The following is a 1,034,886-nucleotide window of genomic DNA, read 5'->3' as shown; positions in this document are numbered from 1 at the left end:
TAGTTAATAAGAATTGTAATTACAGAGATGTCAAACAACCTTCGTTGTTTCTGGTCCTTACGTTGGATTACCACCTTCAAGAAGGAAAACAGTTTTAAAGAGAGGGTAACAAATCAGCGTTAACTAGTTTTTAATCTTAACGATGATTACACATATATTATCAGTAATATAATTACTTTTTAAAAGTAGGACGGAATATCTTAGTGAGCTAAAGAGAGGAAATATTCAAAGGGAGGAAACCTTTGAAGAAATTAGTTTTATATATTTAAATATTAGGTGAAAAGTATCTGACTTTGGCGAAATGATTGATGAAGGAAGCTAGAAAACATTTTACTTTTAATTATAAAATTAATATCTCCACCACAACTTAAAGCTTTGGAAAATATACTGTGTTTGTCAAATTGTATTTCCATTGGCTTTTAAGGCTCTCCCCAATAAATTTCTGCCCCTCTTTGGCACACAGATCAAGAATGTCTACTCTGGAGGTCCCGTGTGGCACAGTGGTTAACGAATCTGACTACCGTGTGGCACAGTGGTTAACGAATCTGACTAGGAACCATGAGGTTGCAGGTTCGATCCCTGCCCTTGCTCAGTGGGTTTACGATCCGGCATTGCGGTGAGCTGTGGTGTAGGTCGCAGACGCGACTCGGATCCCGCATTTCTGTGGCTCTGGTGTAGGCCGGCAGCTACAGCTCCAATTAGACCCCTGGCCTGGGAACCTCCATATGCCGCGGGAGCAGCTCTAGAAAAGGCAAAAAGACAAAAAAAAAAAAAAAAAAAAAAGTCTACTCTGACGAATATACTCTTAACAAAAGGCACTACAAAATAAGCAGATAAAAAGCCATGTTGGCATAGGACTATTGCTCTAAGTTTTTGGTAAAGTCAATCAGCCAACATGTTTGACTAATTCCTGACGCACTGACCAAATAGCAGATTAACTGAAATACATGGTCAGTAAAAAGTTATGCAAATAATGCACTCTAATAAGTTAAGAAGATGGGTCCTTTAAGTAGTATCAAGAAAAGTAGGGTTGCGTTTCCCTAACGTTCCTCTCATAGAAATGCTAAATCTTTCTGAGTCTTAATAAAATTTTCAAACACTGGGTTGGTGATGTGCCCTCTCTTATGGTTGTAGTTATCTGATCATCCGAGAATTGAGGGGAAATCTTCAGATTCAAGATCATTTGCATGAACTTTTTTCCTTAGCAATACACCTTTCATTTAGAAAAGCATCCTGGGAGTTCCCATTGTGGTCAGTGGAAACGAACCCAACGAGTATCCTTGAGGACGTGGGTTCAATCCCTAGCCCTGCTCAGTGGGTTAAGGATCCAGCGTTGCCCCAAGCTGTGGTGCAGATGCGGCTCAGATCCTGTGTTGCTGTGGCTGTGGTATAGGCCAACAGCTATAGCTCAGATTCATCCCCTAGCCTGGGAACTTCCATATGCCACAGGTGTGGCTCTAAAAAGGAAAAAAGAAAAGAAAGAAAAGAAAAGCATCCTGACTTGGTCCAGAATGTATTTCCCCTTCACTCAGCAAGACACCCCCCTTCCCCCACCAAATATCCATTATAGCAAGAAAATAGGATGTGGGCTGTGGAAAAATAAATGTGCAGCATAGAAAGCATGTTGGTTAATATTATAGGCGATCCTGGGTGTCCACTCTCCTAGGCATCCTTTCAGCTTCATTTGATCTAAAGTATTCAGAGGAGTATTTTTGAACACCCCACTGTTCAGAACTAAGGCAGATGCAGTCACATCTTCTAGTTGTGTTCTGAATCTGCTGAGGGTGTTTCTCTTTCCAGTATGCAAAACCGACCTCTCTTCATTGCTGCTGTTGCTGCTATAGATCCATTCCTCCAATTCCCCATGATGTTCCAAAGGCAGTGGATGGCTGCTTGTATCCCGCTGACACAAGGATAAGAGGCCCCCTTAGAGTTCTGTTTGGAGACCCCTGAGTATCAGCTGATGGTTCCAGCTTCCAAGTGGGAGGAACTTCCTTGGATGATCAAGGAACCTGATTAGTTGCTTTAACCAAAGCTCAAAGCATGATGTCTCTGACAACATCAAACAAAGCTTATGCACAAGGGTGAGCGTGGCAATGCCTTAATAGAACTGTTCTGTTTTCAAAATGTTGAATTTTACATATTGAGGACTCTCTCTGAACCTCCCAGCTGATTTTTATGGGAGGTTCCAATCTTCCTCACCTTTGACACCGTCTGCAAGAAAATGGCTTGGAAACACTGCCTGTAAGGGTATAAACTGTATGACTTTTACTTTGGAGAATGCAAGGATTTCTGATAAATGGATGGTGAAAGTTCACTCCAAGTTTTTATTAAAAAGAATAAATGAAGGAGTTCCCAGGTGGTGCAGTGGGTTAAGGATCTGGCATTGTCACTGTATCAACCCAGGGTCACTGCTGTGGTGATCTCTGGCCCGGGAACCTCCACATGCCACAGGTATGACAAAAATAAAAAAGAATAAATGAAAACCTAGGAATATTGAAGCCCTTGGACTTTTAACTGTGTGATTATCATCATTTTCCCTGAGAGCAGTTCTATGGGAAGTAAGGAGAGAAAAACAGACAAGGAAAATAATTCACTGGCTCCAACTTTAGAAGCATTACTTCATCTGGTAGTGTTTCCCCTGTTTGGTTTTGGGCAACAGTCAGCTCACACTTTGTAACAACCCACTGAGTGCCAAGCAAGCTAGGAAGCCGGCCTGAATGTGAGGCAGACTCTGCAGCCGCACCAATACCTCCCTAAATTTTCCTGGGCTGCAAAACCCTCTTTCTTTGCCTAATTTTGTTTGTGTTTGTTCGCAGCACCTCAGAGTAGAAGACTGTGCAATTCAATAGTGTTTATGAAGAACGCACTGAAATCCTGTTACTTTTGTTAGTCTGGTGTTGGAGCCAGTGTAGGCCTCCTCTGCACCTCCTCCCCACCCCCCGCAAAACCCAAGGGTCAAATTTCTACAGGTGTGATTTTTCAAACCTGGCATAATTTTCTTTTCTCCTTAAAAAAAAAGTTTTAAAATGTCTCGTTCTTTAAGCTAGCATAAGTTTCAATGTGTCTAGGAATGAGTATTGAGAAAAAAGTTAAATGAATCATCCAATCTTTTTCTACTTTTGAAAAATACATGTGATTTTTCTTGAAACTATCACCGTTGCCCAATTGTATTATTTGTGCCAGTTTCTTTAAAATAACATGGTGTGTTAGCAGCCTACAAGTAGTTAAGTATCTCTTTACTTTGAGTAAAAGTATAGAGACTTTTATTTTCATCAGCAAATTCTGTAATTCCTCCATAGGAGAACAATTACTGTAGCTGAATCTCAGATGCCTAAGGTATGTCTTTCATAAATTCAAAACATTTGGGGGACATTTTATTGAAGAATTTAACAAAAGCGTTAAATGCAATGTTTATAAATATTTGTTGAGCATCGACTAGATACCAGGCACTGCAAGGGCTATAACATGGTCTCCTCTGCACAGAATCTTACAATCAACTGGAAAGATGAGAGAACTTCCAGATCAAAGGCAGTACAAGGCAATGTGGTGAGTCCCTTTGTCCCCACCCTCAGCCCGTGGATCTCAAATGGAACCAGCATTTTTAGTCAACTCGCTTTGGGGTTTGCGCATCGTTGTTCCATTTGAAGCTGCACGTAGGTCTCCCTACTGCATCCTATGGCCTTTGGGAAGCCGCTCTGAAGGTTTCCCTAGACTTAGGACAGTATTTGATGGGTTAGAAGTGGCAACAGTGGATGCCTTACTGGACAATATAAATGGCAACTGTAATCCCTTAAATCTGGAATAGAATTTTGCTAGTTTGTTCATTCCCAAAGAAGAGACTATTAGAATAAGTGAATGTCCCTCAACCAGCATTGTGTCTATACACCCCCAACACAATGGGGGAAAGAGATGGAATTCAGTGTTATAAAAGGCTTGGCATGTTTGATTGAAGAGATTCTTCTATGCTAAATGTCCCCAATGGTCCTTCCTATGACTACTGCCCCTAATCGACTATTCCAGGGTGCATGTGAGTCCATAGGATCCAGTCTTAGAATGACCCACTCAGAAATGCAATGAGTTGAATATTCACTCATCTGACTGCACTTCATGTTGACTTACTTCACTCCCTCATTGTGGTGAAGAATATTTTCATGGTGTGCTATTTAGCCCGTCCTGTGAAAACACTGTTTGCATGAGGTTGGATCACACCTATTCACATATCATAGACACCTGTTTATTCTACCAAGGAAAGTTTTGATTACCTGAATCTAGGAAATGCTTGTTTTTCTTCACCCAGTCTAGACACGCTTGGTGTTTAGACACCTAAAAGTCCTTACTTTTCACTGAGTACTTTCCTATTTCAGCCTTTGCCCACAATGCTTTCTCTACTGGAATGGCTTCCTCAACCCTCCCCTTTCTGAATTATCAAAATTACAGGCAGCCTTCAGGGTTCAGTTTGAGCATCACCAGAAAATGTTCCCTACTCTTAATTGGAAGAAATGTCTCTTCTTCAAATGAATACCATCATGCTATTTTTTGAATACTTTATAGTACTTCTCACTTTCCACCGAAGGTCATATAGAGGCTTGATATACATTTGTTCTTTCTCTCCTGTCACCTGCACAGTCCTTGAAAGGATCAGACAAAACTTAAAAGAGGCACTCTAGACAGAAGAACTTTCAGAGAGCACGTCTGGTTTTGCTTGCTTTGTATCACTTGTGCCTGTCATAGAGTCAGAAGCATAGTAGGTGCTCAATAAATATCTGTACAATGATCCAGTAGATAGGTCTGGCACATAAACACACCTAATAAATACTGAATTAATCAGGAAGATGATGTTCAATTTGCATAGTAACCTTAAATCATGAAATATGCACATCCTCAGTTCCTTCCTAATTTTCCCTTTTTTAATTCTGCCTTGTAACCCAATCCTCCTCCTGTCCTCGGCAGTTCTTCTAAGACCTTTTAGGTTCTTGTGCTGTGCTGCAACAGTTGCATTTAATTTCTCTTTCATGTGTTGTATGGACCTTAATACTGTCCAAAAAGTTTAAGAAGTGGCTTTTGTTCATTTAATCGGAGTACATCATGTCTAGCCTTTTGATTTGCTTGGGTTTTATTTCTCTTCTTGGAAGAAGTCCTGCCTATTGATGCCAGGAATCTCTTAGAGAAATGACTGCATAAGATTGAACTTACAGAGCCATGGTTTTGGTCTTATAGGCATCATAGAGAGACTCAAGACTCCTTTATTTTACCAGAGGCCCAAGGCCTGGAGAGGTACAGTGACTCTGTGAACTAAGGAGACAAAAGGACATGGTTAGATCTGGTTTTAGTTTAGGTGTTCTAGCTGTACACTGTGACTTGGGAGATTACTTTGCCAGAGCTATTTTTAAAATTTGGAGGTATGGGAGCTGTGATAGGTGATGGGGTCAGGGAAAGGCCGTTGTGAAGAGGGCATCCTCAACTTCAATTTAGCTCTAAAATTTAATGTAACTACTGCCTCATGCTGTCTGTTCTAGAATAAAGAAAAGTCTATCCTCAAGCCCGTGGCCATAGTTCTGCATGACCATATTTTCACACTGCATTTTGGATCATTTCATGGACAGATTCCACTAGCTGCATCCCTAAAGTGAAAATGACATATACTCTGGGCAGAATTTATGGGCCACTGCAAAAATTAACATGATTAACTATTTACAAAGATCACAGAAAATCCGGCAACCTTGATAAAAACCACGGTCCCCCTCCTAAACTATTATAGAGGTCAGATTCTAGCCTGTTGATCTCGAAGTAGAAAGAAAATTATTTACACTGCCATTGGCATTGCCTTCATTAGATACTTCTCTTGTAGGGGGGAAAAAATGGAATCCAGCCCCTGAAAAAAAAGTGTCTAAGTGGAGAAAACACTGGGTTAGTAAGCTTCTAACCAAAGTTCTCTGATTACTTCATAGGATCTTACTTTCTTTACAAATAAAGCATTTCCTTCTTAGCTTTCTTTCAACAATTTTTCCCAATTTTTTCTATTTGGATTTCATAGCAAACTGACTACAGAATTGAGTAAGACAGTCTCAAACATTAAATCCATTTATCATTTACTATTTTGCTTGTACTAATAATTCTAATTACCCCAACTGCCTCCTCCGCCTTTTAATTTCTTTGTTTGATGCAAATTTGATGTCTCCTCTTTATAAGAGAATTTGCTAAAAGGCTGATTATGGCTTCTTTTCATTAAATTTTATGTCTAGAAACCCTAAGTATATCTTGAAGGAAACTTCCATCATTTTCTTTGATAGTATGGTGCCTCAAACTGTTCAGATGCCTACACTTTGGTCTTATAGTTCAATGTCTATATATTTACATGAGGAAAACAATGCCAATTTCTGTTTGAACAAAAATGAAGTGAAAATGAAAAGCGTAGGAATTCCCTGGTGGTTTAGTGGGTTAAGGATCCCGCACTGTCACTGCTCTGGCTCATGTCGCTGCTGTGGTGCAGGTTTGATCCCTGGCCCAGTAACTTCTCCATGTCATGGGTGCGGCCAAAAAAAAAAAAAAAAAAAAAAGAAGAAGAAGAAAAAAGAAAAAGGAAATGAAAAGTGTAATATTAATTGCAATGAGAGAGTAACATTATTTAGAGTAGTAAGTGGGTAAGAGTATTGTAAAACTAAGAGTACTTTAAGTATTTTAAGTAAGAGTATTTTAGAAAAGTGAGTAAGAGTAAGAATAGCTGGATGAAGGAGAGAAATTAATAAGTTATTAAGGGAATAAGAATGAGAAAGGGAAAATAATAGAGAAAAAGGACTGGTAGAGAAGAACAGAAACTGGATTACAGCGATCAGACCCAAATTCAGATGCACCCTCCAGTCCCCTCGTGGCCATGCCCCTCCTTCAGACAGCCCCAGAATTCCTTCTCTCTCCCTCCCATCTCTTCTGGCCAAAAGAGTGATCTTTCAGCTCTTCTGGTAGCTTTCCTCCCTGATACTCTTCCAGTGGTGGAAAGAATTCAAAATGAAAAATAAGGCATATATTAGAAATACGTTTCATGTAATTGCCATTCATTACGAGAAACTACTTTGGTAACATAGTGGGTCATTTTTAGTCCAGTAACTTCTCAGTAAAGGAAGAATTACTAAAACTTATTTAAAAATATTGCCAGAGCACCTCTCTGTAATAAAGGTTATTATCAAACAATATAGCAGAGGTAAAGGTTCTGCCAGGAAATGAAAATGATTGTTCTATCATAAGACAGAAAAGGACCTTGAGAGGATCTGGTTCACCTATCAGCCTTCAGGGAAGAATTAAATTCCTCCAAAGAACAGGCTACTGCTTTCTTCAGTAACCCACCCTGGTAAACAATAAATCATCTGTTTCAGCCCAGTGAGACCTTCCTTTTAAATTACCAGATTCAAGTCTGACATATACTATCCTCATACACGGAACAGTTCCACATTTTTCAAGAACATGTCTGCCATTTGGAAGAACTGCCACTAGAGGGAGCCCTATATCTTATTATGTATCAAAGTCGCAGCAAGTCTGTGGCTTGCATAGCCACATTATCTCAACAGTCCTTGTTTATGCTTGCGATGGTATGTATAACTGTTACTAAAATAACTGTCTATAAACTGTTGACAAAACTCTTAACACCCCTTTCCATACTTTTTTGAGAGAATCAATTTTAAATAATGCTCTAAATTTAAACAATGCTATTAAACAATAATAGAAAAAATATTAAAAGCTTTGAGCTTGTTTTAAACAGTTCTGTCTTTTTTGACTAAACCTCCCAGGTTGTATCAACCACCCAGGACCCGTTACAGAGAGACTCTGCTCTCTCTCTGAGCCTCAAGTGAACGTGTGATTTCAAGTTTTGATATTCTAGTTGTTCGGCTTAATGATTATATCTACCAGTTTAATAGTTCTCTAACTTGCTTCTGTTTTCCAAATATTTTGTGCCTACCTATCATTATTTTAACAAACTTCCTTCAGATATGCTCATTCCAAATATGTGGAAGGATATTTGCTACAAATTATTTAAAATATGTATTTTTGAATGAGCTCTCCATAGCTTAAACATCAGGAGTTACATGAGCCTAGCATAGCCTTGGCTCTGTAATTCTAATACTAGTCCAGTATGAATGTATGTATCTGACACGTGGCAGTAACAAGGTATCTAGTATAAACTCCTAATTTTTCATTTTATCTATGTGTACAAGTAATTAGCATATTATAATCAGAATTTACTTTATTATAAAGTGAATAAGGAATATATTTCAAAATGTATCCCATAAAGTGATCATCAGATTCAAAGGGGAGTTTCCAATCTCCCCCAGTCTCCCTTCTTTCAGCCAGAATATCTGGGCGTTGCAGGCACAGAGCCCCTGGCAGCCTTGGTGGCATGTGTCTTCAAGCTATTTTGGTTCTTGGGCATTTGGAAGTCAGGGCCTCTAATGGCTAGATCACCGTTTTTAAAACCAAATGTTTCTGTTTATTCTTCTAGGTGAATTATATCCTCATCCTCAGAGCTTAGCCAGCATCCTTGTTTGGGCCTCCCCTTTGCCAAGTCCATCAAAAGCTTACTTATTTGTGAGTTCATGGCACTTCTCTGCTAACCATTTAATCTTTGTTTCTTCTAAACCCAAGCAAAAGTAGAAAGAAAACATGGGTGTTCCTTCCCAAAGTCTATGTAAAGCTATTTCAATCCTCTAGTTTGCTCCAAAGGAAACAGTTTCCTTCTGGCCACATGCTCGCCAAGTGTTCATAGCAAATTCGGTCAAACCTTCTTTGGGGGTTAGTGCTTTACACCTTCTCTATGACCTCGAGCCGGCCAATTTTAGTGCAGCATCTTGGGTTTGCTTACTAAGTATGCTTCCTCTCTTTTCAGAAAAGAAACTGATCTCCTAAACAAATTTAAATTGTACGCAGCATGGCCACACATTTTTAAGCAAATCTAGGAGGTGTCCGCAAAGAATGGTTGCATTCTTTTGAATACAACTTTTGGCTTTTTTTAGTTACCTCCCCCCCCCCCCCCATCCTTTCTCAGACTTTCAAAAGCCTTTCATGATAGGTTTGGTTATAGAATCTGGAACTAAATATTAGAATGAAAATTAGGAAGAATTTGTACTGACAATGATGAGAAAGTGAATTGAAAGCTATACTTGTCCAAGAGTGGGGTTTTTTGTTTGGTTTTGTTAAGGTGGGTGGTACTGCACTGCCTCTAGATTTTTGGCATCAGCTAGCACCTAGAATACTTTCTCGGTCACGTATGGAGAATTTTAATTTTGCATTCCTGGGAGCAATCTCAGCGGCAGCGCTTTCTATCCAGCAGTCAGCTTAGTTCTCCCAAGAACTGAGATCGCCTCAGAGCACAGGGACCTGTGGTTAATTGCTTTCACCTGGGGCTTGGAGAGACCATCTCTGTTTTACTCACCTGTACCCCCTGCTGCAGCACAAACATGGTCGTTTTCTATCTGTGCCATAAAGTAAAGAGGTTGGGAAGCTGTTTGGAGGTACAACAAATGAGAAAATCACCCAGTTTGGATTGCGGTGAGGAGCCCTAAGCAGCTGAGGGATGAAAAGAAAGCAGGGAGGGGAGTTCCCACTGTGGCTCAGAGGTTAAGAACCTGACATATGTCTGTGAGGCTGTGGCCTGGATCCCTGGCCTCGCTCAGTGGGGTAAGGACCTGGCATTGCTGCAAGTATGGTGTAGGTCACAGATGCGGCTGGGAACCCACATTGCTCCAATTCGACCCCTGGCCTGGGAACTTCCATGTGCCACGTGTGTGGCTGTCCGTAAATTTAAAAAAGGAAAAACAGAAAGCAGTGAGGAACCATTGTTTAAAATGCCTGCATCACTCCTCACAGGCTTCCCCCCTCCCACCTAGATGCTGATTGTCCAACTGTGTCACCTCCCAGCAAAATAAGTGAATGATGGACACATTCAAGACTTACTTCTATTGTCCATTAAGCCAGAAATCACCTGTAAGATGTTGTTAGTTCGTGGGCAAGTCTCATTCTCCTAATTTGATTTTTCCTCTATGTTATCATTATACAAACTGTTCTTAACTAGTAACCCTTGTCCTTACGTGTTGTCCTTCTGTTTGTTTTAAACTACCCATCTCTGAGAGCCAGCCTCTGGACCTAATTTTCAGCCACACTTGTGGTGTCATCCAACTCAGCAGGAAGTATTTTGTATTTGACAGAATCACACAGTGTGCTGATCAGGACAGATTCTCGAGCAGAGGCCGTCACTTTGCTATGCTCTTTATGAAACTATGAATGTTGCTAGCAAACGTTACAGATCTGTTGTGACCATTTTCTCAGAGAAATTCAAACTGAAGACTCTCTCCACATACACACACACACAATCAGGCACTTTTTTTTTCAGGTTTTCCCATGTTTCCCAAAAATGATAGCTAGCTGTTCTCCCTGTGACCTCAATCATTATAAAATACCAAAGACATTATAAAATGTCTTCTTTTTTTTTTTTTTTTGTCCTTCTGTCTTTTCTAGGGCCACACACCCAAAGCATATGGAGGTTCCCAGGCTCGGGATCGAATCGGAGCTGTAGCCACCGGCCTACGCCAGAGCCACAGCAACATGGGATCCGAGCCGCATCTGTGACCTACACCACAGCTCACAGCAATGCCAGATCCTTAACCCACTGAGCAAGGCCAGGGATCAAACCCGCAACCTCGTGGTTCCTAGTCAGATTTGTTAACCACTGAACCATGACAGGAACTCCTTCTTCTTTTCTTTTTAAACTTACCATAAATATGCCCAGCACATTTACCTACACCCCTACAGCAATATATACTCAGAATATTCTCCCAGGCTTGTACGTGGGTTTGAATAGATGGATAGCTTAGAGAGGTGGTTAAGGAATTCTTTTCTAAGTAAGATTTGTCCTTTAGCCACTCTGTGTTTATCCTTTAAGAACAATTATCCCTGATTAAAACAATTTATGTTATTCTTGCTGTACATTCAATTTAATAAACATACGTAAATGAGCAAAGGATTTTGAGAACAGTGGGAGATATAAATAATACAAATAAGCCATGGTCCCTCTGCTAAGAAGCAGTCTAATGGGGAGGCAGACACATAAAAGGTTTAAAAAATGCTACTCTGTGGGTACAAAATATGAGGGGAGAGTGTATTATCATTTCTTTCCAGTGCAATAAAATAGCAAATGCTTCCTTTAGGCTTTGTTGTTTTTCTAATGCGTATGAGGAGTCCTTTTCTATTCCCTTGGGAAGAGAGGCTCCTGTCCCTTATACATAGTCTTTTCCAAAAAGAACAAAGTCTCAGGTGACAGTGAGAATGTAAGTAACTACAGTAGCATCTAGAACGAACAATATCTGGGAAGGACAGTCACTGGGCTAAGGTCTCATCTTCCTCTTTCATTTAGTTTTGTCCTTCCAAAGGGTTGCCCTAGGGGTCAAAGTCGGAAATCAAGGGCAGCTCTTTTTTCCTGGAGAGAGAGCGCCAAAGCCTGATAACAAAGGTCTATGGTTCCACTACCGTCAATCGCAGGAAAACGAGAGAACAGATAGTTAATCTTTAGTGTTTCTTGAAATCTTTGCTTTAAATTAATTTGAGGTTTAAACACCTTAAAAGCGTAGATACTTCTGGTGGATTTGCATGTTCTAAATACTTATGTACCTATATATAAGGAAAAGATCACACTCTTTGCTATTCATAAACACCTCCCTATTAGGAAGATTCTTTGTGTTTAAGAACAGGAGCCGTTTGAGTTCAGTAAGAATTGCAACTTGAGTAATTTTTATTTTTTTGTCTTTTTAGGGCCCACCCACAGCGTATGGAGGTTCCCGGGCTAGAGGTTGAATTGGTTCCACTGGCCTATGGTACAGCCACAGCAGCGCCAAGTCTGAGCCATACCTGCAGCCTATGCCACAGCTCAGCTCATGGCAATGCTGGATCCTTAACCCACTGAGCGATGCCAGGGATTGAACCGGCATCCTCACGGATACTAGTTGGGTTCGTTAACCACAGAGCCACAACAATGGGAAGTCCTTGTAGAGTATTTGTGATAAAATTTTCTAGGAAGTAGAAAGCTAAAGAGTGCCCAGAACTATGCAGATACAGACCAAGAATCACATGTGCCATTGAGATGGGTGGCTGAAATGCCTACGTGGCCAATCCACACAGCTTTCTCTAAGGACCCTCTGGTGTTGACCATTTCAGTGGCCCTGACAACATCTCTTAGGCACTAAGAGGTTGAAGGCATCTAAATTCCCCCAAGTTCTTTGGAGGGAAGAATCTTCTCAGAGATTATACTAGCAAGAGAAATAGCAGAGACAGTTTTACATGCAACAAAATCCCATAATTTTTGTTTGCTCTTTGAGGGTAAAATCAAGAATTTTCACACTCAGTTTAGGATTAACCTAGAGGTGGGCTAGCAACTATCTAATTAAGGGGGGATTAAAGAAGTATATGAGGTCCAAAAAAAAAAAAAAAAGACACATGAGGTCAACCATGTTCTGGAGAATTAGCTGCCATTTGGTGAGATGTGGTGGGTTTTACTCTGGAGCAACTTCGTGTCTTTGTGCATCAACTTAGAAAGTAGGATTTAATTAAAACAATTTGCGATGGACTGTGCAGCATGCTCGCATCTGGAAATGAGACCGTGCTTTTTAAATTCTTACTCACAGGGATTCTGACTCTCAGATATTACTTTGGGCATATTACTGAAGACCAAGGTTGAAAGGTATTGGAAAAATCCCAGCATCTACGAGGTATAGTCAGTGGTCAATATAGAAAGGCAATTTTTAAGGTGTGCTATTAAAGTGAATTATTTAGTCAAAATGTCACCTTCATCCAGAAAGAACAGCTAGAGTGTGATGCCAGTTTTTTTTTTTTTTCAGTTTTTTAATTAGAATTATATACATTTAAGGCCTACGGCATGCTTATTTGATATACAAAAACCTAGGGAAATGATTACTACAGTCAATCTAAATAACCTCTCATCTCCTCATTTGGTTGCTATTTTGGGTGTGGTGAGAGCACCTGAAATCTACTCTCTGAGCACGTTTCCAGTACTCAAACAATATTGTTACCTATTTATAACAGTCTTCATCCTGTACATGAGCTCTCTATAGAGACTTACTCATCGTATGCCTTCTATGCAGACATCATCATTCCACTCACAAATCAACTGTTTTAATTTCCAAACATCTGTGGCAGTTGAAAGCAATAAATGTCCTAATATTGCAAGATTGGCTTTTTTGTGAACTAGATGCTGAACTAGTATGATAAACTAGAGAAAACTATGTAGACGTTTTGTCTATGACTCTTTAAGGTGTATGATAGAGCAGGGAATCGCTTACACAACCTCAAAAAACTGGGAGGAGAAATCAAATTGTTTAAAAAACAGAGTCAAATTTAAATTCTCAGTACATCAAGAGATGTGTTATAACAGCTTTACCTTCTTAAATATAAATTCTTTAAATTCTATTAAATACAATAACATCAGATGGCCTCTCAGCCTGAAGGAGCTCATGTTTGTCCAAGGTATGATGTGCCAATCAGAGAATCAGTATTAGAGTTCCTGTCATGGCTCAGCCGTAATCAATCTGACTAGTATCCTTGAGGACATGGGTTCGATCCCTGGCCTTGCTCAATGGCCTAAGGATCTGGTGTTGCCTCAAGCTGCCGTGTAGATGGCAGACATGACTCGGATCTGGCGTTGCTGTGGCTCTGGTGTAGGCCAGCAGCGGCAGCTCCAATTTAACCCCTAGCATGGGAACTTCCATATGCTACAGGTACGGCCCTAAAAAAAGATACACACACACAAAGAGAATCAGTATTAAAACATACACAGAAAAAGCTAATCATTCTTTAGTTTAATGCAGACAAGTTAGTCTTCCTCCAGGCATCTGCTGCCTGATTTTAGAGACCATAAGATAAATCAAAAGAAGCAGTTTCTTATCGTACATCAAATTCACAGGCATAACTGCTAGTGAAAACCCCATTTATTATATTTACTTCCCTATCTCAAAAAGAGATCTGCTTAACTGTCCTTGGTATAAAGCAGTGCTTCAGGTAGCTTTAAAGATTAGTCCTGCATCAGGTTACTCTAATGCTTTCTACCTGGAAAAATCACGCATAGATGTCTCACATCCTGAAACTCATTGAAATACTGATATAAGAAGATATTTTAGCATAAGCAAGGGCACTATGGTCAAATTTCTATTTATTATCAAGTTTGCTTCCAAACGCTCAGCGGGTTGCAGAAAAATAAGGCATTTTATTGGATTTCAGAACTGTATGCACTCTTGGAAAAAAACAAAAATGTAATGGGCCTCTGGCATTTTAAGAACTCATTGCTGAGAGTGTCAAAGGAGTCAGTAAGGAATTCTTACCAGTAGAACAGCAAGTCATTAGTGAGAAAGAAAAAAGCATTTCCAGTGAAATCTATGTCCAGTGTCCTTCATTTTATTCAGACCATTTGAAGTCAAATGTACCCTAAAGACACTATACAATAATGGCTTGTCTCCTACTTCCTGGGTGATATTGTTTCTAGTTTTTAATTCGTGTGTGTTGGGAGCATGGTTCAGGTGAAGGATGTCACTACTGCTTGGAAAGTAGCTCTCTAGGAAGGGTAAAGTCATTTACAGTGAGACCTTCCCTCATCTCCTCAGGGTAATTGCATTTAAATACGGGCCAAAGGCTGACATCACAGGAATGAGGCATTAATCATGGCATTTCAGAAAGTAGCCTTTTGGAAAGCTTTGTGGACCAGACAGGTGTCTCCCTGGAGCCTCTGAAAGTACAGTAAGTAGGTCTGCTTTCACAGATTAGGCTGAAACTCAAGTCCTTGTTATAGATTGTCCTGGAATCCTGGTCTGGTTTGATCAGTTTATTATTAACTCCAGGATGACAAAGAAGGACTTATCAGGTAAAGTGAAATAACAGTTTTCTAAATAAAACTCATTTAAATTCTAGCTTACTTACAATAGCTGCCTGGTGGAGGTGGCGGGGGTGCAGGGGGACTGCAGATTTGAAAGCTGTGCTTTTTGGTTTTTTTGTTTTGTAGTACTTGGGAAGATGTTTCAAGCAGTAAGTAACACTTTAGGTGTGCAGTACTCTGGTCAGGCAGTGTGTGCGGGCTTTGAAAATGTGAGCACTGTTACAACAGGCTGCTTTCACTCATCAAGCTAAGTAAGCATGGACATGCCTGTGAAGGGCATCTTTGATCATATGGCTAATTTAACATTTGGGACGAAGAGTTCAACATCACCAGGGTACAGAGTCCCCCCTTATGCAAAGTACAGCATGCTTACTGCTTTCTTCCTGCATTCCCCACGTAGCCTCCATGACTGGCAAGTCATTTTGTCCATTTTCATTGTTCTGGCCACACAAAGAATAGCCTGTTTCTTTAAATCTCAGATGTTCAAATTGTAGAAATCAACTCTCTATCAAATATTTTCTCTACATTTAATTCTCAGCTTCTTGTCATGTTTTCATTTTTCTGCATTGGTTCCCATGGTAACAAGTCCGTTGGCAGAGAAATTGTGACTCTGCTTTTAGCCTTCTGCACAATACAAAATCCTTCTAGTGATCCTCAGGCAAGTGTCACGTAAAAAGGCAGCAAGAGACTACAGTTCCCAGGCTAATGCCTGTAACCCCTTCCTCTACCACATGCATTTTCCGCCCTTTCTCCAAACCAGGCCTGCTGACCGAGAGGAAACTCGGGATTCGAGGGCACTGTTCAGAATCCCTTCACCTGTTAGTGCAGGTATGCAAAGGCACTTATATCCAATACAGATGCAAGGATTGAACCATTTGGTTCAGAAGGCTTCCCCTTCCTTCTAAGTGTCAGAGCTGACATAAAGGTGTAATTAGTGACAATGCCATCTGGGGGCAGCATGGGGAGAAGCAACTTGCACTCATTTTCTTATAAAATGTACTCAGTGTGCGTCTGAAATGTGTACAGCCCAGGGAATAAGTATGTCTTGAATTAGCCTTAAATCGGTGTCTAATGATAAGACAGTGGGGCGTTTAAAAGGATTTTCTGACAATAAATAGTAAAGTGGCACCTGAGAGAAGATCAGGGAGTCATCTCAGAAAACTGAGCTCCTAAAGAGGAAGAGTTAACAAAGAATGTAGATAAGTGAAGAGGACACTAACTGGTGGCTGAATGTGAACTAGCTTCAGCTGGCACAATTCAGGGTTCAAGTGTGGAAAGCAAAGGAAATGAAATAAAATGAAAGCCAAGGAAACGGAATGTAGAGAAAAGAGTTTTTAAGAGTTAATAATAGTCTGCAGAAAGGGGGCCTGCAAACAAGAATAGTTTCATGCAGACTTTGACTCAACTCTATCCACAAAATATTATTCCAGGTAATGTCCTTTAAAAATAGGTTATACATTTTCTTTTGAATTTTAGAATTCCTTTGTGGCTTGACATTAAGTTATATGCCTAGCAACCCCAAACCTCCTATGTCCTCAATATTTAGAAAAAAGCAGGAACTGTTCATGAGAAATTAAACAGTCCTCGTATTTGAATGTGCTTTTTTTTTTTTTCATAAAAGTTCATGAATTCAGGGGAATGAAAATAGATGTTAGAAATTAAAATATGGGTATGTAAGTTATAGTTAATAAAATTGTAAATGATTCCTTTTGTTGGTTGGATCTTATAAAATATGTGATGCTTTAGCACATCGAGGTTTTAAAGTTAGCAAATTATATTGTACAAAGGTATTTTTGGCCCTTTAAGAGTTATTTTCCTACATTAAAAAAGTTTTCTTATATTAAAAACTTTTTATTGTGACTCAGGTTTTATGTCTCTGTATAGACACACATAGGTGTTTTTCTTTGCACGCTTGTTTTGCACAGATAAAATAATGAGGTGAAATAATGCCCAGGTATGCAGGTCAACTGACCCTTATAATAGCTAGATTAGGGGAAGTATCTGATGAATGGAAAAAAATCACATATTTCTTTGTATCTTTCTCTTCCTCTTCCCCTTCCCTTATTTAGTCAGGAAATCTTAGGTAATTTTTTGAATAGTTCACAGGAAAACCAAGATGAAATTCTCAGGCGGATGAACTGAAAGCAGTTCCCATATTTGCTATGGTCATTTATTTTCAGAATGTACTGATTAACTATATTTTATTTTCAATACTTGCAGTCTTTCCACTCAGAGGACTCTTATTGGTCTTGAATGTGGGAAAGGCATCTGTTCAGGGCAGAAAGGAATGTTTTAAGTTTTACTCTGGAACATTTGGTTTTAGCTTTGATGACACCTAGTGTCAATGGAATGCAATAAATGTTTAATACTGCTTTATAGTGTTTAGGCATTTCCCTTTAGCATCCCCAACCCTGTTTTCCTCCTCAGAAATGCAAGTCTTAGTTTTTCTGTTTGGAATGAAGAGAAAGATAACTGATAGGTAAACCAGATATTTTTGTCTCAAAATAGTGTATAGAAGGGGCTAAAGGAAGCTTAAGGACAGTGACATTGTCTTCATGTGAAGGAGGAATTCTTTCCTAGGTGAAAATCAGAGGTTAAAAACAATTGTTGAATTCTGTTTGTAAATTTCAAAGACCATCAAAAGTGACTTTGCAAAAGTCGGGTTTGCAAGTACTGTAGTTTCATTTTTCCCACTTCATAACCACCCAAGGGCACGCCCCCACCCAGCTGTATATAAGTAAACCATAGGAACTACTGTCTCTTTCTATTCAGAATAGAAATATTAAATTAACAACATCAATTCTAAACAAAGATAGTGATAGGATTTTCATTGGCTAAGAATTAAAAAGATACTGTTTTTAGAATTTTTCAAGTATTCATGAAAATTCTTTCATCTCTAAACTATGTGATAATTGATTTCTTTTGGCCTCAGTTATTTTGGGGCATAATCCTTTACTGCATAATGAAGCTCTAATTCTACCTATTTATACTAATACTTTCCATATGCTAAACACATGCACACGCACAAATTTTCCATTTTCCTTTTGAGGTCACAGAACTTCATCAGTGAAATATTTCACTCTTCTGTAAGTTTAAAAACAAATCTAAGCAGTGATGCAACATTGGGCCATTATTTTAGTAAAATGAAGACAGACTCTAGACTCATATTCCTTTATGACATCTGACTTCACTACCATATGTGCAGCACAACAGTGACATCTTGAGGCCAGAGCTCCTTTAGCCAGAAAGAACTTGAATTGGGATCTGTTTTCAAAGACACTCCGTGATACTATCAAGTAATTTTCAAGTTTACAATTTGCCATTGGTAGATCTTTATAAGTGCTTCTTTACTTACGACTTATTTTGCAGTCTTTGTGAACATTTTAATGTGCACTAGAGGAAACACATCTCATGTAGACATATTGTATATTAATGCATGCATCTCACTGCATCGTTTACTGACACTCCCCTTGTAAAGCTTTTATGGAAAAAACAAGCCACAGCAGTATAGCAAAAGAGGCTTAATCTTTATAAATTGGGGCCTTTTCTGTCTCTTTGCTAGCCTAGGTGGCTGTATTCAAATTTGGGTGGGAGGGGGCCGGAAACACCTCTTACCATTTAAGGTTTTCTACATGGGTGAACTCTATCTAGCCAATTCAAAACAAATTGCTTACTTTAATAAAAAAATTTTACCATTTTATAAAAAATTAAATCATGACATGTTTAATTGAAATGGCTGTATTGTAATTAATATTTTGAGATAATTGTGATTTTGAGCTTAAATTATATATAAAAATTGTCATTTTTGTATGTGTTAAAAATACTACTGTATCACAATTAACAGTACTTTTTAGTTGAACTACATATAGATGTAAATAAAAACTGAATGAAGACATATTTACTACTTTATTAACATAGATTGTGAATGTAGTTAATGGTTTTTTTGCAGTATGAGATCATGACAACCTTGAAAGCTGCTTCATTTTATGTGCAAAGAAGTCCTATGAATCTACATTTTAAATTTACTGAATCAGTGAAATTACTTTGTCAGTTAATTTGCAAATGCAAGCTGTATTCTCCAGTTTTATTTTACGTATTGACACTAATCAGTAAAGGTGTACAATGTGATTAGAATGCATTTTGAAGATGCTTTCTGTACAGATACAAAATACAGGGACTAAAATAATGCTGTGCAGTGTATAGCAGAGCCATTTTTCGGCTTTGGTGTACTCAACTTTTTCAGTATTTAAAAAAGTGTTTTGAATAATATAAGAAGTCTCTTTATTGTATAAATAATAAAATGTCACCTTATTGTAAAGTGTCTTTTGTTTAATATCAGATTTCTTAGGCAGCCAGAGTCCTTGTATGAAAAGGGCATGTTTCTTTTAAAACAAAAACATAAACACTGTAATCAATATTTGAAAAACAGGAGTTCCCGTCGTGGCGCAGTGGTTAACGAATCCGACTAGGAACCATGAGGTTGCGGGTTCGATCCCTGTCCTTGCTCAGTGGGTTACCGATCCGGTGTTGCCGTGAGCTGTGGTGTAAGTTGCAGACGCAGCTCGGATCCTGCGTTGCTGTGGCTCTGGCATAGGCCGGCAGCTACAGCTCCGATTAGACCCCTGGCCTGGGAACCTCCACATGCCGCAGGAGTGGCCCAAGAAATGGCAAAAAGGCAAAAAAAAAAAAAAAAAAAGAAAAAATTAAAAAACATAACTTTTTAATGAACATGTAGTATTTGTCTTTATTAGCAATAATTTTTTTTTCATAATATGAGCATGCCTCAATCATCCAAAGGCTATTTAATTATCTACCTACATACGTACCTACTCATCTATTTATATAAACTAATCTACGTTCTATTGATTGGTTACTTAATAGAATCACATGGTAAGTTTTATAATGACTCATTAGCCTACTTCTGATATTTCTGAAATAAATACAAATGTTTATATTTAATTTTTATTAAATCAAGTTCACCTATCACAGATTCCCTTTAGAAAATTACCACATGACTACAATTTAGTTACTGAGATTACAAGCAAATTTAAAAATTAAGGCCATGGAAATTAAGAAAATGCACAAGGATGGATTAGAACAGATCAACAGAGTAGATTATATATACAAATACCTGCTTAGTAAGTATTTAAAAAAAATACAGTTCAAGATTTTCATGCAGTATATGCCATTAGTTATTCTCTGTTGCTGTTATACATAGAATTAATAAAATTTCAGTACTTATTTTTTAAAGAACAAAGGTATTTTTTTAAATGCTCACACTCTATGGGAAAAATATGCAGATTCAATTTCTTCAAATTTCTTGAATCCAGAAGTAGTAGATTATTGTATGGAAACTTAATACTAAGACATCTTTAAAACAGTTGGTAAAGTTTTAAATTCAAAATTGTGAGGGCGATTATAGCAACACTTTTACTATTTTCTCTACCAATAGTGATATCTTGTGTAGCATTTCTGTGACATTAGAAACCCTGACAAAATGAATTCATAAAACATGGGAAAAAGGCTAGGAAAAAATTTCAACTACTTTAAAACAAAAACAAGACAGTAAATATTCATTTAAAACTTATACTGACACTAACCGCATCAAAAAAAGTCCTATCATGGGTAATGAAAAGCCTTGTTTTTGTAAATCTCAACAAACAGTATTAAATAAAATTCAATTTTATATCCAATAAAAAGGTAGAAATTGGATGGTCATATTCAAGTCAGTTGGTCATAACATATATAACACAAATAGAAATAGGAAAAAAAATCCCACCTCTACAAAAATTATTTGTCATTATAAAAGTATTAAACAATGATAAATAAAAATTCACTTTTGAAGAAATTATTATAAGGGAATGAAAGTGAGTTGGGTAAATCTTATGCAAAACATTCAGAGCAAATTAGGAACACTATATGTGGTTACACCATTATAAATGTACGTGATACCCTAGAAAAATGTTATCAATTTAAGAATTCTAAATATTAACATGACAAAGATGATATAACAATTCCAATTTAACTAGGGATTCGGTCTCTCAAATATTCCAGAATAGCAGCTGTTCCTTTCATTAATATGGCTGCTCGTGGAACCCGGAATGGATTTCCATCTAGTAGTAGTGTTCTAAACAAAAGAGAGAAATTAAGAATTTTAACATTTTTCCATTAGGAAGCTTTTCTACTAACTTCATTTGCTATTTCATAAAAATGTACGTGTTTTTAAAGTTTTGTCCATTTTCAAATCTAAGGATTTAAACAGTTGGAATAATAACTACAGTTATAGCAACACTGATTGAATACTTATTATGCGCAAGGTACTGTTCTAATTTACATTCACTGATTCTCTTAACAACTCTATCATGTAGTCACCATTAATACTTCTATTTTATAGATAAGGAAACAGAAGTTCAGGAAGGTAAGAAAGACTTGACCAGGAGTTCCCATTGTGGCACAGTGGAAATCAATCTGACTAGTAACCATGAGGTTGTGGGTTTGATCCCTGGCTTTGCTCTGTGGGTTAAGGATCTAGTGTTGCCGTGAGCTGTGGTGTAGTTTGCAGATGCTGTTCAGATCCCTAGTTGCTGTGGCTGTGATATAGGCCAGCAGCTGTAGTTCCGAATGGACCCCTAGCCTGGGGAATTCCATATGCTGCAGGTGTGGCCCTAAAAAGCAAAAAAAAAAAAAAAAAAAAAAACCAAGATTGCACAGCTATTAAATAGAAGAGCTGTGATATGAACCATCATTTTACTCATCACCTTCTCAATCCTATGATGATCATGTACTAAATGGCTGAATTATATTTGCACAAGTGTTAGAATGAGCAAACTGACAAACACTCAAATCAAAGACTATAACACAGTCAGTGTATCCTTCTCCACACTGGGAAATGTTAACACTTGTCTGACCTCTCACTCCCTCCTTGACTAGAGAAGCATATAAAATCTAAAATGCTCTGAAATATGGTTCAGTTTAAGATTTAAGGCCTGGTTGATTTGTTTCTTTACATAACTAATGACATAAATTATAAGGTAGAGATTTTAGGATTCACAACATGTTATACAGAAAATCTAAATTATATCTTAAAATATTTCTATGTGCCTTGGGAATTCTTTTAAAGAGCGATTTTCTTAATTTACAGAAAAAAGTTCATTACAGTCAATCTTTATTACTCACGGACTCCACTGCTAGTTTGCCTACTCACTAAAATTTATTTGTAACTCACAGATCAATACATGTGGAACTTTGAAGGTCACTTTTGGACATGCATAGAGCAGCAAAAAATTTGAGTCACTTAGGTACATTCCTAGCTGAGATCAAAGCGACACTGCCTTTTTTGCCTCAGCTCTCGTACTGTAAACAAGTGTCCTTTCCACTGTGTATTTATTGTGACATTTTTGTATGTTTGTACTTTTTGTGGTGATTTTGTAGTTTAATATGGCCTACAAGTATAATGCTGAAGCGTCTAGTTTTTCTAAGCATAAGAAGGATGTCATGTACCTTACAGAGAAAATATATATATTAAAAAAGCTTCATTCAGGCATAAGTCACAGTGCTATTTGGCATAGTTCAATATTGATGAATCGATAGTATTAAATAAGGTGTCATAATACAGAAACACACATAACACAAGGTTATATACTGACTGATTGATGAAAATGTGACCAGAGCTTGAAAGAGCCTAATTCACACAGAGAGTAATAATGGTTCAGTATTTACTAATTTGGTGTTCACAGAGACTTAATAGAATACAACTACCGCACATAACAAGAATTAATTTACTTGCCTTCTATAATTCAGTAATATGGGGTACAGAGCAGATACCAGTGCTGTCCTAGTAAAATATGCTAAATTATCATATGCATTTTTCAATAATTAAACTATTCTGGGAGTTCCTGTCATGGTGCAGCAGAAACGAATCCACCTAGGAACCATGAGGTTGCAGGTTGGATCCCTGGCCTCACTCAGTGGGTTAAGGATCCGGCGTTGCCGTGAGCTGTGGTGTAGGTTGCAGATGCTGCTTGGATCTGCCGTTGCTGTGGCTGCAACTGGACCCCTAGCCTGGGAACCTCCATATGACGTGGGGGTGGCCCTAAAAACACAAAAAGACACCCCCCCCAAATTACACTATTCTGACACATTCTGTTTAGACACAGGGCTTTCTGTTCACATCTCCAGTTCCCTTTATAGTCACTTAACAAGCACTTATTAGGTGCTTTCTAGGCACTGGGATAACTTCTTTCTAAAGGAGGACAAAGAGGAGTTCGCTGATGGTGCAGCGGGTTAAGGATCTGGTTTTGTCACTGCAGTGGCTTGGGTGATGCTGTGGCGTGGGTTTAATCCCTGGAATGGGAACTTCCACATGCTGTGAGTGGCCAAAAATAAAATAAAATAAGGTAGGACAAAGAAACAAAGCAGGATGGGAAATTAGAGGAGGGACTAACTCTGCCTGGAGTATAGGAAATATTTTCAAAGGTGATACTTAAACCAATGAAAGCAGGATAAAGGCTGGAGTTCCTATGTGGCTTACAACATAAAAGCAGGATAAAGGCACTTGGGGAGTTCCCGTCGTGGCACAGTGGTTAACGAATCCGACTAGGAACCATGAGGTTGCGGGTTCGGTCCCTGCCCTTGCTCAGTGGGTTACCTATCCGGCGTTGCCGTGAGCTGTGGTGTAGGTTGCAGACGCGGCTCGGATCCCGCGTTGCTGTGGCTCTGGCGTAGGCCGGTGGCTACAGCTCCCATTCGACCCCTAGCCTGGGAACCTCCATATGCCGGGAGTGGCCCAAGAAATAGCAACAACAACAACAACAACAACAACAACAAAAGACAAAAAGACAAAAAAAAAAAAAAAAAAGGCACTTGGGACTGGGATAACAGGAGAGTAACAAAAACCCTTCTGGAGTTGAAATAAATGGTGGTAATCTATAATATAATCAAATTCTGAAAAACCCTATATGCACAGCTAAGGAATTTATATTTCCAGTGGTTTCAGGTTATACACATGCACAGTGCTAAGTATCATGAAAAACAATCAGTTATTACTGATTTATAGTATTTATATAAATACTATAAATATATAGTATTTGTTTATACTATTTAAACAAAACTAAAAAATATATTTGGTAAAATTTGAAAAACAGAATTGGGATTCTGAGTTTTGTTACCTGTTATTTCAATAGGACATTAAATTTTTTATTTCAAATTGCCTGCAAGATTACCACAAAAAAACAAAACAAAATAAACAACGCTTCAACAAATTAAAAAAACGGAAAAACTTAGTAGAATGGTGCATTTACCTTAAGTTCACACAATTACCAAGCTCTGGTGGAATCTGTAGGAGGTCATTATTTTGAAGGTCCAATGTGATCAGATTTTCCATTGTCTTCATTTTCTGAGGGTCCACAGATCCAACCTGATTGTTACTAATCAAAATTGTTTCAAGTGTGGGAATTCGATACAGAACTTCAGGTAGTATTTTGAACCTATTAAAATATGAACAGTACACCTAAATATATAGGAATCAGAGGCACAATCATTCCTTTGAATAGATGATCCTAAGTTTGATATCATGAGATAAAGCCTTCTTAACATAAACTTTTTATACTTGGTTTAAATTCTGCACTCAATTTCACAGAATATTTTAGAATATAGACTAACTTTGGAAATGTTGAAATATATGGTAAGTGGACAGACTTGTAACCATTTCTATTTAATGTATAAGATAAAACAAAAGTTTGGAGTAAATTCTCCCATGTTTTTCTTTTCTCATTCAGAAGACAAGGAAATCTTCCTGAAATGCTCTATATAAAATGTCTCAATGTAGGGTTTTTTTTTAGCTTACTTTTACTTCTTACAAAACAGAATCACTGCCAATATCGTAAGTAAAAATTAGAGATTTATACTTTGCTTTGACTTAAGCCTCAAAAGTGACTAGTTTTGTCATTTTTTTCAACAACCAAAAACGCACTCATAGGCTGCTAGCTTCCTCATCAAAAGAAACCCTAAAGATGCTACAAAAGAGATGGGAAAGCTGATGGCTCTCAGAACAATACTCAAAAATTAACACGAAATTCTCGATCTCTTCGGGGACAGAGGCTTGTATGTTTTAATGTGAGGTGACCTGCAGCCTCAACTAGAAAAGACAAGGATGGGCTGAAGGAAAGTTTTATAGCTGTGGCCTTTTTACTTCCCCATACTTCCCTTCCTATGCTGCCAGGACATTAAAAAAAAAAAAAAAAAAAAAAAAAAAAAAGCAACAATGAAGTGTAAACTCAAGGCAGCTCTGAAGTTCCAGAGGGACCAGAGAGTCAATAATCAGGAGTGCAGGTGGATAAAACCACCCCTACGCAGTCCCTCCTCTTCTTCCCCCACAACCTATGAACAAGGTAATTTAAAAAGATGTAGCTCACCACTTAATACACAAAAGTTAGGTGTAGCTTAGAGAACAGATAGTTCAATTCCACAAATAAAAACTAGAATAAATATGAGAAGTGCATACATTTTTAAATAACGACAACGGTAATAACCTACCCATAAGAAAACAAAAAATAGAGGAGTCAGAACAAAATCCTAAATAGGAAGTATTTTAACATCACTGTGCCTTAGATTTCTCATCTATAAATGAGGAATAATAGTTCTAAACTTATATACTTGTTACAAGGATTGAATTAATATATATGAAGACCTTGGGACAATATCTGTTATAATAAATGTTAGTTATTAATATTTATATTAAGTTGTTAACCAGAATCAACTTTCATCATAGGAAACAGTATGACATAGCTGTTAAGAGCTCAACTTCTGGAATCAAAACACCTTGACTCAAATCCTTGCTCTATAATCAATGTGGACATTAGGTAAATTACTTAAATCCTATTCCTGGATTTCTATGGCATGCTCATGACGTGCGGAAGTTCCCAGGCCAGGGATGGAATCCAAGCCATAGCAATGACACACATCAAATCCTTAACCACTAGGCTACCAGGGAACTCCAACAATTCTCAATTCTAAATGAACACAATAACAGAACCAACCATGTAGGGCTTTTGTGAGGATTAAATGAGGTAATATGTGTAAAACATTTAGTCCAATGTCAGTATATAATAAATATCAATAAATAACCTCTCAATAAATACTATCTTTTTTTTCTTTTTTGCTTTTTAGGGCTGTACCTGCAGCATACAGGGGTTCCCAGGCTAGGGGTCGAATGGAAGCTATAGCTGCGGCCTACACCACAGCCACAGCAATGTGGGATCCAAGCCACGTCTGTGACCTATACCACAGCTCGCGGCAACACTGGATCCTTAACCCACTGAGCAAGGCCAGGGATTGAACCTGCAACCTCATGGTTTCTAATCGGATTCATTTCTGCTGCACCACGATGGGAACTTCAAATATTAGTTATTCTTAATTACTAGTAGTATCTTCGTAGTGTTTTCAAAATAAAATCTAAACTTCATCAGGTATAAAAAGGTTTTAAAAGGCTGACCACTGCTTATATGCCCAATTTCATTTGTTATTTCGACTCTTCCACTTCTTCACTTTGTGGTCCGAGCCATACTGAACTTCCTCAAGTGTTCCAAACACAGCATTTTCTTCATATCTTGTACCGTAGTAGATGCAATTTGCTCCAAGTGGGATGTCCTGTCCCTGTATGTCTGGCAAATATCTATTTTTCAAGTCTTAGTTTCAAACTTACCTCCTCTATACCTTCAAATGATCTCTTGAAACACCTGTGTCTTTGTGCTTCTACTTTGGCAATTATACTTATTTATTTGCATATTTGTCTTCCTACTAGGCTACAAATTTCTCAAAATGGTTAAAAGGAACAAAAAATCTACTAGACATCAGTTGCGAAAATTCTTAGCAAGCAACATCACCTTTAATTCTAAGTAGAACTAAGTGAAAATAAACCTGGATATTTAAATAAAGAAAAAACATTGCACCTTTTTGTTTATTTGGTTCTTTTAGTTGTATTCTATAAGACCTAGAAATTTTCCACAGAATTATTATTATTCAGATCTGTCAGTTCTGTTTCTTACCTATTAAAAGAAAGATTGATTGTTTGTAGTCTTACCAATGATTCCATTTCTTCAGGCAAAGAATTTAAAAAATTATTCCTAAAATAGAAAGAAAACGATGATTTACAAAGTTTGAAAATTTGTACTTTAACTTATAATTAAACTGTTAATCAGACAAAAAAAATTATGAGCTCGGAGTTCCCGTCGTGGCGCAGTGGTTAACGAATCTGACTAGGAACCATGAGGTTGCGGGTTTGGTCCCTGCCCTTGCTCAGTGGTTTAACGATCCGGCGTTGCCGTGAGCTGTGGTGTAGGTTGCAGACGCGGCTCGGATCCCGAGTTGCTGTGGCTCTGGCGTAGGCCGGTGGCTATAGCTCCAATTAGACCCCTGGCCTGGGAACCTCCACATGCCGCGGGAGCGGCCTAAAGAAATAGCAAAAAGACAATAAATAAATAAATAAATAAATAAATAAATAAAAGAATTACTTCAAAAAAAAAATTATGAGCTCAGTTTGTCAATTCTTGATTTCATTAAGGCTGCATCCTGAGAATTCTGAGTTAGTCAGCTGCCTCAAGTATTTGATTAATGTGCCAAATCCTAATACCAATGTGCAACCAACTGATACTGCAAACAACTCCTTAATAAAAGATTTAACAGGGTAAACACTGTAAACTAATCCCTTATTTCTTTCAAATTGCAATCAACAATATTTCCACAATCAGGAGTTCCTGTCGTGGCTCAGCAGTTAACGAACCCGACTAGTATCCATAAGGATGCGGGATCAATCCCTGGCCTAACTCAGTGGTTTAGGGATCTGGTGTTGCTGTGGCTGGTGGCTACAGCTCCAATTCAACCCCTAGCCTGAGAACTTCCGTATGCCGTGGGAGCAGCCCTCAAAAGACAACCCCCCCCCACACACACACACATTTCCACAATCACAGCCCTTTAGGTCATGCTTGTAAATACTACCTTATTTGGAGTTCCCACTGTGGCACAGCGGAAACAAATCTGACTGGTATCCATGAGGATGTGGGTTCAATCCCTGGCCTCACTCAGTGGGTTAAGGGTCTGGTATTGCCAGGAGCTGTGGTGCAGGTTGCGGACACAGCTCGGATCTGGCATTGCTGTGGCTGTGGCGTAGGCCAGCAGCTGTAGCTAATTTGACCCCAGCCGGGGAACATCCATATGCCTTAAAAAGCAAAAAAAAACCCACAACAACAACAACAACAAAAAACTATATTATTTGATAGCACAAGTATATGATAAGTATTTGATTAAAATACACATATATCACATATAGTCATGAAATTCTACTTCAAGAAGAATTGAAAAATTAATGAAAAAATGAAACAGAAAAGTAAAGAGATTCTGTATATTTAGAAACTTGGAGGCTTCTACTACATAGGTATTAAGTGAGTTCACTTCTACTCTTAAATTTAGAATTTCAATTTGCACAATGTGTAGTTTTTTAGTTTTTACAATGAAACAGTAGTAAAGGGAATCTCATTTACTACTGGAAGGATCTGGGAACGATGTTAAAAGAACGTTTAACAAGGTAGAAGCATTTCAGAGGCAAGATAAATATTAGCAATAGAAAATATTTGTGAGTAAATTATATGCAACTAGATGGCTATCTATCACAACTGAATAATTTTCTCTAACCTACTTTTTTGCATTCAGAAGACAAGCCTAACATAAGAGTCATACTTTCTACAACGCAACATATGTTTATTTTTCTTTTCTCTGTACTTTTTTCCAGTTGTCTTTATTAATTTGTGCTGAATAACCCCCTTCTGGTTTCTATCTTTTCCTAGAGTCTTATATCTACTGATATCAAACATAGAAGTGTATTTTAGTCACTTAATTAGAAACTGCCAGGTACAGTTGTAGACAGAAGCATACACGCACACACACACACACACACAGACACACACACACACACACACACACACTCTCTCTCTCTCTCTCTCAGGATAATGTGATGAAAGAAATAAAGACAGCAACAATAGGGGCATGAATTCATTCTCACTGCTCCATTAATACTGAACTAAAATGTGGTTTTAAACTGTTTTGCCAATGTAACTGCCTCTGGAAAACAGAAGTAATTCCACATTTAGTAGGAGCAGAGGATTAGTATATTTGCTTTAATCTCACGAGAAAAAAAAATTTGGTCTCTACAGAAAGAATAAATCCTCAAACAGGTATAACTAGCTTATTATAATTTAACCATTGTTTGAAGAAAGCAAGAGCAGCTGTACTTTAAATAAACTAAAAACATACCTAGTAACAACATATGGTCAGTAAGAGGCCCAGGTAGTAGAGATACATTCTAAAAATCAAGTTTTAAAGCCCAAGCAAATAAATGACTATCTAACCATGAAATACCTATTCTTATCTTCAAAAATTATGACTCTTCTGATACTGTCACTTCAACTTAGGACATATTCCTGCTCCTCCCCATCCCCCAGCATGCAGCGCCTTCAGGTAGGATCTCAGTTTCCAAACCAGTGATTGAACCTAGGCACAGTGGTGAAAGCGCTGAATCCCAATAACTAGACCACCAGGGAACTCCCAGGACATACTTAAATTAAATTTCCTATAACCTCTGCAGAGCCTTAAATAGTTTATATTCTTTTTGTTGCTGTTCATAGTGTTCCTTTTCTTTATTTCTTGCCTTATATGATTAATGCAATATTTTGGAACCAAAAAGGTTCTTTTTAAGAGAAATCATGCTAGCTGCTGTGCCAGCTTAGGGTTTTGATAGTTTCATGCTAAAGAGGAAAGAAACATTGTGAAGCAAACACTTTCCATGCATTATCTGTAATTTTGCTTAAGCTTGGATCTAAAGACTGTGTTAATATTTTCTAACATTTTGAATAATTCTGTCTTATCACATAACTTGTAAATTGCTTTCCAGTGACATCTGATTAAAATATCTCCTAAATGCTTAATTTTAAATTTTTCCTAAAATATTGCTAGTAACTAAAGACTATTTTCTTATAAAAACATGAGATAAAAGGCAAAAGTTAGGTAAAACACAAAGACAGGTTATTGTTAAAAGTGAAACAATATTTTCAATAAATACCTGAGATCTAAAAAAGTCAATTTTTGAAGCATACATAATTCCAAGGATATAAAGGAAAGCTTATTAAAACTGAGATTGACATCAGAAACCATTTCTTTCATTTCCACAATCCTGAAACAAAAATAATTTTTAAATGTTAATACTTGATTACTGTCAAAACTTTAAAACTATAAACAGACCACAGAGAAAAAAAAATCTGATATTATTTTTAAAAATTAAGCTTTTCTGTAACTTTTACTTTTTCACAAAAATTTCAGTTTGGATGTTTAAGTGATAAAAACATATTTTTAAAGAGGTGTAATATTATCTGTCCAAGAATTTCTATTTGACCTTAAATGTATGTTGAAGTTTAAGAAAATATTCAGTTTATATTAAACCAATTATGGGCAAAAAAAAGATCAAGCCTAGGCAATGTTTACACTATATTCTGTTAATGATTTGAATCCATAAAATAAATTATTAGACATATATTCTGTAATATAGTTTTTGCTTTAGACTCCATAATATAACAACTTCTAAGTAGCAGAATTATGTAGTACTGTAAAATGTTTTTTAAATATGACATGTCAACATCTTAAAAGTGTAGTATCTGTTATCCAAAGTATCATTTAATCATGACTGCAAGAAAACACGAAGTTAATTCCTAGGTTTGCTAAGTGTTACTACTAAGCAACTTAAGCCAAATACTTAGGAAGAATTAAATATTTCTAAGTAAGCCTCGTCAAGGTTAGCAGTTTGAAAGTATGGTATTAATTATAGAACAGAAAATGGTATATATGATTTGCCAAAAAGCAAAAGTTAAACTAAAAATTATTGGAGTTCCCACTGTGGCTCACCAGTAACAAACCTAACTAGTATCCATGAGGATGCAGGTTCTATCCCTGGACTTGCTCCAGTGTTGCTGTGAGCTATGGTATAGGTTGCATATGCGGCTTGGATCCTGCATTGCTGTGGCTGTGATATAGGCCAGCAGCTAAAGCTCCAATTCGACTGCTAGCCTGGGAACTTCCATATGCTGTGGGTGTGGTCCCAGGAAGACAAAATCAGGTGAAATAAAATAATATGGTGAAAAAGCGTGACTTGTGAAAAAAAAATTTTTTTTAAAGGGAAAGTGGTTCAAAAATTCTCTGGAGCAAAGTATGTCTTTATTATCTTTCTTTCTTGGCCTTCAGAATTACTAAAGCATGATGAAATAACCAGTAACAGAAAAGCATATTGTTTTCCATAAAAATAATCAGACTGTGGGATAAAAAGATAAAATGAGAAAGTAATTAATATTTTTTAATTCTTTCCATTTTCATCCCCAATTAGCTTGTTTGATCCAGGATCTCCAAGGCAAACCTATCCAATTTGAGAGCAAATCTACCTGCTCAACTATTCTATTAAATATCTTCTGAGTGCTTTAAATAAAAGAGAAAGGTGGACTAGATGGCCTTTCACAGTGGAATTCCTTTTTTTCTTTTTTCTTTTGCTTTTTAGGGCTACACCCACAGCATGTGGAAGTTCCCATGCTAGGGGTTGAACCGGAACTACAGCTGCTGGCCTACACCACAGCCACAGCAACGTAGGATCCGAGCCACATCTGTGACCTACACCACAGCACACAGCAATGCTAGATCCTTAACCCACTGAGTGAGGCCAGGGATCAAACCCGCATCCTCAAGGTTCCTAAGTCAGGTTCCTTAACCACTGAGCCACCAAAGGAACTCCACTTTTTTTCTTTTCTTTTTCACTCTTTCCTCTCCTCTTCTTTTTTTGTTGTTGTTGTTGTTGCTTCTATGGAAGTTCCCAGGCCATGGATCTGACTCTCACCACAGCAGTGACAACATCAGATCCTTAAGCTACCAAACCACCAGGGAATTCTCTTTCAAGATCTATATTCCTCAAATTATTCTCTGTAAATGGAGAGCAAATAATAGTTTGACTTTTTAAAAATTTTCATTATCTAAAAAAATTTGGCAGTCAGATGAAAGCCATTTTATTTTCCCAATACATCTTTTTTTCTTAAGTACTAAGTACTTACTAAGTGCTAGGCACTGGTTAAATGCTTTACGTGGATTATATGATTTAATTTGTATTTTGTAAATAGGTCTATTATTTGTAGCTAGTTAACCTGTCCAAAGCCACAAACTTCGTATATCTGGGATACAGATACAAGCAAATGAGTTTATGCCTAAGTTCTTTATCATTACCCTATCCTATTTCCCACACTGCTGTTTTAATTGCAAGGTTATTTGTCAGCTTTCTTTGTGTATATAGTTAATGACAAAATAACATGCATTTTTAGAAGTTCAATATTATATTAATTTTCTCTCATAAACTAAAGATTTTGCTATAATTGCCTGATGGGAGGGGGAGGGTGTGGGAGGGATTGGGAGCTTGGGCTTATCAGACACAACTAGAATAGATTTACAAGGAGATCCTGCTGAATAGCATTGAGAACTTTGTCTAGATACTCATGTTGCAACAGAAGAAAGGGTGGGGGGAAAATGTAATTGTAATGTATACATGTAAGGATAACTTGATCCCCTTGCTGTACAGTGGGAAAATAAAATTAAAAAAAAAAAGATTTTGCTATAATTAACATTCATAGAGATGTATTAAACAATACAAAATACAATGCAAACGACTCCTAATATTTGTAAATGAAAAATCCTTTTCTGGAGGAAAACATTAACAGGGTTCAGTCAATTCTGCCTTTACTATCAGTGGGAAAAGTCAATGGCTTGGCAATTCATTAACATAAAGCCCCAAGTTCCTATTAATCTACATGGACCTGACTTCAGATGGTCTCTTAGAACTTTTCCTCTGCTACGAAAAAGTAATTTAATACTTTTAATAATCCTAATACCTATTTTCCAAGTTTAAAATGTAAAAGAAAAAGGTTTTAATCTATATTGCTCTTAGAACAAATATTCTAAGTAACTATCTCAGGGAATACTTAAGCAAAGTTTAGCGTATCCCTCAAATATTAAAATGAAAAATATCACATATACCTTCTAATTTAAAAACTATGAAAAATAATTATTCATGAAACTAAGATGCAAGCAAAACTGAGAATGAGTCAAAACTTAACAGAAATAGCAGTATGAACAGTTCTTACCTTTTGGGAATTTCACACAGCTGATTCTTACTGAAGTTAACTGAAGTGATAACATTACTTTTTACTGCATCAAACACTTCATCAGGAATCAAAGCTGTTTGTTTATCACTAAATGAAAAATGGTTGAGACATGTATCATTCTTAGCAGTTTGGAAAGATATGATTATTGCTTTTAATTTGTAAAGGCTTTTAAAGATTTCATAAGGAGGTTTTTTCAAAGTAGCTGATTATAAAGTTCAGTAAAGAATGACACAAAATCCTTCCAACCCACAAAATGTTAACTGTTAGGAATCAGGCAACATATTGGGCCATACACATTGTGCCACATGTTCTGGGATTTAACAATTTGAGGTTATAATTAGCTGTTATGCTTATGTTCTTTTACAAATTTTTATGCCTAACACTGTCCACTTAAAAGAATCTTCTGGAGTTCCCATTATGGCTCAGCAGGTTAAGAACCTGGTGCAGTGTCCATGATGATGCGGGTTCGATCCCTGGCCTCCATCAGTGGGTTAAAGATCCAGCACTGCTGAGTTGCAGCATAGGTCACAGACACAGCTCAGATCCAGCACTGCTGTGGCCATGGTGTAGGCTGACCACTGCAGATCCAATTCAACCCTTAGCCCAGGAACTTCTATATGCTCTAAAAAGAAAAAAATAAAAATAATCTCTAATGGAATGCCAAATGAATGACTGTATGAACAAGAAAACAATATTACATATAATGTGGGACATGGAAGAATTTTATAAGAAAAACACTATAATAGAGAAAGATAAAGGCTAAATTTCACAGTTATCATGTCTTCTGCTGCTTTGGGGCCTCATTTTCTGCTGTGCAAATGCAGCATTTTTATCTTTTGAATCAGAAATGCGCAAGTCACGGGGAACAGATTTACTCTAATCAAACTTTGAAGATTTATGCTATTTTAAAAACTTTAGTTGAAGGCATTTATGCCTTAAGATTGGTAAATAATTTAAATTTTAAATAGGATACACTGGAGTTCTCCTGTGGTGCAGCGGGTTAAGGACACCGCCCTGTCACTGCAATGGCTTGGGTGGATCCCTGGCCCAGGAACTTTCACATGCCATGCACACGGCCAAAAAAAAAAAAAAAAAAAAAAATGGATACTCCTTTCCAATTAAAGTCATTGACAAATTACAATAAATTACAATCAAAACAACCTAAGATATATGATCTTAAGTGCTATCCTTACTATGCTTTTGTGATACCTATGCCTTTAAAGAATGGGAATGGTTATCCCTCCCTGCAAAAAAACTGTATCAATACTACTTAATAGACTGTTTAGACAATTAAAAGCAAAATACATATGTAAAGTGCCTAGTACAGTGTCCATCATAGTATAAGAAACTCAGTATATGGATCCATTTAGCGTAGGGGGAATAAAAGCCAAAAATAAAAGAAACTCTAAGCTAAGAAATTCTAAGGCAAGAATCAAGTCTGAGGAATTCCCATCATGGCTCAGTGGTTAACGAATATGGCTAGGAACCATGAGGTTGCGGGTTCAACCCCTGGCCTTGCTCAGTGGGTTAAGGATCTGGTGTTGCCGTGAGCTGTGGTGTAGGTCACAGATGCGGCTTGGACCTGGCTTTGCTGTGTCTCTGGCATAGGCTGGCGGCTACAGCTCCAATTAGACCCCTAGCCTGGGAACCTCCATATGCTGCAGGTGTGGCCCTAGAAAAGACAAAAAGACAAAAAGACAAAAAAAAAAAAAAAAAAAAAAGAATCAAGTCTGACCATTCAGTGTATTACAACACCTAGCATAGAATTTGATACCTAGTAGGCTCCAAAAATATCTACTGAAGAAATGGTTAAATTATGTGGAAAATAAGCACATGCTAAATTGCTATGTTATGCCATGAGAAGAGGGACACAACTACAAATATGGAAGACTACTACCTTGTGTTACAGTGTCAAAGAAGGAAGTTGGCTTAGAGTAGTGACTTCTACGTAAATGAAACACAACAAATCTGAAACAAAGACTTTATCTTGACTGTTGAGAAGGCAGTTCAGTTACCAATATAGGACTCCCTCTCCAATATAAAATTCTCTCTGGATTCCAGTTACTGAGTCAAGAAATTTTATCACCAATCAATAGTTATTCTTTTTTATAATAATAAAATGTTCATTATGAAAGTTTTATTATTAATAACCATATATCTATCTCAAGCATAATAAATAAAAATTACCTAAGGATGGGCATTTAAATTCACTGTACTTTTAATATGCTTTTATCTCTTCACAGTTTTTGAATTGCTATTATTCTAAGTACTAATGAATACTGATGAATTCTTCATCAATTGTCATTTTTCTAAAGGACCATTTCTGAAAGTTTCCTTGCAACATTAAAAAAAAGAATTACATACCTATAGTCTAATGTTTTTAGTGTGATGATGGCATGTATATTGACTCTAGATTCACTTGGTAATGTCATGGCAGTCTCAGTAACACAGTCACTTTGGCTCAGTCCGTCATCTGGCAAAATAAAAGTTATTTAAAACCAATATTTATACTACAAAGTCATTTTTAAAATTCTTGAAAATACTTAAAAGTAGTATCCATGATCTTGAGATATTATTGGTGAAAATGTCTTTTCATATGTTTTATTTCCGATAACTCAAATGACAAGTAGATTCAATGTAATTGCTATCAGAATCCCAGCTGACTTCTTTGTAGAAATTAACAAGCTGATTGTAAAAGTTGTGTTGTATTACAAGAAGCCCAACATAGCCAAAACAAACCTGAGAAAGAAGGATAAAGTAGGAAGACTTAAATTTCCTGATTTCAAAACTTACCACAAAGTAATGGCAATTAAGATGGTGTAGTACTGGCATGGGATGGACACAGAGATCAATGTAATAAAACTGAGAGCCCAGAATGAATCCTACATTTATGGTCAACTGATATTTAACAAAAAATGCCAAGACCATTCAGTGAGAAGAGAAGTTTTTTTAACAAATGATGCCCAGAAACTACAGCAAATGCAAAAGAATGAAATTGGAGCCGATGTCACATCATATATAAAAATCAATGAAAAGATCAAAGACTTGAATGTAAGAGCAAAAGTATAAAAGTCTTAGAAGAAAATGTAGGGGAAAAATCTTCATAAAACGGGATTTTGCGAAGGATGTTTATATATGAAACCAAAGGCATAAGCAAAAAGAGAAAGACAATGACTTCATCAAAATTTTTTAAAAAACTTGTGTTTCAAAAGACACTATCAAGAAAATGGAGGAGTTCCTTTGTGGTCCAGTGAGTTAAGGATCTGGCATTGTCACTACAGCCAGCCTTGGGTTGCTGCTGTGGTTTGAGTTCAATCCCTGGACCAGAAACTTGGCGAGTGCAGCCAAAAAAAAAAAAGAAAAGAAAAGAAAATGAAAAGACAACTCACAGAAGATTGGAAAATATTTGCAAATCGTATATATGATAAGAGATATATCTATAATACATAAAAAACTAACCCAACTAAAAACTGAGCAAAAGATCTCAAGAGGCATTTCTCCAAAGATGTGTAAATGGCTAATAAGCACATGATGCTCAACATCATTAGTCATCAGGAAAAAGCAAATCAAATCTACAGTGAAACACTACTTTATATCTGCTAGAATGGCTAGATTCAGAAAGGCAGAAAGCAAGTGTTAGTGAGAATGTAGAACTAGATACGATGCTGATTAGAATGTAAACTGGTCAGCTGCTTTGTAAAACAGTCTGGCAGTTCTTAAGTGACCTAACACAAAATCACCATATGACCCAACAATTCCACTTCTAGATATATATGCAAGAGAAATAAAAACATAACTTCACACTGAAACTTATAAATAAATGCTTATCACAGCATTATTCATAATCACCTTTTTGAGGTGGTGAAAATGTTTAAAACTGATTGTGGCAATGGTTGCATTTATCATAACATAGCAAAAAACATTTAATTGTATAGTTTTAATGACAGAATTGTATGGCACATGAATTACATGACAATAAAGTTGCCTTTTTATTAAAAAAAAAAAGGTCTATTTCCTAGCTCCCTTTATATAAGTGGCCATAATGTAAGTCCTGACCAATGGGTGAGAAGTCATTTACAATACAACAGTATAAATCCTAATATATTTAATCAATCTTGTACATTAAAATGACAGAAAACATACCTTTAAAAATTTTAAAGTATATATATCAAAGTCTGCTCATAGACCACAATGGAATTAAACTAGAAATCGATAGCAGAAAGACAACTGGAAATTTCCAAAATATATGGAGATTATACAACATGTTTCTAAATAACACATAGTTCAAACAAGAAATCTAAAAAGAAATTTTAAAAATTTTGAACATTTTAAAAATAAAAACACATCTTATTAAAATTTGTTGGGTTCAGTGAAAGCAGTGTTTTAGAGGGAAAGTTATAGCACTAAATACATGTACTAGAAAAGAAGAACGATCTACCATCAATAATCTAAGTTTACACATTAGGAAATTAGAAAAAGAAAAGAAAATCAAAAGTAAGAACAAAAGAAATAAGAATTAGAGCAGAAACTGATGAAATTGAAAAAAGGAAATCAATAGAGAAAAATCAATAAGACCAATAAAATCAATATGCCTCTAATGCCAGGATAAATAAAAAAAGGAGAGAGGACACAAATTACTAATATCAGAAATGAAAGAGAGGACATCATGGATATGAAAAGGATAATGAGACGATAGTAAGAACAAATCTGTGTCCAAAATTTTGATAACCTAGATGAAATGGACCAATTTCTTGAAATACACGATCTTCCAAAACGTATACAAGAAAAAAGTTAAACTGAATAGGCCTATACTTATTAAAGAAATTAAATCAATAATTAATAATCTTCAAAACAGAAAGCACCAGGCTCAGGTAGGTTGACTGGTGAATTCTTCCAAACATTTAAGGAAGAAATTATACCAACCACCTATAATCTTTTTTTTTTGAAGATAGACACAGAGGGAATACTTCCTAACTCATTCTGTGAGGCTGGTATTACCCTAATACCAAAGAAAAGACATTACAAGGAAAAAAAAAGTAGAAAGCAGCATCTCTCATGAACATACATGTAAAAATCTTCAACAAAAATACTTGCAAACCTAATATTAAAAAGTATAAAAAGGAGTTCCTTAGGAACCATGAGGTTGCGGGTTCGGTCCCTGTCCTTGCTCAGTGGGTTAACGATCCGGCATTGCCGTGAGCTGTGGTGTAGGTTGCAGACGCGGCTCGGATCCCGCGTTGCTGTGGCTCTGGCGTAGGCTGGTGGCTACAGCTCCGATTCAACCCCTAGCCTGGGAACCTCCATATGCCGCGGGAGCGGCCCAAGAAATAGCAACAACAACAACAACAATAACAAAAAAAAAGACAAAAGACAAAAAAAAAAAAAAAAAAAGGAGTTCCTGTGTTTCTCAATGCATTAAGGATCTGGTCTTGTCACTGCAGTGGCTTGGGTCACTGCTGTGGCAAGGGTTTGATCCCTGGCCTGGAAATTTCCACATGCCATAGGCACAGCCAAAAAAAAAAAAAAATTCAGCTAATGTAATCCTTCACATCAACAGGCTAAAAAAAAATATATATATATATATGGTCATATTGGTCATATCAATAGATGCATAAAATGAAGTCTCCATTATGGCTCAGTGGGTTAAGAACTCACCTAGTATCCATGAGGATACAGATCCCATCCCTGGCCTCACTCAGTGGGTTAAGGATCTGGTGTTGTCGTGAGCTGTGGCATAGAGTGCAGATGCAGCTTGGATCTGGTGGCGTTGTGGCTGTGGTTGTGGCTGTGGCAAAGGGTAGCAGCTACAGCTCTGATTCGACCCCTAGCCTGGGAGCCTCCATATGTTGCAGGTGCAGCCCTAAAAAGAAAAAAAAAAAAAAATGCATAAAATGTGTTTGATAAAATCCAACAACCATTCATGATAAGAACTCAGTAAACTTTCTCAACTCGATAAAACTTATAACAACCCTAAAACTAACATCATAAGTAATGTTGAGAAACTTGAAACTGCCACCCTAAGATCAGGTACAAGGCAAGGACATCCCTTTTCATCACTCTTCTTCAATATTACACTGGAGGAAGTTCTTCATAATGTAATAAAGCAAGAAATGAGGTAAAAGGTACATAGATTGAAAAGGAGGACATAAAACTGTCTTTGTTCACTGATGACATGATCATTTTGTTAGAAGATCCAAAAACAACATCCTAGAACTAATAGGTGATTATAGTAAGGTTGCAGGATACAAGGTCTATAAATGAAAGTGAAGTTTTTCCTCTATATCAATGAGAAACAAGCAGAGCTTGAAATAAAAACAAATTACCATTTACATTAGCATCAAAAATGAAATACACAGGTATAAATCTAATAAAATATGAATAAGAACAACAAAGGAAAACTCAAAACTTTGATGAATGAAATCAAAGCTCTAAATAAATGGAGTGATATCCCGTGTTTATGGATAGAAAGATGCAGCACTGTCAAGATGTCAGTTCTTTCCCACTTTATATATGCAAGGCAATCCCAACCCAATTCCCAGCAAGTTATTTTGTCAGTATTAATATACTTATCCTAACGTTTATATGGAGAGGCAAGAGAGGCAGAATAGTCAACACGATATTGAAGGAAAAGAACAAAATTGGAAGACCGATGTTGTCCAACTTCAAGACTTACTTTAAGTAGTCAAGATATTGGCAAAAGAAAAGAGATCAATGAATAAAATAGAGAATCCATAAATAGACCCTCATAAGTGTAGTCAACTGATCTTTGACAAAAGAGCAAAGGTAGAGCAATGGAACAAAGACAGTCTTTTCCACAAATGATGCTGAAACAATAGAACATCCATATGCAAAATATAGTAGCTTTATTCATAACTGTCAAAATTTGGAAGCAACTGAAATGTCTTTCAGTAGGTGAACAGATAAACTTTGGTACATCCAAACAATAAAATATCATTCAACCCCCAAAATAAATGAATTATCAAGCCTTGAAAAGACATGGGAGAAGCTTAAAAGCATATTACTACGTGAAAGAAGCCAATCTGAAAAGGTTACAGACTGATTCCAATTATGTGACATTCTGGAAAATGTGTAACTACAGAGAGAAGAAAAAGATCAGTGGTTGCCAGGGATGGCAGGATCACGGGGTGAGGGAGGATGAACAGACAGAACACAGAGGATTTTTAGGGCAGTGACAATACTTTGTATGATATCATAAGGATGAATGTATGTCATTATATATTTGCCCAAACCCACAGAATGTTTAACACCAAGAGTTAATCCTAAGAAAACTAAGCACTTGGGGTGATTAAGATTTGTCAATAAAGGCTCTTCCTTTGTAAAAAAAAAAAACAAAAAAAAAAACCAATGTACTATTCTGGTGAATGATGCTGATATTGGAGGAGGCTATGCATGTGTGCAGGGAGACGATATACGGGAAATCTCTGTACCTTCCTCCCAATTTTGTCCTAAACCTAAAACTAGTCCTAAAAAATTCCCTCAAAAACTTTTATTATTCTGACAGGACCTCTGATTTATGTCAAAATAATCAAATTTTTCTCTAGGAGAAAGTACACCTGGAGACAAAAGGAAATTCTCTAATTGGCAAAAAGTGAGTCTTTGGAAAATTATGTTAAAGGTTGTTTGAAAGGCAGAGTGGAAAATGTAAATTGCTGAAGTTAACAATTATCTTCTTTATTTATCATACACTGACTAGCAATATGGTGCTAGGCTAGGCTGCACATAACCAATAGAGTTGTGAGGTAAATTAATACCTACTGTATTTTACCACTAATTGTTGGAGTGGTTTGTTATGCAGCATTACACTGGTACAAAAATTTTTTTCTTAATGTTCTAGTGTGTGCTATAACAACACACATGAAATAAAAATTGGGATATATCACAATTTTTGTGAAGTATTAAAAATTAAATTTATGGGCGTTCCCGTCATGGCTCAGTGGTAACAAATTTTACTAGTATCCTTGAGGACACAGGTTCAATCTTTGGCCCAGCTCAGTGGTTTAAGGATCTGGTGTTGCTGTGAGCTGTAGTGTAGGCTGCAGACTCAGCTTGGACGTAATGTCTCTGTGCCTATGGTGTAGGTGGGCAGCTGCAGCTCGAATTCTACCCCTAGCCCAGCAACTTCCATATGCTGTGGGTGCAGCCCTAGAAAGACAAAAAAAAATTAAATTTATGGTGTCATTTTCTCTTTTGGTGCATGTTTATGCTAAATTAGCATATCCTAAAAAAATGTGTTTTGTCATTATTTTTGTCAGAACATACCAAAATTATAAATGTTAAGATATGCAAATATGTTACTATGCCTCCCAGTCAACAGAACTTATAATATTATACCATAATATTTATTTTGCTCTTTTTTCAAATATAAAGCATTCGGTGCTTATAGAATCTTTGTTATATTTTCTGATTGGTACACTATAACAGAAATCAAAGAGATTAAGGATAGTGCATTATTACTATGAATTTAAGGATGTTTTTATAATTTCAGCATATTTATGGCCTAAATGGATTCAGAATTAGAGCCACACCTGCCAGGGATCATTTTCTCTAAATGTTTATTCATGAAATACATATAAATTTACATACTATTAACCAACACTTCATCACATTTCATGTTATCCTTCAAAATACAGGAGAAAATAGAAAAGTACCTTTAATCTTGCTTCGTAGATATTTTAAGACTTCTTGAGTTCCTTTCTGAAAAGGTGAAGAGAAAGACACATACTCACCAAGACACACACTGCAGTTTTATAGATAAACACATATTTTTAAATATAAAATTTAAAGACCAGAGCTTGAATTCTAAATATGCTTACATTTATAATTTCTCTTCGAATTGTTCTTAAAGGATTTCCTTCCAGTGCCAGGAATTTCAAATGAAGTTTTCCTAATGAACAGGGCAGACTACAAAAAATTAAATTGAATTTAAGGAAAACATTAAGGGTAAGTATTCAACCAAAGAGCTGACTATAAACTAAAAATACATGACATACTCTATAAACCAACTATAATAGAAAACATAAAAATCACTTAAAAATGGAAAAAAAAATATGACAAACTGTATATTACAAAACAATGTCAAAGAAAGCCCAAGAAATGTAGGCCTAAAATAGATGCCAAAAATGTAAGAAAAATTTTTGTTTCTGGGAGTTCTCTTCATGGCTCAGTGGTTAATGAACCCAACTAGGATCTATGAGGATATGGGTGGGTTCAATCCCTGGCCTTGCTCAGTGGGTTAAGGATCCAGTGTTGTCGTAAGCTGTGGTATAGGTTGAAGATGCAGCTCAGATCCCACGTTGCTCTGTGGCTGTGGTTGGCAGCTGTAGTTCTGATTTGACCCCTGGCCTGGAAACTTCCATATGTTGTGAGTGCAGCTCTAAAAAGGGGAAAAAAAAAAAAATTTTGTTTCTGTAGTCATACTGTGATTGCTAAAAAAGAATGTGAAATATAAAACATTTGCTAAATTGTATCCAGTAATAAAAAGTAAATACAAGCAAATAAAACTCTTCCTAAATGAAAAAAAAATGACAAAAAAGAATAAATTTTCATGACAGTTCATATTTTCATTCAATAGGGAAGGTCATTTTTAATCTTTGGTACACAAAAAGAAAGCACATAAATATTCAATTGCAAAATTTATTAAGCATCTATAATATATTAGGCATGGTTATAGGGATATCAATATTCCTTCTCTTAAGAAGTTTTTAGTCGAACAAAGGAAAAACACACATATTTGGCTAATTAAAATATAGGAAATATGGTGCTGATGAGCATATAAAGTAGTAGAGCTACTCTGGAAAGTGGAATTTTTTTTTAAATTAAACATACACTTACCATACAATTAAGCAATCCCACTCCTACATATTTACCCAGGAAAAATGAAAATAATGTCCAACCAAAGACTTACATGAATGTTCACAATAGTTAGAAAATTGAAAGTAATCCAAATAGCCATCAACTAACTAGTGAAGAGATGAATAAATTGTGGTATATATGTGTAATGCAATAACACTCAGCAATAAAAATGAATGAACTACCGATAAACAAAGCACAAGAATAAATCGCAAAAGCTTTATGACATGAAGAAAGACAAAAACTATAAACTGTGATTTCATTTGTATGATGTTTTTTAAAAGGCAAAACTACAGTGATACGGTATATCAGTGGTTGCTAGGGACTGGGGGTATGAAAAGGGAATTGACTGAGAAGTGTATGAAGAAAACTTAGGGAAACAAAAATGTTCTTCATGACTGTGACAACAGTTACACAAACATACACAGTTGGCATAAATCATCAGATTATACACTTTAATTGGTAAAATTTTACTGTATGTAAATTATATACAACAAATTAACATGAGACTATATACATATATCTCATATGTATATAAAATATGATAAATGTCAAACAAGTTGGAGTTGCTTTGAGAGTAGCGAAGTAGAATTACCAAGGGAACTATGGGGAGAAGAGAGTAGCAAAGCCTGGATTTGGACCTAAAAAGAATGGAATTCAATCAGGCAGTCAGGCAGGAAAGTGGCACTCTAAGGTAAAGAAACAAAATGAAGAATAGTCAGTGTATTTCCAGTTCAGTGTAGTCAGAGACTGAGATACCTATAGCAGTGAAAGATGACAAAGAGAGAATGACTGAAGTCCTACTATGAGAGTCACTTGACTGTTAAGATAAAAAGTTTGAGCTTTTTCTTGTAAGACTGGTTACCAAGGAAACCAGAGACATCAAAATCTCCTAAGAATTTTTTAAAACAAAAAACAAACAAGTCTAAGGTCCCATTGTCAAAAGATTTTGATTCATTGTTGCCTCAATGTTTGCATTTTTTTTCTTAAAGCTTCTCACATGGGTCTGATACACAGCCATATTCGGGAAACAGTGCTATAACAATGGAGAACCATCAAAGTTTTTTAGTAGAATGACATGATAATTTAAAGTTTATAAAAACTACTCTGGTAGCATTGTGAGGAATCCATATTTTGGTAAAGGATATTCTGGAGAGATACAAAATGAACAATAGAATGGTCTTATATCTAGGAAGTATCAGATTAGAGGAAAGAAAAGAAACTAATATTATTAGCTTCATTATGTTCATGGCCCTGTGATATATACACACGTTATATCTAGAGCTCTGAAGAAAGAAAAACATATATATCAGAACATATATTTGTACCGAATATTTTACTTAATATTATTTGTCACTATTTTGGTTTTTTTTTTGTCTTTTTAGGGCTGCACCAGCGGCATATGGAGCTGCCCAGGCTAGGGGTCGAATTGAGGTTGTAGCTGCTGGCCTTTGCCACAGCTACAGCAACACAGGATCCAAGCTGTGTCTGCAACCTACACTACAGCTCACGGCAACGCCGGATCCCCAACCCATTGAGTGAGGCCAGGGATCGAACCCACATCCTCATGGATACTAGTTGGGTTCATTAACCACTGAGTCACAATGGGAACTCCACTATTTTGTTTTAAATATTTGCTTTCTACTGCTTTTATGTAGTAACCAAAATAAAACTGCTATGGGGAAAAATGAATGCATCAGTATTTATGAGGCAAGCGATAATTTCATTCATTAGTTATAAGTATATCTAGGTCACTTATTAATTCTGTCATTAAACTGAAGTGAGTAGAACAAATGGTCAATGTCCAAGCTTTCAAATCTATGGTCAAGACATACCATAAGCCATGGTACTGTGAAAGTAATTTCGATTTTTAAAATTTATTGAAATATACACATGGAAGAAGGTCTGCCTTGATTAACCTTTTCCCTGTGAATAGCAAACCATGTTTCTGACAGAGAAACACAAAACCTCAGACACATAACTGGTGTACAATCCTAGGTAAGTCTGAGTCTTTTTACAAAATATTTGTAAAATAACTCCATCTCTAAAAATTATGGTTCTATAACTTTTTACGATTCTTTGCTCACTGCCCTCTTCCACTGCATCTCCAACACAGGCAATCAATTGCTAAATACTACTTACTCTAACTCATCACACCTCTCACATATTTCCTTTTCTTTCCATTCCCATTGTCATTACAGTTTAGGTCCTTATGACATAGGAGGGAAACCTACAAAGCTATCAGTAGAGTAAACTGGATATAGCAAGTACTCTTTAGTGATAAATATTTTAAGATTCATCTAATAAAATTTATTTAGAATTCCCATCTACAAAACCACACCTATCCAAAGGATCCAAGCCACTATAAATTAATTTCTTTAATGAGATTACAATTAAGTTGATTTTGTCCTTAAGCTCCTCACCTCTTAACTCATGAAAACTGGCTCTTCACAGCACTTCAAGGATCTCTTCCACAAGGCCTCAACTTACCTTTCAAGACCTACATTCTTACAATCTCCCTCCTTGCACCCTGTTTACCAATTCAATTTGATTCTCTGCTGTTCTCTGAATATATCCCAAGTTTCTGAACTTTCAAAGCTTTGTTGGTACAATTTCCTGTCACCAAGTGAGTCATTCTGACCACCTTATACGAGCACCTGAAAATCATGGTCATCCTTCAAAGATTACTTGGTGGCCTGGAGTGAGGCATGACCCTGTGAGTGTATTTTAAAATTTTGTGCTCTAGGCAATTGACTTGCTTCACTCGAGTCCTGGTCCTAAATATCATCTAAAACTTTTACTTTTTCCACAAAGTCTACCGTGATTTCTTCTCAGTAAATTGTGATTCCTGCTATCTTCTTTAAGCCCTCAAAGCATTTCATATTTCTTCCATGGTTATACATTCATTTAATAAATTCAATAAATATTTAAGGCAGCTTTTATGTACTCAGGCATTGATTTATGAGTTTAGAGATATAGCAGTAAATGAAAGAAATAAAAATCTACCCTTCCTAGAATTTTGTGTTCTAGGAGAATGGAGTAACTTGTAAATAAAATTGATTGTTAGCATATTTAAGCTTGATGCCAAGGAAAAATTCTTTTTTTTTGGTCATTTTAGGGCTGCATCCTCAGCACATGGAGGTTCCCAGGCTAGGGATCAAATTTGAGCTACAGCTGCCAGCCTATACCACAGCCTCAGCAAGGCAGGATCCAAGCCGCATCTGCAACCTACACCACAGCTCACGGCAACGCTGGATCCTTAACCCACTAAGCAAGGCCATGGATGGAACCTGTGTCCTCATAGACACCAGTTGGGTTTGTTAACTGCTGAGCCACAACCAGAACTCCGGAAAAATTCTAATTACTCTTTGTAGGTCTGCACATATACCTACTCAATGACATATATTGAATTCAAGTTACCAAAAAGATTTCTACAACATTTTTTAAATTTATCAATTAAAACCAATACAGACATGATTTCTTATTCATTCCACCTTTAAACTTACCTACTAATGTCATTGTTGCTTAGGTCAAGCCTTTCCAAAGACTGTAGGAGTGTGATTTCATCTGGAACAGATTTTAATTTGTTATCCCGCAGGTCTAGCACAAGGATAGAATTCAGATGCTTAAGATGTTCTGCTCCTAACATTTCAATCTGGTTTTCACCTACATGTAATTCCTACAAAACCAAAGATCAAGATCAATCATGTATATTTTTCTATAAAATTGAAATCTTAATTTTAAGTCACTCAAAAACACATGGAAAACACATAATTTTCTAATTATAAACAAGCTTAAATTCTTTTTTTCTTTTTTTTTTTTTTGTCTTTTGTTGTCTTTTGTTGTTGCTATTTCTTGGGCCGCTCTCGCGGCATATGGAGGTTCCCAGGCTAGGGGTTGAATTGGGGCTGTAGCCACCAGCCTACGCCAGAGCCACAGCAACGTGGGATCCGAGCCGCGTCTGCAACCTACACCACAGCTCACGGCAACGCCGGATCATTAACCCACTGAGCAAGGGCAGGGACTGAACCCGCAACCTCATGGTTCCTAGTCGGATTCGTTAACCACTGCGCCACGACGGGAACTCCTAAATTCTTAATTATACTTAAGCTATCTTATGGTTAAAGAAAAATGGCAAGAAAGAGAATTTTCAAGAATTTTCTAGTAATTTAAAAATAATCAAAAGTTTAATCTGGTAGAAAGTTCAAAGTTTAGAAACCAAAGCAGAGAAATGACTTAGTTAATTTATAGAATTAGTAAAAATACAAATCCAAGAACTGATGGATTCTTGGATACTCATGAAAAATTAAAATTTTTAAACAAATGAGTATAAGTTTTAAAACTTATTTATAAGTTTATTGTTCAACATTATTATTATTATTATATATACTGATTTCCCATTAACACAATCTGATTGTCAGATAGATAATTAATCTTATTAAATAACTTTTTCAGTCCTTTCCATCTCTGTCACTATTCTATTTAAAATAAATTAATACTAAGGCATAAAAGTATACACAAAGGAAAGCAAAGCATGGCAAATTTAAATATCATGGTAATATTATATACTTAACATCAAAAAAGTAATTAACTTTAAACAGACTTTATGATCAGGTAAACTTAAGTTGGCAGTTTATAGAACAGGATATATATTCCTTTCTGTTATTTCAGGTTACATATACTATGGCCCAATTCATTTTGTTAGCCTCATTATCTATACTTCTCCAGTTATAAACTACCTTCCAGATTAAATGGGAAAACTCTTATTTTAAAGCTGATATTAATGTTTAAAAAATCTATTATTAACAGTATCATTAATATACTTAGTCATATTAAAATTCTGAACATTATAAATACAGGAAAAAGCAGCACATAGTATATATTCCCAAAGTAAAATAAGTTTAAAATCTCATTTTCATGATTAACTTTCAGAAAATGAACATTTATTTAATAATCAACTAAATAGTACCTTTAACAATTTACAAGAAGGAAATTCTGGTAGAAAACGTAATTTATTCCTCCGCAAATAAAGCAACTCTAGTGATTCCATGCTAGCCAATTCAGGAGGTATAGTTTCCAAGAGATTTGAATTACAATCCAAATGCTTTAATCCTGTAATATACATTCAGTGAAACACAAAAATAGCTTAATAGAGAAAAAAATACTGGCTTATAGTTGTATATACATTCAAAAAATATGTACGTAATCATGTGCACTTACAAACCTATGAGGTTCTATACCGCCACAATAATCAAAAATCCTAGAATACCACTGAATTATATAAATGTAAGGTACAGATTTTTTACATTTAATTATAATTAAAGGGAAATAATGACATTAAAGTTAATGTTTAATAGTCCAGGTCATCTTTGTAAAGACTTAAAAAACAGGTATTCTAGAGTCTTTAAGGTATTAGCCCCTGAGGCCTCCTTTGCCTAGCAAAACAATGAAGCTATTTTTTCTCCTTCGCCGCCCGCCCCCCGCCCCCAAAGAAAACACACAAAGTATTCTAGTACTCTTATAAAGTACTCTAAAATAGGCAGTTCCCTAGTAGTCTTGGTTAGGATTTGGCACTTTCATCAGTGCAGCCCAGGTTCAAGCCTTGATTGGGAACTGAGATCTCACATCAAGCCACTGCACTCCTGCCGTGGCAAAAACAAAAAACAAAAAAAAACAATGACAACTCTAAAGTATATACACTATATATTCAGAGATATTATTTCCCTCAATAATTATACATATTTAAAAAGAAAAAGCTTGGAGTTCTCAGGGGTAACAAACTCAACTAGTATTCATGAGGATGCGGGTTTGATCCCTGGCCTGGCTCAGTGGGTTAAGTATCTGGTATTGCTGTGAGCTGTGTGTGGTGTAGGTCACAGATACAGTTCGGATCCTGCTGTTACTGTGGCTGTGGCACAGGCTGGTGGCGGCAGCTCTAATTCAACCCCTATCTGGGAACTTCCATATGCTTTGGTTGAGGGCCTAAAAAGCATAATAAATAAATAAATAAATAAAAAGAAAAGGTTTAAGGTATTTAAAGACAAATATATATGCATTCTAGTTGTATGAATGAATGTCAAGTAACTGGCCAGTAGTAGCTTAGACACATCTGTAGTTAAAATAGGCACGCTGATGTTCTATCAAACACCTTTGGATTTCTATGTATTCCCTCTTATTTTGTACTGCCTCTCTCCCTTTCTTCTTCTAATTTCTTTTAAATGACATGTTTTTTCTAACCCCTTAGCTAGCCCTCTTGACAAGAAGATATACTATAGCTCAAGGAGAATGTTCTCACTTGTAGCATCTCTCTCTTACCTCCTGGATCTTTCTTTCTTAAAAAGCAGTACAGAAAACAAAAATGGAAAAAAATAAAGGTCTTCTTTCTCTTAAGAATTCAATAAGTAGTTTTCTCTCTAATCAATATTAAGACTCTTCCACTTATAATGGCCAACATGTATTTTCCACAATTTACTCTCAACCCTATAGTTTGAATAGACAATATTTTACGATCTTTTTTTCCTGTACTTTGAGCCTGTCAACTTTAACATAATTCAAGACTGAACTGATCCACTGCCTTAGACTTCTTCAGTGTTTAAAGAAGTTAACCGTTTCCAGAACAAATGTAAAGTACTGCTTGCAACTTATAATAGGAAAATGTATGTATTATTTGGCTAGAGCACTGAGAAAAATGTCACAACCCGATCTACCCCAGATTCAGTAAATTCTATCAAACAAGTTCATTTTAAATTTAGAAACTAGCTTTTAAGAGCATCAACTGAGAATACAAGCAGCATGGTGCAGAAAGAGCAATGGGGTTGGAGTTAGAAGATGCAAACCCTAGTTCTATATTTGCTAGTTTCTAAGCCCATGTTTCTGAATATTTAAAATGTAAATTCTATGCATCCCACTAACCTGTAGAACTATTATGATGGCAAAATAATATATTTGAAAGCACTTTTAGTTACAAAGAGCTATTCAAATGTTAGATATTGTTCTTGGAATTTGGTCATGAAAAGTGAAATAACAAAATAACTAAATGTCTCACTCATGATAGCGTAAAAGTTTCACTGTCATGATGAAGGACAGAAAGCATCTGAGCATACTTATATAGTATATTAGAAAAACTGCTCTAAGTTCAATGTATTTTTCTATTGATTTTACTATCTCTTCCTATCTCTCAATATTTCTACTCAATTTGGGAAAAAAACAAGAACCTATGCTTCTTATATACTTACTCCAGATATCATATTTAATGTTTAGCTCTATTTTCTAATTCTTTTATTGAAAAATGAAAAAAGCAGAGCCAACTACTGGTATCACATGTCTATTCTATTTATGGCAGATTTAATTTATGCATTCCTATTACAAATGACAAATAACCATTAATCTAAAGTAAAACAGCACAACAGTGATCATTTTGTAATGTATAAAAATATCACTATGTAGTACACCTGAAACTAATATAATATTGTTAGTCAATTATACATTAAAGAAAAACAGCACCATTTTACAAATTTACCTCAAAATGATCTATAATCATTATATGAAATCACATCTATGACCTCCTCCACAAAAGGGAGATTTGAAAAAATGAAAAGGCTCATTATAGTTGACACAATGTGGTTATTAATTATAGTTTGCCTTTACACATAAATTCACTATAATGAATCTGGACTCTAAACCAAGAATTCCAACACAACTAAGTGTACTTATTTAAAAGGTATTGAAATGTAACTTCAATTTTTTTATCCTTTAATATTAGTTCTATAGTGCTTCAAATATAATAGTTCAGGAGTTCCCACTGTGGCTCAGTCGAAATGAATCTGACTAGCATCCATGAGGACACAGGTGTGATCCCTGCCTCAGGGATTAAGGATCTGGCATTGCCGTGAACTGTGGTGTAGGTCACAGGTGCAGCTCGGATCCACATGCTGTGGCTGTGGTGTAGGCCGGCAGCTACAGCTCCAATTAGACCCCTAGCCTGGGAACATCCATATGCCTTGGACATAGCCCTGCCAAAAAAGACCAAAAAAAAAAAAAAAAAAAGACAGAAAAAAAATGGCAATGGTAAAACTTTAATAGAACTACCAAAAAAAAATTTTGGGGGGCTGTACCCATAGCATATGGAAATCCCCAGGCAGGATTTCCCCAAACAGTGCCACAGCAGCAACCTGAGCTGTTACAGTGACAACACCAGATCTTTAACCCACTATACCATAAGGGAACTCCTAGAACCACTAAATTTTAACATCTTTTTTTAAAAAAGGATTGACAGTGTTCCTGTCGTGGCTCAATGGTAACAAACCCCACTAGTATCCATGAAGATGCAGGTTCAATCCCTGGCCTTGCACAGAGGGTTAAGGATCTGGCGCCACCATGAACTGTGGTATAGGTGACAGATATGCCTCAGATCTGGCATTTCTCTGGCTGTGGTGTAGGCCAGCAGCTACAGCTCTGACTTGACCCCTAGCCTGGAAACTTCTTTGATATGTTGCAGGTGGAGCTCTAGAAAGGCCAAAAAAAAAAAAAAAAAAAAAAAAGGATTGACAATTTGGGCAAAACTAAACCATCTCTGCACATTTTAACTTATGAACCTCAAGGAGGATACAGCTATGACAGAACCACATTTCATAGGTGGTAACACCTATGAGAGGGGAATAACCTCACAGTGAATGTTGAGTAAACAAATGAAGAGAGAGCATGGCTCAAAATCTAATCAATTCCTCAGATATATAATTTTACTACAATTTATAATCTTATTTTTCTTTTTCTCTTTTTGATATGCCAAAGTATCCTTTTAGTGGCAATTCTTTAGGAACTTGCCAGACAATGGCTTGAAGAAAATCTGACTAGTTGTTATTGTTTGCATTTACCACCATAAAATTACATAATTCTTTATAACTAAGTATATTAAAATTTATTTTTCTAAATGTAAGTAGCATCAACTTCAAATTAATTTATTTTTAAAATAGAGATTTACTTTTCATTCCACTTATTTCTGCTGGTAAACTCTTCAGTTGATTACTGGAAATATTGAGTCGCACCACACTGGATAGAGAAGAAAAGCTAGCAGGAATACTTGAAAGGCGATTGTTTGAAAGATCCTTTAAAAAGAAAAAGACAAAACAAATGAACAAGTAAATTTAAAAAAATAAGTAAATGATCCCTAAAAAGGATTTCAGAATTTAGAAGACATTGCAACATTAAAAGGAACAAAAACAAAAAAGCTGATTTAGAGGTAATATCATTTGTAACCCTGATTCACTGACAATTTCACAAATCATCACTTATTACCTTAATACATTCTGTGGGCCTGCTATATGCCTAATAATGTAGCAGAGAAATTAAAATGAATTATCAATCAAAAACATTTTACATAAAGGTTTCTGTTAATACTAAGCCATACTATATCATGCAGCATCTTTTTAAAAAAAACCCTTTGTTCATCTAATATTTATTCAGTACCTATAATAAATCAGGCAAACGGTATGGCTAAATTGTAATATGAAATGAAAAACATCTTTGCAAGAAATAAAATTCATGAAAGAACAAAAATAAGTCTGAAAAAAACCCAGCCATTTTAACTTTGGAAGGGAAAAAACATTCCCTCTTGGTTCTTCTGCTGACCTCAGCAACTCTGCTTTAACTAAGAACAAAAGTCTACTCTACTCTCTAGTTTCCACTCAAGCTTGCCTAATTAATCTCCAATCTTGATGTTGCTTTAAGTTTTCTTTCTGTTTTTTCTTTACATAGTTACAAGAGAATTTTTTTAACTCCTTTCAAAAGACAATGTTATGAATCATATATTTGACATTTAAATTAGGTATAAGTATTCCACCAGCTATCATCAAACCGTTAGGTAAGGCCAGTGGTAACGATAAATTAGAAAAAAGTGACTTAAAGGAACTGTTCGCTGAAGACTATGATTGAGTCTAATATTAAACTGCATTCTGTATCACTAAGTTAAGAAGAAAGAAAGAGGAAAACTGCTAGATCAGCATTTTCACAAAATATACTATTATTATAACAAAATAATTTATTATTATCATAATCTATGACATACAACATATTAATCTACAACTCAAATACTCTAAGGTCTAAGAATCAACAGATTACTAATACATAAATATTTTGTAATATCAAAAGTTACTGACACTAAGTGCAATGTAGTATTCTGGACTGGATCCTGGAACAAAAAAAAAGGACATTAGTGGAAAAATGGGAAAATACTATAAAATCGGTAGTTTAGTTAGTAATATTGTACCAATGTTAATTTCTTAGTTTTTACAAATGTCCCATGGTTATATAAAATGTTCACCCATTAAGGTGGGTGAAGGCTATATGTGAACTCTCTGTACTACCTTTATAACTTTTCTGTAAAATCTAAAATTATTTCAAAATCGGAGTTCCCGTCATGGCGCAGTGGTTAACGAATCCGACTAGGAACCATGAGGTTGAGGGTTCGATCCCTGGCCTTGCTCAGTGGGTTAAGATTCGGCGTTGCCATGAGCTGTGCTGTAGGTTGCAAACGCGGCTCGGATTCAGCATTGCTGTGGCTCTGGCGTAGGCCGGTGGCTGCAGCTCCAATTCAACCACTAGCCTGGGAACCTCCATATGCTGCAGGAGCGGCCCAAGAAACAGCAAAAAAAAAAAAAAAAAAGACAAAAAAATAAAAAATAAATAAATAAAATTATTTCAAAATCAAAAGCTAAAAACAAAACAAGTTTCTGATAAGGGAAAAATTAATTCACAAATTCTTAAGAAATTTTAAAGAATCCAAAATAACAGAATTACTAATAGTTAAATATCTAATTATTATAGTTAATAATTAAATTAGATAGAAAATAAGTACAGTATATATCACTTAGTACCATTATACTAATCAGTTTTTATGTAACTAAGAAATATTACTTGTGGAGTTCCTGACATGGCTCAGTGGTTAATGAATCTGACTAGGAACCATGAAGTTGCGGTTTGATCCCTGGCCCTGCTCAGTGGGTTAAGGATCTGGTGTTGCCGTGAGCTGTGGTGCAGGTTGCAGATGCGGCTCAGATCCCTCTTTGCTATGGCTCTGGCATAGGCTGACAGCTACAGCTCCGATTCGACCCCTAGCCTGGGAACTTCCATATGCGGCGAGAGCGGCCCTAGAAAAGGCAAAAAGACAAAAAAAAAAAAAAGAAATATTACTTGCTTAAATGATTACAGATATTATGCTTTTAATGTCTTAATATACTGTTGCTCACTTTTATGATTTATTTGATATTGCATCCTTAAGAACACAATTTTCAACTAAAACATCCTTTCATTATTCAAATGACTATCTTGGAACTCATAAGAAAACAACTGGGAACTGCTACAGTTCATTAGGTTTCCTTTCAGCTTCTACCAGACTCTTTAAATTTAAATCAACTGCTGTGTTTTACCGCTAAATTTTATAAGAAAATCTGACAATTCCCTCCTTTCCCTACCTATGCCTTACTTTTCAAACCTTATCCCAATCTGATCAGATTGAAAAACAAAGAGATAATGAAGAAATGCTTGGGGAGAGCATCTATTTTGATTTCAAACACTAGAACAGATGGGGAAAATATCAAGAGAAAAGTAAAAGAAGCAATTTTTTCCTTTAATAAAAAATAAACTTTAAGGCTAATGAGTTTTTCAAAACACGTAGTAGTGAAAAGAAGAAGAATGTAATATGAAATAACTATGTAGAGAGATTTATTATTAGAACATCTAATCCAATACAGCTAAAGTCTTTCAGACAGGATACCTTACTATAGTGTCTTACTTCCCTCTGCAGTAAAGTGGGAGAAAAAAAATACACTTTGAAGTCAAATGGTCTTACATTAAAATTCTGAATTCCTTACTTATTAGTTGCATGATTTCAAATAGGTTACTTTTTTTATGAGCCTTAGTTTCTTATCTATAACGGGATAAAACCATCTACTTTTCTATATATAAAGCGAAGTGTCTATTGTTTGTATTATTCTTAATATGATTAAAATAATATTTGTAGTCCTCTAAAGTAATCTCTATTTAAAATGTGAAATGGATGGAATGAAAATTTTACCAGGAAATGTATCCATTTTGAAAAAGAGGAAAGAAAAGGCAGGCCCTGATGGCATTATCTAGACACTCAGAGGACAGAGGCCATAAGGGCAATAGAGGAGGAGACAGGAATGGATATAAAAAGGGGGATTGGTAGATGCTAAAAACACCTTTCCTTTATTTTACTAAGCTGTAAAAGCTTCTAAATAACAAAGTCGTCTTTATCAGCCCCTTTCTCAAACTCTATTCCTAAATTAAAGTGATTTCCTTCATAAGAATAACATAGGAAAAATAAATTTACAATTATTAATTTAGCAATCTAATTGTAATGCACAGTTTATAATAATCTATAGTCATACAATCAGCTGTCCATGTACCCATGATTTCATCATACATCCAATTTTTCAGTCTGTTGAAAAAATCCCATTGGCCTCAAATTAATTAAATATTGTAAAATTAAAACTTACTAAATCTTCTAAGTTGAAAAGTTGTTCAAATCCCTCTGGTATGCAAGTTAGTTCATTATGCTGGAGATACAGGCCCTTCAAGTTTCTTAGATTTGTAATTTCTTCAGGGAGTATTTTCAGCTTGTTATGGCTATTGATTGATAAAAACAAATGCTGAATAATTTAGTGACAACACAATAAATATTTATAAAAGCATTTCTGCTAACCAACTACATGGGCTCATTTTAAAAAATGAAGTAAGGTTGCTAATTTTAAGTATTTATCCAATTTTATGTCCTAAAAGCATATGCTCATTAAAATGAGTAATCTGAATATAATCAAATTGAGAGTTTCAAAGAAGTAAGTTATATATTTTAACCAAACATATAATTTGTGAAATTTTGATTGGCTCCTTTTAATCAACTTGATTTGACATATAATGTAAAAGAATACACTGACTCTAAATTTTTATACTGGGAGTTCCCATCATGGCACAGTGGAAAGGAATCCAACTAGGAATCATGAGGTTGTGGGTTCAATCCCTGGCCTCAATCAGTGGGTTAAGGATCCAGCGTTGCCATGAACTGCGGTGTAGGCTGCAGATGTGGCTTGGATCTGGCATTGCTGCAGCTGTGGTATAGGTCGGCAGGTGTATCTCCAATGAGACCCCTAGCCTGGGAACCTCCGTATGCCAAGGGTGCAGCCCTAAAAAGCCAAAAAAAAAAAAAAAAAAAAAAAAAAAAAAAATTATATTGTGCCTGAGTTTTAGAATTTTGACAAAGATATGCACATACTAAACACTACAATGAAATCATATTTTACAAGGGGATTAGGTTTCGATTTAGCACTCAAGACAAAAATAGCTATTTCTGTTTCAAGGACCTGACCTGCCTAGTTGAATGAAATATGCTACTCCAATCTTATTTGAATTTGGTCTTAACTTTCAGTTCAATCATTCTGTAGAGATATTCAGCTTATTGGACATTCAGTCCCAAGTCACTGATGATTAAGAGATGCCTTGACTTGTTCCTAGATTCATGACAAATTAACTACTCCTTTGAGAATTTGACTCTACTGTCATTCCATATACAATTACTTCACAAGTAACAGACAGGAAATGGGAAATAAAAGGGTGTAACAATGACCTTAAATGACATTAAAATAAAACTAGCTGGAACAAAAATGCCAAAAGATGTCTTCTAAAATATGAACAAAGAATTGTTAAAAACTGGTTGGGAGTTCCTGTCCTGGCGCAGCGGAAACGAATCCAACTACAAACCATGAGGTTGTGGGTTAGATCCCTGGCCTCGCTCAGTGGGTTAAGGATCTGGCATTGCTGTGAGCTGTGGTGTAGGTCGCAGATGGAGCTCGGATCTGGTGTTGCTGAGGCTCTGGCATAGGCCAGCGGCTGTAGCTCCAATTGGACCCCTAGCCTGGAAGCCTCCATATGCCGTGGGTGGGGCCCTAAAATACAACAGAAAACAAACAAACAAACAAAAATTGGTTGGTATTGTTGGTTATTTAATTGAAATCTTTGTATATTTGACAGAGACCTAGTTGGGCAAAGATGTAATTCTAATTCTTTTCCTCTCCTCATCTATTTCCTCCATCCTATTGCTCATACTCTTGTAGAAACTAAAGCCACACCAGCTCCATACTCTCCCCTTTTCCTTTCAACCCTCCCCTCTCTTACTTTTCAAGCCACATCTATGCCTTTGGCTTGTATGGGAAGACGTTCTGATGCAGGTCTAAATAATTAGCAAAAAAATGCTAAAACAATATTTTGTATAGATAATTTTGATAATTTATGGTAATTTTAAGTTTTTCACCAGATAAGGACTATTATTTAAAGAGCAGTTCTCCCTCAAACCATTAAATTCCAGCTAACTGAGACTTGATCATGTTATGTTAGGTAGATCTATAACAATATAAATTTTATAAGCCACTTTTCAAACTATATTTTGAACACTTAATTCTTTTTCTTTTCTTCTGAAGTAAATCTTCCCTAATCCCTTTCCCCTGTGTATATACAACACATTAGGCAGTTATTCTTTCTTGAAAGTCTAGACAAATTGAAGGGCAAAAAGAATTAGCTAGAACCTTAGCCATCTTGGCCTCTCCAGTACCTATAAATGAGTACCAGAAGCATATCCAGGGAATCCAGGAATCTCCAGAAAAGTTTAAAAACTACTCATATCAAAAACATGAAATTTTCCTCACTAATGAAAGAATTATTTTAAATTTCTTTTTATTGCTTAACACCTAGATATGTTTTAGAATATCAAAGTAACTTAAAACTTGAGATGTCAACAAAGAAGATTTTGAATATAAACACTAAGAATTATTTCAAAAAAATAAAAAGTATTAAAAAAAAAATCAACTGGCCTTATATTTGTAAAACCAGAAAATACGTAGGCAATTCTAAGACCAAAAAATAAAATAATCTGAGAATTTTAACTTAAAATTCTTGGAGTTCCCATATGGCACAGCAAGTTAAGGATCCAGCAGTCAGTGCAGCAGTTCGGGTTGCTGCTGTGGTAAAGATTAGATCCCTGGCCTAGGAATTTCCACAGCCCACAGGAGGAGCCAAAGAAAAAAAAACTTAAAATTTTTATTCTGTTTAACCGCTTTCTGGGATAATACAAAACATTTTTTGGATGTTACAAAAAATTTTTAAAGAATATTAGATTTATACCTTTATACTAGCAATAGTAACATAAATAAGCTTAAATTTTACCTGACATTAAGTTTCTGAAGATTTTCTAACTCTCTTATAGCGGAAGGAAGGGATGTCAGCTGATTATCGTGTATCTAAAAGTTATCAAAAGACACAGTCAATATCTTGGTCTTATAATTAACAATGAGCTTTGCCATTGTACAAAACTGATGATAAACTTCATTCTTTTAATTCAATAACATCATTGGGCCATTAGTAATTTGACTGAGTATAGAAGAAAAAAAGGAGGTTGAAATCAACCAAACTGCTATTCAGAAATAATGAAGTGATAAAACATCAATTTTAACTACTATGATTAAAAAAAACAAAATCTCTTCACCCAACTGAGTGGAATTCAATCTCAAGTGAGAGATGAAAGGGGTAGAGATGAACAGCCCTATGATGATATGATTTATGTCAACATTATGAAAAATAAATGAGGGGGAATTTCTCATGTTCTTACAGAATCACACTGTTTTCAAGACACAAGGAATCTTACTCCAATCCATTCACTTACAAGTGAAGAAAATGAAAACTTCCCTAGAAACATGACTATATCCAACTCTTTCTGACATAAATTGGAAGATTTTTGATGAACCTAGGTAAAGCATAAAAGAAGTCTGTAGATTGTGAAACAGACTACTCATGCTTTATTGTACCACATGATGTGCAACTACCTAAAACCACAGTCCCTGAATAAAGACACAAAAATTTAAACCCAATAATTTAAGTCACTGTTAGAGGTATGTTCAAAAAAAATCAGTCTTAAGAACTTGCTTTAACATCTGGAATAATAATAATGATAAAAATAACAGCAATTTTAAAAAGATGAGCAGCAGTAACCACTTGTTAAATACCGATTCTGTTTGCATGCATTAATCATTTAATTCAAAGAACAATTTTGAAAAAGAGGTGTAGTATCATTCCTGGTTTACAGATATGAAAACTGAAGGACAGAGAGGTAACTTTCCCAAGTTCACACAGTTACCATGTGGAAGAATCAGAATTGCAAGCCTGATGTTCTGACTGCACTCTAACATTGTGCTATGCCTAACAAAATAATTTGTTATTCTTCCTTGCACTCTACCAAGAAAACATGAGTTTTCTGCTTCTCAAAGCCTAAATTTAGCTTTAAAGTCTCTTCAACTAAAGTCCCATATTTATAATTAGTCAACTTACATCAAGAACAGTCAATGCAGGCAGGAGGCGGAGATCATCACTAAGCGACTGAAGTTTATTGTTTGATATGATTAGTTTGGTCAAATCTGTTTGTTCCCACCATCGTTCAGTAGCACTGAATGAAAGATTCTGATTAGCTTCCTCAGGGATATCCACATTTATTCTCCAAACACACTGAGGCACTATTTCCACACCAAAAAAAAAAAAAAAAAAAAAAGAAAAAAAAGAAATTAGAGATATTAGGAAGTACATGTTTATAATAGTAATTCAGCTTATCTACTGAAAGAAAATTTCTCGAACATTAAAAAAAAAACCCTTTCAAATAAATGAAACAGGAGTTCCCGTCGTGGCGCAGTGGTTAATGAATCTGACTAGGAACCATGAGGTTGCGGGTTCGGTCCCTGCCCTTGCTCAGTGGGTTAAGGATCCGGTGTTGCCGTAGGCTGTGGTGTGGGTCGCAGACGCGGCTCGGATCCCGCGTTGCTGTGGCTCTGGCGTAGGCCAGTGGCTACAGCTCCGATCCGACCCCTAGCCTGGGAACCTCCATATGCCGCGGGAGAGGCCCAAAGACATAGCAAAAAGACCAAATAAATAAATAAATAAATAAATAAACAAATGAAACAAATACCAATGAAGTACGACTTACATTAGCATGAACACTGATTTTATTCCAAAACAGAATATGGAGAATGTATTTTACATATTAGACATCACTCTTACCTCCATTCAACTATATATTTACTACATACATTCTCTGCACAACAGTCTTTATCTTTTACGGCTGCACCTGCGGCATATGGAAGTTTCCAGGCTAGGAGTAGAATCTGAGCTGCAGCTGCCAGTCTATGCCAGAGCCACAGCAATTCGGGATCCAAGCTGCGCCTGTGACCTAATCACAGCTCATGGCAATGCTGGATCCTTAAGTCACTGAGCGAGGCCAGGGATCCAACCCGAGTCCTCATAGATACTGAGCCACAATGGGAACTCCCACATAGTCTTTTCAACAAATGTTTAGATAGATAAAAAATTAACCTCAACCTTTACCTTGTGACACACTTTAAAATTTATACCAGTGGAGTTCCCATCATGGCGCAGTGGAAACGAATCCGACTAGGAACCAGGAGGTTTTGAGTTCGATCCCTGGCCTTGCTCAGTGGGTTAAGGATCCAGCGTTGCTGTGAGCTGTGGTGTAGGTCGCAGACACGGCTCGGAACTGGCATTGCTATGGCTCTGGTATAGGCTGGCGCTTACAGCTCCAATTAGACGCCTAGCCCGGAAACCTCCATATGCCGCAGGTGCAGCTCTAAAAAAGACAAAAAGACCAAAATAAATAAAATTAATTAATTAAGTTAAGTAAAACTAATGCCAAGTAGATCCCAGGGATCAAAACCGCATCATAGCAGTGATGAACTTCAAAAAAAATTATACAATGCCAAAGAAGTCTAAAACAAACAAATTGAATGAAATTCTACAAGGGGCTAATCTATATTGACAAAAAGAAGATCTCTGGTTCCATGGAGCTAGCAGTGGGTATGGACTGACAGCAAGGAGAACTTTTCGAGCGCTGGAAACGTTCTTTGTCTTGATCTTGATGATGGTTACATAATTGTACATGTTTGTCAAAACTCATTAACTATATACTTAAAATGAATGCATGTTTGCAAATTATGCCCTAATAAAAATAAAAAGTGTCGAATTTTAAAATACAGATGATGCAATATATTAAGGTAATTTCATGTATATGTACATATATATGAATGAATAAAAAAACTGAAGTATGTGTGTATATATATTTCTCACAAGATAGATAATACCTTTAAGTAGTACTACCCAACAGAATTTTCTGCAATGATGGAAATATCCTGTCTGCCTTAGTCTATACTGTAGACATTAGCTGCATACAGCCAATGAGCACTTATAATATGGCTAGTGATAGAAGAACTTGATTTTTAATTTCTTTAAATTTTGGTTAATTAAAAATTAAAGAGATATATGTGACTGAGATTTCCATAATAGACAGCATGACACTTAACAAAAACTCAAAAAAGATTTCTTACATGTTTTTTGGCATATCATTCTTTCCTCCACTGACAACAACTAATTACAGAAATAAGGACTCACAAATGGGTTGATGGCAGAGAACTGTCTAATTTGAGGAAGATACTTACAAGTGGGTAGGTAAAGAAACAGAGAAGAAATAAAAAACACGTCTAAAATGGTGTTTACATGGATGAATAAATGTATAGTTGGTAAACTACAGGACCAACAATGAGACTTAAAAATCTTTTCTAAAAAAAAAAAAAAAAAGCTGTAATACATTAAAAAAAAAAAAAAAGGAGTTCCCGTCGTGGCTCAGTGGTTAATGAATCAGACTAGGAACCATGAGGTTGCGGGTTCGTCCCTGCCCTTGCTCAGTGGGTTAAGGACCCGGTGTTGCCGTGAGCTGTGGTAGGTCGCAGACATGGCTCAGATCTGGCGTTGCTGTGGCTCTGGCATAGGCCGGTGGCTACAGCTCCGATTAGACCCCTAGCCTGGGAACCTCCATATGCCACAGGTGTGGCCCTCTAAAAGACAAAAAAAAAAAAAGTAATAAACCAATAAATCAAGTCACTGTGTAAAGGATCAGGGAAGCTCATTGATAAACACTCCAATTTTATCCAAGTATTTTTTTCATGGCCATCGATGGCCTCATTACATTAAAAGAATTAAATAATGACAAACCAAAGTATTATAGTGTCACTTTCAAGCTATCATTAGTTCAATGAGAAACACACACATACCCCCAGAATAAAAATAAAACGTTATATGGAAGGCATTAACTCAATTGCAGTTTTAGGTTGATTTAATGGGATATATCTTTATGGTTTAGAACAAGTGAACCACTGTTATTTTACAATGCATGAAAAAAACTGTTCTTTTCTGAAGTGGTAGATATTGTAAGAAAAAAAATGAAACCATGTTAAACATAAAAAAGAAACATGTTTACTAATCTATTTAAGAGAAAAACATGCTTGAATTTATTAACTTGAGGGTACATTCAGTTTTATAGTGATGATAAGCCTCACTGAAACTATAACTATAGTTTCATTCTTCCATTCTTCCCTGTCTGTATTTTTTCTCTCCTACTCAAATGAGTAAACATGGTATTAATACAGAGGTAAGTTTAAATTTGCACTAATTTATTAAACAAACTTTGGCATTGGTAATAACTTGAGATACACATCTCAAGAGATTGAAATATTAACTGTTAAAAGTATTTCAACAGATCAAGAAATAGGAATGGGGTTTTCAACTAACTATCTAGTTCCTTGTTTTATAATCCAAGCAGATTTCCCTGTATTTCAGTAAATCAAAAATTAAACGTTCATCTCAAGATTCTGCCATCACATATGGATTAAGGCACTTTCTTTGTGCTTTCATATCTAAGGACTGTTTAAGAATTAGCTTGTTTTGGAGTTCTCTCGCAGCACAGCAGATTAAGGATCTGGTGTTATTACTGTAGTAGCTTGGGTCACTGCTGTGGCTCAGGTTCAATCCCTGGATCCATGGCCCAGGAACTTCCACATGCCCCAAGAGCAGCCTAAAAAGGAAAAAAAAAAAAAAAAAAAAAAAAAAGAATTAGTTCTTTTTATAAGCAAAAACGTGGTAATAGAATATATCACTGTTTGTTCAATATAGATATTGCTGCTCTTTTTCATTGTACCAGATAAAATTAAAATAGAACTGAATATGAGGTATTGATTGTTGTCTTGTGCTTGCATGGTCATGGCAGAATATTAGTTTAGGAGTGTTTTGGGATGACTCATCAAAAACTGAATGAAAGAAAGAGGTGCCAAGAGTTTAGAACAAAAGAATGCTATAAATTCTAAGGGAAACCACACTATTGAACTGACAGAAAGATTGCTAAGTGGATAGCTTATTAAAAAAGGCAATAAGTTTGGAAACAATATTATTTGAAAGAGAAATTTGAGTGTAAGGATTTCCTTCCTTATCTTGAAGTAAGCAGTTTGGTCAGTTTCCATTTGTAGAATTAAGAAAATAGGTCTAGGGCACCTAGGCTTCAAGAAGTCATGTTGTCTGTTTTAGGGTAATGAAAATTTGCCATACTCAGCATGTAATTTGTTGTGACATGATAAAAAAGTGTAACACGAATCATACATTTACAAGGTTTTAAATAATATCCTTAAATCTATATTATCCATGTTCTGCTATACTATTTAGCTTGACCCTATTTCAATACTGACGGTTTTAATGGAATTTGCTGTCATCTTCTAAACAGCTAATAAGAATTAACCAAAACATTCATATTTTAATAACAAATAATTCCAGAAAGAAACTATGCTTCCAGGTGAGTAGATATTCTATAAGACATTATAATAGGGGATACGTGACATTGTGCATTTGTCAAAACTCATAGAATTGGAGTTCCCATTGTGGCTCAGCAGAAACAAACCCAACTAGTATCCAGAACAATGTGGATTCGCTCCCTGGTCTTGTTCAGTGGATTAAAGATCTGGAGTTGTCTCAAGCTGCGGTGTAGGTCGAAGATGTGGCATGAATCTGGCAATTCTGTGGCTATGGCATAGGCTGGCAGCTGTAGCTCTGATTAGACCCTTAGCCGGGGAACTTCTATATGCTGCAGCTACAGCCCTAAAAACAAAACAAAACAAAACTCATAGTATTATATAAGACTAAGAGTGAAAAGTAATACAAACAATAGACTTTAATAATGATATATCAATATTGGTTGATCAATTGTGACAAATGTATCATAAATGTAAGGTGTTAATAATAGGGGAAACTATGAGCTGGGAAGAGAAGATATATGAGAACTCTCTGTACTACCTGTTTAATTTTCTGGAAACCTAAAACAGCTCTAAATTTTTTTCTTAAATTATGGTTGTTTAAGGAAAAGACAATTTTTTGTTGTCATTTTTAAAGTATAGGATTCTGAAAAGAGACAAGAGGCCTTATTGTAAATACTTAGGAGCAAAATTTCAAAAGGCTTTTGAGGAGTTCCCATTGTGGTTTGGTGGAAATGAATCTGACTAGCATCCATGAGGATGCAGGTTTGATCCCTGGCCTCACTCAGTGGGTTAAGGGTCCCGCATTGCTGTGAGCTGTGGTGTAGGTCACAAATGTGGCTTGGATCCAGCATTGCTGTGGCTTAGCACCTACAGCTCCAATTCAACCCCAACCTGGGAACCTCCATGTGCCACAGGTGTGGCCCTAAAAAGACCAAAAAAAAAAAAAAAAAAAAAAAAAGGCTATTGAGGAATTCTCTTGTGCTGTAGTATTGTCACTGCAGCAGCTCAGGTCACTGCTGTGACTCAGGTTCAGTCCCTGACCTGGGAACTTCCACATACTGTGGGCTTGGCCAAAACAAAACAAATAAAAGGCTTTTGAATGTTGTACTAAGAACTTTACACTGAATCTTGTGGGCTGTGGAGTCATTAAATATGAATGACACAATAAGAACTTTGTTTTGGAAAGATAATTCTTGGTCATAACACTGATTTAGAGGGTGAGATTTAAAACAGGAAATCTGGAAAAACCACAAGAGCCAATTTTTACTGTGTATTTTATTTACCAGGCACTTTATATTATCTCATTTAAACCTCAGTAAGTCCTATTATTACACCACATTGTAAATGAGAAAGCACAAGGAGAGAAGCATCTCAAAGTTACATGAGCAAAGATATGGAGATAAGAAAGATGGCCCCACAGTTAATTATGAACTATAAATAATTCACAATTACAGCAGCTTGACTATTAAAGGCTGAGTGACAAGAGATGAAGTTGAAGTCTACAATTAGATAAAGAAAAACCTTTTATATTATGGTAACAAAGATTCCTTTTTGATATATAAGCTACAAAAACCATGTGCCTCTCTTATTTATATCTTTTGTCTCCTATGAAATACTCTACCTTCAACATCATTTCCTAGGATTACAATAATGACCTAAATGGCCTTGATTCCTATCATCATAGAGTTAACAGTCAAAACTTATTTGCTGCCTGAAATGTTAACAGACTAAACCATCTGGGTCCAATCATTAAGTACATCCCGGCACACACATAGTATTTAAGAATATTAGTTTATTTACTTATTCCTTCTAATAAGAACCGACTAAGTACCAAGTATTCTCTGAGTACTAGGGACACAACAATGAACAAAACAAAGCTCCTTGACCACATGGAACTAATAGTGCAGTGGAGGGCAGAGAAGACAATAAGTAAATAATATAAATTCTGATAGTGATAAATACTATTACAAAGCAGGTTAGAGAATACAATGTTAGCAATGTTATTTAGATAGAGTAGTTAGGAAGGGCCTATCTGAGCAGACTCCTGCAGGAAGCAAAGGAGTGAATCCTAGTCAGGTATTAAGTAAAAAGTTCCAGGCTTTGGGAAAATCAAGTGTATCTGCACATCTGTCATTTTAAAATATTTGTGTTCCCAGTGATTAAAACCTTTTCTAGGAGTTCCCTTCGTGGCTCAGCGGTTAAAGAACCTGACTAGTAACCATGAGGAATTGGGTTCAATCCCTGGCCTTGTTCAGTGGGTTAAGGATCCCGCATTACTGTGGCTGTGGCACAGGCCAGCAGCTGTAGATCCATTCGACTGCTAGCCTTGGAACCTCCATATGCCGCGGGTGGGGGCCTAAAAAGCAAAAAACAAAAACAAAAAAAATCCTTTCTAGATAGCAGAGATTTCTGTCATATATCCTTTCATTTACATGGTTAATTCTATACACGGCACAATAAAAAAGTAATCATTAGAAGGAAAGGAAAGGTTTTAATCCCACATAGCCTAAAACCTGAATATACGTAGAGGAAAACATTACAGGAGGAATGCCATATTCTCTTTCCCCCCTTCCCACTCTCTCCCTTACAGAACAGAAAATCAGAAGAGCAGCTGGCTATTATTCATTCATGGTATCCAGATTTGTGCTTATCTTCACTAGATTTTTCAGGATACACCAAATTCACTCTGTATGGCATCTATTTGATCCTCAATTTAGGAAATATGCTCATTACTCCTTGTAGGAGTTGCACACAGAAAAGGGTCTTGACAAGGAACAGTAGCATTCACTCTAAGTTCACAAGTTCATAAATGCTGTATTTTATATAGAGAATTTTAGCGTTGGTAAGTGCCCTAAGCGACTAAATTAAGATAAACAGAGCACCAAAGAAACAAATCATTTGCCTGTCATTTGATTCCTAATTCAGTCGCGTTTATCCCATAAAATGTGAGAATCCCAGAAAGAACCCAGTTTAAATTCTGACCATATTCCCAGCACAATCCCTGCAACAGACATATCTGGAGCGAAAAGCAGGAACCGAACAGGCTATGCGAAAAGCAGGAACCGAACCAGTGGAAATGTGATTAGTGCCGGATTTCGAGGACAGAGATCCTGGCTAAGCGTCTGGGGAAAAGATGGCCAAAGCCAGGCCAGAGAGAGGAAAGGGAGGATACGTGGGGCAAACGACTTTCTGCCAGGCTCCCAAATCGGGTCTTCCATTTGGATCTTACCTTCACTGAGGTTGCGGCCCGACAGGTTTAACTGGCCGCTCTTCCTTGCCGCCTTTAGTAGTCCCTGGGGTACTGAGGCAGCGCAGTCTCTCCTCTCATTTCGGAAACCCGCTCGGGGATCCCGCCCAGCTACTCCCTTCAGCCGCGACATGTTCAAACCCCGAAATCCAGAAGCAAAGCCCCGCCCGTGACGCTTAAAGGTGGCGCCGCTGGGCTGCCCCGCCCCTGCCGGGAGCGCGCGCTCCGTGCGCCGGGCCTTCGCTCTCGGCGGCGCGGTTCTGATGTCGTCATCGCGAGCGCCTGAGGCAGGAGGACAGAGGAGCCCTTCCCGTTGCCGGTGCCGGCCTTGTGTCTTGGAATTACTTTGCTCAAGTAAGTGCGTTTAACGGGCTGAAGAAGGGGTTTGAGTTTATCTTGTGCACTGTTACTGCACCTCCAACCTTCTCTTCTGCGCTCCCGCCTCGGCGAGGGGTCAGGAAAGGATAACCTTCTCTTCTCCCCTCGCCTGGCCGGACGTGGGCCTTGACTAAAACTTGAGACCTGGGCGCGGTCTGTAGTCTCTGGACCCCTGCCTGTGTTTGTCGCTGGTGGTGCTGGCCAAACCTCCTTTCCGCGTAGAAAGTAAAACCAGTTTCTTTTCTTCGGGCCTATACTCTGGCTTCTAGAATTAGTGCACCTTTGCCCGTTGTCGTATGGAGTTTATGGCCAGCATACGAGATAGTTTGAAATGGAAGAGTCGGCAACAGAAAAGGGGAGGGAAAGCTTCATAATGAATGTTCTCTATACCGGGCGGTTTAGGAAGACAAGTGGAAGCTCGAGCTTCAGTGTAGCGAAAAAAGCTTGGACTTCGGAGCACAAGAGAAACGAGTTCGAATCCCAGCTGCTTTTGTAGCTTACACGCTGTATAAAGTTTACTTGACAACTTGTAAAGCTGTCTTTTTTCTTCAATTTAGGGATGATCATGCCTATCTAATTTTTTTAAAAATAATTAGGTGAAGATAAAAATATTGAACTTAAAATATTGAGCATTTTGTGAAGAAAGGGACTCCCTCTAATTCAAAATAGAACATGAAAAATTTTGTTCAAAAGTCCCTTGTCTTGGAAAGTGTCTGAAATGTACAAGTTTAACGAGTCATTCAATAAGTAATTAATAACTAGTCACCTTTAGTATTGTCCAGGGTGCTACACTTTTCTTTCTCCTGAAGTGATTTTGTTTTGAAAACAACAGCAGGAAATAGCCTCCTAAGCCCCTGTCAACTCGACTGGGATCGTTAGGGTTTAAAAGGTAAGACGACAGCCCATTGACAAATTCACACACACAGTTTTGCTTGAGTCCAGGTGTTTGCCAACCATAACATTTCGTGTTTAAACTATCTTCCCCCCCCCCGCTTGATTTTTTTTTTTTTTCCCCTTAATTCTGTGGAGTTCTTTGCATTGAAAGGGAACAGAAAAGTATCAGGAATTACACTACCAAGCAAGCAAAGAGTGCGTTTTAAAGCAAGGACCATAGCAGTTTTTGTAGGGTCACCAGTAAACACCACCGCTACCCTAAGTTTGTCTTTACAGTAATCATTGTAGTTATTGAGCCCTCAGTGTCAGGCTCAGTGCTGACAATACCTTACTATCTGATATTTAGCACAATGACCAGAAGGAATTGCAGCTGCGAGGAATTTAAAAACTTGCCAAAGTTCAAATTTCTACGTGGGTATGACCAGGCATTTGAACCTGGATATCTCTAAAACCTTTCTTATTAATCATTATGATTTGCCTAATTGCTTTTATTTCATCATTTACAACTTGCTTTTGTCCTAGAACCATTTTAAGGGACACTTCAATTATGTTTTAAAAGATACTTATTTATTAGAGAAAACTATTTTTCTCTGTTGCAGGATGTTAACAGCCTACCTTTGGAGGATTAACTGTTGAAGTATAAAATTTTACAGTAGCCACCTCTCCCCCCTACAATAGATTCTTTTTTAGTGCAATGTTCTTGAAAAATTAGAGGCAAGGTGTAGTTTTTGATTTATTGTACTTGAAGTGAAATATTACATTATTGACATTTAATTATTATATTGAAATATTGTTGCATTTTGTATGAGAAACATATCCTGATTAATGGCAGAGTAATTCTGAAAAGTCCAAGTGACTGTACACTTGTGGTAAACTTCAATAGATATAAAATAATGTGTGTAAAATTTTTACTAGAATATATCTATAATACACTGTGTATTGTACCTGTGTAGCAAGTACGGATTGAGCAGTTTCGGTGAAATTATTATTTCATGGACTCAGGAAAATTATGTGTTTTATTTTAAATTGATGGAAGTTGAAAGCTTATCAATTGAGGTTTTTTATGAGAAAGTGTAATTGTATATAGTTATATTCATGGGAATTAGCACTTTGTATCATTTGTATTACTTTGGAAAGAATGCTTAAAACAAAAAATCCAACTTTTTTTCAACATGAGCATGTAAGCTAAAGTATTTGCTTTTATTTATTTATTTATTTGTATTAAAGTATAGTTGGTTTACAGTGTTGTGCCAATTTCTGTTGTACAGCAAAGTGACACATTCATACATATATATATTTATATATAATTTTTTTCTTTTTTTTTTAATATCATTTTCCATCACAGGTCCGTATGTTTTTGAATCAGTACCACTATCCCGGGAGATTAGATATAGTTCCCTGTGCTATACTGTAGGACAGTATTGTCTATCCATTCTAAATGTAGTAGTTTGCATTTGTTAACCTCAAACTCCTAGCCAATCCCACTCCTTCACCCCTCCCTCGGCAACAAGTCTATTCTCCATGTCTTCAAGTCAGTTTCTGTTTTGTAGATAGGTTCATTTGTGCAGTATTTTAGTTTCCACATATAAGTGTTATCATATGGTATTTGTCCTTCTCTTTCTGACTTCACTTAGTATGAGAATCTCTAGTTGCATCCATGCTGCCGTGATGGCATTATTTCATTCTTTTTTATGGCTGAGTAGTATTCCATTGTGTATATGTACCACATCTTCTTAATTCAGTCATCTGTCAATGGACATTTAGGCTGTATCCATGTCTCGTCTATTGTGAATAGTGCTGCAGTGAACATACGGGTGCAGATATCTTTTTGAATTGTAGTTTTGTCCAGATATATGCCCAAGAGGGGATTGTTAGATCATATGGTAGTTCTACATTTAGTTTTCTGAGGAAACTCTATATTGTTTTCCATAGTGGTTGTACCAATTTACATTCCTACCAGCAGTGTAGGAGGGTTCCCTATTCTCCACACCCTCTCCAGTGTTTGTTATTTGTAGACTTATTAATGATGGCCATTCTTACTGGTGTGAGGTGGTACCTCATTGTAGTTTTGATTTGCATTTCTCTAATAATTAGTGATGTTGAGCATTTTTTCATGTGCCTGCTGGCTATCTATATGTCTTCTTTGGAAAAAATGTCTGTTTAGGTCTTCTGCCTATTTTTAGATCAGGTTCCTTGTTTTTTAGATGTTTGAACCACATGAGTTATTTTGTATATTTTGGTGATTAGGCCCTTGTCAGTTGCATAGTTTGTGGCTATTTTCCTCCCATTCCATAGGTTATCTTTTCATTTTTCTTATGGTTTTCTTTGCTATACAAAAGCTTGTAAGTTTGATTAGGTCCCATTTGTTTATTTGTATTGCTTTGGGAGACTGAGCTAAGAAAACATTTGTACGAGTTGATGTCAGAATGTTTTGCCTCTGTTCTCTTCTAGGAGTTTTATGGTGTCATGTCTTATGTTCAAGTCTTTAAGCCATTTTGAGTTTAATTGTGTGCATGGTGTGAGGCTGTGTTCCGGTTTTATTGGTCTACATGCAGCTGTCCAGTTTTCCTAGCACCACTTGCTAAAGAGACTTCTTCCCATTTTATGTTCTTGCCTCCTTTGTCTAAGGTTAATTGACATTAAGTGTCTGGGTTTATATCTGGGCCTGCTTTTATGTTCTGTTGGTCCGTATGTCTGTTTTTGAATCAGTACCACACTGTCTTGATTACTGTAGCTTTGTAATATTGTCTCTTGCGGGAGTTATGCCTCCTGCTTCATTTTTTTCCCCTCAGGATTGCTTTGGCAATTCTGGGTCTTTTATGGTTCCATATCAATTTTTGTATTACTCTTGTTCTGTGGAGAATGTAATGGGTAATTTGATAGGGATTGCATTAAATCGGTAGATTGCTTTGGGCAGTATGGCCATTTTAGCAATTCTTCCAATCCAGGAGCATGGCATATCTTTCCATTTCTTTGAGTCCTCTTTAATTTCCTTTATTAATGTTTTATAGTTCTCAGCATATAAGTCCTTCACCTCCTTAGATTTATTCCTAGGTATTTTATTTTGGGGGGTATGATTTTAAAAGGTATTGGGTTTTTTATATTTCTTTTTAAATATTTCCTTGTTAGTAAACAGAAATGCAGCCAATTTCTGAATGTTAATCGTGTGTCCTGCTACTTTGCTGAATTCTTTTATCAGATGGAGTAGTTTTTGTGTGGAGTCTTTAGGATTTCTGTATGTAGTATCACGTCATCCTCACATAAGGACAATTTTACCTCTTTTCTTCCAACTTGGACACCTTTTCTTTCTTTTTCTTGTCTTTTTTTTTTTTTTGTATGATTGCTATGGCTAGGACTTCTAATACTACATTGAAGAAAATTGGCTATACTGGGCAGTATTTGCTTTTTTAAAAAAATGTGTTATTAAAATAATGTGGAACAGGTACCGCCTATGTGGGGGCTGGAGACAATTTTTGTAACATAATTGCCTAGCTACAATTTATTTTACTCATTTTATTAAAGTATAGAAGTTTTCACTCTTCTGCCTTCGCTAAATGAAAACAAAAAGTGAAGAAACCAAAAAATTTTGAGCCTAAGAATTATATTGGCCAAAGAATGCTGTTCAGTTCCATAATGGAGATGGAGACGACTTATTCAAGTAATATAGAATTGCTTATCACTGTCATTAAAATGTAATAAGACATTTTCAAAAATGGCTGTGTTATGAACATTGATACGTGTTAGACATTTTTAGAGCTGAAAGGTGCAATTGATAAGATGAATTTATTGAGGCAAATTGAGAAATCGTGGTAAAGGAAATGACATAGTTTCAAATGTGGCTTTGAATTGTATTTTGTTGTTATTGGAGCTAGGTGTGGTAATTTTTTCCAGAGTGCATTTTATTTTAGATTATTCATTTGTATATCCTTTGTATGTTCCTTGTGCTTCTCTTTCTTACTTTTGAATCAGGAAGCAATGGGCTTGCTCTAAGGTGTTTAATATTTAATATAAATGTTGTCTTCTGTTTTTGTCTACTTTCAGTGCAAAAGAATTTTAGTACACTAGCTTTAGGAAAATATCATTTTCATTGTCTTCTTATAAAAAGGCTTTTACATTGCTAGTGTTTTTCATATGAAAAAAGTAGAAAAGATTTTTTTTTTATCTTAATTGCTTTAGCTTTGCTTTTTTTTGGTAAATTTTCTATCTGTTGAAAAAGGGAATCTAAAACGGGTGGGGGTTGTAAAGTGGTATTGCTTAGGTCATTAAATAAAAAGCATTTATGGTATTTGTTTTTCTAAAATCAGCTGAGAGTGTTTCCTATTTATCCATAGTGATTCTTACTCCTACTATTTAATAGCTGTTTTCTTTCTCATTTTTCCAAGATTAATGTGTTCTTTGATTTAAAGTCTTAATTTTAACAATTGTGTAGGTTTTATAAATGTTTAAAGTAGTGAAGTAATATAGAGATAAAATTAGGACACCAAACCAGAGAATGTACTGCATAATACTATTCTGTCTTTAATTTTATAAACAAATACAAAACCACTGCCAAATAAATCTGTTTAAAAATTAGTTTTAATCAAAATCCACTATTTTAAAATTTGACTTCATATCACCCTTGCCTTTTGGATGTGACTTGCAACTCTATTTGCTCAATGCTTCAAAAACAGAGAAATTAAGTATGTATGGCAAATACCATTTGTATGAATAAACATCCCCAACAGATTTAATAAGACAAGATATGGCCCCTGAGGCTATATTTTTAATACCAACTTAAGTTGATGAGAGAGAAAATGTTAATAATTTTAATGGTTTGTTGACATTCATAGTTGACAGATTTTTATTTAAAAATTTGATTTGTCAAATTTGGAGGTGGAATATTTATACTCAACAATTGCAATTAAAATAAATGTTAGCTTAACTTTCAGAATACCTTCAAGACTGCCCACTACTTTTTTTCTACATCAGGTTTTTTCCCCCATCCTTTAAAATATCACAGTTACATATACTTAAATGATTTGATGGTACTATTATTGGAAGTGGGGGTTTGAAATATAGTAAACATTGATACCCACAGTGAAAATCTATCAACTCAGCTTTTGCTTTTCTTCTTTCTAGAGATACATGTTTTGCACTCATCACTAAATTTATTTACTGTTAATATAGCTTTTTTTTTTTTCCATTTTAGAAATGCTGGCCTTTTATTTCTCTTTTGTTCCTCATTTCCTAAAAAGCTATCTTTCCATCATCTCTTCATTCCTTAAAAATAATTATTTGATCAATGTCTTCACATGTTTTTTTTTTAATTTTTAAATAATTTTCATTTTCTCCTTTATAGCTGGTTTACAGTATTCTGTCAATTTTCTACTGTACAGTAAGTTGATCCAGTCACACATACACAATATACATTCCTTTTTCTCACATTATCATGCTCCATCATAAGTGACCAGACACAGTTCCCAGTGCTATATAGCAGGATCTCATTGTCTATCCATTCCAAAGGCAATTATTTGCATCTATTAACCCAAATTCCCAGTCCATCCCATCCCTCCCCTCCCCCTTGGCAGCCACAAGTCTAGTCTTCAAGTGCATGAGTTTCTTTTCTATGGAAAGGTTTGTTTGTGCCATATATTAGATTCCAGATGTAAATGATGTCTTACACTATTTGTCTTTCTCTTTCTGACTTACTTCACTTAGTATGAGAGTCTCTACTTCAACACGAGCTAATTGTGGCTTGAAACCAACTGCAATTCATAATTTCAAGTAGCTAAGATGGCGGTTGAAGGAAAAAACCATTAGGGCCTTCAGATTTAGTACATGTCAGGAAATTGGATTGTTTCATGTGCTTACTGATATAGATATATTTTTTATTTAATGATTTTTATTTTTTTCCATCATTGCTGGTTTACAGTGTTCTGTCAATTTTCTACTGTACAGCAAGGTTTCCCAGTCACACATACATATAAACATTCCTTTTTCTCACGTTATAATGCTCCATCATAAGTGACTAGATATAGTTCCTAGTGCTATACAGCAGGATCTCTTTGCTTATACTTACAGATATTTTGCTTTTTTTTTTTTTTCCCCACTTGTAGCTTTGGTCATTTGGTAGTTGTTGCTCTAACCCACGTCATTGTAGTTTTAAGATTGATCAAGCATATGTAGAGTTGTTTTGTATCTTTTTAAAATTAGAATAACATTCTTGCTCTAAAAATATAGAAAAGTAATTGAAGCCTTCCTAGAAAGAGTTTTCCATGAAGCGTTTATGTTTTATCAAAAAAGAAATGTTTTGTTTATCATCTGTCTACACATACTATTGGTAAAGTGCTGCTTTAGGAACAAAATGAATGTGAAAATCTGAAATCTGTTGTCATGTTTCCTTTATAGCAGCCTCTTAAAGAAGAAAGGGCATCTAATAATAGTATATTTCACATGTTTACCACCGCTTAACAGTTTACAGAGTAAACTTTCACATTTGACAGTAATGCTCTAAGGTTACACTCAAGCGTTATTGTTATTCATCTGTTGAAAAGAAGTTGTTGAACACAGACTTGTAAAGGTATACACCATTACTATATACCATTTGTTGAGTACTTATGTGCTGGGCACTTGTTAGGTGCTTCATATCCATTATATTTCTAATCTTAACCTTAAATGGTATCATTATCCCCATTCACATAAGGAAACTGAGGCTCACATTTGCCTGTTATAGTAGTGAGAACATAGGAGAATCATATGGGGAACTTCTACTTTTCTACACTCATCGTTTGAATGTTTAACATTTATATTATTTTATAATCTTTTTTTAGAAATGCTGCAAAAGGAGTTCCCATTGTGGCTCAGTGGTAACAAACCCTGCTAGTAACCATGAGGATGCAGGTTCAATCTTGGCTTCACTCAGTGGGTTGAGGATCTGGTGTTGCCCTGAGCTGTGGTGTAGGTCACAGACAAGGTTCGGATCCTGAGTTGCTGTGGCTGTGGCGTAGGCCAGCAGCTGCAGCTCTGATCGATCCCTAGCCTGGAAACTTCCCTATGCAGCAGATGAGGCCCTAAAAAGAAAAAAAAAAAAAAAAAAAAAAGAATATGCCACAAAAAAACTATATTAAAATGTGTAAGATGTGGGATTTTAACTTAGAAATACTTCATACTATATAAAGTAACTCTTTTCTCTTGTTTGTTTTGTCTTTTTACGGCCGCACCCTTGGCATATGGAGGTTCCCAGGCTAGGGGTTGAATCAGAGCTGTAGCCGCCAGCCAACACCAGATCTGAGCCGCGTGTGTGACCTACACCACAGCTCACGGCAATGCCAGATCCTTAACCCACTGAGTGAGGCCAGGGATTGAACCTGCAACCTCATGTTTCTAGTGGGATTGGTTTCCCATGCGCCATGACGGGAACTCCTAAAGTAACTCTTCTGATTAATTATATGAATGATGAAGTACAAGTATTGCAAGGTACGAGCCTAAAATAGAGCGATGGTATAAAACGGAACCCAGTTGAGGAAACAATTTTTCAAAAGAAAAGATTTTTAAATTGTAGAGTAGGGATAATAATAGTACTTATTTATGTTTTCTAAGCATTTGTAGTAGTTCTCTCACTTTATCCTAAAAACAACTCAGCAAGGTAGGCATTATTACCCTATTTTCAGATAAGGAGGTTGAAGCACAAATAAGCCAAAGATCACAAATATCTTAATTGGTGGAAGAGCCCCTTTGGTTTGACTTGAGGCTTATATTTTTGCACACTCCCGCAGCTTTTAAGTGTTGTGAAGATTAAAGGGCATTTTAAAAGCATTCAATTAATGTAGATCCTCAAATTACTAAGTTGAGTACACTTTCGATTTTATCGGGTATGAGACACTTTAGAAATAAATTTCCTTCATGAAGAGAAAGTTTTTTAGCTTAAGGGGGAAAAGAGCTCAAATGGTACAAATGTTTAATTCCTTGATTGGGGAAAACTCTTTAATATTAAAATGCTTGAAACTATTACTTAAAGACACATATAGCTACTGGATTTTTTTTCCTCAAATGTTGTTTTCTTAGTTGCTACTTTAAAAGAATCTTAGGAAGTTCCCATTGTGGCGCAGCAGAAACAAATCTGACCAGTAACCATGAGGTTGCCAGTTCGATCCCTGGCCTCACTCAGTGGGTTAAGGATCTGGCATTGCTGTGAGCTGTGGTGTAGGTTGCAGGCGTGACTTGGATCCCATGTTGCTTTGGCTGTGGCGTAGGCCAGCAGCTGTAGCAGCTGTAGCTCCAGTTGGACCCCTAGCCTGGAAACTTCCATATGCCATGGGTGCAGCCCTAAAAAGCTAAATAAATAAATAATAAATAAATAAATAAATTAAAAAAAAAATAAAAGAATCTTATGTAACATAGATGATAGTAGTGGGTAGTCAATACCTGGAGCTTGCCCCCTCCAGATATTTCTCTTGACCCCATTCAATCCAAAAGCCAAAAAAATCTGTTACAAATGAATTGATTTTCCAAGCCATACATATGGACAATAACTGAGGGTGCTATGCATATGGATATACACAACAATATCTAATGCCTGAACTACTTTTTAAAAACAAAGCTTTGAAAAATGGGCACAATTTCAAAATATTCACAGACCCAGAGTGTCAATTTTAAAATGTAGATATAGAACTCTGATGTCAACAGGCAATATAAGTTAACAAAATAAGTATTTGGAATAAACTTAAGTAGACTTTTTCTGTCCCTTATGTCTCTGTCCTTCTGTCCATCAGTTCCCTAATGCTTTCTCAACCTTTGGTCTTTCCCCTTCATTTAGATAGAGCAGAAAGGGGAGCATGGGCTTTAGAGTTTTGATTTTTAAATAGATATTAATATTTATATAATTTCTAATTTATAGAACTAGAAGCAAAATACAGTTATCTAACTTGTAGAAGTAGAAGAACGAAATAGATCTGCAGGTAAGTTTTTTTAAAAATTACAATTTGTAAGCAGCAGTATTTCCTAGTTTTTCTTACTGCTTCCATAGCTATGGGGGAAATATATAGCTAAATACTTTGAGGGTTTCTCAACCAACCTTCCTTGTACATCTAACAAAACAATTCCTGTCTTCATTCACCAAGCCTTTGTTGAGAGGATTGGGTTAGGCATTTGTAAAATTTTGAGCATATAGGTGATACTCAGTAAGTTTTGTCAAATGCTTACTTTGTTCCAGTAAAATGTTCTTGTGTATCAGAAACACAGAGATCAGTACATACATGGTCTTCCCTGTCCTCAAAATGTGTATTGCTAGAGGGAAAGAGCTGCTAAACAACTGATTTTATAAAAGACCTGTTGCTTGTGCAGATTTACAAAATTGTGTCAATTTGGAAGACTATACAATCTTTCCAATAGTATGAACACAATTAGCTAACAATAATGGATTTGACCTATCCTATTGGGAGCATGATGTTCAGTGAGTAGAGTTATTATACATACCTATGTTTACAATGTCTTTAATTGAAGAACTTCCATCTAGATATGTGAGATCTTTTCTTAGAAATATCTTTAACTGTTCTTTTTCCAGTTTTGTTGAGGTATAATGACATATAGCACTGTATTATAAGTTTAAGCATACAGCATAACAATTTACTTATATGTATCTCGAAATGATACTACAAGGTTAATATTCATCGTCTCTTATAGATAGTAGTGTAAGTATAGATATGGTGTACATTACGTCCCTAGTACTCATTATAACTGGAAGTTTGTACCATTTGACTGTTGCCTGAGGCTGGCTCCGGGGGCCAGGAGTATACACTTTTTGCCAAAGGAGAGGGATGGATGTCGGGCTTTTGCAACGGAGACAGCCTCTTTGTCCCTTCTTTCAGGCTCTGGACTGCTCAAATTTTATTGGCAAAAGTGGTAGATTACATAGACAGTTTTTCACTACAGATTACATCATAGTGTTAAAAGTACATTGGTTAACTTCACGTGGTACAGCAGCTATACATCACGTTCTAACATCTTTGTCTTAAATTAAATTTAGTGAGTACAATTTAAGGGCAATTAGGTACAATACATCATGTGGAAAGAAGGAGACTCAGTACAAACCATCCCATGGCCAGCAAGTCTCCACAAGTTGAAGAGTCATGGACACAAGAATTTGGCATCACAAATCTGTTTTAGACTGGTGCTTATCTTAAAGCGTTATGGCAGGGAACAGTGTAAGAAAATATAAACCAACTTAACTACTATCACTTAAAAGTTTCTATAACTCATAGCTAGATGTCTTTGGTCAAGAATAATATATGTCTAACTTCTATGAAACTCATTAAAATCCTAACTCTGAGGTTACTGATAACTAATTAGTAGATAAACACTAAGTTTTAATTAAGTTGGATTAAATAGGGGAAAGTCTTTAGGATGAAATTCTTATTATATTATTGTTGTAACTTGTTAAGAATGGGAAATAAGAATAATAAGTAAATAATTAGGAAAGACTGAGGAAAACTGAATAACAATTAAAACAACAGAAAGACTAGTCACCCAAGAAACAATCCATGTTCTCCAGCGCAAACATGGAAATTGTTTTCCCAGGAAAGCCCCAGTTCTTCCTCATCAACATCAAAATGAGAGCTGGTAACTTGAGGCCTGCTCTTGGCTGTCCCTGCAGGCAGGCTTTTATCCTGACCAGAAGCCCACCTCAGCAGCTTTATCCGTCCAGAGGCCCACCTTCAGCTGAACGTTCAGGTGACTTTTATCCTGACCAGGAGCCCACCTTCAGCTGGTTACATCAGTGACTCCCTTCCTTGGTTAGAAACCTGCCTCAGGTTTTCTGCTGTCAGGCCAAGTCCTTGTTTGAGTCCCTGCATTTCTGGCTCCCCACATTTGACCACCTTTCAGTTCTCCCCTTATCCCCACCCCACCTCTGAAAACCACAAATCTAATCTTTTTTTTTATGAGTTTGGTTTGTTTCTTTGTTTTTAGAGACGCATACAAATGAGATCATACAGTATTTGTGTGCTCTGTCTGACTTATTTAACTTAGCATAATGCCCTAAAGCCCATCATGTTGTCACAGGATGGCAGGATTTCCTCTTTTTATGGGCTGAAAATACTCCATTATATGCATATACATATGTATATATACCACAACTTCTTTTCTGTTCATGCGTTGATGGACACTTAGGTTGTTCCATGTCTTAGCTATTGTGTATGATGCAATTATGAACATGGGGATACAGTATCTTGGCATAGTGTTTCTGTTTCCATAGTGGCTGAACAGTTTACATTCCCACCAGTAGTGTACAAGGTCCCCTTTCTCCACATACTTCTCAGCATTTATCTACTCAATTTGATGCTAGTCATCTAAGATGTGAGGTGTTTTGGAGGTCCCTGTATATTTTAGTTATTAACCCCTTATCAGATAATATGGTTTGGAAATATTTTCTCCCATTCCATAGGTTGTCTTTTAATTTTATTGATGGTTTCTTGCTGTACAGCAGCTTTTTAGTTTGATGTAGTCCTACTTGTTTTTCATTTGTTGGCTATGCTTTAGATGTCTAAGATGTCTTCCTAAATCCTACATCACGAACTTTTTTCCTGTGTAGGAGTTTTATAATTTCAGGTGTTACACTGAAGTCTTTATCCACTTCAAGTTAATTTGTGAGTAGTGTAAGATAGGAGGCTTGTTTCATTCTTTTATACATAGATCTTTTAGAACCTTGATACTGGAAAGAACTAAAACATGTTCATTATGACTGAGAGGATGGTATGTCTTGAGATTTGCATAAGTATTATTTTCTAATATTCCTTACAGACTTTCCTTCCAATATCAAGCACTGCTTAGGTTTTCTTAGCTGTGTGGTGTAGTGGCAGGTCCCCACCTGTGACAATAAAGCCCTACTATCAGTAGTCTTAATTTCTATATTTCAAAAGCCTGTCGGAAATCATGGACTATAAAGTGTATGTCTAAGCTAAGTAATGATTAATAGGCCGTAAATGACTACAAGCCAAAATGGCAGGTTACTTTTTATTTTGGATTAGAAAATAGCATTAACTTGTAGTAAACTGGTAATATTCTTCATTCGAATATAACTGGAAACCTTCCCAGACTCGCTCTTAAAAATGAGCTGTGGCTCTTGTTGTGCATTCTTCTTTCACTTCACTTCCACATGAACTGACAGGATCATCTTATAAGTTCTCTGAAATATAAACTGGAAAGCATTTGGTCAACAAAGAATGGTCTTCCTGCTTTCCTGAAAGCTTCAAACTTGTTACTACCCTCAGAACCTTTCTGAGTGGCTATCTCCACTGCCTGGATTATTCTTCCCCCAGAAATTCAAATGGCTTGCTTGTTCCTTTTAATAAAGTCTCTTCTGTGATAACCCTTTCTCCCCCATCTCCTATCCTCTTTTATCTTCATAACAGTATGTACTCCCTTACATCTTTGTTTTTGTTTATGAGAGTTTGCCCTATTGGACCTAGAATTTCATGAGATCAAGAACATGCCTTTCTTTTTTCTCTGCAGTATTTATAGTGGCTAGGAAAATCCTGAAACATAGTTAGTGCATAATATTTGAAGGAATTTTGGAGTTTGTTTTAACATTTTCATGATCCTGGGATTAAGGTAAATAAGACAGGTGTGGTACTTGTTTACAGGTTTTGCACTTTTTATAATCTTGTTTAATTTGGAGCCTAAATAAATCTAAAGTGATATAAAGCTGATAGATTGAATATATTTGCTGTTTCTTTGATATATTTGTTACTTGCCTTTAGGTATTCATTCCTATGGGAGAAGACAATGATAATACAAGGTGGTTATTTAGTTATTTGATCTGTTTATTGACCTAAAAGATCTTCAAAATTATGATTCAGCTCCTTATCAGCTTCTGCCTGAAGTAGCTTTTTAAAAGTGAAGTGAATCTCCTCAAATCACAGTTAATGACAAGATAGTATTTTAAGCTGGTCTTCTGACTTTTAAGTCCAATATTTTTTTAGCTGCTAGATGGTTTCCAAATGAAATATTCAGAAATCCTCCTTATTAGAATAGATTATTTTTCTTCTCTGTTTCTACATATGGAAGCACCATCTATTGTATGTTAAGTTATACTAACGGGCTTCTGATGATGTAAAAGATGATCATGGAAACTATTTTTCTTTGGCTGAATTTGTAATTTTAGTTATGTAATATAAAAACATATAGAAAAGTGTAGAATAAAAGATTTCTGCATATCCACCACAGAGAATAAAAAAATGTTAACATTAAAAAAAAATGACAGCCATGTATCTTGCCCTTGTGTTATTTGTCCTTTTATCAAAGAACATTGTAGTATGCTTGGCACATAATAGCCACTTCTAATAAGTGTTAAACTTGTAAAGTGACAAAACTAAAACAATTTAGTAAGGAGTTTGATGTCACTTATTCAAAGGAAAACAACCACGGATTAGGGGAGTGTAGCACCTGACAAGCAAGAGAGCACAAAAGAGTTTTATAGAGGATTAGAAAAGCTTGGCCAGGAGATGGAGAATCTCCTTATAAGGCTGTGTGTCTTGTTTTTAGGGAAGGTAAGCTAGGTAAAGCTCAGGTGGAAGACTGCCATTTGTTTATATTAGGTTTCCTTGACAGATGTTTCCTATAAGTGCATGTTGATTTAGGTTTAGATTTGTTCTGTGGGCCCAGCCACTGTGCTGGCCTCCATTTTGTGGGTCCTATAAACCAATTAATTCTATCAAACACTCAAGAATCTGTAATTAGTAGTTATAGATGTCTGATTCAAAATAAGAAACTTAATTATCTGACATGTTTTATAGTCACAGGTACGCATTTATGAATGACATTCAATTAGTTGTAATTTTGCTAGGCTTACATTCAACCAACCCATCCCTTCATATAGAACTAGCAGAAATGGAGTTCCCGTCGTGGCACAGTGGAAACGAATCCGACTAGAACCACGAGTTTGCAGGTTGCATCTCTGGCCTCGCTTAGTGGGTTAAGGATCCGGGTGCCAGTGAGTGGTGTAGTCACAGACTCGGCTTGGATCTGGCCTTGTTGTGGCTGTGGTGTAGGCCGGCAGCTATAGCTCCAATTAGACCCCTAGCTTGGGAACCAACATGTGCCGTGAGTGCGACCCTAAAAAAAAAAAAAAAAAGAAAAAAAAAAAACTAGCATAATGACTTAACTAGTAAGTAAACCTAGCAGATTGGCTCTACATCCAAATCTCAGTAACTTCGGTTTCTAATATCTCAAAAATTACACTCTCAGCTGCGTTATTCCACAGAGGTATTTACAAATGAAAGTGTTCTAGAAGCCTCAGGTTTCATCTCTACAATATCTAGCATCAAGTAAATTATTTAACACTTGCCTTAGGATAAATGACACTGTCATTAAGGCGTGTGTTCAACATATTTGTTGGACATTGACTAGTGATAGACATTTTGCTAGGTCCTAAATTGACCCAGAAAACTCAGAGCTTTGTCGGGATACACGTCAATATAACAATACATACAAGCTTTTGTTGAGTGGAAAGAAACCCTAACTCTCCTTGTGGAAGTTGTGCAGTGAGGCAAGGAAGGCCCTTATGGAGGACTGCAGTTAGATAAAACGAGGCAAGTCATTAATAATTTGTGTAAAGCACAGTGAAAAGATTTGGCATGTTTTGAGGAACTGCAAGTCCCTGGATAACAACACTGGGTGGAAGTGGAGAATAGTTCACATGAGATGAAAAATTAGGCAGAATAGCTACATAGTCAAAAGCTTCAAAATTACCTTAAGCAAGGATATGCATGTAAATTAGAAATTTCATCATAAATATATTTAGGTTTATAAACTGCTCTTTAAAGGAACTTGTGCAATTAGCTATAAAGCTGTATGAACATTAAAATATCTTTTCTGACTTTACTGACAAAGCAAATTCGTTACACATTTAATGTTACCAAGATTTGTATACAGTAAAGTTTCAGAAAATTTATAGGGGTGGGGAGGAAATCTTGAAAGCTAGGAGGTAAATTTCTTACTAACTGGACGATCTGCAGATACTCTATAAGAAATATATCGGGACTTTTTAATAATGGTTGTAAGTTGCAGTTTTTGTGAGGAGTACATGCTTTTTTCAAAAAAAGGGGCGCTGAGACGTTAGACGTATCCTCGCGTTTCACTAGCTGGAGTGAGGCTTGCTGGGCGAGGGGCGGGCCGAGGGTGACGCGCCTGCCCGAGGCATTCTGGGGACTCGGCAGCAATTGAGGTGGTTGGGGCGGGGGGGGGCGTTGTTTCCGTGTCGAACTCGCGCCTCTTTTCTCCCTCTCCCCCCGCTCCCCGGCGAGCGGCAGGGGAGAAACGGCGGCGACGGAGCGCGTGTAGTCGACACCGTTGTCTTCTCTCAGCGAACCGGTTCCTCTTCCCCTCCCTCTCATGTTTTTGTGTTTGATGTGTTAGCAGGACGAGAACGCGAGCAGCGCCATGAGCAACACTACCGTCGTCCCCAGCACTGCGGCCCGGGCCCCGCGGCGGGCCGGGGGCGGAGCGGCGGCGGCGGAGGCGGCGGCACCGAGGTAATCCAGTGACTAATGTCTCCCCGAGCGCTAGCTCTGAGCAGATGCGGACCTCTTCGGTTTCCTAGGCAAGATCGACGAACTGCGCTCTTCCCGCCTGAGTGAGTATGGTCCACCATCACCGTTTCTGCTTAACTCCTCCCCAGCCTGGGCCTAACCCGCACCATTTCCTGGGGCCTTTCAGTGCTCCTAGACTAGGTTCCTTTAGCTTAACGGAGGCAGGCTGTTGGGTTTACTTACGGAAGTAAGGCCTACTAATACAGAGCCGAGCTTCGGGGGATTAGGGAACACTGGCTAGTCTTGGAATCTTTTTTTTTTTTTTTCCCCTTAAATTGTGCCGGCGTGGTCCTCCTTTAGGCACTTAAAGCAAGACAAACTGCACATTTTATGTGTTTTGTATATAGGTTCGTGTCTTTTTAAAATTAAGTGTTTAACAATCATTCTTCTCTATGAGAATTTGATATTGAACTTTGTAGGCTGTTGTTCGCTTATTGCTAAATATTGTTTAGTAACTCTGGTCCAGTGATATAATTCAGAGTTAATACTCTTTGACAGTTAATTCAGAGAGCTTGAGTGCTTTTATGACAAAATGAGTTATAGCTGAAATCTAGCTTTTCCTTGTTTAAATAATGGATACATTTATGATATTTAAGAATTGTTCTCCGGAAGGAATTTTATAGAATGTTAATTTTTTTAAGTATATGCTTTTGTTTTTATTCTGTTGTCTCACATTTCTTATTTTTATCACAAATATTAAATGAGTGCAATAACTGTGAAGAAAAATAATTTATGGATGCTATGATAGATGTATAAATATTAGAAAAAACAACACAGTACTGTGCTCTGGGGAAGAGTGAAAGTTCTGATTTTATGGTCAGTGTGTACTCAGTACCCCCTCGCTGTACAATGAGAGTTCTATGATGTTGGAATTCTCCAGGGATCCACTTTGCGGCTGCAATAAACCATTACCCTCTGTATGCTCTCTAAATAGCTAGTTAAGTTGCTTATACTGTGTATTCGTTAAGTATTTTCATATTTTATCACTTAAAGTTTTTCAATGAGTTCCCATCATGGCTCGCGGAAACGAATCTGACTAGCATCCATGAGGACACAGGTTCATCCTGGCCTTGCTCAGTGGGTTAAAGGATCCAGTGTTGCCCTGAGCGGTGGGTAGGTCACAGGCCAGCCGATCTGGCGTTGCTGTAGCTGTGGGTAGGCCGCAGCTTACAGCTCCTGATTCAACCCTAGCTGGAACGCGGGTGCCGCCTAAAAAGAAAAAAGAAAAAAAATTTTTAGTGTTTTTAGTGATATTGATGTTTTCAATTTGTATTAATTTGGAGGATGTATCTGTGGAGGGATGTTTCAAAGTTATTACATGAAGTGTAGAATTCTGGAAACAGCATGTTTCGTATAGTTATTTTCGGCAGAATTTGCTTAACAATGAAGACAAATACTTCATAGTAGACATTCTGCTGTTATTTTATACAACATACTCTTTATTAAATCATTAGTAAAACTAACAGTAAAATGGAGTAAATAAATGAACATCTGAGTATTTTGATTACTTGATTGTAATATGTTATTACTAAAACTATGTGGATATGGATTTATGAAGAATTATTTCCAGTCCACAAGTCACTGAGAATTTTTATAGTTGTTATATACATGCTTTGTTATTTTGAAATGTTGTTTTTAATGATGTTTTATAAAAGATGACAAAGAGGTTTTTTTGCCTAAATATCCCTATCTTAGAGGAGTCAGGATGGAAAGATTCTGAATTTTTGCTTTGTAGCACTTGGGGTGCCACGCATTAAGAGGATTCCTTCCCTGTACTGGAGGAGAGAAAAATGTTGACGCATTTTTGCTCTTTGACTCTTTCTGTATGTTGGGCATACAGATCATTTTCTCTTCTGAAAATGTACAGGAAGGTATTTATACATTATCTTGGCCTTTCCAATATGAATAGCATGAATGTAGATGCTTGCTTTTGTTCATTTAATGATTTTTTTTTTTAATAATTTAAGTCCAGTAGTTATTCTGACTTGCACAATTTATAAAAGCTTTATTGGCAGTTTCTTTAACCTTACTATAGTTCTCAACAGTAGTTTGCCAGGCATAATGTGCTATGGGGTCCTAGTAGTCTAAGGGGGTTCATTCATTCCAAAAAATTCCAAAAATTTACTCTATTCATAGAATAAGTTTGAATGGCTCAGATTATATAAAATTCTATTGATTTTAAACAGATTTACTGTTTTTTTTGTTTTGTTTGTTTTGTTTTTTTAATTGGGTGTGTGTATGTTCTCCCAAAAGGAATCATATCCACCTGGGAACTCTTATTCTAGACATTGACGCATGACATTGCTTGCTTTCTTTTGTTGCCCAGATGGTCACCTAATCACCTTATATAAAAATACCTCACCCCTGTTCCCTGCCTCCTCTGTTCAGTTGAACAGCTTTTTCTCTGTAGAACCATTCACCAACTGACAAGTCTGACTTCCTCACTCTTTAAGATATGAGAGCCCTTGGTTCATTGGCATTACTGGAGGGGGCATTTTAAGTACTTACATGATGAAGCCCTACCCACACCTGCAGAAACTCTAATTTTAGTTATAAACGCCTGTGTGAGGGAAAAATTCCTGAGACTGTGGTTATGCAACACTTCACCGGCAGCCTCCTCAGAAGGTTTCTCCTTTGCTCCATTATTGACTTATTTCTTTGGTTCTTTTAAGCCAGAAATGCTGGCCTATAATTTCACCCAGTGGTAATATGCTCTGTCTTCACCAGAATAGTATTCACTTTTCAGTGTGTAGCTTAGCTATAGATAATCTTAAAGCATCTGTCAGTATTTCTTATTCTTCCTTTTAGAAGAAAAGGTCATTTTGATTCTAGTTTTTCCTAAATAACGTATTTGAAATCAACATTGTTTGTTACATGCTAGATGCTTTCGTGTTTTTATCTTGCTCATTCCTTACATATTCGAGGAAGGAGGTATCTTACCTTGTTTTACAAATGAGTGAACTGAAATTCACATAGCTTGTTTTTGTTTACCAGGCTCCTCTACTGGTGTCAGAACTAGTATTTGAACCCTATGTTATGATTCTTTTTACCTCTTGATCAGGATTCCCTTGATTAGCCAACAACTTGTGAGTGAAATCATTTTAACCTAGCAGGTATTCTTTAAATGTTTGGTTTAGTGGAATTTCAGAATGGAGACATATTTATGAAATATCCCTGGGAAGCATATGTCAGTCATGTAGTAATTGAATGCTACTTTAACACTGCAGATTCATTACTGACTTTGAAGTGACCAAAGTAGATACTTTAATGATCACTAAGTATTTAATATAGTTAGGGAGGGGAGAGAACATGATTTACCTTTAAGTTTTAGATTTTGTTTTAATAAATGCAGCATTTTACTGTGTTTCTTACGATTAGGAAGGGCATGGGAGGTCAACACAGTCCATACCTTGCTCTTGGTGGGGGTGGTGCTAGGAGATGCTTTGTTTATAGCTCAAATTCTCTGCTCAGAAATCTCTTAGCTCAGTAACAACACCAAAAGTTTACTTTAGTAAGCATGAACAGTAGTGGGGGTCTTGTTAGTAGCATGAACAGTAGTGGGGTCTTGTTAGATCAAAGCCTTCTTATAAAAGGGATTCTCAGATTCAGTGGGCTTGAGATGGAAAGCAGAATCTGATTTATGTGTGAATCCCAGAAGATTCTGAACAATTCTTAGAGACACTTTTAAGAAACGTAGAACAGTACCACCGTACTCTTAAGGAGGAAAGCATCACAGAAGCTTACTTATCTTGCTCCTCAGTTCTTTTTTCAACTGCATTGCTCTTCTATGTTAATTCCTAAAGTGAGTAGATATCATATTTTTGGAAGTGATTCTTGCGCAAAATTCTAGAGTATGAAAAGAATTCCTGTATCAGTTCTCTATTGTAACGTGTTTTTTTTATCAATTTTAACTGAGAAAATGTAACAGTTTAATTGTGGGGCCAAATAGCAATGGTTTTAAACAAGACCATCTAAATGGGGAGAGGTCAATATTTGCCATTTTGTTGTCTTTCTGTGACTGTCTTTTCCATATTAATTGTTCATATTTATCTTTAAGAGTCCATTGTTGACAGTCATTTTTTTTTCTTATAGTTAGTTGACAGTAGATGGTGTCAAAAAAATGTAGCTGTCACGAAGTGCTTGCTACTTCCCGAGCATCGTGTTAGGTGTAAGAGCATAACATTTGAAGCACTTTGAATTTAGTGGTAAAAGTGCAGATGTCCGAAAAAATGCAAAGGGCTATGTGTAACTTTAGTACCAAAACTAATAAGCAGCATTCTTTCACTATACTAGGTACAACATTGTTAATTTTAGACAGCTAAGACTTCACATTAAAAGAAACACTGTATCCTCTCAAAAACACTTGGCAGTATCTTCTGTAACAAATTGCTTAAATCCATTGGATTTACATATTGACAGCTTTGCTTTGAACCTCGATAAGGATCCATGCCTAATGTGGACAGTGCGGTTTAGGAATTAATCTACATTAGACATTTTAACAGATTCTCAGGTTATTGGCTTCAGGTTGGTCTTCACATTATAAGTTTTAATTTTCATATTGCACCCAAGTTATAAGAAACTTCTTTTTAAATACTTATATCTGAAATACTTAGTGTGACCAAATATGATTCATTACATTTTTTATAAATGAAATCTCATTACTCAGAAAGTTAACATAACTCCATTCTAATAATTGAAAAATATTAAGAGAATTCCCTTTCATTATTGAATCTCAAGATGTATTGGCTTGTTAAAGCAGTGGTTCTGTACTCTGTGTGCATATTAAAATTGTCAGGTAGAATTTAAAAAAGAGACTGCAGTACTTCATTCATGAGAGATCTTGATTTAATTTTTTTTCCCCACCACCGTTAATTCTGTTGTAACAAGGAAGGATGACATGATTATTACTGTTTTAGGGCATTGATTTTCAAATAGCTTTTGGTTTGCTGTTAGAGGGCAACCCTGTCTTTATTTAATCTTTTCCTTTCACAGAGTTTAGGGCAGAAATTTCACAACCTTTTATTTAGGAAACAACAGCCCTGCTCCCCACTCTTACTTTGAGTTATCACTACTTGCATCTTAGCAACTTGTTTTTGTTTACATAAGAAGCAATTGCTGAGAAGTGACTTTGCTTATTGAAATTTTGCCTAATGTATTGGGTAGGGGTGGAGTATTTCCCCATGTGTGATTTTGTGAAAGTCCTCTGAGTGAGAGAGCCTTAATTATTTATAATGTCTAGGAGTTCTAATATTCTGTAGGTGAAAGGTCAGGGCATTTAATAGGCAGGTCAAGAAAACTCAGTTGTCAAATAGATGTGCTTCCACGACATTCTTTTGTCCCTGAAGTGGAAAGAAATTTTTTTAACTCTGGAAAGTTAGCCATAATGGAAATTTTCTAAGCTAAACTATTATATTACTTGTTACCTGTGTTTTTAAAGGCTAGTGTTGTATTATGAAATAGATGTTGACATTTTGCAGTCGTTTCTGAGACTTTTTCAACTGTTTTAGCTTGATACAGTGTTTTTGTCTAGGTGCAATTTGCTACAGTCATTTCTGTGGGTAGTACTTAATTAGAATGTCATTTTTTTAAATCTGGTTAGTATGTGCAGTACATAATTTTTATCTGCCTTTCACTTCGTGACTACAAGTATTTGTGAATCATTTGTTTGTGTTTTAGCTGATAATTTTCTCTTTTATCTATTTTTTTTTTGTGTTTTTTTTTTTTTGTTTTGTTTTGTTTTTTTTTTTAGTGATTCGCCTTTGCCAGTCTCATCCGTGTCTGCTTTGTTAATTCCATGATCCAGACTCAGCAGTTGTGCACAGCATCTGACAAACACTGTATTCGTGACAGAGCTTTGATAGTCGTACCATATGCAGAGGTTGTGCTTTGTTTAACTATCTTGTGGGCATCCTATGATGACCATCTACCTCAGTGTAGTTTTAGAGTGAGCATTAGTAGCATGTTAAAATATAAGCTGTTACATTTGAAACCCTTGTTATACTGTGGTCCATATTTTTACTTGAAGACAGTTTTTTAATTTCAAAATTCAAATCAGATGTTTTATATAGATGTTTAAATTTTGCATTCTTTTGAACATTTTAAAGTTCATTAAAATTGTATCCCTGATGGTAATTCCTTAAGATACATCTGCTTAGTTAATTTAACATTGCATTTTATGAAAAGTCCTGAAGGTGAATGGTTCACTCCATGCACATTACAGATCCTTCAAATAATGCATGATATTATTTTGTTTGAATAAATATGACTAGGTTGGTTTTATTTCTTAGTGATTCCTCTCACTGATAACTTTAAAAATATATCCCACATCGAATTCCAGTATACCAAGGTCACAATGATTTTGGTTTTTATGAAAGTTTAAGATTTCCTATAGTTAGGTGCCAGATGGGCACTGGGTGTTTTGTTTTATGCCAGATTTTCTTGTTCATTCTTGCTATATTTTCTAGAATATCTCTAATAATAAATTTCTCTCTTGTTATTTGTGTGTGTGATTTTTATAGTGGAGAAGGCAAATGCAAACTCTTCCAGATGACTGAAAACAGTGGGTCCTCTGCATACAGGGATTCTAGACTTAACTAAAGGCAGCAAGCACTCAAGTCCCCAAGTGTTTTCCCGGTGTAACATTTGTTAACTACATTTTCTTTCTTTTACATTTTAGGCTGTTAAGTAATTTGACAGAAATAATGAGCGGGTTTTTGGATCTAAAAAGCCACTGTGACAAGACAGCACTGTCCTAATTCATTTGTAAACTTTCTAAGGCATATTTTACAATTAGTTTGTTCCCAATGTACTGCTACTTTATTTGCTTTTTGGTAACTATAAATTCAAAGAAGTCACTGAAATATGTTAAAACTGAATTTTATTGACATACATGCTGACCAGGATTTAAATGCTTTCCCCTTCCCTTAGTGTAACTGGTCAGTGGAATCAGAATCTTGATGTTGTTAACTTTAGATGCTATCTTAGATCTTTGCATACCAATGTGAACATTTACACCATTCCTTGTAAAAGTTGTGAAGTGTCTGGTCCTTAAAACTTAGAAAAATTGCCTCTGTGGTATTCTAAAGAAGTAAGTTGCATTCATAGATGGGTTAAGGCATGCTATATAATAACCGATCTATCTCCATTATATTAAAGTGTATGAGCCCAATTTTAAGGGTTTTTTAAAATATATATATATATATATATGTGTGTGTGTGCTGAAACAAGTTAGTTTGTTTTTATTAAGCAATTTCTTTTTTATCAGTGTGCCTGTTGTAAGATAAGACTTATCCCAAGAGAAAATTTACAGAATTCCAATTTAGGATAAGTAAAATGTAGAACATAACTTTTGGAACAAGGGTCAAGTCATGTGAGTAAATTGCAAAACATTAGTTAGCCTTTAAATTTAAAGAATTTTTATTGGCTCAGTATCCCAAGCCTGAACATAATACAGTATATCATATAAATCTGACTTTCATAAGTATTTTTAGACTTTAGTAATTTTTTTGGATCTGTTTAGCAAGTGAAATATTTAGGGAAAATATATATATATAGAATTGTAGAAATGTTAGTTCTGGAATCTTTTTTTTAGTGTATTTAATTACTAGTATGGTATGCTGTATTAATGTCACCTCCACTAAATAACTGAGGTCCTCAATCCCTTTGTCACCCTTCACCCTGGTTTTAGCTCTTACACTTTGGTGTTGGTTCTTCTTGGTCAGTGTTTTAAAACAATAGGTGCAAAGTCTATTTGGGGGGAAAAAAAAAGCCTCTACGGTAAGGAGTAGTCTTAATTGGTAAAATTGAGATAGCTGGATTTGGAAGGAACTCTTAATAGTAATGGATTTGGGATTATTTAGGTTCCTTGGTTAATGTTTGTTTCTTTTGTCTGTTTCTTTTCTTTCGTTTCTACACATTCATGCAGTATTTCATGGTTCTATCAAAGCAGCAGTAAAAAAAATACTCTTGACGCATGAAAATTAACTGGTGAGGGCCTCATGCTATTTTTAAATTGTAGTTTTATTTTTAATAGTCTTTTTTTAATCAGAGGATCAGATGCATGACTTTTTTTTAATGGATGCAGATCTTCTACCAGGTGTCTCTCAGTAAATTCAAGAGGAATTTAGTTTGCCAGAAATGTTGCAAATGCACTAATTTAGTAAGATGTTAACTTAATATCCTCTTGAGACATAATTTTGCATGCAAAATTATCCCATAATCTTTGTAGGTTTGTTAATAATGATGCATTAATGCCTGTATCTAAATGATCTTCTCCCCTCTCCCCCCTTCATAACTCTTGGTATCTAAATTGATGACAGCTCTGACACAAGCAAGATAACAGTGCTGTGTAGTATACATTTGTTTATATTATCGGCACTTCTCAGTTTAGGTGGAAGGAACCATTACCTTTATTTAACAGTGGTTTTTCTTTTTGTTGTTGTGTTTTACAGTTCTTTTCCCTGGTTCAGCCTGAACTATATACCAGGCCCTGCTGAAAATACCACCCAACAGTTTTCTTCTGCAGCTTATCCAGTTTCTCTTAAGTGCCCTGTACATATTGTATGTTTTATGATGAGATGCAGTTTCTTAATATGTATTACAGAAATACTACTGGTATTTGCAAATATGTAGTTTAATTGTATTATTGAACTCTCATTTTGGGGGCTTGGGCACATTAACAGATTAATCCATCTGTATAGGGCTTTTGCTGTTGGATAGAATTTAAATTGTCTACTTAAATATTTGTCTTAGGACCTTAGATTTTATCTGAATACACAGATTAGGCTTTAAAAACAGACATACATGTCATTTTTTGGCTTTAGGTGTTTGGCTAAGTTAGTTTTTGAACTGACACTTTATAGAAGCATTTTTTGGTATGGTTAGCATGGCACATGTTGGAACATAAAGCATTTTACTGTACAGGTAAGGAATGTGCCATGTTGTTTTACCTATTCTCTCTCTTTCTCTCACTCCCACACACACATCCTGTGTGTATTCAGAGACCTTCAGAAACATTCATATTCATTTTCATGAGTCAGCAAAAGCCCTACGCTTGATTCCAACAGAATATTTCCTTTACATACTTTTCTTCTCTTAATTTTTACAAATTTGTATGGTAGGTGTAAAAGAAATCATAGTAACTGTACCATATTATTAACCCTAAATCAAACTTTTTTTGTCTTGTGTATCTTGATTTTTCTGTGTGCTTTATAGTGAAGCAGCCGACACGAGTCGTTGTTCATAAACAGCTTTTGAAAGTTGAGAGCACACCCTGGAGAACCGACTGTGCTTGCTTACGTTTGGTTCATGACTTAAAAATCGAGTACAGGTGATGAAATCTTGGCAGTGTTAACAAAAAGTAGTGTGTATTGTGCTATTTTTTTTTACTCTAGAAACTTAACCATTTGTAGAGAAAAGGAAACAAATTTTCACACATTGAAGTTTCATTCTGACATAAATTAATGATAAATAATCATAGAAATCAAGTTTTATATTTAGCGAACATAAGTACTTTCAACAAACTCAGGTGGTGTATCAGGGAGACATTTTCTGGGTGTTTTTGTGTGTTTTCTGTCTTGCAAAAGAGTGTGTTCTAATGCGAGGATGTTTCTCTGCAGGAGTTATTCCTGATGAGACTAAGGCTTTGTCTCTGTTGGCACCAGCTAATGCAGTGGCAGGTCTTCTGCCTGGTGGTGGACTCCTGCCTACCCCTAACCCACTTACCCAGGTATTAGTTCTATTGAATTCTTTAAGTATGGAAAACAATACAGAATTGTGGAAAAAGCTAAACATAATTTGAGCTTCTCAGTGCTATTGTGATTATGGTTCACAGAGTGTTATCACATGGTTAAAGCATTGTGAAAGGCTGTATTTATAATCATAAATATTAAAGAGAATGTCTTGGAAGTTTGCATTTTAAGAACATTCTGAAATTGTACATATCTTTTATTGATTTTGTCACCCAGCTCTTAAAATAGCCTATAAGTAACTCTATGGGGGTGGGGAATCTCATGAGGTATAAGACTTCTGTTGAACATGTTGTTTAAAATACTTTGTTAATTTGGACCAGGAAAGAAAATTAAGGTGAAGTTCAGACTTTTTTTTTTCTTTCTTCACACCCTTTGATCTTTTGCTCTTGGGGTTTGCATTAAGTAACTGGCTTAAAATAAAGATGAATTCAAGGATCTGGGAAATGTGTAGATACCTTTGATGTATAAAACTGGATAATAGTTATGCCATTTTTATAATAGTACAATTGATGAACAACATGAATTTGAACTGCTTGTTATACTTAACATGAGGATTTTTTTCAGTTAATATATACTACGGTACTACATGGCCCTAGGGTTGGTTGAATCCAGGTATGCAAAACATCAGCTATGAAGAGCTGACTGAAAAGTTCCAGGTGGATTTTCATTTCATGGGGAGTTAGGACCCCTAGAACTTGGGGTGTTCAAGGATCAACTGCATTATCAATATTTTAACTGTACTCAGTAAACAGTTAAATTATAGGAAGTTTGGTACCTTTTATTTACTTAATAATAATGAAACTAGGAGAGGTTTTAGCACAGTGCTTGTAGAAAAGGTCAGACTACTCCCAAAGCTGTAGGATTTTGCATGGTTCGTGTGCACTAAATTGATTAATCAGAATTATGTCTGGCAGATGACTGAATCATACCATAATTTGAAGAGGAAGAGTTTAAGGAATTACTGACTAGTAAGAGGAGATTACTAAGGGAACTGTAATGAGTACAGGAATTGCAAGAATAGGAAACAACCGCTGCTTCTAGGGCTGAGGAAGAAAATACAAGAAACACATTTAGATGAAGGGGCTCCTCTTCCTCCTTGAAGCTAAGACTCAGACCTCCTTCCAAAGAGTAGATAATAGAGAAGTTCTCTGGGATGCCATGAACTTGCTGGGAAGCTCCCTAAGAGGATAGCACTGAAACTTGCTGAGGTGAAGGCCACTGTGTATCCCTTGTATTATTGCAGTAACAGAAAGGGGATATAGGAACTAGAAAGTGAAACCTCTTCCACAGTTAGTGTCCTTCCAGCTCCCCCTACAGCTTAACATCATGCTAGCCGTCAGATTAGTGTTTATAAGGCTGTTGCATTCACTATCACAACAGGGCAAAAAACAGTGGATTTGGAGCTAAGAAACAATAAATATAAATAGCATGAGAATGTATCAAAAACTTTAATTTTTTTATGAATTCTGATTTTAAGAATAATTGTGCTGTGATGAATAAAAAATAAAGCCATTACATATAGCCAGATTAGGCAAACTATAGCTCTTGGGCCAGGGACACCCCTCCCCCATTTTTGGTTAATTTTTATTGGAATGCAGCAGTGGACATTTGTTTATGTATTGCCTATGACTGTTTTTGATCTATGGTGGCATAGTTAAATTAGCTGTAACAGAGCCACGTAGCCTGTAGTCTTAAACTAGTTATTATCTGACCCTATAATGGGGGAAGAAGAAAAGTTGACTAGCCCTCCAGTTGTGAGGAACAGAAACAAAATTTTAAACAAATAAAATTTGAAATTTCACAGATCGGCGCTGTTCCACTGGCTGCTTTGGGAGCTCCTACTCTTGATCCTGCCCTTGCTGCACTTGGGCTTCCTGGAGCAAACTTGAATTCTCAGGTATAACTTAATGCCCTTCACCTCTGAGCTCATTTTTGTAATTAACAAATTTGTTGCATTGAATGTTTGCATTTCAAGAACAGGAGATAACTAATTGTTATAGAAATAATTTTTTCATATGTAAACTTGTTAATGAAAGATTTTAGAGGTCATTGCATTATTAGCCCCTTGCCCATTAAAGATTTTGTCATTTTATAAAATTCAAAGTAGAGAAGGAAGCCAACACCTCATCAGTGTTGTTAAAAGTCAGAACAAAAGTCGTGTAAGGATGAGAATGTGTTCAAAATTTGTTTTATCACACTTGGAAGTTTTTTGTTTGCTCTCACTGTAATTTGGCTTAATTTTTTTCTAAAGTCTTTATGGAAATCTTTTGATTACTGAGTACTTTCAGTTTTATTTTACATATTTCTTTAAAATGTTACTTTCCCTCAGAAAGTCTTAAAATAAGCAAGAAGTAACCCGGTAAAATCTAGACTATAGAGCTTCATAATCTTCATATTTAACCTGATAAAACAGCTATGGATATTCAGTACTGTAGTCACTAATGTCACCTTTTAGAAATTTTTCTAATGTGGCTACTAGAATACTTTATATAACGTATTGGCTAGCATTATATTTCTGTTGGTCATTTGTCGTGCCTGGAATATGTTAGTTTTTATAGGTTTGCCAGATTGTCCCAAGGACATTGAAACATACCAAAAAAATAAAATAGCAATCATTTATCGTTTTATGTGTTCTCACTGTTACATTTTTGTTTTTGTAGTCTCTTGCTGCAGACCAGTTGCTGAAGCTTATGAGTACTGTTGATCCCAAGTAAGGGTTTTTTCTTTGTTTCTGTTGGTGATACAGATGCAGTATGTGAATGTCTAGAGAACAGTTATTTTTTGATAGCTAAAATAAAATTAAGGCATGAGTACGTAATTATGTTTTCTACAAACAAGGAGAAAAATCCAGAGGTGAGCTCATGTATAAAGGCTTTTGTTTTGGTGTAATTTCTTAGTGTAAGTCTTGAGAATCATTGTAAATAGCTTAAACTAAGATGATAAGAAAAGAGCTAGGTTTTATCTTTAGTTAATTCATTTTAAAAATTATATTGAGTATCTACTATAAGGTTCATAGTAGATACTTTTCATAGCATTTATATTCTAGTTATTAATTATAGCAAAACATGTGCATCCAACTGGAAGTACAGGAGTGCAGTGGGAACTTACTGCAAGGAGAATTTAGTTCAAAGATCAGAGAAGCTAACTAAGCCCTAGGGGATGAATTAGAGGAAGATAGAAATGAGGGAAAAGGAGTAAAAGCCCAGGCTAAAAGAGTAGTAATATCACATTTAGTCAACATCTAATAGTCAACATCTTTTAGGTGCTTTGAAAAGTTCTCTTCATGCTATAACTGTTGTATCTCCTACTTGTTAGCTATCACAAATTCATTATTTAGTAATTTCTTAGTATATTAAACTTAATGCTTTTTCTTTCTAACCTTGTGAAAGTCACTATAGTGGGAGAATATGGGGGGAGGCGAGAAAGAATGATTTGATTATAGTAGTTAGTGGCATTTTTTTTCCTTAAAAATTATCAGGTAAAAAGCCCAGCTTATAAAATATTACCAATACAGTTAAAACCCCCTGGGTACCCATTCTTTATTATAGTTCCCACTCTACCCACAAATAACTACCATCCTTGTTTTGGTGTCTGCAGTATTTTTACTTCTGTAAACCCTTAAGGGGTGCATCTTTAGCCTTTTCAGGGAGAAATTTCATTAGTAATTTCTGTGTGCTCTTGTTGGCTTCTGTCTCATTTTCTCCTCATTTGCAAACGTGTAATGCTCTTCCCCAACAAATTATGATGATGTAGAAAGTTTTTACATAATATGATTGGAAAGTTCTGTTAATCAAAAATCTTCAGCATCAGCATATTCCCATATACTAACACTTCTCAAAATGTGTATGGAAAGTTAATGGATGTTCAGCAAAATTAAATAGATTTTTTTTTTTAATTCAACATGTTTCTGAGTCTTTTAAAATGCAGGTGCCATTGTAAATATTCAAAAGGCTAGTATGCTATATATGATTTTACTATAAAATTATTGTGGAACACTCTTTAAGGCAAATCCTACCAAAATTTTGAAATGCTAGTACGTTTTAAGATATTCCACAAACAGTTCTTGGTTCTGATCCAGGTTGAATCATGTAGCTGCTGGTCTTGTTTCACCAAGTCTGAAATCAGATACCTCTAGTAAAGAAATAGAGGAAGCCATGAAGAGAGTACGAGAAGCACAGTCCTTAATTTCTGCTGCTATAGAACCAGGTAAAATGGCTTTATGCAATTATGCTTGGAAATTTGTTGAATAATACTCTAGTTTTTTTGTTTGTTTGTTTTAACTTTCCGTATTTTGGTAAAAGATCATATAGTACTATGATTCTCATTTGGAATGTGGCGGGTGGTATGGGTAGGGTCGTCACCCAGACGTATTTGGAGGTATCAGGAGACAGGTAGTTGTCATACTGGTACCAACTGCTTTTAGTGGGTACAGGGCCAGGGATGTTACTAAATCCTACCAGGGTACAACACAGACAATGCCCACTCCCTAAACAGGGAATGATTCCTTCAAAAATATTACTGCCTGGGATTATTTAATACGTGGTGTGATGTTTTGGTGGTTTTTTGATTGTTTTTTAATCATTTATATTCGTGTAAGTTGGGGCAGGCTCTTTGGTTTTTAGTCTTTCATTTGACCAAGAAAACCTACTAAAGATGTGTCTGCCATTTGTTTAAAGAAAAGCAAATGTGTTATTCTTGCAGATGGTCGTTTGCTTTTTAGGGCCACACCCGCAGCATATCAAAGTTCCCAGGCTAGGAGTCAAATCAGGGCTACAGCTGCCTGCCTATACCACAGCTCACAGCAACACCAGATCCTTAACCCACTGAGTGAGGTCAGGGATTGAACCCGCATCCTTGTGGATAGTAGTCAGATTCGTTTCTGCTGAGCCATGACAGGAACTCCTACAGATTATCTTTTTGAGATGAAATGAATGGTTATCCCATTGTCTACCTATATGTATTTGGATCTTTGGTCCTGAAATTTTTTTTTCCTATTAAAAATGTTCTATTTATATTTTTCACTCCACTAATAAATGGTATTTTATATATATATAGTATTAGGAAAATAATTTTTAAAGTATCATGCGTAAGTTAATACCAAATGCTTTGTGTGTATTATTTAATCACCAAAATATTAACTAATTAGCCCAAGGTCACATGGCAAAAGTAGGAACTTTAGATAGACAACTCTGGACCTGTGTGACTCCAAAACAAGAACACTTGCTTCTGTTTTCATTGAAAACTCATAACTGAAATGACTAAACATGGTTTCTTTATTAATTTTTGCCCCAAGATTTTTGTAAATTTATTAATAATGACATATTGAATTCTATTAATGAAATGATCTAAATGTAAGGGAGGAACTCGGTTTCACTTAGCTAATAGTCTGTGTATAAAGAATGGTGTGGCTTTATTTATCTTTTTAGGTCCTAAGTTAAAGGAATTTATGTGTTATTTAAAAACAGATCATTCTAGCTCTATTCCCTAACTTACCCAATTAAAAATTTGTAAGGAAGAAGAGAGATTGAGAAGAGAGCTAGCTTACTAAAAATCCAGTTCTCTCACAGAAATAGAGTGAAAAGTGCACATGAATCATTACTTTCTGGATATGGGGGCCAAACGTTGTGCCTGTTTATTAGACTATTATTTAGGAAAGGAGCCTAGAGCTAAGTGATGAATGAAAGAAGGAACTTTTTGCTGGACTAAGAATTTTAACTTCTGTATTTTTATTTATTATAAATGTATTTTTTTTTTTTTTTGTCTTTTTTTGTTGTTGTTGTTGTTGTTGTTGCTATTTCTTGGGCCGCTCCCGCGGCATATGGAGATACCCAGGCTAGGGGTTGAATCGGAGCTGTAGCCACCGGCCTACGCCAGAGCCACAGCAACGCGGGATCTGAGCCGTCTGCAACCTACACCACAGCTCACGGCAACGCCGGATCGTTAACCCACTGAGCAAGGGCAGGGACCGAACCCGCAACCTCATGGTTCCTAGTCGGATTCGTTAACCACTGCGCCACGACGGGAACTCCTATAAATGTATTTTTAAGTATATTTTTTACACAAGTACTTTTGCGGGAGGTACTATTAATACATAAACATGTGAAGATTAAAGTTTTAATCTGGGATAATTGTAGCTGTGTTTAGATAAAAGTAGAGTCTGGGAATGGAAAAAGGGACTCGTCTGATTTAGAAACCTCTAAAGAGTAAAGAATAAGAAAGGTAATTCTTTTCATAAATGGTTTTATGGATGACACCTTACAGCGTCCTAATAAGTCTGGCAGATGAAATAGTCAAAGGAACCTTTGGCAACCTGAATTTAAAGAGCATGTGTAAAAGACAAAAATTAAGGTATTAGGTTTTTAGAATACTTCCTGAATGGGAACAATCTTCCTACTTAATGACTTCTAATTCAAATTCCTTTCCTTTTAAATCCAGATAAGAAAGAAGAAAAACGAAGGCACTCAAGGTCAAGATCACGTTCTAGGAGGAGGAGGACGCCCTCATCTTCTAGGCACAGGTTAGAGTGATTGCTTTTGGTAGTGGGTTGTACCTTAGACAAAAACGATTTCTGCATGTCACATTCTTTTTTTTTTTTTTTTTTTAATCTAAGTGCAGTTGATTTGCAGTGTTGTGCCAGTTTCTGCTGTACAGCATAGTGACACAGTCATACATATATACACATTTTCTCATACTCTTTTCCATCCTGTTCTATCCCAGAAGATACAGTTCCCTGTGCTATAAAGTAGGACCTCATTGCTTATCCATTCTAAATGTAATAGCTTAATCTGCTACTTGATAACCTAATTAGCTCCTGGCGAAAGTGCGGTTACAGAGTGTAAGTGTTGACATACATACAAATGAAGAAAAGATATGGGCTGAAAAGGTGATTGATACTTTAAACAACCCCCCCCCCAAAAAGAAATCCAGAGATAGGAAGAAGCCACTGAGATTTGAGCACTGAAATCAGTTAGTACTATGGAAGGTACTAATGGACTTGAAACTTGACTTGAATTCTAGTTCTGACTTTCCACTAGACTCCTGAGACACTTAAAATCTATTAATCTTTCTTATATTTTGGATCTTTTTCCCGGGCATGCTTTTGTAACATTAGACATTTGTGAATTGGAAAATAATTTAGTTCATTATTCAAGTTTTCAAATATTAACATATCTTGTTTTATGTTAGGAGGCTGTCAGGTTCACAATAGTGGGTTCAGGTTCTCCAAAATTTAATTTTCTCTTAAAAGCTCAGCTTTTACCATTGTTAACAAATGTGTTTTCCTTGAAATGATAAACATTATTCATTCTTTTATGAAAATGTCTGCCAAATACCCAAGTTTGAAAAACTGATATGTCAGTTTGTTCTTTTAAGTAAAGGTGATGTTTTACTGGCAAAAGCCTGTTAGATAAACTCACACTCAAATTACAGGAGTGTCTTCCTTGACACAGTCATTGAACTTGAATAAGTATCAGAAATGATTTGTGTGTACTTTCCATTTCATTGCACAGAATATTCCCAAAGCCACTAGATGGTTTTGTTTTTGTTTTTGTTTTTGTCTTTTTTTAGGGCCGCACACATGGCATGTGGAGGATCCCAGGCTAGGGGTCTAATCAGAGCTGTAGCCACTGGCCTACACCACAGCCACAGCAAGATCCAAGCAGCGTCAACGACCTACACCACAGCTCATGGCAACGCTGGATCTTTAACCCATTGAGCAAGGCCAGGGATCGAACCTGTAACCTCATGGCTCCTAGTCGGATTTGCTTTTACTGTGCCATGGCGGGAACTCCTCCAAGTGACTAGGTTTAATATAACAGTATTAAATCTATATAATAGTATTTTACTAGTACTCAGGGGACTAGATTTAATAAAATTAATGGTTTTTACTGCTTTATCAAGAACATTCTTAGTGAAAATGTCAGGAGTGGGGTTTTTCCTTTTTTTTTTTTTTTTTTTTTTTTTTTTTCTTTCTCTGTTTACTGCAAATGCATGCTGCCAGTGAAGAAGAATACAGTAACTAATAGGGAAGTTTAGTTGCCACTATCTTGATTTGTAAGAAGGAGATGCCAGTACTTTTACACCACCATTGCTTTTGCAACATTAGTGCAAATGTTGACAGTGGGAAAGGTAAATCATATCTTATTATTTTGAAATGGACCCTATAACATTGTTAAGTCAGTTCTTGGACTGTGTCTTAGTCAGTTCAGCTGCTATAACAGAATACCATAGATCAGGTGACTTATATAAACAAAAGAAATTTATTTCTCACAGTTCTGAAACCTGAGAAGTCCAAGATCAAGGTGCCAGCAAATTTGGTATCTGGTGAGGACCTTCTTCCTCATTTATAATCCACTGTCTCTTTGCTATGTCCTCACGTAATGGAATGGATCAGGGGGTCACTGAGACTTTTTTCATATAGGCGTTAATCCTGTTCATGAAAGTTGTGCCTTTATAACCTAGTATCATCACACTGGCTATTTGGATTCACATAAGAATTTTGGGAAGATACAAACATTTAGTCTGTAGCAGCATGTTACAGGATTGTTTCATGTGGTGTTTCTCTCATCCCCCTTTCTCTAGCCATCTCATTCTTAAAGATATCTTTCAGAAAAGAAAAGGGAGTTCCATTCGTGGTTCAGCGGTTCAACGAACCTGACTGGGATCCATGATGATGCGGGTTCAGTCTCTGGCCTCGCTCAGTGGGTTAAGGATCTGGCATTGTCTTGAGCTGTGGTATAGGTCGCAGACGTGGCTTAGATCCGGTGTTGCTGTGATTGTGGCATTGACCAGCAGCTGTAGTCTGATTCGACTTCCATATGCCATGGGTGCAGCCCTAAAAAGCAAATAAAATGAAGATGTCTTTCAAAAACCCAAATCTAGAATATGTCACCTCTTTTTATAGCCACAGCTGTGGCGTATGGAAATTCCTGAGCTAGGGGTTGAATTGTAGCTACAGCTGCATGCCTACACCACAGCCACAGGAACACTGGATCCAGGCTGCATATGCAACCCATTCCTCACTTTGCAGCAACGCTAGATCCTTAACCCGTTGAGCAAGGCCAAGGATTGAACCTTTCATCCTCACGAAGACTACACTTGGGTTTAACCCACTGAGCCACAATAGAAACTCCATTTTTAAAACTTTTTACAATATTTAAAAATTATGGCATGTGCACTGATTTTTAGGTATAATACAATTGCACATTTCATAGACTATGGTATAGTATAAATAAAACTTTTAGTGGGAGAGATTGGGAGCTTGGGGTTAATGGATGCAAGCTATTGCTCTTGGAATGGATTTACAATGAGATCCTGCTGTGTAACACTAGAAATATGTCTAGATACTTACAACACGACAGTGGAAAAATTATGTATACGTGTATGTGTAACTTGGTCCCCATGCTGTACAGTGGAAATAAATAAAATTTTAAAATGCTAAATAAATAAAACTTTTTACATTTTTATGGCCGCACCTGCTTTTTATGAAATATGGAAGTTCCCTGGTTAGGGGTTGAATTGAAGCTGTGGCTACCAGCACATGCCACAGCAATAGCAATGCTAGATTCAAGCCACATCTGTGACCTGCCTGCAATCTACACGGCAGCTTGTAGCAACACCAGATCCTCAACCCACTGAGCAAGGCCAGGGATCAAACCCGCATCCTCATGGACACTATGTCGGGTCCTTAACCCAGGGAGCCACACCAGGAACTTCAAACAACTTTTATATGAACTAGGAAACCGAAAAGTGATTGTGACTCCCTTTATTATGTTACTCCATTTATTGCAGTAGTCTAGGAGCAAACCTCCAACATCTTTTGAGTTGTGCATATGCTTAGAATCTTGACCTTGCAGGACAAGTGCTTTTATAGCTTAGTTTAACTCCTAAAAAGGAGACCTATTTTAATTAGGATCAATGGGAAATATCAGTGAAACATTTATTTTCCTGAACAAAGTGCTTTTAGACACTCGTAGTAACACATCATAACAAAGAAATTTTTTGAGTTGTAGTATTTTAAGCATCGTGGAATATAAAATGACCATTATTTTGAATTAGAATATATGATAATCTCTATACTTTTCTAATCTTCAAAAGCTTATATAAACTCTGTCAAAATGGCTCTGTAGTGCAGTGCTCCTGAAAGTAGCAGTTTCAGGACCTTATAGTAAATAAATTGATACACTACCTTTGCTTATTAGATTTTCTAAAACTATATTATCAGTCACTTTATTTAAATGGGAACCTGCAATAATGGACTTACTTTTTCTAGTTTTTTTTTCTTGTATACATTAGAGAGAGAATATATGTGTATGTTACAGCGGTTTAGCTAAAATGACTGTTCACTTAAAATTTTCTTAAAGCCAAAATCCTCAAAAGATGAGCAATATTAATTAATTTTAATAGCATCAATTTTGGTTTTCCAGAATTTCTTTATAATTCTTAATAAGAAAGTGATGGTTTGGATTTTTTTTTTTTTTCCCCTTTTTTGGTCTTCATAGAGCTTTATATGGAGGTTCCCAGGCAAGGGGTCAGATTGGTGCTGTAGCTGCTGGCCTATACCACAGCCACATCAACACGGGATCTGAGCCATGTCTGTGACCTACACCACAGCTCATGGCAACGCCAGATCCTTTAACCCACCGAGTGAGGCCAGGGATCAAACCTGCATCCTAATGGATGCTAGTCAGATTTATTTCCACTGAGCCATGACAGGAACTCCATTGGTTTTGATATTTTAAGGGTATTTCACTCAAAATATATTGGTAGTACCTTTTCTTGAAGTCCGGCACCATAATAATTGCTCAAGGGTACAGTGTTGAATAAGATAGAAATATATATATATTTATGTACACACACACACACACACACACACACCCGTCCTTTATGGAACATAGAGAAAGGTAGACAAGCATTATATGAAAATTTCCATAGGATATAGACATGTTAGTGAGAGTGATTGTTTTAGTAAATAGTTTCAGATATCGTCAAAAATAAGAGATGAGTAAAATAAAAATGTATTGAATTTGATCTGACAGTACTACTGATGGGTTTTGAAACAGCTGTTTTAGAAAATGGTGGTAACAGATGCTATATTTATTAGCACATCAGGAAGAAAAGAAAAGGGAGTCAGTATTTCATATATGTCTATACTAAGGCACTGAGCTAGACTTTATAATTTCATTTAAATTACTCCTATACTGCAATTCCCATCTGGCTCAGCAGAAACAAATCTGACTAGGATCCATGAGGATGCAGGTTCGATCCCTGGCCTCATGCCAATGCTGGATTTCTGACCCATTGATCGAGGCCAGGGATCAAACCCACATCCTCATGGATACTAGTCGGATTTGTTCCTGCTGAGCCATGATGGGAATTACAGAATAGTTTTAATAATGGCACCTGTGCTTTATGAGGTTTACTATTAGTTAAATAAGTTAGGGTTAATTTTTACAGAGCATGTCCTGGGCATAAATAAGTATTTGATAAGTAGTAAATGGATTTAGTTTGCTATAGTAAGGAATCAAATAAGACATACCTGCTAAAATGCTGTGTAATTGTGAAATGATAGAAATGAGTCAGATTTTTTTTTATTTTTCTTCATTCTCTAGTAGTATTTTTAAGTTTGTAGTTGTAGTTTCAACTACATGGGCATAGGAGGACTGGTTTGATGAGCTGAGCATAAGATTAAAGGGTTAGCAATTACAGATGTTAAACGGTATTACTAATTCCTTGGGTATCAAAAGTGTTTATTGTGTAGAGTAAATAAATAATGGCAGGAAGTTACCCGCACTTACTGATGGTTAGCCCGTATATCTGAATCTATTATCTGATGTTTATGTGAAATGGTCAAAACATCTAGTCTTTTTGCATGTATATATGTGTATTTGCTTTCTTTTACGTTATTAGGCGATCAAGAAGCAGATCAAGAAGGCGATCACACTCTAAGTCAAGGAGTAGGCGACGATCCAAAAGTCCAAGACGGAGAAGATCTCATTCCAGAGAGAGGGGTAGGAGGTCAAGGAGCACATCAAAAAACAGGTACAGAAAAAAATTCTTACCTCTTAGTGGGAAGACACTTTTTAGAGTTCCTAACGCCCCTGGATACTGCTGCTCTAATGACAAAAGAGGAAGTAACCAAAGTCTTAGGAGACTGGCGAGATATCTTTGTGGTAAAAATTCTTTGCCGCTCCACTACCTCCTTTCCTTTCAACTATTGCTAAGGATTTAGTGTTACGAGGCATTCCTCTGGATAAGCCAAAGAATTTTATGGCAAACAATCATGCCTTAATTCATCTTTGTATATCTTACCCTGAGCACCTTATAAATGTGAACTAAGTATTGCTGTGTAACAGACACTGAACCATGCTTAAGGGTCTTTTATCCAATGATATGGGGACAGTAGAGAGTTAAAGTGAGAATTCCTTAAAAGACAGGCATCCTCACCTTAACATTTTGTTTCAGCTTAAAATACACATTCAATAATCTTTATATATTTTTATATGTGTGTGTGTGTGTGTGTGTGTCTGTGTATAGCCAAACCCTCTGAAATTAATAAGCCTCATCTTGATACCAAATCACTGTCTTTTCATTTGAACTGTCCGTAAAAGTATCCAGAGAACTCTGTTACTTGAAAATACCTAGATTTTTTTTCCCATTTATAAATTGTCACACAGCACAATTTCACTTTTTTTAACACCTGTCCTTTATATCTTTCTAAAATATTTGCCTCAATTTTTAGAAGCAGCTCTTTATTTTTTACTACTTTACCCTTTTATATATTATGTTATTAAAATAATAAGGACTACGGGGTAGGGGAAGCAACAACATTTATTCTTCGTAATTGTGTAACTCAACTGGGAACAGAAGTTAATGGGAGCTTTACCGAGTGTTCAGCCTCTGGTGAGGCTTTTAGTTATGTTTTAGAGTTAGTCATCCCTTAATTCAGTCAATCGAACAAGCTGATTTAGTGAAACATCTATTATATAAAGAACAATTAGGCATTCCTTCCCTGAAGGAACTTTCTTTATACTAAGAGAAAGAAAAATGTATTACAAAGGCATGGCCATTGCAGTCAGTTTAACTGCACTCAGGAAGAGGAGTGGGTCATGGTTTCAGGTAGAGAATGTTTACAAAATTAGCATGAATTTTTGAAACAGCAAGTATTTTGATGTGAAAGGAACAGTAAATAAGGTGAGGAATGTTAGAGAAACAGATCACACATGTATAAGGCTTTGTTGTTCACAGTAAGGAATTTGCAGCTGATCCAAGAAGCAATCGAAACAAATTGAAAAGTGATGAATGGGGAATTAATATTTTCAAGTTTGTACTTTGAAAGATTTCTTGTAAAGGATATAAGCATCAATTTGTAGAAAACATGACCAGGACCACCTAAGGACTGTTCAAGTTATCTAGGAATTAGATAGTAACTCTTGAATGAATAGAGCAGGTAACTGATGGAGCAGGTTAACAGAGATGGAAAGGAAAGAAATAGAGAATGTACGGGGGTGGGGGGTGGGGTGGTTAGTTTAGAACAAACAGAGAGAGACTTTAAAACTATGAATAGTTGAAAATAGGTATGTGTTTATGGGTATAAGGGACATATGTGTATATATTGATTATCTTCCGCATAGAATTTTGGGAAGAAAAAAATGTGGAGAATAAAAATTTAAAAGAATCTGTGAAAAGATTTAGAGTCTAGGCATGCTTGTATTACCAGCCGGTCCATTATGATATTTTTTTCTAATAGCTTTGAATAGCCCAGAAAATACAGTAGCAGGAAAAAAGTTAGAAGGTTGGCTTCATCCATGATAGAGGTTAATGTGGGGTGTGTGCTTTGAAAGAATAACCGATAATATGGATGACAAATTTTAGTAGTACTGTATAAGTTTTGGCCTGACAGTAGAGAACTTAGAGTCAGGGTAGGTTGGAAAACTGTTAATCTTCTGTTGAAGAGCCTACAGAAAATTATTTAATAAAACTGTTAGTGTTTATCTCTAGATAAACCAAGAAACTGGCCAATATACTTGTTTTCTTGCCAGATAGACTGCTTTGCTCCTGGAGAGAAGTTTTATATGGAATAAGACTGGGAAATTAGGATTTTTTTTAAAGTTGTTTATGATATGCCACTTGAGTTAGTATTTTTTTATAGTTCTTATCAGGAAAACATTTTAAGAATGGAGTTAGATTTCATTGTACTTTTGTTTGGATCTCTAGTGAGATAGAATTATGTATTAGCTGATTCTTTAACCTATTCATGAATTGTGTTCATTTATTAGAGACAAAAAGAAAGAAGACAAAGAAAAGAAACGTTCCAAAACACCACCAAAAAGTTACAGCACAGCCAGACGTTCCAGAAGTGCAAGCAGGTAGAGTAGTATTATGAATTCTTGGTATTTTTTAAAACTTTGTTTGCAAGACTATCAATAGCCTGTGAACATGAAATGTTTTCCAGTGCATAGCTGAATGTTTCAGTGGTGAAGTTCCTTTTTAAAGATAGTTTTTGAAGAACAACCCGAAGTTTTTCTTTTCACTTAAAATTTATGGTATAGGGTATACTTTTAAAAATAGGGAATTCAACAGAGGTCAGTTTTTATGTTTGCTATATGCATTTCACATCCTTAATTCATTTGTTTTTGTGGTTCCCCCCAACACTTAAGTTTTAATGGCAAAAGTATACCGCATTATTACATTAAATTCATTTTATTATACTTAGTTATACTTAAAATATGCACGTGTTAATACTCAAAATATTTTTTCCCATATGTAGTGGTTCATTGATAAAATAATCAGAGGCAAGCAGGTAATTTGTGTCATTAGAGGACTAATCTGTCTTTAACCTGCTGTAGTGAAAATTCAGTATTGCAAATGTTATCCTCAGAAAATATTTTTTCATACTTAATGTGGAATTCATATGATAGTAAGGGCTGGCCATACTTAATTCCATTTTCTCTTAATCTCATTTACATGTTTTACCTCAATGTTTGTTTTCTTAATTTTGATTATTTAAATTCACTTGGAGGATCACACTGTACATAAACATTAACTAAAAGTAGATAAAAGACTTAAATGTAAAAGGTAAAACTAAAAGCTTCTTAGAAGGAAACATATAAGTAAACCTTCATAACCTTGAACTTGGCAGTGATACCCTAGATATGAGCAACAGAAGAGAAATAGGGAGTTCCCGTCATGGCTCAGTGGTTAACGAATCCAACTAGGAACCATGAGGTTGCGGGTTCCATCCCTGGCCTCGATCAGTGGGTTGAGGATCCAGCATTGCCTTGAGCTGTGGTGTAGATCGCAGACCCATCTGGGATCCCGAATTGCTGTGGCTGTGGTATAGGCTCCTCTGCGGCCTTAAAAAAGACAAAAGACAAAAGTATATATATTTATACCCCTGTCCTGGAAACACCGCACACAACTTTTACTTCATCAGGAGACATTTTTCACTTTGCATAATGCTTTCCAAATCCGTCTGTGTTACTGCAAATGGCAAAATTTCATTCTTTTCTTTGACTCAGTAGTAATCTATTATGTATATGTACTACATCCTCTTTATCCATCTGTTTTTTGTTGTTGCTGTTTTCTTTTTTTTTTTAGGGCTGCACCCATGGCATATGGAGGTTCCCAGGCCAGGGGTCAAATTGGAGCTACAGCTGCCAGCCTACACCACAGCAAGAGCAACGGTGGATCCAAGCCATGTCTGCGACCTGCACCACAGCTTGCAGCAACGCCAGGTCCTTAACCCACTGAGTGAGGCCAGGGATCGAACCTGGAACGTCATGGTTCCTGTTTGGATTCATTTCCGCTGTGCCACAACGGGAACTCCTATCCATCCATCTGTTGGTGAACATTCAAGTTGCTTCCATATCTTGGCAATTGTAAATAATGCTGCTGTGAACATTGGGGTGCATGTTATCTTTTCAAGTTAAGTGTTTTTGTTTTTTTCAGATGTGTTTCTGGGAGTAGAATTTAAGTTATATTATAGTTCCATTTTTAGTGTTTTCATAAACCTCCATACTGTTTTGCACAGTGGCTGTGCCAACTTACATTCCCACCAACAGTATATGAGGGTTCCCCTTTCTCCACGTCCTTGCCAACATTTATTTGTGTTCTTTTTGGTAATAGCCATTCTGACAGGTGTGAGGTGATGACTTAAGGTGGTTTGATTTTCATTTCCCTGAGTGTTTGTTGAGCATCATTTCGTGTGCTTGTCAGCCATCTGCATTTCCTCTTTGGAAAAATGTCTATTCAGTTCTTCTGCCCATTTTTTAATGTAATTGGTTTTTTGATGTTGAGTTGTATGAGCTGTTCATACATGTTGGATATTTTTCTCCGTTTATATTCTATTCTTGCTTTCTGGTTGTGGATTAATTGACCATAGCTGCATGGGTTTATTTCTGGGCTTTCTATACTGTTCCATTGGTCTGTATTTCTTTTTTTCGTGCCCAGTACCATACTGTTTTGACGGCTGTAGCTTTATATAATATAGTCTGAGGCCAAGGAGTGTGATTCCTCTGGCTCTGTTTTTCTTTCTCAAATTTATTTTGTCTATTTAGGGTCTTTCATGTTTCCATACAGTTTTTTAAATTATTTGTTCTAGTTCTATGGAAAATGCCATTGTTTTTTGTTTTTTGTGGGGGGTTGTTTTTGCTTTTTAGGGCCACATGTGTAACATATGGAAGTTGCCAGGCTAGGAGTTGAATCAAGCAATAGCTGTGGGCCACAGCCACAGCAACGTGGGATCCAAGCCAAGTCTACAACCTATACCACAGCTCATGGCAACATGGCATCCTTAACCCAGTGAGTGAGGCCAGGAATTAAACCCACATCCTCATGGTTATTAGTCAGATTCATCTCTACTCCCTCACAACAGGAACTCTCCACCATTAGTATTTGCTAGGAGTGGCATTGAATCTGAAGATTGCCTTAAAGTCAAAAAAAAAGTTTAGAGAGGGTTTTTGTTTGTTTGTTTTTGCCTTTTAGGGCCATACTTATGGCAAATGGAGGTTCCCAGGCTAGGGTTCTAAATAGAGATACAGTCCCTGGCCTACACCACAGCTGCAGCAACACCAGATCCAAGCCACGTCTGCAACCTACACTGTAGCTCACAGCAATGCCAGATCCTTAACCCACTGAGCAAGGCCAAGGATCAAACCCGAAACTTCATGGTTCCTAGCTGTACTCGTTTCTGCTGCACCACGACAGAAACTCCGTGAGAGGGAACATCTTAAAGCTAATTGTTGAAAGCAGGGAGTGGAGTGTAGGGCATGGATTGCTGGAGGTCACTTTGATCTCTCTGTTGCCACTAACTCTATAGTTTTCTAAATTTTACCTAATGATTTAGAAGTAATTGTAGATTTTATTAGCAGCTGCCTTTCATAACATATTATCCAAACATGTTCTAGCCACTGAATGAATCTAAAATTGATTCCTTAAATAATGTATTTCAGACTGTTTTTCCTTGAATGAAGACTTTGTTAGTTTTTTCCTCAAGTGTAATATTTCTAATGTTTTGTTGATAGAATGTCTCTAAGAAGAATTTCTTGAAATTAGGTTTTTTCTTCAGGGCATTAAAGGAAAGGTACATAGTTTACAAAAAGAATTGCAATTTTTATTACTCATTTGATTCTTCAGCTTGAAAGAGTATTTACAAATGGTTTTGCATGATCAGAATCCTGTTTTTAATGGAGCTCCATTGTAGATACATCTGCAATGATGTGTCTGCATCTTTGGGATAATACTGTATTTTAAAATCTAGTTGGCACATTTGTGGTTCTAGAGAGAGACGACGACGAAGAAGCAGAAGTGGCACAAGATCTCCTAAAAAGCCTAGGTCTCCCAAGAGAAAGTTGTCTCGCTCACCATCCCCTAGGAGGTAAGAATATTAATCTTTTAGATCTATTTTTCAGAAAATGTTCTAGAGTTTTTCTTCCTTTTCAGGAGTAAAAATGCTTAAGAGTGTGCTGATAGGTTCCCTTCTGTCTTAGAGTAAACACTGTTTAGGATTGGGCTTTTTAGACCTATAACCAGGTTACATTCTTCTTGCCTATCTTACTTGTGTACAGCTTTGTATCCAGTGATTTAATTGGATCTTTGCCGTCCCCTTTGTAGCAAATGAACTTGGGTCATGTTTGCCATCTAAAACAAGTGTAAACTTATTGCTGTTTAATTAATGGTGAAACTTCTTGAGCAGTTCATATCAAGCTTCTTGTGAGCATTTTACTGTCATCCTAGACACAAAAAGGAGAAGAAGAAAGATAAAGACAAAGAAAGAAGCAGAGATGAAAGAGAACGATCCACAAGCAAGAAGAAGAAAAGTAAAGAGAAGGAAAAGGAACGGGAACGAAAATCAGAGAGTGATAAAGATGTAAAAGTATGTTTACAAACTAATTTATTTTGGTGTTTGGGGTGGTGCTATTACTTTAAAGAATTGATTTTCCTGTGAAGACGTTTACTTTTACTATTCTCCTTGGCAAAGCAGGTTACACGGGATTACGATGAAGAGGAACAGGGGTATGACAGTGAGAAAGAAAAAAAGGAGGAAAGGAAACCAACAGAACCAGGTTCCCCTAAAACAAAAGAATGTTCTGTGGAAAAGGGAACTGGTGATTCACTAAGAGAGTCCAAAGTGAATGGGGATGATCATCATGAAGAAGACATGGATATGAGTGACTGAATGTTGCCTCTGTGGGAATCCAACTGTATACGTGCATCAGTGTCATTCCTCTGTGTGATTTCTTAATGCTGTGTTTGTTCATCTCAAACCTAGATGTATACAGCTCTGAGTTATAGATGGTTATAAAGCTCCTGATGTTGATATTATTACATCCAAAAGCTTTTAGAAGGTGATACATGGGTAACCAATTTATGACAGGGTGAAATCGATCAAGTAACCAAGCAGTTTTACTATCCTGGTGCTGCTTCATGACAAAAATGAAAAGCTGCATGCATCTACAGCAGGCATGGATTGTTTATGTTGTATGATCTCCTTTATTAAGTAAGTTCACTTATAGTATTTCTAGAATTTGATTCATTGCCGTAATAGAGCCATGTAGGGAATGCACTGATTGCATGTTAATTGTGGCAGGAATACCCTAAATGTCATTAAAATCCTCCAACATGATGGATCTACTTATGGTCTTGTTTGTTGACATGACAAATTAACATTCTTATAGTTACATCTGGAAATGAGCATTTGAAATAGATAATCTTTTAAGCCTTGTGGCTAAATTTTTGTGGTTTTTGTTTAACTTCAAAAGGTTATATATGCACTAACCTTTTTTGATGGCTATAATTAGGCTTTAATTACAGAAACAAGATTTCAAGTGAAACTGTCTTTGGCAGTTAAGTAAATAGCATATTTTGAAGTAGAGTTGTATACTTTTTCATAAGGTATTTAGGATTTTTTTCCTAAAATAATTTATTCCACATTTACATCAGTGAAAACTATCTGCCTATCCTGAAGTCCATCTGTAAAAGCAAGTTATTCCTCATCCTCATTTTCAGTTTTCACTTTTATTAATTTGTTTTAATCTCGTTGGAAAAAGGGATAGTGCATTTTAAATTGACCTTCATATGCTTAAAAAAAAAAAAAAAGACAAATCTACTTGATAATGTACTTTTTATTTGATCTCAAGTTGTATACAACCAATAAATTTTGTGTTACTGTTACCGCAGTAGTAATCTTATGCACACAGTGATTCCATGTTAAATGCAAAGTAGTTAGGCAACTGTTTTCTTACAGGAGTTTCCAGGCTTCACTTTTGTGCAGTAAAAACAAAAGTAGGCTACAGTCTGTGCCATGTTGATGTACAGTTTCTGAAATTGTTTTACAAGACTTTGATAATAAAACCCTTAAACTTATGTTTATGTTCCTATAAAACTGTATTTGTATTTATTTACACTGTTGAATGTATGACACTTACCTCATTCATTTTACAAATCAAGTTCTTTCCCCCTTTCAATCTACATATTTTACTTTAGTAAGATGAAATCCATCACTGTAGTGATTAGTTGTCATCAGAATTGTTAAAATTAGTTTAATTTCTATCTAAAACAGTCTTTTTCTAAGTGTAATTTTATTTCTTATATTTTGTGTGTAGGGTTGAGAAAAGCAATGAACTTTAGGATGAACAGATGATCCCACCTATATCTAGTAAAATTATATTTTTGGTGAATATAAACATACTTTTCTGGAATAGTGTAGAAACTCAATGGTATGTATCTACTGTACAATACTAAATAGTATATTTATTCACTTATGATATGAGTAGTGTTTGAGTGGTTAGGATTAAGGGGGAAATGAGACTTGGAATTGTAGCTTTTATCCAAGTTGGAGTATTTTTTTTTTTTTTTAACTTTTAAAATTGAAATGCCGTATAGACAAGCAGCATTGTTTTTACAGTTTGTAGTAACTTTTTAAAGATTTTATGAAAAGGAATTTTGTCTATAGTAAGAAGTTCTAGTATCTGTCCTAATAATCATTGCATTTTTAAACACACTTTAAACTTAAAAAATACCAAAAAATTTAAAGGTTGAACCGTATGACATTATCATTTTTTGTAAATTAAGAACAAATTATTGGCAGTTTCACTTGGTTAAGCCTAATACTACTAAAATTCTACTCCCTCACTTCTGATCTCTGAATACAAATAAGTTAACTTTAAAGGGATTATGAAATTTTTGGCTTTACAATAGTGACATTGACTTAACATGCTACACTGAAGGGAGTCCATATTTAGGTTATTTTTCAGTGAACATTTATGCACAAAGGTAGCGTGGCACTGGGACATGAGCCTTTAATACAGATAAACCAGTCGAAATCAAGTGAACACTGCCTCCACACCAAGTTTTGTTCTGTATTTGGTAGTGAAAATGATTAAAAAAATAAAAGTGGTTTTGTTAGAAAAATGTTTGTGCTATTTTTTTGCTTAAATTCTTAAAAGAGTGAATGAGGTAGTGGCTATATAAAGGAGTCCGACAGTCATGAATTTCAGCTTCATTTACATCTGGAGAGACCTGTTTTAACTTACCCTCATTTTCCTATCTGTAAAATGGGAATGTTAGCTACTTTGCAAAGTAGTTGGTAGGAAAATATCTGTAGTCCTGTGTGCCTGGGTTAGTAAATGGTACCTGTTAATTAATAATGGAGCTTTTCAAAACTATATAGTTTGAGGTAATAATGTTTTAGCAAAAGCACTAAGATACATTTCATGCCGGTAAGGCTTTGGAGAAGTCTGTATTTGCCATTTCATTTTTGTGAAGATAGGATTTGGATAATAAGCTTCTTGGTAGTGATTACATGTGGAAGGTGGAAAAATGTTATTTAAGGAAAACAAGAAAAACTGGGTAACAGTGTAAACTAATTTTACATTAACGTTGGAATTGCATCCTAAAACTGAGGTTCTAGTGTTGGTTATCGTATAGCCTGCATAACTTTTTCAGAACAGTACCACTTCAGTTGGGCACTAGCTGTTTGAAAATTGATAGGCCTCTTTTTTTTAAATGTACCTTTTAAAGATTTTATTTTAGGGAGTTCCCATCATGGTGCAGTGGTTAACGAATCCGACTAGGAACCACGAGGTGGGTTGGATCCCTGGCCTCGATCAGTGGGTTAAGGATCCCATCGGTGGGTTAAGGATCCAGCGTTGCTGAGAACTGTGGTGTAGGTCACAGATGCAGCTCGGATCTCGCGTTGCTGTGGCTGTGGCATAGGCCAGCAGCAACAGCCCTGACTGGACCCCCTAGCCTGGGAACCTATGCCGCAGGTGTGGCCCTAGAAAAGACCAAAAAAAAAAAAAGATTTTATTATTTTAATTCCTTTACAATGTTCTGTCAAGTCTCTGCTGTACAGTGGAGTGACCCAGTTAGACATATGTATACATTATTTTTCTCATTCTATTATGTTCTGTCACAAGTGATTGGATGTAGTTCCTATATAGCAGGATCTCATTGCTTATCTGGTAGACATCTAAACTGGAATTGAGATTTCTGTTCCTTTTGTCTCTAACTTAGCTAATCCATTTCACTCTTGTGCTGTCTAAAATACTTTTCTAATCAAGTACACATAGCTGTGTTTAAACATGGTTGTAATGGAAATGCTACTAGTACTTTCAACAGCATCCAGAATATGTATCTATTACTGAGGTGTTTTTTAGCAGAAGCAGTTTTGTTTGTTTGTTTGTTTGTTTGTTTTCTTTGTGGCTGCACCTGGGATATGTGGAAGTTTCCAGGCCAGGCCAGGGATTGAAATGGAGCCTCAATAGTGACAATAACTGATCCTTAACCTGCCGAGCCACAAGAAAGTTCCTTTTTCTTTTTATTTATTTTCTTTTTACAACTGCAGCTGTGGCATATGCAAGTTCCCAGGCTAGAGGTCAAATTGGAGCTGCAGCTGAAGTCTACTCTGCAGCCACCAAAACACCAGGTCCGAGCTGCATTTGTGTCCTATGCTGCAGCTTGTGACAATACCATATCCCTAAATCACTCTGAGCAAGGCCAAGGATCAAACCCACATGCTTAGAGACTACATTGGGTCCTTAACCTAGTGAGCCATAAGAGAAACTCCCAAGAGCTCTTTTTTTGTCTTTAAGGCTGTACCTGCAGCATATTTAAGTTCCCAGGCTAGGGGTCAAATCAAAGCTAATATACACCACAGCTCACAGCAATGCCATATCCTTAACCCACTGAGCAAGGCCAGGGATTGAAGCTGCAGTCTCATGGTTACTAGTAGGATTCGTTACTGCTGAGCCACAACGGGGACTCCAAGAGGTACTTTTTAAATGAGAGTAAATCAGGAGTTGATTTTTTGAAGTCTGTTTTAGTTTTATTTTTGTTGCATTTTCATTTTATAATGCCAAAGTATATGTAAAACTTATACATTCTTTAGCAAAATAGCACATGTGAACCATGCTAATTCTTTACCAGTGGAATATTCTTAAGAATATACTTACAGATTATAGTAGGCATGACTAATCATCTAAGATGATCCAGAGAAAGGATCTTATATAATCTTTTAAATTTTTTTTTTTTTTTGTCTTTTGTCTTTTTTGTCTTTTGTTGTTTTTGTCTTTTGTTGTTGTTGTTGTTGCTATTTCTTGGGCCGCTCCCGCGGCATATGGAGGTTCCCAGGCTAGGGGTTGAATCGGAGCTGTAGCCACCGGCCTACGCCAGAGCCACAGCAACGCGGGATCCGTTGCTGGATCCGAGCCGCGTCTTCAACCTACACCACAGCTCGCGGCAACGCCGGATCGTTAACCCACTGAGCAAGGGCAGGGACCGAACCCGCAACCTCATGGTTCCTAGTCGGATTCGTTAACCACTGCGCCACGACGGGAACTCCTAATCTTTTAAATTTGAATTAAAAAAAAATTTTAAGTTAAAATACAGTTGATTTAGTAATTTATTTGTTTATTGCTTTTTAGGGTCACCCCCATGGCATATGGAGGTTTCCAAGCCAGAGGTCCAATCAGAGCTACAGCTTGCAGCCTACACCACAGCCACATCAGATCTGAGCCTCATCTGCAACCTACACCACAGCTCACGACAACACTGGATCCTTAACCTACTGAGCGAGGCCAGGGATTGAACCTGCATCTTTATGGTTCCTAGTTGGATTAGTTTCTGCTACACCACGATGGGAACTCCTGATTTAGTAATTTTTTTTAAACAATGTCCTTTCAAAAATAATTGAAGTGGAGTTTTCACATTCTTTTTTAAAAGTCTCACTTTGTAAAGATTTTTTTCCCTGGTGCATTGTCAATTACTCGTGTCAATATATGATTTTTTTTTAAAGCTAAAGTATGATTTGTGCATAAGAAATTGAAGGTCTAGGGTCAAAAATTTATTGATACACTAAATGCAAAAACTACCTTCTGATTCACTGTGAAAAAGTTAAATTTTACTTGTTTTGGACAGCAAGCATCAATTTGGTCTTATCAGTCAGCATTCATTCAAAGGAGCACAACAGTTTGAAAAGATTGGTTACAGAGATTTGACCTTAATTGTGGAAGCCAGTTTAATAGTCTCTTAGTTATTCTCCATGCTGTGCATCTGATGCTGGAGATTAAAGCCCCCGGGCAGTCAGGAAATGAATAGTTGGAAGGGTAAGAGTAAGTTGGAACCACAAGCTGGATGAACCTACAAGGATGGGCTGAAACTCAGGTCAGGTCTTAAAGCAACTGCAGTAAGACATAACACATACAGACTACATAATTCCTCCTTCACTTCTAGCCTTCAAAACTACCCATACTCATTATTTAAAACTCACCAGCCATTCACTGTCAGCCATTTTCAATGACCAAGAAAATCTGATACCTACAGGTGGGTCTTATTATTTTTTTTTTATATCACACAGTTTCTACTTTAGGGTAGTCATTTTCATCTGCAAAATATCAAATTCAGAAATGATTGCCAAGTACTTTTTTTTTTAAACCCTTAGGAAATTTGCTTTATTTTTTAGGTGTTGAGGTAAACAGATAATTAGAATTCTATGTACCTTAGGTGCCATTATGGCTACAAGCACTAAAATGAGCTATGACAATTTTAAAGGTTTATCATTAAGTAGTACTATAAGGATGGTCACATGATCTAAAAATGTATTATTCAAGATGACATTTTTAAGTGGCAATTTAAGGTACTACTGTCCAAATTTCTGACAAAATGCTTTGCAGTAATTTTTGCTAATTCATAATGTACAAATGATGGCCTTTTACCAAGTTTTGTTTTACTGTCTTTACAAGTGATTTAATATCTCCTATCCATCTATCTCTGAGGTAAGTTTCAATGTCAGTTGTCTTTGAAAGTTTCCAAATATAGCAACTTTGGAGGGAATGCATTTTGTTAATTTTAGAAAACATGGTTGAGATGTCTTTTGCTGGAGTTATATCGTGTCCATACTAATCCGTCTTGCTCAGTGTTAAAGGCTAGCACACTAGAAGTAGTTCACCTAGTTTTTTACAACTTTTTCTCAACCATGTTTGTGGTTTACAAATAAAAGTGTAACAAATGTCTGCTGTGAACTTAGTTCTAGGGAGAAGCCTTGATTACACACTCATTATTCACCACCCTCCCCCAAGATCTGGATGATGAGCTATGCATGTACAACACCATGAAAACACATTGTTAATTAGTGTGAGTGGGGCTCAAAACCAGTTCCAAGCAGGAGAAACTGAGAGCTTCTGTCAGCTATCAGCATCCCTGAAATGTGTCTGTGTCCAGACCACTGTTTGTAACTATACTCAAAATAATCAGCAGCTGCTTTACGCCTCCCTTTCGTGAAGTTTGATCATTCTGTGTACATGAATGTCTGCAAACAGGTAAATTGTCTCTAGGAATAATTTTTTTAAGGATAAGTATCCTACATACTGAAACCTACATATTTCTGGTGGCAGAAATAATAAGCATTTCTAAATGGCCATAAAGGGTAACCTTTTTTTTTTTTTTTTTTGCTTTTGTCAGCCACACCCATGGCATATGGAGGTTCCCAGGTTAGGGGGTCTAATCGGAGCTGGAGCTGCCAGCCCACACCATAGCCAGAGCAATGCCAGATTCAGAGCTGCATCTGCGACATACACCATAGCTCACAGCAATGCCAGATCCTTAACCCACTGAGCGAAGCCAGGGATGGAACCGCAACCTCATGGTTCTCATGAAATGAGATTCATTTCCGCTGCGCCATGATGGGAACTCCGAGGATAACCATTTTATCATCCCCCAAGTTTAAGCAACTTCTTCAATTCTCTGTGGAAAGCATAAAGAATTTTACACACCTACATTACGAAAAATCTAGATTTTCAGGTAAGAGTATCAAAATATATATTGTTTTTATCTACTTACTTACTTGAAACAGCACATAGTTTCAGTCCTTAGTTGGAGTAAAAGGCACATTTTGAAAAGTCTAATATTGTGAAAAGTTTATTTGCATTAAATAACTCCTTATTTTCACCATCATAAGAGATACTGACATTTGCTTGTCCTCTGTGATCAGATAAAAGACATTTTGGAATGGATAATCTCTACTATTCTTGAGGAAAGAAGTTAAAAACAAATTCCAAATAACCGCAAAAGTTTTCAGTAGTCTTCCTATCTCCAGTGTAACCCAGCAAAATTGATAAATCCCAAGCTTCAATTTACCATTTTTTCCCCCACTGAAAATCTGCAATATATTCCTGAAAGTATACCATGTTCCCACAAAGTAAGGGAGCCTAAAAGCAACAGTGCTATTGCCTTTCAGTGTCTCAAAACCTCATATGATCAGACAGGATAATAGAATCTCTAGGTCACTTGATCAACAAACATTCCCAAAATAATAGGGATCAATTTCTATTCAATAAACCTTTACCCACTCTTTCCACAAAATTCAATAGACCTACATAAGGTAGTAATTGGTCTTTGAATTTTTAACTATGATTATTTTCTTCATTATAAAAAGTATTTACTAAAATCTCAACATATGCAATGTAGTATATGTATCAGCATGGAAGATGCAGCTTTAAAGATGTTTATTATAAAATTTTCCTTATGGTTGATGCTTTGGAATTTTAAATAAATCATCTCTTCAATAAAGGTCTCTAAACTCATTCAAATTATTTAAAATCCTGGAAAAAGTTTAAAATACTGGTCACTCTAAAAAACTTGACAGATGCATTCTGAGACATTTATCAGGATACATTTAAAAAAACATTTCTTTAGCTAAGCTCTAATACAACATAACATTTTATGACTGTTAAACGTTATTCTCCCTAATTTATTTTCATTCTTGGACCTTCAAACCATCTTGGAATAAGTATGAAAAGTTTTAAGTGCAAAAATGAGTAATGCATGATGTTAACATTTTGGAGATAATTAAAATCAAATAAATATTTTCTTGTGACTTAAAAAAACAGTAGGAATTGTGAATCTTGTGTATGTTTCTGGAATTTAACTTTTAACAAATATAGTCTGTTTGCATATAAAATGTTTTTACCTTATTTTAAAAGCATTAAATATGTAGGGATGTCCAAAATATGTGATAATATGTGATTTTTTTAATTGCATCCATTTTCCACTAAAAACAAATGAAAAATCAGAATGATGTGCACTTAACGTGAAGCAAGTCTAAAAATTTGGAATCTTTTTTAAAGTGCTCAGATTTAGAAGAATATCTTTTGCTAACCATACCTTATTAGGAACACAAAAAGGACTTTTAAACTCAAGTATAGAAAAACAAAAAAATTAGAGGTTCTGTGAAAGGAAGATCAGTACCAAACATTTTCCATTGAAGAAAGAATTCAAGTAAAAACAAATAGCACCACAATGAATTGCACTAAGGTGCTAAAGGAGGTACCTTATTCCCTGCAGAGTGAATGCTCCTTCTGAAATGTATTGCAACATATAAATGCAACTGTTTAATGGTTACCATTTGGTTCATTCATCTACAGAAAACTGCATTCCTTCTAGTTCATTATATTGAACAAACATTCAAATTACTGAACTATACATAATGTTACATACTTTACATTTTATGAAAACAAAACTTGAAGGAATATTTATAAAGGTCACCTTGAATATAAGATGACAAGTTTAAAAGGGCTTCTTATCTCTTAAGACATTTAATTTATGTTAATGGTCCAGGAGTGTTTTAGATATAGATAAGATATATTTATATGCATATATATTTCAACAAGAAGTGTAAAAATTTTTAAAAACAAATCACAGCACTCATAGCTGTTTTTACATAAGAAGGACTTGGGGTCATTAAGGTGTCAAACTATTACACTTATAATATATATATTTTTAAAAAGACTGAAAATGGCACATCAGGAAACCTGCTGAAATTCTTATTTGAGGCCCATTTCATTATTATCACTGATGTGTTGATTCAACATGATTCCCTTTTCTTCAATGAAAGCATTTGTCCCTTCTATCTGGATTCACTTCTGGGGTCTCTGCATTCTCTTATTTTCCTTGGTTTTAGATGACATCATTTTCCGTGTCAGTTAAAGATCAGGAAAACGGCTTGGGTCTTCCTTGTAGTCATCAGGTATTGTAAAGATGGAGCCATCAAATTCATCATATCGAAACTCCTGAAAAGTCACAGTGGCTGTGATCGTAGGAAACACGGGTATATCTAGAAAGGACAATCAATGATAACACTGTAAAATGAAATGGTAACCTCTTTATAGACTGTAACATACTATTAGAGATATCCATACTCCTTAAAATGTGCATTATTCAAGGATCAGACAAATCCTAATAATTGTCTAATATGAAGTATGTGTTTGCGGGAAGAGTCTGGCTACTGGTGAGGAGAGAAAGACACCAAGGCATTAAGAATTACATCAGAAACTCAACGTCCGGAGTTCCCGGAGTTCCCGTCGTGGCGCAGTGGTTAACGAATCCAACTAGGAACCATGAGGTTGCGGGTTCGGTCCCTGCCCTTGCTCAGTGGGTTAACGATCCGGCGTTGCCGCAAGCTGTGGTGTAGGTTGCAGACGCGGCTCGGATCCTGCGTTGCTGTGCCTCTGGCGTAGGCCGGTGGCTACAGCTCCGATTCAACCCCTAGCCTGGGAATCTCCATATGCCGCGGAGCGGCCCAAGTAATAGCAACAACAACAACAGACAAAAAGACAAAAAAAAAAAAAAAAACTCAACGTCCCATTGCTCCCCAATCTTAGAATTATAATGGCAGGTTCCACTAGGTTTTTTTTTTTTCCTTTTTCTTGGGGGCAAAGGGATGGCTACATTTGTACTTAGTGCATTCTGATATCTTCAAATTACAGTGCATATATTCTGAATCTGAGCTGAATTTTTCATTCTAACAAATGAAATACATCCTCTTGTTTTAAGACACTAAAAATTCATTACTTAAATACATGGGATAAAAAATATTATCATCAGAGTTGCAGTAATATACCACCAGAGCCTAATATTCTTCTAAAGAAAATATATTTTTAGCTGAAATTATGAGTGAAACGACACTGAAAGTGGCCAAATACTTTAATCACTCTGCTTAGTTTTGTTCCTAATATGATTTACTGGAAAAAACACAAATTATAAAACTTAAGTTCTGAGTCCGACAAATGATTTAATTTATGGGCCCCAGGGATTTCATCAACAAAAAAAAAACTCTAAAGCTTCCTTAAAACTGAAATGATTCTATGAATGTGAAATTGAGTATTCAGCATTTAAGATTCAAAAAAATTAAACACAAATCAACATAAGGATTACAGTGTTTCCAGTTATTTCTGGAAAAAAAAAAAAAGATCATTCATTTGTGCCTATTAAGTGAAGATGCTGTTTTAATTCAGAGACCAGTAAACTAAGGCCCGTTGCCTGGCCTGTTTTCGTAAGGCCTGTGAGCTGAGAAAAGATTTCACATTTTTAAATGGTTTTTAAAAAACACGAAAGAATAATGTTTCATGCAGATAAAATTACATGACATTCAAGCTTCACTGTCCATAGTAAGGTTTTATGGGAACATATTGTTTATTGTCTATGGCTGTTTTCATTCTCCAACAAGAGTTGAACAGTTGTGACAGAAACCATACGGCCTGCGAAGTCTAAGATATTTATTATCTTTCAGAAAAAGTGTGATGACCCTTGTTTTAGGCATTGGATATGCAGTAGTAAACAGGAGAAAACAAATCATTTATGGAGATTATATCCTGGTTGGGAGATACAATCAACAAACCAATAAAAAGTAATTATGACTAAGTATCTAGACAAAAATAAAGCAAGCAGGGAGATAGGGAATTTCAACACTGAGGATAAGAGAGTTCTTGATTAGGGTTCAAAGGAAAACTTCAATAAAGTGACAATTCAGCAAAGACTGGGGATAAAAACTATACAGCACCCTAGGGAAAGAAAATTCCAAGTAGCGGGAATAAGTACAAAAGCCCTAAAATGAAAATGTCTGGTTTACTCTGTGAAGAGCTGGGAGATGAGTGTGGCTGCAGCCAAATGGGTAAGGGAATGACTGGCAGAAGATGAGGTCAGAGGAGAAACGGGCAGCCGAATCAAGGGAAAAGGGGTTAGGGGGTTTAAGACAAGGAAAAGTCTTTGGCTTTTACTCTGGATGAGACGGAAATCAGTGGATGGTTGTGAGCATAGTGGTAACATGTTTTGGCTTAAGTTAAGGCAGATGTAATGAGGATATAATGTAGGGTGACAAAAGTAAAAGGAGAGATGTGCTCTAGAAGGAGCAAACAGAGGCAAGAAGAAAATCAAGAGAACTATATTAAAGAAGTGGGAGGAGGCGTTCCCGTCGTGGCTCAGTGGTTAACGAATCCGACTAGGAACCATGAGGTTGCGGGTTCGATCCCTGGCCTTGTCGATGGGTTAAGGATCTGGCGTTGCCGTGAGCTGTGGTGTAGGTTGCAGACACGACTCGGATGCCACATTGCTGTGGCTCTGGCGTAGGCTGGTAGCTACACCTCTAACTCGACCCCTAGCCTGGGAACCTCCATGTGCCACAGAAGCAGCCCAAGAAATGGCAAAAAGCAAGCAAACAAAAAAACAGAGTGGCTGTTCCATTTCACATAATCACCAGCAACTGTGAGTGATACAGTTGCTCCACATCTGCACAAAAATTTGGAGTTGTCACAATTTTTTATTTTAGCCATTCTGTTAGGTGTATATAGTGACATCTCATTGTGGTTTTAATCTGCATTTCCCTAATGGTTAATGATACTGAACCCTGTTCTTTTTTTCTTTTTTGGCCATGCCTGAGGCTTGCAGAAGTTCCCAGGCCAGAGAGCAAACCCAAGCCGCAGCTGTAACCAGAGCCCCAGCAGTGACAACACCAGAACCTTAACGCACTGTGCCACCAGCGAATTCCAGAACTTTGTTCCTGTGCTTATTTTCCACTTACATATCCTTATTGGGTGAAATGTCTCTTTTAAGTCTTCTGCTCTTTTCTAATTGACTTGTTTATTTTGTTACTGATGAGTTTTAAGAGTTCTTGTGTTTTTTTACTCTTAACTGGGTCTTTCACAGAGCTTATTTTGTTACTGATGAGTTTTAAGAGTTCTTGTGTTTTTTTACTCTTAACTGGGTATTTCACAGAGCAAAGAGTTTTTACCTTTAAAGAAGTCCAATTTATTGATTTTTTTTTCTTTTGTGGGTCATGCCTGTGGTGTTAAGTCTAAGAACTCTTTGTTTAAAACAATCCAAAAATTTATATGGAACAACAAAAGACCCAGAATCACCAAAGCAATCCTGAGAAACAAAAACCAAGCAGGAGGCATAACTCACCCAGACTTCAAAAAATATTACAAACCACAGTCATCAAAACAGTGTGGTACTGGTATCAATGGAACAGAATAGAGAATCCGGAAATTAACCCTGACACCTATGGTCAATTAATCTTTGACAAGGGAGGCAAGAACATAAAATGGGAAAAAGAAAGTCTATTCAGTAGGCATTGCTGGAAAACCTGGACAGCTGCATGCCAAGCAATGAAATTAGAACACACCCTCACACTATGCACAAAAATAAACTCAAAATGGCTGAAAGACTTCAATATAAGACAGGACACCATCAAACTCCTAGAAGAGAACATAGGCAAAACACTCTCTGACATCAACGTCATGAATATTTTCTCAGGTCAGTCTCCCAAAGCAATAGAAATTAGAGCAAAAATAAACCCATGGGACCTCATCAAACTGAAAAGCTTTTGCACAGCAAAGGAAATCCAAAAGAAAACAAAAGGACAACTTACAGAATGGGAGAAAATAGTTTCAAATGATGCAACCACAAGGGCTTAATCTCTAGAATATATAAACAACTTATACAACCCAACAGCAAAAAAGCTAATCAATCAATGGAAAAATGGGCAAAAGACCTGAATAGACTGTTCTCCAAAGAAGATATACAGATGGCCAACAAACACATGAAAAAATGCTCAACATCGCTGATTATAAGAGAAATGCAAATCAAAACTACCATGAGATACCACCTCACACCAGTCAGAATGGCCATCATTAATAAATCCACAAATAACAAGTGCTGGAGGGGCTGTGGAGAAAAGGGAAGCCTCCTGCACTGCTGGTAGGAATGTAAACTGGTACAGCCACTATGGAGAACAGTTTGGAGATACCTTAGAAATCTATACATAGAACTTCCATATGACCCCGCAATCCCACTCTTGGGCATCTATCCGGACAAAGCTCTACTTAAAAGAGACACATGCACCCGCATGTTCACTGCAGCACTATTCACAATAGCCAGGACATGGAAACAACCCAAATGTCCATCAACAGATGATTGGATTCGGAAGATGTGGTATATATACACAATGGAATACTACTCAGCCATAAAAAAGAATGCCATAATGCCATTTGCAGCAACATGGATGGAACTAGAGAATCTCATCCTGAGTCAAATGAGCCAGAAAGACAAACACCATATGATATCACTTATAACTGGAATCTAATATCCAGCACAAATGAACATCTCCTCAGAAAAGAAAATCATGGACTTGGAAAATAGACTTGTGGCTGCCTGATGGGAGAGGGAGGGAACGGGAGGGATCAGAAGCTTGGGATTATCAGACACAACTTAGAATAGATTTACAAGGAGATCCTGCTGAGTAGCAATAAGAAGTATGTCTAGATACTCATGCTGCAACAGAACAAAGGGTAGGGGGAAAAAAAATGTATACCTGTAAGGATAACTTGATCCCCTTGCTGTACAGTGGGAAAATAAAATAAAATATATATATATAAAAAAAGAACTCTTTGTTTAAACATAGATCCCAAAGAATTTCTTCTATGTTTACTTCCTAAGCTTTAACTTTTATTTTACATTTAAGTCCATGACTCATTTCCAGTTATTTTTTGTATCAAGTGTAGGATTTACGTGGAGATTCATTATTTTGCTTTTGCATGTCCAATCGTCCAGCATCATTTATTGAAAAGGCTATCCATTCCTCCATTAAACTGCTTTTCTACCTTTATCAAAATTCAGTTGAGAAGTTCCCGTTGTGGCTTAGTGGGTATTGCCACAGCTGTGGCACAACGAAGCTATAACTCAGATTCAGTCCCTGGCCTGGGAACTTCCATATGCCACTGGTGCAGCCATAAACAAATATATGTATCAGTTGAGCATATTTATGAGAACCTGTTTCTGGATTTTTTGTTCTCTTATGTTGATTTATATATTTTTATCTTGGCCAATACCATACAGTCTTAATTTATTATAGCTATATAATATATAATGAAATTGAACAGACTGATTATTCACACTTTATTCTTTTTCAAAATTGTTTTGGCTACTATGGTAATGAGTTGAATTCTTTCCTCTCCAAAAATGACCTATTCCCAGAACCTAAGAATGTGACTATTTTTGAGAGAAGGTCTTTGCAGACGTAATCAAGTTAAAAATCATTACAGTAGTCCCTAACTCAATGGCTAGTGTCCTTACAAAAAGGGGAAACTTGGAGGCACACACACACACAGGAAAAGAATACCAAGTGAAGGTGAAAACAAAGCCTGAGGTGATGTTTCTACAAGCCAAGAAAATTCATCACAAGTTAGAAGAGAGGCATGAAACAGATTTTCTCTCATACTCTGCAAAAGGAACCAATCTGCTGATACCTTAACTGCAGATTTCTAATCTCCAGAACTATGCAGCAAAACATGTCTATTGTTTAGGCCATTCACAGTTTCTGGTGTCTGTTACGCAGTCATAGAAAACTAGTATAGACATTCTAGTTTCTTTGCCTTCCCTGTAAATTTTAAAATAATCTTATCTATATCTACAAAAAATATAGATAGATAGGATTGTGATAAAAATTATGTTAAACCCATATTTCTCTCAGAGGAGAATTAACACCTCTCCTATGTTGAGTCTTCCAATCCAAGAGCATGGTACATCTCTACATTTGTTTAGATCTTCTTTGATTTCTTTCATCGGTGTTGTATAATTTTCTGCATACAAGTATTGTAAATGTTTTATTAAATTTATATCTAAGTATTTCCTTTTTTGCAATAGTAAAAAAATATTTAATTTTGGTGTCTGTGTGTTCAATGCTAATACACAGAAATACTACTAATTTTTGTATGTTTAATTCATACCCTACCATCTTGCAAAACATATCATTTCTAGTTTGTTTTAAGAATCTTTGGAATTTCAACTCATAGTATCATGTCATTTCCAAATAGGGAAGATTTTATTTCTTCCTTTCTGCTCTGAATGCCTTTTTTCCCCTTTCATTCCTTATTACAATTTTTTTTTTTTTGTCTTTTTGCCTTTTCTAGGGCTCCCAGGGCATATCGAGGCTCCCAGGCTAGGGTCTAATGGGAGCTGTAGCCGCAGGCCTACACCAGAGCCACAGCAACACGGGATCCAAGCCGTGTTTGCAACCTACACCACAGCTCAGGGCAACGCTGGATCCTTAACCCACTGAGCAAGGCCAGGGACTGAACCCGCAACCTCATGGTTCCTAGTCAGATTCGTTAACCACTGTGCCAAGACGGGAACTCCCCTTATTACACTTATTCTTTTGATTTCTGCAGGGTCTGTTGTGTTTTCCTGTTTGATTCTTTTTTATCAGTTTTGCTACAAATTTGTTGATTTTTATCAATCTTTTCAAAGGACCAGCCCTCTGTTACAATGACTTTATTTTTTCTTTCTCTTTCATTTATTTCTATTTCATTCCTTTCTTCTGCTTGCCGTGGGTTTATATGCTCTTCTTTTTTTTTTTTTTTTTTTTTTTTTTTTTTTTTTTTTTGGCTTTTCAGGGTCACACCTGAGACATATGGAGGTTCCCAGGCTAGGGGTCTAATTGGAGCTGTAGCCACCGGCCTACACCACAGCCACAGCAATGCCAGATCCGAGCCACGTCTGCGACCTACACTACAGCTCACGGCAATGCTGGATCCTTAACCCATTGATCAAGGCCAGGGACCTAACCCACCAACTCATGGTTCCTAGTTGGGTTTGTTTCTTTTGCGCCACAACAGGAACTCTGTATATGCTCTTCTAAGTTCTTGAAGCAAGAGCTCAAATTATTGTTGAGACTTTCTCTTTTTTTAATGTTATAAATTTAGTGTTATAAATTTCCCAGTCAGCACTGCTTTAGCTATATTCCACAAACTTTGATTCTTGTAATTTCATTTTCATCCAGTTCCATATATTATTTTCCCTTGAGATTTCCCCATTGACCTGTATATTACTTAGAAGAGTGAATAACAGAATACCACAAAAATGGATATTCACCTGTTATCTTTCTATTACATTAATTTCTACTTTGATTCTACTGTGACTGGTTTTCAACTCTTTTTTTCAATTATTGAGGTTTGTTCTATGGCCCAAAATATGGCCTATCTTGCTATATGTTCCATGAGTACTTTGAAAAAAAATGTGTATTCTGATGTTGGGTAAACTATAAATGCCAATTAGGTACCTTGGTTTATAGTGTTCTAGAGCTATCTATAGTATCCTTACTGATTTTCTTTCTAGTTGTTTCTTGACTGTTGTGAAAAGGGTGCAGAAGACTCCAGTTATAAATGAAAATCTATTTTTCTTTTCATTCAGTTTTTGCTTCACCTATCTTGTAGCTCTGTTTTTTGGTGTTTATATTTAAGATTGCTATTCTTCTTCATGGGTTGACTCCTATATCATTATATATGTCCTCCCCCCCAATAATTTTCTTTGCTCTGAAATCTACTGTATCTAGTATTAATATGGCTAGTCCTGTAATCCTTTCATTAATGTTTACATGATATATCTTTTTCTATCTTTTCACTTTCAACGTGCCAATACCATATTTGAAGCAAGTTTCTTTTCTTTTTTTCTTTTGTCTTTTTGCTATTTCTTTGGGCCACTCCCGTGGCATATGGAGATTCTCAGGCTATTGGTCTAATTGGAGCTGTAGCCGCTGGCCTATGCCAGAGCCACAGCAACACGGGATCCAAGCCGAGTCTGCAACCTACACCACAGCTCACGGCAACGCCGGATCCTTAACCCACTGAGCAGGGGCAGGGATCGAACCCACAACCTCATGGTTCCTAGTCGGATTCATTAACAGCTGCGCCACGACAGGAACTCCGAGAAGTGAGTTTCTTAAAGATAGCATATAGTTGGGTCATGTTTTTTTTTTTTTAAGCCATTTTTCTATATCTTCTAAATGGTCTACTTAGACTGTTTACATTTAATGAAATTATTTATATACTAAGACCTAAGTCCACTGTTTCATTTTTTGTTTGTTGTCTCTCCTTTTATTTTTCTTGCCTTCCTGTAGGTTACAAGACTACTTTTTAGAATTTCATCTTTTTTTTTTTTTTTTGCCTTTTGTCATTTTAGGGCTGCACCCGCGGCATATGAAGTTCCCAGGCTAGGGGTCAAATCAGAGCTGCAACCGCTGGCCTAAACCACTGCCACAGTAAGGCAGGATTCAATCTGTGTCTGCAACCTACACCACAGCTCAAGGCAATGCCAGATTCTTAACCCACTGAGCAAGGCCAGGGATCAAACCCAGGCCAGGGATTAAACCTGCATCCTCATGGAAACTAGTGGGATTGTTACCTGCTGAGCCATAACAGGAACTCCCTATTTATAGTGTTTTTGAGTATATCTCTTTGTACACCTTCTTTAGCAGTTGCTTTAGGTATATATCATATATAACTAACTTATCACAGATTCCTGGTGTCATTTTAATAATTCAAGTGAAGTAGAAAAACTTTGCCTCCCTTTATCATCATCTTCCCCCATTTATAATATAATATTAGGTAAACAGAAAAAATGAAGAGCTAAAAGTAAATTTTCAAGCAGCTTGAATATTAAAAGATTAAAGGCAAGTGTTGGATAGGGTGGACCTAAAAGGATTATTTTATTAGGTTTATTCAATTTTAAAAGGAGAAAGACCTGAACAAAGCCTAATAGCTAAGAGGAAAAAGGTGGTACAGAAGGAGTTGGAAGGTAAAGGACAAATATGGGGAGAATGATAGAGTAAATGTTTTAATGAAGTGAGGAGAAAAATAGATCCACAGTACAAATAGATTATTCAAGCTAAAAAAAGTGTCACCACTTTCACTGAGATAGGAAAATTAGAGGAAAAGATAAGACTTGGGGCAAATACATGTGTATAAGGGGTGGGAGTAATGAGGGAGGTCTCCTTTCTGATGGCCTTTCTTTGTAACCAAGGAAACAAAAATCATCTGCCTAGACTGTGGGAGGAAGGAGTGGTTGGGGTGGTGAGGTGGTGATGGGTGAAAGAGGCTTAAATTTAGCCTTTGAAAGCACAATGAGAGAAATAGCAAATCAGAGAAAAGATGATTCATAATCAGCATTTAAGCTGTGGCTGATTTTGAAAACAAGTAATTGTATTAACAATTTCTAAATTTTTCCCCTCAATTGTAACTTCTACCCTAAATATAGAAACAGAAATGATGGAAGATTAAACTGACCTAGGACTCGAGTTTTATAGGGTCACTTCAAAAGGAGGATGAAGAAACAAGACAGATTGGTAAGCAAACCCCCAATAAGTATACAAGCAAAAAACTACAAATCCCTTGTTAAGCATATGCTCTACATCAAAAGATATGTGTAAAAAAAGTCTTGTAGACTTTTTTTCCTTTCCATATACTCAAAGTATTTCTTCTGCATTGTTTTGTCAGGTTTGATTTGGATGTGGGACTTTAAAAATGTGATATTAGAGTTCTGTGATGGCCTAGTGGTTGGGGATTCAGCATTGTCACTGCTATGGTTCAGGTTCCATCCCTGGCCTAGGAACTTCTGAATGCTGTAGATGCAGACAAAACAATAATAATAATAATTTAAAATTTTTTACTTATAAAGAAATTCTTAAAATGTGGATACTGTAGTAATTTCTTATATTTAATCTCTGCCCTTTATTCTAGTTTATCACTGTGTCTCTTAAACACAGTACATAGAAGAGAGTCAATGCTTGAACTATTTTCTGTCTACACATAACTGCAGTGGGATTTTAAGCCTCTGAGGATATGCTCCTGTGAAGATCACTATTCAGAATCCAAACACTCAGCTCTTGTTTGCTGTAGTTTTCTAACCATTTCTGCCTAGAATCTTATTACTAGTTTATTCAAGTAGACATTGGGTTCCCAGTGCTTTTTCATCTCAAAGATAATCTAGAATGACATATTGAGAACATGTTTTAAAATCCATTTTAATCCACAAAATGTTTTCCAACATTTGGAAAGTTGAGAAGATTGGGTTTAATTTTTAGCAACAAAAGCATTTTGGCCTAATTATTCTGAGACGCAGTTTCAGTAATATTGAGTGTAACAAGCAAAAGATATATCTGAGGAATTACATATAAAGGTTATATTTACTATCTAATACCCCTGCACCTCACCCAGAATGTAAACACCAAAAGGACAGAGATTTTTGTTGTCCCTCATCCCTAAAAAAGAGTCTAGTAAACAGCAAGCACTGATTAAATATTTGGTGGTTGGATTGATGTATGGTATTGAAGGCCATCCTTAAATTAATGCTATATCTAAGCCTCAACTTTTTTCTTTTTTTTTTTTTTTTGGTCATTTTCTTTTAGGGCTACACCCATGGCATATGGAGGTTCCCAGGCTAGGGGTCTAATTGGAGCTGTAGCCGCCGGCCTACGCCAGAGCCACAGCAACGTGGGGTCCAAGCCACATCTGCAACCTACACCATAGCTCGCTGCAACACCAGATCCTTAACCCACTGAGCAAGGCCAGGGATCAAAACCACGTTCTCATGGATACTAGTCAGGTTCGTTAACTGCTGAGCCACGCCTCAACTTCTAAAAGACCTTTAAAACAGTGTCTTGTTCCCAATTTTCTGATACAGTTAGAAAGATAAATATGTACAAAAATAAGAGTTTACTGTCTTGAAAGATTATTGTTTAAAATGAAATTAAGTTTAAACACTTAAGACTAAAAAATAAGTAAAAAAAAAACATAAAATAAAAATTTTTTTAATTAAAAAAGACTGAAAAATAAAATGTAGTAAGTATGACTTTAAACCAGAATAATGACTGCTGATTCCAGAAACATCCCCGTTATTTAGAAACTCAGAGTCTGCTGAAAATTTGGGCTAAAATCCAATCTTCCTATTTCACATGAAAACATTATTAGAGAGCATCCTAAGTTCACCCACACCCTCTTGAATGAAATATTTGTATATCGCATATATTTGATTTAAACCAAGTAGAATTAGAATTTTCATAAGGTACTTTATATATTTGACAAAATATGAATATCAATGCATGCTATTATATAAAAACTGTATAAAAATAAAAACCATGAAATCCATTTTCCTTCAACGCATATTTCTTATTAAATGTTAATAAACAGCTCCATATTTCTAATAGACACTGAACTTACATGTACATTTTTCTCTTACCTAGTTTTACAGGAAAGCCTGGAGGAAGTTTCATCTGAACAAATTCTCTAAGCTTATTAAAGTGCTTGAAGGGAGCTATGACTTCCAAAACATTCAATAATCTGAAAAAGGGAAGGAGAAAAATAATTTTTAAATTGATTTCATTGTCTCTTATGCTATTTTAAAACTACATGCTTCACACTTACACAATATTATTGACTTTCAAATATTAACTATGAGGAAATGACACCTTCTACGGCCTGATTTTTTTTATTATTCTTTTTACTGTGGCAAAGTTATAACTTCAAAAGTTTATTGTACAACAGTAATTTCCACAGTTGTTTGATTTTTTTTTTTTTTTTTTTTGTCGTTTTGGGGCTGCTCCTGCAGCATATGGAGGTTCTCAGGCTAGGAGTCCAATCAGAGCTATAGCTTCCAGCCTATGCCAGAGCCACAGCAATGTAGGATCCGAGCCATGTGTGCAACCTATGACCTACACCACAGCTCATGGCAATGCTGGATCCTTAACCCGCTGAGCAAGGCCAGGGATCAAACCCATGTCCTCATGGATGATAGTTGGGTTCATTAACCGCTGAGCCATAACAGGAACTGCCAATTGTTTGATTTTAGATCTATATTTCAGTAGATTCAAGCCTTACAATGGTATTTTTCCTGAAGTCTACATATTCCTGAGTTCTTTAGTCTCACTGTTTAGATGCCTGAATTTCACTGGCAATTTTTTGAGTATGAAAGGCACTTATGTGCTTAGTATTCCTCAATTTCTTATAGATCTGATAAATGAATGTTTGCAAAATGAAGGGAAATCTGAGTGGCATAAAATTTCAGTTTCTGGGGTTCCCTTCGTGGCTCAGTGGTTAACAAATCTGACTAGGATCCATGAGGATCTGGGTTTGATCCCTGGCCTCACTCAGTGGGTGCGGGATCCAGTGTTGCCATGAGCTGTGGTGTAGGTTGCAGAGGTGGCTTGGATCTGGGGTTGCTTTGGCTGGGGCGTAGGCAGGCAGCAACAGCTCCAATTTGACTCCTTGCCTGGGAATTTCCAGGAGCTGTGGGTGCGGACCTAAAAAAGAAAAAGAAAAAAAAAAAAAAAACAATTCAGTTTATACTCTTTCCCTCAACTACAATTTCTCAAGATTTCCTAGCATTCAGTATTACACTAGTCATTATACTATAATTTCTCCTTTCTTCTTTTGGTTGGATGAATCTCATTTTCAAGAATTAACTATTTTTCTTTCAAAAAGGACTCTTGTCTGCTATATTTACTGAATTCTTCTGTGTCCTTTTCAACTGATATGTAAGGGACGTTTTATCTAGATATATTATCAGATCACACCTTCTTTGCCTCAGAATGTCCTGATGGATTTCCCATCGTGGCTCAACTGAAACAATCTGACTAGAATCAACGAGGACACAGGTTCGATCTCTGGCCTCGCTCAGTGGGTTAAGGATCCAGCATTGCCATGAGCTTCGGTGTAGATCACAGATGCAGCTGGGATCTGGCATTGCTGTGAGTGTGGCATAGGCTAGCGGCTACAGCTCCAATTCAATCCCTAGCCTGGGAGCCTCCATATGCCACAGATGTGGCCCTAAAAATTAAAAAAAAAAAAATTCTGGAAATATGCAAAGGTCACTATAACCCAGCCTGATTAACAAAGATATTGATCAAAATAACATCATTTAAAAAAAAACGAAATGTCATAATGTGAAAAAAATGTAAGGCCAGGCTTACATTTTACCCCTTTTCTGCCTGAATGCCTTTAGAGTTCCCTATTAACAACTGAAACCCAATAATTTAATAAAGATAATCACTGTTATTTTCCCTATCAATTTTTTCTTTCATCAGATTCACTATAAGCTTGAGTTCCCATTGCGGCGCAGTGGTTAACGAATCCAACTAGGAACCATGAGGTTGAGGGTTCGATCCCTGGCCTTGCTCAGTGGGTTAAGGATCCAGCGTTGCCGTGAGCTGTGGTGTAGGTCGCAGACGCAGCTCGGATCCCACATTGCTGTGCCTCTGGCCTAGGCTGGCAGCTACCGCTCCCATTAGACCCCTAGCCTGGGAACCTCCATGTGCCGTGGGAGCGGCCCTAGAAAAGGCAAAAGACAAAAAAAAAAAAAAAAAAAAAAAAAAGATTCACTATAAGCTATCAAAATTTAATTTTTGGCTACATCTATTCTGTTCATTGTTGTTTCTAATGTATTTGTTTCATGTCACTGCTATTTAGTGCTTATTTCCTTAGCTTTACAATTTCCGTTCCATTCTCTTGTATTAACATCTCAGAGTGATCTAGTTTACCAATTTCACGTTCTTTTTATGGTTTTCTATAGTATTTACAAAGAATCTTCTTCTGTTCTTTGACTGAGTTCTTTGACTTTTACATTCTTTGTTCCTTATTTTACTTTTTTCAAAGGAATGGTTACAATTTCCACATTTTATAAATTCTAAGATACTCATTTTTTTTAACATACTAACATCCTCTGAAATTGTGATAACTCCTAAAATTGACAGCATCTTATAATTTGCCAGTTTTTGTCTTCATTAGAATATATGTAAAATATAATATATAAATACAATATATACATACATATATATACATATATATATATATATATATATATATATATAAAGTCATATCTTGGAGTCATTTGGGACCAAGATATGATAAATTAGGCACATAGATTTGTATGTATGGCTAACTCCCTTCCCACATCTTCTGAGAACTGTTTATCTATTTCCCTCTACAATCAATAGCTTAAGGACTGTATACTGAATTCTGTCAACTCTTCTAAAGCTTGGCTCTTGGAGAGTATGTAATGTGAACAGAATCTGTAGAAAAATAAGGGTCCTGCTCTCTTCCATGAGAATTTTTCTTATTGTATTAGGCCAGACTGGACGTAGAAGGATCTAGGAAGGAAAGCCTAGAGCTTCAATTCTTTTCCTACTTTAGTGAGAAGCATGAAGTTAACAGTTCAGAATTGGCTCTAACTAACCACCTCCCATTCCACCCATCCCTCCAAATTGATTTTTTTTTTTAATGAGCATCTTATGTATACATGTTTAAAAGGATATATTCAAGATGGTCACTGGAGTATTGTTTATAATGGTGACAAACTACAAATAATTAAATGTTTATCAGTTGGGGAGATGATAAAATAAGTAACAGTACATCAATGCTACAAAATACCAAGGAAAGAAGAAAAAGATAGATAATGTAATTATTGTAAGAACTCCAAGATACACCTTTAAAAGAAAAAAAAAAAAGGAACAGAACAAAATGTAGACTATTCCCCCATTTTTTTTTTTTAGGGCTACACCTGTGGCATATGGAGGTTCCCAGGCTAGGGGTCAAATCGGAGCTGCAGCTGCCAGCCTACACCATAGCCATAGCCATGCCAGTCAGATCCGAGCTATATCTGCAACCTATACCACAGCTCAAGGTAACACCGGATCCTTAACCCACAGAGTGGGGCCAAGTATCGAACCCACATCCTCATGGATACTGGTCAGGTTTGTTACCACTGAGCCAAGACAGGAACGCCTCTCTCTGTGCAAAAACACAGAGAAAAATCTAGATAAAAAATACACCAGTTATTTACCTGTTAACTGATTAGTGAGGTGAAAGAAAATTGCCATTTTTATTCAATAAACTTCTGTTAGATTTTTTTCACAGTAAACATGTATTCATGTATTATTTTTATGATATTTAAAAAAACTTCAAAAATTTATCTGGAAAAATGATTAAAATATTAATATTTTGTGAGTCAGAAAACTTCTAGAAAGAGCAATGGCTATTTGCTTTTACAGTTCAAAGGTTTCAAATGCACCATTCAGACAGAAATATTATTAGAGCCATTAGAATTTAATAGCTTCTTTCATAACTTGTATTAGTAATAAACTTACGATTCAATTCCCAAGGGAAATTCCTGGCTCATAGCTATTGTGGCTTTAAAAGTTTTCTTACTTTCTTTGCACACCAGTTCTCTACCCAGATGAGGAGCTCTAAAATAAGAAGAAAATAAAAATTAGGAAACTTTTTCCATATGCTATCCACTTCCTAAGAAGATCTGTCATCCTCCAATGATATTCATTAATATTTTTTCTTACTCTGAGCATAGAAATAAAATTATGCTAAAAGGAAATGAGACATGTATAATAAATGAGACAAGGGTTGCAAGAAAAATAGCAAAGTGTAAAAGTTCATAAAAAATTATCAAAACCCTGAACACTGAAAAATCACTATTTTTAGAAACAAAGCAAGTCACTAGAAAAAAATAAACTTTAAAAATTACATTGTAGGAGTTCCCGTCATGGCTCAGCAGTTAACGAATCTGACTAACAACTATGAGGGCACAGGTTCGATCCCTGGCTTTGCTCAGTGGGTTAAGGACCCGGTGTTGCCATGAGCTGTGGTGTAGGTCACAGACGCACTTGGATCCTGCATTGCTGTGACTGTAGTATAGGCCGGCAGCTGTAACTCCAATTTGACTCCTAGCCTGGGAACCTCCATACGCTGTGGGTGCCACCCTAAAAAGGGAAAAAAAAATATATCACATTGTATATCTTTAAAATCACTTATTCAATTTCAAACTCTTTCATTGTCAATATTTCTCAGCACTGATCAAAAAATGATGTAAAGAATAAAGAATTTTATATTCATTTTAGAATAAGATGTAACCATTTTAGAGAAGTTATAAAAGTATAACAATTAACCTTTCAACATCAAAAGAAAAAGATAACTTCTTCCTAAGCATGAAGGTGGGTAACATTTTATTCTCCACCAAAAGAATATTTTCTATAAAGGACTGTACTTTCTTTGACGTGAATGGCAAGAAAAAAAACTTGATTTATTTATTCATTCAAAATAAACTATTCATTCATCACTTTTTTATTCAATAAACATTAACTAGATACAAGCTACATGCTAGGTACTCTACTAAGTATTAGCAATACAACATTAAGCAAACATCTTGTGTAAGGATAGTAAGAAGTAATCTGGCATAGGCTGAAACAAAGGAATGATGACAGGAGATGAGCTTGGAAAGGTAAAAACGTAGATAAACAGTGAATGGCCTTGAACACCTTGCTAAAGACTCAGGATAATAACAGAATATAGAGCTCATCCTATAATGAAAAACTGAGATAAGCAACTACATTGGGACGTTCCTCATATTTCCCTAGAAGAGTGTTCTGTAGGTTTTTTTGTTGTATATAAACTGGCAAGAGTAATGTAAAAAGAAGGATCTACAACTTATTCAAAGAGAGAATGTAAGTGGGGCTACTTCTCCCTCATCATGTTCCACCCATATTTTAAGAAGTAAAAGATCTGCTTCAGACAAAACTCTATTAATAATTCTCTGTAAAATAAATTTTACACCTAAATATTTACATATGAATGTTTTTACAATTGCTTTTTTTCTAAAAAGCAAAGAGTAGGAGTTCCCTTGTGGCTCAGCAGGTTTAGGATCTAGTGTTGTCACTGCAATGGCTTGGGTAGCTGCTGTGGTTTAGCTTCCCTGGCCCAGGAACTTCCAAATGCCACAAGCATGGGCAAAAATAAATGAAATAAAGTAAATTTTAAATCATAAACAGAACAATACTTACTTTCCATTTTCAGCAGATATATATTCTTCCCATGTAATAGTGTTCTGTGGAGGCGGGGTAAGGGACTGTCTTCGACTCGGCTGCCAAAAAATAAGAAAGAAAGAGGGAGGAGCAAGAAGAAAAAAAAAAGAGACAGAGACCAAGAGGATGGGGAAAAGAAAATATTTTTTAAAATATAAATTGAAACATACAATAAACTACAATCTACTTAATCTCTTCAATACAGTTCTTCAAGAGGTTACTTCTGAGATAGTTCCATGGTGATTTAAGCCCCATCAGTAACATTTACTATCATTTTTTAATCTCAAAAAAAATAAAATCCATTCGTTCAATATTTTAATCACCTTAAATGTCCCTGGTTTTATGCTAGGTGAACATGGGAACTAAAAAGAAGTATAAAACTAACCCTGATTTCAAGGAGTTTACAATTCAGAGTTGGAACGAAAAAACACATATAAACATGGATAGTTAATCAGGAATACAAAATATTAAATGATTAAAGACCAAATGAGTTTTTAAAAAACTGAGTAGTATAGGAGTTCAGAAAAGAGAACTAAAGAATATTTTGGACAGGGAGAATTGCAAAAACACTAGACTGAGGAGTTCCTGTCGTGGCTCAGTGTTTAATGAATCCAACTAGGAACCATGAGTTTGCAGGTTCAATCCCTGGCCTTGCTCAGCAGGTTAAGGATCCGGCGTTGCCATGAGCTGTGGTGTAGGTTGCAGATGAGGCTCAGATCCCACGTTGCTGTGGCTATGGCATAGGCCAGCGGCTGCAGCTCTGATTTGACCCCTAGCCTGGGAACCTCCATATGCCACGGGAGAGTGGCCCAAGAAATGGCAAAAAGACAAAAAAACAAACAAACAAACAAACAAAAAACCCACTAGACTGATTTGAACTAAGGAGGGATATTCAAAAGGGAGACCATCAACACTGGTAAAGGTCAAGTCAGATTTTAAAACTTACACCTTTTCTTCATTAACTAAGAATCTGGATCACTACAGGATGAACTGGCAATAAAGAACTAAGGGAGTGGCATTAGAAGTCAAAACAAAAAGCTGGAGTTCCCGTCGTGGCGCAGTGGTTAACGAATCCGACTAGGAACCATGAGGTTGCGGGTTCGGTCCCTGCCCTTGCTCAGTGGGTTAACGATCCGGCGTTGCCGTGAGCTGTGGTGCAGGTTGCAGACGTGGCTCGGATCCAGCGTTGCTGTGGCTCTGGCGTAGGCCAGTGGCTACAGCTCCGATTGGACCCCTAGCCTGGGAACCTCCATATGCCTCGGGAGCGGCCCAAGAAATAGCAACAACAACAACAACAAAAGACAAAAAGACAAAAGACAAAAAAAAAAAAGCTAACAAGACAAACTGTAGAGCAAAAGGGCAATAAATGAAAGACTGATATAAATAAGATATAAAATAGTATCACTGGGAGAAGGTCCCATTCAGAGAAGTACAGTTTGGGACATAATGAGTTTAAGATGTTAATAGGCAGCATATTAAGTTTGTTAATATCAAAGATGCTGAAAACACAAAAGTGAATTGGCTCAATATATGCCCAGGAGTGGGACTGCTGGATCATATGGTATCAAGTTTTCTGAGGAAGCTCCATTCTCTTATCCATAGTGGTTATACCAATTTACATTCCCACCAATGGTGTAGAAGGGTACCCTTTTCTCCACACCCTCTCCAGCATTTGTTATTTGTAGACTTATTAACGATGGCCATTCTGACCAGTGTGAGGTGATAACTCATTGTAGCTTTGATTTGCATTTCTCTAATAATTAGTGATGCTGCACATTTTTTTCATGTGCCTGCCAGCCATCCATATGTCTTCTTTGGAGAAATGTCTATTGATGTCTTCTGCCCATTTTTCAATTGAGTTGTTTGTTTTTTTGGTGTTGAGTTGTATGAGTTCATAAACAGCACTATTCACAATAGCCAAGATTTGGAAACAATCTAAATATCCATCAACAGATGAATGGATTAGGAAGATGTGGTACCTATACACAATAGAATACCACTCAGTCATAAAGAATGAAATAATGCCGTTCGCAGCAACATGGATGCAACTAGAGATTCTCATACTAAGTAAAGTAAGTCAGAAAGAGAAACACAAATAACTATATATCACTTATACAGGAAATGTAAAATATGGCATAATGAACCCACCTACAGAACAGAAAAAGACTCACAGACATAAAGAACAGACTAATGGTTGCCAAGGGGGATGGGGAGGGAGAGGGATGGACAGGGAGTTTGGGGTTAGTAGATGCAAGCTGTTACATTTAGAATGGATATGCAATGAGGTCCTACTGTATACCACAAGGAATTATATCCAATCTCTGGTGATAGAACATGATAGAAGATAATATGAGAAGAAGAATGTGTATGTTTAAATATCACAATACAAAGAAAGACATTATAGAAAAAGAAGCCTGGAAAAAAAGGCCATAAATTTTGTTGGTTAGAAACCATCGATGATCTCTGAGTAGCAGCAAAAGAATACAGGAAGAAAGGAAACTAACAGCTTTTGCGCATCAGGCAAAATGAAAGATGACAGGCTGCTGAGAAGCTTACAAAGAAACACAAAGAAAGTAGATAATTATAATCCAGGGAGTTGGGTGCCATGGTAGGGGGATCAGAAGGATGGCATATAAGCACAGAGAAGAGTTTCTCTGACCCAGACTGTGGTGGCCAAAAAGATGTGCCAGCAATGATGTTTCCTAATGGAGAAGTCTAAAAGAAAGAGAACAAAACAACTGGTTAAGGGAGACTGAGGAGAGCACAATGGTGAGGAAAGGTATGCTGTATTAGGGAACTACAAGTGTGGTGTGTTCAGTTGGTATACGTAGCATACATGAAGGGAATATAGCTAGACACGAGGGTAGGCGGGCAAGACACAGAAGAGAAAAGTAGTTCGAAAAGGTTTGTGCACTAAGTAGATTGTATTTTACACAGAAAGCAATAGACAAATATTGTGAGCAATATAATGTAGTTTTTAAAACAAATACTGGGAGTTCCCATTGTGGCGCAGCGGAAACGAATCCGACTAGGAACCATGAGGTTGCAGGTTCGATCCCTGGCCTCGCACAGTAGGTTATGGTTCTAGCATTGCCGTGAGCTGTGGTGTAATTTGCAGACATGGCTCGGATCCTGTGTTGCTATGGCTATGGCTGTGGCTGGCACCTTAGCTCTGATTTGACCCCTAGCCTGGGAACTTCCATATACAGCAAGTGCGGACCTAAAAAGAAAAAAAAAGAAAAAACGTTGGAGCCAGACTGATCAAATCCTGTCTTTACCAATTACTAGCTGACTTCGGACAAATTTTTCAACTTCCTTTGTCTCAGTTTAGTCAACTATATAACCTTACAGGGCCACTGCAAGGATAAAAATGGCTTGTTGGGCACAATATACTTAAAGCAATGCCCTACACATAGTAAATACTCTACATTTTAGTTACTGAGCATAGGCTTTACATAGTTCAACCTATTTCAGACAGATCATTCTGATAACAATGCATAAATTAAGAAGCTATCTCAGTAATTCAAATGGGAAATAATAAAGGTGGCCATTTCAAACTGGAGGATGAGAAATAGATTTAAAAGATCTTTAGGATTTTTGTGATCAATCACATGCAAAGGTAAGGAAAGCCAAGAAGTCCAAGGACAAATTTCAGGCTTCTGGCTTGGGTAATGGTAGCAGAAAATGGTGCTGCTACTCAAGGCAGAGAAGACAGGAAGAAGGAAAAAAATTTAACTAGATTTAAACATACTATATCTTAGATAGCTATGTTTATCCAAGTGGAGATAGGCAACAGCACTACAGACCTGGTGATCAGGAGTAAGGTCGGAAGTGAAGGTATATATTAGGTGAGAGTTACTAGTGTTTATGTGGTAACTGAAGCATCATGTACATATCTAACAATGAGACATTAGAGAATACTAGTTATCTATTCAATAAATATTCTCCTGTTCTTTGTTGTAAAGGAGCTTCCCTTCCAGTTCCCAGACACATGACTTCTTAAAGACTTACTAGCCATTTTTACAGCTAGCTAAGTGTTACCATGTAACTAAGTTCTAACCAATGGGATTTTAGCAGAGTGATGTATGCAATTTCTGATTGGGTTCTCAGAACAACCATACCCACTCCTTCCTAACTGCTATTAGGAACAATTTACTCCTAATAGCTAGAATACTAGACAGGTAATAAACCACCATATACCACGTAGACAAGGGCCAGATCCTAGAAATGGTAAGAAATAAAACCAAAAAGGCTAGGTCTGAGATTAACTCACAGAGCAAAGAAACCACGTAAACTCAGATTTTTTTACAAGAGAGAAAAACTCCTACCTTAGGTTACTGTTATTTTGGAATCTCTTATAATGAGCCAAACTTTCATCATAACCAATTCCAAATATGATACATAAAATAGGATATTACACACAGTAGTATGGCATGTGGCAATAGCTATCAGAAGGACAAGTGGGCTTAAAAGGTAGTTAGTGACTGTCAAATATTTTAACAAAACATTAGGTAGGACAGTGTCTTGTGATACTGCAGAAGGTAGACAGATATATGCTAAAAGAACCTGTAACAAACCTGTGTGCATGTAATAGAACCTGTGGAAATGACTGAAAACATTTACAACAGATGTTCCAATCCAGAACCACAGCAAAGACTAATCACACCTCCACTCAAGTACATCATGATCAATTTCTCTTTCAGAACACTGCTTAAAATTTGTCTATTCTTACTTCCACTAAATTTATTACCTGTATATATTTGGCTGTATTACACACACATATCCATTATAATATATATATATATATATATATATATATATATATATAAAATCGTAGTAAAGAGTCATTTTCCTGGCATAGTCAGATAATGTGGCGTGTCATATATTTTTTCCAGGTAATAAACTTCTCTAGGCAGTTTCTTCTATTTCCAATAGAAATCTTTCTAAACTATACATTAAACATTCCCCATCGTAGTAGAGACTGTACTGAAAATAATGATGAGTACTTTACCTCATCATTATGAATATCAGTTATTACATTTTAATAAGGTCCTTCTGGGTTTATGTTTACTCTAATTGATCCTTTTGTTATACACTGACACCTCTAGTTCACCCTTCAGTGTTCCCTCTATACTGTTCCCATAGCTACCATCTAATGAAACAGGAAGACATGAAGGCTGCTGTAGGAAATCAGATGGCTTTCTAATGTTATTTCTCCATGTCAATAAGCTCTGGAATGGAAATGACGTCAAATCTTTCCTACATAATTAAGTGTAAACATCTAATGTCTGTTTTCCTTAAAGTAGATAAGAAATAATTTTTATTTATTGCTAGATTTGTTATATTCTAATATTCTGTATGGCAAAAGCTTCTAGAAGTTTAAGACATTCATGTATTTTATATCTGTTATTGATTTTATATATTAAAAAAATACATAATCATTAATAGAGTTTAACTTGATATTCTGTATATATAGGCTGGCACACAACACTTTTATAGTGACAGCCTAAGGTGTAAATGGGGCACTGCTCCCTTCTCCAACAATAATTGGTTAGGACAAAGATGAAAAAAGCACCAAAAATACAGGAGTGAGTATCCCTGACTTAAGGATTTCTGAGCACTTATTTTTTTTTTTTTTTTTTTTTCCATTTCTTGGGCCGCTTCAGCGGCATATGGAGGTTCCCAGGCTAGGGGTCGAATCGGAGCTGTAGCCACCGGCCTACACCACAGCCACAGCAACGCGGGATCCGTGCCGCATCTGCGACCTACACCACAGCTCTCGGCAACACCAGATACTTAACCCACTGAGCAAGGGCAGGGAGTGAACCTGCAACCTCATGGTTCCTAGTCGGATTCGTTAACTACCACGCCACAACGGGAACTCCATGAGCACTTACATTTTACTATAAAAAATATTATAGGAGTTCTCTTGTGGCACAGTGGGTTAAGGCTCTGGCAACTGCAGTGGCTTGGGTTGCTGCTATGGCACAGGTTCAATTCTTGGCCTAGGAACTTCCAGATGCTGCAGGCATGGCCAAAAAATATTGTCAAAAATATATACTAAATATTTGAACTATGTCTGGAAAGGAAAGGGGAGAGAAAGAGTAAGCATGGCAAAACTAGTTAAATGAAAAATAATTTCCCCTAAATGGTACCAATAAGCTATCTCTAATAGGAATTTTAAAAAGTATTTGGCTGGAGGAAAAGAAAAAACTCAAAAGCTATTCATTTAGAATAAAAAAGATAAATTCATTCTGAAAAGGACTAGACATTTATTTCTAAGAACTGAAATTCCATTAAAATGTGGCTTTAAAACATAACATTTTCATGTCTTTTGAAAACAATCATAATAGTCATACATATTTTCTAGTTCTTGAAGTTTTCAATAATGCTCCAAAGCAAAAAACATATTTTTTAACTAGTATGTTCTAGACACATCGCTGAAAAAAAAAACTGCAATACTGATTTTTACTACATTTACAAATAGCAAGGTCCCCTCATTACTTTTACAATTTCAACTTCACAATATTTTGAAAGAATTGCTAAGACTTGTAACACATAAAGAAGAGACTATAACAAAAGCAGACAGGGAGCAGGAACTTAGAGCAAGAACAAGAAAAATTTAGGGTAAGAGGACCAAAAGCAAAACCCATCTTTGTTATAGCTTTGTGACTTTAGGTATATTAATTTCTTTAAATCTCTCCTTCAGACAAAATTGGGCAATGATAGTCATCTCATTAGTCATTATAATAATTAATAATTAAATGAGATAATATGTGAAAAAGCTAATTAACAGAATGCTCAGGAACTACTTCCTTTGATTTCTGATCAGAAGTTAAAAGTTGAATTATTGGAGTTCCCGTCATGGCACAGTGGAAACAAATCTGACTAGGAACCATGAAGTTGCGGGTTCAATACCTGGCCTCGCTCAGTGGGTTAAGGATCTGGCGTTGCCATGAGCTGCAGTGTAGGTCGAAGACGTGGCTCAGATCTGGTGTTGCTGTGGCTCTGGTGTAGGCCAGCAGCAACAACTTGGATTAGAACCCCTAGCCTGGGAACCTCCATATACCACAGGTGCGGCCCTAAAACGGCAAAAAAAAAAAAAAAAAAAAAAAAAGGTGAATTATTTAATTCATATTCTTTTGTTCTATTATGTAGGTATTTGGAATTAAACTATGCTTTAATTTTAATGTAAAAAATTATACTTGATTAAAATGTCATTTTAGGGAGACAGGATTAAGATGATGGAATAGAAGGACTGGACCTCAACTTCTCTCCTAAAAACAACAAAATTCACAACTAAAGACTGAGCAATCTCCACCTAAATGGAGCAGAAACTCACACCCTACTCCAGAAGAAAAAGAGGAGGCCACATCCACAGGTAGGAGGGGTGATTTCGTGATATAAACAACCCCATACCTCCCGGGTGGGAAGCTCCACAGACTGAAAACTAACTGGCTCACAGAGACTCACCTACAGGAGTGAGAGTTCTGAGCCCCACATCAAACCCTCACATGCTGGGATCTGGCACTGGGAGAAAGAGCCCCTGGAGCATCTGGCATTGAAGGCCAGTGGGGCTTGTGCACAGGAGCTCCACAGGACTGGGGGAAACCGAGACTCCATTCTTTTTTTTTTTTTTTCTTGGGCCGCTCCTGCGGCATATGGAGGTTCCCAGGCTAGAGGTCCAATCGGAGCTGTAGCCACCGGCCTACGCCAGGGCCACAGCAACTTGGATCCGAGCCGCGTCTGCAACCTACACGACAGCTCACGGCAACGCCAGATCCTTAACCCACTGAGCAAGGGCAGGGACCGAACCCGCAACCTCATGGTTCCTAGTCAGATTCGTTAACCACTGCGCCACGACAGGAACTCCAAGACTCCATTCTTAAAAGGCACACACAGACTTTCACGTGCACTAGGTCCCAGGGCACAGCGAGGTCTCCACAGGAATCTGGGTGCAGATTCCTGTGCACCCAGAACTGCAGATATGACTGCAGTTCTTGGAGGACATCCTGGGAAAACAGGGGTGAATGTGGCTTATTGTAAGGGAAGGACATTGAAGGCAAAGCTCTCGGGAATATTCAGCAGCTGCCTTTCTCTGGAGGTGGCCATTTTGGGAAAATCTGGCCCCACCCGTCAGTCAGTGCTGAGAAGCCCCAGGGCAAACAACAATCCAGGTGGGATCACAGCCCCACCCCTCAGTAAACAGGCTACCTAAAGAGCCTCAGGCACACAGCAGCCCCTAATCCCATCCAGAGACAAAGCCCCACCCACCAGAGGGATTAGAATCGGCTCTACTACCAGTGGGCAGGCATCAGCCCCTCCCATCAGGGAGCCTACAGCAAGCCCCCCATACTGACTTCAGCCACAAGGGGGGCAGACACCAGAAATAAGAGAGGCTACAGCTCTATTATCTATAAAAAGGTCACCACACCAAACACCTATAAAAATGAAAAGACAGAGAACTATAACTCAGATGAGGGAGAAAGGAAAAACCCCAGAAAATCAGCTAAGCAATGAGGAGATTCTCAGCCTCCAGGAAAAAGACTTTAGACTGTTGATGCTGAAGACGATGCAAGACATTGGAAATAAACTGGAGGCAAAGATGGATAACTTACAGGAAACACTAACCAATGAGATACAAGATATAAAGCTTAAACAAGAAGAGATGCAAAAGACAATAACTGAAATAAAAAACTCACTAGAAGCAGCTAACAGAAGAACACAGGAGTCAGAAGAATGAATAAGTAAGGTGGAGGACAGATTTGTGGGAATTACGGATGCAGAACAGAAAAGAGAAAAAAGATTGAAAAGAAATGAAGAGAGTCTCAGGGAACTCTGGGACAACATTAAATGCACCAACATCCGTATTATAGGGGTGCCAGAAGGAGAAGAGAGAGAGAAGGGCACAGAAAAATTATTCCAAGAGATAATAGCCAAACATTTCCCTAACATGGGAAAGGAACCACTCACTCAAACCCAGGAGGCACAACAAGTACCATATAAAATAAACCCAAAGAGGAACACACCAAGACACATAATAATCAAACTGACCAAAATTAAAGACAAAGAGAAAATCTTGAAAGCAGCTAGGGAAAAGAAACAAGTAACATACAAGGGAACCCCAATAAGGTTATCAGCAGATTTTTCAGCAGAAACTCTGCAGGCCAGAAGGGAGTGGCATGATATACTTAACGTGATGAAAGGAAAAAACCTCTAACCAAGAATACTCTACCCAGCAAGGCTCTCATTCAGATTTGAAGGAGAAATAAAAACCTTCTCAGATAAGCAAAAGCTGAGAGAATTCAGCAACACTAAACCAGCCTTACAACAAATACTAAAGGAACTTCTCTAGGCAGGAAAGAAAAGACAGCAACAGGAAACAAAAATTTCACAAATGACAAGGCTCACCAGTAAAGGTATATATACAGTAAAGATACAACATCATCCATGCACAATTATACCATCAAAATCAGAAATCATGAGAAGAGGTGGGTACAAATGCGGGACACTGGAGATGAACTTGCAATTAAGAGAACAACAACATAAAACACTCTCATATACATATAGACTCTTACATCAAAACTTCAGAATAACTGCAAACCAAAAATCTACAATTGATACACAAACAAGGAATCTCTGGAGAAGAAATATATCTCATAGTGAATAACTGCATAATCCACCATGAAGGGGGTCATTTGACATCATTCTTGGAATGCTGAAGTCTTAGATCTGATTCTGATTTCCTCTCCATCAAAGAAATTATGGTAATTATAATTAAATAATGCCACTGTACAATTAAATAATACGGTTCTGCAATTGTATTATTAATAACCATTTCTCTCCGTGGTACAATGTAAAGTCTATAATGCCTTGTTTATCACATCACCTAGAATGGTTTAATGCCTGTATTGAAGACTCAATGAGATGTAACAAATTGTGAGGACATATTTATATAGTTACACTGTTTTTTAACCAACTTATGCATTTTATATTTTACTTCTTTTCAGAGGGTATATTATTTTTGTTATGCTTACCAGTTAAGTTATTCTTTTTATTATGCTACATAAAATATTTAATGGTATATAAGGCTTTCTTCTTTATAAATTTTAGTTGCATAATATAACAATTTAATATAATGCTAATTTTTAAAGAAAAATTGAAATGTAATAAATAAAACTAAGTAGTAAAGATGAAGGCCATAAAATTGGGATAAAGTATAGAATAAATTTAAAAAAATAAAAATAAAAAATAAAATGTCATTTTAAAACCTCTTTAACAATTCAAGTGCATCAAAGTTACAATGTCTTCCCTAAAGGAAAGTAAATTTGAGTACTTGTCCTCAAAGTAGTCTGCTACAAAATTAAACAAAGGCAGCAATAAGTACCACCACAAAAAAAAAATCATTTCTGGGCTTCCCTTTGTGGCTCAGCAGTTAACAAATCCGACTAGGGAGGATGTGGGTTCAATCCCTGGCCTCACTCAGTGGATTAAGTATCCGGCACTTCCGTGAGCTGTGGTATAGGTCACAGACGCAGCTCAGATCCAGGTGTTGCTGTAGCTGTGGCATAGGCTTGAAACTGTGGCTTGGATTTGACCACTGCCTGGGAACTTCCATACGCTGTGGTGCAGCCCTGAAAAGCCATTTTTTTTATGGTCACACCCATGGCACCTGGAAGTTCCCAGGCCAGGGACAGAATCCAGGCTGCAGCTGCGACCTACTGCACTGGGCCAAAGATAAAACCCTCACCTCCACAACAACCCACGCTGCTGCAGTCAGATTCTTAACCCACTGTGCCACAGTAGGAACTCCTACTGTGGATTCTTATACACTTTACATTCTGTACTCATTTAACTAAACTATGGCTGATTCACTCAACATATGAACTTACTACACGTTAAAATAATTTTCCTGGCGCACAGAGTAATACCACGAATTAGGTGAAACCTGGCATGTTATTATAAAAATTTTGGGTATCCCTAAAATGTAATCTGGCACAATATCATAGAGGAAAGACTGAACATTTAAGAAATTCAAGCCTCCTCATAACAGCCTTTAATCTTTTTATGACTATGGAGTTCCTGTTGTGGCTCAGTGGTTAACGAATCCAACTAGTAACCATGAGGTTGCAGGTTCGATCCCTGGCCTTGCTCAGTGAGTTAAGGATCCGGCGTTGCCATGAGCTGTGGTGTAGGTCGAAGACGCGGCTCGGATCCCATGTTACTGTGGTTCTGGCATAGGCCAGTGGCTACAGCTCCGATTCGACGCCTAGCCTGGGAACCTCCATATGCTGCGGGAAGCAGCCCTAGTAAAGGCAAAAGACAAAAAAAAAAAAATCCTTTTATGACTGTAACTCACATTTTACGCTATAACCCAGCACTCACACATATATGGCACATATACACAACATACACCGCTGACACTACTGTTTCATAAAGTAATAAGGACCCACACTATGTGCTCTAGTTTTTCTCTATTATCTGAATTTAGAGAATGAAAAAGAAAAGAAAAAAATGTGGTCACAGCCCACTAAATTGAATTCATAATCTACCAAGAAGACCCCATCCTACAATCTGAAAAATACTGCTATAAAAAAAATGTAGTAAAATGTTAACATTTGGGATTTTTTTTTTTTTTTAGTTTTATTGAACATTTGGAGAATCTTGATGAAGGAATTCTTTATATCATTTTAGTACTTTTTTATACAAGTCTAAAATTGTTAAAAAAAAAAAAAAAAACAACTTAAGAACCCATCCAATTCATCTTAGGGAATAAAACTGCAGAGGCAGTTACCATGTCTCATATACGTATGTATTTCCTTGTTTCCCCTCCCCTTTCCCTAATGTCACACAATTCTTTGCATGTAACATGCTTTTAATAAATACAAACTGAATAAAAAATTTATGAGAAGATATAGGCTTCTTAGAAATAACTTCATAAAATAAATAGATTTTTAGCTACTAGGCCTTCAAAGAAACAGAAGATTTCAGTTCCTGAAGTAGGAAAGAGGATATATGTAAACGGATGTTATTTAAAAATTAACACTAGGTTTCATGCTTATAAATTTTTAAGTTCATTAGTAAAGACTCAAAGACAAAGCACAGATTCACAAAAAAAAATCACCAAAGGCCATATCACAGAAAAACAAAAGCTGATACATGGTAAACAGAATCTGAGTGTACTATATAAACTCACTGAAAGCCAGGAATGAAGTCTACCTCCTCTCTCCTTAGAACACTGAGAAAAGTAAGTTATACCTCAAAATTCTGTTCCATTATGTTTCCACCTTTACTCAAACTCTCCATAATAGCCTTATTTCGAAGAATATCTTCTTCACTGAGATGTTCTCTTCTTTTTCTTGATTCTAAAACAAGTCCATTCACCAGGTAAAAGTCTGCCAGAAAGTTTCCTACCCTTTCCTAAAACAAAATCAAATATTTCAAAATAATACAACAAATTAAGTTTACCTTAAATTTTTAAAATTTTCAAAGTAATATATAATTTTTCCATAAATATGTAACATTTAGGTAAAAATATTCCCTTGGTATTTGAAATTATCAAATTATCTTATACAGTCTATTAAGTTAAAAATACAGAAAACTACACATTTCAAATTTGTAAAGGAAAATTTATAATACACATGTACAGTAGTTGATCTGTAAATGAATTAAATCTTAAAAAACACCATATCATATTCCTTCAGAATCTACTCCCAAATAGCAGAAAGCTATCTGAAAACTTAATTTAGCTGACAGTCAAATATCATGAGTAACAAGGAGGGGTCAGGGATAATTAATGTTCCCATTTTATAGATAGAAAAAAAGTGAAATAAAAAGAAATAGTCTAAGTGACATAAAAATTTCTAATACTACTAAAATTAAGTACCTGTTCCAATATTCTCTAATGGACCAAACAAGTTACAATTGCTTGCTTCCTTCAACAAAGAGAGAACAACCAAGTATTCCTGCTCACCAATACAATTATGTGCTTACATTATGGGTCGGGGCTAGTGAAACTCAAATGGAATAAAAGGACATCAAGAAAAGAGTCCTCCTTCAACACTTACCTTCACCTTTTTTAACCCACAGGTGTGGTCAGAGTTTGAAATACCTTACCTGAAAAAACAGGATCAATAACTTACTGAAAACAAGTGCCAATCACTTGTTCTCCATCTTGCTGCAGTGTTCTGGCATTCCAAAACTATGTGTTTAGAGTTGTTCTATTTCCACCTTCCTTTTGGTGGCTTCCTTACCAGTCACTAGAAAGCAAAACATTCTGTACCTATTTCTACCTACAAAATGGGAACCATAAGCATTACTGACTCCCTCCTTACCTGTCAAAGATTTAAGAAGATCACCTAGACACTCTTCAAGAGCTTTAAGCTGCTTAGCAGTAGCACTAGATGAGCAGCAGCTTCAATTTTTATCTTCTCTTGAAGTTATCCTTCTAATGCTGTCCAGAAGAACAGAGTACAAACAAATAAGACTTTAAGCCCACAAATGGACTGCAGTGTAGCATCTCACAACTGGGAATCCTATAGGGCTACTTGTTACCAAAGAGGCTTAGAGAGGAAAACTGATGAACCTAGATCTCACAGTGAGAATTTTTCTGTGTTTGACAAATACTCAGGTGATAATGAACAAATTTTGAAATCTTAAAATATAAAAGCATTTATTAAAAATAAACCAGGAGGAGTTCCCGTCGTGGCGCAGTGGTTAACGAATCTGACTAGGAACCATGAGGTTGCGGGTTCGGTCCCTGCCCTTGCTCAGTGGGTTAAGGATCCGGCGTTGCCATGAGCTGTGGTGTAGGTTGCAGACGTGCTCGGATCCCGCGTTGCTGTGGCTCTGGCATAGGCCGGTGGCTACAGCTCCGATCCAACCCCTAGCCTGGGAACCTCCATATGCCGAGGGAGCAGCCCAAGAAATAGCAAAAAGACAAAAAATAAATAAATAAATAAAAAATAAAGGAGGAGCTCCTGCATTGGCACAGTGGGTTAAGACTCCATCTGCAGCAGCTCATGTTGCTGTGGAGGTGCAGATTCCATCTCCACTCTGACGCAGCGGGTTAAAGGATCTGGCATTGCTGCAGCTGCTGCTAGGTCAAAGCTATGGCTTGGATTCAAAGCCTGGCCCAAGAACTTCCATATGCTGTGGGTACAGCCATATAACAAAACAACAACAAAAAAAAACCCTCATATCAGGGAGTTGTCTTGTGGCACAGTAGGTTAAGGATCTGGCATTGTCACTGCAGCAGCTCAAGTTGCTGCTGCAGAGGGGTTCAATCCCTGGCCTGGGGACTTCCAAATGTCCTGGGTGCAACCAAAAAAAAAAATTTAAATGTAGAGTCCCAATAATCCAGCTACTTCACTTCTTGCTATCTATAACAGACAATGCAAAGGCTTTTGAAGGATAGTAAATGTTACAACATTTATAGTGGGAGAAAACTGGACACAAACATGTGTCCATCTAGATGTCCAAAAATAAGACTCCATAAGTAAATTACAACATATCTATATTATGGAATACTATGGAGTTGCTGAAAAGAATGTAGTAACTACTGAAAACACTTCTAAGACATTCTAAAGACTGAAAAAAAAAAGCTGCAATACAACAGATACAGTATGACACTTTATGAAAAATAACATATCAATAATGAAAGCTACATATTATTATGGATATATATTTATGTAGATTAAGCATTAAAAAAAGGTTTGGAGGATATACAGCTGAAAAACCTTCTGCAAAGGACTTTGGGATTGTGAGCAGTAGTCAACAGGATTTTTCAGCTTCAAGTATTAAGATTGTGTGGTGATTAATTTTAAATGTCAATTTGGCTAGACTATGACACCTGATTATTCAGTCAAATGTAAATCTAAGATGCTGCTGAGAAGGCATTTTTTAGATTAATTAACACTTAAATCAGTAGACCTGAGGTAAAGCAGATTACTTTCCATAATGTGGGAAAGCCGTAACCAATCAATCACAGGCCTTAAGAGCAAAGACTAAGGTCTCTCAAAAGAAAAGCAATTCTGCCTCAAGACTGCAGCATAGAAACCCTGCCTACTGTTCTAGCCTATAGACTTCAAACTCAAGACCGTATCAACTCTTCTCTGAATTTCCAACCTATTAAACTACTCCACAAATTTCAGACTCACGAGCTCCTACATTCATACAAACCAATTCCTTAAAATAAATCCTCTTCCTCACCCATCTCTTATCTCTATATGTACAAACACATCTATATGCAAATATAAACATATACACAGATAGAGATATAAACCTCCTACTGATTTTGTTTCAGAGGACCGTGACTAATAGAAGCTATTTTTATATGTCATTTCTACCATGTGTATAAAAGATAAATATAATTCTTAAAATCTTGACCCTTACCTGATATGTTACTCATTCCTTATTTTAAAATTTTATAACATGCTTCTTCATACACCCATTTTAAAACATTTGAGCATACTTTGAGCAGTCTTATATAGCCTCTTGCTCACAGATGAAATGGGAATTATGGAAAGAATTTACAATTTGCTAATGGGGAAAGCTCCACCAAGATTTAATTTAATAACAGTGTGTTGCAGAAATGTAAGTTTATTTAATTTTAGTCATATGTATGGGATAATGAGAGACAGATATTGGGTAAATAAATAGCTTAAAAGTCTAAAAATAGAAAGAAAAAACGGTCCAGGGAAATGAATTTAAGAGTGTATCTCTCTGTGATCTTCTTAAGAAATAACGGATTAGAAATAAAATGGAACCATGTGAAGACACTATTCCCTGTGTAATAACAAGGCAGCTGACAACAAGAATATTTTTCCGGAGTTCCCGTTGTGGCGCAGTGGTTAACGAATCCAACTAGGAACCATGAGGTTGCGGGTTCGGTCCCTGCCCCTGCTCAGTGGGTTAACGATCCGGCGTTGCCGTGAGCTGTGGTGTAGGTTGCAGACGCGGCTCGGATCCCACGTTGCTGTGGCTCTGGCGTAGGCCGGTGGCTACAGCTCCTATTCGACCCCTAGCCTGGGAACCTCCATATGCCGCGGGAGCGGCCCAAGAAATAGCAACAACAACAACAACAACAACAACAACAACAACAAAAGACAAAAGACAAAAAAAAAAAAAAAAAAAAGAATATTTTTCCACATAAAATTCAAATGAGCTAAACTTTCTCTCCTGGTTTCTGTAATATCTTCCAATTCTGTAACCATTATAACTCTCTCTTGGGATTCAGGTAGAAGAGAATAAACTATTTGAAGACATTTCCATCATATTATTTTGACACATTAAATACTAGACAATTTTTAAAGTGTAAAAATCTAGATTTGTACATACTGTTTTATCTTCTCGAAAAAGCCATCCTGTTTGGGCACGTGTGAAAGAAATTGATTTGGTTGATAAAGTTGCAGAGTAAATATCACTACTCATTAAAATGTCAACCTCTTCTTCTGTCTCCATCTCTGATTCCTGGGGTGAGGACAAAAGTTAAATATAAGAATCTAAGTTTTCAAAGGTTATTAATGCCATATATGAAAATATCCACAATTAAAGTATTACAGATTTCAAAAAACAAAAACACACACACAAAAAAGGACTGATTCTAAAAAATGTGAAGTGCTACTTACTCTAAAAACAATTATAAAAGTTTTAACTTCGTATATCTCAATAAGTTAGAATTAGGAGTAATTAAGAATGTAAAAATACAGGACACATGAAACATAGTAGTGTTAACCTCTTTCAGATATGTAATGGAAACAATTCTCAGAGTATGTAGAGTAATTATAAAAGACTAAGTAGATAGGACTGAGACAAAATGCCTATAGGAAGGTTTTGTTTTCATTAAGTGAATAATTTTATTCAGTTCTTTTTAATCTAAAGACCCACCACTATCATTTAAGCCTTTCTTTCCCAATAGTTCTAAGGGGAAGAAAGGAAGGGAAGAAGGGTACGAAAGAGGGGGAAGGGAGGAAAGAAAGGAAAGGAGGCCACATGGGATCTTCTTCAGAAATATCAACCCATGATTTCTAAACTCAATTGTTAGTCTTGCTTCATCAAATTCCCCAGTGCCTACATATAATAATTGATCAATAATTATTTTCTAAAAGAGAAAGCTTTGTTCTTGCTTCAGAGATGGAAGACTAAGTGATCAGGTACAAAGGGGTAAATGAGAAGGTATTAGATGAGGTTTTATTCTATAATAGGCCAAGAGAGATTCTCTGATACTTAGGACTACAGAATCCTAAGAAAAAAAGGCAGAACCTAGACAGCTGACTGAAGAATGAGAACCATCCATAAGGTTTACAATGACTAGACTCTATTTTCCACACCTCCTGATTTCTAGATTCCTAAGAAGCCCACTTTCTACCCTTAGCCACCAAACTTTCACCCAGATATAGTCCATTTCTGAATCTACAAGTCTATAGAAGAAACCAGTAATACTTTGGAACTGAGATAGTACCATTTCCTTCACCCTTACAAGTGAGGGATGGAAAGTCTTGACGTTAATGATAAGGCTGTAACAGGTGAAAATGTATTCCTGGTAACCCAAACTAATTCTTTTTTTTATGATTTTTATTTTTTCCGTTATAGTTGATTTACAGTGTTCTGTCAATTCCAAACTAATTCTGAACACAATTTCCTAAAGAAAAATTTGGGCTGGCATAGATTGTACAGAACTATTAAACACCATGCTGCAAATATGTTATAAATCAATTAGGATTTTATTTATTAGCTTGGGAATAAAACTATATACAACATTACCTATGAAGAAATTTGTTTTAAGTTTCAAATATCCCATTTTCAAAAAAAATTTTTTTAATTTAAAAAAAATTTTTTATGGCCATACCCACTGCATATGGAAGTTCCAGGCCAAGGAATGAATCTGAGCTTCAGCTGAGGCAACAATGGATCCTTTAAGCCACTGTGCCAGGTTAGGGATCGAACCTATGCCTCTACAGAGATCCAAGCCGCTACAGTTGGATTCTTAATCCACTGTGCCACAGCAGGAACTCCCCAATTTTCAAATAAACATTTGAAACAGAACTCTTCTATAAATCATAGGGAAGTTCCCATCATGGCGCAGCAGAAACGAATTCAACTAGGAACCATGAAGTTGTGGGTTCAATCCCTGGCCTTGCTCAGTGGGTTAGGGATCCGGCATTGCTGTTAACTGTGGTGTAGGTCGCAGATGCGGCTCAGATCTGGCATTGCTGAGGCTCTGGCGTAGGCTGGCAGCAACAGCTCCAATTGGACTCCTGGCCTGGGAACCTCCATGTGTTGCGGATGCGGCCCTAAAAAGGACAAAAGACAAAAAAAAAAAAAAAAAAAAAAATCATAGATTATCTCCTAACCATATGACTGAAAAATACCTGTTGCTCAATTACACTCATTCAACAAATACTTAATGAACAGTTGTTACTTATGTACACATATTAGGATAAAAAAACAAGTATTCCCTGCCTTGAGTGTTAATGCTCAAAATCTAGCTTTTAGTATTCTTTTAGATATAAAATATGCACACATATACCCTAGATATTAGGTTGTTAGTGATTTCATTGATACCATAAAATCAGCTAATATTTATGCTACTGGCATTAATCTCTGGCTTCTCTTTTAATACCATCTTTCTAACTCATCTATTGCCTAGTTAGCTACCCTGTTATCATTCAATACAGAAGAAACCAAATTATTTAGTAATATCTAAGGGTCCAGAATAATGATCAGTAAACTATGGCCAGCGGTCAAATCCATTCCACCACCAGTGTTTATAAGTAAAAACAAATTTTCATTAGAATACAGCCATACTCATTCATTTATATATTATCTATGGTGGCTTTAACACTATTAACAACAGAGTTGAGTAGTTGTTACAAAGACCATATGACCTGCAAATAAATTTAAATATCTAAAATATTTACTCTCTCTCCCTTTACAGAAAGTGTCTGCCAAACCCTAGGAAGCACTCATGCTGTATTACATACCAGAGGACACAACTAAAACATCTCCATAACCTTGGGGAACTTAGCCCAAAAGAGGAAGAAAGTCTATACACAGAAAAAAAAGTATTAGAAGCTCCTTGGTGCCAGATTTAGTGGGAACATAAAGAAAACAGTGGTCACCTAGCAGGGGAAGAAGTAACACTAAGTAGGTGGCCCATGTGAGGGTGCAACAAGAAGGGTATTTCAGGAAGTGGAAACAACATGATCAAAAGAATGAAACACTAAACAGCTTAGAAAAAACTGCAAAGAACTCAGCATGAGGATATCTATGATAAGGTAAGGAAAAGGATGGAAAAGTGAGCAAAAGCCAGGTCACAGAAGGAACCATGACATGCTGAAGAAGTGTCTTTAAGGAAGACAAGTTTCATGAATTTGTTTTCAATGTTTAATCCATCTCCAATATTTGAGATAATTTAAAAGCAGAGAAGAGGGCTAGGAAAATTATTTATGAGACTTTTGTAACAGTCCAATTGATATAATGAATATCTAAATTATGGCAGTATGAATAAAAAAGGGATAATTATAATACAATAGGGAGACAAAAATGACCACACATGTTTTCTAATTAAGAAACATAGACAAAAAAAAAAAAAAGAGGAGTTCCCATCGTGGCGCAGTGGTTAACGAATCCGACTAGAAACCATGAGGTTGCGGTTCGGTCCCTGGCCTTGCTCAGCGGGTTAATGATCCAGCGTTGCCGTGAGCTGTGGTGTAGGTTGCAGACACGGCTGGGATCCCGCGTTGCTGTGGCTCTGGTGTAGGCCAGTGGCTACAGCTCCGATTCGACCCTCTAGCCTGGGAACCTCCATATGCCGCAGGAGCGGCCCAAAGAAATAGTGAAAGGACAAAAAAAAAAAAAAAAAAGAAAAAAAAGAAACATGACAGTGGGAGAAAAGATGTACAAAAAACTCCCAGTTTTCTTGCTTAACACAGAATGGTAAAAATTACCAAAATAAAGAAAATGGAAGACAGGGCATTTCCCCTTTATGGAGGGAAAATAATTAGTTGTCTTAAATAAGCTGAATTTGAGGTATCTGGGAGACATAATGATATCCACTAGGCATTTAAATAGACAAGTTCCTACTCAGAAGATCTACCTAAGATGCAAATACATACTTGTGAATTATCAACTGATAAGAAGTAGTGAGAGCTATGGGAATGGAAGAGATTATTCTGGCAGTTTGTAAAAATAAGAAACACATTAAGGGCATATCAATGTTAAAGAAATGAACAGAGAAAAAGGAACAGGCAGAAAAAAGAGTAAGAAGGAGATGTGGGGAAAAAAATTTATCGACCAAGAGCAAATCACAAAGAAATAAAAATTTTAAGAACTGAGTTACCGGAATTCCCGTCGTGGCTCAGTGGTTAACGAATCTGACTAGGAACCATGAGGTTGCGGGTTCGGTCCCTGCCCTTGCTCAGTGGGTTAAGGATTCAGCGTTGCCGGGAGCTGTGGTGTAGGTTGCAGATGTGGCTCGGATCCCGAGTTGTTGTGGCTCTGGTGTAGACCAGCGGCTACAGCTCCGATTAGACCCCTAGCCTGGGAACCTCCATATGCCGCAAGAGCAGCCCAAGAAAATGGCAAAAAGACAATAAAAAAAAAAAAAAAAAAAAAAAAAGAATTGAGTTACCAATAATGCAAATACTTCAGAAAAGTCTAATAAAGACAGGGCTGAAACATGTTCACTGATTTTAGCAACCAATTCAATATGAACATCACCTAAAACCCCAAACCTGTTTCCTTTCCCAAATGCCCATTTCTATCAGTGGCATGACCATCACATGCACTAGACTGCAGTCTACTCATTGAGCAGTAGCATCATGTTTTAAAAAAAACATGGTATATACCTTTATTTAAAAATACTTTATTGCTAAAAAATGCTAACCATCATCTAAACCTTCAGAAGATTATAATCTGTTGGCTGGTGGAGGGTTCAAAATATTTGAAGAATTACCAAAATGTGACATGGGGACATAAAATAAGCATAGACTGTATGCAAATACTACACCATTTTATATAATGGACTTGAGCGTCGGTTGGATTTTTATATCCTTGGGGGTTCCTAGAACCAATTCCCCACAGATACCAAGAGACAACTATATACTATTAATACAATTGGTCTGTCTATAGCACCTTGCAGTATCCAGCATTAGGTCCTTGATAAATGTTTGGGAAGGAAGAGAGGTTAGGAGGAAAAGTCAAAGAACTATATAAGATTTATTCACTTAAACTACTTTTTGATCATATCAATACCTTGTTTAAGAATCCATGATTCTCTGTTACCACCTAGAGCATATCTTAAACTATTTTATCTGGCTGTTAAGGCCTTCCTTAAACCATGTTCCAATGCTCAATAAGAGAAATCTTCACTGCAGATAGATTGCTTTTCTGTTTCCCAAGTAAACTTATTCCTACTTCCCTGATTTTACTCATCTTGTTTCCCCCATAAGGAATGTCTTTTTTTCTTCTCTAAATTTTATATCTTCCTTGCTCAGTGCCAATTAGGAATTTTATTTTTTAATTTTATTTGTCTTTTTAGGGCCGCACCTGTGGCATATGGAAAAGTTCCCAGGTTACTGGTCTAATTGGAGCTGCAGCCGCCGGCCTACACCACAGTCACAGCAACACCAGATCCAAGCCACATCTGCGACCTACACCACAACTCACAGCAACGCTAGATCCTTAACCCACTGAGTGAGGCCAGGGATCAAACCCACATCTTTAAGGATACTAGTCAGGTTCATTACTGCTGAGCCATGATGGGAACACCAGGAAACTATTTATTTTAATAGTATACTTACAAGATAACTAAAGTTTCATCAACAGATATGGCATAAGAAGGTCTAATTTAAGAGATGTCGAGGAAGGAGCTACAAGATATGATTGAATGACAATATGAGGAAAGGAAGTGGTGAAAAATAAAACAAAATGCAAAGTGACAAAACAAAATATTGACTTCAAAACATTTGTAGGGCTATCAATGATATACAGACACTAGAAAAGCTTTTTCTTTGGCTTATAGCAGGGAAAGGGGCATTCAGGGAACAAGAGATAAGGATAATGGTGCGTATGGAAGCAATACCAACATGGAGGTATATTTTTAAAAGGAGTATAATTTTGCACTTTAAGAGCGAAAAGACAGAGAAAAGAAAAGTAGCCAAAGAGTTAGGAAAAGTAAAAGGGTACAGACAGAGAGCCAAAAGAGGCATTCATATTAAAGAGATAGAGATGGCTCACAACAATAAAAGAAACTAAGGCAGCTAGATAATAATTGATGAAAGGGCCAGTATAGGTTTAACAAATGAGAACCAAGAGACGTTGGAGTTTGTTTAACTAGGAGATCATCAGTGAATTAAGAATAGATAGACTCAGTCGATTGGTCAGGATACAGAACAGATGAGGGAAAATTTTTTTTTAAAGCTAGAGGTAAGAAAATGAAAGCTTTAGGAATGAATCATCTCAACACTGCCTTAAACTTTTAAGACAATTACACTGAGGTTTGGTTGCATACATAGATATATTTTAAACCATTTACAGTAATACCGGTAAGACAACATGCTCACCTCATGGTGTATTCGCTGATAAACTTTTTGTTCATTGTCTAACACTACAAAAGATTCAGAGGGTGCCGCATCCCCATTGAAAATGAAGCTTAAATCCCCTCGTTGGCACTTCATGTCAGTAAAGTCTATGAGAGTAGTGTCAAGCCTGTGAAAGATGGGGGGATGAGAAATTCTGACAAATAAAATTCCAATAAAACTCCAAATTAATTAAAAAAGTTTTGTTCCTTCCAAACTCAAACCAAGCTATTAATACCATATTTCAAAGTCAAATTTATATATGAAAGCTAAATTAAAAAAAAAACTCATTAAAAAACACCAACAGAATTTTGAATATATATCATTTCACTTACTGTGGCTACTGCATAAAAGTTACTTAAATTGAGAAGGGTGGAAAAGGAAAGCAGACCTGTCTAACATTGTTTGATCGCTTTAGGATCATGTTGCTAGCTCAGCAGAGTACAGCTGACCCTTGAACACATGGCTTTGGGGCACTGACACCCATCCCCACCCACATATAATTTTACAGTCTCCATATCCACAGTTCCACATCCTCAGATTCAACCAACCCTGGATCATGCAGTACTATAGTACATATTTGTTGAAAAAGATCTGTCTGTAATGGGCCCACACAGTTCAAACTGGTGTCTTCAAAGGTCAATTGCATATAAGGGGGGTATAGCAATGGATGGACCACATTCTTAGATTAAAGACTGAATGTCCACAGTCTTATCCTTATGCTCTATATCTATGCATATACTTAATGATAGGATGCCAAACCTTGCTTCATCTTTCAACTTGACAAATCATTTAACTTACTACAAATTCTTGGCTTTTCTGTTTGACAAATCATTTAACTTACTACAAATTCTTGGCTTTTCTGTTTGACTTCCCAAATTAAGATCAGAATTCTCTTTCCTAGCATTTTCTTTTCATCTCCACAGCTTGAGAACAGTATAGATCATCCCTGTGGCAAATACTCATAGATTCACACACTTGTATATTTGTTGTGCTCACTGTAACTAAGACCCTGGCATGATCTACCTGATAAATTACACAAATCACTACTTGCAGAAAATGGGAAGAATACTGGAGTAGAAAAGTTCACAAGTACCCTGAAGTGCCTCAATCTTTTTTTTTTTTTTTTTTTTTTTTTTTTGCTTTTTAGGATCATACCTGCAGCATATAGAAGTTCCCAGGCTAGGAGTCAAATCACAGCTGTAGCTGTCAGTCACAGCCACAAGCCATAGCAACTCAGGATTCTAACAGTGTCTGTAATCTATACTACAGCTCACCACAAAGCCAGATCCCCAACCCACTGATCAAGGCTGGGGATTGAACCTACATCCCCATGGATACTAGTCATATTCATTTCTGTTGCACCACAACAGTAACTCCCATGAAGTGCTTCAATCTTGCACAAGGCTTTGTAGATCACCACATCAGGATCTCTGACTGGCTGCTCAAAATAGTCCTTAATCTAAGAAATAGGTTCACACAGCTATTAAGAGATGCTGGTCACACCCAAGGAAACTCCTTTAAGTTTTTGTGAGAGATCCACCCTGGCTACTAAGTTTCTAATGCAATATAAGAATTCATTACTTTGTATATTTTTCAGTTTTCACCATAGACAAGGTAAAGTGAGTGGTCATTACTGTTCCCTGTATAGCAAAAGCCAAAGAATGAAACATACTTTGCATGTTGCATTGAAAGAATAACTAGGGTTATATATAATTTATCATCAAAACTAGTAACTTTTAAAAGTGAAGGTGATACTATTAATAATTTTACCAGGACAACAGGGATGAATAGGGAAGTATGGTTACCCTATATATAAGGGGCTCTTTTCTGAGCCATATAAACTATACATATCCCTTAGAATCGAATCAAGAAGTCATCAACTCCTGTCAGAGTGAACTCTTTCTGCTGCTTTATAGCTGAATTCTAGCTCCTGGTCCACTTCCAGGGGGCTACTTGCTGCCACCTGCTGCCACTGGCCGCCTGTATTGCCAAGCATATATTGTTGTTGCTTGTACGTGTGGCATAAGAAAAAAATAATGCCAGTATAAGGGGCTTATTCCCTACCTTTGTAAGATGTGGGCTAAGGAACAGATCACTTTATGAGTGGCCTATGGATTCCAAGCTTCAGCTACCAGGGAACTCTATGCCCAAAAAAAAAAAAAAAAAAAGAAGAAGAAGAAATGGGCCAGAACAGTCTTTTGTCTCCATTTCCTTCTTGCCTTTCCTGGGTAAACACAGTCGGAATACTAGTGGGATACAAGGGGTGGGAATGGGAATAGTGAGAGAAAAGGTAAACAGAGAGACAGACAGACACAAAGACAGACCGATGTGGCGACATTTGAGCTCTTAAATCTAGCCATACCTAAAATCAGTCATAGTCAATCTTTATATATGTTTTAAAATCTGCAGCTGAAAGAAGACTATCTAATATATCTTAGATATTAGACAAATTAGGTAGCCAAGTAAACTATCATTCCTATCTCATAATGATATAATTTATCATGATGGTATTTTAATGTATTAACTATCCTTGGCTTGAAGCCTATGGTCCTAAATATTTTTAATTTTTGTCATGTAATTCACCACAAAGAACAAAAAATTCTTTATACAGATGAAAGATTTGAATAGAAAATGTTCTTTTTCAGGAGTTTCCGTTGTGGCACAGCAGAAATGAATCTGACCAGTATCCATAAGGACGTAGGTTTGATCCCTGGCCTCACTCAGTGGGTTAAGGATTGGGCCTTGCTGTGAGCTGTGGTGTAGGTTGCAGAACCAGCTCAGATCCCACATTGCTGTGGGTGGCAGCTATAGCTCCGATTTGATCCCTAGCCTGGGAACTTTCATATGCCGTGTGGGCAGCCCTAAAAAGCAAATAAAAAAGTAAGTAAATAAATAAATAAGAAAAAGAGCAATGTTCTTCTTCAGATAAAACCTTTAAAAATGCCCAAGTAGTATTAAAAAAGGAAATAGGGCCTGCCCTTAAGAGAGAAATAGCCCAAATAGGCAATCTTCAATGATCATTTCAGTCAGTGGTTATAGATTACTTCATAATTATTAATAGTGAAAATATGAAAATATTTGTTAGTATTCTTAACAATAAAGTTGCTCACTTTCCTACTTCTACTATTTCTTTCCTATTTCTCCTTGAAACCAAAGAAGATACTTTAAATAATCACATGGCTGTCATGAGATTCAAGTAAAATTCATTTGAAGTGATGTTTAAAAAAACTAATTATGGGAGTTCCTGTCGTGGTGCAGTGGCTAACGAATCTGACTAGGAACCATGAGGTTGCGGGTTCGGTCCCTGCCCTTGCTCAGTGGGTTAACGATCTGGCGTTGCCGTGAGCTGTGGTGTAGGTTGCAGACGCGGCTCAGATCCTGCGTTGCTGTGGCTCTGGCGTAGGCCGGTGGCTACAGCTCCAATTCGACCCCTAGCCTGGGAACCTCCATATGCCGCGGGATCGGCCCAAAGAAATAGCAAAAAGACAAAAAAAAAAAAAAAAAAAAAAAAAAAAAAAGATTAAAAAAAAAAACTAATTATGATAATCTGAAAGTTGTTACTTAATGTTAACAGACTTTTCTTCTTTAAAATAATTCTTTATCTATGCAAAAAACCTTTGCCATACATCCTACAACCCATCTTCTCCATTAATCTAGTAAAGTTTGATAACAGCACTCTTGAAACTATCACATTTCCCCCTCAATCTCAGTGGCTAGCAAACTCAGGTTTCAGTGTCTTGCTTAATTACAGCAGCTTCCCCTTAACCTACATTCTTGACATAGTTATTCTCCCTCAGATTCTTATTCTTATGTCTCTATTTTAGCAATTTTGTGGTTTTATCATCTGTATTTATTATGTAATATGTGTCATGTCATTTAATTTTAAAAGTCATATATAAATGTGAAACAATTTTTTTTTCTTTTTTTGCCCCCCCCCCCCCGCAAGGCGTATTGAGTTCCCGGGGCAGGGAACAGATCCGAGCTGCAGTTGCCACCCAGGCTGCAGCTGCAGCAATGCCGGTTCCTTAACCCACTGTGCCTGGCCAGGGATTGAACCTGCATTCCAATGCTCCCAAAATACCAATCCCAATGCTCCCACTGGGTCACAGCAGGAACTCCATAACAGAATTTTTTAAAAGAAAGAAACTCCTTTTCTCCTATAATAATCAAAGAGAACTAATACTAAACTTTAGTTAGTTGCACATGGATGGTAATACTATTCTCCCAAGTTATCTACCTACTACCTTTGGCAAGTACCTATATTAAACATTTTTTTTTTTTTTTTTGCCTTTTTTTGTTGTTGTTGTTGTTGTTGCTATTTCTTGGGCCGCTCCCGCGGCATATGGAGGTTCCCAGGCTAGGGGTCGAATCGGAGCTGTAGCCACCGGCCTACGCCAGAGCCACAGCAACGCGGGATCCGAGCCGCGTCTGCAACCTACACCACAGCTCACGGCAACGCCGGATCGTTAACCCACTGAGCAAGGGCAGGGATCGAACCCGCCACCTCATGGTTCCTAGTCAGATTCGTTAACCACTGCGCCACGATGGGAACTCCAAACATTTTTAAACTGATAATTTTTGACAACCATAATATATTGCTAACAACAGGCTACTAAATTAAATCTACATCATCAAATCCTTTCTTAATATTTCTTCTATATTTTTCTGTATTTTCCAAGTTTTTTTAATGAGTATGAATTTAATGTGCATGAGCATGTTCATAATCAGAAACATCTGAGGAGTTTTTTTTTTTGTCTTTTTGCCTTTTCTAGGGCCACACCTGCGGCATACGGAGGTTCCCAGGCTAGGGGTCTAATGGGAGCGGTAGCTGCCAGCCTACGCCAGAGCCATAGAAACGCCAGATCCAGCTACCCCAAATGCCGGATCCTTAACCCATTGAGCAAGGCCAGGGATCAAAGCCGCAACCTCATGGTTCCTAGTCAGATTCATCAACCACTGAGCCATGACAGGAACTCCTGAGGAGGATATTTTTAAAAGCAAAAACCCAGAAACTTCTACCTTAATCAAATTCTATTGCTTGAGAATAATTACCCTAGAACTTACTTCCAACTAAAGATTCTCTTAACTATAATTCAACATATTGTATAATAAATATCATAAAGAGTTGATTTTTTTTAAATTTCTGCCTTGTGATATGATAAGAACTGAGAGAAAGTCAGAGAGGTCTTGACTCGGTCATTAATTTGTAAAACGTTCATAAAAATCACTCCATGTGTCTGAACTTTCTAATCTACAAAATGAAGAGTTTATATAAGATAACCTTTTAAGACATCTCTAGTTCTACACCATTACATACTCAAATTAACATTCTAGATAGATGAAGACATACAACATTTTATACATATAAAAATATATTAATACATATGAATATATTAAAAAGTTGGCATATTCACTAGCATTACATATAGCTTAGATGTATAACTTATTAATATACCTATACTAATATAAAGCTAAAGAAATATTGATAAAAGTAAAATTCTGGGAGTTCCCGTCGTGGCGCAGTGGTTAACGAATCCGACTAGGAACCATGAGGTTGCAGGTTCGGTCCCTGCCCTTGCTCAGTGGGTTAACGATCCGGCGTTGCCGTGAGCTGTGGTGTAGGTTGCAGACGCGGCTCGGATCCCGCGTTGCTGTGGCTCTGGCGTAGGCCGGTGGCTACAGCTCCGATTCAACCCCTAGCTTGGGAACCTCCATATGCCGCGGGAGCGGCCCAAGAAATAGCAACAACAACAACAACAACAAAAAAAAAAAAGACAAAAAAAAAACATTCTGAAATAAGTAAAATAAATAGATTCCCCCTAAGATCCAAAAATTAATCCTAGTTTTAAATGGGAATAGAAAAAAATTAAAATTAGCCTTCAAGTGTTCACTAGAATGAATAGATGACTGAATAGATGGACAAAAGCATAGATGGGTAGACAGAGGAGGGAGGGGTAGGTAGAGGAATGAATAAAAAAGGACAAGAGTTGGGTCTTCATTTTATGTCCCCTTTTTCCTAAAAAGCTAGGAAGAGGGAGATGACCATCTTAAATCTTCTTAGTATTATATCATAATCTTCACTCCACTTGCCTTCTATATAGTCTGTAGTTGAATAAACCTTTGTTTTAGTCAAGATTTTATGTCTTTGTTCTTTATCTGTAGCATATCAAATGAGATAAAATAGTTTTATATTTATATTACAACATGTTTAAGTTATAAAGTACTACATCTTACTGTAAACTACTACTAGAGATAAAAAAGCTTCCTCTAGATTAAATTATCTGTTACTCAGAAAAAAATCACAATCACCTTACCTGATAGTGATACCTTGTTTGTATATTTTACATGCATCAGAAGGCAGAATTCGGGAAAGTAAAGGCACTGCATTTTTAAAAAGAAAAGGTAAAAAATTATCACCTAAAGTACTACAGACTTTTTTAATTAGAAGAGTAATGTAAACATTTTACTACTTCACCAAAATTGTGTACTTCCCTTTAAAATAGTATTTTTCCACGTAAAAATAATATATAAAGCCATTTTGAGCAACTTCAAATATCTATTTAACTGTAATTACTCATATAGTTCACTACCCCCCAAATAATACAAGAGTAGCAGAGCTGATACAATGCCACTCTTTGGTATATACTGAAGGATACTACAAGTGGGAAAACAATGCCCTATGGTAACTAAACCCTCCTGAATGGGTAACCAAATAAACCTGGATTCCATCTGATGCTCTAAATATAATTTAATTAAATACCAGAAAGTAACATGTATAATAGAAAAAGAAATATTTAGAGCTAGATAGTTGAATTTGAGTTTGAATCCAAAATATGTGACCTTGGTTACTTAAGCTCACTGTACCTCAGTTTCAAAATTTATAAAATGAAAACATACTACTGATTTATAGACATCTACATTCCAGTGTTGCTCACATTCATATCACAAAGCTATATTCTAACAGTTTATTATTCATTATCTGCTATATTTTGGGGAAATACGAGTATTCTATGGATGAATAAATCTGCTTATAGCTACATAATAAACTACCAAATACCAAATACCAAAATAAGAAAAAACGTGCAACTTAAAATTCTTGAAATTAAATACCATATCACAAGTACATGTGTATGTAAGTGTGTGTTTGTGTGTGTGTGTGTGTGTGTGTGTGTGTGTAAGATACATTACATGTATATTTTACAAAATTCAGTGTTTTGAAAATGGATGATAAATCAGCCTGAGTTACAAAGAAATAAAGACACTGAAGAAAATTAAAGACTAGTTTTTAGTTATCTTTCCCAAAGAGATCAGTATTTTCTAATTAACATTAAAGGAATACCAAATAAAACAATCTCTTTTTAAATTCTTACAGGTCATTTAATCCAAAATGATTTCCGGCATTGCAAACAATTCACCAGACTTTTTATTTTACAAAAATAAGAAAATTTTACTGCTCAAAGGGAATATCAACTAAGAGTTACCCTGGTCAAGGAGCATAAGAAATCATTTTCTGATAAAATTTTTCCTTATACAAAACAACTTAAGTTGAGAAGAAGAATAATAGCATAAATCTATAGAAATGATCAAAGTTCTTCTTTCATTAACTGAGATTCAGTTTTCCTGTCCTTAAATATTTTGTATAGCACAAAAAAGATTAGAAGAAGACAGCACTCTAACTTAATTTAAATTTATTACATCTTTTGAAGTAGTACAGTAACCTACCAAAACAAAATTTAGACTCGCATACCAATACCCATTTATCAAAAATCAGAAAAAGAGGAAGATCTTGCTGTGGCATAGTGGGTTAAGGATCCAGCACTGCTGCAGTCATGGCAGAGGATTTGATCCCTGGCTCAGCAACTTCCATATGCTGTGAGTGCAGCCATTAAAAAAAAAAAAAAAAAAAAAAAAAAATTAAGAATTCATTGAAATGATGCTTGAAAAAAAATCAGAAAAGGAGGAAGGAAATGTAGAGAGAAAATTCTATGATGACTTTCTTTCCCCATGTAAATTGAAAATTTAAGCTCTCTATATATTAAATTATCTCAGCATAATCTGAGAGCCTAACACAGTCCTACAAAGGTATCACAGGCCACTGAACTGAAAAATGAAAAGTCTCTAAATTTTAATTTTGGTTTTGCTATTACTTACTCCCCGATTTTAAGAAGAGTTTCTAAGCCTAATGTTTTCCATCTATAGTATGCAAATAATAGTCCCAAATGCAGGATGGATATTCTGTAGATAATGAGATAAAGAAAAAACTATTAGTTTTTCTGTTGAAACATGCTATATACATAATGCTAAATTTGTAGTGATTATAAGGCTATAAATTATTTAACACTTTACAGTATCTAAGGGGCTTCCTTTAAAAATATGATTTCATTTCATCTACACCAAAACAAAAGCTTGAAAGAGGTGAAGCAGTTATTATTATCTATCCCCATTTCATAAATGAAGAAGTTGAGGCTCAGGAAAGATATCTGATTTGCCATGTCAAAACAGTTAGGAGCCAGTACTTCTGATTCTATACCTAAAAATTCACATTAGAATAATTTAGTTGGGGGGCAGAGCTTCCGTGCCTGCCCACTTGCATCTCTCACAAGGACCTATCTTAATAAATCTATTTCTTGCCTATCAAAAAAAAAAAGAATAATTTAGTTGCCTTCAGACTTGCTATTGATCAAGCCTGAGGTTATTTTTAGCCACACACAAAAGGAGAAAAAGTAGAGCTTGCATGCTCCAGTACCTATAAATTAAATTTAACCCTGAATCTCAATTATTTCTTAACTTCCCCTTATTTTGGGGTTGCTTTAAAAAAAAATGAGGTATCTTGAAAGGGGAGGGAACATGCCTAAACTCTAGGGGAAAAGCTTGGTAATCAAACCTAATAAAAGAGATTATCCAATATGTTTTAATCCCAAGTGTCTAAACTAAAAATCTGGCCAATGACTTTAGTTTTTTAAATTACAGATGCATCTTACAATCAGGTACTAGTAACTTTGACATGAAATCAGTAAAATCCTTCATAAATAATGAAACAGATATGTTGACTTTTTTATAAAGTAAAAGTCAAGTTCTTAAAGAGGCAACAACACTTTAAACAAGCAAGTCAGTGGTTGCATAATGAACTTGACCATGCAATATTTATAATGTGTTTATAACTATAGATACTATACACAACTTCAGGAGTAATTACATCCATTTCTATTTCTTCATATAATTGAAATGTCAAATTTTATTTATTTATTTATTTATTTATTTAGTCTGTTCTTTTAGGGCCACACGTGAGGCATATGGAAGTTCCCAGGCAAGGGGTCAAATCTGAGCTGCAGCTGCTAGCCTACACCACAGCTACAGCCACACCAGATCCAAGCTGCATCTGCAATCTACACTGCAGCTTGCAGCAACACTGGATCCTTAACTCATTGAGCAAGGCCAGGGATTGAACCCGCATCCTCATGGATACTAGTCGGGTTCTTAACCCACTGAGCCACAACTTCTGAAATGTCAATTTTAAAACATTTTTCTCAGCAAGATAAACTGACTTTTAGAATTCAAACCACTAACAATTACTAAGACAATCAGTTAAAGAGCCAATATTTTCAAAGAACAGCCTCAGTTTAGGATCACCAAGAATGACTAGGGTCTTTACAGGTGGAAAAAACACAGTGAAAAAAATATTCAGTCTTTAGGCCAATCTAATTTGGAGAATTTTTATTATACTGTGCTATTACAAAACTTTTTTTTTTCTCTCAGTGTTCTATGACACTGGAACTTCTGAATAATATATAGAGCAGAAAGGACCTATCAGAGTTAAACAAAATCATGTATAATTTTGATGTACACAAAACTAGCCTGATGAGCTTAAAGTTGCAACAATGTTGGAAAAAATTGATTGTATTTAGGGATTAAAATTTTACATTTAGAAATTACACTAGGAAAACTTCAACCAACCATGCTGTAAGGTATTATGCAGCTGTTAAAAATATGAAGTACTGGAGTTCCCGTCGTGGCTCAGTGGTTAACAAATCCGACTAGGAACCATGAAGTTGTGGGTTCGATCCCTGGCCTTGCTCAGTGGGTTAAGGATCCGGCGTTGCTGTGAGCTATAGTGGTGGGTCACAGACGTGGCTCGGATCCTGTGTTGCTATGGCTCTGGAACAGGCGGGTGGCTACAGCTCCAATTTGACCCCTAGCCTGGGAACCTCCATATGCCGCAAGAGCAGCCCTAGAAAAGGCAAAAAGACAAAAAAAAAAAAATATATATATATATATATATATATATATGTATGTATGTATATATATATATATATATATATATATATATATATATGAAGTACTTCTGGAATTCCCATCATGGCTCAGTGGAAACAAATCCTACTAGTGTCCATGAGGATGCGGGTTTGATCCCTGGTCTCACTCAGTGGGTTGGGGATCTGGCGTTGCCATGAGCTATGGTATAGGTCATAGATGCGGCTGGGATCTCATGTTGCTGTGGCTGTGGTATAGACCAGCAGCACCAGCTCCAACTGAAACCCTAGCCTGGGTACTTCCACATGCCACAGGTGCACCCCTAAAAAGAAAAGGAAAAAAAAAAATACACACACACACACACACACACACACACACACACACAAATATATGCAAAATACTTCCTCATGGACTGAAATATAAGATACCCATGATATATGAAGTAAAAATGACAAAATGCATGATGACATAATAGTATGATTCTATTTTTAAAAAACCAATGCTGAATATATATATATTTATATATGTGTACACACACACACATTTGTAAGAATTGAAAAGATTGAAAGTATTCATGTGAAACATTGAGTGGTTTCTATAGTTGTCAATTTGATTCATTTTTATGACTATTTTATGATTACTTTGGCAATAATAAGCATTCAATTATCTTTACGTCTTAAAAATTAATTCAGATGCTTTAAAAATCATGTTAAGCACATTATACCCAAACCTATATATACATTACATTTAAAAGTTGTGGGTTTTTTTGGGTTTTTTTTGCCACACTTATGGCATGTGAAAGTTCCTGGGCCAAGGATCAATCCCACAGCACAGTTGAAGCCTGCCCCACAGCTGCAGCAAGCCTGGATCCTTACCCCACTGCGCCACAAGGAAACTTCCTATTAAAAAGTTTTTTAACTCAAAATTTAGTTGTTTGGATAGCTGTTTACTTAGTAAAGGTCATTACGAAGAAACTTCGTATTCAGACATGAAAGTTTTCTCCCTAAGTAGACTCATGTTTAAAATGGAGAGGAGAGAAAACTTACCTTGCCAAAGGTAAATCAATAAATGACTGTAAAATACATAGGAATTAACATCTTTCATAAATAAGTGAAAGAGTGTGCAACCAAATAATATGTTAAGACAGTAGCTATAAAGCATGCAATAAAAGCAGAAAAGTGATTGAAAGATGTCAAAATATAATAAATCAAATGTTAACCAAATTCTTCACATTCAGGGATCTAAAGACTAAATTTCAAACTTCCCTAAATTCAATAACCTAGTAATCCCACAGTTATTCTTCTCTTCCCTCTGAAAATTCCTTATATTAAATTAGAGTAATATTTGAACACGCATTTTGTTTAAAAAAATAAAAAATAAAAGACAAGACAATTTTCAATAATTTTTCTGGGTTTTTTTGTTTGTTTGTTTTTGCTTTTTAGGGGCGCACCCGCAGTATATGGAGATTCCCAGGCTAGGGGTTGAATCAGAGCTATAGCTGCTGGCCTACACCAGAGCCACAGCAATGCAGGATCCGAGCCACATCTGTGACCTACACCACAGCTCCCGGCAATGCTGGATCCTTAACCCACTGAGTAAGGCCAGGGATCAAACCCACATCCTCATGGATGCTACTTGTGTTCACTAAGCACTGAGCCATGATGGGAGCTTCTCAATCCTTTTTCTGGAGCAACTATTTTTTTTCTCTTTTCAGCCTCACTCACAGTATATGGAAGTTCCCAAGTCAGGAATCTAATCAGAGCCCCAATATGTGGCAATGCTGGATCCCCTTAACCCACTGCGCCAGACCAAGGATCAAACTGGCAACCCTAAACAGAGACAAGGTGGAATATTAACCCACCACACTACAGTGGGAATTCCCAAATCTTAAAAGTAATAATTATGAAAGTTACTGATCAAGTTGGGATAATAGGGATTTATAACTATTATATTCAACGTGATGAAAAGTATTTAAATTTCCCTCAGGCAAGTATTAGTTAACATTTCTATATAAGTTATTTTTGCACTTGCATTTCTGCATATATATGTATTTTAGAGTAAAACATAGCACACTCTTACCCCAGCTTTGAAAATCCCAGTGAAGCTCTAGATAAAAGTCACCTAGCTGAGAAATGAAATACAAATAATTATTGAATGCACACCTTTGTTAGCAGTTCTTATACCTACTTGATATTTTGCTTTTAAAAAATCTATTATCATTAATGGTCTATAGATAGGAAGAGGAAATAATTTCAATGTTTGGCGTTGGAAACTCAAAAAATATATATGTTTATCTCTTTTTTTATATATTTTATTACGTAAAATGAATCATTACAATAGCAGACATCGCTACACTTATCTACAACGGAAAATACATATGACTCTAGATTTTACATTTTAATCACATAAGAACATATCTGAAATTGATAGGCATTTAAATTTGCATCAGTGGAGTTCCCGTCATGGCTCAATGGTTAACCAACCCGACTAGCATCCATGAGAATGCAGGTTCAATCCCTGGCCTTGTTCAGTGGGTTAAGGATGTGGCATTGCCATGAGCTGTGGTGTAGGTCATAGACGTGGCTCTGATCTGGCGTTGCTATTGCTGTGGTGTAGACTGGCAGCTGTAGCTCCAATTCAACCCCTAGTCTGGGAACCTCCATTTGTCATGGGTGGGGCCCTAAAAAGAAAAAAAAATAGATAAAAACTTTAAAAATAAAATTTTGAAAAAAAATTTAAAAATAAATAAATTTGCATCAGTAAATATTCCGTTTCTCAATATAACCAAAATAACATTGTCATACTATAAAAATAGTTAATAATTTTATTTTTTTTGGTCATACCCATGGCATGTGGAAGTTCCCATGCCAGGGACTGAACCCATGCCAGAGCAATGACCACTACAGTGACAATGCCAGATCCTTAACCTGCTGTCCCACAAGATAACTCAAAATCTTTAATATCTTTAACTTTTGGGGAGGGGGCCACACCCTCAGCATGGGGAAGTTACCAGGCCAGGTAGTTAATAACTTTAGAAGTGTTATAAAAAATGACTTCTAAAATGATTATTTGTATAGCTCCTAACAAAATCACCCACTGTGACAGAAACTTTTTTCTATAAAGTGATAACAATAGGAGTTCCTATTGTGGCACAGCAGAAACAAATCTGACTAGTATCCATGAGGATGCAGGTTCCATTCCTGGCCTCGATCAGTGGGTCGGGAATCTGGCGTTGCAGTGAGCTATGGCATAGGTCATACTCGGCTTGGATCCTACATTGCTGTGGCTATGGTGTAGGATGCCAGCTGTAGCTCCAATTTGACCCCTAGCCTGGTAACTTCCACATGCTGAGGATATGGCCCTTTAAAAAGCAAAAATAATAATAATAAAGTGTAACACTAAATCTGAAGTATATCGTCATATGTGATTTATAGAGAAAATTTTTATTTCACAAATTAGAAGCTAAACACCTAAAACTGTAACTATTTGGGGAACTACTGTATCAAATATTCTCAAAAAATTTAGATTTAAAAAAAAAGCATACCTAAAAGACGACTCAGTCATGACAACAGATCTTTCTCCCGCAGTTCTTTCAGGCATCAAATATACAGAGGAAAAAAGTAACAGAAACAAACCTCTCTCCCTTTCTGTGCCAGCACACCCAGCTCTCACCATCATAAAGTAAGAGTTTTGTTATGTAAAGAAAATGCAAACTGTTTGTACTAGCAGCAGCAGCTTCAGCCTGTAGAAAATCTTCTCATCCAAAGGACAAAGGAAAATTACTTCCATTGATTGACTTACCTCCTTTTTTCTTACAGCTCTTCTCTAATTTATTGAAAGCAATAATTCTTTATCTACCTTCCTAGTTCAAAGTAAATAACGCTTCCCATAAGATTACATTTATACATTATAGTCAGAGTATTTTGTGATGTCATTATTTCTTAATTGAAGGAGAATTTTTACCACTTCTTAACGCTTAATAATTAGTGAGAAATTAAACTGTATTTTAAAAAATGCTTAAAAGTACACTTACTATTTAGATGCAAAAACAGCAAAGAAATTTACCCTACCTCTTTCAGGGCTTTTAATAATCGAGGTCGTTTTTCTTCAACACTTTCCCTGGATTGCTGCTTAAGCTTCCTTAAAAGAGCTGTAACTAAAATTTAAATTAAAAATTTTTAATTTAATATAAATTTCCCCATACTACATTGCCAATTATACCTCAAAATGAAATAAGCCTAGCAAAAGATAAGATGAAAAAATGTACAGAGAAGAAAAAACATATACATCAATACATGCTGATTTCCTCCTGGTCCCATTTCCGTGTGTACACACACACACACACACACACACGAGAGCGTGCGTGCACGCACACACGTATACATACCAAATACTGTAATTTTTACTATTTTACAGTATGTATTCTTATAAACTACTTAATGCCCTATGTGGGATACAGAAGTATAAGGTGGGGTAGGGTGGGGAGTAGACACAGAAAAAAGCAGTAAAATTTAAACCAGATTTGTTTTGTCCACATAGGCCAAATTAGGAAAAGCTCAAGGAATAATATGGAAAATAGCAGAATCTATACTTATTTTTAACCACAAGTCTATCTATAATTCCAATATATCTTTAAAAGCCAAAATTCAAAGAGTAATGCTTAAATTACTAAACATCTCTCTTTCAGGAAAGAAGGAGATAAGACCTAGAAGTCAGGGAACATAGGACCTAGTTTCAGGTATACACTAGCTCTGTGACCTAGGTCAGCAGGTCCCAAACACAAGTCTAGATTTCAGTGCCCAACTATTCAAGTTTCCAGTGATATGCAGACAAATGATAAAACTGGGTGGAATTTTTTTTTTTTATAAATTATACTTTTTTCAATTTAAGGACTATTCTTTCTACTATTTTTGGTTTCAAAATATCTTTTTTTTAAATGCAATGATAACAGAGGAAAGCACTTTTTTTAAGTTCTTATATGCTACAATTAAACTCAGCTACTTTACATCAATCTTCAAATAAAATTCTTTTCTGGTCTATAAAATCCAAATAAATTATGAGAATAACCTAGATAAACATTAAGGTTCATTACAGATTCAATTTATATGAATCTGACTAACATTCATGTTCATTATAAATTAACTTTAATACCACAGCTATATTACCTAAATGTTATAGAATTCTTTTTATATTTCTTCTCCACTATAATCTCGAATACTCTAATAAGTGTTTTTTCAATCTACATCACCTTCAAATTCAAACAGACCCTTGTTGATATAAAGAATGAATTAATTTCCTAAATAGAAAAATGGTATCTTAATGAAAAGCAAAAGCCATATAGTTTCTATCAGCTAAATATACTTTAACTGATGGAAGACATTCAGTAAATAATAGAAAATTATGTTAAAATAACCAAACATTATTAAAAATGTAATGACAACCACTATATATAGCATAATAATACAGGAAAAGAGATTCTTGTTCTATCATGAGTTCTTGTTGTGGCTCAACAGGTTACAAACCCAACTAAGCATCCCTGAGGATGCGGGTTCAATCCCTGGCCTCACTCAGTGGGTTAAGGATCCAGCATTGCTGCGAGTTGTGGTGTAGTTTGCAGACACAGCTCAGATCTGGCGTTGCTCTGGCTGTGGTATAGGCCAGCAGCTATACCTCCGACTCAACCCCTAGCCTGGGAACTTCCATATTGTTGCCAAAGCAGTCCTAAAAAACCCAAACAGGGAGTTCCCATCGTGGTGCAGTGGAAACTAATCCAACTAGGAATGATGAGGTTGTGGGTATGATCCCTGGCCTCGCTCAGTGGGTTAAGGATCTGGCATTGCCCTGAGCTGTGGCGTAGGTCACAGACAGGGCTTGGATCTGGCGTTGCTGTGGCTGTGGTGTAGGCTGGCAGAAACAGCTGCAATTAGACCCCTAGCCTGGGAACCTCCATACACCAAGAGTGATGCCCCAAAAAGCCAAAAAGCCAAAAAAAAAAAAAAAAAACCCAAACAAAAAACAAAAAACATCAACTCAAGCTTCCTTATGGAAGCAGAAACAAACACTCAGATCACAATTAGACAAAACTACCAGAATATTTTGGGAGAATCAATATTTGTACCCCCATATTGTAAGAATCTTATTTACACTAATTAATAATGAAGATTAAAATTAGCTTTAGAGAATGTGGATGGTATTAGACAGAATTCATAAAAAACTCAAATAAAGAACTCCAGTAAACCACAACTTACTTAACTTTCTCTTCCTTCTTCTCCCATATAAGTACTTTTAAAGTTTTCAGTTTGTTGTGCTTAAGGCTTTTGAAGCTACTGCTTCAAGCGCTATTTAAATGTGTATTTTCTGCCTTCCACTTCCTTCTATGCTCCAGTCTAATTATTTCCTACTTCTTACTTGGATAATTCTACCTGGATCACACTACAGAAAATTCAAACTCAACAAACCTAACAATGAATTAAAACCCCTACTGTCCTTTCTCTTATACTCTGTATATCAATTATTTAATAAGATTCCCATTAATGCATGATAGATTCCTTGGAGTTACTCTGGATCCTTCCATTACTACCCATATCCAAGAGATAATCCACCACAGTTGATTCTTTCATTTATCTTTCTAATCTATCCCTTATATTTCTAAATACATTATCTTTTATTTAAGTCAAGTTTACCACATTTGTTCTAAAGAATTTTTTTCTAGGAGTTCCCACCGTAGCTCAGTGGAAATGAATCTGACTAGTAGTCATGAGGATGTAGGTTCAATCCCTGGCTTTGCTCAGTGGGTTAAGGATCTGGCGTTGCCATGAGCTATGGTGTAGGTCATAGACATGGCTCAAATCCCGAACTGCTGTGGCTGTGGTCTAGGCCAGCAGCTACAGCTCTGATTGGACCCTAGCCTGGGAACCTCCATATGCCATGGGTGTGGCTCTAAAGAGAAAAAAAAAAATCTTTTTTTTTTTTTCCCTCTAAAACTCTCTTGCCTCCCTACTCATTTTAAAAGTCTTCAGGCTTAGAGTTTCTGCTGTGGGACAGTGGGTTAAGAATCCAACTGCAGCAGCTCGGGTTCAGTCCCCAGCCTGGGATCCCTACAGGTCGCAGCTATGGCTCAGATTCAATCCCTGGCCCGGGAACTTCCATATGCCATGGATGTGGCCATAAAAAAAAGTCTTTAGGCTTATCTAATAATATCAATTCCTGCTATAAAGTCATCTGATGTTTTGCAGATCTCTGTAAATTTTTTTTTTTCTATTTAGGGCCACACCCATGGCATATAGAAGTTCCTAGGCGAGGGGTCAAATCAGAGCTGTAGCCACTGGTCTACACCACAGCCATAGCAACGCCAGATCCGAGCCTTGTCTGTAACCTACACCACAGCTCATGGCAACACTGGATCCTTAACCCATTAAGTGAGGCCTGGGATCAAACATGCATCCTCATGGATACTAGTCGGATTTATTTCCGCTAAGCCAAGATGGGAACTCCTCTGCAAATCTCTCGTGATAGAACATGATGGAGGATAATGTGAGAAAAAGAATGTGTATATATATATATATATATATATATATGACTGGGTTACTCTGCTGTACAGCAGAAACTGGCACAACACTGTAAATCAGCTAGAATGTCCTTACCCACCTCATTAACTGCTAAAATCCTTTGAGACTCAGCTCAAATAAACCAAACGCTGTGCCAAAATGAGATTTATTTTCTCCCTCAGCTGCTTCCCCTTAGTACTTTGTAAATATTTCAGAATCCTGCAGAATATTCACTGGTCTCTCTCACCCAACTAAAATGGGTTCCTCAACATCAAAGTTAATTGCACGCTCCTACTATGTTTCCGATGCACCTGGTAGGTACTTAAGAAACAAAGAGACAATCCCTGCCCTAATGAAGCCTACTGCCTAATGGAAGTGACGGGTAGCATTCTGGCTTCGTATACGGTCAGAGAAGACTTCCCTATACTTGAACTGAGATCTGAAGGGAAAGGATGTGTGAGTATAAGCAACTGAAAAGCCAGAAGAGCTGACACATCAAAATCATGTGGAAACTCATCATAAGATAAGGATGTAGATAAAAGACATTATCATACTGGATCTCAGAAATCAAGTTAGAGATTCTGGTCTTCATCCCACAAATAGGAATTTTTAAAAGGTTTAAATAGAAAAGTAACATGACCAGAAAAAGAAACTAGAAGAAAATATAACAACATATTAACAATGTTCATCTCTTAGTGAAATTACCTCCTTTTTTTCTCAATAATTTCCTATAGTAACTGTCACTTTCTTTTTTGGTGTTTTTGTTTTTTGCTTGTTTGCCTTTTTTTTTTTTGGCCGTGCCCATGGCATGTGGAAGCTCCTGGGTCAAGGATCAAACCCACACCACAGCAGTGACCCAAGCCTCTGCAGTAACAACACCAGATCCTTAACCCACTGTACCACAAGGGAAATCCTGTCTTATAAGAAAAAATATTATAAAGTTTTTAACAACGTAGGAGAATTTTGGTAAGTAAAAACCCAATAGGGACCTAACAAAACTTAAAAGCTTTTGCATAGCAAAGGATACCGTAAACAAAACAAAAAGACAACCCACAGAATAGGAGAAAATATTTGTAAATGAAGCAACCAACAAGGGATTAATCTACAAAATATACAAACAACTCATACAGCTCAATATCTAAAAAACAAACAATTCAATCAATCTACCCAATGTTCTGTGATACTCTACACGGGAAAAGAATCTCAAAAAGAATAGATGTGTGTGTATATATATAAATGAATCACTGTTGTACAGCAGAAATTATCACAACATCATAAATCAACTATACTTCAGTACAACTTAAAAAAATTTTAATGAAAATCCTAATCTAATACTTTTCAGAAAAAACTTCTTTCTAGTCTCAGCTTTTCTTTGCAGTTTTTATTTTCTTCATTAATTAACTAAACAAATACCTGTGCTAATCATTGTTTTAGGACCCAGAAATGAAAGGATGAATAACATATTCATGACTTGAGTTCTCACAAAGCTTATATTGTCAGGATAGAGTAGGGAAGAGACACTGGACAATTATTTAGAAGCGTGCTGAATACTGCAAAGGTAAAGAGGGGACCACTTTGAAAGTGTATAAGGAAGAGAAGTTAATCTACTTAAGGAGTTGGGGAAAGAAATGTAAAGTTGAGATGCAAATGAAAAAGACTGACAGTTCCCATTAAGACTGCAAACCAACATGGACTGCTGTCTCTTTCCCCCAAACTAACTTTTGATATGCTACAAAAATAAAACAGAGGCTGATGGAATTCCTAAAACTACCATTAGATAAATATACCATAATAAATCTATATAAACCATAAGTAACTCCCAGAGAGACAGAAGACAGCTAGGTCTCAATATAGATAAGAAATTGGAACTACCTACAGTTGGGGATGGGGTGCAAGAAAAAATGGATAAGGGAGTCAAAAGGTATAAACGTCCAGCTCTAAAATAAATAAGTCATGGGCGTATAATGTACAGCATGTTGACTACAGTTAACAATACTGTACTGCATATATGAAAGTTGCTAAAAGAGCAGATCTTAAAAGTTCTCATCACAAGAAAAACAGAAATACTCTAACTATATATGGTGACAGAGGTTAACTAGATTTATTGTGGTGATCACAGTACATACAAATAATCAATATGTTGTCAATTGATTAATATAATGTTGTATGTCTATCTATATTTTTATCTAGGTATATTTATACATATAATAATGGTAATTATATATATAAAATCATGAATAATTCATATGTAAGTTTATAAGTAATTGCAAACTTTTCATAGTATAGAAAGTTACAGTAAATGGAAAATATTTCAAGTGCATCACTTCATCTTTCAATAATATATATCAACAAGAATCATTTATTTTGCTTACTCATCTGTCTATCTCCATAACTGATGGCTTCTGCCAGCGGGCTCCATCCCTGAGCATTTTTCACCTTTACTGGAGCATTGTGAGCCAAAAGTAAGTGGGCACATTCTGAAACATAAAGAGGTAATAACATCAAATATCATGCAATTTTTTTTTTTGTCTTTTTTGTCTTTTTGCCTTTTCTAGGGCCACTCCTACAGCATGTGGAGGTTCCCAGGCTAGGGGTCTAATCGGAGCTGTAGCCGCTGGCCTACACCACAGCCACAGCAACGCCAGATTCGAGCCACGTCTGTGACCTACACCACAGCTCACGGCAACGCCAGATCCTTAACCCACTGAGCAAGGCCAGGGATCGAACCCACAACTTCATGGTTCCTAGTCAGATTCGTTAACCACTGTGCCACCACAGGAACTCCCAATCATGCAACTTTTAAAATCTCTAAATTTAAAAATCATGTAAAAACTGAAGAAATCAAATTATTATAAATAGATATATGAAATAAGTACTGTACTATAAATAATTAATTATTAAAATTCCTATGTACATAAGCAGGATTGTTTCAGATTTTTAGATTCAAGAAGTATCTATTTTATCACCTAAAAATAAATTGAAAAGAAACTATTATGTTCCCTAATCGAAAGGGTATTTTTTTTTTTTTTGTCTTTTGTCTTTTTAGGGCCGCACCCGCAGCATATGGTGGTTCCCAGGCTAGGGGTCCAATCAGAGCTGTAGTTGCTGGCTTATGCCACAGCCACAGCAACGCAGGATCTGAGCTGCGTCTGTGACCTATACCACAGATCATGGCAATGCTGGATCCTTAACCCACTGAGCAAGGCCAGGGATTGAACCCACATCCCCATGAATACTAGTCAGGTTCATTAACCACTGAGCCATGATAGGAACTCCCCCAAGGGTATTTTGAGAATGTTTCCATACTCTCAAAGATAACCCAAGAACCTCAAGAATAATTTACATTAAAATTCCTACTATCTCAGATTAAGAGGATGAGGTATATATACACAATGGAATACTACTCAGCCATAAAAAGAATAAAATAATGCCATTTGCAGCAACATGGAAGGGACTAGAGACTCTCATACTAAGTAAGTCAGAAAGAGAAAGACAAATACCATATGATATCACTCATATCTGGAATCTAATATACAGCACAAATGAACCTTTCCACAGAAAAGAAACTCATGGTCATGGAGAACAGACTTGTGGTTGCCAAGGGGAGGGGGAGGGAGAGGGATGGACTGGGAACTTGGGGTTAACAGATGCAAACTATTGCCTTTGGAATGCATAAGCAATGAGATCCTGCTGTATAGCACTGGGAACTATATCTAGTCACTTATGATGGAACATGATAATGTGAGAAAAAAGAATGTATACATGTACGTGTGACTGGGTCACTTTGCTGTACAGTAGAAAATTGACAGAACACTGTAAACCAGCTATAATGGAAAAAATAAAAATCATTATTAAAAAAAATTCCTACTATAAGACCCAAAAGAGGATTTGTATGTCTGTAAGGTCAAATGGAAAGCTCATTATTTATTTCAGGGGGAAAAAAAAAGTTATTTTTAAAAAGGATCACTAATGTTTCCATAAACTCTTATTTTTCAAATTTTACAATTTTGTTTAGTTCATAAAAAAACCAAAAAGGGCAAAAACTTGTTTATGGTTACAAGACATATGTGGACGTCTTCTAATCAAAAAAAGGTCTAAGGTATACTTGGCTCACCACCTAGCCCAGGCACAGTCACCCAGAGAAATTTAAGGAGAATACTGAAGACTACGCCACAGAGACAGAATAATTACATTTAAGAAAAAAAATCTATGCTCAGAACAAGTTCCCAAAACAAGGGATATCTCAGGATGCAATGAGGGATCTCAGGCCTCTTGGATCCTGGCTAATAAGTTCAGGAGTAGTGGGTATAAAACACTGCTCTCAACATTTCCAGTTATTCAAGGAAAACTTACGTAGTACTTCATCAATGGATTTTGTGGTTTCAATTGTTTTGTTTATATAATATTTACTCTTCCCAGCTCCAGTGGCTGGGACATTTCCAACATTTAACATTGGGGATACTTGTAATCTGAACTGAGTCTTAAAATAAGAACTAACATGATACATCATGACATGGATAAAAGTTTTCTACAAAAGAAAAAAAAAGTCTAAGGTAAAAACCCTTATAGGTTGAGGAATTTTTTTCATTATTTTTTTAGGGCCACATCTGCAGCATATGGAGGTTCCCAGGCTAGGGGTGGAATTGCTACACCACAGCAATGCGGAATCCGAGCCACATCTGAGACCTACACCACAGCTCATGGCAATGCCAGATCCTTAATCTACTGAGCGAGGTCAGGGATCGAACCTGTGTCTTCATGGATCCTAGTCAGTTTCGTTTTTGCCGTGCCATGACGGGAACTCCTAGAAATTTTTCTTTTAATTAAAAATAAAAAGCTGGAGTTCTGTCGTGGCTCAGTGGTTAATGAACCTGAATAGTATCCATAAGGACTTGGGTTCGATCCCTGGCCTCTCTCAGTGGGTTAAGGATCCAGTGTTGCTATGAGCTGTGCTGTAGGTCACAGATTCAGCTTGGATCCTGAGTTGCTGTGGCTGTGGCGTAGGCCAGCAACTACAGCTCCAATTTGACCCCTAGCCTGGGAACCTCCACATGCCATGGGTGAGGCCCTAAAAAGGCAAAAAAAAAAAAAGGAGTTCCTGTTGTGGCTCAGCAGTAACAAATCCAACTAGTATCCAGGAGAATGTGGGTTCGATCCACGGCCTTGTTCAGTTGGTTAAGTATCTGGCATTGCCATGAACTGTGGTGTAGGTCTCAGACGCAGCTGGGATCTTTTGTTACTGTGGCTGTAGGGTAGGCCAGTGGCTGTGGGGTAAGCCAGCAGCTGTAGCTGTGATTCAGCTCCTAGCCTGGGAACTTGCATATGCTGCACATGTGGCCCTTAAAAAAAGCAAAAAAAAAAAAAAAAAAATTAAACAAAATAAAAAGCATAATAAAAGGCAGAAAAACATTTGAAACTGAGGGCTCATGGGAAATTTACAATGACTATCCAATTTAAATTCCCTAGATGGGAGTTCCCCTCGTGGCGCAGTGGTTAACGAATCCGACTAGGAACCATGAGGTTGCGAGTTCGGTCCCTGCCCTTGCTCAGTGGGTTAACAATCCGGCATTGCAGTGAGCTGTGGTGTAGGTTGCAGATGCAGCTCGGATCTTGCGTTGCTATGGCACTGGCGTAGGCCGGCAGCTACAGCTCCAATTTGACCCCTAGCCTGGGAACCTCCATGTGCCACGGGAGCGGCCCAAGAAATAGCAAAAAGACAAAAAAAATAAAAAAATAAAAAAAAATAAATTCCCTAGATGAATGATTCACTCATTCAGTCTTATACCAAATATTTACCTAGTACCCATTATTTGCCATTTCTAAGTACTAGGTCCTAGATATCAGTGAGAAGATGAGATCTTGCTATCAGATAACTCACATCTTACGTTAAAATATAATAAGTAAAAAGCCAAAACAAAACAAATAATGATAAGTACTCTGAAGGAAACAAGGTTGTTATGACAGTTGTAATATAAAGCAAGTGAGCTGAGGTGGAGTAAGAATGGCACTATTTTAGTACTATTACTAGTAATAGAAGGAGTATCTATCCTACTAGGAAATTATATTAGAATAAAGTAAAATAAATACAGAAATTTTACAAAGAGGTTTAAGAAAGTACGCTGGTTGTATACAAGAATATATATACAAGAGTGTTTATTTTAGCATTATTTATAATGTAAATATGAATATCCATAATGGGGTAATGACTGACTAAAGTATAATGCTTCTACACTCCTGGAGTAATATGTAGGCATTTTTTTTAAAAGAGAGTCAGAAGGACAAAGGATTCACTTGAATGACCAGCCACTGGCCAAATCTGAGAAACTGAGCATCGAAAAGAAAAAAAAAAAAAATTAAACAAAAAATAATTGATAGACTCAGAATGACATCAAAAAATAAGAAGGCAAAAAAATAAAAAATAAAAAAATAAGAAGGCAATGAGTTCCTTACAGAAGAATGATAGCTAATATAGAATATATGATAAAACTATAAAATCAGCAGAACATAACCCCAATGTAATCACTGATATAGGTAAAGTCCTCAATGAAAGCTAAAGCCACTAGGTAAAAAGCTAGGAAAGAGAATATATATACGTGTGTGTGTGTGTGTGTGTGTGTGTGTGTGTATGACTAAGTATCATCACAGGCTGATGTAATAAAGAGAAAACTATTCCTTTACATGGAGAAAACTGGAGATTATCATCTCAAAACATGTGATCAAAATTTAGTGACAGTAGTAGTGGGATAACTTAAAATTACATATATGTTTACTAATATGATGCAATACAAAGTTCTTAACTTCACCTATGCAGTATTCTTTCAGAAATGTTTAATCTGAATCTAATCAAGCTTCTATAGCTAATTTTTGATTTATAGAAAAGATATATGAAACAAATTAGATAACATCATGAGAAAATAATCAGGCAAAACTAAGATGGGAGACATACAAATTAACTGGGCAAGATACTTCAAAAAGTTGGGTCTATACAAAAAAAAAAATTGTTTAAAGCCTTTCACATACAAAAAAAAAATGTCAGGTTCAAAAGACAGGGGGAAAGGTAGGTAATCTTTTCTAGATTATCTGAGACATAATAACCAAATATAATGAATGAACTTCAATCAGATCTTGATTCAATATGAATAACCCGTAAAAGACATTTTGGAACAAATGAAAAAAAATCAAATATGATTAGATATTATAACGAAATTACTATTTTTCTGAGGTGTGATAATGATATGGTGGTTATAAAGGAAAATATCCTTATTAGAAATACATGATGAAGTATTTGGTGTAAAATGTCATGATGGCTACATATAGTTTTCAAATGGTACAGTAAAAATATTAAATATATAATACACTAAGATAAAGCAAATATGATAAAATAACAACTATTAAAGGTAGGTAGAGAGTATCTGAATGTTGTGGTAATCTCTCAGTGTCTCTGCATATTTAAAATTATTCATAAGAAAGCATTGAAAGAAAAAATGACAAATGTTAAAAATAGAAATAGGGAGTTCCCGCTGTGGCTAAGTGGTTAATGAATCTGACTAGGAACCATGAGGTTGTGGGTTTGATCCCTGGCCTTGCTCAGTGGGTTAAGGATCCAGCTTAGCCGTGAGCTGTGGTGTAGGTCACAGATGCGGCTCAGGTCACGCGTTGCTGTGGCTCTGGTATAGATTGGCAGCTACAGCTACAACTAGACTCCTAGCCTGGGAACCTCCATGTGCCACAGGTGAGGCCCTAGAAAAGCCAAAAAAAAAGAGAAAAAAATAGAAATAAATTTAAGCCATTTCAACAGACTGAAAGAAATGTCTACATTGTACTGATAAATGATATAATATTTATGCTCAATGCAGAAGTGTATTAGCACCACATTTTTACAAAAGGAATAGTTAAAAAACCATGAGTGTGTGTTCAGATATAGACACATATTGTATAAAATAATAAGCATGAAGAAAACTATGGAAGAATATCTAGCAGGCCTGTTAACATGGGTTACTAGGTTTAATGGTAGAAGGGAGTTAATAAGGAGAGAAGATGACAGACCATCTAAAAAGAATTTTTTAAAATAAATAAAATGGATCTACTCCTAAGGAAACCAACCATAGGGTTTTATATAAATATGTGTATGTGTGCATAAATAAAGAAGTTGGGGAACATAAACATGGATAGATAGCTAAAGACTTTTAAGTATTTCATGATATGGAGTTCCCATCGTAGAGCAGCGGAAACGAATCCTACTAGGAACCATGAGGTTTTGGGTTCCACCCTGGCCTCGCTCAGTGGGTTAAGGATCCAGCGTTGCCGTGAGCTCTGGTGTAGGTCACAGATGCGGCTCAGATCCCGCATTGCTGTGGCTGTGGCATAGGCCAGCAGCAACACTCTGATTAGACCCCTAGCCTGGGAACCTCCATATGCCGCAAGTACGGCCCTAAAAAGACAAAAAAGACACACAAAAAAATAAAGTCCCCTTCAACAATGATATCATTAAAGGTTTAAATCTCTAAAAGAGAAGACAAAAGAGAATAAATGGAAGAGGCCAAACAATGGTATAATGTAAAAGTTATTTATTTATTTATTTATTTGGTCTTTTTGTCTTTTCTAGAGCCGCACCCATGGCATGTGGAGGTTCCCAGGCTAGGGGTCGAATCGGAGCTATTGCTGCTGGCCTAAGCCAGAGCCACAGCAATGTGGAAACCAAGCCTCGCCTGCAACCTACACCGCAGCTCAGGGTAATACCAGATCTTTAACCCACTGAGTGAGGCCAGGGATCCAACCCTCAACTTCATGGTTCCTAGTCGGATTCATTAACTACTTAGCGACAACGGGAACTCCTAAAAGTAATTTATAGATTTAAATATAAGGTAGATATTTTATCTTCCACTACATATATCAATCTCACTCTTGAATAATCAAATATCAAAATATTAAAAGGCCAAAAATAAAAAAGCAAAAAAGAACACATGGAAAAATGTAAATGGAAAATTACCAATTGATCAGTATATTAATAGCTATATCTACTCCACATGAAAAGGACACAGGAAGAGCAAATACTGGTATTGTTTGCAGATGGTGAATCATCTAAGTGTTTCAGAAAATATGTTCCATAGAACTCTAGTCTCTCAAGATACTTGTGAAAAAGAGGAGTTCCTGTTGTGGCTCAGTGGTACAAACCCAACTAATATCCAAGAGGATGCGGGTTCGATCCCTGGCCTCACTCAGTGGGTTAAAGATCCGTCACTGCCATGAGCTGTGGTGTAGGTCGCAGACGTGGCTTGGATCTAGTGTTGCTATGGCTGTGGCAGCCAGCTACAGCTCTGATTCAACCCCTAGCCTGGGAACTTCCATATGCCCCAGGTGCAGCCATAAAAAGAAGAAAAAAAAAAAAAAAAACACAAGAAAGATACTTGTGAAAAAGAGATAATATCAAATAATTGTTGGGAACAGTAACTGTATATCCAACAGAAGGCTCCAATTCAGAAAGAATGAATATTAGTATAACAAAGTTCTAGAGAAGGCCCACAATAAAGAAAACTGCTTAATACTTATTACCCTGCTATTTTCCAAACCAAGTTGACCTGGAAACACTATTTTCCTCTAAACACTTATCAACATCCCACGAAATTAATGTTCTGTGAAACACATTTTGGATAGGCTGATATAATCCTGTGATGAAGCATAAAAATACCTCCACCTAAAATTAGAACAAAGAGACCTAAGATGGTAAATATGTTCATTCCATAGTCAAATCCTCTTAAATCCATATTTACTATTAAAATACTAAATATAGAACAGCAATCAGACTTGGCATCCAATTAACTATGTCTGCCATGAAAACAGAAGGGAAGCATGTTGCATATTAGCTAACTTTGATTTAGATCATTTCCTTTTTGAATGGTTCACAGTGAAAAGAGCAAGGCAGTTCAGCATTATAAATAGGAATCCAAGGTCTGAAATAAGATACTCCAAGTTCAAGTCAAAACGGCCACTTTACGGAGTTCCCGTCGTGGCACAGTGGTTAACGAATCCAACTAGGAACCATGAGGTTGAGGGTTGGATCCCTGGCCTTGCTCAGTGGGTTAAGGATCCGGCGTTGCTGTGGGCGTGGGCTGTGGTGTAGGTCGCAGACGTGGCTCGGATCCTGCATTGCTATGGCTCCGGTGGCTACAGCTCCAATTAGACCCCTAGCCTGGGAATTTCCATATGCTGCGGGAGCAGCCCTAGAAAAGGCAAAAAGATAAAAAAATTTTAAAAACTGCCACTTTACTCTGGAAAAGTTGCTTAACTTCTCAGAGCTTTTTTCATCTGTAAAGTGGGGATAATGATAGTAACTGCCTCACATGATTGTTGAGTTAAATTAATAAATATGTATAAAGCACTAAAAAAAAAAAAAAAAAAAAAAATCTACCAGGAGTTCCCGTCGTGGCGCAGTGGTTAACGAATCTGACTAGGAACCATGAGGTTGCGGGTTCGGTCCCTGCCCTTGCTCAGTGGGTAAACGATCCGGCGTTGCCGTGAGCTGTGGTGTAGGTTGCAGACGCGGCTCGGATCCCGCGTTGCTGTGGCTCTGGCGTAGGCTGGCGGCTACAGCTCTGATTGTACCCCTAGCCTGGGAACCTCCATATGCCGTGGGAGCGGCCCAAAGAAATAGCAAAAAGACAAAAAAAGAAAAAAGAAAAGAAAAAAAAGAAAGCATAAGTTTTTAGTGATCAAATTTAAAATTTAGCCAACTACATCTGATATCTTTTTACCAAGGTAGCTATTCTAGAGAAGACTATCATGGTCTGCCTTGCCCATATTCCTGCTAAATTAAATATTCTTCCTCTGTATTCCTTTTTTTTCTTTTTTTATATATATATAAAACTTGAAAGGTTGTCAGTCAGCTGTCTGGAATCCTCACTTTCCAGGATTACTAGGAATCCAGATAACTAAGATTTTATTGCATCTAGAAATAGCCTTAAAAAGTAGATCTTTTAGGGAGTTCCCGTCGTGGCGCAGTGGTTAACGAATCCGACTAGGAACCATGAGGTTGCAGGTTCGGTCCCTGCCCTTGCTCAGTGGGTTAACGATCCGGCGTTGCCGTGAGCTGTGGTGTAGGTTGCAGACCGGCTCGGATCCCGCGTTGCTGTGGCTCTGGCGTAGGCGGGTGGCTACAGCTCTGATTCAACTCCTAGCCTGGGAACCTCCATATGCCGCGGGAGCGGCCCAAGAAATGGCAACAACAACAACAAAAGACAAAAAAAAAAAAAAAAAAGTAGATCTTTTAAATCCCCTGTATATAAGTTGGTTTTCTTTCTTTACCTATTTTGAAAAATAAACAAGTACTAAGTTTTTATAATTATCTACAATAAAAAGCCTAGACTTAGGAGTTTAGATATACAAAACAGTCCATATTAAAGAAATCCTGAATTTTAAAAGTATTACAATAATTAATAAAACTTAATATTTGGAAGTAAGAATCTCCTGAAATTATGAACACTTGCTTGATAAAATGTTCAAAAAAGAAAAAAAAAGTTTTGGAGTTCCCATAGTGGCTCAGTGGTAACGAATCCAACTAATATCCATGAGGACGCGGGTCCAATTCCTGGCCTCGCTCAATGGGTTAAGAATCTGACGTTGTCATGAGTTATGGTGTAGACTGCAGACACAGCTCAGATCTGGCACTGCTATGGCTGTGGTGTAGGCCAGCAGCTACAGCTCTGACTTGACCCCTAGCCTGGGAACTTCCATATGCCTCACACAAGGCCCTAAAAAAAAAAAGGAAAAAAAAGTTTCAAAAGGCATAAGGTTAGTACAAGACTTCCAATAACTCTTTGAAAAAAAGTGCTATGGAAAAAGACAAAGGATTTGTGATTCTTAATATACTGAATCCTAAACTCAATTAGCACATCAAATAATCAGGTGATTTTTTTTTTTAACTCAAAACATAAAACTCATCTTAAAATTTTTAAACTGATAATCCATGGGTGAAATTAAACAAAAAAAGAAAATATTTACTAACCTTTATTTCCTAGCATCACAGCAAGATGTAAAGGAGTGTTTCCTAAAATTAAAAAAAGTTTTTTAATTAGTGTAAAAACATTGGAAAAATCATTTAAAAGTGGTTTTAGCTCCTTCAAATTTCAGAATGATTTTAAGCAAAAATAATGTAACTATAAAATGAACCTGCTTATGTGGCCAAGTCAAAGTTAGAAGATGCTATGGTTTCTAAACACAATGTATCCTACTCCTCTCCCCCAAATGCCAACCCCCATAAAAGATAATCCATTTTGCTTTTGGAATTTCTTCTCCAAACAGATTTCAGATTCCTTTGCTTCTAATTTTTCTATTATACTATTCTTTGTTCATTCAGCACACAACTTAAATACCTCCTATATACCCATACTTGCTCACAAATATCAATAGGATCCAACCCCAGTCTTCAAGTTTTAATAAATAAAAGAAAATGAAAACACTAACTGGAAAAAATATATGCACTTCCATGTTCATTACAGCATTATTTACAATAGCCAAGATATGGAAACAACCTAAGTGAATATCGACAAATTAATGAATAAATAAAATGTGGTGTGTGTAGATATATATAAAATATTCCGCTGTTTGTGTATATATATTACCAAAATATAATTATTTATATATAATATAAAAATGTATATATTCTTATTGCAAATGCCCCTTTTATTAAAAATAACTGCAATTCATATTAAGGGTTCCCCAATCCTGTGAATTCTGCCAAGTCCCCAGGCCTACCCATCAGGACTAGAGACCAATCCCTAGCTGTTGGCAGGGCAGCTAGATGGCAAGATTTCATTCTTTTTAATGGCTGAATAATGCTTTCTGATTGCCTAGAAGCAATCTACAGTGGCCCCTAGCTCTGAGCTTTCATTAGGTCAGAGCAGCAGCAGAGCCACCTGAGGCCAGCATGCACCATGGTGACTGTAGAGAGGCAGACCTTCCAGTAAATATTCCAAACACAGAGCACCCCCCAGGGCACTGACCTGACTGGGATCAGGGCAGAAGCCTTAGATGAGCCACCAGGCCAGAGACCAGGAAGCAGACTCACAAGCAGATATATTATACATGTATATGTTTTATGTATTTATATACATACAGTGGAATATTATTCAGCCATTAAAAAAGAATGAAATCTTACCATGTACAATATGGATGGATCTTGAACACATTATACTAAATGAAGAGAGTCAGATAAAGACCAGTATCATATAATCTAATGCAAATGTGGAATCTTTAAAAATATATATATATAAAATATAAATAATATATAATATCATACACACACACTGAGATCAGATTGTTGGATGCCAAAGGTGGAAAGTGCATGATGGGTGAAAAGGGTGAAGGCAATCAAAAGCTACAAACTTTCAGTTAAAAAAATAAGTCATGGGGATATAAAGTACAGCATGGCTACTACAGTTAGCAGTATTATATGTTGCATATTTGAAAGTTGCTAAGAGTAGATCTTAAAAGTTCTCATCACAACCAAAAAAAAGTATTTTGAACTATGTATGATGATGGATGTTAACCAGACATCTTGTGGTGATCATTTCACCGTATACAAATATAAAATCACTGTATTATACACCTGAAACTAATAAAACATTGTTATGTCAATTATACCTCAATTTAAAAAAATACAGTATGTTGCAATGATAATTTCTTATGTCTCAAAATGCACAGTACCTTGTTATTCTAAACAAAATACATTTTGTTTCTGATAAAGCTAGAGAAAACAAGAAATCCACGTATATAAATTTCAATTTCCTTTGTTGTTGCTGCTGTTCTTGTTGGTTATCTTTTTTCATTTTTTGAAGGTTTACTCAAGTATAGTTGATTTACAATGTTGTGATAACTCCTACTGTACAACAATTTAGTTACACATAAACACACACCCACTCATTTTCAGATTCTTTTCCCATATACATTATCACAGAATATTGGTAGAGTTCCCTGTGCTATACAGCAGGTTCCCCTTGGCCAGTCAGCATGTGCCAATCCCAAGCCGCCAGTCCACTCTTCCCTGCCATCTGTTCCCTCTGGTAACCATAAGTTTGTTTTCAACGTTTGCAAGACTGTTTCTGTTCTGCAAATAAATTCATTTGTATCCTTTTTTAGATTCCATACATAATTGTTATCAAATGATGTTTGTCTGTCACTGTTTGACTTAGTTCATTTAGCATGATAATCTCCAAATCCATCCATGCTGCTGCAAATAGCATTATTTCATTTCTTTTTTTATGGCTGAGTAATATTCATTGTATATATGTACCACATCTTCTTTATCCATTCCTCTGTTAAGGGACATTTACATTGTTTCCATGGCTTGGCTATTATAAACAGTGCAGAAATGAACATTGGGAAGCATATATCTTTTTGAATTATGGTTTTCTCTGGATAGATGCCTAAGAGTGGGATTGCAGGATCATAGGGTAGTTCCATTTTTAGTTCTTTGAGGACCCTCCACACTGTTTTGCATAGTGGCTGTACCAATTAACACTCCAACAAACACTGCAGGAGGGTTCTGTTTTGACTTTTTGATGATGGTCATTCTGGCTGGTGTAAGTGGTACCTCAGAGTAGTTTTGATTTGTATTTTTTTAATAATTAGCAATGTTGAGCATCTATTCTTGTGGGCTGGGGTGGCCATCTGTCTGTCCTCTCTGGAGAAATGTCGATTTGGATCTTTGGCCCATGGTTTGACTGGGTTTGTTTGTTTTTCATATATCGAGCAGCATGAGTTGTTTGTATATTTGGAGATTAACCCCTTGTTTACTGCTTCATTTGCAAATATTTTCTCCCATTCTGGGGGCTGTCTTTTCATTTTGTTTATGCATTCTTTTGCTGTGCAACAACATTAAGTTTAATTAGGTCCCATTTGTGTGTGTGTGTATATATATATATATATATACTTTTAATTTTCATTACTCTAGGAAGTGGATCTATTTTTTGATCGTTTATTTTGGGTTTGTTTGTTTGTTTGTTTGTTTTTTGCTTTGTTTGCTTGTTTGTGTTTGTTTTGTCTTTATAGCATTGCTTCAGCAACAAAGTTCCCAGGCTAGGGGTCGAATTGGAGCAGTAGCCACAGGCCTACACCACCACAGCCACAGTAATGCTAGATCCAAGCCACGTCTGTGACCTACACCACAGCTCATGGCAATGCCAGATCCTTAACCCACTGAGAAAGGCTAGGGATCAAACCTGTGTCCTCATGGATACTAATCAAGTTTGTTACCACTGAGCAACAAGAACTCCAGGAAGTGGATCTGAAAAGCTATTGCTGCAATTTATGTCAGACTGTTCTCTCTACATTTTCTTCTAGGAGTTTTATAGTATCCATCCTTAATACATTTTGACTGTATTTTTGTGTATAATGTTAGACAATGTTCTAATTTCATCATTTTAAATGTAGCTGTCCAGTTTTCTGATCACCACTTATTGAAGAGACTATCTTTTTCTCCATTGTATATTTTTACCTACTTCAACACAGATTAATTGACCTTAAATGTGTGGGTTTATTTCTAGACTTTCTATCCTATTTCATTGATAGACATTTTTGTTTTTGTGCCAGGACCATACTGTTTTGACAATTAAAGCTTTGCAGTATATTCTGAAGACAAGAAGCCTGATACCTCCAGCTCCATTTTCATTTCTTAGGATTGCTTTGGCTATTCAGGATCTTTTGTGTTTCCATACACATTTTTTTAATTTTTTGTTCTATTTCTGTGAAAAATGCCATTAGTAATTTGATAGAGATTGCACTGAAACTGTAGACTGGCTTGAGTAGCAAAGTCACTTGGAGAGTATGGATTCTTCCAATTCAAGAATATGGTATATATTTCCATCTGTTTGTGTCATCTTCAATTTCTTTCAATAGCATCTTATAGTATTTTCAGAGTACAAGTCTTCTGCCTCCTTAGGTTTATTCCTAGATATTTTTGATTTTTTTTTCTGTTTGATGCAATGGTAAATGGAATTATTTCCTTAATTTCTCTTTCTGAACTTTCACTGTTAGAATACAGAAACACAAGAGATTTCTGTGTATTAACTTTGTATCCTACAACTTTACTGACTGTATAGATGAACTCTAGTTTTCTGATAGCGTTTTTAGATTATCTATGCTGTCATCTGCAAACAGGGACAGTTTTACTTTGTCTTTTACAATCTGGATTTCTTTTATTTCCTTTTTGTTCTCAGACTGCCATGGCTAGGACTTCCAAAACTATGTTGAATAAAATTAGTGAGAGTGGACATTCTTGTCTTTTTCCTGATGTTAGCAGAAATTACATCAGCTTTTCACCATTGAGAATGATTTTAGTTTAGGTTTACCATATATGGCTTTTTTGTGTATGAGTGTGTCTTTTTGTCTTTTTAGGGCTGCGCCTGTGGCATATGGAGGTTCCCAGGCTAGGGCCGAGACAAGTCTGTGACCTGCACCACAGCTCATGGCAATGCCAGATTCTGAACCCACTGAGCGAGGCCAGGGATGGAACCTGAATCCTCATGGATACTAGTCAGGTTCGTTAACCACTGAGCCACAATGGGAACTCCCGTAAATGGAGTTTATTATGTTGAGGTAGACTTCCTCTATGCCCACTTTCTGGAGGGTTTTTTTTTCTTTTTTCATAAATGAGTGTTGGAATTTGTCAAAAGTTTTTCCTCCATCTATTAAGATGATCACATGATTTTCATTCTTCAATCTGTTCATGCGGTGAATCATACTGATTGATTTGCAGATACTAAAAAATCCTTGCATCTCTGGGATAAATCCCACTTGATTATGGTGTATGACCCTTTTAATATTCTGTTGGATTCAGTTTGCTAGTATTTTGTTGAGGATTTCTGCATCATCAGTGATACTGGCCTGCAAATTTTTTTGTGCTTTGTCTGGTTTTGGCATCAGGGTGATAGTGGCCTTGTAGAGTAAGTTTGAGAGTGTTCCTTAGTCTGCAATTTTTTGGAATAGTCTCAGAAGGATAGGTGTTAAATCTTCTCTAAGTATCTGGTAGAATTTACCTGTGTGTCATACGATCCTGGACTTTGGTTTGTTGGAATTTTTTAAATCACATTTTCAATTTTAATACTTCTGATTTGTCTGATTTCTATTTCTCCCTGGTTCATTCAGTCTTTGGAAGATTTTACCTTTCTATTTGTCTGTTTCTTCTAGGTAGTTCATTTTAGTGACATACAGTTGCCTGCAGTTGTCTCCTACAATCGTTGTATTTCTGTGATGTTCACTGTAACTTTCCCCTTTTCATTTCTATTTTTTTTTATTTATTTTTATTTTTAGGGCTGCACCCAAGGCATACAGAAATTCCCAGGCTACTGGTTAAATGAGAACTGCAGCTGCCAGCCTATGCCACAGCCACAGCAACACCAGACCTGAGCCATGTCTGCAACCTACATTGCAGGTCACAGCAACGCTGGATCCTTAACCCCCCAAGTGGGGTCAGGGATCAAACCCACTTCCTCGTGGATACTAGTTGGGTTTGTTATTGCTGAGCAACAATGGGAACTCCCTAATTTTATTGATTTGAGTCCTTTCCTTTTGTTCCTTGATGATTCTGGCTAAGGATTAATCACTTTTGTTGACTTTATCAAAGTATAGGCTTTTAGTTTCATTTACTTTTTATATTGTTTTCTTCATCTCTATTTATTTCTGCTCTGATCTTTATTATTTCTTTCCTTCTATTCACTTTGAGTTATGTTTGTTCTTCTTTTTCTAGTTGCTTTAGGTGTAAGGTTAGGTTGAGATTTTTCTTGTTTCTTGTGGTAAGCTTGTATTGCTACAAATTTCCTGCTTGGAACCGCTTTTGCTGCATCCCACAGGTTTTGGATCACAGTATTTTTGTTTTAATTTGTCTCTATGTATTGTTTTATTCTTTGATTTCTTCAGTGATCCATTGGTTGTTCAGTAACATATTATTTAGTATCCACGTTTTTGCTTTATGAGTTTTCCTTACAGTTGATTTTTAGCTAGTCTTATCATGCTGTGATAAGAAAAGTTACTTGATATATCAGATTTCAATTTTTGGAAATTTACCAAGTCTTGATTTGTGGCCCAGAATGTGATCTATCCTGGAAAATGTTCCATGTACGCTTGAGAAGAATGTGTATCATGCTGCTTTTGAATGCAATGTTCAATAAATATCAATTAGGGCCATCTGGTCAAGTGCATCATTTAAGGCCAATGTTTCCTTATTGATTTTCTGTCTGTCTGATCTGTCTACTGCTTTAAGTGGGGTGTTAGAAGTCTCCCACTATTATTGTGTTATTGTTGATTTCTCCTTTTATGGCTGTTAGCAGTTGCCTTACATACTGAGGTGTTGCTATGTTGGGTGCATATATATTTATAACTATTACATCTTCTTCTTGGATTGATCCTTTTATCATTATGTAATGTCTTTCTCTTGTAACTGTCTAAAGTCTATTTTGTCTGATATGAGATGGCTTTGATTTCTGTTTGCATGGAATATCTTTTTCCATCCTCCTACTGTCAATCTATATATAGTGTCCCTAGAACTGAAATGGGTCTCTTGTAGACAGCATATATTTGTGTCTTGTTTTTATATCCATTCTGCCAGTCTGTGTCTTTGGGTTGGAGCATTTAATCCATTTACATTTAAAATAATTATTGATAGGTAATTTCTTACTGCCATTTTGTTAATTATTTTGCATTTGTTTTTGTTGTTCTTTTTTCCTTTCTTTGTTCTTCGATTCACTTCTCTTGTGGTTTGACGACTACCTGTAGTCTTGTATTTGGATTGCTTTTGTGTGTGTGTGTGTGTGTGTGTGTGTCTGTTGCAGATTTTTGGTTCACAGTACCATGAGGTTTTTATATAGCAGTCTATACACACAAGATTAAGTTGCTAGTCTCTTAATTGCAAATGCTTTTCCAGTATCCTGCATTTGTACTCTCCTTTTCTCTTAATTGCTGGTTTTGACATCATATTTGTGTGTGCTTAACTACATGTTTGCCTGTACTAGTAGGCCTCATTTTATTTTGGATTCATTGTCTTTAATAATAAGAGTACTTACATTTTCTATTTCCTTTCTGTGTGAGTTTTGACAAGTTAAGTTTCTCTAGGATTCTGTCCATGTCATCTAAATTGTCATTTATTATCATGCATTTTGTTCATAATAATCTTCTGCAATTTACTAATGACATTAGAGTTTATAAAATGCCCCACTTTCCATTCACATTTGTTACTTATGTTCTTTTTCTTTGATCAGTCTTAAGTTTTTTAATTTTGTGCATATTTTTAAAGAATAAGGTTTTGGCATGTTGCTACTTAATATCTATTTTTTCTAATTCAATAAATCTTTTATTTCTTTTCTTCTATGGTATTTTGGTAAAACAGACTCAAATTAGGAAACCGAACAAATTGAGTTATTCTTTTTCTAATTTCTTGAAATGGATTCTTAGATGCTTGATTTTTTTCATATTTTCCTAATATACATTTGTATTTTTATTAATAATTTATAGTTTAATTGCACTCTGATCAGTATAACTTTAATCTGAAACATGCTGAGAGTTGCTTTATTCTCATATTTGTCGTATTTGGTCAATTTTTGTAAATGCTTTCTGTATCCTTGAAAAGAATATGTATCCTGCATGGTTTGCATGCAGAATTTCATATAAACCTGCTAAATCCAGTGTGTTCAAATCTTTTATATCCTTACTGTTTTTCTATCAGTTTGTTGTTTAAAAAAAGAGGAATGTTAAAATCTCCCACTAAAATTGAGAGTTTCTATGTCATCTAGTAGTTCTACCAATTTTTAATTGATATATTTTCAGGCTTACGTTCAGTACAAATCAAATCCTTATACTTTCCTGGTTCAATGAATGATTTTTCATTTTGAAGCACCTCTCTTAATCTTAGTTGTTTCTGCTTTAAAACCAACATAGGGAGTTCCCTATTGGTCTAGTGGCTAAAGATCTGACATTTTCACTTCTGTGGCTCAGATCACCACTGTGGAATAGGTTCAATCCCTGGTCCAGAAAAAAAAAAAACAACTAATTTTTTTTTGAGGGGGCCAGGTATGGCCCAAAAAAACCTAATTCAACTACACCAAAATTTTTAATTAATATTTACATGGAATATATTTTTCACTTTTTATTTTGGCCAGGCCTACAGCAAGTAGAAGTTTCCAGGTCAGGGACTAAACCACCACAGCACCAACCCAAGCTGCTGCAGTAAAAATACCGGATCCTAAACCTGCTGCACCAGAGAAGAACTTCTCACTTTCAAGCTTTATATATTGTTAAACTTCAACTGTGTTTCCAACTTCACGTGGTTCGGTGTATTTTCACTAAGATCATATTTGTCTTTGAACTGGAGCATTTAATCCAGTCTCATATATTCTACTTAATGAGAGACTGCAATTTAAGTTTATCATCAAGCTTGGTGTTTTCTATTTGTCCTGCCAGTTCATGTCTTTTTTAATCACTTTTCTCACCTTCTTCAAGATTATTTTCATTATTCCATTTTGTTCTTTCATCTATGAATGGAAGCACGTTTTTTTTTTGTTGTTTTTTTTTTTGGTTTTTTTTTTTTTTTTTTTTTTTTGTCTTTTCTAGGGCCACACCCACGGCATATGGAGGTTCCCAGGCTAGGGGTCGAATCAGAGCTGTAGCCACCGGCCTACACCAGAGCCACAGCAATGCCAGATTTGAGCCGCGTCTGTGACCTACACCACAGCTCACGGCAATGCCCGAGCCTTAACCCACTGAGCAAGGCCAGGGATCGAACCTGCAACCTCATGGTTCCTAGTCAGATTTGTTAACCACTGTGCCACGACGGGAACTCCTGGAAGCACGTTTTTTAAATTTTACTATTCTTTTATCCTAGAGTTATTCTAGAGATGTACTACCCCAATAGAGTAGTTACATATGGTTATTGCACATTTGAAATGTGGCTAGTCTGAAGTGAAATGTGCCATTCAAATCCTACTTGGATTTGAAGACTTAATATGAAAAAACAAGAGTGCAAAATATCTCAGTAATGTTTTATATTCTCATCATGTTAATATTCTGGATAATTCAGGTTAAATAAAATGCAGTATTAAAATTAATCTCACCTACTTTTTATGTGGCTATTAGAAAATTTAGTTATAAATGTGACTTGCATTGTATTTCTATTAGCACAATTCTAGAGTTTGCAATATGCATCTTTGGTTTATCAAAGTCTAATGATAAAAGGCACATTACCCTTCTTGAGAGCAAGTCAATGACCTTAGAAGACTAACGTCGTTCCAGACTTGTATACTGTAATCTAGTCCCATGAGCTTTTATTTTTACCTGATGGAGTCAATATTCATTTAGTTTTACTTATCATTTTCATCACTCTTTATTTCTTCCTACCTCTCTAATCTTCTATCAGAATCACTTTTCTTCTATATGAAACAATCTTTCAGTATTTCTTTTATTGATATTTCAGTAAGCGAATTCTCTCAGGTTTTGTTTCTAAATGTTCAACTTCAATCTTGAAAGATATTGTACTGGGTATATAATTCTTGATTGGTTATTTTCTTCAGTATTCTATGTGGTCTTAAGGTTTCCTTTTTTGTTGAGAAGCTATAGGAATTTCTACTGCTCCCTTGAAAGTAATGTAACTTTTCTAGCCGCACTTAATTGTTTCATTTTTCTCCAGCCATTTCACTCCAATGTGGAATCCTTTTTTTAATTCTGTTTGGGTTGGACTTCTTAAATCCAAATTAGTGTCTTTCATCAAAATTATCAGCAATTATCTCTTCAGATATTGCTTTAGCCCCATTTTCTCTCTTTTCTCCTGGGATTCAACTAACATAAAACTCTGTTTTACCCTTTCTAATTAAATTTAAAAAAAAAACTTTCTCTTTCCGTTTTTCTTTTTTTTTTTTAACTTATTTTTTGGCTGCTCCCACAGCATATGAGGTTACCTGGGAAAGGGATCAAACCCATGCCACAGCAGTGACAATGCTAGATCCTCAACCCACTGATCCACTAGGGAACTTCATCCCTTTCCATTTTTCACTGTGGATATTTTCTTTTGAACGATTTCCAAGATAACAGATTCTGTCTTCAGGAGTTCCCATCTTGGCATGGCGGAAACAAATCCGACTAGGAACCATAAGGTTGCAGATTCAATCCCTGGCCTCGCTCAGTGGGTTAAGGATAGGGTGTTGCCGTGAGCTGTGGTGTAGGTTGAAGATGCAGCTCGGATCCCATGTTGCTGTGGCTCTGGCATAGGCCAGCAGCAACAGCTCCAATTAGACCCCTAGCCTGGGAACCTCCATATGCTGCAGGTGCAGCCCTAAAAAGATAAAAGAAATTCTGTCTTCAGCATCTAAAGTGTTAGAAAGTCCATTTACTTGGTTTTTAATTCAGTTGTTATATTTTTCGATTTGAGAATTTCTGCTTATTTTCCAAACATGTGATTTCAATTTTCAGTTTCCAGCCCTCTCTGCTAAAATATTTAGCCTTGTTTTTTATCCCCCCAAAACATAAATATTGTTACTTAAAATCTGTCAATGCACATTACCACATATAAAATAGAAAAACAACAAGATCCTACTGTATAGCACAAGGAATTATATTCAATATCTTGTAATAAACTATAATAGAAAAATTTCAGAGTTCCCTCAGGGCTCAGCAGACTGAGAATCACCCTGCATTGTCACTGCTGCAGCTCTGGTTACAGCTGTGGCCTGGGTACAATCCCTGGGCCAGGAACTTCCACAATCTATGGAATAGGAGAAAATAGTTGCAAACAATGCAACCAACAAGGGCTTAATCTCCAAAATATACAATCAACTCATGCCACTACACAACAAAAAAAACAAACAAACAATTGAAAAATGGCCAGAAGACTTCTAAACAGACATTTTTCCAAAGAAAACATATGAACAGCCAGTAGGCACATGAAAAGATGCTCAATATCACTAATTATTAGAGAAACATAAATCAAAAACACCATGAGGTACCACCTCACACCAGTCAAATGGCCATCATTAATAAATCTACAAATAACAAATATGGAGAAAAGGGAACCCTTCTACACTGTCAGTAGGAAAGCAAATTGGTAAAAACCACTAAGTAAACAGTATGGAGGTTCTACAGAAAACCAAAAATCAAACTGCCATATGATCCAGTAATCCCACTCCTGGGCATATATGTGGACAAAACTATAATTCAAAAAGATACATGCACACCTGGAGCTCCCACTATGGTGCAGTAGGTTAAGGACCCAGTGGCTTGGGTCACACTGGGGCACAGGTTCCATCCCTGCCCCAGAGTAGTGGGTTAAGGATCCAGTGTTGCCACAACTTTAGCAGAGGTCACAGCTGTGGCTTGGATTCAACCCCTGGCCTAGAAACTTCCATATGCTGTACATACGACCAAAAAAGAAAAAAAAAAAAAAAAAAGATACATGCACCCCTACATTCATAGCAGCACTATTCACAATAGCTAAGACATGGAAACAATCTAGGTGTCCATAACAGATGAATGGATTAAGATGTGATACATATATATAATGGAATACTACTCAGCCATAAAACAGAATGAAATAATGCCATTTGCAGCAACATGGATGCAACTAGAGATTATCATACTAAGTGAAGTAAATCTGAAAGAGAAAGACAAACATCATATGATATCACTTATATGTGGAATCTAAAATATTGCACAAATGACCCTATCTACAAAACAGAAACAGACTTACAGACATAGAAAACAGACTTGTGGTTGCCAAGGGCAAGAGGGGAGGGAGTAAGATGGACTGGGAGTTTGGGGTTAGTAGATGTAAACCATTATGTTTCAAATGGATAAGCAATGAGATCCTACTGTATAGCACAGGGAACTATATCCAATCTCCCAGGATACACTGTGATGGGAAAAAAAAAAAAAGGAATGTATATATATATATATACATATATATATATACATGTATACATGTATATATATATATATATGAATGAGTCACTTTGCTATGCAACAGAAACTGGCACAACCTTGTAAATTGACTATAATTAAAACAAAACAAAACAAAAAAATCACTGTTCTTACCAGAGAATAGAATGGTGAGGGACATAGGGGGACTAGTTATGAGTCTAGCACAGTATTATAGAGGAAAAAATAATAAAAATTGGTTGGTCTCAAAGTGGTAGCAGTGGAGACAGAAAGTAGACAGATTCAATATAACCTGTTGGATGTATATGGGTAAAATGAGGGGGTGATCTAAAGGATGATCCCAATGTTGAAGCCTGAGAACTGGACAGCTAAATGATGTGATTTACTGGATGGCCAGGTAGGAGGTGGTGGAATAAGATAAACCCATTTTGGACAAGTAAATTCTGAAACATCTCTGAGATTTCCAAGCAGAGATAATTACAAAATCTGGAACTCCAAGGAGAAGTCTAGGCTGGAGATAGAAATTTGACAGTTAAAAAAAAAATTAAAATCAAACATATGTATTTCTAAATATCCATTTTTGTCCCAATAGTAAAAAAGGTAATAATAGTTTTTTTTAATTCACTTCTCTATCTTTCAGGAGGGAAAGAAATTACCATGTTCTAAATGGTAGCAGAAAAAGAAAACAAGGCACTGATAAGAGTAGTTGTTGCCAAAGAGGATAACTAGGTGGGTAAAAACGCGTGGGAGGGAATTTTATTTTTACAATGCATTCTTCTATATCTTTTTATAGTTTTGTAGCATGTAAACTACACAAATTAAGGAGACTCACTAGAGTTTAGACACAGCACATACATGAAGAAATCAAGGCATATATGCACCTAGATAATTACTCTATGTTTTCTTAAATCCTCCAGGAACATATAGATGAAGGGGTAAAACCATCAGTACCTACTGAAGTTACAAATGAAACTTCCCATTACAAGTCCAAATGAATCACAATTTCAAAAGATTTATAAACTAGAAATGACTTTGAGTTCAACAATCCAATCCCTCTCACTTTACAGGTAAGACATAATCAGAAATACATACTACAATCAAGAAGGCCAAATGTCGGTACATTGAAACTACCACAACATTGTACGTGAACTACACTCCAAAAAAAATTTTTTTAAAGGTTGCCAAATGTCACACTATGATTTCAACATTTTATTTATTTATTTACTTATTGTCTTTGTCTTTTTAGGGCCTCATCCATGGCATATGGAAGTCCCCAGGCTAGAGGATGAACTGTAGCTGTAGCTGCTGGCCTATACCACAGCCACCACAACACAGTATCTGAGCCACATCTGTGACCTACACCATAGCTCACAGCAACACTGGATCCTTAACCCACTGTGCAGGCACAGGGATCGAACTCACGTCCTCATGGATGCTAATCAGGTTCATTAACTGCTGAGCCACGATGGGAAATTCTGATTTCAATATTTTAAATGCAAAATAATCATCATCAACATTACTATCTACCAAACACCACATTTATTTTACTGACCAAATGTACCATGAAAGGAAATGCTCAAGCATCCAGGTTTTGAACCTTCATCTACTACCCCCTTAGTTTTTTCAGTCCTCAGCCTGCTGCTTAAGCTAACTGGCTACACAAAGGACACTAAAGACTTAAAATAACCTTCTGGTAATTTTTCAAAATATACTTTTAATCTGAAATTAGATACTTTGGTTGTCTACCTTACTAAACAAAACTGAGCTCTGTTTTGTTAAATTAGTGCAAGACAGTCCAATATTATTAAGACCACAATAGTGTTAAAGTATGCAAATTATCAATCAAATGGCTGGCATTTACATGCCCTCTTTTATACAGTATGTGCTCAGCACTATGCTGTGTACTTCAGTAATTTCCTACAATTACATATCTAGGAATTGTGGAAATCATGGCTCTAAAATTAGCATTCTTTTTACTGTCCCAACAGATTTCAAACTTTGTGGTCTCAAGTCTCCATTTTACTCTTAAGAATTACTAAAGATCAGAGAAAGGCAAAGCATTAATTATAAGGGAACCCCCATAAGGCTATCAGTGGATTTCTCTACAGAAACACTACAGGCCAGAAGGGAATGGCAAGATACATTAAAGTGCTGAAAGGAAAAAAATTGCAACCTAGAATACTCTATCCAGCAAGAATATCATTTAAATTAGAAGGGAAAATAAAGAATTTCTCCAACAAACAAAAGCTAAAAGAATACAGCAATACTAAACCCATTCTAAAAGAAATACTGAAAGAGCTTCTCTAAATCAAAAAAAGAGAGAGAGAAAAAAAAGAGAAAAAGAAGTATTAGGATGGAGGAAACCACAATTGGAAAGCAATCAGTTAAATAAGCCAGCATACAGATCTAAACATGAAGATCTTAAAAAAAAAAAAAAAAAAAAAAGACATCAAAATCATACAATGTGGGGAAGGAAAGTAAGAAAATATAGATTCTTTTTCTTATTTTAATGATGTGTCTGAGCCTATATGACTATCAGGCAAAAGCAAGCAGATATAGGAAGGGGTTAAATTGCTTAAAAAAAAAAGGGCAATCACAAACCAAAACCAAACATTACATTCACGAAAACTGAAAATTACTCAAGCATAAAATAAATGGAAACCATCCAACCCAAAAAAGAAGAAAAGAGAAACATAGAGTCAACTGGAAAACAAGGTTTAAAATGGCAATAAATATGTATCTATCAATAATCACCTTAAATGTCAATGGACTAAATGCTCCAATCAAAAGACACAGAGTGACAGATTGGATAAAAAAGCAAAAACCTTCGATCTGCTGCCTACAAGAAACTCACCTTAGAGCAAAGGACACATATAGATTGAAAGTGAGGGGATGGGAAAAGATATTTCATGCCAATGGACAAGACAGGAAAGCAGGAGTTGCAATACTCATATCAGACAAAATAGACTTTAAAACCAAGGCCATAAAGAAAGACAAAGAAGGACACTATTTAATGGTTAAAGGATCCATTCAAGAAGAGGATATTACAATCGTCAATATATATGCCCCTAATATAGAGGCACTCAGATATCTACAACAAATACTAACAGACATAAAAGGAGAAATTGAGGGGAATACAATCATAGTAGGAGACTTTAACACCCCACTCACAACAGTGGACAGATCCTCTAGACAGAAAATCAATAAGGCAACAGAGATCCTAAAGGACACAACAGAAAAGTTAGACTTAATTGACATTTTCAGAACATTACATCCAAAAAAATCAGAATATACATTCTTCTCAAGTGCACAAGCAGGAGTTCCTGTTGTGGCTCAGTGGTTAATGAATCTGACTAGGAACCACGGGGTTGTGGGTTCGATCCCTGGCCTTGCTCAGTGGGTTAAGGATCCGGCGTTGCCGTGAGCTGTGGTGTAGGTTGCAGACACGGCTCGGATCCCGAGTTGCTGTGGCTCTGGTGTAGGCTGGGGGCTACAGCTCCAATTAGACCCCTAGCCTGGGAACCTCCATATGCTGAGGGAGCGGCCCAAGAAATGGCAAAAAGACAAAAAGTGCACAAGGAACATTCTCAAGAATTGATCACATACTGGGGCACAAAGCTAACCTCAACAAATTTAAGAATATAGAAATTATTTCAAGTATCTTCTCTGACCACAATGGCATGAAACTATTAAAAAAAAAAAAAGAATTACTAAAAGATCAAAAAATCTTTTTTTTTGTTATTTTTTAGCCACACCCACGGCATGTGGAAGTTCCCAGGCCAGGGATCAAACCCCTTACCACAGCAGCAAGCTGAGCTGCTGAGGTGACAACACAAGTTCCTTAACTCGCTCCACCACAACAGAACTCTCCAAAAATCTTTTATATGGATAAACCTTACCTATTGACATTTACCATTTTAGAAAGCAAAATTGTTTTAAAATTTTCCTTATTAATTTTAAAATTACAAGTCCCATTACATGTTAATATAAATTTTTTATAAAAAACATAATTGCCAATTTTCCAAAACAAAACAAAAAATGACAAGACCGGTACTATTTTAAATTCTTTAATTAAAAATTAAAATGTGGGAGTTCCTGTTATGGTGCAGTGGAAATAAATCGAACTAGGAACCATGAGTTGTGGGTTCGATCCCTGGCCTCGATCAGTGGGTTAAGGATCCGGCGTTGTGGTGAGTTGTGGTGTAGGTCGCAAACACAACTCGGATCTGACGTTGCTGTGGCTGTGGTGTAGTTTAGTGGCTACAGCTCTGATTAGACCCCCTAGCCTGGGAACCTCCTTATGCTGCCAGTGCGGCCCTAAAAAGACAAAAAAAAAATTAAAATGTACTAAATGTCTTTAATGTCTGGCTTAATAGAAGACAGCTGGGTTTTCACAACTGTTTCTGCATTCTGTCAAGTGTAAATGTTGTTTTGGATTGAAGTACATGAAGAAAATCCAGATTCAGACAATAAGGAGTTGAAAAAAGGAGGAGTATTTTAATAGCCTTTTCAAATAATTGGGGGTATTTTTTGATACTACACCAAAACTCAGTAAGTGGTCATTTCGTAAAGGTTTGTTGCCATATGAAACCTCAAAGCATATTAATAAACTTTTTGTTCTGTAATACATTGAAATTCACTGGTGTCTCTTGCACTCTAAATGGATCTTTTACTGATGCATGATTTTGTAACATCATGCATTGATCAGTCTGAAAAATACTGGTTGACTGAGTGCAGATCATCCAAATGTCAACACCTATCATTTTATAAAATTTTTAAAATCATATTTGGTAATAACACCAATCTGACCAGAACCATCTTTAAACACTAGGAAGCTGTCAAGCTTAGAGTGATAGAGACAAGTTTTCCAAATTCTAACTTGCATTTCAAAGCTTGAATTTTTTTTAATTGGCAACAAATATGATCAACTGTCATCCTTGAGGTCAAGAGGTTCACCTCATTCAGTTTCCAGAAAATGTATAACAGATACCCAAATTGGAATAACCATAGTTTGTGTGTAAGCTGATCTTCCAAGAAAAAACAGTGTTCCATGAAAAAAGCAGCTAGTCTGGCTCACAACTCAAACAACTGCACAAATGTTTCCCCTTATTGTTCCTTCAGCATAAAGCAGAAAAGCATTATGCATAATCCACATTATGTCACAAAGAATATAAAAAGTATGTACTCGAGATTAAGACTTAAAAAATCAGGAGTTCCCATCGTGGCACAGTGGAAATGAATCTGACTGGGAACCATTGTGTGTTCAATCCCTGGCCTTGCTCTCAGCAGGTTAAGGATCCCGTGTTGCTGTGAGCTGTGGTGCAGGCCGGCAGCTATAGCTCCGATTAGACCTCTAGCCTGGGAACTTCCATATGCCTCAGGTGCAGCTCTAAAAAGCAAAAAAAAAAAGAGAGAGACTTCAAAAAATCAAAGACATTGTTAAACTGGCTTTTTTTTTTTTCCTGCTTGAAGTATATGGCAGTGATTAACACAATGACTACTAGCAGTCTGATGCCTTGATTCATGTTAATAAGGTTCCAACAATTTTACCAACCACTTTTCTCCATCAGTAAAAATGTTAGCCCAGTGAAAAAGGCAAACAGTGACTTTGTATTATTACAAAAGTAGTTTTGACTTCATGTGTCCCTTAACTAGGGAGCAAAGCAAGAAATAACAATTATTAGAACCAATATAGCTCCAGCTCCTACAGATACCTTTAAGTCTCATCCAAGCAAGCACTAAAAAGGGAGAATTTTTGTTTTCTCTAATGAATGGTACCATACTACTAAAATTCACATACACATCCATATTATTTCCAATCCATCATCAACTCCGAACTAGCTCTACCTTCTCATTATTTCCACTTATCTCCAATTATTATAATAACTTGATAAGCTGACCCATTCCTATCCAAGTTTCTTTTCTGCTTCATAAGGCAGCCAGAAAAAGGTTTTTGTTTTTTTTTTTTTTTGTCTTTTTGCTATTTCTTTGGGCCGCTCCGCGGCATATGGAGGTTCCCAGGCTAGGGGTAGAATTGGAGCTGTAGCCACTGGCCTACGCCAGAGCCACAGCAACGCGGGATCCGAACCGTGTCTGCAACCTACACCACGGCTCACGGCAACGCCGGATCGTTAACCCACTGAGCAAGGGCAGGGACCGAACCCGCAACCTTATGGTTCCTAGTCGGATTCGTTAACCACCGAGCCAGGACGGGAACTCCCAGAAAAAGTCTTTTAAAATCAGATATTGGAGTTCCCGTCACGGCTCAGTGGTTAACGAATCTGACTAGGAACCATGAGGTTGTGGGTTCGATCCCTGCCCTTGCTCAGTGGGTTAAGGATCCAGCATGGTCGTGAGCTGTGGTGTAGGTCACAGACACTCCTCGGATCTGGCATTGCTGTGGCTCTGGCGTAGGCCGGCTGCTACAGCTCCAATTAGATCCCTAGCCTGGGAACCTCCCTATGCCGCTGGTGCAGCCCTAGAAAAGGCAAAAAGACAAAAAAATAAAATAAAATAAATAAAATCAGATATTGGAGTTCCCGTTGTGGCACAGCAGAAATAAATCTAACTAGGAACCATGAGATTTCAGGTTCGATCTCTGGCTTCGCTCAGTGGGTTAAGGGTCCGGCATTGCTGTGAGCTATGGTGTAGGTCAGACATGGCTTGGATCCTGCAAGGCCTGGAGCTGCAGCTCCAATTCAATACCTAGCCTAGAAACTTCCATATGCTGCAGGTACAGCCCTAAGAGCCAAAAAAAATAAAAATAAAAATAAACAAACAGAAATGTATTGCTGGTCTTTCCAGCCCCCATCTAATTTTTGAGAAACTACACTCATTTTCTAGAACCCAAAGCATCCTAACAATTACCTCATACTCTTATCTCTTTGATTTAAGAATGACATTATTTGGAGGCAGACATAAATTCTCAAACACATCCTCCAGAATGTTCCTGTTGCATTGACGATGCCTAGGACACATCATCAGTAATTGCTCATTTCTGCTTCCTTTTTTTGTCAAAGTTGGAAGTTAAAGATTCCTCTTTCTTAACTTCCAAAGGAAGTTAAGTGAAGGTAGCTCTGCAGATGCATTCATAACACAATTTCAAGTAGTAGTTCACGTTCTATAGTGCTAATGATGATGGCATCAGGAAACACAGCCCCTTAACCCTAGGACAGTCCTATTTTTTTTGGAGATGTACATGCACGGAGAGGTGAAAGGAGGAAGGTCATAATATAGTCATGAAGATCAACTGAATTAACCCCGCAGATCAGTGGAGTGACAGATTTCACAGCCAAGTCATCCTTGTACCCAGTAACTGTACAGAAGACTTTAATGGAGTATCTTGGGCCTCCAGAAACCACCTTTTTCTATGAGGAAATGAGGAATACCTCTCAAAACAAAATTCAGAAAAGGAGTTCCTGTCGTGGCGCAGTGGTTAAGGAATCCGACTGGGAACCATAAGGTTGCAGGTTCAGTCCCTGCCCTTGCTCAGTGGGTTAACGATCCGGTGTTGCCGTGAGCTGTGGTGCAGGTTGCAGACGTGGCTCGGATCCCGCGTTGCTGTGGGTCTGGCGTAGGCCGGCGGCTGCAGCTCCGATTAGACACCTAGCCTGGGAACCTCCATATGCCGCGGGAGCGGCCCAAGAAATAGCAAAAAAGACAAAAAAAAAGAAAAAAAATTCAGAAAAGACTACAAAACATGAGAAGAATAGATAGATACAAAATTACTAGCTATCTTTTAAAGATATTGCCACATCAGGAGTTCCCGTCGTGGCGCAGTGGTTAACGAATCCGACTAGGAACCATGAGGTTGCGGGTTCGGTCCGTGCCCTTGCTCAGTGGGTTGGCAATCCGGCGTTGCCGTGAGCTGTGGTGTAGGTTGCAGATGCAGCTCGGATCCAGCGTTGCTGTGGCTCTGGGGTAGGCCGGTGGCTGCAGCTCCGATTCGACCCCTAGCCTGGGAATCTCCATATGCCGCAGGAGCAGCCCAAGAAATAGCAGAAAGACCAAAAATAAATAAATAAATAAAGATATGCCACATCAGATGTACCTCTTGACTACAACTGTTCACCTAATTCTTCTTTTTTTTTTTTTTTTTGGTCTTTTCTAGGGCCGCACCCGCGGCATATGGAGGTTCCCAGGCTAGGGGTCTAATGGGAGCTGTAGCTGCCAGGCTACACCACAGCCACAGCAATGAGTGATCTGAGCCACATCTGCGACCTACACCACAGCTCACGGCAACGCCGGATCCTTAACCCACTGAGCGAAGCTAGGCATTGAACCCGCAACCTCAATGGTTCCTAGTCGGGTTCATTAACCACTGCGCCACGACGGGATTGAATCCTCACCTGATTCTTAACTCAAGATTTTTTTTTTTTTTTTTTTTGATTTTCTGTTGTGGTGCAGAGTTCCCTTCCTGGTGCACAGTTCCCATTGTGGTACGGCGGACACGAATCTGACTAGGAGCCATGAGGTTTCGGGTTCGATCCCTGGCCTCGTTCCATGGGTTAAGGATCTGGCGTTGCCATGAGCTGTGGTGTAGGTCGAAGATGAGGCTTGGATCTGGCCTTGCTGTGGCTGTGGTGTAGGCTGGCAGCTACAGCTCCGATTTGACCCCTAGCCTGGGAACCTCCATGTACTTCGGGTGCGGCTCTAAAAAGCAAAAAAAAAAAAAAAAAGAGAGAGAGAGAGATTTTTTATTTTTGCCATGCAATGTTTACCTTCACAAGTCACCTATTCTCAGACACATACTGTGTATTATTCTCTTACGAAACTTACATCATGAATGTTAGTGACAAAAACAAAGCAGAGAAAATAATAACAAAAGGAAGATTTATATGCAACAAGCCAAAATAAACATACTGCATGGGCAACAAATAGATTATCCTATTGTCTCCATTCTCAAATGTACATTTTTAAACTTTCTGAAAGTGCGGATTTTCTTTCCTTCCTTTCTTTCTTTCAATGACCACTCTCGAGACATATCCATGTTCCCTGGCCAATGCCAGGGATTGAATCCAAGTCGCGACCTATGCCGCAACTGCAGCAGTGCCAGATCCTTTATCCCACTGAGCCAGGCCAGGGATCAAACACACACCTCCACGGTGAACACAACCACTGCAGTCAGATTCTTAACCCACTGTGCCACAGCAGGAACTCCTGAATATATGACATTTTTAAATCTCTGAGGAAATCTGCTAGCTACCAGACACAAGTTAGCCATTTCTTGATCACTTCACTTGTTACCTGCATTGGCAGAAATACTCTCAAACCGAATTATATCTTAAATTTAAAATCTCTAATCATGTGGGAAATACCTTCAAGAAGATTACACTACAACTCAGTAAAAATGAAATTAACTGTGTATAGAAAAGATGGCTTGTCACATGTCAGACAATGTAATTAAACGCAGAAGAAACAGACAAATCTCTCAGAAGAGATAAAAAATTTTTCACATCTATGAAAGGCTGGTTTAAGCAATTTATGTATCAAGGGCTTTCATCACTCTGGCACCTAAAAGCTTCTAACTAATATCCAAGACAAGGTGCTTAATTTCCAAGGATATTTAACTTAATAAAGGGAAAAAAACCAATAGAAAATGCAGTCAAAATCAAGAAAGTTTTCTGTATACTTCAGAAATATTCTCAATTTTAAAGGTCTTCAAAGAAGTGAAAATTATTAGCACCAACCATAAGGAAAATATATATATTTTACTTATAAAATAGAAAAATCTTTACACTCAATGTGAAAAAAAGCTTAGGCTTAAAGTTTAATTCTACACTGAAAAAAGGGAAAGGGAGGGGGTACATAACTAAAGCTATACTAATAATATGAGGTTTAATCAATCTGTACACATTTAATGTAACGTTCCTTTTTTCCCCACCCCACAAAAAAAGCTGTTACTAAATATACTATGAGTCAAAATCATTGACATATCACAGTATATATATATGATATTATGACTATTATTGTATTTAACTTATATTTCAAGAGATATATTTAGATCCAAATATTCCTCAAAATACAATATTCCTCAAAATAATTGATGGCTCAGAAAAAACAATTCAAACTTAACCAATGTTTTTCCATAAAAGAAAAAGTTCTACCCTTGCTCCTATTTAATTTGACAATAATTTGTTAATATACCTATACACACACACCAAAAAAGTTCTTCAATTCAGAGATCACTGAAAGAAACGGCTATTGAATAGCGAGCTAAATAGCAACCAAACTGGGATTCAATAAGCTTTCCAGACAAAAAGAATAAAGGGTCAAAACTCACAAGATAAAAATTAGTAAAAGTCCTGTTTTAAAGTTTAAAAAAAAAAGTGCAAGAAAGGGATAGAACAGAAAGACAGCCACTTACTTGAGAAAAAACATTATTAAAAAATATACATATTCTTGCACTGCATTATTTAATGTGTGCTCTTTAGTAACAGACATTACTAAATGAGTATTAGAGATAAATACAGTCTCTTTGCCTTTGCTTACGAGGCTACTATAGCTTCAACACTAAGTTTACGTCTGGGCACCATCCTCAAAGTGAAGAATTAACAACTAGAGCTTCACTAAAAAAACATGACTAAGATCTTCATTTACTTATTTAACACACTTATATAGTATTTACTATATTTCAGTAATATAGTAAATATATACTATATTATCACTTTATAAACCATGTCATATAAAGAATGGATAGAGAAGTTAGGAACATTTAACTAGAAGATAAGGAGAACATAACAGCTCTTGTCAAATATCTAAAGGGCTATCGTGTGGATGAGGCAACCCATTTATCTGTGCCATCACATAAAAAGGAAACAACAAATAACAGTGAGAGATTTGGGCTCTAAAAAAATCTGTAAGAGCTGTAGTGTGTGTGTGTGTGTGTGTAAGAGCTGTAGTGTGTGTGTGTGTGTATTTTTTTTTTTTTTTTTTTTTTTTTTTGCTTTTTAGGGCCGCACCCGAGGCATATGGAGGTTCCCAGACTAGGGGTCTAATTGGAGCTACAGCTGCCAGCCTACACCACAGCTCATGGCAATGCAAGATCCTTAACCACTGAGTGGCCAGGGATCAAACCTGCAACCTCATGGTTCCTAGTCAGACTCGTTTCCGCTGCACCATGATGGGAACTCCTCAAACAGGCAGTATATTAAAACAATTTAAAAAGAGAATAATAGTGGGCTAAAGAAAAGAGTTTAAGGGTATTTAGGATTCTAATTACTTTGAACAAAATCTGTACTTCAACAAATCAACTAGTAAATGCTGTATTACAGGTATGCAAACCCAATAATCCTATAATTCAGCATCTTCTGTGATCAACCATAACATCAGTTCTAATATACTATACTATCATACTTGTCAGTTGTAGTCCTCTCTCTCTTCTTTCAAACGGCATCGACTCTCAAAAACAAAGTTTTGACTCTCAAAAACAAAGTTTTATCTCTTTTCATGTATATTTCAAGGTAACAGAATCCTATAAAGTCAGTGGACTGCACAGCAAAGGGAACCCTAAACAAAATGAAAAAACAACCCACAGAATGGGAGAAAATCTTTGCAAGTGAATCAACTGACACGGGATTAATCTCTAAAACTTATAAACACCTTCTGCAGCTCAATACCAAAAAAAAAAACAAACAACCCCATCAAAAAATGGGCAGAAGATCTAAACAGACAAGTCTCCAAAGAAGACATACAGATGGCCAAAAAACACATGAAAAGATGTTCAACATCACTCATCATTAGAGAAATGCAAATCAAAACCACTCTGAGGTACCACCTTACACAAGCCAGAATGGCCATCATCCAAAAGTCTATAAACAATAAGTGCTGGAGAGGGTGTGGAGAAAAAGGAACCCTATTGCACTGTTGGTGGGATGGTAAATTGGTGCAACCACTGTGGAAAACAGTATGGAGATTCCTCAGAAAACTAAAAATAAAATTACCATTTGATCCAGCAATCCCACTCCTGGGCATCTATCCAGAGAAAACCATGAGAAAACCATGCCTCACAAAGACACACGTACCCTGATGTTCACTGCAGCACTATTTTCAACTGCCAAAACATGGAAACGACCTAAACGTCCATCAACAGGAGTGGATCAAGAAGATGTGGTACATATACACAATGGAATATCACAGCCATTAAAAGGAACGAAATACCAGCATTTTTAGCAACATGGATAGACCTAGAAATTATCATGCTCAGTGAAATCAGTCAGACAAAGAGACACCAACATCAAATGCTTTCACTGACATGTGGAAGCTGAAAAAAGAACAGAATGAAATTCTTTGCAGAACAGATACTGACTCACAGACTTTTGAAAAACTTATGGTCTCCAAAGGAGACAGTTTGGGGGGTGGGGGGGTGTGCTGGGGTTGTGGAGTAGAAATCCTATAAAATTGGATTGTGATGATCACTGTACAACTATAAATGTAATAAATTCATTGGGTAATAAAAAAATAAAAATTAAAAAAAAATCAGTTATAGGAGTTCCCGTCGTGGCACAGTGGTTAACGAATCCGACTAGGAACCATGAGGTTGCGGGTTCGATCCCTGCCCTTGCTTAGCGGGTTAACAATCCGGCATTGCCGTGAGCTGCGGTGTAGGTTGCAGACGCAGCTCGGATCCTGTGTCGCTGTGGCTCTGGCATAGGCTAGTGGCTACAGCTCCGATTCGACCCCTAGCCTGCGAACCTCCATATGCCGCAGGAGCGGCCCAAGAAATAACAAAAAGACCCCAAAAAAAAAAAAAAAATCAGTTATAGTAAGAAATAAAGTCAGAGGACAAAAGATAAACCATATAGCTATTGTGAAGACCAAATCTGAAAAATGTCCTAGTAGCTAAACAACCCAAAGCTACAACACATCTCCCACTAAAAACTGTTCTGCAAAGGGTTACCATTCAGTTATCATCAACAAACAATATTATGTTCGTTGCAGCAACAGTAAAGTAAGTGTAGGAATGAAATAAATTAAATCTTAGGGAGTTCCCTTTGTGGCTCAGGGGTTAACGATCCCGACTAGGATCCACGAGAATGTGGGTTCGATCCCTGGCCTCACTCAGTGGGTTAAGGATCTGGAGTTGCAGTGAGCTGTGGTTGCAGGTCGAAGACATGGCTTGGATCCTGCGTTGCTGTGGCTGTGGCGTAGGCCAGCAGCTGCAACTCTTGATTTGACTCCTAGCCTGGGAACTTCCATATGCGACAAGTGTGGCCCTAAAAAACAAAAACGAAAACAAATTAAATGTTGAAATGAAAAATGGGTGTAGCTTTCAGAAACATTTTGGGGGATTTGATTTTTGATAAATGACAATAATATTATAACAATATTGTAAATTCAGAATACAAACGTACTTGTTAGAAAATTATTCAACCGAAAGAAATCTTACTTTTTTTTTCCTTTTAATTTCTATTGTTGCCCTAATTTTAGATTAGAAGCCTAGAGTCCAGTGGAATTAAGGAAGCTTATTCCACAGGCAAGAATTCCATTAATGTTATATTATCTTGAGCAGAGTTGAGTGTGTTCTAACTGAATGTATACAATAGTAATGTTCAGTTAAAAGCAGGACTATCAACAATATTTGCCAATTGCCCAGTTTAAAACTGTCTACCTATTAAAGTTGAAATATCAGTGTTTACATTAGTTTTCATTAATAAATTCACTGTTGCTTAAATGTCAACTCAATCACATTAAGTTTTTTAGAAGAAACAGAAAATTCAGCTAATAAGGAAAAAAGTACTAGTACAAAATAACAAATGACACTATATTTTGTCATGTAGGATATGATAAAGTTACTATGAGAAATCACACTACTATTTTTAGTCACAGGTCGTCAAGATGAAACATTACTGCTAGCAATTATCTGTGTAAAACAAGGGGAAAACTAAAAGCTCTACTTCAACAAAATCCTAGCTACTCAGAAGTCACCTTACTTGCTCTAAATATCAAATACCAACAAATTTGCACTGTGGCTTTCAGAAATCAAAGCATTTTCAGAGTGTAAACACTTTTTATCAAAGTTTCCTAAAAGAAAAAAAAAAAAAAGAAAGAAAGAAAAGAAACAGACTACCTGGTGGCATATAGAAATTACAACCAGTTGCAGTCAGGTTGGGATTTGAACCTGAATAATGAGGGAGGTGGGAATTTACATGCTGAAAATTCAAGCACCCAAGGAGAGAGGAGGGTAGAAAAAGGAAAGATAAAGTTCCCAAAAGAAAGGATGAAGCCCAGGCTGAATGAAAGGCAACCTAAAATTTCTTATAGTCAAGGACCAACACACTGAAGCCATGTCCCAAATATAAATCAATAGCCATCATCAAAAAGTCTACAAACAATAATTCTGGAAAGGCTGTGGAGAAAAAGGAAGCCTCCTACACTGTTGATGGGAATGTAAATTGGTGAAACCATTATGAGGACAGTTATGGAGGGTCCTTAAAAAACTAAATATAGACTGACTGTATGTCCAGCAATCCCACTCGTGGTCATATACACAGAGAAAACTATAATTCAAAAAGATACACACATACCAATGTTCACTGCAGCACAATTTACAATAGCCAAGACATGGACACAACCTAAACATCCATCCACAGAAGAATGTACAAAGATGTGGTACAGATATACAGTGGAATACTATTCAGCCATCAAAAAGAATGAAATAATCCCATTTGCAGCAACATGGATGGACAAAGATTATCGTACCGAGTGAAGTCTGACAGAGAAAGACAAATATCACAGGATTATCACTTATATGTGAAATCTAATAAAAAATGATACAAAAAACTTATTTATAAAACAGAAACAAACTCACAGTTTTCAAAACCAATCTTATGGTTACCAAAGGTGAAACTGTTGGGAGGAGGGAGGAATTGGGTGGGTGGAAATAGCATATACACACTACTGTATAAAACAAATGATTAACAAGAACCTATTGTATAGGAAAGGAAAAGCTACTCAATAGTTTGCAATAACCTATATGGGGAAAATAACAGATATATTTATATGTATAACTGATTCACTTTGCTGTACACCTGAAACTAATACAACATTGTAAGTCAACTATACACCAGTAAATTAAAAAAAAAAAAAAAAAAGATAAACAGTTTCTCACAGTTTGAAGTAGGCAAGAAGAGACATTCCTTTGCACCACAAGAACCAATCCCCGAGACCACTGGCATGTTATTACTGAACCGGTCATGATTTACGGGCATTTGGCTCGGATCATGGGCAAAGGAGAGGAAAGAAGGTTCTGTTGGAGAGAAGCCTACGATTTCAGAACCCTGGGGAGATCCAACCTAGGCTCTGGGAAGGAAAGGTGGAGAGGGGCGAGCACTCCTCACCGTGATTATCTTTCTGCCCGATATTGTGCGTGCGGATGAGAGAGGACAGTCTCCTCACATCCCCCTTGAAGACGCACTCGTGCACCGGGTAGTGTGCGGGGCAACTGCCTCTATCTGCGACAACAGCAATGGAGTTGGTGCCGGCTAAAAGAGCCGGGGACTGGGAGGTGGTAGTCACGGAGGAATTGTGCAGCGGCAGGGCCGGGGCGCTGGGGGGATTGGAGGAGGCCGAAGCTGTCTTCAGTTGTAGTCGGTGGTGATGGTTACTGAAGATCTTATGACAGGCTCTGCTGCCTTTGCCGCCGCCACCTGTGCCAATCCTGCCTCCGGTAAGGGTTCCGCCGAGGGCAGCCGCCGCTTCCTCATCCCCGGGCTCCAGCAAGTCCCCCTCTTCTTTGCTGGGCTTGTGGTCCCTCCGCAGTGAGCGGATCTTCTCCCCAGTCATCGCCGCCGAGGGCAGAGAGGGGATCCAGGAGGCTCACCGCTGGCGACGAAGCTGGCGCTGCGGTGGCACAAGGCGATTAGAGCGGTGGCCAGGAGCCTCCAGCGCAGCATGAACTCCCAGAGCGCCCCCGAGCCCGGGACAAACGCATCTCCCGGAGCAAGAGCCGGCTCTCGCCTAGGCACGAAGGGACGCGCGTTCGCTGGGGGGAGCTAGAGCTCAGGTGCCCACCACGCCAGGATGCCAGTCCCCACCGACGCAGCCGCCGCCACTGCCTCACACCGAAAATCGGGGCACGGCCATCTTCCTCCGGCTTCTCTCGCGAGAACTCCCCCGGGAGGGACGTGGGAGGAAACACCGCGATAAGTGAGCTGCCGGCTCCCTCCCTCGCGCGTTCTATTCCCAGAGTTGCTGAATGCTGGCGCCTTCCGGGCAATGTGTCTCCGTCTCAAACGAGAGTGTGAACTAGAAGACCGAGCCCTAGACCTCCCAGTGGACGCGCTTCTTGTGAACTGTCTGAACCCTTAGTCAGCGTTTGAGATACTCAGTGCACATTGTAAACGACGACTCTAGGCCTCCCGCAAAGGGTTACAGACTGACGCCGAGGCACGCGGGATATGATGTCACTGAAGTTCACAGGACACTCGTGTGGTGAACATTTGCTAAACATTTACTTCATACCATGCATTGAATTAGGAGACTTATAAAACTTCACCTTTGACTCAAGGGGCTCATTAGAGGAGGAAAGATACAGGCAGTCGAGTACAAAATATAACTTAAAATGAAATCGGTATAGTGCTGGGTGGCACCAAAAAAAAAAAAAAAAAAGGCAAATTTTAGTGTTGGAGTGTCCGAAAAAGCACCACCGAACAGTTTAGGGGCTGACCTTGGAAAACAGGCTGTTCAGCAGACTGGGAAAGGGGAGGTCACTTAAATATTTGTTGGGTGAATGAATTGCAGGCAGACGTCAGAGTTAAAGCAATGGGGAGTGGACGCTGAAGGATGGCAAACAATATTTGTGTAACTGGAATATCACTGGACTAGTTCATGGCCAACCTCGACCTAGTGCCAAATTTGAAAGAACGTAAATCTGACCACAACACCTTGACAAAATAACTAAGGCTGTGGGGAACCAAAGGGGAGGGGAGTTAGGAAAGTCCTAAAGACCTTAAACCTGTTTATCTCTCCAAAGTCCCATTTACTCTGACAACTGCTTCTCTCAAATCTCTTCTTTTTTTTTTTTTTTTTTTTTTTTTTTTTTTGCTTTTTAGGACAGCACTCGGAGCATATGGAGGTTCCCAGAGGAGGGGTCAAATCCAAGCTACAGCTGCAGGCCTACACCACAGCCACGCAGGATCTGAGCCACATCTGCGACCTACACCACAACTCACTGCAACCAGATCCTTAAAGCAGTGCGTCCTCACCGACGTTAGTCAGATTTGTTAACCGCTGAGCCAGGGTGGGAACTCCTCAAATCTTTCCTAAACCAACTTTATCAACACTTTCATTACATGGCCAACCCACCTCCCGCCAAAAATAACTCTGTGGGAATTGTCCTCTCTCTTTCCCTGCCACTCAGTTTTCACCTCCCATCTTCTTTCAGATCTATTCAAATCAGAATCATTTTTCCCTTCTTACTTTTCTTTCTTTGGGGTAGGGGGAATGAAGTGTCGAGGGTTGTTCCAATTATGTTCAAGCATTTTGCCGGCAATCTGCACCTCAAGGATCCTTCTACGCAGAAAGCAAGCAAGACTGAACACAAATATACAAAACTATTGTATTCTTCCACAATAGCCAGTATTTATTGTTAACTCTAAACCAGACTGTAGGTTTGGCACTTTATATGCTATTTCCTTATGATAAGTATTATTTTTAATCTTGCTTTGACAGTTGAAAAAATTTGCCCAGTGCATCAAAGTAGGAATGTAGCACCTGTCAAGTCTAACTGCAGGGCTAGAGAAACAGAAAGGGGTCAGGTCATGCAGGATTTTCTATGTCATCTCAAAAGTTCAGACATTATCCTACAAGAAATGGATAGACTTTTAGGGAATATTAAAAAGGGGAATAGAAAAAAAAGAAAAAGTAGGGGAATAGCATGATGCAGTTTGCCTTTTAGAAAAAAGTCACCCACTCATTCATACTTTAGAAAAGTATATATCAAGAATAGACATTGAGCATCTGGAGTTCCCATCTTGGCTCAGTGGTTAACGAATCCGACTAGGAACCATGAGGTTGTGGGTTTGATCCCTGGCCTTGCTCAGTGGGTTAAGGATCTGGCGTTGCCATGAGCTGTGGTGTAGGTTGCAGACGTGGCTCGGATCCAGTGTTGCTGTGGCTGTGGTGTAGGCCAGTGGCTACAGCTCCAATTAGACCCCTAGCCTGGGAACCTCCATATGCCGCAGGTGCGGCCCTAGAAAAGAAAAAAGAAGAATAGATTACATGAGTTCCTGCTATGGTGTGGTTAGTTAAGAATCTGACTGCATCGGCTTTGGTCACTGTCGAGGCACATGTTCAATCTTCGGCCCTGCACAGTGGGTTAAAGGATCTGCTATTGCCACAGCTGTGGCATAGGTCACAGCTGCAGCTCAGTTTCCGTCCCTGGCCCCGAAACTTCCATACGCCACTGGTATGGCCATATAAAAAAGATTAAAAAAAATATATTAAGTGGGCTACTCTAGAGACAAGAAAACTGAGAGACTGCATAAATCAAATAAAAATGTGTGTTAACATATGCATGTAAAAGTTGGATAGAATCTATGTCACACGGGGAATAGCACTTATCTCTGGAAGATAGGATTGCTAATTCACATATTCCTTGCATTGCCTGAAGTACCTTTTACAAAAAGAAAGTATCACTTTTTATCAGAAAAAAAATAAGTAATGTTTAAAAGAAGTATGTAGTAATTCAGGTAGCAAGAGATTATGAATGCATAAACCAAGTTAGTAAGAGTGAGGCTGGGAGTTCCCTTATGGCACAGCAGGTTAAGAATCCAGCATTGTCACTGCTGTAGCTCTGGTTGCTGCTGTGGTGTGGCTTTCATCCCTGACCTGGCAACAAGTTGTGGGTGAGGCCAAAAGAAAAAAATGAGGCTGGAGAAAGTTTGAGTGTAAAAAAACTAGTTCAATTTTGGCATATTGAATTGAAGGCTTTTGTTGTCCACCCATAGAACATATATACATGCAAATGTATATATTATATATGTACATATAATATATATATATTGCTTTTTATGGCTACACCTATGTCATATAGAAGTTCCCAGAAGGAGTTAAATGGGAGCTGCAGCTGGCGGCCACAGCCAAAGCAACACCAGATATGAGCTACATCTGCCACCTGTACCACAGCTCATGGCAATGTCGGATCCTTAACCCACTGAATGAGGCCAAGGATCAAACCTGCATCCTCACAGATACTAGTCATGTTCGCTACGACTGTGCCACAACAAGAACTCCTGGACGGCATATATTTTTGACATTTGGAACCGAACCTTAGGAAACAGAAATCTGGGCTAAAATTCAGGAGTTATCATTACATAGTAATTGATGCCACAGAAGTAATAGAACCCCCCAAGAAAGATTGTGTGGAGTGAGAGGTTAACATCCAGTCTATAACAAAACCTTGAAAACACATGCGCACACACATATAACACACATACATAAACACACATTGGAGTTCCCTTCATGGCGCAGCAGAAATGAATCCAAATAGGAACCATGAAGTTACAGGTTCGAACCTTGTCCTTGCTCAGTAGGTTAAGGATCTGGCATTGCCATGAACTGTGGTGTAGGCCGCAGATGTGGCTCGCATTTGGCGTTGCTGTGGCTCTGGCATAGGCTGACAGCTACAGCTCTGATTAGACTCCTGGCCTGGGAACCTCCATACACCATAGGTGCAGCCCTAAAAAGCAGTAAATAAATAAATAAATATGAAACACACAGATAATTTAACACATATATATAAAACGCAATTTAAAGCGCGCGCGCGCGCGCACACACACACACACACACACATATATGTGATGAGTACAGGAAGAATAGCCAGAACCATATTAATATCAAAAACTTAATACCAAATAGTCTTCCAATATATCTGTTTTATCACTGGATCCAGAATCTAAAAGTACCTTATTAGTGGCTGCCCCCCATGGACAGATGTGGAAACTCCTCAGGGTCCCCTCAGTAAAATCAAACACTATAGACATCAAAAATAATATCCTCGGGAGTTGCCGTTGTGGCTCAGTGGTTAACGAATCCGACTAGGAACCATGAGGTTGCGGATTCGGTCCCTGGCCTCGCTCAGTGGGTTAATGATCCGGCGTTGCCATGAGCTGTGGTGTAGGTTGCAGACACGGCTCGGATCCCACGTTGCTGTGGCTCTGGCGTAGGCTGGCGGCTACAGCTCCGATTCAGCCCCTAGCCTGGGAACCTCCATATGCCGTGGGAGCGGCCCAAGAAATGGCAAAAAGACAAAATAAATAAATAAATAAATAAATGGGAAGGGAAAATAATAATAATAATAATAATATCCAGTCTTTACTTTTAACAGCTCCATAGTGTAATAGGGAAAAATGATGTAGAAATATGTTTATAATATCTTGTGAAAAATACAAGAATTGTAATTATATGAGATCCTGATATTATTTAGAAGTTATAATTTTATCAGGAGGGAAGATAAGTTGAGTGATCAGAAAATCTTTCTAGAGGAAGTAAAGAATGTATATGAGTTGGCCGATTGAGCAAGGGGAAAAAGATATTATAATATTATATAATAATAATGATGACTGTCATTTATTGAGAGCTTACCACATGTGAGGCATTGTTCCAAGTAAGTTTTATGTGACTATATTATTTAATCCCCACAACAACTCTATCTATGACCTACTTTCTGTCCCTATTTTACAGGTAAGACAACTGAGGCACAGGAAGTGATGCCCATTCATCCAAATGATGAATAGAGATAAAGAGAATAATATGGGAGTTCCCGTCATGGCTCAGCAGTTAACGAACCCTACTAGCATCCATGAGTACACAGGTTCGATCCCTGGCCTAGCTCAGTGGGTTAAGGGTAAGGATCCTGTGTTGCCATGAGCTGTGGTATAAGTTATAGATGTGGCTCGGCTCCTGCTGCATTGCTGTGGCTCTGGTGTAGGCTGGCAGCTACAGGTCCAATTGGAACCATATGCCGCAGGTGCAGCCCTAAAAATAAATAAATAAATAAAAATAAAAGAGCGTTCCCGTTGTGGCGCAGTGGTTAACACATCACATTTAACACTATAATGTACAAACAACCAGTATCCCAAAGTTAGGAGATTTTGCCACTATCTTGCTTAACCTCCTAGCACAATGCCAAATTCACTTTTCACTCTAGCCAAAGCATTCTGTTCACATTCCCTTATTCTCTCTCATGCCTCTGTGCCCTCGTATATACTGTTCCCTATGTCCTGAATTCATTTCTGTTTCACTTGCGTACATACCTCCTTCAATCTCTCAAGATTTAGTTTAAATTTTATCTCTTCACACACATTATTTTTAACTTGGCATAAAATTCAGGGGTCCAGGAAATTACATTGAAAGAAAATTCTAAATAAAATTTAACTCATCCTTCTATTATGAATAAAGCCACAAACTACAATAGTATTAGAGGTACCTGTGCCTTTGCAATGAAAAGAACCACAGATATTTTCATATGACATTATAGTTGCTGTAGAGAATTCAAAATAATATTTACATTCATCACTTCCCTAAAATTATGTTAATAATTATTCCCACTGATAAATCTTGTTCTTCGATGACCTAATAAAGAAGCACATATATTACTAGATCACAAATTTATTTTTTAAAATATTTTATTTTATTTTATTTTTTATTTTTTGTTTTTTTGCCTTTTCTAGGGCCGCTCCCGCAGCATCTGGAGATTCCCAGGCTAGGGGTCTTATTGGAGCTGTAGCTGCCATCCTATGCCAGAGCCACAGCAATGAGTGATCTGAGCCGCATCTGCAATCTACACCACAGCTCATGGCAACATCAGATCCTTAACCCACTGAGCAAGGCCTGATCGAACCCACAACCTCATGGTTCCTAGTCGGATTCATTAACCACTGAGCCATGAAGGGAACTCTTTTAAAATATTTTGATAGCTATTTCAATACTCTGTAAATTTCCTTTGTAATCCAAAGTATTTTACACACTTAAAAGCATTGTTCTGGGAGTTCCCATTGTGCTGTAGCAGAAATGAATTCGATTAGTATCCATGAGGATGCGGGTTTGATGTCTGTCCTTGCTCAGTGGGTTAAGGATCCTCTGTTGCCATGAGCTACAGTGTAGGTCACAGATGCAGCTCGGGCCCCACGTTGCCATGGCTGTGGCATAGGCCAGCAGCTGTTGTTTGGATTAGACACCTAGCCTGGGAATTTCCATATGCCATGGATGCGGCCCTAAAAAAGAAAATGAGGAGTTCCCGTCGTGGCGCAGTGGTTAACGAATCCGACTAGGAACCATGAGGTTGCGGTTCGGTCCCTGCCCTTGCTCAGTGGGTTAACGATCTGGCATTGCCGTGAGCTGTGGTGTAGGTTGCAGACTCGGCTCGGATCCCGCGTTGCTGTGGCTCTGGCGTAGGCCGGTGGCTACAGCTCCGATGTGACCCCTAGCCTGAGAACCTCCATATGCCGTGGGAGCGGCCCAAGAAATAGCAACAACAACAACAACAAAAGACAAAAAGACAAAAAAATAAATAAATAAATACAATAAAAAGAAAATGGATCCATAGGCCTCATCAAACTGCCAAAAAGGTCCATGGCACAAAAACAGAAGTTAGTAACTCCTCACGAGTCTTTAATGACACTCTCCCTTCCTTCTCCTTCTCTCCTATGCAACAGCACCATTCTGAATAGGAGTCTCTCCTTTGCTTTTTTCTGATTTTCCATTTTAACTTCTGAACACTTCTTCATTATTCCTGTTCAGCTCTTCAATTAGTCCTTTGAGCTTTCCCAGTATTGGAACTATGTTTATCACTGTTATATGCACAGCACCTCACAGGGTGAAATAGTGAAGGCTTAATGTTAATAATAAACAGTTGTTGAATCAATCAATTAGAATATAAAACCTCAAAGTAACTAAAATGTACCAAGAGAACTGTAAACTAAGTGATGAGATGCTAAATAAATTCATTAGATAATCCCAGTCTGACTACACTTTAGCTGACAACTAGTGTCTTGGATACTTATGTAAGGTCCAAGAGTAAATATATCACTGTGGCATTTTTTTTAACAACAGCAAATTCAAGTGAAACCAGCTTAAATTAAAGAGATTTTTTGACTTGCATAACAGAAAGATGCCTCCAAGAGTGGTCCCTCCAAACTGCATGTCAGTTTCTCAGTGACTCACTCAGGTACCGCTCCCTATTTGGAGCATCCTCCGAAGACCAGCTTCCCTCAAGGACACAACATGGCTGCTGAGAGTAACAGGGGCCTCATGCTTCCTCCTTCAGGTCTGGAAGGAGGGCCCAAGATTGCCCAGGTCTGGTGCCTGACATTCATGAGATGACCCTGTCCAATCTCCATGTCCTAGAGTGTGTTGTTTGGCTCAGGCTGGGTTATCTCAACAAATCCCTGTACCTGGCAAGATTACCTTGATCAGCATTGCCCAATCTGAACTCATGTCTGGGCAGGGTGAGGAGGGGCCGAGGGCTCCAAACTACAAAACTATTTCATAATGAGGATGAGATGGAAAAGATGATGAGACAAATGCAAGAGCAGACCTGGAAAGTACTACATCCAGGGACTTAAAGTGGGATTTTCCTTTGGGAGGATAACAAACAAACAAAAAACTGGCCTGTTATCATAGTGTTTTGGACTAAATATAACGAACTATGTTGATTATCATTTACATCAATAAGTAATGAATAAATAACTTCATCAAACAACACATTTACATTTTATTCAGATGTTACAGAAATAGAATTCAACCCAACAACTCAACAATGTAACTCAGCTAAATTTCCTAGACTTACTCTGGTTTTACAGACTAACAGTTCTTCCTTTCCCTCCTAAGAATGCAAGCAATGATCCATTTGTCTTGAATAGCAGGAAGAAGTACCTTCTGATAAGTGGGTGTCTCAACTTTTCTAATGAGAATTTTGTTAAATGCCTTACTGGTCACTAAAACCCAATACTGACTGGAGGATTAAGCTGGGTTCGCAGAATGAATATTTCTAAATAAATATTTGTATCTGTATCAGCTTTAGACACTTAATCCCCATCCTGGTATCTTTATTTAGTAAAAGCAGTCGTATCACAGTGTGCAATATAGAATGTACCATATAAAATAATAAAATTCCACTGTTATACTTTGCAAATGCTTTAACAGACCTACAATTAAGATAGCAATTACTAATCTCATGGATTCCTATTTGCTCTGTATACTGATAGATTTTGAAGTTAGACACTAAAGCAAGTTTGATCATCTTTTTTTTTCTCCTTCTTTGAAGATCTGTATTTCATATTTTCACAATATGACCTCCTACACTCCATATTGGTTGAAGGAGGCCCAGCAGAATTTGGCTTGGGTAGATGGTACAGCTGCCTAGCTAATGAGGTTATTGTCTTGATCATCCCTGACAATACTGCCAACAGTGCACTGACTAATGAAAGTAACAAACCTGGTAAATCAATACCTTCACGTGTTTTACGTCCATCTCCCTAGGTCTCGGTATTTTTATTTCCTCTAAATTGCCTATTTCCTTTCTCAGAGACCATGCTGAGCACTTTTCTTTCCTTCTACTATTTATGATCAGTGATTAGTGAGTTAGTCAGATTTCTCTTAAGTAATCAGAAAAGAAAATAAGAGAGGCAGGGGTTGCCAAGGAAACCAGAGCCAAGAGCTGTGGAAGTTCCTGAAGGAAGCAATTCCCCTGAGACAGATAACACACACACACACACACACACACACACACACACACACACACACACACACACTCTCTCTCTCTCTCTCTCTCTCTCTCTCTCTCTCTCTCTCTCTCTCTCTCTCTCTCTCTCAAAAGATGCCAGGACTTTAATGAAAGGACAAGTCAATGTGAAATGAAAAGGAAAAGATAAAGGGCAACATGTGTAAATGAAATTACTTTTTTTGGATCAACAAAAATATAGAACAAGAGAACAAGGCTATGAATAGGGATTTTAGTAAAAGAAGAGGTTAAGACACAATAGGTAGATAAGTAAGAAATTAAATAGAATAGATCAGCTATGTCCGTGGCTTCTTGGTCCTGCTTTATTTTATTTATTTATTTATTTAATGTTGCTTTTAGGTCTGAACCTGCAGGATATGGAAGTTTCCAGGCTAGGAGTCAATTCGGAGCTGCAACTGCCTGCCTACGCCGCAGCCACAGCAAAGCTGGATCTGACAGTATCTTTGACCTACACCACAGCTCCTGGCAATGCCAGATCCCCAACCGCTGAGTGAGGCCAGGGATTGAACCTCATGGATATTAGTTGAATTCGCTTCTGCTACACCACAATGGGAATTCCTGCTTTTATTTTAAATTACTTAACTGCCCCAGAATACATCCAACTACATGCTTTGTCAGTTAGCCTGAATATTCCTCAAAAGAACATCTAACTCAACATGTCCTATACAGAATTTATCTCCATCAGCAATCCCACTAGCCAAACCTGTATATCACTTTTATTATTCTAAACTCCTCCCTCTCTCATTTAGCTACACATACAACCAATCACCAAATCTTTTTTTTTTGTCTTTTGAGGGTCACACTCTCAGCATATGAAGGTTCCCAGGCTATGGGTCTAATCGGAGCTGTAGCTGCCGACCTACGCCAGAGCCACAGCAATGCCAGATCTGAGCTGTGTCTGCAACCTACACTACAGCTCATGGTAATGCTAGATCCTTAACCCACTGAGTGAGGCCAGGGATCAAACCCGCAACCTCATGGTTCCTAGTCGGATTCGTTTCCACTGCGCCACAACGGCAACTCCCAACCAGTCACCAAATCTTGATCTTTCTATCATCTCCCTTATAGCTCTAAAATTGAACTATTTTACTCAATTTTACACTGGCCAACTTGAGTTTAAGCTACTGTCACTTGACACTATCCCCAAACTGTTGTGTCTCTGGCTCCCAGTTCCCACTCTTTCATGCATGCATATGCAGAACCCCACATCCACTTACCTCTTAGACTGCCAGGTTTAGCAAATAAAATTATGACACCCAGTTAAATTTGAATTTCAGATAATTTTAATATAAGTATGTCCCAAATATTGCATGGGACAATATAGCAAGTATTAGAAATATTCATTCAATATTTGGGATATACTTACAATAAAAAAATTTGTTTTTTGATCTGAAATTCAAATTTAACTAGTCAACTTGTATTTTATCTGGCGACTTTACTCATCCCTCAACCATTTGTTTGTGTTATTTAGAGTTACACATATAAAGTAAAAAACTAAATATTTAGAAATAATAACACCAAATTCAGGATAGCAGTTTTCATGTGATTTGAAGGGGTAAATACTATCAGTTAAGGATACAGTAGGAGGATTTCCTATCGTGGCTCAGAGGAAGTGAATCTGAATAGTATCTATGAAGACACAGGTTTGATCCCTGATCTTGCTCAGTGAGTTAAGGATCTGGCGTTGCCATGTGGTGTACTTTGCAGAAAAGGCTAGGATCTGGTGTGGCTGTGGCTGTGGCCAGCAGCTGTAACTCCAATTCAGCCCCTTGCCTGAGACGCTCCATTTGCCTTGGGTGCAGCCTAAAAAGCAGGAAAAAAAGAAAAGAAAAGAAAAAAAGAAAAGCCCAAGCCTTTTTCCATGAACTTATTAACAAAACAGCAATAGACCCACAGATAGAAAAATAAGTTATGGTTACCAAAGGGGGAAAGGGGAGGATAAATTAGGAGGATTGGCTTACTTCACTTAGTCTGATAATCTCTAGGTCCATTTTGCTGAAAATAGCATTATTTCATTCTTTTGTATGCCTGAATAATATTCCATCTCACTGTATATATAGACTACATCTTCTTTATCCATTCATCTGCACATGGGCATTTAGGTTGCTATTTAACCTTCTTTTTTTTTTTTTTTTTTTTTTTTTTGTCTTTTGTTGTTGTTGTTGCTGTTGTTGCTATTTCTTGGGCCGCTCCCGCGGCATATGGAGGTTCCCAGGCTAGGGGTCTAATCGGAGCTGTAGCCACTGGCCTACGCCAGAGCCACAGCAACGCGGGATCCAAGCCGAGTCTGCAACCTACACCACAGCTCACGGCAACGCCGGATCGTTAACCCACTGAGCAAGGGCAGGGACCGAACCCGCAACCTCATGGTTCCTAGTCGGATTCGTTAACCACTGCGCCACGATGGGAACTCCTATTTAACCTTCTTGATGCATGTTGTAATTTTACTTTTTAAATGAACCCTGATTTATGATCAGTATTTAGATGAAATCATAAAATCTTACTACTTCATAGTGTGTAGATTGAAAATCATTACGTGGAATAAAGTTCGCTTCTGTCATTCACATTACAAAGTTTGGTTTCACTATCATCTGTCACCTAAACTAAGTCTTGTTTTTGTTGTTTAGAATTAGCACATCATAAATGCTAATCAACTTGTACAATTGGGTTATGGATGTTTTTGTATTTCTGTATTCAAATTTGATGAATATTGTGCGAATTATTCTATTACATGGTAAGTATTATGTATTGATAACTACCACTTGCATTTATAGAATTGAACACAAATTTTATTGTTTCATGTATCTTCTGCTCAGTCTGCTCCTTTCCTTCATTTCCCATAAAATCTGTGTGATAACCAGAATTGTGATTTACTAACAGCTCCTAAATCCATATGTAAAAACCAATGTAATATTACCTTAATAAAATAATACAACTTTCCTTTACTATATAGATTTGCTTCCTTGAGTTTTTTTTCTCCCGTTTATCTTTTTTCTGGATACTACTTTTTTTTTTTTTTTAAATGGCCACTCCTGTGACATATGGATGTTCCTGGGCTAGGGGTTGAATTGGAACTGCAGATGCCAGCCATTGCCACAGCCACAACAATGCCAGATTGGAGGCTCATCTGTGACCTACAACGCAGCTTGTAGAAATGCTGGATCCTTAACTCAATGAGCCAGGCCAGGGATTGAATCCGAATCCTCAAGCACACTATGTCAGGTTCTTAACAAACTGAACCACAATGGGAATTTCTGGATAGCATTATTAATTTTAGTAGCACTGCTTCAATTCTGATTTTAAGATGCTTCTTGGATCTTTACTCCTTAGAATTTCCTCATTCTCATTAATAAAAGAAAAGGGGAGTTCTCTTGTGGTGCAGTGGGTTAAGGATCCAGTGCTGTCACTGCAGCAGCTCAAGTTCAATCCCTGGCCCAGGAACTTTTATTTGCCACAGGCACAGCCAAAAAAAAAAAAAAAAAAAAAAAAGGGGGGGAGAGAGAGACAGAAGGAGAAAAGAAAAAGAAAGTATTAGTGTGGAGCAGTTGACACAGGGAAAAACAGTTTATGAAACAGGCATTGAGAAGATGCTATTTTTACTTCAACTACACTCAATTTTATTTCCACTTCTCAAACTTTATAATTTTAGCTCTGAGTTGTCTTAACTTTGTATTCTATTTTTGCAACCTCTAAAATAACATCATCTGGAGTTCCCGTTGTGGCGCAGTGGTTAACGAATCCGACTAGGAACCATGAGGTTGCAGGTTCGATCCCTGGCCTTGCTAAGTGGGTTAAGGATTCAGTGTTGCCGTGAGCTGTAGTGTAGGTTGGGGACACGGCTCAGATCCCGTGTTGATGTAGCTCTGGCGTAGGCCGGTGGCTACAGCTTTGATTGTACCCCTAGCCTGGGAACCTCTATATGCTGTGGGAAACGGCCCTAGAAAAGGCAAAAAGACAATAATAATAATAATAATAATAATAATAAAATCATCTGGTTCATTTTGTGATGATATCAAGAGTAGAAAAATAAGTCAAGCAATCATATAATTACTGAGGACTCCCTATTGCTAAAATCTAACTCACCGTGGTTCCCTGACTGTTATGAACATTTGGCCCAGGGAATGCAAAGAGCTGCCATTTGGAAAATGTTGGCTGACAGTCCAGAGCTTTCTACAGTGGAATTGCTGTGATAGATTCACTACGGTCCCTGAGCTTGTCCCCAGTACAAGTGAAGAAATCTAATTTTGCCAGCTTCTTCAGAGTCAGTCAGTTTTCCAGGGGTGAACTTCAGAGAGTCAGGGATAAAAGACTGATATATCAAAATTCCAATCTAAAATTAATGATGGAGTGGGTTTAGAATTACTTATCAGCACAGCCCCCTGTAGATAAATGGCATACAAAGCCAATGAAACAGAAGGCTGCTTGGTGAGCATGGAATCAAAGTAAGAGGAGTTAGTTATTTGATTCTAATGTTTAATGGCATTGTATTTTGTGAGCTGATGTGTCCTGTTCCACAGGAATGAAATTTCTGTCTGTGAGGCAGATGGAGATTTATAAGACCTGAGGAGCACCAACCCACGCCTCACCAGCACGCCATGCTTGGATGGCCAGGGCCAAATTGTGCCTCTGCAACTCTTTTTTCTTTGAATTCCTGAGTGATAAATACCCTATCCCCTAATTCATGTGCACCTACTTGTCATTTTTTTCTTTAGATATATTAAAACATTCCATGTGGTCATTGTCAAGTATGACCCGGAAGCCACTATGGTTTTTTTGACATTGACATTTATTTATATGTTTGTTATTTATTGTCTTTTTAAGGCCTCACCTGTGGCATATGGAAGTTCCCAGGCTAGGGGTCGAATCAGAGATGTAGCTGCTGGCCTACACCACAGCCACAGCAATGTGGGATCCAAGCTGCACCTACACCACAGTTCAAGGCAATGCCAGATCCTTAACCCACTGAGCAAGGCCGGGGATCAAACCCGAGTCCTCATGGATGCTAGTCGGGTTCGTTAACCAATGAGGCATGACAGGAACTCCCGTTGGGCTTTTTAAACTGCCCTTCTGCATGTGTGTACACACAGGCAGACAATATAGGACAATTATTCTTAGTTTAAGAACTTTAACTTAGTTCTTAGTTTAAGCTTTTCTAATTAGGTTTTTGGGGTTTTTTTGCTTGTTTGTTTATTTTTTGTATTTTCAGGACCATACCTGCGGCATATGGAGGTTCCCAGGTTAGGAGTCTAATTGGAGCTGTAGCCATCAGCCTATGCCAGAGCCGCAGCAACAACACCGGATCTGAGCAGAGTCTGCAACCTACTCCACAGCTCACAGCAACGTCAGATCCTTAACCCACCGAGCAAGGCCAGGGATCGAACAGCAAACTCATGGGTGCTATTTGGGTTTGTTAACCACTGAGCCGCAATGGGGACACCCTCTGTGCTTAAATTCTGTTATAATATTCTTACTCACTCAAATACAAATTTTATTAAATACTTGGAGTAACAAACTTTATTCTTTACATACATTTTTAACACATTCTTCAATCAAAAGCACTTAAAAGTATTAGAATGAATATATTGCTGGAGTTCCGGTTGTGGCTCAGCGGTAATGAACATGACTAGTACCCATGAGGACAAGGGTTCAATCCAGGCCTCACTCAGTAGGTTAAGGATCCAGTGTTGCCATAAGCTGTGGTGTAGGTCGCAGACACAGCTTGGATCCCGTGTTGCTGTGGCAGTGGTGTAGGTTGGCAGCTGCACCTCCGATTTGACCCCTAGCCTGGGAAACTCCATATATCCTGGGTGTAGCCCTAAAAAGAAAAAGAAAAAAAAAGATTATATTTCTATTAACTCAAAGTGACTAACATATTGTGCCTTATGGCTGTTTGAAGAAACAGACTTATGTGCCTGGACATAGTTAGCTAGTCATAGAATCATCCAATGAGATTCTATTCTGAGCAATTTAAAGGAGAAATTCTTTCTATTACCTTAGAGACTGAGAAATTATAAGACTGACATTCATAATAATAGCCATTCATCAATTGTTTGCTATATAAACAGATAACATTCTAGACCCTTTCCCTCCACCTTTATGGTGAATCTCTGACAGTACTTCTCAAACCACAAAGTACAAGCTTTATTTCCAATCTGTTTAAGATTAATATTTTGTAAAATGCAAAACAAAACAAACAAACACACAAAAAAACAACCTACAACTAGCTATGGAGTTCCTGCTGTGGCTCAGTGGAATCAGCAGAATCTCTGGAAAACTGGGACGCAGGTTCCATCCCTGGCCCACCACAGTGGGTTAAGGATCTGATGTTGCATGGCTGTAGCATAGGTCACAGCTTCAGCTGCTCAGGAAGTCTATATGCTGTGGGACAGCCAAAAAAGGAAGAAAAGGAAAAAGAAAAAAAAGAAAACTGGTTAGAGAAATGAAAATTTTAAAGGAGTTCCCTTGTGGGGCAGTAGGTTAAGGATCCAGTGTTGTCACTGCAGTGGCTCAGGTCACTGCTGTGGTGTGGATTCCACATGCCACAGGCACACCCCCCCCAATTTAAATGTCATACAAAATTGTATTAAAGTCAAAAGATATAAAATTACTGCCAACTTTTTATAAAAGTTTCTATTGCTTACTCAATTTCTGATCTGTAGTAAATAGTCCACAGATGGACATTGATATGAAGACAGCACTTTGAGTAAAACTATCCTACACAAAATAGGAATTATTTCCACTTTTCTATTGAAAAAGAAATTGAGTCTTGGATAAATAAAATAACTTACTTAAATTTATTCAGATAATGGCAAAGACCAAATTTGTAACCAAGATTGATTACAAATTCTGAAGTCTTAAGTATGATACATGGTTTCACTGAAAATTCTAAAATTGTGCTATCTAATACAATAGATAGCATGTGGATATTTAAATTTAAATTAACTTGGAGTCCTGGCTGTCGTGAAGTGGGTTAAGAATCCAAATGCAGTGGCTCAGGTCTCAGCAGAGGTACAGGTTTGATCCCTGGCCCAGCGGAGCAGGTTAAAAGATCCAGTGTTGTCACCTGCAGTTTAGGTTGCAGCTGTGGCTTGGATTTGATCTCTGGCTCAGGAACTTCCATATGCTGCTAGTGTGCCCATAAAAATAAATAAGTTTAAATTAACTTTAACTATATAAAATTAATTCTATCTCTTCAATTCTTCAGTTGACTAGTGACATTGCAAGTACCGAAAAGCCAGGTATGGCTAATGGCTACATGTTGAAAAGTACAAATAAAAAGAATGTGCATCCTTACAGAAAATTCTATTGAACTGTTCTGCTCTAGAATATCAATAATTCCTCTTAGGGATCATTTATTTCATTTATAAGTTAGTAATAGATACTTTGAGGCTGCCTGCTTGGCACAAAATGACCCCTCTTCAAGAAATTGCCTTCTATGCCCTAAACCACAAAACAAGGCAGTTTTTTTTTTTTGGTCTTTTTTAGGGCCACATCCGTGGCATAAGGAGGTTTCCAGGCTAGGGGTCTAATCCGCGCTATAGCTGCCAGCCTACACCAGAGCCAGAGCAACGCAGGATCCAAGTTCACCACAGCTCACAGCAACGCCGGATCCTGAACCCACTGAGCAAGGCCAGGGACTGAACCCAAAACCTCATGGTTCCCAGTTGGATTCATTAGCCACTGAACCACGACAGAAACTCCAAAACAAGGCAGTTTTTATCCTCCATGACCACTCCACCTCTCCAGTCATGGCTGACTGAACCAGCCGTGTACAGCTTACAAACTCAGATAAATGTGTCTTCTATCTTTAGAAGAAAGTACCTATAGACATTAAAGTGATTTACGTTGGTGAAAACGGAACATTTATAAACTACTAATTTCAATCATTTCTCAAGGAAAAAGAAAATATTAATTAAGGCCTGTAAAGGGGAATTTGACCTAGGCTCCCTCATAATACCAGCTCCAGATCAAACAAGGATTGAAGTTGAGTTATACTAACCTGGCAGCTTGAAGCACAGCCTGTGGATCAGGGGAAAGGTAATTGCCAAGGAAGGGGAAATAATTATGAGTTTTGTATCTATAGCCAAAGCCAATGTTGGGTATGTGTCTACTCTCTACCAAAAATTTAGAAATTTTCATGCCTATTTGTCCAAACAATCCTTTGAACATACCAATTCTGCAAATAAGAGAATAGAAAAACTGAGGATTGTAGAGTGCCGGGATATAGTTGAAAGCCTTGGTGGTTGTTGAAATTCATACAGTAAGAAAAGTACTCTACCACAACACAAAATTTTGAGTTGGAAAAAATGTGAATTCATAAACTTACAAATAGGGAGTTCCACCCTTGCTCAGTGGGTTAACGATCCAGTGTTGCCGTGAGCTGTGGTGTAGGTTGCAGACGTGGCTCGGATCCCGCGTTGCTGTGGCTCTGGCATAGGCTGGTGGCTACAGCTCCGATTGGACCCCTAGCCTGGGAACCTCCATACGCCACAGGAGCGGCCCAAGAAATAGCAAAAAGACAAAAAAAAAAAAAAAAAATTAAAAACAAAACAAAACAAACAAAAAAACCCAACAAATAGGGAGTTCCTGCCATGGCTCAGTGGAAACAAATCTGACTAGCATCCGTGAGGACGCAGGTTCAATCCTGGCCTTGCTTAGCGGGTTAAGGATCTGGCGTTGCTGTGTCTGTGCAGCTGACAGCTGCAGCTCCGTTTCAACCCCTAGCCTGGGAACCTCCACATGCCATGGCTGCAGGCCACCCCCCCCAAAAAAAAGACATAAACTTACAAATAAATATTTTTTCTATTTCTATACTAAAAATGATCTAGCACTGATAGTAGTAGCAGCACTTTTGCCCACCACCAAAAGTCATGTGCAACCCTAGCAGCCCAGATTTTTGTCCCTAATGCTACTTCATGAAAAAAATAATGAGATCGAATGGAGTGGCTAGAAGAAAATGTTAATGTCTATTCGTTTATTTATCTTTTGTTATTAATTTCAAAAATGTAGGGACATGGTTTAAGAGCAAAGAAGCCTTCATAAAGGGATTCCCACCCACCAACTTGTAGCAATTTATTAGAATTTTTATCATAATGATTTTGTTAATTGAAACAGTTAATAAAGCCTATTAACTCAATAATGACATTTTTAAAATGTACAAAAAGGTATTTTTAGGAGTTTCTGCTGTGGCACAGTGGGATTGGCAGAGTCTTGGGAACATTGGGACGCAGCTTCGATCCCTGGCTCAACACAGTGTGTTAAGGTTCCAGCGTTGCCACAAGCCGTGGTGTAAGCCAGCAGCTGCAGCACTAATTGGACCCCTAGCCTAGGAACTTTCATATGCCATGGGTGTGGCTCTAAAAGGAAAAAAAAATAAGTGAAAAAAGTAAAAAGAATACAACAATTTGTTACAAAATAATGAAATGACAAGTATCCCAAATATAAGAGTTAATTGAGGGAGTTCCTGTTGTGGCACGGCGGAAATGAATCCAACCAGTGCCCATGAGGACGGAGGTTCCATCCCTGGTCTTGCTCAGTGGGTTAAGGATCCGGTGTTGCTGTGAGCTGTGATGTAGTTCCCAAATGTGGCTCAAATCTTGTGTTGTGCCACAGCAGAAACTCCTTTTCATCCCCACTTCCTACCCCAAAGGAAGCTGAGGCAACCTGGATGACAAAACTCTTGCATTTCTTTCCCCACTAAAAATAGGAAATGCCCTGGCCCAAGATAACCCTTCCTTTTCTTTTACTAATGACATCATCCCTACCCCATCTTTTTTCATTTTTTAATAAAAACCTTACATTTTGCACTATTCCTTGGCATGCCCTCCTGCTTGCCAGTTGGGGAGCTGCCCAATATTAGTTCATGAATAACCTAATAAAGCCAATTAGAATTTCCCCTTGTGGCTCAGTGGATATGACGCCCACTAGTATCCATGAAGACCAGGGTTGGATCCCTGACCCCACTCAGTGGGTTCAGGATCCACTGTTGCTGGGAGCTGTGGTGTAAGTCACAGATGCAGTTGGATCTGGTGTTGCTGTGGCTGTGATGTAGGCCAGCAGCTGTAGCTCTGATTCGACCTCTAGCCTGGGAACTTCCATATGCCATGGGTGCGGACCTAAATAAATAAATAAATAAATAAATAAATAAAGCCAATTACATCCTGGAGTTGCCTTGTGCAGCGGGTTAAGTATCCAGCCTTGTCATTGAAGCAGCTTGGGTCACTGCTGCGGTGTAAGTTCAATCACAGGCCTAGTAACTTTCAGCTGCTGTGAGTACAGCCAAAAAAAGAAAAAAATTTACTCAGTTGAATTTTGTTTTTTAGCACACTAAAACTGTTACAACAAGTTTTAATAAAATTATTTTAAGGCTTAACTACTTATGAGAATAATATAAATTTTAGTAAAATGAGGTTAGATCACAAGATAATATTTAAGTCTGGTTTTGGATATACTCATTATTACATTTGAGTAATTTCATTATGTTACCATTTTACTTAGAAGTTTTTTGGGGTCTTTTTTGTTTGTTTGTTTTTTTGCTTTTGCTTTTTAGGGGTGCTCTCGTGGCCTATGGAGGTTCCCAGGCCAGGGGTCTAATTGGAGCTACAGCCATAGCAACGCCAGATCCGCAACCTACATCACAGCTCATGGCAAAGCCAGATCTTTAACTCACTGAGTGAGGCCAGGGATCAAACCCACAACCTCATGGTTCCTAGTCGGATCCGTTTCTGTCGCACTGTGACTACTACTTAGAAGTTTTATTAGTGAAACTGAGGAGGGCCCTGTGGATTCCTGGGCACACAAACCATTCTATGTCCCCCATTTCTTGTCTTTAGGAAATGGGCTTCATGCAGTTTCCATGACTTTCCCTGAGTTCCAAAGGGCAGGATCAAACACTTGCTAATTAGGGAAGGAGAGGATACAGAGACCAGGGAGGAGCAGTCAAGAGACCATTGTGCAGCTTTGGGGCAGGGTCCTGGTTTCTCCTCAAGGAATGTACATAACAACATTTTTGAATTCTTTTGCACAACTAAACCCCCAACAAATGAAAGATGTTGTGAAGCATTACTCATTCCAGAAAGGAGGACCTCCAGAACCAGGCCTGGGGCCACTAAACACTATCTTTGAAGAAGAATGAAAGTTTTCATCGGGAGTTCCCTTCGTGGCTCAGTGGTTAAGTAACCCGATAGGAGCCATGAGATTGCAGGTTCGATTCCTGGCCTCGCTCAGTGGTTTAAAGGATCCAGCGTTGCCTCGAGCTGTGGTGTAAGTCGAAGATGCGGCTCGGATCCTGCATTGCCGTGGCTGTGGTGTACGCCGGCAGCTGTAGCTCCGATTTGACCCCCAGCCTGGGAACTTCCATATGCCGTGGGTGCAGACCTAAAAAGCGAAAAATAAAAATAAAATAAATAAAAAGAAAGTTTGCATCTACTCTGATCCTTAACTGTAGCCCTATTTTCCACTCCAAAGCTGTAAGACCATCTCCTACTCTCTCTCAGTGAATGATCCAATCTTTAGGGCATTAGCCTGCTGTGGCCTTTTTGTCCAGCGAAGCAATAAAAGTTATTTTGTTTCTCCTTTGTCCAAAACTCTGTCTCCGCATCTCTATTTGGCAGTGGTGGACAGAGGCTGAGTTTCAGAAACATTAGGAATAATGGCTATATTTTTATCAATTGTTTCTTAGCACATGTTGTTATAATCATATGATTTTATTTGTTGCTTTAATGGATTCAATTAATAGATTTTCTGATCTTAAACCACACTCATTCCTTACTCATAGTTTCTCTTTTATTTAATATATTGCTGAAGTCTATTTCTAATTCAGCAATATTGTTCTAAGCTTTACTTCTCCCTCCTTCCTCCCTATCTCTCTCCCTCCTTTATTTCCTTCTTTTTATGGTATTGTTGTCATGTTTCCACATTAAAGTTATATTGGCATCATAAAATAAAACAAATAATTTTTTGGAGTTTCCACTGTGGTTCAGCAGTAATAAACCTGACTAGTATCCATGAGGATTCGGATTCAATTACTGGTCTTGCTCAGTGGCTTAAAGGACCCAGCATTTCTGAGAGCTATGGTGTAGGCCGGCAGCTACAGCGGACCCCCTAGGCTAGGAACTTCCATATCCATGGGTGTTGCCCTAAAAATAAATAAATAAATAAATGTTCATATTTTCCTATGACTGGAAGCGTTCAAATTTTTGCTATTCAAAGTGTGGGTAGTGTATTAGCATCACAGGAAGCTTCCTAGAAATTCATAATTTTAGATATAACATCAGATCTAGTAATGAGTTTCCTATGAACATTAATATTTTGGAAGAATTGTTTAAAGTAACACTGAGGGGAGTTTCCATCGTGGCTCAGTGAAAACGAATCTGACTAGTACCCATGAGGATACAGGTTCAACCTTTGGCTTCGCTCAGTGGTTTAATGATCCAGCACTGCCGTGAGCTGTGGTGTAGGTGGCAGATGTGTCTCAGATCCCGCGTTGCTGTGGCTGTGGCCTAGGCTGGTGGCTACAGCTCTAATTGGACCCCTAGCCTGGGAACCTCCATAAGCTGTGGGTATAGACCTAAAAAGACAAAAATAAAATAAAATAAAGTAGCACTGAAATGATCTGCACTGTTAAGTATGTGATCATTTTTCATTGGTAGAATTTTGGTCACTTTACTAATCTCTATTTTTGGTGCATTCAAGTTGTCCCTTTCTTAAGTCAACTTTGGTGATGCTCATTTTGCTAGAACATTATCCATTTCCTGTCTCATCAAATCTGTTGCCATAGTTACTGTTAGTATTCTCATAATTTGTTTTTAACATGATTTATATTTACATTTAAGTTGATGTCTGGCTTCTCTAATACTGTTTTTCACTGTTTATTCTATTTGACCAGATTAATCTGGCTGTCTTTTACTCTGTCAACTGAAAAAAAATACAACCTGAAAATTGAGTTAAGTTTCACTTGGGGTGAAATTAGGACTTAAACCTGGAGACAGCATCACAGGTAGCCCTGAGAAACCCCTCTGGGGAGGTGAGGGGAGAAGCTAAGGATGTGTGGGTTTTTGCAATAAAGGGGAAGCAGTAGGAACAAAAGATTTACAGATTACTAGATTTATAGAAGATTTACAGAAAACCAGTTTATGGGGAGGTGTAAAGGTCTGGACTTACTGGAATCACTCCTTTGATATGCTTTCCTGAATTCCCTCAGGGCTCATTAGCCACCCTTGTGAGGGGCTATTCTCACAGATGACATCTTTTGTTTTGTCAACTAATTGCAGATAGCTCTGAAATACTGCCCCAAAGCGGAAAGGGGAAATATTAAGATATGTCTTAAAGGTGAGGGGGGAGGTGTGTGCAGGCATGCACACATTTTATAGAAGTTTGCTACTGATCTCGTGAAGGTTACTACTGGTCATGGACATCAGTCGTCACTGACGCATTTTAGTGTTTTTTCTAGATATGAGGAGATGCAAGATTTGGGCTCAAAAAAATCTCCTAAAAATATCTAAATATCTGAAGACCTGTTCTTCCAGTTTTCCCAGAGCACAGAGTGCCTCACTCCTGGTCTCCACCCTGAGCTTCACTCATGGGGTTCTGCGGGTTGGCAGCTGCAGTAGGGGCTGATGACAAGTGTTAACTCCCAGGCCCTAGGTGGATGCTGTAGTGGCCACCTGGACCCCCAAGACTCAGGCACTCATTCTGCCAGCTGCTTGCTTTTTTGTGTGTTTTTGCTTTTTAAGGCCCCGTCCACGGCATATGCAAGTTCCCAGGCTAGGGGTCAAATCAGAGCTGTAACCTGCCAGCCTACATCACATCCATAGCAACCTGGGATTTGAGCCATGCCTGCAACCTACACCATAGCTCATGGCAGTGTTGGATCCTTAACCCACTGAGCAAGGCCAGAGATCAAATCTGCATCCCCATGGATACTACTTGGGTTCATTACCACCAAGCCACAGAGGGAACTCCTCTCCCAGATGCTCTGAGTGCTGTGACTGATGACTCAGAATTCACTCTCTGGGAATTGCCTTTAGGAAAAGAGAATCATCTGACCCAAAGACATACCCCCCCCACTCCATTTGGGATAGCCCCCATCCTCACTGCTTATCCCCCCTTACTTACAGGACAATCTGAAGGGCCATTCCAGGTCCTGAATGCTCTGTAGTTCCTGCCAAACCTCTATTACAATTGCACAGCAATTCAGTTTCTCCTTCTGCCCAATTCTCTTTACCCATTATAAATATTATTCCCAAGAATACTCCCCAACAACCCCCCTGCACACAAATCTTAGAACTGCAAAGATTGTTTCCAGGGGAACCTGACATACCATGGTCCCCTGAATGAGCTGTATTTTCCTTTGTCAGCTGTGAGTCTTAAGTCTTGTTGTTATGGTAGCCTGAGATAGGACAGGGCTGTAGGTGGAGGAAGGCAATTCTATTTTTTCCTGCCAGTCCCTGGTGATGTAGGCAGATAGGGTTGGGGTGGGGGTGGGGGTCCCTGGAGAAAGAGAACAAGGCATGGCTTTCTTGACATAGGAGAAACCATTTTTAGTGTAAGTCATTTTGTGATCTAAGCCTAGCCACAAACCTTGCCCCTGAAGAGGTCTCAGTAATTAGAGATCTTAAGGGAAGAGAGGAAATGCAGGAATGAAGGGAAAGCAGTCAATAAAGTAGTCCTAGTTCCCCCTCAAGGGATATGCATAACAATCTCATAGTCTTTGAGTTCTGTGGGAACTGAGTTTCCCCACCCAGGTGGAAGATGAAAAAATGCTGTTGCTCCTCCTGGCATCAGTCAACTAAAGCTTGGACTTTGTTAACTTTTGCCCCAATTCTATGCTAATTACTCTCTGCTCTAGTCCCTTCTTGAATATGCATGTACCCTTAGCTTAAAACTTCCCCAGTGTTGCTATTTGGGGAGACACTGCTTTGGGAAAGATCTCTGGTGTTCTCCTTACTTGCTGCAGATAATATTCCTTCCTTTTCCCACTCTTTGCTACATCTATGTGTTTTTGCTGGACACCACCAAGGGGCAAACCCAGTTTTTCAGGTAACAATGAGACCTCGCTGCCTCCATAATCCCCAACCTCCATACTTTCCTCTCATACGACAGGGAGATCAGATGGACCAGACATTCCTAGTAGGGGCTGAAGTTGACTCCTGTCTTGTTTCCAGCTTCCATAGGCCTCATGTCACCATTTGGCTCAGCAGAGGCATATAAATGAGAATTAAGAGGAGTTCCCATGGTGGCTCAGTGGTTAACAAATCTGACTAGGAACCATGAGGTTGCAGGTTCGATCCCTGGCCTGGCTCAGTGGGTTAAGGATCTGGTGCTGCTGTGAGCTGTGGTGTAAGTTGCAGACGAGGCTTGGATCTGGCATTGCTGTGGCTCTGGCATAGGCCAGTGGCTACAGCTCCGATTCGACCCCTAGCCTGGGAACCTCCATATGCTGTGGGGCAGCCCTCGAAAAGGCAAAAAGACAAAAAAAAGAGAGAGAGAGAGAGAATTAAGAGTGGAAGTCAGGGTATTCTTGTCGTGGCTCAGTGGAAGCGAACCTCACCAGGATCCCTGAGGATGTGGGTTCAATCCCTGGACTCGTTCTGTGGGTTAAGTGTCCGGTGTTGCTGTGAGCTGTGGTGTAGGTTGCAGACACAACTCAGATCTGGCATTGCTGTGGCTGTGGCTGTGGCTATGGTGTAAACCAGCGGCTACAGATCCAATTCGACCCCTAGCCTGGGAACATCCAAATGTCCCAAGTGTGGTCCTAAAAAGCCAAAAAAAAAAAAAAAAAAAAAGTGAAGATCAAGAAATCTCTATCAAGTCATCAGATTTCTGGGATCTTACTCTTGAAATAAAGCAAGACCCTGTGGAGCCCTTGCAGGTACAAGCCCTTCCATGTTCATTTCCTGTTTGTAGGAAATAGGCTTCATTCAGCATCCTTGACCTTCCCTGAGTTCCAAAGGGCAGATTCAAACAGTTGCTTATTAGGGAAGGGAGGGGACGCAGAAGAAAAAGGAGGAAGAGTCAAGAAACAATAGTTTGGTCTTGGGTCAAGATCCTGGTTTCTCCTCCAGGAATACACAGAACAATATCTTTAAGTTCTTCTGTAGGACTATGGCCCCCACCTAGGTGGAGGGTGGTAATATCAGGCTGAGGACAAGGTTCCCAGAACACCACCCTGTCCCCTCATCACCAACCAATCAGAAGAAAGTCTACACTCAATGAAAGATAACAAAGACTCTGACCCCCTCTTCCAAGGATTTTCCATTTAATGGTCCAGCAGAATCTTTGGAGATAGTTTTTGGACACGAGCCCAGCTTCTCGCTAGATTGTCCACCTCCTGAAAAAAGCAACTATTCCTTTCTTACTGAAACTCATCTCTTGAGTATTGGTTTTTGAGTGAATGGGGCAGCTGAACTGAGTTCAATAGCAATATTTTAATATTTAAAATTCTTTCAATTTAAGTATCAAAAAACTTTAGAGATGGTCACATATTTTAATTAAATTATGACCTTTATCATAAAATTTTCATATAAAAGTTTGCTGAAATTTAGGAAAGGGGGTGAATGCATGGAAAGAGGAAGGGGAGAGTGAAGAGTTGAATTTTTTTTTTTTTTTTTTTTTTGCTTTTTAGGGCCACAATCATGGCATATGGAAGTTCCCAGGCTAGGGGTCAAATCCAAGCTACAGCTGCCTGCCTACACCACAGCCACAGCAATGCAGGATCTGAGCCACATCTTTTATACACAATAGCTCACCGCAAAGCCAGAGCCCCAGCCTACTTACTGAGCAAGGCCAGGGATCAAACCTACATCCTCACAGATACTAGTCAGATTTGTTTCTACTGTAGCACAATGAGAACTCCCAGTTGATTTTTTTTTAAAAAACATGGATGTACATATTGTTGCAGGCCTTTTTTTTTTGTTGTTATTATTGCAACTGCTATTCTAGCATGCTGATTCTTACCAGATCTTTCCACAGATTTCTCAGACAGTTCCCCAAGGAAATAGTGGAGAAATTAGGAGTCAACTATGAAATTAATAATAGCTATTTATAAACTTAAAAATGGAAATTTTACGTTCTCAAAATCTTATGTTCTGAAGTTGTATACTTTTAACATTATGGTACTTAGTACATAAAACAATCCATAAAATAAATATCTTCCAGAACTCAACATCTAGAATAAAGGCTGTCTTTCTTTTTCCTTTTTGTTCTCATTTTTAATTTTCTGGAATTAAGCTTTTCTATCTAAAGAAATACACGTTTCATTTCAACTGATTTAAGGAGTTACTTGGCCTTTTATATTAATCTTTATTTTCTCTGGCTTCCAGGAAATCTGGAAGTAAAATATAATATTCCTGAATTCCTGCCGTGGATCAGTGGGTCAAGAACATGACATAGTGGAGTTCCTGTCATGGCTCAGTGCTTAATGAATCTGACTAGGAACCATGAGGTTGCGGGTTTGATCCCTGGCCTTGCTCAGTGGGTTAAGGATCCGGTGTTGCTGTGAACTGTGGTGTAGGTTGCAGACATGGCTTGGGTCTGGCGTTGCTGTAGCTCTGGAATAGGCCGGTGGCTCTAGCTCCAATTAGGCTGGGAACCTCCATACACTGCGGGAGCGGCCCAAAGAAATAGCAAAAAGACAAAAAAAAAAAAAAAAAGTTTTTCCTAAATAACTTGCTTAACTGCCATTTAATTTAATTAATTAATTAATTAATTTTTAATTTTTGTCCATGTCCTATAGAAGTTCCCCATCCAAACAGTTGAAGGCCTGGAGTTCCCACTGTGGCACAGCAGCTTAAGGACCTGGCAGTGTATCTACAGTGGCTCCAGCCACTTTTTTTAAAATTACTCAACGAATTTTATTACATTTATAGTTGTACAATGATCATCACAATCCAGCCGCTTCTAAGTCACTGGTTCAATACCTGACCCAGCATGGTGGGTTAAGGATCCAGTGTTGCCACAGCTGTGGTATAGGTCACAGCTGCAATTCAGATTTGATCCCTGGCCTGGGAACTTCTGGCCAAAAAACCCTCAAAGCAAAAACCAAAACACAGTTGAAGGCCTGAATAGAACAAAAAACTGATCTTGCCCAGAATAAGAGAGAATTCTTCCTGTCTAATGGTCTTTGAGCTGGGACTTGAGTCTGTTCCTACCTTAGGCAATTCAAAATGAAATACTGTTTCTTCCTGGATCTTGAGCCTCCTGGCCTTAGGACTAAATCTATATCAGCCAACTCATTACAATAACACTCTTTCCCTTTTCCTTTTTCTTCTTTTTCTCTGTCTCTTGCTCCTATTGGTTCTTTCTCTGGAGAACCCTAATATAGTATACCAGTATGCTCTTAAATACTTTATTTTATTTATATTTTGGCTTTACCCACAGCATGTGTAAGTTCCTGGGCCAGGGATCAAACCTGTGCCATATCAGTGATCCAAACCACAGCACTGACAACACTGGATCCTTAACCACTGAGCCACCAGGGAAATCCTTAACTGCTCTTTTAAAATCGGTATTGGTGGAGTTCCTGCTGTGGCACAATGGGATTGACAGCCACTTGGGAGCGCTGGGACACAGGTTCTATCCCTGGCCTCAGCATTGTTGCACCTGTGGCTTAGGTCACAACTGTGGCTTGGACCAGATACCTGGTCTGGGAACTCCATATTCTGCAGGGCAGCCTAAAAGAAAAAAAAAAAAATCAGGATTGCTGGTATTATTTTTATTATTAAAAGTTAGCAAAGCAATGTCTTAAATAAAACTACTTAAAATTGGCACCACACAAAAAAAGTTAACATATACCTATGGTATAAAACTTGAACACAAAAGCAAATAAAATGTAAAGAAAGTTATCCTTCTACTGCAGAGTTATGGTTTTTACAACTAGAATGAATTTTATACACATTAAATCATATATGTCTGTCTAAAAATAATGTGATATGGAGTCCCCTGGTGGCCTACTGGTTAAGCATTTGGCGTTGTCATTGCTTTGGCTTCTCTGCTTACTCTACCCATCACAGAATTGTACCAAAAACAGACTAACTACGCATTTCCCCCTTATCTTGCTATTAAAAATAGCCAAATTTGGTATAAAGAGCATCTTTAGTTGTCTTCACACACACATAAGAATATATTTGGAGAATAAATTCCTACAAGTTGCTAAGTCATAGGAGTCTATGATGCATAATACTAGTAACATTTTCTCAATTTATGAGAGTGAAAAAGCCTTGATTTAGAGCATTTATATTGGTGTCATTTCTAAAGAATCTCTTTTCATGGTAATGCTAAAAAAAATCCATATGTACCCAATTCAGTGCTTGTTAACAAATATTAGGAGGTAAACTAATTAGGACTGTTTTAGGCCCTCCTGGTCCCTAAGCATCATATCTCATAAAAGCATACCATGTAAAACTGTATATAACTCTTTTTTTTTTTTTTGTCTTTTTTGTCTTTTTTTTTGTTGTTGTTGTTGTTGCTATTTCTTGGGCCGCGGCTCCCGCGGCATATGGAGGTTCCCAGGCTAGGGGTTGAATCGGAGCTGTAGCCACCAGCCTACGCCAGAGTCACAGCAACGCGGGATCCAAGCCGAGTCTGCAACCTACACCACAGCTCACGGCAACGCCGGATCGTTAACCCACTGAGCAAGGGCAGGGACCGAACCTGCAACCTCATGGTTCCTAGTCGGATTCGTTAACCACTGCGCCACGACGGGAACTCCTTTTTTTTTTTTTTTTTTTTGTCTTTTTTGTCTTTTTTTGTTGTTGTTGTTGTTGCTATTTCTTGTAAACTGTATATAACTCTTGAGATGAGTTGCAGTTGATCTATTTTTAACAGAAAAATATTAATTAAATATACCTTAATATCTATCAGTGTTTTGGAGTCCATCCATTTTTTCCCCCAGGGCTAAACATTTTGTAAGGTCTCTAAAATCTTGCAGATCCTTAGGCACTGCTCGCTATGTCCTGGTAGTTAATTTGAAAAGCAAATTGCCCCAGTCCTTTCAGCAAAAATTTAAGAGCTCTATATTCTCTTCTTTCTTAATCAGCTTAATAAAGGTTCAGATATTTAGCTAATACTTTGCAGGAACAGAAGTATTCCTAAATTCCCTAGTCCTAAAAAATAATCACAATAGTAAATAGGTCAAGTCTGTATTGTTTAGGGAACAAAGAGATTTTTGTTGTTTGTATTAAAGTGATGCTTGTGAGAGTAGGGTTCTGGTTGCAGGTGAGTATATTGTGATATAAGATTGCTTCTTTTTTTCCTGTAAGAATGTTCACAACGAAGGCACTTTGTGTAGGATTTGAGGCTCCAGTAAGTTTTTCAAAGCCATGCTTTGAAATATATATATATATATATATTTTGTCTTTTTGTTGTTGTTGTTGTTGTTGTCATTGTTGCTATTTCTTGGGCCGCTCCCGCGGCATATGGAGGTTCCCAGGCTAGGGGTCCAATCAGAGCTGTAGCAACCGGCCTACGCCAGAGCCACAGCAACGCGGGATCCGAGCCGCGTCTGCAACCTACACCACAGCTCACGGCAACGCCAGATCGTTAACCCACTGAGCAAGGGCAGGGATCGAACCCGCAACCTCATGGTTCCTAGTCGGATTCGTTAACCACTGCGCCACGACGGGAACTCCCTGAAAAAAAAAAAAAAAAAAAAAAAATATATATATATATATATATATATATATATATATATTTTTTTTTCCATCAGGGAGAGTTTCTCTGGGTGCTTCAAAAGAAGATAATGATGGTGGAAAAAAGCTCAAGTTTGAATAGCTCTTAGGAAGCAGACAGCTTGCTTAGAGATCTTCACTACAGTAGCTTAACTACTATTTAAGAAAAATATGACCCTCACTCTTGTTTCAGTCAACTGCAAGTACTGGGTCGTTATAAGTTCAGCGTTCCTTCAAAGGCAGGCTGCCCCTGTTAGTGAGAATCCAGGCTGCGCATTTGGCACTTTGGACCCTCGTTTTCGTTAACCAATCTCCACTGGGTCGCATGTTTCCGTCATAGCCACCCTCAGGACAAAGGGTATTGGTGATGGAGGGGAGGGGTCGGGCAACAGGAAGAGAAGGTTATTTGTGTGGTCTGTACAGGTTACTCAATTTCAATGTCTTGACAGTTTTTCTCCTCATCTCCGGCAAACCTCCGTTCTGAGGTCACACAGACGCCCGGGTGGCTCACAGGGGCCAGCCAGGCAGTTTCCTCAAGGGCCAGGACTAAGGAAATTCACCCGCAGTGACCATCACCAAAAGAACACGGACTCGGACTTCACTCCGCAGCCTGTACGAGAAAGGGCGTTGGAGGTGACCCTCCAGGCAACGCCTCCGCTGCCGGCCAATGAGGAGCTGGGACCGCCTCGGGGCCTGTGCTCATTGGGTAGCGTTGGTTCCGCCCAGAGGTGAAATCTGCCCGCTAATAAAGTCTCGGATCAGAGTTGCAGAGTCCAGCTTTTGTGCGCTCGCCGCCGCTCGCCCGGCATACTTTTACCTCTCTTTCTCCTGATTTTTCTGTGTCTTTTCAAGTGCTGACGCAATTTCTTAGTTATGTCTTCCTCGTCCTTTAACTCTGTCCTTCCTTCGAAGCTCAACATGCAGGAAAAAGACGTCTCTTCACACGGTTTCCTTCCTAGGTTCCAACATTTCGCCACGCAGGCCATCCATGCCGGCCAGGAGCCGGAGCAGTGGGCCTCCAAAGCTGTAGTGCCCCCCATCTCACTGTCCACCACGTTCAAACAAGAGGCTCCTGGACAGCACTCGGTGAGCTGGGTGTGTTTGGGGCGGTGCAGTGTTGGGCGATTAAAAAGGAGATGGCTTATAAATTTAAAAGGTACACAAGTAATTTGTAAAACGTAATTTGTGCATATCAGGAAGGATGTTTACTACCCTCTAGCAAAGCTTTGTATTGGATGGTTCAGTGATATTTCTTTTGATAAGCAGGACTGGAAGGAACAATTTGTCCAACTTGCCATGTAGATTTGGACTGATATTCACGTACTTTTTTGGCAAAGTTGCTGTTCAAAACTGTCAACTTCCTTGAGTTATCCTTAGTGACAAAAATTATGAAGTTATAATAAGGACTAAGCCAAAAGAAAATTAAGAGCCTTATAACTCACCTGGAATCAAGATCATTCCCTAAAGCTATTAATTCTCAATATTGTTCCAATAGTTATTAATAGTTATTGAGTACTTGCTGTGTGCCATATACATACTTACATGTATTATATCGTGTGTTACATATATTGCCTCAAGTAATCCTTAACAGCAGTTCTAGTATGAGCTGAGTTCTCATTTATCTCATGAAAAACCTCAGATTTAGGGATGTTTGTATCCATTTAAAGTGGTAGAACTGGGATTCCAAGACTGCTCTAGAAGCCCACCCATTCTTGGGTATTAGGCTACGCTGTGCTATACTACAATAATGCTAGCAATAATCTAACCCATTGCATCAGTGTGACTTAGTGATTAAGAGCATAAACCATGTAGTCAGAGGACCTAGTTTTGAATTCTGACACCACCTCTTCTGAGCTGGGTGATCTAGAGCAAGTTACTTATCTAAGCTTCAGGTTGATCCTGTATAAATGCGTTAATAATAGTTCCCACCACATAAATTGTTGATATGTATACTAAGCTGTATGGTACATTTTAATTGCTCAATAGTTTGGTATTTCACAGTCTGGTATTTCATATGTACACTTTACACTTTTCCCATTTGATCCTCACAACAATGAGGTCAGAGGGCAAGACAGGTAACATCCTTTTTATAGAAAAGAAACCTACCCAGAGTCATAGATGAGAGAGCCTCTGTGTTAATCAATGAGCGTTTTTCTTTTTTGGTAGCGCACTTGATGGATCTTGGAGTATTTAAAATTTGCTGAGGTTTGAAAGAAATTACAGTTGACCATTGAACAACAGGGATTTACACTGTGCAGGTTCATTTATACATGGATTTTTTTCAATAGTAAATATTGTAGGAGTTCCCGTCATGGCACAGTGGTTAACGAATCTGGCTAGGAACCAAGAGGTTGCGGGTTTGGTCCCTGCCCTTGCTCAGTGGGTTAACGATCCGGCGTTGCCGTGAGCTGTGGTGTAGGTTGCAGACATGGCTCAGATCCCATGTTGCTGTGGCTCTGGTGTAGGCCGGTGGCTATAGCTCTGATTAGACCCCTAGCCTGGGAACCTCCATATGCTGCGGGAGCAGCCCTAGAAAAGGCAAAAAGACAAAAAGACTAAAAAAAAAAAAAAAAAAAAAAAGTAAGTATTGTAATGGGAGTTCCCGTCTTGGCACAGCGGAAACAAATACGACTAGGAACCATGAGGTTGCGGGTTTGATCCCTGGCCTCGCTCAGTGGGTTAAGGATCTGGTGTTATGTGATCTGTGGTGTAGGCTGGCAGCAACAGCTCCGATTAGACCCCTAGCCTGGGAACCTCCATATGCTGCAGGTGCGGCCCTAAAAAAAAAGACAAAAGACAAAAAAAAAATTTTTGTAGTGCTGCACACACCCAAGTTTGGTTAAATCTGGGGATGCAGAACCACGGATACTGAGGGACCTCAGATATGGAGGGTCCCTTATAAATAGTACATGGATTTTTCACTATCAGAGAGTTGTGGTTGACACACCTAACCCCTGAGTCAAGTGTCAACCATAACTGAATGAAATTTGTAGATCCAAAACCTTGATTATACTTCAAACACCTCTTTAGTGTGTTATAAATTCAGGAAAATTCTTTTAGGTGTAGCCTTTTGTTTTGTGAGTTCTTTTTTTTTTTCCTTTTCTAGGGCCGCTCCCGCGGCATATGGAGGTTCCCAGGCTAGGGGTCTAATCAGAGCTGTAGCCACTGGCCTATGCCAGAGCCACAGCCACGCCAGATCCGAGCCATGTCTGTGACCTACACCACAGCTCATGGCAATGCTGGATCCTTAACCCACCGAGCAAGGCCAGGGGTCGAACCTGCAACCTCATGGTTCCTAGTCGGATTCATTAACCACTGAGCCACGACGGGAACTCCTGTGAGTTCTAAGGGCATTTCTACAACTGGTTTAGGATTCTTCTAGCTGCTGTACTTTGTAATCAAAATGTGTACACAGCCTGTCTTCCAAGCACACAGTTTCTTCCTGATGTAGGGCTTTGTGAATGTGCAGCTGTTCAAGCTTCAGCATTTTGTGCAGAAGTTAATAATTTAGCTATGATATTAACAGCTGATTGTTTTCAGAGAGCCAACGGAGTGGTAAAAATCCACAGACTCCTTTTGATGCTTTTAAAAAATCAGTTAAGAGCACTAAAGAGAATTTTTTTTTTTTGTCTTTTGTCTTTTTTTTTTAGGGCTGCACCCATGGCATGTGGAAGTTCCCAGTCTAGAGGTCGAACTGGAGCTGCAGCTGCTGGCCTATGTCAGAGCCACAGAAACTCGAGTCATGTTTGCAATCTACACCACAGCTCACAGCAATGCTGGATCCCTAACCCACTGAGCAGGGCCAGGAATCGAACCTGCATCCTCCTGGATACTAGCTGGGTTCGTTAACTGCTGAGCCACCACGGGAATGCCAAAAAGCATCATCATTTCAATGGAATTTCCCACTTCTGTTTGGAAAGCCATCGAATGAGTGAGAGTGTAGGAATTTGCCACTGAAATATGCTTCCTATCCCCACAAAAAGTTAAATCTCTGCAGTGAATATTTATGGAGACATGGGCCACTTTCCATGGCAGTTTAACCACCTGAGTCCAGTTTTTTCTGTCTGGGGTATAGCTGCAGGTCAATCAACGAGGAGATATGGGGTGTGATGAGGATATCCTGGAGTCCTATAAAATATGCCTACTCAGTTTGTCAAAAACAGGGAAACAAGGCAACACAGCTTAAAAAATATATGTCACTAGTACTGGTAGCCCCTAGATCAGAAACAAAGAGGTAAAGAGTGGTTGTGTTTTTGTTTTTTTTTTGTCTTTTTGCTATTTCTTGGGCCGCTTCCGCGGCATATGGAGGTTCCCAGGCTAGGGGTCCAATCAGAGCTGTAGCAACCGGCCTACGCCAGAGCCACAGCAGCGCGGGATCCGAGCCGTGTCTGCAACCTACACCACAGCTCACGGCAACGCCGGATCCTTAACCCACTGAGCAAGGGCTGGGACCGAACCGGCAACCTCATGGTTCCTAGTCGGATTCGTTAACCACTGCGCCACGACGGGAACTCCGTGGTTGTGTTTGTTATGTGCTATATGAGGTGAGAGGAAACATTATGTATAGGATTTGTAGTCAGTGTTTAAATCCTGGCTTTGAATTCTGGCTCTGACACTCCCTATAACATTTGGCTTTACTCTCTTCAGAGCAGGTTATGAACATTAAATAAAATGACTGGATACGGACAGAATGACAAATACTAAATGATATCACTTATATGTGAAATCTAAAAAATAAAACTTAACTAGTGAATATAAGAGGAAAAAAAAAGACTCAGAGACAGAGAACAAACTAGGGGTTATCAGTGGGCAAAGGGAAGTGGAGAGAGGGAGGATTGGGGTAGGAGATTAAGAGGTACCAACTACCATATATGAAACAAATGAATTGGAAGAATATGTAGTAAGAATGCATAGTACAGGGAATATAGGCAGTGGTGTGTAATGACTATAAATGGAACATGACTTTAAAAATTTGTGAATCACTATGTTGTACACCTATGAAAATATTGTACATCAACTATACTTCAATAAAATATATCAGTAAAACAAAATGACTGGATGAATTCAGCATTTGTAGGATCCGTTCACAGCTTCCTGTTGGGTACTAAACAGAACAGGCATCACTTATGTTTTAGGAAACAAAAAGTAAGTTAGAAATAGGGTTACTGGGAGTTCCCGGCGTGGCTCAAGGGTTAACAAATCCGATTAGGAACCATTAGGTTGCGGGTTTGATCCCTGGCCTTGCTCAGTGGGTTAAGGATCCGGCATTGCCATGAGCTGTGGTGTGGGTTGCAGACGCGGCTTGGGTCCTGAGTTGCTATGGCTGTGGTGTAGGCTGATGGCTACAGCTCCGATTAGACCCTTAGCCTGGGAACCTTCATATGCCGCAGGAGCGGCCCTAGAAAAGGCAAAAAGACAAAAAAAAAAAAAAAAAAAAAAAAAAAAAGAACGAAATAGGGTTACTTTGTTGGTTCAGGTGGTTGCTATTTCCTAATATCCCTAGATTAATGGGTTGAGGTGAATCTAACATAATAATAATGCTAATAATAAAATGCACCACTAATTTAGTGGTTAACACAGAGTTTTGCTTAGGCATCACACAGGGAAGTTATTTTTTATTTTTTATTTATTAGGGCTGCAGGTGTGGCATATGGAAGTCACCAGACTAGACATCAGAACTATAGCTGCCTGCCTATGCCACAGCCACAGCATGGCCAGATTTGAGCTGGCCTACACCACAGCTCAAGGCAACACCTGATCCTTAACCCACGGAGCAGGGCCGGGGAACGGGGCCAGGGATTGAACCTGCAGGTTCATTTCTGCTGAGCCACAATGGGAACTCTGAGAACTTATTATACATGATCTAATATTATCTTCACATCAGTTTTATGAACTCTAGATATCTATATCTTATTCCCATTTTATAAGTATGGAGATTGGTTCTGGGAAATGTTAAGTAACTTACCTGTTGGCATGTATTTCGTGAGTGGCAGACACAGCATTTAAATCCAGTTTGGCTGACTTCAGAGCTTCTCCGTACCACTCTGGCCACGACACTGTTTTGCTTCTGTCCGATGGCCAGACATCATAAATAACAGAAAGTCATTATGGTAGGATGGACCCATACTTGTGGAGATGTCTAATACTCTGATAATAAATTTAAATCTCTAATAATGAACTCTAACTTTCCTTCAGGGTTTTGAGTACAGCCGTTCTGGAAATCCCACCAGGAACTGCTTGGAAAAAGCAGTGGCAGTGCTGGATGGGGCTAAGTACAGTAAGTAATTTTCATTTCAAAACTTTTAAAAAAATCTAGGATCTATTCTTATATGTATGGAGAAAAATCATAGAGGCACAGAATGTAAAAGTGGAAAGAAACAAGGATTAGCTAGTTCAACAACACTCTTATTTTTCTAAGACATTGAATTATTTGCCCAAGGTCCCGCAGATGGCTTACTATGCATATATGTAAAGATAAGGTGAAAATAAATATGAATAGAAGCAAAATGTCAGAATTTGTCTCTCTCTCTCTTTTTTTTTTTTTCCTTTTCTAGGGCCGCTCCCGTGGCATATGGAGGTTCCCAGGCTAAGGGTCAAATCAGAGATATAGCTGCTGGCCTACACCACAGCCACAGCAATGCCAGATCCAAGTCGCATCCGCAACCTATACCACAGCTCAGGGCAACGCCGGATCCTTAACCCACTGAGGGAGGCCAGGGATAGAACCCTAAACCTCATGGTTCCTAGTCGGATTCGTTTCCGCTGCGCCACAGTGGGAACTCCAAAATGTCAGAATTGGACATTTCTTTTTTTTTTTTTTTTTTTTTGTCTTTTGCCATTTGTTGGGCTGCTCCTGCGGCATATGGAGGTTCCCAGGCTAGGGGTCTAATCGGAGCTGTGACACCAGCCTATGCCAGAGCCACAGCAACTCGGGATCGAGCCGCATCTGCGACCTACACCACAGCTCACGGCAACGCCGGATCGTTAACCCACTGACCAAGGGCAGGGACTGAACCCGCAACCTCATGGTTCCTAGTCGGATTCGTTAACCACTGCGCCACGACGGGAACTCCAGAATTTGACATTTCTTATTCATGTGAATGTACTCTTCATTGGAAGCTGTCCATATAAATAGATAACAGGTAACTCATTTTTATAATACTACCTATAAGAATATAAGCTTTCTTATACTCTGGTTCATTCACCTGCTATTTTGTGTCTGAGAATAGGGCCAGGGAACATTTGTAGGAGTCAGGTTTCCTTGATAAGGTGCTCTCAGAGATTAGGGATTAACTCTCTTGAATCTTGTGTTTTTTGCCCTGAAGGGAGTAAACTGCTATTAAATCATCTTTGTATTTGTTGGACAAATGATGCTAAATAAGGGAAGAACAGTGAATAGAAAATAAAAGTCTTAGGAGTTTTCTCCCAGCAGGAGTGTAGGAATTGGAGTGTCAGTGTGAGTTTTGGGGGTTTCCTTGGGATTTTTGGTCACTGTCTTTCCATATAGTTAATGGATGAATCATATCTTAGCTCTCTTTCTCAACTTTGAAATTTCTTTAGAGTTGGATACTTTTAAACTGTAATTGAATTGGTAAGTGATCTTTTATCTCAGAATTTTGTAAATAATTATTTCATTAAAGCTTGTCAGAGAAATGTTATAATCAAAATGAAATTATGTATTTTTTATCTTTTTTTTTTTTTTTTTTTGGTCTATTTGCCTTTTTCTAGGGCCACACCTGCGGCATATGGACGTTCCCAGGCCAGGGGTCTAATCGGAGCTGTAGCCACCGGCCTACGCCACAGCCGCAGAAACAGCAAAATGGGATCTGAGCCGTGTCTGCCACCTACAGCACAGCTCATAGCATTGCCGGATCCTTGACCCACTGAGCGAGGCCAGGGATCGAACCCAAAACCTCATGGTTCTTATCGGATTCGTTAACCACTGAGTCATGACGGAAACTCCCTGTATTTTTTTTATCTTAAAGAGATTTTATCTTTGAAGTAGAAAGGGGGACTTTGTGATGGAGTTAAGCAGGGGATTTCTGGTGACTTAATAGTGATGGTGTCCTCTTCTCAACAGAGATAGGGATGCCAAGTGATGCAAGTGAATACTCTAGGTGTTTTTAACCTATAGGTCTGACTTTTTGGCTTACTCTAATTTGGTTTTTATTTTAGGTTTGGCCTTTGCTTCAGGTTTAGCAGCCACTGTGACTATTACCCATCTGTTAAAAGCAGGAGACCAGATTATTTCTATGGATGATGTATACGGAGGTACGTGAGCTCACGTTCATGCTGTGCCAGCTGATATTTTAAGGACAATAAAATGGGTCCTGAAGTATATTAACAATGCTACCAGGATTATTGATTCTCTTTTCAAGGTGTGATAAACACCTCCATGCTGGCTCAGACTTGGTAAAAGAGGAACATAAACACTTAGGGTCTATGCTCTAGAACTACTTGTAAGAGAGATTGTTTAATAACAATTTTATTAAACAATCTCTCTTAAGCTGCTGGAATGAAGATGTTGGATTGATTAACTATCAGACATATTCTACTATGGTGTTTAAAGAGAGGTTTCTAGGGAGTTCCTATGGTGGCTCAGCAGAAACGAATCCAACTAGTAACCATGACGCAGGTTTGATCTCTGGCCTCACTCAGTGGGTTGGGGATCCAGCGTTGCCATGAGCTGTGGTGTAGGTCTCAGATATGGCTCGGATCCCATGCTGCTGTGCCTATGGAGTAGGTTGGCAGCTGTAGCTCCAGTTTGATCCTAGCCTAGGAACTTCCATATGCTACGAGTGCAGGCCCCACCCCCCACCCCTGCCTCCGCCAAAAGAAGAATGTTCTATTACAAATTAAAATTTTTACCTGCAGTGAAGATGGACTATAACCCAGGTCATTCTCAAAGGGCTTAACTCTACCCAACCCTTTACCTTTATTCCTTGCTGCCCCCAACCCTTGTTCCTTCTTTTTTTTTTTTTTTTTTTTTTAGGGAAAATTTTGAAAATCTGTTCATAGCTGTGGACTCTTTTTTCCAAAAATATATTTAAGACCACATCCAATGTTTATCATTCTAATTTTAAGGTCAAGGAATCTTACTCCTTGAAGCCATCTATGGATACAAGTTTAAGGACTTTAATTCCAAAATGTTTAAATGCTAGTTATATAAAGTGGCAGGTAGGAAGGTAAGGAAGACAGATGGCCTTAACTTTTTTTTTTTCTTTTTAGGGCTGCAGCCACAGCATATGGGGGTTCCCAGGCTATAGTTCCAAATCAGAGCTATAGCCACTGGCCTACACCACAGCCAAAGCAATGCCAGATCTGTGCCGCATCTGCAACCTATAGCACAGCTCACGTGAGTGCCAGGTCCTTAACCCACTGAGCAAGGCCAGGGATCAAACCTGCATCCTCAGGGATGCTAGTCAGATTCGTTTCCACTGAGCCACAGTGGGAACTCCCTGAAAAAAAAATTTTTTTTTAACAATTCCTTATATTCTTTTTCAACCTTATATTACCTAGGGTCTGTCTACCAAAAATCCAGTTCATCTTTTTTTTTTTAAATGGCTGCAGCTGAGGCATATGGAAGTTCCCAGGCCAGGGATAGAATCTGAGCCGAAGCTGTAATCAATGCTGCAGCTGCAACAATGCCAGATCTTTTAACCCACTGTACTGGTCAGGGATCGAACCTGGCCCTGCAGTGACCTGAGCTGCTGGAGTCTTAACCCACTGTGTGAACCCACTGCACCACAGCGGGAAGTCCTCCGGTTTATCTTTTTTTTCTTTTCCTTTTTAGGGTCTCGCCTGCAGCATATGGAGGTGGCTTGGGGTCTAATCGGAGCTGCAGCTGCTGGCCACAGCAACACTGGATCAAGCCGTGTCTGCGACCTGCACCACAGCTCATGGCAACATCGGATCCTTAACCCACTGAAAGAAGCAAGGGATCGAAGCCGAAACCTCATGGTTCTGAGTCAGATTCATTTCCGATGTGCCATGATGGGAACTTCTTCCAGTTTATCTTTGATAAAGTTTTTTTCCTTTTTTGGTTCACTATTAGTAGCAGAAAATTTTTCTTTAAATTTACATAAATAAACATCGAATCCAGAACAGTATTTATAAAAGAAACTATTTTAAGTTGAATGATTTATCTTCTTTTGCTGTAAAACTCTAGTAGTTTGATTTACATTGTCTCATTTGTTAGAGCATTTAGAACCACATAACAAAAAGATTGAAGAAGTACAAAGGATGATAACCAACTGTTTTCTGTTACCAACGTATAATCAGTTTAAAATTTTATTTTGAACATTTCGTTGACATTGGTTCATTTATTTTAGATTTGAATCCTAGAAAGGAATTATTCAAAAAAAGATTGATGTTTCAGGGAGTATGCCACTTAATGTTTGAAGAGTAGAGATTGTGTATTCTAAGAAACATTTTCTGCTTCATGCTCCTTGATGTGGGTATTAAGTATGTTCTATTTGACTACTCAACTTTTAGTTTAAAATTTAAGCCTCATATTCTTTTTTTTTTTTTTTTTGTCTTTTGTCTTTTTAGGGCCACACCTGCATCATATAGAAGTTCCCAGGCTAGGGGTCTAATCAGAGCTGTTGCTGCCAGCCTACGCCAGAGCCACACAGCAACACCAGATCCGAGCCAGTCTGTGACCTACACCACAGCTCAGGGCAATGCCGGATCCTCAACCTACTGAGCGAGGCCAGGGATTGAACACCCATGGTTTCTAGTCAGATTCGTTTCTGCTGCTCCATGACAGGAACTCCCAAAACCTTATATTCTTAATACAAGATGATGAAACTACTCTAGCAGTGTAGATTTCATTGTTTCTTTATTGGTGATTGACACTTCCTTATATTTTTAGTGTTTATAACTGTAAGGAATGAATATTTCTTAATACCATGTTCTTTTCATTTTATCTGATTCCCTTCTACCTCAGGTACAAATAGGTACTTTAGGCAGGTTGCAGCTGAATTTGGTCTAAAGATTTCTTTTGTCGATTGTTCCAAAAGCAAATTGCTAGAGGCAGCTATTACACCAGAAACCAAGGTAACTCAATTTTCAGTTTGTCTGTTTTTCTTGTGATGTTTTATTTTCATCATTTCTGTTTACGTGAGGACATAATTTAAATCTGAATAACACAGTTTACTAGAAGCCACTGGAAACCATCAAGATTAAGACAGGTCTGACTTTTCCTGTTTACATGCATTCTGTAACGGGATTCAAATTCTAATTCTGTATCATAATTGGTGTATTATCATGGGCAAGTTATTTAACCAACATCTCATTTTTTTCATTTGCAAAATGTGGATATTTGTACCTGCTTGATAGAAAGGTGGCTGTGTGAATTAAATAAGGCATGTGAAACGCTTACTATAATACCCAATACATGCTGACTGTTGAAGACTTCATTAGCAAGAGCAGACAATTCCTTTTTTTTGGTCTTTTTGTCTTTTTAGGGCCACATCTGCCACATATGGAGGTTCCCAGGGTAGGGGTCCAATTGAAGCTGTAGCTGCCGGCCTACACCAGAGCCATAGCAACGAGGGATCCCAACCAAGTCTGCAACCTAAACCACAGCTCATGGCAATGCCGGATCCTTAACCCAGTGAGTGAGGCCAGGGATTGAACACACAACCTCATGTTCCTAGTCAGATTCGTTTCTTCTGCACCACAATGGGAACTCCTTCTCTCCCTCACTCTTAAACCCATTCTCCTATTGTGGCTCAGCAGGTTAAGAACTCAACTCGTATCCACAAGGATGCAGGTTCGATCCCTGGCCTTGCTCAGTGGGTTAAGGATCTGGCATTGCCACAAGCCTTGGTGTAGGTCACAGATGTGGCTCGGATCTGGTGTTGCTGTTGCTGTGACTGTAGAGTAGGCCAGCAGCTGTGGCTCCAATTCAACCCTAGCCTGGGAGCTTCCATGTGCCTTGGTTGCAGCCCTAAAAAGAAAAAAACGTACTCTTCAAGTTCTGGGGACTTATTTTGTAGTTTCTTGGGCACCTGGTGTCATTTAAGTTGCTATTCAGGGTATTTTTGGCGTAATAGGGGGAGTTCTCTTTATTTAGATTTCTTTTTCTTGGTCACACTCAAGGCATGTGATTCTCGAGCCAGGGATCAAACTTGAGCCACTGCAGTGGTAAGCTGTATCCTTAACCCACTGTCACCCAGGAACTCCTGGGATAGTTCCCTTTATTGAAAATTCAAGAATGTAACCTTAGACAACCTATGTTATTTATTTTTGAGGACAAAATTCCCAGGCATCGAACCATCCATGTCTTTGGAATTCATCCTTTTTTAATGGAAAGTAATTACGATAATTAAATTGAATGCTTTTCTGCCCATATGTACATTATCTCATTTGGTCCTTATAACAACTGTATAAGGTACATATTGTCAATCATTGTATAGATGAAAACTTAGGGGTATATAGAGGGTTAGTTACTTAGCTATGACCCCAGAAATTCATGGGGTGAGAATTCAGATTCAGACCTTCAAACTTTGTCATCCATTGTCTTCCAACATAGTTACAGTATATGAGAGTATTATGTTTGTGCAGTTTATTTTTATGAACTTTTGTCATTTGCTGAATTATTTTAGCTTGTTTGGATTGAAACACCCACAAACCCTATCTTGAAGATGATTGACATTGAAGCCTGTGCACAGATAGTCCATAAACATGGAGATATTATTTTGGTTGTGGATAACACTTTTATGTCTGCATATTTCCAGGTAAATGAACATTATATTTTTTGCATGATTAGTAGACTAAACAGATACCTGTAACTAGGAGAGAAAGGATTTGTTTACTTCATTAATTAGACAAAGAATTAAAATTGGATCTTTTCTACCTTTAGTTAATGGCTTTTCAGCCCTAGGTTAATGTGCTGTAGGTGACTTTGTATATATATATATATTTTTGTCTTTTCTTGCTATTTCTTTTTTTTTGGTCTTTTTGCCATTTCTTGGGCCGCTCCTGTGGCATATGGAGGTTCCCAGGCTAGGGGTCAATCGGAGCTGTAGCCATTGGCCTACACCAGAGCCACAGCAACGCAGTATCCAAGCCATGTCTTCGACTTACACCACAGCTCATGGCAATGCTGGATCTTTAACCCACTGAGCAAGGGCAGGGACTGAACCCGCAACCTCATGGTTCCTAGTCGGATTCGTTAACCACTGTGCCACGACGGGAACTCCCCAGCTCATTTTCTCCAGCTCTTCAATTACACAGATGTTTAAAAGCTCAGTTGTTTACATTCCCCATTCTGTACTGGGTCCCTGAATTTGACCCAGGCTACTGCCTCTCTTGTGAGTGGCTGACTCCCTGGGAGTTTGCATAAACCTGTTCTTCATTGTCCTCTGTTTTATTCAGAAGGCACTACTGTATTTTATCTGCTTTTCATGAAGCACATTTCCTGGCTACATGGCATTTAGACAGCTTCATGGGCCATCTACCTTTGGCTCATGATGTATCTTTGACTGATAGTTACATTGGCTAGTCAGTTTCCAAGTGAAAATCTTCTGGCATCATTGATTTGTCCCAAGTGATTTTCACTCTTGGGAGTCTTTATCCCAGCTCTTTACCCATGTATCTCTTACAGTAGGCCGGTTAACACAGTGTAGGATTGCTCTAGCTGAGTCATAGTGACTCCTGTGTATTCTCAAGGATATTGTATGAATTGTTTTAGCCTGGGCCTGCCCAGGTTACTCACCATGCTTGGCCCTTTTTCTTCTACTACTCTCACTAAAATAGGTCCAGTTTTTCTACCTTTCTGAAGCCCACATCACATTCCTCATGGTGGAGGCTGCAGTTTGCTTCATTTCAATCTGGATTCATTCCAGTCGAATGAATCACAATCACATTGTCCCCAGGCAACCACATGCATCCGTTTCAGAAAGCATATCTTCTGAAAAGGTCCTCCCATTGTTTTCCCCTCATAGAAAACTGGATATATTCTTTCTTCCCTGCCTTTTGTCTTCTGGATCTTCTATAAATCCCACAAGACAAAATGGTTATATTAGCATAAAGTTGGAGCATAGAACCTCTGAATTCAGGTAGTTTGGGTGTGAGCCATGACTCTACCAGTTTTTTAATCTGAATGATCTATTTTTTCTTAGTCTCTTTTCACCATCTGTGCATTAGAGTCATAAACGTCCAATAAAGTATTTTGAAAAATACTTCACTGAGTTACGTATTTACCATAGTCTTGGTGCACAACAAGATCAACGTATGTTAGTTACTGGTTTTTGTTTTTCCTTTTGACCACAGAGTTTATAGAATGTTAACACTGGAAGAGACCTTGTTGCTGAAACTTAGCCTCTATCCACTGGTGCCAAATAGAAACACAGAGACAGAGTTTTGGGTGAAGTAGAAATGAGTAGCTTTAGGAGTTCCATTGTGGCTCAGTGGTAACAATCCCCACGAGTATCCATGAGGACGTGGGTTCGATCCCTGGCCTTGCTCAGTGGGTTAAGGATCCGGCGTTGCTGTGAGCTGTGGTGTAGGTCACAGATGCTGCTCGGATCTGGCATTACATGTAAGGAAGGATCAGAGTAGGGGCAAGCTTCATAAAGCTGGCGTTTTAGTTGTCTTTGAGATGATCACACCATGACCTTTCTGGAATGAAGAATGTTTCTTCAAGTAATTAACATCTTCCATTTATTGGGGGTTTCAGTTCTACAGAAGAGCTCAAAGATGATGCTATGTGTATCTCTTGAGGAGAAACCAGGACCCTGCCCCAAGCCTGCACCATTGTTTCTTGACTGCTCCTCCTTTGTCTCTGCAGCCTCTCCCTTTCCTGAGTAGCAACTGCTTGAACCTACCCATTAGAATTCAAGGAAGGTCTTGGAGGCTGAATGAGGCCTATTTCCTAAAAATAAGAAGTGGGAGAAATAGGCTTTTGGGCCCAGGAGCCACACAGGGCCCTGCTTGTTTTCAGCATTGCGCCCATCACTTTAGAGATGAGCAAATACCTGTGTAAATAGTGCTTTGAGTACTTAAATCATCCCCTTTTTTTTTCTTCTTTGATGCACCTGTGGCATATGGAATTTCCAGGCCAAGGATGGAATCCAAGCTATAGCTGTGATGTATGCCATAACTGCAGTAATGCCTGGCTGCATTAACCCTCTGCCATGGGCCAGGGATTGAAACCTTGATGCCACAGAAACAACACTGGATCTTACCCCACTGTGTCACAGTGGGAACTCTGATCTTATTTTTGAAACCCTAAATGAAAAGTCTCATAGCCCCTGCCTAGTGAGGTTAAACACACACGCGCACACACACACACACACACACAATTTTAAAGAAAATATAAATGGAAAGATGTTGATGTTATATTTTTCAGTGAACAAATTGACTATAAATAACCCTCACTGTAAACAGACATTTAAAAAGGATTACTTTGCCAGGAAAATTGAGTGAGGGAAAACAATCCAAACAAATTTCTTCATAAGTTATTTTACACTTGACACAACTAGTAAAATAAAAGTAATGAAGAGTCAATAAAAGCAAGGTCAAAGGTTACAATGATTAAAAATCTAAGCAGATTAATTTTATACTTCTTGACATAACAATTGCTGAATGTTTGTCAGCTATTCTCTGAGTTTACTAAGTCATAAAATGCAAACATCTCTCCTCCAGGAAATCAGTTTAGGTTAGCAATTGCTCTAAAGAAACAAGTTCAGAAAACCTGCTCACCTGGGTTTACCTGTCATTTCCAGGGAATTTGTGCCTTTGGATTGAATACTGGGTCCAATACATGGTATTTGTATTTGGTGGGAATGAGAAAAGGGAAAGAAAATATCGGAGATCCTGGAAAATTTTAAGATGTATGTATTTTTGAAAAGTTAGAATAGGAGTGGAATTTACAATAGCAAATAGACAAGTAATGGAGCATATTTTCAAGCAATTTCTCATTTAAAACAAAACCCTTTTATTTATTTCAGCGGCCTTTGGCTCTGGGAGCTGATATTTGTATGTATTCAGCAACAAAATATATGAATGGTAAGACGTGCACAGCCTACACTTGAGTGCTGTTTTCCATGGATAGGTGAAAAGAACATCAGCTTTGATATTTTGATCCCTTTTCTATTATTATTCAGATTTTCTCTGACATGTAGAAAGTAAGAAAATTATGTTTTCAGTAAATACGGGATTCCATTTAAAACAGACAAAAACTATGCTCATGGTTTTTCAGCAGAGGGTTAAAATTTACTATAAAGGTTATAATTTTACACTGTTGATAGCCTAAAAAGAAACATTTAATATGATTTTAATTTTATTGTTTAGGTATAGCTTTTGCTACTATTAAATTGAATAAAGTATATTTAAACTTATTGTATAGGGCTTTTTCCCAGAGAGCTTTTCCAAGTCATGTTTAGAAATTATAAAACAAGGAACAAACATACATTGTTTGTAACTTTTTTTAACAAGATTTTTGTTGTTGTTGTTGTTGCTTTTGGTTTTGTTGTTTTAGGCCACAGTGATGTTGTAATGGGCTTAGTGTCACTTAATTCTGAGACTCTTCATAGTAGGCTCCGTTTCTTGCAAAATTGTAAGTATTAAAAGCCTGGATTTCTCCTATGTTTGATATTTGTATTTCCATTAAATATTGTGAAGGAATAGCGTTCTACTAATTTAGGAAGAAATGAGAGCTATAGGGGGAAAATAATTTTTTTTAGAGGAAAATAGAAAAACTGGGTTTTAAAAATAAAAGTTATGGCATGATAGGGCTTTACAACATGACCAAGGGATTAGTTTTGTTATTTTTAAAATTCACGTTAATTTTGGGATTTTCTTGTAGCACAGCAGTTTAAGGATCTGGCATTGTCACTTCAGCAGCTCTAGTTACTACTGTGCCATGGGTACCATCCCTGGGTGGGAACTTCCACATGCTGCAAGCACAGGAAAAAAAAAAACCCTCCAAAAAACCAACAACAAAATCCATATTAATTTTGATTATAAATTGGTAAAGCTTAAGTGAATTTTTAGTTTTAAGACTTGATTTTTTTTTTTTTTTTTAAGCATTTGGAACAATGGCTTTCTTATACCTTTTATATCTGGAATGGTGATTAATTTTAAATGGCATTTAAGATATAAACTGATATTTTTCAACAGATCTTCAAACATCTGTTTTCTGTTTAGATTGTTTAGTTAGCTCAGGTTTGGTTAAGAGTTTACTGAAAGAGACTTGATTTTACAACTGCAATTTGACTGAAAGATAAGATACAGACATAATTAGAAGTAAAAAATCCCTTCGAGGGAATAAGTAGTAGAGCCACAAAAGGGGATGCTGGGGAAGGAAACCAAAATACGTTGCTTGCTAAATTCCTTTCATTTATAAAAAGAAAGAACTGAGGCAGGTATCCTGGAGGCGAGGGAGATCACAATCTGCTTGATTCCAAAGCTAATTAGGGGAATTCCTGTCGTGGCTCAGTGGATAATGGACCCAACTGGTATCCATGAGGATGAGGGTTCGATCCCTGACCTGGCCTCTCTTCAGTGGGTTAAGGATCCAGTGTTGTGGTGAACTGTGGTGTAGGTCACAGACACCGCTCGGATCCGCCTTGTGGTGTAGGCTGTCAGTCATAGCTCCGATTCGAGTCGACCCCTAGCCTGGGAACCTCCGTATGCCGCAGGCGCGGCCATAAAAAGACAAAAGACCAAGGGGAAAAAAAAAGCTAATTAGAACACTGCAAGAACACTCAGTATTCTAGGAGTTGAACTGCTTTTTTCCTCGGTATGTTATAATACTTTTTCAAAGAAATACAAGATTAAACTATGCGCAGTGTCCTTTCCTTAAAATCATTGAAAGGACTACTGATGCTTATATTTGAAAAGTTCATATCATTGTGTTGTACTTAGTTTTCAGGATATTCATTTATCCTCATTTTAAAGCCCATTTCTCTAAGCATCTTTGATGCCTCCTTCTCATGCTTCTAATTTGATATATTATTATTATTATTTTGTCTTTTTGCCTTTTCTAGGGCCGTTTCCCACGGCATATGGGGGTTCCCAGGCTTGGGGTCGAATCGGAGCTGTAGCCACTGGCCTACACCAGAGCCACAGCAACGCGGGATCTGAGCCGTGTCTGCGACCTACGCCACAGTTCATGGCAACGCCCTTAACCCACTGAGCAGGGCCAGGGATCAAACCTGCAACCTCATGGTTCCTAGTCAGATTCGTTAACCACTGCACCACGACGGGAACTCCAAATTTTTCCTACTAAAACTCAAACATTGGGCTTTGTAGCTGGCCTCTTAGTCACTATAATGCAAAAGATCAGTGAGAGACTTTTCTGTGTCCCTTCTCAACTTCAGTCCAACCCAGGACATGTTCATTTTGCAGCTCTTGGAGCAGTTCCGTCTCCTATTGACTGCTACCTCTGCAATCGAGGTCTGAAGACTCTACAGGTCCGCATGGAGAAGCATTTTGAAAATGGAATGGCAGTTGCTCAGTTTTTGGAATCGCATCCTCTGGTAGAAAAAGTTATTTATCCTGGTATGTTATTCTGCTTTCTAAGCACATGTGGTTATACTAGGATTTTAAGTGTTATTCTAAACATCCTGTTTATGTAACATTATTTATAAATGTTAAGTACTTTCTTATATTTTTATGTTGTTCACTTATCATAAACTTCCATATGCCGCAAGCAAAAAAAAAAAAAAAAATTAGTCTTATATATTAGATGTTCCTCTGATGGCCTTTAGCTTAAAGGTCTGTCTATACCTATTCCAGGATTGTGACCTTTTACGTTCGAGTTTATTTGCTTATGATTTTGTGTGTGTGTGTGTTCACTTACTTTAACACTACATTTACGGTGTTATCACCATGGAATGTAAATTCAGATGAGAAAAGAGAATTTCACAGGTGCAACAAAGCATTCTATAGTCTCCCAAAGTTTGCGTATAACGTCTGACCAAACCAGCCTGCTCATAAATCAATAACCTCCATTATAGATAATTTATTTAGTTTAACATTTATGATGCTTACAGAGAAAATAAACTTACTGCACATGTTTAAACAGTATTTTTCATTTACTTTTGCATTAGCACTTCAAATACTTCTATTTCTAGATGAAATTTAAATATTATTCTAACATAACAGCAGCAAAACATAGCTCTGCAATTATAAAAGTGCTAAATGGGGATCCGTAATTAAATTATTCTCCTGTTTACAAGTATGATTCTGTAATAAATACTACTTCTATGTAGCTCTGTTACCAGCTTTTTATGTTTGGCTTAAAAACACACCAAACATACTGTCAATTGTAGAAGGCTTATAATGTTATATTGTATGCACTGTTCTGAAAGGGTACCTCAAGAGCCAAGCAGCCCTTAAAACTGAATACTTAGTCCACAGGGCAGTCAGAAAAGAGTTAAATTAACTGGAGTAAATAGGATTTCTACATTACATCAAAAAGCATGTGATATTCTGCAGCAGCTGGGAGTATTTCAGGATTGGCATGTTGTCTTTAGAACTAATTTCAACAGAGACGTTTAGGAAGGTGGATATTTTACCACTACCAAATACATTTAAAGGTGACCTGTTTCTTTTGTGCTAATGTGACTCCCCTGAATAACCTAGCTACTAAACTGGTCACCAGTAACTTGGTCGACAGGCAAATCACACCAAGAAAGAAAACCAGTATTCAAATTACTGTGTTAATGTCTGATCCACTTAATTTATTTTCAACATAAATATATAACCTCAATATGAGATGTCTAACTAAAGCAAGCACCACCAAGACCAAGACAGCATCTCTTCTTCTAGGTTTAGGTTGTGCCCAGAATTCCTGATACATGGAATAACCCATACCAAGAGTCATTGCTCCCACAGCAAAGCCTTGGGCAGCCACATGAATGTATTTTAGTATTTCCCCTGCTCTTCAATTTATATAATCCATATGCAGTGATTGCAGCAAAACCTGCCATTGCAGTGGGGACAAATGGTGCCTCTTTTGCTTTTTGAATAAGTTTAGATCCCTGATCCTCATCATGTGAAGAAAGAGAAACATCTGTGTCAGCTGACATAGTGATTGAAGAATCTTCCCACTACAGCAAGATCTCCCAAGTGCCAAATTGCTTTTGGTCCCATGCTCACACTCACCATCCGGCCGGCTTCTATTTGCTTATAATTTTATCAGCCTGCTGTTCTGCACTAGTTTTAACTTTTACCTACTATAGATTGAGAATTGATACTTATCAAGTTGAAACTTGATGCCTATGTACGAAGTTTCCCCAAAGTTCTCTTACTTTTTAAAAAAATTCCTGCACCTCTCATAGCATCTAGAAATGCTCATGTGGAGTTTGCAGACTTAAGTACTACCTTTTGGATTTATGTTACCATTCTTTTAATTTGGTCTTAAGTAAGTAGTTATTTTAAACCCCTTTGAGATATGTGGCCATGTAGTCTTGGGTGCACAGGAGAATTAGACTTGATCCCTGCCCTCAAGAAATTTAGATAAGCCAAGGCAGAAATACACATGAGACTAAATACCCTAATATGTATGCTAGATTGATTGGTGTATGTTTTGATGGAGGGAGGGAGAAAAGTTTTGGGCAGTGTCCTGAATGGGTAGCATTTGTCCAAAGGGCATGTACAAGGGATTTAAGGCTTTTTCAATAATTGTTTATTGGGAGTTCCCAATGTGGCTCAGCGGTAACAAACCCAGCTGGTATCCATGAGGATGCAGGATTGATCCTGGCCTTGCTCCGTGGGTTAAAGGATCTGGCAATGCCTCGAGCTGTGGTGTAGGTCACAGCTGAAGCTTGGATCTGGCGTGGCTGTGGCTGTGGTGTATGTAGGCTGGTAGTTGTAGCTCCGATTCAACCCCTAGCCTGGGAATTTCCATATGCCACAGCTGCTACCCTAAAAAAGACAAAAACAAAATAAAATAACTGCTTATTAATTGCCAACCATTGGCCAGGCTTTGTATTAGGAATTAAAATCCAATTATTACCCAAAGAAATTTCTTTCTCCTCATGGAGCTAGTCTGGTGGATAAAACAGATATTAAGCAAGAAATCAGAGGATATAATTAACAGAGGGAAGGGGGCAGTCCGTAGGGAGAATGTTCCAACTTAAAGGGACAGCTTGTGCAAAAGTCCTGAGATGAAAAAGGGTGTGGTACCACTGGTGTAAAGAAAGCTGGTATGGCTAGAGCATGGACAAGCTAGAGAAGATATGTGAAAATGAAGCTAGAGAGATAGACAGGGGCCAGAACAAGAGGCCTGATGTGAATGTGGCATACAGCTCCTTACGAGGCTTATTCGCAGTTTAGCTAAGCAAACAGTGACTTTTTTGTTGTTGTTCTGAAATTACATGTTTGACTCTAAAATAAGACTTTGATTACAGGGTTGCCCTCTCATCCCCAGCATGAGTTGGCAAAGCGTCAGTGCACAGGTTGCCCTGGGATGATCTCCTTTTATATCAAGGGCTCCCTTCATCATGCTGAGACCTTCCTCAAGAGCCTGAAGGTAAACTCTCGGAACAGGTTTTTCAATTGTAGACAAGTTAAGACCTTCTAGCATTATTATATTCATTATTTCTTACTTCCACCCAGCTTAGATTAATGTTTTTGTACCTATAGGTCACACCCACAAGCCTCTTTGTTGTGAAATGTGTAAGGTTGGAACATCAGTGAAAATAAGTGATAACACGAGTTTCCTGGAGGCCTAGCAGTATCAATAGCCACATGGAAGAACCAGATGGCTCTGTGTGTGTGTGTGTTTAGGGCCTCACTTGCCACATATGGAAGTTCCCAGGCTAGGGGTCAAATTGAAGTTGCATCTGCTGGCCTATGCCACAGCCACAGCAATTCAGGATTTGAGTCGCATCTGCAACCTACACCACAGCTCATGGCAATGCTGGATCCTTAACCCACTGAGCAAGGCCAGGGATCACACCAGCATCCTCATGGATACTAGTCAGTTTGTTACCTCTGAGCCACAACAGGAACTCCAAGGCACTGGTTTTTAAATTTAAAGTGAACCACCTTTTCAAGTGAGTTTTTCTTTTTTCTTTTTATCTTTTTTGGCTGCCCCAAGGCATATGGAGTTCCCAGGCCAGGGATCAGGTTCAAGTTGCAGTTGTGACCTACACCACAGCTGCCACTATGCTGGATCCTTTAAACCACTGTGCTAGGCGAGGGATCAAACCTTCGTCCTGGCATTGCATAGATATCACCAATCCCATCACACTACAGTGGGAACTCCTCAAATGAAATATTATGTGAAACTTCAGTAGTTTGGGGGCAGTGCACTGCCAAAAGTCTGTTCTGAAATCCAGCCTAGTAATGACTATCCAAACCTTGTGCGTCTTAGGCTGCACCTGCCTAGAGTGAGAGAAGGGAGGCCTTTGTCAAACAGTCACAGAGGCAGGAGCCTCTCAGGGGCCCTGGGAAAGAGCCTGTGTAACTCCATACATACCTTGGGCTTACACTGAGCTCATGTGTAAGCTCATGTGTAATGTATTTAAGACTCTGAGTTTTAAATTCTATAGATCTAAAGAAAAGGATGCTGCCAGATTAGTCAAAATGCTACTGGTTCTAAAATATGTCCACTTCTAAAATCAGAAATATAGTAGGGTATGGAGAAAGGAGTTAAATGCATGTGTTAACTTCATAAGTGATAACCTATTAACAATTAAGTGTGTATGACATTAGATTTCTTTTTTTTTTTTTTTTTTTTTTTTGGTCTTTTGCTATTTCTTTGGGCCGCTTCCGCGGCATATGGAGGTTCCCAGGCTAGGGGTCTAATCGGAGCTGTAGCCACTGGCCTATGCCAGAGCCACAGCAACTCGGGATCCGAGCTGCGTCTGCAACCTACACCACAGCTCACGGTAATGCCGGATCCTTACCCACTGAGCAAGGGCAGGGACCAAACCCGCAACCTCATGGTTCCTAGTCGGATTCGTTAACCACTGCGCCACGACGGGAACTCCCTAGATTTCTTTATTTAAAGGATAACCACAGAGATAGGTCTCAAATGTAATACTTCTGAGGTTTTAGAGCTCATGTTCAGTATTACTTAAGTATGAGGTCAAATAAGGAAGATTAAAGATTAAAGATTCACCTTAATCAACTTTTAGTATTTTAAAAATTAATACATAATATTGGTGAAATAATTATTATGGATTTTATTCTCATTTTTCCCCAAGTTGTTTTTTTTTTTTTAACTCAATTTACAGTTTATTCATAATCATTATTATATTCTATCCCCTGCCCAGGCCATTTTATTAAAACCATTAATTTTAGATTTCAGTATTTTTGTTTTAGTGGAAGATCTAAATTAATGTTTTCTTTGTCATAGTTATTTACTCTGGCTGAGAGTTTGGGAGGATATGAAAGTCTTGCTGAGCTTCCGTAAGTATATTTCTGTTTTTCTGTTTTTTTTTTTTTTTTTTTGGTTGCACCTCCGGCATGCAGAAATTCTGAGGCCAGGAATCCAAACCGTGCCATAGCAGTGACCTGAGCTGCTTCAGTGACAATGCTGGATCCTTAACCCACTATGCTGCCAGGGACTCCTATTTTTCTCAGTATTTTAATTTTGATTTCAGCTCCAATGATTGTTTGGAAAAGGAGTAGGATAAAATTGGGGATAATTCAAGATATTTAGCAGCAGGGCAGCATGGCACTGTCTAGTTGGAATGGGCTCTAACTCAGTAGAATGGAGACAAATAAAAATCTAATGGGACTACTAATCAGTAAGCTATGTCCTCCCAAATATTGCTTTTTTCCTGTTTGCCTAAAGGAGATTCCAGCAGTAATTCTCAGGCCTCTGACCCAGGAGACTTTGTACCAGAAGCGCTAATTTCAAGGTTCCCAGGGAGGTGGAGAATGTGTTTCTGATAACCTCTACATTCTTATTTGTCAGAGGAGGGCACTTGTTACCATCCAGCCCATTTATTTTCTGTTCTCTCTGGAGTAAACCTTGAATGGCTCATGTTGTCTCTAAGATAAACCCAATTCCTGGCCCTTCACTCACTGACAGAAACAATTCATCTACTTTCATCAAGGCATCAGAGGATATTAGGACACAAAACAGCCTCCGATCAGAGAGTCCAACAACTTACATTACAGACAAAGAAACAAAGATTCAGGAAGTTTTGCTGCTTATTCAAATGTCACTCAGGAGTATGTTAGCAATTTCACCTTGAGACTTTGCATCAGAAACCATGAGTGAGGAGGTTAAAGCAGGCTAGATCTGAATTTAAGACCACCAATCACTTAACCTTTGAGCTTCAATCTTTCATCTATAAAATGGTCTTAATAGTTAAAATAATGATTATTATTGAGTACCTGTCCCAGCAAGCATTTCTGAGCTACATCCTGATATATATATATATTTTTTTTAATGGATGCACCTGTGGCCAATGAAATTTCGCAGGCCAGGGACTCAATCCAAGTCACAGCTGTGACCTATATCACAGCTGCAGCCACACTGGATCCTTTACCCCACTGCACTGCATGGGATTAAACCCATGCCTCTACAACAACCTGAGCTACTGCTATCAGATTCTTTTTTTTTTTTTTTTTTTGAAATTTTTATTTTTTTTACAGAATAAAATACACACATTTAAACATACAGATTATTATAACATGGATCTTAAGAAACAGATTGACTCCCTCTGCTGAAGTGGAGTGGAAAATATGCTGAGACAAATAGGAAATTTATTCTATACTTTATCCCATTTTGTATGGCTTTCATCCTTACTATTTAGTATTATCTATTACATTTCAATTTTTCTTTAACAATTAGCATTATATTAAAATTGTTATATTATGCAAATAAAATTTATAAAGAAGAAAGCCTTATATACCATTAAATATTTTATATAGCATAGTAAAAAGAATAACTTAACTGGTAAGCATAACAAAAATAATACACCCTCTGAAAACAAGTAAAATATAAAATGCATAAACTGGTTAAAAAACAGTGTAACTATATAAATATGTCCTCACAATTTGTTACATCTTATTGATTCTTCGATATAGGTATTACACCATTGTAGGTGATGTTATAAATAAGACATTATAGATCTTACCTTGTATCATGTAGAGAAATGGTTATTAATAATACAATCGTAAAACTGAATTATTTAATTGTACAGTTGCATTATTTAATTATAATTATCATAAATTCTTTGATGGAGAGGAAATCAGAATCAGATCTAAGAAGACTTCAGCATTCTGAGAATGATGTCAAATGACCCCCTTTATGGTGGATTATGCAATTACTTACTATGAGATATATTTCTTCTCCAGAGATTTCCTTGTTTGTGTATCAATTGTAGATTTTTGGTTTGCAGTTATTCTGAAGTTTTGATATAAGAGTCTATGTGTATATGAGATTGTTTTAAGTTGTTCTCTTAATTGCAAGTACATCTCCAGTGTCCTGCATTTGTACCCACCTCTTTTCATGATTTCTGATTTTGGTGGTATAATTGTGCATGGATGATTTTGTATCTTTACTGTATATATACCTTTACTGTTAAGCCTTGTCATTTGTGGAATTTTTGTTTTCTGTTGCTGTCTTTTCTTTTCTGCCTAGAGAAGTTCCTTTAGTATTTGTTGTAAGGCTGGTTTAGTGTTGCTGAATTCTCTCAACTTTTGCTTATCTGTGAAGGTTTTGATTTCTCCTTCAAATCTGAATGAGAGCCTTGCCGGGTAAAGTAATCTTGGCTGGAGGTTTTTTCCTTTCATCACGTTAAGTATATCATGCCACTCCCTTCTGGCCTGTAGAGTTTCTGCTGAAAAATCTGCTGATAACCTTATTGGGGTTCCCTTGTATGTTACTTGTTTCTTTTCCCTAGCTGCTTTCAAGATTTTCTCTTTGTCTTTAATTTTGGTCAGTTTGATTATTATGTGTCTCGGTGTGTTCCTCCTTGGGTTTATTTTTTATGGTACTTGTGCTTCCTGGATTTGAGTGAGTGGTTCCTTTCCCATGTTAGGGAATTATTCAGCTATTATCTCTTGGAATATTTTTTCTGTGCCCTTCTCTCTCTCTTCTCCTTCCGGCACCCCTAATAATACGGCTGTTGGTGCGTTTAACGTCGTCCCAGAGTTCTCTGAGACCCTCTTCATTTCTTTTCAATCTTTTTTCTCTTTTCTGTTCTGCATCCATAATTCCCACAAATCTGTCCTCCACCTTACTTATTCATTCTTCTGACTCCTGTGTTCTTCTGTTAGCTGCTTCTAGTGAGTTTTTTATTTCAGTTATTGTCTTTTGCATCTCTTCTTGTTTAAGCTTTATATCTTGTATCTCATTGGTTAGTGTTTCCTGTAAGTTATCCATCTTTGCCTCCAGTTTATTTCCAATGTCTTGCATCGTCTTCAGCATCTAAAAGACTTTAGACAGTCTAAAGTCTTTTTCCTGGAGGCTGAGAATCTCCTCATTGCTTAGCTGATTTTCTGGGGTTTTTCCTTTCTCCCTCATCTGAGTTATAGTTCTCTGTCTTTTCATTTTTATAGGTGTTTGGTGTGGTGACCTTTTTATAGATAATAGAGCTGTAGCCTCTCTTACTTCTGGTGTCTGCCCCCCTTGTGGCTGAAGTCAGTATGGGGGGCTTGCTGTAGGCTCCCTGATGGGAGGGGCTGATGCCTGCCCACTGGTAGGTGGAGCCGATTCTAATCCCTCTGGTGGGTGGGGCTTTGTCTCTGGATGGGATTAGGGGCTGCTGTGTGCCTGAGGCTCTTTAGGTAGCCTGTTTACTGAGGGGTGGGGCTGTGATCCCACCTGATTGTTGTTTGCCCTGGGGCTTCTCAGCACTGACTGATGGGTGGGGCCAGATTTTCCCAAAATGGCCACCTCCAGAGAAAGGCAACTGCTGAATATTCCCGAGAGCTTTGCCTTCAATGTCCTTCCCTCACAACAAGCCACATTCACCCCTGTTTTCCCAGGATGCCCTCCAAGAACTGCAGTCATGTTTGACCCAGATTCCTATGGAGACCTCACTCTGCCCTGGGACCCAGTGCACGTGAAAGTCCATGTGCGCCTTTTAAGAATGGGGTCTCGGTTTCCCCCAGTCCTGTGGAGCTCCTGTGCACAAGCCCCACTGGCCTTCAATGCCAGATGCTCCAGGGGCTCTTTCTCCCAGTGTCAGACCCCTGCACGTGAGGGTTTGATGTGGGGCTCAGAACTCTCACTCCTGTAGGTGAGTCTATGTGAACCAGTTAGTTTTCAGTCTGTGGAGCTTCCACCCGGGAGGTATGGGGTTGTGTTGAAATCGCCCCTCCTGCCTCTTGATATGGCCTCCTCTTATTTCTTCTGGAGTAGGGTATTTTTAAGGTTTGCGGTCCATTTGGGTGGAGATTGCTCAGTCTTTAGTTGTGAATTTTGTTGTTTTTTAGGAGAGAAGTTGAGCTCCAGTCCTTCTATTCCTCCATCTTAATCCTGTCTTGCTGTCAGATTCTTAAACTACTATACCATAGTGGGAACTCCTGTTTTTAAAAATGTTTCTATGATCATGTTATTATAATTATTACAGGGATAAATCAATGTCATTGCCTATTCATTTTCAACTGTATTAAATGAATGGTATGTTTCTATGTTCTAATTTTCATAAACATTTCTGGAGTAACTATGTTCTGAGGAATGTCAGGGCTTACCAAAATTTCCTCCCCTTTTATAGTAAATAGTTTATTGAGAGAGTCAGGCAATTTCATAATCTTAAAAAAAATAATAATAATTATGCCCAAATAATGATTCAGATAATTAAGATAACCCAGGGAGGTTTTTGTTAGTTTTTCAGGAAGATGCTTGCTAGTAAGTCTGGATGCACAAGAGGGCACACTCAGCATATGAAATTGGTTTATTTTTCATAGTGATGAAATATGTATTACCTTAAGGCTCTCTTAAAAATAGACCTTACCTGGAGTTCTCTAGTGATGGCAGTGAGTTAAGGATCCAGCATTGTCAGTGCAGTGGCTTGGGTTGCTGCTGTGGTGCTGGTTCAATTCCTGGCCTGGTAACTTTCACATGTGGGTGTGCTCCCCACCCCCCCAAAAAAAGATAGACCTTTCCTGATTTAGTTAGGGATTTCATTTAAAGTTATTTGGCCCTCAGGCACTGCAGCTAGGCTCTAAGCCCAGTGCCAGTGTCAGGGCTTGTCTGTTCTATCACCCTTATTGTCTCCCAACAATACAACAACCAGCGCAGCACTGAAGTCAGGGAGGAGAAAGTAGAGCTAGTGTATACTGGGTTGGTCTCTGAGCCTAATAACATGTGTTAACTTGGTGACCCTGGGAAAATTACTTATCTTCTTTCAATTTCAGTTTCCTCAACTGTAAAAATGTAGATAACAGTGTACCCAGCTCTTAGGATTGTTGTGAGAACATAGGGGAAAGAAATCCCCAAGCTAATGCCTTACTAATCCATACTAAGTACCCAATAAATGTTAATTGCTATTATGGATTATTATTTTTTATTAGGCACAAATATTCTAGGTACTTGTAAGTGCTTCGTATATGTTTCTTCCATTCATAACTGTGACAGACTTTTGAGATAGTTTTTTGTTGTGGTTGTTTTTAGGGCCTCACCTGCAGCACATAGAAGTTCCCAGGCTAGGGGTCAAATCTGAGCTATCTATGGCTGCTGGCCTACACCACAGCCACAGCAATGTGGGATCCAAGCCTCATCTTGGACCTTCACCACAGCTTCACCCGGCAGTGCCAGATCCTTAACCCACTGAGCAGGGCCTGGGATTGAACTCTTGTTCTCATGGATACTAGTTGGGTTCATTACCACTGAGCCATGACAGTAACTCCTGAGATAGGTTTTATATCCAATTTTTATCCATTTAAGAATATGAAGTAATGCACATAAATGATTTAGTTGAAGGAGTTCCATTCGTGGCTTAGTGGGTTAAGGATCTGACATAGTGTCTGTGAGGATACGGGTTCCATCCCTGGCCTTGCTCAGGGGGTTAAGGAGCCAATGTTGCCCCAAGCTGCAGCCTATAGGTTGCAGATGCAGCTCGGATCTGTCGTTGCTTTGACAGTGATGTAGGCCAGCAGCTGCAGCTCCTATTTGACTCTTAGCCCAGGAGCTTGCATATGCCATAGGTGTCGCCCTAAAAAAACCCAAAAACAATAGCAAAAAAAAAGATTTAGTTGAGTACCTGTCTGATGGTAAGCAATAAAATGTGATAGCTACTGTTGTTTTAGATAATGGACATCTGACTTTGAGGATAGGTAACTTTTCAAGCCCTTACACCCAGTAGGAGGGGCTGAGATTTACACCCAACTCTATTGGTTCCAGAGGCCTAAGTTCTTATTTCTATGCTTTTACTTTCTTTTAAGGAACTAAGAGCCTAAAAAGGCAGAACATTTTAAGGAGGATGTTTGCATGTACAACTTCATTATAGTGATAGAAGATATTCATTTACTTTGAGCACAACTAAGATTTGTTTCTCTGGACCTGAAGCAGATAGGAGAAAGCGATTCCTTCTGGTGGTGGGGGGGACAGGGGTGAGTGCTGGCGTCAGTGTACATCTTAGTGCTTCTTAAGACTGTAAGCCTCTCCTCCATGATGGCTCGTCCCCTAGATTCTCGCTCCTCTGAGCTCTGGCAATCCTCCATGCTTGTTCAGCATTCGCTGTAGACTACTTTATTTTTTGAATTTTCTTTCTTCTTTTTTTTTTTTTTTTTTTTTGGTCTTTTTGCCATTTCTCGAGCCACGTCTGCAACCTTACACCACAGCTCACGCCAACGCCAGATCCTTAACCCGCTGAGCAAGGCCAGGGATCGAACTCGCAACCTCATGGTTCGTAGTCAGATTCGTTAACCACTGAGCCACCAAGGGAACTCCTGAATTTTCAAGTCTTTAGCTCCTGCTTTGTTATCTAGGGTAGAGAAAATATCTCACTCTTGGTTTCCCCGTTCTTGCTCCAGCACCTGACCCATAAGAGGTGCTTTACCCTTACGCATGCTGACGATGATCATGCATTGCTAGATGGTTTTGAACCTCTACTGAGGCCTCTATGTCATGAGCCTCATGCTGGACTTCCTAATGCTTAGCGATCGGTACTAGTGATCCTAGGCTGTCTTTCCCTAATCTGCCTCCAAAGTCCAGTTCTGGATTGATCTTTTGACCCAGAGGAATTAATGCTGGCCAGCTCTTGTCCAAGAGTCCTCTTGTAGGTCCAGCTGGATGGTCACGGTGTGTATGACTTCTGGCCAAGGATTCATTCAGGCTGGTGTTAAAATCCACACATCGGATACTGTGTCTTTCCCTCCTGTCTGGAGGTGCTCAACTGGTCCTTCAGTGTCTGATTGAGTATACCTTACTGATGGTGTAAAAACAATAAAAGATCTTGGTTTTCTTTTTCTTTTTTTTTTAGGGCTGCAATTGAGGCATATGGAAGTTCTCAGGCTAGGGGTCTAATTGGAGCTGTAGCCGCTGGCCTACACCACAGCCACAGCAACGCCAGATCCAAGCCGCATCTGTGACCTACACCACAGCTCAGGGCAACTCCAGATCCTTAACCCACTGAGCAAGGCCAGGGACTGAACCTCCATCCTAATGGATACTAGTCAGATTTGTTTCCACTGAGCCATGACGGGAGCTCCTTGGTTTCCTTTTAAAATCATAACTAGAAGAGATATTTTTCACAATTTCTTAATTTTTTGCCTTTGAAACATTGTAGGTATATGAAGCATTTGATATCTAGGGTAGAAAAATTTTAGAGATCCTGCTGTATGGCACTGGGAACTCTAGTCACTTGTGATGGAGCCTGATGGAGGATAATGTGAGAAAAAGAATGTATACATGTATGTGTGACTGGGTCACTTTGCTGTACGGTAGAAAATTGACAGAACACTGTAAACCAACTATAATGGAAAAAATAAAAATCATTTAAAAAGCTCTAAAAAAAAGGAAAAATTTTGAAGATAATTGCAATTTGTGAAATAGAAACTCCACTGCTACAATATAGTGATCAAAAATTTGCTCCCTCTTTTTTCCAGGGCAATCATGACCCATTCATCTGTGCCTAAGAGTGACAGAGAAGTCCTTGGAATTAGAGACACACTGATTCGACTCTCTGTGGGCTTAGAGGATAAACAAGACCTAATGGACGATCTAGATCAAGCTTTGAAGGCAGCGGTAAGTTTTAATATTTCAATGTGTGTGTGTGCTTAATTTTGGGGCACAGCAGAGGGCGGGAGTGGTTTCCCTGTATTTATGGAATGGCCTTACTGTGAATTGTAAAGATTTTCACTTCTCTTACTACAATAAACATGGTATGTAAATGTTCAGGGAACTCAGCCGAACTGCAGTTTTTTTCTTTGTTTTGTTTTTGGTCTTTTTAGGACTGCACCCAAGGCATATGGAAGTTCCCAGGCTAGGGGTCGAATTGGAGCTATAGCTGTCAGCCTATGCCACAGCTGCAGCAAGGTGGGATCCAAGCTATGTCTGAGACCTAAAACCACAGCTTGAGGCAACGCAGGATCCTTAATCCACTGAGCAGGGCTGGGGATCTAACCATGTCCTCATGGATACTTGTGGGGTTTGTTACCACTGAGCCATGATAGGGACTCCTGAACTGTAGATTTAAAAGATGAGAGTCTCCAGAAAAGAATTCTTGGAGAAGGTGAAGTCATTCCCTGAAGGTTTAATAATGTATTTTTCTTGTGCACCATTAATGCAGCATCCTACAAATGCAAGTCACAACTAGCATTCCAGAATTGCTGTTAGAAGTTGCTTCCTGAGAAGACCAAAACTTCTGAATAATTGAATGGACCATTAAAGAGCCTTTGCACAATTTTCAGGTGAAAATTCCAAGGCACCTCATAACCTTTCACAACTATAATCTTCTAGAGATCATCCCTGATAAAAAGTTTCCCTTTTGTAATTGACAGATAATTCTGTTAATGTCTTTTTGTTAATTTGTGTCTGAAGTAGGTGATATTTGTGCTGCTGTTGGAGATTGTGTTCTTTTTTCAAGCTTAAGGTTTATATTGATCATGTTTACAGTATAGTGGTAATTCATTTTGATGTTTTCTGAGGAGTTTAAATTATTAAATGAATATTCTTAAATCTAGTGTGATTTTTGTATATTGTTGGAAACAGCACTCAAAGTGATGGTTTACACTTAATTACCATAAGCCAAAAATTAAATATCTGAAAAGTCTGTGAAATTCTACTGATTCAAGTTTGTACAATTAAAAAAAATAAATATAATTATCAAATGCATCCCACTGTGATACTTCTGTATTATGTTTATATATTATGCATTAACTTGCATTCCTGGGCTCTTTTAATTCCTAACTCTTAGAGGTTTCAACCACTTAAGTTCATTTTTATAAATTCAGTTGTATAACTATCATGCTCATCTATTAGTGTTTGCAGACTAGTTATAAAATCTGTACATGGCAGGTTAAAAATCCCCCTTTTTTTTTTGGCTGCTCCCATGGCATGTGGAGGTTCCTGGGCCAGGGAACAAATCAGAGCCACAGCAGTGACAATGCCAAATCCTTCACTGTTGGGCCACTGGGGAACTCCAAAAGCCACTTTTATAGAGGGAAATATAAAACAGTATTATTTGAAACAGTAAATTTGTTGAGGCTACAGGAAGAAATACTTTAAATAAAATCTTTTATAGTTAGGTGCATATTCAACGAGTTATTGTCAGTAAGTCATGAGTAAATACGTGGATTTTCAAAAATTGTTTGTACTAAAAGCTTTCAGTTATGTTTGCTATCACCATTTGTTTCAGTTATAAAAGCCTATCATTGGAGTTCCCTTGTGGTGCAGCAAGTTAAGGATCTGGTGTTGTTGGTACGGTGGCTTGGGTCACTGTTGTGGCACGGGTTCAATACCTGGCCTGGGAGCTTCCACATGTCACAGGTGTGGCAAAAAAAAAAACAAACAAAAGCCTCTCACTGAGGTTGATTAATAATAGTGCTGGGTAGGAAGAGAATACATAAAAATACATGTTCTTATATATTGTGCATATTCTGAATTGTGTGTATAGGGTGGAAGCATTTTGACGTCAATTATACCCCACTATGGTTTCTGGCAGATGATTTCTTGCCATTTCAGTACCTTAAGGCTGTGGGGATAAACAAAAGATCTTTAGAATGAGAAAAGTGATAGCTATTCTAAACTTACTAGAGAGTCAGCTACTGTCATTTGGGTTTTGGCAGACTCAAAGGAAAGCAGAACATAAGGAATGTAGAAATTTTAAGATCTTAATATGGATGAGAACCAAAAATTTCCATATTTAAAACTGTTAGATGGCTTGTTTTGTTTTGTTTTGTTTTTTAGGGCCGTACTTGTGGCGTAGGAAGTTCCCAGGCTAGGGGTCAAATCAGAGCTACGGCTTCCAGCCTACGCCACAGCCACAGCAACGAGGGATCTGAGCCATTTCTGCAACTTACACCACAACCAGCTCACAGCAACACTGTATCCTTAACTCACTGAGCAAGGCCAGGGATCAAACCTGCCGCCTGATGAATCCTAGCTGTGTTGTTAACCACGGAGTGAGGAAGGGAACTCCCAAACTGTTAGATGACTTTTAAATGAATAACATTAAGTAGCTGTGATAAATGTTTTTTAAAAAGCTAAGGTAAATAAAAACAGACAGGAATGGAAGAGCTCTGTAGTGTAAAAAGGGAAGGCTTCAAATATGAGAGGCTGCTAAGAGGCTGTTGGCCTAAGGAAGCAGTGGGCCAGCTAACTTGAAGGGGGCATTCCCTGTGATTGGCTTGGGGAGCATATATGACAGATTCATAGGGTCTGTCCTCTATCAAAAGCAGGGACAAAAATTAGGGAAGCTGTCAGTTATTAATCAAATCCTGAACATTTGGGGCCAACTATTATAAAAGTTATTGTTTAGTTTCCTGGATTGTCACTAGAGGTGGCAATCAGGTTTCCTGCAAGTCTGACTCAAAGCAGCGGGCTTCCTGGATTGTTGACTGTAGATAAGGGTGTTGGTTTTCTGGGGAGGTTGCTGCATAGTGTAGGTCAAAATTCCATTTTTCTAGGTGCTCTATCCATTGCTTATTTGTATATTCAGTCTCTCGGAGCTTCTGGTGAGCAATTACTAACTACCATTCTGTTAATCAGGCTTCTTCACAGAAGCAGAACTAATAGGATGTATGTGTGTGTGTGTGTGTGTGTGTAGAGTGAGAGGGATTTCTTTCAAAGATCTGGGTCTCCTGATGGTGGGGGCTGATAAGCCTGAATTGTGTGGGGCAGGCTGGAGATTCATCTAAGAGCAGTTGCCATCTTGTGTCCAACATCTGCAGGGCCCGGAATCCCAGATAGGGTTTCTATGTTGCTGTTGTGAAGCAGAGTTGGTTAGCCTTCAACTGATCAAATGAGGGCTACCCACATTACAGAGACTGGTCTCCTTTACTTAAAGGGTACAGATTTCAGTGTTCATCACATCTAAAAAACATCATCCTGGCAACCTTTGGACTAGTATATAGTTGACCAAACAGCTGGCATTATAGCTCAGCCAAGTCGATGCTTAAAATTATCTGTTACAGGAGTTCCCGTCGTGGTGCAGTGGTTAACGAATCCGACTAGGAACCATGAGGCTGTGGGTTCGGTCCGTGCCCTTGCTCAGTGGGTTAAGGATCCGGCGTTGCCGTGAGCTGTGGTGTAGGTTGCAGATGCGGCTTGGATCCCGCGTTGCTGTGGCTCTGGCGTAGGCCGGTGGCTACAGCTTCGATTAGACCCCTAGCCTGGGAACCTCCATATGCCGCGGGAGTGGCCCAAAGAAATAGCAAAAAGACCAAAAAAAAAAAAAAAAAAAATTATCTGTTACACCCATGTTCTAGGCACCCTTCCTTACTGCCTGAGAAGGCACCGTTATGTTTGAGAAGCTTATCTATGCTTTTGGTTATCTGCAAACATGTCTCTCTAGTAATGTAGTTCACACCAAAAGGATGATTCAGAATTTAAACACTGCACCTACACCCACTCCTGCTTCTCACAGTACATCTAACTTTGTAGAAGGTGCTGACTTGAAAAAAATGCACAACATGAAAGTTGAGAGTTAAGTTTTATCTGGGGCAAAATTAGGCCTTGGAGACAGCATCTCAGGTAGCCCTGAGAAACTGCTCTGAGACAGTGAGGGAGGAGCTAGGATATATAGGAATTTTTGCAACAAAGGGCAGGAAGGAGGAGTTCCCATCGCGGCTCAGTGGTAATCGAATCCCACTAGGAACCATGAGGTTTTGGATTCGATCCCTGGCCTTGCTCAGTGGGTTAAGGATCGATCTGGTGTTGACCATGAGCTGTAGTGTAGTTTGCAGACGCGGCTCTGATCCTGCGTTGCTGTGTCTCTTGCGTAGGCTGCTGGCTACAGTTCCGTGGGAGCGGCCCAAGAAATGGCAAAAAGACAAAGCAAACAAAGGGCAGGAACTAAAGAGGCCTGGGCTCAAATAGTTCCTTTGATATGCACCTCCTGCTGTCAGGGCCAGTATCCTGAGTTTTCACAGCCTGCAGGGTTCTCACTCTTGGAGGTGACTGCATTAAGAGATGACTGACATTTTTTGTTTTATCTTTTTTTTTTGGTCTTTTTGTCTTTTCTAGGGCTGCACTCACTCATGGTATATGGAGGTTCCCAGGCTGTGGGTCCACAGCCACAGCAATGCAGGATCCGAACCACCTCTGACCTACACCACAGCTCACAGCAATGCTAGATCCTTAACCTACTGAGCAAGGCCAGGGATCGAACCCGAAACCTCATGGTTCCTAGTCAGATTCCCTAACCACTGAGCCATGACAGGAACTCCTCTTTGTTTTATCTTTAACTACTGACCAGGCTGAAATACCACCCTAGGAGGAGAAGGGGGAATATCAGGATATGGTAAAGGTGAGGGGGAGGTGCATGCAGCATACATACATTTTACAAAAGTTTGTTGCTGATCTCTTGAAGGTTACTACCAGGCACAAAGAGCAGACATCACCAGGAAGGATTTAGTGTTTTTCTAGTTATGAGGAGATGCAAGAATTGGGCACATAAAATCTTCTAAAAATATCTGACTGTCTGAAGATCTGTTCTTCCAGTTTTCCCAGAATGCAGAGTGCCTCACTCCTGATTTACACCCTGAGCTCTGCTCAGGGGGTGTTGCAGGTCAGCAGCTGCAGTGGCTCAAAATTTAATCCATGTAGAGGTTGATGGTAACTGCCAAACTTCAGTTCGAGAGGGGAACATAAGTGGACAGCTATGTACTGGTCAGGTTTAGGTGAGGTCAGGCTTCCAGGACACTGTTTTCACTGAGTTGCTTTATAGGGCACATTACTTAAAATTCAATCCAATGTATGTATTTATTACATTCACTGTTGAAATTCAAACAGTGAAGTTAGTGTCTTATACCAAAGCCAGTGGATACTATCTTAAGAAGACTATCTTAGCATCGTGTCTACTTTGTTCAGCTAGATGACATTTAAAATAAAACTTTAGTGTGGAGATGATCAAGAATCATGATCTCATTTATTTTGCTTGTGACTCAGTTTACTCTTATATGTGTAACGGAGCTTATTCATGGCTGATTTCTGGCTGCTTTCAATTTGCATGATGAAGAGAAATGGGACTTATTATTCTGCTCAGTGTCCTTGTACATTTTCTGTTAGTTTTTTGGCCATGCCCACAGCATGTGGGAATTTATGGGCCAGGGATTGAACCTTTGCCACAGCAGAGACCCAAGCTTCTGCAGTGACAATGCCAGATCCCCAACCTGCTGTGCCATGAGGGAAACCCCTTATTTTAGTTTTTTAGTGAATTCTTTTATAGATAAGTTGCATAAAGTGGTCCATTATCTTGGAATTACTGCTAGCTCTGACATGTGAGCGGTAAATAAGAAAATAACAATGAAATGTGAATATTTTTCTAAAAATTAAGATATCCTTTTTAGCAATAGAAAGCTTTAAATGACCTGAATTCCATATAGAGGCCAGGACATAGCTGGGAATTACAAATTGATTTTACACAAAGATGGAAATCTATTTTTTGTAAATAAATATTTTATAAAGTAATTATAATATGATTACTTAATTACTCAGGTATACCTAAAGAAAATTTAAAGAAAAAGGAAATAAAGCTTGTAATGCACTTTAGAAAAACACAAATGCTTCACGAGAAACCTTTCTTAGGAGGCCAATATCAAAAGAAAAAAAATGTGGTAAACTTGATTAAAACAAAAGTCATCAAGGGATAAGAAAAGTACTCAAATAAGGAAACTTAGGAATCATCTAGACAAGTAAGTATTTAAAAAAAAAAAACTCTGCAACAAAACAGACTTATTTCCTTTGCTTATTAATAAAACTACAATCTCAGAAAATACAAGTGCAGTAAAAAATGTAATTGCTCTGGGATATGAATTAAAGGTTCGTTGAAGAAAGAATTGCTATATACCTTTTTCTTAATAACCACATTTGATTAAATGTTGATTTACTGTTCGCAAAATCAATTTAAATTTGCTCCAGTGAGAACAGTCAGATGCTGCAAACATTCCTTCCTCAACAAGACACACATAACATAACGCTGGAGAATTAGAGATTTCTGTGTTCATTACTAATTTTACAATACTTTATTTATTTTGCATTTTGTATTTTTTTGCTTTTTAGGGCCACACTTGCAGCATATGGAGGTTCCCAGGCTAGGGGTCAAATCGAAGCTACAGCTGCCAGCCTATGCTACAGCCAAAGCAACTCAGGATCTGAATTGTGTCTGCGACCTACACCACACCTCACGGCAATGCCGGATCCTTAATCCACTGAGCAAGGCCAGGGATCAAAGCCACAACCTCAGGGTTCCTAGTCGGGATTTATTTCTGCTGTGTGACAGGAACTCCTAATTTTACAATACTTTATATATCTCAGTTTCTTCAATTAGAAAAAAGCCCATACCTATTTTTGTTTGTTCCTGTTTTATTTCTTTCACTTATTAGCTCAATTGTTCTCACACTGACCTACAGAATTAGAAGGTACAAGTATAATTCATCTACAGAGGAGGAAAGGAAGATTCATAATGGTTATGTGACTGCCCCATATCACATGGCTAATATAAATAACTGGCTGAACCAGGGCTAGAACTCTGGTTTTCTGACCTCTCATTTCATTGCTCCAGTGCACCATTCTTAGTCCAGCGTAGAGAATAATTTTTTTGTTGTTGATTTTCTGGCTATGCCCACAGCATGCAGAAGTTCCCAGACTAGGGATCAAACCTGCACCATAGCCATAGTGACCCAAGCCGCTGCAGTGACGCATTGTCACTTAACTGACTTGACTTAACTGAACTTAACTGGATCCTTAACTGAGCATAAAAGAACTCCCAGCATAGAGAATTCTCAAGCAGATTAGGAAACTATTCTCTTGATATTGCAAGAGTTGTTATTATGTGATCAAGACAAAATGAAAACCTTGGTCTTTAGTTGGGAAAGAGACTAGGATAGTGACTCTCTAAGATGAATGTGTATTTTATTCACATAACTTATTTTGAATAAGAGTTTGGCAAAGTCTAGACTTGGCCTGCTTCTCAAAGGGTGGTGTCTGAAATAAATGCCCTATAGATGTAGGGAAAAGGGGGCTGGACTTCTATAGTCCTGTACGATTCAATCACAAGTTATGAATGGGGGCTGAGGAAGGGCAGGAAGGTGGTGGGGGTCAGGTAAACTCCCTGGTAAAGTGGCTCCACACAGCTGAGGGCAGTTCTCTAGAGAAGGGTGTATAGGAGCCTGGCCTGGTAATGGGAATCCCAAGGGTCCTATAGCATCCACTGCCAGTAGTGTGCCTTGGCCATTTACATTGTCAATGCAGGTAATCAATAACCAAACTAGAACAGGAATAAAAAAGAGATCTCTTTGACCCAAACTGAAGACTATAGCCCAGGAGACAGCCTGTTAGATAATTCTGAGGAACTGCTCCACAGAAACAGGGTCTCTGCACAGATTTATACCTTGTCAAAGAACATCAAACAAGTTAGGGATACAGTCCTTCAAGATTTTCAAAACAAACAGCAAACAAATCAGCATGTACCCAGCCAGTCAGTATGGCTTTGACACCTGGGAAGGAGGTATTATCATTGAGGGACCATGGGTGTCCCAGGACTGGAGACATTCAATCTTTCTTTTTCTTTTTTCTTTTTTTTGGCCACCCTGCATCAAATGGAGTTCCCAGGCCAGGGATCACATCCAAGCCATAGTTGCAACCTATGCTGCAGCTGCAGGAATGCCAGATCCCTCTAACCCACTATTGGGGATTGAAGCTGTGTTCTGGCTCTGCAGAGACACCACAGATCCTATTGTACCACATCGGAAACTCCTCAATCTTTATTTTTATTTTTATTTTGCTTTTTAGGGCCACACTTACGGCACGTGGAGGTTTCCAAGCTAGAGGTCCAATCAGAGCTACAGCTGCCAGCCTATACCACAGCCACAGCAAAGCCAGATCCAAGCCTCTCTGTGACCTACACCAGAGCTCACGGCAATGCTGGATCCTTAACCCACTGAGTGAGGCCAGGGATCGAACCTGCAACCTCATGGTTCCTAGTCGGATTTGTTTCTGCTGCACCATGACAGGAACTCCTTTTTTTGCTTTTTTTAGGGTCCTACCTGTGGTATATGGAAGTTCCCATGCTAGGGGTCAAATTGGAGTTACAGCTGCCTGGCTATACCACAGCCATAGCAACATGAGACATGTCTGCGACCTATACCACAGCTCATGGCCACACTGGATCCCTGACCCACTGAATGAGTCCAGGAGTTGAACCTACATCCTCATGAATACTATTCGGATTAGTTTCCTCTGTGCCTCAATGAGAACACCCTCAATCATTTTTAACAGGGACATTCTTCTGGTCAGTGGACACTTTTCCTTAATGATTAAAGCAGATGTACAATGTATGTTTGATAGACCACAAACAGGCTGCTTTAGTTAGAATAAAATTCAAGTTAAATCATGTGTAAGCCAGAATTTCCTTGTATCTCAAAATATGTGAAAAAATTTTCCATTAATTTCCAACAATCTCCAAGTTAGTCTAAAAAAGTTATTCTGGCTTTAATGTGGTTATTACAATATGATGAAATTGTTGCCTGACTTCCTTCCTTTGTTTCTTCCTCCTTCCTTCTATAAGATTTTTTTCTTTTTTGGTAAAATGACTTTGTTATAGTGAATTTAATATTTAAAGGGAAAAGGAAATTTTTAAAAATAGGCTTCCATGGTAGAAAAGTAAAAAATCAGCTCCCCCAGACCCAAATGAATTTTATCATATTTATAGTTGTACAGCCATCATTACAACCTAATTTTAGTACATTTCCATCCCTTCCCCCCCAAGCCCCAACAAACTGTCTCCTTTGGTAACCATAAGTTTTTCAAAGTCTGTAAGTCAATTTGTTCTTCAGATAAGTTCAGTGTATTTTTTTTAGATTACACATACAAGTGATAGCATATGATGTTTATGTCTGACTAATTTCACTTAGCATGATAATTTCTAGGTCCATCCATGTTGCTGCAAATGCCATTATTCCATTCCTTTTTTATGGCCAAGTAATATTTCATTGTGTATATGCACCACATCTTCTTTATCCACTTCACTGTCAGTGGACATTTAGGTTGCTTCCATGTCTTGGCTATTGTAAACAGTACTACAATGGACACTAGGGTACATGTATCTTTTTGAGTCATGATTTTCTCTGGATAGATGCTCAGGAGTGGGATTGTTGGATTATATGCAAATTCTATTTTTAGTTTTTTGAGGAATCTCCATTCTGTTTTCCACAGTGATTATGCCAATTTACATTCCCACCAACAGTGTAAGAGGGTTCCCTTTTCTCCATACCCTCTCCAGCATTTATTGTTTGTAGACTTTTTGATAATGGCCATTCTGGCTGGTGTAAGGTGGTGCTTCATAGTAGTTTTTTATTTTTATTTTTACATTTTTTTTTTTTTGCTTTTTATGGCCACACCCACAGCACATGGAGATTCCCAGGTCAAACTGGAGCTACAGCTGCCAGCCTATGTCACAGCCTCAGCAACGTGGGATCTGAGCCACATCTGCAACTTATACTACAGCTCATGGCAACACCAGATCTCTGACCCACTGAGCAAGGCTAAGGATCAAACCTGCCATCCTAGTGCATACTAGTTGGATTTGTTTAGGCTGCACCATGATGGGAATTCCTCTCATAGCAGTTTTGAATTGCACTTCCCTAAACATTAGTGATGTTGAACATCTTGTCATGTGTTTTTTGGCCATCTGTATGTCTTCTTTGGAGAATTGCCTATTTAGTTCTTCTGTCCATTTTTTGATGGGGTTTTTTTTTGGTATTGAGCTGCAGGAGGTGTTTATAAATTTTGGAGATTAATCCCTTGTTAGTCATTTCATTTGCAAAGATTTTCTCCCATTCTGTGGCTTGTCTTTTCATTTTGTTTCAGATTTCCTTTGCTGTGAAAAAACTTTTAAGGTTAATTAGGTCCCATTTGTTTATTTTATTTTTTTGTCTTTTTGCCTTTTCTGGGGCTGCTCCTGTGGCATATGGAGGTTCCCAGGCTACGGGTCTAATCAGAGCTGTATCTGCCGGTCTATGCCAGAGCCACAGCAACGTGGGATCTGAGCTGCGTCCATGACCCACACCACAGCTCATAGCAACACCGGATCCTCAACCCACTGAGCAAGGCCAGGGATCGAACCCACAACCTCATGATTCCTAGTTGGATTCGTTAACCACTGAGCCATGATGGGAACTCCTGTTTATTTTTGTTTTTATTGCCATTACTCTAGGACGTGTATCTGAGAAGATATTGCTGTGGTTGATATAAGAGAGTGTTCAGCCTAGGTTTTTCTCTAAGAGTTTTAGTATCTAAGAGTTTATAGTATCAGGTCTTATATTTAGGTCTTTAATCCATTTTGAGTTTATTTTTGCATATGGTGTTAGGGAGTGTTGTAATCTCACTCTTTTACACATGGCTGTCCAGTTTTCTCAGCACTACTTATTGAAGGGACTGTCTTTTCTCCATTGTATATTCTTGCCAGTGTCATAGATTAGTTGACCATAAGTGCATAGGTTTAATTCTGGGCTTTCCATCCTGTTCCACTGATCTATATTTCTGTTATTGTGCCAGTACTATACTGTTTTGATGACTATAACTTTGTAGTATAGTCTAAAGTCAAGAAGCCTGATTCCTCCAGCTCTGTTTTTTCTTTCTCAGGATTGCTTTGCCTATTCGGGTCTTTTGTGCTTCCAAACAAACCTTAAAATATTTTGTTCTAGTTCTGTGAAAAATGCCATTGGTAATTTGATGGGGATTGCATTGAATCTGTAGATTGCCTTCAGTAATACAGTTATTTTGGCAATATTGATTCTTCCTATCCAAGAGCATGGTATGTCTTTCCATCTGTGTCATCTTCGATTTCTTTCATCAGTGTCTTATAGTTTTCAGAGTACAGGGTTTTTTTCTTTCTTTTTTTTTTTTTTTTTTTTTTTTTTTTGGTCTATTTACATAGGTTTATTCCTAGGTGTTTTATTATTGTTATTTTTCCTGATGCAATGGTAAATGGGATTGTTTCCCTAATTTCTCTTTCTGATCTTTCATTGCTAGTATATAGAAATGCAGTTGATTTCTGTGAGTTAATTTCATATCCTGCAAATTTACCAAATTCATTGATGAGCTCTAACACTTTTCTGGTATTGTCTTCTGGATTCTCTAGTTATAGTATCATGCCATCTGCAAAGAGTGATAGTTTTACTTCTTCCTTTCCAATTTGAATTTTTAAAATTTCTTTTTCTTCTCTTATTGTTGTGGCAACCTAAAAAACTATGTGGAATCATAGTTTGACAGTAGACATCCTTGTCTTGTTCCTGATCTCAGTGGGAATTCTTTCAGCTTTTCACCATTGAGAATGATGTTAGTCGTGGGTTTGTCATATATGGTCTTTATTATGTTGAGGTAGATTCCTTCTATGCCCACTTTCTGAAGGGTTTTTATCAGAAATGGGTGTTGGATTTTGTCAAAGTCTTTTTCCATGTCTACTGGGAGGATCATATGGGTTTTTTTTTTCGTTTTTTGTTTTGTCTTTTTGCCATTTCTAGGGCCGCTCCCACAGCGTATGGAGGTTCCCAGGCTAGGGGTCGAATTGGAGCTGTAGCCTCCGGCCTATGCCAGAGCCACAGCAACACGGGATCCGAGCCTCGCCTGCGACCTACACCACAGCTCACAGCAACGCTGGATCGTTAACCCACTGAGCAAGGGCAGGGACCGAACCCGCAACCTCATGGTTCCTAGTCAGATTCGTTAACCACTGTGCCACGACGGGAACTCCATCATATGGTTTTTATTCTTCAGTTTGTTAACGTGGTGTATCATACTGATTGCTTTGGGGATATTGAAAAATCCTTGCATCCTTGGGATAAATCCCACTTGATCATGGTGTAGGATCCTTTTAATGTATTGCTGGATTCAGTTTGCTAGTATTTTGTTAAAGATTTTTACATCTATGTTCATCAGTGTTATTGGCCTGTAATTTTCTTTTTTTGTGGTATCTTTGTCTGGTTTTGGTATCAGGGTGATACCAGAATGAGTTTGGGAGTGTTTTTTCTTCTGCAATTTTTTGAAATAGTTTCAGAAGGATAGGTTAACTCTTATCTAAATGTTTGATAGAATTCTCCTGTGAAGCCATCTGGTCCTGGACTTTTTTTTTTTTTTTTATTTTCCCACTGTACAGCAAGGGGGTCAGGTTATCCTTACATGTATACATTACAATTACAGTTTTTCCCCCACCATTTCTTCTGTTGCAACATGAGTATCTAGACATAGTTTGGTCCTGGACTTTTGTTTATTGGAAGCTTTTAAATCACAGTTTCAATTTGAGGACTTTTGATTTTAAGTACTCAAAAAAAACTCTGCGATTGATTCATTCATCTTTTTTATTTCCTCTTGGTTTATTTTTGGAAGATTGTACTTTTCTAAGAATTTGTCCATTTCTTCTAGGGTGTCCGTTTTATTAGCATATAGTTGCTTGTAGAAGTCTCTTATGACCCTTTGTATTTCTCTGATGTCCATTGTAACTTCCCCTTTTTCATTTTTAATTTTATTGATTTGAGTCTTTTTTCCATGATGAGTCTGGCTAAGGGTGTGTCAATTTTGTTGATCTTTTCAAAGAACCAGCTTTTAGTTTCACTGATCTTTTCTATGGTTTTCTTCATTTCTATTTCATTTATTTCCGCTCTTATCTTTATAATTTCTTTCCTTCTGCTAACTTTGGATTTTGTCTATTCTTCTTTCTATAATTGCTTTACGTGTAAAGTTAGGTTGTTTATTTGAGATTTTTCTTGTTTCCTGAGGTAGGCTTGTATTGGTATAAACTTCTGCTTAGAACTGCTTTTGGTGCATCCCATATGTTTTGGATTGTTGTGTCTTTGTTGTCATTTGCTTCTAGATATGTTTTAACTTCCTCTTTGATTTCTTCAGTGATCCTTTCATTGTTTAGTAGCATGTTGTTTAGTCTCCACATGTTTGTGGACTTTTTTTTTTTTCTTCTTCTTCTTGATTTCTAATCTTACAGAATTGTGTTTGGAAAAGATGGTTGATATGATTTCAATTTTCTTAAATTTACTGAGGCTTGATTTGTGGCCCAGAATGGGATCTATCCTAGAAAATGTTCCATGTGCATTTGAGAAGAATGCACATTCTGCTGCTTTTGGATGGAATATTCAATAAATATCTATTAAGTCCATCTGGTCTAATGCATCATTTAATGCCTCTATTTCCTTGTTGATTTTTTTTTTTTTTGTCTTTTTTGCTATTTCTTGGGCCGCTCCCGTGGCATATGGAGGTTCCCAGGCTAGGGGTCGAATTGGAGCTGTAGCTGCTGGCCTACGCCAGAGCCACAGCAATGCAGGATCCGAGCCTCGTCTGCGACCTACACCACAGCTCACAGCAATGCCAGATTGTTAACCCACTGAGCAAGGGCGGGGACCGAACCCACAACCTCATGGTTCCTAGTCGGATTCGTTAACCACTGCGCCACGACAAGAACTCTTCCTTGTTGATTTTCTGTTTGGATGATCTGTCCATTGCTGTAAGTGGGGTGTTAAAATCTCCTGCTATTATTTTGTTATTGTCAGTTTCTCCTTTTATGCTGTTAGCAATTGTCTTCTATATTGAGATGATCCTATGTTGGGTGAATATATATTTAAAATTTTTATATCTTTTTCTTGGATTGATCATTTGATCATTATGTAATGTCCTTTGTCTCTTTTAACTTTTTTTTTTTGCTTCTTAGGCCCATGCCCATGCCACATGGAGGTTCCCAGGCTAGGGGTTGAATTGGAGCTACTGCTGCCTACCTACACCACAGCCACACCAACATCAGATCCTTAAGCCACTGAGCAAGGCCAGGGATCCCAACATTGTTCCTAGTTGGCTTAGTTCCTGCTGTGCCACGATGGGAACTCCTTTTTTAATGTTCGTTACTTTAAGGTCTATTTTGTCTGATATGAGTGTTGCTACTCTAGCTGTCTTTTGATTTCCATTTGCATGGAATATTTTCTTCCATCCTCTAGGTTTCGGTTTGTATATGTCTCTAGAATTGAAGTGGTTCTCTTAAAGACAGTATATATATGGGTCTTGTTTTTGTATTCATTCAACCAGTGTATGTCTTTTGGATGGGGCATTTAATCCACTTATATCTAGATAATTATTGATATGTATGTTCTTATTGCCACTTTGCTAATTGTTTTGGATTTGTTTTTGTTGGCCTTTTTTTCCCCTTCTTCTCTTCTCTTGTGGTTTGATGACTGTTTTTAGCATTGTATTTGGATTGCTTTTTCTTATTTGCATGTGTATCTATTGCACATTTTTGTTTCCAGCTACCGTTAAGTTTTGATGTAGGAGTCTATATATATACAAGATTGTTTTAAGTTGCTGGTCTCTTACTTGTGAATGCATCTCCAGTATCCTGCATTTGTACCCTCCTTTTCTCACAATTTCTGGTTTTGCTAATATATTTTCGTGTGGATCATTTCCTACCTTTACTATATGTATGCCTTTACTGGTGAGCCTTGACATTTGTAATATTTTTGTTTCTAGTTGTGGCCTTTTCTTCTCCACTTAGAGAAGTTCCTTTAATATTTGTTGTAAAGCTGGTTTAGTGTTGCTGAATTCTCTTAGCTTTTGCCTGTCTGTAAAGCTATTGATTTCTCTTCCAAATCCTAATGAGAGCCTTGCTGGGTAGATTAATCTTGGTTGGAGCTTTTTTCCTTTCATCACTTTAAGTATATTGTGCCCTTCCCTTTTCGCTTACAGTTTCTGCTGAAAAATCAGCTGATAAATTTATTGGGGTTACCTTGTTTGTTATTTGTTTATTTTCCCTAGCTGCTTTCAATATTTTCTCTGTCTTTCATTTTGGTCAGTTTGATTAATATGTGTCTTGGGGGGTTCCTCCCTTGATTTAGTTTATATGGTACTCCTTGTACTTCCCAGATTTGAGGGTTAGATTCCTTCTCCCTGTTAGGGAAGTTTTCAGCTATTATCTATTTCAAATATTTTCTCTGGCCCCTTCTCTCTCTCCTCTCCTTCTGACATCCCTAAATATAGATGTTGGTGCCTTTAAAATTGTCCCAGAGTTCACTTAGACTGTCTTCATTTCTTCTTAAACTTTTTTCTCTTTTCTGCCCCACCTCAGTGATTTCCACCTGTCTGTCTTCCACTTCATTTATTTGTTCTGCTTCTTGTATTCTGCTGTTGGTTCCTTCTAGTGAATTTTTTAAAATGTATGTATTGGAGGACAGATGAGCTTTATTTATTTATGTTGTCTTTTTAGGGCCACGCCAGCAGCATATGGAGTTTCCCAGGCTAGCAGTCAAATTGGAGCTGTAGCTTCTGGCCTATGCCATGGCCACAGCAATGCCAGATCCAAGCTGCATCTGTGACCTACACCACAGCTCATGGCAATGATGGATCTTTAATCCACTGAGTGAGGCCAAGGATTGGACCTGCATCTTAATGGATCCTAGTCAGATTTGTTTCCACTGAGCCATGACTGAAACTCACCTTCTAGTGAATTTTTTATTTCAGTTATTGTATTTTGCATATCTGCTCTCTTAATCTTTAAATCTTTTATTTCTGTATTCAATGTTTCTTATAATTTATCAATCTTTGCCTCCAGTTTATTTCCAAGATCTTGAATCATCTTGACTATCATTAGTCTAAAGTCTTTTTTCATGGAGGTTAGTAATCTCCAGATCACTTAGCTGTTTTTCCATTTTTTTTTCTTGTTCCTTTATCTGAGTCATAATTCTCTGCCTTTTCATTTTGTGTGGATTTTTTTGTGTGGTCTCCTTTTTGTAGACAACAGGGTGGTAGCTTCTCTTACTTCTAACGTCTGCCCCCCTCATGGCTGAAGTTTGACAGGAGCTTGCTGCAGGCTTCCTGATGAGACAGACTGGTAGAAAATCACACTTTTCGAGTTCAAAATCCAGGTTGGGTGCTTACCAGCTTTTTGACCATGTTTTAAGCAACTTATTTGAAAACTCTTAGATTCAGTATCTCCCTCGTCAGTAAAAGGGAGATAGAAGTACTGTTTGCTTTATACAGTGGTTATGAAAATTAGGTTACACAATACTTGTGAAGCATACATGCAATAGGTTCTCAGTCATTGTTAGCTGTCCTTTGGCTCAGTAATAAGTGTTGTCAAATTTCTGTGTGTATGCCTTTGGGTTCTTTCTCTAAGTTACATAGACAGTGTTTAGAATATCGGAATAATGGCACACCAAAACTGTCCATCCACCTCCTGTTATGGTTTAGATTTAGAACATTCCACTGTTGTTACTAAGTAACAGACTGGGTATCCTGATTGGAGGGAGGAGAGGAGGTGGTTTTCATTTTAGCCCAAACACAACCTACTTCAACCAACTGATGTGAGGATTTATTTTTTGTTTTTGTCTTTGTTTTTTAAATTGAATATTGCAGAAATAAATGCCAGAGGATCTGGCTAGCCCATATGTGATAGCTAATACAAGTGATAACAGACTATTATGAAAATATAAGCTTAAAAGTTTAATTATCACCAAGTGGCAACAATGATGGAAAGGTTTGAAATTGTTCTTGTTTTTTCGTTTGTTTGTTTTGGCATGGGGAGGTTCCCAGGCCAGGGACTGAACCTGAGCCACAGCAGTGACAACACTGCATCCTTATCCTTCTGAACTACCAGGGAACTCTGAAATTGTTCTTGTTTTAATGGAGCCAAGAAAGGAAATTCACTGTTATGAATTTTCCATGCTTATAGCATGGAATGTTTAGAAAATATTTAATGCCAGGTATCCTCTTGTGTTTTTGATTCTCAAAATCAAATAGCTTTTGTAAAAAGCAAAATAATCTATAAATTGCAAAGAGTGATTTTGTTAAGCAGTTAGAGTGACCATGACCATCTCTTATTTTTGACTACCTGATTATCCATATAATCTTCTGGCAGTATATACCCTGTGGAAAGCTTCTCTGTCCCTATAATTCTTTACAGTGGTGGTTCCAAATGAATATCTGTTCTAGGGTAGACCACTTAGAATGAATCTCAGAACCTTTATGGGAATTATCAGAAAAGATGCATTCTTATCTCTTGTGATTTGAGCCTGAAATTGTGTAATGTGGAGCTGCTGTAGCCATTCACCCTGTGAGGATAACATCTATCTGAGAATGAAACCCTATGGAGAAGGACAGTAAACCAGGCCCTGGTGATATATATATATATATATATATTTTTTTTTTTTTAGGGCCATACTTATGGCATGTGAAAGTTCACAGGCTAGGGGTCAAATCGGAGCTACAGCTGCTGGCCTACACCACAGCCACAGTAACACCAGATCCAAGCCATATCTGTGACCTACACCACAGTTCACGGCAACACTGGATCCTTAACCCACTGAGTGGGACCAGGAATTGAACCTGTATCCTCATGGATATTAGTCGGGTTTGTTACCACTTAGCCACAAGGTGATATTTTTGAAACATGAATCCAGTTATCTAGAGGCTAGACCTATAGCAGTATGTGTCAATCCCAGGAGCTAAGACATTTCTTCTTCTTCCCCTCTTCTTTCTTCTTCTTCCTTTTTTTTTTCTTTTTTTGTCCTCTTCTGCTACTATTCTTTTTCTTTTCTGCACCTGCAGCATGTGGAAGTTTCTAGGCCAGGGATCATATGGAGGCATAGCAGTAACCAGAGCCACAGAAATGACAATGCAGGACCCTTAACCTGCTTAGCCACTGGGAAACTCTGCTGCTACTCTTCATTACTGAAAAAGTCTCATCTGATATTGAAATGGAGGGAAATTTATTTATAATTAGTAATGTGAATCTTACCTATCTTCACATTTTTATTTTTATACATTGTACATAGTAATATTACCTTATTTGTAGATTACGTATTTGCTGTTGTATTAGCCAGGGATCCCCAAAGAAGCAGAACAATGGGTGTGCGTGTGTGTTTGTCTGTGTGTATATATGTGTGTGTGTGTGTGTGTGTGTGTGTCTGTGTGTGTGTGTGTGTGTGTCTGTGTATAAGAATAACCCAGGGAAAGCTGATATTACTGTTTAAGTCTGAAGGCTATCTGTTGGAGAATTCTTTCTTTTTGGAGGAAGTCAGTCTTTTGTTCTTGGGTTTTCAAATGATTGGGTGAGGCCTTCCCCACCCACATTATAAAGAGCAAACTTTATTCAAAGTACATGACTTTAAGTCCAAAGCACCCTCACTGGAACATTCAAAACAATGTTTGATCAAATATTTAGACAGTGGGGCCCAACCAATTTGCACATAAAATTAACCATCACAGATATCTAATAATAATAATCACCAATCTTTATTTAGCTCTTCCTATGTAGTAGGCACCTGGCTAAGCTTTTAACAAGTATCAGTTCAATGAATTCTTATACAATTGTTTGAGCAGCTGTTGTTACTCTCCTTATTACTATCATTTTAATAAGGAACAAACAGTAAAGGAAAGTAAACTTCAAAGAAACTAAGGTTACACAGCTAATAGATGTTAGAACTAGGGCATGAAGCCATACTGCCCTTCAAAATTATCAATTTGTTTGCCACACTTTGGTCATTTTTAGCAGAATACTCTAGCAGCATGGGGGAAAGAATCTGGAACTGGTAGTTAGGAGAATTCTTTTATTATTTTCATTAAGGGCTTTTGAATTATGGAGTTCCCATCATGGCTCAGAGGAAACGAATTGGCCTAGCATCCATGAGGATGCAGGTCCATGAGGATGCCTGGATACTAGTCATGTTCATTACTGCTGAGCCGCAATGGGATCTCCTCTTGTGCTTTTTTTTGTCTTTTTAGGGCTGCACCTGTGGCATACAGAAGTTCCCACGCTAGGGGTGGAATCAGAGCTTCAGCTCTGGCCTATGCCACATTCATAGCAATGCCAGATCTGAGCTGTATCTTCTACCTACACCATAGCTCACGACAATGTTGGATCCTTAACTCACTGAGTGAGGCTAGAGATCTAACCCACATCGTCATGGATACTAGTCAGATTCATTTCCACAGAGCCACGATGGGAACTTCTCCTCTTGTGCTTTCTTTATCCTGAAAAAATATCGTTAAACATTTCTTATAGTTATAGGAGGAAAAAAATCCACCCAACTTGTCTTATATAATTCCATAATCAAGACTGCATTTATTTCCTCTGAACATGTTTTGTAGTTTTGTCTCCCTCTGCTTTGTATTCCAGAGTTATCTGGGGTGATTGACAGTGGGAAGCCCAAAGAGACCACTTGTCCTGGGGGTTTCATTTTAAAAGAGTCTTAAATTTAGTCTTTTGAATGTTATCTCAAAATGAAACAGAAACACATACATGAGTGAATATTTAAAATATGCTGTTTTTACAACCTTACATTTTTTTCACATTTTTACTTTCTAGTATTTTGAGAGCCTCAAAATTGAAATGTTCCTTAAACTGTCAGCATTGCTTTTCTTTGAATCAGAATTTCCATCCCTTGTTTTTACTACCATCTGTCAAAATCTAATCCATCCTTTACAAGCTGGCTCAAATCATCTCCCCATAAAGCTATCCTTGTTCTTTTTAGCCAGAAATAATTTTCTCCTTTGTGATCCCATATTTCTGATCTGTGTATCTTTGTCTGTTTACTAGGCTGTAGGTTGCTTTTTTTTTTTTTTTTTTTTTTTTTTTTTTTTTTTTTTTTTTTTTTTTTTTTTTTTTTTTTTTTTTTTTTTTTTTTTTTTTTTTTTTTTTTTAGTGAGGTTTTTTAGTCTTTTTTTGTTTTTTATGGCTTCTTTTTTAAAAAAAAAAAAAAAAAAAATAAAAAAAACAAAATCTATACTAGTGATGGCCTAGAAATTAAAAAAACTTAGAAAAAAATCATGGACTTGGAGAGATGTGGTGCCTGATGGGGGGGAGGGAGTGGAGGAGGAGTGGCTTATCAAAAAAAAAAAAAAAAAAAAAAAAAAAAAAAAAAAAAAAAAAAAAAAAAAAAAAAAAAAAAAAAAAAAAAAAAAAAAAAAAAAAAAAAAAAAAAAAAAAAAAAAAAAAAAAAAAATAGGAGTTCCCTCATGGCTCAGTGGAAAAGAAGCTAACTGGCATCCATGAGGGTACAGGTTTGATCCCTGGTCTTGCTCAGTGGGTTAAGATACTGGCATTGTCATGAACTGTGGTTTAGGTCACCAATGTGGCTCAGATCTCACATTGCTGTGGCTGTGGTGTAGGCCAGCAGCTACAGCTCCAATTCGACACTTAGCCTGGGAACTTCTGTATGCTGAAAATGTGGCCCTAAAAAGACAAAAAAAAAAAAAAAAAAAAATTACTGAGTGTCTGTTCCACACTGGGCACATACACTGATAATAAAAGTATAACATCTGTTAATCAAGCACAGGATACAATAAAAAAGAATAGTCATATTATGAAAGAATTCCACTAAATTAAATCTATAATAGTTGAATAAAAAAAAAATTCAAAAGAAGAGTCAACAGATAAAGTTAAGAAAGTCCTGAAGTTCTCCTGTGGATTAAGGATCCTGCTTTGTCACTATAGTCACTTCTGAGATGCAGATATATTCCCTGGCCTGGGAACACCAATATGCCTTGGGGGTGTGGCCAGAAAAAAAAAAAAAAAGGGAAAGAAAGATAATCTTATTTCGGAAGGTTCAACATTATACAAACATAAATTCCAAATTCCAACAGAAGAGAATAAATAGAAAGGAAGAAATTATTAATTCGATATTATTAAAAAATTCCCCAGAATTGAAACACTTGTGACTCTAGATTGAAAAAGCCAGGAGTTCCTGTCGTGGTTCAGCAGTTAATGAACCTGACTAGTATCCATGGCCGATTTGACCCTTAGACTGGGAACCTCCATATGCTGTGGGTGTGGCCCTAAAAAGACAGTAAAAAAGAAAAAAATGAAAAAGCCAACTAAATTTCCAGCACTCACACACAAAAATAATGACAAACTCTTTCCAAGGCATCTCAATACCAGGAAAAAAATTTAAAAACCTCCAAAAATTGTCTAGAGAGAAAAATTTACTTACAATGAATAGCATCAGAAAATAGAATAACATCAGCTATCTCAATGAGAATTTAAAAGCTAAAAGACGTATTTTATATATAATGAATTATCAATCAGGCATTATAGTGGAACAAAGCTATTACAGATAAGTAAGTTCCCAAACCTTTATCTCCTACACATTTTTCCTCAGAAAGATACTAAAAAATGTATCTCCAAAAAAATAATGGAGTAAACTAAGAAAAAAATATTTTGGATTTAGGAAATAGCAGGTCCAAAGCAAGAGAGGTGAAGGGAATTTTCCAGACACCAGCAAAAAGAATTTCCAGGATAAAGATGGCCCAAAGAGCCGTCAGTCCAGACTATAGCAGGAGATCAGGGGACAGCAACAGTGAGTTAACTGAGAACTTATCTGGCAGGTTTGATTGAACTGAAAATTGTATTGCAAGGTATTTTATAGCGCTGTTGGAGTGTGTTAGAAATAAAACAAATGAGGAGTTCCCACTGTGGCAAAGTGGGTTAAGACCCAGCTTGTCTCTGCTGGTGTTATACCAGCGTGGCACAGGGTAGATTGCAGATGTGGCTTTTGGCCACACATGTGGCATACAGAAGTTCCCAGGTGAGGGGTCAAATTGGAGCTGCAGCTGCAGCCTACAGCACAGCCATGGTAACACCAGAAATTTAACCCACTAAGTGAGGCCAGGGATAGAAACTGCATCCTCACAGAGGGTGTGTTGGGTTCTTAACCCACTGAGCCACAGCAGGAACTCAGGACATAGCTCTTTGGGAAATTTTTCATTGGAGGTACTCCCCTTCCTCTCTCAGCCTCTTGGCTGAATCAGGACATTTCTAGTACTAGAAACTGAAGTGCTGTCCAGTGTCCAAATCCAGATGGCTTGATGTCTGAAGGGGATTGTGTGATCTGTGAAAAGACTGTGTATGATGCTCTGCAAATTGGAGATAATTACTCTTGACAGGAAAGGGCTTTGAAGTTGCCATGTGAAGTCAATGAAAAGCATTATGAAGCAGCTGTAGCTGCTGGCCATTAATGCGGTGTAGGCCAGCAGTTGCAACTCCAATTCAACTCCTGGCCTGGGAACTTCCATATGCCACAGGTGCAGCCCTAAAAAGAAAAAAAAAAAAAAAAAAAAAAGGAAAGAAAAGGAAAGTAAGAAAGAAATTGGTTTAAAAAATTGAAACTCCCATTGAGGAATGTAGTCTTTTTTTTTTTTTTTTTTTTTTGTCTTTTTGCTATTTCTTTGGGCCGCTCTTGCGGCATATGGAGGTTCCCAGGCTTGGGGTCCAATCGGAGCTGTAGTCCCCCGCTTACGCCAGAGCCACAGCAACGCGGGCTCCGAGCCGCGTCTGCAACCTACACCACAGCTCATGGCAACGCCAGATCCTTAACCCGCTGAGCAAGGGCAGGAACCGAACCCGCAACCTCATGGTTCCTAGTCGGATTCGTTAACCACTGTGCCACGAGGGGAACTCCGAGGAATATAGTCTTGGTTCCCTTGAAGGTTGCTGGCCAGAGGCAGTCGTGTCCATGTGTACCCTTTTTCCACTCAAGGACACAGGGATTCAGGTTTGGGTTCTAGGTATCAGTTTATCCATCTACCTTCCCTAACACCTCTAGTGCCTTCTATCCTGTGTCCTGGCTGCTTTCTTCTGCAATTTATTTACTATACTAGACTTTAAACTTAAACTAGAAAACATTTTATTATTATTATTATTATTTTGTCTTTTTGCCATTTCTTGGGCCGCTCTGGCAGCATATGGAGGTTCCCAGGCTAGGGGTCTAATCAGAGCTGTGGCCACCAGCCTACGCCAGAGCCACAGCAACGCGGGATCCGAGCTGCGACTGCAACCTACACCACAGCTCACAGCAATGCCGGATCCTTAACCCACTGAGCAAGGCCAGGGATGGAACCTGCAACCTCATGGTTCCTAGTCGGATTCGCTACCCACTTAGCCACCAGGGGAACTCCTGAAAACATTTTATTTGTTTTCAAATTGTTTCAGACATACTGGTCTTGTCTCTATAATGAGATTGCTGGCAAGACACATGATATATTAAAAAAAATTGTTAGTCCTTAGTAGAGCCGGCCCATGGTCAGTGTTCAATAAATGGGGGTCTACATATAATTTATTATCCAAATTGAAGCATTTTGAGATTAAAAGTAGATACTATTAGTTGTTTTGCTGACATCAATTATAAATTTGGACATAAAGTCAGTCTATCAATCTGTATTTGTAAAGTAGAATTTCTCCAATGATCTCCTACTCATGATTTTTTTTTTCTTTTTTTGGCCCTCCTTCCCTCTTTTCCCCATGGGCCAGGGATCAGGTCCTAGCAACACCACCAGATCCTTTAAATCACTGTATCAGGCCAGGGATTGAACCTGTGTCTCAGCGTTCCAGAGACGCTGCTGATCCTGTTTGGCCACAACAGGAACTCCCTACCCGTAATTCCTAACTTTTATTCCTTTTCTTATCTCAGAAAACTACTGGAGCTTGAACAGCCTCTTTCCCTTTAAAGTCTTTTTTGCTGAGATTGAGCTTTCTAGAACCACATTAGATGTTTCATGCTTTGTTTCCATTTTATGAGCCATTACATTTTCCATATTCTTTCCATGTGTTTAGCAATATAATTCAGCAGTATTGCTCCCTGACTAAACTTTGATAGACTCCTTAAGAAGTCATTCTAGCCAAGATGTTTCAAATCACACTCCTGTTGTGGATTTTAGGTATTAATTTAGTAGGTTTATAATTTTGGGGGGGAGAAAATAGTCTCTGTCTATGGGGTCTGGTTACATTCTAGGTGTCTCATCCTTATCTCTAATTATCACAAAGTAGTGAATCTTCAGTGTGTTTAATGAAAGCGTGTTCCATGAAATAGTAGAATTTCTGTGTGTTTAATGTTATATGAAAAGCTTTCCTTGATCAAGTATATTTGAGAAATGCTATGTTAAACCAGTTTCTTTATTGTGGCCATTCTTTATCTTTAGTAACCAAAGTACTTTATTGATTTCCGAGTCACTTTTGAACCATGGAACTCACATTCCATCTTCTTCTTTGACCCTTCTCCCTTTACCTCTAAAACCAGAGTATCAGCCATGTTTAATTTTTCAAAGAAAACACTCTGGGAAAAATCTAAATTAGTATTACATATAGCCTTTCAATATTGGAATAGCTTCATTATAAAAGAATTCTGCAAGAAAGGCTATTCCCTGACTATAACTACATAGCCAGAAGTCTTCCATTGCTTTGATATTTCCAACTGGGGACTTCAGGATAGTAAACTGAGTTGGTGGGAATAAATCCATACTTTGTAACAAGAAGTGTTTTACTTCACATATTTATGTAAAACAGATAATAATAATCCCCAATTCCCTTTGCTAAGAATCTAGTGACATCCATTATCTATTTTAACAGAGAAATAGTTTCCACTGTGGCCCTGTCTTGATTTTGTTTTTGTGTCTGGTGTGATTCTTGTCCAGCATAATATGATATGTCAGTTTCCTCCCGTAGGGCTCTTATTACAAAGCCAGTCTTTTTTTTTTTTTTTTTTTTGGCTTTTTGCCATTTCTTGGGCCGCTCCGGGGCATATGGAGGTTCCCAGGCTAGGGGTCTAATCGGAGCTGTAGATGCCAACCTACGCCAGAGCCACAGCAACGCAGGATCCGACCTCGTCTGCGACGTACACCACAGCTCACGGCAACGCCGGATCATTAACCCGCTGAGCAAGGGCAGAGATCGAACCCACAACCTCATTGTTCCTAGTCGGATTCGTTAACCACTGCACCATGATGGGAACTCCCAAAGACAGTCTTTGATTATGCATTTACTCAAAGTGCAGACTTTAAGTATCAAGCCCTTATTAATAGCATTTTACAAAAGATGTGCTTTTTTTTTTTTTTTTTTTTTTTTTTTTTTGTCTTTTTAGTGTCACACCAGTGCACATGGAGCTTCCCAGGCTAGGGGTCCAATCAGAGCTGTAGCTGCCGGCCTACGCCAGAGCCACAGCAACCTGGGATCTGAGCTGCATCTGCGACCTATATCACAGCTCAAGGCAACGCCAGATCCTTAACCCACTGAGTGAGGCCAGGGATTGAACCTGTGTCTGCCTGGATGCTGGTTGGGTTCGTTAATGCTGAGCCACATGGGAACTCCGTGTGTTCTTTTAATACGTTCAACAAACCACTGGTTGCCTATTTATTTGTGTTATATATTAAAATGACTTCCTGATGTTACAGTTCTCTGCTCCATATGCTGTGTTTGTGAGTGGCTTATTTTAAATTTGCTTTGGCATATTCTGCTTGGACTCTGAATCAAAAATAGGGCCCTCTTGCCTCATGTAAAATCACCAACGTCATGATATTAAAAATTCCTTGCCATCAGTAGCAGTTCTTTAGTGTTTCTTAGATTCCTGCAGTGTCCAGATTAATTTAACAAACATGTAATGAAATCCTCAAATGTGTTATGCCCGAGCAAAGTACAGAAAGAATAAAGACAAATAAGACTTTTTTTTTTTTTTTTTTTTTGTCTTTTTAGGGCCACACCTGCAGTGTACAGAGGTTCCGAGGCTAGGGGTTGAATGGGAGCTATATCTGCTGTCTTATACCACAGCCACAGCAGCAAAACTGGATCCAAGCTCCGTCTTCGACTTACACCACAGGTCACGGCAATGCCGGATCCTGGCCACTGAGCAAGGCCAGGGATCGAACCTGTATCCTCATGGATACTAGTCAGATTCATTTCCACTGAGCCACAAAGGGAACTCTGAGACAAGATATTTTGGGCCCAATACTGTGTAGCTATGCATAGGTATTATCTGTTTTTCGGATAGGGTTGCTAGGGCGTTTAAGAAGAAAAAATAGGAGTTCCCGTCGTGGCGCAGTGGTTAACGAATCCGACTAGGAACCATGAGGTTGCGGATTCGGTCCCTGCCCTTGCTCATTGGGTTAACGATCCGGCGTTGCCATGAGCTGTGTGTAGCCGTGAGCTGTGGTGTAGGTTGCAGACGCGGCTCGGATCCCGCGTTGCTGTGGCTCTGGCGTAGGCCAGCAGCTACAGCTCCGATTGGACCCCAAGCCTGGGAACCTCCATATGCCGCGGGAGCGGCCCAAGAAATAGCAAAAAAAGACAAAAAAAGAAAAAATAATGGACACACTTGATGAAAATTTATAGAACAAATGAGAAAAATATGAGGTGAAAATCTGTTACAATTTAAATTTAATATTAGATATTCTCTTGTATATTCATGCAGTTACATTAATAGAAAACAATGTGTTAAAGAGGACATTTGCACGACTGGCATTTATTCCCAGTTAACGTCAATTTGAAGTATTATGCTGAGCAGGCTATGTTAGTTGGGCTAAATTATATGTACTTTAAAATTTTTTTTTTGGCTGTGCCCATGGCATATGGAAGTTTCCTGGGCCAGGGGTTCCCCTGAGCCACAGCAGTGACAATGCCAGATCCTTAACCTGATGGGCCACTAGGGAACTCCTTGTTTTTGTGTGTGTTTTAATTTTGAGACTTATTACCCAATTGTCTTCTATGGATGTTGTGTGTAAGTCTGCATTTTCACTGGAAAAGAATATAAGTGCTTCTTTCCCCAACACTTGCCAACACAGGAAGTTATCCAATTTTTTTGGTCTTTGCCAATCTTAGGGATGAAAAATGGTATCTCATTATAGTTTTAACTTATATTTAGTGAGCAGCTTTCACATGTTTAAGAGTCATTTGTATTTCCTCTTCTACCAACTTTCTGTGTTTCTCCTTTTCTTGTTGGATGAGGAATGACTTGGCAGAGATTTTCTGTCCAACTAATGGCATTATTATTATTCTATATTCAGATCTAACAATAGCAGTAGATATAGACTTCTAGAGTGAGGTGATTTTTTTTTTTTTCATTTTAGGGCTGCACCCATAGCATATGGAAGTTCTCAGGCTAGGGGTTGAATAGGAGCTGCAGCTGCCGGCCTACACCACAGCCACAGCATGCCAGATCTGAGCCACGTCTGATCTGAGCCAAATCTGTGACTTACACCACAGCTCATGGCAATGCCGGATCCTTAACTCCCTGAGGCCAGAGATAGAACCTGCATCATTGGATACTATTTGGGTCCATTACTGCTAAGCCACAATGTGAGCTACCTGTCCCCCTTTTTTTCCCCAGAGGTGATTTTTTTTTTTTAAGATGGAGGTGTCAGGAGTTCCCATTGTGGCACATTGGAAACGAATTTGACTGGGAACCTTGAGGTTTTGGGTTTGATCCCTGGCCTCGCTCAGTGGGTTAAGGATCTGGCGTTGCTATGTGCTATGGTGTGGGTCGCAGACTCAGCTCGGATCCCACCATTGCTGTGGCAGTGGTGTAGGCCAGCAGCTGCAGCTTCGATTCGACCCCTACCCTGGGAACTTCCATATGCTGCAGGTGTGGCCCTAAAATACAAACAAAACAAAACAATAACAAAAGAGTGGGTCAAAAGGGCAATGAACACCTGCAGCTAACTACAGAAAATAATATACTAAAGTGTTACCCAAAGAATTATAGCGATATGTATGATATTAAATCCTTTATAGACTTTTTTTTTTTTGGCTGCTCCTGCCGCATGTGGAAGTTCCTGGGCCAGGGATTGAAACCAAGCCACAGTAGCAACCTTAGCTGCTGCAGTGATGATGCAGGATCATTAACCCCCTGTACCACTACATTTATTAAAAACTGAAAGTATTCCCATGACTCAGTTTTCAGCATAACTCTTATGCAGCCACTTACAGAAACTGAGATATGATGGATTTATTTGTCCAAAGTCAATCTATGTGACCACAGGAGTTGGACACCATCCTCTTACCTTATTTCCCAACTGCTACTTCTTGCCATGTTGTTGTATACTTACAGTGTACCAGGGCATCATCCAGAACTCAGGGATAAAAATATGATTGATATTTGGTCCCTATCCTTATAGAGATATATTAACAGCTCTATTGAGGCATAATTGAGCTTACATTAAACCACATATATCTTTTTTACTTTTTTTGTCTTTTTAGGGCTGCACTCATGGCACATGGAGGTTCCCAGACTAGGGGTTGAATTGGATCTGTAGCTGCCAGCCACAGCCACAGCAATGCCAGATCCAAGCCACAACTGCTACTTACACCACAGCTCAAAGCAACACTGGCTCCTTAACCCACTGAGTGAGGCCAGGGATCGAACCTGCGTCCTCATGGATACTAGTCAGATTCATTTCCATTGAACCATGGCAGGAACTCCTAAACCACACATATCTGAGTGTACAATTTTGCACATTTTGACATGTTTTGACAGCCATAAAACCATCACTGCAATTAGCATAATTATGTACCTATCATTCCCTTGAATTTTCTTTGCAATCCCTCCCCTCTCCTCTTCTCTTCCTCGTCTTCAAAATAGCTGCTGGTCTGCTTTCTGTTACTACCATTTACTTTGCTTTTTTTAGATTTTTATATAAGTAGACATACAGAGTGTTCTTTTTGTTTGGTGTCTTTTCCTTAGCATAATTATTTTGAGATTAACTCGTATTTCATTGAGTATCAATATGAGCTATTATATATAAAACTGTTGAAATTAAGCTTTTTTTTTTTTTTTTGTAAATGCTTTGCTGTGGAATGGCTGGGTCATATGGCAAGTGTATGTTAATTGTTTTCCAAAATGATTGTATTATTTTGCTTCCCTACCACTAACATATGGGAGTTCCACTCATTCTGAATCCTTGCCAATATTTCACATGGTAAGTCATTTAATTTAGATAATCTAATAGGTAATAGTGGTACCTCGTTATAAGTATTAATTTTCATTTCCTAATTATTATTGATGACGCACATCTATTCACCTGCTTATTGCCATCTTTATATCTTTTTTGGTGAAGTATTGATTCAAATATCTTTTTTATTGAGTTGTTTTCTTATTATTGAATTTGAAGAGTTCTTCATATATTCTGGATATAGGTCTATTATATAATAGATATACGTATATTATGTAATTGAGAATATTTTTCCCACTTTATGGCTTGCTATTCATTCTCCTAATGAGATTTTTTTGTTGTTGTTGTCTTTTTGCCTTTTCTAGGGCCGCTTCCTGCAGAGGTTCCCAGGCTAGGGGTCGAATCAGAGCTGTAGCCACCGGCCTACACCACCGCCACAGCAACACCAGATCCTTAACCCACTGAGTGGGGCCAGGAATCAAACCCACATCCTCATGGTTCCTAGTCGGATTCGTTAACCACTGTGCCACGACGGAACTCCGTAATGAGATGCTTTTAATTCTAGTGAGAAGGGGGCATTTTTTCAGTCATGAGTAGTTCAGAGAAATGATTATAGAGCTCAGAATTGAAGGATGAATTGGAAGTCCCCTGGTTAAAAAAAAAAAAAAAGGTATATACATGCACATGTGTGTGTAGAATAAAGTAGGATGTCATGAAAAGTTTGGCATGAGTTTGATTACAAGACTGTTTTACTCTAGGACAAAACAGAGGACAAAACACAATTAAACAATATCAAGACTTGAAGTATTCTAGGGAAGAAGGCTACTGAAAGGAGGGCGGAAAGAGTACAGGCAGGGGGTTAACAGAAATCTCACATACTTCATTCTTAATAATTTTGTTCCCCCACTACTCTGTATGTCCCTTGTTTCAGTCTGCCAAGTGCCAATAACTGACAGCTAAATATCTGGATATGATGAAAACTTGGCAATTTTTCTTGCAAGTTAAGAATATTTGCCTTTTTAAAAGTTAAATAGATGATCTGCCTTTGAGTACCTGTTTTAAGTTAATATCAGGATGACGGAGACCAGTAGAGTTCATTAGAGGCCTCTGACTCAATTGCCCAAAGCTTACTGACAACCAAACAATTATAAAATAATATCTCCAGGTCCGAGTAAATCGAACCTGTGCTCTGAGCCAAGGATAAGTAGAATATAATTTCCACCTCTTTAAATTAAAATTTCCAGTCTGTCTACCTCCTGTATGCTCTCCCTTCCAGTTCTGGGTAATGGATCCAGTTCCCCTGAAGGAAGGAATAAGAAAACTCTGTTGAGTCACCATTCACATAAAGATCAGAAATAACCTATGCCTTTAGATCTGGCAACCAAAGGCACTGAAATTTAGTTTACACTGAAATTCCTAGTGGGTTATAGGTTCTTAGGCATTCCTTTAGGCAATATATAGCATATACTTCTGAGAGGAATACATCCTGGTTTGAAAACAAATGACACATGTTTATAAAATTTTTGATTTATCAAAAATTTGTGATAATAGGTAATTAAAAATGTTAATGAGGTTGATTTTAGGGCCGCACTTGTGGCCTATGGAAGTTCTCATGCTAGGGGTTGGATCTGAGCTGCAGCTGCAGGCCTACACCACAGCCACAGCAATGCCAGATCCTTAACCCACTGAGTGGGGCCAGGAATCAAACCCACATCCTCATGGTTACTAGTCAGGTTGGTTACCACTGAGCCACAAAGGGAATTGCTAGAAATATTTTAACTTAAGAAATCACATTCAACTAATCAATCTTTTGGAAAGGTAAAGGCCTTTTCTACATTCATTTCAATAAATATTTATTTATTAACCTTTTATTAGGCACTATTCCAGATGCTAGAGGTAGAACAATATTGAGAAGAGACAAGCATCCCTGTACCTAATGTTTCCTTTGGAGTGGGGTAAGGGCAGGCAGGGCCATAGGAATGCTCTAGTGGACTTCCTATCTCTGGAGCATCACCAAGGCCCTGCTTCTTTTGTCCTCCCTCTCTTTCTTCTTCTTTTCCTTAAATACTTAACGAACTCCTTTCATGACCAGGAACTCTGGAAGTTGAGTTTACCGTGAAATAAATGAGGCTCAATTACTGACTTAAGGAATGCCTATATTTGTAAATAAGGACAACTAAATAAATAATTAAAATATATAATATTTGGAGTCATGCTAGATGATGTATTGGAAGAACCCTCAAGAAAAAGTGATTAATTGTGCTTGGAAGAAGTAGGGACATTTTCATTAAAGGAGATAATATTGTACTGAGTTTTGAGCAGTTTAGAGAATTTGTTGGAAGGAGAGGTGAGATTGAATATTACCTTTTCAAAATTAAAATTCCGGGAAGTTTAGTAGTTCAGGAGATAGTGATTGGGTACTTCCATGTGCCAGGTGCTATGTAATAGAAGGGAGGCTTAGGAAACAAATCACGATTAAATAAAACAATTGCTTTTAATTTTTATTGTGATAGTGCAGTTATGGTTATGTGTTTTTAAATGAAGTTTTAGGGGATCCATACAAAAATTTTTACAGATAAAATATTATGGTATTTGGGATTGTCTTTGAAATATGAACAAGGAGGCAGAGTATAGATGGCCAGACTGGGCATAAATTGATAATGAGCTATGGGGTGGGTTGAAGACGTGGCTCAGATCCTATGTTACTGTAGTTACTGTAGCTGTGGCATAGGCCAGTGGCTACAGCTCTGATTCGACCCATAGCCTGGGACCCTCCGTATGCCATGGGTGTGGCCCTAAACTAGCAAAAAAAAAAAAAAAAAAGTAATAATAATAATAAAATAAAATAAAAATGAACTGTAGCCCATTCTACAGTGTAGAGAGTGTGACGTAGTTCATTTCATTGAGTAAATAAATCTCCATTCACTTCCTTGCCTTTAGAGACTGGAGAAGTGGAGAGAAAAATTAGATTCAGGCAAAAAGACCAATGTTTAATTAGAGCATATATATAAGTCTTTGGGATATAAAAGGAGGAAACCAGAGGTAGTATTTTTGTGTTTTTTTTTTTTCTTTTGCATGTAATGGTTTTTGCATTTAGATGTCTACTTAACATTAGTCAACAACATTTACTATGTGTTGGCCAATTTCTTAGGCATTGGGGGTGAAACCACACACCTCTCGATCCAATTGCACCTCAGATGAAATTCAGATTGGCACTGGAACGCATGGGCTTGGATTCAAACCCACTGTCTTGTGATAGAAATTGCACACCTGGTGTTAGGACTTAGTGAAGCTCAGATTCTCTATGTCTCAGCACAGAAGGAATCTGAGAGGCAAAATGATAGGTAAGAAGTAGATTTGTTGAAAGAGATACACATTCCGGAGTTCCCGTCGTGGCACAGTGGTTAACGAATGCGACTGAGAACCATGAGGTTGCGGGTTCGATCCCTGCCCTTGCTCAGTGGGTTAAGGATCCGGCGTTGCCGTGAGCTGTGGTGTAGGTTGCAGACTCGGCTTGGATCCCACGTTGCTGTGGCTGTGGCTTAGGCCGGTGTCTACAGCCCCGATTCAACCCCTAGCCTGGGAACCTCCATAAGCCTCGGGAGCGGCCCAAGAAATGGCAAAAAGACAAAAAAAAAAAAAAGAAAGAGATAACACATTCCATAGACAAGAGTTCAGGCCATCTCAGAAGGCAAGAGGCCCAGAGGAGGTATTTTTGAAATGCTGTTTGTAAAGAAGGAAAGAGAGAGCTCAGCAATATTAGAAGATGTGTCTCTCAAAGTTGGGGGACATAATATTGAACTCGTTGTGCATGTAGCTGCTATACAACCTCATCTCTTGTCTCCAGACCTTCACAAAAGGCTACCACACAAATTATTTGTCTTTTTTTTTTTTTTTTTCTTTCTTTCTATATTCCCTTTTGCAGAAAACAAGGAGATAAACCCAAGTTTCACATGATGGTACACTTCAGTCACGGGAGGTGATATTGAAGAAGTCTTGGGAAAAAAATTCAAGGCCCATTAGTGATATGAGAGAGTTAACTGTAGAAATGCACAGAAATCTGGGGAGGGGGGAATCCAGGATTAGGCCGGAGGTGGATATGCTGACAGGTGGGTTAAAATCAGAATCGGCTGAGTCAAAAGGAGGATGAAGTTAAAATAGAGTTAAGTCACTAATATTTTGCTGGGGATAGTTTATTGGTACTTTGTCCTGGTAAGCGGTAAGTGTTCCCGGCAAGATCAATGTGCCAGATGTCCTTGAGGAAGAAAAGCCTCAGAAAAGGGCATGGGCATTTTTGAGGAGAGAGCAGAAAATGCTTGAAAGAAGGTGATAAAAGAGAGCCCTTCTTTCAAACATGGTGCTCCCTGGGCTTGTCGCCTCCACCTTATTTCATTCTAGAAAGAGACAAACAATTGACTCTGAGAGCCTAGCAATGACTTCTGCAGAAAACTGAAATTATCATCCAGTAGAAATATTTGCTTTCAATGCCTGTTTTCTTTAAGTAAAATGAAATCAATATGGAATCCCTTCGGAAATTTCGATCCTCTTCCATCTACTGTAATCATTTAAATTGTGTAGATGGAATTCCCGTTGTGGTGCAGTGGTTAACGAATCCGACTAGGAACCATGAGGTTGCGGGTTCATCCCTGCCCTTGCTTGGTGGGTTAACGATCCGGCGTTGCCGTGAGCTGTGGTGTAGATTGCAGACGTGGCTCGGATCCCGTGTTGCTGTGGCTCTGGCGTAGGCTGGCGCTACAGCTCCAATTAGACCCCTAGCCTGGGAACTTCCATACACCGCGGGAGCGGCCCAAAGAAATAGCAAAAAGACAAAAAAAAAAAAAAAAAAAAAATTAAATTGTGTAGATTAGCTTTGTGCGATTGTTTGAACTGGCTCTTAAGCTAACATTGTGGTGATCAATAACATTTCTGAATCCATCACTTGGCAATATGATCATTTATGAAAAATATTTTTACACCAAAAAATTGGCAGCCAAAACAGGGTTTGAATAACATTACTAAATTATAGTAAACAACTCTCAGCTATTAAGTGAAAATTCAGCTTCTATCCGAATAATTTTTATATGTCTAGTGTGCCCTACAGCCACTACTAAATCTCCACTACACCCAGGTTTTAGAAGAAAAAAAAAAAAAACAAAAAACGATTGCAGACGTTTATACTCTCAAGCCCATTTGAAGAGTCAACTAAAGGTATTAATTACCTGGCCTTGATACTAAAAGTACCGTACAAGTCCCTGACTACTGAGCTTCAAGTAAGATGTTCTTTTGAGGTGAGTCAACATATTTTTGTTTTGAATATACACCAAAGATTAGAGCTTGCTCTTACCTCATGACTCTTACCATTCTGAATCATAGCAGCAGGCATGCAGGAAGAAAATCATATTAACAGAGGTCAAATGGGGGGAATTGTTCTGAGCAGTATTCATAGCAAAATTAAAAAAAAATTTTTTTGGCCACACCCACATCATGTGGAAGTTACCAGGCTAGGGATTGAACCCATGGCACAGCAGCCACTTGAGCCACAGCAGTGACAACACCCGATCCTTAACCTGCTGAGCCACCAGGGAAACCCTTTCACGGTACAATTAGAGTTTATTTTAATTAATTAATTTATTTTTTGCTTTTTTAGGGCAACACCTGTGGCATATGCAAGTTCCCAGGCTAGGGGTCAAATCGGAGCTGTAGCTGCTGGCCTCTGCCACAGTCACAGCAACACGAGGCCGAGCCAGGTCTGTGACTTACACCACAGTTCACGGCAACTCCGGATCCTTAACCTGCCGAGCGAAGCCAGGGACCAAACCCACGTCCTCATGGATACTAGTCAGATTCGTTAACAGCTGAGCCAGGGGGAACTCCTGGTAATTTAGTTTGTTTCATTGTTCTATTTATATATTACAACACAAATTTAATTTTCTTTTTGTATTATAAATTTATAGCATATTTTTATGTCCAGAAGAACGATTCCCTTGAAACTTTTTAAAAATGTAGACAATTTCTTGGCTATTATGTATCGTCTTTTTTCCAGATGAACTTATTCCATTATTTATACATAAAATAAAGCTTTATTGTATTTACATAAACAGCATTTGCATACTATAAAATCAGGTATTATAAAAAGTTACAAAGATGGGAAAAAAACACCAAATATCTCATTAAGTAGAAATATTCATTATTTTTTTAGGTGAACATAAAGGCAGAAATCTTGTATGCAGAAATTTCCAAGGATGGATGGATAAGTAGATAATAGCAAATTCTTATATAGCTTATGATTTGTCGAGAATGTTTTGAAAGCTTAGCACATGTTAACTCATTTAATTCTCACAATAACCCTAGAAAGAAGGTACTATTTCTATTCTCATTTTACATATTTAAAAAACTGAGATATATAGAAGTGAAACAACTTTCTTAAAGTCCCACAACCAGTCAGTCTGAAGCTAGGATTTGAAACTAAGCTGTCTGCCTTCATAATCTGAGACCTTAATCACTATGCCACTTGAGAGAGTGATAGACCTAATTTTTTAAATTTTGAAGGATGAAATTAAAGGTAATGAAAGTAGAAGACTGAAGTTTCAAGTTGAATTTGGATTAGTACTGTCCAGTGGTACTTTTTAACTTTTTTTTTCTTTTTAAGACCCCACCTGAGGCATATGGAGGTTCCCCGGCTAGGAGGCAAATCAGAGTTGCAGCTGCTGGCCTACACCACAGCCACAGCAACACCAGATCTGAGGTACATCTGTGACCTATGCCGCAGCTTGCAGCAGTGGTGGATCCTTAACCCACAGAGCAACTCCAGGGATCGAACCTGCATGTTCATAGACACTATGTCGGATTCTTAACCCACTGAGCCACAATTGGAACTTACCTTGAAGTGGGTTACAGGAAGAAAGTAAGGTATATGCAGTCATGTATTTTCCATTTTCAAGGCAATTCACGGAATGGGTATAAAACGGTGAATTAACACAAGACTGCGTATAAATTAAGAGAATTTGATTTTCTATAATAAACATTTATTATGAAACCAATGAAGTAAATATATCTTACAGGCAGGGTGTGGTGAGGGTTGGGGGGGGCGGTACTGGAGGGAAGGGACCAATTTGTGGTGATTGCCAGTCTCTGTGGTGTAAAAACTCTCATCACGGCCAATTTCAAGCTCCCAAAGTGATGTCACTGAATGTGGATTTGGAAGAGATGCTAACAATCAGCTTTCACAAGATAACATGCAGTAGCTCTGAAATGACTGTTCCCATAGTAACTGTATGGAGGAGAGAACATGGCTCAAGAAAGCAGGAAATTTTGGACAAACAAATCAATGTGTCTACAGGGGCTACATTGTACGATGAGTACGGTTGTTATTTTTTTCCAATATATGAGGCTTTTTTACTCTTTTTTGTTTGTTTGTTTTTGTCTTTTTGCCATTTCTTGGGCCGCTCCCGCGTATATGGAGGTTCCCAGGCTAGGGGTCCAATTGAGCTGTAGCTGCTGGCCTACACCAGAGCCACAGCAAGGAGGGATCCGAGCTGCGTCTGCAACCTACACCACAGCTCACGGCAACGCCGGATCTTTAACCCACTGACCAAGGCCAGGGATCAAACCTGCAACATCATGGTTCCTAGTTGGATTCATTAACCACTGAGCCACAACGGGAACTCCTTTCCTCATTTTTTAAACATAACATAGCATTGTGTCATTTTAGCTTTCTGTATGTATCTATTCAGCAAGATATATAATGCTAAGTGTGATAATTAGGACTTTGATGATTTCCTGTCAAATTAAACCGATGTCAACAAGTTAGAACTTATTGCTTGTATGTGAAATAAGACCGAGAAAATGTGGCTTCCTTCATTCCAGGAGTGATGAGGAAGCACAAAATATGGCAAAACTGATCTCCAAAAGAGAATTAATTAGAACTTGGTCAAAAGAGATGACCAGGTGAGTTCTTGCTGTGGTACAGTGGGTCGATGATCCAGCTTGCTTTGTGAAGGCCCAGGTTGGATCCCCAGTCGCTGAAGTTGTGGTGTGTAGGTTGCAGCTCTAGTTTGGATTCAGTCCCTGGCCCAGGAACTTCCATATGGTGTGCATGCACTTGAAAAAGGAAAAAAAAAAAAAAAAAAAAAAAAAAGAGAGAGAGAGAGAGAGAGATGACCAGATTACATTCCTCAGGTTATTACAAGTCATGAGCAAGGGCACATTTTGGGAATCCTGGCTTTTGGAAGGAAGAAAAATGTGAGGGGTGGAACTCGTAAGCAGTCCAAAGACTGTGTAACATATAAAATTTTTCTTCCAGCAATATAATTTTTAATAAAAATTCCAAACTTTTAAGCATTAGGAAAATATAAATTTCACGTGCCATTGAACTTCTTGTGATAAAAAACAAACGACAACAACAAAAAACAACTGTCTGTACATATTGCTTGTATTGAACTAAGACTGGGCCATGGTCATGGGTGCAAGAGTGGTACATGGTACGAGGCTATGAGCAAGTAAAAATAGAGAACACTGATTTGAGAGGAGGGGTGTGTGTGTATGTGTGTGTGTGTGTTAGTAAAACTGCTGTGTATTATGCAATGTCTCACATATGAAAATTTTAGCAAAATTTTTAAATGTTCACCGATGCCTTGTGAAAGGAACTCTTGTTTTTTTTTTTTTAAGTGGGGAAAGTCAATGAAGTGCTGAATCCTACTGTCATGTCAGAATGAAGTGAAATCAAAGATAGTCCATGGAAAGATAACGACATATATTATCTCAAAATAACACTGGGGAAAAAATCCCTATTTTCTTAAAACTTAATAAAATTAAAAGACAGTGTTAACAAGAAACTAAAGAGAAAAATTTAGATCTCTTGCTATGAATAATATTTTAACTTTTATTTTATTTGTCTTTATAGGGCCACACCCGCAGCATATGGCGGTATCCAGGCCAGGGGTCTAATTGGAGCTGCAGCTGCCAGCCTATGCCAGAGCCACAGAAACTCGGGATCCAAGCCGAGTCTGCGACCTACACCACAGCTCACAGCATCGCAGGATCCTTAACCCACTGAGCAAGGCCAGGGATAGAACCCAAAACCGCATGGTTCTTAGTCAGATTCATTAACCACTGAGCCACGACCAGAACTCCATATTTTAACTATTTAAATAACATTGTATTTGGACATGATTGTAGACTCATGGGAAGTTACCAAATAGTACAGAGCCTCATGTACCCTTAGCTTCCCTCACTGATGTCATCTTTTATTGCTGTGATACAACATCAAACCCAGGACATTGGTACATTACTGTTAACCTGACTTTATTTAGCTATCGCCAATTTTTAACATTTTAAACTTGCATTCTTGGATGTGTGTGTATGCACACCTATTTATAGTTCTGTGCAATTAATCCCATGTATAGATTCCTGTAACCACCACCACAATTAAGATATAGAACTGTTCCATCACCACAGAAAACTCAATCATGCTACTTCCTTGGATTTGCAACCTCTGACCCACACGCCTGCTCCTGAGACACTGTTAATCTGTTCTCCATTGTCATAGTTTGGTTATTTCAAGAATTTTATATAAACGGTAACATACAGAATACAACTTTGAAACTGACTCTGTGTGTGTGTGTGTTTTAGGGCCACACTTGCAGCATATGGAAGTTCCCAGGCTAGGGGTCGAATTGGAGCTGTGGCTGCTGGCTTACGCCATAGCCACAGCAACGCCAAATCTGAGCTGCATCTTCGAACTACACCACAGCTCACGGCAACATGGAATCTTTAACCCACTGATTGAGGGCAGGGATCGAAACCATATCCTCATGGATACTAGTCGGGTTTGTAATTCACTGAGCCACAATGGGAATGCCCCAAACTTTTTTTTCAGCACAATGCTCTTAAGGATTTTCTAGGTCGTTACTTATATCAATATTTAGTTCATTCTTTTTATTGTTGAGTAGTATTCCACTGCATGCATGTACCAAAGTTTACTCAAACATTTGCTCCACTGAAGGACATTTGGGTTTCTAATATTTAGTTATTACAAATAAAGATCTTATGAACGTTCAGGTTTGTGTTTTCCTGTGAACATCCATTTACATTTCTAACTTTATTTTAAGCCTTATAATATTAAAAAAAAAGATTGTCCATTAAACTTTTTTTTTTTTTTTTAAAAAAAACCACTTAAATTACTTTTACTCATAAAATTTCTGACGCCACAGTGGTTAACGAATCCGACTAGGAACCATGAGGTTGCGGGTTCGGTCCCTGCCCTTGCTCAGCGGGTTAACGATCTGGCGTTGCCGTGAGCTGTGGTGTAGGTCGCAGACGCGGCTCGGATCCAAGTTGCTGTGGCTCTGGCGTAGGCCGGTGGCTACAGCTCCGATTCAACCCCTAGCCTGGGAACCTCCATATGCCGCGGGAGCGGCCCAAGAAATAACAGCAGCAAAAGACAAAAGAAAAAAAAAAAAAAAAATTTCTGACGCCAAATGTGTGGGTTTTTTTTTTTTTTCCTCACACCATTAAGTTCTCCAAATCTCCAGACTCTAACTTGGCGTCTAACAATTTAATCCTGACACTACCTACCTGGAGTTAGGATCAGATCCTACAAGGAAAGGGCTCAGTCCCACAAGACTGCTCCCCCCTTTAGACACTATTTGCAAGTCCCAAACCACCTCTGCTTCTGAGTTGACAAGCTGTATGACCATCTCCTCAGAGCTAATCATTTGCTAGAACTGCTCACAGAACTCAGAAAGGCACTTACCATTGCGAGTTTATTATAAAAGGATACAACCCAGAAGAGCCAAATGGAAGAGATGCATAGGCAAGGTGTGGAGAGGGCCATTGGCTGCCCACTTTGGACATCCGCTCTCCCAGCACCTCTGTGTGCTCACCAACCTGGATGGCCTCTGAACCCTGTTCTTTAGGGGTTTTTATGGAGATTTCACTACAAACATGTGATTGATTAAATCACTGGTGATTGACAATGAACGCAATTTCCAGTTCCTCCCCTTTCCCAGGAGGTTGAGAGATAAGGCTGAAAGTTCCCTGCTTCTAATCAAGGCTGGTCTTTCTGGCAACCAGCCTCACTTCTGATGCTATCCAGAGCCAAGAGTCACTTCATTAGAGCAAAAGCCACACCTATCACTCTTGTCATGTAGGAAATTTCAGGGTTTTAGTCTCTACCAGGAACCAGGGCCCAAGATCAAATGTATTTCTATGATACCTCACCATTATATAGATTCTGTATTCTGAAATGTCAAATAATTTTATCAGAGTTGCACTTGGCAACTTGGACCACTGCATCTATACAATCTATACAATACATTTTACTGAATACGTGTGGCACTGTTCTGTGTGAATCAAGCTTTTTTTTAATAAATGATTTTTTTTTTTTTTTTTTGTCTTTTCTAGGGCTGCTCCAGTGGCATATGGAGATTCCCAGGCCAGGGGTCCAATTGGATCTGTAGCTGCCAGCCTATGCCAGAGCCATGGCAACTCGGGATCTGAGCAGAGTCTGCAACCTACAGCACAGCTCACGGCAATGCCGGATCCCCAACCTACTGAGCGAGGCCAGGGATCGAAGCCGCAACCACATTGTTCCCAGTCGGATTTGTTAACTACTGAGCCACGACGGGAACTCTAATGATTTGTACTTTATGCCTTACCATTCATCAATAATGAAAATTGTATTAAAAAAAGAGGTATCTTGTGACATTCCTTTTCCTTAAAGTTTATCAGTAGTAAATTGAACTCATGCTTATAGAAAGCCTTCTATAAAGGGATAACTGTTATTTGAAAATTGATCTTTGGATGCTGGTACAAATCTGGGAACATTTGAAAATGATGAGTGTTATATATTTCAATGGATAGCTTTGTAGTTTCTCACAGTGGAGAAGAGGCATCCCCAGATCTTACTGAGGAGAGAAATTGCTCATGCTCAGAGGTCTTTAGTTTGCTCTGAATCTATCCTTAGACTGATGTCACCAGGAATAACTGAATCATATTTGCTCATTGCAAGAGGTTAAGCAAACTGAATAAATGAGAGTTTTCAGAGCTTAACACTTCTGTTCTTTTTCTTTCTTTCTTTTCCCTTTTTTGCTTTTTAGGGCTGTACCTGAGGCATACGGAAGCTCCCAGGCTAGGGGTTAAATTGGAGCTACAGCTGCCGGCCTATGCCATAACCACAGCAATGTGGGATCTGAGCTGCATCTGCAACCTACACCACAGCTCACCGCACTGCTGGATCCGTAACCCACTGATCCAGGTGAGGATTGCATCCTCATGAATACTAGTCAGGTTCTTAACCCGCAGAGCCACAACAGGAACTCCCATAACCTTTTAGTTCTTGCATTTTCACACCAACAACACATATTATTGTATTGGCAGTTGAAGTGTCAGACTTGATAATTTACATTAGAACTTAGTGTTTTTTTCCCCCACACCCATGGCATAGGATAGAATCTTAGCCAAGGCAGTGGAACTTCACTACAGCTGCAGCAATGCTAGACCCTTAACCCACTATGCCACAGTGGGAACTCCCAGTGTGAGATGGGTTTGAGGGAGAAAATAGATTTACTCCTGTCTACTTCATTGGCTCCGTTTCAAAATAGCGGACCTGGCAGGGTGTTTCCTGTCATTGTCAAAATGGGTATACATACATAACTTTTCCAAAATCAAATATAATTATTATTATAAATAAATTTTACAAATAACAAGAATTTTAAATGCCTTTCAACATGATTACATGTATTAGTGCACTGAAGTTTGAAGGAACAAGTATAGCTGTTCTGTTTTTGACACATTATCTAATGTAAAGGTCTAAGAGTTTCCACTCTGAGTGATGGATGTGACTAGAGGACGAGGTTTATGGCATTTTGAAGAAATTTATAAGCCAGTTTTCAGGAATGCACACCCGATGGCATGTATTTTGAATAGAAAGCCCAGATCTTCATTTATCTTATTCCTTCTGGACAAACACTGGGTCTTTGGGACTTTTGTTGCCAGAATATTTGACCTTTTCTTGGGCACATTAGTTAGACTTGTGACTGAATCCAGTTGTTGTTTTTTTTTTTCTTTGTCCTCCAAAAAGGAAGGTTGTTGTCAAAAAGCTATTTTGCCTAAAGCATTTGGTGCAGTCTATGATTCCTCAATGAACAACTACTTTTTGGGTATTTATTCTAAGATTACAAGTTTTGGCTGTTATTAGTATTCCCTTTTCTGACTCACGCGACAGTCCCGTGAAGTAGCTTTCCCCATTATTACTACTTTAGGATGATAAGTTCATAGAATGACTTGCCCGAGTGGCAGAACTTGAACACATGCCTTATGGACTTTCCGACTCTCAACAACCAAAGGACACAGATTTCCCTGTCATTCAGGAGACCAACATCCAGTCCAGAGTGGGGATTATATAGTCCATTCTCTCCAAACAACACAAGGCAGGGAGTGAAATAAAATGACATTTAAATCTGCCTGTTTATGCCTCTTAGTAAAGATATGAGTGAAACCAAATAAGGAGTTTATTTTATGCTGTTTTACTTTTTCTGGGTTTCTACTAGACGAACTGTTGAAAAGAACTTGATGAAGGGATGTTTCATATCAACAGAAGTCAAGTCCCAATCACTCACATTCTTCACTCTCTTTTCTCCCCTACTCCGTCTGGTTCTTGTCTAGTTTGGCTGCCAGGCTGCCTGGAAGCCAGCACAAGAGGCAGGAAGCTGGGCTATGTTCCAGTGGGAGAATCTTTTCTGGGTCACTTTCACACATTTTATGCACTGAAAGCTGGGATTTTTCTGGCCGAGCAAGAAGACTGGTTACTGTCTTGTTTTCCTTTAGTATCTCTTCAGATAGACTCAGCATTTTTCATCCAACAAGACATAGATAGGGTCGTTAATAATATTTTCTCTTTATATTTAACCACAGTTCATTCTCTGAGACGTTAAAAAAAAAATTGTTCATTGTCAAATTCCTTTTTCCTAGGGAGATCAGATTTTATCACTTCTGCTTAGAATGTCTCTAAAAATACCTAAATTCCCCAAATCCAATAATAGATAACCTGCTGAGATTCAAAGGAAACACAATTATATTTTACCTCATGAAGCTGCCAGTGTGTGATAATTTGCATGCCAGTGACTGTAATTTGTATGCCAGACCTTTCAAAGTTGTTTAATTTTTTGAATACTGTAGCAACTTTATGAGTGTTTCCTCTGCTTCCTCTTATAAAAATACACATCCTTGAGATACGCATTAGTGATACAGGTGAGGGTTTGAAGGGAAAACCCCAGATGAAAACTCATGTATTTTAAGAGACCCCATGACATTTTAGAAGACAGGAAGCAATCACGTAAACTGCCTCTTATGGAAGATCCAAGTCTGACCATCTCCACCATTCCAGAAATCATGTTGTTTCCTGCTCAGTTCCACCCTTATTAACTAGTGTTATTTTGTATAATACACTTCATAAGTTAGCTGACTTGCTGACTTCTTACTAAAAAGAATGAACGTTACAGGATTCTAATTAATTAAGCCCCTGTATTGCTTTTCAAGTGAAAAGCTAACTAGATCTCCATTGTGCCACTATAGAAATGGCTTCATAGAAATAGGATATAGAAATGCTTACAACACAGCTTCACTCTTCGAGGATGGTATAATGCACAGAGAGATAATTCTAAGTGTGGTAAGTGCCATGTGAGTGGCATGCGTAGCTCTGATTTAGCTTAGGATTAGAGGATTTGGTAAAGACTTATCAGAGGCAATGAACCAGGGGCTGATTCTTAAAGGATGAATGAAATTTAGACACGTGGGAAAATTTTGAAGCCAAATCTTTAGGATATCCTCTCAAATAAGAAAAAAGAAATCCTCTGATGATCAATGAGATATTGATTTGCATATTATTTAAACTTGTAAGAATACTTTTTTTTTTAAGGCCGCACCTGAGGCATATGGAGGTTCCCAGGTTAGGGGTCAAATTGGAGCTAGAGCTGCCGGCCTATGCCACAGCCGCAGCCACAGCCATAGCAACACAGGATCCCAGCTGTGTCTGTGATCTACAATACAGCTCATGACAACGCCAGATCCTTAACCCTCTGAGTGAGGCCAGGGATCAAACTGGCAACCTCATGGTTACTAGTTGGGTCTGTTTCCAACATGCCATAACGGGAACTCTAAGAATAAAATTTTTTATAAAACTCAGAAGATCATCGTTCTTGCTCTCTGTAGGGGACTTGAAGAATTTATTTGTAGGAACCATCTTTAACTTGTGAAGTTCATTGCAAAGGCGGAAAATATCCTCAGAGTGATAGGGTTAGTAATGTTTGACTGTAACACTAGACTGAGACAACTGTGATGTATTTTGTTGAATTTGGAATTTAGTATTCAGATTTCCTTCTGGGCAAAGTAAAAATAGGTGCAACCTGTGACAGAGTAGTGAGCAGTTGTAAGGCGTTATTCAATTTTACTAATACAGAAAAACTAATTGAATGAGTCACCAAAGACTAATTGAGTCACCAAAGACTAATCAAGTCACTGAAGTGTAGCTATTCTCTCGAAGATCTTGAGGAGGTGCCAAAAGAGGCCAAAGGAACCCCATTATTGATTTGTCCCAAAGGAAAGGGGTCAACAGTGATTATAAACAGAGCAGAAAGTGCCACCCAGTGGTCTTTGAGGGAAATTTTCTTTCTAAAGTGAAGAGCTGGAAATATTTTGTTGTTTTCCAAAATTTGTGCATACTTTCTTGGTTTTTTGAGTTGCAAGTAATTAAATAGTGCATATCATGACAAAATGCTTGTAATTTCAAAAATTGTATTTTTCAGATTCTTTTAGGTGGTAAGAGAAAAGACACTCTTAGGCAACCTCAGGTGATGAGAGTGCATGGAAATGATACATGTCTAAGAAAGGCGATACAGAAGACTTAATTACTGTCCCAGTTAGCCAAGTCTCTTAAAGAGTTGGAACGAGGGCTCCATGTTCAAAAATCGCAGCAGTTTCTAGTAATCTAAGAGCCACTTTGTTGATTTTGTCATCCTATCAGAGGCGTGGGTCACTGTCTCCCATTCTTGACCATCCAGGAGAGCACTAGTTATCTACCCTCTGGGCACGAGACCCAAGATTTCTTCCCTGAAGAAATGAAATCGTCCCATAGAAATGATCTCCCTGTGTAAATGCTCACTCCCTTCCCAGGTAACCCCAGAGCAGTGGGTGCCATCCTTGGCCCTACCTATGTGATTCTCAGCTTTTAGGATCACTTTGAATGTTTATGAAAAGACAGATTTCTTGGTGTCATCTTCTGAATTTCTGATCCACCATGTCTGGGATGAAGCCAGGGAATTTGCCTTTTTAACAGACTCCTAGACGATGCTGAGAACCACATTTTGAGAACCATTCACATGGATAATACCCTCTATCAGCTTTTCGGGGGATGGAGTCTCTCTTTAACATGTGAATAGACAAAAGACGATCACTATATATTTTGGGTTGGGGGGATTAAGAGCCATGAAAGACAAAAGCAGAGACAGAAATATGGCGGGAAAAAAAAAGAGAATTAAAAAGTTTTGGAAAGTATTATATTCACCCATTCCTGCATTCAACACACACTGAGTGCAAAAGAGGTGCCAGGGATATAGGTGATAGAGTCTTCAGAGATTTAAGAAAAAGATGACTTTTAACTAAGTACTCTATGTTCGGTCTTATTGTAATTCAAGCGGAGGGTGGAGCAAATGCATTTTTAGGTATGCAAAAGTGTGTCTTCCCTGCATGACTTTTATTCCTCAGTGAAATTTGATGAGCCTATACTCTTAGTAAAATAAGGAAATAAGCTAGAGGAGGAAAGATGGCCTCCAGAAGTGCAGTCAGAGAAAATCCTTCAGATGATAGTCATGGAATAAGCCTGAGAAATAGCCTGGCTTGCAGCAGGACGAAGACACCAAGAGGGAGGTCTCTGGAAAAAACAGAGATTTCATAGAGGATCTGCTCTATTGAATAGAACAAAAAGGAGGATTATTATAAAAAAATAAATTTTATGAAGGAAAGAAAAATAATGAGATACTCAGGAAATCTGTACTGGAAAGGAAATATAATCACTGTAGAATTCTCGGCTTTGCAAATTGCCAAATGTGTAAACAGCTGTTAACAATTGTGCCAAAACCTTATATAACAGTGTTGGGAGAAAGATGAAGAATAGATGGGGCTAGAAGAAGCAGCTCTAAATACCCATACATCATAGCAGTGAAAAAACCATACTGAAAATAAATAAAATAAAAAAATAGAAAATTAAAAAATACCAGCACGCAAATATTATTTTGAGATTTGATGTGAACTGCCAATGTAAATAGTGAAAAGACTTCCCCTTAAAGAGGAAGATGAATATGTGGAGAGATAAAACAAAAGGTAACTGCTCTTCCCTTTTTTTTCTTTCTCTTTTTTCTTTTTAGGGCCCCACCCATGGAATATGGAAGTTCCCAGGCTAGGGATTAAATCAGAGCTGCACCTGCTGGCCTACACCACAGCCATAGCAACGTGGGATCTTGAGCCTCAACTGCGGCCTACACTGTAGCTCATGGCAATGCCAGATCCTTAACCCACTGAGCGAGGCCTGGGATTGAACCGGTACCTTCATGGTTCCTAGTTGGATTTGTTTCTGCTGCACCACAACGGGAACTCATTTTCATCCTATTTTATTTTGAACTATATTCATGTATTATTTTGACAAAAATAAAAAATTTGAAAAAAAGCTGTTAAGGATAGAATTAATAAATATTGCTTTAGGGCTTTTCTTGTGTTAGGAAAATCTGTTCTTCATTCTTTTTTTGGCTGTGCCTAAGGCATTCAGAAGTTTCCAGGCCAGGGACCGGACCCATACCACAGCAGTAACAAGGTTGAATCCTTAACCGCTAGGCCACCAGGGGTGTATATTTCTTTTTTTTTTTCTTTTTCTTTTTGCTTTTTAGGGCCATATCCATGGAATATGGAAGTTCCCTGGCTAGGGGTTGAATCAGAGCTGCAGCTGCTGGCCTACACCACAGCCATGGCAATGCCAGATCCTTAACCCACTGAGCAAGGCCAGGGATTGCTTATGGATACTAGCTGGATTTGTTTCTGCTGCATCATGATGGGAACTCCCTAGTTCATTCTTATTTTTATTAATAGAAAGTGGAGAGTTCTTTTGTTCAGAAAGGAGATTATACATTTATAAACTTAGTTTAATTATGCTCTCTTTAATTGGATTAGACTTGGAAAAATAAGCTTAGGAAGACAATATTAGGACCCATTAGATTCCACCAGAATCTGGAATTTAATACTATATGTGTGCATCTAAGGGTTTTTCTAACCCTTCATTCAACACATTTATTATGAATGTGTTGTGTATCTAATTTTGTAAAACAATGAATTATTATTATTATTATTATTGAAATGGTATCCTACCCATGTCATGTATTTTCAGGCAGGAAGTAAAAAACTGAGGAGAACTGGAATCCTCTGGGTGGGATTTCAGGGTCCTCAGCAGGAGAAGGGAGATGGGAGGAAGGTCTGCTGTCACTGGCAAGAGAAGCATGGTGGGTTTGGGGCTTTAAGTTTCTCAGATTCATCTGAATTATTTAAAACCCCCACTCCAATTCTGAGAGACAGTGATTTCAATTTATATTGCAATTCTGTAATCCAAAGGGTGAATGTGGGACTGAGCACCACAAATCAGAATCCATCAAACAGCCTGGAATATGATCCTTGAAGCAGATCCTCAAGGACATCAGTGTAGCAAGCTTTGTGTTAAGAAAATGTTCAAAATGCTTGGCCAAATTTGCTTGTCCCGTAGAATGGCTCTTTGAAAGGTAATTGGCAGTCATCTTCTCTCCCTTGTAACTGGAATAACTACCTTCTTTGTCTGCTTAAGCCATGGCCAAAATTAAGCATATCTTCCTTCAATCACTCCTTTATCATCCCCATTCCATCTAGAATCTGCTTCCCTCATTGCAAATAATAATAACTGGAGATGCAAATTCAAATAAGTAAGTGGAATGAGATGCTACTCTTTTATTGAATGTAGAGGAGGCAGCATAATATGGTTTATTTAACCTGTAAACTCTGGACCCAGATGCCTGGGTTTATTGCCTGGCTCCTCCACCTGCTACTAAGTGAACTCTGGGCCTAAATTCCTTATCTGTAAATGATGAAATTAATAGGACCTACCTCAAATGTTTGTTGTGAGGATCAAGTGTGTTAAAAGATATAGCAAACTTGTAAATGTTAGCCATTGTTATTTACATATGTTTACAAACCAAATAATTTTTATTGCTGTATATTTAAAAAAGTCATTCAATCTAATTGCGGAGGATTTCAGAGGAAACATTTTTAAAAGACAGTATGCAGGTGTAATAGTCCTGCAAAAAAAAAAAAAAAAAAAAAAAAAAAGGAGTTCCCTTCGTGGCTCAGTGGTTAATGAATCTGACTAGGAACCATAAGGTTGCAGGTTCGATCCCTGCCCTTGCTCAGTGGGTTAACGATCCTGCGTTGATGTGAGCTGTGGTGTAGATCGCAGACTCGGCTCGGATCCCGCGTTGCTGTGGCCCTGGTGTAGGCTGGCGGCTACAGCTCCGATTCGACCCCTAGCCTGGGAACCTCCATATACTGTGGGAGCAGCCCAAGAAATGGCAAAAAGACAAAAAAAAAAAAAAAAAAAAAAAAAAATTCTGCAAACAGTGATATTTATTTTCTGAAATCCTGGAATATTCTAATAAAACAACTTGTAAGGCATTTTTAAGCTTTTAATGTCAGGATAACTTTTTTTTATTTTTAAATTATAAATATCTAACTGGTTATAAAATACATGTAAAATAACTTCTCTGGTTTCGCTATCAATATCTATTTTTTTCTCTGCTTACTGAGAATTACTGAATTGGGGATTTTTTTTTTTTTAAATAGTTTTTTATTTTTTTTTATTTTTATTTTTTGCCATTTCTTGGGCTGCTCCCGCAGTATATAGAGGTTCCCAGGCTAGGGGTCGAATCGAAGCTGTAGCCGCCAGCCTACACCAGGGCCACAGCAACGCGGGATCCGAGCCGAGTCTGCGATCTACACCACAGCTCACATCAACGCAGGATCGTTAACCCACTGAGCAAGGGCAGGGATCGAACCCGCAACCTCATGGTTCCTAGTCGGATTCGTTAACCACTGCGCCACGATGGGAACTCCTGAGGTGGGGATTTTGATTTAATTTTCTAGTCAGTTCATTTAATTAATTAATTTAGTTGAAGTGTAGTTGATTTACAATGTGTCAGTTTCTGGTGTATAGCAAAGTGATTCAGTTATATATATATATATATATATATGTATATACACACACACATATTCTTTTTCATATTCTTTTTCGTTTTGGTTTATTACAGGAACTTGAATATAGTTCCCTGTGCAGTTCCCTATATGGTAGGACTTTGTTGTTTATCTATTTTACATGTAGTGGTTTGTATCTGCTAATCCCAAATTCCTAATTTATCCCTCCCCCATGCCCTTTCCCTGATGGTAACCACAAGTTTGTTTTCTATGTCTGTGAGTCTGTTTTTGTTTTAAGATAGGTTCATTTGTGCGACATTTTAGATTCCACATATAAGTAATATCATATGGTATGTGTCTTTCTCTCTCTGACTCGTCAATTTATTTAGATGGTTATTTGAGTCCGCCTTCTGCCATGTCACTGGTTGAACTGACTGGGTGTTTGTTTGTTGTTAGCTACTTTATCTTTTAAATTTTATGTAGACATAGCATTATTTAACAAGGCTTGGTTCAAACCATCCATTCAGTGTCCTCTTGCCAGGATTTAGAGATACTAAAATAAGTAAGATTAAATTCTCTGTCACCAAGATCCTCACAGCACCTCCATGTAAGTAATGTTTTATATTTCAGAATGAACGATGGTTTGTCTTCTAGTTGAAGGGTTAGGAACTTTGCCATTTATTAGTACTAAATCTTGCTAATCCTCTGTTTTTCCCGTTGTAAAATAAGAATAATAATAGTACCTACCTCATAGGATGATCTTAGGCAGTGTTTCCCAAGCTTGGCTGATTATAAGAATCACATGAAGCACTTTAAAAAAACACAGATCCCTGCACACCTTCTTTGAAACTTCTAATTCAGAGGCAATCAAACGTGGGGCTTGGGACTCTTTATTTTTAATAAGTACTCTAAGTGATTTTTATAACCAGTGTTTTGGAAACATTGTTTTTTTTTTTTTTTTTTTTTTTGTCTTTTTGCCATTTCTTGGGCCGCTCCCTCGGCATGTGGAGGTTCCCAGGCTAGGGGTCTAATCGGAGCTGTAGCCACCAGCCTACGCCAGAGCCACAGCAAGAGGGATCCGAGCCGCATCTGCAACCTACACCACAGCTCACGGCAACGCCGGATCGTTAACCCACTGAGCAAGGGCAGGGACCGAACCCGCAACCTCATGGTTCCTAGTCGGATTCGTTAACCACTGCGCCACGATGGGAACTCTGGAAACATTGTTTTAAGACAGTGTTTCTCAAAGTTATTTCTTGGATTCCATCCTAAGAAACTTGATCAGAAACTCTGAGCCTAGGATTCTTTTTTTTTTTTTTTTTTCTCCATTCAGTGTGACAGCAGCAACCCAAGCTGTTGAAGTTATGCTCAATCCTTAACCCACTGTGCCACAGGGGAACTCCCTTAGCAGTCTTATTTTAAAAAAGCCCTCCAAGTGATATGGATACCATTAAAGTCTGAGAACAGCTTCAATGCCTTAAATTAGATAATTTAAGTTTGGTTTAAATTAAATAAGCTTAATCAGTACCCAACCAAATTAACTCTAATGATTATTCATAACATAGGGAAGGAGCAAGTGAGCATATCACCTTCCAAACTGTGTGAATTGGTATTCCAGTTTCCAGGCATCTGTGCAATTTTTGTCAGTGTTTCTTTACTTGCAAACCTGGAAAAACTGGCTAAAACTGTTTCACAATTCAGGTTCTAGATTTCAATAAGAGAATTCCTTATAGACAAGGCTTGTGACAGACAACATGGCAGATTTATTGATTCTTTGCTGGTTAATTGAACACATTTTCTGGGCAGTAAAATGTGTATAAAAACATTTGAAATAGTTCCTGATATTAAAAAATACACAATCAAGTTGATGAGGCAAGAAACATGCATGTGATAGTTGACCTTAAGCATCTTATTTAATTTTCCTGCTTTTCTTACCCTACAGTATATTCAAATAATCATCAAATTCTGTTGATTCTACCTCTGCAGCGTTTTCTTCTACTTCTCTCCACCTGCATATTAATTTCTAACATTATGTTTTTTCCTCAGTCACTTTGAGCCTTCCTGTCCTTCAGGTTTTTCCTTCCTTTCGTAATTGGTTTGCTGTTTATAGTAAAAAGATATTATCCAGATATCTTCACATTGCTCTCAGAGCAATCTTCCTAAAAGGCAAATCTTATCACATTACTTCCATTTTCAAAATTCTCATTATGATAAAGTATAAACTGTGTTCCTCTCCTTAAAGGTCTGTATAATCTCGATTCTTCTGGTCACAATCTCTGCTCAGGCTGAAGGCTTGGTCTCACATGTGCTCATGGGAAAGTTAAATAGGTAGGACCCAAAGGTAATGATAATGCAATAGCAGGACACTGATATCAAGGGAGGTCCAATCTGGAGAACGGTTATGACAAAGAGAATTTAAAAACCAAGGAAAGTCCCCCTTTTTAGGGCTACACCTGTGGCATATGGACGTTCCCAGGCTAGGGGTCAAATTGGAGCTACAGCTGCTGGCCTATACCACAACTACAGCAATGCAGGATTGGAGCTGCATCTGCAACCTACACCACAGCACATGGCAATGCCAGATCCTTAACCCACCGAGTGAGGCTTGGGATTGAAACTGCATCCTCATGGATCCTAGTTGGATTCATTAACTGCTGAGCCACAAAGGGAACTCTGATACCACGGAAAGTTTGACTAATCAATTGCTAGGATATATATTCTTTTTAAAAATTATTTTTAATTGAAATATAGTTAATTTCTATTGTGTGAATTTTTGCTGAACAGAAAAATGATTCAGTTATACACATAAACACGCACATATATACATATATATATATATATATACACACACACACACATATATTCTTTTCCCATTATGGTTTATCACAGGATATTGAATATATTTTCCTGTGCTATACAGCAAGACCTTATTATTTATCCATTCTATATACAAAAGTTTGCCTGTGCTAATCCCAAACCCCCAATCCATCCCCCCTCCGCCTCCCCTCCCCTTTGGCAACCACAAGTCTGTTCTCTGTTTCTGTGAGTCTATTTCTGTTTGGTAAATAAGTTCATTTGTCTCATATTTTAATTCCACATGTAAGTGATAACATATGGTATTTGTCTTTCTCTTTCTGGCTTACTTCACTTAGTATGAAAATAAGATATATATTCTTATCTTAAGTTATCACTACATTTGTGACATAATCCTTACCTGTGACAGAGGGGTGGGGCAGGAAGCAGGAATAACCTCATTTCTTTGGATGCACAAGGCTGGCAGGAGACAGTGAGAGAGGCAAACCAAGAAGGCTGGGTTCAGGGAAAGATGCTGGGATCTGGACACCTGGGTTTTTTTGCAAAGAAACTGAGGCCTGAACCTCAAGCGAATCTGCTTAGTGGAGAAGGAAGTTGGATGGATGGAGCTCACCCATTTATAGAAAGTATAGAACATAGAATGACTCCAGACCATAGGAGCTGTTGGATTGCAGTGTATACTTATTCTACTTTGGTCAAAATTAGGGCAAGATATGAGATGCTGTAGGCACAAGGTCTCCTCTTGAGAGAACATGGGAGAACTAGGAATGACTTAGGAAACAGGGTATAATTATATTCTCAAATAATATAGATCATGTCTTAAAGACAGATTGCTTAGACTACCTTATGGGGTGATGGTTCCATTGTGAAAGCTGGACAAGAAATGTAGGAGTCTTGAAAAATGGATAAGATTTTAATTATATAACATACTATGTAATATATATTACAACAAAAAAATATATTAGTGGTTACTATGCACAAAGCACTAATGAAGCACGATTTTTTTTTTTTTTTTGGTCTTTTTAGGGCTGCACCTGTGGTGTATGGAAATTCCCAGGCTGGGGTTGAATCAGAGCTACAGCTCCGCCCTATGCCACAGCCATAGCAATGCCAGATCCGAGCTGCATCTGCCACCTACACTAGAGCTCACAGCAATGCTCTTTCCTTAAACCACTGAATGAGGCCAGGGATTGAACCCGCATCCTCATGGATACTAGTCAGGTTCGTTACCAGGTCAGGAACTCTGAAACACGTTCCTTCTTAATTTTCACAATGGCACCTGTTTTACTGATGAGGAAACTGAGGGCCAATGATGTTAAATAAGTTGTTAAAGACGACAGACCTCTTGAGTTGAGAGGCTAGTATTCAGACTATTATTAGAGTGACAACATAACTAGCTTTGGTTCATGTAACAAATTGCATTTTTTTCCTAATTTTTTTTTTTGACCTTGCCCTTGACATATGGAATTTCCTGGGCCAGGGATTGAACCCTCACCATAGCAGTGACAACACTGGATCCTTAACTGGATGTGCTACAAGAGAAATCCACAAAGTGCATTTTTTCATGAATTAGACACAATCCCACAGGTGGAGAAAAGAATGAAGGGAAAATTAAATGGCAGTTTTCTGCCTGTTTCTATTTACAAGGAATGACTCTGAACCTTACCCTAGGGGCTGGAAAGTAGCCTGGGTAAATGCCTGTTCCCTTCATCATTGCTAGGAATTGAGAGGAAGTCCAGATTGGTAATTAAAGGGTTGTATATTAACTTTTAAGAAAATTACATGTGAAAAATTACTTTCTTGAGTTCTTTGAAGACCAGGAATGAAGAAAAATCTGTCACTCAAAATTAAATACCATTTTTTTTCTTTTGAACTTTAAGTGCTTTTTTACTATTAATGTTAGTACGTCTAGCCTACACATTAAAAAATAACTTCATTAAAATCTTCAGTATATCATGCAATTTAATCATAACAATCATTTTAGTTTAGGGAAGAGTGAAGATATATTTCTATCTCAAGCACTGACCTTTCTGTTTTTTTTTTTTCCCAAATCTGGCAAACTTTTTTTACTCTATAAATGAATTGAATTCTTAAAAATTATATTCATCTCTATGGTAAAAAAGGATAATATTCTAGGGTAGAATAGAATATGTAAGCAAAATTTGAAAATAACAGTAAGTACTGAAAAGTTTATTGTAAGTTGATTTTTCTCTTCTGACCCTCATTTTTCTCTTCTGACCCCCATTTTTCTCTTCTGACCCAATATTTTCTCCTTCTGGGAAGACCAAGCTAGGAATGATTTTTAGCAGTTGTAATAGATATTTGTAATTAGATGTTTGGAAATACACAGCTTACCTAAATGCATTAAATAAAGTTCTTAGAGATTCAGCATTATGCTAAGATAACCCGTAATTTTTGTGTTCCCAGGGGTTTAGAACATACAGCTCATTTTCCATGAGAAGAAACTAGTAAGTGGTCTGTGCTAAAAATAAAACTTGAGAAGATGATTCAAAATACTGAGAATCACAGAGCAAAGGAGACTTACTGATTTTGAAAGCGATTTATGATTTCCTTGATTAATTAATCTTGCTGCAGAATGGAAACAGACATAATTCATTTTTAACAAAATTCAATACACAGTTATAGGAAAAATTCAGATCACACAAAAAAACAGAGATAAAAATAATCCAGTTACAGATGCCACCACTGTCACGACTTGGTAAATGTATGACTGGTTGCCCATTTTGCTTTCTACGTTTCCCCTTTCTCCGTGCCTAGAACACAGGCCTGAGGCCATAGGGTGCCCAGGCATCTATATTCTGAGGTGATAAGGATGAGGAAAATAGCCTGCTGAGTAATGACAGTGGAGTGAAGAGAGAAAAAACCTGGGTCTTGAATGACATTGTTGAGCTGTCGTCAGTACTGAACTGCTCTCCCCAGAGTTCTTGTTGGGGAGCTATATAAATCCCCAATTTATTTAAGCAACTGTGAGTTGGGACTTCTGCTATTTGCAGATGAAGTTATTCCTAAATTATATCAAGTCTCACGTTATTATTTTCCAAAAGATTAGTCAATTGTTCCCAAGCAATTTATTTGGAATTTTAAATACATATTTATCCTCCTTTAATTTTAAATATATATTTATCACATACTAACTCCTAACTTTAGTTCCTCTCTAGTTGTAAATACATGTATATCATGTATTAGTCCTATGTACACCTGTACCTGGTCCAGGCGCATCTTCTTTTCTCTTCATTTGTCCCTCAGTCTTACGACACTATTACACTATTTCCGTTGTCACTGACACCTCTTGCCTCCTTCCTTCTCCTACCCCTTGCTTTGGTTGGACTTTCATTTGTTTTTTGCCAAATTACTATTTTTACTTTGTGTAGCCTTTCTTTAAAGAATTACAGACTCTGCAATCTGTTTTGTAACCACAGTTACTACAGTCATTTGAATTGCACTCTATATGCTCAATACTCCCCATCTGACCTCCTCTATGACTAACCCATTTACATGTTACTTTGGATGATATTTCTGGGGATATGGTTCAGCAGTATTATTTTTATTATCATTATTATTATTATTTTCTTTTTACTGTAGTACTTAACGGCGTATGGAAGTTCCTGGGCTAGGGGTCAAATTGGAGCCACAGCTGAGGACTACGCCACAGCCATAGCAAAGCGGGATTCAAGATGCATCTGCAATCTAAGCTGAAGCTTGGGGCAATACTAGATCCTTAACTCACTGAGCCAGGCCAGGGATGGAACCCGCATCCTCATGGATACTAGTCAGGTTCTTAGCCCACTGAACCACAATGGGGGTAGCCCCCACTGTTACTAGAATCTCTATTGCTTCTTTTTTTTTTTTTTTTTTTTTTTTTTTGTCTTTTGTCTTTTTTTTTTGTTGTTGTTGATATTCTTGGCCGCTCCCGCAGCATATGCAGGTTCCCAGGCTAGGGGTTGAATCGGAGCTGTAGCCACCGCCTACGCCAGAGCCACAGCAACGCTGGATCCGAGCCTCGTCTGCGACCTACACCACAGCTCACGGCAACGCCGGATCGTTAACCCACTGAGCAAGGACAGGGACCGAACCCGAAACCTCTTGGTTCCTAGTCGGATTCGTTAACCACTGCGCCACGACGGGAACTTCTCTATTGCTTCTAAAGAAAAAGATAGAATGAACTTAATTTCAAGAGCAAAATTCCATTACCAGTCCCTGGAGGTCCCAAGTTAAAAAGGAAAGTTCTTACAAATTCCAACTCATTCAAACTGCCTCATAGATTTTTCTCAGTGGTTTCTTTTAATATCCTGCAAAAATGTTTAGAAATCAAAATAAAGTCACAAGGAGATGTAATGGAGGAAGATTTCCTGAGCCTCTCCAAGGGGCAATGGAGAAATATTGAATACTTTTAAAGCATTCTGAAATCTTCATAATAGCTTCATGATGTGCTGACTCACAGTGACTTCCCTTTGCAGTAAATCCTGTGAGATAAATTGAGACTATACATTTCATTTTAAAGTTTGCTTTGGAGGAAAGAAGTGGTGTCCACCTAGTGATATACAAAGTACTAAAGCTAACCTGAGAAAGTTCTGTAAACAATTAAAATATTAATTTTGTTGTAGGCAGTATGGTATGTGTTTTCGGAGATACAGTTAATGACGTATTTTTCTTATCTTCAAAGACCTCAGCGAGTAATGAACCCTACTAGTATCCATGAAGATGCAGGTTCAATACCTGGCCTTGCTCAGTGGGTTAAGGATCTGGTGTTGTTGTGAGCTGTGTTGTAGGTCGCAGACGTGGCTCAGATCCTGAGTTGCTATGGCTGTGGTGTAGGCCTGCAGCTGCAGCTCCAATTCAACCCTTAGTCTGGGAACTTCCATATGCTGTGGGTGTGGCCTTAAAAAGGAAAAAAAAAAAGACCTCATAGTCCAATGGTAATGATGGACATGTGGGCTGGGTGGTGGCAATGGTGGAAGTGGATACACATCTGTTTGTCAGGAGACAAGGTAAGGTGAGTACTCCTCAATTAAAATGAATCCAGGCTTCCAGTCATGGTGCAGTGGAAACAAATCTGATTAGTATCCATGAGGATGCAGGTTTGACCTCTGGCCCCGCTCAGTGGGTTAAGGATCTGGCGTTGCTGTGCACTGTGGTGCAGATTGCAGAGGTGGCTCAGATCTGGCATTGCTGGGCTGTGGTGGAGGCCCGCATCTACAGCTCGGATTTGACCCCTAGCCTGAGAATTTCCATATGCCACAGATGCAGTCCTTTAAAAAGAAAAAAAAAGGTGTAAAACAAATTTTCCTTGTTCTTACAGAGATTAGTATACAGAAACAAACTTTAAACCGATAATTGAAAAATGAAAGGAATGGAAGTCGTGATGTTGCTCCAAAGAAGTAAGGTTGCCTTGAAGGCTCCCATCCAATCAGAAAAAATTAGAGGTGGGAAGGGGAAATGCATTCTCTGGAGTTGAGAAGAGAATGGGATGAAAGGAAATAAGACTTGGTCATGTGATTTCCTGAAGGTTACTTTGCCACTATCTACTCCATCCAAAAGTTCTCAGCTGTGTTAACTAAAAAGTCAAAGCTGTTTTATGGAGTTCCCGTCGTGGCTCAGTGGTTAATGAATCCGACTAGGAACCATGAGGTTGTGGGTTCAATCCCTGGCCTCGCTCAGTGGGTTAAGGATCCGGCGTTGCTGTGAGCTGTGGTGTAGGTCGCAGACGCGGCTCGGATCCTTAGTTGCGGTGCCTTTGGTGTAGACCGGTGGCTACAGCTCTGATTAGACCCCTAGCCTGGGAAACTCCATATGCAGCGGGAACGGCCCTAGAAAAGGTTAAAAAAAAAAAAAAAAGGCAAAAGTCAAAGCTGTTTTAATAAAAGGTAATGTTGGACAAAGTAATTTAAAAAAATGGTTTATTAATTCCATTTTTATATAAAACACTTGGGAGAAACCTAGCCGACCAATACACAACTGTTGCCACATGAAAAGGAACTTCTTTCTAATCAGAGACTTGTGCATTTGAGGATCATACCACCTCCAGCTATGGTAGCCTGAACTTTGAAATCCTAGGAAACTTTACCTGTGGGTTCCAGCGCCTCCAGGTTCAAGGCACTGTGCACCGCAGCAGTGGTATCCATCCTTAAAATGTCTGTGGATGCGGCTTGTGAGAAACTGCAGCCCAGCTCTCTGTGCGCGAGACTTACCTTAGTCTTGACCCTCCCACTGGCCTTTCCAGCTCTGCTTCCAGCCACTGCCTCTGCCGCTCCTGCCCTAGTCCCGCCTCTGCGTGCAGGCCCCGCCCACTGGCCCGCCCCGCCCTGACGCCAGCCCCGCCCCGCCCCGCCTTGCCCTCCCCCCCCCCCGCCCCCGAACCCCCCAGCTGCGTCGACCGCCGCAGCCGCTGCCACAGGAGCCCCTGGAAAGGGTAATTTTAACATGACAGTTGTACCCTTTAGCTCAACGAGTCTCTAATTTGGTGTGAGAGTTTCTTAATGTGCAGAGTTTATTAAATATGTCTGTTCCAAGGTCTCCTAGGGGTTCTGATAGGGTCGAGAATGCATTTCTGTCAAACACTCCAGATGATTCTGAGGTAGGCAGTCCGAGAGCCACACTTTCGGTAAATACTACTCCAGACGGAAGGCAAAGGCGTTATGACGGTCTTTGTTCCCTCATCCTCCCAAGAAGGAATGCAACAGCTATCTTTAAGACAGCTAAAGGGAGCTAAACTCACCTGAGAGCTTTGTTAAAGAATCTTGGTCTTACTTGCTTCCAGCTTTCATGCATCCCGTCACTCCTCCCTCCTATCCTTATCTTCTGAGGTCTGCTTGGGTTTCTTGTCATTACTTTCCTACCTTGATTTATGTTTTTTTTTTTTTTTTTTTCTTAGTCATGATTTTTGTTGAATGCTGGCTACCCCAAAATACCTCCCGAACAACTCATGAGAAGACAAAGCCGAATTTATTCTTACCATGGTAAGGGGGGGGCACTGCATTGACAGTGTCTTAGCATCTTAGAGGAAGAGGACAAGGTTGGGATATTTATAAGAGTCTTGAAGTCCTGTTTAAGCCTGGTCTTCCAGTCCCGGGGCTTAATCAGAATTGGATAAGAGCCATGGGTTTCTGTCTGTAGACAGTGGGTTTCTTTCCTTTAAGTAGTTTAAAATTGTTAGATATTGAGGTGATGGGTTCAGAGTCTGGGGATGTCAGTTGTCATTTATATTTTTTTATTAACAAATTTATGAATCTTTCATAACATTCTTGGAATGAGCAAAAAAATTATTTGCAACTTTTATCTTCCTGGGCAAGAGTTTCCTGGAATAGTAGAGTTATATTGATGACGACAGTGGAATAATAAAGTCATGTGAATATAGACTGTAAGCTGTGCGGTGAAGATGGTTTCAGCTCCCACTATTTTAAAATAAAAATAATTCTAATTACACATCTTTTTCATTCATTTCTTTATTGGTTTAATTTTACTGGCACAAATTAAACTTTTTTAAAGTTCCTCAGAAAGGAGCCAGAAAAGTTTCATGTTTGCTGTATTCCTTGGATTCTTTCATGTTTGAGAATGTTTGTTACTATTTTAATATGGAAAACAATTTGGTGGGATATAATGTCCTTAGGACAAACTTTATTTTTCTCAGGCATATAAAAAATGTTTTCCAACATTTTCCTATGTACACTTGAATGTAGACGTTAGAAATAATTTTTTATTTATTGTTTATTATTATTATTTTGTCTTTTTAGGCCACACCCACCACATATGGAAGTTCCCAGGCTAGGGGTTGAATTGGAACTGCAGCTGCCAGCCTACACCACAGCAACACCCTATCCCAGCCATGTCTGCGACCTGCACCACAGCTCAAGGCAATGACAGATTTTTAACCCACTGAGAGGCCAGGGATTAAACCCGTGTCCTCATGGATACTAGACGGATTTGTTACTGCTGAGCCACAATGGAAACTCCCAGAAATATTTTTTTAATAATAAGATTACAACTACTGCTTTTTATATTAAAATTTTTAAATTTAAGTTTATATTAAGTTCATATCATTTTAAAGGAAGAAAAAAATGGGTGAGATTGAAGGAATTGCTAAATTGAAATGACTGTTTATCCATGAAAAGAGATACTATTTTGGAAAAAATCCTTTTAAGGTTAACAACAAGAGGTTATGAAAAAAGTAGTCTTTGGAGTAATTTTTTCCATTTTTTAAGTGTTATTTATTATTTTGCTATTATGATAAATGAAAATATTTGTGCCTTTATGTTTACTCCTTTCCCTTCTTCCTCCTGCTGATTTCTTAGGTAAGTTGTCATTTTCATGTTTTCAAGCTCATAACATTTCAGTGCTGTTCTGGAACCACAAGTCTTGCCATCATTTGTTTCACCACAGCTTTTCTATTTAAGAAAATCTTTTTGTTTATTCATCTCTTGGTTGGTTGGATTTCACTGTCAGGTAGATTTTATATTCAAAAAAGGCTCATAGCTATGTGTACCTGAGATCTTGCCTATGTGAAGATCTTGCTTTTATATTTGAAGTATACTCTGGCAGTGGATGAAATTCTTTGGTTACCTTTCTCAAGATTCTGTAGACACTGGGTTTCTTTCCTTTGGAAACTTGATCATTATTTTTTTAAGCACTGAACATCTTGGAGCTCTCTGAGGACAGCTTGATTTTTTTTTTTCTTTGTAGGTGGCTTGTATTAGTCAGGGACTGCCAGAGGAACAGCCATCAGGATATATATATCTATGTCTCATATGAACATGGAGACTGACAAGTCCCAAGGTCTACAGTTGGCAAGCTGGAGACCCAAGAGAGTGAGTAGTGTAGTTTCAGTCTGAGTTCAGAGGCCTGAAAACCAGGCGAGCCAATTGGTGCAAGTTCTCGTCTGAGGGCGGAAGACTGATGTCTCAGCTCAATTAGTTAGGCAGGTAAAGTTCCCTCTTAAGTCAATTTTTTTTGTTCTATTCAAGTCTTCAGTTGAGTAGGTGAGGCCTAGCCACATTAGAGAGGACAGTCTGCTGTACTCAGTCTACCTTTTAAAATGTTAATCTGACTCAGGGATACTCTCACAGATCCACCCAGGGTAATATTTGACCAAGTATCTTGGTACCCTGTGGCCCAGTTCACTTGACGCTTCTAATTAACTATCACATGTGTTTTCTCCCTTGAGTGGCTGAAACAGTATTTCTTTGTTCTTGAAATTCAATAACTTAACTAGATAATATATATTTTTTAAAATTTATTTTTTAATTGACCTATAGTTGATTTACAATGATGTGTTAGTTTCTAGTGTATAGCAGAGTGATTCAGTTTTACATATGTGTGTGTGTGTGTATGTATTAAACCATTTCCACTATGCTTGTCTTTTTTTTTTTTTTTAGGGCCACACCCGTGGCATGTGGAGGTTCCCAGGCTAGGGTCCAATTGGAGCTGTAGCCACCAGCCTACGCAGAGCTGCAGCAACGCAGGATCCGAGCCATGTTTGTGACCTTCACCACAGCTCAATGCTAGATCCTTAACCCACTGAGTGAGGCCAGGGATCGAACCTGTGTCCTCATGGATGCTAGTTGGGTTTATTAACCACTGAGCTACGATGGGAACTCCCCATTATGCTTTATTACAGGATACTGAATATAGTTCCCAGTGCAATGTAGTAGGACCTATTGTTTATCAATTCTGTATGTAATAGTTTGCATCTACTAATCCCAGACTCCCAATCCATCCCTCCCCTACCCCATTCCCCCTTGGCAACCACTCTGTTTTCTATGTCTGTGAGTCTTTAGGTTATATTAATTATTATATGTCCATTTTCACATCAACAATTTCTTTAATAAATCCCAGAAGCTGTTATTACTTCTACTTCCCTCATCTCCATCTTTAAAATAATAGTCATCAAAAAGAAAAAAAATATATAGGAAACTCTTTGTTCTCAACATGAAAGATATATTATCTGTTGAAAAGAGAGATGTTGAAAATGTGATCAGCTTTTCACAATTTTGTTATTTGTTTAGCAAATAGTGACTACTATGCATTGGCTAAATTCTTTTCAGATATCTCAGGAGTTCCCATCATGGTGCAGTGGAAATGAATCCGACTAGGAACCATGAGGTGGCAGGTTTGGGCCCTGGCCTTGCTCTGTGGGTTAAGGATCTGGCATGCCGTGAGCTGTGGTTGTGGTGTAGGTTGCAGACACGGCTTGGATCTGATGTTGCTGTGGCTGTGGTGTAGGCTGGCAGCTGTAGCTCCGATTGGACCCCTAGCCTGGGAACCTCCACATGCCACGGATGTGGCTCTTAAAAAAAAAAAAAAAAGCAGATATCTCTGAACTCAGTAGATAAAGTCCCTGTTCTCAGGTAGCATCTAAATTTATTGCATGATCTATGGTTAATGGCTCACATTTCCATATCATGGCTATTTGGTATGTGTAGTGCTCATCTGACTTAGTCATGCTTGCCTTTACCTTTCCATATATTAGAGCATTTCCATGTTATTTCCTATCCCCTAATGGAGAAGTCAGGGTACAGTTTGGTGGACCTCCTTATTGCTCCCATAGGCACATGACATAGGCTTCAGTAATCATATTTATCAGTGTGAGACTTTGATGTGGAAATGAAAAAGGAAGCATAGCTTAAACAATAATTATTCACATATTTCCCATTATAGGCAGGGCAGAATGGGGATGGTTTGTCTCAGCTGGGTATCCTTCAGCTGGGTTGCCTAGAGTGCTTGGGGACTAGAATACTGGGAATCACTTCCTCACTCACATCTTTGGCATTTGTGTTTCTTCATGTGGCCTTTGTTCCACATTGCCTTGCATTCTTCAAGGCTGCTCCACAGCGCATCTCTCTTTAGTGACTTAACTTCTTACCTACCAGCTTAGGGTCCAAAGAACCAAAGCAGAAGTTGACAGGCCTTCTTAAAGCCTAGACTGAGGAGTCCTGGATCATCATTTGCTCTATGTTCTCTAAGTCAAAGTAGTTTTTCTTCAAATGGATTTAATTTGTAAGTGGTTTTGACTTGGAAAATGTAGTTTTTTTGGTTTTTGTATATTCTTTTTTTAAATAATGATTTTTATTTTTTCCATTATAGCTGGTTTACAGTGTTCTATCAATTTTCTACTGTACAGTGAGGTGTCCCAGTCACACATACATGTATACATTCTTTGTTCTCACATTATCATGCTCCATCATAAGTGACTAGATAGAGTTCCCAGTGCTATACAACAGGATCTCATTGCTTATCTATTTCAAAGGCAATAGTTTGCATCTATTAGCCCCTAATTCCCAGTCATCCCTCTCCCTCCCCCTTGGCAACCATAGTCTGTTGTCCATGTCCATGATTTTCTTTTCTAGAGAAAGGTTCATTTGTGCCTTATATTAGATTCCAGATATAGGTGATATCATATGGTGTTTGTCTTTCTCTTACTTCACTTAGTATGAGAGTCTCTAGTTCCATCCATGTTGCTGCAAATGGCATTATTTTGTTCTTTTTTATGGCTGAGTAGTATTCCATTGCGTATATATACAACATCTGCTTAATTCAGTCCATCTGCCGATGGACATTTGCGTTGTTTCCATGTCTTGGCTATTGTGAATAGTGCTGCAGTGAACATGTGGGTTCATGTGTCTTTTTCAAGAAAAGTATTGTCAGACTATGTGCCCAAGAGTGGGATTGCTGGGTCATATGGTATTTCCACATATAGTTTTCTGAGGTACCTCCATACTGTTTTCCATAATAGTTGTACCAATTTACATTCCCGCCAACAGTGCAGGAGGGTCCCCTTTTCTTCACACCCTCTCCAGCATTTGTTATTTGTGGACTCATTAATGATGGCCATTCTGACTGGTGTGAGGTGGTAGGTACCTCCTAGTAGCTTTGATTTGTGTTTCTCTAATAATCAGTGATGCTGAACATTTTTTTCATGTGTTTATTGGCCATCTGCAGAAATGTCTATTCAGGTATTCTGCCCATTTTTCAATGGGGTTGTTGGGTTTTTTGCTGTTGAGTTGTATAAATTGTTTGTATATTTTAGAGATTAAGCCCTTGTCAGCTGCATCATTTGAAACTATTTTCTCCCATTCTGTAAGTTGTCTTTTTGTTTTTGTTTTTTTATGGTTTCCTTTGCTGTGCAAAAGCTTGTCAGTTTGATTAGGTCCCATTGGTTTATTTTTGCTTTTATTTCTTTTGCTTTGGGAGGAAAATGCAGTTTAAAAGAATCACAGGCCATATATTGATTTTCTTCCTCTACTCTTTTTTTTTTTTTTTTTTTTTTTTTTTAGGGCCATACCCACGGTATATGGATGTTCCCAGGCTAGGGGTCAAATTGGAGCTACAGATGCCAGCCACAGCCACAGCCACAGCCACAGCAATAGCAATGTAGGATCCCAGCCTTGTCTGTGACCTACATCACAACTCATGGCAATGCCAGATCCTTAACCCACTGAGTGAGGCCAGGGATCAAACCCACGACTTCACGGTTCCTAATTGGATTCTTTTCTGCTGCGCCACAACGGGAACTCCTGCTCCTCAGTTTTAAGCAATGAATAGAAGAGTAACATTATAGTAGTTTTTCAAAAAATTTGTGCCTATTTTCCATTGTTAATGTTAGACTTTCTATAATGTTCATAGTTTGAAAAATTCTTATAGATGTAAGTGTAAATCTTTTCTGAAACCAAAAAATCATTTAAAAATCATTGTTGGAGTTCCCATTATGTCTCATTGGGTTAAGAATCTGACTAGTGTCTCTGAGGATGCAGGTTCAACCCCTAGCCTTGCTCAGTGGGTTAAGGATCCTGCATTGCTGCAAGATGTGGTATAGATAACAGATGCGACTTGGATCTATTGTTGCTGTGGCTGTGGTGTAGACCTGCAGCTGCAGCTCTGATTTGACCCCTAACCTGGGAACTCCTGTATACTGCAGGTATGGCCTTAAAAAAAGAAAAAGAAAAAAAAGATATCGTAAAAGATACCTTAGGAAGAGTACAATGTGGTGATTAAGAATTCTATTTCTGGAACTAGATAAGTTCAGATCTAACAGCATCTCTTATAAGCTGCCTCAAGTTCCTCAAATGCAAATGGGGATATTAATAGTCCTTCCCTTATAGAGCTGTTGTGAAGGTTAAATGAATTTGTCCATGTAAAGCCCTTATACGCTGTACTAAATTTTAGTTATTATTATTATTATTATATAATACTATCAATACAATAGCAAAAGAGAAAAAATGAAAACAAAAAAGAAAATGTTAGAAATATAACCAGTGTGATAGTACATTCAGTAAAAGTGTATTGATTAATTTTCACTATTAAAAGACATAATTAGATTGGATAAACATTACAAAATCCAGCTATGTGATATATTTGAGAGCCAAATCTGAAATAAAACCACAAAGAAAGGTAGAAAATAAAGGGATAGAAGTTCCCATCATGGCCCAGCAGAAACAAATCTGACTAACATCCATGAGGACACAGGTTTGATCCCTGGCCTAGCTCAGTGGGTTAAGGATCCAGTGTTGCTGTGAGCTGTGGTATAGGTCAGAGATGCGGCTCAGATCCCACATTGCTGTGGCTGTAGTGTAGGCCAGCAGCTGTAGCTCCAATGTGACCCCTAGCCTGAGAACCTCCTCTATATGCTCTGGGGGTGGCCCTAAAAAGCCAAAAAAAAAAAAAAAAAAGAAAATGAATGAAAGGCTAACTAAAATATATATCAAAAAATTATAACTTAAAAAAGTTGGAAAAACAAAATAATACAAAGTAAAAAACTAAGGCAAAAAGCATAATCAGAAATAAGAATTATTACATAATAAAAAGGAAGAATCAACTAAGAAGATATAAAGTTATGAACTTCTGTGTGCCCAATATTGTCTCAAAATGTAAAACTAACATAATTATAAGGTAAATTTGACAACTTCACAAAGATATTGGGAGATTTTTAGTAAACTTTTTATCAGAAATTCATAGATCAAGTGGATAAAAAGTAATGATCCTGAGCAAAAGTAATAACTTGATCTGTATTCCAAAAGAGAAAATATACATTTTATACATTCTTTTTAAGGATACATGAAACAGTTATAAACATTGGTGTTAGACACAGATATTAGTCCTCAAAAGATTATTTTTTAGTCTTTCAGTCAAGGTCAGGGCATGTCCTCTGAACACATACATTAAATTAAAAATCAAGAATAGAAAAATATTGAGAAGACTCCATAGAGTAAACTAAAAGAGTAGTATATATGAGACAAAAGGGAAGTTACCATGAAAATGACAATAAACTTAGAATTGAATGACAATGAAAATTCTGCTCACTGAAATTGCCCCCAAATAGGAGTTCCTCTTGTGGTTCAGTGGTTAATGAATCCGACTAGGAACCATGAGGTTGTGGGTTCCATCCCTGGCCTCGCTCAGTGGGTTAAGGATCTGGCGTTGCTGTGAGCTGTGGTGTAAGCCAGCGGTTACAGCTCCGATTTGACCCCTAGCCTGGGAACCTCCATATGCCACAGGTGTGGCCCTAGAAAAGGCAAAAAGACCAAAAAAAAAAAAAAAAAAGGAATTGCCCAAAAATGTACATAGAGGTTCATTTATAGCTCATTTATAATTCATTGAAATTGCCCAAAATTGTACATAAAGGTTCACTTATATAATTTGAACAATAATTCAAATTATTTAAGTATCATCTCAAAAATCCAAAAAAAAAAAAATGATGAAAGGAAGCAAAAATGAGAAATGAATGAAATTGAAACACAGAGAAGATCAATAGAAGCAAAATCTCATTCTTTATTAAGAGATTGTTTTTATTTATCACCTTTGGTATATGTGAAATATTACTTCATGATTGCTGCGTCGTAGAGACAAGGAAGGGAGGAGTTCCATGGTGGTGCGGCGGGTTAAGGATCTGGCGTTGTCACTGCAGTAGCTTGGGTCACTGCTGTGGCATGGGTTTGAGCCCTGGTCTGGGAACTTACATGTGCCTTGGTTGCAGTGCACATGAGAAAGAGAGACCAAGGGACACAGAGAGAAACAGAGAGAGAGAGAGGACGAGAAAGGGAGAGAGAGAGGGACAAGGAAAGGAGAGATGTATGTTCAAAGAGGAGGATTGCTGTGAATTTTTGGGGTCTGTTACCATGTTATCTAATCACACAGATGTCTTCCTTTCTTCATTTTCTAATGTTACTTTACATTCTAAGAAATAAGACAATATTTTCCCTTTTGGAATTCACATGGTTAAGGAAGTAAATACATTTCCTAATAATGTGTTTTCTCAAGTGTGCTAGTCCCATTGTAAATTCAAAGCAAAATATTTAAGACAATTTAAATATAAATGTAAATATACATATTTAAGGCAAATATGATTATACATTCCTCCCAGAGAAGTGAAGTAGAAAACATATGTGTCAAAACCATGTTCCTACTCAGTGTTACTGGAAGCATATGTGGGATGTTATCGATATACATATATGAATTTGTGGGAGGTACTTTATGAATCAACAAATTGTCCTAAAATTTCAGAGTTTGGGTTTTGTTTAGTTGTACTTTAGTATTTTGGGGCTACATCTGTTCTTTTTAGAGTCAGGCCTTTTTCATTATCCAGAATGATGCCATCTGATTTATTACTGGAAAGGTTACTAATGGGAACTGTCTGTGTATAGACTTATTTCATCTAGTTGATATGTTAATAAATTCTGGGGGAAAAATTGTATTTTATTGAATTAGTTACATTTATGTAACTGGGATTGCTGTCATTTTCTCCTCTATGAAACCTTAACTCCCTTGTTCACATTGCTCAAACTAGGTCACCATTGAATGCTGTAGTAGGTAACCAAATGAGTTTTGCAGTCATAGAATATCCTGATATCCTTATTTAACACAATCATTTTGGACTTTAAACCAGATGGGCTCATTATCTTCTCTCTTCAGTATGTAATCTATATTAACTGAGAACTTTGTAAGAATAAAAATGCCAAATGCTTCTGCTGAGACACAATGGGAACTCCCTTGCTTCTCTTTAATATCTAGCCTTGGAGACTTGTAGCTCAAAAGTTAAGACCTAGTACTTTGTCTGCAAAACAGTTATTGACACTCATTAGCATTTACTGGTACCAACAACACTAGCCAGTCCTGTTTTTATTGAAGTGCTTTGATTACTATCATTTTTTTAATGGGAAAATGATCACATTTATTAATGTTAGTAAACAGAAAAACTATAGAGCGCATTTATAGAGGGTAATTTGGACTGTTCTGAATTTTAGGTGCCTTTTTTTTTCCTTTTATTTTCCCACTGTACAGCAAGGGGATTAAGTTATCCTTACAGGTATACATTTTTCCCCACCCTTTGTTCTGTTGCAGCATGAGTATCTAGACATAGTTCTCAATACTACTCAGCAGGATCTCCTTGTAAATCTATTCTAAATTGTATCTGATAAGCCCAAGCTCCCGATCCCTCCCACTCCCTCCCTCTCCCATCAGGCAGCCACAAGTCTATTTTCCAAGTCCATGATTTTCTTTTCTGTGAAGATGTTCATTTGTGCTGGATATTAGATTCCAGTTATAAGTGATATCATATGGTATTTGTCTTTCTGGCTCATTTCACTCAGTATGAGATTCTCTAGTTCCATCCATGTTGCTGCAAATGGCATTATGTCATTCTTTTTTATGGCTGAGTAGTATTCCATTGTGTATATATACCACATCTTCCTAATCCAATCATCTGTCGATGGACATTTGGGTTGTTTCCATGTCCTGGCTATTGTGAATAGTGCTGCAATGAACACGTTGGGTGCATGTGTCTCTTTTAAGTAGAGTTTTGTCCGGATATATGCCCAAGAGTGGGATTGCAGGGTCCTATGGAAGTTCTATGTATAGATTTCTAAGGTATCTCCAAACTGTTCTCCATAGTGGCTGTACCAGTTTACATTCCCACCAGCAGTGCAGGAGGGTTCCCTTTTCTCCACAGCCCCTCCGGCACTTGTTATTTGTGGATTTATGAATGATGGCCATTCTGACTGGTGTGAGGTGGTATCTCATGGTAGTTTTGATTTGCATTTCTCTTATAATCAGCGATGTTGAGCGTTTTTTCATGTGTTTGCTGGCAATCTGTATATCTTCTGATTACTATCATTTTTTGAAAAGAATTTAAAATGGCTCTGAGGTCTGTACAAAGAGTCTTGGCAAAATATAATTAAAGTGCCTATTATACTTTTATGATATCAGGGCATATCATGTGTGGTCTCCATTTTCCTCCTCCCTCAAATCTGGTCTATTGGTTTTATTTTATCTCTGTTCCAGGTCTCAACATCCGGTGTTCTTGTACTGCTTTCCAATGACCTGACATTTTGAAAAATTTCTGGGTTTTTCTGTAGAGTGGAAGTATCCAGCCGATGGATCATAATCCAGATCTGACTTATAGATGTGATATATTTACTTTGTATATTGTTTTTAAGCCAATAATTAAAACTGAGGAAATTTCATATAAAATATAGGATCCTAAACATAATCTTGCAGCACTAGATCTGAACTTCTGCATGGTAGTAAATGCCTAACTCTAGGTAGTAGGAGCACGTTTCCTTAGAATGAGTCCCTCCTATTTACTGCACACACAAACAGTCCCAATTGCCTTTACAATTCTAGTTGCTAGTGCAAGTTGCCATTTATTATTGTGCTTGCACTCTTAGTTTTCTTATAGTAGAGAACTACTGCTTTATACCTTGTCTTAAAAGTGGGAAAATGAAAAATGTACCCAAAGGTTAATGTACTTAAAAAAATGGAAGAAAACATATTTCTCTCTAGATGTGAAAAAATAGTCAGCAATCTTTAATATGTAATCAAAATATGTGTCTTCTGCCAATATTTTCCACTAATTTGTTATTTCTCAAGTGAGAGGGTCTATGACCTTGGCTTTGTGCAAGCTTAAGTAGTCATAGACACTGAAGAATTATCAAAAAGGACCAAAAACCAGAGTTACCAAAATTCTCTTTGATTCAGTCTAATTCCTTTAGAATCATCCACATTTCCTTGAAATTTAAATCATAAATTTAATCAAATCATGGAGAAAATTCATTTGTGAGGAGCTTTGTGTAAAAGTAGGTCCTTCAGTATTACTTTTTAAAAAGTTTATATATATATATTCTTTCAAATTCAATAAAATAAATTTTAGCCATATTACATAGCATTCAATTACAAATTAGTTAGTTACCCAATCAGCATCCTTCCCTCCCTTCTCCTTTACTAACAGGAGCCGTATTCTTTAGAGGCATCAATGAAACCATAAAAAATACTCATTCCATACTCCTTTGCAACTTGGAGTAGCTATATGACTGAGACAATGAGATGTCTGTGGAATTCTATTGGATGGGGCTCCAGAGAAAGTAATTTTTTTTGGTTAATATTGGTTACAGCCTCAGTTGGCATACACCTTTTTATGTACTTTACCCTAAACTTTCTTCCTGCCTAAAATGCAAATGCAGTTCCTGAAGATGGAGTAGTCATTTTGCGACCATAAAGAAAACAGCCAAATGCTCAAGGCAAGTAGAAGAAAGTTTTATGGAACCTGAGTCCTTTCTGCTTTTACAGAGTTACCATGCCAGACTTGGGCTATCTACTTTCATACTTCTAAAACCTGAAAAAAATTCCTCGATTTAGTTAAGCTTCTCTGATCAGGTTTATGATGTATGCATTCAAATGCAATCCATAGCAAACAGAGCATCTAAAACCTGCAAGTAGGTTGTTACAATAACAAATCCCAAAATGTAGTGGGGATGGAACTTTGGAAAACAAAATTCTGAGTAAGAGAACCTAAGTCTAGACCAGACCTGTCTGCAGACTAGTGTGCCAAACCCATCCTTGTTTGCCTGAGACTATTCCAGTCTTAAAATGGACAGTTGTAGGAGTTCCCATTGTGGCTCAGTGGTTAATGAACCCGGCTAGCATTCATGAGGACTTGGGTTCGATCCCTGGCCTCTCTCAGTGGGTTAAGGATCTGGCATTGCAGTGACCTGTGGGGTAGGTCACAGATGTGGCTCGGATACCATGTTGCTGTGGTTGTGGCTTAGGCTGGTGGCTACCGCTCCAATTCGACCCCTAGCCTGGGAACCTTCATATGCTGAGGGTGTGGCCCTAAAAAAAAAAACCCCAAAAAAGGACAATTCTACATCCTGGGAACCCTCTTAGTCCTGGCTTACCATGTGGTTAGCTATGTTACTGCAATCGAGGGCAGAAATAAGTACATCTTTGATATGGAGACATTCTTTTTATTTATTTATTTATTTATTTTTTTAGGGCCATACCTGTGGCATATGGAAGTTCCCAGGCTAGGGGTTGAATCAGAGCTAGAGCTGCTGGTCTATGCCACAGCCACAGCAATGCTGGATATGAGCCACGTCTACAGCTTACACTACAGTTCACAGCAACGCTGGCTCCTTAACCCACTGAGCGATGCCAGGGATTGAACCCGTGCCCTCATAGTTGGGTTCGTTAACAGCTGAGCTGCAAAGAGAATGCCAAAGGGAGACATTCTTTACTTCAGCCTGCAATCTATATTAACTGAGAACTTTGCAGGAATAAAAATGCCAACTGCTTCTGTATTTATCACCAAAACTAATGCAAACAGAGTTGTGCCCTTAGCAAGAGATCATATTGAGGTCCTTGGTCTTTCCTAAATTTAGGTCACTCCTAAAACATCCTAAGAGAATGTCTACATAAAAATATTTGACTGTGATTGCTCTACGAGGAATGAAGCAGAAGCAATATATATTTTTTGAAGGAATTCTATTGCCAAAGATACACAAACTTAGAAAGCAAAGCTCTGTGGTTTTTCAACCTTTGAGTTTACTAGTAGATCGTCCAAATGTACACTGAGTATGGATGGGCTATGAAAACTGTACAGCTCCAGGAAAGATATTTTCCATAATGTCAACCTCACTTATAGCCCAGAGGGTAACAGACAAAGAGAATCTCCCTGGGAGCAGAATTAATACCTCTGGAGGGCAATGGATGGGGAGAAGATCTAGAGCTGCACTGTATAAAGTGACTGTAGCCATTCGCTACATGTGGCTATTGAGCACTTGAAATGTGGCTATTCCACATTGAGATCTACTGTAAATGTAAAATACACACTAGATTCCGTAGACTCAGATTGTAAAAAAGCATATAAAACATCTAATTAATACTTTTGCCGTATTGGTTGTGAGTTGAAACAAGATTTTGGATATATTGGATTAAATAAAATGTATCATTAAAATGAATTTCACCTGAGTTTTCTGAGTGATGTCAGAAAAATGGTGGAATAGCCAGACTCAGCGTATCTTTATGAGAAATCCAGAATCCAGCTAAAAAGTTGCAGTATCCCAAACACAGAACTGAAAACAGCAGATTGAAATGGGTAAGAAGAGGGATGCACTTTGTCTGCATCAGCCCTTTCCCCAGACTGGTGCAGCTTAGTGCCAGGAAAGATCAGCTCAGCCTGTGACTTCTACAGTTGTATGTGATGGGAGGGGGGAGTGGAGCACTGGCCACCCTCTCCACCTTTCACTATGCACCCCAAGGGGCTGGTTTTTGCTCTGCCACACATAGAGTGCTGAAGGAATCATCATTGTATGGATGCCTTGAACAGGTAGGAACAAAGGAAGAGGAGAAGGAGAGTCCCCGAAGCCAGCATAGATCTCCAAGATTGGGAAAAGGCACAGACCTAACGTTTGTCCTCTAGTAGGGAAGGAGAGGCGTGCAACAGGTCTCCAACATTGTTGGTTTTCAATGCATTCCCTGAAAGACCAGTCTGTCTCACTTCACATCGAATGCCAAAGAAACCAGCATAGTCAGACACCAGAGGGAGCAAGAGACTACAGGATCTTAAAAAAAAAAAAAAAAAAAAAAAACAAGAGAAAAAAGAAAAGAAGAAACCCAAAAAACAAAAAAACATGGATGCTTGGGGCAACTAGGCACCAAGACTCAAAATCTAGCCAGGTTGCTGATCTTTCCCAGTCAAAGCTGGTCCAAAAATTCTGCAGGAGATTTTTCTTTTGTTTTTTTAATGCACGGATGTTAACACATAACTACAGGAAAACATGACACAACCAAAGTAATAAAATAAATCTCCAGATACTGACCCTAAAGAAATGGAAATGTGTGAATTACCTGACAGGAAGTCAAAACAGTCATCATAGAGACGCTATTTAGACTGTTCAGGCTGCTATAGCAAAATATCACAGACTGGGTAGCTTACAACAGAAATTTGTTTCTTAACAGTTCTATATGTTAGAAGTTCAAGATCAGGGTGCTGATGTATTTGGGTTAGAGCTTTTGTCTGGGGTGCAGACTTCTCATTGTGTCATGACATGATGGTAGTGAGTTCTGTGAAACATCTTTTACTAGAGGACTAATTTTATTCATGAAGACTCCACCATCATGAGTATTCACTTCCCCAAATCCTCAACTACTAAAACCTTTAGGGGTTAGGATTTCAGCATATAATTTTTTTTTGGGGGGGGACACAAACACTCATTCAAAAGACATATAGTGGCTAATGAATAAAAAAGAAAAATAAACAAAGAGCCAATTATATGCTGTCTATAATATGCTCACTATAGATATAAGGATACTTATAGGCTGTAAGTAAAAAGATGGAAAAAGATACACCAGGCAAATGGTAACTAAAAGAAAGCAGAGGTGGCTATACTTATATTAGAGAAAATAAATTTCAATTAAAAACTATCACAAGAAGTTGATTATATACTGGTAAAAGGATCAATTCATCAGTAAGATATGACAGTTGTAAACATATATGTACCCTAAAGCAGATCACCTAAATATATAAAACAAATATTGACAGATCCAAAGGGAGAAATGAGAGCAATACAATAATGGTAGGAGACTCCAATATTCAACTTTCAATGGTAGGTAGAAAACATCCAGACAGAAAATCAACCTAAGGAAACACAGACTTGAACAACACTAGAGACCAAGTGGACCTAACAGACATACATAGCAAATTCCAACCAACAGCAGAATATACATTCTTTTCCAGCACACACAGAACATACTCCAGGATAGATGGCATTTTTGGTTACAAAATGAGTCTTAGCAAAATCAAGAAGATTGAAATTTTATTTAATATTTTTTCTGACCACAATGGAATGAAACTAGAAATCAACAAAGAAAGAAAACTGAGGAGTTCTTGTTGTGGCTTAGCGGTTAATGAATCTGACTATCATCCTTGAGAATGCAGGTTTGATCCCCGGCCCTGCTCAGTGGGTTAAGGATCTGGCATTGCCATGAGCTGTGGTGTAGTTGCAGACGCAGCTTAGGTCTGGCATTGTTGTGGCTGTGGCATAGGCCAACAGCTACAGCTCTGATTCAACCCCTAGCCTGGGAATTGCCATATGCTGCAACTGCAGCCCTAAAAAGCAAAAAAAGAAAAAAGAAAACTGAAAATCCACAAATAGGTGGAAATTAAACAATTCATTCTTGCATATCCATTGGATCAAAGAATTTGAAAGGGAAATTAGATATTAGAAAATATCTTAAGACACATGAAAATCAAAAATATACCAAAACTTATGGGATGCAGCAAAAGCAGTACTAAGAGGGAAGTTTATAGTGATAAATGCCTATGTTAATGAGAAGAAAGATCTCAAAAAAAAAACAAAAAAACAAAACACTTTAAACTTTAAGGAAGTAAAAAAATAAGCCCAAAGTTGTAAGAAGGAAGGAAATAATAAAGATTAGAGTGGAAATAAATGAAGTAGAGAATGGAAAAATAGAAAAATTGATGAAACTAAGAGTTGATTTTTGGAAGAGATAAAATTGGCATACCCTTAGCCATACTAATTAAGAAAAAAAAAAGAGAGAAGACTCAAAGTCAGAAATGAAAGTGGATGTCTCAAATATAAAAAGGATCATAAGCAACTATTATGTACAATTATATACCAACAAAATGAATAACCTAGAAGAAACAAATTCCTAGAAACATACAACCTACCAAGACTGAATTGTGAAGAAATAGAAAACTTGAACAGAGTAATAACAAATGAGGAGGGTGAAATCAGTAATTAAAAACATCCTACAAAGAAAAGTACAGGACCAGTGAAGACTGGTGAATTACAACCAAACATTTAAAGAATTAACATCAATTCTTCTTAACTCTTCTAAAAAATTGAAGAAGAGTACACTTTCAAACTTGAGAGTGTTTTTATGAGACCATCATTACCCTGATACTAAGCCAGAAAAGGACACCACAAGAAAACTATAAGCCAGTCTCCTTGGTGAATATAGATGCAAAAATTCTTTTTTTTTATTTTTATTTTAAAGACACAGTGCAAATAGTATTTATTTTTATTTATTTTTGCTCTTTAGGGCTGCACCCATGGCATATGGATGTTCCCAGGCTAGAGGGTGGAATTAAAGCTATAGCTGTCAGCCTATATCACAGCTCATGGCAGTGCCAGATCCCTGACTCACTGAGCAAGGCTGGTGATTGAACCTACATCCTCATGGATACCAGTCAAATTTGTTTCTGCTTGGCCACAACTGGAAGTCCTAGGTGCAAAAATTCTCAACAAAATACTAGAAAATTGAATTCAGCGGTATAAAAGGACCAAAATGCCATGATCAAGTAGGATTTATTCCTGGGATAAAAGAATGGTTCAACATAGGAAAATTGATTAAAATCATACACCACATTAACAGAATGAAGGGTAAATATGGTTATGGTCATCTCAATAGATGCATAAAAATCATTTGACATTGTTCAACACCTTTTCATTATAAAAACTCTCACTAGTGTTCTTATGGAAGAATTTTACTTTAATATAATGAAAGTCAACTGTGGAAAGCCCACAGCTAACATCATGCTCAACATACAAAACTGAAAGTTTTCCTCTAAAATCAGAAAGAGACAAGGATGTCCACTTTCACCACCTCTATTCAATATAGTATTGGAAGTACTAGCCAGAGCCATTAGGCAAGAATAAAATGTGAAAAGCACCCAAATCAGAAGGGAAGAAGTGGAGTTCCCATCGTGACTCAGTGGAAACGTATCTGACTAGCATCCGTGAGGACACAGGTTTGATCCCTGGCCTTGCTCAGTGGGTTAAAAAATCTGGCATTGCCATGAACTATGGTGTAGGCCCACGGTTACAGGTCCTGAATCAACCCCTAGATTGGGAACCTCCATATAGTGCCAGTGCTGCCCTAAAAGAAAAAAAAAATGTGTTATTATTTCTGTTTGCAGATAACATTATCTTATATTTAGAAAACCTTAAAGACTCCATAATAAAAGTTGTTAACAAATAAGTGAATACAGTAAAACAACAGGGCACAAAATCAACATAAAAATGTTTCATTTCTAAAATAAACAAGGATTTACTGTATAGCACAGGGAACTATATTCAATATATTTTAATAAACAATAATGTAAAAGAATAGAAAAAAGGTTATAGATATATACATATAAATATGTATAACCGAATCACTTTGCTGTACACCTGAAAGTAACACAATATTGTAAAGCAAATGTACTCCAATTTTAAAAAATGTTTCATTTCTATACACCAGCAGCAAACTATCAAAAAAGAAATTAAGAAAATAATCCACTTATAAAAACATCAAAAAGGATAAAATCCTTAGAAATAAACTTAACTAAGCAAGTGTAAGACATGTACACTGAAAACTATGAAACATTGCTAAATGAGATTAAAGGCACAAATAAATGGAAAAGCATCCTGTGTTCATAAACTGAAAGACTTAATATTGTTAAAATGTTCATGCTACCCGAAGTGATCTACAGATTCAGTGTAATCAATATCAAAATCCCAATGTTATTTTTAATAAAAATAGGAAAAAACAATCCTAAAATTCATAAGGAATCACAGATGACCTCAAATAGCTAAATCAATGTTGTGAAGATAAAAACTAGAGGCACCAGACCTCCTCATTTCAAAATATATTACAAAGCTACAGTAGCTAAAACAGTATGGTACTGGCATAAAGACAACATATAGACCAATAGAACAGAATAGAGTCTAGAATTAAATCCATTCATTTATGGTTAACTGACCTTTGATAAGAGTGTCAAGAATATGCAGTGTAGAAATGATGTTATCTTCAACAAATTAGTGCTGAAAGAACTGGATATCCACATCTAAAAGAATAAGATTGGACCCTTCTCTTACACAACACAAAAATCAAATCAGAACTGATTAAAGATTTAAATATAAGATCTGAAATTATAAAGAAAACATAAGAGACAATGTCCTAATATTGGTCTTGGCAAAGATTTTTTGGATGTGATATCAAAACCACAGGTCACAGAAACAAAAATAAAGTGGAACTACATCAAACTAAAGTGCTTCTGCATAGCAAAAGAAAAAGTCAACAAAGTAAAAAGCCAAACTATGGAATGGGAGAAAATGCTTATAGACCATATATCTGATGAATATACATATATACATCAATTATACAAGGAACTCCTACAACTCAATATCAAAAAATCAAAAAAAAACCTCACAAATAACCAGATTAAAAATCGGCAAAGGAATTAAATTGCCATTTTTCCAAAGAAGATAATGTAACTGTCCAACAGGTATTTTTTTTTTTTTTTTTTTTTTTGCTATTTCAGGGCCCCACTCATAGAATATGGGAGGTTCCCAGGCTAGGGGTCTCATTGGAGCTGTAACTGCTGGCCTATGCCACAGCCACAGCTACAGGCACAGTTACGTGAGATCCAAGCTGTGTCTGTGATCTATCCCACAGCTCACAGCAACACCAGATCCTTATCCCACTGAATGAGGCCAGGGATTGAACCTGTTAACCCCTTTATAACTCTCCAACAGGTGTCCTTAACAAGCACTAATCGTGAGGGAATATGCAAAGCAAAACCACAGTAAAATATCTCCTCCTGTTTGAAGGGCTGTTATACTAAAAAAAAAAAAAAAACCCTAGAAAACAAAGATAGTGTTAGTGAGGGTTTGAAGAAACTAGAACGCTTGCGCACTGTTGGTGTGAATGTAAGTTGGTGTAGCCTCTATGGAAAACAGTATGGAGGTTCCTCAAGAAACTAAAAATAGAACTACTGTATAGTCTGACAATCCCACTTCTGGCTATAAATTCAAAAGAATTGATCCAACTACATTATCTACAAGAAACACACTTTAAAAATTAAGACACAACGAGATTAAAAGTAAAGGGATAGAAAAAGATATATGTTGCTAACATGAATTCAAATTGTCTGGAAGTAGAGCAGTCATCTTGTGACTCTAAGGATGAAGATCTTTACTAAAATGGGTAGATCCACAAGGAGCCTGTGTCTTGGATGTCTTCCTTAAGCACTGCACTTTATGCCTTTATAACAAGTCTTCTTGTTATGTGATAAAAATAAACCCCTACTTGGGTAAACAGTGATAATTGTAGCATATGATGGTAAGAAATTTCTGAGCTGGTATTCATTGATGATTCTGTATTGGGATCTTCACACATAACTATTTTATTTAATCCTTATAACAACATTTTTATTTTATTTTATTTTTGGCCACACTCACGGCATACAGAAGCTTCCAGGTCTGGAATGGAACCTGTGCCACAGCAGTGACCATGCCAAAACCTTAATCACTAAACCTCTAGGGAACTTCATAATAGCATTTTAAAGATGAAGAAACTGAGACTCAGAATTTGAGTAACTAGCCTAGGGTTACACATATTGTGTATACAGGAGCTTGGATATGAAATCTGGTCTTTAACATCCTATGTAATCATCATCATCATTATGAAGGGTTAGTGATTTTTTTGTTTGTTTCATTAACATGTTTGCATGAGAATAATAATTTTTTTATTGACATATAGTTGATTTGCAGCATTGTATCAGAATTATGGTGTACAGCAAAGTGATTTAGTTATGTATATGTATATATTATTTTCACATTTTTAAATTATAGTTCACTATAAGGTATTAAATAGAGTTCCCTGTGCTATAGATCCCTGTGTAGGACCATATTGTTTATCTATTTTATATAAAGTAGTTTGTATTTGCTAATCCAAAACTCCTATTTTATCCCTTCCACCTCTTCCCCTTTGGTAACTATAAGTTTTTGTGTCTGTGAGTTTGTTTCTGTTTTGCAAATAAATTCATTGTGTCATATTTTAGATTACACATATAAGTGATATATATTTTGTCTTTCTCTGACTTACTTCACTTAGTATGATAATATCTAGGTCCATTCATGTTGCTGCAAAAAATGATATTATTTCATTCCTTTTTTATGGCCGAGTAATATTCCATTGTATGTATATAACACATTTCCTTATCCATTCATCTGTATGTGGACATTTATGTTGTTTTGTTGTCTTGGCTATTGTAAATAGTGCAGCAGTGAATGCTGGGGTGCAAGTATCTTTAAGATGAGAATAATTCTTAACATAATTTTCAGTGAATATAAATAGTGGTTGTTACTTGTAATTGATATTTTTAAAAATGTTAGGGAACAAATAAACAAAATGTTAGGGAACAAAAAATGTTAGGGAACAAAAAAACAAATACGTTTTTTTACCTGAAGGCTGGAATCAGAATAAGGTTAGGTGTATTGATTTAAACTTCATGCATAGTTTTTGGTGGAGAATTCTGATTGAAATTAAATTTTGAAGCAAGAAAAAATGGTTTTTAAAAAAACATTTATTTGGGAATTCCCGTCATGGCTCAGCAGGAACGAATCTGACTAGTATCCATGAGGATGCAGGTTCAGTCCCTAGCCTCACTCAGTGGGTTAAGGATCTGGTGTTGCCATGAGCTGTGGTATATGTTGCAGACAAGGCCTGGATCTGGCATTGCTGTGGCTATGGTGTAGGCCTGCAGTTCTGATTTGACCCCTAAACTGGGATCAAATCAGAACTGTGGGTGCGGCCCTAAAAAGACAAAAAGAAAAAAAATTTGTTTGCTCTGTAAAACTACTTACCAAGATGTCATGACGCTAATCAGCAGAGGAGTTACTGTCATGGAGCAGTGGAAACGAATCCGACTAGGAACTATGAGGTTGGAGGTTGGATCCCTGGCCTCGCTCAGCAGATTAAGAATCTGGCCTTTCTATGAGCTGTGGTGTGGGATTGCAGACATGGCTCAGATCCTGCGTTGCTGTGGCTGTGGTGTAGGCTGGTAGCCATAGCTCTGATTTGACCCCTAGTCTGGGAAACTCCATGTGCCACAGGTGCAGCCCTAAAAACCAAAAAAAAAAAAAAAAAAAAGCTAAGCACCAGAAATGTACAGTTGCGGAAAAAAATTGGAGAGATTAAGTTAGAAGGGATGTGTATTTACTGAAGGAGGAACATATCTTGAAGCCTAATAAAGAAGACAGATACTACAGGCTGTTTATGTACTGTTTGTCAGAGATGGATGGATGAATCTAAATGATTTTGTACTGTCAAGATATCTTGTACAAGTTTCCAGAAAGTGTTATACTCAAAGTGATTTTTTTTTTTTTTTTTTTTTTTTTGCCAATTGCCTTTGTCTTAAACTTTTAAGGTCATGTCTGATTTGAGGGAGATACTGTCCATCTACTTCTGGTTCATTTCTACTTTAGCATCAGTTTCCTATTTTATTTGTAACATGATCTCTGAAATAGAGGGTTTCAGGAAGAGCTAACTTCAGTTTTCCTATGAAAAACTTCGAAATCAGAGCACAAAATCCCGAAACAAAAAGTTGCAATTGGTATCTATGGGTATCTTAGGTTAGCTACTATGTAAAGTTCCCAGAGTCAACAACTTCAACTAGAGTCATTCTTCTGGTAAATTCTTCTTTGTGGAAGATTGCAAGATAGGTTCTTGGCAGAGTCAAGGAATGTAATTTTTATCCTCTGGAAGATTTTTCAGAGTTGTTTCAATTCAGTAAGTGGTTTATTGAGTACTAACAGGGCTCTGGGCTCTTTTGGGAGTAAGAAACTTATGTTAGTCACATTTTCAACCCTCAAATAATATCGAGGTCCATTGGATAAATCAGACACAGCTGACAGATAGGAAGATCAAAAAGGTGTTACTGGTCTAGCAATGAGAGCTATAGAAGTCTTGAGTTTATAGTGGGGAGATACACAATTAGGATTTAGGAGTTACTGTGGTGGCACAGAAGAAATGAATACAACTAGTAATCATGAGGTTGCAGGTTCAATCCCTGGCCTTGCTCAGTGGGTTAAGGATTCGGCGTTGCCTTGAGCTGTGGTGTAGTCGGCAGACATGGCTCAGATCTGGTTGTGGTGTAGACCGGCAGCTGTAGCTCCAATTAGACCCCTAGCCTGGGAACCTCCATGTGCCACGAGTACAATCCTAAAAAGCAAAAAACAAAAAACAAAAACAAAACAATTAGGACTTAGATGTGTGTTCGCGTGTGCATAAAAGAGAAAGAGAGGTATTTGGATTAGACCTTAAGAGATTATTAAGATTTATACATGTATGAAAAAAAGGCCAGAGTTGGGGGGCATCACAAGTTAGGGAACATTTCATGGAGAATTACAACATCAGTGTGAAGCAGGAATATCATAGATGCTGGGGCAAGAGGTGCATGTACAAAGCAGGTCTGTGGAAGATTTGTGTTGGGAAGTCCAATTTTATTCTCTCTCTATTTTTGTCTCAAACATAACCTTGACCTGGGATTGATGACTGCTTTCTGACAGGGGCCCTTGTTAAATCATACAACTTTCTCTTGCTCTTGTCACCTTGAGTTCCTTTGTGGACATAACTAAATAAGTAACCTCTTGAGCATTTCTTGGCTTGGTAGAGACTTTAAAAATAATTTAACCTTTGGAATTGCTGTTTGTTATAAAAACTGATTAAATTTTTCTAGAAGAAAAAGCTATACAGAAGATTACAAATTTATCTAGTTTTCCAATTTCATTTAATGTTATTCTTTACAAAATGTATTAAGATAAAAATGGGTCCCTTAAGGTACAATTTTGAGGGAATGCAGAGAGATTTGGAAAATACACAGGAGCTAAAGTTTCTCTAGGCTCTGAGTAATACAGTATAGGTATACATTTTACATGTGAAATGAGATTCTTGTAAATAAAATTTCATTTATCTTCTTACTTATATAGAAGAAATGTGTGTCAAGCTGAAATCTCCAGTTCTCTGTGTCTAAAAAGTAGTAGTATTCAGAGGACAGGTTGGGGTTAGGAATATTTTTTGTTATTTATATGACTCTTAGTTGTTTAGCTAGAGGTAGGGTTTAAAAATCCCTCTGCAGTAGAAATAATGTCAGGTGGACTGCATCATGGTTTCTCACTGCAGTTCTGGGAATCCATAAATATCAAGAGCTGGACAATTCAGGAGACTCTGGCCAAGAACATAAAAGAAGACATAGTCCCCCCCCCTTTTTTTTTTCCTAAATGATGAATCACAGTCCTTGTATTCTTAAAATGGATTGTTTTAAGAACACAGATCTAGAAAGTGCAGATTTCAGGCCACAATGTACAAAACAAATACATAAATAAAAAATAACTCTTTTTTTATAACAGTTTTTATTTTGAACCCTTATTCTGCCTGCTGGTAAAGATGAAATATTAGTCAATTCAATCATTTCAGGGGTAGCTGCCCTCTTTCACGTTTCCCCATGTATCTGAGTTCCAGAGGCTTCTGGGGGCTCTGAGAGGGTTTCTTCTCATTCCTGGTTATGGTCATCTATCCACTGCGATGTTAGCTGAGATATACATTATTTTTCCCACTTTCAGTAATTGGTCCATGTGTGTCACTACTATACTGTCTCAATCATGTGGCCTCTGTTCCCCACTTGGTACATAAAAACTTTTGGCTGGGCTCCTGAACCCCAATGACATAGGGGAAATCTCTCCATTTAGACAAGCCCCACAGGCATCTCTCCACTATCCTCCTACTGTGCTGCAGATGGAGGACACAGCTATCAAGTTCCTATCTGTTTTACGTGAAAACAAAGGACAGAGATCCTCTCTCCCCTCAGATTCCAGTATTCCTCTGCCTCCCAATCCCCAGCCCCTAGGGGCTCTTTCTTAGGGATTCACCAGCGTACAGCCTTCTCTGTCTCACTCTCCCCTGTCTTCCTGCTCCTGCCCCACATCCCCACAGTCAAAGGGAGGCTTTGTCTAGGCCACAAATGATGTAACGTGACTTTTCCTTCGTAATTTCCAGTCTATTTTATAAAGCATACATTTTATATTTTTAAGAGCTAGATTTTGGGACCTCAGAAGCTCAAAACCTTGAAAATTAAGTGTCTTGGGTTTTGAAACTCAAAAGCCATCTCTGCTTTTCCCCTAATTCATCACCCTCCCTTAGACAAGGCATCATTATGCTCACTCTGTTTTAGTAAGAAAGAATCACAGAGTAATAGAATTAATGTGGCAATACTTTATGGAAAGATCAAAAGAAACACTTCTTTTATTCAACATTTCATTTTCAAGAACTGCAAAGAGTGTGGTTTTATCCTGTTTACAACTAACAAGTTAGCCTGCCATACTGTCACGTGGATGAAGAGAATAGGAAGGTGATTGAGGGAAGTTGTGTTAACTTTTCCTTAAACTAAGATGATTTTTTTTTTGTTTAGATCCAGTTTTTCTGTATTGAAAGGACAACTTCTAGAGTAAATGCATGAGCCAAGTAAATAGATAACAGTGAAAAAAATGTAGTTAATTTATATGTAAAAGCAATTGAATTTTCTTCCTTCTGTAGAGATGTTTAATCTTATGGAGCTAAATGCAGAAGAGTAAACCTGCGGAAATTCCTCCTTTTGGAAGTAGATTCTTTTAATTTCTCTTTGATTATTATTAAAAAAATTAGTTTCTGGTATCTGCATTATTTAGTTACTGGTAATGAAGAAGCAAGTTAAAGTGTGCTGGTTGTATTCTTTGTACACAACCACAAAGGAGAATTCTTATGAAATATTTATGGAAGCTGGTAATATTATTTCACATTCATAGTATTTTAATAATAAGATAATAGCCATTCCATTTAAACTACTTAGCATTAGAATGATAAAGCTTGTGTTTTTAAACTAATTAAATTAAGTCTCAGTGGGGTGCTTTTGGCTCATAATGTATATTGGTGTCTGGAGTGAACTCCACTGATATACCTGATAGCTTTGTTCACAGCCAGTAGGATGTGAGGTCTGTGTTCCCTGACACCTGCTAAATTGTAAGTTCCACTTGGTTCAGCAGCACTAAAAATGAGGGCCTCAGACAAGCCATCCTGGTCACTGTGACTTGCACAGTTGGTGGTCTGTTGTTTCATATACTGGGGCAGCTTATACAGGATGAATGTTCTTTGCTGTGTAGAAATAGTACAGTGGTTTTGTAGAGGGTACTTATTATCTAGAAAATTGACCTGAGATGCAATGTTGCTTTGAGGGGAGGGTTTATGTAGTCTTTAGGCTAACTTTGTCTTTATTGCAAAAATGCTGGATATTTTGCCATCGGTTGAGAATTGTTGTGGTAATTAGTACTGATGCATCTTGGAAAAGTAGTCTAGACCCTTCTCAATGCATTCAGCTGCTAGCCTGAATGCTTTCATCTACTGACATTTCATCCTCTATAACTCAGGCCTCTGAGGAGACCCTTGAGGATCCTTGTCAAAGGACCAATAGTTTTTTTAGTTTCATCACAATGACAGCATCCAGACAGGAATGTTTGCAGAGTGCAGCCAGGGCAGTGGAATCACAGTCCAACTTCACACAATGTTCTCATGCTCTCAGTGAGGTATAGAGGCAGCAAAGAGCGGACAGATTTCAAGCTTGGACTCTGAAGAAGGCAATAGCTATCATGATGGTGAGTGAGAGAACCCTGGTAAGACTGGGATAATATTCTTGATAGTCCAACAACTAGGAAGCTCAGACCTGAGACTAAATTAAATTGGAGGAAATAATGTGCTTATGATTGTGAACAAAAAGATTCATACTTGTTAAAATTGCTTATTAGCTGAGGATAGAATTTTACCATGGTGATCCCTATGATTGTCAGTTAGCATGTATTTCTATTCATTTATTCATTCAACAAATATTTATTGTGCTTCTGTGATGTGACAAATCATGTGCTAGGAGCTAGGAATAGAATAATGAGCAGTGTAATCATAATCTTAGTTCTCTGAAAGTCTATTGTCAGTAGAGAATACAGATACCAAAACAAGCAAGTAATTGTTAAGTGTGCAGGGTTTAAAATTTACAAGCGCAACTCAAGAATTCATAAATATAAATTTTACTTCTCTATAATTGAACTCAGTTTTGCTCTGGAATCTCCCCATTTTTGCAAACAGTGGGAAATTCCCAATGTTGCCATTTTGCAAGTAACTCAGTCACTCTCAGTATAAACCATAGAGTATTTATAATAAATATTTATTTAATTTAAAGATGTATACTTAGTTCAAAATTCACATTTCGATCAAGATTATTTTCCACTTTTAAGAACTTTTGCTTTTATTTCCTAAGGATGTCATCTGGTTATAGCTTATACAAATGACATCATAGCACCAGGGGAGAAGTGTCTGGTCCACATGCTGTCTAATTTCCTGGGTAACCCTTACTGAGATATCTTGTTGTCCCTGGTCTTGAGTACCACCTTCTGATCCCATTGCAACTTTTGTTGATGTAATCTTCTCCAGTTACTATTGCTGCATAACATGACGCCCCAAACTTAGTGGAATGAAGTGACAAACATTTTATTATAGTCACAAATTCCATGAATCAAGAATTTGGAAAGGACAAAATAAATTCTTATCTCTGCTCTGTGATATGGGACTCTGCTCTATGGGAAGACGACTCTGTGTTTGGGAGTAACTTGAAAACTGGGGTCTAGAATCATGAGAAATCTTTCTCATTCCCCTTCATGCTAGGAATGGAATAGTTCATGCTGGAACCTTAGCTGGGGCTGTCAGCAGAACACTTCTAAATACCCTCTTGTGCGGCTCTTGGGTTTCCTCATAGCATGATGGCTAGTGGTATACATTCTGTTTTTCACAGAACTGCAGGTGACAGTGTTGCTAAGTTTTCTGACTCTCTATAACAGGAATCCTCCTTCTAGTTTCTGCACTTTGTTTTGAACCCTCACTGGCAGCATTTTCAAAATACAGATTTCTGTTAACAGCCTGTTCAAAGCAACTTAGAATTTCTCAGTAATGCTATTCAAAATCCTTTCAGTCTAGTTCCAAAGCAACTACTGCATTTCCAGGTATTTGTATGGTAACCTGACACTTATAGGTACAAAATTTGTATTAGTTTTCTATTGCTTCTACAACTCACCCCAAAGCTTTTTAGCTTAAAACAACAAAATTTATTATTTCAGAGTGTCCATGGGTCAGCAATCTGGGCACAGGATAACACAAGGACCCTTACAAGATTGCAATCAAAGTGTCAGCTGAGGTTGTAGTCTTATATGAAACTTAACTGGGGAAGGATCTGCTTCTAAGCTCACAGAAATGGTTATTAATAGGATTAAGTTCTTTCTGGGTTGTTGAACTGAGGCTGTCTTTAGTTCCTAGGCAGCCTGGTTCATCAGAGTGAGCCAGCAAAAAGAGCAAAAGAGCACCAGCAAGAGAGAAAGTGGCAAGGACAGAAGTCCCAGATTTTCTTAATCTATTCTTGGAAGTGACATCCCATCAATTTAATTGCATTTTATTCACGGGTTTTATTCACGAGAAGCAAGTCATTAGGTTCCAGACCACACACACGGGGAGAGGATTACAATTCCAGGAGCCGAGAGATCACTGGGGACCATTTTAGAAGCAGCCTGTCATAGATCATTTATGGATTTGCTTATAAAGATATAGCAATAAAGGAGCGTTTGTGAGGCACTGAAACAACACTTGACTGTCAGACTAGAGATTTGGTTTCTCATTTGACTTCTGTTATGAATTGAGAAGTCTCCTTAAATTTCATGGGTCTCAGTTACCTGAGCTCTAAAACGAGGATACTGATAAAGATATTTTGAAAGGTTTCTTCTTATTTTTAAAAAAGATTGCTAAAATTAGTATGTCAGATGTGTCTAGGAAATAATGGAATGATAAAATTAGGGAGTAATAATAATACCTTTACACAGGTTACAAAAATGAATAAAACATGGTGGTCTGCTTTTAAGATGTTTTTAGTCTAATGGAGAAAATAAATACATAAATATATGATTAAAAATCAGTGTAGTAAGTTTATTAAAGAAGGTATGAAACAGGAGGGAAGGGGGCAGGGCACAACCTTTACAACCTTTAAAGGAACGATGTAACCGTTGAGGATGGGACAGAAAATTTTTGGAACCTATTGGGCCCAAGATGGCGGAAAATTGGACTTCCACGAGACCTTGAGCCTCATTATACGCTCTTTGTAATACACTGGCGTGCTAAATGACACACACACAGGTGTCGTGACAGTTCCAAGGCTGACCTTAAAAGGGCAAAAAGTGGATGGTGGTCCAATTCCTGAAAATTATAGCCGCTTTCCTGAAATAATTGGAATAATCCTCCCACTTATTAGCCTATGAAACTACCCAGCCCATAACAACTCACCACCCCATATTTGGGGCTGCTCTTCTTTTGAGATGGACTGCATTCTGTCTATGGCATGTGTATTTTCAAGGCTGCTCTTGCCTTCTAAGATGGCTACACTCTACCTTTCTCGCTAAATCTACTTCTTACTTATCACTTTGCCTCTTGCTGAATTCCTTCTGTGCTGAGACATAAAGAACTTCAGTAAAGTCCTGACACCAGGTGTGTGTGACTTTAATTACAAGATAGTGTGTTCAAGTCCCAGTCTGTGTTTTGGCTGGGTTAGAGTACCAGTACATGGGTTCAAGTCCCAGTCTGGGTTTTGGCAGGGTTTGAGTCCCAATCTGAGTTGTGTGGATTCAGGTATGCATCAAGTGTTATAGAAGCATGAAGGAAGAAGACTTAATTCAATCTTTTTTTTTTTTTAAACTTAATTCAGTCTTGTGGTGGAGTCAGGTGTCACAGACTACTTCTCATAGGTGGTACTGAAGGTAAACTTTAAGTGATGAATTTTAAGTGAGTTTTTTGAATTAGTGAGGAGGATGAGACAGGGAGATGAGGAGTCTAGGACTGACATGGATACCAAGGTCTTTTTCTTGTTCTTTTCTTGTTTCTTTTCTTTTCTTTTCTCTTCCTCTCCTTGGCCTGGGTCTCACCCGCAGGACTCTGTCAGATGGGGGTCATATCACAAAGGTTCAGGTGGCCCTGCCCCTAGCGCCCAAGGTACCTTGTCTCCATGTCTCTGAAGAGGCTGCTGTCTGGCCTGTTGATAGCAATCCACTCCCTGCCCCCATCCCCTTTGCTTTGAAACCAAAGAAACAGCCTTGACCATCTCTGAATTGCCTTCAGGGTCATTTCTTGTGGTTCTGAAGCATACCACACAATGGCAGCTGTGGAGCTCTGTGATCTGTAGCATCTAAGAAGTCCTTCATTTCATCCTGCCTCTGTCTTTTTCAGTTCAAACTGAAAGTGCTTCTGTTGGGGTGCCTGATTAGGGAAGGGGCTTATACCCATAATGATTGCCTTATTAAATGGCTGTTTGACTATACCATTAGTGGTTCTTTTCTGAATACATTTTCTCATTTTCTGGAATATGGGAAGGCCAAGGATTTTCCAAATCCTTAAGCTCTGATTCTTTCTGGTTTAACATTTGCTTTTCTTTTTTTTAAATTTATTTTTTCTTTTCTCACATTTTACTATAAGCAGTCAGGAGGAACCAAGCAACTCATTTAACACTGCTTTGAAATCTCAACTAGATACCCGATTTCATTCTTTGCAAGTTCTCCTTCCATAAAAAGTGAGAATATGAACAAAATTTGGCCAAGTTCTTTGCCTCTTTACTATACGGATTACCTTTCCTCCAGTTTCTACTAACAGGTTTCTTATTTTTATTGGAGACCTCACCAGAATGGCCCTTACTGTCCATATTTCTAACCACATTCTGCTCATGATTTTTTGTGTATTCTCTAAGAACATGTAAGTGTAAGCAGATAGGTTAGGGGGTTCCTGGAGAAAGAAAACCAGGAACGTCTTTCTTGATACAAGAGAACTCACTTTGGCTTGAGCCATTTTGTTATCTAACCTGGCTAAAATGCTTGTCAGTAATCAGTGATCTTAAAGGAAGTAAAGGAATGCAGGAACAAAGGAAAAGCAGTTAAGAAACAACAGCTCAGCAATAAAACTGAGTCCTTGTTCCCCCTCAAGGGATATACCTAACAATCTGATACTCTCTTTGAGTTCTGCAGGAACTAAGGGCCCCACCCAGGTGGAGGATGGAATGATGATGTTGACCCTTGTTGACTTTGGTCAACTAAAGCCTAGACTTTGTCCACCTTTGCCCCAATTCTGCGTTGAACTCTCCTCTGCTCAAGCCCTTTCATGTATACGTATAGCTTAAAACTTCCTCAGTTTTGGAGTTCCCATTGTGGCCCAGTGGAAACAAATCTGACTAGGAACCATGAGGTTGCAGGTTCAATCCCTGGCCTTGCTCAGTGGGTTGAGGATCCAGTGTTTCCATGAGCTGGTGTAGGTTGCAGATGTAGCTCGGATCTGGTGTTGCTGTAGCTGTGGCTCTGGCCAGCAGCTGTAGCTCTGATTAGACCCCTAGCCTGGGAACCTCCACATGTCCTAAAAAGACCAAAAAAAACCCACAAAAAAACAAACAAAATTCCTCAGTTTTACTGGAGACACTCCTTTGGGAAATATCCCCAGTGTTCTGCTTAATTGATACAAGCATAGTAAATACTTCCTTCTTCCGATCTTTGGCTTTGTTGTATCTTTTAGATTAACACCCACCAAGAGGTGAACCTAGTTTTCTGGTATCTTCTATAGGTTCCTTTTTTCTTCTGAGGCCTCCTCACAAACACCTTTAGCCATCTTTTCATGGCAATATTGGCTTTTTCTAGCATGTACCTTAAAATTCTGCTAGCCTCTACACATTACCAGGTTCCGAAGCTGCTCCCACATTTTTAGGTATTTGTTACAGTAGGACCCCCACTCTTGGCACCAATTTCTTATATTTGTCAACCTGGGATATTACAACAAAATACAAAAGACTAGTTAGCTTGAACAACAGACATTATTTCTCATAGTTATGGAGACTGGAAAGATTCTGTTCCTGGTGAAGACCTGCTTCTAAGCTTATAGATGGACACCTTTTTGCTGTGTTCTCACATGCAACCAGGTTGAGAGCTCTGGTTTCTTTTTTTTATAAGGACACTAATCCCATCATGGAATTCATCTAAACATAATTATCTCTCAAACGCTCCACTCCAAATACCATCACACTGGGGATTAGGGCTTCAACATATGAATTTTGGAGAAATGTCAACATTCAGTCTTTAACAGATGGCTTTCATGGGAAAGAGAGCAGAGAATGAAGGGCTCAGATCTTATCTTCTTTTTTTTTTTTTTTTTTTTTTTTTTTTTTTGTCTTTTTGTTGTTGTTGTTGTTGCTATTTCTTGGGCCGCTCCTGCGGCATATGGAGGTTCCCAGGCTAGGGGTCGAATCGGAGCTGTAGCCACCGGCCTACGCCAGAGCCACAGCAACATGGGATCCGAGCCGCATCTGCAACCTACACCACAGCTCACGGCAACGCCGGATCGTTAACCCACTGAGCAAGGTCAGGGACCAAACCCGCAACCTCATGGTTCCTAGTCGGATTCGTTAACCACTGCGCCACGACGGGAACTCCTTTTTTTTTTTTCTTATCTTCTAAATACTGTTCTCCACAGAAAAGAAACAGGGCTCTTTGAGGAAATGGCTGATGCCAGGTTTGAGACAGAAAAAGAACAATTATGTGCCAGAAATTGAGGAATTACCTAAAGCATGAGGAGGACATGTTGAAAAGACAACATCAGATTCAGAACTAGGTCTCTTTGCTATGAGGGACATTATTGGGACATTTGGCTAAGCTTGAACATTAAACATTATTGGTTAATGGCTCAATATAGATTTTCTGATTTTGATGATTATAATATGGCTTTATAAAAGTATTTGTATAAAGTATACACTAAAGGAGTTCCTTGGTGGCCTAGTGGTTAAGGATTTATTGTTGTAACTGCTGTGGCTCTGGTGTGACCCTTGGCCCAGAAACTTCCATATGCCATGGGTGTGGCAAAAAAAAAAAAAAAAATCCGCAAAACCCCCCAAAAATCAGAATTCCTTGCTGCCTCAGTGGGTAAAGGATCTGGTGTTGTCACTGCAGTGATTTGGGTTGCTGCTGTGGCATGGGTTCCTTCCCTGGCCCTGGAACTTCCATGTACTGCAGGTATGGCCAAAAAACCCCCACTAAAGTATTTGTAGAGGATGGGACGTTACATTTTTAAAACATCCTCAAATAGTTTAGGGAAAAAATGTTTCGTAATATTCTCAAGATATTTCTGTAAGTCTGTGATTGCCTCAAATAAAAATATATCTTAAAAAGTGTCAACCAAAAATCAATAGTTCATCCAAGAAAGAAATGGAAAATTTTATTTGAGCCAAATTTGAGGATTATAACCTAGGAGGAGCATCTCAGAAAGCTCTGGAACTGTTCCATCCATTAGAAGTCAAGGCACAGTTATATAAGTTTTTTGAGACAGAAGGCTATGCATTAAATGATGCACTATTGACAGTTTACATAATTCACACGTAAGCCACTTACAAGATCAAGAAGGAATGGTATCTTTTAAGGAGTCATTTTGTTGATGCCAGGGGAATGTTGCTGTTTTTGGTTGAGAAGGGATTTCTGCTGACAGGGGAGATTTGGTCTATGCATGATGGAGGTATACAGTGCACAGTAGAGGGAAGATAGGAGGCCAAAGGACAGAAACAAATTTTATGTTTAAATTTTTTCTTGTTTTGCCATAAAATATGAGTTTTATTTCACAAAAGAATTAAGTCAATGTGTAGAGAGAAGAAGACATGGAGTCTTAGGCACATATGAGTGAGTCAGGGTTTAGTCAGGAAAGCAGTCTCTATGAGCTTACAAGATAAGGGACTTATAAGAATTGAACCTTACACATTTGTAGGAGGAGCTTAGGAAGTCTGGAAAGAATTGGAGGTTCAGAGAAAACATTCCTAATCAACCCCATGGCACTGGTTCTAACCAGTGCAGCAATGCAAGAAAAGGAAATAAAAGGCAAATAGATCGGAAAAGAAGAAATAAAACTGTCCCTATTTGCAGATGACATGATTGTCTTCATAGACTATACTTCCAAATCTACAAAGAGTCTTCTAGAACTCAAAATTGGTTTCAGCAAGGCAGCAGGATAAAAGATAAACATAGATAAAATTGTATTGTATTCCTTTATATTAAAATTGAGCTCATGGACACCTAAATTAAAAATACAATACCATTTACAATAAAAAATAAATACATAGAGCTAAATATTACAAAGCATGTATAGAAACTACACACTGGAAACTATAATGCTGATGAAAGAAATCGAACATGATCTATATAAATGGAGTGATTCACCATGTTCCTGGATTGAAAGGCTCAACATAATAAAGATATCCGATTCTTCTTAAATTGCTATATAGGTTTAGCACAATTCTATTAAAATCTCAGCAAGATTTTTTTGAAGCTATTAATAAAATTATTTTAAACTTTATATAAAAGGTAAAAACTAGAATAGCTGAAGCAATTTTGTTAAAAAAATACAATATGAGAGGAACCAGTCCACCCATTTCAACTTATCCTATAGATACAGTAATCAAGGCTACATGGTAAAGGGGTAGGCATATACATCAATGTAACAGAACAGAAAATGCGTAAATCAGCATATGAATATCCTTACTTAATTTTGGACAAAGGCTATGGCTATAGAAGGGCGTAATGATGGGTCCTTGTGGTGATGAAAATGTTCTGTATATTGACTATACCAGCACCTGTAACTCAGTGATGATATTGAGCTCCAGTTTTGCAGGATATCACCAATGGGGAAAACTGTGTAAAAGGTACATGGGTTCTCTCTGTATTATATCTTACAACCACATCTGAATGTGCTTTTGCCTTAAAATAGAAATTTTAATTTAAAAATAAATTATATGTTCTGTTTCCCTGTAACCACATCCAGTACCAATAATCATATCAGGGTTTAATAAAAGTAGCAGAGCCACTGTGAATGTCATGGGATAAGGGATTTATTATAGGAATAAGACTGTACACAATTTTGGGAGGCCTTAGGGAAATAAGGCCTTAGGGAAATAAAATTCCAAAATGAGAAATTGGTGGATGAGGAAACACATCACTACTCAGTCTTCCTGAAGCAGTGGTAAGGTAGACCAGACAGAGCTTGAAGGGGAATCTGAAAAGCCCAGCATGCACATCTGCTGACATGGGACTGTGAAGACTGAGTGAACAGAGAGGTTTAGGAGAAGCTCTTACCTCTTTGTGGCTTTCATCTCTGTGTGTCAAAGCCAAGTGTCTGGTCTTAGCCCTGGGGCTGTTGATGGTCATCAGTTCCATCAGCTGGGAAGAAGAGCTGGACATTGAATAGAGGAGAGAAAAGGCGATGTGGTACCTATTGGGTTTTCTTGTCTTTCTATCTGATTTTGAAGACTCATAAGCATGATAGTCACTGTTCATTTCTACCTCCCAAGTCTCATCGTAAGTTCCTTTTCTTTGGCCAAATCCAATTTAGAACCTTACAGGAAGGGGATTCTGGGAAACATAGTTCCTAACAAGTCCCTGGCTCTAGTTATTAATAATAACAACTAAAAGTTGTTTATAAAATGCTTACTTTGTTCTACTTTGGCTACTGTTTCATGTGTGTTACATGTATTATTGTATTTTATCAAAATCCTTGATAGGCACATGGATAAGATAGAAGAGCCAGGTGCAAAACACAAGCAAGCAGTCTAGATCCAAAGTTTGTGCTTAGTCTTCCTGATATTGCCTCCCCAGCTGGTCCTGGAGCCCAAGAGGATCTCTGCCCATTTAGCTGAAGTTGTTCAAAATATATTCCAAATGAATGGAACAACCGAGAGTTCTCCCAATAAACTTCCCCGTTTTACCAGTTTTATTTTACCTAAGTTTCTGTCAGTTGAAATCTAGAAAGAACTGACAGAATAGATCTTCTGTCTTGACTCCTTGGTTTTTTAATCAATTAAAAGAGAGGAAAGGAATCTTGGGAACTCTCTAGCGTGGCAACTAGGATTTAGTGCCTACTTGGCTTTCTGTGTCCAATCCTGCTCATCACATTTTATGAAAAACACATTCCGTAATACCCCAAGCATCTTGTTGGGAGAAGTTGCCAGGATGATAGTCTCAGAATAGATGCAGAAAGACTATTGATAGAGAGGGAGAAAGCTGACTATGACTCATGGCTATCAGGTTTCTGAATTCCCAGTCTCCTGGTTTGAAGAGAATCAGTGATTCTGAGTTGTGGGAAGCAGTGAGAAACAATAGAGCTGGTTTTTTACCTACTTCCTGGGTGGTAGAGCTTGTTTCAGAGGTCAAAATGTACATGGTCTAATGGATTAACTTCTAAATCCAATGTTATCCAAAATGAAATTTCTCCCAGACTTTTCCAGTTTTTTTGCCCATTATTTTTGTCTTTAGAGCTCTTTTAACTTTTGTTAATTGTGTGATTTGAAGATGATTTTTTAAAAATTGACGTGTAATTTATATATAGAAAATTGCACATAAGTGATTATCATAAATAATCAGTGAATTTTCAAAAATTGAACATACTCATATGACCAGCATTCAGATTAAGAAATAGAATTCTACTAATATCTGAAAGGTTTCTGTTGTTCTTTCTCCTAGAAGTCTATGTGGACTTTTTTTTTTTTTTTTTTTTCCTTTTTTGGGCCATACCTGCAACATATGGAAGCTTCCAGACTAGGGGCTGAATTGGAGCTACAGCTGTTGGCCTACACCACAGCTAACAGCAATGCTGGATCCTTAATCCACTGAGTGAGGCCAGGGATTGAACCCATATCCTCATGGATACTAGTTGGGTTTGTTACTGCTGAGCCACGATGGAAACTCCCTATGTTGACTATTTATCAGCATATTTCCCAATTTTTATACTTTATCTAAAAGCAACCTTATAGTATGTTCTTTTTGTGTCTTTGAATTCTCTTGTTTGATATTGTTTGAATTTCATCTATACAGTTGCATGTAGTTGTAGATTTTATTCTTCTGCTATGTTCCTTTGTGTGAATATACCACAATTTATTCATTATCCATTCTCAGTGGGTACTTGGATAGTTTCCAGTGTTTGACTATTATGAACAGTGTTGCTATGAACATTCTAGAACTTGTCTTTTTGCAATTATAAATATGCATATATTTTTGCTGTATATCCGTGAGTGTAATTATTGAGTCACAGGACGGTCATATGTTCACCTTTGTAAATACTGCCAATTATTTTACAAGTGGTTGTACTGACTTATTTATTTATTTGGTCTTTTTGCCATTTCTTGGGCCGCTCCAGCGGCTGTACTGATTTATAAGACGGCTAACAATGTACTCCATTTGTTCCATATCCTTTCCAACACTTAGCACTTTTGCTCAAAGAGGTTTTTTTAAAAAATTATTTTTAAATTAAATTTATGTATATTTAAAGTACTCAAGGGGATTGTAAAGGAAAGCTGGGAAATGGATTATGAGAAAATATTACCCAGTTGATATATAAACTAGAGTTTTTAACTAGAAATTTTGGTCAATATTTTTCTTCACTACCACTCTTTCTGTTTCCTCTATTCTTTCCTATTTTCTTATGAATTTCTTTTCTGCTATTGAAGAAATGGAAAAAAGTCTGCATTGAGTTCAGACAGATTTAAACAAAAGATAGTATCTGTGATTCTCCGTCATTACAAGCATAAGAATCACTGTGGAGCTTTTTCTCAATTTAAAGTGCCAGCCCTCAGTCCAAGTGTCCCAATTCAGAGTCTGAGGATGGAGCTGAAGCTCCTAAGTTTTGGAAATTCACTATAGAGTGAATCTCATGTACCTTAAAGGTTGAAAATCAACAAATGAGATCACTGATTAATCAACCCCAGTTGGGCTAAATGTCTCTTTTCTTTTCTTTTTCTTTTTTTGTCACACCTGAAGCCACGTGGAAGTTCTTGGGCCAGGGATAGAACCTGCACCACTGCAGCCATTGCAGTGACAATGTGGATACTCAGCCGGCTGTACCAGAAGGGAACTCCCTAAATGTCTTTCTCTCTAGATAAATTGATTTAGTCTATTTAGAGTTGGATCTGCTCAACTAAATAACACTTCTGGCAATGTTGAAACCGGAAAGAGAATCAATCACAAATCACGTGATTAAGTTATGTTGTATATACATGATCAAATTTCAAGTAAGTTCATTAAACATTTTTGAGTACTTACTATGTGTCAAGTATTGGACCAAGTGTTGGATATATAGTAATGCAAAAAATAAAATGTCACAATAAGCTAGATTATACTGTAGTACAAAACCCTCCAAATCTCAGTGATTTAAAGCAAGGTTTATTTCTTCCTCATATTACATTTCTGCTGTGATTTATCTTGGAGCCATGCTCCATATAGTTCTGACCCTAAGACCCAGGCCAGTGTAATATTGGAGTATCGTCGGTCACCATGGCAGAGGGAAACAGTATGTGGCAACTGTGTACTACCTCTGAAAGCATCTGCCTGGAAGCAATACAAATCACATTCACCTATATTTCATTTGCCTGAAGCAAGTGACATGATCACAGCTACCTTTGAGGGGATGGGGAAGTATAACTTAACCAAATACTCGGAAAAAGGAAAACCAAATATTTGAGGAATAGAATGAATGACTTCAACAATGATTAACACACTTGAGGATTTCACAGTTTTTTGTATGGGGTAGTAGGGTCCATAGAAACATCTGCAATAGAATTAATTTGTCAGGTGTTGTAATAAACTATATGTAAAGCATAAAAATGAACAAGAAAGATACAGTTCCTGCCCTGTTGAGCCTATATTCTGGAAGAGTGTATAGACATTAAATATATATGTAGAGGATTAGTAATTTACTAAGTCTGGATGAGTGCTTTAAAAAGGAAGTACGTGTTGGAGGGCTAAATTATGGGAATGTCACCTAGTCAGAGAGGTTAGGGAAGAAAGTTCATAGGCAAAGAATTTGGGGGGGAGCCTTGGACCTGGGGAAATACTCCAGAGAGAAGAAACAATATGTGTGAAAGATCCAAGGTTGGAAGGAATACTGTACTTTGGAGAACTGAAGGAAGTGGGGCTACCATGCAGAGAGTGATAGAGAACATGGCATAATGTGGAAACTGGAGAGAAGCTAGGGCAGGTCATGAGAGCCTCGTAGATCATGTTTAGTACTTTGTATTTTAATCTATGATAAATGGAAGCCATTAACATGCTTCATGAAAAAGAGTAACAGATATTTTGTAAAGCTCACCCTGCTTGCAGTATAAAAAATGAATTAGAAGATGTGATACTGTGATTTATAATAAGAAATGTGTATATTTGGTATTTTGGTAACCATTTATGGCACAGAGCTCTTAAAACTCTTGGAATGTTCTTTCTTTCTTTTCTTTTTACGGCCTTGCATGCTACATGTGGAAGTTCCTGGGCCCTGGGTTGAACTGGAGCTGCAGCTGTCAGCCTACACCACAGCCACAGCAACACCAGATCTGAGCCAAGTCTGCAACCTACACTGCTGCTTGTGGTAATGCAGGATCCTCAACCCACCGAACGAAGCCAGGGATCCTCATGAAGGATCCACATCCTCATGGAGACAACAATGTTGGGTAAGGACCTGCTGAGCCACAAGGAATTTTCTAAGTGAAGAGAGCAATAAAATGCCTTTTGTTATGTTAACAAGGTGAATTTTGGACAGCGCCCTAGGAGGAGGACCGATTGCCAGGAAAGCCAGTCATGTGATGAGAAGCTTGGAATTTTTAGTCCCCACTTCCTGACCTCTAAGGAGAGGAGAGGGTCTGGAGGGCCCATCAACTGCCAGTTATCAATGATTTAATCAATCATGCCTATATAATGATGCTTCCATAAAAACCCATAGGAGGGGCTTTGGAGAGCGTCTGGGTTGATGGACATGGGAAGATTTGGGGAGAGTGGCCTGTCCAGAGAGGGCATGGAAGCTCCTCACTCCTTACCCACACTTTGCCCTGTGCATCTCTTCCATCTAGATGTTCCTGAGTTATACTCTTTTATATTAAACAAGTAATCTAGTAAGTAAAATGTCTTTCAGATCTGTGAGCCATTCTAGCAGATTAATCAGACCCAAGCAGGAGCTGTTAGAACCTCCAATCTATAGCCAGCTGCACAAATGACAACCTAGATTTGCAATTGGCATCTGAAGTTGGTGGGGCAGCAGGTAGAGGAGCAGTCTTGTGGGACTGAGTCCTTAACCTGTAGGACTGTCTCCAGGTATGTGACTGAACTGAGTTGAATTGTAGGACACTTGGCTGGTGTTAGGGAATTGGTTGATGTTTGGACAAAAACACACAGGGTAACTGATGTCAGAATTAGAAAGGGCTTCAAGAGCTATAAGGTCAGTTTGGAGAGAGGGTCCAGGTAAGAAGTAAGGATCGCTAGGAAGAAAATTAGAGTTTGACGAAGGGATGCATCTCCTGTGCAGGTTCCCAAAATGTCAGTCACTAAAAGAGAGTAAAATATGAATGTGAGTGCATTAACATGAATAAAACTGTATTTAAAACCACCTAAGGAAGAGTATTCATGTGGTTTGAAGAAATATTCAGTAATCTACTTGGGATAAGACTAAATTACCCTCACCTACCTTCCGACAAGGAAAATGTACCAGTCTTAATAGATAGTAGCCTTATAAGAGGGATGAGCCTTTTTGTTTTACTGGGCGGAGCTAAAAATGAATAACATGGGGAAAAAATGGAGAGGTTCCATTGTCTTCCATTTACCCTGAAGGACCTTGCCTTCTAAACAAATATTGAGAACAGTTGACTTGGTGATGAATTAAGAGGGAGGCTAGATGGAAAGAAGAGGTCAGTGTCTAGGTAGACGCCTAGATTTCTCTATTAAAATGTGAGACATACTGCTGTTAAAAGATAAACTGAGGCATATTAAACATGTTGAGTTTGAGCAAAAAATTGATTTGATTTGAATCAAGCAGCACCAAATTGGAAGTGGTTAGGAGTGCTCCACTGACAGGAGCTAGGGGCAAGACTTTCATAAGGACACATGAAAGCAAAGCACGGAAATTATTTCATTGGTTAAAAGTTAAGCAGTTTCCTCCTTTGGGAAAGCCTAGTTGGCTGTTTGTGATTGGTCATTCTCAGGTTTTGTTTCTTAATTTTGAGGCATTACAAGCTTCTCGATTTGCTTATATAGGCTGCCAAGGCGTTAGAACCACCTTGGTCTAATGACCTCCTTGTTTAATTAGTGTAGCACTGCAGAATATGGAGGGTTTTTTAAAAAAGATAACTTGATAGAAAATTTACACCCAGTAAGTTTTAACTTCTGGAAGTCTTCACAGAATATCAATTAGAAAGTCCTTTTAGTAGTTCCCGTCGTGGCTCAGTGATTAACGAATCTGACTAGGAACCATGAGGTTGTGGGTTTGATCCCTGGCCTTGCTCAGTGGGTTAAGGATCCGGCATTGCCGTGAGTTGTGGTGTAGGTTGAAGACATGGCTTGGATCCCGAATTCCTGTGGCTCTTTGCATAGGCCGGCAACTACAGCTCCGATTTGACGCCTAGCCTGGGAACCTCCATATGCCACAGGTGCGGCTCTAGAAAATACAGGAAAAAAAAAAAAGTCCTTTTGTTCAAATCCACTGTAATAATTTTAAAAAGATAGGACTATGACTCTAATTAACATACAGTGATATCTTAATTAATTACACTTTCTAGTTGCTTAGGTTCTTGAATGTCAAATAGCATAAGGAAGATGTGGGTATTGTAATTAGTATTTGCCCCATAGTAGTTAAATGGGTTATTAGTAAATACATTATGCCCCCTATTTTTTAGAACCAACCTGTGGGGTAGCGAGGGCAGATACTATCCAGTTTTGAAGATGAGGAAACTGAGGTTGGTTGTATGTTAAGTAACTCCCAGTTCACATAAAATTCACATAGATAATTAGTGATGGGTCCAGAATCAAAATCCAGACATTATGATTCCTGGTCCAGAGCTCTTTGCCGTTATAACATACGGGAGAATATAAGAAGTGATATCAGTGGTGATGAGAAAGAAAATTGTTGGCTGAGAAAAGTTTGAGGATCCCTGCATTGTTTCATTGCCAGACATGGCTCTTTTTTGTTTGTTTGTTTGTTTATTTGTCGAATGTATGGTACAAAATATTTGTTTTGAATTGATCAAAGAAGGACACATACTGTCAAGGGTCCTCAAGGGAAAATATGGTACTAAATACTTGTTATAGGACCAGGACTAATTATCAATTTGTTGTTGTTGTTGTTAAGACATTTGCCAGTACGTTCTTTTTGTAAAAATTAGCTTTTATTGGGGTATAGTTGGTTTACAGTGTTGTGTTAGTTTCAGATGTATAACAAAGTGAATCAGTTATACATGTATATATCTTTCAGGTTCTTTTCACTTAGAAGTTATTACAGAATATTGAGTAGAGTTCCCTGTACTATGCAGTAGGTTATCTATTTTATATATAGTAATGTGTATATGTTATCCCTACCCCCCACATTTCCCCTTTCATTCGCCAGTATTTTTTTTTTTTTTTTGTCTTTTTTCAATTTCTTGGGCTGCTTCCTCGGCATACGGAGGTTCCCAGGCTAGGGGTCAAATCGGAGCTGTAGCCACTGGCCTATGCCAGAGCCACAGCATGCGGGATCCGAGCCGAGTCTGCAAGCTACACCACAGCTCATGCCAACGCCAGATCCTTAACCCACTGAGCAAGGCCAGGGATCGAACCCGCAACCTCATGGTTTCTAGTCAGATTCGTTAACCACTGAGGCACGACGGGAACTCCTTGCCAGTACTTTTAATACTAATTTGATTCATTTTTTCTCTGAATCATTTTTATTTGATTTAGGGACAAGATTGCAGGCTCTAATTTTGCCTTAAGCCATATACCCTCTTTCCTGTTTCTTTGCTTATGCTTTTGGATTGTTTGGATTTTTTTCTTTTTTGGCCGTCCCACAGCATATGGAACTCCCAGGCCAGGAATCAGATCCATGCTGCAGTCTCAACCTAAGCTGCAGCTGAGGCAATGCCAGATCCTTAACCCAGTATGCTGGGCTGGGCATCAAACCCGAGTCCCTGTGCTTCCAAGATGTTACTGACCTGGTTGAGCCACAGTGGAAAGTCCTGGAATTTATATATCTGACTATTCTTTAAGAAATAGATGACCAGGAGACTTGTTCACCACAGCACATATTACATATTATTATATGTACATTATATGTAAAAGGGTGTTCCCGTCATGGCTTAGCAGAAATGAAGTATTCATGAGGACTTGGGTTCAATACCTGGTCTCACTCAGTGGGTTAAGGATCTGGCATTACCGTGAACCATGGTGCAGGTCACAGACACAGCTTGGATCTGGCGTTGCTGTGGCTGTGGTGTAGGCAGGCAACTGTAATTCCAGTTAGACCCCTAGCCTGGGAACTTCCTTATGCTGCGGGTGAGGCTCTAAAAAGACCAAAAAAAAAAAAAAAAAAAAAAAAGTAATAATAATACATAGGAGGAACTAAGTAAATATTTGAATAAATAAAAAGGTTGTAAGCCAGTTTTGTAAATTCCAATTTTGTTTGTTGAAACCTCAATGTTTTTATATTAAATCTTTGCATTTGGTTTTAGGCATTGTACCTTCGTTGTTTGAATTCAATTTCTATTTGCAGTCATTCTAAATAATATATTTGACTTAAGCCACTTTCCCTGTCCCAGTCCTCTAAAAGCAATAACCCAAACCATGGGGCATTATCAATCTTTATAATCTAATCATTAGTAATAAGTAAGAACTGACAGAGTCACAGAGCCCAGTTTGTTACAAATGATTTTCAAGTTCTTGAGAGCAGGCCTTTTGAGATTGCTAAGTCAAAAAGCATGTTGTTGGAAGCTTAACCATGCCCATGTCATTGCCTTCTTTTTTGTTTCTTTTAGGGTGTTATGATATTGCCAGTTCTATTATATTAATGTTATGATTAGGTTATCCAAACAATTTATACCCAGTATAATTTGGAAAAATGTTAGACTTAGTTTTTTTGAGAAAGAAGGACCAGCCTATGAAATACTCTGCTCTTGTCTAATTGTGAATAATGTTTTATTGTTGTGTTGTTTAGTATAAGATTTTGGCTAACTTAACCATCATTTTCTTTGTTCTAAGAAAACCTATTTATAGATAAAGCAGAAGCAAATTCTCTGATAATATGAGCCTAAGTTCACTAGTATCTGTGCTGCTTGCCTCTAGAGTTTGTATGGAAGATCCAGTTCATTTTTGGGGTTTGTATCATTTAGCAGCAAAGTTTCTATTACACAGCAGTCTGTCTGTTATGTATTTAAATGTCTTCTGGAAGAGAGTTCTTTTTTTTTTTTCCACTCATTCATTCATTCATTCATTTAACAAACAGTTATTGAACACTCACTGTATGCTGGATATTCTTCTGAGTTCTTAGGATACAAAAGTGAACACAAAATTCCTATTCTCAGAGAACTTACATTCTAGTGAAACTGACACTGGTGATAAATAAGTAAAATATTTAGTAAATTTTTAGAACATGATACAGGCTATGAAGGAAAATACAGCAGGAATGGGAGATTGTGTCTGCTTTGGGTTAAGGGATTCAGTATTTAAATACTGTACACAGGAAAGGACTCACTGAAAAGGTCACATTTGAGTAAAGACTTTAAATAGGTGAGAGAGTGAGCCATTGTGTTAATTTTTAATAATTCAAATTAATATTTAAATACTAATTTGATAATTTTAATTTAAATTAGGTAGTTACTACTTTGGAAAAAATCAGTTGGATTTTAGTCAATTTGGAATATGTCTACCACATTTTTTGCAATGACAAAAATTTATAGGTAAATTTGTCAGATGTAGCTAAAAGCCTTAGTACTATGTGGAGATTAAAACTGTGAAAGAGGGAAGTTTCCATCATGGCAGAGTGGAAACAAATATGACTAGGAACCATGAGGTTGCAGGTTCAATCCCTGGCCTCACTAAGTGGGTTAAGGATCCGGCATTGCTGTGGTGTAGATCGCAGATGCAGCTTGGATCTGGCATTGCTGTGGCTGTGGTGCAGGCCAGGGGCTACAGCTCCGATTAGATCCTTAGCCTGGGAACCTCCATATGCTGTGGGAGCGGCCCTAGAAATGGCAAAAAGACAAAAAGACAGAAAAAAAAAAAAAAACTTGAGAAAGAGGCTTCTGAAAAATACCTTTCCATGCAAAGCACATTAGGAGGAAGCTATCTCACTGGCCTCACATTGAAGCATAGATAGAATGCCTTTAGCTGAGCTAGATGCGGTAATTTTTTTCCCCTAAAGCTTTTTACTAGTGATGTAATTCTAGGGGAGTCAATAGTTTTAAGATGAGTTATTTTATAAATTATGTTAGTATTAATTTTTTTAATCCAAAGACCAGTATTTTGTCCAATTATTTTATGTGAAGGACACAAATAAGATTTCTGACATTGGAAAGCTTTAACCTCTTTATTGAGACATTCTTATTTTATAGGAATAAAAAAGATCTTCAATTTACAGATATAAAACTTTGTTATTGTAGAACTGATACAAATAATTTAATAAAAATGACTTGTCAGTAGTCACCTTCCAACCTTCCAACTGATTCCTTTTTTTTTTTTTTTTTGGAAATGGTATTTAAAAAGGAGATAGAAATGATGATTTGGTTCATTTTCCTGTGATCCCAGGAGCAGTAAGCATATAAGGATGATGCTTTAAGACAAATACAGCATATGTTAAGTGGTAAGATAGATATGTACAAGGTGCTAGGGAGGTTCAGGGGCACTCAGTGTCTACTGAAGACTTCTGCCAGAGATGTGCTCAAGAGGAGTCTTGAGGGGTAAATAAGCATGAGCTAGTTGAGAAGAGATGGGAAAGAAAACTAGGCATCAAGGTGTGAAACAGATGGTATTCAAGCTCCATCATGGTACTTCTTCCCCCATTTTTTTTTTCTTTCTTTTTCACAACCTCTTACTTCAAGTCAGAGTACTGCGTGATAGAAATGATGGTCTGTTTCATTCTCCTGAGATCCCGGGAGCAGTGAGCATAAATGCGGTTTCTCAAGTCAAGGCTTTTATAGGATGTTGCTTCCACATAAGAAATCTGCTAAAGCTAGAAAGCTCAGTGACTCGGCCCCATGCCTCTCTGATCTTCTTGCTTTATGATTAGAAATTCTTGTTATGTAATCTCCATCCTGGGCAGCAGCAGGATTACTGTGGAGCTTTGGGCCTTCAGAACATCTGAAGTGGTATTTAAAAACAAAGTCCTTTTCCTGGAATCTTAGGATGTAAAAATTTTTAATAATGTTTATGTATATTTTCTAATAGCAAAATGACTGCAGTTCTCTTTTGAATTCTGTGGAAATGTCCTCTTCAATAAAAATAATTGTTGATATTATCTGTGTCTTTTTTAAAGGCTGTAGTCATATTTCTATGAACACTACAGTTTTTCTTTGGAAAGAAGGAGCAGTTTTGGAAACAATATCAAATATAGTAAGCTGATTATATGGCAGTCTAGAAAGTTGGTGTCTTTTTTGTGTGTGTGTCTTTACTTTGATAGGCATTGAGGATCCAAAATTTTTTTCAAGGCTTTCTCAGAACTTACTGGCAGACAAGATGGCTGTACAATATTTGTAAAGAATAGTCTCTTTGTCCTACCATAACAGATACCAAAGACTGGGTAGCTTATAAACAGCATAAATTTATTCCTCACAGTTCTGAGGGCAGTGGAGTCCAAGAACAAGGCTCTGGCATATTTTATACCAAATATGCCATAGACATATTTGATATGTCTATGGTGACACCAAATATGCCATAGACAGCTGGTTCATAGATAGCTGTCTTTTTGCTCTGTCTGCACATAGTAGAAGAGGCAAGGGACCATTTGGGGGCCTCATTTATAAGGGCACTAATCTTATTTATGGGGGCTCTCTCCTCCTGACTCAATCATAACCCAAAGGCCCTACATCCAAATACCATCACATTGGAGATTTGTTTCCAACATATGAATTTTGGGGGACACAAACATTCAGTTTATAGCAGCCACTTTTCAAGTTTTTGGTTGGGGGTAGGTGGCAGACTAGAAGGTTATATAATATCCATTATAGTTCTTTGCATATAGTATATTCCCACTAAATGTTTATAAAATTAGAAAAGGAACACATGATGAAACTCCTATAAGTAGACTGGAGTGTGTGTGTGTATTTTCTTTTTTCTTTTTTTTTGCTTTTTAGGGCCACACTTGTGGCATATGGAGGTTCCCAGGCTAGAGGTCGAATTGGAGCTACAGCCACAGCAATGCCAGATCTGAGCCATGTCTGTGACCCACACCACAGCTCACAGCAACACCAGATCCTTTACCCACTGAGTGAGGCCAGGTATCAAACCTGTGACCTCATGGTTTCTAGTCGGATTTGTTTCTGCTGTGCCATGACAGGCACTCCATGTGTGTGTATTTTCAATGGCTTCTTAATTGGTCTTTCTACTTCTATCTTTGTCCTCCAACAAGAGGATCACTCTGCCATTCAAAATAAGCAGAGTGATCCTATTAAAAAGAAGTCAGATCAAACCCTGCAGGATGTGCTCCCCCATACTGAGCAGCAGAGACCACCACTCCTAGAAAGGCATACACCAGATCCCCTTTTCCCAAACCCAAGGAGCTGGCACCCCTGCCCTATAGGGTTATAACTCATTTATTAAAAGGGACTTTTCCAAATAGTTTGCACTTCTGATTGCATATTATGGATAAGAGGAGGAGAAGAAGGAATATAAAGTCATTTTTCTTGATATTTAGAGCTAGAAATTACCTTAAAAACTATTTCAGCTCTAGTCACCAGTGGGCAGGCATCAGTCTCTCCCAGCAGGAAGCCTACACAAGCCCCTGGACCAACCTCACCCACTGGGGGCAGACAGAAGGAGCAAGATGAACCACAACCCTGCAGTCTTCAGAAAGGGGACCTTTGTAAACACAGAAAGTTAGACAAAAATGAGATGGCAGAGAAATATGTTCTAGATGAAGTAACAGGATTAAAAACCCCAGAAGAACAACCAAGTGAAGTGCAGATGAGCAGTCTACCTGAAAAAGAATTCAGAGAATGATAGTAAAGATTTCCAAGATATTGGAAAAAGAATGGAGATACAGATTGAGAAGACATAGAAATGTTTAACAAAGAGATAGAAGATTTAAAGAACAAACAGAAATGAACAATACAATAACTGAAATGAAAAATACTGGAAGGAATTAATAGCAGAATAAATGAGGCAGAACAAATAAGTGAGCTGACACAGTGGTGGAAATCACTATTGCAGAACAGAATAAAGAAAAAAGAATGAAAAGAAATAAGAGCAGTCTCAGAGACCTCTGGGACAACATCAGATGTACCAACATTCCCACTTTAGGGATCCCAGAAAGAGAAGAGAGATAAAGGGCCTGAAAAAATATTTGAAGAGATCATAGCCAAAAGCTTCTCTAACATGGGAAAGGAAATACTCATGCAAGTCCAAGAAAGGCAGAGAGTCCTATACAGGATAGATCCACAGAGGAACATGCTGAGACACATAGTAATCGAATTAAGAAAAATTGAAGACAAAGAAAAAAGATTAAAAGCAACAAACCAGGAACTTAAAACAATCTTGTATATATGTAGACTGCTGTATCAGAACATCATGGGAACCACAAACCAAAAAACTGCAAGAGATACACACACACAAAAGAAAAAGCAAACACAGCACTAAAGATAGTCATCAAATCACAGGGGAACAAAAGAAAAAGGGAAGAAAAAAGACCTATAAAACCCATTTCAAAACATTAAGAAAATGGCAATAAGTACATACATACCAGTAATTACATTGAATGTAAGTGGATTAAATGCTCCAACCAGAAGACATAGACTGACTGAATACATACAAAAATAAGACTTGTATATGTGCTGTCTACGAGAAACCCACTTCAGATCTAGGGCACATACAGAATGAAAGTGAGAGAATGGAAAAATCATTCCACACAAATGGAAATAAAAAGAAAACTGGAGTGGCAGGATACGTATCAGATAATATAGACTTAAAGATGTTTATGAGACAAAGATACCACATAATGATCAAGAGATCAATCTAAGAAGATAAAACAATTATAAATATATATGTACCCAGCATTGGGGCACCTCCATATGTAAGATGCTAACAGCCATAAAAGAAGAAATCGACAGTAACACAATAATAGTGGGGGATTTTAATGGACAGGTTATCCAGACAGAAAACCAATAGGAAAATATGGCTCTTAAATGACACATTATATCAGATGGATGAATTGATATATATAGAACATTCCATCTGAAAGCAGCAGAATACACATTCTTCTCAAGTGCACATGGAACATTCTCCAGGATAGATCTCATGCTGGGCCACATATCAAACCTTGGTAAATTTAAGAAAATGGAAATCATGTCAAGTATCTTTTCTGACCACAATGCTGTGAAACTAGAAATCAATTACAAGAAAAAAAAACTATAAAAAAAAGCACATGGAGGCTAAACAGTATATTACTGAACAACCAATGAATTACTGCAGAAATCAAGGAGGAAATAAAAAAAATAGACAAATGACAATGAATACATGACAATCCAAAACCTATGGGACACAGCAAAAGCAGTTCTAAGAGGGAAGTTCACAGCAATAAAACTTTACCTAAAGAAACAAGAAAAATCTCAAATAAATAACATAACATTACACCTAAAGCAACTAAAGAAAGAAGAACAAATAAAACCCAAAGTTAGGAGATGGGAAGAAATTGTAAAGATCAGAGCAGAAATAAACTAAAGTGACAAGGAAAGCAATAAAAAGATCAATTAAACTAAAAGTTGGTTCTTCTGAAAAGATAAATAAAATTGGTAAAACTTTAACCAGACTCATGAAGCAAAAAAGGGAGAAGGCACAAATCAATAAAATTAGAAGTGAAAAAGGAGAAGTTACAACTGACACCATAGAAATACAAAAGATCATAAGAGACTACAACAAGCAACTATATGCCAATAAAGTGGAAAACCTAGAAGAAATGGACAAATTTTTAGAAAGCTACCAACCTTCCAAGACTGAACCAGGAAGAAACAGAAAATATAAATAGACCAGTCACAAGTTCTGAAATTAAACTGTGATTATAAAAACTTCTAACAAACAGAAGTCCAGGATGAGATGGCTTCACATGAGTTCTTTCAAACATTTAGAGAAGAGTTAACACCTATCCTTCTGAAATTATTCCAAAAAATTGCAGAGGAGGGAGCAATCCCAAACTCATTTTATGAGGCCAACATCACCCTGATACTAAATCTAGTCAAAGATACCACAAAAAAGAAAGAAAATTAGAGGCCAATATCACTGATCCATACAGACACAAAAATCCTCAACAAAATGCTAGCAAACTGTCTCCAACAATACATTGGAAAGATCATACACCATGATAAAGTAGGATTTATTTCAAGGATTCAAGGATTTTTCAATATCTGCAAACCAATCGATGTGATTCAACCACATTAACAAACTGAAGAATGGAAACCATATGATCATCTCAGTAGGTGCATAAAAAACTTTTGACAAAATTCAACACCCATTTATGATAAAAACTCTGCAGAAAGTGGGCGTAGAGGGAACCTACCTCAACATAATAAAGACTGTATATGACAAACCCATAGCAAACATTATTCTCAATAGTGAAAAGCTGAAAGTATTTCCTCTAAGATCAGGAATAAGACAAGGATGTTCACTCTTGCCACTTTTACTCAACATAGTATTGGATGTCCTAGCCATGGCAATTAGAGAAGAAAAAGAAATAACAGGAATCCAGGTGGGAAAAGAAGAAGTAAAACTATCCCTGTTTGCAGATGACATGATACTATACATAGAAAATCCTAAAGATGCTACCAGAAAAATACTATAGCTCATCAATAAATTTGGTAAATTTTCAGTATACAAAATTAATAAACAGAAATTTCTTGCATTTCTATATTACTAACAATGAAAAATTAGAAGGGGAAATTAAGGAAATAATCTCATTTATCACTGCATCGAAAATAATAAAATATCTAGGAATAAACTTACGTAAGGTGGCAAAAGACCTGTACTCTGAAACCCATAAGATGTTGATGAAGGAAATCTAAGATGATACAAACAGATGGAACAATATACCATGTCCTTGAATTAGAAGAATTAATATTGTCAAAATGACTCTATTACCAATGTAGTCTATAGATTCAATGCAATCTCTGTCAAATTACCAATTTTTCACAGAAGTAGACAAAAATTTTATATTTTTTTTGGAAACACAAATGACCCTGAATAGCCAAAGCAATCCTGAGAAATAAAAATGGAGCTGGAGGAATCATATTCTCTGGCTTCAGACTACAGTACAGAGCTACAGTCATCAAAACATAACAAACAAAACAAACATACGGATCAGTGGAACAGGATAGAAAGCCCAGAAATAACCCACCTATATAGTCAACTAATCTATGACAGTGGCAAGGATATACAATGAAGAAAAAATAGTCTTTTCAATAAGTGGTGCTGGGAGAAACTGGCCAGCTAAATGTAAAAGAATGAAATTAGAACATTCTCTAACATCACACACAAAAATAAACTCAAAACGGATTAAAAACTTACTATAAAACTTGTAGAGGAAAATATAGGCAGAAAACTTTTTGACATAAATTGTAGAAATATCTTTTCAGATCTATCTCTTAAAGGAATAAAAATCAAAACAAAAATAAAAAAAGAGTCCAAATTAAACTTAAATTTTTTTTGCACATAAAGGAAGCCATAAACAAAATGAAAAACACCACAGAACAGGAAAAATATTTGCAAATGAAGTGACCAACAAGGGATTAATCTCCAAAATATACAAATAGCTCATGCTGTTCCAGATCAAAAAAAAACAAACAACCCAATTAAAAAAGATTGGCAAAAGGGAAGTTCCCTGGTGGTCTAGTGGTTAGAGTTTGGTGCTTTCACTGCTGTGGCCCAGATTCAATCTTTAGTCTGGGAACTAAGATCCCACATCAGGCTACTGCATACCCTGGACAAAAATAAAAAAATAAGGTGAAGAAAAAAAATGGGCAGAATATCTAAATAGACATTTCTTAAAGAAGATATACAGATGGCCAAAGAGCACATGAAAACGTGCTAAACATCACAATTCTTAGAGAAATGCAAATCAAAACTACAATGAAGTATCATCACACACTCGGCAGAATGGCTATCATCAAAATGTCTGCAAATAACAAATGCTGGAGAGGATGTGGAGCAAAGAGATCACTGCTACACTGTTGGTGGAAATGCAAATTAGGACTTCTGCTGTGAAGAACTGTATGGAAGTTCCTTAAAAAACTAAACATAGAACTACCATATATCCAGCAATCACACTCCTGGGCCTATATCTGGACAAAACCATTAATTTGAAAAGATATATGCATCCCAGTGTTCACTGCAGCACTATTCACAATAGCCAAGACATGGAAGCAACCTAAATGTCCATTGACAGAGGAATGGATAAAGAAGATGTGGTACATATATATGATGAAATTTACTCAGCCATAAAAAAAGAATGAAATAATGCCATTTGCAGCCACATGGATGGATCTAGAGATTATTATACTAAGTGAAGTAAGTCAAACAGAAGACAAATATCATATGATATCATATATGTGGAATCTAGGAAATGATACAAATGAACTTATTCATAAAACAGAAACAGGTTCACAGATTTTGAAAAATATAATTACCAAAGGGAAAATGAGGTGAGGAGGGATAAATTAGGAGTTTGCCATTAATATATACACACTACTATACATAAAATAGACAGCCAGAAAGGAACTACTGTATAGCACAGGGATCTCTACTCAGTATTCTGTAATAACCTATATGGGAAAAGAATCTGTAAGAGAATGTTTTTACTTATATGTATAACTGAATTACTTTGCTGTACACCCAAAACTAACAGTACATTGTAAATTAACTGTACTTCAATAAAATTAAATAAACAAACAAAACAAAACAAAACAACATCAGAAAACAAAAACAAAAGCAGTCATATCATAGTCTTCTTTGGTTTCAACTCTTCAGGGCTGCCTATCTCACTCAGAGTGAAATCAAACTCTTAAAGCCATTAAGGCATCGCACAGTCTGGCCTTTATTAACTCTTTGACTTCATGCCATAAGACCCTTACTTGAGTCACTATTTTCTAGTTACCCTGGTCTCCTTACTGTATCTCATAGATGCCCGGCATGCTCCCTCCTCAGGGCCTTTGCACTTGCTGTTCCATCTGCTTGAAATGCTCTTCCCATCTAAACAAATAAAAATTCTCTCCTTTCTTCCAATCTTTGTGAAACATCACTTTCCCAATGGGGCCTCCCCTGACTATTCTATTTAAAGTCACAGCTGCCCTTCTCACCCTCCACCCATGACCTTTTTTTCTTATCACTACCTAACATTCTGTTGTTTGTGTTTATTTTATTTATTGTCTGCTTCTTCCCTAACATCTCTTTCAAATAACAGACTATAAACTCTATGGGAGCAGGAATTTTAATATATTTTATTCACTAATTCTTTGCCCGAAACATACATGGCAATAGTAAGACCTCAAGAAATATTGGTTTGATAAATGACAAAATAAATTGTGTGGGTGTGTATGTGTGGTTTTCAATAAGATTGTTAGATGTGATATCAATAAGACTTTAATTTTTAATTTTTGGTCCATACCAGCAGCATGTGGAATATCTCAGGCCAGAGATCAAATCTGAGCCACAGCTACAACCTATGCTACAGCTGCTGCAATGCTGGCTCCTTAACCCACTGTGCAGGGCTGGGGATCTAGCCTGCTCCACCATAGAGACAATGTGGGATCATTAACCCACTATGCCACAGCAGGAACTCCATTAATCACATTTTTAGTTGTTCATAAACAAAGCCTCCATCTGAGGTGTTTATTTTCTGTGTCTCCTTCAGAGCCTAGGCCAAGGCAGAATACTAACTGAATGGAGTGGAATTGAGGTGTCAGTGTTTAGCTGGGTGGTTTAAATTGGACCAACTAAATAATGGGAGAAGGGTCAGAAAAGGAACCAGATAGGGAAAATAACGGAGAGGGAGTGGGTCTGTGCCAGGAAGGAGGATTCTAGAACACTTCTGGTGTGGTATGAGGCAAGGGAAAGCACAGGGTCTGGGCTGTCAGAAATGCCTGGACTCATGTTCTGACTTTTTCCTACTGTGTGCCTTTGGGCAAGCTTCTTGACTCTCTGAGGCTCCCACTTACAAAATAATGATGCCTACTTTGTAAGTGTTTTAAGGGTTGTACAAGGCAATATAAATAGTGGGCCTGGCATATGGTAGTTTTCAATAAGTGTTCTTGTCCTTCCCTGAGACCTTTCCCTCCCATTATCCACCTTCTTTTTCTTTTTTTTGTCATTTTAGGGCCACACCTGTGGCATATGGAGGTTCCCAGGCTAGGGGTCCAATCAGAGCTGTAACTGATGGCCTACTCCAGAGCCACAGCAACACAGGATCCAAGTCGCATCTGTGACCTACACCATAGTTCACGGCAATGTTGGATCCTTAACCCACTGAGCAAGGCCAGGGATTGAACCTGCAACCTCATGGTTCCTAGTTGGATTCGTTACCCACTGAACCATGACAGGAACTGCCACCCACCTTCTTTGATCGTATTTTTATTCATTCCTTGTTGCTTTCTTTCAACGTGTCCACAGCTTTATCTCTTTAATTCTCCTTTGTTTAGCTTGGTTGTGCTTTGACTGATAAAGTGACTGATAAAGTAATTGCATCTAGAATGGCCCTAGAATTTACACTTCTAAAGTAAGATTCTGAGATTGGATATTCACAGATAAACTTCTTGTCAAGGGAAGGAGAAAAGGGAACAATGAAATACTTGAACCTTGAAACGAGTGGAAAATCAGAAAGACTCAGTGGCCACATTGAAGAGTTCCTCCTCTCCTGTAGTCACGGGGCAGATATGGTTCAGGGCTGTGGCTGAAGTCTAATAGGAGATGTGGGAGAGGGGTATGTGATGCCCCTCTCACAGTGGGCACCAGAGGGGGTACACTTGTGCCTCATTTCCATGCCCGACAGAGGATATCCACAGTGGAGGAGATACTCGGTAACCAGCTCGGCCTGATAGTTGCCATCCACCTCTTTCTCCAGCTTGTGTTTGATGGATCAGTGCACAAATACAACTGTGGCCTCAGTGTTGGAAGCTCTGCATGAGCTCAGAAACATGGCCTTTCCCTCCCCAGCACTGATCTCTGACATGGTATTATTCCTCAGGGAACCTGACAGCCATGTGGTGATAACTGATTATGTCAGTCCTCTTTCAGCACTGAGGAGGCAGTGTTTTGATCCCATCAGAGTGGACACATATTCTGGGACAGATTGGCAACCCTGCCCTCAGAGCTTCTGCCTGCACTACCAGTTATAGATCTACAGAGTTCATCACCATGCTGTTCCACAAAGCATTTCCTCCACCACTGCGGCAGGCATTACAGCAAAGAAGTCAGTGATGGGTGTGTGCCCAGAGCATTCACTGATTTTTCACTGCTTACCCCCCATGACCATGGAGCAGCCTCAGTACCAGCTCTGATACAACACCCTATGATGTTCGATGCTGCTATACAGATTGTTGTGTATGCCTTAAACCATGAGCCCACATAGGCCAATCTTCCCCTTAGTCAGAATATGGGGCTCTGTAATTCAAAAGTTGGAGGTTGGAGTGGCATTTCTCACTTTTACACCAAACAACATGCTGAAGTTGTTTTTGCTACCTGTATCCACAGTCTTGGGCTTGATGGATTTGGAAGCCAAGAGGAGATATAACTGAGAGAGAAGTGCTATAGTTGGAGATCCAGTCCTAGTTTTGAAGGAGTGAAAGCTAAGACTCTCCCTGGATACCCTTGGATTGAACTAACAGGGAGAAAGGGGTCACTGTATCTGCCAGAGTGAGCAAACTCAAATACCAAGGAAGAAGTGGGCTGCTGTTCCAACATCAGGGCAAAGAGGGTTATAAGATAAGGGGTTTGCTAGGACATTCTTTAGTGCTCTTTTGCCCAATAGTCCCAGTCAATGGAAAACTGTAGCAACTCAGTAAATTCTGGACCAGTAAGGACTCTTAAATGAAGGTTTGATTGAGTCACACCTTCTATCCTTGGGTGTTGCAAAGTAAACAAAATTTGTGGTGGGAAAGGAAGTGGTGATTATTAACTGAGATTATTTATTTATTTATTTAACTTTATTAACTGAGATTAATTAATTAATTTTAATTAATTAAATTTATTTATTTAATTAATTTATTTATTTTTAGGGCTGCACCTGTGGCATATGGAGGTTCCCAGGCTAGGGGTCAAATCAGACCTGTAGCTGCTGGCCTACGCCACAGCCTCAGCAACACTGGATCCTTAACCCATTGAATGAGGCCAGTGATTGAACCTGTGTCTTCACAGAGCCAGTGTTGGGCCCTTAACCCACTGAGCCATAACAGGAACTCCTGCTTTTTTATGTTTAGAGTGATAGTAATAGCTAATATTTTATGCTTTAAATGTTGTTGGGTATGGCCTCATTCTGTAATAATGTAATAGTTAATGGGTTTTTTTTTGTCATTTGTGTTAGATTATTTTCACCCAGATAAATGGTCAGAATGGATGCTGAGGAGCGAAATGTGTACTTTGATGGATATATTCTGTTGCCCCTCCATATCCACTCCTCACCCTTTATCTCCTGCTTGGGTGCTCCAGGAGGCTGACTTTTATAGACAGTTTCTGTTGGGTTGTCTTGCTGTCTGGCTTCCAGTTGAGTTCAGTTAATGGGATATACTGGTGGGATCTGGGAGAAGGGAAGAGAGTGGTGTCGGTGTACTTACTTCCCAGCTCTCTGCCTGCCCAGCTCTTACACTGGGTTGACTGCTTTCCTCTGCCAAGGTCTCTCTGAGCTCTCTGGTTTTATGTTGCCATCTTCTGCCTCTTGGGCCCAGAGATCGTAAGTCTTAATAACTCTGGGTACTGCATCTTTCCTTGTTGCATTCCTAAGTTCTGCCTACACATTTATAAGTAGTTCTCTTGTTAAACATTGTTGGACCCACAAAATCTACAGTTGTTGTTTCCGTTTTAGCTTGGGAAACAAAGTCTAAGAACACCTAAGTAACTTGCAGAAGTTCTCACAGCTAGTGAACTCTGCCACTAAGTGACTGTGAAACTAGGACTTGTATCCTGGTGACTCCAAGTCAATGCTAAGTAAATGGTATCGAATCCTGATTACTGCAGCACATATTGTTAGCCAGGAGAAAAATTTGAGGAGATAATTTATTGACATTCAAAATCTCAGTTTTCAGATATAATGATAAAAGTGGGGAGACTTGGGATATAGCTGAAAAAAATAGCCAAATTTGGATATTATCAAGTCAGAGGGTCTGTTTCTGATATGACTTATAGACCTCAGCCTTATCTACCTATTCCAAATAAGCTTCTGCTTGTTCAGTAATCTGTGATCCTTACTTTTTCCCTGGTCTGAGGTTTTTAATCTTTAATTAAGTAAAAGTGACACGGGTCACAGGTGGTAGTGGTGGTATAGACAGAGGTCTTTAACCTAAGGCTTTTGTTGTAGTTGCATTATGTCCTAAGGTAGAAAATAATGCCACCTAAAATGATGTTGGCAGTGGGAAGTAGGGGTCTGGAATGGGGGCAACATCAGGCAGCTGGATCCACCTGGAAGCCAGAGGAGAGGGAAAAGGGAACAATGAAAACCATGAAAACCAACCTGACACCCTTTATATCTGTCTGTGGGTCCTTTGTGAAAAGATGATCAAGAGTTAATAGGAAATGGAGACCCCATAGGTATAAGACAAAAGGAAGTGAATTAAGTTCAGATAGATTCAGAAGTGAAAACAGCAAGGAAATGTAAAAGGATCCACTAAATCAGTATCAGTCGGTGCTTTCTATTGGAGAAAAGGGGCTTTGGGGTGGAATTTGCAGTGATGGAGTTAGTACAAGACTGTAAAGGGGAGGACTTAATGTGTGGACATGCTTTGAGAAAAATGCATGGGTGCCGGATTGTGGCACATAAGGGAGTGAATGGTAGACCTGGATATATTTACATCTGGTCAGATTAATGTGGCAGTTAAGCTGACAGCATCTCTTGTTTACAGATGAAAGAATTATTTATTTATTTATTTATTTATTTATTTTTATTTTTTGTCCTTTTGGGGCCGTACCCGTGGAATATGGAGGTTCCCAGGCTAGAGGTCTAATTGGAGCTGTAGTTGCCGGCCTACACCGCAGCCCGCAGCAACACCAGATCCGAGTCACATCTATGACCTACACCACAGTTCACAGCAACGCCATATCCTTAACCCACTGAGTGAGGCCAGGGATTGAACCCACAACTCATGGTTCCTAGTCGGATTCTTTCCACTGCGCCATGACGGAAACTCCGTACAAATGAAATAATTCTACAATCACAAACAAGAAATGGCTCTAAGTAGAAATTGAATGTATGATTATATATTGCCAACAACAAAACGGCATTAATTCCACTCAAATCAATATTTGGGATGTATGTTCCAACATTTACATAGGCAAATATAAATGCTTTCACTCAAAGGATCATCTCACTTAACCAGCAATTTACTCATCTTGTCAGCTTGTTATAGTTTTATCCATTTGTCCTAAAATCTGTTCACATAGCCCAGGCCACTTACCATGATGAAACCAAAGGTATTTCTCCTATAGTCGCCATGTATTCCTGGTTTCAAACTGGAATACATTTGACGCATGTGGATAATAAGAGTTAAATAGATATGCCCAAGGCCATGGTAAGGTTCCTTTGTGGTTTAGATGTCAGAATATCTAGTCTTAAAATTTGATAATTTAACATTTTATAACTCAGAAGTTTGGGAGATATTTGTTTAAATATTCAAAGTTTTTTTAAAAAATAAAATCGTTGTACCCTTTTTTTCTTTTCCCCAAGTACTCACCAGTTTTCATTGATCTTGATCTTTTGTACTGCATGTGTTTGCTCATATATTCATCTCTGGGTGTTTTATAGAGTGAAAAAGTTAGAAAATACTTCCCTTTAACTTCTTTTTCTGTACCATGGACTTCGGCTCATGGTACCTTGAGAGTTTTCAAAAATTCATTATACCATATTCTCTCTATGTTAATAATAATACAGCCAGGAAGAAACTGAAATGATACATACTTTATAAATATGGTCATTCAACAATTATGCCTCCATTCATTCAAGAAATAGTTATAGAAAATTTACTGTGTGCTAGGCACAATTCTGAGTGCTTAGATTCAGCAGAACAAAACAAAGATCTTATATGCTTCATCATAAATTATTGTAGAATTTTGAAATTTTATAGCTGTAAGGGGATGTAGAAGATATAGTAAAATATACTATGTTTACAACCAGATAGACATATGCTAGAAAGCTTAATTAACTTCCCACAGGGCCACCCAATTAATGTTATAACATGAACTAAAGGTTGTTTGATGATTCGTACTACACTGTCTGATCACCAGTCCTTGCTGTAAATATTGGAGAAGAAACTAAACATCTTCATATATGTATCTTGGGATCTTCTGCCTTTCATAGGCCATAACAAAAAGGTTAAATTTCAGATGTTTATGTTTAGGGTAACTTTGCAGTTTATGATTATTTTTGTTATGGTTTTTATCCATTTGTCCTAAACTCTGTTCACCCAGGCCAGGCCAATTACCATGATGAAAATACCTTTGTTGATAATACATGTGATGCAGAGAGTGACTTCTGAGTCATAATGGCTGTCTCCTATCTGATTTACATGGAGCCTAATTTATTCTAGGATTTAGTTGGCTGCCCCTTGAAAAGTTGGTAATTTCTTTGGAGTCAATAATTTACATCACCATTAAAATGCCCAGGTTGTGAGATAGGCTTTCAGCCTTTAGAATGAGGCAATTCAGTGTTAAGATAGTCAAAGAGTAGCCTTTATCAGCTATTATGGACTATCCTTCTGGAAACTGAATGTAAAAAACGCTAGGTGGCTTAATTTTTAATAATCTAAAGCATTAATAATCAACTCAGGCACATTCTTTCAGCCCTTCCAGAAACTCAAAGATGAATTTGGCAGAAGAAAGGAGCAGACTAAGTGATACAGTGCTTCGTCATTACATTGTAGGAAGCAAGTGAAAGCTAAAAGAACTAATATTTCACCATTTAATGTGATTTCATCGGTAAATATGAGGTGCTAGAAAATTGATGTTTATGTTCCTTGAAGGCAGTGGATGATTTAACTTTACTGCCTACTTAGGTTCACTCTTAGTCATATTTTGTCAGGAAAAAGTCTAGACCATTAACCTTTATTAATATACAATGAAACAATAAGTGCCCCATTATAGCAAATTAGTAAATGTTACACCAAAAGACCTGTGTGTGCAAATATATTCTCACTGGAAGTGAATTGAAGACATCAGAATAGTCTTTTGCAAAATATTAATTGGTATTATAGGCTAAGTCAAATGACAGAAAATTTTGTCAAGCACCAACCTCCAGATTCTCATTTTTCCATTGCCGTTGTAAACTCTTGTATGAACTTGAAGGCTGTACATGAGTAAATACAGCTTAGCAGAGGGATGGGGCTAACCACTGGAAGTTGTATTTCAGTGAGATCTAAGAGCGTTATCTTTTGACTGAGGTCCTCCTTGGATTTTATTATATTTCTCTTTGGGAACAGACATCTCTTTCTGTGACTTTTTTTCTTTTTCTTTTTTTTTTTTTTTTTTTTGCTTTGTAGGGTCATACCTGCAGCATATGAAAGTTCCCAGGCTAGGGGTTGAATTTGAGCTGTAGCTGCCGGCCCACACCACAGTCACAGCAATGCAGGACCTGAGCTGCATCTGCACCTACACCACAGCTCATGGCAACCCAACCCACTGAGCGAGGCCAGGGATCAAACCTGCATCCTCATGGATACTAGTCAGGTTCATTACTACTGAGCCACAATAGAAACTCTTGTGATTTTCTTATTAAAAAAATTAAAAGGTGTTTATAAGTCAGAAGGTAGCTATTTAATCCATGACCTTTAATGATGCAAAAAAGAGTATTAGTTATTTGATATTAATTTTTTAAAAGTGTATTTTTCTTTTCCTTACATAACTTAGTTTAGGAAAATAACAGTAACCATAAAATAAGTGGCTAGTGTATAAGTCTTTGGAAGACAATTTTCCCTTGCTGAGCTCTCCCTTTAGGGCAAAATTTCAGAGTGAAGTTCATGCTAGTGCCCTAAGGACATCATGTTTATTTCCTTGCTGTAGAAATGATGGAGCAAAAGTTAATCACTAATGTGATGATGCTGGAGAATGCCAAAAGGGAACCCTCCTGCACTGTTGGTGGGAATGTAAGCTGGTACAGCCACTGTGGAGAACAGTATGGAGTTATCTTAGAAAACTATACATAGAACTACCACATGATCCAACAATCCCACTCTTGGGCGTATAACTGGACAAAACTTTACTTAAAAAGGACACATGCCCCTGCATGTTCATTGCAGCACTATTCACAATAGCCAAGACATGGAATCAGCCCAAATGTCCACTGATAGATGATTGGATTAGGAAGATGTGGTATATACACAATCAAATAGTACTCAGCCATAAAAAAGAACAAAGTAATGCCATTTGCAGAAACATGGATGTAACTAGAGACTCTCATCCTGAGTGAAGTAAGTCAGAAAGAGAAAGACAAATACCATATGATATCACATATCTGGAATCTAATATACGGCACAAAGGAACCTTTCCACAGAAAAGAAAATCATGGACTTCGAGAATAGACTTATGGTTGCCAAGGAGGAAGGGGAGGGAGTGGGAGAGACTGGGAGCTTGGGGTAAATAGATGCAGAATGTTGCCTTCGGGGTTTATTAGCAATGGGATCCTGCTGTGTAGCACTGGGAACTCTGTCTAGTCATTTATGATGGAACATGTAATGTGAGAAAAAAGAACATATACATGTATGTGTAACTGGGTCACCATGCTGTACAGTAGAAAACAATATATATATAAATTTATATATATACAATATATATAATATATTATATATAATTTATTATATATACAATATATAATATATTATATAATATATTATATATATTTTATATATATTTATATATATTATATATATAAATGATAAAACAAAGCGAAACCAAAAAAAGCATTCTTAGAATGAGAAAGTCAGCATTTCTAAGCAGATGAATTCTTTTATATGTATTTGTTATCTAATAGCTTTTGTTTGTCACCCCGCCAATTCTCTTTAATGTATATATGTGGAGTGGGGAAGGCTGGCATGAGATTTAGGTAGCAATTAGTTCTAAGAAGACCTGAGTGGAAAAGCAGCCTTGGGGTTTGAACAGGTATTCAAATTTTTTCTCTTGCATTTTGTATGTCTGGGCAAGTTAATCTCTTTAAACCTCCTTTTTTGTTAGTCACCTAATGGAAATAATAACTACTTTTTCAGGTTTTTTTTTTAGAATAATGTGCAAATATCAATAGTAAATATAAAGTGTTTGGCATAAATTCTAGCTGTAGCTAAACTAGCCAATGGATGTTCTAGACTTGTTCTTGAGGAAACAAAGTTTTATCATTGTATTCCAACTAATTTCAGTGGATAAATATTTCTTTTTTTGCTTACTATGTGCCAAGCATTATATTGAATCTCAGAATACGACAGTAGACAATACAGAAAAGAGAGCTCTTGGACAAGATGGCAACAGTGGCAAAGACTGAAGGAAGAATGCTTATGAGAACTGTCCTGATTTTGACTGTTCCTGAAGGACTCGGTCTCTTTCTCATTTCAAGAAGGACTCAGGAGAAATGGCTTTTATTGACTTCATGGCTGAAGTAATTGTATGCACCCAGACTAAGGCTGGGTTTGATATCCTTGTAACCAAGTTAGTACTGAGATTCCATGATGCTTTGATATCTAACTCAATGTTGTGAAATTTATCCCCCAGCTTGTATACTTAATGTATCAGGGCTTACTTAGAATTTCTAGGTAATCATTTTGTGGCAAGTTGACACCCCTGGATCACTATGGAAATTTGAAATACAGACTGAACCTCACGACAGAATGATACTAATAAATTTAATTACTATTTAACGAGACCTTGCCATTCATATATAAAACTAGTTTACTCCAAGACACCACATTCCTGATCTTCTGAATCTGACTCCAAAGCTGAATTTGTGGTGATTTCTTTTCTCTTTTCTTTTCTTTTTTTCTTTTAAGGCTGCGCCTGTAGCATATGGAAATTTCCAGGCTAGGGTTTGAATTGGAGCTGCAGCTGCAGGCTTATGCCACAGCTACAGCAACACCAGATCTGAGCCATGTCTGTGACCTATGCTGTAGCTTGTGGCAACACTGGATCCTTAAACCACTGAGCGAGGCCAGGGATCAAACCTGCATCCTCGTAGATAGTAGTAGGATTCCTAACCCACCGAACCATAACGGGAACTCCCTGACATATTTTCTATTAGATTTGTTTTTTATCTCACAGGCTGTCTTCCCGAGATTCACACAGCAGTCTTCCTAGGGTGTTCTACTTACACCTACTGCCAGTATGTTGCCAGTAATGGGGGTCGTTTCAAGGCTTTGGCCCTGACTTGGGCCAAATAAGAGGCAATAGTATTAAACATAAAACAAATATGAAGAAACACTGCTTTCATTTTTATTAAACTAAGAAATTACTTTGCATTTACTTTGTTCTAAGCATGAATACTTGGAAGTGATAGCAAGAACTTCCTTTGATTTCATCCATATAATATGCATGTAACTTTCATCTTGCTCTGTGCATTAGAACAACATTTATTCTTTAAACCACATAATTCTTTTCTCATTAAAAAACAACATAGCTTCTAATAATATATATATCATATATATATATTTATCATACTATCCTGAAATTCTAGTAGAACATAAAGAAATTGGAAGTTTCAGTTAATTTGTGAGATCACCTTAAGGAGCTTTGTTACTGCTTCTTATGAATTTTTAGTTGTTTCTCAATTGATTTATCTAAAACAATGTTAAGTTAGGATCTCATTTTATCGAGTTGTTTTTTTTTTTTAATCAGGAATATATGCTGAATTTTATTAATGCCTTTTTGGCATCTATAGAGATGATCACATAATTTTTCTCCTTAAATCTATTAATATGGTGAATTATATTAAATATTTTAAATATTATATTAAATATTTAAATATTTTTGCTATTCATGCATTTATGCATCAACTTAGTACATATTTATTCAAAGTGCAAAGCTCTATTCTGGTAGTGAGGATACTGAGGTATTTAGGAAATCTAGATACTGGATTTATTGTGGCATGAATCTCACTGGATTATGGAAAATTGTTCATTAATATATTGCTGTATTTTATTGCCAATGTTTCATTTAGGATTTGAGGGGTGATTTCCCAGATGATAGTGGTTTGTAGTTTTTTTGTTTTTGTACTGTCTCTCTTTCTTGGGTTTTTGTGTCAATGTTAATCTGGCTTTGGAAACATAATTTGAAAACATCATTCGATTTTCCAAGGGGTCCTTCCTGCTTTCCTCTCTGAATTTCTGCTTGTCTATCTGTATTTTTTTCTTTTCCTCCCCTTATTCCATTCTTCCCTTCCTCCCTCTTTCACATTTTAATTTTTAAATTAAAAAAATTTATTTTTACTTTTTAGGGCTGCACCCATGGCATATGAGTTTCCCAGGCTAGGGGTCCAATTGGAGCTACAGCTCCTGGCCTACACCACAGCCACAGCAACGCCAGATCCGAGCCATGTCTGCAACCTACACCACAGCTCATAGCAACACTGGATCCTTACCCACTGAGCAAGGCCAGGGATTGAACCTGCAACCTCGTGGTTCCTAATCCATTGTTTCCGCTGTACCATGATGGGAACTCCCTCTTTCACTTTTTTAAACTGATTTTTTTTCTCCTTCTCTATCATTCTCCTTTTCCTTACAGCCTTTGCTTTCATTTCTACTTCTAGACCTGACATTTGCTATGAACATCTTAGCTGCCAAGGTACATAATAGTTTCTTATTATAAAATACTGCACAAAAAGACGATGAAAGTTAAACAATTAGGGCAGAACAAAACCAGTTAGAAAATACGTAACATCATCTTGGTTGAGTTAATGATCCCTGCAATGTACTAACATTAACTTTTGGCTTTTGAACCCAACAATTCTGTTTGCCTCTAGGAATCTGTATTACCTATATATAACTACATATGTATTTAAAGATGTACTTATTTAAGTATGTCCTCTGGAAGCAACCTGACTTAATAGGGAAGTGCAGTGAATAACTATTAAAATGATTGAGATAGTTCTGTACTATGTGCATACATAGATATAGATGTAGGACAGCCTTTAAGATGCATTATTTCATGGAAAAATCAGATATGTTTTTCCTTGAATAAAAGAAATATTGTTGAGTGAAGGTATGTGTGGATGAAAAGGGAGGATAAGTATATAAGTGTGAATCAATACATTGCTTCTCTTACCTTTTTAGGCTCTAGGAAAATCATTGGGAAATCAATTTCCAAGTCTTTTCAGTTAGAAAAACTTTAACAATAAGTCTCATAGAGTTGTGCTTTTGAGATTTCATGTTTCTTCTTGGGACTAAGGCTTATAGTGGGTATCAGTGACAGTGCTACATAATTTTCTCTTTCTGGACCCACTTTAGAGCTATATTTTTTGGTCTCCCCTGCAGTGAAGCTGAAGCTGTGGAATGTGGGTAGAAATGATTCATCTCCTTTCAAAAGGCCATGTCCTCTAGCCTACTAAGCACAACACCTAGTCTTCCCTTTCTCCCTGAGCCCTCTCTGAGCTCTCCTCTAGCATGTAAGCCTGTCCCATCACTCCTGACCTGGCTGTGGGCTTCCCTCTTGCACCGCCAATTACTGACTTGCACTCCAAGTGATACATTCATGCCTTATCTCTAGGAGAAACCAGGGGAAGATGGAGGAATATAGTTATTCCCTTACCATTCCCAAGACTAGCACATTCAATTGGGCAAATATATAATAATTAGTCTACTGAGGGATTAGGGCCATTTCCAATAGGGACTAAATTGTAGGAGCAAAACTATTAGATTCCTAGATAATTTGGTTTATCCCTGGAGTCTTAAAAGGTGTCTAGACTTGGGCCTTTCAAAAGGAGATGGGTATGGGGAGTACCCTACTTTTTTTTTTTTTTAAATAACTGTTGATATACAATTCCTTGTGCTCTGTATCTGAAAAGGCTTTTAGAATCTTGAAAGTGCTACATTGAGCTTTAATGTTGGCTGATTATGCAACAACTGCAATAACCACCTCCCCACCAGAACAAAGAAATAATCATGGCCCAAGTAACTCATCTGATTACCATTAGGGGCACACAGATTTACTGTCTCTTACCAGTGGACAGTCATCTAACTTTACCTCAGGCTTTCCCAAGTAGTTTATGTTTTTTCAAAGAAATGTAATTAAGAAATTACAGTTAAGACAAAATAAATCAGAATTTCAGCTCAATTTCAGGTTATCGAGCTCTGTGTGTCACATTATCTTGATTATAACTCAATAAATTCCCTTCCAAAGTAAAGTTAAAATGAACTAGAAGAACACATACTGATTATCTGGTCTAACCGCATAATTGTATACATGGGGAAACTGAAACCAAGAAGCATAAAGGCCTTGCTTAAGGTCATGCAGACAATGGTAGGTTCAGGTCTGAAATGCAGATATGCTTTTTTTTTTTTTTTTTTGCTTTTTAGGGCCACACCTATAGCATATGGAAGTTCCCAGGCTAGGGGTCTAATCAGAGCCATAGCTGCTGGCCTAAGCCACAGCCATCGCAATGTGGGATCCCAGCCAAATCTTCGACCTACATCAGAGCTCATAGCAAGGCCAGATCCTTAACCCACTGAGCGAGGCCAGGGATCAAATCCGAATCCTCATGGATCCTAGTTGGGCTCGTTGACCGCTGAGCCATGAAGGAAACTCCAGAAATGCAGATAGGCTGATGTGAATTCTGTCTGCCTGCATACGTCAAATAGGCAGATGTATACCCTGACTGCTAGATCACTTTCTAATCCCCAGGTCCTCAAACAGTATACCTGATCTGATTTGGTTTGTTCTGTAATATCATGTCCTTTTTAAAAGTGAATGAATTGGTTAATTACTACATTCAAAATGTATTATTTTGTATGTCTGTGTGCCAGGAAGTATGCTAGGCATTGCTGTACTTGCTAGGACAAAAATTAACAAAACAAAACAACAAAACCTAGGTTTTTCAAGGACATGGAAAAGGATAGTCACTTCCTTAATAAAGATAACTAATTAATTCAGCAAAAATTATAGTATCTTTGCTTTGTGCCAGACACTGTTCCAGGTTCTGAGGGATATATCTGTGAACAAAGTAAAGCCTCTGGTGGCAGGTACATGTAATCTGGAGATGAGGCGAACATGAAGAAGCAATTATGAAACAGTTAGTGCCATAAAAAGTAAAAGTAAAGAGGCCCCAGAAGGCACTCAGGAAGGAACATAACCCCAGCCTTGGGGTAGTGGGGAGGTGAGGGAAGTTCCCTGGAGCAAGGGATGCAAAACAAATGTCTAACAGGTTCATATCTATGACTTAAAAGGCAGAGATTCTTCTGTGAAATTAAATTTGAGCAGATGACGTAAGATAGTATTTGCTTTCAGTTTGAAGTGGTTCTCATTACCTACTGAAATGATTTGCTAAAAGTCTTTTAAGGAACAGATAATAGTAGTTTTAATCTAATATTCCATTGTTTTGAGTGTGCCATAAGAAAATAATCTAAAAAAGAAAAGAATTTATAGTCCCGAATGTCTTTATGATAGTATTCGTTATAATGAAGAAATATTGAAAACAAAGTGAATGTTTACTAATAGAGAAATATTAAATTTTGTTATACTTATACTGTTATTATAAATGATAGGAAAATGGTATGAAAATAGCTTTTCTGCCTGTCACTGGAGGTAGAAATGGGGGAAGGAGACTACAGAAGGGCAAGAAAAAGACAGGAAGGCCCAGGACAAAGCAACTATTTTTATTTATTTATTTATTTATTTATCTATTGCTTTTTAGGACCACACTCATGGCATATGGAGGTTCCCAGGCTAGGGGTCGAATTGTAGCTCTGGCAGCTGGCCTACGCCACAGCCACAGCAACATCAGATCTGAGCCGTGTCTGCAACCCACAGTAACACCAGATCCTTAACCCACTGAGCAAGGCCAGGGATTGAACCTGCAACCTCATGGTTCCTAATCGGATTCATTTCTACTGTGCCACAAGGGTAACTCCCAAAGCAAACTATTTGGGCCAGAGTAGGTCTAATGTTGAACATTGAAGCTTTATGTTCATCTTAAATGGTAGTTTTCAAAATAATTTTTGGAAGGGAACTATCTTTAATAAAAAATGATACAGGAGTTCTGCTGTGGTGCAATGGGATTGGTGGTGCCTCTGCAGCGCCAGAACACAGTTATGATCACTGGCCTGGCACAATGGATTAAGGTATCCGGTCTTGCCACAGGATCTTATCCCTGGCCCAGGAACTCCGTATGCCATCTGGAGGCCAAAAAAAAAAGGTGTCATCCTTGGACATGTAATATATAAAACTTATAAAAGCAATATTTTATTTGTTAAAAAATTTTAATTATAATCGATTTACATTATTCTGTCAATTTCTGCTGTACAGAAAATGACCCAGTACACATGTTTTTCTTATATTATCTTCTATCATGTTCTATCACAAATGATAGATATAGTTCCCTGTGCCATACAGCAGGACCTCATTGCTTATCCACTCCAAATGCAAATACTAACCCCAAACTCCCAGTCCATCCCACTCCTTCCTCCTACCCTTTGGCAACCACAAGTCTGTTCTCCATGTCCATGTGTTTGTTTCTTTTCTGTAAATAGGTTCATTTGTGCCATATATTAGATTCCACATGTAAGTGATATCATATGGTGTTTGTCTTTCTTTTTCTGACTTTACTTAGTGTGAACTCTCTAGTTCCATATTTTATTAATGGTTGGTTCAAACAATTGAAAATTCTAGAACTTACTTGAAATAAGCCAATTAATGGGATAAATGAGAGGGTCTTGATGGATTCAATAACCTGACATTGGGTTTTAAGGATGGCAGTCGTCATAGTCTGTTAGTCTCAGCTTCCGTTTAATTTCTTTAGTTTTGCTTCAGCTGTAGTATATGAAGAAACTTCTGATTCATCCCAGTGAGTAACAGTGACTTGCTTGTAAAGTTTTATAGAAGCAAATATACACAATTTGTAAAAAGAACAATACAAAGACTAGTTAGTTACATACTTAGAAGACAATAAGTACATAGAGTTGGCAGGAGGATCTGTATTCTGACAGTAAACAAAGGCACGTTAGTTTGGCAGCCCTTAATTAGTTGGTATCCTCTGATACATCAGAAATTTGGTGCATAACACATTTGACTAAGTATGTTGGAGTTTATTTCAGAGTTTAATATAGTTTAAAAATACATGCATATACTGTATATATAAATTAGACCTCATTTATATATACAGTATATGCATGGGATCTAAATATATAAATGTTTATATGAAAGTGGATGTTATTACATATATTGCACCTGATTTGAATGGTAATTTTCATAGGTGTTATAGCATGTGTTTTCTTTGCCAGGGAATGATATTTATTATAAGATTTAGATAATTTGAGGAAAAGTTTTGGAGAAGATGATTCTAAAAAATTGTAGTACTATAAACTATAGTATTTTCTTCCCAGATTCCTGCTTCCAGTACATGTGATAAATGTCAAGTGAGGTGATAAACCTGTAAATGTTTATGGAGAGAGCAAATGTTTATATCAAAGAACAGAAAAAAATAGAGTTAGACTTTGAAGGTGAAGAGGAGGTTGGGAAAGTGATCTCAGGCTGGAGGATGGCTCATAAAAAAATGGAATGATTTGATGTGAGTGGAATAATGGGATGGGTCTTGTCCTATAACAAATAACTGTAAAATTGGACAAAATATAAAAAGCGATTGTTTTCACACACGGGCAACCTGCAGAGCAGAGTAGGCATCCTCTACAGGAGGGAAATACTAGAAGTGAACTTGACATTTATCCAGGTTTTCCACCTTTCTGCCTTTCCAAGGCATGGCACAAAGGAGTAGAGCCTAAAAAGCGGTGGTCTTGCTGGGCAGAGGAAACAGAGATCCCAGTAAGGGAATGTTGATGTGTTTAGAATTTGTGGAGCTGAAACTTTTTTCTCATCCTTCACCTTGAATAATTTCTGTCGCTATGTTTTTAAAAATCACTTATCTTTCCTTCTGCAGTGTCTAATCTGCTCTTAAACCCATCCAATGAATTTTTCCTTTTGGGTATTGTATTCATAGCTCTATGAGTACCATTCAGTTCTTTGGTATTTCTACCATTTCTCATTCTGTTCATGTGTTCTTTGCTCAAGGATTTAGGGAATACCTGAACATAATGAGGACATATAGGTGTGTGTATATGTATATACTGTTTTTTAAGTCCTTGTCTAACAATTTTATTATCTCTTGTCATTTCCTCATCTGTCTTTATTAACAGACTTTTCTATTTATCCTAAGTCACATTTTGCTGAACATTGTGAAAGTATCCATTTTACTATGAACTTGGACTTGAAAATGGCAAAGCATCAGAAGTATAATGCTTTTGCTGCTGTTGCATTGAGTCACATTAACTCTAAATGATCTCTGTCAGTGCTGGTTTAGGAAGCTTATGGAGAATACCTAGTGGACATAGCAAAAAAGAGGTGAAGAAATAGCTTGGATTTGGATTTTCCTTAGGAGATGATGTTATAATGGCAGGGAGATGTTAACCACTGCGCCACGACAGGAACTCCGCTAGTCTGTTTTTATGCCCTGAGATAGGATTTATTGTGACTGTATGTTTTATATACATATTCAAAAAGTGTTGTATCTCAAACAACTTGTTAAGACGGTAGGATGGTTAATTTTGTCAACTTGACTGGACCATAGTGTGCACAAATATTTGGTCAAACATTTTTTGGGGTGTTTGGTGAGAGTGTTTTTGGATGAGATGGACATTTAATTGATAGACTTTGACAGTATATTGTAGTAACAGTTTAATCAGTAGAAAAAGGCAGATTATCCTTCATAATGTAGGTGGCCTCATCCAATCAGTTGAAAGTCTGACTATGACAAAAAGACTGATCTGGAGTTCCCGTCATGGCTCAGTGGAAAGGAATCTGACTGGTATCCATGAGGATGCAGGTTCGATTCCTGGCCTCACTCAGTGGGTTAAGGATCTGACATTTCTGTGAGCTGTGCTGTGGCTGGCAGCTGTAGTTCTGATTTGTCACAGATGTGGCTCGGATCTGGCATTGCTGTGGCTGTGGCTGTGGCTGGCAACTGTAGCTCTGATTCATCCCCTAACCTGGGAACTTCCATATGCTACAGGTGCACCCCTAAAAAGACAAAAAAAAAAAAAAAAAAAAAAAGACTGATCCTTCCCCGGGTTGAGAGTAGCCAGCTGCCTACTGATTTCATCTTCCTCTTCCTCCCTGATGGCTTGCAACTGAAACAGCTGCTCTCCCTGGGTCTCCCATACCATCGACCTATACTGCAGATTTTGGATTTACCCAAATAATCACGTGAGCCAGTTCCTTATGATAAATCTCTATCTATCTATCTATCTATCTATCTATCTATCCATCCATCCATCCATCCATCCATCCATCTATCATCTAAATATATCTAACTCCTATTTGTTCTCTGGGGAACTTTCATATGAATGTTGTTTCTGGAAAACTGTTACTTGTCTCAGAAGAGTGTTCTAGGAGTTCCTGTGATGGCTCAGTGGTTAACGAATCTGACTAGGAACCATGAGGTTGCAGGTTTGATCCCTGGCCTCCCTCAGTGGGTTAAGGATCCGGCGTTGCCGTGAGCTGTGGTGTAGGTTGCAGATGTGGCTCGGATCCCCTATTGCTGTGGCTCTGGTATAGGCTGGCAGCTGTTGCTCTTATTAGACCCCTAGCCTGGGAACCTCCATAAGCTGCAGGTGTGGCCCTAGAAAATAAAAAAGAAAAATGTTCTAGTGATATATGAGATTTTGATGTTAAGAGTTTAAATGAAATTTTATCATGACATCTGAGGGTGGAAAATAATATTTTTAATATAATGCATTAATTTACAGGGTATGTGATTTAAAATAAATATGTAAAAATAAATCAAATATGCACATATTTGACTTTTAAAGTTTACCTTCTTGTCAGTATACATATATTCAGTCCAGCTCTTATCCTCATTTTTAGTGTGTTTGTATTCTAATTTGGTTATTGAAAGGTTATCTTATATAATGACATTCTGGGTTGTCTTATGTTCAGGCCGGCATATGTAGTAATTTCATTGAGCTTTAGTTTTCTTACATGTAATATACTCAGGCAGGCATATGTAGTAATTTCATTGAGCTTTAGTTTTCTTACATATAATAGGGAATTAAAATAGTACCTACCCCTTTATGGTATTTTGGGAATGAAATAAGATAATGGACATGAAGTATTTAGTGTGGTGCCTGATACATAGTTATTGTTCAGTATTTGTATGTATAGTTCTTTAAAAGCCTGTCTAAAGATGGAGTTGAAGAAAGAATTGGCAGAGATAAATTAATTTTTTTTGTAAGGGTTGGAAAATTGTTAGCATTCAGATAATTGAAGCCAGGTTCTATTAGTCTCGCATGTAAACACAAAGGTGCATTCTTCATTGTGTATTATTTTTGGGAAAATGTGATTGTTTTTTTGGCCAGAAAAAGCAGTTAGAGTAATGAGCTTATTGCTTTGTGAAGAAGAGACTATTAATCTTACTGTAAGCCTGAGAGAAAGGGTATATATAAGTTACATCAGTTTGGGGGGAATATATTAAATATTGTGTAACTGTAATTGATTTTAGGAACAATTTATCTTCTTTATCAGCAAGATAAGCCTCCCCTAAAAGGCTCTAACAGAGACTTCTCAGACACAAAACATCATTTCTTCATCTGTTAACGAAAAAATTATAACTGCCTATGTATTATTAACAGTTGCATTAAATTATATAATGTAGAATTATACTAACTATATTAATTATTTAATTATATTAACAATTTATCTTTATAAATTAACAATTTATTCAGATTTTAACATAATCTTTTAAAGTTGCCATCAAGATGACTTTTAAAAGTCATAGGAAATCTTTTGTATAAAAACCAGTCAAGGTACATTCTCTGCAGTAACACGGTATCTTATCTATTCATTCATTCGCTCACTGATTTTCAGTGTCAATAATGTCAGAAAAATATTGTACGTATCACAAAAATGCATAATTATGGTCCCTTTCCTCAAAGAGGGTGGAGATCTTTTTAAAGACTGCGTCTTCAAAACCCCATTGCCCTCTATCACACTGCTCAGTATTTCCCTTCATAACATATCTGAAAATATGTAAGTTCCTTGGGTGCAAGCAGTCTTTTCCCTAGTACTAGAAGGTTTTCCATAGTATCTATCTATGGTAAATTGCTGGGATTTGATCCCTATTATGTGAAGAAGCACAAATAGTGCTGCAAAGACACAAAAAGATTAGGAATGGTGGCCAATTTTTTTGGTTGCATTATAGGTGACTACTAGGAAATAATGTTTAAGATGTAAGTTGCGTCACATACTAGAAGGTGTTAAACATCAAGTTAAAGAGTTTGGACTCGATTCAGAAAGAAGAGAGATATTTTTAGAGCATACTCTGTTTTATTGCTTTGTCTTTGCACATTTTGCTCTCATTGCCCAGTTTCCTTCTGTCCACTTCTTCATCTCCTTTAGTGAGTACAGAAACCAAAATTTCATATTCCTGTGGTAAACAGTACTAGGACTGGACTTATTTCCTTGTCCCTATATTAAATAATACTGAGAACAAGCAAAAATAACTTAGCCACTTTCTCTAGGAAATACACGCTCCTGGAAGACAAGACTATGAACTAGCTACAATGATTTACTTACCAAGACAAACATCTTCGTCATCTAGACTGGCTTCAAAGCCAATCCACAATAATATCATAAACTCTACCCTTTTCCATCTAATCCCCTACCTTCCTAAAACCACCTCAAAGGCACTGAACCCGGGTCTCAAACTCCTCTGTCTTTCCCTGCCTTCACTTTTCTGAGATATTACTAAACTGTTGTCAAGGTGGTGTTATCCCTTGTTGTGCTAAATCTAATAAGTTTAGCTTTGTTTCCTCTTTAGGTTTTACTGATGGACTTTTAGGGAGCTGACAGTTGACAATTCATGACCACTTTTTCACTTTTTATAATACTCAGCTGAAGCATCATCTACCTTGATAAGCCTGAGATGCCCCCTTTGGTTCCTTGCCCAGGTACAGTTAATGCTCCTTTCCTGAGTCCTCATTCCTGCCTGTTCATACCTCTATAGTCTATCAGAGTGGAAGTCCCTCAGGACCAGGAGTCCCTAAGGGCAGTCACTGTGACTTCATCATTGTCTGTTCTTAGCACTGACTTGAACACAGAGTTAGTGCTCAGTGGTGTTGAATTGTTGACTGCTGTACTGAATGAATGAATAAATGTATAATCAAGTACAGGTAGAGAGACTTACCACGAGAAGATGAGATGAAAAGTGATTGTAATATTTTGAAAAATTCACAACTAAAGACTGAGCAATCTCCACCCAAATGGACCGGAAACCCATACCCTACTCCAGAAGAAAAAGAGGAGGCCACATCCACAGGTAGGAGGGGTGATTTCGTGATATAAACAACCCATACCTCCCAGGTGGGAAGCTCCACAGACTGAAAACTAACTGGTTCACAGAGACTCACCTACAGGAGTGAGAGTTCTGAGCCCCACATCAAACCCTCACGTGCAGGGATCTGTCACTGGGAGAAAGAGCCCCTGGAGCATCTGGCATTGAAGGCCAGTGGGGCTTGTGCACAGGAGCTCCACAGGACTGGGGGAAACTGAGACCCCATTCTTAAAAGGCACACACAGACTTTCACATGCACTAGGTCCCAGGGCACAGCGAGGTCTCCACAGGAACCTAGGTCAAACATGATTGCAGTTCTTGGAGGACATCCTGGGAAAACAGGAGTGAATGTGGCTTGTTGTGAGGGAAGGACATTGAAGGCAAAGCTCTCGGGAATATTCAGCAGTTGCCTTTCTCTGGAGGTGGCCATTTTGGGAAAATCTGGCCCCACCCGTCAGTCAGTGCTGAGAAGCCCCAGGGCAAACAACAATCCAGGTGGGATCACAGCCCCACCCCTCAGTAAACAGGCTACCTAAAGAGCCTCAGGCACACAGCAGCCCCTAATCCCATCCAGAGACAAAGCCCAAATCCCACCAGAGGGATTAGAATCAGCTCCACCTACCAGTGGGCAGGCATCAGCCCCTCCCATCAGGGAGCCTACAGCAAGCCCCCCATACCGACTTCAGCCACAAGGGGGGCAGACACCAGAAGTAAGAGAGGCTGCAACTCTATTATCTGGAAAAAGGTCACTACACCAAACACCTATAAAAATGCAAAGACAGAGAACTATAACTCAGAAGAGGGAGAAAGAAAAAACTCCAGATAATCAGCTAAGTGATGAGGAGATTCTCAGCCTCCAGGAAAAAGACTTTAGACTGTCTAGATGCTGAAGACAATGCTGAAGATGATGCAAGACATTGGAAATAAACTGGAGGCAAAGATGGATAACTTATAGGAAACACTAACCAAAGAGATACAAGATATAAAGCTTAAACAAGAAGAGATGCAAAAGACAATAACTGAAATAAAAAACTCACTAGAAGCAGCTAACAGCAGAATACAGGAGGCAGAAGAACGAATAAGCGAGGTGGAGGACAGATTAGAAGAAATTTCGGATGCAGAACAGAAAAGAGAAAAAAGATTGAAAAGAAATGAAGAGAGTCTCAGGGAACTCTGGGACAATGTTAAATGCATCAACATCTGTATTATAGGGGTGCCAGAAGGAGAAGAGAGAGAGAAGGGCACAGAAAAAATATTCCAAGAGATAATAGCCGAACATTTCCCTAATATGGGAAAGGAACCACTCACTCAAATCCAGGAAGCACAACGAGTACCATATAAAATAAGCCCAAGGAGGAACATACCGAGACACCCTAATAATCAAACTGACCAAAATTAAAGACAAAGAGAAATCTTGAAAGCAGCTAGGGAAAAGAAACAAATAACATACAAGGGAACCCCAATAAGGTTATCAGCAGATTTTTCAGCAGAAACTCTACAGGCCAGAAGGGAGTGGCATGATATACTTAACGTGATGAAAGGAAAAAACCTCCAACCAAGAATACTCTACCCAGCAAGGCTCTCATTCAGATTTGAAGGAGAAATAAAAACCTTCTCAGATAAGCAAAATCTGAGAGAATTCAGCAACACTAAACCAGCCTTACAACAAATACTAAAGGAACTTCTCTAGGCAGGAAAGAAAAGATCAGCAACAGGAAACAAAAATTCCACAAATGACAAGGCTCACCAGTAAAGGTATATATATGTAAAGATATGAAATCATCCATGCACAATTATACCATCAAAATCAGAAATCATGAGAAGAGGTGAGTACAAATGCGGGACACTGGAGATGAACTTGCAATTAAGAGAACAACAACTTAAAACAATCTCATATACATATAGACTCTTACATCAAAACTTCAGAATAACTGCAAACCAAAAATCTACAATTGATACACAAACAAGGAATCTCTGGAGAAGAAATATATCTCATAGTAAATAATTGCATAATCCACCATGAAGGGGGTCATTTGACATCATTCTTGGAATGCTGAAGTCTTAGATCTGATTCTGATTTCCCTCCATCAAAGAAATTATGGTAATTATAATTAAATAATGCAACTGTACAATTAAATAATACAGTTCTACAATTGTATTATTAATAACCATTTCTCTACATGGTACAAGGTAAGATCTATAATGCCTTGTTTATCACATCACCTAGAATGGTTTAATGCCTGTATTGAAGAATCAATAAGATGTAACAAATTGTGAGGACATATTTATATAGTTACACTTTTTTAACCAATTTATGCATTTCATATTTTACTTATTTTCAGAGGGTGTATTATTTTTGTTATTCTTACCAGTTAAGTTATTCTTTTTATTATGCTATATAAAATATTTAATGGTATATAAGGCTTCCTTCTTTATAAATTTTAGTTGCATAATATAACAATTTAAGATAGTGCTAATTTTTAAAGAAAAATTGAAATGTAATAGATAATACTAAATAGTAAAGATGAAAGCCACACAAAATGGGATAACGTATAGAATAAATTTCCTATTTGTCAAAAAAAAAAGTGATTGTAATATTTTATCAATGAGTGCTGGTGAATAGAAATGAGTAGCCTTCCTCAGCATGAATTGATGCAGTAAAGTCCAAGTACCATTGGGAAAATTCCATGGACTAACTGAAGAGAGAAAAAAAAAAGCCTTATATTTCTTTCAGTGGGTTTCAACCCTTGCTGTATATTGAAGTAAGCAAGTATGTTAAAAAAAAAAAAGCATGCCTTCTCCCTGAATGCTACTCTCACCCCACCATCCTGATATAATTTGGTCTGTGGTGAGGCAGGACATTAGAATGTTTTAAATGTGCTCCTGAAAACTCTAAAGAGGGAAGTTGAGAATCATTGGTCTAAATACTCAGTGTTGCTATTTCTTCTCTTATTTCTTTGACATTGTCTAAAATATATTTAAATACACTTAATATCAACATTTAAAATATATCTAATATGATCAACATTTTTTTACTTTTGAAAAAGAAAAAATTTCTATTATTTGTATAGTTTAAATTACGGAAAATAAATGCTGGTAAGGAAAAAAAATACTGCAATTCTTTTTTTCCCCCACTTTTTTTAAAGCCACACCTGTGACATATGGAAGTTCCCAGGCTAGGGATTAAATTGGAGTTATAGGAGCTGCAGCTGCTGGCCTTTGCCACAGCCATAGCCATAGCCGCAGCAATGCCAGATCCAAGCTGTGACCTACACTGCAGCTCACAGCAACACTGGATCCTTTAATCCACTGAGCAAGGCCAGGGATCAGACACATATCCTCATAGATACTAGTCATATTCTTAACCTGCTGAGCCACAACAGGGACTCCAAATATCGCAGTTCTTGATAGAGGCATGCTCCTTCAGGAGTATATTAGAACTTTTTTTTTGGGGGGGATTTGAAATATGAACGCGTATCAAAAGACAATTTGTTTAAACTTATGGTTGCCAAAGGGGAAAGGTGAAGGGAGGGATGGATTGGTGGATGGAACTTTGGGACTGGCGTGTGCACACACTATGGTATGTGGAATGGATGGTCAGTGGGGACCTGCCTTGTAGCACAGGGAAGTCTACTCAATAGTTTGTGATAACCTATGTGGGAAAAGAATCTGAAAAAGAATGGATATGTGTATATGTGTAACTGAATCACTTTGCTGTACAGAATCACTATACTTCAATACATTTTTAAAAATGAAAAAAAAAATAAATTGACTCCACGGTAAAAAAAAGATATTTGTTTAAAAGACTGTAAAACTCTGTCTTTGCCCCTAAAGTTAGAATATTGTATACATCCTTCTTTTTGTGCTCATGTAGCAACCTTTCGTTACCTTTAACTGCACTTCTCATCGTGTTTGGCCTGGAAACTTCTGTTTAGTTTTCTCTTCCCTTATTAATTTGTAAGTGCTTGAAGGGAGAAGGATTATAAATCTATCTTTTTATTCCCAGATTTAGTGCCTAATTACAATCAATAGGGGTTGATCGATTAGAAAGAATGAGAGCCAATAAGGAATGCAACATCCATCATTTGGCTGGATTTAGCTAGAGCATGATGTAAATGAGGGCACAGATGTGAGTTTATATTGGATTAGGACCAGATGGTTACTGGAAGATATTCTCCTATGACCTCGTAACCGTCTCTTAAACCTAGGCAGCTGCTTTGCATATGTTGGTGCATCAGAGAAAAATCTTGCCACTGTTAACTCAGGGGACAAGTCCTAGAGATGGTGATTACTATCACCATTGTGTCAAGGTCAACCCCATTTGTTTTATCCTTTATAAATGAGAGAACATTACGTTTTTGGGGTAGTTGTGAGGATTGAAGGATTAATGTGTGAGAAAGTATCTAAAATAGTAATTTAAGAGTTTTCACTAACTGCCCTTTCTATTTCATTTCAAAAAGAAAGTAAGGTATAGAAAGATAAAAATGGTTTACCAAATGGCCATCTCTTACTTGTCTTTTGGGATTCAGTCAAAACATCATTACTTCAAAGAGGATTCCTCAGGTACCACTTCTAATCCAGTGTTCTCTCTGCTAGCATTCTAGGCTTTTACCACAACTTGGTACTCTGTTTAATTACTTATGTGATTGTTTACGTGTCTTTATTCCAAACTAGATTACTTACCTGAGGGTAGAAAGGGTAGAAACCAAGTATTTCCCACTCTATAATATACAACCACCCAGAAACTAGCACAGTTCTTGGCTCACAAAAACCTCTCAAGTATTTGTTAAATGAATAGATAACAAATTAATTATTAACAAAATTAATTAATTAATTTTAATCTGTTTGCACATGTAAACTTACAAAAAGGATTTGAAATGTGTAAAGAGTAATGCATTATCCATTAATTTACTCACTTATATTTTATTTTTATTGAAAAGATTAATTAATACAAGGTTTTCACATCTGGCTGATAGTTTTCTTTTTTCTTTTATTTGTTTGTTTGTTTCTTTCTTTCTTTTCTTTTTTTACTGCTAATTCTGTCATTATTCTTGGTGATTGCAATAGCAGTTCAACACTCTAGACCCTGAGGTCCATACTTTCTTCAATTCTATAATTTTATTCTATCCTACCTTAGTTACCCCAATTGAACCTATCCTAGACCAGTGTTTGAACAGACTGCAGGTTGTGATGCCTCAGTGAGGCTGAAAAAATTTGCTATCTAGAATGTTTAAATGAAATGGAGTAGAATTTAAAATTGAGTATATTTTAAGGATCAGCATTTTTTTAAATAAAAAATGTATGTGTACTACATATCTGTGTAAAATTCCTTTCTTTCTAAGGACTTTGATCAAAAGAGCTTGTAAAATATTACTCCATCATCATCATCAGTAAGTGTAGCACCTTTGAAGACTCGATTATAAGCAGTCTACTTTGTTCTCTACTGCTTTCCTTCCTAGCTTCTTTGCTCCAGGAGCTCCACCTGAACATTTTATTATCTCATGCAGACTCCCAATGCATTGACTCCAACACTTTTTTACTCTGCAGTGTGTCCTTATCCTCACTTTTCTCTTTGCCCAGGAGAGACTCCGTGGTCTATCACATTCATTGTCATCGGCCTCAACTCCTTTGTTATACTTCCCCTCCATCTCACTTAACTGGCAGGACAATTATTTACCCTCTTCAGACTGTACCTGAATTGTGGCTGCAGTTCTGGGGACAAACTGTTGTGAGCTGGTCCTGCTTTGCATTTATGATCACAAATCTCTGGCCTCAGAACTATCCAGCCATCTTCCTGGAGCTCCCTACTACATCTGCTTTCCAACTCTGAGATCCCTTCCCAGCTTCTCTCTCCATTGACCCCCCAGGGGCCCTCATTTCCCAAAGAAATAAGAAGCATCATAATACAACTAAGTCATCTGTCCACTATCAAATTTTCACAGCCCTTTCATTCATAACCATGCTTCTTTGTTCCTTCCAGTGATAATAGACTTCTTCCACTGGTACCTAAAGCCGAACCTCCCACTTGCCACCTGAAGTATCCCCTGTGAATTCCCCATACTTATCTTTTGTTTCTGTTTTTTTTTTTTTTTTTTTTTAGTCTCAAACAGATCATAGTACTCTAGCTGGGACAAACACTGTTTATTTCGTTTTTTGATTTTAGGGTTTTTGTTGTTGCTGTTCTTTATGCTTCATGCCTTGCTGAATGTAATAGCAAAGGACCGAGTAAATTGTGGAAGCTGTTGAGTGGAGCTGATGGGGCAATCACAATGTTGCCTTGAGCAGCCAGGAGTAACCAATGTCATTCTGTGCCTATTGAGGCTCCAGAAAGGGAGAAGGAAATATTCAAGAATGGAGGGGGAGTAAGAACACAGTCTACTTTAAAAATGTTCAGAGAACTGGCCCTGCATCTATATTAGTAAAATTGTCTAGCATTTGTGGGAAAGTACAACAAGATTCTTCTCCTTGCTTCTACAGCCCCAATTGCTTCTTAAAATATGATCTGCACTTCCCATCCTTCCCACAGTTATTATCCTGATGTGGAAGATGGGGAGAGTTTAAAGGTCTTTTCTCACTGGGACCTTGAAGTACTCATTTGTAGAGTTTATGAGAAAGAAGATCCTCTTTTTCAGTCTTTTCTGATGCATGTATTTCCATTTCCTGACCTTTCCAAAAATGACCTTTTGTAAGCAATAGTTGTTGGGAATGAGAAATAATGTGGACAAATCAAATTTTGTGCCATGTTCTGTCTCAAAATTGACCTCAGGGTTATCCCTTAAGAGACTCTTCTTAGGACAGGTCCATCCACCTAGGGGAATTCATGGATGCCAGAATTCCTTGCAAAGCATTGCTTGGAAAGATCTGTGTTTTATTTTATCTCCCCCTGTATGTGTTAGTGATATTTTAGTTCATATTTTAAAAATATTTAAAAGTGCTTTCTTATCTATGATTGAATTTTATTCTGGAAATGACTTCATAAGTCAGATAAGGGGGTAAGTGATAACAGATAAGTGGGTTAAGTGGTTGAAGTTACTGGATTATGATTAGTCACCTTTCAAATTACAGCAGGACCTGGTGGTAGAACCTCAATTTTGCTACAACTAACTTTGAGTTTTATTTGTTACATAATTACATTACCTTATTGTAGAGGTGTTTATCAGTGTTCATCTTTTGCCTTTTTAAGGACCCTTGTGACCCCAAGAGCAGCCGTAAGTCAAAAATGTATGTCATTAGATAATACTGGATGGGTTGAGTGAGGAGGGAGAGGGCCCAGAGTGTTTCCTGGTAAGGCTACAGTGTGGGAGTACTGGGAAACAAAGAGAGCTTATGGGCAATCATGAACTGAAATAGATTCACTCAGGCTGAAGTGATGAAGGGAGGCCTTGAGAGTAGCAGATGTGGCCCAAGGCACTGAAGAGGATAGGGAGTCTTTAAGGTGTGTTAAGATGTATATGATGTACCTTTAGAAAAAACTGTTTATTAAATGATTTAATTCAGTTCTTTTGCTTTAACTTTGAGGAAAGTAAGGATCTCAGAGGTTAGGTAACTTACTGAAGGCCACAAATCAAATCCATAGCAGATGGTTCAATACCTGACGTCACTCAGTGGGTTAGGGATCTGGTGTTGCCTTGAGCTGTGGTGTAGGTTGTAGATGTGGCTCAGATCTGACGTGGCTCTGGTGTAGGCCGGCAGCTGTAGCTCCAATTCGACCCCTAGCCTGGGAACCTCCATATGCCGTGGGTGTGGCCCTAAAAAACAAAATTAAATCTCTGGCCCCAGTTCCGAATATTCTTATCGATGCCAACATTTATGGCCCTTCCATTTTCCAGCGTAATTTGAAAGAAGACAAAAATCAACGTGTTTTGCAAGAGCTACATATGATAAGGCCAATGTGATGTTTTAAACCTGCATCAAAAGTGTGCATTTAAAAAATAAAAAAAATTAAATAAACTCTTGCATGACAAGATATTTTCCAATCTTCAGCTTTCTCCAAACAATATGATTGTTACTTACAATTTTTGGGCAGTGGTTTAGAGAACAGTTTAGAAGAGACAGGGTAGATCACAGTGCCTCTGTAAACTTCATTCTTTGTCCTGAGGGGTTCCATTGTGAGATGTTATGATCCTCTACCCATAAACACTTGTGGCTCCCAGAATGTTGATTACATGTCTAAGAGACATATACAGATAAAACATTTATATATATGTCTTGATTTGGAAATAATTTAAAAACTCTAAATTTGAGGCCTTTTAACCCAGAGTGCTGACCCTCTCGCAGCTCTCCTTTGATAATAGATTCTTTCCTAAAGTACTGGGAACAAGGGTTTTACTCTATGCATTGGCACTTGCGTCTCTCACCTCTGTCCACATGCACATCAAGATGAGATATGTTCTGTCACCTGCCAGAAAGACGAAGATCATTCTAGGACAATAGATGTGGGGCAGGTTACACTTGATAGGCAGACACATGTAAACTCTGTAGGTATAACATTCTTAATTTTGGGACAGCCATAATTCCAGAGATCTGGCACTTCAGTGGGAACCCAAGAACTTATTAGTCAGATTGAAACTATCTGATTTCTTTGGCATAACTACAAATAATGCTTTGTATCTTTTATATTTATGTTTTCAAGGTACTCCAAAATTTATTAGATCATTATTTGACTTTAAGATATCAAGGAGAAAAGTAAAAATCTGGGAATTCCTCTCTTCTCTTTGCTAGGTCTGAAGTAACTGTCAGCATACCAAAGGACAGAGAACAAGTAAAGTTGTTTCTATTGTTTTCTTTCTACAACCCAATAAAGCATTATGTAATATTTATTTATTTATTTATTTTTTGTCTTTTTGCTATTTCTTGGGCCACTCCTACGGCATATGGAGGTTCCCAGGCTAGGGGTCGAATCGGAGATGTAGCTGCCAGCCTATGCCAGAGCCACAGCAACGCAAGATCTGAGCCGCGTCTGCGACCTACACCACAGCTCACGGCAATGCTGGATCCTTAACCCCCTGAGCAAGGGCAGGGATCGAACCTGCAACCTCATGGTTCCTAGTTAGATTCGTTAACCACTGCGCCACGATGGGAACTCCGCATTATGTAATATTTAGATATCATCTGCCCCACTTCTCAGCCTTCTGGTGGTGAGCTTTTTTTTTTTTATTAATCAAAAAATTTATTACATTTATAGTTGTGCAATAATCATTACAATCCAATTTTATAGGATTTCCATCCCACAACCCCAGTGCATCCTCCTGCCCCCAAACTGTCTCATTTGGAAACCCTAAGTTTTTCAAAGTCTGTGAATCAGCATCTGTTCTGCAAAGAAGTTCATTGTGTCCTTTTTTTTAGATTCCACATATCAGTGAAAGCATTGGATGTTGGTGTCTCTTTGTCTGACTGACTTCACTTAGTGTGATAATTTCTAGGTCCATCCATGTTGCTAAAAATGCCGGTATTTCGTTCTTTTTAATGGCTGAGTAATATTCCATTGTGTATATGTACCACATCATCTTGATCCACACCTCTGTCAATGGACATTTAGGTTGTTTCCATGTCTTGGCTATTGAAAATAGTGCTGCAATGAACATCAGAGTATATGGGTTTTTGCAAGTCATGGAGTTCTCTGGATAGATGCCCAGGAGTGGGATTGCTGGATCCAATGGTAGTTCTGTTTTTAGTTTTCTGAGGAATCTCCATATTGTTTTCCATAGCGGTTGCACCAATTTACAATCCCACCAGTGGTGTACTAGGGTTCCTTTTTCTCCACCCCCTCTCCAGCACGTCTTGTTTGTAGACTTTTGGATGATGGCCGTTCTGGCTGGTGTAAGGTGGTAGGTACCTCATTGTGGTTTTGCATTTCTCTAATGATGAGTGATGTTGAACATCTTTTCATGTGTTTTTTGGCCATCTGAATGTCTTCTTTGGAGAACTGTCTGTTTAGATCTTCTGCCCATTTTTCGATGGGGTTGTTTGGTTTTTTGGTATGGAGGTGCAGAAGGTGTTTATAAAGTTTGGAGATTAATCCCTTGTCAGTTGATTCACTTGCAAAGATGTTCTCCCATTCTGTGGGTTGTGTTTTCGTGTTGTTTAGGGTTTCCTTTGCTGTGCAGAAACTTTGAAGTTTGAGTAGATCCCATTTGTTTATTTTTGTTTTTCTTGTCAATACTCTAAGAGGTGGATCTGAGAAGATGTTGCTGTCGTTTATGTCAGAGAGTGTTTGGCCTATGTTTTCCTCTAGGAGTTTGATAGTGTCTGGCCTTATATTGAGGTCCTTAATCCATTTGGAGTTTATTTTTGTGTATGGTGTTAGGGAGTGTTCTAATTTCATTCTTTTACATGTGGCCATCCAGTTTTACCAGCCGTCCAGTTTTCACTTATTGAACAAGCTGTCTTTTCTCCATTGTATGTTCTTGCCTCCTTTGTCATGGATTAGTTGGCTGTAGGTGCATGGATTTAATTCTGGGCTTTCTGTCCTGTTCCACTGATCTATATGTCTGTCTTTGTGCCAGTACCATATGGTTTTGATGATTGTTGCTTTGTAGTGTAGTCTGAAGTCTGGGATCCTGATTCCTCCAGCTCCATTTTTCTTTTTCAGGATGTCTTTGGCTATCTGGGTCTTTTGTGATTCCAAACAAACTTTGAAATATTTTGTTTGAGTTCTGTGAAAAATGTCCTTGGTAATTTGCTAGGGATTGCATTGAATCTGTAGATTGCCTTAGGTAGTATATTCATTTTGATAATATTAACTCTTCCAATCCAAGAGCATGGTATATCTTTCCATCTATTTGTGTCATCTTTGATTTCTTTCATCAGTGTCTTATAGTTTTCAGAGTACAGGTCTTTTGTCTCTTAGGTAGGTTTACTCCTAGGTATTTTATTCTTTTGGATGTGATGGTAAATGGGATTGCTTCCCTAATTTCCTTTTTGCTCTTTCATTGTTAGTTTATAGAAATGCCATCGATTTCTGTGTATTAATTTTGTGTCCTGTGACTTTGCCAAATTCGTGGATGAGCTCTAACAGTTTTCTGGTAGAGTCTTTAAGGGTCTCTAGGTATAGTATCATGTCATCTGCAAATAGTGATAGTTTTATTTCTTCCTTTCCAATCCAGATTCCTTTTGTCTCTTTCACTTCTCTGACTGCTGTGGCTAGGAATTCCAAAACTATGTTGAAGAGTAGTGGGGAGAGTGGACATCCTTGTCTTGTTCCTGATCTCAGTAGGAATTCTTTCAGCTTTTCACCATTGAGAATGATGTTCACTGTGGGTTTGTAATATATGGCCTTTATTATGTTGAGATATGTTCCCTCTATGCCCACTTTCTGAAAGGTTTTTATCAGAAATGGGTGTTGGATTTTGTCAAAGGCTTTTTCTGCATCAAATGAGAGGATCATATGGTTTTTATTCTTCAGTTTGTCAATGTGGTGTATCACACTGATGGATTTGCGGATATTGAAGAACCCTTGCATCCCTGGGATAAATCCCACCTGATCATGATGTACAATCCTTTGAATGTAATGTTGGATATGGTTTGCTAGTATTTTGTTAGGATTTTTGCATTTGTGTTCATCAGTGAAATTGGCCTGTAGTTTTCTTTTTTTGTGGTATCTTTGTCTGGTTTTTGTATCAGGGTGATGGTGGCCTCATAGAATGAGTTTGGGAGTATCCTTCCTCTGCAATTTTTTGGAATAGTTTCAGAAGGACAGGTGTTAGCTCTTCTCTAAATGTTTGGTAGAATTCGCCTGTGAAGCCATCTGGTCCTGGACTTTTGTTTGTTGGAAGTTTTTTAATCACAGTTTCAATTTCAGTTCTTGTGATTAGTCCATTCATCTTTTCTATTTCCTCTTAGTTTAGTTTTGGAAGATTGTAGTTTTCTAAGAATTTGTCCATTTCTTCTAGGTTTTCCATTTTATTGGCGTATAGTTGCATATAGTAATCTCTTATGATCCTTTATATTTCTGTGATGTCCATTGTTACTTCTCCTTTTTCATTTCTAATGTTATTGATTTGAGTCTTCTTTTTTTCTTGATAAGTCTGGCTAAGGGTTTATCAATTTTGTTGATCTTTTCAAAGAACCATCTTTTCATTTCATTGATCTTTTCTATGGTTTCCCTCATTTCTATTTCATTGATTTCTGTTCTGATCTTTATGATTTCTTTCCTTCTATTAACTTTAGGTCTTGTCTGTTCTTCTCTCTTGAGCTGCTTTAGATGTAAAGTTAGCTTGTTTATTTGAGCTTTTTCTTGTTTCCTGAGGTGGGCTTGTATTGCTATAAACTTTCCTCTTAGAAGGGCTTTTGCTGCATCCCATAGTTTTTGGAGTGTGGTATCTTTGTTGTCATTTGCTTCTAGGTATTTTTTAATTTCCTCTTTGATTTCTTCAGTGATCCATTAGTTGTTTAGTAGCCTGTTGTTTAGTATCCATGTGTTTGTGTTTTCTGCAGTTTTTTTTTCTTGTTGTTGATATCCATTTGTATAGCGTTATGGTTGGAAAAGATGCTTGATATGATTTATTTTTCTTAAAGTTACCAAGAATTGATTTGTAGCCCAGGATGTGATCAGTCTTCGAGAATGTTCCATGTGCACTTGAGAAGAATGTGTATTCTGTTGCTTTTAGATGGACTGTCCTATAAATATCTATTAAGTCCATCTGGTCTAATGCTTCATTCAGGGCCTGTGTTTTCTTTTTTCTTTTCTTTTTTTTTTTTGGTCTTTTTGCTATTTCTTGGTCTTGGGCCACTCCCGCAGCATATGGAGATTCCCAGGCTAGGTGTCCAATCGGAGCTGTAGCCACTGGCCTACACCAGAGCCACAGCAATGCGGGATCCGAGCCACGTCTGCAACCTACACCACAGCTCACGGCAACGCCGGATCGTTAACCCACTGAGCAAGGGCAGGGACCGAACCCGCAACCTCATGGTTTCTAGTCGGATTCATTAACCACTGCGCCACGACGGGAACTCCCCTGTGTTTTCTTATTGATTTTCTGTCTGGATGATCTGTCCATTGCTATAGGTGGGGTGTTAAAGTCCTCCACTATGATTGTGTTATTGTTGATTTGTCCTTTTAAGGTTGTTAGCAGTTGCCTTATATATTGTGGTGAATATATGTTGGGTGCATAGATATTTAAAATTGTTATATCTTCTTCTTAGATTGATCCTTTGATCATTATGTAGTGATCTTCCTTGTCCCTTAAAATATTCTTCAATTTAAAGTCTATTTTGTCTAACATGGATGGACCTAGAAACTATCACGCTAAGTGAAATCAGCCATACATGAGACACAAACATCAACTGCTTTCACTGACATGTGGAATCTGAAAAAAGGACAGACTGAACTTCTTTGAAGAACAGATGCTGACTCACAGACATTGAAAAACTTATGGTCTCCAGAAGAGACAGTTTGGGGGGTGGGGGGATGTGCTTGGGCTGTGGGATGGAAATCCTGTAAAATCAGATTGTTATGATCATTATACAACTACAGATATGATAAATTCATTTGAGTAATAAAAAATAAAAAAATAAAGTCTATTTCGTCTGATATGAGTATTGCTACCAGCTTTCTTTTGATTCCCATTTGCATGGAATATTTTCTTCCATCCTCTCACTTTCAATTTGTATGTGTCCCTAGAAGTGAAGTGGGTCTCTTGAAGAGAGCATATATGTGGATCTTGTTTTTGTATCCATTCAGCCAGTCTATGTCTTTTGGTTGGGGTGTTTAGTCCATTAACATTTAAGGTAATTATCGATATGTATGTTCTTATTGCCATTTTATTAATTGCTTTGGATTTGTTTTTGTTGCTCTTTTTTCCTCTTTCTTCTCTTGTTCTCTCCTCTTCTGGTTTGATAACTATCTTTAGTGCTGTATTTGAATTGATTTTTCTTTGTGTATCAATTGTAGATTTTTGGTTTGCAGTTATTCTGAAGTTTTGATATAAGAGTCTATGTATATATGAGATTGTTTTAAGTTGTTGGTCTTAATTGCAAGTTCATCTCCATTGTCCTGCGTTTGTACCCTTTTCTTCACACGATTTCTGATTTTGGTGGCATAATTGTGCATGGATGATTTTGTACCTTTACTGTATATATACCTTTACTGGTGAGCCTTGTCATTTGTGGAATTTTTGTTTCCTGTTGCTGATCTTTTCTTTCCTGCCTAGAGAAGTTCCTTTAGTATTTGTTGTAAAGCTGGTTTAGTGTTGCTGAATTCTCTTAACTTTTTCTTATCTGTGAAGCTTTTGATTTCTCCTTCAAATCTGAATGAGAGCCTTGCTGGGTAGGATAATCTTGGTTGGAAGTTTTTTCCTTCATCACGTTAAGTATATCATGCCACTCCCTTCTGGCCTGTAGAGTTTCTGCTGAAAAATCTGCTGATAACCTTATTGGGGTTCCCTTGTATGTTATTGTTTCTTTTCCCTAGCTGCTTTCAAGATTTTCTCTTTGTCTTTAATTTTGGTCAGTTTGATTAATATGTGTTTTGGTGTATTCCTCCTTGGGTTTATTTTATATGGTACTTGTTGTACTTCCTGGATTTGAGTGAGTGTTTCCTTTCCCAAGTAAGGGAAGTTTTTGGCTATTATCTCTTGGATATTTTTCTGTGCCCTTCTCTCTCTCTTCTCCTTCTGGCACCCCTATAATACGGATGTTGGTGCATTTAACATTGTCCCAGAGTTTCTGAGATTCTCTTCATTTGTTTTCAATCTTTTTTCTCTTTTCTGTTGCATCCGTAATTTCAAGTAATTTGTCCTCCACCTCACTTATTCATTCTTCTGCCTCCTGTATTCTGCTGTTGGCTGCTTCTAGTGAATTTTTTATTTCAGTTATTATATTTTGCATCTCGTCTTGCTTAAATTTTATATCTTGTATTTCTTTGCTCAGTGTTTCCTGTAAGTTATGTATCTTTGCCTCCAGTTTATTTCCAATGTCCTGCATCATCTTCAGCATCAACAGTCTAAAGTCTTTTTCCTGGAGGCTGAGAATCTCCTCATCACTTAGCTGATTATCTGGAGTTTTTTCTTTCTCCCTCTTCTGAGTTATAGTTCTCTGTCTTTGCATTTTTATAGGTGTTTGGTGTAGTGACCTTTTTATAGATAATAGAGCTGTAGCCTCTCTTACTTTTGGTGTCTGCCCCCCTTGTGGCTGAAGTCGGTATGGGGGCTTGCTGTAGGCTCCCTGATGGAGGGGCTGATGCTTGCCCACTGGTAGGTTAAGCTGATTCTTATCCCTCTGGTGGGTGGGGCTTTGTCTCTGGGGGAGATTAGAGGCAGCTGTGTGCCAGGGGGGGGGGGGTGGTCTTTAGGCAGCCTGTTTTCTGATCTGCAGGGCTGTGATCCCACCTGGATTGTTTTTTGGCCTGGGGCTTCTCAGTGCTGATGGGTAGGGCCAGATTTTCCTAAAATGGCACTTCCAGAGAAATGCATGTTGATGAATATTCCCAAGAGTTTTGCTTCCAATGTCCTTCCCCCTCAACAAACCACATTCACCCCTGTTTCCCAGGGGTCCTCCAAGAACCATGGTCAGGTTTGACCCAGATTCTATGGAGACTTTGCTTTGCTCTGGGACCCAGTGAACGTGAAAGTCTGTGTGTGCCTTTTAAGAATGGGGTCTCCGTTTCCCCCAGTCCTGTGGAGCTCCTGTGCATAGCCCCACTGGCCTTCAATGCCAGATGCTCCAGGGGCTCTTTCTCCCAGTGCCAGATCCCCACACTTGGGAGTTTGATGTGGGGCTCAGAACTCTCACCCCTGTAGGTGAGTCTCTGTGAACCAGTTACCTTCCAGTCTGTGGGGCTTCCCACCTGGGAGGTATGGGGTTGCTTATATCGAATAATCGCCCCTCCTAACTCTTGATGTGGCCTCTTTGTCTTCTGGAGTAGGATATCTTTTTGAAGGTTTCTGGTCCATTTGGTTGAAGATTGCTCAGCATTTAGTTGTAAATTTTGTTGTTTTTAGCAGAGAAGTTGAGCTCCAGTCCTTCTATTCCACCATCCTGGTGGTGAGCTTTTTGTACCAATGCCTGTGAAACTGTGGAATCCCTAAGATGAAGAAATAGCTGTGGATTTGCCTGCAGCTAATTACCAAGCCTCATGGGCTTGACATTGCAGTGCTTCAGAGTGGGAGGTGTTCTGTGTTCTTTAATAACTTTCTCAGTGCTTGAAATGAATAGCCATTATGTTATCTCTGGCAGAGAACACTGATTTTCCTCATATTCCTTTTGGTGATGGATTCTCTGTAGTCAACTTGGCAGTACAGCCACACACTAAATTTCTCAAACTCTCCTTTACCTGTGTTTGGCCACATGACTGCATTATATCCAGTGGGATATGAATATGGGTAGAACTCCCGCACCATATTTAAAAAAATTTTTAAGTAAAAAACTTATGCAATTTTAAAGGTTTCTTTTCATTTACAGTTATTATAAAGTGTTGGCTGTATTCTTTATGTTGTACAGTACATCCTTGAGCATATCTTACACCCAGTAGTTTGTACCTCCCACTCTCCCACTACTACACCCCCCCACTGGTAACCACTGGTTTGTTCTCTATATCTGTGAGTTTGCTTCTTTTTTGTTATATTTATTAATTTTTTTTTTTTGTCTTTTGTTGTTGTCGTTGCTATTTCTTGGGCCGCTCCCGCGGCATATGGAGGTTCCCAGGCCAGGGGTTGAATCGGAGCTGTAGCCACCGGCCTACGCCAGAGCCACAGCAACGTGGGATCCAAGCCGCGTCTGCAACCTACACCACAGCTTGCGGCAACGCCGGATCCTTAACCCACTGAGCAAGGGCAGGGATCGAACCCGCAACCTCATGGTTCCTAGTCGATTCGTTAACCACTTCGCCATGACGGGAACTCCCTGTTGTATTTTTTAGATTGTACATATAAGTGAAATTATAGATAAAGAGTATTTATCTTTCTCTGACTATTTCACATAGCATAATGCCCTCCTATTTCATCCATGTTGCTGTAAATGGCAGAATTTCATTTGTTTTTATGGCTGATTTGTATTCTATTGTAGCCACACCATATTTTTTGAAGAAAGATGCTTTCCATCTACTTCTCTTTTCCTGTTTTATGGGCTGGAACACAGATGGGATGGTGGTGAGCCAGCCATGACCATGCAGGTGAGACAACCAACCTATAAGAACATAGAAAAGCAATAAATGGAGTGGACAATAAGAATGAGTGAACCTGAGTCATGAGTGGTTTTGAAAGCAGAATTACTACTTAGATCAACAGAAAGATAGGTGATGATGGTGATGATGATGATGTTGATGGTGATGTTCTCTCTTGGATCACCTACTCTGGATTGTTATATTTTATTTTGTTTAAGTTATTATATTTTGGGGTCTCTTTGTTGCTGTAGTTTAGCAATAAAAACTTATGTAAACATCATTGAAATTTCTTTACATTGCTCAAGATTCCAGGGGACAGATTTTTTTTTTCCCATTCATCTTCCTTATTAAAATGACAAGCAAGTAAAATTTTGGACATAGAAGTTTCATTATATTTTGGTGTGTTACATATTCCTTACCTTCTTTTACTTTGTTGCAATATGTATAGATATATTTCTTTTGGAAAAATATGTTTGGAGTGAGAAATTGAGTATACAAAGTGAACAGTGGCCACGCTGTATATAAAATGACCCACAACCTGCAGCAAACTTTCCAGGTTATCCCCCTTTATCTACAATAAACAGCCTAGCTAGCCAGTCTGCTCTAAGTCAGGTTTGTAGGAAGTCACACTAATGTCTCTACTGATAATACAGGAAGCTAAACAATAAATTGTTTAACAGTTGCCCTACATTGGCTAGGACTTGATTAGTAACTGACAGATTCTCTGATTTTTGTTCCCACTTCCAATTTAGAATCAACCAGAGAAGGCTCAATATGCTTCCCTAGCCAATCACATAGGGATGCCCTGTTTCTAGTTAGCCCACCTCCAGCTTCCCCAAGCCAACAGAACACCCATCAGGACATACCTGTACCCTTCTCTTTTTTCCCACTGTAAAGCTTTCCAATTGTGCCTGTCTTTAAGTCTTTACCAAAACCTAAGTGACAGTGGCTGATTCCTTTTCTATAGCAAGCTCTGAACAAATAGCTATTGCTTAGTCTCACTTGATTGGTATTCATCTACTTCCTCAAGAAGCTTACAGAATTACACTCTTAGAACATCTTTTATAAGCAACTCCATCTTTTTCCCAAGACAGAAAATTTTGTATCCAAACTTATAAAGGCTCTAGAAGAGTTTTCCAAGGGTCTTCTGAGTGTCCTTGAAATGATTCCTGGAACTGTGTGGTTCTTCTGAGTCTTGATCCAATCACAGTTCCGGTTTCCAGAACTTGAATCAGCAGTGGTGACAGTAAGCTCTCTGTATTCACAAGGGGCCCTTTTATTTCCTGGCCATGCCTCCAACATTGCTGACCAGGGCAGCTTTCACTAAAAAATGACTTTAGGTACAACAAAGCTATATTTCCAGACTCATAAGCTGTGTATGCATAGCACTAAGTCAAGTGAAAGTTTAGCATGGGGTTAATTTGATTAATATAGACAGAAAATAGGATAATTCAAGAGAAAATCAAAATAGACTTAGGCAGTTTTATTTGGATTTGACTTTTTAATTTATGTAATTATCTAGTACCAGAACTCAGTTTGCTTTGTGCTCATTAGCCACAGACTTGAGATTAATTTATTATTTTAAAACGTTGTCTAGATCTTGCATCCATGATGTACAGACTCACTCTTTCTCCTGCAGCAACTCTTGTTTCTTTGTCATCTCTTCCTTCTTTGCTCTTCCTGCACCTCACATTTCCCTTTTCCTTAGGACCCAGAAGGATGCTGTATAGCCTCTTGTGTCTAGCTCTAGGCCATCTTCAGCCTAAGCACAAAAATTCCACATGTCATCTGGCCTTTCTCAAAAACTTCAGTTTGCATTCAGTTGTTCTTTTGCCAGCCATTCTGGTCTATGTATAATATTCCCTAAGTGTCCTCATGGGAGAAGAGGTGGCTTATTGAAGAAAGGATGTGCAGATTTTTTAGTCCTTGGGCCAAATTCCATTATAATCACCATCAGAACAGTTGAGAATTTTTGCATTTGGAGAAAACTGGTTTCAACTCTGGGTTTTGCACTTATTGTATGACCTTGGACTTGACCTCTCTGGAAGTTAAGTAAAGAAAATTTCTCTTTAAGAAAGTTGTCCAGGAGTTCCTATTGTGGCTCAGTGGGTTAGGAATCTGACTAATATACATGAGGATGCAGGTTTGATCCCTGGCCTCAATCAGTAGGTTAAGGATCTGGTGTTGCTGTGAGCTGTGGTATAATTCACAGACAGGGCTTGGATCTAGCATTGCTGTGGCTGTGGTGTAGGCTGGCAGCTGCAGCTCCAGTCTGATGCCTAGCCTGGGAAGTGCCATATGCCATGGGTGAGGGCCTAAAAAGACAAAAAAAAAAAAAAAAAAAAAAAGAAAGTTGTCCAGATCCTGTAGAGAAAAAATACCCTTCATCTTGCATTCCTGTTATTTCTTGCATTCTCTTCCTTCTTTCATCTTTCTATACCTCATATATTCTTGTTTGCAGTGCTCCAGATCCAGAAGCATGCCCTTTAGCCCGTATCTTCATCTGTAAAATAACCTTAATAGAAACGGTGTGATTAGGAGTTCCCATCATGGCACAGAGGAAACGAATCCAACTAGGAACCATGAAGTTGTGGGTTCGATCCCTGGCCTCACTCAGTGGGTTAAGGATCCAGCGTTGCCGTGAGCTGTGGTGTAGGTCACAGACACAGCTCGGATACTGAGTTGCTATGGCTCTGGCATAGGTCAGCAGCAACATCTCTAATTAGAACCCTAGCCTGGGAACCTCTATATGCCACGGGTGTAGCCCTATAAAGACAAAAGACAAAAAAAAAAAAAAGAAAGAAATGTTGTGATTAAACAATTTAATAGGTACACCTGGCACCTAATAAGTGCCCAACAGCTCCTGTATGACATTATGTGCATCATAATATCATATATATGATATATATATACACATATCATATATATATACACACATACACACACACATACACATATGTATACTCAAAATCAAATGAATATATCAAATGAATATAATCCATAAACATAAGATTTTGTTAATTAAAATGATCACATTCCATAAACATTTATTATAGTAGTTGCTGTATCATCATGAAAAGGAGTGTCATATAAAAAATATTTTTAAAATTTAAAACCAGAGTTCCCGTCGTGATTCAGTAGTTAACGAATCCAGCTAGAAACCATGAGGTTGCGGGTTCAATCCCTGGCCTCGCTCAGTGGGTTAAGGATCCAGCGTTGCCATGAGCTGTGGTGTAGGTCACAGACATAGCTTGGATCCCATGTTTTGTGGCTGTGGTGTAGGCCAGTGGCTACTGCTCCTATTTGACCCCTAGCCTGGGAACCTCCATATGCCATGGGTGCGGCCCTAAAAAAGACAAAAAAAAAAAAAAAGACAAAAAATAAAATTTAAAATCTTCTCTTGTAACTTTGGAAAGAAGAAAGCCCGGCCCTGGAGACGAGTTGTGGTGTGAGTTCCTATTGCGGGAAGAAATGGGACTTTGTTATGGGAATCTCTGGGCCACCAGGGGGCAGTAACAGGTACTCAGATGCAAAGCCAACAGTGCTCAGAAAGGCAAGGCAAGTATTGTGCCTCCTCTTCAAAGGAATCTAGGATTGGTCCTAATCCCACACTACTTATTGCCTAAAGTTCACACAGCTTTCTCTGGGACGCTCTACAATCTATGGTTGGGAACCAACAAGCTGTTGCCTCAGTCTGTTCACTTGTTATGTTTATGTATAAATTAGGACACGAAAAGACTTTTTTGAACCAAAATCTTATTCTTCCTTTTACTTTTTTTCTTTGTCAAATCTCTTCCTTCAGGTAACCACAGTATCAGGTACAAAAGAAGTAAATATTCAATTTTGGGTCCTGAGGTAGGGCACATGTCTTGCTGAAGACACCAAATTTTTAGGGCACACACACACACACACACACACACACACACAAAGCTGCAGACTCAGGGCCAGCCATTCTTGATGTGCAGTCCTTGTGTTGTCTAAGAGCTGTCATGATGGCTAAACTTTTAAAATGTCCTCTCTTGGGAGTTCCCGTCATTGCTCAGCTGTAACGAACCTGATTAGTATCCATGAGGATGCAGGATTGATCCCTGGCTTTGCTCAGTGGGTTAAAGATTCAGCGTTGTTGTGAGCTGTGCATAGGTCACAGTCGCAGCTCAGAACCCCAGTTGCTGTGGCTGTGGTGTAGGCTGGCGGCTACAACTCTGATTCCACCCCTAGCCTGGGAACTTCCATATGCTGTGGGGGCGGCCTCTCTCTTGCTGTTAATAGGAGATTGTCATTTACACTCTTGACAGGTGACAAATGATCCTTGGAGGATTGATTTTTTTTTTTCTGATAGAGGATTGATTTTTTTATCTAGCTCTGCTCCAAGCCAATGGAAACTTCCATTGCACCTCAATATTCCTCATTTCTGGTCCTTGCTTCGCTTACCTTAATTTGTTGCTGTGCAACTGAAGGCTCCCTGTCATTTACCTAATATCTGATAGCAGTTCTCCAGTTAATCACATGCCTGATAACTTGTAGTGGTTTTCTGTTACAGCCTGATGCCAGGCAGGATATTTCAACCTCCCCTAGCAGCCAGGTGTTAAATGGCCTTATTTAAGATTATCATAGATGGATTGAGGCAAATACTACATGGATTTTTGTGTGTGTGTGTCCTAAGAAAAGGTGGTAATGGTGCTAATTACAAAGTATCGTGGAAGGGACTTTTTGGAAATCATTATAGGGAAAGAGATGCTATGCGTTAAAGTTATTATCAGTGCTACAGATTATTTTTGGCTGATGGTAAGACATAATAAGAGTGCAACCTTTGGATAGTGGATATTCAGGTTCACAGCAACTCAGTGTTTACAACCTGCTATCATTAGAGAAGGCTATTTACTTGTCCTTGTGCTGTAGGAAAGGTAAAATCATAGTTACTCTAGGAGAAAGTAATAATTACACTGTAGTTTGTCAACATTAGAACAGAAGTAGCACCATTCATTTCTTCCTGGATGAGAAACTGCTGAATAAACACCTAGGACTGCAGTGTAAAGTCTAATGCTAGTCCTGTTCACATCTAAGCTGTTTAACCTGCAACATGTACAATTTGAACTAAAAAATCTGATGAAAACTTCCTATTCTACATCTACCATCAAGAAAATTAAAAAGTTTATTTATATATGGTCAAAGGCACGGGATGGTAGGTCTACTGTTTGCGGTAATGTAACATGTTATGGTCCTGGTGATTTGTGGTTGTGGATAAAAACAACTTTCTAGGGAAACAATTTTATGTTCCAATAAGACAACCTTCTACTAAAACAACTTTTGCCAAGTCTCCCCATTACTTAACATGCTGCATCATTATCAAAGCAGCAGTTGGTACAAGTTTAGGCAAGAAGGAAAAATGTCATTGAATTCTTTAAAAATTCAGGTTATGATTGAAAAGAAGATGGAGGAGGTAAAAAATAAGGGTTTGGGCTTAAGTCAGCAGGAATTTTAATTCTACTAGAGTGTAAAACTTTCTATCTCTGGTTTTAACTCACTCAGGGAAACTGAATTTTTATAGACAGTACAGAGAAACACTTTCAGTTCTCCCCGCCATGTGACTCTGCTTATTTCTATTTAAAGGTTGCTGTTAGTAATACAGTAAGAGACTTAAACAGAGATGTTAATAAAGAATGCAATAAGAGTTGTATAGATGGGGAAATTTTAATTGTATTTCCTCCACTTTCTCCAAAGGTAGTGTTGTTAAGTGGATTTTGAGACATTGATTTTAGGAAATATCTTTTTCTCACTTGAAAAGTTCACATATGAAAAACTTTATGTTCATCCTTGCAGAAGAACTATAAAGTGATCTGTTGAAATCCCTTAGGCCCAGTTTCCTTATCTGTAAAATGAGGGTGTTTGACTAACAGCCTCTAATGCCTCTTTTAGCTCTAACTTTTTTTTGGGGGGGGGGTCATTGCACCAGCGGCATATGAAAGTTCCCAGGCTAGGGGTCTAATCAGAGCTGCAGCTGCAGGCCTACACCACAGCCACAGCAACAGAAGAGCCAAGCTGCACCTGTAATCTACAGCATGGCTCACAGCAATGCCGGATCCTTAACCTCTGAGTGGGTTAGGGATCAAACCTGCATCCTCATGCATACTAGTCAGGTGTGTTACTGCCAAGCTACAACAGAAACTCATCTTTTAGCTCTAACTTTTATGTGCCCTCCATAGACAATATTTTTCTTCATCTGCATCTCTTAGGGTATGCTTCAATTTTTTAATAGAAAATAAAGAAATAAAATAGAATATATTAAATAAATAATTCAATGATATTTCTTGGCAAATTTAGAAAACTTAAGGACGGGGTATAAATTCAATATTTTGAAGATGTATAACTGACATCTTTTTAAAGAATAAATTAAAATCCAACAATCTGTAGGACTCGCTGCATTTCCTTTTATGATATATAGTATAAACCATGGCTCTTCTAGGCAGACAAAAATAGAATTAGATTCAAGCTCAGAACATTTCATTCCTTAGGAACACTCTAAAGAAGGAAAAGCTAAGTTGGACTGGAGCAATTTGAGAACATTTCTTCAGAATAGTATAAGGTATTTTGACTATTTGAATTGTTGGCTTAAAACCAAATCCCAAACTGAAATTAAATTTTGGAAAATAATCCTGGAAGACAGATTCTGCAATTACATGAGGGTCAAATTTAAGAATGCCTTGACAATTCAAGAATAGTTATAGATACACATAGACTAGGGGAAAATAGGCGAGGGATTATGGCTTGTCTCTGGAGGAGATAATCTCAATACGTTGTATTAGAAATTGTTTTTGCTTATGATTTTTGGAAAGAAGACAAATAACCCATCAGAAAAAAAAATACTCTGCTTTTCTAGGAAGTCACACCTTGCTAATGCCTTTAAATCAAACGTTCTTAAACTGTTGTTCATGGATGCAGCAACTGATATATCAGTAGTTTAGGGGAAATGCACATGAATCCCCTGATATTATGCTCAAAATACACATTTGCATTTTTTAATGGGGGAAAGATCAGTAGTTTTAGTAGATTGTTAAAAGAGACTTGCATTCCTTCAAATTTCAAGAAGCTGCTCAGAATGATTATTTGGAATGTTGTTCCTATCTTTGGATCTAGGGATGCTTTTGGATTCTTATTTTTTTTTGTCTTTTTTCTTTTTAGGGCCGCATTTGTGGCACATGGAGTTTCCCAGGCTAGGGGTCTAATCGGAGCTGTAGCCATTGGCCTATGCCACAACCACAGCAACTTGGGATCCGAGCCACGTCTGCGACCTACACCACTGCTCGTGGCAATGCCAGATCTTTAACCCAATGAGCAAGGCCAGGGATCGAACCTGCAACCTCATGGTTCCTAGTTGGATTTGTTTCCATGGCGCCATGACGGGAAATCCGCTTTTTGATTTTAATGTCCCCTGAATGATGGAACTGGAGGAAATATTAGAACATTTTCATTTCTTTCTTTTGTCTTTTTGCCATTTCTTGGGCCGCTCCTGCGGCATATGGAGGTTCCCAGGCTAGGGGTCGAATCGGAGCTGTAGCTGCTGGCCTACACCAGAGCCACAGCAATGAGGGATCTGAGCTGCGTCTGTGACCTACACCACAGCTCACGGCAACGCCGGATCCTTAACCCACTAAGCAAGGCCAGGGATCGAACCCGCAACCTCATGGTTCCTAGTCGGATTCGTTAACCACTGCGCCATGACGGGAAACTCCTAGAACATTTTCTATCACACATTTAGGGAAATTTTGCCTGTCACTGGATGTCAGAAAATAGCAACAGGAAGACCAGACTGGAAAACAGCACTCAAAGACGCCCTTCAAAAAAGGATGGAGCAGTGGGGGCCAACAAAACAAAAGAATGAAATCCTTCCCTGAACTATAGAGAAGAACTTCTGGAACTCAGGATTGACTTCATGAGGGAAATTTAGCTTCTCATTTCAGCATCGCACATTAGCTATGTCTGTTTTCTTATTTGTGAGATGGAAACACTTATATATTAGTAGTCTGGCTTCACTAGAATGAGAAATTCCACATAAGGAGATCTTTCAGATAACTGGAGCATAGTTCTTTCAACACCAAATGATGTATATTTTAACCACTTGTGATGGAATCCAAGTATTTTGTCCTCTAAAGCCAACTAAACAAGACAACAATAATGATAACAACACCTGACATTTATGTGCTTACTGTGTCCCAGGTGCTAGTCTAAGCATTTAGTATGTATTCTATCACTTAACCCTAGCAATCACCCCACAAGATAGGTTGTGATAGGTCCATTTCAAATATAAAAAACCTGAGGCACAGTCATAAAACAACTTACCTAAGATTGTAAAATCAGGAAGTAGTGGAGCTGAGATGAAAACTGAGGGTCTAGTTCCTAAGCTGTGCTCTAAAGCACAATGCCAAAGTGAATGTCAACTAATGTCTCTGTGATCCCTTGAGGCTCTCCTGATCTCATTACTACTGGGGAGTATCGTATTATCCTCAAGAAAATTAAGTAACTCAGATTACTGAGTAGTTTGAGTTATTTTTTCTCTTTATCTCTTTCTCTTCATCCTGCCCTGTGTCTGACTTCATCTGTAATATCTCATTACTATCACTTTGCCTGACCATAGTTGTGCCACCCTTACTTACCTCTTCTACTTTTCTAATTAGCATCTTTAGGAATCTGGCAAGTTGGACAGCCATGACCATTAGATTTGTAATTGAAGTTTAAGTAACAAGGCTCAAGTGAGCATTGGGGCCATTGCTATGAATACGGTGCGTCATAGACCCTTTTAAGACAAAGACCTTCAAAGGACCTAAGGAACTGCCTCACAGATCCTCCCCATTAAACAATAGGGCTTCTAAGAATCTTAAGGGTGTTGTTTTACAGGAACTTCACAGGGAACCCAAGGTAGAGAGGAATTATCTTAAAGAGATTTTAGAGTATGATTTTTATACAGTACAGCTTATAAATTGATATACAAAAAGCCCACAAAATTTTAAAATTCAGCTTGAACTGAAATGACCAGAAGCAGTACCACATGAAGCAAGCTTTGGACCCTTTGATTATCTACAGCCAGAAACTTCTACAGGCCAAGAAAACGTCTCAACTTAGCTGAAAATATAGGCTAATTCAGTGGGAAAAAACCCCAAAGAAATGACTCAGAACTAAGACCCCAGAGGATCTTAGTTAGTCTCATGGGGCAGTACTGGGTCTTAATCAAGGAATTAGCAACAGAGTTGTCTGCGAGGCTTACAGCATTGGGTACACCAATGCCTGCTGTGCACCTGTCATTTTTTTTTTTTTCTTTTTGAATGAGCTATCCATAGCAGTTACCCTAAAACTCTCCCACCTTTGCATGTTGGGTACATGTAGGACAGGTAACTTGTCTCTTTAAGTCACAGATATTCAGATAGGAAAAACACTAAACAATCTGTTTCTCAAGAACCATACACAAGTAACATCATTTAGACTTGGATCTAATTTAGATGGTAAGATCCTAGCTCTTGAGCCTAATGCCACAGTGGGATGAAACTGTTGACGAGTTTTTGGAGAGAGTGAGCATATTTTGCAAGTAGGAAGGATGTAAGTTGTGGCCAGAGGGCAAACCGTGACACGTTTTATATTTCAGAAATGGACGCAAAATATTTTATACTCAGAAATATTCTTCTAGAACCTTACCACTCCCCCATGAGGACATGTGGTTTCCCACTGAATCAGGATGACTTGTGACTCATCTGTAATGACGAGAATGTGGCAGAAGTGAGGCTTTGTGCATGGCTGGGTCACAGAGGGCCATGCATCTTTTTCCTTGTTCACTAAAATACTTTCTCTGGAAGCCTTCAGCTACCCCCATAAACAATCCAGCTGTTTTAAGACCATCATGCTATGAGGAAGCCTAAACTAGTCCATACTAGAGACCACATCGAGAGGCTCTGAGACTACATGAAGAGGGAGAAGAGGCTGATCAGACTTCTCACCCCTTATTGTTTGGGCACCAGTCATCATCTACCTACAACTGCATGAGAAATCACAAATCAGGATCTGCCAGCTGAACCCTTCCTAAATTCCAGAGCACACAGAGAGATGATAAGATAATTGTTGTTGTTTTAATCAGCCAAGTTTTGGGGTGACTTTTGTAGCAATAGACAGTAATCTTTGGGAAAACTTGCTCTAGAAATAGAAACAGCAATGTAAAAGAAAGAATCCAAAAGTAGAGCTGATAATCGAATTACATATAGGCATGGTGTACTAGCTGATTGACTGGATATTAATTCTGGTTATTCTGTTTCTTTGCCATGCCAGCCATTGAATATTTTGAGTGTATTTCCTATGTATATTATGTTTATGGAAATATTGTTTTTAGTGCTGCTCCTTTCCCCTACATTCCCTTCCCCCATGCACCACACTCACATAGAGAGAGAGAGAACGGTTAAAAAAAAAAAAAGTGAATATCCATAGGGGAATGGTTAAAAAATGTGTTTCATTCATGCTAGGGAATATCAGATCACTATTTAAAAGACTGAATTGGATTTACATCAGTTGTCCTTGAGAGATATCCAGGATACAGAGTTAGGTCAGTAAAGTAAGTTATGGTTGTTCCCGTCATGGCTGAGTGGTTAACGAATCTGACTAGGAACCATGAGGTTTCGGGTTCGATCCCTGGCCTTGCTCAGTGGGTTAAGGATCTGGCGTTGCCATGAGCTGTGGTGTAGGTCGAAGAGGCGGCCTGGATCCTGCGTTACTGTGTCTCTGGCGTAGGCTGGCGGCTACAGCTCCGATTAGACCCCTAGCCTGGGAACCTCCATATGGCGCAGGTCCGGCCTTAGAAAAGGCAAAAAGGCAAAAAGGCAAAAAAAAAGGAAAAGAAAAGTAAGTTATAGATAAAAATACAGCCCATGATTTATAAAAAATTTCAAAAATTTTGTATTCTATTGTTTGAGCATGGAGAAGTTTGGGAGGATGTATACTACACTAGTAACATGGCTAATCCCAGGAGGTGAGATTAGAAGGAGGATGAAGGAAAGATTATTGCCTTTATATATTGTGTCGTTTCATTTGTTTCAGCAAGGCTTTTGTAATTAAAAAACCCCAATAAAGTGAATTTTGAAGATAAAAAGCAATAAATTCAAGTTGGTTGTTGCCTGTTCTCTGACTTAGGGAGTGTAGGAGAGAGATGATTTATTTGTTTAAAAAATGTATTTGTATTGTTTTCATGGTTTACAATCAGCTTTGATGCTTTTATTATAAAATATATTCTTATAAAACCAAATTAAATATAAAAGCTTAAGATGATTTTTTTATTAAAAATAACTAACTTGTTTTAATCCATAGATTGACAAATCATAAGTGACTGGTTATTATGTCAAATGCACAATGAAAGAGTGCTTTTATTTATTTATTTATTTATTTATTTACTTATTTATTTATTTATTACTCAAATGAATTTATCACATCTGTAGTTGTATAATGATCATAACAGTCTGATTTCACAGGATTTCCATCCCACAACCCCAGTGCATCCTCCCACCCCCCAAACTGTCTCCTCTGGAGACCATAAGTTTTTCAAAGTCTGTGAATCAGCATCTGTTCTGCAAAGAAGTTCATTGTGTCCTTTTTTTAGATTCCACATGTCAGTGAAAGCATTGGATGTTGGTGTCTCATTGTCTGACTGACTTCACTTAGTGTGATAATTTCTAGGTCCATCCATGTTGCTAAAAATGCCAGTATTTCGTTCTTTTTAATGGCTGAGTAATATTCCATTGTGTATATGTACCACATCATCTTGATCCACTCCTCTGTCAATGGACATTTAGGTTGTTTCCATGTCTTGGCTATTGAAAATAGTGCTGCAATGAACATCAGAGTATATGGGTTTTTGCAAGTCATGGAGTTCTCTGGATAGATGCCCAGGAGTGGGATTGCTGGATCCAAAGGTAGTTCTATTTTTAGTTTTCTGAGGAATCTCCATACTGCTTTCCACAGTGGTTGCACCAATTTACAATCCCACCAGTGGTGTAATAGGGTTCCTTTTTCTCCACCCCCTCTCCAGCACGTCTTGTTTGTAGACTTTTGGATGATGGCCGTTCTGGCTGGTGTAAGGTGGTAGGTACCTCATTGTGGTTTTGCATTTCTCTAATGATGAGTGATGTTGAACATCTTTTCATGTGTTTTTTGGCCATCTGAATGTCTTCTTTGGAGAACTGTCTGTTTAGATCTTCTGCCCATTTTTCAATGGGGTTGTTTGGTTTTTTGGTATGGAGGTGCAGAAGGTGTTTATAAATTTTGGAGATTAATCCCTTGTCAGTCGATTCACTTGCAAAGATGTTCTCCCATTCTGTGGGTTGTCTTTTCGTGTTGTTTAGGGTTTCCTTTGCTGTGCAGAAACTTTGAAGTTTGAGTAGATCCCATTTGTTTATTTTTGTTTTTCTTGTCAATACTCTAAGAGGTGGATCTGAGAAGATGTTGCTGTCGTTTATGTCAGAGAGTGTTTGGCCTATGTTTTCCTCTAGGAGTTTGATAGTGTCTGGCCTTATATCGAGGTCCTTAATCCATATGGAGTTTATTTTTGTGTATGGTGTTAGGGAGTGTTCTAATTTCATTCTTTTACATGTGGCCATCCAGTTTTACCAGCCGTCCAGTTTTCACTTATTGAACAAGCTGTCTTTTCTCCATTGTATGTTCTTGCCTCCTTTGTCATGGATTAGTTGGCTGTAGGTGCATGGATTTAATTCTGGGCTTTCTGTCCTGTTCCACTGATCTATATGTCTGTCTGTGCCAGTACCATATGGTTTTGATGATTGTTGCTTTGTAGTGTAGTCTGAAGCCCGGGAGCCTGATTCCTCCAGCTCCATTTTTCTTTTTCAGGATGTCTTTGGCTATCTGGGTCTTTTGTGATTCCAAACAAACTTTGAAATATTTTGTTTGAGTTCTGTGAAAAATGTCCTTGGTAATTTGCTAGGGATTGCATTGAATCTGTAGATTGCCTTAGGTAGTATATTCGTTTTGATAATATTAACTCTTCCAATCCAAGAGCATGGTATATCTTTCCATCTATTTGTGTCATCTTTGATTTCTTTCATCAGTGTCTTATAGTTTTCAGAGTACAGGTCTTTTGTCTCTTTAGGTAGGTTTACTCCTAGGTATTTATTATTCTTTTGGATGTGATGAGTATGTTGAAGAGTAGTGGGGAGAGCAGACATCCGTGTCTTGTTCCTGATCTCAGTAGGAATTCTTTCAGCTTTTCATCATTGAGAATGATGTTAGCTGTGGGTTTGTCATATATGGCCTTTATCATGTTGAGGTTGGTTCCTGTTATACCCACTTTCTGAAGTGTTTTTGTCAGAAATAGGTGTTAGATTTTGTCAAAGGCTTTTTCCGCATCTATTGAGAGGATCATATGGTTCTTATTCTTCAGTTTGTCAATGTGGTGTATTGCACTGATGGATTTGCGGATATTGAAGAACCCTTGCATCCCTGGGATAAATCCCACTGATCATGATGTACAATCCTTTGAATGTATTGTTGGATGTGGTTTGCTAGTATTTTGTTAAGGATTTTTGCATTTGTTTTCATCAGTGAGATTGGCCTGTAGTTTTCTTTTTTTGTAGTATCTTTGTCTGGTTTTTATATCAGAGTGATGGTGGCCTCATAGAATGTGTTTGGGAGTATCCCTTCCTCTGCAATTTTTTGGAATAGTTTCAGAAGGACAGGTGTTAGCTCTAAATGTTTGGTAGAATTGTCCTATGAAGCCTTCTGGTCCTGGACTTTTGTTTGTTGGATGTTTTTTAGTCACAGTTTCAATTTCAGTTCTTGTGATTGGTTCAGAAAAATTGCTTTCTGATAGAAGGAAACCACAATATAGGAGTATCATAGAGAAGAAAGAGAAGAGTATTGAAAAAATACCCAATGACTAAAATAAATAAATAAATAAATAAATCCAGAAAGAATCATCTAGAGTGTGAATAAAATCACTTTAGTAGATATTCTTTCTTTCTGAAAGGCCCCAAGTTAATCTATCTATAGAACAGAAACAGACTCATAGATATGGAGAACAGACTTGTGGTGGCCGCTGGGGAGGGAGTAAGGAGTAGGATGGACTGGGAGTTTGGGGTTAGTAGATGCAAACTATTACATTTAGAACGGATGGGCAATGAGGGCCTACTGTATAACACAGGGAACTGTATCCAGTCTCTTGTGACAGAAAATGATAGTGGATGATATGAGAAAAAGGATGTGTATATATGTATGACTAGGTCACTTTGCTCTAGCAGAAATTAGCACAACATGGTAAATCAACTGTTATTTTAAAAAAGGAAAAATAAAAAACCCCAAAAAATAAAAATACTTAAAAAATTAAAATTATCTATTAAAAAAAGAAAGGCCCTAAAAACTACAAAATTTTCTCGTTTAGAGAAGATGTATAACAGGACACAAAAGTTCAGTTCAAATGAGCCAGAATAGAACGATAGGTGTGGCAGACTTCTATGATGAAGGTGGTAAAAATTCGTTATGTTGTTTAGAATACTGATACACACTAATGATATCCAGTATAATGATTAAAAAATTAGTCAAAAATACATATACTGGATATAGGGTTGGAGGATGACACAAACATTGAGCTCAGATTAACTGTTATAATGACACAATCCTAAAATCTCAGTGGCATAATACAGTTGGGGTTTATTTTGTGCTCACAGCACAACCTGGTATAGGTCAGTGAAGGGACTTTGCTCCAAGCTGCTGTTCTGGAATACGGGTTCTTTCCATTTCATGGTGCTGCCACTTTCATTATCTTAGACTACTATAAAATAGGAAGAGTGAGAATGGAGTTTTTTATAGGCCAGTATTGGAAACAGATTACATACATCAGAATACACCACTTGGTTTCAAGATGCCAACCTATTAGGAAGGAGGCCAAGAAAAGTGATTTAGTTTAGGAGGAAGAGGAGAGAAGGTGTGTTGGTGAACACAGGCAGGCTCTGCTATAGAAGGTTTTTTGGGGGAGGTCTTTGTGACTGGCATCATACAGCATGGCTGGTAACTGCATAGAGGGTCTGTGCACAGATTTAATCCTCCAGAAAAAGTAAATTAACTCCATATTTATTTAGAAATGTTTGACTTGTGGGAAAGGAAGAGACATGTCATGACTGAAAAGTTGGGAATCTCATAAACTAAAAATGTGAATTCAGGTTTACTATAGAAGCCCTCCAAATGCACCATACATGCCAGCCTTATAAAACCATTGGCGGTTCCATGAGACATCTTTTCTTATGTGCTGTATCCTCTAGCCAAGACACTCCTTTCTTTTTGGTCTCTTAATCTGGGTTCCTTCTACTTACCTTTTTTAAGCCTTAGCTCAAGGATTAGCTCCATAGATTTTACTACCTCAATGTGGGTTAAGTGATTCTTCTCTGTGCTCACACAACACCCTAGAAAATACTCTCCCTATTTATTGCATATTGCACTCTATTACAATTGTGCTTTATTGATCTCTTGGTCTCAACTATTTGACTCTGAGCATAGTAAGAGCAGGGTCATGTATTTAATCTCTGTATCTTCAGTGCCTGGCACATGGCAGACCTGTAATTAGTATTTGCCACATTGATTAATGAACAAATGCATATTCATGACTTAATTATATATGTGTATATAATTTAATCACACTTAAGATGCAGTAATTAATAACAAATAGTCTTATACTTTTTCATTATTAGATGTCTGGGAAGCAAATATTCTAGGTTATTCTAGTAAATAACCCACTTTGACAACTGTGCTCATTTGTGGTATGTGCCCATAAGAAGGGATGAGTGAAAGGCTGGAAATGAAGTGGTAGGAGGGAAGAAAACTAAAAGAGAGGGAGAGATGGAAAATGAAGAGGTAAGTATATGCTCGTATATGAGTTTTTTGGATTTGTTTTTGTTTTTATGGGCTGCAGGTGAGGCACCCAGAAGTTCCTAGACTAGGGGTTGAATCGGAGCTGTAGCTGCTGGCCTAATAGCAAGTGGGATCTGAGCTGTGTCTGTGACCTACACTACAGCTCACAGCAATGCTGGATCCTTAACCCACTGAGCTAGCCCAGGGATTGAATCTGTGTTCTTATGGATACTAGTCTGGTTTGTTACCACTGCACCACAATGGGAACTCTGTATATGAGTTTTTTAATGAAAAAATATTTTTATATAAACTCTTTATTTTTTATATAATATTCTTGGTTAGCACATAATGGAAAACTTGCTAAAAAAGTTATCTTCCTTGGTGTTACAGAAAGACACCATTATTTTCTGCCTGCAAAATTATATGTGAATTGAGACTTAACTACATCTGACTTTGATTAGTTTGCTGTACAAATAGAATCAGATGGCTGTACTTGAGAATGAGTCATCCACCCTCCATCCTTCTTTGTTAATGTTCTCTAAATTTAATAGTGGTGTTGTGTAATCTATCACGTGGGTATTATCAGACAGATTTAGAAAAGGACACTTAACGATGTGTTCTGGCCACACAGACAACTATATTTTGTTGTTTGGGTGCCAAAGAGGTTTTCTAATTATCTTGGGTGGTATTGTGACTCATTATAGCTCTGTACAAGCACAGAGAGAAGGGTCAGTGCCAAGAGCTTGTCTAAATTGCCTTCACACTCCAAGGGTACCAGCTATAGAAGAAGGTTATAACTTGAAATGAACAGTCCTATCTCTCCCTCAAGGCATGGCTAATTTCATTTTACCTTTTCCCTCCCACAAATCCTTCCCCCAGCTCCCAACTCTGAACTCCATTAGCCACTTATTAGCCATTGCACTCCTTTGATATCTTTAACCTTCTGTCCTGGATTGTTGCATGTCACTCTCCAGATACAAGACAACCTTCTCTGGTGAGTATGTAAACTCCTCAGGAGCAGGGACAGTTGTTATTTTTAGAATTAAAAAGATTGTTACAAAATGATGAGGACCATTTATATTTCAAGTTATTTGGGGGTTTTACATTTGAGAAGTTTTGGGGACTTCTCACGTGTTTCCCTATAACCAACAGAAGCATTCAAAGCAAGTTTTGAAAGTTGTAAACATTATTTAAAATAAACAAGAGTTCCTGTTGTGGCTCAGTGGAAATGAATTTGACTATTATCCATGAGGATGCAGGTTCAATCCCTGGCCTTGCTCAGTGGGTCAAGGATCTGGTGTTGTCATGGACTGTGGTATAGGTCACAGATGTAGCTCGGATCTGGTGTTGCTGTGGCTGTGGTGTAGGCCAGCGGCTACCACTCTGATTCGACCCCTAGCCTGGGAATCTCCTTATGCCGCAGGTGCAGCCCTAAAGAGACATAAACAAACAAACAAACAAACAAATAAATAAATAAAATAACCAGAAAATCCCCCAAATCCATGTTATCTAGTCTGAATATTTTAAGTTTTCACAGTCTTATTTATGAGAGTATCTTTGTATCCCTTTCCAAATTATGATTAAGAGCTAAGAGCTTTATGTACATTGTCTTGGATATGGTTTTGCCTAAGCCTCAGTTTCTCAAACTGGAGTACTGGTATCTCCTAGGAGAACTTGAATTTGTACAAAGGAACTCAAAAAATACAGAATAAAATATTGGATAAATAACTTAGAAAATCCAGATAACTCAGTAGAAGTATATCTTAGATTTACATAAAAACTTGCATGGAAAAAGAAAAACTTACATGGAAATGTTTACAGTAGCTTTATAATAACCCCAAACTGCAAACAACCAAAATAATCAATGAATAAGCAGACTGTAGTATGTCCGCACAGTAGATCACAACTCAGCAATAAAGGAACAGACTATTGATTCAATCAGTACTATGGAAGAATCTTAAATGACTGATGTTACGTGAAATAAACCATATTCGAAAGACTTCAAGGTGTATATGCTCAAGTATATGACATTCTGGAAAAATCAAATTTTAAGAAAAGAGAACAAATTGAAGTTTCCAGGAGTTGCAGTGAAGAGGGGATTGACTGCAAAAGGGCACTTCTAGGGGTGAAGGGTCGATCCTGTGCTGACTGTAGAGTGGTCACTTAACCATATATATTTGTCAATACTTGACCATACACCAAGAAGAGTAAAATTTATTGTGTATTAAGTGAAAAAACCTTTTTTTTTAATGCCAGGAAGTTGATATTGGCAGAATGTTATAAAATTTTTACTTTCAGCATAGTAATTACATTTTTCTGAAGTAGTTTAGCTATGTATTTCCAAAGCCATGAAATTCCTCATAGTTTTTCATCTGGTAATCCCATACTGAAGCATTTATTCCAAGAAGATCATCAAAAACATGGGAAACCTGTACACATAGAGAGGTTTGTCACTTTTTTAATAGGTGAAAATGTTGTCTAAGTGCTTCTATTTGCATTTCCTTTTTTTGGTAGCAAAAATATATATATACACACACACACATATTTACACATTTTATAACTAGTTTTGTGGGAAAGAATAAGATTAATATCTTAGTGATTGAAGGGTAGCAGATCTTTTGAAAGCAGATCCTCTTTCAGTAAACATGCAAAAACCTCTCATTTCTGTGAAAGTTATAAATAGTTTGTGATTTAGTAAAATTTTTACTGTTGCTGTAGATAAATAAAAACATTGAAATACAAAAAATATGATTGCTAGATCAGCTGTTTAGTGGGATCTTGGTTTGAGTCTTGAGTACATTTCATAGTTGAAAGCTTGCCTTACAATTTTTATTCCTCTAATCCAGTCTGAACCCTTGAATTTCATATGTTTAATATCAGAATATGAGAAATGAAAACCTCAAGTTTCGTGCATTCTTTTTTCATTGACACCTTAAAATTTTGAACTCCACTCAAACTTTTCATTCTTTTTAGTTCATTTAATGTTGGCAATATGTGCTCTTTGGTTCATGAAGCTTTTAAACATTCCATTAGATACTGTGAAGCAATGTTTTGGCAAATCAAAAATAGATGACTGTAAACCATAAAATGTTTTCTTAAAAATGGCCACATATTTTTAAAAAACCAGCTGGAGCAGTGCTAGCAGAAATGTGCTAGGGTGAGGTAAGGAGGTAATTATTTGTGGATGAAAAGATCATCTCTAACAACGAAAAAGGTAAAGGTACAGTTCCTTATTTACTAATTCAGGCACCAAATGTTTTTTGAGCATTTATTATATATACACAATGTTCCAGGCACTGTGATTTAGTTGGGAATAAAGTAGACAACAGTCCCTTCTCTAAAATGGAGCTTAACATTTTAGCTTAATCAGAAATTGGAGGAGTTCCTGTCATGGCTCAGTTGTAGAGAACCTGACTAGTATCCATGAGGATTCAGATTTGATCCCTGGCCACACTCAGCAGCTAAAGGATTCAGCATTGCCTTGAGTTGTGGTGTAGTTTGCAGACACGAATCGGATCCCATGTTGCCGGCTTGTGGTGTAGGCCTGCAGCTGTAGCTCTGATTCAACCCCTAGCCTGGGAACTTCTATATGCTGAGGGTGCAGCCCTAAAATGACAAAAAAAAAAACCCCAAACAAACGAACATAACAACAACAACAATAGAAACTGGAACAGATAGAGTTTAGTTCATCCTCAGTTATTTTCACCTTTTTATAAATGCATATGGTCCTATATAAAGCTTTTTTTTTTTTTTTTGTCTTTTTGCCTTTTCTGGAGCCACTCCCGCGGCATATGGAGGTTCCCAGGCTAGGGATCGAATCGAAGCTGTAGATGCTGGCCTACGCCAGAGTCACAGCAACGCGGGATCTGAGCTGCGTCTGCAACCTACACCACAGCTCACGGCAACACCAGATCCTAACCCACTGAGGGAGGCCAGGGATCAAACCTGCAACTTCATGGTTCCTAGTTGGATTTGTTAACCACTGAGCCACGACAGGAACTCCTCACCTATGTTTTTGATCAGTAGCTGTCTTGTTTGAATGTAGCACTTCCTCATATTTTTCACATTACTCATCTTTACCTGAAACATTACTTACCAATAGTACAAACCCTCCCAAGAGAATGTAAGCTCCATGCAGGCATGGGCTTAGTCTGTTTCATGTACATGTTATATTCTAAGGGCCTGGGACATAGTAAGACCCCAGTAAATATTTGCTGAACTAACAGAGTTGCCAAATTTAGCAAATAAAAAAATAAGATATCTAATTAAATTTAAATTTTAAATAAAAAGCAAATTTAAAAATAATTTTTAAAATTGAAGTATAGTTGATTTACAGTGCTGTATAAATTTCTCCAGTACAGCAAAATAATTCAGTTATATATGTATATACATTCTTTTTTATATTCTTTTCCATTATTGTTTATTTCAAGATGTTGAATACAGTAGGACTTTGTTGATTATCCATTCTGTATGTAGTAGTTTGCATCCACTAACCCCAAATTTCCAGACCATTCTTCCCTCACCCACCTCCCTATTGGCAACCACGGGTCTGTTCCTATGTCTGTGAGTATGTTTCTTTTTTGTAAATAGATATACTTGTGTCATATTTTAGATTCTACATGTGATATCATATGGTATTTGTCTTTTTCTTTCTTTCCTGTCTTTCCCATTCTGATTTACTTTACTTAGTATGATAATATCTAGTTTCATCCATATTGCTGCAGATGACATTATTTTGTTCTTTTTATGGCTGAGGAGTATTGTATTTTATATATATATATATATATATATATATCACATCTTCTTTATCCATTTATCTGTCAGTGGACATTTAGGTTATTTTCATGTCTTAGTTATTGTGAATAATGTTGCTAAGTACATAGGGATGCATGTATTTTTTTTAAATAGTTATTTCCCCAATACAATTTTTTTCTCTACTGTATGGCATGGTGACCCAGTTACACATACATGTACACATTGTATTTTCTCACATTATCATGCTCTGTCATAAGTGACTAGACATAGTTCCCAGTGCTACACAGCAGGATCACATTGCTAATCCATTCCAAAGGCAACAGTTTGCATGTATTAGCCCAAGCTCCCCAACCACCCCACTCCCTCCCCCTCCCCCTTGGCAATCACAAGACTATTCTCCAAGTCCATGATTTTCTTTTTTGTGGAAAGGTTCATTTGTGCCTTATATTAGATTCCAGATATAAGTGATATCATATGGTATTTGTCTTTCTCTTTCTGACTTACTTCACTCAGGATGAGAGTCTCTAGTTCCATCCATGTTGCTGCAAATGGCATTATTTTGTTGTTTTTTATGGCTGAGTAGCATTCCATTGTGTATATATACCACATCTTCCTAATCCAATCATCTGTCGATGGACATTTGGGTTGCTTCCATGTCTTGGCTATTGTGAATAGAGCTGCAATGAACATGTGGGTGCATGTGTCTTTTTTAAGGAAAGTTTTGTCCGGATATATGCCCAAGAGTGAGATGCGGGGTCATATGGTAGTTCTATGTATAGATTTCTAAGGTATCTCCATATTGATCTCCATACTGGTTGTACCAGCTTACATTCCCACCAACAGTGCAGGAGGGTTCCCTTTTCTCCACACCCCCTCCAGCATTTGTTATTTGTGGACTTATTAATGATGACATTCTGACTGGTGTGAGGTGGTATCTCATGGTAGTTTTGATTTGTATTTCTCTAATAATCAGTGATGTTGAGCATTTTTTTCATGTGATTGTTGGCCATCTGTACGTCTTCCTTGGAAAAATGTCTATTTAGGTCTTTTGCCCATTTTTCAATTGGGTTGTTGGCTTTTTTACTGTTGAGTTGTATAAGTTGCTTGTATATTCTAGAGATTAAGCCATTGTCAGTTGGGATGCATATATCTTTTTGAATGAATGTTTTGTCCAAATACATGCCCAGGAGTGGGTGTACTGGATCATAGGGTAATTCCATTTTTAGTTTTTTGAAGAACCTCCATAATGTTCTCCATAATGGTTATACCAACTTACATTCCCACCAATGTGTAAGAGGGCCCCCTTTTCTCCACATCCTCTCTAGCATTTGTCATTTGCTGACTTGTTAATGATGGCCATTCTGACCAGTATAAGGTGGTACCTCATTGCAGTTTTGATCTAAAAAGCAGATAATTTTCTAGTATAGAATAACAACAAATTGTCAACATCTTGTCTGACAATCTTATGAATTAATTATTAACCTGGAATAAATCCAAAATATCTAATATTTGTTAAATATTAGTAGTAATCACTTAGATGAAAGTTGATATTTTCTACAGAGTAGGCCCTCAAATGGTTGAAACTAACATTTTAGTTTATTTAATAAACTAAACTAATATTTTATTAAAATATAAAATATTTCATATTTTAATGAAAATGAACATCTCTTCTACCCGCAGGCTTGTATTGTAAGATGCTATCAAATAGGTCTCTATGGGGGTAGATGTTTTATGTATACTATTTAGTTAACATGCAGACTATTGGAAGAGGCATCTATAGCTCTGGATAACTAAGATTTAAGAACATAATACCCAGGGGCTTTAATCCAGGCATAGTATGTTTAATTAATTATATACAGGGCTGAATTATTTATAGATGAAGTTAATCATCTAGCAATGTGGATATTATTTAAATGGCATGTTCTAGAAGGAAGAAGACTAGACCAGGAGTTTAGTAATGTGTGTTGTGGCCTCTGATTGAATATTCAGCTGCATGACAAGAGTCACATGACCATCCTGGGTTCCATTTCTTCATCTGTGGATTAATGATATTTGATTCTTTAGTTTCTAAAATTCTTTAAAGCTAAAACTTCCTTTGCCTTATGTTGAAAATATACCTTTCTTAGATGATAAAGAATCTTCTAAAATGATATCATATATTTTGCTATGGTTGGAAGACTGTGTGGACAGATTCTTGGCAGGTATCAACTTAAATATCAGATTGGCAGATTATGCTTTAATCTTCATTTTTCCTGCAAGATGAGGTATTTGTTTATTCATCCAAGCAAAATTTATTGAGATACTGTCCAGGTGTGACTGTGTTTGCTTTGGGAGATACTAAGTGACTAAAAGATTGTCTCTATCCTTTGAGGCAAACTCATGATCTAGTCGTGGGGACAGACATGTCAAATGCAAGGCCAGTAAGAGTTATTATAATAGCAGTTAAGTATCAGCTAGTATGAGGGCAGAAAAGAGGAAGAGACCAATGAATCCCTTTTAATAGATGGAGAAATAAGGGTAAGGATAGTTAGAAAAGATCTCATTAAAATATGTCTCTTAAAAGGTAAGGTAGAGATGACTTTGTAGAAGGAGCAGCAGACACAGTGAGTATCTATGTGTGACTTGTATAATTGTTTTTCTCTTTTAGCGCCACTTTTCTAATCCACACAATGGAGGTAATACTTGCCTCCAAGCATTTTGAGTAGGGTTGAATATTTGTGAAAGTGCCTGACACGATTGTGCTCAGTATGTGTTCCTGAATCTAACCTACCCTGTTAAGAAAATAGACTAATGAATTTTGCACTGCAAATGATTACTAAGTTTTAAAGCCTTTAGTATAAAAAGTTATAGGTGGGTCAGTGCCAGTCTGTGTCAGAAATTTCAACCATCTTCAAAAATTGAAAAACTAAGAATAACATCACATAGCTATACTTACTCTTCTTTTTTGGGAAGCATTGTTTTTTCTTCTGGGATTAAGTCCTGCCTAGTTCTTTGGCTGTGATATATACTTTCTTTTATGAAGGGCTGATTAGGTAGATGGTTGGTTAATTTTAAAATAATGTCCATAATTTGAAAAAGAAGAAGTTTGTGATTATAGGCCTGCCATATAAATATTTTGAAAATTTAACTTTTTTTTGTATTTTACTGAAACGTAAAATTATGGAAATCAGTTCCCACTGTGGTGGGTGAAGCTGGTTAAGGATATAGCATTGTCTCTGTGGCAGCTCAGGATGCTAATGTGCAAGTTCGACCCCCAGCCTGGCACAATGCGTTAAGAATCTGGTGTTGCTACAGCTGGGGTGTAGGTTACATGTTTTGTGGTTTGGGTTCCATTCCTGGCCCAGGAACTTCCCTATGCCATGGGTGCAGCAAAAAAAAAAAATTATGGTCATAATTGAATGAGAATATTTTCCTTATGATAAATGAGGGTCTACATAATGCTACCTTCACTTAAATAAAAGGAAATTCTCATTTTAAGATATATTCAAGATTCTCTGACATTGAGGCACACATTTGAAAGGTACATCATTAACAATTTAAAATAAAAATTCAAAAATAGTTTTATAAGTTTACAATTTTTTTGAAGTTTTTTTATTATTTTATAATGATTTTTATTTTTTCCATTATAGCTGGTTTACAGTGTTCTGTCAATTTTCTACTGTACTTGATAGTATATCATCATTCATTCATTCATTTACTCACTCAACTACTGCCGAGTGCCTACTTTACACTGGCATGATTGTAGGTGTTTAATTCAGCTCTAAATAAGATCAGATCTCTGCTCTTTATATAGAACTGATATATATTCCAGTGAAGGAGAGAGACAGTAAACAAATTGTATTTAGTGTATTATTATTATTCCATCAAGTTACTTGCATAAGGGTACTTGGCCAGTGATACCTTAAGTCTAATGCTTTCTCTACAGATTGGTCACAGGGCTTTGAAAATTGTTCAACTTACTAATGCAACTATGAAAGGCTAGCTCCATAAGAATAAGACTGCTACACTTTGGGCTCGCTAGGAATGAGACTTTGGTAAATGGTGAAGCTCACTTTTTGCCATCTGTAAAATGGAGATGAAAAAATCTTTTAACATGGTCAAATAAGATAATGTTGGCAAAGTACAGCTGGCTTCGTGCTCAATAAATCTTAGCTACTATTACCATTATCATTAAACGTGTTTATTTTCATTTATGCCCAAGAACAAAGAGGGTAGGGTATATTAGCATGATAAGCAGAAAGTTCTGGTACCCTTTAAACTACTTACTGACTGTTGACTCATAGAGAATTTTGTTCCTGGCAAAACTTAGGATATCTCTTTTGACTTTGTAATTATACATAGATCAAATGAGCTCCACTTTGGTTATTTGATAACTTAAGGATGGATGTATAAATATAATAAACACTACTGTTGATTGGTTAGCTTATTTACCCTCTTAGCAGGATGCCTTATGCCTGCATGAAGTGCTGGCACTTTGCCACTATGGTGAACCCATAGATTCTGGATGAGGAACTATAATTCTTTGAGGGTAAAGTTTGAATTAGTAACTAAAATGACTTAAAAAAACTGGTGAAAAATATGCTAGGTTCTTTATTTTTCCATTTTGTGATCTTCACTTCCAGTTTCTCTATAAAAGCAAAGCATTTATTTTCTTATTTATTTGGTATATTGATAAATATTTAGAATGAGTACTATGGGTCAGATAGTCACTGAAAATTCTGAGTTATATCTGACAAATAGGGTATATCTGATATCTTTACAGTCTGGAAAGCAGCAAGTAATGTCAATCATTTGTAGATCATTCTTCATAAGAAATTATTAACAAATCTTAAAAATTATATAATTAGCATAAAGCAGTTGTCATGTAAAAGGTTTATTTTTTTTCAAATAAACTAAATGTATTTTTTTTTGTCATTCATTTAACAAACATTTAATAAGTACTCACGGTATGCAAAGCTGGGTATAGGCACTGTGGGAGATATAAAGATGAATTAAACACAGCTCCTACCTGTGAAAATCTTCAGGGAGACAAGAAATATGCATAATATAGTTTGAGTACAGGTCCAGAAATGATGAAAGCCGTAAGAGGAGCATAAACAAATTTTATTGAATTCAGCAGCTTCAGAGATTACTTTCCTGCTGAAGATAAATGTGGACTGCATATGCATAGAAAAAGTTTGAGTTTTGGAGCCAGATAGATATAGTTTCCAAATCTTAATTATTTTATTTATTAGATGTACATATTGTCTCTCAGTACTTCAGTTTCCTCATGGGTAAAATGGCAAGGATAATATCTAGTTTATGTGATTGGATGAAATAAGCTAGATAAATCAACTGCCATTCAATAGAAATCAGTAAGTTGATTTGCTTTCTACTCTTCTTGGCACTGCAAAATAGGCTTTTTAAGTATAGATATGCACTTGATTTTTATCCATTCATTTTTTTCTTCCATCAAGTAGACAGTGTTGAGTAACTGCTAAGAGGTAGAAGTATAGACATTTGAATGGCCACACTGCAAAGAGATCAACTCCATTCAAACCATGTGACTCCCAGTAGGGCTTGCTGTTCCTCAGAAGTTGGGAAATCAAAGCCAACCAATATGGCCAAACAGAAGCTGAGCACTACTTACCACCAAACATTGGGAAAATTAGAGCAACTGACATTTTCGTTATAGGTAAGACTGAATGATCAGGAATGCAGATGCATTTATAGGGGAATGCATTAACGTGATTCTCTGAGTGTGATTTTTCAACATTTAAAAAATGTTATGTAGGAGTTCCCTAGTGGCTCAGCAAGTTAAGGATCTGGCATCACTACTGTGGCATGGGTTTGATCCCTGGTCCTGGAACTTCTTCATGCCATTGGTGCAGCCAAAAACTGTTATGTAAAACATTTATTTAACACATTTTTATACAACTGCTATGGGAAGATAGTAACTGAATTTTGGGGTGATAAATTAAGTTGTGAACTAAACCTACAGCCTGAGTGATTGATGAAGTGTGATTGTTACATATGAATAACAGAAGTGTGTGTGTGTGTGTGTGTGTGTGTGTGTGTTTAGAAGGGGATAGATTCTCCAAACATTGCAAAAATATATGTAGATATATTTTCCCCTTTTGTTGTTGATTGGAGGTGAGGGCAAGCTCTAGAAAGAGGAGTTAGTAGCCACTTGGAAGTTAAAAAACAAAAAAACAAAAAAAAACTATTGTGTCACATGTGGGAGGTGGGCAGTGTCCTGTCATCTGTTTCCCCAGTATCTTGAAGAAAAAATGTTTATTTTCCGGCTTGACTTACAATTGTGATTCATGCCCATAACAATTATCGTTCATGACATTAAAAATAAACTATTTCTTTTTAGTCCTGTTATTCTGGGGATCATGTTAGATGCCAGGGATACAAAAATTAAAAGAGGACCAGCTCTTTTATAATATGCTGTGTAGAGGTCGAGGGGAGGGGTATAGATATGTTAATAAATGCAATACAATCCACGCTTCTAAATACTATGATCAAAGTCTACATGGCTAAAGTATGGACATAAAAATGGGAATGATCTTTTTTTCCTGGGTTTATCAGTCAAGATTAAGTCAGAGGAAAAAAAATGTTCCATGTATTTCAGCTTTTAAAAATTAATTCAAGATATTAGGGGCTTTACTTCTTTGTAAGAAATGGCAAATTATAGTTTATTAAAGCTGCCACCAATGTTCTCAGCCTGAGTCACCAGAGTGTGTGGTTTTTTGGAGCTCAGTGGGGAGTCTTTATAATTTTCCACAACTTCTAGGGAACTCCTGTCAATTATCCAACCCATGGCAATGAAGTAGGTGGCCAAGGAGTCATTAGCTGCAGCTGTCTTCAGAAAACAGCATCTTCTCCTTCTCTCTCATTTTCAAAATTTTGTGTAAGGGCTTCCCGTTGATAGACTCCAGACCAGAATTATAAGAAGGGGAATTTTGAGACTGTTCAGGCTTATCCTATGCAGTAAAAAGAAAAAAAATGTATATATGAATCACTGAAATGAATAAATAATTGTAGCATGTCAATTACCATGCATATTTGAAAAATAACCAAGTATAAATTTTAGAATTAAAATGTATACAATTTTGAATTCATCAGTGGATTAGATTAGAGATCAGATATAGCAGAATAGAAAATTAAGAAACTGGATGACGTATCTAAAGTAATTACCTGAATGCGGCACAGAAAGATAAGGAGACAGAGAGTATGAATGAGAAGTTAAATTACATGGAGGATATAATGAGAGAATTTCAGTAGAATATAGTATATATTAAAGCTGCATAAGGGAAAATATGTAAAAAGGGCAATTTATAAAATATAGATGTAGTGAAGTCAGTATATAAAGAGGAGGGTATGGATAAAGGTTATTGGAGTCAAGAACAGGCAGAACTTTGAGACTGGTTGTTAGACGGGTCAGACATGTAGGTGTCAAATTTGCCTGTGAATTGAGGCTCTGAGGAAGACTCTGAGAGAAAGAGTAAGGAAAACAAAGCACAGAATGAACGAGGGCCTAGTAATCTGGAATGTTGACTTCATCAGTGCCTGAAATGACGTAGATAAAGGGCATAATTAGGTTGATGACCTATTTTTGATTCAGGAGACTTGAACAGGCTGGAGTGCAGGTTGTGTCACAGGCTTGATGAGATCACAGACTACATGTTTGTTCAGTGGTCAAATAATATATTTTTGAGCACCCTCAACCAGGTTCTTGAAGATCCAAGCATTAGGGGACTAAATAATGAGTATTCCAGTGCCTTCTACCCTGTGGTTCACACGGGGCATGGTGTTTACAGAGTCAAAGCTTTACATAGAGTCATAAAAAGAAGTATGGAACGTTTGAGAGGAAGTGGCCCTTGCTGAGTCGTCCTCCTGTGATTCAGAGGGTTAGCTAGATTCCCAGTCTTGTCTCTGCAGTGGATAATGCCTGGAAAAATCCTGGCACTTTGAGTAGCAGAGGTGGTGAGGATTGGAAAAGGAGGTTTTTCTGGTAGAAGCCTACTGCATAAAATAAAGAGGCCACCTAAGATAAACTCTCCATTTTTGGTGAAAGTTGCCCAAAAGAATTCTGTGTGTATTGAAAGAGGAAAGTTGAACCAAATGAATTCTGTATCTTGGAACAAAGTAAGCCCTGAAGGAACATTTCTCAGGGTAAAGGTAGCCTGATAGCCATTTGGTTTTGGTTTATACTTCTATATCCCATATGCAAACTAAATTCTTGGACATAGGGGAAAAAAAAGACTTTTGCTTCAAGCAATGTGTTTACTATAGTAAGAAGAGTTATAAAATACAAATTTTTAATTCTGAGATTGGTATGAAATGTATCTCTTGGATATGGTATCTTTATTCAGTGCACAGCATGAACAACTATTCATGAGGCTTTGTCTTTCTACATAGACCTCAATAGATTTGGAAATTTGAATGACTGAGGAGAGAGCGAGGGAGCTGAGATTGGCTCTAGGATATTATAATGCCATCCCAATCCCCAAATTTACTCCTAGACTTTCTTTTTACACCAGCCTTTTTTCCCCTCAAAATGTTCGAAACGGAGTTCCCGTCGTGGCTCAGTGGTTAACGAATCTGACTAGGAACCATGAAGTTGCGGGTTCGATCCCTGGCCTTGCTCAGTGGGTTAAGGATCTGGCGTTGCCGTGAGTTGTGGTGTAGGTCACAGACGTGGCTCGGATCCTGCGTTGCTGTGGCTCTGGCATAGGCCGGTATCTACAGCTCCAATTAGATTCCTAGCCTGGGAACCTCCATATGCCACACGTGCGGCCCTGGAAAAGGCAAAAATACAAAAAAAAAAAAAAAAAAAAAGTTCGAAACATACAATTATATCACAAAGGGCTTGTCCTAACTTCTATTATTTATGAATGATTCTAATATAACCTGTTTAAATCTAAGGACTGTTGACACTTTTCTGATTTCACTCCTTCCCAATCAATACAAACTAACAGTTTTTATATTTTTTCAGATAGAATTGAATTTTCGCAGATCATGTATCTGACTCACAAGCCAGTCCTGTTTGCTACTTTGCATTAGCCAAGTTTTTGATTTCCAGCACTAGGTCTGTGTGATGTCTGTCTTCTGTTTTTAATGATAACCAAAAAGGCAGCTGTAACCTAGTGTGCTGAACATGAACCCTGTTCTTGGTCATTGCCAGTGTTTATTTCTGTAACACTCATCTTTTATCTCTTCAGTGGTCATTCCTGTCCCTGCTCACCACTGCATAAATTGCTGGAACCAATGTGATGCCATCTTATACGCAGATCTTCAAGTATTTCACCCTTCTTACTATAGCTGTTTGCCTTAGGGTGCAAGTGAGTCCTAGGTGCTTTGATCAAGAAAAATCTGTGTGCTCGACAAAGTGATATCTAAGTCATCCCTTTCCTCCCCCTTGTCTGCTTTTCTCTGAATCTGACTCTTGTGCCTTGACTTTTTACCTAGGATAAATTCTTCTCCTGAAGACTTCTTAGCATCTTCTGTAAACAGATCTCTGGTGTCCCATGCCAATTTAACCATTTACTTAGTTCAAGCATTTACCCATGATACAACAAAGAAAAAAGAAAAAAAAAAAAAAGAAAAAAAAGAGCTTGAAAGAAAGAAATTGGGAATCAAATTAAGGTAGACAATATATAAGTATATATTTTTTCGGATGGAGGAAAAACTTGGAAAGGGGCAAGTGTCCTGAAAATTCTAAGCGTAATTCAAGGAATAAATTATTTCTCCTGCCCCCAAATTATAATTTAATCTGTACGTAAGCAAATAGAAGGGTGGAGGAACTGGCTTTCAATGGTCCCTTTTTCCTAGTCAACAAAGTCCTACTAGCTCCCCAGTTAATCTCCCCTCTGTTAGCACTCTGTCTTTAATTCTTTCTAGGCCCCTTGCTCGCTCCGCTTTAGTTACTGGCCTATTTTCTGTTCCTCAAATACCAAAATTGCTCTTTTTCTGAAGGTCTTTGAAGTTCCTTCTTTATTCCCTTCAGGTATCTGTTCAGATATTGCCTTCTCAGGGAAATTTCTCCTGACCCCCACTATCTATAGTAGCTCCCCTTATTCTCCAACCTCTGACTCTGCATGGTAGATATGTATCACTTATGATTTCCGCTAATATTTTGCACATCTTCTCCTCATTTCAGTAGTTTCCCATGTTGTGAATCCAATATAGATTTCAGTTTTCTAATGTAGAATTTAAAAACATCTAGAATTTCCACCTCTCTTGACAGTGGAGTGAAGATACCACCAAACAGATGGAAGGCTTTGATTTGGAAGGCAGCTGTGTGACACACAGGCTGAACATGGGCATTCATGGTGTTAGTACAAGTGTTAGCAGAAGCCATGAGCTCCTGGGTTGACCAGAGCAAAAGCCGCCTTCCTGACAAAGGCAAAGGCAAAGACAAGTAGGTCAGTAGCAGTAACTGATATGAAGGTCAGTAGCAGTCACAACAGCAGCAGCAGCAGCGTCTTCCTAAGAAGTCAGTTTTCTAGTAGAGTTCTGGGGGTTGTTATAATGTGAGCTTTCTGTTAGCCCTCAATAAATTCCTTTTTGTTGACGTAACTGTAGATTCTCTTGTCTGCATTTAGTACTCTGACTCATAGCATGCATTTATTTTTCTTTTTGGCCTCTCACATATTTATTTACTTAATTGCGTGCTTATCATTTACTAGAAAGTACCCCCAGTGTCTAGAACAGTGCCTGGTCCATAGTAGTTGCTCAATAAGTATTTGATGACTAGAAAAATGGTAGGATCTATTTGGTGTCTGGATATTTTAACCATTGGTAGTATTTATCACTTGTATAATTACTTCATATCTTAGTGGCTTAAAACAGCAAATATTTAATATCTCATATAGTCACTATGGGTCAGGAGTCTGGGAATGGCTTAACTGAGTGGTTCTGGCTCAGAGCTTATTATGAAGCTGCTGTCAAGATATTGGCAGGAGCTGCAGTTTTCTGAAGGATTGAGTGAGGCAGAGATTTGCGTCTAAGATGGCTCACTCACAAAACTGGCAGGAGGCTTCAGTTCTTTGTCATGTGAGCCTCTCCATAGTCTGCTTGAGTATCCTGATGACATGATGGCTGCTGGCTCTTCCCCTGAGAGAGAGAGAAACCACAATGCCTTTTATGACCTGATCTCAGAAATCTAATATAGCCACTTCCAAGACAGTCTTATTCATTAGAATGACTATGCACTGCCCACACTCATGGGGATGGGAATTAGCCCCAGCTTTTTTTTTCTTTTCTTTTTTGCCTTTTAGGGTCACACCTGTGACATATGGAAGTTCCCAGCTAGGGGTTGAATCAGAGCTATAGCTCCCAGCCCATGAGCTATGTCTGTGACCTATACCACAGCTCATGGCAATGCTGGATCCTTAACCCACTAGGGATCAAACCTGCATCCTCATGGATACTAGATCATTTCATAGCCCACTGAGCCACAAAGGGAACTCCCTAGGCTTCACCTTTTGGAGAGAAGAGTGTCAAATAATTTTTGGACAAATTTTAAAACAGCCATCCTACTAAAGCACAGAGTTAAAAAAGCTCTACCTATTTCCCATCTCTTTCTTGGACTACCAGCAATATGGCCATGGAGGCTGCTCATTCAAAGAAGGTGCACCCTCTCCTCCTTCCTGCTCTTTGGAACATGAATGTGATGTAGGCTCTCCAGAAGATACCCTAGATCATGAGCAATCTTAAGAACGAAATACTTAAAGCACAAAAATGGGAGAGATGATAACTGCGAAATTGGTAAGCAGCCCTGGATAGCAAGCAACCCTCTTCTATTTTGCCTAAACCAACATTACTTTGGGTTTTCTGTTATTTATGGTCAAATTAATTCTGATTCCTGTATCCTTGGGCAAGTGATCCAGCTTGTTTTCTTTACTCTCTTTCTTGGGAAATTGTCCATCCTGCCCACAGTAACTCATTGGTAGAGCTTGAACTAAAAGTCGTCCATCTGAGTCCAGTTCTACTTCTTCTCCATCACACAGATTCTGTAGATGCAGAGGGAAATTCTTTTCTAGCCAACTTAGAAAAGCCAGGATTTACTAAAAGAGTCTTTCAGTTTTTCAGATATCATGGACTTTGTGTCATAACTAACTTGAGAGAGTTCCATGAATGCTTTACTAATTTGTGTTTTAAGTTAGCAGAATATCTCTCAGCAGGAGAGATATTGCTTTTTTCATTTTCATTTTCTGGCCATCCACTGAGTTCTGCCTCTTATCCTTCACTCTACAGTTCACTGAGACTTTCTGGAGTCCCTGACACTCAAACTTAGAGTCCTTTCCAGACTCTAGAAGATAACGATAATGTATTGTCCCTATAATGTATTGTCAAAACATCTATTTTTTTTTATTTTTTATTTTTTTATTTTATTTTCCCACTGTACAGCAAGGGGGTCAGGTTATCCTTACATGTATACATTACAATTACAGTTTTTCCCCCACTATTTCTTCTGTTGCAACATGAGCATCTAGACATAGTTCTCAATGCTATTCAGCGGGATCTCCTTGTAAATCTATTCTAGGTTGTGTCTGATAAGCCCAAGCTCCCGATCCCTCCCACTCCCTCCCCCTCCCATCAGGCAACCACAAGTCTCTTCTCCAAGTCCATGATTTTCTCTTCTGAGGAGATGTTCATTTGTGCTGGATATTAGATTCCAGTTATAAGTGATATCATATGGTATTTGTCTTTGTCTTTCTGGCTCATTTCACTCAGTATGAGATTCTCTAGTTCCATCCATGTTGCTGCAAATGGCATGATGTCATCCTTTTTTATGGCTGAGTAGTATTCCATTGTGTATATATACCACATCTTCTGAATCCAATCATCTGTCGATGGACATTTGGATTGTTTCCATGTCCTGGCTATTGTGAATAGTGCTGCAATGAACATGCGGGTGCAAGTGTCTCTTTTAAGTAGAGCTTTGTCCGGATAGATGCCCAAGAGTGGGATTGCAGGGTCATATGGAAGTTCTATGTATAGATTTCTAAGGTATCTCCAAACTGTTCTCCATAGTGGCTGTACCAGTTTACATTCCCACCAGCAGTGCAGGAGGGTTCCCTTTTCTCCACAGCCCCTCCAGCACTTGTTATTTGTGGACTTATTAATGATGGCATTCTGACTGGTGTGAGGTGGTATCTCATGGTAGTTTTGATTTGCATTTCTCTTATAATCAGCGAAAACATCTATTTTTTTATGTGTTAGATACCTTACAGTCATTCTTCCCGACACGGCCATCTGGAACAGTAACACTACTATTACATCCATTTAAAAAAAGAGGAAATCAAGCCCTGGAACCTTACCCAGGGCCATAGAGTTTGAAAGTGGCTGAGATTGGATCTAAACCAGGCTCAGAATAACCCCAGAGCCAATGTTCTTTCCACTTTTCCTGTTCTTTAACTCCACAGAAATCTTGGTGGACACATTTAGTTATAGTAGGAAGTATAAATATGGAATGAAAATTGCAATGTATTGCCAAATTGCCTGACTTCAGCATGCACAGTCTTGGGAATCCATCCATCTGCAACATTTTTTCTTAATAGAATTTGTTGAAACCAGATCAGCAGATCCTTGCTAGTGTGGGCCATTGGCCAGGATATGGGAATCATTTCATGAAATGGAATCTCATGTTAAAATGGTGCTTATTACAAAAGGATCTTTCCAGAGGGTTGTGTTTTCAGTGAAAATGTCAGTGGTAAACACTTAGACCTTGCCCACTGCTCTGCTCACCTTCTTCTCTGGTCTTTTCAGATGGACAAGCATCATTGGAAACCCCAGAGGTTCAAGGTATAGGGAAGGTCGCAAGGCACCAAAGGGAAGAGGATGGAAGAAAAAGAAAGATGGTAGGAACATTCACATATATTTCTACTGAGTACAATATACTTTTTTCATTGAATTAATATTTTATTGAACCCTCATATACCCTAATGGATTAGGTTTTGTTAATCACATTTTAGCTGTATGAAGTACCCCTAACAGGTTGCAAGGATTAGGACATGAGTATCTTTGGGGGGAGGACATTATTCAGTCTACCATATTCAGATCTGTCTTTTTGTAAAAAATAAATAATACATCATTTAGTTTGATTATGAAAGTATGCTGGCTTCTTTATTTTCTAATTTACCTTGCTAATTCTATATGAAATATATTCAAATAAGAGCTTTAAACAGGAGCGAGTTGAAATGCTGGAACAAAAGACATGGGATTGTTGAATAGCATAAACATATTACATGTGTTCTCAAAAAAAGTTATGATTCAGAATCTGTAGACATCCTCAGAGCCCTTACCTTAGACTTTCTCCCATAGAGGAGTTTCTTCATATATGTTAATTAACTACAAAGATGATAGATTGAATAGTATATTTTCCTCTGTTTCCCCTCTATTTAGGAGTGACCGAACTATAAGACTCAGGTTGGTAGGGAAGCAGAGGTGAACTTGAATCCTTAGGCTGTTTAATCAGTTCCTAGATAACTGTAAATCCAATTCCTGTATGTAGGAAAACTTCTGCTCCTGTGGGTCCTTAGGATCTCATGCCCATTGTGCAAGTTTTCTGGTTTTAGCAGCCTATTCTCTCCACTTTGGAAGCCTCCTATGGCTTTGAGAACCATGCCTCAGCTGGGCTGAATTGTGCAGTAACAAGGGGACGTGAGCTTTGTGGTTAGACAGACCCACATTTGAAACTCAGGTCTACCATTTAGCATGTGATGCCCCTGAACACATGCAAAGCTTTAACTCTGTCAGTGGAATGTGAACACTATCTCTTGCAAATAAAGCCTGGCTGGGTTGAGTGCGAGCAGAGTGTACTGTTACTGGCCATGCTTCTTTACATCCCTTGGCAGCCACTAGCCTTTTGACCTGTTCCTGAACTACTAAAGTGACAGGCAGAAAAAAAGGTACCAAATGTTTAGAAACAGACTTGATAGTGCTGCTTCTCTCTGTAAGGACACTCCTAGTAATACTGAAGGTGGGTTAGAAGTTTTTGACAAAATATTTGTGATGATACTGTGATGGCCTCATCAGCCATTTGTCTCTTCTTCCCAGCTAATGGAATCCCAGTTTTGTCGTGACATTAGGCAAACTGTAAAGCCTGTAGGGGATGGTGCCTAACTAGTCTAGGCCAACTGTGGCCATTACAGTTCTCTTTGCCAGTGATTAATTCAGGGGTGGTGCATGATTTTTTTTTTCTGGAAGGTAGGCCATGAGGGAACTTAAAGGAAGCTTTCTGAGGAAATTCAGGAGAAGACTTTCTTCCCTGTTTGTTATAATTACCTTCAGTTCACCTCTCTGATGAAGGAGGAGGGCTCAGAGGGAAGGAGGTTTCCTACACTAGGGTTGAGAGAAGAACGGGACCCATGACATTTGACACTGGACAGACGAGACTCACATACAGTCAGAGCCCTGGGAAGGAGCACATGCTAGGCAGGGCCACATAGGGATTGTACTTGGGAGTTGTAGGTGTTGTAGGAGACAAGATTTATAGCAGAAGGATGCAGTACCCCCTGATTCCCGTGGGAGGATGTGATTGGCTTATTTGAATAAATCTATGGGTTGTCTGGAAACTGAAACCTGCTACTCAAGATAAATGGGAACTGCACTGATCACCTTGATAAGGAGGGTTGTTTGGCTACAGGACCTTATCCACAGGAACAGCATGGGGAGGGGACTTGTAGGCAGGACATAGGAGGCACTTCCAGTTTTATCATATGTAAATCTAACACATAGCATTTGGCCTTAATTTTAGGTTATACACCCTACTGATGGAGAGAGAGAGGGTGGGTGGGAGAGAGGTGTTTGTTCTTTCTTCTCTCTGTATGTTGTCATGTGTGAACATGAGGGTGATGGTTAGAAGCATAACATCACTTTTGCAACCTTGAAGGGAAATATTGCAGCTATTTCAAGGATGGTGAAGAAAAAAAAGAACAAGCCTGGGTCTCTGATAGTTTCTTTGAAGCTGCTGAACTTTTCCCTGAAAGCTTCTACTATCAGACTTTTATATGACAGTAACCCCCTGTTGTTGAACCCCTCTCATTCTGTTATTCTGCCCCTTGTATTGACGCCTCTTGATGAGGACACCTGGATGCTCCCACCGTCTGTCAGGAACAAGTCCCCTGAGATTTTACATGTGCAATGTCTAATATGGTTATTGTATTATTGTACTGAGTTTTGGTTATGCTATAAGTGTAGTGCAGAATCCATCTTGGGCCAGAGTGAAGAACTAGAACACTCAGGGGAAATTCCAGTGGGAAGCTATTGATCATCTTAGCCTCCTGCTCACATCATGAGGAGAATCTTATATTTTACTCTTAAGAAGAATTCTTTTGTCAATCCCTAAAGTATAAATTTACCTATAGGCTATTGAGTATCCTTAGGCTGCCTTATATGTGACTCAAAAGAGGATGGAGCTGCCATGTATCTTTTTTTAAACATATTGTGCAGTCCATGAAAAATATATAGTTAACATAAGATAGCTGTCTTAGAAATGTGGCAAAATAAATGAAAAATCAAATAAAGAGCATATGCTAGAATAATGGAAAATATTCAGAATATCACTTTCTGATTCCTTTCTTCCATGCATCTATATACTTAAACAATAAAAAAAGTAGGGAATGGTATTGCACTTTAGTTTTTGAGAAAGGTAAAGAGAAAGAACAGTTGGTCAAAATGATACTTCCAGCTGTTTTTGTTTGCTAGAACTTTGACTCAAATTGTTTCTGAGCTTTTAAATGTTCTGTGCTGTCATTTGAAAATTACCTATATTAACACATGTAATAAAATATTTGAAAATCTTTCTAGTAAAATTTCCAAAAGAGTTTAAGAAAACTCAACAAGATACCAGTTTCAGGTATTGGAATACAATTAGCAAAGTATTCATAATGCAGTATTTTTTATACTAAATCAATGAAAGTTATTGGATTTTGGACTGAAAAAAAAATTCATCGATTTACTCTTCATAGAAGTTTCCTCTTCAAAAATAATAAAAACATTCAACCAATTCTGTCAACTCCAGAAATATGTTAGGCCAAGAAAGAATAGCCTTTCCTGATCCTGCTGACTGTGCCTTCACAAATATCCAAAAAGATTAGACATCCAGGACTCTCTGAAGGCCACTTACCACATTAGACCTCTGTGAAAAGCCTTTGAGTGGGTAGTGATTGTGATCAGGCCTTCTGGGTGCTCTCAGCCCCCTTGTTGCTCACCTTTGCTGTATCTCTAGTTAGCAGGGGTCAGTGGATGAAGGGCCTCATGTGCTATGCTAAGGTTTTCTTAATTCTCCGGTAATCAGGAATCCATTAAAGATTTGAGCTGGAGGTAATATGTATCCATTGGCTTTCGAGCAGGACACCCTTGGTGAAGCCTATGAGAGGGGAGATGAGACTGGAGCCACTGAAGAGGTAGTTAACCATGGCAGGAGAAATAGAATGAAGACTTGAGCTTGGGCAGTGGCCCTGCAAATGTCAAGATATGCAGAGAGGTAAAATGGAAAGATCCCAAAGGGTCTTGGGAGGAGAGAGGAAAATGGGATAGTGAGGGGGATGAGGCCAGCTAGTTAGAATTATGTCTACTGTCAAATTAAAATGACCCTAAGGTCTGCGGTTCTCCTGGAGTTCCCGTCGTGGCGCAGTGGTTAACGAATCCGACTAGGAACCATGAGGTTGTGGGTTCGGTCCCTGTCCTTGCTCAGTGGGTTAACGATCCGGCGTTGCCGTGAGCTGTGGTGTAGGTTGCAGACGCGGCTCGGATCCCGCGTTGCTGTGGCTCTGGCGTAGGCTGGTGGCTACAGCTCAGATTCGACCCCTAGCCTGGGAACCTCCATATGCCGTGGGAGCGGCCCAAAGAAATAGCAAAAAAAAAAAAAAAAAAAAAAAAAAAAAAAAAAAAAAAAATGACCCTAAGGTCTGCGGTTCTCCTATAATTAAAGAACCGTAATCTAGAGCATGAGCCATAGGCCTCCTAAAGCATTGATTTTTGTCTTCCCCAAATATTATATACTCTAAAGACTTTTTGTTTGTTTCTTTTTCTTTTCTTTTTTTTCTTCTTTTTAAAAGTTTTTTGCTTTTAGTTTTCAACTCTGTGTCAGACAGTTGTGGTGGTGAGGTAAATGAACTCCGGATGCACATTTCAGTGATATATGTACCATGAGTAAAAAGTGAGTCATGTTGCCTTCAATTGTAAATTCTCAAAGGTCAGGGATTTGAATTTTCTAAAGCTAATTTTAAGCACTAAACAAACCTTACAGGTGATAATATTTTTCCCATAAAAAGCTCTAAGATGAGAAGCATCCCACATAATTTAAAGGATTTTGGCTTCTAATAGAAATATCAAAATAAAATTAAAACGTTATAGAAGGAAGCATATTGTTTTATATATGTTATGGCCTGAAAGACTAAGATAACATATATGATTTATTTACTTTATCAATAATTATGTATGAATACATGTTACTTATTATTTGTGAATACATTCTATGTGCAGAGCACTGCATGAATAAAAAATTATGACTACACTGGTTAGCTAAAATGGAAAAGATGTTATTATCTGAGGCATGAAGAGATATATTGGAAAGAAAAACTTTTATTTATAAATCATAAAAAATCTATATAATCCAAATGATAGTTTCTGAAAAGAAAGAAAATAAATTATTAAAAATATCTATTTCTTTCAGTAGCCATTTTAATCATTTTTGCAAATGTCCACTTGCAAGATAGACTGAACTCTCACTTATGTTACAGGATTATTAATTGTATTTCAGTGAGTGTGAAAAGCTAAAAAGGCTCCCAGCATGATGTGCACTCTTACTCAGTGGTAGCTCTCCTTATTAATTTGCAATGACTGTTTTAAGACCTGGTGCAAGGTCTTTAATAATATTTTTACGTGAATCATTAAAGTCCTAAGGACTTCAAAAAAGATGCAAATAAAATATTTAAAAAATTAGTCCACCCCAAAGAATTTATGTAAGAGAACATTAAGAATGTTCTTGTTACTTGATCACAGTTATTAACAATAATAAATGTGTAGCTTCAAATACTCACACACATGCATAGTATAAAAATCTGACCAGTTCAGCATAATCAGTGTTTACATTATTTTACCAGTAAAAGCAAGATGAGACAAATGCAAATGATTTTAAACTACATTTTTCATGAACCTTCCTGTACATGAGTAAGATTGACATGTATGCAGGTAATGAAACTAAACAGAATGAATCGTTAGAATCAAGGATGAGAAGGGGGGGATATTCAGGGCATTGTTACAGATATATTCTGGCACTGAATTACCTTCCCTAAAGGGAATAAAGGTCTAATGGCCCAAGGGATTGCTTTTTCTGTTTGAAAATATCTATTGATTGGTTCATAAATTTCTACTGTGATTTATGGTCTTAATCATAATATCTTTTCACAAGGATTAGATTACCCTGACATCTACTTAAATTGTCTATCTTCTTCAGCCAATTCCAAATCCATTATTTGTGTAGCACTTTGTGATTGTCAGAGTCATGTATATGAAAATATGTATTAGTTTCATAATAAATTTTTCACCTTTATACAACAACCTGCAACCCCCCAAGCTTTAGGGTTATAAACTAATGTCGAGACTCTAAAAACATTGTATGACTGTAAATAAAGCAAAATAAAATCCCTTTATTTTTTGGGGGGAGGGGGTTTATTTTATTTTATTTTTATTGTTAAAGTATAGTTGATTTACAGTGATTCTTCATTTTCTATTGTACCGCAAAGTAACCTAATCACACACAGTCTTCTGTGCTCTACAGTAGGAACCCATTGCCCATCCATTCCGAATATTACAATTTGTATCAACCAACCCTAAACTCCCCATTCATCCCACTCCCTCCCCCACCCCCCTAGAAACCACAAGTCTGCTCTCCATATACATGATCTGTTTCTATTTTATTTTATTGTATTTTATTTATTTTATTTTATTTTTGTCTTTTTAGGGTCACACCCGTGGCATATGGAGGTTCCCAGGCTAGGGGTCCAATCAGAGCTGTAGCCGTCTGCCTATGCCAGAGCCACAGCAATGTGGGATCAGAGCCACATCTGTGACCTACACCACAGATCACGGCAATGCCAGATCCTTAACCCACTGAGCAAGGCAGGGATCGAACCCGAAACCTCATGGTTCCTAATTGGATTCACTAACCACTGAGCCATGACAGGAACTTCTGTTTCTGTTTTATAGATAATATCATCTGTGCCATATTTTAGATTCCACATATAAGTGATGTCATATGGTACTTGTCTTTCTTTCTGACTTACTTCACTTAGTAAGAGAATATCTAGTTCCATCCATTTTGCTGCAAATAAAATTATTTTGTTCTTTTTTATGGCTGAGTAGTATTCCATTGTATATCTGTACCACAGCTTCTTAATCCATTCATCTGTTGATGGACATTTAGTTTTCCCATGTCTTGGCTATTGTGAATAGTGCTGCAATGAACATAGAGTTGCATGTATCTTTTTGATTGAATGTTTTTTTCTGGATATATGCTCAGGAGTTGGATTGCTGGATCATATGGTAGTTCTATATTTGGTTTTTGAGGTACCTCCATTCTGTTTTCCATAGTGGTTGTACCAATTTACATTCCCACCAACAGTGAAGGAGGGTCCCCTTTTCCCCACACCCTCTCCAGCATTTGCTATTTGTTGACTTGTTAATGATGGTCATTCTGACTGGTGTGAGGTGGTACCTCGTTGTAATTTTGATTTTCATTTCTCTAATAATCAGTGATGTTGAGCATTTTTTCATGTACTTGTTGGCCATCCATATGTCTTCCTTGGAGAAATGTTTATTTAGGTCTTCTGACCATTATTCAACTGGGTTGTTTGTTTTTTTTGTTGTTGTTGAGTTGCATGAGTTGTTTATATATTTTGGAGACTAGGCCTTTGTCTGTTTCATCATTGCAAAGATTTTTCTCCCATTCATGGGCTGATTTAAAGATTCCTTTTGGTGAGGTTAAATATATATCTCTTTTTAGGAAAAGTAGAAGAGAGAATGGTAAGAAAAAATATAAACATAAAATGGGATTAGTACCTTCTAAAGAATATATTTCTATTTGCTTCAAATAAATCATAACCCAACAATTTTGGAGGTTTCCAGGTCTAATTTCTCAGCCATTCTAGCAACTGAAGATTTTAATATTCACATAACTATTGTCATTTTGTCATGGAAGAGATGTTTTTGGAAGAATTTGACATGTAAACCAATGGACCGAGTAAAGCAGATTGCCCTCCCTAATGTGGTTGGACTTCAATCAATCAGTTGAAAATCTGAATAGATGGAAGGCTAAACCCTAACTCTCTTCCAAATAAGGGAGAATTTCTCATGCCTGACTTTATTTGAGGGAGGGCATTTTTTTTTTCCTGCTCTGGAATTAAACTAAAACATCAGCTCTTCCGGGTCTCCAGCTTGCTGAAAGCAAATCTTGGGACTGGTCAGCCTTCATAATTGTATTGCCAATTCCTTATAGTCCTTCTCTTTCTTTTTGTCTCTATATCTATATCTCTATTTAAAGTCTGATATTGGTTCTATTTCTCTGGAGAAATCTGACTGATACAGTGGGCAAAGAAAGATGAAAGCTTGGAGATTGGTGAGGAACTATTATAATAGTAACTGTTATAAGAGTTGATGGTGATCTGGACCAGGGATGAGCACTGGAGGAAAATAAGGAGAAATATGGTTTATTCTATATAAATTTGTAAAGAATATATTTTAAAAGAAGAATGAATAGAATTTGTTGGTGGATTGGATATGCATTATTAGAAAAGGAGAGAAATCAAATATGATGACTTCAAGGTTTTGGCACCTGGAATAAAGGATATTAGCCAAGGCAGCAAAGAGTGGAGGAGCAGGTTTGGAGTTCAGAAATGCAATTTTGGATAGGTTGAGTCTGAGACACCCAAGTGGAGATATCAAGTGGGCAGCAGGACATATAGAGCTTGGGTTCAGGAGGGAAGTCTGGGTTGGAGATATACATTTGGGAATATTCAGCATAAAGGTATTATGTAAGTTGTATGACATCACCATCTTCATGAGTGTAAGTAGAGAAGATATATAAAGACTGACCTTTAGGACATTGAGTAGATGAGAAATAACTAGCAAAGAAGTCTGGGAATGATCTGCCAGTAAGTAGAAGGATAACTGAGGAGTGTACTGCCCAGGAAGTCAAGTGAAAAAGGTGTTTCAACGAGGAAAGTGGAGGAGAGAACACCTGCTATTCTGAGTCTTGTTAGAAACTTTCCATCTTTATTTCTCTGCCATTCACATGCTGCTAGACTGAGAAAAGTCATCTGAGGGATATATTATTTATTCTCTTATGGAATTCTCTAACTTTAGCATATGCCAGCACATATCTTAAGGCAAAGTTCACAAGATATTTTATATGGCATGCTAATTTTTCCCTCTTATAGAAAAAAGGGAAGCATTTCAGCTTCAAATAAGTTTTGCAAAACCATATTTCTCTCAGAACTTTTTTCAGCCTTCCTATGGTAATGTATTTTATGAATTTCTAAGATAATATTGTATAGATAATATAGTATGCAATGTTCCTCAAACTTAGTAAATCAAAGTTCTTTTTATTATGAAGAATTACAAGGGCCTAATTATCCAGAATACATAACTTTGTTTCCTTGAAATAATTTTTTTTAACTTTTTTTTTTTTTTTTTTTTTTTTTTTTTGTCTTTTTGCTATTTCTTGGGCCGCTCCTGCGGCATATGGAGGTTCCCAGGCTAGGGGTCGAATCAGAGCTGTAGCCACCGGCCTACGCCAGAGCCACAGCAACACGGGATCCGAGCCGCGTCTGCAACCTACACCACAGCTCACAGCAACGCCGGATCGTTAGCCCACTGAGCAAGGGCAGGGACCGAACCCGAAACCTCATGGTTCCTAGTCGGATTCGTTAACCACTGCGCCACGATGGGAGCTCCTTTTTTTTTTTTTTTTAAACTTTTTTTTTTTCTTTTTGCTATTTCTTTGAAATAATTTTTAAAAAAATTTTTAATCTTTATTTTTTGCTTTTTAAAAAATGACTGCACCTGTGGCATATGTAAGTTCCCAAGCTAGGGGTCGAATCCTATCTGCAGCTGCCAGCCTGCACCACAGCCATAGCAACGCCAGATCACAGCTGTGTCTGCAGCCTACCACACAGCTCATGACAAAGCCAGGTCCTTAATCCACGGAGTGGGGCCAGGGATCAAACCAGTGTCCTCACAGATACTGGTCGGGTTTACCACTGAGCCACAACAGAAACTCCTGTAATAATATTCCTGTATAATTTTCCTCTGGATCCTTAGAGGACTTTATTAACTGTGCTTAAAACTTCATGCCCTTAGCTTTTCCCAACATAAGAAACACTCATATGAAGAATGGTTTTGCTATTTTAAATATACAACTACATTCAAAGAAATTAACTAGTTACACCATGTACTGTTTAAAAAAAACCATTCATTTAAAAAGTCTTCTCAGAGCCCAGAGTTATGAAAATGTTTCTCCTATATTACTATTTTTGAAAGTATTTGGATCCCATTGAAAATAACTAAAACTCATAGTAAAGGGTACAAAATATCTAAAGACCAAAGATGCACTAGTAAGAGTGAGTGATTTTCAAATCGGTGACCAGGTAGAAATAGACACTAAGAGAAGTAAACTGAGCCCAGAACTGACTTTCATCTTGAGAACATTTAACACATGGATGGACTTGGACTTTATATGCTCTTATTGGGTACAAGAAACAAGAGAAAAACCCAGGGCTTCTCACACTGGGTACTCTAAATAGAAACCATACCTATATAATATTGGCACTTCCCTGAAAGGTCTTCATTCTCAATAAAATGATGAAATAGTGATAACTGTGTTCTAAGCAACTATGAGGCAACTGTGAGGCTAATCAACTCTCTTAAACCTTGACTTTGAACAGAGTGGGAAAAATATGCTGTTGAGAACTTGGAATCATGAATTGGCCCAATCTGGGTTTGTAGCACAAAATCGCATTACCTATGCAGCTTCCAGAAAACTTCACGCCAAAAAATAAATTAAAAGTGATTGTTAACATGTACTGCCTCATCAGCTTGGCAGACTAAATAAAAATCCTCTTGAAAGAAACCCATTCTAACACCAACCCTAAGAAATTTCCACAAGCAATTCAGAGTAAACAAGAAGTAAGCATATAAGGAAAAAGCAACAAAACCCAGCAAAAGCAATAGGCTCTAAAAACAGATAAGAAGGGACTTCACATAAGGAAATTATTAAACATGGGCTTGACATGATTATATTTAAAAGAAGAGAATCAACCACGAAATATGTGAAGCTAATGAACTATAAATCTTAATCAGATTAGACAAAGAAACAAAATAGAATATCAAGTAAATTTTAACTGCTGTTGGCACTTGGATTCGATGAGAACATTCAACATGTGATAGAAAGGAGTTACACCAGGCAATAAAATGATGGGTCCAAACACATTCCTGCTCTTTATGTTTGTTACAAATCCAGTATCATCTGTATACGCCCTTTACTGATTAGTCACATCATTATACATATTTTTCTCTCTTCTTACACATAATTCTATTTTCAGTGAAACTACTTGTAACCATTAATTTGTGAAGGGTCATTGGAAAGGGATATAGGGGTTTTCAAAATTTCAAAAATCTTCAAAGTCTTCAAGATTTAAGTTTCTCCTATAATTAGCAGGCACTGTGAAATATCCAGGCAACTAGAACCATTTGTAAGGAAATGGTTGCAGGTCACAGTATTTATCTTCTATTGTCTGTTATCTCCCTTCTTTTGTATAACTATAATCTACGTTTCCTTCTTTTTATTTCTTTCTCCACCTAGTCAGAATAGTTCTTGTTAAAGCATCTTGGTGGACATTGAGGAGGAAATTACATTAGTGTGGGCTAGAAAGAGATGAAGTACTTTCGCAGAGATAGTGGAGAAAAAGAGAGATCAGAAAAGTTGGTTGCAGGCTTCAAAGGAACTGCATGTTGCTGTGGGGCAGCGCACCTGCGTCAGAATGGATCTAAAATGTACAGTTAGTGGAAGGAAGAAACAGAGTGGCTTGAACTCTAACAAATAAGCTCAAACAGACAATAAATCTCTTTAAACAAGTCACTGTTATTAAAATAACTCAAAGGAGAGCTTTGTTTAAATATTGTCAGAAATAGATGAAACATTATAGAGATCTCTCTTTGACAGGTTAGATTCCTTAATGAATTTTCTTATACTATGAACCAAACATTCTTTCCAGATATACCTTAGAACAGGATATAATGGATGGTTCTGCGATAATTGACATTTTAAACCCTTTTATGATATTATAAAGTGGTTCTTATTTTTTTTTAAATCTAAAATTATGTTCATTAACATTTCTAGATTAGCAATCTGCCAGAGTCCACAAGGAAAGAATGTGAACTCAGAAGTGTTAACTGAGCAGAGGTTAATGAAGCAGCTGTTTACTGAGGGGGTTGAAGGTAAGAGGACCCACAAGAGGTAGTGAAATGTTCAGGGACTAGTGGAAGCTATTTCCCAACTAAGCCTGAAAGGGCAGGGAAAATTGATAGAGTTATAAAACTCAAAGACAGTTTTGGGCCAAGAAAGAAAAGAATTATGATTGTAGAATGTTAACTATGGCCAGAATCCAGGCCAGGCAGGGAGAATGTGAGGTGAACAAATACCTACAACTTCACTCTCTTCTCACCTTCTGACTCTGGTTAGTATTTTTCATCAACCAAACCAAAACTAAAAGCCAGAGGGTGAGAGAGCCCAAATGATGAGTTCGTGGTCTTGATACCTAGATGTTGAGGGAGTAGGACCCTCCAAAGACGGGTCACCTTGAATATCCAGTTACCAAGGAGGAAAAGATTATTGATTGATCAGCATTTGAGCCAGGCCTTAACAACTGTGATTAATTTTATAGGATTAAAAATCACAGGGAATTGGATCACGATAAATAGCTTGAAACCAAGGATTTGAATACAGCAGACATTGTGCAGGTGTGTATTTTTGAGGACCCAGTTCCATGGAGTAGGAGCAGGCCTTGTGGTTTGGGCTATTAGTCCCTTGGGCATGTTCTTCTCCCATCTGCTCTTATCCCATAGTCCCCAAGAGGCCTAGATATCAACCTTTAGTACTTCCAGAAGGCTTCAGAGTCTGTACATAACCCTTAATGATTCTGACGAAAATGTCAGAAATGGGGATTGAGGTTAGGTCCTGAGAGCGAGGGTCAGGAAGTTGCTTCAGGCCAGTGTTTCATATGTGCTACTCAGAGGCTCTTCAGGTGGAACATTTATATTTAATAGCTCTTTTTGCTTTCTTGGTTTTTTTTAATGTTTTGTTTTGGAAAAATCATTTGAAGCTTGGCGTAGATCTTTACTATCTTTTCCAGGCAGAAAAATTTTAAATCTCATTATGCTGTTTGTAGTCACTCACATCAGTTTTTTTTTTTTTTTTTTTTTTTTGGCAATCTTGCAGAAATAGAACTGAATTAAAACACAGGGTGTTCCAGAAGCACTTGTAGTGGAGCTCTTCTGAAAATAGCCTGCCTCTGGCTGACAGGGGTCTTACTTTGGATGTTTAATTCTGAAATCTATGGAGGAAATTAAAATACAGACCTTCCCTAGGAGAGAGAATCTGTTCAAAATTACTTTTGACTGTGGCCCTTCTCCTGCCCCTTCATGTACATTAAGTACAACAAACTATACTTAAACAGTCATCTAAGTGGGAGATCCAGAGAATCTTAGCATAATTGGTTATGATTCTTTATTAAGTGTTAGTATAAGTGAGATTGCAGAAGGTTAAATCAGCTCCTTTGCCAAAGCTGATGGTTCTTGCCTCCTATACCAGCTCTATGATCATTCAGTTTAACAAATGTATTTTGAGTATATTATACATACAAGGCGTTGTGCCCAGTCCTATAGTTGAGCAAGATAAATCTCTTTCCTTTAAGGAGCTTACAATAAATAGGAAGACAAAGTAAATTCATAAGAAAACTTACTACAATGTAAAGCAAAATTTAGTATCTCTTGCCATGAGGGTTACCCAGAGGTCTTCCAGTTCAAAATGGCAAAATAAGGAGAAAGCACATCTAGCTGATATTACTGAGGAGCTTGCATTTGATATTTGAGGACTGGAAAGAATTTGGTTGGTGGAGGGGGTTGGTAGAGGTTATTCTAGGCTGCAGAGAAGCAGAAGTGAGAAAGTATGGTGTGGGGGTTCCTGTGAGCAAAAACTGAGTCTGTGCGACTGTATTATACAGAGGAAGGGGGAATTTGATGAGGAAGGCTTTGGATGCCAGAGGAAGCTATCCATAATTCATTTGAATTGAGAGTCATTAAAGGCTTGGAGTGAAGCTGTGATGTAATTGACACTGCTAGAAGATAAATCTGTTGCATTTTCAAGAGCGAAATGGAGGAAGGAAGTCCAGTTAGGAAGTTAGTGTGAAAGCTTGGCCTTGAGGTAATGAGGTCCAGAGCAAGTAGAGTAAAAATGGGAATTAGGAGAACAGGTATTGTAGAGGAAGGTCCTGTAAGACTAGCAGCTGACTGGCTAGAGGGGACAACTGAGAAAAATGGAGATTGATTTCAGGTATCACGTTGGGTGAGTGAGAGAGTACTGCTGCCATAAAGATAAAGGAGGGTAAATGTAGGAAGCTGCCTCACAGAGTATCATGATTTCACTTTGGACATTGAAATGCTATAGGACCTCCTGCCAAAGTTAGCACACAGACTGGTGTGAAGGCACCTGCCTTTAGGACAGTGCTCAGAAGTGTAACTAGACATCCAGGAGTCATTTGAATATCTGTGATAGTTGACACTGACGGAAGGTGACATCCTTTTGAAAGAGTGTTTGTTGATAAAAACAGAGGTTTTATAAAAACAGATAAAGAGGTTTTAGGCAGAACGCTCTTTGACAGAAATCCCAGCAACCTCTCGTTTGATCCACCTCTTAGAATAATGAAAATAAAAACAAAAATAAACCAACAGGGCCTAAGTAAAGCTTTTGCACAGCAAATGAAACTTTTAAAAAAATGAAAGGAAGGAGTTCCCTTTGTGGCACAGTGGAAATGAGTCTGACTAGGAACTATAAGTTTATGAGTTTGATCCCTGGCTTTGCTCATTGGGTTCAGGATCTGGTGTTGCCAGGAGCTGTGATATAGGTCACAGATGCTGTCAGATCCTGCATTGCTGTGGCTGTGGTGTAGGCTGGCAGCTGTAGCTCTGACTGGACCCCTGGCCTGGGAATCTGCATATGCCATGAGTATGGCCCTAAAAAGCCAAAAAAAAAAAAAAAAAAAGAAGAAGAAAAGACAAGACAACCTATGGAATGGGAGAAGATTTTTGCAAATGATGCAACTGACAAGGACCTAATTTCCCAAATACACAAATAACTCATACAACTAACAACAACAAAACAAACAACCCACTTCACTTTGCTGTACAACAGAAATGAAGAAACATTGTAAATCAACTATACTTTAATAAAAATAAATAAATATGTATGACTGGGTCACTTTGCTGTACAGGAGAAATTGACAGAACATTGTAAATCAACTATAATAAAAAATAAAAAATATATAAAAAGGGAAATAAAAATGGGCAGAAGACCTAAATAGACATTCCTTTAAAGAAGACATATAGATGGCCAGTAGGCAAATGAAAGGATGTTCAATGTCAGTAATTATTAGAGAAATGCAAATCAAAACTACAATGAGGTACCACATTGCACTGGTCAGAATGGCCGTCATTAACAAGTCTGCAAATAACAAATGCTGGAGAGGGCGTGGAGAAAAGGGTACCCTCCTATGCTGTTGGTGGGAATGTAAATTGGTACAACCACTGTGGAAAACAGTATGGAAGCTCCTCAGAAAACTAAATATAGAACTACCACATGATCCAGTAATCCCACTCTTGTGCATACATCTGTAGAAAGCCATAATTCGATAAGATATATGCATCCCTATGTTCATTGCAGCATTGTTCACAATATCCAAGACATGGAAACAACCTAGATGTACATTGACAGATGGATTAAGGAGCTGTAGTACATATATATACAGTGGAATACCACTCAGCCATAAAAAATAGCAAAATAATGTCACTTTGCAGCAACATGGCTGCAACCAGAGATTCTTTTTTTTGTGTGTGTGTGTGATATTTGTCTTTTTTTTTTTTTATTTTCCCACTGTACAGCAAGGGGGTCAGGTTATCCTTACATGTATACATTACAATTACATTTTTTCCCCCATCCTTTCTTCTGTTGCAACATGAGTATCTAGACATAGTTCTCAATGCTATTCAGCAGGATCTCCTTGTAAATCTATTCTAGGTTGTGTCTGATAAGCCCAAGCTCCCGATCCCTCCCACTCCCTCCCCCTCCCATCAGGCAGCCACAAGTCTCTTCTCCAAGTCCATGATTTTCTTTTCTGAGGAGATGTTCATTTGTGCTGGATATTAGATTCCAGTTATAAGTGATATCATATGGTATTTGTCTTTCTGGCTCATTTCACTCAGTATGAGAGTCTCTAGCTCCATCCATGTTGCTACAAATGTCATTATGTCATTCTTTTTTATGGCTGAGTAGTATTCCATTGTGTATATATACCACATCTTCCGAATCCAATCCTCTGTCGATGGACATTTAGGTTGTTTCCATGTCCTGGCTATTGTGAATAGTGCTGCAATGAAAATGCGGGTGCACGTGTCTCTTTTAAGTAGAGTTTTGTCCGGATAGATGCCCAAGAGTGGGATTGCGGGGTCATCTGGAAGTTCTATGTATAGATTTCTAAGGTATCTCCAAACTGTTCTCCATAGTGGCTGTACCAGTTTACATTCCCACCAGCAGTGCAGGAGGGTTCCCTTTTCTCCACAGCCCCTCCAGCACTTGTTATTTGTGGATTTATTAATGATGGCCATTCTGACTTGCAACCAGAGATTCTTATACTAAGTGAACTAAGTCAGAAAGAGAAAGACAGATACCATATGATATCACTTAATGTAGAATCTAAAATATGGCACAAATTAATCTATCTACAAAATAGAAATAGACTTGTAGACATAGCGAAGACAGACTTGTGGTTGCCAAGGGGGTGGGGAGACAGAGTGCAATGGTCAGGGAGTTTGGGATTGGTAGATGCAAACTATTACATTTAGAATGGATAAGCAATGAGGTCCTGCTGTACAGCACAGGGAACTATATCCAGTCTCTTGTGATAGAGCACGATGGAAGATAGTATGAGAAAAAGAATGTGTGTGTGTGTGTGTGTGTGTGTGTGTGTGTGTGTGAGAGAGAGAGACTAGGTCACTATATTATACAGCAGAAATTGACACAACACTGTAAATCAATTATTCTTCAATAAAAAAGTGAAAAAAATAAAAATGAGCAAAGAACTTGAAAAAAAAAAAAAGACGTGTTAGGGTCAAAAACCCCTACATTTACAAGGTGCAAAGAGGAAAAGGAATCAATAAAGCATGTAAAAGAGAAGTTGCAAAAAAGGGAGAAGGGAAATAAGTAGAGCCCAGATTCATGATTTAACTCACATCGATTCAGTGAAACTAAAACTGTTTTTTAGGCAGCTACTAAAAAGACACCATGTTAGCTACCAGGAATACCACAATAAATAGATCCCTTGTCTTCACAGAGGTTAAAATCTAGTAGGAGGAACAGACAATTATAATTGTGATTATAATCCAGTGTGACAAATGCTCTGTTATTTACTGCAGCCATGTATGCCTCAATAATATTTTCTATACTGTGGGAATAATAATAATGATGCCCATTGGGTTGTTGTGAAAAGTTAAGACATGTCAGGGACTTCGTACAGTGCCAGACACACAGAAACCACTCAATAAATGTTGGCTCCTCCTTCTCTTTTTTTATGTCTGGCATTATTATTATGGCTTTGATAGGAAAGTAAAGAGTGCATACAAGGTGACTAGGGAGGTCATGGAAAGGACCTCAAAGGAATGATGTTCAACTAGGAATGGAAGTTAAGAGGACAAAAAAATTAGCATGTGAAAAGGCACAAAGGTGAAGGGTGCTTGGCATATTCCTCATGGAAAGGGAGGAAATTTTTAAAGAAGTAAGCAACATGATTAAGTGCCACAGAGGGAATTCCTGTTGTGGCTCAGCAGTTAATGAATCCGACTAGGAACCATGAGGCTGTGGGTTTGATCCCTGGCCTTGCTTAGTGGGTTAAGGATCCAGCGTTGCCCTGAGCTGTGGTGTAGGTCACAGACGTGGCTCAGATCCCGCATTGCTGAGGCTGTGGCGTAGGCCAGTGGCTACAGCTCCGATTGGACCCCTAGCCTGGGAACCTCCATATGCCGCAGGAGCGGCCCAAGAAATTGCAAAAAGACAAAAAAAAAAATAAATAAAAATAAAAAAATAAATGCCACAGGAAATTTAAGGATGGTGAAAACAGAAAAAGACTTTGGATTTATTGATAAGGAAGCCACGGTGTTTATGTGCTGCCTGTTGTCTCCTCAAAGTTCTTATGTTGAAGCCCTAACAGCCAGTACCTCAGAATGTAATTGTACATGGAGGTAGGAGATAAGGCCTTTAAAGAGGTGGTTAAGGTTAAAATGAGGCCATTAGAGTGGGTCCCAATCCAATTTGACTGATGTCCTTATAGGAAGAGAAACTTAAGACACACGAAAAGAGACACCAGGGATGGGAGCACACAGAAAGATCAAAGACTATATGAGGACATATTGAGGAGACAGTCACCTCCAAAAAAAGATACCTCAGAAGAAACCACGCCTGCTGACACCTTGACCTTGGATGTCCAGCTTTCAGAAGCATTTATTCTGTTACATTCAAAGAGAGTAGATAAGCCAGATGCAATGGGTTAGTGGAGAGTGGATGGCAAGGAAATAGATGCTGCTGAAAAAGTGATGGATTTTTTAAGAGCGTAATAATGAACCATGATTTTCCCCAGGGGATTTGATTACTGTGGGTACAGTTTCTTGTAGGTGAATTTTAGAGTTAGATAGTTTTAAGCTTTCTTTTAAATTTATATTTATAATAAACTAATTTTAAAAATGTGCCTCAGCTATATGGATAAACTACCTTACCTGAACTTGAGGTTATCAGCTGAATCCATTTTGTGTAAAATCCAAGGCATTTGCTTCTTTTTTTTTTTTTTTTGTCTTTTTGTCTTTTTGTCTTTTCTAGGGCCACTCCTGCAGCATATGGAGGTTCCTAGGCTAGGGGTCTAATCGGAGCTGTAGCCCTGGCTGACACCAGAGCCAGAGCAACACTGGATCTGAGTTGTGTCTTCGACCTACACCACAGCTCACGACAACGCCAGATCCTTAACCCACTGGCAAGGCCAGGGATCGAACCTGCAACCTCATGGTTCCTAGTCAGATTCGTTAACCACTATGCCACAATGGGAACTCTGGCATTTGCTTTTATAGTGATGTTATCTGCAGTCCCAAAGTTGGAAATGTCATGATTTCCCTAGAGTCAGGAGATTTCTTTTTTGGGGAAGGAGATTGAGGAATGAGCATGGAAAGAGACATAATGGTACTGGGTATAGTCTTGTTTGCTTCTAAAATAATTTATTTGCTTAGAGTTGCAAAGCCTAAATTGCAGGAATAAGGGCACTTATACATTCTACTAAAGGCTCAAAACTATTTAGCAATCATTTAACATTATTAAATATGCAAGGTCAGTAATTCATTTTGATGATTGTTAATTATCTACTTTGATTTCATATCATCCTTCAAAATGAAGCCTCTTCTCATTGATGCCAAACTTGGTCTCCCTAGTTTTGCCTGATATTTTCATTATTGTCACCATGATTTTGGTCATGTATCTGCACCTGGAATAGCCTTCCATCACTACTTGAAAATATTCTATCTGCTTCTTAGTTCTACTCATCTTTTAAGATCTGCCCAAATCTTCCTCCTCTAATGCAGCTTTATCTGTATACTTTAATGAAAAGGAGTCTGTTTTTCATGATTTCCAATAGTGCTTATATTCTCTTCCTCAGAATAATATGAAAACCATTAGCTTTGGTGCAGAGGGTTAAGGGGGTAAAGGATCCAGCATTGTTGTTACTGCTTTGTGAATTGGGTCACTGCTGAGGCGCAGGTTTGATCCCTGGCCTGGGAACTTCTTTGTGCCATGGGCATGGCCAAAAAAATCTTTTCTTTGATAACCATTCAACTTTGGAGGAATAAGGTAATTTTTATGAAACTTCATTTTTTTTCTTGTTAAAGTAAATAGGTAATAGGGTTATGTTAATGATTAAATCATTGTGTGTGTGAAGTATGTAGTATGTAGTTGATGACCAAGAATCTGTGCTCTCTTGGTTAGAAGGAGGAAAAAAACCCAATTTAAGTTAAAAAATGAGGTTATTCTAAGGACTGAGGATGTCTCAGAGTCAACTAGGCTGCAGTCAGTGGGAACTGAGACAATCTCGGGTGCCAGCTGCTTTCCCATCTTTGTCTTCTGTTGTGTGGCTTCCCCTTTTCTCTCAGCACTGATCTCTCACTCCCAGCCAGCTTTCTTTGAGTCCTTCAGCCCAAACTCTAGATGAACCTTTAGTTCAAGCACCCAAATTACAGGTAACTATCTTCCTTGTCCTTTAAATTCAGATTTCTCAAGGAGACAGTCTGATTGGCTTGGCTTTTCTTCAAATGAGATCACAAAAACTGATGACCTGCCTAGAATGGCCCACCCTGGCAGGGACCAGTCCTGTTCCAGTCACCTGTTACCTGGTTGCTTTGAAGTCTGCTGCTTACTGTACAGGAGCAAGGAATGAAGCAGATTCCCTGGGAGAGAGACTAGTGGTGGAGGAAGGCTGAGGACAGGACCCATTAACTATTTCTAGGTTTTCTAGTCAAATATTCACTACTCCTAACAATTTAACATTGATTACATTCTACAGTTTGTTTTTTATACTGTTTGCCCAAGCGATTTTACTTTATTTTTTGTAAACAAAGATGTTTACAATGGGTGCCACATTATGCTTACCATAGTGTTAATATTTATTGGTCAATAGTCATCAAATATTTATTAGACACTCACATGTCAAGCCCTATTATTTAGGATATGGTAATGAATCAAATTTTAAAAAATTCTTGACGCTATGGAGCTCCATTTTGAAGATTTTATTTCTGTATACAATCCCACTGAGGAACTTGGAAGAGTTGTAATGATTTTATGTAATCCTCATCCTTTGTAATCCTTCAAGACTGCCAATATCACCACTGTTAGACTCATTTAGTTTTCTTCCTGCTTTATTTTTCTCTGTAGCATTGCATGAACATATCATGTATATTTATCAATCGTGTTTGTTATCTCCATTACCAGACTGAAAACTCATAAAATAGGGATTTTTACCCCTTTTTGTCACTTTGTATTTTTAGCATTGATATTTTTTGAAAGCATGAATAAATGAAGGACAGTGAATCATTGACATTTTTGTCAAGCACTTACTGAATGTTAGGCACTGTTTTAGCTGTTTTTATGCAGATTAGTTTATTTACTCTTCCCAATAATTCAATAAAGTATGTGTTATGGTATCACCACTTTGATTGAAAAACTGAGCATATAAATTCCTTGCCCAAGTTACATAGCCAGAAGTGTAGAGACAAACTTGGATTCAGGTCTGGGTGACTCCAGAGCTCATGTTCTTCACCACTGAACTATATACAACTTGAAATAAAATACTGGTTTATGAAATAATGATGGGGTCAGGACTGGTCCATGGCTCACCGTAATATCAATCTGTTTGATGACAGTATAGATTTTATTTATTTATTTATTATTATAGTCGATTTACAGTCTTGTACCATTTCTGCTATATAGCAAAGTGACTCAGTCATACACACACACACATATGTATATGTATATATATGTATATATGTGTGTGTATGTATATATATGTATATATACACACATATGTATACATATATATACACACACATACACACGCACATATATATAACTATATATATAAATACATTCTTTTTTAAATATTGTTTTCCATCATAGTCTCTCTCAGGAGATTGGATATGGTTCCTTGTGCTATACAATAGAACTTTGTTGTTTATCCATTTAAATGTAATAGTTTGCATTTACTAATCACAAACTTCCAGTCCATCCCACTCCCTCCCCACTCCCTCTTGGCAACCACAAGTCTGTTCTCTATGTCTGTGAGTCTGTTTTTGTTTTTTACATAGGTTCATTTGTACCATATTTTAGATTCCACATATAAGTGATATCATATGGCATGTCTTCCTTTTCTTTCTGACTTAGTATGATAATCTCTGGTTGCATCCATATTTCTATGAATGGCATTATTTTGTTCTTTTTTATGGTTATTCCATTGGATATATATACACCACATCTTCTTAGTCCATTCGTCTGTCAGTGGACACTTAGGTTGTTTCCATGTCTTGGCTGTTTTGAGTAGTGCTGCCATGAACATGTAGGTGCGTGTATCTTTTTGAATTGTAGTTTTGACAGGTCATATTCCCAGGAGTGAAATTGTTGGGTCATATGGTAGTTCTATATTTACTTTTCTGAGGAACCACCATACTGTTCTCCATAGTGGTTATACCAGTTTACATTCCCACCAACAGTGTGGGAGGGTTCTCTTTTCTCCACACCCTCTCCAGCATTTATTATTTGTAGAGTTATTAATGGTGGCCATTCTGACTGGTGTGATGTGGTGCCTTGTTGAGGTTTTGATTTGTATTTCTCTAATAATTAGTGATGTTGAGCATCTTTTCATTTGCCTACTGGCAATCTATATTTCTTCTTTGAAAAAAATGTCTATTTATGTGCTCTGTGCATTTTCGATTGGGTTGTTTGTTTTTCAGTTGAGTTGTATGAGTCGTTTATATATTTTGGAGATTAAGCCCTTGTGGTTGCATCATTTGCAAATATTTTCTCCCATTCTGTAGGTTGTCTCTTTTTTTTATGGTTTCCTTTGCTATGCAAAAGCTTGTAAGTTAGATTAGTCCTATGTGTTTATTTTTGTTTTTATTTCTATTGCCTTTAGAGACTGACCTAATAAAAAATACTTCTATGATTTATGTCAGAGAATGTTTTGCCTATGCACTCTTCTAGAAGTTTTATGGCATCTTGTTTTATGTTTAAGTCTTTAAGCCATTTTGAGTTTATTTTTGTGCATGATGAGAGGGTGTGTCCTAGTTTCATTGATTTACATGCAGCTGTCCAGTTTCTCCAGCACCACTTGCTGAAGAGACTGTCTTTTTTCCATTTTTTATTCTTGCCTCCTTGGTGACAGTATATATTTAAAGTGGATTTTTAATTGAGGAAGCAATCCATACAGCTCACTATGCTAACATATTCTTGGCTCCATACTCTTCCCCTATCCTGACAAGATTCTTAGGAAGGAGTCCTAAAATGCTTCTAGGAGGTACACTGGGGAGAATAAGGAGATGGAGGTAAGGAGGCAGTGTAGAAATGCAACATAGTTACTCATAGAGTCCTGAACCAGGATTTCTTAGTATCCAAGCATATCCAAATCTCATCTGTCTAATAAAAAAGACTTCACTGACATCATGATAATTCCAACATCCCCGCTCTTCAGGAGCATACAATGAAGAGGGGATAGCAAAGCAAGAACTGTGACAGGGATACATGCCCAAGGTTGCAGATACATGCTCAAGGCTGTAGATCACATGGCACAGGCACCTAACTCAGAGGAAAAGATTGCTAGGGTGCTAATGGATGTCAGACACACAGGAAAGCATTTTAATTGGACAGGTATGTCGTTCAGGACCTGGTGGACCTACCAAGCATGAGAAGGCTCATCACACTCTCCTTTGAAGCAGAGAGTGACTGATACCTTACCTCCTCTCTGCTTCTCTTGTACTGAGGCTAGATACCACAATGCCTTTGTTAATAGTGGAATAAATTTAATCTACTTTGCTCCAGCATTTAAAGTTATTCATCCTTTATTCTTAATAGAATCATAGAATCCTAGGCTAAAATAATTTAAAGGTTGTCTACTCAGCATTTTTTATATATACATATTGTTTTTTTCATTCGGGACATCTTAGTTCTCCTAATTAGATATAAAATTATTGGGAAGGGAGCTTCCTTTACCATCTCTTTGATTTCAAAGCCTACTGTTTTTCACTGTTATCCTATGATAAATATTTGCTGCCGTGAATTGTATTTCTTATTAAGTATTGGTCTGGGGTGCTTGTGGTAAACAAGAATTTTTATCTTTTAAATAAAACAACACTGCTAGCAACAAAACCCTTTGCTCTAGGTCAGTATGAAAGAAGCAGATAAACCTGCAGGCTATGCCTGAGAGTTGGTGTCAGGGCCCTTGGGAGCGTGAATATGGCAAATGAGATTCCTAAGAGCCTCTTGTTCCTAGCCGGAGGGACAGGACACACAGTTCCTAATAAGCCAATCCAATCCTTAATGTCTTTGCCCAAAGATGGTTGTGAAACACCCAGAAAAAAAAACCCCGAGAATATAGTACAGACTTAAAAATAAGTAGTGCAATGGAAGAGAGATAAAGCAGAATTTGGTAGCATAAATAAAATATGTAAAAAATAATGAAATGGTGATTTTGCACATGGAAGTCCTACACCCAAATAACAATGGAGCAATGATGGCTGTGTCTGAAATGATTTTCTGATGACAGAACAAAAAACAAACATGTCAAGGCTAGGTAATTGAACACTCCTGACTAATGCAGTTGAAAACCTCCCAGGTAATTCCAGAAATAGCAGCTTCTGGTCTTATTGTATTTTTAACATTCTCCCTTTTCTTAATTTCAAATCCAAATACTCAGCTGGAAGTGGATCTTTATTCAATAGCTGAGTGTCTTCTGTGGGACTTTTCAGTTCCCTTATAATTGTGTGGATATACTATAGAATTTTTCTGTGGATGCAGCTTATAGCAGAGTTTGGTTGAAAGAAATTTAAAAAAAGAAAGGTGCACTCTGCTTCATGCTTCAGGCTAAGGAAAGATGAAAGGACAAGTTATTCAAAGAAAACCCAGTCCTCTGCTTCCTGCTTTTAATTTGGGTCAAAGGAGGCTCACTCTCCTAGGCCTTGGTTGCGTGGAAAAAAGCAGTGCCAGGTAGAGGTCATCTGAATGGGAGGAAAGAGTGATGCACTGCGGAAGTCAGCAATCCTCTCAGAAAACTAAATTCCTTGGTATCTTAAAAGAAATGAAGGGGAAATGAAACCTGAGACCTGAGAGCCAGAGTTAGAGCAGTCACACTGGAGAAATAACTGAATCTCTCTCTTCCCTTCCCTTCCCTTCTTTTCTCTTCCCTTTTCCCTCTCTCCTCCTCACCCCCTACTTCCTCCCCTCTCTCCTGCTCTCTCTTCTCTCTCTCTTCCTTTCCATTTGAGATATCCATGAAATTTTATCAGAAAATAATTGGAGGAGCTTATTTCTCAACACAGTGTTTTCTGTGAGTAGCAAAAGAGATACACTGGTAGTTAAGATGATATTAAATGAAAAATCCCCCGTTTGCTTTATTTTGTGAAATAATAAAGAAGAAAGAAGATTTTCAAGTACATTAGAAATGGACAGCCAGCAGATATTCAACTATGTAATCAGATTTGAATTATACATTCATTAATCCATTCAACAGATATTTATTGAATACCTACTGTGTGATAAGCAATTATACGTTTCCCCAGAACTCAGGCTTTTCACAGAAGGGCTTGATATTCATACATGCTGATTGCACTTGATGGCTTATTGCAGCATCTTTTTGAGAACAAAAATATATGTAATATTTAGTCTATAACAAGCAATTGTTTGCACTGTTAGGCTTTATAAAATTGACATGACATTTTGGTTATACTTTGGAGAATTCTTTTTCATAACACATTTTTTTTCAGATTAAATTTTGCTAGCAGGTTCCTTTTTTCTTATAGTTAACTGTACATGTATCTTGCTGACAACTGCAGGAGATTACATTTAAGAAAACATATTTCCAGGAAATTATTGGATTTAATGAGATATTGTTCTTGTATCTTGAACATTTTCTTGAGGCTTTCATTTTTCTTTTAAACATTTTCTATGTATGCCTCTTGAGTTGCTAGAGACAGTCTCCTCTACAATAAAGAGTGGAGGAACCTGGACTGATCTCAGAGATGTGAAAGTGATAATGTGAAAGAGAAAGAACAAAGTCTATTATTTAAAAGCAACTGAACCAGGAACCAGAAGCCTGAGTTCTAACCCCAACTTTTGGGATCAGTGAGATAGACCATTTTCATTAAGGCATCTATCTTTCCTATATTTCCTCTGTGTCAGTTGCTAGCAGTTATTGAATCTTTATTATATTCCAGATACTGTGTTAAGTTAGTGCTATCTCCTTTTATTCTTACAATAATCTCAATTGATACTAAGATTATCCCCACTTTACAGATGAGGAAATCAAGGCACAAAGAAACTAAGTAACTTGCCCAAGGATGTACAGTTAGTAAGTAGCAGATCTGGTACTTGGCAGTTTGCTCATCACTACTCCTGCTACAACTCGATGATACCTTTTATCAAAGCACTCTAAGGAAAAAACAGTGGGATAATGTTACAATATTCTAAAATTGTACTTTTTACATTTTTCTTTTCAAAATTATTTAAAGCACATTACTTAGCTAACCACGCAAAAGTATATTAAGTTAAAAGTAAGATGTTTTATTCTTTAATACATATTCTCCTATAAGTTTGACTCAACAGTTTGCTGTGTATATTTCCAGAGGTTTTTCTATGCTTATATAACATGTATTTTTAAAGCAAAAATGGAATATAGGGTAAGGATTGTTCTACACCTTGCTTTTAAAATGAAACAATTTATGATATTTATATATAAATTTATCAAATCTACATAATTATAAATTTACCAAATTTTTAAAAGAACTACCTGAAATTCTATTTATTTATATATAACAAATTTTTTTTACTGTGCTTCTACTGATGATGGTTTATATTGTTCCTAATTTTTTATTATTACAAAAGTGTAGCAATGTGCCCTGTGCATCTATCTCTGTGTACATGTCCATATGTTTCTAGAGAATAGATTCCTGGAAGTAATATACTTTTGAAAATCACAAAGAGTCATGTTAATTTGTAGAATCATTCACTATTAATTTACTGTGATTTGCCTGTGGAGTTCTAAAATAATGCTAATGATAATGAATGCATTAGGAGTTTATCATGTAATTAATTCCCCCCACTCAAAGGAGGGGGAACAGAGAATAGGCAGAATTCAGTAGAGAGCTAAGCCTGGTCTTACTTGAGCGTGACTCTCCTGGCTCTGTCATCTCCATTGCTCACAGGAGGGAAAAGGAAGGCCCTTTTTGTGAGTACACAGCCACCAAGAAGATGAGTTCAGTTACTGCCTACGACATGGGCATAAAAATCGGTTGAGCAAGGTATCAATGCTAACTACACATGATCTTTCTTTACAAATATTTTGTTTTTTTATTTTTATTTTTATTTATTTATTTATTTATTTTTTGCTCTTTTTAGGGCCATACTCACGGCATATGGAGGTTCCCAGGCTAGAGGTCTGATGGGAGCTGTAGCCACTGGCCTTCGCCAGAGCCACAGCAATGCCAGATCCGAGCTGCATCTGCAACCTACAAATATTTTATTTTATTTTATTTTTTATTTAATTTTTTGTCTTTTTGCTTTTCTAGGGCCACTCCTGTGGCATATGGAGGTTCCCAGGCTAGGGGTCGAATCGGAGCTGTAGCCGCTGGCCTACACCAGAGCCACAGCAACGTGGGATCCAAGCCGCATCTGCAACCTACACCATAGCTCACAGCAACACTGGATCCTTAACCCACTAAGCAAGGCCAGGGATCGAACCTGAAACCTCATGGTTCCTAGTCGGATTTGTTAACCACTGCCACGACAGCAACTCCCGTACAAATATTTTAAAGGGAGATAGAATGTCATTATTCACCCAGCTGAAAGCCAAAGGTTGAGCTGACTGACTCTGAGTGGTCCCTTCTTGCCTTTTATTGTGGTGAATGAATTTAAGGACAATGACATTCTCTAAAATTCTGCCTCAGTAACATTCAGTGTCATCTTCTACATACAGGATAGGATATTGGCCAACTGTAGTATAGGTGGTTTATCTTGCTTTTAACAGAGCTTTCAACTTTTACCATGTCAAAGTGTAAAGACTTTTTTGAGTAAAAAATCCTAATACCATAAAGTGCCTATCGAGGAGAAATTCATGTCAGAATATGAACATATCAGAGAAATTCCTGTGGGTTTTTTTGACATTAAAAAACAGCACATATGGAGTTCCCATTGTGACTTAGCAGGTTAAGAACCTGACATAGTCAGTGTTCAATTCCTGGCCTCAATCAGTGGGATAAGGATCTGGCGTTGCTGCAAGCTGGGGAGTAGGTCAGTAGCTGCAGCTCCAATTCGATCCCTGGCCTGGGAACTTACATATGCTGCAGGTGAAGCCCTACAAAGAAAAAACCAAAACTATATAAATGCCTACATGTTTTAAAAAGGGAAATTAATGAATTTAATAAATTTAATGAATTAATTTAATAAATTTAATTAAATAATTTCCTATTATTTGAGAACTATTTAACATCATGAGATTTTTTAAAAAATGAATATGACATAAATTTAAAATCTTTTTATCAACTGTATGGCCTTGGGCAAAACACTTAACTTCTCTGGACCTTGATTTGTAAGATAGGAATAATCAGTTATATTTCACCTTTCCAGATGTTTTGAGAATTAATATACATATCTAAAAGAGTTTAAACAATTTTAAGTGCTATAAAAATGTAGCTGAAAGCCTGTGGCAGATACTGTCTGCCCTCTATTCAACTATAATTCTTCCCTTATGTTATTTATGTACTAAACTTGATTTTATCCAGTAAGACCATGGGCTTCAGGGCATCTGGATCTGCCCTTGGTCCAGAGAATGAATCTTAGTTGTCCCAAGACAATTGGTTCTATTCTGCTTGTCTGTAATGTATTGAAGAATAGAGATGGGAATCTCTTCTGGCCAGAAGACTTGAGGGGAAGTCTGTCTGAGGGACTTTTGGGAAAGTGGAGAGGGCAGAAGTCAGGGGCATTCCTGTTTTCTGCCTGTGTGGTCGTGAGGATGTGATACAAAAGTCCTTGTGGTTTAAGAAAATTTATTTGTGTTTTGAACGATAACTGGAAGCATCCTAGGTGATAAATAATTACTATTTCAAAGAACTTCTTTGGCCATATTTACTTATTCCTCAAAGCCTATTTTGCTGAACCAAAGTGAAAGTTTGGATTATTGTCCAACCAAAAGAATACATCTAAATAATTCAGGTTTCTGAGTCTTCTTTTAGCAATAGCAGTTTGAGTGGGGAAAAAAGGAGGGTCCTAAATTTTGTTTTCCTTTGACTATAGATAAGTTGAGAATGTTATGAAGAAAAAAATGCAGAAATGAGAACAACATGTACATTTTTTTCAAAGTTGTTACTATTATAACACCATAACAGGGGGAAGGAATTCAAACCTCACAGCTATCAAATGCACATGAACTATTTTAAATAGTGAAGACCCATGCAGACAAGTTAGCCTTTCTTCTTAAAGTTCAGAATTTCCAAATATAAACAGTTTAACTTCATTGCATTCTAATCTTTTGAGAAGAGTGTTCTAAATTTATGAGATGTAATCTGGTGTACGTAATTTAAACTGTTAAGTTTATAGTTTGGTTTCAAAGAGACGTCTTTGTTTAGGCTGTCATTGTAAAACCCTTGGGATCTGAAATTATAATCTTTTTCATGAAAGAAATTAACTAGACACTTGTAAATTAACGGGACTTATGGAAATGGGTCTGACCTAGTTAACCAAAGCTGTTCTAAGAGTTTTAGCCAAAGTTTTAGAATTAGTTTAATCAAAGGTAACGCTTTCTAAAAGACATATTTGACTTCATGATATAATAATTTAATTTTTCATGATTTAAACGTGAAGGCTCAAATGATATGATTTACCACTTGCTCAATATTGTACATGAGAGAATAAAAGATGATATATGCTGATATTGATGACTTTGACATCTGCAAGGCCCTTCTGGATCAGAAAGTTGGAATCATCCTTATCAAATGCATCCTATCTAATTATTATTTGTTCATATTTCCTAGCGATGTCCCAGAGATTCTCTGTGTTTTTTACTTAATATCCACTCCTTTGTTGCCATATATGTGTAAAGAATGGAATTTAATCCTGCATTAAATCAAATACATAGTTTTGATTTTTTTAAAAAAGCCTTCATAAGAGAGCTGTCAGCACCTAGAATCTTGGTCTTCTCTTTTCTTTCAGAAATTTCCCAGTCTTGGGATTAGCTTTCCAGTTTATGTCCTTCTCAATCTGTAGTACTTCGGCTTGTTAAATGCCAGGTATTAAACGTTTATCTTTCCGTTTAACTCTGAGTGTGTCTCTCCCAGAAAGCCCATCTTCTCTATGATTGTTTTATCTTTGTATTATTTTGTACTTAGGAAGAAAGTATTAATGTATTAATGTCCTCCTTGTAGATGAAGCAGAACAAGGTAATAGAGACATTTTTCATAGGTTAATCTGCTTCCCTTGTTCTTCACTCCCACTCTTTCTCCATTTCTCTTTCTCATTCTATAACCACCTGGGCTCTGCCTCATGTCTTTCCTTTATAAATTAATCAGCTTTTGCTGTGCAACAAACAACTTCAAGATCCCGGTGACTTTACACTAAAAAATCTTTTTCTCAGTCATGGGTCTGTTGGTGAGCTGGGCTTGTCTTTAGCTTGCATGTTGGGTTCAGAATTGCTCCATGGGCCTCCTTATTCTTCTTGGATAGGGTATGTTGCTATCATGGTAGATGGCGGAGATGCAGAATTCCAAGCCAAATCCTAAAAACATGGCTAAAACTCTCCTTGAATTACATCTGATACAATCCATTGGCTAAAGTAATTCACATAGCCTACATCAGTATCATTGGTGGTGGGGGACAGACTCTGTTTACTTGGTGGGAGATACTGTAAGTCATATACAATTCTATAAAAAGGGAGGGAAGTGGAGACATAATACAGTCTTACCACAATTTCCCACATTCTACTGGAGCACATCATTTCTATTTATCTCATGCCTTCAGAATCTAAAATGAGCTAGAGTAGAAAAGAAGAGAAATAGATCTTAGGTAATACGTGACTGTTTAAACTCAATATTAGGCCTTGTGGGCAAAATATCATATTAGTTGAGTTGTTTGTTTGTTTGTTTGCTTTAACCAAGAGTGAGGAAAGGGAAGAAAGGAAGAAGGCCTTGTGGATAATACCATGATAGTTGAGTTTTTTTAAACCAAGACTGGGGAAAGGGAAGAAAAGGAAGTAAATGTTTCATAGTGTTCTGGAAAAAAGCATTTAGACCATATTTTACAGTAACTCTACCCATCTTACAAACAAAATGCTTCATGTGTATCTCAAAAATATAAACATAACTTTTATGAATGATCGTTATGTGTCAAGAGCAGTATAAGTTTTTTGAGTTTTGTCTTTTAAGATTCTTATAAAAACCATGTGAAATTTATAAAGATACTGAAATCTAGAGAGGTTAAGATTTCACATAGATAAGAGAAGATTAATTGTTCTGTATCCATGGCAACAAATAGTCAACAGAACAAGTTTCAAATCCAGTCCCTTGATCAACAGCTGCTACAGTGAATGTGCTTTATAAGCCAGCCAATCAGGTACAGCCCCTTGCTTCTGAAAGTCAGCTAATCAGGACTCACTCCAGTAAGCACGTTTCTGAGTTCCAGCCAATTAACAACAGCCTTTACCCCCAGTAATCAGGCTTATGCAGGTGCCTCTGAAAGTCTTCATGAACGTTAGGAATTCTTCCCCTAAAGCCTGGAAGACAGGGGAGTCTGTGCCTGACCAGCATCACTCTTTCTTGCTGTGTAAGCAATACATTCTGCTTTGTCTTCTTATTGAAGATAATGTGTGATAATCTTATTGTCTTTTGACAGTAACTTATCCAAGTTTACAAAGCTGACAAATGGCAGAATCAGGCAACATATTTCATCTCATTCCAGAGCGTAAACGCTCACTAGCATGCTGTCCTGCTTCTCCTCAATTCAAGATAGCTACTGCCTAGGCACTCTTCTCAGCCTCTGGGGTAATTCATTCTTTGGTTTGTTATTTAATTCTGCATATCTTATCTATCCAGTTAACCTGTGAGATTAGTTGAGTCTTACACAAGTTCACATTCTCAGTTAATAAATCATCTGTTGTTTATTTATTAATTTAAAATATATTTAATACAGAGCTTTATATGTGTGAGGCCCAGGGATAGTGAGGAAATCAAGACGTCTTAACTCAAGAGCAGGTAGCTTAACTGCGATGTGAAATGTGCCACCACACAGACAGGGTGCAGTGGGACCTGAGAGGAAAGAGTGCCTAGGTCTACCTGTAGCATTGTGGGCCCTCAATCATAAACTGACTGACTGATATTTGTGTACTAGTTCTTTGTATATCAGTTATTTTAGAGCCAAGAAAGAGTTCTCAAAGCCACTAATACTCTTCAAAATTCAAACAGAAATTGCACTAACTGAAATCCGAGCTATGTGGGAGGAGACCATGTCATAAATACATGGTTCATCAAATGACAGTCATTTAAGACAATACTCTTTTCCCTTTCTGTTTTTTTAAAGGTTTAGTTTTTATTTTTTCTTACCAGGTACAATTATAGTTGTCTAGTATTGTCGAGTTTCAGATAATGGATGCAACAGATTGAGAAACTATTTAAAAGGTATTTCATGTTTTTAGTAAAATAGGATCTGGCTTAATAAGGAGCCATAAAGTCACAATGATTCTTAATTTCTGCTTATACTGGTTCATTTTTATTTTTGGTGCAAAGATATTTTTTTCTGGATTACTTCCCACTCCTCTTCCTTGGTAGTCCACCAGTTTTGAAACACGATATAATCACCAAATGATATTCAAAGAACTAATACACAAGTTTTATCTACAGAGAAAAAGATCTCTAGTTACACAGAAGATGTCAGTGCTCTGGACACAGAAGCAGTGTTTTCATTTAGGATGATTAATGAGTGGGCATCACCCTAGACTCCAGTGCTCTTTTTGCTTTCCTGAACATCTTTGACCTTTGCTGATAAGTTTCCTGGCCAAGTCAAGAACTCAAGGCCACAGAATGATGGTCATGCTTACTGCAGAGAGAACTGGATCCTTTGGTATCAGCTAGGGCTGCATTTATTTGAGGTGAGGTGATGTCCAGTGTCTGCTGAATTTCAGTGCACTGTGGCCTTGGTTAACCAAAAAATCAGTAAATGCATTTCAAAATGTTTAAAACATTGTTGGAAAGTGAGAGTTCTGATTGAAATTACTGCTGACAGTTTGTTTTTGATCCCTTTCTTCCTTATGGAACCCCTCTAACACCAGATTGCCCAGCCTCCCCCTGACCCCTTGCAACATACACCCATGCTCTTTTGAGTACCTAGGGAGACATTTGCTCTTGTGTTCCAGATCTGCATTTCCTCCTCTTATCCAGAATGTGCCCATTTAGAAACCCAGCACTAGAAGCTAATTGATTCTGGGGATCAGATAACATTAATCCTACACTATTAAAAAGAACATACTAGCTGTAATTTATTGATCATTTATTAAATGTTTTGCAAGCTTCATATCATTTAATTCTCACAAATTCCCTGTAAAGCATGCACTATTATTATTGCCATTTTACAGATTACAAAGCTCAGATTTAGAGAAATAAGTCAACTTCTCAAGTTCTTATAGCCATTAAGTGTCAGACTCAGGCTTCCCATCCAGATCTTCTTGACACCAAGTCATATTCTTTTCACAGTGCTGCCTCATGTGTATTGTGACTGATGGGTTTCAAGTGTCATTTGTAATTTTGTAAGAGACTATGTCCACAGAAATGCTGTCTACCTTAGAATTTTAAGTGTAAACAGAAACTTGTAGGGAAAGACACTTTGATCAAGTGGTAGCTTTCCTAAAATTTCTCAAATCACACCACTTAGAGAAGCCTCTAATTCATTAGTCAGGCTAGCTGTGTTCAGCTCACTAGTAAGTGTGATGATGGGAGCAGGAAGAAGAGCCCACTGATGTGTACAGTCTTTCCCTTTATGACTCCCCTTTTCTATCAATAAACAAGGGGAAAGTAGGATCACAATGCACAGAATCATAGAACATTAGTGTTGGGAGTGATCTTAGAGATAACTAAGTTTAAACCTTTTATTGTTGAGAGAAAGAAACTGTGTTCCAGGAGTAAAATGACTTAAATTCACCCAGCTTATAAAACAGGTGGTGGAATCTGAACTCAAGTCCTTCCCTCCCTCTCCTTCTCCCACTTCCTTCTCCTCCCCATCTCTCCCCTCCTCCACCTCCTTCTTTCTCTTCTCTGTCTCTACCTAGAGTTCTCTTTCTATGCAGGCATTTATTATGTGTCTATTATGTGCCAGTCATTGGATAGTAGGAATACAGCAGAGTAAACACAGTCAAAATATCCTTACCTTAGTAGAGGTTACGCTTTTGGGGAAAGGTGTGCAACAAACACACCAATAAAATGTATACTACACTAGGTGATGATAAGAGCTATAGAGAAATTGTATCAGGGAAGATAGATAAATTGACCAGAACTTCTGACCAGAGAGGAGAGAGTGAAACTATTTTAATAAGTTTCGTCTTGAAAAGGGTGCCATGAAGAGAATTCCAGATGGAGTACAGAAAATGGGGCCATGGTTGGGCTTGATCTATCTTGAGGAATAGAAAAGAGGCCAGTGTGTGAGGGCAGGGGGAGAGGGGAGGGGGCAAAGCCACAGGATGAGGATCAAGAGAAGCCAGAGGACCCCTACTGTCTGATCTATCAGTCAGCACCTTTATACCAACACCATCCCCTTTTTCCAAGAGGCTTATAAATTGGTGAGTCTAACCAGTATCTCATTTATGGCCATGGCTAATGTCAGACACATTCCAAATAGAGACAGACAAGGAGTATAAAGCTCACCAAACCTGGAGGCAACTACCCAGATGCAAATCTTGCCCTAATTAGCTGCATCCTTTGCCTTAAGGTTCTTTTCCCTTTTCTGTGAAATGGGGATGATTTTAGCTATTTCCCAGAGTTTTCATGAAGACTGAAGGAGATTAGGTATGTGAAAGAAATCTGTAAGTTGGATATTTTGAGTATTTGCTAACAGGCAGTCCAGAAACATTCGTTTGATTGCGTCCAGTGTGAATGTGGAGTTTTCCCCTCTGGTGTCCAGGTAACTGCTGCTTCTTCATCTCTGCCTAGCAAGTTGTTTGGAGGGACTCTCATTCTAACTGTGGAAGAATACAAGAAAATGGAAAGATGTTCTATCTTTATCTTTCTTTCTACCATGACCTTCAACTTCATTCCTCACCTGATAGCAACAGAATGTGAGAGATGGTTGTGATCAGTATGGTCCTCAATTAATCCTCTGATTAAATACAGTTTATTTTCTTCACTGTCAGGGCAAGCAGTGTGATGGATGGTGTGATTGCTGCTGTTTAGAAGAAACAACAGTAAATATGGAATGTACAATATCGATGTTTTCTGAAGTTTTAAATGTGTATGTATTGACATGCTAGTGTGTCACAGCCATCTATCATAGTCCATGGAATTCAGAGCTTTTAAGATGAAAATATATTATTTTTTGTGATAAACATATTTTTTTGTCATGAACATGGACTATTTATCATGGACCTGAAACCTCATGTATGGATAAGAATTATACCTCCTTTAATCTAATTGCCAAAACAGTAGTGATAGAATATATACTGTATGAAAAATATGGTATTCTAAAGAAAACTAAATGTAATTAATTAGTTTAGAAAACTGGTTTACTGTGTGATCTTGGGGAATCCTCATCTCTAAAATGGATTTAATAAAAACTGCTAATTTTAAAGATGAATAATGTAATATTTTTAATGGGTGAAAGTTTGGCACATAGTGCTATATTATTATTTTTTTTTGGCAAATATTGTAACCTTTCTGATTCTCTGCTTGTTGTTTGGTGAACATTTACTCCTACATTAAGTCTGTTTATGTCATTGGAAAAAATAAAGATAGGCATCGTGCTACCAGAGCATTTATTACATACTTCAATTAAGTATTTATCTGTTGTCATTTAATTATATTTTTATCTTCCTAATTAGGCCATGCCAAGTATAGCAGATCTGTATGTTTTACCATTGCTATCCAATGTCCAATCCTTAAAATAAAATATCATCTTGAATATAGCAGATGTTAAAATACATTTTCCCCCAAACCTATGAAGATGACATACAAAGTCTTCCTGTGACTTGCATGGCCTCATTTTCTATTGCTTTATACCTCATTCTCCTTGAATTAGAGATACCACTTGCAGTTCTATTATAGGCTATGCATTTTGACTCCTCATGCCCATACCCATTTTTGTATGACTTTGCAGGTGGTATATGCACTGATCAGTCCACCTTCACTCCACCCCCTCCCCTCCCCCAACACCCATACACTTGACTCACTCCCACCTGTCCTGCAGTTCTGAATGGGACTCTGTTCTCTCCAGGTTGCCTCTTGGCTAGGACTTTTGGTTAGGGTCACCTCTTATATATGTTGCCTTTGGTACCTTCTTCATATAACAATAACTAGCATTTCAGGTATTGTCTGAGCACTTCCCTATGCTAATTCACTTACTCCTCACAATAGCCTCATGAAATAGTATGTTTGGAAAGCAATGCATTATCTCATGAAATTGTCATATACCAGTATTTTCACCACTTCACTGGCCAAGCAAGCCAGGCTATGAGAAATTAAGTTGGTGCTTAAAGTCATACTGTTTCTCATGGGCAGAGGCTGGGATGAGTATCCAGGTTCTTTGCTCTAGTGTGTATTGTTTATGGCCCACAAGGAGACAACTTCTAGATAAGGTACTGAAAAGGAAGAACTGAAAGCAATTGGTTAGAAGTGTGCTTTTGGTGTGACCAGGAAGCAGTGCTTCGTGGTGGCATTGAGACCTGGCTAGGGGGACAGGCCTGGGTTACTTAAATGTCCTAGATCACCCTCACTGTGAAAGACTCCTAGAAAGACAGGTTGATACTGAGGTCTTCATCCTTTCATCCACCCATCCCTAACCACTTAGCTTCAATCTAGTCTGAAACAAAAAGGAGGACTAGGAACAATTTTTAGTCTGGAAAACTTTTAGAAGCCCTGAGGATAGTTTCACACTTATTTAGACTTGAGTCTTCTTAGATGATGGGTCTGAGAGAGGAAGGTTTGGGATTAGACGATGGGGCCATGCCTCTGGATCAGAATAGGGCAAGTACTGATTCTCTAGTTTTTTTTCCCATGGCGCTTTGAGAATCCAATCTAGTGACATAAATCCTAACAATATGACAGGACACAAGAAATATGGGATTACTTCAGAGTAGGATGGGTGGAGTAAGATTTCAGATAGTTTCTGGGAGATTCCAAGTCCCGATGGCAATGCTAATAGTCATATATCAAAGGAGAATAAATGACATGTTCCTTAGAATTAAACACCTCATATTTAATTAAGTATGCAGAAGATACTAAATACATGCTTATTAGAAAATACAGCTGCATTCAAAGTCCTTTCCACAATGGAGATTATATACTGCATTGAACCTATTTTTATAGGTGTTAATGGCTCAGTACTGATAATTTTATGTAGCTCAATCTAATATTTTGGTGAAAAGTGTGAGATGGACATCAGGGACTCTTGTCATAAATTCAGTAATGAAGGTGTTGTTAAACTTGATCAGGCCATATCACTTCTCTGGATCTCAGTTTCTTCATCTCTTTGATATTTGCATTGAAATAAACTGTTGATTCCAACTTAGAAATGTGTTTAATTAAAATTGGAAAAAGAAAGATCACTTAAAATTTTATTCAGTAAAAATATTTTAAAATATGAGACATAAAGGAAACAATTTTTGTAAGCAAATTTTCATTTTAAAATAATTTAGATTAACATACAGTTGTATGAAATAATATAGAGATATTTCTACACATTACCCAGTTTACCTAATAGTAACATCTGGCAATAGTGCAATATAGGACAATATCACAGCGCTTGTGCCAGACTACTTGGATACTAGTCTGTAGTTTCCCTGTTTTGTACTGTCTTTGAATTGGTGTCAGAGTAATACATTGTAAAATGAATTGGGAGATGTTTTCTCCTATTTGACTTTCTGGAAGAGATTGTGTAGATTGAGTGTTAATACTTTAAACTTGCCATATTCTCTAGCGAAAGCATTTGGGTCTGGAGATTTTGGGGGAGAGTTTTTAAACTGTGAATTCAATTTCCTTAATAGGTGGAGGGCTATTCTAAGGATCTATCTTGTAACAAGTAAGTTTTGTTTTTTGAGGAATAGGCCCAATTATTCAAATTTGTCAAATTTATGAGAGTAGAGCTGTTTGTAGTATTCCATGTTATCCTTCAAATTCTGCAAGGCCTGTGGTGATGTTTCCTCTTTCACCCATGATATTCATAATTTGTGTCTTCTCTCTTTTTCTTTGTCAGGTTTTCTAGAAATTTGTCAGTTTAATTGGCCTTTGCCAAAACCCAGTTCTCTTTGTTTCATAATAGAACTGGGTTTCCCTACTATTTTTTTTTTCAATGTCAATGATTTCTGCCCTTATCTTTGTTATTTCTTTCTTTCTGCTTACTTTGAATTCATTTCCTCTTTGTTTTTTAGGTTTTTGAGGTAGAGGTTAGATTGTACTCGAAATCTTTTTTTTTTTTTCCTAGTATATGCACTTAGCGATATAAATTTCTCCCTCAGCACTCTTTGGTTGAGTCTTAGAAACTTTGATATGTTGTATTTTTGTTTTCATTCAGTTCAATATATTCTTTGATTTTTTTGAGACTTCTTATTTGACCCATGGACTATTTAGAAATGTGTTACTTAGTTTAAAAATATTTTTTCCTATTATCTTTTCTCACCAGTTTCTAGTTTGATTACATTGTTATGAGAGAACACATCGTGTAATTTCAATTTTTAAAAATTTTTTAAGGTTTGTTTTATAGGTCAGGATATGTTCTATCTTGGTATATGTTCCATGAGTATTTGAAAAGAATGCATATTCTTCTGTTGTTGGGTGAGATTTCCTACAAATACTGCTTAGATCCATTGGTTTATGGAGTTGTGTTGTTGAAGATCCTTGCTGATAATCTGTCTAGTTACTCTACCAACTATTGAGATATTTAAGTCTATAATTTTGGATTTATCTATTTCTTCTTTAAGTTCTGTCAGTTTATGCTTCTCCTGTTTTGTAGTTCTGATGTTTGATGCATAGAATGCACTTTCGTGTTTTCTATGTCTTCTTATTGGATTGACCCTTTTCATTATATAATGCCTTTATTTGTCCCTGGTAATTTTCTTTGCTCCAATGTCTGTGTTATCTGATGTTATATAGTTGCTCTTATTTTCCTATAGTTAATTAAAATTTGCGTGATACATTTTTTTTTCCATCCTTTCACTTGTAACCTGACTATATTATTATATTTGAAGGGAGTTTCTTGTAGACAGCATATAGTCAGGTGTTTTTTGATCCACCCAATCTTTATTTTTTAATGCATTTAGACTATTTGTATATGATGTAATTAATGTTATGCTAAGTTTAAATATTAAAAAATTAAAATTTTTTTCTCTTTTTCATTTCTCCATTTTCTTTTTCTGTTGAGACTTATTTGAACATTGTTTAGAATTCCATCTTGACTTATTGAGAGTATCTTTGAGCTATCTTGTAAAGCTTTTTTAGTGTAGCATGTGTACTATACTATATATAAATAACCTATCACAATCTACTGATACAATTTTACAAGTTTGAGTGAAGTATAGAAACCTTACTTCCTTTTACATCCATTTACCCTCCTTCTATTTACAATTGTCTAACATTGGAAAGTAGTGTAGTTTTTGCTCCAACTGTCAAACATAATTTAGAAAACTCAAGAGGAAAAAGAAAACTGTTTTTATCCATATTTTTGCTTATGCATTCTTTTTTTCCTAACGTCCCAAAGTTCTTTTTATTATTTCCTTTCTTTTTAAAAAAACTTCTTTTAGGATATATATTTGCCGATAACAAATTCTTTGTTTTTCTTCATCTGAGAATATCTTAATTTGACCTTAATTCCTAAAGGATATTTTCCCTAGGTATATGTTTCTGTGTTGACACTTCTTTTCTTACATCATCCTGGTTTCTAATGAGAAATTTCTTGTCATTCTAATTGTGTCTGTATTATGAGAAAGGTATCTTGGAGTTCCCATCATGGCTCAGTGGTTAACGAATCTGACTAGCATCCATGAGGAGGCAGGTTTGATCCCTGGCCTCGCTCAGTGGGTTAAGGATCCAGTGTTGCTGTGAGCTGTGTTAGGTCACAGACACGGCTCAGATCCTGTGGTGCTATGGCTGTGGGGTAGGCTAGCAGCTGTAGTTCTGATTCAACCCCTAGCCTGAGAACCTCCATATACTGCAGGTGTGGCCCTAAAAAGCAAAAAAAAAAAAAAAAAAAGGTATCTTTTTTCTCTGGTTGCTGTCAAGATTTTTTTTCTTTGCTTATTGTTCAGAAATTTAATTATGATGTGTCTTGAATGTATAAGTTTATGTTTCTTTACAAATATGAAAAATTTTCAGCCATTATTTCTTCAGGCATTTTTTAGCACTACCTTCTTTCTCTTCTTTTCTCAGGATGCCAGTAAATGTGAGTGTTAGATCTTTTCTTATATAGTCTTATAGGTCTTTAGGCTCTGTTAATTCAAAGAAAATTTTTTTAGTCTATTTTCTGTCTGTTTTTCAGGTTAGATAATTTCTATTTTTCTATCTTCTAGTTCACAGATTCTTTCTTTTGTTATCTCTATTCTGTTGTTTAGTCCATACACTGAATTTTGTACTTCAACTATCCTATTTTTCTGTAAATATTCTATTTGATTCTTCTTTATATCTTTTATTTTTTTGCTGAGATTTCTGTTTTTTAATTTGTCTCAAGTGTGTTCATAGTTGCTTACTAATGCACCTTTGACATGGCTGCTTTAAAAGTTTTGTCAGATAATTCTACTTTCTCTGTCATTTTGGTGTTGGCATCTAATAATTTTTTCATTAAGTTTGAGATTTTTCTGTTTCTTGGTGTGACAAGTGATTTTTTACTAAAACCTGGATATTTTTATATTATTGTATGTAACTGTGGATTTTATTTAAACCTTAAGTGTTAGCTGGCTTTTTCTGGCATTGCTCCTGCAGTGAAGGGCAAGTGCCACCTCGTTACTACCACGTAGATGTTCACCAGTTGGCCTCTAATGGTGCCAGCAGAAAGAACTCCTCATTACTGCTGTGTGGAGTGGAAGTTCTGGTTCTCCATATGGTCTTCACTAATATTGCAAGGGTAAGAATGGAGGAAGAGTACTTGTTACTGATCATCAGAGGTGAAACTTCTGACTCCCAACCTGGTCTTCTTTGACACCATTCCCATGGGAGCAGTGGAACATTTGTTGCTTACCAAGGCTGGAAGTCTAGGCTCCCACTTACCCTGTGGTGATATGGGTGTAGGTGGGGCCACGGCTTTTCTGTGGTGCTTGGTTGGAGTAGAGAAGTCATTGTCTAAAAGTTTTCTGTCCTTCTTGTCTGCTTCTTTCCTGGTCCTTTGGCTAGAGAGAATAAACACACACTCACTGTTGAGCTGCACCCTGCAGGTCTGCAATCCTTGTCATTGCCTGGCTGCAGGTCCAAAGACAGAACCAGGAGTCGGGGACAGATACATCAGTGGCTTATTGGATAAGGGATCTTACACTTCTGAGGCAAGGCCCTGAAGCAACACCCCCCATGTATGGTAGACAGCAGGCAGGACACAGCAGCAATCTCAGTCTTTGCTACCAGGGGGAGAAAGAGGTTACCAGTTACAGGGGTAATTGATGTAAGATTGGCTCTTTGGTTACCAGAGAAACCATCAGAAGGGCATGTCCTTACTGGCCCTTTAATATACCATTATAGTAGAGATTTTTTTTTTCAGGGCCACACCCACAGTACATGGTTCCCAGGCTACAGGTCAAATCAGATCTGTAGCCACCAGCCTACCCTACAGCCACAGCCACAGCAATGTCAGATCTGAGCCATGTCTGTGTCCTACATCACAGTTCATGGATCCTTAACCCACTGAGTGAGGCCAGGGATTGAACCTGCAACCTCATAGTTACTAGTCAGATTCATTTCCGCTGAACCATGGTGGAAACTCCATAGTAGAGATGTTTTTATCTAAAGATTAGAACAATTACTGGCTATGGCTGCAGGGCAGGTATGCAGGCAGTTATTGCTTAGGCTCTGTGACTAAGTGGGAAGGTCAGTCCTGTGAGTAGAGTGAAGGTGAACCAGGAACTGGTGGAACAGAGGATGTATAGAAGCAACAAAGCAGCCATTTGAGTGGTGTGAAAACACACACACACACACACATGCACTAGTGGGGCCTTTTTTTTTTTTTTTCTGCGTCTGCCTATTAGCATTTCCAAGGCACTGGCTTGTTCAGCTGCACAAATGAGATATATTAGGCAAAAGGAAAATACAGAAAACTCACCCTTTTTAAATCCTTGGGTCCCAAGGTCCTTAACTAGTCTGGCCCATTTCTCTATTTTTCAGTCTTCTTAAGTACATTTTCTACATTATGTCCAATTGTACTTGGTGGGAGAAATAGGAAAAAAAGTTTTTTACTCCATTTTCCCAGAAGTGGAAGTTTCAGGAAATATACTGTTTAGAAAGACCTTTTGGTAATACAAACAATTTTATGAAATAAATAAAATATAAGGTTATTTTTAAGCTTCAGCCAGGCATCTTATAATTCTGGGAATAACAGAAGACTGCTCAAATGACTGACTTACTGACCACCAGACTAATAATAAACCATCTTCACATTTTTCAATACAAGAAATGACATATGTCTAGGAACAGAGGAGAGAGTTGACATTCATGATTGATGCTGAGATATATTAGGGCTATTACATCTTGTATTTAAATCTTAGTTTTGCATTATCTAACAAAAAAGATAGACATTCTAGGTGTTTTGTACTATGAATTCACCTCTCTATTTACTTTAAGTTCTCCTAGTCACTATGGATTCAGGAGGCTTAGGAAATTAAGTTTTGAGAGCATTGTCAAATTTATTTCCAGGCCCAGCATTTCTTTATGAGGGGAAGTAAAAACTGGGGGATGGGGAGTTCCCATCATGGCTCAGCAGAAACGAATCTGACTAGTATCCATGAGGATGCAGGTTCGATCTCTAGCCTTGCTCTGTGGGTTAAGGGTCTGGTGTTGCTGTGAGCTGTGGTGTAGATCGAAGATACAGTTTGGATCTAGTGTTGCTGTGCTGTGGCATAGGCCAGTGGCTATAGTTCTGATTCGACCCCTAGCCTGGGAACCTCCGCATGCCATGGCCAGGCCCTTAAAAAAAAAAAGACAAAAAAAAAAAAATTGGGAGTTTTTCACTCATTCTCCAAATAAATGATTTCAATATTTAGCTTGACTTTGTTGTTTAGACACATCTAAAAAGTGGAAGAATGAAAAGTAGAACTCAGTGATTCTGTCCCTGATACCCTTATATTGTATAAACTTAAAGCTTATTTTACAGGTTTGTTTGCTGAGTTACTGAGGCTCTCCACAAACTCAGGGAATCATTTTATGAAGGAAATGCTTCAACTTCTCTGTGGCGCAGCCAGGTGTTAAAATTCTAGCTGGAGGTCATGTTCTGTACTCAGTATTGCAGAAAAAATAGTAATTTGGCAATTGTGTAGCTAAATGACTGCTCTGCAATAATCATCAGTAACCGCTAGTGAACTCAAGATGCAGTTGACAGAGACAACATTTAATAGTTTGAACAAATGGAAAAAAGGCATTTTCTTCCTCAGCAGAATGCGGAAAATCAGTATCTGATTGTTGGACTGGCAGGTGCAATCATGCTGCCATGATGATTGAAATTGCTTATGGAACACTCAGTGAGTTTTCATAAGGATTCTGGGAATAACAATAGATAACATGTTTTAACTGAAGAAACCAAGATTAAAGAATTACAAAATTTCACAAAATTAATTAGTAAAAAATCTATTCCTGCCAACTACAACAAACGGCAAATCACTCTTCACAACAGATGATCCATAACGTGTTATTGTCAGAAACAATGACCTATATAGTTCCTACCCAAGCTAGCAAGTCATCCCCAGCATTTTGATAAGTGGGGGCCATAGTCATATGGTTTGGCCATAAAATTAAAGCAGAAATAACAATAACAAATAGTCTTTTTTTTTTTTCTTTTTCTTTCTATTTTCCTATAAAACCAGCAGCCATGACAGGATTTTGTTTGAAAAATGCCCTTTTCTTTTCTGACAAAGTTTTTTGAACAGATTATAGAAGTATGCCATTGATGTGAGGAATGCAAAAAATGCTTTAATCATAATTTTCATAGATATGTCAATGGTAGAACATGGCTCTCCATGACATTTTACAGCAGGTTGAGTAAAGATATATTCATTGTTTTTTTCTCCATGACACTTCACTTAAATTTTGCATACCCAAAACAGAATGGATCCCTCAATTTGGAGCTATGAATAATTCAGTTTCTGGAGTTCCCGTTGTGGGTCAGCAGAAACGAATCTGACTAGGAACCATGAGGTTGCAGGTTCAATGCCTGGCCTCACTCAGTGGGTTAAGGATCCGGCATTGCTGAGAGATGTGGTGCAGGTCGAAGATGTGGCTAGGATCTGGCATTGCTGTGGCTGTGGTGTAGGTTGGCAGCTGTAGCTCCAATTAGACCCCTAGCCTGGAAACCTCCATATGCCGTGAGTGTAGCCCTAAAAAGACAAAAAAGACCAAAAAGAAAAAAAAAATTCCATTTCTGAGTCCTCCAGCCCTTCCAACTGTCAGAAGGCCTTTTGCTTACTCTCTGAGGCTTGTTACAATTAGCTTGACTCCAATTCCTCAAGCTTTGGGGTTCATAGAGACACCTTGTTGTTCAGTTTTGTTCAAATTTGGCTCCATGTTTTTTAACTCTGCTTGCTCTGTTTGTTTTGTAGGGTATATGGAAAGTCAAAAACTATGCTGTGTTCCCTTCAACTCTCTCTCAAATTTCCTTATAATAGTTTTAGAAGTTTTGCCTTTCTGAATGTATTTACTCCACCTGAATTTTATTTTCATATAGGATATGAGGTAAAGATTTAACTTAATTTTTTTCCATTTATAGAAATTTTCCCTGCATGTATGCATCTTCAGAGCAAGCTCTGAAGTGTAGCATCATATCTTTTACAAGTTTATAGACCCTGGGTTCTTTTTGGCAATCTGTATTTTATATTTCTACCATTATACCAAGACTATGCTGTTCTAATTACTATAGTAATTATATTTCTTGATATTTGATATCATATGTCTTTGCTGCTCTTTGTTTTCTTGTCGAAACTGTTTTTGTCTATTTTTGTCTTTCATTATATGAATTTTTATTATCAGCTTAGTAATTTTGCTAAAAATATTGTTGGTATTTAGAAAGCCCTAAATTTTTTAGCATGTTAATTTTTCTTACTTATGGTCATGGTATTTCACCATTTATTTACAGATTTTATGTATATTAAGCTGGAATCCAATAGCTTTTTTGAACTTTCTCATTAGTTTTCACAGATTCTCTGTAGAGTCTCTTGAATGATCTTTGTAGACAATATCATTTGCAAAGAATAATTTCTTTGCTTTCCAAAGCTTATATATTTTTTCTTTGTCTCACAGTCTTGGCTAGAATTCCAATTCAGTGTTTAACAGTGGTGGTATGAAAAGAATTCTTATTTTGCTAATGTCACTTCGAAGTATACTTCCAGTCTTTTACCATAAAATATGATACTCATTCTGTATTTTTGGAAAAATATTTTTAGAAGTTTAAAAAAATGGTACTTCTAGTCCTAGTTTCCTATGATTTTTATCATGAGTGTTGGATTCTATTGAAGGCATTTATCATTTTAGCATTTTGCATCATGTATTTCATTTTGCTCTAATCTGTTATTCTGATGAGTATATTAAGAGTTTTTTCCCAAATATTAAACCATCCTTGCATTACTTAAATTCACCTTGGTTATGATTTATGTGTCACATAACATGAACTCATAAATATTGTTTTTGACAGTTGGACTCTATCTTTCACAAATAAACAGGGGTGGAATAAAGTACTAATCTTCTTGGAAGAATGGGTAGTATGAAAGGGAAGGCTAGGAAAGTGGAATGTTAGCAAGGAATTCTCAACTGTAGATTTTTGGTTTGCAGTTATTCTGAAGTTTTGATATAAGAGTCTATATATATATATATATATGAGAGATCGTTTTAAGTTGTTGGTCTCTTAACTGCAAGTTCATCTCCAGTGTCCTGCATTTGTACCCACCTCTTCTCATGATTTCTGATTTTGGAGGCATAATTGTGCATGGATGACTTCGTATCTTTACTATACCTTTACTGGTGAGCCTTAGCAAGGAATTCTCTTTTGGGACACATGGAAGTAGAAGGTCGATTCCTGACTTTCAGGATTCTCCAAGCCTGATCTTACCAGGTCACTGCTGCTGTCCTAGTCACATCTGCTTACTGCATGGTACCAAATAATATCCAGGACTGAGACAGGCCTGTACCATGGAGCTGGACCTCTGGAACTCCCAGCGGGCTACCTCCTCAGGTTAAAACCAGTTGTTTCATTATCTTATAAAAAAGAAGTCCACCAATTTATAGCAGTCATTCTTTTTTCACTCCACCTATTGCATATACAGTTTTACTAAGAGAGCTGCTCTTTATCAGTGTCCTGAAATTTAAATTGGCTGAGTCTCATAATTTGGAATCTTGCAGAAAAGGTGACATTCTTTTAACTTCAGTATATCCCCAAGCTGAAGCTGGAAAATTTAAGCTAAGCCTTGAAAGAGAGAATAGTGAGGTGCTAAGTTTTTCTTAAAAATCTTATTTAAGTATTCTCTCCTGGGCAAAAAGAATGAGTCTCAAAAAACAAAAACAAAAACAAACAAACAAACAAAACCCTCCACTTAGGGCTAATGCCTTTCCTTTTGAGGTTATTCTTTCAAATTTATTCAAAAAAGCAACCATTAAGTTCAGGGTAAGTGGATAGAGTGGCTGAATTAGTCACAGTTTTCCAGAGAAACAGAACTAGTGGATACATACACACATGGAGAGAGAAGGGAGGGGAGAGGAAAATAATTATGAGCAATTAGTTTACATGATTATGGAGGCAAAAAGTCCCAGGATTTTGCCATCTGCCAGCTGGAGACACAGCATAGCCAGTAGTGTAATTCTAGCCCAAGTCTAAGGCCTGAGAATTAGAGGAGCTGATGATGTAAATCCCAGTCCAAGATTAGGAGAAGATGGATGTCGCAGCTCAAGCAGACTGGCAGGAAGAAAAAGGGACAAATTCCTGCTTTGTCCACTTCCTGTTGTAACCAGGTCTTCAAGAGATTGAATGATGTCTACCCCTTTTGCGGAGGGCAGTCTACTTTACTGAATCCACCAATTCAAATGCTAACATCCTCCAGAAACATCCTTGCAGACACCCAGAGATAATAGTTAATCCGGGTATTATGTGGTGCAATCAAGTTGACACAGAAAATTGACCGTGATAGAGGCCCACGGATAACCAACTGGCAAGAATTTTCAGTCTAAATGACTGCTTCTCAAACTATCCATGGCAGAGGACCAGTCCCTTCCCTCTTCTATTGTAGACCAGTATATTTTATTTGTAAAATGCTATAAAATGAAATTATTAGAAAAATGACAGGAAAAGTAATGACACATAAACACAAACCCATTTTTTATTCTTCTATTTAACAGATAAAATTACTCTTTCAAATTGTAATAATGGTTGCAAAATTTTATTCTCAGTTCCTGCACTTATCTTATCAGGAAGCAATAAAATTAACAAGCACCAGTCCTTGAGCCACAGTCTGAATAGCACTGGTCTGAAGACTCTCGAGATCTCTAGATAAGATCTCTGGCTGTAGTTGTTCACTCACTGACTTGACTGGAAGCTAATAGATGAGAAGGTTACCATGTTTTGAGAGAACTCCATAGATGATAAGCCTATTTAGAAATAGCCTATGATTATTTTTAACTCCTGAAAACAATCCCTGAGTCCCAGACTCATACTTACAGGAAGCAGGCTGGAAAACCATGCAACACCCAGGAAGTACATCCTTTTTAATACTTATCTCAGCTATGGTCAAACAGACAAGGAAGAACTTCCCACAGTTGCAAAACCGAGAAGTGGAAAGACAGATTATTATTTGCGGCTTAAATCAAAATGACTAAGGAAATACTTGTACTGCCTGGATAAGGAATTCTTATGATTACTGCTCATTGGGATTTAATGTGCACTGTGAATTAATAGTGTCTCTAATTTTTCCTTTTAAAATGGGCAGTGTTATTGTAATAATCCTATTTTTTTTCTAACACCAAATACTGGGTATATTAATATGTAGACTGTGTGTCTTTTAATTTGCAATCATTAAAGTATGAAATACCACATTAGGACATAGATTTGAGCATGACTAGATGTCTGGAGCTGCAGCAACCATTTTTCAAGCATGAGATGCAAGAACATGAACTGCATGTTGGAAACTGCAGCAGCCACTTTTCAAGCATGAGATACAAACATGAAAATGAAAGAGTATAAAACCTTTAAGAACCTGACATTACAGTTTTGTTGAGCAATTAAACCAATGCTAGCCATTGATTACCCCTGGAATTATTAATATGAAAAAAAGATCCCATATTTGATGAGCAACATATCTACACCTTCCATCTAATACAATATTTAACATTGTCTCCCCCCACCCCACCAATGTGGCTATTGAGAAGTTTGCCATCAGATTAATTTTCATTTGCAGGTAATAACAGTTTTATTTTCCTCTTTTAATTTTTTTAAAAGAAAAAAAAAATGAATCCAACTAGGAACCATGAGGTTGCAGGTTTGATCCATGGACTCACTCAGTGGGTTAGGGATCCGGCATTGCCATGACCTGTCAATGTGTCTCAGATCTGGCGTTGCTGTGGCTGTGGTGTAGGCTGGCAGCAACAACTCCAATTGGACCCTTAGGCTGGGAACCTCCATATGCCGTGGGTGTTTAAATTTTAAATGTTTAAATGTTTAAATTTAAACATTTAAACATTTTAACATCTTTTAAACATTTTAACACCGCGGGTGTTAAAAATTTTCCAGAATTTCTGAGCATTTGCAATGAGAGGAAGTCTTATATCAACTTTATTTTCCATTTTACCAGAACTGTTTTTTAAATGCAATTTATGCATTTACTTATTCTGTGCTGCACTGCCTAGATGAAGGGCTTCTCCTTAGCTCTTTCTTTGTGTTATGTTACTTAATTTGGGAACCAACTTTTATTTCAGGTGCCACAGTAATTTCTCAATGGAGATAGCAGAATTACAATGAGAAAATCTTGAAAAGAACACATTTACTTTAAATTAAGCCAGAAAAAGGAAATACATGTTTTTCTTTAAAATTAATTTCATCTGCAGAGTTTATGAAATAAAGATAGTGGCTTTTTCTATTTCAGTTATAACCAGGAAATATGAATAGGAGGAATACAACCCCTCAAAGAAAATGAAAATGAATCCTCAGTGACATTAATAGAATCAAATTCCCTAGAAACTACCTTACACAAGAATAATTAAAAATGTAATTTAAAATAGGTATTTAAAAAACTTGAAAGTGAGTTCATTAAGAAGTATATTCATGGTTTCCCTTGCTGTGCAAAAGCTTTTGAGTTTAATTAGGTCTTATGGGTTTATTTTTGGTTTTATTGTCATTATTCTAGAAGGTGGATCAAACAAGATGTTGCTGTGGTTTATGTCAAAGAGCATTCTGCCTATGTTTTCCTTTAGGAGTTTTATAGTATCTGGCCTTACACTTAAGTCTTTAACCCATTTTGAACTTATTTTTGTGTATGGGGTTAGAGTATGTTCGAACATCATTCTTTTAAATGTAGCTTTCCAGTTTTCCCAGCACCACTTATTGAAGAGATTATCTTTCCTTCACTGTTTGTTATTGCCTCCTTTGTCATAGATTAGTTAACCATAGGCACTCAGGTTTATTTCTGGGCTTCCTATCCTATTCTGTTGATCTACATTTCTGTTTTTGTGCCAGTACCATACTGTTTTGATGACTGTAGCTTTGTAGAATAGGGACCTAATTAAACTCAAAAGCTTTTGTACAGCAAAGGAAACCATTTAAAAAAAAAGAAAGAAAAAAAAAAAAAGAAAAGACAGCCCACAAAATGGGAGAAAATCTTTGCAAACGATGTAACTGACAAGGGCCTAATCACCATAATATACAAACAGCTTATACAGCTCAACAGCAACAACAAAAACAACTCAATCTAAAAATGGACAGAAGACCTAAATAGACATTTGTCCAAAGAAGACACACGGATGGCCAGTAGGCACATGAGAAAGTGTTTGACATCACTAATTATTAGAGAAATACAAATCAAAACTATAATGAGGTTCCACTTCCTACTGGTCACAATGACCATTATTAACAACTCTACGAATAACAAATACTGGGAAGAGTATGGAGAAAAGGCAACTCTCTTACACTGTTGGTGGAAATGTAAATTTGTACAACCACTACGGAAAACAGTATGGAGGTTCCTCAGAAAACTAAATATAGAACTACCATATGATCCAGAAATCCAACTCCTGGGCATTTATCTGGACAAAACTCTAATTCAAAAGCTACATGTACCCAATTTTCATAGCAGAACAGTTCACAGTAGCCAAGACATGGAAACAACATAAATGTCCATCGACAGATGAACGGATTAAAAAGATGGTACTTATGGTACAATGGAATACTACTCGGACATAAAAAGGAATGAAATAATGCCATTTGCAGCAACATGGGTGCAACTAGAGAGTCTCATACTAAGTGAAGTAAGTCAGAAAGAGAAAGAAGGATACCATATTATGTCACTTACATGTGGAATCTAAAATATTGCACAAATTAACCTATCTACAAAACAGAAACAGACTTATGGACATAAAGAACAGACTTGTGGTTGGCAAGGGAGAGGAGGAGGAAGAGTGGGATGGATGAGGAGTCTGGAGTTGGTAGATGCAAACTATTAGAATGGATAAGAAATGATGTCTTACTGTATATCACAGGGAACTATATACAATCTCTTGGGATAGAACATGAGGGAAGATAGTATGAGAAAAATAATGTATTATATATGCATAACTGGGTCAGTATACAGCAGAAATTGACATAACACTGTAAATCAACTATACTCTAATTAAAGTTTAAAAAAGAAGTATATCTAATATGTGCATTTTCCAGTGAGGACTGAATAGTTTTAAATGAAATAAATAAACTGAACATATATTCTTTCTAAATTATTTCAACTAAACATGAGATCTAACATTCCTGTGGGCTTGTATCTTTCCAGAGTTGGTTATATTATGTACCTCTCCTTATTCTGATTAAGGATATATAGTTTCAAGGAACAGATCACTCAAGTAAGGTTAACAAAAATGTAAGAGCACCAAATGCAAGTAGAATTTGTGTTTTATTCTTTTTCAAATTAGTGTGATTAGATGTAATCAATTTTTGTCATCTTTTCTAGGAACCAGAGTTAAGTTACATTGACGTTCTCAGTTTTTATTTTCAACTTTATTCATCTCTACTCATTGTTGTTTATTTCCCTCTGTTTTATTTGGGTTTACTTTACTCTTTTTTTTCTTTTTTTATTTTTTTCAGGGAGAAATGTACATCATTGAGTTGGGACTTTTCTTATTGTTAATAAAAAAATCAGATGCTGTAAACTTCCTCCCAGTACTACTTTAATCACATTCTACAACTGTCATTATTGATTTTATTATCTTTAATTAAATACAAATATTTAAATTAATTTAGAGATAAATTAAATTATCGTTAATGAAAATTAATTAAAAAATTTTTGTTTTATGACTTCTTCCTTGATATGTGGCTTATTTAGATGAGTGTCATCTAATTTCCATGTATTTGGGAGTTTTCCAGATACCTTTCTGTTATTGATTTCTAGTTTAGTTCCATTATGATAAGAAAATGTATTTTGTATGATTTAAATTCTTCTAAATTTGTTGAGATTTTATTTCCCAAAATATGCCCTATCATGCTGAACATTCTTCTTCTTTTTTTTTTGTCTTTTTAGGGTCATACCCAGGACATATGAAAGTTCCCAGGCTAGGGGTCGAATTGGAGTTGCAGCTGCAAGCCTACTTCACAGCCACAGCAATGCCAGATCTGAGCTGCATCTGTGACCTACACCACAGCTCATGGCAATGCCAGATCCTTAACCCACTGAGTGAGGCCAGGGATCAAACCCACATCCTCATGGATACTACTTGGGTTTGTTATCACTGAGCCGCAATGGGAACTCCCATGGTCAACATTCTACTTATACTTGCTTTGGGGTTTTATATTCTATAATGGCAATTAGGTCAAGTTGACTTTAGTGTTAATCAGATGTTTCATATCCTTTCTGATCTTTACATTTTCTTGTTTTATCCATTATTTAGAGAGGAATACTGATGTCCTCAACTAAAAATTTGGATTTGTCTATTTCTCCTTTCATTATATTAGTCCTCATGTATTTTAAAATTTTACTGTTAGGTACATAAATAGAGGATTATCATGTCTTTCTGGAAAATTGAACCCTTTTTCAATATGTAATACTCTTTATCCCTAGTAATATTCTTTGTTCTGAATTATACATTTCCTGATATTAATATAGTTAGTCTGGCTTTCTCTCGATTAATGTGTCCATGCTATATTTAATGCTATACATGCTATACATGTAATCTATCTAAGCAGTTATATTTAACAGTGGGTTCCTTATACATAGCATTTTTATATGATCTGACAATATCTGATTTTAATATTTATATGTAGAACATTATGCATACTATAAGTATTATTATGGAATCATTCATATCTACCCTATTGCTAGTTTTTTCATCTATTTTTGTTCTTTTTTTCTTCCATTTTGCTTACTTTTGAATTGAGTATTTTGCAAGATTATGTTTTATCGCTATTATTGACTTAATTTTCCTACCTCTCATTTTAATTTATCTTAATGGTTACCTTTGGGTTTACAGTTTAGTTAATCACAGATTGCCTTCTCATAATAGCATTCCACTTTATATGTATCAGAAGAACTTATGACAGTATTCTTACAATTTCTTCCGGTCACCTTTTGTGCTATTATTTTCACAAATACTTTAATTTTATGTGTGATTTAAACTTGCAACATTGCTTATTTTACTTAAGTCAGTTAATCATATTTTAGAGGGATTGTAAAAAGGAAAATAAATGTCTTTTATATTTATCTTTAACCTTGTCCAGGGCTCCTCATTTCATGTTTCTGTCATGTGTTATACAGAATCCTTTTTCCTGAGGAATCTCCTTTACCATACTTGTAGTTCAGACATGTTTTTATGTATTCTCTTAGTTTTTGTTTGTTTGAAAAAGTTTTTGGTTTTTAGGGCCACACCCATGGCATATGAAGGTTCCCAGGCAAGGGGTTGAATTGGAGCTATAGCTGCTGGCCTACAGCAATGCAGGATCTGAGCCGCTTCTGTGACCTACACCACAGCTCACAGCAACACCAGATCCTTAACCCACTGAGCGAAGCCAGGGATCGAACCTGAAACCTCATGGTTCCTAGTCAGATTCATTTCCACTGTACCATGACAGGAACTCCAGAAAAAGTTCTTATTTCTGCATCATTTTAAATGATATTTTCATGAGGCATAGAGTCAACAGTTTTTCCTTTCAGCACTTTAAAAATGTCACCATTTTCTTCTGTCATGCAGAGCTTCTGGTTAGATATCTGGTATACTTCTTATCTTTGTTTTTTCTGTGCAATATGGCCCTCTCTCTAGATGTCATTGAGATTTTCTTTTTATCTTTTGTGATCAGAATTTTAAGTAACATTGCCTAGGTATATATATTTTATTTTCTTATTATTGACTTTTAATCTTTTCTTGGCTTTTCTGAGCTTCCAGGACCTGTGGTTTAATATCTTTAATCTTTTTGGAGAATTTTTAGCTATTATCTCTTTAAACATTTTTTCAATACTTCTCTCTGTGTGTCCTTCTTCTGGAATTACAATTACATGCATGTTAGACTCTTTGAGAGTGTCCCAGAACTCTTTGATGCTCTATTTTGCTTTCTCTCTTTCTCTGTGCATGTGCCTGTGCATGTGTGTGTTTGTGTGTATGTATGTGTTGATATCTAGTGACCATCATTGGTTATATAATCTATTAATAAGCCGGTTTCAGGCATTCTTCATTTCAGTAACTATGACTTTATTTGCCTACCATTTCTATTTGGTTATTTCTTATCCTTCACATTCCTCATATGTCCATGCTGAAATTCCCCATAAACTCATGTATGCTGCCTACTCCTTCCATTATATAGCATATTAATCATAGTTACTTTGAATTCCCTCTTTAATAGATACACTATCTAGGTCATTCTATGTTTCATTCTGTTGATTGATTGTCTTTGGACAGTGGGTTGCTTTTCCTTGACTTTTGTGTGTGTCATACTGTCTTATTGATTACATAGTATGAAGAGGATCTGACAGGTAACTAATATTTGTAACTAATAATGGCCATTCATGTGGGGTATTGAGTTCAGATAGTGTTTTGTTTTGTTTTTGTTTTGTTTTTTAGGGCTGTGCCTGTGGCATATGGAAATTCCCAGGCTAGAGGTTGAATTGGGGCTACAGTTGCCAGCCTGCACCACAGCCATAGCAACTGGGAATCCCAGCTGCCTCTGGCAACCTATACCACAGCTCATGGCAACGCCGGATCCCCCATCCACTGAGCGAGGCCAGAGATTGAACCCACCATGGATTCCTAGTCAGATTTGTTTCTGCTGTGCCACAAAGGGAACTCTGTTAGTGTGGATTTTTATTGGGTTTGGATTTTGTTGTTATGGTGGCTATCTTTAGTGTACTACCAGCTTTAAATATCTCTGCTATTAGCTTTTTTTTTTTTTTTTTTAAATCATGAGGTCAGTCTTTCAGAATCTTTTCCCCAATTTTCCTGTTTATCCCAAGTTTTAGGCTTTCCTTGCTCTTTCTCTAAGCTCTTGTTTCTCCCTGAGTGGTAGGCTGCTGTTGACAATTTTTGGTGCTTGTTAACCTGGTGATGAAATACAGAGGAGTCTCTACTATTTTGTCTTAAGTGGTTTCCAGTTTATGCTTGGAAGGTAAAAATCTTTTTTCCAACGTCTGCAGCCAATTTGCGCTAAGAGGACAGGGAAGCTCAGCATCCACTTTACATCCATTTGCTCATTTCCTCTGTTCTGGTTTTGGTGCTCTACTCTAATTCAGAGACCCTATGTTAATCTCTTAAGATAAAAAGGGAAGAGAAAATAAGGAAAAGGAAAGAAAGAAAAGAGAAGACCCTCTGGCTTGTGAGAACGAAGGACGTACAGTCATGGCTGAGCAGACTGGAGAAAGAATCTGTGGCTTCAACTTCTTCAAGCAGATCTTTAAAAATCCTCTTGTTTTAGCCATGTTCTCTCCACTTTGCTTTGCCAGAAGTTCCTGAAACTTGGGGGACATTTGAATTGTAAATCTGGTTATTTTGTAGCATTCCTCACTGTTCTTTTAGGATTCAGCTTTTTTTTTTTCCCCCAGATCTTCCATAATTTTGTTACTGTAAGCTTGCCTTTTATTGTCCCTAAATTTCTGGGTTTATATCTTTAAACTAAACCATATTACTTCTATTTTAGTGGGATTTACGGGGGGGTGATCCAAAGGAAATGAATGTGTTTAATCCATAATGTTTATACAGAAGTTCTGTTGCTGGCAATTTTAAAGCAATTAATCATTTTCACTTCTTATCAAGTTCCTCTATTATATGTGTAAATAAACTTTGGGGAGAACACAAATAGACCTATTGAACTAGCCAGAAACAGATGAAATTGCCCAGGATATGTAGTTTACATTTTATCTCTGGGATACATCTGTTTGTCATGACTTAATTTTCTTATTCAGATTCAAAGTAACTTTGTGGAAAAGTTCATGTCTCATGTGTCGTTACAATGCTTCTAACATCTTGCCTGTTTCTTTGACTTCCTTTATTTTAAACTCTTTCATGTATTTCACCAGATTAAAATTCCAGTCTTAAAATACTGTAATTTCCAGGGAAAAATTATGCTACATAGGGATTATTCTTTGTTTTGAATTCACTTATAGTTCCCCCCAAAGTTATTTATGAAATTTAGAAGAATCTATGTCTAGTAGGCTCTTAAACCTGACACAATGTAAAAACTAAACTTCTTCTTTTTTATGTTATTTGAGTGAGGGTAAGTGTTCTTGCTAATATAAAACTGGCTTTTCTATTCTATTTCCTCATAAGGGGTGTCAAAGTAATATTAAGAAGTTACAAAGATTTCTAATTAAGAAACCTCAATGTGGGGATACACTGTTGGAGGTCAGTTCATTTTATTACACCATTGACATTTATTTATTTGAGCAGCTTCTAACTGTAAGGATCTGTGTTATATAATCTCAAGGACTTTGAGGACACCAGTCCCTACCAGGACCCAACTTGTTGCTTAGTGCTATATACCTCTTCTTCACGCAGCAAGAACACTAAATATTTTCTTAATTTTGTATCTATATGAGATGATGGAGGTTCACTAAACTGATTGTGATAATTTTTTTTTTCTTTTGTCTTTTGTTGTTGTTGTTGCTATTTCTTGGGCCACTCCCGCGGCATATGGAGGTTCCCAGGCTAGGGGTTGAATCGGAGCTGTAGCCACCGGCCTAAGCCAGAGCCACAGCAACGCAGGATTCCAGCCGCGTCTGCAACCTACACCACAGTTCAGGGCAACGCCGGATCGTTAACCCACTGAGCAAGGGCAGGGACCGAACCCGCAACCTCATGGTTCCTAGTCGGATTTGTAACCACTGCGCCACGACGGGAACTCCGTGATAATTTTTTCATGATGTATATAAGTCAAATCATTATGCTGTACATTTTAATCTTATATAGTGCCATAGGTAAATTATATCTCAATAAAACTAGAATAAAAAAGCTTTTTCTATGTAGTGTGACCTCTTCTCTGGATGACTGTGGAATTTAGGTACAAAAATACTAAAGATTATAAAAAAAGGGCATCACTCTTTTTGAAGTGAATTGTTTATTTAATTCAAACACACATGAAAAACCTAATTGCAGAAATATTCGCTGTCAGTGTTTATATTTAATGCTTGAAGAATAAAATAAGGCATTTCACACAAATAGCTTCTCTTTTCTAGTAAAACCTATTGAATCAGGATTGTTAGATGTAGTCAGGTCATTGTAGATGAAAATATGAGCTGGATTATTAGGACTTTGACTCATTGTTCTCATTTATTGGCAGCTTTTCAAAAGGGAGGATAAACGGAGAAGTATGAAGGTTTGCTCATGTTTCTTCCCCTTGTGCAATCTTATTCTCTCTCGGTCTGTTTTTAGTTACCATTAGATTGATTCCAGAGAGGCAGCATTACGATCAGATTTATCATGTGTTTAGAAAAAAGCCTTCCTTGGATTACTTAGCATTGAAAAAATTGTATTCTGTATTAAGTCTTTGATCTCAGATCAGTTAAACCCATGAAGGATGAGTTGCAAGTGCGGGAAACATGTCCAGGAGTAATTTTGATGGGATTATTAAACTTTCCATCCTGGCTATAGAGAAGATAAAAGTGATGCTTCTCTAATTTAATAAAAATGTAAGAGGAGTGAGGTGTCTGTTGAGGAAAGGCACAATCACTTCCATTTAAGTTGGTCCCTTTAGAATGTTCCAGTGGAAACTGTGATACACTTCAACTCTGGGCTCTATCATGGTTGAGATTGTTCAGTTGCCTCCAAAATGAAGTGATTTTTCTGTCCTTTTAGAAGGATGATGCACTGGCTTAATAAAACCTGGACACCGAAGACATCGAAAGCATAATGATAGTGCACATGGTCCCTTCTTTAGCTACCGACAGAGTATGTATATATATTTGGCATATAATAGATGTCAGGCATTTTGATATCCTCATGATGAAATATTTTACAGATAAAGAAATGTTCTCCATATCACATATTAAAGATCAGGCCTGGAATTTAACTGCATGTCTGTGTTTTTCTAGAATCTTTTCTATTAACAAGAAGGGATAGACCATTGATGTTTGAGAGCATTGTCCCTACCAACTGTGAGCTGTGGGTGCTGAGAAAGAATTCTCTTTGCTTGAGGTAAAAGAAATACGGCTTTTAGCAGAATATTGAGACTTAGAATAACGTCCAATATCACCGCTATGAGCTTCCCAGATCTAATGGGAAGTGACAGAAGTTGGTTGGGAAAATTTCCCAACTGACCCTATAATTCCACACATGTCAGGAAACAGTACCTGACAAAATGTGGGTTAGAAATAAATACTAGTGGTGATGGTAGAGTTGGAATTCCATTAACGAAATCAGACTGTAGTTACCCCAATGCCTCTGAATTTGTAAGCTAAGCCTTTGATTTTCCCCCACCCTTTGGCTACTTGGGAAATTGAAAGGAATTTTAGCTCAGAAGACATTTATTTGATGAGTTTATGTTTGATCTTTATTTCCTTTTCTTCCCCTTTCCTTTTTATAAGAAGATTTGCTTGTTCCAAAGCCAGAACCTGTTAATTAAGACTAACTTAGGAGGATAGTCTTAAAAGAGAGATTGAATGTATATATGTATGTGTGACTGGGTCACTTTGCTGTGCAGTAGAAAATTGACAGAACACTGTAAACCAGCTATGATGGAAAGAATAAAAATCATTTAAAAAAAAAACAATGTAGGAGTTCCCATCATGGCACAGCAGAAATGAATCCGACTAGGAACCATGGGGTTGTAGGTTCGATCTCTGGCCTAACTCAGTGGGTTAAGGATCTGGTGTCGCCATGAGCTGTGGTGTGGGTCGCAGATGCTGCTTGGATCTGGTGTTGCTGTGGCTGTGGCGTAGGCTGGAGGCAACAGCTCTGATTAGACCCCTAGCCTGGGAACCTCCACGTGCTGCGGGTGCAGCCTTAAAAAGACAAAAGACAAAAAACAAAAAAACAAACAAAAAAAACCAATGTAAACCAATTATAATGGAAAAAAATAGAAGTCATTTTAAAAAAGAGAGAGAGAGATTGCTGGGCTCTATTGAAGTGAGAGATTAATTAGTATTTTATTTTCATTAATTAGAGAAATTCATTTAAAATACTATAAAGAGTTACTTGAAAGAGAAGACTTTGCCCACAGACATGAAGAGGACAGAACAGATTTATTATATACTGGTGATCCATACTTGGATGATGTTGATGATAAGATAGACCCAGAGATAGAAGAAGCTTATAAAATTTTTTGATCGGAATCAATATATATAAGTGAAAACAGTCAGGTTAAATTTTAGCAGATCAATTTTATTTATTTATTTATTTGCTTTTTAGGGCCACACCTGTGACATATGGAAGTTCCAAGGCGAGGGGTTGAATCAGAGAGCTGTAGCTGGCAGCCTACACCATAATCCCAGCAACACAGGATCCCAGCAGTGTCTGTGACCTATACTGCAGCTCAGAGCAACGCCAGATCCTTCAACCAACTGAATGAGGTCAAGGATTGAACCTGCATCCTCCTCGATACTTATTGGGTTCATCACCTGTGAGCCACACCAGGAACTCCATAGATCAATTTTATAAAGCAGTTTAGGTTATGGTGATTTAGCAGAACACAGGAATGCAAGAAAATGTCATACTTATACCAAATTAAGGTTGTTGAGTTATGTTACTAATGTATGCAAATTTAATTTTGTTTAACACTATCTGCCAAAATGAATTTTATTCCTTATAACTTAAAGTGTGTGTGTGTGTGTGTGAATGTGTATGTAATAGTTTATTATGTACAGTTAATTCCACTGTTTTGGCTGCAATAAAATTAACTTTGAAATAAAGGAAACATTGAAAATAATACATATTTATTAAGATTTATTCAAGATAGCAAGGAGAGCATTGTTAGAGAAAGAATCAAAATTAAAGTCATGTTCAAGGGGGCACCAAGCTTGAACCTGGGAAGATGGTATCGGGGGGTCAGTTCTGGAAAGTGGATGAAAATAGGAGAGTTAGAAACTATACGGTGTCAAGAGTAAGATAATGTCAGAGGAATGAATCAGGACAGGTTGAAACTGTGGGAATTAAGAGTGCTGAAGTTCTCATTTTTGTGGCATTTGGTGTGCAGTGGAATGATTATTCAAAGAAATCCTACAGGTTCAGGCATTTACTTTCTCATTGTGTCAAATGGCCTGGGTTACCAAAAAACTTCTTCTAAGTGAATTCTACTGATAACATTGTAGACTTTTTATTGTTGTTGTTTTGACACTGGAGAATATTTGACCTACACTCAAAATTTTTTAATAATTATTTTTTCTCTGGAGAAATTCTGTGTGAAGGAACTAGAAAGTGTGAAGTTATAATATGAGAATCTAATCTTAGGAAAACCATGATCTTAGGAAACTTTCTCTCTCTTCTAAAAAATGAAGTTAGAGAGATACAGGGCCATTTTCTACTGTTGGGTGAAGGGTGTTGTGGAGGTAGAAATAGATCATCAGCCTATGGTTTCTACAGCGCTGAACTGCAGTGTCCTCAGAATGCAAGACGGAAAACTTAAGTTGGAGCTTATTGCAACTGGCCACCTGTGATCCATGAATAACTGCAGTGTAATTCAACTAGCAGAAATAACTCAAATAAGAAGGAGGCACATAAGAACTACAAATATCGATCTATGCAATAATAACGAGAGGAACATAAATTACCAACTTTTCATGGACAGTTGTGATTTCTTAGCTCCATCCCAATAGAAAAGTCAGCTGAAATCATGGTTTACTGAGCTAAGGAAGAGTCTGATTCACAGATTATGGCCATGATTATTTCCTGAGCTCTTCCTTCAAGTCTAAAGCATGACCCAGTCTGGTTCACCACTAATTCATGCAGCAGTCACATTTACAACTGAAGTGTTGAGGGAAGGGGAGATGGGAAGGCACCTCCAGGAAATAGATGATTCAAGTTGTAAGCTATTCTTGTTATCCAGCTAAGAGAAAAGCAGGAAGCACAGAGATTAAATGTAAAAATTTATTTGCAATTTGAGATTGGCAGTCGGGAAATGGAGAAGGTCCCTGACTATGCACAGCCAGATAATATAAATAGATTCCTACGCTATTAACTGTGTAACACCTAGTCTATTATTCTGAATTTATAATAAACGTTTTTTAAAAAGGCATCAATTTTTTTTTAACTTCTCTGGTATATAAATGGAACAATGTTGCTCCAAATAGAATTGCTTTTTAAAGAGCAAGATCTGGGAAACACTCACAGCTACTCAGTATCTCCGTTACAGTATTAAGGCCCAGAAAATTCCAGCTCTAGGGCATCCGGTCCTTAGCCTATTGATCTGGCAGTGGATCAAGAAGCAAGCCTGCACTGCTTCAAACCCTTTCATCCGGAATATTTCAGTGAACACTTTTTATGAGGAAATCTTTTTTTTCTTTCTTAAGGTCATTTATCATTTACCACTTCATTTATAAACCAATATTTACATGTATCTGTCAGAAGGATTCAACCCTATTCCAGAACAGATTAAAGGGAACATGTGGATTATTTGTGAGCAAAATAGGGGTTATCAATTCCCATATCTCGAGGAAATGTAAAATACCTCTTTCTTTCCTCTCCTTTGCTGAGCCCATTGCAGTTTTCTCGGCTGTGTTGCAAGAAACTCTGGCTTGTGTGTGTTTCACACGAAGCTAGGTGTTGGGCTTAGCTTTAGACTGTGGCCAAGAGAAAGAAAAGTTTGCAATTTTCCAGTTTTTGCTGTTAAGAAAACACAGTGATATGGCTGTTTGTGGTTAAAGCAGTCAAAAGCAAATCTCTGCTTTGCCACTTAAAATAAATATTTTGATTTTTGGAAAATTATTTGGCTTTTCTAAATGTCAGTTTTGCTGACTGTAAGGTTAAAAAAAAAAGGTAGCATCTATGTCTTAGAGTCGCTCTGAGGGTTAAATGAAATAATGTGCACGAATGCATCTCATTTAACTTTCAAATCATTCTATGAAGTGAAGCTCTTATTACTATTATTACTATTTTTCACTCTATAGATGAGGAAACTGAGCCTTACAGAAATAATTAAAATTAACCAAAATTCCCAAGGCCATTCTGTAAACAAGTCTGGGATGTGGTAGTCAAACCCAGCTCTGCCTGACTCTAGGGCCTGAACTCTTTGCCACTGCAAGATATTCCCTTCTAAATGTTCACTAGTTTCTAGTGAGAAAGGACTTAAATCACTGGTATAACTCCATTGCATAATCTTTCTATTTGTGACATATGTGATATATATGTAATTCAGACTAGTGCAGTTGCAGAGAAACCTGTTTCTAGTTTTCACACTATACTACGGGTTCAGCCATTTCTAATCAAAACTTCGGTTATTATTTTAAACTCCAAGATCTAAAAATTTTCTCAAGTGTTGCTATAGTTTGATAGCTAACAGATAAATTCCAGAGGGTAAATTGCAGTAAAGGGTCTGGAGCCCAGGATGGGCAGAGCAAATCAGCAGCTAGTAGACAAGGATTTTTCTCTGGGTGTTCTGCAGTTATACTCATGAATATACATATATATACTCATATACTCACAAATGTTAATCCAGATGCTACCTAATCGAAATTGCTAATAGAGTTGTAGTGAATTACCTTTTTTAAAGCCAATACCAGAAAATCCCCACCTCAGGTAAAATTAGCCCTGTAGGAATGGGAACTAAGTTTAAGAGCTTAGTTCAGTAGATCGTAAACTTTTTGGTCTCAGGATCCTTTTGTGAGGACCCAAAAGTGTGTGTTATGTTACAGATTTGTTGTTTGTATATTGCATATATTCTTTGGGTTCCATATTAAAAATTCAAACTGAGGAAAATTTCATTTGAAATAACAATGAACCCATTACATTTAATTGATTACATGTAAATTGATGTTAACATAAATAACACATTCTTAACAAAAAATAGCTATGTTTTCTAAAACAAAAATAAATCAACCAAGAGAATGGCATTGTTTAACTTTGTGCAGATCTATTTGATGGCTTAACAAAAGGCAGCTGATTCTCATATCTGCTTCTGCATTCAATCTGTTAAGTCATCCCATTTCTCCTTGACCCTGCAGAACAACACTGATCGCTCATAAGACAATAAGAGAGAAAGGAAAATAACACTCAGATTTATTATTAAGATAATTTTGGTCTAGAGGACTTCCACGGGTCCCTGGACCACACTTTGTGAACCATTTGTCTGGCCAATAAAACTGAAGCATGAGGCGTGTCCTCTTGATACAGTTGGTCTAATTAATAGCACAATAACATTCATGGCTAAGAGCACTTAAGCTTAAAATATAGACTAGTAGCATTATGTATCAGAACACATAAATGCAGATTTGGATCTGTAAGTTCTAAAACATTCACACAAGCTTTAGGAAGTTTGGGGAAATTTGTCACTAGTGATTTGCAGAGATGAGAAATAATAATATTCCTTTCTGTGATTTTTGTTCACTTAAGGCCCCATCTGATAGGTTTCATAAACCATTTAATGGAGAATTTTTGTGAAATTCAAATATATACTTCCTTCTGGTGTTCAGGCTCCAGGAATCCATCAAGCATCTAGTGTGAAATCAAGCCTGTGGGAGCCCAAATGGCTTTCTCTTGTAGAGGTTCCCAGAAAGTCCAGATCTCCTCCTTTTTCCTAGTTGGTATTTGAAGTATGTAGACTGTGACAATTAGACCAGTGTCCTCCAAATTTCATGAAGCCTCAGACTACTTGTAGACTGTGTATTTTGGCAGGCTGCTTGAGAGCACATAGCCTGGCTCTCCACCAGTGTGAGTCCCACAGAGTCCCTGGATGCTCTTCCCAACATGGTCCTTAGGTTTCCACGGTTACACTGTTGGGACTCAAAGCAGGCAAGCCTATCCCAGAACACAGTTCCGTAATCACCTCTCCTCGGAGTACTGCCTGCTTTCTTCCAGTCACTTGGTTTTCTTCAATAAGTGGTACTGGGAAAACTGGACAGCTACATGTAAAAGAATGAAATTAGAAAACTCTTTAACACCATACACAAAAATAAATTCAAAATGGATTAAAGACTCAAATATGACTGGATGCTATAAAACTCTTAGAGGAAAACAGAGCAGTCTGATATAAAACAGCAATATCTTCTCAGATTCACCTCCTCGAGTAATGAAAATAAAGACAAGAATAAACAAAGGGGACCTAATTATACTTAAAAGTTTTTGCACCACAGTGGAAACTATACACAAAATGAAAAGACAACCTACAGAAGAGGAAAAAATAGTTGTAAGAGATGTGACTAACAAGGGATTGATCTCCAAAATATGGAAACAGTTCATACAGCTCAATATAAAAAAACAATTGAATCAAAAAATGGGCAGAAGACCTAAATAGACATTTCTCCAAAGAAGATATACACATGGCCAGTAGGCACATGAAGAGATGTTCAACATCACTCATTATTAGAGAAATGCAGATCAAAACTGCAATGAGGTACCATCTCGCACCAGCCAGAATGGCCATCATCAGAAAGTCTACAAACAATAAATGCTGGAGGGGGTGCAGAGAAAAAGGCACCCTCTAAACTGTTGGTGGGAATGTAAATTGGTATAACCGCTGTGGAAAATAGTATGAAGGCCCCTCAAGAAACTAAAAATAGAACTACTATGTGATCTAGAAATCCCACTCCTGGGAATCTATCTGCAGAAAACCATAATTTGAAAAGATACATGCACCCCAATGTTCATTGTAGCACTATTTACAATAACCAAGACATGGAAGCAACCTTAATTTCCATTGACAGAGGAATGTATAAAGAAGATGTGTAACATATATACAATGGATTATTACTGAGCCATTAAAAGAATGAAATAATGCCATTTGCAGCAAGATGGGTGGACATAGAAATTATCATACTAAGTGAAGTTAGTCATACAGTGAAAGAAACATCATATGATATCACTTATATGTGGAGTCAAAAAAAAAAGGATGCAAGTGAACTTATTTGCAGAACATAAACAAATTCACAGACTTTGAAAAAAAATTATGGTTACCAAAAGAGACAGGTGGGAGGTGAACTGGAGTTTTGCAATTGGCATATACACACTGATGTATATGGAATAACTGGCCAGTGGAGACCTGCTGCATAGCACAGGAAACTCTACCCCATATTCTATGATAGTCTATATGGGAAGCTAATCTGAAAGGGAATGGACGTGTGTACATGTAAAACGAGTTACTTTGTTGTACAGAAGAAATTATCACAACATTGTAAATCAACTATAGTTCAAAATTTTTTTCAATTAAAAAAAAAGAGTTTTGAGGGTTCCAAGAAAGGAAAGGAAATAGGACCTAGCATTTATGGAACACCTGTTTATATGCCATACACAGCTAAGTCCTTAACATTTAGCCCACAGAAAACTCTATTTTACAAATGAGGAAACTGAATATTGGGGAGATAAGATCAAGAAGGAGCAGGGCCAGAACTAAAACCTAGCTTTGACATGAATCTGAATTACAGATGCTCATATTTCTTGAACATCCTCCCTACATTCTACTGAAATTTCACACTATAAGTCTCACTTCCCCAAGATAGAAGTTAGACACATCATCTATACCTTTCCTTATGGTCAAGGTGCAGACGTGTGATCTAAGTTTTATACCCTGAAGGCTGGAGAAGTCAGAGACATGGACACCAGATTAAGGACAGTACAGAAGACAGATTGGGTTTCAATTGTGTTGAATTTGGGATGAATTGTATGCTCCCCACACTGAAGTCCTAATTACTGTTACATCAGAATGTTACCTTATTTGGAAATAGGACCATTGCATAAATAATTAGTTAAGGTAAGGTCATACTGGATTAGGCTGGACTCTTAATCCAATAAGACTAGAGAGAAAGAAGAAATTATCAGAAAGTTTAATCCTTGGGTAATTCTACAGGGCCTGAGAAAAGGGTGGAAACAGGAGCAAAAGGGGCACATCTTTCAGAGTGTGGACAATACCTCCATCTTGACTTCACTTTGCTCAGAGTCAGGCTACACAGTGACTGGAGAAGCTCTTGTCTAGTCATTGGAAGCAAGTGTAGGACTAGAAAATCAAGAGAATGTTAGGGTGTGTGTGTGTGTGTGTGTGTGTGTGTGTGTGTGTGTGTGTGTACACTTGTGCACACTAGGTGACTCTATATTTCTGCTCCTCTGGGTGTGTTGGAAAAAAATAGAGCTCAGTATATCAACATATATTCAATTCAGTCTAATGTGTATTAAATATCCTTTCTAAACCAGGTACTGCTCTATAAATGCAAAAGATAAATCAGACATAGTTTCTTCTTTCATTCATGGATAACTTTACTATTTATGCCAATTTTATGAAAAAAATACAATTTTTGAAGCCAATCTCTTAAATACTCCATACATGCAATTTCTCTGGAACTTGATATTTTTTGGAACCTTGCTTGAATGTAGGCATTTATTCTGGAAAATTGCTGAATGCCCTTTCATTTAATTTTGATAAACTGGCTTAAAAAAAAAAAGACATAAAAGAGTTCCCATCATGGCTTAGTGGTTAACAAACCTGACTAGCATGAGGATGCAGGTTCGATCCCTGGCCTTGCTCAGTGGGTTAAGGATCCGACATTGCTATGAGCTCTGGTGTAGGTCACACACAGACACAACTTGGATCCCATTTTGCTGTGTCTCTGGCTTAGTCTTAGCTCCAATTCAGTCCCTACCCTGGGAACCTCCATATGCTGTGGGTGCAGCCCTTAAAAAAAAAAAGACATAGATAAGGAGATCCACATGATTCTTACTTAAGAATCAATATGATTACTTCAATTTTTTTTGGTAAAAAATTTGAGGCGGTCTATAAAGTACAATCTGTAAACTGAATACACTTGAGCATCAATATAAAAAACAACTGAGTTTACTTTTAGTGTCCAAAATAAATGTTCTTCTATATTAAACTAAAACAACTGTAAAGGAAGTCCAATGTTTGCTCTCTTTAATAACACATTTGTACTCAAAAGAAGAGTGATGATGATAATCTTACAAGGGTTTTATTTAAAATCTCTATGTAGGTTATTGCTCATATTTTATTTTTTCTCCTTGCCAGAATTGGTTTGTATGGACTGCCTTATTATTTCAGCGGTAAATTTGCCTCAAGTTCCATAGTTAGATGAATAATCAATACCTTATATATCAAAATATATCAAAGTTTTCTAAGGGCAAAAATATTTTTTTTCTTCAATTACTTTTTGGTTATCATTGCTAGTATATTTCAAAGCTAAAAGCCTTCTCACTAAAATCTGGAACAAGACAAGTATGCCCACTCTCACCACCTTTATTGATCATAGTATTGAAAGTCCTAGCCACAGAAATAAAAGGTATCCAAATTGGAAGAGAAGAGGTAAAATTGTCACTATATGCAGGCGACATGATACTATTTATAGAAAACCCTAAGAGCTCCACATGGAAACTACTTTATATGATAAATTAATTCAGCAAAGTAGCAGGATACAAGATTAACATTAAGAAATTAGTTGCATTTTTGTATACTAACAATGAAATACCAGAAAAGAAACATAAGAAAAATCTTTTAAAATCACACCAAAACAAAACAAAAAAACAACCCTAGGAATAAACCTAAGCAGGTGAGAGACCTATACACCAAGAACTATAAAATGTTAATCAAGGAAAGTAAAGAAGATTCAGAGAAATGGAAAGATATCCCATGCCCTTGGATTGGAAGAATTTATATTGTTAAAATAACCATACTACCCAAAGCAAGCTACAGTTTTAGTGCAATATTTATTAAATTACCTATGACATTTTCACAGAAATAGAGCAAATCCAAAAATGTATATGGAACCATAAAAGGCCAAGAATTGCCAGAGTAATACTGAAGGGAGAAAACAAAAAACAAAAAACAAGGCAGGAATCATAACTCTCCCAGACAATACTACAAAGCTACAGTAATCAAAGCAGTGTGGTACTGGTACAGAAATAGACATACATATCAATGAAACAGAGTAGAGAGCCCAGAAATAAACCCAGACACCCATGGTCAATTAACCTTCAACAAAGGAGACAAGAATATAAAATGGGGAAAAGAGTCTCTTTGCAAGTGGTGCTGGGAAAATTGGACAGCTGCATATAAATCAGTGAAACTAGAACACACCCCCACACTATGCACAAAAATAAACTCAAAATGGCTTAAATACTTAAACCTGAAATATGACACCGTAAAATTTCTAGATGAGAACATAAGCAAAACATTCTCTGACATAAACTGTATGAATGTTTGCTTAGGTTAGTCTCCCAAAGCAATAGAAAGAAAAACAAAAATAAACAAATGGGTACTATTCAAACTTATAAGTTTTTGCACAGCAAAGAAAACCATAATCAAAACACAGAGACAACCTACAGAATGGGAGAAAATATTTGCAAATGATGGAACTGATTAGGGCTTAATCTTTAAAATATGCAAACAACTAATACAACTCAACAATAACAAAAAAAACAATGACCCACTTCAAAAATGGTCAGAAGACCTAGATAGACTTTTCTCCAAAGAAGACATATAGCCAGTAGGCACATGAGAACATGCTCAACATCACTAATTATGATAGAAATGCAAATCAAAACTAAATGATGTCACCTCACACTGGTCAGAATGGCCATCATTAAGTCTACAAATGCTGGAGAGGGTTTGGAGAAAAGGGAACCCTCTTATACTGTTGGTGGTAATGTAAACTGGTACAAGCACTATGAGAAACAGTATAGAGGGTTCTCAGAAAACTAAAGATGGAATTACCATATGATCCAGTAATCTTGCTCATAGGCGTATATCCAGACATAACTATAATTCAAAAATATACCTGCACCCCTATGTTCATAGTAGCACTATTCACAATAGCCAAAACATGGAAACAACCTAAATGTCCATTGACAGAGGAATGGATAAAGAAGATGTGGTACATATATACAGTGGAATACCACTTAGCTATAGAAGAGAATGAAATAATGCCATTCACAGCAACATGGATGGACCTAGAGATTATTTTACTAAGTGAAGTAAGTCAGAAAGAGATAGATAAATACCATATGCCGTTTATATGTATAATCTAAAATATGACAGGAAAGAACCTATTTACAAAACAGACTCACAGACATACAGAACAGACTTGTGGTTGTTGAGGGGTGGGAAGAGTGGGATGGACTGGGAGATGGGGGCTGGTAGATGCAAATCATTAATTTAGAATAGATAAACAACAAGGTCCTACTGTATAGCATAGGGAACTATAACCAGTCTCCCAGGATAGATCATGATGAAAGGAATATTTAAAAGAATGTATATGTACATATATATCTGAGTCATTTTTCTGTACAGCAGAGATTGACACAACATTGTAAATCAACTATAATAAAAATGTGTACTCTTGGGAGTTCCGGTCATGGCTCAGTGGTTAATAAATCCGACTAGGAACGATGAGGTTGTGGATTCGATCCCTGGCCTTGTTCAATGGGTTAGGGATCCGGCATTGCCGTGAGCTGTGGTGTAGGCTGCAGATGCAGCTTGGATCCCGCATTGCTGTGGCTCTGGCATAGGCTGGCGGCTACAGCTCCGATTAGACCCCTAGCCTGGGAACCTCCATATGCTGCAGGAGTGGCCCAAGAAATGGCAAAAAAGACAAAAAGACAAAAAAAAAGAAAAGAAAAGAAAAGAAAATGTGTACTCTTAAAAGAAAGAAATTGAGAAATATTACAAAATGACATGGAACACTCCTTTCTCACCTCCCACCTAAGCCATGATGATCGTCCCACTGCTGTATACTGCCTTGAAGGAAGGCATAATTATGCAGTGTTTGATTAGAATTGCAGCTTTCCAGGTTTTACTCACTTTACCCACCAACCTGCTGTTTTCAAATGTCACCTGTCCTCGTAGTCTAGATATCTATTTATATGTATACTTTAATTTAAAAAACTCTCATATTTTTCTCCTTACCATCTATGTCTCCTTTCCACCAAGAAGCTACACACTTATCTCGTTAATTATCTCCATTGCCTAGAACAGTGTCTGACAAATTGTTCGTCATTAAAAAAAATAGGTGTTGATGAGTGAATAAATGAATAAGGTGGCAAAAGATTTTGTTTCAATGCAAATACAGATGATTAGCCAAAAGGAAATGATATGATCTATTGCTAGGATTTAAATACTAAAACATTTGTTTTCCCAAAAAGTCTATTGAAATACCTCTTTGTGAGTAGCTAGTAATCTGGATTCTAGTCTTCATCCATGTTTTCCCCCCTCTATATCCTCCCAACTTTCCTTTTGTCTTTTCTACTCTTCTTCTGCTTCCCTCATCACATAATCCAGAATCTCAGTTCTGCCCTGGAGATAAGCTCCAGATCCTTACTGTTCAACTAGGAGTAGACCGATCAGTTTTAGTCTTAAGGAACATCTACAAGAAAGGCAATGTTTCTCTCTTTTGGCTGCACTTCCATGGCAGTTTTTGTACGATGGTATGCTAACAGTTTCTGTTACTTATCACAGTCAGGAGTGCCAACCCTCCCTGCAGTCAAAAATCTGTGGATAAGTTATGGTCATCCCTCAGTACATACCTGGTTCCTCCTTATACATGGATCCACATCAACAGATTCAACCAACTGTGGGCTTTGTAGTGTTGTAGTATTAATTATGGAAAAGAAATCCTTGTATAAGTGGGTCTGTGCAGTTCAAATCTGTGTTGTTCAAGAGTCAACTATAATACTTGTTATTTCTGAAAGGTATTATGTTTTTTCATAGACTGTGCTTTTGCATAATCAGTTTCTTTTTCTAGAATAGCATCTCTTTATCTTTTATTTAACCTTCAAGACTCAAATTAATTATTGCCTCCTCTGTGAAGTCTTTACCAAAATACTAGCAATGTAAATCACTTGTGTTCCTGTGCTCCAATACATTTAGAAGTCCTTTTCTATAGTATCCTGTTGATGTCTGGTTGCTTGGTTTCACCGTCTTCTTTCCCAAAGCCATTGTGCTCCTTGAATGTAGAGACTGAGCCTTTTCCACTTCTACCTATTCCTTGAAAAATGAAAGAAGCTTACTAGTTGGTCAATAAATATTTGTTGAATGGGAAATGAACATTTATCTTAGCTATTTAGAAGAAGAAGAGGATAAAGAAATATTTATCAAAAAGAACTTGGACTTGTTTTCAAAAAGATATTTTTGCATCCTTGATTGTATTTTCATAGTTGTTCTAGGTAACAGTGAGAAATGTTAACTTCTTTTTTTTCTTTTTTTTTAATTTTTATTTTTTTTACAGAATAAAATACATACATTTAAACACAATTACATTTACACAGATTATTATATCATGGATCTTAAGAAACAGATTAAGTGGCTCCCTCTGGAGAAGTGGAATGGAAAATATGCTGAGACAAATAGGAAATTTATTCTATACGTTATCCCATTTTGTGTGGCTTTCATCTTTACTATTTAGTATTATCTATTACATTTCAATTTTTCTTTAAAAATTAGCATTATCTTAAATTGTTATATTATGCAACTAAAATTTATAAAGAAGAAAGCCTTATATACCATTAAATATTTTATATAGCATAATAAAAAGAATAACTTAACTGGTAAGAATAACAAAAATAATACACCCTCTGAAAATAAGTAAAATATAAAATGCATAAGTTGGTTAAAAAACAGTGTAACTATATAAATATGTCCTCACAATTTGTTACATCTTATTGATTCTTCAATACAGGCATTAAACCATTCTAGGTGATGTGATAAACAAGACATTATAGACCTTACATTGTACCATGGAGAGAAATGGTTATTAATAATACAATTGTAGAACTGTATCATTTAATTGTACAGTTGCACTATTTAATTATAATTATCATAAAAATTATCTTTGATGGAGAGGAAATCAGAATCAGATCTAAGAAGACTTCAGCATTCCAAGAATGATGTCAAATGACCCCCTTCATGGTGGATTATGCAATTATTTACTATGAGATATATTTCTTCTCCAGAGATTCCTTGTTTGTGTATCAATTGTAGATTTTTGGTTTGCAGTTATTCTGAAGTTTTGATGTAGGAGTCTATATGTATATGAGATTGTTTTAAGTTGTTGTTCTCTTAATTGCAAGTACACCTCCACTGTCCTGCATTTGTACCCACCTCTTCTCATGATTTCTGATTTTGGTGGTATAATTGTGCATGGATGATTTCGTGTCTTTACTGGTGAGCCTTGTCATTTGTGGAATTTTTGCTTCCTGTTGCTGTCTTTTCTTTCCTGCCTAGAGAAGTTTCTTTAGTATTTGTTGTAAGGCTGGTTTAGTGTTGCTGAATTCTCTCAACTTTTGCTTATCTGTGAAGGTTTTGATTTCTCCTTCAAATCTGAATGAGAGCCTTGCCGGGTAAAGTAATCTTGGCTGGAGGTTTTTTCCTTTCATCACTTAAGTATATCATGCCACTCCCTTCTGGCCTGTAGAGTTTCTGCTGAAAAATCTGCTGGTAACCTTATTGGGGTTCCCTTGTATGTTACTTGTTCCTTTTCCCTAGGTGCTTTCAAGATTTTCTCTTTGTCTTTAATTTTTGGTTAGTTTGATTAATATGTGTCTTGGTGTATTCCTCCTTGGGCTTATTTTTCATGGTACTCGTTGTGCTTCCTGGATTTGAGTGAGTGGTTCCTTTCACATGTTAGGGAAGTTTTTGTCTATAATCTCTTGGAATATTTTTTCTGTGCCCTTCTCTCTCTCTTCTCCTTCTGGCACCCCTATAATACAGATGTTGGTGTGTTTAACATTGTCCCAGAGTTTTCTGAGACTCTCTTCATTTGTTTTCAACCTTTTTTCTCTTTTCTGTTCTGCATCCGTATTTCCACTAATCTGTCCTCCACTTTGCTCATTCGTTCTTCTGCCTCTTGTATTCTGCTCTTAGCTGCTTCTAGTGAGTTTTTTATTTCAGTTATTGTATTTTGCATCTCTTCTTGTTTAAATTTTATATCTTATATCTCTTTGGTCAGTGTTTCCTGTAAGTTATCAATCTTTGCCTCCAGTTTATTTCCAATGTCTTGTGTCATCTTCAGCATCAACAATCTAAAGTCTTTTTCCTGGAGGCTAAGAATCTCCTCATTGCTTAGCTGATTTTCTGGGGTTTTTCCTTTCTCCCTCATCTGAGCTCTAGTTCTCTGTCTTTTCATTTTTATAGGTTTTTTGGTGTGGTGACCTTTTTATAGATAATATAGTTGTAGCCTCTCTTACTTCTGATATCGAGAAATGTTAACTTCTGAAGTAGTTCTCTGAGGCCAACAAAGCAAGATCCTGTTCATGTTTCATGTTTCATCTTTCTGTCAAAAAAGGTAATTTCTCATTTCCCGTCCATCTAGAAATTACAGATGACAATTATGAGCATGCAGCTGGCCCAGCACTTCTAACAGGGTAGCAGATGGCTTTTTCCCCCTTTAGAAAAATTTTCTATCCTCTGGCATCAATCTGGATATAAATGTCAGTTTCATGATCTGAAATAAAGGGTGAGCATGTTGTGTAGCCCAGTCAGAGCTGGTGTTGTGAAACTCGTGACACTGTGATGGTTAATAAAAACGAAGCCTGACATAGTTATGTGTCTTTTTAAGTATTATTTACTCCCTATGCACAGCACATGCTTTATTGGATAGCCTTGACTAATCCAATACTTGGGCTATTGAGGATAGATTTATATTATAGCAATAGAATTTTAAAATTTCCTTCTACACTGAAATTTAGAAGTTCCCCGAAAAGTGTCAGAGTTCATGGCTAACAGGCTTTGACAAGGGCTAAATTAATATTTTCATTGGAGAAGTATTTCCTATATAACAGTATGTTGAGACATCAGAGAAACTGCTGAGGACAAAAAATGAGAGCATACTAGAGAGTACTTGTGGCAAACAGGAAGACTGGATGGATATTCTGCATTAGCAAGTGAGCTGCTAGAGTGATCCTTAAACAATCCTGTGAGGTGGTTATGTACTCATTTTACAAAGGAGATGAAGGGTCAACCAGAAGCAGTGACTTTCCACAGGTCATAGTTGGAAAGTAGGGGAGCTAGTGCCAGAACCCAGAACTGTCTTGCAGAAACAGTACAGTTTGTTCTACAATACACAGATCCCTGTTAATACATTTTAAAATAATTACAGAAGAGATGTTACAGACCCTTCACTTAGAATCTGATCAATGTTCATTATGAGGAAAGTGAACTAATGCAGCATTAGTTTTAATTGCATTCTCTATTTGAGAACGGTAATCATGAAAAGAAATTAAAAGATTGAGTTCAGGATTGATTTTTCTTGTCTTCGTAGCAACCACTGCAACTTCAAGAAGCCTGTAGAAAGTTGGTTTTTTTTCCAGAGGTTGTTTTGTCTTCGCCCATGTTAGAGTATCAAAGACATTTTCAGTAGTCAGTGCAATATTAATCAGATTGAGTTTGAACTCAGACCTTTCTCTGTATTTTCTTCCACTTTGCAAACAGTGTCAGGGCAAATAAATACATACTCCTGTGTAGCCCAACACAGATAATTGACATTGATTGTTTCTAAGATAGTGGTCTAGTTTCATTTATTTGCATGTGACTGTCCAGTTTTCCCCACACCATTTTTTTTTTTTGCCACACCCATGGCATGTGGATGTTCCTCAGCCAGGGATCAAATGCACACCATAGCAGCAACCTGAGACACAGCAGTGACCATGCTGTGTCCTTAACCTACTGCACCACAAGGGAACTCCCCACACACCATTTATTGATGAGTCTCTCCTTTCCCTATTGTGTGATCTTGGCTCCTTTGTTTTAAATTAATTGTTCACATATATGTGGGTTTATTTCTGGGCTCTAGACTATATTTCATTGATCTCTGTTCTTGTTTTTATTTACTTTGTGAAAAAGAGTGGCTTGCTTAGAGAGGATCTACATAAGATACACTCCCCCTGAAAGAGGCCATGAAGGGCTGGCTAGAGAGTCCTTTTTCAGTCTTAGGGTCACAAGGCAGTGGGAAAAGAGCACACCAGCCATGCGTGAAGAAGTGATGACCGAGACAGCTCTACTGACCCCACAGCAATTTTGAGGTCAAGTGTTGGGTCTTACTCATTTTGGATCAAAATACACCAGGGACTGTACAGGAAGTGTAGGACTTGGAATCCTCCTGTGGAGAGTTCAGAGGCCAGAGGCCATCAAGATTTCTACCCACTCTCAGGCTTGAGGGACCTCAGGAAACAGAGGTCCCACGTTGAGGCTCATTGCTACATCCTAATAAATCTTCTCTCAGCCACTGCGTGGTTCAGACGCACAAGAAAGCCTCCTGGTGAGAGGGAGATGCTATAAAACTCTCGGTAGGGACTGTCTTTAGAAACCACATTATGATTATCCACTGGGATTTGGAATGAGTTTCTCAGAATTCATCTTTTATCAGCCACCTGAAGGCAGAATAGAAGCATTAAAACCTCGATGGCATGAATCTGGCAATGTCCAAAATCAACATGGGTGAAATTTGACCTTTCAATCTATGACTACATGATATTGATTTCATTTCAAGTCCAAAATATTCAGTTCTCTTCTGTGATGTCATTGGTGAAAACTGCCCAGAATTTGAAATGGAAAGTTTCTTTGTGTCTAAATGGTCAAGGACCTTAATATTAAAAAAACTTCCAGCTGGTTCCAATCATAAGGGTAAAACCTCTCTCTCTGGTTCCCAGAAGCCGACACTAACTTATTTATTTCATGATTATCTTTGCATGGTTAAGCCCTATTTTTATATGTGTAGCTTTCTCCTTATGAAGTTACCATTGATATATAAATGGCAATTATATAAAATCAAGTTATAAAAGTGACTGCATTAATACATTTCTAATCTATAATTTTTACTTACTTAAAGTAAGTACTAGAAATTGTCTGACTGGGCCTCAAAATATGATTTTTTGAAGGATGATCAAGTAATTGTATGACAAGTAGCTGTAGAGGTTAGTATGATTCAGTTCATTTGCAACAGGACTGTCCAATTTAAGTAAAATTATAGGACCCACTGTTAAATTTGTATGTCCCAAATGTATATCAGAGGAGAGCCTGCTCAACAAGAGTGCCCTTGATGATTTTTCTAAATCTACCTCCAGAGGCTAGGACCTGCTTAGAAGATACTCATACTAAGAAAAAATATATTCATCATTTATTATAAATTCAAATTTAACTGGGCATTCTGTATTTTATCTGGCAACCCTGATTTGGAGGAACTGGCTGCTTGCCATGACACTAAAAGTACTATTGTAATTTTTCATTCTGTATTATACTTATGTCATTAGGCTTATTCATAAGGGAGGAGAGCAAATTAAATTGGAAAGCAAAATATCATTGAATGAGATTACCCTGGATTTTCACTCTGTTGGCATTTTTCTTTACATAACGCTGAAATCTTCATTGGTGGGAGATGAGGATTTGTTGTGAAGTATTTTGGGGTATAACTCAGGTCTTTGTAAATGGAGCCATTTCGGAAGAAATTTCCAGCACCCTGCAAAGCCCCACTCTTAGCACACAGAGCTTCTTGCTCTAGGGTTTGAAGGTACTCAGTGAAAGAGAGGAGATAGAGCTTTTAGATTTTCTACCACTTATATCCTGGAAATTCAGAGCTTTATATCTGAACATAGCTCAGGGACTATATCTGGGGACAGGAACAAATGTTCTCATTTCATTAATAGGCTCAGGGAGCTGAGATGAGTTTAGTGATCCATCACATATTTATAGTGAAAGTCAGTATATCTTGCAAAGCCTCTTGAAGTCTTCTTTTTTCATTTATAATGATTTTTATTTTTTCCATTATAGCTGGTTTACAGTGTTCTGTCAGTTTTCTACTGTATAGCAAGGTGACCCAGTTACATATACATGTATACATTCTTTTTTTCACATTATCTTGCTCCATCATAAGTGACTAGACATAGTTTCCAGTGCTATACAGCAGGATCTCATTGCTTATCCAAAAGGCAATAGTTTGCCTCTTGAAGTCTTAAAGAGCAGGGAACACTAGGAAATATGATGTCTTTGATTTTATTATATGAAATAATAAAAGCCACCATTTATGCAATACTTAATATGTTGTGGGCACAGAAGGAATGGATCCAGAGTTATCATTTACCCTATCCTTGCAATACTGCCATCAGATATGCATTTTACCTCCCATTATTTATTTATTTATTTATTTATTTATTTATTTATTTTGGCTGTACCTGTGGCACGAGAAGTTCCTGGGCCAGGGATCGAACTCACACCACAGCAGTAATGATGCCAGATCCTTAACCCACTGAGCCACCAGGGAACTCCTCCATTTTATAAACAAGTTTTAATCTTTCTTGCCTGGTTCACGTAATTACTAAAGGCTAAGTCTAGATTTTAAACCAAGTTCTTATGCTAAAGCTTATGTTTCAACTATCACACTGTTTTAGTCACGATTTTGTGCTCTGATTTTGCTTTAAAGCACAAAATGGCTGGTAGCAAAGCCCTCACAATAAATCTCTTTACCTTCACTTCCTTTCCAAAATGCCAGGCATATTGAAGGTTTGCTCACTTGAAACTCAAGGCAAACAAACCAGAAGCATTCCTCCAGGATCTTGGTGAAAATGCAACCAGTGAATATTTTTCTGCCTAAAATGAATCACCCTTCATGTTGACTGATAGATCCGGCAGTGTAACACCTCTGGTAACTAAGTTTCTGTCATTTGTTATTTCCTACCATCTTGGCTCACTGTTTGCCAGAGTTGCCATGGATGATTTTATCTTAATCATGCTCCGTAAAGAACATGTTAAGGATCAGGAGTTCAGAGGAAATAATGAGGGTACAGCTGGAAGAAGGCATTGGTAATTGATTGAAGTATTTCCAGATTAGCCTACAGAGTCATGCCTCTTCCTCAAGGAAACTAAGGCAGAATGTAAATAATCTTCCATCAGAGTCATCAGAATGGCCTAGGTTGGAAAATTGACACACAGCCTAGTTCTTTGTGATATAAAACTCTTTTTTTCTCTGGGGGAATACTATTGCTCTTTAATGATCAGGAGAATAAAGAAAATAAAGATCAGGAAAATAACGCTCAGGAAAATCAGGAGAAATAAAATGAAGCCTCGGTCCTGTGGTGTTTTGGATACTTTGCTCCTGCTGGAGGTTGTTCTACCAAGAAGGAGACTGTAACATTTATCTTTTGCAGGGTATCTTTCATGTACAATTTTAATTGTTGCATTAAATATTACCCCAATGTCTGAAAAACTTAGTGTTCCTCTCCTCTTTGTCCATAAATTTTGGCCACAGTTACTCTAATTGGAATAATTTGTGAAATTTGTGAAGTACTGTATTGACATCATTATTTTACAGTCCTTTGAGCAAGCTTATTAGGTAAATCAGTGTTGTTTTTCATCATTTTATAAATGCAGAGACAACGGTGAGGCTATTTCTATTAATAGACGCTAAAATAGAGTCCAGAATTTGCTGAAGGTAATGCACACTGTGGTGAAACAGCATAGAGCTGCGAGTCAGCAGATTTATTTGGAGTCTAAACTCTGCTATTGCCTGCCTAGATGATCTTGGGACCTAACCTATTGAGTTTCTATTTCCTTCTCTGCAAAATGAGGCAGCTGTATTAGAAACCTCAGCGATTCTGTCTAGCTATAGCAACAATAATTCTTATACAGGGGACATTTATTTAATTCTGTTTAGCGAACATTAAGCACTTGCTGAATGCCAACTGTTTCTGCCCTGACAGGAGAGCCAAGGTCACAGCAATGGCAAGTGCTACTAGAATTCTGATTCAAGAAATGACCACGGCCTCTAGCCCAGCATTTGCGCTGTTTGACAGCTTTCCTCTATTATTTTAAAAGTGCTAATTATTACATGTGAACTTACAATAACTCTGTTTTAAAGTATTTTGAAAACTTTGTACTAGCCTTGGACTTATTTGAAGACACAAATGTATCTGAACACCTGGGCTGTGCCTTAAATATGCCCATGTAGGAACTCAATCAATATTGAATGAAGGAATGAATTAAAATATTGATTATCACTGGGATAGGAGTTTTGTCTTTGCTTAAGTTTCCAAAAATGGAAGCATCTTCTTCAGACTTGGCAATATCATCCATACTTTATAGAAATTTGAGAAATAATAATACTTATATATTATATATGTATGATGTTTTATGGTTTGTACCTCCTTTTCATTTACATTGTCTTATTTGATCCTCACTAAAACCATGTTAGTTGGCAAGGTAATTATTATATCCTTTATTTTTTTCTCAGAGGAAACTGAAGTTCCAAGAGTCTAAGTTAGCTGTCCAAGACTCTGCAATAATGAGTCAGGAGAGTATAAAAGTCCAATTTTTCATCTTTTTTTGCACCACACAATTATGTTTCAATCAAAATTTCCATCTATCACTAAATGAGATAATGTACACAAAGTGCAGGGCACAGCAGGAAGTGGACGATAAAACTTATTTCTTCCCCTTTCTTCCCCTTCTTATCATGTAAGAAGGTAGGAAAAGCTCCTCTTTGAGTGGCATGAGTCACTCTTCAACAGACTGACTGAATGCCTCCTGAAGGCCAAGCACTGCACCAGGCTTAGCTATACAAATGTGAGCAAGACATAGTCCTTGCTTTCAAGTTGTTTACTTTTTACTGCAAGAGACAGTCCAGCACAAAAGAAACACTTCCAAAATTGTAGTACCTGTTAGGAGAGGTACCTTCTGAGAGCCAGAGGAGGTTCCAACTCAGGTTTAAGAGAGTCATAAAGGCTAACCAAGGAAGTAACTCTTCAGGCGGATAGTTGGCTCTGGTAAGGCTGCAGTAGTTTAAAATATGCCTCCAAATTCTTTGACAGTCCCTTCAAGGGGTGGAGCTTAATTTTCCTCCTTTGCATTTAGGCTAGACTTAGTGACTCTTCTTCTTCTTTTTTTTTTTTTTTTTTTTTTCCTTTTGTCTTTTTTAGGGCCACATCCACGGCACATGGATGTTCCCAGGCCAGGGGTCAAATTGGAGCTCTAGCTGCCGGCCACAGCCACAGCCACAGCAACACAGGATCCAAGCCACATCTGTGACCTACACCATAGCTCATGGTAATGCTGGACCTTAACCCATGGAGTGAGACCAGGGGTGGAACCCCATGTCCTCATGGATACTAGTTGGGGTCATTAACCTCTGAGCCATGACAGGAACTCCAATGACTCATATTTAATTAAAGAATATGGCCAAAGTGATGAGGTTTCACTTCCAAGATTAGGTCATAAAAGACATGAGACTTCTGGCTTGCTCTCTCCTGAATCACTAGTTTTGGGAGAAGTCAGCTGGCATGGTGTTAGGACCCTCAGCCTGTCACATGGAGAGGTCCACATGACAAGGAGCTGAGGCCTTTGCCAATAGCTAGGAAGGAATTGAGATTTGCTGCCTGTAGCCATTTGAGTGAACCATCTTGAAAGTGGATTCTGCAACCCAACACACAGCAGTGCTGGGCAACAGCTTGACTGTAACCTCATGAGAGACCCTGAGTCAGAACTCCTCTCCGAGCTGTTTCTGGGTTCCTGAACCACAGAAATTGTGAGATAATAAGTATGTCTTGTTTAAAGCTGCTAAGCTTTCTTAATTTGTTACAGCAAGAGATACACAGCCAGTGGGAGGAATGGCTGTGAAAGGTTTGAGATTGAGGGGTGAGCATGTGCAGAGTTCGGGAAGGGAGAACATGGGGTGTTTGAGGAAATGAAAACAGGTGAATACGACTGGAGACTGAGTTTGGGGCAGAAGGACCTGGAGAGGGGTAGTGAGGTAAGTAGATCATGAGAGGCCTATAGCACCTGAAAATCAGGCATTCTTCCTGTGGCCTATACCATTTACACGAGAGGACCACAAAGGTTTAGTATAATTGGCATAAAGCACATGCCCTTTTTATTTTGCTCTTCCACCTTCTGTAATAACTTAATTTCTCTTTGGCTAAAAGTCTTAATGAAATGCATAATCATTGTATAAGTACTCAGAACAGTAGATGCCACAAATTATAAGGGCCCCGGAAAAGAGGAATTAATTAGACCATTGTTCTTTCATTGAGACTCCGAAGGGTAATGACTAGTGGCTTCATTTGGGAAATCCTTTTGGAATCCTGTGTTTTCCAGCTCACAGTGAAGCACTGGGCCAAATGGAGGAGGACTTAATGTGGGCTTAACTCCGCTCTAGACCTGGTTTAGTATTTGCCCAGGATTTTTCATTTTTATTAAATAAAATGTTATTACTAATAGTTGCATTCAAATAAACTGGAAAGCATTTACTCTGCTTTGTACTTCCAGCTTTTGTAATGTCTTATCTAGTAATGATGAGTGGCAGGTATATTATTAGAGAGAGTTCTCCTTATAATACATAGCTAAATCAGAAATGTGATCAGTGATAACTGTTTTCCTTCATCCAGGCCTTTCCGGGCGTAATATAACCATCACCTACCTTGTAACTATCACCACCCTTTCAAAGACACAATGTAGAGTATTAATTAATTAGATGGCTAGAAATTGTTCAACTCAATTTTGAATCTCAAAGGGTAAAGAAAGAAGTATTTCATGTTGCCAAGACTTGTACTATCTTGGAAATTGGCTAAATTCAAACATTTGTATCAAGAATAATTATTATGTTTCTGTTATGTTTGCAACATTCAGATAATCAATGACGGGTTTTTTGCTTTAATGAATGTAGATTATCTTGTTTTAATTTTTGAAAGGATTCTTAAAAATAACTTTATTCTAGTTGTTTTAAAATATTCTGTAAATTTCTGCTGTACAGCAAAGCAACCCAATTATACATATATATATATACATTCTTTTTTCACATTATCTTCCATCATGTTCCATCATAAGTGATTGATACAGTTCCATGTGCTATATACAGCAGGACCTCATTGCTTCTCCACTCCAAATGCAATAGTTTGCATCTACTAACCCCAAACTCCCAGCCCATCCCACTCCCTCCCCCTTTCGCCCCTCGCCGGTAACCACAAGTCTATTCTCCAAGTCCATGACTTTGTTTCTTTTCTGTAGATAGGTTCATTGGTGCCATATATTAGATTCCAGATATAAGTGATATCATATGGTATTTGTCTTTCTCTTTCTGACTTACTTCACTTAGTACGAGAGTCTCCAGTTCCATTCAGTTTGCTGTAAATGGCATTATTTTGTTCTTTTTTATGGCTGAGTAGTATTCCATTGTGTATATGTACCACATCTTCTTAATCCATTCATTTGTCAATAGACATTTAGCTTGTTTTCATGTCTTGGCTATTGTGAATAGTGCTGCAGTGAACATAGCTGTTAATTTTTGAAAGGATTTTATCTTTGAAAATAGTTATTAAAGGCTTGTTTTGTAGGTCCACTGATATGGCAGTAATAATAATTTTAGGTCAATATATAAATGTTTTAAATTATGCAATTTAAATTTTTTAACATTCCCATTCACTTTCAAAATCATCCCACTTTGGAAAATAAATTATATTATCATCACTCACTTTCTTCTGCATTCCAGCCATTCAAAGCAGCTAGTAATCTACTTAGTACACTGAGCTATTTCTCTAGGCCTTTGCCTATGCAACTTTTTTTTTTTTTTTTTTTTTTTTTTTTTTTGTCTCTTTGCCATTTCTTGTGCTGTTCCCATGGCATATGGAGGTCCCTGGCCAGGGGTCTAATCAGAGCTGTAGCCGCCGGCCTACGCCAGAGCCACAGCAATGAGGGATCCGAGCCGAGTCTGCGACCTTACACCACAGCTCATGGCAACGCTGGATCCTTAACCCACTGAGCAAGGCCAGGGATCGAACCCACAACCTCATGGTTCCTAGTCAGATTCGTTAACCACTGAGCCACAACAGGAACTCCTGCAACTTCTGTTTGGCATGAGGAACATGTAAAGGTACCATTCCCCTTTCCACATCCTCTTTACCTCCTTCCCTCAAAGTTTATACTCATCATTTAATAATTAGTATGATGCAGGAGTTCCCATTGTGGCTCAGTGGGTTAAGAACCCAACTAGTATCCATGGGATACAGGTCCAATCCCTGGTCATGCTCAGTGGGTTAAGGATTCGGCATTGCCACAAGGTCACAGATGTGGCTCAGATCTGGTATGGCTGTGGCTGTGGTGTAGGTCAGCAGCTGCAACTCCAATTTGACTCCTAGCCTGGGGACTGCCATATGCCTCAGGTGCAGCCCTAAGAAAAAATAATAACAATTACTATGTTGCATGCACATGTGTGTATATAGCAAAGAACGCATTTTAAAAGTGTGACATGGTATTCTCTAGCTAATTAAGTTTCTGTTTAGTATCAAAGTAAAACAGAATTCAGGTGAGGGATCATGATCTCCAGAAAGCTTTATGTTGTATTAATCTGTATAGATGATTATTTCCCAATTTGTTTCACTTCTGTTTGTGTTGCCAGAGGCTAGCACAGTGCTGACATATATCTGCTTAATATCCATCTGTGATACAAAATAAGAAATAAATGAATGTGGAGAAAAAGAAGAATGTTATCTAAAGTCTTTAGTTACTCATTAACCTCTTAGCTATTTTCCCCCAAAATAGAAAGAAAGGGCAGTGGGTTTTATCCTGATTTCACATGAGGATGGTTTGTCACCACCTACGCATTCCTATTTCTAGTCTAGTATGTACTTTCTATGAGGAATGGATGCCAGTGACATTTGCATCCCATAATAGTGCGGCTCCAAACAATTCACTGCCATGTTTATCCTTCCTGTCCCCTCAGGGTAAAGTTCAGTTTTTTTGGCTGTCATTCACAAAAGCTGTGTTTTCCTTTCATTTGGTACTAGAAGTGAAATGGAATTTTTAGTTTGCATTTTTCATTACCGGCTCAGCAAGATGGGGCACAAAAGACTTCTGTCTGACATTTCTCTTCAAGACAAGAAAATCCAAAGCTTGGACTTCAGATATGAAGTGGAAGGGAGAGGACACTGTTTTGTCCTTTGTCTACAAAATGTGACAGGAATTGGCTCTGGTTTAATTTGGGAGAAAAGAACATCAATCAGGAACAATGCAGATGCGGCAGCTTGTGATGCCTCAGGTAGAGCCATCATTGTAATATGAGCTGCCAGTATTTTGTAGTCACATGCTCATGATGCTGAGAAAATGTGAGCACCAGCTCTTTCTATGAGAAATCTGTGATGGTCATGAGGGAAAGTTCCAATATCTCTTTCTCTATCAGTTGTTTAAAAGGGACCTATATTTGCAGATTTGGTGACATCTATGCAAAAGCTTTGGTGGAGAGGAAGAAATCATGTTGAATACATGTGTCAATGAGATGGAAACTAAAACCTTCTCAAATCAAAGGACAGAAGCAAGTGCCTGACAAAAGAACATTAAAATTATCAGGCAGATTGTATGTCATCCTCTGTAGGTCAATAGTTTCAGCTCTGTCAGGATTCACTGTGTGTTCAGACCTTGTCCTTGCTGAAAAAGATAGATGGCATCAATATTTATACTCACAGCAGGATCTCTATGAAAATGCAGAGTGTCATCCCATTTCCTGAAATTTTGAATGCGAAAACAAAGTTAAGACCTATCCTGATCCGATACCGAAAATTATAAATCCTACTATTAGGATGTTAGAAATAGAGAAAACATATGAATATTCTTAATGCCACTGAATTTACACTTAAAAAAGAAAGAGAGAGAGAATATTAGAAGTAGAATGGAGACATTGGCGTTCCCATTGTGGCTCAGTGGTTAATGAATCCGACCAGGAACCATGAAGTTTCGGGTTTGATGCCTGGCCTCGCTTAGTGGGTTAAGGATCCAGCGTTGCCGTGAGCTGTGGTGTAGGTCACAGATGCGGCTCGGATCTCATGTTGCTGTGGCTGTGGCGTAGACCGGCAGCTATAGCTCTGATTAGACCCCTGGTCTGGGAACCTCCATATGCTGTGGGTGCGACCCTAGAAAAAAAAAAGACAAGAAGAAAAGAAGAATGGAGACATTAATGTGTAGTCCAGCCTTTTATTTTACAGAGGAAAAAAAGAGTCCTTTGGAGGTTAAGTGCAACTGGGAAGACTGAAAGGCTAGAGAAGTGGCAGGGGAAACACTTCCCCACTAAAAAGTGTTTTGATTATATCTCATGTCATGTTTGTTCAAATAACAGTGACAGATTTATTGAGCTCTTTCTATGTCTTGGGCACTGGACAGTAGTTTAGATATGAGTGAAATGCTGCCAGTTCAGCCATGATGGTTAGAAGCAATTACCTCTTCTGAAATTGATAGCAGCTCCCCAGGTTGCAAACACTAAAACATGCACAGTTAAAACAGATTGTGAAGGAGACATTTAACCTCTCACTATTACTTTTCTTTATAGTAAGGGATGAAATATTAGAAAACTTTAGTCTTTATCTTTCAAGTTATATAAGAAAGCCTCACAATAAATGCAGTTAAGATAAGGAAGTTCAAGTGAGAGAAGTAATCATAAAATGTTTTTAGCATAATTTATATCCTATGTATTATTAAAGCTATGTGTATTCACGTGTTCATTAATTTATGTCATGACCATTTTTTGAGGGTTTACTACATGCCAGATACTGCTTGAAACCCTAGATGTACAGATGCGTCAGTGTGAGAGAGATAAAGTCCTTGTTCTTGGAGGACTCGGCATACACGTGGAGGAGCATTAAGATCTGTTTATTTCTCTATAAAAATTTTCTTTCATTCAGTATAAATGAACTTTGAAAAATTAAATTTTGCAGTGAAAAAAACAACTGATTGTTTTGAAATTAGGAATTTGTTAGAATCACTAATTAGGGTAGAAATTGAATGCTAGTTCATAAATTCCTCATGGGAAGGAAGAAACCCAAAGTTTCTTCCAATAAAGCTTTTTATTGGAAATGTCTGTCTTGAGCTTTTCTCACAGTTCACAGATTAGAATGAAAAGCTTCTACATGATTGTTTTTTCTTTTTTAGATATATCATTGTTCTCATGCACCCTCACTCAGATTTAATAAGCCTGAGGTGAGATCTACACACTGGAGTAAAAAAAAAAAAATACTTCTATAGAAAGCAAACTTGTGGATTTCTCTTGTGGCACAGAGGGTTAAGGATCCAGCATTGACACTGCAGCAGCTTGAGTTGCTGCTTCCTGCAGGTTCGATCCCTGGTGAGAGAACTTCCACATGCCACAGGCGTGGCTAAAAAAAAAAAAAAAGAAAGAAAGAAAAAGAAAGAAAACAGTCTGTGGTTGCCAGAGGGGAGGGGAATGGGAGAGGCACAGATTGGAAGTTTGGGATTAGCACAGACTGGATAAACAACAAGGTCCTACTGTACAGCATAGAGAATTATATTCAATACCCTGTGATAAACCATAGTGGAAAAGAATATGAAAAATATATATATTTGCACATATATATGTATATATACCAAACTGAATCACTTTTCTGTACAGTAGAAATTAACACTGTATTTCAATAAAAGAAATTTTTAAAAAAGTATTTTCATGTGATCTGATATTCCAGTATTGAGAACCACTGGCATAAGTCACTGTTTCTCAAAGAGTTATACTCATCGTCAAGGTCAGTTTAAATGGAGCTGGATCATTTTCAACCTTAATGGTTAGGATTTTTTTTAATGGAAGAATTACTTGTTAAAGTTTCATTTTAATGACAATAATCCGGTAATACTGTATGTTTGTAATAGAGGAAGAGATAAATATATTGTTATATCATATGTTATCATATACAGCTGTGATAAATGAATGTCATACACTATCAAAAGAGATTCCTGATAAATTTTCAAATATGGAGAACTCAACCAGTTAAATATAATAATATCTAGAAATGTAAACTATTTTCATTATTGTTATTTTTTGTCAAAATATAGCCAATTAACAAGATTAGTTTCAGGTGTACAATCTAGTGATTAGTTTTATACTCCACTTAAAATTATAAAATATTTGTTATATTCCCTGTGCTGTACAATGTATCTTTGTATCTTATTTATTTTATACATAATAGTCTGATGGCTTTTTAATATATATCAGAAAAATGTGACAGGAGATCATGGCTCTTATTCTTTAGGACAGGTAAAGTTATAAAAAGTGGGTTAGTTCAAAGGATATTATCTACCCATATGTGTATCTATCAATACCTATATCTGTCTATTGATATATCTATCTTTCCAAATGTATGTATCTATCCACCTATTGTCATCATCATCTGTAAGATGGCAAATCTTTGAAGGTAGGATACACATGATTGAATTTTAGAAAATCCTGGGCTGGGTTTTGAAACAAGAGAGGAAATATGAAGGGCCAAGGAATTTGGGAGAAAAAAAGGGAAATTTTTTTTCCTGATAAGATTGACAATGAGATTAAAAGCAAAACATTTAAGGAAAAAGGTCATATTTTCAAGTATTCTTTGCCAGTTGTGCTTGGATCAAGATATTTAAAAATAAATGATGTGGTAGGATTGACATTCTTTTGTGTAAAAGAGGTCTTATTGATACTCTTGCCTGGGTAGATGACCAACGCTTCTCTCTGTGGAGGTGGACTGCATTGAGTTGACCATGAGACAACACTTTAGTCACTATCCCCAGCTGTGATCATTGAGACCATCCATAATAGGATGGCAGAGGGGATGAAGAGTAACTTCTAAGGAGAAATTGCTGCTTAAAATCAACGTGGGTGAGCACCTATTTTCGTTGGTTCCGTAGATGCCACCCTATTTGCTCTAAAAGCTTGGCATATGGTGAGTAGTTCTTTGAGTATTGACAGAAGGAGACCAGTAGTAACAGAGAGAGATGCATGTTGAAGATCTCAAAAGGTAATTAGTTGTTTATCACCAGCTGAGCAAAAAAATCAGTGTGACGCAACAGTTTTATCTTCCGTGGTGGCAAGTTTAAGTGAACAATAGGTGATTGCTGGAGGAATGCATTGAGGAGCATTCTGAGGGTGAATCTGTCTCAGAGAAAAGAGCATCTTGATGAGTTAGTGAGACCAGTCAAGGAGGCTGCATAGACGAATGGCAAGACCAGGGTCATATTGCCATTTCTGAAAATGGTTAGTCTGTTTTTTGAGGATATAACATCCAGGATAGTGATCCTGGTCAGGGTGAAACTTGGCAGTAAGTTTCTCACTGCAAGTGGGTGAGAGAGCATACATGGATTAGTGCTACTTCTGCTTTCACAGTGCATGAAATTCTGGCTTTCAGTCTTACACTTTGTTCTGTAAGTCACCATCTCCTTGTTCCTTACTCTATCCGGTTATTGAAGAGACAAGGTTGGAAGTGAAAATGTCTTAAGAGCAGTATTTATGAGTTCCTGTTGTAGTTCAGTGGATTAAGAGGCCAGCTCTGTCCCTCTGAGGATGCAGGTTGGATCCCTGGACTCGCTCAGTGGGTTAAGGATCCAGTGTTGCCCCAAGCTGCGGTATACACAAATGTGACTCGGATCTGGTGTTGCTGTGGCAGTGGCATAGACTGGTAGCTGCAGCTCTACTTTGACCCCTGGCCTGGGAACTTCCATATGCCACAGGTGTGGTAGAAAAAATAAATTAAAAATAAATAAATAACAATTTTTTCACCTAGCTGCTCCTGAACATTAATCCCTAATTCAATGTAATGATAAAAAGGTTAAATGATGGACCAGTAGTGGTTATACTCATCTTATGTGTCTTTTTTTCTAGGAGAACTTAGGTATCTTGTGGGAGGAAAGCCAGTTGTCATAGCAAAATGACTCTGGATCCTGTGGTTAAATTGCAGGCATCGTCTTGTTGCTGAGTCCATATTTTATGGTTGTGTTAGCTATCATATAGTGTCCAGGGAGACATATGCTGGGGTAAAAACATCTTTTACTCATCAAGATATTTCTCCTAAGGAGATGTTTCCTGATTGGAACTTAGTGTTTCAGCTATGCTGGTGTTCAAAAAAGATGTAATTTCTCCTCTCTCAACACCTCTTTCTCTTTCATCTTTTTTCTTCATTCATTCACTAAAAAATAGTATAAATCTATTGGGAGCCAGGTACTGTTAGACTCCAGCAATATAGCATTGAGTAAACAGACATCATTTTACCTCAAGGATCATATACTTTTATTTCAAAAAACACACTTAATCACATTAAATGGTGTGAGAATTTAGGGGAGTGAAGGGAACAAGGGGAGCACCTAGGAGAGGTGGGAAGAAGTAATGTCTTGGCTGGATCCTGAAACCTAAAATGGAGTAATCTAAGAGAAGTGAGAAGCTGGCATGTGAGAATGTAGAGAAAGAGGAGGGACGAAGGTCCAAGGCCAAGAAAGAGCATGTGTCTCAAGGACTGAAAGCATCCCCTGTGACTGGAACATGAAGGTGGAGTGGGAAGAATGTGACTGGTGATTGCTCCTCACATCACATAATAAATCTTTTCCACACCATTTTAAGGAATGTGAACCTTATTTTAGGAGCAAGAAATACATATTGAAGACCTTTAAACTTGGCCTGACTTGAGTAGATTTGCATTTTAGGAAGTTTTTGCTCTCTCTTCTCTTTCTCAACATACATACAGTATGGATTACAGACTACATTAAGGTAGGTTGAACTTTTTCAGGTGTTTATACTGTGGAAAAGACTGGAAACAGCCTGGTAAACTCTGGTGGAAGATGTAAATCCTAAATCATGAACTGGGTCCATGGCATCCGAGATACAATGACAATGACAGTGGTCTTCTGATGACTTTGTTCAGAAAATACTGCAGACGCATTCCCCTCTGTGAAATCATGGACATCACTCACTTACCTGCAAGGTCTGTTGTTAAATGGAGCAAGGAAAGGAGTCGATCTACCTTACTGCGATGCATTGTGCCTCTTAGTTGCAAGTGTCAGAATTCAAACTCAGCCTACCCTAGGCAGGAATGGGAATGCATTAGTTTATCTGTGGGAGGAGCTGGAGTGGTTGGAAGTGGAGATTCGCTCCATCTTCCTGCTTGTTTACTTTATATCTCAAGTGCTGTTATCCACGAAGAATGAGAGAGGACTGTTGGCTTCTCTGGTGTCTTAGATTAGGTTTTCCAGAAGCGGATCTTGAATGTAATTTACTAGGAAGTGTTCCTGGAAAAATTTGATAGGGGGGTGGAGACTGGAGACAGGGAAAAGAAGAAAGCTAAGCAAAGGTGCCAAGTTGTAAAATGATGCAAAGAAGATAACTTTTTTTTTTCAATTTGATCAGCTGCTGCTGTAATCTTTTAAAATTATAATTGATTTACAGTGTTCTGTAAATTTCTGCTGTACAGCAAAGTGACTCAATTACATATATATACATACGTTCTTTTTCTCACATTATCTTCCATCATGTTCCATCACAAGTGATTGGATGTAGTTCCCTGTGCTATACAGCATGACGTCATTGCTTATCCATGCCAAATGCAATAGTTTGCATCTACTAACACCAAACTCCTAGCCCATTCCCCCTCCCTCTCCCTCCTCCTTGGCAACCACAGGTCTGTTCTCTAAGTCCATGAGTCTGTTTCTGTTCTGTAGATAGGTTCATCTGTGCCATATTTTATTTTTTTTATTTATTTATTTTTTGTCTTTTGTTGTTGTTGTTATTGCTGTTGTTGTTGTTGTTGCTATTTCTTGGGCCGCTCCCGCGGCATATGGAGGTTCCCAGGCTAGGGGTTGAATCGGAGCTGTAGCCACCAGCCTACGCCAGAGCCACAGCAACGCGGGATCCGAGCCGCGTCTGCAACCTACACCACAGCTCACGGCAACGCCGGATCGTTAACCCACTGAGCAAGGGCAGGGACCGAACCCGCAACCTCATGGTTCCTAGTCGGATTCGTTAACCACTGCGCCACGACGGGAACTCCTATCTGTGCCATATTTTAGATTCCACATGTAAGTGATATTCTGTGGTATTTGTCTTTCTCTTTCTGATTTAAGCCCAACAGAAGGTAACTTTGGCTCATCTTTCAGTGGGACTCTGGAGATGGGATCCATCTCCCCTCAGCACTGTCCAAGTTAACAGGTGCCCACCAGTCACTAGTTCAGGGCTGCTCCTAGGGGAATGTAAATTCCCTGGCTCTTTCAGGTCTGTGTGTGCGCATGCGAATCTAGCATCCTTCAACAAGGAGACGTAGGTATGTGAATTAACGGCATCTGCTTCATCTTCACTCCATTCCCTACACCCTTTCTTACCCGCCCCTCGCCTCTCTCAACAGTTTCTCTTAATAATAAAAAAAAAAAATCACAGACTCAAGTCTAATTGTCAAGGCTTGGGTCATACATCTACCCTTTCTTCCCATCACTGTGACATGAGATGATGGTGAAATATCAAGTTTGGTGCCATTTAGGTCATGTTTCTATCTGTTAACCGGAATGAGACTATACATCAGTAGAAGCCGAGGAAAGGGGAGTCTGGTCAAACAAAGACCATGGACATTTACTAAGCTCCCCATCAAGTCTCTTTTCGGTCTCATATTTTATGTTAAACCACTGTAGAAATAGATTCTTGAAGGCAAAAGCCAGAGAGATAAAGCCAAACCACTGTTGTACTATTCTGTTCTTGGATGCAGCAATCAGATGGGTTAACTTAGGTAGAAAAAGAAATCATAGCTCACAGAAGCAAAGAAAGCATGGGAAACTAGGATGGGCAGGAATTAAAGGAGACCACCACAGCCAATTTCCTGATGCAAGAATGGTCTGGCAAATGCGAGTTACCTACTTCCTCCAATGCCAGGACCTGCATTGCAGGGCACTTGCTGTGGGGGCACCCAGACCCTCATCTTCATGCCGTAGGTCAGCTCTAACTAACTCTGCATTCACAATAAATACATCTTAGATATAGTTTAAGTTTCCTTATCAGTTGGATAGACTGGCCTGGAAGATAGAACCCAATCCATCTATCAGCTCACATTCAGGAGTTGTCAAATTGAGAAAAACGTTTTAGAACTCTTAACAAATGCATTTTATTTATGCTAGCTATCTTTTTCTGGCCTTGTGAAATTATGGCTCTAGGGTCAGCGCAGTTTATGAAGAGGCAGCCTATTGTATTTTGAGCTTCATGTACCTGAGTACCATGGAACATCCGAGGAGCAATACTTGATGCGCATGATGTATTTTCTTTCCCAGACATTTGTTTTACTGACCAGCCAGCACTTCCGAAGTTCTAAGCAGGGGAAAAACATGTCAAGTATACTTTGCTTGCCTACAGTACACACTGCAGAACTTCCTTGAAAAACAGAAATATCCTGTGTGTCCCTGGAGGGAATGAAAAAAGTACAGCTTGCTCAATTGGTCTGCCATTGGCACAATTGTGATGGAAGTGAAACTCTTTAGCAGCCACAGCAGTCCCTTTTGTGTATTTCTCCCTTCCATCAGAAACATGGTTCTTTGTTCAGTCTTTTTTGTTGTCTGCACTGACTTCTTCCTCTTAACTGCTCTTGGTTCCCCTCCATTGTACTCCCCCTGGATCATCACATCCTCTGACCAGGCTCCAGGTAGCGTTTTCAAGCAGTGTACTCCCAATTCTCCATGTCCATCCCACAGCTGCTGTATTTCCATCTCAGGTAATAGCGTGACTTAACTTCCCATGCCAGAGACTTGAAGGTCATCTCCGACATCCCTCTTACCAGATTCTTGAACAGTCTGAACTTTTTTTTTTTTCTTTTTAGGGCTACACCTGCGGCATATGGAAGTTCCCAGGCTAGGGGTCAAATCAGAGCTACAGCTGCCAGCCACAGCCACAGCTACAGCAATGCAGGATCTGAGCCGCATCTGTGACCTACACCACAGCCATAGCAACATCGGATCCTTAAGCCACTCACGGATACCAATTGGGTTTGTGACCCCTTGTGCCACAATGGGAATTCCTTGAGCAGTCTGAACTTCAAAGGCCGTAAACCTAGAATGGTTTTAGTTTTTTTTCAGAATCTCTGCCTTCAGTGGTACTAAATTAAATCTCTGTTTCCCACCTCTTAAAACTATTTTGGGACAATTCCATACCTTTTGATTGTTTACAAGACGTGGTCTTATTCAATTTAAACCTCCTATCTGAGACCTGCATGAATCTCAAATTTTCCTTTCCCTGCAACGGCTGACAGATCTTCAGTTCACTGGCTGGCTGCATGGGACAGGAGGGTGTGGTCTATGCTGTGACTTCTCCGCCTTTATCAGATCATACTGGAGCTTCTCTGGATGGCTCTCTGCAGTCCTTTTGCCTTACTGGATATATGAACAATCTTCTGTTGACTGTCACTCTTCCTCTGACCCTGTTCTTTGAAGTTCAAGTGAATTCTTCAGATTCAGTTCCCCGGCAGGCACTCTGACTTGGCTGAGTCTTTTTATCAACCCCTCCACCCCCACCCACACCCTTCACTAGCTGCCCATAGTTTCCTTGTCTGTATACCCTCTTGCTGCTATGTTCGGGGTGGGGGGTGGGGGACACTGGAGGCAAGAAGACCTGTTGGAAGGTTATTATAGTAGTCTAGGATTAGAGAGAATGTGAACTGAGAAAAGAAATAGTGGGAATAATATTAGCAGAATTAACATTAAGAGCTATGACTTATTGGCTGTCTGCTGTATGCCAGGCACTGCACTGCATCTTTTCACCCCCATAGCAGCCTTGCAAGGTAGGGGTCATTGTCCACATTTAAAAGCTGGAACTCAAGAAGGCTATGCATTTTTCTGAGGATTGCGAAATTGAGAAGATTCTCTCTTTCTTTTATTTTCCTTTTTTCATCTCTGTCCATATCCATCCCAGACTTATACTACCACCTGGATATTCATCACTCTGTGCCATGAGACTCTGCTGCCCTAATGCTCCATTTTCCAAGATTACTGCTGCATACACATTGCACAAAACAGCCAATCAGTCCATATGTTTTTGAGTGTTTGTAGTGTGCTAAGGGCTGGGAAAGAATGGTAAGTCAGATGGCCATGGCCATGGCCCAAATGCTGATCAATTATTTGTCTAATTATATTTTAATATCATCTTCCCAGCTAAACTGTAAGCAGACAAATAATTGCTCAGCATTTGATATATGCAGAAATGGAATGTTTCAGTATTCCATGAGAGTATCCTAATCTTAGGAGACAGAAAAGTCTTACCTGAAAAAGTAGCATTTATGCTAAGATCCAGATGTTGAATAGGAATTAGCCAGGTAGGGGGATGGGGATGGGGTTGGGAGAGGAGTAGAAAGTTTCAAGGGAATAGCAAGTTCCAATATCTACAGGAAAGATAAGAACTGTTTGAAAAGCTATGAGCCTTATGTCTCTTTCTTTTCTATCCCATCAAGTATACCTGGCCGGTATGTCCCACTCCCTTTGCACTGATCCCAGCATTCTAAGTCGAAGGTAGTTATTTGGTGAAACTCTAATTGCCCAGGCCATCTACAAGCCTCAGGATTCTCCTCTGCCAATCCCCCTGAAGCAAAATATACATATACATATATATATACACATACATACATGGATATATATAATATATATGTATCAATAAACTAATCTACACTGCAGGGTTAAAATCTCTAAGACATTCTCTGTTTTCAAGGCTATTTGTATTTGAACAAAAAGTTTCTGGATATACCAATACTTACTTTATAAAGAGTGACTTCTCCCTAAGGGGGGGATTGAAGTCCTTTGAATAGGAATTGATTTTGCTGTAGGGAGTTGGGGGGTGGGGTGAGGCAAGGTTGTTCATGCCCAATGAAGGTTACATCATCTAAAGGTAAAGTTGTGATTATCTCTCACATGTTGGCACCAATAATGAGATGGAGAATTTACTTTATAATTTAATACTAGCTAGAATAAAAGCATTCCTTATTCATTAAAACAATTAAATATTTATAACCATTCCTTTTCATGAAAACCAAAACCTTGAAATCCTGCTTGGAAAGTGAGAATAAACAGATTTTAATCTACATGACTATATTGAACATAAAAGCAGATTTTTAATTCTTTTTCTCGTAGTTGAGCTGTGATTTACCCTATAGTTAGATCTTCCAGCCAAAGCAACTGCCTTTTCAGCTGTGGAGCCCTGTATAGTATCCTCTTTGCTCCAAGCTCCCATGTGGCTGGTGAGTCAGGGAGTTCTGATGTTTGCTGTGACTTCCATTTGCTCCTGTGGGAGAATAACAGCTTTCAAATACGGTAATGTCCTATCTAACCATAAATAGACAGTGTAAAAGCACATTCCTGAGGATCAAAAGTTAAAGGGAGCCTTGAGTACTCTTAGGTAATCAATGAAGATTCTTCAAGATGAGCTCATTAAATTAACATGGAATGCAGAAGCATTTGTCAATATTATACATGTCGTCTTAGACTAGATTAATAAAAGATTCATAGGTGCTCTAGTTCAACTGGCTTTGCAAATTTGAGTCTTCTTTAAATGATTGTCTTCTTTGTCTGTGTACTTTACAGCCAAGTTTTTATAGCTATTCTAGCTTCATTCTGAAACAGGCTGGGACCTGGGACCTGGAAGCCTTTTCTGCAGTGGGTGCAATGCTTATACCTGGACAAACATATTCTCCAGCAACAAAATACAAAGAACTTATAAGAGACTAAAAACAACTGGGTACATGAGCAGTTGGGGCAAATTACAATTAAGAAGATAGTAAAAAAAACCCCTAAAAACCTAACTTTCACTTCTGCAGAGCAAAGAGCAAAAGCAGGTTACTATGGCATGCCCCATGTACACAACACCACCAAAGGGGTGGGCAGACTGCCTAAGCCACCCCTCTGGCCCAATGCCTGGACCCAATCCACCACTATCCTCATCCCATATAAGGTATTGTTGCAGGAAAGGGGACCTCTTCCAGGGCCTGAGAGTGGACTCTTGTCTAACACTCGGAAATGAATTGTCCAAGGAGATACACATGCTAACAAAGCAAAAGACTTTATTGGGAAGGGGCGCCCAGGTGGAGAGCAGCAAGAGAAGGGAACCCAAGGAGAACTGCTCTGCTACATGCATGGCTCACAGTTTCTGGTTTTATGGGGGTGGGGTTAGTGTCCGGGTTGTCTCTGGCCAATCATCTTGCTTGGCCCATACTTGGTGTGGCCCAGGGTCCTGGTAGGTGGTACACACACCTCTCAGCCAAGATGGGTTCCAGCACCAAGGATCCTGCAATTGTTGGTTGTCTCCTCCCTCCTTTTGGCTCCTCCTAAATTCTCCAGGTTAGTCTTCAGGGTAGCGCCATCCTTATCAGGGTCTCCTGTTTTGAGACAACTCATGCAGTGGCTATTATCAGACCTGGCCAAGGTGGGCAGTTTCAGTCAGTGGTCTCCTAACAGAACCAGCTCACTCCCATTCCCAGAGAGTGAGCTAACAAGTGAAACGGTTGCTTGTTTTTGCTCCCCCCCTGCTGCCTGTAGAAAAGTAGAAAATTGACAAAACACTGTAAAGCAGCTATACTGGAAAAAATAAAAACCATTAAAAAAAATAAAATAAAAAAACCAAAATGCAAAAGTCTATACCTGTTACCAAGGAAACCAACTATCTCCTTGGTTTACTAGCTGTTGGGGTACAACTTAGCTTCCAGAAATTTCTGATTGGAATCTCATTGTCCTAGAAGGTGTGTTGGGGTTGTTAAAGTGTATCCAGTGGTCACAACCTCTCTTGTGACAGCCAAGGCCAAGTGCCTATAACAGAAAGTAATTTTTTTCAAGTGCAAATAACAAGTGTTGAGGCTTTCAGACCCTCCAGGGATTAGCAGATTTTTGATGCTTGATTTAAATTGATTTGATTTAAAAAGCAAATAGAGTTGGCAGTAGGGAAAACTGCAGGGGGCTTTTTATCTGCTAATGACTGAAAACTGTATACAAACCACAGCTTTTGAATATTCAATAATAATTGTCAAGTTTTGTATTAAAGCAGAATGATAGCATTCAAAATTAAGACATTATTGCATAGGGGAGTTCCCGTGGTGGCTCAGCTTGTTATGAACCCAACTAGTATCCATGAGGATGCAGGTTTGATCCCTGATCTTGCTCAGTGGGTTAAGGATCCTGTATTGCCATGAGCTGTGGTATAGGTGGCAGATGCAGCTCGAATCTGGAATTTTTGTGGCAGCGATTGTGGCTGTGGCTGGCAGGCAGCTGCAGTTCTGATCGACCCCTGGGAACTTCTAATGCCACAAATGTGGCCCTAAATAGCAAAAAAAAAAAAAAAAAAAAAAAAAAAAAAAAGACATTATTGAATCATAACTAGGTGTCTATATTTAAAATTAGTGTATTTAGTTGTAATAAATCCTAAATTATGATGCTTTAGTAGTTTGCCAGATTTTTTCTTCCTGTTATCCACAATAGAGGGAAGTTGAATTAATACCATTTATTCTTTTTTTTCAAGAAAAATTGGTTGATCTTTTAATATGAGCAGAAACCACTTGGGGGCATCATGGATACAGAACACAGTCTGCTCTCAAAGAGTTTACCACAGTACAGTGGTATAAATAGTGGAAAACTCAACCATTCAATGCAGTGTACCCCAAATATACCATAATGAAGATGTGCATGGAACATTATGAGAATATAAAGAAGCAGCATAGAGGAAAGACACCTAACCCAACCCAGGAGGAGGAAAATGAGGATTTAGAAAGTCTCCTTGTAGGAGGCAGTGTCTCCGTTGAACAGTTGAGTAAGGATTTAAGAACTATAGGAGCAAAGAGGGAAAGGCTATTCTCCAAAGACCACTTTTCATCTAGTGTTAGCCTTTACACTGTATATTAATTTAAAGTTAATAATCACATATTAAAATATAGTGAAAAGCTGCAAACAAGGAGTTCCCTGGTGACTCAGTGAGTTAATGATCCAGCATTGTCACTGCTGTGGCTCTGGTTACTGCTCTGGCATGGATTCTATCCCTGCTCTGGGAACTTCTGCATGTTGCAGGTGTGGCCAAAAAAAACCACAGCAAACAAGACAATGGAATGTTGGATCAAGAGTAGAAATATGGCCAGAGTTCAGAAGAGATAACCCTGAAACCTTTTATTATATGTAGTAATTTATATATTTGGACATTTAATATATTATAAATAAAGTATCACAACACAAATGAATGGGGGATGAAATAGATTATTTGATAAATTCTGTTAGGAAAATTGATTTTTTTTTTTTTTGTCTTTTTAGGGCTGCACCCATGGCATATGGAGGTTCCAAGGCTAGGGGTAGAATCGGAGCTACAACTGCCGGACTACACCACAGCCACAGCAACTCAGGATCAGTTGCAGCTGTGACCTACGCCACAGCTCACAGCAATGCCAGGTCCTTAACCCAGTGAGTGAGGCCAGGGATCAAACCTGCATCCTCATGGATACCAGTCAGATTCATTTCCACTGAGCCATGATAGGAACTCCAGAAAATTGATGTTCTGAGACAAAAATCATGTTGATTTTCACACTGTAACATATATTAGATTAATTCTAGATGAGTGGAAAAGTAAAATCATTAAAAACTAGAAAAATGTGAATGAATTTCAGCTTTTCCTAATATGATCAAAAAATATAATGGTAGGTACCGATATATTAGATTTCATAAAAGAAATCGATGTGTATAAAATTATATTCATAAGCAAATGATAAACTGGGGAAATTTTAGCAAAAAAAAAAGGCACTATTTACATACACAAAATAAAAAAATCAGTTATAGTCCAATAAGAAAATCTAATATTACAATAGAATGAGCAAAGAGGATGAGGAGAAATTCCTTCCCAAATGAAGCTCTTATACCTATATGGAAATATATGGAAAAATAGAAAAGAACTTCCAGAATGACAGTCTCTTAATTAGGTTGGGCCTCTCTGACAAAATCCAATAGACTGGATGGCTTAACCAATAGACATCTATTTATCACACTTCTGGAGGTGGCAGAATCCAAGATCAAGATGCCAGCATGGTCAGGCCTCTGGTGGGGACTTTCTTATAGGTGGCTACCTTTTGCTGTATCCTCACACAGTGGAGAGAGAAAGGAGAAGCAAGTTCTCTGATATCTCCTCTTATGAGGGCACTAATCCCATAATGGCAGCTCCACCCTTATGACCTCACCTAAACCTAATTACCTCCCCAAGTCCCTACCTTCTAATGTTATTACATCAGGGGCTAGGACTTCAGCACATGAGCGGGGGGGACACCAACATCCATAACACAGAAGTAAGACATTTGAAAATCCATTCTTCCAGAAAACAAGAACACAGGCAAAAATTGTTGAAATCAACTTAAAAAAAAAACAAACAAAAACTCTGCCAATAAACCAAAGTCTTGCAACAATGTGAGGGGAATTTTTTCAAGAAAAAATAGCTGAATTTTGGTAGGAGCAGCAAACTTGATGATGTTTTAACTTGCCGTTTCCATTCTATCCTCAGCGCCTCAGTAGCTTTGAAAACAGCAGTCTCAGAAACATGGTAGCTGTCAAAACCAACAGAAAAGCAGCTACTAGAGGGAAGAGAAAGTTTAGAACTCCCTCAGAAGCTCCCTTTCTAGAGAATTGTCATGAAATGACCTGCATGGTAGCTCCTTGTGAAAGCATATAGTTGTTTGACCTGACTCAGGTCTCTCTCAGTAAGGAGATTCCCATCCTCAAGACTATTGGCAGCCCTTGTCAGAGCTGCCATGGGCAATGACAATAATAGGGACAAGCAAAAAGTCGGCTAAGATACTCCAAAGGAAATATGGGAACGAGAAGTCTGTAGGGGGCTTTGAAAAGCTCAGACATTTTTCTGGGGGTCTAGAAGGCCAAAAACACATGCAGTGTTTTGTGCATCCCCAGGAAAGACCTAAGAAAGTTCTAATTCTCCCTCTGGCTGATCTTGAGGCTCTGCATAAGTGGGGAATTAAGACTAAACTCAGTTGTAAACTATCAGAGCGTTGGAGGAAGATTCTAACATCCAGAAGAACCCCTCAGAAAAGATGGGAAAACTTCAAGAAATTCAAGGAAGTCTGTCTAATTCTAAATTAATACAAAAGACTAAAAGAATAAGAAAAACCAAGACATGTTTGAAGAATAGTTGGACTACCAGATAGCAAGATTTATTATACAATTGTAGAAACTAAAACAGATATTAATGAAAGAATAGATTTATGTAATGGAGAAGAGAATTATAAAGTACATATGTGAATGTATAAGGCCTTCATATCAACAGCATAGATAATATATGTGATATATAAATGACATAAAATATAAATTTGTAACACTATAATATAGCATTTAATTATATGAATTAAATATAAATATTATATATGTACATATAGCATTTATATTTATAGATATGCATATATATAAAGGCTATATAAATGATAAAAATAGTGTTTCAAAAAAGGATAGTCTAGTGAAAAAAATAGTGTTGAGTCTGTGGATTTCCTTGGAAAAGTAATATTATGTCCCAATCTCACCCAGAACATAAAAATGAACTCAAGAAAAACTAAAGACTTAAATATGAAGAAAATAAAATTTTATTAGAAGAAAATATGATTACCTTTTGCTAGGTAAGATATTCTTAAATATGGTACAAAAAGATAAGCCATATGAGAAGATTGATGAATATGCTGAAATTGAAATTTTATGATTTATGTGTCAAAAATGTAATAAATAAAGGTAAAAAGCTATAGACCTGGAGTAGATAGTTGCATTATATACTCAATGATTATTACCCAGAATGCACAAAGAGCTACAAATCAATTTTAAAGGAAATAATTATGTTTACTCTTTAATATTCTTTCTTTTTTCTCACCCAGGGGTGAGATGCTTTTCTAAGCATCCAGAGGAAGTAATTTTTAGGCTTAAATCTAATTATGTAAAGATCAGTTAATATCAGTATTTAATTTTTAGAAACACTGTCATTGGCAGTATATCCTGCTACTTAAACTATGGAATCTGTGAATTTTTATTTTATATAAATGTAAGAAAAATGCTTATCTTAATTAACTTGGATCCGGATCCTCCTGACAGAAGATTTATGTGGTACCTAAATATATCTCACATGTGTTGTTATTAACTTAATTGTCTGCATCTTGAAACTGTTCTCCTCGTACCACTGGGTTTAATTACATTGCATTATGACTGGTAATTAAACAAAACAAAATACCATTACATCATTTGTTGGTTTTATAAGGCCTTGAAACCTTTTATGAAGAGCTCTTATATATACTGTAAGTGATCACCACTATAATCAGTGTTCCTAGAATTGTTTCTGGTCTCTGAGTTGTCATGTATATAGTCACCAATTACTTGGAATTTGATCTCAAAAGCCACTGATGTACGTTGATTTGAATGGATTAAAGACCTTCTATTCAACCAGCTAGATGACCACCATTTGTAACAGTCTTAAATGTGTTTTGTTTTAAATGGGGATGACAAAAGCCCTTAAGCAACAACCAGCAAACTCATTCTGACTGGGCTGTCTGTGATTATGCAAGAGAAAATAAATCAAAACAGAAAAGAAGCTACCATTTACAAGCAGCTGAGTTATGTCTTCCAATTAATCTTGACACAGCCAAGAGAGAGCATCTTATAAATCTTTTTTATAATGCCATGAACAGGGACATAAAGGTAGAAACATCCTGAGGGGCAGAAATACTCAGGAACTTTTTCTTTTTTTTTTTGTCTTTTTAGGACTGCACCCGTGGCATATGGAGGTTCCCAGGCTAGGGGTCTAATCGGAGCTGTAGCCGCTGGTCTATGCAAGAGCTACAGGCAACGCCAGATCCGAGCTACATCTGCGACCTTCACCACGGCTCACGGCAACACTGGATCCTTAACCCTCTGATCGAAGTCAGGGATCGAACCCTTAACTTCATGGTTCCTAGTGGGGTTCTTGGGTTCGTTTCTGCTGCGCCACGACGGGAACTTCTCAGGAAGTTAGTCTTAACCACAGTCTGGTAAGTATATAATTGCAAAGAAAGTACATACTTTTCAGCCAAGCCAGCTGCCAGTTGTGTGCCTTTACTTTTCACAATGGCACCTGTCCCTCTCTCCATCCTAAGGGTCAATGTTGGAAGCTGTTTTACTTGTTATCAAACACACTTTCGGAGAATGTGAAACCTGTTTGTAGAGATGCCCTACTACATCCCAGGAACTATTTTATAAATTATATACCACTTAAAGCTGACAACCATCTTGTAAGCTGATAGCAGGCTTTACTATAACAGTCATACATATATGCAAACTGGGATTCAGAAATTTTGTTTAAGAGAAGCTGGGTAGAAGGTGGCATGTTTTGTATTTAAACCTAGTTCTTTCTAATTTCAATACTATTAACCATTTCTTTTCAGCTGTGTCCCACAGCTTGTAGAAGAAAGGCAGTCTTCCTTTAAATTTTTAAATCTTGAATTAACTTTAGATTTAAAGAAGAGTATATTAGAGAGAATTGTCACATACCTTCATTTTAGCATCTCCTATTTTATATAACAATAGTACGTTTATCAAAACTAAGACATTGGAGGAATCCCCATCGTGGCTCAGTGGTTAACGAATCTGACGTGGAACCATGAGGTTTCGGGTTCGATCCCTGGCCTCACTCAGTGGGTTAAGGATCCGTTGTTACCGAAAGCTGTGGTGTGGGTCGCAGATGCGGCTCGGATCCTGTGTTGCTGTGGCTCTGGCGTAGGCCAGCGGCTACAGCTCCAATTAGACTCCTAGCCTGGGAACCTCCATATGCCATGGGTGCAGCCCTAGAAAAGACAAAAACAAACAAACAAAGAAAGAAATTAACAAAAAAACAAAGAAATTAATACTTGTATATTACTATCAGCAACATTCCAGACTTTTTACCAGTTTCCCTGCTAATGTCCTTTTCCTATTCCAGGATCCAGTTCAGTATATCACATTGCACTTAGCTTCATGAAGCCAACTGTTCCATACACTAAGCTCTCTGGAGCAAGGCCTCTCCCCTCTGCAAGGGGAAGCCCATGATCTTTCAGCTACATTCCCTGCAAGTAGATGGATGAGTCAGTCAAGTTAGGTGGTGCGCAGTAGAAGATCCATCTTTGACAATTTTGAAGGTGAAAAAGCTAATATTTTGAGATCCACAATTCCACCTATTTCCTGTGTTTATTTTTCATATTATTTAGAATGCAGAGAAGACAAGGGATGTGATTAGCACCTTGTAGAATCTCCAGCAGAGAAGTCACTGAGTGAATGGTTTGCTTGTTGGCATGGGGTTGTAAAGAACAACTTAATTGCTAAAATCACTTTCTTTTAAAGGCATAATTAAGAACACTTTCTATATCATCAAAATTCTTCAAGATAATTGCATGTATGTATGTGTTTATGTGTATCTATACACATACATATTCTAATATACCTTTTACATGTATTTATGTGTATATACATATATATAAGCTTATACATATATATAAATGCATATACATATATCCATGCATGTGTATATACATATTCTATATACATACTCTAGCCAGTATGATGTATATTAGTCAAAATAAGGTAGATTTGCTGAATTAACAAACTCAAAATGTCCTGGATTACCGCAGTAAAAACTCATTTCCTGTTCAAATTATAGTTGCATTGATGTTTGGGGCTCAATTCCACAGTTATTGGGTGAACCCAGGCCAACAGGGGCTCTACTGTGTTGTGGTTGTACCATCTAGCACACAAGCCCTCTCAATCACAGCGTGGGAAAGGAGAACCTGGGTTATTTGAACATGATATTTCCACTATCTCAGCAACACATAATTTTTATCTGCAATTTATTGGCCATAACTAATCACTAAACACTAATCACAGTGTTTTTTTCAACTTCACGGAAGCCAGTAATCACATATTCTAGGTATACAGAAGGAAGAGAGAGTAACATATTGGTGAAAAATTATATATAACATCTACCACATGTAAAAAAAAAAACCTACCTATTTGAAAAAAAGAAGTGTTCCTCTGTGCATAAGTCAGGGTAACACTCATGCTGTAGCAATCAACTCCAACTTCCACTGATGAACGTAATAAAAAAGTTTGTTGTTCGATTATTTGGCAGCACAATGCACTTAGCAGGAGATCTCCACTACAGACAATGAGAGGGGGACCTAAAGGTCTACCATTTCATGGCATAGAATAAATACAAAACATGGCCACAATGAAGAGGGGGATCTGGAGTTCTCACTGTGGCTCACTGGGTTAAGGATTCAACACTTTGTCCCTGAGGATGGCCTGGCTCAGTGGGTTAAGGATCCAGAGTTGCCATAAACTGTGGTGTAGGTCGCAGATGCAGCTCGGATTCAATCCCTGGTCTGGGAACTACCATATGCTGCAGTGCAGCCAGGCCAAAAAAAAAAAAAAAAAAAAAGAGGGAGTTCTGCGTTCTGCTTTACTTCTAGACTGAGTGTGAGGCAGCATTCGTAATACAGCTGCTTTGTACCACGAGGTTTGATCCTTTAACAAGTTCAGTGAGCAGCACCCTGAGGGGAATTGCTCAGCCATTATTCCCCTGAGTGCTCTCATGTGTTACAAACTACTTTGAGGGTAGAAAATAGCATCTAGGTACAGCTTTTTGAAAGAGTAATTTAGTCATCCTGGCTTATGTAAATAAAGCGAGAACTGTCAGAAAAAGGGTAATTTAGTGTAGTTTTATAAAAAAAAATTTAACTTTTAACTTCAACTTTTCTGTTAATTGATCCTTTCTTGCCTTATCCTTACTTTTAAACTTTTTTGCCACTCCAGTATATAAAATCTACTACTGACTGAAGTTGTGGGCATTTGCTGTTTTCTGTATTCTTGATTTATATGTCCTGAAGCATCAACAGCTTGAGGTTTGGGCTGTTTGTCCTCCCTTTTCTTAAGTAAACAAACAAAAGTGTATTGTTAGTCTAGCTCAGTACTTGTAAGATTTGTAAATAACTTAGTTTCAGAATGAAACAGGATCCTTGAAATTTCAATGAGAGTTCATTTGCAGTTACTTAAATACGTCCCAGAACTCAGAAAAACATATACAAATATTTTTTAAAAAGTAATATTATATATTTATATGTAAATATATAAAAATATGTACAGGAGTTCCAGCTATGGCACAGCAGGATCAGTAGCATCTCTACAGTGCCAGGACACAGGTTCAATTCCCAGCCCAGCACAGTGGGTTAAAGGATCTGGCATTGCCGAAATAGGGGCATAAGTTGCAACTGTGGCTTGGATCTTACCCCTGGCTGGGGAACTCCACATGCTGCAGGGTGGCCCAAAACTTTTAAATAAATAAATAAATAATAAATAAAAATATGTACAAAAAATCATTTTCAGAGCTATACTCTTCTCATGATTAGCGATACTTACACGTGAAGAAAGCTCGGTTCTTGTCTGGGTCTGTCATTAATGATCTCTAAGGCCTTGGTCAGGAGTTGACTACTAGAAGACTCTTCACTGTGACTATCTATCAGCTGTTGACTAAATTGGCTGCAGCAGCCTTGACTGCAGCCTTCTAGTTTGTGAGTTTTCAGAGCCACGCATCTGAATAGGTGACTGGCAAAGTGGATCCATATTTTTATTGCCTCTCTAGGGACTGGGTTTAATTACTATGCCAGTGTTCAGTATCTCAAGTCAGCTGATGGCGGGCCCTTGGTTGGCTCCTGTCTCAGTGCTGCATATTCACCTCCCTGTGGTTAACTGCAGGGTGGAAATCAAGATAGCTGAATAGGAACAGACCCTGGGGACACCATTTTATAACCTGTTTATACAAATGACCTGAGCATAGGCAGAAGAATAGATGCCTAGAAACAGTAAAAATGACATCATTATTAATGTAATACCACACAAGTTCAATAAAAAATAGAATAAAAATTCTAGGTACCAAGTGAAACACCTGGCCAGTTCAATTACTTAGTGTTACACCACCTGATGCCCAAATTGTTAGATGAACTTAGTAAAACAGATGTAACTGAATGGCAAAGATGATATACTCTATTCTTCTGGTATGTTCTTCAGCATCAACTAATTATGGATTTAGAACATATTATCTGACTTCCCTGAACTTATTTACATCTTTTGTAAAATTACTGGAATTGGCTATTTGACTTCAAAAGCTACTTTAGCACTAAATGTTCAATACATTTCTCATTCTGTGACACTTATGTCATCAGAGTCTTGGAAACAGAGAGCTTTTTATCTCTTTTGATTAATACAGAACCTCTACCTAGGGCCATTCATCTTCACTTATTCCTGCTTTAACAATATACTACTGGGTTCACTGTCTTTTATTTTGATTTTTTCTTCTTGACCTCTGGATGCTTTTATGTAGTATTTTCAACTGAATAATCTTCTATGTCACATGCTGGGTCAGCTTTCCTATTCCTTGTTTGTGTTCCCAATTGCAGTCTTAGGTAAAGAGGTTAGAATGAGTCATGAATAAATTGGTGGTTTTATCTGCCACCTGGGAGCCCTAACTTTAAAGTATAGCATTTGAATTGTGAACACTTATGGCTGCTGCACACATTAAAACATTTTTGAGGGCATAAATTATTTACTGTAATGCTTGATTTAATCCTCTGTCCTCACACTGTTTCAGAGAATTGTTGCATATTTCTTTGCCTTGTGTGATCTGTTAGTGGTCAGGTAGAATATGAAGAGGTTCAGGGCTCCCTAGGGCATCGTTCTTCAATTCAGCCTATGAAATCCTTAACTGTGTTAATATCCAGGGACAAGACAAAATCATACTTAATTGATAAATCCATAATGAGGCAAGAACACATACTAGCATCACATACAACCTTTGAATGATGACACTTGAAGCACAGATGACTGAGTACAACCGTTGTGTAAAATCAGATTGATACGTCATAAACTATCCATTATAGAGAGATCTTGGGGTAAGACCATCATTTTAACTGCTAAAAGTAGAGGGAGAGAAAGGTCAGGTAATAACAGAGCATGTCTGAATTCCAGCTCTCTTGACAAAAATTTACTATGATTTCTGTAAACTTTCTTAATTGTTTTTATTACATACATTCCTCTTTATCATATGTCTCATGGTTTGCTTTTCTCCAAATAACTCAACTATAGTTATTCTTCATTTTGGATTTGACTCTACAGAAATTCTCTAGAGTGTTGTCATCTCTTTAGTGTTATATTTTCTTAAGGTTGTGTTAAATGATGTCTTCTTGGGTGTTCCCATTGTGGTGCAGCGGAAACGAATCCGACTAGAAACCACGAGGTTGCAGGTTCAATCCCTGGCCTTGCTCAGTGGTTAAGGATCCGGCATTGCTGTGAGCTGTGGTGTAGGTTACAGACGCAGCTCTGATCCCGCATTGCTGTGGATGTGGCATAGGCTGGCAGCAACAGCTCTGATTACCTGGGAACCTCCACATGCCACGGGTGCAGCCCTATAAAGACAAAAAAAGACAAAAAAAATTATGTCTTCTTGATACTATTAGAGCAGAAAATTCGAAGAACAAAGAGTAAACTCTTAGAAGGGACTTAATCAGTTGTGTCTCTTCACTTGGGTGGATAGTTCATTGCATGAGAACAGATGCCAATGTCCTACTCAAGATGAGCTCATGATGACATGGTTAGCAATAGGGAACCATTCACTGTAAGGTACAACTAAATTTCGCTATATTACTCTTTTATTACCAAAATGATGAACATTATTCTAGTGTTAATTTAAACGTCAACATTCAAACTTTAAGTGACCTGACGAGCATTACTATTCACCATAATTACATCAAAGATCTGGGGCTATAGTTAATATTCTCCACGTTTTCTTGACCTTCTCAGTGCATGACCTAAGTCAAATACAGAAAAAATTCCAGATCTAGCACATTGTGTCTTATTGGCTTAGGGAGTCAGAAGTGACTGTACCTCCCATTTGTTTCCTCTCACTTGCCTATTTCTCAGCACACATTTCCTTGTTTACAGGAAGAGAACTTTCAGAAGGTGACCTAGGTACAGATCATAGACATCAAGAGTTGCAGACAACTATTTAAAACAACCTGCCAAAGAGAGCCATGTGACCAGTCTCGGTATCCCAGTTAAGGTCCACTTAGGTCACATTCCTGAGCAGTCATCTGATAACACCTGCTTCCTCATCCCAGCCTGGAACTGCTGGAGTATCCTGGGAGCAGTCAGCTGGGCTGTTGTCATAGTCTTCAGCAAACTTGCCTCCAGGTAGAAGATAGGAATCATCTTGGGAGGAAAGCATTCATACTTTGGCACCTCAAAATGACCACAGATCAGTCCCCTTTGAAACTCCTGAGTGTCTGAAACTGTGAGAAAACCTCTGGTTTAGGTTTAGGTTTAATAGAAGGATTTATCCTGCAGGGAAAAATAATAAAACCCATAGGTGTTGTTCCAGAGAAATACTTGAGCGTTTAGGACCTTGCATGAAATTGTGATCAAGATTTATGTCCAAAAATATGAGAAAACCTAAGTCAACAGAATCTTTGGGGAAAATTTTGCTACAATGTGTCACACTGATGTGCACTCCTTACATTAATGGCAGCAACAATGATAATACAATAATAATAGCAAATATGTAAGGAATGCTTACTTTGGGTTGGACACTATCCTAAGTACTTTAGAAGAACAAATGCATTGAATTATCCTAACTCTGAAAAATATGTTATTTTTTTTTGTCTTTGTTTCATAGATAAGAAAACTGCAGCACTGAGACATCCCCATCACAGCACGTGGCTGGTAAGCACTAAAACTTGGCAATATGGGTTCAAGTTTACACTAATACTTAGAAGGAACGAAAATAATATTGATTTCAGTTTATTTTCTGTTTGCTGACCTATTGAGCAGTGTTGCCTGGGTTGGGAGAAAACAGAAATTACTTATTTTATTCTCAATAACTTCTAGCTCCTAGAACCTTCCAGAACCTGAGCCCTCTTTCATCTGCAGCCTCCTGCGTATTGGCAGGCACTGGTGTTTGTTCCTGGCACTGCTGCATGTCCTAGAGTCTACTGCAATGTCATGGATTTTCTCCTTTGGGGATATTGGAGGAGACACTATTCTTTTGAGAGTCCGTAGGATTTTTATAAGGGTAATTGATATGTGTGAAGCATCGCAAATATTAAAACTGTCACTTTTTATAGTTCTAAGTAGTATGGTGAGACAAAAACAACATTCGTTGTGAATTTTAATCATCTCTTTAATCCAGGCTTGTTTGTTTGTTTAAGAGAGAAATTATTAGAATATTTGAGGATAAAAACTGAAGTTCTAAATGTTGTTAATTTAAGAAGAATTCAAACTTGAGTCACAAGTAAATTGTTGCCTAATATATACAAGGACTTAATACAAAAAATTTATGAACCGGCTGGTTAAATAAATGATATTAAGCTCATGGTGTTAAATCAGTAGCAGATAAAAGTAGATCAAACTTACTTGGTAATAAAAGCTTTTTGAAAAAGTTGTGGAGCATGAAGCTTGCCTATCCCTTCTTATCTGGAACATTGGTGAGAATGGTTGCAGTTATTTAACAAATCAGAGACTGAAAATTTTTTGTAAGAGGTACAACCTGAAGTTAGTGTAGATATTACATTTATCTGGAGTTCCCATTGTGGCTCAGTGAGTTAAGAACCCTACTAGTATCCATGAGGATGCAGGTTCAATCCCTGGCCTCGCTCAGTGGCTTAAGGATCCAGCCTTGTCACAAGGTGCAGCATAGGTCGATTGAGGATGTGGCTTGGATCTGGCATTGCTGTGGTTATGGTGTAGGCCCACAGCTAAGGCTCCAATTCGACGCCTAGCCTGGTAACCTCCATAGGCTGTGTATGCAGCCCTAAAATATAAAGAAAATATACATATATATTACACTTATCATTAAAATAAAACAATGTTGGGACAGATGAAGCACAAAGCCTTCAAGATAATTCATTTCTTTTGAGTGTGATACAGGCTAAACAGAGAGAAAAGTAATAATAATGAATTTTTTTCAAATAAAAGTATTAGCCTTTTACATGTGCTTTGAGAAAAATCTTGATCTAGGAGCATACATTTTTTTTTTTTGGCCTAATGAGAGCCTACCAATTTCCCAAGCAAATTCCCCCACAGTGCAGGTCTAAACTAATGAACACTAGAGAGTTTATGAGCCTTCCTCCAAGATAATTTGTTCTATTAAAATAATTGGGAGGTTTGAAATTATGAAGAATGTTTGTCATCTTTCAAATAAATTCACTTATATTTTTGACAATCTTAAACATCTAATATTTTTTGCTAATATTTTTCTCTCCAAATCTGACTTTTTATTCAGAATCTGAATATTGTTTTTAGACTGTAATTCTGCTTTAGATTAAAAAATTATATTGGATACAAACTTGGACTCGATAAGTTATCCTAGGTCAGTTATTTCTTCCACAATCATTATTGTAATGCAAACTCCTACTGTTCTTTGTCTAATGTATTTGCTTACAAAAAGAGAACTGCTCTAGGTCATGAAATACAACATTAGACTTCAATGTTATCATTCTGTTTTGTCTGTTATTCTCAAAGGTTAAGATATTACTTCTGCAAGAAGTTCAGTAAGAAGAGAAAAAAACCAAAAGCTTTATTCATGAAACCAAACAGATGTCTATGTTTAAAATAAAATTAAAAGTAATAGAAGTTGGAGTTTGCTGGTGGCCTAATGGTTAAGAATTTGGTGTTGTAACTGCTGTGGTTTGGGTTTGATCTCTGGCCTGAGAAGTTTTGTGTGCTGTGTGTGCAGCCAAGAAAAAAAAATTGAATTGTAATCCAAATAAGTAACTCTCAGCATTTACATGTGCATTTATTTCTCTAGTCTGTGATAAAAGCAAAAGAGAAAGCAAAGCAAAACAAAACAAACCTTTGATGTATATATTTTAATTTAAGAAGTTGCCTTGACTAGATGTCTGTATTTAAAACAGCATTGCTTCAGGCTCACAAACTTATGGAATATTTCATAGGAATTTATGCATTATTATAAATTTTGTACATGGAGGCAATGGGATAATATGATCTGACATGTCCTAGAAACTTTTCTTCACCAAACTCATTATGACATGAACCCATTTCAATAAATTAACATTATCATCTCAATTGTTTCATTTTGCAGTAGCATCAGATTCTCGTATCAATGCGTGGTCAATGTTTATATAATAATTACAATTCCTTTTTCTTTTTCCCATCATCCATATCAGAATTTATCACACACCTAGGATTTTGTTTTCTGTACTCGCCAGACTTGCAAGATCCTGAAAAAGAATGGAAGAGGAAAGGTTCAGAAAGAGGAAATAGGTAAAAGACATGCAGGAAAAAGGAAGAACAGCATGTGACATTAATATACAGAATATGCTCCTGACACTCTGATTGTCATAAAAGCAGAGCACTTGTTCTCGCCACATCTGTTTGTATGAGTGTCAATGCTATAGAAAGGAGATGGAGAAAGGAAAAAGTTTGGGCGCTCCCTCTTTCCCATGATGTTTCCATGAACAGAGTCTGACATCTGGGGAGAGAAAAGGTTATTGAGACCAAGATAGAGGTAGAGGTAGATGTAGATAGAAAGGAAGAGAGAGAGAGGGGGTCACAGAACTTTATGATAATCCATTGTATTATAAACACCAAAAAACCATTATTATCCAGAAGATATTTTTTAAACCCTCACAAATCTTTAAAAAATTGACACATGACTCAGGACAGACTATCAGTTTTAGAGTCAGACAAAGAAGAAGAAAACCAAATCATCATATTTCAGTCGGGAAAATATAAAATAAATTAACAATGAAATGCCATTTCACACCTACAAGATGTAAAAAATTAAAACATCACAAACATTTGTATGTATACATGGGAGGGAAATTCTCATATGTGTGGGTACAGAAGATGCACATGTCATTTGGCCCAGATATTCCACTCCTGGGTATTTATCTTAGAGAAACTCATGCAGATGTACACAAATAAACATGGATACAGATGATTTTTTTCAGTGCTGCTTATTATAGTGAAAAAAATAATTTTCCCTTGGCAGGGGACCAACAGACAAATTATATTTTCTTCAAATTATAGAATATTCTACAGCAGTGAAAATTAATGATAATAGAGCTTCATGTTTCAACATTAATAAATCTCAAGAAATACAACTTTGAATAAAGAACACCAAGTAGCAAATCACACATATAATATGAAAACATGTATGTAGACATTATAAACTCACAAAGCAAAAGTATACAAATTTAATGGATGCATATATATGTCAAAAAAGTACAAAACATGCATGAGAACAGGACATACCAACTTCTGGACAGGGGTTACCTTTGGGAGTGAGCATAGGGGAGAAAGTAAAATGGAATGGGTTGAGAGGTGGGGTATTTCTGTAGCATTTCTTTAACAAAAAGAAAGTTGAAGAACTTCAATGACGTGATCTTGATAGCACGGTTAGTTTTTAATCTCCCAAAAATTCCTCCTGAAAAATAAAAAAAAACCAATTAGGATAGCATATGAGAAATCCTTTGACAGCATCTAAATAAAACTAGAAGGCAAGATATTTCCATAAACTTCAGATTATGAATGCAAATGATAAATCCCAATAGTAGAACAAGAACGTGATCAAAGTTGGGTAGCAAGAATAGTGAGAAATTGATGGGGACAACATATGTACCCTACAAATCCAGGGTTCAAAAAATTTGCTAGCAGGTGTTCCCATTGTGGCTCAGCAGTAACAAACCCGACTGGTATTCATGAGGATTCAGGTTCAATCCCTGGCCTCACTCAGTGGGTTAAGGATCTGTCATTGCTGTGAGCTATGGTATACATTGCAGATGCAGCTTGGATCCTGCATTGCTGCGTCTGTGACATAGGCTGGCAGCTGCAGCTCCAATTCATCCTCTAGCCTGGGAACTTCCGTATGCCACAGGTGAGGCCCTAAAACAACAACAATAGCAAATACCCCCACCCCAAAAAAATTGTTAACAAATACCCACTTCTAAGGAAAGAGAACTTTCCATACTGAATGGAAACATGAAAGAGATATCTGAGAATGACCAGTAAAATGGAAAAGCCCCAGTCTCCAATTTGCAAATAAATTTAAACAATTGTATGCAAATATAAAAAAATAAAATTTCTGAGAAAATTCTAATTTATAATTAAACAACCATATAATTAAGTCACCAGTTAACTTCCATATATAAATTAAAATGATAGAACAAGGAAGTAAACAAAAAAATCCAGAGTATGAGACATTCTATAGGACAATTAATCCACTTTCTGCAAGTCAACATCCAGAAGGGATAAGGGAGGTGAGAAACTTCTCTGAATGAAAAAGAACTTAAAGACATAATCAAATTTAAGTGGGAACCTTGTTTAGATCTTGATTCAAACAAACCAATAAATTCATTGTTGAGAGAATTTGTACACTTGACTTTGGACTAGATATGAGATGATAACAAAGAAATATTACCAATTTTATTATGAGTGATAATAATACTGTGGTTTTGTTAGAAAATGTCCATAATTTTTAGAGAACAATACTGAATCAAGTAAGGGTGAAATTATGCCATCTGATATTTTCTGTAAAATGCATCAAGGGGAGAAGGAAAAGTGTTTAAAAAAATAGTCAAGTTATACAAAACTACAGTAATCAAAAAGCATAATACTGGCGTAAAAACAGATGTATTGGAGTTCTTACTGTGATGCAGTGGGTTAAGAATATGACTACAGCAGCTGGGGTTGCTGTGGTGGGACAGGTTCAAGCCCTGCCCCAACACAGTGGGTTAAATGATCCAGCATTGCTGCACCTGCAGCTTGGATTCAATCTCTGGCAGAGGAATTTCTGTATGCCAATGATGCAGCCATAAAATTAAAAAAACAAAAACAGGTATATTAAGTCAATGGAATAGAACAGAGAACTCAGAAATAATCTTTTGTGCATATGGTCAGATGATCTTCAACAAAAGTGTCAAGACCACACAATGGGAAAAAAACAGTTTGCTCAACATGGTATTGAGAAAACTGAATATCCACATGCAAAAGAATGAATTTGGCCCTTGCTTTGCACTGTTTACCAAAAATTAATTCAAAATGGATTAAAGTCCTAAATGTAAAAATGAAATAATAAAACTCCTAGAAGAAGACATAGAAGAAAAGCATCATGACATTGGATTTTTTGGTATGGCACCAAGAGCACAGGAGCAAAATTAGACATACAAAACTGTATCAAATTTAAAAACATCTGTGCATCAAAGAAATAGTCAACAGAGTGAAAAACAACTTTCAGATGGGAGAAAATATTTGCAAATTACAATTTTGCAATGGAGTTATATCCAGAACATATAAAGGACTCTAACAACTCCGTAGCAACAACAACTAAAAAATGAGCAAAAACTTGAATGGACATTTCTCCAAAAAAGACATACAAATATATGAAGACATTCTCAGAATAACTAATCATTAGTAAAATGAAAACCAAAAAATCATTAAAATCCTTTAAGAGTTCCCATGGTGTCTCAGCGATAATGAACCAACTAGGATCCATGAGGACGCATGTTCAATCCCTTGCCTCACTCAGTGGGTTAAGGATCTGGCATTGCCTTGAGCTGTGGTGTAGGTTGCAGACATGGCTTGAATCCTGTGTTGCTGTGGCTATGTCGTAGGCTGGTAGCTGCAGCTCTGATTTGACCCTTAGTCTGGGAATTTTTATATGCCACAGGTGGGGTGAAAGTAACAAGTGTTGGTGAGAATGTGGAGATATTTGAAGACTTGTACACGGTTAATGGAAGTATAAAATGGTGTAGCCACTATGGAAAACAGTAAATGGATTCCTTCAAAAAATTAAAAATAGAATTACCGTTATGATCCAATAGCCCTACTTCTGCATTGTATATTCAAAAGAGCTGAAAACACAATTTCAAAGAGATATTTGCACACCCATGGTCATTTAAGTAGTACTCATAACAGCTAAGAAATGTAAGTAACCCACATGTCCATCAACCAATGAATATATAATGAAAATGTGGTACATATATTCACTGGACTGTTATTCAGGAAGGGAATCCTGTCACATGCTACAACATGGATGAACCTTCAAGAAGGTGCTAAGTGAAATAAGCCAATCGTAAAAAGACAGATATTGTATGATTCTACTTACACGTGATATCTATAATAGACAAATTCATAGAAACAGGAAGTTGTATTGTGGTTTCCAGGGGCTGGGGAAAGGAAGAAATGAGAAGTCGTTCAAAGTAAAGTTTCAGTTTTATAAGATGAAAAACTTCTAGAAATCCATTGCGTAACAGTATGAATGAAGTTAACACCACTAAATTTGTACATAAAATGGTAAATTTTATGTTTTTGCCACAATTAAAAAATGAATTTAAAACATATTAAGTGAATATGGTAAATTTTTGGTAATTGTATTATCTTGGTGATTGATATTTTTGTACTAGTCTCTTTAGTTTTGTTATCTATCTCAAAATCTCAGTAATTTTTTAAGAAAAAATTGAAATAAATATAGCTAAGTATTAATGCATTCAGGGCAAGGAGAAATTGGGTGTTTTTTTATGTTTGGAAAATTTCATAATTTTAAAAAAGTAATAGCTATAGAAAATTGGCAATTTGAGTCTGTGGGTCCCAATTTCAAATTAGGATAAGAAAGAGAATAACTTATGCTAGTTCGGTTAGTTGTGATTGGCGAAGATTACGTAGTCAAACAAGGCTACATGGGGAAGATGGGGTCAGATCCCAAAGGAATGATCTATGCTCTGTAGAAACTCTGAAAATATATACTATATGTCACATGAGCAGGAAGGATTTTCACTGTAGATAAGAAAATTAGACACGGATGGATAATAAGGCCAGGATATATTTGGCTATCACTTTAGATGACACTATCTTCTGTCACTATTGGATCCTTAGACACCTATGCTAGTTGTTTTTCACTTTGCTGAAAGAGGAAAAAGTGCTTGCAGAATTCCAAGATATCTGTTGCTATGCCATGATAGCTGAAGATAATACATGACTTTTTTCTTTAGGAAATGCTAAAGAATAATGTCAATTACAGTCATGACCTAGCCAGGATGACTCGTGCACTTTTGCTGTTTTATTACTGAAGATGTAAAAGAGCAGAAATTGATAATAACATCAACATCAAAACAGAATCACATCCCCCAGATCAAATAGATCATAAATAACTATCAAAAAATAAAAATAAAAACCAAAAAACTCTGGAACTGAGGAAATCTGCTCTATAATTTTGTACCCACCCAACTGTGTGTTTTTAATGTTTTCTCCTCATTAGAAGTTGTTTCTAAATATAACCTATTAAATAATTTTAAAGCTTCTTTATTATTTTTAAATAGTCATAGATTTCCAACAGCTGCAATAATGGAAAGTTTCTGAGCACCCTTCATTCATTTTCTCCCAATGGTTACATCTTGCATTAGCTATAGTACCTCAAAACCAGGAAATTTATATTGGTACAATGTGTACAGTTTCGTGTTATTTTGTCACATACAGATTCCTACAACCACCACTGCAATCAAGCTACAGAATCTTCCATCACCAAAAAGATTTAGTGCTATCAAAATCAACATCAGAAAACTTGCCTCCCTTTAAGTACTTTAACTGCCTTCATTTATAGCATAGTTGTCTTAAATACTTCCTCTTTGTATATTGAGCTCCACATCAGAGAATACTGTACTTTTTTGCTTCAAAATTGTTAAACAAGATTTATTTATTTATTGTTTGTTTGTTTGTTTGTCTTTTGTCTTTTTAGGGCCGTACTCATGGCATATGGAGGTTCCCAGGCTAGGGGTCCAATCGGAGCTGTTGCTGCCGACCTAAGCCAGAGCCACAGCAATGCCAGGTCCTTAACCCACTGAGTGAGGCCAGGGATCGAACCCACAATCTCATGATTCCTAGTTGGATTCGTTTCCACTGCACCAAGACGGGAACTCCTGTTAAACAAAATTTAGAACACTCGAGAAGAAGGAAACTCTTTGTATGTAACCATAGCTATTCTTTCTTCCTTCTTATGTTCTGCAATTTCTTCTTTAATCATTTCCCTTCTTATTCAAAGACTTCCTTTTGCCATTATTTTAGTCTATATTTTGCTGTCGACAAATTCTCTCAGTTTTCATTCATCTGAAAATGTCTTTTTCCTCTACATTTCTGAAGAATAAGACACAGTTTGCTTGTGGAGGCCAGAGACAGCATTTGGGCTTAATGGTTCTTTTCTTTCAGTACTTGAAAAATGTGCAATTTCTTTTCACTTCCCTGATGATAAGAAATTGATTATTTTTCAACCTTGTCTTTCCCATGATAGGTGTCATTTCTCTTTTATGGCTTTCGAATTTTCTTTGTTTTTAGTTTTTTGAAGTTTTAGTTTGTTGTGTATCGGTATAGATTTTTTTGGGTTTTCTTGTTTGGGGTTTATTCAGTTTCTTGAATCCGTTGACTTGTCTTTCTCTCTCTCTCTTTTAAAGGTTGATTTGATACCAAATTTGAAAAATCTCTTTGAATACTTTTCAACCCTATCCTCTTCTCCTTTTGGGACTCCTGTGAATCAAATGTTTTGTTATAATCCTACAGATCCCCGAGATTCTATTCACTTTTTTTCTCTGTTGTCCAGATAAGGTGATTTCTAATGTTGTATCTTCAAGTTCACTGATTCTTTTTTCTCTATCCTCCCCATTCTGCCGTTGAAACATCCACTGGGCTTTTTATTTCAATTATTTTATTTTTCAGCTTTAGAATTTCCACTTGGCTCATCTTTACGTTTTCCATTTCTTGATGAAATTTTCCATTTTTTTTCACTTGTTTCAAGTGTATTTATAGTTGCTCATTGAGTGATTTTCTTTTATAATGGCTTCTTTAAAATCCCTATCACATAATTTCAACATCTGGATCATAATGGTGTTGGCATTTGTTGAATGTCTTTTCTCATTCCAGTTGTTCTTAGTATAATGTGTGATTTTGCATTCTAACCTGGACATTTGGGGTGTTATGTTATGAGATTGCAGATCTTATCTAAATCTTCCATCACCAAAAAGATTTAGTGCTGTTGAAATCAAAATTAGGAAACTTGCCTCCCTTTAAGTCCTTTAACTGCCTTCATTTATAGCACAGTTGTCTTAAATACTTTCTCTTTGTATATTGAGCTCCACATCAGAGAATACTGTACTTTTCTGCTCTCATAAGGGTTAGCTGCTCTCTTTAACCCTGTGTCAGTGGGGGAGGAGTACTTCCTCGGTACTGCCACTTGGTCGCTGTTGATACTTCACTTCGCTGTTCACTTCAGTGATGCCTCATTACTGCTGAAAGGAGGTGGTACTCCAAGCTCCCCACTAAGTCTCTAACTGATATTTCCCTGGTTGGGAGGAGAAAGGGTGTCATGTTTTTGCTTCCTATGTAACCTTCACTGACTCTGCAAAATGGAAACTGTCTTACTGCTGTCTGGTAGTGAAAGTTCCCCAATCAGCCTCCCCTCATATGACTCCCATGAGCATGGGGAGGATGTCTTATGGCTGCCAGGTGGGAATTCCTGCATGGCTCACACTGGCACTACAAGAAGAGGCTTGTTACTGCTGAGTGAGGGTGAGAGGTCCATCTCCCCACTTGGCTCCTCTGACAGAGTATGACAGTGCCTTATTACATACAGCCTGGGCCAGGGTAGAGGTCTAGGCTCCCCACTCAGCTATTGCTGACAGTGCTGGGGCTAGAGCTGCATTTGGTTCCATGATGTATTTCTGCAGGAGGGCAATTACCGCCTAAAAGTTTTTTGTTTTGTCAAGCTGTCCCTTTGCTAGAGAGAACAGGCTTTTATGAGGGCTCCTTTTTTGTCAATTCCTACAGGCTTCTCTAGTATCCAGTGAGGATATATGAACCAAAAAGAAAACTCTGGGAACTTGCCCCCATGGTCTTTCCCAAGTTCCAAGGTCCATAGCTCATCTTCCCTCCTTTCTACCTTTCAGATTCTTCTTATGTTTGTTTTATGTATAATGTCCAGGACTTTTATCTGTACTTAGTAGAAGGAGAAGCATCTACATCATGGTCTGTAACCAGATAGTGAGACTTTAGAACTTTATGAAGTTTAACTTTGATCAGACATTTTTTTTCATTTGATTACACATTAAGCAAAACATTTATTAATCTTTTTTAATCATTTAATTGTATTAAATACAAACATGAGTTACAGTGGGGGAACCACCTCATCTCAACTTAATAGCTAATGTAACAAATTCAGTTCATAGTGGCTAAGATCAGCCATCTGGAAAGTCATCCTCACAAAATGTGAATCCCTTGGAAACGAGTAACAGTAGGGCTTGACTGTGGCTCAGATATGTATTAACACAGCTAAAGAAAGAAATATGTGATCTGATTACTAATCTGAAACCTTAAAAAGGGAAGTTGTCCAAACTCAAATTTAATACTTTTTATTTCAACATCATGAGCTAAGAAAATGCCCTAAACAGAGGAATAGATTTTCTGATACTTTAACCTTAGAAATTCTGTCTCTAGACAGAACAAGATAAGCATTGGGCTAGCATAATTGACTAACTCCTTCCTTTTGGTCTGATTCCACAAGAAGATGTAACTGCACTTATCTGTTGGACTCCATGCCAACTCCTTACAGAGAAAGAATAAGCTGAGCAGATGATTCAACTTTCTGATAGCTGTGGCAACTCTCATTATAATTCTTTAACTTGGCCTTCTCATGATTTTGATTACTGTGAGTCATTCCCTCATTTCCAGACCTTCAAAGCTGAGGTGCAGATAATGGAAAGAGGGGCCCAGAGCAACATACTGCCTTCTTGTGAGACCCCGATGACCTCTCTGAACTCCTCACACTATTCCCATTGTTACTTACATGCTTCAGAAACAGGTACTTAGAAACTACACTGCTTAGACATGACCATAAATATTAATACCTACTAGATATTTAACTACAGTGAGCTAAGGACCATACAAAAATATTCTTAAAGATTCATATTCAAAAGAATCAATGTTTCCTGAAGGTAATCTGACAGTCTGATTGATAACAGTCAATTCTTCCATTCAAAAAATATTTGCAGTGTCTTGTACTATCCCAGGTGTTTAAGATAGGTCAGAAAAGGCAGCAGACAAACTCCTGTCCTGTGTCACTTAGGGAATCTAGAGAATCTGGAGACAGGACAGAAATAAGACATGGAAGTCATATGGATGTTCGAAAGTAACACTTGGCATGGAAAAGAAGAGGCGATGCCAGACAAAGGGGATCCAGATTGTGGAAATGGAGGGAAGGGTGTAATGGAAAAGACGGTGATGCAGTTGAGGAGGTGAGATCCTATGTGAACTTAGAAGGAGGCAAAGGATCGCTGCATGTGACAAGGATATCTGAGGACAAAGCACTGTGAAAGGGAGAGATGGAGATCTGTCAGGGATGTAATGAGAGTACACATCACAACCTGGAGACATTTTTAAGAACTCTGGGTCTTATACTGACTGACACGAGAAGCCAGTGAAGATATTCTTTAACGGAAACTTTTACTTTGATATAATTTCAAACTTACAGCAACGTGAAAAGTAAAAGGAATACCCTTATTCACATTAAGCTGTTGTTTATATTTTTTCCCACTGGCTTTTATTCTCTCTCTTTTAAAACAGATTTTTTTTTTCTGAACCATTTGACAGTAAGTTGGAGATATTCATGACTATTTACCACTAAATAGTTTAGTGAATATTTTCTAAAAACAAGGACATTCTCTTACATAACCACAGTACAATTAACATTAGGAAAATTAATATTGATAAACATTGCTATAAAATTCACAGTCCATATTCAAATTTTGTCAATTTTAACAGTAATATCTTTTATAGTTACACTTTCACCCCCTATTCAGCCCTGGGATTATTTTTCTTTGAGATGTCTAGGTTCCTTTTAATGAAAAATGGTAAATGGATTGCAATGTATACATGTAAGGATAACCTGACCCCCTTGCTGTACAGTGGGAAAATAAAAAAAAAAAATGGTAAATGGAAATCAAGCTCTAGGTATTAGGTGTGTTCATTGCTAATAGTGTGTCATAGCTTTTATACAATCTTGTTGAACACATCTAGTATGTATACATGTGTATGCGCACATGCACACATATATACCTATATGTAATCATTTCTATATCTAGCTAGATAGGTAGATATTAAAAATCATGAGTTTATAGTAATATTTTCCATTTCAATCCAATGCTAATATTCCTTCTTTCCATATTTATTTCCTTAAAATATTATTCCTATTACTTTCAACATATTTACTCATTTGTATAAGCAAGTTTTAAAAAATCAAAAATCAAACACATTAACTAGAGTTCAATATTTGCTTAAAAGTTTTTAGAGGTAAAATTACATGCAAAGAAATGCATAACTCAAGTGTACATTTTGATGATTTTTGATAAAGGCATACACCTGTGCAACCTGCAACCCCTCCAGTTCTACTCAGCAGCCAGGGAGAAGAAGTCAAGGGTATATACAAGGAGGTGATAATAACGATTGGCCAGAGAACTTTAGTGACGCAAGGAGGGAAGTGAGAACAGCTCCTCCGTAGAGGAGTGGGGAACGGAGGGACCATGAGAAGGAAGTAGAATCAATGGATTTGATATTCATGTGGGATTAAAGGATAATGTGAGACATTTTCTTTTTTTCTCTTTAGGGTTGTACCTGTGACATATGGAAGTTGCCAGGTGAGGGGTCAAATTCCAGCCTTAGCTGCCAGACTTTGCCACAGCCACAGCAATGCCAGATCAGAGCCGCGTCTGTGACCTACGATCAGATCCTTATCCCACTAAGCAAGGCCAGGGATAGAGCCCACATCCTCACAGATACTGTCAGATTCTTAACCCACTGAATCACAACAGGAACTTCGACATTTTCTTATAGACTGTCATATCTCTGTGTTAGCATACTTACTGACACAGTGGATGTTTATTGCCAAAATTTGAAAATATATTTACATGTTTTTATTTGAAATAATCCTAAATATTTATTTTCTCTGTGAAATTCTTTCTTTCTTGAGGCCACTTATAGATCAATGTATGCATTTATAAATTTCTTCTCATATCTTCTAACCTTAATATAAAAGTGAAAAATAAAAGAGAAAACACAAAACTTGTTTTGTTGTTGTTACTATTTAGTTTAGATGGCTATCTAGCAACTCTTCTAGAAAGATGCCTTTCAGCTTTACAATTTTTTTTGTTGTTGTTGTCTTTTTAGGGCCACACCCATGGCATATGGAAGTTCCCAGGTTAGGAGTCGAATTGGAGCTGTAGCTGCCAGCCTGCACCACAGCCACAGCAACGCCAGATCCAAGCCGAGTCTATGACCTACACCACAGCTCATGGCAATGCCAGAGCCTTAACCCACTGAGTGAGGCCAGGGGTGGAACACACATCCCCATGAATACTAGTTGGCTTTGTTACTGCCGAGCCGCAACAGAAACTTCCTTGCTTTACAATTTTAATGAACAAATTCTTCACCTTCTTTTCTTTTCTTTTTTTTTTTTTTTGGTCTTTTTGCCATTTCTTGGGGCCGCTCCCGCGGCATATGGAGGTTCCCAGGCTAGGGGTCGAGTTGGAGCTGAGCTGCCAACCTACGCCAGAGCCACAGCAACGTGGGATCCGAGCCGCGTCTGCGACCCACACCACAGCTCACGGCAACGCCGGATCCTTAACCCACTGAGCAAGGGCAGGAATTGAACCCGCAACCTCATGGTTCCTAGTCGAATTCGTTAACCACTGCGCCACGACGGGAACTCCAATTCTTCACCTTCTAATGGGAGATTTTTGGTCCTAAAACTCACCTGAAACATTATAGGTTCCCTTTTAAGCTTTGTATTCTGAACCAGTTTTAGCAAGTTACAGAAAAGCATTCAAGAGTGTAGTATGAAATATAACTATGCTTTCTGCTGCCCTGCTAAGTAGTTGATGGTATTAGTTTTTCTATCTTCTAATTCAAGAAAAAAAAAAAAAAAAGGATGTAAGTCAAGTCAAGTTTGTGAGACCAATAGATTCAATTCTAAAATTTCCATATAGGTTATTTTCAGCTTTCAGCTAACAGAAAATATTAGTTTTGCCATAACGTTAACATAACGTTATTATATATATATATATATAGTCTTTGTTTCATTTGTGTAACTTACCGCCCATATGAAAAACAAGTGATCATGACCAGAACTGCTGTAAGGAGAAGGAAATGGTTGCTCGCAACACACAAATTCAATCTGGAGTTTATGGATGATAATTCCAGCTGATGTATTCTCTTTATTGCTTTATTAAACAAAAATTTTATAGTTTCACTACAATATGCTTGAATCAAAGATAGCTTTCAAAAAAAATGGTACAAGGACAGTTGGTATGTTTTCTCAGCAGGCTTTGAACTCTTGTGATCTTAGAAAGGTCACTGAATCTCTTCATAGTTCACATTTCAATCAGTAGAATGGGGTGACAGAGGCAGCGACCTACTGAGTTTAGGGATTTATGCAAATTACAGCTTTTCTTTCTTTTCTTACTTTTTTTGGGGGGGGTGCAATTTTTTTTTTTTCCTCTCATTTCATTGGTCTTTAGTGTCACCTCCAGAAAGTGCATAGAAAAAGGGAACATGATAAAATGCTCACTTTTAAGCTTGATTTCTTAAATTTGCTAGTCACTAAAATTGAGAAATAAACTGAAAAGATTTAAAATAACCACCTTTTCCTAGGAAAAACTTTTACTCTAAAGCCTCTTCTTTGTGGGTATAGTTCTTCTGTTATTAATAAATGCATTTGACCCTGAACTTTAGCAAAGAAAGGGGTGGAACAGTAAAAGGGGTAAAGGTCCTGGAAACCTTAGGGGTTGTAGAGTTAAGAAGACAGTTTGCCAGTGACTTTGGTTAAGTTTACTTAATCTCTTTGAACTTCAAGTTTTTTTATCTGTAAACCGGGGGCAACAAGATCTATACTGCAAAGATTGTAATGAGAATTAGAACTAAAATGTAAAGTATTAATATTATGGGCAGAAGGGACAGTAAACATCCTTATCATTATGTCTTAGGATTAGGGAGCCTATGTCGGATCTCTGACTATCTGAGCAGAGTTGGCCAACTTTTGCTGCCTTTTCAACAGTAAAAGAGAAATAATACCTGTTTCAGCTACTTGGTAGTATCCATAGCACCAAAAGGTAATGAAATTATCTTTATTTATTGCAAAATGCCATAGAAATAAATGAAATTAATGTCTATCAACATTCAACTGAAGGTTTGAAAGGATCATTTTATTTGCTTTTCATATTGGGATAGAGTTGCTTAGGTTGGAACTTTAATACGTTACTAGATGTCAAATATACACATCAGACCATCAGCCTGTGTGCTTTCCTCCATTGCTTACTCACATTGCTGATAAGGATAATCACCAGAGCTGGCCAGAGGCAGGGCTGAGACCTAGGCAAAGGCTGTCTTTGGTGCCTCTCACTGTCCCTCGCCTGCCCTACGATGTCCATTGCATGAGGTACTCCTATTCTCATGCTGAATTTTATCTTCTTGCTCAGAGCTTCCATAAAGACTTCTTCGAAAAAGCAAAGAAGAAATTAAATAGTTAATTTTCAGCATTTAAAAAAATGCATTGTGGAGTTCCCGTTGTGGCTCAGTGGAAACAAATCTGACTAGCATCCATGAGGATGCGGGTTCTATCCTTGGCCTCACTCAGTGGCTTGAGGGTCTGGCATTGCTATGAGCTGTGGTGTAGGTCTCAGGCGCTGCTTAGATCCTATGTTGCTATGGTGTAGGCCAGCAGCTACAGCTCCGATTCAGCCCCTGGCCCAGGAACCTCCATATGCCATGGGTACAGCCCTAAAGACACTAAATAAGTAAATACAAATTAACAATGCATCTCAATACAAAATAACACACTTTTAAAACTTTGTGCAGTATGATCATAAATATGGAGGCCTTTTGTGATAAGTATTTCAGGGATTTATCTATTTACTCTCATATTCCATTCAGTATCTTTAACGTACCTACTCTGTTATGTTTTTATTAGCTTTCTCTTCTTTATTTGTCCATAGCTTTACCTGTGTGTTTTTAAATTATTTGGTTTTATTTTCACCAATGCAATGAAGCTTTGCATCTGTTGTAAGACTGGCAATTGTACTTGGTGCTATACTTACTTGGTACTATATTTGCAGTCTACTGTCAGATGCTTACAATATCTGGCAGTGAGCAAGAAACAGATAAAAACACTACATATTGGGAGAAAAGAGGCTAGTGATGAATTTATGAACAAATATGTTTGTGTTATTAAGACCTTTGCAAGCCTACACAGCTTGCAAGTGCAGGGAGTCATAAGAAATATAGAAGAAGATTACCCATAATCCTATGAAACCAGCACTATTACTACTATTCTCATTTCACACATGAGGAAATTGAGCCTTAGCCATGCCAAAATTGCCAAGATTATCAAGTTAGTTTTGTAAGTGGCAGAGTCAGGGATTGAACCTGTGTCTGAGACTTTCAGAACTCTAATAACATCATAGTAAACCATCAAGAACTTCAATATGATTGTGTGTTTTAAGAAAAAGCAAAGCAGAGGAATAGGAAATAAGATTTTTAAAAATATAGACCATTAATTTTTCATGAATTCAGGAAAGGACATTGGTTCATAGACTTTTTTTTTTTTTTTTTCTATTTCTTTGGGCCGCTTCTGCGGCATATGGAGGTTCCCAGGCTAGGGGTCGAATTGGAGCTGTAGCCGCCGGCCCATGCCAGAGCCACAGCAACGTGTGATCCGAGCCGCGTCTGCAACCCACACCACAGCTCACGGCAACGCCGGATCGTTAACCCACTGAGCAAGGGCAGGGACCGAACCCGCAACCTCATGGTTCCTAGTCGGATTCGTCAACCACTGCGCCACGACGGGAACTCCGGTTCATAGACTAAAAGAAGATGGGGAATATAGAGATTATTTAGTAATATCCTTATTTTCTATATGAGGAAACTGAAGCCATGGCAGGTACATTAATTATCCCAAACCACTACTCTCTTAAAACTACAACCCTTTGCTTTTTTCCAGGATAGATTTGTAGCTAATTAAAAATAAGAGCAGACTTGGGGTTCCCAAAGGGGAAAGGGGAGGGAGTGCGATGGATTGGCATTTGGGGGTTTTTTGGATGCAAACTGTTGTATTTGGAATGAATGGGCAATGGGATCCTACTGTACATCACAGGGAAATGTGTGTGATTGGGTCACTTTGCTGTACAACACAACTTAACATTGTAAAACAACTATACTTTAATAATAATAATAAAAAAGACTGACCTTTGCCAAAAAGAAGACAATGCAAAAAAATAATATGTATCTTAATTGTTAGATCAGACCTTTTTAATACTCTATATCTTGAAATTAACTGGAGAACATGAATTGGTACTATAGAGACACAGAGAGGTAGAGCAAAAATAGGGTGATTCAAACATTAAACCTCTCTGTATGGAGGCTTTAATGTGTATCAGGTACTGTTGGGTCCTGGGGGTACAGAATTAATGAGTAGCTCAGAGTCTATTAGAGAACAGAGATACGGCCACCAATTAAGATAATATAATGCAATAAGTGCAATTTGAAAGGCAAGCCACACAACGCTGCAGGCACTCAGAGTGGGGAGGAATTAATTCAGTCTGAGAGGTTTCTGTTGATTCTATTGTGGTGCTACCCAGAAGAGATGATAAATTTGAGTTTGTCAGGCATCTGGGGCTGGAGGCTAGTCCCCTTATATCAAAGGTATAAGGTATCAGACATACAGCAAAGTGTGTTAAAGAATAGCAAGTAATTCAACAAGCCTCTAAATATTCATGCAAGAGCCTTAGAGATGCATTTTAAACAGTTATTGGCATACAAAAATTGCAAAATCATTCTGTTAAAAAAAGTCTTACTCATTTCAAGTCTTGCTCAAGTAAAAAATCCTTTAATGTTTTTACTCCTCTGGTATCAGCATTAGCAGCCTCAACAGTGACATGCTCATTTGAATAATTGTCACACTCTTATATATGTTGACTGCCTGTGAAAAACCACGAACTTTCGTAACTTTGGTTATGTTTTGCCTGGATGTTTTTGAAGTAATGTCTGTACTTTGCCAGACCATTTGCTTTTCAGTTATGACTAGAATTCAATAAAAGGGTAACTAATGTAAACAGCACTGACTAAATGTGAACTAATGCAATGAGAATCTTTACAGTTCCATAAGCAAAAATCTTCCCCTTGTGCTATCTGCTGTTTATTGTGTAGTCTTCCCTCAAAATATTTGTTGCTCTTAAAGGTTATTTTGTTTTTCCACGTGTAAAGCAAAAGCTTTCTTGTTCCTTAATGTTTTTTATACCCTTGTGGAATTCTTTGGCTAAGTTCAGGTTTGCATGAGCTTGGGGGGAATCTACAACATAAGTGATTACATGTTTGTGTCTTCCTTCCTCTTAGCCCTGAACAGATTGAGTGTTGAAGGGAAGAATGACATTTTCTCACCTAGTATTTTTGGTATCTGGCACTTGGTAGGTGTTTAATCAATGAGAAAGAAATGAATGCTAATAAGTGAATAAAACTGTCCAAAGCCACACTGATGTGAGGATCCAGGTATTGGCCAGGGTGAGTCTGGTAAGAAGTAAAATCTCATTGTCTAGAAAAAGAGGTTATCTGACATATTGGGGTTTTAAGGAGACAAAAATAACCCCCTCTTTACCTTCTCCTGAGTTTGTGAAGTGAGACACATAAAACACTTGGATATTTTTTTTTTAAAGTAAGTTCTGTTACTGAGAAGCTATTTGGGGATCATGACTTAAATCTGTGGTTGAACTAGTTTTCTGGTACTCCATCCCAGTGTTGGATAGACCTGTCTCCCAAGTCATCAGCAAGGGTGGGCACTAAGGGTCCCCCCAGGAGAGTACCCTCACCATTTGGCAGAGAGCAAATCAGATATTATTTGTTCATTCTGTAAATGTGAATGGTATACTTGCTTATTATTTGCTAGGCAATGCAGATATGATACTGAATAATTCTCGTGTTCATGCTAGTGAACTGAAGGGAACAGATGATTTCAATATAGCATAATGGTGAGCTTCAGGCCACTAAAGAAGACAGGGGAGGAACCCAAAGCCTGGACTTAGAAGGCTTCAGGAATGATTCTCATGAAATATCCAAGATGAGACTTGAAGGAGGAGTAAGAGTTCTCCAGTAAAAAGGAGAGTGTTTCAGACAAAAAAATGGAGCATTTGAGGCATAAAGAATAGTTTTTTTTGATGATTGGAGAGTAAAATATGAAGGAAAGGAGAGAGTGAAATGAGGCAGGAAAGTTTTGCAGAGGACAGATCAGGAAGGGATTTGCAAGCAGTTGTAGGTGCTTTGTATCAGACTCTCCTAAAAGGAATAGCAGTTAACTGAATGAATGGGTTCCAGCTGGAGAATGATACATGATAGATTGGCCACTTTATGAAATGCCCTAAGAAAGATGGGAGGAGGACCATTTGGGAGGTTTGAACAGCAGCAGAGGCAGGGAGATTGGAGAGCAGTAGACAGGTTTAAGAAGCATATAGGATATAACATCAAGAAGCATTAGTGGCAGGTTAGTTGGAAAAAGAGGAGTCAGGTCTGATGCTGGTGTTCTCTGGTTTAAATGGAGAGATGGTGTGGCCATAAGAGATATACACAAATGAAACACAGGAATGAAGTCTGGGCTGGAGATAAAGACTTGCGGAACATTAACAAGATGATAAGTTGATCTAGGTGTTGACATTGCAAAATCTAAAATGGAAGAAATAGGAGTTCTTACTGTGGTACCGTGGGTTAAGGATCTGGTGCTGTCTCTGTGGCAGCATGGATTTGATCCCTGACCTGACACAGTGAGTTAAAAGGATCTGGTGTTGCTGCAGCTGCGGTGTAGGTTATAGCTGCTGCTAGGATTCAGTCCCTGACCCAGGGAATTTCCATATGCTGTGAGTGCAGCCAATAAATAAATAAATAAAACAAAGCAAAATAAAATAAAGTGGAAGAATACTAAAATACTGAGGTGTTCCACTGAAAGTTAACCCGAGATATAAAATATTTTGAAAAACAGACCCTTTGGGGAGTGGTTATTGCAAAGATTTAAGTATTCCCCTTGGGCAATTATGAAACACATCTATCTGTAAAAGTACACTTATTACCTAATATGAGCTACAGTTGCATCTGATTGCTATGGATTTATTTGCTAGTGGAGGGTTTTTTGGTTTTTGTTTTTTTATAGCTGGAACAAGTATTTTCCCACATTCATCTTTGCCCAGTATGTGACCTGGAACAACTCAGTACAATTAACAACTTCAGAACATCGCCAGCATTGAGGCAACCAAGTGTGACATCTACAAATTAAGACGCACTGCCAACTTTCCTTGGGATGATGTGCCTCTGTATGTTTAGCTCTCCACTATTCATGCAGAATTTTACCACCCTGTCTTCAGATAATATAGATGCTCAATAATCAAGATGTAACTGAGTTAGAGGATTCTACCGCTTGAAGAAAATTTAGAAGCACCTAAGACGAGTCATATATCTTGAAAAAAAAATCTTAAAATTTATTAGGGTCATCGTTTTCAATTGTGGGTCAAGATCCATTAGTGGGTTGTGAAATCACGTTGGTGGATTACAACTTGTTTGTTTTACAGACTGAAATAGAATCAAATAAAGTAGAAGAGACTAGAGTAGAAAATATCAAAGCACCTTACACATAGGACAAGTAAATACTGTTTTGCAGAGGCTCAAGCATGGACAAGAATAGAGAAGAAAGGCATTTTGGTTATAACAACAACAACAACCTGAGTAAATATGGAAAAGTAAGAGGAAATAAGGAATATGTGGGGAGTATCAAATAGTTCACGATGGTTATTGTTGAATATAGTGCAGATTATTTGTGGGAGATAGAACTAGACCATTATTGGAGCCTGTATTGCACTGGGTCATGGAAAATAACTAAGAAATTAATATGTCATTCAGTAAGCAGTAGAAAACTGTGGAAGGAAATTAACATGATAGAAAGTTTAACTCTAGACTTATACAGAGGGTCATTCTGTAAAGAGATTGGGTAGCATTTGTAGCATGAACTCAGGCACAGGGAACTCAAAAGCTGCATGTGCCAGATTTCTTCTTGCCTCTGGGCTTTGCACATGCTCTTCCCTCTCCCTAGATGTCTACCACCTTATGCTTAGTCTTTCATATATCAGTGAAATTTCTTCTCTAAGGGAAATTTCCTGACCTTTAAGACTAAATTAAATTCATCTGATTGTGTATATCACATTATGATCAGATAACTGATGTGCTATTATGTAGTGTCTGTGTCATCTGCTAGAAGGCAAAGTTCATAGTGGAGGGAATTTGTCTTATACAAAGCAGTATTCTCAGTAATTATGCTTGCCTAGAACTCTGTTGATTATTAATAACTCTATGTTGAATAAATGGAGTAGTGACAGTTACTACAAAAAGAAAAGTAAGTGCAGGGGCACTGGAAAGGAAAACCCAGCCAGACCCAGGTGTTTACTAGACACGGAGAAAGAAAAAGGAAGAAGCTAAAGATTGCCGTTCTTCCTTTCAACAAACTTTCCATATACTTTCTGTGTCAGGCACTGTGTTGGACCCTGGGAAAATGGAGATGAATTAGACATAATTTCCTAACATCAAGGTGCTCATAGTTGAAAATCGAAGCAAATTTTTGTAGAACATTGTTCAAAGTGCTTGATATACATTAATCTGATAACAACTTCATAAGGCGTGTATTATCATCACCCCCAATTTACAGATGAGGCAACTAAGATGAAGGGAGATAAATTACTTGCCCAAATTCACTCTGATAAGTGGCAAAGCTAGGATTTGATTCCATTTTCTTAATTACTCTGCTTTACTGCTGCTCCAGCCTGGAGCAAGGGACACAGACTGGTAAGCAAATCATCACACAATGATACAGTAATAGATATACATACATGGTTTGGAAGTAGCCCAGAGAAGAAATTGGTTATCTATTGGAAAGGGAGAATCACGGAAGACTCACTGGGGAAAGTGATGTGGAACTGAGTTTTGAGGGATAAATTGAAATTTTCTATGTGGAAAGAGTGCTGGGGAGAAGATTCTAGGTGATAGCATTTTTAAGACAGGGAAGTATTAAACGGTGTGATGTCTAGAGGGAATCAACATCAGTTTGGAATTTGTGGAGAATTCCTTGAAATAGAGGCCAAGAAAAGTGGCTAGAAGAGCTACCAGGGGAAGTTTGTCCAACCACCCGGATTTGCTGAGACCTGATTCTGAAGGTTGTAGGAAACATGGAAGCCTTGCAAGAAGGAGGGGTGCAATGGCATAGCATGCAAGATCAGACTTGCTTGTTAGAAATACCACCTTAGGAGTTCCTGTCATGGCTCAGCAGAAATCAATCTGACTAGCATCCATGAGGATGCAGATTCGATCCCTGGCCTTGCTCAGTGGGTTAAGATTCCAGTGTTGCTATGGCTGTGGTATAGGCCAGCAGTTACAGCTCTGATTCGATCCCCTGCCTGGGAACTTCCATATGCTGTGGGTCTGGCTCTAAAAAGCAAAAAAAAAAAAAAATCATGGGCTCTGTTTGGAGCGTATTTCATTAGGGACAGTGTGACTTTCTGGGGGAAAAGTGATGTACTGGGTTATATGGGGTCTCCACTAAGTAAAATGTTTGGAGCTTTCAAGTAGAGGCCATGGATGTGAATAAAATCCCTGAGAGAAACAAAGCAAAGCTCCGAGGGCTGAACTAGAACCTTGGGGAATGATCACAGCAGGAGTGGGAAGAGGAAGAGAAGCCTGAGGAGGAAAGTAAAATGTTACCAAAGAGGCAGCAAGGCACTCAGCCAGCGCCCATCACACTTCACAGAAACGATGGAAACACACCCTCCCCTGACTGCCTACTGACAAATTCCTACTCATTTGTTCTTCAAAGTTCAAGTCAAGGGTTTCCTACTTTGGAAAGGCTTCCTTGACTGCCCCTTTCAGTGTAAATGCTCCTTTTCCTTTGATGCTCACTGGTGCTTGGGCATAACTTGCATTTTATACAAAGTATTCCTTCACATCTTGGTCTGAACGTGTCTTAACACTGAAGCCTCTTGAGGGTGAGAACATTATTTATTCCATGTCACATTGCCTGGAGAAGATGCTCAGTAATTGTTTGCTGAATGGAACACTTTGAGAAACATTTGGTACTACTGAGACTGCCTCAGACAGGGTCACTACAAAATCTACCTAATTCTGTTCCCATTTACTGCTCCTTGATTTGGGAGTTACCTGCTGTTCTCCAAAATAACCCATATTGATCTCTGTTCCCAGAAAGCTCCTATTAATTGCCTTGAGAAGTCCTAATCTCTCAGAGCCCAGGCACATTTTCCAGAAGGCCCTTTTCGCTGCCAGTCCAGACGTCAAACTACCATCAACATCCCCACACCCAAAAGTTAATTATCCCTCTTCTGTACAAACTGTCTTATGCATGTTTCTGATTGTACGTTATTTTCTGTTGATCACATGCTATTATTAGAATGTGTTCATCTCTGTGTCTCACCTACTAAACTGTGAGCCTGAGTAAAAAAAAAAAAATCAATGTCTTAAAAGATCTGTGGCACCAGCAGCTATGACGAAAGTCAGCACAGGGCAGGTACTTGGGAAATCCACGTAGAATTGGATGGTTTGTACCATCTAGCCATCAAGTGGGCCACCGCTAGAGGGCACTGACAGCTCAATCAGACTGGAAGTACTTGAGGTGTTCCCATAGCCCACACACAAGGTCAGGGCTGTTTGCCAAAGCACCAGAACTCAAACCTGGATTTCTGTACTTCACCCAGACAGGAGGACAGAAGGTCAATGGTCTTATTAGCCCTTATTTCTGGGTCAATTTCTTTGCTCTGAATGCCTCACTTGGTTTCTAACTACTTTCTTTGCTAATGTACGATGCATTCTCCTTCCTTCATCAAGGGTGTCCAAAAAACAGCTCTATTCAAGTCACCTCTTCTCAGCACGTTATACAAGGCCCTGCACAACTGCCCAACCTGCCCTTGTTAGGTATGTCTTCCACCAGCCCTGGTCCTCCACCACCCTGGCAGTGCCAAGCTGGTGTGCTGTTCACTGAAGAGACGTTGACTCTCATGCATGGTGTGCTATTAGCTCAGGCTGTTTCTTCATCTGTGAACACCCTTCTCCACCCTCAGACTCCCACTTGACATGCAAGGATCTTTGATCATCTACTCAATGATGCGTTTTCCAACCATCAGGAAGATTTTGCTGTTCTTTCTTCTCTAGATGTTAAAAATGTACCTTTAGGACATTTATTACACTATTCATTTTTCTTTGTCTGCTTATTCCTTTCCTCCAGTTGCTATTTCCTTCTCAAGGGCAGTTATCACAATTCAGAACCTATGGGCTGTTTACTTTGAATGAAAAATAGCTGGAAAGATAGAGGATCTTTCATGATCCCTAGACAAGCCCATGAGATCTGGCTCCATCCTGAAAAAGCTTTCCCAATTGGGGTGGCAAGAAAGAAACATCCAGACACATTATTCTCCAAATTTAACAAAACTCTTCAGGGAGTTGAGATTGTCTGTGCTTAGATTGTAAACTGGCAGCGTTGTGTTAGTCTTCTCTTCCTTGTCTGTAACTGACTTTATTGAGTACCGTGACAGGCAAGAACCAATAAGCCTCAAGATTAATTTCATTTGCTATTTTGGGCCTATAAGATAAAGATTAAACTCCAAAGCAAAACATATAAGGTTCTTATATCATGGATATACCATGCTGTTCTTTATCCCAGGCCTTTGCATGGCTGTTTGCCCTGCCTGGAATCTATATACCTCCACTCGGTACACTTCACCTATTGGCAATTTTCCATACAGGATCCCCCTATCTCATTTTGACAACTCCTTCCAACCCCACCTCTGCTATGACACCACCCTATCTTTCACAACCAAATTTGGCTCTCCTTTTCCACGTTCCCATTGTGTTTTTGAATATTTCTTGTTTATCCCTTATAATTGTTTGCTTCCTCTTTGTTTTCCCTTTGAGACTATGTACTCCTTGATAAATAGGTTTAATTCTTCCCGTCTCTAAAGCTCCAGCATTTGACATAGTGTCTGACACAAGCATGCACTTATTCAATACTCAATGAATGACTGAATGTTTTATTCCCTTATTCAATGAATACTAGCTGCCAAATATCTGTCCTTGGGATTTGGGTGGTTTAACCTTTTGCAGCTCAGTTCCCTAGATGTGGACACAAAGTTAAGGGCGAGTGGATTTTGGAAATTCCAGAGAGTGTCAATAGGGAAGTCTGTCTGCTGGTGACAGAGTCATAGACACCAAAGTTATGCTCTGGATAATAACTTCCATCCACAGGGAGGCAGGACTGATCAAATTAAGGCACATGCCACCTGAGCAGGGTCTAGAGAAACATAGACTTCTAGAACAAGAACTGCAATAGGAGCCAAAGTGAAAGCCTTATTCTGCAAAATAGAAGCATTGGAGGAAATTCATGCTTGAGTTTCTCTCTTTTTCAGCAGAAAGGCTCACCCTCAGGAGTTCAGAATCTTGAGTCATAGCTGCCCTGTAATCACACAGGAAAGCAAAAATGCCAAGGCATACTTGGGGGTGGCTGGAGCCACAGGAAGTGGTTCAGGTGGTGGGCAGAACTAAGTGGACCTGTTAGAAGCTGGGGAGCCTGTGCTGGGGTTTTGAGATGGGGCAGACAGCAGGAACCATGTCCATCTCTGTGTCCTTGCTACTGGGTTTAGCACAAAGCCTCAAAAAATATTTGTGGAATTGTTAAATCATGATTCTTTCCATCATAGGCCACTGGGGAACAGATCAGAGACTAGTGATTAATTTCAAATGATTTGGGCGGGATAGAGGAAGGCAAGAATAAGGAGCCCCTAAGGTCATGCTAAGCCTTCTAATGTGAAATCTAATATGAATGCAAACCTGATTACCTAATAGCTAGAGGCTTATCTGACTTGAAATTGACTCTGCTGTTAAATCCTTATGCGGGGTCATTCCATTTTTAAGGTGCTATTTTAGCTTATCAAAAATTAAAGTATGTTCTCCCCTCCCACATTCCATTTGAGAAGTATATCTGTCATATTAAGATACTTTTTATCAGGTTTACCAGCCTGCTTGTCAAAAGTTTATTACAGTTAGTCTCCAGAGAATTATAAATATCTTTATCCTCAGATGTGGTTGTGTTGGAGGAAGGGTGGGGAAAAAGGAGGATAAGGGTGGCAGTTGATCTTTTAAAAGCCATTGCCCTATTAAGTACTTTGAATTGCTTCTCTATTGTTCTTTTCCATGAGTTTGAGCTCTAATAAACTTGTTGATCTGAGGGACCTGGTTCCATGTTGGTAAGGTTGTGGGAGGTGGTTCGTGTTTTTCCTTGGCCAAATTCTCATATTCTTCCTGTGAGGGATAGTGGTATTTCTCTTGAAGAACTATTAATAATTTATTTTTATCTTGTAAACAGCATGCATAACTGGTGGTGTTTTGCTCTTTGCAACTCGTATTTGTGCAATGGCTGAATGTTTTGTGTCCCACTTCTTGTCGATTCATTTTAAAAACGGAGTCAAAATAACAACCATTATTGACCACTCACTGTGTTCCATGCACTGAACCTTACATTCTCTTAATCCTCACTACCTGCAGTCCTTTATGAATTAAGTTCTACTTTTATCTCCTTTTTGCACATGGAGAGAGTGGAGACTCAGAGAAATTAAACAGGGTACCTAAGGGTTATTCAGCCCTCGTTCTATGCGATGTTAAAGTCTGTGTGGCAGGTGTGACATTCAGACCACAAACACAGCTACACGTGAAATATCTCATTTATCTATTTTTATAAAATCAACTGAAATTATTCTCTAAGCCTATTCAGCCAGGGTGGCAGGAAATTCAGTTGAAGTCACTGTTGGGACTCCTGGCACCATGGAGTTGCACTGAGGTCCTAGAGTTAGTGGCAGGTAGCCCCACATCATGGGACAGGCAGTCACTGGCTGTGGATCCACTGAGTACTACTGAGATTCCCATTGCTCCAGATGCATCTGGTCCTTCCCACCAGGCCACTCTCCTGCTCCATCTCACACTTGAGGCACAGGATCTCTGGGAAAGCTTGGAGCTCTGGTGCCTAGGGTATCACTCTTCTGGCACATCAAGGGAACTTTCCCGCTGTCATGTGCCACCTCTCTAGAGTGCTGTTTTTGCTACTGGAGCAATGATGGATCCTGACTGTGACCTTTTTTTATTTTTGGTCTGGGAGACATAGCTCTTTCTTCTTGAATTCCTCAAAGGTACTCTCTTCTGCCCTCATCCCCTGGATAGAAGTAGTAGAGTTCCTTCAACAAGTTCTCACTTTTACACAACACAAAAAAAAACCTTTACATTCAGTATCTTGTGTTTTCCACTTTGCAAAAATCCCAGAGGCCAGCAACTACTAAAGATCTGGCTGCATGGTAGAAAAATATAGGAAGAATAAACATACGCTAGTAGTCCCATAAATGATTCTGCTGTGTATATTCTCTTTGTTTTGTTTTGTTTTATCAGATGAGTTGGTTTGAATGGGGGTGGGCTCCTTGGTGAGATGTAATGAGTTTTAATATTTGTGTCTTTCCCTCGTGAGTCTATTTTATAGAACCTACTGCCAGGAATAGTTGTATTTCTTCTAAATCTCTGGTTTATTTTTGTTCTATGGACACCATGAGTCATATAACAAACCATATTTCCCTTTTTGCAGGTCTTTCAGAGATATTTTGATCAGATACGTGTCTGTGTACCCTGACATTACTAAGAAATATTTCTTGGCTGAATTTTTTGAAATAAAGAGAGAGATTTGTCTTAAAAATATTGCACCTTATCATCTGTCAGAACATTTTGATGTGTGTGAGCACCTAATGACAGCTGTCTCTGAATCAGTCTTTTAAATAACATTTAACATTTTTTATTTTTAAATATCTAGTTTTCAATTTTTTTATGTTTCATTAAGAAATATGGTGTCACTACTAAGTAACACTTGTTTTAAACCTGATGTTCAAGTACAAAAAAAAGTATTTAATGCCTTCATCTTTGTCCCTCTTTAGATATTTGTATTTTTCTCTATGGAGTTGGGGGAAGCAAAGGTGGCAGGTCAGCCCTGGAGGCAGAGAGTATCAGGCCAACCAGCTGGAGCAGAGCATAGTATGCATCTGCACGTACTCACTCCTCAGCCCTAGGCAGCTCCACAGACTTGAACTTGCCCACCCTTCCGAACAGGAGAGAATTAAATTTATTTCCACTCTAGTTCCAGGAGGTTGCCACGTTCCCAGTGGGCACACAATAAATATTGGCTAAATTGAATGTCGCCCTGTGTTATCTTTCTTTCTCTCTCTCTCTCTCTTTTTTTTTTCTCCCTTGTTCCTCTGGCTGCTTCCTTGGATGCTTAAAAATTTGTATGCTAAGTCCAGTCAAGGAAAATTTGGACCTGACATTTTTCTCTGCCCTTTGGCCTCCTCTCACTCCTCTACTGTGCATTGTATCTGCATTAGGCATCAACAAAACCTCCCCATCGGCAGAAATACCTGCTCAACGGTAAAGAGCAACATTCTCCCAGCATCTCAAGATAACTCCTTAGGAGATAACCTTCCTGCTTCACCTTGGAAGGGACCGCAATGATCCCATGACCCACTACTCACTCTGTGCATGTATCCCTGGAGTGTATAAACTGTCAGTCATGTGTCATTTAACATACAGCCCTCTGTCCAAAACACTGTATGACTCTCCTTTGACAGCTAACAGGCAGAAAGGTTCTTGGAGCTTGCTGAGAGGCTCTTCCCGGGTTATAATCCTCAATCTGGCTCAAATACAAATTCTCCATTTTTTCTTAGATTGACTGATTAATTTTTTCGGTGATAAAAGACGTGTTCTTCAGAGTCTTCCCTTACTTTTTGTCTCGTTCGTTTTCAGTGTTAGGCCTCTCTGTGTTTCAGTATCCCCTCTTTCTGTTTGTTTTCTCTGTGTCTGAGTCTTATCTCACAGCTTCTCTGGGCATCTCTCCCTTCATTCTCTTTCTTTGAGACTCTCTCTTCCTTCCTTCCTCCTTTCTATCACAGTCTCTGTCTCCCTCTATCTCTCACACACACCTTTATTTATGTGTGTTCCCCTCCAAAGTTATCATAAAAAAATCATTGCAGTTTTTCGAGAAGTTGGATGCATTTAAAGATTTTTGCAAGGATAATTCATCTTACACTTGTTTTCTTTGAAACACATTTTCATTTCCCAAATACGAAAAATCCACTGGGGAAAAGTGGATTGGTCTGTGTTAACCACAGTACACTTTAAGTCATGAAAAGTGATTGGGTCTGCTCTCCTCTGGGTTTTCTGTGTGTACTCTGCCCAGACAGGATTGCATTCCTCTGCTCCTTCTGACACAAATACAGTGACATTTCACCAGGCGGCTATTAGCCTAGAGGGAATACTAACTTCTCCCTTCCCCTAGTGTTTTAAATCCCATTCCAGTAATTGGGCCCTGGATATTGGCACAGAAACGCTGGTTGCATAAAGTCCTCAGAGCCTGATGCTTCTTTGGTGTCCTCTGTGCCTTAAGTTTTAGGGACTTCAATGGGACAGAGCTTTGCTACTGCTTCCCTAATAGCCACTTTCTTTAAGCATTGTTGCCTAAAAGCATTTGTGGAGGATCGAACTTTACAGTGTCCCTGGGATGGACGGACTATAAGCAAAACCTCCACTTTTACGCTTAGGAAAAGAATCAGATTTTTTTTCTATAAGCTCTCATTATTGAGATTCAAATGTTCCAAGAACTTTATGCAAAATATTTCATTTACTCCTTAGGACTACCCTGTAAGTTAATATGATGATTCTATTTTGCCAATAAGAAACCAAAGCGAAGAGAAGTGACCTGACCAAGGTCATGACAAAATAGCAGAGTTAAAACTTGTCACAAATGAGTATTTTTATGTTCCTCAGGGCAATTTTTATGCCTAGAAAAGAACTATTCCAGGTTATTTCGGTGCAAAATTAGTATTCGATTCACTTGAAACCCTTGTTTTTCTTAAGCTTGTTTGTCAGTTTATAAATTTCATTAATGTATTCATAAATCTAGCAAACTTTATAATTAGTTTAAAGGAAATTTAACAACCTAATTAAATTCCTTGAATATTAAGCCACATTTACCAATGTAATATGTTTTTATTTCCTTTTTTAAGTATGCTAATCACATGACTTAACAAGCTTCTCAGGTACTTAAGTAATTATTTAATCTAATAAACCTAATCTTATAAATTAAATTTATAAATACAGTGAACCTTAAGCTCTCTTAAATGTTCCAAGTAAGATTTCAATCTGCAATTACAAGTCTAAAGCAATCACTCAATTACTCATTTTAACTTGAAATTACAAGGTGGACTTGTTATTCTAATAGGCCTAATTTTTGTAAATAGTACACATAGTTAAAATTTAAAATTCAAAACAAGCACAGATTCCTAAATATAAATATTTTAGCCTATATTTTGACTTTTTAATACAAAAAAATGAATTATGCCATTATTAAAAGATAAGGTCACAAATATGTCATCCACAATAGTTGTTTTATCTCTCTCTCTTTCTTTCTTTTCTTTTCTTTTTCTCTCTCTTTCTTTCTTTTCTCTTCTTTTTTTTTTTTTTTTTTTTTTTTTTTTTTTTGGTCTTTTTAGGGCTGCAGTGCAGCATGTTCCCAGGCTAGGGATTGAATTGGAGCTGCTGGCTTACACCACAGCCACGGCAATGTGGGATCTCAAGCTGTTTCTGTGACCTACACCTCAGCTCACAGTAATGCTGGATCATTTCATTAACCCATTGAGCGACGCCAGGGATTGAACCTGTGTCCTCATGGATTCTAGTCAGGTTCATCACCACTGAGGTACAATGGGAACTCCTCAACTGCAATAGTTTTGATGTTGCTTTTCTAAGTAATTCTTGGGGTTGCCTTCTCTTTTTTCTGATGTTACTTAAAAGCCAGACTTACCAACCGGAAGTGACTGGACACTCAGCAATGCCCTTGGGACATGTTGATCCTCATATCCCTCAGTGTTCTCTGTGGTAGGTTCACAGCATTCTGAGATGGTCTCCAAGATTCCTGCCCCTGGTGTACATAGTCTATATCACCATCTCCTCTCAAGTATGGATAGAACTTATATGGTGGGTTATCACATCTGTGATATGTTTGTTATATGGCAAAAGGGATTTCACAAATGTAATGAATTCCAGATCTGAGTTAATCAAATGGGAAAAATGTCCTGGGTGGGCCTGACCTAAGCAGGTGAGCCTTCAAAGAGACAGGAAGTGGTGACAGCACCCTCCTGCTGGCCTTAGAAGAGGCCAAGCCTCAGTACTGCTCAAGCCTCAGTACTGCTCAAGCCTCAAGTGAGACCACAGGCTTGGACGACACCTTGACTTCGGTCTGGTGAGACCCTGAGCAGAGGATCCAGCTTACCCACACTCAGATTCCCCCATAGGAACAGTGAGGTAATAAATTTGGGATGTTTTAAGTTACTAAACTTGTAGGGATTAAAAAACTAATACACTATTCTACTGGGATGGTCTCACCACCTGAGTCCTTCGAATTCAATTTATAGATACCTAATCCTCTGTCCACTCAGAGCTCTGACACACTCAGAGCTTAAGCTGCTACATCCCTTGATAGAATTTTATATAAAAAATTTGCTGGCTGATATTTATGTCTTCCTATCTATGGAAACTCCTATAGACAGGAACTTGAGGGGGAACCTCTCTATTTGTTATATTGTTACTCTATTTGGACCACAACTCTTCTAGTTATTACAGTGACATCCTATTGAATTCTGTATATCTTTCACCATTTTGTCTAAAACATTTTAACCTCATTTTTCCGAGGTCAGAGCCCATATCTGTCTGATTTTGGAGTCGAACTCTTGTTTTTGTTTTGTTTGTTTGTTTGTTTGTTTGTTTTGCTTTTTAGGGCTGCACCCATGGCATATGGAGATTCCCAGGGTAGCGGTCAAATCCCAGAGCCACAGCAACGCAGGATCCAACCTACACCACAGCTCATGGTAACGCCGGATCCTTAACCCACTGAGCGAGGCCAGGGATTGAACCCACAACCTCACGGTTTCTAATCGGATTCGTTAACCGCTGGGCCATGACAGGAACTCCCGAATCAAACTCTTCATTTTGCTGCTTTTAACAATCAGGAAGAAATCTAAGATTTTATGAAGTCTTGAGTGCTGAAATGTCCCCCTATTGTCCCTTGTCACTCTGAAAACATTTTAAAATTTCTCTGGTCTGTGCTTCTGTGGTTCCCTTTGGTTTCTCTGAAGCAATAATAATTATATTCTAACATCATCACTCACTCTTAACATCAGAAATATGTTGGAGTTTCTGTTGTGGCTCAGTGGTTAATGAACCCAACTAATACCCATGAATATGCAGTTTTGATCCCTGGCCTTGCTCAGTGGGTTAAGTAAGGATCCGTTATTGCTCTGAGCTGTGATGTAGGTCGTACATGTGGCTTGGATCCCACATTGCTGTGGCTGCCACATAGGCTGGTAGCTGCAGCTGCAGCTCCAATTCAACCCCTAGTCTGGGAACCTCCATATACCATGGGTGTGGCCCTAAAAGACAAAAGACAAAAAAAAAAATGTAATATGCTACCTATCAAATCATTCTTAGGTCCATCTGTGCATTTATTTACTAAGCTGTTCTTTTTTTAAGTTTTTCTTCCCCTTTTTACAGCCACACCTTCGACATATGGAAGTTCCAGGGCTAGGGGTCAAATCAGAGGTGTAGCTGCAGGCCTACACCACAGCCACAGCAACACCAGATCCGAGCTGCATCTGTGACCTACACTACAGCTTGTGGCAATGCCAGATCCTTAATCCACTGAGCGAGGCCAGAGATCGAACCCATATCCTCACAGAGACAACAGTGGGTCCTTAAACCACTGTGCCAAAACAGGAATTCCTAAGCTCTTCTTTTAACATTGCCGTAGTAATTGACCCATGCATATACATAGTACTCTGAGACATACAAAGAATACAGTATACAATTCCTGTTGGATAAAACTTTATGATCCAGTTGGAAACAATATATAAATGCAAAAAATTACATTTTTTTGTACCAAATAATGTTAAGTGATACATGTTAAGTGATGTGACTGGTCTAAATAATACGTGCAGGTATAGGTGAGGGTAAATGAAAAAACTTCTTGGAGCAGGTAGGATTTCAGCTCATTCATTCATTCATTCAACAATCATGTATTTAGAAACTGTAATGTGCCAGGCACTGTGTTAGGTTCTGAGGGGCCCAAGAGGGTAAATGGTCACCCTCTTCATGAAGCTCACATTCTAGCTGAGACAGCAAAAGCGTAAATATGAGGGCACACACTGAGATACGCACTCTGGCAACGGTGGATGTGCAAAAATGCAGTTCAAACGAGTGAGAGAGGGATTGTGCTGGTGACGAGGATGGATGGAAGCAGGTGGTGAAGGAGCCTTCAAAGAGGTGACATTTCTGCTGAGCCTGAGAGTAAAAATGATGTCTTTTTGTAACCATTTCCTCCATGCCAAGAACTGCCACAAGCATTTTACACTAATGAACCTCGAAGAATCCTCACAGCAACTTCATTTGATCAGGGAATTTGGCAGCAGGGAGTAATCCCCCACAGGACACTGGGTTCATCCCACCACAGGCGTCCTCTCCACCACTATTCCTATCAAAGCCCTTCTCATCTTCCTTTTAAATTTCTTAAAAAAGAAGCCTTTTTTACCTGCACTCTACTTTTGCCATAATTTTATACCCAGTCGTTTTGTGATCTTTTAAAGACACAAGTCACATAATGCCTGTGCTCAACAAACGTTCTGACAGCTTCCCATCCCACTTGCACTAAACCCAAGGTTCCTAACACAGCTTTCAAGATCCTGCATTCTTTTGCCCTCACTCTTTTTTTTTTTTTTTTTGTCTTTGCCTTTTCTAGGACCGCTCCTGCGGCAGATGGAGGTTCCCAGGCTAGGGGTTTAATTGGAGCTGTGGCCACCGGCCTACGCCAGAGCCACAGCAGTGAGGGATTCGAGCCACATCTGTGACCTACACCACAGCTCAAGGCAAGGCCGGATCCTTAACTCACTGAGCAAGGCCAGGGATCGAACCCAGAACCTCATGGTTCCTAGTCCGATTCGTTAACCCCTGTGCCACAATGGGAACTCCTGCCCTCACTCTTCCGTAACACTGTTTCCTGCCACTCTCTCCTGGATCCACCAACCTACAGCCATTTTCCCCCTCTTTGCTGCTCCTCAAATACATTATAAATGCTCCTTGCTCATCCCCTGCCTGCATGGAACACTGTCTGCCAAATATCAGCAAGCCTTACTTCTGCTCACTCAAGCCTTTGTTCAAATGTCATCAGAAGAGCCCTCTCTCTTCTTGATGCCCACGTAACTCTCTGCATCCTACCCAGCTTTATTTTTCATCATGACATGCATCCAACATTTTCTGTCTCCCCCAGCTCCAATAAACACTTTGTGAGAACAGGAAATTTGCACTGTATTTCACTCTCTCCTCAGTGCACAGCATGAAGTCTGGTACACACTGGAGATTCAATAAACATTGCAGAATTTATGAATTCATAAATGAATGAAATGACTTGCCATGGTCACACTCCGGATGTATGGCAGAGCTGGCCTTCGGATCCTGGTTTATCTCACCCCGGAATCTAAGATCTTAAATACATTTTGCTACTGAGGAGGCAGAGGAAGAATAAATTAACAGAGAGGAAAGCTGGAGCATAGGGGTGTGAGAATGAGAGTCCTGAAGAGGGAAGTAGAGCGATAGTTTGGGACAGATAATGAACAATCTGAAAGTCTTGGAAAAGTAGCTTTCAGTTTCCCCTGTGGGCATGAAAAGAAGACTTGCAGCAGTGGCGCTAAGAACCCTTCTAAATGCTAATGGTGAAAGCTTGAGACCCTCTGAAAAGGGAAAAGGGCATTCACATAAGCGCTAATCACGCTTCAGATATTTCTTCAATTCCATTAGAAATCTACAGAGCCCTGCAATCTAAAGACTCAGTGGAGAAGTTACAAAATATGTTCCTTCCCGGTTTTTCACACATGGCTTGGTGTAGATGCTGAATTGCTAAAGCTTCTGGGGAAACGGTGGGCTTTGATCTCCAAGCCCTTTTGCTGATTATTCTGCATGTAGTGGATCATAATTATTATAATTTTAACCCAAATGTACATTTTGTCCCTGTTGAGCAGCATTTGTTGTGGTAGTGGTGGTGGTGGCTAGGCCAGAGGGGAGGTGAGTCTCACGTTTCTAAATCCACACACACTTCCTGCTATTTCTTATCCTGGGGAAGTAACTGAACTTGGCTTCCTTTCAGTTCAGTTCTAGCTTCACTATATGAAATTTTGTTTACTGCTGTTTTAAAATTTTTTTTACAGCATAATCAACCCTGGGGTTGAATAGGAGCTGAAGCTGTTGGCCTGCACCACAGCCACAACCTGAGGTCAAGCCACATTTATGACCTACATCACAGCTCACAGCAACGCCAGATCCTTAAGCCACTGAGTGAGGCCAGAGTTCAAACCCACGTCCTCAGAGACACTGTGTCAGGTTCTTAACCTGCTGAGCCACCATGGGAACTCCTTGTTTACTGCTCTTGATATTTATTTTCCAATGAAGTCCCTAAGTAATTTCTATTTTAAAATGTCCAAATCCTTGATATCTTCTCTATAGTGTATTAGAGAATATAAAGCAGATTTTAAAAATATGCCTGATTTACATGAGCTATCATTTTCTAGCTGGGTGGTTATGCTAGGTTTCATAAAATGTCAAAACCGTATTCAAACGCTAACTATAGATGAGTATATAAACAACAGAAGAGAAATATTTTCTTTCTTCCATTTTGTTTGGATATAAGATTCCATTTAGAACTCTCTGAGGAACTCACAATAAGAGTGGGAAAAGACAGTTTCATGTGGGTTTAATCCTGTTGGAAAGCGATGAAGCAGCAGCCTGTCTCCATTTCTCTTTCGTTTTGGTGGTAATCAAAGCATGCAAAGCTGTGGGTGTTGACGCTTTGAAAATCAGCAGAACTGTACCATGGACACTGGCCTTTTTCCAAGCCGAGTTTCTGGGAGATAGCGAACAGTGCCAACAACGGAGCAGAAAAAGCAGCAGGCCTGATTATACTGCAGGGGACATCGAACAGCATGAAGGACACCAAGGAGAGAGCCTTTACTGTCTCAGGCAGAGCCAAAGCCTATTTTGTTATTTTTGTTGTTTTGTTTTGCTTTGGCCGCACCCAAGACATGCAGAGGTTCCTTGGCCAGGGATCGAACCCGAGCCATGGCAGTGGCCCTAGCTACAACAGTGACCATAGCCAGATCCTTAACCTACTGAGCCACCAGAGAACTCCCTGAAAATCCACTGTATAAATGATAAATAATATATGCTAAAAAGAACCTCAGAGAGGAGTTAGTTCTCCGAAATGCCAAACGAACCTGTGTTGATCCTCACTTTCCAAGCATCCCCCCAAGCTTTTAGATTCATCTGAGATGCTGGCAAAGAGACACATGTTACTTTATGGTAGAACATTAGGCCTTGATTTGTGCATTTGGGGATTTTTTTTTTTCTTTAATGGAAAGACAACGTAGAGCATAAGCTAGAGCAGGGCAGTCATTTACCCTTGCATTTGTGCAAAGGAGACCTTCTTCCCCAGGGACCCCTTCCCTCTGCTCTGCCTTGTGCTATGAACTGTGTGCATACAATTTGCAGCTGCCTCGGGATAGGGTGGTTCATGGTGCATTGCAAGTGTTTGGGAGGTTTGTTAGAAGATAAAGTGCTTGAGGGCTGCTGACTTCATCTGTGCTAAAGAAGTTTTTCCCCTTTCTCATGCCACCTTAGCTTACTTAGATTTACATGCTGCTGACCTACTATGGCTAGATTTATGCTAAATAGCGCCTTGGTAACATGCAACTTAACCCCCCCAAATCTAAATCCAGTGCCCCAAGAGAATTTCCACTCAATGTTGTGCTCTATCTTGTTGGTTTATACTTTATTTATGCTCTGTTAATAATAAACATAATTAGTTTATTTCTCTGCTGGACAAGTTTAGTTTGAAGATGCAAATGTAATTATTTTAATTTTTATTTATATATAAAGATTAACATGGCTCACATTCAGAAAATATTAGCTAAAAGAAAAATAAAACAAGAATAATGATGCCAACTGAACAATGTATCAATGTTCAGAATAGGTTTCTATTCTAGGCTAGTATATAATTCTTTTTATAAGGTTTATGCCTTATGGTTTTCTTGAAGTTTATATGTTAGATGATTTCTGATGTGGTCTTGGTAGAACCTTGAGCTAAGAAGGAGAAATATCAGATCCTTAACTCCTCTTGAAAGCACTGTGTGTCTGTGGGGACTCCTGAGGCCCCTTTCTCTTGGGTAAGTTTGCTTTCTTTTTTTTTTTTTTTTTTTTTTTTTTGACTTTTCTAGGGCTGCACCCATGGAATATGGAGGTTCCCAGGCTAGGGGTCTAATTGGAGCTGTAGCTGCCGGCCTACACCACAGCCACAGCAACGCGGGATCCGAGCCGCGTCTGCAACCTACCCCACAGGTCACGGCAACACCGGATCCATAACCCACTGAGCAAGGCCAGGGATTGAACCTGCAACCTCATGGTTCCTAGTCGGATTTGTTATCCACTGAGCCACGACGGGAACTCCCATACGTTTGCTTTCTTTGCTGGTAGGAGCCACCTTTCATTTTACTTCATTGCTACCACTGCTCTTTTCCTGTCCTTTATCCTCAAATATCACTCTTGACCTTTGCTGTGGGACTTACTTACCTCAAGTTGTTATACATTAGACATACATGATTCATCGTCCATCTCTTTCAGAACCTTCATTTGGGGCCTCTATATGCTGCCATTTTAATTCAGCTCAATTCAATAATTATTTCCTGATGGAAAATTATATACAAACTACCACGGAAGGCCCTCAGGGGCACCAAGTTGAAGGTAATATAGACCCTGCATTCAGTGAACATTGAATAGGCAATAGCACGACTAGTGATAATAACTGGCATTATTACTCTTCAACACTCATTTGGTATCAAGCACCGTACATGCATTGTCTCTTTTAACCCTGACCCACGACAACCTTGTGACATAAGGTTGTATCATCATTTTACCAATTGGAACAGTGGGGCTTATAGAGGGTAAACAGTCTTCTTAAGACCAGATAGCCAGTAAGTGGTAGATTTGAGATTTGAAATGATCCCCCAATCAGGCTTCTAACCTCTACAAAATAGCTGAGGATAAAAGAACTGCGGAGAGAAAAAAACAAAACACCGTAACACAAAATATTGGTCCCTTAATTCACACTATAATCCATCTTGAGTGCCATCCCTTTCAAATTCCTTTGTGTATTTTGTCTTGGTAAATGCTAATATCATCTACTAAGCTGCCGGGGGTCCATCTAATCTTTTCCCAGACATTTATGCCATTTTCCCAATTTTATCACTTAAATGTCCATCCTCCCAGACAAGTATTTTTTCTTACTCTAACAAGCTACTCTCCTTTCACACATACCTTCCCTGACCTAATCTCCATGCTGCTACAAGAGAACATGGCTTTATTATGTTCCTGCTAATAATCTTTTAATCACTCTTTAAGACAAAGTTCAAACTTAAGCCTTCCTACTTTCTTCAAACACATTTGCATGCTATTCTCTCTGGAGTCTTCTTTGCCACAGTAACTTCCACTCATCTTGCAACACTCACCTTTCCCTTCTCCAGGTGGGGGCTCCCCTGATACACTTCTTACCAGGTTGGATCAGGTGAGCGTCTGCAATTCATATACAACTGACAATGCCACACTCACCACACTCTTTGTCTATTTCTTTGTTTTTTTCTTCTTTTTAGGACATATGGCATAAAGAAGTTCCCAAGCCAGAGGTCAAATCAGAGGTCAGCCTACACCACAGCCACAGCAACGCTGGATCTGAGCCACATCTGTGAACTACTCTGCAGCTTGTGGCAGCACTGGGTCTTAACCCACTGAGCAAGGCCAGAGATCAAACCCCCATCCTCACAGAGACTGCATAGGGTTTTTAACCCACTGGACCACAATGAGAACACCCATCTTTTTCTATTTCTGACCCTAGACCATGAGTTTCTAGCAGGCAAGTCTTATCATTCACACACAGGCACTCAATTCATGATTGTTAAATGAAAGAATGAAAAAACAGTAATCCAAAAATTATTGCTATTTGATTCTGGTATGCATTTCCTGTATTTCCACTTGACGTGAACCCACTTACCAATGATTGAGATGTCAACCTCAGACTGACCATTGCATATTGATAAAGCAGGAGTTCCCGTCGTGGCGCAGTGGTTAACGAATCCGACTAGGAACCATGAGGTTGCGGGCTCGGTTCCTGCCCTTGCTCAGTGGGTTAACGATCCGGCGTGAGCTGTGGTGTAGGTTGCAGACGCGCTCGGATCCTGCGTTGCTGTGGCCTGGCGTAGGCCGGAGTCTACAGCTCCGATTAGACCCTAGCTGGAACTCATATGCGGGAGCAAAAAAACAAAAAAAAAAAAAAAAAAAAAGACATGTGATAAAGCAGCCAGAAACATATCAATGGATCTAAAGGCTTAACACTTCTAGCCCTGCTCCCTTCCTCCCACTGCCCTTGGTTGAGGTTCTCTCTCATTTTAACTGATAAAATTGAATCCTGAGGTGGGGGGGGGTGGGGAGGGAAGCCAAATCTCCTCCAGTTTTAAAATATGGTGGCATTGAATGATGTCTGCGACTGCTCAAGGGTATGGAAAGCAAGTCAGTGCCATATTACATCCATTTGTGCTTTTAGATAAGATGCCCCCAGGGCCACAACCACGTTCCTGATCCATTTTGCTTGTTTTAGAGCTTGCAGACTTGCATAACATTCTTTCTCTCTAACAACAACAATCATAAAAATAGCATGGTCTTTCTTGCAACCTTACTCATAGCCTAAGGAAGGAAAGATTGCAAAATCATACCAATGTAAGATCATCAAGGGAGATCCCCAAAACTCTTAACAATGCTTAGCCAATGCTTTAATAATACAGAGAACCTGGTAAAAGAGACCTGTGCTATTAGGCTTCAACAAAGACATGTGAATTGCATTTAAAAGTGGGAACACAGCAAATCAACACAATCTTTGCCATGAAATCTCACTTTACTGAGAAAAGCTGATCCCAAAGAGGCCAAGGTCAATTTTGAAAGGGCTTCCTCTAGGTCAGCAATATATATTTTTTTATAATCAATCTATACAATTTGCAATCAATAAGTATTTTGGAGCATTAATGTGAAAGGCACAGAGGTGAAAAAGTAAAACATGGGAGTGTTAGGGTTAAAAAACTGGAGGCTGGAGTTCCTGTTGTAGCTCAGTGGTTAACGAATCCAACTAGGAACCATGAGGTAGCAGGTTTGATCCTTGGCCTTGCGCAGTGGGTTAAGGATCCGGCATTGCCCTGAGCTGTGGTGTAGGTTGCAGACGCAGCTCGGATCCTGAGTTGCTGTGGCTGTGGTGTAGGCCAGCGGCTACAGCTCTGGGACCCCTAGCCTGGGAACCTCCATATGCTGTGGGTGCGGCCCTAAAAAGGCAAAAAAAAAAAAAAAAAAAAAAAAAAAAAAGACTGGGGGCAGACAGACCTGCATTTCAATCCCAATTCTGTCACTTATTAGCTCTAGCATTGAGGCATATCAGTGAGTTGGTCCAAGTCTGTGTTTCCTCATCTGTGAAATGCTGATAATAACCCCACCTCACAGGTGTGTTCTGAGATAGTGTATTCACAGCACTCAGCACAGTGCCTGGCACAGAGTAGGGCTTAGTAAGTGGTGGCTTTTACCTCCTGACATCTATTTAATGAGGCTGGCACTGAGTACCATTCATCTCAAATGAGAAGTACACAGAGAAAAACAGTTACAAGACAAAAGTACATCTATAATGTTTGTGTACTCGTCTAAATTACACCAGGCCCTCTCTCTAAGGATAAACAAAATCCTGCCCTCTGTTTTCCTTTTCCACTAATTACAGCCTCCACTGAAGCAAGAACATGACTTAGTTTACCTTTGCATCTTTCTAACATATAATACCATACCCACAGCAGATCATAAAATATATATTAAAGAATATTTCATCTATGTGTTTTCTGTGGTTAGGTGACTGGCTCTTGGAAAGCAGAAACAAGGTCCACTGTTTCCTTATGCAAGATGACTGCTGAATACAGCCTGGACTTAAACAAGGCACAAACAAAACAGCTCGCACTGGATCTAGTTTATTAGCTCCAAATCTACAGCTTCCCAGATCATCTCCTTCATGTATTTTGAGGGTAGGCACACTTTACCAAGCTTAATTTTAGAATAATCCCCATGAGGTAAATACTGGTTTCCCCCAGAGTACAGAGGAGGCTGGGCTCAGGGCAGTGAAGACCTTTCTAAAGTCATGCAACTGAGGAAGTGGCAGCCCTGGGATTTAAATTTAGTATAGGCTGATGCCTTCTCCCGCAGTGCACTGCCTCATGTTTCAGCGGGGAGCCAGTGGCATGGATTAAGATATCAGGACAGGAACATCTGGGAATTATAGCATAGGGTCTTGGCTGTTCTTTCAAGCACACATCTTTCCTCGTGATACTGTAATTTTCTGATGAGGCTGCCTCACCAGCACTTTCCCCAACATCTGGCTTATCCAGGGAAGTGACAAGATCATAGAAAGAAACCATTATTTTAACTGGAATCCAGCTCCTTTGGTTCATATGTCAACGTTCATGAAGGAATGCAAAATGCCTTTCATATGACTATAACCTCTTCCCTGAAGAGTCAGGACTTTTCCGTGAATGGGATAGGATTTTATTATACAGGGTATTTCAATAAATCAGGAAAAATTCTTTTGAAATCTGCTGCCAAGGTGAACTTCTCCAAATGTTCCAGTCAAAAGTGCATTTGCTGCTAGGAAGAACAAGCCACAGAGAAAGTTCATTTTTTGGTAGCTTCCCTGATATTTTAATGATATCGTCTACATTCTCTAAAACCTATTTAACATTTTCTTCAATCCAACAATTTCATTCTTCAAATAAAAAATTTCAATCACTTGTAACAGGAAAATGGAGACACATCTTTGGCCCTATTCTAAAATGAAATTACAAATGCCAAGAAGCACATTTTGCTTCTGGTTAGAATGGAAAGTAACCTTTTAAGGGCCTGATAAATTTTATTTCTTATGTAGTTATGTGATAATCATCAGTTTAACTCTGTTAAATAGTAAATGGCATTTTGATCCTCTAAGGCTGCCAGAGAACTACATTCAACTCCCAGTTTCTTATACGACCTTGACTAGCTTGATATGTTACTGTATCCTTTGGTTGTTTGATATAAAGTATATTTGGTTATTTTATACTCTTGTTGAAGGCAAACTCATTGCGTCCTTCAAAAATATGTTATATAACTGCTCAACTCATGCAAGAAAATGTGATTTTTAAATAATTATTTCCTTATTTGTTTTATTTTTACAGCTCGACTTGCAGCATATGGAAGGAAGTTCCTAGGCTAGGGGCCGAATCGGCTACAATTCTTGTGACATTTGGGGGGTGGAGCCTCACCATTAAATTTACTCTTTGATTCTTTTTTTTTTTTTTTTTGTCTTTTCTAGGGCTGCATCCACAGCATATGGGGGGTCTAATTGGAGCTGTAGCCGTGGGCCTATACCACAGCCACATCCACAGCAACATGGGTTCTGAGCCACGTCTGCGACCTACACCACAGCTCATGGCAACGCCAGATCCTTAACCCACTGAGCAAGGCCAGGGATCGAACCCCCAACCTCATGGTTCCTAGTTGGATTCATTAACCACTGAGCCACGACGGGAAATCCTACTCTTTGATTCTGGAAAGCCTTCTCTATACCCTCCTCCACACCCCATCAGAAACATTAATCCTTAAAACAGCCGCAAAGAGTATGTATTATTAATTCCATTTTATACATGTTGAAGCTGAAACTCAAGGGGAGGAAATATTGTGCCCTTGATTACACAGTTATAAAGTGGCAGAGGCAGGGTCAAACTACCTAGTCCAATTTTTCAACCTACAGCATGACTCTTATTTTTCTACCTTTCCTTATTTTTCTCTCTTTAAAGGTTTTCTCTTTACATATCACCTCTGAATACTGGCACAGCACTAAGAGTGAGGGGATAGAATTCTCAAAAAGAAAAGACAAATAGAAATGATCAAATGCTATATAAGCCAAGATCTTTACCCATCCTTTTCTTTTTTTCCCAAAACTGTGTATGCATAGAGCTTTCTGAGCAAGTCAGTTGCTGGCCATGAATAGCAAGTTTAGCAATCCAAGGTTAATGTGGTTAGTATTCTGAAGGCTCCAGCAAGCTTGTCTCTGCTCCCAAGTAAGAGAAGGGCAGTCTCAAAATTCGAGTGATTGCTTATGATCAATCATTGCCTTTGAACAGTGGTTACTCCTCCTCCTATACAGCTTCAAAATTCAGTGAAAGGGGTGATTAAATCAATTCATTTTGTAAACAGGGCAGAGGGGTGCAAAGTTGAAATTTAGATTCCAGACGCTACAGAGGGAATTTAGAAGGCTCTGCAGTGGCAGATATTTCACAAAAACAAGTTTCTTTTCCCAGAAACAGCCCATAGCATACTTGAGGAATAAAGTACAGAGGGCAAGAAAGGAACCAGGTCTTACATAATTTCAGGTACAGAAGTGTGACCAGTATACCTTTTGATAGTCTGTTTTATTTGCCTCTGACAACTCTGGTTTCAAAGCTCAGGCTAAGGTGCTTGCAAAGCAAGTTTCAGCACTGCTCAGGCAGTACTAAACCCATTGCTCCCAAGAAACTCTTCCCACACATCTCTGATGATCTGTGTCAAAGCCCCCATCAATCCAGAGTAAGATTAGGAAGTAGGGGCAATGCAGTCCATTCACTCCTTCTTGTTTGGTGTAAGGCTGCAGCTGCTCTTTGGGGGAAAGACTGTTCTCTGCAGTGAGATGGCAACATTCCTAAAATGTTTGGTGTTAAATTATCTTTTTTTTTTTTTTTTTAAGGGCCACCCCCACGGCATATGGAAGTTCCCAGGCTAGGGGTCGAATCGAGCTGCATCTGTGACCTACACCACAGCTTGAGGCAACTCCAGATCCTTAACCCACTGAGAGGGGCCAGGATCAAACCTGCATCCTCATGGATACTAGTTGTTTTGTTTCCATTGAGCCACAATGGGAATCCCAGTAATCTTCTTTTTGAAATAATGAAGGTAGTAGACTTACTGAATTACAGTACAAATTGGTCATGGTTGTTTGTTGAGTTTAGCTCCACTGTCCCCCCAAAGATGTTGAGGTTCTAGTCCCCAGCACCAGTGAACATGACCTTATTTGGAAATAGAGGCTTTGCAGATGATCAAGTTAAAATGAAGGCATTGGGGGTAGGATCTAATCCCATATGACCATGTCCTTAGAAAAGGGGGAAAGTTGGACATAGAGGCAGTCACATGCAAAGGGAAGACAGGAGATAAGAGAACACCATCTGAGTGCCAGTGAATGCCGAAAAATGCCATCCGCCTCCAGAAGCTGAGAAAGCCGTGGAACTCTTTCTGTCTCATGGGCCTCATAAGGGACCAAATGTGCTGACATCTTGATCTCAGGCTTTTAGCCTCTGTAACGTCAAGGCAATACACTTCTCTCATTTAAGCCTCCTCGTTCATGGTACTTGTTATGGTAGCCCTAGCAAACTAACACAGCCAACCCCCCCTCTATTTTTATTCTTGTGCTGCTTTCTGAAAATTTTCTAGTTCTTGAAAGCTCCAAGTCTTAGAACTCTTAAACTAGAGTTATTATTCTTAAAACTCTTACATTAGATGAAATTAGTGTAAGAGTTGATATGGGATCTTTCTGTGAAATAGGCATCCTGAGATTTTGTGATATTTTATAATGTGTAATCTCCTTCTTCCAAGTTTTCTGATTAGTCACCAGATGCCTATAGGATTGGAGTCTTCTAGATTCTCCTTAAATGTTAGAGTATAAACAGGAGCAACATGTAGGTGTTTCAGAGCCAAACCTGAGAAAATATCTCACTGCATGGTTTGAAATTCTAAACATGAATTCTGGATTTCTTTTCCTGTGGTTTGAATAGAAGTAAATCTCATGGCACTCCTGGTATAGAATATAAGAATCAAATGCTCTTCCGTCCACGGGTTTTGCTGTTGTGGCTCATTGGAAACGAACCTGACTAGTATCCATGAGGATGCAGGTTCAATCCCTGGCCCCCCTCAGTGGGTTAAGGATCCAGCATTGCCATGTAGTTTAGGTCCCAGATCTGGCATTGCTGTGGCTATGGCACAGCTGCAATTCTGATTCTACCCTTTGCCTGAGAACTTCCATATGCTGTGGGGGCAGCCCTAAAAAAAGAAAAAAACAAACAAAAAAACCACCCTTCCATCCATGGATCTGGTGTCTCTCAGCAGGTTAAGGATAGGTGTCCAAAGTCTTGGAACACCTCTTCCTTTATTCTGTTTGGTTCATCACTTGGTCCTCACCCCTCACTCTCTTGGGAACTCTTTCTCCTTTCCTTTCTCTTCCCAGGCAAGATAAACAGCAGCAGATTAGGGACAGTGAGGTATTTTTACCAGATCATGCTTGAATCCACTATTGAGTGTGACATTTCCATACCTTAGATGGGGTTGGGGAAAAAAAATCTAACCTGGAATTCACCCGCTCATTTATTTATTCATTCATTTATTCAGTGAGGGTAAAAAAAAAAAAAAAAAAAAAAAAAAAGGAGACATAAGGACATAAATCCCTATTTGGTGCATTAGATCGTCACAAAATTACTCTATAAATTATAATAACTACTATATGTCAAGAACATCTACCCTCATTTTATAGGTGAGAACCCTTGGGCTCAAATAGTTGAACTTGTCCATGTTCCCATGACTGATGAATCCACCTGCTTGACTTTCTATATGACTCCCATGTCTCTGCTCTCTCCTTTGTGTCAAACTGCCTGCCCACAAACCCCACCAAATCGGTGTATGCATGCCATGATATCATAAGACCTGCCTCCATTCAGGAACTCATTCTTTCAGTCCCTCTTTGCCTCCATTACTCCACAAAAACCTAGTTAAGGACTAACTTAGTCCAGGAATACATCCATACTTCTTGATTTCCATCTTTACTCAGTCAACCTTTAGCACTTAGATTTTAAATTGCGTTAAGTTCTGTTTGTTGGTTTCTTTATATCCATATGTTTCTGAATTTTATTTTTATCTCCCTGAAAGATTATCAGCTCATCAAATAAAAATACAGTAGCTCCCAGTTTCTAGTCTTAACCCTGTTGCTAAGGAGCTGTACAGCTTTGTTATGTCATTTAATCTATTTGAGGAGTTGCCGTCGTGGCTCAGCAGAAACAAATCTGACTAGGATCCAGAAGACTCAGGCTTGATACCTGGCCTTGCTCAGTGGGTTAAGGATCTGGCATTGCCGTGAGCTGTGGTGTAGGTCACAGACACCGCTCAGATCTGGCGTTGCTGGGGCTGTGGCGTAGGCCAGCGGCTACAGCTCTGATTTGACCGCTAGCCTGGGAATCCCCATATGCTGTGGGGGTGGCCCTAAAAGACAAAAAAAAAAAAAAATCTATTTGCGTGCCATGTCCTCATTGCTATAAAACCGTGGTGGTGGGAAGGTACTGTCTATTTCTTACACGAATAATATATATTTAGAATCTCCCAAGCATCCAAGCTTTGGGAAATGTCCAGGTGAGGTGTGTGGCAAGGCTTACTCTTGTGAGGGCCACTCTGGTCTCATCAAAGAGATTCGCCCTACATCCCTGCTGGGAACCCTAGGCCAACCATAGTGAGTGTGGACTCAGGTAACCCACACTGCTGCTCATCTTGGGTCTTCTTATTTCTCCTTTTTATTGACATACAGCCATAAGTGCAGCTCTACACCAAGATGGTAGATTCTTCTCCACATCCTCATCACCTTTACAGATGCTATTCTCTCCTCATAAAATACTTGACACTTCCTGCCCCCTTGGTCAATTCCTGCTCTTCTAAGACTTGGTCATTACTAACCTCTTTAGTGAAGCCTTCCCTGACCACCAATTTGCCATCAGAGTCTGCAGCTGCTGTAGCTTCTTCAAACATTTCCCCCTCTACATAGTAACTGCATTGTGTAAAAAGAATATAGTGTAGTGGTTATGAGCACAGTGTCTTGGTTTCAGATCTAGGTTTATACTCACCGTTTTGCCACTTACTAGATATGTGCTTTGATAAATTACTTCTCTAGTCCTCAATTTCCTCATCTGTCAAGTGAGGATAATAATAATACTGATATGCTAGAGTGTTTTTGAGAATATAATGAGTTAATGGATGAAACCAGGGAAGATAGTGAACATATTATAGAATTAACCTTATACAATGATACCTTCTCATGTTTCTTTTTTCCCTCTGGGATTTCAAGTAAGGAAGAACCATTTTGTTACAACATCAGAGTTTTAAAGTCTTAAGATCTCCCTTTCTTTCTGTCTCTTAACTATCTCCCCTTTCATCATTCACTTTTCATTTCAGCATAGTCTTGTTCCTTGAATTGACTTATGTAATAATATTCAACTGTGCCTCAGACTGCTGCTTGAAGAATGCTCCAAGAACTAGACCAATCCCGTGTAAAAGGGCAAGGTAAATTTTGTTAGTGGAAACATTAAGGCATGATATGTTTGAAAATTCCCAAGGAACAGCCTGGCTCTTTGAGAGCATGTGCATTCATTCAAGGAATGTTTATTAAACAGGTACTCTGTACGTAGCATGTGCCACCAGATGCTGGAGTAAAGTCCTTGCCTTTGCATGCTTACTGTTTAGTGGGGGATACAGACAGGTACACCTACAGTTGGGAGGCATTGTGGTTAGTTGTGATGAAGAGTGTGAACCAGATGCCTCTGTTATGTGCACTACACATTAGACCAGATATAATGCATCGTGCATATAACTCACTCCAAGAGTAAGAGAAAGCATCCACAAGGAAATGGCACCCAGGCTGAGTCTCAAAGGATGAGTGGGAATTGATCAGCCTTGGAAGAGGAGGAGGGTCTCCCAGGCTGAAGGGTAATCATGTGGGAGAAGTTACAGAGGCCAAGAGCAACTGTGCTTGGAGCAGCTGCAAATTCTGAGAGGTTAAGGGAGAGAAGAGATAAACGCAGGCCAGATTTATGCTCCCGCCTGGATTTTACCCTGCGGGCAATGGGGAGCTCTTCAAGAATTTTAGGCAGGAAACTAACAGAGCCAGATCTGGGTTTTTGCTAGCACTGGTGTGAAGGATAAGTTGCAGAGGACTGTAGCAGGAACAGAAAGCAGTTTACAAGGTTATTGCCATAACCCCTGTGAAAAAATGTTAAAAATCTGAACTGAGGGGTAAGGATGAAAAAATATTAGAAGAGAGGAGGCAAAATTGACAAATAACCTAGGAGAGAAAATACATAAAGTTCCCACGTTGTTTTGGGGGTGTAATTGTAATTTATTTTTCAGTGACTCGGTATTAGACTCTTTCAACATTTCTACAGACTTTGTAGATGCAGAGATTGAGATGGTAGGAATTTTGAGTATACCTGTGAGTAGGAAGGACCTTGAGGACAAGTCACCCACATCTCAGTGGCTGCAGCTTTCCCATGGAGATGCAGCCTTGGGGTGCAAAATTAACCTAAAGCTACCAATTTCCACGCTAATTTTCTTAAGCATGTTTCTTTATATACATACCTATTTCAGAGTAACTTCAATTTTATTTCTTATCTTAGAGGCCTCTGTCCCTCTTTCTCTACTGGATCACTCCCAAGCCCCAAGCTCCTATCATGGAGAGTAAATATTTCCTTCTCTGTGGGCAAATAAGTTGCTGGAATTGAGGGGGGAAAGATGACGTTCTCTGCTATACATGCAGCACGGCTGACCTTGAAGGATGACTGCTTTGTATTCTCATTCTGAGTGTCAGCCTTGTTTACTGGGTTGGAGCCAATGCCTCCAACTGATCGACAGTTCTACCTGAGTGATGGAAAATGTAAATTGAGCCAGCAGACTGCTTGAGTATGCTTTTCTATCTCTTGTGTTGATAATTTTATATTGTAATTGTAGATAAGTGATGAATTGAGGGAGGAAAGAGACTGAGTGCAATGTGTTAAGCATTTCTTTTAAGATCCTATTTGTTGCCTGTCTGATGTGAGACGTAAAATGTGAAGCATGTGATTTGGTGCATACATTAGCATGGGAATTGCCTCTCAGCTCTGTATTTCAATTTTAGGCCGTCAAGGAGGAGTGAGAGCTGAAAGCACAGCCTTCTCTGGGGCACAGCTGCCATATGGAACTTTGTGCACTCCATAAAGAATGTCAGGCTTGCACTGGGAGCTAATCAGAATGCGTGAACAAACTCATCATGGATAAACTTCTCCAAGCCCAAGTCACAAAATGGTGATGATCTGGACTTGACTGTTTTGATATTTGACTATTTATTCCAAGTACATATGTTGGGCCAATGGGAAGAAATAGGGAGGAATAGCTTAGACACACCCTAAAGGTATATATACCAGGAATTAAAGTTTAGTGAAACTCAAATAGAGTCCTTTTGGGAGAAGCACTGGCTACCTGATGTGACTGAAGCCCAAGCCCCTTGGAAAAGAGTTACAAACAAAACTCAGAGAAAATGCAGCATAATCTCCCCTGACATCTTACCCTGATTAGAGGCTTAAATACTAGAGCTGGAACTAGGGACACTGGTAGATGTTGACTTTTGGAGAAGATTATTTTTATGGCGTGGTAGGTAGCCTTACGTTTTGTCACGAAAATCCCTGTAGACCTAAACGGACTTTATTTCTTTATTTATTTTTATTTTAAGAAATTGTTTGGCCACACCCGAGACGTGTGGAAGTTCCCAGACCAGGGACCAGACCCGCACCACCCCAGCAACCCAACCTGCAGCAGTGACAATGCAGATCCTTAATTCACTGAGCCACAGAGGAACTCTGACCACAGTGGACTTCAAATTCCTAAAACAGGACTGGGAGAGCTTAAGAAAATGCAAAATCATCAGCATTGCTATCGCATGGTGGTATGTCACACAGAACAAGAATTGTGAAATGCATTGGTTTCTATCAAGAGTTTGCTTGGGCTTCTCTATATATTTTGTAGGGAAAAGAACAGATTATTTCAATTAAATCGCATCACAAAATTGAGTAGGTATTATAATAGGAAGGAGAAGTCAGAAGCATCCTTTGACTACTGATGTTTCTCCAGCTCATAAGACAGACATTTACATTCATTGATTTAGCAAACTTTTTTTTTTTGACTGCCTATTATATACCAGACACTCTGTTGGCATCTTGATTATAGAGATAGGCAACAGACAGTTCCCAGCTTCAAAGAATTTATAATCCTGTACTTATGTGAGTCTGGCTGTTCCATCTCAGAAGATCTGAGAAGTGATCATTTAAAAAAAAAAAATCTTTTAAGAAATCATGAAGGCAAGTGCGCACCCCCTACATACAGCATTGGCAATATTTAGGAAATGGGACAACATTCAATCTTCAGTTTACTTTTCCCCAGGCTTAATTTTGAATCTAAGACTGAAAAAGGATTGAATCCCTAAAGGGATGAGGAAAAAAGAAACAGAAAAACAAATATGTTCAACTTCAAAAAGATAAAACCTAAATCATAGCACAGAGTTCAGATCTGAGGAGAGAACAGAGACTCACATAGTCTGTATACATGCTTTCTTCTCCCTCATGCAAAATATTTATTAAAGTAAGATGATATAAGAAATAAGTTATCACTGATAGTAAAGCTATAGGCTCCCTATAAAACAAAGAAAATATTTTCATAGAAGAAAGCCTATAGCAAGTTCCCATTATGGCCCAGCAGTAACAAATCCAATTAGGAACCATGAGGTTGCAGGTTCAATCCCTGACCTTGCTCAGTAGGTTAAGGATCCAGCGTTGCTGTGAGCTGTGGTGTAGGCCAGCAGCTGTAGATCCAAGTGGACCCCTAGACTGGGAAATCCATATGCCGTGGGTGCGGCCCTAAAAAGCAAAAAAAAAAAAAAAAAAGAAAAAGAAGAAGAAGAAAACCTACAACGGATAGAAGTTAATCACCACAAATAAACTACAGAGTGAGAAAAAGAAAAAAGGGGGGGGCATAAATCACCTTTTCTAAATAATACTATTGATTTTTAAAATGTCCAAATTAAGAGATAAGTCAAATGTGTCAGTAGAATTCACACCACTGAAAAGAGAATGAGACTCCAGGGCATTTATTGCATCTGCTCAACATGAAATGGACTAGAAGAACCTGGGAGAAGTCTGTCAGTCATTCCCCATGGTCACTAAGCTTTGTTAAGAAGCTACCAGGTGACTTATTCTGGGCCTCATGCAGGAGGAAGTAAGGAAATCAATGAGAAGATGAATGAGCCACTGTCTGAATCCTGAGGACATAACAAACATAAAGCTCAATTTAGTGAAAGCAAATAGGTTCCCAACTACAACAGCAAAGTTCAGCCTGCAGGAAGCGCTAGAATCAAAGGAGTCTAGTAGCTTTGGAAAGAAAAGAAGATGCAGTCTTTTTTGATAATCAGTAAAGATTACCCTCTTCATGAAAGAGGAGGAAAAACAATGACGAAGCCTGGAGAGGCAAGGTAAGCATCAGAAATGGCAGGGGGGAGTTCCTGTTGTGGCTCAGCGGATTGAGAACCCAACATAATATCCAAGAGGAATCGGATTCAATCCCTGGCCCCGCTCAGTGGGTTATGCAAATGGCAGCAAATTCTGTGTGGTTATTTTGGGGAAGAGACAGGGCTAACTTGTAGGGTGGAGACTTAATTTACCATAAAATGGATTTGGAACTTAAACTTATTGGTATGTGGCACTTAATGAATCAGTGGATGGCATATTGATTTCAAGGAAAGAGAAATACTTGTAATAATTATAGTGGTGTGAGTGAGAGTCCCCTCCCCCAAAGATACATCCGTGTTCTAATTCCTGGAAACTATGAATGTTACCTTATTTGGGAAAAAGCTATTTGCCGATGTCATAAGGTTCAGGATTCTGAGATGAGAGATCATCCTAGATTATCAGTGTGGGTCCTAAATCCAATGACAAATATCCTTGTAAGAGAAAGGAAAAGGGATGCTTGAGACAGACACAGAGGAGAAAGTGATGATACAAGCAGAGACTGGGGTGGTGTGGCTAAAAGCCAAGACCACTAAGGAATGCTGGGCTGCTGGAAGGGGATTCTTTCCCAGAGACTCCGCCAGGGGTAGGGGTGGGGGTTGGCCCTGCTGACATGTAAATTGCAGATTTCTAGTCTCCAGAACTAAGGGAGAATAATTTTCTGAGTTTTTTTTTTTTGGTTTTGTTTTTGTTTTTCTATTTTAGGTCCCCACCTGCAGCATATGGAGGTTCCTGGGCTAGGGGTCAAATCAGAGTTACAGTTGCCGACCTATGCCACAGCAACGTGAGATCCAAGCCACCTTTGCGACCTACACCGCAGCTCGTGGCAACACCAGATCCTTAATCCACTGAACAAGACTAGGGATCAAACCTACATTCTCATGGATCCTAATTGGGTTTGTTAACCGCTGAGTCACAAAGGGAACTCCAATTTTCTGTAGTTTTAAGTCACCAAGACTGTGATAATTTGTTAGAGCCGTCTGGGGACACTAACACAACACTTTAAAACTAATCATTACAAATGAAATAGTAATGAGAATAAGAAAAATGCCTTTCAATTTACAAACCCCCTTTATATACATTATTTTGTTTTCATTATAAAATAGTGAGGTGTGCTATTATGGTCCCCATTTTATTGTTGAGCCTGAGATTCAAAGAAATAAAATCACTCTATTTTGTGCTTTTTAGGGCCACCCCTGTGGCATATGGAAGTTCCCAAGCTGGGGATTGAATCGGAGCTGCAGCTGCCAGCCTGCCCACAGCCACAGCAATGCCAGATCCGAGTCAAAACTGCAACGCCCGATTCTTAGCACACTGAGTCACTTAACCCATGCTGAGCCACACTGGGAACTCTAAAATCATTTTCTTAAGGTGTCAAACTTCTACCCCCAACTCTGTTTGTACTACTGACTTACATTCCCTCCCTTCCACACAGAGCTGAGGGCTTCAAATGGCATCCAAGTAGCTCATGCAGTCCTGGGCTGCGGAATAGCCTGTGGGAGGAGGGAAAGAAAGGAAGGATCCAAAAGGGAGCAAGATTAGGAGATTCTAGATAGGGATAAATATATTAGAGTGGCCCTTTTCAAATTTTATTGGATTTTATCTACTGATTATAATACTGAGAGGTTCCCAGGCCAGGGGTCCGATCGGAGCTGTAGCCGCCAGTCTACGCCACAGCCACAGTCACGTGGGATCCAAGCCGCATCTGCGACCTACACCACAGCTCATGGCAACGCCGGATCCTTAACAGACTGAGCAAAGCCAGGTTGGGTTCACTAACTGCTGAGCCACAACTGGAACTCCAAGATTTTTAAAAATTTTTTGAGTCTCTGTTTCCAGTCCATAAAATGTGAATCGTAATCACTAACTGATTTGGTTTAATGATTAAATGAAAGATGCATTTTTAAAAAACTTTGCTAACTGTGAAGACACTGCATATATGTTAGATATAGTTAGGCAAGTGAAATCAGAATGATGGTGCTCTGGTTTAGACCAGATGGCATAGTAATATCACCTGGGAAACTTTAAGACTTGTGGATGTCTAGAGATTCACTATTTTTTACAGATCATCTTAAATTATTCTTTTACATGCTCCAAGTTTTGAGATTCCCAGCTGGAGTGGGACAAGGTGAGCTCTGGGGTCAGGTTATTCTGTGCTTTCATTTTATAGAATAACTTTATAAGTTGCTATTTTATAAATTCTGTGATCTTGAGTAAGTTCCTTAACCTCTCCAAATCTCCGTTTCTTCAATTCTAAAATAGGTATAACAGGGGAGTTCCCATTGTGATGCAACAGAAACAAATCTGACTAGTAACTATGAGGTTGCAGATCCCTCCCTGGCCTCACTCAGTGGGTTAAGGATCCGGCATTGCTGTGAGCTATGGTGTAGGCCAAAGACATGGCTCGGATAGTGCATTGCTGTGGCTGTGGGGTAGGCTAGTGGCTGCAGCTCTGATTTAACCCCTACCCTGGGGACCTCCATATGCCATGGGTGAGGCCTTAAAAAGACTATATATATCTATATCTATATCTATATCTATCTATCTATCTATCTATCTATATATATATGAATTTAAAGTATGTACAAATACGCTTAATATGTATAGTTGGTTCAACTTAGTCTGATTTCTGCCTTCCCTTTTCCATCAATAAAATCCATGGAAAACCAAAAAAGGAGGGAGTTACAATGAGCATATCACATGCATTTCCAAAGTTGCATTTTCTCAATTTGAAGTGAAATCATATGAAACTGTGGCTCTTGTGTTTTAAATGCAGACACCAAAAAAAGTAAACAGCATACAAAACTGCTTTTGTAGAAAACAAGTAGGTTCCTAGGGTTATAATAATTCACATTACTTATGAAACCAAGTGTTTCCTCATTAATCAATGTCTTAAGAAAGTGCCAAATGCTTTCTGTGCTTAGCAAGTCAGATTAGATTAGTCACAAGACAGCACTTTTATCCTCAAGAACTTTTATGGACATTGAATGTTATGTCACCTATAGTGACGAAATGTCACTCTGCTCACCAATAGTAGAGTTATTCAAAAATTGGTAACTAGATGGGGTGATAGTCACAGATAAGAACAGACATTTGAATAAAGTATGGACCTCAGTTAACTATAACATGTCAATATCTAGTTCATTAATGCAACAAATGAACCATACTGCAGTATGGCCATGTATTTGAAATATATAGACTGGTCATTCAGTTGACCAAAATATATTTTTCATTTATATTTGAACTTTATCCTCATAGCTGTCCAAACTCTTGGAATTTACTGAGAGAGAAAGCAATGGGAGCATATCTTGTTATAAGATTTGGTCTCTTGTCCTCAGTTCCTGAAAATTCTTCAGAGCCAAACAGGTGAAATGAATGTCTTGTCTTTTATAACAAATCCATTTCAACCACAACTGAGTTTTTGTTAATGAGATGACTTTTGGAAAGTACTTAAGAATGTGATCTAGTTGCCAGGGGGACCAACAAGAATTGTGGGGTGAAACTTTCAGTCCCACCCCCACCTTCCACTTCTGGGGAGGGGAGAGGGGCTGGAGGTTGAATTAATCATCCTTGGCCAGTGATCTAGTCAATCATGCCTAGGTAGTGAAGCCTTCTTGCAAACCAAAATGAGGGAGTTCAGAGAGCTTTTGGGCTGGGAAACCTGAATTCTTTCACATGCTGGGCCCCAAACTCCATGACAGAAGCTCCTTTGTTAGAGACCTAATTCTATGTATCTCTTCGTCTGGCTGTTGACTGATATCCTGATATCTTTTGTAATAAATGAGTAATCTAGCAAGTAAGTGGATTTCCTGAGTTCTGTAAGTCACTCTAGCAAATTGATGAAAACCTAAGATGGAATCTTGGGAACCTCTAACTTATAGCCATCAGTCAGAAGTGCAGGTAACAACCTACACTTGTGATTGGCATCCAGAGTTGGAAAGGGTTTTTGGAACAACCTTTCATTTGTAGCTGGTCAGTTGGAAGCACAGATAACAACCTGGGTTTGTGGTGAGTGTCTGAAGTAGAGGGTGGTCTTATGGGAGTAAGTGCTTTACCTATAGAATCTCTGAGTAGATAGTGTCAGAATTGAGTTGCATTATAGGACAACTAGACGGTTTTGGGAGAATTGCTCCCCTCCCATTTTCACATTGTTATTGAGTGGGCAGAGCTCAAATACATACTAAAGTGAACATATTAATGATGGAGAAAATGCATATGATGTATATGAGAACTCTCTGTACTATTTTAAAATTTTTGTCTTTTTTTTTTTTTTTTTTTTTTTTTTTAGGGCCACATGCATAGCATATAGAGGTTCCCAGGCTAAGGGTCAAATCAGAGCTGCAGTTGCTGGTGCACACCACAGCCACAGCAACACCAGATCTGAGCCACGTCTGGAACCTACACCACTGCATCAGCAACACTGGATCTTTAACCCACTGAGTGAGTCCAGGGATCGAACCCATACCCTTATGGATACTAGTTGGGTTCTTAACCCACTGAGCCACAATGGGAACTCTTTTAACAATTTTTCTGTTTTTCTAAAACTGTTCTAAAAATAAAATGTGTTAAAAAATGCAGAAAAGGCTATGTTATTTGTTCATTCTTGGAGTAAGCAGAAATTGATTGACAATGAAATACACCACAATAACAAATTAAAGAATAAAAATCATATAATCATCTCAATAGATGCAAAAAAAGCTTTTGACAAAAGTAAAATATCCATTTTAGATAAAATAAAAACTCTCAACAAAGTGGGTATAGAGAGATCAAAGGCCAACATAATAAAACACATATACAACAAACTGACAGTCAACATTATACTCAGGAGTGAAAAGCTGTAAGCATTTCCTCTAGGATCAGGAACAAGACAAGGATGCCCACTCTCACTACTTTCATTCAATATAGTATTCAAAGACCTACCTGCAACAGTCAGAAAAGAAAAATAAAATGAAGTAATATTGGGAAGGAAGAACCGTTATTGTTTACAGATGACATGATACTATATAGAAAATCCTAAAGATGCCACCAAAAAACTATTTGAACTAATAAATGGATTCAGTAAACTTGTAGTATATCAAATTAATGTACAAAAATCAGTTGTGTTTCTATACACTAATAATAAACTACCAGAAAGAGAAATTAAGAAAAACCATACCATCTATAATCATATCAAAAAAGAATAAAATACTTAGGAATAAATTTAACCAAGGAGGTAAAAGACTTGTACTCATACAACTATAAGACATTGGTGAAATAAATTGAAGATGATATAAACAAATGAAAAGATATATGGTGTTTGTGGATTGGAAGAATTAATATTCTTAAAGTAGGTGTTCGTGGATTGAAATAATTAATATTGTTAAAGTGACCACACTGCCCAAAGCAATCTATAGATTCAGCCATAAAAGTTGTGATTTGTCATTTGTGACAACATAGATGGATCTAGAGTCTTATGCTAAGTGAAATATGTCAGACAGAGAAAGACACATACTAAGTGGTCTCATATGTGGAATCTAAAAAACAAAACAAATGCACAAATCAAAATGAAAACAGACTCATAGATACAGAGAACAAAGACATGGCTGGGTTGCCAGAATGGAGAAGATAGGAATGTGGACAAAATAGTATTGGGGACTAAGAGGTACAAGCCTCCAGTCATATAACAAATAAGTCATGGGGATGTAATATACAGGATAAGGAATATGATCTATTATACTGTAATAACTTTGTATGGGGGCAGATGGTTACTGGTTTTATGGTGGTCATTTCATAATGTATGCAACTGTCAAATCATTATGCAATACACCTGAAACTAACATAATATTATATATCAACTGTATTTCAATAAAAAATAATTGATTGAGCACCTACTCTGTACCAGATACCTTGACAGGTATTGAGGGTAGAAAAATACATAAATACATTAGATAGGAAGGAAGAGAGGGAGGAAGGGAGGACACTATCATTAATATAATATTTTCTATTTCCTGAGAATTTGCTTTTCAGGATGTTAAAATCTGGCAGGAGGGTACAAACATAAATAATTAAAATACAACAATTAATATAAGTAGAAAAAACATTTTTTTAAGGAGAGGGTTTTTAAAATTTTAGTAATGAGATCTTTATAAGCAAGAAGTTAAAAGCATTAAAGAAAAGATTAAAATACATAGCTATATACAAAAATTTCAGGAAAACAAAGTTTATAAACAACAAAAAAGGACAAATATGACAATTAGATGCTCCTAGGTTGGAATAATTAATTTTGTAAAGATGGCCATACTACCCAAAGCAATCTGCAGATTCATTGCAATCCTTATCAAATTACCCAAGACATTTTTCACAGAGATACAACAAACAATCCAAAATTTATATGGAACCATAAAAGGTCCAGAACTGCCAAAACAATCCTAAGGAACAAAAACCAAGCAGGAGGTATAACTCTCCCAGACTTCGGGCAATGTTATAAAGCCACAGTAATAAAGACAGTGTGGTACTGGTACCAAAACATACTTAAAGACCAATGGAACAGAAGAGAGAACCCAGAAATAAACCCAGACACCTACGGTCAATTAATATTTGACAAAGGAGGCAAGAATATAAAATGGGAAAAAGACGGTCTCTTCAGCAAGTGGTGCTGGGAAAACTGGACAGCTGCATGTAAATCAATGAAACTGGAACACACCCTCACACCATGCACAAAAATAAACTCAAAATGGCTTAAAGACTTAAATGTAAGATGGACAGCATGAAACTCCTAGAAGAGAACATAGGCAAAACATTCTCTGATATTACCATACAAATGTTTTCTTAGGTCAGTCTCCCAAGTCAACAGAAATAAAATAAAAAATAAGTCAATGGGATCTAATTAACTGATAAGTTTTTGCACAGCAAAGGAAACCATAAAAAAAAAAGACAACTTACAGGATGGGAGAAAATAGTTTCAAATAATACAACTGACAAGGGCTTAATCTCTAAAATATACAAACAACTTACACAGCTCAACAGCAAAAAAACCAACAACCCAATGGAAAAATGGGCAAAAAACCTGAATAAACATTTCTCCAAGGAAGATGTACAGATGACCAACAAGCACATGAAAAAATGTTCAACATCACTGATTATTAGAGAAATGTAAATAAAAACTACTATGAGGTACCACCTCAAACCTGTCAGAATGCCCATTATAAACAAGTCATCATAACAAATCCTGGAAAGGGTGTGGCGAAAAGGGAATCCTCCTACCCTACTGGTGGGGATAAATTGGTACAACCACTATGGAAAACACTACAGAGGTACCTCAGAAAACTAAACATAGATCCACCCATATGACACAGCAATCCCATTCTTGGGCATATATCCAGACAAAACTTTCACTGAAAAAGATACATGCATGCATATGTTCATTGCAGCACCATTTACAATAGCCAAGACATGGAAACATCTTAAATGTCCAGCGACAGATGAATGGATTAAGAAGATGTAGTATATATACATGATGGATTACTACTCAGCCATGAAAAAGAACAAAATAATGCCATTTGCAGCAACATGGACCGAACTAGAGAAGTAAGTTCTGTCTCATACTAAATGAAGTAAGCCAGACAGAGAAAGATAAATATCATGTGATATAACTTATATCTGGATTCTAATATATGGCACAAATAAAGCTTTCCACAGAAAAGAAACTCATGGACTTGGAGAACAGACTTCTGGTTGCCAGGGTGGAGGAGGAGGGAGTGGGATGGACTGAGAGTCTGGAGTTAATAGAAGCAGACTGTTGCACTTGGGGTGGATAGGCAATGTGATCCTGCTGTATAGCACTGGGAACTATATCTAGTCACTTGTGATGGAACATGATAGAGGATAATGAGAGAAAAAGAATATATATATATATATATATATATGTATGTGTGTGTGTGAGACTGGGTCACTTTTCTGTACAGTAGAAAATTGACAGAACACTGTAAACCAGCTATAATGGAAAAATATAAATCATTAAAAAACAAATATGACAATGAGAAAGAATTTATTAGTCACTACAGCAAAAGGACAATTTCCTTAGCATAGAATGAATTTTAAGAAATCATTAGAACAAAGACCAAAAACCAGATAGAAATATGGCAAAACATGTAAATAAGGGATTGCCAGTGGATTTCTCATGGTGAAAGATACATCAGTGGTTTTCTTTTCTTTTGTTTTTTTTGGCCATGCTCACAGTAGCAGCCCAAGGCACAGTAGTGACTATGCCAAATCCTTAACCAGCTGAACTACCAGGGAACTTTCCAATGGTTTTCATATGTTTAAAAATAGATATAAGTTCACAATAAAGAAATGCCCATGAAATAATGAAGTACTACTTTAAAAAGCCTATCAGACTACCCAAACCAAATATTTGATGATATTATGAGATGGTAAGGATGCATAAAAATAGACACCTTACATTTTTTTTCAGTGGAAATGTAAAATGCCTGCTCTGGATGATAATTTAGTGATATCATAGTGGAAGCTGTTGGCTCTCTGCTTCTCTGTTTCAATGTATGCCCATCTGATTTCTGAATGCCATAATCCCCTGCTGAAATGGGCTGGGATAGGGATAAAGAGCATGCATTAGAGAATCCAGAAATAAACCCTGACACCTATGGTCAATTAATCTTTGACAAGGGAGGCAAGAACATAAAATGGGAAAAAGAAAGTCTATTCAGCAAGCATTGCTGGGAAACCTGGACAGCTGCATGCAAAGCAATGAAACTAGAACACACCCTCACACCATGCACCAAAATAAACTCAAAATGGCTGAAAGACTTCAATATACGACAGGACACCATCAAACTCCTAGAAGAAAACGTAGGCAAAACACTCTCTGACATCAACATCATGAATATTTTCTCAGGTCAGTCTCCCAAAGCAATAGAAATTAGAGCAAAAATAAACCCATGGGACCTCATCAAACTGAAAAGCTTTTGCACAGCAAAGGAAACCCAAAAGAAAACAAAAAGACAACTTACAGAATGGGAGAAAATAGTTTCAAATGATGCAACTGACAAGGGCTTAATTTCTAGAATATACAAGCAACTTATACAACTCAACAGCAAAAAAGCCAATCAATCAATGGAAAAATGGGCAAAAGACCTGAATAGACATTTCTCCAAAGAAGATATACAGATGGCCAACAAACACATGAAAAAATGCTCACCATTGCTGATTATAAGAGAAATGCAAATCAAAACTACCATGAGATATCACCTCACACCAGTCAGAATGGCCATCATTAATAAGTCCACAAATAACAAGTGCTGGAGGGGCTGTGGAGAAAAGGGAACCCTCCTGCACTGTTGGTGGGAATGTCAACTGGTACAGCCACTATGGAGAACACTTTGGAGATACCTTAGAAATCTATACATACAACTTCCATATGACCTCGCAATCCCACTCTTGGGCATCTATCCGGACAAAACTCTACTTAAAAGAGACACGTGCACCCGCATGTTCATTGCAGCCCTATTCACAATAGCCAGGACATGGAAACAACCTAAATGTCCATCAACAGATGATTGGATTCGGAAGAGGTAGTATATATACACAATGGAATACTACTCAGCCATGAAAAGAATGCCATAATGCCATTTGCAGCAACATGGATGGAACTAGAGAATCTCATACTGAGTGAAATGAGCCAGAAAGACAAAGATAAATACCATATGATATCACTTATAACTGGAATCTAATATCCAGCACAAATGAACATCTCCTCAGAAAGAAAATCATGGACTTGGAGAAGAGACTTGTGGCTGCCTAATGGGAGGGGGGAGGGAGTGGGAGGGATCGGGAGCTTGGGCTTATCAGACACAACTTAGAATAGATTTACAAGGAGATCCTGCTGAATAGCATTGAGAACTTTGTCTAGATACTCATGTTGCAACAGAAGAAAGGATGGGGGAAAAATGTAATTGTAATGTATACATGTAAGGATAACCTGACCCCCTTGCTGTACAGTGGGAAAATAAAAAAAATTATAAAAAAAAGCATGCATTGCCTTGTGCAATATTTGTAGATTATAAGATAAGGGGATAATGGGAATTGTAAGGACAGTGAAGTTGGCTGGCTGCAGTTAGTGTCATAGTTATGCCGAGGGAAAAAATGAGAGGCTCGAATATCGGTCAGGACACAATATGAAAGTCAGAAGTCTTCAAAGAACTGTTTAACATTTAGAAAACAGCTCATAGTTTGCTATTGGACTTGGTAGAAACTGAGCCTGATTATAGGACATCCAAGTGTTTGACTACAGTCAATGATTGTCAGATCCTCCAAGTCATTAGGTTGGGCAGGCACAGCAGTAACCCATCATACAACGAGTACACTTAGGATCAGGCAGGAACATGTCCAGAGGGAACAACTAAACTACATGCACTGGCAGTCCAGCCCCCATACTACTTAACTTGTTGAATCAATGGTTCTCCGTGATGTCACACCTATGACTTCACAGAGAGTCCCTACAACCAGTTGTCAGAGGACAATTAAAGCCAGGTCTGATTCATAGTGGAGTTGGCTCAATATGTCATGTGAGCTGAAAAGAGACACATATGCACCACAGCTCCTCTCAAGGGTGGTCATGAAAGACAGTTGTGAGGGAAATTCTCACTACCGTGGGCAGAACTTCTGGCAGTACAGAGATGCATGAACTTGTGTAAATGGTCAGAGACAGGCAGCTTCAGCTGCAGTGGATGCTGTTGATACCCTGACCATATCTCTCCCTTACCCTTCAGTTCATGCTGGTCAGGCTTCCAGCTGTCAGCACCCTCATTTCTTTCCTTCTTTGGCCAATAAAACCCAACTTGCCTGCCTGGGGAAAAGGCCAGAAATGTCAGGGCATTAATACTTTTCAGGCAGTGGAATGCAGGGAAGCAAGGTGGCAGGTGCCCCTGAGTGGAGAAGAATTGAGGGGGCGGTTTGTTTTTTGGCCATGCCCAAAGCATGTGGAATTTCCCAGGCCAGGAATCGAACCTGTGCCACAGCAGCTCACCTTAACCCACTGAGCCACATGGGAAGTAGATAGATTACTATTAAAATTGTAAACACGCATGCCCTCTGCTGCAGGAATTCCACTTCCAGGAATTTATACAAAAGATATACTCACACAAGTACCCAAAGACATGTGATTTTTTTTTCTATTAATAGCAGTAAACATCATTGAGTGCTTACCATATACTAGACATTAAAGTTCTTTCCATTTGTAGTAACTCAATTCTTAGGAAAAACTCCATGAAATTACTATTAAATTCCCATTTTACGTAGGAGGAAATTGGAGCATACAGAGGTTAAGTAAATTGATTAAAATTGTAAGAGCTATTAGTAGAGAGCCAGGGTTCAAAGCCAGGAACTCTGACTTCAAGGATAAAATCCTTGTATCCACTTGGTTTCTTTCTTTCTTTTTTCTTTTTCTTTTCTTTTCTTTTTTTTTTGTCTTCTTGCCTTTTCTAGCGCTGCTTCTGCGGCATATGGAGGTTCCCAGGCTAAGGGTCTAATCAGAGCTGTAGCCATCAGCCTACACCACAGCCACAGCAACACAGGATCTGAGCCAAGTCTGCACCCTACACCACGGCTCGCGGCAATACTGGATTCTTAACCCACTGAGCAAGGCCAGGGATCGAACCCACAACCTCATGGTTCCTAGTCAGATTCGTTAACCACTGAGCCATGAAGGGAACTCCTCCACTTGTTTTCTTTAAAAACATACAAGCAAAGAAACTTATTGAAGCATTATTGTAAGAGCTAGAAATAGTCCAAATGTTCATCATAAGACAATGGTTACAAAAAGTATGGTGGTATACCATATTGAAATATTTAGAGCTATTAAAAAGAACAAGGTTTTTTTGGGAAAGAAGTATAAGATATTGTCAAGAGAAGAAATCAGGACTCAGTGCTTCTCCAACAGGCTTCCAATCTTGCAAAACCCAGAGCTATGTGTACAGATATATGTTTCTGTGTGTGTTTACCATGGCGACAGTTGTTGCCGTAGGAGAGGCATGCATGTCAGGCATGAGAGGGAAACACACTTTACATTGTAAACCATTTTTTAAACTGTTTTATTTAACACAAGAATAGATTACTCTTTTAAAAAGCTATACTGAAAATATTGTATAATCAAGATATATATGATATATGTATAATACATGATAGATAGATAGATATGTAAATTGACATGGAGTCACAGAGGAAGGACCAATTCATTTTTCCTGGAGGGGCTCTCAGAAGGCCCCATAAAAGACCCTAGTGGATGGGTAAATGCAGAAGAGAATCACTCCTGGCAGAAGTGTATTTGAAGGTCCAGAAGTGTGAGAGTTCACAGGATGCAGGTTAACTGCATATAGTCTAATGTGTGAGTTGGCAGGAAATGAAGCTAGAAAGAGGTTGTGATCAGATGGTCTGTAGATATGTTAACTTACAAGTGAAATGAAATATTCAGGCTATCGATACTTAAAGACACTTTTCTTGTAGGTTTAAGAAATATCTTTGAATCCTTTAGGTGCCACATGGTGTATTACAAGGAGGAAAGGGGATATAGCTCCAGTTAATGAAGTCTGCCTCTAAAGAGTATTAGTTTTCTTCATTCTCCCTTAATGCAGGGAGTTTGGTGAGGAAATGTATCCATGAGGAATCAGAGAAGTGAAGTGTGCACTTCACTTAACCAACCATGGGCTCAATGTCTCCATCTGGAAACACACACTATAGTAGAACAAACTTCATAGAATTAGTGGGAGGATCATTTGAGATAATTCATGCAAAGTAATTAGTATCTTGCCTGGCACTTTAGCAGGAACTCACAATTGTGACCTACTATTACTGTCAATAAGTGCTAATAAATAGCAATTTCAAAATGAGCACAACTTTAATGAAATCGCAAGGAACTGAAAACAGTGAAGAGGAAAGTACTTCACTTGGAAACTGAAGGTCTGTAGTTTTAATCCAAAGGAATATCGCATGCTCAAAATGAACTCAGTTGCTTTGCTGCTGCCAAACCCTAAATGGCACTTGTGTTATGCCTAAAGCTGCATGGCTGATAGACGAGTCAGAGCTGTGGGATCTGTGAGCTCACCCCCAATGCCAGGTCCTCCTTTCCAACCAGTTACACCCAAAATGCTGAATGATGGATGCAAGTGTTTGACACTTTAAATGAATGTCTTAAAGAATCAGAACATTCATTTTTCCCAGGGAAATGTGAAGATCTGAAAACCATTAGACCTAATTTTTAAAAAATAAACACTTTAACCTTCCCTTCTGCTGAGAATGCTTACAAAGAGGTGATATTTATAAAACAGAAGAAACAAATCAAACAAACTCTGGTTTTTGAAAAATGTCATAAACTGTATACTGGCAGTAGATTTTTAATTAGCTATTACAAAAGCCACCAAAACAAGGCTGTCAAAGGTGTAAAATTTGTAATTCTAGATTGAAACTTAAATGTGCTTAACCTGAAAAAAAATATCAGGCTGTAAACCTCAGAGAAACAAACAAGCTAGATTAGGGACACTCGTATCTAATTTTTACTGACTCACTATGCTCCTTGTTTAATACCCATTTTCTGGCTCTTCTCATTTTCACCCATAAATTTCCCCCTCCATAATTTCAGTGACAATTCTTGTTTCCAAATCAAAAATTAAAGCACATGTTTTGATAACATCAAATACTCTTATGGGACCAAGGGAAAACTTTATCTTAAAAAGTGTTTTCTGGAGTTCCCTTGTGGTGCAGCAGAAACGAATCCAACTAGTAACCATGATGGTTGCGGATTCGATCCCTGGCCTTGCTTAGTGGGTTAAGGACTCAGCGTTGCTGTGAGCTGTGGTGTAGGTCCCAGACACGGCTCGGATCCCACGTTGCAGTGGCTGTGGCAAAGGCCGGCAGCTACAGCTCCAAATGGACCCCTAGCCTGGGAACCTCCATATGTCATGGGTGCAGTCCTAAAAAGCAAAAAAAAAAAAAAAGTGTTTTCTCCTTACGTTCTGGAAATCTGGTAGTTCCCATATGATGTTATAGATATATCTTTCTTTTTTCCTAATCTTCTCTCCTTTAAAATGATTCATATTAACTTTTGGATTTAAAGTACTTGGAAAGGTATGTGAAAAAAGGGGAAAAAATAACCTGAGAGAATACCAAGACAAACAAACAAAAATGTAGAATGGCAGAAACAGACCACACTTCAAGAGAAGGGGAAAAAGAGGAGAGAATCCTATATGATGACGATTTTAGCGCATTTTATCCAAAGTTCAAAACGAAGTTAGATTAAATGAAACTCAGAGGGAAAATAGTTTTATAGCTTAAATGGAAATAAAAATTTTATTTGTTGGTTTTTCCAGTCCACCTTGAATAAAAGGGCCCCAGATGAATAATGTTTATAGTTATTATTTACTTTCAGCAGATTGCCTTCATCTTCCATTAATACATCTTCAGGAAGGAAAAAAAAAAAACCCTACCTTTTGTGGCAGAGCTATAAAATTTAGAACTTTCATGATCATAATTATTCACAATCATGAGGAGAAAAGAAAATCATTTCTCAGAAAATAGATGATGATAACATCAAACATTTCTCTAATGTTTCATTGAGATCTAAACACATTACACAAGCTTAAAGAAATATTGGTGGATGGATGGCCATAGAGCAAAGAACTTGAAGTTTCAGTGACTTTGGGCATTCTTGAGAAGAAAACATAATCACAAGATGCTACAAAATCATAGGTAATTGTCACGTCTTCTCAACATCCACACAGCTTTGAACTCTGATTATTCCTTTCTTCCTCCATATAGCACTTAGCTCTTTCTATCTTGTAACCACCGCAACAAAAAAGAATCATTCCACTCTAGCACCTTTACAAACTGTAACCTAATCAATAGCCTATTTATTGTATTGGTTCAGGTGAAATTCCATATAAGATGTTTACATTTTGCAGGGTAGAGACTTCTAGGCTTTTTATTTCTTAGTAATGGTAATTGAGTTTTAGCTGGGTACATGATAACACAGTTAAAAGACTAAATCTCCTGGCCTCCCTTGATAAATTGTGGTAACAAAGCACAGTCCAATGGGATGTTAGAAGTTATGTGTTCAAAGCCAGGGTATCCCTTAAAAGAAAGGATCGGCCTTCCACTTCCTTTCTCTCTTCCCCACTGGCTATCATGTGGCTATAAGGAATGAGCTGGAACAGCTAAACCACAAGATGGAAATTGCATGTAGAGAATTTCACAAGAAGAGGTTGAGACCTCAATACCATAGAGCCATGTAAGTTACACTCAACCTGCTGCATGAGAGAGAAGTCTTCCATTTTTTGTCTTTTGTTTTTATTTTCTGTTTTATGGTTGCATTGATGTATAATAAACATAAAATAAATTGCACAGGAGTTCCTGTCGTGGCTCAGCAGTAATGAATCTGACTAGTATCCATGAGGATGCAGGTTCGATCCCTGGCCTCGCTCAGTGGGTTAAGGATTCTGCATTGCCGTGAGCTGTGGTGCAGGTCACAGATGCGGCTCGCATCTGATGTTGCTATGACTGTGGCTTAGGCCAGCAGTTATAGTTCCAATTCCAACGCCTAGCCTGGGAACCTCCACATGCTGCTGGTGCAGCGCTAAAAAGACAGAAAATAAATAAATAAATTGCACACATTTATGTATAAGATCTGATAACTGGGCATATGTGTATACCCATGAAACCATACAATCAGGAAATAGAACATAACGCTTCCTCCACAAAAGTTTCCTTTTGCCTTTTTGTAGCACATCCCTTCGTGACCTCCACCATCCCCAATCAACCAGTAATTTGTTTTCTGTCATTATAGATTGCATTTTCTAGAATTTTATACATATATTATTATGGGCTATGCACCTTTTGTCTGGCTCTTTCACTTATAATTATTTTGAGACTTATCCATGCTTTTGCATATATCAATAGTTTCTTTTTATTAGCAGTTATTCTGCCGTATGGATGTGCCAAAATTTGCTTATTCATTATGGACTTTTGAGTTGTTTCCAGTTTAGTTTGGGGCTATTACAAACAAAGTTGCTATGAATGTTTATGTACAAGTCTTTGGGTCAAGACATGCTTTTATTCCTCTTGAATAAATAACTAGAAATAGAATAGCTGATCATAAGCTGGATGTTATGCTTAAGATTTTAAGACACTGCCTGTTTTCCAAAGCAGTTGTCCTAATTTTCATCTCCATGAGTAGTGAAGGATAAAGTTCTAGTTGCTCCACCTCCTCAGCAACATGTGGTATGATTAGTCTTTATTTTAGCCATTCTAGTGGGAGTGTAATTTTAATTTCCCTAATGACTAATCATGTTTTGCATCCTTTTGGGTGTTTATTTTACATTCCTATAACATTTTAGGTGAAGTGTTTTTTCAAAATTTTTGCCTATTGTTTATGAAAATTTTAGTCTTCTTCTTGAATTGTAAGAGATTTTGGTACATTATAGATTCAAATACTTCATCAGATATATGTTCACATATCTTTTCCCTCATGCTGTGACTAAAAAAGGTATTAGTCTTGATGGGGTGCAGTTTGAGCATTTAAAAATTTTAACAGCATGTACTTTTTGTCATCCTATTTTTAAAAAAAACCTTTGCCAAAACCCACGGTGACCAAGATCTTATGCTACGATATCTCCTAAAGTTTCATAGTTTTAACTCTTAAATACTTGTCTATGATCCTTTTGGAGTTATTATTATTGGAGTAATTATTATATCTGGTATGAAGAAAAAGTAGAAAGTTTTCATTTATTTTTGTTTTATTTTGTTTTGCCAATGGCTATTTAATTTTTCCAGCATCATTGCTGAAAAGATTATTTACCATTGAATTACTTTGGCATCTTTGTAAAAATTAATTTCTTGTATATATGTAGGACTACTTCTGAATTCCTATTCTGTTCCATTTATCTATATGTTTATCTTTATGTCAATATTGTACCCTAACTACTTCAGCTTTATAATAAATTTTGAAATTAGATAGTATAAATCCTCCAATTTTGCTTTTTTTTTTTTTGCCATTTCTTGGGCTGCTCCCACAGCATATGGAGCTTCCCAGGCTAGGGGTCAAATCAGAGCTGTAGCCACCGGCCTACGCCAGAGCCACAGCAACACAGGATACAAGCTGCGCCTGCAACCTACACCACAGCCCACAGCAACGCCGGATCCTTAACCCACTGAGCAAGGCCAGGGATCGAATCCACAACCTCATGGTTCATAGTTGGATTCGTTAACCACTGAGCCACAACAGGAACTCCAATTTTGCTTCTTTTTAAAAGTTGTTCTAGCTACTATTGAGATTTTTTCCATAAATTTTGTTATCAGCTTATCATTTCATAGAAAATACTTGCTGAGATTTTGATTGATATTGCCTAAATCTATAAGTAAATTTGGAAAGGACTGCCATCTTAACAATATAAAGTATGCCATTTGGTGAACACAATGTATATCTCTATTTATTAGTGTCTTTAATTTCTCTTAACAGTGTTTTAAAGTTGCCAGTGTACAGTTTTGTGCATATTTTATCAACTTTATTCCTATTTCACATTTTGATGTTAAGTTGCATTGTATTTTAACTTCCAGTTTTGATTGTTCATTGCTAATATACAGAAATATTATTTATTTTCATAATTCAACACTGTATCCTATAACCTTGCTAAATTCATTGGTTAGTTTCAACAGTTTATTGAGAATTCTTTAGGATTTTCTACATAGATGATGAAGTCATCTGAAAATAAAGGAAATTGTATTTCTTTATTTCTGATCCATATTCCTTTTATTTCTCATTCTTGAACTATTTCCCCGGCTGGGTCTCCAGTACAATGTGAAATACAGATGTCTTTGTCTTTTTCTCTCTCTTAGGAGGAAAGAATTCAGTTTTTAAATACTAAGTATGATATTAAGCTACAGAATTTCATTGATGCCATTTATCAGCTTAAAGAAGTCCCCTTTAACTTCTAGTTTTCTAAGAGATTTAATTGGGAGTGAATGTTGGATTTTTTCAGATGCTTTTTTTGTCTGTATTGAGATAATCATACAGTTGTTCTTCTTTAGCCTATTGATATTATGAATTATATTGATGAATTTTTGAATGTTAAGTCACATTGTTTTTCTAGGACAACTATACTTAGTGATGATGTGTTATGCATTTTTATGTCATTGCATTTGATTGACTAACACCTGTAAAATAATTTCTGTGTTCATGAGACATGTTGGACAAGAGTTTGTTTTCTTGTAATGTTTCTTTCTTGTTTTGGTCTCAGAATAATGCCAGATTCGTAGAATGAATTGGGTCTTCAATATTTTGCTTAATCACTGCTAGTTTGGCCTTTGTTACAGCTGATGTGCTTGTATTTTACTTAATATTATGTGTGTGTGGAAATAGATGTAGATGAATGTGGCTATAAATAAAAAGAAGAGAGAACAGCACATACTTTTAAGAATGAATTGTACTTACTGAATATTTGGATTTAATGGAAGCCATTGTGCCTCCATTATCTGCAGATTAGAATTAATAATATTATCTATGTCATAGAATTGCTAGGATTTGTTTGTAATAACATGTACAAGTCATTTGGAATGTCGCTGGAACACAGTTCAATCTCAGTAAATGGTAGCCATTTTTCTTTTTATTATTAATCTTATTTTTGTCATTATGGACATCATTATAACCACTAGTTTTATAATGTCCATTATTTAATGATGAAGAATGTGGGCATATCAGAAACAAATATAGTTGTTTGCTATTAGAAAACATCACTTCTCTGGCTCTGTGCTGTTCTCATAAACTTGCCACAGGACTGCCAAGGCTGGCATTTGGCAAGGGAGCAGTGGGATCACCTCTTTCATGTGATCTGTGGATCCTCTGATAAAAATTAGCTGCTCAACTGAGGTGCCATACTTAGAGAACCAATCATCTTCTGCCTCAACTGAGACCATTGCTAAGTGTATTAATATTTTGGGTAGTAGATTCAGAAGCATTAATTAACTAGAATGCTTTATCTCAAGTAGAAGGGACTCAAGGGAGATGAGAGCCATTGCTCTGAAGAACAAAGAGAGGAAATGGTCACAGCTGACAATGAATATAGATCCAGTAGAATAAACACTGGTTTTAATATTAGGGCACCTGAGTTTAAAGCTCAGTTTTGATGTTAACTAGCCATGTTCAATCTTTCAGTTATATAAAGTATTTATTGAGCCTCTGGTGTATGCGAGAAACCTATGCACAAGTCACAGTGGTGAGCAGGGCAGATATGGTCTCTGAGATTTATTGACCAACGTTTTAACCTCCTTGGAACCTCTGTTTACTCTGCCTACTTCACAAGCTAGCATAGGAAGCATTTACATAAAAGCACGTTGTAATCTGCCTTACTAGAGAAAGTCACAGAATTGTGCAGATGATTCTCTTGGGAATGTAAACTTCAATCTCAGATTTTCTTCTTTTTTTTTTTTTTTTTTTTTTGCCACTCCCATGGCATGTGGAAGTTCCGGAGCCAAGGATGGAACACACGACAGAGCAACAACCTGAACCACAGCAGTGGCAGTGGCAGATCCTTAACTTGCAGAGGTACCAAGGAATTCCAACCTCAGATTTTTGAATTGTCACTTTCTGTTACAATCTACGTTCCTGCCCTGGGCTATGAACTCTAAGAAGAGAAATTATCTTGTACATTTTTGTGTTCTGGTATGCGATCACTTCTATGTGCCTGTTGAATAAAGAAGTTAATGAGCAAATGAATGAACAGAGAGTTTGGAAAGGAAGTATACTTGTTCAGAATTATAAAAGCCTTAAAAGAGATGATTATTTTCATAAAACAACTGAGAAGGAAGTGGTGAGGATAAAAATATAGTGTACTGGTTGAGACCACAGAATGTGGGGTGAGATTGTATTAGTGCAGATAGTTTGGAGAGCCTATTTTCTGTCAATTTGTTAATCTCTGCAAGTCAGAACAAGGGGAGTTCCCATCTTGGCTCAGAGGTTAACGAATCTGACTAGCATCCATGAGGACGAGGGTTAGATCCCTGGTTTCGCTCAGTGGGTTAAAGATTGGGCGTTGCCCTGAGCTGTGGTGTAGGTCGCAGATGCGGCTCGGATTCTGCATTGCTGTGGCTGTGGTATAGCCTGGCAGCTGCAGCACTGATTGGACTCCTAACCTGAGAACCTACATATGCCGTGGGTGAGGCCCTAGGAAGACTAAATAAATAAATTAATAAACAAAGTCAGAACAAGCTTAACAGTTATTAAGTTTCCAAATGTATTAGCAGTAATTAAGAGCCTTTAATATAATTGTTCCTCTGGCCAATTTCTGTCAAAATTAAAAGCCAATCTGTTTTGGAAGCTATTCACTTTACTTACAAACAAAAATTTATGTTTTCTCTAGAACATCTTGAGTACTTTGATTTTGCAATTATAATTCTGTATTTAAATTACAAGAATTAGAGGTTAGAAGACTCAGGTTTAAGACCTGGCCATACTTAAACTCTTGGCATAGTTTAGGCAAGTCCATGCAAAACTCTGGGGCTCTCTCTCCTCATCAAGAACAGGAAAACATTAGAACAAACCATCCTGTGGCTTCTGATAGCACTAGAAAGCTGATTCTATGGATGGGTTTTGAACATGAAAAAGTAGGCTTCCAGTTTGTGATACACTTCTTATTGATGTTCCAGAAGCAAATGATGAGAGCTCATATTTAGGTAGACCTCCCACTAACCAGATACATGAGATACAAAGGCCCAAGCAAAATTAAGCAAAGAATTAAAAAAAAATTTGCAAATATATTTAAGCCTAAAATATCCATATGGATGCAACAGGCATGGTTTCTTAGACACTCATTCAGAGGTACTAAGAGAGATCCTTAACCCACTGGTTTTCAGTAAGAAATATAATCACAAAAGGCATTGAACAAGACACCGTGTCCTGGGCTCATCTGGAAAGACGCTGCATTCTGTTCAGGCAGGCCCTCTGCAAAGCATGGCTTCTACATCATTCTTCCCATTCCCTCACTCCCACCAGAGCCAGAGAAATTTATTTCTCTGATATTTGAACCACAGCCTCACCTCTGCTCTACAATTAGCCTGCAAGGGAACTAACTCAAACCAAAGAGACCCTGAATTCTGAAACGGTGAAAAAGGAGGAATTTTGCCAGTTCTTCCCTTTCTTAAAAGGAAATTTCACTGGTCTGTACATTTAAGTAATGGTCTAATGGATCTTACAATGAAGAGTCTGTTCCTTGATTTTTGTTCTAATTCTCGGAACCCAGCACAAAATAACTTTTGCTTCCAGTAATCTGAGAGGAGCTGAGAAATCTGTGAACACAGCTGGCCAGTAAACACAGAGAGTGGAAATCATATCGTCCAGAGCATATTTACCTAGGTAGAGAGCATTTATATTTTAAGCACCTGTCTGGTGTGTCTTTACGTACTTTGTACATATTCAAGTGGCTATATATCATTTCAACTAAGGCAGGAAAATTTTCAGCCACCATATCATTCACAGGGACTAAACTTTCGGCTGTTTAATAGGCATTTAAAGTGTTTGCTTCTATTGAAGAAAAATGCCTTTATTTTTCATTTTGAGTTCTACCATATCTGGGGTTTAAAAGAAGATAGACATTGGATATGGCTATTGCCTCCTGCAGCTGCATTTAATGGAAATACTGTTATATAGTCTGTGCAGTAGAGAGAAAAATAATTAGAAACCAGGGAAAGTTCCATTTACAGTGTCCAAGTCTCTCTTAAGAAAAAGAATCATAGAGGATTACAGTGAACACCCAATGATCACAGGCTCAAAGTCATCCTTAAACCTCTCACCAAAATTTTACATCTCACCAGCTTAAGGTGGTAGATGTGTCTTCATGAATGAGGAAGGAGCTGTAGGTCTTACTGAGGCAGGGCTGGCTCACAGGGACCTTGCCCTGTGCAGAGGCTCTATTGATTACTGAAAATTCTGGGGTTAAGAGTCAGGGTCCTGAATAATCCTGACAATTGTGTTAATTTCTCCGTTGTTTGTAGAAATTACCATGAGTTTTTCAAAAGAATATGAATGACAAGGCAAAGTGAATGTTCAGGAAACAGAAGAGTCTCTGGAGAAACTTTGGAGGTTGAGGATGAGTTTTCTCCCCCAAACCAAGTTCATCATCTATGCCTTTCCCGTCACTTGCTTAACCTCATGTTTTGAATGACAATCACCTCAATAGGCTGGCGAACATGGAGGACTGTCAGATTTCTACCCCTTTTGTGATTTAGCTGCTCAGGACTCCATTTCAGAGTCTCACTGTGACTGGGCAGGGCTTCAAGATGATTTTGACTAGGCTTTCACTTTCTTAGGGTTCTGCATGCTAAAAGAAACCTTAGAAACCAAATGGAGCCAAGGTGTTAATGATTAATTTTGGTTGACTTGGTTTCTCCCCCAGATTATGTTTGCCTGTGGACATATGGTATCCATGTCCACAGCCCAAAGTATAAGTAATATGGACATTTTTTTTCTTTTTAGGGCCACACCTGTGGCATATGGAAGTTCCCAGGCTAGGTGTCGAATCAGAGCTGCACCCAATGGCCTACACCACAGCCACAGCAATGCAGGATCCAAGAAACATCTGCAAACTGCACCTCAGCTCATAGTAATGCCAGATCCTTAACCCACTGAGTGACGTCAGAGACTTAACCCACATCCTATGCTTATTAGCCGGGTTATTAACCTGCTGAGCCACAACGGGAACTCAGGGAATTTTAGATATAGATACAAAGCCAGGGATTGAAATTGTTCTTGGTTAAGAAAGACTTTTTCAACAACCCTAGCCAAGAGGGGAAGACATTTATATATGAGCAAATAATTATATAGGAACAGGAAAAAATGCTGCTTCTGTCTTAATAAACACATAAATTTAGTTTCCTCATAGATTAAAAAATAGGGATAATACCACCATTTCATTTAGTTATTTTAAGAATTAAATGAGGAGTTCCCATCGTGGCTCAGTGGTTAATGAACCCAACCAATATCCATGAGGATGTGGGTTCAATCCCTGGCCTTGCTCAATGGGTTAAGGATCCGGCATTGCTGGGAGCTGTGGTGCAGGTCACAGATGAGGCTCAGGTCCCGCATTGCTGTGGCTGTGATATAGGCCAGCAGCTGTAGCTCCAATTCAACCCCTAGCCGGGGATCTTCCATATACCACAGCTGCAGCCCTAAAAAGACAATAATAATAATAATAATAATAATAATAATTAAATGAAATAACTTGTGAAAGAACAAAGTACATTCTAGAAACAAAGTAAATGTTAGCTTCTATTCTCCCTTCTGAAGCAGGAATACTGACTCTGGCAGCTGTTGTTCATGTTTTATTATTAACCATTAAATGTGGTTAGATGTAGAAGGACGAGAAGCATTAGGAATTCCCATTGTGGCTCAGCAGCAATGAATCCGACTAGTATCCACGAGGATGGGGATTCAATCCCTGGCCTCACTCAGTGGGTCAAGGATCCAGCATTGCCTTGAGCTGCAGTGTAGGTCACAGACATTGCTCCGATCTGGCATTGCTGTGGCTGTGGCATAGGCTGGCAGCTGCAGCTCCAGTTCAACCCCTAGCCTGGGCACTTCCTATGTCACAGGTACATCCCTGAAAAGCAAACAAACAAAAAAGAAGGACAAGAAACTTTAAAGGAAAAATCAAGACTCCTGACAACAGCTTTTGTATATTGTTGATACTACATGTTTTCTACACCAGGCTGACTGGTACACATGAACTGGCTATAGATAACACTATTCACGAAGTTGATCAAGTTTAGTCACACACATTGCTGTGATGGTTAAAGTCCTTCACTGGCATTTTTACTCATACACTCACTCATTCACTTATTCCTTTAAATCGTTAATAAATATGATAAGTGCTCGATACTTTTTTTTTGAAAAATGAATGAAAGAGAGATTTACCAAGAATCTATTATGTCTTAAGTATGATTCTAAGTACCAGCAAATAAAAAAATAGAACTTCTGCCCTCAAGGAGCTTTTGGTCTCATAGCAGATGCCAGGATATGCCTAGAAAAACATGGGCGCATCTCTGAGGAGAGGTGTCATGAAGAAGTGTCTATACTCAGTACACTGCCTACCTCAGAGCATCATTTCCTTGCTAACAAATCCGGATCATCATTTGTTTCATGTGCTATCTTACTAACAAGCAGTATCTGTGCTGGTCAAGCAATAGAATCTGCTTAGTTTTTAAGGTCAAGTTATTGTCCATATCTGTAGATTCTTCCCCAGCCAAGTAAATATTTGGACAGAGAAGAGTGTTCCTGGAGGAAGTTTCTGGGTTTCTGACAAATACCGTTTGCCCTTCCAAAAGGACATTCGTTAAATATAGGACCTGGTACAATTGTTTCTAAGTTTGGAGAAAGAAGCAGGGCTGTAAGGCTAGACATTCCAGTAGAGCAAACTCACACCCAGCATCCCTGTAGTGCATGGATATGCATATTTCTCACTGGCAGAATATTTTTCTTCATGAAACAAGGGCTGATTTGCCCATAAGGTGTAGTTTGCTTTGGCATAGGAGTAAAACGTCTGGAGTTACAACTACCTGCTGACTCCCCATGCGTGTGAGAAATGCATGACTAATTGCAAGCTGTGTCTGCTCTCATGCAAAGCTGTAGTCAACAGTGATTTCAAGACACGAGGGCACATACATAAATAAGCTTGGCCATGCTTGAAAGCTGGCCCTGTGTTAGGGCCAATTGTGTTATTGCTGCCACGTCAAAGTCTTTAGTGTCCTCCATTAACTTTGCTAAGGTGCTGCAGGCACTCACAATTGGTAATGATGCCCTGTTAGGTCTACCCTCTTCTTCCAAATAACATCCCAGTATTGCCACCCTGAGAAAGCTTAAGAAGAGAAAGCTTTAACCTCCTTATCTCTACCAGAGTCCTCTCCTCAAGCCATCTCAAATAAATTAAGAAGTAATCCATGTGTTTGCTATGTAAATCAAATTCAGAAAGCAAAACCAACCCCCAACCCCAAATCAGCTGATCTCCTAGCTCTGCACCCATACGAGTAAATTGTCTCACCTCATTTCCTACTGTGCTGACAGTCTACAACTGTTGTGACACTGTGGGAATGTGATTAAGAGCATAGTGTATGGAGTAAAAAACAGTACCAACCTCATAGGTAACTGTGAAGATTAAGTTAATCAGACACGCATTAATATAATTATTGGCACATATTTAGTATTCCGTAATTATTATCATTATTATTACTATATAATAAGCATTATGATTGATATGATTCATTATTATTACTATATAATAAGCATTATGATTGATTGATAGTACTTACCTAGTTAAAATATTTCTATGATACCTACTAGCTCAATAGCATAATTTAAACTCTAATGTTCTTTATATTCTGGCTCCAATGTACCCTTTTTCTCTGGCTTTATCTCTGGCTATATGCTGCCCCACATCCTGTACCTCTGCTATGGTTACTGACTTACCATTTCCCAGATATCATATGTTTTACCACCTTTGCCTTTGGTCTTGCTGGCCCCCTTCTTTCTATGTCCCTCAACACAGTATCTACCTAGAAAACTCAGTCATCTTTTATTACACGGGTTCAATGGTATCTCCTCTATGAGGTTTTCTCTGACCTCACCCAGGAGAAAAATAGTCACTATTGTGTTACTGTCATTTATTGATTTTTTTTTTGTCTCCTCTAGAAGATTTCAAGATCCTCCAGCTGCTGACTATATGGTTCATTTTCTTCTGCGTGTGTGTGTGTGTGTGTGTGTACAACAGAACAGTGTATGTGCCAAGTGCTAAGTGCATATTTATTGAGTGGGAAAAGTGTTAAAAGAGTATAAAATGATCTCACATAGATTATCTCATGTGATCCTTTTGAAACTCCTGGAAAGAAACCATGGCAAAGTTGAATAGCATTATCATTAGGAAAAAAAAAATGGTAGGGTCTAGAGAGGGATGATCAGTGACTTGTGACTTGTGTCTTAGGACCTTGAGCAAGTTGTATAAGCTTTCTGATCTCATTTATCGCTTCTGTAAAATGGGGGTAACATTTATACCTATTATTAAATGAGACAATCCATGTAAAACACATATCCTCTGCCTGAACAGATTAACAAGCAACAGCTCTTTTAAATTATTATACAGATTATCAAGGACATTGAGTGACTTGTGCAAAATCAACAAATCAAAATACAGAACTGAGACAAATGTTGATCTGTCTGACTCCTGGTCTGGGTTATCTTTCTTGTTCTTTTTTTTTTTTTTTTTTTTTTTTTTTTTTTGCTATTTCTTTGGGCCGCTCCCGCGGCATATGGAGGTATCGGAGCTGTAGCCACCAGCCTACACCAGAGCCACAGCAACGCGGGATCCCAGCAGCGTCTGCAACCTACACCACAGCTCACGGCAACGCCGGATCGTTAACCCATGAGCAAGGGCAGGGACCGAACCCGCAACCTCATGGTTCCTAGTTGGATTCGTTAACCATTGCGCCACGACGGGAACTCCATCTTTCTTGTTCTAATATAACCCTCTCCTCTTAGGAATATTGATAAGTAGAACGTAAGTTAGACTGAAGAGAATTTTCCATTGCTCTGCTATGGCACTAGTGCATCTAAGGTGAAGATAAGGAGCAAATAGAGTGTTGCTTCCTTGCTTAATTCTAAACTGAAACATACATTATTACATTCAGGCTGTAGAACACCATTGATCAAATACTATCATAAACAATTAATCCCTTACATTTATATGATGCCTTTTCCCCAGAGTATGCAGGATTTTCTTGTGCTACTTCATTTCTTTTCTCAGCTATATAAAGTGGTATCTCTGCCATTTTACATTAGTTCATCCTTTCAATAAATATTTAATGTTTTACTTATTACATGCTACCACTGCTGAATACTAGAGATACAAAAATGAGTGAGACTGAAACTCTGCCTTTGATTATTAAGTCTAGGTGAGGAAACTGATACATAATAAACAACTATTCAATCTGATAAGTGTTATTATGGTTTATATGCAATGGAAGCTTGGAGCAGCAGGAGCGTAAGAGAGGCTCATTTAGGAAAAATGGAAATGAAAGAGGAAATTTGGAGCGAGGTCTGGGAGTAATCTTTCATTCTATAAACCAGTGGTCTCCAAGCATTTTTGATTACACATTCCTATTCAGAAAAATATTTGGGGCACCCACTCTTAATGTATCTTGAGTGCATTTTAAGATAAAGTACATGTCTGTATAACTGCTAATATGTTTTAGACATTTACCAGTTCTTTTGCTATAACAATTCCACTGTCAGGTGTATCTTTGAAAGTTTTACATGTGCACCAAGAGAATATGCATTACTGTCCATAATAGAATGGTCCATATTAGCTAAACGTGGAAAGAATTCAAATACTCATCAATAGGAGAGTGAACAAATAACTTTCAAAATATTTTCATAATGGGGGAGTTCCCATCGTGGCGCAGTGGAAACGAATCTGACTAGGAACCATGAGGTTGAAGGTTTGATCCCTAGCCTCGTTCAGGGGGTAAGGATCTGGCATTGCTGTGAGCTGTGGTGTAGGTCGCAGACTCGGCTTAGATCCTGCGTTGCTATGGCTGTGGTATAGGCTGGCGGCTACAGCTGCAATTCAACTCCTAGCCTGGGAACCTCCATGTGTTACAGGTTTGGCCCTAAAAAGCAAAAAAAAAAAAAAAAACAAAAAACCATAATGGAATACTCTTTCTCAGTAGAAAAATTACTAAAATACAGCCTCATGCAGCACTATGAGTGGATCTTCAACACATAATAATGAGTTAAAAAACAAGTTACAAATACCACATTGAGTATGGTACCACTATTTCAAAGATTATAAAAAATAAAATTGAATTTGAGTGAGGATGGACTGGTTGAAGTAGGAGGAGAGGGGACATGAAAATGAAAGCAGAGGAGACAGTTACGGCGACGTTCTAGGATGTGAATTAGTAGTGAGTTCACAGGCATTCACTTTTTTTTATACTCTGTAAATATTAAATATTGCATAAGAAAGAAGAATGAATAGAAAGAGAAATCCCAATATTTTCTTCCTGAATCTAAAAGTACTGCCTGGGTTTACACAGAAACTACTAAATTAAACAGTGGAAGTCACTGACATTTTTCAAGTAGACAAATAAAATGTTTCTATTCTTGATTCAAAAAAAAAACCCAGATATTTCATCTATTTTGTAGAAGATAGACAATCCATGTCAGAGATCATGACATTCTGACTCACAGTGGCTTTGGGGAAAAAAATTACGTGGGGTTGGTCTGAGAGCTATTTAACAGGTAGAACCAAAGAGACTTGGTGATATGTAAAGGGGATGACAATCATTTAAAATGACTCTTAGCCTCACACCAGTCAGAATAACCATCACTAACAAGTCAAAAAATAACAAATGCTGGAGAGGGTGTGGAGAAAATGGCACCCTTCTTCTCTGTTGGTGGGAATGTAAATTGGTACAACCACTACAGAAAATGGTATAGAGCTAACTCAGAAAACTAAATATAGAACTGTCATAGGATCCAACAATCCCATTCCTGGGCATATATGCATACAAAATTTTCACTGAAAAATATATGTGCCCCTATGTTCATCACAGCACTATTCACAGTAGCCAAGACATGGAAATAACCTAAATGTCCATCAACAGATGAATGAATCAAGAAGATGTGGTACACATATACAAAGGAATACTACTCAGCCATAAAAAGATAAACTAATACATTTGCAGCAACATGGATGGAAATAGAGATTCTCATACTAAGTGAAGTAAGCCAGAAAGAAAAATACTAATACCATATGATGTAAGTTATTTGTAGAATATAAATTATGGCACATATGATCCTATCTACAAAACAGAAATAGATCACACCCAAGGAGAGCAGACTTGTGGTTCCCAGGGGGAAGACGGGAGGGTGATGGACAGGCATTGAGGGTTTTTGGATGCAAACGCTTAAATTTGGAATAGATGGGCAATGGGGCCCTACTGTACAACACAGGGAACTGTGTGTGATTGGGTCACTTTGCTGTATAACAGAAATTGCAGAACATTGGAAACCAACTATTCTTTAATTTTAAAAAATGAAAAAAAAGATTTAAGAATTAAAAAAATAAAATGACTCCGTTTCCTAGATTCAACAACTAATGTCATAAACCAAGATAGAGAATACAGGAAACACACACAAAATTATGGAGAATAATGGTAGAGAGAATAGCATTGTATATCTGAGAGTTTGAAACATCTAAATAACATAAAGTGAGGTTGTGTGGCAGCAGTTAGAAACACTTTCTGGAGCTCAAGAGAATTATGGGCTCTGGAAATAATGATCCAGAAGCCCACCAACACACCAGTAACTGGACCACAAAAGTAGATAAGATCTTGTCAAAAAGCAAATATCCTGTCAAATAAAACAGTGAAGAGGGCTGTACTGGATTCCTAGAGATGGTCTCCCATGAAGGACACAAGGAGAAACTCTCTGGGGTGTAGAGGAAAACCAGGGAAGAATGGGAAAGCCCAGAGGCCAGGAATGTCAAATGCCTCCAGCTAGGTCAGGTGAAATTGAAATTGCTACTGAAATACAGAGAGGCTATGCAATATTCCAACCTGGAAACCAGATGTCTTAGCTCCTTTGTGAGAGCGCTGTCCACTGAGCTAATGATTTTCAAATTGTGTGCCGAGGATACTAGGGCTACTTGAAATGTTTAGAGGAATTTATTCTTTATTCCATAAACACTGGGTAACGTTGTACCTCCTAGGCATTACATGAGGTTCTGCTCTTAGAGTGCAAAGGAATATTTTCTGTTGATAGTGAAGAATCTCTTTCATCTGTATCTTTATCTATATATATTATATAATTGGGGTCACATGTAGTCCCTGCATGTCACAAGACTGTTGGTAATAGAATGATAATTAACTCACACGGTCTCAAGGAACCTACAGCATTAATCCCCTCAAGAATGTATTAATGAATCTAGTTAATGGGACAAAAATGACTTCCCAGGGGAAGTGGTATGTAAGCTGGGATCAGCCTTTTAGCATGGAAGTACCGTCATTGCATAAAAGATTTAATTTGGAAAAAAAGAAGTGTTTGATGTAAAAATGATCAAAAACCATTGCATTATATAGAAACTCCAAATCATAAATCATGTAGGCCATGTTACAAATATCTGACTTTGACCACAAGTATAGGAGGATGTTTTTTAAGAGATATGGAAGAACATATACCAGATACTTGTTCTGAGGAAGGAAGGAATTGGAAGCAACAGAAACTATATCTTTATATTCTTCTTTATTGTTTTGTTTGCTCATAAAATGAACTAGTATTAATTAAAATGAAAAAAGTACTCAGTGGAAACGTTTAGAAAGTCATATTATTTCATTGGCCTGTTATTTCATCTTAGGAATTTGTAGATACTATATATATGTATATGTATTAACACACACAGTGACAACCTAGAAACCAGGGAGTCCAATGCTAAGATTTAATTTAAGCAAAATTCCTGCTAGTGCTTGGAATTCAGAAAGTCTCCAGAACACAGATTTTTAGAACATGGATTTTTCAGAGTTTCATTCCTCAGGGAAGCTACAAACTAGAGCTTTGTAAATTGGCCTTGTATATAATGTTTTGCTCTGTTGTAGAAAACATGTGCCTCCTTTGACATTTGTAATGACTAACCCAAAGTTATGAAATAAAGTAGCAATAAAGACCAATAGACACAGCTGTGCTTTGATTCTATACTTTTCACAAAATCCACTCTCGGAGGCATTTTTCCCATTTATCTTTAAACTATAAAAGCTGTGTAGTTCTTGTCTATCACCCTGCTGTCACATATCGATGTGGGCTTACAAAAAAGCATGGTTCTTTTTCTGAAGGTTTTCTTTCTTATTGCAATCAACATGTCATAACAGAGTGAGACTAGGTACAGGCTTCTGATAAAATATGATTTAATCCTCTGGCTAGCTTTTGCAGTTGGCCTTACAATTTAAGTGCATTTATATAATACATCAGATGTGTAGATGTTTTGCGTAAGATTGAATGGAGACCAGAAAAAAGAAAGCATGGAGTTCCCGTCGTGGTGCAGTGGGTAACGAATCCGACTAGGAACCATGGGGTTGCGGGTTCGGTCCCTGGCCTTGCTCAGTGGGTTAAGGGTCCAGCGTTGCCGTGAGCTGTGGTGTAGGTTGCAGATGCGGCTTGGATCCCGCGTTGCTGTGGCTCTGGCTTAGGCCGGTGGCTACAGCTCCGATTCGACCCCTAGCCTGGGAACCTCCATATGCCGCGGAAGCGGTCCTAGAAAAGGCAAAAAGAAAAAAAAAAAAAGAAAGAAAGAAAGAAAGAAAGTAATTAAAAATAGAATGAGTAATAACTGAAAAGCCTAGTAAAATATTGACCAAATAATTAACTTTGTTTTTGGCTACACTGGTTAATCAAATACTTGGTGACACACATTGCCTTGTATAAAATAACATTGCTTTCACCCTAAATTAGGTTTCTCTGAGTGGTGTTTATATCAGGGTGGTGAAGTGGGAAAACAAGTGGAAAGATAATCCTTTACTAAATTCCCAGAAGTTCACAAGGAAGAGCTCTTATCTCTGCTGCTCAAGTTACTGGTAACTAGACAGAGAAATAAATAATACTTTCAACTTGCAGTTTTATTTCCAGTGCTTTATTTGATCTTCAAAAACTCCAGTAGAAATGGAAGGATAAAAAGTATTTGAAGTAATACTTCATCCAGTAGGGGAGATTAGTGAACTGAGTGAGTAAGTGAAATATGGGTGAATATGCTAAATTTCCAAGAACAAAGGAAGATTCTAAGCAATTCCAGGTGGAGGGAACTGGGCCCTGAACTATTACTCAAAAATTTAAAACCTCTTATCATTTTAAAAAATGCATCCACCTAATAGGCCTGTTTTATGTCTCTTGATTTTCAGACCCAATTACAACATCTATATCCAAAGATGAAGCTAACAATTCCAAACTAAGTGAAGTGTTATTCATGTTCCCAAACCGGTTCAAAAAATACTGGTAGGCGTGGGCCTCATTGCTCCTGAAATTGAGGGCGTATATGTCAACATAGCTGGCAGGGATGGGGTAGGGGACGGCTGAACTAGAGGTGAACTCCAGAGAGAGGGTTGACCCAGGCTCACCCATGGTGGGCACAGCCACCGGCCAACTGCAGCAACCTCAGGACTCCCTGTGGCTGAGTACAAAGCCTTGTATAATCTGGCCTTTATCTGAGCTTTAGCTTCTTCTCTGTCCTATCGAAATTATGATTCACACGCTCATTCCCACTCCCAGATCTCACTCCCCATCTCCCTACATCACATTCCCAACACTGCCCTTTCTTGTAATTTCCGAAGAAAATTTGGTTTCCTTCCTTCTTCACCTGGAATGCTTCTGGGTCTCCAATCCCCAGGTCGGATTTCTGGAGTTCTCTTCTTCAAGATTTGGCTCAAATGTTTTTGCTAGGAGGACTTTCCTGATTTCACTTCCATACACACACACACACACACACACACACAACACACACACACACTATTGTAGACCTTAGGTAGAATCAGGAACTCCTTTAGTAATTGTATTATGTTATATTATATTATATTATATTATTTTCAGTATAATAAAATATATTAATTATATTTTAATATTATAAATCTATTATATTGTAATTACTTTTTACAGGTCTGTCTCTTCCATGACTAGATTGTTAGATCCCAAAGGGCAAAGCTATAACTTTTCTGTATCTCAGATACTTGCCATAATGCCCAGTGCTTAGAAATGGGTTGATAAATAAACTAAATGGTTTGATAAATGTTTGTTGGATGAGTGAATAAATTTATTCTCATCTTTCCAGATCCAGATCCACTTCAAAGGAAATGTGAAGCCTTGAAAATTCATCTTAGACAGGAATAAATTCTGCCTTTTCTGAGTTCTCATCACACTTTATTAATTCCTTTTTTGTGGCTGCTATCACTAGTTTTCCTGGATTTTAATTGCATCTGCCCTGCCATCTAGCCAGTCAGAAAAACATCATGCCATTTTCAATTATCTTTGCCCCCACAAAGTACTGTGCTTTGAAAAAAGGGTTCTCCTCAATGTTTTCTTATATAAATTTACATGTTTGTAGTTATTCCCCAAAATATAAATTATTAAACAATTTAATTGTGGTCTTTTGCAGGGCAGAGGAGATCTCAGACTCATGTTTATTTGCCTGGGACCAACATATAGCTGGTGCTAAATTAACAGGTGCAAGGAACATGAAAGATGAAAGGAGAGAATGACCATTTGAGAAGCAAAGACCCTTTGTTCATCTGTGGGCAGCGATCTGGTCCTTGAGCAAACACTGGGAGTGAGAACAGTTGCAATTATCCAATTTAATAGCTAAATTCATGGTACCCTTTTTCTTCCAGTGCTTAGGTACACGTGTGCTGGGAATATTGACTTTGGAAGAGCTAATGGCAGTTTTTTAACTCAGAAGTTAGGGGAGCATTATCTTTTTGACTTGCTGCCCATTCCCCCACATGGAGACAACACCGCAGGCAGTTTTGGGGCAGACTCATTCATGGTAGTTGACGGCATGTTAACGTCTTCCCTAAGCACTGAAATCAATAGTCGAGTAGAAGAACAGGATGACTTTTGTGTGTGTGTGTGTGTGTATGTCTTTTTCGAACCACACTTGCCACATATGGAAGTTCCCAGGCTAGGGGTCAATTCAGAGCTACAGCTGCCAGCCTACACCACAGCCACAGCAATGCAGGATCCGAGCCACATTTGTGACTTACATCACGGCTCACGGCAACCCTGGATCCTTAACCCATTGAGTGAGGCCCGGGATCGGACCCGTGTCTTCATGGATACAGTCAGGTTCGTTACCACTGAACCATGATGAGAACTCTAGGATGGCTCTAAATTACTGAGAATAAAGTCTTAAAAGATCTCACAGTTCTTACACGATAATGAAATCTCACTTTATTGAAAACTTTTGACATGCCAGCCTTGTGCTGATGTCTTCACATGTGTTCTCATGTAATTCTTGTGACAATCCTGTTGACCAAGTATCGTTACCACCTGATCACAGAAGAAAAAACTTAGGCTTGGAAATATTTATAAATTTACCCAACCTTCTGTAGCTATACTGCCTTATCACAGGATACGATTCAATTCTGACTGAAAATAACAGTGGAAAAAGGCTTAACTGGCTTCTTTCAAGGTCTTATCATGTCTAGTAAGTGACCCGTACTTGTTTCTGTGACTGGAGAACAGTTTCATCACCTGAGTTCATCAGAAGGAAGATGTAATTTTTAATTATCTGGCAAGGAGGACCACACACGAACCTATCACAAGGCAACATGGTCTCCACCAATGACTTCAGCCAAGACCTTTACCAAAGTTTACCAGAAAATTAAGTCACCTATTAAATTCTAGTCCTTTTTTTCCTATCACAGGTGTATGTCTCTGGGCGTACACGAGAGTGATATATATCACTGTGAAGATGTTGTCCCTTAAATATAACACGCATCTTAAAGTGAGTGGTTCCACTACAGGAATTCAGCTACTTCTGCTGAGTAAAACTTAATTTGCCAAAGCTGAACTTATTTTAACCTTCTTCCTCCTTTAACTCTGTAGCTTCACATTACTCTCTCTTTGCTTGGGAAACTCAGTCTCTCCCTGCTTTGTCTTCATATCAGCAAAAGTGGCCTGCCTATCACCAGCATACATTCAATAATATTGAGCTACAAAAGTGCTCATGAATTGACTATGAGGAAAATTAGATGAGTGAATAAAGATAATGCATGCAATATTACAAATTCCAGAGGATTTGCCTACCTCAGTGTGAAGATATAAATACGTGTGGGAGTTACATAAGATAATTTATCATTTGAATTATGAAACGTGCTTTCTGAAACATTCTCCAGATCTCCTTTCCTGACAGAAGCAGCTATAACAACAGAGACAAAACTTCCACAAGAAACAGCTGGTCAAGTTTATTACAAGCCATAATGTCAGCTGTCAAAATGATTACTTCCTCGAATGGACCTCCTCTAACCTAGCAGCTCTAAACTTTCTCTTCTTGGCACTTTCAGATACATCTTGATCACCAGATCTAAACATAACCATCTCGTACAAAATATCATTGACGTTACAGGTGGTTTATATTTTAAACCAAAAATAAGGGGGAAGTCTCTGTCCAAAGTGAGCCCACAAAGATGGCTTGGTCCTGAAGTCACACATAATAAAGCATCTAAGAGATTTGAGGATAAAAGTCAAATCTTTGGGAAGAAGCACGCTAAAGGAAGAAATGGCTAATAAGAGGCCATGGGGGCTAATTTCAGAAATTTCACACTGTGCACAAATTTATAATATACCAGCAAATTTAAATATTCTTTCACTTCCTCCTCGAGTGTTTATCTAGGTAGTTTACCTTAAACTAAGTGGGGGATATTTCTCATTTCTTTTTGCCAATTCTTTCTTCTCAGTTTTTATTATAAACAGATACAACAATAAATATATCATTGCGTTATTTGGCATGCATAAATAGCCTAAATTATTATTTTTATTGAAGTATAGTTTATTTACAACATTGTGTTAGTTTCAAGTGTACAAAAAAGTGATTCAGTTATATATATTTTTTTCTTATCATATTTTTTCTTATCAGACTATTTTTCATGATAAGCTGTTCCAAGATATTGAATATAGTTCCTTGTCCTATACAGTAAATCCTAACTATTACCTATTTTAGGTACAGTAGTTTGCATTTTCTAATCCCAGACTCCTAATTTTCCCTCCTCCCCTTTCCCCTTTGATAACCATAAATTTGTTTTCTATGTCTGTCAGTTCATTTCTGTTTTGTATATAGATTTATGCGTATTTTTTTTTTCGCTTTTTAGGGCCACACCTGCTGCATATGGAGGTTCCCAGGCTAGGGGTCCAATCGGAGCTGTAGCTGCTGGCCTATGCCACAGCCACAGCAACGTGGAATCTGAGCCACTTCTGCGACCTACACTACAGCTCACCGCAACACCAGATCATTAACCCACTGAGCAAGGCCAGGGTTGAACCTGTGTCCTCATGGATGCTAGTCAGACTCTTTAACTGCTGAGCCACAATGGGAACTCCAGATTTATGTGTATTCTTTTTTTAGATTCCACATATGAGATTATTTAACATAGCATCATTCACATCTCTTTGGAACTGGTTTGAAATGCAAATTCTTGGATCCCACCTTGGAACTCTGGGGTGAAGACAAGTAATCTTTGTCTTGGCAAGCCTCCAGGTGATTCTGGTGTACACACAGCTACTGCTGTGGAAGAAGAAAGTGTGTATTCCAGGTGCAGGAATAGCACAGGCAAATGTGTGGAGGTTGGAACGAGAATAGTGGAGTCTATAGAATAGACACAGCAACGTTTCATTCATTAGTGATTTAATTCATTGATTCATTATTTAATCAGAAACTTCAACAAACGCTTGATGGTATTCCTACACTATGAATTTTACTTTCTAAGATAACTCCAGAATTCAAGACCTCTAAAGTCTGGAAGAAAAACTGACTGCAAAGTTAAAATCATACTTAGGATCTGACAAAGAATGTTTAATTTCAATGGCTTGCCAAATGGAAGAGCATTTATAATTGCTTCGATTGGACAGCAAGATAAATAAAACAGGGTTTTAGGAAGTCAGAGTTCTTCTGTTGAAATAACAAAAGAGAACAAGGGTTGCTTAGATTCTTTCTAGGTGCTCTTCACTGTACAGGCATGCTTGTTTGCAGTGAGACCTGCATAATTTGAAAAGTGTCAGAAAAGACCTCACCTCCCAAATATATCTACTTTATGCTTAGCATAGCCCTTAAAACTCCAACACTGGGAGTTCCCATCATGGTTCAGTGGTTAACAAATCTGACTAGGAACCATGAGGTTGTGGGTTTGATCCCTGGCCTCGCTCAGTGGGTTAAGGATCCGGCATCACCATGAGCTGTGGTGTAGATGCAGATGTGGCTCAGATCCCATGTTGCTGTGGCTCTGGAGTAGGCCCACAGCTACAGCTCCCATTAGACCCCTAGCCTGGGAACCTCCATATGCTGTGGGTGCAGGCCTAGAAAGACAAAATAATAATAATAATACAAAAAAAAAAACACAAAAAAACCTCCAACACTAGAAGTTCCCTTCGTGGCTCAGCAGTTAATGAACCCCACTAGGATCCATGAGGATGCAGGTTCAATCCCTGGCCTCACTTGGTGGGTTAAGGATCCAGCGTTGCCATGCATGAACTGTAGCGTAGGTCGCAGACACAGCTCAGATCCCACAGTGCTGTGGCTGTGGTGTAGGGTGGCAGTCAATCCCTGGCCTCACTTGGTGGGTTAAGGATCCAATTCGACCCCTAGCCTGGGAACTTCCATAGCCACAGGTATGGCCCTAAAAAGAAAAGCAAAAGCAAGAAACAAACAAACAAAAAACTCCAACCCTGAAGAGTCGTTCTCTGGTTTTCTCTCATCAATCCTCTGGGAGAATACTTTATCAATTAAAATCTAGGAAAGGAGGAAATTGAAAGCAGGCTGAAAGCAATAGCAATAAAAATACCCCAAAGGGGGAGGAGTACCTGCCCAAGACACATTTTTTCCCCCATTTTGCACATTTAATAGGCCTAAAACAAGAGGAGTGTCATCATAGAAAACATCAGGATATTAGGATTAAAGAATGCAAGTGTAAGGTAGGAATACTATGCATATAAACATGGTGAGTTTGAGGTGAGGAAGGACAGAAGATAAAAATCACTTAGAGCAATTGGAAATTCAGGACAGGAATTGATGTAAGCCGTGTAGTTTTTATTTATTGCCACCAAAGATGCCTATAACTCTGTGTTTTTGATCACCCGTGTAACATCGCTCAAGAAGCTATTAAAAGAACATCACTGATTTGGCGTGAGGTATATTATAAGGTCCTTGACTCCAACAACTTAAGTTAGCACTTATAATGCAACATGTATCTTCTCTCAGCCTAATAGATTTATTCAGCCATAGAGCACAGCTAATAAAGGTTATGCGTGTAATGCCATACCCTGAGTCCTTTATTAGGACAGTGTGATTTGCGCTATTACATTTCAGACAATCTCAGACTAGATCATCAGAATATAGAATGCACAGGCCATGCTTTACTCTCAGACACTTCCAGATGCACATTGAAAAGGTGAGGTAAAATCAACAATTCTTTCTGATGCCAGAGCTGGCTTCCATGCACCTTTGCACATTTTTTTCTGCTCTTGGTACTTAGGAGGACATCACTGTTGTTTTCCCAGCTGCTGCACAGAAAAGAATCAGAGGAAGACTCAATCTTTTTCCTCTCTTTTTTCTTAAACTTCCTAGGTCAGATTCTTTTGTTCTTGTTCCTTCCAGTAATTTTCTAAAGTCACATGATTTGCTACAATGTCAAAAACTAAATGTATTGATCACCATCATACTATGTTCCAGTTATTATATCCATTTAAAATCCATTTATTCTTAATTCATTTAGAGATGATAACACAGATTGGAAGAAAGTGGGATTGGAAAAACTGAATTTTTAAGGAATCCAGATATTTGCTATTTCATATCAATCAAACAAATGGTGTTTAGAATTAAACCAGTTTCCTCACCTCCTTCCAGAGATGTATTTCCTCATCTCCTACTAGAAGTGTATATATTTATTTGTTTATTTATTTATATATTTATTTATTTTGACAAAATGAATGCTCCTATTATGGCAAAATTTTAGGTATTAATTATAAACATAAAAAGTTCTTTCTGAGATAAGATGATATTTTCAGGCAATAATCAAATTTAAACACCTGTCACATCTACAGGTGATATCTAACGGGTATCCATCCATTTAATCAACCAACGTTAACTGACTGTGTACTTTATTTCAGGGCCTGGGTTAAAAAGAATAGTCCCTGTCTTCAAGGAGGATTTCAAGGGGAGAAAGAGAGATGAATTAACTGGTTATTGAAATTTGATATGATCTGTGGAATGCTAGAGTAAGAACAGGCTGTCGAAGAAATACTCAAGAAGAATGCAAAATCCAACCTTGGTTGGTTAGGAAAAATTCACCAGGAAAGTAAAATCAAAGATAAGTCTTGAAAGAGAGGATGAGATAAAGCAAGAGGGTGGTAGGGAATGGGGTGGGAAGTTCAAATTTTTTAGGTCAGGAAAGTTCTCGACCAAGTCCAAGATACTATAGACAGGCCTGGTACATTTAGGGAACTAAACAAAGAATAAAACAGAAGCATAAAGGGCCCCTATCATTAAGGACCATATATACAGTGCTATTTAGTTTGGAATTTATTCTGGGAGAAATAAGAAAGTCTTAAAACTTCTAATCAACAAAGTGCCAAAGTTATATTTATGCTTTAGAAATCTCTCTCTGGCTGCTGCATGGAGAAGGGATGTGAAGGAGAGGGCATTTTGGCTACAGAGTGATTAGATTTTGGTGGGGAAAACTGATGACAGGTTTGGGGCAACAAGAAGGCATTAGAGTAAGTTGTGAGATACCAGCAGCTTGAACTTAGCTGCAGTGGGGAAAGAGACAAATGGACAGATTCAAAACATTAAAGAATTGGCACACATTAAGATGTGGCACATATCACAATGGAATACAAATTCCACTCAGTCATGAAAAAGAAAAAATGCCATTTGCACAGCATGGATGGAACTAGAGATTCTCATACTAAATGAAGTCAGAAAGAGAAAAAAAATGCTGTATAATTTCACTTATATGTGGAATCTAATATGGCACAAATGAACCTATCTAGAAAAGAAATAAACTCATGGACGTGAGAACAGACTTGTGGTTGTCAAGGGGGAGGGAGTGGGATGGACTGGAAGTTTGGGGTTAGTAGATGCAAACTATTGCATTTGGAGCGGATGAGCAATGAGATCCTGCTGTATAGCACAGGGAACTCTATTCAATCACTTGTGGTGGAATATGATGGAAGATAACATGGGAAAAAGAATGTGTGCGTGTGTGTGTGTGTGTGTGTGTTGTAACTATGTGTCCGTGGGTCACTTTGCTGTACAGCAGAAAGTGACACAACACTGTAAATCAACCATAATGAAAAAAATTTTTTAATGTGCTTGATTGAAAAAAAAAAAAGAATGGGCACACATATGAATATAACAACGGGAGGGGGAAGATGTCATCCAGGTTGATTCTGAGGTTGGTGGCCAGGGCATGAGAACCCTGGGGAAGGAGCAGGCTTTGGGGAGCAGTTTATGAGTGGGATCAAATTGAATGCAAGTCCAGCCAGCTACTGGATATACAGGTTGGAGGTGTGAACAGGAGTGAGACCCAGAAGCCATTAGCATGTGGATGTGAATTTAAGCCACACAATCCACAAAGAGCACACTATGCAAAGGAAATCAATTAAACCTCTGGAAAACATCAAGAGGAATATTTAGGTGAAGGGCATCCTTCAAATGTAGGTATACCCGAGACCGCCTTTTAGGTATCATCAATCTAGTTGAAGTTGGTCACCCCTAAAATTCCAAATCTAGATAGCTTCAGACTATCTATGCCCATTAAAGAATTCCATGATGCTTCTTTATTATTCTATGTGGTTAATTAAATATAAACCATGAAAAATACTTTCAAAGGCATAAAAATTAATCACTTTATTGAAAGTATGTTATCTTTTAAAACAATTGACTAGTTTTTGCTTTCAAGTATATTTCACTTTTTATCTTATTCCAAAGAATAGGAAGTTTGTCCTATAATTTCATACTCACCGAACTAAGAATTAACTCTTATTCACCCTTTAAATTTGAAATGTAAGATGATACCTTGGAAGCAAACTCAAATTCTATAGCTAAAAGACTGCAGTATGGATTACAGATATCTATTTCAAAATACTATTTATACCATCTTTAAAAAAAGGAGGGAGGGGTAGGATCTTAGTACATTTTAGCAAAAGACTTCCTTAAAATACTTTGTGACATAGAAATAAACATAGAAATCAAAATTTGAAGGAGGATGAAAAGCTGATAAGTCAGAGCCCAAATATCACACTTGAGTCTGGGTACCAGGTTAAATGGGGCTACAGTCAAATCACTGCAGAGTTTTGAGTACAATTAACTCAAATATAATTTGTAATTGACCCTTATTAAAATTATAAGGATGATCTATAAGATTGACCATAATTTCTTAACTGAAAGGAAATATCGGTATTTGGATAAGCAGTCCATGATGCTGTCATATTTTAAAAACATTTTACATTTTCACTTCTTAAATTTAATTGCATCATCTAAAGAAATTTCAAGCATTTTTCTAACATGTGGATATTATTTAGATTTTTTATCACCTAATAGAATCTTTCATTAGAGTCTTTGATTCATTTCTCACAAACTAGCGGTGACATGATCATCTTTAATCTAGTATTGATTACACTAGGCCCATTCTTAAATGAACAGGTTAATGAAAATTTAAATGTAGGTGATTCAGTGTTTCCATAAAGGAAGTGGTTATTTGCTAGAAATATGGACGGAAGTATCAAATCGGTCACCTCTTGTTTTGCAAACATACTTGATGGATACGTGTGAGAGCATAGCGTTATTAACTAGATGTGTTCTTATTGACTCTACATGTGTAATGGCAATACTCAGATATAAAAATTTGTTAAGTTCAGAAAAATCTATCTTACTTGACATGATTTTCTATTTCATAATAAATATCTTCTTAAGGTATTTTCATCTCTGATACTTGGTGAGAAATTTGTTTTCTTTTTATCATTAAATACCAATGAAACAGCTAATTCAACCCCTAATTACCCCTCCAAATTTGTCTTGTACAAATTTCCAACCTCCCATATATATCCTATGTTTCAGGTATACTAAACCACTTAAAATTCCATAGATAAGTCATGCTCACTCTTGCTTTTATGCCTTTGCTCATACAGGGTTGGACCCTTGTCTGCCCTATCCTGTAGGTCAGGTATCCCTCAGGAAAATTTCTGTTTCTCTTTTTTGGAGACGGAACTATGTTCCCTCTCCCCCAAGTTCATACATTGAAGCCCTATCTCTCAGTAACACAGAATGTGACTGCATTTGGAGACAGGGATCTAACGAAGTACTTAAGAGTAAATGATGTGTTTAGGGTGGTCCTGAATCCAGTCTGACATGCGTCCTTATAGGAAGAGATTTGGGCACACAGAGAGGCACCAGGGTTATGCTCACACAATCAAAGAATCAGGTGAGGACATAGCAAGAAGGTGGCCATCTGCAAGCCAAGGAGAGAGGCTACAGAAGAACCCAAACTTGCCAACACCTTGACCTTGGACTTTTAGCCTCCAGAACTTTGAGAAAATAAGTTTCTGTAGGTGACCCAAGTTTGAGGCATTTTTTTAGGGCAGATCCAGCAAACTGACAGATCTATTCCTTGAGACAGAATGTTGGCACCTCTGAAACTCCGCAGCATTCTGAGCGTGTGCTATTTCAGCACTTATCATAGCTGTTTTTCAATCATCAGTTTACTTGACTGTCTCCCTACTAGTCTGTGAACCTTTGAGGGAAATGATTCTGTCTTACTCATCTGCTTCATTAACCCCTGACAATTGTTTGGACATTTGTAACAAGTGAATAAATATTCTTTAGATTGAATGACTTTCCTGTCCACAACTTGCAGCTTGTCAATAAGTAGGCAAGTAGTTTGAATTTTCATTGTTGTCTAGCCTCCTGATATATCTAACCAGGGTGTTAAGCATGCAGTATTGATTTTGATATTGGATTTCATTATAGAGGCTCTGCCTTGACTTTTTTATACTTTTATATGGGCATCATTTAAAGAAGAAATTTCTGTACCTTTGCATATTTACTAAGGTCCAAAAGATGAAGATGGATTTTATAGCAAGGACAAATCTTCTTTCAGTAAAGTCGGTGCGGTTATTGTAAATGGACTGTTTTTATATTTTATCCACATTACAATAGCCTCTTTTTTCCAAGAACTGCTGCACAAGTGGGTGTAACACAGTCTGTATGCTTCATTTGGTTGGACCAAAGTGATCACTAGATCCAAGTTTGACTAACAAGATTCCATCCCCCAAATTTTGAATTGAGAATGAGAGAAAGTAATCCTGATCTCATTAGAGTAGCTGAAACCAAGGAGATATATCCCTTAGAATTGTGAGACCGTCTTGTGCATTGAGAAACAAATGTCTGACTGAAGAGCAGGACATGTCCAAAATACAGAAGATTTGGCAAGAAAAAGACTTTGCATGGCTATGAAGAGAGAGAGAGAAAGGTCATGCCAATTAATTTTCATTTTCTTATTTCAGTTACTTGTGAGGTCCTCTTTCACTCCATGTTCTTGGATTCCATGAGGTTCTTATAACACATTCCTTTGGTTTAAGCTAGTTTGGATGACTTTCTGCTATTTGCAACAAAAGGGGTCTTTACTTGGATCAACTGGATAATACAGTTGACATCTGTAATTTTTGATCACTCAATTTGTTCTTCATGGATGCTGATAATAACACTTTGATCATCCTTTTCAGAGCCTTTATTCTAGTTCATGAGGTTTGTAGGACCAAACTTAAGCCACAGTAATTAGTTCAGTAAGGAAATATGATCCAAATCAGGCTAATACCTCCACCAGCAATATTTGCTGGAACTATTGAGAAGTTGTGAAAAGTTGAAGTATTTTTTCTCCCCACTGAGACTGCTTAATTAGTGGGATAACAGCCTGGAGCTGTTGCTGGTCAACTTGCCATCATAAAAAAGAGCCTTCCTGAGAATGAAAACAATGCAAAAGAATGCTGTACCAAAAGACATACAAAACCAAAGTCTTCATACATCATTTAAGCGCCAAGTTCCACTTGTTTCTAAAGCTCTAGACTCTTCAGCTATTTCTTCCAATTCAAGGTGGATTGTTGTTGTTGTTGTTGTTATTTATAACCAAAAATCTCCAGATGAACGTGGATATTATTTATCTGTGTATATTTGGGTTGGTAAAATTTTGTTATGTACCTCTACCTAATGTCTAGCACTATATCTGAAATATACAGTAGAAGCTCAAGGCATATTTTCTGGTATTAAGTGAAGACGTCAAATGCTGCCTAGCATGTCATTTGGGGGTTGTCTTTTTATAGCCTTACCTCTTCATTAGAATATTCTGCCAAATCAGTACTTTATCATTAGTGGATTTTAGTCAGAGGGATTAGATGAAAAGGGTTATTATTAAAGTCCTTGCTGTTCTCGCAATCTGAGCCAATCAGATAGAACATTTGTTCTCCAAATGCCAAGTCCTAAGTAGTTTTTCCCTCGTCATCTCACTACAGCCATCTTAATGAGAACGCCTCATCTGAACCAGCGTGATAGCCTCTTGATGGATCTCCATGTCTCTAGACTCTTTCTTCTCCAACCCATTTACCACAGTATAATGAGAGACATCTATCTAACCATGGTTTCTGTCTGTGGTTGTCATACAAATTACGAATAATATATGTAAGGAAACTAAAACGGTGCATGGCATATCAATTAATATTAAAATTTCCACAACTGTGAAGACATAGCATAGGAGTATTAACAGGGACTTTTTTTTGAAGCACTGACCATATAATTGGTACTGTACTTTAGCTGATTTACCTTTACATTAATTCTTTGAGGGATTATTGCAGGGGAAGAACTCAAAGCTCAGAAAGTTTAAATAACTTGACTGTAGTCACTTCATTAGCTAGTTGATGAAATTATATTCAAACTTGGGGTTCCCGACCTCAACGTCTTTGCTTAATTTCCCTGCTATTCCATATTGCATTTCTCTACAATTTTTATACTTTCTGAGCTGAAAAACAAACTAAGCACGGTCCCTTCTACTTCAAAGAAACTTATAACAGTAAAACACAAAATCTTATCCAAGAAAATTCACCCCAACACCCTGCTACAGAGCCTTCACTTCATGTTGTCCTTACAACTTTGCAGTTTTGTGAGAAGCAACATGGGAGAGAAATTTTGTTCTCACTTAGAACTGTGGGACATGGCCTTTACTACAAAATGCCTGCTTTCAAAGTCAGACTACGTCTCTGCCTACCAAGTGTGTGTCTGTGCATATGAAATCCAGAGAAAGAGACTCCAATAGACTAAATTGGGAGGTTTTCCAAGGACTCGGAGTCAAGGGACAACAGATTTTATACAACCTAATCTGAATTGGTTTGGCATAGGTGCAAACTACTTCTTTTTTGCCAAAAGGTTACATTCTCACATAGTGGTGAAACTGTACAGATTCAGCTATACGTTGCTATTAGTTGCTTCAAGTCAAATTAAAAAGAAGATATCCACGGAGCCGCAATCCCTTCTTCATAGAAAAAGCTATATTTATCTTTTAAGATAACTGATTTATAGAAGTGCATGAAGAAAACATCATGCACTCATTTCATGACAAAAGAGTCAGGCATGTTTCTTTTCATGGAGAGGGCATTACTGGTGCACAGAGACTCAATAGGATTCTTTATATTCTGACCTGAAATCCCTATCCAGACAGAGTCCACTGTTCCTCAGAAGGTAGAGAGGACTAAACTTTATTGAATTTAGATGGACAGAGTCATCCAACTGCAATGTTAGAGATCAAGTGTATTAGCAGACACTGGGAAAGGTCTTAGAAGATTCTGAAATCTTTCTGAAATCATAACTTTCAGGTATGTCATGATTTCCATGGAGATGGCAGCCAATATGGGATGAGAAGGAAATGAAAAGTAACCTTATCATTGTGCTGGCATCTGCTTTCCCTGGTACCCTCACAGGTGAAGTTTCTGATTTGCATAATCAGACACCGCTGTCTGATTGGACCCATCAGAACCCATACTCCTTGTAATATGGGCTACGACCTTGGCTCTCGGCTCAGCTATATGGATTTGAGTCTCCAGTCTATCACGCATTATGTTTATGAAGGTATGAAAGTTACTCAGCAGTTTTTATTTACCAAACATTTTTCTGACAATGACACTGAGCCCGGTACAGTTTGAGACTCTTTCATACTCTTACCAACCCCAAAAGGTGAGCCCTGTTATCAGTTCCAGTTTACAAATGAAGAAACTAGGTAAGAGAAAGAATCAACTTTTCCAGCTGGAGAGTACAGAGCCAGTAAGAGCCAGAAATCAGACCCAGGCAGTTTGGTTTCAGACCCTATGCTCTCTACCACCAACTGGCCGTGCTGGACTGTGGCAAGTAATCTTGCTTCTTCATGGCTGTGCTGAGACTTAAGATAATCCACACAACACATCTTGTGACAGCAGGCGTATATACACAGGCAGTCTGTGGGTTCTGAAATTAGTCTCTTGCTTCAAAGCTGGTATGTCTGGTGGGCCCTGGGTGTTCTAGGGCTTTCCCCAACAGCACACCCTACTGGCCTAGTCTGTACACTTGAACTTCTGCTTTAGTTTTCCTACTTGGTTCCTAAGGGACTATGGCCCAGTCTGACTCCTCAGCTCATTTGGCTGGCATCCTGACACTAGTGTTGCTCCAGGAAATCAGGTGTTCCATGGTCACATTTCTCATGTTTTATGTCCTGCTACACTGTACTTTCCCTCATTGATTTGTCCTGCGAGTCCTTGGGCAAATTTATATCATTCCAGGTATAACTACGTAAGACAGTTTTTGGTGACTGGAAATAACACAGTAAATCAGAACAGGAATAAACTTGAGGGGCCCAACCTGGGCTTAAATCTTAGCCCATGTTCTTGGGAAGTCAGTTATCTGCCGTGAAACTTAGTTTCCTCATTGGTAAAATAGGGATAAGAATTTTTACTCTTCAGGGGATTGTTAGAGTTAAACAGGATTTCCTATGTGGATATATCTAGCACTTTATTTAGGCCAAAGTAGATACTCAACAAATTCATTTCCTCCCACCTTTCAAAAGTAAAGGGGGGTGTTCCATAAGTCTAGAGAAATGACGCAAATTAACTTTTGCATGAGACAACACACAAACTCAGGTTCTCAGGCTGCTGCTGACAGGAATTATCAAGCTTCAGGTTGCATTGCTGGGACTCACCAAGGTTGATGGAACCAGGCATGGCTTCCTCAGCGCTGAGAACTTACCACTCAGATAAGTACCATGATACCATTTAGAAGCAGTTATATTCCATACACTTTTGTTTATCTATGTAAAAATATTCTAAAATGTATACTTTTACATGCTAGGGTGTGTTTTGTTTTGATAGGCAGTGTGATTGTTTGTGCATGGGAATCCAAGAAACAAGATATACATATTTAAATGCCCATGGTGATTAAAACATAACCAGAGAGCACAATCATGGGTTTCTACAGGGCTGAAGATATAGTGAGTGCAGAGGAATGGCAGGATTCTCATGTGATGCCTGAGAAAGAGCCTGATCACACTTCACTGCTTGGGGGAACAGGTAACTTCTGTCATACATAACCAATGCTCCCTGCAAAATTGAACAGGAACCTTTGAGCCTTATATATTGCCATTAATCTGAAAATAGCTGTATGCTCATTTATACTCGTTTTATGATATTTAAAGAAAGTGGAGGGGATAATCTAATCACAGAGGCTGGAGACTGTCACCGTTCCATATGCAATTAGTTTAGCAAGCATGCCTGATTATACTTTTAGGTACTTCATTTCTCGTACAAGATATTTTTTAATTATATAGAAACAGAAAAGCATGATTTTCTGAAGCAAGCCTTGCCTGAACTGAGAAAGAAAAATGATTGGCAGCATCTCTTCTGAATTGTGAATAATTTCTCAGGTCTATCCACATTCTAGGCTAAATTAAGCTTATGAGTTCTTGATTCAAGTGCCTGAAAATTAAGGTGAATATTTTTGACTTGGTCGAATTGGGATCCATTGAATAGGAGCTGTGAAATCTTTGCTATAGTTACTGCATTTTCAGGATGATATTGCAACTACAGGTATGTTAGTTTTCTCTCCATTTTCTTACCAAGATGATACTTGCACATTAGGTTCAATTCTCAAGTCTTGAGTAAAACTATCAGAAAGGGCTTCTTGTATTTTTGTCCCAATATAAAGACACTCCCCGAAGCTCCTGCTGCAGTGCAGTGGGTTAAGGATCTGGTGTTATCTCTGCAATGGCTCGAGTCACTGCTGAGGCACAGATTTGATCCTCAGCCTAACGCAGTAGGTTAAGGATCCAGTGTTGCTCTAGCTGTGGCTTAGATTGCAGCTATGGCTCAGATTCGATCCCTGGCCTGGGAACTTCAACATGCTGCAGTGTGGGGCCGGGGGCGGGGAGGGGAGATATTTCCTGCAGAGACTTTTGTCCTCAATCCCTGGGATACCAGGGAAAGCCAGTGGAGAAGCAATGTGGGTGAGGTGCCAACTTTTTTATACTCACTCAAATATTTTATTCCTATTTTTTTTTCTTTTTTGTCTTTTTAGAGTTGCACCCATGGAATATGGAGTTTCCCAGGGTAGGGGTCCAATCGGAGCTGTAGCTGCTGACCTATACCACAGACGCAGCCAAGCCAGATGAAAGCCATCTGCAACCTACACCACAGCTCATGGCAGCGCCAGATCCTCCTCCAGTGAGCAAGGCCAGGGATCAAACCTATGTCCTCATGGATGCTAGTCAGATTCACTTCCGCTGAGCCATGACAGGAACTCCAGTCCTAATGTATTTTAATACCAGGAAGTATCTTCAATGGTGGTATTACAACTCTGTGTATTCTTTGCTACAATTCAGCCTCATCTTTATTTTTTTTTCAATTTATTTTTTATTTTTTATCTTTTTAGGGCTGCACCTGTGGCATAGGAGGTTCCCAGGCTAGGGGTGGAATAAGAGCTGTAGCTGCTGGCCATTGTCACAGCCATAGGAACCTCAGATCCAAGCCGCATCTACAACCTACAGCACAGCTCACAGTAACGCCAAACCTTAACACACTGAGCAGGACCAAGGATCAAACCTGCATCCTCATGGATGCTAGTCAGAGTGGTTTCCACTGAGCCACGACAGGAACTCCTCAATTTATTTTTTATTAATTTTTGTTGTTGTTATTTTATGGCTGCACCCATGGCATATGTGACCTGTGCAGCAGCTGTGGCAACCGTCCTTTAACCCACTGCGCCTGGCTGGGGATCGAACCCACACCTCCACAGTGATCCAAGCCACAGCAGTCAGATTCTTAACCCACTGTGCCATGGTAGGAACTCCCCAGCCTCATTTTAAAATGCTGCTAACCAGATAGAGGTCAGATGTGAATTAAAGGAAGGACCAGAGCATAGACGGGAGCTCCTGACAATTCCACTCTTGCTGTGGATGATTCTCCTTCCATAGTGTTTCCTCTGCCTATAACTATGATAGAGAGAAAAAGATGAATTAGAGCATGTTTCTTAAAGGCTCTGCCAGTTTTGTTTGTTTTTGTTTTTCTTTTTTGCTTTTTAGGGCCTCACTTGTGGCATATGTAGGTTCCCAGGCCAGGGGTCCAATCGGAGCTACAGCTGCCGGCCTATGCCACAGTCACAACAACGCCGGATCTTTAACCCACCGAGGGAGGCCAGGGATCGAACCCACAACCTCATGGTTCCTAGTCAGACTCATTTCAACTGCACCACAATGGGAACTCCTCTGCCAGTTTTAAAATAGTTTCTTAGACTTAAATTTTGGAATAGATTCAAATATAATTTGTACCTTATTCTCAAACCTCCTCCATTGCCAATATGTGGGATAAAGGGTTTGAGATCTCTCTCTCTCTCACACACACACACACACACACACACACACACACACACACGCATGAGTGGACAACGGTTTAGGTCCCTCCAGCTAAGATCTCTTCCCTTAAGGAATTTAGTATTGCATACGTTTCTATGTGTGATATACGCATTCCGCCTTCTCCCTATGCCCTAAATCACTTTATGGTGTTGAAAGATACACATAGACAAGCAACATTAAATTAACCCCATATCTCTAAATTGTCCAGAGTGATTGAGGACCTTTTTGTAAGGTGTTCCACAACACCAGAGTATACTTGAGACACTGAGTGGGAAGGGGAGAACATTCCAGACAAAGGGAATGGCATGTTTAGAATTGGAGCCAAGAAACGCCCAGTAGTTCAGAAAAGTACATTTCAGCGGAAAGAAGGATGGTGAAGTTAGGCAAATGGTAAAGATCATGATGGATTTTGTAAGCCTTGTGAAAGAGTTTGGAAAGCAGTGATATGCATCATTAACTGAAAAGAGAAAAATGTCAAGGACACTTGCAGTGAGACTTAGCTTGCTAAAGAGTTATGAGGTCACTGATGCATTCCAGGCTAGGCTGCTCATATTCTGGTCAGGTCTTCATCTGTTAAGAGATACACATGGCCTGGATAAGTGAAAATTTGGGTACCCAGAGCAGCTCTGTTCTATACAATTTTCTGTACTGTCCATAACCACCAGAAACACATGGCTATTGAGAGCTTGAAATGAGGCTAGTGCAATGAGGATGGTAATTTGCCTTTAGGATAATGAATAGTGAAGGAATAATAGAGGTAGACTTGTTGGGGATTAAATCCTAGGAAATATGGGCCTAACTCCAAAATCCATTCTGCACAGCCAGAGCAACATTTTAGAACTTGGCAAATTTCGGTGACTACAGGACATAACCAAATCTAAAGAGAGAATGTGTCAAAGTTCAGAGGCACATTCCAGCCCAATCTGGCAAAAGCTGAGCACCAGGGCAGGCTTGTAGGAAAATCAGAAAAATTCTTCTAGACCTGACTCAGTGGAGCAGGGTTGTTTTAGAAACACAAGGTGTGGTCCCTAGGATTAAAGAGAAACAGATTGAAGTAAACATCCTATTGCCTATGAAATGATTAACCAAGAAGGAAACAAAAGTAGAAGACATCTCGAGGGTCTTTCTTCTTGTGCATTTAGAACTGTTGGCTGTCCACTGGTAAATATTTCCCACTCCATAGTGAACACCACTTACAAATGAATATTAGTCCAGAACTATGAGGGGTTTCTTTTAAATAAATACTGGTCTCTCTCTGCCTGCAGACCTTAACTCTAAAATAATTCAGACAACCAATCAGGAAGAATTGAAGGGGTGCTGCAGGACTAATTCCTTCACCTCACCTATTCATAAGTTCCTTATAAGTAAATTGAGTGAGTGGGCTTATCCATCTTTTAGGGAGAAAAAGGAGCATGCTCTATTAGCAAACCTCTACTTTCAGACAAAATTGGACTAAAAACATATAAGAAAGCCAAACATTTGAGAAATGTATTTTAGGAGTTCCCTGGTGGCTCAGTGGTTAAAGGATCCAGCATTGTCACTGAGCAGGCCCCAGTCCCTGCTATGGTGTGGGTTTAATCCCTGGCCTAGGAATTTCTGCATGCCACAAATGTGACAGAAGGAAAGGAAGAAAGAGACAAAGAGAGAAAGAAAGAAAGAAAGAGAAAGAAAGAAAAGAAAGAAAGAAAGAAAGAAAGAAAGAAAGAAAGAAAGAAAGAAAGAAAGAAAGAAAGAAAAATTTTAGAGTGACATTCTATTTCACAGAAAGCTAAACTGATATAAATTTTGTGATTTTATTCCTCATCTTTTACACCTAATAAAGTCAAGCTTTTCATGTTGTTCTTTAAATCTATTCCCTTTGTAAATGTAGTATTAATCATTCTAATTTCAATGTCTAATAAAATCTAAATGCTATTCATCCATTATGTGCTTAATTATTTTCGCCTTTGTCTTAATTGTATTCTGACCCTGACTTTTTACCGCTGGTTTATGCATATTTATATTTTCATTTCCACTCAATGTTAGATAAGGAAAATGACAATAAAATAATCAAATAATTTTGTAATACCACTGCTCAAGACAAATTTAGATATACTGTATAACCTATAGGAAGAAATAATAAAAAAAATTAAATGTTTGCTTGCCGATTACAAATCTCTAATTTGGCATTAAAAAAGGCCATGTAAAGGTGTCAGTGCATGATTCACAAAAATGCAGATGTATTTAAAGACAAAAGTATCAAAGCCAAGAGTAGTCTCTGTACTTCAATATCATTTGCATTTAGCTAGAGTTCTAGGACATTCATATGTGATGGGAGGACATGTCAGTGCAACTTCAGCAGGGAAATGTATAGGTTAGAAGAGGTGGGGATTGATTTGGCAGCACTGGTAAAGAAAAGGGAAGAAATACTAATATTTACCGAGTGCCACCTGGGTGCTTGAGGATGCATTTAATTATCTCACTTACTCTTCACAACAGCCCCTCAACTAATGACACAGATATGTCTTTGTGTTTGATAGAGGAAAGACTGAATGAGAACAAGGCAGTCCTGCCTTTGTGAAATTCATACTCTAGTACAGAAAACAAAGTAAACAGAGAGGGAAAAAAAAAAAGAAATGACAAATTAAAATAAGCACCATGAAGGAAGCAAATGAGCAGATATAGCAAATAGTAAGAGGAAATGATGACAAGGAGGAAATAATGACAGGTAGGAATATCAAGAAAGTCTGCTTTGAGAAAGGATTTAATTGTTAATCAAAGGAAGAAATAGAGCTGTCCATGCAGGAAATAGAAAAAAAGAGTGGGATGTGCAAATGCCCTCAGATAAGAAATATCCCTACATCCACTAAGTAATGAATGGGTTGGGAGGTAAGAGTAGAAATAGAAACATCGTTAGGAGGCTATTGGTGGTGATCTAACTGAGAGTTTTTCTTGAGTTAAGAGTATTAGAGATGAAGAGAGATGAACAGAATCAAGATGCATTTTGGAGACAGAGATAGATTTTATGGTAGTACTTTGCCACATTTACTTATTAATATTCCCTACATAACAGATGAGAAATAGCCCAAAAGAACAGGAAATTAACAAAACCCTATCAATAGGTAACTTCAGGGTGAGGTTATAAACCCTGCCTTCTTTAAAGCCCTTTCCTCAGCATTACACTTCTTTGCTTTATTAATTCAAGGTTAATGTGGGTTTTATAGAGTCCTAAAAATAGAGGTGCTTGCCAGTCAAATGATTTTGAATTAGAAAATGCTTTAATGACTGGACAGTTTACAGATTTTCAGTTTACAAACACACAACTTCATTTCATCTGAAAGGGGCACCCAATTCTACTCCAGTATACTTTGTCTGCTCAAAATGTCAAAATACTCTCGCATTTCTTCCAGAGATGTTTTGTTATCCCCATACATGTGCAAAATTTTCCACTAACTAAAGCATCAATTTGTAGCAATTCTGAGCCATATGCTATTCTTACCATAAGTCTAAATTGGGTTATTTGAGTGACCAACTTGTTTTTTCAGCTTTGCTAAAAATATGCCTGTCTCTTCCATATTTAAAATGGCTGGTTGCTGATAATCTCCTACTTTTCCAAGTACGTCAACATGTGACGGAGGCTTGAAACAAAAAGGCTTGGAGTCAAAAGTTAAGCTGGAAAGGACTTTGCTCTTCATAAACTCAGTGCTTCTGCAGTTTTTTTTTTTTTTTTCACATTTGTTCTCGCTTTACTGTGACACTCTGCTCACCAGTACTTCCATTTCTTCTTTTTCTTGGCACGTGGGAGGCTTGTACTTCCTCACCCTACTTGCATGGCATACTACTTGCTCTAGAGGCAGTTAGGAGCTGCCATGCAATTCTCCGCTCCCCGACTGCAGGATCTAGCCATGTTTGAAGACTTTGTTAGCCTGAGTCTCTGATGAGAATGACCTGCACCCGGGTCTTCCCACCCAACCCTCAACAGACATGTTGTAAGAAGACAAAAGAACTTTTGTTGTTTGAAGACACTAAGATTGGGGATTTTTTGTTGTTCTGCTGCAATATAACTTTGTCTGCTTGACTGCTGTAGGTTCCTTCACGGTCTTGACAAGGAGGAAAATACAGATTTCCAAATTAGAGAAGCATGACAGATAGTAGGGGTAGAAAATGAGGTTTGGATTCAAATGGACCTGGTTTTAATCCAGTCTCTGAACTTACTCTCTTAGGCCTTCTTTTTCTTAGATGTAAAAGAGCGAGAATAGCATAATTGTGCTATGACAATATGTCAAGTGCCTACCAGGATGCCAAACCATAGATGATGTTCAATGAAAAGAGCTATTTTCGTGATGAGTAGTGGTGAATAGTCTAACAGTCTAGAAGGAGATAACCATGTAGGCAGGGATGAATCTGAAGAGACAGCAGAAATGGGGGAAAATGGTCGCTTATTCCCTCACATCCCTTTCTTCTCCCACTGCAAGTTGCTTCCCAGTCGTGAGCATGCCTCTCTCTCCCTCTGTGGACCCTGATGCTGTCTCTGCCCTCTTCCAACTCCTCTATCACAAACCACTCCCACTCATTAAACCATTCATTAAAATAGTTGCGTTAGGAGTTTACTTGAGCTAGTGGACTAAAGTTCTACAGGGTATTCCTTGCACGGCGTCCAGGTAGAGGGGGCAGTGGGTTGCCTTTCACCTGAATCCAGGATGGCAAAGAGATTTCTCAAGCGTCTTAGACTCACTAAGCCAGGTAGGCCTCCAGGGTAGCCTTTTTTTGGACCATGCCCATGGCTTGTGGAAGTTTCCTTGGCTAAGGACAGAACCCATACCACAGCAGTGACGATGCTAGATTCTTAATTGCTGGGCCCCCGGGAAACTTCTCCTGGGCAGTATTTAGAGGAGACTTTGATAAGGTTTGCATTTATGCGGCTGTCCAGAATCTGCTGGGAAAAGTCTATGATAGTTTGGCAGGGGCTTCCATGAGCTCAGGAGTTTGGCTGGCAGGGCTAGTGTTTGCATGACTCTTGAAAATTTACATCACTGTTCCATGCCATCCTCACATTAACTCTCAAAGCATCCTGTAAAAGGGCACTAAGATGGCATTGCAAAGGATGAACTAAAGCTTAAAGCTTTTAGATCATTTTAAAAATTCACATAGATGGGAACCAGAAGAGAATATATTTAGGACTACCCATTCTATGAGGATGCAGGTCTGATCCCTGGCCTCACTCAGTGGGTCAAGGACCCGGCATTGCTGTGAGCTGAGGTGTAGGTGCAGATGCGGCTCAGATCTGGTGTTGCTGTGGCCATGGTGTAGGCTGGCAGCTGTAGCTCTAATTCAACCCCTAGCCTGGGAACTTCCATATGCTGTATCTGCAGCCCTAAAAAAGTCAAAAGAAGAAGAAGGAGAAGGAGAAGAAAGAGAATATATCAAAACCAATACCTCTGGTTTCAAGTCTAATAACTTTCTCTCTTTCACTGTAACAGGTATTTTCTGTCTCTGGAGAAGCAAATTTGATAATGTCTCTTGATTTAATAACATATAGTATCATGACAATAGATTTTTTTTTATTTCTCAAATGAATTTATCATAGATATTTCTCTTCAGGCATAAATTGGGAATGTGAAATTACGCTTTCTACATTTATAAAATAACTAAAAGAGAGAAAGAAGACATGAGGGTTTAAAAAAATCTATAAATATACTCAAAATAAAATTACTGGTGGGGTATTCTGTACAGTCACATGTTCTGGCTAAGAATAATACCACAGTTTCAGAGAATTTTTATCTCTTCCTACATGAATGAAAAGAGAAGGAAAAGAGGAGAGATGCTAAAATTTAAGTCCAAATTTCTTAAAGAAACTATAATTGTTTTCTTGTGGCTAATATTTCTAAATCCTATCTATTCTCAGTCAGTTTTAAACATTGGAAATATTTTTAAAGCTACAATGAAAACTCAAGATTTGTAGCCAGACAACCCTGGGTTTGAATAATAATCCCACTGTCTAAAGTAATAGACATTGAAAAAAATTGTTATAGATATTGGGAAATTAAGGCGATTAAGCCTTAATTTAAAGATAGGCCTCAAGTTTCGCATCTCTAACATGTAAGTTTACAGTAACATCTATAGAATGGTAGTGAGTATTAAATGAGAGAGTAAATAGAAAGCATTTAAAGATAGTAAATTTTAGAAAATGTTACTTCTCTTTTGCCTTTGCATCCTACAGATTGATATTTCTCTCTGATTCCTATTCCTTAGTAACACACAGTCAAGATTTTATTAACTCAGTAAGTATCGGAGGAAAGGAAAGATGGAAGAAAGGATGGAAGGAAGGAAGGAAAGAGAAGGGAGGAAGAGAAGGAAAGAAATTTAAGAAAAACAATTCTAAAATTGGGTAGAGATGCTCTTCCTTCTCTGAATTTCCTTCTCTGATAGATATTGTTCTATCAGCAGAGATTGGAAGGCCTTGGAGTTACCCTGCCCTCGGGCTCTTTTCCCAGTAGAGACATAAGAGGTATAAAACATTTTCATAACACTTCTGATCACATCACTTGAAATTAGTCATTTGTTCCCAAAGCAGACCCTCCTGCTTGAAAGACCTCTGGCCTTGTTTGATTATGTCATTTATTCACAGGTGAAATTTTTACAGAAATATATTTTAGGGCCACTAATCTCATCATTATACACAATTATGCATTTATCTTTCAGACAACTGACAAGATACCAAATGTAAACCTATGAGACTGAAGAATTCCCAGTACCCAGTCCAGGTTTTGGCTTAGCTGGACTTTTGCTCTTTATGCTGCTTCAGATAGCTATTTCCATCCTCACCTGAGAGTAGCATCTCTATGGGTTGGGGCAGTTATGTCTACCATGAAGAAGGCTTAGTTTCTCATATAATTTCAGAGCCTGAAATGTGAAGTAAATGACATGGTGAGTGTCGCCCAATGGATCGTATAAATGCAGTTCCCTCAACTTCTCACAATCAGTTTAGAGACAGATACCCTGGGTAATTATAGGCATTTATAATTAGACTTTTCTGGGGAACCATCTCAAAAAAAAAAAATGATTTGTTTAGCTGTGTACCAGATTAGTAACCGCAGGGTGTTGGCAAAATCTCCCACGTTGACTATGAAAACACAGCAAGAAGTGTTGATACAAGAAGAACTTTAGAAGAGTTTCATTATTTTCCCAAAAACAATTGCATCACTTCCTAGAAACAGAAGTACATGTCTTTTCAACCACTATTTTTCTTTTTAAAAAGTAGGAGAGAGTACATAAATATGGTGATGGAATGAAAAATCATTTCATGAATGAAATTCTAGCCAATGGAATTTTACTGGCACAATCTAAAAGTCAGGATTAGACTAAGAGTATGCACATTAAAACAAACACTGAACGATGTTCTGTGTGACCATGAGGCCTCCAGAGCACCAGCATGACCTTGTTTCAATAGCCAGACCGTGACATCAAGGGGACTAGGAGAGGCAGCTAACCCTTAACCCAAGATGACTTCAACAGCAGATAAAGCAGATGTACAATGCCTATTACACTCTTTTGAAGGTTTGTCTGTGTACAGAATCATAAATAAAAATCCCCAAATAAGCATGTTGGACCACATTACCCTCTGGGCTCCCTAATAGTATCATATACTTGTCTGAATGCCAGTTGCTCAATGACTTTGTAAATCCTTAATTATCCTCTTCTAAATGGGGAGCATCTAATTTCCCTTCAAATTTCAACCTCTAGATGAGTATATTACTCCGATTTGGAAATTACCAGAACAAAAATGTGACTATTCAAAGCAGCGAAATCAACCCGAGTTGATAACAGAAATTTTTACAACCTCCTATTCTCCCTAACATAAATAGAACAATTTGAATTTAGTCACTTAAAACCTGATTGATACAAACACAAATATCTTTCCCACCACTTGTTTTATGAGCTTTTTTTTTAACTGTTTATTTACTTATGGGGAAAACTTCCAGATATTTTAATATCAGAAATATGATCACTTTTGAAGTGCCTTTTCTTTTTTTTTAAACACTTTTTTTGGTTTGTTTTTTGTTTTTGTTTTTGCTTTTTAGGGCCACACTGAGGCATATGGAAATTCCCAGGCTAGGAGTCAAATCAGAACTACAGCTGCCGCCTACACCACAGCCACAACACCACCAGATCTAAGCTGCATCTTCGACCTGCACCACCTACATGCCGGATTCTTAACCCGCTAAGCAAGGCCAAGGATCGAACCTGCATCCTCATGGATACTAGTCAGATTTATTTCCGCTGAGCTACAGTGGGAACTCCTGAATTGTTTTTTCTAATTCGGCCAGGGCTGACATGCATCATTGAGATTTTTATTTGATCCCTAAGCCTGTTAAATCCCCAAAAACATGTTAGGTCTTGAGATTTTGGAGTTTAGATTTGGCTTCCTCCCTAAATCAATGAACCATTCTGTATTGGTTGAATTGTGTCCCCCTGCCTCAATCAAATTCATAAGTTGATGTCCTAACCCTTAGGACCTCACAAGGTGCCTTCATTTGAAAATAGGGTCATTGCAGATGCAATCAGTTAGGATGAGGTCATGCCAGAGTAGAGTAGGCCCCTGATCAGATATGACTGGTGTTCTTATAAAAAAGAGAAATTTGGACCTGAGACACGCACAAGGTGAATGCTATGTAGGGTGGTATGTCCACAAGCCAAGGAATGCCAAAGATTGCCAGCAGGCCACTTGGAACTAAAAGTGTAGCGTGGACAGTATCTCCTTCAGAGTCCTTGGAGGTAACGAACCCTGCCAGCTACTTGATCTTGGGCTTCCAGCCTCCAGAACTATGAGAACTAAATACTATGTTATAAGCCACCCAATCTGTGGTGTTGTTATGGCAGCCCTAGCAAACGAATATATCTTCTTTACTGCCGTAGCAGACAATAGTCCCCTTGGCTGTTTAGTGATTCTTTTTATCTCTGCTCCTATACTTCAAATGAGAATATTTGCAGATTACCAGTGTTCCCAGTCAGGCTTCAAAATGGTAGTCATTTAAAAAAAAAAAAAAAAAAAAAAGAACATTGAAAATGTACCTTTAAGCATTGCCCTGGCCTTCCAAAAGGTGAAAAAATATGAGACTTAGAAGAGAGAACAAGACAGTTTGTTATCTGCTTATACCTTCCTTTAAAAAAATATTGTAGCAACTCTCTGGGTACATACTAACATTGAGAAACATGTTGATAGAATTGTGAGCCTACATCATAAATAGTTAGAGCCAACGGGATGTTTAGCCAATGTTTTAAAGTAGGAGCTAAGCAACAGGAGGATTTCAAGTAGGAAATGAATAATGAAGTATATTTGCTATCAGGAAGAGAGAGGGGCATGACCCTGATCATTTAGGAAAACAAAAGGAATCCACCAAATCCTTCTACTCTTTAGAAAATAGAAAAGGAGGAGTGATGTCAAGGAAAAAGCAGCAGTCAGCACCCAGATTGAAGTCCTGCCTTTCCTAGCCCTGGGAGAACCTGGACTAGGTGAATTTCCTAAACTGCAGCTACACTCCCAACATTCAGCTCTCTGGGCCACATGTGATATATGGAATTTTCAAACCTTATTGTGCATGTGAATCAGTCGGAGGGCTTCTAAAAGTGCAGATTGCGTCTCCAGCCCAGCGTTTCCGATTCAGAGGTCTGGAATGGGGCCAAGAATGTACATTTCTAATAAATTCCAGGTGATGCTAATGCACTGGCCTGGGGAATGATACTTTGAGAACCACTGGACTACATCAGTGTTGTCACATCTGCCTAATGAGAAGAATCATCCAGAAGAAGCTTATTTTAAAAATAGCAAATCCTGGGTCCTATGCCAGACTTTCTGCCTCATAACCTCCAGGGAAGGGACGATGATTTTCTATTTTAGTAAACTTTGGGTGATTAGTATGATTAAGCAAGTTTGAGAAACACTGTATCAAATCTCCATGAATTCTCTTTCGGCATCTGTCATTTTCCCACGTGGTACCAATGGGTGGGCTTTGCAATATGGTAGTAATGGATGAGAACTTAGGAGTAGCCCAGTCACTGGGGTGTGACTCTAATCCTATAGGTCAACCATAAAACCATACTTCTCTTCATGAACAGATGCCCTGGGAGAAAGTCTTTCTTAATACCAGTTGTCCCTGGTACCATGACGCAGTCCAGAGACCACACTGAAAAAGGCCCAGGTGATGTAACTTTTACTGGCAACTCTAACATTTCTCTTTCACTCTTATTATCCCATAATCACACCTTGCTTTCAATATATTAATGGGAGCTCTAGCCTCAGGTTTTTTCCTCCTTAATTTCACAAGTGCTTAATGTGAGTTATGCTCTAGGTATTTTATTTCAAAACCACCTTCTTCCTTTTGTGCAGGAATACTTTTGCCGCCACCTGCTGAGTAAATTCCATTGGTTCAGCAGCTGGTTGATGGTAATTCAAGTTAACTCTTTAAAGGGTGGTTGGAGATTTGCAAAGAGCTTGTAGTAAAAGTGCTTGGGGCCCAGTTATACCTCTGTGCTGCTTTGGGACATATAATTCTTATCGCTCAGATCCATATTCCAGCCACTTACTCAAACGTGAGACATTCCTGTAAATGGCTTTCTATGGACCATCTTTTCCTCTGGTTTTAAGAATAATGGCCTCCAAAAGGGACAGGTGGAGGAAGGGAAGGGTCAACTGGGGGTTTGGGATGGAAATGTTCTAAAATGAGGTTGTAATGATGGTCATAGAACTATAAATACAATAATAAAATAAAATAAAATAAAGAATTCAGTGGGAAAAAAAGAATAATGCCTCATGCATATCATATCTAGTCTTTGCAGCTACATTACAAGGTAAGTGTTGCTTACTCTTTTACAAGTCAGGAAACTGAGCCGAGTGAGATTAAATATAGAATCTTCAAGGTCCCACAACTAGTTAGTGTCAGTCAGGATTCAAGGCCAGACTGTCCCACTTCAAGGCCTGAGCTATATCTATGAGACTATAGTATTATTCTGCCTTTGAAAAAATGAAAAAATATTGGATCAAATTGGAGAGAATATTTCAATTTGTTATTTTTTTCTTGAGTTTCTTAGGCTGCATCTAAATTTTGTTTATGTGAGAAAAGGCTGTGGCACTCTTCCTCAGTCTTGTCCATTACCTCACAGAATCTCTGCCAACCCCAACTACAAATACAAATCTAGCTCTGTGACCTGAAAGGCAATAATTGGACAGTTATTCAGAAAATGTGACTAATTGCTTTAAGTAACATAAAGACAGTTTGGACCTTAAATTATCTTGAATGATTGCTTTTGCTCAAACTCTCATTGCTGATTGCTACACATTCTTTTCCTGTTCTTTCTTTCACCAACAAGGACTTACTGGATACAAAATCTATGCCATCCACCAGACACGGGGATGAAAAACACATCCCTGCCTTGGCTAGCAGAGAAGATAGGCAAATACACCAACAAATTACAACACAGATGGATATTTTATCAAGAAGATTTTCTGGCAGAGGTGGTCCCTGAGTTGAAGCCCATAAAAATGAGTTAGAGTTAATCATGCAGAAAGAACAGCATGAGCAAAGCATGAAGGTGTTAGGCAGTAATTTGGCATTGCTGAAGAACAAACTAGATATAGAAGAGGATACCAGGGGCTCAGCAGAGGCTAGATTGTAGAAAACCTTAGGGAATCAGCTAAGTTGCTTTAACTTTGTCCTGAAGCCCATAAGAAAGAGATTAATGATGTTACAAAGGAAAAAAACTGTACAGATTTTGGTTTTATTAGTAAAATATTATTCTGGTAGCAGATGTGGAAGATGATTAAATGGCACAAGACCTGAATCAGGACACTGGTTATTGGGGTAATTCAGATGAGAAATGAAAGAGGCCTGTATTTAAGACAGGGCAGTGCAGATGAAGAGACAGAATTGAGAAACACTGGTAGCATTAGTAAAACTTGAAAGATGTTAGATATCTAGAATCTCTTAATTTTTTTCTTTTCTTCCAAAGTCTTACTAAGAATATGTTACTAAATTTTCCCTATTCCCTCCGTATTCTTAGTATAACATTTCCTTAATTTTGCTTGAGTGCCTATTTTTTATTCTTTACCAGTGAAAGCAGTGGCCTCTGCCATCATGACCAATACAGCAATAAGCAACTATTTATGGATCAATATTACTAAATCATACTTTATCTAGTCTTAAAGCAAGTTTATCCCTTTGTTTTATTCCAGCATTTCTATTGGTAACCTCTGTTTGGTTTAACTTTGTGTTTTAAATGGCCTCGTAGTTTTTTAGGATGCAATCTCTTCTGCTCTTTGTATGCCACAGTTTTTAGTGCTTATTATTTATAATTTCTCATGTTTTCTATGTATGCCTGCAATTTTATTTTTCTTTATTTCCTCTAAGTAATTCAGCAAAACACTTCTTATCTATTCCCAAAGTATTTAAAAGGATTTAAACTTCAGTTATATGTAAAATAAAATGATTAAAAATCATAATCAGCAATCACTAACTTTCTTTAAGAAATCAATGAAAAACTTATTTACTGAGGCTCTGGTGTACTTATTTCAGAAAAGAGAACACTATACTTTACTAAAAGAGGTCATAAATGAAGTTTTTCTACTGACCTCATATGTACAAATCATGTTAATTTTATTTCACATGCTATAGATCTTCAGCAATAACTTCATTTACTTTAAAGTGTAGTAAATTCAGCTCCTATCCCAAGGTAAGAAATAGCATAGCTAACTGAAAGACAAGTTAATTTTAGATGTAGGTTTCTATCTCATTTGTTTTTTTTTTTCCCTAATAGCAATCACTCCATATTCAATAAATATTTGCAGTTGTTTTTTTCAAGAAGTCTAGAGAAGACTCCTTGTACCACTCAAAGACTGACAAAAATATACAAACAACTTATACAACTCAACAGCAAAAAAAAATCCAACAACCCAATTGAAAAATGGGCAGATGACCTGAATAGACATTTCTCCAAGAAGATATACAGATGGCCAACAAGCACATTAAAAAATGCTCAACATCACTGATTATGAGAGAACTGCAAATCAAAACTACCATGAGATATCACCTCACACCAGTCAGAATGGCCATCATTAATAAGTATACAAATAACAAGTGCTGGAGGGGGTGTGGAGAAAAGGAACCCTCCTGCACTGTTGGTGGGAATGTAAGTTGGTACAACCACTATGGAGAACAGTATGGAGGTACCTTAGAAAACTATACATAGAACTACCAGATGACCCAGCAATCCCACTCTTGGGCATATATCTGGACAAAATTTTCCTTGAAAAAAACACACGCACCTGCATGTTCATTGCAGCACAATTCACAATAGCCAAGACATGAAAAAAACCCAAATGTCCATCGACAGATGATTGGATTAGGAAGATGTGGTATATATACACAATGGAATACTACTCAGCCATGAAAAAGAACAATGCCATTTGCAGCAACATGGATGGAACTAGAGACTCTCATCCTGAGTGAAGTAAGTCAGAAAGAGAAACACAAATACCATATGACAATCACTTATATCTGGAGTTTAATATATGACACAAATGAACCCTTCCACAGAAAAGGAAATCATGGACTTGGAGAAGAGACTTGTGGTTGCCAAGGGGGAGGGGGAGGGAGTGGGATGGACTGGGAGCTAGGGTTAATAGATACAAACTGTTGCCTTTGGAATGGATTAGCAATGGGATCCTGCTGTGTAGCACTGGGAATTATGTCTAGTCATTTATGATGGAGCATGATAATGTGAGAATAAATAATGTATACATGTATGTATAACTGGGTCACCATGCTGTACAGTAGAAAAAAAAATAAGGTATGGGGGAAATTAAAAAATAAATAAATAAAATTCAAAAAAAAGACTGACGAAAATAGCACAACATCAAAGAAGAGAAGTAAATAAAGAATCAACTGTCAACTAAATTGCACCTCTCTGCATCATGTTCATACCAAGCTGTCTGAGGCATCACTCACATATACTGCAGTTTGGCCACTTAGACTCGCCATCAAGTCTTTATTGAGCATGTTCTACATGCTTAGCACAATGCTACCCTCTGTAGGTACAAGAAATATATAAAGCACAGGTCCTGCCAACAAGAGGCTTAAAATATGGTTGAGTATTCTTTAAAAAAAAAAATCTTAAAAATGCATATGGTACAAATTATTTTTTGTATAAAAAATCATTTCAGATAATGACAACAAAATGAAGTCTTAGAACATGAATAAAATGGAGAAACACTCTAATCCATGCGCTAGGCCTAGATGTATTTTGAATTAAAATATTCAGTAAAATCCTGGGCTACTGGAAAACATAAGCACCAATATTTTTAAGAGAGCCTTTAAACATTTAAATATTCATAGTGATTAATTGAAAGTATATCAAACAAGGCATATTTTATTCATATCCTTAAGGTACCTGAATAATTACAATAGCCTTAACAACAGATTCTTTTAAATGTCCTTCAAATGACTGAAGATGTTGAAAAATAATTTGCTCTCTTTAGTAGCTTACATGGTTTCCTTATAACCTGAATTTCATTATTTTTTTTAAAGTTGTTCTTGCAGACACTAAAAATGTGGATCAATCAACACTATTTGAATTTTCATATATTTCATGGGTCAAAGTCCACTTATAAGACACATATGTTAGGAGACTGAGCTCCATCAGAAGTTAACATTTATCAAAATTCTCCTCCTTCCTTGGGAGAATTTTGATAAATGTTAACTTCTTTTTTTTTTTTTTTTTTTTTTGTCTTTTTGCTATTTCTTTGGGCCGCTCCCACGGCATATGGAGGTTCCCAGGCTAGGGGTCGAATCGGAGCTGTAGCCACTGGCCTACGCCAGAGCCACAGCAACGGGGGATCTGAGCCGCGTCTGCAACCTACACCACAGCTCACGGCAACGCTGGATCATTAACCCACTGGCAAGGGCAGGGACCGAACCCGCAACCTCATGGTTCCTAGTCGGATTCGTTAACCACTGCGCCACGACGGGAACTCCTGATAAATGTTAACTTCTGATGGAGCTCAGTCTCCTAACCCTAGTATTCCCTGCTTCCTTCTCTCTCCTTGCTCTGAGCATGGCTTGGCATGCCTCTTCACATTACCCTGGTCCAGTCACTTTACCAAGCAACACAGCTGGATTTTTTGTTTGCTGTTTTGTTTCTCACTAGGTTTCAGTGGTGCTGAATAAAATCACTTGTTCTGCAAGAGAATGGTCATGGAAGTAGGCAGGAGTTTATTTCTTCTAATGCAAAAGTCATGGGTCTATATATAGTCAGGAATCAGGCCTACACGGCCTACTTATAAAACACAGTAACATTATATTTTATATATGTATCCCATAGGGCTCCACAGTGGTTACTATAATGGCAATAAAATTGTAGATCAAACCCTGCTTCCACATATAACTTTTTTTGGCAGAGTTCCTAAGAAATTTATTTTGAGATTTCTTTCTCTTTCTTTCTTTCTATTTTTAGGGCTGCATTGCAGCACATGGAAGTTTCCAGGCTAGGGGTCAAATTGGAGCTGCAGCTGCTGGCCTATGCCACAGCGACAGCAATGCAGGATCCAAGCCATGTCTGCGACCTAGACCACAGCTCATGGCAATGCCAGATACTCAATCCACTGAGCAAGGCCAGGGATCAAACCCCCATCCTCATATATACTAGTCAGTCGGTACCGCGAGCCACAACGGAATGCCCTAGAGGTTTATTTCTATCCTCAATTACATAATTATGAGGACCCTTATTCATTGATAATAAAGAAAATGAAGATGAGGGCACTGGTTAAATATCAGTAAGTGTGTTGCTAAATCATGATCCAGAATATTTGAGAACATACATTACAGAGTTTATTTCAGGTGAATTAGCATGCAATATATACATTTTTATGGGTTAAAAATAGAAGAATTAAAAGTATTTTATACTGACATTTATCATTGCTACATCAGATTTCAAACCAATTGGACAAAGATATTTCTAATTGTATGAGAAATGTATTTACCAAATAATTATTTTTCAAATTTTTCCAATTATTACTTTATTATGTTCACATATAGAGCTTTAATAAACATTATCATATTAAACTGCATGTGATTATTCTGCCCCTGGGTGGAACATTTTTAAGTCAGGAAAGCTTGACATGAAATTTCCCAAATTAAAAAACAGGATGAAACAAAGAATGTTCTATAATAGTCATTGAAATTTTTAACAGCTGATCTGACAATGGACATAAATGCTACTTTTGTTGAGAATTTACCAAATAAGCATTTTTTGTGGTGTCACATATGCGCTAGTGCTATGAGACCTATGAAAAAAATATAAGAAAAATGTCCTGACCACCATGAAATAGAATTTCATCAAGGACATGCATAATGAAAATATTTAAGGGATAATACAATAATCATCAAAAATGGCACTATATAACTTCAGAGTTGGGGAGAGATGTAGGAAGAGAACAAAGACACAGTAGTCCCCCTTAGCCTTGGGGAATAGTTTTCAAGACCCTAGTGATGCCTGAAACCACAGATAGTAGCAAACCCTATAAATTCTTTTTTTTTCCTGTACATACATGCTTATTTCAAAGTTTAATTTATAAATTAGGTGCAGTAAGAGATTAGCAACAATAGCCAATAATAAAATACAACAATTATAACAACATACTGTAATACAAGTCATTTAAATATGATTGTTCTTGCACTCTCGCTCTCTAAATATCTTATTGTACAAGTTAATGCCTTTTCCACCTTAACTAAGTATTATCACATACCATGGCTGTAACTTTTTCGGTGTGAGATACGACAGCAAAACTAGCACAGATTTCTTTTTCCTTCTTCACAACTTTAAGGATAAAGATATCTTCTTACGCAGATTTTAACAACCTTAGCACTTGACTTTTTTCCTTTCCTTGGTAAGTTGAGAACTTGCACCTTTTCACTTAAAGGAGCACTTTACAGCTTCTCTTTGGTGTATCCGAATGGCCAGCATCACTACTCTTGGGTTTTGGGGCCATGATTACATAAAAAGCATATCAAGTGCTTGAACACAAGCACTGTGATACCTCAGTATTCAAGCTGATAACTCAGTTGGCTGCCAAGTAACTAATTAATGAGCGGGATATGCTGGATCAAGCATTGATTTATGTCCCAGGTGGGACAGGTTGAGACTCAAGGAGAGTTCATCACGCTATTTAGGGTGGCATAGAATTTAATGCTTGTGAATTGTTAACTTCTGGAATTTTCTTTAAAAAATGTTATTAAGGTGTAGCTGATTTACAATGTTGTGCTAATTTTCCATTTAATATTTTCAGGCTGTGATTGGCCACTAGCAACTGAGACCACGGATAAGGAGGGACTTCTATACTTAAATTGTCCAAAGCCTAAGGACAAGGTGAGACTTGAACATGTGGGAGATGAGTTTTGTGTGGGCAAAAAATAACCATGAGGTATCAGAATCAAGAAGAATGGCATGCAGGGAATTGAAGATGATTCTGTCCATGACATTTCAACCCACACAGTCAGGATGCCAGTTTAAAGTTGAGATTGAGAATTTGTGTTATATAGTTGGAGGTAAGTCTGGTAAAGAGTTGATCACAGTTAATACTTATTGAGTATGTTGATCACAGTTAATACTTATTGAGTATCTCCTGTGTAACATTCAATTTACATAGATTATCACAATAACAACACAGGTAATTATTATTATATTTAGTTTACAGATTAACTCTTTGAGAGTCAATGAAATCAATTAACTTTCTCAAGCCACCAGAGCTAGTGAGTGGCACAGCCAGATTTAAATCCAAGTTTGATTCCAAAACACATGCTTTTATTACTAGGTCATATTGTCTTTCAAATGCAGTGTCATTGTAGCAAATCTCACATCCCACTGTGCTGTAGGGAGAATAGTAAACCTAAAATCAAAAAACAAACTGGGTCTGACTTACTTATATTAGCTTTGTGACATTGGGCAAGCCCTCTGTAAAACTATCCCTCTTTTGTAAAAAATAAAAAAAAAAATAGTAAATAGATAATAGCTAGACAACTACACAGGTGAATGATGGACAGGTAGAGGTAATAGGAGATGGACATTCCTATGTCTGCAAGCCCTCCTTGCTCCATAAAATTTGCTAAATTTAAACCTGAATAAAGGGATTGTGTATAGCATCAGTTTTCTGCTAATTACATAAAGCCATTTCAACACACATTTGAATGAAAATAATTTTAGTTCACAACTAATTCACAACTGGTTCAACTATCCAAAAGGAATGAGTCAACTATTTTGATTCTATTTCATTGACAGAATTGACAATGGTGTGACAATATAGGCTCATATTATAAAACTGCTGATACCATATTATCTATTCCCAGTTGTCTTTATAGATGACAGCATTACCCTTAGTGCCTAAAGAAGGGACACTCCAAAATTATGCGTCGAATTAAGTAAATAGGGAGAGGAAAAACAAGGAGGAAGAGAGAAGGAAAGAAAGACAAGAGAAAGAAATGGTTGAATTTAAAAGCAGCCTACGGCGCATTAGCTGAGAGATAGTAAATGATTCAGTATTTTTTAATTTTTTAAATTTTTATTGATTTATTTATTTTTGTCTTTTTGCCATTTCTTGGGCCACTCCCACGGCATATGGAGGTTCCCAGGCTAGGTGTCAAATAGGAGCTGTAGCCACCGGCCTACGCCAGAGCCACAGCAACTCAGGATCCGAGCCACATCTGCAACCTACACCACAGCTCACGGCAATGCCGATCATTAACCCACTGAGCAAGGGCAGGGATCGAACCCGCAACCTCATGGTTCCTAGTCGGATTCGTTAACCACTGCGCCACGACGGGAACTCCCTCAGTATTTTTTTAATACACAGATTTCTCATTTCAATTCAGACAAACTAGATCCTTTTATTTAAAAAAACAAAATTTGATAGTTAATAACTATGTCACTTATTAATTTTGCCCTCTATTTGTCACCCAAGAAGAAATTATAAGAAATCCCGAATTGACAGTGGTGAATCAGAAGCTGTGCCTGGATTTTTTATTCTCTAGCTCAACAATTAATCATCTAACCTCATTATTGTTTTCTATGACACTTCAGCCCTTAGCTGCATCATCAAAGACAGAGAAATAACAATTGATTCCTGAGTTACTAAATGACACATAACTAGAATGCAGACCTAAGGACTTTTAGTTCCCAGCTTAGCCCAAAAGAACACAGTATCTCCAAAACATTAATAACACGTTTTGCATAAATAACTTTGGTCATGGGACTCTCCTTCCTTCATCTGGCATTCTTTTCTATCTCATTAAGTTTATGTCCTATTAATTGAATTCTAGCTCTCAATAGGTAGGCTTTTTGCTGACAAAAATTTGTTCTGATTTTTCAAACTCCCATTGTAAAATCACAACAACCATAACATGTTAAGATGTCCATATCAGTTGAGATTCACGTAAAGGTCTGAAGTTGAGGGAAAACTCTGGGAAGATGGGATTTTCTTTTTTGCATTTTTTTCTCGAGTCACGTCTATGCCATCCTGCTCAAATTCTTAAAATGTATACTCAAAATCCAGTCCAAGAAGTTGGTTTAACACTCAAAGATACAGATTATAACAATAAACTTGGTCTCAGTGGGTATTACTGACAAGAAAAAAAAAACATTAAAAATTTTTAAAAAGATGAAAAAGAAGAAACAATCCAAATCAAAATATACAATTCTCCTTCTCAGGTGGGGAGAAATACATAAACTCAAGAAAGCAGGAACTGCAAAAAAAGTCCAACTCCATTCTTTCATTATCTGTTAGAATAGAGAGAGAAAGATAAAATAAGCATGGATAGGGATAATTATTGTATATGTTGTGAGAACTAAGATGTAAGTAAGAAATATGTCAGACCACAAAATGTTCTCCTTTTTTTTTTTTTTTTTTTAAACTTTTTAGGGCCACACTTTTGGCCTATTGAAGCTAGAGGTCAGATAAGAGCTGCAGCTACCAGCCTACGCCACAGCCACAGCAATGACAGATCTGAGCCATGTCTGAGACATACACCACAGCTCACGGCGATGCCAGACACTTAACCCACTTCATCATCATGGATACCAGTAGGGTTCATAACCTGCTGAGCCACAATAGGAACTCCAGACATCAAAACATTCTTGTTTGAAGTAATTACATCTGTATTTTATAAATAAAAGCAATTTAAATACTTCTGGATTTTGGATAATTTAAGCTTTCTGGATTATCTAATTATGCTAAGTGTATGCCTATCTTCTGAGTAATTTTTCTGGTTTCCAAGATTGTATTGCAAAAGCATAATCAAATTATAAAACTACATCAATTGTACACCATCAAATTGTCAAATAATCTTGCCACAAAAACAAGCTCTAATCAGTACATAGCTATACCCTAAAAGGAAGAGTTCAAATTAAAATAGCCATGAAACATAATTTTTCTCCTCTCAAATCAACAAAGTAGTGTGTGAGTATTTGTGTGTGTAGTTTGTTTGTTTTTTTTTCTTTCTATAGCCACATCTGCTGCATATGGAAGTTCCTAGGCTAGCTGTTGAATCGGAGCCGCATCTGTCTGCCTACACAACAGCCACAGCAACGCCAGATCCAAGCTGCATCTGTGACCTATGCCACAGCTCACGGCAATGCCAGATCCTAAACCCACTGAGCAAGGCCAGTGATTGAACCCATATCCTCACAGACATTATGTCCAGTTCTTAACCTGCTGAGTCACAACAGGAACTCCATGTGTGCGTTCTAAGATAACCTACAGTGCTGGTTGGAGTAAAGCAAAGTAGAAACTCTCTCATATTGCTAATGAAATATTAAATCTAGAATAATTCTTTTGGAAAGTAGTCATACTACAGGGAACTTTAAAAAAATATTAAAAATTTACATATGATTTATTCCTTAAAGTATACTTTTGGTAAAAAAAAAAAAAAATCACAAATATTAGGAGTTCCCGTCGTGGCACAGTGGTTAACGAATCCGACTAGGAACCATGAGGTTGCGGGTTCGGTCCCTGGCCTTGCTCAGTGGGTTAAACGATCCGGCGTTGCCGTGTGCTGTGGTGTAGGTTGCAGACGCGGCTCGGATCCTGCGTTGCTGTGGCTCTGGCGTAGGCCGGTGGCTACAGCTCCGATTCGACCTCCATATGCCGTGGGAGCAGCCCAAGAAATAGCAAAAAAAAAAAAAAAAAAATCACAAATATTAAAAAAAAATCTCTGCATTTCAGACCAGGTAATGATATAGCTCTATTCATCAATGGTGCTTTGCTTTCTAATTTTCTATTTTCCAAAATTTCTATAGAGAGTCTGGCTTACTTATATGATGAGGGAAAGAACGATAAGATTTACTTTAAATATTTTTTAATGGAGTGGGATGGACTGGGAAATCTGGGGTTAATAGGTGCAAACTATTGTCTTTGGAATGGATAAGCAATGAGATCCTGCTGTATGGCCCTGGAAATTACATCTAGTGATGGAGCATGGTGGAGGATAACGTGAGGGGGAAAAATGCATATGTGTGTGTGTGTGTGTGTGTGTGCGCGTGTGTGTGTGTGAGAGAGAGAGGGAGAGACTGGGTCACTTTGTTGTACAGTAGAAAGTTGACAGAACACTATAAACCAACTATAATGGAAAAAACAAAAATCGTTAAAAAAATAAATAAAAATTTTTAAATGGGATTAGTGTGAATTTACCAATAATGAGATGGGAACTGGGTATCTCCCTTCTTTTACTTCCTTTCGTTTTCCAAGGGATCTGTGTTTATAGCAAAGCAAGGCCCAGAATACATGTGTTACATGCAGCTTTCTAGGGGAAGGATGTAGGACCCTAAAGGTGAGTTGAGTAAGAACTTCATCGGCCTCGTGATTTTTCAGGTATGTTCCAGAAGCAACCAGCTTATTCTTATCACTGGGGCATTGTCACACAGTATTTATTGGAAAACACATTTAGATCTTTCCCTGAAGCACAGAAGTGATTATCTTTCAGTTATCTCACCCATGGGAGAACAAATAGCCAAAGAAATTGAGCTGCTTGAATGTCCACATCTGTTGTAAGAACTTATACTGAGCAGAGGAACTATTGTACTCAGCCTCATCCAGGGAATGAAATAAGAAGAACATGCTGACTCTCCAGTAAAAATGAAGAGTTCAACTTATTCGAAAAGTCAAATGAGCTCTCTTTGAAAAAAAGTTTAAACTTTTTACATGCTCTCATTAAAACAAAAAAGATCACACAATGCAATAATACACAAAAGATCATTCATTCAACTAATCCTATAGTCAAAAACAGAAATATTGAAAGAAGGTGTTTGAGGGAGGAAAATAATGCTCGAAATTTAATTTGGTGTAACAGGCACTGTATTTGGCATTGTCTTCAGCTTTCTATGATGTTCATTCATTGAAATACCTGTTTTATACCAAATAGATCTAATCAAAAAGGCAAGTAAGAGTGTGCTAATCATATGGTGAATATACTGGATTCAGCTGTCTAATTAAAACAGGGGTCACTTAGCCTCAAAATACTAAGTGACATGCAGGCTCTTTCACTACCTGAGAGTTGGTCATTTGCAAGATTAGCCTGGAGTCAGTCTCAAAAACCTCTTAGATGAAGGAAATGTAAATGAAATTGTAACAACAACAACAGCTCCTTTGGGGAATCTAGCCCTCCTTAATCGGATGTGTGTGCCTAGTTTGCATGTTAATTCTTAGAGATATTCTGCCTTAGAAACATGAACTCAGGTCAGAACAGAAAGATGGGGGAGGGCTACGCTGTCAGTCCAGACAGCTCTGCATCTCACCTTTCCAAATGGTAACTCCACATCAAGGTTGAGGAGCACTGGTGGGGTAATGAGGTGGAGCTGGAGGCATGGTTGTTTGTGTGGTGCCTGATCTGTGAACAGACAGAGGGTTTCAGTGGACAGAATTATTGATTATGATTCCTGTTGTCAGAAGACACTTCCCTGAACATTTTAAAGGAAAAGCAAAACCCAAATCTGTATATCAACTCACATTGGCTATGCCCAAGCAAATAAAGGTATTTTAGATAGGATCTTCCCAAGACCACCTCATTCCTGCCTCCATGCTTTGACCATACTCTGTTTCCTCTCACATTTCCAAACCAGATATTACTTGAAAGCAGAAAGCCTGTCTAATATGACTTCAGAAGCCCTAGAGCAGTTACCACAGCATTTGTTAAATGCTGACTAAAAGCTCATTGACTTCGAATGACCTTGTAGTTAAATTTAATTCTGCCACTCTCCCACTTTCAGTGACTTCCTGTTGCTCTGAGGATAAAGACAAGAATTCTTAACATGATCTTAAAGGCCCCGTTTGATCTAGCCTCTGTGTGCAATTCCAGCTTTGTTTTGAACCTTTTGCTCTTCTTCTTTCATATGCTCAGACCACACTAGCCATCTATGAATATCACGAAGAGGGTTACCCCCTCCTTCCTACCACAGGACCTTTGCATGTGAAGTTTCCTCTGCCAGGAGTGCTCTTTCATTCTCTCGCTTGGGTGACTACTATTATCTCTCAGGTTTTCACTTGGAAAATCACTTTCTCAGAGACTATCCTATTGACTAGGACTGGCCCCCCACGTATGATATCTACTGTTTTCTTTTTAAGAATTCATCATAGTTTGTAGTGAATAGTTATTTCTGTGATTATTTGCTCAATATTTATTTTTATGTCCAGGCTACAAGCTTCATGAGAAGAGGAACCATGCTTGGTTTTGTTTATCACTTTGTCTGCAGCAGCTACTATTGTGCTTGGCACATAGTGATGGTCAATAATTATCTGTGACCTGAATGAACAACTCCGTATAACTGTCCCTGAGGCCCATCCCTCAACAGCATTCTCCAAATAATAGCTTAAATTCATTCAATGCAATAAAATTTTTTATGGAGTTCCCATTGTGGTTCAGCAAGTTAAGGACCAAGCATAGTCTCTGTGAGGATGCAGGTTTGATCCCAGGCCTGGCTCAGGGGGTTAAGGATACAGCATTGCTGCAAGCTGTGTCACAGATGTGGCTCAGATGTTGCTGTGGCTGTGGCTGTGGCATAGCCCAGCAGCTATAGCTCTAATTCAACCCCTAGCCTGGGATCGTCCATATGCCACAGATGCAGCTGTGAAAAGAAAAATAAAATAAAATATTTGTATATATTTATTTAAATGTATAAAAACAAATAACTTGAAAAATATTTCCTTTTTATACATTTCTTAGTAATTTTCCTAGGAGAAGTAGCAGAAAGAAAGAAAATTCTTAGAAGAAATTGTTAGAAGAAAGAATAAAAAGCAGTTAAATTTAACAGTTTTTTTGTCTTTTTATTGGTTTCCTAGAGTCCTTTTTTTTTTTTTTCCAAAAGTGTAGTTAATTTAAGGTCACCTTAAACAGCATGCCCATCCCAAGTGGCAAAACATACATAGGATGTCCAGACAGATGTGTAGTTCTCCTATTCTTGACTGTGTTAAGCAAATAGATAATTTCTATCTTAGGAAGGCAGTGCTGCTGGAAGGACAGACAATAAAATGATATGTCTTCTTTGCAACAAAAATTGTAGTTTGGCCAGTTTCTATTTTGGAGCAAACAGAAAAAAGCTTAGTGGCACTTTTTATATGGAAATATTGTGGCTCTGGAAGAGTGGTCAGAGTCAAGGTCAGAGAAAAACAAAGCAGTTTTCCTGTTCATTCTCTGCGATGTTCAGAACCCCGTGTGACCCTGTATGAGAAGTCCCTTCCTAAATTAAAGAACAGTCTGCTTAGATTGGGTCCCTTCACTAGAGACCACTAGGTTTCTCTTCCTGCTATCATCCTGCTTAGGTTCTTGTTTAGAGGTCAGCTCTGACTAAGTAAATACTCTTGGGGCTGCATTGTTCATTTGCTCAACTTTAGGAGCAAGTACAACGGGGTAATTTGGTTATCATATGCCTGTCTAATGTCAAGTACCAGGAAAAGAAGGAACTAAAGAAATGAAGCTCTGTAAGGTAAAATGCGAAGAGCCAGGAGTTCTGGGGCATGATACAGTTCCCTGTCCCACTCTAAACTACTCCTCTGGTGACCCCATCTCCCTTATGTATACTTTCCACGATTCTTGCCACCATTCTCATTAGGAAACTCTGCTTCACTGACACACCTAATCGTACAATTTACTCTGCCCCTGAAGAGGGGGTTCACTCGTTTCATGCCAATTTTCTTGCCCTTTCTCTCCAGTCTTTGTGTCATTGTTCAGATTCTCATTTTCATTTTTTTTTGGGCCAGTGTTCAGTTTGAACACATGAAATTGATATTTTTGTTAGATTAAAATTATTGGATCTTGGGAATTACATATTATTTAACCTAATAAGAGCCTTCTAACCAATATTTCTGACTGGAGTCTTTCTTTTCTCAAGTACATCCTTCATATCATTTCTGAAGCAATTCTTGGCAAATCCTGCATATCTTTGAAGGCTCCCCTTTGCTGCAAGGTAAACTTCTGAAATACATAAGGCTGAGTGGTACTAACATACACCTCCAGGTTTATCTCCTGCCTCTCCTCCTCAAAGGACCCTTGATTTAATCCTATAATCTCTTACCTGCCAGGGATCTTTCACACCTAATTACTACGGAGTTTGCTATTCCTTTTCTAAAATACCCCACTCCACTTCTGTTCAGAATCAGCTCTACTTATCCTCTAAGACCCAGTCTTTCATCTTCTTGGAAAAGTATCATTTCTTCTTTCATATTTCCATAACATTGCATACAGTATTCAAAATGTAATTATCTCATCACATTGTATATATGAGTCTGTCAGTTTCTCACTCTCTGATTCATAGTAGGACCCCAATAAATGTTTGTGAATAAAACAGAATTCTAAGCAAATCACTGGCTCTTTTCAGTGGTCAATATTATGAGGCTAAAGACTGATCAAATCTTTTACCACAAAGAAGGACCTACTAGATAGATATCGCTTTATCAGGTATGATGACATGTTCATATTTTAAGTTTCCTTTGGATCTAGAAATGTATAATCTCTGTATTCCCTTATAATAAGTATCCATGGTTACATTTCACCTAACCAAATATCACTCTAACTCATTGGACTGGGATGAAAGCCCTTAAGCACTTGGTGCACTTTTTCGAATGAATAAATTAATGAATAACTAATAACCAAGTTATTAGCTATTCATTAACAAATAATAACTCAGTCTTGAGCTGAGTACTCCCAGAAGCAGAGCCTGAACTAAAGACTGTATGTAAATGACTTATTAAGGATAAGCTCCCAGGAAAACAATAAGGGAATGAGATTTTAAGTACTTCCAGTCTCATTCTGAACTTTGAGAAACTCTGATATATGAATTATACATCCAAGTTTGTCTGATATCTAGACAAGGATCTGGGCTTTTCTCCTCCCATATCCCTATGTTATCACTGCTTTGGGGAAAAATAAAACTCTTAGGCCATTCTGGCTCTGCCTATGGGTAAGCCTCTGAAGATAATCATGGGAGCAGCTGCCAGGGAAACAAGCAGAAGCTGGCATATGGGTTCTGCTAGGTTCTGGGTAGGACTTCAGTCATATGGGATACACTACCAAGCAAATATCTGCCAAGTTGTATTTAGATGTGAGTGGAGGAGGCTGCCCATGTGCTTAGATTGGGGAACTCTGTTCAACACAGTGTCCTGTTGAAAATGATCTTCTGCCCTCCCACTATTGATGTCTGGAATCCCTTTAGCTAGGGTTAAAACTTCTTAATCTATATTGAGATTATAACTGTCTTAAAAGGAAATTGCTTTGGGTGGAAGGGAGAAAAGGTAGAAACACTTACGTCAGGCAATGCTAAACTCTTTTACATTTAATTCCATCTAATGTTTTACCCCTTTAACCCTATGACTTTCATCCACATCAAAGGATGTGTCCTTCCTGATAATTTAGAATACAGAAGTGGGCCTCTCTTAGACTTCTGAGATCTTACCACCATGAAGACGATGTCCTTTATGCTACCCAAGATCTTCCTGCTCAAAATAGATCCTCTTTATCTTGTTTTAGCCAAGCTTATAGCTCTGTGTGTTCCTCCCAAATTGTCAAACATATATAGTGCCCACACTGGTAGCAAAGCTAGTCCTCTCTCTAGATATGAGAGCCCAAAGATTTCAGTGAAAACGTCTTTTTTACTAAACGTCTTTTTTATGGGATATTTTTTAAGATTCCAGTTAAGATGGAAAAGATTGTGTGTTTGAGCTCTACTTTGAATTTGACTCTTGGACGGAATTATTTTCCTGTGGCAAGTGCAGTAGAAAGATGGACGTATGAGTGGTCACTCCGGACACCTGAACAGAGTTCAGTTAATGGTCTGCTGCTGTGGCTTGTTGGTGGCCCTTGGCTATTTGTGGTTTGGCTGAGGAGGCCTGACGCCTGTGTTCCTGGAGCCCCCCTGCCTCTGTTTGATGAACACTGTGTTAGACTGTGAGTTTCCTCCCAGAATGAGCCAGCTGTTCTACAGGGCCATACTACTCTTCTGCATGGCACTAGAGTTCCCTCTGCCCACCCCACACCAGCTCATTAATTCCTCCCCATCCACTGCTTGCTCCTGAACAGCTGAGGCGTATGGCAGTCTGCTCCATTGTCTTCAGAATTTCAGTGGCAGATGTGTAGCATATTATAAAGGCTAGAAGAATTCCCAAGGTGCACAGAGAAGACTATTTGATGATTCCTTACCTCCCCTCGCTGCTAATTACCCATGTCCTTGTTACAGATCACTCTGTCCCTCTCTCTTCTGTCTTTCTGTTTATTGGCTCTATTCCACTGCCTTCAAATATTCATGGGCTTCCCTTATCTTGGGAAATAAAATACACACAAACACCTGTTCTTGACTGCTTGCCCCTTCCTCTTTCTGTAACTGTAGTCCAATTTCTCATCTTTTATTACCAGCTTCTCTGTGTGATATATCCGCTACTCTTATTTTCTGTCCTTTCAACTCCTTCCTAAATGGCAGCCCCCAATTATCAAGGTTTTTTTTCCCATTGTCGGGCACTGTTCTAAACATTTGACAAATGTTAATTCATTTTATCCCTTGAAGTTGGCATTATTATTTATCATCTCCACTTGACAGATGTTTCCATTGTATAGACATTAAAAAAAAAAAAAAAAAAAAAGAGGAAAGCTCAATAAAGTAACTTGCTCAAGTCTAGTCCTAGATCCAGGACTAGAAAGGAAGCCTTTTGCTCCTAGTTCATTACCCAATGGTAAACATATTGTTTTCTGATTTAAAAAAATCAGTTAAAGGATCCGGCATTGCCGTGAGCTGTGGTGTAGGTCGCAGACGCAGCTCGGATCCCGCGTTGCTGTGGCTCTGGTGTAGGCCGGTGGCTACAGCTCCGATTGGACCCCTAGCCTGGGAACCTCCATATGCCGCGGGAATGGCCCAAGAAATGGCAAAAAGACAAAAAAAAAATCAGTTATTTACACTGTACATGGGATAAAGATAGGTATGTAACCTTCAGCAACATTCTCCGGAAATGCATTGTGTACCACTGGTGCCTTATCTACTGGCCTTGCACACTTGCTGGTCTTGAGTGAGGCACCATCTCTACTCTGATCCTGCTCTTCCACACTATTGAGAAGAAGAAACACTTGGAGATCCTCATACTGAGCGAAGTCAGTCAGAAGAAGGAAGACAAATACCATATGATATCACTTATATGTGGAATCTAAAATATGTCACAAATGAACTTATCTATGAAACAGAAACAGACTCAGACACAGAAAACAGACTTGTGGTTGCCAAGGAGGAAGGGGAGAAATGGGATGGACTGGAAGTATGGGGTTAGTCAATGCAAATGATTACAATGAGAATGGATAAGCAATGAGGTCCTACTACACAGTGCAGGGAACTATATCCAATCTCCTGGGACAGACCATGATGGAAAATAATATTTTTAAAATGTATATATATATGTATCATGGAATCACTTTGCTGTATAACAGAAAGTAACATAACATTGCAAATCAACCACACTTCAATTTAAATTTTTTTTAATTTAAAAATTTTAAAAACTTCACAGCAACTCAGATCCAGTTGTGCCTTCTTACCCTTCAAAGATTTCCTTGCCTTCACTGCTCTCTTCCCAGGGAAATGAAAGAGGCAGGCCCAGCTCCTCTCCTAATGCTGGTCTTCACAGCTCTCCACCAGACTATGAACAGCAGGGACTACATCAGGGGTTTAATATCTGACAATCTACTCCTCAGGAGAACTTCATCTTTGGGGTTTTTACAGCCTGACAGTCCAAAAATATTACAGTGAAGCTCAGTTATGTGACCTCCAATACTTCTGTTTTAACCTAGTCTTTTTTTTTTTTTCTTTTTTTAGACCTGTAGCATGTGGGCATTCCCAGGCTGGGGGTCAAATCAGAGCTGCAGCTGCCAGTCTATGCCATAGCCACAGCAACTCAGATCCAAGCTGCATCTGCAAACTACATACTGCAGCTCACGGCAACCCTGGATCCTTAACACACGGAGCGAGGCCAGGGATCAAATTCACATCCTCATGGTTACTAGTCCGGTTCATAACCCGCTGAGCCACAGAGGGAACTCCCTAACCTAGTCTTTTAAAGGAGTTCTGCCTTTTTCTCCTAAAACTTTAGAATGTATTCTAAAGAGAATAAATCTTAAATACAGTTCACACTGGTGTTCTCATGATAATATAAATTGTAGAAGCCTTAAGGATTCAGAGTAAGGGAAAATAAAAGCGATTTTTTTTGTGTGTGTGTGGGGGAGGATGACGTTTTTTCAAGAGGTATAGGATGTGAAAAGGAAAACTGGTAGGGAGGAGGGGAAGAGTTTGAACAAAGACAGAGGCCTGAAGATACAAGAGTCAGAAAGCACAAGTGCAGCTGGCAGTCGTGGGCACTTCACTTGGGGACTAAGCCTGGGCAGAGTTGGGCAGCAGTTGCTTCAAGAAGTCTGAGACTTTGATGCAATTTGGGAGATGACACACTGATAATTGCTAGCTAAACCATGATGCAGGAAGGAAGGTTAAATATTAAAAATCCCCTTCTGGGAGGAACATTCTAGACTACAGCTAGCAATAGTGGTTCCAGCCCCCGACTTCCAGGAAATATCATCCATCCCTCTGCCTATTAGCGTGTCTGGCACACCTGATTTCACATCTGGCTCCTCAGGACACTCGGAAGCTTGAATATCAATTGAAGTTGTACCTCATCCCAGAAATGTTCTTGATTTCATGCTACAAAGTAAGCGGGGGGAGGTTTTCCATTCAAAAATCTGACTTGCTTGCATTATATAAACGAAACAAAGAGTTTCTTAATACCCTAAAAGTCTAACTAGCTTCTTGTAGGGAATATCCAGAGGCAGAAAAATTTTGACTGCGTAATTCTTCTCTGTAAGAAGAGTGTAAGGGTTTCTTCCACAGCATGTGTGACAAAATCTTTGGATACTCTACTTCCAAATAGCCACTCAGTCCTTTCCCTACTGTTATGAAATGTTAAATTTCTCCTCCAACTGCTTGTTTTTCATCAGGAGGGCACATATAATGCATTTCCCTTGAATATTTATTTCAAAATTCTGATTCCACCTTATCACCAAGTCTAAGTGATTCTTGTTTGGGTGGTTTTTGTTTGTTTGTTTGTTTTTAATATGTCTGGGTAATCCTTTCTTCCCTAACCACAGCGCATCTTTCTTAATTTCTTGTTTTACCATGGTAACCTTCTTTAGTCCCCAGAGTGATTTCTCTACCTCTAATCTCAGCTATAATCCAGCCCTCGTAAACGCCCACATTCAGCTATATGGCATAGGAAAAAAATAAAATAAAAAATAAAAAATCCGCAAAAACTGGATTCTAATCATACCTGGCTGGAATCCTGGTTTCACTAGTTATTAGTTGTGTGACCTTGAGCATGTTACTTGAACTTGCAGGGCATCGGTTTCCTCCTCAGTTAGATGGGAACAGTGGTAATTCTACCCCAAATTGGTATTATTGGTAGGTATTGATTATTGGTATTATTCTATTGGTAGGATTAAAAGGGAGAATATATAAGAAGTGCTTAGACCAGAACTTGACACAGTGACACAGAATAGGCTCTCAGGAGGTATTGACTATTACTATTACAGCTACATTGGACATGTCAGTCATTATAGCAGCCATGCCTAGAGACTCTTGTAAGGGAAAATTTGCTGCATACAACTCTGCTAAAGGGGCATCCACAGGCCACCATAATTGGTATAAGGATTCTGTACATCCCAGGCATATTCAGTTGTACAAAGTATGCAAACCTAAGCCATAGCCTTGCCAATCAAGGAACAATAAGCTAGCAGAGATTTCCTTTCTTGAGAATCTGATTTTGCCAATGTTGAGAAAATGAGGACTTTAGCAGCAGAACCAGAGCCAAGAGGAAGCAGATATTGTAAGCAAGTAAAAATTACAAAGTTAATAAATTATATTGACAGTAGAGAGAAAGATTTGTTAATTGGTAATGGAACACAATCCAATAGGTAGAAAATATCTAGATTCAGTGGCGGAGGAAGACTAGCAAGGAATTCATTTATTCCAATGGTTGATTTTCTGGATCCTCATCTACTCTCCAACTCCAGCCTGCATACTCAAAGATATTCCATTACAATAAACCTCCCCTTGCCTGAGCTAGCCTGAGTGGGGCTCCATTTCTTACATTCCAAAGAAACTGGAAAACAACATCGGCCCCTGCAAATTAGTTGATGAGCTGGTAATCAGATCCCTACTTTAGCAATTCTACAGCCCATCAATCAATCAACTCCCTGCCCTCCCATCCACCCTGGACACTGTCCCTACAATTCTCATCCTGAGTGGGCTCTCATTACTTTTGGACACATGCTCAGCCTAATTTTCTTTCAATGGCTAGTTCAAATCCCACTTTTTCCAAGAATACCTGGGTGCCATACCAGACTGAACTGGATCCAGGCTGGCAGAACCTGAAGAATACACAACTTTAATGAAATAAAATGAGTCACAATACCTAAAAAAGACCTGTGAAGTGAGGGCTTTGGGGCCTGAGCATGAACTTCACCAGACATCTGTCTCTGATACTCAGAGGAGCTCATGAGAAAATTTTCCTCCATGAAATTATTCTTCCAGCTACATTTATGATATGTACAATCACACAGACCTGCTAGATAAATTATCACAGCCTTACATACTGCCTCCCACTTTGGGAACCTCACTTGTGACAGGGCTGCAGTATTCCCACTTCCTGGGGACTCAGGAAGAAATTCCTGATGTTGAACAGATATACATTTGGGTGAGAAATGATCAGCATATACCACTGAGCTTGCTCACTTAGCATCTAGCATACACCACTGGAGAGGGTTAGTGAAGCCATTCTTGACAGAGCTGTTGTTAAAGAAAACCTGGTCATTATATATACACATTCACAAACATGCCCACACAGAGGTTTCATAAAATAGGTTGTTATTTTCCTAAGAATAAAGACCAAAATCCATTTCTTGGCACACAAGCTTCCAGTCCTCCTTTCAAACTGTATTCCTCCCTAGTTTCTTCTCCATGCCCCAGAAATATCGATCTCGCTGTTGTTCCTTGAACGTTGTGCTTCCTGGAACCTCAGGGATTCTGCATGTGTTGTTCCCTATGCCTGAAGTGCTCTTCCCCATATGCCTGCCTTCCACGAGCCAGCACTTCTTCCTCTAGAAAAATTCCCTCATCTTTCTGGTATGGCCCCTCATGAGATAGAGAACCACATAATATGCTCCCACATCGTTCTGGGCCTCCTCTTGCTTGTGAGCAGGACACAACAAAGAGAAGGCATTTCTGCAGTACAGTGGCAGTGGAATTCATCTTTGTTGGATTTCGGTTCTTTCTGTTGTTGTCTTTTTTTTTTTTCCAGTGGGAAGAATACTTTAATGAGCCCTTTGAGTCTTGTAAAGATGAAGCCCATGACCTAAAAAAGGGATGGTTAAGACAGGGTCCCCAAGATGCTCTGCATACCCTTGCAAAGGGCTGCCTTCATGCTGGAAGGAGTGGATTATGGAGGAGAATTTTTGGCTTCCTTTTTTTTGTGAGGAAGGGATTGGTAGAAAGTGAAAGCATGTTTGGGGATTTACAGAAAGAGATTCTGAATAGGACCAACAGGAGAAACATGACAGCAGAGCTAAGAAAGATGGTGTCCATCCATGGACACTTACGAAAGGCAACAGCCAATAAATATTACGAGTAGTTATCGTTGGTTTTAAATTACTTTACTTTTTTTTTTTCCGCATTCTCCTTTGCCATTCACCCTGATCCCAGATGAAACTCTAAGTAGAGATTTTTATGAAGAGACATTTTATGTGGGTAAAGCCTTGAGGATCAGAGGGAGGCTAACAGCCTGGAGGGGAAGCGCCCTCGGGAGAGGAAACCCCCTGGAGAAGCACCAGGGAGAGCCCAAGGGACCAGCAGAAGCTTAGAGCACCAGGCCAGAGTGAGAGCTTCTAAGTGACTGCAGAACATGAAAAATTCCAGAGGTCACCAGAGGACTAAGGGAAGACTCATCTCCTGAGGACACACAGAGTGGGCACAAATTCTTGTTGACAAATAAAGAAATCCACGTGGCTAGATTTGGGGATATCTGGATACAGCCAATGTCAGTTGCTAATATTATTATCCCCTGATTATAAGTTCCACAGAAGCAGGGCTCATATCTATGTTGTTTCTGCTTTATGCCCACATAGCATCGTGCCTGGCACAAAGGAGGAACTTAGTAAATATATACTAAAAGAATGAATAAATGAATGAACACATGAATTTTTCAGCAAGGCTAGCTCTTTAAATTCAGGGACTTTGTGGAGTTCCCACTGTGACACAGTGGGTTAAGAATCCAACTGCAGCAGCTTGGGTTGCTGTAGAGGTATAGGTTTAACCCCTTGTCCAGTGCAATGGGTTAAGGATGGGGCATTGCTGCAGCTGTGGTGTAGATCGAAGTTGTGACATGGATGCAATCCCTGGCTGGGAACCTCCATATGCCAAAGGTGCAGCCATGAAAAGAAAAAAAAAATTAAATAATAAAATCAGAAACTTTGTTGTAAGGTCTCCAACTCCAAAGAACCCAGCACAATGTCTGACACAGAGTGGCACTAGTTTGTATCTGCTGGCTGATTTTTCTATATATAGAAGGAGGTTTTTTTTTTCCTTAAGCTTGGTGATAACCATGCACACCTGCTCAAATTCACATCCTGCCTTATCTGCTAGGCGCTCCCCAGGTCTGTAAAGGTGAATCATACAAAAGGAAGAACATATCGATTGGCATCAAGTACACTAGAGACTAACCCTTCCCTGCACCATCCTTGCTGCTCTTGACTCACTGAATCCAGTTGTTTGTTCCACGTCTGGAGTTTCCTGGCTGTCAGAGCCAAGAAGATGCTGCCCCATACCCAGAAGTAGACTTTAATTTGAGCCTGATTCCTAAAAGGTCCCAGGCTGCAAGTATTTATTATTATGGAGAACCTGAGCTGGCCAGAGTTCAATTAGTGCCCATAATTGTTAGGTTAAATAATGAAAACTTGTTAGTGGATATACAGTACGGTATGGCTCAGCTATTGTAGTTACCTGCCATGTTGCTAATTCATTTAAAAAAGAACATTATTTAGATTGATAAAACTAACAAAGTTATTTTAACTATCCAAAATTACTCTACTAATAAAAGAATAAGGGGAGCCTAGGAACGCACAACTAACGTATCCATTTAAAGGAAAAAATATTTTCTAAAAGTATTTTTTCAAAGATGGGAAAAATGAAGTTGTGCATTTTAGAAAAATAGGGAGGGTATTTCAGTGAAACAACAACAATATTATTTAAATCTTTAAAGACTTCCTAATTATTTTTTGGATTCGTAAAAGTATCGTTTCCCCTCCCCACACATTTTGCAACCTTTCCATCATCATAGCTCCAGGGAAATGGAGAGTGAATGCCAACTTCAGAAGGAGGACATGGCCTGGAGGGGACAAAAGTCCTTCTGGTGCAAGAAGAAGAAACGATATAAGAAGAGAAGCAGGAGACATCTTTCCTTCTCTGCTGCAACTGTCTCAGCATCAAACTCCACAAGTGGGAGAGGGATGAAATAATAGAAAACTCAAATAGAAGGAAGGAATGGGAGTTCTTGTTGTGGTTCAGTGGGTTAAGAACCCAACTGGTATCCATGAGGGTGCAGGTTTGATCTCTGGCCTCACCCAGTGGGTTAAAGATTGGTGTTGCCACAAGCTGCAGGGTAGGTTACAGATGCGGCTTAGATCCTGCATTGCTGTGGCTGTGGTGCAGCTGGCAGCTGTAGCTCGGATTCCACCCCTAGCCTGGGAGCTTCCATATGCTTCAGGTGTGGCCCTAAAAAGAAAAGAAGAGGGAAGAGAAGGAGGAGAAGAAAAAGAGGAAGAAGGAGGAAGAGATGAAGAAGGAGAAAAAGAAGAAATGTTTAGTAATATAGTCTCCCAGGGTGTCCCAGCACACACAGGAGGACATTTCATGTTGATTCTCTGAGTGTCTCCCAGCCCCCACATGGTGGAGAAGGGTTCCCCGCATGGAAGACAGAGGAAAGCTGAACACCAGAGGGGTGCCCATGGCGCTGCTATGTTTAGGACCAGAGTGATACTTTGGCCAAGATAGCAATTCCTGTGGGTTGAACAGCCCAAGGCAGTTTCCGGAGGAAGGAAGCAGCAGAGGCTTGGGGATCTGTTCTGCTAATGAGACAACAAGGGGGCCAAGTGAGCAAAGGCGCATCACAGGCTCAAATGAACTGAGGAAACAGTTCACAGGCTGCACCAGCCCTGAGTCAGAGGGCGATGCCAGCAGCTCCCCGGCAACCAGGAAAACCAAAATCAAGGACCCAGTGGACAGAACCAAGACTTCTGTGTGGACAAGCTGCCTCTCTTTATCTGTACCCATTCCCATTAGGGAATGGAAGCTTTCTCCTTCACACAGATGCCAGCTCAGCCAAGGAAAGAAGGAGCTGGGAGAAACCATGAAGAAGGAACACTTCCCTCAAAGAAAGAGAGTTAATGCAAACTGAGAAAACAGATGGACAACATACCTTCAACTGTAAGTTTAAGGACCCATCCTCTGCTATCCCGCCTCCCAGCCCCTGCCCCAACCCATAGAGATCATAGACTTGTGAGAAAGTTTTGTTCCATACAGAAAAATTTTAAAGACATTTGAGAAATACCTAAGTTGTAGACTGTACAACTATCACCCTAGCCATTAGCAAAAGTAGAGCCTCTAAGGGCCTGACAGATGCCAACAGCATGAAATAAATACAGTGGCCCCCTTTATAAATCTGTGACTTTAGGATGTAGACACCTTTTGGGGGGGAAATAATCTGTCACTATGAGTCTTTGTTTTCAAATTTAATGCCTTATAAAGGAGATAGGAAGGAAACTGAGGCAGTGCCCAAGATGAATAATAAAAGAAGTCCATCCTAATTCCAAACAAGTCAGGATTATATATCTACAGACAAATTAAATCTAATAATCATTGCAAGTGTTGTTCTGTTGTGTAACATACAATCAGAGACAGTCAATGGAGGGTCTCACTGTAATTTTATGTCCAGTTTTTAAAAGGTAAATCACAGAATATATAGCTCAGATAAGAAGAAAATAATCAAATACACTCATAGTACATTACAAAATTAATAGTTTAAAGGGATTAAATAAGATTATCATAAATATGGTAATTACACCGAGTAATGTATTTCATGATAAATTAATCCTGGTCCTCCAGTTCAGAGCTGATTTGCTTGTTCTGGAGGATTTCCTAGTTCCTGAAGCTGTAAGTGTGGTCACTGTCTGAGGCAAAACACATGCATAGTTAGGAAGTTACCTAATTCCCTGCCATCCCTTCTATGCATAGCAATAACCACAGCCATCTGATACAATCAAATTAAATCAGAGCCCGAGTAACACTGCCATGAGATCAATGACTGGATACTAGCAGAAGCTATCAAGGGTCTTTTATCCATCAGGCAAATAAATTCAACGGAGCAGTGAAGGTCAATTCAAGTCAGCGCTCATTGATTACATATCATCTACGTGTAGGACACTGTGAAGGGCATTAAGGAAAAATCTTGACTGAGCACCAATACAAATGTTATAAACTGTGTATAATTAATAGTATTCATTAAGTAGTCTAAGTCATACCTATTTAATGATTACGATATGTCTAAATTCTCAACACATTCTCACTTCAAGTGATGAGAGCAAAAAAAAGGACTAAAGCCCCATGAGTCACAATTTGGCCTTTGGAATGTGGATCTTATATAAAAGTAGCTTACAAGCCAGTTCCTTAAATTTTAATATAAAATAATATAGCAAAATTATTTTGTATTCAAATTCTCTTGTTCTTAGTAATATAATAATAACATAAGGTAAACTAATATAATAACTATGATCTTCAGGCAGAAACTTGATAGATTCGTTGACATAAAATAGCCAATGCACAGAAAGACATTTAGAGGGTCATGCCATACAGCCATGAGAAAGACATCCTGGCATTTGTGACAACATGGATGGACCCTGAGAACATTAAGCTAAGTGAGATGTCAGACAGAGAAAGAGGGTATGATATCATTCCTATGTGAAATCTTAAATAGACAAACTCATAGAAACAGAGAGGAAAGTGGTGATTTACTGGGTGGGGTGGGGTGGGAGAGATGTTGTTTAAGGGTACAAATTTCCAATGGGTAGTAAATAAGTCCTAGAGATCAAATGCACAGCATAGTGAATATAGACAACAGTATTGTATTATAATCATCAAACTTGCTAGGAGCCTAGAACTTAATTACTCCTACCACTAAAAAGCAATAATAATTATGTAACATGACAGAGGTGCTAAGTATTGGTACAATGGCAGTCATACCATAATATATAAATGTATCAAATTATCACCTTAAATTTATGTCTTGTTCTATGTCAAATTCATTTCAATAAATATAAAATTTGAAAATAATTTAAAAGCTACATAAAACAAGGAAACGTTCTTTGAGTGTGGCAGATTTCCAGTTGCTTCCTAATATCCACTCCCCTCTTCTTTATTATAGAACCCTGAAGATTAGCTTTAAATACAATTTAAATACCGTATGCCCATCTCTGTTCCACTTGGGTGTGGCCATGTGACTAAACCCTGTCCCCATTATGTGAAAGAGGGAAGGTGGGTGCAGATTAGTGGCTAGAGCTCAAGCAACCATATTGGAACCTGAGTTACTCTATTAAGAACAAGAGCTAGGAGTTCCCGTCGTGGCGCAGTGGTTAACGAATCTGACTAGGAACCATGAGGTTGTGGGTTCGATCCCTGCCCTTGCTCAGTGGGTTAACGATCCGGCGTTGCCATGAGCTGTGGTGTAGGTTGCAGACGCAGCTCGGATCCTGCGTTGCTGTGGCTCAGCTGGCATAGGCTGGCAGCTACAGCTCCGATTCGAACCCTAGCCTGGGAACCTCCATATGCTGCTGGAGCGGCCCAAGAAATGGCAAAAAGACAAAAAAAAAAAAAAAAAAAAAAAAAAAAACAAAAAAAGAACACGAGCTAAAAATAGCATCCATATCTGATTTTTGGAAAGTGGCCAGATCATCCCTGGAGTGAGCACATGCAGAGTTTATATAAGTAGAAGAGAAATACCCTTTTTAGCTGTTATTTTAGATTTTTTTGCAGCTGATCAAAACCCAACATACAGATAAAGCCATCCTATCAGCCAAAATAAATTCTAGGCAGTTGTCAAGAGAAAAGCTAAAGTAGTACAGAGAGAATCCATACAAATAAAAGGAAATGAATAGTGTTTTCTTCACGTCCAGCCTAAAATGAATCAATTATCTAAAATGAGCAATCCTCAAGGCTTCAGGAGTTGACATGAGGAGACTAATTTTTTGGCCCTAACATAGGTCATGCCCAGAAGTTCAGTGGTGACTTCAAATTATTTGCATGTAATAAAAACTTGTACAGTATTTCTGCATTTTCGAAGAGGAGAGGTGGTGCAGCATTATACCTTTGCATAACCCAAACCTACTCCCTCCCCATAATATGTATACGTCACAGCTGGTGACATTGGAAAGAGCTCAGAATCTGACATCATAAAAGCTGGGCTTGAATACTAACCCACTCTAAACCTGGAAAAGCGTATTTAAATTTTATAAATCCCCACCCCTTTATCTATGATATAAGGATAATGATAACACTGGCCCCATGTCCTGCATAGGGAAACTGGAATAATCAAACGAAATAAATATATGCCAAAGTGTCATCATAGTTATTAAAAATCATTTTGGTATTCACTTATGTTTCACTGGGAGAGGCACTTTCTTTTCAATTTTCTAGGATAATGACTTTTAGAATATGATTCTTTTGCCCACGTTAACTTCCTGCTTCTAACCATCTTATTTTCATGATCTGTGGGGAAAAAAACACGTTACAATATTTGACTTTTTAAGAGCTACATGTATGCAAGTACTTAAGCTAAAAGGATGTTATTGGGAATGGGTCTTTGGCTTCTTTTGAAACCAGAATATAAGAAGCACTTGGGCAGACACTGAAAATAAAAATAAATTTATGAACTAATTATAGAAGGCTTTGCCGTTAAAATATGTCACTTGCTTATTGAAACCTAAGTGCCCTGGGCAGCAAATTCCCTTTAACCTGGAATCAAGCATGGAAACATTTCACATAGCAGAACATTTCACAACATTGTACAATTATGAACGGTCATAAAAATGACTCTGGACCTACAAAGTACTGCAGTGCATTCTGAACTATCAAAGAAACATTGCCAGTCAGCAGAACCAAAACATTGAACTGAAGTATACCACGCCACTATCTTATTTATATAGCAGAATGGTACATAGCAATAAAAACACTGGAATATCTGGAGCAAAACAACAAAAGTTATAATTCCACTTCACAGACAGTAAAAATGAGATTGAACTTCTTGCTCAAAAAAAAGTGGATTATTTGAATTTGATTGTCAAGAACTGCCTTCTAGATTGGGATTCACTCCATAGGCTCCCTTCCATTTCAAATCTAGGGGACTTGGGGTTGCCATGTGACGAGCAGTGAACACCTCATCTCACCTCCATCTCTCTCTCTCACTCACACACACACACACACACACACACACACACACACATCATTAGAACCTGCCTTCTTCCATATGATCTTGAAAAATAAGACACTCTACCAGGACTTGAACATGGCCTCATACTCTAGAGCTGATGGTACAAGGAAACACGTGCAGAAGAGGAACTGCCCAGTGGATGTTATAGTTTCATTTCACTGCTCCCTTACTGAAAACCCACCTACCAGCTACTCACCATCAGCAGGGCTGATAGGACATCTCCTCTCCTGTCCCCTCTCCAAACTCTGTCTTCCCTTATAAACTTGCTTTGTTCTTTTCTTTTTCACTGCGACTTTTAATATGATTATCTAAGCCAGAAGATGAGAGAAAAGAGAAGACAACATACCCAGGAAGTGAGCACTTAGAGACCCCAGTACAAGTCCTTTCCAGGAACTGTTCACAGATTTTTTTCTGTGCCTCATCTCAGATGTGCGCCAGAAGAGGATTTTGCTTTTTGATATGTGTGTGTGTGTGTGTGTGTGTGTGTGTGTGTCTGTGTGTCTGTGTGTGTGTGTGTGTGTGTGTTTAGCTTTTTAGGGCCGCACCAGTGGCATATGGAAGATCCCAGGCTAGGGGTCGAATTGGAACTGCAGTTGCCAGCCTACACCACAGCCACAGCAGCGCAGCATCCGAGCCATGTCTTCGACCTACATCATAGCTCACGGCAATGCTGGATTCTTAACCCACTGAGCAGGGCCAGGGAATGAACCCACGTCCTCATGGGTACTAGTAAGATTCCTTACCATTGTGGCATGAGGGGAACTCCCCGAAGAGGGTTTTGAAAGGGGCCACAATGATTTCAGGCATCTGCTTTCTCTCACCAGTACTGTCCTACTGGACTTGGCCCTCTCTCATCCTCATGCCTTTCTTAAAGAAATCCCATCCTCAGCTCATCATCAAAGCTTAGCTGTTCTAAGTCTCATTCTTGAAAGGCTCTGCTAAGTAACTAGAGTTAATGGAAATAATGTTTCTGAGATATTAGAAAGTGGCAGTGCTCTACTGTGTTATCTGTATTTATTCAGATAATGTATTTACTTTCTAAGAGGGCATTCCATTCTTGCTTAAAGGAATAATAATGTTAGGAGTTTGGATCCTATGGTGAGTTCTATTGGGTCAGGAGAGCTTTTTTTGAAATATTTGAATAATAATAGTAATAACAACAAGAATAGCTCACACGTATATCTTTACTAAATGTCACGCACTTTTCTAAGTGCTTTACATATTTCAGTTCATTTAATGCTCATATCTTGATTTAAAAATACTGAGGCACAGGAAGATAAGTACTCTACCCAGTCATATAGACAAGAAGTTGAATTGGGATTTGAACCCAAGTAATCTGACTCTGGCTCTGGAATCACTGCTGTAACCATCTATATGGCTATCAAAAACACCACAAAGATTGAAATTAGCTTGGGAAGAAACATGAGCACTAGTCTTGACTCTCTCTCCTTGGAGAACAAGTCAAGGTCAGAGAACTCCTCTGAGATCCAAGTTAAACTAAATTTGTGATTAATGTCCTTATTTTTTTTAAGAAACAGTGACATTATGATATAATAAGGAATACGTATTTTGGTCTTTATCCATAACTCCTAAAACAGCTCCTAATGATAAAGGTGAAAGGAACATTTTTGTTATATTTGGTTTTTGTCCACAGTTCCTGAAATATCTCCTGAGGAATAAAGGTGAAATGAGTATCTTTCTTTTATTCATGAGAATCCCCTTTCAGTGTTACCTGAGTTTATGTTAAAGAGATGACTTTTGGAAAGCCCCTGAGAAGAGGGGCTGTTTGTCAGCAGAATCAAGCATCTGGTTGAAACACTCAGCCCCACCCTCCAACCTCTGGGGAGGGGAGAGGGACTGGAGGTTGAGTTTGTCATTAATCAATCATGCCCACTTAAAGAAGCCTCCATTCAAAACTCTAATGTAAGGGATTCAGAGAACTTCCAGACTGGTAAATACAGCGAGATCTGGGAGCATGCTGCTCCAGAAAGGGCATAGAAGTTCTGTGCCTCATCCCCATACTTTGTGCTATGTTTACTCTTATAATAAACTGGTATCAATTAACTGTTTTCCTGAGTTCTATGAGCCATGCTAGCAAATTATTGGACCTGCGATGAGGGTCATGAGAACCTAGGATTTATAGCTTGTTGGTCAGAAGGACAGGAAGCCTGGACTTGTGATTGGCATCTGAAGTGATGGTGCGGACTTGTGGACTGAGCCTGCAACCCAAGGGGTCTGCACTAACTCTGAATCATTAGCATCATAACTGAATTGTAGGATGCCAAGCTGGTGCTGAAAAATTGGTATAGGAAAAACCCCACACATTTGATGTCCTAAGTGTTGAGAGCAGAGTATTTAAGAAGGGGAACCATTTTTTAAATGAAATGTTCCCAATCAGAAGCCTGATGGACACGACAAAGAGAGATCCTGAGATCAGGTTACACGAATAGCTAGTCTTGTACTGCTCAAAATCCAACCCAACACCCCTTGCCACTAGTTCCACTTCTCTCTCTCTCTCACACACATACGCACATATGTGCACACACACACATACTCAGAGACATCCCTGCAGATAGGGTTCTGATGAACCCTATTAAAATCCTTTGACTCCATGATCTCTTCTGCCTCTTCCAGCTATAGGATTCTGTGTAACCAATTATATAGACATACTTGGCAGTAAAATCTCAAAATATGCCCTCCTTTCAACAGAGCTCTCAAATGGAAACAGCCCAAGTTAGAGTCAGAAAAGAGGACAAGGAAGCATTTCATTATTTTATTGGATTTCCTCTATAGGGATCAAACAAATAAAGAAATATTAATTTAATTTTTAGATTCTATGCTATGAATCTCTCTCAGAGAAGCACTTAGCACAGTGACTGGCCTCTTGGAAGCATTTAATGAATGATTATCGAGGCTTTACTGAATATTATAGCAAAGATATGTCCAAGACTCACAACATAAATAGCTCCAACATCAGTCTGGGCAGAATTCTTTGAGATTAATTCCATTAGATACTTGAAAATAAATTCCACTGACCTTACTTTTCCTCTTTAATAGAAGTACATATTTTAGCTGCTCAGTGTTGAACTCCTTCCTCTTCCAAGACGGAACGTGGATATAGATCTGGATGTACTTCCTTTCTTCCCACATCTAGATAGGCTCTTAAGAACCTCATCCTTCCTTTCTGCACAGTGGAACACATTCATCTTAAATTCACTTATTTTTAGTATCCTTGGACCTTACTTTTCAGTATCCTTTGTTAGGTACTCCTCCTCCAAAGCAGAAGATGTAACAGATGATGTCTCTCTTAATAGAACAGATCCTAGAGAGACCAAGGAAGCCTCCCCTGGTCTTTGGTTTGCTTTGTAAAGTGCCTGCCTGCACGCGGGGACACTGATATACATGCCTCTGTGATGCGGACTCAGGGTACCTGAACGAGAGGATGCCTAGTGCCAACCTCGCTCTCTTAGAAACTCACTAAATACCTGTCTTAGGCAGCAATCTACATTTTGTATGGTTGGGCTAAAACATCCAACAGGACTCTCTTGCTGTAGCACATTAATAAGCCTGGGTGTGGTTGAGGCGCATTAGTGGAAGGTCTGTAATCTCTGTCTGAAGAGCTCAGGACAGTGTCTTTCAGGAATGACCTAGGGGGCTGTTCAGGTGTGCTTCTGGGTTTTTAGTCTTTGGAATGTGTGACATGGATGCTTTGCTCCTTAAGGGCAGTCTATATCCCTGTGTGGCCCAGCATAGTAACAGGCAGGCAAGAGAAGTGATTGGGTGAATGAAAGATGGAGCGAGTAACAGGCAGAATTGATAGGGAGGCTGCGGTGTGGTGATAAGAGTACCTGAGAGGAAGCAGAAAGACATTTCGAAGAGTTAACCAATCAAAACCTGGGAGCTGTGTGGTTAATTCTCAGTTCCGCTTTCTTGCATGTCAAAAGGAGGTGGTGAGAATATGTTTCTCTTGAAAGAGTCCCTGTTTTTGAAAAGGGAGTGTTTTTTCACTCTTTATCAGCCTCTGACTCCACAGCTGTGTTGTCAAAAGGGCTAGGAGCAGTGAAAGAAAAACATCATATGACATCACCTATATGTGGAATCTAAAAACAGGATACAAATGAACTTATTTGCAGAAGAGACACAGAATCACAGACTTTGAAAACAAACTTATGATTACCAAAGGGGACAGGTGGGGGAGGAAGGATGGACTGGGGGCTTGGGATTGGCCTATGCACACTGAGGTATAAGGAATGACTGGCTAATGGGAACCTGATGTACAGCACAGGGAATTCCCCTCACTAGTCCATAGTAATCTATATGGAAAAAGAAGCTGAACAAGAATAGATAGATGTATATGTGTAACTGAATCATTTTGTTGTACAGCAGAAATCACAACATTGTAAATCAACTATACTTCAGTAAACCTTTAAAAATGAAAAAAAAAGGAGAGATTACAAAAGAAAAAGAAGCTTTTGCAGGTGATGAATATCTTCATTTCTTGGACTGTTAGGGTGGATTCACAGATGTGTACATATGTCAAAACTTCACATACTGCACACTAGGCACGCTAGGAATATGTACAGTGTAAATACCTCAATTATACCTCAATAAGGGTATTTTTCTTTTTCTTTCTTTCTTTTTTTTTAATAAGGGTATTTTAAAAAAGATTACCTAAGGTCTTAAGACATGCTTCTTAATGTTTTCCACCAATGTATTTCTGGAAGAATAAAAGGATTCAAACCCTAGGGGTCCGGGGATATAACCCTGAATAGCCAGCTACAGAAACTTAATTTCTTTCTTACTTTCTTTCTTTCTTTCTTTGACCATGGATGTGAAAGTTCCTGGGCCAGGTATTGAATCCATGCTATAGTGGCAACCCAAGCTGCTATAGTGGCAATGCCTAATCCTTAACTTACTAAGCTACCAGCAAACTCTAGAACCCAATTTCTTTAAGTCTCATGCTATACCTTAAAAACGCATACATATGTTACTTCCTAGTCCATAAGTAATTTTTGTTTGTTTTACATAAACATATTTTAATTATTAATATTAATTACTAGTCAGATTGTACAACATTGCCTCCTCCCCCCACAAATCTTCAGATTAAACAGATACCTTAAGAAGATGCACCCATTTTCTTTGCGGCATTGCTTCCCCCAGCACACAACTAAGAGGAGAGTAAAACATTTTTAGCAGCACAACTGCAAGAAAAGAAAAAAAAGGTGGGGGTGGGGTAGGTGCAAACATGTGGGCTCCAACGCTCAGACTCCTTAGACCAAGCAGCCAGTGGCTGCTCTGCTCCTCCCACTGTCCTGTCAACTGCAGCTGCCTTCTCTCTGCCAGCCTAGACCATCACCTCTTATCACTAGCCCTTCCCTAGTGAAGCTTATCCCACAGACAGATGGATCCACACAGGCAAGGCTTTCTCTTCATGTTACCTTATAAACTTGAGTGTAAGGAGTGTTGCACTGGCCAAGACTAATGGTCTCTCCAAATTAATATTTTGTTCAGTGGTGACACCAAGAGACCTTTTACTGAGAAGGAATGAGAGACATTCTGAATGACACGTATGCCAAAAGTTTGGAGCCCATCATTGTTCATTTAGTCCCTAATGTGGTTAACAAATGTATGTTGAAACATGTACTGTATATATAGAGCTGTGGTTAAGTTCATAAGCTTTAATTTTTTCAACCCCCTCCATGGACATCCCTGCATTTTTGACTTGTACTATTTATACTGTGGTCATTTCATTTGATATAAAAGATATTTCCATGTCTACTCTGTGTTTATATTTCAATGTCTTCACTGGCTTGAAGGGTTGGGCTCTGGGGAGGAAAGGAAATGAGAAGGCCTGGAACACTAAGATTAAAAAGACATGGTTTTTTAACTGCATTAAATCAATGAAATTAGAACACACCCTCACACCATACACAAAAGTAAACTCAAAATGGCTTACAGACTTAAACATAAGACATGACACCATAAAACTCCTAGAAGATAGTTTTCTGATGTAAATTGTACCAATATTTTCTTAAGTTAGTCTCCCAAGGCAACAGAAATAAAAGTAAAAATAAATAAATCAGACCTAATCAAACTTACAAGCTTCTATATAGCAAGGAAACCATAAACAAAACAAAAAGACAACCTACAGACTGGGAGAAAATATATGCAAATAATGAGACTGACAAGGGCTTAATTTCCAAAATATAGAAACAGCTCATAAAACTCAAAAACAAACAAACAACCCAATTGAAAAATGGGCAGAAAACCCAAATAGACATTTCTCCAAAGACATACAGATGAAGATGTTCAGCATCGCTCATTATTAGAGAAATGCAAATCAAAACCACAATGTGGTACCACCTTGCACCAGTCAGAATGTCCATCATTAAAAAGTCTACAAATAGTTAAATGTTGCAGTGTGTGGAGAAATGGCAACCTTCCTACACTATTGGTGGGAATGTAAATTGGTACAACCACTAGGGAAAACAGTATGGAGGTTCCTCAAAAAACTAAGAAAAGAATTGTCATGTGCTCCAACAATCCCACTCCTGGGCATATATCCAGATAAAATTATAATTCAAAAAGGTACATGCACCCCTATGATCATAGCAGCACAACTCACAACAGCTAAGACATGGAAATAAATATTAATCAACAGATGAGTGGATAAAGATGTGGTGTATATACATAGATGTGGTGTGATATACGTGTGTGTGTGTGTGTGTGTGTGTGTGTGTATGAGTATGGAATACTACACAGCAATAAAAAAGAATGAAATAATGCAATTTGTGGCAATATGGATGGACTTGGAGATTACCACAGTAGGTGAGGTAAGTCAGAAAGAGAAAGACAAATACCATATGACTTATATGTGGAATCTAAAATATGACACAAATCACTTTTCCTACAAAACCAAATCAGACTCACAGACATAGAGAACAGATCTGTGTTTACCAAGGGGGAAGAGAGGATGGAGCAGGGAGGAACTAGGAGTTTGGGACTAGGATGTACATAGAATGGATAAACAACAAGGTCCTACTGCATAGCACAGGGAACTATATTCAATATCCTGTGATAAACCATAGGGAAAAATGTAAAAAAGAATGTATATTTGAAATATATATATGTATATGTCTATCTGAATCACTTCACTGTTATAGCAGAAATTACAACATTATAAATCAACTATAATAATAATTTTAAAAGATGTGGTCTCTCATTCAGGGGGTAACAGTCCTGTGGGGGAGCCAGAAGCATCATGCACAGTTGACTATAATGCAAGTCAAGGAGGGAGAAGCAATCGCAGAGGCATAAATAAGATATTATGGATGCACAAAGAGGAAGTTATTAATTCCAAATCAAGAAAAAACTCTTGGAGTAGGTATCATTTAAGCTGCACCCTAATGAACGAGTAGAATTTTTTCCATTAAGAAGAACATTCAAGCAAAGAAAATAGTAGGAACAGAATTGGGAAAGTGCATCATGTGTTTGGGGCAGGGATTCCCAGAAAGGCTGCGATCTGTGTGACCAGATAAACCCGGAAAGATGGGTTGGGACTAGCTTACTGAGAGATTTGAATAAATGAAAACATCCATACTTTGCATAGCAGATTCTGGGAAAACATCAAAGATTTTGGGGCACTGTCACTATCGCCACTCTCCAACCAAGAAAACTAAGGCTTAGGAAGGGTAAGGAACTCACTCTTAAGCAAGCGTGCGGGTGGTAGTGTACTGAAGTTTACTCCAAGTTAACTCACACACTACACTTAGTCTCTCTCTCTCTCTCTTTTTTTTTTTTTGAGATATAATTGATCACAATATTACATTGCTTTAAGATGTGCTACATTACTTGATATTTGTATGTACTATAAAATGATTACCACAATAAGCCTAGTTAACATTCATCACCACACAGTCACCAATTCTTTTCTTGTAATGAGAACTTTTAAGATTTATTCTCTTAGCAACTTTCAAATATCAACTACAGTATTTATCAGCTATAGTCACCATGCTACACATTACCTCTCCCAGTCTTTGCCTTAGTTTTTACCTATAAAATGCTAATAAAAACAGTACATTTCCATCTACCTAAAAGTTTGATCAAATAAAACTATATATGCTAAAATGCTTTCAAAATTATGAAAGAATTCTATGTTAATTATTAGTATTATTTTATTGTCATCCCAATTACAACTAATATTATTCCTGAAGGTAGTATAAATGCATTTTTGCAAATGCAAGTAGTGTTATACTTTGTACAAGTATTACCTTATTTTTTTTTCACACCCTGTGAGATAGGAATCATTATCTCCAATTTACAGACAAGTAAACAGAGGCAGAAAGAGATTAAAAAACTGCCGAGGCACATAGTCAGTAAGTCAAGAACCAGGCTACAAATCCATGTCTTAAAATACCCAAACTCTTTGCATGAGGCTGCCCATTGCCTTTCCCACTGATGATGTTATAAATCTTTCAGGCGGGAGTGACCCATGGAAAAATGATGTCTTCACAGAGTAAATAATAATGCCAGCAATTTCAACACTTCCAACAAGGATCTCAGTATCTGATTCTGTGTTTCAAAAGAGACGGAACTATTTCTAACCCTGTTAAGGTTCATGTTGAATAAATGAGGAATATGTTTCCTTTAGGGTTGAATTAACTGGAGAACATGACCTATTTGGTCCCATCCTCTGAAAATGAAACAGTCTTCCTTTAAGGATAATTCTGTTGATTTAAAAGACAAAAGAAAACAAAGCCTCCTTATTTATGTAATTGTACTGATTCCTTACAATTATTTCAAATTTTAAAAGCTTCCCTAAACATCAACTGAATCATTTGTTTCTTATTTTAAATATATTTCTCTTTTGCCGTGGTCATGAAACCTTAAAAAAAAACACTAGATAGGACTGCTAAGGATTGCTAATGTAGAAAAACTTGATGAACATGATTCATGCTCAGTTTATTCTTCTAAAATAGTTTTTTATACATAGTAAAAAAAATTTTCTGAGTAGATAAGCTAGCTTTGACCAAATTCATAATCTTGGCAGTTTTTTGGTTTTCAGTGAGAACAGTCAGATACTCCAGCTGATAAAATCATTGATAATAAGGCCACCAGATTCTGATTTAACCGGAAAATAATTACTGTTGCCCTTTTTTAAAATAACATTCTTGTTTTCCTGAGTAGAGTTTTTCAAAAAATGTTGTAAACTGTTAAGATGAATATGGAGCCCTTGAAAGGCTGTATTTGAGATTGAAGTCCAACTATGATTCAGTTTGTGTCACATAAAGCAGAATACAAAGCACATGTGAAGGCATTTGAAGCAGAGCACTAGGCTCGACAGCTAAATTCAGACACATTTCTTTCTCACCATTTCAATTATTTTAGCCATTTACTGACTGGTTTCATGCATAAAATCATAGAATCCTGAGTTGGAAGAAGACTTAAAGAAGATACTTGGATTCCCTTCTTTTATAGCAAAGTCCCTAGTGGTTTCCTGGTATTTGCTGGAAGATTTGCAGTCACAGAAACTTATTACTTACTAAGGTAAACCTTTCCACAGTAGAACAAGTGCATTTGGCTTCTCTTTAGATTCGGTAAAAATCTTTCTCATTGTATTGTCTTCCTGTAAATCTTAGTCCAGCCTTTGAGGAATATGGAATAATCTCTATTTCATGTCACTCTCCTTCACACATTTGAAAGAATCTCACTTACTCACTGCTCTTAGACGCAACCAGGTTTGAGAAGAAACTTGCTGAGACAAACAGTTGAAAGGACATTAGTAAAAACATTTACAAGGGTTAACTTTGAGTGGTAAAGAAGTATAGGAAATATTTCTTTCCTCTTTATTCTTCTGCATTGATTGACTTTTATGCATGAATATATATTCTAATTAGAATACAAAGGAAAAGTAAAGCTACAACCAGGGAAAAACAAATGACCCTACGTTACCTGGAAATAAATTATTGTTCTTCCTGGACCTTGGTAAATCTCTAAGAATTTTGCACATGAAATGATGATTGTGACAATGATGATAATGATGATGGAAACTGACATATATACATACCAAGTGGTTTGCCTACATTATCATTCCTAGAATTTTACATTATCATCCTATAAACTAGAAATTATTGCCCCCATGATCCTTCACAGATTAGGAGATTGAGGAGGCAGGCATATGTTACACTGGTCTATATTAGATGGTGGAGAGAAAGTATAAACTAATTTGACCAGATCCTATGTGTTGCTTTTCAGATAAGAGCTATGATTCTGACTCATCTCTCTGCCTATATGTCTTATTATTTTCTTCCTGGATTCACTCGTAGAAGTTGTTACAGGGACTTTTCAAAATACCTCTTTTGGGTTCCTCAAAAAATTAAAGCTGGAACTACCATATGATCCATCAATTCCACTTCTGGGTATACATCTGAAAAAAGCTAAATCACTGTCTTAAAGAGATATCTGCACTCCACGTTCATGGCAGCATTATTTACAATAGCATGGAAATACCTAAATGTCTATTAACGAATAAGCAGATAAATAAAAAATATGTATACATATATTTCGTTCAGCCATGATAAAGAAGGAAATCTTTTTTTTTTTTAAATGTAAATTCTGGGCCCCACCCTGAGGATTCTCATTCCTTAGGTGTGGGAATCTGCATTGTTAACAAGCATCCCAGATATTTCTTTTTTTTATATAGATTTATTTTATTTCATTTATTTTTTATTTTATTTATTTATTTATTTTTTTTTTTTTTTTGCCTTTTCTAGGGCTGCACCCGCGGCATATGAAGGTTCCCAGGCTACGGGTTGAATCGGAGCTGTAGCCGCCGGCCTATACCACAGTCACAGCAACTTGGGATCTGAGCCTCGCCTGTGACCTACACCACAGCTCACAGCAATGCCGGATCCTCAACCCACTGAGCAAGGCCAGGGATCGAACCCACAACCTCATGGTTCCTAGTTGGATTCGTTAACCACTGCGCCACGATGGGAACTCCAAAGAAGGAAATCTTGCCACATGCAACAACACAGATGGACCTTGAGAGCCTTATGCTAAGTGATAAAATATAGATAAAGACGAATATTGTATGACTTCACTTATAGGTACAATCTAGAAGAGCCAGCTCACAAAACAGAAAACAGACGGGTGGTCACCAGAGGTAGGGGTTGGGAGGTTGAGGAAATAGATGAAGGTGGTCAAAGTGTACAAACCTCCAGTAATAAGACAAATCCTGAGGGTGTGATGTAGAGCAGAGTGCCTATACAGCACTTTGTTTATATTTGAAAGTTGCTAAGAGAGTAAATTTTACAAATTCTCATCACAAGAAAAAAAAAGAATAATTATTTGACGTAATGTATGTTAACCAGATTTACTGTGGTCATCATTTTTCAATATAGTCATATAACTAATCATTATTTGTATGACTCTAATATAATGCTCTATGCCAGTATCTTAGAAAATAAATAAATACCTCTTCTGTGTTACTAGAATAATGTCCTTATCTCACAAAGATATATGCTTAAGCCAGAAAGAAAACTTAATTTCTTTATTTTTCTTTTCAGTTCTGCTTCCTATAGATCTGATCCACATCCTTATTTTCTTACCCTAAGTCTCGGGAAGGTTGAACAAAATCTGTATGCTTATGAAGACATTCCGCCTGACTTGGAAACTGAGCCAACCTAAGTCTTCTGAGCTTGATTTTAATATTCATGGTAATAATTTATAATAACATAATAATATCCATGTATTGAGCGCTTATTATGCACTAGGTAAGAGTTTGTATGCATTATTTCATTGAATATTTGCAATAAACCTGTTAAACTTTAGAAAAAATTTTAATCTTGGTTTACAAGTTAAAGAAACTGAGGTTTAGAAAAATCAAGTTAGCTTGATTAAGATCAGTCTACTAATAAATAAACAGAACTGGGATATGCCACCAAATTTAGTCTAATATTGTTTCCATCCTCTCAAATATAATGCTATATGTTTGGTTCTACTTAAATACTATTAAGGAATTAGTACAAAAGTTGGGATTTTTTTCCCACATTCCCAATATGGTTTATGAATTCCTCAAGCAGTTAGTATTGATATTATGGTAACTCTTACCACTATTAATATAACATCAATAACAATGCCCCTTGTATACCAACTACACTTCTGGAATATTTATTTATACATTTAATCCTCATAGCTAATCTATAAAGTAAGTGAAAAAAAATTCCATTTCTTCACATACGGAATCAAAAATCTTAGTTTAAGGAATTACTTTCAAATTCCATAGCTATTAACCTAAACTTTGATCCAGGTCTGACTCCAACACACACACTGTGATACCCCTTGAAGGTAATCTGACTACGACACTTATCCAAAAGAAGTTCCTACTAATCTAGTTGGCATCCTAGTTGCTCTTGCCTTTCTCCATAGACATCCCTCTCTCCCTTCCAAATGGTTGTGTTGCACTAAGGAGAAAGATCACCTAATGTGCATGGATCATTCTTCATCCAGTGAAATGGAGAATGGTGTTTCCCATTAAGAAACATCAAGCAATGCAATCATTCACTGTTATTTACATTTTTTTCTGAACCCATTCTCTAATTAAACCTTACTTTCCTGAAATGAAGTTCATAAATTACTACATTATTTTTAAACTTATACTATTATCAATAACAATCCATTATGAAGATCCCTGGGGTCCATTTCTCATGCAAATTACACAGAAGTTGACAAGCAGAAAGTAATTTATCTTTCAAATATTTGTCCTAGGCAGTGACTCATTCGATTTGGTTTAATTAACTCCCAAGTTAGCAAAAAGAGAATTTTTAAAAATAAAGATTTACATGTAATTGGGTTAGGCCTGTTCTGAGTAAATGTTTATTAACCCCTGAAATGCCTAAGAATTGTTAAATATTGTTGCAATTGAAACAGTAGAGATCATGTACAAAATTACACCAAGGATAAACTCTTAAGATGCACCAATTTTTTTTTTCAAGTTAAACTGCTGTAGATGAGTTCCATTTGAATTCATCTATAACATAGAATTCAAGTTTTGGAGATGCTGAGATAATATTCCTTTGAGCAAAATGTTCTACACTGTTCTAATCAGCTGACTAGTTCTGTGGAAAACAGAACAGCCAGTTGAAGAGCAAACTGGTGAATGAATGAAATGTCAGATACACCAAATAGATTTTTCCTGCTAACAACAACGGAAGAAAGATTCAAAAACAGGGGACAGTTTTTCTATCTCAAAGGCTCACTATGCTCCCCTCTGAAACTGTATTGTATTTTGCAGGAAGAAGCAAGAAGAATTTCAAAATTAAGCAGGGGGACATGATAAACAGAACGGGCTCACCACTGACAAATGGCCTGCTCTCCCTCTCTTCTGTCCTGAACATTACAGATTCTCCCAGGAGTATCTCTGTAATTAGGAAGCAAACACCTTCTCAGTAAGCTTGACCTTAAGTTTCATAACAAGGGGGAGAAGCAGTGCGAAAGGAAAAACAAACAAACAAAAAGATACAAAGAAATGGCTGAAAGAAATGTGTACTTACTTAGACACCCAGATCGTGATAATATCTCAGGAAACCCACAGGCCTAAGAAGGAAGAAGTGGACCTCTTTTGTGCAACCATCTGCTGCCTGGTGGCAATATTCTCTCCACTGCAGAAATGACCCTGCATCTAACAAGGAAGGGTCTAAATGTTTGCAGTAGTGCGCACACACCCAGATTGAACACAAGGACTTCCAAATTTTTGTTGAGAATCTTGTTTGCTGAATCTAATTGGTACTGTTGGAAAAAAACGCCTTCCCACTGCTGCCCAATGCTGTTTCTGGCTGTTTGAAAATGCTGCCCATGTATGCTAACAGTCAAGGCTTTCTTACATGGGCCATTAGAAGATCTCTCCAAGATAAACTTGATGCTTCAGAAAATAATCATAATAAGGTGTCCTTAGCCTCACTGGCTTATTTAATGCTAATAATCTATGCTGATGAAAAAGCAAGTTCAGAGAGGTTAATTAAACTGTGAAGGGCAAACAACCCGTGAAGAGATAATCAGATAAATGGACTTCAGCGTTCTGACTCCCTGTCTAACACTGGAGGTTTTTCTCTTTTATGACCCACTGTTCAGTTTTTTTGGAGAACATTTTAGAGAAATGACTTTGCTTTAAAAATATTTCAAAATATTTTAAATATATAATCTTTCTGTAGTGGTCAAACATTAAGTAATTAAATTAATAAACAAATTATTTCAGGTTTCAGTGATAATTCTGTTGCTCTTTTTTCTTCCCTTCTTCTCTTGTTCTCTCCCTATGTGGTTTGATGACTATCTTTAGTGTTGTATTTGAGTTGATTTTTCTTATTTGTGTGTGTATCAGTTGTGTATTTTTGGTTTGCAGTTGCCCTGAAATTTTGATATAGGAGTCTATATAGGATTGTTTTAAGTTGATGGCCTCTGTGAAGCTTTTGATTTCTCCTTCAAATCTGAATGAGAGCCTTGCTAGGTAAAGTCATCTTGGTTGGAGGTTTTTTCCTTTCATCATGTTAAGTATATCATGCCACTCCCTTCTGGCCTGCAGAGTTTTTGCTGAAAAATCTTCCGATAACCTTATTGGGGTTCCCTTGTATGTTGTTTCTTTTCCCTAGCTGCTGTCAAGATTTTCTCTTTATCTTTAATTTTCATCAGTTTGATTAATATGTGTCTTGGAGTGTTCCTCCTTGGATTTATTTTATGTGGTACTCTTTGTGCTTCCTGGATTTGAGTGAGTGGTTCCTTTCCCATGATAGGGAAGTATTCAGCTATTATCTCTTCGAGTATTTTTTCTGTCCCCTTCTCTCTCTCTTCTCCTTCTGTCACCCCTATAATATGGATGTTGGTGCATTTAACACTGTCCCAGAGTTCCCTTAGACTGTCTTCATTTCTTCTCAATCTTTTTTCTCTTTTCTGTTCCACATCAGTGACTTTCACTAGTCTGTTCTCCTCCTCGCTTATTTGTTCTTCTGCCTCCTGTATTCTTTTGTTGGTTGCATCTAATGAATTTTTTATTTCAGTTATTGTATTTTGCATCTCTGCTTGCTTAAGTTTTAAATCTTGTATTTCTTTGCTCAATGTTTGCTGTAAATTATTCATCTTTGCCTCCAGTTTATTTCCAGTGTCTTCTGTCATCTTCAGCATCATTAGTCTAAAGTCTTTTTCCTGGAGACTGGTAATCTCCAGATTTTTCTGGGATTTTTTCTTGTTCCCTTATCTGAATTATAGTTCTCTGCCTTTTCATTTTTATAGGTTTTTGGTGTGGTCTCCGTTTTGCAGACAGTAGAGTTATAGCCTCTCTTACTTCTGATGTCTGCCTCTCTTACTTCTGATGTCTGCCTCCCTTGTGGCTGAAGTTGGTACAGGGGCTTGCTGTAGGCTTCCTGATGTGAGGGAATGTTGCCTGTCCACTAGTAGGTGGGGATGATTCTTGTCTCTCTGGTGGATGGGGCTTTGTCTCTGGGTGAGATTAGAGGCAGCTGAGTGCCTGGGGGGTCTTTAGGCAGCCTGTTTAGGCAGCCCCGGATGGGGCTGTGATCCCACCTGGATTATTGCTTGGCCTGTGGCTTCTCAGTGCTGATGGGTAAGGCCAGATTCTCCCAAAATGGCCACCTCTAAAGGAATACACGCCAGTGAATACTCCTGAGACCTTTGCCTCCAGCGTCCTTCCCCCACAACAAGCCACAGTCACCACCTGTTTTCCCCAGAGATCCTCCAAGAACTGCAGTCAGGTCCAACCCAGACTCCCATAGAGCCTCCACCCTGCCCTGGGACCCAAGGCACATGAAAGTCCATGTGCACCTTTCAAGAATGGGGTCTCCATTTCCCCAGGTCCTGTAGAGCTCCTGTGCACAAGCCCCACTGGCCTTCAATGCCAGATGCTCTGAGGGCTTTTTCTCCCAATCCCAAATCCCCAGGCATGGAGAACTAACATGGGCCTCAGAACTCTCACTCCTGTAGGTGAGTCTCTGTGATAGTTACTTTCCAGTCTGTGGGCTTCCCACCCAGTGGGTATGGGGTTGCTTATATTGGAAAATCACTACTCCTACCATCTTGATGCGGCCTCTTCTTTGTCTTCTGGAGTAGGATATCTTTTTGAAAGTTTCCAGTCCATTTGGTTGAAGGTTGTTTAGCATTTGGTTGTGATTCTGTTGTTTTTATGAGAGAAGGTGAGCTTCAGTCCTTCTATTCCACTGTCTTAATCCCTTCAGTGATAATTCTTAAGGGACTGTAGAAGGAATATACAAAATAGCCATAATAGGAGAAAATCCGTGATAAGGATAGAAACCATACATATCTAACTAGGGCTGCAAAACATTTAAAGCAGTGATTCCCCTTCCGAGCTTGGCAATAAATCAATATTATTTCTCCAAAATTTTTCAAGTAAAAATTAATTTTGTCACCCCAATTTTTAAAATAAAGATGTAGGCAAAAAAATTTAATGATTAAGAAATGTTCAAAATAAATAACAAGGCATAATTGCTTTTCCTCCAAAAATGGCTCTTCATGGAGGTGCTAAGCAGAAACCACTGACTTATGCAAATCAACTTGCAATTTCATGCACTCCTTGTACAGCTGTCCAATTCATGTACACCACATCCAGAATGTAGGATGCTTTGGTATCAAAGTGTTGTTTCCAAACTATAAATACATTAGTGTTCTAAGGTCACATTTATTCTTCCTCCAATAAGGCAAGAAAAATGCAAAGATAAATGTCATTAATTGCTCCAGACATTTCCCTCTAGAGAAATGCAAGCTATAAACATCAATACTGCATTCTACTAATAGCATCAAGCACTGGCTTAAAGTATCATTAATTTTACATTTGTAAGAAGGTTTGCAAATGTATACCTTACATTTTACTGAAAGGGTCAATCAATAGGTCCTCCTTTCTGCTTTCATTCTAAATAGCAATACAAAAATGTGGTAGATGTGGAAGTGGAAATATACACTTCTCCATATATGTAACAGAACGTAATGCTGTATAACAAAGTACCTGGAAGTTACATTCTAAACATTTTCGAGATAGCATTTTTCAGGTTAGGGTTTTTTTTTTTTTTTTTAATTGCTTTTTAAGTAGATTGTTTTTAAATCTCTTTTGCTGGATCAACCAAGGCAAAACTATAACAAGTTCTTGTGTAATTGGATAACTTGAAAATTTTTTTTAAAATGGTCCTTCCATTTTTCAACCTGTTTTTTTGATCATTTATATCGCTTTTCTGGTTGGGATTGTGTTGTTTCTTTTCCCCGTGTGATGACAACTTTGAAAAAGGATTGTAGTTCCTTTTAATAATTCTCCCCCCCATTATGTTGATTTACTGTTATGGGAATATAGTGAGATGTCAAGGAATGTTGGCATTCACAGGGAAGTAATAATGTTGACTTAGCTCCAGTTTTAGATTTTAGTTTTCTAACCAAACATGGAAACTCATGAGGTTCTTTGAATCACAAAGACTCTCACAGTAAGAATTCTTAACCTGTGTCTATAAATTTAAAAGACATCTCTAGACAGACTTCAGGAGGGCTGCAAAAACTCTGACATTGTAAAAAAAAAAAAATTAGCTGTGCTTTTTGTGAGCAGGGGATCCAAACCTTTTACCAGATTATCAGAGTGGTCCCTGACCCCACAGTGACTAAGAACCAGTGTTCTACCAGGTTCTTCTAGTTAAATATAAATTTAAAAATCTAAATTTTAAAAGGCCTCAAGTGGTGGTAATGGTTTCAGAATTATTTTCTTCCAATGTTCTTTTCAAAATTAGATTCAAACATCCTTGTATGTGATATTCAAATCTTTTTGAAAAGATTGCATAAGAATATTAGGTATAAGCACCACTTATCCATAGACCTTTCTTACTTTGCCTCAGAAATTTACAGTAGATTAATGAATACCTTTGTTCTAATTTTAATTTTTGGTCAGATTTGTGGTTTAAGTTTTTAAACTTCCCATCCCATACAAAACAGAGTTTAAAGTTCACTCAGAGATCGTAACTTGAACTGTTAGCAAAAATGAATGGTAATAGCTCTATACCTAAGGTCCTGCAGACTGGAATGAACTCAGAAAGGCACAGGCTGATACAGAGATATTTGCCTCCAGTTTGATTGCTCTTGGATAAAAATTATGTCTCAGATTAAATAAAGCTGCTGCAAATCTGTTACACAGGCCAGACATGCAGAAATCCTATTAAAGACAGAGTTTGTTAAGTTAGTTGTCTCTTACTAAGGTACCTCATCTGGAAATGTGAATTTAATTAAGGAAAATTATAGAAGATTTTTAAAGGTCCTGGGAGAAATGGACTGTCTTTAGATATCCCTTTGAGAGGCATATAATCCTAGGGCCTCTTATCAAGAACAAAATAGGGATTGAAGGCATCAATAGAAAGATGATACTTTCTAAGAAATTGTACCTCTTCATTTGTGAATAGGTTTATGTGATTATAGAAGAGGATCACGGCCCATGGTGATCCAGGCATTGTTGTAGTAGTAGTGCCACATTTTTGTGCAGTCAGACACAAACTGGCATCCTGGTACATGCTAACCTTGGGAAATACCAGAATGGTGGCTGTCAGGACCAAGATCCCACAAATGGTCTTGTCCTACAAATCCTCAGGCACTTAACTTCCTCTTGGTGGCTATGGCCCTTCCACAAAGCAGAGGTTCTCAACTAGGGGCAAATATGCCCTCCACAGTGCATTTGGCAAAGTCTGGGGATATTTCTGATTGTCACACCTAGAGAGATATTACAGGGTAGCTGTTTAACAGCCTACAATATACAGAACAACCACCCCACAACAAAGAATTATCTGGCCCAAGGTGTCAATACTTCCAAGGTTGAGAAATCCTACTTTTAGGCCAAGCTACTTTTGCCTTCTCTGCTAAATTGTAGAAATATGCTCTATTCAGACCCACGTTTTTTTACAGGGCCACTAGAATTTAGTCAGTTTAAACGCCTTGAAAATTGTAATGCTTTAGGCAGAGGGAAGTGAAAAAAATATCCTAAAATGTGCCCTCCCTACCTTCCTGGTTAACACCAACTCCTTTCTCCAAAATGCAGATTAAATGTCACCTCCTACAGCAATCAGTTTCCTATTTTAGCATCACCTCCCCCATATATTCTCATAGTACCATAGGCTTACCCCAGAGCAGCTCTATTCAAATTACTTCCCATTTCCTTACTAGATTATAAATTCATTGAAAGCTAGGTTTGTTTGCTGTTGTTGCTTTTTAAAATCCTTATATCCTAGTCCCTACTGGAATAACTAGCACAGAATATGTACACAATAAACAAATGTAAAGGAAAAGAAAAAGCCTAGAATACTGGCTTGGATTCTGAGTACCCGCCCTCCAAACTAGATTTACTCAAGACTATTTTAGGGGAGCACAACAGTCCCCAAGATATCTAAGGACACCTGACTCCCAGCGTTGTAGTAGAAATTTCTGACCTACCAGAAGATAGCCATAACGATGTTTACCTCAAATACTGCAAAACAAAGACTACAGAGATCATAAGATCTGGTTGGGGGTCTACTACAGAGCTCTCCCTGAATGCCTTTTTTTTTTGTTCTTTTTTTGTTTGTTTTTTGGGTTTTTTTTAGGAGGAGGAAGGAGGGCAAGCTTGGCATGCTTTTAAGGAGCTTGGCTTTGCAGTCTATATTCTACAGAACTTCTCCCTTCACTGAAGAAGGAAGAGGTAGAGTGAGCTGAGCGAGCACATGGGACAGGGTCATGGGGTAGCCCAACATTCATCTCTACTGGTAGTCAGTTCACACCGATTCCCAGGTACACGTCTGCTAAAGGGGCTGACCACAAATAAGGTCAATCCTTATGCTGACTGCCTATAGATTATACTCAAATCCACAAGAAAGTGGCAGAACTAAGCTTAGAATAATTTATAAATATGCTTTTGTATTAAAAACAAAAAAAATCTAGGATTATAACATGAGCAGGTATCATGTTGAAAAGCATACCTTAAGTTTATAGCAAATCAATGATCATTTGTACTGTATGGGATTATGGAATAGAAGAGAAAATGATTTAACATTACAGATAGGATGACACTATTACATTACATTGTGCTGTTATTTTGATAAAGCACATCAAATAGTTCAGTAAAATACTTAATACAATTGTAAGTAAAACATTCCTGATATGAGTTGGCATCAGGAAAGAAAGACAGGGACATTTCAGAATATTCAACTTTATTTTCCATTGACAAACACAACATAAATAACATACATTTATTAAATATACACACTAGCTACGACTTGAATGCCATCAAAATTCTGATGAACTTTTCATAGTTTTATATCCTTTGTCTCTGCAACATTGAATACTACTCTTTAAAACATACTGGAAGATATATTTAAACACACTTAAGATAACTCCCAGAAAAACTATACATAGAAGTGACAAAATCACACCTTCCCACTTAACCAAGTGTATAGGATGGAATGCTAAAAAGGAAAGGTGGGAAAACATACACTTTCTATACTGAGCTTTACATCATTGATTAAAGTACCAATGATTTCAGTTCTTACTTAGATACATTATGAAAATAATATATTCATTTGTTGTAAACAGATCAAGATAATCAGTGCCTATTTCTAATTTGTTTGCTTAAAGAAATGCTCAATTCCATGCTATTTTCACAAACTCATTTTAGAAAAGGAAAGGAAGAAGGTGAAACATTTCATATACATACAGGAGGACTGGGAGGAAAAAGAGTTTAGCAGTCAGCAATGGCTTGAGTGAACTTAACATTTGCTCTTAGAGAAAAGAACACGGGCTTCTCCTGGCTCTGTCCTACTGATGCTCAGGTGTGTAAAGATCAAGGTGGCTGCCTCCTCTCTCTGCTTCTGTGAAACGGCCTAAAAGGATGAAGAATCTTAACAAGTTGGGAATACATAGGTTCCCTTTTACGTCTTTTTGTTTTCCATCCCACCCTCTGTGACTATTCCACATGAATGTCCTTTCAAAAGCTGAAAGAACAATGAAGTGCATCAGTAAGTCAAACGCATTTCCCCTGCTTAACATTACAGCTTTGATTTCTACAGAAACTGAAAACCATAGAAACAAGCAATTTTCAAATAGCTATCAAAGTCTGGTAATTGGCTAGCTTTGGGCAAGATATTTGATCCACTTTAATTAAAAAGCCAAAGTATTCTAATTCTAAAGCAATTGACAAAAGAATTTTAAGAGCTGCTCTAAATAACTAGAGAGATGGCATCATCTGCAAAATGCTCAAAAAGCCCAAAAAGGCTAATTTGTATCTCATGGTGGTCTCTTTCCTTTTTATCTTTACTCCCATAATAAAATTATTTCATCAAAGCAGACATTAAAAAACAGACTCAGATCTGTTTCATGTATTAGGACATTAGCATATTAGAAATGTGAAACCATTTTCTCCCTTAAAAACAATCCCAGCTTCACCAATAGTAAATATTTCTTTTACTTTCTCTCTGTGAGAAAATGAATAACAGGTTGGAGGCAAGGGGGCTGGGGGAAATGTTCTTAATGAGGAAATACATAATTCAGTAGATATTTGAGTTGCTTATGATTTGAAACTGATTGATGTATACCTTCTGAAAATAATTTTTTTTTTTTTGCTTTTTTAGGGCCACACCCAAGGCATATGGAGGTTCCCAGAATAGGAATCTAATAGGAGCTGTAGCCACTTGCCTACACCACAGCCACAGCAACACCAGATCCAAGCCACATCTGCGACCTACACCACAGCTCATGGCAATGCCAGATCCCTAACCCACTGAGCAAGGCCAGGGATTGAACTGGCAACCTCATGGTTCCTAGTCAGATTCATTTCTGCTGCGCCAGGACAGGAACTCCTGAAAATAATTTTCATCCTCAATAAAGAAACTGTCTGATTTACAAATGAATGAATATGGCATATGTCTGATTGAACTGCATTTCTTTTTTTAAAAATTTTATTATAGTTGATTTATAATGTTCTGTTGATTTCTGCTGTGTGAACTGCATTTCTAGATAGTCAAAATGTACTTGGCTTGTGGTATCACAATGCAGTTGTTTACAACTCAATTTGTATAAATTTTGTCTTTAAATCGAACCCTCATTTTAGAAATTATAAAATAGAAACTATATAAAATAAAAATTCTGCGCTCTTTCATTACTTTTTCTTTTAAGAGTAGAGAACAAGGGTGATTGAGAAAGGATATATAAAGTAGCATGTTTTGAAGATATATTTCCATCTGAATTAAAAACTAATTATTGACCTCATTTGGAAAAAAAAATGCCTTAATTCTAGACTTGTTGAGGTCTTTCATAGATATGTATAGTTTCAGTTTTTCCTTTATCACTTTGAGAACAAAGTTACCCTACACTATTCTTTTTACTTTCTTCAGTTTTATTCAAGGTAGACTCAATCCAAAAAACAAAGTGGGGGGTGGGGGGCATTCATGGAAGGCATGTGAAAAATTTTAGTTAACAATATACTATGAATCATTATAAAATTAAAACATTTTGGGTGAGAGTAATCCAGGGGAAAATGAACTTTCTCATGAAATTAGTACCTATCTAAATGATACCAATATAATGGAGTTTTAATTTTTGAATTTTCCCTAATTCTGTTTTATTCTTCATATATAATCACCATCTGTTAGTTGCCATAGAATTCTCAACTAATAGCAGCTGCTTAACAAATGTGCATGTGAGTTTTAGATCAATTTTCAAATTTTGTACTTGACTCCATGTTAGGAAACATTACAGATATGTGTCACCTCTTAATAGCAATGTATTGCAAATTAGAAAACAGTCTTATGGATTCAGCTAAAGTATTAAATATTCTTCATTTTTAAAATGATAATCTCATTCATCAAAAATTCTTTTCATTTATTTAGACCTCAATTTTAGCACATTTGAGACATATACAGTCACAAAAGCAGCAAGAAAGAAGCATCTCTGAAGATTTGGCATGATTGGTGAGCTAAACTTGGTACAGAGGTAAACCATGGAAATTTTTATTATTCTATATGAAGCTTTTAATATGTTTATAGTAATACTCTGCAGTCTCTCTAAGTCACTCATCATCTAGTAACTATATTTTAAGAGAAGCCTTGGGGGCTAAAGCATGAAAAGAAGTAGGCAACAAATGTGCCTGAAATTTCAAAGAACAAAATTTTTCTATTTCTTGTAGCTAACTTAATCCCAAAACAAAAGAACTATGATTTCTGATATGCAGAAGATTGCAAGAAGATGACTAACTTGGGGTCAAAACCCAACAAAAACTATAGAATATTAAATAAGTAAAAGGCCTAACTCACTTGAAAATCTAATCTTAGAATACTTGCACAGATGGAGCACACCTGATTAAAATACTGTTTTGTCAGAGGTTTTACTTTGCCTATTACTCAATGCCATGTAGTCAGTGTCTTTTATAGTAAACTTTTACATGAGCTTCTACAATTTTATTCCATAACATGGTCAAGAGATCTTTTATATAATAAAGCAGTGTTAAGTATATATGTATGCTTTTAATTCATAATCATTTAAATCTGGCATGATTAAATGCTTATGCTGACTTAAAAATAACTTGATGCATAGCATCAGGTAAACATGGTAAATCTTGGAATAACACACTGTTTCTTCAACTTAGAGTATTTTAAAGATACCCACTATACTTATTTTATTTGAAAAGTAAATTTTTACTGGATGACATGTTAGCATTCTCTTCTATGACGAAACATAGCTGTATAAATTCACTGCTTGAAAAATAAGGACTGCTTTGTAAAGTCTAGGATAGCTGATTTTACATATATTTCTACAATGCATTCACTCACTTCTTTCTATTTGCTTTACTAGGCCTCTATTTGTCTTAATCAATACTGAGAAGTTTTTGTAAGTGTCATAATTTATGCCTGCATTTTTCTCCTGCTTAAATATGTGCTAAATATTTGAGAGTGAACTTAAAGGCCAATGAATTCAACTTGGAAACAGACATACTCTTCTGCAGTGACTTTAGATGTTCACTTCCTCGCCACATCTAGGGCCTCTGAACAGCTGGTCTGAAATCTAACCTCAATTATCATCCAAAGGCTGATAGTATTTAGGACTTATTTCTTATCAGGTTTTTCATGTACTGACACACGCCTCCCTAGATAACAAAACTCACATGCCGATTGCATAATTCTTCCTTTTCTATCTCTTTTTCAAGCTTGTTCAAAAACTGTCACTATCTGCTTCTACCATGTATCCCTGGGCAGACATTTATTTTACAGTTAAGTGTGAGTTTTAGACTGTTTCATCTTTATGTATTTCTGGGGTTTGATGAAAAGTAATATTTCTTTGACAGTAATTTCCATTACTACTTGGGAGTATCAGTCTCTTAAATTATTAACACAAATAAAGCACTTTTTTATATGGCAATATGACACTGCACATTTGAAGATAAATTTGTATTTCTGTAATTAAACAAGCAGAGATCTTTCACTTGATCAGCTTGCTGGTCTATAATGGCATGAAGCACTTCAAACATATGGTGAGAACTTACTGATGCGTGTTGGTTTTTGGCAGCCTCATTCATTGAACAAATAGTCATCAAACACTTTCTACATCTCTATCCCAGTGCTGTTCTAGGTGCTGGAAGAAATAACCCAATCAAGCTCACACCACTCAAATCCACACTGCATGTAAGTCTATCTGATTGTAACCTAGGCTCAGCAGACCACACGCAACAGGTAAAGCTTCTTCATGATAAGGTCATTTAAGTGCAGTAGTTTTGTCTCATCCTCCATGAGGTGACCTGTGAGATAATCCAATTCTACAGCATAGAGAACTTTTGTAATGGGGTTTAGTAGAGGTTGTTTATCACCGCGTTTTTTTCTAAAACCTAGACTAGTGGAACCACCATGAATTACATAAGCACTCCCAGCAGATCTTGCCGGCTCACTCAGTTTGACATGGTCTTTTGAATCAATTCTTCATGAGTGACCTAGGCCAGTATACATATTAATCTCATAGATAGTTTTCATTTCTTAAAATTAATTCTTTCCCAAATGCCTACTGAATACACACAAAAATGTAGTTACTATAAAGGAGTACACATAAATCTCAAGTTTTTTTTTAATCTAGGAAAGCAATAAAAGAACATGCAAATTAAAATCTTCGTGAGAAAACATTAACAAGTTTGCAAGATGGGTGTTGTAAAGAGAGCATAAAATGAAGAATATTTTACATGGGTCTAATTTGGAAGATTGTTCTGCTTGTTGGGAGTTTTTTTTTTTTTTTTTTTAAGTGTAATTCTCAAAACTTAATGTAGTGACCTCCTTGTGCCAAAAAGATATCAGGCTTAGCTATCAAGATTTGTATACATGTAGACCATAAGAGAAATATCTTAATAATAAATATTTAGATAGCGCCACTTTGAGGAAAAGGTAGAGAAAGGGCTGTGGGGGGTCAAGAGTATTAATTTTCTTATCCCAAAAATAGGCCAAGCTATGGAAAGTCTTTATGGAAGCTTCAAAATATTTACTGGTCTTAGAATCAGAGTTAGTATTTAAATATTCAAAAGACTGAAGAGAATACTCTTGCTGGGGAAATCAGGGAAGATAATTGTCCAGAGTGCTGATAGTTAGTGCTCAAATCATTCCTTAAATAACATTTTGAAAAATCACTTCACTGACTCTCAAGCACAGTTTCATGGTGTGTCAGAATTTAAAATGTCATCAAAAGTTAGAACATTTAGCAATTTGTATAGTCCCAAATTCTGTCATATTTGAAATGAATGGAATTGACCCTTATCTGGACAATGAGTAAACCTAATTACCAACACAACCAAAACTTCAATTTTGTAAGGTTAGCAGCTAATTTATATATTGAGGAATTTTTAAATAACATTTGTACCAATGAATATTATGGATACACTACACATTTTTTTTTATCCTAACTCAACTTTTTAAAAAATGTAAGGGGAATAAGAGTGACAGAGAGAAAGAGAGAGTAAAAAAAGAACTAGGTTTTGAGCAAAAACAAACTGTTGCCTTGTCTTCAATGATCTGTGTGTTAAATTCCCCATGTACTTAGTATACTGTAATATTAACTATCCCCACCTGGCCCCACCACAGACCAAGATCATTTATAGAAAAATGTTTTCAGCTCATAAAGAATCACATATTTAGCTACAAATGGCACAGATCCCAAAACACTACACTGTTATAAATGTATTTTCCTTTGTGTTTCAGTAATTTGGGCGCATAGGGGATTATCTATGCTTCTGAGACCATGTAGCCTTACATCAAAAATTCAACTTCAATGCATAAACAGTGGCATGCCAGAGATGCCTAAATTCACAGTAAGGTTTAGGGCTATCTGTTGCCAAAAGCTGTGAACATGCAAGTTAAGTGTTCTCTTTCATGCTTCTGTCTGTGTTATTTCATGGGATAATGAAATAGTCTGCACTTTCTGTCCATTTTTAGAGCAGCTGCAGACAGCATTTGCTACCTGGCAAAACTTTTGAAGGAGGATCTTTCTTAGCAGCAGATAAACCCAGGGATCCAAGATCTGGTTCAGTGAAGCCAGGCGAACGGCTATTAAGAAGAAGTTGCACTCGTTCTGCTTTTCTGTGTACACCTTGCAGTACTCAACTGATGTCTGATTGAAGATCGTTTTCAACATCATTATCTAAGAAAAAGGGAAAATTATTATTCCAAAGATTAATAAAGTCGTATGTACCTCCCCTACACAGTACATAGTTAGTGTAAAATAAATTAGTTGTTGGATTGAAATGATTAATTCAAGCAACATTTATACTCACAGAACACACCCCTGAATTATATATGTCTATGTATTTTCCCACATTTTTGTCTATTCAGTATGATTTTTTTATAAATACATATTCTTAGGCTCTTTCTTGGTCCTTGGGATTGAAGAAGCTGGAAAAATAACACATCTCAAAATTAGCCAAAGTCATCAGTCTTGCTGCTGAAAACACCAGTACGTTGACACCTCAGTGAGGGTCAATACTTCAACAAAACCAAAAGATATTTAATCTTCAATGGTTATAACTGAAAAAAATTACTGAAGAAAAAATAGTAAGAAAGGGGAAAATAATAGTAATATTTTTATGATTATTACTGTCATCAGCATTTTCTGATGCCTGTCAAGTTGTTCATATGCATTTAATAAACAATATAAGATAAATATTACTGCCATCAGCATTTTCTGATGCCTGTATCAAGTTGTTCCTATGCATTTAATAAACAATATAAGATAAATATTACTGCCATCAGCATTTTCTGATGCCTGTATCAAGTTGTTCCTATGCATTTAATAAACAATATAAGATAAATATTACTGCCATCAGCATTTTCTGATGCCTGTATCAAGTTGTTCCTATGCATTTAATAAACAATATAAGATAAATATTATTGTCATCTCCCTTTTACAGTTGCAGAAACCAAGGTTTAGTGATGTAAAACGGCTGAGCCAGACTTAAACTCAAGTTCACTAACATATGACAGAGAGCATTTTACATTGTTTTGGTCTCTCCCTTCTCACTGAACACACACTAGAATGTAAACTCCATGAATGCAGGATTTGGGACCACATATATTTTTTTCCACACTGTATATGCTTCATATCTAGACTAATATTAAGCAGAGAGTGTTCAATAAATACTTGTGAATGAATATATGAATATATGAAAATATGTGAATATATGACATACATACCATACACAATATAAATATATTTATATTTGAATGAATAAACATGTTTGATTTCCACAGAAGAGAAATAAAGTGAAATTCATATGCATCCAAAAAGATATTCAAGCTATTAGTCATCAGAGAAATGCATAGTATGACAAAGTAAGAAAACAGTTTATACCCACTAGTTTGACAAAAATGAAATGTGACTTTCCCAAATGTTAGTGAGGATGTGGAGCAACGTGGACTTCACATACTACCTGCAGGAGTGTGAGAAGGAGCAACCCACTGGAAGACAGCCAGGCACCATCTCATCTGCTACCTCGCAGAAGCCCCCCTCCCAAGAATACACTGCCCTGAATTCCTGCACCAGCAGCTGTGTGTATGACGTTTCATTACAGCATTGTTCATAATAGCGCCGCCCCCCCAAAAAAGGCAGGAACAACCCAAACATGGGATCACATTCACAAGCCAAGAAAGGTACTGACTTTATTACTGGCTCTTCAATTGTTCTCTCTAGATGAGCACAGCTCCTAAGCACTTGAAATGTGGTTGGAAAAAATTGAGATGTTAGGATTATACAATGAAGTGATAACTTTTATATAGTGTGTCAAATAAACTATATTATTAAAATGAACATAACTTGTTTCCTGTTACTTTTTTAAAAATGACACTCCTAGAAAATTTAAAATGATGTATGTGGCTTGCACTGTGGCTCACAATACATTTCTCAGGAACCCAAAGTGTCTCTAAGCCTCGTATTTCTTTGGATGTTCTATCCTCAGGTCACACATCTTAAATTGAAGGGGCCCCAATGTCCCTGAGCAGCCCACACACCCGAACTACAAACCTACTATCACAACAACCGCGCTTTCTTTCTTTCTTTCGTCTTTTTGCCTTTTCTAGGGCCGCTCCCGTGGCATATGGAGGTTCCCAGGCTAGGGGTCTAGTCGGAGCTGTAGCCGCTGGCCTACACCAGAGCCACAGGAACTTGGGATCCCAGTCGAGTCTGCCACCTACACCACAGCTCACGGCAATGCCAGATCCTAAACCCACTAAGCAAGGTCAGGGATCAAACCTGCAACCTCATGGTTCCTAGTTGGATTCGTTAACCACTGAGCCAAGACGGGAACTCCAGCACTTTCTTTCTTGAACAATTACCCTGACTCGACACATCACAGTCACCTTTGAATCCTCCTTTGCTTCGTCCTCTGCAATTCCATTTGCTCTTGTTTCAGTCTTATCCTAGTTCAGCTCCTCCTCTCTTCTGAATTGTAGTAAGAACAGACACCCAACGGTGCAAATAAATGTCAGGACAACCCAGAAGTGGCCTGCTAAACCCCAGCTCTGATCAGATCCTCACCAGCTATAAAAACGTCAACTCGGTCTTACTGGACAGAGTTGAATCACAGGTTATTCTTAAACTAATCACTGGAAAAGGGGATGGAAATTTCCAGATTTGGCTAATAGGACAAATCCATTTTCTGAGGCTTACCCCATGATTCTTAACCAAATTATCACCTAACACCTGAAAAAAATAATGGCTCTATAAACAAATAGAAGAGAAAAATGGGGAGGCATATATTCTGACCCTAATTTCTTTCAAGGAAAATTTTTTAAAGGGATTTATTCAATAAAAGAAAAAAAAAAAACACAGCTGGGCATATAAGTAAATGTTCAGCAAAGCATTATCTATTTTAATAAGAAACCGCAAATACATGAATCTCTAGTATCAGAAGTAAAGTTTAACAAAATGTGGCCTGTTTACATAATAATATATATAATAAGGTGAAAAGAACAAAATCTAGGATAGTATCATGTATATAAAGTTATATTGTTATTACAATTAAATTAATAAAATATATAGACTTATGGAAGACAATGGAGTTATTTCTATTAAATTATTTAAACATTTTTATGTACATAAAAATATTTCAAACAACTAGGGAAAGTCTTTTGTTTAAAGGGAATTGATGATTGTTCCCTTCATTAATAAAATTGAATTATTATACACCAAATTTAAGAAAAATAAATATATTTACATTATTATTTTTTTTTTCCTTTTTATGGCTATACCTGTGGCATATGGAAGTTCCCAGGCCAGGGGTTGAATTGGAGTTGCAGCTGTGGCCTATGTGCCACAGCCACATCAATGCCAGATCCTTAACCCACTGAGCCAGGCCAGGGATCAAACCCACCTGCTTACAGAGACAACATCAGGTCCTTAACCTGCTGAGACACAATGGAGACTCCCACATTAGCATCTTCTCATGCTGGCTCAGAGTCCCATGAACTGAACACTCCCTACCACTGTTGTAGGCAGAATGGTACCCCAAGGACATCCACGTCTCAGTCCTTGCAACCTGTGAATATGTTATCACATGTGACAAAAAGGACTTTGCAGATGGGTCTAATATTAAGGGCCTCAAGATGAGGAGATTCTTCTGAATTATCTGGGTGGGCTCAATGTAATCACATGGGTCCTTAAAGTCTGAGAACTTTCTCAGCTGTGAGAGAGGTATGTCCACAAAAGACTGGCCAGAGAGAGGCAATGTTACTGGTTTTGAAGATGAGGGAAGAGGGCCAGGAGTTAAAGAATTTTAGACGACCTTTACAAATTGAAAAAAGTAAAGAAATGAGTCTGATTCTTCTTTAGAGCTTCCAGAAAGTAAAGTAGGACATCCTGATACTAGCCCAGTGAGATCCATATCAGCCTTTTAACCTACAGAACTGTAAGATACATTTGATTGTTTTAAGCCACCAAGTTTATAGGAATATGTTAAAGAACCACCGTAGAAAACTAGTTTACCCACAGAGTGTGCTCTCAGCAAATGTTGAAAGGGGATGGAAGGCACGAACTTGAAAACGATTTATTCTCCCTCACAGATAAAACACCCTAGCAAGGTTGCTTACTTTGCTCACTTTCTTAGGAAAGTTTCTTTTTTGGAATAGAAATAAAGTAAAAGTAAACTTCATCATGACGCCTTCTAAATGAACACGGTTTCTAAATGCGTAACATGTAAAAATGAATTCTCTTTATTCTAGTGAGATCAATTAGATCTCAGTGTGTTTGACTAAAAGGTATAAAACTATATTTTCAATTCAGTTGCCCTTGAGAAAAATACTTGCTTATTAATTCCTTTGTCTTCTTTTCTAATTTTTCTTTTTGTCTTTTTAGGGCCACACCCATGGCATATGGAGGTTCCCAGGCTAGGGGTCCAATCGGAGCTGCAGCTGTTATCCACAGCTACAGCCACAGCAATGCCAAATCCGAGACGCATCTGTGACCTACACCACAGCTCCCAGCAATGCTGGATCCTTAAACCACTGAGCAAGGCCAGGGATCGAACCTCCGTCCTCATGGATGTTAGTCAGATTCCTTTCTACTGAGCCTTGATGGGAATTCCTCCTTCGTCTTCTTTTTACAAACTCTTGGCTCTTTCAGTCCCTCACCTAATCTAATATTCGATCACTTACCATCTTTTAGGAAGTGTCCTGAGCCTCATCTAGAATGATACAAAAACTCACTTAAGTGACATTTTCATTTTCTTTCATAAAGTCTTGAATTTATCCAACTTTTTTATACTCAGAAAAATTCACAAAATTACTTATTAAAATGGGATTTCAGTCATTTTATACAGGCCTCCTTGATTATTTTTAAAATTAATTTTTATGAGGCTAATCATTTCACATTATTTTTATTAGGCTAATATAGGTTTCATATGCCTTACATTGGTGAGTCCACTGCAATTTCCCTTAATTTCCTATTGACAATGCAATGATTATGAAATTATGAAACCAAGCTCTGTAAGCAATAGCTGGCACATGGGGATAGACACTCTAGCTTTTCCCAGAACTCATGAGATGTGCAATATGAAGATAATTGGAATTAGGGGCAGTGAGCATGATATTGTCATTTCTAAATGGCGGCAGAGATGGAAGTACAACTCCTAATTCCTTGTCTAATTTTAATCATAAATGCAAGAGAGCATTCATGAAAAGAGCAGGGAAATGGATCTTCCAGAAACTTCCAGAAGAGAATGCAACTCCGTGGACACCTCGATATTAGATGTCCTACATTAGACATTCTCCTATTTAAGGAGTTAAACAGTGATTACAAATTTGCAAACATTTTTTTAAACGATTAGACTTCGGGAGAAAACCTTTGGCATCAATATGTAGATTTCTGCTAGAATTAATTATTCCCTTTGGTCCCATCCTACTCCTGATACAAAGAAGAAGGGACAAACAAAAACCAAGATGTTTGGCCACCGCAGAGGCTTTTTTTTTTTTTTTTTTTTTTTTTTTAGAAAACACACTGCACAATTGCTCCTTCTAAATAGCTTCATATAATGATCTGGTCCAGGGAGCCATGAGACCAGTTTTGGTTGAACAGAGCAGCTGCTCTGCCAGCATCTTCCCCAGGCTCCGTGTGCCTCTCCTGTTCCTCTTGTCTCTCCCCTGATTATCAGCAGGAATACAGAGTTCTCTTTGTACCCGTGATAGCCAGGAACATAACTACATCAGTAAACCCTACATTCTCCATTCCTGCTTAGTGTTAGGGGCAATTAATTTTCTCCATCCTAAAGTTAAAAAAAAAAAAAAAAAGATTTGTCCCTTCCCCCTTGATAATGATCTTTTAAATGTGCAAAACACTAACCAGGGAGACTGTTTTCAATATTCTGCATTTGAATTCAATTTTGCTGCAGTGGGATTTATAACCACACCATTTAGAAACCTTCAGTACTTTACTTCTTGGTTTAAAAATGCCCTGGGGCTATGAACTACATGTAACTATTGAAGATGATAAATGAGAAAACCAGAAAAAATAATTTGTGGGGAGAGAATAAAATTTGTACTTTCCCTTAGACTCCATTACATGGCTTTTCTGCATTTCCAGTTTATTCCCAGTATTAGTGTGAAAAGAACGTTCCTGACAGCCATTTTTTATCTATGATGTTTTGTTTTCTATAATCCCCTGTTGTCAGGCTATGGGAGAATAACCTGCTCTATCGGAAACTCCCTATATAGTTTGATAAATGTGCTACACTAAAGTACACTGAAACTAGTCTGGGCCCTTTAAACCACTTAATTACTTAATTTGAAGGACTTTCATGGGAAGAAGCTTCACTGGAGGTTTAAGAAACAATTGTCATCTTTCCAGTCTGATTACAACTCTGTTCTAGGGTTGCCAAATCATCTCAGCATTCTAGATTTTGTTTCAGGCTTCTCCTGCCTTATCTAATCTGAAAGCTTTGAAAATAAACAGTCCATACACGCTTTAAAAAACTAACTACAAGTTGCATAATTTCTTCTTTACTAATACACAGTTTTATTAAATTCTTCCAAACAACAATGGACCAAGAATCAGAAGTAAATTCTACTGCTGGCACTGCCACCATTTATGACTTTAAGCAAGTCATTCACTCTCTGTGCCTTATTAAATTTACTGGTAAACCATGGGGCTGGACTGCATAGTCTCTTATATTTACTACTACTAAGGCTATATTTTTTTCTGATGAATTCTGGGGCAAAGCTAGAAAGTGAATAAAGGTTTAATCTGAAAAAGAAAAGAAACTGAAAGGATAAAAGGTGTGAAACCAAAGACAAAACTCCTCTGCAGGAAAACCCCAAATGTCTTGGTAAATGGAGGAGAGAGGAAAACTACAGTTAGAAAGTGCACATTGTAAGATGACAAAGGCCAAGATTCAGGAAGCTTTATGGGGGATATTTTAGAAGTTGCAGACCAAGGCAAACACACTGATCGAGAGTTAAAGATCTGCCATAAATCTGACTCAACCCTTCTTCTAGTTTAGGGACCAGTTACCTAACTTGAATTTTAATTTCTCCTCTTCTCTAAAATGTGATTAATACATGCTTACTGAATAGCTTCTCCATCTAGTAATATAGTTGCAAAAATTAGAATGAGACAAAGGATGATTATCTTCGATTTACACAGCATGCCTCTCCCCAAGCCCCAGGCTACTGCACTATGGCATAGGCTTCTAGAACAGAATGCTTTGAGGTCCAGAGAGAGAGCAGGGGCGTTTAGGGAAATAATGCAAAGAAATGAATGTACTGTCTACACATCTGCCTTCCTTAAATTTCTACCTAAGAATCACTAAAAAAAACCCTTCAAACTTGCCCTTTAAATGTTTGATAATGCAGAACGATTATCCAGTCACTACACAGGGGAACTCAGCATTGTAAAGAAGCCTGCAGCCTGCCACCACATTAGTTGGTACCTAGAAATTACTCTCTCCTCTCAATTAGTATGAAATGTAAAATCTGTGTGGCTCAGTATAGCTTGGTAAGTATGTTATGGCTAGATAAATATTTATTCCTCTACTAGAATAGTACAAAAATGTCAGTAGCTAAGTATTCAAATTCTGGTTGAAAGAGGGAAGGCAAAATCTACTCTAAAAATATTCATTCCTTGGATTATAGATGATGGATTAGATTTGTGATAATGTATGTCAGAAGAGGTATCTTGGTAATATTTCAAACTTTTATATCTCAGGTGTCAAGAGAAAGCCTAGACAACATGTCTTTGTCAAGGTTTAAAGAAAATTAATCTTTGAAAATATTTAGAGTTAAGATAGACTTTTTTTCTGCTAAAATAGTTTAATTTACATTCAAAATGCTCAATCCTACTATCTTATACTCAGGAAACCAGAGTATTAGAGGCAATAAAGAGTGGCTAAATAGTTAAGGAAGGAATCAGAGATGCAGGCTAAGTTTTGTGTGCTGGAATAGTCTCCTTAATATAAAAGAAAATTAAAAAACATAAATGGCCAGCAAAGGACACTGTTCAAATTATGGGAAATTATCAATATGTAGAATACATAGTATGCAATATGCAAAATATATATATTCATTCCAATGTTGCATTTAAAATCATGTTTTGGGGGTTCCTGTTGGGGCATAGCAGAAATGAATCTGACTAGGAACCATGAGGTTATGGGTTCGATCCCTGGCCTTGCTCAGCGGGTTAAGGATTCAGTGTTGCCGTGAGCTGTGGTGTAGGTTGCAGATGAGGCTCAGATCTGATGTTGCTGCGGCTGTGGTGTAGGTCCACAGCTGTAGCTCCAATTGGACCCCTAGCCTGGGAGCCTCCATATGCTGCAGGTGCGGCCCTAAAAAGAAAAAAAAAAGGGAAAAAAATCATGTTTTTCAAGAATATTTAATAACATGAAGGATATGAAAAGTGAAAACATTTTTATTACATAACATAATCCAATTTAAAAAAACAACTCTGTGTATGTATATAGGAAAATACTAGAAGAAGTTACCAATGAGTAGGAAATTAGGCTGATTTCTATTTTCTTCTCTATGTTTCTTTGTTTTCCAAATTCTCCACAACAAATGCATTATTTTCATACTTAGTAAAGAAGCATTAATTTATCTGATATTTGAAAGCTTAGGTATAAAAAATATATATATAATTTATTAGCAAAATGTTAGTGTCACAGTCCATCCTAGAAGAATCATGTGGTCATTTTAGCTTGAAATCTTAGGTAGTTGATGTGTGCATAATTAAACAACTAATCAGTAAACAGTCTGGCACTCCACGATGGGCCAAAACATTTAACTTAATAGAAAAATTCAGTATGGCCTATTAAAGGGAATGTGACATTTAGTGGTCAATTATTGGTCTCTGTGATTCATGGACAGTAAGCCATGACAGGCAAAAGAATTCCTTCCTGTGCTATAGTAGTACAATGCAGGCTAATGACTGGTTCAAATCTGATATGATAACCTTGTATTGAACTTTGTTTCATGTCAAAACAACGCTCTTTTTAGATCTACGCTATGAGAAGGTGTTACCTCATAGGGGGATCCAAACAGACGCAACTGGTATCACAGATGGAAACTGGGTGAATATAGGCACATTGGGATCTCTTTTTGAATTCATGGCCCCCCAACCTCCTTATCTCATTAGCTCAGTGCTCTCTCATTCTCTCTCTCACACACACACACTCACCACAGTGGCTTTACACATTTTCTACTGTCCTGATTCACATCACAGAATAAATAAGCTGTTTTCATCTTCTTAGGACCAAGTTCAGCATCTACAGCCAACCTTTCCTCTTGGTCAAACAGGAGAGGAGTCCGGTCTCCTAGCTAAGACCAACCTTCCATCTGTGCTCTGGATCCTATCCATCAGGAATGTTAGAGGCCTTATTTCCTCCTTTCTCTTTTATCGTTAACTTTTGTCTTAATCCCATTGTCATTTTAACATAACTATATTCCTCCTACTTTGAGAAGATAATACCTTCTGTGCAATCCTCACCTTCCTATATATACTGATCCAGAAGTTATAGTTGAACTTCTCCAAAGAGTTATATATTCTGTTTATCTTCAAATTTATTCCTAAACCTGCTCTATCCTGACCTGAGTGCCCACAGATCCTCCAGAAGGGCTCTTTCAAAGTCCGCCAGAAAGAATATGAAATCTACTGGACACTTACCAGTCTTTCTTAAAACATTCTATTCCCTAAGATTCAAGTTGCCAAATATTCAGGTTGCCATTTACCAAATATTCCCAAATATTCAAATTGCCATTTGTTCTGATTTTCTTACTAATTTTCCTGGTACTTCTCCGAGTGTTCCTTTGCACTCTCCTTTATGCATCCTGAAAATGCTAGTATTTTGAAGTCTTATCATATAACGGGAGGGAGCCTCTATGCATGAATTCATTGGGTTCCCTCTTTAACCCAAACAACTTCAAAACCCATCTATGTGCTATATAGGCTGTTCCTTTTCTCTGAGCTCCAAATTGATTGATTTGGCTGCCTAAAGCACAGCTATATCTATATATCTTACATCAGACTCTCAGCAGGTTCAAACTGAAATCATTATCTTCTTCAAAGTTGCTTCTCCACTAATCTTCCCTATTTCAGTAAACCCAGTTCCCCAAAACAGAAACTAAAGAGTTATCCTTGGTTCATCTTGATTTATTGCTCTCTCCATCTAGCTGTTTCTCTCCCATTCCGCCTCATCAGTCTTATTTCTTACATCCAATCAACCACAAATTCACCCATTAACTTCCTGATATTATTCAATCTATCGCCTCTTTCATGTCCACTAACACTGAAGCTAAATTCAGACCAGCATCATCTCTTGTCTGGAAATCACTAAAGCTAAACAGAAAAAAAGGAAAAAAATGTAAAATGAAGATAAATTAAGAGACCTCTAAGACAACATCAAGCATCCTAGCATTCATATGATAAAGGTCCCAGAAGGAGGAGTGCAGGAGCGAGACAGAGAACTTATTTAAGAAATAATGGCTGAATGTTTCCCTAAACTTGAAAAGGAAGAAGATACTCAGGTGCAAAAACCAAAGCGTCTCAAATAAGATTAAGTCACAGCTCCACACCATGACACATTATAATTAAAAGAGGAAAAACTAAAGAAAAGGACAGAATCTTAAAAGCAGGAAGAGAAAAGCAGCCAGTTATGTACAAGAAAACTCCCACAAGACCATCAGCTGACTTTCTGGCAGAAAATTTGCAGGCCAGAGGTAGTGGCATGATATATTGAAAAAATACAGGAAAAGGGGTTCCCGTCGTGGCTCAGTGGTTAACAAATCTGACTAGGAACCATGAGGTTGCGGGTTCAATCCCTGGCCTCACTCAGTGGGTTAAGGATCCAGTGTTGCCGTGAGCTGTGGTGTAGGTCAAAGATGCAGCTCAGATCCCGCATTGCTGTGGCTCTGGCATAGACCGGCAGCTACAGCTCCAATTAGACCCCAAGCCTGGGAACCTCCATATGCTGTGGGAGCGGCCCTAGAAAAGGCAAAAAGACCAAAAACAAACAAACAAACAAACAAAAAAAAACAGGAAAAAACCTACAACCAAGAATACATCACCCTGAAAGGATATCATTCAGATTTGAAAGAGAAATAAAAAGTTTTACAGACAAGCAAAAGCTAAAAGAGTTCAGTACCACTAAACTGGCTTCACAAGAAACAGTAAAGGGACTTCTCTAAGCAGAAAAGAAAAAAACACATTTAGAAACATGAAAATTACAAAAGGAAATATCTGATTGATAAAGGCAAACATACAGTAAAGGTAGTAGAAGAGTTACTTATAAAGGAAGCAGGAAGGTTAAAAGACAAAAGTAGTAAAATCACCTACTCCCACAATAAGTAGTTAAGGTATAAACAAAACAAAAAGATGCAAAATAAGATGTCAAAAACACTAAAAGTGGTAGAGAGCAGTAAAAGTACAGGGCTGTTAAAATATATTTGAACTGAAGAACATTTAAAATACTTAAAATAATCATATATATATTATATATAGATACACACAAAAAGAGAGACAGGAATCTAAACATAATATTAAAGGCAGTTATCAAATAACAACAGAAGAGAGCCAAAGAAGAAGAAAGAAAGAAAAAAAAAAAACTACAAAAATGACCATAAGACAATTAACAAAAAATGGTAGTAGGTATATACCTGTAAATAATTACTTTAAATGTAAATGGACTCAATGCTCTAATCAAAGACACAGAAACAAGACCTATACATATCACTTCAGATCTGAAGACACACAGACTGAAAGTGAGGGGATGGAAAAAGGTATCCCATGAAAACGGAAACAAAAAGAAATGTGAGATGACAATACTATATATAAGACATATACAATATTTATATAAGACAAAATAGACTTTAAAACAAAGACTGTACTAAGAGGCATAGAAGAACATTCCATAACTATAAGAGGATCAATCTTAGAAGAACATATGACAATTGAAAATATATATGCACCCACCATAAGGAGCACCTAAATACATAGAGCATATATTAGCCAACATAGAGACAGAAATTGACAGTAACACAATAATGGTAGCGAACTTTTAACACCCCATTTACATCAGTGGACAAGTTAGTCAGAATAGCAGTAAGGAAACACCGGCCTTAAATGGCACATTATATTAGATTGACTTAATAGATAAATATAGAACATTCCATCTAAAAGCAGCAGAATACACATTCTTTTCAAGTGCACATGGAAGAATCTCCAGGATAGATTCCATGCCAGCCACAAAACAAGTCTCAATACATTTAGGAAAAGTGAAATCATACCAACCGTCTTTCCTAACAACAGAATGAGACTAGAAATTAACTAAAAGATGCAAAAAACACTTGGAGGCTAAACAACATGCTACTAAATAACCTATTCAAAGAGGAAAAATTAAGAAGAAGAATCAGAGGAAATTAAAATACCTAGAGACAAATGAAAATAGAAACACAGCAATCCAAAAATCTGTGGGACACAGTAACATTGTAAATCAACTATACTTTAATTAAAAATAAGAAAAAAAAACAGTAGAAAACAGATTCATAGATACAGAGAACAAATGGGTGGTTGTTAGAAGGGAGGTATTGGGGGGGGTCCAAAATAGGTATAGGGGATTTAGGGGTGCAAATCTCTAGTTAGATAATAAATAGCCATAGGGATGTAAAGTACATTATAAGGGAAAACATTATAATAACTTTGTACAAGACAGATAGTTACTAATGTATGCAAATGTCAAATCATTATGTAGTACACCTGAAACTAACATAATATTGTATTTCAACCATATTTCAAAAAAATAAATAAAAATCAGATTTTTCTATAAAAACACAGGAAAAAACACTGAATCTTATAAGGAAGAATTTCTGTTGTGTATTTAACATTTTTTTCCAAAAGTATAGGTCAAGAGAAAAAACAAAAGATGGTAGGCATATCAATAGCCTTTAATAAGAATACTTACCATCAAATTTATAATACATAGAAAGAAAAAAAAATTATTTATCTATTTATTTTCTTTTTAGGGCCGCACTCAAGGCATATGGAGATTCCCAGGATAGGGATCCAATCAGAGCTGTAGCTGACAACCTACACCAACCTATGCCACAGCAACAGCAACGCGGAATCTGAGCCGAGTTTGCGATCTACACCACAGCTCACAGTAACATCGGATCCTTAACCCACTGAGCAAGGCCAGGGATCCAACCTGTGTCTTCATGGATACTAGTCAGGTTTGTTAACCGCTGAACCAGGAGAGAAACTCCAAAAAGTCCTTTTATTGCTACAAAAGTGTTACATATGGTTCTAATGTCCTTGACTGTAGAGTTCTTGCCCACAAACATGAAACCATATCTGATGCCTATATGATAATAAATATTTAAAACACGGCTCAGAGTCTAATGGATAACACATCAAAAACAGTGTAATTTACTCACAAAATTCCCTGCCAATGTTAAGTTCTAGTCAGTATTAGCATAAAAACTTCCTGACATTATATCACTTTCCTTTTTCCAACACAGAACACTTCCTCATAAAATTTACCTGCTTTCTTTACAGTTAACTCGCTATGTTGACTGCAAATAGGGACTGAGTAATTGTGCAACGCCAGATCCACAACTTGAGGGGAATAAAGGGTCACAGAGGGGCATCAGTTTTTCTTTGACATTAAGAAGAACTTCCTATGATTTCCTGATCATGACAGAAGCTCAGCCTCCAATGCCTCAACCTTTTTAAAGAGAACTGTGTGAACCAGCTTAACTTGCCTTTTTATTGTTTGGCTTTTGTGAAGGAGCAAAGCGGCAACCAAACATTTCTGGTGACCCTCCTTTTGGGTTTCCAAGAAGCAGCACTGAAGATGTTGATTCCTGCAAACCACTCACCTGCTAGCTTTGCTGTTTAACAGATATGGAGATACACTGCAACCTGATATATAGGAAGTACTATGCGAGTATTAGTTGTCATTGGGTTTGGGATTATTATTCAGATTTAAGTATAAGAAAAGGAAGCATAAAAGATGCCCTCAGTGACACCACCTAACTAGTATGTGAATTCCAATGAGGAAAAATGTGGCTATGATACATGGCAGAATGGCAACTTGCCATGTCCAGTAGAGGCACAAGCCCCCTTTTAACCCCATCATCCACTATGGTTTATGTATCAACTTTGGAACGCACTTTACAATCACTCTTCCCCTTCAGGCACTATGTAGATGCAGGTGACACCATCAAGTACCACACGATATTTACATTACAAATGATAAACTTTATTTTTCAGAATGCTCTTCCAAAAAAATCCTGCTTTCCAAAAATCCTGCTTTTAAAAAATCACATAAATTATGGTTAGCACTTACAATTTTTTCCAGGTTTGAGCAAGTTTGAAGAAGATTAAATTCACGTTATATATAATGTAGAAAAATGGAAACTTGTAACCTGTTCACCTTCTATGCTTTCTCCCCCTTAGGCTGCTTTTGTCTCATCTGTTGATTTAGTTGGATTCATACCATTTGGTCCAACAGCAAAATAAATAAAGGAACCAGAATTAAGAAACCTGAGGAAGGAATCTATTTTTCCCATGACTCAAATGCCAGGCTTATATAAGAACTATAGGCTTCTATGGAAGATAAACAGATCCCAACACCTGAATCCATTAGCTCTCTCTCTCCTTAATGTGTAAGTTCCATGAGAGGAATTTTTATTGCAGTATTAGTTTCCCAGGGAAAATCTTATAAAATTAATAGGAGTAATTATAAAAGTATTCCTATTACTACTTTAGATATTTTTATTGATTTCATTTTAAAACCTATATTTAATGTAAATATCTTCAGGAACGGTTTTGCAGGAATTAGTAAATAGATGTTATCGGAGCTTGGCTCCCATCTCATTGAACCAGAACAACTTTGTTTTTATCTGTTTCTCTAAAGACATTTTTTTGGAAATAGTTTCCCTAGATAAAACAATTGGAAAATCATTGGTTTAAGGCAGCTTTGTCCAAAAGAAAATAATTCAAGCCACAAATGTGAGCCACATGTATGCTTTAAGTTTTATAGTTAACCACATCTTTAAAAAGTAAAAAGAAACATGTAGAATTGATTTTAATAATTTTTATTAAAATATAGTTGGTTTACACTGTTGTTAGTTTAATCATAACTAAAAAACTAATCAGTTTTTAATTTACCAAATATATCTGAAACATTATTTCAACACTGTAATCAAAATAAAAATGATCAATGAGATATTCTTTTTGTATGTAATCTTCAAAACCTCATGTGTATTCTACACATATCCCAATTTGGAGTAATCACAGGTCAAGTGTACAATAACCAACTGCTAGTGCTTTATACTTTTTGACGACCATCCACCTATATTTTCTCAATTAAACTGCATAGATATCATCACTATATTGTACATTATTGGTTGCCTACTCAACATCCTTTCTCCTATCTCCCCTTCTCACCAGCATATCCCCTGGAGCCTAAGTGCTTCACGGTCTACTCCATTCCTAGCTACAGGAAGTATCTGGATCAAAGATGATGATATGACTCTATACCAGGCAATGGGTTCCAAGAGGAAGTTCCCTATGGACATCCAGGGGAAAGTTTCTTCATTTTTAGGAGACAGCCATAGAGAACCACAGCCTCTCTCTCTCCTGCTAGAAGTAAACAAGGAAGCAAGTACTAGCAACCACCCTATGACCTGAGGGAAATAAGCCATGGATAGGCTGAGGCCAGCAGTATTGACTGCAGCAGAAGGGGCAAGTTTTGGTTTTTGATGACCATGCTGAGCTTCTGGATTAATCAACTCTGAACTTGAAGCCCCAACTCTGGGTTTGCAATCAGTCACGTTTTTTATTCTGAAGACACCATATTATACCACCTCCAGTGACCACTGAGGGCAACATAAACAATACTGAAAATTTTGAGCATCTTTTGAAACATTGTTTTTCCCTTCCTTTGTTAGTTTTACTGTTTCCCTATTGTTGCTAAAATTCCTTATTGTTTAATTGCTACCCCCAGGGTACCTTCCCAAACACACTTTTTGTTCTTTTCTTCTTGGGACACCAGACATTAGAGCAACTGTTTTCTAGTGCTCCTACCCACTGCTTCTAGCTAACTGTTTTCTTCCTTTGTGAAAACAGTGCCCCGTGTCCCATCCTTGTCTGTACTAAAGGTATTTTTCAGTCTTTCTGAGAACATTTATTACTAACAACAATGTGGACAACCAGAGTTAACAAATAAAGCAAAAAGCATAATGGTTTTTTTTAAATGTTCTTAGTTTGACTGTATGATTAGCACTGTTGTTCATTAGATACAATACAAGCAGCACTGGTGGCCTTGGAATAAAAACCACTTGGGTTTGATTTTTGCTCAATACCATTTACCAACTGTGGGCCTCAAAGCAAGCTGCTTAACTAGCAAATGAAAAAATAATAAAATAAAATAAAATAGAAAAATATCTTCTACCCTGAAAACTATGTGAAGAATAAATACCATGTAATATATGTAAAACACTTAAGGCCAAATTTAAACTTCAATTTCCTGACTCCAAATCTACAGCTTCCTTCAGTTTATTACAACTTCATTTCTTCATTCACTATACAGTCATTTACTGAATGGCCGATATAGGCCAGGAAGATTTAGAGGCAAATATGGCAAGGTCTCTGCTCTTAAGCAGTTAACTGTTTACAGTGAATCAGACCAATAAATGGATATTAACAAGAGGGAGTCCACTTAGTTTAGCGGTTCATTACACAGGCTATAAAATCAGACAAATCTGGAATTGAAGGTCAGCTCTGCTTTCATTTAACTTTGTGGCCTTCAGAGAGTTACTTCCCATCTCAAAACCAATTTTCTCATCTGAAAAAGGAGATAACAGTATCCCTTCACCGTTTGTTGATAGAAGGAAATGAGATTATGTCTCTGAAATGCTTAGCTCAGCGCCTGTTGAGTAAGCGTTTGTCTACTGTGGACAATCACCCTCATTGTCATAATAAATATTATGACAACTGTAAATATAACTGTGCCTAATTAAGTGAAAAGGGTATGTGCATGCACTATGAGGCATACAAGAGAGGTATTTAAATCAGTCTCCAGGATTAGGGATGCAATGTCCCCTAAAACAGCAGAAGCTTCTGGAAAGGTTTGAAATGTGGAGTTCATACTTCTAAGTGTGAAATTGTGTGAGTCATTCTAGGCGCTGCAGATTGATTTTTACAACTGAAGGTAGGGGGTGCTGGAGGAGGAGTGGAAAGTCGGTGGTAAATGTGGCCAAATCTAAGATTTTAAAGATTAAACTGAAGAATATCCAAAGCCTTTTAATCTGAGTGAAAGGGTGCCTGAATTCCATGTCAGAGAGTCACTGTGAACACAGTGAGGAGCACTCAGGCCCTTTTTCTTCTCTATAATTATAAGAAAAAAAAGATGAAAGCAGGTTTGCAAGAATCCCAATTGCACTGTATCAGGCTAGAAGTTTTAAATCTGTCAAAACAAATTTTCTAATTTTGAATGTAGTCAAACACTTGCCTGCTAAGCAAAGAGAACTCAATAAACAGTTTTATTTGTTTTATAAATAATTTGGTAAAAAGAATAATATTTGTGAATCCCACTAGCTGAAAAATGTTTGCCTAGTAAAATTTTACCACAGTATGAGCGTGTTCTAAACCTGAAGAGACAGACAGGACTGGATGGAATTGACACTGCCCCTTTCCCGAAAAAAAAAAACCTCTTAAATTTTAGGTATCACACTGAATGGAATCTTTTAACACTTCGACGTAGGACAAGCAAAAATTCTTGTCACTTCTGCAGGGATTTTCACAGTATGCTTTCTAGAAACCCAAGCTCCTAAGAAGGCCACTCAATTAATGAATCAGTGAAGATTCTGCAGGAAACCTTAATCACTGCAATTATGTAGCCCAGCAGTTTATGTGATTATTGAGTATTTTTGGTCAATTTGTTCTTTTTTGTGTGACATTTTCAATGAAGTAACTTGAAAATGTTTTAATAAACTAATAAAGAGACAACCCATATGAAACAGAACATTTTAGCATTAAAAAGCCTAGGTTCCACTAATTTCTAGAGGTAGGACTGGGGAGAGTTGTGTAACTGTTTAGATGATAGCATGTGCAACTGAAAGACAGGGATAAAAAAAATATACCAAACTGATAAACTGTTGTGAAGATTAAATTAGATAATAACATACATAGTCGTTCTCAAGTACTTGCATATAGTAGGCATTCGGTAAATACCTCCTTTCATTTTGTGGGTCTTTTCAGCTTCCTTTCCACCAGTCTTGCTACTATTCCAATTCCCCAGTAAGTGACATGAATACACGCACACACAGAACTTGAAAGATACACCCTTACTGTCATAATGTTTTTAATTAGACTGTAACAATGAACCCACACCTTTCACTGTTAATACCCTAATTTTAAAGAACTTTCTCTATGTATTCTAGGTGGTAGAGAAATTCTGGGACTTACTTCTCACTATCACCACCTACTTCTAAAACAGGTTGCTGCATGTAGCTGACTCCTCTTCTAGTAACTCCTTCCTATAGCCAGGGGGGCAAAAAGCCAAGCAAAAGCAGTCAGGTTTGGTCCCAGGACTTTGATTCTTGAGATAATGACACAAAAAGCAAGGGAACTTGGAGGTGTTGGGTACATGCCAGCACACCATTTAGCAGCAGGACCTTGGCAGTGTGGCCTGATGCTCAGCATTCAGAATAGCCTGGGTCCTGCTTGTCTTCCAAACTATCCTGCCAGCCTTCCATGGATGCTGTGGGCTCTAACATCCTTTTCACATATGCCCTTTCTGCTTAGAGTCAGATTCTGTTGTTTGTGACCAAAAATCAAGCTGAGGGAGAAGACCAGAGCTCTGGAGTCAGAGGATATTCCCGTGCTTCCTGAACTTGATCTACAGAAGAATTTAATTAGAAGATGCTCAAGGAAAAAAAAAATCAAAATGTTCCCTAATATTTTTTTATAGAACAAAAGCTAAGAAACTAAGAAATTCACTTCTGGATCCAGACAAATCCTTAGTCTATTCCAGGGGGAAATTATTACCATTAAATAAATTTTAAAATATGCCACCCAGTATTCTGGCACACTAACTGATTTACAAAGAGAAAGCTGCCAGATTAACCTCAAACCCAGACTACAATTTGTCCTTTACGGAAAAATCAAGACAGAATATTTTCTTCTCTGGTTGCCTCACTGTGTTGTTGATGGCATATCTGTATGCTTTCGGAGCCTTATACAGCTCCCTCTGTTCCATTGTAAATCTCACATTACACTCTTAACTCACTGCTGGACATTTCTCTGAGTCTAAATTTTTAGTCATATCTGAACAAAACTCACAATAGTCTTTGAAGATGAAGCAGGGACCTGAAACTTTGTTATGTATAACTGTTTCTTGTATTTACAAAACAAACAAACAAAATAATAAAGAAGGGATGAGAGAGGAAAGGAGGGAGGAAGGGAGGAAGAGAAGAAGAGGGGAAGAAAGAAAAGAGAGAGAGAGAGGGATGGAGGAAGGAAGGGAGAGGGAATGAATCTGCTGTAACTGCTTCAAAATGATGTATTCACTGAAATACTGCATTTACTCTAAAAGCGAAATTAACCCCGCACATGCAGACTGTGAATATAAACTCATTAACCAAAAGCGTTTGATTGAAAGTACACAGGACCTGGCCAAGAGCAACAAAGCTATGCCTTTAGTTGGTTCCTTAGAAGCAGTGCCTGAACTGAGGATTCTGACACAGGCAAGAATCGATGTAAGAGATACAAAAAGAGAGAGTCCTGGCTTCAGTCTCCCATAGGGCCACCTCCACTGTTGGCACCCCCTGAAATTTGTTTGAATCAGGAAACTGCCTCTGTTTGTTTGTTTGTTTGTTTCTTTGTTTTTCTTAAACTAGCTTGCTTTAGCTTGGTCTGGATCTTCCTCAGGGATGGCAGTTCTTATAACAGACTATTATTTCAGAAACAAACAGCTTATTTCTCCTTCTCTGTGACTATTCCAATATACATTTCGGTGGAGGGAGGCGGAAGCACTCATTAGATAGAACTTAATCCTAAATCTTCCCACTACTAGTTGTGTGAGCCTGGAGCAGTCACTTCCAGAGGGAAAGTCAGTTGTGGAGCCAGAGGGAAAGTCAGTTGTGGACTGTTAGCCATCTCTCTACCAGAGGCCCAGAGAGGATAGAGGAAGACAGGACCTTACTTCTTGTCAGGGTCACAGGACAAGAATTAGAGAAATCGGAGTGTCTTGTCGACTTTATCTCCAGAACACTCTGTGTGAACACATCCCCTTCTCCACCCCAACCTCAGCTTTCATCATCCCTCAGCCAACTTCAACATCTTCTACCTGGTCTCCCTGCTCCCACTCTGCTCTTTCTGCCATACAGTCTTTGCAAAGCTTTGAGATGGATCTTTTAAAAACATAAATCTAATAATGTCACTTCCCTGCTTCAAATCTTCCGGTGTCCTCTTAAAATAATATAAAAACTCCTTTGCGGAGTTGCCGTCGTGGCGCAGTGGTTAACGAACCCAACTAGGAACCATGAGATTGTGGGTTCAGTCCCTGGCCTTGCTCAGTGGGTTAAGGATCCGGCGTTGCCGTGAGCTGTGGTGCAGGTTACAGATGCGGCTTGGATCTGGTGTTGCTGTGGCTCTGGTGAAGGCCGGCAGCTACAGCTCCAATTCAACCCCTAGCCTGGGAAGCTCCATATGCCGCTGGAGCGGCCCTAAAAAAGGCAAAAAGACAAAAACAAACAAACAACAAAAACAAAAAAAAAACTCCTTTGCATGGCCTCCCACAATCTGGCCCCCAATGTGGCCTCTGACCTCAATTCATGATACATTATATCCCTTCCTGCTCATCTCACTTCAGCCGCATGGGGTTTTTTCTACTCCTCATACACATTTCTGATGAGGGAAGGAACTTTGCTGTTTCCTCTGCCTAGAATGCTCTTCCCGGAGATCGCACATACCTGGTTCTTTCTGACCACTCAGATCTCAGCTTAAATGTTACATCTCAGAGACATTCTTCTCTGATGACCCCATCTACACAAGTTTCCCATCTACACAAGTTTCCTTCTATCATATCGTGTTGCTTTATTTTCTTAACAGCATTTTTCACAATCTGGCTTCAGGTTTAATTTCTTCATTGACTTTCTCTCTCCACTAGAATGAATGCATTTTCCCTGAGAGCAAGAAACTAGTCTCCCTGTTTCACTACTATATTTTTGGCACCTAGAACAGTGCCTGATACATAATAGGTAGTCAATAAATAATGACTGCATAAATGAACAAATACATTCTGAATGGTTCTCAGCTTTCTTCCTGTATTCAAAATTGACAACGGAAAATAACATTGCTTTTTTGAGTCACAACCTACAGGGAATCATTCAGCAGACAGCACATTTCTTGAGAACAAGGACGATGCCATTGTTCTGTCAAATTGCAGCACAGTGTCTAAAACATAACTGACATTCAATAAAGTGTCACTTGAATTAATACTTCATGGATCCTCCACCTGACATTGTCAAAATATTTTCATGTTATTTTACTGTTCATAAATTTAGTAGAATGCCTCAATATCTAATTTAGAAGTATAATAGCATATAACTTTATAAAGGTATCTCCAGTTAAATTGAGTATTATTTCCCACAAGCCAAGGACTAGAATTAGCAGTACTCCAATTCAACCAATATAAGGGAAAGGAAATTCTCTAATAGAAAGTACAATTCAAGGTGAATTAGGCTACTCTGAGGCACCATGGTTTAGAGAAAAGAGCTTGGCCATCAAATCCCAGTTTGACCACTTAGTAGCTCTGTTACCTTGAATGAATCACTCAACCTCTTTTAGCTTAGATTCTTAATTATTTGTATATTGGAATATCATAGGGTTGTTGTAAGAAACAAAGAAAATTATTTCTGAAAAAGAGCCCAGCAGTTGAATACAAGACCTGAAATCATAAAACTCCTAGATGAAAACATAGGTGGTAAGCTCTTTGACATAGGTCTTGGTGTTGATTTTTTTTTTTAATATGACCACAAAAGCAAAAATAAACAAGTGGGACTACATAAAATTAAAAGTTCTTTACAGTAAAGGAAATAATCAACAAAATGAAAAGGCAATTTACTAAATGGAGAAAATATTTGTAATTCATATATCTGATAAGGGGCTAATATCTAGAATATATAAAAAACACACACAATTCAATAGCAAATAAACAATCTTATTAAAAAATAGGCAGAAGATCTAAGTAGACACTTTTCCAAAGAAAACATACAGATGGCCAACAGGCACATGAAAAGATGTTCAACATCACTAATCATCAGGAAAATGCAAAGCAAAACCACAATGAGATATCACCTCGCAACTCTTAGAATGGCTATTATCAAAAAGATAAGAATTAACAAGTATTAGTGAGGATGCAGAGAAAAAGAGATCCTTGAGCACTGTTGGTGGGAATGTCAAGTGGTGCAGCTACCGTGGAAAATGGTATAGAAGCTCTTCAAACAACTAAAAACAGAACCATACAATCCATCAATTCCACTCCTGGGTATTTACCTGAAGAAAACAAAAACAATAACTTGAAAAGATATATTCATCCCCATGTTCACTGCTATATTATTTACAATAGCCAAGATACAGGAACAACCTAAGTGTCCATTGATGGATAAATGGGTAAAGATATGATACACACACACACACACACACACACACACACACAAACGAAGTATTACTAACCCAGCCATAAAAAAATAAATAAAATTATGCCATTTGTGACAACACGGATGGACCTCAAGGGCATTATGCCGAGTGGAATAAGAGAAAAACAAAGAGTATGTGTTCTTACTTACATTCAGAATCAGAAAATAATAACAGCCAAGCTCATAGACAAAGAGAACAGACTGAGGGTTAACAGAGAGGGTGGTGGTGGTAGAAGAAAGGGGTAAAATGGGTCAAAAGGGTAAAGAAGGAAAAAAGTAAATAGTAATAAAAACTATGTTCGAAGGTAAGAATTTACTGTATCTAAGGTTGTTAATATATTCATGTTTCCAGAACCTCAAAAATAAATAAATAAAACATACACAATAGTATTTTGTATATAAAATATTAAAAGTACTTAAAATGAATATACTAAATCCATTTTATCAATATGGATAAATCACAAAACATCATTGCTAGTTGAAAAAGGCAAACTGTAGAATAACATATATAACACCAGACCATTTTGTCACATACACGGAAACAACACTAAAACAGTATTTGGAAAATCATAATAATGGTAACTTCTAGAAACTGGGGGAAAGAAGTATATGTCACAAATGGGAAGTGGGATAATTGTAGGTAATGTATTAGGTGCTTATTAAGTGTGATATGGTATTTAAGTATTTTACATATATCATTACATTTGATAGGAAGGAAGAAAGGAAGGAAGGGGGAGGGAGGAAGGAAGAGCCTAACACAATGCTTGTCTCTAAAAAATTTTTTTGTGTTCCTTAAAAAGCAATAAATGTCCTATAAGTAAAGTTATTCAAACAAAACTTGGAACAATTTCACCAAGAATAGTCTAGAAAGAGATCAAACATTAGCTAGGCTGTTTTACTAAATGACCCTCAATAAACCAAGAGATTTTATAAGGTCAACCCTCTTATTTTACAAATATGGAACAGAAGTACAGGCAAGCAATACAACTTGCCCAAGATGAAATACAAATTCCTCTTGCTAATCTTCAAGGCAATCTACCAACACACTCCTCCCTCCCCTACCCTTCCGTCCTGTTTGACTCATAACACTTCTTGACATTCTCAAACACACTGCAACAAAAACAGATTCGCTTACCATTTCCAGCACACCTGGCTTGACTGTCCTCTGTGCCTCTGCATAGACTCCCCCCCTCCCACAGCCAATGCTAAGGCAAACTATGTTCCTCCCTTCTTTTATCGCAACACTTAAGGAAAAAAGTTTTTCCTTATTAATGTTCCACATCTCCATCTGACCTCAGTACTCAAGGGCTCTGATGTCGCCCTTTTCTAATTCACAAGGCAAACTGTATGATCTTCTTAATATTTAAAACAGACCAAATCATTCAAAGCTGTGGGCTCCTCTCCACCATACTTAAAAATCTAAACTCTCAAAGGAAAATGACAAAGTTCTGCATGGTTTGGCCCCACCTGCCTCCCTAGCTTCGCCTTAAAAGCATTATCATTTTATTCACCCTAATCTCTCCATCTGTCCTTCTTTACATTCCTCTAATGCTTCCAGTTCCTACACAGACGTGTAAACAAGCTGCTCTTTCTTCTTCAAAGTATCATCTTTCAAGATTCATTATGAATGACATTTTCTCAACCACACACACATTCCACCAATGTATCAGGAGAAGATCCTCTTTGACACTATCCCAAAGCACCTTTTTCTCGCCTGCCTAACATGCCCATTGTTTTAATGATGTATATAAGGGGTAAAGGGATGCCGGAAGCTGCCCCTCCTTCTCTGTTCAGGTGGGCAGAGCAAGTCCCATTGGAGCAGATGTTGTAGAAGTAAGAAACATTTACTTTGATAAATATAGAATGAGTAGGTTTACATAGTGGAAATCTGTGTGGCACCATAAAGGAAAATCTACACAACACTCCTGGTATATACTGCTGGTCTTGGGAAGAGGTAGACCATCACGTTTTCTGGGAAAAAAAAAGAAGACCAAGCCATCTAAACTTTCTCCCAGCAAAGAAATCCGAAGCAGAGTGACTTTGGCTACACTCAATAGAGGGCAAAGACATGGAAAAGCTTAAAAGAAAAATGACTGGAGGAGAAAAACAAACTTGTGAGGAGTTGATCTCAGCGCAACCCAGATCCTAAGGACCCGGGAGGGACAGCTAGTTCCAGACAGTACATGGCCGGAGGCCAATTGTTCTTTGGGTCTTATACTCCAGCACCATGGGTGTGCTCCAGGGAATTGCTGTTGAGCTTCCTGGCTGAAGTTACGGGTGTGAACTAATGTGCCCTCTAATGATGGCATCCAAGAGCAGACCCACCGCAGCCTGGACAGGGACATGCTCCACCAGGGTCTCGAAGAGGCAGTGGACCAGCACTGTCCTTCTGCCTGGACGAGGGCAATCTGCAGCCGCTGCACCATGTGACAGTGAGAGGAGCCAGGGTAATGACCGATCAGACTGGTTACAAGTGTTTACTGTTTATTCACTGTCTCCCTTAGTGGACTGAAAGCTTCATGAAAGAAGCTGGTTTGTCTGTTTGGCTTACTTTCAGGGCTACCAAGTACAGCACAGATGACACCCTGCTCCCCGAGTGTCATCCACATAGGATAAAATGTGAATAGTGCCCCCTAGAGCCATGTAACTGCTCAACACCTACAACCACATGGGTCAGCTCCCCCCACCACACACACCTCCTTCACCACCACATCACTAGAGTGTCAGGCATGAAGCAAGTGCTTAATAAATATTTACTGAATAGTTGTATAAAAAAATGCATGATGGGCTATCCATTTGCACACATTTCTATGATTCTTCCTAGGAACTCTTTGGGTATTTCCCCACACGCAACTAATATGGTATGTCCAGCAGGGACAATTTTAATCTATTTTGAGGCACCGGAAGTCAGAACTGAAAAGAAGATTAGAGTGACAACTACTTTACCTTATTGATGAGGAAAGGGAAAAGCACAAACAGAGTGACTTTCTCCTGTGGTAGAAAAGCCAATTCCAGAACCCACGTCTCTTGCCAGCCCATTTTCTCTATGGCCCTCCACCTGCTCCTTCAATCGCTTTTTCTTGTTCTTCTTATGAAACAGAGGCAGAGGTCACTTAATCACTGACTGCTGCTTGTGCCTTAGGACTTTTGAGGTGGAATGTGTGTTCTGTCTGACCCTGACAAGGTGCTTGGTGGCAGGATGTTATCAGGAAATTTCATAACATCAAGAACACAGTCAGAGTTCCACTTGACTGTCTGGTGAATTCCCCCAAATGCCATCATATCTTTCATAATTTCTCTTTCAGCATTTAACAACATACTTCTTTTGCCAAATTTCCATGAATCACACCAACAGCAGCATATTCTTAACCACAGAAAATGACACATTAAGTATTCAGAAAGAGGGACAAAAAGATCAAATCTACTTTCAGGAAATAAAGGATTAGTGAAAAGTGTATTTTTAAAATTACACGATTTTTATTAGATCAATGACTGCTTAAAATAGATAGGTTTCCAAATCTAACTTAGCCTTGTGTCTTTGTATTACCATTTTTTTTTTTTTTCCTTTTTAGGAAAACTGCAGCATATGGAGATTCCCAGGATAGGGGCTGAATCAGAGCTATAGCTGCCAGCCTATGCCACAGCCACAGCAATGCCAAATCCGAGCCTCGTCTTCGGGCTACACCACAGCTCACGGCAACGCCACTCCTTAACCCACTGAGCGAGCCCAGGGATCAAACCTGTGTCCTCACAGATGCTAGTCAGATTTGTTTTCCACTGAGCCACGACGGGAACTCCTACCAAGATTGTTAAAAATAGTAAAGCTAGGAGTTCTCTTGTGGCCCAGCAAGTTAAGGATCCAGCATTGTCACTACAGCAGCTTGGGTCTCTGTTTGGGGACAGGCTGGATCCCTGGCCTAGGAATTTCCACATGCTGTGAGTACAACCGGAAAAACAAACAAACAAAGAAACAAACAAACAAAAGACGTAAGGCTACTTGGTGTAGAATTTATCCTGTACTCATATTTCATGATTCTTACTTAAACTAATAGCTGATTTCTTTCTTTCTAACAGAATTAAAGTGTGAAAAATCAAGCTTCCTCTTTTACCTCTGCCACTATTTTTCATTTTTAGATTTACGGCCCCTGAACACTTATCATAAAAATCGTCAGGGGTAAAATAATATATAGATTTTGAATAAGTGCCAAGATTATCCACTGATAAGTTCTTCCTATAAATGTTGCCCTAGAGAATGTCTGGAGAGGAAAAATTACACTTTGTGCTATTTGCAGATTACAAATAATAGTAATACTTTATCATGACCTGGTCTAACTGTAAGGTAGTTTACAACTCTGTGTTTCTCACTCTTTGGTCCGATTCAGGCTGGTGTAAACTCAACCCTGGGCTGAGAGTCGGTGGTCGGGATTCTATGAAGCCCCGTATTCCTGATCACTTGTGAGGAGAGGAGAATAACTGAGGCACAGGCTCAACTCTCATGGAGAATGATCTGATGTAGGACAGCAACCACATGCACAATTAATGCGACTCCCACATTTACGTAAGGACAGGTGTGAGCACAGGAAGAAGTCCCTGGCTGGAAAGACGAGGGACACATTCTGGACTAGTGGCAGAGGGCTTCAGAGCTGGAGGTAGTGGTCCCTCCTCCAGGTTTAAGGGAAGGGGGAGATGGGATCCAGCATGTTTTAGATTTAGAGGGTTCACTGGCAGCTGGGAGCGGGGAAAGCATCTCAGAGCTGAGTGAATGCAAGAGAGCGGTGGTGACTACAGTGACAGGGAAGGGGAGGAGGGACAAATTACAACACCTTGTAAAAATTTATGCATTTTTCTTATTTTTTTTCTGAAAACCTACATTCTCTACCACATATTTCCCTCTCCCTCCCACCCCTACCTAGTTAACTAGAATTAATCAAACTGTGAAATATCACCTGTCTCTTTTCTCTACTTTCCTGCAGGAAAAGTCTATCTGAACACAAGAAGTCAACATTATCTTCCAGTAAAATACATCACAGTAGTATTCCTAAGATGAAAGAAAGAGTCAGAATTATATTTACATACATTAACCTTGGTTTTCATTACAATCCTGTGAAATAGACTTGGTAGGTATTTTTATTTCTATTTTACAGGAAAAAACAATAGTTCTCAAAGATAGCAAGTGAATTGTCTAAGGTCACATAATTAATTATGTATGGCACTGGGACCAGACCCCATCTTCTGATTTATGTGCTTAGACATCCAGTCAATAAGCATGTATTGGGCACACCTTGTATGGCTGGTAATGATGATAGTTCCTAGGAAAAGAATAATGCACCAGATGGTTACTGCCCCTGCCCTCAGAAGGTCAATTAACCAATACGTCCAGTAAAGTGTCACTCAGACCAAGACGGAAATGCAAGGTAGAGATGACACCAAGGGCTGGAGCATCCAATCAAGCCTAGGGAGGCTCAAGAAAGGCTCCTCTAACAGAGTGACTGCTAACCTGAGGTCTTAATCAGTCCAAATGGGTGACTGCTCAGCAGCTGGTGCCGAATGACTGAGGGTGAAATGTAAAGGGGGAAAATGGAGACACAGTGTTCTAAGTAAAGACAGCACAGTCCCCAAGAATTTCCTCTTCATAGTGCTGCTTCCCTGTGTGTATGTCCCTCTTATTAAAGAAGTCACATGCTGGGAGTTCCCGTCGTGGCTCAGCAGAGGCTGCAGTTTCCATCCCTGGCCTGGCTCAGTGGGTTAAGGATCCGGAGTTGCTATGAGCTGTGGTGTAGGTCCCAGATGTGGCTTGGATCTGGCGTGCTGTGGCTGTAGCTGTGGTTGACAGCTACAGCTCCAATTTGACCCCTAGCCTGAGACCTCCATATACCGCAAGTGCGGCCCTAAAAACGAAAAAGAAAAAAAAAAGTTACACGGTGTCCAACTGTCATTTCTGTATAAGAATGACTTGCTAAGGTTACTGCAAAATGTTGACAGGTACTCAGGAGACAAGATATAAGAGGAACCCCAAGAAAAAAAAATAGGTCCTTTCTTTGGTTACCTTCTTTATGAACATGGGAATTTTCTAAGGGAAGAGCAGGATTTGAGAAGATAAATAATAATCTCAAGAAGCATAGTGGGGAGTTGCCATTGTTGCTCAGCAGGTTACGGACCTGACATTGTCTATGTGAGGTGCTGGTTCAATCCCTGGCCTGGGTCAGTGGGTTAAGAATCTAGTGTTGCCGCAAGCTTCAGTGCAGGTCTCAGATGTGGCTTGGATCCCTGTTGCTATGGCTGTGGCAAAGGCCCCAGTTACAGCTCTGATTTGTTCCTGGCCCGGGAACTTCCATGGTGGTTGAAATAGAAGCGTCTCACCTCTCAGATAAGGAATTGAGAGAAAATGAAGGAGTCAGAATGTGACATGCTATAGTTGTAGGTCCTAGAGTCATGAGGCATGAATGACATGACTGTGGAACACTGGTGGATTATAAAAATGCTATAGGTATGTAAGGAGTTTGAAGAAGGACCTCCCTGCTGTTTCTCAACAGGGCAAGGCTAGGACTAAAAGCCGAAACATGACACCCAGTATCCCTCACTACCTCTCAGCTCCCCAGACAAACCATCAATCGCTGTCTGTTAAACATGGCTGCACTGCATATTCCTGAGTGTTATTCCCAGAAAAACGATACTATGGAAACTTGCATAATTGAGTTATTGACCTTAATAGCTTTTTCTAAAGAGAAAAGCCAATGAGTCACAATTATTCTACAACTCTAGACCATCTGAATTTCTTCAAATACGATGGCTTAAGAATTGTTTAATTCTTGGCTCTCTATGATAAACTTAAAATTTTTTAAAAATCTGCATTTTTAAGCCTTGATTTATCTCATTAATTTTCAAGTTATATTGGCTTCTAGATATAATATATCATTTAGATAATCTGCCACCTCCCTGTGTATGGCATCTGAAAGCCTGAGTCACTCAGATGTCTCCATTCTTATAAACAAACAAACAAACCAAAACGCAATTGACCACGCAGTCTCCTTCCTAAACTTCTCCTTCTGGTTCATTAAACCATGATTCTCCGAAATAAGTGAACTTGAGCACAACAAGTAGAAAAAGACCTTAGACATCTTTTAGCCCTAATTTTGCACTTTACAGGTAAGAGGATATATAACTTTCCCAGTGTTATTATTAGGACTAGAATTCCTGGCCTCTGTCTAAGCTAAACAAACAAATCAACAACAGGAATGCCCTTGTAGCACAGCCGGTTAAGGATATGGCATTGTCACTGCAGCAGGTTGGGTCACCGATGTGGCGCGGGTTCCATCCTTGGCCCAGGAACTTCCATCTGCTGCTGGAACGGCCAAAACCAAAACCAAATCAACAAGAGCAAAAAAATTAAAACTAAACTCAGAGTCAGATATCTTAAATAGAAATCTGGTTGTAGTACTGGATTGAGTTCTTTGACTGAAGGATGTGGAGAAATAGTGGCAATCTCACAGCATGCAGTTAAATGAAGTAATGTGTGTAAAAATATTTACCGCAATGCATGGAACATAGAGATGTGTAAGAAATGTTTGCCGAAATCAATCACTCCTTAAATCGACCATTTCTAATAGCATTAGTTCTCTATCTTTCCTTCTCTGATTTACCGATTTCTTCCTACGGTCTCCACCCTTAGGTCCTAATTGACCTGTGGAAGCAAGTTGTAACTGATCTCACTTTCCCATTTTCCAGCCCAAATTAATCCACACACTGTAGCCCTACTAATCTTTTTAAAACTCTCTCACCTATTCAAAAACCACAAAAGAGGTTCTACTGCCTCCTGGCCAAAGAACTGAATCCTTATCCCACATTCATCCTAACTACCTCAATCTGGCCCCAGGAATCTTTGCAAACCATTCTTTCCATAGTTCCAAGGTGCATCCTCTGTTCTCATCAGCTGGACATACACGCTCTCAGCGGTAAGGTCAAGAAGCTATGCCATTCCATCTCTTCTTGGAAGTCTACTCTGACAAACTTAGATGGACTTTCTTCCCAGAGCCAAGGGCAATATTAACTACATCCTATCTTATATGTTCTCTAATTATTTCATTCATAAATGTGGGAATGCTTCTCTGAACAGATTATAACTTTCTGATGAATTTTTAAGAAGTATACTTAGTGTCCCTTCCACAGTGCTTAAAATATATTGTAGTAAACTTAAAAAAGTAAAGATGTCCGAATAACCCCAATTCTTCTAAAAAATTATAGATTTTCTCTATCATGTCAATTCACATATTTAATCATTTCCCCTGAAGCAACATCCTGAACATGGCAGAATTTATAGGCAGAGAAAATTAGCAATTAAATAGTACTTTTTAATACTGTAAAATAGCATTACTGCTGTAAAATAATCAGTTGCATATATTTATCACATTAGTATCTTTAAGGAAAATTTCATTTGTCAAAGTATATCAGTGATTCCTTAATTATAAAAAAACAATTCCATCTATATTGCAAAATACCTCCTTGAACTGCAACATCCCTGTTGTTGTCCATGGCTACCGAGCAGGGTATTTGCTGTTTCAGGATTAAGGCTGCTTTAATTCAGTTCCAAAGTTGTAGATGAGAAGCTCTGTTCCTCATACGTTTTCTCTCACCATGTTGACAGTTTTAGATCTACGCTTTTTTTTTTTTTTTTTTTTTACAGTATTAGCCACATTCTGCTAGTTTGGGGAGGGCCAGGTGTATAAAAGTACAAAACGTAGTCTAGCTTCCTCTGAACAGCTCCCTTGAGTTATTCCTGCTTCTGACAATTTGGCTGTCATGTCAAATAACTGGACTATCTGATGAATATAATTCATTAAAAAACATAGTAATAATAAGTCAAACAATTGCTTGCTGAGTCAGCTGGCTGAATCCAACAGAATTTGACGCCTCACATAAATAGCAGCGAAGAACCATAGATCATCTACCATGGTGACATAATTTCCCACTATATTCTCACTTAATTTCACATCTTCTTTTGTATTTTGTAAAGTTTCTGGAGGAAAAAATGTAAAAAAGCTTTTGATTGCGCCATAGATAAACCTCGATTTAAGTATTTACTCATCAGAACTTACAGCAGTTTGGATGTCTCCTTATGATGGCATCTCTTCTCTGCTGTTTTCCAGCAGTGACAATTGAATATTATTAGAGTCATGATGGTCTTCCAAGATAATATATACCCAGGGTCCTTTTAAGTAAGGAGTTTGGATAATTAGATAAGTATGCTATGTCCAATGCAAAAAAAAAAAAAAAAGAAAGAAAAAAGAAAATGCTAATAGGAAATTATCTATTTATCTATCTAGATATTTGGGGGAGCATGGCTTGCAGTGGCTTTTTTTTTTGTCTTTTTAGGGCCGCACATGCAGCATATGTAAGTTCTCAGGCTGGGGTAGAATCAGAGCTGCAGCTGCTGGCCTACACCACAGCCACAGCAACACCAGATCCAAGCTGCATCTGTGACCTACGCCATGGTTTCTGGCAACTCCAGATCCTTAACCCACTGAGCAAGGCCGGGATCAAACCTGCATCCTCATGGATACTAGTCAGGTTCTTAACCAGCTGAGCCACAGAGGGAACTCCTACAGCAGCTTTTTTTCTTTTTTTTTTTTTTAATGTGGGATCTTGGTTCCCAGTCCGGGTATTGAACCCAGGTGACAGCAGTGAAAGTAATAAATCTTAACCACTAGACCAGTAGGAACTCCTTGGGAGTATATATTTTATAGTTAGGAAAAAAGTATAAAAAACAGTCTCTCCAACATTTATACACTGAGAATTCAATTCACTTAGTTCTCTTGTACTCATTCTTATAGTTCCCTAAACTATTAAGAAAGCAGTTTCGCCAGTTTTCTTCCTTTGAGATAATTCCAGCTTTGTACTGTAGATCTTTTTCATGATAATTGGAGCTTTAATTTCAATGGTGCACAAAACAGAAAATAGAACAATTTCCTTTAGTTAAAAAAAAACACGTCTTTTGGAAACCATGGATTTCTTCTTTTTGATATGATCACATGCTGAATTTATTTTGTTTAATGTTTTTGTTAGAAATTAACCAACAAAGTATCTAATTAAATGCTGCAAACCAATAAATATTTTAAGTGCAGATGTTAATTGAAATTAAATAAGTTCCAAATACAGTCTTTCTTAAGAGAATGAGTTTGGTCACCCAGGTTGCAATTTTCCGAAGTTATTTAACATCTTCCTAAGGCCACCATGCTCTGGTATTAGAATCAATGTTTTGAAATAAAAACATACTACATAGTTTCTTTTCTCAAAAAAAAAAAAAAGTGACAGTTGTAAGCCTGATTAACTGTGTGAGTAAGCATTTTATTCATATGATTTACCTTTTTTCTATGACATATAGAGTACTGATATAAAGAGTGCCAGACAACAAACTCAAATATGTAGGACTCAAATGACTCAAATGTGAAAAATTCAGCTACTCTGTTTGCCTTTAACACTACGTTAATTGTCACACTTTAGCGAAGTGCTTATTATTTAGAACTTTTTCCCCTTCTGTTTGGCCACCTACACACCATAGAAATAAATATGGCTAAAATTGGCACTGGTTTTGATGAGCCATGGTGATGACATCAGCCTGAGTTCTAGCTCCTGGAGTGCAGAACTGAGACCATACAGAGATTTGTGGGCAGTGAGGTCCCAACATAACTCTACTTGTCACCACACATTACTGATTGGGAGTCAAGATTTCTGCTCTAAATATACAACACCAGTTTAACACAGGTATTCTGGAATATCTGTGTTGTCAAACACAGGGGAGGGTAGGAGGGAAAAAGGAACTATGGTTCTGTTATAAAATACCAGGGATTTAAAACTACACAAGGTGCACAACAATGTTAATGTACTTAATACCACCTACTGTACACTTGTAAGTGGTCAAAATGGTCAATTTTGTGTTATGTGTATTTTACCACAATTAAAAAAGAAAAACTATACATGGGTGGGTTCTGAAAACTGTACCAGGATTTCAGGAGTTTTCTACAACTGTCTAATAAATTTCCAGGTCCAGTATGTAATCTGTTTTAACCCTGTCACAGTGACCAGATTGCTTTTCTGTGAACATCTATTAAACCAGGCTGCTTGGGGCCAAGAAACAACACATCAGGAATTAGTAAATGGAACTTACACAAAATGTCTAGCTTAGAGTAAGGCAGAGGAAAACCTGGAAAGTACGATAGAAGTACGGGTGTTTGCCTAGGATCATGTGGAAACATCACTTGCTCCTGGGGCTAGGGCCTCTGTGAGGAGGTGGGAAGTGCAGACACCTCTCCTTCCTATCCCAAGATTGGCCTTGCCTTAGCCCTGCGCGATAGCCAAGGACAATCAAAAGCTGGTTAGAGGGGAGTGACCAGGCCTCGGGGCCCACTGGCTGTCAAGCACTTCCTAGAGGTTGCAGCCCGGTTCCAAACGGCTGAGGCTGGCCAAGCGGCAGGATGCGTCTTCACTCTCCTGTCTCCAAGTCAGATACGAGCCTGCAAGCGGGTTGAGCGCCGGCCCGGCTGCTGCGGGGGGACAGCTGCAAGATCGCTGTGCCAGTCTGCGGTAGGTCGCAGGTAAAGCGCTGCTGCAGACTGAAAAATCACTCGACGTGCGAGAGGTATCTGAAGTAAGGAGAAAACCCAGAGCACCGAGTACAGTTGTCATCGCCACACCGCTTCCAGTGCACCCAGGAGAACCTCTGCTTTTGCACAAGCGCTGAAACGATACCTGGGCATTCCCTTACTTTGATTAGAATGCGAGCAACGTTTTGAAATAAGTTGGTCTCCATGTGTGCACCATCAGAGCCTAATGCAATGCCTGGCACCAGAAAGGTGCTCAGAAAGTAAGTAAGGAGCTCAGCTCCACAGCCGCGACCATCATAGCGCGGGCAGGGGCCCTTCCAAAGTTCCGCGGTTGCAAACACAACCCCGCAGGGGCTGCCACTTCCGGAAGTCTCCACAGCCCGCCGGCGCGCACTCCTCCCCTCCTCCAAACTCCCATACTCTGAAACTACCTACCAGCAACGGCGACCAGCAGACAGACAGCACGCACATGATCCCCATGAGCTGGATGGCCGTCTCAGTCGTGATCCGGCCCCACTGGGCGCTGGACTGCGACGCCGTGGCCTTGGCGCGGCAGCGGGACACCAGAGCCTTAATGGTAGCCAGGTTGCAGGCAAAGGTAACAACCAGCGCTGAGAGCCCCAAGAATGAAAAGGCAGAAGCGAAGAAAATGTTGCCCCAGTTGTTCTCGGAGCTAGTCTCGTTGCCCCCTGTCCTGGTGCTAATGAAGCACCACGTCCCGGGCCACTGGATGGTGTACTGGCCCACGCCCAGCACCGGCAACAGGGCGAAGGCGAGCACCGCCAGCCACACGCCAAGCAGCACCGCGCGGGTGGCGCTCGTCTTCATGTGGCTCGAGTACCAGTGCGGTGCCCGGATGGCCAGCGCCCGCTCGACGGCCATGGCACTGGCGATGAAGAGCGAGGAGAGCCCAAAGGCGGTCATGGTCAAGCCGAAAAAGGTGCACAGCCGCCCGGACGGGTCGAGCTGCTCCCAGCGCTGGTGGGACAGGTACAGGACGATGACCACCGGGCTGGTAAGCAGCTGTCCGACCATGTCGGTGAGCGCCAGCCAGCCGATGCACAGCAGGAACGACTTCTTGCGCTTGCTCTCCCGGCGCCGGTAGCTCTGCGACACCAGCAGCATGGCCAGCGCGTTGCCCACGAAGCCAGTGATCAGCATGGTCATCGGGAAGACTACGGACACTGAGCCGCAATCCTCGCTGGACCCCAGGGAGCGCGTGAGGTTGCCCTGCTCCTCAGCGGAGCGCTCGGGCGCCCACATGCCCGAGTAGGAGAGGTTGAGGCGCGTGCAGAAAGGGGCGCCCCCCTGGTCCCGGGTCTCCTTCATGTTGTCCTCGAGGTGAGGAGGGGATGGCGCCCAGAGAGAAGCAACGGGAGCCGGCAGACGGGACGCGGGCGGCGGAGGCTGTCTGTGGCGACCAGGGCTGAGGCTGGGGCTGGGCTGCCCTCCATGATGCGGGGCGCAGCCGCCGCCTTACTTCGCCTCTTCGGAGGCGGCGCCAGGGCTTTTTGGCCGCGCCGCAGCCGCGCCGTCGGCTCCGGGAAGCGTTCAGAGGCCGGGCAAGCCGAGGTGCCCGGGGCCTTGTATAAGCCCGAGGGGGGCGGGGCGCCCGTGAGGTAGGAGGAGGATGCAGCAGCAGCTGCGCGCCTCTCTCCGCTGCAGCGTGACCACGGGTTGGCCGCCGGGGCTGGGAAAACCCTCCGGACGACTCCTCTCGAAATGCCCCAGGTCCTGGCCGGACCCGACGCCCAGCCAGGGCGCTTTGCCCCGCTTGGCGCCTCCTCGGGTTCTCTGCCAGACGAGCGTCGGTGGGCGGCGGAGGCTACGCTACCTCCAGCCTGTTGTCCAGGCGGACCTGAGTCCCCGCCCCCCTCATTCTCCATCCACAGGCACTTGTGCAAGGACCAGATCGTCCTCCCGAAGCTCTTTTGTAACCGGGCAGGTGTATCTCACTTGACCCTGAGCAATGTAAGCAAACCTGTTGCAGAGAGGAGAGTGGACGTTTTTCCTTTACTACCTCGGGACTACTAGCGTGATCGTGAGCAGGCCAAGTTGCTCTGTCCCAGAGGAACACTTGAAACTGTAAACTTAGTACAGGAAAACAAAATAAAATCAGATGGTGGAATTCAAAAATAAAGAAATCCCAACTACCACCCACCACCACCACATTCTTCCCTTCCTAAAAAAAAAAAAAAAAAAAAAAAAAAAAATTCATCTAGGGCAAAAGTGGCTAGAGGCAGGTGGCAGCCATTCACTATCTCATTTATCTCAGCGCATCTAAGATACTGAAATCAAAGTCTGCCTGCCTAAGGAGCTGGAGAGGAACGGGGGAGAAGGGCAGAGGCAAGAGGCAAGCTCTTATAGAGCCTCCCACCATCTTTTTCCAACCCTTGCCCATTCTTATGCAGTTAGGACTAGAAACTGTATTTACATGTATGAAGGCCTTCACCTAATCTTTTGTTAAACCAGTATTTTATGTTTCTACAACCATGTTTTTTTCCCAGACATGGCCCAAGGTCCTGTTAGTATTATTCCTTCTTCTTTTAAGGTGAGGTGACTGAGGTTCCATGAAGTTAAAGGAAGTGCCCAAATCTTTTAGCAATTCTCAGTCTCCATCTTTTTACCTGAAGCACAGTGTTCTTTACATGGATACCATAACCACTCTCAATAGGTGAAAATCAATGTTAAGACCAGCTGTTCTCAAATCTAGGGAGAGCCTGGTTTTTCTGCCTGTTCATCTTGTCCAGGAAATGAAAAGATTTTAAAAACCTATAGACTTAATTTTTCTTCATATTTAAGAAGTTAGACCTAATCATATAGCACTGCAAAGACCATATTCAGACTTCAGCTTGACTTTCAGAGCAAGCCCCAGTCAGTTCGGTTTTTTGTTTTTCCTAGCTTAGTTAATAACCTCATTGAGTGGAAATAAGTGGTGGGAGATGAGAGTGAAATAGGTTCCTCTCCATTCTTTCTTTCTGTGGTATTGTTTTAATTCTGTATGAGAGTAAGGGGGGAAAATCATTATAGGGCTATATAGTTTTTAAAGGAGTAAAGGCAAAAACATAAATTCTATTTTAACAGCATGCATTAATCACATCGCTAATTTCATTTTGTATTTTGCTGTTAAAAATGTTTTGCACTTTTGGTTTTTATTTTCCTTTTAACATTATGTTTCTGATCAGAACAGTAGCTACAAAGGAAGAATGAAGTGGTTTACTTTTAAATCTTCCCCCCCAACTTTTGTCTTATTAGTTTTAATTAATCCCAAACCCATACTTGGGAAATGTTTTCCTAAAATGTCATTTGAGAGGTAAAATAATATTTGATGGTATTCTTAGAAACAAGCTTTATCCAAATAATTGGGATGAAAGTGCATATCAAAATTTAAGGCTATAGCAATAAAATTCTGAGTGCAATTATATATTTTATTTTAAAATTTGACCTTTTAATAGATACAGCCAAGAAAGCAAAGCTGATCTCCAGTTACATCAAAAATTATTCTTTTTAATGAATATTTGACCTCTTTGAAACTTTTGTTTCTTCCATTGCAGTGCACACCATTTAAACTTCATAAGAGTTCAAGCATAAGGACATCTAGTATCGAGGAATTAATGTTAGCTTCTCTTACCTCTACATCAATGGGTTAAATGTATTCATTTCAGATGTTTTGTGTAACACTTTTCCTCCTTTCAGTGTTTTGCTTCATCTTATTCTAACTTGTCTCTTTTGTAGTTACTCACCTTTTTAGTTATGCACCTTGTCAACAAGTAATTTTGGGGGTCTGAGCAGTCCCACAGTAGAATGATGGCAGTTGGATTTTGACTGGCACTTTTTGGTGTTGGACCGGAAATAGTCTGAATTGTGTTGGTCTGAGACACTACCACCCTCTAGTGTCCAAAAAGTTAATAATATGCTGTACAATTTGTAAAGAGCAAATATATGCTTTGCTTAAGGACTTCTGGTATCTTTTGCAACAGTCTAACTCATTAACATGTAACTCTGCCCATTCTGTCTTTGAGTGTCTGTTAATCAATAGACCAGTGAGGATTAGTTATAGGGTCATATAATTGAAAGACCACATATGCAAAAACTTTTAAAGAATGTATTCACTCATTTTATATATATATATATATATATATAAAACACTGAAATTATGCCCCATAAATGGGGGGGCATAATTACAGTTGTACTCCTCTTGTATCTTACATTTTATTTATTTATTTTGTTTTTTCACTCAATGATAACTTTTTAAAATTTATTTTTATTTTTTTATAATGATTTTTTTTCCATTATAGCTAATTTACAGTGTTGTCAATTTTCTGCTGCACAGCAAGGTGACCCAGTTACACATACATGTATACATTCCTTTTTCTCACAGTCATGTTCCATCACAAGTGACCAGACATAGTTCCCAGTGCTATACAGCAGGATCCCATTGTTTATCCATTCCAAAGGCTATAGTTTGCATCTATTAACCCCCAATTCCCAGTCCCTTCTACTCCCCCCCTCCCTCTTGGCAACCAATAGAATACTACTCAGCTATAAAAAAGAACAAAATAATGCCATTTGCAGCAACATGGATGGAATTAGAGACTCTCATACTAAGTCAAGTAAGTCAGAAAGAGAAAGACAAATACCAGGAGTTCCCATTGTGGCTCAGCAGAAATGAATCCAGCTAGTATCCATGAGGATGCGGGTTCAATCCCTGGCCTTGCTCAGTGGGTGAGCAACCCACTGTTGCCATGAGCTCTGGTGTAGGTCACAGATTCAGCTAGTTTCCTGCATTGCCGTGGCTGTGGCTGTGGCTGTGGCTGGCAGCTGCAGTTCTGATTTGACCCTTAGCCTGGGAACTTCCATATGCCACAGGCACAGCCCTAAAAAACAAACAAAAATAAAGAAAATTTTAAAAATAAAGAAAAATACCATATGATTTCCCTTATACCTGGAATCTAGTATAGGGCACAAATGAACCTTTCCACAGAAAAGAAAATCATGGACATGGAGAACAGACTTGTGGTTGTATCTTACATTTTAAAATTCATGATAGATGTCAATATTTAGATAGTGTTGATGGATTTATTCTACTTACTTCTACTGAACTTCTAAGAATTTTAAAATAGACATGGATTAAAAAAAGAGTAATAATTAGTTTCACCCAATCACATCCTTGATTGCTTCAAAATAGTTGCAATTGGAGTTCTCATCATGGATTAGCAGGTTAAGGGTCTGATGTAGTCTCCATGAGGATGTGGGGTTCAATCCTTGGCCTTGCTCAGTGGGTTAAGGATCCGGCATTGCCAAAAGCTGTGGATGTGGCTTGGATCTGGTGTTGCTGTGGCTGCGGCATTAGGCCTCAGTGCATCTCTGATTCAACTCCTAGCCTGGGAACTTCCATATGCCTCAGGTGCAGCTGGAAAAAAAAAAAAAAAAAAAAAAAAAAAGGCTGCAGTTCTACTCCATGGAGCCAACTAATTTCAGCATGTTTTTAGTCATTTATTTGATAAGTATTGAGCACCTACTCTATGTCAGAACTGTTTTAGTCATTAGAGATACAAAAGAAACATACAAAAATCTGATCATGCATGGAGTTTATATTTTGGTGTGGAATTAAAAAAATTTTTTTAACCTGAAATAACTGAAGAAAGAATGCTGATCTTAATAACTTTTGTAACTTGCCACAGAGGAGGGCTTTATAAGAAACCCAATTTTAAAAACAATGTACTGTTTTCATTAAAATATGGAAAATACATACAGTTTTCATGATCAAATAAGATTCATCTCAGGAACCCAATGTAGATATAGCCCTCAAATATGAATGGATATAATTATCATTTCCACAAAATAAAGGAGGTGCTGCACAATGAGTATCTTTCTATTGACTGCCTTTTCTCCAAACTTTTCTTCCTGTTTCTTTACATGTCTAGTCATTTTTAATTGAAAACTAGACATTGAAGTCCATATGCTGTAGTGACTGTAGATTCCAATTTTTTCTTCTGAGGATTATTGATTTGGGGGCTTGTTAGTTAATCAGTTAACATGCCTGGATTCCAATTGCCAACATTCTTTTCCCTCTGATCTGCAGTTTCTCTGCTGTTTTCTTTTTTTTCATGGCTATCCACTTACTCAAGTCAGAAATCCAATAGCCATCCTTGAATCTTCCTTTTCCAGTATCTTCATCTTCCAACCTGACATCCAGTAATATTAATCCTAACTCCAAAGTATATCTCATGTATATTCACTTGTGTCCATCTCCAAAGCTATTACCTGGTTCAGGTCACTACCATCGTTTGCCTCGTCTACTGCAATCACTTTAATTGCCCTGAATTTATCATTTTAAACTATGTTTATTTTAAAATAAGCTAAACAAAATGCTTAAATAGCATTTAGACTGTGTTTTACAAGGTTAATGATATCTTCCATACTTGTCCTTATTTTTGCTACCAAATTAACCATATAAACAGGTTGGGTATATTCTTTTCAGATTTTTCTTTATGCTCATACAAAGATATATCCACTCTAAATACATGGGTTTCTGTTTTTCAGTTTGCCAGCCCTGTATATTATTGGTACTTAAAATATTTACAATCTGAGTGAGATATATTTTGTTAATTGGGATATCTCTAACTGTAAGGTTAAATCCATTTTCACATGTCAATCAACTTCTGATTAATTGATCTTTGTTCATTTTCTATTGGGTTATTATTATGCTGTTCATTTTTTAAGTTTTATTTAAGTATAGTTGATTTACAAGGTGGTGATAACTTCTGCTGTACAATTTGTAGGAGCTCTTTGGTGCTTGTTTTCCTACCATATAATTTCCTATTTTACTTTTTGTATCATGTCCATGACCATATGTAAAAAACTTATTCAGAAAAATGTTCACCTTTTACTTTACGATTTTCAGTATTACTGTTTAAGAATGTTAAGAAAGTTTCTCCTTAATTCCTAGAATTAAGTTATGTTTTGGAAAATATTTTAATATTCATATCTTTAATAAAAAAATTTAAATTTTACTTTTTAGAAAATGGTAAGGTGGAAGTAGCTTTTTTTGATGGCTTATCATATAGATAGCTGTCACCATTTATTAAATATATCATAATCCTGAATTGAAATACCATTTTGTCATATGCTATATTTCTATATAGCCTAGAATCCAGATTTTGCTTCCTATATATCATTCTCCAGTAAGAACCAGGGCTCCCTGGAGAAACGGCTGATTTATGGTTGTAGCAGGGAAAATACAAGGTGACCCTAGAGCATCTTATATTAGCAAAAATTAAAGAAATGTTCAAAAGGAGTTCCAACTACTGTGGCACAGTGGGTTAAAAACCTGATGCAGTGCCTCAAGTCACTGCAGAGGCATGGGTTTGAGCCCAGTTTGGCACAGCGGGTTACAGCATCTGGTGTTGCTGTAGCTGTGGCTTGGATTCAATCCCTGGCCTGGGAACTTCCAAAAACATTTTAAAAGAAATGCTCAAAAGGCAAAATGATGGGACATGTCAAAGGGACACGGGAGCCAATCTGAAAGAATTCCCAATGGCCAACTGAACAATGTGAGCAACAAAATATATGGTGTAATATGAATAGAATCCAAATGTAAAATACGTATACGTCAAGTCCAGGCTGATATAAATGATTAATGGGAAAGAGGCAAACCTTTATAATAAATGTAGATACTTCTCTCTCCAGGAAGTGAAGCACAGTCCCCCCTTTTCCTTGAGGATATGCTTGACTTCATGATATTCAGGCATTTATTGCACTTGCTTTATTGAGCTTGGAGATACTGCTCCTTTAACAGAGTGACGGTTGGTGGCAATCCCCACATTGTCAGAGAACGGTTAGCTTTTTTTTTTTTTTAAGCAAGTGTTTAAAAATTAAGGTACATACATTGTCTTTTTAGACAATTACACACTTGAGCACACTACAGTATAATGTAAACGTGACTTTTATATGCGCTAACAAAATCACATGGCTCATTTTACTGTTAGTTGCTTTATTGTGGTGGTCTGAAACTGAACCTGCAGCATCTCTGAGGTATGCCTGTACTTACAAAGAATATAGTATGAAAGGAAAAAATAGTAGTACCTTTACAGTGGAGAAATCTGGCAATCATTAGCTTAACCAAGTGATGGTTAAACCTCACTAGTAATGTCATGTGGATATTACGCACCTCCTGATATAAGTGGTGACGAAGCCACTTCACTCTTTCCAAAGCCCCTAACTCCAGTCTAATCATAAAATATAGTAATAAACCCCAAATGTGGGTCATTCTACAGGATACTGGTCAGTGCTCCTTAAGAATGTTAATCATGAAAACAAGAATGAGAAAACTGTCACAAACCAGAGAGAATGGGGATGGGGGAGGCATAACAATATGCAGTGTGGTACCCTCTACTGGATCCTGGAATCGAAAGAGGACATTAGTGAAAGAACTGACAGAATTCAAAGAAAATCTGGAGTTCAGTTAACAGCAATGTGTGAATATTGTTCTCTTGGTTTTTGCAAATTATGGTGATACAAAATAGTAACATAAGAAATATATAGGAACACTGTATTATTTTTATTTATTTTTTGCTTTTTAGGGCCCCTGCACCCGTGGCATATAGTTATTCCCAAGCTAGGGGTTGAATCATAGCTATAGCCACCAGCCTACACCACAGCGATAGCAGACAGCAACGCAGGATCCTAGTGGCGCCTGCGACCTACATCACAGCTCACGGCAACACTGGATCCTTAACCCACTGAGCAAGGCCAGGGGTCGAACCTGCACATGGATGCTAGTCAGATTCGTTTCCGCTGAGCCATGATGGGAACTGAGATTTCCTATATATCTAGAATTATTCCCCAGTTTTCACTGTGGCTCAGCGGTAACGACCTTGACTAGTATCCCTAAGGATGCAGATCCAATCACTGGCCTCACTCAGTGGATTAAGGATCCAGTATTGCCCATGAGCTGTGATGTAGGTCGCAGATGCGGCTCAGAGCCCGTGTTGCTGTGGCATAGGCTGGCGGCTACAGCTCTAATTCGACCCCTAGCCTGGGAACTTCCATATGCTGCGGGTGTGACCCTAAAAAGACAAAAACTAAAATAAATAAAATTATTTCCCAAAGTAATTTACGATTCCTCTACAGGCATGTATTTTTTCCTGTCTTTCGTATTCTATTTCACTAGGTCATTTGCATTTCTAGGTGAGTACCATTTTGTTTTGAAGTATAATGTTCATACATGAAGTGCAAAAATCTTAAATGTTTTTTTTTTTTTTTTGCTTTTTAGGGCTGTACCTGTGGTATATGGAAATTCCCAGGCCAGAGGTCAAATTGGAGATACAGCTGTCAGCCCACACCACAGCCACAGCCACTTGGGATCTGTAACCCACTGAGCGAGGCCAGGAATTGAACCTGCGTCCTCATGAATACTAATCGGGTTTCTGCTGAGCCACAGTGGTTTTTTAAAAACATAACACAGTTGTAACCGCCATCCTGATACACATACACACATATATATATATCCCAACCCAATCAACCAGCAACATGTCCCATGAGGTAATCATAATAGCTAAATGTCTGTTCTTAAACTTCATATAAATGGAATCATACAGGAAGTACTTGTTCATGCCCTGGATGAATGTTCATGTCCTCCACAAATGTTCCATATTTGAAAAGAATGCGTATTCTGGTATTAGGTACTATGTTCTACAAATATCAACTAGGTCAAATTGTGTTTTCTAAGTTTTCTATGCCCCATTTTAAATAATTTCTCTAATTGTGAATTTCCCTATTTTTGCCATGCAGGTCTATCAATTTTTGCTTCATTTATCTTGAAGACTAACACATGCATAAAGGTTTAAGACTGTTATGCTATGCTTTTGAGATTGACTTTATTATTAAAAAATGTTCTTTATCCCTATTCTTTGCTCTCAAATCTACTTTTCTGAAATTAACAGTCCACTTTTGATTAGGAATCTTTTTCCACTTTCACTTTTTAACCTATTTGCATCATGATGTTTACAGTGGGTTTCTTATAAGGACATACAGGTCTTGCTTCATTTATCAAGTGTGATAATCACTACATATAATCACAATTATAATTAATTGGGGAGCATTTGATCACATATTTAATGCAATCATTGATGTGGTTGAGTTTAAACCTACACGCCTTCCATTTCTAAACCTGTTAACTTGAGGTATTTCTACTGTGTATTTTACTTATACATAAGTCTCACAATATATCTGCTTTCAACAATTACGTTTTAGAGACTTAGGTGCATATATTTCATTTTCTCTGATCATGGTCACTAGTATCACATTAAAATTCTTAATCTCTCATAGCCACATTTTTTTCAAATCATAAGAATACAAATGATTTTCCCTGCTCAGAATTCTGAAGTGAAGTAATCACTGAAAAAGCAACATTTTCAGCAAGTTTGAATATCACAGAGGTAATGTCATTAAAGAGGATTAACATAATCACTAGCAGTACTTGTTTCATTCAAAACACTTCCATTCTACATTTTTGATTTCTAGGTTTTCATTTCATTAATGAGGTTCCTTCTTTTTCTAAGGTTTCCTAGAACAGTATTTTTGATCCCCTAAAAACACAACCAAGCCTTGAGGCCTCACAAATTAGCTTACCTTATTCATCAATAAACTTTCCCTTCAAGACTGCTCAAATCAATTCCTTAGTTTGCATTTTCATTCAGACAAGGCTGATTTTCCTCCCACCTTAGCAGATTTTATGTCTACCATCAAGAATTTTATAAGAGCATTTCCCCACCAGATTGAGATTATGGCAAAGGAGTTGTCCATATATATATATATATATATATATATATATATATATATTTCAGCTTCAAGTCCAGGTCTTTTTATTCCCTTGAATAATGCTTTATTTTTAATGCATTCTTGCTCTTCTTAGGTATATTTTAATCATTTATTAAAGTATTTAAGAATTGTAAATATTTTTCTTATGCTAGTACCTTTTATTTTGCTAAAATCAGACATTCGTAAACTATTACTTATCACAAGTTCTTCTATCTGTCTATAGTGCTACCCTCTACCCTCCTTTAAGCATCCATAGGGCACAATGTGGCTGAGAGAAAAAAAAAAAAAAGGTTTATTGGTCATTCTCAGTGACTAAAGAAACTTGACTCTAATGCCACTTGGATTCATCCTTCCTGATACTATATTGTCAAGGCTCCTATTTAAGTTTGGAACCTACCATCACCACCACTAAGGTCTAGATTCCATTCCCTCACCTACTTGATGACACGTCTTCCTCCTCTTTCTCCATCACCTACCTTCCATTCTACTGGAAAATGGAGGCATGACAAAGACACAGACAACCTGAAAGAACTTTCAAGGGCCAAAGCTGGAACAATATGAGCAATAAAACAGAGCACTTAACTATGATTTAAGGACAAATTAGATACGCACAAGTCCATACAGTTATAAACAACTAGGAGACAAATTTTTCTAACAAAGGAATTCCAAATATCAGTAGATAGCCTTCTCTAACAGAAGGTGGAATTTAATGCTTCCCAGAATGGAGTAAATTAGGGGGGAAAAATTAACAATAGCGATTTTGGGCAATTCCTACCTTGATCAAGTGATGAAGGTTAACATCCCCAGTGATGTTATATGGGTATCATGTATCCCTGACATGATGTGATGAGAAGGGCACTCTACCTCTGTGGTATTTGCTCTAAAACTCACAACCCCAAACTAATCATAAGGAAAACCAGACAAACTCAGGATGAGGGACATTCTAAAGAATTCTTGGCCAGTACTCCTCAAAAGCAAGGAAAGGATGAAAAAAACTGTCAGGCCAGAGGAGATTGGAGAAACAGGACAAACAAATGTACTGCAGTACCTTGGATCACACTAATGCAAAAATGGTGAAATTCAAATAAAATCTGGACTGTAAGTAATATATGTCAATGTTGGTTTCTTAGGGTTTTTTGTTTTTTGTTTGTTTTTTTTAAGGGCCACACCTGTAGCATATGGAAGTTCTCAGGCCAGGGGTTGAATCAAAGCTGCAGCTGCCATCCTACGCCACAGGACACCAATGCCAGATCTGAGCCGTAGCTGAACTAGAGCCCACACAATGCCAAATCCTTAACCCACTGAGCCAGGGCCAGAGATCGAACTTGTACCTTTATGGATACTAGTCAGGTTCGTTACCACTGAGCCACAACAGAATTCCTGGTTTCTTAGTTTTGGCAAAATTACATTGTAATAAGTTAACAACCATGGAAACTGGGTGGGAGTACATGGGAACTCTCCATACAACGTCTGCAATGTTTTGGAAATTTAAAATTATTTCAAAATAGGTAGACTTAACTACCTACCATAAATCACTATGATATACCTTAAGCTGTCTTTAAATTAAAACTGTCCACTGTTTCCCACAAATAAAACAACTGCCAGATCAGGAAAGCTATAAGGTTATTTCTATTAAAACAAAACATCTAGCAATCATGCGAAAAATAGTGGGCAGAAGGGAGAAATTCCCTATCTTTTTACCGCATCTGTAACACTGGCTGTGGATATCAAAAACCAAGAAGATTTGAGAAAGAAAATAGACTAGTACTAGTTTTACCTTAGTACTTGTGCCTACAGATGGTCTTATGCTTTAGAGCTTGCTCTGAACTTAAGACATTTGTTACCAGATACCATTCAATATTGTTCAGCTTTTTGGATTCCAAATAGAAATTTAAGAACACTTCGCAATTAAAAGGGACACTTGTTGAGTGCTATAAAGTGACAGTTAAGTCACAAAAAATAGTTGAGTAGGCAAAGTTACAGTGATCATGGCTTGGGAATGTTTTAAACCAAAAATTCATATATAAAATAAGGTGACATTACACAAAGGGTATATGTGGTGAATATAGGGAATTTAAGATGCACAATTAAAAGTAACAAACCAGATTATAAATAGCTTAAAAATGAACATTAAGTCAGAGCTTAAAAATTCTAATTTATTTCTACAAACACCACTTGATGCTTGACTTACAAGCTTTATTTACATTTGTCTACAGCATCATTTCCTTACGAAATGAACTAGTACAGTTTAGTTAAACCAAATAAAATCATAATCATTTGAATTGTCTGTAAACTACTATTAGCTAAATTTATAAACCTTGCATTTGCTTATTAGTACAGCCAAAGTTTTAAATACAGAAAGCACAAGAATAAACCAACAATAACATGTAGAATCTAGAAGATCATCTGGGCAATTTAGCAGGTGGACTTTCAAGAAGTCTGAGGCACAATTACAAGAGAGTAAAAGTTCTTGTGCAACCTACAGTAAATGTAGCAAAGAAAATTAAGACAAAAAAAACAAGGGGAAGTTCATTGTAAAAATATTATCAAAATATTTCTACATAAGCTATTTTGCTTTTATCTTCAGATCAGCTGAAGAAAATCACTCATTTAAAAATAAAAAAACAAATATAATTTTGGTCTGTCTACTAAGTATCTTGAAACATTTTAATTTTCAGTTGCAGTAGACATTAATGTTAGGGAAAAACAAACAAAAAACCAAGAAAAAGAGGGTAATAATCCCCATGACAAAAAATTCCCAAGCACAATTGTCAATTTTCCTTAATATACTTACCTTGCATTGTCACTGAAGATACTGTTAAGAGAAGTACTTAAAACCAGAAGGCAAAATAGAGCTCAAATGACCAGATTTTAATTTTAAGAAATAAAACAAACCCTAAAAGTATTTTAAGCCATAAGTAATTTCAAATGAATAGGAACAATTATTTCTGCTTATGTCATGAGGAAATAAGCATTCATTTGTTACTCAGAAGAAAATTTTACACAGTGTGTTTACAGTTAAACATCTCAAAGCAAATATACAATGTCTCTGTTTGCCTTTCACCCCAAAAGAAATATACTTCAAAAGCTTTCTTCCTCATTAATTATGATTTAACTCTGCCTACCCTATCCTGTGGTAACTGGATTTTTAAAGGCTATCACACAAAGCTTCTAAAAATATTAAACATTTTAAAATATGTTTTTCTCATCGACCATGTTAGTAGAGAAGAGATGAACCGTTAGGCATTCTTGCTCAAAATTATGTGTCATTAAGGAAGAAATAAGTTAACCTTTCTCCTCCACAATTCACAATTCTGCTTTATTCTTAGTGGTGCGAAAAGTAAAAATGGGTAAGACACAATGATTCTAAGGCACCCTTAATATAGGGAATTTCAAAGTTGTTTCTACTTGACTGTTTTACAACTAAACCTTTTTTGCTAACAACCACTTTGATATAGGTTAAACAGGCTGACTCCTTTTCCCAGATAAACAGATTGCTTTCAACTACTTTACCACAGTCTTGCCTCTATGCCCAAAGTTCAGACAAGCCTAGTTGTGATGCTCATACTTGCAGATGAGAAAAACAAGAGTTCAAATTAGAAAACAAAGTACTTTTGTTATAGCTGAAGTGGTTTTAAACGAAGCAAATGGTTGTAAATAATGAAATGATAAACAAAGCATCTATTTTGGTACATTATGGCTTAAAATACTATGTACTTTAAATTTCACAAATAAACACCGCTGTATTGTTCTGAAAAGCAATGAAAGCATGCACCTCTACTAGCAAATTTAGCACTTCTGACCAAGTAAGACACAAACTTCTTAAAAAATATGCTTCATGCATTGTACTGGACTTTTTTTTTTTTTAGGATGTAAATTTCAATACATTATTTCTTTTTTGAACTTGAACGGGAACCAGAATGGGATGATCCAGAAGATGACCTGTGGTGCCTGTAAGACATAATGGAAAAACAGGTAAACTGATAAGATGGAGCTAAATATCAGCATTCATTCATAAGACTTTGAGAATATAGAAAATTGAACCTCACTACACTGGCAAAAGGAGTAATTTAAATCTAAGTTATAAACTTATGCACATAAAGTTAACTAGTACTTAGGCCCTGGATATGAGCCTAGAAGTAGTGTAACTTAAAAACCTCTCTCAAGATATAGCCACCTCTCAATTATTTAAGTTAATGAAGGAAAGCCTTGCAAATCATATTAAGACTACAGATTAATATACAACAAGGGCATATAAACTTGGTAATGGCAGTGTGACTAAATCATTCTCTGTGATACACTGTCAATAGTGTGATAAGTCTATATGTAAAAACAGATACAGCAAGGCTTCTGACTGTGTATGGGAACATATATTCATAAATAATTATGTTTTGGAAATCTAAGTCACACAAGATGATTGTACAATTAGTTACAGGATTATATTCATGCAGCTAATATGAGTAAGTCAATATATCAACCTGGGTAAAGTAGTGGTGTTCCGAGGGGATGGCCCTGGGCTCAGGGTTGTTTAGTGTTTTCACCAATCACCTGGCTTATGGAATAGAGAACATGTTCATTAAGTTTAGATGACAACAAACTAGGGGGATTATATGTGGCTAAGGTAAAAATTTGCAGAATTGGTAAAAAAAAAAAAAAAAAAAAAAAAAAAAAAAAAAAAAAAAGGCAACAATGAGTAATTTTCTTTCAAAAGAACAAATGCACAGAAACAAGACTAGTTGTGTGTAACCTTAATATCTAAACTTCAAAATGAGAAGAAGCAAAATCAATCATAACATACAAGCAGAGGCAATCCTACCACTGAACCCAGCAAAAATCAACTTTACCTAATCCTTACTTTCACAAGCTGAAAGGATATAAAAAATTTGCAATGATTATTAAGGAAGCCATTAAAATGACTGTAAGACATTGAGAACCAAGAGAAAGACAATAAAACTGAATAATTAGCCTGATGTAGAAAACGCTGACAGATGACACACTCTCCAAATTTTAAAAATGTCAACATAGATAAAGTAATCTTGTGAAGACCTTTCTCCATAAAAATTGGATTCAGACTGCAAGATGGAAAACATTAGCTACAAGAACAATTTCCTTAGAGATAAAGGGTGTGAAACAATAACTTGTTGTGGAAATGCATTTATACATATTTAAATTAGGGCATATTCCAATGATCTATAATAATCTTCTATCAGATGCCCCAGAATCCTGCAGTTTCTAATATTTAATCTAAAACAAATAGCATAAATACTTATAAAAATCAACCTCTAAATTACGTTGACATAAAGCTTCTGAATTAAAATCTTAAGACAGAAATAACCGAGAGTTGGCTATAATAATTATATATGAAAATAAAAACTTAAACAATAAAATGATCAAATAGATGAGCGTGGTTTGATCTACCACTTTTCTAAACAACTTGATCAGAGCAGAGTAATTAATCTGTTTTTTGAAGTTCAAAGTTGAAAAGAATAAAGTGGGAACAAAGGAGATAATGAAAAACTAATCCTTGACTAAGAAGTTTAGTTAACCTATTAAAACACTTAAGAACACCCATTCTTATTTCTACAGAAACCCAAACCTTTCAGGTGACCGTGATCTTGTTCGTCTTTTTTTGGGATCACCAGTTGAAGAAGATCTAGAACGACTTCTCTTTCTGTTCCTCTCGGGAGAAGATGATGAACTTGAATAAGATCTTTTTCGTGGGGAAGAAGAGCCCCTGTGGGACCTGGAGCTGGATGTTCATTGATTGAGAAACAAATCAAACATTTCATTAAAAGAAGAAATGAGGCAGATAGTTCAGTTAATAGCTCCAAAAATAAGCAAACACAAGTTACATCTATAAAAATTTCGTAAAAAAGAATACTTACTGCTTACTCAATAGAAGACTTCTGGTTCAACCATGAAATCAATTCTATTCAAATAATTTACTTTAATCACTAAAATCCTAAGATAAGTGCTCATTACTTATAATTAAAAACCAGCATTAACACATTAGGGTAGAATCTTAAAAATTCTTTTTTTTTTTTTTTTTTTTTAAGTTTAAGGCTTTCATTTTAAAGTATACATAAATAGCAAAACCAATAGACAACAGCACATTTGCACTACCTTATGTCTAGCAAATACATTCTTCCACTTTGGGATAATAAAAAAACGTATCATACAACTTCCCGAGGAAAATAAGCACAACAATTCGTTGTAGAATTATGCAACTTATTAATCAAGTTGCTCTAGAAAAAGCAGGAATCAGGAGAAAAAAATGACAAAGACCAGTAGCTATTAAATTGCTAAATATTTAAAAATAAAAGGAATAACTTTGAAACTTGACTTATATTAACAATGTTTAGTTTTATGAAGGATTACTGTCCATGAAGTATGAAGTGTTGACATTCACATGTTTCAGGTAGAGGTAAATGTGCAAATGTTAAAATACATTTTTTCCCTTCATTTACATATTTTGTTTGAAGTAATTTAGCCCAAACTTCCCAAAAAATTCACCTTTGGGCTTAAAATAAAATCATAAAGCCCAAAAGGAGAATTCTTTGGAAAGTTATAAGCAATGAAAAAAATGTTTGAAAATAGTATGAAGGCTGGTCTGTAAACCTTAATCAAAGTGCTTCCCAAAGGGAGGTAGGACATAAGGATCTTCACTTAAGAAGCACTCAGATAAAAGAACTAAAACATTGATAATACATAATAATAATCTCATTTGCTCTCTCTTTTGTATTGGCTTAATATGAGGTTATCATTCTTTTCTCCTTAGTGTTGTTAAATTGCAGTTGCCCTCTAATGCCACAGATTTGGCTCTAATGAGCTATTTAAGCAATCATTTTTACCAAAATAGCTACCACTACACTTCAAGTATAGTTTCACACAAGTAGAATTTTAGTTGTTTTCTTATTCATGTCAGATGCTTTTAAAGGCAGCATATTTTGACTGAGTTTAGAAAAACTTTAAGAGACTAAAAGCTTTCATTTGCTTCTTTACAAATTATTTTTTCCCTTGTAGGTCTAAATGGCAACCTGAGATTAAGAAGAATGCTTACTTTAAGACCACATCCTATCTAATCAACCAAACTTGATTTAGTTTGCAGAATTTAAGGAGTGTCTACACTCTTACATACTATACATACTGTGTACAATATTATGTTATTATAGAGAAATGGAAACAAAACCTTCTAGAAACCTGATCTGATATAAATGTCAAAATTGTTTCTATAAATATTGAAACAACTGCCTTTCAAAACAAAATACGTTTTGAGGCAGGGTTGTATTTTTCCTTTAAAGTAGAGTAAAATTTTTTTTTTTGCATATCTCTAAATTTAACAACTACTGCAAACATAACCTTATTTAATGAATAGACATTTGGTGGTAAGACTTGGCTCCATATTCCTACTCCATCATATTTTAGCACAAAAATAGCAAACCTTGTATAATGCAATAACCACCTTAATTCAATCATGGGAATGTCTTGGCACACTGCTGGCAATGGAAACGTCTCATGGTGAGAAAATTAAGCTGAGGCAAGTGCATTAGTTTTCTAATGCTAAAATAAAATTGACAAATAGAAGCAAAATAAGAGGGAAAAAAGCAGCAACGCCTCCTGCAGCCTTTAAATATTTTTTCTCTCTGCTTTACAGAGAGATGCTACCTCATTCACCTTGATTTCGACCCACGAGATCTCGAACGTTCTCTGGAAGTGGAACGAGATCTTGACTGCGAACTGGAAGAACTTCTTGAACGGGACCTGGAACAACATGGAATGATTTTTTTTTCCAGGACCACTTAATTAAGCTTTGTGATATGAACACTGAAAGAAAGATATGCATTAGAATTTTCAAATAAAAAGGTAACTATTTGGAATGTACATTTCCAAAACACCAACATTTTAAGACAACTAAGTGTTTTATTGTGTTATTATTTATGCCAAGACTAAAGGTAACATCATTTTTGAAAATAATCAACTATTCTTTCTAAGTTTGACAAAATTACTCTAAAAATGATTTAAGATTGTACAAGTAAAAACACTTAGGACTATCACTTTATTTAACATTGAATACTTTATGTTCACAAATATTTAAAAGTAACGTGGAATTTACACATCCAGCAATATTGAATGTTATAGTTTATATTTAACTTCTGTGAAATATCACTATCAATTTCCCTTACAAAAACCTATTTCCTTGGTCACTATAGAGTATGAAGCTTAAATGTTGACATGCGTATCTTTTTAACACCTATGTTTTTCTGTCTACTCAAAGGTTAGAGAATTAAGGGGAAAATACATTAACTATCCTGTTACTGTTTTAGATAATTATACTACTGAAGAATGACACAAAGGAAATAAGGTTTATTTGAACTGCTGAAAATCAACAAATAAAATAAGTATCATTTATTACTCTACTTTACATACTTGATTTGTCCCTGAAAACAGTAATCTGTACAAAAACATTAAATTTTCATCTTAAAATTGCTATCTCTATAATCACTCTTTTAAGCTTTTAGTCTTCACAATACTCAATTAACAACTATCTGTTACACAGTCAATTAGCTAATATTTTATTCCTAAATATAGTTAAAATTTATCGCTCATGGTTTCACCTAACTGAATAGGAGTTCTTCAAGGGAACAGTGCTTATATAAGACACTGCTTTCTCTCACCCCAAGTTTCATTTTTATTGTTCACTATACAATCAGGGAATATTAAAATTTTACATTACTAACAAAATAATATTCCAGCACAACACAAATTAAAACATTTATTCCTGGACCACTCTATAGTCTGAGCATTAAAACAGAACTAACACAGGTGAATTTGCTCCTTTATTCAAAATACCTATACCAAAGTAATTATTAAAACACTGCGTAGTAAGTGAATTTTAAAAGTCTATTTTAATAAAAGGCATGGTACTAAAATGGACTAGGAGGTTTCATATTAAAATTTTGCACTCCTCAAAATACTGGACAATAACTTCATGGTCCTAAAAAAATTATCTTTTAAAAGGTGACTTCAACGAAAACTCAACGAAAATTCTAAAAGGAAAGCTTATTTAGTCAAGAAAAACAAAATTTATAAATAAAGAAGTTAGATACTGACATTTTGACTGGTGTTACCCTTGACCTGTACCCGTTTACCTGGACCTAGACCTTGAACTGGAGGGGGAGGATGAGCGTGATGAAGATCGTGAATGTGAAGACCGAGACTTTGAGCGACTCCGTCTATTAGATTTCTTTTTATTACTATCTTCTTCTTCACTGGCATCAAGATTATATTTTGAGAGATCAGCATCATCTTCATCCTCATCCTAATAAAAATTCAGAGTTAAGACATCTCCATATGGATATATCACATCACTAACATCTCAGCAAATTCATTCTCAATCCTGAAATTTGCCTACTACATTTCTCATCTCGGCTAAACATTTCAAAGAAGTAAATGCAAAAGTCATACTCATTTCCTCTTTCTTGTCACAATGTATTACCAAATGAGCTGTCAAGAATTTTCAGTTTGGAGTTCCTCTTGTGGCTCAGCGGGAATGAGTCTAACTAGCATCCAGGAAGACGTAGGTTCCATCCCTGGCCTCACTCAGTGGGTTAAGGAGCCAGCGTTGCCGAAGTTGTGGTGTAGGTAGCAGATGAGGCTCGGATCTGGCATTGCTGTGGCTGGCAGCTACAGCTCTGATTTGATCCCCAGCCTGGGACTCTCCATATGCCGTGGGTGCGGCCCTAAAAAAACAAAGACAAATACACATAAAAAAGAATTGTTATTTTTTATTCCCTTAGAAGTTTCTGAATCCATCTTCCCTGGTCCTGGTTCAGAACTTCATCCTTCGCTCTAGTATATTACCATAACCTCTTAGGTAGCCTCTCTGAGAAGCCATTCTAACTCCCCAATATCTCATTACATTGATAGTCAACATTCTAAAACACAGATCAGATAAATATATTTTGCTTTTTAAAAACTTGTTCCCATTGATTTGTTTAGCTGCATTAAAAAGAGTGCCTCCTATGATCAGACCCCAAATATGCTTAATTTGAATCTATTCCCCCACAGGATTTTATATCAGGCCCTAGAGAACAAATATATGTCACCAGACCCAATGTGGCTGCTGTCCCCCTCATCACGTTCTCCCCTTTGCTCCAACCATACTAGCCTGTATATGATTTTTTTCAATGTTGCTGGCTTGTTTCCTGCTGGGGAACCTTTATTTGCTGTTCTCACTGCCTAAAAGTTCTCTGACTCTAGCTCTTAGAGCAGGCTCCTTCCTATCATTCTATCGTTCAAATCTCAACAGAAATTTCACTGCCTCAGAAATTCCCCATCCATTGAAAGAAAGCAAAGAATCTCCTTTAATGATGTGCTATCACATCATGTTGTCTTCATAACATTATTGTATCTAAATTATCTTGTGCATTTATGTCTTTCTCCCTATAGAATTCAAATTCCATTAAAAGAAGGGTGATTCAGTCATTATTGAATCTCCAGAGCCAGAATGGTGCTTGGTAGAGGAGAGGCTCAAAATCTTTGTGAAAACAAACAATTACACTGGAGAAAATAAATATCTTCACCACAGGCCGAAGGCTGTCAGACATTCACATGTTAGGCGGCAGCTTGAATAAGACAAAGGGAAAATATGACAAGGAAATCATTTACCTCATCTAATTTATATTTAGAAAGATCTTCATCCTCATCCTCTTCTTCTCCCTCAGATTCTTTATCTTCAACTTCCTTTAAAATGGATGCAGGACCAACTGCCTTCCCTCTGTATTTTTTCTTTTTACGTCCAAACTAGAAAAAGTTTCACAATATATCTGTTAGCTGAAACCATTAAAATTAATACTTTTTTCTAAGAAATTACACCTATATATTTAGGCCAATATATATTTGTATATTAATTAAGTTAATTTTTTTCTAACATGTTTCTCTAAGTGGCATTTAACCTGCACACTAATGAATAGCTTACCTCATCATATTCACCATCAGATTCTTCTCTTTCTATATATTCAACATTTTCTCTTTCATTAAACCCACCACCATATCCTAAAAAAGTGCAGACATAAACTGTTATCCTATGACAATTCATCAAAATAACAAAAACATATCAAAATCACCTACAAGCCATAGGAACAAAAAAGGAAAACCTTATCAACACTTGCCTATCCCTATATTACTGGTCTTAAAAAAACCACTACAGAGAACAATTCTCAAAGTTAGATACCATAGCTGGGAAAGTCCTGTGACTACACCTTTAGCCCTTCTCAATTTCAAAATATTGTGTATGAATTGAGTAATGAATTAGTGAAATATATGGGGTGGAAAACATCTCATTAAACATCTCATTAAACCAAGTTTTAAAAGGACTTTCCTCTGTAATTTATCATAATTCTTTTGGGAGCAGAGGGCTTGGTAAGAACCAAAAATCAAATTTTGCTGGGCTAAAGTGTATCTAAAGCTCAGAAAATTCTTATTATATAGGTATGTATGACACAACAAAGGACATCCAAATTGGTTTTAATGAATTCTTTTAAATATACAGTTAAAGGTTACTCAGGTTTCTTAAAGAAGCCAGTAAACTTTTCAACTGAAAATACTGTATTAAAAAGCAGTAAGATCAGCAAACTATTATTGCTTGATGTCACAACGAACACCTACAATTTAGGCTGAAAAGTTTAACAGAGACTGAAATGAGAAAGTCAGTTTTAGAGAAAATGAGAAATTCTGAAAAAAATACTCATTGAGAAAAGTAATAGAGTCCTGTGGTCAAGAGTAAAACAATCTCGTATTTCAGAATAGTACCAGTACATAGAGTGATCCCCAGATTTAAGAATCTAATAAACTGCAAAATGTTTATTTATAAACAGAAAAGTATTTTTAAAAATTTATAGGATTTTTATGGAGTTCCTGCTGTGGCTCAGCAGAAAGGAATCTAAGTAACCATGAGGATGCAGGTTTGATCCCTGATCTCACTCAGTGAGTCAAGGATCCAGCAGTGCGTGAGCTGTGGTGTAGGTTGCAGTCATGGCTCGGATCTGGCATTGTTGTGGCTGTGGTGTAGGCTGGCAGCTGTAGCTCCGATTTGACCCCTAGCCTGGGACCCTCCATATGCTGAGGGCATGGCCCTAAAAAGACCAAAAAAAAAAAAAAAATTTTTTTTATAGGATTTGTGACTTGAAATCTGTCAATCGTGGGCATTAAAAACCCCATCACCTGGAGTTCCCATCGTGGCTCAGCAGTTAACGAACCCGACTAGCATCCATGAGGACATTCGTTCGATTCCTGGTCTTGCTCAGGATCCAGCATTGGGTTAAGGATCCAGCATTGCTGTGAGCTGTGGCGTAAGTCACAGCCATGGCTCAGATCCCATGTTGCTGTGGCTCTGGTGTAGGCGGAGAACTATATAGCTCTGATTCGACCTCTAACCTCAGAACCTGCATGTGCTGCAGATGAGGCCCTAAAAAGACAAACAAAAACAAAAACAAAAAGAAAAAACAAACAAACACCAAAGAAAATAAACCTCATCATTTACACTATTACCATTTCTTAGAAGAGCAACAAACAAATAGAAAGGAGATTAAGTGTCCCAAGAAAAGAATGTAATAAAATTTACCCTCTTAAAAAAAAAAAAAAAAAAAAAAAAAAAAAAAATCAGAGTTCCCCTTGTGGCTCAGCAGAAATGAATCTGACTAACATCCATAAGGAAGCAGGTTTGATCCCTGGCCTCACTCAGTGGATTAAAAGATCCAACATTGTCGTGGGCTGTGGTGTAGGCCAGCAGCTATAGCCCCAATTCGAGCCCTAGCCTGGGAACCTCCACGTGCTGTGATTGTGGCCCTAAAAAGATGAAAAAAATAAATAAATAAATAACATTAATACAATATCCTTTCTTTTTTTCCATTACACTCTGTACCAGTAAAAACCTGCAATACATCAGTGTTCATCATTGGAATATTTGACATCATCCTTTTTTCCCTGTTCCTATTTTGTTCCAGAGACAAAATAGACTGCAATTGTAATGTTCAAGAATTTATTTATGTTTCTGTGCACGTGATATAAAAGTGAAAGTGTCTTCAATACCAAAACGTTTCCTTGGTAAAATCTTGGCTCTAGTTTTTTCACAGTATCAAATATAAGAAAACAGGAACAAGTACAACTGAGGATATTTTTACCTCAAGAAAACAACTCACATCAATGTTAATTTTGTAATATACTGTAGAAAGTTAAAATTCAACAGTAGAGTTTCAAATCTCTCAATAACAATATTACATCAGTATACCCTGAGATTAAGGTATGAGTAAGTCTGATAAATAGCAAACAAGACATTATTAGACATGACTAATGGTAAAGATCTGAACCTCATAATACTTAGATGGGAAATAATTCACATAAGAAAAAAAATAAAAAGCAGATGTTCCATGGTGGTTCAGTAGGTTAAGGATCTGGTAGTGTCACTGCTGTGGTACAGCTTTGATCCCTGGGCTGGGAACTTCTGCATGTTGTGGATGTGGCAAAAAGAAAAAAAAAAAACAGGTACTACAGAATAGAATGATTGTTTTTAAGCCAATAGTGCAGAAAAATGCCTGGTAAATTGGATTATTTATATGTAGAAATGCAAACATATTAAAATCAATATTAACTATTAATTGCAATAGTTGGGTTTTTAGAGGAGTTCTTTGTTCAGTTGGTAATCTGCAGCTAAAAAACGATATGGCAAATATGGAAAGCTAAAGAATCAATTACACCAAGACTAAAGATTAAGTGAACTGTAACCTCATACAGTTTTGCATAAGTAAAATTACTTTATTAAAGTGAATATGATAGAAAATACAAAGCTATTTCCATGTTCTTACATAGGCTACAGAAAAAGAACCTAAGTAATCTGCTAACAATAAAGAGATTATTAAATTATATTGTGCAAACCCATATAACAAATATACTTCATGAACTCTTTCCCTATATGTGGGAAATACATTAGCTCTATCACTAAAAAGAAAAAAAAGAAAAAAAAAAAAAAAACAAAAAAAACCCCAAACTTCAGCATCATTGCTACTGAATAATAGGTAAGTTAGATGAATGACTGGCAAATCTACGGGTTTTCTTCATTCTGTCAATTTGAAGTTCTTCAGTTAATAGTGTAAAAATTGGTCTTCTTGCTTCTACTCTTGCCACTCCCACCCCTTAATTATTTTTCTATAAACCAGCAATGTTTAAAGAAAATTAGATGTGTCATTTCCTCATTAAAAACCCTCTGGGTATTTCCCACTTCATTTAGAATACAATAAAATGCCTTACCCTGATTTATACGGCCTTTGACTACGTCTTTTTTCTTTTTTGGTCTTTTGTCTTTTTAGGGCCACACATATGGAGGTTCCCATGCTAGGGGTCTAATTGGAGCTGTTGCTGCCTGTCTACGCCACAGATCTACGCAACACAAGTTCCGAGCCACCTCTGTGACCTACATTACAACTCATGCCAATGCCGGAACCTTAATCCACTGAGCCACGCCAGGGATCGAACCTGTAACCTCATGGTTCCTAGTCGGATTCGTTTATGCTGTGCCATGATGGGAACTCCAATGCCTTTGCCTCTCTCTCTTTCTGTCTGTCTGTCTCTCTCTGCTTTTTAGGGCTGCATCCACAGCATATACAAGTTCTCAAGCTAGGGGCTGAACTAGAGGTGTAGTCTCCAGCCTAGGCCAGGGCCAAAGCAACTTGGGATCTGAGCTGCTTCTGCAACCTATACCACAGTTCACGGTAATGCCAGATCCTTAACCCACCGGGCAAAGCCAGGGATTTAACCTGCACCTTCATGGATCCTAGTCGGGTTCATTAACCACTGAGCCATGAAGGGAACTCCAACCTTTGCCTACTTTTGAAGTGTTCTCTGGAGCTGCTAGGAGTTCATCAAGCATGCTAAACTCTTAAAACGTCTCAGGGCCTGATTCACACAAGCTATGTGCCCTTACTTGAAATGATTTCTCAACTATTACTTTCACTTCTATTAACTTTTACTTCTTAGCTTAAACTTTCTTAAAGAAGACTTCATTAATTTTTGCCTTTGCATGTTGGTTTTGCTCACCCAAGTATCCCCAGCACCTTGCCCAAAGGCTGATAATTAGTTCTTTAATACATGAGTATAGTAATCACAATTCTGGCACCATTTAAAGAATTTTTTCTTTTAAAAAAGCCCTTGGATTTCCCGTCACAGCTCAGTAGTTAATGAATCCAACTAGGATCCATGAGGTTTCGGGTTCAATCCCCGGCCTGACTCAGTGGGTTAAGGATCCGGTGTTGCTGTGAGCTGTGGTGCAGGTTGCAGATGCAGCTTGGATCCTGCGTTTTTGTGACTCTGATGCAGGCCAGAGGCTACAGCTCCTAGCCTGGAAACCTCCATATGCCACAGGTGCGGCCCTAGAAAAGACAAAAAAAGACGAAAAAGACAAAAAGGCTCTCTAGTACAATTTAGATGAAACAAGCAACCCAGAACCTCTGGACGTTTTTAGCAAGTGTTACAATAAAAACAGTATCTTCAGGAGTTCCTGTTGTGGCTCAGTGGGTTAAGAACCTTACAAAGAGTCTGTGAGGATGCAGGTTAAATCCCTGGACTCACTCAGTAGGTTAAGGATCTGGCACTGCTGGAAGTTACGGCATAGGTTGCAGATGTGGCTTGGATCTGCTGTTGCTGTGGTGTAGGACTGCAGCTGCAGTTCGATTCAACCCCCAGACCAAGAACTTCCATATACTGCAGGTGCGGCCGTGAAAAGAAAAAAAAAAAAAAAAAAAAAAAAAAATCTTCAAATCTTTCTCATAGTAAAATGTAAAAAAGTGAGCAAGGAACAGTAAAGGATCAAACACATATTTAAAATAGGCCTGAACCAGCCTGAGACAACAGAAATGGAGAGGAAAGAGGATGAATATAAGATGTGCTTCAAAGGAAGAACTAAGGCATTAATTTGAAAATTGTTAGATTCTACATTTTGATTACTTAATAGAGAATAAAAAGTAAAGAGAAACCAAAGAGCAGCAATGTATTAGTTCATATCTTCAGCAGCGACCAGCAAAGACAACTACTTATATGCAGGAAAATAGTAAAGGGTCAACGCACTAGAATGCTAGAAAAAAGATAATGAGTAAAGTGAGAAAGTATTAAACTCTGACAACTTCAGATGTTAGACTATAGCTCTTGCATTAGTGCATCCTTTAAAGGAGTCACAAAATGGGTCAGAGAGAGAATAAATAAAAGGCTTTGAGGATTACATTTTTTAAAACTTAAAAAATTCTGGACTTTATTCTAAAAGCAATCCAAATGGTTTTAAACAATTGCAAGTTTTTGTTTTGGAACAAAAACCTCTGGCTGCAACTCAGCAGGAGGGCAGTGTGTACAGACACCAACAAGTTGGATATTTTTCCAAGAAACAAGATTAAGTGGTATCTCTGCCTAGAGTAGTGATGGAAAAGACTTTTGGAGATAGAGGAGCAATGAAAGAGTCATTAAGAAAGACATCTAAATTTCTGGCTTATGTAACAAGCAAGTATATGGTGAGTGGTGCTAATCACGAGAAAGAGATCACTAGAAGAGGGCCAGGTCCTAGGGGAAAATCATGAATTCAGTTTGGATATGAGTTTGACATTTATATGGTTATGTTGCTGAATATACAGGTCAAAGAAGTCTGAGCTAAAGACATAAATTTGGTTATCACGGTGTGCCAATGGTTATTTAATTTTAGGGCTTAAAAGAAAATGCCTAGAAAATACTGGACCTTGAACTCCAATATTCTGTGGCTAGTTAGAAAATAAAACAAAAAAGGAGACAGAATAAGCAACCTGAGGAGTGGGGGTGGAGGAAGGCTAGGAAGAAAAAAAAAAGGAAAAAAATGTAAACCTTCAAGAAGTGAGGGAAGAAAAAAAAGGAGAACCTTATTAAGGAAGACCTTCATCTACACAGTGCAGACAGTTTAAAGTGAGGAAAAGAAAACAAGGAAGTCATTCGCTAGGTCTAGTTTTGACAAAGTGATTATACATATAGAAGGAAGTCTTTGACTATATGAGTTGTTCAATGATAAAATCATAGTTGAAGTTTGCTGATTATGTGGTTCGACTAACTGACAATAATGGGAAAAGCATATTCTATTAGGTAAGTATTTTCATTTCACCATTGACAACACACAGCACCAATAACAGCTTATTACTTAGGCAAATGGCTACTGAACATCATTTGAATCACCTGCAAATTTTTGGGACCCACTTTCAAAGAGCTCTGATAGCTGTTTTGGAACTTAGATTTTTAGTTTTTGTAAATGACTCTAATGGTAGCCAAGTTTGGGAATTACTGCCTAAGCTTTAGACAAATATTTAAAAGGTGCCCCATGCTGCTTCTTTGTCACACTAAGAGATCAAATGAGTGAAAAAATGGTATCACCCTTCCATTACTAATAACAAACATTTAACATAGTGGAGCAAAGGGAGAGGAATAAGGCATTTCTAGAAGTATCCCAGTGTCTTTAATTGTTAGGATAGGGCTTCATGATGCTGTACTTTGTAAAGTGTAAAATTATGAAATAAAAGGATGATTTTTGTAGATAAGGTAAAAAAAAATTAAAGTAAGAAAATAAGGGCAGAATTAGGAGACTTCTTATTTACTGTTCTCTTATGTGGTGATATAATTATCAGTTCAATTTTCAGTTCTTTTAAAATCACTTAGTTGGAATATGTTTGAATCTTACCTGTTCTTTCTTCCAGCTTAGCATACTTTGGAGTATTACACATGTTACACTCTGATCTTCTGGCCCAATTCACATTACTACAACTTTAAAGGTGAAAATATCAAATTAGTAGACTATAACAGCAAATTTTAAACATTCTAGAATTTTAAAATAAAAATTAGAGTGAAAACAGTCATAAAGAAATGCTTACTAGGGATACCACAAATAAAACACACCAATGTACATTTTCTGTAGAGAGAATATACATTCCAATACATTGAACTATTTAAGGAGAGAAGTGAAAAGCTATACAGTATGAAGAGTGCCTTTGTCATTTTATGAGACATTAGAAATTTCAGAGATTCTGCTGCTTCAGGAGGAAAAAATATCTTTTTATTTAGTTTTCTTTTTAGGACCACACCTGTGGCATACGGAAGTTCCCAGGCTAAGGGCTGATGCCTTTTGCCACAGCCATAGCAATGCTGGATTGGAGACGTGTCTGTGACTTACACCACAGCATGCAGTAATGCCAGATCCTTAACCCACTGAGCAAGGCCAGGGATCAAACTTGCATCCTCATTAATACCAGTCAGGTTCTTAACCCGCTGGGCCACAATGGGAACTCCAAAAAATACCATTTTAAATGAAAGGTTCTACTAATCTCCCAGTCTCTGAATTCATATCAAGATTAATGTTATACCCTTCAAGTAATGTTAAATTTTTTTTTTTTTTGAGGAATCGGTTCAAGTGCTGGATTCTATAACATAGCAAATTTAATGACTTAATCTATTGCTAGAAAATTATCCAATACTAAATTTAATATCTTTAAGATCAGAAATTTGTGTGAGAACCTCTTCTGATTCAGTCCTCTTTCATATTTTTTGATTCATCGGTTTAACAGAAAAGATGGATATTGAAAAAACCAGTATAGCACTCAAAAATCAAAAATATTAAGAAATCTGGAGTTCCCATTGTGGCACAGTGGTTAACGGGAATCCGACTAGGAACCATGAGGTTGCGGTTTCAGTCCCTGACCTTGCTCAGAGGGTTAAGGATCCAGCGTTGCCATGAGCTGTGGTGTAGGTTGCAGATGTAGCTTGGATCCCACGTTGCTGTGGCTCTGGCGTAGGCTGATGGCTACAGCTCCGATTAGACCCCTAGCCTGGGAAACTCCATATGCCGCGGGAGCAGCCCAAGAAATGGCAAAAGGACCAAAAAAAAAAAAAAAAAAAAAAAAAAAATTAAGAAATCTACCAATATGGAATGATTACGTATGGCATGCAACTTATGATTCTAAAATTACTATGTAAACAGGCAAAATAAACTTCGTGGCATATTTCACTTTGATACAAGGTTAAAAGTTTTTTTTTGTTTTTTGGGGTTTTTTTTTGTCTTTTGTCCTTTTTAGGGCCACACCTGAGGTTCCCAGGCTAGAGGTCTAATCGAAGCTACAGCTGCTGGCCTATGCCACAGCCATAGCAACACCAGATCTGAGCTGCGTCTGCGAACTACACCACAGCTCACAGCAACGCTGGATCCTTAACCCACTGAGCAAGGCCAGGGATCGAACCTGCAACCTCATGGTTCCTAGTTGGATTCATTTCCACTATGCCAAGGTGGGAACTCCCCAGGTTAAAGTTTTTGATCTTTTTCAATAATAGAAAGAAATAGGTTTTAGTGCTTTTGAATACCCCCCCCCACCTTTTTTGTTAGCTCACCTTAAACATTTGTTTACTGGTAAAGATAGTTCATCTTACTAACAACTAATATTAATATAAGTTCTTTATACTAATATAAGATACAGACTGAATAACAATCAACAGATCTTTGATTTAAAGGTTATTTTGGCTAGTCAATGTGCCTAGTAAGAATAGGTAAGATTAACATGTAGGGCTATATCATTATGGAAAAAAGCGAGGATGATTTGAAACATACGTTTTACACTGCCAGTCATTAGCACTAAACAAGCCTCGGCTCTTTTCTGCGAGTGTCTTTCCTATTTCAGTCCCCCCAGCTTTCATCATCTTAGCCTCAGTTGTTTTCTCTGAAAATAGAAAAATGTAGTATGAATCTGGGGAAATAAAGAAATGTTGTTTATACAATCTTAATAGAAGCTTCCTTAAATGCTTACCTCGACCACATCTATTACAGCTAGTTCTTCTAGCAAAGTTTACATTTCCACATCTGAAAATAAAAAATATTTAGAGACATCTATTAAACTTATATCATCTAAAATTCTAAGGTCAAAACCTTTAAATAGGTGCTCTCTATATACCTGAGTCCAAAACGTCTACCACCATCTCTTGTCATGTTAATGTCAGTGTTAACTACCCACCCCCAAGTCCTCAAAATATAGGTGGAAAAAATATAAGATCTGAAGTTACTAGTTGAGGATAAGAAACTCCAATCTTTCACTTCTTAACTATGTGATCCTGCTATGTCACTTAGGATCTGTGTCTCAGGTCCTCGTATTAGCACATTATCATTAATTATAATGAAATCCCCTTACAAAGCCTAAGTGAGATATAAGTCCACTTGAACAATTACTGATGAGGCACGAGGGAGTTCAAAAAAACTTTAAAGAAACTTGTAACTCTCAGAATAGAAAACAAGATTATACAAAATTTGGTTAAGAATTTAAAAAAATACAAAATCATAAGGGTCGACCAAGGGTGGGGGAGATAGGTAAGCCAGAGATGGCTTCATGGATCTTAATAAAACACTCTCCCGTTAGAAGTAGTAAGTGGAATGGTAAGAATCAAAGGAAGATAGGCTGAATGACTAAAAATAAACAGGTTCAATAATCAAAAGGAAAGTGAGTTCTGGTGTATTTATTAAACCTCTGAAACCTAGTGAAAAACTACAACCAATAATCTCAACACAAATGGAGTAACACAATATCACTTTATGCTAATATTCAACAATTAAAAACAAATTTATTGCGTTCACTAATATGGCTTTCATAGTGCATCCACATATGGGTAATAGCATGCTAAATGCTCTGAATAACATGTAAAGCTTACATTTTAAAGAACTAATTACCTTTTTTTGAGATGTTACATTGGAATGAAACAAAGTGAGATAAACAAGGGAATGAACACTAAACCGAAACACTCCAATTAATTTTTAAATTGTTTTTCCCTTTAAAGAATATCCTGTATGACTCCAATAAGCATTGAAAATATTCTGAAATTTTTTTTCTGGATTTATACATGTTGAAAGAATTACTCTTTTATATGTATGTAACTGAATTGAAGTGCACTCTCCTAGAAAAACCTACTTCAAATATTTGAGTATGTTATTAACGACACTGTCAAAAGCACATTTCTACAAGTGACCAACAAGTCAGCTGTTGTTTGTTCTATCTGAATCTGTTATAGACTTGAGACCCTGCAAGTCACCCTAATTTTTATGCAATTGAGAACTATCAATTTATCATGTACAAAAATATGTATTTTAACTATTTAAAACGTCAATAGAAAACAAATGCTGGGTAAATATGGACTTTTTCTCCTCTGACATTTGATTCTAAAACTACTATCTGTAACTATTGATTAATCAGTATTTGATACATTTCATCGATCTCCACACACAATCTAGGCTGTATCATGTATTCTTTGTAAGGGAGCTATTCCACACTAGGTTTTAAATTTAACCTACTTAGCGTACATGGTCTATAAGTAATAGGACTAGAATTAAACTCAGGTTTATGTGCTTCAAAGTTTTTACTCTTTACTACCATGAACTCCATATGCTATCCGTGGCTAGTTTAGGGACAAGAAGTCAAAGGTTTTTATTGGAACATGAGTTGTGGATTCAATTTTTTGGACAATTACCTTCCACAATAATTTCCATAAATCTCTAATATGTATATACCTATTTCAGCACCCGTCAATAAAATCTAATAGCAGTATAATAGCGCACACTGGCTTCAGGAGAGCCACGAAAAACACGTGTTTCTCCGAAGCAGGCATTCTCCCGGACTGAGCAGGCAAAAACAGAGGCCTCAGGTGTTTCGGTTCTAACTAGTCGAAAGGTTCTTCTTGTGGGGAAATTAAAGGTCAACAAAGAAAAAATTGGAATTTCCCCCAACCAAAGGAGGACAGTGTTGGGCAGAGAAGGGAGAATATAAACAGTACAGACACAAAGTTTTGCTAAAGAAACAAAACAAACAACAACAAAATGAGTTCAAGGAAACAACGCTTTCCGCGATCTAGAGTCAAGTTCTGCAGGGAAAAGTCACGTGAGCGAGATCTGATACCGAGGTGGCCACAACCGGGGAGATTTCCTTATTGCTGAAACCTGGCCGGAGGCGGGGGTGGGGTGTGGGGCAAAGGGAGGGCTGTCTCGCCCTCCAAAACGATGGGCTGTCTTGGAGAGATATACTCGAGGAAACGCTGGAGACATAGTCAAAACAAAGGCTCCCGAAAGACCTCATCGTGAGGAGACTAAGATCCTCCTTCCCGCCCGGAGTCGGCAGTTCGCCACCTCCACCCGGTTTGAGGCACCAGAGATCGTAGATACGTAAAATGCCCAAACGACCTGAGAAAGCCTCCATCTACCAACCTCACTCCAATTCGGGACCCTTCATGAACTCACTTTTTGTCAGGGCAAATCCAGTCACCGTCACTGACTCGGAAATTCTTGGTCGACATCTTGAACGCCGCCACCACAGCCACCCGCAGCTACGTCTTCACTGGAGGAAGGGGCCGGGGACTTTTGGCACTCCGGGGCTGTCTCCGCGTCGCCGGACTCCGGCCCACCACTGCGACAGGGTTTGATAGTGAGATCACTTAGCCAGAATTGAGTTTGAACGTTATTGTCCAGATAAAGATGCCTGTGCGAGTTTTTCCTGGCCGAAAGAGTTGCAATACAACTGTATTCTCTAGAGCTAAACTAACAGGCGCTACGGGGACAGCCCAGGCGGGAGGGCTTCGTGGCACTACAGGCCTCGGAGAGCCCCCTACAGGCTGGAGGACCCAAAAGGAAAGTACTTCCGCTCAGATGGGCGGGGGAGCTAGGGGGCGGGGCGGAAGTGACGGTGAGCCTTTTGAAGCTCGAAAAGGCGGGTATCTCCGTCCACGCTAAGTTTGTGAAGTGTAGTGGGCCCTTCAAGTTTTGGGAAAAGTTTTAATAAAGGTCTGAGGGCGCTGTGCTTTCACCATGCACGTGGAATGTCGTTTAGACACCTACTGTTTTGGAGTAAGTAAGTAGGTGTAACAAAACCAGTATTATGGAACCGACCAGTGATTTTAGAACTAGGTTAATTGACAGTGTTGTTAAAATTACCTGTGGCTTTTTCCAATCTAGCCGCTGGCTTTCCTCCAGAGGTAACACTTTCCTGTATTTGGAATTTATTCCTTTGCTTTTTAAAAGTTTAGTATAAGTATGTGTTTAATTTGATAAACTATTGAGCTTTACAAGGATAGTTTATTGTTTATGTAATCATCTGCAACTTTTTTTCGCTCAACAATAGGCATTTAAATCATCCCAAATTGTTGCATATATTTGTTTGTAGCTCTCGTAACTTAATTTTACTGTTATGTACTGGGGATGTTAACTGTGTTTGACAGTTTATCCTTTGTATTTCCCAGCTTTTGTCATTAATTCGGCTACAAAAATGCAAGTTTTTTTTTTTTTTAAGAGTATACCATATATCTAGAAAGAACGATTTCAACCACTTTCTAATTATAATTGCTTTAAAGTTTTGGCGATTGTAATTCTTGGTTATCTAGGAGTTTGAAGTTGTTGATTTTTTTTTCCTTGAGAACTGGTCATATTTTTCCAGTTCTTTGTATACTGAGTAATTGTGATTTTTATCCAAGACGATTTGAATACTATGTTGCATAGACTCTGGAGAATGTAGATTTTTTTGTTTTGTTTTGTTTTAGGAGGTCATCATCAATCCAATTTGGTTCACATCTCAAGTTGAGTCTCACCTGAGGGTGCTGGTTCCCTATCAGTTCAGTTTTCAAAGGCTTTACTGTGCTGCATTGAGTCTTTTCTATACACACAACACTCAGGATTTATTTTGGAACTGGGTAATAATTTAAATTGTAGTTCAGTTCCATATCTCTTGCTACACAGCTTTTTGTCTAGCCTGCAGATGCTCAGTTCAGGTGTGAGCACAGAACTTATGCGGATTCATATGTAAAATTAGGGAGTTCCCTTCCCCAGCTCTCCTCTTTTTGATATTCCTCTTGTACACTCTGTTTTGCAGGGTGTCCTTTTCCTAGTAGAAATATGCGACTTGGAGTTTTAGCTTTGTGCCATAGCTACAGCAGCTGACCGTGACCCACACTGGAACAAAGAGGTAGGAAAAAAGAGGAAAAAACAAAACAGAAGTCTTCCTCCAAACTTTTCAGACCATAGAGGCACCCTTTCCCAGTTTCCCTGCCTGGAAAGACAGGGATTCTCTTGGTGGTGTAGCTATCCAAACCTGGGCCCTGACTGTCAGGTCAAAGCCTGGAGGGCAAAAAGGAGAAAAAAAGCAAAATATTACCCACAGACTTTAGTTCACAGAAGCTCCTTTTCTCCCTTCATCTGGCTAGAAATAGGGGGTTTTCATTTTTGCTCTCTGTTCTGCCACCACATTTTCATTAGGTGCCAGGCCTTCGGTCAAAAACACACAGGGCATTTTGCTTAGTTTTTATTCTCTTCCCTGTCTTCCTGTTTTTGTTTACTTTTTGGTCCTCAGGCATTTGCTTTTTGTATTTTATCCTGACCTTTTAGTTGTGATTAGTGGGAAAGATAGGCAGAAGTGGTCTTACTTCATTTTGGCTGGCACTGCAAGTCACGAAATACAAGTTACCACTATGCATCCATCAGAATGATCAAGATGAAAAATCAGGCGATTGTTGGAGAGACTGTCAAGCAGCTAGAATTCTTATACACTGCTAGTGGAGTGTCAAATGATTCCATGCTTTGGAAAATGTTTGTTAGGCTCTATTAAATCTGAACATATGCATACCCTATGACCCTAAAAGTCCACTGCTAAGTATATTCCCAACAGAAATGCATGTATGTTTGCTAAAGGTGTATGTAGTAATGTTCATTGCTGCACTATTCATAATAGCCCCAAACCAGAAGTTCCCAATTGCTTATGAATGGTGCCTGGGTAAATTAACTGTGATACGTTCACACAGTGGCATTCTATGTAAGACAGTGACAATAAACAAATCATAACCACAATGAAAATTATAGCTATCACTTGAAAACACAATACTGAATTGAAAAAGCCAAATACAAATTGGTACACACATGTTATATGATTCTGTTTATATGAAGTTCAAAAGCAAGCCAAACTAGGGCATGGGGGATGGGGGGGATAGTGACTGGAAGGGAACATAAGCCTTTTGGAAACCTGGTGATATTTTTCATGATCTGGGTTCTGGTTACACAGGTATCTTCATTTTATAAAAATTCATTGAAATGGGTACTTGTCTGGGCATTTAAAAAAAAATTTTAACGTGTGAATGAACACTTCAATTTTCCCATCTCACCATATCTTACCTATCCTCACTCAGTAGAGCCTTGTTAAATAGCACACCAACTTTAGGGGCAAAGGGAATGATAACAGACCCCTCTGTGACTGACCTGAGTATGAGTGGTATGTGGATACCTTTTGGCCCTCATGGTGATTGAGGTTTCTTTTAGTTGTGATGTTGAATCTGCCATAATTCTTATTAAGTTGTATTACAAAGCTGAGGGTTCTACAGTTAACTGAGGGTTTGAGGTGGCAGTGATCCTACTTCTGAGGATTACCTACATTTCTAGACTCAAAGAGAATTTTCTTAAAATACAGATAAATCAAGCACATTTTGTTCTTGTATGTTCAGACATATGCCTGAAAAAATATCTGCTATTGAGGAGTTCCCGGTGTGGCTCAGTGGTAATGAATCTGACTAGTATCCATGAGGAAGTGGGTTCACATACCAGGCTTTGCTCAGTGGGTTAAGGATCTGGCGTTGCCATGAGCTGTGGTGTGGGTCGCAGATGTGGCTCGGATCCTATGTTGCTGTGGTTATGGCATAGGCTGACAGGTTTGGATCGCATTCGACCTCTAGCCTGGGAACTTTCACATGCCACACCTGCAGCCCTAAAAGGCAAAAAAAGACCAAAAAATCTGCTATTTCCAAACAACGAAAAGTAACTTTTTATAAAGTTCCAAATCTTAAATTCAGTGCATGATTCATGATCAAAATATATTCAAATAATTTTTTTTTAGTTGACCAGAATTTTTTTAAAAGAAAAAATTTATAGAGACTGCCTTTAGGTCCTAATCACATGGGCCTTTTGCAACATGGAGCTTACTTCTCCAAAGCCTGCAGGAGAATTTCTCTACACTCTATTCCTGTTGCTGCTACTGCTGTACCGTTACTATTACTTACCATCACCACCACTGCAACTGTCATCTTATATACATAATGTAATGATGAGAGAAACAGTTCCATCACCTTTGCATTGTAGTATAACCTAATGAAAGGAGTGACATCCCATTACATTAACAGGTCCTGCCCACAGGCAAAGGGAGGTAATACAGGGCATGTAAACCAGGGGGTAGTGATCCTGGAGCCATCTTAAAAACTCTGCCTACCACAGCTTTTGGATAGACAAATGTTCCAACAGATGGTCACTACAGTTGTCACTGTCTCAGGGCATTGAAACATCCTTAAACTGACTGTCCACCTTTTCTCTTTCATTTTATGTATGTATGTATGTATGTATGTATGTATGTATGTATGCCTTTTAGGGCCACACCTGCAGCATATGGAGGTTCCCAGGCTAGGGGTCAAATCAGAGCTGCAGCTGCTGGCCTACACTACAGCCACAGCAATGCAGGATTTGAGCGCGTCTGAAACCTATACCGCAGCTCATAGCAACACTGGATCCTTTAACCCACTGCATGATGCCAAGGATCCAATCCACATCTTCATGGATACTGACCAGGTTCATAACAAACTGAGCCACAACGGGAACTCTATCTTTCACATTTTTAAAAGAATCAATAGAGTTTATAATAGTGCTTGGGATGTGTGTGAATATCTATAGACCTGCAAATCTCACATACGCCAAATATATATCTCTAAGAAGTTTTTGTCAAACAGATTTTTTTTTACAATTTAAAATAAATGTGCTGAAAGAAATGTCGAGAAGTTGTTAAGCATTGTTTACCTAGTACGCTTTACGATTTGACATTCCTGGAAATTCAGTGGATTAAAAGATGTGATTATACATATATATATTCTTCATATATATCCTGCAACTTAAATTAGTCTTTTTGTTCTGGGCAAACCACTAATAGGAAATTATTGCCAGCTGGTGTTTCAGAGTCCTTTATAAATTAATTATAGTATTTACTAGTTGTGTGGGAGTGGAAAAGTCTAATTAGGTCAAGGTGGCTGGCCCTGCTGGAGGCTGAAAGGCAAAGCAAGTATAAGGTGTCCATTACAAATTTAATGCAGTACTTTCTAGACTACATGCTTTTTAAAAAAAGTGGATAATACTGAGATTATGCCCAAATTTATGGGAAAAATCATATAATCTGAAAACAAATTTATTAAAATCTGCCATCAACCTGTGACAAAGATAAGATATTTTAGCTGACATAGGACTTCAGAGGTGTTTCATGCCACAGGAATAATGGGATGCTTGATGCTAACACATATACATTCATTCACTTACTCGCTGTATAGGACAGGGTGAGGTATTGTAACTACAAAGAGGATGATAGATATCACAGCCTCTTTAAGGAGCGCACAGAGTGCTGGTGAATAGAGACGTTTAAAGAGCAGTGTCCTAAGTGTCGTATAGGCATAATTAGAGGATATTATGGACAATCCCAGGTGGATCAACTCTCACAGTTCATGGGTGAAAAAGGGAACTGCATCAGTTTTATTTCATTATAAGTAACAGAAACCAAAAGTGGTTAAACGCCCCTTTCAGGGTTAGGACAGGAGTGAGGCAAAAAAGCCACATGGTACATGACGCTTAAGGCCCTCTCTCTCAGGCGCTGGCTGAGCCTGGACGTGTCACTTGAGGGTACCTCCTTAAATTTTGTTCACTTGGTATCTGACTCACCCTAGAACTGGTCCAGTTTATTCCTTCGGTCTTACCCTTAGTCAAATTTTTTTCTCCCAGTTTTCCTTCCAGTGAAAAACAGTTGAGAAGTTCATTTGCATGATAGAAATAACTAAAAGCAATTTAGTGTATACATTCTTTTAAAAGGAATGTTCAGTTTAGCAGAAGTTAAGACCTTAACTTTAAACCATTGTTCAAAAACTCAAATGTTTACAAGGGCCAGGCAGCAGCTTAAATGAGTGAAGCAGGCCTGTGTAAGACACTAGGTTGTAAAGGAGTTTGTGACAAATTATTCAAAAACATTCAGATATCATCTAAAAATACTGTTTTAGCCAAACAAAAAGTGCCTGCTGGAGTATTTGGTCAGTAGAATAGCTGTTTGTGCCCCTGCCCAAGGTTAAAGGCATTCAGTTGCTATGTTAGGATTTCTGTAGGCAAATGGATGTGAGTACTTTAAGAGAAATGGGTGGAAAATATTACTTTGTAAGATTCCTTGTGAGGCCTTATTAAGCATTTCTTTGGCTTTCTCATAGACTACAAGATTGGGTCAAATTATTTCCATTCTTTACTGTCACTGCTTGTTCTGTTGCCTGTATTCAGTGAGCCACAGGATGTAACTGGAGAGTTGCTCACAGCTAGAAACTAGAGAAAAAGTTTAAAAACAAAGTTATAACATTGCTAGAACTCTTAAAAATCTCTTATCTGGAGGAGTGGATAAAGCGGTCACAGTTTATATCTGCTTAATGTGCTTTCCTATTGCAATCTCTTACTCCAGATGCTTCTGGGGAGAATGGTAATCAGGGTGCTCCCTGTAACCCCAAGCACAATTTGGGATTCTTGTCCCGGGCTGTCCAATGAGAACACCCAGTCTCCTAAAGAGGAGGAAGAAGTAGTGGCCTGGGTCATTCACTTACTTTACCTGAGGGATAGTACTAGGAAAAAGGAAAGGGAGGTGATCTGGTCTAATCTCAACCAGACTTCCAGATAAATAGAATAATGATTTTATAGGAAGAGTTGCCTTATATGTAGGATTGCTTACTGTAAATAAATCTATTGATTGATGGAACATGGCCTTCCAAAAGAATGTCATGTAAGCTACACAACTCTCAGGTATAAAATGGAGATATTTCATAAATTACATGCTTCTCTCTGTGAGGTAATAATCTACAAAGCCTCGCACAGGTCTTGTCTATTATTCTGGATGCATGGATTCAAAGGACTTGGCAGGAATGTCCCAGACCTTTCTCTGCTTTGTCTTTGCCTGTACTCTTAAAATTTTTGATAAAACTTGATGCTAGGTAAGAGCTCTGATTTGTATGAGTCTGATTTAATAATCCTATGTGTTAGCCTGCCTGGTCATGGTGATTAATTGAAAAATGAATATGTAAACCATGAAAGACCAATCAGAATTATTACCTAGGATTTGGTTCGGAATGTTGGGAGAGAGAAGTTCTCTCTCCTTTTGAGTTCCTAAGCTAGTAAATGAGAGTGTGAGAGAGCCCTCTTACAAAAAGAGTCAAGGAGAGATAATCAGAGCTGATGGGTGGAGAAAATTAAAGGGAGTGGAGTGGGTAAGGGATAGGGAGAGAGCGTGAATTCTGAACATAGCATTTCAATCCCTGAATTTTGTTCTGTCTGAAGCCGCATCTATTTCCTGTACTTCCAAATTACATAAGCCAAGTGAATATATTCTCTTTTTGCCCAAGGTGGATTACAGTGGGTTTCTGTCACTTGAAACCAAGAATTGTGACTAAAATTATAGATAAAATTTGGTATGGGCTGGGAGGAGGACCTGGGAGCTCAGGAACAAACAAGCCTGCTAGAAAAGAATAATAGATCTCAGAGATAAAAATCAGATCAGAAACAAGGAAAATACGTACCTGAAAGTTATTTCAGACTTCCACCTCTAGTTCAGGCATAAACATTATTAGAATTTTAATAAGATTGCAACTATTAGAACAATATTTTTAAGCTCTTACCCTATGCAATGTGAAGGGATGCTCTTTTATCTTCCTCTTCTTTTGCTAGCTATACTCTGTGTGTACCTCTTTTGGGACTCTGTGACATGCTAGCACGTAGTGTTTTATAGCTTTGGCTTTAAAGCAAAGCTCTATTTTAGCGATTATCCCTCCATGCTGTAATTACCCATTTGTTTTATCCCAAATTTCTCATGGATAGTAAATGAATCTTATTTATTTCTTTAATTTCAGCACCTGGAATATAGTTAGTACTCAATATTTGTAGAACACATGAGAGAAATTGTGTTTTTGCCATCATTGAAATTATGCACAAGCCTGACCAGTGTGAAATTGTACAGGTTTGATTCACTCCCATTCCCTACCACATGTGCCTGATTACTTGATATGCAACAAAATGTTTGATTGTGATGAATGCTATTATTGTTAAGGCATGTTGCTAACATTTGCTGCAATAAACAAGGAAGCACTACTTTAAATTGTTCCACAGTTTAGCATAGTGGTTAAAATCTTGGGCTTTTCCGTATGTTTAGCAAAAAAGATGACCTCAAGTTGAAGGTTAGGTGTCTATTCTTTTCAGTATATGGGCCACACAAATCCTTGACCTTGGTAGTTTTCTAATGAGTTCAGATACATGTACTTTACATTTTCTAGGTCTTCTCATGGTTCTTATTAAAATAGTTGGTGCAAAACAAGCCCTTCCTGCTTTCCAGATGACAAATATCATCTATTTAGCTTTCTAGTTTGATAGCATACATAGTTCACAAAGATTTACTGTGGGTTATTACATATTTTGAGGCAATGTCTATATCATTTATATTGTCAGTATATTGTACTTATTGGGACGTGTAAATTCAGCTTATGCGCTATTGAAAACATTATTGATCTAGCAAATATTTTAATTCATTCAGAGAGAAGATAACATTAGTAGTTATTAGCATTCAGCTGGGGGGGACACAGAGAATTATACCTATGTATATATTAGCTCTCCAGTTGAGTTATAATTTAGTCCACAGTAATCTAGATCATACCAGATAGTTTTTTCCAAATGAATAAGTTCTCAATTTTTACCACCTACTGGTAAAAGAGGAACTGGTGCTTAGATGTACTGTTTAAATCTTAGAGATACTGCATGTACCATTTGTGTTTGTTGCATTTCATCCATTTATTAGTAGACAAAAAACCACCAACTTAAAAAAAATCATTGGAATATAGTTGACTTACAATGTTTTGTTAGTTTCAAATGTATAGCAAAATGAGTCAGTTATACATATAACCATTCCTTTTTCTCATATATAAAAAACCACCAATTAAAAAAAAAAATCTTGGGCTTTTAGAACTGGAATTCTTGCTCTGCTGAATGCTTGCCGTATAACCTTGGTCAAAATGTTACCTCTCAGTTTCCTCATCTGTATAATAGGGATAATCATCATTTTGTTATTGTCAATATTAAATAGGTACTTTAAACTCTGAGAGAAGAATATCTAGCATATAGTAACTGCTATGTGTTTGCTACAATTATTCTTATTGTTCTCCAAATCTCAGTTTTATCACAGGGGATAATATTACATGCGTGTGAATTTCAACAAGGTAATGTATATAAAATGCTTGATAGTGAATACATAATAAGGAACAAGTATTAACAGCTATTAGTAGGAGAGTTAGATGAGTTGAATGTTACCATGTGTACCAAACATGTATTCCCAGTTTTCAAGAATAAAACAGGAATATAACTCATTTAACATTAAAATACACTCACACACTCATAAGTAGTTTAGTTTTGGGGATAATGGTACAAGCATTAGAATTGCCTCAGTTTGGATCTTGGCTTTACTGCATATTATTTGTGTGATATTGGGCAAGTTATTTAACTTCTCTGAGTTATCTTTAGTAAAAGGAGAATAATGATAGTATCTACTCCATAATGTGGTTATGAGGATTAATTGAAGTAATCCCTCTAAAGTAATAAACACAATGCCAGGAAAATAGTGACAGTAAGTTTTGATTCTTCTTATCTCTCTGGGCATTAATTCCATTCAGTGATGAATGAAGATAACAGTATTTATCTGACCAGGCTACTATGTGGCTAAAATTTGATTGAATTAGTGAAAATATCTAGGAAATAATATTGGAGGATTTCCCACTGTGGCACAGTGGGTTAAGCATCCAGTGTTGCCACGGCTGTGGCATAGGTTGCAGCTGCTTCTCGGATTTGATCCCTGGCCTGGAATCTTTCATATGCTGTGGATGTGGCTGAAAAAGGGGAAAAAAAGCAAATATTTGATAAATGCAAGTTTTCTGTCCCATTTTTATGATTCATGAGGCAACTTGGAGTTTAACAATGCCTTCAGGTTATTGGTATAAATATCAATTTGATTCCCACATTTGTGGGTATAGGACAGAAAGGATTGAGTAGAATTTGATCAGCGACACACAGTAAATGTTGTTTATTGAATAAATATGATTCAGTTGGCTTATTAGCTGCTGTTTATAAAAGTAGATTGTGTCAGAAATACCCTGTTTTTCTATATTCTTTTGATTCATGTCAGAGATAAATGGCAATTTATTCTCTTCAGAGAAGGATAGAAAAGTAGACTGGTATCCCAGGTTTCTTGCAGCGAACACTGGTGCATAATCTTCTGGAACTGAAGGAGAATGTTATTAATCAAAAGGTGTGCAAAGAGGCAGAGGACTTCATTATGCTGTTTTGCTCCCACAACTTGCACCTGGAGCTTTTTAATGAACGTGCCCTTTGGAGACAGGTGGCACTCTGCAAAGTGTAAACCTCTCTAAACCTCTTCTTGTCTCAAACTGACACGTCGTCATGGCACTGTGAATAATCAATCTAAGTCTTAAATGATGTGAAAGGCTGTGGTAGGACTATAATTAGTTGAAAAAAATTTCTTTTTCTGGTCTTTAGGAGCACACATGACTGGAACAGGGGAAAGAAAGAATGTCAAGAAATAGCTGGGGGATAAATTCACATATTCATTGAAAAAGGCAAGCCTGTAAAAAAAGATATTGTGTACTAGGTGAGCAAGCACAGTAGGTGGCAGTTTAGTAACATACAATATTATGTTTAGAAATCATCTTTTAAAAGAATATTTAGGAAAACATGTATCTTAAGTGTTACATATTTATTGTCATCTTTTTTTTGGGGAAAGTTCTGTTTGTGATCTCTGCTTACAGGAACAGAATTATTGTAAACTTGTCAAATGACATAGACTATAAAGAGGACATTAGGGTGCTCCAGGAATTTTTCGCCATATTTTGTTAGCATCCCATTTACTTTGAAACATGATTTGTGTGTGTGTGTGTGTGTGTGTATGTGTATGTGTGTGTGTATGTATATATATATATATATATATATATATATATATATTTGAAGAGCTAAAGCACTCAGGAATGACTCTCAAATAAAATTAACACCACAACCAACTACTGATTCCATGGGGGTGGGGGAGAACTGACTGTAATTTTAGCATTTCATGAATGTTTTCTTTAATTGTTAAAATACTTAGTATATTAAGAGGAGTATGGAGGTGTTTCCATTGTGGCTCAGTGGGTTAAGAACCTGACTAATATCCATGAGGACATGGGTTTGATCCCTGGCCTTGCTCATTGGGTTAAGGATCGGCATTGCAACCTGCTGCATCATAGATCTAAGATGCAGCTTGGATCTGGTGTGGCTGTGGCATAGGCTAGGTGGCTACTGCTCTGGTACAGCCTTTAGCCTGGGAACTTCCATATGCCATGGATGTGGCCCTAAAAAGACAAAAATTAAAATTAAAAGAGCGGTATGGAAAGGGAGAGAGTAGAGGCAGAGGATATGAGGAAGAAGAGGTAAAATTTCCAAGAATATTTGAATATTAAAAGGAGAAAAAAATAAGAGCTCAACTTTCCCTGAGATTCAGGCTCAAGATTGCCTCTTGTTACATGGGATTCTTACTGACCGAAAAGTCCAGGTATTAGGAAAATTTCAATCCCAGAGCAGAAAGCTGATAGTTCTTCCTAAGATGGAATCAGACCATTACACACGCTGTATTGGTTTAATTGAGCATACATTATTTCCTTCAGCAAAAAATCTGCCGTGCTACCCTGTTTTTTTGGGCACCAGAGCTTGACAGATTTCTCACACAAGTAAGCAGTCGAGAGTGATACAATTTTGACATGAAATGTGCTTATACTTTGAAAGCCATTAAACAAGACTTGTTTGCTTATAATTTTCTAATAAAATAAAGGACCTTCTGTGGAAAGCAGTTTTAAAACACATCATAACATTTTAAGTCTCTAGGTCTTGCAGTGTTTGTTCCAATTTTCTAGTGACAGACACAGAGTAATAAGATTTCCCTAACAGATGCTTAGTGCTGGGTACTCACTTGTCACTCAAACTGACAGGATTTTAGGGAAAAACACTCTTCACCATGTTATCATTTTGAAAGATCAACTATTGCACATAATTCAGTTTTGCTTAATTGAAAAAATAAACTTCACAAAATATAATTTATTAAAAGTAATACAATAGAGTTAACTAGAAACACACCCTGAACAACCCACTAGATCTCATTCTACAAATTGGTGTGTGCTGGACCAAATTCTGATCCTGCATGTCTGGAGAAAAGCTTTAGCTCACTTTACAATAATATTGAAGTATTTTGGAATTGGGAAAAATACTTAGAGAACATTTATTCCAAATTAATGCTCACATTTAAGGATTTTTTCTTTTTATATACCTGAGCTATTTGGATTTAATTCCTATTTAAATAATGCATAGCAAGCATCATTCAGGCTACACAGTTTCCTCATTCATCCTTTGATTCATTCATTCTCTCAACAATTTATCAAGCATCTCTAATGTACTGTTAGAGATATATAACACATATAACTATAACAGTCAAGGAACTATGTTAGAGATTGGAAATGCAGGAATAATTATTTCACTATTCCTACCTTTGAGGAGGAGCTCAGAGTATAGCTGGACAAATAGATGAATAAATCAGCAGCTGTATTGTGATGAAGGTTATGACAAGTATGTGTACAGTCCTGTGGGAAAACAGAAGAGGGAACAATCTTATGTCTTTGGGGGTTCTGCAAAGACAACACAGAAGAAATCACATTTGTGCTGGAGCAAGAATTCTCAGAGGTGAATTGGGGACTGTGGGTAGGATATAGGATATTGGAAAGGAAACAGGCATGAAGGTAGAAGTATGTTTGGAAAATGATGGTGTAAAATCTATGGAATAATGAGAAATGATGTCCAATCAGACTGGACAGGAAATTCAGGGAAAGACAGCAAATACTAGATTCTAAAGAGTTTGGCATGACTTTTGTAGGACGAGGACAATTGAAAAAATTTGAAGACAGGGATATGATCTGATTTGTATTTTTGAAAAGCTCTCTGACAATGGTATGAAAGACAATGTAGACTAGATTAGTAATGGGCATTTGATTATGTTTTGGTGTTATGCTAGAGAAATGGAAGTGACAATGGCCAAAGGCATATATTTAGATACATTTTAGAGACTGAATTAACAGCTTTGTGGTCAGTTGCTTGGGAGAGTCTGGCACTATGGGAAGGGAAAAAAGGGAGAAGTTAAGGATGGCTTCAAGAGGTCTAGTTTGGGTGATTAGTTTTGAGGGCTTGGATAGGCATTTATTTAATCCTCTTCACAAGCTTTTGAGGCTCAAAACAGATGACAAAAACCTAAGCTTTGAGACGCTAAGTAGTTTGCCAAAGTTATAAATAGTAATTTATGAAGGACAGATTCAAGCGTTTTCTGTTTGACTAATTCCAGAACCCAAGCTCGGGGGCGGGAGGGTGGGTGGGTGGGGGGATGGGAAATACAGGAGGAAAGTCATGGTTTGAATAGAAGATAATAAAGTTTGTCCTTTAACATCTTCAGCTTGATATATTTGAAAGGCCAAAGAGTGGAGATATTCAGAAAAGAATTAGAACGGTCCTGAAGTTCGTGAAAGAAAGATAGGGGGTGAGAAAGTCCAGATGATTGAAACCACAAGAGTGACTCAGATGGCCCAGAGAATAGAGTAGGGAAGAGGATTGAGCAAAAAGCTTTCAGTGGTCATGGAACAAAAGGATTTTGGGGGTGGGAGGGAATGAGAAGGCACACACTCAACTGGCTTTTTGGAAAGCCAGAATAATATGCTTACACATAAGTCAGTGAAGTGGAGATTTACTTTTCCTCCCTTGAGTGTACTTTGGATAGAAGGTTGGACCCTCAACATCTTAATTGTCCACCGTTGCTTTAAAAGCATTGTTATGATTATGAAAGACTGTCACTCACAGCCTCTTCTTTTCCATAGTTCACAATCTCTTCCCATTCAGGATCACCATCTTCCACTTCAGACAGATTTCATCATCCTACTGGGCCACAAGTCCACATCCTCAGTGATGCGTCCACTCTCATCTCAGTTCCTAGACTGTACCTGAGCCAAATTTACCTCCAGTATGTTTCCATAATTTTCAAGGAATTGCTCCACTTGTGAAATCTTAACCATGAAATTCCAGTGACTGAGCAGAGTACCTATCTTTCTCCCACTAATTCAATTTAGATTCAACTTAGTTCACATTATTTATTGAGTATTCATCATGTGTTGTGTGCTAGGATGTAGGAATTACATCTGTATGATTAAGACATTGTCCCTAATCTGAAGAATTTCACAGAATAGACAGGGAGCAGATATGCAAATTTTTTGTAATCCTGGTGTGATTAGTAAAATAATAGAGGTGTATTATAGTACAGTAGTGTGATACAGTGGACAGTTTGAACTGTGTACTTGGCTTGAAAATGGTAGTTGAGCTGGAACTGGCACAGTGCCAATTCTTTAGCATTCTCTTGGGCAGCCTATAATCAAGGGCTTGTTCTGGGAGTAATGGCATGAGTGTGCAGGGATGGGATGAAAATTGGAGCTATTTTTTGCAGACAGATTACCACAGGAAGATTTTAAAAAGGAAAAGACTCCTGAGATGAGTTGAAGGCTGAGAGGTTCCATCAGGTGAATGGGGATTTAGTAGGAGAGGAGAAGCTCTTCAGGAAGAACAGCAGTGACTTGAAAACAGGAAGCAGCATAGTCCTTTGGTATGCCAGGACCTGTGGATTCCTGAGAGTATCTGAAGAAGGAATGAGAAATGAACTGGCTAGGCAAGCATGATTATAGAAAGCCTTGCTATGAGAAGTAAATTAAACTTTATCTACCAGACTGCAGAATGCCCTTCAAGAGCTCTTATGAGGGGAGCAGCTGATCTTCACTCTCATTGATTCTTGTACTTTGTTGGCTTCATATGTTCTTGATTGATAAGCCTCCTTTGGCTTCATTTCCTTATTATTCAATCCAACTGACAACTCATGGTCCTTAAGCTAAACCTCTCTCACTAGCACCCGCAGTTCTCACCACTTTTATGACCTTGTTATTCCATTATCCTAATCCTCAGTTCTAGAATGATCTAACCATCTGTTTGTTCTGATCCTGGAACCAGGCATTGAATAATACTGAAGCAAAATGTCTAACCATGTTGATAGCCTGCATTATGCATTTATGATTTCCAGCTACTGACTCTCAATATTGTCTAGCAAATCTTTACATATCCTTACCCATTCTCTATGCTAGTATTTTTTTGAACTACTCTTAACAACCTTTGCACTTAATGCTGCACTATTTTCTCTTAGCAGTTTACCTTGAATACTTAACAGAGGAAATAGCTATGATAGTTGTGAAAAACTTCTTTCACGATGTCTCCTTGAAGTTCATTTATTCTTTCTCTTTCTAGGTCATCCTGTTCCTTTCCTTCCAATTTCCTGCCGTCATCCTAGGACTTATTTTACTTCTTCTATACCTCTGAATTGATTTATAGTTCTCATTCATCCTTATCTTCTTCCATCTTTTCACTGAGTCACTCTTCCTCTTTGTCTTCACTTATGCTCATGACCTCATGCTTTCTACCTCTTGAAAATTCTTGCTGTAATAATTATGCCCTTTCTTATTTGCTTTCTCAATCTATCTCTTTCCACAACTTCCTCCTCCATCTGAAATATACAAAACTATTTTCTATCTTGTAATTTTCTTCAGCTTTGCCTCTACCAAATCAGTATTCTCTCAGTGTACTCCCAGCTTATTCTTTCTTATTTCATATTTACTCCTTAGCAACCTGCAACTTGACTTGTCTTGATCAAGTGCCAGTCAGGGTTTCTGACACATGGTACACATGTGGTAAATAAGAATTAATGTCAACTTCTAATTGTCAATATTATGATTTCTTGTTAGCTCTCATCTTACCTTTTGCTAAGGGGTGAGGGACACATTCCATTTTTAAGGTCCTGCCCCTGGCTCATGGAAACTTGAAATCCACACATATGAATGGACATACTGGCTGGGATTCTGTGCTCCACAGGTTTCTCCCAAAATCAATCTTACTCCATTTGTGTTTTGGTTTGTTGGAGCCTTTCTGAACCAGTCAGTGAATGTAGTGGATACTACCATTGATTATACATATGACCACTGATTAATAGGTATGAACTTTTGAGGGAAATTTTACCACTAAGTAAAAAATAATTATTTTATTGTTTTTCTTAAGAGTGTGGTACCCATTTAACACATGATAATCAGATGTTTAGAGCAATAGAAGTTTTCATATGCTAGAAAGATTTTTACAAAGGTAGAAACCATGGTTTCCTGGCATGTAATAGATAATACAATTTTATAGAGTGATTAGATGACTCTTACTTATATGTAACCCAGTCAGAATTTTCTAAATGAACATAGAATGTATGTCTGATATTTCAAATTAAATTACCATCCATTGTGAGGGTTTAGACTTACCACACATTCTAAGTGACTTTTGCTATTGTTACTGAAAGGAAAAAAACTACCAATCAGTACAGCAATTTTTAGGTAAATTTTATTTTCCTCTGGTGAATTTCATCTGTTGAGAGTGTTGTTTTAGATACAGTCTTTCCATAGAAGCACACATAAACTCATGAAGGGTTTGAATTTAAACTACTGCTATAAAAGTAGGCACTTATTGGCCTTTAGTTTATTAAGATATCTTTTATCTTTTGGACTGTGAGCTCATTTAATAGCATCAAGTGAAGGAAGCTGGAATAGCATCTCCTGTTTGCATACCTTTGGGGCCTTCCTGTATAATGTTGACATTCAGTCTCAGCCAACCTGACAATAAAATGATCCATTTTATCCAACACAGCGGCAGAGGAGGAGATACTGCATCTTTTCACTCTGCCTCCCACTCCCACATCCAGTCCGATGCTTCCTCTGGGCCAAACACATGCACGCATAAAGCACTTCACCAACAGTTTTTCATGTTTTCTGTTAAATTGGGTTTACTCTTCTTACATGAATTTTCCCCTAGATACTTTTTCCAAATAGCACAGAAAGTATTTGAGGTGAACTAAAACTTTTTAGTAATAAACTTTGTCGTTTTTCTGGGACTAAGTAATAAACTTTGTACTGTTTCTGGGACTAAGAAACACTATTAACAAATAAAAATGTCCATAGACAGGACTACTGATAAGTTCAGAAGAAATCTCTGATGCTTTAAAAATTATGTGTATATACTTAAAATAATTATTTTAGTCACTAAGAGTATTGAGTAAAAATTTTGCTTCCTTAATTCTACTCCCTGTTACTTCTGTTTATTTTTTTAAAAAGCATTTTTTAACCTAAAAACAATTATGGTTGGTTACTTAGATTTTTTTTTAATTGAAAACAAATCATTCCTTGTTGGGCCATGTTTTTTTGGCACTGTAGAATTCTAGAAGGACCAGATAGATTTGAAAAGCTGGAAAATTCTGACTGTATTATTTTATTATAGATAACAGTATAATTATTTGAGAAGAACCCAAAGTACCAATGTCCCTAAAATACCTTTTATCAACTTGTCAAATCTCTAAAAACTCAATCATCTTTCTTTTAAAGCCCTTATTTTCTTGAATGTTCTTATTAAAATAAAAATATGTTATTGATAGGCTGCTAACCTATATGTTAATGACAAAGGTAGGATTCTAACTAAAAAAATGAGACCTGGGCAGAAAGATTTTGGGTAAGAAATGGTGGCATAAAGGCTGTCGGGAAAGCATGCAGTGGTCAATGGAAAACCCTGCTTAGCTATAGGTGGTATGAGATGTAGGTCCTATATCAGTTAGCAAATTTGCAATATTCAGAAAATCTGGTAGGAAATATCTAAAGCAAAAAAGAGAACTTATTGGCTCTCATAACCTATGTGCCACTTACAATTTTTTGCCTCTCCTAGTTCACCTTCAGTTTCTTTTAGTGTTTTTCTCCTTTGAAGTGAGATTTCTGTTAAAAATTCTCAGTAGAGGGCACCAGAGGGATCTTGCAGGAGAGGGCCTCCTACCTTGTATGACTGATGCTCAGTGGGCTAGCAATGTGGGTGTAAGGAGATCTAGTGAATCTCTGCCCCAATCTCGTGCCCAGAGCATAGTCCTTTGGTAACTTTGCAGTCTTGGCAATAACCTTCCTGCTGTGCACTTGACATGGAAATTATTTTTCTACAGGCTTCCTCTTTGAATCAGTGCCCTGTTTCCCTTTGCAGGTACTTGTGTAACTCGCCTGTGTTCCAGAGAATTTCCTCCAAGCAGCCACTGCTCCCTCTGTAAGCCTGGGATGCTTTGCCTGTGGCGTAGAAGGTTTCTACCCCTTTACCATTGCTGATTACCTGTTCCCCACTTGCTTTCCCAGAGTTGCTTTCTAATTGCTCAGCAGCTGCTGGACAGCTCCAGTCTGGGAAACCCAGTTCATTTCTGGCTTATCATTGAGCCAAACTATGCCTTCTCCTGAAGGTCTAAAACCGAGCCTGGGAGGAGGCCCCCTCTCAAGTTTTTCCTTCTTTGGTACCATATAAAATGTGCTTATACCTTTTAGTTACTCTTGTAATATAGCTTAATAACTGTTATACTGAATTCCCCATGTTTATTTCTTTATGTAGTCTATTTTCTGACTGGATCCAGACTGATAGATACACTTTGGACTCAGAGTTCAAAAATTATTATCAGGATCAGTCTCTCATGGCTGTGCTTCCTTTCAATTGTCTCTACCTCATCCAAGTTCCTTTTTTTTTTTTTTTTTTTTGTGGCTTACATATTTTTATACCGTCAAATATATTTGAAGAGTCAAAGCTTCTTTTTACCAAAACTCTGGCTCATATTTCCTCACATGTCAGTAGCTTGGCTTGGGTTACATGCACATGTCAGATCCTATTTACTGTGTCCCCTAGGGATTCTCAGTTTCCCACCATGTACTTTCCTGGACTCAGTCACTTCCACTATCTAGGATCTGTCTCTTACAACACCTTACTTCTAGTATCAGTTTCTAAAGTACTTAAGAATTTGTTGTTCCAAGTAACAATAACCCAACTCAAACTGGCTTAGGTCAAAACAGAATATACTGACTCATGCAACAGAGAAGTCCACAGATAAGCAAGTTGATTGAGAGTTCAAATTATGTCGTTAAGAGCCCCCTCTGGGTTTCTTCCATTCTCAGGCTGACTTTCTTTGTGAGCATAATGTACAGGGCAGCTCCAGTCATCAGATATTTACATTACTGGATCTAATCAAAGAGTCAGAGCTTCTCTTTTCTCTCAAGCCTTTCTCTTCTCTTTGGGAGCATATGTCACTGGGTTGTTATAATGGTTAAATCGGCTGATATTTGTTATGTTAGCTACTGTTGTTATTATATCATTAATTCTGTTCATTAACTCTTCTGCTCTTCTTCAAGTGGATAGAATATCTGCATCATTTTACAGTCCTGTTTTAGAGTTGGAGGTGAAGATGTTCACTCCCATACAAATTATATATGTGATAGTGAAGATGTCTGAATTTTCTAAAGGATCAGAAGAATACTTTTTGCCAGAAATAAGAGTGAAAAGCTGGGAAGGCAATTGTGATAGTTCATTTTGTGTATCAACTGGTCTGGACCATGGGGTGCTCAGATAGTTTGTCAAACATTATTCTGGGTATGTTTGTGAGAGTGTTTTTAGATGAAATTAACATTTGAGTTGGTGGACAGCAGATTGCTCTTCCTCATGTGAGTGAGGCTCACCCAATCAGTTGAAGTCCTGAAAAGAGAAAAGGGATAAACTTCACGTGAGTAAGAGGGAACTTCTTCTACCTGGCTGATAAAGTGGGACTCCAGTCTTTTCCTGTCTTGGACTTGAACTGAAACACTGGCTCTTATGGATTCTTGAGCCCACCAGCTTTGGGGTCTTGAACTGTACCATTGGCTCTCCTGGCTGTCCACCTTGTCAACTGCAAATCTTAGGACTTCTTGGCCTTCATAATCACATGGGCTAATTCCTTATGCTAAATCTAGATGTCTCTCTGTCAGTCTGTCTGTCTGTCTATCTGTCTGTCAATCTACATCCTGTTGGTTCTGTGTCAGTACTGACCTCTAAGAAGAAAGGGAAGAGGGGAAGGAGACAGGACGGGCAGGGGTGATAGTGGAGGAAAACATGAGAAATGGAGGAAAACTGGGGACTTCTGTTTTCACGACACAGTTTTGTCTTGGCTATGTAATATTATTTGTAATAAATGTATATTTGGTCATTCAGATGTATTTCTCATATATATTTGGCCTTCATCTATAATTCCTGGATCACAGCTTCTAAAACCCTTGGAATTGAGTGATAAGAGCAAATGGAAGCATCTTTTATTTTAATATTTGGTCTGTAGTCCTCATTCCTGAAAACACTTCAGAATCATAAAGGTGAAGTGAGTGTTATTTATAACAAGCCCCTTTCAACCACAACTGAGGTTATGTTAATGAGCTGACCTTCAGAAATCCTCTAAAAATGTGGGTGGGGTAGTTACCAGGGATGCTGACCTTAAGTGTAGAGTTGGAACTTTCTTCCCACCCCCTGCCTTTTGAGGAGGGGCTGAAAGTTAAATTTATTGTCAATGACCAATTATTGAATTAACCATGGCTATATAATGAAGCCTCCTTAAAAACTCAAAAAAAGAGGAGGTTTGGAGAGCTTCCAGATTGGTGAACCAAAATGCTTCTGTATACCATCATGTCAGGCCACATCCCCCTCTAGGACAGAAGCTCCTTTGTTAAGGACCTCACCCTCTGTACCTTTATGAGGTAGTTGATTTGTATACTTTAATATCTTTTGTAACAGACTAGGATCTCACTAGTAAACTGGTTCCCTGAATTCTGTGATATGTTCTAGCAAATCAGTTAAACTCAGAGAGGATGGCATGGAGACCTCTGAATTAGAGCCAGTTAGTCAGAAGCATAGGAAATGACCTGGACTTATGATTGGCACCTGAAGTAGAGGACAGTCTTGTGGGTTGATCCCTTAACTTATGGAATCTAATACTATCTTTGAGTAGACATTGTCAGAATTAAGTTGAATTGTAGAAGACCTAGCTGGTGTCTGAGAATTGTTTAGTGATGTGGGCAAGCCTCCCCCCCAATTAGAGTCCACCTGTATGTGAGATCATATAGTATTTGTCTTTCTCTGTCTGACTTATTTCATTTAGCATGATGCCCTCAAGGTCCATCCATGTTGCAAATGGCAGAATTTCCTTCTTTATGGCTATGTTTTAATTTTCTTTATCCATTCATCTGTTGATGAATACTTAGGTGGTTACTATATCTTGGCTATTGTAAATAATGTTGCAATTAACATGGGGGTATAGCTATCCTCTTTTTTTAATTTTGTCTTTCATCTTTTTAGGGCTGCACACGCAGCATATGGAGATTCCCAGGGTAGGGGTCTAATCGGAGCTATAGCTGCCAGCCTATGCCAGAGCCACAGCAATGCCAGATCTGAGCTGCGTCTGTGACCTACACCACAGCTCACAGCAACACTGGATCCTTAACTCACTGAGTGAGGCCAGGGATCGAACCCACAACCTCATGGTTCCTAGCCAGATTCACTTCCACTGTGCCACGACGAGAACTCCTGTAGCTATCTCTTAAGATAGTTATTTCTTTTCCTTCAGATATATATATCTGAAAGTAGAATTGCTGGATTATAAAACAGTTCTATTTTTATATTTAAGGAATATTTCTACAGTTTTTCTTAGGTGCTTCACTAACTTACATTTTCACCAACAATGCACAAGGGTTCCCTTTTCTCCACATCCTTGCCAACACCTATCATTCCTTGTCTTTTTGATAGTAGCCATTCTAACAGGTATAAGGTGATATCTCATTGTGGTTTTGATTCGCATTGCCCTGATGACTAGTGACATTGAGCACCTTTTTACATACCTGTTGACCTGTTGTATATCTTTTTTGGAAAAGTGTCTTTTCAGTTCCTATGCCCATTTTAATCAGATTGTTTGGGTTTTTTGCTATTCAGTTATATGAATTCTTTATATATTTTGGATGTTAACCTTTTAGCAGATACATGGTTTGCAGATATTTTCTCCCATTCCATGGATTGCCTTTTCATTTTGTTGATGGTTTCCTTTGCAGTGCAGAAGCCTTTTAGTTCTGTGTATCCCCACTTATGTATTTTTTGCTTTTGTTGCCTTTGCTTTTGGTTCTAAACCAAAAATTCATTGCTACAACCAATGTTAAAAACATATACCCTATGTTCTTTTAGAAGTTTTACGGTTTCAAATCTTACTGAAAGTAAGCTAAAGTTTTAGAGTAAGTAAGTAAAGTTTTATGGTCTCAAGTATTTAATCCATTTTTGAGTTGATTTTTTTGTATGGTATAAGATAGTGGTATATTTTCATTCTTTTGCCAGTGGCTCTGTAGTTTTCCCAACACCATTTATTGAAGAGGCTGTCCTTTTCCCGTTGCATATTCTTTGCTCCTTTGTTATAAATTGACCACATATGCGTGGATTTATTTCTGGGCTTTTATTCTGTTACGTTTGATTGTGTGTCAGTTTTTATGCCAGTGCAGGTAGTATTTTGATATGAAGAGATGGAGGAGATAATTCCCAGTGAGAAATAGCATGAATAAAAGAACAGGGTTAAAAAATAATAGAACCTGTTCTGGGATGAATAAATAAACCAATATAGTTTGTCATGGACTACATGTTTGTTCCCCACTTCATCTCAGATTTATATGTTGAAACTCTAGCCCCCAATGGAATGATATTAAGAGATGGGGCCTTCGGGAAGTAATTATGTGAGTGAAGTCTTATAGGGATTAGCATTCTTTTAAGAAGAGACATGGAAGAGCTTGCTTCCTTTCTCTGCTGTCCACCATGTGAAGGCACAGTAAGAAGATGGCCATCTGCAAACCAGGAAGTGGGCCCTCACCAGTCACTGAATGTGCAGGTACTTCCTAGCCACCATGACTGTGGGAAATAAGTGTTGTTTAAGCCATCAGTCTAAGATAGTCTAAGGGGTCTGAAATGATTAAGACATAGGTGAGCATAACATTTAGTGAGTCAGTTTGAAAGAGAGTGAGGTTAGAGAAACAGGTAGGGAGAAGATTGGTCAACCTTAAGAAAAAGCTAAGACCTTATATTTAAAAAGTACAGAAGAGGAGTTGCCATCGTGGGACAGTGGTTAACGAATCCGACTAGGAACCATGAGGTTGCGGGTTCAGTCCCTGGCTTTGCTCAGTGGGTTAAGGATCCAGTGTTGCCGTGAGCTGTGGTGTAGGTCGCAGATGGGTCTCGGATCCTGTGTTGCTGTGGCTGTGGTGTAGGCCAGAAGCTACAGCTCTGATTAGACCCCTAGCCTGGGAACCTCTATATGCCGCGGAAGCGGCCCTAGAAAAGGCAAAAAGACAAGAAAAGAAAAGAAAGATCTGTAGTTACTTTAAATGTGACCAGTCTAGATGCATCAATAAAAGGAAATTTAAAAATAAATAAATAAAATAAAAGTAAAAAGTACAGAAGAATGTACAAAATGTATCTGTACAGCTCAAGGGATTATTACAAAGTTAACACACCAGTGAAACCACTCCCCAGGTCTCAAACAAAGAACATTACCCACACACGAGAAGCCCCACTCATACCCCTCCTCAAACACTAGGCCTTTGTTTCTTCCTGAAGGAAATAACCCTGGCTTCTAATGCCCTAGGTTAATGCTGTCTGTTTTGAATTCTATAGAAATGTCATTAGATAATACTTATTATTTTGTGTCAAGTTCTTTCACTCAGTATTGTTGATGAGATTATTTATGTGGTTGAATGTATCTGTAGTTGATGTATTTTCTTTTTCTTTTTTCTTTTTTTTTTTTTTGTCTTTTTGCCTTTTCTAGGGCCGCTCCCGTGGCATATAGAGGTTCCCAGGCTAGGGTCTAATCGGAGCCAGAGCCACCAGCCTATGCCAGAGCCACAGCAACTCCGATCCGAGCCACATCTGAAATCTACACCACAGGTTACGGCAACGCTGGATCCTTAACCTACTGAGCAAGGCCAGGGATTGAACCCGCAACCTCATGGTTCCTAGTCGGATTCGTTAACCACTGCGCCATGACGGGAACTCCGAGTAGTTTATTTATTTTCATTGTTTTATGAGTATTCACTCTGTGAATATTCATGCCGTAATTTATTCACCAAAGTGACTATTGTTTGTGTAGAATACAGGGGTACAGGATATGTATATATTCAGTTTTAGTAGATTCTGAGACTCAGCTTTCCAGAACAGTCCTATCTATACACTTCCACCAGCAGTAGCTAAGAGTTCTTATTACTGCACAACCTCTCCAACACTTGGTGTTTTCAGACTTGTAATCTTTAGCCTAGGAAATTTGGACTAAATTTCTTATGCAGTGTTGAGCCACTGAAGGATTTTGGTTTGGAAAGTGTGAACAGGGGAGATGCATCTGGTAGGGTTTCATGGATTAGAATATGAGAAAGATTTGAAGGAAGAGACCAGTTGGGATGCTATTGTAATGATTTCATGAAAATAATGCGGAAGCAAGCTAGAGTTTTAAAAGAGGGGCTGAAAAGAAAGAGACAAGAAATATTTATTACTTCTGTAGTCTGTGCCTACAAATAGTAAGACTGGGCAATTAATAACTTGTGGGAATAAAGGAAGCAAGGGTGGTGGAGATGAGCACGTTCTTGAGCTTAAGTGACTGACAGACTGGTGGAGTCAGTCAACTTAAGGCTTGGGGAGAATTCTCATTTGGGGAAATTGTTTTTACGTACATTTTATCATTTACTTTATTTGAATGTCTTACCAAAGCCTTAGTTCGAATCTGTGGTCATCTTTTTCTTCAGCTCATTTCGGTGGAAGATCATTCTTAGTAGGTGTTGGATCTGTCAGGGAAGAAAGAACCAAGGCTAAGGTGGAATAGTTAAATCATATCCCTCTCAGTGAACTTAGCATCCAGAGAAATCAATAGAAGACTTTCTATTATTCGAACCTGACAGTTTTGGTATAAGAAGTGATAAAAGCTAGGAGAATGACAGGTCTGGGGCTTCTAAGAAGCCTAAGTCCTGATGGCTTTTAAAAAGAGTATAGTAATACTCAACCCATATTAAAAGAAATACTGAAAGGGCTTCTCTAAATAAAAAAGAAGTAAGAAGAAATAGGATGGAGGAAATCACAATTGGAAAGCAATCACTTAAATAAGCCAGTATACAGATCCTAAAGGGAAAAAAAAAAACCTACTGTAAAAGTGATGATAAATACAAGGAACAGCAAAAGGACAAACATGAAGATGTTAAAAAAGGACTTCAAAATCATAGAATGTGAGGAAGGAAAGTAAGAAAATCTAGACTTTTTTTTTTCTTAATAATGTGTTTGAGCCTATATGACTATCAGGCTAAAGCAAGCAAATATAGGAAGGGGTTAACATACTTAAAAAACAGAGCAACCACAAATCAAAACCAAGCATTTACATTCACAAAAACTAAAAAGGAAAGCACACAAGCATAAAATAAATGGAAATCATCCAACCAAAAAAAGAAAGGAACAAAGGAGAAAAACTTTCCTTGAAAAAAACACATGCACCCATGTGTTCACTGCAACATTATCCACAATAGCCAAGACAAGGAAACAACTTAAATGTCCATCGACAGAAGAATGGATTAAGCAAATGTGGTATAAATACACAGTGGAATACTGCTCAGCGATAAAAAAGAACAAAATAATGCCATTTGCAGCAACATGGATGGAACTAGAGACTCTCATATAAGTGAAGTAAGTCAGCAAGAGAAAGACAAATTCCATATAATATCACATATCTAGAATGTAATTTACGGCAAAAATGAACCTTTCCACAGAAAAGAAACTCATGGGCATGGAGAGCAGACTCATATTTGCCAAGTGGGAAAAGGAGGGAGTGGATGGACTGGGAATCTGGAGTTAATAGATGCAACCTATTGCCTTTGGAATGAATAAGCAATGAGATCCTGCTGTATAGCACTGGGAACTATGTCTAGTCACTTCTGATGGAGCATGATGGAGGATAAATCTGAGAAAAAGAATGTGTATATGTATATGTGTGTGCGAGTGTGTGTGTGACTGAGTCACTTTGCTGAACAGTAGAAAATTGACAGAACCCTGTAAACCAACTATAATGGAAAAAATAAAAATCACTAAAAAAACAAAGTAGTAGCTAATCTGTGTGCTCATTTCCATCATTATTCTTTCTTTTTCTCTAGCCATTTTTTCTATCACTGACACAAGCAGTGGCTTCTCCATTTTTCAATAAGTTATTTATTTAACTGGGCGTTCACAGGGATATGGCAAATGTATAGATGCTCCAGGATCAGCACTCCCACTTCTTTCACTTATCCTGGTATTAAAATTGCTTATTTTAATTTTTTAAACAGTTTGCTTGGATAACAGTTCAGGAATTTCTGGGTTTCCCTATTTATATGAGTTCTTATTGAATGGATTTCATGGGCTTTATATCTGTTTTAGCATAACTTCTTTAGTATAGTCTTTCATTTAATATTTGGCAATATTTTCTCTGTTATTGTATCCAAAGGCAAAATACAGCTCATTAAGCTTATTTATATTGTTTCCTTCAATGAAATCACTTTGACAATGGTTTTATCTTAAATTTGTACCTTCTTGACATTGATAACTTACTGTGTGGCACTAACACGAAACAGAAGTAATAGTTCCTATATGTCTAGACACTTTAAAATTTATAAGGCACATTTATATCTATTTTATATCCATTTACTTTCTCCATCACCCTGTGTGTGAGGTGTTATTACTTTCATTTTTCAGATAAAGAAACAGCGGCTCAAGGACATGAGTAAGAATATAGTTAGGACCTCAGATCAGATCTTCTAATGCTAGATTCAGTACATGTGATGGTTAATTTTATGTGTCAACTTGACCAGGCCACAGGATGCTCAGATGTCTAGTTAAATGTAATTTTGGGGTGTGTCTGTGAAAGTGTTTCCAGGAGAGATTAGCATTTAAATTGATGGAATGAATAAAGCAGAGTGCTCTCCCTCAATGTGGGTGGGCATCATCCAGCCCATCAAGGGCCTACATGGCACAAAATGATGGAGCAAGGGCAAATTCTTCTCTCTGCCTGACTGTTAAGGCTTAGACATCAGTCTTCTCCTGCCCTTTGAAACTTAGACCATCACCGCTCCTGGTTCTCAGGTCATTAAACTTAGATTGGAATTTAAACCACTGGCTTTCCTGGGTTCCTGTTTGCAGACTGCAAATAGTATGACTTCTCAGAACCTTTATAATCATGTGAGCCTATTCCTCATAATGCATCCCATTCTTTTATTATGCCAACTAAAAATTTGTCCTTGCCATCTGCCTCTATAAGTCACTAACTGCTGCAGCTACTGACCTTCAACACCCCCGAAAGGAGCTCAGGGTGGAGAACAGGAGTGAGGCACTCTGTGCTCTGGGAAAAACTAGCAGAACAGGCTTTCAGATAGTTAGATATTTTCAGATTTTCTGATCCCAAATTCTTGTGTCTCCTTATATCTAGAAAAGCACTAAAGATGGAGATTATCTGCTTCTTTTGACTAGGAGGAACCTTCTGCCAAAATGTGTGCTTGATTCCATGTATCCCCATTCACGAAAATCACGCATATACTGACATTTTTCCCTCCCTCTTAAGGGCAGTTCTTCAAAGTTGTCTGAGACACTCTCTCCCAGGCTGTAGTCCTCATTTTGCTTCAAATAAAACTTAACCTACAACTCTCACATTGTGTATTTTTTCCAGTTGGTAATTGGTTCAGTTTCTCTGAACTCTAATGCAATATTCTTTTTGCAATGTCTCTGCCCGCATCACTTTTTGCATCTCGCTATAGAATTTCTTGTTATTTCTCAACTGTTAACCAAAAACTATATTCTTGCTAGGCGAGAATTATCTGTATATGGAGTACATATACTTTAAGCATTAGACCACATCAGCAATTAAAATATTCAGGTTAATTTAGCACCTAGAACCAGCCTATAGGCAGGAGTTAATCTTAAGGCATGAGGTTACCTTTTATTTTTTTTTCATTTGCTTTAACTAATATCACCACTCTGTGTGAATAAGATTCAGTTAAAAGCCAGCGAACTTTTATTAAAGGCCTATTTTACATCCGACTTCTTTGTGGCCCTGGTAAAAGCTGTGAACTATAGCCTTATCATATTGTCAAAAAGCTGGTTTTCATAGTCTTAAGAATTGAGTCAATGCCTATGTAATATTTTTCTTGAGAGAAAATTATTTTCTTGGATATGTTATATAGATCACTATGTGTGGATTTTTGATGAGATTGGCCATTGGTAAATTTATTAAAGAAAATAACCCAACACAAAACAAAGAAAGAAAAGGCTACTCTTATAATAGTTTAACATTAAATATCACTCAGCACACAAAAGACTGAAATGCAGGTGAGAACAGATGTAATGTTTGTTGATTTATTATCAGCATGCAACTCAATCATGCAGTGGAGTCTGCTGACTAAGATCAATGTAATGGAAAACACAACTCTCTTGAGTGCCGTTCTTCTAGGCTCTTCTAGTGAAAAGATATTTTTAGTCAACACTATGAAATTCAAAGAACTGTGAAAGGTAATGAGGTATTCTTCACAGAGCAGTTTACCATATCCATTCTATCACTGAAAGAATAATGATGTGAATCAGAAAAGCTGAATAGATATATATTTAAAGTCTCGAAGAATGGTGTGGGTATACAGTTATTTAATTATTTGAATGTTTTGTTAATGTTTACTTCCTGGATAACAAGTGGGCATCTCCATATTCAACCAGATTTATGAACATAGTTAAACTTCCATGCTTCAGTGGGGATTGGAGAATGGTCTAGACCACATGAACAAAATTGGAGAAAGGGATTTATTAAATTCCAGGATGATGAGGAGTAAGTAATTCTTTTTTTAAAAAAAATCTTATTGTAGTTTGTTTACAATGTGTCAGTTTCTGCTATACAGCAAAGCGACCCAGTCATACACACACACACACACACACACACACCACACACACACTCCCTTTCTTATATTATTTTCCATCATGGTCTGTACCCAGAGACTGGATATAGTTTTTGTGCTATAAAGTAGGACCTCATTGTTTATCCATTCTAAATGTAATAGTTTGCATCTACTAACCCCAAACTGGGAGTAGGAAATTCTTACTCAAGACTATGAGAATGCTGTGATGCAAAGTGATTGACAAATATGAACTTTAAATCTGTAGAAGTCAGAGGAAAGAAAGGACATCATTAGATTTGCAGAGTCAACTTTTTTTTTAGTCAGAAAATAAGGTAGTAAAAAAGCAAAAGCCATTTGGGAATGAACAGGTGGTTCCTTGACAGTTTTCCCATTTGGCATTGCTAGGGGCTAAGATGACTGAGGCTTTTCTTTATGGAACTGTGAACACATGATGAGTGGAAAGAGTCAAGCTGGCTAAAAGGACCAAGAGCTGAACAGATTATATAGACTTTCTTCCCTATATCCACTAGCAATAGACTTTACCAAGTATTCTATCATTAGATAAACAATTTAAAATATAAACAGCAGAAAAGTTACAAATGTAGTCAATTATTTAGTTTTTGCAAAGGATTCTAAACAATGTTTAATTTTAAAAATGGAACTGGATAATTTTGGAATTCAATTAATAATACAGAGCCACAGACTCAGGAGAAAAATTTTAAGGTTATTTAACTGCTCATGATATAGGGATCCTTTCTGTGTAGTGTTCAGGTTGGGTGACAGTCTAGTATTTGGTTCTCTGTTGATACAGTACTTTATGAGGCATCTCATTCCATTGTGTACACTCTTATATTTGTACCTTTTTTTGGTCTTCCTAGACAAATTTTCTGATTTCTAGCAGCATTTTGCCCTCTAGCAGAACTACTAATCATGGCTCTGTCCCTACCTAAATGAGATACCTGTGTGACCCACTGCAGAGTAGCAGTCATTTTCCTTCTTGAATTTGAATCTTGAGCACTGTGACAAATATTTGGTATTGTTTCATTTCCAGCAGTGCTACCCTGGCCAGACTATTTTTTTTTCCCCCTGAGACTCTGCCTGTATTTCCTGCTTTCTGATTTTCTGAATGAATCTGCCCTGTTTTTTTCTTGGTTCCAAAACCGATTCTCCAGCTTCCTGTCAATTCTGTGTGTGGCGGTCAGCTGGGGAACCCACAAAAAATGAAGATTCCCAGACCTTACCCCCTCAAGTATGTTATTTAGTAATGTGAGGTGGGAGTACAGAGAGTTAAATTTATAACCCACTCCAGGTGACTGAGGCAGTCAGACACTGGGCTGACTTTTGGGACCACTGTTCAGATGACATAACTCAATTATGAATTTTTGTTTTAATAGAAAATTTCTAAAAATGGAAAAGATTTACCAACTCACTGAATGGATTAATCCCAGTTCTTTTATTCATTAGTTCAACAGACACCAGACATCTGTACTGTCAGGCATCATGATGAGCTTTGGGATACATAATATAATTAAGATTTTGTGAGGCTGTTTGTGGACACTGAGGCACTAAAAAGGAAGCCAGGAGCTGGATTTTGAGATCCTATATTCAGTACTTAGCCCCAGTAATCTTCAAAAGAAATGGGCAAGTATTTATTTCTGTATTTCTACATGAGCCATTTGCCTCAAGAATGTAACAATGTAGATTTTTAATTCTAGATATCTTCCTTCATGTATGTAAAAAAATTTCTAGGTAAAACAAGAAATCTAAGCTCTAATTATTTAGTTTTATACATAATAATAAAATTAAACCGTATCCATTTTCTGCTAGGTTTAATAAAAAAAGATTTTCTTCATATACTGTTCTGCCTCACAGTTATATGCATAATATACAATTAAAAACAACTGTAGTTGAACAGGATATGAAAATGTTCAGAGGCTCCCTTTTTAGCTAACAACAAAAATAACTTTATGTAAAATACTTGCTGTTAAATTAGGACCAGATTTCATATTATTTTGGAGGATATTTTAAGATTCTAAATCATTGGTCTTAAATAAATTTTGAAAACCTTCTCAGAAATTTTTGTTGACCTCTGAATTTCTCGTTGTAAGTCTAAATAGTTGTAAAAGATGTAGCTTACAGAAATTTGTAAACATTGACCTAAAACTTTCATCAGTCTTTAAAATTATCCATTTTGATTTCCACCATAATCCATATAGAAATACTTGGACAAACTCATTTTAACAGAAGTTCTTCATTTTTTTTTTCTATCTGAAATTCTGTTACCACATCACTTTTCCAATAGAATTTTATCGTAATTTAATGTATTCTTTCTGCTTGAAAGTCTTTGACCACTTTTTTTTCTGCCACAAAATATATATGTAATTTGAAAAGTAATTAAAAAATCTGTGACCATGAGTCTTCATGTTAAAATTTCTTCTGAATTGCATTTTCATCATGCTTTTAAATAGAAAAACCTGAACAACATAAATAATTTTACTTTTAAATAATAAACATGAAGATAAAATTTATTAGAAACATGTCCATTATTCAGATGGTAGGGTTATTTTTTCAATAAATAAATGTGTATATGAGTGGATTCAAATTACTTATTGTTAGGAGACAAAGCTCAGTATCAATCTGTTCTATTTTTGTTTTTATAGATGTAAGATCTGAGAAAACATATTCCCATAAATAAGTAGATGAGAATGGAATTTTGTTTTAACAATGTCACTCAAACATTTGAACTCCTTCCAAGTTATATGCCAAAATCACATAGTTATCTATCATCAAAATTATTTTTAATGATCCACCAGCTGTCATTTTAATTAGATTTTCTTTCAGTTTTGTTAAAGGCAAGGAATCAAGACTAATTCCAGCTTTTATGATCTAATTATTAGTCATTTACTTTCTCAGCACCAACATTAGTATTTTAAGTTGTCCTTTTGTTTAGAAATCTGGAGATTTTTGCACTTTATGATCTGTGTACCATAGTAAGATGGTAAAATGATTGATAGGCACAACTCTTTAAAAATGATCAACTAGCATGAATATTGTCAGTCAAATTTTGGAAAGAGTACGTGTGAAGTGTATGATCTGGAAATTATTTCCCTAAAATTGTTTTCCCCAAAATATAACATATCCCATTTTGAAATTGTCAGTCTACGCATGTCTCCTTTTAAAGATAGTTACTGGTTATTTAACATTATGTGAATATGGATTTGTCTGTATTAGAACAAAGAGCTCTTTGGTGTATTGTGTATTCTAAAATAGCTCAAAAAGATTCCCTATCCCATATGTTCTTCTTACAATGTGACATTGACACTCTTGCCATTGAGAAGTGGGGATCTGTTTTCCCTTCGTTTGGATTTTAGTGGATTGGTGACTATGGTGGAATAACGCTGTGTGATTTTTTTTTTTGAGGTTAGATCATAAAAGATCTTCTGCCTATCGACTCAGGATGCTTACTCTTCAAACCCAACTGCTATGCTGTGAGGAAGTTAGCACTCATGGAATGGCTGTGCATACGTATTTCAGCTGACAGCCTCATTTGAGGTCCTGTACAACAACCCCCATGGACTATGGTGTGTGTGTGTTGCTTTCAGTCATTATGTTTTAGGGTGATTCATTATGTAATAATTAAAATGGAACCTAATGAATACCTTAGTAATCAAAATAATTTGACATCCACTCAATTCAAAAGGTATAGGCTGATTTGGGCTAAAATTTACCTTTTGCATATTATCAAAATTGCAGAGTACATTAGTAATGCATAAAGATTGCAGGGAATATATTAAACAGTTAATGTTTAATTTCATTAAAGAAAATATAGCTTGATTTTTATGTTCCAATTTATTATTGATTAGAGTACTCTATATATATGAAATTACCAAACTCTTCATCATTTAATTTACTTCTTAAAAATGTAATTATTATTTTCAAAGAAATACTTATCCTTAAATTTAAAAGCCAAACAGTACCACAAGCTTAAAAACAAATAAATATGAGTAAACCCCTCCCCTTCTCATGCTCTTTAAGTAAAAATTTTCAGTCTCTTTTAGCTATTTACCTCCCAATTTCTAGTATGCTTTATTGCTAGTTCTGTGTTTTTGTTTTTAATTTTTAACAGAATCTATTAGCTTCCTTCTATAGAAGCTTAGGATTATCTCTTTTACACTCCCTCCTCAACCGTAATTTCAATGTACACACCTATTTTTCCTCCTATTCTCCTGCTATAGTTGTATCATGCTTTTCTGATACACTAATACTTAGTTTAAATTTGTATTGTTCTATGATTACATTTCTTCTCTCTTTTCACAAGTTTTTAGCGTCATTTGGTTTGTTATCTAGGTCCCAGTGATGATTTTAGTCCTAAACTTTCTCACAGAACTAGAAAACAGCTTTCAGTAAAGTTCATGCCTTCCTCCCTCCCTCTTCCTCTGCTCTCTGTGTTTTTCTGGAGCCTGCTGTCCTGTACAAATCTGCTTTCATTGCTTCCCTAGGCCAAAGATCCTAGCTGACATTCTAGGCTGTCATTGCTGGGAATTTTCTTTTTCTTTACCTTTGTGTTATATTCCTTGTTTCTTGAATTTTATGTCTTCTTTAGTTTATTTCTTTGTCTTGATGAAGCACATTTTCTAGGATTTTTTTTTCTTTTTTTTACAGAGGATGCATGTAAAATAAGATTTTTGAAGATATAGTTTTAAGTTAGAAAAAATTTTTTTTTTTTTTTTGTCTTTTTATGGCTGCACTCTCAGCATATCAAGGTCCCCAGGCTAGGGGTCCAATTGGAGCTACAGCCACTGGTCTATGCCACAGCCACAGCAATGCCAGATCCGAGGCACGTCTGTGACCTATACCATAGCTCACAGCAACGCTGGATCCACTGAGCAAGGACAGGGATCGAACCTGCAATCTCATGGTTCCTAGTCACATTGGTTTCCGCTGCACCATGACGGGAACTCCTTTTTTTTCAGAAAAAAATCTTTCCCTAACCTAAAACTAAGAATTTGGAAAGCATTACTTTGTTGATTTCTGTTAATTTGTTATAATTTTTAAGTCTGAAGCTACTTGAATTTCTGATTTTTAAAAATATATTCCGGACCTTTTTTTTGGTGGTTTGTGCTTGAATCATTTGTTTCACTTTTCTGAGCGCTGTTAATCAGATTTCACTAGTCTGTGTCCTTTCCATCTTACAAAATTGTGTTTTTATCTCTTGTCTATTGTCCCTTCTGTCTCATTTCCTCTTCCATTTTCTTTGTCCTTGTGATTTTATACATTGTTTTTCATTAACTCTTATTTTAGTGGTATTTCAGGTTTGAACTATGTGTTTAATCCATCAAATTTAACTTGAATTCTTTTATTTTTTTACAGTTTTTACTTCACTGATTTACTGATTCTGCCCTCTGTAGTTATTTTTAAATTGTATGATTTTGCAGCATTTATTCAACTTGTATATAACTATATGAAAAATTAATTGTATACACACATATATCTTTATTGTTTTCTCTTGATTCATTAGTGTTAAAAGAGATAGAAAAGGTGTAATATTAAGTGTTCATTCAGGAGAACTACAAAAACATAAGGAATTGATTAAGAAATTAGACTGAAAGGGTCAAAAAGGGATGGTGAGGTTACCTACCTATCACCTGTCTGGCTGGAGGAGCAACAGAGGAAATGGGGTTACCTAGAGCCCAGGGTTGCTGTGCTGAGGAGCCTGTTGAAGTTCTACTGTTGCTTTGCTGCTGCTGTTTAACTATCATATTTGCAGGCAGCGAGAACCCCCTACCCCCACTGATGCTGCAGGAACCCAGGAGCCCAAAGTCTCCTACTACAGAGACTGCAGCTACTGCTGCTGGAGCTGGAGCCCATAAGCATCAAGTTGGTGAGGCTGATGGGGCACCACCTATGCCACTGCTGTGAAATGATACCCCCTGAGCAGGACCCCAGGCCTGCACTTGCCCTGCCCCTCCTGCTGATGCAGAAAAAAAACCCACACAGATTTTTCTATCCCTCCTGCCTTTCAGTCCCCCAACAGTGCCTCTCATTGGCAGAATCTCACTGGAAAGCAGCTGGCAAGGAAGTCTGTGAGATGTTGTTTACAGGCTCCCGGCCATCTTATGATACAGAGGAGATTCCAGAAGGCTGGGAATAATGCTGAGAGCCAAATGACAAATAGCCAGCCCGAAGGGCTTAAAGGGAAACTCAGTAACTGACTTGTGAATATTATCATTTTTTTCTGGGTAGACATATATATCTGGCACATCCTCTGAGTGTGATACACATCTATAAATATATTGTGTATACATATTTTTAATAGAGGCCTTTGAGAATAAAATCAGAAACTGCTTGTAGCAAAGAGGTTTGATCGTTTCCCAACTGTGAAGAAAACTTTAATGATTATGATATTTCATTGATTATTTTGGCATTTCCAGAGTTTATCTTCTATATTGCTATTTTGCTGACATTTTACAGAATTTGGAGCAAGTATACGGTTTTAATACGTTGTTAAGTGAGACTTTTCCTGTTGTCTCAGATTTTCAGTTAAGGCCAAAAACGGAGCACAAGGGATGTTAAATTCTTCACGTTCTGAAGATTACTGTGAAGATAGTCAAAATTAGGTTCAGAAACTCTCACCAGGGCCAGCTAGGATAGAGAGCAGGACTAGACCTACTGCTACAAGCCTACTCTCTTCCACTTTTCTTTCCTCTGCCCTGGATGCACCTAATGAGAAAAAAAAAGAGCAGGGCTATTCTCCATATCCACCTCCACCCTCACCCTAGCTTTTAGCTTGTCTTGTAAAGTGAATATAATTTTTCAGGTGAATCTGGTTGTTTTTACTGCTAAAATGGAAGATGAAGAAATTCCTGTTTGGCCAATACGTAATCATGGAAAATAAGAGGATGTCTGTCACTCAGGTTCCTCCTGTCAAAGAGATGAGGAATTCAACTCTGCTCCTCAGCTATTCACTCATGTTTTGAAAAGTCAAATGGAGACCCCATTCATGACAGAATATAATATTTTTATTTACTTGCTCGTATGCCTTCTGGGCAGAGCTATTCAGAATAAAGGAATACGTGCTGTTAACAATTGATATCAATATCATACTTGAATAGCATTTGACAAGAGGACACAGCAATATCTAAATCCTACCCTGTCTTAGCCATTCTTCCCTGGGAAATCCTCAAAGAAAGTATTTGTGCAAGATACACTGACCACAGAGCATAATGACATCACATTGTCCAACAACTGCTGGGACTTCACTCCCAAACTCAAAGCAGAACAGATGAGAACTAAACGGAACTCCACAAAAGCTCCCTCATCTGTATATACTGGGATGGCCAGGAAGCAACAAAGGCTAATAGTTTTGTTTTGACCATTTCTACCGCAATAGCCAATCCACATTTGAATCTTACTATCTCCTGTGGTAAAAACTTCACTCATCAGTGCCAAGGTGCAAGATGTAAGGACAGCTGAAGACAGAATCTGTCCCAGTGCCCTCCCTGGGGCCGCCTTGGGCTGTCATTTCAGCTGCCTCGTGGAAGAGATGTGTGTGACCTTTATTTCTATGCCATTCAGCCTGAAGTCTGATCATCCAGATCATCAGTGGGTTGAGGTGGTCTTTAGGGTGCAGCAGAAGTGAATAAAGCCTAGAATTCCTTAGAGGGGCCAGTGAGACCATTGTGCTCATGTCAGCCTTTGACGTAATCACTATGGATAGTTTAAAAATTTGAGGTTTCAGGTCCTCCTGTTCTAGTGAAGAGTAAGCCTTAATCATTCCTGCTGTGTAAAATTTTTGCTGATGGTCCTGGGATTGCTTTATCTTCGCCTCTGCTGAGACATATTTTGTCTGTCTTGTTGATTCTTGTTGTGAGCCACACGGGAAGTCCTGTCTTGTTGATTCTTTATTGTTGAAAGTATAAAGTACATTCTAGACTTTATAGTGTGACTTTTCTGGTTTGGCCCTCTGTCTTCTACCGGACAATGTGCTCCTTTGGGGGCAGGTGCCTTGTCATTTACCTCTTTGTATTTCCAGGATCCAACACAGTATTTGGAATTGAGTAGGCACTCAATAATTGTTTGATGATGAAGTTGCCTAGTGTACATAGAATATTATTTAGGTTCATTAGTGCTTTACCAGCATTTTTTTTTTTTAAAACTATTTTCAAATTTCTCTTCTAGAAGTTTTTCTCAGTATTTCTCTTTCTTAAAAATTGGTTTATCATTTTTAATACAGCTTTTAAAAAACATTCAATGAATTTTATTATATTTATGATTATATAATCATCACAATCTGATTTTATTTTTTTAAATTTTTAATGATTTTTATTTTTTCCTTTACAACTGCTTTACAGCATTCTGTCAATTTTCTACTGTACAGCAAAGTGACCCAGTCACAAATACATATATACATTCTTTTTCTCACATTATCTTCCATAATGCTCCATCATAAGTAACTAGATATAGTTCTCAGTGCTGTACAGCAGGATCGCATTGCTTATGCACTCCAAATGCAATAGTTTGCATCTATTAACCCCAGATTCCCAGTCCATCCCACTCCCTCCTCCTCCCCCTTGGCAAACACAAGTCTGTTCTCCACGTCCATGAATTTCTTTTGTGTGGAAAGGTTCATTTTTGCAGTATATCACATTTTGGACGTAAGTGAAATCATATGGTGTTTTTCTTTCTCTTTCTGACTTATTTCACTTAGTATGAAAGTCTAGTTCCATCCACGTTACTGCAAATGGCATTATTCTTTTTTATGGCTGAATAGTATTCCATTGTGTATATATACCACATCTTTTTAATCCATTCATCTGTCAATGAACATTTAGGTTCTTTCCATGTTTTGCTGTTGTGAATAGTGCTGCAATGAACAAATAGGTGTATGTGTCTATTTCAAGTAAAGTTTTGTCTAAATTATGCCCAAGAGTGGGGTTGCTGGGTCATACGGTAGTTCTATATTTAGTTTTCTGAGGTACCTCCATACTGTTTTGCATAGTAGTTGTACTAATTTACATTCCCATCAACAAAGTAGAGGGGTTCCCTTTTCTCCACACCCTCTCCAGCATTTGTTATTTATGGACTTATTGATGATGGCCATTCTGACTGCTGTGAGGTGGTACCTCATAGTAGTTTTGATTTGCATTTCTCTAATAATCAGTGGTGGTGAGCATTTTTTCATGTGCTTATTGGCCGTCTGTATATCTTCCTTGGAGAAATGTTTATTCAGGTCTTTTGCCCATTTTTCCATTGGATTATTGTTTTTTTTTTTGCTGTTAAGCTGTATATATTGTTTTTATATTTTAGAGATTAAGCCCTTGTCTGTTGCATGTTTGAAATTATATTCTCCCATTCTGTGAGTTGTCTTTTTTTTTTTTTTTTAATGGTTTCCTTTGCTGTGTAAAAGCTTGCAGTTTAATTAGGTCCCTTTGGTTTATTTTTGCTTATATTTCTGTTGCCTTGGGAGATTGACCTGAGAAAACATTTGTAAGGTTGATGTAAGAGAATGTTTTGCCTGTGTTCTCTCCTAGGAGTTTGATGGTGTCTTATCTTATGTTTAAATCTTTAAGCCATTTTGAATTTATTTTTGTGCATGGTGTGAAGGTGTGTTCCAGTTTCATTGATTTACATACAACTTGTTCAGTTTTCCCGGTACCACATGCTGAAGAGACTGTTTTCTTCCCTTTTTATATTCTTGCCTCCATTGTCAAAAATTAATTGACCATAGGTGTCTGGGTTTATTTCTGGGTTCTCTCTTCTGTTCCATTGGTCAGTCTGTCTGTTTGGTACCAGTACCACATTGTCTTGATTACTATGGCTTTGTAATACAGCCTGAAGTTTGGGAGAATTATGCCTCCAGCTTGGTTTCTGGATTGCTTTGGCAAAGTGGGTCTTTTGTGGTTCCATATAAATATTTGGATTGTTTGCTTTGGCAAAAGTGGGTCTTTTATGGTTCCATATAAATATTTGGATTGTTTGTTGTAGTTCCGTGAGAAATTTCATGGGTAATTTCATAAGGATTGCATTGAATCTGTAGATTGCTTTGGCCAGTATGGCCATTTTTACAATATGAATTTTTCCAACCCTGGGGCATAGACTAGCTTTCCATTTCTTTGACTCCTCTTTAATTTCCTTATTTAACGTTTTATAGTTCTCAGCATATAAGTCTCTCACCTCCTTGGTCAGGTGTATTCCCAAGTATTTAATTTTTTTGGGGTGCGATTTTAAAAGGTATTGTATTTTTGTATTCCTTTTCTAATATTTCATTGTTAGTATACAGAAATGTGACCAGTTTCTGAATGTTAATCTTGTATCCTGCTACTTTGCTGAATTCATTGGTCAGTTTGAATAGTTTTTGTGTGGAGTCCTTAGAGTTTTCTATGTATAGTACATGTCATCTGCATACAGTGACAATTTTCACTCTTCTCTTCCAGATTGGATACCTTTTATTTTTTTTGTTTGTCGGATACTGTGGCTAGGATTTCCAATACTGTGTTGAATAACAGTGGTGATAGTGGGCACTTGTTCCAGATGTTAGTGGGACGGTTTTCAGCTTTTCTCCATTGAGTATTATATTTGCTGTGGGTTTGTCATAAGTGGCTTTTATTATGTTAGGGTATATTCCCTCTGTACCCTCTTTGGTAAGAGATTTCATCATGAATGGATGTTGAACTTTGTCAAATGCTTTTTCTGCATCTATTGAAATGATCATGACTTTTCTTTTGTTAATATGGTGTATGATGTTGATTGATTTGTGTATGTTGAATCATCCACGTGAATCTGGGATGAATCCCGCCTGGTCGTAGTGTGTGATCTTTTTTATATGTTGTTGGATTCAGTTGGCTAAAATTTTTATTGAGAATATTTGCATCTATATTCACCAAAGACCACCTAATTTTAGAACATTTCTATTCCAAACCCTCAGTCTATCCTTCTCCTGCAACCTGTCTCTTTTGGTAACTAAGTTTTTCAAAGTCTGTGAGTCTGTTTCTGTTCTGTAAGTAAGTTCAGTGTATCCTTTTTTTTTTTTTTTTTTTTTTTTTTTTTAGATTCCACGTATAAGTGATAGCATGTGATGTTTGTGTCTCATTGTCTGACTAACTTCACTTAGGATATTTCTATGTCCATGCATTTTGCTGCACATGCCATTATTTCATTTCTTTTTATGGCTAACATTCCATTGTGTGTATGTAGCACATTTTCTTTATCCACTCTTCTGTTGATGTACATTTAGGTTGATTCCATGTCTTGGCTATTGTATATAGTGCTGCAGTGAACTTTGGAGTACATGTATCTTTTCAAGTCCTGGTTTTCTCTGGATAGATGCCCAGGAGGGGGATTGCTGGATCAAATGGTCATTCTATTTTTAGTTTTTTGAGGAATTTCTATACTGTTTTCCATAGTGGTTACGCCAGTTTACATTCCCACCAACAATGTAAGAGTGTTTTCTTTTCTCCACAACCTCTCCAGCATTCATAGTTTGTAGACTTTTTGATAGTGGCCAATCTGGCTGGTGTAAGGTAGCTTTGATTTGCATTCCTCTAATAATTAGTGATGTTGAACATCTTTTCATGTGTTTTTTGGCCATCTGTATGTATTCTTTGGAGAATTGCCTGGTTCAATCTTCGGCCCATTTTTTGATGGGGTCATTTGTTTTTTTGGTATTGAGCGGCAGGTGGTGTTTATAAATTTTGGAGATTAATCCCTTGTCAGTCGCTTCTTGTGCAAATATTTTCTCCCATTCTGTAGTTTGTCTTTTCGTTTCATTTAGGGTTTCCTTTGCTGTACAGAAACTTAAGTTTAATTAGGTCCCATTTGTTTATTTTTGTTTTTGTTGTCATTACTGTAGGAGGTGGATCTGAGAAGATATTATATTGCTAAGTGGTTTATGTCAGCGAGTGTTTGGCTTATGTTTTCCTCTAAGAGTTTTATAGTATCCACTCTTATAATTAGGTCTTTAATCCATTTTAAATTTATTTTTGTGTATGTTGTTAGGGAGTATTCAAATTTCATTCTTTTACATGTAGCTATCAAGTTTTTCCAGCACCATTTATTAAAGGGACTGTGTTTTCTTCATTGTATATTCTTACCTCCTTTGTCATGGATTAGTTGATCATAGGGCATGGGTTTAATTCTGGGCTTCCTATTCTGTTCCACCAATCTTTATTTCTGTTTTTGTGCCAGTACTATACTCTTTTGATGACTGTAGCTTTGTAGTATAGCCTGAAGTCAGGAAGCCTGATTCTTCCAGCTCAGTTTTTCTTTCTCAGGATTGCTTTGGTTATTCTGGGTCTTTTGTGTTTACAAACTTTAGAATATTTTGATCTAGTTCTGTGAAAAATGCCATTGGTAATTTGATAGGGATTGCACTGAATCTGTAGATGGCCTTGGGTAATATAGTCACTTTGAAAGTATTGATTCTTCCAATCCAAGAGCATGGTATATCTTTCCATCTCTTTGTGCCATCTTTGATTTCTTTTATCAATGTTTTATAGTTTTCAGAGTACAGGTCTTTCGTCTCTTTATGTAGGTTTATTTCTAGGGATTTTATTTATTTTTTGGTGCAATGGTAAATGGTATTGTTTCCCTAATTTCTCTTTCTGAGCTTTTATTGTTAATATATAGAAATGGAATTGATTTCTGTGTATTAATTTTATATCCTGCAATTTTACTGAATTCAGTGATGAGCTCTAACAGCTTTCTAGTAGCATCTTTAGGATTTTCTAGGTGTAGTATGTCATCTGCAAGCAGTGATAGCTTTACTTCTTCCTTTCCAATTTGGATTCCTTTTATTTCTTTTTCTTCTCTTATTGCTGAGGCTAGGACTTCCAAAACTCTGTTGAAAAGTAGTGGTGAGTGTTTACATCCTTGTATTGTTCCTGATCTTAGTGAGAATTCTTTCAGCTTTTTACCATTGAGAATGATGTTAGCTGTGGGTTTGTCATACATGGCTTTTGTTATGTTGAGGTAGGTTCCCTTTATGCCCACTTTCTGGAGGGATTTTATAAGATATAAATTTGGGATTTTGTCACAAGCTGTTTCTGCATCTATTGAGAGAATCATATCAGTTTGCATGTTGTTAATGCGGTGTATCACACAGATTGATTTGCAGAGTGAAAAATCCTTGTCTCCCCAGGATAAATCCCACTTTATCATGGTGCATGGTCCTTTTAATGTATTGCTGGATTTGGTTTGCTAGTATTTTGCTAGTATATCAAATCAGTGATATTGGTCCTTAATTTTTTCTTTTGTGTGTGTGTGTGTGTGTCTTTTTGCCATTTCTTGGGCTGCTGCCGCGGCATATGAACATTTCCAGGCTAGGGGTCGAATCAGAGCTGTAGCCACCAGCCTACGCCACAGCCATAGCAATGCAGGATCCGAGCCACGTCTGCAACCCACACCACAGCTCATGGCAACACCGGATCCTTAACCCACTGAGCAAGGCCAGGGATCGAACCCACAACCTCATGGTTCCTAGTTGGATTCACTGATCACTGAGCCATGACTGGAACTCCAGTCTGTAATTTTCTCTTTTTGTGGTATCTTTTTGTGGTTTTGGTCTCTGGGTGATGATGGTCTCATAGAATGAGTTTGTGGGTATTTCTTCCTCTGCAATTTTTTGGAATAGTTTCAGAAGGATAGGTGTTAACTCTTCTCTGAATGTTTGATAGAATTCTCCTGCAGAGACATCTGTCCTGGACTTTGTTGGAAGTTTTTAAATCACAGTTTCAATTTCAGTACTTGTGATTTGTCCATTCATCTTTTCTATTTCTTCTTGGTTTAATCTTCGAAGATTGTACTTTTCTAAGAATTTGTGCATTTCTTCTAGGTTGTCCAATTTATTGGCATATAGTTGCTTGTAGTAGTCTTTATGATCCTTTGCATTTCTGTAATGTTCATTGTAACTTCTCTTTATTCATTTCTAATTTTATTGATTTGAGTCCTCTCTTTTTTTCTTGATGAGTCTCACTAAGGGTTTACAATTTTGTTGATCTTTTCAAAGAACCAGCTTTTAGTTTCATTAATCTTTTCTGTGATTTTCTTTATTCTGTTTCATTTATTTCTTTTCTGATGTTTATGATTTCTTTCCTTCTGCTAGTTTTGTGTTTTGTCTCTTTCTCTAGTAGCTTAAGGTGTAAAGTTAGGTTTTTTTATTTGAGATTTTTCTTGTTTCCTGAGGTAGGGTTGTATTGCTATAAACTTCCCTTTTAGAACTGCTTTTTCTGCATCCTATAGGTTTTGGATTGTTGTGTCTTTGTTTTCATTTGCTTCTAGGTATTTTTTAATTTTCTCCTTGATTTCTTCAGTGATCCATTGGTTGTTTTAGCAGCATGTTGTTTAGTCTCCATGTGTTTTTGTTTTTTGCAGTGTTTTTCTTTTTGTTGATTTCTAGTCTTATAGCTTTGTGGTTAGAAAAGATGCTTGATATAATTTCCATTTTCTTAAATTAACTGAGGCTTGATTTGTGTCCCAGAATGTAATCTATCCTAGAGAATGTCCCCTGTACACTTGAGATGAATGTGTATTCTGCTGCTTTTGGATGGAATATTCTGTAATCCATCTGGTCTAATGCATAATTTAAGGCCTGTGTATCCTTGTTGATTTTCTGTCTGGATGATCTGTCCTTTACTGTAAGTGGAGTGTTAAAGTCCCCTGCTATTATTGTGTTATTGTCCATTTCTCCTTTTAGGGTTTTTAGTAGTTGCCTTATATATTGAGGTGATCCTATGTTGGGTGCGTATATATTTACAATTTTTATATACTCTTCTTTGATCCTTTGATCATTCTGTAATGCCCTTCTTTGTCTCTTATAACTTTATCTATCTATCTGTCTATCTATCTATTTATTTTGTCTTTTTAGGGCCTCACCTGCAGCATACAGAAGTTTGCTGGGTAGGGATCAAATCGGAGTCACAGCTGCCAGCCTATGCCACAACCACAGCAGCGCCAGATCTGAGACACTCCCGTGACCTACACCACAGGTCATGGCAACGTCAGATCCTTAATCCACTCAGCAAGGCCAGGGATCGAACTTCTTCATGTCTATAGTTAGTTTCGTTTCCACTGAGTCATAGCAGGAACTCCGTAACATTCTTTATTTTAAGATCTATTTTGTCTGATATGAGTATTGCTACTCTGGCTTTCTTTTGATTTCCATTTGCATGGAATATTTTCTTCCATCTTCTCACTTTCAGTTTGTATGTGTCCCTAGCACTGAAGTGGGTTTCTTGAAGATAGCATGTATAGGGGTCTTGTATTTGTATCTATTTAATCAGTCTATGTCTTTTTGTTGGGGCGTTTAGTCCATTTAAATTTAAGGTAATTGTTGATAAGTATGTTCTTATTGCCATTTTGTTAATTGTTTTGATTTGTTTTTGTTGGTCTTTTCTCTTATTCTCTTCTCTTGGGGTTTAAAGACTAGTGTTGTGTTTGAATTGCTTTTTTTATCTGTATATATCTCTTATACATTTTTGGTTTGTAGTTAACATGAAGTTTTGATATAGGAGTCCACACACACACACACACACACACACACGATTATTTTAAGTTTCTAGTCTCTTAAATGCAAATGCATCTCCAATATCCTGCATTTGTACCCTCCTCTTCTCACGATTTCTGGTTTTGATAGCATATCTGTGTGTGGATGATTTCCTACCTTTACTATGTGTATGCTTTTACCAGTGAGCCTACTATTTTTGTTTCTAGTTGTAGCCTTTTCCACCTAAACAAATTCCTTTGATGTTTGTTGTAAAGCTGGTTTAGTAATGCTGAATTCTCTTAGCTTTTGCTTGTCTGTAAAGCTTTTGATTTCTCCTTTAAATCTGGATAAATCTTGCTGGGTAGAGTAATCTTGGTTGGAGGTTTTTTTCCTTTCATCACTGTTATAATTATATTGTGCCACTCCTTTCTGGCCTGCAGAGTTTCTCCTGAAAAACCAGCCAATAACCTTATCAGGGTTCCTTTGTATGTTATTTGTTTCTTTTCCCTAGCTGCTTTCAGTATTTTCTCTTTGTCTTTAATCTTGGTCAGTTTGAGTAATATGACCAAGATTGGGAGGTTCCTCTTTGGGTTCATTTTTTACTTTTTTCTTTCTTTATGGCCAGACTGCAGTATATGGAAGTTCCCAGGCTAGGGGTTGAATTGGAGCTGTCCCTGCCAGCCTATACCACAGCCACAGCAATGGAGAATCCAAGCGGCATCTGCAACCTCCTTCATAGCTCATGGCAACTCTAGATCCTTGACCCACTGAGTGAGGCTAGGGATCAATCCCATGTCCTCATGGATTCTAATTTGGTTTGACCACTGAGCCACAATGGGAACTCCAACCATGATGGGAACTTCGGGTTTATTTTATATGGTATTTGTTGGGCTTCCTGGATTTGAGTGATTCCTTCCCAATGTTAGGGAAGTTTTCATCTATTATCTCTTCAAATATTTTCTCTGGTCCTTTCTCTCTGTCTTCTTCTGGCACCCCTATAAGATGGATGTTGATGCATTTAAAGTTGTCCCAGAGTTCTCTTAGACTGTCTGTATTTCTTTTCAATCTTTTTTCTCTTTTCTGTTCCACATCAGAGATTTTCATCAGTCTGTCTTCCACCTTGCTTATTCATTCTTCTGCCTCCTGTATTCTGCTCTTGGTTCCTTCTTGTGAATTTTTTATTTCAGTTAATTGTATTTTGCATCTCTGATTGCTTAATCCTTAAATCTTCTATTTCTTTGTTAAATCTTTCTTGTAATTTATCAGTCTTTACTTCCAGTTTATTTCTAAGATCTTAAATCATCTTGAGTATCTTTAAAGTCTTTTTCATGGAGGCTGATATCTCTAGATCATTTAGCTGTTTTTTTTTTTTTTTTTTCCTTATTATTTTATCTGAGTGATAATTCTCTGTATTTAATTTTTATAGATTTGTGTGTGTGTGTGGTTTCATTTTTGCAGGCAATAGTGTTGTAGCCTCTCTTGCTTCTGATGTTTGCCTCCCTTGTACCTGAAGTTGGTACAAGGGGCTTGCTGCAGGCTTTCTGATGGGAGGAACTCATTCCTGCCCACTGGTAGTTGGAGCTGATTCTTATCCTCCTGGTGGCTAGGGTTTTGTCTCTGGGTATGATTAGAAGTGGCTCTGTGCCTGGGAAGCCTATAGGCAGACTGTTTGCTGATGTGTGGTGTTGTGTTCCCACCCAGTTTGTTGTTTGGTCTGGGGCTTCTCAGCTTTGATAGGTGGGCAGATTTTTTTCCAAAATGGCCACTTCCAAGGGAGTTCTCACTGACAGTTATTCCCAAGACCTTTGCCTCCAATGTCTTCTTCCCCAACAATGAGCCACAGTCATTCCCTGTTTTCCCAGGTGATCCTCCAATAACCACAGGCAGGCGTGACCCAGATTTCTATGTAGTCTCTGCTTTGCCCTGGGACCCAGTGCACATGAAACCCTGTGTATGGCTTTCAAGAGTGGAGTCTCTGTTTCCTCCAGTCCTGTGGAGCTTCAGTGCACAATTCTGCTGCACCTCAACGCCAAATACTTCAGGGGCTCCTCTTCCCAATGTCAGACCCCCCAGGTGTGGGAAGCTGACATGAGGCTCAAAACTCTCACTTCCATGCATGAACCTCTGCAATATAGTTACTTTCCAGTCTTGAGCCTCCCACATGGTGGGTATGAGGTTTGCTTATATTGCATAGTGGCTCCTCCTACTGTCTCAATATGGCCTTCTCCTTGTCTTTTATTGTAGGAGATCTTTTATTGGTAGTTTCCAGTCTATTTTGTTGATGGTTGTTCAACAGCTGGTTGTAATTTTCTTATTTTCATGAGAGAAGCTGAACTCCAGTCCTTCTCCTCTGCCATCTTAATCCTGTCTCTCCACATTTTCATTACAGCTTAATGGACTAAATTTGTCTTTTGCCTTTGCACCTATTCTTTTAGAAGAACATATATAAAAAGAAAATATATTTGGCAGAAGACATATGTGAAGAAGTCCTGAGACAGAAGCCAGGTCTTTAGAAATAAAGTGGTACCAGAGGGAAGTATAATAGAAGGCTCTTGCTTTGGAGTGACTCAGTGTAGGTGGTTGAAATAGGAAGCTGAGATCAGTCCTAAGAGGATAAGTACAGTTATTTTCCATTTCATTGTTCCCTTCTCCATTGCTCTTTTTCAGATCAAAATGATGGTTACAATGAGAAAATATAAATGTGAAAAAATAATGAGAAGTGCTTATTCTTTCTCACAAGTCACTGTGCAGAGTTATGTATATCAGCTCATTTAATCCACACAACTACTCTATAAAGAACATAATGTTATTATCTGTAATTAATAAACCAGAAAATTGAGGCTCAGAGGATTTGAGCAAGTTACCATAAATCTTACTACCATTTATGGCAGAGACTTAATGCAGACATAACTGTAGTCTGTCCCATGACCATGATCACCATGCTCTGCTGTATCCTGAAGGCTAAGTGTTCTTGGGAACAGAAACAATGGGAATCTTGGAGAGCAGGGATGGCCTACTTTTCATACAAGTTTTGGGAAGTTACCCACCTGAGCTGCACATTTTATGAAAGTGGCAATCCAGCAAGTTGGGGATTTACTTAGAGTTTTAAACTGACACCTTCACTGAGATTTAGAAGTAACTGAGAGACACTTTAGTTTGAACTTTGAGATTGACATGTTTTGCTTACTGTTCTGCACGATAGTCATTTTCTGGTGAAAAGAATGATTTACTTGTATAAAAGAATGACCTGTGATTGGCTTATTGTCAAAAACAAATAAAAAAAGTTATAATAAATCAAGACAGGTTATTTTGAAGGTGGTGATAACCTGGAATCAGGTGCAGTATTAGCTTTTTTTTGTATATGTATATAATTTCATTTACCTTGTCTAGAGCATCCATTTTTGTGTGGTTTTTTTTGAATAATGAATGGAGTTATTTTAACTGAGTGCTAATGTGGTGAATGCCAGGTGAGAAATTCAATTGAAATGCTGTCACAAGATCCTTTTGTTTTACTGACAAGAGGTGTCATGTTCTCTTGAATCCCAATACATGGAGTGTGAACTGATAAATAGTTTGGAGATGAAATTGTCAGTCACCATTATCACACTCAAGCAATTATCTTTTCTGGTAGCTTGCTCTGCCATAAATTTCAAGTTCTGGAATGTGAAAGTAAAGAGGAAAAAATAATATGGATGTGACCATAAATTGGAAAAATGCTTAGGTTAGAAAGGTAAGATTCCTTAGGACTTTTAATATAGTCAGGAAAATTTGCTGCTACTTCCAAGATTGAGAGAGGCAAGGAAGGTTAGGAAGAGGGGAACCATCAGAGGTGGATCTACCTTGAAACTAAGAAATCTTAATCTTTAGGGTTTTTTCCATGATAGAGACCCTTCAGTGAATGCAGTGTGTTCACATGGCAATAAACTATAGTAAAATTTGTGTAAGATATATAATAGCAATCAGTTAAGTCTTTTTTCTTTTTCCACTTTGACTTCTCTTCCATTACATTTCTTCTTCTTTTGGGTGGTTTTGGGGTTACCCCAGACATTCTTTGAAGCCTAGCTAAGGAAATTTTAGTGCAGAGTATGTTTTGTTTTAGTTTAATGTGATCCATACCATTACTTCCTGGGGTGGTCAATGCTTTTTCTTCTCCCTACATGATATTGCATCCTCTGTAAGGCAACCAAAGTTTGTTTACATTTGTAGAGTGAGCTTAAGCAAAGTCACTTGAGGTCTAGGCTCGTAACTCACTCAGTGTTTGTCACTGCAGCTGTGTTTTGTTACTCAAAGAAAGTCACAAGGCCAGCCCAGGTTCAAGGAATGGGGAAATAGATACCACATCACTGTGAGAATTGCTTTAAAGAATTTATGGTCATTTTTTATACTCTGCCATATAGGATTTCCCAATTTAACAAAAGTCTTAAGCATTTACTCAATAATACTAAGTTTTGAATCTGAAAGAAATGACTGAACTACCAATAATAATAAAAAAGAGTCAACTGTGCTGAATAAACATTCTGTACTCCCTCTATAAAATGGTGTTGGAGAATTACTGTTACATAAAGAGTCAATCAAAGAGTATGGAACAAAAAATATTGTGGGCATGGAGAGAAGGATCAACAAAATATGTCTTTGAGATTGAGTTGAATTTACATTTGGTGTGTATAACCCAGATGCTTGGTAGCTTGGCCTTGGTTTGGATAAGTTAACATTACTTAAGAGTTGAGAGGTTTGGGGAAAGTTACCTCTTCTTTCTTTGAGAATCAGTTTTTCATCTCATTGAAATGATAGTCATTTTCTGTTGAAGAGAATGATCTACATCTTTAAAAGAATGACCTGTGATTGGCTTATTTGCAGAAATCAATAAAAAAAAAAATACCGTAAACTAAGATTACTTTGAAAATGGTAAACAGCTTGAAGTCAGGTGCAGTATTAGCTTTTTTGTATATGTATGTAATTTCATTTACTTTGTTTAGAGCTTTTTTCCTTACATTTTTATGGATATTTAGTATATTAAAAATGTATTAAAATATTTAATAGTCTTCTGGTAGTTACTAGGCGGACAGATACATTTTTATTGAACCTGCCTACTGTGTCCCAGGTTCTATTCTAAGAACTGGGGTTATAGCAGTGAATAAGACAAAATTCACAAAATTCTTATCCTATAGAAGTTTTCATTTTAGTGAGAGGCTTATATCTATTAAGAGACTGACTTACTCTTGAGGAGTTTATAGTCTAGCTCTTCACAAACTTAAGTTCCTTTTCTTAGTATAAAGACATGAATAAAAATATGAGGAAAAATACTTGGAGCAAACGTCTATGGAGATTTTGTACATTTCCTACTTAAAAGTGTACTTTAATTGATCAAAAAGAGTTTAAGGAGAAGAGTTGCTGGGAGTTCACATATAATGAACTTGCCCAAACTGTAAATGGAGGCTAAATAATTTAGAATTACTCTAATCCAGTTAGCTGGAAAAATTGGGTCTCTCTCTGTCACATTTAAAAGAAAGATCTTATCAAAAGCAAGCTGTTCTCTTGTTTCTTTAGTATTCTGGAGAATTAAAAGAAAATCTAATTTAGGAAAGCTTTTCTGTTTTAAAAAAAGCCCCTCAACATGTTGAAAAGGCAACATTAAATATGTATTCCCTATCTGAATCACAATGATATCAAAAATATCAAATATTGAGTTTGTATGCATTTTCTTTTACCATCTACTCTTTCTATAGAAATAACATTATAATATTATTAAGCTTATTAATTTATTTTTCTCCGAGAGATGGATAAATTATCCTTATCCAGTTGCCTGGCTGAGGAGGGGAAACTTTCAGTTTTGTTGACATTAAAATTTCAAGGGAGGAGTTCCCGTCGTGGCGCAGTGGTTAACGAATCCGACTAGGAACCATGAGGTTGCGGGTTCGGTCCCTGCCCTTGCTCAGTGGGTTAATGATCTGGCGTTGCCGCGAGCTGTGGTGTAGGTTGCAGACGCGGCTCGGATCCCGCGTTGCTGTGGGCCGGTATGGCTCCGATTCAACCCCTAGCCTGGGAACCTCCATATGCCGGAGGGGCGGCCCAAGAAATAGCAAAAAGACAAAAAAAAAAAAAAAAAAAAAAAAAAAAAATTTCAAGGGAGAACTCATTTTATGTCTTTAAACTTTGGCAGTTGATTTTGTACTTGCGATTAAATATAGCATTTCCAAAAACACTAGAAATACTAGAAAAACAGATCAACCTCTCAATTTTAATTTAGCTGTAAACCTATTAATGTCCTAAGGTTTAAAAAGTTTTATTTTCCTGGGCTTTAAAACATGAATTAATAGCGATGATGAGCACAGTGACTTTGTCTACATATGTCTGGGAAGATGTAGAATGTTGTCTTGTTGACTGATATGGGGTTTTAAAAAATACAATTTATAATTAAAAAACCCATTCTCAAAAGGTGTCTCCTTAGTGGTAGTTATGTATTTTTGCTTATTTCACATTTAGTCCAAGCTTGATTGTGTACTGTAATTAAATTGGTGTTTTTATTTTATTTTATTTTATTTTATTCTCTTTTTGCCTTTTTTTTTTAGGGCCACACCCACAGTATATGGAGGTTCCCAGGCTAGGGGTCTAATTGGAGCTACAGCTGCCGGCCTACGCCACAGCCACAGCAATGCCAGATCTGAGCCGTGTCTGCAGCCTACACCACAGCTCATGGCAACACCGGATCCTTAGCCCACTGAGCGAGGCCAGGGATCGAACCCACAACCTCACGGTACCTAGTTGGATTTGTTTCTGCTGCGCCATGATGGGAACTCCATGTGTTTTCATTTTAAAAGCATATCATTTTCTGTCTTTTCTATCGAGAATATGGCTTAATAATTCAGCTAAGCCTTTCTCCAAATATCCTTTTTATTTTTTTTCCTGCCATTTTTGTTACAAAAAAGAATTTTTCTTCCTTTCTTATTTTTAATACATTAAGAGCTGTTTTCCTCTTGCTTCGCACTTTATTTTGAAGGAGAGTTTGAGCAAATATAACCATGTTTGGCTTCATTTCTCTAAACTGAAATTAAGCTGTCTTTTTTTTTTCTTTCTTTTTTTTAGGGCTGCACTCACAGAATATGGAGGTTCCCAGGCCCGGGGTCCTATTGGAGCTACAGCTGCCAGCTACAGCAGCTCCAGATCTGAGCCACGTCTGTGACCTACACCACAGCTCATGGCAATGCTGGATCCTTAACCCACTGAGTGAGGCCAGGGATCAAACCCACAACCTCATGGTTCCTAGTCGGATTCATTTTTGCTGCGCCACGACGGGAACTCCTTAAGCTATCTTAAAGTAACAACTTCTATGATAAAATTGATCTTTTTCTTTTCCCCTGTGCTCTAAACCAAATACTGTTTTAGTCATACATTTAAGCATCTTTGTATTCACACTGTTCTTTCTCCAAATAGTCCATTTTATTTTTTAACTCAATTTTATTATATTTATAGTTGTACAGCAATCATCATAACCCAATTTTGCAGCATTTCTTTTTTTTTTTTTTTTTTTTTAATTTTCCCACTGTACAGCAAGGGGGTCAGGTTATCCTTACATGTATACATTACAATTACATTTTTCCCCCACCCTTTCTTCTGTTGCAACATGAGTATCTAGACATAGTTCTCAATGCTATTCAGCAGGATCTCCTTGTAAATCTATTCTAAGTTGTGTCTGATAAGCCCAAGCTCCCGATCCCTCCCACTCCCTCCCCCTCCCATTAGGCAGCCACAAGTCTCTTCTCCAAGTCCATGATTTTCTTTTCTGAGGAGATGTTCATTTGTGCTGGATATTCGATTCCAGCTATAAGTGATATCATATGGTATTTGTCTTTGTCTTTCTGGCTCATGTCACTCAGTATGAGATTCTCTAGTTCCATCCATGTTGCTGCAAATGTCATTATGTCATTCTTTTTTATGGCTGAGTAGTATTCCATTGTGTATATATACCACCTCTTCCGAATCCAGTCATCTGTCGATGGACATTTAGGTTGTTTCCATGTCCTGGCTATTGTGAATAGGACTGCAATGAACATGTGGGTGCACGTGTCTCTTTTAAGTAGAGTTTTGTCCGGATAGATGCCCAAGAGTGGGATTGCAGGGTCATATGGAAGTTCTATGTATAGATTTCTAAGTTATCTCCAAACTGTTTCCATAGTGGCTGTACCAGTTTACATTTCCACCAGCAGTGTAGGAGGGTTCCCTTTTCTCCACAGCCCCTCCAGCACTTGTTATTTGTGGGTTTATTAATGATGGCCATTCTGACTGGTGTGAGGTGATATCTCATGCTAGTTTTGTTTGCATTTCTCTTAAAATCAGCGATGTTGAGCATTTTTTCATGTGTTTGTTGGCCATCTGTATATCTTCTTTGGAGAAATGTCTATTTAGGTCTTTTGCCCATTTTTCCATTGATTGATTGGTTTTTTTGCTGTTGGGTTGTATAAGTTGTTTATATATTCTAGAGATTAAGCCCTTGTCAGTTGCATCATTTGAAACTATTTTCTCCCATTCTGTAAGCTGTCTTTTTGTTTTCTTTTGGGTTTCCTTTGCTGTGCAAAAGCTTTTCAGTTTGATGAGGTCCCATGGGTTTATTTTTGCTCTAGTTTTTATTGCTTTGGGAGAATGACCTGAGAAAATATTCATGATGTTGATGTCAGAGAGTGTTTTGCCTACGTTTTCTTCTAGGAGTTTGATGGTGTCCTGTCGTATATTGAAGTCTTTCAGCCATTTTGAGTTTATTTTGGTGCATGGTGTGAGGGTGTGTTCTAGTTTCATTGCTTTGCATGCAGCTGTCCAGGTTTCCCAGCAATGCTTGCTGAATAGACTTTCTTTTTCCCATTTTATGTTCTTGCCTCCCTTGTCAAAGATTAATTGACCATAGGTGTCAGGGTTTATTTCAGGGTTCTCTATTCTGTTCCATTGGTCTGTCTGTCTGTTTTGGTACCAGTACCACACTGTTTTGATGACTGTGGCTTTGTAGTATTTCTTGAAGTCTGGGAGAGTTATGCCTCCTGCTTGGTTTTTGTTTCTCAGGATTGCTTTGGCGATTCTGGGTCTTTTGTGTTCCATATAAATGTTTGGATTGTTTGTTCTAGTTCTGTGAAAAATGTCCTGGGTAATTTGATAGGGATTGCACTGAATCTGTAGATTGCCTTGGGTAGTATGGCCATTTTTATAATATTGATTTTCCCAATCCAGGAACATTGAATATCTTTCCATTTCTTTACATCTTCTTTGATTTCTTTGATTAAAGTTTTATAGTTCTCGGCATATAGGTCCTTTACCTCTTTGGTCAGGTGTATTCCGAGGTATTTGATTTTGTGAGGTACAATTTTAAAAGGTATCATTTTTTTGTATTCCTTTTCTAATGTTTCATTGCTGGTATACAGAAATGCAACTGACTTCTGAATGTTAATCTTATATCCTGCTACTTTGCTGAATTTATTAATCAGTTCAAGGAGTTTTGGGGTTGAGTCCTTAGGGTTTTCTATGTATAGTATCATGTCGTCTGCATACAGTGACAGTTTTATCTCTTCTCTTCCTATATGGATGCCTTTTATTTCTTTTGTTTGTCTAATTGCTGTGGCCAGGACTTGCAAAACTATGTTGAAGAGCAGTGGTGAGAGTGGGCATCCCTGTCTTGTTCCAGATTTGAGTGAGAAGGCTTTCAGTTTTTCCCCATTGAGGATTATATTTGCTGTGGGTTTATCATAAATGGCTTTGATTATATTCAGGAATGTTCCCTCTATACCCACTTTGGCGAGGGTCTTGATCATGAATGGATGTTGAACTTTGTCAAATGCTTTTTCTGCGTCTATTGAGATGATCATATGATTTTTGACTTTTTTTTTGTTAATGTGGTGTATGATGCTGATTGATTTGCGTATGTTGAACCATCCTTGTGAACCTGGGATGAACCCAACCTGGTCATGGTGTATCATTTTTTTGGTATGTTGTTGGATTCGGTTGGCTAAGATTTTGTTGAGAATTTTTGCATCTATATTCATCAATGATATTGGCCGATAGTTTTCTTTTTTGGTGGTATCTCTGTCTGGTTTTGGAATGAGGGTGATGTTGGCCTCATAGAATGTCTTTGGGAGTATTCCTCCTTCTTCAACCTTTTGAAAGAGTTTAAGGAGGATGGGCACCAATTCCTCTTTATATGTTTGATAGAATTCACCTGTGAAGCCATCTGGTCCTGGACTTTTATTTGTAGGGGGTGATTTTATGACCTCTTCAATTTCATTTCTAGTGATCGGTCTGTTCAGTTGGTCTGTTTCTACTTGATTCAGTTTTGGTAGACTGTAAGATTCTAGAAAATTGTCCATTTCTTCTAGATTGTCAAACTTGTTGCCATATAGTTGTTCATAGTATTCTCTTATGGTTTTTTGTATTTCTGCTGTATCCGTTGTGATTTCTCCTTTTCCATTTATAATTTTGGTTATTTGGGTTCTTTCTCTCCTCTTTTTAGTGAGTCTGGCCAGGGGTTTGTCAATTTTGTTCACCTTTTCAAAGAACCAGCTCTTGGTTTTGTTAATTTTCTTTACTGTTTTTTGAGTCTCTATTTTATTGATTTCTTCTTTGATCTTTATATTTTCCTTCCTTCTGCTGACTTTAGGACTTTTTTGTTCTTCTTTTTCTAATTCATTTAGGTGGAGGGTTAAGTTGTCAATTTGGGACTTTTCTTTTTTGAGAAAGGCCTGGATTGCTATAAATTTCCCTCTGAGCACTGCTTTCGCAGCATCCCATAGATTTTGAGAGGTTGTGTCTTCATTATCATTTGTTTCAAGGCAGTTTTTAATTTCCTTTTTGATCTCCTCATTGACCCATTGGTTTTTTAGTAGCATGTTGTTGAGTCTCCATGGAGTAGGTTTTTTCTCTTTGCTTTTCCCATGGTTGATTTCTAATTTCATGGCATTGTGGTCAGAGAAGATACTTGAGATAATCTCTACGCTCCTAAATTTATTGAGATTCGCTTTGTGTCCCAATATGTGGTCGATTCTTGAGAATGTTCCATGAGCATTTGAGAAGAATGTGTATTCTGATTTTTTTGGATGTAGTGTCCTGAAGATATCAATTAAGTCTAACTTTTCTATTGTTTCCTTTAGGATCTCTGTTGCTTTATTGGTTTTCTGTCTAGAGGATCTGTCCATTGATGTGAGGGGGGTATTAAGGTCTCCTACTATGATTGTATTCTCATCAATATCTCCCTTTATGTCTGTTAATATTTGTTGTATGTATCTGGGTGCTCCTATATTTGGGGCATATATGTTGATGATAGTAACATCCTCTCCTTGGATGGATCCCTTAATCATTAAATAGTGTCCTTCTTTGTCTTTCTTTACGTCTTTTGTTTTAAAGTCTATTTTGTCTGATATGAGTGTTGCGACTCCTGCTTTTCTGTCTTGTCTATTGGCGTGACATATTTTTCCCCACCCTTTCACTTTCAATCTGTATGTATCTTTTGTCCTAAGGTGAGTTTCTTGTAGGCAGCATATTGAAGGTTTTTGCCTTTTTATCCACTCAGCCACTCTGTGTCTTTTGATTGGGGCATTCAGTCCATTGACATTTAAGGTGATAATTGATAGATGATTATTTATTGCCATTTGAACCTCGTGTTCCAGTTGATTCTATGGTTCTCTATTGTTCCTTTCGTTTTTTTTTTTTTTTTTTTTTTTTTTTGGTTGGATGGTCTCCTATTGTTATCTGCTTGAGTGTATTTTATTTTATTTTTTTTCATTTTTTGCAAATGCAATATTTGGTTTTGGCTTGTGGTTGCCCTGTTTTTTAAGTATGCTAACCCCTTCCCATAATTGTGTGTTTTAGCCTGATGGTCCTGTAGATTCAAACACTTCATTACTATATTAAAATTAAGAAGAGAAACATACAAACAAACAAAAATGGTTATTTACTTCCTAACATCCCTTGCCCACATTTTACGGTTTTGATGACTCTTTTTTATTTTTTTCTCTTTAATTTTATTTTGTTTGAGGCCTGTTCATGATTAAATCTGTATGCTGGCTTATTTGAGTGACTGCTCTCTGATTGCGGTTTCCTCAGTCCTAGTTCTTCCTCTTCTTCTTCTTTTTTTCTTTTTTTATTTTCTTTTTTCTTCCCTTTCCTTCCTTTCTTTTTGGTTTAGAGAAGCCCTTTCAATATTTCCTTTAACCTGGGTTTTGTGTTGCTGTATTCTTTAAGTTTTTGTTTGTTGGGAAAAATTTTTATTTCCCCTTCTATTTTAAATGATATTCTTGCTGGATAGAGTATTCTAGGTTGCATATTTTTTCCTTTGAGCACTTTAAATATCTCTTGCCATTCCCTCCTGGCCTGTAGTGTTTCTGTAGAGAAATCAGCTGATATTCTTATGGGGGTTCCCTTGTAGGTAACATTCTGTTTTTCTCTTGCTGCCTTTAAGATCCTCTCTTTATCACTAACTTTTGCCATTTTTATTATGATGTGTCTTGGTGTGGGTCTGTTTGGGTTCAGTTTGTTTGGGGCCCTCTGTGCTTCTTGTATCTTGAATCCAGTATCCTTTAGTTTTGGGAAGTTTCCATCGATAATTTCTTCAAATATATTTTCCATCCCCTTATCTTTTTCTACTCCTTCTGGAATTCCTATTATGCGTAGATTGGCCCACTTTATATTATCCCATAGGTCTCTTATATTGCTTTCCAGTTTTTTGATTCGGTTTTCTGTCTGTTGACCAGATCGAGTGGTTTCCATTATTCTATCTTCCATATCACTGATTCGTTCTTCTGCATTATTCATTCTGGTTTTTACTGCCCCTAGTTCAGTTTGCATCTCTGCAAATGAATGTTCTAGTTTTTCTTGGCTCCTCCTTATATTTTCTAGTTCCTTTCTGAGGGTATCTGCATTACTGTTCATATCTTCTCTTAATTCCTTCAGTATTTTCACTATTTCTCTTTTGAACTCCAGGTCTGTCTGACTGCAGAGATCTGATTCATTGTTGACTGTTTTAGGTGAGTTCTCCTGTTGGTTTGACTGGGGGTGGTTTCTCAGCTTCTTCATCTTGCTTGTTGTTTACTTTCTCCTGAGGGAGTTGTACTCTCTGTTATCGGGCAGTGTTTGCCTTGTCACTGCCGTGGAATATTTCCTGAGGGCTGGCGTTGTTGGTCAATCTTTTTTGAGGCAATGTGGCTTTTTTGGAGTGTTGATGGGGCTAACAATGTTTCTTTGAAGCAAAGGAGGGCTTCCTGAGGGCAGACAGGACTGGGAGGTCCACACCACGATGGTAGCAGATTTCACTTGGTCATGCAGAGCTTGCTCTGGTGTTTTTAGGCTGTGGGGTTCTTGCAGGGGGTTGGCGGTGTTGGGCAGCTGCTCTTCAGGGGTGCATCACCCCCTGGGGGCTGGAGCAGCTATCTGGGTCACTGAGAACCTAAGAGGCTCTTCCCTAAGGCAGCCCAACTCAGAAGGACAGCCTGAGAATGTAGGCGGATCTTTTCACAGTCTGGCCAAGCTTGTTGCAGCTTTTCTGGGCTGCAGGGGCTCTTCTAGGGGGCTGGTGGTGCTGAGCAGCTATTCTGTGGGAGTGGGGCACCCCCTGGGGGCTTGGGCAGGTAGCAGGGCCACTGGAAACCCAAGAGGCTCCTCCCCAGGGCAGCACAACTCAGAAAGACTGTCTGAGATCTTTTCCCGACTCGGCCAGGCTTGTTGCAGCTTTTCTGGGCTGCAGGGGGTCCTGCCTGGAGCTGGCAGTCCTATGCAGCTGGTCCACTAGGTCTCAGCACCCCCTGGGGGCTTGGGAGGGTAGCAGGGCCATTGGAGACCCAGGAGGCTCCTCTCCGGGGCAGCCCGACTCTGAAAAACCATCTGAGATCCTTTCCCGACTTGGCCAGGCTTGTTGCAGCTTTTCTGGGCTGCAGGGGGTCCTGCCTGGAGCTGGCAGTCCTATGCAGCTGGTCCACTAGGTCTCAGCACCCCCTGGGGGCTTGGGCGGGTAGCAGGGCCGTTGGAGACCCAAGAGGCTCTTCCCCGGGGCAGCCCGACTCAGAAAAACCGTCCAAGAATTAGGCCGATCTATTTATGGCTTGGCTAGGCTTGTTCTAGCTTTTCTGGGCTGCAGACCTTTTCTCGGGGGCTGGTGGTGTTTGGTGCTGCTCTGCGGAAGTGTAGCCCCTCCAAAGGGCAAGCAGGCCTGTGCAGGGACAGCCCCTGCGGTGGTAGGCTTCAGGCAATTGTTGAGGCCAGCCCTCCTGGATGGCAGGCAGCCCCAGGTTTGGCAAGAGCATAGGGGGTGGTGGGGGTGGGGGGAGGGAATGCACTGGGAAGCACAGCTTTCTACTAGCTAGCGGGCCTGTAAGCTTGCTGTAGCGTGGGGGGTATTCTATGGGGACCCACCCCTTCTTCTCTCCCCTCCCCAGCACGGGCGCAGACCAGGCTCTTCTCCCAGGTTCGCTCTGATGCGGCTTTCCACTTCCCTGCCCCTAGAGTATTGTTCCCTTCCTCTGCGACAGCTTTGTTTTCTAGTCTCCCAGGCAGTCTCTGCCCCGTCAAATGGTTTCTAGACCTCCCAAGCAGTTTCCGCTCCGCCCCACCCCCCCAGCCCAGGGACTATCCTCCGGGCCGAGGTCTTGGTGCCCAGCCCCCACCCAGGCATCGCCCGGCCCTTTCTCGGGGACTAACCTTCAGAGGCGAGCTCTCGGTGCCCAGCCCCCACCCAGGCATCTCAATTTTTGGTGACTGTGCCCGTAGTTCAGATGGTCCGTTGGGTTCTTGATCGGCTTTTCCGTACTCCAACTTACTGCTACACTCTTCTCTGCATCTGGAGATTTCTCCGGTTTGTTTGATCTTTCCCCCGTAGGTGACTTTCCAGGGTGCGGGAACCCTTTCTCCTCCGCAGTTCCCTTTTGGGAGCGCCCATCCCACTCTGATTCACCTTCTCTCACTCTCCTCTTTTCTCCCATTCTGCCCAGTAATGTCACGAACTTCTTGCCGTTATTGGAGTTTAGGTTCCTCTGCCAGCGATTGGTTGCTGTTCTGTGCGAGTCATTTATTCTGTAGATGTGCTTTTTTTGTTGTGTTTGTGGGAGAGGGCGAGCGTGTCTCCCTACTCCTCTGCCATCTTGTCCTCTCTTCCAATTTTGCAGCATTTCCATCCCAAACCTGCAGCCCTTCCCTCCCGCCTCAGTCTGTCTCCTTTGGTAATCTTAAATTTTTCAGTCTGTAAATCAGTGTCTGTTCTGCAAAGAAGTTTCATTGTATCCATTTTTTAGACCAAACAGTACATTTTAGTCATGTAAATAGATGGTCTAAATCTATGGATTTGAGTCACCCTCCATTAGATTGCTTAACTTTAACCTTTCAGTCTTTGTCAGCTCCTTTTTATTTATTTATTTATTTATTTTTATGGCCTCACCTTTGGCACATGGAAGTTCCCAGTCTAGGGATTGAGTCGGAGCTGCAGTTGAGGCCTACACCACAGTCACGGCAACACCAGATCAGAGCTGCCTCTGCGACCTGTGCTGCATCTTGCAGCAATGCCACATCCTTAATCCAGTGAACAAGGCTAGGGATCAAACCCACATCCTCACAGAGACATCGGGTCCTTAACCCATTGAGGTACAACAGGAACTCCATGTCAGTTCCTTTTTATATAACATGTTTTTCTATATAGGGAACATTGCCCAAACAGCATAGACCATTAAAAGTAGATATGTTGAAGTTTGTTAAAGTGAAAATCTTTTGCTCATTGAAAGACTTCATTAAGAAAATGAAAAGACAAAGCCAAGGAAGACAGCAGGGCCTGCAGCAGGTTCTCCAGATGCTGGAGCAGTGAGGACAGATCCTGCTGGGCCATATCCAGATATACAATCTTTCACTCTTCAAGGATGAGGGCCTGTGAGCACCCCATGGTTCGGGTGGGACAATCACTTTGCTGGGGGTAGGCATGCCTCACAACAGGACCTGAGTGGATGAGTGTCCATCCTCACAGCCACATTTTCTTGGGTTCACCCATCTTGAAGACAGGAGGGAAAAGCCAGAAACCAAGAGAGCACCATGCATGCCACAGGATGTGTTACCCAGGAGTTGGTGAGTGATGGGTTTTTGATCTCATCACATTCCTTTCTGCCTTCTAGGCTCTGGCTATTGACCAAAAATATATTCAAACATGTTCTAAAAAAAGAAAAGAAAGAAAATAAAATTAAAAGACAAATGACATATCTGACATGGACTTGTATCCAGAATATATAAAGAACTCTTACAACTCAACAATAAGAAGACAAACAGGAGTTCCTTTCATGGCTCAGTGGGTTAAAGACCTGACATTGTCTCTGTGAGGATGCAGGTTTGATCCCTGGCCTCACTCAGTGGGTTAAGGATTTAGCATCGCCAGATGCTGTAGCATAGGTCACAGTTGTGGCTTGGATATGGTGCTGCCATGGCTGTGGAGTAAGCCTTCAGCTGCAGCTCCAGTTGACCCCTAGCCTAGGAACTTCCATATGCCACAGGTGCAGCCATTAAAAAAAAAAAAACAAAACAATAAAATAAGACACAAACAATCCAATTAAAAATAGGCAAAATATTTCATCATATACTTAATCAAAAAAATATGCAAAAGGCATCACTAGTCATCAGGATAATACAAATTAAAATCACAATGAGATACCATTGCATAAAATTAAAGTAGCCAGTAGTGCTAAGTGTTGGTGAGGTGGTGAAACAGCTTGAGCTCTCAAACATTGCTGCTGGAAATACAAAATTGTACAGCCATTTTGGAAAACAGTTTGGCAGTTTCTTGTAAAATTAAACATGTACTTGTAAAGCTGAGGAATTCCATTCCTAATTATTTATCCAAGAGAAAGAAAAATGGATTCAAATGCTCCTAGTCACTTTATAATATCAAAAAAGAAAAGAAAACCATCCAAATGTCTTTTAGTTGCTGAATAACTAAGCAAATTGTGCTATATCCATATGGTGGAATCCTACTCAGTAAAAGAAAGGAAAGAACTCCTGATACACAGGATAACATGGAATCATCTTGAAAACATCACACAAGGTGAAAGAAACCGGACACAAAAAACTTTATACTGTAATCTCATTTATGTGCAGTTTTTAGGAAAGGCCACAGAAAGCAGACCAGTGATCAGCCAGGGTGACAGGGGGATTTATCTCAAAAGGATATTAGGGACTTTTTGGGGAGATGGAAATGTTTTGTGTCTTGAGTATGGTGTTTATACATGTTTATACATTTGCCAAATTCATTGAATTATATTCTTAAAATGAGTTGATTTTATCCATGTAAATTATGCTATAATAAAGCCATTAACAAAGGAATTTTTACTTATCATAAATCGGTTGGAAAATACAGAAAGCTATAAAAAACAAATGAAAAATGTGTTTCTCATTATATACTATAGCTGCAATTAATTTATATTTTAACCATTATTGAATAATTGAACATTACAGAAAATGCAAAATCGCAGTTGTGTACAACTCAATGAATTTTCACAAAGTGAATATATCCATGTAATTATGACTGAGCTAATGAAACAGATTAGCACTCCAGAAATATATCTCCGGCTCTCTTCTAAGTAGTAACCCCTCTATTCAGTAATGCCAGAATTTAGTTTTGTGTTTTTGAAATTTATTTATGTGTAATTATTTATATTATGTCTAGTTCCTTTAATTCAAAAATATCTTTGTAAGATTCATCCATGTTGCACATAGTTGTGGTTCATTCTTTGCTATTGTTTTATAGTTTTCCCTTGTATGAATATGTTAGGATTTATTTATTCATTGTACTGTATATGATTATTGCATTATTTCTAGCATTGGGTTATTAAGAATAGGGTTTCAGTTAACCTTCTTGTATGTGCTTTTTTCTTTTTTCGGTGGATGCACCCACGACATATGGAAGTTCCAGGGCCAGGTATCAAATCCAAGCCACAGGTGTAACCAGAGCCACAGTAGTGGCAATTCCAGATCCCTAACTTGCTGGGACATGAAGGAACTCCTTTTGTATGTGTCTTTTTTAAATTTTTTATTTTATTTTATTTTATTTATTTATTTCTTTATTTATTTATTTTGTCTTTTTATACCCTCAGCATATGGAAGTTCCCAGGATAGGGGTCAAATCAAAGCTGCATTATAATAATGTATCATAAGGTTTTTAACCATCCACTGTAGCTATTATCTGAGCTTTAGTTTCCTTAACTATACAGCAGTGATAGTCATATACACGTTACAGGATTTTTGTAATTGTGAAAATAATCTGAACAGTTCTTTACATAATATATGGCATATAATAGATGCTCAACAAAATAGTTCCTTCCCCCTTCCATTGTTGTATTCATTTTTCCTATTAGAGGAGAATAATTCAAATATATTAAGTAGATTTTCTTTAAATTCTATTGTCAGAGTTTTATAGTTAGATTTATACTTAAGTATATCATCTTTGGGGTTGTAAATGTATTGTGCTTTAATTTCAAATCCAACTGTTTGTTGTTAACATGTAGGAGAGCAATTGGTTTTTGCATCTTAAGCTAATATCCAGCAGCAACCTTGCTATAACCACCACTTATTAGTTCTAGGAGGCTTTTCTTGTTATTGTTCCTTTGTGATTTTTTTACATGGACAGTCATGTCATTTGTGAACAAAGATAGTTTTATTCCTTCCTTCCCAATCTGTACATCTTTATTATTTCTTGTCTTACTGTGCTAGCTGGGTCTTCAAGAATGATGTTGATAGGAATGGTGAGAGGTGACATGCTTGTTTTGTTCCACTCTTAGTGGGGAAACATCTGGTTTCTTACCATTAAGTGTGATGTTAGCTATAGATTTTTTATAGTTCCTTCATGAGGAACTTCCCAATGTCTACCTAGTGTTCTGAGAGATTTGTTTTTGTTTTTGTTTTTTTAATCAATTGATGTTGGATTATGTCACTTTTTCTGTATCAATTGATATGACCATAGGATTTTTCTGTCTTCTGTAGTCTGTTGATGTGATGGATTATATGAACTGGTTTTCAAATATTGTCTCAACCTTCGTATAACTGGAAGAAATTTCACTTAGTTATGGTTTATAATTTTTTTATTTATTTTTGGTTTAGATTCGCTAATATTTTGTTGAGAATTTTTTCATCTATGAGTGACATTGGTCTGTAATTTTCCTTTCTTATAGTGTCTTTATTTGATTTTAGTATTAGGTACATACTGGATTCATAGAACGAATTAGGAAGTATTCCATCTGCTTCTTTTTTTTGGAAGAGGTTGAGTAGAATTGGTGTCTTTCTTTCATTAAATGTTTGGTAGATACCAGTGAAACCATCTGGCCCTGGTGCTTTCATTTTTGGAATGACTAATTTCTGATTCAGTTTCTTTAAATAGGTAAAGATAGGTCTATTCAGATTATCTAATTCTTCTCATTTGAATTTTGATAGTTTGTTCATCAAGGAATTAGTTCATTCCATCTTAAGTTATCAAATTTGTGGGCATAGAGTTGTTCACGGCATTTCATTATTATCCTTTCAGTGCCCGTTGCATGTCCCATTTCTGGTATTTGTAAATTTGTGTTCTCTTTTTTTATCTTGGTTAGTATGGCTAGGGGTTTATCAATTTTCCTGACATTTTCAAAGACCCAACTTTTGGTTTTGTTGATTTTTTTCTCTTGTTTTCCTCTTTTAAATTTTATTGCTTTCTGCTCTAATTTTTATTATTTCTTTTCTTATGCTTTTAAGATTAAATTTATCTTTCTTCTAGTTTCCTAAAATGGAAGTCTAGATTATTTATTTAGATACTTTTTCTAGTAATGCTATAAATTTCCCTCTAAGCACTACTTTTGCTGTATCCTACAAATTTTTATAAATTGTACTTTAATTTTTATTTAAGCACATGTTTAAATTTCTCTTGAAATTTTTGTTTTGCTTTTTTTTTTTTGTTTTTTTGTTTTTTTGTTTAAGTGCTGCACATGTAGCATATGGAAGTTCCCAGGCTAGTGGAGCTGCCACTGCCAGCCTATGCCACATACACAGCAACACAGGATCTGAGCCACGTCTGCAACCTACACCACAGCTCACAGCAACACCAGATCCTTAACCCACTGAGTGAGGCCAGAGATCAAACCCACATCCTCATGGATACTAGTTGGGTTCATTACTGCTGAGCCACAACGGGAAATCCCAAGATTTATTTTTTTGATTTATGTCTTATTTGGTACAGTGTTTTTTAAGGTTCAAAAATTTGAAATTTTTTCCCCCATTATTTTTCTATTAATAATTTGTAGTTTAGGGAGTTTCTGTTGTGGCTCAATGGTTAATGAACCCGACTAGGATCCATGAGGATGTGGGTTCAATACCTCACCTTGTTCAGTGGGTTAGGATCTGGCATTGCCATGAGCTCTGGTGTAGTTCACAGACCCAGCTCGGATCCCTTATTGCTGTGGCTGTGGTGTGGGCTGGCAGCTACAGCTCCGATTTGACCCCTAGCCTGGGAACCTCCATATGCCACAGGTGCAGCCCTAAAAAGACAAAAGACAAAATAATAATAATAATAATAATTTGTAGTTTAGTTTTATTGTGGTCTGAGAACATAACTTCTACTCTTGAATTAGTTAAGACATACTTTATGGCCAAGAACATAGTCTATATTGGTGAATGTTCCATGGGAGCTGGAAAAGAATGTGTATTCTGTTGACATTGAATGAAGGATTATATAAATGTCAATGAATCAAATAGATTAATGGTGCTTTTCAGGTCAAATATATCCTTACTGATATTCTGCCTGCCTGATCTATCAATTGATGAAAGAGAGGGTATTGAAGTCTTCAACTGTAATAGTAGATTTGTCTATTTCTCCTTGTAGTTCTGTCAGTTTTTCCCTCATGTGTTGGTGCTCCGTTTTTAGATGCATGAAAGTTAAGGATTATAATGTCTTCTTGGAAAACTGATCCCTTAATTATTATGTAATGTTCCATCTTATTCATGGTAATTTTTCCCTGTTTAAAGCCTGTTTTAATATAGCTATTCCAGCTTTCTTTTAACTAATGTTAGCATGGTATATGTTCTCTATTCCTTTACTTTTAACCTATCAGTATATTTAAGAGATATTTAACCTTTACTTAAAGTGGATTTCTTATAGACAACATAGAGCTGGATCTTGTTTTTTGTTTTTTATCCAGTTTGATGATCTGCACTTTTCTTTTTTTTTGGCCACAACCATGGCATGTGGAAGTTTCTGGGCCAGGGATCAAACCTGTGCCACAGCAGCAACCCAAGCCACTGCAGTGACAATGCTGGATCCTTAATCCACTGCTCCACAAGGGAACGCCACAATTTGTCTTTTGAATGGTACGTTTATAACATTCACATATAAAGTGATTATGGATATAGTTGAAGTAATCTTTATTATGTTTTAAACTTTTTTCTATTCATTAAACTTGTTCTATGTTTCTTTACCTTTTTTTCCCCACAGAAACATGTGGTTTGTGAAGAGAAAGAATGAAAGTGTGGGGGATGAAGAACCTTTGATTTCTGAGTGGCCGCATGATCACCTATATAATCGAGTAGCAGCTATGCTGTGTTCAGTTACTAAAGGTAAAAGTTAACAGTGGAATTTAGAAATGGATACAACTTCTGGGAAGTTGGTTCACTGGGTGTGTAAGGAAATGCAAACTAAGAAGAAGAAAATGAAATATATAATCCCCTGGTTATTGTTATCCGTAATAGCTAAAAAGAATGAAAATGCTGGGTGGACCTTGATGGTGTATCAAGCTCAGATTTGAGGTAATTTGAGCTATGCCACTAGTTTCAAAGCTGCCCACAAAAGGAAAAAGTATGCCAGGACAACGGAAATTACCTCTAAGATCTCCGGTAGTCAGGAAGGCAGTTAACATGGGGAAAAGGCAAAACCAAGAAACTAGTGAAACCAGGGGGTATTGTGTGAAGGAATTGTTTAGTTTTGTAAATTATATTATCATTAGCTCACTGAAATTTTTTACTAAAATGAATTGTGGGGATAATTTAGGGGCCTTGTCTTTGGTTTTGAATACTGCAGGGTGGAAAAGCATTTTAAGTTGATACAAGATCTGCAGCTCACTATTGAATAATTTGATAGCTGTACATAATCCATACACAGAAACTGTTCCCAAAGGAACATCTAGTCTGGGGAACTGGATGAAAGTAACAGTAAAGTCTCTTTACACTGAGAATGGGACTACCCAGTTCCCTCTATAAATGTGAGACTGACTTTGTTATGATCAGGATATTTACCCATTGAATGTGCCAGCTACCTAGGTTACGGTTAATGCTGTGATGAATGCTGTGTTCCCCTTTTGCAGGAACACTCCATATAACTTTACTTCTGCAAATTCAAACAGCAGTCCAGGAAACCTAATCAGGTTTGCTGTCTCGCTTCCCCTTATGGATCTTACAGATATTGATAAACATGTTAGGTTAATTAACAAGAGAATGCAGGAAGGCAGAGGGGACTCCTCCCCATGAAGGTGGAAAAAATTAACATTATTAAGAAGTGTTGTGAATAAAGCAAATATTAATAGGAGTGAAACAAAGAGGAAAAAAGAATCAACAGCAAGGTAGAAATCTTTAGGTGGTGATTAAAAATGGGTTGAATAAATGAATAATTTAACATTGATGTTGTTAAAAGATAAATTGAGGCATATTAAAAATGTTAAGAGTTTTTATGAGCAAAAATCTATTTGAATCAGGCAGCACCAAACCAGAGGCGGTTGGCTAGGAGCTCTTCGCCGAAAGAAAAGGGGAAAGACTTTTACAGAAAAGTTGTAGCAAAGCAGGGAAACAAATTGATTGGCCATAGTTTAGGTGGTTGCCTTCTCTGGGAAAGAGTAGTCAGCTGTTTGTGATTGGTTGTCCTCAGGTTTTGATTTCTTAACTTGGTGGCATTTACAGGCTTAGTTTTTTGTTTGCTTACATAGGCTGCCAAGGCATTAGAACCACTTCAGTCTAATGGCCTTTTTGCTGGATTAAATTAAAAATGGGATTAAAACAAAGATCTTAATATAAGACTCTTAAAGTTGGGTGGGCCAAAGCAACCCTTGGCTGGACCCCCAACATTAAATACCCAAAACAATCCTGTAATTTACCGTAGTCCAGAGAAATTTAGCTAGCCAAAAGGCAAAGATTACAATGAGAAACCTGATCTGCAAACCCTTGGGGCAGTAGGCTGACAACTTAATCCAGATAAAGATTGACAGAAGGGCCTGGGAACCTTTGACACCCTGCTGGGGGTCCAAAGCCCCTGTACACAAGTAGATAAACTGTCTTGGGATGGAGAAATTCCTGGGACACCATAATGTCAGAGCCCCACACGCAGTGGTACCAGAACCCTTTGAAGAAGCCATCACTAGAGCTAAAATTTGATTGAAATAACATGTAAAATTTAAGGATTGACGGCATTATAAAAGTTGAATATTTAAACAGTCATTATGTAAAGAAATTGTGTCTCATTTACCTGAATATTTTATGGGAATGAATATTATGTCAGACTGGGGAGCACTTTCCCTACCTAGTACTGTAAAACCAAATTTGTTGATGAAGTCCTATTGGAAGGTACAGTTAGGAATGTACATGTTGATGGAATCAAAGTAAAAATTTGTGGAAAAACTGGTAGGTTTGAGCAGGCTTTATGTGAAGTGGCTGTGTTTGTACTGGTCATTGTATCACAGGGGATTGTTTCCCCTACCTGTAAAACAGAAGACTTATAAATTTGACTTTTATGCTAATAGGTATCAGTAAGATTGTCTGAACTCACAGAGTGTAGAGTAGAAGCTGGAATGCTGATAAGATGAATTCTCTCTGTGATAGCAGAGACAGAAACTTAGGGCAAAAGCCTGTGAGTACCTCCCCGCAGTGACTACTGGGATTTTGAACTGGAGAATTTCCATTTGAGAAGCAATTACTAGCTTGCTACTGGATGTTAATTGAAACTGCCACTAAACTTGAAATACCCATGATGTGTCAGTGATGTTGGAGAGATACTCTAATGGGAATTGCAGTGCCCAGAAGATTTCCATAATAAAATGGAAATGGTTTATACAGCATCATGCTATCCAGGGAATGCAAGGAGAGGTATTCTCAAGCAAGGAGCCTCTTTTCCGCTAGGACTGACACTGGAACTATGTGAGGAGCTGCTGCTTTCTATCATCACTTGGGCAATGTCTTATGATTAGCTCTTGACTGAACAATAAAGAGCTTCTTGGTTTGTGGATGGTAGTTCCAAAGTGAATAGATAATGCCCTATTTGAAGGCTGCCACTCTGAAGAAAGTAAAAACAGATCAGCCTACAATTGGTGGGCTGAATTGCATGCTGTTTTCCTAGCACTGATGGAAGAATTGAACAGTGATAAAAGCCCCTATATTTGACATTTGGGTTTTTACTGACTCATGGGCAATGGCCAGTGGCTTGACCATATAATCAGTCAGGAGGGCAGTGGAAAGCTGACCTCTTACAGGAATGGCCATGTGAATCACAGCCCTATGGAAATCACTGTGGAAATTTGAGGGGTGCATTAAAGTAGGACGTGTTGATCCCCCATCACAGCTTCCTTCCAGGTTTAGAAGGCGATTGCAATCAATAAGCAGATATTCCCATGTGATTGCTTAAGGTAGCCACCTCAATCTTTGAAATGAGTGGACATGGAGGTACTGCAGCAATGTAAAGATGGGCTGAATTTGGACATCAGCCCTTAAAATGTCCTCTCTGAAAATGCCAATAAGAACTCTTCTGTCTGCCAGCAAAAGAAACAGAGATTACAGATGGCTATGTGGCTATGTGGGAAGGCCTGAACATGGCTGACCAGTTAGACTGTTGCTGGTAGCTCTGGGTGCTGCAAATAGGTCTTGACTAGAATAGATATTGACTCTGGATTGGGATTTGCTTATTGGGTAGTAGATGCAAATGCATCAGTTTGAACTCTGAGTCATATGTCTTCAGATCAAGGACACAGTTTATAGCTTAAAATACCAACAGGGGACAGGGAGATATCCTCCTCTGAGTAATAACTTGATGGAGAATTGGGATGAGTAATTAAAACATTGTTTGTCTAAAACAAGTGGGAGATACGGGCATGAAGTGCTGGCTTACACACCTTCATGAGAGTGTGCTTACACTCAAGAGGAGTAGGATTAAAGGAATATTCCCACTAGAGAGATTCCTCTGTTTTTCTGGTGGATCTGGGGAAGAGGTGGTGGAAGAGGATCCTGGCTATGCAGTTCTTGCCAAGGGGAGAAGGACACTGGTATACTTTTTTCTTTCCTCCCCATATCATCTCAGTTTTGTCTTTTCCCAGCTCAGTGCAATGGTCACAGGACCAGGGGTTCAACTACTAATGCTGGAAGCAGGGATGCTTCCTAAGCAAGAAACTGTGTCTATATTTTTAAACCTTTATGTCAGAACTTCGAAGGGCCCAGTGGGTGGGTTATGCCTTTACCCCATCTGGCAAAATTGGGGTTAACAGTGAATGCAGCTATACTGCCTAGTGGTTAAAACGCCCATGAATTCTGCACCAGTGTCACCTTACCCTGTATAAATGGGAGTGAACTGAGAGGTAGGTACTTGCTAGCCTAGCATTACTGCCTGCAGTCTAGACCAGCACAGTGGCTGAACATAGTGATCTTTCCAAGGGTGAAAAAAGATTTGATACAAATGAAGGAATATAAGCTGAGGGTAAATAACTGAAATATTTAATGAGGAAAATTCTATATTATATTAATACTTTAAAAGAGTATTGGGGAGTTCCTATTGTGACACAGTGGAAATGAATCTGACTAGGAACCATGAGGTTGCTGGTTCGATCTCTGGCCTTGCTCAGTGGGTTAAGGATCCAGTGTTGCTGTGAGCTGTGGTGTAGGTCACAGATGTGGCTCGGATCTGGCGTTGCTGTGGCTCTGGTGTAGGCTGGCAGCTGTAGCTCCGATTAAACCCCTAGCCTGGGAACCTCCACATGCCGGTGGGTGCAGCCCTGAAGAGACAAAAAAAAAAAAAAAAAAAAAAAAAAAGAGTATTAATTATTAAAATTGTTAAAAACTTAGATTTTCTAGGACAGGACCATTCTGGAGTTTTTCTGCTATGATCATGAACTGTTCTGAAATATATGGGAAGAATGACCCTGAAAGTGATTCAGAGATCATCAGGGCTGTCTTCTTGGTTTCAAAATTGATCATTTCTATGTGGTAAAGCCTCCATAACTCTAACTAAAAGGGTTTAGAGACTTCCGGTTTGGTGAACACACTGTATGCTGGGAGAATGGCATATTTAAATTCCAAGGAGACAGAAATTCCTGCACTCAGGACACTTTGAGACCTTACCCTTATACCTTTCATCTGGCTCTTTGTCTACATCCTTTATCATATCTTTTATTTACAATAGACTGGTAAATGTAAATCAGTGTTTTCCTGAGTTCTTTGAGTCAATCTAACAAATTATTGAACCTGAGCAAGAGATCATAGGAATCCTTGATTTATAGCTGGATGACATGTGAGGCTTAGACTTGTGATTGGCATCCAAGTGAGGGCATCTTGTGGAACTGAGCCCTTAAGAGATCTGACACCAAGTTTAGGTAGACAGTGTCTGAATCACATGGTAGGGCTCTAGCTGGTGTTGGACAATTGGATGGTAAGGGAAAAAACCCACACAACTGTGGATTTTCAACTTCTCTCAGTTTTACTGAGACCTCAATTCTTTGATAAGAAAATCCAAGAAAAGTCGTTGATTTTTAATTTGTTCAACTTTTTTCTTGTAAGAATTAGAGTGACTTTCTTTTGTGTGTGTGTGTGTGTGAGTATGTGTCTTTTTAGGGCTGCACCTGCTGCGTATGGAGGTTCCCAGGCTAGGGGTCGAATTGGAGCTGTAGCTGCTGGCCTACACCATGGCCACAGCAGCACAAGATCTAAGCCGTGTCTGCAACCTACACCACAGCTCACAGCAATGCTGGATCCTTAAACCACTGAGCGAGGCCAGGGATCAAACCTGTGTCCTCAGATTCGTTTCCGCCGAGCCTCGACGGAAGCCCTGGGAGTGACTTTCAAGCGCTTTACATGTCAGAGCTGAAACTAAGTCTGTCCATAGTAATTACATCTATAGTTTCTTCTGCATTTTATACTGGAACTTGCTTGTTTAGGCTGTACTGTGGATGACTATAGGTTTGCCTGGGATCTTGGTTATATTGTTGTAAATAAGCTAAAGCCTATAACTTATTTTAGTGCCCCTTTTCAATTTTATTTATTATTGCCCACACCCACAGCATGTGGAAGTTCCCAGGCCAAGGATCAAACCTGAGCCACAGTGGTAATCTAAGCCACAACAGTGACAGTGCTGATTCCTTAACCACTAGGCCACCAAGGAACTCCCTCTTTTTCAGTTCTAAATGTTTCTCAATTTGGATGCAAATTGTATTGTCACCATTGTTATAACACCCATGAATACTTACAGACTTCTCTGACAAAGGCCATTTGTATTTGACTCCTGTACCCATCTAGTTTTGTTACTAGAAAACTACTACTTTTTCCTATCTTTTCTTTCTTATTATCTCTCCTGTTTCAGTATTTGTGTTCCTTTTTGCTTTTTTCATAGAGTATCCTATGGAGATAACTAGAGTATGTCCTACTGCGACGATTAAGATCCTTTGTGACCACACAGCTTGACTGTCTGTCCTAAGATTTGAGAATGACCATCTTAACATGATCATCTTAGTTCTGTTAGGGCTGCTTTAAAAGAATACGATAGTCTGGGTGGTTTATAAACAACAGAAACTTATTTCTCACATTTCTGAAGGCTGGGAGATTTATCCAAGGTAAAGTTCTCGGCAGAGTCAATATCTAGTTAGGACCCACTTCCTGATACTTAGTCGACTGTCTTCTTACTATGTCCTCACTTAGTGAAAGGGTCAAGGGAGGACACTAACCCCATTCATAAAAGTTCTGCTCTTAAGCCCTAATCACCTCCAAAAGCCCCACCTCCAAATACCATCTCTTTGGGAATTAGGATTTAACATATTTGAGAGGATATAAACATGCAGTCTGTAGCATTCTGCCCCTGATCTCCCAAAATTCATGTTCTTCTTGTGTGAAAACTACAAATTATTATATTCTAACAGCCTCCAAAGTCTAACTCATTTCAGTAGAATCTAAAATCCAGAGTCTTCTAAGTATTATCTAAGTCAGATGTGAATGAGACTCAAGGTACAATACATCTTGAGCTGTAAACCTGTAGTATACTTTCAAAATACAGTGGTGAGATAGGCACATCCATTCCAAAAGGAAAGATACAGAATAAGAAAGGGATAATTGGTCCCAAGTAGTCCAAACTCTAAGACAAACTCCATGAGATCTTTGGGCTGGAGAATAATCCTCTTTGACTCAGTGCTGTGTCCTCCAGGCTCTGTCCCACCTTCTAGACCCACTGCCAAGAAAGGGTAGGGAGAGGTTCCTGCCCCAACAGCTTTGCCAAGCAGGGGTTTTCCATCCAGTTAAAAGGAGGGTGATTGTTCTCCCTTTTGAAACCAAGGAGGCACCCTTGATGATCTCTGAATCACTTTCAGGGTCATTTTTCCCTTGTATTTAAGAATAGTTCATGTTCACAGCAGAAGAGCTCCATGATCCTGTCTTAAAAAATCTTAAGTTCAACATCCCTCTTTATACCTTCCTGTTTTTCCTTTTCAGTTCAAACTGGCAGCTTTCCAGCTGGTGTGGCTGACTAAGCTTGTGGTTAATCCCAGTACTAATCGCCTTATTAAAATGGTCATGATCCCTTGGCCACACCTCTAGTGTTCTGTTCCCAACACAGTCCCTCATTTTTTGCAGTATGGATAGGCTGAGAGTTTTCCAGGTCTTTAATTTATATTTCTTTTTGGTTAATAATTCAATTTTCAAGTTATTTCTCTCTCCTTACCTTTTGCTATAATCAGAAGGAGAAAAACCACATCTTCAACAGTTTTCTTGGAAATTTCTTCAGCTAAATATCCAATTTCATTATTCATAAGTTGTACCCTCCACAAAACACTAGAACATGAATACTATTCAGCCAAGTTCCTTGCCACTTTATAACAAGGATCACCTTTCCTCCATGGTCCAATAACATGTCCCACATTTCTGTCTGAGACCTCAGCATGGCCTTTACTGTCCATATTTTTATGAACATTCTGTTCATAGTGGCTTAGGTTTTCTCTAAGAAGACCGAGGCTTTCTCTATAACTTTCTTCTTTCTTTCTAAGTCTGCACAGTATTCACCATTAATTATCCATTCATGACAATGTAGGTTTGTTTCTAACATTTCAAAACTCATCTGGCCTTTGCCCATTACCTAGTTCCAAAGCCACCTCCACATTTTAAGGGTTTTTGTTTGTTTTTATAACAATACTCCCACTTTTTGGTACCAATTTCTGTGATAGTTATGGCCCTCTGTAACCACAGTACCAAGATTTGAGAATGCCTGTCTTGACTTATTTGTTTGTTCTAGAAAATTCTTAAATACAATGATACATAAGATATACTTGTAAATTATCAAGTAACTTTACCGTTTGCTTCAGGACGTTTCTAACTTCTGGACAATTTTTGTCTCACCTGGGTGAAGAGTTTGCTTATGCAACAAGAGCTTACTTAGGAGAAACTTGTATCAGAACTATTGTTTTTCTTTGTCTACCAATTGTAGACTATTGCTAATTAACTTGCCAATCAGTTCTTCACCTTGAAAGATTTGCCTGTTTGAGCCAGGACCTCAAAATCATGTATCCATGTGTATGTATGTATCGATCTGTCTGTCTATCTATACATCTATTCATCTACCTATCTCTATCTATATCTATCTATCTACTTATCATCTTCTCTTCTGACATTCCCCTTTTGAGAGCTACTAAGACTCTTATTAAAGTTATTTTGTCCCTTGTAGTAGGTTTATTCAAATTAATTTTTCTTGATCTGCAAGTTATTCTAATGGTCTTAGACTTCTTGTAATAGAATTTCTGAGGCAAATATATTGGTTAGACTCCACTGTAAAATTCCCCTGAAAAATTAAAACAGAAAAGACAGGCAAAATTTTGGGAGAAAGGGCCTTCATTGCCAGGAAATCTATCTGGCTATTTCCTTATTCCACCAATTACCATCATAACAAACCATTAATTCTGACACATTCCCATGTATTAAGAATATTCATATCTCATTGCTACAGGTGAGGAACTTGGGACTGAGGCTAATTGACTTGCTCAAGGTCACTTCATGAACCAGTAGCCTACCTGAGATACAGCCCAAGTCTCTTGACTCTCAGCCCAGGCTCTGTGCACCAGATGTGCTCTGCCATCATTCTGCCATCAGTAAGGTACTGACCTCATTTACTTCTTAGTTGGCAGAAGTCTACCCTGTGTGCTATTGTCATTTCTGTAGTTCATACCTGAATTATTTTCCTGCTTGACCACCTTTTCAATGTTACAGTATTTTCAGAGTATGGAAAACATACTATAAAATAATCTTTTTAAAAAATGACATTAGATATGTAGGTATGAGAATTCTTAAAATATACTGAGTTTTACAATGTATAGCTTTTTAATAACTGAAAAAATTCAGATAGGCATCCAAATTGAGACTTACAGGTAAGATCTCTGTAGCTATTCATACACTTACCCTTCAGAAGGAAAATGGGCAAACTAATGTTGCTTTGTAGCACCTAGAATAGCTAATAAATCACACATTGTACTGTAAATACATTGTCTTTTATGTAAACATGCTTGATTTAGGCAAAACACCTTTCACTTACAATTCTCTATCACCTCTGTCTTGGCAGTGTGTCTCTGAAGATGTCATAAATTGAAATGGCTTGTCTTTCAATGGATTTCGGTTTTTTTTGTTTTGTTTTGTTTATATCTCCTTTCTTCATTCATTAGAATCATATTTGCTAGGAAGCTACCTTCATGATTTGTTTCTTTGTAAGTCATGTTTGATCAAATGGACTGTTATTACCAAGGACTTCATCATTCCTACTCACCTCAGAAAGTATGAAGAGGTAATGAATCTCATTTAAAGAAGTTTCAGGGAAGTTCCTGTCGTGGCTTAGTTGAAAGATAGCTTACTAGTATCCATGAGGACACAGGTTTGATCCCTGGCCTCGCTCAGTGGGTTAAGGATCTGGCATTGCCGTGAGCTGTGGTGCAAGTGACAGATGTGGCTCGAATCGTGTGTTGCTGTGGCTGTGGTGTAGGCTGGCAGCTACAGCTCTGATTTGACCCCTATCCTGGGAACTTTGATATGCTGCAAGCGTGGCCATAAAAGGCAAAAAAAAAAAGAAAAAGAAAAATTAAAAAAAAAATTTCAGAAGCTTTGTGAGGGATGGTTAGAAAGAGCTTTCAGGGAGCCAGAAGTGAGTTTATTCATCTAAAAAGAGAATTTTCTAAGAATCCTGAGTAATTGCTCCCGGCTAAAACAAGCACTTGGTGGCCTTTTTAGCTAGGACTTAACAATGACATGATCCTAAGACTTTTTGCAGAATTCCTAGAGACTCAAAAGCTTGATCCCTAGTATTTTTTTTTTTGTTGTTGTTGTTAATTAAATCTTTATTTCTCTTTAAGAGAAAAGCATCTGTTTATTAATATTCCCAAAGAGGTTTTTTTTTTAATTCACCACTGTGCTGCTTTATAATTTCCCATAATTTTTCCATAGTTTTTTCTTTGTTTTTTTTTTAATTTTTTAATAAAGTGTAGTTGATTTACAATGTTCCTTCAATTTCTGAGAACAGCAAAGTAACCCATCCACCCATCCGCACCCATTCTTTTTTTTTTTTTTTCGTAACCCAAGAGACCGAACAGACTTGATCCCTAGTATTTTAAAGGGGAACACCAATTTTTCTCCTTCAGCGCTGTGTGAAAAGCTTTTGTTTTGAAGAGCTTTTACTGCTTATTTAGGGAAGATAGATAAAATTCTTGAACTGCATATATGTGAATCAGATAATCTCTGGATGAAGGAATTTGGATGGCAGCCACAGGAATATGGAATAGGAAAGAATTGGTCTTAAAAAAAGATCCACAGGAAGGATAGCAATTTTAGGCACCAAGTAAGAAAAAGTAAACAAAGCTAGGCACCTGTGTGTCTTGAAGGGATTTAAAGATGATGAAGAAACAGTTCCTGCCTGGATCTAGCTCAGTGCAGAATATATTTATATAAACATGACACCATAAGAACAGCTAAGTATGGAAATAGGATTCAGCCAAGCTGAGGACTTTTTTGTGTGTGTTTGTCTTTTTTTTTTTTTTTTTTTTTTTTTTAGGGCCACACCCACAGCATATGGAAATTCCCAGGCTTGGGTCAAATTGGAGCTATAGCTGCTGGCCTTTGCCACAGCTACAGCAATGTGGTATCTGAGCTGCGTCTGTGACCTAAACCACAGCTCATTGCAATGCTGGATCCTTAACCCACTGAGCAAGGCCAGGGATCAAACCTGCATCCTCACGGATACTAGTTGGGTTTGTAACCCACTGAGTCATAGTGGGAATTCCCACTGAGAACTTTTTAGGAAGAAATAATGTCTGAGCGCACATATACATATATATATGTTTTTGTTTTTGTTTTTGTTTTTTGGCCACACCTGCGGTATGTAAAAGTTTCTGGGCCAGGGGCTGAATCTGAGCCACAGCTACAACCTACACCACAGCTTTCAGTGACATCAGATCCTTTAACCTACTGCGTGGGCTGGGGACTGAACCTGTGCTTCTGCAGTGACCTGAACCTCTGCAGTTAGATTCTAAATCCACAGCACCACAGCAGGAATGCCTGAGAATATTTTTTTAAAAACTCAGCTCTGATATTTAAAATATGTATTAGTTTGCTAGGACTGCCATAACAAAATACTACAGACTAGGTGGCTTAAATAACAGATGTTAATTTTGGCACAGTTCTGGAGACTAGAAGTCCAGGATCAAGGTGTCAGCAGGGCTGATTTTCTTCTGAGGCCTTTTTCCTTGACTTGCAGATGGCCACCTACTTGCTGTGTCCTCCCATGGTCTTTATATTTCCTCATTTTATAAAAAGACACTAGTCAGATTAGATTAGGGTCCACTCATTGGACCTCATTTAATCCTAATTACCTCTTTAAAGTGCCTATCTCAAAATACAGTCACATCTGAGGTACTGGGGTTAGGGTATCAACATGTGAATTTGGGGGGGAGCACAATTTAATAATAAAATAAAATGTTACAGATTTCTGAAAGGTAGCATTGACTTTTCCTTTCCATCGTATTTATTTTTTATTTTCTCCTTCTTAATTGAGAAGCAGTGTAGCATACTAAGAGCATGAGCTTTGTAGCCAGCCTACTTGAATTTCAGTCTTTGCTACTTACTAGATGTATAAACAAAGGAAGGTTACTTGATTTCTCTGTATCTCAGTTTTCTTGCACGTGAAATGGAGATGTTAATAACTACCTCATTGGGTTGCTGTGAAGTTTAAATGGATGAATACATATAACATACTTAGTGGTGTCTGGCACATAATAAACACTAAATAAGTGTAAAGTATGAGGATAGTAATAATTTCTGGGCATAAAATTGTACAATATGATACTTATATGTACCAGTGCTCATAAATAAAGATTCGTATTCTTTGGAGCTGTATCTCATTTTTCATCGCATGTCATAATCAGAAAGAAAGATGTATAAGTTTAAGGTGATTTATCCCAGCTACAATTTCTGTCACTTACTATTCACATATTCACAGACAGCATACATCTGTCTGATCATCTGCGTTTCTAAAATAATTCCAGTGAAACTTCAGACACCTAATATTGTTAATAATAAAAACTCCATGTGTCTTTTTCATTTATGAGGGTGATAATTCCATACTTTGGTTTGCTGTGCTAAATTCACCCTTAATCTAGGCTTTGCTGTATTTCTGGTGTATGTGTTAGCCCTTTTATTTATTTTATTTTTAAATCTTTTTACAACCCGTAATGTATTTATTAGTAGATTCAACAGACATAAATTATTCTGAGAACTTGCTATAAACATCTCTGAATACTTAGTCTTTTTTAAAATTGAAGTATGGTTGATTTACAGTGTCATGTTATTTTCAGGTGTATAGCACAGTGATTCAGTTGTATATATGTATATTTATATATATTCTCTTTCACATTCTTTGCCCTTGTATATTTCCCAGTGCTATACAGTAGCTTCTTGTTGGTTATCTATTTTATATATAGTAGTGTGTATATGTTAATCTCAACCTCCTAATTTATCCCTATTGGTAACCATAAATTTATTTTCTATGTCTGTGAGTCTCCTTCTATTTTGCAAATAAGTTTATTTGTATTTTTTTTTAAAGATTCTATAATGTGATATCATGTGATATTTGTCTTTGACTTATTTCACTTAGTATGATAATCTCTAGGTCTGTCCATGTTGTTGCAAATGAAATTATTTCATTTTTTTTATGTGTACACACACACACACACTCACACACACACACACACATCACATCTTCCTTGTCCTTTCATCTGTCAATGGACATTTAAGTATTTAGGTTGCTTCCATGTCTTGACTATTGTAAATAGTGCTGCAGTGAACACTGGGGTGCATGTATCTTTCCAAATTATAGTTTTCTCTGGATATATGCCCAGGAATGATATTCCAGGATCATATATTAATTCTTTTAGTTTTTTTAAGGAACATTCATACTGTTCTACATAGTGACAGTACTAATTTACATTCTCATCAACAGTATATAGGAAGGTTCCCTTTTCTCCACACTCTCTCCATTATTTATTATTTTTAGACTTTTTGATGATGGTCATTCTGACTAGAGTGAAGTGATTCCTCATTGTTATTTTGATTTTCATTTCCCTAACAATTAGTGATGTTGAACATCTTTTCATGTGCCTGTTGGTCATCTGTATGTCTTCTTTGGAGAAATGTCTGTTTAGATCTTCTGTCCATTTTTTGACTCGGTTGCTTGTTTTTTTTTTTTTTTTGATAAGCAAATAGAAAAAAATTTTTAATGATGAACTTATCCAAGTGATGTCTCTATAGCAATAGCACTCTTTTGGGTTTTTTGTTTGTTTGGTTTTTGGTGTTTTGTTTTGTTTTGTTTTGTTTTTTTTGGCTGCCTCACAGCACTTAGGGTTCCTGGGCCAGGAATCAGATCTGAGACATAGTTGCAACCTATGCCACAGCTGTGGCAATGCTGGATCCTTAACCTGCTGTGCCAGGCCAGAGATGGAGCCTGCATTCCAGTGTTCCAGAGATGCTGCCAATCTGTCGTGCCACAGCAGGAATGCAGCATTTTATTCTTTTTATTAACACTTATGCAGCATTTTCTCTTTGCTTGGCTCTGCTCTAAGCACTTTCCATATATTAAATTATTTCGTCCTCACCTTAGCTCTATAAGTGAATGGTATTATTCCCTTTATGGAAGAGGAAACTGAAGTACAAAGCAATTGCCCTTCACAGAGTAAGTAGTGGAGCCATCATCAGGCCTAGGTAATCATGGTTGGATTTTCATTCTGGGCAATCTTTCCTTTTTTGGCTTAAAGCATACTACTCATTTCCCATCTTTCTGGCCACTTCTTAATATCCTTCATTAGATATTAGATCTTCTTCTTTAGATAGGATGGCTGTTGAATACTGGAGTTTCCCAGGGCTCTATTCTTGGAATGCTTGCATTTTCCCTTTGAACTTATTTTTTTTTATTCTTTTTTAAACTCATTTCTAGCGCTCATCTATAATCTAAGTAAAAATGGATGCTACATTTGTATCTCCAGAAGCACCTTTTTCTCCAGTTGAATACACATTTCTAACCAGCTACTAGGCTACTCCAACTGGGTGCTGAGCATACCTATCACTGAGCTCTCCCTTTACCTCACTCTCCCCAAACTCCTCTTTAGTCCCAATATCTAAGCCTAGTAATGGATTCTGGTCTTCCCCATTTCACATGTACAATATGAAACCAATTTCTTCTGATTCTAGCCTCACATGACTCTTTTCTTGCCACTAATGTCTAATATCATACTTTAGGATCTGTAAGTAGGTGTTATTTTTCTCTTGTCTTATAACTCACTAGTGATTTTCAGTTGCAAAAAGTTACTGTTTGAGTATTTTGCAGTTAGATTATACTAGCATTCTCCGCAGTTTGAAAGTTTTAACCATTTCATTACTGTTATTTCCCTCTTATCCCCTGCCTGAGACAGGATTTTATTTCTTGAGCTAGCATTCTTCCTTCTATTTGCTAAGAAAGAATCCACTTCCTATTTTATCTCAGTAATATTCTCCTACAGAAACAAGATACTTTCAGGATCAAGCCTTTTTTCAGAGTTTTAAAAAATAAATGTGTTATTTTTGTTTGTTTCCTCTCTTAGCAGTTACCATGCACAACTAGAATGCAAAGATATAAACATGTTTTAAGAAACACCTGGCATGTTTTTCTTTGGTCTTGTTCCTTGATCTACAAAATCTCTTTGTGAATGATATTAATTACATTATATATTATCTCTCACTTGGACTTTTGCAACAACCTTTAAATCTGTGTGTTTAATTTATCCTCTATTTATTAATCTTCCTAAAAATGGAAAAAAAGATATATTGGCCACTGGATAAAGTGAAAATTCCTTCAGGATGGCTTGCAGGTCTTGGACAGGTTAGCTGGATATGACTTCTCCAGCCTCAGCTCCCTTTCCACCCTCATCCTCTAAATTTAAGTTGCAGTAACTCTGGTCTCTATGACTTTACACAAGCTTTTCTCCCTTATTCTAATGCCATTTGCTCCTTCATATCTAAAAAGTCATACATTCCATCAAGAGCTAACCCTGACATGACTTGTGGATGCTCTTTCCCAGTTTTTCTAACCACCTATGGGTTGTGTTAGGAGGACAACCCTGCCCTGCTTGTGTTAAAGGCCAGGACTCTTATGTCTAATTTTCATCTGACTCCTGGCTGCCAACACTTTTCTTACAATTGTTTAACTCCCAAACTTTTGTTTCTAAAAATTGATTTAAATTCTTTTACTTTATTCTTAGCACTAATTTTTAAATAGAATTCCACTTCTGACTTTTTCCCCACACAAGGCAGTCATCCCACAAGATGAAGCCTCGATCCCAGCTCAGTCAACTTTCAGGAAACTCCTATAAATCCGATGGCCCTTGAAAGGAGGGATCATGCAGAATGTTAAAAAATCTTTCCATTTTTCTTAGACATAATTGGTCTCTTGGAACTTCCCTGGTCATCCTCTATTCAGACCTCTGTTACTGTATTTCTCTATTACAGTTATGGCTGCTATAATATTTCAGACCACATTCTCAGGTGTGAAGAGGATAACTTGGCATTTTGCAATCCACTTCTATTGGATCTTCTATTGGATGCTGTCAGCGTTGCTTCCAGAGGCCCTCATATCCCTTTTACCACCTCTGTTCTCATCCTGATGTCAGTGTGTCATTTCCCCAGCCTGCTCCTGTGATGTTTCTGCAGAGGGCTGCCTTCAGCCTGCTGCAGCTGCTTCTCCTGAAGCCCAGAGGGCTGGAGGAGCCTGAGAATTATATCCCTCCAGGGGGGCTTTTTGCCAGTGACTGGAGGGTGAGGGAGCCCACCCAAGGGACATGAGCACTCTCCACCCTGAGGTGTAGATTGTAGCCATTTCTGTGGGACTTTGCCCGAACACTTACTTCACTTCTTCTATGCTGTTTCCCCTTCTCTCTTTGGTTTCTCTCAGGAATATTTCCCCAGTAATTTACTTGCACAGGACCCCCTTTCTCAGAATCTACTTCTGGTTATTTTGACCTCAGATACCACTTCATCTCCCTTTTAAGTCTGTTTTATTTGATCACAGAAAAAAATATCTAAATCAATTCTGAATAAACTTTGTCACTTCAGATTTAATCTCAACCAATTTAGAATTTTTGTTATCAAATCTCTTCTCTCTTCTCCACAACTTCTGGTCGAGTGCACATGGTGGTGGTGATGATGTTTCTACAGGGTCATAAGGGATTGTGTCCATCTGGGCTCAGTTGTCAGAATCTGTCAGAGTGACATGTTATCTTGTTGCTCAATTGTGTTTCCATGTTTGTTCTCATTACAACAGTTGCAATGCCTAGGTCCCTGCCCTTTTTGTTTATTTATTTATTTTTTAATTCCCACACTTAGAGTGGAGACACTGACTCTTGAGTGAAAATAAATATAATACCTTTGTAAGCTCAACATTATCATCCTAGCTTTATAGATAATGTAAATGAGGATCATAGATGTTAAATACTTGAGGCAAATTAAGATAGTTGATTAATAGTAGAACCAGAGTGTTGGTCTTCTGACTCAATATAAATTCATCCACACTTGCCTTCCTCATCACCAAGTTCTCATGGTTGTTCTCTATCACCAAGTTCTCATGGTTCTCTATACTTGGGGCTCAAGGGAAGGTCTTGCTTTTCTGGTGGCTGAGATCACCCTAAGCAAGACCTTCCCTTAAGCCCCAGGCAAGTTGTGGAAAAGAGATTCAATAACAGACATCTTCCTGCAGACCTGTCAGAGAAGAGTCATTCTAAAGCCTTCGTCAATACTGGGAATAAAAACCAGAATATCCTTCCTAGGCTTGCTCCTTAAAAAGGAATATTAATTAATACCTTTCCTTCCTCCTTAGAGAAACTCTCCACTGTTTGAAACTTTCATTGGAAACCTACCTGTGATAAGATGAGGTATCAGTTTTAATATTAATTTTATTTGTTTGGTAAGCCTTCTATGAGGGAGAGGAAGAGGGAAAGTATTGGGTCTTCAAGGAAAGTTTGTGTTTGTAGCTTGCATCAGAAAGAGGACCAGATAATAACAGAAACATCCCTTGGTGCAATGGAAGAAATGTACTCCAAGAGCATTTGAAATAAGGACAGTGCTGTTGAATGATTGCTATTAGAGTGAGCAAGAAGTCTTAGCAATGTACTCTCTTTTAATCCCATCAGTTCTCACTCTTAGGAGTTAAAGACCCTGGATCAGGCTGTATCTTGTAGGATCTAAAAGGCATCTCTGATATCTTCAGAGAAGCAGAGATGGTATGACCTCTTGTTCCTATGCATGTGTGCAGGCCTTCAGGCCCTCCTGTTGTAGCATCATGCCTGTGCTGAGCTGTATGACTACAGGAGCTACGTGGAACAATACTGCTCACATATTCTGCCTGGCAGGAGGGAGGAACAGCACAGTTTGAAAGATGTGAGTTAGTTAATATGCTATACTTTGCCTCTCAGGCACTTGGGGGCACATCTTTTGTTATTCTGCTTATTTCTCCTGACAAGGGCATGATTTAGCAGTTTGTTAGGGAACAACATTACCATTTAGTGGAAGAGCACTTTCTGTTTTAAGACTTTTAACTTGAATTAATGTCATGTAGAGTATATTTGTTTTAACCTATTGACTCTTAGCACTTAAACACCTTAGGCAAGATGCATCTGTATGTACAGAACCTAAAATCATTTGCAATTTGGTAATATGTCTCATTGTAGCATTTTTGAATGCCATTATGAATTAAATACAGTAATATCATCTTATATTCTATTTTGAGATCTTAAAGTTGACATTTACTTTTTGCAAATAAATTCCATGCAAAAATTGGCATAGTATTCTCTCCAGCTTGTACATTTATGGTATTTTAATCTTTTCACTTAAAACTCTGAATAGTAATTTGGGGACTTTTTTTTTTTTTTTATTCCTAGGGATATATTGGGAATGAAGAGATGTCTATATTAGGAAGTATATTAAAAAGCTAAATAATATTTGGTACATTAAGGACTGCCTTCAAATAAAATTTCAAGCTTAATATAATTTGACCTCAGCTAAAACTTCCTACTGGTTGTGGCCCCTCCCTCTAGTGTCCACTGTCATCAGGATAACCTTTTACCTTCTCTCTCTTGCATACATCTTCTCCTGTGCTTCCAGGAGCATGGGTCTCTTCTGCCTCACCAAAAGCCATGATGACTCCTTCCTGCTGGAGTCCAGGGGGAGGTGATAGCAAGGATGTCCCTGGTTCCTCCTTAACGGTAACAGCTCCTGAATGATCCTCAACCCCATGCTCCTGCTTCAGAATCTCAGTAACTTCTGACTATGATGGCTTCCTCTAGATAATCACTTGAACTCACTTCTTTCAAGTCTGCTTAGATGTCATCCCCCCTCAGGAAGATCTTCCCTTATTGCCCTATATTTATTGAATTAATGAATGAATACATGCTATGAAATGAGAAATACAAGGTGTCGAGGAGAATTGATGTCTTTAGAAAGCAACCTTAAATTAATTGTTTCATCATCCTCCACAATGGTTGATTTTATTTTCAACTCTTACATGCACTAAACGTTGCTTTTTTTTATCATTTATTTATATATATATTTTTTTCTACTGTACCGCATGGTGACCCAGTTACACATACATGTATACGTTCTTTTTTCTCACATTACGTGTTCCATCATAAGTGACTAGACAGAGTTCCCAGTGCTACACAGCAGGATCCCATTGCTAATCCATCCCGAAGGCAACAGTCTGCATCTATTTACCCCAAGTTCCCAGTCCATCCCACTCTTTCCCCTTCCCCCCTGGCAACCACAAGTCTATTCTCCAAGTCCATGATTTTCTTTTCTGTGGAAAGGTTCCTTTGTGCTGTACATTAGATTCCAGATATAAGTGGTATCATATGGTATTTGTCTTTCTCTTTCTGACTTAGTTCACTCAGGATGAGAGTCTCTAGTTCCATCCATGTTTCTGCAAATGGCATTACTTTGTTCTTTTTTATGGCTGAGTAGTATTTGATTGTGTATATACCACATCTTCCTAATCCAGTCATCTATCAGTGGACATTTGGGTTGATTCTGTGTCTTGGCTATTGTGGATAATGCTGCAATGAGCATGCGGGTGCATGTGTCTTTTTTAAGTAGAGTTTTGTCCAGATATATGCCCAGGAGTGGGATTGCTGGGTCATGTGGTAGTTCTTTGTATGGTTTTCTAAGATACCTCCATGTTGTTCTCCTTAGTGGCTGTACCAGCTTACATTCCCACCAACAGTGCAAGAGGGTTCCCTTTTCTCCATACCCCCTCCAGCATTTGTTATTTGTGGACTTATTAATGACGGCCATTCTGACTGGTGTGAGGTGGTATCTCACGTTGCTTTTAATTATACACATACACAAACATATACACCCTTGTGCATGTACAGGTGTTTAACTACTGACAAGCAAATTAATATATTAAAATTATACCCAGTTTAGAAGAAGGAATTGCATCACAAAACCTTAGCTTAACGTTTTTTCAAAGTTATTTCTATATGCAAACATTACATTTCTTATCTTATTATTTTTTTTTTTACAAATGCAAAAGTTCATTTAATCTTGAAATCCTCTAGGTGAACTCAGCTATATACTCAAAGCCATAGTTCTGGTCAATATGTTTATGTATATTCAGTCTCAATCTGTAACAAAATTTAGCCACCACTGGCAGATAAAAGTCTACATTTTTAAAGTATAGTAAGGATTTTCCGTAGGATAAAGAAGGTTTTGCCCTCTAAACTTTTGGAAAAAGCTTAACAATATTTTTGAGGTAGAATAGTGACTTTACACTTAAGGCAATGATGTGAAGACAGTAGAGGAAGCTGTGTAAAAGCAGAATGTGGTGGATGTAGAGTATAGTGCCTTTTTTCTGTGCCTGCTTTTCCACCTGTCATTGGTGAAGCCAGACCTTGCTCCCAGCCAAGGTAAGAATCTGGCTAAACTCTGAATTAACTCTTTACTCCTGCCATTGCCATAAACAGAGAATTCTTTTGGATTCAAATGCAGTAATTTCCTTTAGAAGGGAGGAGCATGAAGTCAGAAACATGAGCTTGGACTTGTCAGGAGCCAAGATACCACATCAATCAGGAGCACTCTGTGCTTGGATCAGGGGCCCAGAGGCCACTAACAGAGGAGAGTGGGAGGGAAGTTAGCTAGTTATACAGCTTGCCTTTTTTTGCCAAAGATTTTTTGCATTTCACAAAGTTTTCACAAGGATTTCTCTTTAAATTTCACAGTTATTCTACTGGGCAGATATTCTTAACCCTACTTATAGAAAAGAAAATAGAAGCCTTAAGAGATGAAATAACTTGCTAATGTTTCACAGTTAATGAATCACAAAGGCAGGATTTGAACTCAGTTCTATAAGGCTCAACATCCATGATTTCTGTGCTATACCATATCATCTAGAAAATAAAAAAGGTGACACAAACTTTGATGACACCATTACAATTTTATTTCGTTATTACTTGCCCAACACTGTATATATACACCTTTATCAGGCCGAGTGTATGGATTAATAATGGAATGTAATATAAACTAAGATATATTTTTTTATTTGATAAGGGCAGCCCTACCCTCTGAGGTTTTCAACTCTGAAGGTCATTGGAAAAGGAATGTGCACATTTCATGAGAGCCTCAAGTGCTTTTTGGGAGAGAAAACATTTCAAATCTTCAAACCAGCCTTCAGCACTGAAATGGATGTGCGAGTGTAATTACTACAGTTAAAACAAGAAGGACCAAACATGAAGTACAGGAGTAAATCCTAGAGGGGTAACCCATGGAGCATTTTAGGACATCTTTGTGTGACTTGGAGGTTCAGAGTTATATCTAGCTGAATATAAAAGAAACATGACCTAAAATATACCCACAAGATGGTTAAGTGGAATATAGTTACAAATGTGCCATCACCTAGAATGACCTGTGGGTTTCCTTTTCCACTTTAACATGTTATAGTTTTCCTTGAGAATGTTTCCTCTCTACTCTCAAGGGACATTGTAAAGTCCTTTATTCCTAAATTCAGTGTGTTGTAGCAGTGCACCCAAGTCCTTGGGGGCACATCTTCACCCTTTAGGTGCCTCCCACATAACTGGGACTGGCCAGGACTGGCAGTGCCATCAGAGTGGCATGGTGAGATGATTGTTCCTGCTAGCATGGTACTTCTTTTGCAGAATCACATGAAATTTTGGATGATTCTAACTTAGGACACAGAATGAGTTCAGGGTTCTGGCTACTGATAGCTGAACTCCAATGATTGGCATTGTGCTGTGTATATGTGCTCATGTGTCAGCTCTTCCCTAACTGTGTTCCAGTTGCAGTGCTACCTCTGATCCATAGTACTGGAGGGTTCTGGTGTTGGCACCATGCCCCTCATGTGTTCTCCTAGCTGGTGGGGGTATGTGGAGGAAGGGGTGATCAACATCAAAAGAGAGTAGGTTTTAAGAATGCAATGAAGATGGATTTAAAAGTTTAGTATAGATTGAAAGTTTGTGTCCTTCCAAAATTCATATGTTAAAATCTCATTCCCAGTGTGATGGTGTTTAGAAGTGGGGCCTTTCGGAAGTGATTAGGTCCTGAGAGTGGAACTCGCATGAATAGGATTAGTGTCCTTATAAAAGAGACCCCAGAGGGCTCCCTAGCTACTTCCACCATGTAAGGATGGACTGAGAAAAAGGCAGTCTATGAATTAGGAGGTAGGCTCTCACAGGCACCAAAAGAGCCCTTATGTTGGCCCTCCCAGCCTCCAAAATGTGAGAAATAAATTTCTTTTTGCTCATAAACTACTCAGTCTTTGGTATTCTATTATATCAGCCCAAATAGAGTAAGACAGTGTTCAAGAGAAGAGATAGTTTGAAGAACTATTATCCTTTGTTTATGTTATAAAATTTTAAATGGTACATTTAACAATCAGAAAGTGAATTATCATTCACATTTTTCTCAACACTCTGAATAAGATCTGCATTTGGGATCCTTATCAATGAAACACAGTAACAAACTTTGAAACAGTCATTGGAAGACAATATTCTTGGGTGGCACAGTGAGTGATGAATATGAATCGTCATATAAATAATGATGTAACCAGCATTAAATAAATAGTATTAGGGAACTAGAGAGTCAAGATCCATCATGTCTCAATACATAAAGTTTCAAAGAGTCATGACATTGTAAATAATATCAGCATTGCTACAATATTATCTTAGCAAGGGATGTGAAATTAGCCAGAAATAGAGCATTTGATGCTAAAGAACACAAAGATGGTTTCTGGACCTGAATAGAAAGAGATGGTAGCTGGACACTATCAAGAATCTAGGAGAAGCAAACTATTCAATTTAGAATGCATAAGCAATGAGGTCCTACTGTTTGGCACAGGGAACTATATCCAGTCTTGGGATAAACTGTGATGTAAGATAATATAAGAAAAGGAATGTAGGAGTTATGGCTCAGTGGTAATGAACCCGACTAGGGTCCATGAGGACTCAGTTTCGATCTCTGGCCTCACTCAGTGGGTTAAGGATCCCATGTTGCCATGAGCTGTGGCGTGGTCATAGACGAGGCTGGATCCTGCCTTGCTGTGGCTGTGGTGTAGGCCGGCAGCTACAGCTCTGATTCGACCCCTAGCCTGGGAACTTCCATATGCCACAGGTGCGGCCCTAAAAAAGACAAAAACAAAGAAAAAGAAAAGAGAAAAGGGATGTATATATCTACACACACACACACAAAGAATGTATATATATTTATACACACATACGTGTGTGTGTATATATATATAAAATGTATGGCTGGGTCTCTGCTGTACAGCAGAAGTTGGCACAATAATGAAAATCAACTATACTTTAATAATAAATATATTTTAAAAAATCTATTGTCCATGCACTGAATGGACAATAAAACATGTATTTCTTTTCTACCCACTTTTCTGAGTCTTTATTTAGACAACTAACTATACCTAGCATGGGTTTGTGACATTTTAAAGTCAAACTATTTATATTGCATATAAAAAGATTTCTCCCAGGTCTGGCATAACCTAGAGATTCCTTGATGCTAGCAAAGAAAACTAAAGGCATCAGAGGATGTCTCCATTATAAAGAACCTGAATGTATCCATCAAGTTATGAGGCAAATGCTTTTGGAGAAAATTATTATGTGTATCTAATTGGCAGGCTCAGGAAGTAGTCTGAAAAAATGGGAAAACCCCCAAAATATTAATTAGGGGAAAGGTAAATAGGCAACCTTTTTTGCCAGTGAAAAAAAAAGTATAACATCAATGTGAACATTAGATACCTCTGAGTGCCAAGCTTTAATAACAGGGAGGGGCACAGTATAATAATAGGCCCAGCTCTTGATTACTTTTCCTAATGAGAGTGAAGCACAGCATGGAAAAGTGACAACTTGAGATAATTCAAAATGTAACATTAGCTTTGGGTTTCAATCTCTTCTATAACCAGTCTTCATAAAACCTGCTAATGAGTAGTAAATTGGACTGATTTGAGTTTTACTTCAATTTGTTTCTTGTGCAAATCTTTAGAGAAAGGGTGTAAGACACTGGGATGTCATGGATAGCACATTAGAGCAGAAGTCAAGCAACCTGAGTAAGAGTCTGCACTCTGCAGTTAACAATCTGTGTGGCCCTGGGCAAGGAAGGCAAGGAAATTAGCCATTCGTGAACGTCTGTCAGGTGCCATGCATTGTGCTACATCCAAAGGAGACAGGTAAATAAGACTGGTGCTGTGTCCGTGAGCCACTCACAGTCTAGTGGTGGAGACTGATATGTAAAAAGATAACTGGAGTATTTTATGATGTCTTTTATAGAGTTATGAACATTGTACTGTGGGAATTCAGAATATTGTATGACTAACAATGAGAAAATCGATAGGGGTGCATGCTAGTCAGTGCTGTCCAACGGTAAATGATGCAAATAGTAATTAAAATAATTATAGCATTCTAGGAAGTACATTGAAAAGAGGAAAAAGAAACAGGTGATATTAACTTTAATAATAGTTTTATTTAATTTTACATACCCAAAATATTATTTCAATATGTAATAAAGTTAATAAATAAGATGGTTTATATATTTTTTTTATCTAAGTCTTTGAAATTCAGCATGTATTTCACACAGCACAGATCAATTCCAATTAGCTACATTTCAAGTGTTTAGTGGCCACACATGGCTTGTGGCTACTATCTTGAACAATGTAAGATTAGTCTGCATTTATGTCCAAAAAGATTTAAACCATATGTGTGCCTGTCAATGAGGGATTCTTAGCTTAACATAAAGATATGTAAAAAGGCCTAAGGGCTTTGATTCTCCTATAGCAATAGTTCTAATATATGGGTTCATAAACTGATACTGGACTAGGAGCGTAAGAATCCTGTAGGAAGCTTGCAAAAAACAGATTCCTCGAACTTTGAGTTTTGAATCATTGGGTCTGAGTGGAGCTTAGGATCTGTATTTTATAAAAGGCCTCTGATTATTCCTAAATGTATCCTAGGTTGAGGACTATTGGCAGATTGGCTCAAAAGGTAATTTGATTTTAGGTAGCATTAGCAGAAAAATAGTTCTCTGTGTGAAAAAACCATGAGTTAAGTGTTTCTGAGGAACTACCTCCCTTCTCTTCTTGAACTGACGTGGTGTCTAGAACCAGTCCTGCCTTCCCATCAGCTCTTCCACTTGCTCAGTCAAGAGTTGATGGTGTCTCTGCAGTAGGCTTCAGGAAGGTGTGCTGATTTCATTTTCCCCTTTGCTTCACACTTTTTTGTTTGATATCTTTCAAATGAGTTGTCCCAAACCTGGTTATGAAATCATTCTAGGTAACACTAAAAAAACTTTCATGAATTCCTCTCAGATTTATCTCAGCAGGAGCTTAGTGAGTGGGGCTTCAAACTATCACAAACTCCCCAGGAAGTATTTGGTGTGTGGAGAGGAAGTTGGGATGCAGTACCTACAGAATCAGTGGGAATGTATTGCTAGGGTTAGTACTTTCATTGCCGGATTTCAGATCTGTTTTGCCACCATATATAGCATAATTGAATGGCCTTGGGCAGTCCTTGTTTGACATTTGGCTCTGTTGCTTACTAACCGTGTGATTTTTGTTAGGTTGTTTACTATATCTGAGCCTGTTTGCTTATCGGTAAAATGGAAATAATTAATAAGGCTTTTGTTACTCCAGGGCTCATTTCTTGGTCCCCTTTATGTTCAGTCACCCTGTGATCTCATTTGGTCCTATGGTTTTTAAATAGCCTCTAAGCTGATGACTCTCTAATTACTACCTTTAACCTGCCCTTTTTGTCTAACCTGAACCAACTGTGTCCACATACTTTAAGCAGTATCTTCACTTGAATACCATATCTAACATGCCTAAAACATCACCTCATAATCACCTTCTAAAATCAGTTTCAACTATAATCTAATTCATCTCGGTAAAAGGAAAATTTCCAGTTATACAGGTCAAAAACCTTGGACTCATCCTTGATTTTTCTCCTTCTCCCACTTCGCATTAGCAAATCTTGTCAGCACTGCTTTTAAAATATATTCGGAATTTGATAATTTCTCACCAACTCTGCAACTACAACCCTGATTATATCTTGCCTAAATCATTTTAATTATTTATAAACTATATTCCTTGGTTCTGCTTTTTCTCTTCTCCTATTGTGTGTTCTCAATAGAGTAGTCAGAGAGACCCTTCAAGACATAAATCAAAAGTCACATTACTGCTCTACTCCAAAGGAAATGGTTTCCCTTTTCCCTTCCCAGAGTAGAACCCAAAGTACTTAAAATTGCCTACAAAGCAGACTTTTGGATCTGAAACTCTGCTTCTCTCCAGTCTCAAACTTTTCCTCAGTTCTCCTTTTCTTTTGCTTCATGCATTTCTTGTAATTCCTTTAACACAACAAAACAATCTTGCCTCTAGATCTCTCCTCATGGAATATTCTGCCCGCAGTGTTTTACTTTCTCACTTTCTTGAGGTTCTGCTCAAACGTCATCTTCTATGTAAGGCCTTCCCTGACTTTATTTAAATAACTTATCCACCTTCATTACTTGATATTTTTAAAATACATTTAACTTTTGATAATTGTCTGTCTCTTTTTACTAGAATGTAACCTGCCCAATAGCCAGGATTTCAGTCTGTTTTGTTGATTCATATCCTCAGCAACAAAGACAGTAAATATCATATACTAGCTATACAACAAATATTTGCTGGATGATGTAAATACATGTTAATACCAAGTACATAGTAAGCACTCATGCAAATCAGAGTTAAAGAGTCCCCTGCCCTTTAACAGGGACGACTTTATGCAGAAATTTAGCATTTTAGGGTTGTTTGTTTTGTTTTGTTTTTGTCAAGCACACCAGAGATTAAAAAAGCATAATTAGGAACTTGATTAAATTTGTGAGACTGTCATGAGAAACAGAATATTAGTCCAGCGAACATTTTGAGAGAGTTTCTTTGGCTGAGACAATGGGTCCCTGTCCTATAACTTGCTAATTTGTAGATTTGTACTTTCATTCTTATTTCTTCTTCTGTCTAGTGGGTATCTACAGAATTTGCTACCTGGTTTTCCATTCCTAGGGATTTTTCCAACCACTGTCCACATGGTTGTAGCAGGAATTACTCTGTTAATAAAGTGTGCCCATATTCCCTTGAAGTGTGGTTGAGCAATCAGTAAGCATTTATACCATAACCAGTGAGTTTCTTTTGATAGAATTTGGACTTGAAACTGAGACATGATCCAGTATCTCCATGAGTGCATGTAGTGGGTTGAATTATGCCCCTTCAACTATATATTCAAGTCCTAACCCCTCAGAACCCTGGGAATGTGACCTTATTTGGAAATAGGTCTTTGAAGATATAACTAAGATATGATGAGGTCTGAGAAGTGAAGGAAACTATACAAGAGAAAAGAATGATACTGTTATGCTGAGAGAAGCCAAAGAGTAAATTCTAAGGGCATTTGAAGTTTCTGGTTCCAGTTTCCCTTGAGTCCAAACTGAGCTCCAATAAAATTTCCGCATTAGCTTACAATAACTTTTCAAATCATTTTTAGTTGATTTCTATTGTTTGCAACTACAATAATCCTAATCAATACATTTCTATACCAGAAGGACTTCTTTCATGGATCACCTTTCCTTCAGGACTTCAAATATTTAGAAATGTAACCCTTCCCTCACTGTTTCAGTTAGCAGTAGTTTAAATCAAGCATCTCTCTTTATCTCAAGGAAAACCACTGAGTGCCTTTGGATTGGAAGTGACTCACAGAAATGAAAACAAAATAATCATCACTAGAGAAATGTTCCTTGTTCCATGACTTCTTTAGGGACTATTATATTAGGGCAGAGATTTCTGAACTCCATTTCTGAGAACCTGTTGCATGTAAAGTACTGTTCTGGGTGCTGGAGGAATGCAGGGGTGAATGAGGCATTGTTCTTTTCTTCAAAGTGTTTAGAGATAGCAAAGGAAGAAACCTGGAAACAATACCTTAAAAACTAGGATGAAATGAAGCAAATATTATGACAGCAGTGTAGCCAGTGGGTTCAGAAGAGAGTGTGATTATTTCTACCTGGGGCTATCAGTGACGCCTTGAAGGATGAGATGAATGTTGACACATGGGGAGAGCTGATACTCCACTCTTAAAAAAATGAAGTTAGATATTCCTGTTAAATACCCTCACAACTTCCTGTGTATGTCCCTGTTCAGTGTGTGTTTACCACCATACCGCAAACTCTAAGAGCAGTGATCACATTTGTCATGGTCAATGTTAAATCTTCAGAGCTTACCATTATGCCTAGTACCTAGCAGTTGTCAAAATATGCTTTTTGCATGAATGAATGAACTGGGTAAGAAGGTTATGCTACATAGAGAATGGAGTAAGAGGGCAGTTCTCTATTTGAGTGATTTTAAGGACCTCAATAGGAAGAGCTCATGTAGTTTTACTCTAGCCTTTTTACATTAATGTGACTAGATACACCTCACGTTTTTTTCTTTCTGTTTCAACTAGCAAACTCTCTCTATTGCTCTGTTCAGGTTACTGAAAAAAGAATTTGGCTGATTTGTCCATCTTTTCCAATTTGACCTTAAACATCACTGGCCAGTTATACACTGGCCACCCTTGAGTCATGTGTCTACCAATAGGTCAATCATCCATAGCTGGAAAGAGGTTCTGTACCAATTTGCATTCCCACCAACAGTGTATAAGGAATTCTCTTTTCTCCGCATTCTCACCAACGCTTGTTATCTCTTGTTTTTTTTTTAAATGTTATTTTTTTCTATAATGTTTAAAGGTTACACCCCATTTACAGTTATTACAAAATATTTGTGTATTCCTTGTGTTGTACAATACTTGCAGCCTGTCTTACACCCAACAGTTTGTATCTCACTCGTCCTCATCACTATATTGCCCCTCCCAACCTTCCCTCTGGTAACTACTGGTTTATTCTCTGTATCTGTGAGTCTGCTTCTTTCTTGTTATATTCACTAGTTTGTCGTATTTGTTAGATTCCACATATAAATGATATTATACGGTATTTGTCTTTCTTTGTTTGACTTATTTCACTTAGTATAATGCCCTCCAAGTCCATCCATGTTGCTGCAAATGGCAGTTTCATTCTTCTTTATGACTTAATAATATCCCATTATATATATGTACATGTGTACGTACATACACACACACACATACACATACACATACCACATCTTTATCCATTCATCTGTTGGTAGACATTTAGGTCGCTTCTGTATCTTGCAATTTCAAATAATGCTGCTGTGAACATAGAGTGCATGTATCTTTTCAAATTGATGTTTTTGTTTTATATATATAATGTCATTTAAACTTCTGAACAAAATTTTTAGTTTTGAAATAATAAAACTCTAATGGCAGAGTAATAGTTGAATGTGAATGATATTCTGGGGAAAAGTTTTCTACTTTTTGCTATTTTATGTCTTGCCCCATAAATATTTGTTTAAAAAGCTATTGAAGTGAAGACATTGTCTATTTGTTGGCTGAAAAGTGTTTCTCATGTCTCTTCAAAGGTGTTGGGATGAATGCTAACATTTTATTTTTTTCTTTTTATGGCCACATTGTGGCATATGGAAATTCCCAGGCTAGGGGTTGAAAAGGAGCTGTAGCTGCTGACTTACACCACAAGCCACAGCACTGCCAGATCTGAACTGCATCTGTGACCTATGCCACAGCTTGTGGCAATGCTGGATCCTTGACACATTAAGCAAGGTCAGGGATTAAACCCACATCCCCATGGATACTAGTCAGGTTCCTAACCCACTGAGCTACAATGGGAGCTAAATGCTAATATTTCATTCATACAATAATGTTGATTCACATGAGGCTTGGCAGTACTCAGCATCTAAGAGTCCCTAGCGCTAAATAACAGATTAATGTTACATTGACCTGACCTATCCTTTATGACATTTAGAAATTTCCTCTTCTTCTTTTGGCTCTGTGTTGACTGTGTTCCTAAGAGATGGATGTGTTCTGACCATTAGAATGAAGAGCAAGTGAGAGAAGGTGGACAGTTGTGAAGAGGACTTCTCCTTTCTTCTTTGGCTCATCCACCGTAGATGTTTTCGCAGGAGTATAAGCTCCTCCTTCCCTACCTAATGTCATTCACTTGTCTGCCTTTATTTATTTATTTATTTATTTATTTATTTATTGCTTTTTTAGGGTCTTACCCACAGCATATGGAAGTTCCCAGCCTACAGGTCTAATCAGAGCTGCAGCTCCTGGCCTATATCACAGACATAGCAACACAGGCTCTGAACCACATCTACAACCTATACCACAGCTCATAGCAGTGCCGGATCCTTAACCCATTGAATGAGTCCAGGGATCGAACCCATGTCCTCATGGATCCTAGTTGGATTCATTACCACTGAGCCACAAAGGGAACTCCCTGCCCTTCACTTTTAGATCTTTCCCACTGAATTTTTAATCCAATTCTGACTGAGTATTCAAATATTAAGAACCTTAGTTGTGCAGGGAGGTTTGATTTGAGAATATATAAGAGTTTGAACTCTAGAGCCTCTAATAACTTCAAATTAGGGTACTGGGAAAGAGAAGTATGAATATGAGTGTGGTCAATTTCAGCTCTCCACAAAGAAGGGATCTTATTAGTTTCTGAGGAATTACTAGATTCACCCCTTAGCTCTATATTTCTGAATAGGGGTACAAGTTGTTTGAGACTTTCAAGAAATTAAGTCATTCTTTATGTTCTGTTTAAGTTTAAATTACACCATTCTTTCTGGTACTATGTAGGCAAGAGTTTTATTTAATAACCAAAGTCAAATTAACCATCTCAGTCACTTTTGAGAGAAAATATTTTTCTCAGGTAATGCGCATATCATTTGAAAACACTCTTTACATGTTCTTCCTCTTCAGTCCAATGATTCTTTGACTATAGACTTTTAGTTTTAAGATCCTTTGAAAAGAAAAAAAAATGAATACTATGATATAGAAGAAGTATTGCCAGACAGGATTGGTAGAAAAAAAAAAATGAGCCTTTCAGTTCTCAGAAAAGGAGAGAGATAGATGGAAGATCAGAGGAAACAGATCAGACATTAGTCATTTCTATCTATGTGCTCCACCCAGGTCATCCTTGAAAGATGGATGCAAACTATATAAACACAAAATATAGAATTTGTGGTGGAAGTTAAAATAGGAACTTGTCCTTCATTGCTACTTTGGGTTTCTGGGAAGGTATTACCTAATAGAATTGCCAGTATCACCTTCGGTGTGTTTATGTGTCCTGAGCTGAAGAGAATGATGGTGTGATACATTTATGTAGAGAGAAGCCTGGATACAAGACATCTCGGTTGGCTCCTGTGTGCTATAGAAAGGATACAGAATCTCCTTTTATAATTATAGGAGATGACGCAGAGAGAGCTAAGAGTAGAAAGCCAGAAAGCCCACTTTGGATAGGGGTGATATGGAGAATGTAGCTGAGATTTTAAATAATTTATAGTATGAATGAAGCCAGGATGAGCCTAATCATCAAAGTGGATAAGGAGATCACCAGTCATCATAAGAAATTAACCAGGTTTCACCACCATGAATATGAACAGCATATATCAGAGGGAAGTAAATAATTATAAAGAGCAAAGTACACTTTTAAGGAAGCCAACAAGGTTCTAGAGAAAGGGACAAGGGACAACTCTTTGATTTTGTGATTCTTCCCTCTGCCATTAGCACACTTAAGATAATATTTAGGAACCTTCATACTGTTCTCCATAGTGGCTGTACCAGTTTACATTCCCAACAACAGTGTATGAGGGTTCTCTTTTCTCCACACCCTCTTCAGCATTTATTGTTTGTAGACTTTTTGATGATGACCATCTGACGGGTATGAGGGGATATCTCACTGTAGTTTTGATTTGTATTTCGCTAATAATTAGGAATGTTGAGCATCTTTTCATGTGCCATCTGTCTATCTTCTTTGGAGAAATGACTATTTAAATCATCTGCTCATTTTTTGATTTTTTTTTTATATTGAGCTTCATGTGTTGTTTGCATATTTTGGAGATTAATTTCTTGTTGGTTGCTTTGTCAAATATTTTCTCCCATTCTGTGGATTGTCTTTTTGGTTTTTCTTTTCTTTATGGTTCCCTTTGCTGTGCAGAAGCTTTTAAGTTTAATTAGGTCCCATTAGTTTATTTTTGTTTTTATTTTCGCTACTCTAGTAGGAGGTGGATCCAAAAAGATATTTCTGTGATATGTGTCAGAGAGTGTTCTGCTGATGTTCACAAAATGAATGGACCTAGAGATTATCATATTAAGTGAAGTAAGCCAGGCAGAGAAAGACAAATATCATCTGATATCACTTATGTGGAATCTAATAAAAAATGATAGAAAAGTACTTGTTTGTAGGACAGAAACAGACTCAAAGATTTTGAGGTCAAACCTAGGGTTACCAAAGAGAAACTGTGGGGTGGGGGATAAATTGGGAGGATAGGGTTGGCATGTGCACACTGCTATGTATAGGGTAGGTAACCAACAAGGACCTATTGAATGGCACATATATATATGATTCACTTTACTGTAAACCTAAAGCTAATACAACATTGTAAATCAACTATACTCCAATAAATTTTTTTTTAAAAGTTAGTATTTATCTCCAGAGGCTATGTTCACTTAGAGAAATAGACATGGGAGAAAACTTGAAAGACTCTGCAAGTACTGCAAGAGATTATGTTAATATGATTTTTTTAAGTACACAAGACGGAGTTACTTGACTTGGTAAGCTTAAATTTTCCACTCTCCAGTAAAATGGGGGAGTTGAGAGCAAGATATGACCAGACATAGAAAATAAAGAGCCCATATCTTTCATGCAACTGAGTTTGTAATATGTTAAATTATTGGCTCCTACAGTGCAATTAAACAGAAAGTGTGTAATACATGACATGTGACAGAGTGTCTTTTCTTGAAGAGTCCCTTCTCCATTGAATTCCACAGTGTTATCTCTGGGTCTTCATATTTGTGCTTTGATTATATGATTTGGGGGAATAGCCCTAATTGTGTAGTTATAAATTTGAGCCTTTATTTGCAAGGCTCAGTTTTTACAGTTTTTGTCAGTTGTTAAATTCACAAATGTTACCAGCTTGAACACTTATTAGAACTAAAATGGGAGGGAGTCTGTGGTTAGTGGCGGGAAAAGCCTTGAATAGGAACTCATGCAGGGCAAAGATCATAGAACTGTAAATGTGCTATGTGAGCTAGGGAGCAGCTGTTCTATATCTGGGTCAGTTTATTTGTTGCAGAACAGAAGAATCTTATTTCCTTGCACCAGCTTTTCTGCCATGCAATTGGCCAGGTGAATGCTGTATCAAAATACCATGAGTTCAAGCCGTCCTGAGGTATGATAAAGATGGTGTATTTTCATAGTATTGGCTCTGAAAAATTAGCCATAGTAAGCTGGTCATCTTTTTTTATCCTTTTTGTTACCATTCCCTGTTTGTGATATTTTTAACTGAGAATATAGCCATATGTTTTATTCTTGTGTAATCTCTGTAGAATGCAAAGTGAATTCCTGATACTACCTATTTTAGAAATAGAACTCAAAGGATTTGTGTGTAAAAAATATTAAATAAATAAATAGAGATCAGATTAACATTCATTGAACACCTATTTGTGTCCAGTATTATTTCAGATGTGATGGTTGCAAACATAAATAAGCCGTGGCCCCTGCCTTTGAGGACTTCACACAGTAGTGGAATCTGACTTTGGTTCTCTATACAATTAGTTGAAAATATTAATGATAATGAAAACAATAACCATTATTTAGTTAGCACCCCCTTGTTAGACAGTACTATGTGTTTTGCTTATGTTGCTGTCAATTCTTTGGATAACAGTTCAGTAAAATGTAATTTATTTGCATTTAATTTTAAAAAACTTCTCTAACTCACTCAGATACATTAGGGAGGCAGAGTCAGAAATTGAACCCATGGCTGTCTGACTTTCCATTGTAACAATTTATATAGCAATTGAATATACCTTGGCTAAATATAAATATAATTTATAATGGGCTCATAGCAGCCAAAAAACCAGGTTGGTGTGGAAAAGAACAGTTAGAGTGGGACTCACATAATTTCTTAAGACCAAAAGAGGATGGTGTTTGTGCCGTGTTTCCTATTTACACCCAAGGGAAGCATCATTTGCTAAAGAGGTTGACTTAGTAGCTGAAGAACATTATCAGTGGCCAAAATGCATTTTTCCTGAGCTCATCACCATTGGGAACATCACAGTTTGTTTCTCGACTTCTAAGTCTCTGAGTCTAATAGTGTCTAACCTCCCAACATTATTCATTTTGAAATATAATGATATTATTCACTTAGAGATGAACATAGATTTATAGAGAAAGAGTAGATATGTTTATTGAGGAAAGTAAAATAAAGCATGTTTCTTATACCTTTACACTTTAAAGTAGACTGGGGATTCTTTTGATATTTAAATGCATCTATTTGTGTATCCAGTAGATGTCAGCATTGGGCTGTTTCTGGCCATTCTGTCGGGCCTCCATATTAATTTGAAAGAACTATAAATATTCAGTATGAAATATACTGAGATGTAAAATAGCAGGTGCAGCAAATCTGTGGTGAAGATACATTTAATGGGTGAAGGATTCAATATTCCATCTACCAAGCAAACAACTGTATATAAAAACCCCATCTGTAGCTTTTTTATCCATGTCCATTTTAAAAAATCAATTTATTTCAAAATACCAGTATACTATTTTGTAAAAGATAGCTTTATACAATTAAGTGACAAAATGGATTAAAGTCATTGACATAAATGTAAATATTTGAGTAATTTTAGGTTGCATCTGCTTAAAATAAAAAAAGGGACACTGAAGGGTTTTTACAAATCTCATTAGGATATAATTTCAACCATAAAGTTTTTGGCAAAGTGTTTTTTGAATTACTTTCTTTTCTCCTCAATATTAAGATTCCTGCTCTCTTGGAGCACATTAAAACCACTTCTGGTAATATGCACCCCAATGAAGTCAAATGGTTGGTTGATCAACATTAAGTGGAAGATACTATGTATAATTCATGCTTCACAAGATTCTTAAGTTGACATGAGTATTTTAGATTCTTGGAACATAGAACACAAGTTTTCTCAGAAATTTCTCAATTTCATAGCTGGGTTAAATAGATCAGGAATTGTGTCAAACAGAAACTGATTAGTAAGAAATGAAGACATCCTTGTTTTCTTAGGAGTGGAGTTTTATTCATCCAGCTTTTGTCAATTCATGATATATAAATATATAGTAGCTGAGAGATGAAAGGCTGGAAAAAAATAGAGAAATCATTTAGTATAGCACCTTCACGAAGAAACCGAAGACCAAAGAGGTCTTGCTTGAGATGTAAGAGATAGTGTGTAAGCATGAGTCTTTTAGTAATCTGAGTCATTTCAGAACAAAAAGTTCTGTAGTAGACTCCAAGAGGAATGAAAAATTGTTCTTACTCTCAAGGACTTTGGAAGATAAGATATTTGAAAAATCAGAAATATTAATAGAATATCAAAATATATTTAGCAACCTTATTAACAGATATGTTTTCAATGTGCAGATGAGGACATTTAGTTTAGTTAAGGAGGGTCTTCATGATTTCTAGACAATGAGCTATTTCTTGCTTTAAAACTATTCCAGGATCTATATTATCAAACTAGGAAAAGAGAGCATCGTTATCTGATGGAGTAGTACATGGGATCTGAAAATGGCTTGACCAACCACTATGTTTTGGTGTTTGGTTTTTTTTTTTCCCCCCTCCTCAGTTAAGGATTACCCTATCCCAGTATTTCTCAAGTGCTCATAAGTGCCTGCATTAGAATCATCTCAGAGATTAGGATTCAAAAGATTGACTGGTTGACTTAACAGAAAAACAAAAATAAAACTAACAATTTTGAGGCACAGCTAAATGAAGGTGCCACTGACCTAACTTACATTGAGCTGTCCACACTGATTCATCTTGAGACCAAAAGCATGAAATTTGTTACTATAGGGAATATTGGTTTTAGCCATAAAAAAGAACCAAGTTAGACGGTTTTTACAGAAGTCAAAACTGTAACCGTGGCCTCATTTATACTGTTCTCACCCAAAATAGTCTTAGATCACTATGTGTGAAGACTATATCCAAAGTGAGTGAGTGGTTTGAGGCTTTGGAAATGTGTGTATCTGGTCATGTCAATATGTTAAAATGACATTCACAGTATGATCTACTTCAAAATAATTTGGGTGAGTTTCAGTGGTCACACAATGGCTACCATCTGGAAGTGAAGGTTTAGCAAATATTTTCCTTGCTTTTTTCTGAATGATAGGTAAGAACATCTCTTTTATAAGCACTGCGTAATATGTCCAACCATTTTTTCTTAGCTCTTTGGGACACTACAGGGAACTACATTAGATAATAACTCAGTCCTGGGAAAAATTCCGATGATGAACCCAGCTTGTACAAATCCTCTTTGACATTAATCTGCCATATGCAATTGCTGTGTGTGAGGTTGAAGATCTTATTCCAATTCTGTGTACCAGAACACAAAGCTGTATCATATACTTCATTCAAATTATTGGGAAGATAGTCCTCTCCATGTGACAAGTGTAGCTCTAGGGATATGGACAGATTCTGGTGATTGATACCCAGTTTATCAATTCATAGACTACCTATTGTCATGATCAGTTACAAAAATTATTGTGTGTTTACTTGGATTTTTGTGAGCTGCAGAAGGAAAAAATGTGCTTCTCATTTGGATTAAGAAAGAAATTCTAAATAACATCCTTGGTATGTATTCAACACTCCCTGTTTCTCTATGCAGAGAAGAAAAGAGGATTGGAGGAATAAGAGATAGAGATATGGTTATGAGGGTGTAGTTCTTAGAGATTGGGCATAGTCTTGTTACTCTTTGTTTGTGTAATAGTTTTAAGAGATAAAAGTCCAGTTTGAAAGTTTACGTCTTAAATAGATTTAATTTTTTCAGATTGAATTCATAGGTTTTCCTTATCAAGACCTTCATTTTCCCTTTCCAAGCTGAATTATTTTAGTATGTTCATAAATCTTGTTTTATTACTCTTGATACTTTAACTTGTTTTATCAATCAGTTGCCATTTGTCCACATACCTTTTGTGTTGGTGACCCAAGAAATGGGGTGGGATATTGGAAGAGTATTTGTTTCCTTCCCATGAGTATCCTAGAAGTATTTCTTACTTGAAGCCATGTATTTTGGTTTCAATGGCTAGACTTTGATTTGCTGTGCAAAATACCATCTCACTGATGGATATTGATTATGAAGTTGATTAAAGTGATTGGTTCAAATGGACGATAATTCACGAGGCAAATGCAGATTTAGGGTTTAGTTGACAATTTACTGTTCAGAGAAACAAATATCCTGGTGCCATCCTGATACTGTGTAATCTCTAGGGCCAGTCTGTTTATTTTTTTCAGTGTACCAAACTAGTCTCATAGGATTTTAGTGTACTTTTGCTAATATTAACTGAGAAATGTGTGTGAGTATGTGTTTTATTTGAACTTTTTCATCGTAAAAATGATATGCATACCTTTTAATTCAGGGTTAGCTTTTTTTACTTGATTTTCCCTGCAGACTGCCTGTCAGTGCTTCAGAAACATCAACAACTGATAGATTTCTCTACAGCTGCCTAAGCCATGGTAATAAAATGTGAATGTGCTTTCGCAATATCTGAAAACTTCTGCTTGGGATTATAAGTAGAAAGAGCTGTGTTATAAGGTTTTAGCATATTTTTTAATGTTGTTATGAAAATTATGAAACTTATAATAATATATCACTCTGGGACTGCTTTGGCTTTATTGGTTCCAACAACAAGAGATCCTCCCATTAAAATCCTTTGTGTCTCTCTCTTGCTCTCTCTCTCTCTCTTTAGGGCTCATTAAAACAGAAGTCAGGAGATTTGACTCTCAAAGACAGCACAATAATAAGCACCAAAGTGCTGTTCTCAAAGAAATAAGATAAAATCCTGCATGGGTGAAACGCTAGAGAAAAGAAAAACGTGTTTTCAATGTCTTCTATGCATATATTCTTATGATTTACAGCAATTTAGGGATTATTTTCTGTAGTTTGAATGACAGATCATGTCTCCCCTGAGTACGAATATTGCTGATTATTTTTTACATTATATTAATCTGAATTTGAAATAATTATTCCCTGAAAAAAAGATTTTAGAGTCTACATAAAATCAATATGGTCAGATTCTGTGTTTTTATTATTTTCCTGAAGTACACAGAGCAGATGATTTTATTTTTTAAATAGGAAAATAACAATTGCTGGTCATCCAAAGAGAATCAGTGATAAATACCATTTAGAGGTAGAAACTCAACAGGCTGACTCTGCCTTAAGCCTGAGGCAGCCCTATGTGTAGATTTTGCTCAGACTCCAGCCAGGGAACAAGCTAGAGGCCCAAATGTCACTGCTGGAAAAATACAATATATTCCAGATCAGTCATTTGGGGTCCTGAGGCTGCCAAGAACACTCTATGTCAGTTGGCATACAGAACATGTTAGCATAGAGGAGGGTTAAGGAAAGAATACTCACACTCCACCAGGACAAAAGGAGATGGCTCTTATTAAAATACAATATGCAGATTTTAGAGACTATAACTGGGGTGTCCAGTTAATGAGGTATTTGTTAAGAACCACAATGAGAGGCAACTAATCCTGCTTCACATCAAATCACAGTAATAATCCCTTGAGATAAACATCTATACATCTTAAAATCTTAAACCTCCACATGAAAATTTGCCTTGAAATACAATTTAAGAGGAAATATGGCCAAAAGCACTATAAATTCATTTTTTGAATCATTTTCCTTTACAATAAAAATCCACATTCTCTCAGACATATTTAACTTTATAGAAGAGTATTGTATTTCTGTTTGTCCTAAAAATGTAACATATTTCCTGTGTATTTTTGCATCAACCTTTTAGCCTCAAGCTTTATTCCAGGAAGAAAGGACTGATTATACCTGTCTTTTTAAGAGTGAAGTTATATGGAATCCTGTATTTCTTCTAACTAGGGATAACAGAAATTATTTTCTTCATTTAATATGTAGTTTTACTAATTTTTCTGTCTTGATTTATGTGAGTATATGCACCACATTTAAAGCTTCCTAACCCCAAGGAAAGTACTAAGTATAAACCTTAAAAGAATTTAGTTCATGTAAATAAACTCTGTCCACAGTTATTCAAACTCAATACTCATGGATCAGTACACTTGAAATATGAACTTTTAGACTTCTGGGTATAAAGGACAGGACAGATAGCAATACTTTTGTGGAAAGGTCCAAGTATCTCCCTAAGCACAGAAATCATAGCCAAATAAATCCAGAGTTTTTTTCTTTTTATGGGTAGATGGCATGAAATATCAAATTAGAATTGGTTTCATTTGGTTTGCATCAAATTTTTACCACTACCATGTTTGGAATTTTTCTAGGCATAGGGGTTGCAAAATGATATAAAGAGTATATAAAATAAGGGTCTTATTCTTAAGGGGTTGATGGTTGGGGATGTTTAGGGGTAAGATCCATACACAAGAACAGAGCCCAGCTTAAGCTACATACATGAGCTGGCATAAGGTGTGTCTTCAGGGCTTGGACACACTTCACCCAGTGTTCATTTTGATGATTTTTACAGTCTAACGCTGAGGGCAAGGATTCTTGGTGTCATGGTTTGGGTTCCTTCAGAGGTGGACTCTAAGACAAGGATTCAAGGGCAATTGGTTTCTAAGAGAGATATCAGAAACCACTTGTGGGAGTGTAAGGAAGTGGAACAGGGAATGACAGAAAGCCAATAAGTGGCTCCGTTAAGTAGGTTGCCACTCTGAGCCACTCTAGGGGTCCTGGGGCACAGTATGAAGTATGGCCTCAGAGTTAGGTCTCCCTCTCCGTCTCTTATCAGCCATTGTTTATGGGCTGCTTCTAGAGTTCATGAATTTCCCTGCACCCATGGCCTGCCCCAGGCATGTACAGAGCAGGCCTTGGTGGCCAGAAAAGCCCTCAGATGGTTGCAGATGCTGGCAGTTGCTCTTTGGAAGGTGTGTAGAAAATGGTGAATGCAGAGGGGATGTGAGAAGACACTGACAGCATCAGCTACACTAGGTAAGAGATACAAAGTTTAAGCATCTTAGGTCAATCTCACTTTGAAATAATATTTTAGATTGAAGTTGAAACATTTTATATGGCAAATGTTACAAGAAACAAAATTGCCTTTGGGAATACATTAGGAAGATGTCATTTTGGACATTGGTATATAGTTTCTCAGTAGATGGAACTTCTAGGTTTATGGTAAGCACTGGAACAGAGCATTGTTTTTGCAGTTGAGAAAATGAAGTGGTTGACTTGCATTTGGAGGCAATGTTGTACCAAAAATTGCTATCTATAAACATCAAAATCATATTCATTCATTGAGAGACACATGAGACTTGAGACTGTTCTTGTTCACAATTAATTTAGAGCTTGTGCTCCTTGAGTGGAATGGTGAGCAGAATTACCTGCACTGTTTAACTTCTCTCTCTCTTTCTTTCTCCTTGGGACTTAAGTTAATTAAGTGCAACTTAAATATGCATATGAAGTGACTCCATTTGTATATAAAGACGAGACTTAATGGAATCATAAATGGGTCCACTCTTTGGATATAATTGGGAAGTGTGGTATGCTTAGAAAATGGAATGGATTACAACTACCTTTCCCAGAAATCAGTTAAGGCTTTTTAAATGATTGACATGATAAGTTCAGGAACTAAATATATGTAAAGAATTAGCTACCAAAAGGTAAACTGCAGACTTTGCTCTTTAAGATAAAGCAGTAGGATAAAACAGTGTTTCTTTATAGTAAAATGTGGAAGAAATCACAATCTTAATCCAAATATTGCTTTTTTGAACAGATCAGAGAAAAACAAATCAAGAGTTGGAAGGTAAGAACAGAAAATGAGAGAAAAATGCAAATATTCTGATCCACATGATTATAGCTTATGGGCACTGTTCTTGAGAAGTTTATTCTAAGTGATATTTTTCCAGGAGGTAGACCTTTCTAGCTTAAGTTCCCAGTAGCCTTCACTGTTCTTAACTCTGTATTTCAATTATACCACTTTTATCTGAGCTCTTAAAAGAAAATAGCTGAGGCGCTGAGATGTTGGAATGTATACTTCATAGAGGCTGAGAAGTTGGTTATGCTTACTGCTGCATCCTTAATCCCCAGGGCAATGCCTGGCATACAGCATGTGATTAATAAATAAATATTGAAAGAATAAATGGTGGATGTGTTAAGGTGACTTCCTTCCCAGTATCTAGCCTAATTCCCCAATTTCCAAGTTCTCAGAGCCCCACGAGAAAGATTCTGAAATCTGTCCATAGGAAATGGGGTTCAGAGATATTTAACAAAGTGGGATAATGGGAAGAGGGAAAGCCTAATGGAAGGTAGATGCAGGATGGTTGAGAGAAGAGTTTCCATGAGTGAAAAGGAAGGTGGCATGATGGGTAACAGTGCTGAATGAGGGAAAGAGCAGCAGTTTGGCAAGAGCATAAGTCAGTACTTAAGGGTGTTCCTGGTTCCCTGGTGTACTCCACGGCCTCTTTTCTCTATGCTGCCACCTTCTTATAAATTTCCATTGTAACATGTATCACATTGTATTGCCATTATTTTTGGTAGGCCTAGCTTTCTACTTGTAGGCTAGAGAACCCCTTCAAATTCTAGGATCCAGAGAGGGAAGTGACAGGACCTTTCATTGCTTCTATTTTTTTTTTTTTTGCCATTGCTTTCTAAATCGTACATAAACACTGCCCGTGAACATGCTAGGGTAAGTCCTTTTCCAAACAAATTCTGTTCTCTAATGTGCTATGAATCTACCCCTGTTACCTCTCCTTGAGAGGCCTTAGATCTGTTAATCTGCTAGGACAACTCCTACTCACCTTTAAATCTTAGCAGATAGTCTGTGTCCTCTGTGAAGATTCTAACTAGGGCACTCTTCTTCCTATGGTCACACTGCCTAGCACTTACTGTTCTATGTCATAACACTGTGCTTGGTGTCTCTTTGCTCTCTAGGCTATTTTTGGGTGCTTTTTCAGCCCTGCCTCGGTGGTCTCCACCAATCCTGCAGACTCTGCTATGTCTCCAAGGCTTACCTAAAGGGAACTGCCTATAAAGTGCTTGAGCAGCCAGTTACCTGTGTACTACAGTAGTATGCAGGAAGGAGAGTATGCTTCCCAAACTGTAGTCCATTGGCCCTGGGTCGAGTGAGTAGACTGTATATGTGGTCTCAGAACTTGCCTTTATTCCTTCCTCAGAAGCCCCTGTTTCTGCCACCTTCAACCCACCCCATTGTCTCTGGACATGATTTTCAAATTATCTTTTTGTCTCTTATTCCATATCATCAGTGGGGCTAAGTAGTAGATAGGAGACGGCACATGGGCTCCTGGAAGCCAATGAAGTTGGAGTAATTTGCTCTAGAGATACATGTAGTTCTCATAGTCAAATGCTGCAGCTGTACATCTCCGAGGACAGTCAGTGGGCATTTCATCTTTGTATTCCTGGATCCTAAGGATTTGTTAGCTGAATAAGTAGATGAGACTATGTAGTTGCTTGGCGGTTTCCTTACTATTCTGAACCTCTGGAATTTGAATGTGAACCACCTCATGCTAAAGAATGATAAACCTTAGCAGCAGTGTTAAGTTTCTGACCCAACTAACATCTAGAAGATGGGAAACATTAATTCCATCCCTTCTGAGCCAGTATTTGGATTTATGGCCAGAAAAGAAGTGCTTTAATTCCTTGAAGCATTTACCACATCTATAAAATAAGAACAATGGCTTCCTATCACTTAAAATTGGAAGGATTTACTGACCTTAACCAAATGGTTGTCTAGAATTAGCCATATACTATACTTTGCATTCCTAGGATGTTTTATTCTTTTTGAAACATGATCAGCCACCGTATGTTATTTGATCCTTTTAGCAGCATAATGAAGAAAATGAGTCAGCTATGAGAGCTATTTTAAACTCAAGTGGTAGGTAAAAGCAAACAAAACACCAACAACACAAAAAACCACGCAGGGAAACTCTGTGACTTGCCATAATCTTATAACTAGTTTTGACAGAACCAGGGCCCTTCCATGAGGCTATGAGGCTTCACAACAGCCCTCATTTTGGCCTGATTCTTAACTCCTTCCTCCTTCCTTCTTCACCACATCCTTGCCATGGCCATATGGTGGGCAGATCATATTTCTCCACCCCTTTACTTGGCCATGTGACCTTCTTTGCCCACTTACACATGGGCCGGCATGCCAACCCCAGGCATAGGCCTTAAGAGGCCTGCCTGTTTTCACTCTTCCTCCTGAACTTCTGCTATTGCCACAAAAGAACATGCCTGGCAAGGAGGAAGGATGCTTTATGCAGAGCTTCCTCAGTTGACCCACAGACATGCAGTAAGAAGTAAAGCTGCCACAGCTTCTGCAACCAGAGGCAGAGAAGCATTCCCTTGACTTAAGCCAAGCCCAGTGTTGATCAGCTGGACCCCAGCCTTTTTCAGATCTGCAAGAATAATTATTCTTTAAGGCACTAAGTTTAAGAGTGGTTTGTTAGACAGTGTTATTATGGTAGTGGGCTACTGATACTCATAGGAAAGACTTATTCCTATTTTATTTTATTTTATTTTATTTATTTATTTTTTTGTCTTTTGTCTTTCTAGGGCCGCACCCATGGAGGTTCCCAGGGTTCCCAGGCTAGGGGTCTTATTGGAGCTGTTGCCGCCAGCCTGTGCCAGAGCCACAGCAACGCCAGATCTGAGCTGCGTCTGCAACCTACACCACAGCTCACGGCAGCACTGGATCCTTAACCCACTGAGCGAGGCCAGGGATTGAACCTGCAACCTCATGGTTCCTAGTCAGATTTGTTTCTGCTGTGCCACAACAGGAACTCCTGTTATTCCTATTTTAGATAAGAAAATTGAGGCACAGAGAGGCTAGGTAATTTGCTTAGTGTTGTTCAGTAAGCACAAGATCTAGGATTCTAACTCAGGAATGTATCTCCACAGGCAGAGTTCTTTCATTCCATACCTTGTCTCTCTAGTATTCTAAAAGAATTAGTTATCAAAGCAAATTCAATAATTCAGGAATTATGTTTTAAAAGGTAAAGCAGAAAGGCAGTGTGGTGTAAAATAATGTGCAAGGATTTTGAGTCAGATGTTCCCAGATTCAGTTCTCAATTCTACTGCTTACTAGCTATGTGGTTTTGTGTGAATTATCTGATGACTCTGGATTTTAGTTCCCCTAAAAGAATGGTAATAGTATTGGCTATAATATGACTATTCATTACTTAATTAATCCCATTCATTGAGCCCTCCTATGTGCTAGATTCTGTTCTAGGTACTCACAATACAAAAATGAATAAGACTCACTCAGGTAGATACAGTCTAGAAACAAAAATAGGCAGTACACAGTGAGATAAAGGGAATGTGACTGTGGGTCCCAGGGCAGATAAGGAGCCCAGAATAGGGGGTACTAATCTTGCATACTAGTCAGGGTTCCCCAGAGAAACAGAACCAATAGGATATATATTATACTATTTATTATAAGATGTACTCTAAGGAATTGTCTTACATTATTATGGAGACTGGGAAGTCCAAGCTCTGCAGTCAATAAGCTATGAAACCAGGACAATTGATGGTTTAGTTCCAGTGTGGGTCCTAAAACCTAAGAAGCAGGAGAGTATATAGTAGAAGTTTCATTCTGAATCTGAGTCAGAAGACAGGAAAGACTGATGTCTCAGCTCAGAGTACACAGAGGAAGTAAATTCTCCTTAATTCAGCCTTTTTCTTCTATTCATGCCTTCAACAGATTAGATGAGACCCACCCATGTGGCAGGAGGCAGTCTGCTTTAGTCAGTCTGTGATTCAAAACTAATCTCACCTGGAAACACCTTCACAGGCACACTTAGAATAATATTTAACCCAAAATCTGGGCACCCTTTAGTCAAGTTAACCCTTAAAAATTAACTGTCATGTTCTGATTTGGGAGGTCATTAAGGAAGACTTCCCAAAGGAGGTTATACCTATGAGTCTTGTAAAAGAGAATTTGCATAAAGCATTATCCTAACATATATTAGATGGTCATTAAATGCTAGTTTTCTTTCTATCTTCTTCAAAAGTCATAAGAAAAAAAATATACATATATTTTTTGGCCCAGCCAGCAAGAACTTTTCAGGCATAAAGCATCTGTGACTTTTTTCTTTCCTTATGTGCTGAACTAAAAAAATGCCGATTCTCTTGCTGATTATCAGGGTCACTTGCATGGTTCATTTGTAATTGCACAACATAATTCCACCCCCAAATAGAATACTTTTTGATGGTGTTTTAAAATCTCCAATTGCTTTTTACTTATGAGGTGAATTTACAGTGAGTTATGTTACAAGGTAATTTAACCTGACAAGACACACCATACTAAACATTCACAGACACAATTTTGTTTCTCCCTGGAGAAGAAGCTGTTAGAATAGAGTGGTAATCGCTGTAACATGATCAGCATGGGGGAGATTGATCACACCTAGGAAAGTGACCTCTCAGAGGTTCTTTGCAAAAGGCACACCTTTCCTGTTGATTGATTACACATCAGGGTGACCATCCTTGGGTGGAAAAAGCCAATGTGGTCCTTACCTTATGCTAGCACATGCACTTTTTTTTTTTCTGTTAGGGTTCATGCAAAATTTACAGCAGCTGTGGTGTAGGACCTCTGATATTCATGCCATGAAAACCCCACTAGTTTTGAAGGGGATAGAGAAGAAAAGGGATTTATTATCCACATATATAGGTACAGTAAATCCAATTCAAATATGGTTATATTTAAATAAACCCACAGAGAGCAGTCTTCTTCAGAAATGCTGAGAAGGGGATTAAGATGTATTTATAGAGAAAAGACCATTACCCTCTGCATCTGTCCCCAATGTGCCTTAGGGTTTGTGGTGTATTGGTAGTTTGCACTCCTCAGTTTTCATTCCAGCTCATTACTCTTTTACCTCCATACAAAATCTCTGTTCATTAAGGCTCACTCCATCCTCCACCCCAAGTTGTCAATGCATCACCTAACTGGTTCCTTCCCCTCATTACTTAAAGAATTTGGCATTGGCTTTGTAACATTTTTCTTCACCCCATTTCTTGTCTGAGTAACTTCAGTATATGCAAGGATAGTTTGTCTGTTCCAGTCTCTCTGTGCTTTCACCTCCTCAACATCAAGGATCTTAACTTTATTAACTCACCACCTAGAGCATGTCATCATTTGCTTATCAACATCTAAAACGGCCTCAATTCTGAAATTATAATTTAAATAATTCTAATTTTGAACTACATCTTCTACATTTTCTTTCCGTATCTTAGCTTCCTCTGATATTATGACTAGACCTGCCCCTCAAATTCTTAGGACCTCTAATCCCTTGATCCTTTACTTTTCCTCTCTCAGCTCCCTCTCATTGTCACTTCCTTATCCTATAGATAAGCTCTATTGTCTATCACTTCAAACAAAATTTTTTTGCTCTTATTTTCAAGTCTCTTGTCCTCTTTTCTTATGTCTCAGCCATATGGAAAATCCTCAACTTTATATCAGTCTTTTTTCTTTTCCTCTTCTCTTTATCCAGGATTCTGAACACTACTAAAAAATAATCACACAACTTCGCAAAACAATGCCATTTAATTGCTACTAACAATAATTAATATTGGTTAATTTCTTGATCTCCTCAAATGGATCAACCCATCTAAAATTCCTTATGTGGATTTTACATCAGTTTTTCTCCACACTCTTCAAACGTCCATACTTTGTAACTCTCTTCCTTTCAGCAGATGACTTTGCCTCTGATTTCATAAAGAAAAGATAACTCATTAGATTAAAACTACTTCAAAGTTCTGCCGCCTCACCTACAACCTATTGCATTGAACCACTTCTTCCTTGTTCTCTTTCAATGAATTTGGAACTATAAATCTTATTTTAAAGATAGTCCTCCATGATTCCATGCCTTTTCCTGCTCATCCTTATTTGCTTATACAAAATATCCAATTTCTTATGCCAGAAACTTGATTCTCTTGTTTGACTCCTTTATTCCTCCTTTTCCATATTAGAAAGTTACTAAGAACTGTCAAAACTACCTCCTAAATATTTTTCAGATTCGTCTCTTTCTTCATCCTATTGCCACTGGGTTGCTACAATAGCCTTTTTTATAACCAACCATTTGGCCTCCCATTGTACCTCAATCCAGTCTGTTCTTTGCATCTCAGCCAGAGTGATTTTCCAAATGCCAGTGTGATCCTGTGACTTCCCAGCTTAAAGTCTTTCTGTGCTCCACATGCCTTTAAAATAAAGTTCAAAGTCTGTAAGGCAGCTTGCAAGTCTTCCATTACCTTGTAAGTGTATCTCTCCTGTTTTATTTCTCACCAATGCCTTCTACCTCACCTTGAAAACTAAGCTGTGAATCAATGGGATTTCTACAGATTTGACACTCCTGGTCTTACCTCAGGGGCATTGCACTTGCTGTAGTTTTTACCTTTCTTTAATCCTGTTCTTTATTCCACTTCAGGTTTCGACTTCGTACTTCCTTTATGAATTTTTAAGTTGACCATTCTTTTAAGATGTAGTTAGATATCCCTCTCATGTTTTTCCATTGCATGTTGTATTTTCACCATTTTTAATCTTTATCACACTATATTGCAGTTGTTTGTTTTTCTATGCTCTGTGCTCTTCCACAGTGTGCTTTTTTTTTTTTTGCTTTTTAGTTAGGGCTGCACCTGCAGCATATGGAGGTTCCCAGGCTAGGGCTATAATCATTGGAGCTACAGCTGCCAGCCTTTGCCACAACCATAGCAATGCAGGATCTGAGTCACATCTGTGACCTACACCACAGCCCACAACAACACCGGATCCTTAACCCACTGAGTAATGCCAGGGATCGAACCTGCAACCTCACGGTTACTAGTCAGATTTGTTTCTGCTGCACCACAAGGAGAACTCCCACCGTGTGCTCTTCCACACTAGACATTAAGTTCCTGGAGGGCAGGGTTTGTCTTTTTCACTAGGTTAATCTCTCCCACGAGGTTGGCATAAAGTAGAGGCTCAGTCGTTTGTTGACAGAAGGAATTCCCGTAGCATAGGAACACATGTTATTATATTTCTCTTTACTGGTTGTAGAGCAGCAGAGATGATTGGAACTACCAGTAGCCAGATAGTTGACTTGCAGAAAAATGAGGAAGTGTGGGCAGCTTATTCACTATAGCATCAGTCAATGGTGAGAATCAAAGAATCAGGAGAATCAAAAAATATAATCATGGCACAGTTTGAATTCATCTTCATTTGAATATCATTTTTATTGTGGGGAGTTTCAGTGTCTTGTGATATTCCATGACATTCATCCTCATGCCTCTATCTTTGTTATGAATGAAATGATCCTTTACAGAGTTGTGGGATTTTTTTTGTTTTTTTGTGGGGGGGGGTCGGAAATGGATGGAGAAGACAATCTTTCATTTTTGGAACCATTTAATGCCAGAAAAATCTTCAAATCTCATGTTAAGATGCAGTATTTTGTTTTTGTGCCAGGCAATAGGCTTCATTCCATAGTGGCATTTTATTAGAAATGTACTATCAGATCATTTTCAGGAGGGCATTTGGAGTGGATTATTATATGGAAAAGGAATTTTCAGAACTCAGCCTTGTATTTAAAACTCGTGGATAAAATAGCAAGAGAGTAGTTGGTCTAATGGGACCACTTAAAACTCTATATTGCAAATAGTGTTGCTAAAGAGATCTTTTAGGTCTCATAATTCTGAGTTGTACCCACTCACTGCTAGTTTGAGTCATGTTTCAGGGAGGGTATTTGACAATTGAGTAGTAATGAGGTTTAGTGTACATTTTATTTAACCTTCTATCAGGTAGGCCAATTAAAATGTTACATCTGAAAAAGCACATATTTCAATTTCTGCCTAGGGATGCAATACATTATGTTTGGCCATGCTTTTGCTTTATACCCTTCAATTAATGACATCTCCCAATTTACTCTTGTGGGCTGGTTAGTTCTTTTCCTATGCCCAGTGATAATAAACCCCAAGCCATGAATTTGATCCCATAAAAGGCAGTTGGTATTCACTGAATGGAACATGAAAGATAAGCCTTGCCTATGTCCATACTTTGACTAACTCTTTTTCAGTTGCGGTCAAAAAAAAGCAAAAGTGAGATGGGTTTTTTTCAAAGGGCATTTTTTCCTTCTAAAAAAATAAATCAAAGCAGCCTGGCCAAGAGAGAACTATTACTGTTACTGGAACCCTTTCTTTGTAACTTTAGTTTACTTAGAATCCCAGGGTAAAGTAAAAAAAAAAAAAAAAAAAAAATGGACCAGTCTGGTTGATAGAATCCTAGAGAATTTTACTGTGTTTCTGATGACACCAGGATCATAAAAAACAGCAACATAACAAATTGAGCCCAATTCTAAGGCAAAAAAAAAAAAAATTATAACATATTTCAGTGATTTATTTACTCCAGAAAAATGAAAAATTAATGATAACAAAGCATGAAAGTAGAGACTGAGCAATCAAGGGATTATTTAGGGACACAGAAAAAGAGAGAAAGGAAGCTGAACAAGATATGTCTTCTATATAGCGTAGATTCTTATTGGAATTCAGTTATACCTGAGACCATGTCAATCTAAGAACTATAAATTACGTGGTCTAATTATTTGGTAGGTTTTGGATCTGACCTTGAGTTTGGCTGTGTATTCACCAAAAAAAAAAAAAAAATCAGATTATATAAACAAAATAAATTTATTTTCTCATAGTCCGAAAGATGGAAAGTTTCCAGAAGGGTTTGGTTTATGGTGACAGCTCTTTTCCTGCCTTGCAGATGGCTGCTTTTGCCCTCACATGACTTGCCTTTGGGGAGAGAGAGAGAGAGAGATTTCTCTTTTTTCCTCTTCTTATAAGGCCACCCATCCTATTGGCTTAGAGTCCCACCCTTATGATATCATTTAGTCTTAATTACCTCCTAAAGACACCATTTCCAAATAAATCCATATGTTGAGGGTTCAACATATGGATTCTAGGGAGGACAGAATTCAGTCCATAGCAGACCCTAAGAAAGATGAAGAGAATTTAGGAACAAATGTACAACCCATATGCAGTAACAAGGCCATGAATAAAAAGCTTATGTAAACTCACTGATTTTGTTAGAATCCCAAATTCAGCTGAACCAAATTTTTCAAAAAGCAATATGTAACTGCTGAAACAAAAGAAGACAAATTGAGTGATAAACGTGGGGATTCACCATCGGTTCCTCTTTCAAGGAAGGACCTTGTTGCTGAGCTGCTACGAGTACTGTTTGTAGACAGATTTCAGGGCGCAGCCCCTGTAGGTATTGCTTCACCTATAGCGAACCCCTTGCCAAGGGTTACACCTTTCCCAGGGCAGTGAAATTCTGAAGACTGACCCAGGAAGGGGTATTGAGAGATTGTTATTTCAACACAGAAAGTGATGGCTCTCCTGGGCCATTTTAGCTCCAGAGCTCCTGTGGGGTTGGCTGAAGTTGTCATTGGTCCCACCTCCTTGCTTCCTTCTATTTTATGGGTGATGGTCCTGCCACTAACAAATATTCTGCACACTACACCCCATCTCAGTGTCTGCTGCTTGAAGAACCTAACCTACAAAGAGTTTGTGATCCAGTTTCATATGACTCATCTATTTAGAATCATTATAAAGTCTGATCAAAAGCAAAAGAATGAGGTATCTTTATGTATCCTGACAACTTAACTTTACAACATGATTCATTTGACCTAATCACTGTTTCCAGGAATTTCTGTTGCTTGTTTTTAGTATACAAATGTATGTGTATAATTTCTATAAAATTTAATCACTATACATATGTATAGTATATATACCCATTTTTTTGTATATCCACTTGTTTTTATGTTTTTGATTAAATCATGGTTTTTCTTCCATGTCAGTACATAGACAGTTTCACAATAGACAGTTTCAGTTCCCCCCCAAACTTTTTAATTTGAAAAATTTCAACTCTTCGGAAAAGTTGTGAAAATATTACTTATCAATTATGAATAGTTTGCCACCTTTTCTTTATTTCTATGTGTGTAAGTGTATATATATATGTAATATATGTAGTTATGTAATTATGCAAATGTTTTAGGCTCAGTTATTTGAAAGCTAGCTGCAGAACTCAAACAGTTCTCCTGTAAATACTTCAGAATATATTTCGTAAATTCAAGAATTTTCACGTAATAACACAAAGCATAATATCACTATCATATTCCAAATATTCAACATTGTTACAGTATTTCTAATGCATAATCCATCTTCAAATTTTCCTATTCAAAATGGTTTTTGTTTTGATCCATGATCCAACCAGAGATTGTACAATGAATTTAGTTGCATGTCTTTCTAATATTCTTTATTTACTCTACCCGTTCCCCCCCCCTTTTTGGTATTTCATGGCATTACTATTTTTGAAGGGTTCAAGCCAGTTGTTCTGTAGAGTAACCTTCAATTTAAATTTGCCTGAATTTTTCTTCGTACCATAAATGATGTGTCTTTCAAGATATATAAGGAACTATATTGTGTCAGTTTGTTCCACCGATGATGTTAACGTCCACCAGATTTCTTCATTGTAAAGGCAGTTTTTGAGGAAGCAAATGTGAATAAAGATTTTTATAGTCTAAAACTCCCTTCCCATTTAAACAATTTCTTTAACTTTTACACTTCAGCTTATTTCTCCAAACCATATTAGCCCACATCCCATGACAAATGATGGGGACGTTATCAAAAGATCTGGAGAAAGTGAACTCATAAATGTGACATTCGTCTTCAACTCAGAAATTTGTCCTTCGAAGTACCATCTAGTAATCTTATCTTCTTATTGTGGCCCTTTGTCATTTTATGGACACTCACTGTCTACCCAAAAATACTTGGGAAATTTCCCTCATGGATGCGAGCATTCTTAACCTCTTGTCACCTAAGATATTGCTTGTATCTGTATTTGTTCTCCCCAGTGTCCAGTAAAACTCAAGTAGATCACATGAACATCGACATTATATATATATATCCTATATATCAAATGTGGGGGATTAAAGGTAAACCTTAAAAGATGACAAAATATATTGCAGACTATCATCAGTTAGCCCTTTCTGGAGTTAGAAAAATAAAGGATATTGGAGATCATATAGATAAAGGAAAAGAAAATACAAAGTAGGAACACAGTACAAGCAAATTGACCACAATTTTTTGTGAATAGCTCATTCTACTTCCAGTGGAACATTTTCCTTTAAATATCTGAATCAGCCAGTTTGGGTTTAAAATTTTGGCTTCTCACTTTTATCACTGCTTGATCCTGGATGTGTTACTTAAAATCCCTAAGCTTCATTTTCCTCATCTATTGAATGGATATAATAATAACTATATTGCATCATTTTTGTAAGGATTAGAAATATTGGGAGTTCGTTTCATGGCACAGCGGAAATGAATCCGACTAGGAACCATGAGGTTGTAGGTTCGATCCCTGGCTCGCTCAGTGGGTTAAGGATCTGGCATTGCCATGAGCTGTGGTGTAGGTCGCAGACGTGGCTTGGATCCTGCATTGCTGTTGGCTGTGGCATAGGCCGGCAGCTACAGCTCCAATTAGACCCCCAGCCTGGGAACCTCCATATGCCGCGGGTGTGGCCCTAAAAAAAAAAAAAACAAAACAATAAAAAAAATATTGAGGGAGTTCCCGTCGTGGCGCAGTGGTTAACGAATCCGACTAGGAACCATGAGGTTGCGGGTTCGGTCCCTGCCCTTGCTCAGTGGGTTAACATCCGGCGTTGCTGTGAGCTGTGGTGTAGGTTGCAGACGCGGCTCGGATCCCGCGTTGCTGTGGCTCTGGTGTAGGCCGGTGGCTATAGCTCCGATTCGACCCCTAGCCTGGGAACCTCCATATGCCTCGGGAGCGGCCCAAGAAATAGCAAAAAGACAAAAAATAAAAATAAAAATAAAAAAATAAATAAAAAAATTGAATGCATAGTTTCTAATTTCCAGTAGATATTAAACAAAAAGCATCTCCTGTTATTACTACTACTAATGAACCTTTTTATGGTGTTTTGTAGTGTACATTCACATCAGTCATTCTCTCTTGATTCTTGTAAGAAAAAATATACAGATATGCATTGGAGAGTCAGCAAGATTAGAAAATTAGCAATTTGCCAAGCCACTTGCTGAGAAAACATTAAATAAAGCTGGAATCCAAACCTATGTATTTTGATTTTTAACTGGTATTCCTTTCACTATACAGGGTTAAACTAAGAGTGAAACAAAAGTGCCATCTTCCCACACAAAGAAAACACTTATTTTTAATGACTCTAAAATAGATGAATAAATAGCAGTTATATATAGTTTATACAGTGCTAACATTAATGAAAGGAGAAATGTCATCTCCAAATAAAAAAAAAAAAACTATTAAACAATTCAAGAAGCAATATTTCTTAGAAACAAAATAATTATCCCAACATTTTTTCATAAAAGATGTTGTCCCAAGTATGTAGTTGAAAACCAAACCACTGTTCCTTTGCATTTTTTTTTTTTTTTTTTGTCTTTTTGCTATTTCTTTGGGCCGCTCCCGCGGCATATGGAGGTTCCCAGGCTAGGGGTCGAATTGGAGCTGTAGCCACCGGCCTACACCAGAGCCACAGCAACGCTCCTTTGCATTTTTTAAGAGCTACAGGATGGGTTTTAGGAGGATGATTATTAGATTTCTAACCCTGTTCGGCAAAATTTCATGCTTGTTTTAGAACAAGTTATTCTTTATGGTTGGCTTTATGGGTACTTGTTTATATTCAGACGAGTTAATTAATTGGGGTAATTAGTTAATGTAAATTAATTAAAATAGTACATATGTACATTTTAATAAGTACGTATGTTCTGGCTTATACCTGTGTAAGATACCTGATGTGTACATGATCTTTGGAAGGTAGATAAATAAGTACATATGTAAATAAATAAATATTTCCTGAGCTCCTACTAATATGCCTTGTACTGTGCTAGGCCCTAGAGATTAATAGCAACAACAAAGCACTTATATTGCTCTGAAAATGATTTCATTTTGATGGATGAGAAAAATGAATACACAATGAAAATATATCATGTAATATATAAAAAAACTTCAACAAAGGCTAGTTTGTGATACAGATCACAAAAATAACAAAAAACACATTATTTCAGGATTCCAGAGAATAAATTAGAACCTTACTTTTTTTTCTTTTTTTTTTTAATGCTAAGGTCTGAGGGGAGTCAGTGAGATTTATGCACCTTCAGAACGCTTTCGGGCTCTCTGGATCAACCACTGGGCTAAGCCATGATCCTTTGGATCTTTACCTCACTGTAGTCATGTTTCTATGAAGTAATGTTGGTTTTCTGTTGAGTCAGCACTCCAATCCAAGGCCCTTGCTCTTAGTCCAGGGACTTGTCCTTTGATAAAACTTTTGACGGAGTTCTGTCAAATTACATGGCATGAACACAGTAGAGTGAGCTGATTGATTGATTGATTGATTGATTTTTTTTTTAGCACCAAGTTTTTGGTCTCTATTGGGTTGCTTTTCTCATAGAATAAAGAGTAGGGTGAGGTACACATAGAAAGTTAGGCTGATGTCAGAAGCCATCAAGATGTGTTCTGATACCTGGACAAAGATTATCCCTTCAGCATGACTTTTTCTCTGACCATCTCCTGGGTTAAGCAGTCAGAATCACAGAATCACAGGATTCCTGTATCACAGCTCTGTATGTTTATAAAGCATTTTCATGCATTACCTCATTATGCAATGAGCCTGTGATATAGGATGGGCAGATTTTATCCTTCTCTGACAGATGGGGAAGCTGAGAGACAGCAGGTTTATTTCGTTTGTTCAACATCACAGATAGAATAAAAGCTGAACTGAGAGTAAAACTCAGTTACTCAGGCTCTAAAATCTTTGCTGTTTTCAGTTCAACACACCAGATTTATGCTGTGCCACCCCAAATATTATGGTGCCCTGTTTTCTGCTTTCGTTTTTTTTTCTACTCTCTTTTCCTTCTCTTTATCCCTTTTTTTCCTGCTGCTTCTTTTCCTTTCTAACTCCATTCTTTATTCTTCATTCTTTGCCATCCCCTTCCTTTACTTTTATTCCTCTTCTTCCCATTCCTGCCCTCCATTTTATTCTTCTGCTTGAAATTTATAACTAACCTGACATTGGCTAGCTGAAGAAGGACTTCCCTGATCAAACTGCCTCCACTTTGGTGATTTGAATAGATTTCAAATAAGTATATAGGAAGTATTATTATTATTGTAAAATCATAACCCAGAATATGTGGAATAGTAGGTTAGAACAGAACTTCAGTCATTTCTAATTATTCCACTGAGCAATTGATTACCCTTAGGCCTGATATTCTAACCTCTGAGGAGCAGGGGGCTGGCATCAAAGGCAGCCAGGACAACTTCCTTGGGAAAAGAAGAAGTAATATGGGTTTTTATAAATGAACGGGTCTTACAAAACAGTTCTCAATGTTGTTTTCTGTCTGCTCCTGCCCATTTCTGGGAAAATCAGATCAAAACAAGGTCAACTAGGAACATCTATGCATGAAGCATAACAAAAATAATGTCACGTATGTGACACAGGTGACACAAGAATGACTATTGCTTGTGTGTTATAATCACAGTCTTAGGATATCCTAGGAAGTGGGATGTTGAACAGAAATGTCATCCTAAGCAAATTTTCATTCTTCTTTTTTAAATATAAGGTAGTGTGTACTTTCCATTTCCCCTGCCCATTTTGTTTCTGCCTCTTTAAAATGAAGTACTTAAGATTTCTTTTTGAAACTATTTTTGGAAATAACTGGAGCATGCAGTTACTTGAGTAACATGCAAAACAGTAAGTCCCCATTTCTTCAGAGCTCCAGAATTGTCCCTTTCGGAGTCTGAAATTCAACCACCCATCTGTGCATTTGGTCTCCAGAGATCAATCAAAGCCAAAAAAGATGAAAGTCTTTGGGAATCTTGGGCTTTTTGAACATTGAAACCAGTGAATCTGGAGTCAGGAAAATTTTGGATTCTGAGTCCGAGACTTGCCTTTAGTATTCTGTGAACTTGGGGGGAAAATGCTTGATTTCTCTGAGTTTCCTTATGTGCAAAATAAGGAGCCTGGAGCAGGAGAAAATTTTGATTTTAAGATATTGTAGGAATAGTCTTCATTTCCAAACCCTTGAGATGCCAAAGGAAAAGCTGTAGGCCACTGGGTAGATAGAAATCACTTTCTGATTTATCTTTCATTGACTTTTACAATAACATTTTAATGGAACAGATGTTTTTGATGTTTAGTGAATAATTAATATAAATTGCCATGATAACATTGCTTTACTGTTTTCATCCTGGTTCATTAACTGGCATTAAAGATACCAAGTGACTTATATTTTGCATGTGCTGTGATGTAATCATCCAGAAGCCATATTCCTTCCCCCACCAAAGGATCCCCAAGCCTACCATTTGAATCAATAGAGGTGTGAAATTCATTTCCAGGTCATCTCTTTAGGAGATCGCAAGGTCATTGGCACCCATCAAGAACACGGATGAGGAAAACAAGATACTGGGATAGAGGAAGCAAGAAAGAAGCCAATTCCCACTGCTCCCTGAAGTTTAAATAGTTCCCCTGTGGTTTCAAGTTCAGTTCTGTTCTGCTTTTAATTTAAAACCATTCTCTACCAGGCAACTGATTTTTGCTAGTCTCTTGGGTGATTTTCTAAGACAGATTTCACTGTATTCTACCCTTGTGTGTGCACTTAGCTCCCATTAGCAGTAATGGGTGTTATGCATGTATAGCTCCCATTAACAATAATGGAAATTATGCGTGTGCATCCAGAGGAAAGTATGCTCCCCAATGTTGGAATTTTTTCAGGAGAAAAGTACTCCTTATGCAGCATTTGGCTTTTGTTTTAGGCTCTCTATTGTGGTGACGATTTGTGCTGCAGAGAATGAACGCTGTGTGAAAGACTGCCAGCCTCCCCATGTGCAATCTGTACAGTATTTTTTAAACTCTTGGCTTATAATTTTTTGTGTAACTAAAACAACAGTTGGGCAAAACTTGTTAAAGAGGTAAAATAGATCCAGATCATTTAATAAAGGGTCAGGGAGGGGGCTGAGTAAGTCCTTAAAGCCAGGGATTCTGGCAAGTTAATATTACCTGTTTCAAGGTAACGTGTACAAAGTAGATTTGAACAGATGGAGAAAATAATTCTTCAAAAATAACTGAGTGCTATTTATGCAGACCATAATAACATTCCTCCAGATGAACGTGCTTTAACTCAGAGACAATTTTTTATCATAATACAGCAATGAAAAATGGTAGGCCAAAGGATATTGTACAAGGTTGTGAATCATCAGCATATTAAATTTAGAAAAAAAAATCATGCAAAAAGGATATTTAATTTTAATATGAAGTCAAGAATATGATTCATCTTCATTTTTATGATTGGCATAATGCACTTAGCACTTGAAAGTGTTTTTGGATTGTCAGAGTGATGGTGTAAGTATTTATCTCTTCTGAAAGTGCCTTTTGTTGAAGGTCCATTATTATTATTCTGTGATAGAGACTGGTCTTACCAAGCTTGGGAGACTCCCTGGCACTACTTGGCAATGTTTAAAGTCAGATCCTGTATAAGACTTGGACTTTGGTAGTAAGAGTGAGTCACATAACCTTGGAGTTTGAGAGCATAAACCTTGGGAAGTGATATCCCGAAGAACAAACGATGACTCTGTCACTTGGGAATTTATTTTACCTCTGTGAGCCCAAGTTTCCTCAGTTGTAAAATGAAGATCATAATTCTCATCTTGTAGTTGTTCTGAGGATTAAATAAGGTCCAAAATTGCATTAGCTGAGCTATTATCAATAGATACAGGGAAGTAAAATGTGACAATGCTAGAAATCAAAACAGTTCTCTAGCCAGATCATCTTGACTACATTCCAATTATTTCTACCCTGTTGTGTATTTTACACATGAACTTTATATTTTCACTAACTAAAAACATGCCCATCAGAGCCTGTACTTCTAATTTTAGGGGAAGGATACACCTAATAATATTCTTAGGAAAAGAATTCCAAATATACAAGCTAATTATTTCCTTTATTTTTCATAATAACCAAAGATAAAAAAATTATAAACTCTAAATTTGTAAAGAATATACAGCTACACAGGAATGTAAATTTCTTTGTTGAGGATGATGTAGACTCATTTTATTTCCCTTGTTGACTCATCACTGTGGATTTGAATGTGCAAGGAGTTTGTAAATAATGAAATTCTTTGTAACACTTATGCATATATTCTATTACTATCTTACAGATCTTGAAATATTATATAAAAATATAGATCTCATTCATTTAATAGATTAATTAGGAATCATTTAGCATATTACATTGGAAAGAGAGACTATGCCTGTGGCCACAGGCATGGTACTTAATTTCCACAAACATCTATTTCTTCATCTGCAAAATGAAAATAACACACTTCATCAGATTTTTTTTAGGAATAAATACAAATATAACATGTATAAAGCACCTACTGTGGTTCTTAATAAAAAATTTTTTTTTCACTCAGCAAGGTCTTGAAGATGAAGAGATCAGCCCTAAGAAGGTACTGCAGTTGTAGGGTGTGGGCAGGCAGCACCACACAAGGTACCTTGGCTTCTGAGAAAATATTCGTGTGGGAAGAATAAGCATTGATGTGAATGAGGAAGGCTCTAGAAGGTGATAAAGGATATCCATTTTGCTGATTACTCAGGTTTGCCCAGGGCCAGTATAGCCAATTGCGGTAAGAACATCCATGCCTATGTTCTTTTCAGAGTGGCCTGACTGAATCTGGAAGGGTGAAATTCATTTCTTGGAGATGCCAAGGCAAAGATCCCTTCCACTTTGTCCTAGGACAGATGGTGAATTGCAACCTTATTGTGGCCAAGGGTTACTTTGCATAATCCCTAATTTTTAGAATGATTCCAAGCAAATTGCATTTATTAAATAATGATTGTGGTCCCATTTTTATGACATGGGTATCTGTCAATAAGGATTTATAGATAGTTAAATCTAGATAGCCTGTGCTTTTGTAGAGTTGATGTAATCCGTCTTGAAAGAAAAATAGCCTCTAGAATTTTATATTAGGAAATATTCACCTTAGACTTTTATTGTTTGTCCACTTATTGACATATTGGAAACACATAATATTGCTTTGTGGACCTCTAAGGATCTATGAACTTGGGTTTGTTACTTTTGTTTACAGACCATTGTATCTAAGATCTGGGCAGTGCTGATTTGCTCAGGTTGGGACAGAGCCATTGTGAGTAGTAATCACTGTCCCCAGCACTCTCTATACTCCTACCTTACTTTTTTTTATAGCACTCATTTCAGCTTTTTACTTACACATTATGTTTTTGTTTACTGTCTGTCTCTATGAGAACAGTGACTTTGTTTCTTGTTCTTACTGATCACTGTGACCTTGATCATTGCCTGATATGCAGTAGGTGTTTGGTAACTATTTGCTGAATGAAGTGGTTGATGAACAATTGCTACCTTTTAATAGCTACATTCTCCTGTAAAGGTACACTGGGGAAATGGAGTCTATTGGGTTCTACCTGCAAGACTGGAGGTATGGTACCAGGAACTGACTCAGGATGTTGGTTTGGCAGAAGATGCAAGTGGGAGCCTGCATCATCCATGAGCTCTTCAGACATGTCAGTTGATCCTTCTGAGCCTTGGGGTTTGGATCTGTGAAAAGGGGTTAATAATAAACCTCACAGTGTTTCAGAAAAGATCAAGTATAATTATATTGCCCTATTGTTTTATGGACTGCAAATGTTTATTAGCATGGCATCACTAGAAAAAGCAAGATATTCGGGACATTGTCCTAATATTTGTGCTCTGACTCTAAAAGCTATATGGATTTGGGTGAAATCTCTTTCTTTTTCTAGGTCTCAATTTCTTCCCCTAGAAAAGAAGTTGTTATTAATGATCCTGAACATCCCATCCAGCTATGAAAGTCTGTGTCACTAAGGACTATATATATTTTTTTCATGTTCCTTCCTGAGGTTAGGGATTATGTAGGTGTTTTTCCAATTTCTATGAAAATAATATTAAAGAGATTTAGTGTTTACTTCATTTTCTTTATCGCCATTAGGCATTGTCCTACTTAGAGTGACAAATTCACCGTCTAACAGTGCTCAAGTTTTCAGTATCTTTTACTACGACAGCCTGCAGTGGCTACAAGGAGCACCTTTTCCCACATAATTACCACTGTTGACGTGAGACTCAGCACAGTTGACAGAGGCAGCTTGCTGTGATGGCAGAAAGGGTGCTGAGTTATACAGAAGTCCAGCTCTCACAGTCACATTATTCTGTCATTGGGAAACTTGTCTTCCATCCCTCCACTGAATGTGAGAAAGGGAACTGCTTTGCCTGTGCAGAACATTCTCTTTTCAGAGAGTTTCTGAGGAGATCATGACAGCCATGGGCTGGATTTATGGTTGAACTGTGCTTACCAGGTTACATCTTCCATCCCAGGCTGATGAATCCCGTGGTTTACATTAACATGTCTGGATTCTACATGGTGGAGCCCATGCCATCTATCGGGAGGCAGGCGCCGAGGGCCAGGGAAGCCACTACATTGCGCTGGGGGGTTTGATGCCATGCAGAGGATGCTGTTATTAGGAAAAGAAACCTCCTTTAGAGCATCAACTTCTTATTTCCACAAAAGGATAAGGAACTGTCCCTCTACCTATCTCAAATCCTAGCTGGGGCTGTTAAACAGTATTGGACTTGAAGCTGTTGAACTAGGAGTGAAGTAGATGGAAAACTACTAAGTCTGTGTTGGGGCAGGTGGTTACTCACTTGGATTTCAGTGAAATAGGTGGAGTGATGGAGAAACTGCAAAGACTCATTCGAGTTCACGTACCTTATATTTTAATGAGTTAAAAGTGTTTTAAGGTTTTCCATAATCTTATTCCAATTTATAGGTCTAACTCTTTTCTCATTTCTCTACAGAACCTGGCCTTGATCAACCAGTCAAATCTTACAGCCTTTAATAAGTCACATTGAATTTTATCTCTGTTGCTTTGCTCATGTGACATCTTTGTCCTAGAGAGCTCTCTCCTTTGCCCCCATTCATCTTATTCCTGCACTTCTCTTAAGGTGTAGATCCAGTCCTGTATGCCTCATTGACCCTATAATCCATATGCATTTTTCCTTTTTCTGAACTATTACTATTTTTATCCTCACTTGCTCAACTTCTTCATAGATTTATATTGCCCTTTGATATCAGAGCATGCTTTTTTTTTTTTTTTTTTTTTTTTGGTCTTTTCCAGGGCCGCTCCCGCGGCATATGGAGGTTCCCAGGCTAAGGGTCTAATTGGAGCTGTAGCCACCGGCCTACGCCAGGGCCACAGCAATGCAGGATCCGAGCCTCATCTGCGACCTACACCACAGCTCACGGCAACACCAGATCATTAACCCACTGAGCAAGGCCAGAGATCGAACCTGCAACCTCATGGTTCCTAGTCGGATTCGTTAACCACTGCGCCACGATGGGAACTCCATCAGAGCATGCTTTTTAAAAAATACTTCTTATGCTTTCTAGTGAAGTATTGGAAATGTAAGAAGTTTATACAAATTTCTTATTTATTAGTTTCAAGGGCCTAAATGATTTTTTTTTTTTTTTTTTTGGTCTTTTTAGGGCTGCACCCACAGCAGATAGAAGTTCCCAGGCTAGCGGTCAAACTGGAGCTGTAGATGATGGCCTACACCATAGAGACAACAATGCCAGATCCAAGCTGCATCTATGACCTACTGCAGCTTGCAACAATGCCAGATTATTGAGCGAGATCAGGATCAGAGGGACATCCTCATGGACCCGCTGAGCAACAATGGGAACTCCAAAGGTCTAAATGATTTTTAACCAGTGGTCTTTTTCTAATGTCTAATCCCAATGAAATCATCTTCAATGTCCCAAAACTTTGTCTTTCACTTGCTTTGAACTCTTTTTGTTAAAAATCTATAAAGAGTCCTAAAAAGAGCCTAGTACAGATGCTGGAGTATATTAAATACTCAATAAATATTAGCTTTATCAATGTCACCTTCACTGGCTTTGTTTCTCATGGCTCAGTTTGTGTCAAAATAGAACATGTTTCATGACTAGTACCTCCTAAACATGCATTGCCCCACATCCATCTCAAGGAGGAAGAGTTACCCTAATTCATTGTCTTCAGGGTCACTATCTTCTTTTTCTCCCTTCCATCACCATAATACTTCTTTCTTCTAGTCATTTTTAGTATCTTCTAAATTTGTTTTCCCCTTTAACCAATACATTGACCTCTCTCCCCATGGAATATTCCGTAGTTCATGGGCTATTTATGCTTAATAGCATTACAAAGTCATTAATAAAACTATTATGAATTATTATAATTTCAGTAATTTTAATGTATTTCTAAAATAGTGTCAAGAATCCAGTGATTCTGTTTCATGTCCTTTATAGAATGCACTCAAAGTCATTTGCTTAGATTTTTTTTCCAAATGCTTCCTAATCATTCTTGTTTAATTTTAGATGTAAGCAGAGTGAGACATCTCTGTTTAAAGAAATGTTGTTTACCACAAAAGTATAACATGCAACAGCTGGTTGAAAAGAACCCAAAATGAAGAATTATAACATTATGAACAGAAATGTTAATTTTCTTTCTTGTTAACTTGTTTTGGTTCTTGAAACTAGCTTGCATTTTCTCTAGAAGTTGGTTAGAGAGTGCAGACAGAAGGACGAAAGTTATATTAAGGGTCACTGTATACTAGAGTCAGTTAGATCTCTTTGGAATTTTGACTCTGCCTTTCCCTAACTGGGTACTGAACAATTTATTTAACTTCCCTCAGCCTCAGTTTTTTTCATATATAGAATGATTATAGTACAGGTGCAACCTACCTTATAAGGTTTTCATGTTTTTTAAATTACATAATGTTTGTAAAAGACAACACAATGCCCTAGAATGTAGTGAGCACTTGTTGCAACTCTAGAGTGATTGCATCAGCTAGAAGAAAACTTTGCTTATTTCATAGTCTATCAATAATTTCCTAGGCAGTTACCTTGGCCTGCCATTCTCTACAGCTCTGAATTCACTGGAGTCACACTATCTGTAGTTTTTTGGGAATTGCAGGGGGCTGCAACTTAATTAATTCAACCGTTTTCTCAGTTCCTGGGTGTGTGTGTGTGGGGGGGGGTCCCTATGATAAACTGGGGAATTATGTGAGGAGGTTTAGCCATAAACAAAATTATGAAGGAGACAACTTATGCTCTTTAGTGTCTTTGAATTTACTCTTTATGTCCATTGCTGAAAATTTTATGTGCCTCAGTATGTGTAAAAACAGCTATAGTTAATTGTAGATTTGTCATTAATTCAGTTCATAGGCACAGCTTCAAGCAGAAGATGGTAACTAAAAGCCCGGTAATAAATGACAGGGCAATTCAGGCAAAGAATCAGGCAGCTCTAACATGGAGTACGCCTTTATTTATATATTTATTCATTAATATATTTATTCATCCAGCAATTATTGAGGACCTTCTATGTTCTAGGCACTGGTCTAGGTGCTTGGGATATGTGAGTTAACAAAACAAACACCAAAAAAATGGTGTTTCTGTTGTGGTTCAGCAGGTTAAGAACCTGACATAGTGTCTGTGAGGATGCAGGTTTAGTCCCCGGCCTCACTCAGGGGTTAAGGATCCAGCGTTGTTTCAAGCTGCAGTGTAGGTCGCAGGTTCAGCTTGAATCCTGCGTTGCTGTGGCTGTGGTGTAGGCCTGCAGCTACAGCTCTGATTCGATCTCTGGCCTAGGAACTTCCATGTGCTATAGGGAAGATAGAAGAGTATACAGAGTCCTACCTTAGTCTGTGGGTCACAGGAGGCCCCCTCAAAGGAGCGTTATTTAAACTGAGTAGGCAATAGCATGAGGGAATGAAGCTTGTTTCAAGGAGGGCTATGAAAAAGCACAGTGGTTTGAAAAAGTATGCTGAGAATCAGGGCCTGATAGGCAAGCTGATATTTTGTCACCCTTTACACTGGATATTTAAAAACTGTTCGTTCGATATTTGTTTCTTGGGGCCAGGGAGAAATTGATTTTTCTATTATAAAAAATTATATGCAAAACACATTCACTTAGTAATTCACTTCAGCAGGGTCAAAGCCAAGTCGATATTGTGGAATTATTCAGTGAAATGTTCCCCATTTTCTTCTCTTCAGTTTGTATGTGTTTTGAATTAGAGAACTTCTTGGGGGATGTATTAAAAATGCAGAATTTAGGTAATAAAATAAATTACTCACCCCTGATAAATAGCACTAGGCCACATATTATTTGGTTTTGGAAATTCAACTTACTTCCAACTTTCAGCTGTTAACTGTAAATATGTTTTGCAGAAATACTTATTAGGTTAGTGTGTCTGGGGGACAAGGAGAATGCTTTTATTTATATTTGAGGGAGCTGACTCCTTTTTCAGGAGCAACCCCAACGTAAACAAGGAGTTGAAGACCCGAGTTAGTAAGCCCAGAATTTCTGAAGTGCTCCAGTGAGGTGAGCCCAGCTAACTGAGCCACTACTTATCTAAGTTATCTAAATTGGCTGAGCCGCTACTTATCTAAGTTGGGGGTGACCGAAGCGAGCGTTAAGTGCAAAGGAGAGTGTGTGTGACGAGACTGAAAAGATAAGTGGGGTCCAGTTATGAAGGAATGGTATGTGATGTGAGGAGTTTGCAGTTGACACAGAAAAAATTGTGGTTTAGAGAGATCTTTCCTGTGGCAATGTAAACCAAGGCATTGGAGGGAAGCAAGACCCTAGAGGAAAAGGCATCAGGAAAACGTTTGAAAAATTGAGGTAAGAAATGATAGTAGATTGAACTTGGAGGGTGTCAGCAAGTAGAGTGTGGGGAGTGTCTTGAAACATGAAGCAGAGTAACTGGAAGTGTCAGGGGAGGTGCTATCAGGGGAACCTAGTGGCAGGTAACAAAGCCCCACCTGCTAGGTGGGAGATCAAGGGGAGGACTCCAGGCCACAGACCATGGTCGTAGGGCATAAATGGTGAGAGTAAGGTGAGGTTTATTTAATAGGCAAGGATTTATAAACAAACTGGGATCCTGGCCATGGAACTGTCATGCCAAGGAGAGACTTTATTATAAGAAAAGGGGCATGAGAAGAAGAAGAGGAGAGATGTACAGAGAAAGGTACAGTTAAGTGAGGATGTGGATTTGTGAGGCATCTCAGTCTAAGGGCCTTAATTGTCACACTTGTGCATCGCCAGCTACTTGGAAAGAATTTGAGAGTCTAAGATGCTAATAGCTGATAATGGCATAATGTTTTACATATTCAGTCTTTGCCTCCCTCCAATTCATTTTCTGCACAGCACCCAGAATTCTTAAACAGAAACCTGATCATTCATCGCTCTACTTCAGTGTCCTTTTGGGTAAGTACCAAAATCGTTGTGATGGTTTACACAGCCCTGCCTCCTCTTAGGCCCTTCTGGCCTCACTCTGAGGCATTCTCTCTCACCTTCAGTGTTCAACCACCAGGGTCTTTTTTCAATTAAAAAAAAAAAATTCTAACCAATATTCTGCCTATTTCTAGGCTTCTAGACTTGCTGTGTTTGATGTTTTGGAACCTTCCTCTCCTCCTCACTTACTTTTGAAGTTCTGGCCTAAATGCTGCTTCTTCAGGAAAGTCCCTTATTACGTATTCTCAGCTACAGCTACCTCCATTTTCCTTTCCTAGCCCTTATTTTGTAATCAAATAGTCATTTTAGAAATATTTTATCATGTCTGTCTTCACAAGCAGACTGTAAACTCCTTGAAAGAGGAATCATGCTTGTTTATTTACTGTAGTATAATCTTGTGCCCAGCACAATGGCTGCAACATATTTAAGTCATCAGTAAATATTTGTTGAATGAATAGTTGAATCCATGGATTATTTTTACATACCCTGTAGCTATGCCTTAATTCAAACCATTGGTGTTTTTAGTGGTCATGTTGAAAGTCATGAGTCACAGAGAAATAAGCATCTTTGAATAGGGGTTGACCTTTCTAACATCCCTTAAATTACATTGTTTAGGAATTTTCCTCCTTGACAGTAGAATGTTATCTTTGTTGGCTAAGAGCAAGTAGAGAGAAAGGACAGAAACGTACCTAAGCTAGCCTTTTGAGGGAGGAGAGTGGAGGGTAGCAAAGCTAGGTCATCTTTGTTGTAGCAACAAAATCTCTAAATACAGATATTCTTAAGTAGAAGGAAGATGTTCAGTAGATATTTTACTAACATGGATTCTTTTTTGAGATATTAATTGCAAGTTGAAGTGTTCATTTTCTTTTTCTCCTTGAATGTTTCCCCATTTCTGTCCTCCATTTAACCAGATAACAAATTTCATACTTCCTTGCCACATGAAAGGTCTTTGGCAGGATTTCCTGGCTTCTGTTTGCCTACTGAGGATAATAAAATTTGAAGAGAGAGGAAATTGGTATCTCTGTGTGAAACCAAGAGAGACAGAAGGTTCTCCAAAGAAAAAAAGAGCTTTCTCCAGGTGTGGGGGAGGAAATAGGTCTGCTGGTCTTGGAACAGAGGGAGGATGTTCACTTTTATCCTGGAGGCACTTAAAGGTACCAGGGTTTCAGGGGAAATCTCCAGGTAATAAAGCAGGTAGGTTAGATGCCAAGCTTAGGGTCCTAGCCTTGTTAAAGAGCCCCTGCCCTGTGCATGGCATGGAAATGGCACACTGGTGAACTTGATGGGATCATGTGGCTGCAGAAAAATCCAACTGTTACCAATGTGAGCAGATACCTTGTGATCAACGTTCTAATGCCTGGATCTGGAGTAAGGCCTTAGAACCTCAACATAAACCTGGGGATAGAAAAAAAATCTGGAAATAATTGAGGTTGAGTTTTTTACCACCTCAGTGCTCTGGGTACTCAGAAATTAGATGGTTTACAGATAGTAATGAGATGTGATTTTGTTTATTTATCTGATTAAGATTTATACCTGCTATATTAAGCAAATGAACAGTAACAAAACAAAGCTGTATTAGTCTTCTCTTCCTGTTTTAAGGGATAGTTCATTTTTATTTAAACAGCTCAACATTGAACTACCTACTTCACTGATCTCATCAGCAGCAGACAGCTCTTAACAGTATGTTGACAATAAGACCAAGAAATAAAACCCAAGTCTAATCCATTCTGACAGTCATATCAGAATGGAGCTGCCTTCTTTATATGGATGAAAAAAACAAAACACTGAGCACCAAACAACAAAAAGTTGATCTATTTTCAGCAAAGAACAATTATCTCAGTGAAGCACAGATGTATTACCTTAAGCAGAATAAGGCAGATACAGTATGTGTTCTCATTTTAGGAGGAAACTGCAAAGGCAACAGGTCTACTATAAGAGCAGGTTGATGTTGGACTGGCAACACCAACCTGACATTGGTAGAGAAATGATGGCAAACAAAGTGAAATTTGGAAATCAGCATGATGACTGCTTATTTTTGTGGCTTGATATATTGAGACAAGCCTTCTCTATGTAATCATTTTTACCTGTGAATTGTTTTATCATGTATTTCATTTATTTCAACAATATTTAGTGAAAGCTTATTGTGGGCTAGGCTATGGAAGACAGAAATTAACTTGGGAAAGTGACAATACATGTGCAAGAATGATTATAACACAAGGCAAGTAATAAGACAGGAGAGCATATCACTCTTTCCTTCCTCTTCTCTCTTCCTCTGTCCTTTTCCTTTCCTTTTTTCTTCTCTTCCCTTTACTTTCATTTTGTTTCTAGCTGTACCTCCATATATAATGTGTAAAAATTTATGAACATGTAGGAAATATCAGGTTGTCAATTTCAGCCTCTGCTACCAACACTGGGTGTGACACAAACAATAGAATTGAGGGAGTGGCAAGGAGAGTGGGATCTGAGAATTTATAGGCGGTGATGTTTCCCAAGGCAACCAGACCTGTCTGTTTTTGCAGGGGAAAAGCCTGAAAAGAAAAAAAGGCTGAGATAAGGCAAAATAAAGAAAGCAGTGCTCAGTGGAAAAGAATCTAATTAACATCCATGAGGACACAGGTTCCATCTCTGGCCTTGCTCAGTGGGTTAAGGATCCGGCATTGCCGTGAGTTGTAGTGTAGGTCGCAGACGCAGCTTGGATCTGGCGTTACTGTTGCTGTGGTGTGGGCCAGTGGCTACAGCTCCAATTTGACCCCTAGCCTGGGAAACTTCATGTGCCATGGGTGAGGCCCTAAAAAGACAAAAAAAAAAAAAAAAAAAGAAAAGAAAACGGTGCCAGCAGTATGTTGGTGCTTCCCCGCATTTATGAAGTATGCTCATCAATTATTTAGGAATTTTGTTTGGCAGATGTTAAACTGTTGGTAGCTTGAAATCAGCCACGGTGGAAATATTTATATCATAGGAAGAAGTAAATGCTACAGATCACGATGTCAAACAAAAACCAGTAAGCTGTCTACCAGTCCACAAATAGAAATGACAACTCCAAGGGTTTTTCACCTTCCTAGTGGGCAGAATTACAGGTATTCTGTGAGAGCTTTAAGAGCATCTAAGGCAGGCAACACCAAAGCTGAGGATATACCAGAGACTGCAAAACTGTCTAGGGGAACTAGAGGAGCAGGAATCTTGTGAGACTGAAAAGAATAGGGAAGGAGGATGTGCTGATGATGCCGGATAGCCCACCCTTCACTTCTTTGATCACTAGGCGTAAGCCAAAGGACAATTAGGTGAGTGGGTAGTAGTCATTTGGGGAGGGGAGAATTTTCACTCTATGTGTCAGCCACTGATAATATTTCCCATGGTGTTTTCCATTAAATAAATTTCATACTGCAGCTCTGTGAGAAGGCATGGTACATAAAAGAAGCAGTGCTTTCACCCAAATAATGTTTGCTTGACTTATATAGTAAGCCACACCTACATTATGTTTTTTGTTCTTATCTCTAACTATACACTTAAACATATGTAGACACAGTAATAAACATCTGAATGGTACAGGAAGGTATCAAAACAAAAATAAAAGCCTTTGTTTTCTAACTTCAATGTTTCAGGTTCACCCTGGGTTCTATTACTTTTCATATGCCATACTCACCATGAGGCTCTGGTTCTTCTTGTTAAAAAAATAGCAATAATGACCAAATGAGGGCTAAACCGAGAAATTTTAGTATATTATATGAGAACCGGGATGCAGCATGCCAGTGAAGCCACTGAGTTGCAGAGTAGAAAGTGTTTTTTGTTTTTAAAGAAAAATAACAATTTCATGATTTTTTTAACAACAAAATTTCTATTTTGTTCCTAATGAGATTTTTTTCAATCTCATTTCTTCTTTCTCCTGTAGATTTGATGTAATTATTGTCATACCAAGAAGCATTTTGTCTCATATTTACAAGTCCTTTATTTTCTTATTCTATTTTTAATCTCCTTTCCTCAATTACCCTAGAATTGGCTACCTAAACAACTTCCCTTATCAGCATTTTTAAAGACAAACTGAGAAGTAAAACCCTTCTACCCTAAGAAATTATAAAGAAAGTACAGGCAAAATATATCTAGTATTTTAAGTAGAATTGTAAACAAAAGATACCAGCAATAAAAGGATGTCTTTTAGATTTTGCCTGAAAATAAGCTTTAACTTTTAATTTCTATGGGCACATTAGTCAATGTGTATCTTTTATGTCAGATAGTTTTGGTATTGAATTACAATAGATATATACAAATATTTATTAGCTCAATGGTATTATATCAGTCTAATTTTTTAATTAGAGAATATCAGATAGTACATCTAAATAAATGTCAAGAATCATCAGAATGTTTTCAAACCCCAAAGGTTCAGGTAGAACAATATATGCAGGTAATATTGCCTGGTTCCACAAGACTCAACTAAAATAAACAACAGCACATTGCATAACGTATTTCATATTTAATATTACATTTAAATTATATTTAAATATTTTGTAATTCCTTTATTAACAATACCAGAAATTTTTGGTCCATTTATGATACCTTTTATTACAGGGAATTCATCAGGTTTTAGCAACAGAAAATTTCAATTCAAATATCTGTTCCTGTATAAACAGGATATGAATATAGAAAAAAGATATATTAATATTTATGTGTGTGTGTATATATATATATATATATATATATATATATCACATATCAATGCATAATATACATGCACTCCCAAATTGGTAATTTGTATTACTTGAATGATCCTCTCAAAGATGAAGCTCTAATTGCCTTACTCTTTTTTTTTTTTTTTTGGTCTTTTTAGGGCCACACTTGTGGGATATGAAGGTTCCTAGGCTAGGGGTCCAATTGGAGCTATAGCTGCTGGCCTGTGCCACAGCCACAGCAACACAGGATCTAAGCCTCTTCTGCAGTCTACACCACAGCTCGCTCATGGCAACACCAGAGCCTTAACCCAATGAGCGAGGCCAGGGATCGAACCTGTGTCGTTATGGATACTAGTCAGATCTGTTTCTGCCGAGTTACAATGAGAACTCCAATTACCTTATTCTTGTAATTTAGTAAATTTAGCTCAAAAAGATCCACAAATTTAGAATATGGTTTTGCCAGAATCTTCACAGGCTGACCAGGCATTGTAGTTCTGCTTTGAGCTATGTTCAGAAATTTGTTCTTAAGATTTTGTGGTTTATTTAAATACTTTACCACCAAAGAGATTCCCAGGAAATTAAATGCTTTCAGGTTGACCTTGTAAAGCTGTAATCTCTCATTTTGCATGTCCAATTAGTAGCAGAGCTTGTTTAGGGCACAAGCTGCCATTTAAGGGCCTTGTGAAGTCCTACATTCATATGTCCAGTTCATTCATATGTCACATCCACAGAAGACTGCTGGCCTTACTTTCAGTCTACTGAGGCAACGTAACTGTGTTCTGTTGCATCAGTTTTCAGCAGTAGCTGTTCCCCTACTCATTTCTCTCCTACACTCCTGATGCTAGAATTTCTGATGTTTTATTTAATTCATTTTTAACTCCCTTGTATAATATATTTCCCTCTACTAAATATTATCCATTTGATAACCCCTCCTATTCAGTCTAAATAGGAAAATGTTTAGATAGACATGTCTGAGAAATTGACATCTATAAGTTCATTTCCAGGATGATACATGGTTCTGAACAGTATTGAGTTGTAATGTTGTCAACATAATTCATCTAAAGAGGATAAATAATTTATTCTCATGGGGATAATTTTGTTTAGGAGAGATGACTTTCTTTGCCTGGGCCCAACTAAGATATAAGAAGGAGACTGGCAATGCACTTGTTTTCTCTAAGTCTACAAATCTTGGCAAAATAATTTTCCTTTATCTTTTTATACATTTTAAAAATAGATAATTTAGAATATCAATGTGAGGTTGCCATTTCTTAATAGAAAATGGGTGAATGCATACTCCTACAATAGAAAATAAAATAATAATGCTTTAAAACGGGCATTGGCAAATTGCGGACAGTGGGTCAAATTTGGCCTGCAGCCTCTTTCTGTATGACCCATGAGTAACCATGGTTTTTACATTTTTAAAGTTGTAAACACACACGTACATACACACACACGTGCACACACGCAACAGGGATCATATTTGGCCTGCCAACACCTAAAATACTTACTATCTGGCCTTTTACAGAAAATATCTATAGGCTTTAAAATAGCTGTGATAAAATGATAATTTAAAGTATTTTCTAGGAGTTTGTGATGCAGCAGAACCAAATCCGACTAGGAACCATGAGGTCGTGGGTTTGATCCCCGGCCTCGTTCAGTGGGTTAAGGATCTGGCATGGCCATGAGCTGTGGTATAGCTTGCAGATGCAGCTTGGATCCTGCATTGCTGCAGCTGTGGCAAGGCTGACAGCTGCAGCTCCGATTAGACCCCTAACCTGGGAACCTCTATATGCCTTGGGCCCAGCCCTAAAAAGTAAATAAATAAATAAAATATTTTCTATGGAATAGGTAGATAAAATTTTATATGTATTACCTCAGTGAAATCTCAGAGGAAGCTTAAATGTATTGAGAATTGAAGTATCATCCCCATTTTGGGGATAAGAAAACTGAGATGTGAAAGGTTAATATCACATACCTTCTAAGTGTCAGAGGTAAGACTTATACTAAGGCAGTTGGGGAATTAGAGATTGTATCTATAACCAGTATACTGTAGCGCTTCAGAAGCTGACCTGACATCATTTGTTTGCTTTGGGTGGGTGTGGGTGTGTGTGTGTGTATGGGGGGGGAGTGTGTGTGTATGTGTCTGAATCCCCCTCTTGACATCAATCTACAGTTAGTCAAAATAGGGTGGTGATTATGTGATTGGCAGAAGGCAGAATATTGTTTAAACATAAGACAGGAGTTCCCACTGTGGCACAAAGGGTTAATGATCCAGCATTGCCACAGTTGTGGCATAGGTTGCAGCTGTGGCTAGGATTCAATCCCTGGCCCTGGAATTTCCATATACTGCAGGTGCATCCCCCCAAACAAACAAACAAACAAACAAACAAAAAAAACAAGACAAAGTATATGAGTTTCTAGAAGCATGTAAAGGGCAAAGCTACTGCACAGAAATTGGCAATACAGTGCAGTAAACACAGCAGCACTATCAGTTGAATGAGTAAGACGCTCTTGCTCTCAAATCCCCATAAAGTTGTCTGCCTACTAATAATACTACTTAATTGGGGTGATGACTCTTTAGGACACTATCGTTGACAACCTCATAGTGGTTTTATATGTAATCCTGGTCCCTCTCAGCTGTTGTCTACAAATTTATGCTATATGCCTGTCTGCCCAACATTTGAAAATACTGTAATTGGTAACACTTCCAAAGCATCCTTCAGTGCTATTGTGACTGGATAGATTAAAGGTAAATTCTGCTTCCACTCCATTGGCAGGTTTTAGGCTTCAGGTCTGCCTGAAGCATATTCCTGCAGTAGACAGTTTGCTCTTTTTTCTGATAGCTTTTCTTCTCTTACTTGGTTTTTCTATATGTAAATTCCAGGAGAGCTTTGATTTGTTATGAAAGAATTCCTATCTCTATTGCAACTTTCTCCTGTGCATTACTCTGGGCTCTGGCCCCCTCAATTACAGTTTCTTTGTTGGTTTAATTTTATCGCCTTTGGTTTTGCAGGTATCTGTTAAAATCTTTAGCTTGTCATTATACATTCAGCACCTTTATAAATTTATTCCTTTTCTAGATTTATAGCATTATTTCAAGAGGACTTTTGGGAGGGAAAGAGAAGTAAACATATGTACCGGCTCCATCATTTTGAACTAGAACCTATCAAAATTTATGTGGCAAGGAAATGCATTTGGGGATATACTGATAGGTTTCCTTCCACTTGTTTTATTGCATTTCTTTGCCTTTATTTTGGGAGCTTTCCCATCAGCCCTGGAATGATGAAAATAAGAGAATCCAAGAAGCAATTCTTCATTTTAAGTTCAAAAATCTATGATGGAACACAGAAAACTTTTGGGCAGATATATTAGTTTCTTGTCCCTAGACTAGGAAAGACTCTGTGCAATGGGAAAGGGAAGAGAAGAGGGACTACATGGACTGACATGATGTCAATCTCAAGAGATGACCAAGCTCTGTCCAAGCCAGAACTCTTTGTGACTACTTATTGGAAGGTACCAGGGACTGGGGCTATTTCTGCACACCATCCAGTCTCCATGCCAGTGAATGGCCAACATTGCCTGGACTGAGCAGCTGTTAGGGGTTCTTTTCTTTCCCATTGGTGAGAACCACCCATTGAAAGATGTCATTATGGTGCTTGCTTATCTTCTAGAAGTGTTGAAGCCTTGAGATTTTATTTAGCCTTTAGATGACCCAAGCAAAGTGAATAGCCTCACTTTCAGGGCCTACCTCATTTTTTAAGTCAAGAAAGTGAAGAGCATGGTTCTTTACACCTGGTGAGGAAATGGTGAAAATGGGTCTATCAATCAGAAACCTGGCCCACAATAGTTGATAAACTTAACTGGGTGATTTGAGAAGTTTAATTACATTTATGAAGGTTTGGACAGGTTAATGAGCACCAGTAAAGGTAGTACAATACCCCATGGCTAATTCCAGCAGAGCTTTCCCTTCCCAGGGCCTGAAGGGTCAAGGGGACAGAGTGGCTCCCAGAACCTAGAGATGAGGGATGGTAAACAACAACAATAACAACTCCCTGCCCCCTCCCCCCCCCGAAAAATAAAACCCTTAAAAAAAACAAAAACACCAGCCTTTCTCAAGCTTATTCGACTAATTCTTTTTTTTGTTTTTGTTTTTTCCATGTGCTTTCTATTATTATCTTGTGGAACTCTGGGAAATGCTGGTGGAGTTGTGTTCCTGCCTAATGAAGTAATCTAAATGATTTTTTCTTTTCTGACAGTATTCCTAATTTTATAGTTCTGTGAAATTTTCAGAATTGGACCTGTCATCCAATAAAGCCAATTCAAAAAACAGCATTAGCTAAACTTTCAAAGTTGTTATTCTATCCCTTGCAGTTGCTCGTTATTGGAGAGTAAGAAACTGTGTCAAAAATTCATTCTTAGTGAAAAAATTTTCTAATTTTATGGTATCTTTTGCTTTTCATATTTACCTACTGTTTGCTGGAAATGTGATTTAGAGGAAAACTTAGAACATATTACTAATACTTGACTTGCAGTGGTTCATATATGTCAAGTTTTGAAAATATGTAATAATTTCATAAATAACCTTAAACAACAGTACTGTGTAGCATTAATAGAGAAGGCTAATTCATTTTGATTTCACCGGGCATATATCAGCACACAACTCAACTATGCAAAATAAATTGTGTTAAGCTCAAGTGGGAATTGAGGATAAAGATTTTAGCTCTTCTGACTTTTGTGACTAGATTCAAAATAAGGTACATAATCAATGGAGGTGCATGTGAGATCAGAGGTTCTTGTGGCATAAATTCTACTAGTTACTTCTAACTTAATATCTGAATTTTCTGCAGACAGAGTTGATTTGAAATTCTTCAATATGTTTCCTTTGCTGTCTGTAGTCTAAAGGAGCTCTGTCTTTCATATTTTTCATTTTACTTTCTAGAGTCACCAAAGCCACCAGCACCCACCCCTCATATTTTTCATTTTACTTTCTAAATATTACATTTCTCCCTTGCTCAGAAAGGGCATTTAAGAGGGACAATAATATGTCACTTTACTGCTACTTGTTGTAGAAGTAATACACTTAATGTCTTAGGCATCTGGCAGTCTGAGGAGTATGGATTTTGTTCTTTTCTATTACTATAAGAAGTAAAATGTTTACTCACCTACCCTAGTCCACAATATGTGAAATATCGAAGAATATGTGAAATCTTTAGATCAAAAGGGTATAGAATTTCATGGCAGTGAAAAGATCAATTTTTTGATACATAGGTTGTGGCATAACATTTTCATAGAGAGAAATAATCACGAAAGTGCTGGATAGTGTGAAGGTTTAGAGAAATAGTGCAATGATAAGTATTTAACAACCAGCCCTGGTAGGGGGAGAGGAGTACTGCTAATTTCTATGATGTAAATACTTCGATCCTGGCCACTTTCAAGTTATGAACTTGAAATCATTGAACACGAAATTGTCAAAAGATGTGCAGTACTTTATCATTATATAGGAGTTCCACTCTGTAGATATAAACTGAAGAACATTGGTAATAGTGTAGTTAAGTAATGAGGAAATAATATGTTTTGACTACTTATTACCTTTGTTTCTAAATAACTTTTTTAATTAATTTGTATAGTTTTATTTTTACCAATGGCTTTAACAACCAACTCAAAAAAGTCCTAAAATTTAACAGTTGGCTTTTGAGCTAGTATAAGGTGTCTCCCATACAACACTGGAAAAGTACAAAAGGTTTATAGTTAGGTAGATCTGAATTTGATTCCTTGCTCTGCCACTTAGAAACCATGTGCCCATGTAAAATTTATATTTTTTCTTTGAGTCTTAGTTTATTCAAATGAAGGTGAAGGTAAAAATTATATCTACTTTCATTACCTGTTGTGAGGATAAATAAATCGAGACTTCCCCCTCCCCTGGAGAGTAGGGGCCCCGTGCATAAAGATTTCACAAGGTTCCTATTAGAACTGTAATCACAAAGGTTTGTTTATTTTTTTTAACTAAGAAAGCCATTAAGAAGAATATGTTCAGCTCCAAATAATGATGTAATTTGCATAATTTAAGAGAAAATAGGCAGGCTTCTTTAAGACTGCAGACTGTAATGTCAATGTGAATGAATATTTTTTCCTTGGGTTATGTATAGTTTGGTTACAACAGGCATTCCGCCTGCCTTTAGTGGTAAGATTGCAAAGAAGACCCTACTTTTTAGAGAGTTGGCACATGACCTGGAGTGTTTTATAAGATGTGTAGGCCAAAGCCTCCTTTGGTTCCTCCTTTACATTATCTATGGAAAAAAGGTAAAAATGGGTGGAGACTTAACACAGGTTACCTTCAAAAAAGAAGGGGGTGATTTAGGAGAGAGACTTAAATCTGAGAGTAGAGAACAAGACTAAGAACTGAGTTTTATGCTCAACAAAGGTCAGCAGAAGCTTTATACTGATGAAGTCACTGAGTTTAGGAAGTATTATGGTCTTTAAATATTTCAATTTTATTTATTAGTAAATTCACTCAACACTGTTTAAGAAAAAATATTTTCTTGAAGTTATTTCTAATAGGTTCACAGAGAATCAAACAGAACATAAAGTAGGAAAAAAAGCTACTCGAGATACACCGAAAATAAAATGATCAAACTACTGTAGATTCTGGCTTGTATATTTCCAGACTAAACACTTGTATCTATTGTTTTGTTTAAGTTGTTTTTAACAAGACAGTCATTATTTACATCAGATGAGTGTCCAGACCAGATGTGTATAATGAGAATCCCTCAAAGTCACAAAGATTCCACAGAGCACAAGAAATCTATATTTACTTGGATTACAAAAGTAAATCAATTACAAATGCCTCTATACTAATGTCTTGAATAAAAATAAAAGATAAAAAAGAACATTCAGTGTTATTTTGAAGACCTTAACAAAGTAATTAGGATTATTAAATTTTAAAGTGAGAGACATTTGCCCTTCAGTATTCATAATAAAGTCTGGCTTTCTTCTAATTACTAAATTTGACCATTTTTACACAAACATGGGAAATGTCAAAATCAAAAAAGTAAATGTGATGTATCTGAAACAGTTTAAGGAGAATTAACTGTAATAATGGGAAAGTGTGTACAAAATGAGAAGGTAAACATATTTGCAAAAATAGACACCAAATATTCACTTTTTATCCTATAAATTGATGCAAAACACTTCTTCATTAGTAGTTATTGTGCCTTACTGTTTTAACAACAAAAAAAACTGATGAGTGATATTTAACTTTTTTGTCCACTGAAAACCATTTAGATATCATGACTTGAAATTTTTAAAAAATGAAATAAGTTGTAGAATATGATAACCAACTGCTGAAAACTATTAGCAATAAACTGTCTGACAATGTAGCTGTTATAGGAAAGTTGAGGACAAAAGGCTGCAAACACACTTCAAAAACTTTACTTAATTAGTAAGCACAATATGTGCCATGCCAGCTCATTTCCTTAATCTTGTCAGAGAAAAAGCTACTGTGACAGTAAATGAAATTTTTAACTACTTTAGTATTTTGCAACAGTTTTCTTATCAAATTCATCTCATAAAGTATTTTAAACAATGGGATATTTTAACACACATGCAACTTAGATTTTCATTTTTAAAAATTTCAGGAATTCCTGTTGTAGCTCAGCAGTTAATGAACCTGACTAGCATCCATGAGGATGTGGGTTCGATCCCTGGCCTCACTCAGTGGGTTAAGGATCCAGTCAGTATTGCCTTGAGCTGTGGTGTAGGTCACAGACGCGGCTTGGATCCCACGCTGCTGTGGCTGTGGTGTAGGCCGGCGGCTACAGCTCCGAATGGACCCCTAGGCTGGGAACCTCCATATGCCGCAGGTGTGGCCCTAAAAGAAAAAAAGACAAAAAAAAAAAAATTAAAATTAAAAATAAAAAAAATTAAATTTCAGTGTAACAAGAGAATCATTCTATTACAAAGTTGTTTAAACCTTGTAAGATGGATATAATATTTTAAGGATCTAAAATATTTTTTCTGAGAGTTATAATATGTAAAAAAGTGTACTGAATTAGCTGATGAAGCTTGAGTGTACCATTTTAACTTTTCTTCTGAAGACATTTTGGAATGTTTCAGTAAAACAAGTGGAAAATTACTTCCTATCTGGAAGTATATCAACCGTGTTTTATCATCTTTAAAGTTCTCTTTATGAATTGGGAAAAAATTCAGTTGAAAGTTAATAGAATCTGACTTGAAAACAATGGTGTTTAGTAATGACATTAGTAAAATTATTCTGACAGTGAGAAGCAAATAGTAAAGAAAATTTTTTCAGATAATACCAAAATTTATTAAGAGGAAGAGATAATGTTTAAGTAAAAATACTGAATAGGTTCTTTGTTGGATAATCCAATTAATGAAGAAGAGTGAATTATGTGAACACAGTGTGAAAGATATTTAAAATGAAATACTGGCCTACATGAAGATTACATAGCACTCATAATACTCTATTACATGGATAGCAAACTGGGAAATAATACTGCTAATTCAAAGAAAAGTGGAAATGTTTTAAAACCCTACTCATATAGAAAAGAAACTGGATAAAATATATCCTAAATTTACAATAATCCTAAAAACGTGTAGCATAAATGACTTTATTGATAATTTAGAAAGTTTTTTTAATATGTAAAGCTAAAAATAAATTTTTCTAACATTAAAAACAAGGTAATCAGGAGTTCCCTTCGTGGCTCAGTGGTTAGCGAATCCAACTAGGAACCATGAGGTTGCAGGTTCGATCCTTGGCCTGGCTTAGTGGGTTAAGGATCCGGCGTGAGCTGTGGTGTAAGTCACAGGCACGGCTCGGATCCTGCATTCCTGTGGCTACAGCTCAATTACACCCCTTGCCTGGGAACCTCCATATGCTGTGGGTGCGGCCCTAGAAAAGACAAACAAACAAACAAATAAACAAGGTAATCAGTCATGCTAAAGAAAATACAAATTATCTCCCTACTAACTCTAGAGCATATATTTTAAATTTTTTATTACATGAAGAAGTGATCAAAAAATGTGCAGCCAAAATATGTAGGAAGTGAAGTCCATTATTATAGTGGTATGTCAAGCAGATAATTATGTCTGCTAATTTTTATAGGCTTTGTGGCATTAGCCAGTCTTTTAAAATTTTAAATTTGTTGTGATTTCTTATTTAGAATAAAATTACATATTAACTAATATATCTAATAATGTATCTATAATTTTGTGTAATTTTTTTTTTTTTTTTTTTTTTTTTTTTTGGTCTTGTCTTTTTGCCATTTCTTGGGCTGCTCCTGCGGCACATGGAGGTTCCCAGGCTAGGGGTCGAATCTGAGCTGTAGCCACTGGCTTACGCCACAGCCACAGCAATGCAGGATCCGAGCCACGTCTGCAACCTACAGCACAGCTTACAGCAACGCCGGATCCCTAACCCACTGAGCAAGGCCAGGGATCAAACCCGCAACCTCATGGTTCCTAGACGGATTTGTTAACCACTGAGCCACGATGGGAACTCCTGTGTAATTTTTCTTAAAGAGAGCTCCCCAAATTGCATTACATCCAAGCCTAGACTACAGTAAAACTATCTCTGACCTACTCAATACTGGGTAAGAACCTCTATGGGAAAAGTATCTCAAAAGGAATGGATATATGTATATATATAACTGATTCAGTCTGCTGTACATTTGAAGCTAACACAACATTATAAGTCAACCATACTCTAATAAATTAAAAAAGAGGGAAATAATAAATACAATCAACATTGTAAGTCAACCATACTCCAATAAATTAAAAAAGAGGGAAATAATAAATACAATCAACAAATCAAACAGTTTGCAGGACATAGTGAGCATTCAGGAAGGTAGAACTAAAGGAGGTACATGAAATAAAGAGAATGTTCTAACAGAGCACTGAGAAAAGATTGGAGGTAGAATTGTCCTTAAACTGAATTCTTTACAGAATTCTTTTTTTCAAGCTCAGCCTAAGGATACTGACCTCTCCTAGTGTGACTAAGCCTCTAAGACTGGTGAGCATGACAGCTTGTAAATCTCTGAGTCTGTTGAGTTCTTGATGAGCATTTATATGAATGCTCTCCTTTGGGTGCCAGTGGTACACTACACAGTGATAAAACTCCTTTGTTCTCTCATTCCCTCAGTGTCAGAGAAAGGCTGCTGTCCAGAGGCTACCCAGGGACCTTTTGGAAATATGATACAGTTGCTCTCAAACACACTGCACTGGGAGCCTTTTAAGGAGGACACATGACTTAGCCCTGCTGTGGACTAAATGTCTGTGTTCTCTGCAAATTCATATATTGAAACTTGAATCCTCAGTAAGATGGTATTTGGAGATGGGGCTTTTGGAGTATAATTAAGTCATGAAGGTGGAGCCCTTATGATGGGATTTATTCCTTATAAGAGACAAGAGAGAGGTTGCTTCCTCTATCTGCTCTTTGCCATGTGAGGATAAAATGAAAAGGTAGCCATTTGCAAACCAGGAAACAGCTCTCAGCAGATATCTGATCTGTTGGTACCCCAGTCTTTGACTTCTAAACTTCCAGAACTGTAGGAAATAAATTTATGCTCACTCTAAAGCATCATATTATCCTGGCCAGGGTGTATGAAGATTTTTGTAGCCCTTTTGCTTGGAGAGCAGCCCCTTATAAGAAACAACCTGTGTTCAAGACACATAATAATAACAATAAAAATGACAACCAATATGATCGAGGCATGATTATGTGCCAATCCAAAAGATTGACTGTTTTAGATGCATCATGTGATTCTATACATACTATGTCCTCCTTTTCTTGGGGCAGCCTCCTCTGGCATGGAGTGAGAAAATAGAATTTAGAAAAAATTTTTTAAAATTTTATTGAAGTAAAGTTTTACAGTGTTGTGTTAATTTCTGCTGTACAGCAAAGTGATTCAGTTATACATTTGTACATATGCATTCTTTTTCAGATTCTTTTCCCATATGGGTTATCACAGAATTTTGAGTAGAGTTCCCTGTGCTATACAGAAGGTCCCTGTTGACCATCTACTCCATATAGAATAGTGTGCATATGCCAGTCCCGAAGCCCGATTCATCCCTATCCCCTACAAGCCTTTCCCTTTTAGTAACCATTAGTTTGATTTCAAAGTCTGTGAATCTGTTTCTGTTTTGTAAATAAGTTCATTTGTATCATTTTTTAGATTCCACATATAAGTGATATCGTATGATATTTGTCTTTCTCTGACGTAATTCATTTAGTATGATAATCTCCAGGCTCATCTTTATTGCTGCAAATGGCATTATTTTATTCTTTTTATGGCTGAGTAATATTCCATTGTATGTATGTACCACATCTTCTTTATCCATTCTTCTGTGGATGGACATGCAGGTTGCTTCCACGCCTTTGCTATTGTATATAGTGCTGCAATGAACATTAGGGTTCATGTGTCTTTTTGAGTAATGTTTTTCTCCAGATCAGTTCCCAGGAGTGGGATTACTGTATCATATGGTAATTCTATTTTTAGTTTTTTGAGGAATCTCCTTACTGTTTTACATGGTGGTTGCACCAATTTACATTCCTACCAACAGTGCAAGAGAGTTCCCTTTTCTCCACACCCTCTCCAGCATTTCATGTTGGTAGACTTTTTGATGGTGGCTATTTTGGCTGGTGTAAGGTGATACCTCATAGTAATTTTGATTTGCATCCCTCTAATAATTAGTGATGTTGAGCATCTTTTCATGTGGTTTTTTTTTTGCCATTTATAAGTCTTCATTTTTTGATGGCGTTGTTTGGTTTTTTGATATTGAAGTGTTTATATATTTTGGAGATTAAACCCTTGACAGTGTTTTCATTCACAAATATATTCTTCCATTCAGTTGGTTGTCTTTCATCTCTGATTTCTTTTTTCAGTTTTCAGTGTACAGGTCTTTTGCTTCCTTAGGTAGATTTATTCCTAGATATTTTAATCTTTTTGATGTGATGGTAAATGAAATTGTTTCCTTAATTTCTTTTTTTGATACTTGGTTTTTAGTGTATAGGAATGCAAGAGATTTCTGAGTATTTGTATGCTGCAACTTTGTGGAATTAATTGATGAGCTCTAGTAGTTTTATGGTAGCATCTTTAGGGATTTCTATATGGCATCATGTCACATTCAAAGAGCTACAGTTTTACTTCTTTTCCAATTTGAATTCCTTTTTATTTCTTTTTCTTCTCCAGTTGCCATGGCTAGAACTTCCAAAACTATGTTGAATAAAAGTGTCAAGAATGGGCACCTTTGCCTTGTTCCTGATCTTAGAGGAAATGCTTTCAGTTATTCACCACTGAGTATGATATTAGCTGTGGGTTTGTCATATATGGCTTTTATTATGTTGAGTTAGCTTCCCTTTATGCCCACTTTCTGGAGAGATTTTGTCATAAATGGGTGTTGAATTTTGTCAAAACCTTTTTCTGCTTCTACTGAAATGATCATATAGTTTTGATTCTTCAGTTTGTTAATGTGGTATATCACATTGATTGATTTGCAGATATTGAAAAATCCTACATCCCTAGGATAAATCCCACTTGATCATGGTATATGATCTTTTTAATGTATTGTTGGATTTGGTTTGTTGTATCTATGTTCATCAATGATAATGGCTTGTAATTTTCCTTCTTTTTTTTGTGGTATCTTTGTCTGGTTTTAATGTCAGAGCAGTGGTGGCCTCATAGAATGAGTTTGGGAGTCTTCTCCTTCTGCAGTTTCTTGGAATAATTTCAGAAGCATAGGTGTTAACTCTTGAAATGTTTGATGGAATTCATCTGTGAAACCATCTAGCCCTGGGCATTTGATTGTGGAAGTTTTTTAATCCCAGATTGTTTCATTACTTGTGATTAGTCTGTTCATATTTTCTTTTTCCACCCTGGTTCAGTCTGGGAAGATTATACCTTTCTAAGAATTTGTCCATTTCTTCTAGGTTGTCCATTTTATTGGGATATAGTTTGCTTGTAGTAGTCTCTTATGATCCCTTGTATTTCTGTGATATCAGTTGTAACTTCTTTTTCATTTCTAATTTTATTGGTTTGTGCTGCTCCTACTGTCTTGTTTTGGCTTCTTCTTTGCTTGTGGGTTTAGAATATCTTTTTTGGTAGCTTCCAGTCTTTTTTATTGATGGTTATTCAGCAGTTAGTTCTGATTTTGGTGCTTTCATGAGAGGAGGTGAGCTTAAGTCCTTCTACACTACTGTCTTGTCTCCTCCAAAAAAAATTGAGAATGTAGATTTTGATGCCTTCCTGTGTTGTTCACTTGGAAGATCCTCTCCAGCAGCATGTGCTCCTAACCAAAACTCACACTTGTGCTAGCACCAGTTTTTTGTTATTGTTTTTGTTTTTGCTTTTTAGGGCCACACCCACGGCAAATGGATGTTCCCAAGCTAGGGATCCAAACAGAGCTGTAGCTGCCAGCCTACACCACAGCCACAGCAATGCCAGATCTGAGCCGCATCTGTGACCTACACCACAGCTCATGGCAATGCTGGATCCTTAACCCACTGAGCGAGGTCAGGGATTGAACCTGCGTCCTCATGGTTACTAGTCAGATTCGTTTCCACTGAGCCATGATGGGAACTTCTAGCACCATTTTTTGAACACTTATATTGTGCCAGGTGCTGTTCTAAGTGTTTGAAGCACATCAATGAATAAAACAAAATATTGCAAATGGAATTTTGATTTGGAGTCTGTTTGGTAGGTGGCTTTTGATTTTTAGTTTTGATTTTTTTTTTTTAAATCTTTGCCAATTTTTTGACTCCCACATTTTCATTCTTACTACCTGGTATTAAACCATACATTTGTGTTAATTCTTACATTGCATTTTAAATGAAACATTTCAATCCTAGATAAATGTGGTTATAATCATCAGTTACTTCCAGATGTAAGAGATATTTTCAAGTATGGGTTTACTTTAAATTTTTCTGATTTCACAACCATGTTACACAGACATGTCATGCTCCAGAACCACTGGAGACTTATTCTACTTAATCATCAACTCATGCTACTTGAAAGCATGCATTGGTTCTGGATATTTTGTCTAATACTCTGTTCCTTATTAGTGACCATTACTTTCAGGTTAGTGGACTCTCAACCTTCAGGCAAAGCTTTAGTAAAAAACTATTGGTTTATATATTGCTCTAGGCGTATACTAAAAATGTCTGGAAAATTGTGATTTTCTTCATCAGGTTGAAAAATCAGTATAAGCAGAAATAACATGGTTATGGTTAATTATAAAACTTATGTTGCTGTTAGGAAATAGTTTCCTTCAGATTTTGAGACACCAAGGCATGTAACAGAGGGAAGGAAAAAAATAGGGGCTACCATGAAATTAACAAAATGGACATAGTTTTGCAATTGAGATAATCTCACTAAATTCCTTGAATTGTGTCTGTACACAGGTATGAAAAGTAATTAGGATTTCACATGTGAAATCTTCTGCAGACTCTTGAAATTCACATTGGAGACTAGCTGCAGAGCTATATAGATCAGGGGAAATAGTACACATATCTTGTCTTAAATTCAGCAAAAGATTTGATAAAGTGCCTCCATATTATTTTCACTAGGTTGGAAAAATGTGAGTGGAATGAGATGTAGTTGAGTGAATCTGCACAACCGTACTCAGTCTATTTGACTTATAGATGTTCAGTAAATGTTTGTAGAGCTAAATTGAAATGAACTGATCTACGTTCATCTGTATGGAGTGCCACACTAGTGTACATTGCATCATTCTAAATCCTGTCCTGTTCAGTATGCTGATCAAAGATGTGTGAAGATTTCTAGGACCAACTTTTTGACCCATGTGCTTCCTAATAGTTAAATCTAACAAGTATTTTTCAACCCTGTCATGTCCACTGCCTCTGTGCTATGTAACACTGACTTCTACCTGTTTTTAGAAAATCCATCTTTAACTCCAGGGTATCTTTTTTCTAGTTTGTCTCTTAATTCTGTGAGTGTTCTCCCTTCTTCTCCAATTTCACTCCTGTTTACCCCTTCAATATTCATCCTCACTCTTCTTCACAATTTTACTACTCTGGGTGATTTCATTCATACTCTTGGCTACATATTATTTATAATATGATGACTTCCAAATCTCTATCTTCAGTTTAGACCACTTTCCGGGTATCAGAATTGTATGTCCCACCCCATTCTTGGCATAATGCCTCTTCTTAGTTAGTACCTTGAAACTATTCAGCATGAAATATCTTAACTTCCCTTCTCCCAATCTTAAAGTTTCTGATAATTGAAGAAGCACTTGGCATTGGACATGGAACTGTGTTTGATTTTTTTACATTCATCATTTAGCAGTTATACAATTCATTTAACCTGTCTATATTAGTTTTCCATTGCTACGTAACAAATTGCCACAAACTTCATGACTTCAAGCACATATTTATTATCACTTAGCTTTTGTAGATTAGGAATTTGGGCATAACATAGTTGGATCCTCTGGTCTGTGTGTCTCATAAAGCTGTAATCAAGGTTTCAGCACGTGCTGAGTTCTTATCATATGCTCAACTGGAGAAGTATCTGTTTTCAAGCTCCCTTAGGTTGTAATAAAACTATGTGCAACTTCTGTTTACTTGTAAAATACAGCTAGGTATAAAACTCAGATAATTATGAGCATAATCACCTTTTTGTGTGCTCTACCTACATGAACAGGTGATATGACATTCAGAGGTCCTATGGGATGTGAGTCAGTGCTATGTTATGTTAGAATGTCCTATGCATTTTTGTACTCCACCTATTAAATAACATTAGTGTCTCCTATTCATTATGATAACCAGAAACACCTCCACAATTTTCAAAACACCTCTTGTGGGTGATATATGGGGTTTAAAATATCATTCCTAACAAATGTGAGTTTTGTGGCAGAAATCCATCAAAGTGAGACAGCTTGGGCCCTGGCACCCTTTTCTGCAGTGCTTACACCTAGACAAACATCTCCTCTCACCTAGAGCAACACAATACAGAGAAACTACAAGGGACTAAAAATAACTGTATATATGTGTAGTTGGGGCAACTTATGAATAGCAAGATATAAAAAGAACAGAAACGCAACTGCCTCTTCAGAGGTGTCAAGAGCAAAAGCAGGGTACTATATATACTCCTTGCACACAGCACCACCAAGGGGGTGGGCAGACCACCCAATCCATCCCTCTTACCCCACCCCAGGACCTGCTCCTACCCTCACTCCATTTAAGAGACCAGCTTTCAAGGGAACCTGTTACTTGTTTTCCCTTTTTCATGCTGCAGCATGAGTCCCATTAAAACCTTGCCTGATATCATATGGTATTTGTCTTTGTCTTTCTGTCTCATTTCACTCTGTATGAGATTCTCTAGTTCCATCCATGTTGCTGCAAATGGCATTATGTCATTCTTTTTAATGGCTGAGTAGTATTCCATTGTGTATATATACCACATCTTCCTCATAACTGGAATCTAATATCCAGCACAAATGAACATCTCCACAGAAAAGAAAATCATGGACTTGGAAAATAGACTTGTGGCTGCCTGATGGGAGAGGAAGGGAGTGGAAGGGACTGGGAGCTTGGGGTTATCAGACACAACTTAGAATAGATTTACAAGGAGATACTGCTGAGTAGCATTGAGGACTATGTCTAGATACTCATGTTGCAACAGAACAAAGGGTGGGGAAAAAAATGTAATGTATATAACTTGATCCCCTTGCTGTACAGTGGGAAAATAAAATTAAAAAAAACAAAACAAAACAAAACAAAAAAAAACCTGCCTTGCCTGATTTTCTTGTCTGGCCTCTTATCAATTTCTATTGATTAAAGAGTCCAGGAATACAGGTTAATAACAAAAACAGTACTCATTCAACAAATTCTGAGCACTCATTCAACAAATTCTGAGTACCTCCATGTGGAAGACACTGTTCTAGGTGCTGTCTTATCACACACTGAACAAGACAGTATCTTGCCTTCCTTCATGTAGCTAATATAAGCAATAGAAAAGATATTAAGAATGGATAGTGAACACTTGATACTCTGCTTTGGTTTGTACAAAGACAAACCTTTTTAAAAAGTAAAACTTATCAGTTACCTGAATTCTCTGTTCCTTAACTCCGTATGCAGAGTTCAACTGAAGTTTATAAGAAATATTCTGTGGAGAACAGGCATGTTTACTACAGTAGGTATTTCTTTTAGCCACAAACTTCCTTTCCAAGATTTTCTCCTGTCTTTTGCCTCTTGAATTTTCTTTTTTGATCAAATCGAACCATTGATTATTTTGTGAATAGCTCTTAAACTCTTCACTTCTGTGCCTCCCTTTTACACTGTTATCATTGTTTGAAGTATTTCTCACTCTCCCCACATTGTCATGTGCCAAAATTATCTTCCTCTTTCAAGGCCCTTCTATGCAGCCTTTTTGATTCACCAGAACATATGTTATGTATGATTCATTCCACTTTTAAGTTACTATGTTACTGCTTTTGACAATATTCTGTTCTCTGGGGTTTGGGCTTGGCTTAGGGACAGAAGCATTTCAGGAGGACAAAAAATATTTGCTAAAAAGATGAAAAAATATCTGCCTTGTCATATGGTTATCTGTAGATTTGACTAGTCTGTAATCCCTACTTTATCCCATTATTAGGCACTTTAACAGTAGGGTCTATCTCTTACTCATTTTTTAGTTCCCCTCAGAGTCACGTATAATGCTGTATATTGTTCCATTTCTACCTCAGGAAATACTTGTTGAATGAATGCCTATCATCTGCTAGAAACTGTAGGTACCTTGGCTCTGGAATTAGAGAACCTGGATTCGAAAGCTGTCCCTTCCACTTACTGGCCGTGACATTGGGCAAGTTCCTCAGAATCTAAAGGTCTTGAGTTCCTCCTCATCTGTAAAATAATGATGGCAATGGTGATTATGGTGGTGGTGGTGATGATGATAGTGATGGATAATACACTGTATACTGAGAACTCCAGGAGGAATTATGGTAAAGAGCTAATGTCTTTGGCATCAGACTGACCAGGGTTCACATCCCAGCTCCCTTGTTTATTAGTTGGGTGACTCAAAAGAAGTTAATTAGCATCGCTAAGCCTCAGTTTCTTCAACTGTAAGTTGTTTAAATGGAGATAAGCATGCCAATGCTTTCTATTGCTCATAAAATAAACTTCAAAATTAATTACAGTGGCCTAAAGCCAAAACCTACATGAGCTGACTCCTCCCTACTCATTCAAACTCATTCTAACCTCTCATTTGTTTATTTCCAGGGGGCTCTTACCTGTTTTTCAAACAAGTTGAGCACCTTTTCATCTTAGCCCTTCACAGCGTCATATGTCACATGATAGATTCATTTCCATGTTTACCTCAGCGTCGACTCCTCACAGAAGACTTCCTGTCACTTTTTTAAAGTAGCCTTCTGTTCCCTATCTCCCTCATCATCCAGTTATTCTCTCTGATCTTATTTATCATAGCAGATACATTATTTAATATTATTTGGTCTGATTGTTTCTTATTGGTGATCTATTTCCTCTACTAGATGGTGAGCTTCATCAAGGCTGGGCCAGAGCATGTGTTGTTTGCTAATCTTGTTTCAATGTCTGGCACAGTACTCAACCCAATTAGGTGCTCCAGAAATAGAACTGTATGCACAAGTGAAAGAATAAATACTTTATAGGTTGCCTTGAGTGTTAAATGCAGAATGCCTGGTGGAAAATAGGTGATGAATTAATGTTAGCTGTTATTATCATTACAAATGATACCAAGAAATGGTCTCTGATTTTGTAAAGTTTGCAATCTAGAAAGGGAAATAGAGGTGTGTAACAAGCTAATTATAATAATAATGACACATGAATTGGGCTTTTGTGATATTGGAACAGGTAGATATGCTCAGGAAATATTTGTTGAACTGTTGTTTTTACTTGAATGTCCTTTAAAAGCATAGCCTAAGAATAGTGTGAGAATGGAAGGTGGAACCCATGCCAGTCCTCCTAAATAGATTTAACATTTTGTTACCTTTAGTGGATAACAATCTGCTGTCCAAGACAGAGTATTCTAGTGTAATCAAGGGCTATGCGTTGGTCAACTTTATCCTCTGCTCTATTATAGCTACTGAATGTGTAACATTTCCTGGTGTAGATCATGTTGATGCTTTCATGACCCTTTTCTCTTCTCCCTAGTGTATAAATCAACAAGGGATTTATGAGGTATAGTCCTCCCCAAGGTCTTTCCAATACTGCCCCAAATTAAATCCATCCTAAGTGAAGATGCGTCCCTGTTATAAAATTGTTGCTTTAGGACCAATCCTCCAGCCTCCTGCTTCTAACCTATTCTAACCTGCTCCTAATTCTCTCCTAAAGATTTTGAGGCTGGCACCTCCCTCTTTACTCCTTCCTCCAACTATACCCTGTAATCCCTGTCCCCAATTCTACAGATTACACATGTATCTTCACAAGATGTTCTCATCTCCATCCCGTTTCCTCTTACCAACTTTTGGCAATTACAGTTTTATTCTTAGGAAATATACCTCCTTCTATTAGAAAATCTTCAAAGTATAGTTGTGGAGATAAGACTGACCTCTTAAATTTTATGATTTGAACCACAGGGTTTGCATGTGGATAAATTATAGATATGGCAAGGCAGTTTCTTTTCCCACCAGGACTTCTGTTTGGGCCTATTAAAACTGCCAAACAGTAAGAGAGAGACAACAAGATTATTTTTTCTCATTGGTTGACTTCCCATATCAGGGATATGCAGTAGCAGGGGCTGAAATAAGAGCATTAATTTTATTTGAAAATAAGGAAATATATAGCTACTGAATGTATAACAAGCTATAACATATAGCTACTGAATGTATAGCAAGATCTTAAGTCTTATGTAGCAATATATTTTGTGAGGGATGGCGCTGGTGAGTCATCTCTAAGTACTTTCAGTTTGCTGATTTTCTAGACACACAAGTTCAAAGGTCAAATAATGCCCATAGAGTTTGATGAGACACTAATGACACTTACCCTTTGGGCAATACTATCATTGAACTTTTTAAAAAATAGCAAAGAATCTGCCATTAATCTCTCAGAGCATAATAAGACCCTGGTTGGAAAACAGAGAGAGGAGGAGCTGTGCCTGGGCAAATGGATAATGATTTCAGTTGACTCACTTTTAGAAGGAACAAGATCAACAACAACACTTTGCCTCTTCAGATTATCAGGCAATGTGAGTAACATTTTCAGAGAATCTCTCTGCCCTAGAACTTTAAAAAAAGAAGCTTAAAAGAAAATCCCACAAAAACGAATGTGTGCTTCTAGAAGAAGAAGTTTCACTGTGGTAGAGATCATTGTTAAACAATAATAATAACAACAGTTACTACAGTACATGGGACAGACAACACATATATAATGGCAATATAAAAAGAGACAATATCGGAGAAAGTGAGGAGCTTATAATGGTAGCTAAGAATTATTTAGCACCTAATGAATGTTTTTATGCTCATTACTTTATTTTTCACACAATGAATTAAAAAAAATAAGAGGCAAATAGTAGAGCTGAAGTTTGAAACAAAAGTAGTCTGGTTCCAGGGCCCATCCTCTTTACTATATTATATCATCCTGTCCTATCCTACACTGTATTATATATACTGTTCCATACTGTATAATATAATATAATATTGCCTCTTCTGCACATTGAGGTTTTCTGTGGACCTGTACTTATGTGTATATATATATATCCTTCATCAGTTTGCAGTCTCCATAAAAATAGGGACTGAGTCTGTCTAGTTTACTACTGAGTTCCCAGAAGCCCAATGCTCCACAAATAGGTGTCCAGAAATATTTGTTGATTGACCAATGTCAACAAGCAAAACTGAAACAAATTAGGCAGTTTGGCCTTAAATAGTAAAGGAGGAGTTTTTCCTTTGACAAACTCAAATCCCCTTCGTTTTCTACTATTGTGCACCATAACTTAAAGCAAGATCAATAAGGACATTTTAGCAATAGCAAGCAGAAGGCAGCAGACTCAGATGAGAAAAAATGAGAGAAAATTTTCTCAAAGTCTTTTGCTGTAATGCCTATAAGTTTCTTAAAAGGCTTGGTATGTAGCTGTGCACGGCAGAAGTTTAAACTTGAGGAAAGGCTCCCTGAATCCTGAAAATCTCTTCCATTTTAATTACAATTTTATTCCTAAAAGTATAATCAACTAGACTAAGATATGAAGTATATGTTTCTTTAGGATCTTAGTTCTCATATCCTTATCCTAAAGAAGGTGTACAACACAGATGCAAACAACAAATAAATGTTCTTTATAGGCTTTGTGTTTAGGATGCCACTGTGTGAGATCCACATTATTCCCCAAACGTTCCAAAATTTCACTAACTGACGGGTATGAATGAAGTCAGTTGTATCAGTACTCAAGTTTTTCATTTCTAAACTCATGCAAGAGTTTCAATACCTTTCAAAATTCCACCCTCTCACCAATATTTTTGGAAATCTTGAATAGTTTCTTACATAAGTTCTTGAATTAATATGTCTCTATCATGTCATTTCATTTGCACTTCTTCTGCATTCGCTCAGGCCCCTGCTGATTCACCCCAGTTCTGGTACTCTTAATCTTCATAGTGCTATAAAACTTGGCAGTCTCCTGGGAGGGCAAAAAAAAATACATATATAATGCTCAGTTGGTTAGTTTGGGAGTTGTTTAGATCTTGAAATGTTAAGCTATTTACGGAGAAATCCACTTTCTATTCACACTCGTGATCCGTTTTCTCCTTGGAATATATATTGCCACTGAGATAGCCAGACTGGGATGAAATTTCTTTATCAGCCACCTCACTATATCTTTGCTGTCATCTAATCCTCAAACCCTGTTGTGAAATTGCCATTCCAGATTCTTTCTTCCCTGGGTATGAATTCTTTCTTAAGGTCTTTGCCAACTAACTGTGCCATCTGGCAGTCTTACTTTCTCCCTCTCCCATTCCAGGCCCAAAAATATGTCTATGTATATAAATAAGAATTCCTCTCACCATGTTGTGAATCAATCCTCATGTAAATCAGTGAATACAAATAATGGGTAGGATGCCATCTAACTCCATATGACAGTCACATCTGACTCTGAGCCTTGGCCCAATGGTGACCTCACCTTTAAGTTACTGTAATTGGTTTTGTTCCCAAGTTCCATATGTCTGTCAGTAGATAGGGCTTCCATGGAGATTACACTCACTTATTCACTGGAATTCTCTTTTTCTTTGGAAGTAAAGTTTGGGGACTGTATTAGTCAGGGTTCTCCAGAGAAACAGAACCAATAGAAATATATAAATAGATACTCACATGTAGGATATATTTCCAAATATATAAACTTATCATAAGGAATTGGCTTATGCAATGTGGAGGTTGAGAAATCACAAAACCTGCAGTTGGGAAGCTGGAGACCCGGGAGAACCAAGGATGTAGTACCAGTCCAGATGTCACCTCATGCCAGACCCAGGAAGAGCAACCATTTCAGTTAAGTCTAAAGGCAAGAAAAAACTGATGTCCCAGCTTGAAGACAGTCTGTTAGGAGAAGTTCCCTCTGAGGCAAGGGAGAGTCAGAATTTATTCTATTCAGGCCTTCAGCTGATTGAATGAAGTTCACCCACATTAGGGAAGGCAATCTGCTTTACTCAGTCTACAGATTTAAATGTTCATCTCATTCAAAAATGCCCTCACAGACACCCAGAATAATGTTTGAGCAAATATCTGGGCAACTCCTGGTCCAGTTAAGTTGATACATAAAGTGAACCAAAGGCATCATATGCCCTGATGCTCATTCTCAAAACATGTATTTACCTAGTAGATAAAATAGCTCAAGTTTCAGATAAAAGGTAAACAAGTCCCCAAAAACCTACAAAAATGGATTTCTGGACTTTGGGAAAATTGTGGATTGGAGCTATACTATAGAATCTCTAGTATTATAAGCCAAAAATAGAAGAAAAAATACAAAGAAAAACTCAGCCGTAAAATATAGATACTGTCAGCTACCAACACGTAAAGTGGAACAGCACAATAACAAACATTTCAGAAAGGCAGTAGCTTTGGAATGGAGCAGAAGATTCTGAAATAGAGCAATACTGTCCCCAGCCCTGAGAGACCATTTGGGAATGTCAACAAAGTCCCGAGAATTCTCATTAATTCTCTTACATTTAAAGAAAATAAAAAAATTAGTAACACAAACTTATGTTTTCCTTTCTCAGACTGATTGGTTGACTGCATGAAATCATAGACATGAACAAGTGCTAATTTTCTCTGAAAAATATAATATCTTATTAAAGTCAAAATTAGGATATAAATGACAAAATGAAAAATGGTAGCTAATTAAGATATACATGTACTACTTTCACACTTAAATGTCTCAGTAGGTGGCCCTGGGACAGGTTATGATGCTGTGTATTACTGGTGACCTGAGGCTTCTTTTCTCTTGATTAACCACTCAAGAGGGAAGAAGGCATTTCTATTCTGAGGAGTTGGATGGAGGAAAAAACAAGCAAGCTGTTTCTTAAGGACAGTTCCTCAAACTTTATATACTTTCCTTGCATCCCATCAGCAGAAATCAGTAACTACACTCAACTACAAAAAGTATGGTTTTTCTTCTGATCAGCAGTGAGCATAGCTTAAAATATCAGGAATTTTATTACTATGAAAAAGAGAATGCCTATTGGAGATAAGCAGTTCTAGTATCGATTTGAAGGACCAGCCTGAAGTCTGAGACTGTTTTCTAGGGGAATGGCTTGTTTTCCTTAATTAGAGGAATTTAGCTCCAGTTTAGGACATTTAATAAATTCTAGAAGAGCGGAACCCAGGGACTATAGAAGAGCACACAGATTAGTGCATGCCAACTTTGATCTCTTCAGCCCACCTTTCTGTCATGTGCTCAGGTTACAGAAAATGTGCATGGAGTATAAAACACTATAACACATCAAATTAAAGATAGTTAGAAAGAGAAGACAAACTGGTTTCTGATACTAAAGGAAGGAATCGGTCACACTATAGAAGAGAAAAGAGGTAAAATTAGAGAATTGGAATAAAACTATTCAAGGATGAAAAAATGAAAGCAATGGCTTGGGACAGCTATCTGAGCAACTTAAAAATAATTTTTAAAAAAATTACAATGCATAAGACAAAACCAAACTCTGATGAATCTAAACCCCGGAACAGAAAGAGATTCTCCACAAGAGATACAGGCTTTGAACCAAGTTGATATAATGTAAATTAAATAAAATAAGAAATCAAACACAAGATGACAGAACAGCAGAATGAGAGTAGAGTGGAGGTTGCCTGCTAAACAAAGTAAGGATCAAAATAATATCATTTAGAACAACCAAAGATGCTGGAATAAAACTTAGAATCTATCAGTCGTTAATGCTTTACAATAAATAAATGCAAATAATTCAAGGTTAGACTTCTGATTCTATTTCTGCTTCAAACGTGACAAAAATGTTTGGGCACTTGTGCATCATATATTATTTGATTGAAGATATTATTTTAGTTATCCAAACAAAAACATTTATTTTTTTTCAGTATATTAGATTTTCTTTGAAAAAAAAATAGACTAGGGAAAGAAATATGGAGAAAATAGCATGCAGCAGTTGACATTTTGAAATTTGTTTTCCACCAATTCCATGCAAAGAATATCTTGCTACAACACTGTTCTGAGATTTGGACCACAAACGAGCTCAGTATGGTGAGGTTAATGCCCTGGTGGACTAGACAGCTGGCAACTTACTGGTAGCATTTGTTCCTTGAGATTGCTACAAAAATCAGAGAAGACACACATGTATAGCTTTGGGAAATGGTTGGTTTGCAGTTTTTCTCCTTGAAAGAACTGTATTGATTTAAACTAAAAGTTGGCTTGAAGAGGTATTTGTATTATGGCTAAAACTGTTTATTTTAAAAAAATAAAATAAACTATTTAAATTAAAGAAATCTGTATGTTTCTTCAATTTATGCAGTATATGTTAATTACTTTTTAAATGTGAAAATATTTTGACACTGCTTTTTATTTCTTTGACTTCTTGAACAATTTTATCATGAGTCTGGCTCTGGATCACATCTGCTCTCTAAGCGTCTAGTCTTTTATTTAGTGTATAAATCCGTCAGTATTGGTGTTCAAATCTCATGTTCCTGGACTCAAAACATTTTTAGCAAACTGGGATATTATTGTGGAGGTAACTTTATTATTATTCTTTTTTTAGGGCTGCACCCACAGCATATGGAGATTCCCCAGGGTAAGGATCGAATCAGAGCTATAGCCGCTGGCCTACACCACAGCCACAGCAATGCGGGATCCGAGCCACATCTGGGACCTACGCTGTAACTCCTGGCAACGCCAGATCCTTAACCCACTGAGCGAGGCCAGGGATCAAACCTGTATCCTCATGGATTCTAGTCAGATCCATTTCTGCTGAGCCACGGTGGGATCTCCCTGTGGAGGTTAACTTATTCCATTTACTTTTGATGATTAATTCCAGATAATCACCCCATCTAGACATTCAAAAATTAAAGATACACATTTAGACTAATCAAATTTAGACTTCTTATTCCTGTTCTAAGAACAAAATAAGATACTTAGCTTTGAGCCAAGGCAGGTCATTCAACAAAATTGGATCTACCTGACCCTCTCAGAAGCTATATAATGTGTTTTATCTGTTGCCAAGGGATGATCAAAAACATGCAGTTTTTTATATGGAGAGATGCATCATGTGAATTCAGAGATAACACTTCTTATCTGCTGTTAAATCTTCTAAAATCTACCTAAGAAATGTGCATGAGGAAGAAGATAACGTATTTGTGAACTCAAGAAATGGATTTTAGAAGATTCCATCTCTTCAATCAAATACTTTTACATGCTTTCTAAAATCAAATGCCACAACCTATAAAGTGCCCACCCCTGGAGATGAGTTCCTTTCCTTGTCATTGCCCAGTATACACATCATGTTCCTTATTACCATCCTCTTCTGACAAGGCATCACTCTAATGGGCCATTTAAGTGATTGAAGAGAAGATGAACCCCGTAATTCAGAAAGGTTCTTGTTGACTAATCACTTTTCCACAAAGTTGATAAACCTTTATGGTTTTTGAGCTGGTATTCCTGAAACATCTTATTAACAGTTGCTATTAGGAAATGTTCACAGGTACAATGAGAATGTTATGATTCTTGCTGTTACTAGTTTGATATCTGGCCTATAAGAAATTTAGAAAGAAAAGGTGGAACTGCAGTGCAGATTTTTTGCAGGGTTTATCGAAGAAGCCTTTGCTATAGCTGTGAGATTTTAAAAAGTATTTTCCAAGACATCTATCTCACACAGACAAGACCATTTTAAATTGGTCTCATTAAATCATTTGTTGTCACAGCCAACAGCCGTGTGGAGGCTAGTTAACAAATGAAAAATGAGCCTTTCTAACTTGTTTACTTTATATGGATGCCTCTTTTATTTCAGTTTTTTCCCCCTTCTGGTAGTACATTGACTTAGGGGATCTTGTTACAGTACTGCCCGACAAAAATTAAAAATATGAAGGCTGAAAATACTATAGACATAATGTCCAAGTTCACATAAAATACTAGTGAAGAGGTTCCCACTGATAGTGATACCCACGCCTATCTTCTAGCTCAAGGCAAGGAACCAATTAAAACCTCATTTACTTTGTTGAAAAGGTAACAAAGAATCATTTGAGAAACCATAAAATACTTGGCATAGGAAGAAAAAAAAAAAAGATGATTCTAAATTCATCTCTGAGTTTTTCCTTCTAGCCCCCAGTCTGCTGGCTCAAGAATATTCTCAACAATATAAGCTAAAGTACCTTTGTTCATTCGTTCATCCATTCATTCATTCATTCAGTCATTTATCAATCTGCTTCTGTGAAAGACTGTGGATGAAATCTACTCTATAAATTTGCTGGCAGGTAGTGTTTTTCTTTGCTATTCGGTATAAATTAATCTTCACGTAATATCAGTTTATAAATATTTTCTTCTTCTTGTAGGTTTTTTGTTTGTTTGTTTGTTTTGGTCTTTTTGCCTTTTTTTAGGGCTGTACCCACGGCATATGGAGGTTCCCAGGCTAGGGGTCCAATTGGGGCTGTAGCCGCTGGCCTACACCAGAGCCACAGCAATGCCAGATCTGAGCTGCATCTGTGACCTACACAGCTCACGGCAACGTGGGACCCTTAACCCACTAAGCAAGGCCAGGGATCGAACCCGCAACCTCATGGTTCCTTGTCGGATTCGTTAACCACTGAGCCACTATGGGAATTCTGTGGGTCAGTATTTTTGGATTTTTTTTTTTTTTCCATTCTATTGCTTTATCTCTCATCTAGAATTTTTTTTTTCTTTTTTGGTTTTATTTTTTCATTCAGGAATTCTTTTTTAAATGTCCTTACTTTTGTTTTTTTTCTAATAATTTTCATTGAAAGTGTTGCCAAGTCGTAAGTGAAATAGAATGGTATTTTCTGATTATCCCTGTGAACTGCTGTGTATCTCAGAGCTTGCAACAGGAAAATGTTAAAGATGATAAAGAACTTTGGGTATAGGTAGATGAAGGGATCAAGGGTTGAAGTTCACTTCCACCAATTTTCTTCTATGTGAAATGGAGATGATAAATTCTTTAGGAGTTAGACTTAAGATAAAGTAAACATACAAACTTCCTTGCACAGACTAGACACAATAAGTGTCCCATCTATTCAGAAAACTTAAAAAGTATATATTCTTTTGAACTTTCGCATATCTAATTTTCTGCCTAGTATCTACCACTGGTCCCTTTAGCACCTTAGATTTCTCCTGTTTGAAGAGTGATTAGATTCAGCTGAATTTTATGCTAATATTTGTATTTTAAAAAGAGTTCTAATCAATTCTCAAATTTTTAATCAACATAGGCTTTTGAGATCATTGGTATTACTTGATAATTTAGTCCTTATGGATATTTGCAGTGAAACTCAATTTAGAATTATCTACATTATCATTAATATGATACATACTTTCTTTTCCAGCTCATTGGTAGTAGTGTTAAATCAGCACAAACCTGACAACAATCCTAGAGACAGTACTTAGAATATTCCTACAGTTTAACTTATTCCTACTCATCATTGCTGTACTCTCTGGTCATTTTGCTTTGTAGAATGATATTGCAGAAAACATATTTGAACTAATTCCTCAAGTTACTGTATGTCTTCAAATCTATCATTAACTCATATATTCTATACTGTATTCATTTAGTAGTTCCATTTATCCAAAAATTTATCTTCCCTTTCTTTCCCCTTTCCTGAATTTCCAAGGTTGAGCTGAATGTAGTCTTGTATTCAGTCAGTTACTGAATGCCTATGAACCACACGTCAGGCATTTTTGGCACTGACAGAAGAGAAAGCAAAGAATAAAACATAGTCCCTGAGTTCTTGAAAGTTACATACTAGTGGAGGGTAGAGAAAGGCCAGTGATCATTGTGTAAGAAAATAAAGAATCTGATTTGTGATAGTGGTGAGCACTCTGGAGAAAATAAAATGTGGCAGTGGACATGGACTTGGTGGAGTGGTGGTACAGGGGCAGTTATTTTAGATAAGATGGTGAGGAAAGACTTGCCACAGAAATGAGACCAAATTAATGAGAAAGGAAGAATATTACAGGTAGAAGAATATCAAGTTAAAAGGTCCTGCAATGGGAATGGGTTTGGTATTTTGAACTATGAAACGAAACAGTGTGGCTGGGATGAGGCAGATAAAGGGGAATGTGGTGGGAACTGATGTTGAAAAGGTAGATAAAGGTTAGGTCATGTAGGACCTAGTCAGGTGTAGGAAGGTATTTAGATTTTTTTTTTCTATAGGTAATGGAAAGATGTTGAAGTGTTTTTAAGCAGCAGAGTGTAATGATTTGATTTATGCTTTTGAGACAGTCATTTGGGCTACTGCATGGAAAATAGACTGGGAATTGTGAGGTTATAAGAGTTGAGACAAAGACTAGTTAAAATCTATTGCAATAAGTAAGAAATAATGGTGGCTTAGATTAGGGTTTTAAAGAATGGAGCCATGAGAAATGGTCAGATCTGGAAAAGATTTAGGGGGCAGTACCAATAGGACTTGCTGATAGGTTGGATGTGAGAAATGATGGAAAGAGTGGCATCTTATTGAATTTAGCTTTTGAGAGATTGAAACCTACATAGCAGTTGTCATGCAATACTGAGTCATTCCTTTGTATCACTTTATGCTCTCTTAAAGAGCCTTGAAGCTCCTTGAAAATAGCAACCCCTTCTTATTTATCATTGGATCACCAGTACCATTACATAGTTATTGTTCAGTAAGTATTTGTGGAATAAATGGAAGTCATGAAGGTGAATCTAAAATTATTTGACTTAGAATAATAGCTGCTGTGCTAAAAACCATTTACAGGGCATATGGTATGGCATAGGAATAAAGGGTACAACATTTTGGCAACACGCTTTATAGACTGATAGGATTCACAAGATTCACAAAGCAAATTAATAGTCTAGAAAGGTGAAAAGCAAATATAAAAACACTTATGAATAGATCATAGATATCTTCCCTATCTGAATGCTTAAAGGTTCAAACACAGATAAGATGCAGGTCCTCTTGAACTGCTTAAAAGAAAGTATAACTACCTTAAATCCTAAGGTGTTATTTATAATATTAAAGAGACATCTCTATCAACTAGGAGACTTTTGGATACAGTTGACCTAAGCCCAAATCAAAATAGTTTAGAGGAGTTCTTGTTGTGGCACAGCAGAAACGAATCCGACTAGTATCCATGAAGATGCTGGATTGATCCCTGGTCTCGCTCAGTGGGTTGGGGATCCGGCGTTGCTGTGAGCTGTGGTTTAGGTGGCAGACATGACTAGGATCTGGTGTTGCTGCGGCTGTGGTATAGACCAGCAGCTGTAGCTCCCATTCTACCCCGAGACTGGGAACCTCCATATGCTGCAGGTACAGCCCTGAAAAGCAAAAAAAAAAGCTTAGGATAGAGAAATGGCTTAAAGAAGGTTTAAATGATGTTATCAGGAGTTCTGTTCCCTTATTTAATACCTTTGTTCTTTCCTCTAGCTTTAGCCTTATTCTCAAATGGTTACAACATGGCAGTATCAACTCAAGACCTCACATTTTCTGATTTTCAGTGAGAAAGAGAGTTTTAACAGTGGAACAAATGTCTTAAGGCCAGCTCTCACTGGCTCAATCTGCATCATGTGCCCCAGCTCTAAACCAGTCTGTGTGACATAAAAGAATATGTTCTTCAAGAGAACTTGAGGAGAAATGTCTATTCAGGTCTTTTGCCCATTTTTCCATTGATTGATTGGCTTTTTTGCTGTTGAGTTGTATAAGTTGCTTGTATATTCTAGAGATTAAGCCCTTGTCAGTTGCATCATTTGAAACTATTTTCTCCCATTCTGTAAGTTGTCTTTTTGTTTTCTTTTTGGTTTCCTTTGCTGTGCAAAATCTTTTCAGTTTGATGAGGTCCCATGGGTTTATTTTTGCTCTAATTTCTATTGCTTTGGGAGACTGACCTGAGAAAATATTCATGATATTGATGTCAGAGAGTGTTTTGCCTATGTTTTCTTCTAGGAGTTTGATGGTGTCCTGTCGTATATTTAAGTCTTTCAGCCATTTGGAGTTTATTTTTGTGCATGGTGTGAGGGTGTGTTCTAGTTTCATTGCTTTGCATGCAGCTGTCCAGGTTTCCCAGCAATGCTTGCTGAATAGACTTTCCTTTCCCCATTTGATGTTCCTGCCTCCCTTGTCAAAGATTAATTGACCATAGGTGTCAGGGTTTATTTCCGGATTCTCTATTCTGTTCCATTGGTCTGTCTGTCTGTTTTGATACCAGTACCACACTGTTTTGATGACTGTGGCTTTGTAGTATTTCTTGAAGTCTGGGAGAGTTATGCCTCCTGCTTGGTTTTTGTTTCTCAGGATTGCTTTGGCGATTCTGGGTCTTTTGTGGTTCCATATAAATGTTTGGATTGTTTGTTCTAGTTCTGTGAAAAATGTCATGGGTCATTTGATAGGGATTGCATTGAATCTGTAGATTGCTTTGGGTAGGATGGCCATTTTCACAATATTGATTTTTCCAATCCAGGAACATGGACTATCTTTCCATTTCTTTACATCTTCTTTGATTTCTTTGATTAAAGTTTTATAGTTCTCAGCATATAGGTCCTTTACCTCTTTGGTCAGGTGTATTCCGAGGTATTTGATTTTGTGAGGTACAATTTTAAAAGGTATCATTTTTTTGTATTCCTTTTCTAATGTTTCATTGCTGGTATACAGAAATGCAACTGACTTCTGAATGTTAATCTTATATCCTGCCACTTTGCTGAATTTATTAATCAGTTCAAGGAGTTTTGGGGTTGAGTCCTTAGGGTTTTCTAGGTATAGAATCATGTCATCTGCATACAGTGACAGTTTGATCTCTTCTCTTCCTATATGGATGCCTTTATACAGATGGCCAACAAACACATGAAAAAATGCTCAACATCGCTGATTATAAGAGAAATGCAAATCAAAACTACCATGAGATACCACCTCACACCAGTCAGAATGGCCATCATTAATAAATCCACAAATAACAAGTGCTGGAGGGGCTGTGGAGAAAAGGGAACCCTCCTGCACTGCTGGTGGGAATGTCAACTGGTACAGCCACTATGGAGAACAGTTTGGAGATACCTTAGAAATCTATACATAGAACTTCCATATGACCCTGCAATCCCACTCTTGGGCATCTATCCGGACAAAGCTCTACTTAAAAGAGACACATGCACCCGCATGTTCATTGCAGCCCTATTCACAATAGCCAGGACATGGAAACAATCCAAATGTCCATCGACAGATGACTGGATTCGGAAGAGGTGGTATATATACACAATGGAATACTACTCAGCCATAAAAAAGGATGACATAATGCCATTTGCAGCAACATGGATGGAACTAGAGAATCTCATACTGAGTGACATGAGCCAGAAAGACAAAGACAAATACCATATGATATCACTTATAACTGGAATCTAATATCCAGCACAAATGAACATCTCCTCAGAAAAGAAAATCATGGACTTGGAGAAGAGACTTGTGGCTGCCTGATGGGAGGGGGAGGGAGTGGGAGGGATCGGGAGCTTGGGCTTATCAGACACAACCTAGAATAGATTTATAAGGAGATCCTGCTGAATAGCATTGAGAGCTATGTCTAGATACTCATGTTGCAACAGAAGAAAGGGTGGGGGAAAAAACTGTAACTGCAATGTATACATCTAAGGATGACCTGACCCCCTTGCTGTACAGTGGGAAAATAATAAAAAAAAAAAAAAAAAAAAGAGAACTTGAGGAATAATTGAAAGGAAGGAATAGAAAATGGCAGGCTAAAATATAACAAATGGCTAGTTCATACAAGAATATTTTCTGTCAACTTTTAAGCATGTGTTTGGATTCAGTACATTCCTTTAAAAAATACACTGTATTTTGAGGTACATTAGACTTACAGCTTCAAAAATGCAGGGACCATCCAATATTTTTGTGTCCTGGTGGCTTAACAATGTGCCTCATATAAAGCAGATATCAAATACTTATTGTATGAATGAATAAATATGAGCTATCCCTTAATCTTATAGAAATCATTGCTAGATTTCTTTATCGACTTGTGTGATAAAGCAAAATAAAAATTTCTAGGCATGTGTATAAAGAGTTTGGAAAAATTATTCACAGGCTACCAAAATAATGTAAAGAAGAAATTGTTAGATTCAATTATAGCATCCTGGAAACATGTTACAAGTTGAGATCTTGGCCTGTATTTTAAAATTTGGACTCTTCTTGATCTCTCACCTTTTGGGTATAAAATAAACACCATATTTCCTATGGCATTTCAGAGAACTGAACTTGATAATTCTGGCAGTGCTATTTTGCTCTTTCAAGACATTCAACAGCAAGCACATATGTGTCTGACTAAATGTCACTGTGCTTAAGGTTTCTATAATTTGGATTTGAAGGCTGGCAAAGAGAGAAGGAAGACAGAACTTTTTAGTTTCTTATTACCCTGTCCCATGATGTTTCTTCGTTCATTTGATTCTAACGATTCCAACAGGAGTTGAAACAAAAGCTGGAGGATTGGCCTACCATGGGTTAATTACTTAGTGGAAGGGCTATTTCTTGAGTCTGATTGTGGGGAATGGGTCAGAAAAGACTAATTAGACAAGCTTCAAGTTCTAGGGAAATGCTAGTGGAACAGGTGAAAATAAACTGGTGATAATTGAGGGGCTAATTATCCTCCACCTAGCAATTGGCTACCAGGTGTTCTGTAGCACATAAAAGAAGGGACTGGCAGAGCAACAGAGGCTGTTTTGTTCACAGAAGTAAGGATTGTGGGGGAGGGGGTTGAAACACATGCAGAAACACCCAGAGGATTTTCAAATCCATAGACTGATTGTTTCTTATATTTTTCACTTAATCTTTCTTGCTGCATTGAGTAGAAAGCTTGACTGAGGATATGTGCTGGTGTATGTTTTATTTATTTGTTTTTAAAGAATGAGTGTCCCTTCTATTCTGTGTACTCAAGAAGAATTTCAGTGTTAGGTATACATGTACATTTATCCTTGTAATTGAGTTTATGGTTACAATCTACACAGAGCATTTATTAGATGGAAAGTTTATTGGCATTTAGAAAGTCCAGGATTAATAATGGAATGGAAACCAAACAGCCTGAACTGTTATGAGCAACTGATTGTTTCACAATGACCAAACTTCCTCTTACTCAGGCTATACTGGAATATAAAGAGGTCTCAGAATATCTCTAGGATATTTCAGCTTTCTTTACTGTCCTAACATGTCACTCTTGTGAAGAATAAGCATTCAGAATTCAGTAACTAATAAATAGGACTACCTTGGATGTAATATTTTATAGGCAACATACATCAATTGAAAGAGTGAATGCATGGTGTTAATCATTATCCTTAATATAATATCCCATTCACAAATATGTTTCCAAGCCAGAAGCAGCTAGACAAAGGTTGAAATTATTTTTAAAAGGCTAAGGTGAAAAGTAGATTGTCAGAAGAGTTAAGTGTAGACACACATGACTCTTACCTTGTCTTCCAGCTCTGATTCTGCTGTCCTTGCAAGGAACAGACTCATTCTTTGGTCCAGAGAGAAGACATTACTTCCTTGGAGCAGGGCACTTTGAGCTGGGGATAGGACACCTCTCCTCCCAGACTCTCAGTGCTCAGTGTGGGTGGAGCTCACTATCATCTCTAAAATGACTGCTCTGGCCTAGGACTACTGTGCTGCACATTGAATGGCTGTTTTCAAGTCTAGGTTGTTTTGTTTGTTTGTTCGTTTTTGCTGTTGCCATTTCCCTTGGTAAACATAGCAAGTTAAGGGAGACGTTGGAACTGGATTTGAGTCATGGCTCGACCACTTACTAGTGCTGTGACTTTAAGCAAAGACCTTAAATTCACTGACTTTTGCTTTTTCTCATCTGTAAAATAGAAGTAATAATTACTACCTTGCAGGGATCTTGTAAGGATTAAATAAGATTTAAAATGCCTTTTGTATCATTCAGTTCTGACTGCAAAAATGAAACTACATCTAGTGTGTAAACACCACAAGTGTATTTATACAGAGAATGGTTTAAGAATGTAGTGAAACAGCTGAAAAGCCAAAGAATGGTTAGGCAACTTTGTGGTTAGTAGCAGCAGGAGCAAATTCTACTTCTATGCTGAGAGCCTAGGAAGAAGATACAGTGTTATTAGAACTCAGGGACTATTTTGGGTTTAGCAAGCCAGAACTGCAGCCAATATATCTTTAGGGAGGAGACACGAATACTGATACTCTCAGAAACAGAGAGGAGAAACATCATACTTCTCCCTTGTCCCACTCTCTTGTCCCTAGATGCCCACCAGCTAAACTAAACCAGAAGCCATCAGACATGCGAGCCAGCCTGGGAAATGCAGCAGCTTACTGGACACAGTGCCCCTTAGATCCAGAGAGGACAGGAGAAAGGCAAAGAATGACTCAGACAGTAATAGTCCACGGACTGGTACTCATGGCATGTTGCTTGATAAGTGGTTATGATTTAATTGACATGCCAATGCAGTTCTCTTTCTCCTCCCTCATTTCCTTACCCTAACTTTTGAAAAGTCCCCTGAGAAGTTCCCGCTGTGCCAGAATGGCAGCATCTCTGTAGCACCAGGATGCAGGTTAGATCACCGGCCCGGCACAGTGGGTTAGATGATCCAGTATTGCCACAGCTGTGGTGTAGGTTGCAATTGCGGCTGGAATCTGATACCTGGCCCGGGAACTCCATATGCTGCAGAGCAGCCAAAAGAAAAAAGAAAAAAAAAAAAAAAAAAGGAACAAGAAAAGAAGTTCCCAGAGCCTGAGAGAAGAGTCAGAGAAGAAGCTTTAGCCTCTTCTTAGGGCCTATGGTCTCTCTAATGTTTCTCCTCTCCAATAGTATTGACCTGCTTGGAATCCATCTCTTCCCTCCATTTTTTTTTTTTTTTTTTTCTGAGAGAAAATAATTTATCTTTTAGATGAATGAAGGGAATGAGAATTTTCTTAATACCTCTCACCTCATTCTTCTTAGGAGAACCTTCCAGATTCCCAGTTTGTCATCCTAAATCCAGAGAACTTGATTTACTTTAAAAACATACATCCAAACTATTTCATTGTATTAGGTGTTAGAAAACCCTACCATAACTGACTGATGAATGTAACTCTTCACAACAATGCCTATAACTAATTAAAAGAAGACCAATTCTTAAATAGCTGCTGAAAAATCAAGAAACTTTATTCTTGACCCCTCGCTACATGTATTACAGAGTTCTTAACAAGCTTGTATATGTGATTTCCCTACCCTCAGCAGGTCATCACAACTGAGAGCATTGTAGGGGGATGAGAAAAATGGTAATGTTGTGAATGATTATTTTGAACAAGGGACTATTAAATAAATATATTTATAGGATATTATTATATATATAATATAATATAACATTAGATTAGATTATTGTAATATAATAATAAATTATTGTTATATAATAAAATATTAAATATTATTGTTCCTGGCATCTTCTGGTTAAAGAGGTCATATACCTCCTAAAAGATTTTAGACCAACAGAAATGGTTAAAGATTTAGCATATTAAAAAGTAAGCCTTAGTTACATGAATAATTATCTATATTAGGCCCCTTTGGCCACCTTTTATGGCATTCAAACATATTACTGTCTAGCAAAGACTGCTTTTTCTTTTCTTTTTTAAAATAAGTTGCCCCACATAGACTCATCAAAGGTTTATCACTTTCAAAAAGCTGAATGAAGGACCAGATAACATTTGTATTATAAAATAGACTGCTTTTTTCATTTTTCTGTGTTTAATATGTATGTAGAAATTAGACGTTAAAGATCAGAGAAAGACTACAATCGCCTTTTCTTTTATTGTGCAAGTACCCATCTAAGAAGTCCCCAGACTTAGAACTAGACATTAGGAGAGGCATCTGCAGAGTAGGGAGTCATGGGGATGAAAGGTTAAAGATAAGAGAATTCTGAGTGTGGATTTTAATCCACTGGGGAAGCTGTCACAGCATAATTAGAAGAATAAGCTGTGTAGGGACCATGCAGAATGCAGCTGCTAAACCACAGCCTATGACAATTTAGAAAATCCATCTTTTTTAGCCTTAAAATAAAAGCTTTTCCCACATCAAGGACTGTCTGGAGAATATGTCTTCTGTAAACTCTGCATGAAGACTGATTTAAGATTACTGAGAGAAGAATACAGCATTTTTCATGGGGGATATATTTCCAAATTAGAATAGCTTTTCTTTTATAGTGTTCCATCTTGTTAACTCTTCAGTGGTTTAAAGTTCTTGATTTTGTATGGCTCATGTTTTCCTATTTTTTGAAAAGATGCTTAGCCAAAGTCTAAAACATTTGGGACGAAGAGTCAGCAATAGTTTGATTTAGTCAGCTCCACTAGCCACCGGTTTCCAAGGAAAAAATAGGCAAATAAATTAGCTGAGTACTATACTAAAACATCTAGACAGGCCAAACGATCTATTACTCAGAAAACCAGTGCATGTCAGAGTAGAGGGAATGGTAAGAAAGAGGGGACTACAGATTCTAAGCCAAAGTAGTCAACTATATAAACACTATAAGCTTTCAGGAGACTGCTTGATGTTTCCATTAGTTAGATTTTATTATTGTTGTTTGAAAGTCTCAAGCTAGTGAGGCAGAGTAACTTATTGAAATATTAATTTTTGATTTTTGGTTATTCTTCTCTAACATCTTTCTTTCCTCATTTCAAGTAGATAGGTAGGCTTTTTTCTAAATGCAGTTCTTTTCCCCTTTTATTTTTTCCGGTTTTGTTGAGATATAATTGTCAGGTGTACAACATAAAGGTTTGACTTATGTGTGTTGTGAAATGGTTACCACAATAAGTTTAGTTAATATCCATCATCTGATATAGATATAATAGAAATGGGAAAAAAGAAAAAACCTTTCTCCTTGTAATGAGAACTCTTAGGTTGTACTCTCTTAACTTTCATATCTATCATACATCTGTGTTAACTATAGTCATTATGTTTTACATTACATTTATAGTCCTTATTTATCTTATAACTGGAAGTTTGTACCTTTTGACCACCTTCATCCAATTCCCCCTCCCCTAATCCCCATCCCTACTTTCTTTTAACTACAAATCTGCTCTCTGTGAGTTTTTTCCATATATAAGTGAGATCATAACAGTGCTTGTCTCTCTGTCTGACTTATTTCACTTAGCATAACGACTCTCAAGTTCCTTTTATGTTGTCATAACTGGCAAAATTCCATTTTTTATGACTGAATAATATTTCATTATACTCTTTATGAATTCATCTATCAGTGGCCACTTAGGTTGTTTTTATATCTTAGCTGTTAATAAATATTGCTGGATAGCCAGACTCTGTATTTCATATCTTCAGGGTTGTTTGCAGGACCTAAATTAGAAGGTACTTGAAGGCAGCATCTCTTTCTGTCTTTTGTGAAAGCCTAAACCCTTTGATGAGATTATGTAAGGGAGGAGAAGAAGGGAACATCTTTAGGAGGACTTTGGAAGGGCAAGTGTGAGGGCAAGGGTAAGAGCAAGAGCTTTTTTCCGCTCAGTATGGTGAGAGGATAGCGTTTGTGCGTCCTATTGGTGGTGGGGACTTTCTCAGTGCTCATGATAGTGACATCAAAGGGGCAAAACCTCAGAAGGGATGGGATTGTGGTCACCACTGGAGCCTAGATCCAAGGCACAAGGCCCTCCATCTTCACTTGTTTCATACACACTAAGCTCGGATGAATCTCCAAATCCCAAGAGACCCTGAGGACTGAGATAGAGTGTGTCTCACCAGTAACCTCTGCTGACAAATGAGCTTCCTGAGTGACTGGTGTTGCCCAAGACCCTAGGACCTTTATATAATATTTTGAGTGGGTGTGAGAATGGGAGAAGTAACAAATGAGATTAAAATCCCAGTCAATATGGTAGGAATAGATCTGGGGATTTACATAAATAAATAAATTTGATATCTCTCGGAGTTTGCTGATCAAGATTCAGATGCATGATACTTAGGCAGAAATGAAAAATTAATGATAAGGAAAAAATGATATTGTAGCCTTACTTATGTCTCTAAACCTACCTCATTTTATCACCCTCCTTCCTTACTGTGCTCTAGCCATGCTGGTTAGTTTCCCAACCTGCTATGCTCCTTTACACCTGAGGATCTTTGTGCTTAAAATTCCTTTTTGCCTCAAAAATGCTTCTCTAAATATTTGCATGACTAGCCTCTCCTCATGTTGCAGATCTTACTTTAAATGTAATTTCCCAGGAGGAGTTATCCCTTATAACTCTAATAAAAATGAGGCTTCTCTTACACCCACTTCTATGGCAAAGCTGTTATTCTCAATTACTATCCTTTAAATTCCTTCTTAAAACAGACAGATAGAGGGATAGACTGACAGAGAGATAATGTACTAATGTTCTAGGGCTCCCATTCCACAGATCGAGTGGCTTAACACATTTATTTTCTCACAGTCTGGAAGCTAGAAATCCAAGATGAAGGTGTTGGCAGGTTTAGTTTCTTCTGAGGCTTCTCTTCTTCGTTTGCAGATGGCCACCTTCTTGCTATGTCCCCACATATTTTTTTTTCCTACGTGTCTTTGTCCTAATTTCCTTTCTTATAAAGATACTAGTCATACTAGTATACTTATACAACCTCATTTTGCCTTAATTACATTTTCAAAGATCTCCAAATACAGTCCCATTCTGAGGTAGCAAGGGTTTGGACTTGAACATAGGAATTTCGAGGGGATACAATTCATTTCTTGATAGATAGATAGATAGTAATAAATAGATAGATAGATAGATAGATAGATATAAAGAAATCACTTGTTCAGGAGAGACACAGGTCTGGCTGTGGACCTAAGGGACAGGTTTGGGGTACTCCTACTTACCCTAATCCTTACTCTCCCACTTTAAGAGATAGCTAGCATCTCTCATTCCTAAGCCTTATGTTTCTAATAGCACAATCAGCTTTCTTCTTTTGATTTTCTATACCTCACCTCTAATTCTTTCCTCTACCACTCACTTAAAAAATCATAGAAAACTCAAATCATATACTAGTCAGATAGCTGCTTCTTGTCTTCTGAAATGTTGGAATTTATTACTTGCTGTTGTTTTTTTAAATTTACTTTATCATTTTGATTTTATACATTTTTTCTGCTTTTGTGTTAATTTTTGGATTTCATGATGGTATAGATACAAATCTGCATGCGATATTTCATGTCTAATTTAAAGTCTGTTATGTTAGTTTTAGCCTTAATACTTAAAGGTTCTTGACTCTGGTTCCTGAATCCTGGAGAGTTCAATATTACATCTGACATTGTGATATTACTGGGCATTTGGTGAAATTTCTAGGTGTAAAGATGGATCAATATATAACAAAATAATGTCATAGGACATAATAACATTTAGATCATTAAAAAGATACTTGGCCCAATGTAGCCTTCAGTTTTAATTCTCATTACTTGAGTAGAAGAAGCCTATATGTAGTCCAGCCAAATTATCAGCTTGTTGTTCTCCAAACATTCCTGCATATTTCAGTCTTTGAGTTTTTGTTTCGTTTATTTCTTCCTCTAAGAGTGATTCATCCTGATTTGTTAAAATTCTTTCCTTTCCAAAGTCCATCTCAAAAGCCACTTTTCCTGAGGCTTTTATCTACATGTTCTTTCTCTCCTTTGAACTTAGTATTTATACTTTTCTTCTGGTCCTTACTTGACTGTAGTCAAGTAGTATGGAAACCATTGGTTTATCTTTCTTACTAGGCTACAGTCATCTAGAAAACAGAAAGTTCTAGTCAATTCTTCATGAATGTCTATGGCACTACTCTGCATTTAGTAAGAGCTCAATAAAATCTGTTAATGTAAATTGAACTCCTAATCACAGTAAATTTTAGTAGATTAGTATTGGGAAATATAAACTTATTTGTAGGCATACCTTGGTAATATTTCAGGTTAAGTTCCAGACCACCTCAATAAAGTGAATATTGCAATAAAGTGAGTCACCACAAATGTGTTGGTTTCCCAGTACATACAAATACTATGTTTATACTATGTTGTAGTCTATTTCATGTGAATAGCCTTATGCCTAAAAAAATAATGTACATACCTTAATTTTAAAATTTAAAAAAAATTTAAATTAAATTTTAAAATAAAAATTTTAAATTAAATTTTAAAATGAAAATTAAAAAATTAAATTTAAAATTTTAATGTTTAAAATTAAAAAATTAATTTAAAATTAAAATTTTTATTGGTAAAAAGGTAACCATCATCTGACAATGTAGGATTGCCACAAGCCTTCAATTAGTAAAAAAATGCAACATCTGCAAACACATCAAAATGAAGCATAATAAAATGACGTATACCTATAAATACTAATCTCTATAAAATAATTAGCTAAATCTGTTGATAATACTCTTATGCACCCCCGCCAAACTGAAACCCAAACCAAAGAATTGTAAATGCAAAATTATACTTCATTTTCATATTACATAAGTAATTTGGAGGTTTGATTTTTATTTTTTACATTTTTTTTAAATTAGAGAAGTGTCTTGAAAACATTGCACGAACTCATTAAGAAAAGGTTTTAGAACAAATGTAATATAGGCTTAAAAACTTGTCAGTCAAAGTTCAAAAGACCCAAGGAGTATCTTAGGTTATTATTAAAAGAAGAGAAAATTGAAAAGACATCTGTTTAAGAGATGTTCCTGTTGAAGCAGAATTGGGAGCAGAGATTAGTCGTTTAAGAAGGAAAGAGAGCAGAACTAAGCAGATGATACATCTAGCAGTTTTTTCCCAAGAGGTTTTGAGTATAAAGAAGTGGCACTACCAGTGTACTAAAAGCCCTTCAGGGAATCATGAAGCTTCAGTGCATTGATCTGTGGCACAGAATAAGATATTTGGAGGAGTGAAGATGGGTTAGCCTCAATAATTTCAGAAGAGTTTGACTTCCTTAAAACTAACACACATTTCAATGTAACAACTAGTATAGTTTTTCAACATTTGTACAGCATTATCAAGTGATAACCAATGATTTCTTTATCTTGTTTGTTCCACGGCTATGTCATTAGGGACAAAATAAAGTAAATTTTCTTTTTCTGCACACTATACAGATGACCAAGCAGTGGCATGTCTTGAAAAATGAAAATATAGGAAGATACAGGAATAGGCATTTATAGAAGTTAAGCAAAAGGAGTAACAGGCCAGTACTTTGTCACATTATAGGTTATAATAAATATCTGTTCAATAAATGATTAGTAGGTTAATGCTTCAAATCTGGTCAATGATGATTAAGTATTAATTGATACTTATAAGCTGATAATAAGTAACACTAATCAAAATATCATTTTCTGTATTGCAGAAGTTAGCAAATCATGTTCTCTCATAGGTAGCGTGTTAGAACGGGTTATAACATCAAATGACTCATAGTTCCTCATTACGAATAGGGGAGCCTAATACAAGGATTGTTGTAGTCTTTTGTCCAGTACTGAAAATTAATTAGCCTAAAGCTAAAAGTCAGGACAGAATTCTAGCCTTCTCCCTCTTTGGTTCACTTATCATGCTACTCCTACTCACTACACTGCCAAAAGCAAGCCAGAGTTACTGAGCAATATATTTATAAATTATTCTGATAATTTACCAAAAAATCACTTTGAGGTCTTTATTTTTATCAGGACAATTTATGTAATCGTTCAATTATATTTATGTATAATGTTATATTTTTATCTCCAGCTAGAAGGAGTGAGTCATAACCATATGCTTTCATTCACTCACTTGATCAACATTTATTACTATGTTCCTACTATGTGTTAGTTTCAGCAAAATCTATTTTTTAAGCTCATTAAATAATAAGATCCTTAGTAATGATGGGGTTTTGATACAAACAAGTTATAGTTTAAGGGAAAACAAGCTTTATAAAAATATTGGCCCTGTTTTACTTAAGATCTTTTTGTTTGGCACTCAGTCTATTTTCTCCTATATGGCTATAATAAACTCCTTTGCCTCAGTCGGTCATTTGTAAACTAACACCCTTAATTCTAGAACTATTGAAAGTATGGATGAATCATTGTACATTCATTCAGTCTCTTATATGGTAAGCATATAGCAGAGTCATATTATTATGGACAGGGCTACAGGGAAACAGGAGAGGTCTATCATTACAGATGAGATCCTCTAATTTTTCAGAAAAAATGTACCAAACACAATGTTATATAAAAGGGAAGTAATCTTAATAGCTATTTGACTTCTTTTGCAGGAGCTTTGTCATTGGGTGATAGTATGGAGCTTTTCAAGGGCATTTGTGGTGGATTTCTTTTTATAGCTTTCATGATTATTAGGCAAAGGCATGTCATGAGAATGGTAAAGCCATGCCTTTTGCTTTCTGAGCAGGTCTCTATAAGCAATTTAATGTGGTTCACTGAGAGAGGGTATGGTAGCTAGTCCATGTTAAGCCTAAACAAACTGCAGTAGAAATTGAAATGGTTGTTCCTGGCTCAATTCATGCCCCTGGATTAAACTGAAATATTACCCGTGTCATGTAGGGATATTGAAGAGAGTTGTAATTCTGTTGGTTTCAACTAGGTAGTGCCAGCAATAACTGCCATATGAAAAACACTGAAAATACATCTCCTGAAGAATTATTAATAAAAGGTGAAACTCCAACAAGAAGTGCAATTCAAAATAGCAACAAAATAAAGAATAAGGAAAATTATTTGCTATCTAAAAGAGTAAAATTATGGAAAGCTGTCATCAGTGAAATTACCCTTCTCATAGAATTACAGAATTGTTTAGATTTCTTTTACTGCTTCTGTTGAGTAGGCTGAGTTTACATTGTTTCCAGAGATACACACATTATATTATTTATTTCCCAAACTGGTAAAATTCCAGCATCATAAATAACTTTTCCCACAGCCTGTATAGTTTTATTTAGTGTGTACATATTAATGCCTTAAATTACATTTCTATAGCATATTCAGTGAGCATACTAATAAAATCACAGTCGCTTCAATGACCTTGAGACTGAACCTCAGTTCTTCACCTACAGAATTTTAAAAATACAGACGTAGCAGAGGCACAAGGAAGATGCATAAGTAATTGTGGATTCAAAGCATATGTTTATCTCTGGGAGTATTTGCTCCTCAAATGTTGTTAATATTTAAATATACATTTTCTGAAAGCAGCCATTCTCTGATAATGAGAACTCTTGCAACCAACCTAAAATTTTGCTGGCTACCCATCTTCCAGGTAGACTCCTTAACTGCTGACCTCTATAATAATAATAATAATTATCCATTTGACTATCCCTTTAATCAACAAATCACTTTGTAAGTATAACCAAGAAATCTCATATAGCTCCTATATGAAATCTCATATATATAGCTCCTAGTTGTCTCCCTTCTTAGAGAAGGGACAGCTCACTTGTCCTATAACTGCAAAAGAGAGTGAGGGACAGAACTGGGGTTAAAATTCCAGAACCAACAATTATTGAAATCAACAGTCTGATATTAGCAAGCTATTTTGGGATTTTAATTCCTTAATGAGGAGTGGAGTAGAGACATGAAGATGTTAAAGGCTATTTAGTTAAGTATATTCTTTTTTTTTTTTTTTTTTTTGTCTTTTTGCTATTTCTTTGGGCCGCTCCCGCGGCATGTGGAGGTTCCCAGGCTAGGGGTCGAATCGGAGCTGTAGCCACTGGCCTACACCACAGCCACAGCAACGCAGGATCCGAGCCGCGTCTGCAACCTACACCACAGCTAACAGCAACGTTGGATCATTAACCCACTGAGCAAGGGCAGGGACCGAACCCACAACCTCATGGTTCCTAGTCGGATTTGTTAACCACTGCGCCACGACGGGAACTCCTAGTTAAGTATATTCTTATTTTGTTTCTGCCATGTAGGTTTGTGTTTCTCTAATTCTAAAGAGTGAGATTGTAGTAAGAAGTAATAGGAATAACAAAAATTCTAGAGTTGTAATAAGCTTTTTCTTTAGTATTGTTACAACCTAACGTGATCCCAAAGCTCACTACTATTCAACCCATCAGAAAATACTTGAAAAGAATCTCTTCTATTGAGGACATTCCAAGAAAGAGAAAAATAAATTTTGTGGCTATCAAATAAATTAAGTATTATCCCTGTTGTCCTTCACCCTTTTTTAGCTCTTACATTACCATAGTATTTTTTTAAATGAGCAAATAAAAAAGGACTTTTTGGATGGTTGGCTTTGTGCCATCTGCTGTTTTTAGAAAAAAATTTAAATGAGGAAAGTATATTTTTTCAAGTTATTTACATTCTACAGAATGTATTTACATTCTTTGCTTTTTATTTTTTTAATTTTTTTTTATTAGGGCCACTCCCACGGCACATGGAGGTTCCCAGACCAGGGGTCTAATCAGAGCTGTAGCCACAGGCCTTTACCACAGGCACAGCAACGCAGATCCGAGCTGCATCTGTGACCTACACAACAGCTCACGGCAACATCAGATCTTAACCCACTGTGCAAGGCCAGGGATCGAACCCGCAGCCTCATGGTTCCTAGTCGGATTCGTTAACCACTGAGCCACGACGGGAATTATTAAAATTAAATCAGTATATTTTGATTATGAATGTAGTATATACTCGTAAAACAATTAAAACTAATGTCATTATAAAAGCCTGAAAATTAAGATTTGGTTACAATTTACTTTGAAGAGAAGATAGAAATGTTTTTTTTAAATATAGAAAATCTATTAGAGTAAGAATGGAGGGAGAGGAAGAAGGAGAGACGTGACTAATGTTCTAGGCTATTAGTATGCTCTACTTCCTAGAAAATTCTAAACCATAAGTTGATTGAATATTTTAGACCTAGAAGAGGGAGATTATATTTTAATATGATGTCTTCATTTAATATTGCATCTAAGCCCTACATTTTTTCAGTTTTTAACATCATTGAAATTGGATGAATCGCACAATCTAAAGTATCTAATTTATGCTGTTGGCTAATATTTCCAAATTTCCAATATATACTCATCTTTGGGATTCTTGAATGAAAAATCAGAATATGAGGGAATTTTCAGTAATTCGCTCAACTGTTTTATTTTGCCTTTTTGATAGGATGCTATTCATATGTTTCAAATCATAATCAGTGACTATAATAAACAATAGTTATTTTTGTGTGATAGGATTGTACTGCAATTTTCTTATTAACAACAAAAAAAACATGGCTTATTGACATCATGAATCATTATATCCTAATAACCCATAAATCTCTACCTGATACAGACATTTCATAATAGGATGCATTTATGAAGCTAAATAAACATAATTTTAAATATGGAAAGATTATATTAAATATTTATATTTAAAATTTATTATTCTTAAAATGAAATTTTGAAACAAAGCATTACTTGCCCTGCCTGATAATCTTGATTTTTGTTTTGAAACAGATATTCTAGATATAAAAATATATTTTCTTTTTGCATGGATGTTGATTTGATTGAATTAAGAGTATGTTCAAAACAACCTCACTTTTGTCAAGTTTGTTGTTACTGCACAGGCTGCTTCATATAAGCTCTCTTTTAAAAAAAGTGAAAATGTGTTTTCAGCTTGCCTTTATTTTGATGTTGAGATCAATATTGTTTGCTATTTCATATTTTAGATCAGTTTCCAATTTCGTATCATAGTGTTCTACAACAATATTTTCAATTCTTTTTGTTGCCTCTCTTTTGTTAAGGTATTTACAAAATGTACCTATAGCAAATATCCAAACATTACAGAATGCCAGTGAATATTACTGGGTAGTATTAGAATAACATGACATTTGGATCTCCCAGCAAGGTCAACAGTACTGTACAGATTCACATGGTGAATTTGCTGATTTAAGGACTAGAAATTTGTTAATTCTTAAAACACCACTCATAAAATTCACATAAATTTACTATGCTTATATAAACTTCATAATAATTATTTTATCTGTAAGAATGGCTCATTGCAGAAAGTTAAATGAAGAAAGAGCCACAAATTCACATATAACACGGAACAACTACAAGCAAGAATGATTGAATAATAAAGTCTCTATTGATTGTTAAGCCTAATTTTTATAGGAGAATTACAATACTTCTCCTGTTTTCTCCAATTTTAGATTTTATATATATATATATATATATATATATATTCAGAGATGTATATAGATTTCTTAAGTTACTTCCACATGAAAATGCTACTCTCAGTCAGACAGCAGTGATCACACAGTGGTTGCCTTTTCATTTGTAAATATCAAAAGAATCAGCAATAAAATTTACAGAATGAGGGTCAGCAGCTTAGAATAAAATTCCAGAGATAATTATAAAACACTCTTTTAACCCCTACTCTAATCTAAATGGTTGTGTAGGAAAGGTAGAGGAGGGGCTCTATCAGAAATGTTTAACAACATTCCCGAACTCAATTTCAAAAGTAAGATAGTTCTACATAGTTGCAAAGCTTGTTTAAATTTTTTTTTGGCTTTAGTTCTCTGAACATTTTTCTTCTCTGAACTGCTGCAGCAATAATTTTGATGGCGTACAAGATGTTATAGTGTGGGGGAAAATGGACATCAAATGATTCTGAATCAACAAGTGATTCAGAAGAGCTGGAATCCAAAAGTAAAGATTTTTGAAGACTTTAACCAGTTTAGTTTGCTTAACTTTTCCTTTGTATATAGACATACAATAAATAATAAGTTAAGTGTAATTAAGTCTTAGAGCTCTTTCCATAACTATTAAATAGAATTTCAGTGATAAAAAGTAATTCCTTCTCATAGTTTAATTAGTAGTGTTTTTTCTCTTATTGGTTCATAAAATAATACTACATCTTATAATCAATGTTATCTCAAGATTTGATAAAATACCACAGGTACAGAAACTGAGACTGAGGGATTAGATGACTTCCCAAACATATTTGATGTTTTGATAACTGTGCATACATGATCTAAAACTATGCTTGGATATTTTAAAATTAATTCTAACATTTTGAGAGCTACATATTTGACACATATAGATCAAATACATTAATCACCTCTAGAATAGTATTACATCCCATGAATATCCCACAGGTTACTGAATCTCCTACGTAAGAACTTTTCTAATGTTTATTATTAATAATAATAATAATAATAAACTTTTCTAATGTTTATAATAATAATGCTGCCATAAGCATCTAAGTTGAAATAACATTGGCTACTTTGATCACTAATTCTCAGATACATCATAGCTCACACAAGATAGAAACGTTATTCTTAGCTCATGAAAAGACCAGAATTCATGTTCTTGATTGGTGGAGACCTTCCTCTAAGTCGAAAGGCCCAGGTACTTGCATCTGAAGATTTCAGTAGTTTTATCATATGTTTCTGAAAATTTCTGTTTGCTTCAAGTTGGAGGAAGAGAAAAGACTATGTGTGGCTGTTTTTTTATGAGGCAGACCTGAACATGCTGCTCATTTATTCCACTCAGCTATTATTTGCCTGAATCCAGTTGCAGAGCTACATCTAATGGGAAAGAGGTGAAGACATTTAGTCTAACTGTATACTCAGGAAAAGGAAGAAATGGGTTTGGTAAAGTGCTAGTCAATCTCTGCCACATATTTTATACTTATCTCCTCTTGCTCATTTATGAGGGTCTATCTAGGAATATACCTAAAGGTAGAATTGTTGGGTCTTACTAAATAAATCTGCAACTTGATTAGACATCAGTCATTGTATAAGAGTGTTTTGCAATCCTCACATCTTTGCCAACTCTTGAGATTATCTACTTATAAAAATTTTTGCCAATTTGATAAATGAAAGAATGTCTATGACTTCAATTTGCATTTTCTTTTTTTTTTTTCTTTTTTTTTTTTTGCTATTTCTTGGGCTGCTCCCGCGGCATATGGAGGTTCCCAGGCTAGGGGTCTAATCGGAGCTGTAGCTGCCAGCCTATGCCAGAGCCACAGCAACTCGGGATCTGAGCCGCGTCTGCAACCTACACCACAGCAACGCCGGATCGTTAACCCACTGAGCAAGGGCAGGGATCGAACCCACAACCTCATGATTCCTAGTCGGATTCGTTAACCACTACGCCACGACGGAACTCCAATTTGCATTTTCTTAATAGTAATGTCCAGTATCTTTTCATGCTTATCAGTCACTCAAGTGGCTTCTTCTGTAAACTCCCTGTTTATATCTTTTGCCCACTTTTCTATTAGTTTTTTATTTATTTTTTTATTTGTATGCTCTTCATATGTTCTAGATAATAATCCTTTGAAATAATTTGCATTGCAAATATATTCTCCAAGTTGTGGTTTATGTTTTCATTTTTTTTTCTGTCTCTTGATATACAGAAGTTAACTTTACTGTACTTAAATCTATTTTCCTTTATTCTTTATGCAGTTTTTGTGTCTTATTTAAAAAACTCTTTCCTCACCTGATATCACGAACAAATTTGTCTATATGTTCTTATAAATGTTCTAAAGTTTTGCTTATTTATATTTACCTTTCAAATCAACATTACATTTTTAGATAGGTATAATATAGTGATCTAACTTCCTTATTTATAGCTAATTGTCTCATTACCACTTATTTATTTATTTATTTTTTTTTATTTTTTATTTTTTTTGTCTTTTTTTGCTATTTCTTGGGCCGCTCCTGCGGCATATGGAGGTTCCCAGGCTAGGGGTCCAATCGGAGCTGTAGCCACTGGCCTACACCAGAGCCACAGCAATGGGGGATCCGAGCCGGGTCTGCAACCTACACCACAGCTCACGGCAACGCCAGATCGTTAACCCACTGAGCAAGGGCAGGGACCGAACCCGCAACCTCATGGTTCCTAGTCGGATTCGTTAACCACTGCGCCACCACGGGAACTCCTCATTACCACTTATTTAATTATTTTTTCTTTCCCCACTCATTTATAATTATATTTGTATAACATAGGATTTCCCATACATACCAGTTTATTTCTAAGTTGTTTCATTGAACCTACCATATAGCCTTCAATAATTTTCATAGAATCATATACTGATGCACATCCATTTTTAATAACAATGAGATAACTCTTCTCATTCCTCAGTCCGCTTGTGGATATTTCTCCAAGTCAGCTAGTATAGAGCTAATTTATTCTCTTTGATGGCTTACATAATAGTACCTGGTATTTAACTATTGTCATGTTGATAGGAGTTCACTTTATTTCAGAGTTTTTAACTTCTGGAAATAATGCTGACAAACATTCTTGTATATATGTACTAAGACCCACTTACCTCCACCATCCAATTGAAGTAGCATTTCTGGATCATATAGCTGACTTGTTCTTCAGAAATACTGTTGCAGCTCTTATATCTTCCATCTACACATAACAGTACCTTTTCCTCCATGTCTCATTGTGCCCAGTATTAAGTATCATTGCTCTTTTGAATATTTGGCATTCAGATGCATATAAAGTGTCATTATGCTTTACATTTTCCTAAGTAATAATGAATTTGAATATCCTGGACATTATATGCTTCTATAAAGTTTAAAATAAATTTACTCAATTCTTTCCAAAATTTGTTGTACTTTCACTTTAAACTCACTTCTGTTTATATATAAATTTTGTTAGGTTGATATTTTTGAAATTAAGTTTTCCTAGTCATCACATTGTATATTCTCCCATTTGTTCAATTCTTATTTTGTCTTTTTCAATAAGATTTTTCTCTTGGTAAAATTATTCCTAAGTGTTTCAGAATATCTTTCTATTATTGTAAATGGAATAATTTTCCTAATTCCATTTTTCAATGTTTATTGCTAGAGGAGTTCCCGTTGTGGCTCAGTTGTAATGAAACTGACTAGTATCCATGAGGATTCAGGGTCAATCCCTAGCCTCACTCAGTGGGTTAAGGATTCGGCATTGCCGTGAGCCATGGTGTAGATTGCAGTCATGACTCAGATCCCACATTGCTGTGGCTGTAGGCTGGCAGCTGTAGCTCCAGTTTGACCCCTAGCCTGGGAATTTCCAAATGTCGTGGGTGCAGCCCTTAAAAAAAAAAGCAAAAATTTTTTATATTTTGTATTAGTGCATATTCTATATAAAATATATATTATATATACACATATACATATATTTATTTTATACCTGTATGGTTTTATATCACTTACTTTATTGAATTCTCAGTGTCTTTAAATTAAACTCTAGTTTTCTAAGCAGGTAATTATGTTGTAAAGAAAAATAGTTATATTTCTTATTTTTTATCTTGTTGAAGAGTTAAGGTTCTCCTCCTCCTTCTTCTCCTTTTTCTCCTGTCTTGTTCCTCTTCCTCCTCTGTCCTTTTTCTTCTTCTTATTTTTTGGTTGTCTTATATTCCTTAGAAGTCATGGGAGAAATTCAATAGCTATCTTTCTTTAAATAATAAAAGATAATAATAATAAAATCTTTTATTATTTAGGAAAAGATAGCTATTGATTTTTTCTGTTTATATTTCACCAGACATGCTTTATTAGGTATTATTTCTGAGTTCTATCAAATATCCTTATATCATCTATTGGTAGTATACTTGTGGTGAATTGACTGATCCTCAGTTTTTCATTTCTCCCGGGATCCATATACATGCCACTCTCTCATCATAGAGGGAGTATTCTTTCTGTACCTGTTGATTTTGGTCTTTGTCATGTGACTTGTTTTGTTCAGTGTGATACTTGTAGGCTTTGAGAAACCTTGTGGGTTTCCATTTGCCCTTTTTTGTGCTCTGTAATCACCATGAGAAGAGCCTCTTTAGCTTGGTCCAGAAAAAATACATAGAGCAAAGCTACCATAGTCACCATAGTTAGGAAGAGTTGGCAAGCTCAGCCCAAGCAAGATCAGCAGAATCACTCCAGCTGACCTGCTGATCCATGAGAATTAATCATTGTTGTTTTAGGTACTGTTAGGCATTGTTATTTTAGGAGTTTTTTTTTTTTTTTTTTAATGTAGTTTTAATGTGGCAATAGTTAACTGATACTACTTGTGTGAAGAGCGGTAAAGCATTAGGTAAATATATCACCTTATGTATTAGAAAAATACCTGATGAACCTGTAAACTTGGCAAGATTGTTTCTAAGCAGAATGTTCAGAGTGCAGGCTGGTTGTTTTTAACTGCACTTGATAATTTCCCTACATGAAAGAGATAAGCTCAAACAAGAATTAGATAACTTGCATGGAGAATTTAGAGGGAATGTAGCTTGCAGAGTTGGAGAATCAAAACCGTTTTGTTATGTCAGTGTCTGTAGTCAGTAGAAGACCCTCAAATTAAGACTGAGTTCAAAGACAAAGATTCAATCAAATGTATGAGCATTATGTATAATCTGGTGGCAAATAACCAAGCCAAACAAGAGAAGTAAAGTCAAAACCTTTGTTAAGACCTCTGAAATGGTTTCTAGGAAACTGTAGTCCCATGGAAGCCTGATGGGCCCAAAGTATCTGATTAAAAGAGGAAGAGGTATATCTAAATAAGAATTGTAAGTAATGGACACCAAAATTTAAAATTCATATAATCTTCATATGCACAAGATATTATTCTGATTTTTTCCAACTACTTGAAGATATAAAAATCATTCTTAACTCACTGGCTGTAAAAAAAAAAAAAAAAAAAAAAAAAAAAAAAATAGTGGCAGATTGGATTTGGCTCCTGGGCCAAAAATGGATCACAGCAAATGTTCCTAAAACTCCTTTATATATACCTCCATCTTGCCAAAGTTCCATTTCTTATGATAACTGTTCAAACGTCATCTGTCTTTTCTACCTTTTCTCTCTGCCAGATCCTAGACCATTTGATTCCTGTCAATGTAACTCCCAAGTCATTTGTTATGTAAAACTACTTATTTCTTTATTTTTTTCTTCCATCTTCATTTCATCCTTCATTCCTAATAAGCAAAAATCAAATGCTGTCTTTGGGATCTGATCTCTCAGAAGGCCAAGTACATGGGGAAATGCACATATTTTTCATTTAACTCAGGCACGCATAATTTATTCATGCCAATAATATTATTGCTTGATGCTGTGAGAAAATTCTTAACAACCAATATTGTGTGATAAAACTAAGAGTAATCAGCTTTTATCAGAACAACAGAATAGATTATAAAGATCCTGTGAATAGCATGAGAAATGTCTAGATACATGTCGCAACAGAAAAAAAAAAACTAACAATAAATCTAAGAGACTATTGTACAGAAAAAAAAAAAAAAAAAAAAAACTAAACCTTTTTGAAAAGTAGCATTTCACACAGATAAGAATAAATAGAAGGCTGGACTGAGTCCTTCCTACCACAGAGGCAAAAAGAAACAACTAACTGATGTATCATAGTTAAATGCAACCACGAACCTAGAATTTTTTACATGTGATTCAGCAGTATTTTCAACTCCATTTCAGTAGATACTGACATTTAAACTGGAGTTTGCTGTGACAACTGCAGAAAACACTATTAGGTTCCACATATCTGTACCTGTTCAGATAAATGTACTCACTAAACTTCCTAACTCCCTTTAGAGGGATAAGGAAGCCCATAACTGGATCTCGTCAATGACCAGGATGGAACTGGTTATCATTTGTCAAGGAAAGTTTATAACATATTCCTCAGTACCTAGAGCTATTTGACATGCTTGTGGTATTTCAAAGTGTGAAATACATTTTCTAGTCTAAAATCCGAATAAAATGAAGGACAAAGTCAAGTTTTCATTTCACTATTTTCTTTTCCTCCCAACTTCCTTCATAATATTCAATCTGAAGTTATTTTACAGAATATTTTATAGGACAAAGATATGGATCAGAACACCAGCTTCACAATGGCTAAGTTTAATTTTGACAAAAAAAAAAAAAAAAAAAAAAAAAAAAAAAAAAAACTTCAGAGGGAGAGAGAAGAAAGGAAAGGAGAAATGAGAAAAAGAGGGGAGGGAGGAGATAAAACCACAGAGAGGGAGGGCAGAGGGAAAGGAGAAGGGAAATAGGAAGAGGGAGAGGTAGGGAGCAAGGAAAAAGAGAATAGAACTCACATTAGAGAATAAGGGTTAATTTTCCCTGAAACCTCCTGGACACAGAAGAAACAAGGAGCCGTCTCAGTTCCTGCCTGGTAGGAAGGACTTAATTAAAACATTTAAAAACTGCTGAAATTGCTGTTTTGACATTAACAGCACTTCTGAATTTTAAATACAACCGTTTTGTCTCTAGTTCAGAAACTCTGGAAGAGAGATAGTTTTGAAAGTTCAAACAGGAATATACCTCAGATTGGGGTCTAAAACTTCAGGGCAAGGATAGCATAATGATTCATCTTTTTTAAATTTTTATTTCTTAATATATATATATTTTTTCTACTGCATAGCATGGTGACCCAGTTACACATACATGTGTACATTCTTTTTTCTCACATTGTGTGTTCCATCATAAGTGACCAGACAGAGTTCCAGTGCTACACAGCAGGATCCCATTGCTAATCCATCCCAAAGGCAACATTCTGCACTTATTTACCCCAAGCTCCCAGTCCCTCCTATTCCCTCCCCTTCCCCCCGGCAACCACAAGTCTATTCTCCAAGTGCATGATTTTCTTTTCTGTGGAAAGGTTCCTTTGTGCCATATATTAGATCCAGATATAAGTGATATCATATGGTATCTGTCTTTCTCTTTCTGACTTAGTTCACTCAGGATGAGAGTCTCTAGTTCCACATATTTCTGCAAATGGCATTATTTTGTTCTTTTTTATGGCCGAGTAGTATTCCATTGTGTATAGAACTCTCACCCATTGATCTATTCAGAGTGCTGTGCAGAGAAAAAGTCCAATGCCACTTCTGGGTGTGGTGGACACAAGATGCACCATCCAAATTATCTTCAAGAAGGTTTTGTTGCCCTGGAAGCTGGGAGAGTAGTCAGCTGACAGCCCCCAGCCTTCAGCTGCTTCAGGGTCTGTCTCAGCTGCAGAGACAGACCAAGGCCATGCCCTTCCAAGGCAGCCTACCTCCCATAATCAATCACAGTGAGAATAGAAGGTTCAGTCATTTTTAGCCCATAGGAAAAGAATTCTAATGGGTGTGTTCTGAGGCTTGTCAGGCCTGCATCAGAGTTCCATTTCTCCCTCACCCTGATCCTGATTCCTCCCTCTCCCTTCCAAAGTGTTGATCCCTAATGAATATCCAGGACCCACACTTGTCTATCTCAGTGTCTGCTTCCAGAGAGCCCAGCCTGCAGCTCTTGGTTCAGGGAAATTAATTTGTAATGACTTGTGATGTCTGCCATGACAAGGATAAGCACACTTTTTGCCAGGCCTTTAGTGTTCCTTTTAGAGAAGAAAGGTGTTCTTAAGCCTCAAACTATCAGGCCAGAAGAATCAGTAACTTTCTGGGCCTGAGAGTAACATCAAAGAGAATATTGGAATCTTGTGGGGGAAAAAAAATGCCAGAAAAATTCAATCATTTATTCATAAATCATTTATTGATTTTAGCTACATACCAGGTAGAATCTAATAGTAGAACAAACAATTAAAACATAATTTAATAGATAATACCTGGAGCTCCTTAAAGTGGTTGTGGAAGCATAGAAAATAAAGAGAAAACTTCACTAGGAGAGGTTGGGAAAGAGAAATGACATGTACTTTCCTTCCATAGAAAGAACAGGACAGGGTTCCTCAGGTGTCAAAGGTAGAATATACACAGGTGATGAGTCACGAAGCCTGGTGTGTATTTGGAGAATGGCAGGTAGTTTAGCATGATGAAGTATAGGGTGAGCGAAGCTTGGCAAAGGGATCAGGTGGGGAGGCAGAATATAAGACTAGAACATCTGGTTACTGCCAATGGGCAGGATCATATTTGCCTTGCTGGGGAATTTGGACTTTACCCAGCAGCCAGTGGGCACTTTTGGAAAGGGAAACTGAGATTTGACATGCTTGTGGTAAACTGAGATTGTTACGTGTGTGTTCATGTCTTGGAAAGATGTTAAGTTTTTCTCGTGCTGTTGTGGGTTCTAATATATATTGCTGTCCTTTGGACTAATTTTCACCTCTGGGGATCTTTATCCCCCAAAGAGGGTGTTTTGGATATTCCTCATTTAGGAAAGGCATTCTTCAGAACAATTGGAGAAGGAATTCCTGTTTTTCTCTGGGCTTCTCTTAGTCTTGGACCCGAATGTTAATGAGATTCAATATGTTTGAAGGTATTGCAGCCTCCTGGGGCATTAGGCAGGAGTAGGGCCTCTGCTATGTAGAAGCAGGCCAGGAAATGAGAGAGGGGACCATAACTAAAGATGAGAAAAATATGACTTGGGAATCAGATTTCTGAATCAACTTCCTTTTTATTACCTGGGAGCTCAGGAGGAAATAGTGTGTGGCAGTGTGTCTGGGCTAGACTAGACCTAGCTCCCTAGTGTGCAGTGAGCAGAATTAGAAAACCCTGCTACAAGTCTTCCAGCTGCTCTGGGCAGGCTGTCTCCTTAACTGTGATAGGATACTCAGGGATATAGACAGGTATCCAGTCACATTCCCTGATCTGTCTGGGTCTCAGGAGCCCCATAAGAAATCCGTAAACTCATCCATAATTAGAGTTCAGTACAGATACAGCTGATAGGCCCAAGGAGGGGGTGAGGATTCAGGACAGGGGGAGGGAGAGGAGATGGCTTTTGGAGCAGACTTTAGGGAAGAATGAATGCAGGAGATTCCCTAGGATCCTTGGCAGAAATAACTCTTAAGTATAAGGTGGACTCAGTAGCAGGGCTCAAGTGGCAAAGGAGTGGACATTCTGGTACAGCAGGAAGTTGGACTTGAAACTCTTCTCATAATACAGACTCCTAGAAAAACAAACGCTTCTGGAAGGAGAGGGCCGTGACAAGATTGATATGATTAGGAGTTCCATTGTGGCTCAGCAGAAATGAACCCATGAGGATGAGGGTTCGATCCCTGGCCTCGCTCAGTGGGTTAAGGATCCGGTGTTGCTGTGAGCTGTGGTGTAGGTTGAAGATGTAGCTCGGACTCCACGTTGCTGTGGCTGTGGTGTTGGCCAGCAGCTATAGCTCTGATTCAACCACTAGCCTGGAATCTTCCAGATGCCATGAGTGCAGCCCTAAAAAGCAAAAAAAAAAAAAGGATTATCACCCAAGTAATTCTGCCATGAAACTTCATGAAAAAGAACTAGACTACAGAAGGAGTAGTTCTCACCCAGCTAGAGAGACAAATGCAGTTCAGAGACTGGGAGGTAGGGGGTGAAGGAACTCACTAGTGTCATCAGAGAGAAGATAAGGTTTAATCTATGATAGAGACTTGACAGTGAAGAGTGAGGGGAAATGTAGGTGATAACATTAATAGGACACTGTGGCATCAATTGTGAGGAGTGAGTGAGGCAGGGTTCTAACAGTGCCTCTGTGACTATTTAGGTAGACAACAATATGACAATTTAGTGAAGGATGAAGGTAAGAGGACCAGATGAAGAAAAGTTAGAAAAACCCGAGTTTGATTTGGGGAAAGTTTTCATATGTTGGAGCATGATGCTTGATTGCGTGTTACAGTATTTGAGTGGGAAAAACACCAGGCAGTTAGATAACTTGGATTAAAAACTTTTAAGAAAGGTGGCAAGTAAAGGATTAATATTTGGAGATGGTTAAGAATAGAAGACTGGAAATTGCTATATTTAAGGAATAATCAGAGGCGTATAGAAAATGCATGGCAAAAAATACAAAGAGGGGAGAAAAGAAGATTCGGGAATAATTATTTTGTGAAAGTTTTGGAGATTACAGTTATCCTGAGGCTATGTCATATTGGAAAGAGGAACTAGTAAGGGTGAGGTCAACACTGTGAGATCAGGCAGTCATTCAGTAAGGCGAAAGTGTGTCCTATGAGACTGTTGACTTGTGGTCACTGGGAATATCACATGCAGGGATACTGACCCCGTAGTTGTGTGACCTAACGTATTGCTATGCAAAGAAAAGATGCTAAGGATCTGTTCTCAGGGACATGGACCAAAGAGATAGTCCAACCTTAATAAGCAAATACAATTATTAACAAAGGAAGGAAGTAAAATTACCTCAACCCCTTACCTACCCATTCTCTTCTCTTGTCCATTCTCTGCATGTGGCTCAGGATGACCCCAAGGGAACTGCCTCAGAATCTCCAGGGAGTAGATGCAACACAGGGCAGGTATGGGTAGTTGGACAAAATATCTCACAGATTTTATCACATATCCTCATTGTTGAGAAATTCCTGCTCTTCAGGATCTACAATTCAGCCATTTCTAAAGGGACTAGGTTTAAGAAATTGTAAAACAATTGGGGAACCCTAGTGGCCCCCAAAAGAAGATTGCAGTGCTTCAGCAAGAACTGCTTTGACCTGGTCATTGGCTCTCAACTACCCAGCACTATTTAGAAAGAGGTTGGGTGTTCTGCTTTCCCAAGATTATTTTTGACTGTTGTATTTCTAGTTGAAAAGAAGACTCAGCTACCTCTCCTGTATCACCCTTCTCAAACCATGCCTTGGGTGTGCCAAGCCTTCGGGAGATACTTGAAAGTTTTACCTCATACTTATGTTCTCTCTACCCCCCATGCTCCAACCAGTCCTCCTTTCTGGGTGTGCTCCAGGAACTCTAGTCACCTCCCTCCAAAATGCCAAAATTGGATATAGAGCTGAAGAATCACATTCTGCCTCTCTCCAAAGAAGGGTAGATTTTTTTATTTTTCCTCAGAATTAAGGAAATAAACCAATGCTACATTTTTCTTGCTTTACTATGTACAGATAAGGAGGGAAACAGGATTTACTGAAGGAGAACATGTAAATATGTGTTATTTACAATGTGGAAAACTAAGTTAAACCAGCAGAGTCAATTTTGGCTCTCGTAGTTTCTAAAAACATTCACTTTTCTTAAAATGATGTTTAACTGAGATCTGGTTTTCAAACTGTGCAAAAGCAGATATAATTAATATTTTCCTTTTTTTATTATGTCTTTGTTCTCAAACATGAATGAGACGTTTTAACCTATTAACAACCAAAAATGTAAATGTTATTATTAGCATAAACTAAGCAAAACTGAAACTCTTTTTTTTAAAAGATGCTACTTAAAGATGCAAGAGAGCTGCCTGATGAAAATCAATCAAAATAAGTCCAAAAGTGTTTCTTCTACTTGAGGAAAAAATAATGTAATGGTAATTACAAAGCCAGAATAGAAGAGAAGAGTTACTCTTTAAATAGTTGATTATGGTTCAATGAATTCTCTATAGTGTTTTGAAAAAAAAGTGACTATTTAGTAGGTAAAGGAGACAACCTCCTGAGATAAACAAATGGAATTTGGTAAAGATGTTTTCTCATTTACATCCAAAGGGGGAAAAATCTCATTCTCTCAGTCAGTCAAGTTACAAATTAGTTTCATTTTGAAAGTGAACTGAATTTACTGTTTGCAGAGATTTCTTGTTTCAGATAAGTATTTTCTTTCACTTATTTTTTTTTAATTTTCAGCTCATTAATTAAAGGCACAATGAAATGAATTCTTAGAAATTCTCTGATATAATTTCTTATGGTATTTTAAGGCACAACACTCAATTTGCTTCCCTGATATTTCTTTTCATTCATTCATTCATTTATTCTACAAATATTTACTGAGCATCCACAATGTTCCAGACATTCTGTTCAGAACTCTAAACTATCTCTTCACTGTTATAATTTTGCTTTATGCAAAGGGTTGAGATTGAACACATTTTTCCTCTCATAATCATGTGAGAATATAACTTCTTTTTATCTCTTTTCATGCTGGATTTTTTTGGCATAAATGTATTTTCACTTTTGACAAAAGAAAATAATTTAATTCTCACCACTGCCAAATCTAAAGGCAGCTTTTTAAGTTCTTGTCTTAAGTTTGATTATCATTTGCTTTCCCTTGCAGGGTGCTCAGCACTAAAAAGGAATATACTTATCTTCCTATCTTCTCACTGCCCTTTGAACTATTTATACGGCTCTCCTTCCTAGAACCTTAACTAAGAACTTTTTTATGGCTAAATACCAGCAAACACTCTTAACAGCAGAGACCCAGAGTCTAGTTAAATAAGTGTTGACCTGACAGATTTGTGAGCAAAGATAGGTTTATTTGGGATCTGCAGAGAATTGCAACTCACGGTCTGCAACTATGGCAAGCCATGTGCAAATCCCTGCAGGGTAAGGGAAGGAGGGAACATTTAAGAGGGGAAAAAGAAGTTGGAAGGGCTATGGTAAACAGAGTCCATGGCTTTTCATTGCCTGAGTTCTTGAGAGAAAAGAAGATAAATCTTTCTGCTTCCTGTTGGCTCTTCTGTTGTCCTAGGGTTTGGGAGCTCCCCCTTCTGGTCTCTCTAATCTACTTAATTAAGGTTTCTATTATTAATTTTACATGTTGATTTCTCTAGTCTATTTATTCGAAATTAAAAATAGCCATGGCAGAGATTACCTTAATCATGGCCTTTTTTGGCCACTGGAGACCACCAAATGCTTACTTAAGTTTTGTTTAACTGAAAGAAAAAACTAAATTTAATCACCTTTAGAAGGCAAATCAACCCACCAAACAAAGTAACCAGCCAATTTTAGGGAGCCTGGAAACTCAACTGGATATGGCATCATAGTCGATGAATGGAAAGGACCAGAAGAAGGAGTCAGTTGGAGAAGATAGCAAGTCCCTTCTTGTAATTAGATTTTGCAGAGCAGTAGTAAGAAAGTGTTAATTCTTTGATACATTTGCATTTGAGAGAGGCTGAAATTTCATGCGAGTGGAGGTGTATATAGGGTGTGCATTTCAGTGGAGTTTGCAGTTTGGTTTCCTTATATCCATTTTCCTCCCATCCTCCCTCTCTTCCCTTCTTCCTTTCCTCCTTCCTTCTTCATATTTACTAGTAAAATCATTTTGTTTCATATTATTTTACTTTATGAAGATGAACCTGGGCGTCTCTCCAGGTCTTAGATATTAATAACCATATCCTCAAAGATGTCAAAGAGGTGAGTTTAGTGGTTAAAAGCATGAATATTGAAATCAGATGGACCTCTGTTCAAGTCTTTATTCTGTCACTTGCTATCTACGTAGCCTTTAGTAATTCACTTATTCTCTCTAAACCTCAGTTCCCTCCTCTATAAAAGACAAACAATAATCGTAGTTACTTTGGAGGTTTGTTCCAGGAATTAAAATGATAAAAAGTAGCACTGAACATGTAATAAGATTTAGCTAAATGTACTTTAAACATCTTTGAATGAAGAGCTATGACACATGGCACATGAGTGCTGGGAAAAGCACCTTGGAAATGGAAGCCAAGCATCGGTGGAAGGGGCTCTTGTGCCATTTACTGTTTGCAGGGTGCATGACTTAGTGTATTCCCAATATCAAGCACTGTTTCTAAAACAATGGTGGGCATTCAGTGTTGATTCAGTAAATGAATGAATGAATGAATAATCCAGAAGGCCAAAATAAATTTCAGCTTCTGTGCCAAATCTGATTAACTGTTAGGATTCAAAAGAAATTATTAGGGGGCTTAGGGGGCTTAGCTGCACCAGTCTGCCATGTCTGTGTAGCCAGAGCACAGGTGCAGGGAACAGCAGCCTGAGTGCTTACTGATGCATTGGTCCAGGCCTCGGCCCTTCACCTACTAAAGAGGAGAAATCAGAAGTTGGAATTAAGAAGATGGGAGTTCCTTCTATGTTCACTTGCTCTTAATTGGAAGAGACAAGTAATCTTACCACGTTCATCTTGGAAGGATTGGCATCAGAGAAAGCTGTGTTGGTGACAATCTAAAGCCTAATTATGTAAACCATGAGCACTGCTTCTCTCATTATTTCTTTATGCTTAGAGAAACAGATGATCCTTTCACTTTAATTCTTCCCATTATTTTTTAGCTTCTGTTTCACTTAGATATTGGAGCATCCTGAATCCAATTTGCCATTTCAAAGGTTTGTTTCATTAAGCTAGATCAGATTTATCAGGAAAGATTTTTAAAAATATAAACAGAAACTAAGTCATAGAGTCTAATTCATGGTTTTCAGCAAGGCACTAGGTATTTATATTTTTGAAAGTCCACAGGTGCGTTTAGACATAGCTTAGTTGAGAACTGTTAGATATAAAATGCCTTTATTAATTCATTTGAATTATGGTTTCAGATATTCTTACTTATAGAGCCTTAGTTTCCTCATCTTTTTTTTTACTTCTTGGCTGTGCCCATGATATATGAAAGTTCCTGGGTCAGGGGTTGAACCATGCACTGCAGAGACCCAAGCTGCTGCAATGACTATGCCAGATCCTTAACCTGCTGTGCTGCAAGGGAACTTCTAGTTTCTTCATCTTTAAAATGAGAATAACATCCTAAAGTTAGTGTGATAATCAAAGATAATACCAAATATTAATTATTAATATTTGTATCCCTAAAGAGATATAGCAAGGAAGATATTCTAAATCTGAAGGAATTTGAGGAGTTTGGGGGAAATATAATGCTATATCAATAATATTAACAGTTTTTTAATTTAGAAAATGCTACTAGTTGACACAGAACAATCATGGAATTAGGTATTCTAATTAACTTACTTCCACGACTAACCAGCAAATAAATTTTAATTCTCATTGCTGAACATATTCCTATAATGTAATAGTCTATTCTGCTTTTAAAAAATCTAGTATAATGCATGTAATTGGATTAATTTTGATGATTCCAATACCACAGTGTTTTCATCCAGAACTCCAAGATTGTCATTGGATTTTAGTGTAAGTATTGCCTATTGAGGAAGACTAGGATGCAACAGATGCTCAGGATCAGTCTGGGAGGTTGTTTTTACCACTTTTTGTTTGGTTCTTTGTTTTTCATATAAATCATTGTTTAAATCCATTCCTAGTTTCTTCAGTCATCTTGAGGATATAGTGTTATGGAACAAGTAGTCCTGTGCAATAACATCTGATATTAGCCCTAGAGAGCCCTCTGCTTAATTAGGAGCTTTTAAATTCTATCCCCAGTCAAAAATGAAAACAAATAGGACTTTGATATGTTGGCACTCTGGCACTTTGAGTTATATTTTAGGAAGGTTAGCAGTAGAGAAACTGAATTGCCTGCTATTATAAGTCCTGTGCTTTCAATACCACTAGGAGGCCATTATTTATATTCCAAACAGTACAACAATCACCCTCTTAGAATAATACTTGCCTTACCAAGTTCTCATGATGATAAAGTGTCTTAACATTTGTAAAAGCATGGAAGGACTTGGTCCTTGTCTATCTTGTTAACTAATGTATCCCCAGTGCCTAGAAAAGACCTTGAAATATTTGTTGAGTGAATGAAAAATTGTTATTCTTCCTTCCCTCATCATCTGAACCGCCACAGAACTTGTACCGCCTTTCTAATGACATTTATCATTTTCAAAGTTCTAGTCTTTGTCATATAATCTCTTGCATTTATGCAACAAGCTCCTAAGAGGACTCATGTCATCGCACTAATTTGTTCCTCCACAGAATGTGGCAGAGTATCTGACATAAGAACTCAATGAGTGTATGTTGAATGAATGTATGTTGTAAGTAAACCCAATTACATAAATACTATACGTAATGAAAGCTTATCATGTTGTTTTCGTAAACGGTGTTGACTAAACCTTCTATCCCAAACCTTCCAAGTGAATGTAGCAGAAAGAGAATTACTGACAATGTCATATTTTTTTTTCATCATTGTTGGATAACACTGCTCAGTTTTGAACTTTACATATATGATAATGATATTTAAAGTCACACAAATATGTAAAACCTATTATTTTAATAGAAATTATTGAGCACTGAAAGATATTCTAAATAGTGTGGTTCTTTCTTTGTGTAGAATGCTGTCAACATTAGGCTCAGTGGGAAAGAAGGAGAAATTAGATTGATTCCTTATTTTTAGCCTCCATTAGATGATTGTAATTCATTATTTGCTAGGTTACCTGAGGGTATACCTCATCAACTATTATGCATTTTGTATACAGCTGCTTTGTGTCTCCTGAGAGCCAGCTTCCTCATCCTGCCACTCCTCCTGAAATCTCCCCACTGCCTCCCAAAGAGCTAGTGTGTCAATATTTTGCTTTTATTGATAGCCACACAATTCACATTCCACTCCTTTCCCTAAACTTTTTTCATTATGTGATTGTATCTGCTGGCTTAGCCCTTTCATGCTAGCCATTTATTTTGCCCCCAAGCATCTGGCCTTTAAAAAAACAATGCATCTTGCTGGCTTATTGAATAAGAGATATATGGCTGTGCTTACAGTTAGGAATGACTGTGCTTACACACTAAGTCTTACTAAAGTACTTCAGCTTCTTCAACTGTGTTAATTCTCATAACTGCCTGCCAAACTTCCTAGCTGTTATATAATTATTGTTCTTATACTGCATTAAAAAATAAGTTAGGCTTAATATTGTTCTAAGACTAAATACTTTGATAACCCCCCAGAATACTATAATACAGTATGAAACCATCAATTTTCAAATACAAAGTTATTCTATAATGATGAAATGATAATGCTCGTAAGCCAAACAAAAACAATACATGTAAAATATTTCATTTTCAGGAAGATATGAATCTGTCTCAGTCATATTTTCATCTACAAACTAAAGGTTAATGGCTTAGAAAGTGTTCTACTAAAATGTTAGTTCATTATTTATAAGACACTTAAACAGATAAAGACAAAAAGACAATTATATTTAGCTAACCTAGAGGACTTGCTTTAAATTCAGGCAATGAATAGAAAATGTGTAATGTTTGACATTTATCAGTGAGTATTTTTAAAACATTATTTTACTTGAGTATTAGAGATATGTTTTCAGATGATTAAAAATCTAGGTAAAAGTTGTTCTACTTCAAAAGGTAGGAATAGAATTCATAACTTTGATATTTTTAAAACATTGACTATAAATTGCTCATCTAAAGTGGTTGCATATTCTAGGGATCACCAGGTTAAATACTTTATAATATAAAAAGAAATCTATAGGCATGCATTTTTAAATTTTTTTAGAAGAACTGGAAATCTCAGTGGGAGCACTAAAGGTTAACTATTTACTAGTTAGTCAATAGAAAATTAACTCCAATTAGTGCTAGAGCCCTCATAATAGCATGTTGTAGCATTTATCACAATGTATAGTAAAGATTTATGTGCCCATCTTCCCCATTTAAATGTGAGCTCATCTTATGGATTGGACTATAATATCCATTATTGTGTCTATATGTTTATATTAATTTTTAAAATCAGTTAATTATGTATTAATGACTTAATTTAATAAATATAATTAAATGTAATAAAATTAATTTATGGCTATATTCGAAGGGAAGTAAAATTAAGAACTGACAATAACCTATGCACCATAATTAGCATTTGACAGAGTCTTTTACGTTATGGCTTTGGTTTTAGAGTACAATTTATAAAAAAAAAATTGAGAAATTTGATAGGTTAGAAAGAAGACAACCTAACTATTTGGAAAAACGTAAACTTATATTCTGATCAACTCCTGCAGAAGATTTGGCAAATTTCCATGGAATTTGGCTGTGGAGATTTATAAAAGGGCAAGGTTCTTAATCCCAATGTTTCAGATATGCATCTATTTAGTTGTTCTTTAGGTTAATTTTTAAGTAGATTTTAGAATAATGATACCAAAACAAAAATAAAATAAAATAATGGTACTGCTTTCTATATCAGTTAGGATCAGGTTAGGCTGCCAGTAACCAAGACCTGACCATCCACCACCATACCAGCCACATAAGTAGCTTAAATTGACATTTATTTTTCTCTCATGTAAACATATCTACAGTTAGTCCAAAGCTTAACTTCATTTTCAAGAGATCTAAGTTCTTTCTCTCTTGCTGTTTTATCATTTTTAGCATATTGACTGTGATTTAAAATGACTGATCAAATCAGTGATTACATTTACGTTCTAGCAAGTAGAAGGAAAAAGCCAAGAGGGCTCATTCTTTCCTTCAAGGAGATTTCTTGGAATTCCCACAGAAATTTTTGTTTATAACTCATTGACTGGGTTCTCTGTTAACAAGGAAGAAGCTCAGCTACATATTGATAGGCAACAGGCAGTTCCTGTGACATGATAAAATAAAACAAAACAAAACATATGCCCATGGTAAAAACAAAGAAACAAGAAACGTACAAATAAACCATGTAGAAGGATTGGGGTGAAAGTTGAAATTTCCCTCTGTCTCACTTTAATGAAATCTCTCATTGTAGTATGTTTAAACTTTTTTGAACACCCTCTCTTCATAAATATACCCCATTATTATCCTCATTTTTTTAAAAAAACGGAAAAGAAGAAACCTGTATTTTGTAGTGTTTTTTTCAGCCATGTGATTAGGCTACACCAATTGAAAGCATTTGTGTGAATTTTGATTTAGAACTGAACTATGTGGGGAAAGGGGTAGGGTTCAAGACACCCATTAGCTGGAGTAGAATGTGGCAGAGGCTTCATGGTTCTAGAATCAGTGGCTGTAGTGACATTCTCCTATTCAATGCTCCCTGACTGTGAGCTGCAGACACGTTTCAATGTATTTTACACGTGGTTCTGGCAGTGCAGTTCAGGAGCTGGCAGCCAGGGGCAGGTTTTTGTTTCATTAATTTCTTGATTGTGACAGAGGCAGCAGCCAATCCTGTGGTGAGTGTGTGTGTATCAGAGTCTTTTATGGATCCTCAGCCTAAGGGTTCAGTCTTCAGCTTCTGCAGAGATTCTGATAGCTTAAGGAACTAAATATTCCTATGGAATTGAAGTTCCCTGTGAAGACCTACCTGACCAGAATCCTCTCTGTCCATTGGTTTATACACACTGTAGTATATGTAATGACTGGTCAGCAGGGACCTGCTGTACAGCACAGGAAACTCTACCCAATATTCTGTGATAATCTATATGAGAAAGGAATCTGAAAAAGGAAAAAGAATCTCTTCTATCTTATATACAACTCACTTCCTCCCCTACCAAGATAATCACATCCTGAATTTGGTGTTTATAATTCCCATGCATTTGCATTTTTTAACCTATGTATAACTCCTTAAATATATGGTACATATATAATATTGATTTATGTGATTTACTTATATATGAATGACATTATTCTTCAAGTACTCTTCTGTAGCTTTGCTTTTTTCTTTTTTTTTTTTTTTTGGCTGCCCCCATGGCATGTGGAACTTCTTGCATCAGGGATTAAACCCATGCCAGAGCAGCATGGGCCACTGCAGTGACAATGCTGGATCCTTAACCCCCTGCACCACAAGAGAACTCATACTCTTCCGTAGCTTTATCCATGAGATTTATCTATGTTGATTCATGCAACTTTGTTTCATTCATTTCACTATTGCATAGCATTATGTAAATTTTGCAAAGTACATTTGTCCATCAATACATTAATGTAAAATTAGTTTTTGCTGTCACAAATAATCCTAAGAACTTACCTTTTAAAATTATATATATGTCCCCTTGCGTACACAAGTGCAAATTTATTTAGGGTGTAAACTTAGGGATAGATTTCCTGGGTTAGGGCATTTACATCTTGAAATTTATTAGTCACCAGCAAATTTTTCTTCAAAATAGTTGTGTGGATTTACATTTCTTTTTTTAATTTTTTTATTATTGTTTATATGTTTCTTATGATATATATTTACTTATACATTTCTTTTTTTAATTTTTCTTATTATAGTTGATTTACAATGTTCTGTCAATTTTTGCTGTAAAGCAAAATGACCCAATTACACATATACATGCATTCCTTTTCTCACATTATCCTCCATCATGTTCCATCAGAAGTGATTAGATATAGTTCCCTGTGCTATACAGCAGGATCTCATTACCTATCCACTCCAAATGCAATAGTTTGCATCTACCAACCCAAACTCCCAGTCTATCCCACTTCCTCCCTCTCCACCTTGGTCTGTTCTCCATGTCCATGAGTCTGTTTCTTTTCTGCGGAAAGGTTCATTTGTGCTGTATGTTAGTTTCCAGATATAAGTGATATATGGTATTTGTCTTTCTTTTTCTGACTACACTTAGTATGAGAATCTCTAGGTCCATCATTGTTGCTGCAAATGGCATTACTTTGTTTTTATGGCTGAGTAGTATTCCATTGTGTATATATACCACATCTTCTTAATCTAGTTGTCTGTGAATGGGAATTTAGGTTGTTTCCATGAGTTGGCTATTGTGAATAGTGCTGCAGTGAATGTACAGGTGCATGTATCTTTTTTAGTGAGTTTTGTCTGGGTATATGCCCAGGAGTGGGATTGCTAGGCCAAATGGTAGTTCTATATTTAGTTTTCTGAGGCACCGCCATACTATTTTCCATAGTGGTTGTACATTCCCACCAATAGTGCAGGAGGGTTCCCTTTTCTCCATACCCTCTCTAGCATTTGTTATTTGTAAACTTAGTAATGATAGCCATTCTGACAGGCGTAGATGGTACCTCACTGTAGTTTTGATTTGCATTTCTCTAATAATTAGTGATGTTGAACATTTTTTCATGTGCCTGTTGGCCATGTATACTTCTTTGGAGAAATGTCTATTTAGGTCTTCTGCCCATTTTTCTTTCTTTTTTTTTTTTTTTTTTTTTCTGTTGGGTTGTAAGAGTTGTTTGTATATTTTGGAGAATAAGCTCTTGTTGGTGGCATTGTTTGCAACTATTTTCTCCCATTTTGTAGTTGGGTTTTTTGTTGTTGTTGTTGTCTTTTTCTAGGACAGCACCCATGGCGTATGGAGGTTCCCAGGCTAGGGGTCGAATTGGAGCTACAGCCACTGGCCTATGCCACAGCCGCAGCAACGGGGGATCCGAGCCGTGTCTACAACCCACACCACATTTCATGGCCATGCTGTATCCCACTGAAGCCAGGGATCGAACCCCCAACCTCATGGATCCTAGTCGGATTTGTTAACCACTGAGCCACAAGGGGAGCTCCATTTTTTTGTTTTTTTGTTTTGTTTTTTTTTTTAGTTTCCTTTCCTGTATGAAAGCTTATAAGTTCGATTAGGTCCCATTGTTTGATTTTTGTTTTTATTTCTGATGCCTTGGGAGAGTAACCTAAGAAAACATTTGTAAGGTTGATGCCAGAGAATGCTTTGCCTATGTTCTCTTCTAGGAGTTTTACAGTTTCTTGTCTTATGGTTTCTTGTCTTATGTTTAAATATTTAAGCCATTTTGAGTTTATTTTTGCGCATGGTATGAGGGTGTGTTCTAGTTCCATTGATTTACATGCAGCTGTCCATTTTCCCAGCACCACTTGTTGAAAAGACTGGATTTTTTCCATTTTATATTCTTGCCTCTTTTGTCAAAGATTACTTGACCATAGGCGTCTTGGTTTATTTCTGGGCTCTCTATTCCGTTCTATTGGTCTGTATGTCTGTTTTTAAACCAGTACCACATTGTCTGATGACTGTAGCTTTGTAATAATGTCTGAAATCTGAAAGAGTTATGTGTCCTGCTTGGTTTTTCCCTCAGGATTGCTTGGCAATTCTGGGTCTTTTATGGTTCCATATAAATTTTTGGATTGCTTGTCATGGGTAATTTGATAGGGCTTACATTGAATCTGTAGGTTGCTTTGGGTAGTACAGCCATTTTTACAATATTAAGTTTTCCAACCCAGGAATATGGAATATCTTTCCATTTCTTTGAATCCTCTTTAATTTCCTTGATTAATGTTTTATAGTTATCAGCATATAAGCCTTTCAACTCTTTAGTCAGGTTTATTCCTAAGTATTCAATTTTCTTGAGTGCAATTTTAAAAGGTATTGCATTTTTGTATTCCTTTTCTAATATTTCATTGTTAGTATATAGAAATACAACTGATTTCAGAACATTAATCTTGTATCCTACCACTTTGTTAAATTTGTTGATCAGTTCTAGTAGTTTTTGTGTGGAGTCCTTAGTGTTTTCTATGAATAGTATTATGTCATCTGCATACAGTGACAATTTTACCTCTTCTCTTCCAATTTGGAAACCTTTTATTTCTTTTGTTTCTCTGATTGCTGCGGTTAGGACTTCCAATACTCTGTTGAATAAAACTGATAAGAGTAGGCATCCTTTTCTTCTTCCAGTTGTTAGTGGGAAGGCTTTCACCTTTTCTCCATTGAGTATTATATTTGCTGTGGGTTTGTCATAAATGGCTTTTATTATGTTAAGGTATGTTCCCTCTATACCAACTTTAGTAAGAGTTTTTATCATGAATGAATGTTGGGTGGTTTTACATTTCTACCAGGTGGCTTTTATGTACACCTCTGTCAACACTTGATATTGTCAGAATTCTTAATTTTTGCCAGTATAAGAGATGTGAAAGTTATTTTATTTTACCTTTTTTGTATAACACTATTTTTTAAATTTTTTATTATAGTTGATTTACAGTGTTCTATCAATTTCTGCTGAACAGCAAAGTGACCCAGTTATATACATATATATATAAAAATATACATACACACATTCATTTTTTTCTTATTATCTTCCATTATGTTCCATCACAAGTGATTAAATATAGTTCCCTGTGCTACATAGCAGGGTTTTATTTTAATTTTAATTGGCATTTTCCTATCTCTGAGATTAATCATCTTTTAATAGGCTTACTGACCATTTGAGGTAAACCCTTGGTAAATAACCCATTTATATCCTTTTCCCATTTTTTGAAAATTTTATTTATTTATTTATTTTTTTGCCTTTTTGTCTTTTTAGGGCCGCACCCGCAGCATATGGAGGCTCCCAGGCTAGGGGTCAAATCAAAGCTATTGCCCCCAGCCTACACCACAACCACAGCACCACCAGATCCGAGCCACATCTGTGACCTTCACCACAGCTCATGGTAACACCGGATCCTTAACCTACTGAGCAAGGCCAGGGATTGAACCTGCAACTTCGTGGTTTCTAGTCTGATTCATTTCCACTGCACCATGATGGGAACTCCCCTTTTCCCATTTTTTTTTTTTATTGGTTTGATGTGTGGGAGTGTCTTTTTTAATATTTTGGATAAAAATCATTTGTTTTATTTATTGCAAATATCTTTTTCCAAGTCTGGGATTTGCCTTTTCATTTTCAAATTATCTCTTTTGACAAAAATTTTTAAATGATATTATTGAATTTGCCAGTATCTTTTTTATGGTTTTGCGTCTTGTTTAAAAAAAAATTTCTCTATCAAAGTCACAAAAATATCCCCCATATTACCCTGTAAAAGTTTTATAGGAGTTCCTGCTGTGGCATAGTGGGTTAAGAATCTGAATGCAGCAGCTTGGATCACTGCAATGGGTTAAAGTATCTGGTGCTTCAGCATAAGTCACCACTGTGGCTCAGATTCAATCCCTGGCCCAGGAACTTGCATAAATATTTTTATAATTTTGTTTCCCACATGAAAGTGGTGTATCAATAGTATAATTAGGGAATCACAACCACTGGAAATGACAAAGAAAATGGCAATTCTTTAAGGACCTGATCTTGTGTCACTGTGGAATTTGGCAAAAACAGTCTTGTTTCTGACATTTTTTTATGCATCTCATGCTAAGCCTAAAGTCTTAGGGCAGACAGTAGGCAAGGAAAGAAGATATGAAATGCTGAGGGCAGGCAACACTGGAACCGTGTGGAACAAACTGGAACCTACCTTTGTTTCTCACTGGGCAGCATTGTTCTCTCTCATTTTCCAAGCCACCATCCTTGCAGCTGACAATGACCTGCAGGAGATACTGACTACCACTCTTTATGCAGCTAAAATGGCACCTGACCTAGGATATGGAAAAGGTAAAGGAAGATTTCCCATTGGCACTAAGGAACTATGGTACTCAGCTACTCTTCTATGCCAACAAAGTCAACCAGCACATTGCAAAAATGCGCATGAGCTGCAAGAGAGCCTAACCTCCATTAACTTTCAGAGAGTAAACAATGGCTGCTGTTCTCCTTCCTTTCAGGTCTCAAATTTGAAATTTCAGATTTCTCTGGTGGCCAAACCTAACCACCAAAAACTTACACAGAAAGAAATTCTAGGAAACATAGTTCAGTTTAGCCAAGTTGACTCTTCACAAAATCATACATGGAATTTATTTTGTGTATTCTGTGGGGTAGTAATTAAAATCTATTTTGCTCTATATGGATATTTCCAGCCCCATTTATTGAATACCCCATGCTATTCTCCACTGATTTGCAATGCAACTTTTATAACACATTATATTTCATTATATAGTTTGTTCTGAAATATTTTATTCTGTTGCTAGTTGTTGATTTCTCTGCTACTGCTTTACAGTTTTAATTAGTATGACTATTATAAGTCTTGTTATCAATGGTAAAATAATTTCCACAGTCTTATTTTATTTTCATTAGGAATATTTTGCTTCATCTGACTCTTTGCTCTATATGAAATTTTAGAATCACCCTGGCATTGTCACTGCAGTTGCTTTAAGTTTATGTATAAATTTGTTATCTTCATGATATTGAGCCATTTTATATATAAACATGATGTAGCTCTAAAAATATTTAATCTTTCTTTAATGCTTTCTTTATTAAAGTTTTATAATTTTGTAAGATCATACACGTATTTATTCCTAAATACTTTTTAAAATGCTATCATATTTGAAATAATAACTTTAAAATTATATTAAAAATTTTTGATCTATAGAAATACAGTTGACTTTTGCCTATTGATCTCACATCTAGAAATTTTTCTGAATTTTCTTCTGATAATTTGCCTATAGATTTTCTTAGGGTTGTTTCTACATATACAACTGTCTGCAAATAAATATTGTCTTGGTTTTCTTTAAATTATTATTCTTATAATAAAAATAATTTATAAGAGTTACTATTGTGGCTTAGCATGTTAAGGACCTAACGTTGTCTCTGTGAGGATCAGGGTTTGATCTCTGGCCTCGCTCAGTGGATTGGGATCCAGCATTGGCATAAACTGCATTGTAGATTGCAGATCCAGCTCAGATCCTGTCATTGTGGCTACACCATAGGCCCCAGGTGCAACTCATAGCCCAGGAACTTCCATATGCCAGAGGTGTGCCTATAAAAAGAAAAATAAATAAAAATATATTACAATAAATATATTTATGTCATATGATATATTACATATAACATATAAATACTATTCTTTTTACACAACTCCGATCTTAGGCGTAATGTTAAGTAAAAATTTTTGATGTTTATATCAAAATTTGAACAAGAACTGGCTTTGTAGTTACACCAGATTCATCTATTGTCATGATTAAAAAATCCTATTTGAGTCTATTTGCATAATTATTTAATGTTTTTAAAAGAGTGATATCTTAATGCAATACAGCTATAATATTTTGCTTACGAAAGACAATTTTTTAAAAATCATAGATATTTATACTTTGGAGAGTTGTCATTTTTGCAGCTTTAAAGCTTTACATTTACAAAACATATTTTTTCTCATAATAAATATATTTTTCCTTTGATGGATTTTATATCACATATGTCTTTGAAATAAGAAACATTTTACAAACAATTTACAATAGAGTTCATCTCTGCTACACCTACTGAAAATATTACATAAATATGGAAATCGGTAATACTTTGCTAGTTTGCAAATGTTACATTATTTGCTACTAGAAATACTATATGCTTTATAAAAACCTATATGTTGCTTGAAATTTGAACTAGTTAAGTTGTTCGTGGTTCACACAGTACTTCCTTTTAAGTTTTAAGCATAGCTTTGAAAATATGGCATGCTGACCTTTTTTGTATCTAGAGATGCAATTAAAAATAATGGCCTAAATATTCAGGTAGTAGAGAGTGTTGGCAATATGGCATTGAGGCTATTCATTTGACCTTCTTTTGTGGCTTGCAGACTTGCAGTTTGTTTTAAAATGGATGGCATGTTAAAGATCTGCAGTCATGTCATTTTTTCCCCCGACAATTAGTAAGATATAGAAAGGGAAAACTTTGCTGAAGAGAGATTCCAACTCGGCTCCTACCCACAGATCAATAACATCGAGTGTTCCAATAATGTAAATATGCTCTAAGACCATCTCTAGGGATTGGAGAGAGATCAGCTTAGTTTAAACAGGTTTTTCATTCGAAGAGTAGACAATAGATGAAGAAAAAAATGTGCTACGGTTCTTCATGAAGTGTTTCTGGGGTTTGGAAATGATTTAAAAATATAATCAACTAAAAACAAGATACTTTAGTTAAATGTCCTATGGTTTGCAACTCTGTATGAGATTATGGTTTTAAACATCCTCTAAGCTTAATTTAAAAGTCAAAGACATGGAGGTCTCTTGTGGCTCAGCGGGCTAAGGATCTGGTGTTGTCACTGCAGCAAGTTGGGTTGCTACTGTAGCAGGAGTTTGGTCCCTGACCGGGAAACTTCTACATGCCCCAGCCGCAGCCAAAAAATAAAATAAAAGAATTTTCTCTGACCATCTATTAAATGCTCTATCTTTTCTTTTGTAGAGTTTACTATGGTTTTAATTGAAAAAAGTATAATATTTTTCTTTAATTTCTGATCATCTGGATAATTATTAGCTTTATGAGAGCAGAAATATAAATATCATTTTCACTAATATAAGTCCAAAAAATAGCAGAGTGATTACTTAATAAATAGAATGAATTAATAAATTATGAAAAGATAAGCATTGTTATTTCTTGAGAAATAAAATAACTGCTTCAAATGCAATAACCCAAATTTGGGGCTGACATAGTACAAAAGAATTTGAATCAAAAATACTGAGGCAGGAGTTCCCATTGTGGCTCAGCAGTAATAAACCTAGCTAGTATCCATGAGGATTTGGGTTCAATCCCTGGCCTCATTCACTGGGTTAGGGACCTGGCATTGCGGTGAGCTGCTATGTAGATTGCAGATGTGTAGCCTATATCTGCACCTACAGTACAGTGACTGTGGTGGTGGTGGTGGGGGCTGGCACTGCAGCTTCAATTCGACCCCTAGCCTGGGAACTTCCATATGCTGCGAGTTTGGCCCTAAAATGCAGAAAAAAAACGAAATACTAAGGCAACAATCAGAATTGCTCTAAGAGTTTAGGATGTGGAAACTAATGGACCAAAAGGCACTGCTGTCAAAATAAGTTAAAACATTTTTAGTTTCATGTCACTTTGAATAAGATTGAAAATTTTACGGAGAGAGTAGAAAAATTTTGCTTTTTTTGAGAAATACAGAAAATCAAGAGAAATTCCTTTTGTCTCTCTGTGTCTCTCTGCCTCCCTCCTTTCTCTCCTCCTTTCTGTCTTTTATGTTTACTCATATATTTAATATTTCCTCTGCTTTTAATTATTTCTTTTTGATTTGAGTTACTGTTTGCTGAAATTTCCTCTCAACCTGAAGGACTTCCTTCAGTTTTTCGGTTTTTTTTTTTTTAATCAGGGTTTGCCAGTAACAAATTCTCTCAGTTTTGTTTATGTGGGAATAATCGTTATTTTAATTTCATTTTGTAACTATAGTTTTGCTAGATCTAGGATTCTTATAATATCATAAAGATTAACTATAAAACTACAGAAATCAAGATAGTATGGCATTGGTGAAAGAACAGACAAATCAATGGAACAGACTAGATAACCAAGAAACAGACCAATGTAAATAGCCAACTGAGTTTTGACAAATAGATACATCCATTGGAGAAAAGATACTGGACATCACATACAAAAAAAAAAAATGAATCTAGATACCTTTCACAAAAATTAACTAAAAATTGATCATAGACCTAAATGTAAAGCATAAAACTATAAAACTCCTATAAGATGATATAGAAGAAAATATAGATGACCTCAGAATGGTGGTGACTTTTAAGACAAAACTTCAAAGGCATAATCCATGAAAATATTAATTGAAAATCTAGGCTTTATTGAAATTAAAAGCTGTGCTTTGCAAAAGACATCATCAAGGGAATTGAGAAGACAAGGCACAGACTGGGAGACAATATTTTCAAAAACATATCTGATAAAGAGCCCTTATACAGAATATATAAGGAACTCAACAATAAGAAAATGGAAAACTCTGGAGTTCCCGTAGTGGCACAGTGGTTAGCGAATCTAAGAACCATGAGGTTGCGAGTTCGATCCTTGGCCTTGCTCAGTGGGTTGAGGATCCAGCATTGCCATGAGCTGTGGTGTAGGTCACAGATGCAGCTCGATCTGGCGTTGCTGTGGCTCTGGTGTAGGCCGGCGGCTACAGCTCCAATTTGACCCCTAGCCTGGGAACCTCCATATGCCGCAGGTGCAGCCCTAGAAAAGACAAAAAAAAAAAAAAAAAGACAACAACAACAACAAAAAATGAAAACCCGATTAAAAATGGGCAAAAATTTGAACAGACACTTCAACCAGAGAAGAGATACAAATAGCAAATAAGTATATGAAAAGATACTCCACCTCATATGTCATTAGGGTGATGAAATAAAATTGATATTTTGTGGCAAGACACATAAAATTTAAATGTGAAATTTTTCTCTGCCCATTTGGGCCTCCTCCCTCACCTTTAGTGTCTGTTGTGCATCTGCTTTAACCCAACTTCTTTAGGAGGTTACAATTTTCCTTCTTAATCTTGTAAGGGGTTAAGGTGACCCATTGCTTGCTTTGCAGATATGGATTATATAAAATGTCAGTGTGCTATTTGATTTATGACCATTTGTCTCAAAAACATGTATAACTGTGCTTTGATATCTGATGGGTAATACAGTCCTCAGAGATTTCTGAAAGACTATAATCCTCAAGTTGGCTCCAATAAAAATTTCAATTTCTTTCTTAGATTGGCTGTTGATTGAGACATGCAAATTAATGCCATTACATGCCTATAAGAATAGCCAAAATCCAAATCCACAGCCACAGCAGTACAGCATCCAAGACGCTTCTGTGACCCACACCACAGCTCACGGGCAACACTGAATCCTTACCCACTGAGCAATGCCAGGGATTGAACCCGCATCCTCATGGTTACTAGTCGAGTTCATTACCACTGAGCCACAGTGGGAACTCTGGCACTGTAAATATCAAAACTACTAAGTCTTGGGTCATTTTTGTCTAATAATTCTTATCTCTTTCTACTCGTATCTTTTAACAAGAAACTTTTAAGAAACCAGGTAGCACTTTCAGCATTCTTTGTTGAAATCTTTTTAGCTAGATCATCTGGCGAATTAAATACATTTTGTACTTCCTATATTAGCATAAACAGCATTGCTGAACTTTCAACCATTAATACAGGGGCCCCTATCCTCTACTTTGCAATAGAAGTTTTCTTATAGTCCTCTAAACTCTCACTATAACTTCCTCAAAGCCATCATATAGCTGATACAATTTCTTCAAGGCACTTTACATTTTCACTAGTGTTCTCCTCAAAGTTTTGCAGCTTTCTGCCCAGTTACCAAAATCATTATTTGTTATCTAGTGCCACACAACAAGTTGCTCAATAATTTAGCAGCTTAAAAATAACATCGAATATACAGACATTGTTGCACTTTTCAGCCAACATGTACATAGAAATCCAAATTGGATCCCTCAGACAGTGTTGTCCTACAGCTAAAAGATAATATTTAAATACCTGGTGGCTGGATTAACTTTAGTCAGAGAAATATATATACAATGGATCTGCTATTTCTAGATATATTTTGTCCAACTGTATGCATAGGAAGCAGGTCAGAGAAATATGCAAAGTATAGTGTGTATGTGTTTTTTTAAGCACAGAAGCTATAAAGAAAAGACAGATTATTCATAACTGCCATTTAAAACTGCAAATGAACTTTTTTTCTGAACTGGTGAGTTGTTTAGTCTGTTAACATGGATATTAAGTTACTTGTTGATTGAGTCTTATATATCCAGCTGAAAGGGAAGTAAGACTGTAAGAAATATTCTGTTGTTCACTGAAAGAAAAACATGAGTTCACCATCACTTTAGTAATTTTGAATTTGGGCATGGTGGGTAAGGGTAAGCATGGGATATGAGGAAGAGGAAACCGCTCAGAAATTGCTCGAGATTTTTAGTAATATAAATGGTATGCAACTAATCTAATTTAATTAAATTTTGAATCATAGCAGCCCTCTTTGAAGAGCTAGTGAAATGTTTTTCTTTTGTATATCTCCTTACTGCTGAAAGGCAGTACATTAAAATGAATAAGAACAATAGATAGTTTCAACTAATCTCATCTGCAACTCCATCTGATCGAATGAGAAGATTTTAATTAAAATTGGACTTCATTCAAAAAGAACTATTGTGACAAACCATAATTAAGTTGATTTTTAGGTCATAGGTCATGCATTCATTTTTTAAGTTGTATTTGGTTCTCCTAGTGTTATAGTTTTACCTTTAATATTCCTGTTTGTATATTCATAACAAATTATGAATTTTTATTTTTCTTATAACAGACATTATTCAGTTACTTTAGTGATGATCTGTAGAGATATTCTATCTTTAGAAACTATGAGACCTTTCTTTCTTTCTTCACTCCCATTTTTAGTCATAACAATAAATAAAAAGCGATTTCTTACAAAAATCTTGTACAAATTTATATGCAAATGTAAAACAAATATCAGTGTATTATATTTCTATTTTCTTCTATCAAAATTTAAAATAATATGGATTAAAATGATAAAATAGTGCTTTTTTTATTTGATGGCGTGATTTTATTGAGATGTCATGTTGCTGTTTGTACTGTACACTGATCAATAGCTAACTATACAAAAAAAAAAAAAAAAAAAAAAAAAAAAAAAAAAAAAAAAAAAAAAAAAAAAAAATTTAAAATAATAAAAATATAGCTTATGGCGTAATTTACTTGAGAATGAACAGTACACACACACTTTCATGTACACACACAAAAAACATATAAGCAGCATATGGAGCTGTTTGAAAGTCTGAATGTATATACAGAGGAAAATATCTGATATATATGCATTCATTGCATGCATTTATGCCTAAGATATCTCATCAGATTCTTATAGAATAACAGTGCAGTTGGTTCAAACAATGACTACTAATTAAAACAATGTAAGCCAACTATAATGGAAAAAATAAAAATCATTACAAATGAAAAAAAATAAAATAATTAAAAAAATCAGCATTCTCCAAAGACACATATGAAATGATAATAGCTCTGGTGATTTGCTAGGTGGTGGTGGGGGGAAGGTCCATACTCCGTGATATCTCAAAGGAAATTATTGGGTTTTTACCTTTTTCTTTCTTCTATTCTTATGATATTTTTAAAAGCTTAAACCCTGCCAAAAACTTTTCATAATAACTTTTTATTTCAAGAAGTTTTAAATTATTTAAGTTAAAATTTTATTTTATAAAGTAGTAGTTATAAAATGTATATCATACAATACATGTATCCATCACATAGTTTTTTTTAAAAAAAGAATATTGCCATTTACTTGGCAATCTCTTGTACGTCCTCTCAAATCCTACTCTATTTCTTTCCACATCCTGAATTTTGCATTTGTTATTCCCTCTCTTTCCTTTAGTTTTAGCGTGTATTTGTATCTCTATACAATATACAGTGTTTACTTTTGCATGTCCTTCATATTATAACATAATCACACTTTGTAATGTTGTTTACAACTAGCTTCTTTTCTTAATCTTATGTTTTTAAGATTTATTCATGTTTTAGCATGTAGGAATAATTTATTCAGATTCACTGTGCATAGTCTTCTAGCATATGAATATATTAAAATTTATTAACTTATTTTTTACCCCCAGTGGATATTTTGGATTTTTTTACAGTTTTCTGCTACTACAAGTAATGTTGCTATGTGTATTCTTAAACAGTCCACTGGCACATATAAGTTTACTTAGGATATGCATATAATTGACATTGCTGCATCACAGAGAATAAGAATACAACTTTATAAAATAATACTGTATTGTTTTTTCAAAGTAGTTATACTTCTTAAATTTTGCTAATCTGTTGGGTATGAATATTAGTTCATTAGAAATTTTATTTCTATTTCCCTGATCATTAATAAGGTTGAGTGTGTTTTATATCTCTTAAAGTTCCTTTCATTTATGCTTATCTTTTCTTTTCTGCGGTGATTTAAAAATAATATATTCTTTGGAGTTGCCACTGTGGCACAGTAGGTTAATGATCCACTTGTCTCTGTGGCATTGTGATTTGATCCCTATTCAGACACAGCAAGTTAAGGATCCAGCATTGCCACGGCTATGGCATAAGTCACAGATGCGGCTTGGATTCAGTCCCTGGCCCAGGAATTTCCATATGCTGTGGGTGCAACTAAAAAAGGAAAAAAGATCCTGTATATAACTTCTTTTCTTCATTTATCATCTATCCATAATTTGAATTTTTATTCTCTTTAAAGAATTCTCTTAAACAGAAGTTTTTATTTAATTTTCTTAAATTTATCAATTCTTTGCCTCACAAATTGAGCTTTATGTCTTGTTTAAGAAATCCAACTTTACCCAAAAATGAAAGTTTTTTTATATTGTTTTCCCATATTTTACTGTTACTTTTCATACTTAGGTCTTTAATTATAAAAATTGATTTTTGTTTATGATGGGAACAGGATAGCAACCTAGTTTTTTTATATATGCAGATTTGCCATAGCACTATTGGATAAATAATTCATTGTTTCTTGATCTACAGAGATAACTCTATCATATGTACTCAAGTTTATATAATTATGAGTTGATTTCTTGGCTCTTTATTTTGTTCAATTAGTAATTTTCTCTTCTTGAACTGTACTATCATGTTTTAATTATTATAAATTCATAGTTAAATCTTAACATCTGTAAAGACAAGTATCCCCCTTATCTTTTCTTTCAGAGTGTCTGGACCTCTCTGAGCTATTTATTCTTCATTATAAAATAACTAGTAAAATTCATAAAAGAAGCATAAGATAAGGCAAAGAATTCTGAAGAAAATAGTGTTGAATCCTTGGGTCAATATGGAAAAAATTAGCATCTGTGTCATATTGAGTCTCTCCATTCGTGAACATGCATATTTACTATTTAGGGGTCTTATTTTATATCAGCATAGGCATTGAAAGTTCTAAATGTTTATGAAAATAACAGGACTTAAAAAAACATGAAGCAAAAATTGATAGAACTGAGTAGGGAAATAGGCAAGTCCATGGTTATAGTTGAAGATATCAGTACCACTCTCTCAATAATTGATACAGCAAGTTTTCAGAAAAATCAATAAGAGTAGAGAAGATATGAACAGAACTATCAACTAATGTTCATCTTTATAATATTACATCCAACATGAAATTATTTTCAATTGCACAAAAAACATATTAAGTTAGATATTAAGTTAGATCATATCTGGCCACAAAACAAATGTCAATAAATTTTCAAAATATTCAGTTCATTCAAAGTGTATTTTCTGACTACAATGAAATTAAATTTAAAATAGACAATAGAAATATCTCTGAGAAATTACCAAGTATTTGAAAATTGAATAAAATACGTACAGTGGATCAAAATAGAAGTTAGAAGTTATTTTGAACAAAATAAAAATGAAAATAATATATCTGAATTGGTTGAGTTTTCACTGAACAGTATTTGTGAGAAAATTTATAGCATTAGGCCAAAAGCTATAAAACTTCTAAAAGAAAACATAACAATAAATATTTGCATACTTGGCTTAGGCAAAGATTTCTTAGCCATGACATAATCTATTAAAGAAAAAATTAATAAATTGGGCTTTATGCAAATTAAAATCTAATCTTTGAAAGATAATGCTAAGAATTAAAAGAAAAGCCATACACTGGAAGGAAATACTGCAAATCATGTAGTTCATAAAGGTCTGCCTCTAGAATGTATGAGAATCTTTCAAAACTCCAAAGAGTATGCATATTCCTCAAAAAGCTAAAACATAATTACTATATGAGCCATCAGTTTTCCACCTGGGCATATATCTCAAGAAAACAAAAACTGTAATTCAGAAAGATATATGCGTCCAATGTTTATAGCAGCATTATTTTTAATATCCAAGATATGGAAGCAATCTAAGTGTTCATCAACAGATGAAAGAATAAAGAAGATGTATCATACAGACACACACACATATATATATACCTGCATATATGGTTAAGGAAAATGTAGTGTGTGTGTGTACAATGGCGTATTACTTAGCCATTAAAAAGAATGAAATTTTTCCATCTACAACAACAGATGAACCTAGAGGGTATTATGCTTAGTGAAATAAGTCAGAGTAAAACAAAAACTGTATGTTATCAGATATATGTAGAATAAAAAAATAAAACAAATGAATAAAACAGACTCACAGATAATGAGGACAAACTAGTAGTTATGAGTGGGGAGAGGGAAGGTGGAGGGGAAAGATAGGAGATTAGGTATAAACTACTATATATGATATAAGTAAGCTACCAGGATATATTGTATAGCCAATACTTTATAACTTTAAATGGAATATAATCTATAAAATATTGAATCACTGTGTTATGTTGAAATTATATAATATTGTAAATCAAGTATACTTCAATTAAAAAAAAAACAAGAATAAACAAAAGACAACCTCAAAACTGTAAGCAAAAAGATTTGAACAGACACTTAACCAAAGTATATATACAGATGAGAAATAGAAGGAATACCTCAATCAGATATTGTATTACTATACATTTTTAAAAATAGCTAATGTGAAGACTGACCATGCTAATTCTTGGCAAAATTCTAGAGCATCTAGGACATTCATACTTTGCTGCTTTAACTAACAATTACTGAAAAAAATACTTTTTTTTTTTTCTTTTTCTGGCCTCCACATGGCATATAGAGTTCCCAGGCCAGGATCAGATCCGAGCTGCAGTTGTGACCTATGCTGCAGCTGCAGAAGTGGTGGATCCTTTTACCCACTGTGCAGGGCTGGAGATCAAACCTATATCCTGTTGCTGAAGAGATGCTGCCAATCCCATTGTACCATAGCAGAAATTCCTGAAAAAATACATTAATATCTCCCATTCTAATCAGGGATGTATTTATTTTTTCTCTGTGTCATTTTGCTTTATATAATGTTATATTATATTATTGGATGCATACACATTAAACTTCTTATATAATGTTTCTTTCTTTACTAATATTTTTGTCTTAAGGTCTGTTTTATCTGATATTAGTTGCTACATCAGCTTTTTAAAATTGGTATTTGCTTTGTATTTTTTTATCCTTTTACTTTGAGCATGTAGGTATTCATAAATTGAGGATATACTTACTGATAGTATAGAGCAGAAGTTAAAAATTGAATTGTAAGTTCTTATATTTTTATGGTAACAGTGAATTTGCATTTTGGGTAATTATAATTTTAATTTCTAACATTTTATGCTTTTCATTATCATTTCTATATGTTTTTTCCTTCATTCTTACCTTATAGTGAATAGATTTTTTTTTTCTCACATCAGTTGCTTTCCTATACTAGATTTTAAGTTATACATAGATATTTTCCAAGGTTAGTTTAGAAATTTTTAACATGTGGAATTAACTTATCAAATTTGGCATATGCTCAATATTTTCATTCTGATTTCAAATAGTACAAGTTCCATAGAACACTTTCACTTTTATAAATTTAACTTAATTTTCAATTAATTTTTATTTGATTAAAAAATAGATGAGTTGTAGTCACTTACAGAGATAGGACAGATGCTCCTACCCCAAATTTTTTTTGAATATCAAAACCGATGACACTGCACATATACCAAGAGGGAATGAAAAGGTTTATTAGTCATTTAATGAGACTTCATGGGGAGAAAGGACAGGCTCTCCAGCTGGTTTCAAAATATTTTGGGGGTGCAGAGAAGAGAGATTTGGTAGGCTTTTATTTCAGGTTTGGGACTAGGGCAAGGGTATCTGTGTGCTGGCCTGGATTTCTGATTTAAATTTCTTGCCAGTGCTAAAGGAAGGAACAGATATCTTTCTTATCAGCTTGCCCAGATATGGGACCGAAGGGGAAAGGAGATTGGTGGGGCTTGAAAGCTGTTAGCAGTCAAGCATCAAAAATGGAGTCACACTCTTTGTTACAATTTATTCCTGATATTTGACTGAGGACTAAAAAGTGCCATGTTTCATTTAATTGAATTTGACCTCATTTAAGTAAGACATTATGATGGTTTATGAGGCCTATAGCCTGAAACTGGTAAGACTGTCGAAAGTTCTGTTGAGTTCTTTGTGCAAGAACCCAGCATTGTAGATTCTGAGAAGTGAAATGAGTGCCTTGGCCACTACCTGTTATATTTGGAACTCTGGAAGGAATAAGGAATATCTTTGTGAGGCTTTGTCCGGTGACTTAGCACATGCAGGGACATGTATGTCCTCTGTATTTTGGGTGTCTGTGAAACAAGATATAACTAAATTCTTTATTCCAAAGGCAAAATCTTGGATAAGGAATTGCTGCTGTCATTGACTAATTGAGACCCAAAAGTCGGTAAAAATGTACAGATGGGGCTGATTGTTGGCCAGGGTATCCTGTGTTAGGATGGTGACTGACTCTGAGATAACTGTTCTGACTCTTGGGTTCCATTCTTGTTCTAGAATATGCAGTTAAAGGATGAAAAGCAGCAATTATCCAGTGTGCTCTATCTCATTTAATTGTGGCTCTCCCATCCTTCTTTTATAAACGCCCTTTGATGCACATTCAGTTGATATCAAGGGGCTCCTCAAGAGGCTAAGGGGTGCAGAAGAGGGGTGAGCTCCTCTATCTTTGTGGCATTTGGCAAGGGAATGAGGAGAGAACAGTACCCTCCCTCCTACTCTTTTTCCCCACTCTTGCAGGTGGGCTCAGCCAGAAGGCTCAGGTTTGGCTCCATCTTGTAGTAAGGAGACTTTTCTGACTAAGCTAAACTCATGGGATGCTGCTTCCATGACCCATGGCATAATGGCATCTGTGTATGAAGGGTCATTGGCTCAGGTCCTGAAAAGCTTCTGTTTTCAAGAGAGCTCAGCGTATGACCAGCAATTGCCACTTTAATGGATTGGATGCAGCAAAAATGAGGGTGATTTCTTGTACCAGAAGCCCATGAGCAACTTATGAACAACATGGGTGAACCAAAGACCCTAAAAGCAACTCCCTAGAATAAAGGAATCTTTATGGGTACACTAATGGAAATGCCTAGTCTGTTGCAATGTGGACAGATTCTAAGCCTTTTGGTGTAAGATGTTCTATTTATAGTGAACTGATTTGTGTGTAACAGTAAGACTTATAAATGAGGAATATGTTGTTTCCAGAACTCAAAGCCTAAAAGATCTTGGGCTTTAACATCACGAGTGCTGAGAGGGTCCATAGCTATTTCTTGACAGTGTTGGGGTGAAGAAGCTCTCAGTTTATCCAATAATTTTCAGGAATTAAAGTGGTGGGGACCTGTACTATGTGTGGGACAATGACCCATGTCATTTTTGTGAACCCCTTGGTGAGTATTTGTATGTTCCGAATGAATATATGAAGTGAATCTCCTTGGAGAAGGATGTCATCAGAGGCATAGCATACCTGTGCTCCTGGAGAAAGTTGAATGTGGTTAAGATCATAACTGCAAAGATTATGTATGATCACAGGGGTGTTGAGGTAGCCCAGGAGTAACCAGATAAGATGCATTATTGTGTCCCTTAGACTATGAAAGCAAACTGCATCTGAGAGGCTATTAAAGTATACACTGAACATATTAACCAAATCTATGACTACATAGTATTTATCAGTTGCTGGTTAGAGTCAGTAATTTTGATACTATTGTTTATGGAGACCTTAATAGGTGTGACTACAGCAATAACATTGCAGTAACCACTATGAAGTGCCATTCATTCTTTCCAAGTTTAAATGCAGGGCTGTTAATTAGAGAAGCAGTCGAAGTAATCAACCCTCCTCTAAATAGGTCTTATATAATGGGTTTCCATCCTTGAAGGCCCTATTCTCATTTATATTGGGCTGTATGAACTATTTTATCTTGGGGAAATGTCCATAGAGTCTCATTTTATCAAGCCAATTCTAAGTGCCAAAGACTTAATTTAATTCTAATTTATTGCTCATTGAGTCAGAGCAGCCTTGACCACCACGGGATATTTTAGAAAATTGGGCACTATGACTACAGGGAATTTAGGCAAAGCAATAATTTCAATGGCTAAGGTAAAGCATACCTGTTCTTCCTCTATTTTATGTTCAGTAACTCCCATAACATTATAGGGGTACCTTATTTAAATTTAATGGGATCTCCATGAATAACCCTAATTTCAGTCCCCATAATGATTAAGGCCACCAAGGTTTGCCAATTGGTGAATTTCAGTTGGTGTTTAAGTTAATGTAGAACCTGTGTTATAAAGGCAAAATGCCAGTCAGCACCATGTTATCTTTTTGCTACATAAATGAATTTGTGGTTTCTGTTGGGCCAAATTTTGGACTCTGTTCCTCTGTTTTCTTTTTTTTCTTTTCTTTTTTTTTTTTTTCATTTCCTCACCCTATATTAAGGTTTTTGTTTTTTGTCTTTTTTGATGGTTTTATATCATTACATATATGTATAATCCTCCTTCCAGAGAGCCTCCCATCAGTAGTGTTAAGGTCAGAAAACTTCACCAATATTGAGTCAGTGGCTGTTCCACAGAGATGCCATGACTATATGCCCTATAACCCTGAGGATCAGGGTCTTTGTTGCAACAGAAGCATAGCTAGCAGCTGCAGTAGTGGCATTTTGTAGGGTCCTAGTGAGCCATTTACTGTTAGAAGCATGACCTCAGCGTACTACATTGTAATTTCTCTTTCTCCACATGAACCAGCTTTCAATGGGCTCACATAGTGCTCAGGGTATTTGTCTTTCCCCTGAACCCTCTATAGAATGGGACTAATGCCTGGCGGAAACACACATGCAGTGGTCACCAGAAGTGCTATTCCCCTGACCCTAGTGTCAGTCGTGGCTTATCCTGGAATCAAGACACACAAGTCCAGGATGGGATATACTCTCCAATTCATTTGCAGGAAGGCAATAACTCTATGGTCTTGTCTCTAAACATTATAAAACTTATATAAAAAAGATATTATGAACTGAAAGTATGTGTCTTCCCAAAAGTCATGTGTTAAAGTCCCATTCCCATTGTGACTGTACTTGGATATAGGGCATTTATAGGAAGAAATTAAAAGTTTCAATGAGGTAATAAAGGTGGAACCCTGATCCAGTAGGGTCCTTATAAAAAGAAATGCTAGAGAGCTCACTTTCTCTCTCTCTGCCAGGTGAGGCCATAGTGAGAAGGCAGCCATTGGCAGTCCAGGAAGAGTGCTCTCACCAGAAACCAAATTGGCTAGCACCTTGATCTTGGACTTCGCAGCCTCCAGAACTGTGAGAAATAACTTTCTGTTGTTTAAGCCATTCAGTCTATGGTATTTTGTTTTGGCAGCTCGATCTAACTGAGACAGTTGGTTAAATCTAAACAGAGACTTGGTAGGATTTGTAAGTGCAATGCAAACAAGCACCAGTAGGCAGCAGAGCCAGTTAGCAAGCCCAAGAGAGAAGAAATATCCCTGGTAGTGGTGGTGGTCCCATCCAGGCACACTGCTTGCTGTACCAGTTGTTGTGGTTATCTCTTCAACCAATATGAACCTTTACCCAAATTTATTTGTTTATTTGTTTGTTTGTTTAGGCTGTAGCATGCAGCAACCTGATGTGAGATTTCAGTTTCCAGACCAGGAATTAAACACAGGCCACAGTGGTGAAACACTGAGTCCTAACCACTAGACCACCTAGGAACTCCTAAATTTAATTCTCATGTTGAGACTGATGTTGCAGACATGACCCAAGAACATGTGAATAAGTTTATTACTCATATAATGAGGCTTTCTGAGGAGGGTAGGGCAGGCTCCCAAAGTGACCTAAAAAATGTTCTGAAAGAGCAGAGAAAAAAGACTGGCTAGATTTTTATTATAAGTAAGAGGTGGGACCGCATAATTTGAACTTCTTGCCAATGCCAAAGAAGAGAGCACCAAGGCTTTCTTATCACCTTATACAGATGTGGCCCTTGAAAGCTGTCAGCAGCATCAAAAATGGACAAAGCTCTTTATTACAGATGTTTTAACCGTCTAATTCATACTTCTTTACCTTTTTTGTCTCCAGGTTTGAATTTGTTTTTATTTCTCTTGCTTGGGATCCATAGATTCCCAGATGTGTATATCTGATATTTCATCAGTTCAGGAACATCTCAGATATTATCTCTTCCACTATTGCTGCTGCCTCATTCTCTCCTCTTATTCTGAAACTCAGAATCATCGTGTATTAGCCTCTACCTGTCTTCTACCCTCTCTTCCACATTTTTAATCATGCTATCCAGGCATTGTCCATACTATTTCATGACCACTATTCAAATTCAGTTATATCCATTTTCTTATATTAATTGATTATTTAAAAATATCATTTCCATTTGCATAAATTTTAATTACTTTTAATCTAATTAGTCACATTTTAAAATTTCATTGTCCATCTTTGCATTTCAATTCCTTTCATCTATTCAGGTTTGATAATAACAGAATGAGAATTTTTTTCTGTGTATTTTGCTTTGTGACTTTGCCATCTGTCTCTCACTCATAGTAATTTGTTTTCCTTTCATGTCTGACTGTGAAGTTATATTTTTTAGAAGTTTATCTGTGAAAATTCTTTGAGTTCTAGGAGGAAAATGGGTTCCTCTAGAGTGTCCTAAAATTTGCTTATTTCAGGAATGTGTGTCATTAGTCTAGGTTACTGTATTAAATTCTTCACCTAAAGTTTTGTGGACCACCCATGTAGCCTGCATTTTCATTCCAAATCTGCTTTGAGGGAATATTTTGGGACTAGGAATTCTGTAGGAAGATTTTTCCCCTCTCTCTTTACTGTCAAATTCGAGACAAGCAACTTTCCTTGTAGTACTTTTGAGGAGGGGATGGTTTATTTTGAATTCACTCCTGTAATGAAATTGCAGGACCACAGGCTTTGTTTGCTGTTCTCAAGGCCCTTGGGGCCTTAAAGATCAAAGTTTAAGTTCACCTCCTTCATCAAATGACCTCAAGATACAAGGCAAATAATGTGCCCAGAAACTTATCTTGGTTCTGTCCACAAAAAAACAAACATACAAACAAATAAATAAATAACACAATGTGAAAGTTGTGAGTTAACGTATTTGGGGCAAAATGAGGACTCAGCTATAGCTATCTCAGATAGCTCTGTGGTACCGCCTCCAAAGAGGTAAGGGGAAAGATCAGTACTATATATGATTTTAGTGAAGGGGTTTATGTGTGATCAAGCGCATGTTTTGACAGAGGCTTGCTGCTATGCATGAGGAGCAGATGTCACCATTAATGATTTTAGTGCTTTGCTAGATATGAGAACATGCAAGAATTTGGGTGCATAAAATCTTCTCCTGAATATATCTAACTACCTGAAGCCTGTTCTGCCAGTTTTTCCCAGAGCACAGAGTGCCTCATTCCTGATCTCCACCCTGAACTTCTTTCAAGGTGTGATGAAGGTCACCCGCTGCAATGACTAGTGACTTAATCCTTGTGGAGGCAGATGGCAAGTGTCAATTTTTAGTCGACAGTTCATTCCTTCACTTAATGTTCTTTAAAGTTTATCAATGCATTTAAGCAAATGTATGATGTTTGGCTGTTTTCAGTAGAACCATCAGTTACTATGCTTAGGTTAACTTTCAATTTTATATGCATTATTATTATTTATAATTCTTATAAACATCAACAAGAAGACTTTTTGAGTGAATGAGGTTTTTAAAACCCTGGTTATGTTAATTTGGGCCTTCCTTAAGTGTCTAGGAAAATGATTTTTACAGAATGCACATATGTGGTAATTGGTTTTATTATTTTAAAAATCCGCTTTAACAGTTGATTTTAGAATACTCTCTTTGGATTTTTATTACAAAGTGATAATTATTAAAAAAAATACTCTTCACCTGCAGTATACCTTATTTATGGAATTATTTCTGTTTAGGATATAAATGGATAACCAGCTTTTTTGCCTCTTATGCAGTAAAATAGCAATTTAATGTCTCAGACTCTGTATACATGTAAAAAGATAACTCATGTATATAGGCTGTTATATTAAGAAAAAGCAATGAATGTGCCCCCTCCGTCTCACATCTGTGTCTTTTGTAATGCCCTCACACAGTGAGTCTGGGTTTGGTCATATCGAAGTTTTGATCAGTGAGGCATTTGCCAAAGTGATGCAGAGACTTGACACATTCGTGTACTTCCGCACTGAGGCTCACCCTCCCAGAATTCTCCCACTTGGAACTCAGGAGCCATTTTATAAGTCAGTACTGCCTCTACTGCTGGAGGCAGGTCTTATGAAGAGGCCCTGGAGAAGGCAGCATCACAGGAAGAGCTGGCAGCTGGAAGAATAGCTGAGTTGACTGGAGCAGTCAACTCCAAGGACCATGGACAGATAGAAGAGAGACCATCTTGGATCTTCCAGCCCAGCCTGTCTAGATGAACACAACCTCAGAGTGAACCCATTGGATCAGAAAAAGAGCCCTGTCAACTTCAGAAACATGAAAATAGTATATCCCTGTTGTTTTAAGCTGCTAAGTTTTAGAATGGTGTATTATTCCAGCAGCTTTATATAAGAAACATCACATAAGATATTTAATTCAGACCTGGGTACTGAGGAATTTTGCTTTCTCATGTAAATGTATTACACTAAAAGCCAAAATAAGTATACATTTCTTTCATTCTACAATATACTCAATTTCCAAAGTACTTTGAAATCTTTACTAAAGTATAAACTTGAGACCTTTTTCATACCATCCCTCTCTTACCAAAATCTTATTTGTAATGAAATCATTTAACAAAACGCAAATAATTCCATTATTATTTAAATCTATTTTAAGTGAAATGCTATGTAAATCTTTGCTTTAACTGCTAAGAGCTGTCATTACAGGATTTATAGTCTATATTGATTAATAATACCAGGCTGTGTTTCACACTCCTTAATGAAATTTTGACCTTATTTGCTCTTAAAAATACCTCCTCTCTCAAAAGCTGTTATTCTGCTGAATGTTTTTTCAAATGCTTGAGGAGTCATACTGTGTAATATTGGCTATACTTCACAGTGTGCAACATTATATTCCATGTGTGTTTTACTATTAAGTGATTTTATTTTGTAGTCTTGCTAGTACCATCATATAATTAAATTGTAAGCTCATGTGGTGTAAAGGTCAGATACATTAAATGTACAAAAGCACATGCAATGTGTGTTTAGGCTTCTACTTTTTGCACACTGACATCAGCTTAGTAAGGAATGAAAAAAATCACATATGTTACAATTGAAACTTCTGGTCTTTGGAATAAGATTTTCTAGCATCCTGTTGTTAAAAAAAAAAAAGAAAACTTAATAGAAATTCTTTTAAAATATTCTGTATTTTCTTGGAATACTTGTCGAGAACACACATTCTTGTTGGATATTTTCAACCTAGTTATGAACAAGACTGATCAGTCTAGTTTTTGGCTGCTTTATTTTTTCTTAGCAATTTCTCCTGTAAATACATCTTGATTTTTTGCTTTATGGTTGCTTTCACAGTAAAAATATACTATAACTTTCTTTCTGATGGTCATAAATTTGGAAGATTGTATCTGACCTATTCTTTGTATTTTAGAGTTTTTTTAAGTGGACCCAATAATTTCAAACCATTTCTCTTTTTTTTCTTTTTATGGATGCACTTGAAGCATATGGAAGTTCCCACACTAGGGGTCAAATCAGAGCTGTAGCTGCAGTCTGTGCCACAGCCAAAGCAACACCAAATCTGAGCCACATCTGCGACCTGTGCTCCAGCTTTCAGCAATGCCAGATCCTTAATCCTCTGAGCCACAATAGGAACTCCCAGAGTATTTCTAAAAGTGTTTCTTTAACCTTCAAGGAAACATTTTTGTACATATAAATATACTTATTCTGTTTTACCCTTGGCCGTGGAGATTCAAGAGAAATCTGGGCTTATTCAGTCTTGGGCAGTACTATTATTTGATAGACTACCAGGATATTGATATATATAGTATAATATTGATATTTTTAATTAATATATTTA

General features: G+C 37.7%; 6 protein-coding genes, 4 long non-coding RNA genes, 1 other non-coding gene and 1 pseudogene across 29 annotated transcripts; 5 read left to right on the top strand and 7 right to left on the bottom strand.

Annotated features, from left to right (window-relative positions):
• Nucleotides 19,638–67,163, bottom strand: LRRC40 (leucine rich repeat containing 40). The gene is made up of 15 exons (XM_003127928.4): nucleotides 66,949–67,163; nucleotides 59,413–59,594; nucleotides 58,255–58,328; nucleotides 55,539–55,668; nucleotides 52,004–52,127; nucleotides 47,993–48,135; nucleotides 46,530–46,702; nucleotides 41,988–42,075; nucleotides 41,823–41,868; nucleotides 35,518–35,626; nucleotides 33,133–33,240; nucleotides 30,030–30,140; nucleotides 26,965–27,042; nucleotides 24,220–24,405; nucleotides 19,638–21,047 (listed from the first exon to the last, which is right to left on the bottom strand). Exons 1-15 carry the CDS (start codon nucleotides 67,097–67,099, stop codon nucleotides 20,942–20,944), a joined length of 1,809 nt encoding a protein of 602 aa, XP_003127976.1. The 5' UTR covers nucleotides 67,100–67,163; the 3' UTR covers nucleotides 19,638–20,941.
• SRSF11 (serine and arginine rich splicing factor 11) lies at nucleotides 67,229–113,432 on the top strand. The gene is given in 24 exon segments (NM_001044587.1): nucleotides 67,229–67,320; nucleotides 83,632–83,684; nucleotides 83,687–83,694; nucleotides 83,697–83,709; nucleotides 83,712–83,714; nucleotides 83,717–83,751; nucleotides 83,754–83,794; nucleotides 83,797–83,830; nucleotides 83,833–83,845; nucleotides 89,551–89,573; nucleotides 89,576–89,589; nucleotides 89,592–89,616; nucleotides 89,619–89,644; nucleotides 89,647–89,678; nucleotides 93,417–93,528; nucleotides 95,355–95,447; nucleotides 96,211–96,260; nucleotides 97,629–97,756; nucleotides 99,986–100,067; nucleotides 105,458–105,589; nucleotides 107,827–107,916; nucleotides 111,330–111,425; nucleotides 111,785–111,923; nucleotides 112,029–113,432. Coding segments are annotated over 23 exon segments (1,419 nt in total). The 5' UTR covers nucleotides 67,229–67,320; nucleotides 83,632–83,652; the 3' UTR covers nucleotides 112,227–113,432.
• ANKRD13C (ankyrin repeat domain 13C) lies at nucleotides 119,437–219,146 on the bottom strand. Its single transcript, XM_003127927.5, has 13 exons — nucleotides 218,139–219,146; nucleotides 190,895–190,936; nucleotides 181,266–181,370; nucleotides 175,417–175,502; nucleotides 173,426–173,471; nucleotides 167,410–167,476; nucleotides 161,078–161,222; nucleotides 154,851–154,982; nucleotides 150,771–150,932; nucleotides 138,492–138,571; nucleotides 136,791–136,889; nucleotides 132,890–132,990; nucleotides 119,437–121,658 (listed from the first exon to the last, which is right to left on the bottom strand). The coding sequence occupies exons 1-13, from the start codon at nucleotides 218,581–218,583 to the stop codon at nucleotides 121,528–121,530; spliced, it is 1,641 nt and encodes a 546-aa protein (XP_003127975.1). The 5' UTR covers nucleotides 218,584–219,146; the 3' UTR covers nucleotides 119,437–121,527.
• Nucleotides 248,984–280,414, top strand: CTH (cystathionine gamma-lyase). Its single transcript, NM_001044585.1, is given in 12 exon segments — nucleotides 248,984–249,294; nucleotides 254,404–254,485; nucleotides 256,384–256,479; nucleotides 259,157–259,266; nucleotides 260,820–260,951; nucleotides 264,168–264,225; nucleotides 264,698–264,775; nucleotides 266,569–266,721; nucleotides 269,577–269,698; nucleotides 271,532–271,584; nucleotides 279,187–279,325; nucleotides 279,870–280,414. Coding segments are annotated over 12 exon segments (1,218 nt in total). The 5' UTR covers nucleotides 248,984–249,126; the 3' UTR covers nucleotides 279,897–280,414.
• On the bottom strand, nucleotides 266,731–268,934 carry LOC106507651 (annotated as a pseudogene).
• Nucleotides 364,119–736,787, top strand: LOC106507649. 10 transcript variants are annotated; one of them, XR_002345148.1, is made up of 6 exons: nucleotides 364,119–364,257; nucleotides 463,911–464,002; nucleotides 571,868–571,914; nucleotides 691,009–691,088; nucleotides 725,373–727,253; nucleotides 736,704–736,787. It is a non-coding gene; the product is annotated as an uncharacterized LOC106507649 (long non-coding RNA). The 10 variants fall into 10 exon arrangements; XR_002345149.1 differs by having other exon boundaries at nucleotides 725,373–725,522; nucleotides 736,704–736,783; XR_001303789.2 differs by lacking the exon at nucleotides 736,704–736,787 and having other exon boundaries at nucleotides 725,373–725,522; nucleotides 727,100–727,352.
• On the bottom strand, nucleotides 574,899–776,381 carry PTGER3 (prostaglandin E receptor 3). 6 transcript variants are annotated; one of them, XM_005656131.3, is made up of 4 exons: nucleotides 775,046–776,381; nucleotides 740,302–740,481; nucleotides 696,504–696,595; nucleotides 574,899–575,638 (listed from the first exon to the last, which is right to left on the bottom strand). In XM_005656131.3, exons 1-4 carry the CDS (start codon nucleotides 775,937–775,939, stop codon nucleotides 575,611–575,613), a joined length of 1,194 nt encoding a protein of 397 aa, XP_005656188.2. In that variant the 5' UTR covers nucleotides 775,940–776,381; the 3' UTR covers nucleotides 574,899–575,610. The 6 variants fall into 6 exon arrangements, with proteins under 6 accessions (XP_005656188.2, XP_013844320.1, XP_005656189.1 ...); XM_005656132.3 differs by lacking the exon at nucleotides 574,899–575,638 and adding an exon at nucleotides 689,714–693,491; XM_021093485.1 differs by lacking the exon at nucleotides 574,899–575,638 and adding an exon at nucleotides 718,921–718,972 and having other exon boundaries at nucleotides 696,569–696,595.
• On the top strand, nucleotides 619,572–622,728 carry LOC110261208. The gene is made up of 2 exons (XR_002345154.1): nucleotides 619,572–619,938; nucleotides 621,545–622,728. It is a non-coding gene; the product is annotated as an uncharacterized LOC110261208 (long non-coding RNA).
• ZRANB2 (zinc finger RANBP2-type containing 2) lies at nucleotides 787,570–808,103 on the bottom strand. 3 transcript variants are annotated; one of them, XR_001303781.2, is made up of 11 exons: nucleotides 807,747–808,103; nucleotides 805,279–805,331; nucleotides 805,083–805,191; nucleotides 803,169–803,251; nucleotides 796,413–796,489; nucleotides 796,103–796,237; nucleotides 794,584–794,753; nucleotides 793,109–793,195; nucleotides 791,031–791,183; nucleotides 789,913–789,982; nucleotides 787,570–789,385 (listed from the first exon to the last, which is right to left on the bottom strand). XR_001303781.2 is itself a non-coding variant. In XM_013988867.2 (11 exons), exons 1-10 carry the CDS (start codon nucleotides 807,800–807,802, stop codon nucleotides 789,953–789,955), a joined length of 957 nt encoding a protein of 318 aa, XP_013844321.1. In that variant the 5' UTR covers nucleotides 807,803–808,103; the 3' UTR covers nucleotides 787,570–789,385; nucleotides 789,913–789,952.
• On the bottom strand, nucleotides 791,927–792,008 carry MIR186 (microRNA 186). Its single transcript, NR_038506.1, has one exon. It is a non-coding gene; the product is annotated as a microRNA 186 (primary transcript).
• On the top strand, nucleotides 808,182–1,034,597 carry LOC106507647. 3 transcript variants are annotated; one of them, XR_002345146.1, is made up of 4 exons: nucleotides 808,182–808,349; nucleotides 873,466–873,587; nucleotides 1,030,064–1,030,169; nucleotides 1,032,264–1,034,597. It is a non-coding gene; the product is annotated as an uncharacterized LOC106507647 (long non-coding RNA). The 3 variants fall into 3 exon arrangements; XR_002345145.1 differs by having other exon boundaries at nucleotides 1,030,064–1,034,597; XR_002345144.1 differs by lacking the exons at nucleotides 1,030,064–1,030,169; nucleotides 1,032,264–1,034,597 and adding an exon at nucleotides 882,193–883,097.
• LOC106507648 lies at nucleotides 821,059–978,675 on the bottom strand. Its single transcript, XR_002345147.1, has 3 exons — nucleotides 977,544–978,675; nucleotides 832,357–832,435; nucleotides 821,059–827,309 (listed from the first exon to the last, which is right to left on the bottom strand). It is a non-coding gene; the product is annotated as an uncharacterized LOC106507648 (long non-coding RNA).

The sequence above is a fragment of the Sus scrofa genome, chromosome 6 (assembly GCF_000003025.6).
Source record: "Sus scrofa isolate TJ Tabasco breed Duroc chromosome 6, Sscrofa11.1, whole genome shotgun sequence".
Lineage (NCBI taxonomy): Eukaryota > Metazoa > Chordata > Mammalia > Artiodactyla > Suidae > Sus > Sus scrofa.
Note: the sequence above shows the minus strand (reverse complement) of the source record. Positions and strands in the feature narration are given on the sequence as shown.

Coding starts and splice junctions, on each gene's coding strand:
- ZRANB2 (XM_013988867.2), bottom strand. CDS start 807,802: ATGTCGACCAAGAATTTCCGAGTCAGTGACGGTGACTGGATTTGCCCT. Junction 805,192..805,278: donor CTGTAATAGATGTGGTCGAG/GTAAGCATTTAA, acceptor TTCTATTTTCAG/AGAAAACAACTGAGGCTAAG. Junction 796,490..803,168: donor TAAGCTGGAAGAAAGAACAG/GTAAGATTCAAA, acceptor GCACTTTTTTAG/GATATGGTGGTGGGTTTAAT.
- ANKRD13C (XM_003127927.5), bottom strand. CDS start 218,583: ATGACTGGGGAGAAGATCCGCTCACTGCGGAGGGACCACAAGCCCAGC. Junction 190,937..218,138: donor CGGGCAGAAAGATAATCACG/GTGAGGAGTGCT, acceptor TTTTAATTTTAG/GAAACACTCCTTTACATCTT. Junction 154,983..161,077: donor ATCAGCGAATACACCATGAG/GTGAGCATGTTG, acceptor TCCTCACCCCAG/GAATCAGAGATGGAGACAGA.
- LRRC40 (XM_003127928.4), bottom strand. CDS start 67,099: ATGTCGCGGCTGAAGGGAGTAGCTGGGCGGGATCCCCGAGCGGGTTTC. Junction 55,669..58,254: donor CTTCAGAAACTTAATGTCAG/GTAAAATTTAAG, acceptor ATCAATCAATAG/CCATAACAAGCTGAAAATAC. Junction 52,128..55,538: donor TTTTCAACTTAGAAGATTTA/GTAAGTTTTAAT, acceptor TTCTTTTTAAAG/GATCTTTCAAACAATCGCCT.
- PTGER3 (XM_005656131.3), bottom strand. CDS start 775,939: ATGAAGGAGACCCGGGACCAGGGGGGCGCCCCTTTCTGCACGCGCCTC. Junction 740,482..775,045: donor TCTGCTGGTCGCCGTTGCTG/GTAGGTAGTTTC, acceptor CCTTTTTCTTAG/ATAATGATGTTGAAAACGAT. Junction 696,596..740,301: donor TCCTTCAAAAGTTTTGCCAG/GTAGCAAATGCT, acceptor GTCTGTTCACAG/ATCAGGCACCACACAAACAA.